Source organism: Rhinolophus sinicus, chromosome 18, assembly GCF_057876585.1.
Source record: "Rhinolophus sinicus isolate RSI-liver-muscle chromosome 18, RSI-T2T, whole genome shotgun sequence".
Classification (NCBI taxonomy): domain Eukaryota; kingdom Metazoa; phylum Chordata; class Mammalia; order Chiroptera; family Rhinolophidae; genus Rhinolophus; species Rhinolophus sinicus.
In genome coordinates this window covers 73,201,560-74,354,992 of record NC_142518.1, presented here as the reverse complement: position 1 = coordinate 74,354,992, position 1,153,433 = coordinate 73,201,560, and the positions used below count along the sequence as shown (strand labels likewise).

The 1,153,433-nt window shown below is 38.8% G+C and overlaps 8 protein-coding genes, 1 non-coding gene and 4 pseudogenes across 23 annotated transcripts; 7 read left to right on the top strand and 6 right to left on the bottom strand.

Moving 5' to 3' along the window:
- Window positions 1-16,266: 16,266 nt before the first annotated feature.
- On the bottom strand, window positions 16,267-16,373 carry LOC141569843 (U6 spliceosomal RNA). The gene has a single exon (XR_012493624.1). It is a non-coding gene; the product is annotated as a U6 spliceosomal RNA (small nuclear RNA).
- Window positions 16,374-132,727: 116,354 nt separating this feature from the next.
- IRS4 (insulin receptor substrate 4) lies at window positions 132,728-149,046 on the top strand. Of its 2 annotated transcripts, XM_019718125.3 has the most exons (2): window positions 132,728-136,446; window positions 146,533-149,046. In XM_019718125.3, the coding sequence occupies exons 1-2, from the start codon at window positions 132,747-132,749 to the stop codon at window positions 146,535-146,537; spliced, it is 3,705 nt and encodes a 1,234-aa protein (XP_019573684.3). In that variant the 5' UTR covers window positions 132,728-132,746; the 3' UTR covers window positions 146,538-149,046. The 2 variants fall into 2 exon arrangements, with proteins under 2 accessions (XP_019573684.3, XP_088650935.1); XM_088794809.1 differs by lacking the exon at window positions 146,533-149,046 and having other exon boundaries at window positions 132,728-136,454.
- Window positions 149,047-198,289: 49,243 nt separating this feature from the next.
- On the bottom strand, window positions 198,290-505,493 carry COL4A5 (collagen type IV alpha 5 chain). Of its 3 annotated transcripts, XM_074323260.2 has the most exons (52): window positions 505,311-505,490; window positions 505,017-505,192; window positions 412,234-412,293; window positions 388,579-388,668; window positions 363,474-363,518; window positions 353,444-353,488; window positions 353,296-353,358; window positions 351,000-351,053; window positions 350,609-350,635; window positions 348,542-348,622; window positions 335,530-335,592; window positions 333,633-333,668; window positions 333,503-333,544; window positions 333,251-333,343; window positions 331,998-332,051; window positions 331,847-331,903; window positions 331,536-331,580; window positions 329,862-329,915; window positions 328,237-328,278; window positions 325,734-325,866; window positions 320,963-321,136; window positions 320,533-320,616; window positions 302,394-302,486; window positions 300,841-300,911; window positions 300,147-300,338; window positions 299,192-299,360; window positions 296,259-296,351; window positions 296,063-296,167; window positions 294,377-294,474; window positions 292,997-293,147; window positions 285,093-285,206; window positions 279,978-280,145; window positions 278,982-279,071; window positions 278,359-278,508; window positions 276,330-276,428; window positions 274,831-274,920; window positions 274,289-274,428; window positions 250,260-250,386; window positions 246,662-246,742; window positions 245,870-245,968; window positions 244,533-244,583; window positions 243,133-243,318; window positions 233,023-233,156; window positions 230,249-230,321; window positions 230,042-230,113; window positions 229,106-229,234; window positions 228,173-228,271; window positions 224,000-224,212; window positions 212,084-212,261; window positions 207,582-207,696; window positions 207,045-207,217; window positions 198,290-199,558 (listed from the first exon to the last, which is right to left on the bottom strand). In XM_074323260.2, the coding sequence occupies exons 2-52, from the start codon at window positions 505,095-505,097 to the stop codon at window positions 199,477-199,479; spliced, it is 5,058 nt and encodes a 1,685-aa protein (XP_074179361.1). In that variant the 5' UTR covers window positions 505,098-505,192; window positions 505,311-505,490; the 3' UTR covers window positions 198,290-199,476. The 3 variants fall into 3 exon arrangements, with proteins under 3 accessions (XP_074179361.1, XP_074179360.1, XP_074179364.1); XM_074323259.2 differs by having other exon boundaries at window positions 505,017-505,490; XM_074323263.2 differs by lacking the exon at window positions 224,000-224,212 and having other exon boundaries at window positions 505,017-505,493.
- On the bottom strand, window positions 405,046-405,645 carry LOC109438320 (large ribosomal subunit protein eL15 pseudogene; annotated as a pseudogene).
- Window positions 405,659-412,127, top strand: LOC109438321 (large ribosomal subunit protein eL42-like; annotated as a pseudogene).
- Window positions 505,494-506,835: 1,342 nt separating the features above from the next.
- COL4A6 (collagen type IV alpha 6 chain) lies at window positions 506,836-845,408 on the top strand. Of its 2 annotated transcripts, XM_088795017.1 has the most exons (46): window positions 506,836-507,090; window positions 507,278-507,329; window positions 663,280-663,363; window positions 773,137-773,271; window positions 774,487-774,531; window positions 779,720-779,836; window positions 785,748-785,816; window positions 787,494-787,529; window positions 790,864-790,926; window positions 791,757-791,792; window positions 791,970-792,011; window positions 792,979-793,071; window positions 794,445-794,498; window positions 801,767-801,826; window positions 802,879-802,923; window positions 803,407-803,460; window positions 804,717-804,786; window positions 806,514-806,621; window positions 807,567-807,716; window positions 808,632-808,736; window positions 810,458-810,618; window positions 811,104-811,283; window positions 811,781-811,964; window positions 814,702-814,755; window positions 819,548-819,619; window positions 819,898-820,005; window positions 821,505-821,726; window positions 822,118-822,279; window positions 823,933-824,103; window positions 824,866-825,009; window positions 825,435-825,560; window positions 826,032-826,213; window positions 828,082-828,145; window positions 828,733-828,807; window positions 829,976-830,083; window positions 830,177-830,284; window positions 830,985-831,056; window positions 831,347-831,472; window positions 835,414-835,530; window positions 835,858-836,019; window positions 836,228-836,326; window positions 837,915-838,061; window positions 838,717-838,833; window positions 840,288-840,479; window positions 841,176-841,462; window positions 843,768-845,408. In XM_088795017.1, exons 1-46 carry the CDS (start codon window positions 507,080-507,082, stop codon window positions 844,026-844,028), a joined length of 5,130 nt encoding a protein of 1,709 aa, XP_088651143.1. In that variant the 5' UTR covers window positions 506,836-507,079; the 3' UTR covers window positions 844,029-845,408. The 2 variants fall into 2 exon arrangements, with proteins under 2 accessions (XP_088651143.1, XP_088651144.1); XM_088795018.1 differs by lacking the exon at window positions 814,702-814,755.
- Window positions 845,409-846,828: 1,420 nt separating this feature from the next.
- On the bottom strand, window positions 846,829-905,873 carry ATG4A (autophagy related 4A cysteine peptidase). 5 transcript variants are annotated; one of them, XM_074324272.2, is made up of 14 exons: window positions 905,734-905,871; window positions 903,339-903,512; window positions 868,749-868,859; window positions 866,397-866,468; window positions 864,176-864,274; window positions 861,685-861,786; window positions 861,436-861,508; window positions 858,671-858,750; window positions 857,807-857,994; window positions 857,607-857,685; window positions 850,783-850,928; window positions 849,423-849,479; window positions 847,884-847,992; window positions 846,829-847,367 (listed from the first exon to the last, which is right to left on the bottom strand). In XM_074324272.2, the coding sequence occupies exons 1-14, from the start codon at window positions 905,753-905,755 to the stop codon at window positions 847,297-847,299; spliced, it is 1,383 nt and encodes a 460-aa protein (XP_074180373.1). In that variant the 5' UTR covers window positions 905,756-905,871; the 3' UTR covers window positions 846,829-847,296. The 5 variants fall into 5 exon arrangements, with proteins under 5 accessions (XP_074180373.1, XP_019573690.2, XP_019573688.2 ...); XM_019718131.3 differs by lacking the exon at window positions 905,734-905,871 and adding an exon at window positions 903,746-903,850; XM_019718129.2 differs by lacking the exon at window positions 866,397-866,468 and having other exon boundaries at window positions 905,734-905,873.
- Window positions 882,883-883,413, top strand: LOC109438330 (calmodulin pseudogene; annotated as a pseudogene).
- LOC109438323 (large ribosomal subunit protein uL4-like) lies at window positions 894,568-896,596 on the top strand (annotated as a pseudogene).
- PSMD10 (proteasome 26S subunit, non-ATPase 10) lies at window positions 903,574-910,420 on the top strand. The gene is made up of 5 exons (XM_019718133.3): window positions 903,574-903,748; window positions 905,872-905,970; window positions 906,848-906,994; window positions 907,089-907,255; window positions 909,483-910,420. Exons 1-5 carry the CDS (start codon window positions 903,635-903,637, stop codon window positions 909,634-909,636), a joined length of 681 nt encoding a protein of 226 aa, XP_019573692.2. The 5' UTR covers window positions 903,574-903,634; the 3' UTR covers window positions 909,637-910,420.
- Window positions 910,421-914,932: 4,512 nt separating this feature from the next.
- Window positions 914,933-970,572, bottom strand: VSIG1 (V-set and immunoglobulin domain containing 1). Its single transcript, XM_074323585.2, has 7 exons — window positions 970,315-970,572; window positions 937,216-937,379; window positions 927,891-928,089; window positions 920,780-920,935; window positions 920,269-920,388; window positions 917,175-917,316; window positions 914,933-916,331 (listed from the first exon to the last, which is right to left on the bottom strand). Exons 1-7 carry the CDS (start codon window positions 970,361-970,363, stop codon window positions 916,010-916,012), a joined length of 1,152 nt encoding a protein of 383 aa, XP_074179686.1. The 5' UTR covers window positions 970,364-970,572; the 3' UTR covers window positions 914,933-916,009.
- A 54,160-nt stretch (window positions 970,573-1,024,732) lies between these two features.
- Window positions 1,024,733-1,025,974, top strand: TEX13B (testis expressed 13B). Its single transcript, XM_088795226.1, has 3 exons — window positions 1,024,733-1,025,193; window positions 1,025,292-1,025,376; window positions 1,025,688-1,025,974. Exons 1-3 carry the CDS (start codon window positions 1,024,735-1,024,737, stop codon window positions 1,025,972-1,025,974), a joined length of 831 nt encoding a protein of 276 aa, XP_088651352.1. The 5' UTR covers window positions 1,024,733-1,024,734.
- Window positions 1,025,975-1,064,005: 38,031 nt separating this feature from the next.
- On the bottom strand, window positions 1,064,006-1,151,912 carry MID2 (midline 2). Of its 7 annotated transcripts, none has more exons than XM_019715213.3 (10): window positions 1,151,567-1,151,912; window positions 1,138,122-1,138,837; window positions 1,124,511-1,124,606; window positions 1,084,658-1,084,765; window positions 1,083,135-1,083,283; window positions 1,075,014-1,075,141; window positions 1,073,748-1,073,891; window positions 1,067,090-1,067,251; window positions 1,064,891-1,065,098; window positions 1,064,006-1,064,523 (listed from the first exon to the last, which is right to left on the bottom strand). In XM_019715213.3, the coding sequence occupies exons 2-10, from the start codon at window positions 1,138,779-1,138,781 to the stop codon at window positions 1,064,121-1,064,123; spliced, it is 2,058 nt and encodes a 685-aa protein (XP_019570772.3). In that variant the 5' UTR covers window positions 1,138,782-1,138,837; window positions 1,151,567-1,151,912; the 3' UTR covers window positions 1,064,006-1,064,120. The 7 variants fall into 7 exon arrangements, with proteins under 7 accessions (XP_019570772.3, XP_019570771.3, XP_019570768.3 ...); XM_019715212.3 differs by having other exon boundaries at window positions 1,073,658-1,073,891; window positions 1,151,567-1,151,872; XM_019715209.3 differs by lacking the exon at window positions 1,151,567-1,151,912 and adding an exon at window positions 1,151,421-1,151,516 and having other exon boundaries at window positions 1,073,658-1,073,891.
- Between the last annotated feature and the right edge of the window lie 1,521 nt (window positions 1,151,913-1,153,433).

Below are 1,153,433 nucleotides of genomic sequence, written 5' to 3'. Positions count from 1 at the left end.
TGGAGGAAAGAATCAGTGACATCGAAGATAGAAACCTGGAAATGACACAGATGGAAGAAGAAAGAGACTTGAAACTAAAAAGAAATGAAAGAACTCTACAAGAACGTTCTGACTCCATCAGAAAGAGCAATGTAAGAATAATGGGAATACCAGAAGGAGAAGAAAGAGAGAAGGGAACAGAGAATATATTCAAACAGATTGTCGATGAGAACTTCACAAACTTGTGGACAGAACTGGACCCTCGAATCCAAGAAGCAAAGAGAACATCTAGTTACCTCAATCCCAACAGGCCTTCTCCAAGGCACATTGTATTGAACCTGTCTAAAATCAACGACAAAGAAAGAATCCTCAAGGCAGCCAGGGAAAAGAAGACGGTAACTTACAAAGGAAAGCCCATTAGATTATCATCAGATTTTTCAGCAGAAACACTACAAGCCAGGAGGGAGTGGAAACAAATATTCAAACGATTGAAAGAGAAATCATGAGCCAAGAATAATATATCCAGCAAAGATATCCTTTAGATATGAAGGAGGAATAAAGACCTTTCCAGACATACAGAAGCTGAGGGAATTTCTAATACACTACCTGCACTAGAAGAAATACTAAAGGAGGCTACTCGACCACCATCAACAGGGACAATTTGTGGCAACCAAAACTCAAATAGGGGGAGAGTAAAGGCCTGAACCGGAATACGGGAATGGAGAAAGTAAGTGTGCTGAAGAAAATGGAATACTCTAAATATCAAACATTCTTTTACATAAACTTAAGGGTAACCACTCAAAAAAAATCCAGAACTGAAATAAATACAGAAACAAAAGAAGAAACAGAGGTAAACATCATAGAATACCGCCAAACAGAAATAATAGACAACAACAAAAAGCAAAGAAACAATGGAGACACAGCCTTACCAGAAAACTAAAGAAAGAATGACAGGAAATCCTCACATGTCGATAATCACCCTAAATGTAAATGGACTGAACTCACCAATAAAAAGGCATAGAGTAGCAGATTGGATAAAAAAACGAAACCCAACCATATGTGTCCAAGAGACACATCTCAGCTACAACAACAAGCATAGACTCAAAGTGAAAGGGTGGAAATTGACACTCCAGGCAAATGGTGTCCAGAGAAAATCAGGTGTAGCCATAATGATATCAGATGCAACAGACTTCAGGGTGAAAAAGGTAACAAGAGACAAAGATGGACATTTCATAATGGGAAAGGGAACTATACAACAAGAAGACATGACAGTCATCAATATTTATGCCCCCAATCATGGAGCACCGAAATATACCAAGCAACTACAAACAGAACTAAAGGGAGAAATTGACCAAAACACAATTATAATAGGGGACTTAAATACATCATCGACAGCTATGGATAGATCATCCAAACAGAAAATAAATAACGAAATAACAGCACTAAATGACACATTAGATGAAATGGACATAATTGATATTTATAGAGCACTTCACCCTAAAACATCAGACTATATATTATTTTCTAGTGTACACGGAACATTCTCAAGGATAGACCATATATTGGGACATAAAATCAGTCTCAGCAAATTTAAAAAGATTAAAATCATACCAAGCATATTCTCTGATCACAAGGCTTTGAAATTGGATGTCAACTGCAAAGAAAAAGCATGGGAAAACACAAATACATGGAGATTAAACAACATGCTTTTAAACAACGACTGGGTCAAAGAAGAATTTAGAGGAGAGATCAAAAGATACATAGAAACAAATGACAATGAAAAGACATCCTACCAAAATTTTTGGGATGCAGCGAAAGCAGTTTTAAGAGGGAAACTTATCTCATTATAGGCCTATCTGAAGAAACAAGAAAACTCCCAAATAAATAACCTCATGTTACAACTTAAAGAACTAGAAAAAGAAGAACAAGTAAAACCCAAGGTCAGCAGAAGAAAGGAAATAACAAAAATTAGAGCAGAACTAAATGAAATAGAGAACAAAAAGACAATAAAAAAAAATTATTGTGACAAAGAGCTGGTTCTTTGAAAAGATTAACAAAATTGACAAATGCTTTTCTAGACTCACTAAGACAAAAAGAGAGAAGACACTAATTAACAAAATCAGAAACGAGAAAAAGGGGTAGTTATCACGGACACCACAGAAATACAAAGGATCATCCAAGAATACTATGAAGGACTATATGCCACCAAATTCAATAACCTAGAAGAAATGGACAAGTTCTTAGAAACATATAGCCTTCCAAGGCTGAACCATGAAGAATTGGAAAATCTAAACAGACCGATCACCAGTAACGAAAGTGAATCAGTCATCCAAAACCTTCCCAAAGGCAAAAGTCCGGGACCAGATGGCTTCACTAGTGAATTCTACCAAACCTTCAAAGAGGATCTAATACCAGTCCTGTTCAAACTCTTCCAAAAAATTGAAGAAGAGACAGTACTCCCTAACTCATTTTATGAGGCCAACATTACCCTGATACCAAAACCTGATAAGGACAGCACAAAAAAAGAAAACTACAGACCAATATCTTTGATGAATACCGATGCAAAAATCCTAAATAAAATTCTAGCAAATCGAATACAACAATGCATTAAAAAGATTATTCATCACGACCAAGTGGGGTTCAACCCTGGGGCACAAGGGTGGTTCAACATCCACAAATCCATCAATGTGATACATCACATAAACAAAATAAAGGACAAAAATCATATGATTATATCAATTGATGCAGAAAAAGCATTTGACAAGATACAACATCCATTTATGATTAAAACACATAAATAAAATAGGTATAGAAGGAAAGTACCTTAACATAATAAAGGCCATATGTGACAAGCCCTCTGCTAATCTCATAATTAATGGAGAAAAACTGAAGCCCTTTGCTCTACGTTCAGGAACACGACAGGGCTGTCCCCTATCACCTCTGCTTTTCAACATAGTGTTGGAAGTCCTTGCCAGAGCAATCAGGCAAGAGAAAGAAATAAAAGGCATCCAAATTGGGAATGAAGAAGTTAAATTATCACTCTTTGCAGATGACATGATGCTATATATGGAAAACCATAAAGACTCCACCAAAAAGCTATTAGAAACAATCAACGAATACAGTAAAGTTGCCGGCTACAAAATCAACGTACAAAAGTCCATTGCTTTCCTATATACTAACAATGATATCTCAGAAAAAGAAATACAAAAGACAATTCCTTTTGCAATTGCAGCAAAAAGAATAAAATACCTAGGAATAAACTTAACCAAGGATGTGAAAGACCTATATGTTGAAAACTGTAAGACATTTTTGAAAGAAATTGAAGAAGACACAAAGAAATGGAAAGACATTCCGTGCTCATGGATTGGAAGAATCAACGTAGTTAAAATGGCCATATTACCAAAGCAATATACAGATTTAATGCAATCCCCATCAAAATCCCAATGGCATATTTTAAAGAAATAGAACAAAAAATCATCAGATTTGTTTGGAACCACAAAAGACCCCGAATAGCCAAAGCAATCTTAAGAAAAAAGAACTCTAATGGAGGTATCACACTTCCTGACTTTGGCTTGTACTACAGGGCCACAATAATCAAAACAGCATGGTATTGGCAGAAAAACAGACACATAGACCAATGGAATAGAATTGAGAACCCAGAAATAAAACCCCATAAATATGGACAGATAATTTTTGACAAAGAACTAAAAACATACAATGGATCAAAGACAGCCTCTTCAATAAATGGTGCTGGGGGAATTGGATAGCCACGTGCAAAAGAATGAAACTGTATGCTATCTGTCACCATGTACCAAAGTTAATTCAAAATGGATCATAGACTTAAGCATAAGACCTGACACAATAAACTTCATAGAAGAAAACATAGGTACTAAACTTATGGACCTTGGGTTCAAAGAGCATTTTATGAATTTGACTCCAAAGGCAAGGGAAGTAAAAGCTAAAACAAACGAATGGGACTGTATGAAACTTAAAAGCTTCTGCACATCAAAAGAAACCATCAGTAAAATAAAGAGACCACCAAATGAATGGCAGAAGATTTTTGCAAATAGTGCCTCCGCTAAGGGGCTAATATCCAGAAAAGACAAGGAACTCATGCAACTCAACAACAAAAAAAACAAACAACCCAATTGAAAAATGGGCAGAGGACTTGAAGAGACATTTCTCCAAAGAGGACATACAAATGGCAAATAGACATATGAAAAAATGCTCAACATCACTAATCATCAGAGAAATGCAAATCGAAACCGCAATGAGATATCACCTCATCCCAGTCAGAATGGCTATCATCAACAAGACAAATAGTAACAAGTGTTGGAGAGGCTGTGGAGAAAAAGGAACCTTCATACACTGTTGGTGGGAATGCAGACTGGTGCAGCCGTTATGGAAGGCAGTATGGAGATTCCTCAAAAAATTACGAATAGAATTGCCATGTGACCCAGCATTCCCTCTCCTGGGTATCTACCCAAAAAATCTGAGGACATTTATGCATAAAGACACGTGTGCTCCAATGTTCATTGCAGCTTTGTGTACGGTGGCCAAGACATGGAATCAACCAAAATGTCCTTCGATAGATGAATGGATAAAGAAGTTGTGGTATATATACACAATGGCATACTATTCTGGTGTAAGAAAAGATGATATAGGAACATTTGTGACAACATGGATGGATCTTGAGAGTGTAATGCTGAGCAAAATTAGTCAGACAGAAAAAGCAGAGAACCATGTGATTTCACTGATATGTGGTATATAAACCAAAAACAACAAAAGAACAAGACAAACAAGTGAGAAACAGAAACTCATAGACACAGACAATAGTTTAGTGGTTACCAGAGGGTTAGGTGGGTGGAGGGTGGGAGATGAGGGTAAGGGGGATCAAGTATATGGTGATGGAAGGAGAACTGACTCTGGGTAGTGAACACACAATGGGATTTATAGATGACGTAATACAGAATTGTACACCTGAAATCTATGTAATTTTACTAACAATTATCACCCCAATAAAGTTAAAAAATAAATTAAAAGAAAAAGAAAGAATAAGTGCTACATACCTCATTGCTGAATATTACTATGGTCACCTTTGAAGTACTCCCCTTGGTAAGCTACCGTGTTTCCCCGAAAATGAGACTTAACCCGAAAATAAGCCCCAGCATGATTTTTCAGGATGACATCCCCTGAACATTAGCCTTAATGCGTCTTTTGGAACAGAAATTAATATAATACCCAGTCTTATTTTCGGGGAATCACAGTATGCACTGATGCCAGCCCCTAGTCCACCCTTCAAAGCAATTTTGGAACTCTTTTTCTGGAATGGCCATCAGAGCTGTCACCATATTACCATTGATGTCCTGAATGTCATCAAAATGTCTTCCTTGCAATATTTCCTTAATCTTCGGGTAAAGAAATAAGTCATTGGGGCCCAGATCAGGTGAGTAGGGAGGTGTTCCAATACAGTCATTTGTTTACTGGCTAAAAACTCCCTTACAGACAGTGCTATGTGAGCTGGTGCATTGTCATGATGCAAGAGCCATGAATTGTTCACACAGCCTTTTTGGCATCTTTTCACACAGCCTTTTTGGCACTTCCAAATAGTAAATTTGGTTAACTATTTGTCCAGTTGGTACAAATTCATAATGGATAATCTGTCTGATATCAAAAAAGGTTAGCAACATCGGTGCACCCGGTTCACAAACTTAATTGTCAGATCGTGTATGTTGAATAAAAGTGGTGAAAATGGACATCCTTGTCTTGTTCTTGATGTTAAGGGGAATGCTTTTAACTATTTCTCATTGAGTATGATGTTAGCTGTGGGTTTGTCATATATGGCTTTTGTAATGTTGAAGTCTGTTCCCTCTATTCTCACTTTGCTGAGAGCTTTTATCGTAAATGCATGCTGGATTTTGTCATATGCTATTTCTTCATCTATTGCTTTTTATCATATTATTTTTTATCCTTCATTTTGTTTATGTGATGTATCACATTAAGTGATTTGTGGATACTGAACCAACCTTGCAGGAATAAATCCCACTTATCATGGTGTATGATCTTTTCAATGTATTGTTGAATTCAGTTTACTAATATTTTGTTGAGGATTTTTGCGTCTATGTTCATCAGGGATACCGTCCTATAATTTTTTTTTTTTTTTGTAATATTTTTCTCTGGCTTCAGAATCAGGGTAATGGTACACTTGTAAAATGAGGTTAGGTGTTTTTTATCTTCTTGAACTTTTTTGGAATAGCTTCAGAAGTATAAGTGTTAATTCTTTTTTGAATGTTTGGTAATATATACCTGTGAAACCATCTGGTCCAAGACTTTGTTTGCGGTGAGTTTTTTGAGTATTGATTTGATTTTGTTAGTAGTAGTAGGTCATATCAGATTTTATATTTCTTTTTAATTCAGTCTTGGAAGATCATATATTTCTAGGAATTTATCCATTCTTTTAGATTGTCCAATTTTTTGGCATTTCATTGTTCTTAATATTTTCTTATAATCCATTGTATTTCTGTGGTGTCAGTTGTCACTTCTCTTTAATTTCTGATTTTATATATTTGGGTCCTTTGTCTTTTTTTCTTAATGAAAAAAGGTTTATCAATTTTGCTTATCTTTTTTTTTTATTTTTTAAATTTATTGGGATGACAATTGTTAGTAAAATTACATAGATTTTAGGTGTACAATTCTGTGTTACATCATCTGTAAATCCCATTGTGTGTTCACCACCTAGAGTCAGTTCTCCTTTCATCACCATATATTTGATCTCCCTTACCCTCAATTTTGCTTATCTTTTAAAAAAAAAAACAGATATTGGTTTCATTGATCTTTTTATTTTTTAAACTCTATTTTCATTTATTTATGCTCTGATCTTTATTATTTCCTTCCTTCTACTTACTTTGAGCTGTTTGCTGTTCTTTTCCTATTTCCTTTAGGTGTAGGGTTAGATTATTGATTTGTGATTTTTCTTGTTTCTTGAGATCAGCCTGTATTGCTATGAATTTCCCTCTTAGGACTGATTTCACTATTTCCCATACATAGATTTTTGGGTCATTATAGTTTCATTTTTATTTGTCTCAAGGTACCTTTTGATTCCTTCCTTGACCTTATTGTTACACTACTCATTATTTAATGGCATTTTATTTAGGTTCCATGTGTTTGTGTGCTTTTGTTTTTTTCTTATAATTGATTTCTAGTTTCATATCATTGTTGTTGGAGAAAATGCTTCACCTGATTTCAACCTTCTTATATTTCTTGAGACTTGTTTTGTGGACTAACATGTGGCTTATCTTGGAAAATATTCCATGAGTACTTGAAAAGAATGTATGTTCTTTTGCTTTGGGGTGAAATGCTCTAAAGATAACAATTAAATCCATCTGATCTAACGTTTCGGTTAAGGCCGCTCTTTCCTGGTTAATTTTCTGTCTGGAAGACCTAGCTCTTGATGTCAGTGGAATGTTAAAGTCCCCTCCTATGATTCAGTTATTGTCCCTTGCAACCTTTATGTCAGTTAATATTTGCTTTATGTATTTGTGTACTCCTGTGTTGATTGCATAAATGTTTACAAGGATTACATACTTTTGTGGGATTAATCCCTTTATCATTATGAAATGTCCTTCTTTGTCTCTTGTTATAGCTTTTATTTTAAAGTCTGATATAAGTATTTTGTCTGATGCAAGTATTGCTACCCCAGCTTTTTATTTTTTTCATTCCCACTTTCATGAAACACCTTTTACCTTTTTTATTTTTTATTTTTATTACTTTCAGTCTCTGTGTCTTTCAGTCTGAAGTGGGTCTCTTGCAGATACCTTATGTATGGGTCTTGTTTTCTCATCCATGAAGCTACCCTATATCTTTTCATTGGAGCATTTAGTCCATTTACATTTAAAGTGATTATTGATAGATACATAGTGACTGCCATTTTATTATTCATATTTATGTTCTTCCCTCCCTTGTTATTATTCTTAAAGAAGTCCCTTTAACATTTCTTGTAATACTGGCTTGGTGATAATGAACTCCTTTAGCTTTTTCTTCTTGGAACCTCTTTATTTCTCCTTCAATTCTGTATGACAGCCTTGCTGAGTAGAGGAGTCTTGATTGTAGGTTTTTGCTTTTTATCAAGACCACCCTTTGGGTGTGCTGCTTGTGGGGCTAATTGGGTGGTGTTCTGTTGTGGGCAGAAGCTGGCCACTGGGTGTGCTGGTTGTGGAGCCTCTTGGAAGCGGCTCCTGTGCAGGCCAAGTTCAGCCACCACCTGTGGCTTGTCCAGGGTTACCTTCTAAGAGCTACACAGGTATTCCCAGTTGGTTGCTGCCTGTACTGGACCTGCAGGTATGTGGGAGAGACCATGCTTCTAACCAAGGCTGGCTTTCACCAATTCCAGGCTTGTGACAGCTCAGCAAAAGGCCCAGGGCACTCCAAGGCCTGCTGCCACCAGCAATAAGGCTCAATGCTGGAAGAGCCTCAGTGCTGTAAGGTATTTGGGTAGGGCTTGGTCTCAGGGACTCATCAGCATGGGGTGAGTGGTATTCAACAAGTTAATGCAGATTCTGATTTGATGCCAGTTCTGACACTGAGGCCACTCCACAAAAGTCTCAGAGCATCCTGAGGCCAGCTGCCACCTGCCAGCAGACTACAGACACCTGAGAGTTGTCCAAGAAAGACTGCAGCATGGGCAAACATCAGCTGACTGCCAGCTGCAAAAATGCCTCTGGCATTGCACAAGTTGTGTGGGGTGGAGTCCCAGGGAATCACTTGTGTGGAATGGGTGGAACTTACCAGGCCAATGAAAATTCAGTTTTGGCCATTTGTTGGGGGAGGGCTCAACATGGGAAAGAAGGGAACTGCATGCAGTCTGCATGGGAGGAGGACTTAACACAGGGACAATAGTGGCTTTCCTTTCAGCCCTCAAACTGAAGCCACAAAATTCTGTCTCTCCCTGCATGTCTCTGGCACCTCCTGAGCCACAGTCCCCCCATTGGAGCCCAGGGTGAGTGCCTGAAAGTGAGAGAATCTGTGACTGGGCCCTTTAAGAGGATGCCTGGATTTCCAGCCACCTTCAGTCTCACCCGAATGAACAGAATCCCCCTCCCTTACTTTCCCAGACAGATGTTGTAGTGGCTCCTCTTCCCTGCACTGATGGTACAGTTGGGGTCCTAGTGTGGGGTTGGGACCCTTTGTTTTTTAGGGGGGGATCTCTGCAGCCAGGATGTCCTCCCAGTTCTCGACAATTTCACATCTCTGCCCCTCCTACCAGCTTCAAGATGACTTCTTATTTATATCCTTAGTTATAGAACTTCTGTTCAGCTAGTCTTTGGATAATTTTCCAGGTTGATTTTTCTATAATGTAGTTGTAATTTTACTGTGGTCATGGGAGGAGGCAAGCACAGCATTTACCTACTCCACCCTCTTGACTAGAACTTGGGGTAAGTGGTTTGTCAACAATTTTATATATTCTTTGTTATCAGGGTATAACAACTAACCTTAGCTAATGTGGTTATTTTCACATTACAAGTATAAACTCAACTCGAAATCATAAATTTACTAATTGTTCCTCCCTGTGGAGGACATGAACTTTTGTCCATGCCCATCATCTGGCTGTCTACAAATCAAAAACACCTTAGTCTAGGTTGACTTACCAAATTCACATAAACACACATTTTACAGCTAAAGTATCTTCTTTACTTTTCTACACACTACGTGGACTAGAAACCAAAGATAATAATAGCTATTAGTACTTTTGTTTTCAGATATCATTTTCTTCCACTAAATTGTCAATGTTAAGGCAGAACATGTTAACCACTTCAATTTTTTTCTTCTTTTCTTGAATGTGTAGTGGGAGAGAATGCACTCCCCCTTCCCCCTGAAAGAAAAACCAACAGGGATGTAGCAGATTTGGCATAGGGTGTGATCTATAAGCTTAATAAGATTCACTATGGGGTGGATAGTTGGCACACCTGCCCATTTGAGAGCAATGGGCCAATAATACATAAGTATTAAACAAATAATTCAACGATAAAAGCTAAGCAGAGGGTTGGTCAACAGGCAAAAATAGACACATAGGCAGAGACATTATCATGGCAAGCAAGGTGGAGAGAAGTCATGGATAGGAAGGATAGTTGAATAGGTAGGGAAATGGCAGTTAGTTAGATGTTGTTATAGAAGATCCTTGAGATAAGAGATAGTGAGTTAGATAAGAAATGGGGGTTACAAGAACTCTAGAACTATAAAAGATATAGGAGTGAGGGAGGACAGTCCGGCTGGGGAGGGAGCCCAGCAAAGCATGCAAAGAATCAGTGAGCTGAGCGAAGTGAGTGGAGTTAGATCAACTGAATGTCCCAGTGAAATCAGAGAGCTTGTAAGAAGATTGTGGTCTGAAATAGAGTTGAGCTGAATGAAGTTCTATTATTGTTGGTGAGTGATAAATGTAGCACGAAGGCAAACATTAACAAAGTTTAGAGGAGCAATGACTGTGCTATCTCTGGCATCTGACAGGTCACAAACAATAAATATTGATTAATAGATTGCTCAATATTAATGTTGCTGAGAAAATGGCAAAGGAAGAAGCAGAGAGTAAAAAGGTCACCTAGGCACTAGTTATCCCAAAAGAGAAGGTGATAAAGGTGTGGCAAGGAGAGAAGTGGGTTGGACTACCAAAATTATGATTAGTAGATTAATGAACCTTGAGATATATGCAGTTTAAAGAAAAACCCCTGGGCCTCACATTTTTCCGCTGAAGAATGTGGTGTAGGGAGGGTTGGACTACTGATCAGTAGGGTCTCCATTCAGCTTTGATACTTCATGGTACATGTTCTATAGCGAAGCTCTGAGTGTGCCACTGGCACACCTCTTCAATGCCACTGAGTTGAAAGCACCTCTACTGTGTTGAAAAAGACATCCTTGGTGAGTCAATAGAGAAATCTGTGTTTGCAGGAGAAAGCTGGAGTACCACTCTGCTGAGATGAACTGGAGACGTAAGTGGAAATGGGTTCTAAGGTTTGGAATGGATTTGAGGTTGTTTTACATAATGGATTGTAATAAGAGAGAGATGATGAAGAACAAGAGATGGCTTTAGGGATGTAGTGAAAGAATGCTATGGGATTATTAGATTTAAAGTGAAGACCGCAGTCATGAGAAGTTTGAAATAAGAACAATAACATACAGGAGAGGGATGAAAGAGGGATTTTATTGAAAAATACAGTAAAGATCAAGGGTCAGGTAGGCAGAGAGAGAGAGAGAGAGAGAGAGAGAGAGAGAGAGAGAGAGAGAGAGAGAGAGAGAGAGAGAGAGAATTCAGGGCTACAGGAGGTATATTAGTTTGAAATGAAACAACTGATCTTTCATTTTCAGACTTCTCTTTTGGTTCCTCTTCATTAAACTGTAAGTACAGATAGATAAGCACCTTACTTCTTCACTTCCCTGAGGCAATATGGCATAATGCAAATACAGGCGCTTTAAAGCCAAACAAACTTGAACACAGCTATGGACTACTTGTATGACCTTGAATTAAGTTACTTCCATGCTCTGTATCTCATTTTTCCTCAGCTGCAATGTGATAATAGTACCTACATCACAAGGCTTAAGTGAGTTAATAATAAGTATAAGACTTCTGCCCTCTCCTCCAACCTACAGCCAACCAACTCCCCACAACTGCTAACTCAACCTTGATGTTACACCTGTGCCCAAAGTAGGGACCTGAAGGATAAAAGGCTGGTGGGTCACGAAATTCTATTAAATGTCATGCATCCAGTCTCTTGTAGTGGAATGCATGCTACATTTGGAATAAGACAGAACTAGGTTCAAATACAAATTCTGTCACTTACAAGCTGTTTTAACCTTGCATTAATTACTTAACTTATGTGAGCCTTACTTTCCACACCTTCATTGTGAGGGAGAAATGAGATAAATATGAAGTAACAGGTACATGATAGGCATCGATAAACTTTAATCCTCTTTCTATTTTTTTATTACCAAATTTCTGGAGTTGTTAATACTGTGTATTAAAAATCGTTGGATTTTCCTACCCTCAGCTTCTCTTGTTAAGATCACTGAAAAATCTCAGTGTTACATCAAAGGACACTCTTTTTCTTTTTTAGTTTTTTTAAATTAGTTTCAGGTGTACAAAACAGTATAATAGTTAGACATTTATTCCCCTCACAAAGTGATAACCTCCCTCCCCAAAGGACACTCTTTCTTTATCACATCTACTTCTCTGCTGCTATTGATACCATGAAACACTACATAATCCTAAACACACTCCCCAGTTTGGGTCTCAGAAATATTAGTCTTCATCTTCTTTGCATCTCATATCTTTGGCTTCTTCTATAGTATCTGTTTCCATTTCCCACTGGCCTTAAGACTCCCATTTGGGCTTTTTTTTATTACTATACTAATGAGGCCTGTCTGTTCTTGGAGGTACTGTTAGAGATTCCCCTAAATCAAAGGGACTTACAGATCTTTTCACTATGGGAAAAGGAGAAAACATAGTTATTCTAAAAGATGTTGATGGGAGATATGGTGCTATCGAGAGATTAGTGCTGATTGCCCATAGCATTGGCTTCTGTTGAAGTTATGAAACCACTAAGTTGCACAATTTTGAACAAGGTGAGTTTAGTGTACCAGACTCAATGCCATCTGTTTCCTGAATTCAATTATCATTTCTGTGGATGACACACAAGCCAACTTGTCTACATTGAGCTTAATCCCTGGATTCAGTCCTGTATAACTAAGGCAGCCATATTTTCTGCACCAAAAATCAGGAGACACATGCATGGCTTGATAAAGGATTGCGTTTTTTTATTGTTGTTGTTTTATTTTTATCTTTGAATTATTTATAGGAAGACTTGCAAAGATACAAAAGTTCAATCACATTTAGTTGTACTTTTAATGAATTGACTTCACTGAAGAGATATCTAGCGGATGTCTATTGGTGGTACCTTCAGCATGAGCATACATTTATCCTTTGTCACTTCCTCTAGGCTAAATTTTCCTATCATAAATGGGAAATCTGATCATTTTTCTTACATCCCAAGTGAAATAACCTAGGGTAATATTCAACTCATCTAACCCCTTGCTGCACATATTTGATAAGTTTTTAAATTATCCCTTTTTTTGAGGAAAAAAGAGCTTATTACCCCTACTTCTGCTGCCACCATCATGATACAGGCTGGTGGTTTTCGTCAACTTATGTGTGCTCTGGAAACAACTGGGAAGCTTATTAAAATGACAGATTCCTGGGCCTCACCTTCACAGAGATTGATTTGATAGAGCTGGGGTAGGGCCCAGAGATTTGCAGCTTTTAATAAGTTTCTAGTCATTTCTGGTACAGATGGTTCAAGAACCACACTTTGTGTAACACTACTCTGTGAGAAATATTTTGTTATCAATACATAAATTTAACTGTTTTGGCAAACACTTATATTTTTGACCATAAAAAGATATTGAGGGGAAACTAATGTGATCCAACCTGAAGATAAAACATGTGCCTTGTGGATTTAATCATGATACTGTATGAATCAAGACATCTACTGGCCTCATTAAAATAACACTATAATCTAATTGTGGGCAAAGTACCTGATGAAGAAAAAATAGCTCTTTGAGGGCTGAAACTGCGTACCAAGAATCACAGTATAATAATGATAATAGCACAAGCAAAACTTATACAATGGACACATGAAAGCCAGATTGCAGCTCGTTTTCATTTTTATTTCAATCTTACTTGAAACATTTTTTTAAATATTATTAACAAATTGTGTATGTTTGACTAGTAGTAACTTTGGGTACCTGTGAATGCCTAGCTTAGTATGCAAACTAACAGAGAGGTCACAGTCTGAATTTACATTGCACGCAGCCTGTGCATTCACTTTCTCCTTGGGACAGTGGGGGCATCCAAGGCCAGATAAGAAGTGGATCAAATGCCACAGTATAATTGGATGTTTGTGAGCATGAGTTCTAGAGAGATATGAATTAATCTAATGTTCCACCTCAGGAAGATACACTTCCTACACACCAATTACACCTTTACAGAACCACATGGTCAGAAACACAGGTCGAGGTTCTCCTGTATTGTCTCCTCTAATATACAACCTATACTCTTGGAATTTCTCCCTACTCAGCCTCAGTGGCTCTTCCAGCTTCTCCCAGTGGTATGCAGGTCCTCTTCTACCACTACATTTTACCTTGTTTCCCTTGTAATCAATGCTTACTCAGACATGGTTTGTTTAGTCCTGCATAGGCATCCTTGCAAAACTTGCAAAATTATCATTATACTTGCAAATGTTCCAGGATAAAGTGAAACACTTTTTGATGTTTCTTGGCTGGGGTAGACTGTGTTTTCCAGTTCATAGGCATGCTGAAGTCTTTTGACACCTCCTTATCACGTACAAGATTAACAGTTTGTCCAGTGAGGTTATCATTCTGCTCCTGTGTTTGTTGATTTGGAGAGAAGATCTACAGATATATTCATTTTTATGTATTTCTATAAATGGTAATAATCTATACACAATATTCTCTGCATTGCTTATTTCACTTAATAATCTGTCTTAGCCATCTTTCCACATCAGTAGTAGTATAGAACCACTTCTTTCTTTTAAAATACTGCCAGACATTCTATTGTATGAATGCACAACAACTAATTTAACCAATCCCCTAATGAAGGCTGTAAGGTTTTGTCAATCTTTAGCTATTACAGACAGTGCTGCAATAAACATCCTTTTACGCACGTGTTCCTAGTACACACATCCACATGTTCCCCTAGAACACTGAATCACATGATATGTGCACTTTTATATGGATAGATAGGGCCACTTATTCTCCACTGAGTTTATATTCCATTGATGTTGTAAAACTAACAGTAAAAAGTTCTTTTCTTATGGACAATAAAAATCTTCCCTACTTCATATTATTTAACATTTTAAATATTTTTTATTTCAAATTAATATGGTCTTCCTTTAAAATTAAAACATTTTAGAGTAAGTTAAATCCCCTTTTTACCACAATTCCCAAATCTGGTCTAAACAATCCTGCCCTCTAAGTAGCCACCATTTTGAATAGGCATGTTATGCTATGTAATTTTCTTGACTATTTTCTGTACATTGGCAATACATAAGTGCAGCTATAGAAGATATATTACTTGGTGGTTTGAATATTTTTACATCAATTGTATGATATTATGTATGTCATTTTGCATCTTTTTTAAGTTAACAATAAATTTTTGACTTCTCTCTGCATTGATTGATGATTGATATAAAAAAGATATTTTTTTGCACAAATCGCATATCCATTGAGGGTTAGAGGGCTCTGTTCATTGGACTCAGGGACCCAGGTTGCTGAAGCAGTCACCATTTTGAATACTGACAGACTCCATGGCAGAAAGAAAGAGAGCTCTTCAGAGTTTCTCAATTGTCACAGAAGGAACAAATCATTGACCAGAACTGGATACATAGTCCTAACAAAGCACAAGAGAGCCACAGAGTGTAGCCCTACTGTGCACCCAGGAGAGAAGTGAATAACAGTGAATAACACTAATTACTGTAATAATCAATAAAATTAATGAATCACAGGGCTTTCCCATTTTAGTATACACTCTCAAATTATACTCCAAAGTGGCTATACCAATTTGCATTCCCACTATCAGACTATGAGTACATATATATACATATACATACATATATATATATATATATATATATATATATATATATATGTGTGTGTGTGTGTGTGTGTGTGTGTGTGTGTATAGATATAGATATATATCCATCTTCTTTTCAACACTTCTTATTATCATGTGTGTGTGTTTTTTTAAGTTTTCCAGTCTGATGGAGGAAAATGGTGCTGATATAATTTGTATTTTTCTGATTGCTAGTGGAGTTGGACACCTTTGCATTTGTATTGGTCATTTGTGTTTCCTCTTCTGTGACCTACATGTTCACATCCTTGGCCATTTTTCTGTTAAGTTGTTTTTAAGTATTATTAACAATTGTATATTATGGATACAACTAGTCTTCTGAAATATTTGAAAATAATCATGAAGTCACCCTCTAGTTTTCTCTTCTTTGGGATAAATACCCCCCCATTATTTTAACCTTTCCTCATAAGACTGACATTTCAATTTCTTTAATCGTGTTTCCACTTCGTCCACACCTTATTACTATAGTGATCTACTATAAACACCATACAGTTCTAAACTGTGAAACTGGCCTGGTTTTTTTTTTTTTTTTTTTTTTTTTTTTCTTCCTTCCTTCCTTCCTTCCTTTCTTTTACTTTTCTTTTTCTTTTTTTTTATTTATTCTGGAACTCTTTATGAATTTGCGTGTCATCCTTGCTCAGGGACTATGCTAATCTTCTCTGTATTGTTCCAAATTTAGTGTATGTGCTGCTGAAGAAAGCACTCTTGTCTTTTTAATTAGCAGGTAGTAAGCTTAAAGGCAAATTTGCTTTCCACCAACAGAAAGGACATGTTTTATTATTAGGTTGGTATAAAAGTAATTGCGGCTTTTGCAAATATTTTTAACCTTTTAAACCGCAATTACTTGTGCACCAACCTAATATTTGCATTGTTGAGCTCCATCCTTTGTCTTTCTATATCCCTCTACTTGTTTATCCTTCTTTGCCATCTATTTTTTATTTACATTATACTTTATTTTATGCTTAATTATAAGATGTCTAATTATTTTTTCTGGGAAAAGGCAAGGTTTAAATAAATGGGTAAGAGGACAGAGAAAAAGGAGAATGTGATAGTTATGACAAATTTATAATAAATTTAAAACCCATCTCCCAGAACTATTTTACCTTAATTTTACACCAGTATTTATTGGATACTTTCCCTAAAATAGCTTTATGCTATAGATTCTGGCAAATTCTTATCCTCTCCATCCTACTCATTCTTTTCCTCTTATATCGGCGCCTAACCATCAGTCCATCCTAAAACTAACAACTTGTATATTTCCCTTTTATGTTTTATCCTGTTTCTATAGGGGCAATTTCCCAAATTGGTCAGTCATTTTGGATTGAATTCTGTCTTTGAGAATGTTTTGCAATCCCTGTGTAATTTAATGTCATCTGCAAACTTGATGAGTTTTTTCTTGAACCTATATTTTAGGCATAATAAAACCACATACTTAAAGACAATTACCATCTTGATAGTTTGCTTAAAACTTCAATGTTTTCTGATTGATGAGGATTTTTAGTGTCACTGTTATTTATTTCAATCCTAGTTGGCACCATCAAGTGGTAGTTCTGTTAAACAGAATCACCAGAAATACAGTGTCCCTTACAAAATAATGAACCCAGGCCTGCTGAGAATAACCAAAAAAGATGAATTTCTGTGGATTTGTCATCTCCCACTCAAGGTAGTGCTAGGGTCAAATCCCTTAGAAGTTACTGTGTCTTCTTTTTAAAAACTCTTGCCATAGCCATTACTATTGCTCCTTCTTGCCCATGTCTATCACCCACACTTTGCGCCACAATTTGTTGCTTCAGTTCTTTTTATACTATGAGATTGCTATGTAGTAGAACGCCGTCTTGTTCAGTGTTGTTTCATTAAGAAGAAAATTGAGACAGGCAGTTTCCAGCTTGCTATAAGCAAAAGCATTCTTACAACTGGGGCCTTTCCAACAGTGGAACAGACTGTTTCTTGAAGTAGGTGGCTCTTGAACCCCAGAGGTATTCAGGCAGAGGTTGTAAAGCTCCCATTTCCCCCTTAAATTATACCATCTGTCATCATTAAAGTCAATTAACTACACTTTAAAGTGGAAATATCTATTTTTTCTGATATACATGAATATTGTAAAAAGTTAAAATAGTACAGAAAAAATGAAAGTCCTCATTATTTCAACCCCCAGGGATCCCCAGTGTTAGCAGTTTCATGTATATTCTTGCAGACATTTTATTTGTCTATATAAACATCTTACTTTTTATACAAATGAGATCATATATACATAATTTTGTAAACTGTTTTTTCCACTTAAAAGATTGGATATCTTTTCATGTCAATAATAGATATATTTGTATTGGAACTTTATATAAATTCTGTTAACTTATGGACTATATGCCAAACTCAAAACCATGGAGAATCAGAAAAATGTGTTACAATGAGAGTATACTATGTATACTTTTTTTTTCAGTATTTTAATTGGAACATTTTCAAACATTTAGAAAAGGTGAAAAGAGTGTACCACTACCTTGATTCTGCAATTGTTAACATTCTGTTTGCTTTATCGCATTTTTATCCGTTAGTCCATCAATCCATTTTGATGCATTTCAAACTAAATTGTAGATGTCAGTACAATTTAGCCCTAAATACTTTTGTATGAGTATCTTTAATTAGAGACCAATGTTTCTTTATAACTCATTTAAAACTATTTTCATCTATTTAAAGGTATAGTTAATAAATAAAATTGTAAGGTATTTAAGGTGTACAACATGATGATTTGATATATGTGTACATTGTGAAAGGATTCTTCCCGTTGAGATAATTAACACATTCATCACCTGACATATCAAACTTTTTTTCTTTTTGGGGAGAGCATTTAAGTCCTACTCTCACCAAATTTCAATTATACAATATAGTGTTATCAACTACAGTCACAATATTATACACTAGATCCGCAAACCATATTCATCTTACAACTGAAAGTTTGTACCCTTTCACCAACCTCCCAGTATTTTCCCCACTCTCTAGCCCCTCTCAACCACATGTAAGAGATGCCATGCAGTATTTGTCTTTGTCTGGATAATTTTACTTAGCATAATGCCCCCAGGTGCTCATGTTGTCACAAATGACAGCATTTCCTTTTTTTCTAAGGTTGAATAATATTCTAATATATATATATATATATATATATATATATATATATATATATACTCACATATACATATTTATATATACACACATATACATATTTATATATATATATATATATGTATATGTGTGTATATATATATATATATATATATATATATATATATCACATTTTCTTTATCCATTTATCCATTAATGAACACTTAGGTGTTTCCATACCTTCGCTATTGTGAATAATGCTGCTATGAACATCAGAGTACAGATATCTCTTTGAGATAATTTTGTTTCCTTTGGGTAAATACTCAGAAGCAGAATTACTGGGTCATAGGGTAGTTCTATTTTTAATTTTTGAGGAAACTCCATATTGTTTTCTACAGTGGCTTTACCAGTCTACATTCCCATCAACAGTGCACAAAGGTTCCCTTATCTCCAGATCCTAGCCAGAACTTATCATCTCTTGTATTTTTCATAATAGCCATTCTAACAGGTGTGAGGTGATGGTATCTCATTGTGGTTTTCATCTAAATTTCCTTAATGATTAGTGATGCTGAGAATCTTTTCATTACCTGTTGGAAAAATATCTATTCAGATCCTTTGTCCCTTCAACATTTTTTTTCTCAATTTTATTGAAAAATAATTTACATGTTATATCACAGCATAAGTTTAAGGTGTACAGCATGATGGTTTGATATATATATAGTGAAATGATTGCCACAATAGGTTAAGTTAACATCTATTATCTTATATAGAAACAATAAAAAGAAAAGGAAAAAAAAAAAAGATTTTCCTTCTGATTGGAACTCTTAGGATCTACTCTCTTAACAAATTTCCTATATATCATACAGCAGTACAGCAGTGTTAACTATAGTCATCAAGTTATACATTACATCCCTAGTACTTATTTATCTCATAACTGGAAGTCTGTATCTTTAATGACCTCCATCCAACCCAATTCCTCCTCTGCCCGCCCCCCACCTCTGGTAACCACAAATCTGATCTCTGTATCTATGAGTTTGATGTTTTGTTTTGTTTTGTTTTAGATTCCATATATTAATATAAGTGAGATCATACAGTATTTGTCTTTCTCTGTAGTGTAACGCCTTCAAGGTCCATCTATGTTGTCACAAACAGAAGGGGTCTCTCATTTTTTATAGCTGAATAATATTTTAGTGTGTGTGTAGATAGATAGTAGATGATAGATAGATAGATGATAGATAGATAGATAGATAGATAGATAGATAGATAGATAGATAGATAGATAAACAATTTCGTTATCTATTCATATATCAATGAGCACTTAGGTTGTTTCCATGTCTCTTTGCCCATTTTTAAATTAACTTATTTGTTTTTTTGATACTGAGTTGTATGAGTTTCTTGTATATTTGTTGATATTAAATCCTTGTCAGATACATGAATTGCAAATATTTTCTCTCATTCTTTAAGTTACCTTTTTACTTTGTTGATGGTTTTCTTTGCTGAGCAGGAAGTCTTTTAGTTTGGTGTGGTTACACTTTTTATTTTTGCTTTTGTTCCCTTCGCTTTTAGTATCAAATCTAAAAAATTATTCCCAAGACCAAGGTTGTGAATGTTAGCCCCTTGTTTTCTTCTAGGAGTTTATCATTTCAGGAGTGACATTCAAGTTTCTAATCAAGTTTAGTTGATTTTTATATATTGTGTAAGTTGAGGGGTCCACTTTTGTTCTTTTGTATGACTCTTTAGTTAGATAAAATTTACACACTGTGAATTGCACAAATTTTAGGGGTACGATTTAACGAGCTTTAACAAATGCATACAGGTATGCAAACCAAGACTCATTGAGATAGGCACACCACTTCCAAAAGTTATTGCTCTATGCTGGGGTGGGGGGTTAGTGTTCTTTTTTTTTTATTAGTCTCAGGTATACAAAACAACGTAGTGATAAGATGTTTACATTCCTCACAAATTGATTACCCCACCAAGTCTACCACCCATCTGACAATGTGCATAGCTATTACAATACCATTCACTATATTCCCTATGCTGACTTTACATCTCGTGAATATATATATATATATATATATATATACATATACATGATATACATATATCTACATATACATGACATATACATGTATATACATATATATCATGTATATGTGTGTATATACATATACATATACATATACATATACATATACATATACATATACATATACATATATATATATATATATATATATATATATATATATATAGTGTGTGTGTGTATAGATATACCCAAGGTGCCAAAAAAAATGTATACACAGGACTTGTATTCATCTTTTGTTATTGGTATATACTGAGTATTACAATTTTAATACAATTTATTTTCCTTTCTTAAAATGTGTATACATTTTTTGGCTCTCTCTCTCTCTCTCTTTCTCTCTCTGTATTTATAGTTGACATTCAATTATCTTGTATTAGTTTCAAGTGTGCAGCACATTTATATGATCTATGAAGTGATCCCCCCAATAAGTCCAGTGCCCATCTGACAACTTACATAGTCTTTACAACATTATTGATTATATTCCTCATACTGTATTTCATATCCCCGTGACTATTTTGCAACTACCAATTTGTACTTCCTAATCCCTTCACCTTTCTCATTCATCACCAAACCCCCCTCCCATCTAGCAATGATCAGTTTGTTCTCTGTATTTGTAAATCTATTTCTGTTTTGTTTGTTCATTTATTCCATTCTTTAAATTCCACATATAACTGAGATCATATGGGATTCGTTTTTCTCACTCTGACTATCCATGTTGCTTCAAATAGTAAGATTTCATCCTTTTTAAATGGCAGAGTAATACTCCATTGTATAAATGTACCACAATTTCTATATTCAATTGTCTATTGATGGGTATTGCTCTTGTTTCCATATGTTGGCTATTTTGAATAGTGCTGCAGTAGACATAGGGTGCATACATTTTTTTTTGAATTAGTGTTTTGTATTTCTTTGGACAAATACCAAGGAGAACAACTGGGTCATAGGTGGTTCTACTTTTAATTTGTTTAAGGAACCTCATACTGTTTTCCATAGTGGCTGCAGTAATTTGCAATCCCACCAACAGTTCATGAGGGTTCTCCTTTCTTCACATCCTCACCAGCACTTGTTCTTTGTTGATTTATTGATGATGGCCATTCTGACAGCAGAAAAGTAGTATCTCATTGTGGTTTTAATTTGCATTTCTCTGATGATTAGTAACATTGAGCATCTTTTCATATGTCTATTGGCCATCCCATCCGTATGTCCTCTTTGAGGAAAGGTGTATTTAGATCCTCTGTCCATTTTTTAATTGGATTGTTTGTTTTTTTATATTAAGTTGTATGAATTTTTTATGAATTTTGGATATTAATTCCTTATCAGATATATCACTGGCAAATATCTTCTCCCACTCAGTAGCATGTCTTTTTGTTTCGTTGATGGTTTACTTTACTTTTTAGTTTGGTGTAGTCCCATTTGTTTATTTTTTGTTTCTTTGTTTCCCTTGCCTAAAGAGATATATCAGAAAATATATTACTAAGGATAATTTCTGAGAGTTTACTTCCTATACATTCTACTAGGAGTTTTATGGTTTTGGTATCTTACATTTTACATTTATGGTTTTGGGATCTTAAATCTTATATTTAAGACTTCAATCAATTTTGAGTTTATTTTTGTATATGGCATAAAAAGGTGGTCCAGTTTCTTTTTTTTTCATTTATTGGGATGACAATTGTTAGTAAAATTACATAGATTTCAGGTGTACAATTCTATATTACATCATCTAGAAATCCCATTGTGTGTTCACCACCCAGAATCAGTTCTCCTTCCATCACCATATATTTGATCCCCCTTACCCTCTTCTCCCACCCCCCACCCCCCTACACTCTGGTAACCACTAAACTATTGTCTGTGTCTATGAGTTTCTGTTTCTCATTTGTTTGTCTTGTTCTTTTGTTGTTTTTGGTTTATGTACCATATATCAGTGAAATCACATGGTCCTCTGCCTTTTGTGTCTGACTTGTTTCACTCAGCATGACACTCTCAAGATCCATCCATGTTGTAACAAATGTTCCTATATCATCTTTTCTTACCGCCGAATAGTATTCCATTGTGTATATGTACCACAACTTCTTTATCCATTCATCTATCGAAGGACATTTTGGTTGTTTCCATGTCTTGGCCACCGTACACAAAGCTGCAATGAACATTGGAGCACACGAGTCTTTATGTATAAATGTTTCCAGATTCTTTGGGTAGATACCCAGGAGAGGTAATGCTGGGTCACATGGCAATTCTATTCGTAATTTTTTGAGGAACCTCCACACTGCCTTCCATAATGGCTGCACCAGTCTGCATTCCCACTAACAGTGTACGAGGGTTCCTTTTTCTCCACAGCCTCTCCAACACTTGTTACTATTTGTATTGTTGATGATAGCCATTCTGACTGGGGTGAGGTGATATCTAATTGTGGTTTCGATTTGCATTTCTCTGATGATTAGTGATGTTGAGCATTTTTTCATATGTCTATTTGCCATTTGTATGCCCTCTTTGGAGAAATGTCTCTCCAGGTCGACTGCCCATTTTTCAATTGGGTTGTTTGGTTTTTTGTTGTTCAGTTTCATGAGTTCGTTGTATATTTTGGATATTAGCCCCTTATCGTAGGCACTGTTTGCAAAAATCTTCTCCCATTCACTTGGTTGCCTCTTTATTTTGTCGATGGTTTCTTTTGCTGTGCAGAAGCTTTTAGGTTTCATATAGTCCCCTTCGTTTATTTTAGCTTTTACTTCCATTGCCTTTGGAGTCAAATTCATAAAATGCTCTTTGAACCCAATGTCCATAAGTTTAGTACCTATGTTTTCTTCTATGAAGTTTATTGTGTCAGGTCTTATGCTTAAGTCTTTGATCCATTTTGAATTAATTTTGGTACATGGTGACAAACAGCAGTCCAATTTCATTCTTTTGCACGTGGCTATCCAATTCTCCCAGCACCATTTATTGAAGAGGCTGTCTTTCCTCCATTGTATGTTTTTAGTTTCCTTGTGAAAAACTATATGTACATATTTATGTGGTTTTATTTCAGGGCTCTCAATTGTATTCCAATGGTCTATGAGTCTGTTTTTCTGCCAATACCATGCTGTTTTGATTATTGTAGCCTGCAGTACAAGCTAAAGTCAGGAAGTGTGATACCTCCATTATTGTTCTTTTTTCTTCAGATTTCTTTGGCTATTCGGGGTCTTTTGTAGTTCCAAACAAATCTCAAGATTTTTTGTTCTATTTCTTTAAAAAATGCCATTGGTATTTTGAAGGGGATTGAATTAAATCTGTCTATTGCTCTGGGTAATATGGCCATTTTAACTATGTTGATTCTTCCAATCCATGAGCACAGAATGTCTTTCCATGTCTTTGTGTCTTTTTCAATTTCTTTCAAAAATGTCTTATAGTTTTCAACATATAGGTCTTTCACATCCTTGGTTAAGTTTATTCCTAGGTATTTTATTCTTTTTGCTGCAATTGCAAAAGGAATTATTTTTTGTATTTCTTTTTCTGAGATTTCATTGTTAGTATATAGGAAAGCAATAGACTTGTATGTTGATTTTGTAGCCAGCAACTTTACTGTATTCGTTGATTGTTTCTAATAGCTTTTCAGTGGAGTCTTTAGGGTTTTCTATATATAGCATCATGTCATCTGCAAAGAGTGATAATTTAATTTCTTCATTCCCAATTTGGGTCCCTTTTATTTCTTTCTCTTGCCTGATTGCTCTGGCAAGGACTTCCAACACTATGTTGAAAAGCATAGGTAATAGGGGACATCCCTGTCGTGTTCCTGAACGTAGAGCAAAGGGCTTCAGTTTTTCACCATTAATTATGAGATTAGCAGAGGGCTTGTCATATATAGCCTTTATTATGTTAAAGTATTTTCCTTCTATACCTATTTTATTAAGTGTTTTAATCATAAATGGATGTTGTATCATGTCAAATGCTTTTTCTACATCAGTTGATATTATCATATGATTTTTGTCCTTTATTTTGTTTATGTGATGTATCACATTGATGGATTTGTGGATGTTGAACCATCCTTGTGCCCCGGGGATGAACCCCACTTGGTCGTGATGAATAATCTTTGTAATGCATTGTTGTATTCGATTTGCTAGAATTTTATTTAGGATTTTTGCATCGGTATTCATCAGAGATATTGGTCTGTAGTTTCCTTTTTTTGTGCTATCCTTACCAGGTTTTGGTATCAGGGTAATATTGGCCTCATAAAATGAGTTAGGGAGTACTGTCTCTTCTTCAATTTTTTGGAAGAGTTTGAGCAGGATTGGTATTAGATCCTCTTTGAATGTTTGGTAGAATTTACTAGTGAAGACATTTGGTCCCGGACTTCTGCTTTTGGGAAGGCTTTGGATGACTGGTTCAATTTCGTTACTGGTGATCGGTCTGTTTAGATTTTCCAGTTCTTCATGGTTCAGCCTTGGAAGGCTATATGTTTCTAAGAACTTGTCCATTTCTTCTAGGTTATTGAATTTGGTGGCATATAGTCCTTCATAGTATTCTTGGATGATCTTTTGTATTTATGTGGTGTCCGTGATAACTTCCCCTTTTTCCTTTCTGATTTTGTTAATTAGTGTCTTCTCTCTTTTTATCTTAGTGAGTCTAGCCAAGGGTTTGTCAATTTTGTTAATCTTTTCAAAGAACCAGCTCTTTGTCACATTCATTTTTTCTGCTGTCTTTATGTTCTCCATTTCATTTAGTTCTGCTCTGATTTTTGTTTCCTTTCTTCTGCTGACCTTGGGTTTCACTTGTCCTTCTTCTTTTAGTTCTTTAAGGTGTAACATGGGGTTTTTTATTTGGGATTTTTCTTGTTTCTTGAGATAGGCCTGTAATGATATAAATTTCCCTCTTAAAACTGCTTTCGCTGCATCCCAAAATTTCAGTAAGATGTGTTTTCATTGTCATTTGTTTCTATGTATCTTTTGATCTCTCCTCTAATTTCTTCTTTGACCCAGTCATTCTTTAAAAGTATATAATTTAATCTCCATGTATTTGTGTTTTTCCCTGCTTTCTTTTTGCACTTGACATCCAATTTCCAAGCCTTGTGATCAGAGAATATGCTTGGGATGATTTCAATCTTCTTAAATTTGCTGAGGCTGATTTTATGTCCTAATATATGTTCTATCCTTGAGAATGTTCCTTGTACACTAGAAAATAATGTATAGTCTCATATTTTAGGATGAAGTGCTCTATAAATGTCAATTATGTCCATTTCATCTAATGTGTCATTTAGGGCTGCTATTTCATTATTTATTTTCTGTTTGGATGATCTATCCATAGCTATCAATGACGTATTTAAGTCCCCTAGTATAATTGTGTTTTGGTCAATTTCTCCCTTTAGTTCTGTTAGTAGTTGCTGGATATATTTCGGTGCTCCCTGATTGGGGGCATAAATATTGATGACTGTTATGTGTTCTTGTTGTATAGTCCCCTTTACCATTATGAAACGTCCATCTTTGTCTCTTGTTATCTTTTTGACCCTGAAGTCTCTTTCATCTGATATCAGTATGCCTACACCTGATTTTCTCTGGGTACCATTTGCTTGGAGTGTCAATTCCCACCCTTTCACTTTGAGTCTATGCTTGTTCTTGTAGCTGGGATGAGTCTCTTGGGGACAGCATATGGTTGGGTTTAGTTTTTTGATCCAAACTGCTACTCCGTGCCTTTTTTATTGGTGAGTTCAGTCCATTCATATTTAAGGTGGTTATTGATATGTGTGGATTTCCTGTCATTCTATCTTTTGTTTTCTGGTAAGGCTGTGTCTCCATTGTTTCTTTGCCTTTTTGTTGTTGTCTGTTATTTCTGTATGGTGGCATTGTATGATGTTTCCCTCTGATTCTTCTTTTATTGCAGTATATATTTCAGTTCTGGATTTTTTTTGAGTGGTTACCATTAAGTGTATGTAAAAGAAAGTTTGATATTTAGAGTTTTCCATTTTCTTTAGCACACTTACATTCTCCATTCCCATATTCTGGTTCAGGCCTTTACTCTCCCCCTTTTTATGTTTTGTTTGCCACAAATTGTCCCTGTTGATGGTGGTTGAATAGCCTCCTTTAGTATTTATAGTAGTGCAGGTCGTGTATTAGAAAATTCCTTCAGCTTCTATATGTCTGGAAAGGTCTTTATTCCTGCTTCATATCTAAAGGATATCTTTGCTGGATATATTATTCTCAACTAATAATTTCTCTCTTTCAATAGTTTGAATATTTGTGTCCACTCCTTCCTGGCTTGTAGTGTTTCTGCTGAAAAATCTGATGATAGTCTAATGTGCTTTCGTTTGTAATTTACCATCTTCTTTTCCCTGGCTGCCTTGAGGATTGTTTCTTTGTCGTTGATTTTAGACAGCTTCAATACAATGTGCCTTGGAGAAGGCCTGTTGGGATTGAGGTAATTAGGTGTTCTATTTGCTTCTTGGATTCGAGGATCCAGTTCTGTCCACAAGTTTGGGAAGTTCTCATCGACAATATATTTGAATAGATTCTCTGTTCCCTTCTCTCTTTCTTCTCCTTCTGGTATGCCCATTAGTCTTATATTGCTCTTTCTTATGGAGTCAGAAAGTTCTTGTAGATTTCTTTCATTTCTTTGAATTCTCTAGTCTCTTTCTTCTTCCATCTATGTCACTTCCAGGTTTCTATGTTTGATGTCACAGATTCTTTCTTCCATCTGGTCAACTCTACTACCTAAGCTGGTTATTTCGTTCTTAATTTCTTCTATTGAGTTCTTAATCTACAGAAGTTCTGTTTGGTTCTTTTTTAAAATTTCAATCTCTTTCGTAAAATGCTCATGTTGTTCTTTGATTGTGTTTCTGAGTTCATTAAACTGCCTTTTTGTGTTTTCTTGCATCGAGTTGAGTTTTTTTCCGAACTGCAATCTTGAATTTTCTGTCATTTAAGTCACATATTTCTATATCTTTAAGTTCCTTTTCTGGAGACTTTTCACTTTCTTTCTGAGCTGTCTTGTTGCCTTGGTTATTTTTGGTAATTACTGATTTATTATGTCTCTTCCTACACATCTACAGGAGTGACTTCTACAACAGTTTGATAGGTAGGAAGAGGTCTTTCTTTTGTTTTCTAGTACTTGTTGGTGGAATGTTTTATTTTCTCTCTGACTGCAGCCTTTTTTTCTCTCTCACACCGTAGGTCTGTATTTTCTCTGCCCTATTCCAGCATCTGACACAATGGGGGGATTCCCTGGGAGATGGGCTTCTCCTCTGTTAATAGTTCACCTGTGTGACAGTTTGCAGGGTCCCGGTGGGTATGCGGAGAGCTTTCGAAGTTCAAAAGCTCTTCCTGCACCAGGTTCAGAGGCCATATGTTTCAGCACTTCTGTTAACTCCTTCAGGGATCTGCCCAGATAGGTGGGGCCAGAGGCGGGGTGAGTTGTGAGAGGTGGCCCAGAGCAATGGCGGTGAACACCACCACAGCCTGTCCTGCTTCCACTGCTCCCTCCCCTTTGCCGGAACTAGTTGTGCTGCGAATCTCTGTCTACCGTCCACAGTTCTCAGAACAGCAAATATTCTCTTCTTTTGATCTGACACTGCTTCTGTTCCGCTTCTAGCACCGGGCCGGTGGGGGCGGGGCGAGCTCTGGGAGGGTATGCAGGGGCGGCTATTCTCAGTGCCTAAGGCTTCCGGTCTCTGCTCAGCTGAGGGCTTAAACCACCGTTTTCAGCATTCTTCCCTCACTCCATTTTCTGAGGTCTCTGCCATGAGCGTTGGGTTCAGCCGTGTTATATGCTGCCCCCTCAGCCCTGTGGGCCATATGCAGAGCCCTAGCAGTCCGAGTTCTTCCCTCTCCCGCAGCTTTGGTAGTTCCGGGATGCGGCGAGCTTGGAGCACTGAGCTAGGTCTGCGTCCTGCGCCCGTGCAGCTCTGTCTACGCACTTCTCCCATCCCTCCTCCCCTCTCGTGCTATTCGTCCACCTTTGGGTGAATTCAGTAGTGGGCCTCTTCGTCTTGCCTGTCTTCTGTGTAGGGAGTCCTTTGTGGAGTTATTGTTGTTCTATTAGTTGTATATTCCAGGGGAGGTTAACAGAGGCTCACCTCATGCCGCCATTTTGGTGAGCTTAGCTTTTAGTTTTATGTCCCACATATGAGTGAAGTCATACGGTTCTTGGATTTTTCTGTCTGACTTATTTTGCATAGCATAATAATCTCAAGATCCATCCATGTTTTCTCAAATAGCACTATTTCATCTTTTCTATGGCTTCCTTAATCTCATTGTTGGCCCATTCATTGTATAATAGCATATTATTTAGTCTCCATGTGTTTGTGTGTTTTTCAGTTTTTGTTTTTTTTTCTTGTAATTGATTTCTAGTTTCATACCAATGTGGTAAGAGAAGATGCTTGGTATGATTTCAGTTTCCTTAAATTTATTGATACTTGTTTGTGGCCTAACTCTATGCTTTTTTTAGTGTACCAATTTTTTGCAGTTAAAACCGTATTGTGATCATCATTTGTTGCCAATGGATTTTATGTTTTTACATTGTAAATGAAAACTATGTTAACAATGAAAATTCAAATGGTATTTTTTCCCAAGTGGTTTACTTTTATCATATTATATATATATCTTGGGGGTTTTTTTGCATACAAGCTGAGCTACTAAATTGTTTTAACAGATACATAATATTCAATAATATGAATTTAATATAATTTATATAATCATCCCTTTTTGATGAACATTTTGAGTTGCCCAGTTTTTCACTATGGTGTGTTGATCTCCACACTTTTTAAATTATATCATTAAGACAGTTTCCCAGAAATGGGATAATGAAACTTTGAAGCAGACTTCACTCCTACACACATTCTGCACACCCAGAAAGCAGTGTGTGATTTCCGTTACTTAAATGTGTTTTTTTTTTCTTTTTTCCTGGTTTCCAGTGCTGATAAGATGACACTTATCCTGTATTCTGAAAATGGGGAATCAAGGTAGGGATCAAATGATGGAAAATCAACCTGGGGCTTCTGGGCTAAGAATTCAAACATTACAAAGCACAGGGACATAAGGAGCTGGTACTATCTTAATAATAATAATAATTATAATCATCACCATCATCATCATCATCACCTGAAAACAATACATCACCAAACCCATAAAGGAGAAAATGAGGAAGTAATACATGTAATTATCCAGGGAATTCATAAAGTTCAGAAATCTACAGAAAGAGTTCTCAAACGTGAATCAATATCAGAATCACCTGAAGGGTTTGTTAAAACAGATTGCTAAGTCCCACTCCAAGAGTTTATGATTCAGCAGGTCTTTGGTGGGACCTGAGAATTTCAATTTCTAACAAGTTGTGAGGTGATGCTGATGCTACTGGTGAAAGGACCACACTGAACAATACTAGATAATATAGACTAGAAGTATAATTCTCACATTTCAGCCTATATTGACCAAAATATTGTTACAATTTTTCCCTTTGCCCACATGGACAAAATCATGTAGATAGAGATCCAGTGATAACTTTTTTATTTTTATTTTGCTTGGATTTCCTTTTTTCCCCCCTGTGTTTATGAAAACATGCTGATTTCCCTTTAATGTCTGCTCTCTTAATGTTCCATATCTCTCAATATCCATTACAGGACTGACATTAGAAATGTAAAATTTAATGAAAGACATCTTCAGTAAATGAATTTATCAAGTGACCACATATAAAATGTAGGTACAGAACTTTGTCACATATGCCTGCGTAGAGCCTATCTAATACACAGATTTAATATGTGTACTGGAAAGTTTAATTAACTACTTTTCTCTAGATGCAATGTGTATTAATGCTGTTAATTTACAAGGCTGCATACCAAAATCAAAATCATACTGAATTGAAAAAAGAGAATTACAAATATGAGTGCTTATGTATGCATACACACAGTATTCCTCTGGGCTATTTAACTTTTGAGACATCAAATTTACAAGCCTTTCAGGAACACACCACCTCCATATGTCACAAAATTTCCTGTAAACCATCAATATATATGTGATAAATGAAAGATTACAGCCTCGTTTTGCTATCTTATTTTTACGTGATTGGTGTCTTAAATAAAACTAAACTTCGCTTCTAAATAAAAAGAGTAGCCAAAATAACATCAGGTTGTGCAGCTCAAAAGCACATGTTTCCAACAAGCATTTACTGAACACCCACATGTACTATTCAGTAGTGCAAGGAGTACAAAGAGATAAAGATGACTGCCCTTGAGTATTTCATAGTCTAGTGGGAAAAAACAGGTATAAATAAATAACTGCAAGATTATGGGAGAAGGGTTATTATGGTGGTATGAATAAAATGTTATGCGATCACAAAGAAATGAACAACTACTTTTTCCTTCTTCAGGAATCGAAAAGTCTTCATAAAGATTAGGATATTTAACTTGGGTCTTGGAGTTGCCTAGTGAAAATATAAGGAAGTCCGTTTCATGCGAAAGAACTTGTGAATAGCGAAAATTTTGGAGGTATGAAGAGCTTAATGTATTCAGGGAAGAGCAAGAAATTTGGTGTGGCTGGGTTCTAGGTAATAGATATGGAAACAGTAGGAGATGAAGCAGGAAATGTAGGCAGGTGCTAGATTATGAAGGACTTTGGAATGCATGATAAGGAGTTGGGACATTTTAATGTGTAGTGAACCTTTAAAGGAAACAAATGGTGTTTGTCTGTTACAGATAAAACATCTCATTCCACCTGTGTAAGTGCTTCGTTCATGTATTTATTAATTCAACAAACATATTGAGAACCTACTATGTGAAAAGCACTGTACCTAATCACTTGAGAACTACAAAGATGAATCAGACACAGTCAAATAACAAGTTTCCTAATCTTGTATGCTAATGAATTGCCACACACACACACACACACACACACACACACACAAACATGCGCGTGCATGCGTGCAAAATAAAAAACAAATCAAAATAAAAACTTGAATAGGAACAGGAGAAACTGTTATGGACTGAATTGTGTCCTCCAAAATTTTTGTGTTGAAGTTCTCATTCCCAATGTGATTGTATTTGGAAATAGAGCTTTTAGGAGGTTAAAAGAGATCATGGGGGAGGGGGGGCTTAAGCCAATAGAAGTGGTGACCTTACAAGAACAAGGAGAAATTTATCTCTCTCTCTCTCTCTCTCTCTCTCTCTCTCTCTCTCTCTCTCTCCCTCTCTCTTTCTGTCTCTCTCCCTCTCTCTCCACGTACTGAGGAAAGGCTGTGTGAGGACACAATGAGAAGGTGGTCAAATACAAGCAAGCCAGGAAGAGAGCCCCAGAATCTGACCGTGTTGGCATCCTGATCTCAGACTTCCAGCCTCCAGAACTGTGAGAAAATACACTTCTGTTGTTTAAGCCATCAGTGGTATTTTGTTATGGCAGTCTGAGCAGACGAAGATGGAGAGAGAGGGTATTGACAAGTTAATTTTGCACAAGAAGTCATGGTAAAACTTTCGAGTAAGTCGGGATTTCTGAGCCCATCTGGGCCAAGTGTCCACTGAGTGCAAGAACCAATTTTACAGCATTCCCTTAGCTTAAAGCTACCCACTGATAAAGACGTACTACCCAACAAGGCAGTCCATACTATAATGGTTAGCTTTGCTAGTTTGAAAAGTCTTATACCAACATGTAATCTGTCTGCCTCTAGCTGCCATTGGTCCTTCATTTTGCTCTCCATAGCCATGCAGCACAGATTCGTAACTAAGATTGCCAGCTATAAGGAGCAGCAAGTGTTCATTAAAAAGCTGAGACCACTTTCAATTTGACTTTATAAATTGATGTGAGGTAGAAGATTTGGGGTTGTTTCAAGAACCACATTTGAAAAATGTATACTGATTAGGAATTCCTACCAAAAATTTTACCTTAAGTCATTTACCTGCAACATGGATCCCTGCAATATCTGCTGCTGCAGCTGAGCTATGTTCCCTCTGATCATAACCTGTGGTTTGAAGTTCCCTATGGGCCCAACAGGAAAAAAGTCCCCAGCAAAATCTTGCTTTGTCTAACCAAAGGACCAATAAAGAGGCAACCTAGCAAGACATAAAACATTTAGGCAATAAACACTCTATTCCAGCTGAAAACCCTAGGGAAAAGCTGTGAGCACATACACACAAGCAAAGGCCAAGTAGGAAGTCAAGTCTTTCATGCTAGACAGGCTGTAATGAGGTGCCCCAAACATCCTGCTAGGGAGCTGTCACAGAAGGCCAAGTAGGGAGCTGAGACTTCATCCCTCCTGGGCAATAATGAGGTTCTCCTCCTTCACACCCTACCTACCCCTGCGTGCAGGACCCTACCACCAAAATGTCAGTGGAGTCAATATGGGGAGCCTAGACTTTTATTCCCATGTGGCATTAATAAGTCATGACTCCACCCCCTCACTAGGATGGTGTCAGAAAAGGTCTAGAGAAGAGTCAAGCCTTTCAGCAACACCCAGTCGTATAAAGAGAACATCAGCTGGTGGTGTCAGTGGATGCCATTTGGGGATCAGTAATGAAAAACATCTAATCTTCCCATTCAGGGAGTTATGACTGTAGTCCTAGTGGGGACCTGGAACTTCCACCCCTTCAACAGTACTGAAGAACCTTCTCTTTGGTATCAACAGAAGCCAAGTAGGAAAACTGAACTTCTACTTCTACCTGGCAGTAATGTAATGGTACTCCCACTTTTTCTGATGGAGTGGTCTTGGGGAAGCCAGCTGAAGTAGAGGTTTAAATCAGAATCAGAGTCTCATAATATCCCAAATCCAGATTTCAATTAAAAAAAAATATCATTTGTAACAAGAATCAGGAAGATGTCCAACTGAATGAAAAAAAAACATAATAAATAGATGTCAACACCAAGATAAAAGAGATATCACATCTATCTGACAAGGATGTTAAAGCAGTTATCATAAAAAAGGTTTCAACAAGCAATTTATGAATACATTTGAAACAAATGGCAAATAGAAAGCCTCGGGGAAAAATGACTTCAGCAAATAAATAGAAGGTATAATAAAGAACCAAATGGAATTCAGCAAAGTTGTAGGGTACTAGATCAATACATAAACGTCATTTGTATATTTCACACTATATATAAAAATTAACTCAACATTAATAAAAAACCTACACATAAGAGCTAAAACCATAAAACTCTTAGAAGAAACCATAAGGGCAAATCTTCATGACCTTGGATTTGGCAATCATTTCTTAAATACGAAACCAAGAAGAGCACAAGCAACAACAACAAAAAAAGGTAAATTACATTTCATCAAAATTAAAAACACTTGTGTATCAAAAGACTCTATCAAGAAAGTAAAAAGACAACCCATAGACTGGGAGAAAATATTTAGAAATCATATATCTGACAAGGGCCTAGTATTCAGAATATATAAAGAAATATTGTAATTCAACAACAAAAACATAAACAATTTAAATAAAATTGGGCAAAGGAATTGAATAGACATTTCTCCAAAGAACATATGTGAAAACCAATAAGCACACAAACAGGCACTCACCATCATTAATCATTAGGAAAATGCAAATCAAGACCATAATGAGATACTACTTCACCCCTATGAGGGGCTATAATAATAATGACGACAGAAAAAAAATCCCAAAAGATTATAAGTGTTGGTAACAATGTGGAGATATTAGAATGCTCATACATTTGCTGGTGGGAATGTGAATCTGTTGTGGAAAATTGTTTGGTGATTGCTCGAAAAGTTAAACGTAGAATTACTATATGACCCAACAATTCCACTCCTGGATATACCCAGGAGTATACCCAAAATAAATGAAAGGAGATGCTCAAAAAAAATCCTTACACACAAATGTTCACAGCAGCATTATTCACAACAGCCCAGAGGCAGAAAGAACACACATGTTCACAAAGTGATGAATGGATAAACAAAATGTGATATACCCATACATTGGAATATTATTCAGCTATTAAAAGAAATGAAGTATTGATATGTGCTACAACATGGATGAACCTCAAAAACATGCTGGGTGAAAGAAGCCAGACACAAAAGGCCACATATTGTACTACTCCAATTGTATGATATGTTCAGAATAGGCAAATGAATAGAGACATAAAGTATATTAGTGGTTGTCTGGGACTTGGTAGAGAGAGGAATGGGAAGAGACTACTTAATGAGTATAGGTTTTCTCCTTTGGGTAATGAAAATGTTCTAGAACTAGATAAAGGCACAACATTGTGAATGTATTAAATTTTACTAATTTTAATTACTAGTAAATTTACTAGTAAATTTTCTGTTATGTGTATTTTATCACAATTAAAGAAAAATAACCAAATGGAAGATTTAGAACTTAAAAACAAAACAAAACAGTAAACAAAATTTAAAACACAATGGATAGGCTCATGAACAGAATGGAAGGGGTCAAATGAAAAATGTAGTGAAATTGAAGTTAGAACAACAGAAATTACATAATTAGAAAAACAAAGAGAAAATATATTTTAAAATTGTTCAGAGCCTTAGGGACAAGTGGGACAATAACAAAAGATCTGTTGTTCAATTAAGCAAGGTATCTATCTATCTATCTATCTATCTATCTATCTATCTATCTATCTAAAAGTCTATCAGTCATCTATCTATCTATAAATAGATATGTGACAAAGGAGTAAGAATAGGCAAAGAGTCCTTATAATAGTTCAGATGATAAATTGTTGTAATCTAAAGCAGTAAGGGAAGATTACATAGAAGTGAGAATGAACATGGCCTAATGCATGGGTAAGATTACAAGAGAAAAAAGACAGGTGAGTGCTTTAAATGGAAAAGCAAAGAGAATGGAGTTGAGCATAAGGTATAACATAAGAAAGGACTAGTAATTGGGAATATGCAGATCATATTTCAGGTAACAGTATATGGGCCAGTTTGGCTTGAGTATTCATTGAAAGCAAAATAGAGGAACTCCTGCTTCTGATAATTGTGGGCCAGGTAATTCCTTTTGATGGCTCCCAGTTAAGAAGGATGAAATATGATGGTTGCTAGAGGGGGGGAGGGGGTTTGGGGGATGGAGGAGAAGGTGAAGGGATTAAAAAGCACAAATCAGTAGTCACAATATAGACATGGGGATATGAAACACAGTATGGGGAATATAATCCATAATGTGGTAAAGATTATGTAGGGTGCCAAATGGGCACTGAACTTACAGGGGTCTCACAACATGGATTCGTTAGATGCCTGACCACTGCGTTATATACCTGAAGCTAAAGTAGAATAATATGGAATGTCATATATATATATATATATATATATATATATATATATATATATATGAGGTAAAGTACAGCATAGGGAATATAGTCAATAGTATTGTAACAGCTATGTACGATGTCAGAGGGGTAGTAGATTGGGGGGGTGTTATCACTTTGTGAGGGATGTAAATGTCTATTATGTTGCTTGTATATCTAAAACTAATAAAAAAAGAAGGATGAAATATTTTTAAATCATCTTAAAAGTATCAAAATACTAACTGGATAGGAATTACTTTTCCAAATCTTGGAGAAAGCAATATTCCAGAAAGGTAAGCCTAGTGCTAAAAGCTGCTTTTGCCCCGAGGTCTTTTGACAGTCTGGGATAAATTGCTGCGAAATTGAGTAGTGGTTTTGGCAGTGGCAAGCTGTAAAAGGGACAGAATTCAAAGCTCAATACCTTCTCAAGGTGGAGTCTCTGAAAAACTCCCTTTGTCAAAAAGGTCAGACCTCAATGGGCTAAATTCTCATACAGGGAAACTGGACTCATGCTTCCATAGACTTGCAACCCAGTTCATGAGTAGTCCAGGAACTCTCAAGCCATGATCTTAGATTAACATGGTCCCAAATTGCTAATGCATCCTGGTGCCTGGCAGAAGCAAATAAAAATATTCTTTAGTGAGGGCAACTTTATCCTCAATATTAAACTATTCTTATGGATAATTGTTAAGATCTAATTGTCAGCTACAATCAAAGACAACCAGGCACATGTAGAAACAATATATCACATGCATGAACCAGCAGAAAAACAGCAGAAACTGGTTCACAGGACTTCATATTCTGGATTTATCAGCCACAGATTATAAAATATCTGTGGTTACTAGGCTCAAGTAAATAAAAGACACGCATGAATGTGGTCTGCATGGAACATGAAACCATAAAAAGTTATATAGTAGATGCGAAAAAGAACCAAGTACACTTCTAGAACTGAACAATTAAATGTCAAAATTAGAAACCTGTTTTGGGGGTATAACAGCAGATTACACAGTGCTGAAGAGAAATTGACAAATTTAAAATAAGTTGAAACAGAGTATCCAGAATACAGCACATAGAGAAAAGTGATACTAATAGAATATACAGAAAGAACAGATGGTAAGAGACAGAAGGAGAAGATTTGAGACATGTTTAATTGGAACCTGGAAGGAGAAGAGAGAAAAAAAATGGGGCAGAGGTAATATTTCAGGAGATCATCATTGTCAATTTTTCTAAACTAATGAAAAATCCCTACCCATAAATTTTCAAAGCCCTAGAAAGAAAGCCACACCTGGAAATATAGTGAAATTGCAGTAAAACAAAGACAGAGAGGGAATCTTGTAAACATCCTGAATTTTAAAATGGCAGATTAACTACAAAGAAGCAAATTAGACAACAGTAGTAACAAAGGAAATGGGAAAACAATGGAATGTTAACTTCAGTTGGCTTAAAGAAAACTACTAACCTAGAAATCTTCAATAAGCAAAAATATCACCTAAAAATAAAGACTTTTTAAAAAAACCCAGAAACTGAAATGTCCATTAGGAGATATGAACTAGAACTAACGGTGATCTAAAGGATGTCCTCCAGGTAAAAGGAAGGAGTGAAGAGCAAAGAAAGTGGTAAACACGTGAGTAAATTTAAATAAACTTTGACTATCTAACACAATTACAATCCTTTAGAGGGTTTTAACAGTATAGAATTAAGACACAGCAACAACAGTATAGACATTTAGAGGTGGTCAAACAGAATTAAATTCTTCTAAGAAATAATGGAAGATAAGTTTGGACAAGACTACTGGGACTATACTATACGAAGATTAAATGCCCAAGTAATGAGTTAGGACTTCAATTAATAGAAAATAGATTTAGGCATTTAATGACACAATGAGAATGGTATAATCAGAAAATGAGCTTGGGACTTTTGTTTCAGTGGCTTAAAGAAAGAAATACAAGGACGGAGGAAAAATGGCGGCGTGAGGTGAGCCTCTGTAAAGCTCCCCTGGAATTTACAACGAATCGAACAACAAAAACTCCACAAAGGACTCCCTGCACAGAAGACAGGCAAGACGAAGAGGCCCACTACCGAAGTCACCTACAGGTGGGAGATTAGCGCGAGTGGGGGAGGAGGAAAGGGAGAAGTGCGGAGACTGAGCTGCGCGGACACACGACGCAGACCTAGCTCAGTGCTCCGAGCTCGCTGCTTCCCGAAACTAACGCAGCTGCGGGAGAGGGAAGACCTTGGACTGCTACGGCTCCGCTTATGGCCCACAGGGCTGAGGGGGCAGCATATAACACGGCTGAACCCAATGCTCACGACAGAGACCTCGGAGAATAGAGTGATGGAAGAATGCTGAAAACGGTGGTTTAAGCCCTCACTGCCGAGCAGAGACCGGAAGCCTTAGGCACTGAGACTAGCCGCCCCTGTATACCCTCCCAGAGATTGCCCCGCCCCCACCGGCCTGGTGCTAGAAGCGGAACAGCAGCAGTGTCAGATCAAAACAACAGAAAATTTGCTGTTTTGAGAACTGTGGACCGCAGACACAAATTCACAGCCCAACTGGTTCTGGCAAAGGGGAGGGAGCTTTGGAAGCAGGACCAGCTGTGGTGGTGGTCGCCATCATTGCTCTGGGCAACCTCTAACAACTCACCCCGCCCCTGACCCCACATATCTGGACGGAAACCTACAGGAGTAAACAGAACTGCTGAAACATATGGGCTCTCAATCTGGAGCTAGAAGAGCTTTGGAACTTCAAAAGCTCTCCGCATACCCACAGGGACACTGCACCCTGTGCCCTAGACGAACTATTAAAAGAGGAGAAGCCCATCTCCCAGAGAATCCCCCCATTCTGTGAGAAGCTGGAATAGTGCAGAGAAAACATAGCACTACCAAGTGAGAAAAGAAAAATAAGCTGCAGTTGGAGAAAAAATAAAACATTCTACCAACAAGTACTGGAAAACAAAAGAAAGACCGCTTCCTATCAACCTGTTACAGAACCCACACCTGTAGATGTCTAGGAAGAGAAATAGTAAACCAGTAACTGCCATGAATAACCAAGGCAAAAAGACTGCTCAGAAAGAAAGTGAAAAATCTCCTGAAAAGGCACTTAAAGATACAGAAACATGTGACTTAAATGACAGAGAATTCAACATTGCAGTTCTGAAAAATCTCAATGAGATGAAAGAAAACACAGATAGACAGTTAATTGAACTCCGAAACACAATCAAAGAACAGCATGAGCATTTTACGAAAGAGATTGAAAATTTAAAAAACAACCAAATAGAATTTCTGGAGATTAAGAACTCAATAGAGGAAATTAAGAATGAAATAACCAGTTTAGGTAGTAGAGTTGACCAGATGGAAGAAAGAATCACTGACATCGAAGATAGAAACCTGGACATTACACAGATGGAAGAAGAAAGAGACTTGAGACTTCAAAGAAATGAAAGAACTCTACAAGAACTTCCTGACTCCATCAGAAAGGGCAATATAAGAATAATAGGCATACAGAAGGAGAAGAAAGAGAGAAGGGAACAGAGAATATATTCAAACAGATTGTCGATGAAAATTTCTGAAACTTCTGGAAAGAACTGGACCCTCGAATCCAAGAAGCAAATAGAACACCTAATGACCTCAATCCCAACAGGCCTTCTCCAAGGCACATTGTATTGAAGCTGTCTAAAATCAATGACAAAGAAAGAATCCTCAAGGCAGCCACGGAAAAGAAGACGGTAAATTACAAAGGAAAGCCCATTAGATTATCATCAGATTTTTCAGCAGAAACTCTACAAGCCAGGAGGGAGTGGAACCAAATATTCAAACTATTGAAAGAGAGAAATCGTGAGCCAAGAATAATATATCCAGCAAATATATCCTTTAGATATGAAGGAGGAATAAAGACCTTTCCAGACATACAGAAGCTGACGGAATTTTCTAATACACGACCTGCACTACGAAAAACAATAAAGGAGGCTATTTGACCACTATCAACAGGGACAATTTGTGGCAACCAAAACTCAAAAAGGGGGAGAGCAAAGGCCTGAACCGGAATACGGAAATGGAGAAAGTGAGCGTGCCAAAGAAAATGGAATACTCCAAATATCAAACTTTCTTTGACATAAACTTAAGGGAAACCACTCAAACAAAATCCAGAACTGAAATATATACTGTAATAAAAGAGGAAACGGAGGGAAACATCATAGAATACTACCACACAGAAATAATAGACAGCAACAAAAAGCAAAGAAACAATGGAGACACAGCCTTACCAGAAAACTAAAGATAGAATGACAGGAAATCCTCACATATCAATAATCACCCTAAATGTAAATGGACTGAACTCACCAATAACAAGGCACAGAGTAGCAGATTGGATCAAAAAATTAAACCCAACCATATGCTGTCTCCAAGAGACACATCTCAGTTACAAGGACAAGCATAGACTCAAAGTGAAAGGGTGGAAATTGACACTCCAAGCAAATGGAATCCAGAGAAAATCAGGTGTAGCCACACTGATATCAGATGAAACAGACTTCAAAGTGAAAAAGATAACAACAGACAAAGATGACATTTCATAATGTTGAAGGGCACAGTACAACAAGACGACAAGCAGTCATCAATATTTATGCCCCCAATCAGGGAGCACCGAAATATATCAAGCAACTACTAACAGAACTAAAGGGAGAAATTGACCAAAACACAATTACACTAGGGGACTTAAATACATCATTGACAGCTATGCAAAAATCATCCAACCAGAAAATAAATAACGAAATAGAAGCCCTAAATAACACATTAGATGAAATGGACATAATTGACATTTATAGAGCACTTCATCCTAAAACATCAGACTATACATTCTTTTCTAGTGTACACGGAACATTCTCAAGGATAGACCATATATTGGGACATAAAATCAGTCTCAGCAAATTTAAGAAGATTGAAATCATACCAAGCATACTCTCTGATGACAAGGCTTGGATACTGGATATCAACTGCAAAAAGAAAGCGAGAAAAAACACAAATACATGGAGATTAAACAACACACTTTTAAAGAACGACTGTGTCAAAGAAGAAGTTAGAGGAGAGATCAAAAGATACATAGAAACAAATGACAATGAAAAGACATCCTACCAAAATTTTGGGGATGCAGTGAAAGCAGTTTTAAGAGGGAAATTTATCTCATTACAGGCCTATCTCAAGAAACAAGAAAACTCCCAAGTAAATAACCTCATGTTACACCTTAAAGAACTAGAAAAAGAAGAACAAGTGAAACCCAAGGTCAGCAGAAGAAAGGAAATAACAAAAATAGAGCAGAACTAAATGAAATAGAGAACAAAGAGACAATAGAAAAAATTAATGTGGCAAAGAGCTGGTTCTTTGAAAAGATTAACAAAATTGACAAACCCTTGGCTAGACTCACTAAGATAAAAAGAGATAAGACACTAATTAACAAAATCAGAAATGAAAAAGGGGAAGTTATCACGGACACCACAGAAATACAAAGGATCATCCAAGAATATTATGAAGGACTATATGCCGCCAAATTCAATAACCTAGAAGAAATGGACAAGTTCTTAGAAACATATAGCCTTCCAAGGCTGAACCATGAAGAACTGGAAAATCTAAACAGACCGATCACCAGTAACGAAATTGAATCAGTCATCCAAAACCTCCCAAAAAGCAAAAGTCCAGGACCAGATGGCTGCATTAGTGAATTCTACGAAACCTTCAAAGAGTATCTAATACCAATCCTGCTCAAACTCTTCCAAAAGATTGAAGAAGAGACAGTATTCCCTAACTCATTTTATGAGGCCAACATCACCCTGATACCAAAACCTGGTAAGGACAGCACAAAAAAGGAAAACTACAGACCATTATCTCTGATGAATACAGATGCAAAAATCCTAAACAAAATTCTAGAAAATCGAATACAACAATGCATTAAAAATATTATTCATCACGACCAAGTGGGGTTCATCCCCGGGGCACAAGAATGGTTCGACATCCATAAATCCATCAATGTGATACATCACATAAACAAAATATAGGACAAAAAAATATGGTTGTATGAATTGATGCAGAAAAAGAATTTGACAAGATACAACGTCCATTTATGATTAAAACACTTAATAAAATGGGTATAGAAGGAAAATACCTTAACATAATAAAGGTCATATATGACAAGCCCTCTGCTAATCTCATAATTAATGGTGAAAAACTGAAGCCCTTTGCTCTACGTTCAGGAACACGACAGGGCTGTCCCCTATCACCTCTGCTTTTCAACATAGTGTTGGAATTCCTTGCCAGAGCAATCAGGCAAGAGAAAGAAATAAAAAGCATGCAAATTGGGAATGAAGAAGTTAAATTATTGTTCTTTGCAGGTGACATGATGCTATATATAGAAAACCCTAAAGATTCCACCAAAAAGCTATTAGAAACAATCAACGAATACAGTAAAGTTGCTGGCTACAAAATCAACATACAAAAGTCCGTTGCATTCCTATATACTAATAATGAAATCTCAGAAAAAGGAATACAAAAAACACTTCCTTTTGCAATTGCAGCAAAAAGAATAAAATACGTAGGAATAAGCTTAACGAAGGATGTGAAAGACCTATATGCTGAAAACTATAAGACATTTTTGAAAGAAATTGAAAAAGACACAAAGACATGGAAAGACATTCCGTGCTCATGGATTGGAAGAATCAACCTAGTTAAAATGGCCATATTACCCAAAGCAATATACAGATTCAATGCAATCCCCATCAAAATCCCAATGGCATATTTTAAAGAAATAGAACAAAATATCATGAGATTTGTTTGGAACCACAAAAGACCCCGAATAGCCAAAGCAATCTTAAGAAAAAAGAACAATAATGGAGGTATGACACTTCCTGACTTTGGCTTGTACTACGGGACTACTATAATCAAAACAGCATGGTATTGGCAGAAAAACAGACACATAGACCAATGGAATAGAATTGAGAACCCAGAAAGAAAACCACATAAATATGGACAGATAATTTTTGACAAAGAAGCTGAAAACCTACAATGGAGGAAAGACAGCCTCTTCCATAAATGGTGCTGGGAGAGTTGGATAGCCACGTGCAAAAGAATTAAACTGGACTGCTCTTTGTCACCATGTACCAAAGTTAATTCAAAATGGATCAAAGACTTAAGCATAAGACCTGATACAATAAACTGCATAGAAGAAAACATAGGTACTAATCTTATGGACCTTGGGTTCAAAGAGCATTTTATGAATTTGACTCCAAAGGCAAGGGAAGTAAAAGCTAAAATAAACGAATGGGACTATATGAAACTTAAAAGCTTCTGCACATCAAAAGAAACCATCGACAAAATAAAGAGGCCACCAGCTGAATGGGAGAAGATTTTTGCAAACAGTGCCTCAGATAAGGGGCTAATATCCAGAAAAGACAAGGAACTCATGCAACTCAACAACAAAAAACAAACAAACCAATTGAAAAATGGGCAGAGGACTTGAGGAGACATTTCTCCAAAGAGGACATACAAATGGCTAATAGACATACGAAAAAGTGCTCAACATCACTAATCATCAGAAAAATACAAATCAAAACCACAATGAAATATCATCTCACCCCAGTCAGAATGGCTATCATCAACAAGACAAATAGTAACTAGGGTTGGAGAGGCTGTGGAGAAAAAGGAACCCTCATACACTGTTGGTGGAATGCAGACTGGTGCAGCCGTTATGGAAGGTAGTGTGGAGGTTCCTCAAAAAAATTACGAATAGAATTGCCATATGACCCAGCAATCCCTCTCCTGGGTATCTACCCAAAAAATCTGTAAACATTTATAGATAAAGACACGTGTGCTCCAATGTTCATTGCAGCTTTGTTTACGGAGGCCAAGACATGGAAACAACCAAAATGTGCTTCCACAGATGAATCGATAAAGAAGTTGTGGTATATATACACAATGGAATACTATTCGGCGGTAAGAAAAGATGATATAGGATCATTTGTGACAACATGGATGGATCTTTAGAGTGTAATGCTGAGCGAAATAAGTCAGACAGAAAAAGCAGAGAACCATATGATTTCACTGATATGTGGTATATAAACCAAAAACAACAAAAGAACAAGACAAACAAATGAGACACAGAAACTCATAGACATAGACAATAGTTTAGTGGTTACCAGAGGGTAAAGTGTTGGGGGTTGGGGGGTGGGAGATAAGGGTAAGGGGGATCAAGTATATGGTGATGGAAAGAGAACTGACTCTGGGTGGTGAACACACAATGGGATTTATAGATGATGTAATACAGAATTGTACACCTGAAATCTATGTAATTTTACTAACAATTGTCACCCCAGTTAATTTAAAAAATAAATTTTAAAAAAGAAACAATACAAGAGACAGAGGGACCCACATAATAAACTAGGTGTGAAATAGTAAGTACAAAATATGGTGGTGGCAGTGAAAACTAAAAGGCATGGATTATATGAGAGTAATTGGGAAGAAAGTACAGACAGAACTTGGTGACTGAGTGGGTGTAGAAGGCTGACAGAGAAAGAAGTCAATGATCATCCTGAGATTTCACAACTATATAACTACTAGGAAAGAAGCCTGCTAACGGAAACAATTTTTCAGAAGAAAAGTCGCTTTGCAGGAAGAGTAGCAAAGTTAGTAAACTTATTTCAAGATGGGGTGAGTTTAGGTGAAACTAGCAAGAGTTAATATCCAGCAGAGATATGAAATTGAAAAGAACTTATAAGAGTATTAGGGCCTGGAGAAAGTTTGGGGAGTCATGCACAATTTGATGGCATTTGAAACAGTGTGAGACTGTGTATATTCAGAGAAATGCAAAGAATGTAAACCTGAAACGAAGCACACACATTTAGAAAAACGATTATGAAGGAGATCAGCAAAGAAGAAAGAAAAAGAGAAAGTGATAATGAGAGAGGTAGGACAACAGCAGTGCAGTGTACAGTGTCATGGAAACCAAGAGAACTAAATTTCAAAAAGGAGAGGATAATCTTCATTAAGAGTTACAGGCAACTAGAGGTCGAGGATAATGGAGTCTAAGAGGTTCCTGAAACATCATGTGTTCTCTTCATACTTTCTTATCTGCCTCATCCTAATTGAAGGAAAAGACATTAAAAAAGGCGAAAGATTTATGCGATCTGAAGAGAAACCAGAGTAAAAAAGAAAGTGAATTAAAGATCATTTGCAGGTCATTTTCATTTGCAATCTCAATTCAAACTTTTCCAAGCTTTTTGTGGTTAGGCACTATTATGCTTCTCAACCAACTAACAGGGACGGCTTCTACTGAAATCAGAAGATGCAGAAACCCCTGAGAGTTCCACAGAATCTACCAGGAGAGGCAAAAGGAGAGAAACATGACATTAGCATGTGAGGTACTGAGCTGAGGGAGTATTGTAACCCAGTGTTAATCAAGTTGGATTTTGTGATAAACCGTAGAGGCTATCTGACCAATACACAATTTTTGGAAGAGATGACTATGTAATTTTGTTCTCTGTTGTAATTAAAACCTTACATTTGTACAACCCACTAAAATATCAATATTGTGTGCAATAAGGTATGTCTCAATTTTTAGACAATTTTCATTAGTCTTCCACGGTTTCATTTAATTTATTTTCACTCACCCAGGTAAGGCAATATTTTTTATTATGATTAAATGCTTCCATACTATATTACATCCAGACATCCATTTTCAACATTACTTTTACTCTAAATTTAGTTATAAAATAAATACATTGACTGCTAATATGTTATATTCTTTTTTTTTTATTAGTTTCAGGTGCACAAGACAAAGTAATATGTAAATGTTTATCATTTATATCCCTCACACTGTGAGAAATCCCCTCGCCCCATCCACTATCCCTCTGACATCGCACAGAGCCATTACATTTCCACTGTCTCTATTCCTAATGCTGTACTCCACTTCTTGTAAGTATATACATATATATATAATTAGAGTTGATATTCATTATTGTTCAGCTTCAGGTGTACAGTGCAGTGATCAGGCATCTACATCATCCCTAAGGTGGTCTCCCAAATGGGACACATGTCCATTGGATACCCTAGAAAATCTTTACAACATTATTGATTACATTCCCCAAATTAATTTTCATAACCCCATGGCCATCTTGTGTTTAACGACTGTTTTCTAATCCCCTCACCGTCCCACTCATCCCCACCCCACCCCACCCATCTAGCAACCCTCAGTTTTTCCTCTATGTCTACAAAACTGTTTCTGATTAGTTCATTCACTTATTCTTTTCTTTAGATTTCACATATGAGATCATATGGTATTTGTCTTTCTCTGTCTGACTTATTTCACTTAACATAATGTTCTCTAGGTCCATCCATGTTGTTGCAAATGGTAACATTTCTTTCTTCTTTACGGCTGCGTAATATTCCATTGTATAAATGTACCACAGTTTCTTAATCCAGTCATCTACCGATGGGCATTTCGGTTGTTTCCATGTCTTGGCTACTGTGTATAGTGCTGCAATAAACATAGGAGTGCATAAAGATTTTTGAATTGGAGTTTTGGATTTCTCCGGATAGATACCTAGGAGTGGAATGGCTGGATCATAAGGTAGTTCCATTTTCAGATTTTTGAGATACCTCCAAACTGTTTTCCATAGTGGCTGCACCAATCTGCATTCCCACCAACAGTGCACCAGCATTCCCTTTTCTCCACATCTGCGCCAGCACTTGTTGTTTGTTGATTTATTGATGATACCCATTTTGACTGGGGTGAGGTGGTATCTCATTGTGGTTTTTATTAGCATTTCTCTAATAGTTAGTGAGGTTGAGCATTTCTTCATATGTCTGTTTGCCATCTGTATGTCCTTTTTAGAAAAATGTGTCTTCATGTCTTCTACCCATTTCTTAATTGGGTTGTTTGTTGTTTTGGAGTTGAGTTGAGTGAGTTTTTTTTATAAATTTGTGATATTAACCCCTTATCAGATATATCATTGGTGAATATTTTTTCCCATTCAGTAGGGTCCCTTTTTCTTTTATTGATGGTTTCCTTTGCTGTGAAAAATCTTTTTAGTTTGATGTAATCCCACATGTTTATTTTTTCTCTTACTTCCCTCTTGCGAGGGGATGTATCAGTAAAAATCTTACTCCGGGTAATGTCTGTGAAGTTTCTTCCTATAGTTTCTTCTAGGAATTTTATGGTTTCAGATCTTACATTTAAGTCTTTAAGCCATTTTGAATTTATTTTTGTATATGGTGTAAGGAGGTGCTCCAGCTTCATTTTTTTGCATGTGTCTGTCCAGGTTTCACAGCACCATTTATTGAATAGACTGTCTTTACCCCACCATACATTCTTGATTCCATTGTCGTAGATTAAATGGCCATATAGGCATGGATTTATTTCTGGACTCTCTATTCTGTTCCATTGATCCATGTGTCTGTTTTTATGCCAGTACCATGCTGTTTTGATTACTGTAGCCTTGTAGTATAATTTGATGTCAGGTATTGTTATACCTCCCACTTTGTTCTTATTTCTCAAGATTGCTGAGGCTATCCAGGGTCTTTTATGGTCCCATGTAAATTTTAGGATTACATGTTCCATTTCTGTGAAAAACGTCATTGGTAGTTTGATAGGAATTGTGTTGAATATGTATATTGCCTTAGGCAGTATAGACATTTTAACGATATTGATTCTTCCTTTCCATGAACATGGTATGTGTTTCCATCTGTTTGTATCTTCTTTCATTTCTTTCTTCAGTGACTTATAATTTTCTGAGTACAGATCTTTTACTTCTTTGGTTAAATTTATTCCCAGGTGTTTTATAGTCTTTGGAGCAATTGTAAATGGGATTGTTTTCTTAATTTCTCCTTCTGATGTTTCATTATTGGTATATACAAATGCAACTGGCTTCTGAATATTAATTTTGTATCCTGCTACTACACAAAATTCATCTATCAGCTCTAATAGTTTCTTGGTGGAGTGTCTCGGGTTCTCTATATATAGCATCATGTCATCTGCATATAATGACAATTTTACTTCCTCCTTACCTATTTGGATGCCTTTTATTTCTTTTTCTTGTCTGATTGCTGTGGCTAGAACTTCCAGCACTATGTTGAATAGAAGTGGAGAAAGTGGACAACCTTGCCTTGTTCCTGATCTTAAGGGTAATGGTTTTAGCTTTTCCCCATTGAGGATGATGTTAGCTGTGGGTTTATCATATATGGCCTTTATTATGTTGAGATATGATCCCTCTGTTCCCACTTTCTTAAGGGTTTTTATCATAAATGGCTGCTGGATTTTATCAAATGCTTTTTCTGCATCTATTGATATGATCATGTGATTATTGTTTTTCATTTTGTGAATGTGGTGTATCACACTAATTGATTTGCGGATGTTGAACCACCCTTGCATAGCAAGGATGAATCCACTTGATCATGGTGTATGATCTTTTTAATGTATTGCTGAATTCTGTTCGCTAATATTTTGTTGAAGATTTTTACATCTATATTCATTAGAGATATCGGCCTGTAGTTTTCTTTTTTTGTGGTGTCTTTGTCTGATTTTGGGATCAGGGTGATAGTGGCTTCGTAAAAAGTGTTTGGGAGCCTTCCCTCCTGGATTTTTGGAAGAGCTTGAGGAAAATAGGTGATAATTCTTTTTTGCACGTTTTGTAAAATTCACCTGTAAAGCCATCTTGTCCAGGGCTTTTGATTGTTGGGAGATTGTTGATTACTGATTCAATTTCCTTGGTGGTAATCGGTCTATTCAGGTTTTCTGTTTCTTCTTGAGTTAGCCTTGGAAGATTGTACGCCTCTAGAAAATTGTCCATTTCTTCCAGATTGTCAAATCTGTTGGCATATATTTGCTCATAGTAGTTTCTTAATTTTTTTTGTGTTTCTGCAGTATCTGTTGTCGCTTCTCTTAAGCAGCGCCAGTCTTGGCTTAAGCCCACCAAGTAATCTCCAGTTTGTCCTCTGCTGTACCAAAGAGTCCTCTGCGTATTGTGCGGGCAGAACTGGTCACCTGGTTCCCAGAGTGATGTTGGAACTGCAGATTTAGATGCGTGGGGCTGAGTGCTCTGGATGGTAGTTTCTACAAAGTCAGTGCAGTTTCTGCTCTTGCCTGCACATACGCGCACTGACAGTAGCACCACCAGCCCTGTGTCCAGTTCCTCCTGAGTCTTAGGGCACTTCTTCCGTGTGTGTGTGTGTGTGTGTGTGTGTGTGTGTGTGTGGCGGGAGGGAGATTTCTGAGCTGCTGAAAGCCCAGAGCTTCGTCTGCCGCTTACTGCTGATTCCTGGGAGTGCCTCTGCAGTTGTAATTGCCCTGCCTTAGGCAGGCCAGAAAGGGTGGGGGCTGGGGATGGAGGGGTCTTCTCTTTCCCAGCCCAGCCATGTCACACTCTTCCCGCAGGCCAGAAAAGGTGGTGGCTTTGGTTGGAGGAGTCTCTTCTCTCCTAGCCTAGCAAAAATCACACTCTTCCCAGCCTCTTCCCTGGGTCAGAGCTGCACGCCAGTCTTCCTAGAGCCCGAGCACTAAGTCTCCTCTGTAATCTGACACTACTCCTCAGTTCAGGGGCCAGTTTAAGTCTCTGGAAGTGTGGGGTTAGGATTGGAAGAGTGGGGAAAGGGGCCCAGGTATGGAGTTTGTTGTCCTTTTTCCAGCCTACGGCCCAACTGGAGGTCTCACTGAGGTTATTGCCTCAAATGCTGGATATGCTGTCCCCTTGGCGGGAGAGATCAGCTGTGGGATGCAGGGAAAGGGCCCACTTCCTGGCTTTTGTGTTCTCTGTTCCATCCTGGGATCCCCTGCATCTCTGCAGCTGCGGATGCCGGCCGTGTTTCCACTGCTGCAGATGCGGGCTGCGTCTCCACTCTGCTCCCTTCCCTCTTCCCCTGCTTGCCCAATTTGCCCACCTTCATGTAATCCTAGCATGAGTCTCTTAGCTGTTCTGCGTGATGAGCAGAGAGTCCTTTGATGGGTTATAGATGTCCCGTTTTTGATAAGATCCAAAGGATAAGTCAAAAAGTGTGCTGCCGCCATTCCCATGACGTCACCCTCCTGTTTTATTCTTTATATTATACTTCCAATCAATGTACTCTACATGCTTTGAACATCTGTATACAATTTGGCTGAAGTAGAAATATGACTGTGATAAGAACCCATCTCTCCCAATCATTTGCCCTGCTGGAGAGAGATGGCCAATTATAACTATCTCTCACTTACCTCAATCACATGCCACCATTCCTGATATAAAAAACAAACAAACAAAAACTTCCTTCCATCTGCCATTACTCTGGTCTCAAGTTCTTTCAGCTGCTTGGCAACTGCTGTAGATTCTTGTTTATGGCATCATTAGCATCTATTTTTACTGTCATTCTGTCTGACGCTTGCAGCTACAGGAGCTGGAAAGTTATGACATTTGAAAGTTTCTCCTCACACTCAGATTCAAATATTAGGAAATCTTTCTTTTACCAAAATATTGCACTGTAGTTGTTAAATCCTGAGGGGGCTTCATGGTAGATTTGTAAGCATAGAAGAACAACAACTATACTTGCTCAGTGGTTAATATCAGCCAAAAGATCAAATCACACAATCTTCATGTAAAGTGAGCAAAAGGAAAATCAATGGTTGATATTTGGATAAAGTCAACTTTATACCTCTTTCTGAGTAGAAGCCACACAATGGAACCTTACCTGTGAATTTAATTTAACTATTTCATTTCTCAAGTATTTCAACTCATTTATTAAATTAGTAATGATAACAATAATGGTAGTAGCTAAATATATAATGTCAGGCATGCTAACATTTTACAAATGTCAAATAAGTACAACAAAAGATATGATGAAAGACATAAGATGATAAAGGATGATTCCTATTTTTCAACACAAAATTTAGCATCTATAATATAAATTGTAAATATAATATAAAATTAAAAAAAATCTAGATGGCAAAAGACAAGTTAAAAGACAACAACCAATAAGGAAAATATTTTAAACATGCATGGCAGACAAAAGGTTAATATCCTTAATATAAGAATAATTATTTTAAATAAATAACAAAAAATATCACCTTAATAGAGAAATGGACAAGGACATGAACAATTTGTAAAAGAAGAAACACAAATGCCAAATAAAATATTTAAAATATACATTTTCAAGAGATCCAAGATGGTGGAATACATAAATACTGTGCTTGCCTCATTCTGTGAAATCATCAAAATTATAACTAAATTATACAACAGTCAACTTGGAGAACCATCTGAAGCCTAGCTGAACAGAAGTTTTGTAACTAATGATATAAAGAAGAAGCCACATGAAGACTGGTAGGAGGGGCAGAGGTGCAAAACAGGCTGGCCCCAAACCTCTGTGTGGTGGTTGAAAATCTGGAGGGATATCTCAGCCACAGAGATTCCCCCTGGAGGAGCTAGGGACCACAGCTCCACAAAAGGCTCCTCAGCCCAGAGTACTGCTGCTGGGAAGAGGAGCCCCCACAACATCTGGCTGTGAAAAACAGTGGGGATTCCAACCCTTCAGGTGGGTTGGAAGGCTGTGGGAAACCCAGACGTCCTCTTACACAATGACTCACTTGCTCGCAGGCACTCACCTTGGGCTCTGGCAGATGGATGGTGACTCAGGGGCGTGTCAGAGGCATAGGGGAGCAGACTGAGGTGTGTGGCCTTGGGGTGAGGGCTGAAGGACAGTTGCCATTTGCCTTGTGCGGGGTCCCTCTCCCATGCAGCCCTGCAAGTGGGTGCCACCTTTACTGTGTTGAGCCTTGCCCCCATACCCATGACCAAATCTGAATCCGAATTTGTGTGGTGAGCTCTGCTGGCTCCACCCTGATGACTGAGACTCCACCATACCCAACTCCATGCCCCACAAGACTTTATCTGGAGCTGAACCTTATGGGAGCTGGCACCTGGCAACAAGTCTCAGAGTGTCCTGGCTTTTTGTCTTGTTCTTTTATTGTTTTTGGTTTATATACCACATATCAGTGAAATCACATGGTTCTCTGCTTTTTCTGTCTGACTTGTTTCGCTCAGCATTACTCTCTCAAGATCCATCCATGTTGTCACAAATGTTCCTATATCATCTTTTATTACTGCCGAATAGTATTCCATTGTGTATATATACCACAACTTCTTTATCCATTCATCTATCGAAGGACATTTTGGTTGTTTCCATGTCTTGGCCACCGTAAACAAAGCTGCAATGAACATTGGAGCACACGTGTCTTTATCTCTAAATGTTTTCAGATTTTTTGGGTAGATACCCAGGAGAGGGATTGCTGGGTCACATGGCAATTCTATTCGTAATTTTTTGAGGAACTTCCACACTGCCTTCCATAACGGCTGCACCAGTCTGCATTCCCACCAACAGTGTATGAGGGTTCCTTTTTCTCCACAGCCTCTCCAATATTTGTTACTATTTGTCTTGTTGATGATAGCCATTCTGACTGGGGTGAGGTGATATCTCATTGTGGTTTTGATTTGCATTTCTCTGATGATTAGTGATGTTGAGCATTTTTTCATATGTCTATTTGCCATTTGTATGTCCTCTTTGGAGAAATGTCTCTTTAAGTCCTCTGCCCATTTTTCAATTGGGTTGTTTGTTTTTTTGTTGTTGAGTTGCATGAGTTCCTTGTATATTCTGGATACTAGCCCCTTATCGGAGGCACTAAAACCACATAAATATGGACAGATAATTTTTAACAAAGAAGCTAAAAACATACAATGGAACAAAGACAGCCTCTTCAATAAATGGTGCTGGGAGAATTGGATAGCCACGTGCAAAAGAATGAAACTGGACTGCTATTTGTCACCATGTACCAAAGTTAATTCAAAATGGATCAAAGACTTAAGCATAAGACCTGACACAATAAACTGCATAGAAGAAAACATAGGTACTAAACTTATGGACCTTGGGTTCAAAGAACATTTTATGAACTTGACTCCAAAGGCAATGGAAGTAAAAGCTAAAATAAACGAATGGGACTATATGAAACTTAAAAGCTTCTGCACAGCAAAAGAAACCATTGACAAAATAAAGAGGCCACCAACTGAATGGGAGAAGATTTTTGCAAACAGTGTCCTGGATTTTTGCAGAGCTACTCCAGGCCCAGTACTGGTGGCAGCCATCCTCATTCATAGCATGGCCTCTCACACATGCCTGCAGGTTCATCACAGGCAGCAACTAACCATGAGACACTTTGTAGCTCCTACCAGTTAGTCTCTGGCTGGTCACAGGCAGTGGCTGATGTGGGCTAACACTGGAGCCCCTCCCAAGAAGCCCCAGAACCAACATACTTGGAGGTTGGCTTCAGACCACAGCAGAGCACCACCCACATGAGGCACACCTAAAATGTTGTCTCAACATGCACCAGAGCCCACTGGGGCAAAGTTTGCTCTGTGGGATAAGCCCCCTGCATAGCAGCCCACAAGCTGTGGATGTGGCCAAACCCCACAGCCAGTTAGCCTGAGAGTCAGTCCCACCCACTGACATGCCAATAGCAATCAAGGCTCAAATATAAGATGAGGGCACACACAACCCACACAAGGGATACTCCTGAAGCACAGGTGACTAGAGAGACTGTGAGACTGGGCCCCACAGGGCACCTACTACCTGGAAAGCTACCTGGAAGACTGAGATACATAGCAGATCCACCTAATACATAGAAACAAACATGGGGGGGGGCAGCCAAAATGAGGAAACAAGGAAACACATCCCAAATGAAAGAACAGGAGAAAACTCCAGAAAAAGAACAAAACAAAATGGAGGCAACCAACCTACCACAGACAGAGTTCAAAACACTGGTTATAAGAATGCTTGAGGAACTTAGTGACAACTTCAACAATGAGAGAGCAAGCATAACAAAGGACATAGAATCCATAAAAAAAAAAAAAAACAGTCAAAAATGAAGAATGCAGTAACTGAAATGAAGAATGCACTAGAAGGAATCACCAGCAGACTAGAAGAAGCAGAGGATCAAATCAGCAATTTGAAAGACAAGGTAGCATAAAACACCCACTCAGAACTGCAAAAGAAAAAAAGAATCAGAAAAATTGAAGATAGTTTAAGAGACCTCTGGGACAACATCATGCATAACAACATTTATATTATACGGGTACCAGAAGGTGAAGAGAGAAAGAAAGGGATTGAGAGCCTACTTGAAGAAATAACGAATAAAAATTTTCCTAACCTGGAGAGGAATAGACATACAAACCTAGGAAGTGCAGAGAGTTCCAAACAAGATGAACCCAGAGAGGCCCACATCAAGACACATCATAATTAAAATGCCAAAGTTTAAAGACAAAGACAGAACCTTAAAAGCAGCAGGAAACAAAAAGCAGTTAGTTACCTACAAGGGTGCTCCCATAAGAATGTCAGTTGGACACTGTCAGACTCTCAACAGAAACTTTGCAGGCCAGAAGGGATTGGCACAAAATATTCAAAGTACTGAATATCAAGGACCTACAACCAATACTACTCTACCCAAAATGGCTGTTATTTAAAATTGAAGGAGAGATAAAGAGCTTCTGAGACAAGAAAGAGCTAAAGAAATTCATTACCACCATGCCAGTGTTACAAGAAATGTTAAAAAGGACTTCTTAAAGATGGGGGAAAAGGATAAAAAATATGAATAAAATGTACACCTGAAATCTATGTAATTTTACTAACAATTGTCACCCCAATAAATTTAATAAAATAAAATTTAAAAAAAAAGAAAAAAAAATGAATAAAATGAAAATAACTACTTATCTATCAACAATTACTTTCAATGTAAATGTATTAAATGCTCCATACAAAAAAACACAGGGTGGCTGAATAGATTAGAAAACATAACCCTTACATGTGCTGCCTACAAGAGACTCACTTTGGATTGAAGGATACACACAGACTGAAAGTAAAGGGATGGATAAAGTTATTTCATGAAAATGGAAACAAACAAACAAACAAACAAACAATACTTGTACCAGACAAAATAGACTTGAAAACTAAGGCTATAACAAGAGACAAAGAGGGACCCAGTATTCCCACTTCTGGGTATTTATCTGAAGAAACCCAAAGTGCTACCTCAAAGGGATGCTAATTGCAGTGCTCATCCATATGCTCATTGCAGTGCTATCACAATAATCAAGATATGGAGTCAGCCTGGGTGTCCATAGATGGATGAATGGATAAAGAGGAGGTGGTACATATATACAGTGGAATATTGCTAGGCCAGAGAAGGGAATCCATTCTTGCCGTCTGTGGTGGCATGAAGGGACATGGAGGGTATTGTGCTGAGTGGAGTATGTCAGACAGAGAAAGACAGATGCAATGTGATTTCACTTCTATGTATGTGGAATCTAACGAACAAAACAAACAAATAAACAAACAAAACAGAAACAAACTCATAGATACAGAAAACATTTTGATGATTGCCAGATGGGAGGGGAGTTGAAGGGATGTGTGAAAAACGGGGAGGGATTAAGAAGTACAGATTGATTGTTACACAGTAGTCATGTGGTTATAGGGTATTACATAAGGAATATAGTCAATAATGTTGTAATGACTATATATGGTGTCAGATGGGTACTACATTCGGGGTGATAGATGAGAGGGGGTTTGGGGAACAGGGTGAAAAAAGGTGAAGGGATTGAGAAGTACAAATTGGTAGTCACAAAGTAATCATGGGGATGTAAAGCAAAGCATACGGAATATAGTCAATAATATGGTAATAACTATGTATACAGCCAGGTAAGTACTAGACTAGAAAGGGGAATCACTTCTTAAATAATACAAATGTCTAACCACTATGCTGTATACCTGAAATTAATATAAAGTAATATTGAATGTCAACTGTAATTGAAAAATTAATAAAGTTTGGGGGGGAAGATAAAGGAGAATAAAAGGTTCAAATCTCTAGGTATAAAACAAATAAGTTGTGGGGATGTAACATACAGCATAGGGAGCATAGTTAATAATATTGTGATAGCGTGGTATGGTGTCAGATGGTTGCTGGACTTATCATTGTGATCACTTCTTTAGGCATATAAATGTTGAACAACTATGGTGTACACCTGAAACTGATGTAATGTTCTATGTTAGCTATATTTTTAAATGAAAATCTTTAAAAAAATAAATAAAATAAAATACACATATTCAATATTATTCAAAGAAATGTATTTTAAAAGCTATGAGATAACCACTTCTCACACATAAGATTTTCCAAGGAAAAATAAACATACTCAGTGATGACTGAGTGTGGAAAAATAGGCACTCTCATATATTTCTGAGGGGTGAATGTTGCTATAACCCTTATGGATGACTAATTGACAATATGTACCAAAAACCCTACAACAAAACAAAATAAATGTTCTTTGACATAGAAATAAATTCAAGTAATTTATAATAAGAAAATAATATAAAAACTTGCAAGGATATATGCACAAGGAGGTTCATTCCAGTTTTGTGTATAATACTAAGATATAAGCATGTTAAAATAAGAGGTCTCTTGAATACAATATAGTACACACATACAATGAAATATTATATAGCCATTAAAAACATTATGTCAATGCATATTTATTGCAAAAGATAGATATTCCTGATGAATGAGATGAAACATATAATTTAAAATAGTATGTGTACAATATGTCTGTAAAATATCTGTTCATCTCTATTCATGTGCATAGAAAACAGACCAGAAGGTATACACCTAAATGTGAACAGCGGTTATTATTGATTTTTTCATTTTTAAAATTAAATCAACTTGATTGAAGCATAATTTTCTTAAGATAAAATGCACAGATTTTAAGTAAACAGTTCAAGGAGATATTTTAAATTCCTTTTTAAAACAACTTTATTGGAGTATGATGAATATGCAGTAAACCACATGTTTTAAATAGTACAATTTGATAAGTTTGGTCATATTCATACACCCATAAAACTACAAACACAGTCAAGATAATGAACACATCCATTATCCACCAAAGTTTCCATATGATCTTTGTAATCAAACCATCCTAACTTTTCTGCCATCCCAACTCCATCCTAGCAACTACTGCCTCGCTTTATGTCACTATGGATTAGATTTTCTAGATTATATAAATGAAATGCACCATATATATATATATATATATATATATATATATATATATATATATATATAAATGTAATGCACTTTCCTTCACTAAGAATAATTATTTGAAATTCACTTATACTATTCAGTTATAAGTAGATCAGTAGAACCACTGTTCAACAGTTCATTCTTTATTTTTTTACTAGTATTTCCTTGTATAGACAAACAACAATTTAGTTATCCATCCATTTCTCTGTTGATGGACATTAGGGCTTTTTCCAGTTTTTGCCTATTACAATTGATGCTGCTATAAATATTTATGTATAAGTATTTGTAGGGGCATATCATTTCCTTTCTCTTAGGTAAATGTCTAGGAGAGGAATAGCTCAGCCCATGTGATAGGACAAATACTTACTGTTCTAAGAAACTATAAAACTGCTTTTCAAGTGTTTGTGCCATGTTACAATCCCACTAGCAATGTCTGCGAGTTCCAATTGCTCTAAACTTTGCCAATATCTAATATGCAGATGCTCCTCAGCTTATGATGGGGTTAGGTCTCAATAAACCCATTGTAAGTTGAAAATATTGTTAATTGAAAATGAATCAAAACTGCATAGAATTTCTCTTTCTCATTTGTTTGTCTTGTTCTTTTGTTGCTTTTGGTTTATATACCACATATCAGTGAAATCACATGGTTCTCTGCTTGAGGGTAAGGGGGATCGAATGTATGGTGATGCAAGGAGAACTGACTCTGGGTGATGAACACACAATGGGATTTATAGATGATGTAATACAGAATTGCACACCTGAAATCTATGTAATTTTACTAACAATTGTCACCTCACTAAATTTAATAAAAAATAAAAAAAAAATTGATGGACTCCAGACTTCCGGAAAAATGGCGGCGTGAGGTGAGCCTCTGTAAAGCTCCCCCGGAATTTACAAAGAATCGAACAACAAAAACTCCACAAAGGACTCCATGCACAGCCGACAGGCAACATGAAGAGGCCCACTACCGACTGAAATCACCTACAGGTGGGAGATTCGCGCGAGTGGAGGGAGGAGAAGGAAAGGGAGAAGCGCGCGGAGACGGAGCCGCGCGGGCTCAGGACGCAGACCTAGCTCAGTGCTCTGAGCTCGCGGCTTCCCGGAACTACTGCAGCTGTGGGAGATCGAACTGCTAGGGCTCCGCCAGGGCTCCACAGGGCTGAGGGGACAGCATATAACACGGCTGAACCCAACGCTCACGGCAGAGACCTCGGAGAAAAGACTGAGGGAAAAAGGCTGAAAACGGTGGTTTAAGCCCGCACTGCCGAGCAGAGAACGGAGCCTTAGGCACTGAGACTAGCCGCCCCCTCCCTCCCCTCCCAGAGCTCGCCCCGCCCCCACCTGCCCGGTGCTAGAAGCGAAACAGTAGCAGTGTCAGATCAAAACAACAGAAAATTTGCTGTTTTGAGATCTGTGGACCGCAAACACAAATTCACAGCCCAACTAGTTCCAGCAAAGGGGAGAGACCTGTGGAAGCAGGACCGGCTGTGGCAGTGGTCGCCGCCATTGCTCTGGGCCACCTCTCACAACTCACCCCGCCCCTGACCCCACCTATCTGGGCGGATCCCTGCAGGAGTAAACAGAACTGCTGAAATATACGGGCTCTGAATCAGCAGTTGGAAGAGCTTTCGAACATCAAAAGCTCTCCGCATACCCACCGGGACACTGCGCCCTGTGACCTAGACGAACTATTAACAGAGGAGAAGCCCGTCTCCCAGGGAATCCCCCCTTTGTGTGAGAAGTTGGAATAGTGCAGAGAAAACATAGCATTACTGTGTGGGAGAAGAAAAATAAGTTGCAGTTGGAGAAATAATAAAACATTCTACCAACAAGTACTGGCAAACAAAAGAAAGACCGCTTTCTATCAACCTGTTGCAGAAGTCACTCCTGTAGATGTCTAGGAAGAGAAATAGTAAACCAGTAATCACCATGAATAACCAAGGCAACAAGATAGCTCAGAAAGAAAGTGAAAAATCTCCAGAGAAGGCACTTAAAGATACAGAAATATGTGACTTAAATGACAGAGAATTCAAGATTGCAGTTCTGAAAAAACTCAACGAGATACAATAAAACACAGATAGGCAGTTAAAGGAACACAGAAACTCAATCAAAGAACAGCATGAGCATTTTACGAAAGAGATTGAAATCTTAAAAAAGAACCAAATAGAATTTCTGGAGATTAAGAACTCAATAGAAGAAATTAAGAATGAAATAACCAGCTTAGGTAGTAGAGTTGACCAGATGGAACAAAGAATCAGTGACATCGAAGATAGAAACCTGGAAATGACACAAATTGAAGAAGAAAGAGACTTGAGACTTAAAAGAAATGAAAGAACTCTACAAGAACTTTCTGACTCCATCAGAAAGAGCAATATAAGAATAATGGGCATACCAGAAGGAGAAGAAAGAGAGAAGGGAACAGAGAATATATTCAAACAAATTGTCGATGAGAACTTCCCAAATTTGTGGACAGAACTGGACCCTCGAATCCAAGAAGCAAACAGAACACCTAGTTACCTCAATCCCAACAGACCTTCTCCAAGGCACATTGTATTGAAGCTGTCTAAAATCAACGACAAAGAAAGAATCCTCAAGGCAGCCAGGGAAAAGAAGACGGTAATTTACAAAGGAAAGCCCATTAGATGATCATCAGATTTTTCAGCAGAAACTCTACAAGCCAGGAGGGAGTGGAACCAAATATTCAAACTATTGGAAGAGAGAAACCATGAGCCAAGAATAATATATCCAGCAAAGATATCCTTTAGATATGAAGGAGGAATAAAGACCTTTCCAGACATACGGAAGCTGAGGGAATTTTCTAATACACGACCTGCACTAAAGAAATACTAAAGGAGGCTATTCGACCACCATCAACAGGGACAATTTGTGGCAACCAAAACTCAAAAAGGGGGAGAGTAAAGGCCTGAACCGGAATATGGGAATGGAGAAAGTAAGCGTGCTGAAGAAAATGGAATACTCTAAATATCAAACTTTCTTTTACATAAACTTAAGGGTAACCACTCAAAATAAATCCAGAATTGAAATATATACTGAAATAAAAAAAGAAACAGAGGGAAACATCATAGAATACCACCACACAGAAATAATAGACAACAACAAAAAGGCAAAGAAACAATGGAGACACAACCTTACCAGAAAACTAAGGATAGAATGACAGGAAATCCTCACATATCAATAATCACCCTAAATGTAAATGGACTGAACTCACCAATAAAAAGGCACAGAGTAGCAGATTGGATCAAAAAACTAAACCCAACCATATGCTGTCTCCAAGAGACACATCTCAGCTACAAGGACAAGCATAGACTCAAAGTGAAAGGGTGGAAATTGACACTCCAAGCAAATGGTACCCAGAGAAAATCAGGTGTAGCCATAATGATATCAGATGAAACAGACTTCAAGGTGAAAAAGATAACAAGAGACAAAGATGGACATTTCATAATGGTGAAGGGGACTGTACAACAAGAAGACATAACAGTCATCAATATTTATGCCCCCAATCAGGGAGCACCGAAATACACCAAGCAACTACTAACAGAACTAAAGGGAGAAATTGACCAAAACACAATTATACTAGGGGACTTAAATACATCATTGACAGCTATGGATAGATCATCCAAACAGAAAATAAATAACGAAATAGTAGCCCTAAATGACACATTAGATGAAATGGACATAATTGACATTTATAGAGCACTTCATCCTAAAACATCAGACTATACATTCTTTTCTAGTGTACATGGAACATTCTCAAGGATAGACCATATATTGGGACATAAAATCAGTCTCAACAAATTTAAGAAGATTGAAATCATACCATGCATATTCTCTGATCACAAGGCTTTGAAATTGGATATCAACTATAAAAAGAAAGTGGGGGAAAACACAAATACATGGAGACTAAACAACATACTTTTAAAGAAGGACTGGGTCAAAGAAGAAATTAGAGGAGAGATCAAAAGATACATAGAAACAAATGACAATGAAAATACATCCTACCAAAATTTTTGGGATGCAGCGAAAGCAGTTTTAAGAGGGAAATTTATCTCATTACAGGCCTATCTCAAGAAACAAGAAAACTCCCAAATAAATAACCTCATGTTACACCTTAAAGAACTAGAAAAAGAAGAACAAGTAAAACCGAAGGTCAGAAGAAGAAAGGAAATAACAAAAATTAGAGCAGAACTAAATGAAATAGAGAACAAAAAGACAATAGAAAAAATTAATATGACAAAGAGCTGGTTCTTTGAAAAGATTAACAAAATTGACAAACCCTTGGCTAGACTTACTAAGATAAAAAGAGAGAAGACACTGATTAACAAAATCAGAAACGTAAAAGGGGAAGTTATCACGGACACCACAGAAATACAAAGGATCATCCAAGAATACTATGAAGGACTATATGCCACCAAATTCAACAACCTAGAAGAAATGGACAAGTTCTTAGAAACATATAGCCTTCCAAGGCTGAACCATGAAGAACTGGAAAATCTAAACAGACCGATCACCAGTAACGAAATTGAATCAGTCATCCAAAACCTTCCCAAAAGCAAAAGTCCGGGACCAGATGGCTTCACTAGTGAATTCTACCAAACCTTCAAAGAGGATCTAATACCAATTCTGCACAAACTCTTCCAAAAAATTGAAGAAGAGACAGTACTCCCTAACTCATTCTATGAGGCCAACATTACCCTGATACCAAAACCTGGTAAGGATCACACAAAAAAAGAAAACTACAGACCAATATCTCTGATGAATACCGATGCAAAAATCCTAAATAAAATTCTAGCAAATCGAATACAACAATGCATTAAAAAGATTATTCATCACGACCAAGTGGGGTTCATCCCCGGGGCACAAGGATGGTTCAACATCCGCAAATCCATCAATGTGATACATCACATAAACAAAATAAAGGACAAAAATCATATGATTATATCAATTGATGCAGAAAAAGCATTTGACAAGATACAACATCCATTTATGATTAAAACACTTAATAAAATGGGTATAGAAGGAAAATACCTTAATATAATAAAGGCCATATATGACAAACCCTCTGCTAATCTCATAATTAATGGAGAAAAACTGAAGCCCTTTGCTCTACGTTCAGGAACACGACAGGGATGTCCCCTATCACCTCTGCTTTTCAACATAGTGTTGGAAGTCCTTCCCAGAGCAATCAGGCAAGAGAAAGAAATAAAAGGCATCCAAATTGGGAATGAAGAAGTTAAATTATCACTCTTTGCAGATGACATGATGCTATATATAGAAAACCCTAAAGACTCCACCAAAAAGCTATTAGAAACAATCAACGAATACAGTAAAGTTGCCTGCTACAAAATCAACGCACAAAAGTCCATTGCCTTCGTATATACTAACAATGAAATCTCAGAAAAAGAAATACAAAAAACAATTCCTTTTGCAATTGCAGCAAAAAGAATAAAATACCTAGGAATAAACTTAACCAAGGACGTGAAAGACCTATATGCTGAAAACTATAAGACATTTTTGAAAGAAATTGAAGAAGACACAAAGAAATGGAAAGATATTCCATGCTCATGGATTGGAAGAATCAACATAGTTAAAATGGCCATATTACCCAAAGCAATATACAGATTCAATGCAATACCCATCAAAATCCCAATGGCATATTTTAAAGAAATAGAACAAAAAATCATCAGATTTGTTTGGAACCACAAAAGACCCCGAATAGCCAAAGCAATCTTAAGGAAAAAGAACAATAATGGAGGTATCACACTTCCTGACTTTGGCTTGTACTACAGGGCTACAATAATCAAAACAGCATGGTATTGGCAGAAAAACAGACACATAGACCAATGGAATAGAATTGAGAACCCAGAAATAAAACCACATAAATATGGACAGATAATTTTTGACAAAGAAGCTAAAAACATACAATGGAGCAAAGACAGCCTCTTCAATAAATGGTGCTGGGAGAATTGGATAGCCACGTGCAAAAGAATGAAACTGGACTGCTATTTGTCACCATGTACCAAAGTTAATTCAAAATGGATCAAAGACTTAAGCATAAGACCTGACACAATAAACTGCATAGAAGAAAACATAGGTACTAAACTTATGGACCTTGGGTTCAAAGAGCATTTTATGAACTTGACTCCAAAGGCAATGGAAGTAAAAGCTAAAATAAACAAATGGGACTATATGAAACTTAAAAGCTTCTGCACAGCAAAAGAAACCATTGACAAAATAAAGAGGCCACCAACTGAATGGGAGAAGATTTTTGCAAACAGTGCCTCCGATAAGGGGCTAGTATCCAGAATATACAAGGAACTCATGCAACTCAACAACAAAAAAACAAACAACCCAATTGAAAAATGGGCAGAGGACTTGAAGAGACATTTCTCCAAAGAGGACATACAAATGGCAAATAGACATATGAAAAAATGCTCAACATCACTAATCATCAGAGAAATGCAAATCAAAACCACAATGAGATATCACCTCACCCCAGTCAGAATGGCTATCATCAACAAGACAAATAATAACAAATGTTGGAGAGGCTGTGGAGAAAAAGGAACCCTCATACACTGTTGGTGGGAATGCAGACTGGTGCAGCCGTTATGGAAGGCAGTGTGGAGGTTTCTCAAAGAATTACGAATAGAATTGCCATATGACCCAGCAATCCCTCTCCTGGGTATCTACCCAAAAAATCTGAAAACATTTAGAGATAAAGACACGTGTGCTCCAATGTTCATTGCAGCTTTGTGTACGGTGGCCAAGACATGGAAACAACCAAAATGTCCTTCGATAGATGAATGGATAAAGAAGTTGTGGTATATATACACAATGGAATACTATTCGGCGGTAAGAAAAGATGATATAGGAACATTTGTGACAACATGGATGGATCTTGAGAGAGTAATGCTGAGCGAAACAAGTCAGACAGAAAAAGCAGAGAACCATGTGATTTCACTGATATGTGGTATATAAACCAAAAGCAACAAAAGAACAAGACAAACAAATGAGAAACAGAAACTCATAGACACAGACAATAGTTTAGTGGTTGCCAGAGGGTAAGGGGGGTGGGGGGTGGGGGGTGGGAGATGAAGGTAAGGGGGATCGAATATATGGTGATGGAAGGAGAACTGACTCTGGGTGATGAACACACAATGGGATTTATAGATGATGTAATACAGAATTGTACACCTGAAATCTATGTAATTTTACTAACAATTGTCACCCCAATAAATTTAATTAAAAAACAAACAAACAAACAAAAAAAATAAAATAAAAAAAATAAAAAATAAATAAATAAAAAAAATAAAAACTGCATAGAAGAAAACATAGGTATTAAATTTATGGACCTTGGGTTCAAAGAGCATTTTATGAATTTGTCTACAAAGGCAAGGGAAGTAAAAGCTAAAATAAATGAATGGGACTATATGAAACTTAAAAGCTTCTGCACAGCAAAAGAAACCATCGACAAAATAAAGAGGCCACCAACTAAATGGGAGAAGACTTTTGCAAACAGTGCTTCCGATAAGGGGCTAATATCGAAAATATACAAATGAGAAACAGAAACTCATAGACACAGACAATGGTTTGGTGGTTGCCAGAGGGTAAGGGGGCTGGGGGGTGGGGGGTGTGAGATGAGGGTAAGGGGGATCGAATATATGGTGATGGAAGGAGAACTGACTCTGGGTGATGAACACACAATGGGGTTTATAGATGATGTAATACAGAATTGTACACCTGAAATCTATGTAATTTTACTAACAATTGTCACCCCAATAAATTTAATTTAAAAAAAAGGAAAATATAAGGAACTCATGCAACTCAACAACAAAAAAACAAACAACCCAATTGAAAAATGGGCAGAGGACCTAAAGAGACATTTCTCCAAAGAGGACATACAAATGGCCAACAGACATGAAAAAATGCTAAACATCACCAATCATTAGAGAAATGCAAATAAAAACCAAAGTGAGATGTCACCTCACCCCAGTTAGAATGGCTATCATCAACAATACAAATAGTAACAAATGTTGGACAGGCTGTGGAGAAAAAGGAACCCTCATACACTGTTGGTGGGAATGCAGACTGGTGCAGCCATTATGGACGGCAGTGTGGAGGTTCCTCAAAAAATTAGGAATAGAATTACCATATGACCCAGCAATCCCTCTCCTGTGTATCTACCCAAAAAATCTGAAAACATTTATGCATGAAGACACGTGTGCTCCAATGTTCATTGCAGCTTTGTTTATGGTGGCCAAGAAATGAAAACAACCAAAATATCCTTCGATAGATGAATGGATAAAGAAGTTGTGGTATATATACACAATGGTATACTATTCGGCGGTAAGAAAAGATGATATAGGATCATTTGTGACAACATGGAGAGATAGGCAGTTTAATGAACTCAGAAACTCAATCAAAGAAAAAAATGAGCTTTTATGAAAGAGATTGAAATTTTAAAAAGAACCAAATAGAATTACTGGAGAATAAGAACTCAATAGAAGAAATTAAAACTCAAATAGCCAGCTTAGGTAATAGAGTTGACCAGATGGAGGAAAGAATCACTGACATCGAAGATAGAAACCTGGAAATGACACAAATGAAAGAAGAAAGAGACTTGACACTTAAAAGAAACGAAAGAAATCTACAAGAACTTTCTGACTCCATCAGAGAGAGCAATATAAGAATAACGGGCATAACAAAAGGAGAAGAAAGAGAGAAGGTAACAGAGAATATATTCAAACAAATTGTTGATGAGAACTTCCCAAACTTGGGGACAGAAATGGATCCTATAATCCAACAAGCAAATAGAACATCTAATTACCTCAATCCCAACAGGCCTTCTCCAAGGCACATTGTATTGAAGCTGTCTAAAATCAACGACAAAGAAAGAATCCTCAAGGCAGCCAGGGAAAAGAAGATGGTAAATTACAAAGGAAAGCCCATTAGATTATCATCAGATTTTTCAGCAGCAACTCTACAAGCCAGGAGGGAGTGGAACCAAATATTCAAACTATTGAAAGAGAGAAATCATGAGCCAAGAATAATATATCCAGCAAACATATCCTTTAGATATGAAGGAGGAATAAAGACCTTTCCAGACATACAGAAGCTGATGGAATTTTCTAATACACGACCTGCACTAAAAGAAATACTAAAGGAGGCTGTTCGACCACCAACAACAGGGACAATTTGTGGCAACCAAAACTCAAAAAGGGGGAGAGTAAAGGCCTGAACCGGAATATGGGAATGGAGAAAGTAAGCGTGCTGAAGAAAATGGAATACTCCAAATATCAAACTTTCTTTTACATAAACTTAAGGGTAACCACTCAAAAAAAATCCAGACCTGAAATATATACTGTAATAAAAGAAGAAACAGAGGGAAACATCATAGAATACCACCACACAGAAATAATAGAGAACAGCAAAAAGGCAAGGAAACAATGGAGGCACAGCCTTACCAGAAAACTAAAGATAGAATGACAGGAAATCCTCACATATCAATAATCACCCTAAATGTAAATCGACTGAACTCACCATTAAGAAGGCACAGAGTAGCAGATTGGATCAACAAACTAAACCCAACCATATGCTGTCTCCAAGAGACAAATCTCAGCTACAAGGACAAGCATAGACTCAAAGTGAAAGGGTGGAAATTGACACTCCAAACAAATGGTATCCAGAGAAAATCATGGGTAGCCATACTGATATCAGGTGAAGCAGATTTCAGGGTGAAAAAGGTAACAAGAGACAAAGATGGGCATTTCATAATGGTAAAGGGGACTATACAACAAGAAGACATAACAGTCATCAATATTTATGCCCCCAATCAGAGAGACCTGAAATATACCAAGCAACTACTAACAGAACTAAAGGGAGAAATTGACCAAAACACAATTGTACAAGGGGACTAAACACGTCATTGACATCTATGGATAAATCATCCAAACAGAAAATAAATATAGAAATAGCAGCCCTAAATTGCACCTTAGATGAAATGGACATAATTAACATATATAGAGCACTTCATCCTAAAACATCAGATTATACATTTTTTTCTAGTTTACATGGAACATTCTCAAGGATAGACCACATATTGGGACATAAAATCAGCCTCAGCAAATTTAAGAAGATTGAAATCATACCAAGCATATTCCCTGATCACAAGGCTTGGAAATTGCATATCACGTGGAAAAAGAAAGCAGGAAAAAACAAATACACGGAGATTAAACAACATACGTTTAAGGAACGACCGGGTCAAAGAAGAAATTAGTGGAGAGATCAAAAGATACATAGAAACAAATGACAATGAAAATACATCCTACCAAAATTTTGGGGATGCAGCGAAAGCAGTTTTAAGAGGGAAATTTATATTATTACAGGCCTACCTCAAGAGACAAGAAAAATCCCAAATAAATAACCTCATATCACACCTTAAAGAACTAGGAAAATAAGAACCAATGAAACCCAAGGTAAGCAGAAGAAAGGAAATAACAAAAATCAGAGCAGAACTAAATGAAATAGAGAAAAAAATACAATAGAAAAAATTAATGTCACACAGAGCTGGTTCTTTGAAAAGATTAACAATATTGACAGACCCTTGGCTAGACTCACTAAGATAAAAAGAGAGAAGACACTAATTAACAAAATCTGAAATGAAACAGGGGAAGTTATCATGGACACCACAGAAATACAAAGGGTCGCACAAGAATACTATGAAAGGACTATATGCCACCAAATTCAATAACCTAGAAGAAAGGGACAAGCTCTTAGAAGCATATAGCCTTCCTAGGATGACACATGAAGAACTGGAAAATCTAAACAGACCAATCACCAGTAACGAAATGAATCAGTCATCCAAGACCTTCTCAAAAGCAAAACTCTGGAACCAGATGGCTTCACTAGTGAATTCTGCCAAACCTTCAAAGAGGATCTAATACCAATCCTGCTCAAACTCTTCCAAAAAATTGAAGAAGAGGCAGTACTTCCCAACTCATTTTATGAGGCCAACATTACCCTGATACCAAAACGTGGTAAGGACAACACAGAAAAAGAGAATTACAGACCAATATCTCTGATGAATACAGATGGAAAAATCCTAAATAAAATTCTAGCAAATCGAATACAACAATGCGTTAAAAAGATTATGCATCACTACCAAGTGGGATTCATCCCCGGCGCATGAGGATGGTTCAACATTTGCAAGTCCATCAATGTGATACATCACATAAACAAAATAAAGGACAAAAATCATATGATTATATCAATTGATGCAGAAAAAGCATTTGACAAGATACAACATACATTTATGATTAAAACACTTAATAAAATAGGTATAGAAGGAAAATAACTTAACATAATAAAGGCCATATACGACAAACCCTCAGCTAATCTCATAATTAATGGTGAAAAACTGAAGCCCTTTGCTCTACGTCAGGTACACGACAGGGCTTTCCCCTATCACCTCTGCTTTTCAACGTAGAGTTCGAAGTCCTTGCCAGAGCAATCAGGCAAGAGAAAGAAATAAAAGGTATCCAGATTTGGGAATGAAGAAGTTAGATTGTCACTCTTTGCAGATGACATGATGCTATATATAGAAAACCCTAAAGACTCCACCAAAAAGCTATTAGAAACAATCAACGAATACAATAAATTTGCCGGCTACAAAATCAACGTACAAAAGTGCATTGCATGAGCCGCCCGGTGGCTCAGGCGGTTGGAGCTCCATGCTGCTAACTCCAAGGGCTGCCTGATCGATTCCCACATGGGCCAGTGGGCTCTCAACCACAAGGTTGCCAGTTCAACTCCTTGAGTACCGCAAGGGATGGTGGGCTCTGCCCCCTGCAACTAAGGTTGAACACGGCACTTTGAGCTCAGCTGCCTCCCAGATGGCTCAGTTGGTTGGAGCGCATCCTCTCAACCACAAGGTTGCTGGTTCAACTCCCGCAAGGGATGGTGGGCTGCACCCTCTGCATCTAGCAACAGCAACTGGACCTGGAGCTGAGCTGCGCCCTCCACAACTAAGATTGAAAGGACAACAACTTGACTTGAGAAAAAAAAAAAGTGCATTGCATTCCTATATACTAACAATGAAATCTCAGAAAAAGAAATACAAAAAACAATTCCTTTTGCAACTGCAGCAAAAAGAATTAAATACCTAGGAATAAACTTAACCAAGGATGTGAAAGACCTATATGCTGAAAACTACAAGACATTTTTAAAAGAAATTGAAGAAGACACAAAGAAATGGAAAGACATTCCATGCTCATGGATTGGAAGAATCAGCATAGTTAAAATGGCCATATTAACTATGGCCAAAGCAATATACAGATTTAATGCAATCCCCATCAAAATTCCAATGGCATTTTTTAAAGAAATAGAGCAAAAAATCATCAGATTTGTATGGAGCCACAAAAGACACCGAATAGCCAAAGCAATCTTAAGAAAAAGGTCAATGCTGGAGATATCACACTCCCTGGCTTTAGCATGTACTACAGGGCTACAATAATCAAAACAGCATGGTATTGGCAGAAAAACAGACACATAGACCAATGGAATAGAATTTCGAACCCAGAAATAAAACCACATAAATATGGACAGATAATTTTTGACAAAGATGTAAAAAACATACAATGGGGAAAAGACAGCCTCTTCAATAAATGGTGCTGGGAGAATTGCATAGCCATGTGCAAAAGAATGAAACTGGACTGCTATCGGTCACCATGTACCAAAATTAATTCAAATATGTCAAAGATTTAAGCATAAGACCTGACACAATAAACTACATAGAAGAAAACATAGGTACTAATCTTATGGACCTTGGGTTCAAAGAGCATTATATGAATTTGACTCCAAAGTCAAGGGAAGTAAAAGTTAAAATAAATTAAAGGGAGTATATGAAACTTAAAAGCTTCTGCACAGCAAAAGAAACCATCGACAAAATGAAGAGGGAACCAAGTGAATGGGAGAAGATTTTTGCAAACAGTGCCTCCGATAAGGGGCTAATATCCAAAATATACAAGGAACTCGTGAAACTCAACAACAAATAAACAAACAATCCAATTGAAAAATGGGCAGACAACCTGAAGAGACATTTCTCCAAAGAGGACATACAAATGGCAAATAGACATATTGAAAAATGTTCAACATCAGTAGTCATCAGAGAAATGCAAATAAAAACCACAATGAGATATCACGTCACCCCAGTCAGAATGACTATCATCAACAAGACAAATAGTAACAAGTGCTGGAGAGGCTGTGGAGAAAAAGGAACCCTCATACACTGTTGGTGGGAATGCAGACTGGTGCAGCCACTATGCAAGGCATTGTGGAGGTTCCTCAAAAAATTGCGAATAGAATTACCATATGACCCAGCAATCCCTCTCCTGGGTGTCTACCCAAAATATCTGAAGACATTAATCCATAAAGACACATGTCCTCCAATGTTCATTGCAGCTGTGTTTATGGTGGCCAAGACATGGAAACAATCAAAATGTCATTCGATAGATGAATAGATGAAGAAGTTGTGGTATATGTACACAATGGAATACTATTCTGGGGTAAGAAAAGATGATATAGGAACATTTGTGACAACATGGATGGATCTTGAGAGTATAATGCTAAGCGAAATAAGTCAGACAGAAAAAGCAGAGAACCATATGATTTCACTGATATGTGTCATATAAAACAAAAACCACAAAAGAACAAGACAAACAAATGAGAAACAAAATCTCACAGACACAGACAATAGTTTAGTGGTTACCAGAGGGTAAGGGGTGTGCGGGGTGGGAGATGAGGGTAAGGGGGATCAAATATATGGTGATGGAAGGAGAACTGACTCTGTGTGGTGAACACACAATGGGATTTATAGATGATAAATACAGAATTGTACAACTGAAATCTATGTAATTTTACTAACAATTGTCACCCCAATAAATTTTTTTAAAAAGTTCATTGATTTGAGGCCCAATGCCCAAGTCACACAGCCAGGAAGTGGTGGAGCTGGGATTCAAGTTTCAAGTGCAAAGCCTGGTGTCCTTTTGTTATTCCCACATTCCTAGTTCCCTCCTCTGACCTTCACAAGGCATTAATTTAAGTCCCTTCATCCTGTGAACCTTCTCAAACACAGGTCTATAGTTTAAGAATGATTGGTGGAACTGACCAGAGAATTTCAGCATGATCCCCCTTATAACACCACAATTAATAAATTTTCATACAGGTGTACACAGTGTTGACATAAATGCCCTCTAAATCCTTTCACAGTAAGTCTGCCTGTCACCCATCCACTCCAATTTCCAGCCAGAAGTTCTATTGCATCAAGCCTCAGTGATTCTGATTAATTCACATTTAATGTCCTGAACTCTCATACAAATTTCATGTTACTATACATAACTGTCTCTGGGCATTAGCATACAACCATTTGCAGACACACGTATTGTGACTACCCATCTCTCCAACTGCTTTCTCATGTTAATCACTAGGAAACTCCTGAGCTTTGACTCCCCCCACCCTTTCTGCCATACCTACTCTTCTCCATTGTAACTGACTTAAAAGTTTATCTGGGTATTTTTCTCTGTTATTTGATACAAGCTGCATAATCAGGTAGTGGCCTTGCAGATCCTGTTTACTCTTCTTCCAAAGGCTCAACATTTGAAAGGGAAAAATAGATAAACCTAAACAGCAACAAAACACCCTGAACTCCCAAGTTCCCAGATCCTTTCATTTACTGCCCCAAATTTCACCATCTTTAAAGATATCCTCTTGATTTGCTGATGATATCATAAGAACCAGCAGGAATGGGTAGTAACTGACAGCTTTGGTAAGTCTTCACAGGCTCTATGGCTCATCCTGGATAAGTGCTCCTGGAAAATGGCACACTTTCAGGTTAGCCAAATTCGAGTTATTTCCTCAATACCTTCAACATGGAATTCTAGTGACCAAGACTTGGCTCTCCTTAAGTCAGTAGCACATTCCCCTTCTCTCATGCTGCTGAGGGATCCTTCATGTAATTTATGCTTTTCAAGATGGTCTGGTTCACTCCACTATGATCAGAATTACATATCTATTATTATCTATTTTTACATTTATGTCTATATCTATTTATTTACAGTGGTACGCTAATTCTACTTCTTTTCTTCCTTTTCTGTGAACATTTCTCCCACCGCTCTCACAACTCTGTCTTTGACATCTTTAGCCCTGGAACTTTAGCCCATGGGATCTTTGTTCCATGGATCCTGGGATGGTGCTGTTGTTTTAAAAAAAAAATCAAGCCTCATCCTCTAGGTAAAAGGCCTTACAGCTATTGGACATGTTATATACCTCACTGGTAAGGGTTTTTTATTTCTCCTTATTTTCCTCATCTATGACACACTCAACTCAATTTCAGCTATGAGGAGAGTACTGCTTTAGGGGCAATAGATACAAATCCATAGTTGATAAAATAGAGAAACTGGCAGTCTAGCCTTGGCTTTGAGTTCTTTCTGTTATTAGAATCTAAAACTTCTTTGTTTTATTTTAATAACATTCCCTCAGTTGTTGTGGATGCTTTTCATCTTCCTAGATAATAGGGTTCAGAGAGATGTTTTGTACAACTTTCGCCTACTCTGCAAGGATGGCAGTTAGATGGCTTTTGGTAGCCGCACAGTCAGTGCTTAACTCTAGCAAGAAGTACACTTGCTGAACGTTATCAGGGAAGCCCCCAAGATCAACTGTAATATGCCACATTGTCTACTGCCCTACTAATATGAACTTCTGCTCAGTATTTTGTAGGAAAAAAATCTTTTTTGAAATAAATGTATAAATTACATATATAAATACACATACAACATACAATTTTACACAAAAGTTTCATAAACACATAATGTGCTGCCTTGTTGAGGTAGTTAGCTTACCATCACTAGGGATGTTGAAGTTGAGATTGTATGACTACCTGTAAGGGGTATTGTAGTGGAGATTCCTACATTGAGTTGGAAGTTAGTCTAGATAATCTCTAATGTTTTGTTGACTCTAAGGTTTTATCTTCAAAAACTAACCCTCAGAGGGTATAACCCAAGCTATATGACCCAGAGCTGAAGTCCCAGGCCCTGGGGTCCCTCTGCATATGTTGCGAATTTCTGGCATTTGTGGCATCCCTGTTACTCACTCTGAACTCTAGAATATCTTTAAGATAATTTCAAGACTGTGTGATTGAATACACTGTTCCTAAGTAGGCAGCATCTTCATATTCCCCACTATATTTAGTGTAGTCATGCACATGCTGGGAACAGAATGAATGCTTGCTGCATTTGAATTTTCAGATCCAAAGCTGTCACAGAATACCTGCTTTCTGCCACCCCTGAAATTCATGGCAGCGTGGTGATGACACTTTGGCCAGGTTGTATCCACCACTATGGACAATTTGCACACATGTAGCCCTCTATCATGGCATTCTTTATGGTGACATGAACCCAGAGTCATCCAGATGAGGAAGTCATGAAGAAAATCACACCATATGATTCCACCCAGCCTCTTTTCATATTCTTAAGCCTGCTTGCAGTAAAATAAGATTCCAGTGTACATTGAAGGTAACATTCAAATGAGGAAAATAAACTTGAAAGGAAATATGTTGGAAGTGAGGAGGAATAGCCCAATAATTTTTTTAAATTTATTTTTTAAATTGAAGATAACGAGACATTTTTTGAGATTGCTTGTATAAAATCTCAAATAATTTTAGTGTTCACAAAGGGAATCACTTCGTCTTCCTCACTACCTATCCACTTGGGCATGGAGACCTGGACAATTTTGAGTTCACAGTGCCCTATGGAAACCCCTACCTCAATTTCATTATTGATTATTTTATTTAGTTGCTAGGATGCTGAGTTCTTCCTAGGTAAGATCCAAGATTATACCATTTACCAGTAAACATAGTGTTAACTGCAGTTCTTTCAGATGGTATGTGGCTTGATGGGCAGGTAAATAGAAAGAGAATGGAACAAATCAATGGACAGGTAAATAGGAGACTAGTTAGCACTGGAAAGAATGGTTCAGTAGGTAGATGATGGAGACTGATGTTGGCATCTTAGAAAAGTCACCTTTCCCCAGCCTGAATTCTGAATCTATTGTGAAATAAGACACAGTGAGCCTTTATTACTGATAAGTGATGAGCTGGAAGATGTAGTTTATAATACTGGTCAAGAAGGTTTCCTGATACTGAACTTCAGAATTAACAGAGATAGCCACCCAGACACAGGCAGTGGGGAATGGGCTCAGATCTCTCCCCAAGGGGTGTTTGGAGAGTCCTTCCCTTATAAGAGCAAAAGACAAACAAAAAAGGAGTGGGAGGCTATTCAAATCCAATTTTTGCTCCCAAACTGATTAACCATGTTACTCGATCTCTCATGTGGAGTAGTATTAAAGGGTGAAGAAAGGCCAAGTGCATTATAGTGATGGCCATCCCTCCACATGACAGGAAACAGCAGGAGTAGAGAAGAAGCATTTCACCCTCTTTTCACTCCAAAGTGGGCCTGTAGGGAGAAAATAAGTGTTAAGAAATGTAACCATAAAGTATTAGCCACATTTATTTGCCCTGTGAGAAACACTTTTAGCAAGATCCACAGTATGCTAATACTGTAACCTACAACTATCTGGATTCAATTAGCTCAGTAATTCAGAGTCACACACTACAGTGATGAGAAAAGAATGTCCTACTCGCATTTAAATATCTTTATGATATAGAAACCACTTTATCCAGGGTGATTTTAGCACATCCGTGATAACTCCTTTTGCCCACCTTGAAAAGTGATACAAGACCCAGAGTGGAAATGAGATATCAATATGCATAGAAAGTGATTTCCAGTGATAATGGATTCCAAATATATAAGAAACTTGTATAATTAATAGCTGAATTCCTCTGAAACTGATCTTTCACTGACACAAACATGGGTAGGGCAAATTGTTCCTTGTTTGTTTGTTTTTTGTTTGTGGGGTTTTTTCTTAATTTATTGGGGTGATAATTGTTAGTAAAATTACATAGATTTCAGGTGTACAATTCTGTATTATATAATCTATAAATCCCATTGTGTGTTTACCACCCAGAGTCAGTTCTCCTTCCATCACCACATATTTGATCCCCCTTATTCTGATCTCCCTGCCCACACCCCCTTACCCTCTGGTAACCATTAAACTGTTGTCTGTGTCTATGAGTTTTTGTTTCTCATTTGTCTGTCTTGTTCTTTTCATGTTTTTGGTTTATATACCATATATCAGTGAAATCATACGGTTCTCTGCTTTTTCTGACTGTCATATTTCGCTTAGCATTGTACTCTCAAGATCCATCCATGTTGTCACAAATGTTCCTATATCATCTTTTCTTACCCCAGAATAGTATTCCACTCTGTATATATACCATAACTTCTTTATCCATTCATCTATCGAAGGACACTTTGGATGTTTCCATGTCTTGGCCACCGTAAACAAAGCTGCAATGAACATTGGAGCACACGTGTCTTTATCTATAAATGTTTTCAGATGTTTTGGGTAGATACACAGGAGAGGGACTGCTGGGTCATATGGTAATACTATTCGTAAATTTTTGAGGAAACTCCACACTGTCTTCCATAACTGCTGCACCAGTCTGCATTCCCACCAACAGTGTATGAGGGTTTCTTTTTCTCCACAGCCTCTCCAACACTTGTTACTATTTGTCTTGTTGATAATAGCCATTCTGACTCGAGCGAGGTGATATCTGATTTTGGTTTTTATTTGCATTTCTCTGATGATTAGTGATGTTGAGCAGTTTTTTATTTGTCTATTTGCCATTTGTATGTCCTCTTTGGAGAAATGTCTCTTCAGGTTGTCTGCCCATTTTTCAAATGGGTTGTTTGTTTTTGTGTTGTTGAGTTTCACGAGTTCCTTGTAAATTTTGGATATTAGCCCCTTATCGGAGGCACTGTTTGCAAAAATCTTCTCACTTTCAGGTGGTGGCCTCTTTATTTTGTCAATGGTTTCTTTTGCTGTGCAGAAGCTTTTAAGTTTCATATAGACCCATTCACTTATTTTAGCTTTTACTTCCATTGCCTTTGGAGTCAAATTCATAAAATGTTCTTTGAACCCAAGGTCTATAAGTTTAGTCCCTACCTTTCTTCTATGCAGTTTCTTTTGTCAGGTCTTATGCTTAAGTCTTTGATCCATTTGAATTAATTTTGGTACATGGTGACAGATAGCAGTCCATTTCATTCCTTTGCATGTAGCTATCCAATTCTCCCAGCACCATTTATTGAGGACGTTGTCTTTCCTCCATTGCATATTTTTAGCTTCTTTGTCAAAAATTATATGTCCGTATTTATGTGCTTTTATTTCTGGGTTCTCAATTCTATTCCATTGGTCTATGTGTCTGTTTTTCTGCCAATACCATGCTGTTTTCATTATTGTAGCCCTGTACTACAAGATAAAGTCAGGAAGTGTGATACCTCCATTATTTTTCTTTTTTCTTAAGATTGCTTTGGCTATTCGGGGTCTTTTGTGGCTCCAAACAAATCTGATGATTTTTTTGTTCTATTTCTTTAAAATATTCCATGGGGATTTTGATGGGGATTGCATTAAATCTGTATATTGCTTTGGGTAATATGGCCATTTTAACTATGTTGATTCTTCCAATCCATGAGCACAGAATGTCTTCTTGTTGTATAGTCCCCTTTACCATTATGAAATGTCCATCTTTGTCCCTTGCTATCTTTTTTTTTTTTAAGATTTTTTTTATTGGGGAAGGGGAACAGGACTTTATTGGGGAACAGTGTGTACTTCCAGGACTTTTTTTTTTTTTTCCCCAAGTCAAGTTGTTGTCCTTTCAATCTTAGTTGTGGAGGGTGCCGTTCAGCTTCAAGTTGTTGTCCTTCAGTCTTAGTTTTGGAGGGCGCTGCTCAGCTCCAGGTCCAGTTGCCGTTGCTAGTTGCAGGGGGCACAGCCCACCATCCCTTGTGAGAGTCGAACCGGCAACCTTGTGGTTGAGAGGACTCACTCCAACCAACTGAGCCATCCGGGAGCTCAGCGGGAGCTCAGCTCAAGGTGCTGTGTTCAGTCTTAGTTGCAGGGGGCGGAGCCCACCATCCCTTGCGGGACTCAAGGAACTGAACTGGCAACCTTGTGGTTGAGAGCCCGCACTCCCACCAACTGAGCCATCCTGGAGGCAGCTCAACTCAAGGTGCCGTGTTCAATATTAGTTGCGGGGGCACTGCCCACCATCCCTTGCGGGACTCAAGGAATTGAACTGGCAACCTTGTGGTTGAGAGCCCACTGGCCCATGTGGGAATCGAACCGGCAGCCTTTGGAGTTAGGAGCATGGAGCTCTAACCGCCTGAGCCACCGGGCCGGCCCCCCCTTGTTATCTTTTTCACCCTGAAGTCTGTTTCATCTGTTGTCATTATGGCTACACCTGATTTTCTCTGGGTACCATTTGCTTGGAGTGTCAATTTCTACCCTTTCACTTTGAGTCTATGCTTGTCCTTGTAGCTGAGATGTGTCTCTTGGGGACAGCATATGGTTGGGTTTAGTTTGTTGATCTGATCTGCTACTCTGTGCCTTTTTATTGGTGAGTTCAGTCCATTTACATTTAGGGTGATTATTGATACGTGAGGATTGCCTGTCATTCTATATTTAGTTTTCTGGTAAGGCTGTGTCTCCATTGTTTCTTTGCCTTTTTGTTGTTGTCTATTATTACTGTATGGTGGTATTCTGTGATATTTCCCTCTGTTTCTTCTTTTATTACAATATATATTTCAGTTCTGGATTTTTTTTTTTTTGAGTGGTTACCCTTAAGTTTATGTAAAAGAAAGTTTGATATTTAGGGTATTCCATTTTCTTCAGCACGCTTACTTTCTCCATTCCTATATTCCAGTTCAGGCCTTTACTCTCCCCCTTTTTATGTTTTGGTTGCCACAAATTGTCCCTGTTGATGGTGGTCGAATAGCCTCCTTTATGATTTCTTGTAGTGCACGTCATGTATTAGAAAATTCCCTCAGCTTCTGTATGTCTGGAAAGGTCTTTATTCCTCCTTCATATCTAAAGTATATATTTTCTGGATATATTATTCTTGGCTCATGATTTCTCTCTTTCAATAGTTTGAATATTTGGTTCCACTCCCTCCTGGCTGGTAGAGTTCCTGCTGTAAAATCTGATGATAATCTAATGGGCTTTCCTTTGTAGGTTACCCTCTTCTTTTACCTGGCTGCCTTGAGGATTCTTTCTTTGTCATTGATTTTAGACAGCTTCAATACAATATGCGTTGGAGAAGGAAGGTTGGGATTGAGATAATTAGGTGTTCTATTTGCTTCTTGGATTCGAGGATTCAGATTTGTCCACAAGTTTGGGAAGTTCTCGTCAACAATTTGTTTGAATATATTCTCTGTTCCCTTCTCTCTTTCTTCTCCTTCTGGTATGCCCATTATTCTTATATTGCTCTCTCTGATTCAGTCAGAAAGTTCTTGCAGAGTTCTTTCATTTCTTTTAAGTCTCAAGTCTCTTTCTTCTTCCATCTGTGTAATTTCCAGGTTTCTATCTTCGATGTCACTGATTCTTTCCTCCATCTGGTCAACTCTACTACCTAAGCTGGCTATTTCATTCTTCATTTCTTATATTGAGTTCTTAATCTCCAGAAATCTATTTGGTTCTTTTTTAAAATTTCAATCTCTTTCGTAAAATGCTCATGCTGTTCTTTGATTGTGTTTCTGAGTTCATTAAACTGCCTATCTGTGTTTTCTTGCATCTCGTTGAGTTTATTCAGAACTGCAATCTTGAATTCTCTGTCATTTAAGTCACATATTTCCATATCTTTAAGTTCCCTTTTTGATATTTTTCACTTTCTTTCTGAGCTGTCTTGTTGCCTTGGTTATTCATGGCAATTATTGTTTTATTATTCCTCTTCGTAGACATCCACAGGAGTGGCTTCTCCAACAGGTTTATAGGAAGAGGTCTTTCTTTTGTTTTCCAGTACTTGTTGGTAGAAAGTTTTACTTTCTCTCCGACTGCAGCCTTTTTTTTCTCTCTCACATGGTAGTGCTATGTTTTCTCTGCAGTATTCCAGCTCCTCACCGAACGGGTGGATTCCCTGGGAGATGGGCTTGTCCTCTGTTAATAGTTTGCCTGGGTCACAGGGCGCAGTGTCCATGGGGGTGTGCAGAGAGCTTTTGAAGTTCCAAAGCTCTTCCTGCACCAGATTTAGCAGTTCTGTTTACTCCTTCAGGGATCCGTCCAGATAGTTGGGGCCGGGGGTGGGGTGAGTTGTCAGAGGTGACCCAGAGCAATGGCGGTGACGACCACCACAGCTTGTCCTGCTTGCACAGCTCCCTCCCCTTTACTGGAACTAGTTGGGCTGTGAATCTGTGTCTGCAGTCCAAAGTTCTCAGAACAGGAAATATTCTATTCTTTTGATCTGACACTGCTACTGTTCCGCTTCTAGCACAGGGCATGTGGGGCCGGGGCGAGCTCTGGGAGGGTCAGGATCGGGTGGCTAGTCTCCGTGCCTTATGCTTCTGTTCTCTGCTGGGTAGTGAGCGCTTAAACCACCGTTTTCATCCTTCTACCCTCAGTCTTTTCTCCGAGGTCTCTGCTGTGAGCGTTGGGTTTAATTGTGTTAATATGCTGCCCCCTCAGCCCTGTGGATATAAGGGGAGCCCTAGCAGTCCAAGTTCTTCCCTCTCCCGCAGCTGTGGTAGTTCCGGGATGCAGCGAGCTCGGAGCACTGAGCTAGGTCTGTGTCCTGCACCTGCGCGCCTCCGTCTCCGCAGTTCTCCCTTCCTTCCTCCCCTGCTCGTGCGATTCGCCCACCTTTAGGTGAATTCAGTAGTGGGCCTCTTCGTCTTGCCTGTCTGCTTTGCAGGGAGTCCTTTGTGGAGTTACTGTTGTTCGAGTAGTTGTAAATTCCAGGGGAGATTTTCAGAGGCTTGCCTCACGGTGACATTTTGATGACGTCTCTCGCCAACAATTTTTTTATAGTGTTCATTGGTTTTATAATAACAGTCATCTATCCCAGAAGTTGATAGGAAATTAATATTTTTCATTATTCTAGAAGGCTAACCCCAAAACATAAAACTTAATAACCTTGTCTATCAGTGATTATTTATGGATAGACAAACTCAGTATTTCAGTTAGAATTATGGAAAAGAAAGTTAGAAAGAATTGCAAGCAACTCATCAAAGATTTAATAATATTGACTGAATTATGAGCCAATCTCCATCAGCATTTTTAAGAGGAGTTCTGGCTGCAAGCCATTACTTTTAACATGGTTATTTTCAAATTTTAAATTAAAAACATATTTCCTTAATCACCACACACAATTGCCATTTTTGTTATTCCTCTGCAGCTTTAGAAGCTGCATGCAATGTAAATATAATTTGCCTAGAGACAAAATTGATATTGATATCAGGCAGAAACTAGTTTATAGCAAAACACACATATTTCATGCCATGTCCTGATTTTGATTCTCTCCACAATGACTAGACCGCTTTCCTCTTAGATTAAGTCAAACTTCCAAATAGAACAAGTTGGAAAAAATGACTAGAAGCTTTCTTTTGATTGCTACAGAAGCTACAATAAAGGAAACCATTGATGAGAGAATTAACGACATCGCTGTTAGTTGAAGGAGTTAAACACCTTTTCCATCCCTCCAACAGCATAAAAATAAATAACATAGTAAAATATATTCATTTTAATGGTGGTAATTAGCAGCTATTTTAACTTTTTTTTATTTTAACATTTTTAAAGATTGATTACCTTCTAAAGTTTTTAGAATAGTCACATCAAAACTGAATGTAAAGGGCATTTACATGAAAGCAAATGTTGCTGTCTTTCCACACAGTTAGATATGTAGTTTTCTGTGTGCTGTGATTTGTTATGTCCCATAAATGTATTTACTCCATTGATGACTGAAATTTCACTCTTTCTTTGGTTTAAAGAACTCCCTCTTTGGCTTTACACTTCCTATCAGTCTGTAAAGGCAACCAATATTTATTGAACACTGACTGTTCCAGACAGTGTACAAGTTTCTGGGGTTACAAAGATGAATAAGAGCCATTCTCCACCCTCAGATAGTAAAAATACTCCTCAGAGGAATATCATTAAATCCCTAACACCTAAGTGAGAATTAATTATATCGATCCTTTCCTACAAGAGATACTGAGGGATAAAAAGGTAGTTGGAGGGTACTTGTGCTCTGGATTTGAAAAGTCAGGGAAAGAAAGAATTTTCGAAGGAAACTTTGGCATGCACTTCTACAGCATTATTGCATGTCTTTCCTCAGAATAATTAATTCCTTTCAATTCCATCAGGAATAAATTCTAAAACATGAAATAAAATAGCAATTATGTAAAATCTCTAATTCCTCCAATAATATAAAATCCTGTTTCTTTAAACTATGGGATAGAAGTAGGTTCTATGGCCACACTTCAATTTTCACTAAAACTGGGGTTGGGAACAGTGAAGAAAGTCCCTGCTTTTTATGTTTTTAAAAGCAAAAACCCTAGGTTTTAATCCTAACTCTGCCTATTACGACTAATGTGATTTGAACCTTTTAAATGGCTCTGAACCTCTGTTTCCTCATCTATAGAATGGGGATAATAATAAATAATGTATGCAAAGCATTAAACACAATACCTGGGTCATAGTAGATATTACATAAATATTGTGTCATTATCCCTTCACTAATTGAATAGAACTGCTGTTCTCATAGTATGGTTTTGGACTCTTGGGGGTCTTTAATAACTTTTTCAGGGGTCAGTGAGATCAAATCTATTTTCATAATAACACTAAAATATTATTTGTTTTTTTCACTCTCATCCTCTTATAAGTTTACATTGGAGTAGCGTATCACAACAGATTGAATGAGAAGCAGATATGAGAATCTAGCTATCTTTTAGTAAAGAGATTTGCAAAACTGTAAAATCACATTTCACTTTGAACCATTCTTTTTTCATTTTTGAAGATGTAGGGCTTTTTTTTTTTTTGCAAATGTGTGTTATCATGTCAACATATAAGGGGTTTATTATTGTTCATTTTAAATTAATTAAGAACTATTTTAACTTTTCTCAGTTTTAATTTCTAATACAGTAAATATTGATGGGTGTAATTTGCATAAACAAAAGCTCTTTGGGCTCTGTCTCAGAATGACCAGGGACAGACCAGTGAGATCCATAGCATGACTCCACTTCTAATTTTAGACCTCGCTTTTCCTATATTTATCTCTATACTTTCCATAATTAATATATTTCAACTGACTTTACCCCATTCTCATTTTAGACTCAATCAGTCTGGTAGAAGTGTGAACATGCCAGGAACCAACCCAAATGGGGGCAAGAAAAAGCAAAGTGCCTGGAAATTTCACCAAATGGTTAATAATATTTGTTAGCTGTAATGGTTAATTTACTATACTACAGTGTGGTGTATTAAAGGGAGATTTATTGAGATACAGTGTGATTCACCATTTTGATATATTGTTCTATGAATTTTAACAATTATATAGTAAGTCCTAACTTAACATCATTGATAGGTTCTTGGAAACTACGATTTTAAGTGAAACAACATATAAGTAAACCAACTTTACCACTAGCTAATTGATATAAATAAGAGTTGAGTTTCCCCAGTGTATTTCTAGTCACAATAACATCACTAAAGATGATATAGGAACATTTGTGACAACATGGATGGATCTTGAGAGTGTAATGCTGAGCGAAATAAGTCAGACAGAAAAAGCAGAGAACCATGTGATTTCACTGATATGTGGTATATAAACCAAAAGCAACAAAATAACAAGACAAACAAATGAGAAACAGAAACTAATAGACACAGACAATGGTTTGGTGGTTGCCAGAGGGTAAGGGGGTTGGGGGGTGGGGGGTGGGAGATGAGGGTAAGGGGGATCGAATATATGGTGATGGAAGGAGAACTGACTCTGGGTGATGAACACACAATGGGATTCATAGATGATGTAATACAGAATTGTACACCTGAAATCTATGTAATTTTACTAACAATTGTCACCTCAATAAATTTAATAAAAAAATAAAAAATTAAAAATTAAAAATAAATAAATTTCTAAATAAAGACCCAAAACACTTCTAATATTAAACATTGAAATAAACATGAGACACACATTTAATAAAGATCAATAAAAACAAATAAGAGAATTAGTTTTCAACCCGCTTATTCCAGTTCAGGGTCACGGGTGGCTGAAGCCTAGCCTGGCAGCTTAGATTGCAAGGTGGGAACCCACCCTAGACAGGATGCCCTTCCATTGCAGGGCCCACTCACACCTGCACTCACACCCACACCCACACACTCACTCAGACTGGAGCATGTATACGCACCAATTCACCTCATATGTATGTCTTTGGGATGTGGGAGGAAACCGCAGGACCCAGTGACAACCCCCATAGATGTGAGGAGAACGTGCAATCTCCACAGTGACCCCGCCAGCAGTCGATTTTTTTCTCTCATCAACATTATAACTAAATGACATTGAACAAAACAACTTTATTCGAGGACCTGCTGTATACAACTGGGTAACCACAACCACAATCAAAAAGTTCCCTTTGTAGTCAACTCTTTCCCCTCCCCCAGCCACTGGCAATCACTAGTATGATTTATGTTCTTATAGTTTTACCTTTTCTAGAACGTCACATAAATAGAATCGTACAGTATATGGCCCTTTAACTATGTTTCTCTCTCTCTCTCTCTCTTTTTTTTTTTTTTTTTTTTTTTTTTACTTATCAATAAGGCTCGTATCCATGTTGTTGCATGTATCAATGATAGTTTGTTCATATTATTGTTGAATTGTATTATATTGTGTGGATGGATTAATCAAAGTTTATCTCTCCATTCACTAGTTGTTAGATACTTGACTTGTTTTCAGTTTTGGTGATTATGAATAGAGCTGCTATAAACAGACATATATTTCCTTTTCCTTTGGGTAAATACCTACTAAGAAATATCTAAACTGGTTTCTAAAGTGGCTGGGACAATGACTTTTCCATCAAGTATGTCATTGATAAAAATTTTAAGAATTTCAATAATCAGAAAGTCTATCTACTATTGGAGAGCTATTCTTGTAAACAGTAAAGGACAGACTTTGAGGAATATAAATGCATTCTGCTTCTCAACTGAAAATTAATTCTGAAAAATGGAGCTAAAATTCCCATACATTGTTCTGCTTTTCAGTTTTTGTTCATTATAGATATGTTGTTTACATTTGATTCTTCATTAGAAAATATAAGTTTATGCATTTCGAGTAGTGCTGTCATAACAAAAATCATAGAACATTTGATGTCTCTTTTTTGTCTAGCAGGCACCATAAAATAGAAAACAAAACACAGGGGAAACATTCCCTTTCACCTTCAAAAGGGGGAGTAACACAGAATCATTTTTATTTAAAATCATGAACCTAACAATGTGGCCTTATCCATGATTTTCAGTAAAACATTAATGAGTCAGTTAGAATCAATGTTTAGATAGCGGAATTGTAGTTTTCTTTGCTCTTACAACTACGTGAAGCCAAAAGAGATTATTCCCAGGATAGGAGACCCTGAAGAATGATATTTTTTTTTTTTTTAAGATTCAGGTTGTTTTTTGTTTGTTTTGTTTTTTATCAGTAACTAGAACTTGTGCCTTCTTATACGCTATTAGAGGAGAGATACTCAAAAACTCATAAGCTGGGCCAGCCCGGTGGCTCAGGTGGTTAGAGCTCCATACTCCTAACTCCAAAGGCTGCTGGTTAGATTCCCACATGGGCCAGTGAGCTCTCAAACACAAGGTTGCCAGTTCAATTCCTCGAGTCCCACAAGGGATGGTGGGCTCTGCCCCCTGCAAATAAAACTGAACACGGCACCTTGAGTTGAGCTGCTGCTGAGCTCCCGGATGGCTCAGTTGGTTGGAGCGCATCCTCTCAACCACAAGGTTGCCGGTTCGACTCCCACAAGGGATTGTGGGATGGTGGGCTGCGCCCCCTGCAACTAGCAATGGCAACTTGTCCTGGAGCTGAGCTGCGCCCTCGACAACTAAGACTGAAAGACAACAACTTGAGGCTGAACTGCACCCTCCACAACTAAGATTGAAAGGACAACAACTTGACTTGGAAAAAAGTCCTGGAAGTACACACTGTTCTGCAATAAAGTCCTGTACCCCTTCCCCAATAAAAAATCTTAAAAAAAAAGAAAAAAGAAAAAACTTTACCCTAATAAAGTATGGATATTTATCCATTTGTTATAAAAAACAAAACAAAACAAAACAAAAACCTCATAAGCTGCCTTGAATTGCATGTACCTCTGTCACACGCTTCTAGACCTCTAGTTTCTAAATTAAAATATTAGATTTCAAGGGGTACTACAGGATATACAGCAGTAAATCATGTGGCCGTTTGGTTAATGATGGCTATAAATGTGGCTTCAGAATCACATAAGGATGATCTGTATCCGTAAGAGAAATTGACTTTGAATAATGATAATAAGGTTCTAATCACTTGATTTTAAGACAACTATTGGTGTTCTAGTGAGTGCATTTAGGTATAGTAAATAAAACCTGAGCTCTGGTAATACATGTATAGAGGAAATTCCGGCTTTAAAACATTTGATTGTAAATCTATTCTCTTTAGTTGCTTTGGCAGATGTAAAACTATCTCTTTAAAATTCAAAAAGCTCTGGCATTAATCATTCTTAAGATACTGCTAAGCTTTGAAAGCTTTGAGCCAAAATTCAGATGGGTATCCTTACTCATTTTGTATGGCATATCAATTAAAGTGCTAGAGGGAGGTTTTGGTGACCACTAGGGTTAAAGGCAAAATTCAGAATATGCCAAGTTGGTTTTACCCCTTCTCACTTTCTTTTCTGATCCCCATTTCACTTCCAGTTAGCCTCTCTTCACCACTATCCAGGGCCATTGTATTACTCCATGGACTCGAAGTTCAAAGCAACACAGGATGCCCTCCTCAAAAGTGATTTGTACTAAAAATAATCTCCCTTCTCACTCTTTCCTCTCCTCAAGATCTCATTCTCTCAGCTGACTAGACAAAAGGAAATAATTCTGGTCACTGAATAAAATAATTCATATTAATCAGGGTATGAATTATTGATAGACTCAAACTTTCTGTGCTAGCAATTTTCCATTGTCCCCCCAGATCCATTTCCATCCTGTTCTGTGACCTGCCAAACTGGGCCTTATGGGCTCCATCCACAGGTTATCTTCTCCTCTGGTTTCTCAAAAGGTTTGGCCAGTGGGAGATACTGGCAGATGATTGAAGGGCAGCATACGCATAGTGAGATCAGGATATTTATTTTCCAAGTTCCTTCTCAGATGCATCATCATGGATTGTCTAAGTCAACTGAGCATAGGCCATACCTTCTGTTAGGCAGCCCTCTCATATAGCTTTTTTTTTTTAACTTTTAGTTATTTAAGTGTATTTTTCCAGGACCCCTCAGCTCCAAGTCAAGTAGTTGTTTCAATCTAGTTGTGGAGGGTGCAGCTCACAGTGGCCCATGTGAGGATCGAACTGGCAACCTTGTTGTTAAGAGCACCACGCTCTAACCAACTGAGCTAACCGGCCACCCCTCATGTAGCTTTATATGGATTCTGGCAACTGTGCAGTCTTCTTGCCCCTTTGGGCCTATAGGCTTCCCACTGTTTCTGGTTCTAGGATCTTGTCCCATCCTTTGTTAGATTTTCCTAACACTGCCCACGTTTGCTAATAGTACTTGAATAAACTTTATTCAATTACACCATTTAAGCATGCTCCATCTCTTTCCTACTAGGACACTGACTGGGTCCCCAGGTTATTTACCCTGTTTTCTTCCTGTCCTGCTCTTCTTCCCACAAACAGAAATTAAACACTCTAATTCTGAAAAGTTATGAAACCTATAAATGTGGAAAGAAGTCTCTGCTTCTGGGCATATTGATATGCACACTCTTAGAGATTCAAGGATCATCTCTGAATGTCTATAGAAATAATTTAAAAAGAGGCTGATGAGATAGTTCACATATTTTGAGCACTGGCTATGCCCTAGGCAATTTCCATGAATTACACCAATTAATCCTCATAATAACCCAATGTTTCTTATCCCCATTTTTGTTTTCCAATGTTTAATTATGATGTATCTGGGCATGGATTTCTTTGGGTTTACCCTGGTTGATTTATCCTGGTTTATTCAGTTTCTTGAACCTGCAGGTTTGTGTCTCTTGTCAAATCTGGAAAATTTTTAGCCATTATTTTTTCAAAAACTTTCAGCCCGACTCTCTTTCTCCTCTCCTTTTGGGACTCAAATGATACAAATGTTAGATATTTTCTTATTGACTCAGAAATCTCTGAGGCTCTGTTCCTTTTTTCCTCCTATTTTCTCTCTGTTGTTCAGATTAAGTAATTTCTATCAATCTGTCTTCCAATTCACAGATTCTATTCTCTGTCATCTCCACTCTACTCATGAGGTCAACCAGTGAGATTTTTTTTTCCCCCTGAGAGGAGAGTCTCAGTCTTAGGAGATCAAAGAGGTACAGATCTGGCCACTTTTTGTGGTGCCATCCAACTGCCTCTGGGCAGTAGAAGAAAGTCTCTGGCCTGCAGGGAAACAAAGGCTTCCCAAGCCAGGCCACTTGTACTGGTGAGGCCCCTCTTGCCATTGCCTGCCATCCCAGTATTTCTCAGAGGGGAAACAGAATCTCAATCCCAGTCTCAGGAAGGAGAGCACTTCACGTGACTGTTGTCAGCAGGGCTGCCAATTAATCAATCCTCATTGTCTTGGTTTCTCAGCTTACCTGGTCTTGTCACTGGGACTTCTGTTAAATGGGAGGAAGAATGAACCTACCTGGGCTGTCTTCTATTGCTAGGGTGGGGGTCAGGAAATCCTAGGCCTGGATCATCTTCTTATGTTGGGTAGTTGTATGCACTGCCACTATGTTATTCCTCTAGTCCTCAGGTCCCAAACCAGTTCATCTTCCTCTTACCACTAGTTAGAATTATCTTCTTGTATTATTTCCTGGATGTAAAGTTGTACTTAGTGTGGAGGAGCAGGGAGAGACAAGACTATGCTATCTTGTCCATACTATAAATCCTCATCCCTATTTTATATATGAGGGGACTGCATCACAGAAAGGTTAGGTATTTGTCAAAGGTCATGCGGCTAGTGAATGGCAGAGGTGGGGACTCCATTCCAGGCAGATTCTTTCCAAAGTCCATTTTCTCACCTTCAGGATTTGGGGAAACTCATCAAATCACCAAGGTATAGAGACTAAATACATCTTTTTATATTGTATGTGGAGGGAATGAGCCCTGCATGTAACTGCTTATCCTACAGCGTGATTTAGGGGGAGGTTTTAGTTCTTTCTAAGAGTGTGGTTCATAGAAGAGAACAATTTGAAGACAAGGAGTTGAAAGTATTGATTTTGATTTACTTAAACCAGTTCTTCCTTTCCAAAGTGCTCTTTGAAAAAGAGTAAAGACTGAAGCATTTCATAATTAAGACCCCAGTAGCTGAATAATTGATTCCGAATGAAGAAGTATGAGTTGTATTTGCCACCTGAGAATTTGGAAAAAGAAAATTGTGTTAGTTTTTCTCACTTCTGAACCAGGAGGACATTTTGCTTGAGGGCTTCTTGGTGTTGGGCAACACCACTTCTTATTTAAAGGAATATTTGTTGGTATTCACTAAAAGCCATCAGGAAGGATTTTCAGATACTCTACATAACAGTCTGGCTACCTACTATTCCCACGCGCTTTCACAATTCCTTACAAAATTACATACCAAGGAAGTAAGTTGTTTTATTTTAGCCCTATTAACAAAGTACAATTCTTTTTATTTATACAAAACTTTTACTTATACAAAAATTTTTTTTTTAATTAAATTTATTGGGGTGACAATTGTTAGTAAAATTACATAGATTTCAGGTGTACAATTCTGTATTACATCATCTATAAATCCCATTGTGTGTTCATCACCCAGAGTCAGTTCTCCTTCCATCACCATATATTCGATCCCCCTTACCCTCATCTCCCACCCCCCACCCCCCACCCCCCTTACCCTCTGGCAACCACTAAACTATTGTCTGTGTCTATGAGTTTCTGTTTCTCATTTGTTTGTCTTGTTCTTTTGTTGTTTTTGGTTTATATACCACATATCAGTGAAATCGCATGGTTCTCTGCTTTTTCTGTCTGACTTGTAGATAGATGAATGGATAAAGAAGTTGTGGTATATATACACAATGGAATACTATTCGGCTGTAAGAAAAGATGATATAGGAACATTTGTGACAACATGGATGGATCTTGAGAGAGTAATGCTGAGCAATACTTATACAAAATTTTATGTAAGTGTAAATTGAGAACAACTTTATAAACCATATGATCACGCTCATATTCACTGACTTTTATCGGTGTACTTATGTTGTCCTTTCCCATTGTTAACTGGTTTTAAGGTTATTAGCTCTTCCATCTCCTGCTCATAGTGCTAGTATTTACTGAAGAAGGGATGAAAAAAATAGGTCATTGAACTCAGTACAGGTTCCAAACCTCAAAGGATCAGGTGATTTCAAAACTAGACACACAACTTCACAAATAAACAGGTTTCATGACTTTCAGATTATGAGTCATTATCCCATAATTTAAACCTGATAATACTTGTGCATTGGAAACTACAAAAATAAGTGTCCTTATGATCCTTTCATCTTGCTGCTGCCACTATATGAAGTGGCCTACTCTAATGAAATATATAATCTATGTTTGACTTATAATTTCTTCTCTTTTTCCTCTTTGATGTTGCTAAAATGTAGGGCCACAAAATTTAAATTTGGCCCTGTAATGATTATGTACAGCATTTTCCAAATGCCTCCACATATCCATTATCTTTATTTTCTGCAACAATAAAAAACCTTCATCAGGCAACAACACAAGACTTCTATAACCCCCTATGTATATATCAACTCGTGCAAATAGCTCCCATCTAAGATATTCGGTTCTACAAACACTGGTTTTGTAGCACATATTGTTTCTACAAACTGCAAACCCATTTATGTACAAATAGAGTACCAAGCTGCATTTATAATAATGAGAAAATTGGAACTAACCTAAATTGTTCAACCATACAGGAAAATTTAAATAAATTATACTATAGTTATACAGTTGAATAATACACAGCCTTTGAAAAGAAAATGGTACTAAAAGGATCCAGGGAGAAAGGACTAATTAATATCAGAGACGAAGCAGGATAGGTACAAGAGGAGCCTGGTATATATTCTTATGCAGAAAGTAAAGAAGTGCTTTAAAGAAATACCGTGTTTACCTGAAAATAAGACCTAGCCGGAACATCAGCTCTAATCCATCTTTTGGAGCAAAAATTAACATAAGACCGGTCTTATTTTACTATAATATAAGACCGGGTCTATAATATAATAATATAATATAATAAATATAATATAATATAATACAATATAATATAATGCTGGGTCTTACATTAATTTTTGCTCCAAAAGACGCATTAGAGCTGATGGTCCAGGTAGGTCTTATTTTTGGGGAGACACGGTAATGGGAAGGTGTCAAAAATACATAGGAGTCAACCTGAGGGGTTACGGCTGGCCAAATCTGGAACAAAATGAAGACTGGGGTAAAAAAGGAAAGTGATTAATTATAAAACAAGAATTTATGAAAAATAAGAATTTATGAATCCGTACTGAAAACAAGTAGATAAATAAATAAACAAATTGGGGAAGAACCTGTTCTCTTGCTTGCCTAGAACAGAGTGCCAATTTAAATGTGAAAGGAGTGATGGAGTTGGAAAATTACCATTTGTGCACTCATTATGCTAAAGATTGGTCCAGGCAGGATTCATCAATGGATGCTAAATTTAAGGAAAATCTTTGATGAGGAGAAGGATATTTTCATGTTCTGAAAGCATCTCCCTATATATTACTTATTATTTTCAAGGGAAAAATGATAATTGCACAGCGAATAAATCAGATAACACCTTGACTGGATGATCACAAGTAACATCACCAAGGAGGAATAGATGGGCATTTTATGTCTACAAATATGGTACCCTGAGAGAGACACAGCATCACTTAAGTACTACTCTGTCCAGAAATGTATAAACTGAATCTAGTTATGGGAACACATCAGAAAAAAATGAGAAATTTCCATTAAAAAAGAAAGGAGGGTTTATACACCACATATCAGTGAAATCACATGGTTCTCTGCTTTTTTTGTCTGACTTATTTCGCTCAGCATTACACTCTCAAGATCCATCCATGTTGTCACAAATGTTCCTATATCATCTTTTCTTATCGCCGAATAGTATTCCATTGTGTATATATACCACAACTTCTTCATCCATTCATCTATCGAAGGACATTTTGGTTGTTTCCATGTCTTGGCCACTGTAAACAAAGCTGCAATGAACATTGGAGCACATGTGTCTTTATCTCTAAATGTTTTCAGATTTTTTGGGTAGATACCCAGGAGAGGGATTGCTGGGTCATATGATGGAAGGAGAACTGACTCTGGGTGATGAACACACAATGGATTTATAGATGATGTAATACAGAATTGTACACCTGAAATCTATGTAATTTTACTAACAATTGTCACCTCAATAAATTTAATTTAAAAATAAATAAATAAATAAATAAAATAAAAAATAAAAACAAAAAGAAAGAAAGGAGGGGACTGTATTCTTCAAAATTGTTAATGTCATCAAAGACAAAAATAGCTAACTGCAATAACTGACCCTAGAGTAGAATCTCAAATGGAAGAAAAATAAATGCTATGAAGGATATTTTTGAGTCAATTAACACAAATGTAATATGGATGGGAGATTAGGAAAATTATTGTTTCAATGTTATATTTACTGAAGTTAGCAAGTGTAATGTTATGTAAGAGAATATACCTGTTCTTAAGAAATACACACTGAATTATTTTAGGAGTAAAGTGCTGTAATGCAAATTATGCTAAAATAGTGCAGGAAAAAACAAACATAAATAAAAAAATAGAGAAAGTGTGCATAAATGATAGAGTAAGCAGGATACATCATTAACATTAAGTGAATCTCTGCTTGGTTAAAGAAAGAATGCAAACTGTAATGCCATGGAAAGATGTTCACCATATATTTTAAGGGGGAAAAAAAGCAGGTTGTAATATATAACTAGTATCCCATTTTGTAAGAAAAAAACATGCATATGCAAGTTCATGGTTGCATTAAAAAATATACAGAAGTATAAACACAAAACAATTAACAAAGTTTCTCTTCGAAAGGTGGGCATAGTGGAGACTTTCATTTTTTACCGAGTATATTTCTGCCCTGCTTGTACTTCTACAATAAACATGAATTATTTTCATGAATATTAAAAATAGTTTCCACTTAAAAGAATTCACATGGACAGAACTCTTCTGAATTCCAAGGGAAAGAACAAATCATTCACAATGAAGTTTGACTAGAAATATCAGAAGTTAAAATCAGTTTAAAAACACACACACAATATAGAAAAGTATAACATAAATATTCGAGTAATCAGTGATAAAAACGTAAATATCAAGTTACAGCTGGACCTTTTAGCAACATAAATCCAGACCAAATCTAAAGTGAGTCATTTTTCTACTCAGAGCAAAACTAAATATTTTGTGTATTAAGGACCTCTGTGAAGAAAACCACAAAAACTTCACTGAGAAACAGAAAAGTCATCAAAGAAGACTTAAATGAATGGAGAGACTATCATGTTTCTCAGTGGAAAGATTTAACAGTGTAAAGATGTGACCATTCTCTCCCTCTTGAAACACACTCTTCTCTTGGCATTTATGTTACAACTTTCCCTTGTATTTGTTTTTACCTTATGCCTGCTCTTTTTCGGTCTCGTTTTCTGGGTTCTCCTTCTCTCAGGAACCTCTGAAGGATTTATTCCTTAACTACCTTCTCTTCTGTACTTACATTTACCCTAAGTGAACTCGCCTTCTCCTGTGATTTCAAATACTATCTATATGTTGGTGATTTCATCCCTGACTTCTCCCTCTCCTGACTGCCGGAGTCATATGTCCAACTACCTACTTGACATTGTCAGACTGATCAATCGAACTTCAAAAGTAAAAAATAGAACTCTTGATTTCGAACTTCAGCTTGGGACATGCATCCTTCAAATCTTCACAGGCTTCTTGTCATCATTAACGTCTCAGTTCAAGTGCCAACTTCCCATGCCATGGGAATAACATGCTATCTCTAAAATACTCCTCTCCATTTGTTGAAACAGACACTCATATCATATCACCTTGTTTAAATGTCTTCGTGGCATTCATTACTATCTGAACTTATCATACCCGTGTATCTACTTACTTGTTTGTTACCTATCTCCCCACCAACAACACTGACTAAAACGTAAGCTCCTCAAGAGTAATGACCTAGATTGACTTATTCATTGACTTGTTCACTTTTCCAAGCATGTATAATAGAGCCTGGCACATAGTAGGTGGTCAATGAATACTTGTAGAGTTAATGAATAAAATAAAATAATATGTAAATTTTACTCATTTCAACCAAATCCCAGTAGTATTTGGGGAAAGGGATCCTTGACAGATATTATTTAGGAATTTTGAAAAACTAAACATGGTAGAATAGTGAAGAAATTTCTGAGGAAAAACAAAGAGTAAGGAGGGGAAATTGCCATGAAGGCATTTTTTAATGCTAAAAAAATCAAATAATCAATAATTAAAATAGTGTAGCACTGCTGAGGAATCGGAGTGGTAGACCCATGGAATAGAATAGGAAGTTCAGACCAGAGCAAAGTATATATATATGAACAGGATAGAGTATACAGATGTTGTATTATAAAGTTGTACACCTGAAATTTGCATGATGTTATTAACTGATAGTATCCCAATAAATTTAGTTAACAAAATAAAAATTTAGTAATTACAAAAAATAATCATTTAATATATGAAAAGGGCAGAATCTTGCATACATCACTTCCAGTAGTGAAAGATAGATTATTCAATAAATAATGTGGTGATAACTAAGGTAAGTCTCCCTTTCTCCTGTGTACTACAGCCTCCCTGGAATGTTATCTAGTTTCTCATGTATCTTGCCAGAGATAATCTCTTTACTTTCAAAGATTTTATAGTTATAGATTTATTTCTCTTTACAGAAGTGGTAGCATACCACAATGCTCTGCATCTTGCTTTTTTAAAATTTTTTTTATTAGTTTCATGCACCTTGCTTTTTTCATTTAAAAAATATCTTATCTTTCCATATGACTACATGTTGAGCTACCACATGGTTTTTAATAACTGCATAGTGTTCCATTATATAGATGTATCATAATTTGACCAGCTCTCTATGTGGTTGCCCAATATTTTGCAAGTAAAACAAGGCTGCAATAATTATTTCACTCAAATATGACTATATTTTTTAGGAAAAGTACTTGAATGGAATTTCTAAGTCAAATGGTTTTCCCTTCTTATTTTTGATAGATTTACAGAATGCACTCCATGGGTATGCCAATGTGTTTTTCCAGTTTTATTGAGATATTATTTACATATAACATTATATAAGTTTAAGGTGTACAACATAATTTTATATATAAATGATTATCACAATAAGTTTAGTTAACATCCATCACCTCACATAGTTACAATTTTTTTTCTTGCGATGAGAATTTTTAAGATCTACGATCTCGGTAACTTTCAAATACACAATACAATGTTGTCAACTATACTTACCCTGTTGTACATCACGTCCCCATGACTTACAACTGGAAGTTTTTACCTTTTGACCACCTTCATCCATTTCCCCCATGCTCCACTGCTGGTAACCACTAATCTGTTCTCTGTTTCTATGACTTCATTTTTTTTTTTTAGATTTAACATATAAGTGAGATCAAGCAGTATTTGTCTTTCTCCGTCTTAGTCCACTGAAGGTATACCAATTTAAACTCACACCAACAATGCATGAGATTGCCTGATTTCTTTGATTGCTCCCAGTAGAGTATCATGAGCTTCCTGATCTTTACCAATCTGATAGGTGAGAAATGTTATCTCAAAGTAGTTTAATTTGTATTTCTTTTATACTACGTGTGTTTGTATATTTTTATTGTTCACAAGACATTATTTTTATTTACTTTTATGCAAATTGTGTAGGCATATTTTTGCATATTTTTCTTAGCATATTATTGGTCTTTTCACTTATTGATTTGTAGGAATTATTTATATATTAAAAAACGCTAGCTCACCACTTGGAAAAAAATTCCTACCCAATGCGATAAGCCTAAATGAATTCTATATGGATTTAAACTGTGACTGTATAAGAAAGAATAGGATACTGGTGAATATATACATAATTTTGCAGTGAGGAGAGACTTTCCAACATGAAAGGCACAATTCATAAAGAAAAGAGTAAAACATGGAGTACATAAAAATTTCAAAACTTATGTAGGGAAAATCTACCAAAAACAAACATAAAAAGTGAACAACAGCTATATAACTGCATATATTAGAAAGAGAGAGAAAAAAACAAACAGTGAAAGTGGTAAAGAATATAGACAAGTGATCATTATAAGAGGTGTGATCAACAAATACAGTGAATGTTTAAATTTAAAAAAAAATACTGCAGTAGAAGACACATTGCCATTAATCCCTGTCAAAATACGCCCCCTCGCTTCAAACACACTGATCCCATCGTTCTTGCCACTCTCCGAAGCAGTTCTGGAAGTCCTCTTTCATTTAGTTGCCCTGTTGTGGCCTCGATGTCCCGAATCGATTCAAAATGTTTACCTTTCATGGTTATTTTGACTTTGGGGAAGAACCAGAAATCGCACAGTGCCAGATCTGATGAATAAGGTGGATGAGGACACACCGTAATGTTTTTATTTGACAGAAATTGCCATACCAGAAGTGATGTGTGACACAGAGCATTGTCATGATGGGGGACGATGTACACTTCAAAACACACTTTCTCTCAACCATAATTCACACCTGACTGACTGCAGCGAACAAGCTGAAACTTGTCACACATTGTTACTAAGGTTCGACATGCCTCTTCCCATATTGAAGATCCCTCCTTTCTGTTGGATGGCACTCAGCAGCAGCATTCACCATATTTTTTATCACACCTCCTACAACTCTTGCAACTTTTCTGTAGGTTTAAACTTTTTCTAAGTAAAATGTTGAGAAAAGTAACATTGAAAAGGAAATAATAGAGAAAGCCAAATTACCAAAGTTTAGAATTAAAAAATTAAATAATACCTATAGCAGGATAGAGGTTCTAAAACATATATTATAAAGTTATAAGTAAGAAACTAGAAAATCTTGATGAAATAAAAATGACAGATAAAATTTTAAAACAACAACAACAGTATTTCAAATAAATATGAGAGCCAAAAGGATAATAATCTTAATATAGAATATGTTCTTGTGAATTAATAAGGAAAAGATGCATACACCACAGGTGAATATAATGGACAAAGAACAATACCAGGCAATTTGCAAAATAAGAAATACAAGTGACCAATAAACAGTAAAAGAAAGTTCAAACAAATTCAACTTTGCTGGTAATCAATAAAATGCAAATTAAGTAATGGCATACCATTTTCTGTCCTTACATACCTTAGAAAAATTGAAAACACTCAATGTTGAGCAGATGAAGAAACATGGACACTATTTTAAATGCTGGATAGTGGATGGATAAATTGTCATAGCTTTTCTGGTGGGCAACTTGAAAACATATAAAAAGTCCTCAAGAGTTCATACTGTTTTACTTTGCTATCCTTTTTCTAGGAATTTATATAAAGACGTAATTAGATAAATGTTAAAAGAATTGTGTATAAAGATGTCATACATGTCATTATATTTCATTCAAAAAATTAGACAAAACTTAAATTATCAATAAGAAATTGGTTAAATACTTTAATTCAGTGAACTATTATGAAGCCATTGAAACAATTATATACATGCATGTTTATTGATATAAAAAGTTTTACAGTAAGTAATTTTTTAAAGTTTTACAGTGAAAAAAGTTATGCATATTATAATAATATTTGTATGAAAAAATTCAGGGAAGATATATACCAAAATGTCAACAGTAATTGCCTCTGGATGGTGAAATTGTACTTGCTGTTTTTTTGCCTTTTCCTCATCTACATTTCTCAATGTTTACAAAATGATAATATATAACTTGTGTAATGAAATATATACTGTATTGACATACAAAATGTTTTTACAAATCATTATGGAAGGGCAAAAATACCAGAGGAAAATGGACAAAAGACATAAACAGGCATTTTATCAAGTAAATAGTGCAGTAGTCAACAAAACAATAAAAGTACTAAACATCCCTAATAATTAAATTAATGCAAACAAAAAAATACCTTTTTCACCCACCAGATTGGCAAAACTAATCAAGTGCATATACCAAATAGCATTCCTCTACCAAAGGTAACTTTATCCAATTATACAAGCACTTTGAAAAGCTATTTGTCAGTAAGGATCAAACACTTTTAAAATGTTCATATCCTTTGATCCAAAAGTTCAACTTCTAGAAAATAATTAGACAAGGGTGAAAATATGTATGTTTAAGAATATCTAGCAAAGGATAGTTTATAATAGTAAGATATTGGAAATAATCTCAATGTTGGTTGGTTAAATTACGTGAATCCATATTATAATGGGATGCTATGTATTCTTATTTTAATGTTACTGACAGAGGGAGTCACAATATATTTTAAGTAGCAAAAACGTAGATTGTGTATATGCTACAACATGGATAAACCTTGAAAACATTAAGTGACATAAGCCAGATGCAAAATGGAAAATATTGTATGATTCCACTTATATAAGGTACCTAGAATAGGTGGGTTCATAGAGACCAAAAGTAGAATAGACGTTACCCAGAGTTGGTGAGAGAAGTGAATGGGAAGTTATTGTTTAATAGATACGGAGTTTCTGTTGGGGGAAATAAAAGGTACTAGAAATGCATAGTGGTCATGGTTGCACAGCATTTTGAATGTACCTAATGCCACTGAATTATACACTTACAAATGGCTAATATGGTAAATTTCATGTTATGTATATTTTATTACAATTTAAAAAAGCAGATCACAAATAACTATGTATAACACGATCCATTGTATACCTACCATATGGGTATACATTCACTGAAAAACATCCAGTTGATTAAGCACCACAATGTAAACAGTACGTTATGTCAGGTGGTGGTTTTATGGGTGACGGTTTTGTCTATATTTTTTTCTTTCATGAATATGCAATATTTGTGCAAAAATATTTTTAAAAACCAGACATATTTGATGGTTGAAAGTACAGAAATAGAAAGCAGAAATCTTTAAATTTGGGAGAAATAAAAACCAAATATAATTCATAGTTAACTTACATTTCCAAATAACAAAGATTACTCTGTACTCGCTTTTGGAAGTAGGTTCTCCACTCTATGTTTACAGGTTCTTTATTAACCTATATAAATCTTTCAAAGTTAAGTCTTAAGGTTTTATTTATTTTACTCTCAAATCTTCAGGACAGGAAGTTTTCACTGTAGATTTTATTGTTATTTGAGCTTACCTCCATGTAGTTGAAGATTTCCGTGTTTTACTTTAAAACAGATATCTTCAAAATCTTATAATTATTTAACAGATAAATATTTATGACCCACTTAGTTTCTAAATTAGATGTTACATTGACTTGAAAATGATATTTCTATCAATTCAATGCAAATTATAATAGAGATGAAAGTAAATAATGTATCATTCATTTATTCAATCTAGTAGTCAATAATATTTATTGAATACCCTAATATAGCAGTGGACAAAACAGATTTAATCTCTGCTTTCATGAAAAAGTGAAACTTCAGTTGAGACTGGAAAAATGTGCAAGAGTAATGATAGTTAGATGAGGAATAGAAAGAAATACTACACCAGGAAGAGTGACCATCTACTGGAAATTTCCAGAAGCAAGAAAAAGCTTAAAATGCTTCAAGAGCTACCAGTGAGTGAGGGAGAATATAGTTAGAGTGTAGGGAGGAGATGAGGAAGATGAAGATGCAGCGATTGCAGCCAGAACATTCAGGGCCTTGTAGGCATAATAACACTCTTAAGCTCAATAAGAAGCCATTGCAGAGGATGATATAATCAACTGTACCTTTTAAAAAGGTCATTTTCCAAAAAAAAAATTTGCTATAATTATAGCCATTAAGTTTTGTGAGAGTACTTGAAAGTTTCTAAGGCCTATCCACACACATTATCTGTGCATATCTTCTTAGGCAGATACCATTTTTTCTATTTTACTTAGGAGGAAACCTAAGTTCACAAAATGATAAATGAACTCAATAATATCATGTAGTTAAGGTGCATAATCAGGACTCTAGCTGAGTTCTTCTGACTGCAAATCTTACACTTTCTATTACCCTACTTTGGGCAGCAATCATATCACTGCCAGATATTCAGGTATCAACATCATCTTTTCATAAGCTTTGGAAACTTTAATCTTAAAAAGACAGGACAAGACAACTCTTTGGGATCCACAAAAGTCCCATGGATTTGGAGAAAAATTTGACCGTTCTACTTAGGGGAAGTCAGGCTAATAGTGGATTATTTGTGCAAGATGAAATGCACTCAACATGGCTAATGCTGTTTTCCAGAAGTTTGATTATGGGACACGAAAAATATAATAAAACAAAATAGAAAAAGGTTAAGGTAGATGCACACCAAATAGGGTACAATAGTTAATACAAGTAAACACTGCAAAATAGAAAGCACTTACCAGTGAGCTCAGATGAAACCAATAATCAGAGAATTCTTTCCATAGAAATGGTTTTAATAGTAGCTATAGCTAAACAAAAGAATACATCTTCAAAAACATACACAAAACTATGGAGCATGGCTTGGGTACATACAGATAAGTACTACTTATCAGCAAGGCTATATCTATCTATAAGTGTACAATGAATGAACTGAAACCTAGACAATACATTTATTTTGATTATACTCATGATTGATGTAGAAAGACAAATGATTGAGTGAACCAGAGCAATGAGCATCAAAATGAACAAACTGACCCCCAACAAAATTATAAGTTCATTTAAGGGACAGACTATGTCTTCTAACTATAGCTCCCACAGCACCTAGAACAATTCTGGGCATACAGCCAGTATATACAAGCACTAGTTCACTTGATTTACTGACTTGTTTAGTTAGGTACAGTCACTGATTGGGGGCATAATTATTGATGACTGTTATTTCTTCTTCTTGTATAGTCCCCTTTACCATTACAAAATGTCCATCTTTGTCTCGTTACCTTTTTCACCCTGAAGCCTGTTTCATCTGATATCACTATGGCTACACCTGATTTTCTCTGGATACCCTTTGGTTGGAGTGTCAATTTCCACCCTTTCACTTTGAGTCTATGCTTGTCCTTGTAGCTGAGATGTGTCTCTTGGAGGCAGCATATGGTTGGGTTTCATTTTTTGAACCACTCTGCTACTCTATGCCTTTTTATTGGTGAGTTCAGTCCATTTACATTTAGGGTGATTATTGATACGTGAGGATTTCCTGTCATTCTATATTTAGTTTTCTGGTAAGGCTGTGTCTCCATTGTTTCTTTGCCTTTTTGTTGTTGTCTATTATTTCAGTGTCATGGTATTCTATGATGTTTCCCTCTGTTTCTTCTTTTATTACAGTATATATTTCAGTTCTGGATTTTTTTGTGTGGTTACCCTTAAGTTTATGTAAAAGAAAGTTTGATATTTAGAGTATTCCATTTTCTTCAGCACGCTTACTTTCTACATTCCCATATTCCAGTTTGGGCATTTACTCTCCCCCTTTTTATGTTTTGTTTGGCACAAATTGTCCCTGTAGATGGTGGTCGAATATCCTCCTTTAAGATTTCTTTTTTTTTTTTTTTTTTTAATTAAATTTATTGGGGTGACAATTGTTAGTAAAATTACATAGATTTCAGGTGTACAATTCTGTATTACATCATCTATAAATCCCATTGTGTGTTGTAGTGCAGGTTGTGTATTAGAAAATTCCCTCAGCTTCTGTTTGTCTGGAAAGGTCTCTATTCATCCTTTATATCTAAAGGATATCTTTGTTCGATGTATTATTCTTGGCTCATAATTTCTCTCTTTTAATAGTTTGAATATTTGGTTCCACTCCCTCCTGGCTTGTAGAGTTTCTGCTGAAAAATCTGATGATAATCTAATGGGCTTTCCTTTGTCGATTACCGTCTTCTTTTCCCTGGTTGCCTTCAGGACTCTCTTTGTCGTTGATTTTAGACAGCTTCAATACAATGTGCCTTGGAGAAGGCCTGTTGGGATTGAGGTAATTAGGTGTTCTATTTGCTTCTTGGATTCGAGGGTCCAGTTCTGTCCACAAGTTTGGGAAGTTCTCATCGACAATTTGTTTGAATATATTCTCTGTTCCCTTCTGTCTTTCTTCTCCTTCTGGTATGCCCATTATTCTTATATTGCTCTTTCTGATGGAGTCAGTAAGTTCTTCTAGAGTTCTTTCATTTCTTTTAAGTCTCAAGTCTCTTTCTTCTTCCTTCCATGTAATTTCCATGTAATTTCTTCGATGACACTGATTCTTTCCCCCATCTGGTCAACTCTACTACCTAAGCTGGTTATTTCGTTCTTAATTTCTTCTAATGAGTTCTTAATCTCCAGAAATTCTATTCGATTCATTTTTAAAATTTCAGTCTCTTTCGTAAAATGCTCATGTTGTTCTTTGATTGCGTTTCTGAGTTCATTAAACTGCTTTCTGTGTTTTCTTGCATCTCGTCAAGTTTTTTCAGAATTGTAATCTTGAATTCTCTGTCATTTAAGTCACATATTTCCATACCTTTAATTTCCTTTTCTGGAGACTTTTCACTTTCTTTCTGAGCTGTCTTGTTGCCTTGTCATGGCAATTACTGATTTATTATTCCTCTTCCTAGACATCTACAGTAGGTGTTGCTTCTGCAACAGGTTGATAGGAAGAGGACTTTCTTTTGTTTTCTAGTACATGTCGGTAGAATGTTTTATTTTTTCTCCAACTGCAGCCTTTTTTCTCTCTCTCACACGGTAGTGCTATGTTTTCTCTGCACTATTCCAGCTTCTCACACAATGGCGGGATTCCCGGGGAGACGGGCTTCTCTGTTAATAGTTCGCCTGGGCCACAGAGCACAGTGTCTGTGTGGGTATGCGGAGAGCTTCTGAAGTTCCAAAGCTCTTCCTGCACCAGATTCAGCAGTTCTGTTTACTCCTGCAGGAATCCACAGAGATAGGAGGGCCAGCAGCGGGGTGGGTTGTGAGAGGTGGCCCGGAGCAATGGCGGCGACCACCACCACAGCAGGTCCTGCTTCCACAGCTCCCTCCCCTTTGCCAGAACTAGTTGGGCTGCGAATCTGTGTCTGCGGTCCACAGTTCTCAGAACAGCAAATATTCTCTTATTTTGATCTGACACTGCTACCGTTCCACTTCTAGCACCGGGCAGGTGGGGGCGAAGCAAGCTCTGGGTGGGTAGGGAGAGGGCGGCTAGTCTCAGTGTCTAAGACTTCTGTTCTCTGCTTGGCAGTGAGGTCTTAAACCACCGTTTTCAGCCTTCTTCTCTCAGTCTTTTCTCCGAGTTCTCTGCCGTGTGCCTTGGCTTCAGCCGTGTTATATGTTAGCCCCTCAGTCCTGTGGGCCATAAGCAGTGTCCAAGTTCTTCCCTCTTCCGCAGCTGCGGTAGTTCAGGGATGCAGCGAGCTCGTAGCACTGAGCTACGTCTGCGTCCTGTGCCCGCGGGGCTCCGTCTCCACACTTCTCTCTTCCCTCCTCCCCCGCACACGCGATTAGCCTCCTTTAGGTGAATTCAGTATTGGGCCTCTTCGTCTTGCCATTCTGCTGTGCAGGGAGTCCTTTGTGGAGTTATTGTTGTTCGATTAGTTGTACATTTCAGGGGAGATTTACAGAGGCTCACCTCATGCCGCCATTTTGATGACGTCCTGAATAGTCTTAATAGTAAGAGAAGATAGAAACTGAACTAGCAGATAGATAAATAGAATTTACTCTGTCTGAACAATGGAGAGAAAATAGACTGAGAAAAAAATAAACAGAGCCACAGGGATCTGTGGAACAATAATGAAAAATTTACAATTGAAGGATCCCAGAGGATACATGAATCCCAGAATGAGGAAAGAAAGACTGTGAGGCTGAAAAATTATTTAAAAAATGATGGTTGAAAACTTCCAAAATTTGTCAAAAGGCATATTACAGATTTAAGAGCTGAGCAAACCTCAAATAGGAAAAACCCAAAGGAATTTATGCTAAGATGCATCATAAATAAACTTATGAAAACTAAAGTCAAAAAATATTACTATGCATTTAAACAATTAACAACAATTGTATACAATAAATTTTAGACAACACCTTTCAACTTATTTTGAGGACAGTATTACCTTTCTATCAAGATTAGACAAACAAGTGGGAGGAGGAAAAATGGCAGCGTGAGGTGGGCCTCTGTAAAGCTCCCCTGGAATTTACAATGAATCAAACAACAAAAACTCCACAAAGGACTCCCTGCACAGCACACAGGCAACACGAAGAGGCCCACTACCAACTGAAATCACCTACAGGTGGGAGATTCGCGCGAGTGGAGGGAGGAGGAAAGGGAGAAGTGCGCAGAGACGGAGCCGCGAAGGCGCAGGACACAGACCCAGCTCAGTGCGCCGAGCTCGCTGCTTCCCGGAACTACTGCAGCTGCAGGAGATCGGACTGTTACGGCTCCGCCAGCGCTCCACAGGGCTGAGGGCACAGCATGTAACACGGCTGAACCCAACGCTCACGGTAGAGACCTCGGAGAAAAGACTCAGGGAAAAAGGCTGAAAACGGTGGTATAAGCCCGCACTGCCGAGCAGAGAACGGAGCCTTAGGCACTGAGACTAGCCGCCCCCTCCCTACCCTCCCAGAGCTCACCCCGCCCCCACCTGCCCGGTGATAGAAGCGGAACAGTAGCAGTATCAGATCAATAAAACAGAATGTTTGCTGTTCTGAGAGTATGGACCGCAGACACAGATTCGCAGCCCAACTAGTTACGGCAAAGGGGAGGGAGCTGTGGAAGCAGGACCTGCTGTGGTGGTGGTCGCTGACATTGCTCTGGGCCACCTCTCACAACTCACCCTGCACCTGAACCCACATACCTGGGCAGATACCTGCAGGAGTAAACAGAACTGCTGAAACATACGGGCTCTGAATCTGGAGCTGGAAGAGCTTTGGAACATCAAAAGCTCTCCACATACCCACCGGGACACTGCGCCCTGTGACCTATACGAACTATTAACAGAGGAGAAGCCTGTCTCCCAGGGAATCCCCCCATTGTGTGAGAAATTGGAACAGTGCAGAGAAAACATAGCACTACCGTGTAGGAGAAGAAAAATAAGCTGAAGTTGGAGAAAAAATAAAACATTCTACCAACAAGTACTGGAAAACAAAACAAAGACCGATTCATATCAACCTGTTGCAGAAACCACTCCTGTAGATGTCTAGGAAGAGAAATAGTAAATCAGTAATTGCCATGAATAACCAAGGCAACATGATAGCTCAGAAAGAAAGTGAAAAATCTGCAGAAAAGGCACTTAAAGATACAGAAATATGTGACGTAAATGACAGAGAATTTACGATTGCAGTTCTGAAAAACTCAACGAGATGCAAGAAACATAGATAGGCAGTTAAATGAACTCAGAAACACAATCAAAGAACAGCATGAGCATTTTACAAAAGAGATTGAAATTTTATAAAAAGAACCAAATAGAATTTCTGGAGATTAAGAACTCAATAGAAGAAATTAAGAATGAAATCACCAGCTTAGGAAGTAGAGTTGACCAGATGGAGGAAAGAATTAGTGACATCGAAGATAGAAACATGGAAATTACACAGGTGGAAGAAGAAAGAGACTTGAGACTTCAAAGACATGAAAGAACTCTACAAGAACTTTCTGACTCCATCAGAAAGAGCAATATAAGAATAATGGGCATACCAGAAGGAGAAGAAAGAGAGAAGGGAACAGAGAATATATTCAAACAAATTGTCGATGAGAACTTCCCAAACTTGTGGACAGAACTGGACCCTCGAATCCAGAAGCAAATAGAACACCTAATTACCTCAATCCCAACAGGCCTTTTCCAAGGCACATTGTATTGAAGCTGTCTAAAACCAACGACAAAGAAAGAATCCTCAAAGCAGCCAGGGAAAAGAAGACGGTAACTTACAAAGGAAAGCCCATAAGATTATCATCAGATTTTTCAGCAGAAACTCTACAAGCCAGGAGGGAGTGGAACCAAATATTCAAACTGTTGAAAGAGAGAAATTATGAGCCAAGAATAATATATCCAGCAAAGATATCTTTTAGATATGAAAGAGTAATAAAGACCTTTCCAGACATACAGAAGCTGAGGGAGTTTTCTAATACACGACCTGCACTACAAGAAATACTAAAGGAGGCTATTCGACCACCATCAACAGGGACAATTTGTGGCAACCAAAACATAAAAAAGAGGAGTTAAGACCTGAACAGGAATATGGGAATGGAGAAAGTAAGCGTGCTGAAGAAAATGGAATACTCTAAATATCAAACATTCTTTTACATAAACTTAAGTGTAGCCACTCAAAAAAAACCAGAACTGAAATATATACTGTAATAAAAGAAGAAGCAGAGGGAAACATCATAGACTACAACCACACAGAAATAATAGACAACAACAAAAAGGCAAAGAAACAATGGAGACACAGCTTTACCAGAAAACTAAAGATAGAATGACAGGATATTTTTACATATCAATAATCACCCTAATGTAAATGGACTGAATTCACCAATAAAAAGGCACAGAGTAGCAGATTGGATCAAAAAACTAAACCCAACCATATGCTGTCTCCAAGAGACACATCTCAGCTACAAGGACAAGCATAGACTCAAAGTGAAAGGGTGGAAATTGACACTCCAAGCAAATGGTACCCAGAGAAAATCAGGTGTAGCCATAATGATATCAGATGAAACAGACTTCAAGGTGAAGAAGATAACAAGAGACAAAGATGGACATTTCGTAATGGTGAAGGGTACTGTACAACAAGAAGACATAACAGTCATCAATATTTTTGCCCCTAATCAGGGAGCACCACAATATACCAACCAACTACTAACAGAACTAAAGGGAAAAATTGACCAAAACACAATTATACTAGGGGACTGAAATACATCATTGACAGTATGGCTAGATCATCCAAACAGAAAATAAACAACAAAATAGCAGCCCTAAATGACACATTACATGAAATAGACATAATTGACATTTATAGAGCACTTCATCCTAAAATATCAGACTATACATGCTTTTCTAGTGTACACGGAACATTCTCAACGATAGACCATATATTGGGACATAAAATCAGTCTCAACAAATTTAAGAAGATTGAAATCATACCAAGCATATTCTCGGACCACGAGGCTTTGAAATTGGATATCAACTGCAAAAAGAAAGCAGGAAATACCACAAATACATGGAGATTAAACAACATACTTTCAAAGAATGACACAAAGCAATACACAGTTTTCATGCAATCCCCCTCAAAATCTCAATGGCATTTTTTAAAGAAATAGAACAAAAAATCATCAGATTTGTTTGGAACCACAAAAGGCGCTGAATAGACAAAGCAATCTTAAGAAAAAAGAACACTACTGGAGGTATCACACTCCCTGACTTTAGCTTGTACTACAGGGCTACAATAATCAAAACAGCATGGTATTGGCAGAAAAACGACGCATAGACCAATGGAATAGAATTGAGAACCCAGAAATAAAACCACATAAATATGGACAGATAATTTTTGACAAAGAAGCTAAATACATACAATGGAGGAAAGACAGCCTCTTCAATAAATGGTGCTGGGAGAATTGGATAGCCACGTGCAAAAGAATGAAACTGGACTGCTATCTGTCTCCATGTACCAAAATTAATTCAAAATGGATCAAACACTTAAGCATTAGACCTGACACAATAAACTGCATAGAAGAAAACATAGGTACTAAACTTATGGACCTTGGGTTCAAAGAGCATTTTATGAATTTGACTCCAAAGGCAATGGAAGTAAAAGCTAAAATAAACAAATGGGACTATATGAAACTAAAAAGCTTCTGCACAGCAAAAGAGACCATCGACAAAATAAAGAGGCCACCAACTGAATGGGAGAAGATTTTTGCAAACAGTGCCTCCGATATGGGGCTAGTAACCAAATTATACAAGGAACTCATGAAACTCAACAACAAAAAAACCAAACAACCCAATCGAAAAATGGGCAGACGACCTGGAGAGACATTTCTCCCAAGAGGACATACAAATGGCAAATAGACATATGAAAAAATGCTCAACATCACTAATCATCAGAGAAATGCAAATCAAAACCACAATGAGATATCACCTCACCCCTGTCAGAATGGCTATCATCAGCAAGACTAATAGTAACAAGTGTGGGAGAGGCTTTGGAGAAAGAGGAACCCTGATACACTGTTGGTGGGAATGCCGACTGGTGTAGCCGTTATGGAAGGCAGTGTGGAGGTTCCTCAAAAAATTACGAATAGAATTGCCATATGACCCCGCAATCCCTCTCCTAGGTCTCTACCTAAAAACTCTGGAAATATTTATCCATAAGGCACGTATGCTCCAATGTTCATTGCATCTTTGTTTACGGTGGCCAAGACATGGACACAACCAAAATATCCTTCGATAGATGAATGGATACAGAAGTTGTGGTATATATACACAATGGAATACTATTTGGCAGTAAGAAAAGATGATATAGAAACATTTGTGACAACATGGATGGATCTTGAGAGTATAATGCTAGGCTAAATAAGTCAGACAGAGAAAACAGAGAACCATATGATTTCACTGATATGTGGTATATAAACCAAAAACAACAGAAGAACAAGACAAACAAATGAGAAACAAAAACTCATAGACACAGACAATAGTTTAGTTGTTTCCAGAGGGTAAGGGGGGTGGGGGGTGGGAGATGAGGGTAAGGGCGATCAAATATATGGTGATGGAAACGGAACTGACTCTGGGTGGTGAACACACAATGGGATTTATAGATGATGTAATACAGAATTGTACTCCTGAAATCTTTGTAATTTTACTAACAATTGTCACCCCAATAAATTTAAAAAAAAATAGCTCTACAAAACAAACAAACAAACAAAAAAACATGGCAAGTGAAGAGACAGTTTACAAAAGAGGATATATGAATTACCAATTAGCATATGAAAAGGTTCTCATCATCATCACTCCTCAGTGAAATACAAATTAATACCACAATAAGATATCACCCAGAAGACTGGCTCTAATTAAAATACTGATAATACTAAGAGTGAGAAAAGACGTGGAAGAACTGGAACTCTCACACTCCTCCTGGAAATGTTACACTGTATAGCCACTTTGGAAAACTGTTGTGCTTACCATACCTAATCACGTGCCTCCTCTATGACCTATGACCTAGCAATGTTCCTCCTGGGCATATATCCCAACATAACGAATAGATTCACAAAAAAACACATACAAGATTGCTCATACAGCTTTTTTTATAATAGCAAAAACCTGAAAGCAACCCAAGTAATCATCTTCAAAAATTCGTGGTATAATCATACAGTGCAATGCTACTCAATAATAATAATAATGCCCACTAACGGTATCACAACAAGATAAATGACTCTCAAGTACGTAACTTTAAGCAAAATAAGTCAGACTCCAAAAGATCACATACTATATGACTGCATTGAAATTAACTTCAAAATCAGTCAAAACTAACTATTAATGATAGAATTCCAAACAGTAGTTTTCTCTAAGGTTATATACAGGGAAGGCTTACATAAGAATCGTATACGGTACTGAAAATCTTTATTTTTATAAGGGTGATGGCTATATGGGTGTATGCATATTTTTTAAAAAAGCAATATGTACAATAAAGATTAGTGTACTTTATGCACTTTATTGTATGTATGCTATCGCTTTATATAAAACAATAACATTATCAATAACAAAACATAATTTAGGCAAAAGAAGCCAGACATAAAAAATTAAATACTTATGATTTCATGTATAAAAATTTCAAAAACAGGCAGAACTAAGCAATGTATTTTTTAAGGATATGTATATAAGTATTAAAAACTTTAAAGATAACACAAAATTCAAATGTTTATCTCTTGGGGAATGGGAAGGAAATATGATAACAGAGGGTCAAGAATAGGGCTTTTGGGGTATAGTACTATTCTAGTTCTTAGACTGACGGGTACATATATGGACGTTGATTTTTTACTTTTTTATCAACTGTACATAAACTCTTTTTCAGGTATGCTAATTTTTAAAATTAAGAAAAATATGAAAAAATAAAGCTACCACTCTACAAAGGAACAAATACATAAAGTATATCACATAAAGTTGGTTCTCTGAGAATTTCACTTATAGTCTAAAGATGGATAATTTTGTAAATTATCCATTCCTTACCATCAAAAGAGAGAGTGCTTTATATCTATTATGGAATAAAAATATTATATTCAGTCATGCTGGGGAACTAGTGTCAGAAAATGTACCTGCACACTAAGAATACTTTCCAAAAGGAACTACTCAGAATGTTAAAGTTATGAAACATTTATCTAGGTACAGCAAAATATTTCCATAATTGAATTATGAGAGTAATCAAATAAATTATGTGTAGCACTGGCAAAAGAGTATGAACTGCTAATGCATCAGAACTAGCCCAGTGTACTTTCAAGATATTTTTTTCTTTGCAGTATTCATTGAAGTGTTGTTTATAATAGCAAAAATTACAAGTACCTTATGTCTACCAGTTAGGTATTAGCTAAACAAGTTATACTGCATCCATACAATGATGTATTCTGCAAACTAGTAAAATTAATGTGTAGATATTCTATACCTGTACTACCCAATACAATAGCCACTAGCTATATGTGGCTATCTAAATTTAAATTAATTAAGATTAAATAAAATTTAAAATCCAGTTCCTCAGTAGAACTAGCCACATGTGGTTCGGGACTACTGTATTGGATAATGTGAAACAGAACATTTCTATATTCAGAAAAGTTCTACTGAACGGTGCTGTGCAGATGTCTTCAGCAGGTTGTTAAGCAAGAGGTGTAAGTTATGCAATTAGAAGATGAATAAGTTCTGAGGATCTAATGTACAGCAAGGTGAGTATAGTTAGCAATACTGTATTATACACTTCAAAGTTGCTAAGACACTAGATCTTAAATGTTCTCATCACAGGAAAAAATAACAATTATGTGACCTGATGGAGGTGTTATTAAACACTATGGTGTTAATCATATTACAATATATAAATGTATCAAATCAACACGTTGTACACCTTAAACTTACACAATGTTATATGTTGAGTAGATCTCAAATTTTTTTTAAATTGAAGTTTATTGGTGTGACAATGGTTAGTAAAATTACATAGGTTTCAGGTGTACAATTCTGTATTACATCATCTATAAATCCCATTGTGTGTTCACCACCCAGAGTCAGTTCTCCTTCCATCATCATATATTTGATCCCCTTACCCTCATCTCCCACCCCCCACCCCCCTTACCCTCTGGTAACCACTAAACTATTGTCTGTGTCTATGAGTTAGTTTTTCAATTATAAAGTATCCATTTTGTTATTTTTCAAGTTTCTTACGTCTTTTAAAAATAGTTTTTAGTCTTCTGTTAAAATTCTCATTCTTATGTTATAGTAGTCTCTTGAACATGGTAAACATAAGTTATTTTAAAATATGTGTATGATACTTCATATTTCTGGATCCTTTGTGAATATGTTGTTATTTGCTATTTTTTTCTCCTGGTGTAATTTATTGTATATTAAACATTTTAATTAAAATTTATAAACCAAAAACAACAAAAAAACAAGACAAACAAAAAAATTTATTTATAGAAATAATTTGGAATTCAGGATAATGTTATAGTCCTCCAGAGAAAATTTACATTAGCTTTTGCCAAGCACCTGTGGGAAATAACAAATGGAATCACAATACTATAATTTCAGAGACTGATATGATTTGAAGCTGGGCTTCTATCCCTGAAAAAGTTAATCTTGTTCAAGGTTACCCTTACTTCTATGTTGGAGCCTTCAGGGCCCCAACCCTAAACATATGGGATTACCCATGCCCCCATGCCTATTAACAGGTCTTGAACTCTTTTCCCCTCTAGATTTTGTTTGTTTGCCATCCATGTCTTGTAGAATTGGCAACATCCAAGGGGAACAGCAGCCCCAAAGGGTTGCTTATATTTCTGGATTTCCATTTTCTCCTTTGATCCGATTCCAGTTTTTCTTCACTACCTTGTTTATACTCTGATCCACTGAAGCTTTTAAGATATATTGTCTTTTGTGTGTGTATGTGTGCTTGGCCTAGGTGGGAGAGTTAGTCCACCTTACCAAATCTGTAATTACCAGAAACATAAGTCCCTAATCAACATTTTCATTCCACAGTCTTTAACATGAGCAGACAACCAATAATAAGCTATATAACTTTCTATTATGATAGACTGAAACCTAAGCAAATATCAATAGAAGAGGTCAACTGGAGCAAACAGACTATGCAGTGTATTAAACATGCTATAAATACAACTTCGTGTAAATGACATGTTACCTTCCTCTCCGTACTGCACCCCCAAAAACAGCCAATATAAAATGGTAGGATAAAGACAAGGTACAATGCAGTAAAAACTTCCATTCAAGCAAGGTGAGAATGAGAATATATGGTCATCACTTCTCTGTAGCAATCATCAAATCCTGCTAAGCACAATTATGATTTCTTACCTACCTTAGCAGAGAAGTATATTCCTCTGGAGGTCCCAAGTTCTGCTCTATAGTAACAATTCTCCTACCGTATCTATTTCCTACCGTACCAATTTTCTTTGGCGATTTTTCCTTGCCTATTCTCTTCCATGAGTATATAGAAAGTGGGTGTTAGGTGGATAATATGCCCTTCTTTAGGGGCTGGAGAGCTTTTACAGCCCACTTCCTGTGGGTAAAAATTTGTGACTGCAGGAGGGAGGCTAGAGGGTTAAACACTCACAGGCTATTTTTAGGTCCATTTTTCCGTATCTTTTCTTTGAGATAATAGTTCACATTCAGTAAAATTCAGTCCTTTCGTTGAACACATATATAATTTTTAAAACATATATAACTATATAAGCACCACCACATTCTATCTACCCTTATGGTGCCCCTTTGCAATCAACTCCTATTTCCAACTCCAGCCCCTGGCAACTACTGATGTGTTCTCTGTTCCTATAGTTTTGCCTTTTCCAGGATTCTTATAAGTGGAGTTATATAATATGAAGACTTTGAGTCTGGCTTCTTTCATTTAATGTATCCATGCTGTTACTTGTATCGATAGTTCATTCTCTTTTGTTGCTGAGATGTATTACATTGTATAGATGAAACGAACTTTTCTGTTTTTTACTCACCAATTGAAGGACATTTGGGTTGTTTCCAGTTTGGGAGGATCATGAAAAGTAAACTATGAACATTCACATACAAATTTTAGTTGAAACATAAGTTTTCATTCTTGTGCCCAAATACCTAGGAGTGGAATTGCTGGGTTGTATAGTAGGTGTATGTTTAAATTTATGAGAAACTGACAAGCCATTTAAATTTATGAGAAACTGACAAGCAGTTTCCAAAGTGACTTTTGCCATTTTGCATTTCACCAGCAGTGAATGTATGAGAGTTCCAGTTACTCCTCATCTTCACCAGCACGTTATATGCCAGGATTTTTATTTTTTTAATTTTAGGCTATCTGATAACTGTCTAGTAGTATCTCATTGTGGTTTAAAATTGCATTTCACTAATAACTACTATGCTCAGCATTTTTTCGTATGCTCATTTTCCAGTTGTGTATCTTCTTTGGTGAAGTGTTTGTTCAAATTTTTTATGTCTTTTATATATGAGTTGTTTGTTTCCTTCTTACTGAGTTTTGAAACTTCTTTTCATATTCTTGATACAGGTGTTTGATCAGGTATAAGCTCTGCAAATATTTTCTCCCAATCTTTGTCTGAAATTAAATTTTGATGAAGTCAGACTTATCAATGTGTTTAGTGTCATATTTAAAACATTTTTGCCTAACAAGGTTAACAGAAATTTTTTTCTTCTGTTTTCTTCTGGAAATCTTACAATTTTTTATTTTACATTTAGATCTATGGTCCACTTTGAATTAATTTGTTTCTAAAATACAAGGTATGGGTCAAGGGTCAAGTTTCTTTTTTCTTTTTTTTGCATATGGATGTCCAATTTTTCCAGCACCATTCGTTGAAAAGATTACTCTTTCTCCTTTACACTTTTGCTTCTGGATTTATTGCTGTTGTTGTTCCATTAATCCATATGTCCATCCTTTCAGAAATACCACACTGCCTTGACTTCTGTAACTTCACAGTAAATTCTGAATTCACACTGTGTGAGTACTACTACTTTGTTCTTTTTTCAAAATTTTTTGGCTATTCTAATTCTTTGCTTTCCGTATAAATTCTGAAATTGGCTTGTTGATATCTACGAAAGATCTTACTAGGATTTTGATTGGGATTGCATTGAATCTAAGGATGAGTTTAGGGAGTATTGACATACTGAGAATATTCAGTCTTCCAATTCATGATCATAGCATATTTGTCCATTTATTTAGGTCTTTATTTCATCAGTCTTTTGTAGTTTTTAACATACAGATCCTGCATGACTTTTGTGAGACTTATAACTAGTATTTCATGGTGTGTGTGTGGGGGGGGGGGTGTGGGTGTGGGTGTGTGTGTGTGTATTGTATGCCATCGCATGCCTTTGAAGCCTTGATCTGTGATCTCTTTAGCAATTCAAAACCCTCAAAAATATATAGACTTCTACAGAAATAAACACCCACATATACAGTCAACAAATATTTGACAAGAGAACCAGGAATACACAATGGGCAAAGGATAGTCTCTTCAATAAATGATGTTGGGAAAACTGGATAACCCCATGCAGAAAAATGAAATTTGACCCCTATCTTATACCACTCACAAAAGTTAACTAGAAATGGATTAAAGATTAAACACAAGACTTTAAACCATAAAACTCCTAGAAGAACACATATGAAAAACTCCATGATGTTGGTCTTGGATATGACACCAAAAGCATAGGCAACAAAAACAAAAATCAGTAAGTGGGACTACATCAAAATAGAAAGCTTCTGCACAGCAAAAGAAACAATCAACAAAATAAAAAGACAACCTACAGAATTGGAGAAAATATTTGTAAACCACATATCTGATAAGCGGTTAATATCGAAAATATATAAGGAACTGAAACAGCTCAATAACAAAAAATAAACATGATTTTAAAAATAGGCAGAAGACATGAATAGAGATTTTTCTACAACACAGAGATTTTTCTAAAGAAGACACACAAATGGACAACAGGAAAATGAAAAAATGCTCAACATCACTAATCACCAGGGAAATGCAAAGCAAACCTACAATGAATGAGCCATCACCTCACACCTGTTGGACAGGCTATCAAAAAGACAAGCGATAACAAGTGTTGCTGAGGATGTGGAGAAAAGGAAACCCTTGTGGACTGTTGGTGGGATTGTAAATTGGTGCAGCCACTATGAAAAACAGTATGGAGGTTTCTCATAAAATTAAGAATAGAACTACTTTATGATAGAGCACTCCCTTTCCTGGCTATTTATCCAAAGAAAATGAAAAAAGGATATCAAAGACATATCTGCACTTCCACGTTCACTGCAGCATTAGCCAAGATAAGGAAACAACCTAAGTATCCATCAATGGATGAATGGATGAACATGTGTTACACAGTTGAATCTTGAACAACACACGATTGATATGCATGAGTCAACTTATATGATGATTTTTTTCAAGATGTTTTTTCAAAACACTGTAAATTTATTTTCTCTTTCTTTTTTTTTATTACTAAATTTATTGGGGTGACAATTGTTAGTAAAATTACACAGATTTCAGGTGTACAATTCTGTATTACATCTATAAATCCCATTGTGTGTTCACCACACAGAGTCAGTTCTCCTTCCATCACCATATATTTAATCCCCCTTACCCTAATCTCCCACCCCCCAACCCCTTACCTCTGGTAACCACTAAACTATTGTCTGTGTCTATGAGTTTCTGTTTCTCATTTGTTTGTCTTGTTCTTCTGTTGTTTTTGGTTTATAGACCACATATCAGTGAAATCACATGGTTCTCTGCTTTTTCTGTCTGACTTATTTTGCTCAGCATTACACTCTCAAGATCCATCCATGTTGTCACAATGTTCCTATATCATCTTTTCTTACCGCCAAATAGTATTTCATTGTGTATATATACCACACTTTATCCATTCATCTATCGAAGGACATTTTGGTTGTTTTCATGTCTTGGTCACCGTAAACAGAGCTGCAATGAACATTGGAGCACACGTGTCTTTATCTATAAATAATTTCAGATTTTTTGGGTAGATACCCAGGAGAGGGATTGCTGGATCATATGGCAGTTCTATTTGTAATTTTTTGAGGAACCTCCACACTGCCTTCCATAACGGCTGCACCAGTCTGCAATCCCACCAACAGTGCATTGAGGGTTCCTTTTTCTCCACAGCCTCTCCAACACTTGTTACTATTTGTCTTGTTGATGATAGCCATTCTGACTGGGGTGAGGTGATATCTCATTGTGGTTTTGATTTGCATTTCTCTGATGATTAGTGATGTTGAGCATTTTTTCATATGTCTATTTGCCATTTGTATGTCCTCTTCGGGGAAATGTCTCTTCAAGTCCTCTGCCCATTTTTCAATTGGGTTGTTTGCTTTTTTGTTGTTGAGTTGCATGAGTTCCTTGTATATTCAGGATATTAGCCCCTCATCAGAGGCACTGGTTGCAAAAATCTTCTCCCATTCAGTTGGTGGCCTCTTTATTTTGTCGAAGGTTTCTTTTGCTGTGCAGAAGCTTTTAAGTTTCATATACTCCCATTCTTTTGTTTTAGCTTTTACTTCCCTTGCCTTTGGAGTCAAATTCATAAAATGCTCTTTGAACCCAAGGTCCATAAGATTAGTACCTATGTTTTCTTCTATGCAGTTTATTGTGTCAGGTCTTATGCTTAAGTCCTTGATCCATTTTGAATTAACTTTGGTACATGGTGACAAATAGCAGTCCTTTATTGAAGAGCCTGTCTTTGCTCCATTGTATGTTTTTAGATTCTTTGTCAAAAATTATCTGTACATATTTATGTGGTTTTATTTCTGGGTTCGAAATTCTATTCCATTGGTCTATGTGTCTGTTTTCCTGCCAATAGCATGCTGTTTTGATTATTGTAGCCCTGTAGTACAAGCCAAAGTCAGGAAGTGTGATACCTCCATTATTGTTCTTTTTTCTTAAGATTGCTTTGGCTATTCGGGGTCTTTTGTGGCTCCAAACAAATCTGATGATTTTTTGTTCTATTTCTTTAAAATATGCCATTGGGATTTTGATGGGGATTGCATTGAATCTGTATATTGCTTTGGGTAATATGGCCATTTTAACTATGTTGATTCTTCCAATCCATGAGCACGGAATGTCTTTCCATTTCTTTGTGTCTTCTTCAATTTCTTTAAAAAATGTCTTATAGTTTTCAGCATATAGGTCTTTCACGTCCTTGGTTAAGTTTATTCCTAGGTATTTTATTCTTTTTGCTGCAATTGCAAAAGGAATTGTTTTTCATATTTCTTTTTCTGAGATTTCATTGTTAGTATATAGGAAAGCAATGGATTTCTGTATGTTGATTTTGTAGCCAGCAACTTTACAGTATTCGTTGATTGATTCTAATAGCTTTTTGGTGGAGTCTTCAGGGTTTTCCATAGATAGCATCATGTCATCTGCAAAGAGTGATAATTTAACTTCTTCATTCCCAATTTGGATGCCTTTTATTTCTTTCTCTTGCCTGATTGCTCTGGCAAGGACTTCCAACACTATGTTGAAAAGCAGAGGTGATAGGGGACAGCCCTGTCGTGTTCCTGAATGTAGAGCAAAGGGCTTCAGTTTTTCACCATTAATTATGAGATTAGCAGAGGGCTTGTCATATATGGCCTTTATTATGTTAAGGTATTTTACTTCTACACCTATTTTATTAAGTGTTTTAATTATAAATGGATGTTGCATCTTGTCAAATGTTTTTTCTGCATCAACTGATATAACCATATGATTTTTGTCCTTTATTTTGTTTATGTGATGTATCACATTGATGGATTTGCGGATGTTGAACCATCCTTGTGCCCTGGGGATGAACCCCACTTGGTCGTGATGAATAATTTTTTAATGCATTGTTGTATTTGATTTGCTAGAATTTTATTTAGGATTTTTGCATCTGTATTCATTAGAGATATTGGTCTGTAGTTTTCCTTTTTTGTGCTGTCCTTACCAGGTTTTGGTATCAGGGTAATGTTGGCCTCATAAATGAGTTAGGGAATACTGTCTCTTCTTCAATTTTTTGGAAGAGTTTGAACAGGATTGGTATTAGATCCTCTTTGAAGGTTTGGTAGAATTCACTGGTGAAGCCATCTGGTCCTGGACTTTTGCTTTTCGGAAGGTTTTGGGTGACGGATTCAATTTCGTTACTGGTGATCGCTCCGTTTAGATTTTCCAGTTCTTCATGGTTCTGCTTGGAAGGCTATATGTTTCTAAGAACTTGTCCATTTCTTCTAGGTTGTTGAATTTGGTGGCATATAGTCCTTCATAGTATTCTTGGATGATCCTTTGTATTTCTGTGGCGTCCGTGATAACTTCCCCTTTTTCGTTTCTGATTTTGTTAATTAGTGTCTTTTCTCTTTTTATCTTAGTGAGTCTAGCCAAGGGTTTGTCAATTTTGTTAATCTTTTCAAAGAACCAGCTCTTTGTCACATTCATTTTTTCTGCTGTCTTTTTGTTCTCTATTTCATTTAGTTCTGCTCTGATTTTTGTTATTTCCTTTCGTCTGCTGACCTTGAGTTTTACTTGTTCTTCTTTTTCTAGTTCTTTAACGTGTAACATGAGGTTATTTATTTGGGGGTTTTCTTGTTTCTTGAGATAGGCCTGTAATGAGAAAAATTTCCCTCTTAAAACTGCTTTCGCTGCATCCCAAAAATTTTGGTAGGATGTATTTTCATTGTCATTTGTTTCTATGTATCTTTTGATCTCTCTAACTTCTTCTTTGACCCAGTCGGTCTTTATAAGTATGTTGTTTAATCTCCATGTATTTGTGTTTTTCCCCGCTTTCTTTTTGCAGTTGATATCCAATTTCAAAGCCTTCTGATCAGAGAATATGCTTGGTATGATTTCAATGTTCTCAATTTTGTTGAGACTGATTTTATGTCCCAATATATGGTCTATCCTTGAGAATGTTCCGTGTACACTAGAAAAGAATGTATAGTCTGATGTTTTAGGATGAAGTGATTTACAAATGTCGATTATGCCCATTTCATCTAATGTGTCACTTAGGGCTGCTATTTCGTTATTTATTTTCTGTTTGGATGATCTATCCATAGCTGTCAATGATGTATTTAAGTCCCCTAGTATAATTGTGTTTTGGTCAATTTCTCCCTTTAGTTCTGTTAGTAGTAGCTTGGTGTATTTCAGTGCTCTCTGATCGGGGGCATAAATATTGATGATTGTTATGTCTTCTTGTTGTACAGTCCCCTTCACCATTATGAAATGTCCATCTTTGTCTCTTGTTATCTTCTTCACCTTGAAGTCTGTTTCATCTGATATCATTATGGCTACTCCTGATTTTCTCTGGGTACCATTTGCTTGGAGTGTCAATTTCCACCCTTTCACTTTGAGTCTATGCTTGTTCTTGTAGCTGTCATGTGTCTCTTGGAGACAGCATATGGTTGGGTTTAGTTTTTTGATCCAATCTGCTACTCTGTGCCTTTTTATTGGTGAGTTCAGTCCATTTACATTTAGGGTGATTATTGATACGTGAGGATTTCCTGTCATTCTATCTTTAGTTTTCTGGTAAGGCTGTGTCTCCATTGTTTCTTTGCCTTTTTGTTGTTGTCTAATATTTCTGTGTGGTGGTATTCTATGATGTTTCCCTCTGTTTCTTCTTTTATTACAGTATACTTCAGTTCTGGATTTTTTTGTGTGGTTACCCTTATGTTTATGTAAAAGAAGGTTTGATATTTAGAGTATTCCATTTTCTTCAGCACGCTTACTTTCTCCATTCCCGTATTGCGGTTTAGGCCTTTACTCTTCCCCTTTTTGAGTTTTGGTTGCCACAAATTATCCCTGTTGATGGTGGTCGAATAGCCTCCTTTAGTATTTCTTCTAGTGCAGGTCGTGTATTAGAAAATTCCCTCAGCTTCTGTATGTCTGGAAAGGTCTTTATTCCTCCTTCATATCTAAAGGATATCTTTGCTGGATGTATTATTCTTGGCTCATGATTTCTCTCTTTTTAATAGTTTGAATATTTGGTTCCACTCCCTCCTGGCTTGTAGTTTCTGCTGAAAAATCTGATGATAGTCTTATGGGCTTTCCTTTGTAAGTTACCGTCTTCTTTTCCCTGTCTGCCTTGAGGATTCTTTCTTTGTCGTTGATTTTAGACAGCTTCAATACAATGTGCCTTGGAGAAGGTCTGTTGGGGTTGAGGTAATCAGGTGTTCTATTTACTTCTTGGATTCGAGGGTCCAGTTCTGTCCACAAGTTTGGGAAGTTCTCATCGACAATTTGTTTGAATATATTCTCTGTTCCCTTCTGTCTTTCTTCTCCTTCTGGTATGCCCATTATTCTTTTTTTTTTTTTTTTAATTAAATTTATTGGGGTGACAATTGTTAGTAAAATTACATAGATTTCAGGTGTACAATTCTGTATTACATCATCTATAAATCCCATTGTGTGTTCACCACCCAGAGTCAGTTCTCTTTCCATCACCATATATTCGATCCCCCTTACCCTCATCTCCCACCCCCCACCCCCCGCCCCCGTTACCCTCTGGCAACCACTAAACTATTGTCTGTGTCTATGAGTTTCTGTTTCTCATTTGTTTGTCTTGTTCTTTTGTTGTTCTTGGTTTATATACCACATATCAGTGAAATCACATGGTTCTCTGCTTTTTCCGTCTGACTTGTTTCGCTCAGCATTACTCTCTCAAGATCCATCCATGTTGTCACAAATGTTCCTATATCATCTTTTCTTACTGCCGAATAGTATTCCATTGTGTATATATACCACAACTTCTTTATCCATTCATCTATCGAAGGACATTTTGGTTGTTTCCATGTCTTGGCCACCGTAAACAAAGATGCAATGAACATTGGAGCACACGTGTCTTTATCTCTAAATGTTTTCAGATTTTTTGGGTAGATACCCAGGAGAGGGATTGCTGGGTCATATGGCAATTCTATTCGTATTCCGTGCTCATGGATTGGAAGAATCAACATAGTTAAAATGGCCATATTACCCAAAGCAATATACAGATTCAATGCAATCCCCATCAAAATTCCAATGGCATATTTTAAAGAAACAGAACGAAAAATCATCAGATTTGTTTGGAACCACAAAAGACCCTGAATAGCCAAAGCAATCTTAAGAAAAAAGAACAATAATGGAGGTATCACACTTCCTGACTTTGGCTTGTACTACAGGGCTACAATAATCAAAACAGCATGGTATTGGCAGAAAAACAGACACATAGACCAATGGAATAGAATTGAGAACGTAGAAATAAAACCACATAAATATGGACAGATAATTTTTGACAAAGAAGCTAGAAGTATAAATATTTAGTTCAGAAATAATGATATGCGCATCAAAATATAGAGGTTAAATATGGCTGCCTCTGGAGAGGAGGAAATGGGTGAAGAGCACTGCTGTTTTTATAACAAGCTTTGGAGAGATATCGGGGATGACAAAAAAATGTATACAAGTGGACACTTTGGTCAACATTGCTCAAGCAGTAATTCGCCATAATCAGAAGTGTCTGGACGCTGGTGGCAACCATTTTGAGCACCTCTTGTAATTGCAGAGGTCAAATGTGACTTGTATTCATCTTTTGTTATCAGTGTATAATGAGTATTACAATTTTAATAGTTTTTTCATTTCTTAAAATGTGTATACATTTTTGGTACCCTCTTTATTTAATTTTTAAGTTATGTGCCCAAATGCAATGATAACAAGAACATAAATGTAACCCTGCCAGAACTCTACAACTTAAGTATAGTTCCAGATTAAACAGAAGCATTAGAATTAGGCATCCCATCATTTTCATGACTATCAATTATAGACTATTATGGAAAGCCTAATAGCCTTTTGGAGTTTTTCATTAGTGTCTTCTATGAGTCCCACTTAACTTTAAATCACAAGACAGAATCTTGGCAAAGTAAATGAGAAGGATGGATGAAAGCAGACATAATGATCTTCAGAGAGTAAATAAGCAAGGAGAACAAGAGAAACATTTCAAGGACATTCTGAATTTAAAACAACAACAACAACAACAACAACAAACAATGTAGCATTCTATGTTCAGCTGAGAAATAACAGCCCCAGAAGGCACATCAGTTTGGTTTGTGTAGTTATTAAAGACTGAATGTTTCCAAACAAAGGTTCCAGGATAAGAAAACTATAATCTGAAAAAAAGTATTATTATAAAACTATGAACCATGTTCATATGTGTACTGGTTTTGTGCAACAGAGTCCTATAGTTCTAGCTAAACGTGAAGATAGCTACAAATCATTCATTAATTCATATCATGTATGACGTTATTAATCATAAGTTGCTTAATATTGTATTTGAAACTAAATAGGAAAAAACTCCCTTAGTGCTTTCAGGTACTCCATGCATCTAACCTCCTCTAACATTACCTCCAAAGTTGCACAATGTTAAAAAATTCAATAAAAGGATGTGGTCAGTAACTAGTATGTGAAGGTGTTTAATAAATATTTGATAAAGATGAAAACCACATCTGGGAACTTAGGGTGGAATTGACTGAAAAATTAAAGTGACAGTGTTTTTTAAAATACAAATCTTAAGATTGGGATGATAACAAGAATAATAACAGGGGAATGTATAAGAATGATACGGCCATGCAGACAATGACAAGGATTACAGATTGTGTTGATATGTACTTATTTGTGTGAAATAATGCTCAGTTAAAAATAACATCAAACTGTTCAAACATTCTGCTTCCCTTATTACAGTTATACAAAATGATGAGTCTCCATTAAATGATGGAAAAAGAAATGAAGTCCTATAGAGTTTAATGTTCCTCTGGCTGGAATTCTTCCTTTGATCTTTGCATGGCTAGTTCCTTCTTGGCATTTGCATTTCATCCTTTGAGAGAGACCTTCTCTAATCACCCAATTCTATTTATAAAAGAGTACTTTTCCCTAACATATTTTCTTATGTGTTTATTCGACTATTCCATACTAGAATGTAAACTCCACGAGAGTAAAGACGTTCTGATTTACTGCCATACCTGCAATACCTAAACACTATCTGAACATATCTAATTCATGATAAATATTTTTAATAAATGAATTTTTAAAAGGATGAAAACAAATTCATGTTTAATAATTTAAGGAGTTGGTCAATTGCTAAGATTTTTGCTCTGAGGGCACAGTAAAGCTTTTTTTCAGTGGATGGTTCAAAATAAGGAACAATCTGAATATACAGAAACTGGAATTATAAGTCTGTCCTCTTTCTCCCTGTCTCAGGAACATTAGAAATCACTTGTTCCTAGCTTGTTTCCAAAAGAGTAAACAAAGATAAATAAGATTAAATGATCACACAACAAATAAGTTTCAGAAATGAGACTAAAACGCACCTCTCCTGAGTTCCAGTATGATATTCTTTCCACACCTTTCCTATTACAAAAAATCAGTATTTTGGTCATCATCAAATACTGGTTCTATTATGGCATGACAAATCTTAAAAGGAAAGTTTACTAGTTAGTGAGGAGACCTAATGAATTAAAGAAAGAAGTTTTACTTATGAGTATGTGGTCTCCTATATGTGAGTACTTTAAATTGTAAAACAAAGATAAATCACACATGTACAATCTTCATGAAATACTAACATTTAGCCAAAACTTAATAATGACATGTAGAAGTTAGAGGTGAATTGCAATACAGTTGCTAAAAGTATTTTATAACGTTGTAAAATGTCACAGATAATTACATTTTAACATATTGGACTTTCAATTAACAGAAAGATTGTGCAGTTTTGCCTCAAGTAACAGAAGTTTAAAGAAATGTTTCTCAACTATTGGGTCATGCTTTTATTTTAGGCGTAAGCCTATAGTTCTAGTAAGATTAGTGAGTTTTTTGTTTGTTTGTTTGTTTGTTTGTTTGTTTGTTTGTTTAATTTAAGGTCAGAATACCAAGAGTCACCTTAACCTGGGTGTCTGGAACTTCCAAAATTGATTTGTAGAATTAGTAAGAGTTGAAAAGATTGCCAGATCACACCATGCGTTCACATTTATATTTCAATCATTTTAATTATACAAACACCCTAAAACTCACAATTAATGGTCATAACTGCCTCCAGATCATATACATTACAAGACAGAAGACTGTGATCCTTATATCCTCCAGCAGATTCTTTTGGGTATAAAATGGATGAGATAAAGGAGTCACAAGCTATCAATATGTGACATGTAAGCATTTGCAAATCAAGCCAAAGTATTAGGTGACTAACACAGAGTTAGGCCATGCAGGGAGCATGAAAGACAATAGATATCCCTGTACTCAAAAACATTTACTATCTCGTTGATGAGAAAAACTTTACATTACAAGCCACAATTATGTTTTACACACATATACAAAGAGGGTAAAATCATAGAAAATAAACAAACTTTAAGAGAAAAGTAAGTCTTCCCAGATAAATACCAGCTTGAATTATTAGGTACTGTGAATAGAGTTTCTCAACTTACACGTCTCACTTTTTGGAGTGCTCTCAGCTTTGGTTCTATAACACTTCAAAGATTCCAGAGGAGTGCTGAACCATGTGACAAAAGACTTCAGGTGGACATTGAAGCAATCTTTAAAGAAATCTTATTCAGCAGGCAAAACGTTTTGTTCGGTTTGGTTTTTGTTTTTTAATTCTGAAAGCACCAATTTAATTTTCCAAGGGACACCGCTTTTCAGATGCAAATGTAACTATTTCTTAAACACTCTATTCAAATGTTAACATTATTCCTTTCTGAATGCTAATTAACAAAGGAAGGAACGGTTCATTCTTGGTTCCTGATTTTGAATCAGTGTGGAAATATTGATGTTTCCTACTTTGTTTTTGGGGTTTTTGTTTTGTTTTGTTTTTTTGTTTTATGTTTCCCATTTTGGTCTAGATTTTTCTTTAAGGTATATTTTCTTTGATTGTAAAATATGTCATATACACAGAAGAGTGTGTAAAATGCAGTGCGCAGTTAAAATAATAACTACATACTGAATGCCATGTAATTTTAAATGCATTGTCACAAAAAGAAGGGAGCAGTTTACTATGAGACAGAGTCTGAATTTTCTTGTTTCTTGGTAAAAAATGAAAGTTTTCTCTCCTTATTTCTCTATTGACTCCCTAATCCCAAATTTGGGGAAAGTCTTGAAGTAAATAAGCACAAATATCTTACTTCCGAACTCCTGAACTAAAATTAAATTTTTTGGGACAAGGGAACATACAATTAATAAAGAATGAAATATTTTAAACCGATGCTGTTGATGTTTTTATTATTAGGACTTAGTGTCCTGTATTGTTGCTATTTTTTTTAAAAGCTCATGTGAAAAAGTTTGACAAGGGAGGAATAAGATTAACAAGCCCAAATAAAATGTAGTCTCTAACCTAACTCTCAAGCGCAGAGGCCCTAGATACTGAAGAGTACCCTAAATGACTGGTGTTTCATCATTTCCAAAAAAATAATACATTGTCTTCTGGGCTTATCACCTTATGTCGTATTTTGCATTTTGGTAAAATCCTTCATTCAACAAGGAGTTACTCAGTTCAATGCAGTACTAGCCACCATGAAGAAATGAACAAAAGTAGAAAAACATAATCCCCCCTTCAGATGGGGCTTAGAAAACAATGAGGAAGATAAAGTACCCACTAATGAGGCAACTGAAAAGTATTTACAATCCATAAACAATTGCCTGTTAGTAAAGTACAGATTGAATACAGAAACTCATGAAACGAAAAGTGGTTATATTTCAAAAGCAGTTTGTAAGGCAGTTGTTTTGAACCTACAACACATTTTACCAACAGAAAGGTTATAAATAAATGTTAATTGAATGTATAGGTTTGCCAAAAGAAACTCATTTGATTCACAATACATGGGAATTCTGTCTGTGTATTTGCTCTGAAAATATGGTAGAGAGCAAAAGTGATGTAATACTAACAATTAAACAAAAATTTAAAAATGAAAATGATTATGAAATAGGTTTGTAAATGTATCCGGACATATTTTGAATGTTGATGCTTGAGAAAGAGCATGTTTAATTAAAGCAGGCAAATAAAGATTTCTGTGGAGATTCTGAAAGGGATCCCTATGTGGTCCATGAAGTTACCTCTAATTTAACTTTGAAACATACATTTTTCTTTTTCATTCACTCATTCAACAAGTATTTATTGAGGATCTCTACTATGTGTCAGGCACTGTGCTAGGCACTGGGCGTTGTAAGAATACATGGAGAACACTTGGGAACACATGGAACTTACATTCTAGTGGGGAGAGGGAACAATGGTGTGAAGAAGTGATAAGTGCTCTTCCTTGATAAAGGTTTATCACCACCATTACTCTTTTTAAGACCAGCATTAATTTTATATTTAACCCCCTTCATGACCAGGGTTCAAATGTCTCTTTGTTCCCAAATGGAACTTTAAAAAGGAGGGGGAAATACAGAGTACAGACATTTCCTGAGGTTTCTCACAACTGCAAGATGGGAAAAGAATACAGAGTATGTATGTTTGGGGAAAAGATTAGCTCAGCTATGATGAATGAGAGAATAAAATTGGCATGATTCCTTTGAGGAGGTATGACATCAGACAAAAGTCATTAAGCCTTGCCATCACTCATGGAGAGTTTGGGCAGTGTTAAATGTAATCTGGAGGGGGAAGTACTCTGTATTGGGCATTTAAACTTGTCTTGTACGTTTCTTTTCACATCCTTCCCTTTCACCCTACTTTCTTCCTCCTCGTCCCCTCCACTCCCTTCCTTCTCTTCCTTCAAGCAAACATGTGTTGGTGATTTCCAGGCACTATACTAAGCATGAGGGATGCAAAGATGAATATGACACAGTCCTGGTCTTCAAGGCGTTTATAGTCTAGAACAGTGTCCCTAACTCAGGGATTAGTTATATCCAGAGGAAGTACTTTCCTACCAATCAGAGTGTATGCTAGTCGATATTCTGGAGTAGGGTCCTGGAAAGGCACTGCTGTGCCAGTAGTTATCCTTATAGTGGCTGGACAGTGGAGAGGTGGGAGGTCCTAAAGGAGGGGTTGGAGTAGTTAGGAGAATTAAATGGGTAAGAGAATTGGGGGTGGGGGGTGGAGGGTAGAGTGGAGTGGAAGGTTCATGACACTATTTACCAAGTGGTAGAAAAGTATTAGTCATTTTAATGACGGCATTTAACAATGATATAATTGTATCAATGAATAACAACTAAATCCTTATCTCTACTTACAAGCAATGATTAGGAAAATTAGGCACTGGTTGCAGTGAGATTATGTGAGGGAAGCTTTCCTGAGTGAGTCTTGAGGAAGATGATTGGCATTAATTGGTTACTGGAAAGGGGAGGACATCTAGACATTAGAAATAGCGTAAGTAACAGTGGAAACAGAATAATAATATACAGAATGCCCTAAAGAGAACAACCTAACTGGAAGTGTGGGCAGTGAGAATGTATTGTAATAGAATGAGGGGTGAATTTGGAAAAAAAATGGGTTGTATGCCGCAAGGGACTGAGAAAGAGGCTTGGTTGTGGTGTCAGTTGAGAAGAGGGAAACTTATATGCTAGGGTTAGAAGTTTAGTTCTGACAGAGCAGAAAAACGGAGGGGGGGATACTTTATGTAACCTTGAGCAGGGAATTGTATGATGAAAGTGACATATAAGGGAAAACATTCTACTGACTGACTATATGGAGACCCAAGAAGGGTAAGGCCAGTTTAAGAGACTACTTCAGCAATTCTGGTAGAGTTGATTAGGACATGGACCAGTATAGGGACTGTGGAAATGAAGAGTTCAATCAGAGAGATATCGAGGGACCATGTGAAGTGGAGAAAAAGGAATTGATGATAAGCATAATACACATTACATCTTAAATATGATAGCTGTTTTTCTAAACATCCAAAGGAAAATGCAAGTCTCTAATACTAATTCCTTTAAAATAACAAATTTAGTCATGCAATGATCCTATTAACTTACAAAACAAAGATTCTAATTTTTGAAGGCAAGGCAGTGTGAACCAATAATCTTTTTGACACTAAGAACAAGGTTGCTTTATGCCAACAAGGAACAGCTTTAAGTTGAATTTTTTATTGCTCATTTATATTAACATAGAAATCTTACATGGTGTGAAATCATTGAAATTTACGTGACATCTGCTAGATTTCATTGTTCTGATGTTTTGTTTACTTACTAAAAGTCATTTCCAAATGAAAGTTTTATCTTTTGAAGGTGGGAAGAAATGCTTGATTTTTAACTGAGTTAATTTTCAGTTGACTCCTAGGATAACAGGGAAGCTTTAGGAGCCTAATTAAACCATGCATTTGCTCTAATTACTTTAGCTGCAGGCTGCATAGAAACAAAAGCAGCAAGCAGATCTGTTCTGTGTGTCGCAGTCAGGCATTTGATGGTTGTTTTCTCCAGCAGAAGTTCTGAGTAGCATAGAAGTAAAGAAGCTGAGATGCAAAGCCATCATCTGCAAGTGGTAGCTGCAGCCACAAATCACAGGGCAGCCCTTATTCCCACATAGTGTAGAAAGCATTGTTCATCGTCCATGATTTTATTTATGTCCAAACGCGGAGAAAGCAATCAGCATCACTAGCCCCATTGTTGAATATAAAGGGTCACACCACATTTTCATCAACATAATTGGATGTTAGCTTACAAAGACTATAGAGTTAATACTTAAAGGACAATTCATATATTGGGCAAAAATAATAATGCTTTTATACTGGTTACTTTCTCCTCTTAGGCTTTATTCTCTTGAAAAATGTCCATATTTAATGCAACAGTTTAATTTTTAAAGTAAGTAAATCCATACTTCTATTATCTATTTTGATTTTAATACAAGTGGATTTTAGAATATTGATGATCCATGTATATGAGGAAAAAAGCAGATCAGTTTTTATTACCACTGACTACTCAACTCAATTAAACAACTGCTTTTTTAATAGGACTCACAAGAAACCCCATTAAAGGCATATTTCTTCATTAGATAAAAACTGTTTTTAAGGTACTGTGGCTGTATTTATCCATTTACCTTAGTTTCTTGGTGTAAAATACCACTTGAATTGCTTGTTTTCTCCCCTTAGCTAAAATGGCAAACAAGTTAAGAAATACTGCAGGTTTTATTACTTTTTATCTGTTGTTTTAAAAATCTGTGTTTGAGATTCGTGGTTCAGAGTCCAAACTTTACAGAAGTTAAAATTGGATATGGAAAAGAACTTTAGCTTTCTGGGGTAACTTGTCCTAAATATAAAAACAAAAAATTAAGAGACAGGAGCATTAAAGCAACCATGTGGTGAGTTCAGGCCAAATACAAAAATCTCTACTTTTTTCCTAAACCATCTACATGTCTGTACCACCCCTCCACTTTATTTTGCCTACAGAAACCTGACCTAAACTAAACAACTATTCTATATCATTAAGTTGTCCAGGAAGATGAAAGTTTAAATATATGTCAGACAAGTTCCAGCATCTGGTGCAATTCGATAATGATGGTCTCTTCTAGAGAGCTTCAACACTTAGAACTGAAATGTGGTTAAATTATGTAAAGAAAATAATATTCTTCTAGTCATACATTCTCCCTATTTACAATACTAATATTTGCCCAATCCTCTCCCATCGTAGGAAACATACAAAATAAAATCCCAGTATGAAACATCTCACTATATCCCTAATTCCATTTTCTTGCAGCCAACTATACAGCCAATTATGAGCACAGTTAATCTTTCACTACAATTGTTTTAAAATTATTTTCACACTTCTTTTTTTCAAACACATTGATTACCCCTAGAGGTTTCACCCTACAGTAGGGAATAATGTCTTACAAAGTATTGCTTAACAGTGCTACATAAAATTTAACAAGTTTAGATGCACTCTTACAGTTTGTTGATATGAGAACAAACTTAGTTTTTGTTTTTTTTTAAAACAGCATATAAGCTTAGATATATGAGATAGTTTAAAAGAAGGTTGGAAGTGATCATAGTGACATTTGTGTATATCAATAGCTCCCTTCTAAACAGCCCTACAAGCTTCATTGTGCCAGATTTACACACCTTTCAAAATAGAAGGGAATCAAACTTAAGTGTTTTGTTTTTTATCAATAGACTGGGAAAAAATTGCAACAAATATGACAAAGTTGTGATATCTTTATTATGTAAACAAGTCACACACAGTAAGAAAAAACACTAAGAATCCAAAAGATAAGGCAAAGGACATAAAAAGACACTTTAGAGAAGATAATCTATTGTTTATTTATCTCACTAATAAACAAAATGCAAATTGAAACAACAGTAGAATACCATTTGACCCATCTTACCAATGATTTTTTTTAAATGCGTTTTCTTTTAAATAAGAATGTCCAATTCTGGCAATCAGTGTGGTGACAGGGCAAGCTAATATATTTTTTTGAAAATAATGCATCAAATAGTCATACATTTTAACCCAGTAATTCTATGTCTGTTTCTACCCCAAAGGAATAATTCTAAGCATTAAAAAAGCTATAGGTACAAGATATTCATTGCAGCATTATTTATAATATTGTAAACAACCTAAATACTTCAAAGCAGAGTGATGATTAAGTGCATTAATACACAGCTACCTGGAGTACTTTACTGAATTTTAAATGATGTTTAGCCTTATCCATAGTAATATGGGGAAATGTTACCAGGTAATGTTAAGTGAAAAGAACAAGATATATTATATACATTGTAAGCCTACCACTCCATAGGAAAAAATTCTATAAAGACATGAGGATTTTAAAATCTATTATTTTCAGTATTTTCCAAATTTTACTTAACTTGCAGTTTAATGTTTTTCAATACATTTTAAAATGTCATGTTTTTCCTCAAAGCACTTGCAAATGCATTGCCTTGTTTTCAAAACATTTCTCCGGAAAGCAAACCCTATGCTTGGAAAGACTTGTGAAATATCATAATACCTATTACAAAAACTCAAATTATTTTATTCATTAACATTTTGGTTATAAGTGTAGGGAATCTTCTACATATGTGACTAGGCAGCTGAAACATGTAGGTAGCAGTTCCAGTCAGGGCTCTCTCAGCATCCACACTCACTCTGCCCTTACTCCCTTCAGAAACCACAGCTGCTCCTAGCACCTGTGAATATACTACCCTTATAAATCCCTGGCAGCAAAGGGAATGTTATGATTGTTTCTAAGATTTCAGAGACAACTAAAACCAATTTCCTTTTTCCCAAAATGGGAGCATCAAAAAGGAGACATTCATCCAAATATGTTTATTCTGTTTCCAAAAGAGAACAACTTCTTAAGAGAGCAGAGATGGGGTTTATTTTTATGATGCATACATTGCCTATTTTACCGTTAGATTTTATAAATAATATACTTTGCAGCATCTACCCTAGGGCAAAGGTGAACCAACATTCCATTCTTTTAGAAATACCACGTTTCCCCCTTCCCCCCACTCCAATTTGCTGTTTGCAATTGTGGTCACAACTTTGACATTTTAATGTAATACCGACCCATTTCCTAAAATCCCAGTGAAAGAGAGAGAGAGAGAGAGAGAGAGAGAGAGAGAGAGAGAGAGAGAGAGAGAGAGAGAGAAACACTTCAGAAGGTCGCACTTACACTCCAGCAGTTTTTCCAGAAACGAGGGAAGCAGTAGTTCTTATTTTTGTGGTATCAAGTTGTAGACTGAAATTCGGCAAAAATCTTTTCTTGATGCGAGGGATGTGAAATATGTTCTAGGATTTGTGTTCGATATGATCCTTTATTCTAGGTACGAGCATTTCTTTTTCTAAAGTTTTTCGGTCTCGCTCAAGGAAAGGGAAACAATATTAATTTGAAATTCTCTTAAAGGCGCCTTTCAGAGTATCTCCCATGGGAAAATATCACGACAGCTCAACACTGGTGTTTTTCAGTAAGAATCTAGTCCGATTTGTTTTTAAACATGGCTGTATACTTACTTTGCAGGCCCCCAAATTTGTGCTTTCAGCTATCATTAATCAAATAGCCAGAAACACCATCTTTAGGCAAGCTGCTTTTCGTGGGTTGGAAATGCACTCTGATTAAAAATTATGTTCATTTTGAGGGCATCGCTGTTATTCCTGTGCCTCAGCGCCGCTTTTGTCCGGGATGGAGCGGGCTCAGGAGTGCCTGCAGCGAGGTGTGCGGCAGGTCTGAGGGCCATGATCGTTAACGTTTCCAGAGGGATGCTCACACTTTCTCCCTAGACGCTCAGCTCACCGTGCGTGGCGGGAGCAAGTGGAACAGACTGTGAAAAGAATAGAGAATTTATATTAAGGACAGGGAGAGAAAGAGTGCGATAGCCTAGGTCTCCTGGTCACCGTGGCTCAGGGCTTTGCATGAGTTTATCACTACTATTAACAGCTACTTGGAGAAGGTTGTTTACCGCCTCAATGAGCGACAACCAGACAGCGGAGCCCACTCAGGGACCCAAGCTACGCCCCCTCGCCCCTCAGTTCCTCTCCTGTCCCCCAAACTAATTAATTCAGGGCCGCCTTCCTGCCGGACACTCCCATTGGTTCCCATCCCATCCAGTGAGAACCTTGCAACAGTTTCACCTGGCTCCCGCTTCCCAAATAAACAAACAAACCGTCCGGCTACTGTGCCAGCTCTCCACCCTGGCGCCGCGGGACAGGGTTGTGCTCCTCCCTCTCCCGCCACCTCTCGCCCCCTCCAGCCAATCGAGCCGTGGTTGTGGAGCCCGCATCCGGCTCCGATCGCTGGAAACGCTCTCCTCTGTCCCTCCCGGCCTTCTCCCGCCCTGCTGTGCCTTCTTGGACTCCTAGTTATAGGACCAGCGTGGACAGAAAGCCCCGCCTCCTCCCGTGGCCCTCAGTCTGGGATATTCACCCGAAGGGTCTAGGTTGGGTTGGAGTTGGCCCCGCCCCTTGGGCTCGCCGCCCCCTCCCTTGCACACCTCTGCCTGCAGCTCGCGCCCCTCCACTGCGCGGGTAGCAAGAGCCGCAGCTGCGGCCGCGTGAGGCTGCGGTCACGTGTTGTTTTCCCCGTCGCGCGCTCAGAGTGGAGTGGGCGGGGGCGCGGGCCCAGGAAGGAGGGGGCTGGGGCTGGCGGGCAGACGGGGGTTGACGGCCTCTTCCCCCAGCCCTCCCTTCCCGGAGCCCCCCTCCCCCTTGCTCACCTTAAAACCAACGTGCATCACCATGGCGAGTTGCTCCTTCGCTTGCGACCAAGCGACAAGGAGACTGAGAGATACAGCAGCGGCTACAGCGGCAGCTCTAGCTGTGGTGGCGACCACCCCACTTCTTTCCTCGAGAACCCCGACCGCACCCATTGGGACCGGGTCGTCTTGTCCGGGAGCCATGTGGCTCTCCACAGCCACTGGCTCCCGGTCAGACTCCGAGTCTGATGAGGAGGACCTCCCCGTCGGGGACGAAGTCTGCAAACGGGGCTACCTGCGGAAGCAGAAGCATGGGCACAGGCGCTACTTCGTGCTCAAACTCGAGACCGCCGACGCCCCAGCTCGGCTGGAATACTATGAAAATGCCAGGAAGTTCCGGCACAGTGTCCGCGCCGCGGCGGCTGTAGCCGCGGCTGCAGGCTCCGGCGCCGCGGTCCCGGCGCTCATCCCACCGCGGCGCGTGATCACCCTGTACCAGTGCTTCTCAGTGAGCCAGCGGGCCGACGCAAGGTACCGACACCTCATTGCCCTTTTCACCCAGGACGAGTACTTCGCTATGGTGGCCGAGAACGAGTCGGAGCAAGAGAGCTGGTACTTGCTGCTCAGCCGCCTCATCCTCGAGAGCAAACGCCGCCGCTGCGGCACGCCCGGCGCGCCACCTGATGGAGGACCGGCCGCGCTGGCGTCCGCAGCGGCGGCGGAGCCACCCTTCTACAAAGATGTGTGGCAGGTAATAGTCAAACCCAGGGGGCTGGGGCATAGAAAAGAGCTGAGTGGCGTGTTCCGGCTCTGTCTTACCGACGAGGAGGTTGTGTTTGTAAGGCTGAACACCGAAGTGGCCAGCGTGGTCGTCCAGCTCCTGAGCATCCGTCGCTGTGGGCACTCAGAGCAGTATTTCTTCTTGGAAGTCGGTAGGTCCACCGTCATCGGTCCGGGGGAACTGTGGATGCAGGTCGATGACTGTGTGGTGGCCCAGAACATGCACGAGCTCTTTTTGGAGAAGATGAGAGCCTTGTGTGCAGACGAATACAGAGCCCGCTGCCGCAGCTACAGCATCAGCATCGGCGCCCACCTGTTAACCCTGCTGTCCACTAGGAGGCACCTGGACATGCTGCCTCTCGAGCCCAGCGGCTGGCTCAGAAGGTCCCGCTTTGAGCAGTTTTGCCACCTCCGGGCCATTGGTGACGGGGAAGACGAGATGCTCCTCACCAGACGCTACACAACACCCAGCGAGCCTGTGCCCCACTCCAGGCGAGGAAGACTGCACCTGCCCAGAGCGCACAGGTCCAGCAGAGCGGTTTCAGTGCCAGCCAGCTTTCTTCGCAGCCAAGCACCCAGCTTGGTGCGTGTCCCACACCCAGCAGAAGCCCCCAGCAACAGAGCTTGCCTATCTCCTGAAGCATCTGGTTCTGACTCCGGCAACTCTGGGAAAGAAGACAATCCTCAAGGCCAAGAGGATCAGGAAGTAAACAGAGGAGGTGACTACATGCCCATGAACAACTGGGGCTCAGGACATGGTCAGGGCTCAGGAGGGGGCCACGGTTCAACTGGCCAAGGTTCCAGTAGCCAGAGCTCAGGAGGAAACCAGTGCTCAGGAGATGGCCAGGGCACTGCAGGTGGGCACGGCTCAGGCAGTAGCCAGGGATCCGGTGGTGGTCATGGCTCAGGTAGTGGCCAGGGACCAGGAGATAGCAATGGCTCAGGTGGTGGCAAGAACTCTGGAGGGGACAAAGGTTCAGGAAGTGGTAAAGGCTCCGATGGCAATGGTGAATGGGCAAAATCTCTGAAGAAAAGATCCTACTTTGGCAAATTAACTCAAAGCAAGCAACAGCAAATGCCACCACCTCCACCTCCACCCCCGCCAGGTGGAGCAACTGGTGGAAAAGGGAAGTCTGGGGGAAGGTTCCGACTTTATTTTTGTGCTGACAGAAGAGCTGCAAAAGAACGCAAAGAAGTCAAAGATGCAGAGACCTCAGAAGGTGCAGCTGGGGGTCCCCACAGAGCCAGGGCTTTTGATGAAGATGAGGACGACCCATACATGCCAATGAAGCCAGGGGTGGCTGCCCCTCTTACAAGCTCCAGTGATTATATGCCAATGGCTCCTCAAAATATTTCTGCTTCAAAAAAACTCGACTCTCGGTCCCCTTTGGAAGATTCAAGAGGGTACATGATGATGTTTCCCAGAGTGAGCTCACCAACAGCCCCAAGTCCTCCAAAGGCACCTGATCCTGATAAAGAGGATGACTCTAAGGACAATGACAGTGACAGTGATTACATGTTTATGGCTCCTGGAGCCGGTGCAGTTCCGAAAAACCCCAGAAATCCTCAGGGCGGCTCTTCCTCCAAAAGTTGGAGCTCCTACTTCTCTCTGCCAAATCCTGTTCGGAGCTCCCCATTGGGACAGAGTGACCACAGTGAGTATGTACCAATATTATCTGGAAAACTGGGGAAGGGCCTAGACAAACAAACGTCGTCTATCAGGGGCCCCAAAGATGTAGCTTCAAAGCCTTCAGTTGAGGGGTCGCTCTCAAAGCCTGGAGATGGGGGGTTACCTTCAAAGCCTTCAGATGATGGGTCCCCCAAGAACAAGGCTAAGCGACTTAACAAGCTTTCTTTTATTGCAAAGGGAAATAAAATCAAGCCAAAACCACAAAAGCCCACACACGAGCAGAAAGAGGCTGACAGCTCTAGTGACTATGTCAACACTGACTTCACTAAAAGAAATAGCAATATGCTAGCCCCCATTCCTCAAGGACTGCCACATTCATGGGGCATAATTGCTGATCCCAGACAGTCAGCCTTTTCTCGTTATGTGAATGTTGAGTTCAGAGTGCCATTTCGAAATCTAGCAAACGAACTCTCAAATCTTTTAAGAGCTATTCCAGGTGCCAACCTCTTCTCTCTGGACGGTGCTAGGTGGCCACTTCTGCCTCTTCTTTCCAGTGCTACAGGTAGCAATGCTAATGAGGAAGAGTGTGACTACATTGAAGTGATTTTCAACCCAACAATGACACCAGCCGTGCCTTTTGCTGACAGTGCCATTCGCTATGATGCTGAAACAGGTCGCATCTATGTGGTCGACCCATTTTCTGAGTGCTGTATGGACATCTCTCTCTCCCCCAGCCGCTGCTCTGAACCACCACCTGTAGCTAGGCTGCTGCAGGAAGAAGAGCTAGAGAGAAGACATCCACAAAGCCGTTCTCAAGGTTTCTTTGCCTCCGCAAGAGCCGCTGTCTCAGCTTTCCCAACCGACAGCCTGGACAGAGACATCTATGCCTCCTTAGCCTCCGCTGCCGCTGCGGTCCTTGTGTCACCCTTTGCAGTGGGCCGGGCTTTAGCCATCGCCTCCGCCCTGGTCGTGGCCCCGGGCATTGGCGCAGCAGTTGTTGGCTTTGAGGCCGCCGTTGGATTTAACTCCGCCTCTGTCCGCTGGTTCCAACCTGTTGCTAATGCTGCTGGTGCCGACGCAGCAAGGGGTGCCCAGGTCGTTGCCGGTGCCTGCAATCCTAGAGCCCCAAACTCATCTTCAGACCTTGCCGGAGGTGAGAACCGGGCCGGCGGGGCTGCAGCTGCAGCTGCAGCTGCAACTCCCCCACCATCACCTGGCCGCCGGGTGCCGAGACCCTCGGAGCAAAAAGATTCTGACGATGACGACGACGACACCTACGTGAGAATGGACTTTGCCAGACCTGACAACCAGAAGTTCGACTCTCCTCAAAGAGGTTGGTAATTTTAGTATTTATTTCCCTGAAGTTAATGGTCATTGCTTAATGAATTGATGCGCTAATATGTCTACAGTGTTAGGAAAAAGTAAGTTAGTATTTCATTAACTGGTACCTATTTAACATGGAAAATAGAATTCAGTTTTAGTTATACATGCAATACCTTGTGATCTTTGCAAGAATTTAAGTTTTAATCCAATAATAGTTTGTTTATCTGGAAAGAACCGATTATCGCTTAAACATTGGTTCTACTTTTTTAGGAGTAGTTAAAACTTAAAGATATGTAGCATGAGGATGCCTTCATATGTCTGTCCCTAACACTTAATGATTTATGCAAACAGGACACATTAAATTGAATCCCATCACCTCATTTTAAATCAACAAGTAAAAGGTGTTTTTCTATAAATGCCTATATTTAATTGCAGGAATTTTAATAAGAGCACAGAATATTAAGCAGTCACAATCATCGGTTAGCATTTGGGGGAGGATGACTTTCTTCTGAAAGTTACTTTTTAAAAAGCAGTCGTGGTTATGTTAGTTTGCTGTGATTTAAAAAGAAGGTTAAATCTAAATTTTTAGCATGAATGTCTGGAGGGAGCAAAACATAAATAATCCAAAACAACAAGTGATTAAAAGAAGAGAGTATTTGGCTCTGGAATGTGTTTTTGTATTGATTTGTTTTGTTTTTACACACAGGATAAGTTGCCAGAAACCTTGAGTGTTCCTTTCCTCTGTCACTAGTAGTGACAGCCAAATAACTTTCACTGTTACTCATTTTGTTTGTGTAACTCCCCCAAAAGAGGGTATGGTGACAACTTGATAATGGGTGTGAATATTGTTTCAAATGTTTAAAAAACATTGAAAGTATCTAGTTGGTGTGTCTTCTGGGAAATCTAGGGAAGCAAGATCATAAGTCTGGAGGAAGACTTGACTCCTGGGGCAGCCTACCCTGGAACAGTGGAAGTTTTTTCAAGGGTTACTTTTCCAAAGGAAGAAATAAGGAAAAGTGGGAGCTGTTAGCGTTGCAAATAAGACTTTGAGTAAATTTACTGCATACATTGTGCGATGTTGTTGTCTGAGTCTGGCGGCATTCTCAAGAAATGATTTCAGAAGATGATGTCTCAATAATCTCAAGTGCCTTCCCGCTTTAGTAGAATGTGCTTCTTTCTCAGTGAAGGGAAGGAATAGACACCAGCAGTTTTCATTCCAGTAGTCAGTTTAGTGAAGATTTTTGCTTTGCTTGCTTTGTGGAATGCCTTTGTGATTGGATCTCTGCCCACTGTGCTTGATCAGGCAGAACAAGTCCGGGACTGATCACAACAGTCACCTAACAAGCTTCCTATTTAGTGCAGGTGTAGCCTCCCTCCCCCATCTCACCCTGCTTTAGCAAACTTGCCACACAAAAGCTCACATTTGGAGCACGGACACATTAAAGGGTGATCATCAAAAGGACAAAAGGATGCTTTGTCTTGTCAAAGGATTCCATTCAGATCTCCTTTAAATTGTGAGCTGGGCTGCCCCCCTCCCAACACACACGCACGTACGCAATCACCACTACTACCCAAACCTTGCATTTAAAACATATAATTCTATTTCCAAGAATTTAATTCATAATCAGCTTTTCAGGAACAGATCATTTTATTATGTAAAGTACACCCGAAAATTGGTCTCCTGGTATTGTTTGAGCCTAAATGCTGAAGGCACCATTTATAACATTGTTGTAGGTTTGCCATAGCAGCCTGTGTACCTGTGGTATCTTGGAAAGGACAAGTTTTCAGAGAAGTTTGTCTATACTTTCCAATACTCTTTGTTTCAGCAAATTAGTGAAATCTTATTCCTTAAATTGACCCTGATTTCCCAAGGATTATCCAGATCCAACTTGCATTATTTGAACATAAGTTACAAATTTATAAATAACTTCTATTGACTTTGTAGCTATTTTAATGTTCTCTGAATGTATTGTTCATTGAGGAAATTCTTTAGTGAGTGACTATACAAGGAGGCTGTATCTCACAGGGAAGTGGGTGCTTAGGTTGAAATAAGAGATGTGGAAGCACTTTGGAACTTGAAAGCACTTTACAAAATATTTTTATTTTGTCGTTGGATTAACACCGAGGTGAACATTGAACAGTTGAAACTGATGATTTAGTTTCTTGCAAAAATGGTTGGTCTGGAGGATAATTCAGGCACATAATTTGCTGAGCTATATAAAAAGAAGGATGTATAGACAGAGCTCACTGCAGGAAATTACTTTTGCTACTGTTTTAATGTAAATTGATATGGTAGAATGTTGTCTGTGAAGTGTTAAGAACAGGCTGCATAATTCTGACATGTTTTGACTATAAAGCTATAGAATAATTTTCACCCATTTCTGATCTCTCTTCACTTTTCCTATCAAACATTTTCATGCTAGAAAACAGAAAATATGCTTTGACAAAGGAACAACGGCATTGTCTTTATTAGCAGTTGTGTATCTCAAAGGGTAATTTTAATTTATGGCAAGTGCTTAGAACAGTGCCTGGCACATAGTAAGTGTTGTACATGAATTATTATACAACTATTATCATTGTTGTTACTGTTATTATTCGCTTTAGAAACACAGCTAAGTTAAAGTTCTCTGTTCTCAAAACCCACTTTTCAGTTAGTCTTTAGTTTCATTTAAAGTGGTTTATATGGTTGTTCAGAGTTGGGATCTTTATAGTTGGGATCTGTTTAGAACTTACGTGAAATAAAGTGAGATTATAAGGCAGTGAGACAGCTTTGTTCATGTAACACAAAAATAATATGCAATCTCATTTACCCACAGTCACACTGCACAGAAGTGCTTTAAAGCCATTTGTTGAAGACAATTGGAAAGAAGCACCCAGAAATATAACTCAGACTTGATCTTTTAATAAATGAAATCGTTTAAAAGTGTGAAGTCTTCACATTTTATACACATGGGTTATAAGCATTAACATTCATGTAGTCTCTTATACAGGTTTAGTCGAACTCTCCACCCACATATGCATTTTTGCCTGTTTTATTGCTGTATCTGATATAGAATGCATAATTTTAAATGACTTAAGGTGAAAAATTCACCAGTTTTTTCCATTCCAGACATAGAAGGATAAAGGCAGCTCTAGGAGGGGTGTGAGAATTGGTCAGCCAAATTCGTAATGTTATGATAGCACTTGGTATTCAAAAGCAAGAAAAGAAACACTGTAGTAATTACCTTTTGAAAATTCAGACACTGTTATTAACATGAAGGAAATGTAAGCTTCTTTTCAGTGTACTACTGCCAAATCCTCTTGTTATAAATTACAGGTGCTAAGAGCAAATTATTTTTGTTGTATTGGACTTATTATAAATTACGAGAGTAATATCTCCATATAGCAGACATTCTCAATCACCATTGATGGGTCATTTGTTTTAGGAAACATTCACTCCCCCAAAACAAATTGGACAGTCAGTTTCTGTAGAGGTATTTGACCTGTAACAGTCAAAGAGGACTTCATTCAATTAAATTCAACTCATTTGCATTCATTCTAAGAGTGATGCTTCCAGGGTAAAAATTTCTCCTACTAGCAAAACATCTTCTTTAAACAAGACCTAGAGTGAGCCCAGATTTTTCCTGTTGCAATAGATGAGGGTAACCAACCAGTAGAGGGAGAAATAAGGAATATTGTGTGTGATTTAAAAGGGACTGTTGTTAAATTGTCAACTTGTTGATTGAGGGCATGTTTTACAGTTGCATACTGTCTTACAATTTGCACAGCACATTCACATTCACTATCTTACTGGGGGACAGAAGGAGCTGGAAATGAAGTCGGTGTTAAGAATTTTTCCATAGTCAAAAAGGTAAGTGGCAGAGCTGAAAATCAAACCCATACATCTGATTTCAAGTCCAGTGCCCCACCCAGCACACCAATATTCAATCTGTTCTTTCCTATTGATGAAAGATTATTATATAGGCAAAGATTGGGAAAATGTTCAAGTTTTCTTGAATTTGACAGTAGCACATTTTGTTGTAAGTAATTCCTTTAGAGTGTTATCACTGTGAACCACCTGCCAGAGCTTCGGTAAATTTCATTACATTGAACTGTTTGCCATGATTCTCAGAATAAAATTATTTGACCTGTTCTGGAACTGAAGATTTTAAATCTGGTCTGGGGAGGAGTTTGCATATCTTTACCTCCCAAACACAAGTAGTGTGTGTATCTGTTTGGATCCCGTGGAAACATTTAAAGGAAGAAAAGTGAAATGAGAGTGCATTCAGTAAACTTCCTTTAATGATCATTTCCTTAACTGAAGTTGGGTATCTTTGGATTTCCTAATAATCCATGACATTTGCCAGTTATAGCAAGTCTTTTAATTTCATTTTTTCTATGTGTATAAAATTTGACATTCTAATCTAAACCATCGCAGTGGGCAAAACAGGATAAAGTGAGAAAGGTGGAAGAAAAAGCGCCGTAGACATAGATGCTCTTTATTTAAAAAAAATAAACTTGCTTTTGGCAATTAGGCAAATAGATTTTAGAAGTCTTGAAAATCAAATCCTCTCCTTGGGACATAGAAACCCTTGTTTAAAATTAAATTCATTTTGTTTAGCACCTTTTTAATGCTTTAAGACTATTTAAAAGTAACCCAGACATTTTATTGGCAGTATTGGCAAGTAGCTTTTGTAAAATGCTTAATTAAAGCCTGCAGTATATTTTGGCTAAGAGGTGATACCAAGCTCTTGGTTGGTGAGGAGCACTTACTGAAAAACATTGCTTGGTCTTGAGTGAGAAATGGGAGATGAAAAAAGCCACCTTTTATAATAATGAAATGAATATATTACAATACACTCAGTTTTTACCACATTATCAAATTGCTAATTTTAAAGCTATTGATAAAGTTGCCAAGATAATTTGCTTGCCATATGATCTCCAATTATATTCTCTAACAATACTGCACTGATTATTGGTTATGCAGCCACAGGTCTTACATTTCCATCTTCTTTTGGAAATGTAGGCTGAACACTTGAGACATAGGAATGTTTAAAGATGTTTTAAAAATGTAGACATATATCCTATTTTAGATGTGCCTTTTTAAAAAGGGTACCTTATCATTTATGGCGAAGACTTAATTACTTTTAGAATTAATAAAAAAATATGTACTTAAATATTTTGTGAAGTGAGAAAGTTATTGCTCTTTTTTTCCCCTAGCTTCCTGACACCCCTTTCTTATTGGTTAGGGTTGCATTGGTTATATTACATCTTACCCTCATGTGCCCTTTGCCGAACTTGTGTCCCTAATTTCATAGTAACCTACCCTTTCCTGGTGTCTCTCTGGTAGAAAAATTGAGGGCCACTCTGGGAGTGGAGGACTTATTCTGCCAGAGGTTGCTCGCTCCTAGTTCACAGCCTGCTTGGACTTAGCTTACAGAAACAGCCTTCTCTGCAGGGCTCCTTGTTCTGCACGTCCAGGGCTGTGCTTCCTGCTCTACTCTCACTGGCTGTCACAGAGACAGCTGGGCCTCTTTAAAGCTACTTTCATGGCTACACTGACCACAATATATTTGATGCTAGTCAGACCTTCTGGACTTACTGAATATCCAATTCCCCGTGGCAGTCACTTCAGCTAGTTTTCACAAGTTATATAATTTGCCTCTGTATGATTATTAATTTTCTTCTTGTATACTTGAACTTGGAATAGCGATGAGGTCTCTATCTCTAAATTCATCTTGAAAATTCACATGCACACCCAAGGTGCCCTTGAAAGTCTGACCAATTAATGTGATTTTTTTTTTTATTAGTTTCAGGTGCACAAGACAAAGCAAAACTTAGACGTTTATCATTTATATCCATCACACTGTGTGAACCCCCCTCCCCCATCCACTATCCCTCTGTACGTTCCCAAAACCTCTCATTTTTAACTCCTGCTTTTTCATAAGTTGTGCCTCCAGCCTTGAAGGCATACCAATGCTGTCCTCACCCTCAAATCCCCACCTCCAACACTCTGAAGGACTCCTTATTGTGGCTGAAGCTCTTACCATGGTTTCCTTTCCACTGCCACTCTGACCCCAATTATCATTCACTATTCCTCTTGCCATGGCTACAAGATATAGCTTACTAGAGTCCCAAATTGAAACTTAAAATACATCTTCCCACAGAAATGGTGTTGTAAGGGACGGTTGGCCATAGTCAAAGTAGTTTATCTTGTTAATTTAGGAACTGAATAGGTTTAATATAGGCATGTGTAGATGAACCTATGAACCTATCCACCATTTGTTTATAACATTGTTTCTATGGGATAATTTATTCTGTTTCAACTAAAAAATGAGCATCGGAATATGTCTCTTTTGTAAATTGGAGACTGTCTATATTAGAATTCTAGTAACTTGAATTTTTTAAGTCTGCAGTAACTAGGCAGTAGAGTGAAGTGGCACAAGTGTGTGTTTGGAGGAAGTAGAGAAGCTGACCTGGGGTGAAAATCCTGTAGCTGATCCCCAAATAGTTTGTACCCAGATAATCAAGACTGGAATGAACGTGCATAAGTGGTCCCGGCTACCGAAATGCAGGTGGGAAAAAATTGAACTGACCTTTGAGGAGTTCGAAGTTTACAAGTGTCGTCCATTTCCCTTACAGATTCTTTTCACTATTCTGTCCCAAAACTGTTTCCACCATAGGGAGAGACATATGTGATCTTCTGATTTATAAAGGAGACAATAGTCTGGTATGAGTGACATTGGAAAGACTAGTGCAATTATTGCTAGTTTTCAGTCTTGAAAGACAGCACTTAAATTTTTATCAAGTCTTAGAGAATCATCTTCCTATACATTTATTTACAGGGCACAGAAAAGTGTGATGATCTGTTCTTGGGGGGAAACAAACTATATATAAGTCAGAGGTAATGCTACGCTAAATAATATAATTGTATTATTATACAGTCATCTTTGGGGTATATGTTTCAATTTCTCTTCATTTCCTTCAGCTTGGTTGCCTTCAAATGCTTTATTTGGTTGCCCCTATTTGTGTGATCACCAATTGTTTGTAAAGATAACACGAGACTAATAAACCGTGAGAAATTTTCAAAAGAACTTGAAATTTTTTTTTTTTTTGAGTTCTGTGATAATTGGAATGGAAAAGATAACTAAGGCAATGAGATCGGGGAGAGTGGAAAGAGAATGAGAGAATAACTGCATGTATTCTTATAGTTTTGGCTTCTGCTGGGCAGGGGAACCATTGCTGTTTTAGAATTCAAACTGTAATAGAGGCGTGTTTATGATTCACATAAAGAGGTCTGAAATGCCCTAGAGAAACTGACTTCTTGGCTCACTTTACAAATTTCCAGGGATATTGAAGTCATGTGTGCTTTATTAGTGTATTAAAGATTACTGTTCAGGTTTATATCATTATACAAATTGAAACAGAAAAGATTACTTCATTTGTTTTGAGAAGGAAAGGATAGCTGCAGGTTTTGGGGGCAGGAGTAGGAAGATGTTTTGACCCATCAGAGTCCATTGAGGTTTTTTCTTCCACAGAGGAGAATTACTTGAAGAGTATAACTCATTAAAGGGGATGGACTTAACTTGTCATTAAAATTTTTTTTTGATTAATTGGAAAGTAAGAATACCAATAAAGTAATTATTTATAACCTGTCAATGTCAAGTGGAAATAGTACATCAAAAACAGACCACATTATTAAAAGCATCACCATTTACCTTTCAAGTGATGAAATGATATCAAAATGAACAGAATACAGAACTAAAATATGATTGTCAGGCCTTTGATATTCATTTTCCAGGCTGTTTCTAAATAGTTTTCCTGTACCACATAGCAAGCTTCTGAGTTACTTCCTTAGTCTGTTCTTTGGAATGTGCTCAGTGAATGTAAACTTATTTTAGTATTAGCCTAAGTAAAACAGGATTATAAAAGTAAATCTGTTCCCATAATGCATTTCAAAAGCAAATTAAATTATTTTTGGATTATCTTGTTTTGGATAGCATTATTCCTTTCTACTAGCATGGTTAAACAAGAATTGACAAGTATATTTGCTAAAGTATACTTGAAATCAAACCATTATTTGCTAGGTTTTAGTATGTTACCAAGCGTTCACTTAATGCTCTTGTAGGTGTTATAGGAAAGCAATTGGCATGTGAATCAAATTTTTAGTAGAGCCTCTGTCATTTGAGAAAAGTAAAGAAGAGAAACAACCAAAGTATACTTCAATAGATGATTACATAAAGAAGATGTAGTGTATGCATACAATGGAATACTACTCTGCCATAAGAAAAGATGAAATAATGCCGTTTGTGACAACATGGATGAATCTTGAGATTAATATGCTAAGCAAAATAAGTCAGACAGAAAAAGAAGAGAACCATATGATTTCACTGATATGTGGGATATAAAACTGAAAGCAGCAAAGGAACAAGACAAACAAAGAAAGAAACAAAAACTCACAGACACTGACTAGTTTAGTGGTTACCAGAGGGTAAGGGGGGTGGTAGATGAGGGTGAATCTGATCAAATACATGGTGATGGAAGGAGAACTGACTCTGGGTCATGAACACACAATGTGATATATAGATGATGTATTAGAGAATTGTACACTCGAAACCTATGTAACTTTACTAACCATTATCACCCCAATAAACTTCAATTAAAAAAAAAAGAAAGAAAAGTAAAGAATAAACAACAAAACAACTCTGATAACAACAAATGCTTCAAATATCAGGCTTAGTATAATGTTGGTAGGGTAGTTATATGGAGCTTAATTTGTTTGTTTCTGGGGAAAATATCTATGAAATGTAGTGTATTATATAGGTTAGGAAGAAATCCCCTTTAAAGCACATGCAGTGTGGTTATGTAAGTATATTTTTATGTTAAAACAAAGTAGCAAACTAAATTAGGTGATATGCCTTTCAAACCTTAAATTTCTGTTAAAAACATATAGCTGATAGTATATGCAAAATTCTATAATGCTACTCTAGTGTAATTTTGCAGCCGATAATTGAATTGCTAATGTGCACTCTCATGGTTAACCTATGGCTATCACAGACGCCTTTTATCCTGTGTAAACTTGATCGATACTAGGAATCTACAATTTCCTAAGCCTACTGCTGACAGGAAAGCTTACTAACTTTACTAACCCAGGGTGTTTATTTTTGTAAACCTTTTAGTGTGGAGGAATGGCCCTATACAACAAATGATGACTAATAGCCACAAATAGGTGGGAGGAAAATGGAGGAGACCTTTGATGCTTCACTCAGCTTCAAGTTTGTTAACATGTTTAAAATCTCCGATGAAAAAATGAATAGTCAAACTATATACTGCTGGTTTAATATAAGATCTTGTAGTCAAAACCTACTGTGATGCTTTCCGTGGATTCTGTTAGGTTGGATGTAATAGAATACTTTGGCCTTAAAGTGACACTACCATCCCATAATCAAGTTGTTGACCATTTATTTATCCCCATCTCTCATCCAGTCCAGCGCCTTCTTAACTGTATCAGATCCCCTTCCTCTGCTGCACTCCCTATATTATACATCCTTGCAATTAGCAGAAGTCCAAAAGAGTAATACCAGAACTTCTTTTTATTAGACAGAAGGGGATTTCATTCAAATCTCCTTTGCAATTATGACTTTGCTCTTTTAGAAGAAATTCAGCGATTGACTCTGGAGACTATCACCGAGGCTGTGCCAGTAATGTGCCTTTGATATGTGCCAATAATCTGGTGAAGGCATAATCAAGCATGTAGGAGAAGAAACAAATTATCTTTATCTGCCCAATGCCTGGTTCACTTGCTGGCCCAACTGCTAGGAAGTAGAAGAGTGCATGCATGTACAAAGCTGCTACCCACAAGCTATCTCAGGGTGGCAGCCTTTGGGCCAAAGGAGTAACTGCCCTTGTGTCTTCACTGGGCTTGTGCTGGTATTTGTCATAGGCAGCTGGCAGAGTTAGGCACGTCCATGCCAAGGCAGTCTCCTCCACACGGCTTCCAAAAACTACTAGTTCAATTCTGGCTTTGTTTTGTTTTTCTTTGGAACAGGGTGGGGGTGAAAGTGCTTCATACTTTATTTCTGCAAGTAACTTTTGTTTTGTTGTCTCTTTTTTCTAGAGTGATTATATTGCCACAAAAACACCGTTTAGAAGAAAGGGGATGCTAGTGAAATTTCATCTTTGTCTACTCCAGATCTACCTAAAAGAAAGAAAATTCAGAGGTTTCTGAATGGAAAGCAACCTGAATTTCGAAACGCCTTCAAGTGGATGCTGGCAGTTGAATGATCGTAACACAGATTATTCATACCACTGCCTTACGGATCCAGTGATTTTTGAATTAAGAAATGTACACTGTACTTAGTTTTCGTTTTCTGGTTTCCCTCCCCAGTCTGTCTCTTTGAAAGGAAACGAGTACTATAAAAGTGAGCATCTCATAACTCTTTCCCTCTTTACAAAAATGTTATTTACATATGTGTAAATGTGGCCAATATCAATTTTACTGATGTGTAATACTTAGATTTAGCTTGAAGTTGAAAATGCTTTAAACAAGAGCAGAGAAAGGAAAGTTATGTTCATGAGAAGGTAGGTATGATCTAGAATCTTTTTCTCTGAGTAGTATATATCAAAACATTTCTTGATCAAGGAATTAAATGTCAAGTGAACTGATATCTTGATGGGACATTTCCAGTATTTTAAAGGCAGGGCCAAAGGACAGATTATCTCAGTTTTTGCTCATTAGCAAAACTGCAACATTCTGTCCACATTAAATATCAGCTGAATTGATACCTTGGTTGAGCATTTCCAACATATTAAAGGCAGAACTGAGGAACAGATTATCTAGGTGTCCGTGTACAACACTGTGATATTCTGCTTGTAAATCAATTGAGCATTTCCAAAATCGCTATTTTTTTTCATTTTGAAACCAACATTTTCCCCCTAAAAGAAGAAAAGTTCTTCAGAAGTCTCCCCACAAAGCCCCTCTCTGCTTCTCTGGGCCTCTACCCTTTCACCCTTCATGCTCCCCCTCTCTGGCTCTCTCCTTGACACACTCCCCACTATGCCCAAGGCTCCTATAAATATATCAGTTTCCCATATTCAAGAAATTAGTGTGTACGTATCAATGAATGTCCTAACTAAAACTTAAGCCAAATAGAACCTCTTATAAGGCCTTGTTTCCCTTTGGGTAATGAGCCTATGTAAGATGTACCAAATTAAAAAAAAAAAATCAGAGCAAGCCTCCACGCCCCCCTATCCCATTTTTGCTTGCCTCTGATGGAAACTGAATTAAGATTTTAGGAACCTGGACCTTTGAGACTATGACAATAACTGGTGGTGATCACAGAGGACAGGAACAAAGGTCTAGAAGCTTGCTCAGAGCTTTGTTATGTGGTGGCACACAATTCATTACTCGTACCATCACTGGCAAACCTCATCATCCCACAGATGGGTATGAATGACTGTCGAAGTGTATGAGTGCTAGTGTGTGTGTGCACCTATTTGTATGCACACCCTTGTGTACCTGTGTACAAGTGACTGTAGCTGTACCTGTTGTGTGTAACTGTTAAAAAAATTGCTTTGCATTTAATGTGCAACTTTAAAGTAGTGTAATATTTACCTAAACTTTTTTGCCACTTGGTTTTGATGTCTTTGAACATGTACTTCTATCTTCAAGTAGTACATGTTGCTAAGCTAACTTTTCTGAAGAACCGAGTTGATTTCTATTATTTTTCCAACCAAAGGGATGGGAGATTCTTTTTTCCCTTGTGAATGGCGCCGAGGAGAGGATGTGGTTGCAGTACCAATCACTACAGTTACTGGTCACTACTAAGGCATTGATTTCATCAATTCCTTCAGACTCTTCTCTATTTCCAGTCTAATCAAATAATGCAGTGTGGCTTTTGTTCATTATGATAACAATGCACTCTTTTAGGCAGCCGTTCTTCAAGCCTTCTGTCATCATTTTATTTTCAAGTAAGTTAAGTCATAATCGTTCAGAATTGTGGAAGAGAAAAGATTATTTGGGGGAAAATGCTATATTGCTTTATTTGCATATTAGGTTCAGGGGCTGCCAGCAGACAGGGTACTTCACAGATGTAACACTTGCTGAATAAATGAATGGGAAACCTCATATACAACAGTACATACAAATAGTAACAGGTACAAATAGTCACAGGTACAGCATAACAAATATGCAATCTTTTTGACACTACTTCTTAGTTTACAGACACAACTAATTTATTCAGTATTGTGCTGGAAGGATCTTTCTAGAATATGTGAACCAACATATCACCTTCCAGCTACCAGTTTATGCTGCTGTTAAGAAAAACCAATGACAGAACGATTTTTTGTGTGTGACCTACATTTAATTTGAAATCAGACATAGTCACTTGGTCAGTAAGAGGTAAAACTATAGTTCCAACAGTTCATTTCATTTGCTATTTCTGCTTCACAGATCTGCTTTGAGTTGCTCTGGCTTTGTCTTCCTTTGTAAATACTCTTATACTCTCTTTTCTTTGTAAACATCTTGTTTGCAGTTTGGGGGGACAACCTTGCAACTCTGTATAGTGTTTATATATATATCAGACTTGCCTTTCCATAGAGCTACTTGCAATAAATGTGTTCATGAAAGTTATTTGTGTGCAGACTCATTTTATTTCTGAATAGTGTTGTCTCTACTCCATTTTAAATATATTTGTCTGCTCTGTGGTAGAATTGACCGCATTTTTTCAGAATAAAGCAGTTTGGATAATTTAGGGTTTGGGTTAAAGTCACTACACCTAGAAGCATGAAGCTTTTTTAATAGAATTAACACAACAACTCTTGATTCTCCAAACATTGAGGTGATAATACTAGAATTTACCTGAGTTTTTGTGTCAATCATAATAATGTCTGAATCCTACACTGAAGTGACTACTCAGTGAGGTTAAGGTAATCATTTATAGTTTTCTTTTGTCTCCTTCCCTTTCCACTTACTCTTGCCCTTTAAGTGACTCCTTTTTCATTTACTTATTTTTAACTGCTGTGAAAGCAAATAAGAGTCCATGGAAAATACACCAGTGAACAGGCAGAAAACATTTTTGCATTGATGGAATATAGAAGGATGGGTGGATTGGATATCAAGAATATATTAGCAAATTATATTGTCAGCCTTATCAGAAACCAAAGGTTTAAAGAAAGGCTAGACAAGTAATTGCCTCCCTGATTATTTCCTTTACCAAATCACCTTTGCCATGCATAAGGGCAGTGAAAGTAAATATGCCTTTGAGACCAATGTTTGTCCAATGATCAATGGGTGGGAAAGGAGGGGTTTGTGGAGTCAGATGGGCCACAGGGTAGGGAGACAGTTCCTACATCATGTGCATAATCCACAAGCTACATGGATTGTGTATGTGCAGACAATTGAGTTTATTGTGCCGCTTGACCTTACTTGATGCACCTGAGAAGCTGTGTGTAGAATAATATCATAACAGGAAGGTGTAATTAGACTACCATTAGAAACTGTATACAACCACAGAGGTCATCTTAGAATCTGTATAATTAAAATGTGTGCACTGACCCCTACCCACAAAGTTGAAAATGGACGTATTACTTTTAACACCCCCAAAACTTAACTAGTAATAGACTACAGTTGGCCAGACGCCTTACCAATAACATAAACCGTCAATTAGCACACACCTGTTGTATGTTATATATATTATATACTGTATTCTTACAATAAAGCAAGTGAAAAGAAAATGTCATTAAAATCATAAAAGAAAATAACATTTACAGTATTTATTGAAAAAAAATCCATGTATAAGTGGACCTGCTCAGTTCAAACCCATGTTGTTCGATGGTCAACTGTATGTATACATATCCTCACTTCAAGGGAGGCAATTTACAGGGTACGGCCCAAATATATTTTACTCATCCCAAACAGCCCCCCAAAGACAGATAGGCACATCTGTGCTTATCAGTTTACATGATCTTTGTATACTCATTTGGTGATTCATACCATTTTTTTTTTTTAATTAAAATTTATTGGGGTGAGAATGGTTAGTAAAATTACATAGGTTTCAAGTGTACAATTCTATATTACATCATCTATATCTCACATTGTGTGTTCACCACCCAGAGTCAGTTCTCCTTCCATCACCATATATTTGACGCCCTTTACCCTCTACTACCACCCCCTCCCCCCTTACCCTCTGGTAACCACTGAGTTATTGTCTGTGTCTATGAGATTTTGTTTCTTTGTTCATCTTATTCCTTTGTTGCTTTCAGTTTTATATCTCACATATCAGTGAAGTCATATGGTTCTCAACTTTTTCTGTCTGACTTATTTCACTTAGCATTATAATCTCAAGATCCATCCGTGCTGTCACAAATGGTACTATTTCATCTTTTCTTATGGCAGAGTAGTATTCCATTGTGTATATATACCACATCTTGTTTATCCAATCATCTATCGAAGGACACTTTGGTTGTTTCTGTGTCTTGGCCACCATAAATAAAGCTGCAATGAACATAGGAGCACGTATATTTTCATGTGCAAAAGGGTGGTTCACATCTTAATGGGACTTGAATTCGTGGAACAGGACCCGTAGTCAGTGTGGTTGTTTCAACAATCAGCAGAACTCACAAGCTGGAAAGATCTATACTCAAGAGTACATAACAGAACTTCAGCATCTCCATTCCCCTAGTCTCATACATAGTACCCACATGCTCACTATAGAATGTGAAGGGGTACTGTTTCTTTAAAGAATAAAACCTATACAGAAGACTTGTCCCATAGAACATGCCTAAGCACACACTAGTTAAGCACCTCCAGTGACAGCTTAGAAAAATATTACTAGATGCTAGTTGACCCCAAAGGACTTCTTGGAAATGAACCAAAATGCTTTTCTAAAAAAAAAAAAAATGCGTTTTGAAAACAAAACTGCCCAAAGGCAGAACCTGGAAAATGAGTAGGAAAATCTGTGTAGGTATGCCAGATCAGGGCTCCTAATTTATAAAATGTATAAAAGAAAAGTTATACACAGTTAACGCACAGAATGAGGTTGAACTGTATTCTGTTTTAGGAAAAAAACAATTCATTTTCCTTCATGGATACTGGTTTTCAGGCAGCAACCTGAAGTCCCAGTTTGCTGCTTAAGTGTACTTCAGAGATAACAAATGCAACCGAGCTGTACAAAATGAGACAACTTCCCTCCTGTCTCTTGAACATGATAAATGCTAAAGCAATTAGGAACCACTGTTGCATGCAACATTGGAATTTGTCAGTAACATAAGTGCTTTGCTTTACAAATGGGGGGAAATTATTTAGAATAAAGTCCAGAACATTTGGGTTCATAGAACTAAACTAGAAGCAATCCCCTCCTTGACTTTTCAATCTCAAAATGGCTATTATAGGGTCTTCTATTTCACTGGCAGTAATTTGAATTAATATTTTTTTAAAGGAAATATTAAACAGAAAGCAGATTAAATGTCTACAGAAAAATGTGAAGCTTACAGTTCATTCTGTACTGTGTTTCCCTGAAAATAAGACCTAGGCAGACCATCAGCTCTAATGTGTCTTTTGGAGCAAAAATTAATATAAGACCCAGTATTATATTACTATATAATATTATATTAAATTATATTGTATCATATCATAGACCTGGTCTTATAGCAAAATATGATTACTATATTAATTATATTTTATAATATAATTACTTATATTAATTTTTGTTCCAAAAGATGTATTAGAGCTGATTGTCTGGGTAGGTCTTATTTTCGGGGAAACACAGTAAGTCCACATTTGTAACCCCCAAGAATGTTTTCAGCATTTTTGTAGTTTCTGCAGCATCCATGCTCAGATTTTTGTTATTGTTTCATTTTAACTTTCAGAAGCAGTTTAGGAACCACCTGCCTGACATTTGTTTTTTTGTTTTTGTTTTTATTCTGCTTTTTTTTTCCTCTTTAAATTATGTCCATTCCAGGATGACAGGCAGTATTGGTGATGGTGCTTAGACAGTGCTTAACATAGCTAAAAATATCACATTAATTACAAAGTAGACACTATTCATGTAAGATATAGAGGCTACAAAGATTACCGTTTCTTTTGGTGGGGGCATGGCAATGACACTTGTTCAACATTTTAGTTGTCAAGGGTTCTAGTTTGTTTTTTTAACACCTTAGAAAATTATAGCTGACTCTTGGTTTGTGTATAGTTGATATTCTGGAATTGGGTTTAGAACTACAAATGATGTTAGACATGGTGTAGACCAGAACTTATCACCCTTCTGACTACTTACATACTCATCTACTTCTCTTCCTTGGATAAGTTATTTTAATCACATTTCCTAGCTATTAATGTCGTGATAAGTGGTCTGGTAAAAGAATAGGATGGAATGATTGGAAAAGTTTCTTCTTAGTCTAGAGATTTATAACCTATGATACTCCGTGGAAAATGAGTTTGTCATATAAGATTTGAAAAGAAGATTTTCTCTTCTCCCTCTCTGTTTTGATACTCCTCACCCCCACCTAGAAATGTTTTCTTTATACCAGTGGTGCTCACAATCTTTCCCTTTGTGAATTCAGAGACTAAAACTATTTTTCTACTTTCTCCACTTATGATAAAGTAAAAACCATGTCTTACTAGAATTATGAAGAACATATTTTATTTGAAACTCTAATTGCTAAATGATAAGTGAGGTGAATGACTAGGGTATCCAAATACAAATATTCTTATTACAAGAGACACACCAGATGACCCTACGTTGAAAGCCCTGGATGTGCCACATAGTAAACAAAATCCTCTAGAATGATTTTGATCTACTATTGTAATGAATATATACCCTGTGTTGGCATCAAGTCATTGTAAGTGATGAGATATAAGACTTCTACTTCTGGCCAAGATAGACCAGAACTTACCTTCCCACCTGAGCAACCAAAACAATAACAACAACAACAACAACAAACCAAAACCCAAAAAACAAAACAAAAAAACAACCCTCAATATATGAAACAAGAATTCTCAAAACACTAGACATCATATAATAAAGGACAGTGATCCCTAACAGATGACAAAGAAACTTCTGAAACCCAAAATTGCCCTGTCTTATACCCGTGAGAACAATTTCAAGCCATGGTACAGGGTTGGGGAATCCAAGCCACCTCCTTGAATTAAAAGATCGACCTCTAATTCCAAGGAGACCAAGGTGGCTAGAATTCAAAGGAAATAATACTATAGTGGATGGAGCTTCACAGACATAGAACTACAGAGGTCTGTAGAGGGTCCCCCTCGAGTATACAGCAGAATACTGATCACCCTAGCATGTGAAGAAATTATCTGAGTGCATAGAAAGAACCATCTGAAAGGATTAGAGGTAACAGTACTTGGCACTCACACAGGCTCAGAAATGGGACATGTTTCAAATAGCCAGAATGGAAAAACCTCAAGATCTGTGGGAAGTTGGATAGAGTACACAGAGGGGTCTTGCCTCAGTATTGGGAAAAATTACTCCTAAGCTGAGAAGTGCCCCAGACTTACCTAACAAATCTTACAAGCAAGATCTGAAAAGAACAAACAACTTCCAAATAATTTTAACTGTGTTCCAGAACAAAACTAAAGAATGTTTATAGGATTACAAAATATCCAACATCCAACCAGATAAAATCACAATGTCTGGCATCAAAAAAAACACACACAGAAAAACACTTAGGCACGCAAAGAAACAAAAATATGACCCATAATGAAGAGAAAAATCAATGAAAATGTATACAGAAATTACACACGTGATAGAATTAGTAGACAAGTTCATTAAAACAGTTATTATAACTATATTATAACATATATGAAAAAGTTAAGTAGAGAAAGAGAAGACACAAATGGAACTGCTAGACATGAAAACAATAATTTCAAATATAAAAAATACTGGATGGGATTAATGGCAAATAAGACACTGCAGAAGAAAGGATTGTTCAACTGGAAGTCATGGCAATAAAGTCAATTGAATATGAAACACAAAGAAAAAAGAGAAGCAACAAGTGTTAACAGAGTATTAGTGAGTTGTGGGATAACTTCAAGTGTCATAGTATGTATAAGTGGAGTACATGTATAACAGGGGGATGGGACAAAAATATTTTAAGAAATAATCGACAAAAAAATTACAAATTTGATGCAAACTATAAATTCATAGGTCTGAGAGGCTAAAAAAAATACCACACACAAGAAACATGAAGAAACTACACAAAAACATATCATGCTCTCATTATGTTCAGAGGAACAAAGATAAAGATGACAGCAGCTTTCTCATTAGAAATTATGCAATGACATCATAGAAATGGGGGTGAGAGGTGAGCCTCTTGAAATCTCCCCTGGAATTTACAACAAATTGAACAACTATAATTCCACAAAGGACTTCCTGCAGAGCAGACAGGCAAGACTAAGAGATGTGCATTTGAAATGATCTAAAGGTGGGAAAATAGGTTGAACAAAGAAGGAGGGAAGCGGGAAGTGCAGAGACGCCAGCCACGTTGGTGAAGGAGCAGACCAGAGCTCCTACACTGCTGCATCCCGGAACTACCGCAGTTGCGGTAAAGGGAAAAACTCCGACTATTAGTGCTCTGCTTATAACCCACAGCCCTGCCTGAGGGATCGGCATATAACACGGCTGAACCCAAAGCTCACGGCAGAGATTGCAGAGCAAAGATTGAGGGAAGAAGGGCGAAAACGGTGGTTTAAGCCTTCATTGCTGAGTAGAGGATGGAAGGTGTGGGCATGGAGCCTAGTTGACCCTTCCCCACCCTCCCAGAGCTCGCTCCACCCACACCTGTCCAGTGCTAGAAGCAGAACTGTAGCAGTGTCAAATCAAAAGAACAGAATATTTGCAGTTCTGAGAACTGTGGCCTGCAGCAACGGACTTGCATCCCAACTTGTTTGGATGAAGGGGAAGAAGCACTGGGTGCAGGACCGGAGGTGGTGGTGGTTGCCGTCATTGCTCTGGGCCACATCTCACAACCCACCCTGAGTCTGTCCCCACCTATCTGGGCAGATCCCTGCAGGAGTAAACAGAGCCACTGAAACACACAGGGTCTGAAACTGGTGCAGGAAGAGCTTTGGAAATTCAGAAGCTCTTCACATCTGTCACGGAAGTGGTGTGCTCTGACCAAGGTGACCTGCTCACAGAGAAGAAAACCACCTCCCAAAAAACCCCCCATTGTATGAGAAGCTGAAACAGCGCAGAGAAAATATAACACCACAGCGTAAGATAAAATAAAAGGCAGCAGTCAAAGAGAAAATAAAACATTCTACCAACACCTACTGGAAAACAAAAGAAAGACCTCTTCCTATCAACCTATTGCACAACCCACTCCTATAGATGCCTAGGCAGAGAAATAATAATCTGTTAATTGCCATAAATAACCAAGGAAAAAGACAGCTCAGAAAGAAAATGAAAAGTGTCCAGAAAATGAACTTAAATACATGGAAATATGTGACTTAAATGACAGAGAATTCAAGATTGCAGTTCTTAAAAAACTCAAAGAAATGCAAGAAAGCACCAAAAAAAAGCAGTTTAATGAACTCAAAACACAACCAAAGAACAAAATGGATATTTTACCAAAAAGATTGAAATTTTAAAAGGAACCAAATAGAATTTCTGCAGACTAAGAGCTCAATAAAAGAAATGAAGAATGAAATTGCCAGCTTAGGTAGTAGAGTTGACCTAATGGAGGAAAGAATCAGTGACAACGAAGACAGAAATCTGGAAATGACACAGATTGAAGAAGAGAGAGACCTGAGAGTTAACAGAAGTGAAAGAACTCTACAAGAACTTTCTGACTCCATCGGAAAGAGCAACATAAGAATAATGGGCACACCAGAAGGAGAATAAAAGGAGAAGGGAACAGAGAGTATATTCAAACAAATAGTCGACAAGAACTTCCCAAACTTGTGCAAAGAAATGGATCCTCGAATGCAAGAAGCAAATAGACCACCTGATTTCCTCAATCCCTACAGGCCTTCTCCAAGGCACATTGTATGGAAGCTGTCAAAAATTAACGACAAAATAAGAATCCTCAAGGCAGCCAGGGAAAAGAAGATGGTCACCTACAAAGGGAAGCCCATTAGATTATCATCAGATTTTTCGGCAGAAACTCTACAAGCCAGGAGGAAGTGGAATCAAATATTCAAACTATTGAAAGAGAGAAGTTATGAGCCAAGAATAATATACCCAGCAAAGATATCCTTTAGATAAGAAGGAGGAATAAAGATCTTTCCAGACATACAGAAGCTGAGGGAATTTTCTAACACACGACCTGCACTACAAGAAATACTGAAGAAGGCTATTCGACCAGCATCAACAGGGATAATTTGTGACAACAAAAACATAAAAGGGGGGAAATTAAATGTCTGAACCGGCATAAGGGAACAGAGAAAGTGAGCATGCTGAAGAAAATGGAATACTCTAAACATGAAACTTTCTTTTACATAAACTTAATGGTAACCACTCAAAAAAAACAAAACAAAACAAAGCAAAAACAGAACTGAATTATGTAACATAGCAAAAGAAGAAACAGAGGGAAATATAAAATACCACCACACTGAAATAATAGACAGCAACAAAAATGAAAAGAAACAATGGTACACAGTCCTACAAGAAAACCAAAGATAGAATGACAGGAAATCCTCATATATCAATAATCACCCTAAATGTGAATGGACTGAACTCACCATTAAAAAGGCACAGAGTAGCAGATTGGATCAAAAAACTAAACCCAACCATATGCTGCCTCTAAGAGACACATGTCAGCTACAAGGACAAGCATAGACTCAAAGTGAAAGGGTGGAAATTGACACTCCAAGCAAATGGCACACAGAGAAAATCAGGTATAGCCATAATGATATCAGATGAAAGAGACTTCAGGATAAAAACGGTAACAAGAGACAGAGATGGACATTTCATAATGATAAAGGGGACTATACAACAAGAAGACATAACAGTCATCCATATTTATACCTCCAACCAGGGAGCACCAACATATATCCAGCAACTACTAACAGAAGTAAAGGGAGAAATTGACCAACACAATTATACTAGGGGACTTAAATACATCATTGACAGCTATGGATAGATCATCCAAACAGAAAATAAATAACTAAATAGCAGCCCTAAATGACACATTAGAAGAAATCGACATAGTTGACATTTATAGACCACTTCATCCTAGAACGGCAGACTATACATTCTTTTCTAATGTCATGGAACATCCTCAAGGATAGACAATGTATTGGGACATGAAAGTAACCTCAGCAAATTTAAGAAGATTGAATTCATACCAAGCATATTCTCTGATCACGCGTCTTTGGTGTTGCATATCAACAACAAAAATAAAGAAGGAAAAAACACAAATATGCGGAGATTAAATAACATAGTTTTAGAGAACAACTGGGTGAAAGGAGAAATAAAAGGAGAGCTCAATAGATACAATAGAAACAAATGAGAATGAAAATACATCCTACCAAAAGTTTGGGGATGCAGGGAAAGCAGTTTTAAGAGGGAAATTTATATCATTACAGGCTTATCTCAAGAAACAACAAAAATCCCAGAAAAATTACCTCACTCTACACCCTAAAGAACGAGAAAAAGAACAACAAATGAAACCCAAAGTCAGCCGGAGAAAGGAATTAGTAAAAATCAGAGCAGAACTAAATGAAATAGGGAACAAAAAGACAATAGAAAAAAATAATGTGACAAAGAGCTGGTTCTTTGAAAAGATTAATAAAATTGACAAACCCATGTCTAGACTAACTAAGATAAAGAGAGAAAACACACAAATAAACAAACTCAGAAACGAAATAGGGGATGTTATCATGGCTGTGACAGAAATACAAAGGATCATCTAAGAATACTATGAAGGACTATATGCCACCAAATTCAAAAACCTAGAAGAAATGCACAAGTTCTTAGAAACATATAGCCTTCCTACACTGAATCATGAATAATTGGAAAATCTAAATACACCGATCACCAGTAAGGAAATTTAATCAGTTATCAGAAACGTTTCCAAAAGCAAAAGTCCAGGACCATATGGCTTCACTAGTGAAATGTACCAAACATTAAAAGATGATCTAATACCTGTCCTGCTCAAACTCTTCCAAAAACTTGAAGAAGAGACAATACTCCCTAACTCATTTTATGAGGCTAATATTACCCTGATACCAAAATCTGGTAAGGATAACACAAAAAGAAAATTACAGACTTATATCTCTGATGAATACTGATGCAAAAATTCCTAAACAAAAGTCTAGCCAATTGAATGCAACAATGCATTAAAACGATTATACATGATGACCATGTGGGGTTCATCCCAGAGGCACAAGGGTGGTTTATCGTATGCAAATCCATCAATGTGATACATCACATAAACAAAACAAAGGACAACAATCATATGACTACATCAATTGATGCAGAAAAAGCATTTGACAAGATACAACATCCATTTATGATTAAAACACTTAATAAAATAGCTATAAAAGGAAAATACCTTAACATAATAAAGGCCATATATGACAAACCCTCAGCTAGTATCATAATTAACCATGAAAAACTGAAGCCTTTTGCTCTATGTTCAGGAACACGACAGGGCTGTCCCCTATCACCTCTGCTTTCCAACATATTGTTGGAAGTCCTAGCCAGAGCAATCGGGCAAGAGAAAGAAATAAACGGCATCCAAACTTGGAATGAAGAAGTTAAATTGTCAGTTTTTGCTGATGACATGATGCTATGTATAGAAAATTCTAAAGACTCCACCAAGATGCTATTAGAAACAATCAACGAATACAGTAAAGTTGCTGGCTACAAAATCAACATAAAAAGTCCATTGCATTCCAATATACTAACAATGAAATCTCAGAAAAAGAAATTAAACAAACAATTCTTCTTGCAATTGCAACAAAAAGAATAAAATACCTAGGAATAAACTTGACCAAGGATGTGAAAGACCCACATGCTGAAAACTATAAGACATTTTTCAAAGAAGTTGAAGAAGACACAAAAAAATGGAAAGACATTCCATGTTCATGGATTGGAAGAATCAGCATAGTTAAAATGACCATATTACCCAAAGCAATATACAAATTTAATGCAATTTTCCTCAAAATCCCAAAGAAATTTTTAAAAGAAATAGAACAAAAAATCATCAGATTTCTATGGAACCACAAAAGACCCGAATAGCCCAAGCAATCCTAAGAATAAAGAACAACATAGGAGGTATAACACTATCTGTCTTCAGCTTGTACTACAGGGCAACAATAATCCAAACAGCATGGTTTTGGCAGAGAAACAAATACACAGACTAATGGAATAGAATTGAGAAACCCAGAAATAAACCTACATAAATAGGGAAAGATAATTTTTGACAAAGGAACCAAAAACATACAATGGAGAAAAGATAGCCTCTTCAATAAATGGTGCTGGGAGAAAGTGAAAGCCACATGCAAAAGAATGAAACTGGACTGCTATCTGTCATCATGTACCAAAATTAATTCAAAATGGATCAAAGACTTAAGCATAAGACCTGACACAATAAGCTTCATAGAAGAAAACATAGGTACTAAACTTATGGACCTTGGGTTCAAAGTGCCTTTTGTGAATTTGACTCCAAAGGCAAGGGAAGTATAAACTAAAATAAACGAGTGGGTCTATATCAAACTTAAAAGCTTCTGCACAGCAAAAGAAACCATTGACAAAATGAAGAGGCAACTAACCGAATGGGACAAGATTTTTGTAAACAATGCCTCTGATAAGGGGCTAATATCCAAAATATATAAGGAACTCATACAACTCAACAACAATAAAAAATAAACAGTCCAATTAAAAAATGGGCAGAGGACCTGAAGAGACTTTTCTCCGAAGAGGACATACAAATGGCCAATGACATATGAAAAAGTGCTCAACATCACTAATCATCAGAGAAATGCAAATTAAAAGCACAATGAGATATCACCTCACCCCAGTCAGAATGGCTATCATCAACAAGACAAATAGTAACAAGTGTTGGAGAGGCTGTGGAGAAAAAGGAACCCTCATACACTGTTGGTGGGAATGCAGACTGGTGCAGCCATTACGGAAGGCAGTGTGGATGTTCCTCAAAAAATTGCGAATAGGATTACCATATGACCCAGCAATCCGTCTCCTGGGTATCTACCCAAAAAATCTGAAATTATTTATAGATAAAGACACGTGTGCTCCAATGTTCATTGCAGCTTTGTTTACAGTGGCCAAGACATGGAAACAACCAAAGTGTCGTTCAACAGATGAACAGATAAAGATGTTGTGGTGTACATACATAATGGAATACCATTTGGCCATAAGGAAAGATGAAATAATACCATTTGTGACAACATGGATGGATCTTGAGAGATAATGCTAAGCGAAATAAGTCATGCAGAAAAAGCAGAGAACCATATGATTTCACTGATATGTGGCATATAAACCAAAAACAACAAAAGAACAAGACAAACAAATGAGAAACAGAAACTCATAGACACAGACAATAGTTTAGTGGTTACCAGAGGGTAAGGGGGGTGGAGGGTGGGAGATGAGGGTAAGGGGGATCAAATATATGGTGATGGAAGGAGAACTGACTCTGGGTGGTCAACACACAATGTGAGATATAGATGATGTATTACAGAATTTTACACCTGCAATCTATGTAACTTTACTAATAATTATCACCCCAATAAACTTTAATTGAAAAAAAAGAAATTATGCAAGTGAGAAGACATTGGAGCAACATCATGAAAGTACTGATAGTATAAAAACAAAAGTCTACCTAGAATTCTATACCCAGTGCAAGGAGCGTTTAAAATTGAAGATGAAATACAAACTTTTTTCTGATGTATAATAGCTGAAGTAATTCATCGATAGCAGACTGCTCCTCAAGAAAAGAAGTTTCTAATGCATAGAAACTACATGGCTAAATTTAGAAACGAGTTTTCTTTTTTCTTATTTACTTTTTTATTTATTTATTTTATTAGTTTCAGGTGTACAAAACAATGTTATAGACATTTATCATTTATATCCCTCACACAGTGATAACACCTCTCCCCCATCTACTACCCCTCTGATATCATATACAGCCATTACATTTCCATTGTCTCTATTCCTAATGCTGTACAAGTTTTCTTTTTTAAATTATTATTAGTTTCTGGTATACAAAACAACATAATGATTAGACATTTACACACCTCCCAAAGTGATAACCCCAACAAATCTTTTACCCATCTGACATTGTACACAGCTGTTATAATACCATTGACTACATTCCCTATGCTGTACTTTATATCCTGTGAATATATGTACATATTGAATTATACTTGACATTTAATATTATTTTATATTAGTTTCAGGTGTACAGTGCAGCAGTTAGGAATTTATATAATTTAAGAAGTGACCCCCCAACAAGTCTAGTACCCATCTGTCACAATACATTATTTTTACAATATTATTGACTGTATTCCCCATACTGTATTTCACATCCCTGTGACTATTTTGTGACTACCAATTTGTACTTCCTAATTCCTTCACCATTCTCACTCATCCCCCAAAACCCCTCCCATGTAGCAATCATCAGTTTGTTCTCTGTATCTATGAATCTATTTCTGTTTTGTTTGTTCATTTATTCTGTTCTTTAGATTCCACATCTAAGTGAGATCATGGTATTTGTCTTTCTCAGTCTGACTTATTTCACTTAGCATAATATCCTCTAGGTTCATCCATGTTGTTGCAAATGGTAAGATTTCATTCTTCTTTGTGGTGGAGTAATACTCCGTTGTGTAAATGTACCACAATTTCTTTATCCAGTTGTTTATTCGTGGGCACTTCGGTTGTTTCCGTTTCTTGGCTATTGTTAATAGCACTGCAGTAAACATAGGGGTATATATATGTGTGTGTGTGTGTGTGTGTGTGTGTGTGTGTGTGTGTGTGTATAATTTGAATTACTGTTTTGGATTTCTTTGGCTAAATACCCAAGAGTGGAATTGCTGGGTCGTAAGATAGTTTTATTTTTAATTTTCTGAGGAACCTCCATACTGTTTTCTATAGTGACAACACCAATCTGCAATCCCACCAACAGTGCATGAGAGTTGCCTTTTAACCACATCCTTGCCAACACTTGATGTTTATTGATTTATTGATGATAGCAATTCTGACAAGAGTGAGGTGGTATCTCATTGTAGTTTTTATTTGCATTTCTTTGATGATAAGTGATGTTGAGCATCTTTTCATATGTCTATTGGCCATCTGTATGTCCTCTTTGGAGAAATTTCTAATAAGCTCCTCTATGGATTTTTAAGTTGGATTTTGTGTGTGAGTGTGCGTGTGTGTGTGTGTGTGTGTGTGTGTGTGTGTGTGTATTGAGTTGTGTGAGTTCTTTACAAGTTTTGGAGCCCTTATCAGACCTTATCAGATGTATCATTGGCAAATATCTTCTTCCATTCAGTAGGAAGTCTTTTCATTTATTTGATGGTTTCCTTTGCTGTGAAAAAACTTTTTAGTTTGTTAATACATTTTTTTTCTTTTTTCTTTTGTTTCCCTTGCCCAAGAAGATATATCAGTAAAAATATTACCAAGGTAATGTCTGAGAGTTTACATCCTATATTTTCTTGAAAGAATTTAATGGTTTTGTGCCTTACATGTAAGTCTTTAATTTATTTTGAGTTTATTTTTTTATATAACCTAAGGAGGTACTCCTGTTACATTTTTTTGCATGTATCTGCCCAGCTTTCCCAGCACCATTCATTGACTAGACTGTCTTTACCTCAGTGTAAATTCTTGCTTCCTTTGTCAAAGATTAAATGACCACCTAGGCATGGATTTCTTTCTGGGCTCTCTATTCTGTTCCATTGATCTGTCTGTTTTAATGCCCATACCATGCTGTTTTGATTACTATGGCCTTGAAGTATAATTTGATATCAGGTAGTGTGAGACCTCCAGCTTTGTTCTTATTTCTTAGGATTGCTGTGGTTATTGGGAGTCTTTTATGGTTCCATATAAATTTTAGGATTATTTGTTCTAGTTCTTTGAAAAATGCCATTGGTATTTTGATAGGGATTGCATTGAATCTATAAATTGCTTTGGGTAGTATGGACATTGTAACTATATTAATTTTTCCTATCCATGAACATGGTATATGTTTTGATTTATTTGTATCTTCTTTAATTTCTCTCTTCAATACCTTATAGTTTTCTGAGTACTGGTTTTTTACTTACTTGGTTAAATTTATTCCTAAGTATTGTATTTCTTTTGATGCAATTGTAAATGGAATTGTTTTCTTAATTTCTCTTTCTGATCATTTGTTATCGGTGTATAAAAATGCAACTGGTTTCTGAATATTAATTTTTAATTAAAGTTTATTGGGGTGACAATTGTTAGTAAAGTTACGTAGATTTCAGGTGTACAATTCTGTATTACACCATCTATAAATCACATTGTGTCTGACTATTAATTTTATATCCTGCTACTTTACTAAATTCATTTATCAGTTCTAATAATTTTTGGTGGGATATTTGGGGTTCTCTATATATAGTAGTATCATGTCATTGGCAAATAATGAGAGTTTTACCTATTTTCCCATTTGGATTACTTTTATTTCTTCTCCTTGTGAGATTGCTGTGACTTTTATTATGTTGAATAAAAGTGGTGAAAGTGGGCATCCTTGTATTGTTCCTGATCTTAAGGAGAAGGCTTTTAGTTTATCCTCACTGAGTATATTAGCTGTGCCTTTGTCATATGTGGCCTTTATTATATTGAGATATGTTCCATCTATTCCCACTCTGCTGAGACTTTTTTTGTCATATATTGATGCTGGATTTTGTCAAATGCTTTTTCTGCTATCAATATGACCATATGATTTTTATTTTTTATTTTGTTTATGTGGTGTATCACATTGATTGATTTGTGGATATTGAAACATCCCTGCATACCAGAAATGAATCTGACTTGATCACAGTATATGATCTTTTTAAAGTTTTGCTGAATTCAGTTTGCTAATATTTTATTGAGAATTTTTGGATCTATGTTCATAGGGTTATCAGTCTATATTTTGCTGTTTTTGTAATGTCTGTGGTTTTGGAATCAGGGTAATGGTGGCCTCATAGAATGATTTTGGGAGCCTTCCCTTCTCTTGAAATTTTTGGAATAGTTTGAGAAGAATAACTGTTAATTCTTTCTTTAATGTTTGGCAAAATTCACCTGTGAAACCATCCGGTCCAGGGCTTCTATTTGTTGGGAGCTTGTTGATTAGTGTTTCGATTTTGTTGATAGTAATCAGTCTGTTCAGATTTTCTGTTTCTTCTTGATTCAGCCTTTGAAGATTGTATGCTTCGAGGAATTTATTCATTTCTACCAAATTGTTCAATTTGTTGGCCTATAGTTGCTTGTAGTATTTTATTAATTTTTTTTTTTTTTTTTTTTTTTTGTATTTCTGTGGTGTTTGTTGTCACTTCTACTCTTTTATTTCTGATTTTATTTATTGGGGTCCTCTCTTTTTTTTTTTCTTGATGAGTGTGCTTAAAGGTTTGCCAGTTTTTTTATTATTTTTTATTTTTCAGAAAATTAGGTCTCGGTTTCATTGATCTTTTGTGTTGCTGTTTTAGCCTCTATTTTATTTATTTGCACTCTGATCTTTATTATTTCCTTCCGTGTACTCACTCTGGCCTTTGTTTGCTGTTTTTATCCCAGTTCCCTTAGGTGTAAATTTAGACTGTTTATTTCAGGTTTTCCTTGTTTCTTTAGGTAGGCCTGAATTGCTGTGAATTTCTCTCTTAGGACTACTTTCACTGTGTCTCATAGATTTTGGTCTTTGTGTTTTCATTTTCATTTGTCTCACAGTACTTTTGATTACTTCCTGAACTCATTGTTGACCCATTCATTATTTAGTAGCATGTTATTTAGCCTTTATGTGTTTTTCCATTTTTTTCTTGTAATGGATTTCTAGTTTCATACTATTGTGGTTGGAGAAGACGCTTGACATGATTTCAGTCTTCTTAAATGTATTAAGAGTTGTTTTGTGGCCTAACATAAGGTCTATCTTGGAAAATGGTCCTTCTGCACTTGAAAAGAATATATACTCTGCTGATTTGGAGTGAAATGTTCTAATTAAATCCATCTGTTCTAGTCTGTCATTCAAGGCCACAGTTGCCATATTGATTTTCTGTCTGGAAGATCTGTCCATTAGTGTCAGTGGCGTGTTGAAGTCCCCTACTATGATTGTGTTACTCTTGATCTCTGCCTTTATGTCAATCAATATTTTTTGTATATATTTAGGTGCTTCTATATTGGATGCATAAATGTTTACTATGGTCATTTCCTCTTGTTGGACTCATTGCTTTTTTATTATGTATTTTCTACTTTGTCTATTATTATAGTCTTCATTTTATAATCTACTTTGTACAATGTAAGTATTGGTACCCCAGATTTTTTCTTAATTCCATTTGCATGAAATATCTTTCCTAATACCTTTATTTTCAGTCCATATGTGTCTTTTGATCTGACGTGGGTCTCTTGTAGACAGCATATATATGGTTCTGTTTTCTTATCCATTCAGCTACCCTATGTCTTTTGATTGGAGCATTTAATTGATTTACTTTTAAAGTGATTATTCATAGGTACATAATTATTTCCATTTTATTGTTCATATTTTTATCTTAATTTCTTTGTTTGTTATTTCTTGTCTTCTGCTTTAAAAAGTCCTTGCAACATTTCTTGTAGTACTAGCTTGGTGGTAACGAATTCTTTTAAGGTTTTCATGTCTAAGAAGCTGTTTGTCTCTCCTTCAAATTTCAATGATAGACTTGCTGGGTAGAGTAGTCTTGGTTGTAGGCCCTTGTTTTTCATCACTTTGAATATTTCCTGCCACTCCCTCTGGACTTGCAATGTTTCTGTTGAGAAATCAGCTGTTAGTCTTATGGGAGCTCCATCATAAATAACTAGTTGTCTTTCTCCTGCTGCTTTTAGGATTCTCTGCTTGTAGTTGACCTTTGCCATTCTAATTATAATGTATGTTGGTGTGGACCTGTTTGCATTCATCTTGTTTTGGACTCTGTATTTCCTGGCCTTGTATGTCTACTTCCTTTGCCAGATTAGGGAAATTTTCAGTCATTATTTCTTCATATAGGTTCTTGATCCCTTGCTCCCTCTCTTCTCCTTCTGGTACTCCTATGATGTGAATGTTGATATGCTTGATGCTGTCCTAAATGTCCCTTCAATTGTCTTTTTTTAAACACTTATTTTTGTTGCTGTTGTTCTGATTGGGTGTTGTCTGCTATCTTGTCATCTAATTTGTTGTTTCATACTGTGCTTCATCTAATCTGCTGTTGATTGCTTCTCGTGTATTCTTCTTTTCAGTTATTGTATTATTTATTTGTGACTGGTTCTTTTTTATGGTTTCTATGTCCTTCTGTATGCTTACTATCTCTTTGTTGAAATTTTCACTAAATTCCTTAAGCATTCTTATATCCAGTGTTTTAAACTATTTCTCTGGTAGGTTGTTTGCCTCCATTTCATTTAGTTCTATTTCTGGGGTTTTTTCCTGTTCTTTTATTTGTTTACTCATTCTGGATGCCTCTCTGTGTTTGCTTCTATGTATTAGGTAGATCTCCTATGCGTCTCTGTCTTTTCTGGGTGGTCTTATGTTTTAGGTACCCTGTGTATTTCAGTGGCACAGTCTCGCTGATCACCTGTGTGTGTGTTCCATGAGTGTCCCTTTGGTGTGTTGTGTGTATTCTCCTGTTGTAGTTGAGCTTTGATTGCTGTTGGCACACAAGTGTGTGGGATTGACACCTAAGCTGACTGACTGAGAATTGGCTATGCTCACAGTGTATGAGGTGCTGGGTGTATGTGCATGGGGGGGGGGGGGAGGTGAGCCCTCAAGCCCTCAGAGGGGTATCTTACCCTGTGGGCTCTTGTGTCTGTCGAGACAACCCTTTGTGTGTGCCACATGTAGGGCTAGCCAGGTAGTGCTCTGGTGTGGTCTGAGGCCTGCCTCAGGGTGTGTTGTTTCTGGTGTCTCTTAGGAAGTGCTCTTGTGCAGGCCAATTTCAGCCTTGCCTGTGACTGGCCTGTGGTTACCTGGTAGAAGCTACCATGTCTTCCCCAAAATAAGACCTAGCCAGATCATCAGCTCTAATGCGTCTTTTGGAGCAAAAATATAAGGTATTATATTTATTATATTGTATTATATTATAGCATATTATATTATATATCCGGTCTTGTATTATATCAAAATAAGACTGGGTCTTATATTAGTTTTTTCTCCCAAAGACACATTAGAGTGGATGGTCTGGCTAGGTCTTATTTTTGGGGAAATATGGTACCAAGCTATATGTGGTTGGTTGCTGCCTGTGCTAGACCTGGAGGCATGTGGGGGTGTCCCTGCTGTGAACCGCAGCTGGTTGCCACCAGTATTGGGCTTGGGACAGGTAGAAAAAGGCCCAGAGACCCTGAGGCCTATTGTCACCTACTGGCTGCCCATAAGGCTCAGCCATTGAAAAACTCTCCTTAGGTATGTGGGCCAGGCTGGTTGACCTAGTGTTGAGAGTACCTTTGGAGATGCAGCACTAGCTGGTTTGGCAGGGTCCCAGGGAGTCATGAGGCATGGTCAGTGGTTTTTGCAAGATTAATGCAGATTCAGTTCTTGCACTAGTGTCTGGCCAATTACCCTTTGTAAAATGCCCTGAGAACATCACAGCCAGCCACTGCTCACCTCGGGCCCACAATTCCCTGAGAGCCACCAAAGAGAGGCTGTGGCTCAAGTTGTGGCTCATTGTCTACCATCAAAATTTCCCTGGGCAGGTACAGGCCATCTGTTGCTATAAAAGTTTTCTGCAGCTTGTGGGGTAGGGCCAGCCACCCAGGAACCAAGAGTGCCCTCGGCTATGCAGTACTAGGTGGGCAGCATGCAGTTTCAGCGACTTATGTGGTGTGGGCATTGGTTTTTACAAAGCTAATGCAGTTTGATTCTTACACTGGTTCTGGACCTGTAATCACTTGGGAAAAATGCTCTGAGAACAGTGGCCAGCCATCATTCATCTTAGGCCCGCAGATCCCTGACAGGTTCCCAAGAGCAGCTGCAATGTAGGTTGTGGCTCACTGCTCACCCCCAAAAGTTGTGCGGGCTGCTGTGGGCCATCCACTGCTGTAAAAGCGTTCCACAGTTTGTGGAATGGGGCTGGCTCCCAATAGCTGGGAGTGCTCATGGCAATGTAGTACTAGCAGTGCAGGATGGAGACTTAGGGTGTCACCAAGGTGGTGATTTTACCAGAGTAATGCAGTCTCAGATTTGGCCCTTTGGGGGTGTGTTCAACATAGAAAAGATGGCATCCTCCAGTAGGCTACATATGAGGCAGACTCCATACAGGGACTATGGGTGCTTCCCCTTCGTCCCATGCCCCCAAATCACACTACTTAGTCTTTCCTGGCATGTCTCTGGTGCCTCTTGGGTTGTCACCCCTCTACTGGAGACCAAGTGTTTGTAAATGAGTAAGTCTGTGGGAAGGCCTTTAAGAGGGAGTCTGCTTTCCAGCACCTTCTGTCTCACTGGTAAGAGCAGACAGTCCTCGCTGATTTTCACTGCCAAATATTATGGGAACTCCTCTTCCTGGCACAGGATCCCTAGGCTGGGGAGCCTGGTGTGGGGATATGACCCCTCCCTCATCCAGGGGGAACCTCCATCACTGAGATGTTCCTCCTGGTGTTCAACCACTCTCTGTGGGCTTGGGGTCAGCCCATTCCATGTCTTCGCCCCTCCTATGAGTCTCAATGTGGCCTCTTCTTTATATCCTTGGTTCTGTTCAGCTAGTCTTCAGATGATTCTTGGGGTTGATCTATAATTTATTTGTAATTTTAGTGTGATCCCTGAAGGAAGTAGGCCTAGTGTATACCTAATCTGCCATCTTTGACCTTTCCTCCAAACTATTTTTCATTTAAGGAAATCTCTATAAAGTGATTATCTGGAAATGAATCTTACTGAACAGAGACTTTAGTGGACACACATGACAACGAATACAGATTTTTACAGAGTTAACAGAGAAATATCATTAAACAAATGAGCAACAACCACAAATAGCTATAACAGCAAACCCTTTGGTGATGGGGCATCTGATATCCAAAGTCATCACATTATTATTTTAAATGTCCAATTAAAAAAATTAGATATGCAAAGAAGCACAAAAGTATGCTCCATACACAGGGGAAAAAGTAATGAAAAGAAACCATCCCTAAGGAAGCCTTGACTTTTGACTTACTAGACAAAGACTTTAAATCATTAACTTCAGTCTTTAAAGAACTCAAGGAAACCAAGTCTAAAGGAGTAAAAGAAAATATGAGAATCATGCCTCACTAAATAGTGAATGTCAATACAGGGTAGAAAGTATTAAAAAAAGAACCACATAGAAAATTTGGATTTCAGAAATACAAAAACTGAAATGAAAAATTCATTAGAGTGGCTCAACAATACACCTGATCTGGCAAAAGAAAGAATCAGCATACTTGAAGATTGCTCAAATGAGATTAAAGTCAGAAATAGAACAAAATAATGAAGAAAAGTAAATAGAGTATCTGAAAACTATGGGGCACTATCAAGTGAATCAACATACATAATAACTAAAGTTCCAGAAGGAAAAGGAAGAGACAAAAGGTATGAGAAAACATTTGAAGAAACAATGGCCAAAAACTACTAAAATTTTATAGAATACATTAATTTGCATATCCAAAGACCTCAATGAACTCCAAGTAGAAGTAAGTCAAAGAAAATCTCACGTAGGTACATTAGAATCAAAATGTCAAAAGTCAAAGATGAAAAGGGAATATTCAAAGCAGCAAAACAAGCAACTCATTATGTACAAAAGATCCTCCATAATATAACCTGCCAGTTTCTCATCAGAAACTGAGGAGGCTAGAAGGATTGGGATAATATATTCAAAGTGCTAAAAGAAAGAAACTCTATTAATCAAGTATTCTATAATATATTGGCAGAACTAGACTTTAAAAATGAATGAGAAATTAAGACATTGGCAGATCAACAATCACTGAAAGAACTCATCACTAGCAGATGGTCGTATCAGAAATACTAAAAGGAGTCTTTCAAGTTGAAATGGAAAGACACTAGATATTAACTTGAATCTACACAAATAAATAAATAACATTAGTATAGGTAAATATATAGGTAAATGTAAAAGACAGTATAAAAGTATTTTTGTTTGTGATTTTTTTCTCCTAAAGGACAGCTGCAAAAAAAAAGACTTATAAATCTGTGTTGATGGGCATACAATGTGTAAAGATGCAATTTGTATGACAATAATAGCACAAAGGAAGAAACAGATGATGGAGCTATGTAGGAGCAAACTTTTTTTATATAGCATTGATATTGAGTTGCTATTTATCTGAACTAGATTGTTATAACTTAAGATGTTTTTTTGTGTGTTTTTTTTAAATTTTATTTTATTAAATTTATTGGGGTTGAACTCGGAAGCTAAGCAGGGTCGGGCCTGGTTAGTACTTGGATGGGAGAACTTAAGATGTTAATTGTAATTCACAGGGCAAACAATAAGGAAATAACTCCCTAAAACAGAGTAAAAAATGACAAAGGAATGAAAAATGCTGTTTAATATACACACAAAAAATGAAGTGATGGAGGAACAGAGGAACAAAAATGAAATAGAATATATAGAAAACAAATTGTAGCATGGTAGTCACAAATCCTACATTATCAGTAATTACATCAAATGTTAATGGATTAAACAATACAACCAAAAGGAAGAGATTGGCAGAACGGATATAAAATCATAGTCCATCTATGTTGTCCATAAGAGACACACTTTAGATTCAAAGACACAAAAGATTGAAAGTAAAGGGATAGAAAAATATACCATGCAAATGTTTAGTAACAAAAAGAGAGGTAGAGTGGCTATATGAGTATCAAATAAAAAGGGCTTTTTAAGACAAACTTTGTTACTACAGAGAAAGATGGACATTTTATAAGGGTAAAAGGGTGAATATATAAAAACATATAACATAAAGAACTGTATTGAAATTACGCTGATGGTAACCACTTTGAGCACCTCTTGTAATTGCAGAAGTCAAATGTGACTTGTATTCATCTTTTGTTATAGGTATATAATAACAATTTTAACACAGTATTTTTTCCTTTCTTAAAATGTGTATACATTTTTTTGGCACCCTCTGTGTATTCTATCTATCTGTATCTAACATCAGAATCCCAAAATACGTGAAGAAAAATCAGACAGAATTAATGTGATGAATAGACAATTCAACAATAACAGTTGCAAACTTGAATATCCTATTTTCAATAATGGATAGAATAACTAGGCAGAAGATAAATGAGAAAATTGAAGACTTGAAACAACACAATAAATTAACTAGACCTTATAGATATTATGGACTGCTCTACCCAACACAGAATACACATTGTTCTAAAGAGCATATGGACTATTATCCAGGATAAATCATGTTAGTCCATTAAAAATAGTCTTGATAAAATTTAAAGGATTGAAAACATACAAAGTCTGTTCTCTGACCACATTGGAATGAAATTAGCAGCAGCACAAATGGGAAATTCACAAATGTGGAATTAAATAACACATCCCTAAATAACCAATGGGTAAGAGAAGAAATAATATGGTAAATTGGGAAATACTTCGGAATGAATGAAAACAAAACCACAACATATAAAATGTATGGGTCATAGCTAAAGCAGTGATTAGAGGTACATTATAGCTATACACATCCATATTGAAAAAAAAACCCAGAAAGACCTCAAAATCAGTACCTAACCTACTACTAAACAAACAAACAAACAAACAAAAACAAACAATAAAAACTACACAAAGAAGAACAAACTAAATCCGAAGCAATCAGAAGGAATGGAATAATAAAGATTAGAGTGGATATCAATAAAATGGAAAGTACTGAAAACAACAGAGAAAATCAACAAAATCAAAAGTTGGTTCTTAAAAAGGGAACCCTCGTGCACTGTTGGTGGGATTATAAATTGGTGCAGCCACTATGGGAAACAGTATGGAGATTCCTCAAAAAATCAAAAATAGAATTACTTTATGACCCAGCATTCCACTCCTAGGTACTTATCCAAAGAAATCCAGAACACTGATTCAAAAAAAATATAGGCACCTCTATGTCTACTGCAGCACTATTCAAAATAGCCAAGATATGGAAATAATGAAAATGTCCATCATAGGTGATTGGATAAAGAAATCGTGGTACAGTTATACAATGGAGTATTACTCTGCCATAAAAAGAATGAAATCTTACCATTTGCAACAAAACAGGTGGACCTAGAGGATATTACGCTAAGTGAAATACGTCAGACTGAGAAAGAAAAATATCACATGATCTCACTTATATGTGGAATCTAAAGAACAGAATAAATGAGCAAATAAAACAGAAATAGGCTCACAGATACAGAGAACAAACTGATGGTTGCTAGATGGGAGGGGCATTGGGGGATGAGTGTGAAAGGTGAAGGGATTAGGCAGTACAAATTGGTAGTCACAAAATAGTTGGGGGATGTGAAATACAGTATGGGGAACATGGTCAATAATGTAGTAAACACTATGTAGGGTCTTAAATGGGTACTGGACTTATCAGTAGATTATATGCCTAACCACTGCACTGTACAACTGAAACTAATAAAAATAATATGAATGCCAACTATAATTACACACACACACACACACACACACACACACACACACACACACACACAGAGGGTGCCAAAAAATGTATACACATTTTAAGAAAGGAAAAAAAACCTATTAAAATTGGAATACTCAATATATACCAATAACAAAAGATGAATACAAGTAACATTTGACTTCAGCAATTACAAAAGGTGCTCAATGTGGTTACCATCAGCATCCAGACACTTCTGATTATGGTAAATTACTACTTGAGCAACGTTGATCAAATGTATATGTCCACTTGTATATATTTTTTGGCACACCCAGTATATATAGCTAAAAGATGTATACACATTTTAAGAAAGGAAAAAAGTGTATTAAAATTATGTTGATGGTAACCACTTTGAGCACCTCTTGTAATTGCAGAAGTCAAACGTGACTTGTATTCATCTTTTGTTATTGGTATATATTATTACAATTTTAATAGTTTTTTCCTTTCTTAAAATGTGTATATATTTTTTTGCACCCTCTGTATATAATTGTGGGATGTTAAAATACAGCATAGGGAATATAGTCAATGGTAATGCAATAGCTATGTATGATACATCAGATGGGTGGTAGACTTGATGGGGTTATCATTTTGAGAAGGGTATAAATGTCTGATCATCATGTTGTTTTGTTCACCGAAAACTAATAAAAAATAAATTTAAAATGTTGGTTCTTAAAAGAAAAACAAAATTGACAACGCTTTAGCTCACGGGGACATTACTACTGATAGTTCAGAAATAAAATTGAATATAAAAGGATACTATGTATGCAGACAAATTAGACACACTAGATGGAATAGACAGATTTCTGGAACTCAAGCTACCAAAACTAACAAGAAGAAATGAAAAAAAACAACTGAATAGATATAACAAATAAAGTGATGGAATAATTAATGTTTATGAATTCTCACAGATAAAAACCTAGGACCAGACAACTTAACTGGAGAATTCTCCCAAATGTTTTAAAAAGAATTAGCATCAATCATTGACAAAATTTTACACACACACATACACACAATGGAAGAGGAGTCAAAACTTCCCAACTCATTCATCAAGGCCAAAACCTCATAGATACCAAAATCTTGATACCAGAATGAGAGAAAGACATCACAAGAAAAGAAAACTACAGACCAACATTCCCTATGAATATAGACATAAAACTCTTAAAAACAACAAAAACCACTAGCAAATCCAATTAAAAACTACAGGACAAGTTAGTTTCACTGGTGAACTCTACCAAACATTTAAAGAATTAGCACCACTCCTGCTCAAATACTTCCAAAAAATTAAAGAGGAGAGAGCACTTTCAAAGTCATACTATAATGCCAGTCATACTGATATTAAAGCCAAACAAAGAAACTACAAGAAAACTCCAGATCCATATCCCATATGAACATTGTTGAAAAGAAACAAAACAAACAAAACGAAAAACAACAACAAAAAAACCCTCAACAGAACACTAGCAAAACAAATTCAAAAGCATATTAAAAAGATTATACTCTATGAGTAAGTGGGATTTATACCAGAATGCAATGTTTGTTCAACATATTCAAATAAATGTAACATACTCAATTAATAAAATGATGGAATTAAGGAAAAAAACCTGGTGATTATCTCGATTGATGCAGAAAAAGCATTTTACAATATCCAAGAATTCTTCATCATAAAAACACTCAACAACCAGGAATAGAAGGGAAATTCATCAACCTGATAAAAGGCACCTATGAAAAACCACAGCTAACATCACACTTAGTGGTGAAAGACTGAAACTTTCCCCCTTGGATTACTGCCACGCAGGGTGGCATGTGGGGTCTCTGATCCTGCTCCCCACATTAGAACGCAGGATATGGTGAGGCCAAAAAGGAACACCCATGGAGCCATAGATAGGGGAGTCACACCACTATATTTTTTTCGGGTGGCTGGGTTGGAGACACAGGAAGCAGGAGCCACACTATCCACAACCTGCCATCCGCTTCTCTCTGCCAACCAACCTCACTTGCTAACTACAATCCCCCATGCTAACCGCAATCTCCTCTTGCTAGCTCAGCCAACGTCTTCTTGCTAGCCCCCATTTTTCTGCTAGCGTAGCCACAGCAGTTATGTTAGTGGCCAATGGCTCACTGGTTACAGCTGACAGCCAACTAGCCACAGCTGATGGCCATCCAATCACAGTTGATGGCCATTTACTACCTGAGCCAGCACCTTTCCACGTGAGGCTGAGAGCCTGGAAACTGCACTCCTGGCTCTGTCCCCACAATTTGAAACAAGGAAAAGTTCACTCTCATGATTTCTATTTAATATTGTACTAGAGTTTCTAACCTGATCAATTAGGCAAAGAAAAGAAATAAAAGCCCTAAAGTTTGGAAAGGAAGAAGTAAAACTATTTATATTTGCAGAGGACATGATCTTATATATAGAAAATCCTAAGAAATCCAGTAAAAACTATTAGAGCTAATAAATGCATTCAGCATAATTGCAGAACACAACATCAACATACACAAGAATTGCACTTCTATACACTAGAATAAATAATTCAAAAAGAGAATTAAGGCAATAATACCATTTATAGTAGCATAAAACAGAATACTTAGGAATAAATTAAGCAAGAAGTACAAGACTGGACTTCCGGAAAAATGGCGGCCTGAGGTGAGCCTCTGTAAAGCTCCCCTGGAATTTACAAATAATCGAACAACAAAAACTCCACAAAGGACTCCCTGCACAGCAGACAGGCAACACGAAGAGGCCCACTACCGACTGAAATCACCTACAGGTGGGAGATTCGCGCGAGTGGAGGGAGGAGGAAACGGAGAAGCGCGCGGAGACGGAGCCGCGCGGGCGCAGGACGCAGACCTAGCTCAGTGCGCCGAGCTCGCTGCTTCCCGGAACTACCGCAGCTGCGAGTGAGGGAAGAACTCGGACTGCTAGGGCTCCGCCAGGGCTCCACAGGGCTGAGGGGACAGCATATAACACGGCTGAACCCAACGCTCACAGCAGAGACCTCGGGAGAAAAGACTGAGGGAAGAAGGCTGAAAACGGTGGTTTAAGCCCGCACTGCCGAGCAGAGAACGGAGACTTAGACACTGAGACTAGCCGCCCCCTCCCTCCCCTCCCAGAGCTTGCCCCGCCCCCACCTGCCCGGTGCTAGAAGCGAAACAGTAGCAGTGTCAGATCAAAACAACAGAAAATTTGCTGTTTTGAGAACTGTGGACTGCAAACACAAATTCACAGCCCAACTAGTTCCAGCAAAGGGGAGAGAGCTGTGGAAGCAGGACCGGCTGTGGTGGTGGTCGCCGCCATTGCTCTGGGCCACCTCTCACAACTCACCCTGCCCCTGACCCCACCTATCTGGGCGGATCCCTGCAGGAGTAAACAGAACTGCTGAAATATACGGGCTCTGAATCAGGAGCTGGAAGAGCTTTGGAACATCAAAAGCTCTCCGCATACCCACCGGGACACTGCGCCCTGTGACCTAGACAAACTATTAACAGAGGAGAAGCCCGTCTCCCAGGGAATCCCCCCATTGTGTGAGAAGGTGGAATAGTGCAGAGAAAACATAGCACTACTGTGTGGGAGAAGGAAAATAAGTTTCAGTTGGAGAAATAATAAAATATTCTACCAACAAGTACTGGCAAACAAAAGAAAGACCGCTTTCTATCAACCTGTTGCAGAAGCAACTCCTGTAGATGTCTAGGAAGAGAAATAGTAACCCAGTAATCGCCATGAATAACCAAGGCAACAAGATAATTCAGAAAGAAAGTGAAAAATCTCCAGAGAAGGCACTTAAAGATACAGAAATATGTGACTTAAATGACAGAGAATTCAAGATTGCAGTTCTGAAAAAACTCAAGGAGACACAAGAAAACACAGATAGGCAGTTAAAGGAACTCAGAAACTCAATCAAAGAACAGCATGAGCATTTTACGAAAGAGATTGAAATCTTAAAAAAGAACCAAATAGAATTTCTGGAGATTAAGAACTCAATAGAAGAAATTAAGAATGAAATAACCAGCTTAGGTAGTAGAGTTGACCAGATGGAGCAAAGAATCAGTGACATCGAAGATAGAAACCTGGAAATGACACAAATAGAAGAAGAAAGAGACTTGAGACTTAAAAGAAATGAAAGAACCCTACAAGAACTTTCTGACTCCATCAGAAAGAGCAATATAAGAATAATGGGCATACCAGAAGGAGGAGAAAGAGAGAAGGGAACAGAGAATATATTCAAACAAATTGTCGATGAGAACTTCCCAAATTTGTGGACAGAACTGGACCCTCGAATCCAAGAAGCAAATAGAACACCTAGTTACCTCAATCCCAACAGACCTTCTCCAAGGCACATTGTATTGAAGCTGTCTAAAGTCAACGACAAACAAAGAATCCTCAAGGCAGCCAGGGAAAAGAAGACGGTAACTTACAAAGGAAAGCCCATTAGATTATCATCAGATTTTTCAGCAGAAACTCTACAAGCCAGGAGGGAGTGGAACCAAATATTCAAACTATTGAAAGAGAGGAATCATGAGCCAAGAATAATATATCCAGCAAAGATATCCTTTAGATATGAAGGAGGAATAAAGACCTTTCCAGACAAACAGAAGCTGAGGGAATTTTCTAATACACGACCTGCACTACAAGAAATACTAAAGGAGGCTAATCGACCACCATCAACAGGGACAATTTGTGGCAACCACAACTCAAAAAGGGGGAGAGTAAAGGCCTGAACTGGAATATGGGAATGGAGAAAGCAAGCGTGCTGAAGAAAATGGAATACTCTAAATATCAAACTTTTTTTACATAAACTTAAGGGTAACCACTCAAAATAAATCCAGAATTGAAATATATACTGAAATAAAAGAAGAAACAGAGGGAAACATCATAGAATACCACCACACAGAAATAATAGACAACAACAAAAAGGCAAAGAAACAATGGAGACACAACCTTACCAGAAAACTAAGGATAGAATGACAAGAAATCCTCACATATCAATAATCACCCTAAATGTAAATGGACTGAACTCACCAATAAAAAGGCAGAGTAGCAGATTGGATCAACAAACTAAACCCAACCATATGCTGTCTCCAAGAGACACATCTCAGCTACAAGGACAAGCATAGACTCAAAGTGAAAGGGTGGAAATTGACACTCCAAGCAAATGGTACCCAGAGAAAATCAGGTGTAGCCATAATGATATCAGATGAAACAGACTTCAAGGTGAAAAAGATAACAAGAGACAAAGATGGACATTTCATAATGGTAAAGGGGACTGTACAACAAGAAGACATAACAGTCATCAATATTTTTGTCCCCAATCAGGGAGCACCGAAATACACCAAGCAACTACTAACAGAAATAAAGGGAGAAATTGACCAAAACACAATTATACTAGGGGACTTAAATACATCATTGACAGCTATGGATAGATCATCCAAACAGAAAATAAATAACGAAATAGTAGCCCTAAATGACACATTAGATGAAATGGACATAATTGACATTTAGAGAGCACTTCATCCTAAAACATCAGACTATACATTCTTTTCTAGTGTACACAGAACATTCTCAAGGATAGACCATATATTGGGACATAAAATCAGTCTCAACAAATTTAAGAAGATTGAAATCATACCATGCATATTCTCTGATCACAAGGCTTTGAAATTGGATATCAACTGTAAAAAGAAAGCGGGAAAAAACACAAATACCTGGAGACTAAACAACATACTTTTAAAGAAGGACTGGGTCAAAGAAGAAATTAGAGGAGAGATCAAAAGATACATAGAAACAAATGACAATGAAAATACATCCTACCAAAATTTTGGGGATGCAGCGAAAGCAGTTTTAAGAGGGAAATTTATCTCATTACATGCCTATCTCAAGAAACAAGAAAACTCCCAAATAAATAACCTCATGTTACACCTTAAAGAACTAGAAAAAGAAGAACAAGTAAAACCCAAGGTCAGCAGAAGAAAGGAAATAACAAAAATTAGAGCAGAACTAAATGAAATAGAGAACAAAAAGACAATAGAAAAAATTAATATGACAAAGAGCTGGTTCTTTGAAAAGATTAACAAAATTGACAAACCCTTGGCTAGACTTACTAAGATAAAAAGAGAGAAGACACTGATTAACAAAATCAGAAACGTAAAAGGGGAAGTTATCACGGACACCACAGAAATACAAAGGATCATCCAAGAATACTATGAAGGACTATATGCCTCCAAATTCAACAACCTAGAAGAAATGGACAAGTTCTTAGAAACATATAGCCTTCCAAGGCTGAAACATGAAGAACTGGAAAATCTAAACAGACCCATCACCAGTAACGAAATTGAATCAGTCATCCAAAACCTTTCCAAAAGCAAAAGTCCCGGACCAGATGGCTTCCCTAGTGAATTCTACCAAACCTTCAAAGAGGATCTAATACCAATTCTGCACAAACTCTTCCAAAAAATTGAAGAAGAGACAGTACTCCCTAACTCATTTTATGAGGCCAACATTACCTTGATACCAAAACCTGGTAAGGACCGCACAAAAAAAGAAAACTACAGACCAATATCTCTAATGAATACCGATGCAAAAATCCTAAATAAAATTCTAGCAAATCGAATACAACAATGCATTAAAAAGATTATTCATCACGACCAAGTGGGGTTCATCCCCGGGGCACAAGGATGGTTCAACATACGCAAATCCATCAATGTGATACATCACATAAACAAAATAAAGGACAAAAATCATATGTTTCTATCAATTGATGCAGAAAAAGCATTTGACAAGATACAACATCCATTTATGATTAAAACACTTAATAAAATGGGTATAGAAGGAAAATACCTTAACATAATAAAGGCCATATATGACAAGCCCTCTGCTAATCTCATAATTAATGGAGAAAAACTGAAGCCCTTTGCTCTACGTTCAGGAACATGACAGGGATGTCCCCTATCACCTCTGCTTTTCAACATAGTGTTGGAAGTCCTTGCCAGAGCAATCAGGCAAGAGAAAGAAATAAAAGGCATCCAAATTGGGAATGAAGAAGTTAAATTATCACTCTTTGCAGATGACATGATGCTATATATAGAAAACCCTAAAGACTCCACCAAAAAGCTATTAGAAACAATCAACGAATACAGTAAAGTTGCTGGCTACAAAATCAACGCACAAAAGTCCATTGCCTTCCTATATACTAACAATGAAATCTCAGAAAAAGAAATACAAAAAACAATTCCTTTTGCAATTGCAGCAAAAAGAATAAAATACCTAGGAATAAACTTAACCAAGGATGTGAAAGACCTATATGCTGAAAACTATAAGACATTTTTGAAAGAAATTGAAGAAGACACAAAGAAATGGAAAGACATTCCATGTCATGGATTGGAAGAATCAACATAGTTAAAATGGCCATATTACCCAAAGCAATATACAGATTCAGTGCAATCCCCATCAAAATCCCAATGGCATATTTTAAAGAAATAGAACAAAAATCATCAGATTTGTTTGGAACCACAAAAGACCCCGAATAGCCAAAGCAATCTTAAGGAAAAAGAACAATAATGGAGGTATCACACTTCCTGACTTTGGCTTGTACTACAGGGCTACAATAATCAAAACAGCATGGTATTGGCAGAAAAAGAGACGCATAGACCAATGGAATAGAATTGAGAACCCAGAAATAAAACCACATAAATATGGACAGATAATTTTTGACAAAGAAGCTAAAAACATACAATGGAGCAAAGACAGCCTCTTCAATAAATGGTGCTGGGAGAATTGGATAGCCACGTGCAAAAGAATGAAACTGGACTGCTATTTGTCACCATGTACCAAAGTTAATTCAAAATGGATCAAAGACTTAAGCATAAGACCTGACACAATAAACTGCATAGAAGAAAACATAGGTACTAAACTTATGGACCTTGGGTTCAAAGAGCATTTTATGAACTTGACTCCAAAGGCAATGGAAGTAAAAGCTAAAATAAACGAATGGGACTATATGAAACTTAAAAGCTTCTGCACAGCAAAAGAAACCATCGACAAAATAAAGAGGCCACCAACTGAATGGGAGAAGATTTTTGCAAACAGTGCCTCCGATAAGGGGCTAGTATCCAGAATATACAAGGAACTCATGCAACTCAACAACAAAAAAACAAACAACCCAATTGAAAAATGGGCAGAGGACTTGAAGAGACATTTCTCCAAAGAGGACATACAAATGTCAAATAGACATATGAAAAAATGCTCAACATCACTAATCATCAGAGAAATGCAAATCAAAACCACAATGAGATATCACCTCACCCCAGTCAGAATGGCTATCATCAACAAGACAAATAATAACAAATGTTGGGGAGGCTGTGGAGAAAAAGGAACCCTCATACACTGTTGGTGGGAATGCAGACTGGTGCAGCCGTTATGGAAGGCAGTGTGGAGGTTCCTCAAAGAATTACGAATAGAATTGCCATATTACCCAGCAATCCCTCTCCTGGGTATCTACCCAAAAACCTGAAAACATTTAGAGATAAAGACACGTGTGCTCCAATGTTCATTGCAGCTTTGTTTACGGTGGCCAAGACATGGAAACAACCAAAATGTCCTTCGATAGATGAATGGATAAAGAAGTTGTGGTATTTATACACAATGGAATACTATTCGGCAGTAAGAAAAGATGATATAGGAACATTTGTGACAACATGGATGGATCTTGAGAGAGTAATGCTGAGCGAAACAAGTCAGACAGAAAAAGCAGAGAACCATGTGATTTCACTGATATGTGGTATATAAACCAAAAACAACAAAAGAACAAGACAAACAAATGAGAAACAGAAACTCATAGACACAGACAATAGTTTAGTGGTTGCCAGAGGGTAAGGGGGTTGGGGGGTGGGGGGTGGGAGATGAGGGTAAGGGGGATCGAATATATGGTGATGGAAGGAGAACTGACTCTGGGTGATGAACACACAATGGGATTTATAGATGATGTAATACAGAATTATACACCTGAAATCTATGTAATTTTACTAACAATTGTCACCCCAATAAATTTAATAAAAAAATAAAAAAAAAGAAATACAAGACTACAGCTAACACTACAAAACATCATTGAAATAAATTAAAGAGCTATATAAGTGGAAAGACATCCTGTGTTTCATGGGTTGAAAGACTTACTATTGTTACGATACAATATTCCCCAAAGTGAGGTACAGATTCAATGCAATCTATCAAAAATCGCAGCTGGTTTCTTCCCCCTGAAGTACAAGCTAACCCTAAAATTTATATGGAATCACAAGGGAGTCTGAATAGCTGATATCATTCATTTTGGAAAAAAAACACAAAATTGGAAGATTCACACTTGACGATTTCAAAACTTACTAAAAAGTTATAGCAATCAAGACTGTGCAGTACTGGCATATAGACAGACATATAGATCAATGGAATGGAATTGTGAGTCCAGAAATAAACCCATACATCTCTGGTCAATTGTTTTTTCAAAAGATGCCCAGACAATTCAATGGGGGAAAGAGTAGTTTTTTTCCAACAAATGGTACGGGAACAACTGGATAGCCAAATGCAAAAGAATGAAGGTGGACTCTTACCTCACATCATGTATAAAAATTAACTAAAAATTATTCAAATATTTAAATGTAAGAGCTAAAACTATAAAACTCTTAGAAGAATAGAACACAGAGGCCAATGTTCATGACCTTGGCTCATGGTCATGACACCAACAGCAAATGCAACAAAGGAGAAAGTAGATAAATGGGATTTCATCAAAATGAAATATTTTGTACTTTAAAGGACACCATCAAGAAAGTAACAAGACTACCTTCAGTATGGGAGAAAATATTTGGAAATCATATATCTGATAAGGGACTAGTATTCAGAATATATAAGGTATTCTTGCAGCTCAACAATACAAATGAAAATAACTCAAAAGTGGACAAAGTGGAGCAGTTTTATTGTTACACCTTAACAATTACTGTCATGCAGGGAGTTATGCGGGGTCTCTGGTCCCACTCCCCAGATAAGAACACAGGATATTGTGAGGCCAAAATGGAACACCCACGGAGCCATAAGTAGGGGAGTCATATCACTTTAGTCTCGCTTGCAGCTGGGTTGGAGACACAGGAAGCAGGATCCACATGATCTTCAACCTGCTGTCTGCTTCTCTGCCAACCAACCAACCCCATAATCTGCCATCCGTTGTGCTAACTGCAATCCGCTCTTGCTAGCTCAGCCACCATCTTCTTGCTAGCCCCCATTTGCTGCTAGCATAGCCACAGCAGTTATGTTAGTGGCCAATGGCTCACTGGTTACAGCTGACAGCCAACTAGCCACAGCCGATGGCCATCCAATCACAGTTGATGGACATTTACTACCTGAGTGAGCACCTTTCCACGTGAGGCTGAAAGCCTGGAAACTGCACTCCTGGCTCTGTCCCCACAATTACCCTTCCTCAGATCTCAAGACATTGATTGTTGAAGTTTCCTGTATAAAATATCAAAATCTCAAGGAACAACATTGAAGGAAGCAACATTATTTGAAGACTTGTTGTACTGATTTTGGAGTGGTCCTGTATCTGCCATTTATTAACATTCTGAGTCTGCCTTTAAACAGTCACAGTGTTCTTCTATGGATCTGTTTTCTCTCCAGTCGGGGTCTGCTACACATCTGTAACTCGGAGGTCATAGGAATGGCGGTAGTGAGGTGGGCTTCTTGAGCTCTCTTCCAGAACTTACCACAAATTGAACATCTACGTATAACCCCTCAAAGGACTCTCTGCTCATCACACAGAACAGCTAAGAGACTCCTAGGAGGATTACTTGAAGGTGGGCAAACCAGGCAAGCAGGGGAAGAGGGAAAGGAGCGGTGTGGAGACGCGGCATGCATCCGGCATGCATCCGCAGCTGCGGAGATGCAGGGGGCCCCAGGACTCAGACCAGAGATTGCAGCAGCTAGGCTCTGGGCTCTTTCCCTGCACCCCACAGCTGATCTGAGACAGCAGCATATTCAGTGTTTGAGGCAGTAACTTCAGCTGAGATCTCCAGCTAGGGCATACATCAGACAAAAAAGCAAACACCACACCTGGACCCTTCCCCCCCACTCTCCCACAGCAATTCTACTGCCACCTTTCCAGAGTCTCAAGTTGGTCCCTGAACAGAAGAGTAGTGTCAGATTACAGGATCTGGAAAAAGCGCTCAGGATCTGGAAAAAGCTGGTTTGCAGCTGTGACCTAGAGAAGAAGCCGGGCAGGGAGACAGAAGGCAACTCCCTTCCCAGCCACCACCTTTACTAGGCTGCTTGTGGCAGGGCAATTACAGCTGCGGAGACACATGCAGGGGTCAGCAATAGGTGGCAGAGGCAGCTCTGGGCTTTCAGCAGCTCAGAAATCTTGCGCCCTCCTCCACACCCCGAAACAGAAGAAGTGTCCTAAGACTCAGGACCTCAGCACAAGGAACAAGCCCACCTCCCAGTGGCTGGCTCTCTAAGCGCATGTATGTGCAGGCGAAAGCAGAAATTGCACTGACTTTGTGAAAACTACCAACCACACCCCATAGCCCCACTCATCTAGAACTGCAGTGCCAGGGTCACTCTGAGCGCCAGTTAGCTTGCTCTGCCTCCATAAGATGCAGAGGAGTCTTTGAACAGCAGAATACAACCTGGAGAGAGGGTGGTGGGCTTAAGCCAAGACGTGCTGCTTTCTTTTTTTGTATTACTGTCATTTTTAGCATACATATATATAATATATGTACATATATATATAATATATAATATATATTATACATGTGTATAATACATATATTATATATGTATATATACATTTTCCCCTTTCTCTCTTCTTTTTTCTTTTCCTTGCCATAATTTTCCTCCCTCTTTCCATTTTTCTGTATTCATTTTTTCTTTTGGTGTTGATATTTTTTGTTTTGTTTCTTTAGATTTTTTTTTTTTGGTGTTTTTGATATTTTTGCCTGTGTTGAGTGTTGGTTATCAGTTGTTTTTACATGTGAGTGTATTTGTTTTTTTCTTTGTTGTTGTTGTGCTTGTTGATTTGTGTTGTTCTGAAATTGCCCTATACCTGGGCCCAGCCCAAGAGGCACAAGATTTAACACACCCAGAGGCCAACTACAGACCAAACCAGAGTATTACCAGGTTTGACCTACAAGTGACACACCCAGAGGGAATTCTCTACAGGCACAAGAGCCCATAGGGGCCAAGCCGCATCTGAGGGGTCAACCCTCACATAGCAGCTCATCCACTGTGGGCAGAGCCAGTTCTCACAACTAGTCAGCCTAGGAGTCAATCCCACCTACTGACAAGGCAAAAGCAATTAAAGCTCAACTTTAACAGGAGAATACACAAAACGCAAGGGTCACCTCGGGAGCACATGCACAGGAGAATAGGGAAGTGGTGCAAGTCAAACATAAAGGACACATACTACATACGAACACCCAGCAAAGACTGAGAACCCTAGGGGATATACCTACTCCATCGAAGGAAACACAGAGAGTCAACCAGAATGGGGAGGAAACAAAGAAACATGTCCCAAATAAAAGAACAGAAGAAACCTCCAAAATTGGAACAAAATGATATAGAGGTAACCAACCTATCAGAAACATAGTTTAGAACACTGATGATGTGAATGTTTAAGGAGCTTAGTGACAACACAAAGAAGGATAGATAAATCATAAAGAACAACCAGTTTGTCATAGACACAGACAATAGTTTAGTGGTTACCAGAGGGTAAGGGGTGTGGGGGTTAGGAGATGAGGGTAAGGGGGATCAAATATATGGTGATGGAAGGAGAACTGACTCTGGGTGGTGAACACACAATGGGATTTATAGATGATGTAACACAGAATTGTACACCTGAAATCTATGTAATTTTACTAACAATTGTCACCCCAATAAATTAAAAAAAGAAGAACAACCAGTTTGAACTAAAGAATACACTAACTGAAATAAAGAACACACTTGAAGGAATTACTAGCAGGTTAGATGAGGCAGAGGATCAAATCAGCAATTTAGAAAACAAGTTAGCAGAGATCACCCAAGCAGAATAACAAAAAGAGAAAAGAATAGAAAACAATGAAAATGGTTTAAGAGACCTGTGGGATAACATCAAGAGCAACAACATGCACATCATTAGAATATCAGAAGGTAAAGAGAGGGAGCAAGGGACCAAGAACATATTTGAAGTAATAATGACCGAAAACTTCCCTAACCTGGTGAAAGAAACTGACATACAAGCCCAGGAAGTTCAGAGTTCCAACCAGGATAAACCCAAACAGGTCCACACCAAGACACATTATATTTAAAATGGCAAAGGTTAAAGACAAAGAGAGAATCCTAAAAGCAGCAAGAGAAAGACAGTGGGTTACATACAAGGGAACGCCTATAAGACTATCAAATGACTTTTCTACAGAAACATTGAAGGCCAGAAGGGAGTGGCAGGAGGTATTCAAAGTGATGAAAAACAAAGGCCTACAACCTAGATTGCTTTATCCAGCAAGGCTATCATTTAAAATTGAGGGAGAGATAAAGAACTTCCCAGAAAAGAATAAGCTAAAGGAATTCATTACCACCAAGCAATGCATGAAACGTAAAAAGGCTTCTGTAAACAGAAGAAAGATGAAAAAAATCTAACTAATGAAGACAAAAAATACAATGACAAAATGGCAGTAACTATGTATCTATCAATAATCACTTTAAAAGTAATGGACTAAATGCTCCAATCAAAAGACATAGGGCAGCTGAGTGGATAAGAAAACTAAACCCTTTGCTGTATACAAGAGACTCACCTCAGATCAAAAGACACACACAGGCTGAAAGTGAAGGGTCCGAGTAAGATATTTCATGAAAATGGAAATGAGAAAAAAGTTGGAGTTGCAATACTTATATCTGACAAAATAGACTTTAAAATGAAAAATATATTAAAAGACAAAGATGGGCTCTACATAATAACAAAGGGATCAATCCGACAAGAGGACATAACACTAGTAAACATCTATGCACCCAACATAGGAGCACCTAAATATATAAAATAGATATTGACTGACATAAAGACAGAGATCAACAGTAACACTATGATAGTAGAGGACTTCAACACACCACTGACAACAAGGGACAGGTCCTCCAGATGGAAAATAAATATGGAAACAGAGGCTTTAAATGACACATTGGACCAGTTGGATCTAATCAATATTTTTAGAGCATTTCACCCCAAAACTGCAGAATACACATTCTTCTCAAGTGCACATGGAACATTTTCCAAGATAGAACAGTTAGGCCGCAAAACAAGTCTCAATAAATTTAAGAAATTTGACATCATGTCAAGTGTCTTCTCTGACTAAATTGCTGTGAAATTAGAAATAAATTACGATTAAAAACCTGGCAGACACACAAATAAATGGAGGCTGAATAACACGTTACTGAATAATGAATAAGTCAACAATAAGGTCAAGGAAGAAATCAAAAGATATATCGAGACAAACAAAAATGAAAACACGACCACCCAAAAACATGGGGGATACAGAAAAAGCAGTCTTAAGAGGGAAATTCATAGCAATCCAGGCCTACCTAAAGAAACAAGAAAAATCACAAATCAACCGTTTATCCTTACACGTAAGGGATCTGGGAAAAGAACAGCAAAATAAGTCCAAAGGGAGTACGAGGAAGGAGATAATAAAGATGAGAGCAGAAACAAATGAAATAGAGATCCCCCAAAAAACGAAAAAAAAAATAATTCAAAAGATCAATAAATCCAAGAGCTGATTTTTTGAGAAGATAAACAAAATCAACAAACCTTTAGCCAGACTCATAAAAAAAAGAAAAGACAGAGAGAGAACCCAAATTAACAAAATTAGAAATGAAAGAGGAGAAATGACAACAGACACCACAGAAATGCAAAAAAAAAAAAAAAAAAAAAAAAAAAAAAAAACCATAAAAAACAAAAACAAAACAAACCAATTACAATGAGGAACTACACACCAACATATTAGACAATCTGGAAGAAATGGATAATTTTCTAGAAGCATTCAACCTTCCAAGGCTAACTCAAGGAGAAATGGAAAACCTAAATAGACTGATTACTACCAGGGAAATTGAATCGGTAATCCATAAGCTCCCAACAAACAAAAGCCCTGCACCAGATGGCTTTACAGGTGAATTTTACAAAACGTTCAAAAAAGAATTATCACCTATTCTCCTCAAGCTCTTTCAAAAAATCCAGAAGGAGGGAAGACTCCCAAACACTTTTTACGAAGCCACTATCACCCTGATCCCAAAATCAGACAAAGACACCACAAAAAAAGAAAACTACAGGCCGATATCGCTAATGAACATAGATGCAAAAATCCTCAACAAAATACTAGCAAACAGAATTCAGCAATATATTAGAAAGATTATACACCATGATCAAGTGGGATTCATCCCTGGTATGCAAGGGTGGTTCAACATCCGCAAATCAATTAATGTGATACACCACATTAACAAAATGAAAAATAAAAATCATATGATCATATCAATTGACGCAGAAAAAGCATTTGATAAAATTCAGCAGCCATTCATGATAAAAACCCTTAAGAAAGTGGGAATAGAGGGATCATATCTCAACATAATAAAGGCCATATATGATAGACCCACAGCTAACATCATACTCAATGGGGAAAAACTAAAACCATTCCCCTTAAAATCAGGAACAAGGCAAGGCTGCCCACTTTCTCCACTTCTATTCAACATAGTGCTGGAAGTTCTAGCCACAGCAACCAGACAAGGAAAAGAAATAAAAGGCATCCAAATCGGTAAGGAGGAAGTAAAATTGTCATTATATGCAGATGACATGATACTATACATAGAGAACCCTAAAGACTCCACCAAGAAACTATTAGAGCTGATAGATGAATTTAGTAAAATAGCAGTATCCAAAATTAATATTCAGAAGCCAGTTGCATTTGTATATACCAATAATAAAACATCAGAAAGAGAAATTTAAAAAAAAATCCCATTTATAATTGCTCCAAAAACTATAAAATATCTGGGAATAAATTTAACCAAAGAAGTAAAAGATATGTACTCAGAAAATTATAAGACACTGAAGAAAGAAATGAGAGAAGATACAAATAGATGGAAACACGTACCATGTTCATGGATAGGAAGAATTAATATAGTTAAAATGTCCATACTGCCTAAGGAAAATACATATTCAACGCAATTCCTATCAAACTACCAATGACGTTTTTCACAGAAATAGAACATGTAATCCTAAAATTTATATGGGACCATAAAAGACCCCAGATAGCCTCAGCAATCTTGAGAAATAAGAACAAAATGGGAGGTATCAAGATACCTGACATCAAATTATACTACAAGGCTACAGTAATCAAAATAGCATGGCACTGGCATGAAAACAGACTCATAGATCAGTGGAACAGAATAGAGAGCCCAGAAATAAATCCATGACTTTATGCTCATTTATTCTACAAGAATGGAAGCAAGAATTTATGGTGGGGTAAAGACAGTCTATTCAATAAATGGTGCTGGGAAACCTGGACAGACACATGCAAAAAAAATGAAGTTCGACCACCTCCTTACACCATGAAGAGGAATAAATTCAAAATGGAATAAGGACTTAAATGTAAGATCTGAAACCATAAAATTCCTAGAAGAAAATATACGAAGAAAGTTTGCAGACATTACCCTCAGTAATATTTTTACTGATATGTCCCCTTGGGCAAGGGAAGAGAAAGAATAAACATATGGGATTACGTAAAATGAAAAAGATTTTTCACAGCAAAGGAAACCATCAATAAAACAAACAGGCATCCTACTGAATGGGAAAAGATATTTGTCAATGATGTATCTGATAAGGGGTTAATACCCAAATTTATAAAAAACTCATTCAACTCAACACCAAGAAAACAAACAACCCAATTAAAAAATGGGCAGGGGACATGAAGAGACATTTTTCTAAAGAGGACATACAGATGGCAAACAGACATATGAAAAAATGCTCAACCTCACTAATCATTAGAGAAATGAAAGCAAAAAACACAGAGATACCACCTCACCCCAGTCAAAATGGCTATCATCAATTAATCAACATAGTGCTGGTGAGGATGTGGAGAAAAGGGTTCCCTCGTTCACTGCTGGTGGGATTGCAGATTGGTGCAGCCACTATGGAAATCAGTATGGAGGTATCTCAAAAAACTGGAAATAGAATTACCTTCTGACCCAGCAATTCCACTCCTAGCTATCTATCCAGAGAAATCCAAAACACTAATTCGAAAAAGTTTATGCACGTTTATGTTTATTGCAGCACTATTCACAATAGCCAAGACATGGAAACAACCGAAATGCCCATCAGTAGATGACTGAATTAAGAAACTGTGGTACATTTATACAATGGAGTATTACTCGGCCATAAAGAAGAATGAAATCTTACCATTTGCAACGATATGGCTGGACCAAGAGAACATTATGCTAAGTGAAATAAGTCAGACAGAGAAAGACAAATACCATATGATCTCAGTTATATGTGGAATCTAAAGAATAGAATAAATGAACAAACTAATCAGAAACAGTCTCAGAGACATAGAGGAAAAAGTGAGGGATGCAAGATGGGAGGGGGGGTGGGGATAAGGCGGGAGGTGAGGGGATTAGAAAGCACAATCGGTAACCACAAGACTGCCGCAGGGATACAAAAGTCAATTTAGGGAATATAATCAATAATGTTGTAAAGATTTTGTAAGGTATCCGATGGACACTTGTCTCATTAGGGAGACCACCTCAGGGATGATGTAGATGCCTGATCACTGCACTGTACACCTGAAGCTGAAGCTGAACAATAATGAATGTCAACTATAATTTTATATATATATATATATATATATATATATATATATATATATATATATATATTCACAAGGAGTGGAGTATAGAAAAAGGAATAGAGACAGTTGAAATATAATGGTTGTGTGCGATGTCAGAGGGGTAGTAGAGTAGGGTAGGGGGGTTATGACTTTGTGAGGGGTATAAATGTCTATTACATTGTTTTGTACACCTGAAACTAATAATAATAAGAAATGGACAAAGCATCTAAATAGACATTTCTCTAAAGAATTACAAATGATCAATAGGCACACAGAAAGATGTTAACATCTTTTGACTTTTTCCTAATGACTTTTCCTAAAGTCATTAAGAAAATGCAAATAAAAATCACAATAAAATACCACTTCACATCCACTGGGATGGTTGTAATTTAAAAATGGAAAAAGTAATTTTTGGTAAGTGTGTGAAGAAAAATGGAATATTTGTACATTGCTGTGGAAAAGTTTGGCAGTTTCTCAAGAAATTAAACGTAGAATTACTTACTATATGACCAAGCAAATCTATTTCTAGGTATATACCTGAAAGAATTGGAAACAGGTATTCAAACAAATACTTTTACATGAATGTTCATAACAGCATGATTTACAACCACCCAAAGGTGGAAACAACCCCAATGTCAGTAGATGAATGGATAAACAAAATTTGGTATATCATTACAATTGATTATTAAACTTAAAAAAGACTGAAGTACTCACGAATCTTATAATGTGTACGGACCTTGAAAACATTATGCTAAATGAAAGAAACCAGACAAAAACCGGCACATATTGTATGATTCTATTTATATAAAACATTCAGCGTAGGTAAATTCATAGAAACAGAAAGCAGATTAGTGGCTTCCAGAGGCTGCAGGAAGTGGGGAATGACTGCTTAAGAGGTATAAGATTTTCTTTTGGGATGATGAAAATGTTTTGGAACTAGATAGAGATGGTGGTTGGACACGTTGTGAATATACTAAACGCCACTTGAATTGTTCACTTGACAATTGTTAGTTTAGAGTTTTGTGAATGTTACCTTAATGAAAAAAATAATAAAGGAATGAAGTTCTGACTCATGCTACAACGTGGATGCGTCTTGAAAACATTGTTAAGTGAAAGAAACCAGGATCAAAAGGCCACATATTGTATGATTCCATTTATCTGAGATGTCTAGAGTATGCTAATATTTAGAGGAAAAAAGTGGCTGTCTAAGGCTGGGGGTAAGGAAAATCCGCAGAGAAAGGACAGGAAGTCATTGTTAATCGGTATGGGTTTTCTTTTTTGGGGTGATAACAATGTTCTGGAATTTGATAGTGATGATGGTTGTGTACCTTTATGAATATACTAATAATAGTTACATACATTTGACGGGCTGAATTTTATGGTATGTGAGTTATATAAAATAAGAGAATATGCTGTTTAAACAAAAATAATGATAATGTCTGTAACATATTAAAGCTACACTGTATGAAAATAATAGAACAAAGATCAGGAGGGGAGAATTGAAAATATACTATTGTAACATTTAAAAATTTTTATTGGGGAATATTGGGGCACAGTGTGTTTCTCCAGGGCCCGTCAACTCCAGGTTATTGTCCTTCAATCTAGTTGTGGAGGGCGCAGCTCACTGGCCAATGCAAGAATCGAACCGGCAACCCTGTTCAGAGCTCGTGCTCTAAACAACTGAGCCATCTGGCCGCCCCTATTGTAACATTTTTAAAGCATACATGAAGTGGTATTATATAACTTGAATGTGTATTGTGATAACTTAAATACATATCCTTAAACCTTAAGGCAGTCACCAAATTAATCAAACAAAATGTTATAGTTAATATGCCACACATAAGATAAAATGGAATCAGAAAAATACTCAATCTAAACCAGGGCATTAAAAAGTGAACAAATTACAAACAGCACAGATACAAAACAAATACAAGGTGATGATGTTAAACCTAACCACATTTAATATGGTCTACTAAAAAGCAAATATCGTTAGATTGTATAAGAAAACAAGATCCAACTGTATGCTGCCTACAATAAATGCACTTCAAATATAAAGACAGAAATAGATTAAAAGTAAAATGATGGAAAAAATATACCATATGAACATTAACACAAAGAAAGCTGGATGGCTATTTTGCTATATATGTAGATTTCAGAGCAAAGAATATTAACATTTTCTTTACTATGTTACCATTATCATGATAAAGAGATTGTTTTATGGAGATGACATAAAAGTCATAAATATTTATGCACCTAATAACAGATATTCAAAATAGATGAAGCAAAAACTGATAGAGCTGCAAGGAGAAAAGCTTTAGCACATTTTCATGTGCCCATGGCTGCTTCTGCTTGTTCAGAGAGGACAAAAGAAAATACTTGTTTCTCAGAGCAGGAGAAGGATTTATTTATGAAAATGGCTTGAGGCTGTTATGTTTTTCTACTCCATGGGGTGGGGGGAGTTTCTGCATTGCTGCTGTCCTTAGCGTGGGTACGAGCTCCACATCTGAAAGTACATAGTCAATTTAAGAACATATTTAAACCCAGTAATCTCAAAGCCTGGCTTCTTACTATACTGATTACTATAAGCAGGGCCCTATTTCCACTTAGATGCTTTCTAACTTGTCTTTAACCTTTCCTGCCTCTCTGATAACCACATACTTTTTGGCCCAATTGGCTTGATGCTTGTTCATCTGATTCCGAGCCTAAGTTTTTGCTGAAGGGAGCCAAATAAGGAAAGCTACTGCATGTGAAATATGACCAATGGAGGTTATACCAGTAGTTTGCAAACTCAAGTTGTTCCTCTGTGTGTTTTTGTATATTTTGTATATTAATGTAAATGAAATATAACGAACTCTCCTTTTGGAACTAAATAAATTTTAGTACTTTCTGCATTATCTACAATAGTTAATAGCATCTGCATGATTTCAGGTTGCATAGCAACCAAGATACACTGGTCCTTACTTGGACACCAGTAACACTGGCGGGTTTGCAGGACAGAGCATTCAAATTCCAGGAGTTCATCTGGATTTAAGATCTCTGAAGAAGCTCAGATAAGGTGGGCACCAGGCCAGACTCAAAAGGTTTTCTTTAGCTATAGACAGACAAGAGTATCCTGATGTACAGTGGATTCACTGTAAGTCCCCTGAGTGCAAGGGCTAATTCTAAAGTGTCTCTGGTACTTCGATGGTGCTGGGAAAAGTGCTCATCCTTGACTGGGAACGAAGGTTTCCAAAACGTGCAGCTTATTACTTCTCATGAGGCAGAGACACGTGGAGTGCCAAGTATCTCCAACACAGAGGATTCTGTGTTTTTTGATGTAGGCATCTTCATGACTAGAAAGTGATTAGATTTTGAGTGAAACAGAACTTAGTAACTTGTCTTCTGACCTTGAGAAAGTTACATTCTAAGGTTCAGCTTCTGCATCTGTAAAATGGAGATCTTGCTCTGTTTGACTATATCAGGGTTGTTTACACTCAGATGAAGTAATGTGTGAAGAATGGCATTTGAATGAGAACTTTATAAATGTAAGATGTTACTCCTGCTGTTACTGAGGCATCAGAGGTAATCTTCCTTAGAGTTCAAACAAAGTTCAAATTATTGTGTCAGACAAAAATCACAGAGATCTGACATCTGGTTTACCATTGTGGTTGTGCTAGACTGGCAATAGCAAGCACTTTACTGGCCTCAAAGAAATAGACCAGAAAATGATCTGACTTTAAATGAAGGGATATTCACTTCTTGGTAGACTCCATGTGGCCTCATTTGAAATTAGCAAGTAGTCACAGACTGCCTTTGGTGTGAAAGCCTGTTCCATCTTCCATAATCTCCAGTCTAAGCATTCACTCTGGTTACCTCGATGAACCGAAGGGAAGCAGCTCTGAAGTACTTCTGCAGGTTCACCTTTCACAGAAGCTCTTGAGGCTAGAAAACCACTTGTTTTACGTGCCTTAATTTCTTGGTCTAGTAACACTCTGGGTTTTTTACTGACCACAGAAATGTATACCTGACTTGGTAGATTTCTCTGGTGGAAGTAGCACTACTAGGAGTTCTCCTTCTTTAGTTTTCAGATATCAGTTATTGGTGCTTAAAATCTATTCTGCCAATGAGGCAACTGAGATTTGCGGTAGGATGGAGCAAGTCAAATGACCACCTGAGGTGAAGTTTTGCAAAATGCATTCTTTAGAGTTCCAGTAGGCCAATATTTAGAAAAAGCTAAATAATTTACTATCATAATGAACTTACTTTGCTTCATTTTGCCCTAAGAACATTGGAACACAGCTTCCAATAAAGTTTGGTATACTAGGTCTTGGAGTAAGTACTGTTAAGTCATATTTCTGCTGGCCTATCTCTCAGTTCTAAGTGGAAGATGCTAACATGTATTTCAGTTTTATCAATTCATCCTCATTTTGCCACAAATAGAATAAAGTACCTCTACTAAAATTTGGAAACTAGAAGCAATTGTGCATTTGTCAGGGTATCAACAGCCAATGGACAACACACTTAAATTAGGATAATCTGAGGAGAGTTTAATTAGAAACATATAGGTGGTATGGAAGGGAACCACCAAAAGGTAGTGCAGGAATCCAGGGCTAGCAGCACAGCAGCAGCAGACTTATCATCATAAACATAGACCTGAAGAGGTGAGAAGAAAGAGGTTACTGGAATCAGAGGGGGAGTTCATCAAAAAGAGTAGGTCATCTTCAGAAGAGCAAGAACATTCAACTGTGGAGCACAAGTTAACCTGAGGTGAACCCATAGGCCCCATGAATATAAATACCCTAACCTCAGTCTGTCCCTCACTCTGCTATACTGCTGGGGTATCCCATTGGTTGAACCAAACCAGAAGCCAGAGAGCACAGGAATTGTCTAGGGCAGAAAGCAGGGTGAAGAATGCCATGTGAATCTGAAGGAGAACAGAACATATCTTGCATAAATTGGTGGGATGTCAGCAATTTGTTACCCTTTAGGTTCAGGGGTTGGGCATGCTGTCCACTCAGAGAAATACAGAAATAATAAATGTGATGTTAGCCTGTCCATGTGTTAGGGAACAGGTTGGTAAACCAGCTTCCTCCAGACAGCTATTGATGGCAAAAGCCCAATGATCTATCCTGGCCTGGCCTAGAATTAGTAAGATTTGGTAGTCAAAGATCAAATAGCATATATCCTCTTGGAAATATAGGTATCTTTCTGGTTGTGTTGATTTTGGGTTGCTATCATGATACCCTACAGCTAATGAACATTTGTTACCATGGAACTTGGGAGACTGGCCTATCCAGATTTATTCCTTCTGTGTTCCAATTTATGAGTATTTCCACCACACAAACCTCCCAAACATCCTGAATAGACTCTAGAAACCAGTGCTCTAAAATGAAAATGACACGACTTTAAAATAGGATTCAATTTATTTTTAGAGCTACCTAGGGATGAAGGTGTTTATAGTCCTGCCTGAGAACAAAGAGTCTCCGCTAAAGGATCCAATTGAAGTCCTGACCAAACAAAAGTGACTGCTTTTTGCTTCTGTGTTGAGAGACATGGGAAGTACTACCAGAGCCAACTCCTAATCAGGCTCTTAAGAGAATCTTTGACAGTAAAGCTGTCCCTTATTTTGGATGCAGACATTGGGAAACTAGGCAACCTCTTAAAATACTTGCTATTGATCTTTGTGAGGATGAAAGAATGCATAAAGCTTAAAAGGAATCTGGAGGCAGGGCGTTAGACAGCTCCACAACCACCATCTATAATGACCTCAGCAAATCATTGCACATGCTGATTTATTTTTATAGGCAATAGTGCCCTCTTGTGATTAACATATGAATAAACTTCTGATGGCTTGGCAGTGAGTTATCAATTAAACATGCCAATTGAGGCAAAGAACCTCATTGGTACTACAAGAAATAGAAAGCGTTTTTCAAATTTGGCCAAGTAAGAAAAGACACAGTACTACCACAAGAGGTCCAATAAAACCTCTTTTAGAAGCTCGAAGTGATGAGTGAGACATCAACATGGCATGTGAGTGTGTGTGTGTGTGTGTGTGTGTGTGTGTGTGTGAGATATATATTTATGTATGTATATATATATATATTCGTTTATTTATATAATTATATATATTTGTTTATTTATATAATTATACATATTTATTTATATAATTACATATATGAAATTATATATATTTATTTATATAATTTTATATATATGTAAAATCAATTGGTTGGTACATGTAATAACTATTTGTATCTGATTAAGCAAAACAGCTCTTTCATTGCCTGCCTATGTGGGAAAATCATTAATTTTATGACTTCAAAACTCACTATAGATAACTACTAGAGCAGCTACATCAAGAATAATCTTTGAATATTTAGTGGCAAGGGAGGATAAACAACCATTAGGTCCCGGAACGTATTGGGTTTACTGGGTTCACGCACTTTAAACAACACAGCAGAGCGGGGGATAGTTAGGGGTTTTAGGAACCACATAGATTAGTTGCACATGCCACTATTAAAATGTTATGAGGTCCTTTTTGAGCCAAGGTTTTCAACCAAATAAAAATGAAAGGGAAAGCTACACATAGCAAAATCTCTGGAATTAGTGTTTGTGACTGTAACTCAAGGAAGAACCTTTAAGTGTACAGCATGTAGAAAATTCTCTGCGATGTAATATGGCATTTTCATTTACAATTACCCATTACTGTTTTCATGCATGTGGCTACATGGGAAAATAAAATTAGAATTTACAATTGGCTGGCTTTGAAATCAATAGTATTATTAGGTAATTACTGTTGTTTAGAACCTAACTTTTACTACTATAGACTCTAAGTTTTAGATTGAGTTCATATTAGGGCATAAAATTCTCAAGGGTTGTTTTACCTTTTAGCTATATCACAAATTTCATTATAGAGGCTTTTAATGCATCTTACTTTCAGCAAGTCCTCTATTTTAGAGATCTACATGTGTTCATTATAACTCACTACTCTGCTTTACACATTATTAATGAATTCTTCCCCAAATAGAAGGTACTTCTGCTTCCTTTATCAGCCATCAACACAATGTTATTCATAAATTTATTATCTCAAAAATACCTTACAGTGGGTTATTTTCTTCATTGAAAAAACTTTATATTACTGTATGTTTTGTAGCAGCAATTGGAGTGATTGAAGTCTGCAGAAACCTCTTTTGGTTTGGAATTGCTCTAAATGATTCTCTGAGATGGGACTACTTGTTGATGTAGCCCATCTATAAATGAGCAGATTTTGCCACAGAGGCTGAAGAGATACGCAACAAACCATCCTTACAACAGATGATATCTTTAATTAAATTGATATTGGTGAGTGAGTTAAAAAACATTGAGAAAATGACAGCTAGGGAAATAAGGTATTCTATGACTATTTATAATAAAACGTTTAGAATAAAAAAGAATAAGAAACAACAATTGGCTTTGTAATTGAAGAGAGAAGCCTAACCAAGTATTTGTCTTCCCAGTTCTTGTATAAGCAGAGACCACAGGAAAATAATTCTTATATAAGAAGCACAGGGAAAAGAACCATCAATTTTTTTGTACATTTTTTTGTTTCTCAAAATTATTTGGGAGAACTTTGCTTGGTCAGGGATGAACAAAAACAAGATGTAAGAAACACTGAAACTGGAGGCATCTGGTATTAAAAGTGCCTTGGAGAATATAGTAGAAGACAAATTACTCCATTAGATATAATTTGGCATGTAACATAAACATTTAAAATTGTGATTCAAGTGACTGAAAATGACCTATATTGAAAAAGTCAAATAAGAACTTATGGCATAAAAATCAAAATAAATTTATTCTCAGTAGTAACTTGATGCAATAATATAAATTCTTTCTCTCTCTTTGATAAACATGGATATAAAATCTTGTTGTCTGTATTCTAGATTTTCCTACATTTTCTGTAAAGAGTGGCTCACGTCAGGTCACACCTAAATGACTCAACATTTTGAGCTAAAAGACTGTTTACACAATATACACACATTCTTTACTTACACAGCAAAATAAGCTTAACACTTTTATATTAAAAACCTGGGATACAGTAGGATTAGTAGCACCATGAAAAATAATTCTTGCCCCAAACTGCAGTCTTTTATTTTACTCAGTGTGATTCTTCTCTTAATTGAATTTTTAACATGCCATTTTAGTTACTGGGTAAAATATATAATCTTCATGTTATAATCCTTGGAGAAAGTCATTCTGGACCCAAAAGCAAATTCATTTACTTATTTCTTTCTTAGAAAAATAATAGCGACCTTGCTCTGGCACATTGCTGAGGTACATATGAATCTCCATGGGAAGTAGTCAGCATATTCTCTTGGTCATATATAATAGCACCATTGGTGGCAGCAGTGGTAAAGTTGGGGAGAGTGAGACATTGCATCCTGGGAATCTTATATATATATATACATATATATATATCACATTTAAAAACACAAGGAATTCTTCAAAACAAAATGTTATGTCCTCTTCATGCACACTTGACATCGGCTAATACGTGTCCTCAAGTCTCCTGCCTTCAGTGTTTCTGACTGAGGTTTGCTGGGAAATAAGAAACAAGACAATCAGATTCGTCTTTTCTGGTATTTCAATTCTATTATTGGTTCAAATTCACACCCAAACCTTCTTTTTGTGTTTCTGATAACTGCATGGTCAACTTTTGAGCAACATGATTTAGTGCAGTGACTGGTATGACCCAAGTATTTTTGTGACTCTTCTCCACTCCACTTTTATCTTTGTCTATTTATCTCTCCCTTTCATTTTCTTATACATTTTTCTAATAGTCCTAAAACGAGGGGGATCTGGGCAACTGATGATGAATAAATGATAATATATAAGAAATGCATAAAGATAATACATAAGAAAAATAGTAAGAGATGACATCAGAAACATGGCAGCATGAGGGGTTCCTCTTGATCTCTCCCCTTGAAGTTACAACAAGTTTAAGAGCTATTATTCAAAAAAGGAATCCCTGTGCAACACACAAGCACGTGTAAAAGATCTGCACATTGAAAATCTGAAGGTGGCAAATTGGGGCAAATAAGGGAGGAGGGTAGTGAGAAGTACAGAGATGGGGGCAACAGACATAGCCCGGAGCTCACTGCAGTCCTGGGGGAGGAGATGATTCAAATTGCAGATGCACTCTCTGTGGAACCAAGTATTCCTGCTTGACTGATCAGCATACAATATGGCTAAACCCAGGCGACTTAGGCAGACACCTCCGGGGAAAGATGAATACAGGAGTGTGACAGCTGTCGTCTGACAATTCTCAGTGATAGTAAGAAAAGAAAGCTACAGAACCTGGCTGCCCCCATACAATCTCCCAGAGCTCGCCTTCCCGACATGCTCCCAGTGCTAGCAGTGGGCCCCAGAAGAAAATGGTAGCAGTTTTGGGTTAAAGAGCGGAATATCTACAACCCTGAGAACTGAAAAGACAGTTCCTGAGTGGAGGAGCACATTGTGGCTAATTTCAGTGACAAGGGAGAAGATATTGGGGTGAGGCAGCAATGGACTGGCAGTCACCATTACTTGGAGAACAACAAAGCCACAAACACACCAGCCTCCTCTCCCAGCCCATCCTGCCCCCATCTTTTGTGGCTGATAACATTGGGGGCACCCAGGGCTGCTGAGGCCCACAGCTCTGCATCTGGCTGCAGAGACAGCACTGGGATTTCAGGGCCTCAGAACTCCATTGAATACCACATCCTCCCATAGGGATGGTTCCCTGAGATCAAGGAGACCTGGTCACAGAGGAGATACCCACCTCCCCAGGAAATCTCCCTCCTTAAGAAACTGAACTAGGGCAAAAGTTAATAAAATACTCCAGTGTTACCTACTAGAAAACAAAAGAAAGAACTCTTCATGTCAACCTGCTGCAGAATTCAAACACATAGATGCCAAGGAAGAGAAATAATCCATCAATTACAATGAATAACCAAGGTAAAAAGGCAGATCAGAAAGAAAATGAAATCTCCAGAAAATAAACTTAAAGATATGGAAATATGTGACTTAAATGACAGAATTCAAGATTGCAGTTCTAAAAAAAAACTCATCGAGATGGAAGAAAACACAGATAGGCAGTTCAGTGACTCAGAAGTAAAACAACAAGCAAAATGAATACTTTACTAAAGAAATTGAAAATTAAGAACAAAATTCTGAAGCGGAAGAAATCAACAAAAGAGATGAAGAATGAAATAGCAAACTTAGGAAATAGAGCTGACCAGGTGGAGGAAAAAAACAGTGACATCAAAGAGGGAAACCTGGAAACGACATAGAAGGAAGAAGAGAGAGACATGAGAGTTAAAAGAAATGAAAGAACTCTATAAGAACTATCTGGCTCCATCAGAAAGAGCAATATAAGAATAATGGGCATACCAGAAGGCGAAGAAAGAGAGAAGAGCATAGAGAGCCTATTCAAACAAATAGCTGACGAGAACTTCCCAAACCTATGGAAAGAACTGGATCCTCAAATCCAAGAAGCAAACAGAACACCTAATTATCTCAAACCTAAAAGGCCTTCTCTAAGGCACATTATACTGAAACTGTCAAAAATTGATGACAAAGAAAAAATTGTCAAGGCAGCCAGGGAAAAGAAAATAGTAACCTACAAAGGAAAGCCCATTAGATTATCATCAGATTTTTCAGCGACAACTCTACAAGTTAGGAGGGGATGGAATCAAATATTCAAACTATTGAAACAGAGAAATTGCCAGCCAAAACAATATATCCAGCAACATTATACTTTAGATATAAAGGAGGAATAAAGACCTTTCCAGATATATAGAAGATGAGGGAATTTTGTACCACAAGGCCTACATTACAGGAGGTACTGAAGGAGGCTATTTGACCTGAAACAAAAAGACAAAAGGATATAAAACTATGAGTAAGATTACTAAAAGACAGACAGAAGAAGGAAATGTCAACCCCTATACAAAATAGGGCACTATACATTTAAATATAATATAAAGGGTAAAGAAGAAAAAACATTATAAAAAAATAAATAGAAAAGACTATTTACTACTGCAACTCAGGAATGAACTCACAGAATCAATAGGGATAATATGTGACAACAAAAACATAAAGGGGATGAGGCAAAGGTCTGAATTTGCAAAGGGGAATGAAGATAAAATGCATACTAAAGAAAAAGGACTATTGTATACATCAAACTTTCTTTTACATAAACAAAATGGTAACCACTCAAAAAAAAAAAAACCCAGAACTGAGACACATAACATAAAAAAGAAGAAACACGGGGAAAAAAATCACAGAATACCATGAAAATAAAATAACAGACAGAAACACAAAGGCAAAGAAACAATGGAGATGCTGAACTATCAGAAAACAAGAGATAAAATGGCTATAGGAAATCCTGAAATATCAACAATTAATCACCCTAAAAGTAAATGGACTGAACTCACCAATAAAAGGGCACAGAGTAGCAGATTAGACCAAAAAACAAAAACAAAAAACAAAACAAAAAAACACCAAACGTGATGTCTTCAAGAGACACATCTCAGCTGCAAGGACAAATATAGACTCAAAGTGAAAGGGTGGAAAATGATACTCCAAACAAATGGAATCCAGAGAATACCAGGTGTATTCATACTTACATCAGACAAAACAGACTTCAGGATAGAAAAAGTAACAAGAGACAAAGACAGATATTCCATAATGATAAAGGGGACAATACAACAAGAAGACATAACACTTATCAATATATATGTTCCCAATCAGGTGACATCAAAATATATAAAGCAACTACTAACAGAACTATAGGGAGAAACTGACAAAAACACAATTATAGTAGGTGACCTAAACACGCCATTGACAGCAATGGGTAGATCATTCAAACAGAAAATCAATAAGAAAATATCAGCCTTAAATGACACACTAGACCAAATGGACAACACTGACATTTACAGAGCATTTCATCCTACACCAGACTATACATTCTTTTCTAGTGTACATGGAACATTCTCAAGGATAGACCATATTTTGGGACATCAAATTAACCTCAGCAAATTTAAGACGACTGAAATCATACCAAGTATATTCTCTGACCACAAGGCTTTGAAATTGGAGATCAACTGGGAAAAGAAAGAGGGAAAAACCACAAATACGTGGAGATTAAATAAAATGCTACTAAAGAATGACTGGGTCAAAGAAGAAATAAAAGGAGCGATCAAAAGACACATGGAATCAAATGAGAATGGCAATACTTCATATCATAATTATTGGGATGAGGTGAAAGCAGTATTAAGAGGGAAATTTTTATCATTACAGGCCTATCTCAAGAAACAAGAAAACTCCCAAGTAAGCAACCTAACATTACATCTTACAGAACTAGAGAAAGAAGAACAAATGAAACCCAAAGTCAGCATAAGGAAGGAAATAAAAAAAAAAAAGAGCAGAACCAAATGAAATAGAGAACAAAAAGACCATAGAAAAAAATTAATGCAACAGAGAATTGGTTCTTCGAAAAGATTAATAAAATTGACAAATCCTTAGCTAGACTCACTAAGGAAAAAAGTGAAAATACACAAATAAAATCAGAAATGAAAGAGAAGTTACAATGGGCACCACTGAAATACAAAGGATCATGTGAGAATACTATGAAGAACTATATGCCACCAAATTCAATACCCTAGAAGAAATGGACAAGTTTTTAGAAACATATAGCCTTCCTAGACTGAATCACGAAGAAGTAGAAAATCTAAATCGATCAATAGCAAAGAAATTGAAACAATCATGGAAAACCTCCCCAAAAGCAAAAGTCCAGGACCAGATGGCTGCACTAGTGAATTCTACCAAACATTCAGATATGATTTAATATATGTCCTCAAACTCTTCCAAGAAATTGAAGAAGAGGCAATACTTTCTAACTTATTTTATGTGGTTAACATCACCCTGATACCAAAACCTGGTAAGGATAACACAAAAAAAGAAAACTACAGACCAATATCTCTGATGACTACAGAAGCAAAACTTCCTTAACAAAATACTAGCAAATCAAATACAACAATACATTAAAAAGATTACATATCACAATCAAGTGAGGTTCATTCCAGGGGCACCAGGATGGTCCAACACATGCAAATAGATCAATGTGATACACCACATAAACAAGATAAAGAATAAAAATCACATAATTATATCAATCAATGCAGAAAAAGCATTGACAAGATATAACATTGATTTATGATTAGAACAGTTAATAAAATGGGTATAGAAGGAAAGTACTTCAACATAATAAAGGCCATATATGACAGACCCTCAGCTAATATCACACTTAATGGTGAAAAACTGAAAGCTTTTCCTCTAAGATCAGGAACAAGATAGGGTTGTCCCCTATCACCAGTGCTTTTCAACATTATATTGGAAATCCTAGCCAGAGCAATCAGCAAGAGAAAGAAATAAAAGGCATCCAAATTGGGAATAAAGAAGTCAAATTGTCACTTTTTGCCGACAACATAATTTTTACATAGAAAACCCCAAAGACTCCATCAAAAAAACTATTAGAAAAATAAACAAATATAGTAAAGCTGCAGGATAGAAAAATCAATGTACAAAATTCCACTGCTTTCCTATATACTAATAATGAAATTTCAGAAAGAGAAATGAAAAAACAATTCCTTTTGCCATTGCTACAAAAAGAATGAAATACCTGGGAATAAACACAGGATGTGAAGGACCTATATGCTGAAAATTACAAGACATTATTAAAAGAAATACAAGAAGACACAAAGAAATGGAAAGATGTTCTGTACTCATAAGTGGGAGGAATCCACATAATTAAAATGGCCATATTACCCAAAGCAATATATAAACTTAACGCAATCCCCATGAAAATCCCCAGGGAATTTTTTAAGGAAAAAGAACAGAAAAATCATCAGATTTGTATGAAATCAAGTAAGACCCCCAAATAGCCAAAGCAATCCAAAGAAAAAAGAACAAGGCTGGATGTATCATACTCCCTGAATTCAGCTTGTACTACAAAGTTAGAATAATCACAACAGCATGGCACTGGCAGAAAAACAGACACACAGGCCAATGGAATAGAACTGAAAACCAAGAAATAAACCCACATATATTTGGGCAGACAATTTTTGACAAAGGAGCCAAAAACATACAATGGAGAAAAGACAGCCTCTTCAATAAATGGTACTGGGAAAATTGGAAAGCCACATGCAAAAGAATGGAACTAGACAGCTATCTGTCATCATGTACCAAAATTAACTCAAAATGGATCAAAGACCCAAATATAAGACCTGAAACAATAAACTGCTTAGAAGAAAACATAGGTACTAAACTTATGGACCTTGGGTTCAAAGAGCATTTTATGAATTTGACCTCAAAGCAAGGGAAGTAGAAGCTAAAATAAATGAATGGGTCTATATCAAACTAAAAAGATTCTGCACAGCAAAAGAAACCATCAACAAAACAAAGAGGCCACCAACAGAATGGGAGAAGATATTCATGAAAAACATCTCAGATGAAGGGTTAATATCCAAAACATATAAAGAACTCATACAGGTCAACAACAAAAAAACAAACAATCCATTTAAAAAAAAATGGTCAGAGGACCTGAATAGACAGTTCTCCAAAGAGGACAAACAAATGGCAAATAGACATAGGAAAAAATGCTTAACATCACTAATCATCAGAGAAATGCAAATCAAAACCACAATGAGATATCACGTCACACCTGGTAGAATGGCTATTATCAACAAGACATGTAATAACAAGTCTTGGAGAGGTTGCGGAGAAAAAAGAAGCCTCATACACTTTTGGGGGGAGTGTTAATTGGTACAGTTACTATGGAAACAGCATGGAGGTTCCTCAAAAAATGAAGAATAGAAGTACCATATGACCTAGCAATTCCTCTTCTGGGTATCTACCCAAAAAACCTGAAAACTTTTATCCATAAACATATATGTACCCCTATGTTCATTGCAGCGTTATTCATCATGGCCAAGACATAGTAACAACCAAGGTGTCCTTCAATTGATGATTGGATAAAGAAGATGTGGTACATACATACAATGGAGTATTACTCTGCCACAAGAAAAGATGAAATGCTGCCATTTGCAACAACATGGGTGGGTCTTGAGATTATCATGCCAAGTGAAATAAGTGAGACAGAAAAAATCCAGAACCATATGACTTCACTCCTATGTGGGATATAAAACTGAAAGCAACAAACGAACAAGACAAACAAATGAAGAAACAAAAACTTACAGACACCACTTATAGACAACAGTTTAGTGATTATCAGAGGGTAAGGAGGCAGGGGGGATGGTAGAAGAGGGAAAAGGGGGTCAAATATATGGTGTTGGAAGGAGAACTGATTCTGGATGGTGAACACAGTATGCAAATATATAGATAATGTATTATAGAACTGTACGATTGAAACATATAATTTTACTAACCAATGTTACCCCAATAAATTTAATGAAAAAGAAAACATCTCCTGAATGAAAAAATAAGTTACATAAAATCTTTAAACTGTGTTCATTTAAAAATATTAAGTAATGATGATTCAAAAGAAGCAAGACATAAAAATACATTTAAACTGAGAAAAAAATCCATTAGATCAAAGTATCCTGAGGTAAATGTGTTATATGTGGTTTCACTAATTTAAATGCTTAGATAAGAGGCTTGAAAACATCTTGGGAAAAGAGTTCATTGGACTGAGCACAGATTATAGCTTCAATTCCTGGGATGGCCTCAATCTTGCTGAATAGCTGCTCACTTGTAATTGTGCAGGTCACATGATCTTTGCTAGCTTTGTCTATTTTGCTATTGAAGAATTACCACCGAGTCATCTCAAACCACATGTACCTATCAGCTAAGTTTGTTTTTCTGATCTGAGTCAGGTATATGAGGAGAACAAGCAAGAATAGAGGACACAGTTCACTGAACTCCAAACATTTGTTGGTAATACCCGTCCATGAATTGCCTCTCTTTTCCCTAGCATTTCTGAAGGAAGCTAAGGACCTAAAGAAAACTAAAGCCATAAGCACCTTACCTGAACATGTCTGACACATCTACAGTGGCCAGCCAAAAGCTGTAGGAGTTGGCATAATAGTTGCAGGTACCCCGGCCATGGCATTCAATGAAGGGAGCTGAACGAAACTCTTCCAAACAGGAACCAGGGGAGGCCAGGGCTTGACCTGAGCCCTCTGCCCCTGCACTTGTATGCTAGAAAAGACAAGGAAAAATGTGCCACAATGCCCATGTGTTATAATACCTTAGTAGATACCCAAAGATATGTGCTGAAGTTGGCCAAAAATTCAAATCCAGTGAAGGATTTCCTTCAAATCCAGTGAAGGAACTAAGGTCAGAGGTAAGAGAATAGTGTCCACACCAAGGGTACTCAACAAAAGCAACAAGATAATAAAAACATGTTCTAGAAAATGTGTGAGGGGGAACACAGTGCTTGGACAGTAGCTATTTTAGGTCAAGCTTCTTACTATGCAAATGACTGGGATTTTTCACATTGGGAAGAAATGCAGATACGATGGATAGTCAGCTATGATGACAAAAACAAGGAAGTGTTGGTTACCATCATGAAGGAATAACCAATCCAGAGAGAATCCCATCCCTGAGGACAACGAGGAATCTGGATGGTCTGACTGTGAACTGCAATCACCACAGCTGGAGCTTCGCACACTGCACACCTAGTAAAGGAAAGGGAAAGGGAACACAATCTACAGAGTGAGTATGTGGGAAATAGCAGCCCCTCTTCTTTGGAAGCCTTCCTGGTATAGAAGCCCATTAAGGTGTCTTTAATGCTCAGAAAAGGAGGAGAAAATGCACTTTGAGAATTGCTTTTGCATAAACTTTGTCTCCCAATATACACAATAAAGTTATAAATGAAAACTAAGCTTTTTTCAAGAAACTACAGAATCACTGCTATAGCATTTCCATTTTCCAATCTGCCCTAAATTCATACTTGCTATAGTCAATGCCATAACCACTCTAAGAGTTTGGCTTAGTGTATTGTACATACTGTTTGCTGTCAAAGTGCCCAACTGGAAGGTAGACATTTAGCAATGCTGAAACTGTGGCAAGAACAATGTCTAGTAAACTAGAACAAGCACTTTCTCAAAACCATCCATTATTTTTGGTCCAAAGGATGTTTATTAACTATTTGGCCTATCTGGAGAAGTACTACATATACAGAATGCTGGGCAGGTACCCAGGCACTTGGAGATGTGGCTTAAATCTATAAAATCAAGTAAAGCAGTAGCAGAGTAAGTACAGCAGAGTCTACCAAATCTTTAATAAAAAACATGAGGAAACCCATGTAATTTTACTAACCATTGTCACGCCAATAAGTTAAAGAAAATGAGGGGACATTTTAAAAATGCTGAATCAATTTGGCAAAGTTTATCTACAAAACAGAAAATACCTTTAGGGGACCTTTCACTCCCAAGAGTTGGAACAGACAAAAATCACACAAAAAGGATTCGGGCAAATGCATTTAAAAGGGCACCCTGAATTTGTTACTAAGAGAGGCTGGACTAGGTTTAACCATTATATTCAATGTCAAATAAACTAGATTTTCCAATCGCTTATCGTTTATGGTTACTGGATTCCTAAATAAATTGGGTCATGATATGAATGAAAATGGCAATATCTACTATGCCTAGGAGATCAAGTTAAACAGGGTTCTCACTCTCAGGGATGTAAAGTACAGCATAATGAATATTGTCAATAAATAAAAACTTAAAAAAAAGTAATAACTGTGCATGATGTCAGATGGGTACCATACTAAATGGGAATATCACTTCGTAAAATACGTATGTCTAACCAGTATGCTGTACACTTGAAACTAATATAAAATAATACTGAATGTCAACTGTAATTGGAAAATAAAAATAATAAATATAATAAATTTTAAACTCAACACTAATCAAAAGAAAAAAAAACTAGGGTTCTAATGTGGTAAAACTCTAGGATATATGTTTTAATGGTACAACCTTCTTTAGTTACTCATGCTCCAAACTTTAGCTATCACTTCTTCCTACCCAACTGCCAAATTCTACCTTATTTTATCAACGTTACACATGTCCCCCACTGAGAGTTCCAATCTACTCCTACCAGGATTATAGCAATACCTTTAATCTAACTGATCTCTCTAATTCAGGACTATCCCCTCTGTAATTCATGTTACACATGAATGGCTCTGTAATCTTCTCTGACATGAAGCTCAAAAACTTTTCAGGGATCCCCATTATATACCAAATAAATTGCAAACTAAAATCTGACATTGAAAGTCTTCTACTATCAGGGTCTAAGCTAAATATCCAATCTCTCCTCCCTATGCAAACCTTTACAAACTACATTCTAAACACATCAATCTAATACCTATTCCTATGTTCTCTGCCTAGTATGTATTTTCCCCTATAACTGCCTGTGTCTCAAGTCCTTCCATTCTTCCAGGAATAACCAGTTCAAAACGCATTTCTTCCATATAGTCATCCCAGAGCTCTCCAGTTGGAATTAAACATCCCTTTCCCTATGCTTTCATAACATTTTATTAGATGTATTATGGCACTTGGCTCAAGCTTGATATATTTTAGATTATTTACATGTATTTGCCGAATGACTAGACTGTAAGCTCTTTGTATATTATTACTCTATGCCTATCATGGGGCTTGCTCAAAAGCAGGCCATCAATAAACATGGGTCAAACTAAAGCCCTCTGCTAATCTCATAATTAATGGAGAAAAACTGAAGCCCTTTGCTCTACGTTCAGGAACACGACAGGGATGTCCCCTATCACCTCTGCTTTTCAACATAGTGTTGGAAGTCCTTGCCAGAGCAATCAGGCAAGAGAAAGAAATAAAAGGCATCCAAATTGGGAATGAAGAAGTTAAATTATCACTCTTTGCAGATGACATGATGGTATATATAGAAAACCCTAAAGACTCCACCAAAAAGCTATTAGAAACAATCAACGAATACAGTAAAGTTGCCGGCTACAAAATCAACGCACAAAAGTCCATTGCCTTCCTATATACTAACAATGAAATCTCAGAAAAAGAAATACAAAAAACAATTCCTTTTGCAATTGCAGCAAAAAGAATAAAATACCTAGGAATAAACTTAACCAAGGATGTGAAGGACTTATATGCTGAAAACTATAAGACATTTTTGAAAGAAATTGAAGAAGACACAAAGAAATGGAAAGACATTCCGTGCTCATGGATTGGAAGAATCAACATAGTTAAAATGGCCATATTACCCAAAGCAATATACAGATTCAATGCAATCCCCATCAAAATCCCAATGGCATATTTTAAAGAAATAGAACAAAAAATCATCAGATTTGTTTGGAACCACAAAAGACCCCGAATAGCCAAAGCAATCTTAAGGAAAAAGAACAATAATGGAGGTATCACACTTCCTGACTTTGGCTTGTACTACAGGGCTACAATAATCAAAACAGCATGGTATTGGCAGAAAAACAGACACATAGACCAATGGAATAGAATTGAGAACCCAGAAATAAAACCACATAAATATGGACAGATAATTTTTGACAAAGAAGCTAAAAACATACAATGGAGCAAAGACAGCCTCTTCAATAAATGGTGCTGGGAGAATTGGATAGCCACATGCAAAAGAATGAAACTGGACTGCTATTTGTCACCATGTACCAAAGTTAATTCAAAATGGATCAAAGACTTAAGCATAAGACCTGACACAATAAACTGCATAGAAGAAAACATAGGTACTAAACTTATGGACCTTGGGTTCAAAGAGCATTTTATGAACTTGACTCCAAAGGCAATGGAAGTAAAAGCTAAAATAAACAAATGGGACTATATGAAACTTAAAAGCTTCTGCACAGCAAAAGAAACCATTGACAAAATAAAGAGGCCACCAACTGAATGGGAGAAGATTTTTGCAAACAGTGCCTCCGATAAGGGGCTAGTATCCAGAATATACAAGGAACTCATGCAACTCAACAACAAAAAAACAAACAACCCAATTGAAAAATGGGCAGAGGACTTGAAGAGACATTTCTCCAAAGAGGACATACAAATGGCAAATAGACATATGAAAAAATGTTCAACATCACTAATCATCAGAGAAATGCAAATCAAAACCACAATGAGATATCACCTCACCCCAGTCAGAATGGCTATCATCAACAAGACAAATAATAACAAATGTTGGAGAGGCTGTGGAGAAAAAGGAACCCTCATACACTGTTGGTGGGAATGCAGACTGGTGCAGCCGTTATGGAAGGCAGTGTGGAGGTTCCTCAAAGAATTACGAATAGAATTGCCATATGACCCAGCAATCCCTCTCCTGGGTATCTACCCAAAAAATCTGAAAACATTTAGAGATAAAGACACGTGTGCTCCAATGTTCATTGCAGCTTTGTTTACGGTGGCCAAGACATGGAAACAACCAAAATGGCCTTCGATAGATGAATGGATAAAGAAGTTGTGGTATATATACACAATGGAATACTATTCGGCAGTAAGAAAAGATGATATAGGAACATTTGTGACAACTTGGATGGATCTTGAGAGAGTAATGCTGAGCGAAACAAGTCAGACAGAAAAAGCAGAGAATCATGTGATTTCACTGATATGTGGTATATAAACCAAAAACAACAAAAGAACAAGATAAACAAATGAAAAACAGAAACTCATAGACACAGACAATAGTTTAGTGGTTGCCAGAGGGTAAGGGGGGCGGGGGGTGGGGAGTGGGAGATGAGGGTAAGGGGGATCGAATATATGGTGATGGAAGGAGAACTGACTCTGGGTGATGAACACACAATGGGATTTATAGATGATGTATTACAGAATTGTACACCTGAAATCTATGTAATTTTACTAACAATTGTCACCCCAATAAATTTAATAAAATAAAATTAAAGAAAAAAAAAATGGGTCAAACTAAATACTGAATTGACTATTACAAAGGCACTTCTGTTCTACCTAACCCAGGAGTATGACCAGAATATTAGCTTTGGACTCATTTCTGACTAGCTAAACTAACTGGGGATTGGTAAAAGTCAAAGCTCTACCAATGTCTCACCGACTAATGAATGGCTGGATGCTCTCGCCTTTCAGGGGCTCCATGTTCATTGGCATGGGCTCTGGGGTGGAGAGCCAGTAAGAATAGTCATTTCTTGAAGCAAAGTTGCAAACATTATTGATGTTGCAGAACATGAAAGGCATGGTACTGAAGCGACGAAGGCAGCTGCCGGCTGTTCCTAGGAAGAAAAAGAGGAAGGACTACATCATGATGATACTTCAGTTTCTTCTAAAACACTAACAAACAGCCTCTCAAAGAAAAACTTGCCCACATTTTTTAGATAACAAATATACTTTATAAGATGCACATTTACCTACATTTTAACATTTTAAAAATCAGGATATAGCTTACAATTTGTGTAGACATTTCTTGTGGTAGCTCATATGTTCCCCAAACACTGTTTTCAAACTGGTGATACATCTTAAAAACAATGGTGTCTTATGAAGAATATTGGACAATTTATTGTAGACAGTGAAGGGCACATATTGAGTCCTTAGATTATCATATCATCATTTCCTCTCCAGGGTTCCCTCTATTCTTCTAAGACATCCCCAGTATGTATCTTGTGTGGGTTTGCAATCTCTTTAAGTCTAGGGACAATTGTAGTGCTGACCAATATGTAGAGCAACCACGGACAGGTTAGTAAGTGACTAACAAAAAGGAAAAAAGTAAATAAGAGAGAAATGAAGGGAAAAAAAATGGAAAGAACAACTAGAGCTTTTGGATTTTGGGGCTGGTAGGGGCAACAGAGTTTATCTCTACCAGTGATCAGGTCTTCTTTTCCCATTTACTCACAAAAGAATGATGAAAATGATGTACCTCATCACACATTTTTAAGTTGATATTTAAAATGTTTCATAAGAAGTTCAAATTGATACTGTACCAGTTATTGAGTTATTGGTTATTATCTCTCAGCTCCAAACCCACCCATCCATACTCTATTTTGTAATACTGGAGGCTAGGACTTTGCAAATCAAATTTCAACGTTCCCAGCCGTCATTTCTAGTGTTTTGTGAATATTTATATTTAAAAACAAACTTTTATATCACTCTTTTAAATGTGTTCAATGTAATCATGTGACACCTAACAATGTGCATTAAATTCAGCTTCCTGGGGAAAGGTAGGCAAGGTCTTTCCTGGGGAGAGGTAGGCAGGAGGAAGGAATACTATTCAGTTTGCTCTTTTTTGAAACTTCAACGTATATAATTTAATAAAGTCTATCATTTTCTACTATTTTCTACAATTTATTAAATGGAATTGCATACAGACATAATTATTTTTCTTAAAAAAAGCAATAACCTCATAGCTGCATGCTGTGTTGGGAAAATAAAAATAATGCTGCTCTTGTACCAAAAAAAAACCAAAAAAGCAAAAAATGAAAACAAAAAAACAGAAAACAAAAACAATAAACATTTTTAAAAGTATATAAACTTTATCATCTTTAATAATCAGAAATTATTCTTTCAAAATTAATGCCTGATTTCTGTAAAAATATTCAAACACTAAAAGTATTTTGTGATGCTGAAAATTACAAGCTACTTCTCAAAGTTAACTGTTAAACATTTTCTTCAATTAAAGTAAATGGAAAGAGAACAATAACAACAGCAACTGGAAATGATTAAATGTTCCTTTTGCATTTGGAAAATATATTTCCATTCCACTTCTCTCACACAGTTTTGTCCTAATGTATTTTTTATTTTTGAAAGTCTTGTATTGACTACTGTATCATATTTCTTTGAAACGAAAATTTAAAAATAACTTTTAAAAACTTTCTGTGACCAAAAGGCTTTACATGTTAATATTTTATTTTGAATTGCCATCATTATAGTTATTATTAATTCACAAATGATCAAAAATATAGATACTATAAACTTTGATAATTACTAAACATTAAAAGTAAACTTGTATTAGAAATGCATTTCTTAATGAGATGAATTAGAATTGAATCATAGAGCCTCAGTTAATGTAGACTTTAACAAAACCATTATTTTGAATTGTCCCTTTGAATTTGTCCCCCCGAGGTTTTCACACTTCAAGGCAGTGTGCCATAGTATGATTCTTTCATAGGGTGGAAGATGGGTGATAGTGAAAGGATGAAAGGGGATTCTCCAAAGCATACACACTGGCAGTTCAACTTTAGGAGAAAGAACATATGAAAGTGGAAGATTTGAAAATTGATTTCTTTAAAATTATGTATGTGTATCTCTTGGAAATTCCTCATGTATCCAAAGGAGAATGCTTATCAGACTGAAGATGACTGGTAAAAGACCAAGAATTCTTAAACCTGGTGGATCTTCAGAATAACTGGGAATTTTTATACAATAAGTTTGGAATGGGCATAGGAATCTTTTCCAAAGTTCCCCAGGTTGGAAATCATTGATTTAGTCTAATTTATATTTTTTCAGAAAAAATGAACTGGCTTAGAGAGAGGTGACTGACTCAGGCAAGGTCATGTGAAAGTAAATGACAAATTGAAAAACGAATGGATTTAGAATTAGTAGGTGTTGGATTCAATTCTTATCTCCATCAGTTTCTGAGTGTGTGGCTTTGACTAAGTCACTTAACCTCTTAGCCAGTTTTTTCTTTTTTCTTTGTATGAAGTGGGAAAAAACCCCAATATTTGTCTTATTCTTTCTTGACCATGTTGTAAGAATCAAATTGAATAATAAATATGAAAGTGCTTTCTCATAAAGAACTTTAAAAACAAAACTAATATTATTGCCTAATTAGGGACAGAGCTGGAAGTATCCTTCATCTCAGAAAGAAAAGGAGGAGGTATATAAAAAGAAAGCCCATAAGGATAAGATCAGGAGTGTTTGGTTGCATCTGTGCTGTAGGCTGCCCATAATGATGCAGAATTCTGGGTTATAGTTTCAAAATTTTCGAAGAGAGGGTGATCTCCTGAACTCTCAATGCCTCCCATATTATAAAATTATAAGGCTTTAATAGACTAACAGTTCTTAGTATGTTTTTTCTTTCTCCCAGACAGAATAGTTTTAGTATTCAATCTGTTTCTTCAACCCTCCTTTTTACATACCATAATCCTTTCAATGATCCAACACAGACTGTGTATTTATTTGATCAGCTGATTGTTTAACATCAAAGTTATAGCTGCCTATATTCTCGCTCAGCCATCAATTTAATGCTTGTGTGAGCTCCAGCAGACTCTGCTATCCAGGATCACCCTTGGGATCTTGGGCCTATCCTGGCCTTCTCATGTCTGAGGCCTAAATGGTACCCAAGTCAGGGCCAGTTTGTAGCCACGAAGTATGAATGCATCTACAAGAGCCCTTGTTTGACCACATACCTGTATTTTGAAAAGTTACAGTGAGTAGATCCCATTTTTTCTCTGTATTACATTTTTTAAAGGAAATGTCACTTTTTTTTCTTTCCTATAAACTTTATTGGGCAATACTGGGGGACAGTGTGCCTCTGCATAACATTTTTTAATTTTATGGTGCTCAAACACTTCTAATGGTTCCTACTGACTTGACGGGTTAAAGATTTGAAGTTTAGAAGCTTGATTATGGGTATAAGTTAGACTCTGTTAAGAAAGAATGGACTAAAAGGAAAATAATTTTATGGGCAAAAGACTAGAGAGAATTATCTAAAAGAATAAGAGTATTTTCTTTTTTTAAAAGAGTATTTTCAGTGACGTCATAAGAATGGCAGAAGTGGGGCACACTTTTTGAGTTCTCCGTTGGGTCTTATCACAAACGGGACATATAACCCATCAAAGGACTCTCTGCTCATCACGCAGAACAGCGAAGAGACTCGCGCAGGGATTACTTGCAGGTGGGGAAAATTGGGCGAGCAGGGGAAGAAGGAAGGGAGTGTAGTGGTGGGGACGCGGCCCCCGCTCCTGTGGCTGTAGAAATTTGGCCCGCACCCTCAGGCTGTGGAAATCTGCCCCACACCTGTGCCTGTGAAAATCCAGCCCACATCCATGGCTGCAGACACGCAGGAGATCCCAGGACGGAGGAGAGCGCGGAAGCCAGGAAGTGGGCTCTTTGTCCTGTGTCCCATAGCGGACCTCTCCCACCGCGGGGGCAGCATATCTAGCATTTGAGGCAATAACCTCAGCTGATACGTCCAGTTAAGCCTTAGGCCGGACAAAGGACACAAACTCCATACCCAGGCCCCTACCCCCACTCTTCCAATCCTACCCCCACCCTTCCAGAGACTTGAACTGGCCCCTGAACTGAGGAGCAGTGTCAGATTACAGAGGAACCTTGGCACTCGGGCTCTGGAAAGACTGGCGGGTGCCCCTGGCCCAGGGAAGAGGCTGAGAGGAGTGTGGTTTTTGCTGGCCTAGGAGAGAGGGGACTCTTCCGTCCCCAGCCACCACCTTTTCTGGCCTGCGGGAAGAGTGTGACACAGCTGGGCTGGGAAAGAGAGGACCCCTCCTTCCGTCCCCAGCCCCCACCCTTTCTGGCCTGCCTAGGGCGGGGCAGTTACATCTGCAGAGGCACTCCCAGGGATCAGCAATAGGCAGCAGACGCAGCTCCCAGCTTTCAGCAGCTGAGAAATCTCCCGCTCGCCACACACACACACACACACACACACACACACACACATACACACACACACACACACATAGGAAAGAAGTGCCCTAAGACTCAGGAGAACTGGACACAGGGCTGGTGGTGCTACTCTCAGTGCGCATATGTGCAGGCAAGGGCAGAAACTGCACTGGCTTTGTAAAAACTACCATCCAGACCCCTCAGCCCCATGCATCTAAATCTGCAGTCCCAACGTCACTCTGGGCACCAGGTGACCGGATCTACCTGCACAACACAAAGGAGACTCTTTGGTACAGCAGAGGGCAACCTGGAGATTACTTGGTGGGCTTAAGCCAAGACTGGTGCTGCTTTTTGTACTGTTTTGATTTGTCTTTATATCTTTGATATCTTTGCCTGTGTTGAGTGGGGGTTGTCGATTGTTTTTTACATGTGAATGTGTTTGATTTTTTCTTTGTTGTTGTTGTTGTTGTGCTTGGTGATTTCCTTTGTTCTGAAATTGCCCTACCAGGGCCCAGCTTAAGAGGCACAAGATTCAACATACACAGAGGCGAACTCCAGACCAAACCAGAGTACTACTGGGTTTGACCTACAAGTGACACACCCAGAGGGGATTCTTTACAGGCACAAGAGCCCATAGAGGCCAAACCACATTTAAGCAGTCAACCCTCACGCAGCAGAACACCCTGCGGTGGGCAGAGCCAATTCTCACAACTAGTCAGCGTAGGAGTAAACCCTACGTACTCACAAGAGAAAAGCAATTAAAGATCTTCTTTAACAGGACAATATACACAAAACAAGAGTCACTTTTGGAGCACATGCAGAGGAGAAGAACGCAGTAGTGCAAGTCAAATATTAAGGACACATACTACATAAGATAACCCAGCAAGAACGAAGAACTCCAGGGGATCTACCTAATACATCGAAGCAAACACAGAGAGTCAACCATAATGGGGGAAAAAAGAAACATGTCCCAAATAAAAGAACAGAAGAAACCTCTAGAAATGGAACCAAATGAAGCAGAGGTAACAAACCTATCAGAGACAGAGTTCGGAACACTGATGATAAGAATGTTTAAGGAGCTTAAAGAGGACATCAAGAAGGATGTAGAAATCATAACGAACAACCAGTTAGACCTAAAGAACATAATTGCTGAAATAAAGAACTCACATGAAGGAATTAACAGCAGGTTAGATGAGGCAGAGGATCGAATCAGCGACTTAGAAGACAAGTTAGCAGAGATCACCCAAACAGAACAACAAAAAGAAAAAAGAATATAAAACAATGAAGATGGTTTAAGAGACCTCTGGGATAACATCAAGCGCAACAACATGTGCATCATAGGAATACCAGAAGGTGAAGAGAGGAAGCAAGGGATTGAGAACATATTTGAAGTAATAATGTCCGAAAACATCCCTAACCTGATGAAGGAAACCAACATACAAGCCCAGGAAGTGCAGACAGTTCCAACCAGGATAAACCCATACAGGTCCACACCAAGACACATTATAGTTAAAATGGCAAAGGTTAAAGACAAAGAGAGAATCCTAAAAGCAGCAAGAGAAAGACAGAGGGTTACATACAAGGGAACTCCCATAAGACTATCAAATGACTTTTCTGCAGAAACATTGAAGGCCAGGAGGGAGTGGCAGGAGATACTCAAAGTGATGGAAAACAAAGGCCAACAACCTAGGTTGCTTTATCCAGCAAGACTATCATTTAAAGTTGATGGAGAGATAAAGAGATTCCCAGAAAAGAATAAGCTAAAGGAATTCATTACCACCAAGCCAGCATTGCAAGAAATACTAAAAGGATTTCTGTAAATAGAAGATGAAAACAATCTAATTACAAATTTAAAAATGGCAATAACTATGTACCTATCAATAATCACTTTAAATGTAAATGGTTTGAATGCTCCAATCAAGAGACATAGGGTGGCTGAGTGGATAAGAAAGCAAGACCCTTGTATATGCTGTATACAAGAGACTCACCTCAGATCAAAAGACACACAGAGGCTGAAAGTGAAGGGTTGGAGTAAGACATTCCATGCAAATGGAAATGAGAAAAAAGCTGGAGTTGCAATACTTATGTCTGACAAAACAGACTTTAAAATGAAGAAAATATTAAAAGACAAAGATGGGCACTATATAATAATAAAGGGATCAATCCGACAAGACGACATAACCCTAGTAGACATTTATGCACCCAACATAGGAGCACCTAAATATATAAAACAGATATTGGCTGACATAAAGACAGAAATCGACAGTAACACTATCATAGTAGGGGACTTCAACATACCTCTGACTACAAGGGACAGGTCTTCCAGACAGAAAATCAATACGGAAACAACAGCCTTAAATGATACATTGGACCACTTGGATTTAATCGATATTTTCAGAGCATTTCACCCCAATGCTGCAGAATACACGTTCTTCTCAAGTGCACATGGAACATTTTCCAAGACAGACCATACGTTAGGCCACAAAGCAAGTCTTGATAAATTTAAGAAAATTGAAATCATACCAATTGTCTTCTCTGACCACAGTGCTATGAAATTAGAAATGAAATACAGGAAAACAACTGGAAGACACACAAATTCATGGAGGCTGAATAATATGTTACTAAATAATGAATGGGTCAAGCAGGAGATCAAGGAAGAAATCAAAAGTTATCTCGAGACAAACGAAAATGAAAACACAATGACCCAAAATCTATGGGATTCCGCGAAAGCAGTCCTAAGAGGGAAGTTCATAGCATTGCAGGCCTACCTAAAGAAACAAGAAACATCACTAATCAAGTTTATCTTCACACTTAAGGGATCTGGAAAAAGAACAACAAAATAAGCCCAAAGGGAGTACAAGGAAGGAGATAATAAAGATCAGAGCGGAAATAAATGAAATAGAAACCAGAAAAACAATACAAAAGATCAATGAATCCAAGAGTTGGTTCTTAGAGAAGATAAACAAAATTGACAAACGTTTAGCCAGACTCATTAAAAAGAGAGAGAGAGAGGACCCAAATTAATAAAATCAGTAATGAAAGAGGAGAAGTGACAACAGACACCGCAGACATACAAAAAAATTTAAGAAATTACTATGAGCAACTGTATGTCAAAGAATTTGACAACCTGGAAGAAATGGACAATTTTCTAGAGGCGTACAACCTTCCACGGCTAACTCAAGAAGAAACAGAACACCTGAATAGACTGATTACCACCAAGGAAATTGAATCAGTAATCAACAATCTCCCAACAAACAAAAGCCTTGGACCAGATGGCTTTACAGGTGAATTTTACAAAACATTCAAAAAAGAATTATCACCTATTCTCCTCAAACTCTTCCAAAAAATCCAGAGGGAGGGAAGACTCCCAAACACTTTTTATGAAGCCCCTATCACCCTGATCCCAAAATCAGACAAAGACACCACAAAAAAAGAAAACTACAGGACGATATCGCTAATGAACATAGATGCAAAAATCCTCAACAAAATATTAGCGAACAGAATTCAGCAATACATTAAAAAGATCATACACCATGATCAAGTGGCATTCATCCCTGGTATGCAAGGGTGGTTCAACATCCGCAAATCAATTAATGTGATGCACCACATTAACAAAATGAAAAATAAAAATCACATGATCATATCAATAGACGCAGAAAAAGCATTTGATAAAATCCAGCAGCCATTCATGATAAAAACCCTTAAGAAAGTGGGACTAGAGGGATCATATCTCAACATAATAAAGGCCATATATGATAAACCCACAGCTAACATCATACTCAATGGGGAAAAGCTAAAACCATTCCCCTTAAGATCAGGAACAAGGCAAGGTTGTCCACTTTCTCCACTTCTATTCAACATAGTGCTGGAAGTTCTAGCCACAGCAATCAGACAAGAAAAAGAAATAAAAGGCATCCAAATCGATAAGGAGGAAGTAAAACTGTCATTATATGCAGATGATATGATACTATATATAGAGAACCCTAAAGACTCCACCAAGAAACTATTAGAGCTGATAGATGAATTTAGTAAAGTAGCAGGATACAAAATTAATATTCAGAAATCAGTTGCATTTGTATATACCAATAATAAAACATCAGAAGGAAAAATTAAAAAAGCAGTCCCATTTACAATTGCTCCAAAGACTATAAAACACCTGGGAATAAATTTAACCAAAGAAGTACAAGATCTGTACTCAGAAAATTATAAGACGCTGAAGAAAGAAATGAAAGAAGATACAAATAGATGGAAATACATATCATGTTAATGGATAGGAAGAATTAATATAGTTAAAATGTCTATACTGCCTAAGGCAATATACATATTCAACGCAATTCCTATCAAACTACCAACGACATTTTTCACAGAAATAGAACATATAATCCTAAAATTTATATGGGACCATAAAAGACCCCAGATATCCTCAGCGATCTTGAGAAATAAGAACAAAGTGGGAGGTATAACGATACCTGACATCAAATTATACTACAAGGCTACAGTAATCAAAACAGCATGGTACTGGCATAAAAACAGACCCATAAATCAATGGAACAGAATAGAGAGTCCAGAAATAAATCCATGCCTATATGGCCATTTAATCTATGACAATGGGAGCAAGAATGTACAGTGGGGTAAAGACAGTCTATTCAATAAATGGTGCTGGGAAACCTGGACAGACACATGCAAAAAGATGAAGCTGGATCACCTCCTTACACCATATACAAAAATAAATTAAAAATGGCTTAAAGACTTAAATGTAAGATCTGAAACCATAAAATTCCTAGAAGAAACTATAGGAAGAAACTTCACAGACATTACCCGGAGTAAGATTTTTACTGATATATCCCCTCGCAAGAGGGAAGTAAGAGAAAAAATAAACATGTGGGATTACATCAAACTAAAAAGCTTTTTCACAGCAAAGGAAATCATCAATAAAACAAAAAGGAATCCTACTGAATGGGAAAAGATATTTGCCAATGATATATCTGATAAGCGGTTAATATCACAAATTTATAAAAAACTCACTGAACTAAACTCCAAAAAAACGAACAACCCAATTAAAAAATAGGCAGAGGACATGAAGAGACATTTTTCTAAAAAGGACATACAGATGTCAAACAGACATATGAAGAAATGCTGAACCTCACTAATCATCAGAGAAATGCAAATGAAAACCACAATGAAATACCACCTCACCGCAGTCAAATGGCTATCATCAATAAATCAATAAACAACAAGTGCTGGCGTGGATGTGGAGAAAAGGGAACGCTTGTGCACTGTTGGTGGGATTGCAGATTGGTGTAGCTACTATGGAAAACAGTATGGAGGTGTCTCAAAAATCTGAAAATGGAACTACTTTATGATCCAGCAATCCCACTCCTAGGTATCTATCCGGAGAAATCCAAAACTCCAATTCAAAAATCTTTATGCACTCCTATGTTTATTGCTGCACTATACACAATAGCTAAGACATGGAAACCACCAAAATGCCCATCGGTAGATGACTGGATTAAGAAACTGTGGTACATTTATACAATGGAGTATTATGCAGCCATAAAGAAGAAAGAAATCTTACCATTTGCAACAACATGGATGGACCTAGAGAACATTATGTTAAGTGAAATAAGTCAGACAGAGAAAGACAAATACCATATGATCTCACTTATATGCGGAATCTAAAGAAAAGAATAAGTGAATGAACTAATCAGAAACAGTTTTGTAGACATAGAGGAAACACTGAGGGTTGCTAGAGGGGCGGGGGGTGGGGATAAGGGGAAGGTGAGAAGTTTAGAAAATAGTCGGTAACCACAAGATGGCCACGGGGTTTTGAAAATTAATTTGGGGAATGTAATCAATAATGTAAAGATGTTGAAGGGCATCTGATGGACATGTGTCCCATTTGGGAGACCACCTCAGGGATGATGTAGATGCCTGATCTCTGCACAGTACACCTGAAGCTGAACAATACTGAATGCCAACTATAATTTTATGTAAATACATATATATATATATATATATATATATATATATATATATATATATATTTATTTATATATTTATATATTTATATATTTATATATTTATATATTTGTATGTATATTGTTACAGGAAGCGGAGTACAGCATTAGGAATAGAGACAGTGGAAATGTAATGGCTGTGTGCAATGTCAGAGGGATAGTGGATGGGGGGAGGGGGGTTCACACAGTGTGAGGGATATAAATGATAAACGTCTAATTTTGCTTTGTCTTGTGCACCTGAAACTAGTAAAATAAAAAGAGTATTTTCATAACAGAGATATGTTTATTGAAAAATTGGAAAAAGAAGATGTTACATAAAGAAAGCAAAAGAAGGAAAGAAAAGTAGCAGTGGAAAGATGAAAAGAAGAAGAAGAAGGGAGTAGTTGGGTAAACTCCCACTTTATTTGGCTTCACAAAATAACCCGTGACTATTGGCTTCCATGTAAATAGATTTGCCTACTCTGGTGGGACAGAAGTGATTGGCAGGTGTGAACATATTCCCTGGGAACAGAGTAAGCAGAGCAGACCTCTGGAGGTCTCCACTGCTGCAGAACTGTTTTCACAGAATGGTACGGCTAAAAAAACCTCAGGAGGCCTCTTACCACAGAGACCCCAGAAACTGGGAGCCCAGAATATCTTCTTAAATGTCTTTATGGAGGCAAAGGGGATAGTGATCCTTATAATAGGCAGCCCCAGGTCAAACAACTGTTACTACAAATCTAAAGTCAAAATTCCAGAAAAGAAATCTTGGGGATTTGCAAGAGGTCTTGACAGTCATCCAGTCCAGCTGCATCTCATCAACCAACTGTCCACTCCATTACAGAGAAGAGGCATGGGAACACATTAAATGATGTGGATTTTTTATGGAAATATGATCCTTTATGTAGCTTTAAACTACTCTGATAATACTTTATGAAGCCAAGACACTTAATTTAGGAATTATAAACAAGCATAATTAAGCAATGGCCTTACTTTATTTGATTAGAAATCAAGATTGTCTTCAGAACTTATCTGTCAACTCGATGAAGACCAGTGTCAGAGAAGATGAAACTATCTCCCATTAGTTATAAACATGCCCACTCAAGCAGCTGCTACACTGAAAAGTAAAGGTGGCCCTTTTCAAAATGCCTTGCTTTAGGCCAAAAATTGTACCTCATAGCAGGCTAATTAATGCTTTGAATTTAAAGTTAAATATTATTTATTTAAAACTCATAGTGAATATATTTAGCTACCCTGGACATGGTCTTCAATTTGGAAGCCCCAAAAGAATAGAGACATAGAGAGATGCACTTTGGCCAAGTCTACTCTGGAACCCAAAAGGATTTTCAAAACAAAACCAAAATACATAGTAAGAAATAAGATGCCAATTATCTCACCCAAGTCTTGACCGTGAGCTCTTTCATTTCCTTGTACATACAGGAGAGAAAAGCCTTCATAAATACGGACAGTTCGCTGTGGGCATTGTGGTGCATCTGTTGTCTGGCTGTGACGTGTGATGAGGAATCCATGGGCAACAAAGGAAGTTCCAGGGGGACCTGGGGGACCTTGCAATCCATCTGGCCCAGGGGGGCCATCCAAACCACGGGTACCTATTTCCATGGAATCATCAGTATACAAGATTAAGTAAGCTCTGTTCCACTATTATGGCTATTAAAAAAACATTATGACCTCATTTGATTAGGTTTTTTTTTTCCCCCCAGATTTTACTGGGGAAGGGGAACGGGACTTTATTGGGGAACAGTGTGTACTTCCAGGACTTTTCCAGGTCAAGTTGTTGTCCTTTCAATCTTAGTTGTGGAGGGCGCAGCTCAGCTCCAGGTCCAGTTGCCATTGCTAGTTGCAGAGGGCACAGCCCACCATCCCTTGCAGAGTCGAACAGGCAACCTTGTGATTGAGAGCCCATGCTCCAACCAACTGAGCCATCTGGCCACCTGGGAGCTGAGTGGCAGCTCGTTTACTTCATTCTAGTTGTGGAGGGCGCAGCTCGCTGGCCCATGTGGAAATTGAACCCGCAGCCCCCTAGAGCTCACGCTCTAACCAACTGAGCCACCCGTCTGCCCTGATTAGTTAATAGTCAATATTTATAGAGTGTCTATAAAAGCGATGTGAGATATCACTGATGTGGAGATAAATAAAATATGGTCCCTGCCCTCAAAGAGGTATATATACCGGGGGTGCAAAAAAAATGTGTACACATTTTAAGAGATTTTACCTTTATCTTAAGAGATTTTATCTTACTTTATTGGCACCCTCTGTGTGTGTGTGTGTGTGTGTGTGTGTGTGTATGTATATATCCCAATTCCTGGGATTGGTTGATGACATTAGGCACTAAACAAATATGGGGTGAATGGAATATTAGATGGGAAGAAGTGAGATTTATTTGGAGAGTTTCAATGTTATCTAGTCTCTTGCTGTACTAAAGGAGTCCAAACTCCATGACAAAATTTCAGCCTGCAGTTTTGTTCATCAAGAAAGGAATTGTGTGGTTATCATCAATCTGCCAATTTAAGTGGTGAAAAACATTTTCCTTCGAATCTGTCAGGGAATTATTCTCAGCATAATTTTTTGTTTAGAGAATAGGTAGGGCAGTCTACAGAAGTCTTTTAATATTTTTTAAATTAAAGTTTATTGGGGTGACAAAGGTTAGTAAAGTTACACAGGTTTCAAGTGTATAATTCTGTAATATATTATCTATATATCATGTTGTGTGTTCACCACCCAGAGTCAATTCTCCATCACCATATACTTGATCCCCTTTACCCTCATCTACCACCCCCCTCCCCTCTTACCCTCTGGTAACCACTAAACTATTATCTGTGTCTATGAGTTTCTCTTTCTTCATTTGTTTGTTTTGTTCTTTTGTTGTTTTCAGTTTTTTTAAAAAAATTTAAGTTTATTGGGGTGACCACTGTTAGTAAAGCTACATAGATTTCAGGTGTACAATTCTGTAATACATCATCTATATATCACATTGTGTGTTCACCACCCAGACTCAGTTCTCTTTCCATCACCATATATTGGATCCCCTTTACCCTAATCTACCACCCTCCTCCCGCCAAATTCTCTGGTAACCACTAAACTATTGTCTGTGTCTGTGAGTTTTTATTTGTTCATTTGTGTGTCATGTTCTTCTTCATTTTAATTAAAGTTTATTGGGGTGACAACTGTTAGTAAAGTTACATAGATTTCAGGTGTACAATTCTGTATTACATCATCTATAAATCCCATTGTGTGTTCACCACCCAGAGTCAGTTCTCCTTCCATCACCATATATCTGATCCCCCTTACCCTCATCTACCACCCGCCTCCCCCCTTACCCTCTGGCAACCACTAAACTATTGTCTGTGTCTACGAGTTTTTGTTTCTCATTTGTTTCTCTTGTTCTTTTGTTGTTTTTGGTTTATATACCACATATCAGTGAAATCATATGGTTCTCGACTTTTTCTGTCTGACTTATTTTGCTCAGCATAATAATGTCAAGATCCATTCATGTTGTTGTAAATGGCACTATTTCATCTTTTCTAATGGCAGAATAGTATTCCATTGTGTATATATACAACAACTGAATGGTAGAAGATTTTTGCAAACAATGCCTCTGATAAGGGGCTAATATCCAAAACATACGAGGAACTCATGCAACTCAACAAGAAAACAAACAAACCACCCAATTAAAAAATGGGCAGAGGACCTGAAGAGACATTTCTCCAAAGAGGACATACAAATGGGCAACAGACATGAAAAAATGCTCAACATCACTAATCATCAGAGAAATGCAAATAAAAACCACAATGAGATATCACCTCACCCCAGTCAGAATGGCTATCATCAACAAGACAAATAATAACAAGTGTTGGAGAGGCTGTGGAGAAAAAGTAACCCTCATACACTGTTGGTGGGAATGCAGATTGATGCAGCTGCTATGGAAGGCAGTGTGGAGGTTCCTCAAAAAATTACGAATAGAATTACCATATGACCCACCAATCCCTCTCCCGGGTATCTACCCCAAAAACCTGAAAACATTTATCCGTAAAGATATATGTACTCTGATGTTCACTGCAGCTTTATTTACGGTGGCCAACACATGGAAACAACCAACGTGCCCTTTTATAGATGATTGGATAAAGAAGCCTTTTGAAAGTATCTATTTTCAATCTACCACTGGTTCCCTTTCTGCATTTAGCCTCTTGATTTGAGGACATTTTAAAATTCTCTTTTTATACAGGCCTTTGGCCATTGTGTGTATAGATTTTCATTTTGGAAAAACTTCACAGCAATGCTCATATGTGATGAAGATGACATTAACTTACTTTTTCCCTAGAAATACAGTTAATGAAATGACATGGTGTTGGTTCTAGGAAGGACATAGGTTTCATCACTGTGCCTTGTTGCTACTGATATTTTTAGTCAGTACAAACTCTTTATGTTTATATTATTTAGAATTATATTTATATTATCTAGAGTTGCTAACATATTAAAAATCTATTGAGTTTATAATATTTTACTTCTATTATAGCTATCTTACTTTAGTGTATTTTTATTGCAAATTGTTTCAAATTCCTTTTGTAAGTAGGTTTTGTACAGTTTGGAAACTAGTAGATACCAATACAATATTATCAGAAGCACCTATTAATGAGTGACCTCAAAAACCTGCATATCGGGCCGGCCTGGTGGCTCAGGCGGTTGGAGCTCTGTGCTCCTAACTCCGAAGGTTGCTGGTTCGGTTCCCACATGGGCCAGTGGGCTCTCAACCACAAGGTTGCCAGTTCGACTCCCTGACTCTCGCAAGGGATGGTGGGCTCTGCCCCCTGCGACTAAGATTGAACATGGCACCTTGAGTTGAGCTGCCGCTGAGCTCTCGGATGGCTCAGTTGGTTGGAGAGCGTCCTCTCAACCACAAGGTTGCTGGTTCCACTCCTGCAAGGGTGGTGGGCTGCGCCCCCAGCAACTAGCAACGGCAACTGGACCTGGAGCTGAGCTGTGCCCTACACAACTACGATTGAAAGGACAACAACTTGACTTGGAATAAATCCTGGAAGTACACACTGTTCCCCAATAAAGTCCTGTTACCCTTCCCCAATAAAAAATCTTTTAAAACACCCTGTATATTAATTTGTCATCTCAATATACGAAGGTACTATGAGTTTCAAAGCTCTGTGGAGATCACTTCAACTTTGCAATTATATTTTTTATGGGGGAAATTGTACTCTACTGTGGTATTTTCAAATGTGGAAGGATTCACAATAGTTTCAAGATGGTCACAGGATACATATTGAAAATTATCAGAACACGTAAATACAATGAATACCTGGAAATTCCCCATTTTGAGGAAGAGTTGGGTTTTCCAGTGCTCTAAACACATATATAAAACCATCCTTTCTATGCTTCTCTTATACTGGCACAACTCCTTGTATCTGTTGCCCAGCAATAGATTCACCAGCTAGCTGTCCTCTCTCAAGAGGAGGCTCTCACAGCTCCAAATGGAGGTCATATGTCCAGATGTCTCCCAGACTTAAAGATTAGTATCACAAGCAGTGTTTTACTTGTCTCACCTGGCTGGCCTGGGAGACCTGGGTCTCCTTTGCGCCCTACTGCACCATCAAAGCCAGGGAGTCCATTGCGTCCAGGATCTCCTGGAGGGCCAATTGGACCTACAGGAAAAAATAAATAAGGTTTCTAAATGGATGTAGAATAATTCAACATCCAGACAGATTTATGAAATTTAAGGTCCTTGAGTGTCACATAATTCATAATCTGGTTTTTGTCTTTAATCCAGATAAATAAAGCAATAGCTAAAACCCAGGAAAAAAGAAGCAAACAAGGATTTAGTATCATTTTTAAACAATCCATTTGCCTCTGTGGAGTTTCCCATACTATGACAGTCAGTTGTGTTCTCTTTGCCTTTAGAACAAGATAGGAGTGCAAAGCCCAACTTTTGTTATATATGCTATCATAACTAAGGCTGTTACTGCCCGGTACATTTTATTTATGGAAAGATTGTCACTCAGTCACTTAAGAGAGAAAGACTGAAATTATTTTCCAGCTTTTTAAAATAAGCAAAGTTGGCTGTAAGCATAGAGTCAAATGGCCAACTAGAAAGGATTTAGTTTAAAAATCATGAGGCCTCACAGTGGAGAATTGATGGCTCAAGAAATCAGCCTTGTATCCTTCTGGTTAGTTGGGATAGAGGAGGTACCAGATCTTAAATGCAAATTAATTTCATTACAGTGTTTTTAACAATATTAACCTAATCACTCAAATTAGAATACCCAAAGGAGCTAGATGAAATTGGACTGGGCCTAAAAGAAATTAGGGCATGAGAAATTAAAATTAAATACAAAAAGAGGAAATCAGACCTGTGGTGGTCTGGTATTCAACAAGTTGCTGAGACTCCTATTGTCAGAGACAAATTCTGACAAGTTAAAGAAGAATTAAGGAAATGTTCTCAAATAAATAAGGCTTAAAAAGATGATCTGCAAAGGTACCTGGTAATCCTGGAGGTCCTGGTAGTCCTGGCTGACCTTTAAATCCTGGCTGGCCTGGGACCCCTGGAGGACCAGCATCTCCTTTGATTATAATACTCTGTCCTGAAGGACCAGGTAATCCAGGGGGACCTAAGAGGCAAAACACAAAAATTTGAAGGTAGGGAAGAGAAAGGTCAGAAGGAATGGATGCCAAAGAACCTAAAGTCAGAATAAGAACTGGTGTGAGAGAAACAAGTTACATGTACTAGAATGTTGCCATGTTTGGGGAAACTATCATTATCTCACCCAGAAGACTGAAAAATATTTTTTCTTCAGGTCAATGAAAATATTAGGCATATTGTCACTATTTTCAAGCCTTGAAGCATGGCTCAGTTACTAGAAAGTACAATTCATTTCAAATCTGTGAACACTGGTGTCAGGGGAAGACAATTCTATTTACTGAGAAGTCCATTCTGATTCTAGCATCATTTGTAGTTCTTGTTTGTTGTGTTTGTCGAGGGACCCACTAGAGCAATAAGGGAATTTAGCAGATGCTCTATTTCAGTTTATAGGAAAACTGTAGAAGTCTCTCAGCAAAAAAACCCAAAAAACAAAACTATTTTCATATTAAAAATATACAACCATACTTAATGTGACTTGCTCTTGTGATCTATTCAACTGAACATGGGAAAGTTAGTATAATAGCCAATAAAAATCTAAGTGAGCCATTTTTGTTGGTCCTGCATCTATCTTAAACATAAAAGGTCTGCTCTCAATATTTTTTAAATAAAATAGAGAGCTTGAGAGGTTAGTAAATAGAGAAAGAGTTTTGTTTATTTCTCCTCAGTTGTTGGGGACTAAGACTCTGAAAGTTTGGTTGAAGGGAGGACTGCAAACTTTCAAATTCTTCAGTGCATTTAAGTATCATGTATAACTAGCTACAGGAATAAGTCTTACCTGGGGGGCCAATAGGGCCTGGATGCCCCTCAGGGCCAGTTGAACCAGGTACTCCACTGGGTCCTTTCATGCCTGCAATGAAGGTACATACAAGTGCACAGCAAAGCAACAGGACAACAGCCTTTACCCAGCCAAATCAGAAAATGGGTATCTTGTCCCAAATGTATTTACTATAAAGGGGTAACCTCAAAATATCCCTTCAAATACCTGGAAATCCTGGGACACCAGGGAGACCAGGATCTCCTTTCATTCCATTGAGACCTGGCCGGCCAGGATTACCCTGAAAAAATAAAATCATTCATTTTAGAAAAAATGGGGGGTGGCAGGGGAGAGTGAGGGAATAGGTGGTATTGCATAGTGATTTACAGCACTAGCTCTAGAGTCAAACTTCCAGGATTCAAATTCAAATTTTACCTCTTAATAGCTTGTGTGACCTTGAGCTGATTATTTGATCTCTTTGATTTATAGCTTTCTCACATGTAAATAGAGAAAACAATAGTATCTACTTCATAGAACTGTTGTAAAGGTTAAATGAGATAGTTTATATTAAGTACTTAGAAAACTGACTGGCATGGGGTACGTACTTAATAAATGGTAGTTATTACTTTATTATCATTAGCAAAGACACTTCTTTTTTTAGTGTAGCCCTGAAGTGATAAGTGCTTGGGTTAGAATCACAAGTGCAAAAATGATAATGTCTGAAAGAATTAGCAAAAAAATATAGTAGGGCCTATTAATTAACTGGGTTTGAGGGCCAGGAAAACTATGGAAAGAAGAGTTGGAGATATCTCTAGAATGGACCTAAAGGAAGAATAACTGTGGGACAACAAAGCTCTAGTTAGTAGGAATGGAAAAGGGGCAAGCCTGGTACATCTTATTACTCAAAAATGTGAGAAAATGTTAAAAAAAAAAAAAAAGAGCGGCATGTCAGAAAGACATAGGATCCAGCTTGAAGGGGTTCCCAAATCTAGGACAATTTAAGCATCAAAATACATAATCAGAGTTTAAAAGATTATAAGTTATTAAAAAAAGATAATTTATGAGTCCATACTGATAATAAATGGACAATAAATTGAAGAGAATGGAGGCTCTTGTTTACTGGTATATGTAGAGGTAGTGCTAGAATTGGAAAATCATCATTTGCAACTATCCCAGTATTGACTGGTTTAGGCAAAAATCATAAATATATATTAAATCTAAGGGGGCATTTTCATGAGGAGCAGTATATCTGCATGATCTTAATGTCCCTTCCTGTAGTTTTGCTTATCAGTTACGAGGGGGAAAACTAACCATACAGTGGAGAAACCCCATAACAACTTGATGAGGTCATCAAAATGAAGATCACCAACGAGGGGCAGATAAACATCGTGGGCCTCCATATCAGAGAAGGACACATCACTCATATAGTATTCCAGCTAGGGATGCAAATCCTGAAGAAATAGTACACAAAAGAAGGAATATTCTGTTTTTTTTTTAAATGGGAGAGGGCTACATTTCTTCAAAAATGTCAAGATCAGGAAAGAAAAAAATAGGTTTAGAAACTGTCAGATTAAGCAATAGTAAAGACATATGATAGTTAAATGCAATTTATGATTTGATCTGGATCCTATATTGGAGGGGGAAAATGCTATAAAGGGCATTATGAGGTCAGGTGACACAATTTGAATATGTAAAGTAGAAATAAAAGTATTATATTGATGCTCAATTTCCTGAAGTTGATAACTATACTGTGGTTATATAAAAGAATAGCTTTAATCTTAGGAAAATTTATGCACTGTAGTATTTAGTGGTAAACGGGCATGATAGATACAACTTATTCTCAAATGTTTCATCAGAAAAAAATATATATAAATCTATAATTACACACACACACACACGCGCACACACACACACACACACACACACACACACAACATACAGAGAGCAAATGGGGCAAAACGTTAATAATTGGTTCATCTAAGTAAATGATACATGGGAGGTTTTTCACCATTCTTGAAATTTTTCTATAAACTTAATGTTATTTCCAAATAAAAAACTAAAAAATGTACAAATGTAAGAACTATTAATAAATTGCACAAAAGAAAATGAATAGAACTTGATAACAGATTGATAAAATATTGGCATCAGGCAGTCCTGAATCAGGCATAGTTACATGTCAACTGGAAATACGTGGAAAATGAATGAGATAGGGAGTGACAGTAGAGAATGGATAAAGAGAAGACTAAATTTTAAGTCTAGGTGTCTAGAAAAATAGTGATGACATGAGAAAAACCTGTTAGTTGTTGGAAAGCTTTAAGGGTTGTTTCTTTAGATTTTTTTTCTGCTATATAAAGCAGCCCCAGATTTCAAAGATTGAGCCCGAACTGTGTTGGCTGCCAAATCTAACAATCCTCCTGAATTAATGGAGGAAGCTTTGAGGATCCATAAAACTAATGACTTTCTGGGTCACTCAAACCAAGGTGGAACTCACATGAATATAGGTGCAGGAATGTGCTATTATTCTCTTTTTACTGGTGAAGACAGAAACCCAAAGTGTCTATTTGCCTTCCCCATAGACACAAAGCAGAAGTGTGCAGTGGTGCTGAAAGTTGACCCTAATTCAATCTAACTTCAAAGTCTGAAATATCCATACGCACCATAATTACTTCTCTATGAGTGCACTCCTCCACACGCAATGCTCTGATATATGTCTCCTTTTATAAATTTGTTTTCACTGAAATGAAGGTTTTGCAAATCTAAATACTATACATACCAAAAACTCCAGGTAAATTATCTTTTGAGGAACTCTTTAACAAAAGGTAGCAAAGTCCCTTCAGTTGGAAGAAGATAGGAAACTTGTCTTTTTCTTTGTAATTCACCAGTGAACCATGCACAGAGCCTTGACCAGTAAATGTTCATTAAAATAATGCACCATAGAATACTCATTTTGATTGTGAACACCCACATCCCTTTCCCATCAAATATCTACTCCCACATCCTACCTGGAGTCCTGGTGGTCCTTGATCTCCTTTTAAACCAGGCAAACCAGGTTGCCCAGGTTGACCTGGGTTTCCTCTCTCTCCTTTAATACCTCCATTCCCAGGGAGACCCCGGGGACCTTCTGGACCTGGTAGACCTTGATAATGCACAACAAATGACCACATGTTAGTATAGCATAAAAGTAGAATAAAAGTCAGGCTTTTAAAATATCAGTGACCTAAATTCTATTAGTTTGCAGAATAAAATCCAGAGTATATTGAAACACATAGACCTATGCTGACTCTCTAATGTAAACTGGGCTTTTTTGTTGTTGTTATTAACACTAGTTTCCAGATACTTCCAGTTTGTGTGTTATTATATATTAAATACAATAAGTATGTATCTAAAGAAAGGACTCAGAACATAATAAAGATTGCTTTTGTAATACTTAAGTGTTTGATTTAAGTCAAAGGAAAAAGACACCATAGAGCAATGTTCTCAAATTGGAAAATGTATTAGAATCCCCCGGCGGGCTTGCTAAAACACATTCTTGGGCTCATCCCCAGAGTTTCAGATTCATTAAGGCTGGGGATGGGCACAAGAATTTGCATTCTAGTAAATGCCTTGTAGATAAACAAGTGCCCTGTGGATAAAGCTGCTGGTTTTGGATCACACTTTAAGAATCACTGCTATAGGGCAATCAGGGATCCAAACCATTTGTCTTAATGTGATTAAAATCAAATTGATTACTTGGAAGTAGTTACTTTTATTGAGCTTTTATTACTATGCAATGAAGATAGTTACTTAAGCAAACTGTTTAATTTCATTTTAGTGACATGCTTAATACATGGGAATATTTTAAAATGTGAGAAATTCATTGATTCAATATAGCACTTTTGAATTTATTTTAACAATGTTTTCAGAGTCTTTACATTTTAAATATTTCTGAAGAAAAGTAAAGAATTCTGCATATATCTTGTGAATAAATAATTTAAAATGGAATTTTGCTAAGCTCTTTTCCTTATACTATGTTTTAACTTTTCTTTCTAAATATAGATATCACATCCATCAAGCAACCAAGATCTTATCAATGGTCACATCTTTTGTCACTAGGTGGGAAATAGCTGTCAACTTGCTTGCAGAGTGCTCAGCAGTGGCTGAGGCTGAGACTAAGTACTTCTGCCTTAAGAAAATAATTATAAAGCCCTAAATAATGAACAGTCAATAGTTAGCCCTTATACCTTTTCTCTCCTCTAATAATCTTAGTTTTTCATTGGTTTCAACAAAAAAAGGAAGATACGTAATTTAAAAAATCCATTTTAAATTATTTTTGAAGGAAATATCATAGGCATGTGAATTTAAAATACTGAATCCATGCTTACATATAGACGAAGGGTTATCTATTTTATTGAGGTAAAATTGGTATATACCGTGTTTCCCCGAAAATAAAACCTAGCCAGACAATGAGCTCTAATGTGTCTTTTGTAAAAAAATTAATATAAGACCATGTCTTATTTTACTATAATATAAGACTGGGTCTTATATTAATTTTTGCTCTAAGAATCACATTAGAGCTGATTGTCCGTCTATGTGAAACACACGAATATTATATAAGTTTCAGGTGTACACCACTGTAATTCGATACCTGTATATATTACAAAGTGATCATCACCAAAAGTCTAGTTGCCATCCTTCACAAAGAGTCATCTTTTTGGGTGGCTGGATGGCTCAGTTGGTTAGAGTGTGAGCTCTGAATAACAGGGTTGCTGGTTCAATTCCCACATGGGCCAGTAAGCTGAGCCCTCCACAACTAGACTGATGACAATGAGCTACTGCTGAGCTTCCAGAGGGGTGGGTGGATGGCTCAGTTGGTTAAAGTGTGAGTTCTCAACAACATGTTTGCCAGTTCAATTCCCGCATGGGATGGTGGGCTGTGTCCCCTACAACTAAAGATTGAAAACAACTACTGGACTTGGAGCTGAGCTGTGCCCTCCACAGCTAGATTGAAGGATGACTTAGAGCTGATGGGCCCTAGAGAAACACACTGTGCCCCAATATTCCCCAATAAAAAAAACAGAGTCATCTTTTTTATCTGAAATAAAATTCGGGTTTTAGTTCTCTTTCCAATTCTCTTAAGACCAGAATCAATGGCTACATGTTAACAAGGAAGCATGGCATACAGATTAACAATGCGATACTGGAGCTAGAACGCTGGGTGGTTGGAATCCCATCTCCATTAATCATTTGCTGCTTGACTTTAGCAAGTTTATTAAAGTCTTTGGCCTCAATTTTCTCTTTTTAAAATGGAAATTCTTACTTTAAACTAGGAACAACTTACTTTTTTAGGTTGTTCCCAGGATTAAAGAAGTAATATGTATAAATTACTTGACACAGTGCCTGGCACAGATTAAGAATTGTGTAAGAGGTTTTTAAAAATTATTGCTATTATGGCTCTAATTATATCTTTAAAATATGAACCTTTTTTAAATCTTTCAACTATTTCTATGTTATTTCATAATATAACACTATATGGCACATGAGAAAGAGGAAGCAGGTCTACAACAATAAAACAATCGTTTTATCTTTAAACAATTTAAGTCATATAGTCACCCTAGCCCAGCAACCAGACAGACACACTCAGAAATTCGCTTCCCAATCATAAAGAAAGGGATGGAGTAGTTTATATTTAAACAAACAAACAAAAAACAACCGCTGATTTAAAACCCCCTAGATGGTATTTTCTAAGCAAAATTGCTATTTTCATCTGTAATGTATAATTTGGACTAGAAATCAGGTAGCTAATCAGTTTATTAAAAGAAAAATAAACTATCTGTGAATCAGTCTAATAATGACAAGGAATATTTTATGTTCCTCTTCCCCAGTCTGAAAAGTAATCAGAACATTGTTATCATTTAAAAAAAAAAAAAATGCTAGCCATGTTACGGACATTGCTCTTTTTGCAATTAAAACGAAGTATTGGGAAGTTTATATGCTATTCATTCAGACCTGCTGTTCTAGAATCCCTCAAATTTAAATAATGATTTGATAATGACATAAGGAACATATAAGTTTTATTTTTAACAGTATTCAACAGTTATCTTCTATTATGGTAAATAGCCATGAAAACAGATCAGAGCAATTTCAGGCAGCAAAAATTCAAGAAAATAAAATCAATGTGCAGAGATTACAAATGGGCCGGATGCCTACCTAAATATCTTAATGCAGTCTTAAAGATAATATAAGTGTATTTCTATTTAAAATTCAACAGGTTTTTATATATGGTTTACCTATTGTAAATAATTCAAATTACAAAGACCGAATGTCATTTCAAACTTGATTATAAACAAGTCACATTACCTTCACCAAAATGATAAATTACCAGAGCAGGTAGTATCATGTTTCCCTGAAGATAAGACCTAGCCGGACCATCAGCTCTAAGGCGTCTTTTGGAGCAAAAATTAATATAAGACCCAGTCTTATTTTACTATAATATAAGACCGGGTCTTTATAATGTAATGTAATGTAATGTAATGTAATGTAATGTAATGTAATGTAATGTAAAATATCGGGTCTCATATGACATAAGACCCGGTATTCTATTAATTTTTGCTCCAAAAGACGCCTGTGAGCTATGGTCCAGCTAGGTCTTATTTTTGGGGAAACAGGGTATTTGAGAAAAACAGCACTCTTCAATGACTTCTGAATTACAGCAAAAAAGGTGCATTTTTCCTATCATACATACAAAGCATTAACAAAAAGAAAAAAGAAAAAAAGAAAACAGAGAACTGACCAGTGAAGAGTCTAACCTTGAAAACCTGGGAAGATCAGAGTTCACCAAAGCCAAAAGATCGATGTTAGCAGTATCAGACATCACACAGTACAAAATAAGATTACGAGTTAGAAGTGGTTCACATTGTAGCACAAGTTAAACAATAATCCTCTTTGCCAGCATATTTTATTCCTATAGTATATTCAGTATGCAAACAGAACCATATAGGAGTATAGAGAGCCAAACATTTTCAAATAGAGCTTATTCTAGGAAACAAGCTGCTAGTTTTCACTAATACAAAAAACTGGAAAATTCTACTCAAGACATCATGTTAACACCGCTACTGTGGCTTTACAAAAGTTAGCATCTCAAAACACTAAAATTGGCAAGCTAGTACTATTTCACTGATAGCCTTTCATTCCTTTCAGAACAAAGTGTAATTTTGGATAAATATTTATCTTGGCCTCTGCCATCCTTTAGTAAAAACACGAGGTGCAAATTTCTTGATATGTTCAGACTGCTCCAAGGATAATTAATTAAAAGGCCCCATTAGACAAAAATACAAAGATCATAGGTGACTAAATAGAGAAACTAAAGCACAAGTATACAATGGCCATTACCAACTATACTTCTGTTTGTCTTCTTTGAAAATCATTCTATATAGCCACATTCTGATTTTTCTCATTATTCACCAAGAGGCTTTCTTCTGTGCATTACTACTTGAAATAGTTACTCAAAAAGAAAAAGCCAATTTATATTTGTTTACCATTGAACTGGAAAGTAGTCGAATTTTCCAAAGATGTGAAGACCAGCAGTGAAGTGGTGCTTTTAAATATTTTGGCATGCAATATCCCACCCCAAACAACAGAAAATATCACATTTACTTTATTATTATTCAATGCACATATTAAATCAGGCTATCAACTATTAAAAGAAGGATCATTAAATAAAAAGATAAAAAACCTAAAATAGGACTCTTGGTTAATGTTAATTGACTATAAACACAATTTCCTTTTCTTACAAATCTTGCTATGGTTTATAAACACTGAGGTTAGCAGAGAGAATAAATTGTGCTAAAGCACTGAATCCTGGGAATTAGAAGACCTAGGATCCATTTTTGGCTCTACTACTTATATCTATGGGATTTGGGGGAATTCAGTCTCTCTGAGATTCTTTTCTCACTCACGAAATGGGAATAGTGGTGTCTGCCCTAACCTCCCTTGCAGAGTTGTTTTAAAGATCAAATTCAATTTTTAAAATATTGACCTGATATCTGCCATGTGCAAGCTGCTACAGGGAACACAAAAATTTGCCAGACCCAAACTCTGCCCTCTAGGGGCTTATGATAAATGTTTATTATATAATATAAATGTGGAATGTCATATAAACATAAAACATTACCATTATTGCCTAGTATAAAACTTTTAAAACATTTTATAATTTGAAATTTAGAAAGCTGAAAATTGGCTTCTGTTTATTTAAATGGTTTCTACACTACATACAGCAAACTGACTCAAGACAACACTGTAAGCAGAGCCTGGCCACACGAATTAAATAAATTAAAATTGCTACCTAAGATAATTCAGAGTTTGAGTAAAGACATTTTATACATGTGTTTGATGTAGAAGAACCAATAACAAGAACTCGTAGAAAAATATGTCACTGAAATATATTTTGGTCTGAGTATGTAACAAGGAAAACTTTGAATCATATCATAGCAAAACTTCTAAGACTTTAATAGCTAAAAGGTAACATTTTAATGAGTTATATGCCAAGTCAATTTTGTACATGAGGCTCTCAATCTATTACTTCTCAAAATGACCTAACAAAGTTTAACTGAAAAACAAAATAAAAAACCCAAAATCTTGTACATAAGTGGTAATAAGTAAAGATAAACTGATGAATTGATTGGTAAATTTTAAATCCAGCTTTCACTTAAGGTTGCAGTATTCAACTGTTGCAAAGAGAACACTGTAGATACCAGGTTACAACATGTAATTTAGAGTACATCTGGTAAATAAGAAGTTGTCAAATTGGTTTTAAAGTAATGAGGGTACTTTCTTTTTTCTTCTTTGAAAATAGTCTAGTGCCTCAGAAGAAAACAATCTTCTAGTTGATAGTGAAGTCTGGAAGTGATCAAGGCAGCAGACTTCTATGTTAAGTCAGATGGGAGGATTCAAAATTGCTTCAAAGTATAACCTAGTCTTCTCTTTATCTTAGCGACAGTTATATAGCATGCACTTGTCTTAATCTTTCTGATGACATCCATTTAGAAAAAACAAGAAGCAGTTAGTAGGGGTTGATGGGGATCTTGAGGTAACACAAAACAAGAAAGTGGAAGCAGAGCCCAGTCTGCAATGGCTAAGAGTCTCCTAAAATGGCAGCACAGCTTTGCTCCATCACTTATCATATTTACAAGTAGAATAAAAGGCCAGATCATAAACATCATGCCATACTACTGCCTTTGTGGAAGGATGATACATGTTACTAGTAGAACAGACACTTAACTGAGCACTGGGGAGCCCTCAGTCAGATTCCCAGCTATGCCAGTAACTAACAGTATGACCTTGAGTAAGTTCCTCTTTGGACCTCAGTTTTCTCATATGTAACAAAGACTCCCTCCCTGGGTAAACTCCTATGAGCCTTCTTCTCAACTAAGCCTCATCCTTGGGCCTTGTTCTCAGTCTGCTGAGTTCAGTTTTAGCAAGAATCCTGCTAAATCAGTTTATGGAGTGCCCCTGCCCCATTGATATCTGATCAAGTTCCTCAACCCCCGTCCATAATATCTAAGTCCTTGGCCTACCTTTAGCAAGAATTCTATTGGGTCAGTTTAGCAAGATTTCACCTATGTCTCTTCTTAATAATTTTTCATCCACTGACTCCCTCACTCTCCTAGTTGACGATAAATCCTCACATGTCCTTGTGGTATTCAGAGTTGAGCTCAGTCTCTCACCCCTATTGCAATAGCCTTGAATAAAATCTGGCTTGCCATCTTTAACAAGTGTCTTAGTGAGTAAACTCTTTGACAAATGTAAAATTTAGGTCCCCTCAAGATTGGATACTCCATAGTTCTATGAAATAATGGGATTTGGGGGGGAGTAAGAAACTAGGGAATCAATTCAGATAGAGGTAGATGGCTTCCTAAAAAGAATCTTGAAAAATTATTAATCTTAAATTCATAAGAACACAGAATTTCCTGTTATTCCCAATGACCAAAACTCAGGAGTATACTTTCCCCCTTTTAGTTCCTCCTTAAAAATGTGAAAAGAGCTATTTAACTTGAATAATAATAAACATATTCAGATATTTGTGGTGCTTTTTACTCCTGACTAGGTGAACATCTTTCCTATGAATCAGCAATTGTCCATTGGATAGCTCTTGGTAACTGTTCTTTGGTGTGTACTATGTATATGCATATGATGAAAATAAGATTAAGGGAATTCTAATATGTACAGGTTGCATTGATTTATTTTTACTCTGTGCCTATTAGTCCATTTTCATAGGAGTAGAATTTAGAAATTTGTGACAAGCCAAAATGTGACGATGGGATGGTTTGAAAAATTACAAGAAATATGGCAAGTCAAGATTTTCATATTTGTAGGATCTGTAATACACATTATTGTTTGAAAAAGAATGCCTTTTTGAAGGATAGTTCAGTTTCATTTACAGCAACAGATAAAAGCAAAAATTAGAAATATACTCTAAAGGTAAAAATATTATACAACATACTTTTGGGTATTATAAATTTTCAACTAAATATGATACAATACATGCATTTTAAAATGTTAAATAAGTTTTCCTAAATAAGTAATTTTGGTTCTTCCAATAGACAGAAGCGCTGGACACTACATGTTCCTGACAACTTTCAGAGCTAGATCAACATGTACGAACTGAATTGGCATATATGCTCTTAAAATATATTCAAACATTTGATAACATTAGATACAGTTATATACATATATCTGTGTATATAATTATATATACACATACATATAAATATATGTAAAAAATAAAAAAAAAAGTTTCAAACTTCATGCAGATACTATTTTAGAGTTAAGGAGCTAACCTGTAGGACCTGGATAGGGATGAAAGTTCACCAAGGCCCAATGTCATCATTAACAAAAAGGAAAAATAGCAAAATTGTTAGAAATATCAATAAACTAAAGCATTACACTAACTTATTTCAAGTTAAACTTTAATTCGATAAAAGAATACTCTGAAACCTCATTTTCATGCATCTGTATATAAACCAAATTATCACCACTAAAATAAAAACAGCACATGTGACATAGTTTGAAAGGCCAAAAATCATTTTTATAATAATCATTACTATGAACTCAGATAAAAACAATCAATTCTAAGGGAAATTGGGTTTAGAACTCAATTTTAGTTTGTTGTTTATGAACAAATTGAGAAGTCACAAACACTCATCAGAAGTCTGACTACTTCTGTTATTATTTCTTTAGAAACCGTACTTTTTAAAAGTGCCTTTGTGGGGCCGGCCCAGTGGCTCAAGCGGTTAGAGCTCCATGCTCCTAACTCTGAAGGCTGCCGGTTCGATTCCCACATGGGTCTTCAACCACAAGGTTGCTGGTTCAACTCCCGCAAGGGATGGTGGACTCCACCCCCTGCAACTAAGATTGAACACAGCACTTTGAGCTCAGCTGCCTCCCAAATGGCTCAGTTGGTTGGAGCGCGGGCTCTCAACCACAAAGTTGCCAGTTCGATTCCTGGAGTTCCGTATCCAAGGGATGGTGGGCAGCGCCCCCTGCAACTAAGATTGAACATGGCACCTTGAGCTGAGCTGCCACTGAGCTCCCAGATGGCTCAGTTGGTTGGAGTATGTCCTGTCAACCACAAGGTTGCCAGTTCGATTCCTGGAGTCCCGCAAGGGTTGGAGGGCTGTGCCCCCTGCAACTAGCAACTCCACAACTAAGACTGAAAGGACAACAACTTGAAGCTGAACAGCACCCTCCACAACTAAGATTGAAAGGACAACAACTTGACTTGGAAAAAAGTCCTGGAAGTACACACTGTTCCCCAATAAAGTCCTGTTCCCCTATAAAAAAAAGTGCCTTTGTGACTAATGTCTTTATGTTAACATATTTCAAAGTAACGTTCAACAGTGAGCTCCATTACTAGTAAGAACCAATACCACAGTGCTGATTAAAATATAAAATAGGATAATAGTTTGGTTTATTTGAATTATTGCATGCATAGCCAAGCAAGATATTCATGTCAATTCTTTACATTACATGCAGGAGAGTTAACATGGCTGAGGAGATTTTCACTAGTTTTCTTCAACAGTAAGCCATGGTAAAACTTTAAATAATACCCTCTATAAGCAGTCAAATCAGATCAGATTAAAATCTGGTTTTGAAATGACCCTCTGAACAGAGTATGTGATCCCATTCAATTCATGTTTTTAGAGCATATTTTACTAAACTTAACTCCAATCATTTCGGAGTTTATGGTAATTTAAGTGGAAATTTTCATTTTTAAATAAAGTTAAAAATGAGTCAGAGGCTTTCAAAGGATAAAGACAATTGTTTTGTTTCTTATATTTCTCTTATTTTTTAAATCAATGAAAGCCAAGTTTTCAGTTACCAGAAACATAGAAATTGAATATCAAGTCTCAAAATCTGTTAATCTATTACCAGTGATTGGGCTCAGCGACATTAATTCCGGGTGATATCAGCATTTCCAAACTTAGTAAAATGAAATGACACAGCACAGACACAAAATGGAAAGTGAACATCGGATGCAAAATTGAGAGCACTACAGCAGTTAACACAAGACAAATGAAATACAGACATGAAGGTGGTATGAAGTGATCACTATTCAATTTAATCATGCTGTGATGTTGAAGATAAATTTGATTGCCTACTTCCTAGAAACAATAATTTTTTTTTTTTTATTGTGCTTGGTGACATTTGCTTGCTGATCATATGACAGAAACATAACAACACTTTTGGTATGCACCACAAGCATCTATTGGGTGATCACTAAAATGATTTCTGTGATGACATGCTGAGAAGCTCACATTAATAATGAAGATGGCATTTTGCTGCCAGGTTATCAGTATAGCTTTACTTTGAATAAAAAAACTAATAAATCAACTATTTCCTTTTTCCCTCACATTTTGTTTTGCTTTAGTTCAACCTTAAGAATATAGTGAAAGATATTACTTAAAAGAATTATTAGATGCCATGGAAATGGATGGAGCTAGGTATAACACAAATTATTTACTTGTAATAAATTCTTCGATTACAGATTCTAAAGTCCTACAGACTGACTAACGTGCCAGCAAAATGAAATAAATGGACTAATAAAGAGACCATTCCCCTACTACCTGTGTACATACCTGGTCTTCCAGGAGGACCTTGGGGCCCAGGGTTGCCTTTAGGGCCTTCCAGAGCTGGACCCGGAGAACCAGGAGGGCCTGGGGGACCCTGCACACCAGGTAAACCCTGGAAGCCTGGTTCACCCTTTGGACCTGGAAGGCCAGGGTTTCCTGGAATGCCAGGTAATCCTCCATCACCCTTTTGACCTATGAAAGCAAAGTGACATTAGAGAACACATTAAATAATACTGAGTATTAGGCTTGCCTGCAAGGTTAAAGCTATCCTACCTTATTAGAACTAATGGAGTATACTAGGGTCATTTTTATCTCCTATCAAATAAATCCCCAGTACATTAAAAAAACCCATTCTTACGGTTAAATATATATTATCTGTTATCAGAAGTGTTTACTAGAGCACATATAGAAATGTAGAAATAATAATAGCTTGCATCCTGAAGGATACCCTTTGCATTAGGACACAGAGCAATGATTACATGACCAGTAGCTGTGAGGGAAAAAAAGAAAAAAACTAGAAAAGTATGAAGTATCTGCAAGAATAGGTTAGAGATAGCTGGAGGAAATTCCTAAAACAAATGTTCGAGACTTGTTTTGAGACTAATGGAAGATACAGATCTTCAATGGTTTCTGTGTGTTCCCAAAGACCATTGTACCCAAGGTTTAGAATCACAATCTAGATGAACTCTTCACATTTTTTTCTACACCACCAATATGCTTGAGAGCAATATATCAGTGGCACATTGAAGTAACAATTTTCATGGGATCATGGGAAGGATAACAAGACTTGTAGGAGATACGTATATGGTTTGAAAAGAGCCTCCAGAGAATAGGCAATGGTCATTTGAGAACATAAATATACATATATGTACACACATTAATTCAATTAACTATTTCGTCCTTACAAAGAGAACAAGAACATGTGAGTGAAGGTGGATGTGTGTACACCCACACACATACACATACAAAATGCAAGATGTATATTAAGATGGAATTTTCAAGGGACATTTTTATTAGTAGTACATATCTACAGAGTTTCCTTATATTACCTTGGTTTTTGTTTCCATGGGGGAGAAAAGGGTGCTTTGCTTCCTGGCTAAAAGTATTTTTAAAAATTTAGTGAAATCTACCTCTTCCTACAGTTTTGCCTTCTTTTTTAATAATTTCCTCAGCATTTATGAAGTTAATGAAGAAATACCTATACATAAATTTCCTTAAGAATTTTTATATAGTACAACTCATACTAAATTGCTAATTAAGAATTGCTTTAAGATGTAATTCTAGCTTTGAGTTTTCTGGGGTTGTAAAGTGCATTTTATAACAATAAATGGTAGAGATGGAAAAATAAGTGTACTGAAGAATATTTCTATTTATGGACTTATTTAGCATGCATTATTAAAGTTTACCAGGAAGTCCTGCGAGTCCAGGGGGTCCTGGGATTCCAAAACCTGGTTGTCCTGTCAGAGGATAAACCAAAAACTCTTAAATAGATAATAATAACTGAAACAGGGAAATACTATCTTCCAATTATTTAGGTTTTTATTAAGTGCTACAATGTATATTATAGGAAACATGCAGAAGGTTTATTTTTAAGATGGAATTACAATTCTAACATCAGAAAAAATATATACACATATATCCTATTTGTGATGAGTATTAAATATACCTTTACTTATATCATATGAATATATATACATATATGTGTATATATGTGTGTATGTGTATAAATGTGTCTACACATACACATACACACACACACACACACAAATGTATACATACAGAGGTGCCAAAAAATTTATACACACTTTAAGAAGGAAAAAACTGTATTAAAATTGTAATACTCAATATACACCGATAACAAAAGATGAATGCGTACAAGTCACGTTTGACTTCTGCAATTACAAGAGGTGCTCAAAGTTACCATCAGCGTCCAGACACTTCTGATTACAGTGAACTACTGCTTGAGCCACGTTGACTATAGTCCACTTGTATCGTTGTGCATGCCATTTCAATTTCTTCACACAGTACCATGCATCTCAAACCTATCACAAATGCGTGTAACTATTAGGTGGCTTGGAGGTTCTATTGCATACTCATGTCTCCATTCTCGTAGTACTTCCACACCGTTCTTGAATTTCAAATATCACTTCAAAATGGTCTTGCACTCCTGGAATGACAACTGTGCCTCCGTTTTTTTTTTGGCTGTCCTGCCTGTCGTATGGTGACACTAGCATTCATATGATTAATGCCATTTTTTGAATGAACGTCATACTACACATTGCTACCAAAATTCAATTGAACTTCGAAAAGTAATACATAGATAACATTGATTAAAATATGTACACATTTTTTGGCACCCGTGGTGAGTGTGTGTGTGTGTGTGTGTGTGTATATGTATATATATATATATATATATATATATATATATATATATATATATATATATGGCATAATCAAAGTCATCCAGAGAACTTGATAAAAGTTGGGTAGCTTCTTGACATGAAAAATTGGGCAAGAAAGGATACGGAGTTTTTCTTAAGAGGGAAGCAACTCGATTGATAAACGTGAGGTAATATTCTCCGGACAGAGTGGAAGATTTTAATTAGGAAGGGAAAAGTGTGTGGTAGCTTAGAGGGTAAGAAAGGAGACATAATTTCATTGTGGGTGAAAAAGAGCAAAAGTTAAAGCAGGCAAGGAGGAAACTAGAAAATAAAAAAAAACAATGAAAAAAAAAAAAAAGCACCTGGTTCACCCTTCTGTCCAGCAGGTCCAGGAATACCATCTTGACCTGGTTTGCCTTTTTCACCTGGAGGTCCCGGTGGCCCAGGACGACCTCCACCACCTAAAGAATGGAGTAAGCAGGTTACACCTATCTTCCCAATTTCTGTTTTCTTCCACATTCTCCATTCTTTCCATACTAGCTTCAAATAGTTCTATCCAAATGACAAAAAGTACCTCTAAGACACCCCTTTAAATTATGAAATATTATGAAAAAAGCATAAAAGAAATAAAGGGTAATGTTAATAAGGAACAGCCTCACCATTCACTCATTATCAAAAAAGTTTCAGTTTCTGATTTCAGTCTAGCTTTAGAATATCCAGCATTAGAAAGCTAGAATATTTAGCTTTAGAAAGTAAGGTGTGGAGGTGGGATGGAGTGCATTATAGGCCTCATATGGGGCCAAGAGAAGTGATTTACTTTAGAATCAGTAAACAAATAAAGTGCTATGCCTTGCCATTCTAATAAAACAAAAAGCACCACCAAAAAAACAGACTTTGTATCTACTATTGTAGGATACTTGAAATAACTCTCCTTTGAAAAAGTAAGCCTCGAAAATAAAGTCTCATAATAATAATAATTTTAATTAACTTTTAGTGAATTGTTCATTTTGTACCTATCAAGCAGTACTAAGTGAATGATCACCCTGTTTCCTTGTCTTGAAAATGTTCATAGCTCCCTGAAATGATTTGACTTTCCCAAAATGAACACTTGGCTTGGTTTTACAGAACAGCAAACTCTTATTTTTCATGCTTACCTATAGGACCTGGTTCTCCTGGAAGTCCAGGGTTCCCAGGAGGACCATTAATACCTTTTGGTCCAGGAAGGCCTGGAGTTCCTAGAGTAAAGAGCTCAATTTAATAAATAAAGAAAAACAGCATTGCTTTAGAAGCTAAAACTCAAATTTACAATTTATAGTGTTTGCATAGAAACAGTGAAGAATGGAAAGAAAACCCAAAAAGAAGCCGGTATTTGCTGGATATTTTAAGAATAATTTTAAGTTCTAAATGTACTTATCCACAGACTGTCATTACTATATATTCATAAAAATAATTACCACCATATTACATTAGCAGAATTGGTAGGATTCCATTGTATGGATACACCAAAAAATTTTAACCCATTCATCTATTGTTGGACATTTGGTAAAGTTTTGGCTATTATGAATATCTATTCTATTTATGGAAACTTGGTCTACTTCTAGTTTTGGGCTATTATGAATATTTATGCATCACTACTTTTGTGGACATATGTCTTAATTTATCTTAGATATATACCCAGATAGGACTGGAACAGCTGAGTCAGAAAGTAGGTCATGTGTGCTGCATTTTATAAAACCAAACCAAACAAAACCAAAAACAAAACAAAACCTGCCAAAGCATTTCATAGTCACAACGTTTGGGAATTCCAGTTGATCCAGATATTTGGATAACATATGGTGTTATCACTTGTTTTAATAATAGCCATTCTGATAGGTATGTAGTGCTAATTTATTGTGATTTTATTTTGCCTTAATCTGATGGCTAATGATATTGATCAACTTTCCATGTTCTTAGTAGCCATCCATATGTCTTCTTTTATGAGACGTCTATTTAAAGTTTTCCCCATTTAAAAATAGTGGACTGTATATTCTGTTATTTCTGAGTTGTAGAAATTCTTTGTATATCCCAGAAATCAGTCATTTGTCAGACATATGTTTTGCAAGTATTTTCTCTTAGTCTGTGGCTTCCCTATTCATTTTCTTAATTGTGTCTTTTGATGAACAGAAGAACGTGGGTTATTTCAAAGAAAAAACAACAACAGTGGATATCTGTAATAGAAAAAACAAACCTTGACCCCTACTTTATACCATAAAAATAACCTTGAGAAGGTAAATATTTCTTGAATAGAACACAAAGAACACTAACCATGAAAGAAGATTGATAAATTGGACTTTATTAAAATTAACAACTTTTGTTCATCACACAACAGCATTAAGAGTGTGAAAGGCAGATCTGAGACAGGAAGAACATATTTGAAATATATTTATCTGACAAAGAACTCATATCCAGAATATGCGAAGAACTGCTCTGAATCAATAAGAAAAAAGGAAAACAACTCAATAAAACATGAGCAAAAACACTTGGAGCAGGCACTTCACAAAGGTGCTATACAAATAGGCAATTAAGTATATGAAAAGGTTTTCAATATTGTCATTCATTAGGAAGATATAAATGAAAACTTCAATGAGATACCTCTATATACCCAACGGAATAGCTACAATTAAAAAGACCAATAATACCAAGTCAGGTGACTATATGGGCAACTGGATATTTCACAATGCAAAGTACTAACCACTATACGATCATGGCAAGCCACCAGGAGACATCGATGGGCATTTCATACATTGTAGGTGGGGCTGTAATTTATAAAACTACTTTGGAAAACTGACACTATCTACTAAAGCTAAATGAACCCTAACCCTATGATTCAGTAATTCTACTAAGTTTTTGTCTACGAAAAATGAATATATGTGTCCAACAAGACATGTCAAAGAATGTTAGTAGCATATTTTTTTCTTAATAGTATGTGGGGGAGGAAGAAATTATCCTCTACCCTTCTAGGTTCTTTCAACTGGTCTAATAATCTGTCTCAATGTGAGACAGATTAAAAAGAGAAAACAACCAAACTTAATTTCATACACACAGGAACTCCACATACATCAGAGTCAGAAACCCCATATACATGAAAAATTCAGAGACAGAGAGGTAAAACGAGGTATATATGACCTCCTGAGCTAAGGAGTGAAGTAAGGCACCTGAGGCTTTAGAGGGGAGGGCGGTAATTTGCAGCATGATAAGAACAACAGCTGTTCAGTAATTAGATGTTTGCCCTGCTATATAGATAGGTCATAAAAAGTTATTTCTGGTCATAATTCTTATTGCAGGCAAGGCTCCCAATTTAAATTATTTAAGAGAGAAGTAAAAGGGTCTCTTGAGCTTGCTGGGTCTCAATTGCCTTCAGCTCAAAATACTGCAAAAGTGGCACATAATGGGGAGGTCTGCTCTGAACCCCATCAAGTCCCAAACTGGAAACAATCCAAAAGTCCATCAATAGTAGAATTGGGTAATTGATTATGGTGTATTCCTTCAATGGAATATTACAGAGCATTGATTAAAAAACAAAATAAAGACACATGCAACAAGATACACGAATCTTACAGATGTAAATGATGAATGAAAGAAGCCAGATGCAGGGATTGATACTGTATGATTCCATTTATATGACTTTCAAAAACAGGTAGATTAAATGATAATGATAGAAGTCACAGGAGTGGTTACCTGGGGGTGGGGTTCACTGTGAAAAAGAATGGGTAAACTTTATGGTGTAAAGGAACTATTTCATATCTTGATATGTATGGTGGGTACATGGCTATGTACATGAGTAAAAACTCATCTATAGTCTTGTACACGTTACTGAGTTTATGTTATACTTCAATAAAAAGATTAGGGAAAAGATAAGTAAAGGCCCACTTCATCCATGCCACTGTGCAATGCAAATTAAACAAAAAATTAAATATAAGTATAAACAGAAGAGGTACTGTAACAATCTAATTGAAGCTCTCTACTTGACTATAATTCTAAGTTCCTTTGCTTACATGACTCAGTCCTTGTCATTTCAGTGAAGGGTATGATTGTTCATCCTATCAACAGCCACCCACCGTGTGTCTGAGTACAACTTTCTAAGAGAATCAGCAGCAGGCTAATGCTTGGCAGTGTACATTACCACAGTGTTCACTGCTCTGCTCATGAGGATCCTGACTTCTCCAACAAAAGACTAGTTTTCAACATCACCTACTAAATACTTCCTTCTTCATTAGTGCTTATGCTTATCTAGGCAAATAAGATCATCTGTTTGTGACTCAAGTGTTTCTGCATTATAGTAAAAGCTTTTGAAACTAATGCCTTTTACATCCCAGTTTTTTTTTTTAAAAGTCTTGGGCTAGGAATATATATATATATATATATATATATATATATATATATATATTTTTTTTTTTTTTTTTGTCAGAAACTTTATAAATCAAAATAGTAAGGCCTCTTAATTGACTTGTGGCTAGCAGTCAAAGATGGGAAAATGCTCCATCAAACAGTCTCACTGCCCACAGGATACTGTCTTGTTGAGTTCGTAATAGTCTCATTTTATACAGAATGAAATTTGGGCAAAGAAAAGTTAAAGAACTAGTTGAAAATTGTGTTGCTAGTCAGTACCTGATTGGGAAATAGAATAAAATGCCAAATAAGAAGTTGCTCTGTGATATGGGTTAGAGTACATAAGGAAGGAAAGAAGGAAGCATTTGAGAAAAGCAATATTACCAGGGAATCCAGGAAGGCCTGGTTGTCCTTTTGCTCCAGGGGTTCCTGGTAATCCGGGCAAACCAGTATCTCCAACAGAACCTTTCATACCAGGGTTCCCTGGGTATCCAGGCAGACCAGGTTCACCCTAAAATAATGAATAAAAAGATAAAACTGAAGTCGCTACATTACTTAGATTGTATAACAATATACCATTATTTACAGAGATTTTACTATATGTCAGGCACTCTGCTGAGCACTTTACATGAATTGCTTCATTTAATCATCACAACAGCCCTTGACTTAGGCTTTATCATTTCCATTTATAAATAAGAAAACTGAATCTTGGAGAACTCAAGTGCCTAAGGTCTTTAGTAAGTGGCAGAATTGGGATTTGTACCAAGGTCTGTCACACTCCAGGGCTCATGCTATTCCGATGATATGTAGATGCATTATTCTCATTAATCTTTAATAACACTATAAGAAAGATACTATTATTATCCCCATTTTACAGTGATTCAGCTAGTAAGTGGTGGAATCTGGATTTGGATCCAAACAGTCTGATTTCAGAACCTGTGATCATCATCCCAAGTATGCCACAATAAAATTCACTGCTTACAATAAGCATGTCAAACAATAACTTCAGTAGGTTCTACTGCAGAAAGCTAATTTCATCTTAACATAAAGAAATCTATCAATTCTTCAGTGGAAATCTCAAATCCCATTTCCTCCATGAAGCCTTCCAGGACAGACAGCTTACCCTAAGAATTTAGTTTAAGTTCTTATTCTGTCATGTCTACAATGGCTTCAAATATGCATGTCTTGACTCTTCAACTACATTGAAAGTTTCTTTGGGGTCAGAGACAATTCATATACAACCATTTTTGTACAATGAACATCTGCATTGTTTTCTTTTAATAGAGCCTTATAAAGATTCACACCCACTTTCACAATTAAAACAAGTTTTTCCCAATAACAAGAATATATGTCATAACTTTATATCTACCACAGTGTTCACTGCTCTGCTCATGAGGATCCTGACTTCTCCAACAAAGTACTAGTGTTCAACATCACCTACTGAATACCTTTCTTCATTTAGTGTTTAGGTTTGTCTAGGCAAGTAAGATCATTTGTTTGTGACTCAAGTGTTTCTGAATTATAGTAAAAGCTTTTGAAATGAATGCCTTTTACATTCCAGTTAAAAAAAAATTAAGGGTCTTAGGCTATATATATGTATATATATATATATATATATATGTATATATGTATATATATATATGTATATATATATGTATATATGTATATATACATATATATATATTTTTTTCTCTGAACCTTCATAAATAAAACATCTAGTACATTTTTATACACATAATAGATATACAATTAAATTTTGGATTGAATTGGTTCCATCTTAGGTATTAACACAGAAAAGCTTTGAATAAAATATGATTCTTCTTTCTATTCATGAACAAATGACATTTATTTGCCAAAATAAAAAACAAGAAGAAAATTCAGATATTTTGATAATGGTAAATCTGAAATACAGTAGAAAAACGCCTGATTATTTATGATAAAGTATGTTAAATTCTACAAATAACCTCAATCTATAATTTCAACCAGCATTTTTTCTCTAACGCAGTTCTTCTCACTTCCCAATAGCCCGAATCCTTCAAACCAAGTAAACTGTGAAAAGAAATTAAACATTTTGCTAGGGATTCTGAAAAGGATTAAAATTTGCTAGTACAACTTTTATCTAAGCTTTTATTTTTCATATCCACTTGCAGAGAAAACAGAGCTTCAAAAAAAGGTAAGCAAGAAGAGATAACAGAAGACAGTACTCAGAAAATCAACAAACTGGAGAGGAATCCTATAAATCACTCTGAGTAAGGAAAATTGTAGCATATTTACACTTCCGTAAAAGCTAGACATGGTTGAATATACTGAAACCACAAATATCTACATTAGTTCCAATGTCAGGATTGGACATATTTTTTTAAAAATTTAGATATAACTGACTTTTATTGTTATATTAGTTTCAGGGGTACAACATAATAATTTATTTGTATATATTTGTGAAATGATCACCACAATAAATCTAGTTAACATCCATTACCTTAAAAATTACAAAACTTTTTGTTCTTGTGACAAAAACTTTTGAGATTTACTCTCTGATCAAGTTTCAATACACAAAATAATATTATTAAATATAGTCACCATCCTGTATATTGCATCCCATGACTTATTCATTTTATAGATGGAAGTCTGTGCTTTTTAATCCCCTTCATACATTTTGCCCATACCCCCATTGTAATCCCTCTTTTGGCAACCACCAATCTGTTCTCTATATCAACGAGTTTTGTTTGTTTTTATCTTTTTTAATTTATTCTTTTTAAATTCCATGTTTAAGTGAGATCATATGGTATTTGCCTTTCTCTGTCTGACTTACTTCACTTAGCATAATGCCCTCAAGGCCCATCAATGTTGTTGCAAATGGCAAGATTTCATTCTTTTTATGGATGAATAATATTCCACTGTGTGGTGTGTACCACATTTTCAAAAATCCATTCATTTAATGATGGACATTTACTTTGCTTCCATATCTTGTGGACTGTAAATAATGCTGCAGTGAACCTGGGAGTGCGTATATCTTTTCAAGTTAGTATTTTCGTTTTCATTGAATAAATACACAGAAGTGGGATTGCTGAATCTTACGGTAATTCTATTTTTAATTTTGTGAGGAACCTCCATACTGTTTTCCATTGAATTAGCAGATATTTGGTCCTGTCCAAAATGTCCACAGAGGTGCTTGGTCCACGCTAAATGCTACTTGATAGTTGGTCCTATCCAAAATATCTGCACCTAGAAAATGTCCCTGGGATCAAACAGCCCACGTTTATTTCTACTTTTGGGTTTACAGGATTAATACAGAAAAATACTATCATGTTTTATTGGTCCAAAAATTGAGTTGTGGTGCATTTCCAATAATAACCCTTCTTGCCTTAGTAGCCTAGCTAATAATGGCACATGGGATTAGATAGATGGGTCTGGGTTCAAATCTTGCTGAAGAGAGAGATTTATATTAACTATGGACCAAATGTCTCCATGGATGTTTTTGGACAGAACCAAATTTCAGTGAGAAATTTCTTTATCTTGCCTAATTGCTTTGGCTAGGACTTTGAGCACTATGTTTAATAGGAATGACTACAATGTGCATCCTTGTTTTGTTCCTGATCTTGGGAGGAAAAGCTTTCAGTCTTTTGCCATTGAGTATGATATTAGCTGTACGTTTTTCATATATGGCTTTATTATGTTCAGGTAGTCTCCTTCTGTTACTAGTTTGTTGAGTTGTTTTTTCTTTCTTTTTAAAAAAAAATCATGAAAGGGTGTTGAATTTTGTCAAATGATTTTTCTGTTTCTATTGTGATGATCATATGGGTTTTTCCTTTCATTCTATTAATGTGATATATTACATTAATGATTTTTGTATGTTGAACCGTCCTTGCATTCTAGGAATAAATCTCACTTGATCATGGTGTTCAATCCTGTTAATATGCTGTTGGTATACTAGTATTTTGTTGAAAAAATTTAAATCAATATATACAAGGGATATTGGTCTGTCATTTTCTTATAGTATCTTTCTTGGCTTTGGTATCAGGGTAATGCTGGCATCATAGAATAAATTTGGAAGTGTTCCCTTCTCTTCAATTTTTTGGGAGAGCTTAGCCTAACAGATGGTCTCTTCTGGGGAATGTTCCATGTTCTCTAAAAAAATGTATACTCGGCTGTTGTAGGATGGAATGCTTTGTGTATGTCCGTTAGGTCCAATTAACATTGCCCATTTAAAAAATTGGTTTGTTTGCTTTTTTATTGAATTATAAGAATTCTTTATATATTCTGAATACCAATCTCTGATACACGATTTGAAAATATTTTCTCTCTTTCTGTTGGTAATCTTTTTACTGATGTTGCCACTTCCAACACAAAATTTAAAAAATGAATATAGTCCAATTTATATTTTCCTTTGGCTGTTTGTGCTTTTTGGTGTCATATCTGAGAAATAATTAACCTAACCTAAGGTCATGAAGCTTTAGTTATCCTTTCTTCTAAGATTTTAATAGTTTTAGCTCTCATATTTAGGTCAATTATCCAATTTGAGTTAATTTTTGTGTATGATATGAGGTAGGCAGTGGAAATTCATTCATTTGCATATAGATACCCTCTTGTTCCAGAATTGTTTGTGTAAAAGATTTTTCTTTCCCCTTCCAATTGTCATAGCACCTTTGTTGAAAATCAACTAACCAAAAATGTATGCACTTATTTCTGGACTCTGATCTGTACTATTGATCCCTATGTCTATCTTATACCAGTATTACACAGTCTGGATTATTGTAGTTTTATAGTAAGTTTTGAAACCTAGAAGGGCAAATCCTCTGAAATCATTCTTTTATTTTCAATATTGTTTTGACTATTCTGAGTCTCATGTATTTCCATATGAATTTTAGGATCTGCTTGTGAATTTCAGAGAAAAGGCAATCTGGGATTATGATAGGGATTGCTTTGAATCTATAGTATGCTTAGATTTTAAGAAAGATTAATGGAGGTTAAGAACATTATGTCAGGTTAAAAGAATGTTAGAGATTCATATAATTCCACAGTCACTAAATTTAAGAGTTGTAGAAATATGAGATACCATCTAGTCCAGCCCTCTTATTTCAGAGATAAATACAATGTATAGAGTGCTTTATAATTTACAAAGTGCTTTTTAATCTAATCAAAGCCTCACAATAACTCTGTGGAATAGGTAGAATAATTATTATTTTTTTCTATATTACTGACAAAGTAATGAAAATACAAAAGAACTAAGTGACTTAAACGGTCATGTAGACAGACTCAGAACTCCAACTTCTGCCTACCGATTCCCTGTCCAAAGTTTTCACTGTACTATAATAATTATGCTTTTCGACTAACAAAAACACTCTCATATAAACTGTGACATTTGTAAAATAAAGTATTCATCTGACCTTTTACCACTATCCTATTTCATAACAACTCACTAATTTATAAATTTTTTTCTTATGCTTGACATCCGGCAATCCTACTGTTATATATCCTGAAACTTTTATTCTACTCTTCCTTTATAATAACTTCTCTCATATAACTTCTTGCTTTGCACAGTAGTATGGGAATATAAAAATGAAAATGCAAGCTGAAGACATATAAAGATATTAATAAGCATGGAAAAATATGATTGTTCCATGACCTTTAAAAGGTTACCTAAGTACATTAAAATCCCTTTTCATGTAAGCTATAAATGTATAGAAAAAAAGTCATATGTTGTTGATAAGATCATCTTTACTAACTTCCTTGGTTGTGCTCCTAAAGTGTCTCAAATGATGGCAGTGTCCACATTCCTCTCGTTGGCTACTTCACCTATAACTGCACTTATATTAGATTTCAACTAACTTCCAGTGTTATCACATTTTGCTGTTTTGCTACACATTCATCTTTGTTGGTCAATTTCCCCTTTGATTATCCTTTTTTGTTAAACCACACTGGTTTATTAATGAGAGACAAAGCAGTAACAGAACTACATACTATGCTGTCTGTGCATGAAGGGAATAACAGATTCACAGTGACTATCACTGAAAGAATATGAAAGAAGTGAAATGACTGTTCGCTGATCATGATGCACAGCTATTATTTACATAGTGACTTATGGATTGAATAGCTAATACACCATGGTAACTTAAATTCGAACCACGTTGTTGAGGGCTGACGTTATTTAACTAAAGTGTGGTAACCAATTTGTGCATGTCAGAACTATGCAAAGCAATGACTGCCTGTGCCTAGTATAACTGAACTGTAAAATCTTACTTTCTCAATGTGTCACCACTGTAAGATAAAATACCATCTGAAAGAAACAACAATGTACTTAAAATACATGATTTCCTAGTGTTATCAGTTCTGCAAGTATCTAAATTTAATGTAGAATTTGCTTACTGAAATATACTTGTAGGCTGCATAGAAAATCTAAAAGGTAGCCTCTTGCCTGAAGAGTTGAATATACTGAGGATGTGTACCCATTGAAACATTTTCTGTCGTTTTCATTATAATTTCAGAGATGAGTTGTTATGGTAATTTTGGTTCCATTATATAAATGTTATCATTCACTCGGTCCAGAAAAAAATACGTATGAACAAACTTAGAAATGTTTTTAAATGAGATTTCAAATCAATGAGTAAAGAATGGAGTTTGTAACAAACAGAGTTGGGTGAATTGGACATCTATTTGGAAAAAAAACACCCCAAAACAAACATAAACATAAAGTTAGTTCCTCATCTCAAACAACATAGAGAAAAAGTCAAAGATGCAAATTAAAGCTGCAAATATAAAGAACAAAATCATGAAAATAGTGGAAGAAAATATATAGGTCTATTTTTATAATCTTAGGATATAGACACCCTTATTACAATCAGAAAACTATTCTCCTGATCTTACCCACCAAATCTGCTTCTCTCAAAATATTTCCTATCTCAGTACGTAGTAACTCCATTCTTCCAGTTCCTCAAGATAAAAATTTTAGAGTCATCTTTGATATCTCTCTTTCTCTCATATTGTATAAACAAATCTTGCTGGCTTGACCTGAAAATATATTCAGATTCTGACCATTCCTTATCACTTTCACTGCCACCACTCTGATCCAAGCCATCAACATTTCTGGTCTGTATTATTTAAATAGTGCCATAACTGGTCTCACTGTTTCCATCCATATTCCTTTATGATCTATTTCCAAAACAGGAGCTGTAATTTTTTTTTAAGTATAATTATGTTACTTTTTCAACTCCCTCCCCATTTCACTCAGTAGTAAAAGCCTTTACTATGATCTACAAGGCTCTAGATAATTTATCCCCCATTACCAACCTGATCTCATCTCCTACCTAGCTTCACCTCACTCACTCTGCTTAATCCATGCTAGCTTCATTTATTTTCGTCAAACATGTCAGGAGTACTTCCACCTCAGAGCCTTTGAATGAGGCACTCCCTCACTGTATGAAGTCACTTGATCAATTGCTATCAGAGGAGCTTTCCATTGCTACCATATTTCAAAATGTAACAATTCTCAGAAAGTCCTATCCCCAAGCCTCGCTTTACTTTTGCCATACCTTCTAACATACTATAAACTTATTTATTTTGTTTAGTTTGTTTATTGACTAGATGTAAGCTTCATGCAGGCATTGAGCTTGTTTCATTCATGCTCTATCTCCAGCACCTAAAACAGTACCTGGCACATTGTACATATTCAATAGACATTTTTTGAAGAAATGAGTACAAAATTCACCTATGTAAAAATTTTAAACTTCTACATGATAAAATGCACTGTGAACCATGTTGTAAGACAAACAACTGACTGGGAGAAAATATTTGCAATACATATGATAATGGATGCATCTTCACTACGTATAAAGTACTTCTACAAATCAGTAGTAAATACATAACCAAATCCCTTCTTAAGAAATGAGGCAGAGTATGAACAATTTTCGAAGATATAAACATAAGAAATCTCACTTGTAATCAGGAAAATTCAAATTTAAACAATGATACACTACTTCTCACCCATTAGTTTGACAAAATTAGAAAGACTGATTTAGACCCAGATTTTGTAAAATGAAGAGAAATTAGAAAATTACTTACACTGATCAAGAGAGTATAAAGCAGTAGAGCTATTTAACAGGAAAATTTGTTAGTAACTATCAATATTAAAAAGGCATATATGTGCTGGGTACCAGCAACTTGACTCAGAATTTATTCTATGGTGATATTTGCCAACCAGTCTTAAGATATTTATGTAAGATATGGATAAGAATCTTCAGTGTAACATATGTTGTAATCATGAAAAGACAGAAACAATTTCAATACTCATAAGTTACATAATTTATGGTTAGCCCACACAAAATGTACTATATAATATTGAAAGAGAATGAGGCACATATTTATAGGCTGATAAGAAAAAGTTAGCTAAGATTTACTAAGTTATAATAGTTAGGTCCAGCGCACACGCGCGCGCGTGTGTGTATATATATATATATATGGTATGATTTCATGTCTGTAAATAAAAATATAAAATGCATAAATTTGGAAAATAGCATTGTTTCATGTATTGATGATGGGAAATTTTTTTCTAATTATAATTTAAAATGCTTTGCATTGTAAGATGCACCTCAATATTAGAAATTTTAAATGTAAGAAATTGAGCCCTAAAATTGATGAGATATCTATCATATACACATGCATATATATGTATAAAAAAGCCTTTCCTAGACAAGTACATGAGGAACTACTAAAAGCGGTTACTTTGAGATAGAACTGTAAATTTGGGGTATGTAAATAAGTGAAAATAAGACTTCTCATTTACATTATTCCATACTGGTTGGTTATTTTGAAAATCAAGTTCATTTCTTGTTGCTAATATAAAAACTTAAAAAGACACAAATTTACATGCAGTTATCTTTTGTCCCAGCAATTTCACTTTTAGGAATCCATACAATTTTATAAATAATTGTACATGTGTGCACAGATATGTGTCTGTTCATTATGATATTATTTGCAACAGTGGAATATCATGCAGCCATTAAAAATAATGCAATTGAAAAATTAAAAAATATTGAAATAATAATGTACAATGACAAAGAAAATTGTTTATGATAAATTGATAAAATAAAGATAAAAAGATATGTGATAAAGCAAGACACAGAAGTGTGTATGCTATGATTCTACATAAATACAATGTGTAGAAAAACCAAAATTCTGTGTGTGTGTGTGTGTGTGTGTGTACGTCTGCATGGATTCAGATTTACACACCAACTATTAATAGTAGACCTCTATGGAAAAGGGAAGTGGAATAAAGAACACATTTTATCATGGAGATTTTCACTCTTACCTTTGATATATCTGTATCACTACTTCTAATAAAAATATATATTCAACGAGATGGGAAGATATATTGAAGGAAGTTAGACCAGAAGCTAGAGGACCAAATGTCAAGGTTAAAACTGTGAAGATAATGATCTTTGTTTTGGTGGAGGAAATCCAAGATGGTGGTAGGGTAAACACTATGCCTGCTGCATCCCAGGATCACACGAAACTTACAAATAAATTATAGAACAATCAACCTCAAGAATCAACTGAAGACTAGCTGAACAGAACCACTATAACTAAGGATATAAAGAAGAGGCCACATCATGACTGGTAGGAAGGGATGAGACGCAACAGGCTGACCACCAAACCCACAGGTAGTGATTCAACACTGGGAGGGACACTTTGGTGGCATGGGTAACCCCTGGAAGAGGGAGGGGTCCAAGCCCCACACTGGGCTCCCTAGCTCAGGGGTCCTCTGCCGAGAAAAGGAGTTCCCACAATATTTGGCAGTGAAAATCAGCGAGTATTCTTTCCATCCCAGTGAGATGGAAGGTGGCTGGAAACCCACCCACCATCTTAAAAGGTCCTCACACAGACTCAATCACTTCCAAACACTCACCTGGTCTCTAGTGGAGGGGTGGCAACTCGAGAGATGCCAGTAGCATACAGGAAAGACTGAGCTGTCTGGCTTGTAGGCAAGGGCTGGAAGGACACTAGCCATAATCCCCGTGTGGAGCCTGCCTCATGCGTAGCCTACTGGAGGGCACCATCTTTTTTATGTTGAACCATCCCCCAAAGAGCCATATGTGAGACCGCATTATCTGTGCATGTGCACCACCTTGGTGATGCCCTGGGTCCCAGCTCTGAACAGCTAGTGTTGCATCACTGGGGGCACCACTCCACAAGTTGCAGAAGACTTCTGCAGCAGTGGATGGTCTGTGGAGGCCTTGGGAAATTTTGGAGGTGTGCAGTGAGCCACAATCTGTGCCTCAGCCTCTCTTGGGCAGCTCTCGGGGACCTGAGGGCCTGAGGCGAGTGGTGGCTGGCCACAGTATTCTCAGGGCATTTGTGCAAAGTGGTCCTGGGCCTGGAACAACTGCAAGAACCAAAACTGCATTAACTTTATAAAAACCACTGCCACACTCCGTAACTCCCTGGAATGCTGCCCTGCCCACCTGGGGATGCATTGCTAAGGGCACTTTCAGCACCTGGGTGACTGGCCCTGCCCCACAAGAGGTGGAAGCATTTTGCAGCAGTAGATAGACAGTGGCAGCCAGGGAAACTTTTGATGGTGGGCATTGAGCCACAACTTGTTCCACAGCCTCTCTTGTGTGACTGTGAGAGATCTGTGGGTCCGAGGCGAGCACTGACTGGCTGCAGTGTTCTCAGGGCATTTTCTGAAGTGGTTGCAGGCCAGGCACTGCCCCAAAGTGAGTGGAGGCTGGCTGTGGTATTCTCAGAGAGTTTTATGAAGTGGTCAGAGGCCAGGCACTGGCAAAATAACTGAATTTGCCTTAATGTTGTAAAACATACTGGCCATGTCTCATGACACACGGGGACCCTGCTTCACCAAGCTAGTGCTGCATTGCCAGAGCAACTCTCCACACCAGGTCAACCAGCCTGGACTGCATACCTAAGGAGGCTCTTTCAATGGCTGAGCCTTACTGTCAGCCAGTAGGTGGGAACAGGCCTTGGGATTTCTGGGCCTTTTGATAAGCTGTCACAGGCCTAATACTCGTGGCAGTCAGCCTCGGTTCACAGCAAGTCCAATCCCACATGCCAAAAGGTCCAGCACAGGCAGCAACCAAACACATATAGCTGTGTAGCTCCTACCAGGTAACTGCTGGCCAGTCACAGCCAAGACAGAAATTGGCTGCATGGGAGCCCCTCCCAAGAGACACCAGAAACAACACAGTCAGAGGCCAGCATTAGACCACAGCAAAGTACTACCTGGTTAGCCCCACAAGTGGCACACCCAAAAGGTGGTCTCAATAGGCACAAGAGCCCATGGGGGCTGAGCCCTCTGAGGGGTCAGCCCACACACAGCAGCTCATACACTGTGGGCACAGCCAATCTTCACATTCCCTCAGCCTGGGAGTCAATGCCATTGAATAACATGCCGAAAGCAAACAAGGCTCAACTACAACAGTAGAACACACACAACACACTCAAGGGACACTCCTGAAACACCTCACAGGAAATCAGGGCAACTGTGCCATTGGAACACACAGGACACATACCACATACAGCCACCCAGCAAAGACTGAGACATATAGGAGATCTAGTTAATACATAGAAGCAAACATAGAGAGGCAGCCGCAATGAGGAAACAAACAAACATGTCCCAAATAAAAGGACAGGAGAAACCTCCAGGAATAGAACTGAATGAAATGGCAGCAACCAACTTACCAGAGGAAGATTTCAAAACACTAAGTATAAGAATGCTTAAGGAATTTAGTGAGAATTTCAACAAAGAAATAGTAAGCACACAGAAGGACATAGAAGCCATAAAGCACCAGTCAGAAATAAACAATATAATAACTGAAAAGAAGAATATACTAGAAGCAATAAACAGTAGATGAGATGAAGCAGAGGATCGAATCAGCAATTTGAAAGAGAATACGGTAGAAAACACCCAATCAGAACAGCAAAAAGAAAAAAAGAATTAAAAAATATGAGGATAGTCTGAGGGGCCTCTGGAACAACATCAAGTGTAACAACATTCGCATTTACCAAGACAGACCAAAAGTCAGGCCACAAAACAAGTCGCAATACAATTAGAAGACTGAAAACATATCAAGCATCTTCTCTGACCACAATGGTATGAAACTAGAAATCAATTACAGGAAAAAAAAAATGAAAAACAGAAACACATGGAGGCTAAATAACACGCTACTAAATAATGAATGGGTCAACAATGAGATCAAGGAAAAAAATCAAAAGATACCTTTACACAAATGAAAATGAAAACACAATGACCCCAAATCTGTGGGACACAATGAAAGTAGTCCTAAGAGGGAAATTCATAGCAATGCAGGCCTACCTAAAGAAACAAGAAAAAATTCAAATAAACAGTAACTTTACACCTAAGGGAACTGGGAGGAAAACAGCAAACAAAGCCTAAAGTGAGTATAAGGAAGGAAATAATAAAGATCAGAGCTGAAATAAAAAAAAAATAGAGGCAAAAAAAATCAATACAAAACATCAACGAACCCAAGACTTGGTTTCCTGAAGAGATTAACAAAATTGATAAACCTTTAGACTCATCAGGAAAAAAAAGAAGGACCCAAATAAACAAAATCAGAAATGAAAGAGGAGAAGTGACAACGGACACCACAGAAATACAAAAAAGTTTTCATGAAATACTATGAGCCAATAAACTGGACAATCAGGAAGAAACAGATAAATTTCTAGAACCATACAGTCCTCCAATGCTACATCAAGAAGAATGAGAAAATCTGAACAGACCGATGAATACTAACAAAATAGAATCAGTAATCAAGAAGCTTCCAACAAAAATAATGGAACAGATGGCTTCACAGGTAAATTTTTCTAAATATTCAAAAGTGAATTAACATCAATCCCCTTCAAACTATTCCAAAAAATCCAAGAGGAGGGAATGCTCCCAATATCCGTTTTACGAGGACATCATTAACCTGATTCCAAAAACAGACACAGACATTACCAAAAAAAGAAAACTATAGGCCAATTTACCAAATAAACATAGATGTAAAAATCCGAAACAAAATATTAGCAAACTGAATTCAGCAATATATTAAAAAGATCATACACCACGATCAAGTGAGATTCGTTCCTAGTATGCAAGTTTGGTACAATAGCCACAAATTAAACAAATTAAACACCACATAAACAAAATGCAAAATAAAAATCATATGGTCATATCAATAGATGCAGAAAAAGCATTTGACAAAATCTAGCATCAATTTATGATAAAAAAAAATCTCAGCAAAGTGGGAATAGAGGGAACATATGTCAACATAACAAAGGACATATACTCATATGACAAATCCACAGCTAATATCACATCCAACTGGGAAAAGCGAAAAGTATTCCACTTAAAATCAGGAACAAGAAAATGAAGCCCATTTTCACGACTTTTTGATCAACACAGTATTGAAAGATCGAGCCACAGCAACCCGATAAGAAATAAAAGGCATCCAAATGGAAAAGAAAGAAATAATACTGTCATTTTTTGCAGATGACATGATACTATATAGAGAGATGCCAAAGGTTCCACCAAGCATCAATTAGAACTAATAAATGAATTTAGGAAAACATCAGGACACAAAATTAATATTCAGAAATCAGTTGCATTTTTATATACCAGTAATGAACTATTAGGAAGAGAAATTAAGAAAACAATCCCGACTTGGATATCATAAAAATGGCAGTGTGAGATAAGCCCCTTGAAATCTCCCCTCGAATTTACAACAAATTGAATAACTCCATAAAGGACTCCCTGCACAGCAGACAGGCAAGAGGAAGAGGCCCACTACTGAATTCACCTAAAGGTGGGCGAATTGCGCAAGCTGGCAGGAGAGAAGGGAGAAGTACGGAGACCGAACCGCGAGGGAGCAGAAGAGCAGACCTATCTCAGTGCTCCGAGCTCGCTGCATCCTGGAACTACCTCAGCTGCGGGAGAAGGAAGAACTCGGACTGCTAGGGCTCCGTTTGTGGCCCACAGGGCTGAGGGGACAGCATATAACACGGCTGCACCCAACGCTCACGGCAGAGACCTCGGAGAAAAGGCGGCTGAAAACGGTGGTTTAAGCCCTCACTGCCGAGCAGACAATGGAAGCCTTAGGCACTGAGACTAGCCACCCCCTCCCTACCCTCCCAGAGCTTGCCCCGCCACAACTGCCCAGTGCTAGAAGTGGAACAACAGCAGAGTCAGATCAAAAGAACAGAATATTTGCTGTTCTGAGAAATGTGGTCCGCAGACACAGATTCCACAGCCCAACTAGTTCGGCAAAGAGGAGGACGCTGTGGAAGCAGGACTGGCTGTGGCGCTGGTCGCTGCCATTGTTCTGGGCCACCGCTCACAACTCACCCCGCACTTGTACCCACCTAACTGGGTGGATTCCTGCAGGAGTAAACAGAACTGTTGAAACTCAGGGGCTCTGAATCTGGTGCAGGAAGAGCTTTGGAACTTCAAAAGCTCTCCGCATCCCCACAAGGACATTGCGCCCTATGACCCAAGCAAACTGTTAACAGAGGAGAAGCCTGCCTAACAGGGAATCCACCCATTGTGCGAGAAGCCAGACTAGTGCAGAGAAAATATAACACTACAGTGTGAGAAAGAATAAAACTGCAGTCGGAGAGAAAATAAAACATTTTACCAACACCTACTGGAAAACAAAAGAAATACCTCTTTCTATCCAAGTGTTGCAAAACCCACTCCTGTAGATGTCTAGGAAGAGAAATAATAAATCATTAATTGCCATGAATAACCAAGGTAACAAGACAGCTCAGAAAGAAAATGAAAATTCTCCAGAAAATTAACTTAAAGACATGGAAACATGGGACTTAAATGACAGAGAATTCAAGGTTGCAGTTCTGAAAAAACTCAACCAGAAGCAAGAAAACACAGAAAGGCAGTTTAATGAACTCAGAAACACAATCAAAGGACAAAACGAATATTTCACCAAAGCGATTGAAATTTGCAAAAAGAACCAAACAGAATTTCTGGAGATTAAGAACTCAGTAAAAGAAATGAAAAATGAAATAGCCAGCTTAGGTAGTAGAGTTCACCAGATGGAGGAAAGAATCAGTGACATCAAAGATAGAAATCTGGAAATGACACAGATGGCAGGAGAAAGAGACCTGCGACTTAAAAGAAATCAGAGAATGCTACAAGAACTTTCTGACTCCATCAGAAAGAACAATATAAGAATAATGGGCATACCAGAAGGAGAAGAAAGAGTGAAGGAAACAGAGAGCATAGTCAAACAAATACTCGAAGAGAATTTCCCAAACTTGTAGAAAAAACTGAATCCTCGAATCCAAGAAGCATACAGAACACCTAATTACCTGAACCCCAACTGGCCTTCTCCAAGGCACATTGTATTGAAGCTGTCAAAAACTAACGGCAAAAAGGAATCCTCAAGGCAGCCAAGGAAAAGAAGACGGTAACCTACAAAGGAAAGCCCATTAGATTAGCATCAGATTTTTCAGCAGACACTCTACAACCAGGAGGGAGTGGAACCAAATATTCAAACTATTGAAAGAGAGAAAGTATGAGCCAAAAATAATATATCCAGCAAAGATTATCTTTAGAGAAGAAGGAGGAACAAAGACCTCTTCAGACATAGAGAAGCTGAGGGAATTTTCTAATACACAACCTGCACTACAAGAAATGCTGAAGGAGGCTATTCAACCAGCATAAATAGGGATGATTTGTGAGAACAAAAACATAAAAGGGGGGAGAGTAAAGTCTGAACTGGAATATGGGAATGGAAAAAGTAAGCATGCTGAAGAAAATGGAATACTCGAAATGTGAAACTTTCTTTTACATAAACTTAATGGTAAACACTCAAAAAATATACAGAACTCATCTGGATCAAAATGGCGGCATGAGGTGAGCCTCTGTAAAGCTCCCCTGGAATTTACAACTAATCGAGCAACAATAAATCCACAAAGGACTCCCTGCACAGCAGACAGGCAAGACGAAGAGGCCCACTACTGAATTCACCTAAAGGTGGCGGAATCCGATGAGCAGGGGAGGAGGGAAGGGAGAAGTGCGGAGACTCAGCCGCGTATGCGCAGGATTCAGACCTAGCTCAGTGCTCCCAGCTCCCTACATCCCGGAACTACTGCAGCTGCGGGAGACGGAAGAACTCGGACTGCTAGGGCTCCACTTATGGCCCACACGGCTGAGGGGGCAGCATATAACATGGCTGAACCAAACACTTACGGCAGAGACCTCAGAGAAAAGACTAAGGGAAGAAGGCTGAAAACGGTGGTTTAAGCCATCACTGCCGAGTAGAGACCGGAAGCCTTAGGCACTGAGACTAGCCGGCCCCTCCCTACCCTCCCAGAGCTCGAGGCGCCCCTACCTGCCCGCTGCTAGAAGCAAAACAGTAGCAGTGTCAGATCAAAAGAACAGAATATTTGCTGTTCTGAGAAGTGTGGACCGCAGACACAGATTCACAGCCCAACTAGTTCAGGCAAAGGGAAGGGAGCTGTGGAAGCAGGACCGGATGTGGTGGTGGTCGCCGCCATTGCTCTGGACCACATCTCACAACTCACCCCGCCCCTGGCCCCACCTATCTGGGATCCCTGCAGGAGTAAACAGAACTGCTGAAACATACAGATTATGAATCTGGTGCAGGAAAAGCTTCGGAACTTCAAAAGCTCTCCACATAGCCAAACGGACACTGTGCCCTGTGACCCAGGCGAACCATTAACAGAGGAGAAGACCGTCTCCCAGGGAATCCCCCCATTGTGTGAGAAGCTGGAATAGTGCAGAGAATACATAGCACTACCATGTGAGAGAGAAAAAAAAGGCTGCAGTCAGAGAGAAAATAAAACATTCTACCAAAAAGTACTGGAAAACAAAAGAAAGACCTCTTCCTATCAACCTGTTGCAGAAGCAACTCCTGTAGATGACGAGGAAGAGAAATAATAAATCAGTAATTGCCATGAATAACCAAAGCAACAAGATAGCTAAGAAAGAAAGTGAAAAGTCTCCAGAAAAGGAACATAAAGATATGGAAATACGTGACTTAAATGACAGAGAATTCAAGATGCAGTTCTGAAAAAACTCAACAAGATGCAAGAAAACACAGAAATGCAGTTTAATGAACACAGAAACACAATCAAAGAACAACATGAGCATTTTACGAAAGAGATTGAAATTTTAAAAAAGAACCAAATAGAATTTCTGGAGATTAAGAACTCAATAGAAGAAATCAACAATGAAATAAGCAGCTTAGGTAGTACAGTTGACCAGATGGAGGAAAGAATCAGTGACATCGAACATACAAACCTGGAAATGACACAGATGGAAGAAGAAAGTGACTTGAGACTTAAACGAAATGAAAGAACTCTACAAGAACTTTCTGATTCCATCAGAAAGAGCAATATAGGAATAATGGGCATACCAGAAGGAGAAGAAAGAGAGAAGGGAACAGAGAATATATTCAAACAAATTGTTGATGAGAACTTCCTAAACTTTTGGACAGAACTGGATCCTCGAATCCAAGAAGCAAATAGAACACCTAATTACCTCAATCCAAACAGGCCTTCTCCAAGGCACATCGCATTGAAGCTGTCTAAAATAAACGACAAAGAAAGAATCCTCAAGGCAGCCAGGGAAAAGAAGACGGTAACCTACAAAGGAAAGCCCATTAGATTATCATCAGATTTTTCAGCAGAAACTCTACCAGCCAGGAGGGAGTGGAACCAAATATTCAAACTCTTGTAAGAGAGAAATTATGAGCCAAGAATAATATATCCAGCAAAGATATCCTTTAGATATGAAGGAGGAATAAAGACCTTTCCAGACATACAGAAGCTGAGGGAATTTTCTAATACACGACCTGCGCTACAAGAAATACTAAAGGAGGCTATTCGACCACCATCAATAGGGACAATTAGTGGCAACCAAAATATAAAAAAGGGAACAGTAAAGGCCTGAACTGGAATATGGGAATGGAGAAAGTAAGCGTGCTGAAGAAAACGGAATACTCCAAATATCAAACTTTCTTTTACATAATCTTAAGGGTAACCACTCAAAAAAATTTCAGAACTGAAATATATACTGTAGTAAAAGAAGAAACAGAGGGAACCATAATAGAATACCACCACACAGAAATAACAGACAACAACAGAAAGGCAAAGAAACAATGGAGACACAGCCTTACCAGAAAACTAAAGATAGAATGACAGGAAATTCTCACATATCAATAATCACCCTAAATGTAAACGGACTGAACTCAACAATAAAAAGGCACAGAGTAGCAGATTGGATCAAAACACTAAACCCAACCATATGCTGTCTCCAAGAGATACATCTCAGCTACAAGGACAAGCATAGACTCAAAGTGAAAGGGTGGAAATTGACACTGCAAGCAAATGGTAACCAGAGAAAATCAGGTGTAGCCATAATGATATCAGATGAAACAGACTTCAGGATGAAAAAGAAAACAAGAGACAAAGATGGACATTTCATAATGGTAAAGGGGACTATACAACAAGAAGCCATAAAACTCATCAATATTTATGCCCCCAATCAGGGAGCACCGAAATATACCAAGCAACTACTAACAGAACTAAAGGGACAAATTGACCAAAAACACAATTATACTAGGGGACTTAAATACATCATTGACAGCTATGGATAGATCATCCAAACAGAAAATAAATAACGAAATAGCAGCCCTAAATGACACATTAGATGAAATGGACATAATTGACATTTATAGAGCACTTCATCCTAAAACATCAGACTATACATTCTTTTCTAGTATACGTGGAACATTCTCAAGGATAGACCATATATTAGGACACAAAATCAGCCTCAGCAAATTTAAGAAGACTGAAATCATACCAAGCATATTCTCTGATCACAAGGCTTTGAAATTGGATATCAACTGCAAAAAGAAAGCAGGGAAAAACACAAATACATGGAGATTAAAAAACATGCTTTAAAGAATGACTGGGTCAAAGAAGAAATGAGAGGGGAGATCAAAAGACACATAGAAAAAATTACAATGAAAGTACATCCTGCCAAAATTTTTGGGATGCAGCGAAAGCAGTTTCAAGAGGGAAATTTGTATCATTACAGACCTATCTCAAGAAACAAGAAAATACCAAATAAATAACCTCATGTTACACCTTAAAGAACTAGAAAAAGAAGAACAAGTAAAACCCAAGTCAGCAGAAGAAAGGAAATAACAAAAATCCGAGCAGAACTAAATGAAATAGAGAAGAAAATGACAATAGAAAAAATTAATGTGACAAAGAGTTGGTTCTTTGAAAAGATTGAAAAAATTGACAAACCCTTGGCTAGACTCACTAAGATAAAAAGAGAGAAGACACTAACTAACAAAATCAGAAATGAAAAAGGGGAAGTTATCACGGACACAACAGAAATACAAAGGATCATCCAAGAATACTATGAAGAACTGTAAGCCACCAAATTCAATAACCTAGAAGAAATGGACAAGTTCTTAGAAACATATAGCCTTCCAAGGCTAAACCATGAAGAACTGGAAAATCTAAACAGAGCGATCACCCGTAACGAAATTGAATCAGTCATCCAAAACCTTCCCAAAAGCAAAAGTCCGGGACCAGATGGCTTCACTAGTGAATTCTACCAAACCTTCAAAGAGGATCTAATACTAATCCTGCTCAAACTCTGCCAAAAAAGTGAAGAAAGGACATTTCCTAACTCATTTTATGAGGCCAACATTACCCTGATACCAAAACCTGGTAAGGACAACACAAAAAAAGAAAGCTACAGACCAATATCTCTGATGAATACAGATGCAAAATCTTAAACAAAATTCTAGCAAATCGAATACAACAATGCATTAAAAACATTATCCATCTCGACCAAGTGGGGTTCATCCCCGGGGCATAAGGATGTTTCAACATCTGCAAATCCATCAATGTGATACATCACATAAACAAATTAAAGGACACAAATCATATGATTATATCAATTGATGCAGAAAAAGCATTTGACAAGGTACAACATTCATTTATGATTAAAACACTTAATAAAATATGTATAGAAGGAAAACACCTTAACATAATAAAGGCCATATATGACAAGCCCTCAGCTAATCTCATCATTAATGGTGAAAAACTGAAGCCCTTTGCTCTATGTTCAGTAACACGACAGGGCTGTCCCCTTCACCTCTGCTTTTCAACATAGTATTGGAAGTCCTTGCCAGAGTAAACAGGGAAGAGAAAGAAATAAAAGCCATCCAAATTGGGAAAGAAGAAGTTAAATTATCACTCTTTGCAGAAGACATGATGCTATATATAGAAAACCCTAAAGACTCCACCAAAAACCTATTAGAATCTATCAATGAATACAGTAAATTTGCTGGCTACAAAATCAACATACAAAAGTCCATTGTTTTCCTATATACTAACAATGAAATCTCAGAAAAAGAAATACAAAAAACAATCCCTTTTGCAATTGCAGCAAAAAGAATAAAATACCTAGGAATAAACTTAACCAAGGATGTGAAGGACCTATATGCTGAAAACTATAAGACATTTTTGAAAGAAATTGAAGAAGACACAAAGAAATGGAAAGACATTCTGTGCTCATGGATTGGAAGAATCAACATAGTTAAAATGGCCATATTACCCAAAGCAATATACAGATTTAATGCGGTCCCCATCAAAATTCCAATGGCATTTTTTAAAGAAATAGAACAAAAAATCATCAGATTTGTTTGGAACCACAAAAGACCCCGAATAGCCACAGCAATCTTAAGAAAAAAGAACAATACTGGAGGTATCACACTCCCTGACTTTAGCTTGTACTACAGGGCTACAATAATCAAAACAGCATGGTATTAGCAGAAAAACAGACACATAGACCAATGGAATAGAATTGAGAACCCAGAAATAAAACCACATAAATATGCACAGGTAATTTTTGATAAAGAAGCTAAAAACATATAATGGAGGAAAGACAGCTTCTTCCATAAATTGGGCTGGGAGAATTGCATAGCCACACGCAAAAGAATGAAACTGGACTGCTATCGGTCACCATGTACCAAAATTAATTCAAAATGGATCAAAGACTTAAGCATAAGACCTGACACAATAAACTGCCTAGAAGAAAACATAGGTACTAAACTTATGGACCTTGGGTTCAAAGAGCATTTTATGAATTTGACTCCAAAGGCAATGGAAGTAAAAGCTAAAATAAACGAATGGGACTATAAGAAACTTAAAAGCTTCTGCACAGCAAAGGTAACCATCGACAAAATAAAGAGGCAATCCACTGAATGGGAGAAGATTTTTGCAAACAGCGCTTCCATTAAGGGGCTAATATCCAAAATGTACAAGGAACTCATGAAACTCAACAACGGAAAAAAAAAAAAAAAAAACAACCCAATTGAAAAATGGGTAGACGACCTGAAGAGACATTTCTCTAAAGAGAACATACAAATGGCAAATAGACATATGAAAAAATGCTCAACGTCACGAATCATCAGAGAAGTGCAAATCAAAACCACAATGAGATATCACCTCACCCCAGTTAGAATGGCTATCATCAACAAGACAAATAGTAACAAGTGTTGGAGAGGCTGTGGAGAAAAAGGAACCCTCATACACTGTTGGTGGAATGCAGACTGGTGCAGCCGTTATGGAAGACAGTGTGGAGGTTCCTCAAAAAATTACGAATAGAATTACCATATGACCCAGCAATCCCTCTCCTAGGTATCTACCCAAAAAATCTGAAAACATTTATACATAAAGACACGTGTGCTCCAAAGTTCATTGCAGCTTTGTTTACGGTGGCCAAGACATGGAAACATCCAAAGTGTCCTTCATTACATGACTAGATAAAGAAGATGTGGTATATATACACAATGGAATACTCTTCTGCCATAAGAAAAGGTGAAATAGTACCATTTGTAACAACATGGATGGATCTTGAGAGTACGATGCTAAGCGAAATAAGTCAGACAGAAAAAGCAGAGAACCACATGATTTCACTGATATGTGGTATATAAATCAAAAAAAGCAAAAGCACAGGACAAATAAATGAGAAACAAAAACTCATAGACACAGACAATAGTTTAGTGGTTACCAGAGGGTAAGGGGGATGGGGGGTGGGGGTGGTAGATGAGGGTAAGGGGGATCAAATATATGTTGATGGAAGGAGAACTGACTCTGGGTGGTGAACACACAATGGGATTTATAGATGATGTAATACAGAATTGTACACCTGAAATCCATGTAATTTCACTAACAATTGTCACCCCAATAAATTAAAAAAAAATATCCAGAACTGAAATATATAGCGTAATAAAAGAAGAAACTGAGGGAAAAATACCACCACACAGAATACCACCACAGAGATATAACAGACAACAACAAAAAGGCGAAGAAACAATGGAGGTACAATCTTACCAGAAAACCAAAGATAGAATGATAGGAAATCCTCACATATCAATAATCACCCTAAATGTGAATGGACTGAACTCACCAATAGAAAGTCAGAGAATAGCTGATTAGATCCACAAACTAAAGACTACCATATGCTGCCTCCAAGAGACATATCTCAGCTACAAGGACAAATGCAGACTCAAAGTGAAAGGGTGGAAACTTACACTCCAAGGAAATGGCATTCAGAGAAAAGCGGGTGTAGTCATACTGACTTCTGATGAAACAGACTTCAGGATAAAAAAAGGAACAAGAGACAAAGATGGACATTTTATAATAATGAAGGGGACTATACAATAAGAAGACATACCAGTCAGTCATCAATATTTATGCCCCCAATCAGGGAGCACCGAAATATACCAAGCAACTACTAACAGAACTAAAGGGAGAAATTGACCAAAATACAATTATACTAGGGGACTTAAATACATCATTGACAGCGATGGACAGATTATCCAAACAGAAAATCAATAGCAAAATGGCAGCCCTAAATGACACATTAGATGAAAAGCACATAATTGACATTTATAGAGCACTTCACCCTAGAACGTCAGACTATACATTTTTTTTCTAGTGTACATGGTGAAGGGATTAGGAAGTACAAATCAGTACTCACAAAACAGTCACAGGGATGTGAAATATAGTATGGAGAATATAGTCAATAATGTGAAAACTATGTATAGTGTCAGATGGGTACTAGATTTATCAGGCGTATCTCTTCATAAATTACATAAATGTCTAACCATTATGCTATACACCTGAAATTAGTATAAAATAATATTGAATGTCAACTATAATTAAAAAACATACATAGTCATGCATGTAAAGTACAGTGTAGGGCACACTGTTAATAGTATTATAATAGCTATATATGGGTTCAGATGGGTAGTAGACATGTTGGGCTTATCACTTTGTAAGGAGTGCAAATGTCTAGTTATTATGTTGGTTTCTGCACTTGAGACCATAAATAAATAAACAAATAGAAAAAAGAAACGTATGTATTTATATATTACTGGTAAAATTCAGATTTAACACAAAAAATTTAGATTAATTTCAACACATTTGACACAGTCAATCTACAATTAATATGCAGAAACTTCTCTTGATTTTCTGTTACAATAAGTTGATCAACTGGGCCATCAAATTACTGTCTTTGTATACTATTAAACAGAAATTGTCTTTAAAATCTTATTAAATAAGTTCTTATGTCAGTGGGAATTTTCACTAATTCTGTAGAAGTTGAGTAACACAATTCCTCTTCTAATACTCCCTAACTTTATGTTCTGATTGAATTATTAAACAACTTTATAAGACAAATAATTGACCGGGAGAAAATATTTCCAACATATGTAATAGACAATGGATGCATCTCCACTAGTTATAAAGTACTTGTACAGATCAGTAAGAATTGTTTTATGTGAAATTACTCAGTTATCAAATATTTGTTGAATTCATGATTCTAAAAGAAGTTCCAAATCTGACTGTTTGAGAAATACCACCAAAGCTTTCTCACTGAGTGGGGGCATAGAGGGATATGCAAAACTGTTTTTGGAGAAATACCTGAGATATGCAGTTCCGAAGAGTACTACACTTTCATTAATTGTGTAAGTTACTCTGTTTGTTTAAGTCTCTTGAAATTAGTAATAACAATTGGACAAAGACCAAGAACCCCATCACTAAGAGGGAAAGGAAAACCAAAACCAGGCAGAAACATGCCTTTGGTTTACTGAAACCCACACAGAGTAAGACAGAGGAAAATAAAAAATAATCAGAAAGTTTTTTTCCTCCTTTTTGGACTGGCTGCAAACCCTAAACATATCAACATATCTTCTTACCATATAAGAAAAAAGAGAAGGAATGAATTTCTTGCCAAGACTAGACCATGTCATTGTGTAGTTTGTTTAACGAAGTGTTCGGAATGAGCACAGAAACATTACATTTGTTCAGGCATATACCTAAAATTGGACTACCTTTGGGCCAGGAAGACCTGGAAGACCAATGCCTGAAGCACCAGGATCACCTTTTTCTCCTTTCTGTCCAGGTAATCCTGGGGAGCCAGGTTGTCCAGGAACTCCAGGGGTACCAGGAGACCCTTTCACACCATGAGGGCCTGTTAAAAACATGGAGCATGCAATAGTGTATAAAATATGTTTTATCCATGATGCACGTGACTAAGCAAAAAGATTTTTAAAAAGAACTCTGCAAATTCTGAGTTATATAATAATGAGCTTTACAACCAGGATTATGTAAAAGCCTATTTTTAAAGGAAGTTTAAGCAAAAAGGGTGCAGCTAGAGAAAAAATATAAGTTTGTGAATTCTTTTAAGGTTTCTAAAGGTCTGTTCTTTAATTCCCACTCCAAATATTTGTGTAATGATAGAGCTTCACTCACCAATTAATTTAGATATTGTCTCAGTTTGATTCTATCAACACCAGTCTCTTTTTTGGTAACAAAGAGAGTGAAACATCTTCCATTAATGGAACTAAATATTTGGGAGATTTTCATCACTCACCTGGAAAACCCATATCACCTATATTTCCTTTAAGTCCAGGGGGTCCTGTAAGTCCTGGGTTTCCAGGCGGACCAGGGATACCCTTGGGACCTAGAAAAGTCGAATTGATAAAATTAAGAGAAGTCAACAATATTGAGATTGTCTGCTTTCTTAGAATTTGTCATAATTAAAATGCAAGCATGGAATTCGATGGATCAAATCTTTATACATGATTAAGTTCCACTGCTCTAGCTCAGCATAAAATAGGCAAGACGTACCTAAGAAATCTCCATAGGAACGTATTACAATATAATGATAGTAACAAAGGTTTCCTAATACACATTTATTTAAAAAATGGAAAAATTTTACCAGGACACCTTGTTTCTTGCCCTAAGACAATTCCAAACACCTGAAATCCTATTTGTTGCATGTGTATAATTACCCTTACTGCATTTATCACAGATTGATCCAATGTAATGAATCTGTTTTTAAAAGATTAAGTGGCTTTCCCAATGTAGACCCTGAGTATGAGAGCATGAAGAGGAAAGTGGTAACCTGTCATGATGTGCCCCTAGTACATTAGGCCATGGATGAATGAGTTGATGGAGAGGTTCTGGACTATTACCCCAACAGTCATGTTGCTCTGTTTACACACTCTTCCTAGAGCTTAGGTGTTTGAGCTCTATGGGTCACGTAGGTATTTTCTAAGGACCACAGTGTTGTCTGAAACTTTTTTTCTTTTCTTTTTTTCTTTCACATTTACTTACAATTTGGGGAAGTGAATGCAGAAGATGGGAAGGACAGAAAGGGAGATAAATTATCTTTCCAACTATGTCAAGGCAATGTACTCATGTGCAGAGTGCAGAGCAGAATAACTGATCTAAAGAGTTGGTTTGAAAATGCGGACCAGCTCCTTTTTATTCCTTAGGGTCACAACTAAAAAAAAAAGGCTTAAGAAGCATCAAGAAAGAATTTTATTAGAGATAAGGAAAAAACAAACAAACATGTTGACTGTAATGGTGATTAATGCTGTAACAGACTACCAAAGTAGGCTGTGAAATTTTCATCCCTTGAAACTTAAAAAAAAAAAAAGCATCTATTTTTTTCAATCAGTATCTACTTTTAAAGCCATCTGTTTTATATGGTTTAATGATTTACTTGTCTGAAGAGAAAGAATCGGAAAAGGTGAATTTTTCTGGCTCCTAGCAGATAATTATCTTAATAACATGTGTTGCAATTCATGTAAATAAAACAGAGCACCTCACTTGGATATACTTGTAATTCTGATTCTGCTACCACAAAAAGAAAAAAGTGAGTAAATCAAAACATCCTACAAATCTTTTCTGTTGATACTCAGGCCAAATGGAAACATTTTTGCTAAAGGGAAACTTCATATCTCAGTAGCTTCGCAAGTATATTGTGATGACCGGATCCAAAACATTACCACACATGATAAATACATACTTTCCCAGGGTACAAGATTAGCCATTCAATTACTACAGGTGGTCTATCATCCTTACCTGGTGGTCCTGGTAATCCAGGTTGTCCACTCAGTCCAGGTTGCCCTGGATCTCCAGGCAAACCCTGGTAACCTTTTGGCCCCGAAAGTCCAGGAATACCTTCCAAGGAAGACAAGTTAGGATGATATCATTCATTCATTAAATGAATTTGGCAAAGTAAGCTACTCAAATTCTGAAATGTGAGGGAAATATAGGTACCAGTGATATTCTGACATAGTACTATGAACTGGACTAATACTAAAATCCTTCACTTTTTATTTAGTTACCATTAAGAAATTCAGAGCATTCAATAATTAAGACACTTTCTTCTGTGGACCTCAGTTTCTTATACTATTAAATGAAGGATTTGGGGCATATTATCTCTAGGCTATCTCTTATATTCTACAACTATCTTTAAGAACTCTATATTAGAGGTAAGTATAGTTTATTGCCTCTATTTTACAGAAGGTATAATTTAAAGAGAAATCTTGCAACAAGTAATTCAAGAAAGATCTCATTTTTGCAGTAATAAACAATTAGGCAGCCTTGCATCTTTCATGATATACAAAACTACACTAATGTCTTAAACACTTTTTTGAGGAAAAAAATCCCACCAAGTCCTGCTCATAGGGAAATTTTTAACATCTGTGTACACATGTACACCTCCCCACACACACACACTCACATGCACAAATGGACTGAAAATATTAATGGTTACAACACAAAAAGAGCCACAAACTTTACTACTAGCTACAAATAAACAAAGCTATTTTTTATTATTAGTTTCAGGTGTACAAAACAATGTAATAGTTAGACATTTATACCCCTCTTAAAGTGACAACCCCCTCCCCCAATCTACTACCCGTCTGACATCATATACAGCTGTTACAGTTCTATTGACTCTATTCCCTATGCTGTACTCCACGTTCCGTGACCATAACCACATAAACAAACGTATTTTTAAAGTTCCATGTTGTCTGAAAGGCTAGTCTATATAGATTGGATTGTGTGTTTTTTATTTGTGTTTATCCATATTTTCTGAGGCTTTGTTATGAATATGTTATACTTTCATAAAAATGAAAAGAGATTTTTTATTTAAAGAATAAAGCTATACTTCATACCTTATTCACTTCTAATAAAATAGCTATAAAAACACAGTTGTTCCCTAGACCTACTTTTAGTGACTTCCCCCCAAGGCTGATCTTGGCTGTTCATAGTCCAGTATTTGTTTATTCTGCCAAGGTAGTATAACAATGAACTCTATTTAAAAGCCAAGTATGATATGGATATCAAAACACTGCAGGGCAACAATGTACCACTCATCCCCATCTGGTTTCAAGGAAAAGAAAAAATTAAAGGACGAGCAAATTTCCCAAACACTGCAATCTGTTTCCCAAGTGATTCGGACTAGTTATCTTTTTCTCACAACTATATCCTATACTTTTTTTTTTGAAGGCCTGTAGATGACTGCCTAAGTCTATTTTAAAACATGGATGGATTTTGAGATTATCATTCCAAGTGAAATAAGTCAGACAGAAAAAGTCGAGAACCATATGATTTCATTCATATGTGGGATATAAAACTGAAAGCAACAAATGAACAAGAGAAGCAAAAACTCAGACCCAGACAGCAACAGTTCAGTGGTTTCTAGAGTGTAAAGGGGGAAGGGGGTGGTAGAAGAGGGAAAAGGGGATCAAATATATGGTGATGGAAGGAGAACTGACTCTGGGTGGTGAGCACATAGTGTGATATATAGATGATGTATTATAGAAATATACACTTGAAACATATAATTTTATTAACAACAAATTTAATAAAAAATATAAAACCTCACAGTTTGTGATAGATAAACTACAAAGAAAATACTCAAATATAAGTTGATCAGTGAAACAGTAAAAATCAAGTGACGACTAATTTTCATTACCAAAATTTGATACATCTAAGTGTTTTTTGTAAGTGAATCCAGGACTACAAGTGACTTTTCATGATGTTAAAAATTAAACTTCAGATATACCTGGAAATGTATTCATTAATAAATACATTCACTCACCTGGTAAACCAGGGTCCCCCTTCTCGCCTTTTGAGACCAGCTGATCTGGATCCATTCGTCCAGGAGGGCCTGGAAGGCCAGGCTCTCCTTTACTACCTTTTTCTCCTGTAGCACCAGGAGATCCTGGCTGACCATGCAAACCATCATCACCTAAAACCAACATGCGTGGGGAAGACACAACAGATCAGATTTATCCACCCAGGATTAATGAATATAAATATCATTCATATGTTCCATAGTTGGGTGGGCTGCAGACCACCCGAAAACACTTATGCACCTTGGTTATTGCCTATGAATAACTTGAGCTCACACACATTTTTATACTCAAATAACAATCCCTCTTTCTTCTGGGATTCTTTGACAATTACAGAGACTGTGAAACAAATCAAAGTTTAATCCCTATATTTTGTTCTTTTGAGCTAAGCATTTACCATATTTCATGGTATCCAAACTAAACATGCCACCAAATTGAGAACAGGACCTATTTGAATGTCCTATCACATAGAAATAAACTACCAGGAAACATTGCTCATTTTAAAACAGTCAAATAAAAATATTCTATACTGAAACAAAGCAATGTTTAATTTTCTCTTACATCCATCTGCCAGCAAACTGAATATTACCTTTGAGACCAGGAACACCACTCCTGCCAGGAATTCCCAAGGGTCCTGGTGGGCCTGGAGGTCCCATCATACCCATTTCACCTTTGGCACCTTTGAAGAATATCAATAAGTAACTTTTACCTTTCCTTTACCTTCCTTGGACAGACAAAAGATAAGTTTTAAGATATCAACTGGAAAACTATTTAGAGTTGGAGGGAAAGCATTAAGTTTTAACCCTTTGTTAATTTCTGTAATCTTAGTGACCACTATTGCCAATACTCATGAATAAAAAGACTCACTTTGGTAGCTAACCTCCAAAAATGGCCCCCAATGAACCATATGTCCCTGCATACAAACCCTTGTGCAGTCTTTCCCCCTTGAAATTGGGGTGACTCTGTGCCTTGCCCTTGATTAAGTGACACTGTATGACTCCCAAGGCTAGATCACAAGAAGTTTTGCAGCTTCTACCTGGGGCTCTCGGAAAACTCACTTTTGGTTTGGGGAATTTTCTCTTTGGGAAACCAACTGCCTTGAAAGGAGAGTAACTACCCTGACACTACCACAATGTGAGGAGCCCAAGCCATGTGAAGAGGCAGTATTGATAACGAGATACCACGTGAAGAGGCCAAGGAACACTCAGTTGTCAAAGAAGTGCCATCTTGGGAGTAGATCCTCCACCCCAACCACTGCAGTTGGTGCCATGTGGATCAGAGGTAAATAACCCCATTAAGACATCTCTTAATTCATGACCCACAAAATCTTGAGCAAATTCAAAAAGTTGATTTAAACCATTAAATTTGGGGGTCTTTTTCTTTATACAGAAATATATAACTAGAATTCTCACAAAGAAAGTGTAATGCAAATAGCAAAGTTAGTTTCCTGCAATCAAAGGCATTTAACACTTTTCCATAAGGGACAGTGTCAATCCAGAGAAGTACAACAAGAGAATAATATACCAGAGTCATATTAGTTTTAATTTCCTGAATCCAATCCCAGAGAAAAGTTTAAACAAATTACCTGGAAAGCCAGAGGCACCTGCTTTTCCTGGAAGCCCTGGTGATCCTGGTGGTCCCATAGGACCAGGTGTCCCAGGGATCCCTGGACTGCCTCTCTCACCAGGGGGTCCTGGAACATCAAACCCAGGAGGCCCTGGATCGCCCTTCTCTCCTGGTATTCCAGGCAAGCCTAGTTAATACAACACCAGTGTTAACAAGTGTTGAAGCAGTTTTAAGAGGCATATCTGGTTATTTTACTAGCAAACAGATGATAGAATTTGGTATAACAAACCTAACAGTGAGTTAGACATATTTTTAGCACCATGCACATAACTTTAGGATATTCAAGTATGTTTTTTTAAGAAAGTATTTCTCAAATTATTTCTGATGACAGATCAATCTTTTAATTCCTGGCCCATCATGGACTAGTATCTTTTTATAAAATACAATAAAAATTACTAAAAATAAAATAAAAACCAAAGACAAAGAAAATATAACCCTACCTTTTGGTTATATTGAACAAATAGAACTACACTGTCAAATTGCTATAAAAGTTTCTAAATGCTCACTATCAATAGTTCTATATGGATTACTGCCTATTGTTACACTAAAGTCCAAGTAGTTTGTTTGTTTAATGCAAGTTGTTTTTTAATAACTGAGTTTTCAAATTAACTTATTTGTCCTTTGAAATATGTCCCAGGAGAACAGTTCGACAAAATAATGATAAGAAACCAAAGACTTAAATCTGGAGAAATCTTTTTTTTTTTCATGTTTATTGCTGTACTTCAAAATAGGGCTTTTGAGAAAGAACTACAGCACCTGGTAGACCTGAAGTTCAAGAGGCAAGATGTTACAATTCAGCAGCAAGATGAACCACCAGAGCAGAAGCAAGTTGCAAAAGATTCATTGGGTTAGGAATCAAAACTAAGCATGTAAAGATTAGAACAGAAATGTCTACAAATAGAAGTTATTAGATATTGATTCACTACTATCACATATTAGTAGTGAGTAACAAAACTTATTTTAGGTATTAGCTCAGATATTCATATAGCATATTCTATAAATGAAATGTATTTGCCAATAGAGACACAATATTTCCATTCACAAAAAGTAGATCAGCTTTACACTTTTGCTTATCTCTGTTCTTGATATTGCTCTGAATAATCACTTTGGAATGTAAGTTCATAAGGTTAGTTAGAATTTAAAAATTAATTTGATTTTATACTGTAACAGGTTAGGTACAGAGAACTCAATAATTATTAGTAGGCAAGATTTCTTTCTTCATTGTTATTACTATTAGTAGTAACAGGTATTATACTGTACTTTTCACAGGATAGATCTTTTCTATGAACACTGCCAGAAATAGGCATCCTGGTAAGATCAGGATGAACAAAGTCAATTAAATTCAAAAGCTGAATCTACTTATCCAATGACAGGAATTGTATGGATATAGCTAAGTGAATTAGGGGTATATAGGGGCTCTAAATTTATAGGCAGCCAAATGGAACCAGCTAGTGGAAAAAAAGGAAAATCTCAAAAACATGTATTATCTGTGAGAAGTTCTCGTTCTCTCTCTCTCTCTCTCTCTCTCCCTCTCTCTCTCTCTCTCTCTCTCTCTCTCTCTCTCTCTCTCCAGGGGTTTTATAACTAAAAAATGTTGTAAAACTATAATGTACTCTCTATCTATGAAAATGACATGACTAATTCTTTATTTGTTTCCATGCACTTTTTCCTGTATCTGGGCAAGCATTATAACAAATTTGGCTCAGGTTAGGTTATGATCTGTGGACATGAAATTCAGTATATTTAACTGACCTTTAGAAAGATTCACTAAAGCAGCAATTTTCTAGCCAATGTCCAGATCAAATAACAAGAACCAACAATTTCCATTTCTGCCTGAGGGCATGGGATGAAAACAGCATTTTGCTTTTTGTCCTTTGGCATTTTTTCTTTTATTTCCCTGCTGTCAAATGAGGAACTGATATTCAACAAATCTTTAATTTATAAACATGCATTGAACTGTACAGCCTGCCTTGGAAATGAGAATGACAAATAGTAAAACTTAAGTAAATAATGGCAGAATATGAGTAAAAAAAAAAGACTGAAAAGCATAATATGAACATTTTACACTGGAGAGATGGCAATATAAAATACTTTGCATTAAGTTTTCTATTACAAAATGAAACACAGCCAGTATATTAAATAAACTTCCTATTTAAAAAATTGGTAGTTACAATTTCAGCCATGTAGTATAAGCAAGGTGCATCAAGATATTAGTAATAGCTTTGCTGATCACCCTGCTTTTGAGATGAATGAACAGAAACTATGATATTTTTGAAATGGGCTAAGATAATATTCTGCTTTGGTGACATAAATAAAATTTACTTTAAAAGTGAGTATATATGGCTAATATCAAATATAAAATGTGGCTCATCCTGTGGTGAAAAACAAATTGTGATTTGAGAACATTTCTATATTAATAAGAATGCATTTGATATGTGTTCATGCCAGTTGCTGTTAACTTCATTTGTTTGTTGAACCATTTTATTTAAGATCTTGAATTCTGTGGTAAAGTGTATATTCACAGAAGAGATGAGATTAAATTCAGCACCATTACTTTTCCCCGTGTATCCTATCTAAACTTTATAAATCAATATACCTACATATCTATCAGTTAAAAAGAGAGAGAATATTACATGATTGAAATATTGCAGAGTATTATCTAAATTTAAAGGAGTATAAAGCACAAATAAATGTAATTTTATTTTGCTCAGATTGGTATTAACAGTGGTCTCTCTTTATTCTTGTTCAGCTGTGATTTAAGAATTCAAAATGCTTCCAAAACATCATGCAATTCTGGGAAAGAAAAGAAATGACAAAACACAGCAGAAATGATAAATTCATTTTAGCCATCTTTGTGGAACAGCAGACCAAAGCTATAATAGACAAACCTAAAAATTAATTTTTTTTTCAAGATCCCTCTGCTATGCTAGTTAGAATTTTATTTTTTTTTATTTTTTTTTCCAACATTATTGGTTAATTTTATTTTGATTTCTTTTTTTTTTTAAATTTTTATTTATTTATTTATTTTTTTAATTAGTTTCAGGTGCACAAGACAAAGCAAAACTTAGACGTTTATCATTTATATCCCTCACACTGTGTGAACCCCCCTCCCCCCATCCACTATCCCTCTGTACGTTCCCAAAACCTCTCACCTTCCCCTTATCCCCACCCCCCCGCCCCTCTAGCAACCCTCTGTTTTTCCTCCATGTTTCCAAAACTGTTTCTGATTAGTTCATTCACTTATTCTTTTCTTTAGATTCCGCATATAAGTGAGATCATATGGTATTTGTCTTTCTCTTTCTGACTTATTTCACTTAACATAATGTTCTCTAGGTCCATCCATGTTGTTGCAAATGGTAAGATTTCTTTCTTCTTTATGGCTGCGTAATACTCCATTGAGTGTTGAAGCAGGTACTTTTCAACAACCTGCTTCAAAGCAACACTAACTTTTCTTATTTTTAAATCAGTAGTTACATGTTAGGGGCCATAAAAACGGTAAAATATGCCATAAAATACATTTTTAAAATAGGACATAAACAAAAGTAATGTTTACTTTCCAGGCATTTTACATTATTAACTGGTGTTTCTAGATTTTTAGCATAATCACTAACAATATACCTACTGCCATTTAAGGTCAGAAAATATATTTTCGTTGTTCAAAGTCAATGTATGTACATCTGAAGTGTGTTTAAGTCATCTGATGTATTAAAGCAAACTAAAGACTGATTAAATGTTCCATATGTGTTTTAATTTTATGAATTATTACAGTGCTTTGCAATGACATAATGTTGGCCCAAGAGTGGCCCTGATTGTTCCTGCCTAGATTAAGATACAAAGAATTTCATATCACCGGATGGCTCAGAATCCACAACCTAAATAAGCAAACTCTCACACAAACTCTCACACAGACATACTGTAGAGGAACCATATGATTCTCTATTAGGTTACAAGTTGACAAAAGTTTTCACATACCCACATAAAAATTTTTAGCATGCTTATGAGTTGTAAAGTGATTGCTGATTTAGGGACAAAAGAGGAGAAAATTCAAGTCAATTTATTACAAAGGAAATGAGAATGCCTAAAATACGAGGTCTGGCAATTAAGTTCACAAACGTGTTGCAACGATATTGCTAAACTTTTTTTATATCAGAGGGATTATTCATTATGAATTTGTACCAACTGGACTAACAGTTAACCAAGTTTACTATTTGGAAGTGCTGGAAAGGCTGCATGAAAAAGTTAGACGAAAACGACGTGAACTTTTCGCCAACAATTCATGGCTCTTGCATCATGACACTGCACCAGCTCACACAGCACTGTCTGTGAGGGAGTTTTTAGCCAGTAAACAAATAACGGTATTGGAACACCCTCCCGACTCACCTGATCTGGCCCCCAATGACTTCTTTCTTTACCCAAAGATAAAGGAAATATTGAAAGGAAGACATTTTGATGACATTCAGGACATCGAGGGTCTGGTGGCCATTCCAGAAAAAGAGTTCCAAAATTGCTTTGAAGTGTGGACTAGGTGCTGGCATCTGTGCATAGCTTCCCAAGGAGAGTACTTCGAAGGTGACCATAGTGATATTCAGCAATGACGTACGTAGCACTTTTTCTAGGATGAGTTCGCGAACTTAATTGTTCGACCTCGTATATTTTTAACAGAATATTAACTTTAGTTTTCATGTGCTAAGAAATGTTAAAGTGGTTCCAGAGGCAAAGGCGTATTAATGCTATACAGCTACTCAGGTCTCAAATAATCAGCACTAGAAGTTCTTAAGTCTATGATTCCAAGACGATGACTAACTAGCTCAACTTTTATATGCCGTGGCAATATACTGCAATTATTAAATTGTATTATTGTTAATAGATCAATTTTAAGTGAACAGGGAGAGGAATACCAGGAATTAAAGTAGCTCTTATGCTGTGATATGTACTTTTTCACTTTTACAACATTATACAAGTACACGTTACCTCTTAAATCTATTTTCTGGGAGACATAGGTGACATTTTATTGATAAGCTGAACAACCGCTACATAATGAGTGCTACAAAATGTACATTTACTCCAATCTTACCAGGTTGACCTATTGGTCCAGGAATCCCTGGTGGCCCTGGTGGTCCCTGAACACCTATTCCTGGAAGCCCAGGAGGTCCCATTGATCCAGGTTGTCCATCTGGCCCAACATCACCTTTCAGAAATAAATACAGTTTAAATATTAAAAACAATATCAGACTTACTAGTCATTAGGATCCACAATACCCATGTGAAAAGGTACATCATATTAAGCAGGGATCTTAAAAAGCTATCCATTCATTGAGCAAGAAAAGTACACACAAGTACCCTGAGCAAATGAGAGGGAATCCATTAAGTTACAGATTTATAATTTAACTTAGGCTGAGCACTCAACTTCAATACTTAAATCAACCCCCCAAAATAGTACAAAAGAATATAAACCACACATTTCTTTTACTTGTAAGTCATCTTGGGCAAATATCTATTTGTAAGTTTAAAATATATTTTCAAATTACCTTTGTTAAAGGTAATTTTTAACATCTTTCTATTTACTAACTTGGGCCTGTGGCCTATAAACACATTCAAGCTCCTCCCATCTTCAGTAAAACATATCTTTGACCTTGGAAACTTCATTGTCCCTCTATCTTCTGTCTGTCCCTCTTACGTTTTAAAATTGTACATATACTACAATTCAGCTTTTAAAATGTATACTTTGATGAGTTTTGACAAGTATTTACAGTCATATAATCACCACCAAAATCAAGATATAGAAGATAGATATAGTTCCATTAATCCAAAAGGCTACCTGTGCCCGGTTCTAGTGAACCCCTCCCCACACCCCAATTTCCTGGCAACTGATGATCTATTTTATGTCTTGTGATTTTTACTTTTCTAGAATGTCATATACATACAATCATACAGTATTTAGCCTTCGGGTATATCTTCTTTTGCTTAACATAATGCATTGAGAAGCATCCATGCTGTTGTATGTATTAGTAGTTTGCTACTTTTTATTGTTTGCTAGCATACCATTATGTGAATATGCCATGATTTGTTCAACTGTTCACCAGTTGAAGGACATTTGGGCAGTTTTCAATTCTTGCTGATTATGAATAAAGCTACTATGAACATTGATCTACATGTTTTTGTGTGAAGATTCACATTTTTCTTGGATAAATAGCTAGGAGTTTGATTACTAGGTTACATGGTAAGGCTATATTTAACTCTGAATGAAATTGCCAACATGTTTTTTAAAGTGGCTGCATCATTTTGCATTCTAACTAGCAGTGTATGAGAGTTATAGTTATTCTGCATCCTTGGCAGCACTTAGTATTATTGTCAATTTTCCTTCTTTTTTTGAAATCTATTCTAGTAGGTTAGGAAGTACTATCTCATTGTACTTTTAACTCACACTTACTAATGACTACTTATATTGAGACTCGTTATATATGCTTATTAGCCATTCAAATATCTTCTTTGGTGAAGTATCTGTTCAAATCTTTTGCCCATATTTCCTATTGTATTCTTTAAATTTGGTTGTTTCCTTATTATTGACTTTTGAGAGGTCTTTACATTTACCGGTTATAAGTTCTTTGTCAGATAAATGATACAAAAGTACATTTCATTTGTTTTAAAAGATTTTATTGGGGAATGGGAACAGGACTTTATTGGGGGACAGGGTGTACTTCCGGGATTTTTCAAGTCAAGTTGTTGTCCTTTCAATTTCAATCTTAGTTGTGGAGGGCACAGCTCAGCTCCAGGTCCAGTTTCCATTGTTAGTTGCAAGGGGTGCAGCCCACCATCCCTTGTGGGAGTCGAGGAATCGAACTGGCAACCTTGCGGTTGAGAGCCTGCGCTCCAACCAACTGAGCCATCTGGGAGCTCAGGGTCAGCTCAGCTCAATGTGTAGTGTTCAATCTTAGTTGCAGGGGGCATAGCCCACCATCTCCCGCGGAGTCCAACTGGCATATGGCCACCGGGGAGCTGAGCGGCAGCTCATTGACTTCATTCTAGTTGTGTAGAGTGCAGCTCACTGGCACATGTGGGAATCCAACAGGCAGCCCCATTGCCCAAAGCTCGCGCTCTAACCAACTGAGCCACCCGTCTGCCCCGAAAGTACATTTCATTTTAATGAAGTGCACTTTATCAGTTTTTTTTCCTTTTATGGATTGTTCTTTTGGTGTTGTATCTGACAACTCTTTGATTAACCTATGATCACAAAGATTTCCTTCTGTGCTTTCGTCTAAAGTGAGGGACAATAAAGTACTGCCCATGGGCTAAATTTGGCCTATAGGCCTATTTTTGAACTGCCTGTGAGCTAAGAATGGTTTCTACGTTTTCAAAGGATGTAAAAAATAAAGATCATGTGACAGAAACCATAAGTGGTCCACAAAGACTAAAATATTAACTATCTGGCCCTTTATAGAAATTGTTTGCCTACCCCTGTTCCAAAAGCTTTATCATTTGAGGTCTTATGTTCAGGTCTATGATCCATTTTGAATTAATTTTTGTACAAGGTATAAAGTATGGGTTGAGGTTTATCTTTTTTGTTTTGCTTTGCATATGGATATCCAATTGACTTAGCACCTTTCGTTGAAAATGCTTATTTTTCTGTTGAAATTGCCTTTGCAATTTTGTCAAAATCAAATTGTGTGGGTCTATTTTTGGACTCCCTTTGATGTTCCATTGATCTATTATTTCTGTAATTTCACATATACCACACTGTCTTAATTATTGTGGCTTTATATTAAGTTTTGAAATTAAGCACTATGAATTCTCCAACTCTGTACTTCCAGGTCCTTTGCTTTAACAAATAAATTTGAGAGTCAGAAACTACTGCTCAGTTTTGCTTGAGAATATGTTCAATCTATGGATCAATTTAGAAAAAAATTGATACCTTAACAATATTGAGTCTTCCAATTCATGAACACAAAATATCTTCCCATTTATTTGGATCTTTGATTTCTGTCATAAGTGTTTTATAGGTTTCCACATACAGATCCTGCTCATATTTTCTTACAACTATACCTAAGTACTTCACATTATCTGATACTATTTTAAATGTTGTTTTTGTTTAATTTTCATTTCTAGTTTTTGGTGCAGTATATAGAAATAAATTTTTTTTGTATATTTGCCTTGTATCCTGTGACTCGACTAAATTCACTTCTTATTTCTAGGAGCTTTTTTGTAGATTTCTTATGATTTTTGATGTAGAAAATCAAGTCACCTGTGAAATGAGACAGTTTTTATTTCTGCCTTTATAATCTGTATGCCTTTTATTTATTTTTCTTGCCTTATAGCATTTCATTGCTTTATTGGTTTACCAGTACAATACTGAAAAAAATTGGAAAGAAAAGACATGTTTGTGTCATTCCATATCTTTGGGGAAAAGTAATTAGTTTTTTTTTTAAGGGGAACAGGACTTTATTGGGGAACAGTGCGTATTTCCAGGCCTTTTTTCCAAATCAAGTTGTTGTCCTTTCAATCTTAGTTGTGGAGGGTGCAGCCCAACTCCAGGTCCAGTTGCCGTTGCTAGTTGCAGGGGGCGCAGCCCACCATCCCTTGCGGGAATCGAACTGGCAACCTTCTGGTTGAGAGGACGCGCTCCAACAAACTGAGCCATCTGGGAGGCAGCTCAGCTCAAGGTGCTGTGTTCAATCTTAGTTGCAGGGGGCGGAGCCCACCATCCCTTGCGGGACTCAAGGAGTTGAACCAGCAACCTTGTGGTTGAGAGCCCACTGGCCCATGTGGGAATCGAACCAGCAGCCTTCGGAGTTAGGAGCATGGAGCTTAACCGCCTGAGCCACCGGGCCGACCCAGTAATTAGTTTTTTACCACTAAATATATTGGATCAAGTTTTTTGTAAATGTCCTTTATCAAACTAACAGTTTCTTTTCATTCTTAATTTTCTGAGAGTACTTTTTCAGAATAGATGTTGAATTTTGTCAAATAATTTTCAGCATCAGTTGAGATGATAATATAACGTTTCTTCTTTAGATGGATAGAGCAAATCACATTATTTTCAAAATCAGCCTTGAATTCTAAGAATAAACTTCACTTGGTTGTATTGTGTAATCCTTTTTACATATTGTTGGGTTTGATTTGCTAATATTTTCTTGAGGATTTTTACATCCATTTTTATTAGAGATATTGGTTTATAGCTTTTTTCCCCCTTATAATGTCTTTACCTGGTTTTGATATTAGGGTAATGCTGGCCTCATAAAATGATTGGGAAGAAATCCATCCACTTCTATTTTGGGAAAGAAATAATGTGGAACAGGTGTTATTGTTTCTTTAAATGTTTGTTAGAATTTATGAGTGATGCCAGCTGGACCTGTAGTTTTCTTTGTTGGTAGGATTTTAACTACAAACTCAGTTTCTTTAATAAATATCTGGATTATCTATTTCTTCTTCAGTGAGCTTCAGTAGTTTGTACTTTCAAGAAATTCATACACTTCACCTAAATTATCAAATTTGCGGGCATACAGTTGTTTACTATACTCCCCTGTTATTCCTTTAATGTCTGTAGAGTATGTAACAATGCGTCATCTTTCATTGCTAATATTGGTAATGTGTCTTTTTTCTTTTTTGGTTATATGCCCCTTTCTCTTTTTTAAATAAATTTATTGGGGGGGGGAACTGGTTAATAAAATTATATAGGTTTTAAGCACACAATGCTATAATACACCATCTATATATTGCATTGTGTGTTCACCACCCAAAGTCAAATATTCTGTTACCATATAATTGACCCTCTTCTTCTTTCCCACCTTCCCCCTTACCTCTAGTAACCACTAAATTGTTATCTGTGTCTATGAATTTTTGCTGGCATGGAAGAAAACACAGGGGCTATATTTAGGGACCACGGTCTGAGAGAGAATTTTATGAATTTGATCTCAAAGGCAAGGGAAGTAAAAGCAAAAATAAACGGTTGGGCCTATATCAAAGTATAAAGCTTCTGCACAGCAAAAGAAACCATCAACAAAACAAAGAGGCAACCAACCGCATAGGAGAATATATTCACGAAAAACATCGGACGAAGGGCTACTACTATACAAAATATATAAAGAACTCATACAGCTCAACAACAACAAAACAAATGATCACATTAAAAAATGGCAAAGGACCCAAACGGACACTTCTCCCGCGAATATACAAATGGCCAAAAGATATATGAAAAAATGCTCAACTTCACTAGGTATTAGGGAAGTGCAAATCAAAACCATGAGATGCCACCTCACACCTGTTAGAATGGCTATTATCAACAAGATGAGTAATGCCAAGTGTTGGAGAGGCTATGGAGAAAGAGGAAACCTCATAGAATGCTGGTAGGAATATAAATTAGTACAGCCACTATGGAAAACAGTATGGAGATTCCTCAAAAAACTCAGAAAAAAATTACCATATGACCCAGTAATCCCTCTTCTGGTTATCAACCTCAAAAATCTGAAAACATTTACCTGTAAAGATGTATGTACCCCTATGTTCATTGCAGCTTTATTTACGGTGGCCAAGACATGGAAACTACTGAAGTGTCCTTCAATAGATGATTGGATAAAGAAGATGTGGTATATATATATACAATGGAATACTACTCTGCCATAAGAAAAGATGAAATACTGCGATTTGCAACAATATGGATGGATCTTGAGATTATCATGCTAAGCAAAATAAGTCAGACAGAAAAAGTCAAGAACCATATGATCTCACTCATATGTGGGATATAAAACTGAAAGCAACAAACAAGACAAAAACTCATAGACACAGACAACAGTTTGTGGTTACCAGAGGGAAAAGGGACAGGGGAAAGGGGAGATGGAAAACGGTAAAGGGGGTCAAATATATGGTGATGGAAGGAGATTTAACTTTGGGTGGTGAACACACAATACAATATATAGATGATGTATTATAGAATTGTACACTACTTCAAGACTATAGAATTTTATTAATCAATATCACCCCAATAAATTTAATACAAAGTAAAATATAATAAAACTAAAATATGTTACCAACACATCTACCAAAATTCAAAAATGAAAAGAATGATAACACCAAATATTGGAGAAAATGTGGAACAATTGAAATGTTCATACCGTATTGGTGCAAGTTTAAAATGGTACAACCATTTTGGGAAAAGGTTTAGTAGTTTCATTTACAACTAGCATATACCTATCTTATGACCTAACAATTCTACTCTTAGGAGTTTACCCAAGGAAAATGAAAGCACATATCCACAAAAAGACTTGTAAAAGAATATTCTTCACTGCTTTACTCACAATAGCCAAAAACTTGACACAGTCTGGTGTCCATCAACAGAAAATGAATAAAGAAACTTTGGTATATTTATAAATAAAATACTTAATAATAAAAAGGAAAGAACTACTGATAAACACAACATGAATGGATCTCAAAACCAATATTCTGAGTGAAAGAAGCCTTACAGAGAAAATACATACTGTATGATTCCATATGGAATTCTTGAACAGGCAGAATTAATTTACGATGAAAAAAATCATTACAGTATTGTTGCCACTGTGGTGGATGTTGGGGTAGGGACTGAGGAAAGGGGCAAAAGGGAAATTTCTGGGATTATATCTTGATAGGGGTTTGGTTGCACAGGTGTATGCATTTGTCAAAATCCAGCATATGTACTGTTAAGGTGTGTGCATCTCATTTAATATTTTATATTAAAAGAGAAAGAACAACAATTGAAGTGTAGTTATGATCTGCATGCTTAAGTATTTAGGAAGAAGTATACCACTGTCTCAATTTACTTTTAAATGCATCAAAAAATAAATCAGTGGATGGAGAAAGGGATGTATAGATATGTGACAAATCATGCATAGTAAAATGTTGACAGAATATCAATGATGGGTATATAGTAGTCACTGTAAAATTCTTTCTACATTCTGTATATATGAAATTTAAAAAAGTAAAATGTTGGCAAAGAGATAATGTTAATTGTTGAATCTAGGTGGTGGATTATATGGATTTTCACTGTACAATTCTTTTAATTTTTCTGTGTATTTGAATATGTTCACAATAATGTGTTTAAAAAAAACTATACTGAGATACCTACTTAGTTCCATCAAAAATCCAAGAGTTTGTTAACATACTTATCAACGTTGTGAAGAATTAAGCACACTCATACATTGCTGCTGGGAATGTAAAATGGTGGCTAGAGAGGTATACAACAATATCTAGAGATGCGTTTACCCTTCAATTAAAAAAATTCCTATTTATTATTCTATTAAACCTGTACCCATATGAAATAACATGTATACAAGGTTATTCACTGTGGTATTATTTCCAATGAGAAAAAAGTATCAAAAAACCCAATCTAGCAACTAACAACTGGTAAAACAAAACAAAACAAAACAATAAAACAAAACTATGGTATACCCAACCAATCCAATATTAGTCAGCTATTCTTAAAAAATCAAAGTCTCTATGTACTGCTTTGGATTGATCTCTAGAATATAATTTAAGTGAAATATGGTAAAATGCAACATGTCAAAAGGTAGTATACTACCTTTTGAGGAAAGTAAATGTGTGTGTGTATATATATATATATATATATATATATATATATATATATGTATATATATATATATACACACACACACACACACACATACACTAAATTGGCTTGCATTTGTATGAAGGAACACTAGAAGGATAAATAAGTAACTAAAAATGACCACATATGGGATGGGGAGGAACAGCGTGGATGGAGATGTGGTATAGGAAAGACGTCTCAGTGTTACTTTTACACATATATGATTGTATTATCTATTCAATGAAATAAAACAAAATATATCAATGAACAATGAAAAAAAAAAAGCAGTGACAGAGTGGTAGCACCGACTTTCCAGTTAATTGGACTTACCACCCATAAACTTTCCCAACAGTTTCATTATCTCTAAAAGTTAAAAGCAAACTGAGAAGTAGCAGCAGCCTCCATACCTTTTGGTCCAGGTAGCCCATCCAAGCCAGTGCGTCCTGGAAGACCTGGAGGTCCTGGGAAACCTCGATCTCCTTTTGGACCAAGGGGTCCTTTGAAACCTGGGAGTCCTGGAGGCCCAGGTGGCCCAGGTAGCCCAAATCCTGGTTCTCCCTTGAGCATACACATGACAAAACACAGCAAAACCCTTCTTAGTATTGATTGTTTACCATAGAGTATTTAAAGCAGAAAGTACAAGGTAATATTTTTCCTCCATGGGTTAGGGAGTAGGGTAATTAAAAGAAAAGTAATTGGTATGTTGGAAAGACCATCTGGAAGGATGGGAAACTGGACTTAGTAAAACAAATTAAATGATTTGGACTGGTTTCAGAACAAGAAAGATAACTGAGAGATCAAGCGATCAGAGAACACAGTGAGGAAACGTAATTATAGACTAAGTATTAGATGATTATTTTTAATTTGACTAAGTATGGTAATGACACTGTGGTTTTTGTACGTAATGTACACTTAGAGAAGAATACTTAAGTATTTATAGGTGAATTGACACAAATTTGAGATTTGGGTTAAAATACTTCAGCAAAGATAAATAGATGAAGCAAATATGATAAAATCTTCATAATTTGTAATCTGAGTGATGGATATATGAAAGTTCATTGTATTATTCCTTTTACGTTTGTCTTAACTTGAATAGGTTCATAATAAAATAAAAACAATTAATTAATAAACAAGTGGTTTCTCATGACAGCTGGAGTAATGGTCAATTGTTCTTCCCATTGAAAAAAAAGTAGTAATGATGAAAACGCAAGAAGTTTCAATTAATTAAACACAGAGAAAACAAAGGGACAGTCAGGATAATTATATACCACAGCAGTTTGCTGAAGGTTCACTGAAGAAATCTTAAATTAGCTAAGATATAATAAAAGGAATGGAAAGTAACTCAAACTTATTTATTATTATTATTATTATTATTATTATTATTATTATTTTAATAGCAGTGATTTGCAATGTATTTGGGATGGAATGGGGACAGAAGGACAGAATGGGAAGCTCTTGACATGATTTTCAACACCATTTCAACCAATCATCACACACAGGCATGGACAGAGATTAAATGGGATGGTGATATTACTGAGAAGCACAGGAGAAGCCCATGACTGCATTCTTTCATCTATAACCTCTCTCATCAAATAATCGGCCACTCTAAAATGGATTCAGAAACTACTAAAGATTGTTTTGTGTTAAATATTTTTAAATGAAAATATAATCAGTTAAGGTTTATTTATATAGCGAAGAATTTGGATGATGTCTAAGTGAAAATAGAGAGCTAGGGCTAAGGAAGGCAGGGGAAATAGGAAACAGGAAAAGAATAAAGTGTTTCAGACCTTCAGTCCTGGAATGCCTGGTGGCCCAGGAGGGCCTTCTAGGCCCATTCTCCCAGGTGTCCCAGGTGCTCCTGGAGGTCCTGGAATTCCAGGAAAACCTGTAAAATGAAAAGTTAGTTTTAAATCTCTAAATAGAAGACACTTTAAGAAAGATACCCAAACTCCCAAACCCACATTTTCACTCTATCCAATTATGCTTAGTGACTACAGTAAGATGTTAAAGCCACAATGATATTTTAGATAACTCGTTAGAATCGAGCCTTACAGATACTTGATATTCCCTCTCAATCATTTTATGGTCCTATCATTTTCATATAGGACTAATGTGTGTGGAAGATACGGTCTTCTAAAGGAAAATGAGAGCTATTACTGAGAGATAAAACTGAACATATGGAATGAATCTCACACAAGAACAGAAAATCTTTTCTTCTGCTTACATCTGGATATAATATAATAAAAGGCCTACCATATAATTCTGGAAATTAGCTAAAAACAATTGCAGATATTACACATATACTATATACGAGTACGAGGCGTGATCAAAAGCTACAGTGAATGCTGCTGCTGAGTGCCATCCAATGGAAAGGCAGGAATCTTCAATAAGGGAAGTGGCGCGATGTCCCTTAGTAACAGCGTGTGAGTGTGTGACGAGTTTTAACTCGTTCGGTGCAATCAGTCAGGTGTGAGCTACAGTGAGAGCAGGTGTGTTTTAAAGTGTGCCATAAATCATGGATCACAAACAACGCATTAACATGAAATGGGCAAATGGTTTCATCCTCAATCATGACAACGCTCCGTGTCACACATCAGTTCTGGTACAGCAATTTCTGTCAAATAAAAACATTACCATGTGTCGTCATCCACCTTATTCACCGGATCTGGCACCATGTGACTTCTGGCTCTTCCCCAAAGTCAAAATGATTTGGACATCGAGGCAGCCACAACAGCACAACTAAAGACACTCATGAAAGAGAACTTCCAGAACTGCTTCAGAAAATGGCAAGAACAATGGGATAAGTGTGTTTGAAGCAAGGGGGAGTATTTTCAGGGGGGATTAATGGCAATGTGCCTTTCACTGTAATATATATATTTTTAAATTTAAACATTCACTGTATTGTTTGATCACACTTTGTACACATAAAATCAAATTTGACTCTTTAGAAATCATTCAGTATAAATGAGTAAGGACATGTTTAGCACCATTCTCACACCAATGCACACTTTGCCATTCATGAGAATAAATTTTGTGAGAAATAAAGCAGAACTGAAGCAACAACATTTAAAAATTTCAGTAAATCAAGAGAATATGATTTAGGATAAAACTTTATTTGAATACATGTGTGCAATAAATCTGTTTAATACAATCCATTCATTTAATAGATATCTATCGAGTGTTTACTATGTTCCAGGAACTGTTCTAAGCCCTGAAAATACAACAGTGAACACAAAAGACAATAATTACTGTGATTTTTAAAGCTTATATATCATTTTTGCATTACCTATAATTTAGATACTTTCTTGTCTGGACTATTTTAGATAAGGACAATGGAATTATAGTGCATGCATGCTGTGACTTTTCATGTATATATTTTTTAAGTACATAGAAAATTTGTTGAGTGCACTATACCAAAGAATAATGTCATACTAACCAGGTAACATAGCTGCTTGCTGTCCAGCCCTACCTACCTTTGGGACCAGGTGGTCCAGGAAGCCCGATTCCAGGGATACCTGGTTCTCCTTTGCTACCTGGCATTCCTGGCAAGCCTGGGGGGCCTGGGAGACCAGGATCACCTAAGAAGAAGCAATAGTTTTTGAAAGTGAAACTTTCAAAGAAAGAAGTCAGTAAGTGTTGAAGACATGGTCAAATAAATTCCTCGCATACCTGGAGAACCTACTTCACCGTCTCTCCCAGGGATACCAGGTAGGCCAGGCTTGCCTGGCTGGGTTATAGTCTGACCTGGATCACCTTTAGGACCTAAGAACAAAAGGGAATCAATAGTGAATATGTGTTCACTTGATTAAAGATATCTTTTAATTAAAAACCAAAAAAAAAAAAAAAAGAATAATCTTTTAAAAACACAAACTAACACAAATTAACAAGAAAAACAATCCCATATTATATATTCAAGGAAGATACCAGAGGGCGAAATTTCAAAAAGAAAAAGTAGATGATAGCTTTAAGAGCTTCCTTGATTAAAGATGGATTTATAGAAAAATATTTTTTTTATTAAATTTATTGGGGTGACAATTGTTAGTAAAATTACATAGATTTCAGGTGTACAATTCTGTATTACATCATCTATAAATCCCATTGTGTGTTCATCACCCAGAGTCAGTTCTCCTTCCATCACCATATATTCGATACCCCTTACCCTCATCTCCCACCCCCCACCCCCCACCCCCCTTACCCTCTGGCAACCACTAAACTATTGTCTGTGTCTACGAGTTTTTGTTTCTCATTTGTTTGTCTTGTTCTTTTGTTGTTTTTGGTTTATATGAACATTTGTGACAACATGGATGGATCTTGAAAGTGTAATGCTGAGCGAAATAAGTCAGATAGAAAAAGCAGAGAACCATGTGATTTCACTGATATGTGGTATATAAACCAAAAACAACAAAAGAACAAGACAAACAAATGAGAAACAGAAACTCATAGAAAATATTTTTAAATGTAGGTCAAAAGAATCTAAAAACCACATATCAGTGAAATCACATGGTTCTCTGCTTTTTCTGTCTGACTTATTTCGCTCAGCATTACACTTTCAAGATCCATCCATGTTGTCACAAATGTTCATATAAACCAAAAACAACAAAAGAACAAGACAAACAAATGAGAAACAGAAACTCGTAGACACAGACAATAGTTTAGTGGTTGCCAGAGGGTAAGGGGGGTGGGGGGTGGGGGGTGGGAGATGAGGGTAAGGGGTATCGAATATATGGTGATGGAAGGAGAACTGACTCTGGGTGATGAACACACAATGGGATTTATAGATGATGTAATACAGAATTGTACACCTGCATCTATGTAATTTTACTAACAATTGTCACCCCAATAAATTTAATAAAAAAAATTTGGAAAAAAAAACCAAAGAATCTAAAAACCTCAAACTGTAGCAAATAAGGAAAATACTTATTTTTGGTAAACTAATGGTACATTAAGGCTTTATGTGTGCAAAGTGTAAGCACACCCACTTCTCATGAATTGAAACAGGGACGTGAAATAGGCTCAGGACAAAGAAGAATTTCTTAAATATGACCAAAAAAATGCGCAAACCATGACAGAAAAGAATGATAAATTTGACTACATTCAAACTGATTTCTGTTTATTAAAGACACCATACAGAGAGTGAAATGGCAAGCCATAGGGAGAGAACATTTTGCAAAATAAATAGCTAACAAAGAACTAGTGCACAGAATATATATAATGTATATATGTGTGTAACATACATAGCCTCCTTTAAATCAATAAGAAAAAGAAACGATACAATAGAAAAAAATGGTCAAAACACCTGACTAGGCATTTCATAAAAGGAAATTCAAATGGTCAATAAACATACAAAGATACTAAACTCTAATGTAATCAGAGAAATGCAAAATAAAACGCCATGAGATGTATCACACTCAACAGACTGGCAAAAATATAAAAATTTGATAATACAAAATGTTTATGAGGATGCAGAGCAATAAGAAGTCTCTAATACTGCTGGTAGGAGCATAAATTAGAACAATTGCTCTGGACATTGTTTGGAATTATCTAGTAAAACTTAAGATGCATTTATTCCATGCCTTGAAAATGCTAATTGTAAATCTATAACCTAGGCCAAAGACTGGCAAATTTTTTTCTGTAAAGGACCAGACAGTAAATACTGTAGGTCTTGTGTGCCATATGGTCTCTCTCACAACTACTCAACTCTGGTTATAGTGCAAAAGCAACCACAGACAATAGTGAATGAGAGTGGATGTGTTCAAATGAAACTTTCATTTATGACAACAAGTGGTGAGCCAGTTTTAATCCATGGACTGTAGTTTGCTGATCCTTGACCCAGAGATGTGTGTGCATATGTACACCAGGATATATATATATATATATATATATATATATATATATATATATATGAATGTACATAGAAGCATTATTCATAATAGGGCAGAACTATAAAATACCCAATTGTTCATTAGCGATAGAATGGATAAATCAACTGTGATACACACACACACACATACATTGGGATACTAAATAGCAATGAAAATGAATATACTATAGCTATAGGCAAAGTTAACATAAAGAATATTAACATTGAGATTGCATTAATATGAAGTTCAAAAAGAAGCTTAATTAAAGTACTTTGTTTATGAATGTTTATCTCAGTGATAATACTAGAGGGTGAAGTAAGGGAAAGGAAATTATGCAAAAGTCAGGACAGCGGTTGCTCTTGGAGAAATGGAATGGGATTATGATCAGGAAAGAGCAAGGAGGAAGATGGGGGTTTCTAGGATACTGGCAATGTTCTGTTTCTTGATGTGTGTGGCAGTTACTTGTGTGTTTCTGATATAGTTATTTGTTTAATGAAGCATTATGTATCAAATACTTCAAAACAACAATGGAGATATTCAGAAAAAAATTAAATTAAAGAGAAACCCCACCCCTTAAAAAAACACACATGTTGTGTTCCCTTGCTAAGGAGATCTGAAAAACCCAAATATAAGTGTCCAGGGAAACAACTCTCTCATGATGGGAAGCCAAGAATGGCCAAAGACAATTCCTTTCTGTTTTTAAGCACCAAATAAAAACCAAAACAACCATAGTAAACTCACCTGGTATTCCTGGCTGTCCTGGATTTCCTGCCATACCTTGTATGCCTTTTTCACCTACTGCGCCTGGAGGTCCAATACCAATAGGGCCCATAGGACCCCTATTCCCTGGGAGACCTGGCAAACCTGGGTTTCCAGGGGGACCTCTTTCCCCCTTAAAAGCAATTCCACCCTGTAAAGGGAAAAGTTTAATACAGAAACATACAGATATGACAGCTCTCTGTAGGTTGGCATTTCTGAATACAACTAGAGAAATGATACAGCCATAAATAGCTCTTCTTAAAAGCTGTGTGTTATTATGGGATGGGATGTGTGATCACTCCCCTTATTCAGTCGTTCAACAAGTATTTTTTGAGTTCCTACCATGTGCCAGGTGCTGGTGATACAGACAAAGAATAAAGATAGACAAAAAAACTTTGCCTTCATTAAGCTTATATTCTAGCATAAGTTAAGAAGTATATAGTCTAGCTTATATTTTATATATCACTTCTCACATAAAGATCCAGGGTTGTGTATTGTACACAAAAAGATACTGTTCACATATGTTCAATCTTTCGGTTCCGTGGCACATTTAACATGGCCATCTACTCACACTAATCTGTAAGTTTAAAAACCAAATTAGACTTCTGCCTTGTGTCTAAATAAACCCAGACAAGGATATGTGGGGTAAGAAAAGGGGAACTTCCCACTGACCCATAAGCATCTTAACCTCCTGCCCAGCTATTCATAGCCAGTATTACTCAATATAGTAATGGGTTAAAGAGAAGGAAATTATAAAACAACTGAGAAAAGAGTGCTAAAGAAACCTACATAGTCAATAATAATGTATAAATGCTATATATTAATCACATGCTTTTAAGCATCGATTGGGTGTTCATCTCAGCATTAGTCACATCCTAGGAAACATCCCAAAGTAACAATTTGACATCACCAAACCAAGAATATCAAACCAACTCACAGGTTCTCCTTTGCGTCCAGGAAGCCCTGCCAATCCATCTTGACCAGGGGTGCCAGGTAAACCAGGGAGTCCTGGGGCTCCAGGAAAACCCAACTCCCCTTTGTCACCCTTCATTCCTGGAAAAGTGAGGATGTCGCCAGGTTCACCTTTAGGTCCAGGAAAGCCTGGAGCACCTGGAGCTCCTGGTATGCCCTGAAGGGGGGAAAAAAGAAAGAAAGGAAAGGAAAAGGAAAGAAAAGGAAAAGGAAAGGAAAGGAAAGGAAAGGAAAGGAAAGGAAAGGAAAGGAAAGGAAAGGAAAGGAAAGGAAAGGAAAGGAAAGGAAAGGAAAGGAAAGGAAAGAAAAAGGAAAGGAAAGGAAAGGAAAGGAAAGGAAAGGAAAGGAAAGGAAAGGAAAGGAAAGGAAAGGAAAGGAAAGGAAAGAAATAAAAGAGAGAGGGCAAACAAAGAAAGAGAAATCAATTTTTTTTCTAACACTTTCCTCTTTCCAGTTCATCCTATCAACCCACCCAGTAATATTTAGTACACAAAGCTATAAATCAAGTGAACAATGTGAGTCAGGGGGAGTCAAGGAATGAAATAAATCACAATTTAATTTAAAAAACTAAATTTCTTTTATATATATCCAAAGGTGAAAATCAAAGTGCAAATGGCTTTCTTCTACATCATTTGTTCTATAATATACTCAAAACTTACTGTTAATCCTTTGGGACCAGTTGCACCAGTGTGTCCTTTTTCACCCTTCTGTCCAGGGAAACCAGGAGATCCTAACACACACACACACACACACACACACACACACACACACACACACACGATAGATAGATAGATAGATAGAGAGATAGAGAGATAGATAGAGAGATAGAGAGATAGATAGAGAGATAGAGAGATAGGCAGATAAAATAAAACAATGTGAGCTTTGAGCTTGAGCCCATGACAAAGCATGTAAAAATCATCAAGTCAGGAAGTAAAGTTTTAAAATAAGAACCCCATTAAATCCCATTTAACAATTCACATTTTTATTTTCCAATTTCATGCTCTCAAAATGAGGAAATCATCCTTCCTTTTAGGTAAATCTAACATTTCATGTTACACACAATATTGTGTCTTTAAGTATTTCCAAATCCAAAGCCTCTCAAGAGATCACAGCTACCAAGTATATGCACAGAGTTGCACAGGCTCCTTTATCACATCGTCAACACAACAAGGCGATAAGGACCAAGTCTGCATATCTTTCTTTGTTCAGACTTAAACAATTTTCCTAGAGCCTTACCAGTCCTTTCTTTGGTTTCTCACTCCCTAAAATTTGGTTTATAAGAAATCTTTGGTACTCAAACAATAGAGAAAATATTAAAAAAATCAGTCATTCCCAAAGTGGATCCCTGAACACGCTGCATCAGCATCATCTGAGTACTAATTAGAAATGCTAATACTTGGGCCCTCTCAGATTTATTGAATCAGAAACTTTGCAGGTGGGACAGAGCAATCTGGGTTTCAACACAAGCTTTCCCATATTTGAGAACTAGACTGCAGGGAAAAGGCTGGATTATTAATTTCCAGTGGCAGCTATAAGACTTACTAAACATCTATTTCCAAGCATCAAATGAATTGGTTTCCTTGGAAGACACACTACACAGAAAGGTAACACATCTGGGGTCTGTTCTCAGCCCTGACACAGACATAGAGTGTGATTTCAAGAAAATGTAATATTTTGATATCCCAAAGGTAGTTGAGTAAAAGACTTGTGGTGGGTCTGATGGATATCAAATATGGTTTTGATTGGAAACACGGAAGGAAAAGTTATATACAGAAAGGGAAATACTGGCAGTTGGTTAACAAACTCCAGTAGAAGCTCCATTCCTTAATGACAACATATAATATATCCCCAATGACTAGAAGCTCGCCACTGGAAACTACGCTAAGGGGGCAGGCATTATGAAATTTTCCCTCAATTTTCTGGAAGGAAGAAGTCTAACTCTAAGTTATTTTCCTCATCATATAATAAACAGGGAAGATATTTCTCCTGGAATAATATTGTCAAAATGCTTCAATAGAAAATGTTGGTAGCTTCAGGTATTAGAAAGAAAAGTATAATGTATTTCACAGCAGATAGAGGCATTTCAAATTTAATTATTTATTGATGAGTGACTAGGTATAGAATGAGAAACTAGCATCATTCTAAAACTAATAGCTCACTAAAGGCTGACCAAGAAATATTTAAAAGGTGGCCCTGAGGTAGGATGTTTTACCTGGAAGACCTGGAAGACCTGGCAAACCAGGTTGACCTGGAGGCCCTGAAATACCGGTTCCAATACAGTTGAAGCAGGTGTCACCCTTGTCACCTAAACAAAATAATAATACAAACAAATTTTAATTTTCTATCTTCTTTAGATAGATTCTAAAGAAGTTAGTCCTAAGGGACAACATTCCTAACTAACAGTGTAGTTAGAGAAGCCTATGTCTAGAATCAATTCATTTGATAACTCTTTATTGAATACCTACTCTGTGCCAAGCACTGTCCTAGGTGTTTGTGATACAATGGTAAACAAATCAGACAAAAATCCATGCCTTTGCAGTGCTCACATTCTATCAGTGGAAAGGCATAATAGACAATGGAGTTAACAAATTATTAAATTATATATGTATATATATATATATATATATATATATATACACACACACATATATATGTATATATACACATATCTATCTATCTATATACATATGTATATATATACATATATACATACATGTATATATATCTATATACACACACACACACATATATATACATTTTAAGAAAAGAAAACTGTATTAAAATTATAGTACTCAATACATACCGATAACAAAAGATGAATACAAGTCACGTTTGACTTCTGCAATTACAAGAGGTGCTCAAAGTGCTTACCGTCAGCGTCCTGACACTTCTGATTACAACCAACTACTGCTTGAGCAACGTTGACCAAAGGGTCCACTTGTATAATTTTTACACACACACACATCAATATCAAAAGGAGTTATGTTTGTATAAAACATTACAGAGCTGGGTAAGTTGGATTGGATATGCTAGGGATGGGTGGCAGGTTGCAATTTTATATAGAGTGGTCAGGACAGACGTCATTGAGAAGATGATACATAATAAAAACAAAAAAACTTGAAGGACAGGGCATGTACACAAAAGTGTAGAGTATTCCAGGCAAAAAGAATTGACATGTTTGGCATAAAAAAGTGACATCAAGGAGACCAAATTTCTGGAGTAGAGTGAGAAAGGGGAACTAGGGTCAGACAGTTAACAGGTTATATATAACATATATAATAAAACATCACATTGGCAACCGTAAATACTGTGGCTTTTAATCTAGTAGAAGAATTTAAACAGAAAAGCAAAATGACATAAATTAAGTTTTAAAAGGATGACTCTGGCTGCTATATTAAGAATAGAATCTAAGAGCAAGGATGGAAGCAAGAACCACTAAAGTGGCTACTGCTACAGTGATCTAGGAGAGATGGGAGCTCATCCCAGAGTGACAGCAATGAACATGATGAGAATTGGTTAGGTTCTGAACATATTTTAAAGTAAAACCAATGAGATTTTCTCATGGATCACATATGGAATATAAAAGAAGAGGAGAAGCAAGGATGATTCTAAGGATTTTAGATCAAGCAACCAGAAGGCTGGGGGCCTGCTTTTAAGTAAGAAGAGAAAGACGTTACTAGAAAAATTGTAAGGGAGGAGGTGGTAGAGATTGGTCTTCAAGTTGATCAGGCTGTGAAGTTCAAAATGTTAAGTAGACTGTTGAATATATTAATCTAGATAAAAAGACTTACATCTGGACAGGAGACATAAATTTGGAAGTCACTGGCAAGTAGATGTTATTTAAAACCAGAGGTCTAATGAATGAATTTAGAATACAAGAGAAGAGGAACAAGGACTGAACTCTGGGGCATTCTAAAGTTAAAAGTTGGATAGATAATTCTAAAATGCATATGTGAAATGAAAGGCAAGCCAAGACTTAATACAAAGCTACAATAATTTAGAGAGTTTAGCATTGATGAAAGGAGAAAAAACAGAACAATGGAACAAAATAGAGGTTATAAACAGACTCACACATATACAGTCGTAAGATTTACAACAAAAGTGTTAATGCAATTCAGTGGGAAAATGGTGGTCTTTTGTACTATGAATCAAATGCATATCCATATGGGAAAAAGTGACCTTTGATCCCTGCTCCAAACTATATTCAAAAATTAAGTGAATATAAATCAAAGATCAAAATGTAAAAGGCAGTGATGACAGAAATGTGGCAGTGTAGGGGTGCTCCTTGAAATCTCCCCTGGAAGTTACAACAAAATGAACAGCTAGGTTTCAGGTGTACAATTCTGATATATATCATCTATATATTATACTGTGTGTTCAACACCCAGAGTCAGTTCTCCTTCCATCACCATATATTTGATCCCATTTACCCACTGCCACCCCAATAACCTTTAATTTAAAGAAAATGAATAGCTATAATTCAACAAAGGATACCCTATGCAAAACACAAGTATGTCTGAAAGATCTGCACACCATAACATCTGAAGGTGGGCAAATCAGATGAACCAGGGAGGAAGGAACAAGTAAGATCAGAGATGTGGGCCACAGGATGCAGCCTGGAGCTCATTGCAGTTTCGGGAGAGGAAAGGATTCAGGCTGCAGGTGCACTTTCTGTGGCCCAGTCTTGCCTGAGGGATCAACAGATAATAGGGTTAAAACCCAGCAATCGGGGCAGAGACCTTCGGGCAAAGACTGAATATAGAAAGGTGAGAACTATGGTTTAAGCTCTCACTGCTAGGCAGAAAACAGCAAACAAAGACACGGAGCCTGGCTGACTCCCCGCACCCACCCTCCCAGAGCTTGCCTCGACCCCCAATGTGAGAAGCATGCTCTGCAAGAAACAGTAGCAATGTCACATTAAAGAACAGAATACCTACAGCCCTGAGAATGGGAGCAACGGGCAGACACACAGCGTGACTAATTCTGGCGATAGGGAAAGACATGTAGGGGTGAGAGAGCTGTGGGCTGGAAGTCGCCTTTACTGAGAGCCACAAACCCACTAGCCGACTCTTACAGCCCATCCCGCCCCGACTTTTCAGGGTGGATCCCTGTGGGGGTAACCAGAGCCACTAAGAGACACAGGATCTGCATCAGGCTGCAGGGGCAGCACTGCGATTTCAGAAACTCAGAACTCTATCATCCTCCACATCCTCCCACAGAGGTGCTGCCCTGACACTCAGGCTACCTGATCACAGAGGAGAAGCCCACCTACCATTTCATGAGAAGCCAAAACAGTGCAAGAGAAAATTAAACACTACAGTGTGAGAAAAAATAAAAGGTTGCAGCGGAAGAGAAAATAAAATGTTCCACCAACACTTGCTAGAAAGGAAAAGAAAGACATCTTCATACCAACCTGCTGCAGAACCCACTCCTGTAGATGCCCAGGAAGAGAAATAATCACTAATTGCCATGAATAACCAAGGTAACAAGGCAGCTCAGAAAGAAAGTGAAAAGTCTCTAGAAAATGAACTTAAAGACATGGAAATATGTGATTGAAATGACAGAGAATTCAAGATTGCAGTTCTGAAAAAACTCAACGAGATGCAAGAAAACACACACAGGCAGTTTAACTCAGAAACACAATAAAAGAACAAAATGAACATTTTACCAAAGAGATTAAAATTAAAAAAAAATAACCAAATAGAAATTCTGGAGATGAAGAACTCAATAAAAGAGGTGAAGAATGAAATAGCCAGCTCAGGAAATAGAGCTAAGCAGATGGAGGAAAGAATTAGTGATATCGAAGATAGAAATCTGGGAAAGATACAGATGGAAGGAGAGAGAGACTTGAGAGTTAAAAGAAATGAAAGAACTCTACAGGGACTATCTGACTCCATCAGAAAGAGCAACATAAGAATAATGGGTGTACCAGAAAAAGAAGAGAGGGAGAAGGGAAAAGAGAGGCTATGCAAATAAATAGTCTACAAGAACTTCCCAAACCAATGGAAAGAACAGGATCTTCAAGAAGTAAACAAAACACTTAATTACATCAATCCAAACAGGCCATCTCCAAGGCACATTATACTGAAGCTATCAAAAATTAACAACAAAGAAAGAATTTCCAGCACAGCCAGGGAAAAGAAGACAGGAACATGTAAAGGAAAGCCCATTAGATTACCATCAGATTTTTCAGGAGACACTTTAGAAGCCAGGAGGAAGTGGAATCAAATATTCAAACTATTGAAAGGGAGAAATTACTACCCCAAAATAATATATCCAGCAAAAATATCCTTTAGATATGAAGGAGGAATAAAGACCTTTCCAGACATATAGAGCAGAGAGAATATCCCACCACAAGGCCTGCATTACAGGAAATACTGCAGGAGACGACTTGACCTGAAACAAAAATTCTAAAGAATTTTTTGAATGGCAATCCCTATACAGAATAGGGCATTATACACTTAAACATAACATAAAGGGTAAAGAAGATAACAACATAAAAAAAAGAAAGAGAAGAAAAAGACAACTTGCTACTGCAACTCAGAAATCAACTCACAGCATAAATAGGGATAATTTGTGACAATAAAAACATAAAAGGGGAGAGTAAAGGTCTGAATTTGCAAAGGGGAATGGAGATAAGAAGTGTGCTGAAAAAAGAAATTACTGTACATATGAAACTTTCTTTTACATAAACATAATGGTAACCACTCAAAAATATCCAGATCTGAGACACGTAACATAAAAAATGGGAAACAGAACAAAAAAGATCATAGAATACCACCAAACAAAAATAACAGACATAAACACAAAGGCAAAGAAACAATGGAGACGCTGTACTAACAGAAAAGTAAAACTGCTATAGGAAATCCTCACATATCAATAATCACTCTAAACATAAATGGACTGAACTCACCAATAAAAGGGCACAGAGTAGCAGATTAGATTAAAAAAACCCAACCGTATGCTGCCTCCAAGAGACACATCTCAGCTACAAAGACAAATAGAGACTCAAAGTGAAAGAGTGGAAAACGATATGCCAAGCAAATGGCATCCAGAGAAAAACAGGTGTAGCCATTATTATATCAAATGAAACATACTTCAGGATAAAAAGGTAAGAAGAGACAAGAATGGATATTTCATAAGGATAAAGCGGACAATACAACAAAAAGCATAACACTTATCAATATATATGCCCCCAGTCAGGGATTACCAAAATACACAAAGCAATTATTAAGACAACCAAAGGGAGAGTCAGAAAAACACAATTATACTACAGGATATAAAAGCCCTATTGATAACTATTGATAGATCATCCAAACAGAAAACATGAAAGGAAATATCAGCCTAAATGACACATTAGACCAAATGCACATAATTGACATTTGCAGAGTATTTCATCCTAGAGTTATGCATTCTTTTCTAGTGCACATGGAACATTCTCAAAGATAGGCCATATGGTGGGACACAAAACAAGCCTCAGCAAATTTAAGAAGGTTGAAATTATACCAAGCATATTCTCCGACCACAACACTTTGAAATTGGAGATCAACTGCAAAAAGAAAGTAGAAAAAACCATCAATACTTGGAGATTAAACAACATGCTATTAGAGAACAACAGGGTCAAAGCAAAAATAAAAGAGGAGGTCAAAAGGGGCATAGAAACAATCAACAATGGATCCGGATAAAAATGGCAGCATGAGGTGAGCCTTTGTAAAGCTCCCGTGGAATTTACAACTAATCGAACAACAATAACTCCACAAAGGACTCCCTGCACAGCACAAAGGCAACACGAAGAGGCCCACTACTGAATTCACCTGAAGGTGGGCGAATCGTGCCAGCAGGGGAGGAGGGAAGGGAGAAGAGCGGAGACGGAGCAGTGCGGGCTCACAACGAAGACCTAGCTCAGTGCTCCAAGCTCCCTGCAACCCGGAACTACTGCAGCTGCAGGAGAGGGAAGAACTCGGACTGCTAGGGCTCCGCTGATAGCCCACAGAGCTAAGGGGGCAGCACATAACACAGCTGAACCCAATCCTCACGGCAGAGACCTAGGAGAAAAGATTGAGGGAAGAAGGCTGAAAACGGTGGTTTAAGCCATCACTGCCGAGCAGAGAACGGAAGCCTTAGGCACTGAGACTAGCTGCCCCCTCCCTACCCTCCCAGAGCTCGCCCCGCCCCGACCTGCCTGGTGATAGACGTGGAACAATAGCAGTGTCAGATCAAAATAAGAGAATATTTGCTGTTCTGAGAACTGTGGACCGCAGACACAGATTCGCAGCCCAACTAGTTCCCGCAAAGGTGAGGGAGCTGTGGAAGCAGAACCGGCTGTGGTGGTGGTCGCCGCCATTGCTCTGGGCCACCTCTCACAACTCACCCCACCCCTGGCCCCACCTATCTGGGCGGATCCCTGCGGAAGTAAACAGAACTCCTGAAACATATGGGCTCTGAATCTGGTGCAGGAAGAGCTTCGGAACTTCAACAGCTCTACGCATACCTACACGGACACTGCGCCCTGTGACCCAGGCGAACTATTAACAGAGGAGAAGCCTGTCTCCAAGGGAATATTGCCATTGTGTGAGAAGCTAGAATAGTGCAGAGATAACATAGCACTACCGTGTGAGAGAGAAGAAAAAGGCTGCAGTCGGAGAAAAAATGAAACATTCTACCAACAAGTACCGGAAAACAAAAGAAACACCTCTTCCTATCAATCTGTTGCAGAAGCAACTCCTGTAGATGTCTAGGAAGAGAAATAGTAAATCAGTAATCGCCAAGATTAACCAAGGCAACAAGACAGTTAAGAAAGAAAGTGAAAAGTCTCCAGAAAAGGAACTTAAAGATACAGAAATATGTGACTTAAATGACAGAGAATTCAAGATTGCAGTTCTGAAAAAACTCAACGAGATGCAAGAAAACACAGATAGGCAGTTAAGTGAACTCAGAAACACAATCAAAGAACAACATGAGCATTTTATGAAAGAGATTGAAACTTTTGAAAAGAACCAAATAGAATTTCTGGAGAATAAGAACTCAGTAGAAGAAATCAAGAAGGAAATAACCAGCTTAGGTAGTAGAGTTGACCAGATGGAGGAAAGAATCAGTGACATCGAAGATAGAAACCTGGAAATTACACGGATGGAAGAAGAAAGAGATTTGAGACTTAAAAGAAATGAAAGAACTCTACACGAACTTTCTGACTCCATCAGAAAAGGCAATATAAGAATCATGGGCAACGCAGAAGGAGAAGAAAGTGAGAAGGGAACAGAGACTACATTCAAACAAATTGTTGATGAGAACTTCCCAAACTTGTGGACAGAACTGGACCCTCGAATCCAAGAAGCAAATAGAATACCTAATTACCTCAATCCCAACAGGCCTTCTCCAAGGCACATTGTATTGAAGCTGTGTAAAATCAACGACAAAGAAAGAATCCTCAAGGCAGTCAGGGAAAAGAAGACAGTAACCTACGAAGAAAAGCCCATTAGATTATCATCAGATTTTTCAGCAGAAACTCTACCAGCCAGGAGGGAGTGGAACCAAATATTCAAACTATTGAAAGAGGGAAATCATGAGCCAAGAATAATAGATCCAGCAAAGATATCCTTTAGATATGAAGAAGGAATAAAGACCTTTCCAGACATACAGAAGCTGAGGGAATTTTCTAATACATGACCTGCAATACAAGAAATACTAAAGGAGGCTATTCAACCACCTTCAACACAGACAATTTGTGGCAACCAAAACATAAAAAGGGGAACAGCAAAGGCCTGAACCAGAATATGGGAATGGAGAAAGTAAGTGTGCTGAAGAAAATGGAATACTCTAAATATCAACATTTCTTTTACATAAACTTAAGGGTAACCACTAAAAAAAAATCCAGAACTAAAATATATACTGTAATAAAAGAAGAAACAGAGGGAAACATCATAGAATACCACCACACAGAAATAATAGACAACAACAAAAAGGCAAAGAAACAATGGAGACACAGCCTTACCAGAAAACTAAAGATAGAATGACAGGAAATCCTCACATATTAATAATCACCCTAAACGTAAATGGACTGAACTCACCAATAAAAAGGCACAGAGTAGCAGATTGGATCAAAAAACTAAACCCAACCATATGCTGTCTCCAAGAGACACATATCAGCTACAAGGACAAGCATAGACTCAAAGTGAAAGGGTGGAAATGGACACTCCAAGCAAATGGTACCCAGAGAAAATCAAGTGTAGCCATAAAGATATCAGATGAAACAGACTTCAAGGTGAAAAAGATAACAAGAGACAAAGATGGATATTTCATAATGGTGACGGGGACTGTACAACAAGAAGACATAACAGTCATCAATATTTATGCCCCCAATCAGGGAGCACCGAAATATACCAAGCAACTACTTACAGAACTAAAGGGAGAAATTGACCAAAACACAATTATACTACAGGACTTAAATACATCATTGGCAGCTATGGATAGATCATCCAAACAGAAAATAAATAATGGAATAGCAGCCGGAAATAACACATTAGATGAAATGGACATAATTGACATATATAGAGCACTTTATCCTAAAACATCAGACTATACATTCTTCTCTAGTGTACATGGAACATTCTCAAGGATAGACCATATATTGGGACATAAAATCAGCCTCAGCAAATTTAAGAACATTGAAATCATAGCAAGCCTATTCTCTGATCACAAGCCTTTAAAATTGGATATTGACTGCAAAAAGAAAGCAGGAAAAAACACAAATACATGGAGATTAAACAACATAATTTTAAAGAACGACTGGGTCAAAGAAGAAATTAGAGGAGAGATCAAAAGTTACATAGAAACAAATGACAATGAAAATACATCCTACAAAAATTTTGGAATGCAGCGAAAGCAGTTTTAAGAGGGAAATTTGTATCATTACAGGCCTAACTCAAGAAACAAGAAAAATCACAAGTAAATAACCTCATGTTACACCTTAAAGAACTAGAAAAAGAAGAACAAGCCAAACCAAAGGTCAGCAGAAGAAAGGAAATAACAAATTTCAGAGCAGAACTACAGAAATAGAGAACCAAAGTCAATAACCTAGAAGAAATGGACAAGTTCTTAGAAATATATAGCCTTCCTACGCTGAACCATGAAGAACTGGAAAATCTAAACAGACTGATCACCAGTAACGAAATTAAATCAGTCATCCAAAGCCTTCCCAAAAGCAAAAATCCGGGACCAGAAGGCTTCACTAGTGAATTCTACCAAACCTTCAAAGAGGATCTAATACCAATCCTGCTCAAACTCTTCCAAAAATTTGAAGAAGAGACAGTACTCCCTAACTCATTTTATGAGGCCAAAATTACCCTGACACCAAAACCTGGTAAGGACAACACAAAATAAGAAAACCACAGACCAATATCTCTGATGAATACCGATGCAAAAATCCTAAACAAAATTTTAGAAAATTGGATACATTAGAAAGATTATACATCACGATCAAGTGGGGTTCATTCCAGGGGCACAATGATGGTTCAACATACACAAATCCATCAATGTGATATATCACATAAACGAAATAAAAGAAAAAAGATCATATAATTTTATCAATAGATGCAGAAACAGTATTTGAGCAGATCAGATACAACATGGATTTATGATTAAAACACTTAATAAAATGTGTATAGAAGGAAAGTACCTCAATATAATAAAGATTGTATATGACGAGCCCTCAGCTAATATCACATTTAATGGTGAAAAACGAAAGCCCTTTGCTCTAAATTCAGGAACACAACAGGGCTGTCCCCTATCACCTCTGCTTTTCAACATAGTGTTGGAAGTCCTTGCCAGAGCATTCAGGCAAGAGAAAGAAATAAAAGGCATCCAAATTGGGAATGAAGAAGTTAAATTGTCACTTTTTGCAGACGACATGATCCTTTATATAGAAAACCCAAAAGAGTCCACCATAAAACTATTAGAAACAATGAAAAAATACAGTAAAGTTGATGGATACAAAATCAATGTACAAAAATCGATTGCAGCCCTATATACTAACAATGAATTTTCAGAAAAAGAAATGAAAAAAAAATTCCTTTTGCAACTGCAAGAAAAATGAAACACCTAGGAATAAACTTAACAAAGGATGTGAAGGACCAGTGAACTGAAAACTGTAAGGCATTTTTAAAAGAAACTGAAGAAGACACAAAGAAATGGAAAGACATTCTGTGCTCAAGGATTTGAAGACTCAACATAGTTAAAACAGCTGTATTATCCAAAGCAATATGCAGATTTAATGCAATACCCATCAAAATCCCAATGGCATTTTAAAAAGAAATCGAACAAAAAAATCTTTAGATTTGTATGGAATCACAAAAGACCTTGAATAACCAAACTAATCCTTAAGAATGAAGAACAGGGCTGGTGGTATCATCCTCCTTGACTTTAGCTTGTACTACAGGGCAATAATAATCAAAATAGCATGGTATTGGCAGAAAAACAGACACATAGACCAATGGAATAGAACTGAAATCCCAGAAATACACCCACATAAATTTGAACAGATAATTTTTGACAAAGGAGCCAAAAATATACAATGGAGAAAAGAAAGCCTCTTCAATAAATGCCGCTGGGAAAATTGGAAAGCCACATGCAAAAGATTGAAACTTAAACTGCTATCTGTCACCATGTACCAAAATTAACTCAAAATAGACTAAAGTCCTAAACATAAAACCTGAAACAATAAATTGTATATAAGAAAGCATAGGTGCTAAACTTGTAAACCTTGGGTTCAAAGAGGGTTTTATTTTTTTTTACCTCAAAGGTAAGGGAAGTAAAAGCAAAAATAAATGAATGGGACTACATCAAACTAAGAAAAGCTTGTGCACAGCAAAAGAAACTATCAACAGAACAAAGAGACAACCAACCGAATGGCAAAGATATTCATGAAGAACACCTCCAATGAAGGGCTAATATCTAAAATACATAAAGAATTCATATAGCTCAACAATTAAACAATAAAAAAATCCAATTAAGAAATGTGCAGAGGATCGGAACAGACAATTCTCCTAAGAAGATATACAAATGGTCAACAGATATATGAAAAAATGTTCAACATCACTAATCATCAGAGAAATGCAAATAAAAAACCACAATGAGTTATCACCTCACCCCATTCAGCATGGCTGTCATCAACAAGACAAATAATAACAAGTGTTGGAGAGGCTGTGGAGAAAAAGGATCCCTCATACACTGTTGGTGGGAATGCAGACTAGTGCAGCCGCTATGGAAGGCAGTGTGGAGGTTCCTCAAAAAATTACGAATAGAATTACCATATGACCCAGCAATCCCTCTCCTGGGTATCTACTCAAGAAATCTGAAAACATTTATCCGTAAAGATACATGTGCTCCAATGTTCATTGCAGCATTATTCATGGTGGCCAAGACATGGAAACAACCGAAGTGTCCTTTGATAGATGATTGGGTAGGAAGGTGTGGTAAATATATATAATGGAACACTAGTCTGCCATAAAAAAGATAAAATACTGCCATTTACAATACATGGATGGATCTTGTGATTATTACGCTAAGTGAAATAAATCAGACAGAAAAAGTATAGAACCATGTGACTTCACTCATACGTGGGATATAAAACTGAAAGCAACAAAAGAACAGGGCAAACAAAGAAATAAAACCTCAGACATAGACAATAGTTTAGTAGTTACCAGATGGTAAGTGGGAGGAGGGGTAGTAGACTAGGGAAAAGGGGGTCAAAAATGGTGATGTATTATAGAAATGTACACTTGAAACCTATATAATTTTACTAACCAATGTCACCCCAATAAATTTAATAACAAATGTGAAAGGGAAAATTGTAAAATTTCTAGAAGAAAACAGAAGAATACTGTCAGGTCCTTGGGGTAAACAAATATTCTACAACAGGACAGAAACAGCACTAACAATACAAGACAGCATTAATAATTGGATTTTTTTTACATTAATAATTTCTATTCAAGGAAAGAGGAGTAAAAAAGCAAGTCACAGAATGGGAGAAGATAGCTGTGATGCACTTATCCAACAACCCAATTTAAAAGAGGAAAAAACAACAACACTTAACAAGGAGAATATACATAATATAAGGAATGAGGCAAAGCATCAATAAATCATCAGGAAAATGAAAATTAAAAGCACTTTGAAAAATGGTTCAGTGATATCTATGGGAACAAAACCTACACCTATCCTATCACCCAGCAATTCCATTCCCAGGCATATACACAACAGAAAAGAATGCTCGTGTCCTATAAAAAGTATATGTATATAAGAATGTTCATAGCAGCTTTATTTATAATAGGCACAGACCAAATGTCTGTTATCATTGGAATATTTAGGTTTACAAGGTCTGCCAATTAATTTTGCGAACTTGTTGCAACGATGTTGCTAACCTTTTTTTTATATTAAAGTGATTATTCATTATGGATTTGTAACAATTGGACAAACAGTTAATCAAGTTTACCATTTAGAAGTGCTGAAAAGGCTGCCTGCAAAAGACGAAAACAACCTGAACTTTTTGCCAACAATTCATGGCTCTTGCATCATGACAATGCACCAGCTCACATGGCATTGTCTGTGAGGTTTTTAGCCAGTAAACAAATAACTGTGTTGGAACACCCTCCCTACTCACCTGATCTGGCCCCCAATGACTTCCTTCTTTACATGAAGATAAAGGAAATATTGAAAGGAAGACATTTTGATGACATTCAGGACATCAAGGGTAATATGATGACAGCTCTGATGGCCATTCCAGAAAGAGTTCCAAAATTGCTCTGAAGGGTGGACTAGGTGCTGGCATCTGTGCATAGCTTCCCAAGGGGAGTACTTCTAAGGTGACTGGAGTGATATTCAGCAATGAAGTATGTAGCCATTTATCTAGGATGAGTTCGCGCACTTAATTGTCACACCTTCGCATTTGTACAATGGACTACCAAAGAGCAGTGAAAAAAGAAACTACTACAAACAAAAACAAGTATATATTGCATAGATATAATATCGAACAAAAGAAACCAGACACAAAAGAACCTATACTGTATGGTTTCATTTATACAAAGTTCAAGATTAAGAAAACTAATGTATGATAGAGGATAAAATAGTGATTACCTTTTAGAGTGCTGACTAGAGGGCAGGAGAGTCTTCAAGAGTACTGGAAAAAGTTCTACATATTGATTTAGGTGGTAGTTAAACAGGACTGTGTGTATATAAATACGTGTGTGTGTGTGTGTGTGTGTGTGTGTGTGTAATGTTCCAAGGAGGGATGAAGAGAAACAGGATATGTAATGTACTGAAAACGAAGAGAGGAAAGTGATTAAAGAATGGAAAAATCAAGTAAAAGGACAGAGACTTGACATTTGGATTAGCAATGTATAGGCTGCTGGTGACTTTGACAAAAGTAGCATCTATTGAGTGGTGTGGCGGGGAGGAGTAAAATCCTTATTGGAGTATGTTTAAGAGAAAATGAGAGGAGAGTATCTAGAGACAGTGACTAGAAGATTCTTGAGGTGTTCTACTGTATGTGGGAGCAGAGGAATAGAGCAGTATCTGGCAAGAGAAGTGGAATTATTATAAAGTGTTTTTTAGACAGGTAAAAAAAAAGCATATCTGTATGTTGCTGGGAATGATGCTGTAAAGCAAAAAATTGATGACGTGGGAAATGCAAGAATTCATAGAACAAAATCCCTGGGGAGACAACAGGGAATGGAATCTATTGTACAAGTAGAGGACTTGGCTTTAGATAGGTGTATTAACAATGATAGGCAGGATGGCAGAATATATGAGCATAGATGCAAGTAGGTGCGTAAATGTCATGGTGGCAATCTATGAAAGTTCTCTTGTTACTGCTTCAATTGGTCAGTGAAGGAGGAAGCAAACTCAGAATTTTAAAATGAGAATGGAACATCTCTGGTCAAGATGGTGGAGTAGGTAAATACAGTGCTTGCCTAATTTCACGACCACATCAAAATTACAACTAAACTAAAGAACAACCATCATTGAGAATCACCTGAAATCTAGCTTAACAGAAGTCCTATAACTAAGAACAAGCAGTAGAAGCTACTTCCAGACTGGTGGGATATGCAGAATGGGGCTGGTCCCATACCCATGTATGGCAGTTAAAAACAGAGAGGGATATCATGGCTCCGGAAGTACCCCCTGTGGAAGAAGACGTATCAGCCCTATACCAGGCTCCTTAGCCCATGGTTCCAGTGTTTGGGAGAGAAGTCGCCATAACTTCTGGCTGTGAAAATCAGCAGAGATCATGGCTGAGTGAGACAGAGGGTGGCTAGAGTCCCATGCAATCCTCTTAAAGGGCACATGCATGGACTTGCTTGCTGACAGACTCACTCACTCTGAGCTCCAGAGCTGGGGCAGCAGCTCGAATACGAACAAGAAATAAATTGTCTAGCTCCAGGGCAAGGGCTGGAGGGGCATCTTTCTCCCAGAGAGAAGTGCTGGCAGAATCCATTGTTTCTTTGTCGAGCTCTCCCCGCTCTCAGCCTGCAGAGGCAGGCAGTTGCCATATCTGAGTTTCCATCAACTTAGCTAACATCATTCATCTGTCCTGCCCTGGGAATTCCCTGAGACCCCACCACACCCAACTTTTGGTCCACCCAAGCCATTTCCAGTGGCTTTTCCATATAAACTGCCTGTCTTGGCTCATGCTGTGGACTTTGCTAAAGTCTCTCATAGGCTCACAAAACCCAAACAAGCAGCATCTGGTTTTGGTGTGTCTTATATCTCTTGCTGAGTAGCACCAAGCCTGGCACTAGCGGAAGCTGAACTGGGTTACTGGCTTGGCCTCTCAAGGCAACTTCAAGCCCAGCAGGGGTGGCGGCCAGCTGTGCATTGCTTTGTGGCTCACGTCAGGTGCCCTGCGCAGCGTACAGGCTGTAGCTGAACTTGGCCTGCTGCGGGATCATTTGCGGAAGGCCCCTGGGCTGCCCTGCCTGGTGGCTAACTTCAGATTGATCCAGGGTATCACCCAACCACCTGATAGGACTAAAAACCCAAAAGGCAGACTGGGCAGGCACCAGAGCCTTACTAAAGCAAATCCTGCTCCATAGGGACAGTGCCTGCACAACAGGTCCTCCACTGTCGTCATGGTCAGTACTCACAACCAATCAGCCTGAGGGCCAACCCTCCCACTGATGTGCAAACAACCAAAGCTCAATTACAACAGGAGGGCACACAAAACCCACACAAGGCACACAGCTGGAGCCTCAGCTCAAGTGACCATAGACACGGTGCCACTTGGTCCCATAGGACACCTACTATATAAGGCCACTCTACTGAGACCAGGAGACATATCAGCCATACCTAATATATAGAAACAAACAGGGAGGCAGTGAAAATGGGGAGACAAATAAATACATCCCAAATAGAACAGAACAAAGCTCTAGAAAAAGAACTAAACAAAAATGGATACAAGCAATCTACCAGATGCAGACTGGTTTTAAGGATGCTCAGTGATTTCAGGGAGAACTTCAACAAAGAGATAGGAAACATAAAAACGGTAATAAAAGCATAAAAAAGAACCAGTCAGAAATAAAGTATATAATAAATGAAATGAATAATACATTAGAGGGAATCAACAGATTAGATGAAGCAAAGGATTGAATCAGATTTGAAAGAGAAGAGAGAAGAAAACACCCAATCAAAATGGCACAAAGGAAAAAGAATAAAAAAAAAATGAGGATAGTTTAAGGGGACTCTGGGACAACATCAAGTGTAACAACGTTTGCTTCATAGGGGTACCAGAAGGAGAAGAGAAAGGGCAAGGATTTGTAAACCTATTTAAAGAAATGACAGAAAACTCCCTAACCTGGCAAAGGAAACAGATATACAAGCCCAGGAAGTGCAGAGTCCCAAACAAGATGAACCCAAAGATGCCCATACCAAGACACATCATAATTACACCAAACATTAAAGACAAAAAGAGAATCTGTTTTCAGATTTTTTCAGATTTTTTGGGTAGATACCCAGGAGAGGGATTGTTGGGTCACATGGTAATTCTATTCGTAATTTTTTGAGGAACCTCCACACTGCCTTCCATAACGGCTGCACCAGTCTGCATTCCCACCAACAGTGTATGAGGGTTCCTTTTTCTCCACAGCCTCTCCAACACTTGTTACTGTTTCTCTTGTTGATGATAGCCATTCTGACTGGGGTAATTTTACTAACAATTGTCACACCAATAAATTAAAAAGAGAGAGAGAGAGAGAGAGAGAATCTGAGAAGCAGCAAGAGAAAAGCAGCTAGTTAACTACAAGGGAGCTCTCATAAAACTGTCAGCTGATTTCTCAACAGAAACTTTACAGGCCAGAAGGCATGGGGAGGAAATATTCAAAGTGATGAAAAGCAAGGACCTACAACAAAGATTACTCTACCTAGCAAAGCTGTGGTTTAGAATTGAAAGGAGTTCATCACCAGCAAACCAGTATTACAATTTTTACAGGAAGATCAAGACCAAACAAAAGATAAAAAATATAAATGATAAAAAAATGGCAATAACTATGTATCTATCAACAATTACATTAAATGTAAATGGATTAAATATTAAAAGATAGCATGGTTCAATGGATAAGAAAACAAAACCCTTACATATGCTGCTGACAAGAGACTCACTTCAGATTGAAAGACACACACGGACTGAAAGTAAAGAGATAGATAAAGGTATTTCATGAATATGGAAATGAAAAAACAAAACAGCTGAGTTAGCAATACTTATACCAGAAAAAACAGACTTTAAAACAAAGTCTATAACAAGAGATAAAGAAGGATCCAGTAATCCCACTTCTGGATATTTATCCCAAAACACTGCTTTGAAGGGACTTGTGTGTCCATATGTTCATTGCAGCATTGTTTACAATGGCCAAGAATTGGAGGCATCCTTGGTGTCTGTGGATGGATGAATGGATTAAAGAGGAGGTGGTAAATATATACAGTGGAATACTGCTCAGCCAGGGAAGGGAATGGTTCTTGCTACCTGAGGTGGCATGGATGGACCTGGAGGGTAGTGTGCTGAGTGGAGTATGTGAGACAGAGAAAGACTGATGCAATGTGATTTCACTTATATGTGGAATCTAAGCACAAAATTAACAAACAAAACAAAAACAAACTCATAGATACAAAGAACACATTGATGGTTGCCAGATGGGAGGGGCATTAGGGAGTGGGTAAAAATAGGGAAGGGATTAAGAAGTACAGATTGGTTATTACAAAATAGTCATGGGGATGTAGGCTCTAGCACAAGGAATATGGTCGATAATACTGTAATAACTATATATGGTGTCAGACGGGTACTAGATTTCTCGGGATGATAGATGTGAAGGGGATTGGGGGCAGGGTGAAAAAGATAAAGGCACCAAGAAGTACAAATTATAGTTACAAAATAGTCATGGGGATGTAAAGTAAAGCATAGAGAATATAGTTAATAATATGGTAATAACTATAGATAGTGCCAGGTGCATACTAGACTAGTCAGGGGGATCACTTCTTACATTATATAAATGTCTAACCACTATGCTGTACACCTGAAATTAATATAAAATAATATTGAATGTCAACTGTAATTGAAAAATTTTAAAAAGGGGGAAAGGTGAAGGGGAAAAAGAGGTCCAAATTTCCAGGTATAAAACATAAATAAGTCATGGGAATGTAATATACAACATGGGGGATATAGTCAAAAATATTGTGATAGCATGGCACGGTGTTAGATGGTTGCTGGACTTATCATGGTGAACACTTCTTTTGGTATATAAATGTTGAATAACTGTGGTGTTCACCTGAAAATAATATTTTGTATGATGACTATGTTGTAATAAAAAAATCTTAAAAATAAAATAAAATGAGAATGGAAGAAGAGGTATAAGAAGAATGAAGAGAGAAGAGTAGGTACAGGCTCAGAAGAGATGGTAATTTGGAATAACCAGGGCTATCTTTTTGTTCCAGGTTGAGTACAACGAGGGAGTGGAGAGTAAAAGAGTGAAGGGTTTATGCATGGGATTGATTACAATGATTAATCATTGAATTTAAGCTAGGTTAACAGGGAAGAAAAAACACCAAAAGGTTGAGGGATATTCAAAGTTAGTAGGTTTCATTGAGGTTAAAGAAATGTTAGAGTTAGGTTATTAGAGATAGTTAGCTAAAAAGATAGTAGACAGTGGTCAGAAAATGGGACTCATGAAATCAAGATTATGGAAGTGTGCCCTATTGATAATGAAATGGTCTTGGGGTATTACCATGGTAGTGAGTGGCTGAGGTAGGGTGGAGGATATAGGGAATTTTGCTAATGATTTGAAATAATGAAGGAATAAATATGGGGATCAAACCTTTTACTCCTTGTTCTCCTTGGAGTCCTCTATCACCTGGAGATCCTGGAGGGCCTGGAGGGCCTGCTTCACATATGTCACCACCTGAGATAACATTAAAAAAACGATAGCAAGCTAATTGCTGTGAAATAGCCAGAAGACTAAAAAAAAAAAAAAAGGAAGCCTGACAGGCTAGAAAAAAAAGAACTATTTCAGTTACATCTCTGCAGTAATACAACTACCTATAAGGAAAAGGAAGATATAATGCTGGTGAGAATTGGAAGAGCAAATTTAAATATCGAAGAACCACCAAATATCAAAAATAGTAGCCACAGTAGAAACTCTTTGATATCAGAAACACAAAGAATGATGTCAACCTTCAGTTAGATTCACTTATAAATGAAAACAAAATAAAAACAATGGAATTTAACAGGACAAAAGTATAGCTTACTAGGAGGGATGTAAGGGCCTGGAGGGCCAGGAGGCCCTGGAAGGCCAGGAGACCCCGGCTGTCCATCAAGTCCAGGAGATCCGGGAATGGAAATTCCAGGTGGACCTTCATCACCTTTTTGGCCCCTTTCTCCAGGAAAACCAGGGGGGCCAGGAGGACCCATAAATGCAGTCCCTAAGATAAAAAAAAATACCCATTAATCAAAAGTGATCTTATTTTAGAGATATTACTTCGGTTCTCAACAAGACATTAAGTATTGGTAAGATCTCCCTTTAATGTATAATGCCAATTATGTTCTTACTGTTTTCTGTGAAAATCAACATCTGGAAAAAGGATAAAAATTTTCAAATACTGTAAGTACCAGTCTGTGTAAGAAAGAATAATTAAAGGTAGCTTTACTACTTTTGAAAATATACTAATAACTCTCTACCCATCCTTTTTTGATACTATGATCTTTTAATCTCAGGAATACTAGAAAGCCTTTAGCAAGGGAAAAACAGGGATTTCAAAGTTTCCATGTCTCTGTTTCTGGACAGTCTTCTGTCCCACTATCTATTCCTGCACCATTAACACACTTTTTCATTACTACAGCTTTATAATCTTTTCAAAACTGGTAAGGAAAATATACCCACCTTTGGTCTTTTTAAAAATCATCTTCACTACACTTACAAATTTATTGGTCTAAATGAATTTTAGAATCAGCTTGTTAGTTTCATTAAAAAGAAAATCACTAGAATTTTCAATTAGATTAATTTGAATTTAAAGATTAAATTTTGGTAGAATTGCCTGTTTATAATATTGAGTTCTTACATTAAGTAATAATTAAGTGTATCTCTCCATTTATTTATTCATTTATATTTAATATTTTATAAAATTCTGCAAAGAGGTCTTATACATCTTGTGTTGGGTTTATTCATGGGTTAATGGGATTACTATTGTGAATTTTATTGCTATTACTATTGTTAACTGGATTTTTTCTCTTATATGTTTAATTCTTTATTGCTGGTGTAGAAGGCAAATTATTTAAGTATGCAACTCATATCTGGCCGCCTTGCAAACATTCTAAGTTCTAGTAATTTGCCACTTGATTATTTTAGGCTTTCTGAGTAGGTAAATGTATGGGTTGTGGATAACCAAAAATTTGTGGTGTTTTTTATATATTTTTTCCATCCTTACACCTCTTTTTTCTTCCAGATTTAGTGCATAGACTGTGATCACCAGTATAAGGACAAACAGTATTGGTGACTCTGAGTATCTTTATTGTATTTTTGACTTGAATGAGAATGCTCCTGGTGTTTCACCACAAAGTATGATATTTCCTCTACAGTCCTGTACTTCATGTATCAAATAGTTTCATCAAGTGAAGGTAGTTGCCTTTTAATCTTAAAGATTTTTTTCCTGTTAAAATGAATGGATACTGAATTGTATTGACTGTTGTCTCTCCACCTATTGGCTTTTCTCTTTTAATCTGTCAATGTAGTTCATTACAGTAATGTTGAACTATCCATACAACGTTAGGGTAAAAACTACTTGGTCATAATATACTACTTAAAATATGTCTAGATTGATTTGATAATATTTTATTTAGTATTGTTGCTTCTATGTTTATAAGCGAGATGGAATTATAGTTATTTCTAGTGTTATCTCCTTGGTGGTTTGGTATCAATGCTATTAAATTGAATTTCCTGGGTTTTTTTAAATGCTGTGAAATAGCATGTAAAATGTGAGGATTATATGCTTAACAACTTGGTAGGATTCATCCACAAAATTCTATAAAACCACCCATAAAACCAATGTTTTCATAGAGATCTGTATCATTTCAAAATCTTCTATGATAATTTATCTACTTCGGTTTCCTCCTTTCTCAGGACAGTTTTAGTAATTTATATTTTTCTGCTTTATGAGAAATGTGTATTTCATCTAGAATTTCAAATATAGTTTTACAGATGTCTTGTAATTTAAAATTTAAATTATATTTATGGCAATAAGCTTTTTTCTTTACTGATTTTATTTGTGCCTTCTCTTGCCTTTATCTTGAACGTATTTTTATTTTGACTTTTATCAAGTTTTTCCTTTTATTTTGTTTGCACTTGATTTCTTTCCTTTTTTTTTCCAACTTAGCTCATTTATTTTTAGTATCTCTAATTTTGTGATAAATTAAGGGTACCTCTTTGGCTATATTTAATAAAGTTTGATATGAAGTTGTTTAGCATTCAGTAGGTTCCCATTTCCATTTCTACTTCCTGTTTATCTCTAGAGTTATTTATAAATGTGCATTTTAATATACAAATGTAAAGATATTTGGTGCTTTCTGTTGTTAATTTCTAACTTTATTTCAGTGTGGTCACAGATTATGACTTACATGTAATTAAAAATTTTTTTTTGATCTAATTTAGTCAATTTCTATAAAAGTTTCATGTATGAAAAGAATGTATATTCTCTGCTGCAAATAGGTTGTTGCTCTCCCCCATTCTACAGTTTTATTATGTTGTTCAAATCATTTAAATCCTTATTTATTTTTCACCTACTTGACATGTTAGGGATCTGATTATTTATCTTTTGTAGTTTATCAGTTTTCACTTTATATATTTAAAGTCATATTGTCAGATGCATAAAATTTCAAGATTTTTATATTATTGTGGTACAGTTTGTCTATTCATATGAAGTGCCTCTGTCCCTTTAATGCATTTTTTGCACTGAATTCTATTTCATACTATACTTCACACTAATTTCTAAACCAGCTTTCTTTTTGATAGCAGTTGCCTAACATCTTTCCATTGCTTTATTTTCAAATTTGCTATGTCCTTTTACTTCAGATATGACTATTATTATGTACAGTATATAAATGTTTTTATTCCAATTTTATTTTAGTTTTTCTCTTTTAATCAGTCTTTTCAAATGTATTGGAGTTATTGATGTATTTTTAACTTCTTGTCATCACATATTTTATTTTCTATTTACCCAGGTTTATTAATGTCTATTTTATCCCAATCTTAACTTGTATTATGTAGATCAAAATTTGAGGTCATTTTTCCCCCTTAACTGATGTGTAAGTCATGCATTTTATTTCCATTCTTCTCTAGTGGTTACTGCTAAAATTTTAAGCTATGCATGTAGACATGTATTTTCTAAAAACTTACAGAGTTAATAATATTTATATTCTTGCCCTCTAACAAGACCAAAAAAACCTTATCATTGACTTCCCCCATTCTCTGCACCACCACATCCAATGTTAATAATGTGAACAATTATATTTCCATCTTGTTACTTAAAATACCTCTGCTATTTTTTTATGATTAATAGTTATTCTAGACTTAATAGACTTTACTAATATCTTTCCTAACCACTGGTTCTTGTGTCACATCCACCCCCACCCCAATATCATCCTGAATTCATTTCCTTCTTCCTGGATTAAAACCTCCAGTGACTATTTCACAGAAGTTCTGGAGGTGGTGAACTTTCTAAGTATCCTACATTTACACTAGGATGATAGTTTGAGGTAATATGGAATCCCCAATTCATAGTTATTTTTCCTTATCACTTTGAAAATGTGCTACATTATCTTCTTCTAACTCTCATTGCTTTGTACATGATCTTTGCTCTCAGACAAGTTTTAAGTTTCTTTTTATCCTTAAATTCTAAAATATCCCTACAACGTGTCTAGTTATGTATTGTTGTATTATTATTATTTTACTCTTGCTTAATAATCCACATGCCTTTTCACAGGGACTTGTGTCTTTTTTTAATATATACAAGTTCTCAGTCATTAATTTTTCAAATATTGCCTCTTGTTCCATTCTCCTCTCTTTGAATTCCTTCATGGTGTATTTTGGAACTTCAAGATTCATCCTTTATGTCTTTTAACTTTTCTTTCATACTATCTAACTCTTTAACTTTTTTGCTGCATCCTGAGAGAATTCCTTATCTCAATTTTCCAGGCACAGTATGTGTTTAGTCCACTATCCTGAAATTAGAAATCTGAAGTGCATACTTAGTTAGAACAAAAATGGAACCTCATTTATTATCTATCTTTCTTTTTCAGAGGATCATTGAGTGCCACTAATCTCATCATGTTAATTTTTCATTAGCCAAATATTTTAAAAAGGAAAGGAACCATAACTTATTAAACATGTATGTGCCAGGTACTGTCATCAGATGCTTTTTCAAATTTTACATAAATCCATACTATCACCTCATTTCAGAGAACACCCAAATAAATATGTTAGACCAGGGCAGTGCCAAATTAATGGCCAAAATTAGAAGTGCTCTACTATACTGTGTATCTTCAACAAGGGAATGATATAAAACTCAGTATTGAGCCCTAAGCATTTATTTCACAGCAAAACCACCATGGAGATTTCTAGGTAGATGTTTCTAGAATTCTAAGTGGATAGTGCTGTTTATTATTTTTATACAGGAAATCTTACAAAACTAAGTATTATTAGAACAGCACTCGCTTCCATAACAGTATGAAAAGTACAATGAATAATTTTTGAATCAAAGAAATGTTTGCTGTGATTAATAATAAAAAGTAGAAATAGGATTTTTAAAGTAAAAGGGTATTATTCAAATGATTTGACTTTTTTTTTTTTAAGTACAGTGAGGAATTTGTTGAGAAAGGCTATAGTAAGAGTTGAGAAGTTTCCATTGAAAAAAATACTCATGTCTTCTACTACCTGCCATGTTCACCCTGGAACTAATATGATAATATTGTATATGTGGATTAGTAAAGATGCTATAAACACAAGGACATTAGCACAATCCCTTTTACCTGGAGGTCCAGGAAGGCCAGGTAGACCCTGTAGTCCAGGAAATCCTCGCTCTCCTTTTTCTCCAGGCAAGCCAGGTAACCCAATGTTTCCTTTTTCTCCTACTGTTACACCAGTCCCAGGCCTAGGAATTACCTTTATTATAAAAGAATATAATAAAGGAACTCAAAGAGGAAGAATCTTGTTCTCCTGAAAATAACCTAGCAGTTATATATTATTGCAATGCCATCCTTTTCACAAAATGTTCAGAGGCAAAATCATTAAGACTACTGCATAGATTATGAATCACATTCTAGATCACGCCTATCCTTTAACTGATTAGAAAATTTCCAATACCAGTATTAATATTACCACTCTCCTGAGCTCCAGGATTACAGAGCTATAATTATTTTAGATATATCTTATCTTATAATTCACATTCAATTCACACCAATCACCTAGGCCTGATCATTCTTTGCTGAAAATGACTCTATTTGCTCTCTTCTTTTCTATTACTACAGCTACTATCCTCACCTCACACTTGGACTAACAGAAGCAGCTCTGAATTTGTCCCCTTGAATCTAATTTTACTACTAGGATATGCTTTCTCAAAAACCAATTTTTCTGTGTTTAAGGACTCAAAATTGTTCACTACTTTCTACTACCATATTTCCCCCAAAATAAGACCTAGCCAGACAATCAGCTCTAATGCATCTTTTGGAGCAAAAATGAATATAAGACACAGCATTATATTATACCCAGTATTATATTACATTACATTAATTATATTATACCCAGTCATATTGTATTATTATGTTATGTTATATTATATTATATTATATTATATTATATTATATTATATTATATTATATCATGACCTGGTCTTATATTATAGTAAAATAAGACTGGGTCTTATATCAATTGTTGCTCCAAAAGATGCATTAGAGCTGATTGTCCGGCTAGGTCTTATTTTTGGGGAAACATGGTATGTCTGATGCTACTTTTATCCCTGGACTCTGTCAGGTAACTTCTCACATCTAATACCTCTCTCACCCTTTTCATCTCCTGTTATTTCTAGCAATGAATTTTTAGGAGAGTGTGGTCTATCTGATTATAACAACTTCATGCATCTTGCACATTCTTGCTTGTTTTGAATATACCATTTCAAACATCAATAATGCCTCCTCCAAACTTTCCCTTTATCAACCCACATTAATTTCTTATTCTAGAGAGAGAGAGAGAGAGAGAGAGAGAGAGAGAGAGAGAGAGAGAGAGAGAGAACTGATGTCTTCTGGGAAAGCTTTATTGACTAAAATCAACAAACTAATCATTCCTTTTCTCTCTGTCTTCTTAGAATCTCAGAGCCTAAAGGATTTCATACTAAATAATCTAAATATAAAGCAATTAATCTCATAGAGCTATAAAGGTAAATAAGCTTTAGATTCAAGAAACTGTTAGTCTAAGGTACAAATCAACACCTACTGGCAAAGTGTGATTTTTTTCATCTATTGTATATATGATATATTCAAACAAAAGAAGGAGACTGAAAGTTTTGGGACCTAGAATCGGGATAGTAGTTAAAAAGGGAAAGTGAGCTGCTGGATAAGAAAGTACTTTCAAAATTTCCATTTCCATTTCTTGTGCTATTCATCAAAATCTTATCATCTCATTTTATAAAGAAATTAATTCTTAGAGAACTAAAATTCTGATTTTAAAATGAAAGTGGATAAAAATTATCTAAGATCTTTTTTAAGTAGATCCTCATTACATTTAGTAATGTACTAAGTATCAATATCTGGGATTCACTATGGACAAAAAGGAATTAATATTTGGACATATAGGTCATGGCACTTGTACCTTGCAGCTTTAATGCAATCTAAAGTCAAGAGTCGTACCAAATTTCAAAGGAAAACCAATCTGTCAAATTGCAGCAATAATATTTTATTCTTTAAGATTAGAAATATATTTGACTTAAATTTTATGGTGAATGCAAACTTGACAGAAAATCTGTAACCCCCCCCCCTCCCCATTATTCTTTCATAGAGCAGTTTCATACATTTGTTATACAGAGCCCCTAGAAGCACACACTCAGGGTCAAAAAGAGGTATGACTCAGACAATCACAAATTTAGAAAACCTATTAAGACCAAATCCATCCGTCTTTCCTCAGCCCTACAGGGGAATGAACCAACAATCCCTAATTCCCCAGCAGTTTCTTTTTTAGAAACTTTGTAAGCAACACTTGCACCACCTGCTGGTTACTTGAGAAATGATTTGGCAATCATGATGCAAAATAACCCAATGTAATTTTGGATCTTAGCTATGGAGAATACACAGGCAGAACGATAGAAAGACTTTGAGGTCAACATCACTGAAGTCTTCAGATGTAAAGACTTTTAAGCCAGTAGAAGGTGATAATGACTTGGAATTTTGTGTTCTACTAGGAAAATTGACAGCGTATATAATTAAGGCACAAAAATGAAAATGCATTAATAAATTTGATAAATGGAGACTAAAAAAAACTTACAAGTCCAGGAGGGCCATTTGGGCCAATGTCACCTTTTTGGCCCTGTTCAAAACAATTTTAAAATCGGTTGGTAAAAATCACATGAAAACATCAATTTCCTCAAAAACATAACACATAACTAAGTTTCATAAAGACCCAGAAATCCATAATAAAATACATTCAAGAAAAATACAACATGAGGTAAATGAAACAGTACTGATCTAAGCATGAGAACGCGTGATGTTTTCTCAGATTTACTAGCTATATGATCTTTACCAATTAAATTATCTTCTCTGTCTTATACATAGACCAGGATTCTAAGGTATTTCTAGCTGCAACATCCATTGATTTTTAAGATTCCTATTTTCTAGGAAACTATAAATATTTTATAAAGAAGATGCTGAATAAAAACAGAAGCAGTTAAAATCATTACATTTCTTTATATTTAGTCATGTTCCTTTTCATAAAACTTGTCAAGGGCATAAATTTAGTCCCATTTCCATTACTGACAGATATATTAGAGCTGATGGACTTAACTATCAACAGGAATAGCTAATAAGTCCTAATTGCTTTTGTGGGTTTGCTGTTAGAATCTAATAGAAAAAAATTCAGACAGCACTATTACCCTTAACCAGTAGCTACAACAGCATGAAGAACATAGTATTCAACTGTTACTCTACTGGCCAAGACCCAAGGATAGATGTCTCTCACACCTCTATTCTCATTCTAGACTTGTTCATAGAAACATTTCATCTATTTATAATCTCCTTTTAGTTCAAGGAGTTACTCTGTCCTATAACTTTACTAAATACTTGAAAAACAATCTTATTCTCTGGGTTTTTATATCTTCCTTTATTCACGCTGTGCCTCTTAAGCCAAGAGATAACTTAGATCTAGTTTACAGATAAACCACCATTAAAATATGTGCCTTCTGGGTCCATTCAAGTTTGTAACACCTTTCCCTCCTTGCCTGCAAAACAAAGCTTTTCAGTTTTGGTTTTCATACAAAGCAGTCAGAGACCAGAAAGAATGGAAAACTAGTTATTTTGTGATCTGCTATAAATAGGGGAATCGTGTGCTTCATACACTCTTTCAAAAGCACTTTTAAAACAGGCAACTGAATAAATGACTTCAGTCAGATTGCATAGCCAAATAAAACAAACAAACAAACAAACAAACAAACAAAAAACAACTAAAAAACCTACAATAAATTAGCCATAGACTTCTAGACAGTAATTGCATAGAGAATGGAAATGTTTAGTAAACACATTCTGAATTCACAGCTATAAGCCTTTTTAGTAGGAGGACCTCACTAAAACAGTGCTAACTCCTCTTTCTGAAGAACAGAAGCTTTGTCGATATATGTTCAAAGTAAAGGCACCAACTTTTCACAATGGAAATGCTGAAATTAAACAATTCTTCATGTACTTCTACTACATGGACTGTGACTTAGGACAATGAGTGAAAATTCAGAGGAAATGGTATAAAAGAAAAAGGGGCAACACCAAAAGATGGCTAAAGAAAGTATGATTTGAATATAAAAGCTAGTTATTTAGAAACTTTTCATTTATAACTCAACCTCAGGAGAGAAAAGGATTATGTTAACTAGAATAAAACCAGCCATTTCAAAGTATTAAAATTCTTACCTTTTCTCCAACCCTTCCTGGTTCACCAGGGTAACCAGGATCACCAGGCAAACCCTTTAAAACATAGAGGACAGAGTGACATCAGCAAATATGGTGGAGTAAAGACCTTCCCAAATTCTCTCCTCCATAAAAGCAATAAGAACACTGGTAAAAATGGCCAGAGTCAACCTTTCCAGAACTCTAGAAATTAAACAAAGATTTGCAGTAATCCAGGAAGCACTTATTGAAAAATAATGGCTGAATCTTGGTAAGAACACAAAGCTTTGAGAATTGAACACAAAGCTTTGTGAAATGAATTGTGGCATTTTAACTTGCTCTATGCCCATCACCCCTCTTCAGCTCCGCAGTAGCCTTGAAAACCAACAACACACAATCTAGGTTAAAAACAGGATCCTGGCAGCAACTGGAAGGGAAAGAACTGGTTTGGAGCTTCTTCAAAGCCCCATTCCCAGAGAAGTGTCATTATTTCACTTGTCTGGTGTTCCCCCAAAAGACCCCACTAGCAAGACTATCTTTGTTTAACCTGACTTGAGTTCTCCCAGTCCAGAGAACAACCTTTCCCTAGGGATATCTGTAAAAAACAATCAAAGGCAAATTGTTGAACATCATGGCTGCCTAAATCATGAAATAAAGACCAATTGTTCCAAAAAAGCCAGGAACTGATGCCCTGAATTTACTTCCTCTTATACCATTTCATATGTTTAAGCCATTTGTGAATCTAGTTTATAAGCTGAGGAACGCCTATTTGGCAAAATTACCTGTAAACCAACATATGTGATTTTTATTACTTCCAACTTCTAGTCTTGTTAAAAATACTCCTTTACCTTCGAAATGCTCTCCAAATGTCAAAGTTTCTATCTGTCTTTGAAAACCTCTTCTAATATCTACTGTGGATACTCTTCAACATTGAGGCTGCTTGAAATAATATTCCTGGACTCACGTTTATATTTTTCCTCTTTTTTGGTAGTAATTAGAATTATATGTCAAAACTTTTACTGAAAAAACCTTATGTTTGTACAAAATTGCAAGTGAATGTTTTTACCAATTTTATTCATAATGGCCCAAACCAGAAACAACCAAAATATCCTTCAATGGGTAAATGGATAAAACAAACCTTGGTACACCCATACGATAAAATACTACTCAGCAACAAAAATGAATGAACTACTGATATGCAGTACAATATATTATGCTATGTAAAATAATCCTGACTCAAAAAGCTATATACAATATGACTCCATTTATATGATAATCTGGAATAGGCAATATTGTAGGATAGAAAACAGATAAATTGTTGCCAGATGCTTTGGGTAGGTGGGGAGGGGATGACTACAAAAAAAGAGTATGAAGGAAATTTTGAAGGTGATGGAACTGTTTTTGATTATGGAGTTGGTTACACAACTGTATACATGTGTCAAAACACACAGAACTGTACACCTATAATGGTTGATTTTACTGTACACAAATTATACCACGATAAATCGGACTTAAAAATCTTACTTAAAAAACAGGAATTTCAAATTCATATTCAAAAGTGAAAGAAAGGGTAATTTCCATTCATTTCAACTAGTTCCAAATCCAAGCGTCTTTGCTATCCTGCTTCTCAATTTTGCCTTTTTCTTTTTCTTTTTTTTTTCTTTTTTTTTTTTTTGGTGGTGAATGGACTTTACTCACCGGAATTCCTGGTTGGCCATTCTCTCCATCTTTACCTGGTTTACCCTATAGGATTCAAATGCAAGAATATAAAATTGTTATTTAGGAAGTATGAGGTTAAAGAATATAATAACCTTTATCCCTGCCTTTGCCTATATTAAGTAGACTTTTTAGACTTCAATATTATAACAAATAAAAAAATACTTTATTCAATTGTGACATTTTGAGGCAATGAAAGTAGGATTAAAGGGGAAAGAATTACAGACACACACCCACACACCCAAACACACATAAAAATTTTTGCAAAGAGTATTAGTAGTCATAACACTTACTCTTTTGCCAGGCTCTCCTTGCTCCCCTTTCTCACCTTTCACACCACCTGGAAGACCCTGTACACACAAAAGTAATTTTAGTAGGTTCATGGAGTACTATGTATCAACATCAACTTACATTAAATGATGCTAAAGAATTTTAGGTACTCACTGGAGGACCACGCATTCCTGGAGGTCCAGGAGGCCCCGGGTCACCAGGAAGTCCCTAGTAGGGGAGAAGAAATACCAATACTTTTAATACTACAGCTAGCTAGGAATGCTTTTAATAAGAAGAACTATAGACTCAAGTAGTATAACCAAAGATAACCAAATGTTTTTTATTCAAAGTTGAAGTCTGCTAGGTAAAATCTTTGCTCACATCTGTTAATTTCTAGTGTAAGTATAAGCCAAGTTTCAATGTAAATAACAAGCTAACATTTAAAAAGAGTGTATTAATGATTTTATTATTATAAAATATTTTATGAAAAGCAAAAGTTTTTAAACTAGGAGATTTGGGGGCTGTATAAGACACATACATTTTGGCAGAGAATTAAATGGCACAATCCATATTAATGGTAACGTTTCAATACCAGTTGTCCTTTATTTTTAACTTTTTTATTAGCATTTAAGTAAAACAACAATGCATGCACTCTTTTAATGGGTGTGCCACTATACTATGAAAGATATTTTTGATCCCCTCATCTACTCTAGTAGAAACAATGTATCAGATAGCTATTTCTAAACACAGCAAGGGATTACAGAGTGACACCATCTTTCTCCTTGCATATCAGTGAAATGTGGAGTACATAGTCATCTAAGACAATGATAATTGACCTTACCTGACCTAATTTTATATGTGAATGCATTATTCATAATAGCCAAACATGGAAATGATCTAAATGTCCATCAACTGATAAATTGATAAACAAAATATGTCATATACACACAAAGGAACAGTATTCAGCCATAAAAAGGAATGAAGTACTGATACATGCTACAACACGGATGAATTTGAAAACATACTAAGTAAAAAAATCCAGGTGCAGAATACCACATATTGTGTGATTTCAAATGTCCAGAATAAGCAAATCTACAGAGACAAAAAGTAGATTAGTGGTTGCCTATGGCTGGAGAGTTTGGAGAGAAATGGAGTGTGACAACTAATAGGAATGGAATTTTGGAGGGGGGTGATGAGAAGGCACTGACATTAAATTGTACTGATGGTTTTACTACTTTGTAAATATACGAAAATGTAATTGTACATTTTAATGGTAAAATTTAAAGATCTTTAAACAATTGATTATCTGAAATCTTTGTTATTTTAAAAATACCTTCACATGTAACCATATTCCAGCTTATGATGCATTTCAATGGAATGCCACTTTCATAGCAAGATGTCCATTGATTTCCTCTCTACATTCTCACCTGATCTCCTTTCTGAAACTCTACATCAATTGGCCTTTTCTGTTCACTGATCTGCCCAGGTGGCCCAGGAGGGCCCTGAAGACCTTGATCACCCTGTTTGCAAGATAAAGTAAGAAAGTGATATTTCATAATTTACACAGAAAACAACATAACATGTAAGGAAAGTCAGTTACAAGAAGCAAAAAGACAAGTTCAAATGACTATAAATGGAGAAGACATGAGGTCGAGTAATCATCTTTTTTCTTTACTCACCTTTTCACCCTTGGGTCCCTGGAAATTTAAGCCCATATTCCCCTGAAGAGAGAGGGTTCAGTTTAAAATCTCATTGACAATAACAAAAAGAATCCACACCGAATAAAGAATATAAAGAAAAAGTAAATACCTTTGGTCCTGGATTCCCTGGTGGACCAGGAGGGCCCTAAGAACAGAAGACACAGAAAAGGAAACAAGTATTATATTAATAAGTTTATTAAAATTATACGGTTTCATAAAAAGTGAGTACTGAAAAGTCCTTCAAAATAATGTTTCCTGTTTTATTTTTCTCATTGATTTTTAGTCAGAGACACACATTTAAAATCATTTAAACAAACTAGATGAACATGGAGACTTCTCATAACAGGATAGAGTGGGTAGGGGAAGAAATGCAAGGATGGATAGAGGCACAGGAGTAGCACCAGTGCCAAAATTCAATACAAAAGTTAATCTCAACTAACATAAACTTTCTCATTCAGAATTATAGGTTAATTTAGGTAACATAAGGCAGTTAATTCTCTAATTCTAAAAAGCATGCGTTTAATTTTTTTATGTGATCTGACTATGTATATGTGAGGATGTTTCAATCTGTTAAAAGTAAAATAGGCATTTGTCTGCCCAAGTGGATCACCTCTTGATCTCACAGGACCTATTTATGGTGGCATTTCTAAGTCTTTGCTTTACCTGTCCAACAGGGTTAATTGAAAGGAAATTCAGAAGTGCAGAATGAATTAGTTATGTGGCCATAGAGTTAAGGAAATTCAAGGTGTAACAATACACCGAGGGTATACCAATACTGTAACAACAGAGTTAGAAAAAAGTGACATGGTCCAGAGTCTCATGTTTTGCAGAACGTCTACAAGTGAAACAAACTAAACAAAAGGGTTTTCTAATCCTTTCCTAAAGATTTCCAGGAAAGCAGAAATTGCAATCTTTTCTGATATATTATTCTAGTATTTACCAAATGTTTCCTTCATTCAATAGAGGACTGATTGTCACAAGCAGAAATGTACACTCTATAAAGTTATAATGAAAATTTTTCACTTAAACATACGGTAGATGAGAGATAGAGTGGCACATGAGAAATTACTTTGACTGAAGTACAATTTCTGTTTTCTTTTAAGAGGGCAACAACAAAGCTCTAAGTCCGAAACATGACTTGAATTAAATCTGAGTACTTCAGGGATAAACATACTTAGAACTTAACAGAGTAAAAAATATGGGTGACCATAAAAGTAGTGAAGTAAGAGAGTGGTTGCACATTCAGGGTCTTTATAAGTTTCCGCTTCTTTCCTGGGATACACAAATTTTTATTCCATTACAAAGTGACTCAGTATCCTCACCAATCCTACTATTTTGTCACAGGCCCCTAAGAAATGAGAGACCATACTTTTTGTGTGAATACCTGTTTTTGTTCCTCTTAAACTAAACAAAAAATTTCAGTTAGAAGAAACTGAAATCTTTCATCAAGTAACTAGAGAACTGCCTTACAAGACTTCATGAGATTGCCAGGAATTGACTTCAACACTGACACATCAAGAGGTAACAAACAGGGGCAGCTGGACAGCTCAGATGGTTAGAGTGCAAGCTCTCAACAAGGTTGCTGGTTCAATTTCCACATGGGATGGTGGGCTGCAACCCCTGCAACTAAAGATTGAAAACAGCAACTGGACTTGGAGGGGAGCTTTGCCCTCCACAGCTAGATTGAAGGACAATGACTTGGAGCTGATGGGCCCCAGAGGGGCACACTGTCTCTCAATATTCCCCCATTAAATAAATAGCTAACAAACAAAATATTTTATTTTAAATCTTTCCTTTTTTGAGCCTAATTTTTTCTATCTATACAACTGAGCTATTACTTAGCATATACTGTTCATGATAACATTGTAAAATTCCCTGTAAATAAGATTACACATTATGAACAATGAAAATGCATTATACTTTTACGCAATGTATATACTATTTATATTCGTGAAAAAAAAATCAAAAGAAAAGAGGGATAAATGAAATTACAGAAGCAAGCTTACCATCAAGCCTGGTGGTCCTGGAGGACCAGTTGGCCCTGGTATACCAGTGGGACCAGCTGGGCCCTGTTATAAAGGAAGTAAAGAAAAGGGTGAGGAAAAAACAACAACAAAAAACTTTCACTGTATTACGCAAAGAACTAAATGGATGAAATTTAAGCTTCAGTGTTGCCAGAATTCTGTTCTACAATTCTGCAGTATTATAACCAGAAATTTAAAATGTATAAGAATAAATGGACTAAATAACTATAAAGAAATTCAACTATGTAGAATACATGCATCTATTATAAAATTTATGTTTTATAGTGGTAAATAACAAAGGCAGGACAAACACCATAAGGAAGTTTTAAAAATAAAGTGTTAAAGATGGGCATTTAAGTGTGGCTTTTATACTAGAACTGGGAAGGGAAAGACTAGTTTCAAGGTGGTTTTTCTAATTTTAAATTAAAAACAAATAAGATTAAAGACAATAAAGGGAGTGAGAATAACTGGGACAAAAGATAACGGAATAATGCAACTGTTGTGGAACACAATTTGGCATCTTAAAAAGTTGAAAATTTGATTGCCCTGAAATCTAGCAATCTATATCTTGGTTAAATCCCAGGTTGTTTTGCAATAAAAAAAAAAAAATCCCCAAAACAACCCACATATTCAATAACCGGAGATTGGAGAAGCAAATTGTAGTATGTTCACATAATGAAATGTTATATGGAAGTAAAACTGAATCAACTACAGCCACATACAATACTATGGATGAATCTTAACATATCAAATAGAAAAATTTGCAGAAAACCACATGCAGATATTATTTTAAAAGCAAAACTAACTATTCTATTGTTTAAAGATATATGCATATGTAATAAAAGTACTTTTAGGAAACAATGACAGGATGGCAGAATAGGAAAATGGGCTCACCTCTTCCCAGGACCACCTTGAAATTACAGCTAAACTACAGAACTACCATCATTGAGAATCATCTGATTCTAACTGAACAGAAGTACTACAATTAAGGATGAAGCCACATTGAGACTGGTAGGAGGGGTGGAGCAGCAGAACAGACTGGACCCACACTCACTTCTGTTGGTTAAAAATCTGGAGGGATATCTTGGCTAGAGAGGTGCCCCGTGAGGAACGAGGGTCCCCAGCCCCACACCAGAATCCCAAGCCAAAATTTCCAGTGCCTGGAAGAGAAGTCCTCATAACTTCTGGCTGTGAAAACCAGCAGAGATTGTGCCTGAGTGAGACAAAGGGCTTCTGGAGTCCCAGGAGTTGCTTTTAAAGGGCTGGCACACAGACGTACTTACTGATGAACTCACTTGCACTGAGCTACAGCACTGGGGCAGCAGCTTGAAAGGTACCAGGGACATAGGGGAGGAACTGAATTGTCTGGCCTCAGGATGAGGGCTGGAGGGGCAGCTTTCTTACACACAGAACTGCTTGCAGAAGCCATTGTCCCTTTGTTGAGCCCTCCCACTACCCTGCATGCACATGCAGGCAAGCGCCATATCTGAGTCTCCACTACTTCGGCTGACACCATTTGCCCTGCCCTGGTGATTCCCTGAGACCTCACCACACCCAACATGTGAGCCCACCCTAGCCACTTCCAGTAGCTTTTCCATGCAAATGGCCTGTCTTAGGTCATACTACAGACTTTCCTAAAAAACCTTGAAAGGTTCACAATCCCAAACAAGCAGTACCTAGCCTGGGTATGCCCCGTACCTCTTGCTAAGTAGCCCCAAGCATGGCAGTAGTGTCAGCCAGCCTCAGTTCACAGCTTAGCCTCTCCCAGGCACCTCAAAGCACAGCACAAGTTGCAAACATCTGCAGACCACTTTTGTAGCTCATACTAAGTGGCTCTGGGCAGAACACAGGCAGCGGCTGACCTAGGCCGACAACAGAACCCCTCCAAAGAGGTTCCAGAACCAACACACCTACCTGAAAGCTTCAGATCACAGCAGAGTACCACCCAAACACCTCCACAAATGACACACCCAAAAGGCAGACCAGAGCCCCGCTAAAGTGAATCCTGCTCCGTAGGGTCAGCTCCTGCACAGTAACTCCTCCATTCTAGTCATGGTCCGTACAACCAACTAATGAACCCGAGGGCCAATCCCTCCCGCTGACATGCCAACACCAATCAAGGCTCAACTACAATAGGAGTGCACACACTATCCACATAAGGGACATACCTGGAGCACCTGGCTCAGGTGACCAGGGAGACTGCGCCACTGGGCCCCACAGGACACCTATCACATAAGGCCACTCTACCAAGACCAGGAGACATAGCAGCTCCACCTAATATGTAGAAACAAACACAGGGAGGCAGCCAAAATGAGGAGACAAAGAAACATCTACCAAATAAAAGAACAGAACAAAGCTCCAGAAAAGAACTAAACAAAGTGGAGACAAGCAATTTACCAGACACAGCATTAAAAAAACTGGTTATAAGGATGCTCAATGATCTCAGTGAGAACTTCAACAAAGAGATAGGAAACATAAAAATGGAGATAGAAAACATAAAGAACTAGTTAGAAATGAAGAGTACAATAACTGAAATAAAATATATATTGGAGAGCATCAACAGTAGATTAGATGAAGCAGAGGACCGAATAGATGATTTGGAAGACAAGGTAGCAGAAAATACCCAATCAAAACAGCAAAAAGAAAAAAAAATTAAATGAGGATAGTTTAAGGGGCCTCTGGGACAACATCAAGTGTAACAACATTCATATCACAGGGATACCAGAAAGAGAAGAGAAAAAGCAAGAAATTGAGAACCTATTTGAAGAAATAATGACAGAAAACTTTCCTAACCTGGCAAAGGAAACAGACATATAAGCCCTGAAAGCACAGAGAATCCCCAGAAAGATGAACCCAAACAGGCCCACACCAAGACACATCATAACTAAAATGCCAAAGGTTAAAGACAAAGAGAGAATCTGAGAAGCAGCAAGAGAAAAGCAGTTAGTTACCTACAAGGAAGCTCTCATAAGACTGTCAGCTGATTTCTCAACAGAAACTTTGCAGGCAAGAAGGGATAAACAGGTAATATGCAAAGTGATAAAAAAAAAAGGTCCTACAACTAACATTAACCAGAAAACCTATGATTTAGAATCCAAGGACAGATAATGAGCTTCCCAGATAAGACAAGGCTAAAGGAGTTCATCACCATCAAACCAGTATTACAAGAAATGTTAAAGGAACTTCTAGAAGAAGAAGAGGAAGAAGGGGAAGGAGGAGGAGGAGGAGGAGGAAGAGGAGAAGGAGAAGAGGAAGAAGAAGATCAAAAATACAAATAATAAAATGACAATAACTACATATCTGTCAACAATTACTTTAAATGTAAGTGGATTAAATGCTTCAATCAAATTACAGGGTGGATGAATGGAAAAGAAAACAATGCCCTTACATATGCTGCCTATAAGAGAATCACTTCAGATCAAAAGATACACACAGACTGAAAGTAAAGGGATGGAAAAAGACATTTCATGCAAATGGAAATGGAAAAAAACAAACAAACCTAGGATAGCAATACTTACACCAGACAAAATAGATTTACAAGAGACAAAGAAGTACCCAGTAATTCCACTTTGGAGAATTTATCTGAAGAAATCCAAAATAGTAATTCTAAAAGACATATGCTCATTGCAGCATTATTTACAACAGCCAAAATATGGAAGCACCCTGTGTTCATCAATAGATGAATGGATAAAGAAGAAGTGGTACATATATACAATGGAATATTACTCAGCTACAAGAAAGACTGAAACTGAAATCTTGCCATCTGCAACAACATGGATAGACCTAGAGGCCATTGTGCTGAGTAGAGTTAAGTCAGACATAGAAAGACAAATGCTATATGATCTCACTTATATGTGGAATATAAAGAAAAACAAACAAACAAACAAAAACAGGAACAAACTTACAGATACACAGAACATTTCGATGGCTGCCAGCTGGGAGGGGTGTTGGGAGGATGGGTGTTGGGGGGCTGGGTGAAAAAGGGGAAAGGACTGAGAAGTACAAACTGGTAGTTACAAAATAGTCATGGGGCTGTAAAGTTATAGCATAAGGAAATAGTTGATAATATTGTAATAACTATGTATGGTGTCAGATGGGTACTGGATTTATTTGGGTGATTACTTCATAAGTTATATAAGGGTCTAATCACTATGTTGTACAGCAGAAACTAATATAATATTGTACATCAACTGTAATTGAAAAATAAAACATTATTAAGAAAAAGAAGCAATAGAAAACTCAGGATGACAGTTACAACTATTTTGGGAGAAGGCAGAAACCACAGGTTGATTCAAAATTATTTGTAATGTTCTAGACCTTACATGCTGCATTGGATTCACAGGTTTTCAGTTAGTAGTTATACTTCACAAAATACATATGTTTTGCATGTATTCTGCTGTATTTTCAAATGTTACATAATAAAAAGTTATAAAAGATAAAGGGCAAGACTGAGAGTACTTAAAGAGCAAATGGATGGGTGATGTCAAGTATGAAATGAGAAGGTAGTTTCAAAAGGTCCCTGATGCTGTATGAGGTCTGACAATTAAGTTTTCAAACTCATCTGAGAAAAAGTGCTACATACCTCACTGCTGAATATCACTATGGTCACCTTCGAAATACTCCCCTTGGGAAGCTATGCATTGATGCCAGCACTTAGTCCACCCTTCAAAGCAATTTTGGAACTCTTTCTGGAATGGCCATCAGAGCTCTCATCATATTACCCTAGATGTCCTGAATGTCATCAAAATGTCTTCCTTTCAATATTTCCTTTATCTTTGGGTAAAGAAAGAAGTCATTGGGGGCCAGATCAGGTGAGTACGGAGGGTGTTCCAACACAGTTATTTGTTTACTGGCTAAAAACTCCCTCACAGACAGTGCCACGTGAGCTGGTGCGTTGTCGTGATGCAAGAGCCATGAATTGTTGGTGAAAAGTTCAGGTTGTTTTCGTCTAACTTTTTCATGCAGCCTTTCCAGCACTTCCAAATAGTAAACTTGGTTAACTGTTTGTCCAGTTGGTACAAATTCATAATGAATAATCGCTCTGATATCAAAAAATATTAGCAACATTGATGAAACAAGTTCATGACCTTAATTGTCACACCTCTTAGTGTTGAAATTTAGAAAGTAATGATTTTTATTTTTGGCAAAGGGATCAATCTTTACAAAATATAAACCTCAAGAAATTAATTTCCTAATCTACAAATACACGGTAGTTATTGCTGTTTCTATGCATGCATGTTATCTGAAATCTAACATAACTTTTTTTAAGATTATAGTTGATGTTCACCATGTAGAAATTTTATTCCTTCAGCCTTCAAAACATGTTCATATATTAGGCATAATTGATAGTGTTACAAATGACATCTTCTAAAATCTGAAATGAGAGATCTAGAGTTTTCTTTTTTTTAAATATAACTGTCTTTATTTCACGTTCACTTCTTTTTTTTTTAATTTCTTGGGGTGACGATTGTTAGTAAAATTACATAGATTTCAGGTGTACAATTCTGTATTACATCATCTATAAATCCCATTGTGTGTTCACCACTCAGACTCAGTTCAACTTCCATCACCATATATTAGATCCCCCTTACCCTCATCTCCCACCCCCCACACCCATTAACCTCTGGTAACCACTAAACTATTGTCTGTGTCTATGAGTTTCTGTTTCTCATTTGCTTGTCTTCTTCTTTTGTTGTTTTTGGTTTATATACCACATATCAGTGAAATCACATGGTTCTCTGCTTTTTCTCTGTGACTTATTCTCTCAGCATTACACTCTCAAGATCCATCCATGTTGTCACAAATATTCCGATACCATCTTTTCTTACTGCCGAATAGTATTCCATTGTGTATATATACCACAACTTCTTTATCCATTCATCTATCGAAGGACATTTTGGTTGTTTCCATGTCTTGGCCACCGTAAACAAAGCTGCAATGCACATTGGAGCACACGTGTCTTTATGTGTAAATGTTTTCAGATTTTTTGGGTAGATACCCAGGAGAGGAATTCCTGGGTCATATGGCAATTCTATTAGTAATTTTTTGAGGAATCTCCACACTGCCTTCCATAGCAGCTGCACCAGCCTGCATTCCCACCAACATACTATGAAAGTACCTTTTTCTCCACAGCCTCTCCAACACTTGTTACTATTTGTCTTGTTGATGATAGCCATTCTGACTGGGGTGAGGTGATATCTCATTGTGGTGTGTTTTTTTTAAAATTTAATTTTATTAAATTTATTGGGGTGACAATTGTTAGTAAAATTACGTAGATTTCAGGTGTACAATTCTGTATTACATCATCTATAAATGCCATTGTGTGTTCATCACCCAGAGTCAGTTCTCCTTCCATCACCATATATTCGATACCCCTTACCCTCATCTCCCACCCCAAACCCCCCAACCCCCTTACCCTCTGGCAACCACCAAACCATTGTCTGTGTCTATGAGTTTCTGTTTCTCATTTGTTTGTCTTGATCTTTTGTTGCTTTTGGTTTATATACCACATATCAGTGAAATCACATGGTTCTCTGCTTTTTCTGTCAGACTTATTTCACTCAGCATTACACTCTCAAGATCCATCCATGTTGTCACAAATGTTCCTATATCATCTTTTCTTACTGCCGAATAGTATTCCATTGTGTATATATACCACAACTTCTTCATCCATTCATCTATCGAAGGACATTTTGGTTGTTTCCATGTCTTGGCCACAGTAAACAAAGGTGCAATGAACATTGGAGCACACGTGTCTTTATCTCTAAATGTTTTCAGATTTTTTGGGTAGATACCCAGGAGCGGGATTGCTGGGTCATATGGCAATTCTATTAGTAATTTTTTGAGGAATCTCCACACTGCCTTCCATAAAGGCTGCACAAGTCTGCATTCCCACCAACAGTGTATGAGGGTTCCTTTTTCTCCACAGCCTCTCCAACATTTGTTACTATTTGTCTTGTTGATGATCGCCATTCTGACTGGGGTGAGGTGATATCTCATTGTGGTTTTGATTTGCATTTTTATGATGTTTAGTGATGTTGAGCATTTTTTCATATGTCTATTTGCCATTTGTATGTCCTCTTTGGAGAAATGTCTCTTCAAGTCCTCTGCCCATTTTTCAATTGGGTTGTTTGTTTTTTTGTTGTTGAGCTGCATGAGTTCCTTGTATATTCTGGATATTAGCCCCTTATCAGAGGCACTGTTTGCAAAAATCTTCTCCCATTCAGTTGGTGGCCTCTTTATTTTGTCGATGGTTTCTTTTGCTGTACAGAAGCTTTTAAGTTTCATATAGTCCCATTCGTTTATTTTAGCTTTTACTTCCATTGCCTTTGGAGTCAAATTCAAAAAATGCTCTTTGAACCCAAGGTCCATAAGTTTAGTACCTATGTTTTCTTCTATGCAGTTTATTGTGTCAGGTCTTATGTTTAAGTCTTTGATCTACTTTGAATTAACTTTGGAACATGGTGACAGATAGCAGTCCAGTTTCATTCTTTTGCACGTGGCTATCCAATTCTCCCAGCACCATTTATTGAAGAGGCTGTCTTTCCTCCATTGTATGTTTTTAGCTTCTTTGTCAAAAATTATCTGTCCATATTTATGTGGTTTTATTTCTGGGTTCTCAATTCTATTCCATTGTTCTATGTGTCTGTTTTTCTGCCAATACCATGCTGTTTTCATTATTGTAGCCCCGTGGTACAAGCCAAAGTCAGGAAGTGAGATACGTCCATTATTGTTCTCTTTTCTTAAGATTGCTTTGGCTATTCGTGGTCTTTTGTGGTTCCAAACAAATCTGATGGTTTTTTGTTCTATTTCTTTAAAATATGCCAGTGGCATTTTGATGGGGATTGCATTAAATCTCTATATTGCTTTGAGTAATATGGACATTTCAATTATGTTGATTCTTCCAATCCATGAGCACAGAATATCTTTCCATTTCTTTGTGTCTTCTTCATTTCTTTCAAAAATATCTTACAGTTTTCAGCATATAGGACTTTCACATCGTTGGTTAAGTTTATTCCTAGGTATTTTATTCTTTTTGCTGCAACTGCAAAAGGAATTGTTTTTTGTATTTCTTTTTCTGAGATTTCATTGTTAGAGTATAGGAAAGCAATGGACTTTTGTACGTTGATTTTGTAGCCAGCAACTTTACTGTATTCGTTGATTGTTTCTAATAGCTTTTTGTGGAGTCTTTAGGGTTTTCTATACATAGCATCATGTCATCTGCAAAGACTGATAATTTAACTTCTTCATTCCCAATTTGGATGCCTTTTATTTCTTTCTCTTGCCTGATTGCTCTGGCAAGGACTTCTAACACTATGTTGAAAAGCAGAGGTGACAGGGGACAACCCTGTCGTGTTCCTGAACGTAGAGCAAAGGGCTTCAGTTTTTCACCATTAGTTATGAGATTAGCAGAGGGTTTGTCATATATGGCATTTATTATGTTAAGGTATTTTCCTTCTATACCTATTTTATTAAGTGTTTTAATCATAAATGGATGTTGTATCTTGTCAAATGCTTTTTCTGCATCAATTGATATAATCGTATGACTTTTGTCCTTTATTTTGTTTATGTGATGTATCACATTGATGGATTTGCGGATGTTGAACCATCCTTGTGCCCCGGGGATGAACTCCACTTGGTCATGATGAATAATCTTTTTAATGCATTGTTGTATTCGATTTCCTAGAATTTTATTTAGGATTTTTGCATCAGTATTCATCAGAGACATTGGTCTGTAGTTTTCTTTTTTTGTGCTGTCCTTCCAGGTTTTGTTATCAGGGTAATGTTGGCCTCATAAAATGAGTTAGGGAGTACTGTCTCTTCTTCAATTTTTTGGAAGAGATTGAGCTGGACTGGTATTAGATCCTCTTTGAAGGTTAGGTAGAATTCACTAGTGAAGCCATCTGGTCCTGGACTTTTGCTTTTGGGAAGGTTTTGGATGACTGATTCAATTTCGTTCCTGGTGATCGGTCTGTTTAGATTTTCCAGTTCTTCATGGTTCAGCCTTGGAAGGCTATGATTCTAAGAACTTGTCCATTTTTTCTAGGTTATTGATTTTGGTGGTATATAGTCCTTCATAGTATTCTTGGATGATCCTTTGTATTTCTGTGGTGTCCGTGATAATTTCCCCTTTTTCGTTTCTGATTTTGTTAATTAGTGTCTTCTCTCTTTTTATCTTAGTGAGTCTAGCCAGGGGTTTGTCAATTTTGTTAATCTTTTCAAAGAACCAGCTCTTTGTCACATTAATTTTTTCTATTGTCTTCTTGTTCTCTATTTCATTTAGTTCTGCTCTAATTTTTGTTATTTCCTTTCTTCTGCTGACCTTGGGATTCACTTATTCGTCTTTTTCTAGTTCTTTAAGGTGTAACATGAGGTTATTTATTTGGGAGTTTTCTTGTTTCTTGAGATAGGCCTGTAATGATATAAATTTCCCTCTTAAAACTGCTTTCGCTGCATCCCAAAAACTTTGGTACGATGTATTTTCATTGTCATTTGTTTCTATGTATCTTTTGATCTCTCCTCTAACTTCTTCTTTGATCCAGTCGTTCTTTAAAAGTATGTTGTTTAATCTCCATGTATTTGTGTTTTTTCCTGCTTTCTTTTTGCAGTTGATATCCAATTTCAAAGCCTTGTGATCAAAGAATATGCTTGGTATGATTTCAATCTTCCTAAATTTGCTGAGACTGATTTTATGTCCCAATATATGGTCTATCCTTGAGAATGTTCCGTGTACACTAGAAAAGAATGTATAGTCTGATGTTTTAGGATGAAGTGCTCTATAAATGTCAGTTATCTCCATTTAATCTAATGTGTCATTTAGAGCTGCTGTTTCGCTATTTATTTTCTGTTTGGATGATCTACCCATAGCTGTCAATGATGTATTTAAGTCCCCTAGTATAATTGTGTTTTGGTCAATTTCTCCCTTTAGCTCTGTTAGTAGTTGCTTGGTATATTTTGGTGCTCCCTGATTGGGGGATAAATATTGATGACTGTTATGTCTTCTTGTTGTACAGAGCCCTTCAACATTATGAAATGCCTATCTTTGTCTCTTGTTATCTTTTCACCTTGAAGTCTGTTTCATCTGATATCATTATGGCTACACCTGATTTCTCTGGGTACCATTTGCTTGGAGTGTCAATTTCCACCCTTTCACTTTGAGTCTATGCTTGTCCTTGTAGCTGAGATGTGTCTCTTGGAGACAGCATATGGTTGGGTTTAGTTTTTTGATCCAATCTGATACTCTGTGCCTTTTTATTGGTGAGTTCAGTCCATTTACATTTAGCGTGATTATTGATATGTGAAGATTTCCTGTCATTCTATCTTTAGTTTTCTGGTAAGGCTGTCTCCATTGTTTCTTTGCCTTTTTGTTGTTCTCTTTTATTTCTGTGTGGTGGTATTCTGTGATGTTTCCCTCTGTTTCTTCTTTGATTACAGTATATATTTCAGTTCTGAATTTTTTTTTTTGAATGGTTACCCTTAAGTTTATGTGAAAGGGAGTTTGATATTTAGAGTATTCCGTTTTCTTCATCACGCTTACTTTCTCCATTCCCGTATCCAGTTCAGGCCTTTACTCTCCCCCTTTTTGAGTTTCGGTTGCCACAAATTGTCTGTTGATGGTGGTCGAATATCCTCCTTTAGTATTTCTTGTAGTGCAGGTCGTGTATTAGAAAATTCCCTCAGCTTCTGTATGTCTGGAAAGGTCTTTATTCCTCCTTCATATCTAAAGGATATCTTTGCTGGATATATTATTCTTGGCTCATGATTTATCTCTTTCAGTAGTTTGAATATTTGTTTCCACTCCCTCCTGGCTTGTAGAGTTTCTGCTGAAAAATCTGATGATAATCTAATGGGCTTTCCTTTGTAAGTTACCATCTTCTTTTCCCTGGCTGCCTTGAGGATTCTTTCTTTGTCGTTGATTTTAGACAGCTTCAATACAATGTGCCTTGGAGAAGGCCTGTTGGGGTTGAGGTAATTAGGTGTTCTATTTACTTCTTGGATTCGAGGGTCCAGTTCTGTCCACATGTTTGGGAAGTTCTCATCGACAATTTGTTTGAATATATTCACTGTTCCCTTCTCTCTTTCTTCTCCTTCTGGTATGCCCATTATTCTTATGTTGCTCTTTCTGATGGAGTCAGAAAGTTCTTGTAGTTCTTTCATTTCTTTTAAGTCTGAAGTCTCTTTCTTCTTCCATCTGTGTAATTTCCAGGTTTCTATCTTCGATGTCACTTATCCTTTCTTCCATCTGGTCAACTCTACTACCTAAGCTGGTTATTTCATTCTTAATTTCTTCTATTGAGTTCTTAATCTCCAGAAATTCTATTTGGTTCTTTTTTAAAATTTCAATCTCTTTCGTAAAATGCTCATGCTGTTCTTTGATTGTTTTTCTGAGTTCATTTAACTGCTTATCTGTGTTTTCTTGCATCTCGTTCAGTTTTTTCAGAACTGCAATCATGAATTCTCTGTCATTTAAGTCACATATTTCTGTATCTTCAAGTGCCTTTTTCTGAAGACTTTTCACTTTCTTTCTGAGCTATCTTGTTGCCTTGGTTATTCATGGCAATTACTGGTTTTCTATTTCTCTTCCTCGACATCTATAGGAGTGGCTTCTATAACAGGTTGATAGGAAGCGGTCTTTCTTTTGTTTTCCAGTACTTGTTGGTAGAATGTTGTATTTTTTCTCCGACTGCAGCTTATTTTTCTTCCCCCACATGGTAGTGCTATGTTTTCTCTGCACTATTCCAGCTTCTCACACAATGGGGGGATTCCCTGGGTGACGGGATTCTCCTCTGTTAATAGTTCGTCTAGGTCACAGTGCGCAGTGTCCCGGTGGGTATGCTGAGAGGTTTTGATGCTCCAAAGCTCTTCCAGCTCCAGATTCAGAGCCCGTATGTTTCAGCAGTTCTGTTTATTCCTGCAGGGATCCGCCCAGATAGGTGGGACCAGGAGCGGGGTGAGTTGTGAGAGGTGGCCCAGAGAAATGGCAGCGACCACCACCACAGCCGGTCCTGCTTCCACAGCTCCCTCCCCTATGACGGAACTAGTTGGGCTGAGAATTTGTGTCCTGGGTCCACAGTTCTCAGAACAGCCAATATTCTGTTTTTTTGATCAGACACTGCTACTGTTCCGCTTCTAGCACCGGGCAGGTGGGTGCAGGGTGAGCTCTGGGAGGGTAGGGAGGGGGCGGGTAGTCTCAGTGCCTAAGGCTTCCGTTCTCTGCTCGGTAGTGAGGGCTTAAACCACCGTTTTCAGCCTTCTTCCCTCAGTCTTTTCTCCGAGGTGTCTGCCATGAGCGTTGGGTTCAGCCGTGTTATATGCTGCCCCCTCAGCCCTGTGGGCCATAAGCGGAGCCCTAGCTGTCCGAGTTCTTCCCTGTCCCGCAGCTGCGGTAGTTCCAGGAAGCAGCGAGCTCGAGCTCGGAGCACTGAGCTAGGTCTGCGTCCTGCGCCCGCGCGGCTCCGTCTCCATGCTTCTCCCTTCCCTCCTCCCAGCTCGTGTGAATCTCCCACCTGTAGGTCATTTCGGTAGTGGGCCTCTTTGTCTTGGCTGTCTGCTGTGCAGGGAGTCCTTTGTGGAGTTATTGTTTGATTCGTTGTAAATTCCAGGGGAGCTTTACAGAGGCTCATCTCACGCTGCCATTTTTTGCCGAGTTTTCATTTTTAATCAGACCATTTACAATTATCAGGACTACTCCTACTATCCTACTGATCCACACAGCACAAGAATATGGAAGCCCATTTCTGCTGCCAAACCCCAAACTAATATTTCCATGGAAACTAGGTAGAAAAGCAGAAGAACACAGCAGTGCTCCTTAAAATTCTCGCTGGTGCAGACTGCTTTTACCTTTAGGTACAAGGTACATGCAATGTCTGTCAAACTTCAGTTAATTTCTATAAGTAAAACAGAGACTACAAGTACTAAAGGCTGAGGAGAAAAAAATTGATGTTGCGATCTGATTAACTCAACATAGCAAAGAGGAAAATCAGTGGATGCTTACTTGTATTCCAGGAGGACCTGGATATCCTGCATTACCCTTTGGTCCTGGCAGTGATGACATAATTATACTGCCTGGTTCTCCCTGAAAGAAACCATCAATGGAAGTTATAAGTAACAGTTATGACACAAGAAAACTGGAAAGAACACAAAAAATGATCTGAAAATTCAATTTGTCACATTAATGTCCTGGAAGATTAGGCGAACTCAATAATTAACATGAATAAATTTACCTTTTAAAGGGAAATGAGGAAGTGGCCAGAGTACACTGATGTATAGTCGATTTACTAAGAGCCTGTGGTACTTTCAGTTACTAATTCATTAAAAAAACATTTATTAAATATTAATATTGTGCAAGAATTGTGTTAGACTACAGGAACTCAGTGGTGAAGAAGACAAACAAGGCGACTGTTTTCATGGCCCTAACAATATACTGGGGAAATGTAGACCATAACATGTAAACAAATAAGATGACAAAATGCTCTGTTAAGTGCTGTAAAAAACCCAACATGGTACATGATAAAGAAATAGTGGAGGACTAAAAAGAAATGATAATTATGTGATGTGACAGAGGTGCTAATTATTGTTATAATAGGAATTTTATTATAATGTATAAAAGCAACGAATTAACATGTTGTATATCTTAAGTTCACACAATGTTATATGTCAAATATATTTCAATTAAAAATAAATAGTGGAGGAAATTAATATAGTGTGAGTAGTCACAGAAGGGCAATCTGCGAAGGTAACATTCAGGCTGAGATCTAAAGGATAAAAAGGAGTCAGCCAGGTGAAGATGGGGAAAGAGTGTTAAGTAATGTAAACAGCATGTACAAAGGACCCAAAGAGGGAAGTGTGTGGCACATTCAAATAACTGAATGCAGAGTGGTGTGATCAGTGAGCCAAGGGAAAAGTGGTTTAAAAGATAAAGCTGGAAATGTAGGTAGGGACCAGAACATGCAGGTCTTACAGGTCATGGAAAAGAATGTGGACTCTACCTTAGATGCAGTGGGAAGCCTTTGAAGGTTTATTAGAAGGAAGATAAAATTATTGATTTATATTTAAAAAAATTAAAGTTTACTGGGGTAACAATTGTTAGTAAAGTTACATAGATTTCAGGTGTATTTACATTTTTAAAAGATCACTGTTGGCTGTTTTGTGGAGACTCAATCAGGCTGGAGGTCAGGGGGTATAGCAAAAAAAAGGCGGGGAGACTCATTAAGGAGCTATTAAAATAGTCCAGATGAGATATGGTTAGGGAGGTGGCAGTGGAAATGGAGACAAGTGGATGAATTTATTATTGGCAAAATTAACAGTATTTAGTGATAGAATGAAATGAGGAGGTCTGTGAAGTTGTAGAAAATGTCAACACTAACTCTCAGGCTTTTGGCTCATGTAATAGTGTACATAATATACGGTGATACAAATTTTGAGACAGGGATTCCAGAGGGAGGAACAGGTTTATTTTGGGGTCTGGGTTAACTTTGAACATATTAATTTGAGTGTCTGGGAGATATTTGAGTGGAGATGTTAAAGAGGCATCTAGGTGAGAAGAAAAGTCTGTTTTAGAGATATAAATGTAGGTATTCAGTAACTAAATAGTTATCAATACTATGAGCATTCATAGTGTTGCTAGGCATAGAAGAGAAGAAAGAGTCAGGACTGAGTCTTAATACCTGGTGGATAGAATAGAATGAACTTGCATAGAAGACTGTAGTATGACCAGAGATGCAGAAGAAAAATCAGGGAAGGGTAGTGTCACAGAATACAGCGAAAAAGTATTTCTGGAGTGAGTATGTGGTCAACTGTATCAAAATGTAATGAGAACTGAAAGTATCAGATAATAAATTAAAATCTGATATACACATTTGCAAGTATATCAACATGTAGGAGGTACTTAAAGCCACAGGAACAAAGGAAACTACTTAAGGAGAGCTTCTTAAGTGTGCACCTGCACAACTTCTAGAAGCATCCATTTTAAGACAGAAGTCAGAGACATTATCTGATTAAAGTTTCAGGGTTTCCAAATATTTTATTCAAAATGTTTACCTTCGCAGAATGAGATGCTTACCTTCATACCTGGAATCCCAGGAGGTCCCTATTATTAAAAATAAAAGATATTTATATATATATATATATATACACACACACATATACATATACATACACACACAAGTAAAAGGATGCAATGCTTTCCAAATACAGTCTAAATTGAATAGACTACTATAGGGTTATTCTGAGTACAATGCATCCTAGGATACATAGAGATGACATATTATATAATATAGAATCCTTGTGTTTACACAGACAGCTATACTACCAACTTCGTTTTTTAAAAATCCTTTTCTAGTTTACTACTTTAAAATGTACTACTTTGTTCCACATGACATTAAGCTCACTTTCTACATTTCTGCTTCTGTCAATTTCCTGTGTTCATTATAATCCCAAATTTTATAACTTACTGGAGGACCTTGTAAACCAGGAAAACCGGGACTGCCTGGAAATCCACGTTCTCCCTAGAAGGAGTTAAAAATAAAGAGCATGGAGGAACAAGAAACAAAGCATAACTATACCAACAAACAATGACTTATTGAAAATATTTTTGTAAAAGCCATTTTAAAACATGCTAGCTTGCCAAAAATTCATCAGCCTTCACTTTCCAATTACTTCAATGTCAACTACCCATGTCAAGTCAACCTTTAAGATACTTTTATCCCTACTTATCAATCCCAATCAGAAATAAAGAAAAAAATCTTCTATAGTCATTTTCTTCTGACAAATCCATTTTGAGACAATCATACCACAGATTCCTGGCCATAATCACATTTAATAGTTAATGATTTGTCCCAATTTCCTGCCCATGTATTATATGGATTCTTATTTTAACTGCCCTATTGCATTTTTCTTTCACGGTAAACTATTTGAAATTATTTTTGTAAAGAGGAAAAAATGATAAGAAAGAATGGTATTAATATCCCCAAGAGGGCAATAATAGAAATAGTTCTAGCAATTGCAGGTCATTATGTTTTCGAGTCACCCAATTTTTCTCACTCACTATTGTAAAGTACTAATATGGACATTTGGTTTAGAAAAACAAAACTAAAATTGCTGTAGAATAACCCCAATGCAACTTCCTTTGAAATACCTATATGCCACAGTAATCTTAGAAACCTCCTTGTCAGAGGCTTAAAAGAGTACAATTATTACAGCTGAGTTATCTCTCCAACAATTTTTATACATGGAAAAGGTAGTCCCAGAGAGAAAGGAAGTAGCCTTTACATCAAGTTTAGAAGACAGAAAACAAAAGAACCCATATATTCTGGCTCCATCTCTGGGGTTCATTCTATTAGTTACATGTAAGAGATATAAGAAACCATTTACTCCGAAAGTATACATAATAAATCCATTTTTAAAAATTTGTTGTTCATATAGTTAGAGGCCTCAATCACAAGCTAATTATGAAACCTACTAAGGTGCTGCTTTACAAAAAGAAGGAAAAAATCCCTTCAATCATATAGCATAGTGTACTCATTATACATACATTTGGTTTACAAATTAAAAACTTTAGCTAGTGGTCAGTTGCCCAAGGCATGCTGGCAAAAAACAAATAACCGGAATAGGCACAAGAATGTAGCCCACTTTAACATGTAATTTGCCATGCAGATGAACTCCACATTGGTCCTATCCCTGTAAGGTTGCCCCAGCTGAAATAAAGAATACAAGTAAGCCTCACAAGTTCAAAATAAAAAGATGATAATGATGATTGACAAGGGTCACACTGAACTGGAGAAATATTGGAGATAAAAACAATTTTACTGCCTTCAAGTATGTACTACAATAATTGTCACAAAATATGGCCTCCACAATGAAAATATTTTATTCAAGTTATTTTAAATGACCTAATATAAATACATGCCCTAATATAAAATCCAACACATGCCATTAGTTAGAAAGATCTAGGGTATTTTGTGAATAGTTTCACAGAATATTATGTGCAACATGAAAAATACCACAGAATATACAGAAAATGAGAACATATTACATTAACCTATAGAAAAATGAGAAAAGTGAGGGAGTAAGAACAGAGGCTATAATATATAAGCTTTCAAAATAGCAAATTTTCCTCATTTTTTTCTTGTTATCACTTTATATTAAACGCAGACAGTTGACCCAAAACAAGAAAACTGGGTCAGGAAAAAATGTTTATCATGTTGAATGTTTTATTTTTCTTTTCAAATTGTTAAATTCATAATTTGCACTGATGGAGAAAATTCATGTTTCATACTAATAGTTTATAGTAAAAATTGATGTGTTGTGTCACACACAGATTTTTGGGATTTTTCTTAATGAAGTTATTAAGGCAAAAAATTAAAAATATTAAATATCTGAAAACTTAAATCATAGTTTTAAAAAAGTAAAGCTAATGAATGACATTTCCAAGTATTAATTTTAACAACTGATATAATATTTGAAACATATATATCCTAATTCCTTTTTAATTCTCATCCTACTCTACACTAAAGTCAGAAAAAAAATTGGTAATCTTCAACCCAACGCAATATCCCAGCTAATACACATACTTAAAGCAATACTGATGTTTCAATATATTGCAAAAGTTAACTCAGAACACACTGTATGTATGTCCTAGACATGCAGCTACTATATCTCTTCTTCAACATTCTTCATATTGATTTATTTAGATTTTTAAATATATTATTATCAAGTATATTGCCTAAGATTAAGTGGAAGAAATCTCACCTTGGTTCCATTGCATCCGGGGATACCTTGAGGTCCTGGGGCCCCATCATGGCCTGGCATTCCCTTTGAAAAGTGATATAGCATATATATAATATTTCTTAGATTACTTTTTAAGGTTTTTTAAAATAAGAAGTCAACTCCTACTTACAGGAAGTCCTGGTGTCCCTGGGAATCCAGGAAGTCCAGGAGGACCCTATAAAAAGAAATAAATTCCTTGAACCAAATAACAATTAGGAAAAATAAAATAATATCCTACCTAGGGGAATTATGAAAATTACATTAAGAATAGCAATGGACAAAATGTGCCTCATTGATTATTACCACTCGCTGTTCTTTTAAATATTATAGAAAATCTCGTATACATGTTAAAAGTCTCTTATAGAAGGAACTTCAATTTAAGAGCATTTTCTTCATTGTACTTACTAAGAGCAGGAAAATTAGTGGATGAAATGTCTTTCCTAAAAGATACAGTGGATCTCCCAGGTTTGTGATAATATTAAATTCAGCAGGGGATCGGTAAGCGGCAAACATATCTGCACCTGAGAACATCAATGTGATCATCCCCAAAATTCTTCAATCAAATTTCCTTCTCAGGATCAGCAAAAATACAAATTTGATAATATTTTCTGTAGGTGAGACTATGGGAAAAAGGTACTCTCATGCACTGACTGCTATTGGAATTCAAAAATCATGGAGAGAAATTTGGAAATATCTAGCAAAATTACACATGTATTTACCCTTTAAAGTAACTCATTTTTAAGAATCTATCCCAAAATTACATTAGAAATTATGAAATAAAATATGAAATTCAAAGTTATTGACTGAAACATTATTATAGCTAAAGTTTAGAAAACGACCATGTAAAAATAGTTATAGCTAAAGATTAGAAACAATAGCAACATGCCTAAATAAATTATGGTACAGCTACATAATGTAAAACCATAGAGCGGCTAAAAAGAATGAGGAAAATCTCTGGACTTTGAAATATGTAGTGGCCTCCAGGATATAATGTTAAGTAAAAGAAACAAAGTATAAGTAGTGTATATACCATGCTAACATTTTATAAGAGGAGTAGTAACACTAAACAATGAAGAGATAAACAAAAAAAATAAAAAATGATTACCTCTATGGGGAAGGAGGAGACAGAATGGGGAGATGGCAAGGATGGATAGGAAATATCTCGGACTATACCTGTTCTTACATAACAACGTAAACGTTTTCAATAATTAAAAAATTAAAAAGAGGTAAAAAGGAAATCATTCAAAATAGAAAACAAACTGGAACCGATGAACATAATGTATTTTAAGTTACTGACATATCCATACAGAGAAAATAATTATTTCGAGTGCCTTTAAAAATAGATATTTTGACTACAATTCTTTATTGAAATTAGTCAATTCGAAGGGGAAAAACAGCAAATAAATAATTAACGACATTTAAGAATTATATTATCATTATTAAATATCTAATTTTGTTAATTTACAAATTGCTATTTTGAATCTAATATAGGTATATTTTAGGACAAAGGGAATAATAAATCATATTAACGTCATTAGGAACCAAGATTTTCACCTTAGGGAGAGAGAGGTGGCAAGGGAAGAGAATAAATGTACAAAAACCTTTTTATTTTAAATTTCAGTTGGAAGTAATAACATGTGAACTCATAATATTTTTTATCCTAAATATACATATTTCTGAACTCTGTCCACTGAAAATGCATCACAACAATGACAAATCCCATAGCAATAAAAACACCTAAGATTCAGACTGCAATATCAAAATCACATTTTTCACGAAAAAGTATCTGCAATCAGAGACAAGGCCAATAACAGACCTCGAGAGGAAAACTACAAAATAAGCCTGAAGGGTCTTGTATCAGAAAGCAAGGAAGTTATCAAAGATCAATAGGGTTTTCTCAAAAAGACACAGGACATGGACCAACTTGAAGGGACTCCCACAGACCAAACACGGGAAAAGGTGGGCTTCAAAAAGAATAACCAGTACAACGATTGAAACACATAACTACCAAGTGTTTATAATGATAAGAACTTGAAAAAACCTTCTTGATCATCATTCAAAGTTGCTGGTATACCAACTCATTACCCTATTAGAATACTAAGTGATAAATTAGAATTCTAGCTAATAAATGAAGGATTTACAGAATTTTTTAAAACATTGTTTTTGCACATCCAAATTAAAAAAAAAAAAATGGAGCTAGGCAATGATCATTAATAGATGCTAAACCATCAGGTTAAAATTGCTGGAGAAATTTTTGATGGCAGAATCAGGTTCATATACCTGAGCTAGCACTGATCAAACCTAGCATTAAAAAGTGGGATAGACTTAAAGACATGGAAATATGTGACTTAAATGAGAGAATTCAAGATTGTAGTTCTGAAAAAACTCAACGAGATACAAGTAAACACAGACAGGAAGTTTAATGAACTCAAAAACAAAATCAAAGACAAAAATGAATATTTTATGAAAGGGATAGAAATTTAAAAAAAGAACCAAATAGAATTTCTGGAGATTAAGAACTCAATAAAGAAATGAAGAATGAAATAGCCAGCCTAGGTAATAGAGTTGACCAAATAGAGGAAAGAATCAGTGACATCGAAGATAGAACTCTGGAAATGACACCAATGCAAAAAGAGAGACTTGAAAGTTAAAAGAAATGAAAGAACTCTACAAGAAGTTTGTGACTCCAACAGAAAGAGCAATATAAGAATAAGAGGCATACCAGAAGGAGAAGAAGGGGAGAAGGGAACAGATTATATTCAAAAAAATAAGTCTATGAGCACTTCCCAAATTTGTGGAAAGAACTGGATCCTAGAATCCAAGAAGCAACTAGAACACCCAATTACCTCAATCCCAACTGCCTTCTCCAAGGGACATTCTATTGAAACTGTAAAAAATTAACTACAAAGATGGAATCCTCATGGCAGCCAGGGAAAAGAAGACAGTAACCTATAAAGGAAAGTCCAATAGATTATCATCAGATTTTTCAGCAGAAACTCTACAAGCCAGGAGGGAGTGGAACCAAATATTCAAACTATTGAAAGAGAGAAATTATCAGCTAAGAATAATATATGCAGCAAAGATATCCTTTAGATATGAAGGAGGAATAAAGATCTTTCCAGACATACAGAAGCTGAGGGAATTTTATAACACACATCTTGCACTATGAGAAATACTGAAAGAGGCTACTCGACCAGCATAAACAGGGATAATTTGTGACAACAAAAACCATAAAAGAGGGGAGAGTAAAGGTCTGAACCAGCATAAAGGAATGGAGAAAGTAAGCATGCTGAAGAAAATGGAATACTCGAAATATGAAACTTTCTTTTACATAAACTTAATGGTAACCACTAAGAACAAAACAAAACAAAAATCCAGAGCTGAAATGTGTAAAATAACACAAGAAGAAAATGAGCAAAAATTCATAAAATACCACCATAATGAAATAACAGACGGTAACAAAAAAGCAAATAAATAACTGAGACACAGTCCTACCAGAAAACCAAAGACAGAATGATAGAAAATCCTCATATATCAATAATCACCCTAATGTAAATAGACTGAACTCACCGATAAAAAGGCACAGAGTAGTAGATTGAATAAAAACCTAAGCCCAACCATATGCTGTCTCCAAGAGACACATCTCAGCTACAAGGACAAATGCAGCCTCAAAACGAAAGGGTGGAAATTGGCACTTAAAGCAAATGGCATACAGACAAAAGCATGTGTAGCCATACTGATATCATATGAAACAGACTTCAGGATAAAAACGGTAACAAAGAGATGGACATTTCTTGATGATAAAGGGGACTATACAACAAGAAGACATAACAGTCATCAATATTTCTGCCCCCAATCAGGGAGCACCAAAATATACCAAGCAACTACTAAAAGAAATAAAGGGAGAAATTGAGCAAAACACAATTACAGTAGGGGACTTAAATACATCATTGACAGCTACGCATAGATCATCCAAAGAGAAAATAAATAAAGAAATGCCAGCCTTAAATGACACATTAGATGAAATGGACATAACTGACATTTATAGAGCACTTCATCCTAGAACATCAGAGTATACATTTTTTTTCTAGTGTACATGGAACATTCTCAAGGATAGACCATATATTGGGACATAAAAGTAGCCTCAGCAAATTTAAGAAGATTGAAATCATACGAAGCGTATTCTCTGATCACAAGGCTTTGAAATTGGATATCAACTGCAAAAAGAAAGCAGGGAAAAACACAAATATGTGGAGATTATCAACATACTTTTAAAGAACAACTGGGTCAAAGAAGAAATAAGGGGAGAGATTAAAAGATACATGGAAGCAAATGACAAGGAAAATCCATCCTACCAAAATTTTTTGGATGCAGCGAAAGCAGTTTTAAGAAGGAAATTTATATTATTACAACCCTATCTCAAGAAAGATGAAAAATGCCACAGAAACAACCTCAAGTTACACCTTAAAGAACTAGTAAAAGAAGAACAAATGAAACCCAGAAGGAAGGAAATAATAAAAATCACAGCAAAACTCAATGAAACAGAGAACAAAGAGACAACAGAAAAACCTAATGCAACAAAGAGGTGCTTCTTTGAAAAGATTAATAAAATTGACAGACCCTTGGCTAGACTCACTAAGATAAAAAGAGAAAAGACACAAATAAGCAAAATTAGAAATGAAAGAGGGGAAGATATCACAGATGCCACAAAAAAACAAAGGATCATCCAAAAATACTATGAAGGACTAAATGCCACCAAATTCAATAACCTAGAAGAAATGGACAATTTCTTAGAAACATATAGCCTTCCTAAGTTGAATCATGAAGAACTGGGAAATCTAAACAGACCGATCACCAGTAACAAAATTGAGTCAGTCATCTGAAACCTTCCCAAAAGCAAAAGTCTGGGACCAGAAGGCTTCACTAGTGAATTCTACCAAACATTCCAATAGTAGGATCTAATACCCATCCTACTCAAACTCTTCCAAAAAATTGAAGAAGAGACAATACTCCCTAACTCATTTTATGAGTCCAACACTATCCTGATACCAAAACCTGATAAGGATAAGACACAAAGAAAATTACAGACCAATATCTCTGATGAATACAGATGCAAAAATGTTAAACAAAATTCTAGCCAATCGAATGTTACAATTCATTAAAAGAATATTAATCACGACCAAGTGGGGTTCATCCCAGGGACACAAGGATGGTTCAACACATGCAAATAGATCAATGTGATACACCACATAACAAAATAAAGGACAAAATCATATGATTACATCAATAGACGGAGAAGAAGCATTTGAAAAGATACAACATCCATTTATGATTAAAACACTTAATAAAATGGGATAGAAGGAAAACACCTGAACAAAATAAAGTCCATATATGGAAAACCATCAGCTAATATCAGAATTAATGGTGAAAAACTGAATTCCTTTGCTCTACGTTCAGGAACATGACAGGGCTGTCCCCTATCACCTCCGCTTTTCAACATAGTGTTGGAAGTCCTCACCAGAGCAATCAGGCAAGATAAATAAATAAAAGACAACCAAATTGGGAATGAAGAAGTTTAATTGTCACTCTTTGCAGATGACATGATGCTATTACATATAGAAAACCCTAACAACTCCACCAAAAAGCTATTAGAAAACAATAAATGAATACAGTAAATTTGCTGGCTACAAAATCAACGTGCAAATGTCCACTGCATTCCTACATACTAACAATGAAATCTCAGAAAAAGAAATTGAAAAAAAAAAAAATTCCTGGGTCAGCACGGTGGCTCAGATGGTTTGAGCTCCATGCTCCTAAAGCCGAAGTCTGCCAGTAAAATTCCCACATGGGCTAGTGGGGTCTCAACCACAAGGTTGCCGGTTCAATTCCTCGACTCCCGCACGAGATGGTGGAATCTGCTCCCTGCAACTAAGTTTGAACATAGCACCTTGAGCTGAGCTGCCGCTGAGCTCCCACATGGCTCCGTTGGTTGGAGCACGTCCTCTCAACCACAAGGTTGTGGGTTCAACTCCCACAAAGAATGGTGGGCTGTGTCCCCTGCAACTAACAACTGGCAACTGGACCTGGAGCTGAGCTGCGCCCTCCACAACTAAGATTGAAAGGACAACAACTTGACTTGGAAAAAGCCCTGGAATTACTCACTACTCCCCAATACAGTGCTGTTCCCTTTCCTCAATTAAAATAAATAAATAAATAAATAAATAAATAAATAAATAAATAAAAATTAAAAAACAGTTCCTTTTGCACTCACAACAAAAAGAATAAAACACCTAGGAATAAACTTAACCAAGGTTGTGAAAGAATTATACACTGAAAATTATAAGACATTTTTAAAAGAAATTGAAGAAAACACAAAGAAATGGAAAGACATTCTGTGTTCATGGATTGGAAGAATCAACATAGTTAAAATGGCCATATTACCCAAAGCAATATACAGATTTAATGCAATCCCCATCAAAATGCCAATGGCATTTTTTAAAGAAGCAGAACAAAAAACTGTCAGATTTGTATGGAACCACAAAAGACCCTGAATAGCCAAAGCAATCCTAAGAAAAAAGAACAATGCTGGAGGTATCACACTACCTTGTACTTCAGGTTGTACTACAGGCCAACAATAATCAAAACAGTACGGTATTGGTAGAAAAACAGACACACAACAGAATCGAACTGAGAACCTAGAAATAAACCCACATAAATATGGACAGATAATTTTTGACAAAGAAGCCAAAAACATACAATGGAGAAAAGACAGCCTCTTCAATAAATGGTGCTGGGAGAATTGGAAAGCCACACGCAAAAGAATGAAACTAGACTGCTATCTGTCACCGGGTACCAAAGTTAATTCAAAATGGATCAAAGACCTAAACGTAAGACCTGAAACAATAAACTGCATAGAAGAAAACATAGATGCTAAACTTATGGACCTTGGTTTCAAAGAGCATTTTATGAATTTGACTCCAAAGGCAAGGGAAGTAAAATCTAAAATAAATGAATGGGACTATATCAAACTAAATAGCTTCTGCACAGGAAAAGTAATCATTGACAAAATAAAGAGGCATCCAACTGAATGCAAGAATATGTTTGCAAACAACGTGTCTGATAAGGGGCTAGTATCCAAAATATATAAGGAATTCATACAACTCAGCAACAAAGAAACAAACAATCCAATTAAAAAATGGGCAGAGGACCTGAAGAGACATTTCTCCAAAGAGGACATACAAATGGCCAATAGACATATGAAACAATGCTCAACATCACTAATAATCAGAGAAACGCAACAAAAACAAAATGAAATATCACCTCACACCAGTTAGAATGGGTATCATCAACAAGACAAATAATAACAAGTGTTGGAGAGACTGTTGAGAAAAAGGAACCCTCATACACAGTTGGTGGGAATGCAGACTGGTGCAGCCGTTATGGAAGGCAGTGTGGATGTTCCTCAAAAAATTACGAATAGAATTACCATATGACCCAGCAATCCCTCTCCTGGGTATCTACGCAAAAAATCTGAAAACATTTATCCATACAGACATATGTGCTCCTATGTTCACTGCAGCTTTATTTATGGTGACCAAGACATGGAAATAACCAAAATGTCCTTTGATAGATGAATGGATAAAGAAGTTGTAGTATATATACACAATGGAATACTATTTGGCCAGAAGAAAAGATGAAATAGTACCATTTGCGACAACATGGATGGATTTTGAGATTATAATGCTAAACGAAGTAAAGTTTACACAGATTTGCTAAACGAAGTAAGTCAGACAAAACAAGTAGAGAACCATATGATTTCACTGATACATGGTATATAAAACTGAAAACAACAAACAAACAAGACAAACAAATGAAGAAACCAAAACTCACAGATACAGACAGTAGTTTAGTGGTTACCAGGAGGTAAGAGAGGAGGGGAGTGGTAGATGAGGGTAAAGGGATCAAATATATGGCGATGGAAAGAGAACTTACTCTGAGTGGTGAACATACAAAGTGAAATATAGATGCTGTTTTACAGAATCATACACCTGAAATCTGTGATACTAACAATTGTCACCCCAGTAAACTTTAAAGAAAAATGTGGAGCAGACAGATATTTGGGCCATAAGATGTAACTCAGTCATAAGTGCACAATTCTACCTATATTCTTTTCTGATTTTCTTTAATTTTTTTTTGCGGTATGTTTACATACAGTAAAACACACAAATTTTAAGCGTACAGCTCTTTCTTTATCCCCAGAGAGTTCTCTAGTGTCTCTTGTAAGGCAACCACTAATTTGCAGGAAATAAGAAGGAACACAGGAACAATTTAAATGACATCGTGAGTAAACAATCAGCCAGATGCAGAACGTGGAACACAGCACAATACAAATGACCCAGTTTCCCCAAGGGTACAATAAAAGACTGAAGAAAGACAGCAAGGAAATGCAACATGTGGAACTTGGTTGGATCTGCGTTTGAACAAACCTATTGTAAAAAGACATCTTTGAGACAATTGAGGAAATCTGTACATAGATTGAGTTTTAAAGTATATTGATAAATCATTACTAATTATTTTGAGGTGTCATAATGGCATAGTGGTTATCAGAGAGACATACTGAAACATTCATTGGTAGAATGAATGATGTGAGGGAGTTACTTTAAAATAGTCCAAAAAACAGTGCTGGGGTATAGATGAAACATAGTTGTGAAAATGATGATAATTTTTGTAGCTGAGTGATGGGTACTTGGGGGTTTATTGTACTGTAGTCTCTGTACATTTGTGTATGCTTACAAATTTCCATAATAATAAGTCTTTAAAGATCTGTATGTCAAGAGTTGCGTGTCATCTAAGATCTGTGGATGCAGGTACTATGAGGTCACCTATTCCTAAGCACTTCTGAAGTTCAAGGTGAGGGGCGTTTAAGGCACTCCCAGACACTTGGTAATGGGAATTGATAGAATGGACAGTTCTTTGTTAGTGCCAACAGTGCTTAGTGACATAGTTACCGGTAGCCAAAGCTATTATAAGATATGTTATGATTATTATGAAGAACTTTAATAATATATCCATTCAGTACAGAAAAAAACAACATAGAAATATGCCTGCTAAAATAAACTAAGTATTTTGAGTTTCTTCCCTACTTTTCCAGTACTTTACCCACACCATTCATAAATAGTACATAAGGCAAGCTACCTGTTAAGAAGTAGACAGTAAAAAGAATTATTATGTAAAATTTGTACAACTATTAAATTTCTAGAGCTCAAAGGATCATGTTTGTCTTTTACGCACATATAAACATGCTGTCATCACCCAAGTATCCAATCACTCCATCACCCATCACTCCAATTAAGGGGCATTGGCAATCTATGAACACAGAATTTCAGAGCTAAATGGGACGTTGGAGATAGTGTTCTCTCGGTCTCTAATTTAAAAAATGAAGAAACTGAGTCTCAGAAAAGTTAAATATGATTTTCCAAAGGCCAGTAATTTTTAAACTAGTTTCCTCCCAATTCAAACAAACAAAAAGCACTGAAATATATGTTAGCCTAAAAAATTTTCAGAAAAACTAAACTAAATGTTCACTTCAAATATGAGGCAAATTCTGATTTCCAGAACATCTGAACCTGAAAAATCATACATCTTAGAATTGAGGAAATGTTGTATTCATTCAAAAGTAGTTATTCTTTAACATCGTCGTTTAAACCATTATTTCCCAGATTTACTCTCTTTAAGATACACAAACAAAATTATGTGTGCATGGTACCTTGGGAGGGTATACAACCTGAGGGACCAGCCCTGTGAACCCAGAGGATTGAGATGATCATACTAGTTGGAAAGCTCTGGTTTAAATCATTTGTATGATATATATTTTTAATAAATTGGAAAGTTGTGAGAATTTATCACTTTTATAGTTCTTAACCATAAGCTACTTTAAAATATTCTTACAGTGGTTTATATACACATCTGGATATGTAAAGATAACTATCAAAATGCAAAACATTAATTGTAGACATACATCAACTGTTATACTTAACTTTTTATAGACTAAATTTTTTTCACTTCAATATGAGACTTTTCCAATTGTCTCATAACACTTCATTTGCTTTTTCCTCTGTTTCGGTCAACAAAACATTTAATATACAGCAAATATTACTTACTCTGATTCCTTTTGGTCCGGATGGCCCCGGAACTCCAGTATCACCCTGAAAAAGAAAACATATTCAGTTCTTTTTTCCTTCAAAATAGCCCTCAAATCACTAATTTTAGGTTATAAAATAAGAAAGTTAAATTTTTGTGAAACTTTCTGAAAGTGAGAAATTTACACACCCAAGCACAAAGCATTTATTAAAACTGAAAGCACTGAGGTAAGTTATTATATGATTAAAAAATAAGAAAGGCCTTTATTTACTGATAAGAAAACCGCTGACATGTAGAAGAAACTTTATACCTGTAAAGTTCATTATGAATCATGCAAGAAAACAAAAATGAAATAGTGGCATAGATATTCCCTAAGTCATTTATGTATAAAGAAAATATGAGCTGAAAATCTGAGCAATTTCTATATCATGCTTATCTGCTTGCCAGGGTGATAAGTAGGACGATCTAAGAGTCCAAATATGTGTTGTTCTTGAGTTTGCTGTTTTAAAACTTTGTATTTTTTAAAATTTTAAATTATTTTTTTATTTTTCATTACTGTCAGGTGTACAAAACCACATAATGATAAATATTTACACACCTCACAAAGTGATAACCCACCCCACAAGCTTATTATTCCTCTGACATGTACATAGGTAGCTATTACAATACCGTTGACTATATTCCCTATGCTGTAGTTTACATCCCATGACTCTATAAATACGTTTAATTATAGTTGACATTCAATATTATTTTATTTTAGTTTTAGTTGTACAATGCAGTGGTTAGACATTTATATAATCTACCGCATTTCCCCCAAAATAAGACTGGGTCTTATATTAATTTTTGCTCCAAAAGATGCATTAGGGCTTATTTTCAGGGGATATCTTATTTTTTCATGTACAACAATCTACATTTATTCATGTACAACAATCTACATTTATTCACTTATTCATGTACAAAAATCTACATTTTTTCAAATACAATCATGTCATCTTCTTCTGGAACATCGTCATAACTCTCCAAACCACGAATTCCGGCTTGAATTTCTTGCGACTCCATTTCCTGTAGAACCATTGGCCCCAATCTCTCATGTCCAGCAACAGAGCTCTCCTTAAATGAGCCCTTCTTCTCCATGTAGCCTGCTCGTAGTGCATTGGCAACACAGCCATCAGTGATTTTATCCCATTAATTCTTCACCCAACTCATGACCTCTTGCAGGCTAGGCTTCACAAAGTTTCTACGCTGATTTCTCTCCATTCTAGTTTCAATGTAGTCATTGATTTCCATGCACAAATCATTCTTGAATGGCTTGTTTATTGCAATATCAAGAGTCTGGAGATAGGCAGTCATTCCTGCGGGAATCATTATTTGATCTAGTCTTCTCTCTGCAAGGAAGTTCTTCATGTCTTTAGGGTGGTGAGGGCTGGCTGAATCCCAGACTAGCAGACCTCTTTGGCCACCTCACAAAACAAGTGGCAGCATTAAATCGACCCACTTCCTTATAACTGCTTGTGTGCACCAAGCTTTTTCGGTTTCAAGAACATAAATGCCTGAAACACGTTCAACCTTATCTTTCTTGCTCTTAGTGATGATTAGAAGTGGGGCTGTCTTTCCATCCAGACGAACTGCCAAAAATACAGGTAACAGGTGCACTTTCGTAACCTGTGGAGGGAATGCATATTGACGAGGCCCCCCTCTGATCAATTGTCATTTGAGATCCTTGGCCCATAAACACTGCAGTTTCATCCACAGCAATCATGTTGGAGAGTTGGTATTTAGAAAAGTCGATGCCATCAACAAAGGACTTGAATGCAAATGCACATTTAATAACTTCAGCATCTTCCAGCTTGAACAGTGCTGTTGATCTTAGAGTTCATATCGCTGAAGGAAGCCAGCCAGCCAGTGTTGTGATGCTTTGAATTCTTCTGGGGGTATTTCTAACTGTGATGCATTGCAAGGGCAAATGCTTGAATATCAGCCCTGCGCACAACCAAAGCCTTTGCTCTCCTGTCAACAATCCATTCACAGATGATGTCTTCCAGCTCAGGAAATAATGGTTGCTGACCTGATCCACACTTGTGCTTCTTAGCATTTCCCTCGTGCACCTGTTGACTGAGGTTATCGTACTCTGCTTGCCATTTTCGGACCATTTGGAGATCCAACTTCTCTTTGCAGAAAGCCATAAGATTCTTACCCTGGGAGTCCTCCAAGATTCTTTTCTTGTACTGGATGGAATAGCTCTTTCTGTTTGCACTCATCTTGTCTGGGGGCAAAAATATTACTCCCTTAAATCCACCATTAAATCAAGTGTTAACTGAACACGTACGAGACAGGAGTGGCAACAAAAATAATGACAGTTAAGAATGATGGTCCACACAAAAGCAACGAAAAATTGCAGGCACCAAAATTTAGAAAACGTGCATTAAGTATGTCCGTTGCAACACACGACGTATTGAATTATGAAGATTCATATTAGACACAACCATGTCCGTTCATTATCAAGTGCGCACGTTATTCCTTCATTGTGTCTGTACTCCGATTGGTCATTTGGCAATAAGTCTGGAGTTCATCTGTTTACATAAGCATTTACCTCTCTTCCAAAGGTGCCCGCTTGGGTATTTACAGAAACTTAATTATAATTAATATTATCATTTATTTTAAGTATTAATGTCAGTAATATTATTTATTTGTATTAAATATACATTATTATTTTATAATTCAATACATCTGCTGTATGTTGCAACGGACATACTAAATGTGTCCTTCTGGCTGACGATCTTAACTGGGGCTTATTTTTGTGGTAGGGCTTATATTACGAGCATCCTGAAACATCATGCTAGGGCTTGTTTTCCAGTTAGGTCTTATTTTCAGGGAAATACGGTATGAAGTGATCCCCCGATATACCTAGTACCCATCTGACAACCTACATAGCCTTTACATTATTGACTATATTCCCTATACTGTATTTCACATCTCTGTGACTATTTTATGACAACCAACTTGTACTTCCTAATCCCGTCACCTTCTTCCCTATACCCCAAGCACCTCTCATCTAACAACCATCAGTTTTGTTCTCTGTATCTATGGGTCTATTTCTGTTTTGTTTGATCCTTCATTCTCTTCTTTAGATTCCACATTTAACTAAGATCATACGGTATTTGTCTTTCTCAGTCTGACATATTTTACTTAGCATAATATCCTCTAAGTCCATCCATGTTGTTGCAAATGGTAAGATTTTATTCTTTTTTTGTGGCAGAGTAATACTCCACTGTGTAAATGTACCACAATTTCTTTATCCAATTGTCTATTGATGGGCATTTTGGTTGTTTCCATATCTTGGCTATTGTGAACAGCACTGCAGTAAACACAGGGGTGCATATATTTCTGCAAATCAGTGTTTCGAATTTCTTTGGATAAATACCCAGGAGTGGAAATGCTGGGTCATTTACTAAATTCATTTATCAGTTCTAATAGTTTTTTGGTGGAATCTTTGGAGTTCTCTATGTATAGTATCATGTCATCAGCAAATAATGAGAATTTTAGAATTTTACTTCCTCCTTTCCTATTGGGATGTATTTTATTTTATTTTTTCTTGTCTGACTGCTGTGGCTAGAACTTCTAGTACTGTGTTAAATAATAGTGGTGACAGTTCGCATCCTTGTCTTGTTCCTGATGTTAAGGGGAACACTTTTAGCTTTTCCCTATTAAGTATGATGCCAGCTGTGGGTTTGTCATATATGGCCTTTATTATGTTGACATATGTTCCCTCTATTCCCACTTTGCTCAGAGTTTTTATCATAAATGGATGCTGGATTTTGTCAAATGCTTTTTCTGCATCTATTGACATGAACATATGATTTTTATTTTTCATTTTATTTATGTGCTGTATCATGTTAATTGATTTGTGGATATTGAACCAACCTTGCATACCAGGAATGAATCCCACCTCAGCGTGATGCATGATCTTTTTAATGTATTGCTGAATTTGGTTTGCTAATATTTTGTTGAGGATTTTTGCATCTATGTTCATTAGGGATATCAGCCTATAGTTTTCTTTTTTTGAAATATCTTTGTATGGTTTTTGGAGCAGGGTAATGGCGATCTCATAAAATGAGCTTGGGATCCTTCCCTCCTCTTGGATTTTGTGGAATAGTTTGAGGAGAATAGATGTTAATTCTTGTTGACTAGTTGTTAAAATTCACCTGTGAAGCTATCTGGTCCAGTACTTTTGTTTGTTGTGAGCTTGTTGATTACTAATTTGATATCTTTGGTAGTAATCCATCTGTTCAGATTTTCTGTTTCTTCTTGATTTATCCATGGAATATTGCATGCTTCTAGGAATTTATTGATTTCTTCCACATTTGTTGGTGTATAGTTGTTTGCTATAGTTGTTTGTAGGATTTTCTTAATTTTTTTTGTATTTCTCCTCTGTCGCTTGTCACTCTTCCTCTTTCATTTCTGATTTCATTTATTTTGGTCCTTTTCTTAATAAGTCTTGATAAAGGTTTGTCAATTTTGTTTCTCTGTTCTACAAACCAGTTCTTGGTTTCATTGATTTTTTTTTGTCTGTTTCATTTATTTCCCCTCTTATTTTTCTTCCTTCCTTCTTTTTACTCACTTTGCTCTACTTTTTCCAGTTCCCTTAGGTATTAAAGATAGACTGTTGATTTGAGATATTTCTTGTTTCTCTATGGAGGCCTGCATTGCTATGAATTTCCCTCTTAGGACTGTTTTTGCTGTGTCCCATAGATTTTGGATCACTGTGCTTTCATTTTCATTTGTCTCAAGGTATCTTTTGATTTCTTCCTTGATCTCATTAATGACTCACTTATTATTTAGTAGGATGTTATTCAGTCTCCATGTGTTTGTGTGTTGTCAGGTTATTTTTTCCTCGTAATTCATTTCTAGTTTCATACCACTGTGGTCAAAGAAGACACTTGATATGATATCAGTCTTCTTAATTGTATTGAGACTTGTTTTGTGGCCTAATATGTTGTCTATCTTGGGAAACGTTCCACGTGCACTTGAAAAGAATGTATAGTCTGCTGCTTCTGGGTGAAATGCTCTAAAACTATCAATTAAATCCATCTGGTCCAGTGTGTCATTTGAGCCCGCTGTTTCTGTGTTGATTTGCTGTCTGGATGATCTGTCCATTGGTGTCAGTGAGGTGTTAAAGTCCCCTACTATGATTGTGTTACTGTTGATCTCTGTCATTATGTCTGTCAATATTTGTTTTATATATTTAGGTGCTCCTATGTTGGGTGCATGGATATTTACTTGGGTGCGTAGATATTATGTCCTCTTGTTGGACTGATCCCTTTGTTATGATGTAATGTCCTTCTTTGTCTTTTATTATAGTCTTGTTTCAAAGTCTGTTTTATCTGATATAAGTATTACTACCCCAGCTTTTTTCTCATTTCTTTCCCTTTGTGTGAAACATCTTTTTCCATCCCTTTACTTTCAGTCTGTTCTGGTAGATCTCCTATGCCTTTAGGTCTGAGGTGGGTCTCTTGTAAAAAGCATATGCATGCCTCTTGTTTTCTTATCCCCTCAGTTACCCTATGTCTTTTGAATGGAGCACTTAATCCATTTACATTTAAAGTGAGTACTGATAGGTACAGAGTTATTGCCATTTTATTATTCATATTTATGATCTTCCATTAGTTTTTGTTGTTGTTTTCTCCTTTCTTCTGCTTAAAGAAGTCCTTTTAACATTTCCTGTAATACTGGCTTGGTGGTAATGAATTCCTTTAGCCTTTTCTTATCTGGTAAACTCTTTATCTCTCCTTCAGTTTTGAATGCTAGCCTTGCTGGGCAGAGTAGTCTTGTTTGTAGGCCTTGGTTTTCCATCACTTTGAATATTTCCTGCCACTCCTTTCTCTCCTGCAAAGTTTCTGTAGAAAGAAATCAGCTGACAGGTCTTATGGGAGCTACCTTGGAAGTAACTAGCTGTGTTTCTCTTGCTGCTTTTAGATTTTGTCTTTGTCTTTAACTTCTGGCCTTTAATTATGATGTGTCTTGGTGTGGGCCTCTTGGGGTTCATCTTGTTTGGGACTCCCTGCACTCCCTGGACTTGTATGTTTACTTCCTTCACCAGGTTTAGGAAGTTTTCAGTCATTGTTTCTTCAAATAGTTTCTCAACCCCTTGCTCCCTCTCTTCTCCTTCTGGTAGTCCTATGCAGTGAATGTTGTTGTGCTTGATGTTTTCCCACAGGTACCTCATACTATCTTCATTGCTTTTTGTTGTTATTGTTGTTTTGATTAGGTGTATTCTACTACCTTGTCTTCTAAATCGATGATTCCATCCTCTGCTTCATCTAGTCCACTATTGATTCCTTCTAGTGTAGTCTTCATTTCAGTTACTGTACACTTTATTTCTGACTGGTTCTTTTTATGGTTTCTATGTCCTTCTTTATGCTTGCTATCTCTTTGTTGAAATTTTTACTAAGTTCCTTATGTGTTCTTATAATCAGAGTTTTAAACTCTGTCTCTGGTAGGTTCATTGCCTCCATTTCATTTAGTTCTATTTCTGGAGGTTTCTTCTGTTCTTTTATTTGGGACATGTTGTTTTGTTTCCTCATTCTGGCTGCCACTCTGTGTTTGTTTCTATGTATTTGGTAGACCTCCTATGTCTCTGAGTGTTTTCTGGGTGTCCTTATGTAGTATGTGTCCGTGTAGTCCAATTGTGCAGTCTCCCTTATCTCCTGTGCATGTGTTCCAGGAGTGTCCCTTGTCTGTTGTACGTGTTCTCCTGTTGTAGTCGAGCCTTGATTGTTGTGTCCGTTGGAGGGATTTACTCCCAGGAGAACTAAATGCAAGGTTTGGCTATGCCCACAGTGTATGAGCTACTATGTGGGGTCTGACCCTTTGGAAGAGGCTTCGCCCCTGTGGGCTCTAGCGCCTGTTGAGATCCCCCTTTGTGTATGCCACTTGTCGGGCTAACCAGACAGTGCTCTGGTGTGGTCTGAAGCTGGCCTCTGGGTGTGTTGTTTCTGCCCCTCTTGGGCAGGGGCTTTGTGCAGGAAAATTTCAACCTTGCCTGTTATTGGCCTGTGGCTCCCTCATAGAATCCTCAAAGGTATATGTGGTTGGCTGCTACTTGTGCTAGACCTGGAGGCATGTGTGGGTCCCTTGCTGTGAATTGAGGCTGGCTGCCACTAATAGTGAGCCTGAGGCAGCTTAGCAAAAGGCCCAGGGTCCACTGAGCCCTATTGCCCCCTGCCAGCTGTCTGTAAGGCCCAGCCATTGAAAGAGAATCATTGGGTGTGTGTCCCAGGGTGGCTGACTTGGTGTTGAGAGCACCCTTGGTGATGCAGCAATAGCTCGGTGGGTTGGAGTTCAAGAGAATCACAAGACATGAACTGTGGTTTTTACAAAGTTAACGAAGATTCAGTTCTTATGCCAGTGCTCAGCCTGTGACCACCTTGCACAGTGCCCCCAGAGCACTGTAGCCAGCCACTGCATTAGGCTCGCAAATCCCCGAGAGCTGCCCCCAAGTGGCTGCAGTGCAATTTTAGGATCATTGTCCATTACCAAAATCTCCCAGGGCTGTTGTGGGTTTTTTGCTTCTGTAAAAGACCTCTGCAGTTTGAGGGATAGGGATGGCCACTTGGGCGCCCAGAGCGGCCCTGGCAATGCAGCTCTAAGTGGATGGGGCGGAGTTCCAGGGAACTAAGGAGTGTGGTCAGTGGTTTCTACAAAGTCAATATAGTCTCAGCTTCCACACTGGTGCTGGGCCTGTGACCACCCCACAAAAATACCCTGAGAACACTATGGCCAGCCACCCATCTCAAGCCTGCCACCACTGGTCTCCGCTAAAGTGCAGGTCTTGGGTTACCACCCACCAGCAAACATTTCCCGGCCTTCTGCTTTGTTTTATAGAGCACTTTCTGCTGGCAAAGCTTAAGAATGAACAAGAAAGAACTATAGACATTCCTCTCTAGCTTCTGCTGTAGATTCCATGCAAAAGAGACTTCCCACAAGTGTTAATTTACCCATTTCTAGTTACAATCACTTTACTAGGAATAGAAAGTCTTGCCTAAATTTTCATTACTTAGTTTCTTTTAAAGATGAAATAAAACCATATTCTGTTTTAAAAGGCAGGAATTTCAGTGGAATATATAGCTAGCAAGCCACTGCCTGAGGCTTTAGATAGCTTTATTAAACTGGAACATACTACTTTATACAAGTGGTTTCCAAACTACTCAACTCACAGCCCTAGAGGTTCCATCAGAGGTTCCTCAATGCGTATGTCACAGCCCTCCTTCAATAAGATGGCCGTTTTATGGAGGGCATCTACAAAAAGTTTCATTTTGAGAAACGGTCACCTGTGTATTAGTTTCCTATGCTGTTGTCGCAAATTACCACAAAACTGTGGTTTAAAAGAACACAATCTTACAGTTCTGGAATTCAAAAGTATGACAGGGGTTTCAGTGGCAGAGCTGTTACTCTCTGAAGGTTTTAGGGAGAGAATCCATTTCCTCTTTGTCCAGCTTCTGGAATCACCAGAATTCCTCAGCTCACGACCCTCTTCAAATTTCAAAGCCAGCAATGGCTGACTGAGTCTAATATTGATCACTCTGAAACTGACTCTTCTGTCTATATCTTCACATTTGAAAGACCCTTGATTACATTGGGCCCCCACAGATGACATAGAATATTCTTAGTTTAAGACCAGCTGATTGGCAACTTTAATTCTACCTGCAATCTTAATTTCACTTGCCTATGTAACCTCACATTCACAGTTTCTGGGGATTAGGTGGTGGGTATATTTAGGGGTGAGCAATATTCTGCCTACCCTACCCTGCTTTTAAAAAGGGTTAATATTCTACTCTTTCCAAAACAGATGCATCTTTAAAAAGAGTAAAGTAAATCTAATTCTATTTTTAAATAACTAGAAGATCATCTGCTAAATGAATCTTTTTGTGTCTTCACATTAAAGGCAGAAATAAGACAAGGATGCTTTAAGGTTGTACTGGCTGTACTAACCAACATGGTTAGATAAGAAATAAATTAGAGGTATAAAAATTGGAAAGGATGAGGCAAAACTACCACTATTTACAAATAATATGATTATACACACAGAAAATCCAAGACAATTAAATGTAAAACTACTATAATCGGTAACTGTATAAAAATTAATACATGAGGGAATCAACAGCTTTCTTATATACCAATAACTACCAGTCAGAAAACATAATGGTAGAAAATATGCAATTTACAATAGCAAAAAATACAAAATATTTAGGAATGAGCTTAAGAAATGTACAAGACTCATAAGAAGAAACTTTTTAAAAAACTTGTGAGGTTGAAAAAGAAGACTTGAACAAATGGAAAGTCAACATGTTCTTGGATAATAGGATTCAACATAAAAAAGTGTCTGTCTTCAATTCTAAATGATAGCTTTGCTGGGTAGAGTGACCTTGGTTGTAAGTCATTGCTTTTCATCACTTTGAACATTTCAGGCCAATAACTTCTGGTCTGAAAAACTGTGTTCAGAAATCAGAAGATGACAGTCGTCTGGGAGCTCCCTTGGAAGTAACTAACTTCTTTTCTCTTGCTGCTTTTAAGATACATTCTTTGTCTTTAACCTTTGGCATTTTAATTATGATGTGTCTTGCTGTGGGCCTGTTTGATTCATTTTGTATGGGACTCTCTGCAATTCCTCGGTTTGCATTTGTCTATTTCCTTTGCCAGGTTAGGGGCATTTTCCACCGTTATTTCTTCAACTGGGTTTTCAATTCCTTGCTCTCTGATCCCCTTCTGATACCCCTATGGTGTGAATGTTGGTACACTTGATGTTGCACAAAGGCCCCTTAAACTATCCTGATTTTTTGGATTCTTTTTTCTTTTCGCTGTGCTAATTGGGTGTTTCCTACTACTGTAACTTCTACATCACAAATGAATCCTCTGCTTCATCTAATCTACTGTTGATTCCCTCGAAGGCATAATTCATTTCTGCTATTTTATTATTAATTTCCCTCTAATGGATTATTCCTTTCTGCTATTTTCCTCTTTTTCAAAATTTTTGTTTCTTTCCATCACCATATATTTAATCCCTTTTACCCTCATCTACTAAATCACTCCCCACTTACCCTTCCGTAGCCACTAAACTATTGTCTGTGTCTATGAGTATTTGTTTCTTCATTTCTTTGTCGTGTTCTTTTATTGTCTTCAGTTTTAAATACCACATATCAGTGAAATCATGGGGTTCTCGACATTTTCTGTCTGACTTATTTCGCTCAGCATAATAATCTCAAGATCCATCCATGTTGTCGCAAATGGTACTATTTCATCTTTGCTCATGGCAGAATACTACTCCATTGTGTATATATATCACAGCTTCTTTATCCATTCCTTTGCTGAAGAACACTTTGGTTGTTTCCGAGTCTTGGCCCACATAAATAAAGCTGAAATGAACATTGCAGCACATGCATCTTTACAGATAAATGTTTTCAGATTTTGTGGGTAAATACCCAGGAGAAGGATTGCTGGGTCATACGGTAATTCTATTGTTAACTTTTTGGGGAACCTCCATATTGCCATCCATAATGGCTGAACCAATCTGCATTCCCACTAACAGTGTATGAGGGTTCCTTTTTCTCCACAGCCTCTCCAACACTTGTTATTTGTCTTAATGATAACCATTCTAACTGATGTGAGGTGATATCTCATTTTGTTTTTGTTTACATTTCTCTGATGATTAATGATGTTGAACATTTTTTCGTATTTCTATTGGCCATTTGTATGTCCTCTTTGGAGAAAAGTCTCTTCAGGTCCTCTGCCCATTTTTTAATAGGACTGTTTGGTTTTTTTGTTGTTGAGTTGTATGAGTTCCTCATATATTTTGGATATTAGCCCCTTATAAGAGACGTTGTTTGCAAATATTTTCTCATATTCGGTTGAACGCCTCTTTATCTTGTCGATGGTTTATTTTGCTGTGCAGAAGCTTTTTAGTTTGATATAGTCCCATTCATTTACTTTATCTTGTACTTCCCTTGCCTTTGGAGTCAAATTCATAAAATGCTCTTTGAAACCAAGGTCCACAAGTTTAGTACCTATGTTTTCTTCTATGCAGTTTATTGTTTCAGGTATTATGTTTAGGTCTTTGATCCATTTTGAGTTAATTTTGGTACACGGTGACAAATAGTGGTCTAGTTTCATTCTTCTCCACGTGGCAATCCAATTCTCCCAGCACCATTTATCGAAGAGACTGTTTTTCTTCAATGCACATTTTTCACTCCTTTGTCAAAAATTATCTGTCCATATTTATGTGGGTTTATTTCTAGGTTTTCAATTCTATTCCATTGGTCTGAGTGTCTGTTTCTCCACCAATACCATACTAACTTAATTATTGTTGGCCTGTAGTACGAGCTGAAATCAGGGAGTGTGATACCTCAAGCATTGTTCTTTTCCCTCAGGATTGCTTAGGCTATTCGGGATTTTCTGTGATTCCATACAAATCTGATGATTTTTTGTTCTATTTCTTTTTTAAAAAATGCCATTGGAATTTTGATGGGCATTGCATTAAATTTGCATGTTGCTTTGGGTAATACGGCCATTTTAACTATGTTGATTCTTCCAGTGAATGAACATGGAATGTCTTTCCATTTGTTTGTGTCTTAATTTCTTTTAAAAATCTCTCATAGTTTTCAGTACATCGGTCCTTCACATCATTGTTAAGTTTATTTCTAGGTATTTTATTCTTTTTCTTGCCATTGCAAAAGGAATTGTTTTTTCTTTTTGTTTTTTAATTTCTTTTTCTGAGATTTCATTGTTAGTATGTAGGAATGCAATGGACTTTTACACGTTGACTTTTGTAGCTGGAAACATTACTGTATTTGTTTATTGTTTCTAGTAACTTTTTGATGGAGTCCTTTGGGTTTTCTATATATAGCATCATATCAACTGCAAAAAGTAACAACTGAACATCTTCACTCCGAATCTGGATGCCTTTTATTTCTTTCTCTTGCCCGATTGCTCTGGTTAGGAATTCCAATACTATGTTGAAAAGCAGAGGTGATAGGGGACAGCCCTGTCGTGTTCCTGAACGTAGAGCAAAGGGCTTCATTTTTTTCACTGTTAAATATATTTGATGAGGGTTTGTGATATATGGACTTTCTTTGTTACGGTATTTCCCTTTTATCCCCATTTTATCAAGTGCTTTACTTATACATGGATGTTGTATCTTGACAGACACATTTTCCTCATCTATTGATATAATCATATGATTATTCTCCTTTATTTTGTTTACGTGATGATGGATTTGCATATGTTGAACCATCCTTGTGCACCTGGGATGAACCCCACGTGGTCTTGATGTATAATCTTTTAATGAATTGTTGCATTCAATTTGCTAGAATTTTGTTTACAATTTTTGCATCTGTATTCATTAGAAATATTGGTCTATAATTTTCTTTTTGTGTGTTATACTTACCAGGTGATGGTACCTGGGTAATGTTGGCCCCTAAAATTAGAGAGTCTTGTTTCTTCTTCAATTTTTGGGAAGAGTTTGAGTAGAACAGGTATTAGATCCTAATCTTTGAATGTCCCCGACTTTTGCTTTTGGAAAGGATTCAGATGACTGATGATTAGTTATTTAGATTTTCCTTTTTTTTTTTTTTTTTTTTTTCTCATTCTTCGTGATTCAGCTTAGGAAGGCTTTATGCTTCTAACAACTTGTCCATTTCTTATTGAATTTGGTGGCATAGAGTCTTCATAGTGTTTGGATGATCCTTTGTATTTCTGTGGCAACCGTGATAACTTCCTCTCTTTCATTTATGATTTTGTGTCATTTCTCTTTTTATCTTAGTGAGTCTAGTCAAGGGTTTGTCAATGTTATTAATGTTTTCAAAGAACCCGCTCTTTGTCACATTAATTTTTGTAGTCTTTTTGTTATCTATTTCATTTAGTTCTGGTCTGATTTTTATCATTTCCTTCCTTCTGCTGACTTTGGGTTTCATTTGTTCTTTTTTCTATCTCTTTAGGTGTAATGTGAGGCTGTTTATCTGGTGTTATTCTTGTTTATTGAGATACGCCTGTGATTATATAAATTTCCCTCTTAAAACTGCTTTTGGTGAATCCCAAAATTTTTGGTAGGATGTATTTTCATTGTCATTTGTTTCTATGTCTCTTTTGATCTCTCATCTTATTTCATCTTTCACACCATCTGTCTTTAAAAGTATGTTGTTTAATCTCCACGTTTGTGGTTTTTCCTGCTTTTTTTTGTGGTTGATACTCAATTTCAAAGTCTTGTGATCAGAGAATATGCCGGGTATGATTTCAGTCTTCTTAAATTTGCAGAGGCTGCATTTATGTCCCAATATATAATTTATCCTTGTCAATGTTCCATGTACACTAGAAAAGAATGTATAGTCTGATTTCTAGGATGAAGTACACTATAAATATCAATTATGTCCATTTCATCTAATGTGTCATTTAGGGCTGCTATTTCTTTATTTATTTTGCATTTGAATGATCTATCCATAGCTGTCAATGTTGTATGTACGTCCCCTACTATAATTGTGTTTTGGGTAATTTCTCCCTTTACTTCTGCAACTAGTTGCTTGGTGTATTTCAGTGCTCCCTGATTGGGGGCATAAATATTGGTGACTGTTATGTCTTCTTGTTGTATAGTCCCCTTTACCATTATGAAATGTCCACATTTGACTTTTGTTACCTTTTTTATCCTGAAGTCTGTTTCATCTGATATCAGTATGGCTACAGCTGCATTTCTCTGAATACCATTTGCTTGGAACGTGAATTTCCACCGCTTCCCTTTGAGTCTACATTTGTCCTTGTAGCTGAGATGTGTATCTTGGATACAGTATATGCTTGGGTTTAGTTTTTTTATCCAATCTGCTACTCTGTGCCCTTTTATGGGTGACTTCAATCAATTTACATTTAGGGTGATTATTGATATATGAGGATTTCCTATTATTCTATCCTTGGTTTCCATTGTTTCTTTGCCTTTTTGTTGCTGTGTATTATTTCAGTGTGTTGGTATTCTATGATTTTTCCCTCTATTCCTTCTTTCTTTGTGTTATATTTTCAGTTCTGGATGTTTTTTTCGTTGTATTTTTTTTTTTTTTTGAGTGCTTACCATTAAGTTTATGTAAAAGAAAGTTTGATATTTAGAGTATTCCATTTTCTTCAGCATACTTATTATCCCCATTCCCTTGGGCCGGTTCAGACATTTGCGTTCTCGTCTTTCATGTGTTTGTTGTTGCAAATCATCCCTATTAATGCTGTGAGTTGCTTTCTGTGCTGCATTAAGTTCTCTTTATCATTTTTTTTTTCCTTTCCTTCTTTACCCTGTATGTTATGCATAAGTGTATAGTATCCTATTTGGAGTATAGGCTGCGATTTACTGTTTCTGTCTGTGTGAAACACTATTTATCATTTTGTATTATTTTGCTTTTTTGTTGTTTCAGGTAGTATTTCTTGCAGTGCAAGTCATGTGTTAGAAAATTTCCTCAGCTTCTCTATGTCTGGAAAGGTCTTTACTCCTCCTTCGTACCCAAAGGACATATTTGCTGGATATATTATTCTTGGCTCATGATTTCTCTCTTTCAATTGTTTGAATATTTGCGTCAACTCCCTCCTGACCTGTACAGTGTCTGCTGAAAAATCTGACGATAATCTAATGGGCTTTCCTTTGTAGGTTACAATCTTCTTTTACCTGGCTGCCTTGAGGATTCTTTCTTTACCATTATATTTTGACAGCTTCAATACAATGTACCTTGTAGACGGCCCGTTGGGGTTGAGGTAATTAGGGGTTCTATTTGCTTCTTGTATTCGAGGATCCAGTTCTTTCCACAAGTTTGGGAAGTTCTTGACGACTATTTGTTTGAATATGCTCTCTGTTTCCTTCTCCCTTTCTTCTTCTTCTGGTATGCCCATTATTCTTATATTGCTCTTTCTGATGGAGTCAGAAAGTTCTTGTAGAGTTCTTCATTTCTGTAAACTCTCAAGTCTCTGTCTTCTTCCATCTGTGTCAATTCCAGATTTCTATCTTTGATGTCACTGATTCTTTCCTCCATATGATCAACTCTATTGCCTAAGCTGGCTATTTCATTCCTCATTTCTTTTATTGAGTTCTTGCTCTCGAGAAATTTTATTTGGTTCTTTTTTAAAAAGTTACTCTCTTTGGTAAAATGTTCATTTTGTTCTTTGATTGTGCTTCTGAGTTCATTAACCTGCCTTTCTGTGTTTTCTTGCATCTCATTGAGTTATTTAAGAACTGCAATCTTGAATTCTCTGTCATTTCAGTCACATATTTCCATGTCTTCAAGTTCATTTTCTGGAGACTTTTCGTTTTCTTTCTGAGCTGCCTTGTTACCTTGGTTATTCATGGTAATTCATGAATTATTATTTCTCTTCTTGGGCATCTACAGGATTGGTTTTTGCAACAGGTTTGTAGGAAGAATTACTTCTTTTGTTTTCCAGTAAGTGTTGGTAGAGTGTTTTATTTTCTTTGCAACTGCAGCCTTTTGTTCTCTCCCACGCTGTAGTGCTATATTTCGTCTGCACTGTTCTGGCTTCTCACACAATGGGGAATTCCCCGGAAGGCAGGCATCTCCTCTGTGAACACGTCATCTGGATCACAGGGCACCTCCTCCGTGGGAGGATTTGGAGAGCTTCTTATATTCCAAAGCTCTTCGTGCAGCAGTTTCAGAGCCTGTGTGTTTTAGTGGCTCTGTTCACTCTGGCATGGATCTGCCCAGATAGGTGGGGACAGGGGCAGGTGGGTTGTGAGAGCTGGCCCAGAACAATGGTGGCAACCAGCAGCATAGCCAGTCCTACACCAAAGGCTCCCTCACCTTTGCCAGAACCAGTTGGGCGGCAAGTCCATGGCTGCGGGCCACAGTTCTCAGAATTGTAAATATTCTGTTCTCTCGATCGGATACTGCTACTCTTCCACCTCTAGCACTGGGTGGGTGGAGATGGGGTGAGCTCTGGGAGGGTGAGGAGGGGTCGGCTAGACTCTGTGCCTAAGACCTCCATCTTCTGCTTGGCTGTGAGGACTTAAACCTCCGTTTTCACCCTTCTTCCCTCAGTTTTTGTTCCGAGGTCTCTGCTGTTAACACTGAGTTCAGCTGTATAATATGCTGATCCCTCAGGCAGGACTGAGGGCCATAAGCAGAGCACTAGCAGTCCTAGTTCTTCCCTCTCCTGTGATAGCTCTGGGATGCAGGGAGCTCTGATCTCTGAGCTCCGTCTTCAATCTGCAGCTGGCACCACAGCCCGTTTCTCTGTACTTACCCCTCCTCTCCTCCCTGCTTGCCCAATTTGCTCATCTTTAGATGATTTCATTTGCGTGTCTCTTAGTCTTGCCTGTCTGCTGCGCAGGGAGTCCTTTGTGGAATTATAGCTGCTCAATTTGTTGTAAATTCCAGGGGAGATTTCAAGAGGCTCACCTCACATCGCCACTTTTATGATGTAATAATCTATTTTAGTCTTTATTTCTGACTGGTTCTTTTTTATGTTTTCTGTCGCCAAGTTTATGTTTCCTATTCCTTTGTTGAAGTCCTCACCAAGATCACTGAATATCCTTATAACCAATGTTTGGAACTGTGCGTCTGGTAGATTGCTTGTCTCCATTTTGTTTAGCTCTTTTTATGGAGCTTTGCTCTGGTCTTTCGTTTGGGACATGTTTCTTTTTCTCCCCATTTTGGCTGCCTCCCTGTGTTTGTTTCTGTGTATTAGGTAAGGCTGCTATGTCTCCCGGTGTTAGCAGAGTGGCCTCATGTAGCAGGTGTGCTTTGGGACCCAGTGGCACAGTCTCCCTTGACATCTAAGCCAGGTGATCCAAGTGTGTCCCCCGTGTGGGTTGTGTGTGCTCTCCTCTTGTAGTTGAGCCTTGGTTGCTGTCTGCATATCAACTGGAGGGACAGACCCTTTGGCTGATTGGTTGTGAGTACTGGCCATGACTACAGTGGAGGAGCGACATGCAACTGAAATAACCTAAAGGTGGCAAATTGGGTGATCGGAGGGGGGGAGGGTAGTAGGAAGTGCAGAGACGCCGGTGGCGTGGGTGCAGGAGCAAACTAGATCTCCGAGCTCCGAGTACCTGCATTCCACAGCTACCACAGTCGCAGGAGAGGGAACCTCACTGCCAAGCAGAAGATAGAAGACTTAGCCACTGAGCCTAGCCACCCCTTCCCCACCCTCCCAGAGTTCGCCCCACCTCTACCCTCCCAATGCTAGAAACGGAACTATAGCAGTGTCAGATGAAAAGAACAGAATATTTACAGCTGTGGAAACTGAAGCCCACAACAATGGATTCACAGCCCAACTAGTTCCAGCGAAGGTGAGGAAGCCTTGGGTGCAGGGCTGGCTATGCTGGTGGTTGCCACCATTGCTCTGGGCCACCTCTCACAACACCATCCACCCCTGTCCCCACCTACCTAGGCTATCCCTGCGAGGTAAACAGAACTGCTGAAACACACAGACCCTCAATCTGGTGCAAGGATAGTTTCGGAACTTCAAAAGCTTTCCACATCCCCTCACAAAGGTAGTGCCCTGAGTCCAAGGCAGACTGCTTAAATAAGAGAATCCCACCTTCCAGGGAATCCCCCCATTGTGTTAGAAGCCATAACAGTGCAGAGAAAACATAACACTATAGTGTGAGAGAGAATTAAAGGCTGCATTCGGAGAGAAAATAAAACATAGTACCAACACCTACTGGAAAGCAAAGGAAAGACCTCTTCCTACCAACCTGTTGCAGAACCCACTCCTGTAGATGCCTAGGAAGAGAAATAATAATTCATTAATTGCCATGAATAACCAAGGTAACAAGGCAGCTCAGAAAGAAAACGAAAAGTCTCCAGAAAATGCACTCGAAGACATGGAACTATGTGACTGAAATGACAGAGAATTCAAGATTGCAGTTCTTAAATAACTCAATGAGATGCATGAAAACACAGACAGTCAGGTTAATGAACTCAGAAGCACAATCAAAGAACAAAATGAACATTTTACCAAAGAGACTGAAATTTTAAGAAGTAACCAAAATGAATTTGTGGAGATTAAGAACTCAGTAAAAGAAATGAAGAAAGAAATACCCAGCTTAGGAAATAGAGCTGACAAGAGGGAGGAAAGAATAGTGACATCAAAGAATAGTGTCATCTGTAAATGACATAGATTAAAGAAGAGAGAGTCTTGTGACTTAAAAGAAATGAAAGAACTCTACAAGAATTTTCTGATTCCATCTGAAAGAACAATATAAGAATAATGGGCATACCAGAAGGAGAAGAAAAAGAGAAGGGAACAGATTATATGCAAATAAATACTCAACAAGAACTACCCAAACTTCTGCAAACAACTGGATTCTCGAATCCAAGAAGAAAATAGAACACCTAACACCTCAATTCCAACAAGCCTTCTCCAAGACACATTGTATTGAAGCTGTCAAAAATGAATGACAAAGAAAAATCCTCAAGGCAGCCAGGGAAAAGAAGATGGTAACCCACAAAGGAAAGCCCGTTAGATTATCATCAGATTTTTCAGCAGAAACTCTACAAGCCAGGAGAGATGGAGTCAACATTCTAACTATTGCAAGAGAGAATTATGATCTGAGAATAATCTTTGCATTAGAGATATTCTTTACATATGAAGGAGGAATAAAGACCTTTCCGGACACAGAGAAGCTGAGAGATTTTTCTAACACACGACCTGCACTACAAGAAATACTGAAGGAGGCTATTCAACAAGCATAAATAGGGATAATTTGTGACAACAAAAACTTAAAAGGGGAGAGAGTAAAGGTCTGAACCAGCATAAGGGAATGGAAAAAGGAAGTATACTCCAGAAAATGGAATACTCTAAATGTGAAACTTTCCTTTACACAAATTTAACAGGAACCACTCAAAAAAAATTCCAGATTTGAAATGTGTAACATAATAAAAGAAGAAACAGAGGGAAAAATCATAAAAATACCACCACACTGAACTAATAAACAGCAATAAAAAGGCAAAGAAACAATGGAGACACAGTCCTACCGGAAAAACAAGGATAAAATGAAAGGAAATCCTCATATAACAATAATCACCTTAAATGTAAGTAGACTGAATCCACAAATAAAAAGGCACAGAGTAGTGTTTGGATAAAAAAACAAAAACAAAAACAAACAAAAAAAAACCACACAAAACTAAACCCAGACATATGCTGCCTCCAAGAGACACATCTCAGCTACAAGGACAAATATAGATTCAAAGTGAAAGGGTGGAAACTGACACTCCAAGCAAATGGTACCCAGAGAAAATCAGGTGTAGCCATAATGATATCAGATGAAACAGACTTCAAGGTGAAAAAGATAACAAGAGACAAAGATGGACATTTCATAAAGGTGCAGGGGAATGTACAACAAGAAGACATAACAGTCATCAATATTTATGCCCCCAATCAGGGAGCACCGAAATATACCAAGCAACTATGTACTAACAGAACTAAAAGGAGAAATTAAGCAAAACACAATTATAGTTGGAGACCTAAATACATCATTGACAGCTATGGATAGATCGTCCAAATAAAAAAAAAAATATATAATCCATATACATCATTTTCTAGTGTACGTGGAACAGACTACATACTTTTTTCTGGTGTACGTGGAACATTCTCAAGGATAGACCATATATTGGGACATAAAAGGAGCCGCAGCAAACCTAAAAAGATTGAAATCATATCAAGCATATTCTCTGATCACAAGGCTTTAAAATTGGGTATCAACTACAAAAAGCAGGAAAAACCACAAATATGTGGAGATTAAACAACATACTTTCAAAGAAAGACTGGGTCAAAGAAGAAATAAGAGGAGAGATCAAAAGATACAGAGAAGCAAATGACAAAGAAAATACATCCTACCAAAATTTTTGGGAGGCAGCAAAAGCCGTTTTAAGAGAGAAATTTATATCATTACTGGCCTATCTCAATAAACAAGAAAAATCCCAAATAAATAACCTCACATTACACCTTAAAGAACTAGAAAAAGAAGAACAAATGAAACCTAAAGTCAGCAGAAGGAAGTAATAAAAATCAGACTAGAACTAAATGAAATTGAGAACAAAATAATAGAAAAAATTAGTGCTACCAAGAGTTCCTTTTTGAAAAGTTTAATAAAATTGACAAACCCTTGACTAGACTCACAAAGATAAAAAGAGAAAAGACACTAATAAACAAAATCAGAAATGAAAAAGGGGATGTTATCATGGATGCCACAGAAATACAAAGGATCATCCAAGAATACTATAAAGGACTATATGCCACCAAATTCAATAACATAGAACAAAGGTCCAAGTTCTTAGAAACATATAGCTTTCCTAGGCTGAATCACGAAAAACTGGAAAATCTACATGGGCCAATCACCATTGAGGAAACTGAATCAGTCATCCAAAACCTTCCCAAAAGCAGAAATCTGGGACCAGATGGCTTCACTAGTGAATTCTACCAAACATTCAAAGAAGATCTAATAACTGTCCTACTCAAACTCTTGCAAAAAATTGGAGAAGAGACAATATTCCCTAACTCATTTGAGGAGGCCAACATTACCCTAATACCATCACATGGTAAGGATAACCCAAAAAAGAAAACTACAGAGCAATATCTCTGATGAATACAGATGCAAAAATCCTAAACAAAATTCTAGCAAATCAAACGCAACTATACATTAGAAAGATTATTCATCATGAACAACTGGGGTTCATCCCAGGAGAACAAGGATGGTTCAACATGGGCAAATTCGTCAATGTGATACATCACATAAACAAAACAAAGGACAAAAATCATATGATTATATCAATAGATGCAGAAAAAGTGTTTGATAAAATACAACATCCATTTATGATTAAAACCCTTAATAGGTATAGAATGAAAATACCTTAACATTGGAGCACAAGTGTCTTTATCTCTAAATGTTTTCAGATTTTTTGGGTAGATACCCAGGAGAGGGATTGCTGGGTCATAAGGCAATTCTATTCATAATTTTTTAAGGAACCTCCACACTGCAATTGTACACCTGAAATCTATGTAATTTTACTAACAATTGTCACCTCAATAAATTTAATTAAAAAAAAAGAAAAAAAAAGAAAAAATTGAAAAAAAAAAAAAAAACCTTAACATAATAAAGGCCATATATGACAAACTCTCAGCTAATCTCATAACCAATGGTGAAAAACTGAAGCCCTTTGCTCTACGTTCAGGAACACGACAGGGCTGTCCCCTATGACCTCTGCTTTTCAACATAGTGTGGGAAGTCCTCGCCAGAGTAATCAGGCAAAAGAAAGAAATAAAAGGCATGCAAATTGGGAATGAAGAAGTTAAATTGTCACTTTTTGCAGATGACGTGATACGATATATAGAAAACCCTAAAGACTCCTCCAAAAAGCTATTAGAAATAATAAATGAATACAGCAAAGTTGCTGGCTACAAAATCAACATACAAAAGTCGATTGTATTCCTATACACTAACATGAAATCTTAGAAAAATAAATAAAAAGAAACAATTCCTTTTGCAATTGCAACAAAGAGAACAAAATGCCTAGGAATAAACTTAACCAAGGATGTGAAAGACCTGTATGCTGAAAACTGTAAGACATTTTAAAAAGAAACTGAAGAAGACATAAAGCAATGGAAAGACATTCTCTGCTCATGGATTGGAAAAATCAACGTAGTTAAAATGGCTGTATTATCCAAAGCAATATACAGATTTAATGCAATCCCCATCAAAATCCCAAAGGCATTTTTTAAAGAAATAGAACAAAATCATCAGATTTGTATAGAACCACAAAAGACCCCGAATAGCCAAAGCAGTCATAAGAAGAAAGAACAATACTGGAGGTATCACACTCCCTGACTTTAGTTTGTACTACAGGGCAACAATAACCAAAACAGTGTGGTATTGGCAGAAAAACAGACACGTAGACCAATGGAGTAGAACTGAGAACACAGAAATAAACCCACATAAACATGGACAGATAATTTTTGACAAAGAAGCCAAAAACATACAATGGAGAAAAGACAGCCTCTTCAGTGAATAGTGCTAGCAGGATTGGATAGCCACGTGCAAAAGAATGAAACTGGACTGCTATCTGTCACCATGTACCAAAATTAATTCAAAATGGATCAAAGACTTAAGCATAAGACCTGAAACAATAAATTGGATCTTGAGATCATAATGGTACGTGAAATATGTTAGACAGAAAAAGTCAAGAACCATATGATTTCACTGATGTGTGGTACATAAAACTAAACACCACAAAAGAACAAGACAAACAAATGAAGTAACAAAAATTCATAGACACAGACAACAGTTTAGTGGTTACCAGAGGGTAAGCAGGGGGAAGGGGGATGATAGAAGAGGGTAAAGGGGATCAAATATATGGTGATGGAAAGAGAACTGACTCTAGGTGGTAAACACACAATGTGATATATAGATGATGTAATACAGAATTGTACACCTGAAACCGATGTAACTTTACTAACAATTGCAACCCCATTAAACTTTAAATTAAAAAACAAAAACAAAAAGAAACATATAACTGTATTGGAACAACTTCCCTACTCACCTGATGTGGCCCCCAATGACTTGTTTCTTTACCAGAAGATAAAGGAAATAGTGAAAGGAAGACATTTTGATGACATTCAGGACATCAAGGGTAATGCAACAGCTCTGATGGCCATTCTAGAAAAAGAGTTCCAAAACTGCTTTGAAGGGTGGACTAGGTGCTGGCGTCGGTCCACAGCTTCCCAATGGGAGCACTTCCAATGTGACTGTAGTGATATTCAGCAATGAGGAATGTAGCCCTTTTTCTAAGATGAGTTCACAAACTTAATTGTCAGACCTTGTATGTCACTACCCCCCAGCCCTACAGATAAATGTCTGCTGCTCTGCTACTAAATACAAGAAAAGAACACTTCACTAAACATGGAACTTTTTAGTATCTCAGATATCCCACTCTTATTACACTGGATATGATCTATTGCCACAGTTGGACTCTGACACTACATAAACAAGTTATGTAGTTTCCTCAGATGTTAACTTGCTCCTGTCTGAGATGGGATTAAGTGAAGTATCTGGCGGAAGGGATATGGGATCTGCCATTGGGGCTATTTTGACCTCAATAGTGGTGGCCTTCTCTACTCTCCTATATTTGCCTCACCTCATTCAAATTTTTCCAATTGCACTCAAAGCTCTGCCCACCAGGAGCGATTGCTGGTTGATTAACTCCCATGGCAATGAATGACTTTTACACTCCCAGCACTGTGTGTGTCCCCCCTTGGGGTATTGTTTATTTTTTAAAATCCAGGCCTTCCACATTCCTACCAATATAACATATGCATATGGGGAATTGATGAAAGACTTCCAAATATTCAAACCAGACCCTCCCATTGAGCATAACACACTAAATAGAATAAAAGGAGAATTCCAGAACCAAGTAGACTCTGGTTACTCAGGATTTGTTCTTTGACATTATCATCTGCTCATGAATATGTTCTAAGCAACTTTTTCCACTGTCAGGGTCGTTCAATTAGAAAACATAGTTTGCAACCTGTCCTTGTCAGCATTGGAAGCCCAACAGACTAGCCTTAATTCCTTGGCCCGACTATAGCCTTCAACTTCCTACTGGCAAATCAAGGAGGGGTCTTGTTATTGCCAGCACTTTGTGTTGCACCTAGATAACTGAAAACTGGCAAAGTAGAAATGTCCATCACAAGACTTAAGTAAAAATCTTTCTAGAGTAGATCGATGGGTTCTAGGCCATCTATTCCTGGCTTTGCAATGGTTGGGGCTCATGGTTACACTCAATTCTCCAAGGAGACTTGGAATAATTTTGAACATGACCATGATCTACTGTGGCCTCAGAATAATTATCAAATTTTTGACATAAATCGTTGAAGTCCAACCCTTTCATGTTCATGATGGGGTAGTCTATGTTTCTCACTCAGGTCCTAAAAAAATCAAAGGATACAATTGAGGAGTCTATTTCCTGGCTAAAAATCTATCTGTGTTGCTTTCAGTTTTACATCCCATATATCAGTAAAAGCAACAAAGGAACAAGACGAAAAATGAAGAAACTAAAACTCATAGACACAGACAATAGTTTAGTGGTTACCAGAGGGTAAGGGTGGTAGATGAGGGTAAAAGGGATCAAATATATGATGATGGAAGAACTGACTCTGGTGATGAACACACAATAAGCTATATAGATGATGCACTACAGAATTGTACACCTGAAACCTCTGTAACTTTACTAACAATTGTCACCCCAATAAACTTTAATTAGAAAAACACACCTATCTGTGATGTTTCAGGTCAAGCCATAGGTGATTACAAAGGCCCATTCTATACGAAACTTAGTGCACAGCCAATGCATGGCAGTCTCTGTAGGGAGCTGCAGTCAAGAACTTGGGCCCCTGACTATTTACAAAAAACTATCTGCATTGAAAGGCCTCTGGAGCCTTGGTGGAAAAATGGGGAATCCTTGAGGACACTTGTTCTGCACTCTGACTCAGTAGTTTTCCATCCCAGCTCTTTCCCCTGTCCTTTCTCTCATCCCACCCTCAGGTCCATATACAAATAAATAAACAAACAAACAAAAAAGCAACAAAGAAACACAGCAGGAGCTTTTTGCTTCAAGCTCTCTCAGCAGTGGAATAATTTCCCATGTCTGTGCTGATCCATCTGACCCTCATTTGTGCTCTTCCATGGGGAAAAATGACCAGTGGGGAAGTTGGCACTTTCTCTGGTTTAACTTTTTGCTTATGCTGTCATAGTAAGTGACTAAAAGCTTGATGGTTACTTTCATTTTGGCAGTCTTAATCAGCTATTCTGACACCTGGCAGTATAGCTCTCTCCAGCTCAGCTAAGTTCCTGACAGAACTTAGTTTTTGTGAATAATCCCAATAACCACATACAATTAAGGGCATCTTTCAAAAACACTTGAATGTGGCAGTATTATTCTGTTTTGTTTTTAAACTAACAATAAAGTAGCCTCATGGCCATTTTATTGTTTTATTTAAATAGTTTCTGGCTATAATTCAGTAACTTTTTAGTTGATTTGACACCCATTTCCACATTTGAGATGGCTTAATTCCTCTGATATTACTGGTTGGCAACTTGGCACATACCTTTTGTCCCCAAGGCCCTGGAGGCCCTTCGGGACCCGGAAAACCAGGTAAACCTGGATGGCCTTCCAAACCTGGAAATCCTCTCTCCCCCTGCAATTGAACAAAAATGAAAGGAAAGGTCATTTGTGAATTTTCAAGCACAGGCGTCGTTGAGATTCAAAAAGATCAAAGAACAATCTAGAGAAAACTAAATAATACAAAATCCACAGTATCCACTAACATGGGGAAACGTGTAACATATGAATGAAAAAACACGAACTACTATGAATTAATATCATATATGGTAATGTAATCTTGTGCTTTCCTATAAAAGTAAAAACGGTATCAGAGATGAAATGTGGTTTAAACATGAAGGATTTAACAGGAAAGATGTTAATAAATCCAGGAAAGCAGGTCTGCAGAGGTATTAAATGAAATAAGTATGGTGCAGGGATGAAGAAGGGTAAAAGGAAACCATCAGAGAAGATTTCTGATTTTTCTTTTAAATTTTTATTGGGCAACAGTGTGTTTTTCCAGGACCGATCAGCACCAAGACAAGTCGTTTTTTGTTGTTGTTGTTTTGTTCTGTTGTGGTTTTTTTTTTTCAGTCTAGTTATAGAGGGCGCAGCGCAGCTCCAAGTCAAGTCGTTGTTTTCAATTTAGTTGTGGAGGGCACAGCTCACTGGTCCATGTGGGAATCAAACTGGCAACCTGGGTGTTACGAGCACTGCACTCTAACCAACTGAGCCAACCAGACACCCCCCTCAGATATGTTGTAGAATAGAAGAGTTGCAGGATTATAAAGAATGGAAATTCATTAGCTGATTGGAGATAAATTATCCAGAAAAAGACTTCATCTAGCACATGAAAAATTTTGTATACTTTTTTCTGATTTTAAAATTAATGCAAAAAGTATTTATTGTAGAGAATAAAAGAGAAAAAACACAAGTAACTCCTCTAATCAGAATTCCTCTTTGAATTGTGACTCACGTCCCAGTTCTGACTACAGCACTTATGAGCACCAACACAGGAGGGCTGCCTACCAACCAGTGAAGCTCCACCACATCTCATAAGCATCTATACTGTAAGGTTGCCTGACGTGCATACAGGCACAGCCAGAGAGGTGAGCGTAGCAGAGCTACCATGTGCACTAACATACCATAAGATCAAAACAGTAGGGTTAGTTATCCTGTATACAGCCAATCATAGTAAGAGTGTGAACCCCCAACACCAGTAGGAGATCCAATCACAGAAACTCACCAATATTAAGTTTAAGAACCCTGAGGGTTCATTACTTCATGACACATGCTCCCAACTATAGGGCTGCAAGCAGTTCCTCTACTTTCCTAAGGCTTAAAGGCTGAGTGTCTGGCCAGAGACTCGACCTCATCTGTGAACCCTCTCACTAGATCCTACCCACAGTGACAGCCTAGGCAGCAACTAAGAAAGAGAAAATTTCCGTATCTACAAGGCAATTAACCAATGGGCCACTGGAGGCACATTCACCTAGAGGTTACGGTGTAGTAGACTTTTATGCATATCCCCAGGATGTATGAGAGAGAGAGAGAGAGAGAGAGAGAGAGAGAGAGAGAGAGACAGAGACAGAGACAGAGACAGAGAGAGAGAACTAAACTTAGTCTAGCTAGCTAATTTTGTATTGAATAATTCCTTGTTATGTTGGATCATCCTATAATAAATATAAGTACTTGAAAAGCCTACTTCTGATCAGTTTCCACCTAGTACTTCAAAGACAAGGAAGCAAATGTTAGCCAATTAATGGTAGTTCTAACTTTGACAACCATTATTATTTACATATTACTATATTTTCTATTTTACATAAACATATCTCTTCATTATTTTAATTAGTCACATCATTATGATAATTTATTATTCATGAACCTCAACCCAATTATTTTGAAGGAAATAGAGCAAGAGAGGAGAAATAAAAGATTCAAAAATTTTAGAGCTGGATTGCCTCAAATGATTATGTAGCCCATTCCTGGCACAGCTGGTAGTAGAAATCTGGTAACTGCCAGTCAGAAAGGAAGCTAGAAGGAAAAAAAGAAATCTAGTTTGAGTACATTTCCATAAGTGGTAACATAGCTACAATTTGGGATATCTGCTGGTATTTAGAAGCTATCTCTGCCAAAACTTGAGGATAACGCTTGAAGAGAGCTATGTTTTGTCAGAAGTATAACTGCTCTCTGGGCTACAGATAAGAGAGGAATAAACTAGAAGTTGAAAGTGGAGGGTGCTAAAAGTTTAACTGTGCTGGTATAAAAAAAACATATACCTATAAGTTATATATCCTGAAATCTCCTCACACTATGTAGCTAATTGAGTAATATTATATGAAGATAGAAGGACAGTAGTGAAAACAATTGCAAGAGAAATCCCCAACCTTTGAAAGGTAGAAATCTTCCTGGAGTAGAAAGTATAGAAGCCTTCCATGAGCAGAGGGTGAGGGACAGTCCTCTACCTAATTCCTAACAGATGGCAGGAAAGCTGACATTTGTTGTGTGCCTACCCTTTGTTACTGGCTGTCAGGCAATCATTTAATCCTTACAACTAATCTAGATTTTACTGTAATTTGCTAACACTCACAAACATATAAAATAGCATAGTGTGTCTATTTCTGCAGGTCAAACTTTAAAAAGAACTCCTTTTATGCTGCTTGACCATTGTAATGACGAGGGGGAAAAGAAAGGGGAGGACACTCTAGAGAGGGGCTAATTGATTTATTTAGCAATATCTAATCAATTTATTTAGCAATATGCAATAGCAAAACACAAAGGCAATTCAAATGAGGTGCTAATGACAGAAAGTAAAGGTGGTTATGATTAAACTATATACATTGATAACAGTATCATGTCAAAGGAGTACACATACACATATGTTTAAAAGATCTCAACATATGTTTATTATTGATCAAAAAATACTTGGCTAAATATACAAATAACATCAGTAAGGAGTATCGAAAAGCAGTAATAAGCGCTATAGGATAGTAACTATTACAGTAGATGCCGAAAGCTCACCAAACCATAGGAAAAACAACAGTGAAAATGTCATAAATCAAAAGCTTGCCAGGTCTGTAGCTGAGAGAAACTCAGGCGTCTCTCACTGCTGCTTGTTAGTTCTCAAGAATGTTGCTGCTGTTGCAGTTGCTGTTGTGGTTGTTGTTGCTGGAAGTTAGGGAGTCTTCTGATGCTGCAAGCTGCATACAAGTTTCTAAAATGCTAACAAGTCCTTAAGGAGGCTAACCGAGGGGAACAACACTGGAGAGGTCGGGAACCAGCCAGACCTCACCAGGTCCCTGGCTGAAAGTTAGGGTGTCTCCTGGTGTTGTGAGCTGTATGTTGCTGGAAGTTTCCAAATGTTAGAATGATGAATAATCACCAATGACAAATGACAAAATTACACTGCCAGCTGAGGTCTGTCTTACATATTTTCTCAGATGTACCCTAGAGCCAAGTTCCTTGTTCCTGCCTCCCCCTCCAGGAATGGCCAGTTCCAGGAGGGTCCAGCAGTTACTGTGATAAGAATATTGTTTATCCAGCTGAAGGTCCAGTTCATTCTGACAAACAACCCCTGCTGTTCTTGCCTGGGACCATTGGCCCAAGGCTTTCCAAATACTGGCAACATGCCTGTCATGTCATTTTGATATAACTTAGTTACTTCTCCACCTCATCTGCTGATACGGGCAAAACAGAGAGAAAGCAACATCATCGTATCGCCCCTACTCGGGAGAATGAGACCAAAGGGGGAATTCTGTCAACCCCTAATCACAGAATTCTTTTAACCCTAAGCTAGCCATCACCTCACATGCAGTAACAGACAAAAGCTAACAGACAAAAGTTAACATCAGCCAATGAAGGCAATTTTCTTAACATCTTTCCTACACCCATATTTGGATAAAAAAATCATTCTTATTTTTCTTTGTGGAATAATTTTCTTCTTTCTCTGCATGTCCCTTAAATATTGGTATTACTCTGGATTCCTTTTTTGACTCTTTCTCTCCTTTTCCTTAGGAAATCTCAAATATCAACACTTTTTGTCCTAAAAGTTCAGATTACAGGGCCAACTGTCATAAATATCTCCACTTGAATATCACACAGGCACCTAAAACTGAACAACAACAATAATAACAGCAAACATGTACTGAGTGTTTTCTATGTGCCAGAATTTATTCTAAACTTGTTCCATGTTTTATTTTATTTAATCCTACCAATGACAATACAAGGTAAATACTATTATTTCCATTTTACAGATGAAGAGTTAGGGAAAAGAGAAGTTGTATAATTTTCCCAACAGCAAATTTAATATAAACAAACAATTGAATCATTACCATTCTACTATCATCTCTAGTCCAGGAAATAGCACAACCCAGATTCCTCAGCCAGAAATTTGTAATAATTTTGACTCCACTTTTCCCATTACCCCTTCATCTACTCAATCATGCTCTTTTCATCATTGTATTCTTAGTGCCCAACAGAACCAACACTCAGTAAATATTTATGCAATGAATAAACTTCCTTAATTAATTATATAAAATTCATGGCACATGTTTTTGTCCACAATTCAGAAAATAAGATTAGTAGAAATTAAACAAAGAGTGACTTTTTGTAATAAAGCTGGTTAATATACCACATGCAAGAATTAAAAAGAATAACAACAAACTGATTTACTTAGAAGGAGAGCATGGTTTCTGAGTCAAAGGCACTTATAAAATGTTACAATTTTATAGGAAGAACACTTTATAATCACAATAAGAAAGTTACACAATCACAGGAATGAAAAAAATATTTTAAGACTAGTTTCTCAAGGAAGATACAAACTTAACAGAAAAAATATTGGATTTCTGAGGATATGAAAAATTAAAATTAAGACAAACTGGTATAATGACATTTGAGATTAAAATTATTTTGGATTATAATATAATGTTGGATAATAAAATATAGATTATATAATATAATATGGATTATAACATAATATTGTAAACATTATATCAACATATTGGCAAGGCAATCCCTTAATGGACATATGACAACAATGATTTAATTGGGTAATGTAATTATGGTCTTCTTTTTGTGTAATTTCTATTTTTTTTTTGTAATTATATAGCACAAAGAAATATTTGATGTAATATAAATAGGAGAACAAGAATATGGATCTTCGGCAACTGTCAAAATGGAGATAATCTAGATCAGAAGATCTCAAAAAAGCGCCTGCATCAGAACCACTTGGACAAATTGTTAAACATAGTACCTGGCCCTACCCCCCGAGTTAGATCAGTAAGTTTTCTATGGAGCCTAAGAATCTGTGTTTTTAAACAAGACCCTGTAAATACAGACGTCATTGATAAAGGGGCACACTTTGTTTAGGTAATGTTTGTGACATGAATTTTAGGTTGTCAACTGGTTAATTTCTTGCTGTCATTATGAATCTAGCTAGTTTGGGTTATTTTTAGCTGTGTGCACATGGACACATTCCTTTAATGGAATCTACATTTCATTATTTTTCTGTTAAACTTACTTTTAAAAAGCTGTTTTATTGAGATAAAATTAATATACAATAAATTGCACATATTTAAAGTACACAATTTGAAAAATTTTGTCACATAGGTGACAATCAAAATAATGAACATATCCATCACTCACAAAAATGTCCTTATCTTTTCAACAAATGGTGCTAAACAACTGGACTTTTCATGCCCAAAAAGAAAAGAAAAAATTAATCTAGACACTGACATCACACCTTCACAAAAATTAACTCAAAATGGATCAGAGACCTAAATGTGAAACACAAAAGCTCCTAGAAGATAACATAGGAAATACCCTAGATGACCTTGGACATGGTGATGACTTTTTAGATACTCATACAACAAAAGCACTATACATGAAAGAAATAATTGATACACTGGACTTCATCAAAATGAAAAATTTCTGCTCTGCAAAAGACAATGTCAAGAGAATGAAAAGACAAGCCACAGATCGGGAGAAAATATTTGCAAAAGACTCATCTGATAAAGGGCTATTACCGAAAATATACAAAAGACTCTTAAAACTCAACAATAAGAAAAACAACCTGATTGAAAAATGGGCCAAAGACTTTAACAGACACCTCACCAAAGAAGATATAGAGATGGAAAATAAGCATATGAAAGGATGTTCCACATATGACATCAGGGAAATACAAATTAAAAGAACAATGAGATGCCACTACACACCCATTAGAGTGGCCAAAAATCCAGAACACAGACAATACCAAATGCTAACATGGATGTGGAGCAACAGGAACTCTCATTCACTATTTGTGGGATGGCAAAATGGTGCAGCTACTTTTTAAGACAGTTTGGTGGTTTCCTACAAAATGAAACATACTCTTACCATATGATCCAGCAATAGCATTCTTTAGTATTGACCCAAAGGAGTTGAAAACGTATGTCCACACAAAAATATGCGTTTATATAGCAGCTTTATTCATAATTGCCAAAACTTGGAAGCAACCAAGATGTCCTTCAGGTGAATGGATAAAGAAACTGTAGCACATCTAGACAATGGAATATTATTCATCAGTAAAAGGAAATTAGCTATTAAGCCATGAAAAAACAGAGGAACTTTAAATGCATATTACTAAGTGAAAGATGCCAATCTGGAAAGGCTGCATACTATATGGTTCTAACTATAGGACATTCTGGAAAAGAAAAAATTATAAAGAGAGTAAAAAGACCATTGCTTGCTAGAGGGTGGGGGTGGGAGAGATAAGCAGTCAGAGCACAAAAGATTTTTAGGGCAGTAAAAATACTCTGTATGATAATATAACAATGGATACATGCAATTATACACTTGTCCAAACCCACAGAATAAACAACTCCAAGATGAACTCTAAGGTGAACTACGGACTTTGGGTGATAATGATAAATCAATGTAGGTTCATCAGTTGTTACAAATGTACCCCTCTGCTGGTGGGTGCTGAATGTAGAGAACTTGTGCCTGAGTATATATATATATATATATATATGGGGGCAGCAGGTATATGGGAAATCTCTGTATCACTTTCAATTTTCCTGTGAACCTAAAACTGCTCTAAAATAAAAGCTCTTTAAAAAATTGTTAAAGTGAACATTATAAATATGAAAAACTTCCTTGTCTCCCTTTAAAATATCTTCCTCATGACTACCCATCCCCCCCCAAGGCATGGATTGATTTTCTTTGTTACTATAATTTGCATTTTCTAGAATTTTATATAAAAGGAATTATACAGAAGCCACTCTTTTTGTCTAACTTTTCACTCAGCATAATTATTTTGAGATTCAGGCATGGTGTGGTGTGTGTCAATAGTTCATTCACTTTTATTGCTGTGTAGTAGTCCATTATATAAATATACTAAAATTTGTTGATTCACCCACTAGGTAATGAGCAGTTGAGTTGTTTCCTGTTTCTGGCTATTAGAAATAAAGCTATCCTGAACACATGTACAAGCTTTATATAGACATATGCTTTCACTTCTCATGGGTAAATGCCTAGGAATGGACAGGGTCATATGATAAGTTTATGTTTCCATTTTTTTAGAAACTGCCAAACTGTTTTCCAAAGTGTGCATCATTTTAGATCCACACCAGCAATCTATGATAGCTCCAGTTGGTCCACATCCTTGTCTTTACTGGGTATAGTTCTGTTTTAGTATTTAAACATTCTAATAGGTTTATAGTGGTATCTCATTACGTTTTTTTATGCATTTCCCTAGTTAATAACATTGAGTAACTTTTCATGTTTACTTTGTGAAGTGTCTTAAAATCTTATGCTAATTTGCTTCTAAATAAACATTATTTGAGGATGTTTGTTTTACTATTGAGCTTTGAGGTTTCTTTACATATTCTGGATATAAGACTTTTATCAGATATGTGATTTGCAAATATTTTTTCCTAGACTGTGTTTTGTGTTTTCTTTTCCTTAGTAGTGTCTTCAGAAAACAACAAGTTCTTAATTTTGACGAAATACAAAATCTTACAGCCTTTTCTTTTATGGATCATGTTTTTGTTGTCTTATCTAGGAAATATCTGCCTAATCCAGGATTTTGTCCTATATTTTTTTCTAAAATATTTATAGATTTTGGTTTAAATTTAAGTCTATGATTCATTTTGAGCCAATTTCTGTATACAGTGCAAGCAATGAGTAAAAGTCCATTTCTGTGCATATGCATATTCAATTCTTTCAGTACTATTTGTTGAAAAGACAATCTTTTCTCCACGGTACTACCTTTGTACTTTTGTGGAAAAAAACACACACAAAAAAACAACAACCCATCAATTCCTCATACATCCATGGGTGCATTTATGGACTCTTTATTCTGTTTCACTCATCCATATGTCTATCCTTTTGCTATCATGTACACTATAGTTTTATACTGTTTTGGAATTGCATTGAATCTGTAGACAAATTTGGAAAGAATTGGTACATTAATGATATTGAGTCTTCTAATCCATGAACATGCTATATATCACCATTAATTCAGGTCTTCTTTTATTTCTCTCAGCAATAGTTTTGTGGTTTTCAGTGTACAGGACTTGCACATTTTTATCTGATTTACTCCTAAGTATTTCAAATTTTTGATGGCATTAATATTATAAAAGACGGTTTTTGTACTTCCTATTTCCTGTATTTCATTGTTAGAATACACAAATGTAACTGATTTTTGTTTATTGATCTTATTTTTAGTTTTCTTTATTCTGTCATCTTTCTAAACTCACAAGGTTTAGGAGCATTTTGGTATTGCCCATACTGTTTTCTACATTGGGAAATCATGCCATCTGTAAAAGAAAAAAAAAAGACAGCTTTACTTCTTCCTTTCCAATCTGTCTTGTCTTACTGCACTGGCAATTTTGAATAGGCAGTGGTGAGAGCAGGCATGTTGCTGATCTTAGGAGAAAGAAATGAAGTCTTTCTCCACTGAGTATAATTTCAGCTAAAAGGGTTTGGTAGAAGTCCCTTAAGGTCAAGGAAACCTCTTCTGATCCTAGTTTGCTGAGAGTTTTTAATCAGAGACAAAAATTAATTTTGTTAAATGCTTTCTCTGAATCTATATATTCAAATAATTATATGGAGGGCTTAAGTTTTTCATTTTTTTAGTCTTTTAATATGGTGAATTACAATTTTTGATTTTCAAATGTTAAACCACTATGCATTACTGGCATAAACTCTTTGGCTATAGTGTATTAGGCACTTTATATGCCATTGGATCTGATTTCAAAATTCTGTTAAGGATTTCTGCATCTATGGTATATAATGAGGGAGAATGAGCTATGGTTTTCTGGTTTTGTGATTTTTGTCTTTGTCTGGTAGGAGTAACAGGACATACCCATATTCGTTTCATAAAATTAGTTGGGCATCAGTCCTTATTCCTCTGTTTTCTGAGTTTATGACAGATTGATATTGAATCTTACATAAATATTTTACATAATTCACCAGTGAAAAATCCGGGGCAGGAAGTGTGTGTGTGTGTGTGTGTGTGTGTGTGTGTGTGTGTGTGTGAGTGTGTGTGTGTGTAGTGTGTGATAATTCAATTTTCTTAGGAAATATAGGGGTATTCATATTTTGCTTCATTTAGTTAGTCAGTTAGTTTTACTTAATGTATGCTTCTCAAACTATTTTTTCCATCTCATATAAGATATCAAATTTATTGTTATGTTTACAATATTCCCTTATTTAACCTTTTCATGTCTGTAGGATCATTCCTAATATGGGTAATTTGTGTTTTCTATTTTCTCATTAGTCATGGTAACAAGCAATTGCCAACTTTTAGCTGTGTATATTTTTTCTAGTTCACATATTTCCAGTTCTACTTTTATCTTTATTATTTCCTTATTTTTATTTCTTTTTAATTAAAGTTTCTTGGGGTGACAATTCTTACCAAATTTACACAGATTTCAGATGTACAATTCTGTATTTAGGGATCTATAAATCCCACTGTGTGTTCACTACCCAGCGTCAGTTCTCCTTCCATCACCATATATTTGATCCCCTTTATCCTCATCTTCCACCCCCCTCCCCGCTTACCCTCTGGTAACCACTAAACTATTGTCTGTCTATGAGTTTTTGTTTCTCATTTGTCTTGTTCTTATGTTGTTTTTTGGTTATATACCACATATCAATGAAATCATATGGTTCTCTGCTTTTTCTGTCTGACTTATTTCACTTAGTGTTAAAATCTACAGATCCATCCATGCTGTCACAAATGGTCCTATTTCATCTTTTCTTACCGCAGAATAGTATTCAATTGTGTGTATATACCACAGCTTCTTTATCCATTCATCTACTGAAGGACATTATGGTTTCTTCCATGTCTTGGACACTGTAAATAAAGCTGCAATAAACATTGGAGTATACTAGTCTTTATGTATACATGTTTTCAGATTTTTGGGGTAGATACCCAGGAGAGGGATTGCTGGGTCATATGGTAATTCTATTCGTAATTTTTTGAGGGACTTTCACACTGCCTTCCATAACGGCTGCACCAGTCTGCATTCCCACCAACAGTGTATGAGGGTTCCTTTTTCTCCACAGCCTCTCCAACACTTGTTATTATTTGTCTTGTTGATGATAGCCATTCTGACTGGGGTGAGGTGATATCTCATTGTGGTTTTTATTTGAATTTCTCTGATGATTAGTGATGTTGAGCATTTTTTCACATGTCTATTTGTCACTGGATGTTCTCTTTGGAGAAATATCTCTTCAGGTCCTCTGCCCATTTTTCAATAGGGATGTTTGTTTTTTGTTGCTGAGTGGCACGAGTTCCTTGTATATATGAGATCTCAGCCCCTTATCAGAGGCATTGTTTGCAAAAATCTTCTCCCATTGCATTGGTTCCCTCTTTATTTTGTCAATGGTTTCTTTTGCTGTGCAGAAGCTTTTAACTTTGATATAGTCCCATCATTTATTTTAGCTTTTACTTCACTTGCCTTTGGTGTCAAATTCATAAAATGCTCTTTGATCGCAAGGTCCATAAGTTTAGTACATATGTTTCATTCTATGCATTTTATTCTTTCAGGTCTTATGCTTAAGTCTTTGATCCATTTTGAATTAATTTTGGTACAGATGATAGATAGAAGTCTAGTTTCATTCTTTTGCACATGGCTTTCCAATTCTGCCAGCACCGTTTATTGAAGAGACTGTCTTTTCTCCACTGTACGTTGTTTGCTTCTTCGTCAAAAATTATCTGTCCATATTTATGAGGTTTTATTTCTGGGTTCTCAATTCTATTCCATTGATCTATGTGTCTGGTTTTCTGCCAACAACATGCTGGTTTGGTTACTGTTGCCCTGTAGTACAAGCCAAGGTCAGGAAGTGTGATACCTCCAGCATTGTTCTTTTTTCTTAAGATTGCTTTCGCTATTCGGGATCTTTTGTGGTTCCAAACAAATCCGATGATTTTTTGTTCTATTTCTTTAAAAAAATGCCATTGGGATTTTGATGGGAATTACATTAAATCTGTGTATTGCTTTGGGTAATATGGCCATTTTAACTATGTTGATTCTACCAATCAATGAGCATGGAATGTCTTTCCATTTCTTTGTGTCTCCTTCAATTTCTTTTTAAAATGTCTTGTAGTTTTCAGCACATAGGTCTTTCACATCCTTGGTTAAGTTTATTCCTAGGTATTTTATTCTTTTTGCTGCAATTGCAAATGGAATTGTTTTTTTTTAATTTCTTTTTCAGAGATTTCATTCTTAGTATATAGGAATGCAATGGATTTTTGTACGTAGCCAGAAACTTTACTGTATTCGTTGATTGTTTCTAATAGCTTTTTGGTGGAGTCTTTAGGGTTTTCTAAATATAGCATCATGTCATCTGCAAAGAGTGACAATTTAATTTCTTCCTTCCCAATTTGGATGCCTTTTATTTCTTTCTCTTGCCTGATTGTTCTGGCGAGGACTTCCAACACTATGTTGGAAAGCAGAGGTGATAGGGGACAGCCCTATCGTGTTCCTGAACGTAGAGCAAAGGGCTTCAGTTTTCCACCGTTAATTATGAAATTAGCTGAGGGTCTGTCATATATGGTCTTTATTATGTTAAGGTATTTTCCTTCTATACCTATTTTATTAAGTGTTTTAATCATAAATGGATGTTGTATCTTGTCAAATGCTTTTCTGCATCAATTGATATAATCACATGAATTTTGTCCTTTATTTTGTTTATGTGATGTGCCACATTGATGGATTAGTGTATGTTGATGGATTAGCGTATGTTGAACCATCCTTGTGCTCCTGGGATAAACCCCACTAGGTCGTGATGAATAATCCTTTTAATGCATTATTGCATTTGATTTGCTAGAATTTTGTTTAGGATTTTTGCATCTGTATACATCAGAGGTATTGGTCTGTAGTTTTCTTTTTTGTGTTGTCCTTATGAGGTTTTGGTATCAGGGTAATGCTGGCCTCATAAAATGAATTAGGGCGCAGTCTCTTCAATTTTTTGGAAGAGTTTGAGCTGGACTGGTATTAGGTCCTCTTTGAAGGTTTGGTAGAATTCACTAGTGAAGCCATCAGGTCCCAGACTTTTGCTTATGGGAAGGTTTTGGATGACTGATTCAATTTCGTTACTGGTGATGGGTCTGCTTAGATTTCCCAGTTCTTCGTGATTCAGCCTAGGAAGGCTATATATTTCTAAGAACTTGGACCTTTCTTCTGTGTTATTGAATTTGGTGGCATATAGTCCTTCATAGTATTCTTGGATGATCCTTTGTATTTCTGTGGCATCCGTTATAACTTCTCCATTTTCATTTCTGATTTTGTTTGTTAGTGTCTTCTCTCTTTTTATCTTAGTGAGTCTAGCGAAGGGTTTGTCAATTTTGTTAATCTTTTCAAAGAACCACCTCGCTGTCACATTAATTTTTTCTATTGTCTTCTTATTCTCTATTTCATTTAGTTCTTCTATGATTTTTGTTATTTCCTTTCTCTGGTGACCTTGGATTTCATTTGTTCTTCTTTTTCTAGTTCTTTGAGGTGTAACATGAGGTTATTTATTTGGGATTTTTCTTGTTTCTTGAGATAGGCCTGTAATGATATAAATTTCCCTCTTAAAACTGCTTTCACTGTATCTCAAAAATTTTGGTAGGATGTATTTTCATTCTCATTTGTTTCTATGCATCTTTTGATCTCTCCTCTAATTTCTTCTTTGATCCGGTCATTCTTTAAAAGTATGTTGTTTAATCTCCATGTATTTGTGGTTTTTCCTTCTTTCTTTTTGCAGTTGATATCCAATTTCAAAGCCTTGTGATCAGAGAACATGCTTGGTATGATTTCAATCTTCTTAAATTTGCTGAGGTTAGTTTTAAGCCCCAATATATGGTCTATCCTTGAGAATCTTCCATGTACACTAGAAAAAAATGTATAGTGTGATGTTTAAGGATGAAGTGCTCTATAAATGTCAATTGTGTCCATTTCATCTAATGTGTTATTTAGGTATTTTATTTCGTTATTTATTTTCTGTTTGGATGATCTTTCCACAGCTGTCAATGATGTATTTAGGTCCCCTAGTATCATTGTGTTTTGGTCAATTTCTCCCTTTAGTTCTCTTAGTAGTTGCTTTGTATATTTCGGAGTTCCCTGATTGGGTGCATAAATATTGATGACTGTTATGTCTTCTTGTTGTATAGTCCCCTTTACCATTATGAAATGTCCATCTTTGTCTCTTGGTACCTTTTTCACCCTGAAGTCTGTTTCATCTGATATCAGTATGGCTACACCAGGTTTTCTCTGGCTACCATTTGCTTGGAGTGTCAATTTCCACCCATTCACTTTGTCCTTATTTTTATTATTTTAAATTTTAAATTTTAAAATAATGTAAAAATCTATATTTTAAATAAATTTTAAATTATTTTAAAATTTAAAAGGGCTTATTTTAAAAAGCGCTTTTATAGCTTAAGTGGAAAACTTAAATCACCAATTTTAAATCTCCCTTCTTTTTAAAGATAGGTATTTACAGCTATTTCCCACTGAGCACTGCTTTAACTCCATCCCACAAAATTCTCAGTATAAGGCATTTCGATCATTATGCAACTTGAAATATTTTCTCATTTTCCTTGTGATTTCTTCCTTTGTCTATCAGTTACTTAGAATAGTGCTTCCTAATTTCCAAATAACTAGGGATTTTCTATTGATCTTATTGTTATTCATTGCTTATTCATTCCATTTGGTAGAGAATATATACTGATGTTTTCAATCTTTTGGTATTTATAAGGTCACATTTTATGTCCCATTATATAGTCTATCTTGGGGGAAATTCCATATGCTCTTGAAAATAAATATATTCTGTAGTTATTGGACTCTATAGGTGTCAGTCGTGTCTATGTTGTTAACATTGGAATTCAAATCATCTATGCCTTCAATGAATTTTTTTCTAGTTCTGTCAATGAGTTAGGTGTGATTACTAGGATCTACATCTGTGATTGGGGATTTATTTCTCCCTTTAATTCTGTCAGTTTTGGCTTCATGTATTTTGAAGCTCTGTTGTGATGTTTTAAACAGACTTTTAGCCTGAAGAAATTTCTTTATATTTCTGTTTTTTTATTATTAAAGTTTATTGGGGTGACAATTGTTAGTAAAGTTATATAGGTTTCAGGGGTACAGTTCTGTAACACATCATCTATTAGACTGCGTGTTCACCACCCAGAGTCAGTTCTCTTTCCATCACCATATATTTGATCCCTTTTACCCTTGTCTACCACCCCCTACCCTCTTACCCTCTAGTAACCACTAAACTATTGTCTGTGTCTATGAGTTTTTGTTTCTTCATTTGTTTGTCTTGTTCTTTTGCTGCTTTCAGTTTTACATATTTCTTTTATGCAGGTATGCTGTTAAAGAATTCTCTCATCATTATCAGAAAATATCTTAAATTTGCTTTTTACTTTTGATGTACATTTTCACTGTACAAAATTGTGTCTGCAAATATTTTCAACTAACGATGATTGTACATTGTTCTACATCATCCATTCTTTCTCGGAGAAGTCCAACCTCATTCATATCATTATGCCCCTGCACACAATGTGTTTTTTTTCTATAGGTTCTTTCAGATTTTCTTTTAATCTCAGGGTTTTGTTTTGTTTTCTTCTGATTTTTTTCTTGTTTTGCTTGTTGTTTTTCCAGTAGATTCATTGTGATGTGCTTAGGTGTAGTTTTCTTTAGTTTTCTACTGCTTGGGTTCTGCTCAACTTTTTGTATCAGCAAATTTAAATTTTCACCAAGTATGGAAAATTCTTGCTATTACTACTGTTTCATTAATTATTATTCTTTTTACTCTCCTGTTTTTTCATTCCTGTTCTTATGGAACTCCATTTACATTAAATCAGTGGATATTACCCCAGAGGTTACTGAGGCCCTTTTCATTTTCTTCTCTTTGTTCATCAGACTAGGTCTTTCTTCTGATTTATCTTCAAGTTCACTGACCCTTTCTTCAGTTGTCTGCATTCTGCTGTTAGCCTACCTAGTGAATTGTTCTTTCTTATACTTTGCTTTTGAAATCTAGACATTCCTCTTTATTTTTTTAAAGTTTCCAGAATCTGTTGTGATTCTCTATATGTTCATTCAGTATGAAGAGACTTCCCTTTAAATCAACAAATATAGTTGTCCTATCTGCTTTAAATCATTATAATGTTTAACATCTGTGTTATTTCAGAGTTAGTTTTCATTAATTGGTTTTTTTTCTCTATGGGTCAGTTTTACCTGTTACTTCTCATGTCTAGTAAGTTTTAATTGCATAACTGGACATTGTAGTTAATATGCAGACATCCTGGATTCTTTTACCTTCCTCTGAAAAGTATTGAACTTTTGTTTTAGGAAATAGTTAATACAGCTGAACTGAAACTTAAAACTCTGTTTTCCCTTCAATGGACAGCACTTAAATCTATGTTCATTTACTGCAGACTTCCAGCTATTCCTTTTTGCTGGGTTGTATGAATCCTCCCCTTAAATATAAAGCTCAGGATTCAACCAAGTGTTTGGGTGGAATTTACAAGCAGATTTTTAAGGTCTCCCCTCTGTGGCTCCCTTCATTCCACAATATCCCCCTCCCCCACATTACTTTCCAACCATTCTGGCATCCTCAACTCTTTCCTCCGACTTCTCAAGTCAGTAAGACTATGGCTTTTTGTCTGGATTCTAGCCATCCTATGCCATGCAAACTGAAGGGTACACTCAGAAGGAAAGCCACATGAATGCAAACTTGCCCAGTGTACTTCCTTACTTTCAAGAGTAGAATCCTCTCTACTGTTTTCCCGCTTTTGGTCACTCTCCTGTGCTATTAAATAGCTGCTATATTTTGTCCAGAGTGATTGCTTCTTATCTCATGAGCAGTTAATTTGATAAAAGTTATTCCTCTCAAACTAGTTTTACTCAAATAGGTGTTCTGTATAACACTATTCAATTATTTTTTTAAGCAGACATGACCCTCCTAAATTGTTTGTTAGGTATGAATTTTATAAACTTTACCTATATTAGTGGTAACAGTGGAGCTGCAGAGTATTGCGCCTTCTTCAAGCTGCACTGTGAGAACCACCAATAATATGGTGGAAGTTGTGACCCTTTCTAAGGCCACGGCTCTTGCGACCTGCAGATGTCAGCCCTTGCATCTCCCTGCACTTGTGGACTTGTTTGGTGATCCACTGGGTGACAAGATTCCGTCTGACAGCATTATGGAATGGATCAATGAGGATGACCTCAAAGAATTTGCACATGGAATCTTCACCAACCCAATAAGAATTCAGGACTCTCAGAGCCCCACAGTGGCATCCAGCTTGCTCCTCAGAAACAAACTGAAGGCTCAGAGCAAACTTCAGCTGGTTAATTCCGTGATAGACAGGCTTGCCATAGGTTGAAGCCTTAGGAACTAGATGTTCGCAGCAGCCAAGGCACGCACAAATCCATTATGCGACATATCCTTGCTTGGCTTTGTATCCCAGCCTGTGTGCTTTATCAGGCCAGGGTGGGGCAGGGGGCCCTGTGCAGTACTGCCAGCCATGCACGCTAAGCAGAAACTGCATTACATCAGACTGCTTCTTCCTACGTAGCTCTTGGATATACTTGTAAGCACCCATCTTGGCTTACCGGATGGCTGCAGCCAGGTAGAAAGGTTATTCAATTATTATTACAGTAGTGCCCCGTTATCCACATTCCAACACCCCTGGTCAATGTCTGAACCTGTGGATAGTACTGAACGCTATACATACTATGTTTTTTCTTATATATATGAGATCTGACAATTGAGTTCATGAACTCATCCTAGAAAAAGTGCAACATACCTCATTGCTGAATATAACTATGGTCACCTTCAAAGTACACTCCCCTTGGGAAGCTAGGCACTGACACCAGCACCTAGTCCACCCTTCAAAGCAATTTTGGAACTCTTTTTCTGGAATGGCCATCAGACCTGTTGTATTACCCTTGATGTTCTGAATGTCATCAAAATGTCTTCCTTTCAACATTTCCTTTATCTTCAGGTAAAGAAAGAAGTCATTGGGGGCCAGATCAGGTGAGTAGGGAGGATGTTCCAATACAGTTATTTGATTACTGGCTAAAAACTCCCTCACAGACAGTGCCTTGTGAGCTGGTGCATTGTCGTGATGCAAGAGTCATAAATTGTTGGCTAAGGTTCAGGTTGCCTAACTTTTTCAGGTAGCCTTTTCAGCACTTCCAAATAGTAAACTTGGTCAACTGTTTGTCCAGTTGGTACAAATTCATAATGAAGAATTCCTCTGATATCAAAAAAGGTTAGCAACATGATTAGAACAAGTTCACAAACTTAATTGCTCGAGCTCGTACATACTTATGATAAAGTTTAATTCATAAACTAAGCACAGTAGGAGATTAACAATAGTAACTAATAATAAGATAGAAAATTCTAACAATATACTATAATAAAAGTTATGTGAATATGGTCTCTCACTCAAAATTACTTAGTGTACTATACACAACCTTCTTGTGATGATATGACATGATACAATTCCTACATGATGAGATGAAGTGAGGTGAATGAGGTAGGCATTGCGACATAGTGTTAGGTTACTACTAACCTTATGAAGATATGGCTACTAAGTGACCAATGGATGGGTAGCATATACAGTGTGGAAACACTGGATAAATGGATGATTCACATCTTGGACAGGATGGAGCATAACTGTGTGAGATTTCACGATGATCAGAACAGCACACAACTTAAAACGTAGGAATTGTTTATTTCTGCAATTTTCCATTTAATATTTTTGAACCTCAACAGACCATAGGTAACTAAAACTATAGAAAGTGAAACAGGAGATAAGTATGGACTACTGTAATAGGTGTCTTGTTAGGAGGAAAGTGGTAACATGGTTAAATGGAGCTCAGAAATATAGCATTGCGAAACAAACAAATAGGTTTTTTTACTCCAAGACTTTTAAACATCTTTAATGAGCTAGTGAACCTGTTATATAAATGGAATGTGTTCTGGAGATACTGTCCCAAACTTTTCCGTATATAATTAGTAACATTCACTGATTTCTTCCAAAATATTTATTGAGCCCCAAGTAGTGGAGACTAGAGTACAATCCTCTTTCTCCTTACAACTCTCTTTAGGCCACAATCAACTATGCTTTTTAATCTTCCAATTTCATTGTGAGTCAGTGACTCACAGTGCCTAGGTTATGCTATTTCATCATCACCAATACTTACTTTCTAATCATCGTATTTATACAACAGAGGTGCTGTTGTGGGCAAAGTGAGATGAAAACAGAAATTCACCATTCATTAATTTACATAGACTAGATAAATGCACAAAGTTGTATCCACCAACGATTAGTAACCTGATAAATGTTTCATTTCTTCTTAAGTGGTTTTTCCCTTCTTTATTAAGTCAGTGATTTCAACAAACTGATCAAAGGTTGGCAGACTGAGGTCAAAAGCAGTCAGACCCCTGCTTTGTATAGACCAGGAGCTAAGAATGTGTTTTTTTTTTCTCCTATTCTTTTAATGGAATATTTTAAAAAGGAGAAGAAAATATGTGACAGGCACCTTATTGGGCCACAAGGCCTAAAAAACTTACTATATGGCCTTTTACACAAAATGTTTGCTGATCCCTGAGATATAGTATAATTCTTACAACTATCTAAAACAAGCACTATAGAATTCATTTTATTTAAACATGCTAAAGTAGAAACCATGTTTAAAAAACATATTATTAATGCAACAAAGAGCTGGTTTTTGAAAGGATTAATAAAATTGACAAACTCTTGGCTAGACTCAATAAAATAGAAAAAGACGCAAATAAACAAAATTAGAAATTAAAGAAAAGAAGATGCCATGCAAGCCACAGAAATACAAAGGATCATCCAAGAATACTATGAAGGACTATATGCCACCAAATTCAATAACCTAGAAGAAATGGACAAGTTATTAGAAACATATAGCCTTCCTAGGCTGAACCATGAAGAACTGGAAAATCTAAACAGACCGATCACCAGTAACGAAATTGAATCAGTCATCCAAATCCTTCACAAAAGCAAAAGTCCGGGACCAGATGGTTTCACTAGTGAATTCTACCAAGCCTTCAAAGAGGATCTAATACCAATCCTGCTCAAACTCTTCCAAAAAATTGAAGAAGAGACAGTACTCCTTAAGTCATTTTATGAGGCCAACATTACCCTGATACCAAAACCTGGTAAGGACAACACAAAAAAAAAGAAAACTACCGACCAATATCTCTGATGAATACAGACGCAAAAATCCTAAACAAAATTCTAGCAAATCGAATGCAACAATGCATTAAAAAGATTATTCATCACCACCAAGTGGGGTTCATCCCAGGGGCACAAGGACGGTTCAACATCCCCAAATCCATCAATGTGATACGTCACATAAACAAAATAAAGGACAAAAATCATATGATTATATCAATTGATGCAGAAAAAGCATTTGACAAGAGACAACATCCATTTATGATTAAAACACTTAATAAAATGTGTATAGAAGGAAAATAACTTAACCTAATAAAGGCCATATATGAGAAACCCGCAGCTAATATCATAATTACGGGTGAAAAACTGAAGCCCTTTGCTCTACGTTCAGGAACACGACAGGGCTGTCCCCTATCACCTCTGCTTTTCAACATAGTATTGGAAGTCCTAGCCAAAGCAATCTAGCAAGAGAAAGAAATAAAGGGCATCCGAATTGGGAACGAAGAAGTTTAATTGTCACTTTTTGCAGATGACATGATGCTGTATGTAGAAAACCCTAAAGACTCCACCAAAAAGCTATTAGAAACAATAAATGAATACAATAAAGTTGCCGGCTATTAAATCAATGTACATATGACAAGCCCTCTGCTAATCTTATAATTAATGGAGAAAAACTGAAGCCCTTTGCTCTACGTTCCGGAACACGACAGGGATGTCCCCTATCACCTCTGCTTTCCAACATAGTGTTGGAAGTCCTTGCCAGAACAATCAGGCAAGAGAAAGAAATAAAAGGCATCCAAATTGGGAATGAAGAAGTTAAATTATCACTCTTTGCAGATGACATGATGCTGTATATAGAAAACCCTAAAGACTCCACCAAAAAGCTATTAGAAACAATCAACGAATACAGTAAAGTTGCTGGCTACAAAATCAACGCACAAAAGTCCATTGCCTTCCTATATACTAACAATGAAATCTCAGAAAAAGAAATACAAAAAACAATTGCTTTTGCAATTGCAACAAAAAGAATAAAACACCTAGGAATAAACTTAACCAAGGATGTGAAAGACCTATATGCTGAAAATTATAAGACTTTTTTGAAAGAAATTGAAGAAGACAAAAAGAAATGGAAAGACATTCCGTGCTCATGGATTGGAAGAATCAACATAGTTAAAATGGCCATATTACCCAAAGCAATATACAGATTCAATGCAATCCCCATCAAAATCCCAATGGCATATTTTAAAGAAATAGAACAAAAAATCATCAGATTTGTTTGGAACCACAAAAGACCCCGAATAGCCAAAGCAATCTTAAGAAAAAAGAACTATAATGGAGGTATCACACTTCCTGACTTTAGCTTGTACTACAGGGCCACAATAATCAAAACAGCATGGTATTGGCAGAAAAACAGACACACAGACCAATGGAATAGAATTGAGAACCCAGAAATAAACCCACATAAATATGGAAGGATAATTTTTGACAAAGGTGCCAAAAACATACAGTGAAGACAGCCTCTTCAATAAGTGGTGCTGGGAGTGTTGGAAAGCCACGTGCAAAAGAATGAAACTTGACTGCTCTCTGTGACTGTATACCAAAATTGACTCAAAATGGATCAAAGACCTAAATATAAGACTTGACACAATAAACTGCATAGAAGTAAACAGAGGTACTAAATTTATGGACCTTGGCTTCAAAGTGGATTTTATTAATTTGACCTCAAAGACAAAGGAAGTAAAAGCTAAAATAAATGAATGGTACTATGTGAAACTAAAAAGCTTCTGCTCAGCAAAAGAAACCATCAGCAAAGAGGCAATCAACTGAATGGGAGAGAATTTTTGCAAACCATGCCTTCGATAAGGGGCTAATATTCAAAATGCATAAGGAACTCATACAACTCAAAACAAAAAAAAACACAATAAAAAATGGTCAGAGGGCCTGAATAGGTATTTCTCCCAAGAAGACATACAAGTTGCCAAGAGGCATTTGAAAAGATGCTCAACCTCACTAAACATCAGACAAATGCAAATCAAAACCACAATGAGATATCACCTCACTATGGTTAGAATGGCTATCATCAACAAGATTAATAATAACAGCTGTGGGAAAAAAAGAACCCTCATACACTGTTGGTGGGAAGGCAGTGTGGAGGTTCCTCAAAAAATTAAGAATAGAAATACCATATGACCCAGCAATCCCTCTCCTGGGTATCTATCCAAAAACCCTGAAAACATTTATCAGTGAAGATATACGAGTATGTGCTCCAATGTTCACTGAAGCTTTATTTACGGTGGCCAAGACATGGAAACAACCAAAGTGTCCTTTGATAGTTGATTGGATAAAGAAGATAAGGTATATACTAGGTCTAACAATTAAGTTCGTTAACTTTTTGCAACAATGTTGTTAACCTTTTTTGATATCAGAGGAATTCTTCATTATGAATTTGTACCAACTGGACAAACAGTTAACCAAGTTTACTATTTGGAAGTGCTGAAAAGGCTGCATGAAAAACTCAGATGACCTGAACTTTTTGCCAACAATTCATGGCTCTTGCATCATGACAATGCACCAGCTCACATGGCACTGTCTGTGAAGGAGATTTTAGCCAGCAAACAATAACTGTTTCGGAACACCCTCCCTACTCACCTGACCTGGCCCCCAATGACTTCTTTCTTTACTGAAGATAAAGAAAATATTGAAAGGAAGACATTTTGATGACATTCAGAAAATCAAGGGTAATACAACAGCTCTGATGGTCATTCCAGAAGGAGTTCCAAAATTGCTTGGAAGGGTGGACTAGGTGCTGGCGTCAGTGACCATATTGATATTCAGCAACGAGGTACATAGCACTTTTTGCAGCAAGAGTCCCTGAACATAATTCTCAGACCTCATAAACACATTGAAATACTACTCTGCCATAAGAGAAGATAAAATAGTGCCATTGCGATAATATAGATGGATCTTGAGGTTATTATGCTAAGTGAAATAAATCAGACAGAAAAATTCCAGAATCATATGACTTCACTGATATGTGGGATATAAAACTCAAAGCAACAAAGGAGCAAGACAAACAAATGAAGAAACAAAAACTCATAGACACAGACAATGGTTTAGTGGTTAACAGAGGGTAAGGAGTAAGGGGGTTGTAGAAGAGGGTAAAGGGGGTCAAATATATGGTGATGGAAGTAGAACAGACTCTGGATGGTAAACATACAATGTGCTATATAGATGATGTATTACAAAATTGTATACTTGAAACCTATGTAATTTTAGTAACCATTGTCACCACAATAAATTTTAATTTAAAAAAACATATTAAAAATACAATTGCTTTCTGTTCCATTAGTATTGTCACAAACAAGGTGTACATTCCTAAAATCCACCAAACTTTCTATAAGTAGTGTCTCAAGCACCATCCCCAAGAAGTGCGACAGTACAAGAAGAGCAAGAATTCTCTGTATGTGAAAGGAAAGCGGTGTTATGACAGGAAGTAGAGTTATTATGGTGGGCAGACTAAGCTAATTTTCTGCAAATGGCTACAAATACAGAGAAGATACTATAACATTTTACATGGTTATGTATGTCATTTTATATCATTAGATATACCCTTATGTATAGTCAATGTAGTTAAATATATTTAAATATTATGTTTCTTTTACAGCAAATTTTCTTTCCAGTAACCAAAGTGAAATAGGAAATAATACATTTTCTCATATTAATAAAATATTGATTTTAAAAAACAGATTTTCCTGAGGCTTAAGTGTGTTGAGCCCAACTCTAGATCTAAGAGAAAGCTAGCTATTAAGACACGCAAGTATTTTGAACTGGGAGGAGATAAGAAGAGAAAGTGCCAAGTGATCCATTATTAAGCTTCATGTTTTTATCATGAAGACAATAAAATCTTGGGGATATGTTTTTTAAAAAAAGGACTTTACTTGTTTTACTAAGGTTTCAATGGCCCATCTCAGATCTTACCTTTTCTCCTTTTACAGCACTACAGTCACACTTTGATCCTGGAGAACACCCATAGCAAGCCTATAAAGCAATGGACAGAGAGAAAAGTCATTAAATATGAAACTGAAAACCCGACTCACTTATAGCTCAACTAAATTAAACAATCCATACGTTTAAAGCAAATACCAGACAAAAATCTGAAACGATATATATCAAATTGCAAACAATGGTTACCTCTGGGAAAGCTTTCACATGTTATTGTATACAATTGTTTTTGAAGTTTACACAATGAGCAAAATAATTTTTATAACTTTTAATTATTTAAGTATAGTTAGCATACAATATTATAGTACTTATATATGAGTCAAGTGCACAATGCAGTGATTTGACATTTTTATACCTGACAATGTGATCACCCCACTAATTCTAGTGATCATCAGTGACCGTGCAAACATCTCACAATATTATTGCCTATATTTCCCATAACATTTTTCACCCACCACCCCAACCCTCCCTTCTGGTAACCATCCATTTGGTCTTGGTCTCTGTTTCTATGAGTTTGTTTTTGTTTTTTTAATATTCCACATATAAGTGAAACCATATGGTATTTGTCTTTACCTGCCTGACTTATTTCACTTAGCATAGGACCCTGTAGATCCATTCATGTTGACACAAATGCAAGATTTCATTATGTTTTATTGCTGCATAATATTACACACACACACACACACACACACACACACACACACACACACACACACACTTCTTTATCCATTCATCTATCGATGGACTCCTATGTTGCTACTTAGGCTACTGTAACTAATGCTGCAATGAACATAGGGGTGCATATGTCTTTTCAAATTAGTGTTTTTGTTCTCATTGTATAAATGTCTAAGAGTGGAATTGCTAGGTCATATGTTATATGTATTTTTAGTTTTTTGAGATACCGCCATACTGTTTCCCACAGTGGCTGCACCAATCTGCATTCCCACCAACAGTGCACAAGGGTTCCCTTTTCTCCACATCCTCGCCAGCACTTGTTGTTTGTTGCAACAAATTTTTATAATTTTAAAGTGAAAATATATTTTTAAAAATGAAAAAGAAATTCATAAAACTTCCCTGTAATATGATTTGCCACTGTCCAAGCTCTTAGGAACTCATTTTTCCCCTAACATCTCTTGTAAGATATTAGCTCTTAATCTATATTAGCAATGACCCTGGCAACTAGCCAAAAATGTCTGCCACTTGAAGTTTCTTGTTTCTCTGCATTCATGATCAGTAGTGGAGCACAAAATACATAATACTGTCTTTTACCACCTTTCTTTTCTTTGCCTCCACTCTCTCATCACTTGTAGCTCAGTCTTTAACAGCGGTAAGCTTTTAGCATAAATGCTGTTCCCACAGCCTAAATGTTCTAAATAGCCACTACTAACAGGTTCATTTGCTCATAGTGTGAAGTGAAGTCCTGGAGCCAGAAAAATATCTTCTTTTAAAATAAGGATCTATAGAACAAGAACACAGTAGATGACTTATTCCATCCAGAACTATACTTTGGCATGAAGCTTAAGTGCTTAGAAAAACAAATAGTAATTAGTTTAACATATGTATATAGCTCAGCATTTATGTACAATAAAGTAGTACGCTTCTCATCAAATAATAGAAAACTTTTATGTGATGTATATACCAAGTAATGTTTATCAATACTCAGCCTTCGGAGCCTATGACTTAAAAAGTACCTTAGCCTCTTCTATTTTTTTTTTTTTTTTTAATGGCAAATGTAATATTCACACCAACCACTAGATGCCACTTTCCATACAGTTATAATAGTGATGCCCACAAAGAAATGGCCCCAATTTGACATTTGGTAAATGGAACGACATGTTTTCTGTTTTTTTACCAATATCTATTAATATTGATTAGATGCATTATAAGCACAAAACACAATATTAGGGATATAAGTTGTACAGAAAAATATACAGACATGGGTGCTGCCTTTAAGGAACTTCCAATCTAGCTTATAAAAAACAAAACAAAAACAAAAACAAACTAGGCCCAAACAAATGCAAGTGAAATTTGAATACAATGGAATAACGATACAGCAGGCAATAGTAATAGAAAGAGCTCTAAAATACAATAAATACATTCTGAGTTAACCTCAGCAATTGCATTATTAGGATACTATGAACAAGTAATTCCCATAACCGAAGACTCAGTTTTCTCTTTGGTAAAATGGCAGAGATAGATAATATGATCTCTTTAGGTGGCTTACAGCTTTTACAGTCTGTGATTCAGTAGCAATTACCAAGTAAAAATGAGTGGTATAGACAATGATTGCTATCAAAGTTAAGAGTTCCCTTGAACTTGGGAACGTGCAAAAGGGCTCTTAAGAGAAGGTAAATAACTTGACTTCAATTCTGAAAGATGGGCAGAAAGATTATCTAAAGGAAAAACGGCCATGCTAAGCACTAAGATTAAAACACAAAATTTTTGTAGGCCAACAGTCGGGTAAAACAGACATTAAGTACCCCAGGCTAAAGGACTTCTTAAGTCGATATGAAAAAAACTAGTTAGAGAAAAGGACCCCACCCCCCATAAAATAAACACTGTTTCAAAAAATGTAGAAAAACTATTTAATTTTACCAAGCTACGAAGACTGTTAAAACAAGAAAACACAGTAATGATTTAATTTTCTTAGTGTGGTATAAAATAATAAAATAAAAACTAAGGAAGATTTGTTCTTATCACGTAGTAAAACACATAAAACAACACTAATTAAAGCACTATGCAAATAACTTCTCCCATTTGGTTGGTTGCCCCTTTGTTTTGTTGATGGTTTCTTTTGCTGTACAGAAGCTTTTTAGTATGATATAGTTCCATTCATTTATTTTAGCTTTTACTTACCTTGCTTTGAGGTCAAATTCATAAAATCCTCTTTATACCCAAGGTCCACAAGTTTAGGACCTATGCTTTCTTCTATTACAGTTTATTGTTTCAGGTCTTATGTTTAGGCCTTTGATCCATTTTGAGTTAATTTTGGTACATGGTGACAGATAGCAGTCTAGTTTCATTCTTTTGCATGTGGCTTTCCAATTTTCCCAGTAAAATTTATTACAACTCCTCCAATAAGGGGCTAATACCCCCAAATTAAAAGGAACTCATACAACTCGACAACAAAAAGATAAACAATTAAAAAATGGGCAGAGGACATGAACAGAAACTTCTCCCAAGAAGACATACAAACCGCCAACAGATATATTTAAAAATGCTCAACATCACTAATCATCAGAGAAATGCAAATAAAAACCACAATGAGATATCACCTCACCCCAGTCAGAATGGCTATCATCAACAAGACAAATAATAAGTGTTGGAGAGGCTGTGGAGAAAAAGGAACCCTCATACACTCTTGGTGGGAATGTAAATTGGTACAGTTGCTATGGAAAGCAGTGTGGAGGTTCCTCAAAAAATTAAGAATAGAATTACCATATGACCCAGCAATCTCTCTCCTGGGTATCTACCCCAAAAATCTGAAAACATTTCTGATGTTCATTGCAGCGTTATTTACAGTGGCCAAGACATTGGATAAAGATGTGGGATATATACACAATGGAATACTACTCTGCCATAAGAAAAGGTAAAATAGTGGCATTTGCAATCACATGGATGGATCTTGAGATTATTATGCTAAGGGAAATAAGTCAGACAGAAAAAGTCCAGAACCATATGACTTCATATGGGACGTAAAACAGAAAGCAACAAAGGAACAAGACAAAGAAACAAAAACTCATAGACACAGACAATAGTTTAGTGGCTACCAGATGGTAAAGGGGGAGGAGGGTGGTAGAAGAGGGTAAAAGGGGGTCAAATATATGGTGATGGAAGGAGAACTGACTCTGGGTGGTGAACACACAATGTGAGATATAGATGATGTATTACAGAATCGTACACTTGAAACCTATGTAATTTTACTAACAATTGTCACCCCAATAAATTTTAATTAAAAAATAAAAAAGATAAGGTAGCAGAAAATGCCCAATCACTACAGTGAAAAGAAAAAAATAATCCAAAAAATGAGGATAGTTCAGGGAGCCTATGGGACAACATTAAGCATAACAACATTGGAATCATTGGGATACCAGGCAGAGAAGAGAGAGAGGAAGAGGAATTGAAAACTTAAAGAAATAATGACAGAAAACTTCCCTAACCTAGCAAAGGAAATAGATATACAAGTCCAGGAAGCACAGAGAGTCCCAAACAAGATGAACCCAAAGAGGCCCACACCAAGACACATCATAATTAAAATACCAAAAGTTAAAGATGAAGAGAGAATCTTAAAAGCAGCAAGAGATACCTAAAAGGGAGTTCCCATAAGACTGTCACCTGATTTTGCAACAGAAACTTTGCAGCACCTAAGGGATTAGCAGGAAATAGTCGAAGTGATGAAAAGCAAAGACCTACAACTGAGATCACTATGCCCAGCAAAGCTATCATTTACAACTGAGGGACAGATAATGAGCTTCCCAGACCACACACACAAAAAAAGATAAAAAAAAGCTAAAGGAGTTCATCAGTATGAAACCACTATTACAAGGAATCTTAGAGGGATTTCTCTAATGTGAAAAAAAAAATCAAATATGAATAATAAAATATCAGTAAGTGCTCATCTATCAACAACTACTTTATATGTAAATGGCTTAAAGGCTCCAATCAAAATAGGATGGATAAATGGACAAGAAAACAAGACTCTTACATATGCTGACTACAAGAGACTTCAGATCAAAAGACACACAAACTGGAAGGGATGGAAAAAGATATTTCATGAAAATGGAAGTGGAAAAAAAAACTGGGGTAGTGATACATTACCAGAAAAAATAGACTTTAAAACAATTGCTATAACAAGAGTCAAAGAAGGACCAAGTAATCCCACTTCCAGGTATTTATCCGAAGAAACCAAAAATGCTACGTTGAGGGGACGAATGCATCCGTCTGTTCTTTGCAGCACTGTTTATAATGACCAAGATATGGAGGCAGCCTGGGTGTCCGTTGTTGGATGAATGGATAAAGAGTGGTACATATATACAACGGAGTATTGCTCAGCCATGGAAGGGAAAAGGTTCTTGCCATTGGAGGCGGCATTGATGGACCTGAAATGTATTGTGCTGAGTGGAGTAAGTCAGACAGAGAAAGATAAATAGCATATGATTTCACTTACATGTGTTATCTAAAAAAACAAAAACAAACAAACTCATAGATACAGAGAATATTTTGATGTTCGTCAGATAGGAGGGGGTTGGGAATGGGTGAAAAAGGAGACGGGATTAAGAAGTTCAAGTTGGTAGTTATAAAACAGTCATGGGGATATAAAGTATAGCATAAGGAATATTGTAAATAATATTGTAATAACTTTGTATAGTGTCAGACAGGTACTAGACTTATCAGGGTGATCACTTCGTAAATTATATAGATGTCTAATAACTATGTTGTACTCCTGCAACTAATATACTATTGAATGTCAACTGCAACTGAAAAATGTTTTTAATTATTTAAAAAAATAATTAATTTTTAAAATTAAAGAGACAACCCATGAAATGAGAAAACGTATTTGTAAATCATGTATATGGTAAGGGACTTGTATCCAGAATATATAAACAACTGTTATACCTTATTAACTTACTGTCCAGTAACCCAATTAAAAATGGGCAAACAACCTGAATAGACATTTCTCATAAAAATATCCATTAATCACATAAAAGGATGTCCAACATCATTAGCAATCAGGGAAATGCCAACCAAAACTACAGTAAGATACCACTTCACACACAGTAGAATAGCTACGAGGTGTGATAAAATACGGTGAATGCTGCTCCCATCCAATGGAAAGGTAATGTTAATTGTGTTTTTTGACCTTGATGGAATTGTGTGAGCTGAGTTTTTACCCAAAACACTACGGTGAAATCGGAATATTAGAAGAGTTTATTAGAGCATTTAAAAAATGGTGTGCATAGAAAACAGCCTGAGAAATGGGCAAACGGTTTCATCCTCCATCATGACAATGTTCCATGTCACCTAGTGCTTCCGGTACAGCAGTTTCTGTCAAATGAAAACATTACGGTGTGTCCTCATCCACCTTATTCACCATGTCTAGCACCGTGCAACTTCTGGCTCTTCCCCAAAGTCAAAATGATTCAGGACATCAAAGTAGCCACAACAGTGCAACTAAAGACATTCACGAAAGAGGACTTCCAAAATTGCTTCAGAAAGTGAATGAAGAGGTAACTGTCATTCAAAGCAAGGGGGAGTATTTTGAGGGGGATTAATAGCAATGTGTCTTTTACTGTAATAATTATTTTATTTAAACATTCACTGTATTGTTTGATCACACCTCATATAATACAAAAGACAGACAATAAGAAGTGTTAGCAAGGAAACCAGTTCCCAAAAAATTGTAACCCTTATATATTGCAAGTGGTGGTGCAAAACAGTGCATCTCCTTTGGAAAACAATCTGGCAGTTTCTCAAGCAAACATAGGACACAACAAATCCACACAAAAGTATATAGTTAAGCAAAATACAAACATATATCTATACAAAAACATATACATAAATGTTCATAGTAGTATCCAGAATAGACTAAAAAACGTAAAAAACAATATATGCATACAATGGAATACTATTCAGCAATAAAGAGAAATGAAGTAGCAATTCATACTTCAATATGAACGAATCTGGAAAATATTATGGTAAGTAAAAGAAGCCAGACAAAACACTACATGTTATTTTTTATATGAAATTACCAAAATAGAGAAACCTATAGAGACAGCAACTAAATTGGTGGTTTCTTAGGGCTGGGGACTTGGAGACACAGGGAGTCACAGCTATGGGGTGTGGGTTTCTCTTGGGGTTGATAAAAATATTCAAAACTGGATTTTGGTGGTGGCTGCACACCATTGTAAATATTCTAAAAATGACTGAATTGTGAACTTTAAGTGGGTGAATTGAATGTAAATTATATCTCAGTGAATCTATTAAAAATCAGAGTCATGAAATAATAAAATGTGGGAAGACTATTCTATCAGGAACTGTGAAGGGTCTGAGACTTTTCCCTACTTGGAAGCTAACAGGTTAGTCTACCACAGTTTCTTGGATGCTGGCAGAAAACACAAACATTTTTTATCAGAGAAACAGATAATTTGTTACAGCAATAGTCCAGGCTTCCCTGGACCCCAGTTCCCACAGGGTGACATGAAGAGGACAAGGTATGCCTTTGTTATAGGAGAGAATTTGAGTGTTTAGGGTACCCACATATTTTATAAGAGACAGTAAGCTTGCTTGACCTTTGCTCTGAGATGTTATCTTTATTATACTGGACAGTAAACAAACCTGGTTGTTTCTCCAAAAGGAGATACTATCTCTGTTTTCCAAGGTGTTTGTTATACAAGTATCCCTGAAAAGATAGTCCAAAACAAAGAGCCAGTTCCTCTTCTATCAAGATGTACAGAGACACAAGAGATCCAATTTTCTTCCAATGCAATCCAGATTTTTAAAATTTAAGAAAATAAACAAATGTAGTACATCAACAGCTATGAAAGCTTTTTAGGATCACAGGGGACATCTGAATATGACTTGAATACTAGATTATATTTTAAAATCATTGCTAATTTTTACAGTGTGATAATGATATGTTTATGTAGTACAATGCCCTTTTCCTTTGGTGAGACATGATGCATGCTGAGGTATTTAGAAATATGTGTTATGATGTCTACAAATTACTTTTTTTGTCTTTTTATTTTATTTTTTCATGTTTGGTATACAAAACAACACAATGATGAGACATTTATACCCCTCACAAAATGATAACCCCCCCTAGCAAAAAAAAGTATATACACACACATACATAATCATTAAACACACGTGCACACACAGACACTGAAGAGCAAGAGACATAAAAACATAAAACAAATATGGCAAAATGTTAACAAGTGTTGACTCTAGAAGGAAATGCACTGGTGTTAATTATATCTTCTTTCAATATTTTGAAAAGATTGTTACTAAAAAGTTAGGTAAATACACTAAAAAAATTACTTAAGAGACAAATATCCTCAGACTGCAAAAAAAATGGCAAATTTCAACATGTATGCTATTCATCAGAGACATCAAAAAAAAAAGGTACATGGAAAGGTTAAAATAAAAGATGAAAAAAAGTTCTATCATACCAATAACAAAGAAAATTTGTATAGCTGTTAATTTCAGACAAAACAGACTTTCAGGCAAAAAAGATTATGAAAGATAAAAGATGGTCACTTCAGAATGATCAAAAGGTTTGGTTCAGAAAAAACACACTTTAAAAAAACCCCAAATTTGTATGCACGAAAAACATCCTAAAACCTATATAATTTAAAGTACCAGATGTACAAGGAGAAATAGAAAAATCCACAATCATAATTGCAAATTTAAAACAGATCTCTGATTCCTAATAGAACATGTAAACAAAATAATCTGTAAAGCCGTAGAAAGACTTGAACATGATTATAATCTTATTCTAATGAACATACGCAAAACAGTGTACCCATCAAACGAAGAACTCGCATTTCTATCAGGCACACCCTGGATATTTATAAAAACTGACCATACACTGGGCTTTATGGTTAGTCTAAGCAAATCTCAAAGGATAGAATTCATACAGATTATGGTCTCTGATTACAATGCAATTAAGTTAGAACAAGTAATTTAAATCTAACCAAACTTTTCCAGAAAACAGAAGAGGAGGAATAAAGCTAGCATAACCTTGACACCAAACCTAAATAGGACTGAGTGTGAATGGAAAATTACAAGTCAGTCGTACCAATGAACATACATGCAAAATTCCTAATTAAAATATGACAAAGTTGGATTTAACCTAGGCCTTAGCCATTGTTGAAAGGAAAGGTTTGGAAAAGAACAAAAATGTCTTTCACAGATGATATGATTGGATAGATAGAAAATTCAAGAGACAATACAAAGAAATTAGAATTAATAAAGTTTATTAAAGCTGCTGGGTATAGTCCTATTAAAATCCATATTAAAATAAAATATATTTTATATATCATCAATAAATCAGGAAATAAAAAAGAAACCACTTATAATGGTGTCCCTAGTGTAGTCTCTCCCAGGAAAAAAGTGAAGGAACCAGATATGATGGAACTTTTGAAAAAAATCAGAGTATAAAAAAAGCATTATGTTAAGCAAAATAAGTCAGACAGAAAAAGTGGAGAACCATATGATTTTACTGATATGCGGTATGTAAAACTGAAAACAAAAGAACAAGAAAAACAAATAAAGAAACAAAACTCATAACACAGACAATAGTTTAGTGGTTACCAGAGGGTCAGGAGGGAGGGGGGTGGTAGATGAGGGTAAAAGGGATCCAATATATGGTGATGGAAAGAGATCTAACTCTGGGTGGTGAACACACAATGGGATTTATAGATGATGTAATACAGAATTGTACACCTGAAATCTATGTAATTTTACTAACAATTGTCACCCCAATAAACTTGAATTAAAAAAAAGAAATGCATTATGAAAATAGAAAAAATGTAATTAGAGACTGGGGGAAAAGATCCACACACAGAAAAGAAACATAATCACAGAGTTTTACCTGGCTCTATATAAGTAACATATATTATATTCATAATATTCACATATTCAAAATAATATAAACATTAATTATTGATTTAAATGAAAACAGCATTCCATATTGGGAGGAGATGGAAGAAGAGAGATAAGAGTGGTAACAGAAAGAGCATCTCATCTGTCATAAAAAAAAATAAGTAGAAAATGTGTTGATAAAGCAAAAATTATTCGTTTTTCTCCTTAAGGAACTGATGGAGGAAGTCAAAAGGGATGAGGAAAGAGACATGTTCTTTTACTATTATTTGTACTTTTAAAACCATATGCATACAATATAATACTATGCTATATTATCACACAATGAATACTCCCGTGATTCTCATGAACTCTTAGAAAATAATTTAAATTTAACAGTTCAAAACAGAAGTCATCTTTGACTGGGCTATTTATTAACACAAAACCTCCACTTGCGGGTGGAGGGGCATGGATTTACCATTGTTTAACAACAGTCCAAGGCTAAACATTCTATGTATCTTTTATTACATCCCTTTATTTGATATGCTCTCACAATCCATAAACAAATCTTGCTATTTCTTACTAATACATGCTATCAATAAAAGAGTGATAGCAGAGTTGAAAGAGGCCTTAGAAATTATCTACAGCCCTCATTTTAAACATGAAGAAATGGAGGGCTACTCAATGACAGAGCCAGAGCTAAAGTCGGTATTTGACTTTTTCCAATATTTCAAACTGATTCCCATTTACCTTCAAATTCTGAGCAAAAGCCAAGATAATCTCCTAGATTTTCTATGAAAAGGAAACATATTCTTCTCATTACCATTAAAGTATTTCTTTAAAAATCAAATTACATATGAACACATTGATCAGTTTGGAAGCCTGTTAATCAAGGCAGCGCCTGCTGCCTTCTACAAATACAGAACTAAACATATGAGGAGACTCACTAAAATATGACCACAACATGTACTTCACCAATACTAACATCGTTAACAATTTTAGCTGATTAAAAACATTACAATTTTTAAGAGAACTGAAGAATAAAGATACACTCGGTTTTCAAGATCCTATTTTTTTTCCCAATGGGCTAGAAGAAAGTTGGAGAAATGAGGTGAGAGGTGTAGGAAAGGTTACCATGCAGAAGTATGCCAAAATTTAAGGATGCGCATTAACTAACGTTGATCAAAGTGAGCCTACAGATTGAAAGACATCCGTTTTCAGACAATGGAGCTATTCTGGCAGCTAGTCTGGACAAATTATCAAATGCTTCATTATCAAAAGTACTTTAACTTTAAAAATCCATACATAAGTTACTCAGAATAGCCCTAGTGATTTTACATTTAGGGTGGGGAAGCTATGCCAACTGGGGTATTTGTTTTTAATTTCCAAATACTTTTGGATACCATTTGGAAGCATGTGAAATGGGGAGCTTTTTTAAATACTTAGGTTATTAGATGCTTTTAATGGCATTTGCGCAAAAGGGATTTTTTACATTAGAAAATTACTGGGGGGGTGGGGGGTGGGAGATGAGGGTAAGGGGGATCAAATATATGGTGACGGAAGGAGAAGTGACTCTGGGTGGTGAACACACAATGGGATTTATAGATGATGTAATACAGAATTGTATACCTGAAATCTATGTAATTTTGCTAACAATTGTCACCCCAATAAAATTAATTAAAAAAAAAAAAGAAAATTACCCTAAATCAAAATGTCATTCATTATGAGTAGATTGTATGATTGACAGATAGGAAAGAAACCCAGTGTTAGCTACTTTTAAGACCAACATTCCCCCCCATTTTTAGGTACCAGTATCCATAAATTAAATTTGAGAAATTTTTACTCAGTCTGTCTCTGTACAAATTAATAGGAGATGTATAGAAATTATTAAATATGTTACCTCCCAGGAATATTTTATAACCTAAAAGGGGGAATTAGAGAAATATATGAATTAGTATTCATTAGACAAAATGAGATAAATTAACTTAAGATGAATGTAAACCAAGTTTTATGGGCATTCAAAAGGGAAAAAAAAATGCTTGGAAAACTGGTAGTACACACAAAATTTTTTTTTCCACATGGTCCTCTAATAGAGTTTTCTCTAGAAAGACTTTCCAAAGCTTTTAAGTGGAACAAGCAATAGTTGAATGAAGTACATATAATCATTTCATAATTTAAATTGGAAAATAAACACAAGTAAAGGCTACAGAACAGCAAAACTAGAAGCTTTTCAGTACTCAGTTCTGCATGATCTGATATTCACTTAAACAACTTCTATCCATCCAGTCTCACCTAGTTAACACCCCCAATGATGACAAACTCACAAAGGCAGACCACAGTACTCAGGTTTAAGACACTTCTGCAGTAAAAGATTTAACCTGCTTAAGACCCTTATAAAGAAAACTCAGCAATGGGAACTCAAGCAAGTAATAGATTAAAATCATCTTCAAATGAGACCAACCCAATGAATCACTTAATATTGTTTCTCAAAAGCTGTAATACAAGCAGCAGAAGAAACAATTAATTTCCTTACTCCATCAAAAAGCTGTTATTTTATTTTGGGGGTATGGGAAGAGGAGCAGTGCTTTTAAACAAATTGCTTCTACTATAATGATTATTACTCATTTTTAATATGAAACCATGGTAAGAAAATCTGGTGATATATGCACATTCAGCAATAAAATGAAACATATATTCACAAGTGATACTATCATATTCAACATGCCACTAAGAGATAATATGCATGGGATAGATGCACTGACGATTTGGGGGTGAACGAATGGGTGCAAGACAAAAATGAAAACCAACATTTGTATAACTTTTTACAATTTACAAATGACATGACATATTTTGCGTTTGGTCTTCTCAGAAATAATGCTGTGATGTATGCAGGAAAATACTTATCTGTGTTTTCAGATGTAGAAATTGAGGTTTAGAGAGCTTAAATGACTTGATTTAGGATCACACAGTAAGCTAATATTTGAATTCAGATTTTTGTCTTTTGCCTCCAAATGTCATGTTCCTTCAACGACTAACTCTGAAAGAATCTTAAACTTCCAACTAAAAATTAGTGATCCAGAATGATAGGATGGTAAACATGTGTAACACAATAAAAACATTGGATTTTATGTTGTGATTTATTTCTTGATATTAAACTTTCAACATCATTTAAAATGATTTACTTTCAGATAAAAGAGTTAACCACAGCTATGGCTTCACTGAGAAAAAAAAAATTGAGAAGATAAACCTTGATTTTGTGGCAAGAAGATTTTTATGGGCTGACTATTGACAGCACTGCAGCCTTCCATTCTACCAGACCTGTACAGACATATCCTGAGTTTCAACATCTTTCTTAAGATTGCAGTAAAGCAGTTCCATAAATGTAAAGAGATTAGCATAAATTGAAATGATCTGTAGTTATTTGTTTTAACATGGCCTTGGAAAAGTACTAACATCACAGATAAAAGAAACAAACAAAAAGACCACACAGTACCATGATAATAAGAATAAAAACTTCAGACTTTGCTGAGCATAAATATGTCTGGAATGTCTCCTATGAAGCAGTCAAAACCTGTGTTCTAAGTGCATTTAAGACTCAGTGAGTCCAACTCCATGGCTCAATGCCAGTGTAAAAACGCAGTAACATGCCCTAGGTCTCCCTTTTGCCTGCTAGCAGGAAGGTAAAAAGAAGAAATTGTTTTTTGCCCTTACACTGATTAGACCAAAATTTCCTGTGTATTTCTAACAAAATTACTAGCTGATCATCGCAGCAGCTGGTATTTATGGTAGGAGGAGCTAATATGATCTTGATTTCACAGGCAGCAAAGCAGGAAACCTTGCTACCACTTTGAATAAGGCAAGTGTTCTGCATGAAAAACTCCATGGTATTTTCCATCATGGGCAGAAATCAGGAAAACCCTAGTTTAGTACAATCACAAAAAGCGGGAATACTTTAGTTCTGGCTGTTTCACTTATAAACAACAGGAAAAAACAATGCCTTCTTAAAGCTGTGCTTGATTATAGGACACGAATAACATAAAAGCATGTATCAAAGGTGGAAAATTGTATATCACCCACTACCACAGCCCCTCCTAAATCGTAAGAGGTCCAGCTCCACGCAACAAGCTGGTAATGGACAAGTCAATATTTAGAAAACTTACAACTCCCTCTAATATTAAAGCTGAGAGTACTTTTTCAGTATTTGTCACTCGAATAGAGCAATTATTTCCAAAGCAGCTTCAATTTATATACTACTCAAAATCTACTGTCATTTTGTGCCCTTGTCATGTCAAAAAAATCTGTCCCTTACTTAACCATACCCTAGAGTAATGGGTATAGATGAGAAAGAGATGATTTCACAAACAGATATGGGAGATGAAGATGGGAAATACTTTATAGGTAAAAGGAGTCTACGATATACCTTCCATACATAGAGTCAGTCAATGAGCTTTTATTTTAATAAAAATAGCAATAATCTAGCAATTTGCTATTTAATCAAGTTTGTTAACATGAGACTGTACCTGATTTGTATCACCAGTCATTTCTAATGAATGAATACTAGAGTGCTGGGTGAAAAGCTTTACGAACCATACATAAACTAGCAAAACAATTTTAGAGATCAAAGTCTATCTGGCTAGTCATTTACAAACATAATTCAAGGCAACACTGAATTTGAAACAAAAAGAATGAAATAAAACTGCATCCCAGAAAATCATAACAGTAAATTCAAATAGTACATCTGGTAGAACATGAGGTACACGTGTATGAGTAGACAAAATCAGAACACGATGTACGTTACCTTGACTTGTGGCTAGACTTTTATAAATGGAATGTGGCTTTATTCTTGAGGGAATACTGATCACATTCCTAGTTAGTAACTGTCATGCGGGGTGGCATGCGGGGTCTCAGCTCCCGCTCCCCACATAAGAACACAGGATATGGTGAGGCCAAAAAGGAACACCCACGGAGCCATAGATAGGGGAGTCATACCACTGTATTCTCGCTGGTGGCTGGGTTGGAGACACAGGAAGCAGGAGCCACACGGTCCGCAACCCTCCATCCACTTCCCTCTGCCAACCAACCTCATTTGCTAGCTGCAATCCCCCGTGCTAACTGCAATCTGCTCTTGCTAGCTCAGCCACCATCTTCTTGCTAGCTCCCATTTTCTGCTAGCGTAGCCACAGAAGTTATATTAGTGGCCAATGGCTCACTGATTACAGTTGACAGCCAACTAGCCACAGCTGATGGCCATCCAATCACAGTTGATGGCCATTTACTACCTGAGCCAGCACCTTTCTACGTGAGGCTGAGAGCCTGGAAACTACACTGCTGGCTCTGTCCCCACACTCCACCCCTACAGGGTCTCGCCTCACAATCTATGCAACTTCTGCAGGGGGGCCCTATGTGAGGAGCCTGGAGGTGAATGCAATATTCTGGACACAGCCAGGCTCTCTAGACACAGCCAGGGTTTCTCAGGGCACCACCAGTCCTCCTGGGCACAGCCAGACTTCCTGGGCTTCTTAGGGTACCACCTGTCTTCCCGGACACAGCCAGGGTTTCTCAGGGCACCACCAGTGCTTCTGGGCACGGCCAGACTTCCTGGACACAGCCAGGGCCTCTCAAGGCACTGCCACTCTCTCTGGGCCTCTCAGGGTACCCTGCTGGAACAACAGCGACTCACAGTCAAGGTGCTTACATATTCTCGATGGCGGCCAGTCAAGACACAAAAGCAAACATCCGCCAGTTCCACTACATGGTGGTATGTTCCCAAGCAAATAGTCAAGCTGTCCATTAAATCAGGGATGGAAGGCAATTCCCCATAGTCCATAGTCATTCACCAGGGCTGTCCTGAGGGTGAGGGATAACCTTGTGTCGTGCAGGGCGGCCTGCAGGGTCTCTGCTCCCACTCCCCATACAAGAACGCAGGATATGGTGAGGCCAAAAAGGAACGCCCACGGAGCCATAGGTAGGGGAGTCATACCACTATATTCTCTCTGGCGGCACTATACTCTCACTGGAGGCTGGATCCACACTGTCCGCAAACCGCCATCCACGCTTGCCAGCCCAGCCGCCATCTTCTTGCTAGCCCCCATTCTCTTTCTCCCTTCTTTCCCTCTAGCGTAGCCGCAGCAGTTATATTAGCGGCTAATTGGCTAACTGGCTACAGCTGACGGCCAATCAGCCACAGCTGACGGCCATCTACTACCCGAGCCAGCACTCCTCCACGTGAGGCCGAGAGCCTGTAAACTACTTTCTGGGGCTCTGTCCCCACACCTTGACTTCACCCTCAGCTCCCACGGAGGACTCAGCAAGCCTTTCCTCCTGGGACTACAAGTCCTGCATCCGGGCTGCCTCAGCAAGCACTTCCCAGCCCACAGGGCCGCAACGACCTTCGCTTTCTCTGGCCTATGCTGGTTGGGGAACCGTCCACGTCTTTCCACCCCTCCACAGGGGTTCAGCTCTCCGGCAGCTGCTCCCCCTGGTCTTCCTGAGACTGAGTGTTCATAAGCACAAACTGCTCCACAGCCCTTCGGAGAGTTTTGGCCGACACCACACCCCGCTCGCTGCGCCATGTGTCATGCGGGGCCTCTGCTCCCGCTCCCCACATAAGAATGCAGGATATGGTGAGGCCAAAAGGGAACACCCATGGAGCCATAGGTAGGGGAGTTATACCATTATATTCTCGTTGGCGGCTGGGTTGGAGACACAGGAAGCAGGAGCCACACGATCTGCAGCCCACCGTCTACTTGTCTCTGCCACCCAACCTCACTTGCTAACTGCAATCCGTGCTTGCTCGTGTAGGCACGACACTTATATCAGTGGCTAATGGCTAACCGGTAACAGCCGATGGCTAACTAGTCACAGCTAATGACCATCTATTACCTGAGCCAGCACCTTTCTATGTGAGGCCAAGAGCCTGGAAACTGCTCTCTGGGACTCTGTCCCCACACTAGCCCTCTGAAATATGTAGGCACAGCGAGAGATGGGTTGTATACGATTCAATTCCATAAACATTTATTGCATGCTTTACTTAAAAAAAAAAAAAGAGAGAGAATTGCTGAGGATGGGGAAACGTGGCACAAAGATGAATATAGTACATGGAACCTGCCTTCAGAGACCTGGCAATTTAGTTGGAGAAACACAGGCAAATTAATTACTATGTCATAAAAACCAATAAGAAATAAAAATGCTATAATGGAGGTGTAAACAAAGTGCTGTAAGAGCGAATATAAAGGATTCATTCTAATTAGGAAATTATGGCAAAGCAATAATCTCCACATTAGAACATAACCTTCAGGAGGACAGTGAGTTGTTTTGTTTACCAATGAATCCCAGTATCTGAAACAGTGGAACTACTCAATCATTCTCTTCCTCCTCTACTAGCCATTCCAAATTCCTCTCATCATTAGCTGTTCCCTCTACAATCCATAGTTCTGACTCAAATATTCATTCCTAAGGGGGAATGATCCTTTGGTAATGATACACCTGTCATGTCAGAGATGCTCCAGGTGTCCATTCAGTTTAAATGGGGCAAAGGAGTACCAGGAAATATCAAATAGATCCCCCGGGTTCCACATGAATTCTTCCCTGACCCTGCTGTGTAAAAGCAGCCCAACCTCCTTCTTCTTATTGGCATCAATTATCTCTGCCAAGATAGACACTCCAAGACTAAGCACAAAAATGTTAGACTATGGTTCATCCAACTAATTTCTCTCTTCTAAGTTTCCCCTCGGAAACACAGGACCACGGGTACCATACATTGACAAACTGCTCCCCAAGTCTGGATGTGAGCAGCATAGAAATATGGAGGCCATGGAAATGTGCCACTCAAACCTGTTGCGGAGGTCATATAGTTGATTGACAGCCCAAGCTGCTACCCCTCTAGATCTGCCATTATGCTCAGAACAAAGCCATGCTTTACCCAGGCTGTTCCCAGACAATGACTGAGCATAGCAGGAATACTAGTACAGATCCATTCCTGTAGGATGAGGGGCTCCACTAACAGGTGACATTGGCTCAAAGTCTCTCCATTGGCCTGGCCAAAACTTTGTTAGAACTGTACTGCAGTCTGTCTGACATGCTTTCTGCTTAGTACTTCCTTCCCCCTTCCTTTCACAGGTGTCAGACCTACAGTGCAACCTGAAAATGTTCTCTGCTAATTACTGCTTCTCTGAAGTTTATGATACCTCTTTGACTAGCCAAGTTATTAAAATTGAGTTGCCTACCAAAGGCACTAACATTCTCAGAAAACAAATGATGACAATTCTAATACCCACACACACACACACACACACACACACACTATATACAGGTAACCCCCATATAACACAGCACTTCTGTAACACGGTTTCACTCTAACATGGTTCGAGAATTGGGGAAAACCCTCGTACAACACAGCATCCTAGAACACGGTTTCACTCTAACACGGTTTGAGAATTAGAGAAATCCCCGAACAACACGCAGCATAATAAGAGCTTTTAAGAGCAAAATATATCTCATTTGAAATTTTTCATTCGCGCATGGATATCGTATCAGATTTGGCTGCAGAATTTTAAAATTTATTAGAATTTTAAATCCATTTTGTTTGTGGAGTATTAAGTTCAGAGGATGAAGATATCTTGTCAAAAAGAAAACACCCTCGGTTAACGGTGCTTAGTAGTGATGATGAAGAAAACGTTATGTAATACATATTAATATGTTATACTTTGGTGAAAATTGCTTTCATAAAGATATTTCTCTTAATTATAAAAATATAACAGTATTTTTTTTTAATTTTTGGTACCTAACCCCCTTTTTTGTACCAGTTCTTTGTTTCATATAACACAGATTTGCATAACATGGCATTTTTTAGGAACCTAACAACCGTGTTATATGGGGGTTACCGGTATACATATATATACAGGTATACGTATATATGTATGTATATATGTGTATATATATAGAGAGAGATAGATAGATATGACTGCCAGATAAAATCTGTAATGAAAATCATAAAAAATGTGAATCACCATTTCAAGGAGACTTTCATGATTTAGAGAAAATAGATAACCTAACTAAGTACATGTCAGTCAACTATTTTTTCACTAAAGTGCTGTTGATCCACTTAATTCAGTCTAGTTTATTGAACACACACTTAATGAGATGGCTAGTTCCTTTAAATAATGCTTACATTTACTTCAATACCAGATCTGTTATTTATAATATATCCTCGAGATAATTACTATTAAAGAGTGTGAAGTCTATATTTTTATTGGTATTCAATTTAAGCAGCCAAACTAATACTGTTGTACCTAAAACCAACATGATGCTACTTAATCTGCAATGCTATCACTGATTATTGTAGTCACACAACAGCCTAGCCGTTTGTCCTGCCCACACCTTTCCGTTAGGAAAGAAGAGCCTGTGAGACTGTGATTCTCTGGGACTGAGTTTGTTATATCTTGTCTCTCTGTCTGGTCTCCAAAAGAGGGTTTGCAGCCAATGACGAGTAAGATTCCCTAGGGGTGGGGAACAACTCAAGCCAGGCGGAACTGCACAGAGACCCCCATGAGCTGCCTTGGAAGATCTGGGAAAGAGCCTTGCCTCCCCTTCCCCCGTGCTTGAGAAAAGCCGCTGTTAACTCTGGCTAGTCCCTCTCACCTAATTGTGAGAGGTCTTTGGAGCGATAAGATCAAGCTCTCTCTGCTCAGCTCTACAGAATTGTTTCAACATGAGAGACTTTGCCCCCCAGGGAGGTGTATACCGCACCTTAGTCATCATGGGACTCTCTGCTTCGGCTGTTTTGGGACAAATAATTTCGGTTTGAGGTAGTTTTTTTGACGTATTTTGACGTAATGGATGAGTCTCACAGACCGTGTCTAAAACAATGCCACTTCCTTGTATGCTTATCAATAAAAGCCGTCAGTTGGTCCCATTCGGGGCTCCAGTCTTTCAAGGCTGCGAGACCCTGGCCCTCTGAGATTTAACTGTATTAAGTCTCTGTTTCTTTCTTTCTAAAAACTTAACCCAAAGCCACCTCTTCTCGCCTCCTCACAGCCTGTGTTGCGCTGGACGCAACAGATTATAACATTTGCAGTGTACCTCCATGGGTACAGCTCACCTGGAAAAACACCCATGAATAGAAAAATGAGTGACAACAGTCATAAAAATCAGCAAACTTCTCTATTTTCTTCCATTTACATAATAGAAACAAATTACAGTTTTGAATTTCTAACTTGTTAGGAGAAAGTCATAGTTCCTGATTGAAGTGATCATGCTGACATCAACTTTTTCAGCATCTTTTAGTTATCAGACCATGGAAAGAAATTGGTAAAAATGGAGAAATAAAAAAATATTTATAAGTGTATGTGAAAAATTGTACTTCATTCATTACATTAAGTTTAGATGGATGTCAGCAACCTCAAATATATAAAATGTTTTTAAATAAATCTATTTATATACAGGATTCCCAATGGTCAAAATCAACTGGAGATGCAATAGAAAACAATTGTTTAATTAAGACAATTGTTAATTGCTTTAATGGCAAAAAAGCTCAAAGAATTATAAACATATAGTTTGCACTTTGGCACATAGCACAATACTTTTCTTTTTTTTTTTTTTTTTTTTTACCAAATAACTTCTAAAAGTCCCAACTGAAATATGCAAGACAAATCCTGATATGCTGTATTTTAACTTTACGGACTGTGGGTGAGAGAAGCAGAGGCGTGAATGGAATGAGTTCTGGAGATCTTACACACATATCCTATAACCAGAGAAGCTCCACTTTTATCTGCTTTATTTTATTGATACATTTAAACTAATATTTGAAACCGACTCTCCTAGCCTATCTAAATGATACAAGATGTGAGGGGCTACCATTTACACCACATTTATTTCTCTTACCTCTTTCTTCATCTTTCTCTGTTCTTCTAATCTCTTTCTTGCTTTTATTTACTTTTCTAACTATGCCAATGTGAATGGCGCCCCCTGGAGTTGAACAGTACAAAACTAGTGCAGTCATGCTGGAGGACTGAGTTCTACTAGTGTTTCAGGAAAGGTTACCTAATGCTAAGTTCAAATACTCCTTAGAATTATTCCCCAACTGATACATATCATTAGAAGTTTCCCCAGTAAATGGTAGTGACTTCCTGAAAATTATAGTGGTTCATTTAACCAAGCTAAAATTACGAGTACTCAAAGTCTATAATTATACTTATTAGGAAGATGAAGGCATTTATTATTTATTATAACTTAGTTAAAAGCTTGCTTTTCTTTATTAGATCCCTTGTTTAATTTTGGGGAGTAAGTTTACTTCAAGACTTACTATAAATGTACAGTAATTAAGACAGTGTGGTACTATCATAAGAATTAGCCAATAAATCAATTAAACATAATATAGGATATTGGATTTTCCAATAAAGGTGCCAGAGCAATCAAATAGGGAAAAATACTAACAAATGGTTCTTAATAACTGGAAATGTTATCTCTATGGGAAAACAATGAACCTCAATCCCTACCTCATACCAAACACAAAAATTATTTGAAATGGATCACAGATAAAAACATCAAAGCTAAAATACACAAAGTTGTTAAAGAACCATATAAGACAACATTATTTTTATTTCAGGTCAGGCAAATATTTTTAGACAGGACAAGGAAAGGAACGACCACAAAAGAAAAAAACTGATAGATATGATTTCATCAAAATTCAAAATGTCTACTAATCATTATTTATATGAATAAGCAAGCCAGAGCATGGAAGAAGATATTCACAATACATGTATTTGACAAAGAACTGATGTCTAGGATGTAAAAGGAACTACTACGATTCAATAATAGAAATAAGAACAACCTAATGGAAATATAGGCACAAGATTTAAACGGCTGCTTCACAAAAGAAGATATTCAAATGGCCAAAAGGGACATGAAAAAGTGATGAACATCATTAGTTATCAGCAAAATGCAAATTAAAAGCACAATGTGATACCACTATAGACTCAGCAAAATGGCAAAAGTAAAAAAGACTGATAACGTCAAATACTGGATAGGGGGTGGAACAACTAGAATTCTCATACATATTTGATGATAATGTAAAATGGCACAACCATTTTGGGAAAACTGTGGCAGTTTTTAAATGAAGCTAAGCATACAACTTCCTTATGATTCAACAATGCCACTCCTAGGTATTTATCTAAGAGAAATTAAAACATAAGTTCACAAAAAGGCTTGTAATGAAATCCTTATGGCTGCTTTATTCATAATATCCAGACACTGGAAAGAGGTTAGGTGTGTATCATTATGATAATAAATAAAGGATCTTTGATAAATTCATACAATAGAATATGACTCAGCCATTAAAGGAATGCAACACGGGTTAATCTCAGAAATAGCATACTGAGTGAAAGTCTTACACAAAACAGTACCTATTATATGCCACTTACACAAAATACTAAAACAGGCAACATAATTCTGTGGTGGAAAAATTCAGAACAAAAAACAAAGGATGCCTCTAGTAGGGTATATGGGAAAGCTGACAGAGAAGGTGACAAGAGGGAACATTCTGGAGATGAGGTTAAGTTCTATGTTAGGGGAATGGGTCACATAAGTGTATGCATTTGTCAAAACTCAGTGAATGCACACTTTATATGCATTTAATTTTATATAATTTTTACATCAAAAGGAAAATCTGTAAACAAATATTAAACAAATATTTTACATACAGTAATAATATTGTATGTTGAAGTATTAGGGGGAAATGTGCTGATTTCTGCAATTTATTTGTTTTTCTCTAACAGCTTATTAGGCCATGATTTCTATACAGTTAAACAGTTTTTGGTATATTCATAGAGTTTTGCAACCATTATCACAATTGATATTATAACATTTTCATCATCCCAAAAAGAAATCTTGTACACATTAGTCACTCCCTATTTTCTTCCAATCCCCTCCCAGCCCTACATAAACGCTAATCTACTTTCTATCTTTATAGATTTGGCTATTCTGTACACTTCGTATAAAAGATCCATTTTTGAATAAATTTTGTATATGGTGGAACAAAGGGTCTAACTTTATTCTTTTGCATGCAGACCCAACTTCATTTGTTGAAAAGTCTATTCTTTCCTCCATCTAATTGTCTTGGCCTCCATGTCAAAAATCAGTTGACTATAAAAATGAGGGTTTACTTCTGGACTCTCAATTCCGTTCCATTGATCTATGTCTTTCCTTATGCCAGTACCACACAGTCTTGATTACTGTTAACTTAATAGTAAGTTTTGAAATTGGAAAGTGCGAGTCTTCCATCTTTGCTCTTCTTTTTCAAAATTGCTTTGGATATTTTGGGTCTTGTATTTCCATATAAATTTCAGTTCAGCTTCTCAATTTCTGCAAAGCCAGCAGTGATTTTTATGGAGACTGCAATGAATCCTTAGATCAATTTGGGGAGTATTGTCATCTTAATAATATTAATTCTTCCAATGCATGAGCATGGGATGTCTTTCCACAATTTACTTTTAAGTGAATCAAATAATTCATACGGATTAATGGATAAATAATGGAATGGATAAAATGACACATAGATAACACAACTATAGCAAAATTTAATGGTAAAATCTAGGCAGTGGTTCCATGAGTGGTCACCGTAAAACTTTCAACTGTACTCCAATCCCACCACCAGAACTATAATGTTGACTTGGATCTCTGCATATTGCCTACTGCCAGATACCCTGGCTCTTGTACTCAACTCACCTGTGAACAATACCTACCATACTTGCAACCATGCTGACTACACAGATATCTGGACTAACAGCCTGCTGCTGAAACCTGCCCCACATGCTGGTTCTAGTCTATACTCTCTAGGTCCTACACATATTCATGAATCATCTGGCTGCAAAAAAACAAATAAACAAACAAAGGTGATACTTCAATTTGCCCGACTGTAGGAACCCAGTTCCTTATCCCTTGGTTTCCTCTCTCTCAAATAATCAAAGGGAAATACGGAAACACAAATAACCCAACAAGATGGTGATGATTGCCTAATGGAAAAAAAAGAGAAGATAGGTAGACTGCTTTCCATAAATTTTTAAACTACCAAATCTCCAAATTACAAAAAAAAAAATAAATAAAAAATAAAAATCACTAAGATATGTAATGTCCCAAAGAAATTGTAGTAACATGTAACTGAAAGTTCATTTACACAACTGTATCATGGCTAAAGGTAGCTTTCTCACACTGCTTCACCTCCATTACAATCATAGCAGATAGCTTTCTGGTTAGGATCATTCTGACTAAAAGTAATAAATAAACACTATTTATAACTTCACAACAATTAGAGCGTGCTAATAATGAGCAGAGGAAATAAAGCCAAAAGTAGATACAGCTGTCTGGCAGGCGGGTGCCTAGTCTCATTGGCAAACTAAGTGAGTATCCCTGTACTGCTTTCTCATCTAAATTTACATTATTTAATTTTGTACCTTGGCAAAACAGGAAAACAGCTATAAGCGGCGCATCTTAGTTCAGTACTGACAAAGGGATTCATAAGGCAAAGCAATTTTGAAATAAGTGACATAATTCCAGATGGAAGAAATGAACCACATGTGTGCTTAAGGGGGGTGTGATGGGGTGAGAAAAGGAGGAGAGTTATGGATTAGGAAATAATGGGAACAAATCAGCCTTATCCACTATATAGCAATGGTTCTCAAACTTTCCAGTGCTATGAGTCATCTGTAAAACTTGTTAAAAATGCTGATCCAGTTAAAACCCTCAGAAATTAATTAAATTTGAAGAGGGGTTCAGGACTGTATATTTTATTTATAAGTATGCCAAGTGACACAATTGTGCGTACTCTTCTGACTACATATTATTAAATACTGAGCTAGAGAAATCAGGCAAATAAGATTTTACTCCTCTCCTTCATTCTTTCTTCATCTTCTTACAGCCTCCTCATTTGTACCTAGCATCATTTAAACATAAACTAATCTAAGAATAATATATTATAGGTACTGACATTTACAGGAGCATCCTGAAATCATCCAAATTTGGAAGTTAAAAGAAAAAACAAAACTTACTCATCCTATGCCCAATTCCCTTTGGATTTTTCTCTAATTGTTTTCTTTCCAGTATTTCCCATACCTCCCCACAACCTCTCACCCTTCCTTGGTCTTCTAGTCCCATTCCTCCTGCTATATTCATCCTCCACAGCTGATCTTAAACAGCCTAAGTAAATGATTATATATCATTCTTTCCACCATTTTCTTGGAAGGGAGGTTTCATACTAGATATCCACCTTTCATATACACGAAACTTTTACAAAAGTATTCTACTTTTCGTTCTCTCAATGTTTCTTCTAAAACTTACAATCCATCATATACCTGTGTTCAAGGCCAAATAAGAAGTTAAACAGTTTAGGTAACACCTCTAAATTGTGATCAACTTAACAATTTTACAGGCATCTGATGAAGTATCCGTGCATTTTTCCCAGTATTTCTTAAGACTTTAAGGAATAAAGATCATTTCTTAATTGTCCTAGAAAACTAGAGCAATCACAATGGATTACATGTTCTAAAACTTTTTATTTTACCCTATCACTGGCTACATTAACCAGATTTGGCTGCTTAATTCTTCTAAGTAGTTCTTCTCATCTCCCTAACCCCTTTCAAACAACTTTAAAAATTCACATCAAATTTTTCCAGTGTCTTGTGACATTGGGTAGCCTTCCATGCTCTAAATCAAAGGCAACAAAAATGCATTTGGCTGTGAAGATTTTCATTTCTTTAAGACTTTAAAGACAAAGGAAAAAAAATGGACTTATTCCCAAAGAGCATAAATGTCCCCTTAATCATTTGGCAATTTCTATGAGAACTTGAAATGCTGTACCTACTCAGAAATAAATTAATGTTCTGGTATTGGGAGAAAAAAACTCCTAAATATGAACATTGTTAGAATTATAATTCTCATATAGTATTATAGTAAGTTCTCAACTTGCCTGTGACAGCTTAAGAAATCCTGTTTTTTTTTCTAAAATTCCAAGAACAAAAACAGCTCAGGTTTCTTCTTTTCTTTCCAGTTATAAAGTAACATTCTAAGTCTGGAAGGGCATGGGGAAGAAAAAGCATTTGACAAGATACGACATTCATTTATGATTAAAACACTTAATAAAATGGGTATAGAAGGAAACTACCTTAACATAATAATGGCCATATATGACAAACCCTCAGCTAATATCATAATTAATGGTGAAAAACTAAAGCCCTTTGCTCTACATTCAGGAACAAGGCAGGGTTTCCCCTATCACCTCTGCTTTTCAACAGTGTTGGAAGTCCTTGCCAGAGCAATCAGGCAAGAGAAAGAAATAAAAGGCATCCAAATTGGGAATGAAGACGTTAAATTGTCACTTTTTGCAGATGACATGATTCTTTATACAAAAAACCTTACAGACCCCACCAAAAAGCTATTAGAAACAATAAACAAATACAGTAAAGTTGCCAGCTACAAAATCAACATACAAAAATCCACTGCATTCCTATATACTCACAATGAAACCTCAGAAAAAGAAATGAAACAAAAATTACTTTTGCAATTGCAGCAAGAAGAATAAAATACTCAGGAATAAACTTAACAAAGGATGAGAAGGACTTATACACTGAAAACTATAAGACATTTTTAAAAGAAATTGAAGACACAAAGAAATGAAAAGAAATTCCGTGTTCATGGATTGGAAGAATCAACATAGTTAAAATGGCCGTATTATCCAAAGCAATATACAAATTGAATGCAATCCCCATTAAAATCCCAAAGGCATTTTTTCAGGAAATAGAACAAAAAGTCATCAGATTTGTCTGGAACCACAAAAGACCCTAAACAGCCAAAGCAATCCTAAGAATGAAGAACAATGCTGGAGGTATTACACTCCCTGACTTCAGCTTGTACTACAGGCCAACAATAATCAAAACAGCATGGTATTGGCACAGAAACAGACACACAGACCAATGGAATACAACTGAAAACCCAGAAATAAACCCACATAAATATGGACAGATAGTTTTTGACAAAAGAGCCAAAAACATACAATGGAGAAAAGACAGCCTCTTCAATAAATGGTGCTGGGAGAATTGGAAAGCCATCTGCAAAAGAATGAAGCTGGACTGCTATCTGCCACAGTGTACCATAATTAACTCAAAATAGATCAAAGACCTAAAGATAAGACCTGAAACAATAAACCGCATAGAAGAGAACATAGGTACTAAACTTACAGACCTTGGGTTCAAAGAGGAATATATGAATTTGACTCCAAAGGCAAGGGAAGTAAAAGCTAAAATAAATGAATAGGACTATATCAAACTAAAAAGCTTCTACACAGCAAAAGAAACCAACAACAAAACAAAGAGGTTATCAACTGAATGGGTAAAGATATTTGCAAACAACGTCTCTGATAAAGGGCTAATATCCAAAATATATAAGCAACTCATACAATTCAACAACAAAAAGATAAACAACCCAATAGAAAAATGGGCAGAGGACATGAACAGAAACTTATCTCAAGAAGACATACAAACGGCCAACAGGTATATGAAAACATGTTCAATTTCACTAGCTACCAGGGAAATGCAAATAAAAACCACAATGAGATATCACCTCACCCCATTTAGAATGGCTAGCGTTAACAAGACAAATAGTAACAAGTGTTGGAGAGGCTGTGGAGAAAAAGGAGCCCTCATACTCTGTTGGTCGGAATATAAATTGGTGCAGCCGCTATGGAAGGCAGTGTGGAGGTTCCTGAAAAAACTAATAGAATTACAATATAACCCAGCAATCCCTCTTCTGGGTATCTGTCTACCCCAAAAGTCTGAAAACATTTATCTGTAAAGATATATGTGCTCCATTGTTCATTGTAGCATTATTTACAGTGGCCAAGACATGGAAACAACTAAAGTGTCCTTCGATAAAAGATTGGATAAAGAAGATGTGGTATATATACACAATGCAATGCTACTCTGCCATAAGATGAAATACTGACACTTGCAACAACATGGATGGATCCTGAGATTATTATGCTAAGTGAAATAAATCAGATAGAAAAAGTCAAGAACCATATGACTTCACTCATGTGGGATATGTAACTGAAAGCAACAAAGGAACTGGACAAAAACTCATAGACACGGACAATAGTTTAGTGGCTACCAGAGGGTAAGGGGGGGAACGGGGTGGTAGATGAGGGTAAAGGGGATCCGATATATGGTGACGGAAAGAGAACTGACTCTGGGTGATGACCATACAATGTGATATATAGATGATGTATTACAGAATTCTACACTTGAAACCTATGTAATTTTACTAACCATTGTCACCCTAATAAATTATAGATAGAAAGAAAGAAAGAAAGAAAGAAAGAAAGAAAGAAAGAAAGAAAGAAAGAAAGAAAGAAAAGAAAGAGAAAAAAAGAAAGAGAAAGAAAAAATATTCCCAACATCCAAAGTTGGACTGCATTAATGTATTGATGTATCTAATACCAGAGTCTGTCAATCTGTGGGTCCTTTTCAGTGTGTGTGCATTATATATATATATATATATATATATATATATATATATATATATATATATATATATTACATGCAAACACATATTATATATGTACCTAATGTACACAACATAGTTTTATGTAATATTGTATTTATAATAATATAATGTTATATTACATATACATGCCAGTATATAACATGTTTTTCATGCACATAGACATTATCTTAGAAAAACAGAGCCTCAGAATTTAATTGTTTTGTTGTTTGGTAATAAGAAATCAACGAGGGGAATATATTTAACAACCAAAATATCCAAATGTAGAAACTAGCTAATACATTACAGTACATTTTTCCAAATGAATATTATGCACCTGTGAAAAATCTTGTTTTTGAACAAATATTCAATGAAATAGGAGACTGCCCACAATAAAAAGTTAATCAAATAAGCACAATATAAAACTGCACTATAACAGAAAGAAAAATCCAGGAGCAGATAGATTCATTAATGAATCTGATAAACCATTTAAGAAAAAAATAATACCAATGCTATAAACACTTTTAGAAAATGCAAAGAAAAAGACACCCATTTAGGAGACCTCTATTACCTTGATACAAAAACTATACAAATGCATTACAAGAAAACATAATACAGTAGTCCCCCTTTATGTCCTTTTTTCTTTCTGCAGTTTGAGTTACCTACAGTCCAATTTAGTCAGAAAATATTAAATGGGAAATACCAGAAATAAACAACTCATAAATTTTAAATTGCATGGGTTTTGAGTAGCATGACGAAACCTCGGGTCATCTCCCTCTGTCCCACCAGGACTGTAAATCATCTCTTGTCCAGCATATCCATGCTGTATACACTACCTGCCCATTAGTCATTTAGTAGCTGTCATGGTTATCAGATCAACTGTCAAAGTTTGGCAGTGCTTGGGTTCAAGTAATCAAGCAACCCTTATTGCACTTAAAAATTGCCCCAAAGTACAAGAGTAGTGATGCTGGCAATTGGGATAGGCAAAAGAGAAGCCTTGATATACTGTAAGTGAAAAGGTATAAGTTCTCAATAAGTCATTTCATCATCTCATATCATCACAGAAGCGTGAGTATAGTAAGATATTGAGAGAGAGGGAGAGACCCCAGTTTCGTATAACTTTTATTACAGTATATTGCTAAAATTGTTCTATCTTATTATTGTTGTTAATCTCTTACTTTGCCTAATTAAAAAATTAAAGTTTATCATAGGTATGTATGTATAGGAAAAATATAGTAGATATAGAATTCAGTACCATCTGCTGTTTCAGGCATCCACTGGGGGCCTTGGAATATATGTCCTGTGGATAAGAGGAGACTACTGTACAGACAAATACCCCTCAAGAACCCAGTTGCAAAAATATTTAATAAAATATTACCAAATTGAATACAGCGTGTGTGTGTGTGTGTGTGTGTGTGTGTGTACAATATTACATCATGGTCAAACAGAGTTTAATTTCTAAAATGCAGCACTGGCTTAACAATCAAAAATCAATAAATACAATCCTATTCATTAACAGATTAAAGGAGTAAAATTACATTGCCATTGAACAAAATTCAACACCACTCATAATAAAAATTGTCTCTAAACTAAAAACAGAAGGGAACTTCCTCCACATCACAATTTGCATGTAAAAAAAACCACATATCTAACATTATATTTAATAATGAAACATTGAAGAATTTTCTCCCTATGATTGGGAACAGACGTAAATATCCTCTTATCACTTCTATTCAGCATCGTGCCATTGTGCCTAACCTTTGCGATAAGAAAAGAAATAAAAAGGTAAAATGATTGGAAAGGGAAAAATAAAATGTCTTTTATTTGAAGATGATGTGATTGTTAAATGTAGAAAATTCTAGGTCATCTTTAAAACAACTATGCAATCTAAATAAGTGAATTTAATGATATCATAGTATAAAAAGTAATTATATGAAAATCAAACTAATACTAAATCAATTATAAAATGAAAAAAGTTGTAAGTAATTCCATTTACAATGGCAACCAAAATCATAAATTACTTAGACATAAAGTTAACGAGAAACGTGCAAGACCTATATAATGAAAATAATAAGATACTGATGAGAAAAATTAACAAGTTCTTAAATAAATGGAAATATATGCTAGCTCAGGTATTAGCATCTAAATATTGTTATAAGTTTTCCCAAAATTAATCTATAGATTCAATTCAACCCCCTATCAAAATACTAGGAAACTTTGTTATAGAAATGGACAAACATTCTAATATTTGTATGGAAATGCAAAGGATATAAACTATCAAAAACAATAATGAAAAGAGGAAGAAAGTTGTTAGATTTACTCTACCTGATTTTAAGACTCACTCACTATAATGCTACAGCAACCAAGACAGTGTGGTATTAGTGAATGAATCGATCAGTGGAACAAAATGGAGAATCCAAAATTAGACACACACAAATAAAGTCAAATATTTCCAATATGGTACCAGAAAAGTTCACTGGGAAAAGAAATCTCTCCAATAAATTTTGATAAAACAACAAGATATTCATATTTTTATAAAGAAATGTCAGTTCCTCTCACATCATTCAAGAATTACTTCAAGATAAATAATGCCCTTAAATACAAAAGATGTTTTAAAGCTTCTAGAAAACCATTGGAAAGATCTTTGTGACCTTAGTATAGGAAATGATTTGTTAGACAAGATACAGAAAGACAAACAATAAAAGAAAAACAAATAAATTCGATTTCATCTAAATTAAAAACTTCTGTTCACTAAAAAATAACATTGAAACTCATAGACACAGACAATAGTTTAGTGGTTACCAGAGGGTAAGGAGGGTGGGGGTTGGGGGGTGGGAGATGAAGGTAAGGGGGATCAAATATATGGTGATGGAAGGAGAACTGACTCTGGGTGATGAACACACAATGGGATTTATAGATGATGTAATACAGAATTGTACACCTGAAATCTATGTCATTTTACTAACAATTGTCACCCCAATAAATTTAATAAATAAATAAATAAATAAATAAATAAATAAATAAATAAATAAATGAAAATAAATAGGCAAGTAACAGACTGGAAGAAAACTTTTGCAAAACACATATAGAATTAAAGACTGGTCTCCACAATTACAAAGAACAGTTAAAACTCAACATTAAATGGAGTTTTTAGCTTGTAGATGTAGCGAACTAGAAAGACATTAAAGACATTACTACTATCACTGGCTGTATTAACATTCGACAATATACTTGGACAGTTATGCCTCAAGGGTTCACTGAGGGTCCTTTTTATTTCTCCCAAGTACTTGGAGATTTAAGCAAGGTCTAGTTCCCCAGGAAATCCACCCTTTTACAGTATGTAGATGACTCTTGCTTTGCTCAGTTACCAAAGAGGCATCCATAAAAGATTCCTTTTATTTGCTGCAACAGATAGTTGAAAAAGAAACAAAGTCTCTAAGGAAAAATTACAATTATCTTTAGACACTGTTCATTACCTAGGTCATCATCTAAGCTCTGAAGGAATTCAGCTGTCTCCAAAAAGAATTAAACTAATCCAGGAATTTCCTAGACCCACAACTAAGTGACAGCTTTGTGGATTTCTAGGCTTGGCTAATTGTTGCAGGCTACAGGTTCCCAATTTTTTTCTATTAGCTCCCCCATTCTATGAAATTACCAAAATTTCAGTCCCTGAACCACTTTTGGGGGAAGATAAAACATGAGTGGGCTTTTATAAGACTAAAACAATCACTGCAAGAACCACCTGCCTTAGGGCTACCTAACTATTCATAACTTTTTCCTTTATTTGTGTATGAAGGGAATAATCAAGCCCTTGGGAATGTTCATGGAAGAACATGGTAATAATCATATGGTTGTTGCCTATTATAGCATACAACTTGATTCATTTGTTCGTGCCTATCCCAGCTGCTTTAAGGCTATCGCTGCAGTTGCAAGATTAGTGGAAACCTCGGCAGATTTAACCCTGGGAAATGATGTTTATTTGCAAACTCCATATGCTGTCCAAAGTCACCTTAACTCTGAATTGATGTCAACATTTCTTTGCAAGTAGACTAACTTCCTATGAGATCCTTCTGCTTTCACCACCTAACCTACATCTTAAAAGCTGCAGCATCCTTAATCCTGCCACATTAGTACCTCCATCTGACAAAGGCTTGCACCAAGTCTGTGAGGTAATAACATTCCATTTTGTGACACTGCATCCTGATTTACAAAATACCTTTAGCTAATCCTGATTTAATCTTGCTTGTTAATGGGTCATACTGCAAAAGTGGAAAAGGGAATGTTCAAACTGGTTATGCTAGTATCACTATGCAATATGACTTACTTACTTGAAAGGGGAAACCTTCCACAAGCTAAATCATCCCAACAAGCAGAGCTTCACACCCTTATAATAGCATGCCAGTTATCAGGACAAACTGTAAATATTCATACTACTAATAGCAGGTATGCCTTTTTGGGGTCATCCATAATTTGGGGATGTTAATGGAAACAAAGGAGTTTCTTAAGTCCTCTTGGAACCCAATAAAAAAAAATGGGCAACAAGTAAACGATCTTCTTACTGCTATTCTCTTACTTTCTGAAATTGCTGTAATTAAAATTGAGGCTCACACTAAAAGGACCAAACCTGAATATGAGGGAAATACCCTAGCTGATTTTCACGCAAAGGCAGCAACAACAGAATCTCTAAAGATTCTCTAACATCTCTGAAGAAGCTGAAACTCAGTTATATGAGATCATTGATCAAGCCACTTGGTTTAAAAGGGTGACTCCTTCAACAGAGTCTTTCTTTGATTAGTTTGGATCTTGAGGACTACGGCTCTGAAGTGCACTCTAAATATCGGAGATTATCCTGTTTACAGTTATAAATAATCTCCCTGGCACACTGTATTCTCGCAAAAGCTTTAAATGTGTGTTCACAGCCACTAACCACCAGGCAAATGATCTCCCTAAGATTAGAATGTCAGAAGGGGAAAGAAGAGAATGACAGACTTAAAGATTATGAAACAGAAGCTGTGACCTGTAAATAACACAGGGACTAAGCAAAAGCATCTTGCGCTGTGAATGTCATAAATAGGACCAAATGAAAGCTGTGAGAACTGTAAAGTGGTAGCTAACAGTGGTGGTAATGCCTTCAATTTTTATCATATCTCTCAGTCAAGCTGAGAGTTATGATCAAAAGGGAGGAATTATTAAAGAGAAAACCATAGGCCCAAAATGGAGCACTTGTGTTAAAAAGCCCATGACACCGAATTTAGACTTAATATCTTACCTAAATGCAGTTTTAACCCTCTCCAGGAATGTAATCTTAATCAAGTCAGTCTGGAATTTTCTGGGTACTACCAATGAGATAGTCTTTCCAGTGGGCCCTCTCCTTCCCCCCCAAAAAAAAGAAAGCCAAGGCAATCTGCTTGATAAAACCCCTTCCTTCCCCTAAGGGAAGGTAATCTTGCCTGAAACAATACATTCTTTTATTTTGCTAATAACTTTCTTGCCCTGCCCAGTTTCTGCCTAAAAAAGACTTCAGTATTATACAGCTTCTCAGAGCACCTCCCAATTTGCTAGATGGGATGTCCCCTGATTCATGAATCACTTAATAAAGCCAATTAGATCTTCAAATTTATTTGACTGAATTTTTGTTCCTTAAGAGTAGTTAGAGAAAATAAATAAATATAAACCATACATATTAGAAAAAAATTAAAATGTCTCAATTCACAAATTACATGTGGTTTTTTTTTAAGTAAAAAATCCCAGGGAATCTACAAAACATCTCCTAGAACTAATAAATGAGTTTACCAAGGTGGTAGTATAAAAGAACAACATGGAAAAATCTATTTAAAAATTAATTAATTAATGTAAATAAATGAAAAAAGATGGAAAATCAATTTTATTCCTATATAGTAGCAATGTACAATAGGAAACTGAAACTAAAAAAGAAACATCATTAACAAAACCCTCAACAAATAAAATACTTTGGTATAAATCTAACAAAATATGAACAGTTTTATATGTTTTTTAAAGCATTTTTACAACAAACTGATCATAAGAGAACTTAAAGACAATGTAAATAAATGGAGATACATACGGGGTTTGTAGATTGCAACATAGTAAAGATGTCAATTTTGCCCTAAATGAAGATATATATTTGTTGTAATTCCAACCAAAATCCTAGCAGGAATTTTAGTAGAAACAGAAAGATTAGTATTAAAATTCATATGGAAAGACAAAATAAGAATAATGACTAAAATATTTTTAAAATTATAATGAAGTAGAAAGAAACCCACTAAAGGATTTTAAGACTTAATGTCAAAGCTATAGTAATGCAGACAGTGTGGTATTAATGAAGGGGTATACATATATGTAAATCAGTGTAATAGAATAGACCATGCAAATATAGTCAAGTGATTTTTAACAAAGGTACAAAAGCAATTCAATGGAAAACTGATAGTCTCCTAAAAAAAATGGTATTCAAACAATTGGAAATCCATATATGAATACACGAACCTTAAATGAAAATCCACATTTTATACAAAAATTAACACAAAACAAAACATGCATTTAAATGTAAGTTTTAAAAACTATAAAGCTTTTACAAGAAAAGATAGGGAAAAATCTTCCTTAGACAAAAAAAAAAAAAATAGACAATAAAATTTGTCTAATGCAAAAAAAATATTCTTAGAGATATGACAAAGCACATTCCATAGAAAAGAAAAATGATTACGTGGACCTCATAAAATTAAAGTGTTTGAACTGTGGAAAACACTGTTAAGTGAATGAAAAGAAAAGCTATATACTAGGAGAAAAATATTGTAAATCACATAGTAAACAAAGGATTTCTATCCCCAAAATATAAAGAAATCTGGAAACTCAGCAAAAAGTAAATAAACAGCCCAATTTTAAAAGGGATAAAGGACTTGAACAGTCATTTCAAAAAAAAGTTATACAGCTAAGCATCTGAAAACATGTCCAACTTTATGAGCCATTAGGGAAATGAAAACTAAAACCATGATAAAATAGCACTACAAAGGAGAAATAATGTATGAATGATTCACTTTTTCTACACCCTCATAAGCATTCGGTGTTGTCAATATTTTTTTATTTTAACCATTCTTATCGGTATGTAGTGACATCCCATTGTGTGTTTAATTTGCACCTCTCTAATGGCTCATGATGTTGAACATAATTTCATATGCTTAATTGTTATCTGCATATTCTTTTATGTGAAACGTATGTTCATGTATTTTACCCGTTTTCTAATGGGATTCTTTGTTGTTGTTGTTTTCTATGATGAGTTTTGAAAGTTCTTTATGTATTTTAGATACTAATCCTTTCTTGGATTTGGGTTTTGCAAATATTTTTGCCCAGTCTATAGCTATATTCTCGTCATTTTTAACAAAGCCATTCACAGGACAAAAGTTTGTAATTTTGATGAAGTCCAATTTATCAGTATTTCCTTTCATGAATTCGGCTTTTGGTACCAAGTGTAAGAACACTTCACCTAGACCGGGATATTGAAGATTGTCTCCTATTTCGTTCAAGAAGTTTTATTTTTACATTTTATTCCATGATTCGTTTTGAATTAATGTTTTTAAAAGTGTAAAGTTTGGGTCAAGGTTCATCTTTTTGTCTATGGATGTATAATTGCCCCAACATTATTTATTGAAAAAGCTATCCTTCCCTCATCAAATTGCTCTTACTCTTCTGTCACAAATTAGCTGGGCCTATGTATGTTGGTCTATTCCATGATTCTCTCCTGTTTCATTGATCTATGTGCCCATCCCTCTAACATTACTACAGCTATGTTGACTAACTGTAGCTATACAGTAGGCCTTAATATCAGGTAGAGTTATTCCTCCCACTTTTATTCTTCTTTTCAATATTCATAACTGAGTTTTTAAGCATCTTCCTGTAACCCAGTACCTGAACACACCAAGTGTACATCTACCTAAGTACTCATTCCCAAAGACAAAAAATTCAATCATGTGGGTTGAAGAGAATTAGAGGATGAGAAGCTTCATTTTACATTAATTGTAACAAAAATCATCATTATTTCTGCAGTGTAGAATCTGGCATATAAGGCATTTTCAGAACATGTGAGTGAATGTTTGGACACATTGGATAAATGTTTATTTATAAAATCAGTCATTTCCACATAAGCCTCTCTCTACATTATCGAACCTATAAATGCACTAAATAACATGAAAAAAATCAGTACTTTAATTCATAGTAACAACTCAAAGTGCTACTGGAAGTAAACGCTTATAGAACACTGAAACACAAATTAAGAAAAGAGTATAAATGTATTAAAACGTGAAATATTTTCTGTCTATAAAAGATTTAAGCATCTCAAAATGAAAAGATAAAAAGAAGAAACAGACGTCCTTTTACTTTCTGCCCTCTGTACTAAATGCAGCTTATTTCATATTTACTTGTGGAATTGTTTCCTGCTCCTTTGCCCTTCCTATCATCCATTTGCCATAAGGATCCTTTACATAAAATGATGACCTATAAGAAAATCCATGTGTTGGAGTGAAATTTTTTCTACAATAATAATTTCAAGCAATTCAATTATGAGACCTGTTACACTATTAAGCAACACCTTTTCTGCAGTCTCCATAATGCTAGATCTGTTTGGACTTGTAAAGAAATTCTGCAAAACTATACACAGAGCTCAGTTATTACAATTGTTTAGGTCAAAGACAGCCTCAAATATAGCCCTGTGCTTAAATTTTAATTTACAAAAACAAGGAAGAAATACTGTAGACTTAAATAGTTGCAATTTTTTCTTATGGAGATTTTTTTTTAATTTATTTTTTAAATTTATTGGGGTGACAACTGTTAGTAAAATTACATAGATTTCAGGTGTACAATTCTGTATTACATCATCTATAAATCCCATTGTGTGTTCACCACCCAGAGTCAGTTCTCCTTCCATCACCATATATTTGATCCCCCTTACCCTCATCTCCCACACCCCACCCCCCTTAACCTCTGGTAACCACTAAACTATTGTCTGTCTTATGAGTTTCTAGATTTTAAAATTATTTTTGGAACATCAGGCAATATCAAAATAAACTGCAAAGTAAACAAAGCCTAGTCACAATTTAACGTTGTATTTCTGTATTTTAGGGTGGTTCGGTTATAGCTTTAGCTCATTCCTGGCAAAATACTAATTACAAAACAATTAAAAGTGAAAATTGACTAAAATGTCAAAGAACATTTAAATGATACCATTCTTTACATCATCTCTCTTATGTTGGAGATACAAGGTAAGCCCTATAAATTCTGGTTAATCACCCATGCAACTGGGAAGCTCCCTCTAGTGAAATATAGTACTTTATTTGATGGCTATGTAGCCCCAAGATTTACATTGCTATAATCCCTGGATAACAGAGAAGCTACATGTCGTGCAGGGCGGCCTGCGGGGTCTCTGCTCCCCTCCCACACAAGAACACAGGATATGGTGAGGCCAAAAAGGAACACCCACGGAGCCATAGGTAAGGGAGTCATACCACTATAGTCTCACTGGAGGCTGGGTTTACTGGACGTGCGACCTGCTGTCCATTTTTCTGCCAACTGACCGACGACTCTCCTCCACTCTCCTCGGCTCTGTTCCTCGACAATCCTCGGCTCTCCTCGGCAATCCTTGGCTCTCCTCGGCAATCCTCCGTAGCCGCAGCAGTTACATCAGCGGCCAATTGGCCAACTGGCCACAGCTGACGGCCAACCAGCCACAGCCGACGGCCATCCACCACCCGAGCCAGCACCTTTCCACGTGAGGCTGAGAGCCTGTAAACTACTTTCTGGGGCTCTGTCCCCACACTACATTATACACACTTTTTTAAAAAAAAGGAAAACAGAGTTGGAGTTAAACAATAGCACAGCCATATGATTTCTACTGACAACATGACACAGCAACGTGAAGTATGTAAATAAAAAACAATGTAGATAAACACTACATGGAAGCATCTTAGTCACTGAATTCAATTTTTCCAAAGAAAGCTTTATTAAGGAAAACAAATTAGGGGGCGGCTGGTTAACTCAGTTGGGTAGAGCACGGTGGTCTTAACAATAAGGTTGCTGGTTTGATCCCTACATGGGCCACTGTGAGCTGCACCCTCCACAACTAGATTGAAACAACTACTTGACTTAGAGCTGATTGGTCCTGGAAAAACACACTTAAATAAATAAAAGTCAAAAAAAATAACTCGTCCATAGGTGTACAAGTACATTTTCTAAATGCTCATTACTTGAGTTAGCAGTTTATGAAGTAAAATTATTACTTTTCTCTTTGACATTTCTCATTTTTCCTTTTGAATTCATTCTATTCAAATGAAGTTCAGTTGATAAAATTGAGTCTTTTACCCTGGTGTTCCCTATTTCTAATGAATAAGATCCGTAAAAATGAATTCACAATTCCAGATTCACTTACTGAACCCCTCTCTACCTTTGCTTATAAATATATCTTTTTAAAAATCATTCATCCCTTTGCTAAGTCTCAATAACTACTAGAGTTCTATAGTTTAAAATGGTATTAAACTAAATGATCCATTTTTAAATTGTTGTACAATGCTTTTTTAATAAAGATGAAAATGATAATCATCTGTACTTAACATAATAATAAACAAATAAAAATGCTCAGCAGAAGGTACAAGTGAGACAGCAGGCTTTAAGAATTGGGCTTTGTGCTTGGAAGAAAGAGAAACATAACAGAACCTGGTACTATTTGGGCAAGGGTTTACACATACTATTTTATCTAGAGTCAAAGAACTCAAAACCCTTAAAAGACTCAATGATTTTCCACAATTGAGCAAAACTCATCAATACATTTGCTCACAGAATGTGGGTTAGCTTCTAAATATCACAATAAGATGGAACAGTAATGAAAATTTAATTATAAGTTATAATGCAGTAAGAATGGCCAGACATTTTTGGAATAGCTTTCAATTTCTATAAAAGCATATTTTACTAATAAATGAGAATCCCTCCCATTGTGTTAAATATTTTACTCGTCCATTTTATTTGTCCCATTAGCTATATAGCTAGTATATAGCTAGTTAAAACTCACCCACTCTATAATTTCCATCCCTCCATTTCACTTTAATGATGGATGTTACATTGGAAAAAAATGAAAACATCCTCAAAATGGCTAAAGACTTAAATGTAAGAACTAAAACTATAAACTACATCAAAAGTATAAACTTCTGTGTATCAAAGGACACAATCAACAAAGTGAAAAGGCAATTTATGGGATGGGAGAAAATATGTGCAAATCATATTTGATAAAAGGTTAATACCAACAATATATATAGAAAACTTCTATAACTCAACAACAACCAAAAAAAGATTAAAAACGGAAAAAGGATTTGCACAGACATTTTTCCATAGAAGATATACAAATGCATGAAAAGATGCTCAACATTACTAATCATTAAGCAAATGCAAATCAAGACCACAATGGGATAACATGTCACACCAATTAGGATGACTACTATAAAATAATTAAAAATAGTAAGTATTGGAGAGACTGTGGAAAGAGTGGAGCACTCGTGCACTATTGCTGAAAACATAAAATGGTGCAGTTGCTATGAAAAACAGTACAACAGTTCCCCACAAAATTAAAAGTAGAACTACCATATGATCCAGCAATTTCACTACTGTGTACTCAAAAGAATTAAAAGCAGGATCTCAAAGAGATACTTGTACACCCAAATATTAATATTTTTGGTTGGTTCATATTTTGCCCAACTGTTATTCCTTGCCCTGGGAAGCAGTGGCTGATACATTTGCCCTTAAATACTTCCCACAAATGCCCCCCACCCACCACCCACCTAAGTAGCTGCCTCAGCTTTGGGAGAGTTCTGAGTTAGGCAAAATAAGGTCACACCTTTTGAGGTGGTCCTTCAGGAAGCCAACAGACTGGTCAAAATGAACAACCACAATTCTTTAAGAATAAGGTCACTTCTGCTCCTTCCAGTACTAGTAACTGGTACTAAGAATTTGTACTGTGGTCTTCAAAGCTTCTGCCATACTGGAGAACAGGAGATGGGGACACGGTAAGTCAAAATGCCACAAACCTGGGCCGGCCCAGTGGCTCAGACGGTTGGAGCTCCGTGCTCCTAACGCCGAAGGCTGCCGGTTTGATTCCCACATGGGCCAGTGCCAGACGGCTCAGTTGGTTAGAGCGCCAGCTCTCAACCACAAGGTTGCCGGATGGACTCCTGCAAGGGATGGTGGGCTCCACCCCGAGCAACTAAGATTGAACACGGCACCTTGAGCTGAGCTGCCGCTGAGCTCCCGGATGGCTCAGTCGGTTGGGGCGCATCCTCTCAACCACAAGGTTGCTAATTCAACTCCCGCAAGGCATGATGGGCTGCGACCCCTGCAACTAACAATGGCAACTGGACCTGGAGCTGAGCTGCACCCTCCACAACTAAGATTGAAAGGACAACAACTTGACTTTGGAAAACGTCCTGGAGGTACACACTGTTCCCCAATAAAGTCCTGTCCCCCTCCCCCCCCCAAAAAAAAAAATGCCACAAACCTCTCTTATTGAAATTCAACTGTTTTTTTCCCCTTGATTAAGTAGTTGCCGGGTTGCTGTAAACTTTTGATTATGAGTAGTTTCCCAAATGCCATTAAAGTTTATTCTGAGAGGATCTGCTAGTTTATTTGCTGCTTTTGTGGCTACTCTGCCATGTTTATTGGAATCAAATCTGATTACATCTAAACATATTTTCAAGCCAAAAAAAATGTTTACATAGCATTTAATAGTTAAAAAAAATAAATGGATGAAGTGTCACAGTTTGATGAGGGCAAGAGGGGCCCCATAATTTAGCAGACCTCACTCTAGTCACTCCTCAGCTGCTTCCAGTTCCAGAAGGGAAGAGTCTGTGGGCCCAAGGGAAAGAATCATCAGAAACCTGTGCCTTCCCCTTCAAGATCGTAATTTGAGTACCTAAGATCCCCAAATCCCCTGCCCAAATAGCCCCAAGCCACTTTCATGAGTCCACCTTGGCTTCTTCTTCAGGTCTCCTCTTCACTAGTTTTTCTCAGCCCACTAGTTTTTCTGAAGCCTTAAAGAAAATTATTCATGTAACCATTTTCTCAATTCTCCCTATTATGGTAAAAGGCTGGTAGCATTTTATAATATTTTTTTCATCCATTAAATGCCTTGGGGTTTTATTGCTTAATTATCTCTTGGAACTCATTTTGAAGTGCTGTTCTGGAGAGTGAATTTTGCTATCTATGTGCCCCCTGTTACACCAAAGGAGTTGTCACAGGAGGCTGGTGACAGAGACCATGGACAGAGCTTGTATACATGGACAGGCTGAAGTGAAACATACATTAGAGTGAGACCCTTCCTGGTACAAGACAGAACCAGGTATCAAAACAGAAGGAAGCTAAGTCATGGAGATGTAATATACAGCAAGGGGAACATAGTCAATAATATTGTGATAGCGTAATATGGTATCATATGGTTGCTGGATTTATCATGGTGATCACTTCTTTAGGTATATAAATGTGGAATAACTATGGTGTACACATGAAACTAATATTGTGTTAGCTATATTGCAACAAAAGTCTTTTTTAAAAAGAGAGAGAAGGAAGCCAGCCAAGGTCTAAGAGCCAGCTTTCCCAGTACGGTCATGTTCCAGTGTTGAATTCTGAGGAGTTTAAGAATTCTAAACTTGACCCTGACCTTCTAGTTCATTATAAAGACATGAAGAGCCATTTTACTGAGGAGGATACAAAGATGTCCAACAAGCACATCAAAAGTTGTTTAATATCATTAGCCATTAGGAAACTAGAAATTGAAACCATATTGAGATATCACTACACATCTATAAAAATAGCTAAAATAAAAACAGTGGCAACAAGATATGCTGGTGAGGGTGAAGAGAAACTGGATCACTCATTTACTTGGGATGAGAATACTACACTGTTACACAGTTTGGCAGTTTCTTATAAAAGTAAACATGCAACTACCATATGATCCAGCAAGTATATCCCTTGGTCATTCATCACAAAGAAATGAAAACATATGTTTACACAAAAACCTATACAGTAATATAAATAGCAGCTTTATTTGTGATATCCCAAAACTAAAATCAGCTCAAATTTCCTTCAGTGTGTAAATGATTTAACAAACTGTGGTACATACATAACATGGAACATTATTCAGCAATAAAAAAATAAACTATTCATAACCACAAGCACTTGGATGTATCGCCAGGGAATTAAGCTAATGAGAAAAGCTAACCACAAAAAGTTACATACGAATACTATATTATTCTACTTATAAAACATTTTAAAAGGGCAAGATTTTAGAAATGGACAACAGATTATTAGTTGCCATGGGTTATGACAGTAGAGGTGAAGGGTGGGAGGTATGTATGGTTATAAAAGGGCAATATAGATATCCTTGTGGTGTTGGAGCTGTTCAATATTTTCACTGTGGTGGTGAATACATGAATCTACATATGTGATACAACTGTATAGAACTTATGGCTGAGGAATATTCCATTCTGTACATGTACCACATTTTCTTTACCCAATCATCTACCAAAGGAAACTTTGGTTGCTTCCATGTGTTGGCCACCATAAATAATGATGTCAAAATACTGCCATTTGCAACAATCTAATATGGATGGATCTCGATATTATCATGCTAAGCGAAATTAGACAGAAAAACTCAAGAACCATATGACTTCACTCATATGTGAGATATAAAACTGAAAGCAACAAAGGAAGACAAAAAAACCTCATAGACACAACATCAAACTAAAAAGTTATTTCAAAGCAAAGGACACCATCAACAAAACAAAAAGACATCCTACTGAATGGAAAAGACATTTGCCAATGATACATCTGAAAAGAGGTTAATATCTAAAATTTATAAAATATTCATTCAACTCAACACCATAAAAACAAACAATCCAATTAAAAATGGGCAGAAGACCTGAATAGACAGTTCTCCATAGAGGACATACAGATAGTCAATAGACATATGAAAAGATGCTCAACAGCACTAAGCATCAGAGACACAAACAAAAACCACAATGAGATACCACCTCACACCTGTCAGAATGGCCATCATCAATAAATCAACAAACAACAAGTGCTGGCGAGGCTGTGGAGAAAAGGGAACCCTGGTGCACTGTTAGTGGAATTGCAAATTGGTGCAGCCATTATGGAAATCAGTATAGAGGTATCTGAAAAAACTGGAAATTGAACTGCCTTATGACCCAGCAATTCCACTCTTAGGTATCTATCCAGAGAAATCCAAGATGCTAATTCGAAAAAAAAAAATATATGTATCCCTATGTTTATTGCAGTGCTATTTACAATAGCCAAGACATGGAAACAACCGAAATGCTCAAAGGAAGACGACTGGATTAAGAAATTGTGGTACGTTTATACAATGGAGTATTACTCGGCCATAAAGAAGAATGGAATCTTATCATTTGCAACGATGTGGATGGACCTAGAGAACATTAAGTGAAACAAGTCAGTCGGAGAAAGACAAATACCATATGATCTTCCTTATATGTGGAATCTAAAGAACTGAATAAATGAGCAAAGTAAACAGAAATAGTCTCAGAGATATAGAGTTGCTAGATGGGAGGGGGTGGGGATGAGGAAGAAGGGGAAGGGAGTAGACAGCATAAATTGGTAACTACAATATTGCCACGGGGATATGAAAGACAGTTTGGAGAATATAATCAATAAAATGTTGTAAAGATTTTGTAGGGTGTCAGATGGGCACATGTCTCATTAGGGAGGCCACGTCATGGACGGTGTAGATGGCTGACCACTGCACTGCACACCTGAAGCTGAAGCTGAATAATACTGTATGTCAACTATAATTTAATATATATAGTCACGGGATATGGAGTACAGCAGAGGGAATAGAGTCAATGGAATTGTAATAGATATATATGATGTCGGGGCAATAGATTGGGGGAGTTATCACTTTGTGAGGGGTGAAATGTCTAACTATTACATTGTTTTGTACACCTGAAACTAATAATAAAAAATATGCAAATTTAAAAAAATTATGGATAATATATAATCAAATACTATGTAGCGATAGCTATTTATGTACTATGTAATATGGAATGGTGAAAGGTAAAGTCCAAAAACATGTAAAATTAAGGGGGAAAAAGAAACTGTGTTTGCCAGTGCCCATGTTTATATGTGCATGAAATAGCTCTAGAAGTGAAAACAAGAGATGTTAGCGTAGGTTGCCTATGGGGAAAAAAACTATGTGGCTGGGCACAAAGAATGAGAGACTTTTATTTGCATACTCTTTTATAAAACTATCAAAATTTGAACCACCTGAATGCAATACCTATAGCAAAGATAAATGTAACGAGTAGGGGGAGAAAAAGAAAAACAATCCAAAGCAGCACAGCTCATCATCCCGACGAAATTATTACAGCTAATTTCTCCTGTCTAAAAAAACACTTTCAGGCAGAGTAAGAACCAAAGGCACCAATTCATTTCAGTCACAAAATCAGTAATCAGGCTGATGTTTGCTTCATGGTAATACAGTAAGTTTTCCACTCTGAAGTTTCATGATTAGTTATATGAGAGCTTTACCTTTAGTGGATCCTCCAGATGCAAAAGAAAATACTTTATGAAAGAATCCACATTTTAAAATAAATATATCAACATTTTGGACATGTAATGGAACTATATTACAATATGAATGTCATCACTTTTGAATTAGTGCACTTGGAATAAACAATCTTCTTTGATTTACTTATTTTCTTAAAAAAACTAATTGGTTCTCTCTCTTTCTCTCTCTCTGTCACACACACACACACAGTTTTAGAAGTCAATACATATAATTATTTCCTTCTTTGACTTATGTACAATTCTACTACTGCACTCATCATGTTATGTTGTAATTTGTCTCTCAACAGAAGTGTGAACTCTTTGAGGTGAGGAGATTATGACTACTCAGCCGGGCACATGTATGGCAATGCAGAAGTTTGAGGACTGTCTCACAAACTTCCTTTCCCAAACACTTTCTAATGTAATCCTCATTTGCTTTATTCTGATAAATTTAAATAAGAAAAAACTAATAATAATATCCTGTACTCCTACATTTTTCTTGTTTTGAAAACTTTGAGAAACTCTATTTTAATCTTAGTCTACCTGAATATTTGGTCATAAAATTATTTAAATTTGGCATATAGTACAAAATATATTAAAATGAAAATATTTTTCGGGGTATCCGTTGGAAGCACCAATAAGAAATTTTCTTACACATGGCAAATACTGGTTTGAATAGTGTCCTCCCAAAATTCATGTTCACCCAGAAACTCAAAATGTAACCTAATTTGGAAGTAGGGTCTTTGAAGACGTAATCAAGGTAAAAGGTGGTCACACTGGATTAGGGAGAGCCCTAATCCAATGATGGGTGTCCTTGTGAGAAAAGGGAAATTTGAATACAGACACACACACAGAATGAGAACACCATGCGGTGAAGAAGTAGAGATTGGAGTGATGCATCTATAAACCAAGGAATGCAAAGTACCTCCAAAAGCTAAGAAAAGGAAAGAAAGGATCCTCTCCTGGAGGCTTCAGAAAGAGAATCGCCCTGCTGACTCCTTCTTACAGACTTCTATCTCCAGAATTGTTTGAAACAATAACTTTCTGTAGTTTTAAGCCACCTAGTTTGCAGTACTTTGTTAGGGAAGCCCTGGGAACCTAATACACATGGTATATTAATGTTCAATGCCAGGTAAAATGAAATAGTTAACTAATGTTAATTGCATTTTCTTGTTTATAAAAACATCCTACTGTTTTCTAGCCCAACAGCAATGAGATAATTAACAGAGGGGTAATAATTATTTTCCACATCTCCACATATGAAGAAGCAATGTTAGCCAGTTTAGTCTCACAAATTCCAAGTAAATCAAGTGCGTTCCTAGATACAGATTTTGTTCTGTCTGTGAACCAGGAAGGGGGCCTTCACCAGATATTGACACTGCCAGCACTCTGATCATGGACTTTCCAGCTTCCAGATCTGTGAGAAATAAACTTATCACCCAGTCTATGGTATTCTGTTATGGCAGCCTGAATGGACTAAGACAGTAATTAATATAGTGATATTAATAGTATAAAGGGGGAAATACTATATAATCATCTCTGTAGATGCAGAAAAAAATGACAAAAATTCAGCAGACATTTCTAGTTAAAACTCTCATCAAATTAAAAATACAAGATTGTTTCTTTAATCTGATAAAGTGCATCCCTTAAAACACAGAGCTAACACAGAGTTTCTCAGCAGCAGCACTACTGATATTTTGACTTGGATGATTCCTTGTAGCACAGACTAGATAGCTGGGGTTCCTCCGTGCTGTAGGATGTTTAGCAGCATCTCTGGCCTCTATCCACTAGATGCTAATATCAGCCTTAATCATGATAACCAACAGTGCCTCCAGACATTGTCAGCTGTCCACTGCAGGCAGTTTCCCCACCTATTGAGAACCACTGAACCAATATCGCATTTAATGGTAACAGACTAAATGCTTTCCCTCTTAACAGAAACAAGGCAAGGAAGACTGACCTCACCACTTTGCTCTCACTGCTTCTACTGAACATTGAATTGCAGGTCCTAGCCTGGACAGCAAAGCAAGGAAAACAACTAATAGGCATTTAAAATTGAAAGAGAAAAGTAAAATTGTCCCTTTTAAAAGATAACATAATTGTGCATATAGAAAATACTGAAGAATCTATAAAAAGCTACTATTAGAAATAAGAAAACTGGTACACTGAAATATACAACATATTGCTAAAAGAAATTAAAGACACAAAAAATAAATATATCACAGGCATGTATAATAAGATTGAATATCATTAAGGTCAACTGATCTATAGATTAAATGCAATCCCAATGAAGATCCTAGGAGACTTTTCAGAAATTTACTAGCTGTTTCCAAAATTTATATGGAAATACAACAAATCTCACAAAAAATGAAAGTCAACAATTAGATAGCTTCATGGGTGAATTATACCAAATATTTAAAGAAAAATTAACACCAACTTTTCTCAAACTCTTCTAAAACATAGAAAACAAGGTAACACAACCCACTTCATTCTATGAACCCAGTATAATCCTGATACCAAAGCCAGGCAAAGACAGCAAAAAAAAAAAAGATTACAGACCAATATCCATTATAGAAATAGATGCAAGAAAGCTCAACAAAATGTGAGCAAACCAAATCCAATAGCATACTAAAGGCATTACACACCATCACCAGGTAAAATTTATCCCCAAAATATAAGGATGGTTCAACATAAGAAAATAAATGGATGTAATATGTAGCATTAATAGAACAAGAGGTGAACAACCACATGATCAAAACAATTTATACTGCAAAAGCATTTGACAAAATCCAACACCCATTCCAGATAAATGCACTCAGAAACTGGGAATAGAAGGGAACTTTTTCAACATGATAAAAAGTATTCATGAAAAGCCCACATCTAATGCAGCACTCGATGGTGAGTGATTGAATATTTTTGCTCCAATATCAAGAACAAGACAAGTATGCCTTGACAACTAAGGACATACAGAAGAAGCCAACTTGAGACTAGAAGGAGGGGTGGAGATGGGAAACGGGCTGGTCCCACACCCATATGTGGCAATTAAGAATTGGGAGGGCTATCTCAGCTGCAGAGGTCCCCCTGGAGGAGTAGGGGTGTCCCAGGCCCACACCAGACTCCCCAGCCCAGGGTTCAAGTGCCAGGAAGAGAAGTCCCCAAAACTTCTGGCTGTGAAAACCAGCGGAGATGGTGGCTAAGTGAGATGAAGGGCTGCTGGAGTCCCAGGTCTTCCTCTTAAAGGACCCGTGCATGGACTAACTTGCTGATGGACTTACTCAGTCTGAGCTCCAGCGCTGGGGCAGCAGCTTGAAAGGCTCCAGGGACATACTGGGAGAAACTGAGTTGTCTGGTTTTAGAACAAGGACTGTAGGGGCAGCTTTCTCCCAGACAGAAGTACTGGAAGAATCCATTGCTTCTTTCTTGAACCATCCTCCCTCCCGGTATATAGATGCAGGAGGCCACCATATCTGAATCTCCATAAACGTGGATAACACTCTTTTCCATGCCCTGGTAATTCTGAGACCCTGCCCCACCCAACTTGCAGGCCCACCTAAGCCCTTTCAAGTGGCTTTTCCCTACAAACAGCTTGTCTTCGCTCATGCTACAGACTTTCCTAAAAATCTCTCAAGGGTTCACAAAACCTGAACAAGCAGCATGTGGAATTGGAGGGCCCCATACCTCGTGCTGAGCAGCCCCAAGCCTAGCCATAGCAGCAGCCAGACTCAGTTTGCCTCTTGGCCTTGCCCAGGCATCTCCAAGTCAAGCACAGTGGCTGCAAACTGCAGACTGCTTTTTGGCTTATTCCAGGTGGCCCATGGCAGGACATAGACTGCAGGAGAACTTCCCTGAGGCGAAGCTCCTCTCAGGTGGACCTGGGGTCTACACACCTGGTGGCCAGCTCAGGGAACACCATTTACCGGCCTCCGTGAATGACAAACCCAAAGGGAAGACTGGGAAGGTACCAGAACCATGCTAAAGCAAATCCTGCTGCATAGTGTCAGCCGCTACACAACAGCTCCTCAACTGCAGTAACAGCCAGTACTCACAACAAATCAGTTCAAGGGTAAGTCTCTCTAACTAATGTGCAAAGAGTAACCAAGGGTCAACTACAATAGAAGGGCACACACAACCCACACAAGAGACACACATGGAGCACCCAGCTCAGGCGACCAAGGAGACTGTGCCAATGGGCCCCACAGGATATCTGCTACATAAGGCCACTCTGCTAAGACCGGGAGACATAGCAGCTATACCTAATATATAGAAACAAACAGAGAAGCAGCCAAAATGGGGAGACAAAGAAACATGTCTCAAATGAAAGAATAGAACAAAGCTCCAGAAAAAGAACTAAACAAAATGGAGAAAAGTGATCTACCAGATGCAGAGTTCAAAACACTGGTTATAAGAATGCTCAGTGAACTTAGGGGAAGAGTAGATCAACTCAGTGAGAAGTTCAACAAAGAGGTAGGAAACATAAAAATGGAAATACAAAACATAAAAAAAAGAACCAGTCAGAAATTAAGAATACAATAACTGAAATAAAGACTACATTAGAGGAAATCAACAGTATATTACATGAAGCAGAGGATCGAATCGGTGATGTAGCAGTTAAGGTAATAGAAAGTATCCAATCAGAATAGCAATAAGAAAAAGGAATAAACAAAATGAGAACAGTTAAAGGGTCTCTGGTATAACATCAATCGTAACAACAATCACATCATTGGGGTACCAGATAGAGAAGAGACAGAACAAGGAATTGAAAACCTATTTGAAGAAATAATGACAGAAAACTTCCCAAACCTGACAAAGGAAATAGACATACAAGCCCAGAAAATACAGAGAATCCCCAAAAAGATGAACCCAAAGACACCCACACCAAGACATATCATAACTAAAATGTCAAAGGTTAAAGACAAAGAGAGAATCTTAAAAGCAGCAAGAGAAAAGCAGTTAGTTACCTACAAGGGAGCTCTCATAAGACTGCCACCTGATTTCTCAACAGAAACTTTGCAGGCCAAAAGAGGTTGGCATGAAATACCCAAAGTGATAAAATGTAAGGACCTACAACCAAGATTACTCTACCCAGCAAAGCTATCAATTAGAACTCAAGGACAAATAAAGAGCTTCCCAGACAAGAAAAAGCTGAAGGAGTTCATCACCACCAAACCAGTATTACAAGAAATGTTAGTGGGACTTCATTAAGAAGAAGAAAAAACTGATAAAATATATGAATAAAAAGTGGCAATAACTACATATCCATCAACAATTACTTTAAATGTAAATGGATTAAACGCTCCAATCAAAAGCCATTGGGTGGGTGAATATATAAGAAAACAAGACTCTTACATATGCTGCCTACACTTCAGATTAAAAGACACAAAGACTGAAAGTAAAGGAATGAGAAAATATATTTCATGAAAATGGAAATGAAAAAAAAAGCTCGAGTACCAATACTTATTACTTATCCAAAGAAACACAAAACACCACTTCAAAGGGACGTGTGCAACCCTTTGTTCATTGCAGCATTATTTACAATAGCCAAGATATGGTGGCAACACGGGTGTCCATCAATAGATAAATAAATAAAGACAAGGTGTTACAGATACACAATTATATACAATGGAATATTAGTCGGCCATTAAAAAGAATGAAAGCTTGCCAGTTGCCAAAACATGGATGGACCTAGAGGTTGTTGTGCTGAGTGGAGTACAAATGCCATATGATTTCACTTACATGTGGACTCCAAAGATTAAAACAAACAAAACAAAAACAAACTCATAGATACAGGTAACATTTGGATGGTTGCCACTTGGTAGGGGAGTTGGGGCATGGCTGAAAAAATGGAAAGGGATTAAGAATTACAAATTGGTTGTTACTTAATAGACATCAGGATGTAAAGTATAGTGCAAGGAATATAGACAATAATATTGTGATAACAATGTATGGTGTCAGAGAGGTACTGGATTTACCATTTCATAAGTCACAGAAATGTAGATCACTATGTTGTACACCTGAAACTAATATAATACTGTAGGTCAATTGTAATTAAAAAATAAAACAATGGGAGGAAAAATGGCGGCGTGAGGTGAGCCTCTGTAAAGCTCCCCTGGATTTACAACAAATCGAACAACAAAAACTCCACAAAGGACTCCCTCCACAGCAGACAGGAAAGACGAAGAGGCCCACTACCGAAGTCACCTACAGATGGGAGAATCGCATGAGCAGGGAGGAGGGAAGGGAGAAGTATGAAGACTGAACCGTGAGGGAGCAGAACCGCAGACCTAGCTCAGTGCTCCGAGCTCGCTGCTTCCTGGAACTACCACAGCTGTGGGAGAGGGAAGAACTCGGACTGCTAGGGCTCCGATGATAGCCCACAGGGCTGAGGGGGCAGCATATAACACGGCTGACCCCAATGCTCACGGCAGAGACCTCGGAGACAAGACTGAGGGAAGAAGGCTGAAAACGGTGGTTTAAGCCCTCACTGGCGAGCAGAGAATGGAAGCCTTAGGCACTGAGACTAGCCTCCCCCTCCCGACCCTCCCACAGCTCACCCCACCCCTACCTGCCCGGTGCTGGAAACAGAACAGTAGCAGTGTCAGATCAAAAGAACAGTATATTTGCTGTTCTGAGAACTGTGGACCGCAGACACAGATTCGCAGCCCAACTAGTCCGGGCAAAGGGGAGGGAGCTGTGGAAGCAGAATTGGCTGTGGAGGTGGTCACTGCCATTGCTCTGGGCCACCTCTCAAAACTCACCCAGCCCCTGGCGCCACCTATCTGGGTGGATCACTGCAAGAGTAAACAACTGCTGAAACATACGGGCTCTGAATCGGGAGCTGGAAGAGCTTGGGAACATCAAAAGCTCTCCGCATACCCACCAGGACACTGCGCCCTGTGACCTAGACGAACTATTAACAGAGGAGAAGCCCGTCTCCCAGGTAATCCCCCCATTATGTGAGAAGCTGGAATAGTGCAGAGAAAACATAGCACTACCATGTGGGAGAAGAAAAGTAAGCTGTAGTCAGAGAAAAAAATAAAACATTCTACCAACAAGTACTGGAAAACAAAAGAAAGACCGCTACCTATCAACCTGTTACAGAAACCAGTCCTGTAGATGTCTAGGAAGAAAATGGTAAATCAGTAATTGCCATGAATAATCAAGGCAACAAGATAGCTCAGAAATAAAGTGAAAAATCTCCAGAAAAGGCAGCTAAAGATACAGATATATGTGACTTAAATGACAGAGAATTCAAGACTGCAGTTCTGAAAAAACTCAGCGAGATGCAAGAAAACACAGAAGGGCAGATAAATGAATTCAGAAACACAATCAAAGAACAGCATGAGCATTTTACGAAAGAGATTGAAATTTTAAAAAATAACCAAATAGAATTTCTGGAGATTAAGAACTCAATAGAATAAATTAAAATTGAAATAACCAGCTTAGGTAGTAGAGATGACCAGATGGAGGAAAGAATCAGTGCCATCGAAGATAGAAACATGGAAATTACACAGATGGACGAAGAAACAGACTTGAGACTTCAAAGAAATGAAAGAACTCTACAAGAACTTTCTGACTCCATCAGAAAGAGCAATATAAGAATAATGGGCATACCAGAAGGAAAAGAAAGACAGAAGGGAACAGAGAATATATTCAAACAAATCGTCGATGAGAATTTCCCAAACTTGTGGACAGAACTGGATCCTCGAATCCAAGAAGCAAATAGAACACCTAGTTACCTCAACCCCAACAGGCCTTCTCCAAAGCATATTGTATTGAAGCTGTCTAAAATCAATGACAAAGAAAGAATCCTCAAAGCAGCCAGGGAAAAGAAGACGGTAACTTACAAAGAAAGCCCATTAGATTATCATCAGATTTTTCAGCAGACACTCTACAAGCCAGGAGGGAGTGGAACCAAATATTCAAACTATTGAAAGAGAGAAATTATAAGCCAAGAATAATATATCCAGCAAAGATATCCTTTAGGTATGAAGGAGGAATAAAGACTTTTCCAGACATACAGAAGCTGAGGGAATTTCTAACACACGACCTGCACTACAAGAAATACTAAAGGAGGCTATTCGACCACCATCAACAGGGACAACTTGTGGCAACCGAAAGATAAAAAAGGGGAGAGTAAAGGACTGAAGCGGAATACGGGAATGGAGAAAGTAAGCATGCTGAAGAAAACTGAATACTCTAAATATCAAACTTTCTTTTACATAAACTTAAGGGTAACCACTCAAAATAAATCCAGAATTGAAATATATACTGAAATAAAAGAAGAAACAGAGGGAAACATCATAGAATACCACCACACAGAAATAATAGACAACAACAAAAAGGCAAAGAAACAATGGAGACACAGCCTTACCAGAAAACTAAAGATAGAATGACAGGAAATCCTCACATATCAATAATCACCCTGAATGTAAATGGACTGAACTCACCAATAAAAAGGCACAGAGTAGCAGATTGGATCAAAAAACTAAACCCAACCATATGCTGTCTCCAAGACACATCTCAGCTACAAGGACAAGCAGCATAGACTCAAAGTGAAAGGGTGGAAATTGACATTCCAAGCAAATGGTACTCAGAGAAAATTAGGTGTAGCCATAATGATATCAGATGAAACAGACTTCAAGGTGAAAAAGATAACGAGAGAGAGATGGACATTTCATAATGGTGAAGGGGACTGTACAACAAGAAGACATAACAGTCATCAATATTTATGCCCCCAATCACGGAGCACCGAAATACACCAAGCAACTACTAACAGTACTAAAGGGAGAAATTGACCAAAACACAATTATTCTAGGGGACTTAAACACATCATTGACAGCTATGGATAGATCATTGAAACAGAAAATAAATAACGAAATAGCAGCCCTAAATGACACATTAGATGAAATGGACATAATTGACATTTATAGATCACTTCATCCTAAAACATCAGACTATACATTCTTTTCTAGTATACACGGAACACTCTCAAGGATAGACCATATATTGGGACATAACATCAGTCTCAGCAAATTTAAGAAGATTGAAATCATACCAAGCATATTCTCTGATCACAAGGCTTTGAAATTGGAAATCAACTGCAAAAAGAAAGTGGGGAAAAACACAAATACATGGAAATTAAACAATATACTTTTAAAGAACGAATGGGTCAAAGAAGAAGTTAGAGGAGAGATCAAAAGACACATAGAAACAAATGACAATGAAAGTACATCCTACCAAAATTTTTGGGATGCAGCGAAAGCAGTTTTAAGAGGGAAATTGATCTCATTACAGGCCTATCTCAAGAAACAAGAAAACTCCCAAATAACCTCATGTTACACCTTAAAGAACTAGAAAAAGAAGAAAGAGTGAAACCCAAGGTCAGCAGAAGAAAGGATAAACAAAAATTAGAGCAGAACTAAATGAAATAGAGAACAAAAAGACAATAGAAAAAATTAATGTGACAAAGAGCTGGTTCTTTGAAAATATTAACAAAATTGACAAACCCTTGGCTAGACTTACTAAGATAAAAAGAGAGAAGACACTGATTAACAAAATCAGAAACGAAAAAGGGGAAGTTATCACGGACACCACAGAAATACAAAGGATCATCCAAGAATACTATGAAGGACTATATGCCACCAAATTCAACAACCTAGAAGAAATGGACAAATTCTTAGAAACATATAGCCTTCCAGGGCTGAACCATAAAGAACTGGAAAATCTAAACAGACCGATCACCAGTAACGAAATTGAATCAATCATCCAAAACCTTCCCAAAAGCATAACTCCAGGACCAGATGGCTTCACTAGTGAATTCTACCAAACCTTCAAAGAGGATCGAATACCAATCCTGCTCATACTCTTCCAAAAAATTGAAGAAGAGACAGTACTCCCTAACTCATTTTATGAGGCCAACATTACCCTGATACCAAAACCTGGTAAGGACAGCACAAAAAAAGAAAACTACAGACCAATATCTCTGATGAATACCGATGCAAAAATCCTAAATAAAATTCTAGCAAATCGAATACACCAATGCATTAAAAAGATTATTCATCAAGATCAAGTGGGGTTCATCCTCGGGGCACAAGGATGATTCATCATCCACAAATCCATCAATGTGATACATCACGTAAACAAAATAAAGGACAAAAATAATATGATTATATCAATTGATGCAGAAAAAGCATTTGACAAGATATAACATCCATTTATGATTAAAACACTTAATAAAATAGGTATAGAAGGAAAATACCTTAACATAATAAAGGCCATATATGACAAGCCCTCTGCTACTCTCATAATTAATGGTGAAAAACTGAAGCCATTTGCTCTACGTTCAGGAACACGACAGGGATGTCCCCTATCACCTCTGCTTTTCAACATAGTATTGGAAGTCCTTGCCAGAACAATCAGGCAAGAGAGAGAAATAAAAGGCATCCAAATTGGGAATGAAGAAGTTAAATTATCACTCTTTGCAGATGACATGATGCTGTATATAGAAAACCCTAAAGACTCCACCAAAAAGCTATTAGAAACAATCAACGAATACAGTAAAGTTGCTGGCTACAAAATCAACGCACAAAAGTCCATTGCCTTCCTATATACTAACAATGAAATCTCAGAAAAAGAAATACAAAAAACAATTGCGTTTGCAATTGCAACAAAAAGAATAAAACACCTAGGAATAAACTTAACCAAGGATGTGAAAGACCTATATGCTGAAAATTATAAGACTTTTTTGAAAGAAATTGAAGAAGACAAAAAGAAATGGAAAGACATTCCGAGCTCATGGATTGGAAGAATCAACATAGTTAAAATGGCCATATTACCCAAAGCAATATACAGATTTAATGAAATCCCCATCAAAACCCCAATGGCATATTTTAAAGAAATAGAACAAAAAATCATCAGATTTGTTTAGAACCACAAAAGACCCCGAATAGCCAAAGCAATCTTAAGGAAAAAGAACAATAATGGAGGTATCACACTTCCTGACTTTGGCTTGTACTACAGGGCTACAATAATTAAAACAGCATGGCATTGGCAGAAAAACAGACACATAGACCAATGGAATAGAATTGAGAACCCAGAAATAAAACCACATAAATATGGACAGACAATTTTTGACAAAGAAGCTAAAAATATGCAATGCAGCAAAGACAGCCTCTTCAATAAATGGTGCTGGGAGAATTGGATAGCCACGTGCAAAAGAATTAAACTGCACTGGTATTTGTCACCATGTACCAAAGTTAATTCAAAATGGATAATAGACTTAAGCATAAGACCTGACACAATAAACTGCATAGAAGAAAACATAGGTACTAAACTTATGGACCTTGGGGTCAAAGAGCATTTTATGAATTTGACTCCACAGGCAATGGAAGTAAAAGCTAAAATAAACAAATGGCAATATATGAAACTTAAAGCTTCTGCACAGCATAAGAAACCATCGACAAAATAAAGAGGTCACCAACTGAATGGGAGAAGATTTTCGCAAACAGTGCCTCCGATAAGGGACTAATATCCGGAATATACAAGCAACTCATGCAACTCAACAACAAAAAAACAAAACACTATTGAAAAATGGGCAGAGGATCTGAAGAGACATTTCTCCAAAGAGGACATACAAATGGCCAATAGACATATGAAAAAATGCTCAACATCACTAATCATCAGAGAAATGCAAATCAAAACCACAATGAGATATCACCTCACCCCAGTCGGAATAGCTATCTTCAACAAGAAAAATAATAACAAGTGTTGGAGAGGCTGTGGAGAAAAAGGAACACTCATACACTGTTGGTGGGAATGCAGACTGGTGCAGCCGTTATGGAAGGCAGTGTGGAGGTTCCTAAAAAAACTACGAATAGAATTACCATATGACCCAGCAATCCCTCTCCTGGGTATCTACCCAAAAATCTGAAAACATTTATACATAAAGACACGTGTGCTCCAATGTTCACTGCATCTTTGTTTACGGTGGCCAAGACATGGAAACAACCAAACTGTCCTTCAATAGATGAATGGATAAAGAAGTTGTGGTATATATACACAATGGAATACTATTTGGTGGTAAGAAAAGATGATATAGGAACATTTGTGACAACATGGATGGATCTTGAGAATGTAATGCTGAGTGAAATAAGTCAGACTGAAAAAGCAGAGAACCATGTGATATCACTGATATGTGGTATATAAACCAAAAACAACAAAAGAACAAGACAAACAAATGAGAAACAGAAACTCATAAACACAGACAATAGTTTAGTGGTTACCAGAGGGTAAGGGGGGTGGGGGGTGGGAGATGAGGGTAAGGGGGATCAAATATAGAGTGATGGAAGGAGAACCGACTCTGGGTGGTGAACACACAATGGGATTTATAGAGGATGTAATACAGAATTGTACACCTGAAATCTATGTAATTTTACTAACAATTGTCACCCCAATAAATTTAAAAAATAAATTAGAAAAAAAAAAAGAGAAAAAAAAGAAAACAATGAAAAATCCTTCCTAAAACAAGAAATAAATGTCATCTAAATTGGAAAGGAAAATGTAAAACTATATCTGTTTCAGAAGACATGATCCTCTATGTATATAAAGTCTTAGAGAATCCACAAATAATATATTAATGCTAATAAACACGTTCAGCAGAGTCTTAGGGTATAAGATCAACATGCAGAAATCAATTCTTTTCTATACAGTCACAACGAAGAATCTGAAAAGGAAATTAAAAAATAATTCCGTTTACAATAACATCCAAAAGAACTGACTCTGGGTGATGAACATACAATGAGATTTATAGATGATGTAATACAGAATTGTACACCTGAAATCTATGTAATTTTACTAACAATTGTCACCGCAATAAATTTAATTTAAAAAAAAAAAAGAATAAAATAACTAGGAATAAATTTAGCCAAGTAAATGAAAGACACGGACATAAAAAAGTAAAAATAATGTTAAAGAAATTAAAGAACGAAATAAATGAAAAGACATTTTGTGTTCCTGCACTGGAAAACTCAATAATATTAAGATGGCAATGTCACCCAAAGAAATCTATAGATTCGATGAAATATCTATCAAAATTGGGATGGCTGTTAGAGGGGATGGTGGATAGGGGGATTGGTGGAAAAGGTGAAGAAGCATATAGCCAATAATACTGTGATAAGTTTGCAAAGTGACAGATGATTATGGTTACTAGAAATAGTGTGGTGATCACACTGAAAGGTATATAAATGTTGAATCATTATATTGCACAGCTGAAACTAATATAATATTGTATACCCACTATACTTAAAAATAAAAATTTTTAAATCATAAATAGTTAATAAATTCTAACAGCCTTTTGAGCCAAAATATAAAAGCTGATCCCCAAACTCATATGGAATTGCAAGGGGACTCAGATAACCAAAATATTCCAGAAAAAAAAAAAATGGAGTACTCACACTTTCCTATTTCAAAACTTACTACAAAGCCACAGATATCAAAACTGTGGTACTGACATTAGAATAAGCAAATAGCCATAATCAAATAGCCAGTGGAACAGAATTGAGAGTCCAGAAATAAATCTATGCATATATGGTGAACTGATTTTTGACAAGTGTGCCTACACCATTCAATAAGGAAAGAACAGTCTCTTCAACAAATACTGCTGGGATAACTGGATATCCATATATAAAAGAATAATGTTGGAACACTACCTCATGTCATTTACAAACACTAATTGAAAATAAATCATTGGCCTAATATGAAATCTAAAAAGATAAAATTCTTGTAAGAAAACAGAGGAATAAGTCTTCATGACCCTGCATTTGGCAATGGAGTCTTATATATGACATCAAAAGTATAAGAAATAAAAGAGAGAAAAAACAGATAAATTGGACTTCATGAAAATTGAAAATTTTTGTGCATAAAAGGATGTTATCCAAAAAATGAAAACACAGTCTACAGAATGGGAAAAAAATATTTGCAAATCATGTCTCTGTGTATTAACCAGAATATATACAGAACTCTTACAACTAAATAACAAAAAGACACACAGTCCAAGTAAAAAGTAGGCAAAGGCCTTGAATAGACATTTTTCCAAAGATAAATGAACAACTACATGAAAAGATGCACAAAATCTTTAGTAACTAAGAAAACGTAAATCAAGACCACAATGAAAAATTACTTTATTAACAAACCAGAAGGGTAAAAATAATAATAACAATAATTAAATAAAAGAACAAGTGCTGGAAGGATGTGGACAAAATGGAATGCTTGTGCACTGCTTGTTGGAATGTAAAATGGTTCAGCCACTATGGAGAACAGTCTGGCAGTTCCTCAAAAACTTAAAGTTATACTACCATGTGGCCAGTAACTCTACTCTTAGGAACATAACCCAAAGTATTGACAACAGGTATTCAAAGAAATATATGCACACACATGTTCATAGCAGCATTATTCACAATTGGCAAAACGTAACCAGCCCAAATTTCCATCAATGGATGAATGGATAAACAAATTTGATACATCCAAACAATGCAAGATTATTCCATCATAAAAAGAAATGAAGTACTGATACATCATACAATGGGGGTGAACCTTAAAAACATCATGCTAAGTGAAAGAAGCCAGACCAAAAAGGTCATATAATGTATGATTCCATTTATATGAAATATCCAAAATAGGTTCTCCACAGAGGCAGAATAAAGATTGGTCATTTCCAGTGGCCAGAGGGAGTGTGGAAATGGGAGAAACTGCATATTGGGTATGAGGTTTTATTTTGGACTAATAAAAATGATTGGAACTAGATGGAGGTGGTCATTGTACAACATGGCGAACGTACTAAATGTCACTGAATTGTTCACATTAAATTGTTAATTTTGTATTATGTGAATTTCACCTAATACATTTTTAAAGAATCAAACCAGAATCCTTACCTTATACTGGACACAAAAATAACTCTAAATCGTTCAAAAGCTAAAAGCATGAAACACAGGCAAAACTGAAAACTTTAGTGTAAATACTTATATATGACACAAAAACGAATAACAAAAAAATTGAAAAACTGGACTTTATTAAAATTACAAACTGATAATTCACAGATGGCTTCACTAGTGAACTGTACTACACATTCAAAGAAGATTTAATAACTATCCTTCTCAAACTCTTCCAAAAAAGTGAAGAGGCAATACTTTCTAGCACATTTTATGAGGTCAACATTAACCTGATACCAAAACCCAGAACAGATAAAGCACACACACATACACACACACTAGAGGCCAATATCTCTGATGAATATGGACGCAATAATCGTTAAGTAAAATATTAGCAAATTGAATACAACAATATATTAAAAAGATAATACATCACAATCAAGTGGAGTTCGTTCCAGGGCCACAATGATGGTTCCACATATGTAAATCGATCGATGTGATACACCACATTGACAAAATAAAGGATAAAAATCATATATCATATCAATAGATACAGAAAAAGCATTTGACAAGATACAACATCAATTTATGATTGAAACACTTAATAAAATGGGTACAGAAGGAAAGTATCTCAACATAATACAGGCTACATATGACAAACCTTGAGCTAATATTATACTTAATGATAAAAAACTGAAAGCTTTTCCTCTAAAATCAGAATTAAGGCAGTGATGACTCTGTCACCGCTGCTCTTCAACATAGTGTTGGAAGTCCTAGCCAAAGCAATCAGACAAGAGAAATAAATAAAAGGCATCCAATTTGGGAATGAAGAAGTTAAACTGTCACTTTTTGCAGATGACATGATTCTTTATATACAAAACCCTGATTCTCTTTCTAAAGAAAACCCTAAAGACTCCACCATGAAACTACTAGAAACAATACATGAATACAGTAAAGTTTCTGGATATAAAATCAATGCACAAAAATCCACTGCATTCCTATATACTAACAATGAAATTTCAGAACAGGAAATGAACAAAAAATTCCTTTTGCACTTGCAACCAAACGAATAAAATACTTAGAAATAAAGTTAACAAAGGATATGAAGGACCTATAAACTGAAAACTATAAGACATTATTAAAAGAAACTAAAGAAGACACAAAGAAATTGAAAGATACTCCATGTTCATGTATTGGAAGATTTAACATAGTTATATTACCCAAAGCAATATACAAGTTTAATGCAATCCCCATCAAAATCCCAATGGCATATTTTTTCCTTCCTTTTTTTTCAAATTTATTGGGATAACAAGTGTTAGTAAAATTACATAGCTTTCAGGTGTACAATTCTGTATTACATCATTTATAAATCCCATTGTGTGTTCACCACCCAGAGACAGTTCTCCTTCCATCACCATATATTTGATCCCCCTTACCCTCATCTCCCTCCACCCACCCACCCTTACCCTCTGGTAACCACTAAACTATTGTCTGTGTCTATGAGTTTTTGTTTCTCATTTGTTTGTCTTGTTCTTTTGTTGTTTTTCGTTTATATACCACATATCAGTGATATCACATGGTTCTCTGCTTTTTCAGTCTGACTTATTTCACTCAGCATTACATTCTCAAGATCCATCCATGTTGTCACAAATGTTCCTATATCATCTTTTCTTAGCGCCAAATAATATTCCATTGTGTGTATATACCACAACTTCTTTATCCATCCATCTATTGAAGGACATTTTGTTGTTTCCATGTCTTGGCCACTGTAAACAAAACTGCAATGAACACTGGAGCACACGTGTCTTTATATATAAATGTTTTCAGATTTTTTGGGTAGATACCCAGGAGAGGGATTGCTGGGTCATATGGTAATTCTGTCCGTAATTTTTTGAGGAACCTCCACACTGCCTTCCATAACGACTGCACCAGTCTGCATTCCCACCAACAGTGTATGAGGGTTCCGTTTTCTCCACAGCCTCTCCAACACTTGTTACTATTTGTCTTGTTGATGATAGCCATTCTGATTGGGGTGAGGTGTTATCTCATTGTGGTTTTTATTTGCATTTCTCTGATGATTAGTGACGTTGAGCATTTTTTCATGTCTATTTGCCATTTGTATGTCCTCTTTGGAGAAATGTTTCTTCAGGTCCTCTGCCCATTTTTCAATTGCGTTGTTCTTTTTCTTGTTGACTTGCATGAGTTCCTTGTATATTTTGGATATTAGCCCCTTATCGGAGGCACTGTTTGCAAAAATCTTCTCCCATTCATTTGGTGGCCTCTTTATTTTGTCGATGGTTTCTTTTGCTGTGCAGAAGCTTTTAAGTTTCATATAGTCCCATTCGTTTATTTTAGCTTTTACTTCCATTGCCTTTGGAGTCAAATTCATACAATGCTCTTTGAACCCAAGCCCATAAGTTTAGTACCTATGTTTTCTTCTATGCAGTTTATTGTGTCAGGTCTTATGCTTAAGTCTTTGATCCATTTTGAATTAATTTTGGTACGTGGTGACAGATAGTTGCCTTGGTTATTCATGGCAATCACTGATTTATTATTTCTCTCCCTAGACATCTACAGGAGTGGCTTCTGCAACAGGTTGATAGAAAGAGGTCTTTCTTTTGTTTTCCAGCACTTGTTGGTAGAATGTTTTACTTTCTGACTGCAGCCTTTTTTTTCTCTCTCACACAGTAGTGCTGTTTTCTCTGCCCTATTCCAGCTTCTCACACAATGGGAGGTTTTCCTGTGAGATGGGATTCTCCTGTGTTAATAGTTCACCTGTGGCACAGGGCGCAATGTCCATGTGGGTATGCAGAGAGCTTTTGAAGTTCCAAAGCTCTTCCTGCACCAGATTCAGAGCCCGTATATTTCAGCAGTTCTTTTTACTCCTGCAGGGATCCACCCAGATAGGTGAGGCCAGGGGCGGGGTGAGTTGTGAGAATTGGCCCTGACCAATGGCGGTGATGGCCACCACAGCGGGCTTCCTTCCACAGCTCCCACCCCTTTGCCGGAACTAGTCGGGCTGCAAATCTGTGTCTGTGGTCCACAGTTCTCAGAACAGCAAATATTCTGTTCTTCTGATCTGACACTGCTCTCTTCCGCTTCTAGCCCCGGGCAGGTGGGGGCGGGGCGAGCTCTGGGAGGGTAGGGAGGGGGCAGCTAGTCTCAGTGCCTAAGGCTTCTGTTCTCTGCAGCAGTGAGGGCTTAAACCACCGTTTTCAGCCTTCTTCCCTCAGTCTTTTCTCCAAGGTCTCTGCTGTGAGCGTTGGGTTCAGCCATGTTATATGCTGCCTCCTCAGCCCTGTGGGCCATATGCAGAGCCCTAGCAGTCCGAGTTCTTCCCTCTCCTGTAGCTGCAGTAGTTCCGGGATGCAGCGAGCTCAGAGCACTGAGCTAGGTCTGCGGTCTGCGTCCGGCGCCTTTGCGGTTCCGTCTCCACACTTCTCCCTTCCCTCCCCTCCAGCTCGTGCGATTCGCCCACCTTTAGGTGAATTCAGTAGTGGGCCTCTTCGTCTTGCCTGTCTGCTGCGCAGGGAATCCTTTGTGGAGTTATAGTTGTTCGATTAGTTGTAAATTCCAGGGAAGCTTTACAGAGGCTCACCTCACGCTGCTATTTTGATCTCCTCCATGTTTTCTTCCCAGAAGCAGGGAGGCGGGAGCTGGCAGGCCGCACCTTCTAACCAGCAGAGGCAACTGTGGGAGGCTGGGAGTCCGCAGCTCTAGCTGAAGGGGGCTGACCCTCTTGAACCCTGGCATCGGCCTCCCATCCCAATGGCATTTTTAAAAGAAATAGAACAACAACAGAAAAATCATCAGATTTGTATAGACCCACAAAAGACCCCAAATAGCCAAAGCAATCCTGATGAAGCAGAACATAGCAGGAGTTATCACATTCCCTCACTTCAAATTAGAAAGCAACAATAATCCAAACAACATAGCACTGGCAGAAAAACAGACATGCAGACCAGGGGAACAGAACTGAGATCCCAGAAATAAATCCACATATGTATGGCCAGATAATTTTCAACAAAGGAGCCAAAAACATACACTGGAGAAAAGAAAGCCTCTTCTATAAATGGTGCTGGAAAAATTGGAATGCCACATGCAAAAGAATGAAACTGAACTTCCATTTGTCACCATACACAAAAATTAACTCAAGCGGACCAAAGACCTAAACATAAGACCTGCAAAAATAAGATACAAAGAAGAAAACACAGGTACCACAATTATGGACCTTGGTCTTAGACAGGATTTTGTGAATTTGACCTCAAAGACAAGGACAATAAAAGCAAAAATGTATGAGTGGGACTATATCAGACCATAAAGCTTCTGCACAGCAAAAAAAAAAAACCATCAACAAAACAAAAAGGCAACCAACCAAATGGGAGAATATATTTGCAAACAACACTTCCGATAAGGGGTTAATATTCAAAATGTATAAAGAATTTCATAAACTCAACCACAAAAAACAAACAAACAAATAAAAATCCAATTTAGAAAATGGGCAGAGGACCTGAACAGAATATATGGTGATGGAAGGAGAACTGACTCTGGGTGATGAACACACAATGGGATTTATAGATGATGTAATACAGAATTGTACACCTGAAATCTATGTAATTTTGCTGACAATTGTCACTTCAATAAATTTAATAAAAAAAAGAAGAAGACGTACAAATGGCCAACAGATATGTGAAAAGATGCTCAACTTCACTAGCTTTTAGTGAAATGCAAATCAAAATCACGAGATACCACCTCATACCTGTTAGAATGGCCATTATCTACAATGCAAGAAATAACAAGTGTTGGAGAAATTATGGAGAAAAAGGAACCCTCATACACTGCTGCTGAGAATGTAATTGACACAGCCACTATGGAAAACGGTATGGAGGTTCCTCAACAAATTATGAACAGAGTTTCCATATGACCCAGCTATCCCTCTCCTGGGTATCTACCCAAAAAATCTGAAACCATTTATCCATAAAGATACATGTAACCCTATGTTCACTGCAGCATCATTCACCAAGGCCAAGACATGGAAACAACCAAAATGTCCTTCAATAGATAATTGCATAAAGAAGATGTGGTACATATATACAATGGGATACTACTCAGCCCTACAAAAAGATAAAATTCTGCCACTTGTGACAACATGGATGGTTTTCGAGGATAACAGGCTAAGTGAAATAAGCCACACAAAAAGGTAAAAAATCAAAAACAAAACAAAACAAAAACAAAAACAACATATGGTTTCACTCATATGTGGGATATAAAACTAAAAGCAACAAGTGAAAAAAAAGACAAACAAACAAAGAAAAACTCATAGATACAGACAACAGTTTGGTGGTTACCAGAGGGAAAGGGGCGTTAAGGGAGGTAGAAGATGGTAAAGGGCATCAAATACATGGTGACAGAAGGAGACTTGACTTTGGGTGGTGAACACACAATGAAATATACAGATGATACATTATAGAATGGTACACTTGAAACCTATATAATTTTATTAACTAACGTAACCCCAACAAATTTAATAAAATTTATTTTAAAAATAAAATAATTCTGCTAATTGAAATATACTGATAAGGAAAAGAAAATACAATCCACAGAATGGGAAAAACACTGTGTGCACGTGTGTGTGAGCATGCATCCTCAAATTTAACAAATGATTTGTATTCAGAACAAACTCTTTCAATTTAAGAATATAAGCAATCAAAGTTATAAAAAAAATAGGCAAAGATTAGAGAAGACACTTCACAAAATAAGATATTTGAATGGCCAATAACCACATGAGCATATTTTCAGCATCAGGAAAGTGCAAATAAAAGATACCACTTCATATCTACCAGAGTAGCTATAATTAAAAAGATGCTATAAACTGCCGGTAGAAAAGTGAAATATTTGACAAATATTTTGGTCATTTCTTATGAAGTTAAATACATTAATAACGCCATTCTTTTGCATTTACCCAAGAAAAGTGAAACTTATGTGTACAAAATGACTTGTAAACAAATGCTCACAGCTACAGATAGCAGATCAATGGCTTCGAGGGTCCAGGGACAGGGCAATATTTTACTGGGAAAGGACACAAGTGAAGTTTTGGGGGTGATAAAACTATTTTATATCTTGTGAGTGTAGACATTTGTCGAATCTCATTAAATTGTATACTAAAAATGGATTCAGTTTACTGCATCAATCTATACTTCAATAAAGTCGATTTAAAAAAAATAGAAGGGAGGGGAACCTGATTTGGGACCTGGGCCTGTTCAGTAAGATTTCCACAGGCAACTCCCATGAGGGATGCTTCACTGAGGTCCCTGTTTGCGTCAAGGAATGCGGAGGCAAAACATTGTTGGAATAGCTAAGTTATTCACTTGTTCCCTTAAATTTACTAAATGGTATGCTATATTTCCTGAAACATTCAAAATATTTATTTAAATTTTGGGGGGGTGATAAGGAACCCTAACATTAGTTTAGGAATAACAAAGTTGTATATATGTAACATATATGCTATACATACATATATATCTATACTGCAATTATCTAAATATTTAATTTCAACACAATAAATAATTTAATATTTAAAAACCTTAAGAAGCTTTCTATAAAACCAAAGTAGGCAGAGTAGTTTTAACAGTTTTTTCCTATGGCTGCAGATAAACCTGCTCTCTTGTTCACACATTAGTTTTTATTTTGTCTGCAACAACTTCCACTCCTCCATTTTCTTGTCTCTCTTTTGGACCATTTTATCTCTAGTCATACAACACTATTTAGGGAATCATATCTGCTTTTTAATATATCAAATATTAGTATATGCATATTTAACTGACATGTCTACCCAATCCCTGTGGAAATAAATGAAAAGTAGTGTTTTTATGTCATCTTTCCACATTGTGGTAAAGACCAGACATGAAGAAAGCTGAGCAAGAAGGAAAACAAAGTAGTATACCTAAGGAAAGGCAACTAGATTTCACTGAACTATACTGGAAGAGACTACAGATCCTGTGGAAAGTCACAGCTATCATTTATTGAACACTTACTATGTGTTAGGCATTAAGACACTATGGGTATTAATATTAGCCTAATCAGTAGGTGGAAAGGTCATAACTTAAACCAAGCCTGATGTCATTGCCCATACTCTAAACTAAACCATTACACTATACTACCATAGTTATTATGGGGGTTTTGTACTGCCATGAAAATGGACGAATCTGTCCTACCTCCTGTAAAACACCAAAATACTAAAGCAATCCATCATTCTAATTCCTAATCCTCTGGTGTCCAAGATAAACTGAGTATTTTCTCTCTATCCTCAGTTCTAAAGTCTAACCTAACTTCCAAATCCTGGTCTTTCCAATAATTTGCTTTGATAAACACTATAACAATGTGCAGAAGCTAAATGTACTTCCCACCCTACACTTTGACTACCTGACAAAGGAATGACTAAGAAATGTGCAGAATCCTAAAAGACGATGGGGACAACATGCTTAGAGGGTTGCCACTCCTCAGCTGCATTCACCTATACCATCTTCTAGACAGAACCAGAAAATCTACATTCTCTCAGTAATACAAACTCAAAAAGTATATTTCCCTTCCACAACACCCTCTCTTCCAGCTTGGCTATGGAGTCAACTCTCAAACACTCACAGAGGTTGACACAATTTTCTTCCTCAGGGAAACTGTAAGATGGAATGGGGACTAGGACAGCAGTAGGTAATATGATCCAATGTTTTCAATCATATTGGGAAACAGCATAAACTAGTTAAAATGATTTTATTAAGGCTTTGGAATAAATAATAGAACTTGTGTCTATTAGATACTACATACTGTATTTTACAATTCCTGAGTATTACTATTCAGTCAGAAAACACACAATTAAAACAGAAAGGATTAAAGTTCTTTTTTCATCAGGAAGGAATTTGTATTTTATAGCAACTTTTGTGTCAATTTATCTAAAGATTTTGGATACATTAAAAGGCTTTAAAATAAAAATCACAGGTTTCATACATACATTACACATTTTGCTCCACATATAAGTAAGACATTTGGATCTATCATTCAAAATCACTCTTTTTAGTGTTGATAAAGTAAAAAGTCAACAGGTGTCTGTCACTCAGCAGGGGGAAAGAAAAGGAGAATATGTGTTAGGCTTTATATGAAAGAGTGCATACAAATTAAAGATCACTCCTCTCTGATATCAAAATTACAACTAAATTACAAAACAACCATCATTGAAAATAGCCTGAAATCTAGCTGAACAGAAGTCCTACAACTAAAGACATACCAAAGAAGCCACCCCAAGAACAGAAGGAGGGGCAGAGATGGGGAAAAGACTGTAGAGCTACCCCCAGAGGTGTGCGGGGTTCCAGCCCCAGTGTTCCAAGTCCAGGGAGAGAAGTCCCAATAACTTCTGGCTGTGAAAACCAAGCACAGATTGTGATTCAGTAAGACTGAGGGCTGCTGGAGTCCCGGGGGTTCCCTTTAAAGGGCCCACGCATGGACTTCCTTCCTGATGGACGGACTTGCTGAGTTCCAGTGCTGCAGCAGCTCGAAAGGCACTAATGACATACAGGGAAGAACTGAGGTGTCTGGCTTCTGAACGAGGGCTGTAGAGGCAACTTTCTTCCCGAAAGAACTGCTGGCAGAATCCATTGTTTCTTTGTTGAGACCTACCCACCTTCCTGCAGACACAGGTGGCCACCATATATCTAAGTCTCCATCAATCTGGCTAACACTGTTTATCTGCCCCACCCAGGTGATTCTGACACCCACCCCACCGAACTTGTGGGCTCAACCAAGCCACTCCCAGTGGCTTTTCCATACAAATGACCTGTATTAGCTCAGGCTATGGACTTTCCTAAGCTCTCTCAAAGGTTCACAAAATCAAACACATAGCATTGCGTTGACAGTGTCCTGTCCCTCTTACTGAACTGTCCCAAGCCTGGCACTAGCAGCAGCCAGCCTCAGTTTGCATCTTGGCCTCTTGCAACACCTCCAAGCCCAGTGTGGGTGGCAGCCATCTGTGGATTGCTTTGTGGCTCATGCCAGGTGGTCCCAGTCAGGGCACAGGATGTGGCTGAAACTGGCCTGCTAATAGACCCCTCCTAGGAGGCCCCTGGGCTGGCACACCTGGTGGCCAATTTGGACTGATCCAGGACATCATCCAGCCACCTCTAAGGATGACAAACCCAAAGGGCAGACTGGGCAGGCACCAGAGCCCTGCTAAAGCTAATCCTGCTCTGTAAGGTTAGCCCCTCCAAAACAGTTCCTCAACTGTAGTCATGGGCAATCCTTACCAATCAGCCTGAGGGTGAATCCCTCTAACTGACGTGCAAACAGCAACCAAGGGTCAACTACAACAGGAGGACACACACAACCCACACAAGGGACACATGAAGCACCTGGCTCTGGTGACCAGGAAGATTCCGTCACTGGGCTCCACAGGATATCTGCTACATAAGGTCACTCTACTAAGGGGAGGTGATATAGCAGCCCTACATAGAAACAAACACAGGGAGATAGTCAAAACGAAGAGACAAATAAACATGTCCCAAATAAAAGAACAGAAAAAAGTTCCAGTAAAAGAACTAAACAAAATGGAGACAGCCAATCTACCAGATGCAAAGTTCCACACATTGGTTAGAATGCTCAATGAACTTATGGGAAGAGGAGACAAACTCAGTGAGAACTTTCAGAAAGAGGTAGAAACATAAAAATTAGGAGAGAAAACATAAAAAAGAACCAATCAGAAATAAAGAATAACTGAAATGAAGAATACATTAGAGGGAATTAACAGTAGATGAAGCAGAACACTGAATCTGTGATTTAGAAGATAAAGTATCAGAAAACACCCAAACAGAACAGCAAAAAGAAAAAAAAATCCAAAATTAAATGACGATAGTATAAGGCGCCTTTGGGACAACATCAAGCATACCAACATTCACATCATAGGGATACCAGAAGAAGAGAGACAGCAAGGAAGTGAAAAACTATTTGAAGAAATAATGACAGAAAACTTCCCAAGCCTGGCAAAGGAAATAGACATGCAAGCCCAGGAAGTGCAGAGAATCCCAAACAAAATGAACCCAAAGAGGCCCACACCAAGACACATCATAATTAAAATGCCAAAGGTTAAAGACAAAGAGGGAATCTTAAATGTAGCAAGAGAAAAGCAGCTAGTTACCTACAAGGGAGGCCCCATAAGACTGTCACCTGATTTCCCGACAGAAACTTTGCAGGCCAGAGGAACTGGCACAGAATATTGAAAGTATGAAACGCAAGACCTACAACAGAGATTACTCTACCCAGAAAAGTTATCATTTAGAATCGAATGACAGATAAAGAGTTTCCCGGGGGGAGGGGGAAGCTAAAGGACTCCATAAACACCAAATCAGTATTACAAGGAATGTTAAAGGGACTTTTAAGACAAAAAAAAAAAAAAAAAAAAGATGAAAAATATGAATAAAAAAATGGCAATAACTACTTTAGATGTAAATGGATTAAAAGCTCCAAGCAAAAGATAGGATGGCTGAATGGATAAAGAAGACCCTTACATATGCTGACAAGAGGCTCACTTCAGATCAAGAGACACACACAGACTGAAAGTAAAGAGATGGAAAAAAAATATGTCATGAAAATGGAAATCAGAAAAAAAAGTTGGGGTAGCAATACTTATACCAGACAAAACAGACTTTTTATACAGAGGCAAAGAAGGTCCTAATAATTACAATTCCTGGATATTTATCTGAAGAAACCCAAAACAATATTTTGAGGGAACGTGTGCATCCATATATTCATTGCAGCGTTATTTACAATGGTCAAGATATGGTGGTAGTCTGGGTGTTCGTTGATGGATGAATGGATAAAGAGGAGGTGGTACACATGTACAATGGAATACTGCTTGGCCATGGAAGGGAATGGGTTCTTGCCACCTGTGGCAACATGGATAGACTTGGAGGATATTGTGCTGAGTGGAGTATGTCAAAGAAAGACAGATGCAACATGATGTCACTTATATGTGAAATCTAAAGAACAAAATGAACAAACAAAACATTAATAAACTTATAGATACAGAGAACATTTGGATGGTTGCTAGATGGGAGGGGAGTTTAGGTGTAGGTAAAAAGAGGGAAGGGATTAAGAAGTACAAATTGGTCATTACAAAGCAGTCATGGGGATGTAGGGTATAGCATAAAGAATATAGTCAAAAATGTTGTAATAACTATGTATGGTGTAAGATGGGCACCAGATTTAGCAGGGTGATAGATGGGTGGGAGGTTGGGGGTAGGGTGAAAAGATGAAAACATTAATAAGTACTAATTGGTAGTTACAAAATTGTCATGGGGGTGTAAAGTAAAGCATAGTGAATGTAGTCAATAATTTGGTAATAACTATGTATAGTGCCAGACGCATACCAGACTGGTCAGGGGGATCACTTCTTAAATTATATAAATGTCTAACCACTATGCTGTACACCTAAAATTAATATAAAATAATACGAAACATCAACTGTAATTGAAAAATTAAAAAGGGGGAAGGTGAAGGGGAATATGAGGTGCAAATTTCCAGGTATAAGACCAGTAAGTCATGGGGATGTAATGTACAGCACAGGGAATACAGTCAATAATATTCTAATAGCGCGGTACGGTGTCAGATGGTTGTTAGGCTTATCATGGTGATCACTTCTTTAGGTATATAAATGCTGAATAACTGGTGGACACCTGAAACTAATATCATATTGTATGTTAGCTGTATTTTAATAAAGATGTTGAAAAAACAAAGATGACTCCTTTCCATTGAGTTCAATGACAAAATTATTACTGGCATTAGGTTACTGTGGTAGCCTCTGGAATTTTTTACTTAATAAGAAAATACCACTGAAGTTCTATTTTAAGAAAGGCAGGTAAAGGGAAACTCTAAAATTGACCTGAAATCTTTATTAAAATACTAAAATCATGTTTTAGTTTTCATGAATTCATGAAGCCTTCTTTTCCTTCAGTAAGAATGATGGCATAAAAAAGTAGTTAACAGTATAATATTTTGTTAAATTGTTCAAATCCAAAAATGTTGTAATATACTTCTGTAAACTAATACTTGGTATTTTTTAAACATTTAGATTGTAAAAGGAATAAACATTTACTACAGATAACTGAGAAAATACAAATAAAGAGAAGGACCCAGAATTTCACTATTATTCTCTGAGTCTTTTTTCTCCATTTAATTTTGAATGAACATTCATCATAGAGAAGTCCTATGATAATATTTTAAACATTCATGCTTATTCTGATGTGGCATTTTTAAGGACATTGATAGGGAAAGGAGATGAAACTTTAGGCCCTAGAGTATTCTACTCAAAATGAACCAAGTTAATATTCCTATGAATATACATTTCTATTAATCGTGATTTAATGAGAATCTATGTTTATACTCTTGTCTTCTATAATGATTGATAATTATATTAATGTTTAAACCCAATACAAGTCTTTACAGAATTTTTAAGTACCGTGAAGCAAGAATACAGATGAAAAAGTAGACATGTAAACAAGACTAAGAAAAAAGATTATAATCTAAAATATCTTAATCCCTTTTGCCTCTGAGTATTTTCAGTTTTTCTCAAATTAAATCAGGACCTGATTTTAAAACAAAGCCTGAGTAATATAATGTTTGCAATGCCTCATAAAAATCAGAAAGACCTGACGTGAATTCACCTTTGTTTTCTAGCTTATTGTCAATTTCAAATTATAACAATTTAACTATCTGGAGGAAAAGATGCTCCCCTTTCCCTATCCGGGTATCATAGAGTAGAGAAAAAAACAAGAATATGGATGTGAAAATCTATTAGGATACAGATAAGTTTATAAACCCATGTGTTTTTTTTGTTGTGTTTTTTTTTAAAGACTTTTTTTTTATTGGGGAAGGGGAACAGGAATATTTTTTTTTCTTTTATTGGGGAACAGTGTGCACCTTCAGGCCCCTTCTCCAAGTCAAGTTGTTGTCCCTTCAATCTTAGTTGTGGAGGGTGCCGTTCAGCTTCAAGTTGTTGTCCTTTCAGTCCTAGTCGTGGAGGGAGCAGCCCAGCCCCAGGTCCGGCCACCGTTTTTCTAGTTGCAGGGGGCACAGCCCACCATCCCCTGCAGGAGTCGAACCGGCAACCCTGTGGTTGAGAGGACGCACTCCAACCAACCGAGCCATCCAGGAGCTCAGCCGCAGCTCAGCTCAAGGCGCCATGTTCAATCTTAGTTGCAGGGGGCGCCGCCCACCATCCCCTGCGGGAGTTGAACTGGCAACCTTGTGGTTGAGAGCCCACTGGCCCATGTGGGAATCGAACCAGCAGCCTTCGGAATCAGGAGCATGGAGCTCCAACCGCCTGAGCCACCAGGCCGGCCCCTATAAACCCATGTTTTTAATACGAGGGTTATCAATCTGCAAAGTCAAACATACCAGTCAAATTAGTCAGGACAACAAATGCAAGCTCTTTTTCAGCATGTAAGAGAGGTGACTTTTCTCAGTTTAATCTCATTTGTTATTTTACAACATCAGTCTGTGGGGTTTTTTTCCATTACACAGTATGCACAAATGAAGGCATGAAGGCTGTGATAAAGTCTAATAAGTTGCAGTAAAGAAATCTTTACTGTAACTGTGGAGAAAAATGAAATGCTTAAGTAGGGTATAAAAGATAAGCAAGCAAACAGAATTCAGAGAGGTAAGCGCTAAGAATGAATCCATTCACTATTAAGCAAATTACTATAAATTGAGTATACTCACTCTGAAGAGAAAAACATTTTTAAAAAATTAAAAACCCAGTAACTAAATTGACTGTAAGAACTAAAAGAAACAAGCTATTATTTTTCTTCTTCCAAATGTATCTAGTATCTTTATGGAGTGAAGGGAATGAGGAATTGGAAATATACAACCTAGGGAGATAAATTTTGCCAGACAGTGGAAACTTTCAATATACCCAAATCTGAAAAAAGGTATAGCTTGTTTTAAAAATCACAACATAAAAGGAATTTACTCCTTCATTTTGAAACAAAACAATGAAAATTAACATGATCTTGAAGCTAGGACAAATTGGCTCATTTACAGCCATCTAGAAAAACTACTCAGAAGGGATATTAAAGTTTAAATATAGTGGACATATCCCCCACTTATCCAAGGGGGTTATGTTCCAAGACCCGCAGTGGATGCCTGAAACCTCCAATAGTACTAAACCCTGTGTACATAAACAGTATGATTTTTCGTACACATACATACCTATGGTAAATTTTAATTTATAAATTAGGCACAGTAAGAAATTAACAACAACAATTTATAATACAATGGAAAAATTATAATGATATACTGTAATAAAGGTTATGTGAATGGGGTCTCTCACTTTCAAAATATCTTATTTTGTACTCACCCTTCTTATGATGATATGAGATAACATAATGCCTATGTGATGAAATGAACTGAGGTGCATGATGTAGGCATTATGACATAGCATTAGGCTACTGCTGACCTTCTGATGATACATCCGCTTAGGGTGATCCTGGATCAGTGAGCCCTAACAATGTCAATGGTTGTATTTCAGGAGCTGAAAATATCAATGGTTTGGGAAATTTAATATTTTTGGACTATAGCTGACTGTGGGTGACTGTGGGTAACTGAAACAACGCAAAGCAAAACCGCAGATGTGAGGGGGGGCGACTACTGTATATGCTTCACATTTCAGAAGGCTTCCTGAAACTAAAATAAATTAACTCAAAATGGATAAAGCCTTTTCCTGCAGGGTCACTGTTCAAGCATTTCTCCTATAAAGTTAAGTAAAAATGAAGGAAACTTAGGAAAAGAACCTTCCTTTTATCAAAATAAAATGAACTGTATTTTTTCTAAAACATTTTTATCAGTGACCAAATCTGAGATCTACATATAGTTTAATTCTTTGTTTCTTACAACAATATAAAAGAGAATTAAGACAGGTAAGTAAGATAAAATAAGGTAACAGGAAATAAAAACTATAGTAATGATCCTAGTCTTTTCTTCCCTTAAACTTCATAGGCAAGATCAGAAATCTATCTATCTTATGATTTAAGGAATATTCTGTGTATGTGAAAATGAATTGATCGTAAAAACTTTACTTTCCATTAATTAAATGAAAGGCTTTATGCTAGATGATGTGATGTATTAGAGGAAGTAGAAAACGTGATCACTGCTCTTGAGGTAATTCTTACACTATAGGTTTAGATAGATGGATGAATCAGTAGGGAAGGAGAGAGGGAGGGTGAGAGAGGAAGGGAAAGTGGGAAGAAGGGAGAGAGAGGCATACAGATGACAGTATCTTGTTTCAGAAGTCTTCTCAAAGGAAATAATATGAAATGTAAATAATTTTGTTCAAAAATGTTCACAGTAGTGTTATCAAAAAATGAAAGCAGGCTGTGTTGGAACAATTGGTACTGAACTTGCCCTCTTGCCATAAACAACCAAAACACTCTACAAAACATGTCAAAAAATGTTTTCAGACACTGGGAAAAGTTAGCAAAGACTGTGGTCTCAAACTTACATTAAACATTCTCTGGAAGGTCTTAACAATAAGATATGGGGGTGGGGAAGAGTGTGTAGACTAGAAAGGAAGAAATAAATATATCTTAATTCAGAGAATACATAATCATGTATGTAGATAATTCTAAGTAATCCATAAAAGAGCTACCAAAAACAACAAATTGATTTAGCAAGATCACAGTATACAGATCAATAGAAAAAAATGCATTCCTATATACTAACAACACACAATTGAAAATAGAAAATAAAATACAACACCATTAATAGTACTATTAAAACACATTTTTAGGGATAAATTTAACAAAGTATGTATAAGACCTACACACTGAAAAGTATAAAACGTTATTGAGAGAAAATAAAGATCTTAAAAAACAGAAAGATATGTCATGTTCATTTATCATAATACTGAGTATTAAGACATCAATTTTCCCCCCAAAATGATCTGTAGATTAAACACAATCCCATCAAAATTTCAGGAGTTTTATTTGTATGAATTGATAAACTGATTGTAAAATTTATATAGAAAAGCAAACAAGGAGAAGAAGGAGGAGAAGGAGAAAAAGAAGGTTGGGAGGAGGAGAAAGAGGAATAGGAAGAGGAAAAGGAGGGGCAGGAAAGAAGACCAAAAATTTGAAAAAGAAGAACAAATTGGAGGAAGAATTCGCACTACTTGATTTCAACCCTTATTATAAAACCACAGTAATGAAAACAGTGTGGGATTAGCTTAAGGATAGACATATAGATTAATAGAACAATTTAGAGTCCAAAAATAGAGCAAACATACATGGTTAATTGATTTTCAACAAAGGTACCAAGGTAATTCAATGGGAAAGAAACTTTATATTCAATAAATAGTACTGGAACTAGTTAAACACATGAGAAAAAATTGAACCAGTACCCTTACCAAGCACCATATACAAAATAACCAAGTGGGTCGAAGGCTAAAACTATAAAAAAAAACTTTCAGAAGCAAACACGGAAAGAAATCTTGGTAACTGTGGGTAACTTTCCACAGCCTCTCCAACACTTGTTATTACCTGTCTTGTTGATGATAGCCATTCTAACCGGGGTGAGGTGATATCTCATTGTGGTTTTTATTTGCATTTCTCTGATGATCAGTGATGTTGAGCATCTTTTCATATGTGTATTGGCCAGCTGTATTTCCTCTTTGGAGAAATGTCTATTCAGGTCCTCTGCCCATTTTTTGATTGCGATGGTGGTTTTGTTGTTGTTGTTGAGTTGTATGAGTCCCTTATATATTTTGGATATTAGCCCCTTATTGGAGGCGTTGTTTGCAAATATCTCCTCCCATTCGGTTTGGGTGCTTCTTTACTTTGTCGATGATTTGTTTTGCTGTGCAGAAGCTTTTTAGTTAAGAATAGAATTACCATGTGACCCAGCAATCCCTTTCCTGGGTATATACCAAAAAATCTGAAAACATTTCTATCTGTAAAGATATATGTGTTCTGATGTTCTCTGCAGCTTTATTTATGGTGGCCAAGACATGGAAACAACCAAAGTGTTCTTTGATCGATGATTGGGGTAAAGAAGATTTGGTATATATACATAATGGAATACTATTCTGCCATAAGAAACGATGCGATACTGCCACTTTGGACAACATGGATGGATCTTGAGATTATCATGCTGAGCGAAATAAGTCAGACAGAAAAAGTTGCGAACCACATGATTTCACTGAGGTTGCCACGCAACCGTTTGTTTCCTTGTACCTGCCCCCAAAGAAAGGAGAGTCTGTAAGACAAATCCTTTCAGGGACTTTGGTAAACCTTTGTGTTTGCACCTCATGCCTCCCTGTTTGGTCCCAGAAAGATGACTGGACTGTCAATGATGAGTAAGATTCCTCACGGAAGGAACAACTCAAGCCAGGCGCAGTCGCGTGGCGACCAACAGGAGAACCCACGGGGTTCACAGAGGTGGGCACAGCCCCCCACCTTCCTCAGGCTAAGGATGCCTCATTCCTTCCCAAAACCTGCAAGGGAAGTGATTCAATGATGTGCTCTCCATCTATTCATATTCATATAGGTTTTGTCCCTTGGGGAAGTTGAGACTTAGGGACCAGCTGCCTGCAGGCAAGGGTGATTGACTTACATGGGTTTCCTATTATGATGTATTGGAATTCACAGATCTTGAGATTGACAAGCTTTATCTCCTTTACTTCCCCACCTAACTAATAAAAGCTGATGTGAGGCCCAATTCGGGGCTTCCAGTGCTTGAGATTGGGGGTCCCTTGGTCTGCTTAATCTCTATTCATGACTACTGTCTTTTCTTAACCCTGAGCCGCCCTCCTCGCTCCCCACAACACTCATCGCGTGGGACGAGACACACTGATAAGTGGAATATAAAACTAAAAGCAACAAAAGGACAAGACAAAACAAACAAATAAAAACTCATAGACACAGACAATAGTTCAGTGGTTACCAGAGGGTAAGGCAGAAGGGGGTGGTAAATGAGGGTAAAGGGGGTCAAATATATGGTGATGGAAGGAGAACTGACTCTGGGTGGTGAACACACAATGTGATATATAGATGATGTATTACAGAATTGTACACCTTAAATCTATGTAACTTTGCTAACAATTGTCACCCCAATAAACTTTAATTAAAAAAAAAGAAATGGCCTATTGATGCACACAAAACATGGATGAATTTCAAATGCATTACATTAAGAGGAAAAAAAGCTAAATTCAAAATGGTACATGGATGATTTGATCTATATGACATTATGAAAAGGGTAAAATTATAGGAATACAAAATAGATGAATGATTGTCAGGAACTGTGGGTAGGTGGAGGACCTAATTACAAAGGGCAGCATGAGGAAATATTTTGAGGTGATGGGACTGTTCTGAATCTTGATTGTGGGATTGTATGCTTTTATCAAAACTCACAGAGCAGTCCACCAAAGTTAGTAAATTTCTGGATATAATTATGAGATAACTGTAAGAAAACTATAAGAAAAACAGAAAACTATAAGAAGATAGCAATGTTTTGACAGCAAAATTTTTGGTTAAAATTAATAAGAGTAACTATTGCAAATGCAGGTAAGGATGAGGAACAACTAGAACTCATATACATTGGTGGAATGTACAGTGGTACAAACACTGTGGATAACAATTTAGCAGCATGTTAAAAAGTTAAAAATAGACTTTGATACAAACCAGCAATTCCATTTCTTGATATCTATCCAAGACAAATGAAAGCACATGTCCACACAAAGACTTGTTCACAAGGTTCATAACAAAGGAAGTAGGGAAAAAATCTGAAGACGCTTTTCTCCACTCTGACTCAGTACTCAGTACTTTTCCACTCCTAGCCTTTTCCTCTTCCTCCTCTAGGTCCTTAAAACTGGAGGAGTTTTAATTATTTTGTGTTTTTTTTTTAAGCACCTTCAGTGAGACAACCCGACCACTAAGTCTGTACTAATCCACGGATCTGGAGCCACTGCGTGGAGAAAAATGTAAATGGGAGGGAGGGGGAACAACTGGCTTTTACCCTGATTTAGCCTCTTGCTTATACAATCACAGTGAGCAAATAAAGACTTGATTCTTACTTTCATTTTGACTTGTTTTAATTGGCAGCTCAGACACCTAGCAGCTCAGTTGAGCTCCTGATAATGATTGTTTAAATAGGTGTAAATTATTTCTTGATAAAATTTTAACTTTTTTAAAAATCTCAGCAAACAGGAATGGAAAAGGACCTCTTGAATCTGTAATGATGGAAAACTCAAAGCTAACACAGGAGCGAAATATTGAATATTTCCCCTAAAAGACAGTGTACTAAATGGATGTCTTCTCTTATCACTTCTATAAAACTTGTACTGGAGGTCCTAGCCAGTGCAATAAGGCATACAGATTGGAAAGGAAGAATTATAAGAAGTATGACTCTTTATTTACAGCTGATATGATTATGTACATGGATAATACAAACTACTAAAGCTAATGAATAAATTCAACAATGCTGTTCTACATTTTGATGATAGACTATACTATTGTATGCAGTTCTCAAACTCACAGAACCGTGCATAAAATCGGTGATTTTTACAATATATACACCACATCTTAAAAAAGAAAATAATTAATATTTTAGGATAAAAATATCAATATAAAAATGAAGTATATGTCTGTATCTTAGCAACAAGAAACTGAAAATGAAATTTTTAAAATGATTCTATTTACTATAGAAATAAGCATCTGCATAGGAAGAAATTGAACAAATGTTACACGTGACCCCTATGATGAAGGTAATTAAATAACATCCAAATTAATGGAGAGATGTCCTGTGTTCATGTATTGGAGAAATCAATAATTTTAAGGTTTCAATTGTTCCATACAATTGTTGCTATGCCTATCAAACTCTCAAAAGTTTTTTTAGTAGAAATTGACAAAATGTATCTAAAACTTATATGGAATAAATAGCCAAGACAATCTTGAAGAACAAATTTAAAGAACTTACACTACAAGGTTATTATAATGACACAAATAATTTAGACAGTGTGACACTGTCATAAGGTAGACAAACATGTCGAAAGAATACACTAGTGAGTTCCAACCTATACCTATACATTCAATTGCTTTTCAATAAAGCCATCAAAGCAAATCAACAAATGGGGGGGGGGGCTTTTTAATATGGGGGAACAATTATTTATCTACATAGAAAAAAAATGGGCCTAAAGATAAAATCTGAAACTATAAAGATTCTAGAAGAAAACACATGATAGTATCTTTGCAATCTTGGAGTGTAAGACTTCTTAGAGAAGACACAAGTGACACTGAAAGGGAAGGGTTATGACGGAGCTTGGGGTATGGAAATGTTTTATATCTTGACCTGGTTTGGTGGTTAGTTACCAAAGTGTACACAAATGTTAAAAATATAACTGAGCTGTTCACCTAAGATAAGTGCATTATCACTTTATGTAAATCACACTTCAATAAAATAACTGTTAAAATGCAAAAATAAAATGTTCATAGTAGCTTTACCTGTAATGGCCACAAACTGCAAACAACCCAAATATCTATCAACAGGTGCACAGAAAAACAAAGTGTGTTATACCTATACAATGGAATGCTACTCAGCAAGAAGATAATGAACTGTGGATACACACCACAATGTGGATGAATCTCAAATGCTGAGAGAAAGATGCCAGAGCAAAGGAAGTATACATACCATATGACTCCATTTGAAACTCTAGAAAATGAAAGTAATGTACAGAAAGCAGATCGGTGGTTACCTGGGGATGGGAGATGGGAGTAGGAAGGGTGGTAGGTACTACAAAGAGGCATGAAAATCTTTTGGAATGATTTATATGTTCATTATTTTTAATGTACTGATGGTTTCACAGGCGTATACATAAGCTACAACTCCTCAAACTGTACACTTAAATATGTGCATTTTATTTTATGCCAATTACACCTCAAAGTTACTTAAAATCATAGAGAGGAAGATTTCAACTCAGTAAGAAAAAAAAACCTTCCATCTAACAACCAGAGCAATAGAATTTTAGAGTCGAAAGGGACTTCATGGGTATTGCTGCCAAAGTAGCATCCATCCTCTATTTGAGTACATTTAGTATTGGGGCATTCCCATTCCTAAATTACTTAATAGAAAATTACTGATATCGAGAGTTCCTGTAACTTATTGATTCTAGGTCTTGCCTCTTGGTACTATTCAAATAAATCTACCCTTCCCCTAAATTCAAAATTTATTCCACACCTAGCTACTAAGAATCAACTATACAAGGTCTGACAAATAAGTTTGCGAACTCATCCTAGAAAAAGTGCTACATACCTCATTGCTGAATATCACTATGGTCACCTTCGAAGTACTCCCTTTTGGAAGCTATGCACTGACACCAGGGCCTAGTACATCCTTGAAGCAATTTCGGAACTCTTTTTCTGGAGTGGCCATCAGAGCTGTCGTCATATTACTCTTGATGTTTTGAATGTCATCAAAATGTCTTCCTTTCAATATTTCCTTTATCTTCAGGTAAAGAAAGAAGTCATTGGGGGCCAGATCAGGTGAGTAGGGAGGGTGTTCCAATAGTTATTTGTTTACTGGCAAAAAACGCCCTCACAAACAGTGTCATGTGAGCTGGTGCATTGTCATGATGGAAGAGCCGTGAATTGGGGGCGGCCGGATGGCTCAGCTGGTTACAGCATGAGCTCTGAACAACAGGGTTCCCGGTTCAATTCCCACATGGGCCAGTAAGCTGCGCTCTCCACAACTAGATTGAAGACAATGAGCTTCCAGAGGGGCGGCCGAAGGGCTCAGTTGGTTAGAGGGAGAGCTCTCAACGACAAGGTTGCTGGTTCAATTCCCCCATGGGATGGTGGGCTGCGCCCCCTGCAACTAAAAATTGAGAACGGCGACTGGACTTGGAGCAGAGCTGCGCCCTCCACAGCTAGATTGAAGGACAACAACTTGGAGCTGATGGGACCTGGAAAAACACACTGTTCCCCAATATGCCCCAATGAAAAAAAAAAAAAAAAGAGCCATGAATTGTTGGGGAAAAGTTCAGGTCATTTTCATCTAACTTTTTCACGTAGCCTTTGCAGCACTTCCAAATAGTAAACTTGGTTAACTGTTGGTCCAATTGGTACAAATTCATAATGAATAATCCTACTGATATAAAAAAAATTGTTACCAGCATTGTTGCAACAAGTTCACGAACTTAATTGTCTGACCTCGTATTCAAGGAACCAGATTATACACTGTGGTGAATACAAAGATATGTAAAACAAGGACTGTGGTTTCATGGATTTTCCAATTTAGTATCTAAAAACAACTATAATTTTAGCTCACTGTCTCTCTTCTTCAGTATCTCCTCTGCTGTGGTTTGTATAGCGTGAATGTTTCTGACTTGGCAAGTGGACTAAAGATGGTAAGAAAGACATGAGTACAATCTAGTATCTCCATTTTCTACTGAGTATGTTCATAACTTCATATCATCTATCCAGATGAATAAAATTACAAAATCATATTATCAGCTCACCAATACCTAAACTCATGTGGTACACTGGCGAGAGGACTGGAATAAAATTCCATCTCTGCCTCTGCAAATAAATAATTGCATCTTTCATCAATTATGTCAATGCCCTGTAAAATGATGGAGTTAGTGTCTTAAATAGTGGTTTTCAAACTTTTTAGTCTGAAGGCCTTTTCACTCTCTTAAAAGTCATTGAGGACACCAAGAACTTTTGTTTATGTGGATTATATCTATCAGTATGTACCATCTAAAATAAAACTGAGTAATATTTAAAATACTTACTCATTTAAAAGTGACAATAATGAACTCATTACATGTTAACATATATCATATGTTCTTATGAAAACTAATTATAGTTTCCAAAACAAACAAAAATAGTGATAAGAAGAATTGTTTTACATTTTTTGCTAAATCTTTGTAATGTCTATCTTGAAATATTAATAACACAGCTAGATAGATCTTCATATCTCCTGCATTCACTCTGTTACAATATATTCTTTTGGTTGAAATATATGAAGAAAATCCGGCTTCATGCAGTTATGTATTTGGAAAACTGAGTATGTTGATAGCTTTTAAGCTAATCATGGCTATTCTTTGATACAACACCAATGTTCTACAAGTGGTAGACTCTTTAAGGTTAGTTGCAACAGAGAATCTGAAACCTTATCAATTAACTTTTTGTACCTGATTACATTAAAACTCATTGATCTATCTTGCCTTTGAATAGATCTCTTTACCCATGCATGTTTCTATAATGTCATGCATTAGGCATTTGGAAAATACTAGTTCATTGAGATTTGCAGAACTTTCAAATGTTAACACATTTTATTATACAATATAAAAAATCATGCACATTAATATAACTACCAATCTCATTAGAAAAGGCTAAGATTTGGGAAGCTATCGAGCTCACAGTGGCAGATTCAAGTTTTCCAAACTTTTAATTCAAGTTTTTCAAACTTCTAATTCAAGTTTTCCAAACTTCTAATTATTACTTGAAAAGCTCAAAGGTTTTCACTGGCAAATTTTTTCAATGCCAGTAGTTTTCCTTTAAGTGATAGACTCACTTTGTTCTTTTTCAAAATAACGCCTGCCATGTACCCAAGTTTGAATAACCATAGTTCATTTCAATTGTTCTTTCAAGTAAGAATGTGCTCCATGCAAAAATGAACTAGTCCAGCCCACAACTCAAACAACTGCACAAGTGCTTTTCCTAGAAACAACAATATTACTTTAGCATACAGAAATGTTTTGGGTATACTTCCCATTTTGTCATACAGAATGTTAAAAAGATGTGCACTCAAGGGTCAAGATTTAATAAAATTAATGCTACATTGAGAACATTCTTAAGTAAAAATGGCTTTTTATCCCCTGAAAGTATGTATACAACCACAAGCATACCTCAGAGATACTGTGGGTTTGGTTCCAGACCACCGCAATAAAGCAAGTCGTAACCGTTTTTTTTGGTGAAAGGTCTTGCTTTCCGGTTAAAAAGCAACACCTGTGAAGCGTGATAAAAACAACAACAACAACAACAACACACACACACACTCACACACACAAAGTGCAATAAAATGAGGTATGCCTTACTAGGACAATTAGGTAGACTGCACTAGCTGTTTTACCCACCACCAGTGCGAATGTCAACACAACAAAAAAGGCAAAACAGTCTTCATATTATTGTTAAAATAGTCTTCATGTTCCTCCTGACAGGACCACAGGAATCCCAGGGGTCCACACACTAAACTACACTTGAAGAACCACTCACCTAAAGGATCCCTAATGTCCCTCCAGCTCTAAAATGCCTATAATTATGTAAATTGTCAACATCTTTCATTTGTACAACTCGATAAAACATACCATTCCCTATTAAGTAATACAGCTTACATTTAAGAAATACTTTAATGTCTTACACATCTTTTATGCAACTGATTCTGAGGACAAATTCATGAGGTCACGAAGCAGGAACTATTTCTTCCTTCCTAAAAGAATCTTGATTTTATTTAGATTTCCCCACCCTCTAACTTTTCCAAGCATCAATGTGCTTTGTTGGTGGGGTGGAGGGGAGGGCTAAGTCACTGGTCTAATTCTACCTTTGTGGTTCAATTCCACTCGCCAATGTACTGGTGTAAACACACACACACACACACACACACACACACACACACACACACAAAACACAATTCTAACCAATGAGATATAAGGGGAGTTTTCAGGGTGGATGTGTGGGTCTCCTGAGAGAGTTTTCATTGCTGATAAAAAGAGACACACATAATAGTTCATACTGGTGTTCTACCTGACATTACGGTGTCTGCATGTGATCCCTGGAACTGCAGCAAGTATGAGGCACACAAATCTGAGAGAGTAAGGTAACAGGCAGAGTACAACAAAGCATAGAGTGGAAAGAACCAGAATCATTATCTGGCTGAATTAATCAGCCTCCGAGATACTACTCTACCTCCAAACTTCTTAGTATGTGAGCTAAAATTTTTCTTTATTGTTAACACAGTTGAATTAGTTTTTTCTACTGCCTGCAACAGAAAACAACTTATCTGCTATAAACATGCACTATTACGCCTATCTTCCATATACCGAAATGTTTTACTACATCAATTACATTATAAGATTATGGAAAGAGAAAAACCTCGCCTCCTTGAGAAAAGTCCTATAGAGCTCAAAATACAGAACACACTAAATAATTTTTCACTAGTGTACCACTCTTAACACAATTTCCCCCCTCCCAAAGTTCCATTTCCTTCAGTATTCCATTAGTACAACAGAAATTTTGGAAGCAAATCATCCAGTTCTCGTATCATGTAGAGTGTTATTTGACTTAATTATAAGATGAAACAAATGTCAACAACATTTCTTAGAGTCCTATTTTACTATTCACTGTCATAAAACCAATTCCATTAACCTGACTAGCACTTGCTCATAAATGTTGCTTAAGTCTCTCTACAAGTTAATAAGTAAATCTAATGTTTCTATCAGACTCAATAAAATAAAATAAGTTAAAAATTGAATTTAGGAAAAGCCTATTTCTTTTATAACATGTGCCTTGGGTTGTCTTTGTTTAGCAAAAAGCCAGGGGTTTGAGGTTTCCATTTCGATAGGGTAGCAGGTACCATCACAGACTATACTACTTTTGGTTAATGGCCAACAGACGCTGCTAAACGAACAAAGGGCAGTTGGACCTGCACAGATTATGAAGGTAAATAAACTGAAGCACTGAGGCATAAAATGAGAGTCTGGTTTCTTAAAATGAAAGGAACCTATGTATCAGAGATCACACTAAAGATGCCTCTCCAAAAATCCTCAAGAATTACTGCTATTAAAAACAAATCTTTGTAATGAAGATTTAGTTAAGTGGCTGGGTGGCTCATTTATAATGTTAATTAGAGAGAATATATTTTCAAAAATTACTTCTGTCCCATGGTTGCTATTGTCAGAAGGGAATGAGATGATGGAATGATTACATTTTAAAAAAGAAAATCGTTAGAGGATAGGACCAAATCAGCCAACCAACTGGCAATCAATTGAGCATCAATTCCATAGTCACTGCACTAGACAGAAAAAATTATTAAGACTGTCTCATAGGTACTCTTATACACTACTGATAGGAGTGTAATTGGTAAGCCCATTCTGGAAAGTAATTTGGCAAGAACAGATCATTCAGAAGCTTAAAGTTCAGCTATTCAAATGCCACCTGGAAAAGCTGTAATGCATAACAATTTGTGATTTTGCAGAGGAATACATTTGAATTGCACAAGCTACAAGACTGGAGTAAAGGTAATAAAGTCACTTAGTTAGTGAGGAAACAGGAGGAGAAGGTAAAGCGGGCGTGTTACACAATGAATGGAAAACTCTCATTCCATACGTAAAGTTTGTTTCTTAAAAAAGGAGATGTGAGCTATTCCTCCCACCCCCAAAGTGGGGAAAATAGATTAGCAATTAATGGGTAGAAGGGTCTGGGGTTTCACTAAGGGAGATACAGATGAAAGCAAGGGACAGCACTAGGCAAACACACACAGGAGCTGAGGAAGGGATTGGGGAGGGAGGGCAGAAGCGGATCCCATTTCAGATGCATTCTAAAACTTTCCTAGGGGAGGGGAAACGTCTATGGGTTTGGAGTATGTTATACCCTTGCTAAAACTAGGAAGAGGCAAGTGGGGGAGTTATTAATGGAGGGCAGGCTCCATCTTCTGTCCAGGGGAGAAATATAGGAGGACATATGGTTCACAAAATTAAAATGTAGGCCTTTGAGGATGAATGGCCTGGGCAATTATAATACAGTTATTAAAGGCTGGTCTGGTTGTGAGCCTATCTTTAGAAATGACCAGTCACAGGAAGGGATAATGGAAAGGGCAGTGGGAATTATTCAACTTTTCAACATGACTTTATTTTTCCGTATTATCTGTCATGTATGAAATAGAGAGTGAAGAAAATCACATGAGCAGGTTCTAGAGCAATCATTTGTTAACCTCGGGCAAATTATTTAACTAACCTCTGGGCCTCAAATTCCTTGTACATAAAAATGGGAATAGCATTATCTACCTAACAGGATATAACACAGTAACCACTAGAAAAGTTAGCTATCATAATTTATCTGCAGATATAGCCTTTCTAAATCTTAGGGTCTATTGCACATACCAAACACTTTAAAACTACTGATGTCCTAATCAGTAAAAAATACTAATTCCCCATGAAAGAGGCAGTACTGATAAAATAACACAAAATATGGAATAAAATTGCTCATGGCAGTATTTCTTACAATGGCTTAAAAACCTTGAAATTTAAAAATATATCATTCTACAAAAGTGAACAGGCAAATTAATTGTGCTGTGTATAAATATAAATTATATTGAATCATAAAAATATTCTAAAACTGATCATTTTAATAACATGGGAAAATGATTCATAAGTGAAAAAACATTAAGATATAAAGCTGTATATAGAATGATCCCGACTTTTTTTTAACCTATTTACTTTTTAAAGAAAAGATTAGATACACAAAAAGGAAAATTATCAAAACAGTAGTAGAGGTTATTTTTGTGCTGTTGACAGAATTGTGCACAGATTTTTATTTTCTTCTTTGTAATTTTCTATATTTTTCAAGTTTCCACCACTGAGCATGTATTACTTTTGTTATCAAAATCAACATGTAACTTGGTTAAATGAAAAAATAAACATACAGCCTTCACCTTCAAAGAGTCTATAATTAATAGGGAGAACAGATAAAAATCCCATGAAACAAAATGCTTATAAGACCGAATGCGATTAGATACTAGACTAATTGGGAGAGGCTAAATATTACAAATGTTCAAAGATGGGTGAAATCAGCAATGATATAACAGTAAAAAAACTTTCATGGGACTATTTATCTGTTTTCACTAGCATATAAACCCTATGAAGGAAGGGACCCTGTCTATCTTATGCAGTTTTATCCAGAATGATTTTGTGAACAGTACATATCCACGAAGGTGGAAACAGAACAACATAAATACAATTATTAAGTACTTATGAATTGCTGAATAAGTATCTGCTGAATGATTGTAAACATTATGCTGAAATTTAGCAAAGATTTGGATCCACAGGATTCTAATCAAGATGGACACCCAAAATCTGTATGCAGTGCTCAAGGGATTATAGGAAAGCTCACCTACGGTAGAATGGAGGGAGTATATTTTAAAATTTAATGAAAAATACAGTTAGATGAAGGGAAATATAATGATAGGCCTTGAAAATCAGGCAAAAAATGTGAGAGTTAGTGCATTCACAAATGGCGAGTCAATAAATAGTTTGTAGTGGAAATAATAAAATCTAAAATTTATTGAACATTTACTATGTGCCAAGTACTATCATAAATGCTTTACATAAGTTCTCTCATTTTATTCTCAAAACAATGTGTGACATATATACCACTCGCCCCATTTTGCCAATGAGGAAATTAAGGCTCAGCGGTTACTATTTGTCTGAAGGTCACACATCCAACAGTCAGACTGCAGGTCCAACTCGAGGCCAGATTCTTAAAAACTCTGTATGAGACCCCTACAAAGCCCACATGTGTGAGGAGAGATAGCAGAAAGCAGTGAGATCGCACAATGTCAATGATGTATGTTTATTCTGTGGTCCTGGACTAGAATCAGAGGTATCAGTACAAATTCATGTTTTTTAATATATATATATTTAATGTATTAATATATAATATTTAATATATAATATTTATATATTTGTATTTATTGATATATTTTATAATATTTAATATAATATTGTATAGTAAATATAATATTAAAGATGTAATATATAATATTAAATATGTACCTACATATTAATATTATATATTTTAAAATACTATATATAATATATAATATAATATATAAACATATAAACATATATATAAAATATGAACTATAAAATATAAAACAAGCAGGCAGATCTTGATCCTTAAATACCATTATCCAATAAAAAGCATCAGAACTTGAAGAAATGGCTAATAACCAAGATTGGGGCACGGAAAGTAGAGAATGAGCCTGGAACTTAAGGGAATACTCAAACAATGATGGAGACACATTGAAAGAACACAGGAGCCTGCTGCTAGGGACTCCTACTGGCCAAATCTGGGTTAACTTCAGCAAAAAAATAAAATAAAATTAGCATAATTCATTATAACTCATAGAATAAAACAAACATCCATAAATCCATACTGTTATAAACAACTAACTAAATAAATATTTAAACAAATAAATAGCAGAGAAGGTAAAGTTCTTTGTTACACTAAAATTTCTATTAAAATGCAGAATATGTTGAAAACTGAAAATCACCATTTGGTAAATGTCACTAATAATTTAGGCCAGAATCCTCAATTGATGTTAAAATTAGTGGGTAAAAGTATGATGAGACAGGTTATTTACATGTCTTACAATGTCACCCCACAGAGTCTCATAAGATCTTCTTACTTTGTAATTACAAAGGGAAAAAATAGCGACTTGATAGTGTATAAGCCTGGCAGACACAACCTTAACCAAGTTATGCTTAACTCAAGGTCAAGAGTCTCATGTGTTGTATACTCGTATACAGACATCAAAGCCAAATAAAAACACAAGAGAAAAATGTACACACTTTTACACAGTCGGCAGACGGATGGATAGATAGATAGATAGATAGATAGATAGATAGATAGATAGATAGATATAGATGTATTTGCACAAGATTATATACATAGATATTTGAGTGAATAAACAGAATTGAATATATTGGGTAGGTAAATTAGTAGAAACAACAAAAATGAATTGGGCATCTTAAACAAAGTGTGCCACCATATACACATACCCTGTTTTATCACAATAGACATATGCCTGAAAAGTTCAGTATATTTAAAATTATTATAGAAACTGACTAAAACAATAAGGCAAATCTTTCTTCAAAATAATCATCTACCACAAATTATAGTTGTTTTATAAGTCTAACATTTTATATATGTGATTGTATAGAACCATTCAACCTACAACAAGCAACTGCTTCTAGATTGCTTTTAAATTATCTCTCTATACATACATGTACATATAGAGATCAAACTCTGATCTTTCTATTCTAAGCCCAAAGCTGTTTCCACTAACCATGCTGCTTCTCCTAACATCAGCATGAAAAGATGTAATCCCCATCTTATCATCTTATCATTTCCATTTAACCTCCTCTGTCTCCCTCCCCCCCCCCAAAAAAAGTAGCAGAGATCCAAATACTCTGAACAGCAAATAAATCTCTAGAGCACATACAAAGAAGGCAGTATAGAACAATCAATAAGTGTAAAGAAATTGGAGTGAAACTGCCTGGATTCAAATTTCCAGCTCCACAACTACAAACTTTGTGGTTTCCAGCAAGTTACTTAACCTCCATAATCTATAGCTTCTTGATCTGTAAAGTGGGGATAAGAATGGTATATTCCTCATAGGTCTGTTGTGAAAATTAAATATGGTCATGTATATCATCATATTAGCACAGTGTCTGGCACATGGTAAATACTCAAAATGTAAGTTATGGTAACAGTACTGACAAAATCCTCCTATGGAGCAGTACACTTTATAGACGAAGAAAAACTGTTCATGACTAAGAACCACACTACTGCCCTGTATGAGTTGCTGCCTGTGGTCACAAGGGAGATAGTATATTTAAATTAGAGAGACCTATCTACTTTACTGCACACACACATACACTAAACACTTGCTAACATTTGTACAGTAGGAGTAGCATAATTTTACACACCATATCCATAAAGTAGGATTGCCTATTCTACTGACAGTGAGTCACTACAGGTATAACTACCTTTACATAAAAATACATTATTTCCATTACTAGAAATGACTTTTCCAACTTAAAGCTGCCTTCTTCTCTTACTGCTAACCTTTCGCCATGAGTTTAGTCCACCTAATACTCTCCCTAAAAAAAGTTTTCCACATGTTTGTGACATCCCAATTTGGCATGTCTTCAGAGATAAAGAAATCACTTAACTATGAAAAACTAAAGCAATTTAAGTAGCCATGCTCTTCCTGATATAAACGTCCGAATACCAGACTATTTCAACCAACAACCAGCCCCACTACCATCCAATTTACTCTGGAGAAGGTTACCAATATCCCCAGCACTAGTATGGAGAACGGATACCATTCATATCTTTGAGATGATTAAAACATTCATGTAACTAGGATATTGATGTGTGAAGTGGAATAAACAAACCCTTGGTTTTATTAAAGGCACAATATCCTAATGAGAGAGAAATGGGATATAAAATAAACATCCTTTAAAAATTAAATGGGGAAAAAATCTTCATGGTATCTTCTGTAATTTCTTCATGAACACTTTATCTTTAAAGGTTCCAAGAAAAGAAGCTTGCTTCCAAGTTTTGTCAATCATAAAAAGAATCACATTTTTACTATAAATTGATTTACTATAAATTGATATAAAGTATTGCTTTACATACCCGTATGATAGCTGGTGCACATTTATTAGTAGCAATGTGAAAAGAAAAAGTAGAAACATTTAATCCAATATCCACAAAATCTTTGTCCCTGGGCCAAATGCCATAAGAAGTAAGCATCTAGAAGATGTTTTTAAAAGTAACTATTTTCAACACACGATTGTAGTTTTATCCAAGGGTCTGTAGCACTATTGAGTGACTAAACCTTACCACACTAAGATTCTCTAAATCAAAAATGCAATTTTTAGTCATTTATCTACTTAGGTGGAGGAAGATTATGGCAAGTGCAATTAAAAATGTGATATGCATGGCTTTTCAGCAGATTTGGTATCATAATTATGTTGTGCTTAGAGTAATATGAAAGTTAGTTTTCATACCATGTGTACACACTTTCTGGATGATATAAGGAGGGCAATGTAATCTGCGGCATGCTGAGTGTATAGAGAAGCTAGACAGCTAACTTAAAAGTGGACCCAGATAAGCCATAATATAGCAGCTGCACACAAAGAATTGATAGTCATTCAACCATGTGAAGGCCTAAGCCATGATCTCATATTGAAGTACTTTTAAAACCATCCATTACTATCATTCAAATATAACTTTTAAATAATGTCACATACTTAATTCTTTAGAAGTTAAGTGAAATTAAGGATGATGGGCTTTACGCTGGAGAACATTTTTTCTGACAAAGCCATTCATTCCTTTATATCTGCCTCTCATCCCCAGAAGGATAGTGGGTGGGACTACCCAGATACCCTTCTGGGAGATATATTGGGGTTTTAATTCTACATTCCTAAAACTGAGTGGAACTTTTTGCCTGTCATTTCACATATGCATCCTTCTCCACTCTGCTTTAAGCCAGAATACTTATTCTCCATTGAAAAACGAGAAGTCTTTTCCTTTAAATAGGTGATGGGCAATTTCTCAATTCGTTCAGGTTAAAAAAAACAACAGACAAAAACCCAGAACTTAAAAAAGACGCAGAAAACTCGAAGCTTGAGGCTATTCGTCTTTACCTCATTCTTCTTGGTAGGTTACCTGAACATTTGCAACAAGGATGGCAAAAGGCGAACAGAGGTTTTACTGACCAGAGGTGAGGGTAGGTTCAAGTTTCCAGGAAAGGGCAAAAGAACTTCATGGGCGCCGCGTTAACAGTGATGAAAGCTCGATTTTAGAAAATACAAAATCTTAAACTACAGACAACGTTTAAAGAGTGCGTGGGTTGAATACAACTACTGAAAAGGTTAGCCGGCAGGCAGGGAAACACCCAAAGGCGGAGGGTGGGGAGAAAAAGTTTTACATTCCCACCAGATCGTAGTGATCTATTAGCCTGCATTCTCCATCCCAGGCTCTGCTCTGGCCCCCAGAGCAGCTAGGTGCAGGAAAGCAAGTAGCCCTATTTAACACTTAAACCGCTCCCTTGGACTTCAGAAGGCTTGAGTTAGGAGCGAGGGTTGTAAATGTTTCTTCCTAAACAAGTGAAGGCAAATTTAAATTCCCGAGCCAAGGCCAAGGAGAAAGGAAGGCAAGGGGGCAAAAAGTGATTTCAGAGGGAGAGTGAGGTGATGGGGTGGGGGTGGGGTGGGGGTTAGAAAGAAGGACTTACCGCAGCCTCCGCAGGCTGCCCCCAAAGACTCAGGGCCAGTAAGAACAAGCCGGCAGCCAGGCTGACTCCACGCAGTTTCATTCTTCTACGGCTCCCGCAGCTCCTTCAGCACCCACACGAAATCCCTGGCTGGCTCTGACCAATTGACATAATCTTGAGGGTTTATTGGGCGAGAGCTAGAGCCAGAGAGAGACAGCGAGGGTGTCCCAATTGTGCCGGTCAGCTGCGGTGAGGAGAAAGAAGCTTTTCCAGAGGGGGGGAAGAAGCAGGTATTCCTCCCTCCCCCCTTCCTACCCCAAAGCCAGTCTCTCAGGAGCACTTTTCCCTTCTGTCCAGACTTGCAAACTTTTTCTTCAGGCAGGTCCCTCAGATCTACTTTCTTCCCTCTCTTCCCCCGCACCGCCTCCAGTCTAATAGCACCCGGGAATTTGAGGATCACTCCGCCACAGCTTTGGACTGCACAAGCAACCTGCGAGGGAGTGACGCTCAGTTATTTGGGGGAGGGAAACTTCCAGACCAGTTGACTGAGCTTCCAACCTGGAAGCTTTTCTATTCGTTCACTTGCACTTCCCGTTGATACTACTCTTCCCAGTCCAGTTCTCACTCTTATTGGTGTAAGCACCAAAGCCAATTACAAATAGACCTGAGCTGGGACTACTTTTTAGCGGATGGATCTCAGGGTATCGGACTTTTTCATTGTCAATGATTAAGAACAAATTCTGGTCGCTGCTCCTTGGGTTGCTGATGTTCTTTGCCTTTCACCTGCTCGCAGGACAGAGTTTCTACATACAACAGAATATGTGAAAATATTATAAATATATAAAATATTTACATAATTAAATATATGCTTATAAGCAAAATAATTAAGAAAATGTGTGAAGAATTTATGCAGTGTGTGTGTGTGTGTGTGTGTGTGTGTGTGCATATATATGAGATTTGGGAGCATTCAGTAGATATTCATAATTATTATATGGTTGAATGTTATTATAATAGTCATATCTTTTTTAGCTACACTGAATTTCACAATTAATATTTATCTCATATTGAACTAACATAACAGTTGTTTACTGTCATTGTATTTGTGTTTCAGAGGGATTTAAGACAGAGAATTAAGTAACTTTCATGAAATTTTCCTTAACCGTAACACAAACACTTAACTGGAAATACTTACATGGAGTTAATGGCAGTTTAATAGATGTCTTCCAGATAAGTAGACTTGACCATTACTTGGATGATTTTGAGATGCAGATTTTTAAAATACCACCGGCCCAAAAAGACTCCTTGGAGAGTCTTTCAGGGATTTACTGAAGAATTCTTCAGAATATTTCTGTTATCTGAGACTCTAGAATTTACTACTTTAGAGTCTTTCAAGGCTTTGGACCTGTTTCATGGGGACCCACTCATCCTTAGGTTCTACTCAGTTTAGGGTGGATTTACAACTCCAGAAACCACCACAACCACCACCACCACCACCACCAACAACAACAACAACAACACTACCACCACCCCAGCTTAGTATACAATTGGAATGAGTATTGTATGCATTTGGACAAGCCTGTGAGGGCACTTTGGGGCCCATTTGTCTATCTAGGAGTCGTATGCCTTTATATATGTGTAACAGTTAACAGTGGTTTGTAGAAGTGTATGATGCTTACATCTATGTGTAGGTATCCATCGGCCTGTGTCTGAAGCTCTGGGGATGTGTGGGAATGTTGTGTGTAGAGGTGCCTGAAAGTGAGAAAGATAGCAGGCTGCCCAAGGTAGGTGGGATGATTGACAGCAGACAGCCCCGCCCCTTTCCCCTCCATTCCTTCCTCTCGTGGTGCATGGAACTATCTTTTGAGTGCGGCCGTTGTAGCCAGCACCGCTGAGTGTGTTTTCCCTTTGGGGCACTTCTTATCCAGGAGCTGAGTTTAGTTTCTTCCGAAGTGAGCCAATTCGCCCCGCTACCCTATCCTCCTGAATAAGAAAGCACCCGCCAAGCATCTGCGGAACCCAGATGAGCCCGGGCCGCGGAGCCGCTTAGCAGTCTCCCGGGACTCAGCTCCAGAGGAACCGCAAGCATGCATACTGGGTGAGCTGTTGCTGCCCCTACCTCCCCTCCTCTTTCCTTCTTTGGAGCTATTTTGCCAGAACAGAACTACACCTACTTGTACTTCTGTCAGTGCAGGGAAAGTGTGGGCAGGCAGCAAAAAGGGGTCGGGCTCTAGGGACCCCGCAGTCTAGAGAGCCCATGTTACTCACCTTCCCTCCCGTTTCAGGTTGTGGCTGCTCCTGGTTACGTTGTGCCTGACCGAGAAACTTGCAGAAGCGGTGAGTCTCTTTTTCCAACCCCTTTCCTACTCCTCCTTTGACACCCCCCACCCCATCCCACCTCTTGTGTTTGTGTTAGGGGGGTTCCAGAGGGTTGCCCCCAAAAACGGAGGGCACATCACTCTAATTTCTAGTGGGAGTTAATGGGGTTCTTAGAGAGTAATAGCTCTGTCTCAGGCTAATGCCTTTGGAACTCGGGCATATTTCTGTCCCAAAACTTTGTAATGGGTTGGGAAAATAGAAGTAGAAGACACAAGAGATAAACATTTCTGAGCCTTTCCTGGACGAATTAAGATGACTGACATCTGATGCCTTTCTCTGCATCCATCTCCAAGGCAAAAGAAATGTAGTTTTCCTGGGTGTACAAGAACATGAATTGGCACACAAGTTTGAGAGTGGGAGGAGAGCACAAGGAGTGGGACTTGAAAGTGCCGCGAATGTTGTGGGGGTTAAACTTAAGTATTTGCTTGTGAGTCCTTTGACAGTACCAGGTGACAACATCTGGATTCTTTAACTACCTGAACTGAACTAATACTACTAGATGTTGTTCAGTTTCTGCCTGATGTTTCCTTTTACTGATTTTCTGTGTCATCAGAAAATTAAAAGTTAAAGTGGTTAGAACAGGGGAAAAAAATTCTACAAGTTAACCTTTCATGGACTGTTTAGATATCACCCGTTAAAATCAGCTAGGGACTGCAGGAGAAGGAATTTCTGTAGAAATCTGGTCAAGAAAAGATTAATAGATCCCAGAAAGTAGAGAGACCTCTAATGGAATTACGGGGATAATTTACAAAAGGTGGAGTGATCCCAATAATCAGAGATGCTGCAGTTTTCCAGTGTCACTAGCTACTCATGCTGGCAGAAATACAGTGAACCGTTCAGTTCAGATATGAAGTTGTTCAACTATTGAGTACTATTTCACTGCTCTATTAAAACAAACAAACAAACAGCTCTTAATAATAGCCAAAGTCGTGTACTGTATAGATGACAAATGAATGTATATTCCAAATATTTACCTGGTGGGTTTTGGCAATTTTAACTGATTGATTCTATTTTTAATACTTTAAATATTTAAAAATCCTATTTCTAGAGCTATACTTAATTCAACCCAATAAAATTACCTAACACCTTTATGGAAAAAATGGGTTACTTTGTCCTGGCATATGTCTTTATAAAATATCAGAATGAAGTGAAATCATTTCTCTTATGAAAAGAGGATGATGTGAGAAAACTTGAATTTTAACATCTTGTGACCACCTAACTCAGAACATCAGCTCTTATGTAAGTAAATTCCAGACTTTGTAAGTAGAAGTATTGATCTAGGGTTCTGCAAACTTCTCCGTCTGATTCCTCCAATATACAAGTTGTTACCCTGAGGCTCAATACTACGTTTACTGAAAATGCCAGGTTTTGATTAGTTAACAATTTGTCTGAGAATCTTGCCACTTGTAAAAATGTCTTGCTTGGACAGAATACTTTGCAACAAATCCTTTATTTTCAGACTCTGGCTGATCATATTCAGTGTACTTTGGAGAAAAGCATTAGCAAATCATTCTATATAGCTGGAGACTTCCCAAACACTGCATCCTATCACTTAATATCCTTAAAAGTCACTAAAGGATGATGTCTTCAATTCTTAGAAGTATTGCAGTATGTCTCCAAAATTGAGCACTGCTTGGTGAGCTTTTTTATTCGTTGTTTTACAGTGTCACCTACTATGTCTGTGTGATTCAACTTGCTAAGACTAAAATAAACCTTGTGACTCACTGACAATACTTTTTTGCCTTATTTGTGCCCAGGGCTGCTTCCTTCACTTGTTGGTTACTTATGTATAATGTTTTTAACATTGTAAAGATAGTTTTTAATTTTTTGGGAAAATGGCAGACAGAAAGGAGAATCACAGGGTAAGTTCTCAGGAGACTTTTCTAAGGGGAAGTTTTGTTTGTTTTTTTCTTCTTTGTACTCCTTGGACTGGATACTCATCTATATTGTCTGGTTCTCATCTTGCCTCAATTCCAGTTTATCTTCTGGTTTTGCAATGTTTTTCACCTTTCAGATGGGTTTAGACATTTGAATTCTCTGTACCTCATTTGACTAATATTAATGAAAAATAACTATTATAAATAGATTGACAGGAACAATGTTGCACTTCACCATGAGAATGTCTCTTCACTGTAGAGAGTTAAGTTGCCAATAATGGAACATTGATGAGCATTTAAGATACAGTCATTTAGGTGCTTTTGAGTTCTTTCTTTGTCAGCATTTATGAAGCGGTGCTATTTATTAAAGGGATAGAAAATTAAATGTTAAAATCCAAGATTAACGAATGAGTTTCCATTAAATTACTTTAAAGGAATGATGATCTTCATTCAGGTGAAACATTTGCACAATTCATCTGAATGAGATAGAGTTAGGACTTCAGAATATACAAAATTGTTTTTGGCTATTAAGTGCCTAAGGCACAGCACACACAAAAAATATCTCAATATAATCTCTAACTCTCTAGGCGTTTACTTTCTCAGACAATGGTGGCCGTTGTGTTCCTATAAAGATAGGATACATAATGATAAATTCTTGTGTGCATGTGCCTTCACTGTATTAGAGGAAAAAACTAGAAAGATCCATATCTCACCATAGGCCAACATATCTAAGAGTTAAAATCTGTCCCAAAGTAGTCAGGGTCCTTATGTTTTTTTCCCCAATTTGCCCCAAATCCTGCTTTCATGAAAGGCTCTAATAGAACTAAGCATATTTAAAAGTCAAAGCCTACTGGGAGAGTTATTTGGGTGGGAAAGGGGCAAAGGGGAGAAAGCATATATCTATTGTTCCTTCTGCAAAGAGCATAGATAATATGCTTTTTAATGCATTCAAGTCAAGGTCAGATTAAAATAAAAACTTCTTTCCTTAAAGTTGTAAGCTGCCCAGGTTGATTCTTTCCAACTGTGATTTTTAGTCATAATCACGGTCATCAAAGTATGAATTGAGTGTTAGGTTTTCCAGAGATGGAGAAAATCCCTGCCCACTGTAAGGATCAAAAGGAGTATTTGCCTTGTTTGGGGCTGTGTCTCTACGACTTACTTTCTTTTTCAAAGCAATTTTATTGAGATAATTTACACACCAGGAATTCACCCATTTTATGTATGCAATTCAATGATTTTTAGTAAGTTTACCAAGCTGTGCAACTATAATGTTATCCAGTTTTAGCACTCTGTCATCACCCCAATAAAATCCTTCATATCCATTTACAGTTAATCCCCATTCTCACCTGCAATCCCAAGCAGACATGAATCTACTTTTCTATCTCTGCAGGTTTATCTTTTCTGGACATTTCGTATAAATAGAATAATAAAATATGTAATCTTTTGTGTTTGGCATCTTTCACTTACCACAATGTTTCTGAAGTGCATTCATTTTATAACATGTATCAGTATTTCACTATTTTTTTAGTATTGGTATTCCATTTCGGACATACCCCATTTTATTTATGCGCTCACCAGTTAATCTACATTTGGGCTCTTTCCACTTTTTGGCTATTATGAATAATGCTGCTGTGAACATTTACATACAAATCTTTGTGTAAACATATATTTTATTTCTCTTGAGTAGATATTTAGGAATGGAATTGCTGGGTCTTTTGAAAATTTTATATTTAACCTTTTAAGAAACTACAAAAATGTTTTCCAAAATGGCCCATACTACTTCACATTCCCAACAGCAATGTATGAGAATTCCTGTTTCTCCACATCCTTGCCAAAATGTGTTATTGTCTGTTTTTGATCATAGCCATCTTGGTAGATATGAAATGGTATCTCGTTGTGATTTTAATTTGCATTTCCCTAGTGACTAATGGTGTTAAGCATATTTTCAAGTGCTTATTAGCCACTTTTACATTTTCTTTGGAGAAATAGCTATTCAAATGTTTTGCCCATTTTAAAATTGGGTTGTCTTCTTATTGCGTTGCAAGAGTTCTTTGTATATTCTGAATTCAAGTTTTTGGCCATATATGTGATTTGCAAATATTTCCCCACAGTTTGTGTCTTATCTTCATTTTCTTAACATGAATTCTTAAAATAGTCTTCGCTTGGCCTGCTATCAAACATCCTGTATCAGCTAGCTATGAATAGTTACAATATAAGACATATATATGTACATAGAATATATATCTTGGGATGAATGGAGATACTGATACCGATGTATAAGTACATCATCAAGTGACTCATCAAATGACTATGTAAACTGATAATACATGAATAACAATGTAGTTACATTATTGATACAAACATTTTAACACAGTAGAAGAAGGGGAAATAGATCTTCTTATTTAATGTGTTAGTAAAGAAGCAGATATATGAGTTATTACCATATTACAAATTTGTTTTCTTACATATTTTGATGATTATATTTCAATATAATTGGTTTCTATTGCAATCACATGTATTTTATTGAGTGCATTTAAAAATATTATTCTGAAAGGGAGTCCATAGTCCTCACTAGACTGCCAAACTAATCCATGGCATTAAAAAATATCCTAAGTTATGCAATTGGTTTTTACAACAAGCAAATTGTCACTTTCTAAGGCTTGCTCAAGCCTATAAATGCCAACAATCTTTTAGATTTTAGGTATTTATTAAGTTCTCAGTAAATATGCCCCCCTATTCTATAAATGCATAGTCAAGCCAGGTCACAGGAGCAAAGTATACTGTTCCTGTAATTACTTCATAAATGTAAGAATGAAACAAATAAATTGATCTCAATTATCAATACATATTGGTTTTTGCTTGCCTATATTATATGGATAATCACATAATCTCACCGCCCATGCTTGGAGTATAGATTTGCCCTATACTGTATAGATGACAGGACATACACATATAGGAAGAAGATAATAAGAAAGCAACATCCTGTATTAAATTATCAAGCACCTTTAAGCTTGACTAAGTGTCCTAGTGAGGCAGATCAGAAGGCTTTATATTATTTTAAAGTCTAACTTAATGTAAATTGAAAACCTGATAAGCATGCCCAAGGGAAAACAGTGATGGGAACTTAGTTAAGAGCAATTATCTACTCTCTTACCATCTTTATCCTTCTCCCACGATTTCATTTTTTATTTCTATAAACAATATTGAAATCTCCTCTATTATAACAACAAATTTAAAAAAAAAATCATGGCTTCATTTTTCTCTGTGACTCTAACCACCTCAATCACATTATCACCAAACTTCTGGTCATTGTCTACTCCTCTTCAACAACCATACCCTTACTCCTATTACAATCTAGACTGATTCTACACTACCAAAAGTACTGTATTTTAAGTTACTAATGACTGCCTAAGGACCAAGTCCAATGGCTTCTTTGCAAACCCCATTCTATCTGACTTTTCTATAGTCTTTGGCATTTTCCAATCGTTCTGAAATCACATTTCCCCCTTTGACTTCCAGGATACTGTGCCTTATTGTTTCTCCTTATACTTCTCTGATATTTTTATTTTATACATTCAACATTTATTGATTGAGCAACCACTGTATCCTAAATAGTATTCCAGGCTCTGGTGACACAATGGTGAACAAGTCAGCCATGATCTTTGCCGATGTGGAGCTTACAATCTTCATCACCTAAAATGGTGGTTTTTCTCAACATTTTATCATTTGCCTTTTTCTTGCCTCAACAGTTTTAACTATGCCTCCTAGCCATTGATAATTGTCAAATTTATATTTCAAGCCTAGACATCTTTTTTTGAGCTCCAGACCTATATTTCCAAATACCTACTAAGCCCTGATACCTGTATTCCAATAAGTTGATATATACAAAGCACTTAAAACAGTACCTGGAGATTAGTATAAGCATTCAACCAATGCCAGCTATTTTTATTTTTATCGCATTGCAGTGTATACAAAATGAAACTATTTTCTAGTCCTTTCCATGACACTCCAACCTGCTGCTATTTTTTAAATCTTTGTTAAACATCATCACCATCCACCCAGTTTCAAGCAAGAAACTATAGAATCAGCCACCAACTTTCATTATTTTCACCCTTCTCACTAAGTCCCTATAGTTTTACCAAAAATCTGTAGAATCCAGCTTTTCCGTTAATATTATGTTGGTTCCAAACTTCATCATCATCATACATCAATAATCTCTTAACTAGTTTTTCTACCTCCTGACTTCATTCTAATCTCTAAACTGCCACCAAAGTTATTTCACTAACAACAAATCCAATTATGTTATCTCTTGATTTAAAACGTCTTTTGGTTTCTTGTTTCTTTCAATATTAAAATGCATACTCCTTGGCTTGGCATATTTAAGGGTCTTCCTTATCTGGCCCCAACTACTTTTCCAGCCTCATGTCTGTGTGTCTTTTCCTGCCACCCATCCTTCTCAAACTGATAGGGTACATTACACTTCATTCAGACTGAACTTTTCTCCATTCCCAAACCACTTTATGTTTTTTGACATCTCTTTCCTTGTGCATATGCTATGCCCTGTATCTGGAAGTCCTTCTCCATCTTTTACACTTTCTCCTCTATCTAGTGAACTCCTTCTCAGTCTTTACCCAGATGAAAATGGCGCTTCCTCTATGAAACAGACCTCTTCAGCAATAATTCATTCTTCCTTCCCCTGTGCTTCTAAAGTTCTTTGGACCCCTTTGGTAGCATCTATCACGTAGTTGTGAAATTTCTATGCTTATATGTCCATATTAACCACTTCAACCTTGTACTAACAATGTCCAGGATACTGCCAAGCATATAGTAGGTGATCAAAAGATGACTTTCCAATGAGTAAAGAGATCTACTCCTGATGGCCTGCAGCAACTGCTTTTTCCCTGTCTATTTTAGGAATTACTAATGTTAACTCTAACAACAATTGCTTTGATGGAAAAGTCACAATCTTGTTAAAAAGTATTTCCCAATGTTGACAACTGATATATGATAAGATGAGGAAAAGGGAGCTATCAGAGAAGACACTCATTTGTAGATAGTATATCTGTAAGAAGGGCCATGTTTCTCAATTATCCCCCTCACCTTTTCCCCCCTCTTCCACTACTTTAATAATGTCATATAATATCTAGTGCCTGAAGTGTACAAGCACTTTCTCAATATTATTTTATTAGTTGCATAAGAATACCCTTTGAAATATATAGAGAAAATATTCTCAGCCCAGAGAGATTAACTGATTTATTCAAAATCACAAATCCAGCAAATAGTAGATTTTGGGTTAAATGCCACTATATTGTGCTGTCTCTCTAATTCAGGCTTGATGATAAACATCTCTTATCTGGACTCCTATAACAGAACTGACTGTTGTTCTGGTTTCAGTCTTCCCCCGCCTCCCACCCCTTTCCTGATATCCATTGTCTCTGCAAGCAAAGGGCCTTTTCTAAAACACAAATATGATCATGCCACTCCAACATTAGTAAAAGCTCCCTAGACTGGTGATCATCTGGCCCTGTCTACCCATCCAACCCCACCTCCTGTTGTTGTCCTTGTAATGATGCTTAGATCCCAGTTATACTTTTGATGTTGGCTCAACATGCTGTGAAGAATCACGTCTGGTTTTCCTTCTGTTTGAAACACCCTTCTTTCCTCATCTTTTGCCTTCCTCCTGTTTCTTTAGATGGACATATTATTCTTCCCAGAAGGGCCATTTTAATGAGTATTTTTCTGAAGTCTCCCTTTCTTTCTTCCACTCTGTTTTCCCTTCTTTCCTTCCTTCAATGAATGCTTACTTAGTCCCTACCATGTGCCAAATACTGTGTTCATCCTGTTGTTTGAAGGACCATGGTAAGTGCTAAGCCAGTGTGGCTGGAACAGGGGGAGGGTGAAGTGGAGGGAGGTAGGCAGAGCACTTTGTGAGATGTGCTCACAGGAATAAGAAAGGGCCAGACCTGCCCTGCACTTTTATTTGTCCCCTGACTTCTCAGAGCATTTGCCTAATGCCTGTGATAAGGTGTATTTGTCTAGGTGGGGTATAGTGGGCATTCTGGTTATTACTGGCCACCTACTCTGTGTACAGCACTGACAAGCCCTTTATGCATGAAGGGCTCACTCCATGGCACACATCTGCACCATCCAGGTTTATAAAATTTAGGCAAGCCATGTGTCTTTTCTCAAGCTCTTTTTGGGTTCCATGTTTCAGTGTAGAGGTCTATTTCCTGGTTTATTTTTCCTCTTTATGGATTATAGTGTGGTTAAAAAAAAATTGGAGCCAAATGTTCCTAGGTTCAAATACAGACTCCACCACTAACTATAGCCTCAGGAGAAATCATTAAATATATTATCAGCTATAAAATTATTACTATTGTTACTATTTTTCCATCACTCACTATGATTGCCTCTGTACTAGAAATCATAAGCCAACATTGGGGATACTTTAGAGAAAATCGTTTAATTGTGTGTTGGATTTGTATTTCAAGCTTCCTAGGGGAGAAAAAGAGGGAATTGTTATATTTGTTCCAGTTTTTCCAAAGCCACTTCTACCTCTGCTGCCCTACCTTTGTGACCTCCTGTGGAGACCAGGGTCCCAACTAAAGATTAGATCTGCAGGCACCTCCCCAGGCATCTTTGAAGTCCCAGTTTCCCTTTGTCTAACAACAATAGGGCTAGTTGGTCATTATCTTTCAGACTGGTCTACTTGTACTGAGGGGGAGTTGGTGCTCTTCAGAGGAAATTTCCCTGACCATAAAAACTCTATAGCATTTACCTTGGAAAGACCAGGATTTCCCAGAAATGACTAGGACCTCTGGCCAAGAAGCTGAATTAATCCTTTGGGAGACAGATTTTCTCTTGGGGAAGGAATAAAACTTAAGTGGTATTTTTCTTTGACCTGTAAAGCTTTGAGTGACCATTTTTCTTTCTCCAGAGGGAAAAGAGTTGGCAGAGAAAATCTAAAATGCCTAGAATCTCTAAATTCTGTTTCCGAATATAGCAGATCACTTAAAGATGAAGGTCAACTCTAGATGTATAAGACTTATGTGACCTTGCTTTGGAGATATGATTAAGTTGCATAAATACTTACCAGCACCTAGCATGAAACTAAATAGCCAGAGCTCATAGATGACAATGTTGATGTTAATAATGATAATGAAGAAGAAAAATAATTATTAGAGCATTTTTTCAAATTTCACAGCTGTAGACCCTTGCCCTCCCAAAATTAGATATCATATGACCCCCGATAGAAAAACCAGACCAAAATAAGTGTTTTTCTAATAAGTCCAACATTTGTTTATTTGTAAAGTCAGTAAAAAACAAGAGACTGGAAAAAAAACACATTAAAATCTGAAATTGAGAGCTATATCAGTCTTAGTCTCTAGTTTATTTCTGTTTTATTTTGATTATACAGTGACAGTGTGGAGAAAATTCTGATATACCCAAATAAAGAATGGACACCATGGGGTGAGGGATTTTTTTCTTTAACACTTTGTCTTGCTATCCCAGAATATTCTTCAGTTAAACAGACATAACAAGAAAATGTGTATATCCTGGTCAACACCTCTCTCTCTCTCTTTCTCTCTCTCTCTGTCTCTCTCTGTCTCTGTCTCTCTCTGTCTCTCTCTGTCTCTCTGTCTCTCTCTCTGTCTCTCTCTCTCTCTCTCTCTCTCTCTCTCTCTCTCTCACACACACACACACACACACACACACACACACAGTGTTAAATTGTTAACTTGGCAGCACACCTTAACGCAACCAGTTGGTTTCCAATTTGTTTGGCATGTAATCCATTTGAATGGTACATGCTGTCTTTGATTACAGTTTAAATTAGGTTAAAATATATTTTTTAAATGAAATTAAAATTGGATGCTATAGAACTGTTGAAATTCCTCTGTGATTTTAAAACAGTGAATTATATGATAATCAGGCATTGAAATTAATGGGATGGAATGAAGTACTATAGAAGGTGCAAAAAGGAAGAGGTCAATGTGGATTGCAGTTAGAGAAACCTTCACAGAGGTAGGATTTGTGCATGGTCTCAAAGGACTAGTAGAAAATGAATGATAAATGTGGACACTGTGTATTCTAGATTTTCCAGGACATCCTGATTTGAAGTTTTTTTCTCTCTATATAAATATATTTGTATTTTTCAGGACAGATGATTCATCTTTAATTTAAAAATGTAGGACGGAAGCAGGGCCTCTGGGGCTCGGACAGCCAGAGTCCACCTGCAGGAGTGGCACTTTGGGCTGAGCCGTTGAAGAGCTGAGTCTGTATAACCAGAGAGAACAGAAAGGGCACTCCTCCTGGCAGAACAGCAACAATAGAATGGGGAGCCTGGGTAACACAGTGGAGAGACCTGTTCTCCTGGGATGAAAAGTGTGTCCAGGGCCATTATGGACACCCCAGTCCCAACTGAGACCACACCTAGGGAAGGTTCTGACAGGGTACAGCTCAAGTAGAGTTAGGTTCCTGGGGTGGCAAGAGACATGTTGAATTTTGGAGGGGTGGGGAAGGAATCAACAGCATGGAAGGGTAGGCAGATAGAAGCAGGGTGTCCAGGCAGAGGAAACCACCTCAGAAAATGAAAGGACAAGCAGCACATGCGTGGGTGGGGATGGAATGGAGTGGGGACCTGCCACATGACAGTTGGCACTTAAGTTGGGGAAGGTGAAATTGGGGAAACAGCAGGTGGGTGGCAAGTTTCTTGCTCCTTCCTTGTTTAAAGGGCTAACAAATTTCACTGCTAATAAAAATATAACTTAATCTAAAGCTCCATAAAGATTACAGACCTTTGGGGAATCAGACATTGTATCCACATATGTAAAAATAAATGCAGTTACATTAAATATTGGAGAGACAACCTGATCAGAGCATGAGCAAAAACATGGATGAGGTATCAGCATGCGGCGTGTTTGAGGAAATTAGAAAAAGGCACACTTTACTCTAGCAGTCATGGCTTTCTGCCAGGCCTTACTCTTTGGTGAGCAGCAAGCAGCCTAGACTTCAGCCCCCACTTGCCCCCTTAGTCAAGTTTCTTTTTGAACATCTTGTTGTTAAGAGCTTGCGCTCTAACCAACTGAGCCATCTGGCCGCCCCTCCGGAAGCTCAGCAGCAGCTCGTTGTCTTCAATCTAGTTGCGGAGGGCGCAACTCACTGGCCCATGTGGGAATCAAACCAGCAACCTCGGTGTTATGAGCACTGCCCTGTACCCAACTGAGCCAACCGGCTGCCCACTGAGATTCATTTTTAAAAGTCACTACGAATCACCAAATTCAATGACTTCTTCTCAGTCCTTATCTTCATTGAACTACCAATACCATCTTACTCTAGACTCACTTCTTCTAGACTCTCCCTCACTTCTGCTTTCTCTTGATAGTTTTCAGTCTCCTCATTTGAAAAATATAATACCTATTTCATACAGTTGTGAGGAAAAGCTATAAAGTTCTCATAAGGTGCCTGGTTGTTGTATATGTTCAATAAATGGTAGCTGATATCGACAGTTCATTCTTACATCACTGTGGTATGTCTATATCCCAGCCACCTATTTAAGATGTTGCTAATGAGCAGAGGTCATGCCAGGAAGACAGCCTGCAATTACTGCCTCAGTTTTCTGCAGTGCTGTTTGTTGCCTTAGTAGTAGCCCTATACTTATAAGTAGTTCAGGTTAGGGCAAGTTCAATGATACTTAGAGTCTTCAGGAGAAAACAGTTTAGGTGACGACTAGTTAGCCCAAAATTACATAGGGATATATATTTTAAATTTCATCCCCAAAGTTTATAACACTGTTCTCAGCCTGGTCACCTTTAAGGGCTTAGATGGTAAAAAGGTAGTTCTCCCTTCCTTGTTTGTTCAGCTTTTTGCCCACTCTGATACTAAATAGACTGACAAATGAAGGTGCCAACTCTATGACGAAGGACACCTGCTGGCTTCAAACTTGCCTAGGGCCAGTTATTCTGGATGGACCATTGAAGAGCCATATGACTTTCAATCACTATTTACTTGGAACAGAATGACAGGAAGGATTTATATCAAGTTACCAGTCCCCTGAGCCTGCCTTGTCCTGAGCTGTCCTCTTTATTTTCACATCCACTACTAGCTGCCAATAACAGTTGATATGTTTACTGTTGATATGCATAATAGAAACTTACAATATTTGAGGGAAAACCTCTTGAGAAGCACCAGAGCCCTTATTGAGGCTCATCTGCCAAGAGAAAAGCAGCCTTCTGTTAGGTAGAGTTCTTGACCTCATAACTGTCATCCTTCGATCAGTATAGACTAGGTTATGTTGCTGTAGCAAAAGACTCCCCAAATCTCAGTGTCTTAAAATAATAAAAGTTTGTTTCTTGTTTATGCTGCATGTCCAACATGAGTCACCTGGGGGACATTATGGTCCAGAGGGAGCAGCCACCATCTAGACATTGCTGATTGTAGTGGCAGAGGGAAGGAGAGCTCTGGAGATCTCACACTGCACTACAGGGGGTAGTAGAAGGTTAAACGAGGTCAAATATATGGTGATGAAGGAGAACTGATTCTGGGTAGTGAACACACAATCTGGTATGTAAATGATGTAATACAGAATTGTACACTTGAAACCCATGTAATTTTACTAACCATTGTCACCCCAATAAATATTAATTTTTAAAAACCTTATTTCTGTATGTCACACTTGTCACTTTTCTCATATACCATTGTTCAGACTTGATTAGGGAACACCTGGAGGCCAGGGAGTGCAGTCCTACCATGTGCTCTAAAGGTGAAGAGCTGGAAATACTCAGTCACACTGTTACTTAATGTGCCCTGTAGAAAGGTATCACTGGCTCTCTAGCCCTGTCTCTTTCCCTGGGAAATGTTGCTGAGTCACTTCCCTTCAATTTCACTCATTCTTGTTTCCTTGCTTTTGCAGAAATCGAACTACTTATCAATTTGGTAATTATTTTGCATACTGTAAGCTGTATAGTTTAATGAAGGTGTTTTCCCCCCTTAATTTGAATTCCTTCTGCCTCTTTGGTGTCCTTAAAGCAGTTATATGCTTCCGTGATATACAGAGGTATTCGCTTAGAATGGTTTTGTTTCATTAAAATGCCTTTTTTTGTTAGTTTCAGGTACAAAACAATGTTAATAGTTAGATATTTATACCCCTCACAAAGTGATGATCCCTCTCCCCCAATCTACTACCCCTCTGGCATCACACAGCCATTACATTTCCACTGTCTCTATTCCTCATGCTGTACTCCACTTCTTGTGACTATATGTATATATATTAAATTATAGTTGGCATTCATTATTATTCAGCTTCAGCTTCAGGTGTACAGCGTTATGATCAGGCATCTACACCTTCCTTGAAGTGGTCTCCCTAGTAAGACAAGTGACCATCGGATACCCTACAAAATCTTTACAACACTAAATAAATAAATAAATAAATAAATAAATAAATAAATAAAATGCTATGCTCTTTTGGACTCTTACTCAGCTCCTGCTATTTAGTAACAGAATAGCTATAATTCTGTGATCCTCTTACCATAAAGGTGTGATTAAATGACTTGCCCAAGGGTATGCAGTTAGTTGGTATTATAGGAACACAAATTAGAACTCAAGTTTTCTGACTCAGAGTCTGTTTTCTTTTTGTTCCACCAGGTCTTATTATAAAGAAAGTTGTATAACTAGTGGCTGTGCAGTTTACTCCCAGGGAGAACTCGTAACAGAATCTGGTCTTTAATCTTGAACAGAAGGAATTTTCTATTTAAATGTCTCCTTTTGAGTATTTTGATGAATTCTGTGCCATAAAATCAGATTTCTGGGATTCCTATGCTGATAAGTTTGCATTCTTTTTTGAAGTAAACAAACAACTGGCCCTGGATAAATCAATGACATGATCTTGAGTGTCTGTAAGACTCAAACAAAGAAGGACTGTCACCACTCCCACTGTATCTCAATCTAAAATAAGGCATTGCGTGCATTGTGTTATTACTTTGTTTGTTTCTTACTAGTATTTAGAATGTAAAACAATAGTTAAGAATTAAAATTTATAGATAACATCAAAAGCCTACCGAAAGCATTACTGAAAATGGTGTGTCAACCTGTGTCAACTTAGGGTTAGTTTTTGTGTGAACTGCTGTGGGATCTTCTCATGTATAGTTTACTATAAAACTCCTCAATGATGCTGCTTCTCTTAACCAAATTCACATCAATAATGGCCTAAGAAAAGCCCTTAGTCAATGAGACTACCATTAAAAATATAGATAATGAAAGAGGCATTTATAATATAAAGACAAGTCTTAACACACAGGCACAGAGTTCTTGTCAACATATCAGCAAATATAGCATGGGTTGTCCAGAGTATCTGAGTGCCTGAGTATCTGAGTCCAGGATACCTGAGTACCATGAACCTCTGCCCAGACTTAGTAAAGGAATATGCCATTGAGTTTTTATAGAAATTCAGTAATACAGTTGTCACCCCTTATCCATAGTTTCACTTTTTCTGGTTTCGCTTTCTGCTCTTTCACTTACCCGCGGTCAACCGCAACCTAAAAATATTAAATTTCCCCAGCCATCAACATTGTCTGCACCTAACATTCAACCACCAACATGATCAGGGCTCAATGATCCAGGATCACCTGAAGCAGATGACCTCCTTCTGACGTATCATCAGAAGGTCAACAGTAGCCTAATGCTACATTACAATGTTGAAGTCATTCACCTCACGTCATCTCATCATGTAGGCATTTTATCATCTCATATCATCACAAGAAAAAGAGTGAGTACAGTACAATAAGGTATACTGAGAGAGAGAGAGAGAGAGAGAGAGCGCAAATTTATATAACTTTTATCGCAGTATATTGTTATAATTGTTCTGTTTTATTGTTGTTAATGCCATACTGTGCCTCATTTACAAATTAAATTTTATCATAGTTGTGTATGTATAGGAAAAAGCATAGTATATATAGGGTTTGATACTATCCACGGTTTCAGGCATCCACTGAGCGTCTTGAAATGCATGCCCCGTGGATGAAGGGGGGCTACTGTATAAATTGTAGGTTAGGAAGAAGGAATCTTTTCAAAGAATGCCATACAGAACTCATTAGAACGGTGTTCCGAATTGTTCCAATAGTTTGTATTCCGGCATCAGGTGATCTTGTTTACTCCTTTGACACTAAAACCTGGATTATTATCATATATAGAAGCACAAGGCTAGATATCTGAGGAAACTGGTTATAAGTGCAAAGTCAAAGCCAATTTCACTTATGGTATATCTGTGATGTTATAATATCTTCTATAATATTTTCTCACCAAGTCCGTTGTTTAAGTCATTTAGCTACCAGGTCAATATTTTCCTCGTGGAAAATTTCATATAGGAACAAACAAGAGAGAACGGTATGACTTCATGTTCCTATCAACCAGCTTCAACAGTTATCAACTCATGGCCAATCTGCTATCAGACCTTTATAAGGATTATTATAATCATTGGTATTTCATAGCTGTGAACTGTTTTTTAAATGTTTTTTTTTCCCTTTTTATGGAAATTGTAGGTATAAATATTAAGCTTTTATATAAAGAAAGAGAATTTATTTACACCACTAGGAAATAAAATCCAAAATACTCATGTTACTCGGATAGCTCAACACAGAAGTTACCAACCAGTTTCCTAAGAAATTCTTATTGGTAAGGGTCCCAGCAACTTTCTATTAGGATCTATCCATTATACCAAATCACTTAAAAAATTAGAAAAGTACTATTGCTTCTCATATTGTGGTCTATCACCTGTTGGGTGCCAGCAAATGTATTCTTGGGGATCTACAAGTTCTTAAGTTTAAGAAATATTCTTCTAATATCAAACTGATAATATTCCTTCTGAGTGTTTACTCTTGTACTCATGTAGAATTCTTTTACCAGTACTTGTCTTTTAAAATGGCAATGCATTGGGGCCGGCCTGGTGGCTCAGGCGGTTAGAGTTCCGTGCTCCTAACTCCGAAGGCTGCCGGTTCGATTCCCACATGGGCCAGTGGGCTCTCAACCACAAGGTTGCCAGTTCAATTCCTCAACTCCCGCAAGTCGAGGGAGTCTTGCGAGGGATGGTGGACAGCGCCCCCTGCAACTAAAATTGAACATGGCACCTTGAGCTGAGCTGCCGCTGAGCTCCCGGATGGCTCAGTTGGTTGGAGCGTGTCCTCTCAACCACAAGGTTGCCGGTTCGACTCCCACAAGGGATGGTGGGCTGCGCCCCCTGCAACTAGCAACGGCAATGGCAACTGGACCTGGAACTGAGCTGCGCCCTCCACAACTAAGACTGAAAGAACAACAACTTGAAACTGAACAGAACCCTCCACAACTAAGATTGAAAGGACAACAACTTGACTTGGAGAAAAAGTCCTGGAAGTGCACACTGTTCCCCAATAAAGTCCTGTTCCCCTTCCCCAATAAAATCTTTAAAAAAATAAAAAATAAAATAAATAATATGGCAATGCATTATCAGAAGGCATCTTTATAAAATAAGATTCAACTTTCTTATGTCATTGTTTTTCAGTGAGATCCATGAATCCATTCTAGAGTTCCTTAGAGTTTTAAAGGATGAGAAGTACCAGTCTAAGGGAAGAACTTAGAAAAATTTGATTTTTATCTAACAGCTTGCCATTGAAACAAATACATAGGCCATAAGGGTTACACGCCCCCCATGCCCTCAGTGAATAGAATGTGGACATTCTGGTGGAGAAAAAAGCTTCCCGAAGAATATGACAATGAGAATAATACTGTATAAATAAAATAAAATTTTCTCTATATTTGTCTATATTAGTAAGTATTGAAATGCACAGCAATGAAGGTTTTAGTCCTTTTCGTCATGTAGAATTGAACATTATTTTAATTTTGTACCTATGTTGCATGGAACAATAATCTGCTTGGTTGAGGACTCCCGTCTGATGACACACAAGTTACCCAGTGGCAGTTGGAGAATTCTAAGCAGGCTTCGGGATGGAAACTCATTAGTGCTTTCATTTCTCACTCTAAAACTCTGAAGTACAATAACGCAACTTAAACTATTGTATGCAAATTAATGCCTGCTACTAATAATAATATAATAATAGCCTAAAGAAGATGATAATACTATGTGCCAGTCATTGTACTAAAAATCTTATTTACATTTTTATTTCATCCTCACAGCAACCCAAGGGCAGTAGGGTGGTAGGATGTTTCTTCCTGGGTTGCTTGAGGTACTGCTGATTTAAGGTAGTGCACTTTGGTTGAATTCTCTAGAGCTCATCTGTTTGTATTTCATATAGGGAGTGTCTCCTTTCCCATTTTGCAATGGGTTGCTACTGCTATAATACTCCCATATCGCAGTATGAGTACTTCATCAGCATCTAATATTTGCATGCAATTAACAAAAATCTCTTGCATGTGTGCTACCTTATTTGATTTTGGCAGAAACACTATGACATAGGAAAGGAAAATATTATACAGTATTATACTCATTTAGGATGATAAAATGGAGGCTCAGATATTTCTGACTTAACCAAGGTACAAGTCTTCATATCATCTTTTGCTACCGGTATATCAATCTGGACTCCTCTTGAAATGTTGAAAATTATATATATATATATATATATATATATATATATACATATACTGGGGGTGCCAAAAAATGTATACACATGATTTGTATTCATCTTTTGTTTTGTTACTGGCATATGTTGAGTATTATAATTTTAATACAGTTTTTTCCATTCTTAGAATGTGTATACATTTTTTGGAACCTTCTCTATATATACCATATATATATATATGGCTTAAGAGTGAGACAGAAGCTTATCCTCATTTACTATATCCTTCACCCAGCATGATGTTAGGCATACAACAGGTAATTAATAAATGCCTACTGATTTGACTTGTTAGATTTTATACTTAAGTGGAGGAAGAGTTAAAGGAATAAAATAAATTTTAGGTAAGGCTTGCCATTACTTAATATGTGGCTATTCATTAAGATGTGTAATCTCTAAATCGTCCTAAGAATTCCCTACTGCAGGAGGGCCTCAAATATTTTTCTTGCCACTTATCGCACACTGTCTAAAATTAAACTATTGTAAATCCTTTCGTCTGGCCACTGATACTTCTAGACATTATCCTAAATTAAGCATATTTTTGGAAAGTAAAGTCATTTACACGTTAGTACAAAATAGTTTTTTTTTTTTCATCTTTGCTGAGGATTTGGCCAGGGTAGTTTTAATAAAGGTAAAAGATCATTTTGGAGCATGGCTCACTACTGTGGAGAGTTGTAAAGGAATGCATTAACAAAGTTTTTATTTATTATCTACTATAAAAGTGATAACTCATACTTGGTGAGCATAAGCTGTAGGACAGAGTGTGTGCTTTTTTAAATTACTTATAATTACCCTATTTTACAAATGAGATACCTGAGACTTATAAGAGTTAACTTGCTGAAGGTCACAAGGCTAGCAATTGGTAGGACTCGGATTTAAACCAAAGTCTGACCAAACCCAATCTCCCAATTTTAACCACTACCCTGCATTACCTAATCAGTGGTAGTAAGGAGAAGTAGTGAAGAAGAATCGAAAAGGATGTATAAATGGTTGCTAGGAAGTTAACCCCAGTTAAAATTTACTTAAGTCACAATGGTGATTCAAATCTGTGGGCTAAAGTTCTACAGCAGGAATTTTGGCCCAGATTCCCCTTGGTAATCACCTCCCTTTCATTCTTTCATTCAGCATTTCTGGCTACTATGCATTTCCCTGTGCTTATTTGGTTACCCATTTTGGTCTTCATTGTTTTTGTTTCTCAAGCGGAACCTGAACAGTGTAGTCAGATCTCCTTTATATAAAAGACTTATCTCCAATATCCAGCTCAACAGTGTCACTTATAAATTATCATCATGCCAGGCTACTAGGAGCAATAAATAATACATAATGAGAGTTGCTTTTTGTAACTAGTAAATTTAAAAGTTGATAATTCTTCAAGAGTAAACATTAACCCATTTCACAAGCTGGAATGGTGAATAATAATGATGACATTGCTTTTACACTTGATGTTAGGACTTTCCTGTATTATCTGAGTTGAGCTATTCACCAGTTATAGGAGATAGATAAGGATTATTAAACCCATTTTATAGACGAAATGGGCTGACGTTTACTGATTTTATTATATTTTTATATACATTTTATTTTTCAATTATGGTTGAAATACAATATTATATTAGTTTCAGGTGTACAACATAGTGATTAGACATTTATATAAATTATGAAGTGATCACCCCAATACATCTGGTATCCATCTAACTTACAATTATTATTCACTATTATTATAATAATAATAATATTGACTATTATTATTATTATATTACAATATTACTGGCTGTATCCCTTATGCTATACTTTACATCCTGGTGACTATTTTGTAACCATCAATTTGTACTTCTTTTTTTTTTTTTTTTTAAAGATTTTATTGGGGAAGGGGAACAGAACTTTATTGGGGAACAGTGTGTACTTCAAGGACTTTTTTCCAAGTCAAGTTGTTGTCCTTTCTATCTTAGTTGTGGAGGGTGCCATTCAGCTTCAAGTTGTCCTTTCAGTCTTAGTTGTGGAGGGCACAGCTCAGCTCCAGGTCCAGTTGCCGTTGCTAGTTGCGGGGGGCGCAGCCCACCATCCCTTGCGGGAGTCGAACCAGCAACCTTGTGGTTGAGAGGATGCACTCCAACCAACTGAGCCATCTGAGAGCTCAGGGGCAGCTCAGCTCAAGGTGCCGTGTTCAATTTTAGTTGCAGGGGGTGCTGCCCACCATCCCTTGTGGGACTCGAGGAATTGAACTGGCAACTTTGTGGTTGAGAGCCCACTGGCCCATGTGGGAATCGAACCGGCATCCTTCAGAGTTAGGAGCATGGAGCTCTAACCGCCTGAGCCACCGGGCCTCAATTTGTACTTCTTAATCCTTTCCCCTTTTTTACCCACCTCCAACCCCTCTCTATCTGGAAGCCATCCAAAAATTCTCTGTATCTATGTGATTGTTTCTGGGTTTTTCGTTGTTGCCTACTTTGTTCTTTAGATTCCACATATAGGTGAAATCATATGGCATTTGTCTTTCTCTGTCTGACTTATTCTTCTCAGCACAATATCCTCTAGGTCTATTCATGTTGTTGCAGATGGCAAGATTTCATTCTTTTTTATGGCTCGGTAATATTCCATTGTATATATACCACCTCATCTTTAATCATTCTTCCATTGATAGACAACCAGGTTGTCTCCATATTTTGCCTTTTGTAAATAATGCTGCTATGAATGTATGGATGCACATGTCCCTTTGATACAGTGTGTTGGATTTCTTTGGATAAATACCCAGTAGTGGGATTCCTGGGTCCTTCTTTGTCTCCTGTTGTAGCCTTTGTTTTAAAGCCTGTTTTCTCTGGTATAAGCATTGCTACTCGAGACTTTTTCTTTCAGTTCTATTTTTATGAAATATCTCTTTCCATCCCTTTACTTTCAGTCTGTGTGTCTTTCAATCTGAAGTGAGTCTCTTGTTGGCAGCATATGTAACAGTCTTGTTTTCTTATGCATTCATCCACCCAAAGTCTTTTGGTGTGAGAATTTAATCCATTTACATTTAATGTAATTGTTGATAGATGTGTAGCTAGTGCCAGTTTATTATTCATATTTTTTCTTTATTTTTTTCTTCTTTTTCATAGAGAGGTCCTTCTAATATTCCTTGTAATACTGGTTTGGTGGCGATTAACTCTTTTAACCTTCTCTTGTCTGGAGAGCTCTTTATCTGTCCTTCAATTCTAAATAATAACTTTGTTGGGTAGAGAAATTTTGGTTGTAGGTCCTTGCATTTCATCCCTTTCAATATTTCCTGTCAATCACTTCTGTCCTGTAAAGTTTCTGTTGAGAAATCAACTGACAGTCTATGGGAGCTCCCCTGTAGGTAACTAACTGCTTTTCTCTTGCTGCATTTAAGATTATCTCTTTGTCTTTAACGTTTGCCATTTTAATTATGGTGTGTCTTGGTGTGGGCCTCTTTGGGTTCATTTTGTTTGGAATTCTCTGTACTTTTTTGGCTTATATGTCTATTTCCTTTGCCAGGTTAGAGAAGTTTTCCATCATTATTTCTTCACTGCTCTCTATCTTCTCCTTCTGGAATCCCTGTGATGTGAATATTGTTACACTTGATGTTGTCCCAGCGGCCCATTAAGCTCTCCTCATTTTTTGGATTATTTTTTCTTTTTGCTGTTCTGATTGAGTTTTTTTCTGCTATCTTATCTTCTAAACATTGATTCGATCCTATGCTTCATATAATCTACTGTTGATTCTCTCTAATGTATTCATTTCAGTTATTGTATTCTTCATTTCTGACTGGTTATTTTTTATGTTTTCTATCTTGATTTTTATGTTTCCTGTCTTTTTGTTGAAGTTCTCACTGAAATCATTGAACATTCTTATAACCAGTGTTTTGAACTCTGTGTTTGGAAGATTGCCTGTCTCTGGTTTGTTTAGTTCTTTTCCAGGAGTTTTGTTCTGTACTTCCATTTAGAAAATGTTTCTTTGTGTCTCCATTTTGACTGCCTCCTGTGTTTGTTTCTACGTATTAGGTAAACCTGCTATGTCTCCTGGTCTTAGAAGAGTGGCCTTATGTAGTAGGTGTCCCGTGGGACCCAATGGTACAATCTCTCTGATCCCCTGAGCCAGGTGCTGCAGGTGTGTCTCTCATGTGGGTTCTGTGTTCCCTCCTGTTGTAGTTGAGCCTTGGTGCTGTTTGCACATCAGTGGGAGGGACTCACCCTTAGGCTGTTTGTTTCTGTGGACTGACCATGACTACAGTGGAGAAGCTGTTGTGCAGGATCTGACCTTATGGAGCAGGATTTGCTTTAGCAGGGCTATGGTGTATGCCCTTTGGGTATGTTGTCCTCAGAGGTGACCAGGTGCTGCCCTGCCTAGGTCCAAAGCCAGCCACCAGGCGTGCTGGCCCGGGACTTCCTGGGAGGGGACCTGCCACAGGCCACAATCAACCACAGCTGGGACCCTGCCTGGGGCCTCCTGACCTGCACCAGAAAGAAATTTGCAGATGACTGCCACCTGAACTGGGCTTGGAGGTGACTCAAGAGGTTAAACTGTGAACTTAAGCCATCTGCCACTAGTGGCTGAGTTGGAGCTGCACAGCAAGTGGTAAGGGGCTCACTGAAGCCAGATGCTGATTGTTCAGGTTTCTTGAACCTTTGAGAGATTTTAGGACAGTCCACAGCATGAGCCAAGCATGAACCTTTCAGAGATTTTAGGACTCACAGCATGAGCCAAGACAGGCTGTTTGTGTGGGAAAGCCACTGGAAGTGGCTTGGGTGGGACAGCATCTCAGGGAATTACCCGGGTGGGCGAACTGTGTTAGCTAGATTCATAGAGATGCAAGTATGGCTTCCTGCCTGTGTCTGCTTGCTGGGACGGAGAGGGCTCAACAAAGAAATAATGGATTCTGTCTGGGAGAATGCTGCCCTCCAGCCCTTGCCCTGAAGCCAAACAACTCAGTTTCTCCCTGTATGTCCTTAGCACCTTTGGAGCTGCTGCCACAGCCCTGGAGCTCAGAGTGAGCTATTCCATCAATGAGTAAGTCCATGTACAGGCCGTTTAAGAGCAGTGTCTGGGACTCCAGTATCCCTCTGTTTCACTCAACCACAATCTCCACTGGTTTTCACAGAACGAGTTTGTGGGGACTTCTCTTCCCAGCACTGGAACCCTGGGCTGGGGATCCTGGTGTGAGGCTGGGACCCCTCGCTCTTCCTGGGGGACCTACACAACTGAAATATGCCTCCTGGTTTTTAATTGCCACGTGTGGGAGTGGGACGAGCGCGTTCCACATCTCTGCTCCTCCAAACAGTCCCAAAGCGGCTTCTTCTGTATGTCCTTAGTTGTAGCACTTCTGTTCAGCTAGACTTCAGGCAAGTCTCAATGATGGTTGTTTTGTAGTTCAGTTTTAATTTTAATATGGTCATGAGAAAAGCCAAGCACAGTGTTTACCTACTCCACCATCTTGACCAGAACTGGAGGCTTACTAATTTTAAATGGTTACCTGACTGAATCCAGTAGTTTTCCAACAATCTCACATTGTTTCTTTTTCTGCCCATCCTGTGGCTTCATATTACAAAGAAATCTGCTATTTTATTGCCAGCCTCTTCTGTGAACCAAATCAATGGTACAGGCATTAAATCTTAGAGCAGTCAGTTGGGGTAGTTGACGGGAGATCCCCTTTGGAAGGAGGGTAATCAGGAAAGCTTACTTGGAGGAAATGAAATTCGAGTTGCAGCTCCTTCTTTGATAAATCCTGCAGGTGGGATAGGGATATGTTTCCCTGATTCTTAATTGATCGGGGTATAGATATCTGCTCATAGAGAATGGTGAGTATGTGGGATGTGATGTTTGTAGACCTTTTAAAAATATATGTATATGAAATGAAATAGTTGGAGAGAAGAGAAATCCTACCCAATTGCCAAGGTCTATTCAATTCACGCTACCTCCACAAAACGTGCTATTACTGTTCTGGCCTCCATTTTTCTCCCTTTCCTCTGAAATCCTCTAATGATTGTAGTCTAGACTACAGGTTATAAACTGGTGACCCATGGTCCAAATCTGTTTCAAAGACATGTTTTGTTTTCACCAGTGCTGCTGTATGCTAGTAATAGGACTTTATTGTGTTTTTGGAGAGTAGGGCAGAACTTTGAGCCCACTGGCTTGCCACAACCCACCAACAAGTCCCTCCAGATGCTCTGGTGTGATGAAATACAGCTATACTGGGAAATTCAGCTTTCAACAGTTTATGGCTAAGGACAGATGTGGTTTATTGAGCAAGATGACCCTCTTCTTTGTTAGCATTGATGCAGAATACATTTAGGAATGGTCTCAGCACTATTGTCTTCCCAATTGGAGCAAAAATAGAAAATGGCACCAAACTTTCTAAGAGATTAGATCACTACGCTATTATATATTTTTTTTTCCCTCACAGCACTTTCCATTGAAATTTTTTTAGACTCTTATAGCTAATGTGGAGATTGAATATAATATTTTCCTCCTCGACCTTTCAGTCACTGGCTACTAAACATAACTCTGAGAGGGGCTGGCCCGGTGGCTCAGGCGGTTAGAGCTCCGTCCTCCTAACTCCGAAGGCTGCCGATTCGATTCCCACATGGGCCAGTGGGCTCCCAACCACAAGGTTGCCAGTTCAATTCCTCGAGTCCTGCAAGGGATGGTGGGCTCTGCCCCTTGCAACTAAGATTGAACACAGCACCTTGAGCTGAGCTGCCTCCCGGATGGCTCAGTTGTTGGTGGGAGCATGGGCTCTCAACCACAAGGTTGCCAGTTCAATTCCTCGACTCCCACAAGGGATGGTGGGCAGCGCCCCCTGCAACTAAAATTGAACACGGCACCTTGAGCTGAGCTGCCCCTGAGCTCCCAGATGGCTCAGTTGGTTGGAGTATGTCCTCTCAACCACAAGGTTGCTGATTCGACTCCCGCAAGGGATGGTGGGCTGTGCCCCCTGCAACTAACAACGGCAACTGGACCTGGAGCTGAGCTGCGCCCTCCACAACTACGACTGAAATAACAACAACTTGAAGCTGAACAGAACCCTCCACAACTAAGATTGAAAGGACAACAACTTGACTTGGAGAAAAAGTCCTGGAAGTGCACACTGCTCCCCAATAAAGTCCTGTTCCCCTTTCCCAATAAAATCTTTAAAAACAACAACAACAACAACAACAACAAAAAAACACATAACTCTGAGAGATTTGAGTATAGAGTTCCATTAAAAATCATCATACACTGCATTTTCCATGTCTTTATAAATTTCCTTTTGCTCTGTGTGGTGGTCATAGACTTAACCCTCAACTCATGCACTTTGTAAGAAATGAAATTGGACAAGAATGGAATCATTAATTAGTGTATCCTGAGGGTGTGAGATTCTGAACAGTTTTGTGTACATGAGAACCACTACATATTATCCACACTGTCCTACAAGACCAGTAGTAATAGATGTTTAACTCCTGCATTTCCTCCAGTCTTTGTGAATCTCAAGAGTGCCATAGACTTAAGCTGGGACACCAGTTCTGACTGTACTGTCTAGAAGCCAGGTAAGGCCAGTGCATCTTATTTTCAGAAAAGCAGTGGAAACTTCCTGAATGCTGCTAGAAGCATGGAAAGTCAGGTTATCTCTTCCTTTTTGGTATCTCGCAGAGCATACTGAATCAGCTCATATGGAGTGCACTGACCTTAGCCACCTGTATTATGATTAACTGTCAGCCAGGCAATCCATGGTCTCACTTTCAGCAAATATATTATTTCCTTTCTTTAAACATGTGTTAAGATTAAACCTATCATCTTCTTACACCTGAATTTTAACATTAGTACTTTCATTTGTAGAGTCACATTTTTGCATACTTATTTTGTGTGGCATTACAGCGCTGACTCTCTAACATGAAATCCCCAAGTAAAACCTTTTTACCTTGTATTACTTTTACTAATGTAGCAATTCTGTTGTGTGCCATCAAGACTACAAACATTCAGGATATGTAAACTACTTATCCAAATTACACAATAAATTATTACCAACCTTCAGCTCTCCCCAAACAAGAACAAAAGGGTCAAATGATATAGACTGCCCAGCAATGACTAACAAGAACTTTCAAAAGAAAGTCACTTTCTTAGCTTTGATTATTTGGCATGCATACACCAAATCAATTTCATGGGACACAAAGCTGTGCTGACTTTTTGATTGTGCCAGAATTTTGTCGAATTAGCTATAACATGAAATTTAGTGATTTGCTTCCTGGATCAGAGAAATGCCTTTGCTATGCAATGGTTGTTTAGCTAACAGGTGTGTATCCACTTGCATCGTTATACACTGGCTGTTAGAATCCTGGAAACTTTCCAATGTCAACTGGGCTCCCTTTTCATTCAGTGGAGGTCGTGCCTGAGGTGATTGTGTGCCAGAAGATCACAGGAGAGGCAAAGACATTTAGTGCTTTTGTTAAACTAGTGGGGGCAGAAGTGACCCCTGTGGAATGACCTTTCCACAGATCTCCTGCAAACCAACTCAAAATGGCTCCTCAAATGGCAAATCATGATGATGATGATGCACCCTTACACTTCCCCTCTGCTTCTTCATTCTTTCTGAGTTTATGGCAGTCCTGGATTTAGTAGAGTGTTCCTTCACACAATAGGCTTAAGACATGTTAAACAGTGAGGGACTATCTCTGTTTTCAAATTCCCAGTGAAAGGGATATAGAAACTCTAGTCAGTGTGCTACACTACATCTGATATTTCTGAGAGAATGTAAATCTCTGTTTGTCCTATGTTGTGCCAGATCTTCTAACTAATATAATTAGAATGAGTAGTAATAAACCAGTATTTACATACGGTATTTGTTTTGGGAACCTTAGATAAGCCCACAAATCTACTGACACCATCTCTCACTTCTTTTACTGGGCAGGCATTTTGGATGAGTCCCAAAACACATTTCCTGCTTTTCTATTAAAACAAACGCTAATGTTATTTCTGTGAGTCTTTTCTTTTGCCCTGATAAGGCTTATCTCTTGCTTCTCTTCATTAAAATCTAGGTATGCTTTTGTGAAAATGCCTATTTTAGCATGTGAAATGCAGCACCCCAGCACAACAGACACCCCTATGGCCTCCTTTGCATCAGCTCCATAAATCTCTCTTCTTCCTTCTGATCCCACTCCTATCCTTAACATTGAATGGCCCCTCCCTCCAAATAGTAGTAGAGGGGAAAAAATGAAACTAAAGAGAAGCACTTAAAGTGGCTACAGGTTTCAAAATTACCTCAATGTTCTAAGCATCAACTTTGGCATGCACAGGCCCCCCGGATTTACAGGTCTCAGATACTTATAGTTCTAAGTCAATTGAAGTTCATCTCACTTTCTCACTCTGTTTTTACTCCTATTAGATTAGAATACTCTGGATACGTTAAATTCATAGATGGCCTAGTACCCTTATCTAACACTTTCTTTCAAGCGGTTAGGGGTAATGAAAACTCCCTGGGAACCAATTAGAGAACTTCTGGCCTTACCACTGTAGCCTTAGACAATTCACTGCAGCTCTATCTGAGTTTCTTCATTTACAAAATGGTTATAACAGTATCTGTCCTGCACACATCACAAGTTTGTAGCTAACATCCCGTATAATAGTGAATGTGTACACAAGACTCCAGAGAACTTTAAAGTTATATTATTTCAGACACCTCCCGTTCCTATCACATAGAAGACAAAACTGCCTGCCACTTCCTATCAATGGACAGCTAGAAGAAATAAAAGAGTAAATTTATTATAATCATCGATCTTTCTGTAGTTGTGTTATATTTTTAAGGCACTGTCCACTTGCCAAGAGAAACGTATTTCCTCAAAACGACTTTATGACCCTGGTGTGTAATTATGATTTACTGGTAAATTATTATTTTTTTTTATTTTTTTTTAAATTTTATTTTATTAAATTTATTGGGGTGACAATTGTTAGTAAAATTGCATAGCTTTCAGGTGTACAATTCTGTATTACATTATCTATAAATCCCATTGTGTATTCACCACCCAGAGTCAGTTCTCCTTCCATCACCATATATTTGATCCCCCTTACCCTCATCTACCACCGCCCCTTCCCCCTTACACTTTGGTAACTGCTAATCTATTGTCTGTCTCCATGAGTTTTTGTTTCTCATTTGTTTTTCTTATTCTTTTGTTGTTTTCGGTTTATATACCACATATCAGTGAAATCATATGGTTCTCTGCTTTTTCTGTCTAACTTATTTCGCTTAGCATTATACTCTCAAGATCCATCCGCGTTGTCACAAATGGTCCTATTTCATCTTTTCTTACCACCGAATAGTATTCCATTGTGTACATATACCACAACTAATTTATCCATTCATCTATCGAAGGACATTTTGGTTGTTTCCATGTCTTGGCCACCGTAAATAAAGCTGCAATGAACATTGGAGCACACGTGTCTTTATGGATAAACGTTTTCAGATTTTTTGGGTAGATACCCAGGAGAGGGAATGCTGGATCATATGGTAATTCTATTCGTAATTTTTGGAGGAACCTCCACACTGCCTTCCATAGTGGCTGCACCAGTCTGCATTCCCACCAACAGTGTATGAGGGTTCCTTTTTCTCCACAGCCTCTCCAACACTTGTTACGATTTGTCTTGTTGATGGTAGCCATTCTAACTGGAGTGAGGTGATATCTCATTGTGGTTTTTATTTGCATTTCTCTGATGATTAGTGATATTGAGCATTTTTTCATTAGTCTATTTGTCATTTGTATGTCCTCTTTGGAGAAATGTCTCTTCAGGTCGTCTGCTCATTTTTCAATTGGGTTCTTTGTTGTTTTATTGTTGACTTTCATGAGTTCCTTGAATATTTTGGATATTAGCCCCTTATCGGAGGCACTGTTTGCAAAAATCTTCTCCTATTCAGTTGGTTGCCTCTTTATCTTGTCGATCGTTTCTGTTGCTGTGCAGAAGCTTTTAAGTTTCATATAGTCCATTCGTTTATTTTAGCTTTTACTTCCATTGCCTTTGGAGTAAAATTCATAAAAAGCTCTTTGAACCCAAGGTCCATAAGTTTACTACCTATGTTTTCTTCTATGCAGTTTATTGTGTCAGGTCTTATGCTTAAGTCTTTGACCCATTTTGAATTAATTTTGGTACATGGTGAGAGATAGCAGTCCAGTTTCATTCTTTTGCACGTGGCTATCCAATTCTCCCAGCACCATTTATTGAAGAGGCTGTCTTTTCTTCATTGTATGTTTTTTGCTTCTTTGTCAAAAACTATCTGTCCATATTTATGTGGTTTTATGTCTGGGTTCTCAGTTCTATTCCATTGGTCTATGTGTCTGTTTTTCTGCCAATACCATGCTATTTTGATTATTGTAGCTCTGTAGTACAAGCTAAAGTCAGGGAGTGTGATACCTCCAGTATTGTTCTTTTTCCTTAAGATTGCTTTGGCTATTCGGGGTCTTTTGTCGTTCCAAACAAATCTGATGATTTTTTGTTCTACTTCTTTAAAATATGTCATTGGGATTTTGATGGGGATTGCATTAAACCTGTATATTGCTTTGGGTAATATGGCCATTTTAACTATGTTGATTCTTCCAATCCATGAGCATGGAATATCTTTCCATTTCTTTGTGTCTTCTTCAATTTCTTTTTAAAATGTCTTGTAGTTTTCAACATATGGGTCATTCATATCCTTGGTTAAGTTTATTCCTAGGTATTTTACCATTTTTGCTGCAATTGCAAATAGAATTGTTTTTTATATAAACTTTTTCTGAGATTTCATTGTTAGTATATAGTTATGCAATGGACTTTTGTACGTTGATTTTGTAGCAGGCAATTTTAATGTATTCGTTGATTGTTTCTAATAGCTTTTGGGTGGAGTCTTTAGGGATTTCTACATGTAGCATCATGTCATCTGCAAAGAGTGACAATTTAACTTCTTCATTCCCAATTTGGATGTCATCTGCAAGAGGTCGATAGGAAGAGGTCTTTCTTTCATTTTCCAATACTTATTGGTAGACTATTTTCTTTCATTTTCCAATACTTATTGGTAGACTATTTTCTCTCTGACTGCTGCCTTTTTTTCTCTCTCACATGGTAGTGCTATGTTTTCTCTGCACTATTCCAGCTTCTCCCAAAATGGGGGTATTCCCTGGGAGACAGGCTTCTCCTCTGTTAATAGTTCGCCTGGGTCACAGAGCGCAGTGTCCGTGTGGGTATGCAGAGAGCTTTTGAAGTTCCAAAGCTCTTCCTGCACCAGATTCAGAGCCCATGTGTTTCAGTAGTTCTGTTTTCTCCTGCAGGGATCTGCCCAGATAGGCGGGGCCAGGGGCGGGGTGAGTTTTGAAAGGTGGCCCAGAGCAATGGCTGCGACTGCCACCACAGGCGGTCCGGCTTCCACAGCTCCCTCCCCTTTGCCAGAACTAGTTGAGCTGCGAATCTGTGTCTGCAGTCCACAGTTCTAAGAACAGCAAATATTTTGTTCTTTTGATCTGACACTGCTACTGTTTCGCTTCTAGCCTTGGGCAGGTGGGGGTGGGGCGAGCTCTTGGAGGGTAGGTTGTGGGCGGCTAGTCTCAGTGCCTAAGGCTTCCGTTCTCTGCTTGGCAGTGAGGGCTTAAACCACCGTTTTCAGCCTTCGTCCCTCAGTCTTTTCTCCGAGGTCTCTGCCGTGAGGGTTGTGTTCAGCTGTGTTATATGCTGTCCCCTCATCCCCTGGGCCATAAACGGAGCCCAAGCAGTCCGAGTTCTTCCCTCTCCCATGGCTGCGGTAGTTCTGGGATGCAGCGACCTTGGAGCACTGAGCTAGGTCTGCGTCCTGCGCCCGTGCGGCTCCGTCTCCGCACTTCTCCCTTCCCTCCTCCCCCGCTTACGCAATTCGCCCACCTTTAGGTGAATTCTTCAGTAGTGGGCCTCTTCGTCTTGCCTGTCTGTTGTGCAGGAAGTCCTTTGTGGAGTTATAGTTGTTCCATTTGTTGTAAATTCTGGGAGATTTAGAGAGGCTCACCTCATGCCGCCATTTTGATGACTGGAGTCAATTTTTTTTTTAAATTAAGGTTTGTTGGGGTTACAATTGTTAGTAATGTTACATAGATTTCAGGTATACAATTCTGTAATACATTATCTATATCTCACATTGCGTGTTTACCACCCAGAGTCTTCTCTTTCCATCACCATATATATTAGACCCTGTTTACCCTCTTCTAGAGCCCCTCTCCCCCCTTACCCTCTTGTAACCCTAAAGTATTGTCTGTGCCTACGAGTTTTTGTTTCTTCATTTGTTTGTCTTGTTCTTTTGTTCTTTTCAGTTTTATATACCACATTCCAGTGAAATCATGATTCTCTACTTTTTCTGTCTGACTTATTTTGCTTAGCATTATAATCTCTAGATCCATCCATGTTGTCACAAATGGTACTATTTCATCTTTTCTTACTGCTGAGTAGTATTCCATTGTGTATATATACCACAACTTCTTTTTCCATTTATATATCGAAGGATATTTTGGTTGTTTCCACGTCTTAGACACCGTAAATAAAGCTGCAATGAACATTAGAGCACACATGTTTTTATGGATAAATTTTTTAGATTTTGGTGTAGATACCCAGGAGAGGGATTCCTGGGTCATATGGTAATTGTGTTCTTAATTTTTATAGGAACCTCCACACTTCCTTCCTTAGTGGCTGCACCAATCTGCATTCCCACCAACAGTGTATGAGGTTTCCTTTTCCTCCACAGCCTCTCCAACACTTTTCCTATTTCTCTTGTTGATGATAGCCATTCTAAATGGTTGTGAGGTAATATCTCATTGTGGTTTTTTATTTGCATTTCTTTCATAATTAGTGATGTTGAACATTTTTTCATATCTATTGACCATCAGTATGTCCTCTTTGGAGAAATGTCTCTTTAGGTACTCTGCCCATTTTTAAATTGGATTGTTTGGGTTTTTTTGTTGTTGAGTTGTATGAATCCCTTATATATATTGGATATTAGCCCCTTATTAGAGGCATTGTTTGCAAAAACCTTCTCCCATTCGTTTGTTATATGTACACAATGGAATACTATTCTATCACAAGAAAAGATGAAATAGTGCCATTTACAACAACATGAATGGATCTTGAGATTATTATGCTAAGCGAAATAAGTCAGACAGAAGATGTCAAGAATCATATGATTTCACTAATCTCTGATATATGAAACTGAAAACAACAAAGGAACAAGAGAAACAAATGAAGAAACAAAAACTGATAGACACAGACAATAGTTTAGCGGTTATCAGAGAGTAAGGGGAAAGGGGAATGGTAGATGAGGGTAAACGGGGTCAAATATATGGTGATGGAAGGAGAACTGACTCTGGGTGGTGAACACAATGTGGTATATAGATGATGTATTACAGAATTGTTCACTTGAAACCTAGGTAATTTTACTAACTATTGTCATTCAATAAATTTCAGTTAAAAAAATAAATAAGAAGAATAAGAATGAGACTAACCGATCCAGAAGCTTAAAAATTAATGTGTCGAATTGAATGTGCTACTTAATTTCCCTGAGCCTTGGTTTCCATATTTGTATAATAGCACCTATCTCAAAGTGTTATGAGGGTTAAATAAGACATTGTAGGTAAAGTCTCTGCAGAATTTTGCAGGCTTTTCAGAATGCCTGGTGCATAATTAGATTCAGTAAATACTAACAGCACTACCCAATGATCACCACCAGCATCAGCAGCAGAATCTGTTTGGAGTCCTTAAATTCCAGTAACAGAATTGACCAACAGATTCCATAGTTCCTTGCATCTTCACTGTTTGGTGAGAAACACTTCTTCAAATGTATCTCACAGCATTGTAAAATGCTTAATTTTATATGTCCATCTCTGTCAGGTACTAACTCTAGGTTCTATAGAATGCGATTTGCAAATCACTGGTTGTGGGGACAGGGCCAGGAGTGCAGTTTCCAGGCTCTCGGCCTCACATAGAAAGGTGCTGGCTCAGGTAGTAAATGGCCATCAACTGTGATTGGATGGCCATATAGCTAGTTGGCCGTCAGCTATAACCAGTGAGCTATTGGCCACTAATATAATGGCCGTGGCTACGCTAGCAGCAAAAAATGGGGGCTAGCGAGAATATGGTGGCTGAGCTAGCAAGTGCAGATTGCAGTTAGCAAGGCGGGTTACAGCTGGCAAATGGGGTTGTTTCATTGGCAGAAGTAGACGGCAAGTTGTGGATCATGTGGCTCCTGCTTCCTGTGTCTCCAACACAGCCACTAGCGAGACTATAGTGGTATGACTCCCGTTATCTATGGCTCCGGGGGTTCCCTTTTGGCCTCACCATATCCTGTGTTCTTATGTGGGGAGCAGAACTAGAGACCCCGCCTGACACCCTGCGTGACACTGGTGTAGATGTCTGATTAGGTTTCTGCAAAGTCCTCACCTGGCAGATTCTGAGTTCTTTGAGAACAAGGGCTATATTTTATTTATTTATATATTCCTTATAATGCCTGGGACAGCAGATGTTCAAAAACACTTTCTTGGATTATATTCAGGTTCAATTCTCTGGATTAAAAACAAAACAAAACAAAAACAAAACTTCCTACCACGCCTAATCACCTTCTCATGTAAAACTAAATTTTCTTCTTGGTCTTCCTCTCCATTATCTCCAACATTGCTATATTTATTTTTATTGTCTCCTGATTCAAGGGTCCCAACCTTTTTGTAGATAAGTTCTTCAGTCTCCCAGCTGGACCTTCCAGATTTTGAAGGCCATAATGTCCTCTAAAGAAGGAAAGCAAGTTATTACTGCTCGACAGTCTCTAAGCGGTCATTGGCCCACCTTGTCAAACCACAGTTTGGAGCCCTTCTGTGAGTTTGAATTTAACATTAATCATTCGTGGGAGAGAGAAGAAACTTTTAATTTTAGACTTTACAGTTTCTGGTTATAAAAGTTGATTTTAGCAGCCATCTGAAAGTCACTAGGAGTCAAATAAAAGTCATTTGATTACACATAATTTGCTCCCAGATTTGTTTCTGACAGAAAAATCATAGGTGTCATAAAACCCTGATAATTGTATTTTAATACAGCCTGTCCTTGCAATCCAGCAGGAAATTTGTATTTTATATTGCCGTTGCTTAAAGATTTAGAGAACTCCTGCCTTTCTGCCTCCCTTTCTTCCTTCCTTCAATCCTTCCCTCCAAAAACATTGTGTAACCACCACCATTACCATGACGACCATTAGTACTTTTCCTCAAGGAGTTAAAAGGCTAGCAGAGGAGACAGGCACACAAGCAGATTTCTGTTGCATTTATTTCATAGCATTCTAATTGAAATATGCAAAGAATATTATGAAAGCACAGAGGAGGGAACCGCCAAAGAAGCCTCCATAGGACATTCTAAAGGATAGAAAGGAATTTTCCAGGAAAGGAGTGAAGATAGAAAGAAAGACTGTTTAAGGCAGAGGCTGCTGCACTGACCATAAAACCAGAGCAAGAACCAGCATAGTGTTTGGAAAACTCCAAACAGTTTATTGGTATTAAAACACCAGGTACCAGGTAGAAATCAAATTTTTAAAAGGCCAGAATAGGCAGGTACCAGATCAAGTAGGACTGTGAATATCATAAAAAGCCTGAAATGTATCATTTATGTGTTGATCTACTAGAAGATTCTAGTACAAGTATGAATACTAGACCGCTAGTAGAATGGTTGGGTGACAATTTTCCTAAGAAGTCCAGTGAGTAAGAGGTGATGAGGGCGGGGACTAGGGCAAGAATTATAGAAGTAGAGGGGGAAAAAAACAGATTCAAGAGATATTTAGGAGATCAAATTAGCAGGACTTCATGAGATAGCATAATGGAGTCAGCAAAAGGTCAATTAATAAGTAAAACTCCCACCCTAGGTGTCTAACTTAGTGATGGCAATGATTGATATAGACAACACGGGAAGAGGGAGAGATTTAGAAGGAATTAGACTTGACATCAGTTTTAGATGTTTTAAGTTTCAGATGCCTGGCCATCTTTTGTCCATGCAAGTGGACATAACCATAGAGTAGTTGGAAATTCTAGTTTTTGGTAGAGTATTGGACTAGATATAGATATAGGAATGATGGGTATATAGATGCTAGTTGGAACTATGAGAATGGATGCGCTTACTCGAAGAGATCATGTAGAGTAAAAAGAAAAGATCTGAGAATAGAATCCTGCTGCAACACCAATATTTAACAAATACTTGCTGAGTATGATGCTATATGTAGGAGGGCCCTGACCTTGAGCATTTTACAACCCAGTTAAAGATGATATGGAATTTCAAACTGTTCCTCAAAGTGCCAAGGTTCTGCGGAGCTACCACTGAGGCTGCTACGTGGGACAAGGGGCTGAGCAGCTACCTTACTCATGCTAAAACATGCTCACTTCTATGAGGTATGATCAAAAGATACAGTGAATGTTTAAATAAAAAAATATTACAGTAAAAGACACATTGCCATTAGTTCCCCTCACTTCGAACACACTTATCCCATAGTTCTTGACACTTTCTGAAGCAGTTCTTGAAGTCGTCTTTTGTGAATGTCTTTACTTCATCCTCCATCATGACAACGCTCCATGTCACACATCACTTCTGGTATGGCAATTTCTGTCAAATAAAAACATTATGGTATGTCCTCATCCACATTATTCACCGGATCTGGTGCCGTGCGACTTCTGACTCTTCCCCAAAGTCAAAATGACCACGAAACAAAAATGTTTTGAATTGATTCAGAACATCGAGTCATGACAAGCGCAACTAAAGATTGTTTGATCACACCTCATACTGTGCATGTGTTTATTTCTATTTTCATTGTGATTTTGGTTTGGGTGGGGGTGGGTTGGTATCCTACTGTTAAAAAGAGAAATTTGACAACCACTTCTCTAAAGGGCTTATTTAAATATAATCAAAAACCAAAATATGTAGGATGAACATGTATATGGCTTAAACTCTACTTTTGGTGAAAAGGAAAGGATGAGAGCAATGTTTAAAAAATTAGTAATGATATTTGGCCAGTGTTCAGTTTTACTTCATTACATCAGCATCACTAAATCAACACATACTGCTAAATATGAACTAATAGATGGGAAGTTAGAATACGTATTTGTTAGGAGATGCCTGCCAGATGAGGTATTGAATACTGAGACAAGGACAAATAATGTAGATTCTCAAATATTATGTTCCGGAGTTGGGATATAATCAATTGAACAATTAGAAGCCATTGTTCTCCACTGGGCTTCTGACATTCAGCCTTTTCACTCATCACATATGATACATGAGGGGAATTGACAATTACCATTCCAAATTATGAAATTTCTACAAACTAAAACTTTTGTTGGGAAGTTGGTCAATGTTTCTTTTGAAAAACCTGGGAAAAGGATGATTTATATATGGGGGTGATGTCTTTTGCCTCCCCTCTGTCCTACTTAGTAATTAAGAAACAAAAATTAAACCAGAGTTATGATTTTCCAGCAGAGGAAGTAAATCCCCTGGAAATCAAGCATATATAAATAAACAGTGTTACACCTCTCTGATAGGAATGGATTAATAAAGTTTGCATATTTAAAAGGTAAAAAATGAAGCAGTTATTGTCAAGTCATTATTTGTATTAAAATAAGGTATGATTAATCTATTGCAGAAGAAAATATTGTGTTTACTTATTGTATCATTAATCATAAAAGTTTCCAGGTTTCCTTCCATTTGTAGAAAACCTCTATTCTAGTCAATTTGGCTGTGAAATGAAACGCCACAGATTAAACTTTGCAGCAAGAGTGGAGCGAGAACTTGAATAGGACAATAGGGAGTAGGATGGGGAAAGATCCACTCCCAGAAGGTGGAAAAGGGAGAAAACTTTTACTTGTTTAAATTTGATAAGCTTAAAACAAACAATTCTTACATGACTAGCTCTCTGCTGAGTCAAATATCCAGGTAAAACAGACTGCATTTGCTGCTGAATTGTCAATTATTTATGCTTAATCATTCATACTATGTTAAGGAAATACAAGTTATGCATTTCAGAAAATTATTAATGGTGCAGAATATAGTAGTTTATAGTAGTCTGTCCGAGCCCAAGAGTCAAGGTATTTAATATAGTCGCTGGGCATAAAAATTTACATTACCTAGACATCCACTTCCTGTCATATCATGTAATACACATAATAGGAATACTCACTAACTAAAAAACAGTAAGATTCTTGATAAAATATGGTTTTTATGCATTTCTGGGATCACAGTAGAAGGGGGGATTCCAAGAACCACCACAATGCCTCAAATTAAGAGGAATAAACCATGAATTAAATAAAACTAGGAATAAGAGCAACCAGAAAGCTATATGTGTGGGAATTGCTCTGAGGGAAAATACCTGTAACATAGTAGTTCTGCTTTCAGTTCACTGAGACTTGAAATAGCAGAGAGGTTGGGAGCACAGGGAAGGGGACTCTGAACCTGAGACTTCCTCATTAAACCAGGACACATGAAGGGACTATGGGGGTCCCAGATTAGTAGTCCTTCCTCCCAAGGAGAAAGAAACAAGTATACTCTTTGACAAAATTTCCAATTTATGTCTGCAGTTTTTTAGCTGATTATGGACAAGCAGATATGAGTTCACAATAATCAAAGATCTCCAAGCAACAGAGAAAGCAAGACACCATAAGCGAGAGTCAGCAGAAACAATAATGAGCAGGTTTAAATTCATGAGGACTTCAGATATTCAGAATACCTACGTATGAAATGTTTTTTTTGTGTGTGTTTTTTTAAATCAAGGACATATTACAAAGATGAGCAAGCAGTAAAAGACTACTAGAGTTACCTGGAAAATTTGAAAAATAATTCAATTGAACTTAATTATTAGAAATGAGCAATATATTTATTGAAATAAGAAATGTACTGTATGGTTAAAACAACAGCTCAGACCACAGGTGATGAGAGAATTGGTTAACTAGAAGAAAAACCTAGAATAATTATCTACAATGGAGACAGAAATACAAGGAGCCGAAATGGGAGAGAGAGAGAGAGAGAGAGAGAGAGAGAGAGAGAGAGAGAGAGAGAGAGAGAGAACAGAATGAGAACACTTTACTTATATCTACGAGGATTGACAAGTTTGTGAATTTGTTGCAACAATGTTGCTAACCTTTTTTGATATCAGAGGGATTATTCATTATGAATTTGTACCAACTGGACAAACAGTTAACCAAGTTTACTATTTGGAAGTGCTGAAAAGGCTGCATGAAAGTTAGACGACTTGAAATTTTCACCAACAATTCATGGCTCTTGCATCATGACAATGCACCAGCTCACATGGCACTGTCTGTGAAGGAGTTTTTAGTCAGGTTTTAGCCAGTAATACAAAAAATTGTGTTGGAACACCCTCCCTACTCACCTGATCTGGCCCCCAATGACTTTTTTCTTTACCCAAAGATAAAGGAAATATTGAAAGGAAGACATTTTAATGACATTCAAGACACCAAGGGTAATACTATGACAGCTGTGATGGCCATTCCAGAAAAAGAGTTCCAAAATTGCTTTGAAGGGTGGGCTAGGTGCTGGTGTTGGTGCATAGCTTCCCAAGGGGAGTACTTTAAAGGTGACCGTGGTGATATTCAGCAATGAGGTATGTAGCACTTTTTCTAGGAAGAGCTTGCAAACAAAAGGAGAGAATAGAGGGAATTGAGGAGAGGCACAATTTGTAGAATTGTTCTCTGAGACAATTTTCCAGAACTGATGAAAAACATGAATCAGGAAGCACAACATATTCTAAACAGATGAGAGAAATAGATAGAGATATTAATAGATAGAGGGATAGGAATGGGGAGCAAGTGGATAAGAATCCTAACCTAAACACATGCAGTGAAACTTTAGGACACTACCAACAAAAAGATCTTAAAAATAGAAAGCAGATCCCTTACAAAGGAACCACAATTAGATTGATAGCAGATCACTTACCAATCACAATGGAATGCAAAATTTAATAGTGATGAAAAAAGACATTCACAAATCTACCATCTTAGAGGCAGAATTGAAAACACATCTCTAAATTTATAATTAAAACAGATAAAAATTAGTAAAGCTATAGAATATTTGAATAACCTAATTAACACGTTTGATATAATGAATGTTTATATAACACTGTACCCAGCAATTAAAGAATACACATTCTTCTCAAATACAGAAGGAACATACAAAAAAAACTAACCATGTGTTGTGCCCTAATGCAAATTACAAAAGAATTCAAGTAAATCTATATCTACAACATGTTCTCTAACCATACTGATATTAAGTTAGAAGTCAATAACTAAAAGACAGTTTTCTAAATCCTCATACATTTAGATATTAAAAACACGTCTACAAAATAAATCATAATTTAATTAAAAATTAGAACTAAATGATCCTGAAGTTCCTACAAATCAAAACTGTGAGATGCAGTGAAAGGTCTACATAGAAGAAAATATATAGTATTCATTGCCTATAATAAAAAATGAAAGATTGAAAATTAATCATAGAGCTATTTGGCTTAAAAAGTTAGAAAAAGAAAAATAGTATAAATCTAAACGATTGAAAAACTAAAAGTAGAAGCAGAAAGTAATGAAATGATAACAAATATGCAGTGCTGTTTCTTTGAAAAATCAAGTTGTTTCTTTGAAAAGAGTAATATAACTGACAAACCTCTGACAAGAAAAAAATATCACAGATAAATAATATGAGTAATTAAAAAGTGTATATAAGTGCAGATACACTAGATATTATAACGATGATGTTATGAACAACTTTATGCCAATAAAGTTTGATCCAAATAAAGTGGATAAATTCCTAGAAGAATAATTATTAAAGGAATGAGTTCTGTAATTTACCAAACTTTATAAAACAGGTTATACCAATCTTTATACAAATTCTTCCGTAGAATAGAAAAACTGGGACTATCCCCCCACACCAAACTCATTGTATGATATCAGGATAACTCTTAGAGGGGAAAAAGACATAGTGGCAACAAGAGTAAAGAAAATTACTGGATAGTTTCTTTCATGAACATAGATGTAAATTCCTAAACAAAATATTAAGGAATTAAATCCATCAGGATATGAAAAAGAAAAATCTATCATAACATATTGGGTTAATCCCAGAAATGAAACAGTTTTAACATTAGGACATATATAAATGTTATTTACCATTTACTTACCGTATTAATAGATTCAAGGAGAAGAACAAAACTATATGGTCCTCTCAATAGACAGATTTTCACACAGTAGTACATGGATCAACTCCCTGACAATTTGATCTCCATAGAGTTTAAACCATTTTTTAAAGCAATAAGCAATATTATGTCTCAGATTTCAGTTTGGTTCTCCATGTTAAAATGGAAACATTGCAAATTTTGTTTTATTTTAAATAAAATGTATAATTTCCTAATTACAAGATAATATGTCTTCATTGTAAAAAGCAAGGAAATACAGAAAAGCACAAAGAAGTATAAGATTATCCATAATTCCACAAGCCCTAACATTTGGGCACATATCCTTCCAATAGTTTTTCTGTATATGTGTGCTTTATAATTTACATGAATGTGATCATACTGTGCGAACTACTCTGTTGTAACCTCCTATTGTCATTTATCAATATCATAAATATTTTCATATCATATCCCTAACAGCTTTATACATACATCATCAAGTAATGGCTATATTGAATCATATCAAATGACTATATCATAATTTATTGTTACTCCCCTATTGTTAGACAATTTAGTTTGTCTTCAATATGAGTTATTATAAATAAGGCTGTGATTTATATTCTTATAGCTGAAGCTTTATACTTATCTATGATTTTCTTTAGGATGCATAACTACAAGTGAAATTGCTTGTAGTTGTGTTTCCTAAGGATGTACACAAGTCAAAGATGTGCAATTTCTAATACTCAAGGAATTATCCATTCCAAACACATATAAAAGTACATATTATTAACTTCAGTTAGAGTGAAGGTAGCATCTCAAATAACTTTTTGGAGATAGTTGACTAATAACTTTGAAAAGTCAGATCTGTATTTCATACAATACACCAGAATATATGCCAGGTAAAGTTTTAAATAGAAGAGATAAAACCTGCAAAAATCTTAGAAGAGAGTGTACAGAAATATTTTCATAAGTGTGGAGTAGGTAATGACTACTGTTATAAAAATCTGAACTCATAAAAAATATGTAGATACATTGGACCATTTTCTAAACTTTTTGTGTCAAAAATGTATCATGAAAAAATTAGTAGACAAATGACACGTTTGGGAAAACGTTTGCAACATGTGCAAAAGCAAAGCTTAATTCATTATTATATAAAGAGCTAAAGGCTATCTATGGGGTGTGTGTGTGTGTGTGTGTGTGTGTGTGTATAAATATAAACACACAATCACGTAATTACTTGAGTCTGTTTCAAGAAAAAGGAGTCAAAGCTTTCTCTTTTGTTCTTTTGAGAGCTTGAAACATTTTCTGAGGTCATATGGAAATTATGAAAGGTTTTTAACTCTGAGGTTCAGGGGGCAGGAGGCCTAGCAGTTTTACTCTGCTATACTTGGATCCCAAATAAAAGGCATACTCCTTTCATCATTGCTCTGAGATACAGCTCTAGTCTTCCTCTTCTTTTTTTTTCAATTATAGTTGACATTCAATATTATTTTATATTAGTTTCAGGTGTATACCATAGTGGTTAGACATTTATATAATTGATGCACTGATTCCTCCCCAGCCCATTAGTCTAGTACCCACCTGGCACTATATGTAGTTATTACAATATTATTGACTATATTCCCTATGCTGTACTTTACATACCTATGACTGTTTTGTAACTACCAATTTGTACTTATTACTCTCTTCACCTTTTTCACCTAGTCCCCTACCCCACCCCCCATCTGGGAGTGTTCTCTGTATCTATGTCTCTTCCTGTTTTCTTTGTTCATTTATTTTGTTAGTTAGATTCCACATATAAGTGAAATCATATAGTATTTTTCTTTCTCTGTCTGACTTATTTCACTTAGCATAATACCCTCTAGATTCATCCATGTTGTTGCAAATGGTAAGACTACATCCTTTTTTGTGGTTAGGTAGCATTCCATTGTATGTATGTACCACTTCGTCTTTACCCAGTCATCTATTGATGGGCACTTCAGTTGCTTCCATATGTTGGCTATTATAAATAATGCTACAATGAACATAGTGGTGCATATTTATTTTTGATTTAATATTTTGGATTTCTTCAGATAAATACCCAGAAGTGGAATTGTTGGGTCATATTTGTAATATATTTAGGAACCTTCATACTGTTTCCCATTGTGCCTACACCAATTTGCAATCCAACCAACAATTCAGGGGGTTCCATTTTTTCCACATCCTCACCAACATTTCTTATTTGTTGATTTATTGATGATAGCCATTCTAACAGGTGTGAGGTGATATCTCATTGTGGTTTTAATTTGCATTTCTCTGATGATTAGTGACATTGAGCATCTTTTCACATGTCTATCGACCATGTGTATGTCCTCTTTGGAGAAATGTCTATTCAGCTCCTCTGCTCATTTTTAAAAATTGGATTGTTTGTGTTTTGGATGTTGACTTGTATGAGTTCTTCATAAATTTTGGATGTTAACCCCTTCTCAGATGTATCATTGACGAATATCTTCCATTCAGTAGGATGTCTTTTTGTTTTGTTGATGGTTCCATTTGCTGTGCAAAAACTTTTTAGTTTGATGTAGTCCCATTTGTTTATTTTTTCTCTTGTTTCCCTTGCCCGAGGAGACATATCAGAAAAAAAAATCACTAAGGGCAATGTCAGAGAGTTTACTGTCTATGTTTTCTTCTAGGAGTTTTATGGTTTCAGTTCTTACATTTGAGTCTTTAATCATTTTGAGTTTATTCTTGTATATGGTGTAAGAAGGTGGTCCAGTGTCATTTTTTTTCATTAATCTGTCCATTTTTTCCAACACCTTTCATTCAATAGATTATCTTCACCCCATTGTATATTCTTGCCTCCTTTGTCATAGATTAATTGACCATATATGCATGGGTTTATTTCTGGGCTCTCTATTCTGTTCCGTTGATCTATTTGTCTGTTTTTATGCCAAGACCAGGCTGTTTTAATTACTATAGCCTTGTAGTGCAGTTTGATTTCTGGTGTGTGATACCTCCAACTTTGTTCTTCTTTCTCAAGATTGCTGTGGCTATTCAGGGTTCTTTGTGGTTTCATGTAAAATTTAGGATTATTTGTTCTAGTTCTGTGAAAAATGCCATTGGTATTTTGATAGGGATTGCACTTAATCTATATATTGCTTTGGGTAATATGGATACTTTAACGATGTTAATTCTTCTTCTCCATTAGCACATATATGCTTCCATTTGTTTATATCTTGTTCAATTTTTTCTTCAGTATCGTATTTTTCCCAGTACAGGGAAAAATTTAACCTCCTTGGTTAAATTTATTCCTAGGTATTTTTTTATGCAATTGTAAATGGGATTATTTTCATAATTTCTCTTTCTAACAGTTCATTATTGGTGTATAAAAATGCAACAAATTTCTGAATATTAATTTTGTATCCTGCTACTTTACTGAATTCATTTATCAGTTCTAATAGTTGTGTGTGTGTGTGTGTGTGTGTGTGTGTGTGTGTAATCTTTAGGGTTCTCTATATATAGTATCATGTCATCTGCAAGTAATGACAGTTTTACTTTTTCTTTTCAGATTTGGATGTCTTTTATTTCTTTTTCTTGTCTAATTGCTGTGGCTAAGACTTCCGCAGCTCTAATCTTGAGCTGAAGGCAAAAATAAGTGGGCTATGAATATATGGGAGTGACTATTAAAATGCTGACAATTAAATTAATCTATTCCAAGCTAAAATGAGTAATGAGACAGTACCACCAGTATGTAATATGTATGGACAGTCTTTCTACATTGTAATAAAGATGTCTTATACTTTAAAGCACTCTGAAGAGGAAAAAGGAAAGGAGGAGAAAAGAGAGAGGAAGCAGAATTAAACTACGAACCCAGGAACTTCTGTTTTCTAGAGGCAGTAACAGCAAAATATTAGCCCAGCAGTAAATGTGGCAGAGAAACCATTTCTTTAGAGTTGTCTTAGACCCATTTTCTTAGCAAAGACTATCTTTACTAACTTTCACCTCATAATAAAGGAGGCTCAGTGTTGGTGTTCAGAAAAGAAATGTTTTATTGGCAGCCGTGTAGTTTTATAGAAATCATAAAGCATGCCCTGACTGGTAGTCATGATGACAAAGACAGAATAGCTTTCAGGCACTGAAAGAAACACAGTAAACTCCCTGAAATCAGCCATCTATCTTCCTCAATGTGAAACAGACTATTCCTAACTTAAAACTCAATGTGACTTTCATGTTAGACAAGTAGGAAAACAGTGTGGGCTGAGAAGTTTGGAAGCTTCTCCATTATCTGGGTTTAAATACTTGGATGGACTTTTTCAAGGTCCTTTTACATTATCAAGCTTTCAAAATGTTTAATAATGAAAGATACTAGGGTGAATCATTGGGCTGTTCAATGGTTATTAAAATCTGCTGCCTTTCCTGGGTGTCTCATATTATACCCAACCCTAACATTTTTTGTGTTGAAAATAACATTCATTGCCTGAAGGGGAAACACTTGGACAAACAGTATGCTTAGAAGTAATCCAACCAAAAACTTTGAGGCATGTTCCTGACCCAAATAGGAGCATATCCTATTGTCTCTTTGCCCCAGTTTTGCTTGATTTGTAATATCTAAAGAGTCGCAGTTTTGAATAAATTGTAGTGTAATTTATATCAACCTAGAATGTAAATGTAATTTGGCAATTTACAAGTTAGCCAGGTCTAGTATTTATGAAAGTACTAGAATCTTAGAGACTATTTAACATCATCAACCAGGGCAGAATCTATCCTAGTACTGTACATTGAACCTAGTAGGCATTTAGTAAACATATATTAAATTGAACTGAATGACGTTATAAAACAGCATTCTCTATTACTATATTACTATCTGGATAGAAAATCATCAATGTTTTCCTATTAATAAGAACTCCAAGTTCAAAATTATCTTCCCATTCTGTACGCAGTAGTCACCAGTTTTATTTCATAGTACCTACTGACTTGCCTCCTTCACCGTGGCCAAATAGATAAAAAGTCTCCCAAGCCCTTGACTCGCCACACTGCAAGAAGAATGCTCTCCCTTCAATGTACCCAAATACTTCACACCCTTGCATTTACAGCAAAGATTCCACTTCCTCTACTTATTCTGCCCTGATACTCTAGCTCCAAAGTATTTATTCCCACTTTTCTCTATTGGATTTCCCTCTCGTTTGGCTCTTATCAAGTATACTTACTGGTTTCTTCAAATTTCAGGTTTGTCAGTCATTTTTCCTCAACCAAAGGATCAACTCCTAGAAATAAAGGGGTTCTATCTCATATGTCTTTGTTTCCCTACCTCTTTTTCTGGATTCTTAATGTAGGGAGGGGATCCTTTAAGAATCTGTGGATAAAACTGTATTTCAACATAATAGATTTCTTTGTAATCCTATATGTATTATTTATTTTTAAAAATTGGTCATTGAATTCAAGTATGCATCCAAAAGTGCATGAATCATAAGTGTACAGCTCAATGAATTTTTACAAGGTGAGCGTAACTGTGTAATTAGCACCAAGAACAAGAAACAAGAACGTTACCTGTACTCCAGTAGGGCCCTTCCTGCCCCCTTCCATTAAGAACCCCCAAGGGTAACGCTTGTCCTGACTTCTGACACCATAGATTAGTGTTGCTTGTTTTTGAACTTTAAATAATAGGAATCACTGTCATATGCTTTAGTTTATGCATTTAAAAAACATTATTCTGAGAAGGCATCCAAAGCCTTCACCAGGGTGCCAAAAGAGTCTATGGCAACCCCCCCACTACACACACACACACACACACACACACACACACACAAACACACACACACACATACACACACACACACAAAAATGTAGAACCTCTGGACCACCTCTTAGGCCTTTCCAACTCTAGAATTTCTATGAGTCTGATTCTTCACATAAAATGAAGGAAATTTTGTAGAACTATTTGCAGAACTAGCGTGACTCAGAATCTGATAATGCCTAAAATAGATGGGCAGTGCCAAAGGTTTGCAAAGATTGATTCATCGTTAGTCTGTTCTTGCTGCAAGGGCAGGGTGGGGAGAGTAGTTCTTGACTGAGCAAAATGAGCTTTATTTAAGTAATTTTATCATATGTGGCTCATGGCTTTGTGTTTTTCTCTTTCAAAATAATTTTAAGAATAGTCACCTGTTTTGTGGATTAAGCTCTCGCATCATCTAGCACAGGGTCTAGCTTGGGAAAGGAGCTGAATAAATAGCTGACAACTCATTTTGTGCTTCAGTTGGCCATCCTGAAACAAAATATCAGCTAATTAATTCTTTGAAAACTGTACAATTGGCAGTTTGTGTAATTGGCAGCTTTTAAACAAACTTCAATGGAATTTATTTTATTGGTGTCACTTGTACGGAGATACGTTTGCACTGAGGGTGAACTACATTACACATGCCTCCAAGTAGGCAGAGACTGATCTACCTAATTGTATTCTTTTTGCCTAGCATTTTTGTTGTCCTGAATATCTTCTATTCGTTTACTGTCGTTTTTGAGTGCTTACTATGCACATTGCACTGCTTTCAAGGGCTGTGGCAGATGAAACAGAAATAGAGTATGCTGATCCCAGTCTCCAGTAATTTAATAAGTAGTTTGAAAAACAAGATATAATAACTAAAAAGAGCTGAATAAAGGTGCAAGGCTTACTATATTTAAGCAACAACAATAAATGATAAAGACAATAAAAAATATTGAACGTGAATTGAATAACTTTCCTTTGGGAAGGTTGGAAAAGGCCTCAAAGAACAGAACATCACCATTGTGACTGATTGAGAATTTCTATACAAGAGAGGCTTAGGGGGTGGCAATCTGATTAGAGAGGAGGGCTGAAGGAGTTGTCTTAAAGCTGCATTTACATCCTCAAACACATTACTCTTCTGTGGATTATATGATTTTTGTGATGGATCTGGAAGGATAGATGGGGTCTGGATTAGGGAAGGAGAGGTCTTCTTGGTTGAGGATTCTACTGTGTGTATAACTGCCTTTGTTAGAGGATATGATGTGTAAAGACCAGGTTCCTATTCTCAAGAAAGTTGCAACCTATATGGAGAGACATGATATACGTGCAAAGAAAGTCATTACAAATAGAAAGAATTTGAAAATAAGTGTCAAGTTCAGGCAATAAGTGATAAAAAGAGAGAGAGAGCTCAGCATGTACCTTTGGTCAGGGTGGTCAGGTGGTCAGGGAAGGCTTCCTGAATCAGGTGGAACTTGAGATAGGCCTTGAATGAGACGTGGTAATTGGATAAGCAGAAAAAAGAGAGAGCCCAGGCAGAATTACATTGATTGCCTTCCACGACTTCCTGGTCAGCATTGAACTCTCTTCCTGTGACTCATTTTCTGAATGACATCATTTATGAATAAGTGAATGGTGCCTAAATTGTTTTTGAATTGTAAGCCTTATTTCCCCAACCAGCCTGTTGAATGATTCTTTTGCACTGGGACATAGTGCTGGATCATACCTTTCTGTTCTGAAAGAGTTAACAGAGCTTCTATAGGTATCTCACTGGCAGGAGTCCAGGCTCTGGGCCATGGACTTTAGATAACAGAAATGCCTTTGTGCTGGAGTGTACTTAATGAGAGCGAGCACCTCTGCCCCGACACATTTGATGAATTCACTCAATTTAGGAAAACCCAAGCCAGTGCACAAAAGTTAAGATGAGTAAAGAAAAAGCTCTGTTCACCTTCATTCCAAGGTTGTGAATTCATTCTTGGGAGGCCTTGAGAAGGGAGGGTGGAAAGGGTAGGAGGAGGAGTGGAGGTGGGGGATACAGAGTTTCTGACCTGAATTCCACAACAGAGGAATGTGTGAACAGCGAGAGGCACAGGTACAGGCTAGTGCTCTCACATACCTGGGGAAAGCAGCTTTTCTCCAGTTCCCATTACTCCATAGACAGTTGACAGTTTACTCTGAAGAATTAATTTATTTTTCTGCTTTTTTTCCAGAATTTGGGGAATGAGAGAGGGGTACCATGAAAAATGTACATTTTAAAACACTTGTAAGCATGTCCAGAAAGACAATGTGAATGGTTTAATGCTGGTTAAATCTTTCCTGGATCAGCCATGTTTATTAAATGAGGAATAAGAGGAACACGAATTGTGTTGGTTCTGGTTCGTCATAAAACTACAAGATGGTTAACTGGGAGAGAAAATGAGGTCTTCCCCTCTTATTATGGAATACTTTGGGAAAACCAATTAAATGTATTTTGGACTACGTTGGTAAGGGACTTTTGGGACAGAAGTTAAACTCAGAAAAAATGCAAAACATCTGCTGGTACAAGCATAGTACATTTGTTACAGTTGCCATGCAAACTATAAGGGCAAATATAAACTAACTCAGGGCATATAAAAAGGTGAAGGAAATGTGCAAAGTGCTTAATCAGATTGACAAGGTAAACTGAAGTCAAATCATTTTATCAGATGTAATGTGCTCTGGATATTGGGGTAAGAAAAATATAAGATACCTACAATTAGAGCATTCACTCATTGTGATATTTTTTCCCTCTATAGTACTTTTCTTCGAGATTGAGGAATACTGGGGGAGGGGGGCTTTTCCTCCTTACCTACATAATGATCCTTTTAGCTGAGGAGGCACATTTCATAGAGCACACAGGATCTGCTGGCATGGAGAATAGTCTCCCTCAGCTCCCAAACTATTAATAAGTTCTTCCCACTTTAAACTGTGAGTCGGAATCTGATGTTTGAGGTACCAAGTGAAAGGCCATGCAATAACACATTTGGCCTTTGCTAGGAAAGGGCACTCGTCCTATTTTTTTTTTCTGTAATGCATTAAATGAAAAAGGCAAGCAATGGTAAATTGGCTGAAGTTGGGGTGGTATGATGATGATATTAATACAAAAAAAGCTTTGCTTAATAATCTACATGAATACACCTTCCTAAAGAAAGTAGTATATGTCAACCTAGAACACCAGAACCTATATTTAAATATGGTCACTTTTAGTATCAATTTTTTCTGAGTAATAATACACATTCAATAAAGTATACAAACCTTAACTGTTCAGTAGAATATATAAAACAGCCACATAGATGAACATAGATGAACATTTCCAGAATAGCACCAGACTCATTTCTGTCTAACTTCTATCACCGTTAATTAGTTTTGACTGATCTTGGATTTCATAAAAATGGAATCATACAGTATATACTCTTTTATTTCTAGTGTCTCATCAGGTCTGTGAGATCCATTCATATTGTTGCAAGTAGCATTTACTATTAATTTTAATGCAAGTCAATCAGTGAACAATTCAGTGCTTCTACAGGTAGATAATAAATGCCTTTTACATGCCATGCGTTGTGCTACGTGTTAGGAATCCTCAGCCCAGTTATATGTGGTCCCTGCCTTCAAGGAACTCAGAGCTTTAGGGGATAAGATGAACAAGTTAAAAATAATAATATAGCCACACACACTTTCTATTGATTAGTGTTGGCAAAGGATACCTTTTCCATCCTTTAACTTTCAACCTGTCTATGTCTTTATAATTATTTGATAACAGCTTTATTGAGACATAATTCACATAGCATACCATTCAATTCGCTTATTTAAATAGTATTTACATAAAGTGGAACTGATGGGTCAAATCGTAACTCCATATAAACTTTGTAAGGAACTCCCAGTAGTTTTCCGAAGTGGTTACACCTTTTTACATAGTATCATTCAATTATATTTAGTATATTCACAGATATGTGCAACCATCACCACAGTCAATTTTAGATCATTTTCACCATGTCAAAGAGGAACCCTGTACCCATTAGCAAACACCCCCCTATAACCTCATCTGTCCAAATCCTAAGCAAACTCTAATCTGCATCATGTCTATTCTGGACAGTCCATATAAATGCTATCATATAGTATGTGTTGTTGTTTTTTTAACTGGCTTATTTCACTTAGCATAATATTTTCAAGGTTCATTAATTTGTAGCATGTATCAATACTTTTTTCTTTTTATGATGGAATAATATTCTAATGTATGGATATACTATATTTTGTTTATCCATTTATCATTTTAAAGGCATTTGGCTTTTTTCTACTTTTGACTGTTATGAATAATGTTGCTATGAACATTCACGTGCAAGTTTTTGTGTGGGTATATTTTCATTTCTCTTAAGTATTTACATAAAGTGGAACTGATGGGTCAAATCGTAACTCCATATAAATTTTGTAAGGAACTCCCAGTAGTTTTCCAAAGTGGTTACACCTTTTTACATTTCCACCAACTGTGTATGAAGGTTCTAATTTCTCACATCTTTGTCAGCACTTGTTATTATTTGACTTTTTGATTATAGTCATCCTAGTGGGTGTGAGGTAGTATTTTATTGGGCTTTTATTTGCACTTCCCTAACAGCTAATGATGTTGAGCATCTTTTCTAGTGCTATTGACTATTTATATATTTCTTTGGAGAAATGTCTATTTAGGTCATCTGTCCATTTTTAATTGGGTTATCTTTTCTTTAAATTGTTTATTAAAATATAAGTAACATACAATATTAGTTTCAAGTGTACACCATAGTTATTCAACATTTATATACCTAAAGAAGGGATCACCATGATAAGTCTAGTAACCATCTGACACCAAACAATGTTATTCTAATATAATTGACTATATTCTCTATTGTGTACATTATATCCCTGTGATTTATTTATTTTATAACTGAAAATTTGAAACTCTTATTCCCTTCACTTTTTTGTTACTGACTTATAAGTGTTCTTTATATTCTAGATACAAGTTCCTTATCAGATATATGATTTTGTCTCATTCTCTGTGTTGTATTTTCAATTTATTAATAATGTCTGTTGAAGCACCAACGTTTTTAATTATGATAAAGTCTACTATATACATTTTTGTCTTTGTTGCTCATTATTTTAGTTATGTATAAGAATGCACTGCCAAATCTGAAGATTTATCCCTATGGTTTCTTTTAAGAGTTTTGCAGTTTTAGCTATTACGTTTAGGACTTTGATCCATTTTGAGTTAATTTTTGTATATGGCGTGAGATAAGGATCCAATCTCATTCTTCTGCATGTGGATAACCAGTTGTCCCAGAATCATTTGTTGAATAGACTTCCTTCTGCCTTGAACAATCTTGAGATCCTTGTAAAAAATCAATTGATCAAGATGTAAAGGTTTATTTCTGGAGTCTCAGTTCTAGTCCATTGATCTGTGTGTCTATACTTACACCGATACTACACTTTTTTGGTTACCGTTGCTTTGTAGTAAGTTTTTTAATCAGGAAGTGTGAATACTCCAACTTCGATCTTATTTTTCAAAATTGTTTTGGCTGTTCTAAGATCTTTGCGATTCCATATGGATTTCAGAATCGGCTTGTCAATTTCTACAAAGAAATGAGCTGGGATTATGATGGAAATTGCATTGAAACTGTATATCAATTTGAGGAGTATTGCCACTTAAAATATTGTCTTCTGATCAATGAACATGGATATTTTCCCATTTATTTGAATTTTCTTTAATTTCTTTCAAAAATGTTTTTATAACTTTCAGAATATATATATATATATATATATATATATATATATATATAACTTCTGAGTTATAACAGCTATCTGGAGCCTTGGTTTTAGTTGTCGTTGAATTAGGTTGCTATGAATTTCCCTTTGACTTGATTTATTTTCAAGGATAGTAGAAGAAACAGCAACCTTCTGCTCATATTTGTCTCTACTATAATGGTGTTTCCTTGAGGACTTTGTACATCATACTAGAGTGTCCTCATCCTTGGGGACCCTGGGGGAATGATTTTTATATTCTTAATGTTGGAAAGCAGGAGAATGAGGAATGTGATTTCACGCTAAAAATTTACCTTATTTTAGGAAGGAGTCAAAGTTATTATATATAACTTAAATTTGATTCTGTTTGGAAATGTTGGTTAAAGCAACATTTTGAGAACTATAAAGGCAATTAAAAAATAAAGTAAAAACAGGATAGATTCCTTTCACTGGAGAAAACAAACGTAAATATAAAACGTGGCAGAGGAAAAAATAGGTAAAATATATAAAAGCAACAAAATTTTAAAATAAGATGACTGAGAAAAAAACATCTATAGCAATTATAACATAAATGGCTAAAATTCTTCTTAATAAAAATCAAGAGATTTCTTGAGGGGAATGTGTTTCTTGTGTGTTAAAAATGTTCCAGTTATTGTTTGGACTAGTAGTTTCATGGGTAAATTCACTGGAGCTGCATGGTTACGATTTGGGCTTTTTATCTATGAATACCTATATCTTCTTTAATAAATTCTTTAAAAAAAATAAAGAGTTGGGCTAGGCTCAGCAAAAGAAAGAAGAAAATAGGTTGGCTGTGTTAATATTAGAAATAAAATTTAAAAAAGACATTAAGTGAGATATAGAGGAAATTTTCATAAAATATACAATTTGCAAATAACATACTGAGGATGAATATGTGTAGCATTAAATACATATCAAATAAATTTATATAAGGAGAAACTGAAAGAAATATTTATTGTGGGGGGGGGGTTAAACACACAAAAAGAAATTTTGTACTTCTGTTAGTAAATTAATTCTTATGTATTTTATTATTTTTGATGGTATTATAAATAAAATTGCTTTTTTAATTTCATTTTCAAATTGTTCCTTGTCAGTGTATAGAAATACAGTTGACTTTTGTATATTGATTTTGTATCCTGCAACTTTGCTAAACTGTTTCACTTGTTCTAATAATCTCTCTTTTAATAGTTCTAATGGATTCCTTAGGATTTTCTATATACAAGTTTATGTCATCTGCAAATAGAGATAGTTTTTGGTTTTGCTTCTTCTTTTACAATTCAAATGACTTTTATTTCTTTTTCTTGCCTAACTGCTCTGACTAGATCTCTCAGTACAGTGTTGCATAAAAATAGTAAGAACAGACATCTCTGTCTTATTCTTAATCTTAGAGTTAAAACTTTCAGTCTTTCACCATTATGATGTTAGCTATGGATTTTTTTGTAGCTGTCGTTTATCAGGTTTAGGAAATTCCCTTTTATTACTAGTTTGTTGAATATTTGTATCATAAAAGGGTGTGGGATTTTGTCAAATGATTTTACTATGTGTATTGAAATGATCATGTGTTACAGTGTATTACATTAATTCATTTTGTATAGTTTGCTCTTCCTTTCCTAATTCTTTACAAAGTTAGATTATTGTTTTAAGATTGTTTTTCTTACTATAAGCATTTACAGCTATAAATTTATCTTTAAGTACTGCTTGAGTTGCATCCCATAAGTTCTGGCATGTTTTGTCTTCATTTTAATTTATCTCAGGGTATTTTCTGATTTCCCTCTTGATTTCTCCTTTGACACCTTGGTTATTTAGGAGTGTGTGGTTTAATTTCCACGTACTTGTTATTTCCCCAAATATCTAACCATTGATTTCTAATTTCCTTCCACATGGTTGGAAGACATTCTTTGATTAATTATATCCTTTTAAATTTATTGAAGTTTGTTTTATGGCCTAGAATATGGTCTGGAAAATGTTCCATGTGAAGTTGAGAAAAATATGTGTTCTGTCTGTACATCTCTGTTAAGTCTATTTGACTTACAGTGTTGTTCTAGTCCTTTATTTCCTTGTTGATCTTCTGCCCACTTATATCCATTATTGAAGTCTCCAAATATTATTGTTGAATTGTCTATTTCTTCCTTAATTTCTGTCAGGTTTTGTTTCATATATTTTGGTGCTGTGTTGTTAGATGCATATATGTTCATAATTGTTGTATATTCCCGATGGATTGAACTTTTTATCATTATAAAATATCCCTCTTTGTCTCTAATAACATTTTTTGTTTTAAAGTGAATTTTGTCAGATTTTGTTTTTATTTGAAGTGTGACTATGCTAAAATTATGACTATAGTTGAATAAGATGGGTCTTTCTTTTTATTCATTTTGACAACCTTGGCCTTTAAATTTCAGTGTTTAATCCATTTACTTTAAATGTAGTAATTGTTATGGTTGGGCTTAAGTCTACTTACCGTGTTTCCCTGAAAATAAGACCTAGCCAGACAATCAGCTCTAATGCGTCTTTTGGAGCAAAAATTAATATAAGAGCCGGTCTTATTTTACTATAATATAAGACTGGGTAATGTAATGTAATGTAATGTAATGTAATATAATATAATATAATATAATATAATATAATATAATATAATATAATATAATATAATATAATATAATATAATATAATAAATATAACACCGGGTCTTACATTAATTTTTGCTCCGAAAGACTCATTAGTGCTGGTTGTCCAGCTAAGTCTTATTTTCGGGGAAACACGGCACTTGCTATTTGTTTTCTATCTCCCCCCACCTTGTTCTTTGTTCTTTTGTTCTTCTTTTCTTGCTTTCTTTTAAATTATTCAAGGATTTCTTTTTTTAAAGATTTTATTGGGGAAGGGGAACAGGACTTAATTGGGGAACAGTGTGTACTTCCAGGCCTTTTTTCCAAGTCAAGTTGTTGTCCTTTCAATCTTAGTTGTGGAGGGTGCCATTCAGCTTCAAGTTGTTGTCCTTTCAGTCTTAGTTGTGGAGGGTGCAGCTCAGCTCCAGGTCCAGTTGCAGGGGGCACAGCCCACCATCCCTTGCGGGAGTCGAACCGGCAACCTTGTGGTTGAGAGGACACATTCCAACCAACTGAGCCATCCGGGACCTCAGCGGCAGCTCAGCGGCAGCTCAGCTCAAGGTGCCTGTTCAATCTTAGTTGCATGGGGTGGATCCCACCCCACCATCCCTTGTGGGACTCGAAGAATCGAACCGGCAGCCTAGGGAATCAGGAGCATGGATCTCTAACCACCTAAGCCACTGGGCCAGCCCTTCAAGGATATTTTTAAATTTTCTTTTGTTTTGCATTCCATTTCATCTCCTCACAATATTGGCTCTTTAGTTATGTCTCTTGGTTATTGTTTTTATTTTGTTTTGTTTCTTCACAGGAGGTTTTTTTGTGGCGCTTCCTCTAGGGATTATGATTAATCACCGTATATGTGCTATGGGTATGAAGGTGTAGAATAATGTGACATATTTGGAAACTGAAGTGTTCTTTGCACGTAGATGTCAGAGATTAATGTGGGGGTTAACATAACCATTAGTTAGACTAGGATGATGATAATATTTTTCTCTATTAAATACTTATTCAGTGCCATCACTGTGGCAACTGCTTTATATATATATATTAAGTTAAATCATTTAATTCTCACAATGACCTAATGGAGTCGATATGAGAAAAACTGAGACTCAGCAACTTTCCAAAGGTCACATAGCAAATTAAAGGCAGATCCAGCATTTAAACTCTGGCAGAAATAGTGGAGACAAAAAGAAAATTATATATTTTTGTTGGGGGTGCCCCTGAATATTTCTGAGCAGAGGCGAGATGTGAGCAGACTTGTATTTTAGTAAAATCACTCTGGCTGCTATATTGGAAGTGGACTGGAGGATACCAAAACTAAGGCTGAGAAACCAGTGAAGACACTATTGTTACAGCCTAGGTGAGAAATGATAAAGGCCTAAAATTAGACAGTGATAGTGGAGGTAGAAGGGACAAGTCAAATTCAAGAGAAAAAGATAAAAGAATGCACTAGAATCAATATGACCTGATATTGCATTAATCATAAGGAGAGAGAAAAAGGAGCAAACTTGAATGAAAAGTCCCTGCTTAGTGCCTAATGCTGTGCTAAGCTGAGGAAGAAAGAGTTAGTGATATCAATTATTATTAATAACAATATTATCATCGGCATATGATGACATATATGTTAGATTATATACTAACGCTGTTGTCATTGATAACATTATTGTTGCAATTGTTGTTAATTATACTCTTGTCACGAATAACTTCTTTTTTTTTTTTTTTTAGATTTTATTGGAGAAGGGGAACAGGACTTTTGTTTTTTAATTGGGGAACAGTGTGTACTTCCAGGCCTTTTTTCCAAGTCAAGTTGTTGTCCTTTCAATCTTAGTTGTGGAGGGTGCAGCTCAGCTCCAGGTCCAGTTGCCATTTCTAGTTGCAGGAGGCACAGCACACCATCCCTTGCGGGAGTGGAACGGGCAACCTTGTGGTTGAGAGGACACACTCCAACCAACTGAGCCATCCGGGAGCTCAGCGGCAGCTCAGCTCAAGGTGCCGTGTTCAATCTTACTTGCAGGGTGCGCTGCCCACCATTCCTTGCGGTAGCCGAGGAATCGAACTGGCAACCTTGTGGTTGAGAGCCCGCTGGCCCATGTGGGAATGGAACCGGCAGCCTTCGGAGTTAGGAGCATGGAGCTCTAACCGCCTGAGCCACCAGGCTGGCCCCACCAATAACTTTTTAGTTGAATATGATAATGGTTAAAATTTACTAAGTGCTACCTATTTTCTAGAGATGGTTGTAATTGTATTCTTTACATACATTATATCATTTAATCCCATAACAGCCTATGAATTAGGTACTATTATTCTAATTTTGTAATTATGGAAGCTGAAGTACAAGGAGGCTAAATAATTTCCAAAAGTAACACAAGGTAGTAAATACTGCAGCCATATCTAATCTAAAGGTGTAGCTATTTTTATTTGGTCTGTATAATGTTTTTCTTTTTTAATAATTTGTTTTCAACATGTAAACAGAAAGACAATTCACATTTTTTAAAGATACAGACTTTTAAGCTTCTTTTAAAGAATATGCTAAAATTAGCTACATTTGGACTTAAAGAGCTTTCCATACTAGATAATACATAGGCTCTCATAGGCCTCAGTGCCCACCCAGCCCGTTAAATCATGTTACTTCACTGTCCTTGGGGGGATGTGAGTCACAGTTTTCAAGGTGTAATACATACCTACAGTTCTCAGGGAATTTTTGAGGAAGACAAGCATAGATAAAAAATGAAAAAATAATATAATTTGTAATTTAATAATACATTTATGAGTGAAGGCACAACATTTTTATAGCGGATGGCTTATACTGAAGAGTGGGTGGAAATAGAATCACAGGTAAAGTTGATCTACTTTATGAAAAATAATACTCTAATAATAATAGTACTCACTATGTCCCAGGCATTGTAATAAGCACTTTACATGCATACATCTCTTTGAGTTTTTTCAACAACCCTGTGAAGGAGATGATTACCATCCTCTTTTTACAGATGTGGAAACTGATGCCCCTACCAATTTGGTGATTTATTCAAGGACACACAGCTACTTAGTGAGCTCCTAATTTTTGGTTTAGAACTGAAAATCTGAACAGTTTTCCCATTCTCTAAGGACAGTTTGTAAACAAAGGAGGTAACAGTGTGGGAGAGAATTTGCAAGGAGGCTTTGTCACAGGTGTTCCAGAGTTGCCTCTAAATAAGGATCTGTTGAATCAAAGATGAGATAGATCAGTAGTGGTGAAAGAGATCCCAAAAGTTAATAGACACTGCAGATTGTTCTGGATTGAAATTGATGTTATTGCCTTGTGGAAAAGTTCCTAGTTCCAATGTGTACCTGACCTTCTGTCCATTATAAAGCTCAGTAAATAACTTGTGGGCCAGTGGAGACCTCACTATTAACTCTGGCCAGTGCCTGATCTATGTCACTAGCCCTGAAGAAATCCAGTTTCTAAAAAGCAATTCAGTTAAATGTTTTTTTCTTCAGTGGCAGCTATTTATGAACTAGTTTACTGAGAAAATCCCCTTAAGCTGTAGGGAACAATTTATATAGGAAAGAATATCAACAACATTGTTGATTCACAAAAGTAAAAAATAGACTCCTTAAATTTTGTCTATATTAATTAAATATATTAAGATTTCCATTAGCTTATCTTCTTAAAATAGTGGGTTGACAGCATTACCTGGTTAACTGAGTGTAAAGCAGCAAGTGCCCTGTTGAAAAAAATCTCAATAATGAATAAACCTAGGAGGTCCCATGCTGAATCCTTACTGTAATGGGTTAGTTAGTATATTGTTGGGAATATTACTAAATATTGGTGGCAGAGGGAATTGTAAGACAGATCACCAGGTTCAGCCTTCTGAAGAGCTCTGAAAAGCTCTGGTAATTGGCAATAATGAAGCAAGAGGACACAAAGAAGTCAGAGGGCACAGCAAATAGAAGACTCTGCATCTCCAACTCCTTGGGGGATGTTTTTCTCTCTGTATCATCCAGTCTTGAGAGCTTTTCAAAACATTAATTTATTTTAGATATGCTATGGAGACAAATCTGGTATTTTTTCACTTGTATGTGCTGTAACACAACTAATGTGCCTTTCTCACCTGCGAGGGGTACTAAAAGTAACATATTAATAATAATAAACTGAAACTTGTGGAGTTTTGATATAAATAAAGCAGACTCAAGGTTATCCCTTGCATAAGTCAGGATCTCAGCAGAAAGCACATGGCACACTCAAATGACTAAAGAGAATTTAATGAAGTGACTATTCACAAAAGTGTAAGCATTGTCGTTGGGCACAAAACAGAGTAGAAATGGTGGAGTGTCAATCTGAAGAGGGAGCAGAGTGTCCAGCACATTCCTAACATGTTAGGCCAACTGCAGTCACAAACAAAATTTCTGGGGCTTAACATAATAAAGGTCCAGTGTGAGTCCATGGAGCAAGCAGGTACCTCTGTTATGCAGTCATTCATGGACCCAAGATCGTTCCATCAAGTTTGTGCCATGGCTGAAGGCAGAGGTTAGCAAACTTTTCTGTCAAGAGCTAGATGGTAAATACTTTAGGCTTTGTGAGCCGTACAGTCTCTGTCACAACTACCCATCTCTGCTCTTATAGCATGAAAGGAGCCATATATAATAATAAAATTAACGAGTATGGCTGTGTTCCAAAAAAATTGTATTTACAAAGTTAGGTGGCAGCTGGATTTCACCCATGGACCATAGATTGCCAACCCTGGCCTAAGACATCACAATCTTCTTTAGAATCCTCTGTATCTGAGGGCAAATAAGAAGAGAGAAAGTATGTGAAGGACTGGGTGAGTTGTTTTTATGCATCACAACTGAAAGTGACGTATAAGAATTGTACCCACATTCCATTGGCTAGAACTTAGATATGGCTGCATCTAACTTCAGGTGAGGCTGGGGAATGCAATCTAACTATGTGCTTGGAAAGAAGAGTAAATAGCTGGGTAAACATCTAGCCAATCTCTATCACTTATTACTTCAAACTTTGCTCTAAACCATTATTTCCCAAAGGGTGTTATATATATATAAAATACATGTACTGGAGACTCTCTTAGGAAAAAAAAATTGGGTCCGAGGCCATATTAGATTGGAAAATATGTTTAGTAGATTCTCTCTCTGCTTTGAGATTTACGATGCATATTAACATACCGAAGGCTCTGAAATGTCCTCCACTGTATTATTATTTTTTTAACTTTGGTAAATGCTGCTTTATGATAAATTCACTGGTGCTCATTTGAATTCTGAGAGAGAGATAAAGGAAGGAAGGTTACAAGTAATGTTGGTAGCATAATTCGCAATCTTGGATATGCTCATGGTCATTTCTTTTGTGTGAAAACTTTTTAAAACTTCATTCTAAAGCCAGTACGTGTATATAGTTAAAAATTAAAAGTACCATTCCTTTTAATCCTTCCCTACCACTTATAACTATTACCTGCTTGCTTCAATTTCTGTATATTCTGTTTGTATGCCTATTGTTATGCTGTGTTTCACACCTCTGGCATGCTGTCCTTCATGCCACCTTCACCTTCAGCTCTACCACTGGAATATAAGTTATATGATTTCAAAGACTTTTGTATGTGTCATCCATCAGTGTGGTATCTCCAATGCCTACAATACTACTTGACACATAGTAGGTGCTCAATAAATGCTGCATAAATGAAATCGTGTACTGCCTGGTAGACTATATTTTGTCTTAGACCCACAGCTAACACAGTTATCTCTCTCTCTCTCTCTCTCTCTCTCTCTCTCTCGCTCGCTCGCTCTCTCGCTCGCTCTCTCACTCGCTCTCTCTTTCTCTGTCTCTCTCTCTCCCCATGCAATAGTCAATTCTACTTCCAGGCACCCTCCAGTTAGGACAGGCCATTTAGGCCTGTTTAGAGCAGTGATTCACTAACCTAGATGATTATAAAAATCACTTGCAGAGCTTTTAGAAGAATATAAATTTCCAGATTTCTAGAATCAGAATTCCTAAGGACGGGATTGGGAAATCTGGTACTTAGAAAAACTCAATTTTTAAACCTTCAAATACACAAATATTTGAAGATTATTAGGTGCAATAAGGAACAAAATAGACTAAATCCCTTATTTCGTTGAGTTTGTATTCTGGTGGAGGAATCAGAAAGTAAAATAGTTAAATAAAAAATATATTAAGACAGGTAGCATTAAGTCCAATGAAGAAAAATAAAACAGAGTAATGGGGTATAGAATGGCAGGAATGCATATAATAGTTTAAGTTGGGTGGTCAATGAAGGGTGCTGGTTATTCTCTGATTTCCACCACCTCCCTACTCCAACCAATTCACTCTCTACCCTTCTTTGCTTTGCTCTGTGCTTGTGGTAGCCAGTCTCCAAGATGACACCCAGTGATTATCAGCTCCTGTTATCCACCCCCTTGTGTGATCACCTCCCACATTGACTCAGCATCCTGTCTGTATTACCAACATAATACTGTGTTTCCTCAAAAATAAGACCTAGCCGGACAATCAGCTCTGATGCATCTTTTGGAGCAAAAATTAATACAGTTAAATAAGACTGGGTATAATATGATATGATATGATGTGATGTGATATGATATGATATGATATATGATATATACTGGGTCTTATATTAATTTTTGCTCCAAAAGACGCATTAGAGCTGATTGTCCGGCTAGAACTTATTTTCGGGGAAATACAGTATCCCAAAAGTGACAGTGTGTAATGTTCAAGTCTAGGTCGTAAAAGACATTACAGCTTCTACTTTGGCCTCTTGGATCACTGACTCTGTGGGAAGCCTGGTGCCATGTCATGTGGGACATGTTAGTGGGACACTTAAAGGCCCACATGGGGAAGAACTGAGGTCTCCTGCCAACAACCCACATCAAATGGTCAGTCATGTGAGTGAGCCACCTTTAAAGTGGATCCTCCAGCCCTAGTCAAGCCTTCAAATAACTGCAGCCCCAACTGACATCTTGAGTGCAGTCTAATGTGAATCCCAGGGCCTGAACCACCAAGATAAGCTGCTCCCAAATTCCTGACTCAGAGAAACTATAAAATAAAATAAATATTTATAGTTTCAAAAGAAACTCAAGTGACTCTGATGCTTAGTTGGGTTTAGAAATGGTTCAACTGTTTTTCTTCATAAACTGTGACATCAGATGAAAATACACATGCATGACACAGAAATTCTTAACAGTGGCTTGTTCTGAGGAAGGAGACAGAGTGTGTCTGTGGGAGGGGTAGGAGATATGTATGTATATCTCCCGCAATGCATGACTCCAATCCTACAAATTCTAGGGTTCTAGGCTAAGGGTACTGGGAAACTCAGGCAACATAAACAATTAAGGGAAGGATGGAGGGATCCAGTTTCCATTATTAACAAGCATACAAGGTGGTGACTAGGTTTCTTCTGGACTCTCATCTCTTTCTGGGCATACCTCTAGCTCTGAACAAATGCTATGTTATTTTAAGACTACATATCTAAAACTTGACTAAGCTGAGCTATCTCCAAGGCCTAACTAGAGTACCTGGTACATAATAGATGCTCATTAAAGCTTACTGAAGTGAACTCAAGGGTCATTGAATTATGAGGACCAGGATACAGATTTTGGGCCAGACCAGCAATGACAGTGATGCTGTGTTGAGTACAGACTAGAGAGTTGAGGTAAGACTCTTTGAATGTTCCCCCTTCAACTATTATTTAGATTTATCCTAAGTGTTAGAGCACGGTTAAGGCTGGAAGTGGGAAGCAAGTGGCCCCAAAAGTGAGGAGTGCAAAGTCTGGAAACCAGATAGCGGTCTGACTAGTATGCTAAGGTATATGAAGAAAAGATGGTATTGGAATAAGGCACCTATCCTATACCAAAATATGAAGAAGGGCATTAAAAGCAAGATGTTGGTACCATTTTCTAAGAATCTCGGATATCATGTTAAGTTTCTAAATTCTTGCTGATTCTGATTATAAAATGTCTCTTCCCCAGGCACCACAGAAAAAATCTTTTCGGATGATACCATTTTCTTTCATCTTCCAGTCAGATTAGACCATATTCTTGAGATAAGCAATTTGTAACCCTTGAAATGCTGAGGAGAAGCATACAGGGCATCACAGATTAGTGGTGTTCACCAAAGAGGAAGATTGTTATGAGTACACATACCCATACAGACTGGAGTTTTTCACTAAATACCAAATCTGGAAAGAAAGAAAAAAGACACCTTAATTCCTGAGATAAGCACCATCAAAATGATGGAAAATTCTGCAGTCCAAATCATTCCCTTCTTAATCCCTACAGATGCTCTTCGCCTTCAACCTAGCTGAGTGAAGAAGGCACTTTCCCACTGATAGCAACTACATTAAAAAGCCTGGAGTTTCCCCTTTGATTACTTGAACTGATACTAAGTCCTCGAGCTGACTTGGATGGGAATGATTTGCAGGGGCAGACAACTCAGAAAAGACAACTTCCTTGCACTTTCTTTCCAGTTCACTTACTTAATACTCTGAAAATACTTTTGTAAATTGTATTAACAGAGGCTGAAATGCAAGCTTTTTCAAAATGGATCAGAGAACTCGCTCCTGATTTTGCACAGCTGAATGAAATTCTGCCAAATGCTGATAATAACAATCCTTCTATGCCACGGATGGTAAACCCTTACTCTCACCCTTATAGGAAGTGTGAAGTTCTAATTAGTATAATGAATGAAGTAGTTATTACATTTAAAAAAAAAAACACCCCAAATTGCTGCTCCTTTGTGAATTATGCTTGTAGATTCTAACTTTTTCTTTGGTCAGACTGCTTCTCCAGGGACTTTGTGATGAAAAAGGCAGGAGGTTATTTACCAAGTGGATAAATGAGGGGGTTGTTTACTGAAAAATTAACTCAGCACTGGGAACCTTCTCTCTCTACGTAAATAGAATTTGATTTATATGCCTTTTAAAATTACCTTTGAAAACTAAAATGTCAGGCACATCTGTATTTTAGGGACAATTTTATTAGTGTTTTGTCAACAGTAAATATGTAGAATTTCCATTCCAGGTATATGTACCTTGGACAAGTTTAGGCCCCCACAATCACTTAGTCTGGCTGTCTCAGTTTCTCCATTGTTTATGTGGAATAATAATAGTTTCCTACCTCAAAGAGGTGTTTTGAGAATTAAGCAGTTAGTGAGTTGCTTTGAAGACGAGCTGCCATGTTTTCATGATTCCTTTGTTTCTAGCCTGGCTGTTTCTACAGCAGTTAAACGGATAATGTTGTAAATATGCCATATGTGGTTTTCAAGTAATCATACTCTCTTAAAAACCCAATTTGCTTAAAATATTTTCCCACTTCTCCGTCTTTGGTCTGTGTGAGGCTTCGGATTGATTAGCGTCAACAAGCTCTTATCTAAACTTTTTCGAAGGGCTAATTCACTAGTTTATACGTTTTCAGATTCTTCTTTTTTAATTAAAGTTTATTGGGGTCACAATTGTTAGTAAAGTTACATACATTTCAGGTGTACAATTCTGTATTACATCATCTATAAATCTCATTGTATGTTCACCACCCAGAGTCAGTTCTCCTTCCATCACCATATATTAGATCCCCCTTACCCTCATCTCCCACCCCCTTCCCCCCTTACCTTCTGGTAACCACTAAACTATTGTCTGTGTCTATGAGTTTTTGTTTCTCATTTGTTTGTCTTGTTCATTTGTTGTTTTTGGTTTATATACCACATATCAGTGAAATCACGTGGTTCTCTGCTTTTTCTGTTTGACTCATTTCACTTAACATTATACCCTCAAGATCCATCCATGTTGTCATAAATGTTCCTATATCATCTTTTCTTATTGCCGAATACTATTCCATTGTGTATATATACCACAACTTCTTTATCCATTCCTCTATCAAAGGACATTTTGGTTGTTTCCATGTCTTGGCTAACGTAAATAATGCTACAATGAACATAGGAACACATGTGTCTTTATGGACAAATGTTTTCAGATTTTATTGGTAGATACCGAGGAGTGGGATTGCTTGGTCATACGGTAATACTATTCTTAATTTTTTGAGGAACCTCCACACTGCTTTCCATAGTGGCTGCACCAGTCTGCATTCCCACCAACAGTGTATGAGGGTTCCTTTTTCTCCACAGCCTCTCCAACACTTGTTACTATTTGTCTTGTTGATGATAGCCATTCTGACTGGGGTGAGGAGATATCTCATTGTGGTTTTTATTTGCATTTCTCTGATGATTAGTGATGTTGAGCATTTTTTCTTATGTCTATTTGCAATTTGTACGTCCTCTTTGGAGAAATGTCTCTTCAGGTCCTCTGCCCATTTTTCAATTGGGTTGTTTGTTTTTTTGTTGTTGAGTTTCATGAATTCCTTGTGTATTTTGGATATTAGCCCCTTATCGGAAGCATTATTCGCAAAAATCTTCTCCCACTCACTTTGTTGCCTCTTTATTTTGTCGATGGTTTCTTTTCCTGTACAGAAGCTTTTCAGTTTGATAAAGTCCAATTCATCTATTTTAGCTTTTACTTCCCTTGCTTTTGAAGTCAAATTCATAAAGTGTTCTTTGAACCCAAAGTCCATAAGGTTAGTACCTATGTTTTCTTCTATGCAGTCTATTGTTTCAGGTCTTATGCTTAAGTCTTTGATCCATTTTGAATTAATTTTGGTACATGGTGACAGATAGGAGTCCAGTTTCATTTCTTTGCATGTGGCTTTCCAATTCTCCAAGCACCATTTATTGACAAGGCTGTCTTTTCTCCATTGTATGTTTTTTGCTTCTTTGTCAAAAATTATCTGTCCATATTCATGTGGTTTTCTTTCTGGGTTCTCAATACTATTCCATTGGTCTCCGTGTCTGTTTTTATGCCAATACAATGCCGTTTTGATTCTTGTTGCCCTGTAGTACAAGCTAAAGTCAGGAAGTGTGATACCTCCATTATTGTTCTTTTTTCTAAAGATTGCTATGGCTACTCGGGGTCTTTCGTGGTTCCAAACAAATCTGATGATTTTTTTGTTCTATTTCTTTAAAAATGACATTGGGATTTTGATGGGGATTGCATTGAATCTATATATTGCTTTGGGTGATATGGCCATTTTAACTATGTTGATTCTTCCAATCCACAAGCACTGAATGTCTTTCCATTTCTTAGTGTCTTCCTCAATTTCTTTCAAAAATGTCTTATAGTTTTCAACATACACGTCCTACACATCCGTGCTTAAGTTTATTCCTAAGTATTTTATTCTTTTTGCTGCAATTGCAAACTGAATTGTTTTTTGCATTTCTTTTTCTGAGATGTCATTCTTAGTAAATAGGAATGCAATGGACTTTTGTACATTGATTTTGTAGCCAGCAACTTTACTGTATTCGTTGATTGTTTCTAATAGCTTTTTGGTGGAGTCTTTAGGGCTTTCTATATATAGCATCATGTCATCTGCAAACAGTGACAATTTAACTTCTTCATTCTCAATTTGGATGCCTTTAATTTCTTTCTCTTGCCTGATTGCTCTGGCAAGGACTTCCAATGCTATGTTGAAAAGCAGAGGTAATAGGGGACAGCCCTGTCGTGTTCCTGAACGTGGAGCAAAGGGCTTCAGTTTTTCACCATTAATTATGAGATTAGCGGAGGGTTTGTCATACATGGTCTTTATTATGTTAAGGTATTTTCCTTCTATACCTATTTTATTAAGTGTTTTAATCATAAATGGGTGTTTTATTCAGAATTATATCATTTGATTCAGACAAATGCTTTTTCTGAATCAAATGATATAATTCTATGGTTTCTGTCCTTTCTTTTGTTTATGTCATGTATCACATTGATGGATTGGTGTATGTTGAACCATCCTTGAGCCTCTGGGATGAACCCCAGTCAGTCGTGATGAATAATTTTTTAATACATTGTTGCATTCAATTTGCTAGAATTTAGTTGAGGATTTTTGCATCTGTATTCATCAGACATAGTGGTCTGTAGTTTTCTTCTTTTGTGTGTTGTCCTTACCAGGTTTTGGTATCAGGGTAATGTTGGCCTCATAAATTGATTTAGGGAGTAATGTCTCTTCTTCAATTTTTTGGAAGAGTTTGAGCAGGATTGGCATTTGATCCTCTTTGAAGGTTTGGTAGTATTCACTAATGAAGCCATATGGTCCAGGACTTTTGCATTTGGGAAGGTTTTGGATGACTGATTCAATTTTGTTACTGGTGATCGGTCTATTTAGATTTTCCAGTTCTTCATGGTTCAGCCTAGGAAGGCTATGTGTTCCGAAGAACTTGTCTATTTCCTCTAGGTTATTGAATTTTTGGCATATACTCCTTCATAGTATTCTTGGATGATCCTTAATATTTCTGTGTTGTCTGTTATAACTTCGCCTTTTTCATTTCTGATTTTGTTAATTAGTGTCTTCTCTCTTTCTACTTTAGTGAATCTAGCAAACGGTTTGTCAATTTTGTTAATCTTCTCAAAGAACCTGCTCTTTGTCACATTAATTTTTTCTATTGTCTTTTTGTTCTCTATTTCATTTACTTCCACTCTGATTTTTGTGATTTCCTTTCTTTTGCTGACCTTAGGTTTCATTTGTTCTTCTTTTTCTAGTTCTTTAAGTTGTAACGTGAGGTTATTTATTTGGGATTTTTCTTGTTTCTTGAGATAGGCCTGTAATGATATAAATTTCCCTCTTTAAAACTGCTTTGGCTGCATCCACAAATTTATGGTAGGATGGATTTTCCTTCTTATTTGCTTCCATGTATCTTTTAATCTCTCCTCTTATTTCTTCTTTGACCCAGTTGTTCTTTAAAAGTATGTTGATAGTCTCCACATATTTGTGTTTTTCCTGCTTTCTTTTTGTAGTTGATATCCAATTTCAAAGCCTTGTGATCAGAGACTATACTTCGTATGATTTCAATCTTCTTAAATTTGCTGAGGCTACTTTTACGTCCCAATCTATGATCTATCCTTGAGAATGCTCCATGTACACTAAGAAAAAAAACGTATAGTCTGATGTTTTAGGATGAAGTGCTCTATAAATGTCAATTATGTCTATTTCATCTAATGTGTCATTTAGGGCTGCTATTTCCTTATTTATTTTCTGATTGGATGATGTATCCATAGCTGTCAATGATGTATTTAAGTCTGCTAGTATAATTGTGTTTTGGTCAATTTCTCCCTTAACTTCTCTTAGTAGTTGCTTGGTATATTTTGGTGCTCCCTGATTGGGGGTATAAATATTGATGACTGTTATGTCTTCTTGTTGTACAGTCCTCTTTACCATTATGAAATGTCCATGTTTGTCTCTTGTTACCTTTGGTATCTGAAGTCTTTTTCATCTGATATCAGTACAGCTACACCTGATTTTCTCTGGATACCATTCGCTTCGAGTGTCAATTTCCACCCTTTCACTTTGAGTCTATGCTTGTCCTTGTAGCTGAGATGTGTCTCTTGGAGACAGCATATGGTTGGGTTTAGTTTTCTGATCCAATCTGCTGCTCTGTGCCTTTCTATTGGTGAGTTCATTCCATTTACATATAGGGTGATTATTGATATGTGAGGATTTCACATCATTCTATCTTTAGTTTTCTGGTAAGATTGTGTCTCCATGGTTTCTCTGCCTTTTGGTTCTTGTCTACCATTTCTGTGTGGTGGTATTCTGTCATGTTTTCATGTGTTTCTTCTTTTCTTACAGTGTACATTTAAATTCTGGATTTTCTTTGATTGGTTACCATTAACTTTATGTAAACGAAAGTCTGATATTTAGAGTATTCCATTTTCTTCAACACGCTTACTTTCTCCATTCCCATATTCTGGTTCAGGTCCTTACTCTCCCCCTTTTTACGTTTTGGTTGCCACAAATTGTCCCTGTTGATGGTGGTTGAGTAGCCTCCTTAATATTTCTTGTATTGCAGGTCGTGTATTAGAAAATTCCCTCAGCTTCTGTATGTCTAGAAAGGTCTTTATTCCTCCTTCACATCTGAAGGATATCTTTGCTGGGTATCTTATTCTTGGCTCATAATTTCTCTCTTTCAATAGTTCGAATATTTGATTCCACTCCCTCCTGGCTTATAGAGTTTCTGCTGAGAAATCTGATAATAACCTAATTGGCTTTCCTTTGCAGGTTACCTTTTCCCTGGCTGCCTTGAGGATTCTGTCTTTGTTGTTGATTTTTGACAACTTCAATACAATGTGCCTTGGAGAAGGCCTGTTGTGCTTGAGGTAATTAGGTGTTCTATTTGCTTCTTGGATTCAAGGATCCTGTTCTGTCCACAAGTTTGTTAAGTTCTCATTGACTATTTCTTTGAATATACTCTCGGTTCCCTTCTCTCTTTTTTCTCCTTCTGGTATGCCCATTATTCTTATATTGTTTGTTCTGATGGAGTCTGAAAGTTCTTGTAGAGTTCTTCCATTTCTTTTAAGTCTCAAGTCTCTTTCTTCTTCCATCCGTGTCCTTTCCAGGTAGGTGTCTTCGATGTCACTGATTCTTTCCTCCAGCTGGTTAACTCTACTTCCTAAGCTGGCTATTTCATTCTTAATTTCTTCTATTGAGTTCTTATTCTCCAGAAATTCTATTTGGTTCTTTTTTAAAGTTTCAATCTCTTTGGTAATCAGGTTTTCTTTGATTGTGTTTCTGAGTTCAATAAATTGCCTTTCTGTATATTCTTGCTTCTCATTGAGTTTTTTTCAGAACTGCAATCTTGAATTCTCTGTCATTTAAGTCACATATTTCCATATCTTTAACTTCATTTTCTGGAGACTTTTCACTTTCTTTGTGAGCTGTCTTGTTGCCTTGTTTATTCATGGCAATTAATGATTTATTATTTCTCTTCCTAGACATTTATTGCAGTGGGTTCTGCAACAGGTTGATAGGAGGTGGTTTCTTTTTTTCCCTAGTATGTGTTTGTAGAAAGTTTTATTTTTCTCTCCAACTGCAGCCTTTTTTTTCTCTCTCACATGGTAGTGTTATGTTTTCTCTGCATTATTCCAGCTTCTCACACAATGGGAGGGATTCCCTGGAAGGTGGGCTTCTCCTCTGTTAACAGTTCGCCTGGGTTACAGGGCACCATTTCCCTGTAGGGGTGCGGAGAGCTTTTGAAGTTCCAAATCTCTTCCTGCACCAGATTCAGAGCCCCTGTGTTTCAGCAGTTCTGTTTACTCCTGCAGGGATCTGCCCAGATGTGTGGGGACAGGGGCGGGGTGAGTTGTGAGAATTGGCCCAGAGCAATGGTTGCAACCACCACTACAGCCACTCCTGCTTCCATAACTCCCTCTCCTTTGCCAGAACTAGTTAGACTGTGAATCTGTGCTGTGGACCACAGTTATCAGAACTGCAAATATTCTGTTCTTTTGATCTAATACTGCTACTGTTCCGCTTCTAGCACCGGGCAAGTGGGGTAAGGGCGAGCTCTGGGAGGGTAAGGAGGGGGTGTTATATGCTGCCCCCTCAGCCCTATGGGCCATAATCAGACCCGTAGCAGACCGAGTTCTTCCCTCTCCCGCAGCTGTGGTAGTTCCGGGATGCAGCAAGCTCTGAGCACTGAGCTAGGTCTGCGTCCTGTGCCCGCGGGACTCCGTCTCCGCACTTCTCTGTTCCCTCATCCCATACTCACGCGATTTGCCCACCTTCAGGTGGATTCACTAGTGGGCCTCTTCGTCTTGCCTGTCTGTTGTGCAGAGAGTCCTTTGTGGAGTCATTGTTGTTCAATTTGTTCTGAATTCCAGGGGAGATATCTAGAGACTCACCTCATGCCACCATTTTGGTGATGCCTCTCACTTTTTCAGATTCTAATGAGAACTGATAAGGAATCTTTTTACCTGGTTTTATTTCCTCTTGAGGGAGGACATATTATTTTAGCAAACGTTTGTTTTTTTCAACCTGACTATATTTCTTAATTTCACCAATGCTAACGAAGCACCTTTAAGGCCTTTGGAGATACAAAATAATATAAAACAAACACTTTTAAAGGAGTTGATGGATATGAGGAGCTTAAGCTAGTTATGAAAAACTGTAAGCCACAAACATTATGAATATGAGTGAAGGGACTCTCCAGTAAATGAGTGTTAAAATGGGATTAGGGTGACAGCCATTAGTGAAGCAGAGGGCTTGCTTCGGATGGTAATGAACAAGATGAAGTGTGTAGCAAGGACTTGGGGGCAATATAATAGGCTTATCTGGGAAAGGAGAGCATAATCAAAGAAGATGGTGGGGAAACAGGGAAAGGGAGAGTATAGGGAAAAAAGTACTGGACTGCTGTTCAGGAGAGCTGGGCTTAAACCTGATGCAAACTTCACCATTTTCTAGCTCTTTGAATTTTGGCTTGTCCCTTCCTCTTAAGACTTTCCGTTACCCCCTCCACATTGCAGAGGTTGGGACTACATAAGGGACTTCCAAACAAGGCAGTCTAGGATTTGAAAGCTTCCTCAGAAAATTGAGTTTTCAATTTTATATGCATTCAGGTTCTCAAGTTCTCAATAGGTCTCATGGCTAAAGAGAGAAAGAAGATTACAGTGAAAAAAGAATGACCCCTAAGAAGACCCCTCCATTATAGTTCAGGACTAGAATAAGAACAATCAGGTCATGGAAGAAAAAATACATGAGAGAGAAGATTTTGTATCAAGTGTATTAGATAGATTCTTTGGCGATCCGGATCAAAATGGCGGCGTGAGGTGAGCCTCTGTTAAGCACCCCTGGAACTTACAACTAATCGAACAACAATAACTCCACAAAGGACTCCCTGCACAGCAGACAGGCAAGACAAAGAGGCCCACTACTGAATTCACCTAAAGGTGGGCGACTCATGCGAGTGGGGGAGGAGGGAAGCGAGAAATGCAGACACGGAGCTGCGTGGGCGCAGGATTCAGATCTAGCTCAGTGGTCCGAACTCACTGCATCCTGGAACTACCACAGCTGCGGGAGAGGGAAGAACTCAGACTGCTATGGCTCTGCTTATGGCCCATAGGGCTGAGGGGGCAGCATATATCACAGCTGAACACAACGCTAACAGCAGAGACCTCAGAGAAAAGACTGAGGGAAGAAGGCTGAAAACGATGGTTTAAGCCCTCACTGCCAGGCAGAGAATGGAATCCTTAGGCACTGAGACTAGATGCCCCCGCACCACCCTCCCAGAGCTACCCCAGCCCCCACCTGCCTGGTGCTAGAAGTGGAACAGTAGCAATGTCAGATCAAAAGAACAGAATATTTGCTGTTCTGAGAACAGTGGACCAAAGACACAGATTCGCAGCCCAACTAGTTCCGGCAAAGGGGAGGGAATTGTGAAAGCAGGACTGGCTGTGGTGTTGGTTGGTGCCATTGCTCTGGGCCACCTCTCACAACTCACCCCGCCCCTGACCCCACCTATCTGGGCGGATCCCTGCAGGAGTAAACAGAACTGCTGAAACATATGGGCTCTGAATCTGGTGCAGGAAGAGCTTTGGAACTTCAAAAGCTCTCTGCATACCAACACGGACAATGCGCCCTGTGACCCAGGCGAACTATAAACAGAGGACAAGCCTCTCTCCCAGGGAATCCCCCCATTTTGGGAGAAGCTGGAATAGTGCAGAGAAAACATAGTACTACCGAGTGAGAGACAAAAAAAAAGGCTGCAGTCGGAGAGAAAATAAAACATTCTACCAAAAAGTACTGAAAAACAAAAGAAAGACCTCTTCTTATTAACCTGTTGCAGAAGGAACTCCTGTAGATGTCTAGGAACAGAAATAATAAATCAGTAATTGCCATGAATAACCAAGGCAACAAGACAGCTCAGAAAGAAAGTGAAAAGTCCCCAGAAAATGAAGTTAAAGATATGGAAATATGTGACTTAAATGACAGAGAATTCAAGATTGCAGTTCTGAAAAAATTCAACGAGATGCAAGAAAACATAGAAAGGCAGTTCAATGAACTCAGAAACACAATCAAAGAACAGCATGAGCATTTTCCGAAAGAGATTGAAACTTTTAAAAAGAACCAAATAGAATTTGTGGAGAATAAGAACTCAATAGAAGAAATTAAAAATGAAATAACCAGCTTAGGTAGGAGAGTTAACCAGCTGGAGGAAAGAATCAGTGACATGGAAGATAGAAACCTGGAAACGACATGAATCGAAGTAGAAAGAGACTTCAGACTTAAAAGAAATGAAAGAACTCTACAAGAACTTTCTGACTCCATCAGAAAAAGCAACATAAAAATAATGGGCATACCAAAAGGAGAAGAAAGACAGAAGGGAACAGAGAATATATTCAAACAAACTGTTGATGAGAACTTCCCAAACTTGTGGACAGAACTGGATCCTCTAATCCAAGAAGCAAATAGAACACCTAATTTTCTGAATCCCCACAGGCCTTCTCCCACGCACATTGTATTGAAGGTGTCTAAAATCAACAACAAAGAAAGAATCCTCAAGACAGCCAGGGAAAAGGAGACGGTAACCTACAAATGAAAGCCCATTAGATTATTATCAGATTTTTCAGCCGAAACTCTACAAGCCAGGAGGGAGTGGAACCAAATATTCAAACTATTAAAAGAGAGAAATAATGAGCCAAGAATAATATATGCAGCATAGATATCCTTTACATATGAAGGAGGAATAAAGACCTTTCCAGACATACAGAAGCTGAGACAATTCTCTAATACATGACCTGCACTAGAAGAAATACTAAAGGAAGCTATTCAACCACCATCAACAGGGACAATTTGTGGCAACCAAAACATAAAAAGTGGGAGAGTAAAGGCCTGAACTGGAATATGGGAATGGAGAAAGTAAGCGTGCTGAAGAAAATGGAACAGTCTAAATATCAAACTTTCTTTTACATAAACTTAAGGGTAACCAATCAAAAAAAAATCCAGAACTGAAATGTGTACTGTAATAAAAGAAGAAACAGAGGGAAACATCATAGAATACCACCACACAGAAATAATAGACAACAACAAAAAGGCAAAGAAACAATGGAGACACAGTCTTACCAGATAACTAACGATAGAATGACAGGAAATCCTCACATATCAATAATCACCCTAAATGTAAATGGACTGAACTCACCAATAAGAAGTCACAGAGTAGCAGATTGGATCAAAAAACTAAACCCAACTATATGCTGTCTCCAAGAGACAAATCTCAGCTACAAGGACAAACATAGTCGCAAAGTGAAACGGTGCAAATTGACATTCCAAGCAAATGGTACCCAGAGAAAATAAGGTGTAGTCATACTGATATCAAATGAAACAGACTTCAATGTGAAAAATATAACAAGAGTCAAAGATGGACATTTCATAATGGTGAAAGGGATTATACAACAAGAAGACATAACAGTCATCAATATTTATGCTCCCAATCAGGGAGCACCGAAATATACCAAGTAACTACTAACAGAACTAAAGGGAGAAATTGACCAAAACACAATTATACTAGGGGACTTAAATACATCATTGACAGCTATAGATAGATCATCCAAACAGAAAATAAATAACGAAATAGCAGTCCTAAATGACACATTAGATGAAATAGACATAATTGACATTGATAGAGCACTTCATCCTAAAACATCAGATTATACATTCTTTTCTAGTGTACATGGAATATTCTCAAAAATAGACCATATATTGGGACATAAAATTAGCCTTAGCAAAGTTAGTAAGATTGAAATCATACCAAGGTTATACTCTTATCACAATGCTTTGAAATTGGATACCAAGTGCAAAAAGAAAGCAGAAAAAAACACAAATACATGGAGAATAAACAACATACTTTAAAAGAATGACTGGGTCAAAGAAGAAATTAGAGGAGAGATCAAAAGATACTTAGAAACAAATGACAATGAAAATACATGCTACGAAAATTTTTGGGATGCAGCGAAAGCAGATTTAAGAGGGAAATTTATATCATTACAGGCCTATCTCAACAAACAAGAAAAATCCCAAAAAATAACCTCATGTTTCACCTTAAGGAACTAGAAAAAGAAGAACAAGTGAAACCCAAGGGAAGCAGAAGAAAGGAAATAACGAAAATCAGAGCAGAACTAAATGAAATAGAGAACAAAAAGACAATAGAAAAAATTAATGTGACAAAGAGCTGGTTCTTTGAAAAGATTAACAGAATTGACAATCCCTTGGCTAGGCTCACTATGATAAAAAGAGAGAAGACACTAATTAACAAAATCAGAAAGGAAAAAGGCAAAGTTATCACAGACACCACAGAAATACAAAGGATCATCCAAGAACACTATGAAGGACTATATGCAACCAAATTCAATAACCTAGAAGAAATGGACAAGTTTTTAGAAACATGTAGCCTTCCCAGGCTGAACCATGAAGAACTGGAAAATCTAAACAGACCAATCACCAGTAACGAAATTGAATCAGTCATCCAAAACCTTCACAAAAGAAAAAGTCCGGGACCAGATGGCTTCACTAGTGAATTCTACCAAACCTTCAAAGAGGATCTAATACCAATCCTGCTCAAACTCTTCCAAAAAATTAAAGAAGAGACAGCACTCCCTAACTAATTTTATGAGGCCAACATTACCCTGGTACCAAAACCTGGTAAGGACAGCACAAAAAAAGAAAACTACAGACCAATATCTCTGATGAATACCGATGCAAAAATCCTAAATAAAATTCTAGCAAATCGAATACAACAATGCATTAAAAAGATTATTCATCACGACCAAGTGGGGTTCATCCCCGGGGCACAAGGATGGTTCAACATCCGCAAATCCATCAAAGTGATACATCACATAAACAAAATAAAGGACAAAAACCGTATGAGTATATCAATTGATGCAGAAAAAGCATTTGACAAGATACAACATCCATTTATGATTAAAACAATTAATAAAATATGCATAGAAGTAAAATACCTTAACATAATAAAGGCCATATATGACAAGCCCTCAGCTAATCTAATAATTAATGGTGAAAAACTGAAGCCCTTTGCTGTCCCCTATCACCTCTGCTTTTCAACATAGTGTTGGAAGTCCTTGCCAGAGCAATCAGGCAAGAGAAAGAAATAAAAGGCATCAAACTGGCAAGGAAGAAGTTAAAATATCACTCTTTGCAGATGACATGATTCTATATATAGAAAACCCTAAAGACTCCACCAAAAAAGCTTTTAGAAACAATCAACGATAGAAAACCCTAAAGACTCCACCAAAAAGCTTTTAGAAACAATCAACGAATACAGTAAAGTTGCTGGCTACAAAATCAACGTACAAAAGTCTATTGCTTTCCTATATACTAACAATGAAATCTCAGAAAAAGAAATAGAAAAAACAATTCCTTTTGCAATTGCAGCAAAAAGAATAAAATACCTAGGAATAAACTTAACCAAGGATGTGTAGGACGTGCATGGTGAAAACTATAAGGCATTCTTTAAATAAATTGAAGAAGACGCAAAGAAACGTAAAGACATTCCGTGCTCATGGATTGGAAGAATCAACATAGTTAAAATGGCCATATTACCCAAAGCAATATACAGATTTAATGCAATCCCCATCAAAATCCCATGGCATTTTTTAAAGAAATAGAACAAAAAATCATCAGATTTGTTTGGAACCACAAATGACCTTGAATAGCCAAAGCAACGTTAAGAAAATAGAACAATAATGGAGGTATCACTCACTCTTCCTGACTTTGACTTGTACTACAGGGCTACAATAGTCAAAACACCATGGTATTGGCAGAAAAACATACACATAGACCAATGGAATAGAATTGAGAACCCAGAAATAAAACCACATAAATATGGACAGATAATTTTTGACAAAGAAGCTAAAAACATTCAATGGAGAAAAGACAGCCTCTTCAATAAATGGTGCTGGGAGAATTGGATAACCACATGCAAAATAATGAAACTGGAGTGCTATCTGTCATCATGTACCAAAATTAACTCAACATGGATCAAAGACTTAAGCATAAGACCTGACACAATAAAGTGCATAGAAGAAAACATAGGTTCTAAACTTATGGACCTTGGGTTCAAAGAGCATTTTATGAATTTGACTCCAAGGGCAATGGAAGTAATAGCTAAAATAAAGGTATGGGACTATATGAAACTTAAAATCTTCTGCACAGCAAAATAAACCATCGACAAAATAAAGTCAACCAACTGAATGGGAGAAGATTTTTGCAAACATTGCCTCCAATAAGGGGCTAATATTCAAAATATACAAGGAACTCATGCAACTAAACAACAAAAAAACAAACAACCCAATTGAAAAATGGGCAGAGGACTTGGAGAGACATTTCTCCAAAGAGGACACACAAATGGCAAATAGACATATGAAAAAATGCTCAACATCACTAATCATCAGAGAAATGCAAATATCAACCACATTGAGATATCATGTCATCCCAGTCAGAATGGCGATCATCAACAAGACAAATAATAACAAGTGTTGGAGAGGCTGTGGAGAAAAAGTAACCCTCATACACTCTCGGTGGTAATGCAGACTGGTGCAGCCATTGTGGAAGGCAGTGAGGAGGTTCCTCAAAAAACTACAAATAGAATTACTATATGACCCAGCAATCCCTCTCCTGGGTATCTACACAAAAATTCTGAAAACGTTTATAAATAAAGACACAAGCGATCCAATGTTCATTGCAGCTTTGTTTACGGTGGCCAAGACATGGAAACAACCAAAATGTCCTTCGATAGATGAATGGATAAAGAAGTTGTGGTATATATACACAATGGAATACTATTTGGCCGTAGGAAAAGATGATATAGAATCATTTGTGACAACATGGATGGATCTTGAGAGTGTAATGCTGAGCGAAGTAAGTCAGACAGAAAAAGCAGAGACCCATGTGATTTCACTGATATATGGTATATAAACCAAAAACAACAAAAGAACAAGACAAACAAATGAGAAACAGAAACTTATAGACACAGACAATAGTTAGTGGTTACCAGAAGGTAAGGGGCGTGGGGGGTGGGAGATGAGGGTAAGGGGGATCAAATATATGGTGATGGAAGGAGAACTGACTCTGGGTGGTGCACACACAATGGGATTTATAGATGATATAATACGGAATTGTACACCTGAAATCTATGCAATTTTACTAACAATTCTCACCCCAATAAATTTAAAAAAAGAAAAAAAAGAAAGGATAGATTCCTTCGGAGGTGATATCATGCAGCAGAAAAACGCACAAGTTTTGGACTAGACCTGGTCAATGTTTGAATCCGAATCTATCCACTTACTTGGGATTTCAGGCAAGTTCCATAACCACTGTGAGCCAGAATTTTCTAACTATTAAATTGGAATAATAGTACTTAGTCTTGTTTTGAAAACTAAATTAGTTAATCTCAGGAAAGCACATCGCACGCACCTGGTTTGCCATAAACACTCAATAAATGGTAGCCATTTATAGCTCTCAATTACTGAAGCCCCGATTTGTCTTGACCTTTTAGCTAGACAAGTTAGGTTACACAAAGGGCCCTCTTTAGCTCCTCCTTAGAGACTGGGCTTTTATCATCTTTAAATTGTGAGCCTCTGTGTCAGCTTACACAACATCCCCCTCCCCCACACTGTTAGACTGCTTTGGTTCCTATTGCAGACTTCAGCTCCCCTCACAGAAAACATGTTCTGAGGCATCTCTATTTTCAATTTGTCCGTAGCTGGATCTACCTGGTCCCAATCAATCTAGATATAGAGAGTTGGACTGTATCCTTGTTCTCCAAATGCCTGTGGGTGTATCTGATTTAATTCCTGTGAGTGTAAAGAATTTTCACAGAATACTGAGGAAGCCATTTCCCATAGCCAGGCAGCCCCGACCACCCTTCCTCTCATTCACAGGGGCTCACTGGGGGCCTTTGCTAGGGTAAAGACTTAGGCTCTGTTACTCAGATATGTTAGGCAAAGATCTGTTTGGCGATTAGTTTTGATTAGATAGGAGTTCCACACAAAAGAGGGCTTGTGCATTTATTGTAGTTAATTAGATTAAGGGAGCCAGGTACTGCTGTGGGAAGCTGCCTCACTGAAAAGAGAGGCCATTCTTTGATGTTGAGAGGCCCATCCTTCTCCAATGAGAAAAATAACTATTAATTTCCTTAATTTTTGCAAAAACACTTGAAAAGTGCTTTAACCAACTCCTTAGCTTAGATAATGCTTGTTTGAGGGTGGGGGTTTAAGCAGGTACAGGGAAAGGAAAGTGCAGATTTTTTTTATTTGTTTCCCATGATCTTAGTAACAGCTCAACTGACTCCCCTTCCACTGTCCCTGCTTTTCTTCTTTCTCTTTTTTTCCACCTTTTCCACACACTCTTCTTCCTCACCTCCCATGCTCGTCTTTTTTTCAAGTAGTACCTCTATTATGGTCTACACTGATCTAACCCATACCTCCCTATAGCACTCACCCATTTTATTTTTTTGACGTGTGCAATCCCTATCACTGTATACACACTCTTTGCATTCGAGCTCTTTTTCTCCATACTCTTAGTTACTTGTGTGATTGGAAGAAGTGGAATTACATAGGTCATCCAATAAAGATTACCTTTGAATGCTGTATTTTGCTTAATATCAAAACAGGAGTGTGTCTGATCTTGAAACAGCTACCTAAATAAACTTGGAAGGTATGCTGTGAGAAAGAGCTAAAAGCATGAAAACCTGAGAAGTGGCTCCCTTTCCCTTCTCTCTTCTTGTCTGTCCACTACTCTGTAGTAAACCTGGACAGTGTCAGCCCTCCAACTGATTCCAAAGATAAGCTAAGTTAAGTGTAGCTGCTCTCTTCCTCCCCAGCCCTGTTCTTCTTCCTTTTCTTCTTCTTCTCCTTCTCCTTCTCCTCCTCCTCCTCCTCCCTCTCTTTCATTTCATCATCTATGAAACATACTTGGCACTGGGTCTGACATACAGTAGATGCTCAATAAATAATAGCTGAACCAACCCCTGGTATTCCATAACCCCTTTTCCTGCTGTCTTTTTCTTCATAATACTAGCCATCATCTCCATGCTATATATTTCAGTTAGTTAGTTTCTTTATTGTTTGTCTTTCCACTCCCCCCTCCTCCCATGCACATAATGTGGGCTCCACAGAGGCAGGAGTTTTGGATGTTCACTACTATACCACTGGCATTCAGGATAGTGCCTGCTACTTGGTAGCTGCTCAGTAAATACTTGTTAAATAAATTACGTAGCTTTTGTCTGTTTGCTCTTCTCTGGGGCATTTAAGTGGACACCATGCTGATGATCCCAGTGAACTCCCTTCTCCAAAGTGAGGAACCGCACCAGCCGTCTCACTCTTGGTAACAATTGGACCTATATGAAGGTGAGGAATTACCCATCTCAACTCAAAGTTATTAAGTCAGCTAAAAGTGCATTGCTCTCAAGCACAGGTTTTTGTTATCTAGATGTCAAGTTCGATAGATAAAATGGGACATTTTCCTAGAGAAGATGGATCTTTTCCCAGAAGATCCATGATTTGGAACAGATTTGGGGGCTGGCTGAAACAATGTTCTAGAAACTTAAGGCGATCTGCTAAGCGAGGGTAGGAGAGGGGGCAGAGACTGTTGAACTCTTGTTTCAAATCTGAGTGATTTTAGCTGCTCCTTTGGAAGAAGGGAATGTTTTTCTTGTATAAAATCTCCAGCCCTGCATCTGGCCTTATTGTCTGTCTTGCTGAGCTTTGGCTCAGAGATGCTGCTCTGAATGGAAAACTTTCTCTTTGAATGGATTTTTACTTGAAAACTTCTAATTTACTGGGGCCAATTAGTTGTTGAAATTTCACCGGAAACCAGAGTACCTTAAGGTTGAAAGTTTGAGAGGACATTTAGTGTAATGATTTTCAAACTGTACTTCATGAGTAAAAGGTACAATCTCATTCTTTGATAATTAAAACATTGGTTTGGGGAATGGTTGCTCTCATATCTTGCTGGTAGGAGTGGAAACTGATGTAGCCTTTTTGCTGGACAATTTGGCAGCACGTATCAAAAAATTTAAATTCACATACTTTTTGACTCATCAATTGTACTTCTTTGAAACTATCCCATAAATATACCATATTTCATCAATTCTAAGATGCGGGGGACATTGTAGGGACAGAGCCAGGAGTGCAGTTCCAGGCTCTCAGCCTCACATGGAAAGGTGCTGGCTCAGGTAGTAAATGGCCATCAACTGTGATTGGATGGCCATCAGCTGTGGCTAGTTGGCCGTCAGCTGTAACCAGTGAGCCACTGGCCACTAATATAACTGCCGTGGCTATGCTAGCAGAAAAACTGAGGGCTAGCAAGAAGATGGTGGCTGAGCTAGCAAGAGCGGATTGCAGTTAGCACGGCAGATTGCAGCTAGCAAGTGAGGTTGGTTGGCAGAGAAAAGCGGACGGCAGGTTGCAGATCATGTGGCTCCTGCTTCCTGTGTCTCCAACCCAGCCGCCAGCGAGAATATAGTGGTATGACTCCCCTATCTATGGCTCCGTGGGTGTTCCTTTTTGGCCTCACCATGTCCTGCGTTCTTACGTGGGGAGCGGGACCAGAGAGCCCGCATGCCACCCTGCATAAAACACATTAATTTTTACATGTACATTTTATGCACATTTTCGAAATTGGGCTGCATCTTTGATTCAATGAAATATGGTACTTTCCCACATTCACAAGAAGTTACTATAAGGATTTGTATTGCAGTATCACTTGTAACAACAGTAAGATCAAGAAAATCATAAATGTCCATAAATAGGATACTGGTTTACTAACATTCATTTATCCCAAATAATATCCTATGCAGCTACTTAAAATAATGATGTTGATCTATATGTAATGATTTGAGAAAAATATCTGAGATATATAATTGGTGAAAAAAATTAAGGTACATATAATTGTGTTCAGAAAAATCTCTTTTGTACTAAAAATGGTTTTAATAAGATATTATACACACACACACACACACACACACACACACACACACACACACACAGTTTTTCTGGTAGGATACGCTAGCAACTATTACCTAATATGTTTTTCTGGGGCAAGGGTTAGCTAGTGGAAGACTTTTACTTTTTATTGTGTACCTTTTTATACAGTTTGAATTTTCCTACCATATTCATATATTGCTTTGTTTTCTTGAAGACCGAAAAGGGTTTCTTAGAGATGAATTATGGTTCTTTCTTCCCCTCTTTTATACTTTTTTTGTATTAAAAACACACAATAGATGTTATTTTAAAAAGGAAATCAATAAGACAGCCCCTGTCTTAGTATAGTTCATTGTGTGATAAACCAGAGAACAGATGCTTTACTAGGTCTAATAATAGATAGTTAGTTGAACAAAGTGCTGGGTGGGGGGAAAATAAGGGGGCGAAACTGATTAAGTGTCTCCAGAGGTGTTAGGAAAGTGTCACAGAAGAGGTGACATTTGAGCTAAGGCTTAGTAGCAGAGGACATGTGGTAGGATGCATACCAGGCAGAATAGACAGTACATGTAAAGGCCCAGTGGTATGGAAGGGAATCACTTGTTCTCAGAGTGTTGAGAGGTTCCGTGTGGTCAGAGACATATTCATATGTGTCTGTGGGTGAGCATGTAAAGGAGAATGGTGAGTAATAAAAACAGATGAGTACATAGTATATGCTAGACATACTATGCACTAGACACTGGGCTAGGTGCTTTCATTGTTTCACCTCCAGTCCTTCAAAGAGCGTTCAGGAATCTATGGCCTTGAGAACAGCAATAATGGTAAAGACATGGACCAAATTGGGTTCCAATCTAAGCAATTTAGTTTATCTGATAGTTTCTTAAAGGGCTGTCATCACAGGCCTTTAGGAAAGGTGTATATAATGTGCTTGACATATAGTCAGCACCCATAAAAGTTAGTTGTTATTAATATTCTCATCCTCATCATTCCTTCTTTCCTAAACCCAGCTTTGTGCCTCATATACAGTAGGAACTCAGTGAATCCCCGCTACTGAATGATTTGTGAGAGACTTGGGTAAGGTGTACAGTAGGGCATGATATGATAGAGCTCTCATTTCCTCTTCTCCAACGCAGCACTAATACCACAGAAGTCAGAATATTTTGCTTAAGAGAACCTAGTACACAAGCATTCTGTATATGTGAGGAGGCAGAACTCTAGAAACATGAACAAAATGGACGGACTTGTATAATCTCTCTGCGAAGCTGATTTTTCCCAAGGCTTTTACACTACATAGATGATAGAATAAAAGATAAAAATGAAAAGCCACCAATGTAAATCACATTTAAGGTAAAGTCCCTTAGCTGCAATAAACAAGGCAGTGTAGTGCCAACACCAGGACTGAAACAGGCAGACCCTAAAACACAGCTGCTATGTGGTATCATGAAAATTGAAGTTAGAAGTTGAAAGTCCCCGTTTTGTCATTTATTAGCACTGTGACCTTTAACAGGCCATTTCCCCTCTGGGAAAATATTCTCTCTGTGTTCTCACCTATAAAATATGGGAGTTGAGTTACAGTTGGATTAGAATTAGATAGGGTCATAAAATTGCAGCCAAATCCAATCTGCCACCTGTTTTTGTAAATAATCTTTTGTGGGAGCACAGCTATGCTCATTGGTAGTGTATTGTCTATGGTCGGTTTTGCACTACAACACCAGAGCTGAGTAATTGTGACAGAGACGATACAGCATGCAAAGCTGAAAACATTTACCATTTGGCCCTTTGCAGAAAAAGTTCGCTGACCACTGATTAATGTGTGAGGTTTCTTCCACCTCTGACATTCTGTGATATCTGTACTGCTAAAGCCTTAATAAGTAAGGCCATTTGCAATCGTTGTATTCACCATGGAAACCTTTTGTGAAATTTGAAAATGTTCCAGAGGTCCTGTCTATATATTTATCATTAATGCAGCAAAATACTTTGAAGCATTTCTGTTTGATACATATTATACTGGTTCTGGGGTGCTGTGGGGAGCAAAATCAGACATGATCTTGGCACTTATGCAGCTTACAGTCTACTTACTGGAAGAGACAGTTTTTAACAGAACCTCACTACATCTTTCATTTTGGAAAGCAAAGCCAATTAATTTTTTCATAGTAGGTTGATGACTGACCAGGTTTACATATAGGTTTGTGAGTACCTTATTCATTTATTAGTTTGCTCATTCATTCATTCAGCATATATTTACAGATTTTTCATTATGTGCCAGGTGCTGGACTGGACTAGATGTTAAAATATACTAATGAAAAAAATGGACAGAGTTCTTGTCCTCGTGAACCTACATTCTATTGGGGGAGATATATGTTAATAAAAAGTCATAAATATATGATTATCGACTGTAATAAGTCCTCTGAATAAAAGAAACACAGTCTATATGGCAGCATATAAGAAAATAATATGGGGTGGCTGGTTAGCTCAGTTGGTTAGAGTATGGTGCTAATAGCACCAAGGTTACCTGTTTGATCCCCACATGGGCCACTGTGAGTGAGCTGCTCCCTCCCTAAAAAAAAAAAAAAAATGATCCTACACCATTGTCAAGTGGGATTCATTCCTGGTTGAATGAAACCTATTTTTATTTTTAAAAATTAACTGTATGGACCTTGAGCAGCATTTGTTTCCTAATACAATTGAATAGATAAGACAAGAATAGAATAGGATGAAAATTTCCAACTGTATTACTGGAAATAATTGTTTTGTGAAACTACGTAAAATGCATTTCTTACTGTCTCAGTCCAGAAATTGAGAATCACTGATCTGAATGATCTGCCTTTGCTGTCTATAATAAAATTTATCAGATAACAGCTCTGTTCTCCAGTTTCCTGTCTATAAAAATCACAAGGATGAGTTCTTCAGCTCTTTTTTAAGTTTCTTTCATGTTCTTTTCAGAGGAAGCATGAGAATAAGTGGGAGAGCAGCAGCCACCATTTACTGAACGCCTGCTCAGGTGCCAGACATTGTACAATGTGCCTTGTATAAATCAAACCATTTAATTCTCACAGCATTCCAAGATAGACATAATTCATCATCCCCTTTTCAGACAATGATTGTCGTGTGGGAGACCCTGCTCGCTGCGCCATTTGTCATGCAGAGTCTCTGTTCCCGCTCCCCACATAAGAATGCAGGACACGGTGAGGCCAAAAAGGAACATCCACGGAGCCATAGGTAGGGGAGTCGTATCACTATATTCTTTCTGGCAGCTGGGTTGGAGACATAGGAGGCAGGAGCCACACTGTCCGCCGTCCTAACTGCAATCCGCTCTTGCCAGCCCAGCCGCCATCTTCTTGCTAGCCCCCATCCTTTTTTCTCTTTCTGCTAGCATAGCCACAGCAGTTATATTAGTGGCCAATGGCTCACTGGTTACAGCTGACGGCCAACTAGCCACAGTGATAGCCATGCAATCACAGTTGATGGCCATTTACTACCTAAGCCAGCACCTGTCTATGTGAGGCCGAGAGCCTGGAAACTTTCTGGGGCTCTGCCCCCACACTCCATCCCTACAGGCTCTCGCCTCACAATCTACACGACAAGCATCTTCCGCGAGGGGCCCTGTGCGAGGAGCCTGGAGGTGAATGCAATATCCTGGACACAGCCAGGCTCTCTGGGCACAGCCAGGGTTTCTCAGGGCACCACCAGTCCTTTTGGGCACGGCCAGACTTCCTGGGCTTCTTAGGGTACCACCTGTCTTCCCGGACACAGCCAGGGTTTCTCAGGGCACCACCAGTCCTTTTGGGCACGGCCAGACTTCCTGGGCTTCTTAGGGTACCACCTGTCTTCCCGGACACAGCCAGGGTTTCTCAGGGCACCACCAGTCCTTCTGGGCACAGCCAGACTTCCTGGGCTTCTTAGGGTACCACTAGTTTTCCCGGACACAGCCAGGGTTTCTCAGGGCACCACCAGTGCTTCTGGGCACGGCCAGACTTCCTGGACTCAGCCAGGGCTCTCAGGGCACTGCCACTCTCTCTGGGCCTCTCAGGGTACCATGCTGGAACAACAGCGACTCACAATCAAGGTGCTTACATATTCTCAATGGTGGCCAGTCAAGACACAAAAGCAAATATCCCCCAGTTCCACTACATGGTGGTATGTTCCCAAACAAACAGTCAAGCTGTCCATTAAATTAGGGATGGACTGCAATTCCCCATAGTCCATAGTCATTCACCAGGGCTGTCCTGGGGGTGAGGGACGACCTTGACCTCACCCTCATCTCCCACGGAGGATTCAGCAAGCCTTTCCTCCTGGGAAAAGTCCTGCATCTAGGCTGCCTGAGCAAGAACTTCCTGGCCCACAGGGCCACAACAACCTTTGCTTTCTCCGGCCTGTGCTGGTGGGAGAACCATCCACGTCCTCCCACCCCTCCACGGGGGTCCAGCTCTCCGGCAGCTGCTCCTCCTGGTCTTCCAGAGACTGAGTGTTCATACACACAAACTGCTCCACCGTCCTTCGGAGAGCCTTGGCCGGCACCATACCCTGCTTACGAAACAGGGCTTTCATATGTGCAAACTGCTCCAGTACATTCTGGATAGCTTCAGCCGACACCACACCCTGCTCGCTGTGCCATTTGTCATGGGGGAGACCCTGCTCGCTGCGCCATGTGTCGTGCAGCAGACCCTGCTCGCTGCGGCATTTGTCATGCAGAGTCTCTGGTCCCGCTCCCCACATAAGAACACAGGACACGGTGAGACCAAAAAGGAACATCCACGGAGCCATAAGTAGGGGAGTCGTATCACTATATTCTTTCTGGCAGCTGGGTTGGAGACATAGGAGGCAGGAGCCACACTGTCCGCCGTCCTAACTGCAATCCGCTCTTGCCAGACCAGCCGCCATCTTCTTGGTAGCCCCCATTTTCTGCTAGCGTAGCCACAGCAGTTATATTAGTGGCCAATGACTCACTGGTTACAGCTGACGGCCAACTAGCCACAGCTGATGGCCATGCAATCACAGTTGATGGCCATTTACTACCTGAGCCAGCACCTGTCTATGTGAGGCCGAGAGCCTGGAAACTTTCTGGGGCTCTGCCCCCACAATGATATTTGAAGCTCAAAGAGGTTAAGGAACTAGCTCAAACTCATACATCCAGTAATTTTTTTCTTGCCTAAATAGTAACAAGATAAACACAAATAAACTCAATTTGGTACTCTCTGGTCATTCAACAGATATGTTAGAAATTAATCAAATCTGTGATGCTGGTTGAGAACCTGCTAGGTTTCTATCACCTGTGTGATGATGTAAGTTCTATAGGCCCTTCAGCTGAGTCCGTCTCTCTCTCTTTTCCTTTCTAGAAAACAGTGTTTCTTAATTCCTAAGCTGTTTAGATAGAATTGGACCCATTTAATTCCAAGGTGGCAAAACTCATTCTTTGCAACTGAAAAGAAAGCATAAAAAAATATGACACTGATGTTACACTATCAGTTCCCTAACCCTGCAAATCTCCAAAAAAGAATCTCTAAAGACAGGAAATTTGACTCCTGGAGGCTCACAATAGGCAATAACAGTGATCAATTCTCCAGGCTAAGAGATGCAAACAAAAGATGTATCCCAAGTGAAAGAACAACAGCAAAGCCTCTGGGAGGAGACTGATGCTATCATTAAGAGACTCAAACCGGTTCCATTTAGTTTTCTCAAACAAAATAGATTAGCATGTGCCTCCCATATTTATACTCGAATAATTTCATTATTCTTTAACATACAATGAGAATGGAGGGGACAGGGAGAAATCCTTCAATGACTAAATAAAAAAAAAAGTAGTGTTTTCGTTCAGAGAATTATAATTCTAAAGACCGACTTTCCTTAGCCAGATAATGAGATGCAGTTAAAGAGACTTGAGTAATGTGAAAATAATTTCACAAATGCCCCTTTATAGGACCCTGTGGTTTAAAGTGGCAATCTGCAGCATGATGTGATGAAAAATTCCTTTGGAGTGGGAATCATAAAATCTTGGTTTGGAAACTGTCTCTAATCCAAGTTTGGATGACCTTGGGAAATTAGCTTCATTTCTGTGAGCCTCAGTTTCCTCATCCTGTAAAAGGAATGAAAACAAAACACCTGACCTAACTCTCAGTGTTATTGTGAGGGCCAGATGACAATAATGCATAGGAAAATGTGTTTTATAAACTGAACAGTTCTATGACTCTGGATGGTGAGCACACAATGTTATATATAGATGACGTGTTATAGAATTGTACACTTGAAACCTCTGTAATTTTAGTAACCATTTTCACCCCAATAAATTTAATTTTAAAAAGAATTTTTTTTAAAGTGTGAAGATGATACATCAAGTTCTTGCTTAAGAATTTATAATGGAAAGTCCAAATTTCTCAGAAGAGTTTTTGGTGCAGCTAAAAATTTGGCCCTCCCAGACCTACTGAATCAGCTTCCGCATTTTAACAAATTCCCCACTGTACATTACAGTTTGATAAGTGCTGTCCTACACAGCTCCAGCCCTCACTCCCTTCTCCCTTCTCCAAACTTCTAGAGCACTTAGGGCTGTTTGTCTTACTACTAAATTGCTTTCCAGTTAAACTATTCTTTTCAACTTCGAGATTGTAAGCACTCTGGGGACAGCTATATACTTAATGATTTTTTTGTATTTAGGAATCTTTTCTTGCCTGCTTTCAATTCCACAGAGGTTTATTGTGGGGCCCTCTCTCCCTCCCTCTCTTCCTCCTTTCTTTCCTTCTTCCTATCTCTCAACATTTCCCAAACATTAAACTGTTCCAGACACTGCACTAGTTTTTGGGACTATAAGGATAGCTAAGACAAAGTCTCTGCCTTTGAGTTTAGTGGAAAGACATATTATCATAAGCAAGTAACTTTAATAAAGGTTTGTTAATGCTATAGCAATGTTGTCCCAGGAGTGCTATGGAGTGATTGACTAATTTGGTGAGGAGATAGGAAAGGCTACAGAAAGAAATTAGGGTTAAATTTGGAAGTTAAGTTTGAACCCCCAAGTAGACAGGGGTATCCCATACAGAGGAAACAGCATAAACACATGCGTGCACGTGCACACACTATGTTTAGGTAATGGTAAGTAGTCAGGTGTAGCTACATCATGTGGGATATATGTGCGTGCTGGGGTAAGGGGCAGAGGAGTCTGGATGGCTGGAGATAAGGCTCGAAATTAGGCTGGAAGTCACAATACAAAATGTCCTATATAATATGTATCACACTAAGGAACTTAAGTATTTGTTTTCTTTTATTAGAGAATGGGGAATTCTCGGTGATATTCAGATATTATTATCTCATAGCAAGTGCTCAATCAAACTCCCTTGAATTGATTCTGGAAATAGAGAAAAGAATCTCTTCAAGGATGTAGGCAAAGTGACCTTTAATTTGCTCTGGATTCTGTGATCTTAATTATGATTATCAAGGGGCTGCCGTGATGAGGGAGGGAAATGCTCATGACTGAAGAGACATCCATCTCAGAATGACAAAGTCAAACCACAACTTTGAAGTCTCAGAACAAATTATCTGAATTAAATGAGGGTTATTATTTCATCAAAACCCAGACAGAATGTCTGATATGAGTGAAGAGCCATTGAAGGCCCCCTTTACAGGTAGCAGGCATGCGGGTGTCTGGAAAGTGAAGGTGCAAGTGCATGTGCTTGGTATTGAGAAAAGCTTGCAGCTGTGAAGATGAGGACTTGTGGTTTGGGGTCTGGACACCCAGGTTCCAAGCCTTGTTCTTTTAGGTACTGGCTATGGGGTGGTCCATAACTAGTGGGACAAGTTATGCCTATGTTTGGGAGCTGAAAAGAGACCCCTCCAACTTTTTTATTTTTGTCATCTGCTTCCCTACTTGGAAAAGATCTTGCTGTATGAAACCACCAGGGCAGCTGTGGTGCTACACACCTAACTGCCTACTATATTCCTTACAGGAACTTGCTTTGTTGACTCAACTTTTTAGGAACATCTAAAGAGGTTCTGATCATCCCAGATGAAGAGATTTATGAGAGATTGTAGGATGTCAGTTGGTTTATGGTGGAGTCACAGACAGTCAATGCTCAGAGGGAATGGGGGAAAATATCACTTACCTAACCAAACCCCTTCTACAATATGCCTACCAAATAATAACCCCAGTTCCTGTTTACACTCTTCCAAGAGGCCCATGTTCCCTCCAGCTACACTTCACTCTCTCCTGTGCTAGTGCAATTCTCTTCAGCTGCTCTGAGTTTGAGGAGGTTCATCCTTGTTTTGAGATACTGTGAATATCACATTTCACCAAGAGAAGTAAACATAGCATAGTCTCTAGACTACAATACTTGATTTCCCTACATTCTTCTGCACTAGTTAGATCATACCTCAAAGTTTAAGGATAATTCAGGGCCATGAAATTTAACATATATGCAAGGCACCTGATTTGTCTTCATAAGAAAGTGGCTTGTGAAGTGAAGGCACAGATGAAGAAACGGGCTGTTGAAACTGGAGAAGAGGAGACTTCTGGAGCAGGTCAGCTGTCTTTAAATATTTGAAGGGTTGTCATGGGGAAAAGAGATTAACCTTGTTCAATATAGACACAAGGACTAATTGCTAAGATCAATAGGTTGAAGCTACAGGAAATAAATTTTCAGTTCAGTATGAAGAAAAGCTGTCTTGTAGACTGAATTCTCCAAAGCTACAATAGGCCACCTGGAGAGGGAAGGAGTTCCCAATAACTATAATTATTCCAATAAAGACTGAATGGTTTTTTTGTTGTTATTATTGTTGTTGTTTCAAAAATAGAGAGGATGTTGTAGAAGACATTTCAGCATTGAATTGAGAGGCCAGACCACTTGTCCCCCTTGGTGAACCCTGAAATGCTCTCAAAAAATCTTGAAGCTTCAGGGAATCACTTGAAAACCACTGGACTAGATAACTTGTATGTTCTAGTTTATCCCTATGATCATACATCAATATAGCTATAGATTTTACCCATTTGTCCAGGTTCTAAACATTTGTGATCTGCTTCTCTGCTACCTTTTTAAAGTTTTTCTCAAACTTGTTGTGAGTGGGGAGCTCCATGTTTTCTAGTAGATTGTATTTCTTGGGTTTCCAAACCAGATGGAGCCTTTAGCCAAATGACCTGTTCCACAAAAGCAGGCACAAGATTTCCCAGGGAGTTATCATAGTTATAGAATGCTTTATCCCCCGCCCTTTCTCTCTCTCTCTCTCTCTCTCTCTCTCTCTCTCTCTCTCTCTCTCTCTCTCTCTCTCTCTCTCACACACACACACACACACACACACACACACAGCTAGTTTGATGAAATTGAATCCAGAGATGCCAAACGATTGAATCCAGGAATGGATCCGGAAGAACATATGAGGTTGGACAATTAATTTCACGAACTCATCCTAGAAAAAGTGCTACATACCTCATTGCTGAATATCACTATGGTCACCTTCGAAGTATCCCCTTGGGAAGCTATGCACCAACTCCAGTGCCTTGTCCACCCTTCAAAGCAATTTTGGAACTCTTTTTCTGGAATGGCCATCAGAACTGTTTTGGTATCACCCTTGATGTCCTGAATGTCATCAAAATGTCTTCCTCTCAATATTGCCTTTATCTTTGGGAAAAGAAAGAAGTTATTGGGGCCAGATCATGTCAGTAGGGAGGGTGTTCCAATACAGTTATTTGTTTATTGGCTAAAAATTCCCTCATAGACAGTGCCGTGTGAGCTGGTGCATTGTTGTGATGCAAGAGCCATGAATTGTTGGTGAAAAGTTCAGGTCGTCTAACTTTTTCATGCAGCCTTTTCAGCACTTCCAAACAGTAAACTTGGTTAAGTGTTTGTCCAGTTGTTACAAATTCATAATGAATAATCCCTCTGATATTAAAAACATCGTTGCAACAAGTTTGCAAAGTTAATTGTCAGACCTCTTACACTTCATTATTAATGGTGTGGCTTGAATTTCTGAAGAGATTGTAAACCTTTCTTTTCCTGTCCTATACTCCCACTAAATATTTATTGAATTAATTTATTTAGAAGTATTGGTTAGTAAGATAAATCTATGGTTTCTAGGTATAAAAGAATATCTGATGGTATTTTTTATTTCTTTTATCTCAAATTAGTGAGGCTTCACTGGCCTCTGAAGCCGCCAGTGAAGTGATTTTAATGCAGGAGACTTAAGATAACTGGGCATGCCTGTTGCTCCCGGGCTCTCTCCGGTAAAAGATTCTGTGATGTTCTTTATGCATGCATCCAGGTCTTATGACTTGGAAGTTCCATCCAGCTTCCTTTAAAATCTCTTGGCTAAAATCAAGTGCTGTCCCAGGAATGACTTGGTGCACTGGATTTGGGAGACTCTTGGATGGCTGAGTTGCTCCTTTAATCTATTTACTGCAAATGTTCGTTGCTTTGGAGCTTTGGGATTCTTCAGCATAAAAGCCCTCAATAAATGTGTGTTATTGTTATGATAACCAGTATAGCTTCCAGAGTGAGATAAATTTGTCTCCTGGTTTCTGCTTCTCATTCCTTCCTTCCTTCCCTATCCTTTCCTTTCTCTCTCTAGATAATTTTTTGTCTCCGAGAAACCATCTATTTGTGCAGTTAATTAAGCTGAATACAGTGTGATTGGCATTAGCAACCTTTCAGTTTGTAACTGCTCAAGGATAAAGGCATTAGAGCTGGGGATTCATACCATAAATATATTATTTTAATCAACCAGAGGAAAAAAGGTCCTTGAAAACAAAATTAAAAGTGATAGCAGAAAAATAATTAAATATTGCATGGAGGGATCTTGGGGACTGGTTTCCATAAAATTAAAAATGGTAAATCAATGTTTGCAATATCCTGCAGACTATCATCATGATAGCTTTGGCTTTCAGGTTCCTATAGGATGGCAGTCAGATTACTTACTGGGAACACAAGACCTCCCTAATCTGGCCCCAGACTGGTTTTCCAGACTCATTCATTCCTTCTCTCGCCAATGAATCATTCTTATCCCTCCTTGCTTATGACGTCCCCCTGCTTCTTAAGTCATAACCCATGGATCCTTCAAGAGTTCAGGTGACAACACCTTCATTAAACTGTCCTCACTGTGCTTACCCCCAAACATCTATCTCTGTTCCCTCTTCTGAAATCCTATATGCCTGTTTACATTCTCATTTGGCATGTCACAGTTTAGGGCAGTAAATTCTAGTACAGTTGTGGGGACAGAGCCAGGAGTGCAGTTTCCAGGCTCTTGGCCTCACATGGAAAGTTGTGATTGGATGGCCATCAGCTGTGGCTAGTTGGCTGTCAGCTGTAACCACTGAGCCACTGGCCACTAATATAACTGCTGTGGCTATGCTAGCAGAAAATGGGGCTAGCAAGAAGATGGTTGAGCTAGCAAGAGCGGATTGCAGTTAGCAAGTGAGGTTGGTTGGCAGAGACAAGTGGACGGCAGGTTGTGGATCGTGTGGCTCCTGCCTCCTGTGTCTCCAACCCAGCCACCAGGGAGACTATAGTGGTATGACTCCCCTACCTATGGCTCCATGGGTGTTCCTTTTTGGCCTCACCATATCCTGTGTTTTCATGTGGGGAGCGGGACCAGAGAGCCCACATGACGCGCTGCATGACAACAGTAGTTCCCCCCTTATGCATGGAGGATACATTCCAAGACCCCCAGTGGATGCCAGAAACTATGGATCGTACCAAACCTTATATGTACTCTCTTTTATCTATGCATACGAGTACATACCTTTCTCCTTCATCAACTTCTTCAACTCTGCCTTCTGGAAATGTGGCAGCAGTTTCTTCATCAGCAGACATAGCCTCTGTAGTAATATATGTATTTTTCAGTCCAAACCTACTCCTGAATCTGTGTAACCATCCCTTCTTTGCAGTAAATGGCTTGGTGTCACTTGTTTCAGGATATCCTTTGCTGAAGTCTTCATTTAGGCGCAATGCTTTCTGGTGCAACACATTGCCATCAATTGGAATACATTTTCTGTTCCTATCTTCCACTCACAAATTTAATGTCTTTTCCATCTTAACTACCGTCTTTCCCCGAAAATAAGACCTAGCTGGACAATCAGCTCTAATGAGTCTTTTGGAGCAAAAATTAATATAAGACCCAGTCTTATTTTACTATAAGACCGGGTATATCATATCATATCATATCATATCATATCATATCATAATAATACCGGGTTCTATATTAATTTTTGCTCCAAAAGACGCACTAGAGCTGATTGTCTGGCTAGGTCTTATTTTTGGGGAAACACAGTAAGCACTTGTACACTGTGGTTGTAACTTTTGCAGTTTGAGGTGCAACAACAAAACTAGCACAGTTTTTTTTTTTTCCCCTTCTTCACAGTATGGATAGATTTCCTTCTATCCACAGAATGGATAGATTCGTTCTTAGCAACTTCAGCATCTAATTTTTAAAAATTTTCCTGATTAAGTCAAGAACTTTTACCTTTTCGATTAAAGTGCTTTATGGCTTCTCTTTGGCGTATCTGAATTGCCAATATCACTACTCTCACGCTTTGGGCCATCATTAAGTAAAATAAGGGTCACTTGAACACAAGCACTGCAATACTTCGACAGTCAATCTGATAACCAAGACGGCTACTAAGTGGTGAGTGGGTTGTTAGCATATACAGCGTGGATATGCTGGACAAAGGGATGATTCATGTCCTGGCTAGGAAGGTGGAGATCAGTGTGAGATTTCATCATGCTACTCAAAATGGTGCACAATTTAAAACGTATGTATTGTTTATTTCTGGAATTTTCCATTTAATATTTTCAGACTGTGGTTGACTGCAGGTAACTGAAACTGCAGAAAGCAAAACGACAGATAAGGGGGATTACTATAATCTTCTCATGTGAGTTATTCATATCTCCTCAATATTAGCAGTTTGTAAGCTCCTGAGAGATGAAGCCCAATGCTGCCTTATATGATATGCCCTTGTATTCCCAACAGCATCATGTGAATAGTAGATGCTAGATTAGTAGATTGATAACTTCATGTGGAGGATAGTCATAGTTGAACAGAATGGAAAAGTGAAACTCCCAGTTGGATATTGGCATGAATGAAAGGACGTGGAGACCCTAACAACTGAAATGAAAGAAAACTGGATAGATCTCTGGATCTTGGCATTATTTAGTAGTGGGGTAAGGGCATTTGATGGTAGCCACCACACAGACCAAAACATCTGGTTGCCTCCAAATATGATTGACATGGCTGTTGGTGTAGACAGAAATATTTCTCTCTTGAAGTTTTTTGTCCAGCTGTGTCCAATGTTCTAGCAGCTGCTTTGAATATAGCAGTTCTGGATCACATCTGTTGACTCTACACAAGTAAGATATGCACGTGGGGTTTCTTTTTTATTTCCTTAACAACAAATGTGTTCTGCAGGTGGTATGTCCCTGAAACCTGTACTTGCCCAAAGCAAATGATGATAGCCTCTGTCCTTTAACTTTCCTGAACATGTAAGCATTTAAAGTGAATACCTTACATTTGCTTACTCATACCTACTCCTTACTGTCTTGCATTCTATATTTCTACATTGCTCCCACTTCAAGCCAAGAACTTGTGTTGAGTTCTGAAACACAGAATGGGTACCTAGTAGGCACTTAGTAAATTTTTCCAGGTTTGGCTGATTTTACTAAAAATGTTCAAATTGAGTCTAAAGGCTAAACCATCTGTTTAATTTTAACAAGAAATTGTTATGGATAGACATGATCATGAATTTCCTGGTATACGGTACAGTATTACTTGAGCAGTATAGACAGTTGTCCTCCATTACATGAGAAGACAAGATAATAGGAAAAAAAATGCCTGCAGTTGCAGCTTGCCTGAGTAAGATAAGAAGGTAATATTAGCAGAGTGGCTAAAAACAAGGACTTTGGTGTCAGATATAGCTGGATTAGAGTCCTGGGCCTGGTCACTTTCTTGCTGTGTGGCCTGAAGTAATTTACTTCTTTCTCTGGCCCTCAATTTTCTCATTTCCAAAATGAGGTTAATAATACTGCCTACTTTGTGGGGTTGGTTCAAGAATCAAATGAAATGATGCAGGAGACTTGTGCATTTTTTAGGAGGTAAAGAAGGAGCCAGGAGAGATTAAAAGGTTGATAATACAGGAAAAGGAGGGATTCACTGATTGGCAAGGACTTGGAGATAATATCTTTTGAGTGCTGTGGATAGATCAGCTTTCAGAATGGCTCGGGGTTCTGCTCTGTCTTGAACCATGTTTCAACTATATCTCTCTAGTGTGTATCCAATCCCTAGGATTCTGAAGCTCTTTCCAACTTTATGCCTGCTCACCATGCCTGGTCTAGAAATATCTCTCTAGTGTGTATCCAACCCCTAGGATTCTGAAGCTCTTTCCAACTTTATGCCTGCTCACCATGCCTGGTCTAGAAATGTCTCACTCTGGAAAAAACCTGGACTTGCAACTTTCCATTTCAGCTAACATTTTTCTACCCATATCTGACATTATGCTGTGTTGTCAGCACATAGACAGAATTCAAAAGACAGAATTGCTGACAAAACCTTCTATTTTATTTTGTTTGCAGTCTCCCAAGTCAAAAAGAACATTGATTGAGTTCTATGATAACCAGTAGATACGAGAAGATGAGACAATTTCTTAACCGTAATTATCCATCAAACTTAGGTCTGCTTAGATGTTACAGGTTACACAAGATGGAGCGATACTAATCCTCAAAGGAATTCTTAATGTTTTCTTAGTTATTTTATTTATTTTTTATTTTTATTTTTCATTAGTTTCAGGTGTACAAAACAACATAATAATTAGACATTTATACCCCTCACAAAGTGAAAAACCAACAAGGCTACTACCCATCTGGCACAATGCAAAGTTATTACAATACCATTGACTATATTCCCTATGCTGTACTTTCAATCTATATATATATATATATATATATATATATATATATATATATATATATATATATATATATAGAGAGAGAGAGAGAGAGAGAGAGAGAGAGAGAGAGAGAGAGAAGCCAAAAAAATGTATACACATTTTAAGAAAGAAAAAAAAACTATTAAAATTGTAATACTTAGTGTATACCAATAACAAAAAATGAATACAAGTCATGTGTATAAATTTTTTTGGTACCCAAAGCATATTCACACACACACACACACACACACACACACACATAGGAGGTTGGACAATTAATTTCACGAACTCATCCTAGAAAAAGTGCTACATACCTCATTGCTGAATATCACTACAGTCACCTTTGAAGTACTCCCCTTGGGAAGCTATGCACCAACACCAGCACCTAGTCCACCCTTCAAAGCAATTTTGGAACTCTTTCTCTGGAATGGCCATCAGAGCTCTCATCATATTACCCTAGATGTCCTGAATGTCATCAAAATGTCTTCCTTTCAATATTTCCTTTATCTTTGGGTAAAGAAAGAAGTCACTGGGGGCCAGATCAGGTGAGAAGGGAGGGTGTTCCAATATAGTTATTTGTTTATTGGCTAAAAACTCCCTCACAGATAGTGTCCTGTGAGCTGGTGCATTGTCATGATGCAAGAGCCATGAAGTGTTGGAGAAACATTCAGGTCCTCTTAAGTTTTTCATGCAGCTTTTTCAGCACTTCTAAGTAGTAAACTTGGTTAACTATTTGTCCAGATGGTACAAATTCATAATGAATAATACCCCTGATATCAAAAAAGGTCAGCAATATCGTTGCAACAAGTTCACGAACTTAATTGTCTCATCCGTATATTACAGTCACGTTCAGTATTATTTTACATTGGTTTCATGTGTACTGCACAGTGGTTACTCATGTAATCTATGAAGTGATACCCCAATAAGTCTAGTACTCATCTGACAACCTACTTAGCCTTTACAACATTATTGACTATATTCCCCATACTGTATTTCACATCCCTGTGACTATTTTGTGACTACCAATTTGTACTGCCTAATCCCTTCACCTTTCACACCCATCCGCTACCCACCTTCCCATCCAGCAACCATCAGTTTATTCTCCATATCTATGAGTCTATGATTCTTTTGTTTGGTAGTTTATTCTGGTCTTTAGAGTCCACATATAAGTGAGATCATATGGTATTTGTCTTTCTTGGACTGACTTATTTCATTTAGCATAATATCCTCTAGGTCCATCGATGTTGTTCCAAATGGTAAGATTTCATTCTCTTTTTTTATGGCAGAGTAATACTCCATTGTATAAATGTACCACAATTTCTTTATCAAATTGTCTATTGATGGGCATTTTCATTGTTTCCATATTTTGGCTATTATGAATAGCACTGCAGTAAACATAGGGGTGCATATAATTGTTTCAAATTAGTGTTTTGAATTTTTTTGGATAAATACCCAAGAGTGGAATTGCTGGGTCATAAGGTAGTTCTATTTTTAATTTTTTGAGGAACCTCCGTACTGTTTTCCATAGTGGCTGCACCACTTTGCAATCCCACCAACAGCACAAGAGGGTTCTGCTTTCGCCACATCTTCTCCAACACTTGTTTGTTGATTTCCTGATGATGACCAGGTGTGAGGTGATATCTCATGGTGGTTTTTATTTGCATTTCTCTGATGATTAGTGACATTGAGCATCTTTTCATATGTCTATTGGCTATCTGTATGTCATCTTTGTAGAAATGTCTATTGAGGTCCTGTGCCCATTTCTCAATTGGATTGTTTGCTTTTTGGGTGTTGACTTGTATGAGTTCTTTATAAATTTTGGATATTAACACCTTATCAGATGTATCATTGGCAAATATCTTCTTCCATTCAGTAGGATGTCTTTTTCTTTTGTTGATGGTTCCCTGTGCTGTGCAAAAACTTTTTAGTTTGATATAGTCCCATTTGTTAATTTTTTCTTTTGTTTCCTTTGCCCAGGAGATTTGTCAGTAAGAATATTACTAAGGGTGATGTCTGAGAGTTTACTTCCTATATTTTCTTTTAGAAGATTTATGGGTTCATATCTTACATTTAAGTCTTTAATCCATTTTAAGTTTATTCTTGTATATGGTGTAAGAAAGTGGTCCTGTTTGCAAGTATCTGTCCAGTTATCACAGCACCATTTATTGAAGAGACTGTCTTTACCCCAGTGTAAATTCTCGCTTCCTTTCTCATAGATTAAATGACCATATAGGCATGGATTTCTTTCTGGGATCTCTATTCTGTTCCATTGATCTTTGTGTCTGTTTTTATGCTAATACCATGCTGCTTTGATTACTATGAACTTGTAGTATAATTTGATATCAGGTACCATGATACCTCCAGGTTTCTTCTCATTTCTCAGTATCGCCGTGTCTATTTGGGGCCTTTTATGGTTCCATATAAATTGTAGGATTATTCTCGTTTTGTGAAAAACGCCATTGGTATTTTGATAAGGATTGTGTTGATTCTATAGATTGCTTTGGGTAATATGGACATTTTGACTAGATCACTTCTTCCTATCCACAAGCATGGTATATGTTTCCATTATTTGTATCTTCTTTGATTTCTTTCTTCAATATCTTATAACTGCCTGAGTACAGGTCTTTTACTTCCTTGGTTAAATTTATTCCTAAGTATTTTTTTTTATGCAATTGTAAATGGGATTGTTTTCTTAAGTTCTCTTTGATAGTTTATTACAGGTGTATAAAATGCAACTGATTTCTGAATATTAATTTTGTGTCCTGCTGCTTTATTCATTTATCAGTTCTAATAGTTTTTGTGTGTGGAATCTTTGGGGTTATCTCTATATAGTATTAAGTCATTCATAAATAATGACATTTGTAGTTCTTCCTTTCCAATTTGGATGACTTTTATTTCTTTTACTTGTCTGATTTCTGTGGCTAGAACTTCCAGTTCTATATTGAATAAAAATGGTGAAAGTGGACATTCTTGTCTTGTTCCTGATTTTAAGAAGAATGTTTTTAGCTTTTCCCCATTAAGTGTGATATTACCTGTGGGTTTGTCACATATGGCGTTTATTATGTTGAGATATGTTTCCTCTATTCCCACTTTGCTGAGAGTTTTTATCATACATGGATGCTGGATTTTGTCAAATGCTTTTTCCGTATCTATTGAAATGACCATATGATTTTTATTTTTCATTTTGTTAATGTGGTATAGCACTTTGGATATTGAACCACCATTTTTACATACTAGGAATGAATCCCACTTGGTCATGGTGTATGAGCTTTTCAATGTATTGCTGAACTCGGTTTGCTAATATTTTGTTGAGAATGTTTGCCTCTGTGTTCCTTAGGGATAATGGACTATAGCTTTCCTTTTTTTTTGTAATGTCTTTGTCTGGTTTTGGATTCAGGGTAATGGTGGTCTCATAAAATAAGCTTGGGAGTCTTCCTTCCTCTTGGATTTTTTGGAATAGTTTGAGAAGAATAGGTATTTTGTTTTGAATGTTTTGTAAAATTCACCCGTGAAGCCATCTGTTCAAGGGCTTTTGTTTGTTGGGAGCTTGTTGATTACTGATTAAATTTCATCCGTAGTAATCAATCTGTTCATATTTTCTGTTTCTTCTTGATTCAGCCTTAGAAGAATACATGCTTCTAGGAATTTATCCATTTATTGCAGATGGTCCAGTTTGTTGGTGTATAGTTGCTCATAGAATTTTCTTTAAAATTTTTGTATTTCTATGGTGTCACTTGTCACTTCTCCTCTTTCATTTCTGATTTGATTTATTGGGGTCCTCTCTCTTTTTTTCTTGATAACTCTAATTACAGGTTTGTCAATTTTGTTTACTTTTCAAAAAACCAGCTCTTGGTTTCACTGACATTTTATAGTTTTTTTTAGTCTCTATTTTGTTTATTTCCACTCTGATCTTTATTATTTCCTTCCTTGTACTCACTTTGGGCTTTGTTTGCTGTTCTTTTCCAGTTTCCTTAGGTGTAAAGTTAGACTGTTTACTTGAGATTTTTCATGTTTCCTTCGATAGGCCTGTGTTGTTATGAATTTTGCTCTTAGGACTGCTTTTGCTTAAGGTGTCTTTTCGTTTCTTCCTTGATCTCCTTGTGTATCCATTCATTATTTAGTAGCATGTTATTTAGTCTCCATGTGTTTGTCTGATTTTCAGTTTTGTTTTTTTCTTGTAACTGATTTCTAGTTTCCTACCACTGTGATCAGAGAAGGCACTTGATATGATTTTAATGTTCTTAAATTTGTTTAGACTTGCTTTGTAGCCTAACATGTGGTCTGTCTTGGAAAATGTTCCATGTGCACTTGAAAAGAATATATATTCTGCTGCTTCGGAGTGAAATGCTCTAAAAATATCAATTAAATCCATCTGGTCTAGTGTATCATTTAAACGCACTGTTGATTTTCTGTCTGAAAGTTCTGTCCATTTGTGTCACTTGGGTGTTAAAATCACCTACCACGATTGGGTTACTGTGGATCTCTTTCTTTATGTCTGTCAATATTTGCTTCATATATTCAGGTGCTCTTATGTTGGGTGCATAAATGTTTACTAGATTAATGTTCTCTTGTTGGATTGATCCCTTTATTATTATATAATGTCCTTCTTTGTCTCTTATTATAGTCTTCATTTTAAAGTCTATTTTGTCCAATATAAGTATTGCTACTTCAGCTTTTTTCTCATTTCCATTTGTGAGAAATATATTTTTCCATCCCTTTACTTTTAGTCTGTGTATGTGTCTTTTGATCTGAGGTGGGTCTCTTGTAGGCAGTATATGCATGGATCTTGTTTTCTTATCCATAGAGTTACCCTATGTCTTTTGATTGGAGCATTTAATCCATTTATATTTAAAGTGATTTTTTAAACAGGTATATAGTTATTGCCATTTTATTGTTCATATTTTTTATCTTAGTTATTTTTTTTTCTCCTTTCTTCTGCTTATAGCAGTCCTTTTAACATTTCCTGTAAGACTGGCTTGGTGGTAATGAATTCCTTTAGCTTTTTCTTATCTGGGAAGCTCTATCTCACATTCAATTTCACATGATAGCCTTGCTAGATAGAGCAATCTTGGTTGTAGTCCCTTGTTTTTCATCACGTTGAATATTTCCTGCCATTCCAGTCTGGCCTGCAAAGTTTCTGTTGAGAAATCAGCTGACAGTCTTATGGGAGCTCCCTTGTAAATAACTAGTTGTCTTTCTCTTGCTGCTTTTAGGATTCTTTTTTTGTATTTAATCTTTGCCATTTTAATCATGATGTGTCTTAGTGTTGGCCTTTTGGGGTTTATCTTGTTGGGGACTCTGCACTTTCCGGACTTGTATGTCTATTTCCTTCACCAGGTTAGGAAAGTTTTCAGTCATTATTTCTTCAAATGGGTTATCAATCTCTTGCTCCCTCTCTTCTTCTGGTACACTTATGATGTGAATGTTGTTATACTTGATGTCATCCCACAGGTTCCTTAAACTATCTTGTTTTATTATTATTATTATTATTTTTTTTTTTTTTTTTTTTCCTTTTTCTCTTTTGATGAGGTGGTTTGCTACTTTGCCTTCTAAATTATGGATTCAATCCTCTGCTTCATCTAATCTGCTGTTAATTCCTTCTAGTATATTCTTCATGTCAGTTATTGTATTTTTCATTTGTGACTGGTTCTTTTTATGGTTTCTTTGTCCTTCTTTATGCTTGCTATCTCTTTGTTGAAATTCTCACTAAGTTCCTTATGCATTCTAATAATCAGTGTTTTAAACTCTTTCTCTGGTAGGCTGGTTGCCTTCATTTCATTTAGTTCTATTCCTGGAGGTTTCTCCTGTTCTTTTATTTGAGACATGTTTCTTTGTCTCCTCATTTTGACTGCCTTTCTGTATTTGCTTCTATGTATTAGCAGATCTCCTGTGTCTCTCAGTCTTTGCTGAGTAGCCTTAGGTAAGTGTCCTGTGTGGTCCAATGGTGTCTCCCTGATCTCCTGTACATGTGTTCTAGCAGTGTCCCTTGTGTGTGTTGTCTGTGTTCTCCTGTTGTATTTGATGCTTTTGGCACATCAGTGGGTGGGATTGACCCCCAGGCTGACTGACTGTGAAGACTGGCTATGCCCACAGTGTAAGAGCTGCTGTGTGGTGGCTGAGCCCTCAGAGGAGTATTCATCCTCATGGGCTCTTATGCCTGTTGAGACCCCCACTTTGGGTGTGCCGCTTGTGGGGCTAACTAGGTAGTGCTCTGGTGTGGGCTGAAGCTGGCCTCTGGGTATGTTGTTTCTGGTATCTTTGGGAGGGGTTCCCATGCAAGCCAAATTCAGTCTTGCCTGTTACCAGCCTGCAGCTATCTCATGGGATCCATAAAGCTATATATGGTGGGCTGTTACCTGTGCTGGACCTGGAGGCATGTGGGGGTGGCCTTGCCTTAAACCAAGGCTGGCTGCCACTAATATTGGTCCTGAGGCAGCTCAGCCAAAGGCCCAGGGCCCTACAGGCTATTGCCACCTGCCAGCTGCTCGTAAGGCCCAACTATTGAAAGAGACTACTTAGATATACATGACAGGCTGGTTGATCTGGTGTTGAGAATGCCCTCGACCATGTAACACTAGCTGGGTTGGGCACAGTCCCAGGGAGTCTTGAGACATGGCCTGTGGTTTTTATATAGTTAATGCAGATTCAGTTCTTGTGCCAGTGCCTGGCCTATGACTACTTTACACAGTACCCTGAGAATACTACAGCCAGCCACAACTTGCCTCAGGGCAGTGCCTGTCCACTGATCACTTCAAGAAATGCCCTTAGAACACCACAGTCAGCCACCACTTGCCTCAGGATCACTAATCCCCGAAAGTTGCCCAAGAGTGGCTGTGACACAGGTTTTGGGTCACTGTCTACCACCCAAATCTTCCCAGGTTGTTGTGGGCCTTCCACTGCTGTAAAAGGCTTCTGTGGCTTGTGGGGCAGGGCTGGTCACTCAGGTGCTGAAAGTGCCCCTGGCAATGCAGCTCTATGAGGGCATGGCAGGATTCCAGGGAGCTAAGGGTTGTAGGCGGTGGATTTTACAAAGTCAATGCAGTCTTGGCTCCTGCACCAGTTGCATCCTATGACCAGCCCACAACAATACCCTGACAACACTGTGGCCAGCCATTTCCCCCCTCAGGCTGTCAGGTCCCCAACAGCTGCCCAAGAGACACTGTGGCACAGGTCTTGGGTCACCACCCACCACCAAACATTTCCTGGGTCACTGCAGGCCGTCCGCCTCTGCAAAAAGTATTCTGCAGCCTGTAGGGTCAGGGCCAACAGCCTAGCAGTCAAGAGTGTCCCAGGTGAAGCAACACTAGCTGTGTGTGTGGTGGGAGGGGGGAGGCAAAACACAAAGCATCACCATGGCATTGCACACGTGCAGATTCCACCAAACCAGTGTAGTCCCAGATGTGACATTTGGGGGAGGTTTCAACACAGAAAAGATGGTGCCCTGCTATAGGCTACACGTGTGTCAGGCTCCACACAGGGACAATAATGGCTCCTTTCCCTTCAGCCCTTGCTTTGAGGTCACACAACTCAGTCTTTCCCTGCACATGTCTTGGCCTCTCAAGTTGCCGCCCCTCCACTAGAGACCAGATGAGTGTTTGCAAGCAAGTGAATTTGTGTGCTGGCTCTATGAGAGGGCATCTGGGTTTCCAGCTGCTGTCCATCTCACGGGGACAGGCAGGCAGAGTCCTCACTAATTTTCACTTCCAGCTGCTATGGGAACTCCTCTTTCCGGCACAGGACCTCTGGGCTGGGGAGCCTGGTACAGAGCTGGGACCCCTCCCTCTTCAGAGGGGACTTCCACTACCGAGGTGTCCCTCCCAGTGCTCAACCATTACCTGTGGGTTTGGGGTCAGCCTGTTTTGTGTCTCCACCCCTCCTACCAGCCTCAATGTGGCCTCTTCTTTATATCCTTAGTGATAGGGTTTCTGTTCTGCTTATCTTCAGATGCTTCTTGAGGTTGATTGTTCTATAATTTATTTGTAATTTTCATGTGATCCTGGGATGCAGTAGGCACAGCATTTACCTAATCCACCATTTTGGACCTCCAGCACTCTCTTCTTAGTTATTTTACCTGCCAGTGTTCATGCTCCCATTCAGCAAATGCTTACTCTGTACCATGTGCTGTACCTGACCCTGAAAGTATAGAAATAAATAATATATTCTCCCTGCTCTTGAGTAATTCATAGTCTACTAGACAAGAAGGTCATAGTTGCAATACAGAGTTCTAAGTGCTATGTGTAGGGGTACTGTGGTAGTCGAAGACACCCTAAATTATGTGGGAGGTGTCAAACAAGGCTTCTTGGGGAACCTGAATGCAAGAGCTATTACATAGGAATAACTTCGAATCTACTTTCAATCATTTGCAAATGTTGGTACTTTGACAATTATTTGTAACAACATTTTTGGATATAGCCTACAACTGATTTTAACCTATAAAATACCTTCCTAACCAGGGACCTTCCCAGTCCCTAACTTACCCTATTTTGGCCCATCATATATTTAACTGCCAAAGTTTCTCTCCTAAAAGTTCCCAAAGAAGAGTTGGTGAGTTGGAGTTACCCAGGAGAAGGGGGAGAGCGAGAAGTACGGAGAGGAAGAAAGGGTGACATCGCAGGTTGAAGTAACAATGTATGCCAAAGGAAGGAGATCAAAGAGGGGCATTTTCAGTGTAAAGGGCGGTTGGTGCAGGTGACAAAAGAAGATCAGAGAAGCAGACATAGAGCGCCTTGCATGCCATGGTAAAGAAGTTTGACTTCATCCTGTAAGGTAATGAGTAACCACAGAAGTGGCTTTATGAAAGAATGGCCATCTATATTTTGTCATTGTCCTATCTCAGTGGTTGTCACGTAGGGAAACTGAGGAAAGGGGTGCAAGTGGAATTTTACCAAATTCCAGGTGGGAATGACGTTTTAGGACCCAAACTAGGATGGAGTCAAAATATTTTATCAGGTCTTTACTGAGAAGCCACCTAGCTCTGTGCTGTAAAATAACAGGTAGAAGAGACCTGTCAGTTGTACGTTTTTGGATCTTGTATAGTCTTGTTCCCAGTGTGTATAATGATAAAACTACCAGGTGTCTTCCAGCTCTAACATTTCTTTTGCTCTTGTCCTAGTCCTTTGTGTTTTCAAGTTATTTGCCTGCCATTGTAAGCATTCCCTGAATGAGTTATCTACACTTGCCTGTTTGTGTGTGTGTGTGTGTGTGTGTGTGTGTGTGTGTGTGTGTGTGTATGTATTTTTAAAAGATAATACTAAAAACCACAAAACAGCTAAAAAGGAATAAAGGACAGTCTAGAATGCAGTGGTGTGGCCAAAAAGTATTTAAAGTTCAAAACTCTTCTTTTCTTCTCTTAAAAGGAACTGACAATTTTCTACACTTTGTTGTTATATTATAAGGACAGTAAGTTCATGCTTGTAGGCATTTGTAGTTTTTTTGTTTTTTGTTTCAGATGAAAGGTGCTACTTCTGCTCTTATTATTTTAATAGATAAGGATTGCAGATGAAAAATTCTAGGAAAATGAAGAATTATGATAACTCCCCTGAACTTACTGTCTATACTGATGACATGTTGCCAGCTTCTTCACACTTATCTCATTTAATCAGACTGTTTTAGTTGGAGAGCTCTTTAGGTAGGTGATGGAATTTTGGATTTTTGGTGGTTGTTTATGAGGAGAGTTAATATTCCTATACTGTGGTATTTCCTGCCCCTTTTCTGACACTTCCGAATGTTTTAGAAAGTTTTAATTCTAGGGGCCTGGGGGCAACTCCATAGATCAAAATTCTGTTTCAAATCTGATTCAATACGAAGTGAGTTCTTTCACTGCTCAAAACTACCTGTTTCCTAGGAGCCCAGCTACTGAGTTAGCCCCACAACTTCCTAGGTTATTTTCTAATACTTTTCAAGTGTGTTATGCAAATTCCAACACTTAAGTGTAGATTCCTGTATTGCTTGAATACCTCCCGCCTATATTGTTAAGATAGGGACTTTCTAGCAAGACTGCCTAGGTTTCAATCCTAGACCTGCTGTTTACTAGCTATTGACTTTAGACTAGTCTTGCAAACTTTCTTTCTCTCCATTTCTTCCTCTGAAAATTGGCATTATTAATATTATCTATCTGGTGGGGTTGTGGTGAGAATTAAACGAGTTCAATATGTAAAGCATTTGAACAGTGCTGATTACATAGTTAATATTATTATTTGCCTCTGAAATTCTGTATTTGCTGTTCCTTCTGTACATAACTTTCTTTCCTAAGAGATTTGCATGGCTGACTCTTTACCATCATGAAGATGTCCACTCAAATGTCACTCTCCCAAGGAAGCCTTCCCTTTATTACCCAATGTAACGTAGGTTCCTTCCTTCCATACTCTATCACATTGTCTGTGATTTCCTTCATTATTTGTATCCACTCTATGAAATTATCTGGTTTATTTATGTATTATCCGAATATACTCACCAGAACATAAACTCCATGGGACCAGGGAGTTTCTTTGCCCTGTTTACCACTGTACCCATGTAATAGTGCATAGCATGTGGCCATGTTCAATTAATATGTGTTGAATGGATAAACAAATACCTTGATTCTATTTTCTGAACCAAAAACCAGGGCACTTCTTCTGTCAGAGAACGTTTATGTGCTTCAAGTTGTGAGAAAACAATTGGGAGATATAATTTGGATCCTAAAATATTGAAATTTCTTGCACATTTTAACGGTTTAGGTAGAGATAGGACCAAGAATGTCATTAGCACTGGCTTGGAAAATCCAAGCAGTGGTCATTGCAAAATGGGTACCTGATAATATTGGTCATTCTCTCCTTTGTTCACATGAGTGTCTCTGGATAGATGTTGACATCCCATAGGTTTGACCATGCCATTTTTATTATGGTATTCCTAGAGCATTTTGCATAGTCATTTGCATACAGCAGGTGCTTGTCCACTATATGTCACAAAACTTTGTATGTCAATGAAATTTGGAAAGGAAAGAAACCACTTGCATAGGAATTTCAAGAGCTAAGGCTTATATGTGTGTGTTTCAGAAGCAGATACTGTCTTTCCCTGAAAATAAGACCTAACCGGAAAATAAGCCATACCGTGATGTTTCAGGATGACATCCCTGGAACATAAGCCCTAATGCATCTTTTGGAGCACAATTTAATATAAGACCTGGTCTTATTTTTGGGGAACAACGGTATATAAAAACAACCAACCCCTTAATAAGAGATTGTCTACATTAGGTTCTAGAGACTTCTCAAAGAGACCATTGTTTGGTGATTTCAAGGTGGGCTTCCGCTCAGGCCTTCGGGTTGCCATAGAGATGGCATGTTTTTCTTCCTAAATGCTATTTGCTTGTAATCTCAGAAGTCTGTTCAGCAAATTAGCACAGGTGATTTGCAAACAGGGAGGGGATGGCTATGGCAGCTTCGAGGCCTTGTTACCTTATAAAGACCTAGTTTGTTAACTGAAGTGAGGAAAGAGAATCTAAAAACCATCCTAAGAAAAAAGGCTATTGTTGAAAAGCCTTCTTTTTCCCTTCTGATGAGTGAGGGTGTATTAATGTGAGGAAAGAAGGAAGAGTTCCAGGTCACAGGGTTCAAAATTCAGGGCCTGTAATAGTTATTGCCACAAAAAATAACATTTGTGGGGAAAAAAAATGTGTGTTCAGAAGTTATTAGTCAGTGTCACATAATAAAGCACTTAGAACTGCACTGAGCATCACAGACTTGTTTCATGGTACTTGTTGGTTTTAGTTTACATGAGTATATGCTTCTTAAGGGAAGAGACCATATTTTAACGTTCCTTTTGCATCCTGTATAACGACTTAAGTTGTCTCATCTGCAAGGTTTCTCTGATTTTCTGGCTCCCTTGTACTAATCTTTCTAAATCATTTGTCTGATAGCATCATTTTCTGTCAAAACATTTAATGGTGCTTCCCTACCAGTTGAATAAAGTCAAACACTTGAGTCTGACACTAAAACCCTTTCAAGATGTATCTTTCTAGCTTACTTTCCCACCACTTCCATAATGTACTCTAATCTCTGACATCCTGGAGTATTTATCTTGTATTTCCTGGTTATTCCCTGTGCCTTTTTGGTTCAATCTTTCCCACCACCCCTTCCCCCACAAATGTTTGCTTATGATGTTACTTCCCTCTGGAATCCCTCTTCCTCACCCTATAATCTCTAGCTAATGAAATTCTTCCCATTTTTTAAAGCTCATTTAAATGCCACCTCAGTGGGAAGTGATCTTTTGGTGTTGTGAATTCCTTTAGCCTTTTCTCCTAATCTTCTTTTCAACTTCCTGAGGCTTAACACAAAGCCCCCATATAGGTATTCAAGATATTTGTAAAAGCATAAATGAACTGTAAGTTGATTCACATATATCCCAAGGCCATAGAGGCAGAAATGACGGGGTCTAGCAAGGCTGGCCGTATTCAGAAGCCTGTTTCCTAGTTGTCTTCCATGATAAAAGGAGAAGCTAATTTCAGGAGTTGTATGGGAAGTGATAATCAGGCAAAGAGAAAGAGGCCTACCTGACAGGAATTTCTGAGGATACTTGGCTTGTCACTGCACTGAGGAGTAGAAGACAGGCTTTAGGGGATAGGGCATTGGGACCTAGAAACACTAAAGACTGTGGCCTTGTCTGCCCTTTCTTATTTCTTACTGCCACTACCCTTTGTAGCTCAACCACATTGTCAGAAAACAAAATGCCTTCACCATCAGCTCTTCAACTAGTGTCCTATTACTCTGATGCCAAGGAAGCCATATAATGAATTTCCTTAGGTAAGGAATTGATAAGAGGAAAGAAAGCCAACACATACTCCCTTAATTAAGACATTCTCACAAGGAACCCTAAGTTCTAGTAAACCACATAAGATGATAGATAAGAATTGCCTGCTACCTTGTTTGGAGGCAGTATAACAGAGTAATGGCAGAGACATGGCAGTGAACACCTACTCCGTAAGGACCTTGGCATGGTGGCCCAAAGCACCTACTATAAATTTGATTCTCATGCTTTATCCTAAAAACTCACACCTGTTTTGTAGTCTCCTCTATAATGAGATTGTGTTTGTTTGAATATTTTGAATATTTCGAATAATGTTCTTAAGTTAAAGTTGTACACCAGATTGTATATCCAAAGATGTGTACCAGGTTTATGTTGTAGCTTTCAAGAACCACTAAATATTTCAGGAGTATTCTCAACCCTATTTGGATATAGTGAGGATTAAATGAGATAATGCATAAAAAACAAGTGCCAGACACATAGTGCGTGGTCCATACATGGGACTTGCCTGTGCTTAATTCCTCTCAGAGTATAGTTTTTTCTTTTTCTTTTGTCCAGTAAGAGATTAATATCTTCTTTAGAGGGTTGTCATGAGGATTCTGTGAAGCATGCATACAAAGCACATTGACTCCTTGCTTCCTGGCAAAGTAAAAGACCATTTTTGAGGAGAGCTTTTTGCTATTCACACCTTCCAGAGTAAAATGTTAGTTGTATTCACATTAAATGCATTTTTAGAATTGCCTCTAATGGGTCAGATGTACCCCTCCCTTTTCTATCTGCAAATAGAGGAAATAAAATGGAGGGAACACCCAGGTAAGAAACATGTCAGCAGTGCATGCATGCATACATACACACACACACACACACACAGAGTCATCTATACATTTTTTAGATGCTGCTTATTTTTATGTTTAAAATTCAAATTTGGGTGGCCGGTTAGCTCAGTTTGTTAGAGCACAGTGCTCTTAACAAATGGTTTGATCCCCACATGGGCCACTGTGAGCTGTGCCCTCCACAACTAGATCGAAACAACTACTTGACTTGAAACTAATGGGTCCTGGAAAAACACACTTAAATAAATAAAAGTTTAAAAAATAAATAAATAAAATAAACTTCAAATTTTAAAAATTAAATCATACTCATTGTAAAATAATTTATTTTTAAATCAAAAAATGCAGATATAAAGAAGAAAAAAATCCTACCCCCCAGCAATAACCACTGTTAACATTTGTAACAGTGGCTATTATATCTTTCAAGAACACAAATTTATTTAATTTTACCTTAGTAATAGAAAGTCAACTGTCAATAGGACACAATTCTTTTGGGAAGGACAGTAATGTGACTTGAAATGAAACAAAATCAAAGTGCTAGAATGGGCACATTAGAGTTGATTGGGACCCCAGAGGTTAACTTTGGCTACAGAAGAATTCATTGTGGAGAAAACAGAATTAAGTGCCAGAACTAAGCATTTTCTGAGGGGTTGACTGTCTTTGCTGAGGCTCTGTAGTGTAAGCAAAACTTTCCCTACTCATTGCTGGCTAAGATCTTGAGTCCTGAGTCTTGAGAAGGAAAGGGCTAGATTCTGGCAGTCAATTTCCCATACTTCCCTCACTGTCCCCAATCCAGAAACAACATTCAGGCTAAGTACCAAGGTCTTTGAACATCATTTATTTTTCAGAAACCACTTTTTCAAAAAATGTTTTGAAATTTTTATGAAGTAAATCATCCTCTAAGAAAAAAAAATCAATTACAGGTGTTTGGGGGGAGGGTGGGATGTATGTCAAAATGTCATGAAGCTCAGTGTTTTGCAAGATTTAGTTGGTACTTATAGAAAGATGAATGATTTAAATCTTTCTTGAAGCTGTGGCCTTTCAAATATTCACTTAAATTATCACCCCATAAGCATGTCATATAAGCGTGCTCCGATGTTTGTGTTTCTGAAAAAATATAGTCTCCTAGTACTTTCAGGGGGTATCTGGGCTGTCTCTTTGGAGAGAATTTCTGGCTTTGTAACAGTTGGTAGCTGTAGATCCTTAAGCAAGTTACTGAACATCTCTGAACTTCAGTTTCCATTTCTGTAAAAAGGACAAAAAGCAAAACAAACAGAAAAACACCTGGCTCAACTAGGAGTCTGATCATTAGACAAGATAAAGAGTGTATAAAAGACCTAGCATAGGGCCGGCCCGGTGGCTCAGGCGGTTAGAGCTCCGTGCTCCTAACTCCAAAGGCTGCTGGTTTGATTCCCACATGGGCCAGTGGGCTCTCAACCACAAGGTTGCTGGTTCAACTCCTCGAGTCCCTCAAGGGATGGTGGGCTCTGCCCCCTGCAACTAAGAACATTGAACACGGCACCTTGAGCTGAGCTGCCGCTGAGCTCCCGGATGGCTCAGTTGGTTGGAGCATGTCCTCTCAACCACAAGGTTGCCGGTTCGATTCCCGAAAGGGATGGTGGGCTGTGCCCTCTGCAAGTAGCAACGGCAACTGGACCTGGAGCTGAGCTGTGCCCTCTACAACTAAGATTGAAAGGATAACAACTTGACTTGGAAAAAAGTCCTGGAAGTACACACTGTTCCCAATAAAGTCCTGTTGAAAAAAAAAAAAAAGACCTAGCATAGGGGGCAATAAGTGTTAGGCTCCCGTGCTCCTTTTATTATCTATATTTATGTTGCAAGTGATACTCTACCACTATTTCCAGTGCTGATTAATCTGTACTAGCTTATAAATATGTAATGGAGCCTAGGCAACATCTCATAGATATCTTAGAAAATCAAGTTTCCCTTATAGTGCTAAGGCATTTTTGTGTCAGGGGCAAGTGGGAACAGGTTTAATATGCATAGTTAGCATTTATTGGTGCCTACCACTATGAGTGCTGAGAATGATCTCATCTAATCCTTACAACAGCCCTATAATTAAAGTATTATTATTATTATCATTATTTTACAGATGAGGAAATGGAGGCTTGGAAAGGTTAGGTAACTCTCCTGAGGTCACACAGATGCTAGTAAATGAAGTCAAGATTTAAACCAAGGGCTATCTTCTCTTCAAAGACTGAACCTCTAACCATCGTCTTTCCAGCTCTGACTCTTAAGCTGTCTCTGTCTGGAAGGGATCTAAGACATTATAGTCTAGTCCTCCCATTGTAGAGATGAAAGAACTGAGGCCCAGGAAGGGGAGTAAGATACCCCAGCTTGCTAATGACAAAGCCGCAAACTAAACTGGGGTTGAATCCAACCTCTGCAGTTTTTACAGCAATGTAATTTTGCTTTGGTACAAATAAAAGTTTTCACTCCCCAATTCAAGCATTGTACAAACAACGGCTCTGCTGAATCAGGAGGGGAAGTTAGATAGTTCCATGTTTAACAACTGGCTTTCCCTCCTCTGTGGGAGGAGGGAAAGCCCTGATTTGTAGCATTTGTCAATTTCCACAGTATAAATACTCCCACCAAGGCTGATTTCAATCTATCAATGTGATGTCACTAAACGCAGAGTTGGGAAGAGACGTGCACAATCCGAAGTCTCGATCTATTGTGAGCTGGCTCTAGCATACCACTGCCTCCATCTTTGTAAAGAATGAATATTGTTCCAAGGTAAGACTCTGATAGTCAAGAAAAAAAATGAGTGTTTCTTATATGCCAGCATTCTGAAATTCAGTAGAATTGTCATTCTGGCCAATTTTTCTTTTAGAGTTTAGAACTGGCTCTATTACTGATATCAAGACCCTGCCAAGGGCCTCTTGTGACTTATTTATAGAATTTTTCCCTCCAAAGCCTACGTGATTATGTTGTGTCATGCTCTATCTTTAGAAATGCAACTTCTTTTTCTCAAATGATATCTTGGAAAGTGAGGATAAATAAAGCACTCATTAAAAGCTGTTTGTTTTTATTTTTAAAAATTCTACAACAACAAAAACCCATTTAAAACTTAAAAAATAACCTAACGAATACATGTTTGCTTTAGGAAGCTTAGAAAATACAAGCAGATAAAAGAAAATAGATAAAAAGTCATCTGTTTTTCCAAGATCCAGAGATAAACATGGCTAACATTTTAGTGTACATACTTCTAATACTTTTTCTTTTCTTATGTGCAGACAGATTTTTTAAAATGTCTCTACTGTGAAGAAAATTCATTTATAAAATTAAAACATATCACAGATTAGTATCCTCCCCATACAGGTCCTGCCACTCTATTTGTATTCATGGAAATGGTATGTTAGCTATATTTATGCTGATGTTCTACACACATTTGAAGATAATACTACTAATGGGGATTGTTATCTGTGAGTACATATGGGGCTAAAAAGACTAGGGTGACTGTCTCAGCCCTTTCCAGTCCATAGACCACTGTACATGTAAAGACTGTTTTTCAGATACAATTGCAGCTGTGCGAGATGGTGGTTGATTGGGACTCTTCCCTGAGCCCTGAGGTCATCCTGGAGCTCTGAAAACAACCCCTGATTGCTGTCACCAGCCGAGTCTGCCTGCTGCTTGTTTCCTGCTGCCTGCTGCTTGACTCCATTGTTTGAAGTGGGACTCTAGAGCAGCCTTAATGGGTTTTCTTCTGCCCTCCCTGCTTGGAGTTGCCTCACTGCAGCTCACCATACAATAGTCTGGTCCAGTATCCTGGGGCCATCCATCCTTCACACAGGTCCAGCCCAGTGGGGCACTGTTAGAAATGGAATTTGTTCATTCCCTTTACTCAGTTTTGATTTTAGTGAAACAATAACCTAGAAAAATTTAACAGTCATAATAAAAACACTAGGGAATTTTTATTCCCCACTGACTCTGGGAAGTTAATAATTCTTTCTGAAATAGGTGCTCATTACTAAGTTTGGGAAGAGTAGCCAGTAGGAGTTGTCAAGAAGTGAAGTAAAGTAACTGAACTTTCTAGAATCTTTGCTTTCGGCTAGTGTCAACTGTGGATTTTCTTGACAGATCTTCTTCTGCCATGTTTCCTGAGTTTGATTCCCTAGTTGAAGGCCCATGTTGAAAGATGGATAACCACAAAATGTTTTGGGACATGTACCTCTTAATTAGGAGTTACTAAAAGTTATACTAAATTGCATATATATAAATGGGTGATATTTGGTGGATTCACGCTGACATTTTTGTTACAGACTATCATTATTGGTGAGGGTAGACTGGCAGGCTCCCTCCAGAGAGAAAATACCTTTTTAGTTGGGAAAATAATGTCAGAAAAGAGAATCCAGGCCTCTGGACAGTTAGTGAGAGACAAAGTGTGGGGGCAGAGCCCCAGAAAGCAGTTTCCAGGCTCTCGGCCTCACATAGAAAGGTGTTGGCTCAGGTAGTAAATGGCCAACTGTGATTGCATGGCCATCAGCTGTGGCTAGTTGGCCGTCAGCTGTAACCAGTGAGCCATTGGCCACTAATATAACTGCCGTGGCTACGCTAGCGGAGAGAGAGAGAAGAGGAGAGAAAGAATGGGGCTAGCAAGAAGATGGCGGCTGGGCTGGCAAGCGTGGATGGCAGTTTGCGGACAGTGTGGATCCAGCCTCCAGTGAGAGTATAGTGCCGCCAGAGAGAATATAGTGGTATGACTCCCCTACCTATGGCTCCGTGGGTGTTCCTTTTTGGCCTCACCATATCCTGCGTTATGAGGGGAGTGGGACCAGAGACCCCGCAGGCCTCCCCGCACGACAAATGGTGCAGCGAGCAGGGTCTCCCGCACGACACAAAGTATTTTGTTTAGTTTCAGAAAAGTTGAGAGTACTAGCTGTGTGACCTTAGGAAAATCACTTCACCTGTTCATGCCTCAGTTTCTTCCTCAGTAAATAGGCAATAACAATAATATATCCCTCATAGGGATGTCATGAGGATTAAATGAGACAGAGAACATAAAGTGCTTCACACACAGTGCCTGGCACAAAGTAAATGCCCATTAAATACTGGCTATTTTCACCAAGGGGAAGGCAATGTCCTCATGGTTCCTGTTGTAAGATAGTGATTCTAAGGCAGGGAGCCAACAGACCCTCCAGTTAAGTATCAGTCCAAGTGTGGGGATGTCCCTGGTTTCCCTTATTGTGTTGCTTTGAATCCTTGTGAATCACATATAGACTTGTGACTCTCAACCTTGACTGCACATTGGTATTACCTGAGGAGCTTTAGAAAATAAAGATGCCTGAGTCCCACCTCCAGAGGTTCTGTTTTAATTCATCTGAAGTGCAGCCTGGGCAATGGGATTTTTCAAAGCTCCCCAAGTGATTCTAATGTTCATTAACAGTTGAGAACCATTTGATTTTAGACAGATGCTGCATATCTGTGATAAAGACAATGAGAATTAACATCATGCCGTTGAAGACATCAGAGTGCCACTACTTCCAAGATCATGGATTCCTCCCAAATCTCTTGATTTGGGACGATAATCACCAATCCACAAAATTTGCATTGGCCCCACCTGTATTTACCAAATGTCACCCCCAGCCATACTGTACCCCTCTCCATTCAATGTGCACAATTTGCCTAAAGGGGAATAAAAAGTACACACCTGGCCTTGTAATCAAGTTGAGTAAATGTTATGACAGTAGTCTAAGAGTTAATCTCATTAATGCTGATTTCCTAAGCTTGGGCTGTTAGCTATTGCTCAGCTTTTATTAATTTAGGCTTCAACATGTATCTGCTTTGTCCCCAATTCCAGATGGTGCTATAACTCATGCTCTTCTGTCAACTCCAGAAGATGACTACATGTGTTTTATTTAGATAAACTGTAGTTATGCTGACTTTCAACTGTTTTGGTAATTTTGGCCCATTTGTGGATGATTAGTGGTAAAATCCACTCTTTATTAGTACATATTAAAAATCATCTGAAAACAGATTTGTTTGGTTCATGAAGTCTTATGGGATGGGGGACATGCGGGAAGGAACATAGTACTTAAGGTTTTAGTTAAATAAGTGTTAAAAACAAGTAAGACAACTTTTGTTTGCTTGGAGGGCTCAGAGCCAGGCTACAAAAACCTACCCTGAGAGGGCAGCAGTTAGGAACAGGTCTCCACCCTATATGTCTACAATGTATTCTAGCTTAGTGTAGACACTTAATCCAGGGTGGGGCCAATTAGTAACATAGGCACAATCATCCCCTACCACTTATCCCCCATAATTAGTATTCATCTGGGTAACAGGTTCAGTTTGCAGTTAATTTCTATGTAAAATGGAAATATAAATCATACCCGCTCAAATATTTGCATTTATACCTGATTTCTTTCCTGTAAAAGTTTCATTGCTCTTGATAGAAGAAAATGGATATGGTTTTTACACAGAGACATGATTTATGAAGCAGCGGTCTGAAACCCCCAAAAACCCTGTTGCAAATAAGCTTGTCAATTTGAAATCAAAGGATCTTGAATCAGAAACAAATCATGGTTGATCATGCAATGCTGTGTTAATTTAAAGCATTCTTACCTCATAAACATTCACTGGAAATGAATTATTGATAATATGTTTTTTAATGTGTGACTTAAATTGCTGAAGAAAAGTTAAAAGTATCTTTTTGAAATGTTGAAAAAAATGCCTTCTGGAAGGGTCTTAGTGCTGAACCTCAGCAAAATTTAAGTTTTATCTTAAGCACAAATCTTTTACATTCCAAAATCTTCCCCAAAAGTCTGAAATTCTGCCAAGTAGGATGAAGAAAACTGAGGGGAGGATAGTTGGTTTGGTTTTGCTTGTAAAGCTGTTCCCTCTTGTTTATTCTTGGTGGCAGGAGAGAGGTCCTGGGATGCTTTGTTCTTTGGCTGGGATCACTACTTTACCAAATGAAGGGTTCTGAGATCTTTAGTCTGCTCCCTTGAAGTGAAAGAGAAAGGCAACTTTTGCCTCTAAGTACATTCTAAGTGGAAACTAATGGTTTGGATGTTTTGAGGGGCTGACTTTAGACATGGAGTCCTGTCCTGGAACTTTTAATTCAGATCCGAGTCTTCAAGAAGTATTACTTTTTGAAATGGAGTTGATTTCATTCTTGGAGTTAGATAAAATGGATACAGTACTTGCTAGCTACAATCAGTGAAGTGGATCTTTAACAAAGAGAACATTCATGAAAAAGCAAACGACAAAAATCAGGCTATTGTATTTTATCTATATCATTTGATATTTGACAGTTAAGGTTGTCTAGTCAATTTTACTATCGTTGCTCTTCCATGCTGCTTGATTGGGCCACCTTTGGCTAGGGAGATATGTTTAAAAGGCAGGTAACTTAAATTTCCCCAGTCCTCCCTCCCCCACCTCCTTCTCTGCCTTTTTTTACTTTTTGCCTCTGCAGCCCAAAATAACTGGTAAATTATGTTCATTTTCATCCTAATTTGGAATGGAAGGATAAAACCAAAGTTTTACTGCAATCTTTCTGGTGCCTCTGTCACTTCTGGCATTCAGTTACTCTGAACATTTATTGAGTATCTGAATGCTCTGTTTTCTATTTCAACTATGAGTTAATTCATCCATGAAATCAAATCTCAAATTTAAGGTCCCTTCCAATCTCCAAATTCTGTTCATCTCTGATCCGAAACCTGTGTGCCACTAGGGCTAGGAATATTTATTCTAGTTAGGTAATGTTTGTTTGTTTGTTTTTCTTGCAAGGAAGAGGCTGTTTTAAAAGCAGTAAATTTCATTTTGCAATTACACATCCCATCCAACCGAAAATGAACTTTGAGAACTTCCAACAATTTTCCCTGCCCTAGATTTTTACCGTGCTTCCCCAAAAATAAGACCTAGCCAGATAATCAGCTCTCATGCATCTTTTGGAGCAAAAATTAATATAAGACCTGGTCTTATTTTACTATAATGTAAGACGGGGTCTTATATAATATAATATAGTATGATATGATATGATATAATATAGTGTAATATAATGTAATATAATATAATACAATATAGTATTCAGTCTTATTTTATTATACTATAAGACTGGGTATAATATAATATAATATAATATAATATAATATAATATATACTGGGTTTTATATTAATTTTTGCTCCAAAAGGCGCATTAGAGCTGATTGTCTGGGTAGGTCTTATTTTGGGGGAAACATAGTGTCTATACATCCCAGATCTTGCCACATTTCTGTCTCCCTGGTTTATGCGTCATGAAGGCAGGAGCCAAAATTTAGTTACTTGCACATAGCAGATGTTTGTTAAATTGCATTGAGTCTACTTTGTTTTTGTGTATATTGTCAACCCCCAGCCTTTGCACATATACAGTAGGTACTCAATAAATCTTGGTGAATTGAGTTAATAGTGTTTGTTTGAATTGTAATAGGGTAGGAATTAGAGAATCCCCCTTACCTCTCCCCACAAAAATATAAAACCTGGCCCTCCTCCGTTGTTCTTTATCTCAGTGAATGGTTTTACCATCCACCTATTTGCTCAAGGAGAAATCTGTCTATCATACTTGATTTCTTCCTTTTCCTCATCCCACATGTCAAATTCCTCACCAAATCCTGTTGATTTTTAGCTCATATTACATTTATCTAATCTGTCCTTGTCTCTCTGTCTAGTCATTATTTTAGGCCACCATCATCTCTAGCTTGAATTACTGCAGCAGCCTCTTAATGGTCTCCTTTATCGACTGTCTTCTTCTAGTACATTCTCTACAGAACAGTTAGAATGACCTTTTCAAAATGTAGTTTTGCTCAAGTCGATGCCACTGCTTAAAATTTTCTTGCTTCCCATAATTCTCAGATGACCGTTAAGATTCTGTATGGACTGGCTCTGCTTCTACTTCTAAGCTCAATCCAGCCCACCTTTTCCTTGCTTAGTACATTCTAACTACACTTTCATGTCCTCATCTGTACCAAACTATTTCCCAACTCAGGACCTACACATTGCTTGTTCCCTTTTTCTGGAATGCTCTTTCTCCCATTTTTTTTCTATGGCTAACTACTAATTCAGGCCTCAGCTTAAATGACATTACTCAGGGAGGCTAACCATCCCTGAATACTCATCTAATTCAGGTTTTCCCATTGATCCTTTTCAGAGAACTTTTTTTTTTCTTTCATAGTGTTTATCACAATTTTGAAATTTGTAGAATGATAGACACATAACTGCATATCTACATACATACAAAACTACTGCATAGTACTTTTCCATATGGTGGTCACTGGGAACAACTCTGAGTTATGTAAATTCCATGAGGACAAGAGCCATGTCCATCTTCTTTTCCACTGTATCCTCAGTTCATGATATAGCGTTTAACACATATCAGGCACTCTTAAATATTTGTTTGAATAAATGAACAAAGTCCCTTTTTTCCCCCTTAAACCAACCCCATACAACTTTCCAATTCCACCGTTTAAAGGAATGTAGAGTTAAAGTTTCATTCAATAAGTATCCATTGGGTACTTACCTAGCCAAGTACTGTGCTCTGCCCCATTACAGTCTCAAAGAGTTTAGCAAAAGATGCCTCCCCCCAAAATTAGGGATGCAAAATGTACCTATGCAGCAAGATTGCTGCTTAAAATTATCCACAGAATGTGCCATTGTTGTTCCCATTCAATGAATGCAATGCACTTTTTGTTCAAAAGGAATGACAGCTGAAGCGTGTTCTGGGGAAGGTTACATGGCCCTTTGAGTGGCACCTAATTTAGTTCCCTACATTTCTAAATCTAGCCCTAAGCTTGCCCTTTTGGGATCTTAATTTTGTCAGCCCCGTAGCGGGGGGGAGAAGTACATAATTTTCTTAGGACACACCAAGACTAGTCGGGTTCAAAAGAGGTGGACACCTAATACAGAATATTGTTTCATTGACTTAGCGTAAGAAAAAAAATAACTACTGGGAAGAATCAGATGGTCACATGAGTGAGTCTTCTGCCTATAGGAAAATCCATGTGGGAAACCAAAAGATATCAGGAAGGTTGCTTGGTGTGTATGCCACTGCAGCAAGGGGAGTTGGTTGTATAATCCTCATATTTGCTGACAACCAACACTAATGGCCTGATCTGCCCATCTTTACAATGGGAATGTGCTGACCTCAGTGAATGGAAAATAGATTTCTTGAGCCAGAGGTTCTTCCTAGCCTTGATAGTGCTGCACTGTTAAGGATTTCCTTTTTAAAACCCTGATTTTCAGTATTTCCAACTGACCTTCTTTTTCCCAGTGGACTGTCTTTCTTTGGATATGATAATAACATTGATTGGGTTACTGCCTGAACTGGCTCTCAGCCTGAAACTGCTGCTGTCTCTTTTAAGGCGACTTTGCAACTCACTGGTCTTCTCTAATGTGCTTTAAACTTATTTATCAAATTCTTAGAGTTTGGTGGGTGCATTGCTGGGTTCTCTGTAGATTCTTGAAATAGTGTAGTACAACTTTCAAATGGAAGAGCAAAACGTATTTCTGACCCAAATTCACTGCCATTTTCTCAGGTGGAAGAAAGACTATTCTGTGGTAGAGTGATTAACTTTGTCTTGGACAGTTAGAAAAGGCTTTCCAGAAGTAACATTAGAACTAAATTTCAAATTAGAAGCTTTATGGGAGGGGTGGAGAGTGTTTCAATTTGCAAGTAGAGAGAACAACTTGCGTAAATGTTATTGCTTACCTGTAAGACACTGTTGTGTATTAGGGTGAATAAAACACAGTCCACTGGGAGTTTAAGTAGGTCCAATGATAGGGAAATCTTGTATACTCCCTGTCCCATGGCTCTCAATCAACCTTACAAACCCTGTGACATAACAACTATTGACCTTTCTGTCTGAAACATTACAAATAAGCCAAGACTTGACCCTTGAAATGTCAAAATCTGTTCTCAGTATGCAAAGACAAATATCGGAGTCCTTGCCATATAAGCTTCTGAGCAGTTTTCTCCTTTTGTGACCTTTATAAATTATGGTTATTTATGCAAATATGCAAGTTTGACCTACTGTGCTGTCCTTCCCTCCTACTAGTAGACTATAAGTTCCTGGAAGAGAAAGAACATTACTTTTTAATGAACTATTTCACATACTTGTCATTCTGATGTATGAATATACTTTCACTGAATTCCTCAAAAACAGTATTGTTTTACAGGTTCATAAATTTTACACAAATGATATGAGACACAGCATTCTACATCTTACTCTTTTCATTCAACATTATGTCTTAAGATTCATCTATTTTATAGTTCTGTTTCTTTCATTTTAACTTTTATGTAGTATTCCATTGTATGTGTATAATCTTTTTGTCTCTGGTTGAATATTTAAGTTACTTTTTTTTCAATTTTTTGGGAGGGATAGAGACAACCATTTTTGAAAACATTTGGCAACATCTAGTAAAATCGAAAATGCACTTAATACTCAACCTAAGCAGTCCATTCCCAGATATATACACCAGATCTACACTATTCAGTATGGTAGCTATTAACCACATTTGGGTTATTTACATTTTAATGAATTAAAAATAAGTAAAATCTAAATATCAGTTTCTCAGTTGAACTAGCCACATTTTTGGTTGTTGAACAGCCACATGTAGCAAGTGGCTACTGAATAGAACAGCACATATATAGAGCATTTCCAGCACTGCAGAAAAGTCTATTGCATTTTGAGAATTCAATAGAATTCTATTGAATATTGAAAATTCTATTCAACACTGGAGGCAGTGTTCCCTTAGAGAATAACTTTATTTGCATATTGCCAGTATACCATGAAAGTACAACCACATGATATCTATGGAATGAATGAATATGAAAATATTGCATTACAAGGTTGTACAAGGTGTGATCAAACAATATGGTGAAAGTTTAAATAAAAAATTTATTACGGTAAAAGACACATTGCCATTAACCCCCCTTCAAAATACTACCCCTCTCTTTGAATACAATTATCCCATCATTCTTGCTACTTTCTGAAACAGTTCTGTAAGTCCTCTTTCATAAGTGTCTTTAGTTGCACTGTCGTGGCTGCCTTGATGTCATGAATCATTTTGACTTCGGGGAAGAGCCAAAAGTCACACAGTGCCAGATCCGGTGAATAAGGTGGATGAGGGCACACTATAATGTTTTTATTTGATAGAGATTGCTGTACCAGAAGCAATGTGTGACACAGAGCCTTCCGTTGTGATCAAATAATACGGTGAATACTACTGCCTAGTGCCATCCAAAGGAAAGGCAGGGATCTTCAATATGGGAAGTGGCGTATCTAACCTTAGTAACTGTGTGTGACATATTTCAACTTGTTTGGTGCAGTCAGTTGGGTGCGAGCTACGGTTGAGAGAAGGTGTGTTTTAAAGTGTGCTGTAAATCATCCTCCATCATGACAACACTCTGTGTCACACATTGCTTCTGGTATACAGTAATCTCTGTCAAATAAAAAATAGTACAGTGTTTCCTCATCCATCTAATTCACCGGATCTGGTACCATGTGACTTCTCACTCTCCCCCACAGTCAAAATGATTCAGGAATCGAGGCAACCACCACAGCACAACTAAAGACACTCAAAAAAGAGGACTTCCAGAACTGCTTCAGAAAGTGGCAAGCATGATGGAATAAGTGTATTCAAAGTAAGGAGGAGTATCTTGAGGGGGATTAATGGCAATGTGTCTTTTACTGTAATATGTATTTTTTAAAATTTAAACATTCACCATATTTTCTGATCACACCTCGTATATGGTAAGTGTTAAGTGAGGTCCAGCAATAATAGCAAACAAGTTTAGAAGGGGTGGGATTTGAGCAGTTTCAGGGTCCTGTGCATGAATTTGGAGGAGAATTGAGTAAGGTATTTATCCAGGGCAGTCAACTGCAACAAAGCAAGGGAAGGAGTTGGAATCATTATTATGGAGGAAATCAGATAGCTCAAAAACAGAGAAGCTGTAGCAAGAATCAGATCCAAGGAAAGACTGTGAGTGGGGAAAATGAGTCATGAGGTCAGAAGCCAAAAAGATTAAAAGGAGGCCAAGAGGTAGAGTGCAAGGCAGGTCGGAGAGAGCAAATCAGGACAGATGCTGTGAAAAATGTGAAGGTCTCTGAAACCTGTGCCCCTGGCTTTGAGATCAAAATCTACTCATTTCCTAAGCAGATTGCCATCACCCGCAAGAGGAGAGGCCTATCTACTTCTAGTGAAGCTACAGTTAGGAGAACGTTATCTGTAAGTATGTAGAGGAAGATTAGAATTTGGCTCCCATTACAAGTAGCTGTGAACATTTGGAAGGGTGGGGCCGGGAATAGGCTGTGAAGAACTGCATTTCTGAGAGAGTAATTACTCTGGGAAGAGTAAGAGACCATGGAGAAAGCAAATGTGGTAAAAGAAGAACAGATCAAAAAGGAAAGGGGGAAGAAAAGGGTAGGGGTCAGGGGATGGCCAGTTAGCTCATTTGGTTAGACCATAGTGCTAATAACACCAAGGTTGCCCGTTCAATTTCCACATGGGCCACTGTGAGTTGCGCCCGCCTTAAAAAAAATAAGAAAACAAACAAACAAACAAAAAAACCAGATAAGGGTCAGATGGAGACAGGATGCAATGAAAGGGGGCATTTTACGGATCTTAATGTTGGTTTTAAGTTACTTGTAGAGTTCTTTGTATAAAAAAAATAAAAATAAAACACTAAAAAAAACAACAACAACAACCCAGCAGGAATGTGGGATTCAAAAGCCATGGGTCTGATACAGACTGAAAGTACGGTTGTAGCCCTAGGCTTCTGCCAAGCTCTTTGAGCTGCTCCGTCATCCACTCCTGGTTTTCCTGAAAGCTTCTCCAACTCTTCCCCTCAACTCCACTACCTTCTACAAGTCAGAGGTAGTGATTTTAAAATTCTGGTTCCCAATATTTTTGGCAGGGAGGGGACAGGTGTGTAGCCAAAGGGTAAGTTGAGCATGAATGGAAAATCAGAGACATCTATTTTAAAGTACACAAGTCAAACAGGATATTCTGCGTCATTCTTGTGACACTTAGCTTGACAGTAAAATTCTATCTCTCCTGCCCACCTTTTGTCCTTTTACATACTATAGGTAGTCCAAACTCAGTTAAGATTTCAGTTATTATTTTAAAAACTCAATAATCAATTCAGTGCTTACCTTTAAAATAAATAAAGGTATAAATAATCCTAGGACCAGACCAAACAAAGCTCTGCTTATTTTCTTGCTTACAATACTGAAAACTCATTTCTAACCATGGCTTTTGAGAATCACAATATATGGCAGAAAGACTAGAGAGAGTTCACTCATAGGGGCAAACAAACCTATCTGACTTAAGAAAGTAATCTTTCAAGTAGAGATTGTGCATTATGAGAACAGCCAACTGCCTACCAACAATGAATTTACAATCCCAGAACTCTTTTCCAGTGGCTTTCTGTACCCTCTAGCAATACTGACAGAGGTTTGGATTCCTGAGCAAGACAAGTCTGAAAGAGCAGTATGTGTGCATGGCTAATTCTTTACAAAGATTATGGATCTTCAATTCCCAAGGTCATTTCTTGCTCTAACTCCCCTACTTCTTTCCACCTCATGTAACTTCACTCTTCAGCCTCAACTCCCTGTGCCCAAGCATGAGCCAGTCTACTGAAACATGGGCGGCATGCCTTGTCATGCATGGACAATCAGGTATTTGAAGAAAATTGGTGAATAACCAGGTGTCCTAGAGATCCATAGAGCTTAGGGAATTAAAAAGCTTATTCCTGTGGTTAAACACGGGGAATGCCATCTCATTCCTGTCCACTGATTTCCTATTGTCAATCAGTAAGCCACAAGCAGATCCCTTGTTCATGTGCCAGAATGCAAACTAGCCCTTCTTTTGAGTCCCATTTTTGTTTTCAGGCTAGAAACGCTGCAGTTATTCCAAAGGGAATCTGGCTGGCACCATTAATTGGATTTATTAAGTTATAATTATAGTATGACAGCATCAACCTGCATTTTCCTGGATTTGATCATTGAACTTTCATAATGTACATCTTTGGGTTGCGATGCCACCATTTAAGACCCAATGGGACATCACAGAAATGGTGGTGTGAGGAGCGCTTCTTGAAATCTCCCCTGGAAGTTACAATAAATTGAACAGCCATAATTCAACAAAGTATAACTTAAGCAACACACAAGCATGTCTGAGAGATCTGTACATCAAATCACCTGAAGGTGGGCAAATCGGGTGAGCAGGGGAAGAGGGAAGGGTGAAGTGCAGAGATGCTAGCCTTGGGAGAGCAGTCCAGAGCTCCCTGCAGTCTCAGGAGAAGGAAGAATTCAGGCTGCAGGCACGCTTCCTGTGGCTCACAGTCCTGCCTGAGGGATCGGCATATAACACAGCTGAACCTGGCCTTTGGGGGTGAGAACTGTGGTTTAAGACCTCACTGCCAGCCAGAAAACAGAAAACACAGACACGGTGCCTGACCAACTTGCCTCCAACACTCCCAGAGATCACTGCACCCTGATCTTCCCAGTGTTAGAAGTGGGCTCCCAAAGAAATGGTAGCAGTGTCAGATTAAAGAATACAATATCTATAGCCCCGATAACTGGAAGAGTGGTACCAGAGTTGCAAACGCACACTCCAGTGATAGGGAAAGAATTGTAGGGATGAGACGCTGTGGGCTAGTAGTTGCCATTACTTGGAGCCACAAATGCACCAGCCAGCTCTCACAGCCCACCCCCTACCGCACCTTTCTGGGTGAATCCTGTGGGGCAACCAGAGCCACTCAGACACACAGTCTCTGCTTCAGGCTGCAGGGGCAGCATTGGGATTTCAGAAGCTCAGAACTCTATCACCCTCTACATCCTCCCACAGAGGCAATGCCCTGAGACCCAGGTGACCTGCTCAAAGAGAAGTCCACCTTCCATGGCATGAGAAGCTGGAATAGCACAAGAGAAAATAAAATACTACAGCATCAAAGAAAATAAAAGGCTGCAGCGGGAGAGAAAATAAAACATTCCAGCAACACCTACTGGAAAGGAAAAGAAAGACCTCTTCATAACAACCTGATGCAGAATCTACTCCTGTAGATACCCAGGAAGAGAAATAATAATTCATCAATTGCCATGAATAACCAAGTTAACAAGACAGCTCGGAAAGAAAATGAAAACTCCCCAGAAAATAAAAGACATGGAAACCTGTGACTTAAATGACAGAGAATTCAAGATTGCAGTTCTGAAAATAACTCAATGAAATGCAAAAAAGTCACAGATAAGCAGTTTAATGAACTCAGAAACAGAATCAAAGACAAAATGGAATATTTTACCAAAGAGATTGAAACTTTAAAAAATAACCAAATAGAAATTCTGGAGATGAAATACTCAATAAAAGAAATTAAAAATGAAATAGCCAACTTAGGTAATAGAGCTGATCGGGTGGAGGAAAGAATTAGTGATATCGAAGATAAAAATCTGGAAATGACACAGGTGGAAAAAGAGAGAGACTTGAGACTTCAGAGAAATGAAAGAACTCTACAAGAACTTTCTGACTCCATCAGAAAGAGCAATATAAGAATAATGGGCACACCAGAAGGAGAAGAGAAGAAGAAGGGAACAGAGAGTATATTCAAACAAATAGTCGACTGGAAATTCCCAAACCTGTGGAAAGAACTGGATCCTCAAATCCAAGAAGTAAACAGAACACCTAATTACCTCAATCCTAACATGTCATCTACAAGGCACATTGTATTAAGCTGTCAAAAATTAATGACAAAGCAAGAGTTCTCAAGGCAGCCAAGGGGAAATAAAGCAGTAACCTATAAGGGAAAACCCATTAGACTATCATCATACTTTTCAGCAGAAGTGCTACAAACCAGGAGGGAGTGGAATAAAATATTCCAACTACTGAAATAGAGAAATTATGAGCCAAGAATAATATATCCAGCAAAGATATCCTTTAGATATGAAGGAGGAATAAAGACCTTTCCAGACATACAGAAGCTGAGGGAATTTTCTAACACATGACCCGCATTACGGGAAATACTGAAGGAGGTCATTTGACCTGGAAAAAAAAAGAATACAAAACCATGAGCAATGTTACGAACAGATAGACAGAAGCAGGAAATGGGAACCCCTACACAAAATAGGGCACTCTATACTTAAACATCACATAAAGAGTAAAGAAATAAAAACATTTCAAACATGAAAGGAAAAAAAGAAGAAAAGACAATTTGCTACTGCAAGTCAGAAATCAACTCATAGCACAAGTAGGGAAAACGTGTGACAACAAAAACATAAAAGGGGAGAGAGTAAAGGTCTAAATCTGCAAAGGGGAATAGAGATAAGAAGCATGCTGAAGAAAAAGGACTACTGTATTTATCAAACTTTATTTTACATAAACTTAATGGTAACCACTCAAAAAAAAAAAAAATTCCGGAACTGAGATATATAACATGATAACAGAAGAAACAGAGGGAAAAAACTCTTTCTTGTGTTATCATGTTATATACCACTGCACTAAAATAGCAGACAGCAGCAAAAAGGCAAAGAAACAATGAAGACACCGAGGTACCAGAAAAGAAAAGGCAAAATGGATATAGGAAATCATCATATATAAATAATGACCTCAAATGTAAATGGACTGAACTCACCAATGAAAAAGCACAGAGTAGCAGATTGGATCAAAAAACAAAACCCAACCATTTGCTGCCTCCAAGAGACGCATCTCAGCTACAAGGAAAAATATAGACTCAAAGTGAAAGGGTGGAAATCAATACTCCAAGCAAATGGTAGCCAAAGAAAATCAGGTGTAGTCATACTTACATTAAACTTCAGGATAAAAAAGGTAACAAGAGACAAAGATGGACATTTCATAATGATAAAGGTGGTTACAACAAGAAAACAACACTTATCAATATATATGCCTCCAATCAGGAAGCACCAAAGTATACAAAGCAACTACTAAGAGAACTTAAGGGAGAAATTGATCAAAAGACAATTAATTATAGTAGGGGACCGAAATACATCATTGACAGCTATGGATAGATGGTCTAAAAAGAGGATAAGTAAGGAAACATCAGCCCTAAATGACACGTTAGATGAAATGAACATAATTGACATTCATAGAACACTTCATACTGGAACATCAGACTATACATTCTTTTCTAGGGTACATGGAACATTCTTAAGGATAAGCCATATGTTAGGATATAAAACTAGCCTCAGCAAATTTAAGAAGATTGAAATCATACCAAGCATATTCTCTGATCACAAGGCTTTGAAATTGGATATCAACTGCAAAAAAAGCAGAAAAACCCACAAATATGTAGAGATCAAATGACATGCTTTTAAAGAATGACTGGGTAAAAGAAGAAATAAGAGGAGAGATCAAAAGATACATAGAAACAAACGAGAATGAAAATACATCCTACCAAAATTATTGGGATGCAGCAAAAGCAGCAATAGAGGGAAATTTACATTATTACAGGCCTACCTCAAGAAACAAGAAAAATCCCAGATAAACAACCTAACATTACACCTTAAAGAACTAGAAAAAAAAGAGTCAGCAGGAGGAAGGAAATAATAAAAATCAGAGCAGAACTAAATGAAACAGAGAACAAAAAGACAATAGAAAAAAATTAATACAACAAAGAACTGGTTCTTTGAAAAACAATAATGAAATTGACAAACCCTAGACTAGACTAAGAGGAAAAGAGAAAAGACACAAATAAAGAAAATCAGAAATGAAAGAAGAGAAGTTACCACGGGTACCACTGAAATACAAAGCATCATCCAAGAATACTATGAAGGACTATATGCTCCCAAATTCAGTAATATAGAAGAAATGGAGAAGCTCTTAGAAGCAATTAGCCTTCCTAGACAGAATAAAAAAGAACTGGAAAGTCGAAATAGACTGATCAACAGTAAGGAAATTGAATCAGTTATGCAAAACCTTCCCAAAAGCAAAAGTCCGGGACCAGATGGCTTCACTAGTGAATTCTACCAAACATTCAGAGAGGATCTAATACCAATCCTCCTCAAACTCTTCCAAAATATGAAGAAGAGGCAATACTTCCTAACTCATTTTATGAGGTCAACATTACCCTGATACCAAAACCTGGTAAGGATAACACAGACAAAAAAGAAAGTTATAGACCAATATCTCTGATGAACACAGATGCAAAAATCCTAAACAAAATTCTAGCAAATCACGCACAACAATGCATTAAAAAACTGTACATCATGATCAAGTAGAGTTCATCCCAGGGGCCCAAGGATTGATTGTTCAATGGTTAACCAATCAATGTGATATACCACATAAACAAAATAAAAGGTAAAAATCATATGACTATATCAGTAGATGCAGGAAATGCATTTGACAAGACACAACATCCATTTATGATTAAAACACTTAATAAAATGGGTATAGAAGGAAAATATCTTAACATAATAAAGGCCTCAGCTAATATCATAATTAATGGTGAAAAACTAAAACCTTTTGCTCTACATTCATGAACTAGACAGGGTTGCCCCATCATCATTGCTACTCAGCATAGTATTGGAAGTCTAGCCACAGCGATCAGGCAAGAGAAAGAAATAAAAGGCATCCACATAGGGAATGAAGAAGTTAAATTGTCACTTTTTGAAGACGACATGATTCTTTATATAGAAAACCCTAAAGACTCCACCATAAAGCTATTAGAAACAATAAACAAGTACAGTAAAGTTGCTCGCTACAAAATCAATGTAGAAAAATCCATTGCATTCCTATATACTAAGAATGAAATTTCAGGAAGAGAAATGAAAAAAGCAATTCCTTTTGCAATTGCAACAAGAAGAATAAAATACATAGGAGTAAACTCAACAAAGGCTGTGAAGGACCTATACACTGAAAACTATAAGACATTATTAAAAGAAATTGAAGAAGACATAAAGAAATGGAAAGACAGCACATGTTCATGGATTAGAAAAATAAACAGTTAAAATGACTACACTATACAAAGCAATATACAGATTTAAGCAATCCCCATCAAAATCCTAATGGCATTTTTTAAAGACATAAGACAAAAAAATCATCAGATTAGTATGGAACCACAAAAGACCCTGGAGAGCCAAAGCAATCCTAACAAAAGAACAAGCCTGGAGGTATCACACTCCTTAACTTCAATTTATACTACAAAGCAATACTAATAAAAACATGGTATTGGTAGAAAAGCATGCTATTGGTAGAAAAACAGATACACAGACCATGGAATAGAATTGAGAACCCAGAAATAAACCCACATAAATATGGACAGACAGTTTTCGACAAAGGAGCCAAAAACATACAGTGGAGAAAAGGAAGACTCTTCAATAAATAGTGCTGGGAAAATTGGAAAGCTACGTGCAAAAGAATGAAACTAGACTGCTATTTATCACCATATATCCAAATGAACTCAAAATGTCTTCAGGATCAAAGACCTAAACATAAGACCTGAAACAATAAACTGCATAAAAGAAAACATAGGTACTAAAGTTGTGGACCTTGGGTTCAAAGAGGATTTTATGAATTTTACCTCAAATGCAAGGGAAGTAAAAGCTAAAAGAAGTGAATTGACTATATCAAACTAAAAAGCTTCTGCACAGCAAAAGAAATCATCAACAAAACAAAGAGAAAACCAATCGGATGGAAGAAGATATTTGCAAACAATGCCTCCGATAAGGGGCTAATATCCAAAATAGATAAGGAACTCATACAACTCAACAACAAAAACATAAACAATCCAAAGAAAAAATGGGCAGAGGACATGAACAGAAATTTCTCCCAAGAAGATACACAAAAGGCCAACAGAGATATATATATATATGAAAAAAATGCTCAATGTCACTATGTATTACGGAAATGAACATCACAACCACAATGAGATATCACCTCACACCTGTTAGAATGGCTATCATCAACAAGACAAATAAAAGCAAGTATTGGAGAAACTGTGGAGAAAAAGGAACCCTCACACACTGTTGGTGGGAATGCAGAACAGTGCAGCCACTACGGAAGGCAGTGTGGAGGTTCCTCAAAAAGTTAAGAATAGAATTACCATATGACCCAGCAATTCCTCTCCTAGGTATATACCCCAAAAATCTGAAAACATTTATTCATAAAGATGTGTGTACTCTGATGTTCATTGCAGCTTTATTTACAGTGGCCAAGACATGGAAACAATCAAAATGTCCTTCGATAGATGAATTGATGGAGAAGTTGTAGTATATATACACAATGGACTACTACTCTGACATAAGATGAAATACTGCTATTTGTGGCAACATGGATGGATCTTGAAATTATTATGCTAAGTGAAATAAATCAGACAGAAAAAGTCTAGAACCATATGATTTCACTGATATGTGGCATATATAACTGAAAACAACTAAAGAACAGACAAACAAATGAAGAAACAAAAACTCATAGACGTAGAGAATAGTTTAGTGGTTACCAGAGGGTAAGGGGGTCGGTGGGATGTTAGAAGAGGGTAAAGGGGGTCAAATATATGGTGATGGAAGGAGAACTGACTCTGGGTGGTGAACACACAATGTGATATATAGATGATGTATTATAGAACTGTACACTTGACTACTATGTAATTTTACTCAGCAGTGTCACCCCAATAAATGTAATAAAGAAAAAAAGACCCAATGGTTGAACCTACCATGTTATAGACAAGTAGGCTGAAAGATTCCCTGAAAAGTAAGTCGAGGAATAAACTGTTTCCTTAGGAAGGAGGTTTGGGAAAGCAATTTATAATCATAAATACTACCAGATATAAACAAACAATACGGTGAATATTTAAATAATATATATATATATATATATATATATATATATATATATATATATATATATATATATTACAGTAAGGGACACATTGCCATTAATCCTAAAATACTACCCCTCATTTCTTTTTATTTTTTTATTTTTTTATTTTTATTATTATTTTTAAATTAAATTTATTGGGGTGACAATTGTTAGTAAAATTACATAGATTTCAGGTGTACAATTCTGTATTACATCATCTATATATCCCATTGTGTGTTCATCACCCAGAGTCAGTTCTCCTTCCATCACCGATATGTGGTATATAAACCAAAAACAACAAAAGAACAAGACAAACAAATGAGAAACAGAAACTCATAGACACAGACAATAGTTTAGTGGTTGCCAGAGGGTAACTACCCCTCATTTCTAACACACTTATCCCATTGTTCTTGCCACTTTCTAAAGCAATTCTAGAGGTCCTCTTTTGTGAATGTCTTTAGTTGCGCTGTCATGGCTGCCTCAATGTCCTGAAACATTTTGACTGTGGGGAAGAGCCAGAAGTCACACGGTGCCAGATCCAGTGAATAAAGTGGATGAGGACAAACCGTAATGTTTCTATGTGGCAGAAATTGCCATACAAGAAGTGATGTGTGACACAGAACGTTGTCATGATGCAGGATGATTTATGGCACACTTTGAAATACTCCTTGTGTCAACCATAGCTCACATCCGACTGACTGCACCGAAGAAGTTGAAACTTGTCACACACTGTTACTGAGGTTTGACACGCCAGTTCCCATATTGAAGATCCCTGCCTTTCTGTTGGATAGCACTCAGCAGCAGCATTCATGGTATTTTTTGATCACAATGGAATGGGTCCTTGTCATACTTCACTTCTGGTATGTCAATTTCTGTCAAATAAAAACATTACGGTGTGTTGGGGCGGCTGGATGGCTCAGTTGGTTAGAGCATGAGCGCTGAGCAACAGGGTTCGATTCCCACACAGGACAGTGAGCTGCGCCCTCCACAACTAGGTTGAAGACAACGAGCTGCCACTGAGCTGCTGGTGGGGTGGCCAGATGGCTCAGTTGGTTAGAGCACGAGCTCTTAACAACAAGGTTGCCGGTTCAATTCCCACATGGGATGTTGGGCTGTGCCCCCTGCAACTAAGATTGAAAACTGCGACTGGACTTGGAGCTGAGCTGCGCCCTCCACAAGTAGATTGAAGGACAACGACTGATGGATCCTGGAGAAACACACTGTCCCCCAATATTCCCCAATTAAAAAAAATTAAACAAAAAAAATTTACGGTGTATCTTCAACCACCTTATTCACTGGATCTGGCACTGTGTGACTTCTGGCTCTTCCCAAAGTCAAAATGACCATGAAAAGTAAAGATTTTGAATTGATTCAGGACATCAAGGCAGACACGACAGCACAACTAAACACTCATGAAAGAGGACTTCCAGAACTGCTTCAGTAGTGTGGCAAGAACGATGGGTTAAGTGTATTCAAAACGAGGGGGATTATTTTGAGGGGGATTAATGGCAATGTGTCTTTTACTGTAATATATTTTTTTTATTATTTAAACACTCACCATATGTTTTGATCACATCTCATAATATATGTTGAGTGCCTGCTATGTGTCTGGCCTTATGCTTGCATTAACACTCACAGCAAAAAGACAAGGGCAGGTATTATTAATATCCCATGTTTATAGATGAGGAAACTGAGCCTCAAAGGGGTAAGGTAACTTGTCCATGATTATTTAGATAGTAAACATGGAATTGGAATTTATTCCCATGTGTGTTCTGATTCACAACATATGCTCTTTACTACACTGAATTGCTTCTTCTTGGAAAGTATCTGTCTGCTCCTTGCTTTACTTGCAAGAGCTCATCTGATTTTCATTTGTTAGAAACTGAAATACAATACAATAAACAGATGTTGCCATTCTGATGATGTGATGGGTTATGCTGTCCTATTTTATGTATCAGAAATGGGTTTGTGGCAGGTTGTGAAAACTCATAGATCATTCAACATACGAATTTATTGGGCATCTATTATGTGTCAACACTTGTTGGGTGATTCAAAAATGTGTAAGAAACAGCTATTACCATCAAGAAATGAGTGTCTTACCAGAGAAATATGGCTAAGCCACAGGAATCCTTCCCAGAACACTATATAGATAGAGACAATAGAGAGAGGGATAGAGATAGATACAGATATATATAGAGATATGCATATGAAACAATATGCCAACTTATGTGATGACTCTAAGTGCTGTGGGAGACAGTGAGGTATTAATAGAAAGGGCATTGGCCTAAGAACCAAAAGGTATTGTTTTAGAAACAGTTGTGTAATGTTCACTTTTAATGTTAATTTAAAAATAAAGTGGGCCTGCCTTGGTCATTCTAGGTTTCTTGATTAGAAGCAGGAGAGAAGAAATAATCAGGGAAGTCTTCCTGGGTGAGCTGGACTGTGAAGGATGAGTAAAATTTGAATTGGGAGGGAAGAGGGAGGAGACTCCAGGTCCAAGAAAGAATAGGGAAGGGATAGTAGGCGCTATGGCAAAGTGGGGGAGATGAGCCCAGAGTGTGTATGGGTCAGCAGAGAGGAGACAGTCATAAGTGCTTTAAGGAGCAAAAGCCACAAAGTTAGATATACATAGGGGAAATCAGGGGCCATTAGATTGATTGATTGCGTGAGTGTTTTTTATTGTCGTAAAATGCATATAACATAAAATTTACCATTTTAAAGTGTACAATTCAGTGACATTAAGTACATTCATAATGTGCAACTATCACAACTATCTAGCTCCAAAACTTGTCTAGCACACCAAATGGGAACCTCAGACCCATTAAGTAGTCACTCCTCATTCCCCCTCTCCCCAACCGCTGGCAAGCACTAATCTCTCTTTGTCTCTACACACTTGCCTTATCTGAATATTTCATATAAATGGAACCATACAATATATGGCCTTGTGTGTCTGGCTTCTTTCACCCAGCATAACATTTTTAAGATTTTTCCATGTTTCAGTATGTGTCAAAATTTCATTCCTTTTTAGGCTGGATAATATTCTATTGAATGGATATATACTACATTTTGTTTACCCATTCATCTGTTGATAGATATTTGGGTCGTTTCCACCTTTTGGCTGTTGTGATTAAGCTTCTATGAACATTGGTGTGTAAGATTTTGTTTAACCACTTGTTTTCAATTCTTCTGGGTATATAGTATATAACTAGCAAGGAAATTTCTGTATCATATGATAATGATTATGTTTAATTTACTGAAGAAATGCAATATTTTTCATGAAAATCTAACATAATGGTTAAAAACAAGGGCTTTGCAATTTGAGTTGAATCCTGGCTGTGCTAGTTACAAGTTGTATGATCTTGAGCAAGTGATACATAACCTCTAAGCCTCAGTTTTCTCATCTGCTGAATAGAGTTGTTTTGGGAATTACATGACATAATGCATATAAAGCTCTTAGCACAGTGCCTGATGCATAGTCAGCACTAGATAAATGCCAGCTACGGAGAATACCCTGTGCAAGTCTCTTGCTAAAGCGTGATGTATAGTCAACAAGTCAACATCACAGATGGTAGAGACACAGCCCTTTTACTGACTTTGCTACTTACCCCTCCACCCTTGTAGAATTCAAGAAGTGGGTTCAGTTGAGAAGTCCCCAACCAAATTTCTAGAAATAAAATGAGCTGCTTTGGTTCCTTAACCCCTCAGTTTTTTTGAGTGGGTGTCTATGTGTGTATATGCACACATACACACATACATATACACTAATTGTTCTAGTGAAAAAGTTTCCTTAAAATGTTAAAAGCCTGTGTGTTTTCATTAAACAGACAATCTCCAAGAAGAAGTAATTCAGTGTAGTAGTTAAGAGTGTATGTTCTGATTCAAAACAGACCTGAGAGTAATTAAATTCCAATTCTGTGTTTATTAGGTGTGTAATCTTGAGCAACTTGCCTCAGCCCTCTGAGGCTGAGTTTCCCTATCTATAAATAGAGGAATATTAATAACAGCACCTACCTTTGTTTGTTTGTTGTGAATATTAAATATAATAATGCAAGCATAGTGCCAGACACATAGCAATCAATCAACCCTCTGTTTGTTACTACAGAGGTACCCATACCTTTGACCTCCCTTGCTTTCCCACACCCCACAAGCCATCCAAGCGGCCCATGGGAGTTAAAGTGCCAAGAAACTTGAACCATACCTGAAAGAATATCAAATGATCATAAATATTCTTTCCAAATGAAATGAAATTCCACTATAACAAAAGCAGCTCAAAACTATAATCTCAAGTGTATCTTTTGAGTTTCCTGCTTATGATTACCCTGTTTCCCCAAAAATAAGACCTAGTGGGACAATCAGCTCTAATGTGTCCTTTGGAGCAAAAATTCATATAAGACCCGGTATTATATTATATTATATTATATTATATTATATTATATTATATTATATTATATTATATTATATTATAGTAAAATAAGACCAGGTCTTATATAAATTTTTGCTCCAAAAGACGCATTTGCGCTGATTGTCCAGCTAGGTCTTATTTTTGGGGAAACACAGTAGTGTCTCTTGGAAGTTATGTTTTTCTAAGAGAGATTGATTTTCCACTTACACAGAACAGAATCATATAGTATTTGAGCTGAAAGGGGAAGGGGCAGTGAAAGTAATTAACATCTATTGTACACTGGGCACTCAATTTGTCTTATTTTATCTTCATAAAAACCCTGTTGTGAGGTAAGTATCCATATTCCTATCTTGCAGCTGCAGAAACTGGGGCTCAGAAGTAACTTGCTCAGGACGAGTAAGTTTCTGAACCAAGACTTGAACCCAGATCTTTTTGAAGGCTTCAATTTACCATATCACATTTGCTTTAAATAACTTCTGGGATCATGTTTTGCTGTTGGTGAGGCAAAATTGAAAATGGTAAAGTGAGTTGCCCAAGGTCGTATAGCCAGTTAATGATAAAGCAGGGGCTAGATTACAGTTCCAAGAATGCTACCTCATGTTACTTTATTGCCACTGTAGGGATGAATAATGTAGTAATTCATCAGTTTAAAAATGATTAAAAGATTGGAGAGAATCTGAAAATAAATTTCATCTGTACCTTCATTACATCCATCTCATGTTTCACAAGCTTTGTTGAAAAACTGTTTTTTCTAGTTCCAAATGAACCAGTGACCTGGTGTTCCCTAATGTTTGTGTGCCCTCTGTATTCACTACTTGATGTTCAGAAGTAAATATGCAATATGTCAACTTGGCTAGGCTATGGTGCCCAGATGTTTGGTCAAACACCAGTCTAGATGTTGTTGTAGATAGATAGATAGATAGATAGATAGATAGATAGATAGATAGATAGATAGATAGATAGATAGATATTCACAACAACATGTGTATATATATATATATATATCTCAAAAAATATATACACATTTTACGAAAGGGAAAAACTGTATTAAAATTACACTGATAGTAACCACTTTGAGCACCTCTTGTAATTGCAGAAGTCAAATGTGACTTGTATTCATCTTTTGTTATCAGTATATATTGTTACAATTTCAGTACAGTTTTCCTTTCTTGAAATGTGTGTGCATTTTTTTGGCACCCTCTGTGTGTGTGTGTGTGTGTGTGTGTGTGTGTGTGTGTGTGTGTGTTTAGATATGATTAACATTTAAATCAGTAGACTTTGAGTAATGCAGATTACCCTGAGGAAAAAGAAATCCTGCCTCCAGTCTGCCTTCGGACTTGAAACTGCAGCATCAACTTTTCCCTGGGTCTCCACTCTGCCAGCCTTCCCTGCAGAATTTAGACTTGCCTGCCCCCACATTGTGTGAGCCAATTTTTTTAGATAGGTAGATAGATAGATAGATAGATAGATAGATAGATAGATAGATAGATAGATAGATAGATAGATAGATAGATAGATAATGAATCACATCACCTGTGTGTGTGCATGCCCCCCCCACAAACACACCCTCCTGGTTCTGTTTCTCTGGAGAACCCTGACTAATACAACCACCTACCATGTTTCCCCAAAAATAAGACCTACCCAGAAAATAAGCCCTAGCATGATTTTTCAGGATGACATTCCCTGAACATAAGCCCTAATGCGTCTTTTGGAGCAAAACTTGATATAAGACCCGGTCTTATTTTTGGGGAAACACAGTACTAATGTAGCAGGCGTGGTGCTAAGCTCTGGGACGATAGAGAAGAGATCTCTTTACAAAGAGATTTGTACCGTATGGCAAAATATTACAAAGAACATGGACAAAGTCAGGACAAAATGGGAAAACAAAGCCACAGGAAAAGCACCCAGGTGTATTTCCTAACACACTTTACACCTGCTAATGATACTAATGACACTCAGTCTTTATCTTTAAGTGGACAATTTAGTTAATTCTGAAGGAGAACCCTTGCCACTAGGCAGAATCGATTCCCCTCCTCTTTTTAGACTACCCTGGTTGTTTAAGTCTATTGATTGAATTTATTAACCCAGTAAACGTTGAATATTGGTCTTGTGCTTGGTTTGTACTGACAAAGTGGTGATGGTCTGAGAAGCTTCAAGGCTGCCAGGGCCTTTCCCTAATCTTGGCCTAATCTCTGGAACCAGGCTAGGGATAAAGAAGTTGCTTGATGTAGCTATGGAGTGGAAGCCAGGCACAGGGATGTCCCTGGTCAGCCCACTTATGTCTCTGACAACTTGATTTGGGCCCAATTAGACAATGTACCTATGGACTGAGGCAGTACCTGTTCCTTGCCTTACACCTCCTGGTTTCCAGGATTCCCTCCTCCGTATTCGGGCTCTATCAGTGCTTAGTTTACATGTCCACCCATCAAAAAGGCTGACCCTGGGTATTTTAGGGAAGGCTTAACATGCGCATTTCAATTATTCCCAAATATGCAGGCTCTTCTCCGACTCCCTGCACTGGAGTCATTTACAGTCTTGTGAGAGAGAAGACTAATTAATGCCCATAGAATATTTGAAGAGCCATGCAAGACAGCATATTTTTATTTCACTTTTTATTTGTTTTATTTTAAATTAATTTATTTTCCAATTACAGTTTGCATACAAAATTATATTAGTTTCAGGTATACAACATAGTGATTAGAAATTTATATACCTTAGAAGTGATCACCCCAATAAGTCTAGTACCCATCTTACACCACACACAGTTATTACAATGTTATTGGCTATATTTCCTATGCTGTACTTTAAATACCATGACTATTTTTACAATTGGCAATTTGTACTTTTTAATTCCTTTCACCTTATATACAATGGAATATTACTCAACCATTAAAAATAAGAATGAAATCTTTCCATTTGCTACAACATGGATGGACCTAGATGGTATTATGCTAAGTGAAATTAATCAGACAAAGACAAATACCATGATTTCACTTATAGGTCAAATATAAAAAAAACAAAATAAATGAATTAATTAAACAGAACAAACTCATAGATACAGAGAACAAATTGATGGTCACCAGATGGGAGGGGGTTTGAAGGATGGGTTAAAAAGCATATGACGAGTTTTAAAATGTTATTTTCTACATGGTATCTGAGCTGATACCAGGCCTATAGAACTTACTTGAATGTATCTCCCTAGCTAAAGTGTGAGCTTCCCCAAAGGCAGAATCTTTGTCCCATTCTGCTTTGTATCCATACAATTTTGGGCCCTCGGTCCTCTGCTCAGCTCTTTAATGTGGGTTTTCCTCAGGCCTTTGTCCTAGGACCTCTTCTCTCTGTACACAGTGACAACAATGTGCAATTCTATGTTTCAGCCCAAATTTCTCTTCCAAGTTCCAACTTCATATATGTCTAATTGCTTAGACATGTCTCCTTGGCTATTCACAGATACCTCAGATAGCTCAAATTCAGTGTGTCCAGAATTGAACTTAGTCTCTGTCTCTCTCTCTCTGTGTCTCTCTGTCTCTGTCTCTGTCTCTGTCTCTCTCTCTCTCTCTCTCTCCACACACACACACACACACACACACACACACACACACACACACATTGGTCTTGTCCCTGCTTCCCCGTTTTAGCAAATAGCACTACCATCCTTCCTGTTACTCTCTATTGACTCCTCTTTCTCTTTCACCTCCCATTTCAATCATTCACCTTAATCCATCCATTCACCCACTCAGAAACTTAAATTCCGTTTCTAAAATGCTTTTTTATACAAAATTTCAAGCATATACAAAATAGAATAGTACAATGAAACTCCTCTCACATACCAACTGCTCAGCTCCAAATCTACCAATTTATCTATTCCAAGCTTCTCCCCAATCTCAATTCTTTTGCAACAAATCCAAAAGATCATTTCATTTCATCTGTATTTCATTATGTATCCCTTAAAAATTAAGTTATGAAAACTTCCAAAATTCCATTATTAAACCAAAGCAAATTAACAATCATTCTACAATGTAATCAAATATCCAGGCAGTGTTTATATTTCCTCATTGTTTTATAAATGGTTTTGCTTCCTTATATTTGAGTAGCCAAATAAATCCCTACATTGCGATTGGATGGTAAATCTCTTAAACTACTTTAATCTATAGTGTCCTCTTAATCTTTCGGTTTTCTTCCCTGCAACCTTTTGTTGTAAAAACTGCATCATTTGTGCTGTAAGGGTTTCCCACAGTTTTGATTGTTGATTGCTCTTCCTGTACATTTACTATGACATTATCGTAAAGTATTGGTAGTTAGAACTAGAGACTTCATCAGATCCCATTTCTCTCTCTCCCCAAGACCCTTTCATAGGATGATGTTTTATTTTTCATCAGGAAGCACAAAATGTCTGCAATATCTGCTTGTTTCTCTTTCTGTAATGTCAGCAGCTGTTAATAATATTCATTGCCTCAATCCATTACTTCATCGGGGCTTACGAATGTTGATTCTATAAATCTGTCTTTTCTTTTAGAACAAACATTTCTTCATTAAACTTTATGGTTACCCTGAGTTCATTTAGGAAAAACAGGGTAAATGCTTGTTTCCATCACAACCTTCGTTTTAACCCATTTTGAAAGTAAGTAGTTATTTCCCTAGCATCCTCCAAAGGTGACAGTGAGGAGTTTTTGTTTGGGGGGGGTGGGGGTGGAGAAAGAGTACCATTATGACCTCATAGAGTTCTAAAGATTTTAAGCATCTCATTCATTGCTGTTACCATCATTGATTTGAACTGGAGCTTGAACTTTGTTTATGACATATAATGCTTTAGTTTTGTTTTGGTTTTTGTTTGTTTGTTAGCATGATACTTTGTAAATCCTGTTCCCACCAACCAAGTAGACTACTTGACTAGATTCTATTTTCTGCATATAAAAAGGAATTAGAGCTATTTCTCCTAATTTTAGAAGTGCAGGCATACGTGACAAGTAGGTTTGTTTTGGTCACCCTTTTGAAAGAATTTATAGCTTAAATTTGCTGTTCTTGGCACATGAAGACAGAGATCCTGGTCTGCTATTTACTGGGTTTTATACTTGTATGGGGTTGGGGGAAGGTCCTGTCATTTTTCTTCTACTCATGAGGGAGGGATTTGCTGTGAGATATTCTGTTTTCCTGGTTCGGATCCTCCTTCCCATGTCGTCTTCCCGATCTCTGAGCAAAGGCAACACATCTTTAGCTTCATCTACATCAACAGGCCTTAGAGACAGTCTATATCATGAGCTAAATATCTAGCTAAATATTATCTTTTGGGGGAAAAAAAACACCTGTATTTATCTCCCTTTCTGTCGCCTTTTACTAGTTGCCACTACTGGTGAACTCCACATGGACTCACTGTCCTTCTTGATGGAGCATTTGTTAGACTCCCTCCTGCTAGTACAAAAGACAGAAAGGACATTGTCCTTGATCATTTGGACTCAGTAACAGATGAGACAGGATATTTCCAGCAATCTGTAGCCTCTCTCTATCCTGGAATCCTAATTCTTCCTATTCCTGTAGGTTCAACACTTAGAGAGCTTACTGAGTTTTCTATCCTAACTTAGGCTCCCAGCTAGAAACCCTAAAGGATTTTGCTTTTAACTTGGGATTATTTTCCTGAAGACATCACACTCTAAATGAGCGACAAAGCTCTGGGTCAAGCCACTAAAGCCCATGACACTATACACATAAAATCTAGGAATAAGGGTGGGCTCACAGAAAGTAGAAGAACATACAGCCCCACCATGCATTGCACAGCTGAGGAAATGGAGGCTCAGCCTAACCACTCAAAGTAATCTTGTATATTTTTATTAGGAAGCTATCATCACAATTTCTCTGAAGTAGTCAAAAGGGAGGCTGTTAGAGTGGACAATGAATATTGTAAAGAAACATAAATAGTGCTATTGTTGGAAGAGGGAAGGTGACATTTAAGAAAGGATGTGTGAATCTATCTTGTATGAATTATATCTCAATAAAATTGTTACAAATAAAGGAAAAGGAAGAATGTGAGTAGAGATTCCCAAGAAATGAATGGGCTATGAAAGACATTCCAGGAAAATGGAATAGCTGAAAAATAGACCTCTATAAGTAGAATATTGGGGGTGATAGATAGGTGGGCCTGCAATGGTAGGTTGAGCCTGATTTAGAGAGACTCTTAAATGTTGTGCTTGGATTTTGAACTTTGCAGTTAAGAGTCATCAAAAGTTTTTGAGAGAAGACACAACATATTCACATCTATGTTTTAGAAAGGTATCTCTTTACCTTTTCCAATGATACTTCTCACTTCTTTTGATTACAATTATCTCCTTCATTAGGCTTTAAGTTCCTTGAGAGCAATAAATATTTTCTAAATATTTGTCTTTTTTTTCCATAGTGCCCAACACAGTACCTTTATGCTCAGCAAATGTGTGTTAAAGGTTGTCTTCAAATTAGTGAAGTGAACTTGGTGCGAGAAAGCCTTGGTTCTAGTTTTCTTCCTTTCTGGTCACATCCCCTCTATTTAAATAATGTCTTCAATCCATTCTCTTCTCCCCATCCAACCACCATAATCCTTGTTCAGGCCACCATCTTCTCTTACTGCAACAATCTCCTAATTGGTCTCCCACCTCACTACCACCCCCGCTGTCCATTATCCATACTGCCACTAGAAAAAAAAATCTCTAAAATATCAGTCTGATCATGTTATTCCCTATTTAAAATTATTCAATAACTTCCTGTTGCCCTGAGCATAAACACCGACCTCCCTAACATGGCCTATAAGACTCTGCGTAGCAGATCTTTGCCTGCCTATAAAACATCATCTTATGTCACTTCTCCTTTACTTTATTTTTATTTTTATTATTTTTTATTTTTTAATAATTGTTTTATTTTTCAATTACAGTTGACATACAATATTACATTACTTTCAGGTGTACAAGACAGTGATTAGACATTTTTATAACTTACAAAGTGATCAATCACTCTGATAAATTGACTACCCATCTAACACCATACATAGTTATTACAATATTATTGACTATATTCCTTAGGCTATACTTTACAACCCCAAGAATATTTTGTAACTACCAATTTGTGCTTCTTAATCCCTTCCCCCTTTTCACCCACTACCCCAGCCCCCATCCCAGCTGGCAACCATCAAAATGTTCTCTGTATCTATGAGTTTGTTTCTGTTTTGTTTGTTTATTTTGTTCTTTAGATGCTACATATAAGTGAAATCATATGGCATTTGTCTTTCTCTATCTGACATACTCCACTCAGCACAATTCCCTGTAGGCCCATCCATGTTGTTGCAGATGGCAAGATTTCATTCTTTTTTATGGCTGAGTACTATCTCTACCAAGACCAGGAGACAAAGAATACATACACACAGAAAAGAACACAGGGAGGCAGCCAAATTGGGGAGACAAAGAATCATGTTCCAAATAAAAGAACAAAACAAAGCTCCAGAAAAAGAACTAAACAAAATAGAGACAAGCAATCTACCAGACACAGAGTTCAAAACACTGGTTATAAGGATGCTCAATGTTCTCAGGGAGAACTTCACCAAAGAGATAGGAAGCATTAAAAAATGGAAATAGAAAACATAAAAGAAGAACCAGCCAGAAATGAAGAATACAATGACTGAAATAAAGAATACATTAGAGGGAATCAACAGTAGATTAGTTAAAGCAGAGAACTGAATCAGTGAGTTAGGTGGTAAGGTGGCAGAAAACACCCAATCACACCAGCAGAAAGAAAAAAGAATCCAAAAAAAAACTTAGGACAGTTTAAGGGACCTCTGAAACAACATTGTCCCATTTGCTTTCTTGTTTCAGTCACTCTGGTTTTCTTCTAGTTTCTCCTATATGCCATGCTCTCTCTCACCACAAGGCATGTGCATAGATTGTTCCCTCTGCCTGGAAGATTCTCTGCCTCACTCCCATCCCTTAACCTAGTTAATGTTTCCTCATTCTTCAGACCTTAATTTAATCACACGTTTTAGATAAACCTCCTCTGATCCCACCAAGGAGGCCATGTGTCCCTGTTTTATGTTTTCATATCCTTCTCTTGGTCTCCTTTGAATCATACAACACAACTATAATTAAAATATTGTTATTTGTTTTTCCAATGCCTGTCTCCTTTACAAGAATATAGAGCAGGGCACCTAGTCTATTTTATTTCACAGTGTACTCTCAGGATGCAATCCAGTGCCTGGAACAGAGTAGGCACTCAATAAATATTTGTTGAATAAGGAATAATACTTACTTCTTAATGACTTAAACATTGTCATCTTTCATAGCATCCTGTTTTCTTCCATCACGCTTTTCACAATTATTGTTCTTTAAATATTTGTGTAAGTATTTACTTGCATCACCATATGAGAATGTGAGTTTCATTATTGTAGGGACTTATATTTATTTTTAATTGAATTATAGTTTACAAACAATAAAATGTACTGATTATAATTATATAGTTTGATGAGTTTTTTTTTAATTTTATTTTATTAAATTTATTGGGGTGACAATTGTTAGTAAAATTACATAGATTTCAGGTGTACAATTCTGTATTACATCATCTATAAATCCCATTGTGTGTTCATCACCCAGAGTCAGTTCTCCTTCCATCACCATATATTCGATCCCCCTTACCCTCATCTCCTACCCCCCACCCCCCGCCCCCCTTACCCTCTGGCAACCACTAAACTATTGTCTGTGTCTATGAGTTTGTGACAACATGGATGGATCTTGAGAGAGTAATGCTGAGCGAAACAAGTCAGACAGAAAAAGCAGAGAACCATGTGATTTCACTGATATGTGGTATATAAACCAAAAACAACAAAAGAACAAGACAAACAAATGAGAAACAGAAACTGATGAGTTTTTACAGATGTGTACACTCTAAACATCACTTCAAACAAGATACAAAACGTGTCCATCATTCCAGTAAGTACCCTTATACCCCCAATCAACCTCACCCCTGACCCCTGCAGAGGTAACAACTATTTTGATTTCTATCATCATGTGTTTGCTTTGCCTACTCTAGAGCTCGTGTAAGTGTATTCATATTGCATATGCTCTTATGTGTCTGGCTTCTTTCACTCAACATAACATCTGTGAGATTCACCCATGCCCTTACATGCATCAATAGTTTGTTCATTTTTTTCATTGCTTAATAGTATCCCATTGTGAAAATATACCACAATTTGTTTATCCATTCACCTACTGATGGCAATTTGGGTTCTTTCCACTTTGGAGTTATTATAAATAAAGTTGCTATGAACACTAATGTACAAGTCATATTCCATTTTTTATCCTCATATCCCCAGCATCTAGCACAGTGCCTGGTACACAGCAGGCACTCAATAAATACTCATTGAGAAAATGAATGAATGTAATCCTTACAATGTTAGTTATAACTCTACCTTCTCTTCCTGCTTTGGAAAGCATATTAAAATGCAAATGACTGAATTACCAAAAAAAAAAAAACAACTTGAACATCCTCTTAATTTTCTAAAAAGTTGCAGAACTTGTACTTTAAATATTATTATTAACAACTACTTTTGACACATCTCACAATTAAACTTGTCACATAAGTGTGTTATGATGCTACTTGTAAGATTTCCAGATAAAATATAGGATGCTGAGTTAAATTTGAATTTCAGATAAACAACTGAAATCAATTTTTAGTATAAGTATATCCCAAACATTGCGTGGAACATACTGATGTTCATTTGGGACGCACTTATACTGAAAAATTCTTTGTTGTTCTCTGATATTATAATTCAACATCCTGAAATTTTATTTGCTAAATCTATTCACCCTAACTACATGTGAACTGTGGGGCTGTTGGTCCTCAGGCCCCTTGTAGCCTTAAAGCATAAACTTGCTCCCAGTGACTGCCCTATGCTATTCTTTCGTAGCTGTTCATTAGGTGCTAACTGGCAAAGGAAAGGGAGGCATCTATTTTAAGCAGAGTATGGGCGACATTTAGTTTCTCTATTTGTGTGTTAAGCACTGGCTTGGTGAATTCACTTTAGGGTCTAACTGGACAGTGCATACCCTCAGGCCCTAGTTCATTCTGATTGGCTAGGGCTTTTCCAGTGAAATCCAGCATGCCTGTTCCTCTCCCCACCCCCTGACCCTGTCAGTTGTGTTTGTGTATGTGTATGAACACAAACGGAGGGAAATGCCTTCCTGCACTACCCAGTAATGTCTGGTGTCAGCTTCATCCTTAAAATAAAGTATGGGCGACAAGTGCTACCTGGTAGGGAGCCAGCTCCCTCAGATCACTTTCTTCTCTTCCTAGAGCCTTTCATTCATAAACTCACAGGGAGCTGTTTTTAAAAGGCAAATGCACATTAAACGTGGGATGAGACTTAGCTCGGCATAGTGTGTGTGTGTGTGTGTGTGTGTGTGTGTGTGTGTGTGTGTGTGTGTTTAAATTTCAATGAACAGGTTTTGTTTTAGAATTACACAAAGTAAAGCCAGACTCTGTAACATTAGCACAAAGTTCAGAACCTTAGGATGATGCTAAAGGGAGGCCTGGCTTAGTGGAAGAGCACTAAGGTTTTGAGTCAAACCTGTGCCGCTCCCTAGCTGTCTGACCTTGGGTAGACAAAATATTAACCGCTCTAAACCTCAGTTTCCTCATCTGTGAAATGATGGTGGTAATAGCGCCTACCTCACAGTGTAGTTGGGAGAATTCTGTGAGATAACAAAAGTGAAGTGCTTAGCCAGGCACATAGCAGAGGCTTAATAAGAAGTAGCCATTATTGCGAATGTGGCCTCAGGAATAAGTCTGATCCAGCCAAAGAGGCCTCTCTGGGTTTCCGTACCCTGAGGCCACCAGCAGGGAATCAAGGTTATTAAAGGGCACCTCAGCATCTTGTGTAATTTTTCCCTTCTGAAAATTTAGCTTTGAACTGAAAAGAGAAGTCTTTGAGTCTTCACTTTGTCACTTAACTAGCAAGTGACATCAATTCTCTGATCAGTTGTTTTTTGTTTAATCAGGAAAATGGACATAAAGATTCTTCTTTTGTCTGTTGCAAAAGTAGTTATGAGGATCATGTATGGAGAGTGTTCAGAAAGCATACAAACAGCATAAGAAATATTGTCAGGTCAGTAAAGCAATATTATTTTTTTTTAAAAGCAAAAGAAAAAACAAGGTACCTCTCTTGACACTCTTCTTTTCCTGACTTATTAATTTCAGGCTAATTCCTAGAACTAGTGGCAGTGGGACGAGAGGAAAAACACAAGAGACAGAGAGTGAGGATAGCTGGTTTCTTACCCCAACTCTGATACTTCCTATGTTGAGGAAATCACTAACATCTAAGCTTCCGTTTCCTCATCTATAAAATATGAATGAGTCATTGAGTGAGCACCTATTAGATACCTGCAGGCATAATACTAGATGTTGTGATTATAAATAATACCAGCTAATATACACTGAGCATAATAGATATACCAAGCACTTTGCTAGGGGCATTATTTCTAACCCCACAAAACCCTATGAAGGAAAAATATTATTATCCCTATTTCATAGTTGAGGAAATTGAGACTCAAAGAGTTTAAACTGATTTGCCTATGGTGAAAAAAACCAAGGTCTTTTCAGAGGAACTTGCTGTCTAGGAGGGTAGGTGAAGATAAAGCAAAACCATTGTAATATTGTATATGTGTCTATGTCTCTACACATCCCCATTTGCTTTTCTACTACAAATCTGAAAGAGGTACATCTAAAGTACTTCTTTCAGGTTATGATATTGCAATAAAAGATGTCTGTTTTATGTAAAAAATAAAATAAAATAAAACACTTCTTTCATTTGCTTTTCTTTTATAATAGAAAAGCAAATGAGATTTGGTATAAAGGTGTTTTAAAGAAACCTGATGTTATTAAAATAGAATAGTTTTGTTATATTGTGTGAAACCAGGAGTGAGTGGCCATTTCAACAATCATTTACTGAGCTAATTCACGAAGTACTTATATTCCAAGGGCTGTCTTGTTTTGCACTAGGCAGAGTTTTAACAGACCCTAGCCTTTTTACAGCACAACCTCTTCTTTTTTCTGAAAAGTGGTAACAATACTAAAACCCGCACATTTCTTCAACCTCAGCAGGATCAATCATCCATTGATTCTACTGCCTTTTTTACTGCCTGTTACCCACTGCCTGTGCTCACTTCCCTCTTTAAGAAGCCTAAATTCCATGGTCCATCATTATAATTACTTTTATCCATATACCTCTGAATCCCTTTCCCACCTTTTCCTTTATCATTCTCACCTAGCAGAACCAAACCCTGGTTAAATCCAACCCTTCTGCTGATTTGCATCTATACCCACACAGCTGCAAAAGGCTAAAGAAAAACACAATGTTGATAACCAGTGTCCCTTTAAGTCCATGACCACTAACCTCAAGTGGGCCCTTGGAGCTTTCTTGCAGTCCTACCACATTTCCCTAGTTCTCCTTCCTGAAATTGCTCAGGTCCAGATCACCACATTGCTAAGTCCATTGCTATGTTCTCATACCTCATTTTAGTTGACTCATCAACAATTTAGCACAGTTTATCACCCTTTCCTTCTTGAAATACTTTATTCACTTGCCTCCCAGGCCTCCTCTCTATGTTGGCTGCCTCCCTACAATGCTGGCTACTTCTTCTCTGATACCTGCTCCTGTTCTCTTAACATTGAAGTGCCTCATTGCCCAACTCTAGGATGTCTTCTCTTTCCTTTATCTACATCCACTCCCTTAGTGATCTCTAGTTCTGCAGGTTTATGTGCGTACCAGTGGTGGCAGAAATGGTGCTCGCCAAATAGTTCCTGTTCTCTCCTACCTTACATGCTGCTAGGTTGTCAAATGTGTGTAGTTCTTGCTAAGGGGAATACGAGCCTGGTCAGGGGCAATAAAGAGCAAGTACTAGCATCAGAGGTGGTAGAGTTGCTAGACAAAAATAGCCTGGAAGGCCAAGTCACTTTTGGAGGAAAGCCACTAAGAAGAGCTGCCTGGATTGTGACATGAACAAGAAATAAAGCTTAGTTGTGTTAGACCACTGAGATTTGGGTTGTTACCACAACACAGCTGAGTCTATACTGATTCAGGCACCACATGTATATCTCTAAGCTAGCCATCTCCCTCAAACTCCATACTGCCATAGCCAGCTATTATTCAATTTTTTCCACTTAGATTTCTAATTGACATTTCAAAACCAGAATTCCTGATGCCCCCCAAGCCGGCTCCTCCAACAGGTTTCTCCATCTGAATAAATGACAATGTCATCTTTCTAGTTGCTTAGCACAGAAACCTTGGAATCATCTTTGACTTCTTTCTTTCAGTCACATCTCATATCGAATCCAACAGCAAATCCTATCAGCTCTACCTTCAAAACATATCCAGAATCCTCCCACTTCTGCAGGCCTCTACAACAGCCCCTCTAGTCCAAGCCACCATCATCTTTCTGCTGAACTACCGTGACAGCCTCCTGGATAGCCTTCCTGCTTTAACCCTTGCCCCACTACAGTTGACATAGTAGCTAGAGTGATCCATCTTAAAAAGTAAATCAGTAGATGCCACTCCTATGTTCAAAACCAGTCAACGTATTTCCAAAGTCAAATTTCTTACAGTGGCCTATAGAATCTTACATGACCTGTCCCTGCTACACCTCTGACCTCATCATCAACCCTAATCCCCTTATTCACTCCATTCCAGCACTCTGGCCTCCTTGCTACTCAGCCAAAACATCAAGCATGTTCTCTTATTTACTGCCTTTGCTCTTCTCTTTGCCTGGAACACTCATTCCCCAGATTACTACGTAGCTTACTCCCTTACAGAGGTTCTCAAACTTTACTGTGCATAACAATCACCTGAAGGGCTTATTAAAACACACATTGCTGGGCTCCATTATAAAGTTTATGAATCATTAAATCCGGGAGGGTGCAATAATTTGCATTTCTAACAGGTTTCCAGGGTTGATGATGCAGGCCCAAGGACCATTGCTTTGAGAAACACTGATCAGAAGTCACCTTATGACCAAAGCTTTCCCTGACTTCCTATAAAATAACAACATGACCCCAACTCTTTCATATCCCTCTTACCCTGCTCTATTTTCCTCCATAACACAAATCATCTGATAAATATGGATGGAATATTTATTTATTTACTGTTTGTCTTTCCCTCTGGATTGTAAACACCATGAAAACAGGGATTTGGTTTCATTTGTGGCTGTATGATACCACCTGTATCCCCCATGTCTAGCACAGTGCCTACCACATAGTAGGTGCTTAGTAAATATTTGTTGAGTGAATAGTCAAAATAAAATGTTGTACATTCAGCTTTCTGTGACCCAGGATTCTGGAGGAATTGTTCACAAGGAATAGTTCACCTTTGCCAACCATTCAACCACTCTGACTAAACTGCTCTTACATTCCCTCTCTCACTTCCTGGATGACCTTTTGTGTCACTGTCATCCCTGCTACCATTCATGCCCCAAAGCACTAGTGATGCCTGGAAAAACATACTGGCTTGTAAAAAGGACACTGTGGTGTGACTCTATTTCAGGAAACCACAGGGAGAGGGAGAATCCAAGTGGAGCTGATCTAACACTTAAAATCAATTGTTCTGAGAGCAATTATTTCATAGCCTTTTACTGAATACCTGCTTGAGCAAGGGCTACAGAGAAGAATAAAACAGAGTCTTGTTCCCAGTCTGATGGCAGAACCAAATAGAATGAGTCACAAATGGCAAAGTACCATTAGCAAAAAGGAGGGAGTAAGAACGTCTGCCTGAAATTGCCAAGAGGGAAAAAATGAGGGTAAAAATGGGGGGGAAAATGGAAGTCTTCACCAAGAATATGGTGTTTAAGCTGGGTTTTAAAGAATGAGTAGAAGTTAGGTTTGTGGTCAATGGCAAAAGGGGTAGGGAAGGCATTTTATACAAAAGATCCAACGTCAGCAAAAGAAGAGCTGTGTGTAATACTGGTGACATTAAAAATATTTTATAATCAGTTATACAAAGACATTAACAAATCCAAATGGGTATCCTAATCAAGCAGAATAGACAGCATCCATAGTTAAACTGGCATGGCTATATCATAGTGTAACACTTGATTATCAGCCCCAGAAAGAGACCAGAGTGTTACAGAAATACTGAGGCACAACTAATATTAATGTAATAATAGCTAGCACTGAGTGCTTACTATGAGCCAGGCACTGTGCTTTGCATGCTTTATCTTACTGAATCCTCAACCCTTATACAGTAAACATTGTTGCCATCCCCATTTTACAGATAGAAAATTATCAGATTAAGTCATTTGCCTGTGATCACCCAACTCAGAAATATAATCACTGGGAGTTAGACCTATACAGACTGACTCCAGAGCTTATATGCTTAACTAAGGTATGCTACCGCAGGTAATGGCTAGAACACAGGTCGCCTCTCTAACACTGTGGGAATATACAAGAATATACTAAGAGGTATAATGTCCCTTATAGACAATATTGTTTGGTTGGGGAAAAAAATGAGACTGTCACCCATGCAACCTAAGGAACATTGCAAGGACTGTCCCACAGCAACATATGACACTTGCCCGATGAGTGGTACCTATAGCATGTGCTGTGTCTTTTCACTGAGCTGGAGTGGTCATGGAAGAAATGGAACTTGACCATGGCTTTGAGAGGTATGGAATAGTGGGAAGAATATGGAATTAGGGTTAGAAGTGCTAGCTAGCACTTCCACTAGCTAGCAGTTTGTCCTGAACCAAAGTAATTCCCTTCAGTGGTCACATCCACAAAACAGGTGATTTTGATTAGACTAGTGGTTCTCAACAGAAGTACCCTACGTCCACGAGATATTTTGGAAAATGTCATGGCTTTTTTGGTTGTCAAAATTATTAGGGGAGGCTCTTAGGTAGGGGCCAGGAATGATAGGTATTGTGTACACTACAAAGAATTGTCCTGCATCCTGCCCTACCCTTACTGTGTTTCCCCGGAAATAAGACCGGGTCTTATATTAATTTTTGCTCCCAAAGACGCATTAGGACTTATGTTCAGGGGATGTCATCCTGAAAAATCATGCTCGGGCTTATTTTCTGGTTAGGTCTTATTTTTGGGGAAACACGTAGAAGACCTCTGGACATCCATGGAGGTGAAAACTCTGTTTATGATTACCTGAGCTGAGAACATAACTGAATTTTACATAGTGAAATCAATTTTATATAGTTTTATTATTCATTAAAACTATCCAGTAAATAAATGAGAGATTGAACTGTTTTTTTCAGAACTTAACCATGAGTTATTCACCATTTCAGAGAATCACCACACTAATAGTAACTCCATTCATGGCATTTGAGTCACCAATACCATATTCCAGTGTCATTCTGCTTCAGCAAGCTGTCACATTCATGGTGATTCTGTGTCGAGCTGCTAACCTGTGACAATTTCATTACATCTTCTAATATAGCCATGTATGAGCACTTACATATTGTAATATATAGTGTTGCATTATAAATGACATTTTTTTCTGCAATGCAATTATAGCAGAATATGTGCATTTTAAATTATTGCTTACATCTTTATTATAACTTATTCCTATGAATTTCTTTACAGGATAGAAAGAAAAAAATAAATACTTATAATAAAAAATGGTGTGCTGGTCTGAAAGAGTTGCCGAACCACTGTATTCGGTAATCTCTCAGAGCCTTTCTAGTTCTAATTTTCTGTAGGTATAAGGAAGGGTTGGATTTTGAAATGAAGGGGGAGAGCATTCCAGGGTGGGAATGAGCAGGGATTGGAGTGACCCCAGACAAACCAGGATCGGGCAGAGACTTCCTCATGGCTTGGTCTTGTCATCATCTCTGGAAGCTACTCCTTTTCTCCCTCCCCCTCCCCCCTCACTGTAATTGAAGACTCCTGGGGGAACTGCCAGGGCTGGCATTACAGGAAATTGCTTGTGACCAGTGGGGCTTCTCTGGTTACTTTCCTCAGGGACAGAGGACAGTGATGGTTTCCTGTGTGTTAGCTGGGTGTCTTTGCCTCCCGTACTGCCAAGTTCCCAAGAAACCACAGCTTCGGCTTCTTACATTTTCGTTCAGCTCCTGTTATTGGGATTTTTCCTCTGCCTTATTCAGCTCCCTCAACTCAGGCCTCCTTGCTCCATGCTAGAGATCTGGAAACTTTTGGTCTATGATAGATAAATTGTATGGGACACCCAAAAGTCATTGGAAGTGGGCCATAGCTCCAAAGAGATACCACTTCAACCTTGGCCACACCTGTTGAGTCCTCTCCCTTTGAAGGGGATGACTTTTATCATTGAGTAACATATTGCTTTTTCTTCTAACCAATTACATGTGCTCATTGAAGACTGTTTGAAAAGTACAGAAATATATGGAGAAGCAAGTACAAATTATCCATTATCCCAAGAAATATAGTACTCAACATTAGACAAAATGGCAGCATAGGTGAAGGTTAAATTCAATGAGTGCTATTCTGTCTCTCTGTTCTCTCTTCTATGACAGCCCCCAGCTGTCTCCTACTACAGTACCTCTTGATCTCACCCTTATGAAAACTTGCCTGTCCTGTAGACGATAAAATGGAGGGCATACTGGAAAATGTACAATAGCACTTGCCATGTCAAAGGCATATAAGAGAGATAAAATATATCAGGAAGGTGTTTGGAATCTAAAATAGCAATATTTTGTCATAGCTCTGCTGTCACTACCTTATTACTGAGGTGTTGTGGTGATAAAGTGTTGTGGGACTATCTAAAAGATAAGAGACCATCCGAGAAATTCACAGTGCTTCCTGGGAATTAGGAAAAGTCTCACAGTACAAAGAGGCAAGAATGGTTAAATGTGAGGCTGGTTCATAAATATGCTTTTCTCTTTTGGAAAAAATAGCCAAGATTAAACAAAAAAGTTGGATGATACTAAATCCATCCCAGAGCTAAGGCTCTTGTTACAGATAATAGAATTTATGTTTTGCTTTTATTCCAAGGTAGACAGTGTCAGAATGGCAGTTTCCTCATTTTTGAGTTCTTACATTGAGGGTCTGGTAAACAGAAGACATAGAAAAACCTAAGGAATAAGGGTTAAGGTCAAGACTTTGGAGTTAAGTCAGACCTGGGTTCAAATCCCAGCTCCATTCATATGATCATCAAACATTCTATATGTGCCATCCAATGTATTAGACATTGGGAATACGGTGTTGGACAACATAGGCCAGGTCCTTATTAACATGGAGTTTGCATGGAGCTCCTCTAGTGGGAGGAGGCAGAATGTTTAATGAGGAAAAAATAACATAGAAACATGATTGGAAGTAACTGGGGGCTACCTTATGTTGAGTGGTCGGGAAAGGACTCTCTGAGAATAAACAAACTGAGACCTGGATGATGAAAAGAGGCCAGCAATAAATAATACCAAAGGGAAGGACATTCCATGCAGAAGTAACAGCTAAGACAAAGGTCCTGAGGCAGAAACAGGTTTAAGTTTTTTTTAAAAAAATGGAATGAATACCAGTGTGATTGAAGTAGAGTGAGCCAGAGAGTGAGGAGATGAGGTCGGAGAGGGTCAGCACATGTCAGGTCATGCATGGGCCTTGTAGAATTCAGCAAGTAGTAATAATCATTTTAATAAAGCATAGAAGAAAAGGAAGTTGGAGAGTTTGAGGGATAATACACAATACCAGCTGAGGAATTTCCATCTGACTGGGCACAAGGGTATCACTGTAAGGGTTGATTGGTGTTCTGAAAGTGGAGCTTGAGGAGAACAGTTCTCAGAGCAGAGTACAGGGTGGTCATTTTCATGTATCATTACATTTCTAGCACCCGAATTTCTCCCAAGTTCTCTGCAACAGCTACTGCTTTCTCAGTGAGTAAAAATACATAAGTCCAGTGGGACACAAGGATATATCAAGGGTATATGAGGTGTGATCAAACAATATGTCTAAACAAAACTTATTACAGTAAAAGACACATTGCTATTAATCCCCCTCAAAATACTCCCCCTCACTTCAAACACACTTATCACATTGTTCTTGCCACTTTCTGAAGCAGTTCTGGAAGTCCTCTTTCGTGAGTGTCCTTAGTTGCACTGTTGTGGCTGCCTCGATGTGCTGAATCATTTTGATTTGGGGGAAGAGCCAGAGTCACATGGTGCCAGATCTGGTGCATAAGGTGGATGAGGACACACCATAATGTTTTTACTTGACAGAAATTTCCGTATACCAGAAGCGATGTGTGACACGGAGCATTGTCATTATGGAGGATGATTTATGGCACACTTTAAAACACACCTTCTCTCAACCATAGCTCACACCCTACTGACTGCACCAAAAAAGTTGTAACTTGTCACATACTGTTATTAAGGTTTATCATGCTGCTTCCTATATTGAAGATCCCTGCCTTTCCACTGGATGGCACTTGCCACAGCATTCACCGCAGTTTTTGATCACAACGGAAAGGCTCCGTGACACACATCACTTCTAGTACAGCAATTTCTGTCAAATAAAAACATTACAGCGTGTCCTCATCCACGTTGTTCATCGGATCTGGCACCATGAAACTTCTGGCTTTTCCCCAAAGTCAAAGTAACCATGAAAGGTAAAGGTTTTGAATCGATTCAGGACATCGAAGCAGCCACGACAACGCAACTAAAGACACAAAAGAGGACTTCCAGAACTGCTTCAGAAAGTGGCAAGAACAATGGGATAAGTATGTTCAAAATGGGAGGGGGGGTATTTTGAGGGGGTTAATGGCAATGTGCCTTTTACTGGTAATAACTTTTTAAAAATTTAAACATTTACCATATATATTTCTTTATCACATTCATATTTCCAGCCCCATGTAAGAAAATTCTCTTGTACTTTGTGACTGGAATTTCTACCAATGAGGGGGTATCTGAGTCGCAAACCAACTACCAAACTGGCTAGTTAGTGAGGTATAAGGGATCAGACAATTAAGTTAACGAACTTGTTGCAACGATGTTGCTAACCTTTTTTTGATATCAGAGGGATTATCATTATGAATTTGTACCAACTGGACAGTTAACCAAATTTACTATTTGGAAGTGCTGAAAAGGCTGCGTGAAAAAGTTAGACGACCTGAACTTTTCACCAACAATTCATGGCTCTTGCATCACGACAATGCACCAGCTCACATGGCACTGTCTGTGAGGGAGTTTTTAACTAGTAAACAAATAACTGTATGGGAACACCCTCCCTACTCACCTGATCTGGCCCCCAATGACTTCTTTCTTTACCCAAAGATAAAGGAAATATTGAAAGAAGACATTTTGATGACATTCTGGACATCAAGTATAATACGACCACAGCTCTGATGGCCATTCCAGAAAAAGAGTTCCAAAATTGCTTTGAAGGGTGGACTAGGTGCTGGGATTGGTGCATAGCTTTCCAAGGAGAGTACTTCGAAGGTGACCATAGTGATGTTTACCAATGAGGTACATACCACTTTTTCTAGGATGAATTCGCGAACTTAATTTCACACCTGGTAGATGTGACCTAAGAGGGTACTAACTTAAGATGACTTTTTATTTCATGTGACTCTTGATACCATTAAATGAGACAATTAAAGCCTCTCTGAATTTACTTGGATAGGAGAAGTGTGGTAAAGGTTAGATTCCTTGAGGCAACATTGCTTCTTGGTTCACCTGATTTACTAACTTTTGCTTTCTTCTTCTCCTTTTTTTTTTTAATAGGGAGAGAAGAAGTCCTGTGAAATGCCATGTGGAGGCCAAGACTGCAGTGGGGGTTATAAATGCTTTCCTGAGAAAGGAGTGAGAGTAAGTTGCTTCTTTCATTATTGAAAGACAAATAGTCACAGGAGCTGTTATCTGAAGTTTGTGTGTGTTTTCTTTAGAATTAAACTGCTGAGGATTTCCTTTTATGACCTCATGGAACAAGGAAAGTGATGAGGACCAGCTGTGAGGATCTTTGCTAACTAATAACGGGCAGAACCAGATTGGTCAAAGTCTCTGTGGGACCAGGAAGAGGTTTCCTTAATTAACTTAATGCCAAGGTTTCCTCAAGGTTTCATCTGGAGTATTTCCAAAAGCCAATTAGGTTGTGCAGAAGCAGATTATGATATGTTTGTAGATATGTGTAAATTGTCATAGCTCATTTATAGCCACATGGTTCTTCCCTATTACTCTGGGGACCAACTGGTTCAATTGTTATCTACAGAGTAGGGATATGGCTCGTCCAATATCAAGGGTATTGGGTAGACATAAAGTCCAGAGATATAGGTGACTATGCATAAAGAGTGATTTATAGATATTATATTAAAACATAGGGTATGTTTAAATGTATTACGTGATATAGTCAATGTATTGTCCCTTATTAGCAATGCACAAATTGCAATGAACACAGAGGATTGACACAGAATTTTCATCAATCCTTGTATATGCATATGTGATGCATTACCCCAGATGATTTGTATCTCTAATTTTCACTGAATAAATCTGCATCTTTAGTATAACTCCAAAAAAGTATTCAAGGGGGTTCAATCCTTAAAAAATAAAAATAAAATACAGGCTACGTTTCCAGAATTGATGGCCACACTATAGAATTCAGGTATTCGACTTGCAGTATTGTATTTGCACTTTCACTACACTCAAACAAGCCTAAGAACTTATACTGTCAAAGGAAGGTAGTATAAACAGGTCAACCAAACCCTCAAAAACATAGCCAAACAGGGAACACCTCGCCACCTTCTGTTTCACTATCTTCTGTTTGCAGTAAAGTGAAATGTCAAAACTATGCCAGAATTTGGAGGAAGAGAATAAAAAGCCATCTCCTCATAAAAAGAGACCAAACTCATTTTACATTAAAGACATAAACTTAGACAATCATAAAATATCAGAAAGAGAAGGTACCTTAGTGAGCTTCTCAAATCTTATCCACTGATTGTACAGTGACTCTGAGAAGGAAAATGACTTCTTGTAATCACACAGCAAACTGATGACAGATTTGGGCTATTACCTGGGTCCTTTGATTTCTCACCTATTTATGTTACCCACTGCTGCCTCCCAGGTAAGTCACTGTAGCCACCGAGACCCATGCCCATGCCTCTGATCTACAACCAGGAAACACTTTAAAAAATAATTCCACAATAAATATATGAATAGATTCTTAAACAACAGCAAGCAATAAAGACAAAGCAAAAGTCTCCCTTGATGCTCACAGTTCCACTATTGTCTTTCTGTCTTTTTTGGTGCGTAATCAGAGATATGCACAAATATGTATAAAATAGTTTCATTTTCTGTTTTTTTTCCAAAATATAATCATATGTATATATTCTGTGCCTTGTTTTATTTTTGTCACTTAATGTATCCTTAAGATCTTTTCCTCTACCTAGATAGTTTAATCTAGCCATTCCCCTTTTGATGAACACTTAGGTTGTTTCCAAGTTGTTGCTGTTTAAAAAATGGTGGTGCTACGGTGGAAATCCTTGAACAGGCCTCCTTGCACTCATCTCCAGCATAGATACTAAGGATAAGAATTACTAGTGGTAAAAGTGAACTGGTGTCTTAACACGTTGTGTACAGTGGGGTTTAAATCCCTTGTGAAGATTCTCGTGATCGGTAGGCAACGTGTTAAGATGCTTAACCATAGAGCTGGGAGGACTATGGGGTGGAGCTGGGCCCCTTGTTAACTCTCTAGTCTTGACTTCCTGTTGAACTCTATGGCACCTTCTGGGGTAGGGATGCGAATAAAGAGGGAAGCCATGTTGAACTCTGCCCATTTTTACCACGTGGGCAGCCGGCGGGCAGACCGGCCTGTGAGTGTGCTTGCACTCCTTGGTGGTTCCGTTTCTTTTTCTTTTTCTGAGTAAACCGTTTTCTTTTGGTAGATTACCAGGAGAATTATTTGGCCAGTCAACACTAGATACAAGGGTAATAGACGTTTTTAATTTTCAAAGCTAATGCTCAATTACCCGACAAAGTATCTATTCCAATTTACACTCCAATCAGCATTGTACAAGAGCGCTCATGTTTCTACACTCTACACTCTTGCCAGCATTTGATTTTTGCTAATATGGGTGAAAATCATCCCAATTCCTGAACTATGTGTGTTTTTAAGTGTTTTCACATATTCATTGCACGTTTGTATTTCTTCTGTGAATTTCCTGGACATATTCCTCTACCCGTTTTCCTAATGGGTGATTCTTACAGACTTACTTTACCTCTACAAAGACATGGCAAATAAAAATGTCCCAAGTAGAAGCAGATAAGATTTAAAGTTTGACACAAAAGTGCATTTCCTGATGGGTTGTGAGGGACAGGAAGTGGTTGGTCAGATCCCACAACCAGGGAACTGAGAAATAGCTCTGGATTGTTTGTTGGGTTCAGGAGACTTTAAAAGTAGAATTATTCCCCCTTCATCCGCCTCCCCCCTTCCCCCCCCCCCCGCCTTACTCCAGTTCAAGCCGGTGTTTCTCAATCTAGTTGTGTAGGACACAGCTCCCTGGCCCGTGCTAGTATTATGAGCCCTACGCTCCCCCTGCCTGAGGCAGTCGGTCATCAGTAGGCAGTCAGCCGCTCACAGCAGCTCACAGGAGCTCTTGCTGGCTGCTTACGCTGGCCACCGGCCGCTCATGGAAGCACATGGTAGCCCACGGCAGCACACACCTGGTCACGGCTGCTCACGATGGCTGCCAGCCACTCATACTGGCCCCCGGCCACTCACCGCAGCACACAGCAGCCTGCGGCAACTCACACCAACCTCCGGCTGCTCACAGCAGCCCAGCTCCAGGGAGAGCCGTTGTTCACAGTCTTAGCTGTAGAGGGCGCAGCTCACTGGTCCATGTGGGAATTGAACCGGTGACCTCAGCGTTAGGAGCATGGCGTTCCAATCACCTGAGCCACTGGGCTGGCCCCAAAAGTAGAAATTTTTAATATATGACTGAATGGAGGTTAGTCCCACACCAGGCAAATATGCCTGCAAAGACCTCATTGTTTAACCCCTGGCTGAGATTTTGACCTTTAAGACGGAAGGCAATGGGTTTTCTGTGTGAGGAGCCCTCATTTGGGTTCCAAACATCTGGAGCCCAAACTGGCTTCTCCTTTGAAAACATGAGTGGTTGAGGGGGCTTGGAATGGAGGAAAACAGAGTATGACCACACAGATTTTTTTCTTCAATATTTAACACGTTGCGTACGGCGGGGTTTAAATCCCTCGTGAAGATTCTCGTGATCCGTACGCAACGTGTTAAAAGACTCGGAATCCATACACTTAAACATGTTCCCAAAAGTTTATTTGTGAAGTCTGAAGTTTGTGGGAACATTTATCAAGGATATTGAACCAGAACAAACTGTATTTCATGAGTCAAGAGCAAGGATGTCCTATTTCCCAAGTAGATCAGGAGGCCAGTGCTCATGGGGTAGATCCTGAATACTTGAAGCCATCCACAATGCCAGGACCATTTTTGTCATCCTCCCTACCCTCCTACATTCCCAGAGCCAAGCAGCATTGTTTAAACTGGCCCCAGCACTGTTGACCCTACAGGGCAGCCCCTCAGTACCTCTTTTGTGCAGATGTCAGAAAGATTTGAGACTGTTTTCCTTAGCTGAGAAGAGGGCCCCATTTGGACTTCAAGCTGTTCCTCTTGAGCTGTTCCTCTCAAGATCTGTGAGGTGGGAGGGGAAATGAACATTGGGTCCCCCCTGAGATATGCCGCAGCCCCTGGCAGGCCTGCCTCCTGCCTTGGGGAGACATCAAACACATAGCTTGCTGGGCAGTGTGTACTTTTTCTTCGCCAAAATCCTCTTGAACTGATGAGGGCATTTACACAACACCTAGCACTTCTACACAATTGCAATCCAACCCTTTTTGGCTTAAGCTATCTCAAACTGATTTCTCAAATGCATGCCCTGCCTGGTAAAAGCCCTTTGTCTAGCATTGGTATGCTGCTTTGTATTTTCCAAAGCATCTTCTCCCAGGGTCTGTATTATTATCTGTATGCTACAAATAAACTGGTCGATGACCTGCCCAATATCACTAGCCTATTAGTAGCTAAACCTTATTTAGCCTACCTTGAGAGAATGTCAAGATTGAAAAATGGCATGCCTAGTAATATTAAATAAAGGTTTTTTCCCCTGGATATTTAAATGTGGATTTAATGTTTGACTCAGTTGTCTTTCTTGGGGGTAGATGTTATTATCTGGAAGAACCATTCTTTTGAATTGTTCTCTTCCCTGGTATTTTTTTTCTGCCATTGAATGGAACAAAACATTTTAGGTTGACATTCCCATCCCCTCCCTTTTCTCCTACTGGATTTAAAAGCATTATGCTCCATTGGTCTGTGTTTGTCTGAGTTGGGATCGGGCATGACTGTTTGTTTTGTTCTGGGCCTACTATTCCTTAATACTATTTTAGGGTTTTTAACAATGTTAAAAAACATTGTTCTGGTGTTTATATACAGCATGGTGAGCTCCTAATAATACATGCCATATAAAGGAGCATTATTACAGATAATACCAAGCCACAGTGAACATTTGGATCCCCCCTTTGATAAGGACTGCTTGCCCCTGTTTTATAGCTTGGAAAGCTATGTCCTAGTGTTTATGAGGCAAGCCTGAGTTTCATGCGAAACAGCCCAGGTTTCTTAATTCCTTACCTCCTGCCTGCATTCTGCTGCTTCTCTGTCACCAAATAGGTTTCCCGTGAATTCCAGAGTCCATATGCATTAACCACTAGTCCTTTAATCTCTCTCCTCCTGCAAACCTCTGGTGTTCCCTGTGTCAGCTGACTGGTGCCATGGCTACCAAGAGGCCTTTCCATTTTCTTCTGAATTAGGTGATTCCTGTGTACGTCTTTCACTCCTCCCAGTGTATTCCAAACCCCTGCCCTGACCAACCACTGCCACACACACTCATGCCCTTACCTTCTACTGCTTCAAAGTGAAAGATCACATTACACGTGTCCTCTTTGAGTGGCTGGGTCTTGCTCTAGCTGCCTGCACACAAGCTTCTTGCCTTCATTGCCCATTCACTCTTCAGCCCTCTGTGAGCTAGCCTCACTGCTAACACTGGTTACCACTAACTTGCTTGTTGTCAAATCCAGGTGATATTTTTCATTCCTATCTTTCTTGAGTTCTCTGCTGCACGAGGTATCTCCTTCTTTCCTGACACTCTCTGTTCCCTATGGATTTCATAATGCTATTTTTTCCTAATTCTTTTCCGACTTTGATTGGGACTCCCCGGGGTTCTGTCCTCATCCTACTTCTCTTCTCACTGTAGGCCTCTCCCAGGGTAGTTTCAGATATTCCAAAAAATTCAGCCACAACCCATACAATGACAAATATTAAATCTCCATCTCTAGCTCAGACCTTCTCCTTAGCTTTAGGTCAGCATTGCCAATTTCTTGCTGGATATCTCTGCTTGGATTTTCACTGCCACCATAAACATGTCTCATACAGAATTCAACCATCAACCCTCACCAGACGTGTTCCTTCCTGAATCATATCTATGCCCCATCTCAACAAATGGCATCACCAAGCATTCCATTACTCAAGCCAGAAACCTGGGAGTCACTCTTGTCTTTTCTTTTCTTTCCCCACTAACACCTCCAATTCATTATCAAATCCTGTCCATTTATCTTCATAAATTAGAGCTAAAATCCATCCACTTTTTTCCATACCTGTTTCTCTAATCTTGGCCTATATGATTTTTGCCTAAACTATCATAATAGCCTCCAGACTGGTCTCCCAACTTCCAGTTTTATTCTTTCCCATCCACTTGCCACACTGCTGTCATAATCTTTCCAAAACATAAATATGGCCATGAAATTCTTGCCTAAAATCCTTCTATGGCTCCCCATAGATCTCACTCTTAACTCTAGTGCAATTACAGAGTTGTCCATGGCCTGCCTTTGACCACCTATCCAATATTATCTGTCATCACTAAGAGCATCTCCCTTTACAAAACAAGACAAAACAAAACAAAATCATACACATGAACTGAACCATTTACAGTTCACAGAATCTGCTATGTTATTTAATATGTTCCAGGTTTTACACCTCCTACTCCATTTACATGTATTCTTCATCACTAACTCAACCTTTTCTCTGCTGACTTGTTTCTATTTACCCATCCTTTAAAACCAAACGCAGACTTTACCTCTTCATGAAGCTTTCTACGATCTGCAAGCCTGGACTTATCTACTCTTCATCATTTTTCTCATGATGAACTATAACAGTCTATTGATTTGTCTGCTCTCCACTGTCTTAAGAACTCCTAAAAGGCATAAACTGTGTCTTCTTAGAGTCTGCAGAGACACTACAAATTGTTTCATGAAGGACTGACTGACCAACCAACCAATTTGGATAGGTATGGTTCCAGCCCTTCTCTCTACCTCCTGGGTTAGCTGCTAGGTTGCTGTGAAACAGATGAGAGTCTCTGTCTAGGGAGGATTCCTTTCTTCTAAAGGAAGGGAAAGAGCCATGGCAGTCATTTCCATATATTTCTTTAGATGCTGTTAGCTGTAAGGCTCCCAGCTCTTTCCCATACTCTGGTTCCTACAGCTTGCTTTGGGAATCTGCTCTACCAAACTCCCCGGAGTTTTTGACCCTGACGACTTCTATTGTCTGATTGCATCTTATGAGTACTCTGTGACTATGTACAAAGCTTATATATTGCTCCCAGCCATTACTTCTTCCTTTAAGGTGAGGACATTCATGAATAATTGTGAGTCAAAGATAATCACAAACTTTCTCTTTTGACACTGGCTTTCCCTTGTTCCTCTTCCTTGTGAGAAGGGAGATGAAAAGCATTTGAGCAGGTAAGCAGCCATCAGGTGGTAGTAGGGGAGGGAGGTAAAAAAAATCAAGGGAATCTGTGTATTTAAATATAGTTATTTAAGAGTGACGTCAAGCAGGGGGGTGGCTCAGCTGGTTAGAGCGCGAGCTCTGGGCAAAGGGGCTGCCGGTTCAATTCTCACATGGGCCAGCGAGCTGTGCCCTCCGCAACTAGAATGAAGCCAATGAGCTGCCGCTCAGCTCCGGGTGGCCAGATGGCTCAGTTGGTTGGAGTACGGGCTCTCAATCACAAGGTTGCTGGTTCGACTCCTTGACTCCCGCAAGGGACGGTGGGCTGCGCCCCCTGCAAGTAACAATGGCAACTGGACCTGGAGCTGAGCTGCGCCCTCCACAACTAAGATTGCAAGGACAACAACTTGACTTGACTTGGAAAAGTCCTAAAAGTACACACTGTTCCCCAATAAAGTCCTGTTCCCCTCCGCCAATAAAATCTTAAAAAAAAAAAAAAAAAGAGTGACATCAAAAACATAGCGGCATGAGGGGTCCCCGACCCTTGATCTCTCCCTTTGAAATTACAAATTGAACAGCTATAATTCAACAAAAGATTCCCTGTGCAATACACAAAACTTTGGAGAGATCCGTACAGCAAAACATCTGAAGGTGGGTGAATTGGGGTTAACAGAGGAGGAGAGAAGGGAGAAGTGCAGAGACAGGGGCTGCCGACACAGCCTGGAGTTCACTGCGGGTTCTGGGAGAGAGGAGAATTCAGGCTGTATGTGCACTCTCTGTGGCCCACAGTCCTGAGTGATCGGCATATAATATGGCTGAACCCAGTGATTGGGGCAGAGACCTTGAGGCAAACACCAAATACAGAAGTGCGACAACTGTGGTCTAACAGCCCTCACTGCCAGGCAGAAAACAAACCCACAGAGCTTGACCACCTCCCTCTACCCTCCCAAAGTTCGCCTCCCCCAAACCCTCCCAGTGTTAGCAGCAGGTCCCAGAAAAAAACTGAAGCAGTGTCAGATTAAAGAGCAGAATATCTACAGCCCTGAGAACTAGAGAGACTGTTCCTGAGTGGCAGACACATACTGTGGCAAATTCCAGTGACAAAAGAGGAACTGTAGGAGTGAGGCAGCAATGGTCTGGCAGTCACAATTCCTCAGAGGAGAATAAAGCCATGTCACATGAGCCTCCTCTCCCAACCCACCCCCACCTTTCACAGCTGATCTCAATGTGAGCACCCAGGGCTGCTGAGGTGCACAGCTCTGCATCTGGCTGCAGGGGCAGCACAGGGATTTCAGGGTCTCAGAACTCCATTGCCCACCCCATCCTCCCATGGGGATGGTGCCCTGAGACCGAGGCAACCTGGTCATGGAAGAGACACTCACCTCCCCAGGAAATCTTCCACCATGAAAAGCCAGAATAAGGCAAGAGAAAATAAACTGCTCCAGCACTACCTACTGGAAAACAAAAGAAAGACCTCTTCATATCAACCTGCTGCAGAATGTACACCTGAAGATGCCCAGGAAGAGAAATAATAAATGCTATAAATAACCAAGGTAACAAGACAGCTCAGAAAGAAAATGAAGAATTTTCCAAAATAAACTTAAAGACATGGAAATATGTGATTTAAATGGCAGAGAATTCAAGATTGCAGCTCTGAAAAAAACAAGATGCAAGAAACCTCAGATAGGCAGTTTAATGAACTCAGAAATAAAATCAATGATCAAAATGAATACCAAAGAGATTGAAATTTTTAGAAAAAACCAATAGACATTCTGGACCAGAAAAACTCAATAAAAGAGATGAAAAATCAAATAGCTAGCTTAAGAAATAGAGCTGACCAGATGGATGAAAGAATTAGTGATCTCGAAGATAGAAATCTGGAAATAATGCAGATGGAAGAAGAGAGAGACTTGAGAGTTAAAAGAAAGAACTCTACAACAACAATCTGACTCCATCAGAAAGAGCAATATAAGAATAATAGGTGTACCAGAAAGCAAACAGTGGAAGAAGAGCACAGAGAGCCTATTCAAACAAATAGTTGACAAGAACTTACCAAACCCATGGAAAGAAATGGACCCTCGAATCCAAGAAGCAAATAGAACACCTAAGTACCTCAATCCCAGTAGGCCTTCTCCAAGGCACATTGTATTGAAGCTGTCTAAAATCAACGACAAAGAAAAAATTCTCAAGGCAGCCAGGGAAAAGAAGACGGTAACTTACAAAGGAAAGCCCATTAGATTATCATCAGATTTTTCAGCAGAAACTCTACAAGCCAGGAGGGAGTGGAATCAAATATTCAAACTATTGAGAGAAGTTACTAATATATCCAGCAAAGTTATCCTTTAGATATGAAGGAGAAATAAAGACCTTTCCAGACATACAGAAGCTGAGGAAATTTTCCACCACAAGGCCTACATTACAGGAGGTACTGAAGGGGGTTATTCTACCTGAAACAAAAATGCAAAAGGATACAAAACTATGAGTAAGATTACTATCAGACAGACAGAAGCAGGAAATGACAACCCCTAAACAGAATAGGGCACTATACACTTAGAAATAACACAAAGTGTAAAGGAGATAAAAAGAAAAAGAAAAAGAAAAAGAAAAGAAGACAATTGCTACTGCAACTGAGAAATGAACTCACAGCATAACTAAGCATATTGGTGAAAACAAAAACATGAAAGGGGAGGGAGAAAAGGTCTGAATTTGCAAAAGGAAATGGAGAAATGAAGCATGTGGAAGAAAAAGGACTACTGTATATATGAAACTTTCTTTTACATAAACTTAATGGTAACCACTCAAAAAATACAGAGCTGACACACATAACATAAAAAAGAGGAAACAGGGTGACCGGATGGCTCAGTTGGTTAGAGTGTGAGCTCTGAACAACAGGGTTGCTGGTTCGATTCCCACATGGGCCAGTGAGCTGCACCCTCCACAACTAGATTGAAGACAACGAGCTGCCGCTGAGCTTCCCGAGGGATGGCCGGATGGCTCAGTTGGTTAGAGCATGAACTCTTAACAGCAAGGTTGCCAGTTCAATTCCCACATGGGATGGTGGGCTGCGCCCCCTGCAACTAAAGATTGAAAACAGTAACTGGATGTGGAGCTGAGCTCGCCCTCCACAACTAGATTAAAGGACAACGGCTTGGAGCTGAAGAGCCCTGGGGAAACACACTGTTCCCCAATATTCCTCAATAAAATTAAATAAAAAAGAAGAGAGGAAACAGAGGGAAAAAATCATATAATACCACCAAACTAAAATAACAGACAGAAACACAAAGGCAAAGAAACTATGGAGATACCGAGCTACCAGAAAACAAAAGATAAATTGGCTATAGGAAATCCTCATGTATCAATAATCACCCTAAATGTAAATAGACTGAACTCACAAATAAAAAGCCACAAAGTAGCACATTGGATCAAAAAACAAAACCCAACCATATGCTGCTTTTAAGAGAAACATCCCAGCTGCAGGTACAAATATAGACTCAAAGTAAAAGTCTGGAAAGTGATATTACAAGCAAATAGTACCCACAGAAACGTGTGTGTAGCCATACTTTTATCTGACGAAACAGACTTCAGGATAAAAAAGGTAACAAGAGGGCCGGGCCGGTGGCTCAGGCGGTTAGAGCTCTGTGCTCCTAACTCCGAAGACTGCCGGTTCAATTCCCACATGGGCCAGTGGGCTCTCAAACACAAGGTTGCCAGTTCAATTCCTCGAATCTCGCAAGGGATGGTGGGCTCTGCCCCCTGCAACTAAGATTGAACACGGCACCTTGAGCTGAGCTGCCTCCCGGATGGCTCAGTTGTTGGTCGGAGCACGGGCTCTCAACCACAACGTTGCCAGTTCAATTCCTCGAGTCCCGCAAGGGATGGTGGGCAGCGCCCCCTGCAACTAAAATTGAACACGGCACCTTGAGCTGAGCTGCCGCTGAGCTCCCGGATGGCTCAGTTAGTTGGAGCGCATCCTCTCAACCACAAGGTTGCCGGTTCGACTCCCACAAGGGATGGTGGGCTGCGGCTCCCTGCAACTAGCAACGGCAACTGGACCTGGAGCTGAGCTGCGCCCTCCACAACTAAGACTGAAAGGACAACAACTTGAAGCTGAACGGCACCCTCCACAACTAAGATTGAAAGGACAACTTGACTTGGAAAAAAGTCCTGGAAGTACACACTGTTCCCCAATAAAGTCCTGTTCCCCTTCCCCAATAAAATCTTTAAAAAAAAGGTAACAAGAGACAAAAATAGACATTTCATAATGATAAGGGGACTATACAACAAGGAGACAGCACTTATCAATACATACGTTCCCAATCAGGGAGCACCAACATATATAAAGCAACTACTAACAGAACTAAAGGGAGAAACTGACAAAAACACAACTATAGTAGGGGACCTCAACACGCCATTGACAGCTTGGGATGGATCATCTATACAGAAAATCAATAAGGAAATATCAACCTTAAATGACATATTAGACCAAACGGACATAATTGACATTTACAGAAACTTTGATCCTAGGACACACAGAACATTCTTAAGGATAGACCATATGTTGTGACACAAAACTGTCCTCAGCAGATTTAAGATTTAAATCCTACCAAGCAGATTCTCCGACCACAGTGCTTTGAAATTGGAGATCAATTGCAAAAAGAAAGGAGGAAAAATCACAAATATGTGGAGATTAAACAACGTGCTACTAAAGAATGACTGGGTAGAAATAGAAATAAAAGGAGAGGGCCAGCCTGGTGGCTCAGGCGGTTAGAGCTCCGTGCTCCTAACTCCGAAGGCTGCCGGTTCGATTCCCACATGGGCCAGTGGGGTCTCAACCACAAGGTTGCCAGTTCAATTCCTCGAGTCCCGCAAGGGATGGTGGGCAGCGCCCCCTGCAACTAAGATTGAACACGGCACCTTGAGCTGAGCTGCCTCCCGGATGGCTCAGTTGTTGGTCGGAGCACGGGCTCTCAACCACAACGTTGCCAGTTCAATTCCTCGAGTCCCGCAAGGGATGGTGGGCAGCGCCCCCTGCAACTAAAATTGAACACGGCACCTTGAGCTGAGCTGCCGCTGAGCTCCCGGATGGCTCAGTTGGTTGGAGCATGTCCTCTCAACCACAAGGTTGCCGGTTCGACTCCCGCAAGGGATGGTGGGCTGTGCCCCCTGCAACTAGCAACGGCAACTGGACTTGGAGCTGAGCTGCGCCCTCCACAACTAAGACTGAAAGGACAACAACTTGAAGCTGAACAGAACCCTCCACAACTAAGATTGAAAGGACAACAACTTGACCATTGTTCCGCAATAAAGTCCTGTTCCCCTTCCCCAATAAAATCTTAAAAAAAAGAAAAAAGAAATAAAAAGAGATATTGAAAGACACACAGAAACAAATGCGAATGAAAATACAGTGTATCAAAAGTATTGGGATGCGGATGGTTCAGTTGATTGGAGCGCATCCTCTCAACCACAAGGTTGCCAGTTCGACTCCCACAAGGGATGCTGGGCTGCGCCCCCTGCGACTAGCAACTGCAACTGGACCTGGAGCTGAGCTGCGCCCTCCACAACTAAGACTGAAAGGACAACAACTTAAAGCTGAACGGCACCCTCCACAACTAAGATTGAAAGGACAACAACTTGACTTGGAAAAAAGTCCTGGAAGTACACACTGTTCCCCAATAAAATCCTGTTCCCCTTCCCCAGTAAAATCTTAAAAAAAAACAGTATTAGGATGAAGTGAAAGCAGTATTAAAAGGGAAATTTATATCATTATAGGCCTATCTTAAGAAAAATCCCAAATAAACAATCTAACATTACATCTTAAAGAATTAGAAAAATAAGAACAAATGTAACCAAAGGCAGCAGAAGGAAGGAAATAATAAAAAATTAGAACAGAATCAAATGAAATAGGGAACAAAAAGACAGTAGACAAACAACGCAGCAAAGAGCTGATTCTTTGAAAAGATTAATGAAATTGACAAACTCCTGGCTAGATTCAGTAAGGAAAAAAGAGAAAAGACACAAATAAAATCAGACATGAAAGAAGTCACAATGGACACCACAGAAATACAAAGGATCGTACAAGAACACTATGAAGCTCTACGTGCTACCCAATTCAATAACCTAGAAGAAATGGACAAGTTCTTAGAAATACATAACCTTCCTAGGCTGAATCATGAAAAACTGGAAAATCTAAATTGACTGATCAACAGTGAGGAAATTGGAAGGAAAAAAAAGAAAAAACACGTAAAACCTCCCCAAAAACAAAAGTCCGGGACCAGATGGCTTCACTAGTGAATTCTACCAAACATTCAGAGAGGATCTAATACCAATCCTCCTCAAACTCTTCCAAAAAATTGAAGAAGAGGCAATACTTCCAAATCATTTTATGATATCAACATTACCCTGATACCAAAACCTGGTAAGGAAAACACAAGAAAAGGAAAATGCAGACCAATATGTCTGATGAATATAGATGCAAAAATCCTAAACAAATACTAACAAATCAGGCCAGCCCACTGGCTCAGGTGATTGGAGGGCTGTGCTCCTAATACTGAGGTCTCCAGTTCGATTCCCACATGGGCCAGTAAGCTGCGCCCTCTACATCTAAGATTGTGAACAACAGCTCTCCCTGGAGCTGGGCTGCCGTGAGCAGCCGGAGGTTGGTGTGGGCTGCCTCAGGCTGCCATGAGCTTCCGTGGGCTGCTGAGTGCTGTTGTGGGCTACCGTGTGCTGCCATCAGTGGCCAGCAGCCATCGTGAGCTGCCTTGGGCTGTTGTGTACTGCCGTGGGCTACCATGAGCGGCCGGCAGCCAGTGAGAGCTGCTGTGAGCTGCTATGAGCGGCTGACTGATGACTGGCGACCAACTGCCTCAGCCGGGGGTAGTGCAAGTCTCATAATACCAGCATGGGCCAGGGAGCTGTGTCCTACACAACTAGACTGAGAAACAACAGTTTGAACTGGAGTGTGGAGGGGGGAGGCAGAAGAAGGGGGGGAAAAACCCTAATTAAAAAAAAAAAACTAACAAATCGAATGCAACAGTACATTAAAAAGATTACATATTATGGTCAAGTGGGGTTGATTCCAGGAACACAAGGATGGTTCTACATATTGATCTAGTGGATGCACCACATAAGCAAAATCAAAGACTAAAATCATATGATTATATCAGTAGATGCAGAAGAATCATTTGACAAGATACAACATCCATTTATGATTAAAAACACTTCATAAAATGGGTATAGAAGGAAAGTACCTCAACATAATAAAGAGCATATGTGACAAACCCTCAACTAATTTCATGCTTACTGGTGAAAAACTGAAAGCTTTTCCTCTAACATCAGGAACAGGCATGGCCCCTGTCACCACTGTTATTCAACATATTATCGGAAGTCCTAACCAGAGCAAGCAAAAAGAATGAAATAAAAGGCATCCAAATTGGGAATGAAGAAGTTAAATTGTCACTTTTTGCAGATGACATTATTCTGTATATAGAAAACCATAAACACTCCACAAAGAAAAAGCTATTAGAAACAATAAACAAATACAATAAAGTTGCAGGATACAAAATCAATGTACAAATGTCCATTGCATTCCTATGCACTAACAATGAAATTTCAAAAAAAGAAATGAAAAAAAAAGAATTAATTTTGCAATTGCAGGTAAAAGAATAAAATACCTAGGAATAAACTTAACAAAGGATATAAAGGACCTATGCACTGAAAACTATAAGACGTTATTAAAAGAATTTGAATACACAAAGAAATGGAAAGATATTCCATGTTCATGGATTGGAAGAATCAACATGGTTAAAAAGGCCATATTACCCAAAATAATACACAGATTTAGTGCAATCCCCATCAAAATCCCAATGGCATTTTTTAAGGAAATAGAACAACAACAAAAAATCATCAGATTTGTATGGAATCACAAAAGACCAAACATAGCCAAAGCAATTCCAAGAAAAAAGAACAAGGCTGGAGGTATCACACTCCCTGACTTTAGCTTGTACTATAGGGCTACAATAATCAAAACAGCATGGTATTGGCAGGAAAAACAGACACAAAGACCAATGGAATAGAATTGAGAACCCAGAAATAAACCCACATATACAGAGGGTGCCAAAAAAATGTACACACATTTTAAGAAAGGAAAAACCTGTATTAAAATTACACTGATGGTAACCACTTTGAGTACCTCTTGCAATTGCAGAAGTCAAACGTGAGTTGTATTCATCTTTTGTTATCAGTATATATTGAGTATTACAACTTTAATACAGTTCTTTCCTTTCTTAAAATGTGTATACATTTTTTTGGCACCCTCTGTATATGGGCAGATAATTTTCAACAAAGGAGCCAAAACATACAATGGAAAAAGGAGAGCCACTTCAATAAATGGTGCTGGGAAAACTGGAAAGCCACATGCAAAAGAATGAAACTAGACTGCTATCTTATCACCATGTGACAAAATTAACTCAAAATGGATCAAAGACCTAAGCATAAGACCTGAAACAGCCAATTGCGTAGAAGAAAACATAGATACTAAACTTCAGCACTTTGGGTTCAGAGAGGATTTTATGAATTTGACCTCAAAGGCAAGGGAATTAAAAGCAAAAGTAAATGAATGGGACTATATCAAACTAAAAAGCTTCTGTACAGCAAAAGAAACCATCAACAAAACAAAGAGGCAATCAATTAAATGGGAGAAGACATTTGCAAACAACACCTCTGATAAAAGGGCTAATATCCAAAATATATAATGAACACGTACAACTCAAGAAAAAAAAAAGTCCAATTAAAAAATGAGCAGAGGACCTGAACAGTCACTTCTTCCAAGAAGACATACAGACCGCCAATGGATGTATGAAAAAATGCTCAACTTCACAAGCTACCAGGGAAATGCAAACCAAAACCACAATGAGATACCAGTTCACACTTGATAGAACGGCTATTATCAACAAGTCAAATAATAAGTGTGAGAGAGGTTGTGGAGAAAAAGGAACCCTCATATGTTGCTGGTGGAAATGTAAATTGGTACAGCTACTATGGAAAACAGTGTGGAGATTCCTCAACAAATTAAGAATAGAATTACCATACAACCCAGCAATACTTCTTCTGGGCATCCACCCCCAAAATCTGAAAACATTTGTCCATAAAGATATATGTACCCCCATGCTCATTTCAGCATTATTCACGGTGGCCAAGACATGGAAACAACTAAGGTGTCCTTTTATAGATTATTGGATAAAGAAGATGTGGTAAATATATACAATAGAATATTACTCAGCCATAAGAAAAGATGAAATACTGCCATTTACGACAACACGGATGGATCTTGAGATTATTAAGCTAAGCGAAGTAAGTCAGACAGAAAAAGTTGAGAACCATATGATTTCACTCCTATGTGAGATATAAAACTGAAAGCAACAAACAAACAAGACAGACAAGCAAAGAAACAAAAACTCATAGACAAAGAAAACAGTTTAGTGGTTACCAGAGGGTAAGGGGGGAAGGGAGTGGTACAGGAGGATAAAAGGGGTCAAATGCATAGCAATGGAAGGAGAACTGACTCTGGGTGGTGAACACATAATGTGATATACAGATGATGTGTTATACAGTTGCACACTAGAAACACTATATAATCTTACCAATGTCATCCCAATAAATTTAATAAATATTAAACAATAATAAATAAAAATATAGTTATTTAAGTCGGGATAATTGATGATAATGTTAAAACTTTGTGTCTCCACACTGAATCAACATGTTAGTGTAGCCCAGCAGATGTTCATAGTTATCTTAATCTCTTCTTTGATTATATTGGGACAGTATGGCATTTGGGGGATATGTTATCCATGCTAGTGAGGGAGGTTTCTGTTAGAGAAGAGCCAAACAGCTAGAGGAAGAGATAAGTACACAGCTGTGGAGTCAACGGCCCTGCTTTAGATATCCAGAGACCTAAGTGTCATTCCTCAGCTTTGACAAATGGATGACATTGGGCTGGTGCTTTCCCTTTGCAGGGTGTCAGTTTACCCTAAAGTTAAATGAGTGGTTTGGGCTGGGTGACTTTGAAGTACCCACCAGTTCTGATGATTTAAGTCAGACGCCACATTACTGTACTGTCACAGCTCTTTGCCCCTAGAGTGTCTTATCGGGCTTTCTAGTGTTGCAGTGAGATATAGAGGGCAATATCTGGCAGTGTTCTACACTCTGGAGTGGTGTCTTGGCAGCTGCCTCAGACGTAAATCACTTCCTGTGGCTTTTTTACGGTTGATGCTGGAAGGTCCTAATAGCTGAAGTCCTAACAGGTCCTATGCTCCTGCAGGAATGAATAGTGCTCCCCGTCCTTGGTCATGACTGGTGTGATTTGAAGAGAGTCAGAGTGATATGTTCTCACCACCCATATTCCCAAAATATCTTCCTTGCCTTGCCTAGGAATTATTCTTTCTATAGCTGTTGTTTTAAGAGACCCACTTTTTAGGTTAAGCATTGTTTTATACTTGCATTGATTGAATAAATTGCATATGCCTCTCTGATGAGAGGAGGCATGCTCATTCTGCATAACTGGGGAGGAACTATGTGCACAAGTATTTAGAGACTGCTCAGTTTTCCTCATAGTGGCCCTGCTAATCCACATGTTAGAGACATTGGATATAAAAATAAGGGTGATCATCTTGTGTGCCAATATGTGTGACATATCCTTTCATCCTAGAGTCTACCCTCATCTTCCCTTTCCAGCTATTTATCCCTTTTCTCTCCTTATTCTTCTCTTTGCTCCCTGGTCTCTAACTTCCTTCTTCCTCCTTCTAGGCTTCTCTCTCTCTTGCTCCAGCACTTCTAGTTCTTCACCCTCATTCCCATTTCCCCACCAGGACCTCCTCACCCACTTTCTCCCCTCTGCTTTCAGTTGACTGGGATTGCTTCCTGTATCATTAGTCCCTCATTTGTGTCATCCATCAGCAGACATGAAATTACGGTAGCAGGATATCGAAAAGAGTTGGTGTGATGTGCTTTATAGAAACATCCTACTTAGAGATTCTAAATCTCAGAGCATGGATCAGTGGTCTCCAAAATTGGAGGGAAGGTGGGGGTTGGCACGTCACCATATGCAAGTCAATACATTGGGGTGTAAAAGAAAATATTACAACTTCTATTTCCATTTAAATTGAGAAAATCTAGACATAAATTAAGATTTGGATTAAATGATTTAATTTATGTAAAGTGCTTAAAACAGTCTGTAGTACACTAAGTGCTATATAAAAGTAATAGCTATTATCATTACTATTATTAAACCTTTCAAATATGTAATACATATATTATCACTGACACCCTCACCAGGTGGGTCTGTCGTCTGCTTTCATGCTGTGTATGCTTTGTAAGGTATTCTGAGGGAAGAGTGGGAGTCCACAAGATGGAAGAAGTGACCCTGGGGCCCTCATTTTCTTTTCTGTGTATATACCAGCAATACTGTTATTTCCTTCAGCCAAGTTAAGTAAATTTATGAATTACATTATCTATCTGCATTAACTCTCACAAAATAGACAAATGACTTAAGAAGATTCTTGCAAATAACCATGGTATTAAAGATAATACTAAAAATGTAAACACATGAAAATGGCAGTACTCACACTTCTCCAACTCCTAGAATGAGTTGTCCAACTGCCTCATTATGAAGCAAACCCCACAAAAATCTAACTGTACCTGACAAGAAGTTGGCGTAAAGGGAATGCAAGAATAATCAAGACTATATGAAATATGTATTTATATCCATTTAAAAAATTTTTTTAACTTTTATTTATTTAAGTGTGCTTTTCCAGGACCCATCAGCTTCAAGTCAAGTAGCTGTTTCAATCTAGTTGTGGAGGGTGCAGCTCACAGTGGCCCACGTGGGGATAGAATGGGCAACCCTGGTGTTATGAGCATCGCGCTCTAACCGACTGAGCTAACTGGCCACCCAATTTATATCCATTCTTAATAATGAAAGATCTTGCCCTAAGTGTGTAGTACATTGTCCCTTGAAATATTAACTAATAATATAATAAAGTCATGATGACATGACATTGGACATGTTATTTGTTTCATCTATAGCTCATCTTTTTACACTTTCAGTTTATTGTGTGTGTTTTATAATATATGTTTGTACATATATATGTAGAATAGAACATGTATGTAATTCATATATATCAGGGGTGCCAAACAAGTGGACACTTTTGTCAGTGTTGCTCAAGCAGTAGTTCGCCATAATCAGAAGTGTCTGGACACTGATAGTAACCATTTTGAGCACCTCCTGTAATTACAGAAGTCAAATGTGAGTTGTATTCATCTTTTGTTATTGGTATATATTGAGTATTATAATTTTAATACTCTTTTTCCTTTCTTAAAATGTGTATATGGGTTTTTTTCGCTACACACACATGCACGCACACACTAGGTAGAACAATTACGTTCACAAACTCATCCTAGAAAAAGTGCTATATACCTCATTGCTGAATATCACTATGATCACCTTCAAAGTACTCCCCTTGGGAAGCTGTGCACCAATGCCAGCACCTAGTCCACCCTTCAAAGCAATTTTGAAACTCTTTTTCTGGAATGGCCATCAGAGCTGTTGTCGTATTACCCTTGATGTCCTGAATGTGATCAAAATGTTGTCCTTTCATTATTTCCTTTATCTTCGGGTAAAGAAAGTAGTCATTGGGGGCCAGATCAGGTGAGTAGGGAGAGTGTTCCAATATAGTTATTTGCTGACTGGCTAAAAACTCCCTCACAGACAGTGCCTTGTGAGCTGGTGCATTGTCGTAATGCAAGAGCTATGAATTGTTGGCGAAAAGTTTGGGTCGTCTAACTTTTTCATGCAGCCTTTTCAGCACTTCCAAATAGTAAACTTCGTTGACTGTTTGTCTAGTGGGTTCAAATTCATAATGAATAATCCCTCTGATATAAAAAAAGTTTAGCAACATCATTGCAACACATTCGTGAACTTAATGTCAGACCTTGTGTGTGTGTGTGTGTGTTTGTGTGTGTGTGTGTGTGTGTGTGTGTGTGTAAGCCAAATTCTTTTTAACTGAAAAGTGTGTCCAATCAGAAAGATTTGGAGACCATTCTCCCAGGCTATACTTCATATAGATGGGGACCCACAAGCAGAGGAAAATGAACTTCAAAGAAGGAAAAATAACTGTCCCTAAATCTCTTGCTCTTTTCCTAAAAAACAGTCATGCCTCAAACTTTAGAGCCTCACCTTAACAACTTTATACAAAATAAAGCAATGGGGATCTCAGAAGTTGGAAGAAGTGAGACAGCAAATAAATTTAAAAATTACAAAATCTCAAGCCTGGGAGGTTCAATCCAAGCCCCAAGTGTAATATTATAGTTTATAAAAGGCTTTCCCAGCATGCTTCTGAATGCCCTTTCCCTTGCTTTAAATATGAAAATGCTTAGAAAAATCAGTTTCAGAGACGTTAAGACACTTTCCCAAGGTCCCTTGTAAGGAGGTAGAGATGAGATTTGAACCAAATATTCCATCCCCCTATTCGGTGTTCTTTCCACCATGTCAAATGGCCTCTTAATCCCAGGGTCATAATCAGCTGAGCTCACTGTGATTGAATTTTTGCCAATGGAGAAACACTTATAGTGGAGAAAATCTTCTAAAAAGGTGTAGACCAGATATCAACAAATCAATCATACTTCCCCTGTCCCAGTGAGAAGTAACTCCCAACTGCATGTATGACATCTGTTTATATCCTTGTCTGGGTTCCAAAATGTTTTCCTAATATCCATCTCTTTTAAAAGTTTAAAAAAAGAAATGAAATCCAGCCATAAGGAAAGCCTGGTTTTCATTTGTGATTACACGTTTTGTGAGGAGTCACGTTAGTTTTTACAGCTATGATGCAGATCTGTCCCTTTATGTAGGCCACTCACTGTATGGAAGTGCACTGCAATGGAGTTAGAAATGTGTGTAGATGAAATTATCAAGTATATGTCAGGAAAGTAAGTTGGTGTCTATTCTGAGAAGACTTGCATTAGTGGAAGTATTCCAAGAATATTTAACGAAATTATTTGCATGACATCTCTCTTAAGCTACAGTACAAGTTGTTGGGGGGGGGAATGTGCATTGCTTTGCAGAAATTTTGCTCCATTGTCATCTTTTCTGAAAAGCTTTTGTTTTAACAAATGAGGCACGTGGCCAATTATTTAATGAACACCTTTACTTATAGCAGTAGAAGTCCTAGGCTGTGCTCTGTATTTTGTTTTTTTCGTTGTGCTGTGTGAGATTTAAGCCCACCAGACAAACATTTAAGAAAGCATTCGCAGGGGCTAAATATTGGTGCAGGCACTGTGGGGAATGCAAACATGTTATGAGACCTCTACTTAGGGAGACTACACACACACACACACACACACACACACACACACACACCAGCAGCAGCAGCAGAGCAGCACTTAACTACACAGCACTGCATCTGGACTGAAAATCTGAATGGCCAAGCACAAGTCTTCAAAAGGAGAAATTGGTATGGACTAGAGTGATTAAGCAACTCTTTCTTTTTTAATATTATGACCAAAAAGAAATGTTTCTTAGGAAGATTAACTTGATGAGGGTTTATACAGGGTGAACTGGAGTGAGAGATATGATAGGCAAATACAGCACTCCCTATTTTTAGGGGTTAAGTGTCAAGTCCAAAATCCCCTAGCACAACAGAATAGAAAGTTTGTATTTTCTCCTGCTCAGCTCCTACTTTCTTTAAATGATTCTCTCCAAAGTTGAACACACACACAGACACACATTCAGTTAGTAAAGTGATTTTATGATGAGGGCTTGTCTTCATTTTAGATGAATGTCTTACCTTTTAATTTTGTTTTAATTAGCTGGAAGACGGTGCAAATTCCTTTCCCTCACATTCTTGTAAGTCCTTGGAAACCATTATCTCCATTGGTTAATATCAACTTATCCCAACTGAGGAAAATTCATCCCCAAAGCAAGTGGAATCAGTAGCACTGAGGTGACACTATCTTGAGTACAGAGAGGACTAAGATGCTTCTCTCCATGGGATGCTAAAAGCTCCTGCAGTCACTACAGTGCCCAGTGAGAAAGTCAACTCAGTGGTTTGTGAAAGAGCATCTGTTTCCTACTTGACAAATTTTGTTGTGGGAGTTATGAGTGAAAGGTAGGGTTTGAGGAATCATGAAAGAAGGAAGTCATTGTTTCACGTAAGACAGATTTTAAACTTGCTCTGCAGAGAAATCTACGGAGTACCTCAGAATTGTGCCCTTATCCTGAATTACCAGCTGTGACCATAGCAGGCTCATTACCATGCACTTGGCTAAGCACTTGGCTTTGCTGTGACAACTTTTACACTTTTTATCCTTAGCTTTACAAGCTTAGTTTTACTCTTTAATATTTGAAAACAAAAGGGAAAAAAATGCTCATTGTTTTGGACTTTAGGGAAATGTATATATATGTGTGTGTATATATATGTGTATATATATGTTTGGTTATCGTCCATATCAAGGAAACCATGGTGCCTGTCCCTGTACATGTCTTTGCTAGTTCAAGTAAATGTAGTCACTTGGCATTCCACTGCTTTAGTTAGGTTTCCGCTTGGAGCCAGTCAGTGATTGCTGCCCCCTTCATATGTTGCTGGGGGGATGCCAATAAAGCTATGAGCAAAGGAGGGAGCTGTGGAGAAACATGCTGTGGGGCCCAGAATGGAATGAGGGGTAACCAGGGTTTTGGAGCCAGGTTTCCCCAGAGAGGGACAAAAAGAAAGCAAACAAAAGGAAGACACAGGTCTGAACAGGCTCCCCAGACAGGGCCCCTTTGCTGTGAGAACAGAGCCTTAAACTTCACAAAGCTCTGGAAAGGGAGGGAGCCAGGGGTTAAAACAGCCTTTGCAATTCAGTTGTAGAATTATTAACCGAGTATACACAGAAAAGCCACACAGGTCCATATAGATCAACGTTTATTGTTCTTAAAACCCATTCAGACACTCCACGAACTCAGAAATATACTGAAATCTGGATATCCACACAGATACTGATATTGATCCCCACAAACCGCGCAGATACTCACCCTTTCACAGAAACAGAGAAACACAGAGAGGCTCAGCAGCACAAAACACCTGGAGTAACCACAATGCCTAAGATGGGCTGGGTTTTGAGGTATGGTTTGGAGGAGTTTAGTGACCTGACAAAATCCATTATTGGAAGTGGGGGCCCATGGCTCCAGTGATTGGCACCAGAGTAAGAGTAACTTCTCTCTGAGTTTTACCTTGAAAATCTAGTTCAAACCTAGCTCCAGCTCTGAGAGCTGGATGAAAGCCCGTCTCCTCCCTCCCTCATAAAATGAGGAGCCTGGCGTGAAGTCCTCTAAGATCCCTTGGAGGAACCAGAGCATGACATGCCACAGAGCCCCCTGCCCCCTCCTTTCCCTCAGGCTCATTTATACCCTAATGACAAACCGCCCCCAGGCCCCCAATTTGAGCAGCCCCTGCAGGGCCTCCGTCAGTCCCAGTTTCCCAGATTCCTGAGGGGAAGTTGATCTGGCCCAGGGGTCAGCACGGGCTCTTCACATCGTCCCCAGAAGTCACTGCTCCAGAGCCCCAGCACAGCACCCACTCCTGCACCCAGGCGGCCCCAAGGCGCCGGGCAGCTGGTGTGTTGGAGGGGCCCTCTCAGGGTCAGTTCACCAGGCTGCGACGGAGAGGCGGAGCCCTGCCTGGTCTGGCAGGAGAGGCGGCTCCCGCAGGAGTGACAGAACTTCCTCCGCAGCCTGAGGGAGAGGTGGCTGTCCCTCGTGCAGTGGGTTCAGGATGGCCATGAACCACTGACCCGCTGCCCCATTGTGTTCACAGCCGAAACCAGAGTGGCTGTTGGCCCTTAGTGATGGAAAAATCCAGTATGAAAGAAGCAAACACAACACAAAAACATAGTATGGGAACATTAGACTAGCTTCCAAACTGAAAGTCCTCAAATGTCCCTTGCCCCCACCCCAAAAAGTGTTTATTCACAAAAAAAGGGAGGGTATTAGATTCCAAGGTGGCAGAGCCAGAAAGCATCTCAGGGATCATCTAGTCCAACCGTTTCATATTACATATGAGAGTCCAGAGTGGGGAAGAGAGTTAAACTGTAAGGAGTTTTCTTTCTTTTTAAAAAAAAAAATAAACTCCTTTTCTTGATTGTGAAGGCCCATGGGGGGGGGGGGGGGGAGAGAGCGATTGATTAAAAGACTATATGCAAGCCTGAACCATGGAACTTGTGAGCACGAATGCCTTTAACCCCAGTGGCCAGATATTCTTCTCACTTCCCAGGGATCCACAGGTACCCAGAACAGGGTAGGGGAAGTTTTCCATCTTGGTATTACAAACATATGCAGTAACTGAGAGCATAGGTTTTGGAGCCAGATAAGCCAATCTTTTAAGACCTGGCTCTATCATTTACTGGATGTGTGATCTTTACCCAATGGTTCTCAATCAGGGAGAGCCTTGTTCCCCAGGGAGTATTGGACCAGGTCTGGAAACATTTTGGCTGCTATAATTGGTAAGGTGCTACTGGCATCTAGTGAGTAGAGGACAAGGATACTGCTAAACAGCTTACAATAGGACAGCCCCCCACAACAAAGAATCGTCCAGCCCAACATGTCAATAGTGTCAAGGTTGAGAAACCCTGCATCAGGCAAACGGCTGCACCATTCTGAGCTTCAGTTTCTTCATCTATGACCTGGAGTAATGGTACCTATCCCACAGGGTTCTTATGATAATTAAATAGGCTAACATATATATAAAGCAATTAGCATAGTGCCTGGTACAAAATACATCCTCTAATAATTTTAGCTATTAGTGTTTTCAAGCCCTCCCTTAACTCTACCTTCTCCAATAATTATTGTCTCATTTCTCTGCTCCCCTTACAGCATAGCTCCTTGAAACAGTTGTTTATACTACAAATCTCCACTTTTCCCATTCTCTCTTAAACCTACTCTAATCAGGTTTCCTTGCCACCACTCCTTTCTTATAAAGGTCACCAATGACATCCACATTGTTAACTCCAATGATCATCTCTCAGCTTTCATCTTACTTGACCTGCCACCAGCATTTGAAATGGCTATTCAATCCCTCTTTCTTGAAAATCTTTCTTTGCTTGACTTCCAGAATACCACTCCTATGATTATCCTCCTTTCTCAATGGAGAAAGCTTCTCAGCCTCCTTTGCTCCAAGAGGAGAGGAACTTGGTCAGATTTGTTTTGTTGAATGAATGAATGAATGAATGAATGAATGAGTAATATTTATTATGAAGACTAAATGAGATAATGTATGTAAAGTGCTTAGCACACATAAAGCCCTTAATAAATAGTCATCATTACCACTACTACAACTGTTATTATTGGTGTTATTATTATTCTCCCCTACTGGGCTATGAGCCCCTTGAGCATGGGAATAATGTTTAGTTTATTTTGGTCTTCCGTTCTATAAAGCTTCATTCAATAGAAAAGTATATATATATATATATATATATATATATATATATATATATATCCAAGTCCGGATATATATCCAGAAAACAATTTGCCACGAATGAGAGTAGTTGATGAGGGCATGAGAGTGGAGCAGGACCTTAGAAGAGAAATAAGTTTGAAGAGTTTGATTGGGAAAGGCTCGTGGGAATAGGTATCAGGGATAGGGAATAGAGAGTTACATCCTAGTCCTTTTTCCTCGCCTCTTCATAAATGACGGGATGATAAAAGGTAGGGAGTAGCATTTCTCACCCATTAATCATCCCAATTCCTCCTCTCCCAGGTATGGGGGAGAAGTGGGACTGTAGCCAAATGTTAGCATGGACAGAGTTTATCTGTTGGGTTTGACAGAGTAAGCAACATAAATTCACTTTACTCACAGTTCTAGTTGAACTTCATTTTTAGTCATCTGAATTTTAAGCAACTTTGTACACAAATTAGCTCCTACCACCATCTTTACAAATTTGAAAGTGGCATTTATATTAGCCTGAGAATTTGATCCCTTTGGGATAACCATTAAAAAAAGCACACGATGCAATTTTATTAGAAAACTTGTGAACATTCAAAATATCCATTAGGTGTTGCTGATCATTCTAATAACATAATTTGACAGCATTTTGATTGAAAAATGAGGTAATAACCAAACAAGCTATTTGAACCAAGCTTCTTCTTTTCCATTAAAAATAGAATGTCTAGTTTTTATAATATTCATGCCATTAACTACTGCCAAATGTGGCATTAAATGATGGCTAGCCTTTCCTTCCTCTTTTTCACCACCTACTCCAAACAAAATGTCCAGAACTTGGACCCTGACTAAGAAATGTTATTAAATAAAACCCATAAGTTTCCAGTGCCTAATCTTCTAAAACCTCCATTCCTGCTCACTAGCATTACAGCCCATATGCAGTAACAAGCCTGCTTTGCAGATGGCTTAGCCTAGCTGTAAATTGCCAGATGGAACCTGCCCAAGTGCAGAGAAAAAATTTAATCTAGGTTACATAAACAACCCAATTTTTTTTAATTCACAAAACCCAAACCATTGACTTCAAAAGAAATTATGTTAATACAACTTTATTTTCAGATCAGCATTATTTTCTTTCAGTTTGAACTTGCCATCAACTTAAAGTTCTTCTAAAAATTAACTTAGTTTCTAAACTTTTGTTTAACAACGCTCTTGTTTTTTAAGCCTTCCAGTAGGTGCTTAATAAATACACAGGTGGCATAAAGGCCACCATGATTTTCTAACTGGCTGGGTTGTTGGTGGCTTTTGGCAGTTCTATTATTATTTGTCAAAGATCCTCCGATATCCATCTGGATCCACATATAGCCAAGGCTCCTGAAAGAAGGGTTGATAGAGCCCAAGGGGGAAGTTGTTATTCATTCTCGAAAGGTGACCCAGCTGCCTGAATCCCCTGAGCCTCCTGTAGATGCCAAATGAGCTCCTAGGCTAGTAGTCCCATCTGTGATCTAGATGTATCCAGAAACCACCCACTCATCTCCTCCTCTTGACTAATATGCTCACAGAGACGTATTTTTTTCTACTAACATATACGGATTGCTTTCAGAGCTATCAGAGATAATGATTATCATCTTTTTCATCATCATCATAATGATAAAAATGATAAAGATAACACATAACTATGAGATGATAATAGTTGTTACCATTCATAAAGTATTTACTCTGTGCCAGGCATTGTGCTAGGTCAATTATATGCTGTCTCATTTAATATATTCAATGAGCTATAAATTTCACCCTTTGAAAGTATACAATTCAGTGGTTTTTAGCATATTCACAAAATTGTCCAACCATCACAACTATCTAATTCTATTCTGTTTCATCACCCTGACTCATTTCATTTCCACAGTAGCCCTGGAGAGTAGGTATTTATTTTAAACCCCATTTTACAGATGAGAGAACAAAGATTTAGAGAGGATAAGTGATTTGCCAAGTTCCCACAGCATGTAAGTGGTGAAGCTGAGAGTCAAAGGCATATCTCTCTGGCCCCCACACCCATACATTTCTTTCTGCCTTCCCAATGGTCCTTTGTTTACACCATGGTCCATTATCATTTTTATTAATAGGGACACCCAAGGGAAAAATTGTTTCTTTCTTGTTTCTCTTTTCCACTCCCTGTCCTCCTCTTCTTTGACCCTCAAGGGATTGGGGACTTTGGTGTCCCTAGCAACCACTCTCCTCCTGCCTATTCCTCCTTCGTACATACACTAATATAGAGCACAGAGTTCCTGTCAAAATCTGCTCTCAGCTAGTGACATTAATTTGCATTTAAAGTCTAAAAGACTTATACAACCTTAATTTGTTGCACCCTTTTAGGCCAACCACTTGTGTTTAATAGTAAGCCATTTTTTTTAGCATAGTGATATGAACAAAACTTTAGCAGCAAGCTTGGATTTAAAGTTCTGGTCTGATTTCCCCATGCTAAATGTGTTACTCAAGGCAGTTAACCCCTGTAAGCCTCAGTTTTCTCAGCTATAAAATGGAAAAATAGTAGTACATACATCACACCACTGCTATGAGGGCTAAATTACATATACATGCTAAATGTATAATGTAATACCTTAAAAGAGAGTACATGCTCAGTAAATGGTGGTAGTTATTTTGGTGGCATCAGTGAATGTGTAGAAAGGGGAATTATAGAGCAGCCATCAAGTTATATGGCCTAGACTCTCCCTAGGATGCCTGCCCACAAGGCAAGCTTTGATAAAAAGCATTATTATGCAAGGAAGTGAATGATAATGTGCCAGGTAGTACACCAATCAAGTTAAAAGTTTCTGCAAATTCTTGCCAACTTAATCAACTAAAAGCATAAAGATCACTTTTGGCATTAAATCTCTGACTGTTGCCCTCACAGCAGCCACCATATTTTCCTCCTTAAGAAACTACAGTGATTCCCTGTTGTCATCTAAAAGCAAAACTTGGGCACCCGGATGGCTCAGGTGGTTAGAGTGCGAGCATTCAACAACAAGGCTGCCGTTCAATTCCCACATGGGATGGTGGGCTGTGCCCCCTGCAACTAAGATTGAAGACGGCGACTGGACTTGGAGCTGAGCTGCGCCCTCCACAACTAGATTGAGGGACAATGACTTGGAGCTGATGGGCCCTGGAGAAACACACTGTTCCCCAATATTCCCCAATTAAAAAAAAAAAAAGCGAAACTTCACTTGACCTGTAGGATATTGAGCATAGCCAGGAGTTGCCCCAGTGTCAGGTTGAATCTGATCTGTCTGGGAAAATCAAGTAATCCTCGCAGACCTGTGTGGTTGGCTAGAGGCTAAAGGCCCAAATATTTGAGAGTATAATGGGCTATTTTAGAATCTGGAATATGGATTTCAATCCAGGTTATCAGTTTAGGGTTTTTAGTTGATTCCAACATCCAATCCAAACACAGGCAGAGTGAACCAGTCAAGATCCAAATAGCAGGATGCCCCTACACAATCTAAGGGCAAATATCAGAGACTCAATCTTAACTAATAATAATAATTGATATTAAGTAAGTATTTACCATGTACCAGACATCTTGCCAAGGGCTTTACTATGTATTATTTATGTAATTTAATTCTTACAACAATCTTATAAGGGTAAGTTAGTATTAGCCTCCCCATTTTAAAAATTAAGGAAATCAAGGATCGCAGAGCTGGAAAGTGGTGAAGCTGGGATTAATCTCAGATCTGCCTGGTTCCAATGTACATGCCCTCAGTCACTATGCTATAATAATGCCTCCAAAACACTACAGTGCTGCTGGTAACCACAGGCTACACACTTGGAGACTTGTACACAAGGATGAAATGATCACAGCAATAAAGTCGACTTGCTGCTTAGCCAAAGTATTATTGAAGTGAGGCTCATGGTATTTTCTGCTGTGTGATGGATAGCAGTAGTACTCCAAAAGTCGGATGTGGGGCTGAGACTGTCGGGGAGGGGCTACAAGAGACTCTGCGTGGGACTGAAGTAGGTTACTGCAGTGATTTTTCAAGGTTTTATTTCTCTTGCTGCTGTACACAAGTTTACTTTGTCCTATAGATGTGTCCTTGAAATTTTGTCTTGATTACCCCACATATTCTAATGTTCCATGGTCACTAATATAATAATAGCTCCTATCACTCTATCTTTAAATTTCTTATCTGCTTCTCTTGATCTATAAAGAAATGCAACAACCAGGAAGAGATGGTTCTTTATCCCTTAAAGAGCTCTCTAACTTTCTGGTAAATTAAATGACAGCAATTCTTCTAATAGGTGACCCCATTTTGCAAGGATGGAGTCTGGGTGCTACTGAAATAATTTAAAAAGGAAATAGCTGAAGAGTGTAACAGTGTAAAGTGGGTAGCCTCTGCTGGAAACTACCTTGGTGCTTTTGGAGGATGGAGAGATGCCGTGAGCTACCTCTGAATGTTTTCTCCCCTCTAGTGGTCAGTGGGAGGAGGAAGGCATGGTGGTATAGGTGGTGCCCACTTTTTACTGTAAGTGCAATCCTGGAAATAACATCCACAGAAGATTGCTTCCTTAAAAACAATGTTATACCAACAACAAGTGATGGCAAGGATGTAGAAAAAAGCGAACCCTGGTGCACTGTTGGTGGGATTGCAGATTGGTGCAGCCACTGTGGAAATCAGTATGGAGGTTTATCAAAACACTGGAAATGGAACTACCTTATGACCCAGCAATTCCACTCTCAGGTAGCTCTTCAGAGAAATCCAAGACGCTAATTCAAAAAATATATATGTTTATTGCAGGACTATTTACAATAGCCAAAACTTGGAAACAACCGAAATACCCATGGGTAGATGACTGGATTAAGAAACTGTGGTACATTTATACAGTGGAGTATTACTCGGCTATAAAGAAGAATGAAATCTTACCATTTGCAACGACATGGGTGGACCTAAAGAACATTATGCTAAATGAAATAAGTCAGTCGGAGAAAGACAAATACCATATGATCTCCCTTATATGTGGAATCTAAAGAACTGAATAAATGAGCAAAGTAAACAGAAATAGTCTCAGAGATATACACGAAAAACTGATGGTTGCTAGAAGGGAGGAGGTAGGATGAGAGAGAAGCGGAAGAGATTAGACAGCATAAATTTGTTACTACAATATTTCCATGGGGATATGAAAGACAGTTTGGAGAATACAATCAATGATGTTCTAAAGATTTTGTAGGGTGTCAGATGGGCACATGTCTTATTAAGGAGAACACTTCATGGACAGTGTAGATGCCTGACCACTGCACTGTAAACCTGAAGCTGAAGCTGAATAATATTGTATGTCAACTATAATTTAATATAGATATAGTCACAGGATATGGAGTACAGCAGAGGGAATAGAGTTAATGGAATTGTAATAGAAATATACGACGTCAGAGGGGCAATACATTAGGGGAGGGGGGTTCTCACTTTGTGAGGGGTGAAACGTCTATTGCATTGTTTTGTACACCTGAAACTAAGAACAATGTTTTAATTGCAGCTATGTTTCAGACCAAGGACCCTGTGTCACATAAATTAAAAATATGACCAACAATTTGTCATATTAGCAGAAATACAATTGCACTAGGACTATAATAATTCTAAATAATAAAATTAAAGCATGTGCCTTATAATGGGCATAGACGCACTTTATATAATGATTATAAAACGGGCCCCTGTTGTATCGTCTTTTTCATCTAAAGATACAATGCCACATAAAATAAAAAATACAATACACATTGACTAAACATTTTATTGCATTTTCCCATCTTCTTAGATTTTTAACTTTGTTTTAAATTAAAGTTTATTGGGGTGACAATGGTTAGTAAGGTTACATAGGTTTCAAGTGTACAATTATGTAATACATCATCTAAGATTTTTAATTTTAAAGTGTTTTCCAAAGTAATCTAAGTTCTATTCACAGAGCTATTTATAAAATGAAAGGCCACAATTACCCAGATATTGTTCAAACCATTTCCAAATATGTCTCTAAAATTAATACTGGCTGTTTTCCTTCCCAATCAATCCTCTCCGAATTTTGGCCATATATATCAATATCCTTAAAAATGTTCACAGCCTTTGACTCAGTAATTCCACTCTTACAAATTTAACTGAAAGAAATAATCAAAGCAATACAGAAATATTTATAAATGAAAGTATTAATCAGAACCTTATATATAGCAGTAAAGAAAATACAGAAACAGGAAAAACCTCAATTCATACAATAGGAGGATGGTTAAGTAAAAAAAAATGTGGTATATCACTTGCAGTGGAATATCATATAGTTATTGAGATGATGTTTCATTAAAAATGTTTAATGACTTGGAAAAATGTTTATGATATAATGTTAGGTGAGAATTATGGAAAACAAGTATTTATACATTATGTTCACAACTTTGTAAGGATAGTAATCATAACATATGCACATATCCAACTTTTTAAAAAAGACTGAAAGAATACACACTAAAAAGTTGCCAGTGGTTATCACCAAGAGATAAAATTATGGGGGAAATGTTGGACAGGCAGAAGAAGAGGAGCCCACAAAAATGACAAAGTATCTGTAAGATGTAAATGAAAGCTGAAGGAATGAGTTGACAGCTGGGTAGCAGAGCCTGGCAGGTTTTCTGAGAAAGAAGCTGGGTCTATTCAATGAAGGAAAGGGCAGACTCAAGTAAGGTGATCAATCATCTTGGTTTGCTAAAGAGTTTCCCAAGACATGGGACTTTAAGTGAAAAACCTGGGAAATTCCGAGACGTCATCAAAATGGATGTGTGAGGTGAGCCTCTGTAAAGCTCCCCTGGAATTTACAAGTAATCGAACAACAATAACTCCACAAAGGACTCCCAGCACAGCAGACAGGCAAGACAAAGAGGCCCACTACTGAATTTCCCTAAAGGTTGGCGAATCGCGCGAGCAGGGGAGGAGGGAAGGGAGAAGTGCGGAGATGGAGCCGCGCGGGCGCAAGACACAAACTGAGCTCAGTGCTCCGAGCTCGCTGCATCCCGGAAATACCGCAGCTGCGGGAGAGGGAAGAACTCTGACTGCTAGGGCTCCGCTTATGGCCCACAGGGCTGAGGAGGCAGCATAAAACACGGCTGAACCCAACACTCACGGCAGAGACCTCGGAGAAAACACTGAGGGAAGAAGGCTGAAAACGGTGGTTTAAGCCCTCACTGCCAAGCAGAGAACGGAAGCCTTAGGCACTGAGACTAGCCGCCCCCTCCCTCCCCTCCCAGAGCTCACCCTGCACCCACCTGCCCAGTGCTAGAAGTGGAACAATAGCTGTGTCAGATCAAAAGAACAGAATATTTGCTGTTCTGAGAACTGTGGACCGCAGACACAGATTCACAGCCCAACTAGTTCCGGCAAAGGTGAGGGAGCTGTGGAAGCACGACCGGCTCTGGTGGTGGTCGCTGCCATTGCTCTGGGCCACCACTCACAACTCACCCCGCCCCTGGCCCCATCTATCTGGGCGGATCCCTGCAGGAGTAAACAGAACTGCTGAAACATATGGGCTCTGAATCTGGAGCAGGAAGAGCTTTGGAACTTCAAAAGCTCTCCACATACACACGCGGACACTGCACCCTGAGACCCAGGTGAACTGTTAACAGAGGAGAAGCCTGTCTCCCAGGGAATCCCCCCCATTGTGTGAGAAGCTGGAATAGGGCAGAAAAAAACATAGCACTACCGTGTGAGAGAGAAAAAAAAGGCTGCAGTCGGAGAGAAAATGAAACATTCTACCAACAAATACTGAAAAACAAAAGAAAGACCGCGTCCTATCAACCTGTTGCAGAAGCCACTCCTGCAGATGTCTAGGAAGAGAAATAATAAATAAGTAATTGCCATGAAAAACCAAGGTAACAAGACAGCTCAGAAAGAAAGTGAAAAGTCTCCAGAAAAGGAACTTAAAGATATGTAAGTATGTGACTTAAATGACAGAGAATTCAACATTGTAGTTCTGGAAAAAACGAAATGCAAGAAAACACAGATAGGCAGTTAAATGAACTCAGAAACACAATCAAAGAACATCATGAGCATTTTACGAAAGAGATTGAAATTTTAAAAAAAGAACCAAATAGAATTTCTGGAGATTAAGAACTCAATAGAAGAAATTAAGAATGAAATCACCAGCTAAGGTAGTAGAGTTGACCAGATGGAGGAAAGAATCAGTGACATAAAAGATAGAAACGTGGAAATTACATACACGGAAGAAGAAAAAGACTTGAGACTTAAAAGAAATGAAAGAACTCTACAAGAACTTTCTGACTCCATAAGAAAGAGCAATATAAGAATAATGGACATACCAGAAGGAGAAGAAAGAGAGACGGGAACACAGAATATATTCAAACAAATTGTTGATGAGAACTTCCCAAACCGGTGGACAGAACTGGATCCTCAAATCCAAGAAGCAAATACAACACCTAATTACCTCAATCCCAACAGGCCTTCTCCAAGGCACATTGTATTGAAACTGTCTAAAATCAACGACAAAGAAAGATCCTCAAGGCTACCAGGGAAAGAAGACGGTAACCTTCAAAGGAAAGCCCATTAGATTGTCATCAGGTTTTTCAGCAGAATCTCTACAAGCCAGGAGGGAGTGGAACCAAATATTCAAACTATTGAAAGAGAGAAATTATGAGCCAAGAATAATGTATCCAGCAAAGGTATCCTTTAGATATGAAGGAGGAAAAAAGACCTTTCCAGACATACAGAAGCTGAAGGAATTTTCTAATACATGACCTGCACTACAAGAAATACTAAAGGAGGCTATTCGACCACCATCAACAGGAACAATTGTGGCAATCAAAACATAAAAAGGGGGAGAGTAAAGGCCTGAACCGGAATACGGGAATGGAGAAAGTAAGTGTGCTGAAGAAAATGGAATACTGTAAATATCAATCTTTCTTTTACATAAACTTAAGGGTAACCATTCAAAAAAAAAAAAAAAAAAATCCAGAACTGAAATATATACTGTAATAAAAGAAGAAACAGAGGGAAACATCATAGAATACCACCACACAGATATAATAGACAAAAACAAGAAGGCAAAGAAACAACAGAGACACAGCCTTACCAAAAAACTGAAGATAGAATGACAGGAAATCCTCACGTATAAATAATCACCCTAAATGTAATTGGACTGAACTCACCAATAAAAAGGCACAGAGTAGCAGATTGGATCAAAAAACTAAACCCAACCATATGCTGTCTCCAAGAGACACATCTCAGCTACAAGGACAAGCATAGATTCAAAGTGAAAGGCTGGAAATTGACACTCTAAGCAAATGGTATCCAGAGAAAATCAGGTGTAGCCATAATGATATCAGATGAAAGAGACTTCAGGGTGAAAAAGGTAACAGGAGACAAAGATGGACATTTCATAACGGTAGAGGGGACTATACAACCAGAAGACATAAGAGCCATCAATATTTATACCCCCAATCTGGAAGCACCGAAATATACCAAGAAAGTACTAACAGAACTAAAGGGAGAAATTGAGCAAAACACAATTATACTAGGGGACTTAAATACATCATTGACAGCTATGGATAGATCATCCAAACAGAAAATAAATAACGAAATAGCAGCCCTAAATGACACATTAGATGAAATGGACATAGTTGACATATACAGAGCACTTCATCCTAAAACATCAGACTATATAATTTTTTCTAGTATACATGGAACATTCTCAAGGATAGACCACATATTAGGACATAAAATCAACCTCAGCCAATTTAAGAAGATTGAAATCATACCAGGCATATTCTCTGATCACAAGGCTTTGAAATTGGATATCAACTGCAAAAAGAAAGCAGGGAAAAGCACAAATACATGGAGATTAAAGAACATACTTTTAAAGAACGACTGGGTCACAGAAGAAATTAGAGGAGAGATCAAAAGATACATAGAAACAAATGACAATGAAAATACATCCTACCAACATTTTTGGGATGCAGCGAAAGCAGTTTTAAGAGGGAAATTTATAGCATTACAGGCCTATCTCAAGAAACAAGAAAACTCCCAAATAAATAACCTCATGTTACACCTTTAAAGAACTAGAAAAAGAACAACTGAAACCCAAGGTCAGCAGAAGAAAGGAAATAACAAAAATCAGAGCAGAACTAAATGAAATAGAGAACAAAAAGACAATAGAAAAAATTAACGTGACAAAGAGCTGGTTCTTTGAAAAGATTAACAAAATTGACAAACCCTTGGCTAGACTCACTAAGATAAAAAGAGAGAAGACACTAATTAACAAAATCAGAAATGGAAAAGGGGAAGTTATCACAGACACCACAGAAATACAAAGGGTCATCCAAGAATACTATGAAGGACTATATGCCACCAAATTCAACAACCTAGAAGAAATGGACAAGTTCTTAGAAACATATAGCCTTCCAAGGCTGAACCATGAAGAACTGGAAAATCTAAACAGACCGATCACCAGTAACGAAATTGAATCAGTCATCCTAAACCTTCCCAAAAGCAAAAGTCCGGGACCAGATGGCTTCACTAGTGAATTCTACCAAACCTTCAAAGAGGATCTAATACCAATCCTGCTCAAACTCTTCCAAAAAATTGAAGAAGAAACAGTACTCCGTAACTGATTTTTTGACGCCAACATTACTCTGATACCAAAACCTGTTAAGGACAACACAAAAAAAGAAAACTACAGACCAATATCTCTGATGAATACAGATGCAAAAACCCTAAACAAAATTCTAACAAATTGAATACAACTATGCATTAAAAAGATTATTCATCACGACCAAGTGGGGTTCATCCCCGGGGCACAAAAATGGTTCAACATCCGCAAATCCATCAAAGTGATACATCACATAAACGAAATAAAGGACAAAAATCATATGATTGTATCAATTGATGCAGAAAAAGCATTTGACAAGATACAACATCCATTTATGATTAAAACACTTAGTAAAATAGGTATAGAAGGAAAATACCTTAACATAATAAAGGCCATATATGACAAGCCCTCAGCTAATCTCATAATTAATGTTGAAAAACTGAAGCCCTTTGCTCTACGTTCAGGAACACGACAGGGGTTTCCCCTACCACCTCTGCTTTTCAACATAGCATTGGAAATCCTCGACAGAGCAATCAGGCAAGAGAAAGAAATAAAAGGCATCCAAATTGGGAATGAAGAAGTTCAATTATCACTCTTTGCAGACGACATGATGCTATATATAGAAAACTCTAAAGACTCCACCAAAAAGCTTTTAGAAACAATCAACGAATACAGTAAATTTGCTGGCTACAAAATCAATGTACAAAACTCCATTGCATTCCTATTTACTAAGAATGACATCTCAGAAAAAGAAATGCAAAAAACAATTCCTTTTGCAATTGCAGCAAAAAGAATAAAATACTTAGGAATAAACTTAAGCAAGGATGTGAGAGACCTATATGCTGAAAACTATACGACGTTTTTGAAAGAAATTGAAGAAGACACAAAGAAATTGAAAGACATTCTGTACCCATGGATTGGAAGAATCAACATAGTTAAAATGGCCATATTACCCAAAGCAATAGGCAGATTTAATGCAATCCCCATCAAAATCTCAACAGCATTTTTTAAAGAAATTGAACAAAAAATCATCAGATTTGTTTGGAACCACAAAAGACCCCGAATAGCCAAAGCAATCTTAAGAAAAAAGAACAATACTGGAGGTATCACACTCTCTGACTTTAGCTTGTACTACAGGGCTACAATAATCAAAACAGCATGGTATTGGCAGAAAAACAGACACATAGACCAATGAATAGAATTGAGAACCCAGAAATAAAACCACATAAATATGGACAGACAATTTTTGACAAAGAAGCCAAAAACATACAATGGAGGAATGGCAGCCTCTTCAATAAATGGTGCTGGGAGAATTGGATAGCCACGTGCAAAAGAATGAAACTGTATGCTATCTGTCACCATGTACCAAAATTAACTCAACATGGATCAAAGACTTAAGCATAAGACCTGACACAATAAACTGCATAGAAGAAAACATAGGTACTAAACTTATGGATCTTGGGTTCATAGAGCATTTTATGAATTTGACTCCAAAGGCAATGGAAGTAAAAGCTAAAATAAACGAATGGAACTATGTGAAACTTAAAAACTTCTGCACAGCAAAAGAAACCATTGACAAAATAAAGAAGCAACCAACTGAATGGGAGAAGATTTTTGCAAACAGTGCCTCTGATAAGGGGCTAATATCCAAAATATACAAGGAACTCATGCAACTCAACAACAAAAAAACAAACAACCCAATTGAAAAATGGGCAGAGGACCTGAAGAGACATTTCTCGAAAGAGGACATACAAATGGCAAATAGACATATGAAAAAATGCTCAACATCACTAATCATCAGAGAAATGCAAATAAAACCCACAATGAGATATCACCTCACCGCAGTCAGAATGCCTATCATCCACAAGACAAATAGTAACAAATGTTGGAGAGGCTGTGGAGAAAAAGGAACCCTCATACACTGTTGGTGGGAATGCAGACTGGTGCAGCCGTTATGGAAGGCAGTGTGGAGGTTCCTGAAAAAATTACGAATAAAATTACCATATGACCCAGCAATCCCTCTCCTGGGTATCTACCCCAAAAATCTGAAAACATTTATCCATAAAGACACATGTGCTCCAATGTTCATTGCAGCTTTGTTTACGGTGGCCAAGACATGGAAACAACCAAAATGTCCTTTGACAGATGGATGGATAAAGAAGTTGTGGTATATATACACAATGGAATACTATTCTGTGGTAAGAAAAGATGATATAGGAACATTTGTGACAACATGGATGCATCTTGAGAGTATAATGGTAAGCGAAATAAGTCAGACAGAAAAAGCAGAGAACCATATGATTTCACTGATATGTGGTATATAAACCAAAAACAACAAAAGACCAAGACAAACAAGTGAGAAACAAAAACTCATAGACAGAGACAATAGTTTAGTGGTTACCAGAGGGTAAAGGGGGTGCGGGGTGGGAGATGAGGGTAAGGGGGATCAAATATATGGTGATGGAAGGAGGACTGACTCTGGATGGTGAACACACAATGGGATTTATAGATGATGTAATACAGAATTGTACACCTGAAATCTATGTAATTTCACTAATAATTGTCACCCCACTAAATTTAAAAAAGTAAAAAGTAAAAAATGAAATAAAAAATAAAAAAAAATAAAAACCAGGAAATTCCTATGTAAACTGGGATGAGTTCGTTGTCCCAGGCTCAAGAGACCTGAGACTGGGAGATAGCTAGTGTCGGGACCAAAGTCACCCAGGAAACAGAGCACTGGACTGGAAGTTCAAAGGCCTAATTCTACTCCCTGCTCTGCTGCCTATTAGCAAGATACTTAATTTAAGGCTTAGTTAAGAATGTAAAAACTTACCTTGATTATTACCAGGTTGTTATACAGACAAAATTCAATTATTCACAAATACAAAGGATTACAGTAACAATAATGATGTACTAGAGGCATACTACATTGATTTGGATACAGTTCTAAGATCAGGGGAGTATTAATAATCCCAAATATATAGAATTTTGGTGAAACCTGAGTGAATTTATATGTCTAAATAAATTTCTACAATGCTTGTCTTCTAGTAAACACTCATAAAACATTAGGTCTGATGATTATATGTGATTGATTACACGTCTCAAGTGGAAAATACAGATATGGGAATCCCACACCACCTAATAGCAACTCTATGAGATAGGTACTGTAATAATGCCCCCATTTTACAGATGAGAAAATTGTGGTTCAGAGAGGTCAATTGCCTTGGTTGAGTTTATACAGTCACTAAGTGACAGGACTGTTTGTCTCCTGGTCCAGCACTCTTTTCCACTTCATTAAATTGCCACCCAGTGAAAAGCCTTTTTCATGAGGGTATAGCCAACATTTATTTTTCTTTTCACTGTAGACTACCTTCTTCCTACATACATCTTCAATTTAGTCAAAGCCTCCCGTTGGACTAAATAGAGGCCACCAGGGAACATTCTCTGGGATACTTGTTTAGCAATCCCTAGAGAACTTCAGGATCCTTTAGAAAGGCCATAAAAAAATTATAAGTTCTGCTGGACATCTCTCACAAGGGAAGAACTAAAGTCAGTAGTGTGCTGGTAAATGTTTAACCACTGGCTCTAGGAGAGGGGAGAGAGGGACCCTGATTTGTAGCACATGCAGCTATCCATGTTGAAAATATTTCCACCAGGGCTTATTTCAAACTACCAATGTGATGGGCTTCTGTAAACCCGTGCTAGCCAGTACAAGCCAGTGCATACCAGTTCTAGCACACCACTAGAAGCAGAATACTAATGTTGAGTTGGTTGCTTTCCTGAGTTTATATAAATTCCATGAGAATCAAAGTATGGGCATTATTCAAGAAGCTTGATTTTAATATGTGAAAAAGGGTGGGAGAAGGGAGTACAAGGTAATGTGTTAGGATATTTCAGACTGTGGGACAACTTCAAGGAAGGCCCAGAGGAACGGAGATGCTTCTGGTTACTACCTGTAAGTCCTGGTCTGGCCTCCCATGAAACCTCTCAGTAAAGCCAAAGCTAACACCTATAATAGAGATTAAAGAAACATTTTTTCTTCTCACAAGCTTTTCATTTTCTTACCAGCTTTCGATTTTGAACATTTTCAAACCTTCAGAAAAGTTACAATAGAACAATGAGCATCCATATACCCTTCACCTGGATTTACCAATTCTTAATATTTTTCCACATTTGTTTTATTACTTCATTTATTTTTATGAACTATTTGAGAGTTAGTTGCAGATATTTTGACTCTTCACCCCTAAATACTTGACTAAAAATCTCTTAAGAACAAGAGTACTGTCATATATAACTACAGTATAGTCATCACTCTCAGGAAATATAACACAGATACAATGTACAGATATAGTGTTTGTGTTCAGGTTTCCCCAGTTGTCTCAATAATGTCCTTAAAGCTTTTTTTTGATGCAGAATCTAATAAAATATTATGCATTGTATTTAGTTGTCAGTCTCTTTGGTCTCCTTTAGCCTAGAACCTCAGACCCAATCTTTTTTTTTTAATGACATCAACATTTTTTAAGAGTCCAGGCCAGTTGTTTTGCATTATGTGTCTCAATTTGATTAGTCTGATTATTTCTCATGAATATTTTAAGACTAAACCTTTTTGTTTTCTACAATGCTATGTCCTTCGTAGTGTCTCACAACAGTAGGAACATGCTGTCAGTTTTTCCACCATTGGTAATGTTAAGCTTAATCATTTGGGTAGGTTGGTGTGCAACTTATTTCTCCATTACAATGATAGTGGTAAAACTTCGAGTTGGTGTGAATATCCAGTTCCAGGAGAAGCTTCTTTATGCTGGAAGTATAAATTACACGGTTCACTGCAGAACCATGGATTGAAAAGTTATTTGCCCTAATTAAACGGGAAAAAAAAGAAGATGAGATTTATTAAAAAAAAAAAAAACAAAAAACTAGCACTAAGCCACTTAGCCAAATTCATGAGCTATTCACATGACAAGAGATCTTATATAAATAAAAGATTTTTATCTAAACTGCGAACTGCTGGTGGAGACTTATGTCCCCGCCTGTACATACGTACTTGTATACCTAGAACATAGCCTAGTGCCTAGACTACAATAGGTGTTCAAGAAAAGTTTGCTAAATAAGTTTCTCTCCAATTGTGCTGTCTCTTTGAAGGAGAAAATAATCTAAGGGAAAAAACAACAACAACAAAAAACAAACAAAACAAAACAAAACAAAAAACGTACTTTATTTTGTCAACTCGTACCAGCTGGAATTTATTTGGCTGCTTATGCGCCACTTTTCTCATGGAAAATGACAGAGCTTTCAGTTTCCATCCAGGCTTTTGACCTTCCTTGGGTAGTATTCATGTCTCTGGTTATTCTAAAAAATCTTAGCTTCGCTATATTAAAGTCAGAAACTGCTTTAAATAAATCAAGGATCAGCCCTGTATTTGTTAGGATTAGACTTGGCTGCAAATGACAGAAAACTCAAAATGATGGTGGGTTAACAATACAGTCATTTATTTCTCTCTGATGTAAAAGTCCCTAGTTCTGGCCAAGATGGAATAACAGGGACTGGATTTACCCTCCTGCCTGAAACAAGTGAAAAACCAGACAAAATTAAAACAATAGTCTTCAGACATTGGACACCATGCAACGAAGAACAGTGATCACTGAGAAACAGGAAATAAACAAGGAGAGCCCTATGATTGCCCAGTTTACTGCCTGGAGAGAGTTTTCAGGCAGTGATGTAGGGGACTGCAACCCAAGCGGGGCCAAGTGGATGGGGTGAAGGAGCCAAGAGTCGGGAAAACCAAGGCAGCGAGAATTTGCAGGACAGAGTACTGAAGAAGAGAGCTGCACAGAAAGAGAACTCTGGAAATCTGCAGAGTCCTCCATTGAATGTTCTGCTGGATACTGATCAACACATGTATATGAGGCCAGGGAAAAGACCACCCAAAAGGAGCAGGAGGAACAATTCTCAAAGATCACACAGGAGTAGGAATAGTGCCTGTTCCCACCAGCCAGAATTGAAAATCTCATAATTCACAAAGCATCAGAGTAGTCAAAAGGGTCTTGCCTCAGTAGTAGTCCCAAATTTGTCCTAGACTCAAGGTTGTTCTAGCCCTGCCTAATGAAGTTTAAAAACAAGCCTTGAAAGGATCAAACTGTTTCCAAGTAACTGAACTGTGTTCCAGAACAAAGTCCAAGACTATTTATAGAAATACAAAATATCCATCACCCAACAAGATAAAATGCACATCTGACATCCTGTTAAAAACTATCAGGCATTCACTAGAAGAAGGAAGATACAACCCATAATAAAGAGAAAAACCAATCAATCAAAACTGACCCAGAAATAACAGATGATAGGATCAGTAGACAAAGACTTTTAAACAGTTATTATTATAACTATTCTCCATATTTTCAAGAAGCTAGAAGAAAGATTGAACTTGTTAAGTAAAGACATGGAAGACATTAAAAAGACCCAAAATAGAATATGTAAAGATGAAAAACTCAGTGTCTGAGATGATATGAAAGTCCATGTAGGGAGTTGAAGGCTTGTATGACAGCTCCATGAAAACCAGGGACCCGAGCTCCTTTTGTTTTGTTGCTCTATCATTCTAAACATATAATTTCCAATTTATGATCCAAAATGGCTGCTCTGGCTGCAGCCATCATATCTTCATTCCAATCAGCAGGATTGGAGAGTAGGGGTAAAGACACTTAGAAATCACATGACATTACTTTCCCTTCCATTCCACTGGCCAGAACTTAGTCTCAGGGTCATACTCATCTGAAAGTGAGATCAAGAATTATAGTCTTTATTCTGGGTGGCTACGTGCCCAGTTAAAATGTCAGAGTTCTACCACTTAGTGAAGAATGGGAGAAACGAAATAGGGGGACAACTAGACATCACTTTTAAGTGCAAACCCATATCAGTGCAGGAGAGGTTCTGATCCAGTCTGAATAACATGACTCCTGGCTTAAAAATAATCAGACTGCACCTCAGTGTTTTTGATTCTGAAAAATTTTAAATCTGATTAATTTGGTTTGGGGTTTTTTGACTTCCCGACTCCATACCTCCGTGTACTTCTGAGTTTATCTCAAACAAACTGCCAGAGTTGCTCCATTTCCCCAATTAGTGACACCAAGCTAGAGTTGGAATTTAACGTTTTGTTTAACTTATGCCTATATTTATCCTGGCCAAGAAACCAGGGTCATTCGTTGTGTTTATGCCCTCGTCCTGAAACAACTCTCTTTATTTCCTTATAAAGTCACTGACACCTGTACCTGAAACAAACTTTCACGGAGGCATCCATATTGCATGCCCTGGAACCCCAGTGCCTTCTTTCTGGTGGAGAAAAGATTTGGCATATGATAGATACAATCTTTTCCATCAACCACGTAACTTCTACCCAGACTTTCTTTTGATTGGCCACATAACTATTTCTAAATCTCAAATACCTTGGTCATTACAACTCGTTGATCATTTCAAATGGCTTTTCAGTATTTCTGGGGGTATCATTACTCTCATTATGCCAAGGTGGGTGCCATGCTTTTCAAGAGATGGTAGGTGGACACACAATTGATCTGTTTTTGTCAGGCAAGAAAATATTGCTGAAAAGTAGCAATTCTTTCAAGGTGCCATGCAAACCAAGCATATGGCTGGCTCACTGAGTATCTCTGCAGAGCATTTTGCACTAGCTCTGTGTGCTGTCTTGAGCAATTCAGACCAAAAAATCTGTAGGAGGTCATGCCTGGGTGCTTTCCAGTTGCTAATGGCTTTGGTGGCTCTAGCAGTGTTCCGCTCAGACACTGATGTGTGACAGGTCCACTTTTTCCCCATATAAACTCTCTCCTCCTGTAACCACACTGCTTCTCTATTATTAGTATCACCATCATCATTATTCTTTATACCAAATAATAGTGACTTTTGAAGTATAACATTCATAGGTGTCTTGTACACCAAACTAACAACCCAGAGAAATTATTTGCTGAAAGAGGTTCGGATGGAACTTACAGTGCTGATTTGGACTCCAGATTGCAACCTCAGGGGAAGATTCTTTCCCCTTGGACTCTCTTACTGTGAACCTATCTGCAGAGGTCACAATGGAGTGGATTCAGTAAACATACTCACTGACCTGCTGTATCCTGCCTAATTTGATTTCTTGTTGGGCATCCAGTAGACCCAGAAAATATACCATCTGGGCCTTGGGAAAGAGCAGATGGTTTTTAATTTGACAAAATGCTATTTGTCGGTTACAATTTTGTTTTCATTAAGACCTTGCTGTTTGGATAAGATGGAGGGTAGGCGTAGAGAGTTGATATAAAGGGAAAATAACTCATGGATTGAGTGGGTGTTTTTACCCAATAAGAAATGGATATTGAGAGGTAAACTTGTTTTCCAGGTGAAGGTGAGAAGTAAACCTTTGTTAGGCATGGAGACATGTCTGAAGCTTGATGCTCTATGAGCTCTGAAAACTTTAACTTTGTTCCATTTATTTTAACTAACCCCTCATTGATCATGACTATCAAAAGACTGGGGTGAACACGAACTGTCAATGACTATTAACACTGTAAATTGCAAGCATTTGGTAGCTGAGTGCCTGTCTTTCTGACCCCACTTTTTTATTGATTTGGAAAACATGACATTATTCGAACTGGTTGGCTCCAGATCTGTGAAGTGTTTGGATCCAAATTGTGAATTGCCCCAAATGAGGCATATTATTATTTCTTTGGCCTTTAAGAAAAATCTTGTTGAGAGTTTTATCCAATAATATACAAAAGGGCAATTCAGCTTTAGGTCTTTGTATCTTTCTTTTCAGTGGAATAAACCTAAAGCACAAAAGCTATCTGTCCTCTCTCTACTAGGCAGGCAGGGCGATTAAGTAGTGAAAGCAAATCAATAAGTAGAACACTAACCCTATTGAACGTATTACAATTCTTTCTGCTTCTGTCTTTTGGGCTTCTTCATCTTGCTCACCTTTCTCAAGTGTAGCTCCTCTTCAGATGTTGTCTTGAATAACCAGAACATCTTTTCAAACAGCAAATTAGTATCTAACAATCTTCCTCCCCCAGCACCCTTCATCAGAGAGGCTCTACCCTCCTCCCAAGCCCTCTTTTTTTAGAAACCCACGTCTAATACATTCTTGTCATTTTGTATGCTATTGTCATGGTAGATTTTAAAGATTTCTTTAAAAGCTCCACCTTTTAAAGCACTGTGTCTGCCCATTCCCTGCAACTGGATGTTGAATCCCACAATGGTCAGCTGTAGGTACTGAAGAGCATAGAATGATAGTCTTTGAAACTTGCTTTCCTATCAAAATTTTAGAGAGCCTATGGCAAAAAGAGGATGCTAGTCTTGAGGTACAGATTCCCCAGGGCAAATATTCTCTTCAAAACAACAGTTACATAGCAAGTATTTACTGAACACCAGTTATAGGTATAGCACTGATCTAGGTACCAGAGCATAAGTCATTGGTATGTAACTGTCTATCTCCATCTGAGCCACACCTGTTGTCTTTAATTCAGCTCTCCCTGTCCCAGAGGTGTAAAGTCATCTCAGAAGTGAAGGACATTAATAAAATTTTCTACAAAATTAGAAATATAAGATGGGCATGGCATGGTCCCCATTTTGCATGATGTTCTATTTTTGGCTTAGGAAAGGGAAAAATACTACAAATTCTAAGAGTAAACTGTCCACCTTATGAACCATCAAATAATAGAGCTGGGAAGGACTTTTAGTTATCACCTAGTACAACTGTGTTTTCAAACCATGGACCATCAAGCCCTAAGATTCAGCACTGTGCTTCAAAGGCCTCTGTCCCTCTTGCCTCCATGCCTTTCAACCAGTGGCATAGATTTTGTTTGTGTAAGAAAGGTTTCATAGCGTTCAAAAATTTGCAAGCCATAAATTTAGTCCAACCCTCTCTTGTTACAGATGAGGAAGCAGAGCCCCAGAAAGGGAAGGTAATTTGGTTGTGGGTCCACAGCCAATTAGAAGCTGCAACCCTTAGTTTTCTGGTCCACTTCCCCATGCCACCTATCAGCTTAGCAGGAGACACTTCTAAAATATCAGAGTGACCAGCTGTCTTTAGAAGAGCCACTTGTCTCAGGAGCAGGAGGAAGTTGCTTTTGGGTTATCCTGAGCCAAGTGCATAGGTCCTGAGTTACTCCAGTCCAGAGAAAGTTCAGTGGGCGATATTGTGCAGCCTCCCATTATGCTGCCCCAAAGGGATCCTCATTCTTCTTGTGGGGATAAGACTACCTAGCTGATAGAATTGTGAAGATTAATTGAGATCATACATGCAAAGAGCCTGGCACATAGTAAGTGTTAAATAAATGGTAAATCTTAATAATATAGCGATTTCTTTGGAACATAAAGTGTCATATTTTATTGATGTGGCTCCCAGTTATTATATAGGCAAAGAAAATGAGGATTTGTAAATCAGAATCCAGGTTCAGGATGAGTAACCTGGTTTACCACATGAATGCCAATTTGACGTATTATTTGGTGGAGTCAAGGAATAACCTTCACTTCTCAGGGAGCCTGGCAAAGTTTGGCAATTCTAATGTGCCCCACTGTGCCAGGATAGATAGCTAAACAGAGAGTGTGGTACTAGGTGTTTTTCTTTTTTTTTTTAAGCAAAGGTCTGGAAAATACTGTTCTTTGCTTTGCCTCTCATAATCTGACTGGTATATATAGAGGAGAAAAATTGTGAAAAAGGGTGGTTGTTTTTCTTAGATAAAGTCAATTCTCAAAAAAAAAAAACCAAAAAATGCAAATAGAATACACTCACTTGGAATTAACATACTCATACATCACTACAAAGAGACCTAAATAGGAAGAACCCTCTGTTTAGGAGAAATGGCCTGAGAGACATCACTGATGGCATTGCCTGGTTTCTCGGAGCATGTGTTTCATATTTAGTTTCTGTGACTTTAGCTGGGGAATTTTCCAAGGCAAAGGTTACATTTTGGGCATGCACTTCAAAGATCCACTTGTTTGCACTCCCATCCCAATCTCAGTCACACACGATTTATTTCCTTCTAAAGGCATATGTGGTTTCCTTTGGGTTTCTGACTCAGATTATTTCAATTCCAGTGTTCCCACTCTGCTACTTCCCCTTGGATTAAAGCCCCTCTTCTCCCAATGGCTTTCATCTGAACAGTGGTCCTGACTTATTAAAGGTTAAGTAATTTACCCCAGATTTCCCAGCTAGAAAGTAGTTAAGAGCCAGGAATAGAACCTAGACAATATGGTCTTAGAATTTGGGAGCTTAACTCCAAATTGCTCAGGAATTTTAAATGCAAGAGGAATCATCTCATGGCTTGTGGGATCAAGAATTAGTTTGCAGAGGAGGTAGCAATTGGCCTTGAGGGATGGATACGACTTTTGAGAGAAATGAAGCAGTGGAGTAATATGAGTGTGTCATACAGGGAGAACAGCACGGGTAAAATATAGGCCAGGGTACGTAGTTTGGCTTGAATATGGGATTATTTGAAGGGGGTATTAGAAGATGACTCCTTGAATAGCATTGGGATTATGTTATGGAAAACCTGTTTTGACAGGATGAATTTATACTTATTAGTTCAATAAGCAACAGAAGGTTCTTGCTTTCTTCTTCCCCCTTTCTTTCCTTCTTTCCATCTTTCCTTCCTTCCTTCCTTCTTTCCTTCCTTCCTTCCTTCCTTCCTTCCTTCCTTCCTTCCTTCCTTCCTTCCTTCCCATTTTCTTCACTTGCCTCCTAAATAATATGTGCTTTGTAGAATAAAAATGAGTATCTAAAAAAGAATACCACCTGAAGGCCGGCCCGGTGGCTCAGGAGGTTAGAGCTCTGTGCTCCTAACTCCGAAGGCTGCCGGTTCGATTCCCACATGGGCCAGTGGGCTCTCAACCACAAGGTTGCCAGTTCAATTCCTCGAGTCCCGCAAGGGATGGTGGGCAGCGCCCCCTGCAACTAAAATTGAACATGGCACCTTGAGCTGAGCTGCCGCTGAGCTCCCGGATGGCTCAGTTGGTTGGAGCATGTCCTCTCAACCACAAGGTTGCCGGTTCGACTCCTGCAAGGGATGGTGGGCTGAGCTCCCTGCAACTAGCAACGGCAACTGGACCTGGAGCTGAGCTGTGCCCTCCACAACTAAAACTGAAAGAACAACAATTTGAAGCTGAACAGAACCCTCCACAACTAAGATTGAAAGGACAACAACTTGACTTGGAGAAAAAGTCCTGAAAGTGCACACTGTTCCCCAATAAAGTCCTATTCCCCTTCCCCAATAAAATCTTAAAAAAAAAAAAAAGAATGCCACCTGAAAGCCCCTCAAAAGATAATTCATATTAATATCTTCCAGACATTTCTCCCATGTAAATATATACATATATGGAAGGCAGAATTCTAAGATTCCTGCTCACTGTGTATATGTCATATATAATCCCATCTCCTTGAGTGTAAGCTGACCTGTGAATATGATGTTCTGTCACTCCCTTGATTAAATTATGTTACATGGCAAAGATGATGAGATAGTTATCATTATATAAGAATGTCCAGCTGGTTTGAAGGAGAATCTTTGTGTTGTGAGGGGGTCATGTGGCTACGATCTAAAATCAGCCTCTAGGAGCTGAGAGTGACCCCTCACAGTCAGCCAGCAAGATATCAGAGACCTCAGTCCTAAAATCACAAGGAACTGAATTCTGCCAATCAGCAGTGAGCTTGGGTCACACACCTATCTTATATTGTGATTTCAACCTGGTGAATATATTAACTATATTTTCTGTATATTTTTTCGCTGATGGTAACCACTTTGAGCACCTCTTGTAATTGCGGAAGTCAAACATGACTTGTATTCATTTTTGTTATCGATATATATATATAGATATATATATATATATATATATATATATATATATATATATATATATTAATTAAAGTTTATTGGGGTGACAATTGTCAGTAAAGTTACATAGGTTTCAGGTTTACATTTCTGTAATACATCATCCATATATCACATTGTGTGTTCACCACCCAGAGTCAGTTCTCTTTCCATCACCATATATTTGATCCCTTTTACCCTCATCTACCGCCCCCTCCCCCCTTACCCTCTGGTAACCACTAAACTATTATCTGTGTCTATGAGTTTTTGTTTATTCATTTGTTTGTCTTGTTCCTTTGTTGTTTTCAGTTTTACATACCACATATCAGTGAAACCATATGGTTCTCCACTTTTTCTGTGTGAATTATTTCACTTAGCATAAGATCCATCCATGTTGTCACAAATGGCACTATTGCATCTTTTCTTATGGCAGAATAGTATTCCATTATGTATATATACCACAACTTCTTTATCCATTCATCTATCGAAGCACACTTTGGTTGTTTCCATGTCTTGGCCACCGTAAACAAAGCTGCAATGAACATGGGAGCACATATATCTTTATGGATAAATGTTTTCCAATTTTGTTGGGTAGATACCCAGGAGAGGGATTGCTGGGTCATATGGTAATTCTATTCTTATTTTTTTGAGGAACCTCCACACTGCCTTCCATAGTGGCTGCACCAGTCTGCATTCCCACCACCAGTGTATGAGGGTTCCTTTTTCTCCACAACCTCTCCAACACTTGATATTATTTGTCTTGTTGATGATAACCATTCTAACAGGTATGAGGTGATATCTCATTGTGGTTTTTATTTGCATTTCTCTGATGATTAGTGATGTTGAGCATTTTTTCATATGTCTACTGGCCATTTGTATGTATTCGTTATTTTTTTAACTACACTACTATTTTTATTTTATTTTTTATTTTATTTTTTTAAAGATTTTATTGGGGAAGGGGAACAGAACTTTATTGGGGGAACAGTGTGTACTTCCAGGACTTTTTTCCAAGTCAGGTTGTTGTCCTTTCAGTCTTAGTTGTGGAGGGCGCAGCTCAGCTCCAGGTCCAGTTGCCGTTGCTAGTTGCAGAGGGCACAGCCCACCATCCCTTGCGGGAGTCGAACTGGCAACCTTGTGGTTGAGAGGATGCGCTCCAACCAACTGAGCCATCCAGGAGCTCAGCTGCAGCTCAGCTCAAGGTGCCGTGTTCAATGTTCGTTGCAGGGGGCACTGCCCACCATCACTTGCGGGACTCGAGGAGTTGAACCGGCAAACTTGTGGTTTAGAGCCCACTGGCCCATGTGGGAATCGAACCGGCAGCCTTTGGAGTTAGGCGCATGGAGCTCTAACCGCCTGAGCCACTGGGCCAGCCCCATTTGTATGTATTCTTGATGCTTTGGCACCTGGGGCTTGCTGTCTGGGTAAAGACTACCCCTCTGAAGGCTAGCCAGTTCTTAGACAGAGAAAATAACTTTCCTGTGAGGGTGCCTTTCATATGCAAACCAACCAATCCAGACCCCATATTTGAGCCACCCCATCTATCTGGCTCTTTCCTCTAGGAGGCAATATTCCTCTGCCCTAATCATCTTAGGTCCAGACAACTAGTGACAGCTCCTATACCCTGGACCCTTCTGAAATTATTCAAATGAGCCAATCCTAAACCTGCTTACTCTGCTTTGCCTTGCCATTCCCATGGAAACTGCAATAAAGGCTCTTGCCCATGTTTCTCCCACATTTCTGCCTCCTCACCAATCCTGGTACTTCTCCATGTTGCGTACTGTGTCTTTCCTTTTGGGACCTGTAATAACAAATTGTCTTTTCAGTGGCTGTCATCCCCTGTCCTGTTGGCTTCACCATGACTGATTGATACTAAAACCTACGTCGTAAAACAGTGAGAGGCCCTTAACAGCAGTTAAATCATGCTTGGGCTCTTGGATGATGGAAGCTGTGACTTAATAAGTTTATATTGTTTTAAGCTGCTGAATTTGTGGAAATTTGTTATGTAGCAATGGAAAACTAATGCACATGTAAAATTTATATTTAAACATATCGTATTCTTTTCTAACCTATATATTTTTATTTAATATAGCATATGTATATGTTCATGTATATACAGATATATAGATATAAGGATATAAATAGGTAGAGATATAGATATAGGTATAGATAGATAGAGATAGAGACAGAGATGATAGATAGAGATAGAGATACCATTGAAAGATCTTCAGTAAAAGAATGAAACACTTGGAGCTGAGAATTTAAACAGAAGTAAAATATGATATAGTTGAGAGAAGCAAGAGGTGGGGAGAACCTGGCAGGAGATTAAAGTGGTTATCTGGATTGGTGGTTCTCAACCTTGGAATCATCTAGAACAATTTTTTAAAATACTGATACCTGAGATTTGCCACCCTCAGAGATTTTGATTTAATGATCTAGGGTACAACCTGGGTATATAGCATTTTAAGATCTCCCCAGAATGATTCTAATACACAGACAGTCAAGGTTGAAAACCCTTAGCAGATCCACGTAGAGAGTGCCATCTTAAATTAAAGTGGTCGTTGAAATAGAAAAGGAGGTATGTGTGAAAAGGGTATTGTTGAAGAAACCCAGCAGTAAGAAGACTGGTAATCCTGCTCATCTTGTTTTTGTTGTTGTTTGGTTAGCTTGTTTGTTTTTAATTAGATTTCCCCTCATCTCATTAGTATTATTAGAAGAGTTTTCATGGGGAGATAGAAACTTGAGGCTGGCTCTGCATACATGGAGTTGTGGGAGTGTTAAGGAGATCTCCAGGAGCATTCCAGGCACAAGAATTGGTTTGAGCCATTTCAAAGGTGAGAATTAGTGTTCCAGGCACCAGCCTGAAATTGGTGGTTGACTCAGTGAGTGAAGTTAGAGTAACAAGGCTGCCACACAGAGTTTTTCTTATTCCTTGAAAAGAAGGTGGATGAATTGATGTTTCAAAATGGTATGTGGGGAAGGTGACCTGAGTGCAACATGAAAAAAAGTTATATAAAATCTAGAAGCCAGGAAGCTTAAAGGCTGTGGCAGTTAGCAAAGCATGAGAGAATGGAGACTATTATTGGGCAGAGCAATGGAAGGGAAGAGGAGCAGGACAAATCAAAAGATGTTCCTGAAGAAAAAGCAAATTTGAAGGACATACTGGATGTGGGAGCAAAGGACGGGAAGGGTTGCAAGCTTTGGGCTTGGTAGGATGGTGATAGGAAGGAATTTGATCAAAAGCTTTCTATTTTGGCATTGTAGTTAGAGGAAGGGTAAACTGGTTTATTAGATTTCAGGTGTTCTTGGGTATCACTGAAGGCAGTTGTATAATAAGGGAACTCATCCACTGTAGACTCTCCCTTGCCCAGGGTAAATGGATGAGGGATCATTTGCACAAGGGAAACACGGTAGAAATAAAGTAGTTTAAAACATTTTGATCACTTCTCACTCTATAAAGAAGACAACTCCTTTTGGATAGTTGCATGAAGTGAGAATTAGCAATCCCAGCAGCCAATGAAGAGACCACACACTTTCCCCCCTTTATAGATCCCCAAGGTGGAACGTTCGGGGGCTATATCTGGTTGTGATTCATATTTTTGGCTGTGGTTCAAGCCTTAGCACATGACATGTGAGCTGGTCACTTGTAGCTAAAGCAGCAGATGGTCATTCCTCCCTCTCTTAAATGGCCAAGTCTGTTCAAAATCCTTAGGAGTATAAATAATTTACTCTCTGTTCTACTGAACCCAGTTAATATTACTTCTCAAAATACCCCTGCCTGTGTTCTTATATTTACTTATACTTTTCTTGCCAAGGTCTTCTAAATATCCCTTCTGATATTTATTTTATTGGTGGAAATACTGGCCTGACCCAAACTCTGAAGTAAATTGTAAAGGATAGGAGCATCTTTAGTGAGCCCAGTGGGATTTTTTAAGTACAACTGTCCCCCTCACTTGGGGGAGTTTCGTACCAGAAACAACCGTGTGAGATCCTGCTTTCCATCAAGGGTTTATTGGTTAATGAGGCCTGTGGCTGGTGTGGTTTTCCTGTGTTTAGCATTTGGAACTCTCAGCGACAGTTGCTTGGAATAGAGAGCTGACAGAATTATTGCCCAGCAAGCCTGCTGGCCACAGCCCACAAGACTCCACCAATACTGATGAATTTTAGGGTTGATTCAGTGAACAGAACAAGTATTTGAAGAGGCAGAGTGAAGAGCTGTTGGCATCCTGTTCTGCTATCTGAAGATATCTGCAAGGCTTCTCATTAAGTCTTCCTTGTTCTATCTCCTTTCAGGCTAACTTTTCTTGTCCTTCTTCAAGTGTCTGAACAAGAACTGCTGGGCAACCATGGCCTCAGGGAGAGGTCACTGGAGTGAAACTTTGGGACTTAGTCCCCCAAGTTTTCTTGTGGCAAAGGGGACGCTTTCGATTAAAACCTGCAGTAACAGAACATGACCAAATTCCATTTTACCCTAACAGTCCAGCCCTTCAAGCTACTTAGCCACTTTTTGAACAGTCCATTGCATTTGTATAAACTTTAGAAATTTTGAAAAAGTACTCTCATGTATTATCCCATTTGAGACTCATATCACCTCTACAAGTTATCATATCAATTAGCTGTCACTGTGTAACAAACCACCCTAAAACTCAGTGGCTTAAAAACAACACTTATCATTTCTTGCTAGTCTGTAGGTCTGATGGGCATTGGCCAGGCTAAGTTGGACTCAGTCATGACTCTGTGGTAAGCTGGGGTTGCCTGGTCTAGGCTGAGAATGGCTGTACTTCACATGTTCCTCCTCCTCCTCCTAGAACCAGGGCTAGCCTGGGCATGTTATATTCATGGTTAAGGCAGAGATGCAAGAGTAAGCTGAAACAATAATGCCTTTTAAGTCCTGGGCTTGTAACGAGCTCACTGTTACTTCCATATCATCCAATTTGCCAAAGCAAGTTACATGTTTGAACCCAGAGTCAATGAATGAGAGATACACTCTACCTCTTTGGTGGAAAAAAACAACAGTCAAATGGCACAGATAGAGGAAGGGGCAAATAATTGGATCAATAATGCAATATTCCACAGGTAGGTAGGCAGATATGACCATTCTCATTTTACAGATGAGAAATCTGAGACCCAGAAAATGGAAAAGATTTGCTCAAGCTCATACAGAAAATTTGGGCAGTGCTGGAATGCAAACCCAGCTCTCATGACTTCTAATTCTCTCCGCTTTTTGCCACACTGAAGTCCATGATTCCATAACATATTCCCTATCTGCTAGTAAAAGATCCATGTTTCTTTTCTCTTCAAGGAAGACTCTTCATGGCCTGGTCCTTGTTTTGTTCTCTCTTATGCCATTTGGATTTGGCCCATGTCATCACAGTCATCACCATCTACCCTTCCATTTGGAACTGGTTCGGGGTGGAAGATGGATGAAGTTCTCCCTACTGAAACACACACAGACACAAATTCTCCTATCCCTGAAAGAGATATAGCAATCTCTCCATTTTTAACAAATAGATCTTTAAAAAATATCCAAAGGTCATATAGTAGTTGGACCAGAGTGACCTCAAAACCCAACATACTATGATTTTTTTGAAGAATGGGAGTATTATAATCACCTAAAATCTATCAACATTCTTATTGCTGACTCTGATGTTAATATTTATTTAGTGCTTACCATGTGCCCAGCATTGTGCCAAGCACTTTACTGAACATTATTTAATCTTCACATATTAGGTAGGATGTATTATGCCCATTTTATGGATGAGATAACTAAAACTTAGAGTTAAGAAACTTGCCAAATGTCATGCATTGAAAACCATTCAAGCCCAGGCAGTCTAGCTCTAGAGCCCATATTTATTACTATTATACTATGTTGCCAACTATCAGATGAGCAATTCAGGAATTACAGCATGTGGTGCCACACTGCCAGCTGCCTGTATTCAGATGCTTCTTTTTGATGTCAATAGGTCCAAGCTAGTTTTCTCTTAGCCCTTCTCTGTCTGCCTTTGTTCTTTTCACGGCCCTCAAATCATGAATCTGCCCCATCCTTCCTAGTCTGGTCTGGGTAAAATTTTAGTCCAAACTGCTCAAATATAGCCTGCAGAGATTTGAGCTGGTATCTTTGATATAGCCTACAAGATGTTTTCAGGTATGAGTCTCCATGGCAACCCTAGGCTTCTGACTTTCAATAAACTTACACTCCTAAATCTGGAATCCTAAAGGTATAAGATGCTATCTAACCTTAAATTCTCCTCCTCTGGCTTTCTGGCCAACATGAACTAACAGTGTGTGCCTCACATGAACCTTCTAGGCAGAGGTCTAATGACCCCAGTATCTGAAAACCCGATCCCTTTTCCTTAGCACAGTTCTTTTTCCTGGTATTTTTGGTTTATTTTGTTTGTTTGGTTGGGTTTTGTTTTTGTTTTCTTCCCTGCAGCATAACTTCCAGCAGCTGGTTGATATGGGTGTCTTGCTCTACCATTCAGTGAGGATCTACCTTACCTCTTTTGATTTCTAAGGGTTAATGTGACTTAGCCATAGCAAGGAGACTGAGTTCTGATCTCTTTCTCTATACTTCCATGGAAGACTGGAAGACAAATTACTTGCAGTGATTTCTGGAGGCACAAGGTAAATGAGTGGCCTCTATAGTGGTAGAACCAAAAGAGAATGATGGTTTGTCCTTAAGCCTTCAGAGATGATAGCTAAATCCAGAGACAGAGTAAATAAGGAAAGTTTTGAAGAACAAAAAACGGCATTGCTGAAAAAAAACACAGCTGCTGCTGATAAAGAACCTCAATTAGTTCAAACACTGTCTGCTTCTGTTTTTCATCTTCCTGGATCTTCACTAGGGAGAGAGAGGTGTGCAACTACCATGTCAGAGGGGATAAGGGAACAAAGAAATCCAGCTTGGGCCACTGCCAGAGGTGTTTTGCCGCCTGCTTTGGAACAACCCACCACTGAACTATGAAGAGGAAGCAAGGAGGCAGCTGGCAGTGTGGCACCACATGCTGTAATTCCTGACTTGCTTATCTGATAGTTGGCAACATAGTATAATAGTAATAAATATGGGCTCTAAAGCTAGACAGCCTGGGCTTAAAAGTTTCTCAATGTGTGACTTCTGGCGAGTTTCTTAACTCTAAGTTTTAGTTATCTCTTCTATAAAATGGACATGATTCATCCTACCTCATATGGTTGTTGTGAGGATTAAATAAAATAATGTTCAATAAAGTGCTTGGGTCTAGTCAATATGATGCAGTAAGGTAAACACTGTGCTTAACTTCTCTCATGACCACATCAAAATTACAACTAAACTACAAAACAACCATCATTGAGAATTGCCTACAATCTTGCTGAACCAAAATCCTACAACTAAGGACATGCAGAAAAATCCACCTTGAGACTGGCAGGAGGGTCAGAGACGTGGAGCGGACTGGTCCCACACCCACTTGTGACCATTAAAAATCAGGAGGGATATCTTGGTTGTGGAGGTACCCCCCCCCCAGAGGAGTGAGGGGTCTCAGCCCCTCCCCAGCCCAGGGTTCCAGTGCCAGGCAGAGTTGTCCTCATAATTTCTGGTTGTGAAAACCAGTGGAGAGTGTGACTAAGTGATACGATGCGTGGCAAGACTCTCAGGCACTCCTCTTAAAGGAACATGTGTGGACTTACTCATGCATGGCTCTGAGCTCCAGCACTGGGGCAGCAACTGGAGAGACAGCAGGGACATATGGTGAGGAACTCAGTTGTCTGGCTTCAGGACGGGGGTTGGAGGGACAGCTTTCTCCTGGATGGAGGAGCTGGCAGAGGCCATTGTTTCTTTGTTGAGCCCTCCTCCTTCCCAGTATGCAGATGAAGGTGGCCACCATACCTGAGTCTCCATCAAGCTGGCTAATGCCCTTTGTTCTCCATGCCCTGGTGATTTGAGACACCACCCCACCCAACATTCAGGCACACTCAAGCTGCTTCCAGTGGCTCTTTCATAAAAAACAACCAAAAAACAAACAAAAAAGAAAAAAAAAAACACCTTCCTTAGCTCATGCTATAGACTTGCCTAGGGTCTTTCAAAAGTTCATGGAACCCAGACACGCAGCACGTCATTTGAGCAGGTCCCATAACTCTGGCTGAGCAGTTCTAAGCCCAACACTAGTGACAGCCAGACTTGGTTTGTGGCATGGGCTCTCAAGGCACTTCCAAGCATGGCACAGGTGGAGGCCATCTGTGGAATGCTTTGTGGCTCCTACCTGGTGGCCCCAGGTGGGGCACGGTCTGTGACTGAACTTGACCTGCAGCATGTCTTCTTCTAGATGGCCCTGCAGCTGGTGTGCACAGTGGCCAGCTTCAAAACAAGCTGGAGCATCACCAAGTTGCCTCCAAGGATGACACACCCAAGGGTCAGATTGGGCAGGCACCAGAATCATGTTGAGGTAGATCCTGCTCTGTAGGGTCAACCCCTGCACCACAACTCCTCCACTGTAGTCATGGTCAGTCCTTACAACAAATCAGCTTGAGGGTCAATCCCTCTCATTCATGTGCAGATAGCAACCAAAGCTCAACTACAAGAGGAGGGTACACACAACTCACACAAGGGACACACCTGGAGTGCACAGCTCAAGTGACTAGGAAGACTGTGCCACTGAACCCCACAGCAAACCTACTACATAAGGCCACTCTACTAAGACCAGGAGACATAGCAGGCTTACCTAATAATAGAAAAAAACATAGAGAGGCAGACAAAATGGGGAGACAAAGAAACACGTCCCAAATAAAAGAGCAGAGCAAATCTCCAGAAAAGGAACTGAACAAAATGGAGACAGGCATTCTACCAGATTCAGAGTTCTAAACACTGGTTATGAAGATGCTCAATAATCTCGGAGAACTTCAATAAAGAAATGGGAAACATAAAAATGGAGATAGAAAACATTAAAAAGAAACAGTCAGAAATAAATAATAAAATAACAAAAATGAAGAATACATTACAGGAAATCAACAGTTGATTAGATGAAGCAGAGGATCAAATCAGCTATTGAGAGCAAAAAAAACACCCAATCAGAACAGAAAAAAAAAAAAAGAATCTAAATATATGAGTATAGTTTAAGGGGCCTCTGGGACAACATCGAGTGTAACAACATTGACCTCATAGGGGTACCAGAAATAGACAAGAGAGAGCAAGAAATTGAAAACTTATTTGAAGAAATAATGATGGAAAACTTTCCTAACCTGGTGAAGAAAATAGATATGTAAACCCAGAAAGCACAGAGAGTCCCAAATGAAATGAACTCAAAGAGGCCCAGACAAAGACACATTATAATTAAAATGCCAAAGGTTAAAGACAAAGAGAGAATCTTAAAAGCAGCAAGAGTAAAGCAGTTAGTTACGTAGAAGGGAGCTCCCGTGAGACTGTCAGATGATTTCTCAACAGAAACTTCGCAGACCAGAAAGGATCGGCAGGAAATATTCAAAGTGATGAAAAGCAAGGACGTTACCACTAAGATGATTCTACCTAGCAAAGCTATCATTTAGAATTAAAGGACAGATAAAAGCTTCCCAGACAAGAAAAAGGTAAAGGGGTTCCTCAACACCAAACCAGTATTACAAGGCAAAATAATAATAATAATAATAATAATAATAATAATAATAATAATCTTTGAGACATAGAAAAAAATAAAAAATGTGAATAATAAAATGGCAATAACTACATACCTATCAACAATTATTTTCAAAGTAAATGGATTAAATGCTACAATCCAAAGATGCGGGGGCGGAATGGATAAGAAAACAAGACCCTTACATATACTGCCTACAAAAGACTCATTGCAGCATTATTTACAATAGCCAAGATATGAAGGCAACCTTGATGTCCCTGAATGGATGAATGCATAAAGAAGATTTGGTACATATGTACAATGGAATATTACTCAGCCTAAAAAAGAATGAAATCTTGCCATCTGCAAAACATGGATGGACCTAGAGGGTATTGTGCTGAGTGTAGTAAGTTAGACAGGGAAAGACAAATGTCATATGGTTTCATTTATAAGTGGAATCTAAAGAACAAAATAAACCAACAAATGAAACAGAAACAAACTCACAGATACAGAGAACATTTTGATGGTTGCCAGATGTGCGGGGCCTTGGGGGTGGCTGATAAAGGGGAAAGGATTAAGAAGTACAAATTTGTTGTTACAGAGTAGTCATGGGGATGTAGGGTGTAGCATAAGGGATATAGTCAATAATATTGTAATTACTATGTATGGTGTCAGATGGGTACTAGATCTATCAGGGTGATAGATGAGAGGGGGCTTAGTTAGGGGCAGGGTGAAAAAGGTGAAGGGGTTGAGAAATACAAATTGGTAGTTATAAAATAGTCATGGGGATGCAAAGTAAATTATAAGGAATAAAATCAATAATATGGTAATAACTATGTACAGTACCAGGTGGGTACTAGTCAGGGGGATCACTTCTTAAATTATATAAATGTCTAACCACTATGCTGTACACCTAAAACTAACATAAAATAATATTGAATGTCAGTGTTAATTGAAAATTTTAAGAGGGGGGCATAAAGAAAAATAAGCAGTTCAAACTTCCAGGTATAAAACAAATAAGTTTTGGGGATGTAATGTACAGCACAGGGAATATAGTCAATAATATTGTGATAGTGTGGTACTATGTCAGATGGTTGCTGGACTTATCATGGTGATCACTTCTTTAGCATAAGGAATATAATCAATAATATGGTAATAACTATGTATAGTGCCAGATGGGTACTGTTGAATAACTATGATGTACACCAGAAACTAATATAATATTGCATGTTAGCTATATTTTAATAAAAATCTTTTAAAAAATAAAATAAAGTGCTTGGCACAATGCTGGGCACATGATAAGCACTAAATAACAAACATGGTTAATATTAGCTGATGCACATTTTGGGGGCACTTTCAAGAAGGAATTGAGTACAAGAGTAGATTGAGATACGTGGTATCTATTCATTGTTCCTTTTCTAGTAAACTCTTTTAAATATAGTAAAAGCTCCCCTCACTGACCTCTACTTAACTGACTTGGTTGATTAAGTTGATGCTTTTCCTACGTACTGAAATACTGGGAGTGCCAAAACAATGTTTACACATGACTTGTATTCATCTTTTGTTATCGGTATATACTGATAAAATTTTAATAAAACTTTAACTTTCTTAAAATGTGTATACATTTTTTGGCACCGTCTGTATATATTGACAATGCTCAGGGCACAGGGAAAACTCATGTGCAGTAACTTACCCTCTGGTCACCTCGTACACTTCTGCTCCCATGTGTTGAGTTGACACTTGCCAAGAATTAGTTGTTTTGTTGCCAGATCCATTTATGCCAGTTGTACTTGCTAATGTAATTAAGTAACAATATAAATGTATTAAATATGAGTATAAAATTGAAGCTGCTGTTTCCATGTAAACTAAATTCAATGCTTTGGAAAAAACTGATAAAGAAAAATTGCTTTCAAAAACTGCCTTATAGCAGATAAAAAAAGACAGAGAAAACCTGAAACTGGAAGTCAAATAGGATGCATTAGAGATGTAACTTATGGAAGAAAGAGTCTGAAATTCCAGTTAGAGGCCCCACACTCAGAAAAAGGGGCATTGGCCTTACATCACATCACCACATTGGTAAACGAATGTACATTGGTGTGTTTTAGGTTGGAATAAAATGCTTGAGGACCATATATATTATTTTATATGATTCTTCACTTTAACCAATTACTTGTTCTGATAGTGTTATATAAGAGAACTTCTACTATGTGGTGAATATACTGTGTTAAGTACTTTATATGATGTGGGCTTGCAAGAAGGGAGCACTCTCTTGTAAAAAGTGTTTACCAGTTTTATGGATGGAAGCTTATATGCAAAACAATGTTTCCCCAAACCCCCAAGGATGTCCATGTCCTAATCCCCGGAACATGTGAACACACCATGCTATACGGCAGGGAGGAATTAAGGTTGCAGATGAAAGTAATGTTGCTAATCTGTTGACCTTGAGATGGGAAGATTATCCTAAATTATCTGAGTTGGCCCACTGTACTCACAAAGGCCCTTACAGGTGGAAGAGGGAGGCCGAAGACAGAGTGCTACAGCGATGTGAGGGGAGAAAGACTTGGCCAATGTTGCTGGTTTTGAAGATGGAGGAAAGGGCAATGAACCAAGAATGTGGGCAGCCTCTAGAAGCTAGAAAGGCGCAGGAATGGATTATCCCCTAGAGCCTCCAGAAAGGAATGCTATTCTGCCAACATTTTTATTTTAGCCCACTGAGACTCATTTCAGACTTGTGACCTACAGAAGAGTAAGATAATAAATTTGTGTTGTTAAGCTACTAAGTGTGTGGTAATTTATTACAGCAGAAATAGGAAACTAATGCAGAGGTTGAGCCAAGATGATGACAAACAACAAATCCTACTTGCTAACCACCACCCCCCTGCAACTGGGCTGATAGGAAACCTAGGCCCTTCATAATTTCAGGTACCCTAGACACAAGATTTACACTTAATATCTGGGTCTGGTCTTAGAAGCACCATATTTACTAAGCTCCTACCATTTGCCAGGCACTACACAAAATGCTAAAGCCACACTGATAAACAGCATAGATATAGGGTCTGTCTTCATGGAGCTCTCAGGCTATTTTCATTATCTCTTCCCATTTCAAAACCTGTACTGTGTGCAAAGGGGATTCTCAACATCTTCCTGTTCCTGGACTGAGGAACACCTAGCTTTTTGCTCATTTGTAAAACAGAATATTTAAACCATTAAATATTGGCTTAAAGAATTCTCTTCTTCAATTAAAGAAGAATTAACTTCATTCTTCCTCTAACCCTTTTCCTCAGATTGCCTTTGATTTTTGACTCTGGTATTTCCTCTTTCAGCCACTCACACATCCCACAAAGTGATTTCCAAGAATTCTATCATTACTGTCTTTCCACATCAAAATACCAGCAATAAAACAGATATTTCCACCTAAGAAAGAGAAGGGTGGGTCCCTCATGCTCCATCTTCTTGCATGGCCATGTTCATTTTAAGCTTTCCACTCCACTCAGGTATTTTCCTCCATCCAAAATGAACCACCTCATCAATTCCAAGTCTCTCCTATTCATCAGGTCCAGCTCATGTCTGCCTTCAGCAATGCCCTCTCTAGCCATAGCGACTCACCCTTACCTCTACAGTACATACAGTTTCTTATTATTTATGCCATTTTGTTCTCTATTATGTGTGACATGTGTGTTTTATTACTTCCCTGATTAGAAACCCTTTAAATGGTTTCCCACAGCCCTCACAATAAAGTCCAAACTCTTCATCATAGCACTATGGGTGTTATCACGATGGGTGATCTGGTGGCTCTGTCTTCCTCTCTACATTCTATTGCCATTCTCTTTCCCCCACATCGGTCTTAGTCTGTTCAGGCTGATATAACAAAAATACCATAGAGTGGGAGGCTTACGAGCAACAGAAATTCATTGCTCACAGTTCTAGAAGCTGGGAAATCCAAGATCAAGGCACCATCAGATTTGGTAGCTGGTGAGAGCCCACTTCCTGGCCATCTTCTTGCTGTATCCTCACGTGGTTGAAGGGGTGAGGTTGCTCTCTTACATCTCTTTCATAAGGGAACTAATCCCATTCATGAGGGCTTCACCATGATGAGTTGATTACCTCCAAAAGGCCCCACCCACAAATACCATCACATTGGAAGAGTAGGTTTTAGCGTATTAATTTGGAAGGGACACAAACATTCAGTCTATAGCACTATCCTCAGCAGCCATTCCGATATCCTCAAATGTACCATGTTCTCTTAAACTTCTGGGCCTTCAACATGCTGTGTCTTCCTGAAATACTTATCATCAACTGTTTCTTCTCCCACTACTACCCTTACCCTCTTCACCGGGTTTACACTGCCTCCGGTTGACAACTCAAATGTCATATTCTATAAAATCACCCCTATATTAGACCTCCCTTGGTAGCATCTTCCCTTAGACACATAATCCTTTAGCACTGTGTTTTTCTTTGCAGTCTCATACATTTCTTTGTAGCACTTACTAACTTGTAATTACTTGGGTTTTTGTCTTCCTGTAGGTATAATCTGAATGTTTATTGAAAAAGTGAGAGGGTGAGTGAATTAACTAACTAATGAATGAATGATCTTCTAGTCTCAACTTCTTAAATTGTTTACTATCTGTCTCCTCAAAGTAGAATGTAAGTTTAGTGAAGGCAGGAACTTTGTCTATCTTATTGACTACTGTTATGTCACCAGTGCCTAGGTTGTAGTACACAAACACACACACACACAATACTAGTTAAAAACAATGTTGGCATCTTTGTGGAATCCAATGAAAACATTCTTATGCCACATATAGATAAAAAGGAAATCAATGAAGGCAGAGAAAATTTCATATGTCTCATGATTCCCCTGAACCTAGAATCTTGAAATTCACTCCATTTCTTTCCCTGTCATCTAAATGATATTAGCTAATATCACACAGAAAGCTTATAAAGTTATTTGCCTAAAGCAGTTGCACACTATTTTCCTCATATGACTTAGCTGTAATTTTTGTGAGACAAACAAGCCAGTCATATTGTGTAGACCAGTGGTTCTTAAACTTAAATGTGAAACAGAATCCTCAGGGTGATTTTGCTAAAATGGCTTATAGCAAAACCCAAGACCAATTCTGATTCTTTAGACCCAGAATGTCGCCCAGGAATCTGAATTTTAACAAGCTTCCTCAGGTCATTCTGATGCTGATTGTCCAAGAATCATCCCTTGAGAAAAGCTAACATGGATTTTGAATTGAGTGTCTAAGCAGTGTAGTGACCTGATCAAATAATAATACTAGCTATCATTATTGAGTGTTACTGTTTGCCAGGCACTGATCTGTTTTAAGAAGCTTTCTAGAAAACTATCCTTATCTAATTTAATCTTTTCCATTAGCCTATGAGGAAGGTATTATTATAATCCCCCATTTTGTAGGTGAGAGAACTGAGGCTAGGAGAGAAATTAAGTAATTTTCCCAGTCTCACAGCTGGTAAGTGGTAGAGCCACTCAACAAATTCTGACTCCAGAGCCCCTCCTCTTTCCCTGTAATTCCAGGCTGCTTACCTCTCACAGAACTTTCCTCATTTATACATTCTGGATACTTGGCATGCTCAATGTGTGCTTACCTCTCCAGTCCTAATCAGAATTATGATCTGTTGCTTTTAAAGGTGCTTTATTGCAGATTACCAAGGGGAAAAGCCTTGTCTTCCTGCCGTTCTTTGTCCTGAATTTGTAGAAGTAACAGGCCCCAGGGAAATAGGCCTCTGCTTAGGAAAAAAAAAAGTATGTTCTTTCTGCCCTCCTCACATACCACATTAATTATCAACTACACAAGAAACTGCTGAAACTTCTGGCCCACTTGGCCCTTCTTTTCCAAAACAGGAAGCAGCACAGCAAGAAAAGAGTTTCATTCTGAAGTTCAAGTGCTCTCCTGCACACCATAGCCTGGGACAAAGGTTCAGCATGCTGAGTATGAGTTCTGTGATAAGACAACCATCAATAGATGGAATGTTTATGGAAAATAGATTGGGATGTACAAACAAGAATTCTCATCTTGACTTGAGGTAAATATTGAGTGAACTCCCTTTATGCTTGGCCTTTCCTATACACTTGATATTAGAAAGTCAGACAGAGGCCCTCGATTAACCCAATATGAATAGATAAATTATTCTGCATATGGTTTTCTACTTGCAGCAGAAGATGGGATTGAAAATGCTTCACTGGGTAGTAGAGGTAGCTAAATGATGTCTCTCTATTGCACCTGCCTCTGGCTTCCACCTTCTCCTGCTTCAAAACAGTGTCCTGGCAGACAGTAATCTGGACATTTAAGTACCATACCTAAAAACAAAAGCCGGAAGGGCTTTCCAGAGATTATTAGATTTCTGCCAATCAGGAAATAAGATAAAAATGGCAAACAGTAGTTTCGTGCCCACTCCATGCTTGGAAGTCGCTGCCCTAGAGCAATATAGTGAGAAGAATTATGAAGCCACATGTGAGCACTGCAGGGAAGAGTGCCAGAATTGATTAGTGATGTCTGCCATGGACATAAAAACAGAGGGCCAGCTAATTAACTACTTTTTTACCACTCTTGCTCAAAGCTAGTAGTTCCTTAATCTGATTGAAGACAAATTACTGAAAAAATACTGGTACCAGGGGTTTTCCGCAGACCAATTAAATTAGATTCTTTGGAAGTGAGATTCAGGCATCTGAGCATCCAGGGTTGAGAGCCACTGCTGTGCACCATCACAGATATACAGATGACTTAACTCAGTAGTTCTCAAATGCACTTCTCCAACAAGGACCTGCCAGGCTGGCCGCATAAGAATGATCCTGAGGAGCTTGTGAAATTGGAGATTCCTGGGACAAACTCTTAAAATTTCTAATTTGGAAGTATGGGGATAGGTCCTAAGACTTTGTTTCTTTTGTTTTGTTTTGTTTAAAAAAAAAAAAGTCACAGGAACCACTGCCCTATGCTATTCTTAATGCCTCCGATGAATGAGAACTTTGAACAGAACTCAGTGTTCTAGAACAGTGGTTTTCAACCCTGACTGCACATCAGAATTTCCTTGGAAACTTTTTAAAAACACCAGTGCCTGGGTCCAACTCCACACCAATTAAGTCAGACTCTCTGGAGTGGAACCTGGATGATTCTAATGTGCAGTTAAAACTGAGAATCACTGCTCTAAGAAGTGTGATGCAGGAATCTCATTTGAGAACCTCATCCATTGGATTTCATTCCTTTTTTCCTGTGGATTTAGTCCCTGACTTTGTCTAGCACGTTGGCTTGATATTAGGTGGTGGAACTGCTTCTGTTTCCCAAACCTTGTTTATCCACTAGAATCTATCACTTACGATAGTTGTGCTGCCCATGTGGGTCTTCCTGGACTTAGTAAACACTGGCTGCAGTCACTCACTCATTTTTTTAAAACAAATAGCTACTGACTATATCAGAGTGTTTACAAAATGTAGATTCCAATATCTTCTACCTCTATAAAGAGAGGTTCTTGATGATTTATTGAAATTTGTTTTAGATAATCAAATGAAAAATAGGGCAATTGATGCTTTAAAGAGACAGAGTCTTTGTAAAGACAAAGTTGTATTTAAAGCTAGAGGTCTGTTAGGCCCTCACTGAATTAGTAGGAGCAAATAGACAGTTTAAATACCTATCCGTGATTGTCTCTTATGGAGGAGGAGAAAGTTTTCCTTGACCCTCTTAAGGTCCCCTGGCTGGGTCTGAAAACTCAACTGGCAGAAACAGATTAACATGGGAAAAGCATACAAACGTATTTAACATAAGTTTTACATGACGAGGGAGTCTTTATAAGAAAATGAAGACCTGAAGAAATGGTAAGACTTGTGTATTTTTATGGTAGGTTTGATGAAGACTGAGCAGTCGTGGAGGAAGGAATAAGATATGTTAAGGAGTATGAGGTAGGTGTTGGAAACTGGGGAAAACATAGCAAGTCCTTGTTGTTCAGATTCTTCTCAGCATCGCTTGTCTTTGGAGACAAGGATGCTCCTTTCCTCTAGTACAAGGAAGACGCCTCTCGCAGGAGGGTTTTATGACCTGTTTCAGGGAAGAAGAGTGGGGGAGAGGTCAGAATGACCTTCCTGTTTCTGCTGTTTTCTCAAACTCCTTCAACATAAAATACTCAATATGCCAAGATGCCATATTTTGGGGTGGCATGTCCTGAATCCCGTCACCCTGCTAGTCCCTTTTGAAGCAAACAGAAGACATGTGATACCTTTGTTTAAGAAGTCTTGCCTTTATGTTTCTCTGTCTCACATTAGTTGTGTGAGACAGCCAGGCAACCACAGAGTCAGCCTTGCAGGGATGGTCACACTAGAGATGGTGAGATTTGCAGAATACAGCACGACTCCCCTTCATCCTCAAAATGATTTTTTTAAATTACATTTATTTCCTCACTTAGGCTTGAATTCCATCATTAGTGATTAATGTATTTAATTTAAACATTCTCTCTTGGAATCCTTGTTTTCAAACGTAAACAGAACTTACACACTAAGTCCCTGATACTGCCAATACTCTCAGGAAGGAAGAGCCATGGCTGTCTTGGTGAAGTAATGACACCAAAGGAGAAAAGTAAATAGGACCTCACAAAGAGAGCCTGAGGCTTAGAGGACTAATTCCTCTTTAATGCAAGTTGGCTTTACCTTGTACTTCCCATTTCTGAACTTCTTTGCAGAGGTAACCTGTTTTGAAAAGCAGTGTAAGTCCTTTGAAAAATAATAAACTGGGGCCTAGCCATCTCTGTAGCCCCAGGATCTGGTCCAGAGTAGTCAAGGGAATGGCAGCCAATGAAAATGTGCCATCCTAGAACCGCTTTGGGAGGTTTGGGATCCAGGCTCGGACCTATCCAAATGAGTCCCAACAGCAAACCTCTGGAGTACAGTCTAATTGTCCTTGTAAACAAGACTGTTTCCTTCCCTCCCCCATGGAAAACAGGATCCAACAAACCCCTTGCTGATGCAATGTCCCCATCCATGTGCTCTGAGAACAGACCATTGTGTTTTCTCCAAGAGCTGGCTATCCAGTGAATAATCTGTTCCTATACATTTACACTCAACGCGGAGTATCCTAGGATATGTTTACACTCAAGAAAGGTTAGTATTAACATGTGTCAGGGGATTTATCCATTTTAATTGTAAATGCCAAGAACAAACCCCCTTCTTTTGGGCCCAGATGTGACTTTGGTTAAATATTTAGACATCAGTTGGAATGTTTACTCTTAATTCTGGAGCTAGGTATTTACTTGCATAATTGCATACTCCTCCCCCCACCCCCTGCCCCATTAGGTGTTCGTTCTCCTGGTGTTTTCTCTTCTAAAATACAAGTGACAGGAGGGAGATGATGGGAACATCTGGCTACTGGACTAGAACTACTGATATTGGTGGGAGCTGACTCTGAGCTAGTAGAGTAACTAAGAAAATACTCCCTGTGCATTACCAGGATCATGGAATGAGCAGGGACCTCAGAATCAGGAAACCTGGATTGCAGTCCTAACTGTGTTGCAAATTAGCTTTTGGACCTTCTTTGGGCCTCAGTTTTCTCATATATAAAATAAAGCATATGAATTTGAATTTTTAAAACTTCTTCCAGCTCTAAATCTTCACAGAAGCTTTCTTTAAGCCATTTTGAAACCCCTGCCCATCCTCGGTGTACTAGTTAACCTCAGTGAAATAATACCATCCAAAAGAAATCTCTACAATGATGAAAATGTTTCATATCTGTGGTGTCTAATAAGGTGGCCTCTAGCCACATGTATCTATGAGCACTTGAAACGTGGCTAATGTGGCTGAGGAACTGAATTTTAAATTTTATTAATTTAAATGTAATAGACACATGTGTTTAGTAGCTACCACATAAGGCAGCTCAGTGCTGGGTGATTAGAAATGGTATTGCCAGCTCCCTACAGAAGGCCATTGTCTATGCTAATGATGGTTTCTAATTTGGGGAAGATTGAAGAAGTGATTGGTAAACACTGCTCTGTAGGAATGCTCTTTCTCTGATGTAGAAGGTGAGACACAATCAAATATTTCTAAGATGTGTTGAGGTTTTCAAAATGCACATCTCCCGAGTTCTTATTAGTCCCAATAAAAAGTAAAAGGGGTGGCAAGCCATTGAGCTAATTTTCTCTTTTTTTCTGTCTGAAATGTTAATATGCTTTTAGCCACACCACAGGAAGCTAGGAAAACAGTATCACTGCAGGGCATTCTAAGACAGCAGATTGCACAGGATCAACTTCCATCATTGCACATTAATTAAACATTTTTCATACAAAAAAAGTTTGTTTACTTAATTTTCGAAATGTTTCTTTGCCATTTGATAGTTTATTGATCTGTATCCCATAGCATTGAATGCAGAGGGTTATTAATCTTTCTGAATTAAAAACAGTGGCAGGTCTTTATTATACAACTCATTGAGTTGAAAATTAGCTATGGCTATTCCTGGATTTGCCTTTCCCGCTTCCAAATTTACAATATCTGTCTTGACATGGTAAATAATATTAAGTATTGTTATTAGTTATTACTACTAGTAATAGTATAACGAAATAATAACAGCCATTAGCCAAGACTTTCTATCATAGTTCTTAGTGTATAGCACTCATGATAAATTTTGGAAGTATTTGAAAAAACAGTGTGTTCAGTGGGTTACAATGGAGGCTTCTAACTAGTATGATTCTGTTGCCCAAGTGGTGTTATCTATGTCTGGAATAGTAAATCCATGGCATGAAAGCCATCATTTCCCACCTGTTCCTTTGTCTGTGGCATTCTTTCCTGCTGAGCTTGGACCTGACCTCAGAATTCTCCTCAACATAGTGTTTTAGACAGCCAGTATCAAACAATTAAGGCGATTAACTGACAACATTTAAGATAAAGCTTATTTTTCCTCTCCAGTTTTTGCCATATGGACACTACCAATTTGTAAGAAAAACACAGTAAAATACATACAGCTCTAGAACTAAGAGGAACTATAAAGAGCACTCAATCTAATCCCCTTAATTTTATGGGGAAGCTGTTAAAGACTGAGGCTGAAAGAAAGGAGGGGCATTACACAAGGTTACAAAGTCAGTTGGTGGCAAAAATGGGAGTAGATTCCAGCCTCCTGACTCAGAGTCAGCAAGACACCACCTCCAGCCCACCTTGTGGTAATCGTACCTTAGATGTTTGGTGCAGGATTATCATCACTCTTGAATTTACTGGAGACGATGTGTACTTGCCTGGACAATTGAGGTTGTATAGGCCTGGCTATCAACCAGGGTCAATCTAATGGTTTGTGCAATGGCCACTTCCAAACAGATTATTTGGTATATATTCCCATGAGTTGGACTTGCATGTTTTCTAGACATCTGTGTCCAGTGTCACCTGATTGGAAAGAAGAAATAATAGCCCATTAATTGAAATGACCGATCCTACCTTAGCAGACCTGCTGGAATGTGTCATACTGATTAACAAATATGATCTTTATTGTTATCACTAGTAAGTTGCCTTTGTTAATGTTGCTCTCCACCCAATAATCAGCTTCTTTTACTTATGGTCTGTGCCCTCAGTAGGGGTTGTTACTATGCCAAAATTGTGTTTATTAAATCTAATAACATTGATATCCTTGCCCGGCAGTATCTAAGACTTGAGCCCTCACAGTTTCAATAGAGAGAAGCCTGCTATTCTAATCAGAGGCAACAGCAGGGACCTAGGAGTCTTGGCAACCAGTTCTTCAGATTATCTTTATGATCTAAATGATTCTTTAGGTTGGCAAGTAAATGATTTGCAAAGTAAGAATTATGATTATTATTTATTAAATAGTATAATTACTATAAATGAACAGTCAGGAAAAAGAGATGATTCTGGTTAATGGCATTATCATTTAACTGCCAGGTACATCTGTTTCTGAACAAACATTAGTGCTTCTGTTTAGAAAATGTGTTTACATCCTAAAGTTTCCCCCTGCTGTTGAATATTCCCATTAAGCAGCAAGTTATATTAGAGTAGTTTAACCTCCTTCCTTTTTAAAAACTCTTTGTTGTGTCTTAAAGATCCCATTTTTGTTTTTACAATTGGTTCCTTATAATCTTTTAAGTAACTAAATTGCAATGGGTCTGAACATGCTCAGCTCTTCCGAAGGCATAAGAAGGGACTGATTCCCTTGTTTCCATAGGAAGACTCACCCTTCAGCTAACAACTTATACCTGTAATTTTGTTTACAAGACTGGCTTGGTTCCTGCCATGCCCTGGAGTCTTGGAAGAAGAAGGCCAGACACCCAGGGGTCTTTGACAGAGAAGAGAGCCTGACTGTCCTCTCACCAGGGCAAAGGCAGAATAAAGTTATAAAAGGTTGGATTTTGTTTCCATGTTATCTCAGCTCCTCTTTTAGTGAGGTGCACAGCTCATCCCTAATGAGCTCTATTCCACTGTTTCACAGATCATCTCCTTTAAGATGTTGGTCCCTAACATGTTACTTCTCCCAGGGATATTTAGCCTGAAGAGGTCCTTTCCAAAGAGTGTATGTAGTATAAGTGCACACTCTTAAAAAAGGAAAGTCTGACTGCCAAAAATGACCCCTTCAACTTCTGACAAATCATTTTTCTTTATCAATCTTGCTGTCATGGCCATCCTCATTTTCCCGTGAAATCAGACACCTTCCAACCATTCAAGAGTGAAAACATCTCATCCCATACTAGGATCCACCATTTCATTCAGATCATTGACTCTTTCCACACTACTAGGCTCAAGGCCTCATATCAGAGTTCTTCCTGTGGAATCCGCATAAGAGAACAGAACCGGTATAAAGGTGGGAATCTGAATGAAGCAAGTCCTCCTTGTAAAGGACCAGGGTTACCACTATTAAATCTCCACTTCTATTCCTGTATATCTCCTTGCATGTATGTTACTCTTAATCTCAAATCATCCAAACCTGAGATACTTCCAGAATCCACATCTTCACTCATTCAGAAAATCACAATTGAGGAAGAAACCTTTATTAGTTTTGGACCTCTGTGAAGCTGACTCCAAGATGGTATTATATATGTAAGAGATTTATTAGGCAAGGGAAAAAAGGGAAAGAAGCCAAAGGAAGTAGGGGCTGTCAGATCACAGTTCAGGTTAAATCCTGTGAAAAAGAGAGAGAAGGAGACAGGATTAGACAAATAGAGTCTCAGATTGCAGCACAATTCTAAGAACATTTTGACCAAGCCAATAGGAAGTCCATAAGCCAAAGTCATCTGTCAGAAGAGTGCCTTGTCTCACAGGAATTGGTCCTACTTTAATATTCTTGCCATGCTCAGTCATTGGCTAGGAACTGCCCATTGGAAGCATGGCCTCAGCTCAAATGTGATGATGGATTCAGACTGTCAGCTGCTAGGGCCATCTTTCAATTATGCTCCCCAAATCAAGAGATCTGAGTAGCATATTTTTATGTCTGCCACAAAATCCTAATAATCACTGGGCTTGTTTCATTGGAAAATCTTCATCTCCAGCTGCTTCTCTGACCTAAGTATTATTAAGTAAATGTTATTTCACCCATGTCAATGCTGTAGCTCACAGCAGTTTGTTTGACTTAATCATCTCTTTCTTCAAAACCTGGTTAGTTACTCCACCATCACTAAAAGCTATCAATCAAATTTTTGTCATATGGGGGAAAATCCAAAGCATCCACTTCTTCTTCCTTGGGTCCATCTCTGTCTTTTCCAGGCCTCCGAAAGGTAGCCATCCTCATTGTTCTTTGTGACCCCAAGCTACCCTGCTTTCTTCCTCTTCCCCTCTGTTTCCATATCTTTCCTTAACCTGGCTCCTTTCCTTCTGCTGCCAGACATATCCAAGTTTCTCCAATCTTGCATAAACCTTAACTCTGCCTCAATTTGTCATCCAAATCACTTTCCCGTCATTCCACACTTGCTGCCAATGCCTCAGTACAGTACATGCAAGTTTAATACACACTCAAATGTGAGTGTGTGTCAGAATCACCATAGGGATTCTTAAAACAGATTATTGGACTCCACTCCCCCAAGTTCCTGATTCAGTAGGTATGGGATGGGACTTGATAATTTGGTTTTTTAATAAGCTTCCAAGTGATGTTGATGCTGCTGGTTCAGGAACCATACTTTGAGAAGTAGTGGTATAGCAGTTACAGAGTACAGCTTCTGAATCCAATCTGCTTGAGTTCAAATTCTGGCTTTGACTCTTGTGTGATATTAGACAAATTCTCAATTTCTCTATATCTCAGTGTCCTCACATGTAAAATAGAATAATAATGCCTCTCTCATAAGGTTGTTATGAAGATTATATGATTATATATATATACACATATACACATATATGTGTATATATGTATACATGTATACACACATGTACATATATACACATATATACATATATACACATATATGCATAAATGTGTATATATGTGTATACAATGCTTTACGACATATATATATAGTTCTTAGAACACTGGCACATGCCTCGCACATAATAAATGTCATAAAGTGTTAGTTGGACCCAGAATGCTAGAGTCAGTAGGAATAATTTGGCTCATTCTTCATTGAATCCAAGTCAAAATTTGCATAACACCATCACTCTTGCTATATGTAGTACTTATTATTTTGCTAAATGCCTTTCTTTAGGTTGTTTCATGGTTTCACCATGCTAAATTTATTTTTAAATGAAACTGGAAATGGCAAACCAGTGTTTTCGAAGTGTAAGATATAATATATACAAATCTATTAGACTAAAAAATATTTATCCATCTACCACCTCAAACCACCAGTGGTTTGGGTGTTCCTTCTTGAAAGAGGACTAACTTCACTCATACGCTTTCTTTTTCAATTAAGGAAACTGAGATCCAAGGAAAAGGAGGTACTCACTTATGATCACAGAAAGTTGATGGTAGAGCTGAGACAGTCTCCTAACTCCCTGACTAGGATACTTTCATTACTACCTCTTGGAAGAAATACTCCACTACTCCTTCCTTCTGCTTTTTGATGACTTTATAGCAACTCTATGTCTAATACTGAAGATACTTAATTTACTATGAAAGCTTTGTCATTTAACCTGCTTTTATAGGTTTTGTGATGACATCTGTCACTATGCCATAGGGGTTTTGGCTGTGGTTGATTGTTGTCCTAACAGCTTAGAGTTGGATAAGAGGCTGAATGTGCTGGCTGCCAGATAATTAGGAGATGTGTGAAAAATGAATGTGGGCAAGTAAAAGAGTCAGGGTTTGTTAAAAGGGTGAGGTTAACAGACCAGTGGCAAGGGAGAACTGAAAAACAGATTCAGGGTACATACAGAACTTGGACTTTTACAAAGTTAGGGGAAAGAGAGTAGGAGAGCAGGGAAGAGAGAAGAGCCTCTGAATGATCTAGTGCTTGTGGTAGGCTGCAGGCAGGCAAGGAAGAAGTGTATTTTGCTACTGAGTCTCTTTATTGAACCATCGGTCCTTTCTCAAGTTCCTTTTACCCCCAAAGGCATCCTGGCCCTCACTTTGAGAAATGCTGTTCTGCATTTTAGTTACTCAGATGTGAAGCACTAACACAGACTCTTCTAGATAATGTAGAAAGTCTCCTTGGTCCAATTTAAAGAGCAGGCCATCAAAGCAGAACTTTGTGGATGGTTCTCTGCAGGAATTAGCCACCCCCCCTCCATTCTGGGGTTCCCTTCCTTTTTTCTTTTTCCCTGAAACTCAAAGTGACTTGAGCAATCAGCAAAACCAACACTAGGGGTTCTTTGTAAGTATGCTCTCAAGAGGGACAGAGCCTCCTTAAGGCTTTCCTTTTGGAAAACTTCCCCGGCAGATCTAGGAAAGAGTTTATACAAAACTTGGTTAGGGTTTGTTTTTTCCCTGAGGCACCCATTTTCCATTGTTGCTTTTTAATCGCTACAGTTAAGAAGTTCAGAATTTTCCCAGATAAGATAAATAAAATGCTTTACCCCATTGGTGATTTCTCCAAGCTTAACTTCCCCTCTTCCCTCCCCCTTCAATCTTTCCACCCCAGCCCTCAGGATCCTGACACAGAACACCCTGTGACAACCCCCTTCCATTCTGCACAATCCACCAAGATAAGCAAAACTAATAAGTATATTCCGAGTGCCCACTGGTGTTACCACATCTATTGATACAAGATTTAGAGAAGTGTGTGAGCTGTATAAAATGGACATTCCAGACTCAAATCAATGTGCATTTATCATATACAGTTGGTTGATTTCACCATTTGTCTTCCCTAGACAGGAACTAATTATTCCCCTTGCATGTTAGCAAATTAACATGTCATGTTCTTTGGGACTGGGAGTGTTTTAATTTAAATCAAAACTATATGAGTCCAGGCCGGCCCGGTGGCTCAGGCGGTTAGAGCTCCATGCTCCTAACTCCGAAGGCTACTGGTTCGATTCCCACATGGGCCAGTGGGCTCTCAACTACAAGGTTGCCGGTTCAACTCCTCAAGTCCCGCAAGGGATGGTGGGCAGCGCCCCCTGCAACTAAAATTGAACACGGCACCTTGACCTGAGCTGCCGCTGAGCTCCCAGATGGCTCAGTTGGTTGGAGCGCATCCTCTCAACCACAAGGTTGCCGGTTCGACTCCCGCAAGGGATGGTGGGCTGTGCCCCCTGCAACTAGCAACGGCAACTGGACCTGGAGCTGAGCTGTGCCCTCCACAACTAAGACTGAAAGAACAACAACTTGAAGCTGAACAGCACCCTCCACAACTGAGATTGAAAGGACAACAACCTGACTTGGAAAAAAGGCCTGGAAGTACACACTGTTCCCCAATAAAGTCTTGTTCCCCTAAAAAAAAAAAAAAACTATATGAGTCCGCTGATATCAACTACAACTGTCCAGAAGTGCTTTTGTTGAAACCCCATGGCAGCCACCTTAGGGAAGACGAGTATAGAGTGAAAATAATTTCCTTTAAGTTGAGTGTGCCCATAGGATTATAGATATTCCACTGAAATGCTCAGTAAAATCTTGATAGGCCCAAATGTTTGCTATCTGGAATGTTTGTGGCATTCCTCTTTTAGGAAGAATCATCTACAATAGGAAAAGGATCTGAGAAGTCAAGGATATAGCCCAGGGGGAGGGGGCGGAGGGAAAGAGCCTCCAGGTAGCATCCTGGGATCTCTAATGCTTTAGTCCATGTCCTTTACCTCTAAGAACTAGTCTCAGACAATGGAAAATGATCTACTGGAAAGTAATTCAGAGGCCCACCTAGTCCTCAAACAGCAAAGAAAGGTTTTCCATCATTTCCATGTGACTATCTTGTGAGGCATGAAGCTTGCCTCTGACAATTTAAAAAGATTTGCATTAATACAAGGTTTTTTCCCCACTTAGGCCTCAATGAACCATACACTTCTGTAAACTTGCACAGTCCGTATTCCAAGAGTTCCCATTACATAAAAGATTTGCTGCAATCTCTAATAAATGCCTTAATAAATTAATGAGTTCTCTGAAAGACCAGGCACACAGGAACTCACAAATCCTAGAACAAAATTCCCAAGAACTGAGGAAAGGCTTGTGAATCAGACAATGCCTTCCCCAGCCTGGGAAAGAAGTTCTGGTTCTCATTATGCTCCAGCCTGGCCTGGACTCCCCAGGGCTAGATGCATCCTCTCTTCTTGTTTCCTGGGCTTTTCTGTGCAAAGCATTCAGTGGTCTCAGTACCTGTGATAGGGGGCAGATTATCATTTAAACATATATTTCTTGACCACCTGATGGGGTTCTTGGGATACAAAGATAAGTAAGACATAGCCTCTGCCCTCAAGCACCTCATTCCCTGGTGATAGAAGGAGACCAAAATGTTAACAGTCACAATTCAGAGAGGTAAATGTTATTATAGAGATATAAACATAATGCAATGTGAACACTTTGGTTAGTTAACAGAGTAAAAATAACTATAAGGATGATTATTTCCTTTGCTGATGACCACTTTGTTATTATGGGTTAAGAGCAGATTTATCTGAATAAGAAAAAAAAGGAGAAACATAATTAGTTCATTACTGTACATTATAGGGCTATACATTGACCAGCATAAAACTTCTTGCAAAAATTTTTTGGTGTGAAAATTCACATTTGGGCATTTATTTACTGTATAACATCACATTATACAGTTTTGTGTATCTATCTCCTACTATAATGTAAGCTACATGAGGGCAGGGACTTTTGTCTGTTCGTTCACTGATACATTTGCAGAGCCTAGAAATGAGCCAGTAAATGTGAAATAAATATTGGTTGAACAGATGAGTAAATATAGATAATTAATAATTATGAGAAGTGCCATGAAAGAAAATTAACCTGTGTGGTTAGAGACTGTAACAAGGGTACCGGATGTAGGTCGGGGCATCAGGGTAGGTCTCCCTGAGGAAAAGACGTTTGAGCAGAAACATGAGGAATCAGCCAAGACAAGAGTGTCACCCGTCAGACAACAGACAGCTCATATGTGGTATATAAAAGTCCCGGGAAATCTGAAGATGTCTGTTTTTTAAGTGACTCACATCTGCAGGCTACTTATGTTAAGGAATGGTTTTGAAGTGTCCATTTTGGGTTTTGTTCTTGTTTAAAATATTGTCTTAGTCTCCCAGCTAAATCTTTGGGTTTAAAGCCAAGGAAGCACAGTTCAGACCCAGGTTTCCCTCCTACCTCACCCCTGTGTGGGATTCTGGATAGACTTAGCTTTGTGAATTCAACCTCTTGAAACTCCTCCGTGACCCCCTTGTAGCTGGCACCACAGCTCAGGATGCTCTTCTTCCTTGGCTTGCCTGGCAAGAGAGGGGTCTGCCGTCTGGAGTCAGAAAAACACCCTGCCAGCCACTGAATAGTTCATCCTATGCCCCGGACAATGAGAATCAGGCAATAGCCAATTCCTTGTCTGCAATTTGCTGATTATCACACCCCAGGGTGTGGGATTGTACAGCTAGGACCACTTTGCTCTGCCTCTCATCAAGGCCGAATGAACACAGATCCTGACTGGTCAAATCTTCCCCCAGATCTTAGAGGTTGTTGTACAAAGGACCAGGCTTAATCTCTGGCCAAGTGTATAATTCATTTATCTGCACGGTCATGAATTCTGGGCTCTCAGGGCAGGAAGCATGGGGCATTGTGACTGGTTCTACAGGCCTAGGGAGTCACTTAAGCCTTGATTGTATTGTGAAGGGAGGGATTTGGGATACAAAGGCCTCTGTCCTCCAGAGATTGAGCAGACTGGAAGGGAGCCTATGCACACAAAAGAATAGTGCTTTAGGGAGAGGTTGACAGCCTTGTCAGCAGTGCCCGTGAACTTCTCCAGATCATGTAAGTGATGACAAGGGGGCTGGAATTAATTACTTCATAGACGTTAGCCAAGAGGAATTGAGATAGGTAAAGAGTTCATCTCAGGATGTTTGCCCAATGCACATCCGCCACTTTGTAGTGGGGGAAAGTTTTAAACACCAAGAGTCGTTTTTTGTGTTTTTTTTTTTTCATTTGATCCCTTCTCAGAGAGTTGTTGGGGTCTTAATTTTTGCCTCCAGCTGTCAGAGCTCCTTTACCTCCACCCAAAAGACTTGAAGTAAAAGGCAGTGCTCTATAGAGAGCAGATACTTTAAAGCTAATTGGAAATTGTTTGGAAATTTACTGTTTCCTGGCTTGGCCAGCTGGCTTTTTCTCTGATCCTCCGGACTTCCTGCTGAACAGAGATGGGAATTCAGTGTCATTCTGTGTTCCTGGAGTTTCATTTGCACAGTTCCACAGCCTGAGGGAGGTTGACCCATTGCAATAAATAAATGTAGCCTCAAATTTAGAGTTATTTGATTTTGAAGTATGTCAAGCTCCATGTCTTTCATCTCACTGCAATCTACATGGAACTGTGTGCTATGGAAGGCATTTCAATAACCGGCTGTATGTTCCTTATACACTGCAGGCTCCAGAAAGGGAGGAGGCCGAGTGTCAAGGAAGGCAAGCAGCGCTGCAGGGGAATGCAGAGAACAGGGCTCTAGTGCCTACTCTGACCTCAGACAGGCACTTGACCTCCTTGTGTGGTGACAAATCCTGATGCCTCATTTTTCCTTTTCTCCCTGTTCTTTTTTGGGATGTGATGTGAAAGACCTGAGAAAACCTCAAGTCCGGGTCTCCACAGCCAATCCTGTTAGTGCCTATACTGGCAATCATTCATCACTCCATTGAAGGTCTGTGAGTCCAGCCACTCATTTTCTGGGATGGTGTCAGGAATTAAACACATTATCAGTCATTAATACTTTACCCCTCAAATACGTTTATCAAATTAGTCTCAACAGAAAATTGGGTCCCCTGGGGAAACGGACTGGAAGTAGAAAGCTTTCTGAGGTGACTAGACAGGATTTTGTTTGCTTAGGCTTTTTACCCTTTGACACCTGGTTTCTAGAGCATCAGCAAGTACTAAAGATTCCCTGCTTCCTGTGCCTTATCGTTGGTAAAACCATCAGAGGATTCCACATCCCAATGCAACCCAAGCAGTTTGTTGCTTTGTCTTCATTCAACAAGTCTCTATTAAGTACTAGTTCTAGCTCCGTGCTAAGTCCTATGGAGGACATAGAAAACATAGTCTTCCTTTAATGTGCTTGCTTTCTGGTTATTAGAGATAAATCAATAAAATCTGTAACATATGCACTTAAGAACCATCTGCTGACGTGACATAATGAGTGCTCCAGACAGAAAGTTTTGCAGTGATGTAGCAGATGGATTAGTCAGGTTAGGCTTCTTGATGGAAATGGGATTTTACCTGGAGCCTTGAAATATGGATTTAAAAAAAAATACGGAGAGAAGAAGGAAGAGAGCAGTCTGCAAAGAAAAGAGCATGAACCAAGGTCCAGAGGTGGGAATGAGCCAATAATGTATGTAGAGGGGTCACATCAAAGAGATCAGAGTAGAAAAAAATAGCTTCGGGCCAGAGAGTAAAGAGCAGAGTAATTTTGATTTGATCTTTTACAGCAGTATCTTCAAAACCTTTTTGATCACGCCTATCAGAAAATACATTAGCACACTCCCAATACATGTGTATTTATTTACAAACTGTATACTTATACTAATGCACTAATACATTATAAAGCATGCATAAAAATTATAAAATTTTGAAAGTTCTAATATTTCCTGCTCACACCCCAAATAATCAGCTTGTGCTCCTCCTCCTGGGGTACCCGTGTCCCCCCTCTGGATATCACTACTTTACAGCATCAGTTAAACATTTTGGGACCAGAGAGCCCTTTAAGAATCTAATGGAAGCTACATATCCTCTCCTCTTCCCAGAAATCCATGTATCACAGATGCTTTACTTTATCGTACAGTTATTTTAAGGAGGGTGGGGCAGACGATGAATTCTGTGAAAGCCATTCTTAGGCCCCTATTTAAGAAACCCTTCTCTGGGTGGAGAAAGGCAGTGAATGTCTTTGAGTATCTCAGTGGCATGTAGACTATAATCTTTTAGTAAGTTGAATCTGGTCATTTGTTGTGAAAAAAATGGCTGCATCCAGGGTTGGGTGGGAGAGGGCAGATGGTAGAAGCAGGGAGATGAGTTAATAGGCTATTTCAAAACCTCAGGCCTAAAATGCAAATATAATGACAATAGAAGAAAGAGAATAGATGCAAATGACATTTGAAAGGAAGCAAGGTCATATGACAACTCTGAAGCCTCAAGTTTGGGGTAGTGGAGGAAGGGCAATGATGATGGGAAATTATAAACTGGTTCAGATGACAGCCCAGGATCCCAACAGAAATGGTCTAAGGGCAGTGAGAAATGTAGGGATGAAGCTTGGGGGAATGGCTGGATATGAGACACAGAATGGGGAGTTGAAACAATGGGAGTAGAGCAGCTATGAGAAGAGAGAGAATAACAATAGTAAACATTTATGTACTAAGCACTGTTCTAAGCACTTAACATAAGTTGATTCAGTTATTCTTATGGCAACCTCTGTGAGACAAGTGCTATTATTATCATCATTCCCTTTTACGAATGGGAAGCTGAAGTAAAGCAGGTTACCTCAAGGTCACACAGCTAGAAAGTATCAGAATAAGGATTGAAACACAAGTAGTCTCCAGAATCTATGCCCCTGAGCACTGTCATGCTGCCTCTTAAGAGTCAAGGGTGGGAGTGACCTATGGGAAAGTCCACAAGGGAAAAGAGAAGAGGAGGAGCAGAGGAAAGGACTATCACCTAGTGAGCACCTACCATGGATCAGGTATTGTGCCAGCACTCTAATAATAATTATTATTATCAGCAGCACCATAGTTAAAACCACCAAGAGCTTTCGACGTTCAAGGTGCCGTGCCAAGCACTTTATGGGGCATGGTGAATATGTCATTTTTAAATCACTCAGTACCCAAATGCCTTTTCTAGTTGGACAGAATCCCCATTATATGAGTCTTGTTGTAGGCAGGGCCCCACCTCTCACTGTGGAAGCCAAAGAAGCCAGGTACTCTCTTTACCTGTTTCTGGGTAGCTGGGTTGTGGGCATAAGACCTATTCTGGGCCAATAGACACTATCTCTGCAACTTTCAATCTGGAGCAACTGAAGCTTAGTTGGCAAAACAAAATTCAACCACAGTGATAGTCAGTGGCTGTGGCTATAGTACCCTGACCAAGTGGCTCCAGCTATCTAGGCTCCAAAGTCTCCTCTACCCTTTTATCTATTCTGGAAGTTTCTATATCACAGATTGGCAAACTAAAAGTATTGCCCACTGCCTTTTTTTCCAAATAAAGTTTTATTGGCACACAGCCATGGATATGTGTTTACTTTGCATCTGGCTGCTTTTGAGCTGCAATGGCAAATTTGAGTAGTTTCAACATAATATGGCCCACAAAGTCTAAAGTATTTACTATCTTGCCTTTTACACAAAACGTTTGCCCACTCTCGCTTTACATCCTACCAGTAAATCCCTTTTTTTGGCTTAAATATATGTAGAGTGAATTTCTGTTGCTTGTAGCCAGGAACTTTAACAGATATAAATGAATAACCTCATCCAACACTTACAAGAATTCAGACAAGTAGGTGCTATTGTTAACTTCAAATTGAAGATAAGCAAACAGATGAAGAGAGGTTAAGTTATCTGCCCAGGATCACACAGATAGTAGGTGCTAGTGACACAGATGAAATTCCAACCCAGATCTGTCTGACGTTGTCATATGTAAAAGAAATGAAGAAATGAAGATGGAACAGTTAGTGGTCCCAGAGCTCTTTTGAGATAACAAAGGAAATAAAAATTTCCCCCAGTTGTTTAGAGGCAGCAAAGTGATCAGTAGCATGGAAACAGAGAGGAAAAAGAAATAGAGATAGCAACAGGGTTTGATACGTTGTGTTTGATATGTTGTTCTCCCTCTTGGATGCTTCTATGCAATCTTTTAAAATGTTGGTTTGAGCCTCTGTTGAAAGGTTAGACTGACCTCTCAATTCTTGGATCTCCTGCCAGCCTTTTGTGAGCTGAGATATCTAGGATACATTTGCATTGCAACCCAGGACTATACTAGGCTGTAGAATTCCAATTCCCTCTTCAGATCACTGGGACCTACTCTGGATCCAGCTGACAGTAACCAAAGTACCACATTGTTTCCTCTGTTAAAATGTGTACTTTCTGAGGAGAGGGTGCAAGATTTGCTCACTAATTCCACCTACATATGGAAATACATAGTCTGTGCCCTCTTTGGAGGTGGCTCACATGCAAATGACCACAAAAGCTTATTTCATAGGCAACCCTCTGTCTTCTCGGTGTGGCTAGGGCAGATGGTCACTTTCACGTAGAGTTCAGCAGTCTGGAACTTTGGCTAAATGTAGAAGACAATGGCCAATAAACCGTAGATCTTTAGGGGTGGGTGGGAGAAGGTTTGGGCATACCAGCTTTCCAGGCTTACCAACTGGGTTTGGAGTTCCTTCAGTGGATGTTTATAATAAGATGGTCTTCCCTCTGCTCAGTGCACCATTTAATTGAGTTAATTAATGACAAAAAACACCTCACAGCAGTGAACCCTCTGTTGGAAGAATCTGAAGATAGGGAGGATCAAAATGCAGACTGTTGCAGGAGGCTTCTGGACAAAGGCATTTGGAGTGTAATTGCACTGACCTGTTTGTGTGTGTGTGCGCATGCATGTACCCTTCTATTAAAATAGTATACTTCTTTTAAGCTAGTTGGGAAGTTTATGAGAGAGTTATTGTTTTTTATTATCTGGCACATGTACTGATAGAGTGTTTTCCTATGTGATTTTACCCCCAGCAAACTTCTCTGACAGTCAAAGAAGAAAACCCTACTCTGCCAAGTTGTTGGTTAGGAGAGAATTAGTGAGGGCCTTGCATTTTTGCAGAACATTACTGGTCCCCCAGGAAAGTCTTTTTCCCTCTCTGCTACTGTGGCCAGGGAACACTTGAAGGGTGTCTGAAAACGGACATCTCTTTGCTGTGGGTCAAACCCAGCTCTCTGGCTATCCAAGGGGCTCATTTTTAGATGAGTACCTAGAGCTAACTGTCAAAAGAGTGAACCTAGGGAAGCCATTAGGAACTTTCATTAATATATCTTGATTATCTGTATGTAGGAAAGGACTGGTGGTTAGGACAGTTGAAAAAGCCTGCAGTTTACTGATACCAACTGTCATGCGGAGACCCTGCTCGCTGCGCCATTTGTCGTGCAGGGAGGCCTGCGGGGTCTCTGCTCCCGCTCCCCACACAAGAACGCAGGATATGGTGAGGCCAAAAAGGAACACCCACGGAGCCGTAGGTAGGGGAGTCATACCACTATATTCTTTCTGGCGGCACTATACTCTCACTGGAGGCTGGATCCACACTGTCCGCAAACCGCCATCCACGCTTGCCAGCCCAGCCGCCATCTTCTTGCTAGCCCCCATTCTTTTCTCCTCTCCTTCTCTCTTCTAGCATAGCCACAGCAGTTATATTAGTGGCCAATGGCTCACTGGTTACAGCTGACGGCCAACTAGCCACAGCTGATGGCCATGCAATCACAGTTGACCATTTACTACCTGAGCCAGCACCTGTCTATGTGAGGCTGAGAGCCTGCAAACTACTTTCTGGGGCTCTGCCCCCACACCAACCATTTCAGAATGATCAAACATTCTCATGACCTAATCTCCATGCTGTGATCATATTCACCTAGTACTGAATACTTATTCAAAGCATTTTCCTAATTGAAGATTCTTGTTTTACCCTCCCAACAATCCAGTGGAAGTTCCATGATTAGGGGCAGTTGTGCAAGGCGGCCTGCGGGGTCTCTGGTCCCGCTCCCCACATACGAACGCAGGATATGGTGAGGCCAAAAAGGAACACCCATGGAGCCATAGGTAGGGGAGTCATACCACTATAGTCTCGCTGGCGGCTGGATTCACACGACGTGTGACCTGCTGTCCGCTTTTCTGCCAACCTACCGACTCTCCTCTCCTCAACTCTCCTTGACTCCACTCCCCAGCGCAGCCGCGGCAGTTGTATTAGTGGCCAATGACTCAAGGGTTACAGCTGACGGCCAACTAGCCACAGCTGATGGCCATCCAATCACAGTTGATGACCATCTACCACCTGAGTCAGCACCTTTCCACGTGAGGCCGAGAGCCTGGAAACTGCTCTCTGGGGCTGTGTCCCCACAGGGGCTGTCCTATTGATCAGTTTGGTCAACAGCCATGCCTGTCGGTAGGTGAAATGCTTAGATGTGTTTGCAGGTGTCCTGAGACTTGGAGAATTGTGGTATTACTGGTCAGCCGTAAGAGAAGCAGAGCCTAAGCAAACTGAGCTTACAGTTGCATGCTTTTTTGTGATCGTTGGCCACAAGTGCATGGTAGATAAACAGCAAAAGACTTTGATTCACCTTCCTTTGATTTTGCCTTAAAAGTCTTTCAAATCTATTCTTTTCTGACGAAACTCAATCTTGATTCCAAGCACTTTAACTGAGAATATTGCTTAAATGTGAACACTAAGGAACACATTACAGCAGTGCAGCTGTGCTCGGTGTAATCAGAGAACAGTGTTTGAGAGCTCTTCTTTCATTCTCCTGTGAAGAAAGCAAAAAATGTTGAATGTATCTGAAGAGCTCATTCTTCACAGGGCTTCCCATATGCCCAGTCAGATAAGAGGATCAATTTTATTTAAGTCCACATCAGAAAACACAAATCATAAAATTGTCCACAGCCTTTCTCCTGAAGAGAACTAAAAGAGAAAATATAACAGCTATCATTGTATTAAATGTCACGTAAGCTGCCCCAACTTTTGGGTAGGGCACTCATGCCTTTGATAGATACGACTAAGTTGTTTAAGCGGGCGAGGGGCTTTCGTCTATTCTGTAATAAACTGGTGGTGTGGGTTGATGCTTCTCCAAGCATGTGGAGTAGCTGTAATGCAGGGAGGCCTGCGGGGTCTCTGCTCCCGCTCCCCATACAAGAACGCAGGATATGGTGAGGCCAAAAAGGAACACCCACGGAGCCATAGGTAGGGGAGTCATACCACTATATTCTCTCTGGCGGCACTATACTCTCACTGGAGGCTGGATCCACACTGTCCGCAAACCGCCATCCACGCTTGCCAGCCCAGCCACCATCTTCTTGCTAGCCCCCATTCTTCTCTCTTCCTCTCTCTCTCCTAGCGTAGCCACAGCAGTTATATTAGTGGCCAATGGCTCACTGGTTACAGCTGACGGCCAACTAGCCACAGCTGATGGCCATGCAATCACAGTTGATGGCCATTTACTACCTGAGCCAGCACCTGTCTATGTGAGGCCAAGAGCCTGGAAACTACTCTCTGGGGCTCTGCCCCCACAGTAGCTTTTGTGTTTACATGGTTCAGAGGTGATACAACTTTGATGTCGCATTCACTTTGACGACTATTTAGAGAAGTGGTTCTCAGCCTTGGCAGCACATTAGAATCACCTGGGGGAGCTTTATTAACTCGCAAAGCCCTGGCCACACCTTGTCTTAGCTTGAGCTATCATAATAAAGTATCATGGACTGGGAGGCTTAACCAACAAAAATTATTGGCTGGAAGTCCAAAATCAGGGGCCCAACATGGTCGGGTTCTGGAGAGTACTCTCTTCTGGTTTGCAAATAGCCACCTTCTCGCTGTGTCCTCACAGCAAAGTAGAGAGAGAACTCTTCTTATAAGGGCACCAGTCAGTTCTTTCCGATCAGAGCTCTATCCTTATAACCTCATTTAACCTTAGTCACCTCCTCAAAGACCCTTTATCCAATACAGTCATGTGATGGGGGTGAGGGTTTTAACATATGAATTTTAGGGGAACACAATTCAGTCCATTCAGTACCCAAAATCAATTAATTAAATCAGACTCTTTAAGAATGGGACCCAGACATCATTAGGTTTTAAAGCCCCTCAGGTGATTCCAATGTGCAGCCAAGTTGAGAACTACTAATTTAGAGCATTGTTACTTGAAGTGCAGCCCACAGATCAGCAGCATCATCACTTCCAAGCTCGTGAGAAATGCAGTATCTTGGGTCCCACCCCTGACCTACTGAATCAGAACCTGCGTTTTAATATGATCCCCACATGACTCACATGCACATTACAGTTTGAGAAGCGCTGATTGAGAGCATCTAACATGTTTCTACTCTAGAGAATCTTCCTCCTTCCTTTTACAGTCAAATACTTGCAACAATAGCTATGTGAGCTTTTTCCATACTATAGGATTACCTCCAATATCAGGTGCTTGACTATGCTGTTTTCTGATAATTGCCTAACGACACAAAGAGTACATGAGGTGGTGTGCTGGGGTCTGATCACCTACTCAGATGCCATGCACATTGTTGGATTACTGCCAGGCAGTGAATGAAGTGACTGGTTTTAGTTTCTTTTCTGAAAATGGGTACAAGTTCCCTTTTTCTTCCTGGTGATTGATTTGCTTTTCGACTTGTTTCATGGAATTATCTTCTCTCAAAACCATTTTCAGCTTCTTGGTGAGGTTATGGATTTCACTTACATGGATTGCTTAGCTTTTTATTGCCAAAGATTTTTGTTTATTAAGAGGGTTTACCACTAACCCAATGTAGATGTTTCCTATAAGTACTGCTCATGCTGCTCATAATTAGCTATTCCATGCTTTTCATATAAATCAACCGCTTTGTCCCTTCTTGTTACAGTGTGGTTAATTGCATAATGGTTAGTGTTTCTCTTCGGTTCCGGCTACTCTGGGCTACAGGTTTTCTCTGCTGCTTTAAAAATTCATTTTACTAGTTTTAGTTGAGGAAGATGAAAATGATTTGGAGATGGATGGTCATGATGGTTACATAATAATGTAAATGTACTTAATACCACAGAACTGTACACTTAAAATTGATTAAAATGGTAACTTTTATGTTCTGTGTTTTACCACAATTCTAAAATTTTAATGCATTTGACTAAATGTGATGATGTACGAGATCTGACCATTAAGTGCACAAACTTGCCACCATGTGCTTACATTGGCAGCACTGTACAAACAGCTCGGTAAGGTTTCATAATCTTGGCATATCTGTCTCACAGCTGTGTTCGTGTCAACATGTGGCGGTGTCTTGCTGAGTGGTGTTCATTATTGTCGTTGCGTGTTTTTGTGTGCTGTCACGAGAATGTCTGAGCTTGAATTCGAACAACGAACAAACATTAAATTTCTTGTTAAATTTGGCAAGAGTGGAAGTGAAATCAGGGACGTGTTAGTCCAAGTTTATGGGGATGATGCCATAAAGAAAACGGCAGTGGAGTAAATATTTTTTCTGAGGGAGAGAACGCGTCACTGATGGAGAGAGGTCAGGGCGGCCACTAACAAGCAGCGCTGATGAAAACATTGCAAAAATTCATCAAATTGTGCGTCAAAATCATTGGCTGACTGTGAGAAGCATAGCAGATCAACTAAACATCGATAGAGAAACAGTAAGGAAATAATTAACTGAAAATCTTGCACTTCGGGACCATTTTTGCACACACCTTTCTCATGCCAAGATTTTCAGTTAATTATTTCCTTACTGTTTCTCTATCGATGTTTACTTGATCTGCTATGCTTCTCACAGTCAGCCAATGATTTTGAGACTGTAATGCTGAGCAAAATAAGTCAGACAGAAAAAGCAGAGAACCATGTGATTTCACTGATATGTGGTATATAAACCAAAAACAACAAAAGAACAAGACCAACAAATGAGAAACAGAAACTCATAGACACAGACAATAGTTTAGTGGTTACCAGAGGGTAAGGGGGGTGAGGGGTGGGAGATGAGGGTAAGGGGGATCAAATATATGGTGATGGAAGGAGAACTGACTCAGGGTGGTGAACACACAATGGGATTTATAGATGATGTAATACAGAATTGTACACCTGAAATCTATGTAATTTTACTAACAATTGTCACCCCAATAAATTTAAAAAATAAATTTAAAAAATATATAAATAAAAAACAAAAAAAAGATGGTCCCAAAGGAGCTCACCAATGAACAAAAGCAAAGGAGAGTCGAAGATTGCCAACACCTTTTGGAGAGGCAAGACGATTTTTCGGGCCATGGTATCACCGGTGATGAAACATGGGTGTACCAATACAACACTGAAACAAACCGTTAAAGTGCACAACGGAAGTCAGCCAATTCTCCACGACCAAAAAAGTTCCATCAGTCCAAATCAAGAGTCAAAACGATGTTGCTAAACTTTTTTGATATCAGAGGGATTATTCGTTATGAATTTGTACCAACTGAACAAACAGTTTACTATTTGGAAGTGCTGAAAAGGCAGCGTGAAAAACTTAGACGACCTGAACTTTTCACCAACAATACATGACTCTGGCATCATGACAATGCACCAGCTCACACGGCACTTTCTATGAGAGAGTTTTTGTTTCTTTCCTTGTTTGTTTTTTAATTAAAGTTTATTAGGGTGAAAATTGTTATCAAAGTTACATAGATTTCAGGTGTACAATTCTGTATTACATCATCTATAAATCCCATTCTGTGTTCACCACCCAGACTCAGTTTTCCTTCCATCACCATATATTTGGTCCCCCTTACCCTCATCTCCCACCCCCCACCCCCCTTACCCTCTGGTAACCACTAAACTGTTGTCTGTGTCTATGAGTTTTTGTTTCTCATTTGTTTGTCTTGTTCTTTTGTTGTTTTTGGTTTATATACCCCATAGCAGTGAAATCATATGGTTCTCTGCTTTTTCTGTCTGACTTATTTCGCTTAGCATTATATTCTCAAGATCCATCCATATCGTCACAAAAGGTCCTATTTCATCTTTTCTTACCGCTGAATAGTATTCCATTGTGTATATATACCACAACTTTTTTATCCCTTCATCTATCAAAGGGCATTTTGGTTGTTTCCATGTCTTGGCCACTGTAAATAAAGCTGCAATGAATATTGGAGCACACATGTCTTTATGGATAAATGTTTTGGGGTAGATACCCAGGAGAGGGATTGCTGGGTCATACGGTAATTCTATTCGTAATTTTTTGAGGAACCTCCACACTGCCTTCCATAGCGGCTGCACCAGTCTGCATTCCCACCAACTGTGGATGAGGGTTCCTTTTTCTCCACAGCCTCTCCAACACTTGTTACTATTTGTCTTGTTGATGATAGCTATTCTAACAGGGGTGAGGTGATATCTCATTGTGGTTTTTATATGCATTTCTCTGATTATTAGTGATGTTGAGCATTTTTTCATATGTCTATTTGCCATTTGTATGTCCGCTAAGGAGAAATGTCTCTTCAGGTCCTCTGCCCATTTTTCAATTGGGTTGTTTGTTTTTGGTGTTGAGTTGCATGAGTTCCTTGTACATTTTGGATATTAGCACCTTATCGGTGGCACTGTTTGCAAAAATCTTCTCCCATTCAGTTGGTTGCCTCTTTATTTTGTCAATGGTTTCTTTAGCTGTGCAGAAGCTTTTAAATTTGATATAATCCCATTCATTTATTTTAACTTTTACTTGCCTTGTTTTTGGAGTCAAATTCATAAAATGTTCTTTGAACCCAAGGTCCATAAGTTTAGTACCTATGTTTTCTTCTATGCAGTTTATTGTTTCAGGTCTCATGCTTAGGTCTTTGATCCAGTTTGAATTAATTTTGGTACATGGTGACAGATAGCAGTCTAGTTTCATTCTTTTGCACGTGGCTTTCCAATTGTCCCAGCATCATTTATTGAAGAGGCTGTCTTTTCTCCATTGTATGTTTTTTGCTTCTTTGTCAAAAATTATCTGTCCATATTTATGGGGGTTTATTTCTGGGTTCTCAATTCTACTCCATTGGTCTACGTGTCTGTTTTTCTGCCAATACCATGCTGTTTTGATTATTGTTGCCCTGTAGTACAAGCTAAAGTCAGGGAGTGTGATACCTTAAGCATTGTTCTTTTTTTAAAGATTGCTTTGGCTATTTAGGGTCGTTTGTGGTTCCAAACAAATCTGATGATTTTTTCGTCTGTTTCTTTACAAAATTCCATTGGGATTTTGATGGGGATTGCATTAAATCTGTATATTGTGTTGGGTAATATGGCCATTTTAACTTTGTTGATTCTTCCAATCCATGAGCACCGAATGTCTTTCCATTTCTTGGTGTCTTCTTCAATTTCTTTTAAAAATTTCTTGTAGTTTTCAGCATATAGGTCTTTCACATCCTTGGTTAAGTTTATTCCTAGGTATTTTATTCGTTTTGCTGCAATTGCAAAAGGAATTTTTTTTAAAAATTGTATTTCTGAGATTCCATTGTTAGTATATAGGAATGCAATGGACTTTTATACGTTGATTTTGTAGCCGGCCACATTTCTGTATTCGTTGATTGTTTCTAACAGCTTTTTGGTGGAATCTTTAGGGTTTTCCATATACAGCATCATGTCATCTACAAAGACTGACAATTTAACTTCTTCATTCCCAATTTGGGTGCCTTTTATTTATTTCTCGTGCCTGATTGCTCTAGCGAGGACTTCTAACACTATGTTGAAAAGCAGAGGTGATAGGGGAGAGCCCTCTCGTGTTCCTGAACGTAGATCAAAGCAAAGGGCTTCAGTTTTTCACCGTTAATTATGAGATTAGCTGAGGGATTGTCATATATGGCCATTATTATGTTAAGGTATTTTCCTTCTATACCTTTTTATTAAGTGTTTTATTCATAAATGGATGCTGTATCTTGTCGAATGCTTTTTCTGCATCAATTGATATAATCATATGATTTTTGTTCTTTATTTTGTTTATGTGATGTATCACATTGATGGATTTGCGGATGTAGAACCATCCTTGTGCCCCAGGGATGAACCCCACTTGGTCATGATGAATAATCTTTCTAATGCATTGTTGTATTCGATTTGCTAGAATTTTGTTTAGGATTTTCTGCATCTGTATTCATCAGAGATATTGGTCTGTAGTTTCCTTTTTTTGTGCTGTCCTTACCAGGTTTTGGTATCAGGGTAATGTTGGCCTCATAAAATGAGTTAGGGAGTACTGTCTCTTCTTCAATTTTTTGGAGGAGTTTGAGCAGGATTCGTATTAGATCCTCTTTGAAGGTTTGGTAGATTTCACTAGTGAAGCCATCTGGTCCAGGACTTTTGCTTTTGGGAAGGTTTAGGATGACTGATTCAATTTCGTTACTGGTGATCCGTCTGTTTAGATTTTCCAGTTCTTCATGGTTCAGCCTTGGACGGGTATATGTTTCTAAGAACTTTTCCATTTCTTCTAGGTTGTTGAATTTGGTGGCATATAGTCCTTCATAGTATTCTTGGATGATCCTTTGTATTTCTGTGGCATCCGTAACAACTTCCCCTTTTTCATTTCTGATTTTGTTAATTAGTGTCTTCTCTCTTTTTATCTTAGTGAGTCTAGCCAAGGGTTTGTCAGTTTTGTTAATCTTTTCAAAGAAGCAGCTCTTTGTCACATTAATTTTTTCTATTGTCTTTTTGTTCTTTATTTCATTCAGTTCTGCTCTGATTTTTATTATTTCCTTTCTTCTGCTGACCTTAGATTTCATTTGTTCTTCTTTTGCTAGTTCTTTAAAGTGTAATGTGAGATTATTTATTTGGGATTTTTCTTGTTTCTTGAGATAGGCCTGTAATGATATAAATTTCCCTCTTAAAACTGCTTTTGCTGCATCCCCAAAATGTTGGTAGGATGTATTTTCATTGTCATTTGTTTCTATGTATCTTTTTATCTCTCCTCTAATTTCTTCTTTGACCCAGTTGTTCTTTAAAATATGTTGTTTAATCTCCATGTATTTGTGTTTTTCCCTGCTTTCTTTTTGCAGTTGATATCCAATTTCAAAGCCTTGTGGTCAGAGAATATGCTTAGTGTGATTTCAATCTTCTTCAATTTGCTGAGGTTAGTTTTATGTCCCAATATATGGTCTATCCTTGAGAATGTTCCGTGTACACTAGAAAAGAATGTATAGTCTGATGTTTTAGGATGAAGTGCTCTATAAATGTCAATTGTTTCCATTTCATCTAATGTGTCATTTAGGGCTACTATTTCGTTATTTATTTTCTGTTTGGGTGATCTATCCATAGCTGTCAATGATGTATTTAGGTCCCTTAGTATAATTGTGTTTTGGTCAATTTCTCCCTTTAATTCTGTTAGTAGTTGCTTGGTGTATTTCGGTTCTCCCTGATTGGGGGCGTAAATATTGATGACTGTGATGTCTTCTTGTTGTATAGTCCCCTTTACCATTATGAAATGTCCATCTTTGTCTCTTGTTATCTTTTTCACCCTGAATTCTGTTTCATCTGATATCATTATGGCTACACCTGATTTTCTCTGGATACCATTTGCTTGGAGTGTCAATTTCCACCCTTTCACTTTGAGTCTATGCTTTTCCTTGTAGCTGAGATGTGTCTCTTGGAGACAGCATATGGTTGGGTTTAGTTTCCTGATCTAATCTGCTATTCTGTGCCTTTTTATTGGTGAGTTCAGTCCATTTAAATTTAGGCTAATTATTGATATGTGAGGATTTCCCATCCTTCTTTCTTTAGTTTTCTGGTAAGATTGTGTCCCCATGGTTTCTTTGCCTTTTTGTTGTTGTCTATTATTTCTGTGTGGTGGTATTCTATGATGTTTCCCTCTGTTTCTTCTTTTATTACCGTATATATTTCAGTTCTGGATTTTTTTTCAGTGGTTACCCTTAAGTTTATGTAAAAGAAAGATTGATATTTAGAGTGTTCCATTTTCTTCAGCACGCTTACTTTCTCCATTCCCATATTCTGGTTCAGGCCTTTATTCTTCCCGTTTTTATGTTTTGGTTGCCACAAATTGTCCCTGTTGATGGTGGTCGAATAGCCTCCTTTAGTATTTTTTGTAGTGGAGGTCATGTATTAGAAAATTCTGTGAGGGAGTTTTTAACCAGTAAAGAAATAACTGTATTGAAACACCCTCCCTACTCACGTGATCTGTCCCCCAATGACTTATTTCTTTGCCTGAAGATAAAGGAAATATGGAAAGGAAGACATTTTGATGACATTCAGGTGATCAAGGGTAATACAACGACAGCTCTGATGACTGTTTCAGAAAAAGATTTCCAAAATTACTTTGAAGGGTGGACTAGGCTCTGGCATCTGTGCGTAGCTTCCCAAGGGGAGTACTTCAAAGGTGACCATAGTGATATTCAGCAGTGAGGTATGTAGCACTTTTTCTAGGATGAGTTCACAAACTTTATTGTCAGACCTTGTACCCTTGTTTGGAACAGAAAAAGGGCATTAGTATAAAAATTGATAAAATCTGAATAAAGTGTGTAGTTTTGTTAAGAGTATCATAGCCATTTTAATTTCTTAGTTTTGATAAATGCACAATAGTTATGTAAAATGTTAACAGTAGGGGAAACCAGGTGATGGGGATATGGAATATATGGTAAATCTAAGATTATTCCAAAATGAAAAGTTTATTAATAAAGAAGAAAATGACTCTATTATGACCTCTCATTTTAGAAAGGATGTAGGAAGGAGAAGTGGAACAATGAGACAGAAGACAACAGGGACTAGATTCCTTTTCTTCTCCGAGCTTCTAGGTTAAGCACCTTAGAGATGTTGGCTGCTGAAGTGCAACACAGTATCCCTCATCATGATATGATACTTTGAAAATGACTTGGTCAGAGGGTGCTTTTCTTTCAGGGCTCTAAGCTATTTTCAATCTAGATCTAGATCTGGATATATCTCACAGTGAATAGTAATAGTACGTAGTTGGACATAGTGGTTCAGAGTATGGAAGCCTGGATTTTAACAGTGCTTTTCCCACTTTCCACCTATATGTCTATGAGTAGTGATTTAACCTCTCTTTGCCTCATTTTCCTTATACATAAAGTGTGGATGATAATAGTACCTTCTGAGCATTAAATGAAACCATCCTTATGAGGTGCTTAGCACGGTAAACTCTAGATTTTATCATTATTTGCAGGCACTGTAAGTGTTTTATACATTTATGTTACTTGTGAACTTCATATAATGCCTCATTTTTTATTTTTACAACTTTTAAATTACATGTTGTACATACAACATGCCAAAATCATAAATGTACAGCACAGAAATGTTTACAAAGTCAACATACTCATGTAATCAACAACCGAATCAAAATATAGAACATTATTATCACCCAGAAGTTTCCCATATGTCCCCTCCTAGTTATTACCCACTGCAATTAACTCCTTTTATTTCTGTTTCTATTCAGTTTCAGAGATTCTTCCTCCTCCATCTTTCATAATTTAATATGATTTGGGGGTATATAAAACATTAACATGGTTCAAAAGTGAAAAGTGTACCTTAGTTAGTAATCTGTTTTTCCTCCTTCCCACTTTTTCTCCAATATCTAATTTGAAGTAACATGGCCATTTATTTTTAAATAAGAATCACATGGTACTTTTGTCAGAAAATTACATGGTTGTTAATTTTCAAAGCATTCGCAATCCTCTTAATTCAGTTCAAATGATATTAAGTAAGCTCATACTATGACAAAAGCATAGTAGTGGAACAGAAGGTAAACCAAAGGTCTGTCCTTAGATGCTACAAGCCCAATTAGGAAAACACGCCTTCTGACAAGGAATTCTAGTTCAATGTGCACTCTGAATATAATAATGGAAGTACAAAGTTCTGTATGTAAACATACCACTCAAAATAACAACAAAAAAGAAATTCTTAACATATATTTTTTGTTAGTAATTCACCTAACAAAAAATATATTGGGCATTTTCCAGATAAAATTTTTGAATTCTACGAATAGACGTAAAATATCTAAATAAATGGTGAGATATACCATGTTAGTGGATGGGATGACTTGTTGTAAAGATGTCAATTTTCCCCAAGTCTATCGACTCAATGTCATTCCAATAAACATATCAGCAGGATATCTTTAAGGAGCTTAAAAAACCCTTTCTAAAATGTATAAGAAGAATAAATGTCTATGAATATCTAAGTTAATTTTGAAAAAGAACAGATGAGAGACTTGCCCTTCTGCAGTTGGAGACATACTGCAAGGAAGTCATTCATGGTCGTCTCATCATCATCATCATCATTATCATCATCGTCATCATCATCATCATCATCATCATCATCATCATCATCTGTAGGCCCGGTGTAGTAAAAGGCATATAAACCAAAGGAATGCAATATAGAGCTCAGAAATAGATGATAATAAGATCAATGCACTCTCACAGCAAAGTAAGGATGGATTGTTTAGTATTGGAAAGAGTGGATCACCATGTGACAGAGCTTCCCAATGGGTCTGTGACACTGCAAGCCACAAATGGATTATCGGGGTGTGGAGCTCTTGATCCCCTTGACCCTTAGGATGGTCAAGAGGGACCTAAATTGGCCAGAGCTCCCAAGCTGATAGACTTGACCTCTGACCATGAGCAGCCCGTCAGTTTACTACATTATGCTGAGAACACACTGTCATATTTTGTCTCTTCCATGAGATGGAAAAGATTGAGAAGCACTGCTATACGGATAAAAATAAAGTTGGGTGGCTATCACATATCACATACAAAGGTGACCTCCAGGTAGATTAAAAGCCTAAATTCAAAAGGTAAAACTACAAATGTAGAAGAATTTCTTCATAATTTGAAATGGTGTAAGACTTCATAAATAAGACCTGAAAGTATAAAACATAAGGTTAAAAAGTCATGAATTTTACCACGTCAAGCTTAAGACTTCCAATTCAGTGAAGGACACCATAGACAAAATTAACAGACAGATGATAGACTAGACGATATTTGCAATGTCTAAAACAGACAAGGCACTGATATATAGAATGTCCAAGGAACTCTGGTAAACTAATAAGAAAGGGGCAAAGCATACAATAGAAAAAAATGGGCAAAGTATATTCACAGAATAGACACCTCACAGAAGGGGAAACTGGATTGGCTGGTAAGCATGTGAAGAGATGATCAATCTCCCTAGTGTTCAGAGAAATGCAAGTTAAATTACAGTGAGATGCTAAGTTATACTCATCAAATTGACAAAAATTGAAAAGTCAGGTAGGAGAATATAGTCAATAATATCGTAATAACTATGGATGGTGCCAGATGGGTACTAGACTTATGGTAAGCACTTCGTAAGTTGTATAAATGTCTAATCACTATGTTGTGCACCTGAAACTCATATAATATTGTGTGTAAAGTGTAATTGAATTTTTTTTTTTAATTTAGGATTTTTAAAAAGTTAGATAACACTAGTGTTTGTGAGCATGTGGGGAAAAAGAACTCCCATGTATTGCTGGTGGGAGTATAAACTAGGGTAGTTTTTTGAAGAGCAATATGATAGTACTTATTAATAATAACTATGTATATATTTCTACAACCCAGCAACCTGAATCTTGAGTATGTATCCTGGAAAACTTCTCCATGATTCTAAAATGGGACGTTTATGAGGATATTTATCACAGAACCATTTGTGTAAGGGATTAGAGGCAAGCTAGGTTATCCATCAGTGATGTAATATACATATAAAGTGTGGTGATTGCATACCATGCATACTAACAAGGATTAGAAGCAATAAAGTAGTTGTGCAAATATCAATATAGTGAAATTATTAGAAATAGAATAAGATCAATAGCCCAATAACTTTTACATCAATTTAAATAGACACATACGCCATGTGACAATTAAGTTCACGAACTTCTTGCAGTGATGCTGCTAACCTTTTTTGATATCAGAGGGATTGTTCATTATGAGTTTGCACCAACTGGACAAACGGTTAACTAAGTTTACTATTTGGAAGTGCTGAAAAGGCTGCGTGAAAAAGTTAGACAACCTGAACTTTTCGCCAACAATTCATGGCTCTTGCGTCACAACAATGCACCAGTTCCCACAGCTCTGTGTGAGGGAGTTTTTAGCCAGTAAACAAATAACTCACCTGATCTGGCCCCCAATGATTTCTTTCTTTACCCGAAGATAAAGGAAATATTGAAAGGAAGACATTTTGATGACATTCAGGACATCAAGAGTAATACGACGAAAGCTCTGATGGCCATTCCAGAAAAAGAATTCAAAATTGCTTTGAAGGGTGGACTAGGCACTGGCATGGGTGCATAGATTCCCAAAGGGCAATACTTCGAAGGTGATCATAGTGATATTCAGAAATGAGGTATGTAGCACTTTTTCTAGGATGAGTTTGCAAACTTAATTGTCTGACCTCACAAACAACCAGATATAGATATCTATATAGGTATCTATATATGTATAGATATCAATATCTATACATATAGGTATCGATATCTATCTATCTATCATCTATCTACCTATCTGTCTATCTATCTATCATCTATATCTACCTGTCTATCTATCTATCCTGAACTTATATCAAATACATTAGAGAAGGTTCCTGTGAGCAGATAAGAATGACAGTGGAGATTTGGATGAAGGAAAATAATAAAATAAAAGGAGGGGCCTTAGAAGGACTAAAGATATTTTGCAGTGAACTGAGGGGTGTAATTAACTCAGCTCTCTACAGGTGTGTTCCTAAATCATTAAATGTTATGAGAAGGGATACATGAACTCCAGCCAGGGAAATCTGAGAAGACTTTTTGGGAGAGGTCAGACTTGAGCTGAGCTTTGAAGGATGGATAGAGCATTCTGGAAAATAAAGGTGTTTTGGTCAAGGAAACCACTTTGTTGGAAGCCAGCTGGTGAAAGCATACGGGATGAATTTAAGTGTCAGCAAGGAGACCGTTATGCCTGAAGTCTAGGGCAGGTAGGGGTGTTTAATGAAAAACAACCCTGCAAAGACAGATAGGGCTGAGTGGTGAAGGGCTTTCAATGCCTGTTGAAGAAGTATGGGTTTTATTTCAAAAGTAATGGGGCGTGATTTGCAGCTTTGAGCAGAGGAGCAATAGGATCAGATCTAGGAAGATTACTGTCCAGAGTGTTGGATAGATTCCAGCAATGTTTTACTGGACACAGAGGTAAGTCCCAGAGGCTGTTGTCGTTATCTAGATGACAGCTAATGAGCGACTGAGTTAAGCTTTGAAAGAGACCAACAAGAGTGGTGTGGTCATGGACATGGAAATTTGACAGGACCTGAGAAATAAATTAAGTGGTGTCTCTTCTTTGTAGAGGAAGTGGTAGATGTGATAGGAGGTAGATGAAATCACCAAGAGAGGGGCAAGACCCTTTGGGCAGAATAGAAGGGGCCAGTGAAGAGGACTGTAAGAAGATAAAAGACTGAAGAACCCATAGTGTAGAACGCCAAGGACAGGGTTTCAGAAGTGAAAAGAGTATTCAGCAATGATAAATGCTGCAAAGAAGGTCTATGGGATTAGAATTTAGCAGAGGTCACTGGTTACTTTCCAGGGAGTACTTTCAAGAGAGAGGAGTAGTTAGGCCCAGATTGCCAGGGGTTGGGGAGAGTGGAAGAAGAGGAAGTGGAGGCAGTGAGTGTTGGCTAGTTTATCAAGAAGTTTGTTCTGGAAAGGTGGCAGAAGACGTGGTGGTCAGTTGTGGGGAATGGTAGTCAGGGAGTCAGAGAAAAGATGTTTGTTTCATTTGTAAGCATCAGGCAGACCAGAATATGTTTTAAAGACCAAAGGAAAGCAACCAATCCAGATGATACAAGGGAGAAGGAGAGTTACTTGAGTAAGATCCCGAGTTAGAAGGGTTACTCTGAGCCCTGGAACAGCCTAGCTGGCAATGCTCAGTAACGCAACATATAGATGATGTATTATAGGATCCTACACTTGAAACCTATGTAATTTTGTTGACCATTGTCACCTCAATAAATTTTAATTAAAAAAAGTTAATCCCCCCCAAAAGAAAGCCAGCCTTGCTGTACCTCAATTTACACATTTCCCCTAATCATGCTCCTTCACTTTGCCTTTGAGAGATGTTCCCTCTCCCAGGTGACTTAACTAGAGCTTCCCTCCCCTCCCCACTATTACACCCTGTCACATTTTTTTTCTTCTCTTGTGTTCAGGAGACTGGTTGAAACTGGACTAACAAAGAAACCTCTCTTTGTCAGTCAGAAAGTCAAGAGAAGCAATTAGCTGCTAGGTTCTCAGGCCAAAGGACCTGGGGCACTCAAAGCCTTGAAGGGGAAAGTACTTGAAGGTTTGTTTACCACTCAGCTTTAGGGGACAATTGTTGCTACTCTTGGCTAAGACAGGCTTCATTGGTGACTTTATCTCTACAGAATTCTCTGTTAACTTTTTCTGAAAGATTGCCGGCACAAGTGTTTCAAATCCTCATAATACCAGAGAATGAAAAAATGTGGTGATAGATGGAGAGATAAGGGGAACACGGAACCTCCTGCCCAGTTAACTTCCCAAACCAGACCCTGGGACTGGCCAGCTCCATTTTCATCTCGTTTTCTCTCCCAGCTCCTAGGGTTTGGCTCCTTTTGTTTCCTTTTCCAGTTGCCACTCCCTCCCTCTCCAACTTCCCACCTGGATTCCTCTCAGAATATTTCCCTGATTTATCCCTAGCTCTGCTTTCTTTGGGAGCCGGATAATTATTTTAAGTTATTTACAGTGCTTTCACTGCTATTAAATACTATCTCTAAGGGAAAAGATGGGCTGAGTGAGATATAAAAAGAATGTAAATGAGACTGTGGAAGTGGGGAAGGTGCAGAGGACCAAGAACTGACAAAACATGAGTTTTCAGTGAGCTATGAACATGTGAACCACCTGCTTCCCTCCCTACACATGCCATTGACTCTGCCCTGGGAGTTGGCACCATCAGCTCTGCATCAGCTTAAACCACCTCCGTTTGAGTTGGATACTAGGCCCAGCTAAAAAGTCTTTAGTCTGGCAGAGATGTGGCTTGACATTGCTAACAATCTGGTGGATTTTCTCCATGTGTGGATTCCCAGGTTGCTCTCTTTGGCTCCAGATTTGTTTTGATAGAATTGACTCAAATACTAAATGCTGCACATGAATTGTATCTATAACGCATTCAGAATTCTCACTTTGAGCAAGGCCAAATTTTTAGTAAATCATTTGTTTATCAGGAATTGCTAGCTCCCCTCTGGCTCACTCTCCATCCCGGACCCTGAGATCAGCTATGTCAACAATGCTCTCATGTCCTACTGTTGGACCTATCCCTCTCCCTCACACCCATCCTCATCCCTAATACTTCTGATGTATGTGCCAGTGCCCAACTCTGGAAAACCCCACCACCTGCTTTGCCTGCTCCTGTTTCTGTGCTGCCAAGTATTGTTTGAGAAAGCTTCCCCCACAAAGATATGTTCTCTAGTTTCAGCGGAGCACTTTGGACTACTTGGCAGCCCTTCACACTTTTCTAACAATTGACTTCCTGCCATATTTTCCACAGCATCTCCTCCCAGCCCTTTCCAGGTATCCTTAACCTCAACTGTCTTCACTCTCTACCTGTGACCTTACTTCCTACATTTATTGGGAAAATTACGGTCAACTTGAATTGGATCTTCTGCACTTCCCTCTTACTTAACCAAAACATGTCCTGGGTCTTTTTCATTACTCATCCTCCTCCACACTCTAGTTTGGAGGAATCAAAGGCCCTCTTCTGTCTCCAGACAAACCTATCGACAATCCTTGGGTTCAGAATCATATCCCTCCTGTCTTCCTCTGCCTTGTAATAGTCATATATGTACATAACTCATCTTTCTAACTGAGAGCTCCTCAAGGTCAAGGCACATGTTACATTCATCTCTGTGTTCCCAAAAAGTAGTATCATGGCTGGCACATACTAGGCATTCAATAAATGTTTACTAAATTGATGAGTTATGAAGGGACCAAGTAAATTGCCTAGAGCTCTTTGTCCTTTGTGCATCTACTTAATATATTAATAAGGGTGCCACTGGGCAGCACAAAGGATGATGGGAACATCAATCTTACTTTACTGGAAGGCTTTCTTAAGAGGCCTGTGCCATCAAATTGTATACAAGTTGCCCTTCTAAATTCTAAGAAGGAAAACAAAATTATGGCACATTAAATATTTCAAGTTTTTTTCAACTCGTATATTAGTTTTAGGTTAAATTCATCCCAAGTAGAGCTATATTTATTTTCTTAGTCTGAGAACTCACTTTGTAGCACACCGGTACTCTCTGTATACCTGCATGACCATTTGAATGGTCATGGGGCCTCATTCAACCACATCTAATGGTTACAGAGGTGTTCGGTTGTTCTCTTTGATTTTTATGGCCAACTACTGGTCATATTTACAGTTTCATTTGCTTTTTGGTTCTTGCACTTCCCAATTATAATATTATCCCAAAAGGAAAGTTTGTTCTGGTTTCTGAGGTGGTTTTATGAACATGTTATACAACAAAGGAAGACCTGAAAATTTTTCATCAACTTCTTTGCCTCTTCCCAGCAGACAACAACTCTGCTTCATCCTATTTTAGCAACTATTGGAATTCCCCAGGGACATGGAAAATTATAACATGTTTAAAGACAAAATTCTCCAATTTCTGCTCAGCACAATGATCATCGAATTAATATACTGTACCTGTATTCCATTTTCTGCCCCTAATAATATGCTAGCATTAGGGACTCATTGCACATCAGAATTTGTCTACAAGTGCCTAGTAAACTGTCCATTACCCACACTTTGGTTGTGGAACAAGAAGAAATCTGCCATTTTTTAAAGTTCTAGGGTGTGCCATTCCTTGAAGTGCCTTTTATGACTTAACTTACCAATTTATCAGTTCCATTCAGTGAATTTATATTTATCGTGCATGTTCCAGTTAAAAGATTGGGCAAATTGAGATAAATTGTTCTGTTATCAATGAAGATAACAATATTGTCTGCCCAGAGTAGCTCTTACTGCCTCTTGTCAACTGGGCTTGTGTTTCTACATTCAGAGCATTATTCAACACAGAGAGGCAATGTAGCTTGCTTGGTGAAAGAAGCAGAGGCTTTGGTATGACCCAAATTAGCTTCACCAATTGCTTACGTGTGTGCCCTCAGGCAAGTTCCTTGCCCTCTCTGTATTTCAGTTTTCTCATCTGTAAGATGAGACTAATACCCACCTGTTGGGCTGTTAGAGGATTAAAGGAGATGGATTAAAAGAAACAGTACATGGTAAGTTCTGGTACAAGGGTCGTTATTATATTTTAGAAGATAAATGTGAATAAACAGGTAGAAGGGAGGGATGCAGAGTGTTGCCTAGCAAGAGTCAACTATCACTCTGGGAGGCGTCTTTCCAAAAATTTCCACATGCTGACAGTAGCCAATGGAATGGGTGTGTGTGTGTGTCTTCGCAAACAAAACATGTAGATGCATGCCTTCATGCTTGAGCTGGCTGCTTCAAACACTGATTATAGCTTAAGAATCCGAAAATAAATGTGTTTTCATTTGGGTGTTGAGGGCAAGCTTTTGATACTGCTTCTTAGCTGTGGCAGACACTGAAAATTTAGGGATTCACTCTTTGCTAGACACCAATCACTTTTTATTGTTGTTGTTGTTAGATGGGAAGGGTCATTGCCCTTACTGGCAATATTATTAAGCTTCCCGGGCCACGAAATGGGCCTGTACATCTATCTGTATGATATGAGTCTTTATCTGCCGTACTCTAGACATATTCTTCACTTACTGGTGTTCTTTCTATCTTATTTATTTCTGCAGAAAATTATAGCCCATTAGTGCTGTTACTAGGAGAGTGGATTGTAGGGCTCTATGAATGGCTGCTCCATTTGTTCCAACAGAAGGAGCACAGAGTTGATTGGGGGGGCCCTGATACCAACTCTGCCACTGACCAGCTGTGTGACATTATCAAGCCCCACTGACTAACTGCTTTACAGCTTGGTGCCCACAGGTGTATTGTGATGCTAAAATAAGGGTGAAAGGAAAAGTGTTTTGAAGTTTCTTAAGTGTTCTGCCCTGTGGGGTGTCATCATTAGTTTCTTTCTTACCATATATCTCATGGCTAGGAGAGAGAGACCCCAGCTACTTAGCCCAGTCTATTAAGCTCTTGCATCCTCTCCACCTTGGCCCCATAGCTTAGATGGGGATTCCAGTTGGAAAGTAAGGACCAATTGTAGAATTTAAGCCACGTAGTCCCTGGGCTGGAGGTCAGGGATCCCTGCTCCCCTTTCCCCAAAGACCACACGGGGTGTGTCAGAATAGCAAAAAAAGTTTTCAATCTCATTTTGCCCCTTAGCTAACGAGACTTGGAAGTATCCTTCTCAAAGATGCCCAAGTGTACATTTAATCCTGTATTTTCATTCATTCCAGTTATGCTCTCTCCCCACAATTTTGTCTTGACTGTCTACCACACACCAGATACTGTATCTCCATAGATATTGTGGTGAACAAAGTCAACTGAGCTCCCTGCCATCTCAGACCTTCCAGTCCAGTGGAAGAAACAGGTGCTGAACATCTCTTTAAAGCAGGGGTGTCCAAACTTTTTTCAACGTTTTTTACCAAGGGCCATATGCAGTAAAATACACAAACAACCGGGCCACTCACTCGAGGTGAAGTACGTATTGCCTCACCTGGTTTATTTAAGTAAACTAAATATATTTTTGGAATTTGCTGCGGGCCAATTAACAATGGATTGCGGACCACAGTTGGCCCGTGGGCCGCAGTTTGGACACCCCTGCTTTAAATGGTACCCAGTCATCTTAATCCCCATCTCTCCAAAGGTGAACCCCTCATCTTCCACCCAAGACCCTTCTTCCCCTGGGCTTCCTCATGTCAGTCAAGAGATCCACTCATTTGCCCAATCAAGAAACCTAGGAGTCATCCTTTATACCTCCCTCCACTTTACCCATAAATTCCAATATAGCACCAAGTCTTGTCATTTTCAGCTTGTGAGATATCTCTCAAATCTATCTTCTCCCTGTCTCCACTGCCATGAACCTAGTCTAGGTCATCATTATTTCTCTCTCAGAGATCACAGCCTCTCCACTTTGTTCCCTGTCTCTGGTCTTGCTGCCCCATCCACTCCCTTACTCTTGTGATATGTCTAGAGTTAATACTGTATGAACTTGGGTAAGTCCCTTCCTTTTCTGGGCTTCAGCTTCTCCCTCTTGAACTGAATGATTTCCTGTCTTGTGCAGCTCTCTTTTCCATGGTTCTGTGATCAGAATGTTCTTGATTACATTCTCGTGCAGCTATCTAGACTTCCAAAGAAGATATTGCTATACCTGGGCCACTGGCTTCTCAGTGAATACAGAGGGTGCCAAAAAAATGTATACACATTTTAAGAAAGGAAAACTGTATTAAAATTGTAATACTCAATATATACCAATAACAAAAGATGAATACAAGTCACGTTTGACTTCTGCAGTTATAAGAGGTGCTCAAATTGGTTACGATCAACATCCAGACACTTCTGATTACAGCGAACTACTGCTTGAGCAAAGTTGACCAAAATGTCCACTTGTGTACATTTTTTTGGCGCCCCTGGTATATGTGTTAATTTCTCCATTCAGCAAACATTTACTGAGTGCCCACTGTATACTAGGCATTGTATGTAGCACGGGTGATTCAGTGGGGAGTAAGACACGGGACTTGTCCTCAAGGAACTCAGTCTATTGGGGGCTATGGATATAAACAGGCAACAAAACCCATACTGTGGGGTATAGGTAATTATGGAAGGCTCCCTGGAAGAACTGGTATTTTGATTGGAGTCTGAACGATAAATAGGAGCTATGTAGGAGAGCAGAGGCACGTACAAAGGCCCTGGGTCAGGTTGCTAAGAGAGAGTACAGCAAGACTGGAGGATGGCAGACCAATTGGGAGGCTGATGCAACACTCTAGAAGACAGATGAGGAAGACCATGAACTGAAAACAGGAATAAAGAGAAATGGACAGGTTTGAGTTATATTTTAGAGGTGGAATTGATCGTTCTTACTGGTAAATTGGATGTGAACGATGAGAGAAAGACAGAGGTCATGGAGGACGCTTGGGTTTATGGCTTGATCAGCTTTATGGATGGACTGCCATTTACTGAGTTAGTTCCATTAACTCTTTGGGGGAATGGGGATGGAGAGAAGATGATGAATTCAGCTTTCATCATGTTGAGTTTCAGTTGGATTAGGCAGGTAGAGAGGTCTAATAAGCCACTGGCTGTAAGTTCTGGCATGCTGCGAAGAGAAATCTGGGCTAGAGGTTCAGATTTGGGAGTCATTGGCATGTAGATGAGGTCCCTTTAGGAGAATGAGCAGACACTGAAGAGCCAAGTGTCCTAGAGAGCCAGAACACCAGCACTAATAAGGGGGAAAATGCTCTCACAAATAACTCATTCCTAGGCACACATCTCTGCCCCAAAGAGGATTTCTCATTAATGTCTGTGCATCTCCCACTTAAGAGAAGAAGCATTAAATACCCAATCATAACTTCTCCATTTTATCATAAATGATATACCTAAGAGGAAAGGGAACTGATACTTTTATGCTACCTGCCAGGTGCTTTACATTCATTAACTCACTTAAATGCTCACAATAACCCTACACCAAAGCTATTATTGCTCTGAGCCCTAGAGACTCAGAGTGGTTAAATCACTTGCCCAAGGTCACATAGCTATTAAATGGCAGTAGGTAGATTTGACTCCAGGTCTGTCTGACTCTAGAGCCTGCGCCATGATACCACCTAATAGCACTGCACCGCCTCCTGCCCTGTTGGATCCTTAGGAAAGCCTGTGCACACTGCTTGTCCCTTTTATGCTTCATAAATATCATTTGCATCCCCTAGCTTAACTCTTTGCTCTCCATTAAAATACAAATCCCTCTGGGGAGAAGTAAAGCTCTAAGTTGTTGTCAGTCATTTATGCCTCCGTGGGAACGAGTTTCAAATTCTTCCTTAGGAACACATTTTAATTTTATAGGAGAAGGACACTGGAAAATGGAGGGAGGGATGAAAGGAAGGAAGGGGCCTCATAATGAAAAGTCAACCCCCTCTCAGATGCACAGTCCTGCCTAGTTTGAGGCATGTGCTTTTCAGATTCTTAGATGCTATTTTTGCATATGTGTACTACTTTATATGCAGACCCATTCCTCGGTCTGTTAGCCCAGTTATCTGGGGCTGTGGGTATGGTTTGATATGATACTTTAAACTAAATACGGACCCCCACCCACTGTGGTCAGCAGAAGACAGCCAGCCTGGGCTACAGTTGTTGAACCTGCAGTTCCTGGCCTTAGGCACAAATCCCAGCTCATTCTCTTGAGAATTGCACTCTGATGTGCCTATTTAAAATCCCAGGCAGATGGAGACAGGAGAGCTTGTTGGGAAGATTTGGAGGAGTCCCTTCTGCCCGGTTTGGGTCTATTTGCCAAAATAAATGACATGTATCAGAGTAGGGCATTGGTCCAAGGCCATTGAAATTCTGATAGCAGTCCAAACAGTGATGGTGTTCCAGATTGGTTCTGTGAAATCATCAGAGCTAGGAAGAGGGAAATTATGTGTGAGCATCTGGCTGCTGCAGGCTACTGATGGGGACAGTCCCAGGGGCAGGCCTGGGGTGAAGGGGCAGCCTCAATGACCCCCTAGGACATCTGCCACTGGCAAACAGGAAAAGAGCCACATACTGGCAGCAGGAGGTCTGGTTTGAGCCCCACGCCATCCTCAGTAGCTACCGTGTTTCCCCGAAAATAAGACCTAGCCGGGCCATCAGCTCTAATGCGTCATTTGGAGCAAAAATTAATATAAGACCTGGTCTTATATTAAGACGCATTAGAGCTGATGGTCTGGCTAGGTCTTATTTTCAGGGAAACGCAGTATGTGACCTAAACAAGTCCTTCCCCTTCTCTTGGCTTCTTTTTTTTCCCCCATGTATAAAACGGAATGGTCTCTAAGGGCCCTTCTTGCTCGAACTTTCTGTGACTTCTCTGACACTGACTGGCCTGACTTCTTTTTCTGTGTAGCAGGAGAGGCCCACCCAACCTCCTGCTTATCTGTAGCCGCTGTGTTCTCACACTGACCTCTGCTGGCCATGATGAAAAGTGCCTCCGATAGCTTTCTTTGGAGGAAAACCCAAAAAATGCAGTTCATCTTTGATTAAGTAGTAAGCTTCAGTAGTACACTGAGCACTGTGACAGAAATCCTGTGCATTGGAGAAGAGGGAAAAGGATCATACAGCTATAAGCACAGAGTATGCATATCTACAGATGGCTGACAAAACAAAACAACCCACAAAAGAAATGTCTCTGGTTTTTTTGTTTTGTTTTGTTTTTTGTTTGTTTTTGTTATCTTCATTAGTTCACAGTGCTCTGTACCACTGTAGGAAAGGACCTCAGTGGGTGGGAAGGCGCCTTGTCTCATATCCTATGACTGCAGGCTCCAGAAGGGCCTAACCCCACGCTGAGGAGGCAGTTCTGAGCTGGCCTCAGAGGCCTTGAACACCCCACAGGCCTGGCTTCTGGCCCTTAGGCCAGTCTGAGAGGTTTCTAGCTGGAACCCAGAAGTCCACGTTCCTTCCTTCAAGGGTGTCATTTCAAATGGCATTTTGGAAAAAGAATTAGAATTCAATGAATCCGTGAGTTTTTTAAGAGACTTACTTTAGACTCTCTGGCTGGAACAGAGGAGTCGGCTGTGCGACTGTGGTAGATTCAGCATGCCCACCCAGCCAAGAGAAAGGGAGCAGGCCATGGAACCCTGCCTTTTCTGGATGGAATTAGATTTCTTGTTAAGTCCAGCCGCAGAATTGCCTCACTCCTAAGTCTCCTTGCTTATTCTCGCTGAGCATGCGCTCACAAAGGCAACAGACCAGAGCTAGAGTGTGCCAACCCATATGCCCATGCCAGGCTATGGTCAGGCTCTAGTGATGTGAGCAAGGTGGGAACTGGGCCACACCACAATCTGCTCTCTCAGTAGCTCTTCAATGGTTTATCGTGTTCTCCACCTCCCTTCCCTTGACGCAGGAAAGCTTTGCGCAGGGCTCAGCTTTTGGGTCAAGCGTTTAGTGCCCTGACTGCATCCTCTCTGCTAGTAGTAACACAGCCTCGGTGAGCCAGTCCTGCCCCCATTCCTCCCACCAAGGAGTCCCCTCCTCCACCAACAGCTGGTTCTTATCTGTCTCCCTTGTTCCAGCCTCAGGCAGGCTGCCCTGGCCTCATGCTGACACACACATGTTCTCCTGAATGCTGGCTGATGAGTTTCAGCCCTGAAACACTGTCTTCTTCCCATCCCTCTCTTGTCCCCAAACCTCTAAGAGTTCCCCATTTCCTACGACACCACGTCTTCAACTTTCCTGTCTTGCTCTGCAGGCCCACTTCATTTGGGGCCCACTCAGCGTTTCCAGTGTGGCCCATGACTCCCCCGAGTCATGGGTAGAATGTAAGCATTCCACAAATTCTCCAAGGCCAACCCTTCCTTTGTGTCCCTGCACCACTTATGCTCTGTTCCGGACTTGTACTGTTTGCTATGGTTTTGTGTACATTAGCCTTGAAAGCTAGGCCCACATTTCAGACTTCTTTGTTCATTCTCAACAGCACCCCAACGTTTTTAAAGTATTGTTCTTTTTTCATTTTAGTTTCACATACATATAGATGTAAAAATTTACAAGAGTAATAAAGAACAGAATCATTGTAAACAGAATTCCAACAACAGGAAGTAAGAGCATAAAAAGTGAAAACTCAACTTCTATCCCATCATTCTCAGAAACAAGCTCATTAAACAGTCTGCAGCCTAGCACCCTTTGTATGCTGCATGCATGTTGGGTGTTGGGAAAGGTTGAGTGGTGGGTGGCACCTCTCAGAGAATTGCGCCTCCTTGGGAAGAGCATCTTTTACTTTTCTGCAAGAGTCCTAGGTCTTCATGGGCCTGATTGACAGTGGGAATTGTACTCCAACAGCCCTGTTCAGCTGGTGGCCACTTGCATCTCCAGTACATGACTCTAGCCACTGCATAAAGCATCTGTCCTGTTTTCTACCTTTTTAAAAGTAAAACTTGAAGGTTGATATTAAAGGGCATGTTTAATGGGCTTTTCTCAGAGTTTTTCACAGATCTGTAGGAAATTGCAGACAGTCGGTAAAGGGGCTGAGGGTTAGAGATTGGAAGCGTTTATGAAAATGGCTTTCTACCTGATAGGGTGTTGCATTCTCTGAAAGGTAATGAACATTAATAATGGTTTTCATTTTTCTGCCAAGAAAATTCAGTCCCTGCTGGCATTTGTTCTAAATGATAGACTAGCCCACCTGTGTTGCACCCGCTGGGGTTAATTCTCTGTCTCAGTCAGCTTTAAAATGTCAGTCTGAACTCTCAGACTTAATTGTTACAGAAGCTTTATAACCAGGGCATTCAAAATCCTCAGGCTACTCTCTCTTGCCATCATAATTGATACATAATGTATATTCCTAAGCCCCTTGGATTTTACACCTTCAACACCTGTACTGTTGGCAGGGGTAAAGGGAAAAAGAAAGAGGAGGAGGGAGCAAATAAACAGTGAGTGAGTGTGTGTGTGTGTGTGTGTGTGTGTGTGTGTGTGTGTGTGTGTTTTCCCTGTGAACATCTGTTTCCAGTGATGGGGTCCTAAGATCTGCTAAGAAAGGTAAGGTCTGACAGGTTGGTCAACCCGTGGGTTTCTAGGTTCTCCCCTTTCTGGACCTTGAAGGCTGTGTTCTTTAGGCACAGCCATTTCTGGACTTGACTGCAAACATGTGGTTGGCCATTTGGACGTGAGTTATAAAATGTCATGATGCTCTCCAGCATTCCGTTCTTTCACTATTTTGACAATCTGATGGATGGACTAGAATTAATTAGGAAGAGGACAATATTATCCAGCCTGAATAACTGATCTCCTAAGAAGTACAAAGCTGAAGGATCTTGGTACATATGAATCTTATTAAATGTGCTTATAAAATATGTTTTATCCAAATAAATTTAGTAGTCCCTAAAATAGCCTTTTCGGATCTGTGTCTGGAACTTTGGCATGCTTCACAGATCTCTAAGCCAAAATTATTTAGTGAAGTGATGACAATGTGGTTTGTGCACAGGAAAATGGGAAATGTTGATGTTAAGTCCTCTGTTAACTAATTGCACTCCTCTGTCCATCTTAGGGGACACCAGGACCAATTGGAATTCAAGGTCCAACAGGTCCTCAAGGATTTGCTGGCCCTAGTGGTTTATCAGGGTTGAAAGGAGTAAGGGGCTCCCCGGGTCCTCTGGGATCATACGGACCAAAAGGAGATAAGGTAAGAACACCAAAGCTCGATTTTGCTTTGACTCATAGGTCACAAGTGTGAAGGTAAAGTTTCTAAATCTCAGTTCTCTTATGGGAGTAATACTAATCCTGAATACTGTGGTGCCAGGCTACATAATTTAATAAGAGACAGGCTGGGTGGTGTGCTACTAATGGATTAGCCCATTTCTGGGGAGAATTCCATGGCAAGCAAGCCATAAAGTACATGTATTAGCTACTAGTTAGACAAGTGGGATCACTGTGATGGGAAGTCATGTGGGTTTGAACTGGGCATGGGTCCGAAATCCAATCAGCTGGGCAAGAGAATTCAGGATTTCAAGCAAGGCGACTGGGTATCAAGGGCTCAGAATGCTTAAAGGCAATCGGGCCACAAATATAGGGGGAAAGATGCAAGAAAGGAAATTGATCGTGTCATGGTGGCTGACTGACTGAATTTAGCTACTCGTTTATGTTCCCTGCCGATTTTCATCACCTCCTATTCACCCCACTGGTGAGGGAGGGATTCCCACCCTGGGGTTCTGGAGATGGCCGAAGATATGACACCTGACACTGGACAGAAGAGACTGACAACAGGTTTATTAGTCACATGTACTCACAGCACAGGGGAGGAGGACCCCACACACTATGCCGGGCCACGTGGGTGTTGCACTTGGGAACAGAATAAATCAGAAGGGGCTGTGGGAAGCAGACTTTGTAGTATCAAGAAGGTGAGGTGTCCCTTGCTCCCTGAGGGAGGATGTGATTGGCTTGTTTGAATAATTCAGTGGGCCAGCATGGAAGTAAAACCCACTACTCAGGGATAAGCATGAACTGCATTTGGCCTGTTTGATTAGAAAGGTTGCTTGCCTCGGAGACCTTATCTACAGGAACACAGTGGGGACGGGGACTTGTGGTTAGGCCATTTGAGGCTCTCCTGGTTTTCCCAGATGTCAAGATAGTATGTATTATTGAGCCTTAATTTTAGGTCTAACGTCACATTGCCTAAGACAAGAACTGGTTTCAGAACACACATAGGTCTGAGACCTGAAGTAGAGGCAAGTGATCACTTGGAACTGGAGTAGGGAGCGAGGTGGTACAATGTGGAAAGAGGGGTGCAAAACACTTCTTAACAACTTAGGTCATGAATCACATGAACAAACCCACTGAATCAAATGGAGACCAACTGGATTTTCTCTTACATTTCTCTCTCTACTCCTTTTTTTTTTAGGGTCCCATGGGAGTTCCTGGCTTTCCTGGCATCGATGGGATTCTGGTGAGTGTTTTTCACAGAAGCATTTTAAAATATCATCTCTAAGTTCTGCCTCATAGCTCAAGCATTTTGGCCTTTGCAACACATGCTGGCTCGTGCAAGCATGTTCAGGGTCAAGTGTTGAGCTGTGCATGATAAAGTCTGAAGGGCAGTGGTCACACAGTTTCCCTGGGATTCAGTTACAGGCAGCACTAAATCAGATGGTTCGAGGGTGCAAGGACATATGTGAGCATAAGAAACCATCAATGAGTCGTGTCTTGTGGCTTGAGGGACTGGTTTTGAAGTGTGGAGACAGTGCCACATTAGAACACATACATATGCATTATAAGAAAATTAAGAAGGTATATGAAATTAGATAGAAACATACTTAATGATATCTTGACACGTTTCATTCCAGTTAATTCGTTCTCTTCAGCCTCATCTCATTTCAGAGTGAATTTTCCTTCAGTTTTTACAAAATGACCACTCCAAAGATCACTTGGAGGTAGCCTCATCCATCCATCCTGAGGACCTGGCTTTGCTGGTGATAAGTGGGAAGTTTAGAGCTTACAGACATCTCCTTCTCACTCCGTACAACCCAATTCCTTAGATTCTCCATTTTCACCTTGTATCCCCACTTATCCCACCATTGGAGAGTCCATGGTAACATTTTGCCACCCTTAAAATACAGTATTTGGAACTTCTACTATCAGATTTTAGTTATTTCCTTTGTCATTTCTCTATATATTTAGTCTTTAGCCTGGGCTATTTGTCTATAGCAATGGTTTTCAACCTTGTTTAAGAGAAGAACCAAATATTGTGTGGAAACCCTATACTTACTTAGCAGCTTCTTGTGTGACAGTACATAATCATCTAGTGCCAGGGAAGGGGGTTCAAATCTCTGCGCCAATCGATAGGTATTTCTTGAGCACCTGCTGTGTGCTAGCACTCTTCTATGGGGGTACAGAAAAAGCATATGGATCTGCCTTCAAAGATATAATCATCTGATCCATTTTCTCTCCAGATCTAGTATCCATTTATGGATTTGGAGAACAGAAGCCTCGCTTACCTTGTATTTGTTACATGTATCAGCAAATTGACCATCAGATTTCTGCATTTATTCAAGTGCAGAATCTGCAAATTACCCAGAAATGAGCCCGTGGGGAAATAAGTAGATAGAATTGGCCGTCCTTTTTTGACATCCCTTGGCATTGTCTCCTGGCTGTGTCCCTATGGGAGCCAGTGGGTAAGGGAAACTAGCAAATGGGAGGCTGCCTCTTCCATTCATCCTGTGGAGCTGGCTTCACTGGAGATGAGAGGGGAGGGGGATTTAGAGCTGGCAGGGGTACTATGCCCTTCTTCCTGTAGTGTCTTTTTAATGGGGGTTGGAAGGAAGTGAATCCTCTAATGCAGAGGCTGATTCCAATTCTGAGCTAGAACCTGCCCCAGAATCCAGCTGGACTCTTCCGCTTCCAACTTGTAGCTTAGAGAGCACTAGTGCTTGTAGGAATTGATCACTTGTCTTTGGGGCTTCATTACTTGGGAGAATGAGTTGCGGGTATCCAGATTCCTCCAAATAAGTGTGCTGCTCCCAGAAGTCCCCATGCCCTTGGCCCTTTACCTGGCCCTTCTTTTGACCAAAGGTTGTATATGTTTTTTTTTTTTACTTTCGATTGCTTTAACTTCAGACTCCAAGCCTCATTTACTCCACGAATTTTTTTCTTCCTTGTTCCTCCTCTCTCTTCCAGCTATTTATGATGTAGGAGTCCTTGATGTCTGTCCTACACGTTCTAGCTCCTTACCACATATGGTCCATGGTATTTATTGATTGTCTTGTATGGTAGTCTTATCTAGCTCCTTGAAAGCACAATGTATGTCTTCTGCTCCTCTTAGAGGCCTCAGAGAACCCAGGGCTGAATTTGGCATAGAGTAAGAACTCTAAAAATATTTGGGCGACTGACTTCAATCTCTGGTGCCTATAAAATCAACAGTTCTCAGACTGGCAGGACTCCCTCAGACAGAGGGAAACACAGACACCCTTGGCCCAGTCACACTAATTATGTTGCTCAACTTTCAGCGGCATTTATTTAGCAGTTTGGCTGACACCAACAGCTTCCCCAGCACATGTTAATAAACTGGATCACTGCACAGATCTGGTTTCCCTCTTAATATTGGCTCATCGCTAACATATGTGTCACTGGTTTGGGTCCCAAAGCTCCATTTTTGCTGTCCTGTAGACAATTTCAACACGAATGAGCAAGTAGTCATTTTGTGGTCATTGAAGTCTGTGCACTAAGGGGCACAACGACCAGTGGAGAGAGTGAACAAACAAACATTCATCAAGATATTCAGCATTAAAACAATGTATGCTAGGGGTGATAGGGCTGTGGCTTTTAATGATATCACAGCTGTGATTTGGGGCTGTAGGCATCCACAAGAAATGTATGTTTATCAAATGTTTTCAGTTCAAATAAGTTGAGAGCAGAAGTTTTCGAGTTGTCCTTTACAATTTATGTTTAGCTTTTCCTGTGGAGTCGATCGCAAACACTTTCCTGCTTAGAGACACATAAATGAACACACCAGATTTATATCTTCAAAGTGAAGCTATACCACTCACCAATGGAAACTTTTTCTTTAAAATATGGGTTCTGAGGAATATTGCTTTTCTGGAGCAGAGCAGATCCTCACATTCTATGTGTTCAGTCCCTTGTGGTTATATAGAACCATGGTTTCCTCCCTCAAAAAGCTTTCTCTTGGAAAGATGGCTCTCATATATGTAAAATTATTAGCTATAAACAGAAATGACAATGTGCCAGAAATTCCATGGTACTGAGAGCTCAGCCCGGTGGCTTATTCTTGCTGACTTGCTTGAGAGAAAAAGACTTGCCATTTATTGAATTCCTATGCAGTAAAACTAGTCTCATTTAATTTTAACCACAAAATTTTGTTTTCACTTTAATGGTAACAACAACTTTATGAGGTAGTATTATTCATCTGCATTTTACATGTAAGGAAAACTGAGGCTACATCTGGGGGGTGGCAAAGCTGGGATGGGAACACAAGTCTGACTAGCTCAAGACATGCTTTATCCATCATCCTGTGGTATCAGCTGGACAGGAAAGGGCTGACAGATCTTAGTCACAGGTTATAGGTTAATTCAGCTAAGGTAGGAAAGAGTGAACAAGTTCCCCTGGAATCCTGCAGATAGGAGATATCGAGTTCAGGCAAGAAAACTACAGAAGGATCAGAGCCCAAGGAAAAAAATGTGGGTACCAATGGGTAGTCCATGTGGGGAACGAACCAACAACCTTGGTGTTATCAGCAGCATGCTCTAACCAACTGAGCTAACTGGCCACCCCAGGCAAAGGTCTTGATGTCAAACAGAACCAAGGCCCCAGGAGTAAAGAAGATCCTTAGTACTGAGCCAGCCTGTTGTTTTTCCTTAACTCATCTCTGTTACCCAACTGAGAGATAAACTCTAGCAAGCTTAGCGGGGACATTTTAAAGTGATGATGAGAGTCCCAGGAAGAAACAGAGTATACTTAAAGGGGTTAACTAAAGAATGGATTGAAGAGTATATTTAAAGGATGTGGGCAGGATTGAGGGAAACAACAATGGATGGTAAAGCAACTAACACAAATCTATTACCACCCCTAGACCCAAAGGGAAAATAAGGAATGGTAATACTGGAATCTGTAAGACCTAGAGCCACGGAATAACAGTTGCCCGACAGGAGCTAAGACTGTAGAGAAATGTGGCCATTGCCAGAGATACAGCCAGGGAGGGAGGGCATGAGGGAAATAAATAACTTCTGCTCTTTCTCCTCCTGCTCTTCAATCTCTTGCCTGTGTCTACCAGTGGCCAAATACAACTAGGAGACAGAGGGAAAGGGAGCCTAGGCAGTACTGTCCACAAAAGTTTGCCTCCCAAGGCATAGATCTGGGGAATGTAAAATGTAGGTCTTCAGGGCAAACAAGAATAGCCATCTCATTTGGTAATAAAATGGTTGATGACTCTAATAAACTGTCTCGGTTTCCCCAGTGCAACTAAAAACCATCACCCGAGTCTGGGGAGGCACAGATTACAGCATGTTTATTGCAAAGATAAGTTTATTGACCACTCATCTGGACTTAGTATTCCATGAGTCCAGCAGTGTAGATTCACACTTTTGCATTAACAGACTATCTCTTACAACTATAATAACAATGAAAATGGAAACAGAATTCTATGGAGCACTTTCTCAATAAGAATTTGATAAAAATTTGTTTCCTCTAATAGTTTGAAAAGTTGATTTTTGAACACATGACATATTTCCCTCAAATCATTAAATATATATACCTGGCTTTTAAAAGTATGTGTGAGAGGGTGGGAGTCTACCTTTTATTGACCCATCTAAGTATCTGGTCTTTCAGGTCATCTCTTTATACTCAACTCACAACCTCCTTTTGACAGACTGAAAAAGAGTTATTCACTACAAAAAGGTAGGCTCTATGCACAAAGGAAGCCCAAACTCTGGAACATTGAATTCAGACCAACTGTATGTGACTAGTTACTAATAACACAGCAAAACAACCACCTCCGTAGTGAGTATGGAGAAGAGAAGATACAGTTCCCTAACTAAAGCAATAGCCTGACATGTGATAATGACAAAAGAAGATTGAAAGTGTAGCTCTTCTAGGACTTGCATATTTTTGACCAAGCCACTTTTGGGAGAGACGGGGCTATAGAAACTGCTTCTGTTCTGTTGACCAAAATCCAGCATCATTTCCCATGCAAACAAATCTTCCAATACAGAAAGCCATGCCAGGATGCCCAGGTTCCAGTCTGTTCTGAGGAATCCCAAGGCCTGGCATGATTCCATTTTAGTAGAAGCTCAGCCACCAGACAGCTAAGTCCCATCTTAGTCAGTCTCTGTACCCAGGGAAGGTGAAGTCAGAACACCTTGTGTATCCCATCTCTTTATGCTTGATCCTTTTGGTTTCAGCTTGGATCCTGTTAAAGCATTGATCCTCTTGGGAGGAGTAACACTGACTTGCAATCAGCCACATATGCCTGAGTATAAAGGAAAGCTATGCGAGCATCGGTGATGGGGCTAAGGGAATGGACAAGGAGCCAGAGTTTGGCAGCATGCTTGGCTTCTCTCACTGTGGAGTGTATCGGAGTAGCTTAGCGTCCAATGCCTGACTTGATCCCTTCTTTTCTCTTTGAACAGGGCCACCCTGGACAGCCAGGACCCAGAGGCCCGCCTGGCCTGGATGGCTGTAATGGAACTCAAGGAGCAGTTGGATTTCCAGGCCCCGATGGCTATCCTGGGCTTCTTGGACCACCTGTACGCTGCCAGATCTTTGTACATTATTTCAAATGGCTTTGCTTGCCTCCAAGTGTACCCTTTTTTTGCTCTCTGGAGAGCTCATCAAGTGTCTTTGGGGCAATCATTGTAGTCCCTTGTTTAATTGAGGATTCTATGCTGGCAGCACCACATTAAAAGTCGAAAGAAGAATACCAGTTGCAGGAGGGTATATACACGTTACACTACCTAGGGTCATTATTTTTTTTAATCATACTTTTAGAGATTGTTAAAAGAGTATAGAAAATTCCAGAGCAAAGTACATGTTTGGGCTACTTCACGTGTTCTCACATTACACGATATTGGGAAATGCAGTACTTGGAAAGCTACACAGGATCATGGAAGCACTGACAATGGCCCAAATGGCTTGGCAAGCTTGGTATATACCAGCGATTTTTAACCAGTGGTGATGTTGTCCCCCCATATGACATTTTATAGTTATTATTGATATTTTTGGTTGTCACAACTGGGGGTATGCTACTGGCACAGTGCAGCCCCACCCCAACATCAGGGAATAATCTGTCCCAAAGTGTCAATAGTGAGAAATAATTGAGAAATCCTACTCTACACTGAAATAGTCTGTCCTCTTCCCCAACCCACCCCCTACATCATAACCCTTGTTTGAAGGATTGATAAAGCATTTATTGGATCCTGGTATCACCACTTTTATTTAATTCTGTTCATCCGTATGGGGCTCAAATAGTTCTAATAGATACCATGCTCTTGCAAGGTTGTTTTTACAAATTCCTGGAAAGAGAAAAATAAAAATTTCAAGCCCATTCTTAACATCACTTGAAATAATCTAAGCAAATAAGCGTACTGATGTGATGTATTTAGCTCAAAATCACACTATTAGACAGATCCTGAGCTGCATGAATTAATTGGCATTTTACTGAATGAGCAGCACTGTTGTCTTGAGTGACTAAGTTGTGGGTGTGAGTAGATGTATCAGAAAGTGAGACATACATACATGTCATAAAGGACTTTGACATCTAAGGACCAAACCAATATTTAGTGGGGGTGGAGGGGGAGGATATATTACCAACATAGGATGAGCTATTTGAGTCACAAAGGCCTTCAAACACTGCCATGGCAACAGGACAGGAGAGCAAATCAAATCTCTGTTAATAGATATCCAGACTTGTCTGGTCAAGATGGCAAAGTAGATAAACACTGTACTTATCTCCTCTCACGATCATATCAAAGATAGATATAAACTACAGAACAACTATAATTGAGAATCACCTGAAGTCTAGAAGGTAAGAAATCCTACTAAGGACATACAGAAAAAGCTACCTCGAGACTGGTGGCAGGAGCAGAGATGCAGAATGGGCTGGTCCCACACCCGCATGTAGCAGTTAAAAATTGGGAGGGATGTCTCAGCTGTTGTGGTCCCCCCCGACGAATGAAGGATCCCAGCCCTGTACCAAGCTTCCCAACTCACGGTTTCAGTGCCAGGAAGAGAAATCCCAACAACTTCTGGCTGTGAAAACCAGTAGAGATGGTGGCTGAGTGAGGCAGAGGATGGCTGTAATCCCAGGCGTCCCTTTTAAAGGGCCCACGCACAGACTTATTCTCTAACAGACTCACTCACTCTGAGTTCCACTGCTGGGTAAGCAGCTTGAAAGGAACCAGGGACATATGGGGAGGAACTGAATTATATGGCTTCAGGGCAAGGGCTGGAGGGGCAACTTTCTCCTAGACAGAAGTGCTAGCAGAAGCCATTATTTGGTTGTAGAGCTGTCCCCTGTCCCAGGATGCAGTTGCAGGTGGCTGCCATGTCTGAGTCTCCATCGACAGGGTTAACACTGTTTGCCCCACTCTGGTGATTCCCTGAGACCCTGTCCCATCCAACTTGCATACCCACCCATACAAACAGGCTGTCTTGTCTCATGCTGCAGCCATTCCTAAAGTCTCTCAAAGGTTCACAAAACCCAAACAAGCAACATCTGACCTCGGTGTGCCATACACCTCTTGCTGAGTAGCCCCAAGTCTGGCACTAGTAGCAGCCACCTACAGTTCTCAACTTGGCCTCTCAAGGCACCTCCAAGCCCAGCATGGGTGGTTGCCATCTGCGAATTGCTTTGCGGCTCATGCCTGAGCAGGGCATAGGCTGTGGATGAACTTGACCTGCCATGGGGTCTTTACCAGGAGGCCTTGGGGATGGTATGCCCAGTGGCCAGCTTCAGGCTGAGTTGGAGCACCACCCAGCTGCCTCTGTGGGTGACACACACAAAGGATAGACTGGGCAGGCAGCAGAGTCCTGCTAAAGTGAATCCTGCTCTGTAGGGTCAGCCTCTGCACAGCAGCTCCTCCACTGTAGTCCTAGCCAGTCCTCAGAACCAATTAGCCTGAGGGTTAATCCCTCCTATTGATGTGCAAAGAGCAACCAAGGCTCAATAACAAGAGGAGGGCGCACACAACACACACAAAGAACACACCTGGAACACCTGGCTCAGGTGACCAGAAAGACTGAGCCACTGGACCTCACAGGATACCTGGTACATAAGACCAGGCTACTAAGACTGAGAAGCACAGCAGCCCTACGTAATAGACAGAAACAATCACAGGGAGGCAGCCAAAATAGAGAGACAAAGAAATATGTCCCAAATGAAAGAACAAAACAAAGCTCCAGAAAAAAAACAAAAAAGAAAGAAAAAATGAAAGGAAGGAAGGAAGGAAGGAAGAAATGAAACAGAGTGGAGACGAGCAAGCTACTAGATGCAGAGTTCAAAACACTGTTTATAAGGATGCTCAACGATCTCAGGAAGAACTTCAACAAATAGATATAAAACACAAAAATGAGATAGAAAGCATAAAAAAGAACCAGTCACAAATGAAGAATGCAATAACAAATAAATAATACATTAGAGGGAAATAAACAGTAGATTAGATGAAGCAGAGGTTCAAATCAGTAATTTAGAAGTTAAGGTAGCAGAAAACATCCAATCAACAGCAAAAAGAAAAAGAATCCCCCCAAAAAAACAAAGATAGTTTAAGGGGCCTCTGGGACAACATCAAGCGCCCAATATTCCATCATAGGGGTACCAGAAGGAGAAGAGATAAACCAAGGAATTGAAAACTTATTTGAAGAAATAATGATGGAAAATTTCCCTAACCTGGTGAAGGAAATAGACATACAAGCCTAGAAAGTGCAGAATCCCAAACAAGATGAACGCAAAAAGGCCCACACCACGACACATCTTAATTAAAATGGCAAAGGTTAAAGACAAAGAAGGAATCTTAAATGCAGCAAGAGAAAGCAAGTACCTACAAGGGAGCTCTTATAAGACGATCAGCTAATTTCTCAACAGAAACTTTGCAGGCCAGAAGGGATTGGCACGAAATCTTCAAAGTAATGAAAAGTTAGGACCTACAACCAATATTACTCCACTCAGCAAAGCTATCATTTAGAATCAAAAGACAGATAAAGAGCTTCCCAGACAAGAAAAAACTAAAGGAGTTCATCAACACCAAACCAGTATTACAAGGAATGTTAAATGGACAAGAAGAAGAAGGAGGAGGAGAAGAGATAAAAAATATGAATAATAAAATGGCAATAACTACATATCTGTCAACAATACTTTACTTTAAATGTATATGGATTAAATGCTCCATCAAAAGACATAAGGTGGCTGAATGGATAAGAAAACAAGACCCTTACATATGCTGCCTACAAGAGACTCACTTCAGATCAAAAGACACACAGAGACTGAAAGCAGAGGGATGGAAAAAGATATTTCATGAAAATGGAAACAAACAATGACAAAAAGTCTGGTGTAGCAATACTTATTCCAGACAAAACAGACTGTAAAATAAAGGCTGGGTAGACGGGTGGCTCAGTTGGTTAGAGCTCGAGTTCTGAGCAGCAGGGCTGCCAGTTCGATTCCCACATGGGCCAGCAAGCTGAGCCCTCTGCAACTAGAATGAAGTCAATGAGCTGCCGCTGAGCTCCTGGGTGGCCAGATGGCTCAGTTGGTTGGAGCACGGGCTCTCAACCACAGGTTTGCTGGTTGGACTCCCACAAGGGATGGTGGGCTGTGACCCCTGCAACTAATAATGGGGACTGGACCTCGAGCTGAGCTGCGCCCTCCACAACTAAGACTGAAAGGACAACAACTTGACTTGGAGGGAGCTAATGAGTCCTGGGAAAAACACACTACTGTTCCCCAATTAAAATAAAAAAAAAAAGGTCCTGGAAATACACACTATTCCCCAATAAAGTCCTGTTAAAACAAAACAAAACAAAACAAAGGCTATAACAAGAGACAAAGAAGGACTCAGTAATCCCACTTCTGGGTAGTTATCTGAAAAAACCCAAAACACCACTTCAAAGGGACATATGCATCCATATGTTCATTGTAGTATTATGTACAGTAGCGAAGATATGGAGGTAACCTGGGTGTCCATCAATGGATGAAATGATAAAAAAGACATGGTACATATATACAATGTCATATTACTTAGCCATAAAAAAGAATGTGATTTTACCATCTGCAACAACATGGACAGACCTAGAGGGTATTGTGCTGAGTGGAGTATGTGAGACAGAAAAAGACAAATGCCATACGATTTCACTTACACATGAAATCTAAAGAACAAAATAAAACAGAAACAAACTCATAGATACAGAGAACACTTTGATGGTTTCCAGCTGGGAGGGGGGTTGGGTGGGGTGGGTAAAAATGAGGAAGGGATTAAGAAGTACAAATTGGTAGTGACAATATAGTCATGGGGTTGTAAAGTACAGCATGAGGAATACAGTCAATAATAGTGTAATAACTATGTACGATGTCAGATGGGTATGAGATTTATTGGAATGATCACTTTGTAAGTTATATAAATGTCTAATCACTAGGTGGTACACCTGAAACTAATAAAATATTCTATGTCAACTATAATTGGGGGAAAAATAAATAAATATATATATATATATAAAAGAAAAAAAAGTAAATATCTAGGAGACTAAGGAAATGCTGCCCCTGACAGGGAGAGAAGAATTCTTGAGGTAATAAACATCTTTACTAATCCTGCTGAATCCTGAATAGATATTCTTTGACCTTTCTTTGATGAAAGTAGTGACCACAAGAATATGGGGAAATAGGAAATGTTAGAAAAGAAACCGGTTTGTGCTTCTGGGACTGCATTGTTCTTTTATTGTTATGTATCTATGATTTTTGAGGTCAAAGAAGTCATCATTCAATCAATGCTTTAGTCTCCAAAGCTTAACCCTATCCCCAATACTAATCCTGACTTCCCTTCAGTATAGGGACATTGATTTCCCCCAGGAGGACAAAATCTAGCAGACAGTAGCCAGCATCTGCCACTGAGACAGTAAAAGTCTGATCAATAGATGGGTTGGGTGTACTTTGAGCTGTTTTCTATGTTAGTGAGACACACCAGGCTCTTAGATAGGTGTCGAAGCTAAAGTTGTGTGGTTAGCAGCACAGGATGGAGGTGGTTTGGTAGATATCTCTTAGATCAGGGGTCAGTAAACTGACTTGGGGCTTGTTTTTACATTTTTAAAAGATTGTGAGGAAGAAGAGAAGATTATGGGACAGAGCCCAGATATGGCCCACAAAGTGTAAATCATTTACTATCTGGCTCTTTACAGAAAATTTCACTGCCTCTAAATAGATTCAAAGTCTCCTACTTTCTAATCCCTTTACAGACTTCTGACTTGGGGCTTGAGGGAGTAGGCATACAGTTTTGAGACACAGCACCCATTCAGGGGAAGTACTTTGCCCCTTATCACAGCCAATTCTGCCATAGAATAAGCCACATAATTTCAGCCTCTTGCTGTTCCTGCCTCTATCTGATCAGATCATACTATTAACAAAATTCTGTGTGTGTGTGTGCATTTCTTCACAAGTTTTTTTCTTATTTTACTCAGGGGCTTCCTGGTCAGAAAGGATCTAAAGGTGAACCTGTCCTTGCCCAACATAGTTTCAAAGGAATGAAGGTAAGAGCCTCTAAGGCAGACAGCTGAGTAGGCTATAAGCTGAGCTCCCATGTACTGGGCCCCACCGCCAATAAAAACATTTCCAGAACTAGCATCTGCATCTCTATCTAAGGAGCAGACCAAGTTGGATTTAAAAAAGGATCCTGAGCTCTTTGTGGTGGAAACATTGACAGAAATGTTTGCAACCATACTGTCAAAGAGATTTGCTTTGTAGGACCTAGACCAAAAATAGGAGACAGATCAGCAAACAAATAGTTTTCATGAGTATCATTTTCTTTGACAAGCCAAGACATTTCCTGGAGGCAGACACCTTTTGTCTGCTCAAGAATCCTTGATGTCTGCATACCTTGGTTTGAAGCCATGTGTATCTCTGCCCATCTCAGCATGGCCACCAGCCCAGGATCCTGGCCTTGCTTTTCTCTGTCCCTGCACACCAGCCCATCACCCTTCACTGGGCCCCTGGCTGTCGGCAAAAACTGGCCATCAACTCTGCAGCTGGTGGGAAACTTTCATCTCTTCCTCGAATTGACAAGAACTTTATTCTTGTGACTATACTCTTGGTGTATGGTGCCTGGTATCCTGTGGACCCTTAGTAAACTCTAGTGCCAAATGATTGACCCTATTGCCCTTACACAGTGGGAAGGGAGCCCGTCATTTCCCTGGTAACAAATGGGAATCTATGTGCCCAACATGAGGGGAAGATGCACCCAAACTTGCTCAGCTGAGAATGGCATCTTTCTGCCTTCCACTCATTCACAGAGCCTGGAACATTGGAAATAACTTTGGAAGGGAGTGATGGGGGTGGATGGGTGAAAACTGGAGAAGGTATGGGATTTGAGCTCTTGGCTATAGATGCCGTAGCAGAAGATAGAATGTTAGACTTGGAAAGGACCTCATGATTGTTGGATTCATGTTGCTCATTTTATAGAAAACAAAACTGAGGTATACTGAGACTATGTGACTTGCTCAGTCACACAGCCAGTTTACCGAAGAGCTAAAACCCAGGCAGTGCTCTTCCCATTCTGCAGATAGCTGATTTTTGACCATACGCCAAGTAGGGTAACACTAGCAGGTGTCAAAATATGGCCATTGTCATAGCAAACTTTTATTAAATAGCTTGGCCAAAGAACAAAGAGACCCTGGACTCAGTGGAACACAGTAATTTCCACAAGATGGCTATATTACAGATTCATACAGTGACTTAAGATGCTGAAAAGTAATTAAAACGTAATCAGAGACTGTATGCTCTGTTGATTCTCCCTTGAAATATCTGATTTGCATTGTATACATATGGGCGCAGATTCTCTGGGGATGAGGGTACATGGGAAGGTGGTTTTGCTTTCCTCCTAAAAGAGCAGAAAAATCACCAGCTCACAGAAGCACTTTCTAATTGGTAAGTTCCTAGCAAAGGTGAAAATCAATTAATCCAAGTAAAATATGAAATCCTGTTCAACCAAGGCTATAATACTTGTCTCCTAGAGTGCAGATTTATCTTAGGGGAAAAAGTAAATGGTTGAGTATGTCCAATTCATACATTATTTAAAACACAAGACCTTAAGAGAAGAGGCCTAAGCTTCAGCAATGCATTTTTATGCCCATGCATCTTAGGTCAGTTATCTATGAAATACCACAGGCTTGATTTATTAATCTCTTCAGTGTCCTGCCTTTGTTTCTCAGGGGGATCCTGGGCTGCCTGGACTGCACGGAATCACTGTAAGTTTTTATTTACGTATTGAGTTCTCAATGTTCAGTCAACAGTTACTGATGGTCCCTTTTCATTCTTGTCTTTGGTGTTTGAAGGTCTTTGTTGACCTTCTCAAGGAAAATCCAGAGAGTTGAGGTAGAATGGGTCACACTGTTGACATTTTCCGGATGAGAAAGTACTGAGAGGATGGACTGTCTCTCTGAAGTTACACAGCAGGCGGGCTTTCAGACCTTTAGGCCCGGGACCTACATACTCCCTGGGATATGTCAGGAAATAATTTTGCCTTTCATTCAACAAGCACTTACTACGTGTTTTCTCTGTGTTCAGAGGGCTGTGGGTAAAACAAAAGTAAAATACTCTTCTTTAAAAAGTAATCCACATAGAAATTCCTTTCAGAAACTCCAAAGAATACTAAGTCCATGAAAAGCCAGGAGTTGTATTAATAAGAACTTTCTGTTTTCCTTGAATTTCCACACTGTTATTACTTTCCTTTGAAGTGGCTTAAGAAAAGCCCCTTCTTTCTTCCTTCTTTCCCGTATTGGGGTTTCTTCCTTTCTTCTTTCATTCCAGAACAGATATGAGCACCTACTATTAGCAAACTGCTACAAGTGATCCCTGAGACAATGCAAACATGGTCTCTGCCCCCAATCCTTCCCACCAGCTATGAAAACCTAATACGAATGTGGCATAAGAATTCCACAAAAGCTTCTAGGAAGAGATGCTGTCCACCTGAGGATACATCATGAAAGATTGTTATATCTACGATAGAGAAGGTAGCCTCTGAGAAGTGTGGATGATGTTTAGGCTGGCTGACAATGGGAGGAACCTTTCCAAACAGAGAGCATAGTGTGAGAAAAGGTGGGCCATAAACAGGATGTATGTAAGCACACATGCAAACAGACATGAGTAAGGACCAAGGGCATCCAGGTCGCCTAGGCTTAGATGGTGTATTAACTAAATTTGTATAATAACATCCACTATACAAGGTCTGACAATTAAGTTCGAGAACTTGTTGCAATGATGCTGCTAAACTTTTTTGATATCAGAGGGATTATTCATTATGGATTTGTACCAACTGGACAAACAGTTAACCAAGTTTGCTATTTGGAAGTGCTAAAAAGGCTGCATGAGAAAGTTAGACGACCTGAACTTTTCGCCAACAATTCATGGCTCTTGCATCATGACAACGCACAAGCTCCCACGACACTGTCTGTGAGGGAGTTTTTAGCCAGGAAACAAATAACTGTATTGGAACACCATCCCTACTCACCTGCTCTGCCCCCCAATGACTTCTTTCTTTACCCGAAGATAAAGGAAATATTGAAAGGAAGACATTTTGATGAAATTCAGGACATCAAGGGGAACAGGACAATAGCTCTGATGGCCATTCCAGAAAGAGTTCCAAAATTGCTTTGAAGGGTGGACTAGGCGTTGGCATCATGGTGCATAGCTTCCCACGGGGAGTACTTCAAAGGTGACCGTAGTGATATTCAGCAATGAGGCATATAGCACTTTTTGTAGGATGAGTTCATGAACTTAATTGTCAGACTTAATACAGACTGCAGCAACTGTATTTGCTGCATAGCTTTTCTTACAGATCATTTCCCTACCTGAAAAGTTACAGTGTTCATCTACATACATAGGCATGAAAAATAAACCATGTAGATTTGGGGAGGAGGGCTTGGTGGCCAAAGAAGAGATTTGTGATCAGTAAGGAGACCACAGGTTATTAGTTATCGTCAAAGCAATGTTCTAATACACATTCCTGAGGAAACTTTCAACCCCTACTTTCTCTTCCTTCTGTCTGTCATGATTCCACTTAGTCTCTCCATCCCTAAGCACATACCACCTTATTACTTCTCCCAATTTTAATTGGGCCATGCATTTCCCCCATGCAATCTTCCTCTTTAGATTTCATTGTCTTGTTTTTAATATTGTCATTGTTATCATTCAATTCAAATATCTTCTAGTCTCCCTTCTGATTTTTCCTTTCAGATGTATGTTGTTTAAAACTTTCCACATATCTTCCTGCTATTGATTTCTAGTTTGATTTCATTGTAGTTGGAGTGCATACTCTGTATGACTTCAATCTTGTTAAATTTGTTGAGGTTTGTTTTATGGCCCAGCATATATGGAACTATCTTGGTGAATGTGCCACATGACTTGAAGAGAATATGTATTCAGTTGGTTTGGGGTAGAGTGATCTAAAATACATCCATTAAGTCAAGGTTGTTTGGATCTACTGTGCCCTTACTGATACACTTTTTTGTCTAGTTGTTCTATTAATTACTGAGGGAGAGATGTTAAAATCTTCAACTATAATTGTGGATTTGTTTCTTTCTCCTTGTAGTTCTATCAGTTTTTGTTTTATGTATTTTGAAGCTCTGCTATTAGGTGCAAACACAATTAAGATTGTTATGTCTTCTTGATGAATTGACCTATTTATCATTACGAAATGCCCCCGTCTTTCTCTCTGGTAATATTATTTGTCTTAAAGTCTACTTTATCTGATATTAACATAACTGTTTTGCTTTCTCTTTTAAGTTTTTGTCTTTTACATCACTTTAATATGAAAAATTTTCAAATATAAAGCAAAGTTGAACAAATTTTGCACTGAACACCAATACCATTAATACATTACTGTATTTGTTTAAACCCACTTCTATCAATCTGTATCCACCCAATCCATTTAATTGTATGCATTTTAAATTAAATTGCAGAAAACAGTACTCTTACCCCTAAATACTATAGCATGCCTATTATTAGCTAGACTGCAAAATTCGTTTATTATTTTTCTTTTTATGTAAAATTTACACAAAATACACAAATCTTAAGTGTGCATTTGCTGTGTTTTGACAAATGCACACTCTTGTGTAACCCAAACCCCTCTTAAGGTATAGAACATTTCCATCACCTCAGAAAGTTCCTTCCTTCCCTTTTCTATTCATTTCCTGCCCCCACATCACCCCAAAGGCAACCACTAGTCTGATGATTTTTTCCACCCTAGATCAGGTTTTCCTATTCTAAAACGTCATATAAAGGGAATAATACAATATGTAGCCTTCAGGGTCTGGCTTCTTTCACTTAGCAATGTTTTTGAGATTCATCCGCATTGTTTCACATATCAGTAGTTTGTTAATTTTTATTGTTAAGCATTTATTGCACTGTGTGGAGGTATCATGGTTCTTTAATCAATCCTTGTATCAATGGACACCTGGGACATTTCCAGTTTTTTGCTATTATGAATAAAGTTGCTATGAACATTCTTGTGGACATATATTTTCCTTTTCCTTGAGAAACTGCCTTGATTTTTTTGACCTTGCTAAAAACTTGCCTCTCTAGGGCCCACAAGGACCACCTGGGTCTCCTGGAGCTATAGGACCCATAGGATCACCAGGATTGCAAGTAAGTAACTTAAGTCTACCATCTGATCATAGAATTCACATAAATGCTTTCCGCACCAGGCCATGGGTTTAGTGTAATGTCTATGTAAATGCAGGCCCGCCTAGTGGAGAAAGACAACTTCCATTCTTGGAGGATTAAAATGAAGCATGCTCTTGTAAAGAGCTATGTGGTGTCTTTATTTATTAGAGTCTTTCTGACAATTCACTCTGTGCCTCCAAAACCTCCTAGTCTAGCTCAACCTAAACTATAACCCAGAGATGGCAGATACCTGGCACCTCTATTGCTACCGTCCACTCCCCTCATCCATGACAGACATTGCTAATTAGTCATACCACCACCACCATCACCTGCCCTGAGCACAGAAGCTTCAAAATCCTTCTTAACACTGCACCTTGGAGAGCTCTACCTACCTATCTTTCTGATATCAAACCTACTTGCCATCACTGGTTATAGGAAGAGCATAGCCAGTCATCTGTGTAGTTCTGGGAAAGCCCTGCCCCAGATTCTTCTCTCTCCGGTGCATGAAATCCCACCACTGGTTACTTTGGTTTAGCTTCAGCAAAGGTCATCATTTTTTTATTTCCTGGCCTTTTGGAAGGAATCACAAGTGAAATCTTCACTACCTTAGCATGAATGTAGCTGTCAGATCAATTTGGGAGATTTCAAAGGAGATGAAATAGGAACCGGGGAGATGGAGCTAGAATTTGATGCACGAAAGCCAGGCTTACAACTAAGGCAGTGGGGTCTTACCCCGGTGATTCTCGACAAGCCCAGGTTCTTTTTGGCTGAAACTAACAAGTGCTAACTTTTTCCTTTCATTTTTAATATAGGGTTCTCCAGGCCCCCCTGGTCTACCTGGTCTTGATGTAAGTATATGTTGTCTTTGAGCATTTGGCCTCCTACTACTAAGTACTCTAGTTTCCCCAGAGATAGTCTGGTCTGGTTAAATGTACTTTCTGGTAAAAAGACTGAATTCCAATTGAAGTTCCTAAAGCTTGTTAGTAATCAATTTTGTTTTTTTCTCCCTATACCCCATGCCCCAGGGGAATATGGGGTTAGGCTTCCAAGGAGAGAAAGGAGACAAGGTAAATAGGTTTTGCACAATACAATCTGCATTCCATATGCTCCAAGAAACATCTCTGTCTGCACCCATGTGCCTGCTTGTGTAAGGGTATCTGGATCTTTGCCTTGGGAAATGAGCATTTCCCACCTCACGTGGATCCTCTGGTGGGGGTACCTTGAGGGCTGAATGTGCACATGCCACGCATAGACTATCGTGGTCTTTCTCCTTCAAAATATTGTAGTCTTCCTCCTTCCTACTGTGAAGTGTATATGTCTTACAAAGACCCTCTCAAAATATATTTCCTCTTCCTTCTACATGGGTATTTCCCTGGTCTTTTGTATACTGTGTCATCTTCCTTTTCCTTTTCTCTGCTTTTCCTCTTACCTCCATCCTTCCTCTTCCTCCTCCTCCTCCTTCTCTCTCTATCTCTTCTCTCTCTCTCCTCCTAAACTGCTCTTTTACCATTGTCTTTTATTTCCCTTCCCTCATTCTCCTATTTCCCTGTGTACAAACTGTGTAGTGATTTGGGAGCCTCAAGGTAGACTGGGAGCTTGTTCTCCCCACTCTTCATGCTGTCTCTTGTAGATTGCACTGCCTTCAAGGAGCAAATCCAGCTTCCAATGTTCCAGCATGGACTTCACTGTCTCTGCTTATGCTCTTGGCAATGATTGAGCCAATTAGAGTCTTTTTTTTTGTTCTTTTGTAAATACCCTTCATGCATGATCATGGCAGCCATGAACCAGTGGTTTTTTTCCATCTATCTTCCTTCCTGCCTCGGCAGTGCTGGTACAAAATGTATTTGGACAGGTTTATAATTCTTCTCACCCTTTGGCACTGATAATTTTTTTCCTTAATGATGCAAGGTGAGGGTGAATAGGCCAAAGTAATGGACAGTTTATTTGTAAATTACATGCAGAGGATAAACCTACCCGTTGGAGAAATGGTCTGTGTGTCTTCTGTTTTGCTTAATGCTCCATTTGATCTTACAGGGGGATGTTGGCCTCCCCGGCCCTGCAGGACCCCCACCATCTACCGGAGAACTGGAGTTTATGGGAATCCCCAAAGGAAAGAAAGGCTCTAAGGTAGTGAACATTTGAGAACAGGAAAAGTTAATGAGCCTTTTCCTATTAATACCAAAAGTTCAACTCTAATAACCAGACTATACTGGAAGGATGGAGGGTTCTGAACAATGGATTTTTGTTCGAAAGTAAAGGTTAAAACATTCTTTGTTTTGTCCCTTGTGAAAGGCTTTCTAAAACATCTGTTTTTGTTGGTTTGTATGTTTGTTTTGTTTTGTTTTGTTTTTGATGTGTGGATATGAGTGTGCCTGGGTTTCTGAGTATTCATTTGAGTGATACTTTCTGTGTTTCAATTTTGTAGATTCAATTATCAAGATGCTAAATAGCTTAAAACAAATATTAAATACTTGGGGTTTTTTCCCTCCTAACTCCCAACTTTCTCAATATTTATGTTGTCCCCAAAGCACTGTGACAGAACACATAGGATATAAATGGTTACTTTTTGAGTTATCTTTTTAAAACAGTTATTTGACATCAAAACTTGACACTGCCAAAAGGATATACTGTCACCAAGTGGCAATAGATGCCCGACCTAATTCACCTGATCTGAACTATCAAGGCTAAAGTTGTAGACATGTTTAACCAAGATATTTTACAATCTGTATTTTGATGTGAGTGTGTGCATGTGGTTGTATTTGAATGGCTGTATGCTGTTAAGGTGTGCAGATATCTTTCAGTAACTTGCATTTCCTTCCTTCCTGGGATTCCTTAAGTTTTGTGATTCTGTGCCTGTGGTCAAGGGACAGGTAGGGCAAGGTGTTTAGTTCCATTTCTTTAACTTTGTCTTTGAGGAGGCAATAGCTCCAAGCCCCTTCCAGGTTTACAGGAAGTAATCATTGATTGGAAACAGTTTGGGAGCACATGAAAGATTGTCTGCATCCTTGATCATTCCCAAACCTTAGGGAGCCTTCCATGGCACATTGGGGAAAATTAGCATATCAGGGAGAGACAGATTAAAGTGTTCTGTCCCTATCCAAATTGTAGTGTCACCCTTTTTCCAAAACCATTGATTTCTTTGCAGCCTATAATTTGCGATAGGAAATCACACTGAAAAGCTTCTTCCACTAGAAAGAAAGGAGATGATCAAACTTTCTATCTCCCAATTATCCTTGGAATTTGAAACTATTTTAGACAGTTTTATTTCCCTGCCATGGGCCTTGGTTTTTTGCACAATACAGAGGGCTCCCGCAACTAAGACATCCTGGTGCAGTTAATTGTTTTTCTCTGGGGAAATCTGGGGAGCCTGGGGAATCTACACCACCTTTCGGTGTCCCAATCCTGATATTCCATTGGTTCCCCACAGCCCAGCCATCTTCTTTATATTCACTGCTTCCTGCTGCTACTCACTAAGCTTTGCTTGTTGTTTTTTTTTCCAGGGAGAACCAGGGTTTCATGGTTTGCCAGGAACAAGTGGCCCTCCAGGTCTCCCGGTAAGTCTCCACATTTGGTCAACATGTATTCAAGGATCTGATTGGACAAAAGCTATAGCAATAGAAGGCTAACAGGAAGACCTCTTCCTATGGTTATTGTAGAGGATTCCAGCATCTTTGTTACTTGAAGCATTTGAAATGTTCTTGGTTCTTGAACACATTGGGACATTAGCATGGTTTTTCATGAGTTAATATGTTTTAGAGGTTATCAGCTGAAGCTCTAGAATTAAAACAGATCTAGGCTTGACTTTCAGTTTCAGCAGTTTCTAGCAATGTGACCTTGGACAAGTTTCTTAACTGAATGAAACTTGGACAAGTTTCTTAAGCTAATGAAGGACGTAGCACATGCTGGCACTTATCAGTTGTTCAGTAAAAGGTAGTTAATCTTAGTAATCCTATCTTTACTTTTCCTATCTGCCCTTCTATCTTAGTTTTTTTCACTCAACAAATACCTTTTGAGGGCCCCTATGTGCTAGGCATTCTGCTGGACTCTGAGACTACAAGAGTAAATAACAGTCCAATAAGTAGAAGTCCCTGTCCTTGAGGAGAGTACATTCTAATGGGGGAGTGAGGGAAAAGACAGACAATAAATGAGTAAACAAAAGGAATCAAGAACAAGTTCATAGTGGTGAGAGATACATAGAAGATTTTTTTAAAAAGTTAAAGTGATGGAGTGTGGATGGGGAATGGAGTGGGCTACTTGGGACAGTGGTCAAGAAGGGCCTCACTGAAGAAGTGCATATTATGAGGGAGCAAGTCATGTGAGGAGCAGGATGATTCTTTCTGGCTGAGAGAACCATAAGTGCCAAGACTCTGAGTTTGAAAGAAAGCTCAGAGCTTTTGAGGAACAACAGGAAGGTGAATGAGTGGGAACAGAGTGAGCAAGGCCAAGAACCAGACAGAGAGGAGTCAGATCATAGAGACTTTTGTAGGTCAAATGTAGCTTTTATGTTAAACATAGTAGGGAGTCATTAGAAGGCTCTGACGTGTATTGTTAAGATCACTCTGGTGGTGGGGGGTGGGGAGGCAGGGGGAGTAGAGAATGTAGGAGGGGGTGCAAACAGAGGCTACTGCAAAAGTCCAGGTGAAAGATGGTGGTGGCTTGAACTAAGGAGATAACAAGGGAAATGGAGAGAAGCACATGGATTCAAAATATAAAAAGTTTAAACTTTTTATTATGGAACGTTTCAAACATATACAGAGTAGAGAGAATGGCATAATGATACCCCTGTGTATCTATCACTCAGCATCAATAATTAGTAACTCATGACCAATCTGAAGCAAATAACAGACATATCATTTCATTATAAATACTTCAGTATTTCTGTGAGATAAGGGCTTTTAAAAAACATAGTGACAATGTCATCATCACTAACTAATTATTAGTAATTACTTAATATCTGTTAAGTCAAAATTCAGATTTATGATTGTCTCATAAACATAATTTTTATAATTGCCTTATTGGAATCAGAATCCAAACAAGACCCACATATTACATCTGGTTGATACGTTTCTTAAATCACAAGATGTGTTTTGAAAGAGGAGCTGACAGATTTTCACAGATTGGGTATAGGAGTAGGGAGGGAAATGAATGAATCAAAGATGACTGGACCGGCCCCTGCTTGCTGGCAAAGTGGGGATAGATGACTCTAGTGCTTCTCTACAGTTCTTTGAAACACTTTGCTTCTCTCCAAGTGGCCAGAAAACAGAATCAGCAGAGCCAGTGGCACAGGTTGCTTCTATGGTGATCCCTTTTACTCTGTAGAAACACAGGGGAACAGAGAATCATCTGTTCAATGCCCTTGGTTTTAATAAGCTCAGAATCTAATGAATCAGAAAGGAAGAGGACCCTGATGTTGGAGCTAGGACACCTGGATTTCAGAACGAGCTCCAGCTCTGGGAATTTTTGAAGTTTCTGAACCTCTCTGTATATCTGGAATATAGCAGTGGTCATATCTACTGTTTTGAGGCCCAGCTCTCAATGTACATGTTTCTTTACAAAGTGTAAAGCTGTACTGTCAAATATAATAACCACCAGCCACATATGGCTACCAATCCCTTGAAGTATGGCTAGTCTGAAAGAAGATGTGCTGTAAGTGTGAAATACACACCAGATTGTAAAAAGTATGAGGGGGAAAAAAATCTAAAATATCTCATTAACAATTTTATGTCAATGTTGAAATGACAATAGTTATGATATAGTGGGTTAAATAAAATGTTATTAAAATAATCTCAAATGTTTATTTTCCTTTTTAATGTGGCTATAACATAGTAGCTCACGTAATGTTTCTATTGGGCAGCACAGATATAAAGTACTTTGCAAGTGGGTTGAGGAAGATGGTTTGTACCTTCCTTTGTGAGCATTTCACATTGCTTCTAATTACCTCACATCATGCCAGTGAGGAAAGCAAGGTGGGTTGGGCTTATCTCCTTGTACTTGTGAGGAAACCATGGCCTGAATGGATGAAGAAGATTGTCCAAAATTACACAGCAAGTTATTATCAGAACTGAGACTGAAATTCAGCTTCCTTGAATGCTAGCTAATTCAGGGCTTTCCCCCATACCATACTGCCCCCTACAGTCCAGGTTCATTCTTGTCAATACGGTGGTAGATTTTATGATCTCTGGCATTAGTGGGTTCACCGGCTCACGCACCCTTCTTCTCTCCCTCCCTCACTCCCTCCCATTCTCTTCCCAGTTTTACCTCAAAGGATTCCCCTTGCTGCAATTTCACCCCGCTTCCTTTTGTCCTGTAAAAGAAAGAAAGATCGGCTGACAACAATGCCAGATGATAAATTGCAATACCGTTTGAAGCTCAGCATTTCCAGTGTTTCACAGTGAGGGCTGAAAAACAGAAGCCCCAGTAAAGACATCCAAGCTGGAAAAAAAATTTCCCTTTATATAGAACAGCACGTTTTCAGAGGGTGGGTGTGGGGACAGAGCCCCAGAGAGCAGTTTCCAGGCTCTCAGCCTCATATGGAGGGGTCCTGGCTCGGGTGGTAGATGGCCATCAGCTGTGGCTAGTTGGCCGTCAGCTGTAACCATTGAGACATTGGCCGCTAATATAACTGCTGTGGCTACGGAGGGAAGAAGAGCAGAGTCGAGAAGAGTGGAGGAGAGTTGTTGGTCGGTTGGCAGAAAAGCGGACAGCAGGTTGCACGTTGTGTGAACCCAGCCTCCAGTGAGACCACAGTGGTATGACTCCCCTACCTATGGCTCCGTGGGTGTTCCTTTTGGGCCTCACCATATCCTGTGTTCTTATGTGGGGAGCGGGAGTAGAGACCCCACAGGCCGTCCCGCACGACACCTGTGTTCTTGTGCAGGGAGTGGGAGCAGAGACACAGCATGACACCCAGCACGACAAATGGCGCAGCGAGCAGGGTCTCCCGCATGACAGTGGGAATCAAGAAACCAGAGTTCTCAGCCCACTTCGGCATAAATTTGATGTGCGACCCTGGCCAAGTCACGTAACTCCTTCACTACTAACATCTCTATCTGCTTAATGGGAACATTCCAAGATACCTTATGTGCCTTCTGACAGAAAAGTTGAGAGAAGAAAGGTGATAATGTGTTTCAGATACTCTGGGCTTTTCAGAGGAAACACATTTCTCAAAACCAAAGCCTTCACATCAGCTTTCAATTATCCACACTCACTGAGAAACAAGGCAATGCTGAGGATGAAAATCTCCAGGGAATTCAAAATGTTCCTTTTAACCATTTGTTGCCTTTTCATCTGAGCCTAAACCTTTGCAGGAGCTGCTGACAAGTGGCTAACCTGACAGATTTAGGCCTCACCTTCTTTCTCTTGCCCCCTCTGCAGTGATCAAACATCCCCGATTTTCTGGCTCAGTCCCAACTTCACACATTCACCCCATTATCCCTAGGAGCACACTCACACTTGTGGGCAACAGGTACTCTCATAGAGACTGTCAGAGAGAATCAATACCTGTGTGCCTTCTGTCTAAGGGACCAACAAACACAGGGTAAGGCAAAATGGAAGAGATGAGGGGAGAGAGAAGAGAAGAAACTGGCAAATCCTGAGGTACCTATTGAGTGGATCTGAGGCAGCTACTGGGCAGGTGGGGTTCTCCTTTGGTCGAGCACCAGGCTTTGCAGGCACTTCAGGTAGGTCCTTTGGAGGAGCAGCCCGCTTGCCAGACTTAGGCTGGGCCCTGAACCCTGGCGGCTGCGGGGCAATAGCAGCAGTGTGACATGGCCAGAGTTGAGAAAGACTTCCTAACCTCTAAAGTTTCAAATCTCAAGTCACCCTTGCAGTGCCAAGTAGAACAGATTTCTGCGGTGTAGCTTCCAAAATATCACCACAAATCCCTCCCCACCTCCTCCCCCATGGCCTCACTCCCCTTTTCATGCTTCAGCCTCCCTCCTGACTGCCTCAGTTAGAGAAGCTGCCCTTGCTGTGGAGAGGGGTCTAGCCATGTCCATTGTCTTCACTGGGCCGGGCTGTGGGGAGCCGTTTGGGTTGGGGGACAAGCGTGAGCAGTGTGTGACAGTGTAGTGGCCTGCCTCTCAGAAGAGCGTGCCTCTGAGGACCCGTGGCCACAATGTCTCTTGCTCGAGAGTGGGGCCTGACACCCTCTGGTTGCAGCCTAGTGTTTGCAGCTTGCCTCTTTATTTTTCTCTTTTTCTTTTTCTTTCTTTCTTTCTTCCTTTCTTTCTTTCTTTCTTTCTTTCTTTCTTTCTTTCTTTCTTTCTTTCTTTCTTTCTTTCTTTCTTTCTTTCTTCCTTCCTTCCTTCCTTCCTTCCTTCCTTCCTTCCTTCCTTTCTTTCTTTCTTTCTTTCTTAATGATGTTTAATTTTTATTTATTTTTTATATTTAGTTTTTAATTATAGTTACCATACAATGTTATATTAGTTTCAGGTGCACAACATATGCTTAGATGTGTGTATACCTTACGAAGTGATCACAGCGATATCTAGTACCCATTGTCACCATACAGAGTTATTACTACATTATTGACTATATTCCCTATGCCGTACTTTACATCCCCATGACTATTTTTATAACTCCGCTTATCTTTTTCTAGCACCACCCTCCTCACCCTGCCTCAGTGACTGTGTCATTCCCCCTTACTCCTGGCCAAGTGACTGAAGTTGAGTTATTTGCCAAGTCATTAATATCTTTGAACCAAAAATACCAGAAGACCAGGGCCCTGGGAAATGGGCTTGTAAACAGCCAAGCTAGTGCTCTGATGAGGCTTTCCTGGCCATGGGTAAGAAGGGAGCAGAGAGCACAGGACAGCTCATGACAAGGTCTATTTGTGACAGGGCCGGGTCCCAGGACATCTTGCGAGAACATCAGGGCCCTGTATGGTGCCTCCCTGTGCTAGGAGACAAGCCGAGCCCACAGCCCAATATCTTGCCAAGTTGTATTTCTTATTGGCTTTAACCCATACTCACAAATTACTGTCTTTAATGTTGTTTTTTTCCTTTTTAACCTTTTTGTGCACTTATTTTTGTTCACATTGTAGCGCAAGTTCTCAGACCCTCTCTCTGAGAAAGCAAGAGTCCAGCGGCTCTTTCTGTTTTCTGAAGGGAGACAAGGCCCCTTTGTCTTTACAACTGTGGGAAGATAGGTGGGTGGCACGAGACAGTTCGTGGACATTCTTTCCTTGACCCTTTGTAACAGTTTTGGTCTCTGGGTCATTATTCCATTTCATTCATCAACGATGTATTGGACCACCTTGTACGTGTTCAGCCTGCAGTGATGTGTCTTGATGGAGACAGGAGTGTGATATAGGCCTTCTGCTTACAAACTTTCACATATAACTCATCTTAGCGCTTTAAGAGTTTGGGGCAACATGGGCTGCCAGAGCTTCCATGGGCAGGCCAGGAAGGTTGCATGAAGTGTGTGACTTCAGAGGCCAATAGACACATTCCACCAGGTGGCAGCATGCCTTGGTTTCCGATTTGAGATACACAATGAAGATTTCAAATAACTTTGCATTCAGTTTCATCCACAGGCCTTTCAAACAGAAATCCTATTTGGCATGAGTTCTCAGCTACTTGACACACAGCTATAGATGTAAAGAAAAGCAAATAGAAACCAAAGCTTGCTTTGAATCAGACCCTTCACAGACAAATATTCTCCCCCAACAAAAAGACAATAAAACCACCAACATTAAAAACAAAAAACAAACAAAAAAAAACCTCTTTGGCCCTAGAAAGCCAAGGGCTATTCAAGCCAGTTTTCAGTGCCCATGGGAATGCTCTGGGTATATAAGAGGAAATAAAAACTGCAAATGGGATTGGAGCAGTGCTTTCACAGCAAGCTGAGCCAAGTCATACCAAGAGGACAACAGGTAATGTGCCACAGTGGCATGTAGCATCTATCACAAACTTACATGTAAGAAAGCTTCACTTCCTCCTTTACTCTCACAATAGACCTAAATGTTGTTTGCCAAAATCTATGTTCCAGAAAGTCAAAATTTAAACAATAACTACAAAATGGCCTCGATTCCGTTTGCTGTGAAAGACTTTATCCACTTAGGTAATGAACTCTTCTGTACCTCAGGGGCCCAGAATATGCTTGCCTTGGACCCAGAGGAGAGAAAACTCTTTCTCACTCACTCTGCTTTTTGGATTTTGGCTTCTTCATAGAGAATCCCAAAGTCATGTCCATGAGGGTTGTAAGTCATGAGGTCTGTAGGCTCTCACCTACTGTAAGCAGGGCAAGAGGGGTTGGAGACCATGTCACAGTCCCCTTTGGAATGCTCCTAGGGCCTGAAGGATTCTAGACCAAGATAGAAAAACTCCTTCCCACTGAGGATGATATTGCAGCCATCATATCTCCAAAGGGCAAATGCTCCCTCCTCTAATAATGACCCTCAAGGATTAACACAATTCTCCATTTGTGGGTCAAAGAACCAAGCTCCTAGATGGTGGAAGGCAGCCCGTTCTTATGAAAAGGATGCTTGGCCCTTCTGAGTGTTAGTCTCCCCATATGCAAAGTCAATGAGGTCAGATATTTCATTATTTCTATGCTGTTAGTCCATGTTGCTATAACTACATGTAATAGTATTTGGGGGAGAAGATATTATTTCTGGAACCAAAAGGGAACCTTAAATGAATAGTCCAAATTATATTCAGGCCCTATGTACATCTCAAGAAGTGACAACAGACTCAGCATGGTAAGCCTCCCCAGTGGGACACTGGGGCTGGTTTGAAATTACCTACTTGCTTTGGATTGAGTTAGGAGACCTATGAGGAAATGAATGTTATATCTTATGGTTTCTTTTTCTTTCCTATAGGGATTTGGAACTGCTGGAGAAAAAGGAGAAAAGGGAATCCCTGGTCTGCCAGGACCTAGGGTAAGATCCTGAAATGTTGCTTGCCTGGGTCTGTTAAGTCACCTGGTTTATTTTATTCCCTGTTGGCATCTTTATGTTATGTAACATGATGGCCACTTAAGCCTCTCTTGTTTCTCTTCCTCCAACTTCTAGCTTGTCCCTAAGACTTCCTTCTCTCCACTTTGCCCCATTCCCTTGACTTAGTGGCTCTCTTGAATAAGAAGTGATGTACCCCTTACACTAGATGAGTCCTCAGCCTATTTCTTTCCTTGTCTTCATGTATAATTATCTTTTGAGCTAAATAATTATGTGAGTGTTGTCTCACTTTCATTCCATTCTATCCTGAGGGAAGGTGGGCATTTCATGAATGGAAGAAAGAGGTCCAAGTGCAATCTTTGTGGAACAGAAACAAGCCTGGAAAGTTCTAGACCATAGTGATATTTGGAGTGAAAGTTTCCAATAATAATCTTACTTCAAGTGGAAAAAATTAACTGTTAGCCTCTCTGATCCCTAGCTTCAGACACCTGGCTGCTAGGCTGTAAGCAATTGGCTGACCTTAGCCTTAAAGAAGTAACATTTTAGAGAATTGTGTTTTTAGTTTGGTCATGAAGCTTGTTAAAGAGTCTTTTGAGTACTCAGAAATGTTCATCCATTTCCCTGCCATTTCTTTCTCTGCTTTTACCTACTCTCTTGTCTTGAAAAACCCATAATCACCAACAAACAATTCATTTGGGGTGAGAGACTAGTGGCCCTTCCACGATCTATTTAAAAATCTCATGACTTGGAACTAATGCAGTCTAAGTGTAATACCACCCAGCCTGTCTACCAAATTCCACCTAGTACTTAAAATGTTTCCATTTATTTAGCTCTTTAAAAATGCTCTGTGTGGCTATTCAGCCTGATGGATTAGTGTTTAGAAAGAAGTCATTAAGCTAGGTCTAGGAACATTCTCTTACCTGATTTTAGGAGCCGCTAAATCCTGAATTTAGTTGGATAGCTTTGTTATGTAAGTCTAGTGGCTTTTTCTAGTGTGGGCTATTAATCTTTCTAAGATGCCTCTATTCTCTTTACAGGGTCCCATGGGTTCAGAAGGAGTCCCAGGCCCTCCAGGGAGTCAGGTATTTTGGTGAATATCATTAAAGCTTTGGTGTATAAAATCTGAATCAAAAGGTCCCATTGCTTTACTGATTATGGCCATCAGTCCAAAGGGAGACACTGTTTGTAATGCAATTTGTCTACCTCCCTTTGATTGGCATGATCTCAGCCACTCTCTTCTTCTGTTTGCAGCCAAGAAGATGAGTATCCAGTGTTAAGTCTGGCGCTATGCCATGCCATGCTATGACACAGCCACTTTTTAACATGTTATCAGGGCCTAGCAAGGCCAGCCCGCTTGTATTCATCTCTAGCCTTGTGGCCCTTGTACCTCCTAACATGCAAGTTGGTGACCTAGTGTGCCATATTGCCTTCTGAAACATTTTACAAATTCCAGAGTTGGGTTGAATCCACACATGCCCCCCAAGATCCCTGTGTCATTTCCCCGGGCCTAACCCAAAAACCAGCCCCTCTTAATGCTCTTAGTTGTAAATATGTTTCTTTCACAGGGCAAGAAGGGGTCCTCAGGTTTCCCTGGGCTTAATGGATTGCCAGGAATTAAGGTAATATTGTAGGGAGGTGAAAATCCAGGATCAAGAAGATGGAAGGGTGAAGAATCACCATAGGTGTTGTTTAGTCCGTTTGAGCTACTATAACAAAACATTGCAGACTGATGGCTTATAAACAACAGAAATTTATTGCTCACAGTTTTGGAGATTGAACGTCTGAGATGAGGGCGCCAGTATGGTTGGGTTCTGGTGAAGGCCCTCTTCCAGCTTGCCAACTGCTTGCTTCTTGCTGTGTCCTTACTTGGTGGAAAGGGCGAACTAGCTCTCTCAGTCTTCTTTTATTAGGGCACTGATCCCAATCGTGGGGGCTCTGCCCTCATGACCCAGTCAACTCCCAAAGACCCTACCTCCTAATACCATCACCTTGGGCATTAGGTTTTCAACATGAATTGGGGGGGGGGGGCACAAACATTCAGACCATAACAAATGCCTGTCTATGAGATGAAGATTTTTTGTTTTTTGTTTTTTTAATATTTTGACATTTTAAATGTCACTCTTTTCACATGAAATGTATGCATCCTACTTTGAACACACAAAGCTGATGAACATTCTTTAGATATCACTTGATCAGTGGTAGACTAAAGGGGTGGGCTGTGGGAACAAATCTATCCCTACAAGGAGGAATATTTTGTTATTGACATTACTTAGAATTGCCAACTTTTCAGTTTCATTACTGTTCTTAAATTCTCTACAAACAATGCATCCCCTTATTGCCTGCACCTGGGGCAGACAACTCCCACTACCCCACCCTGGATATGCCACCGAATCTGATTTTGGTAACCGAGTCCCTCTTTTTGGTGAATTAGGACTCTTTTGACTTCTCTGCCTGGCATCATCCACTAACAAAGGCAGTGACAGTAGCAGAGTCCCAGGCCTGCTGAGAGTAGGAAGAAAGTTAAAACTCTGCTCCCTCCTTAGCACCTCCTGGGTACAACCATGTTGTCTATTCCTGTGATATGTTTCTCAAGCCCAAAAGCACATTGTCCTGGAGTCAGGTTGCAAAATAAAATTGGGATCCCTTGTCCTTGACAGGTTTGCAATTGAGTGTCAGGCCTCTGGTCTGCCTTGCGTTGCTTTCATCTTAAATTAATAGGACTTTGAAATTAACCTATGGACTAGTTGGCCCTGGAAATCAGGGGTTATAAAAAGGAGGAATCTTTCATTTTTCTGGGGAATGGCTTTGAGGACACATAGATCTTGGGTAATGGGGTCACGGAAATGTTTATGTTTAATGTATTTAATCTTTGCAGGGCGAAAAAGGTGGCATTGGTCTGCCAGGCACAGATGTTTTCCTTGATACAGATGGTGCTGTGATCTCAGGTGCAACTTTTCTTTGATTTGAGTGGAGAAGAAAAGATAGGGAGTTAAATTCTATATCCTCTGTAATTGTTAAAAGAATGCTTTGTCAGCCACTGGATTACTGCTGAACCCAACACTCCAAGGGCCCCTCATTGGTCCTGAACTTGGGGAATGAAGCTAACCTCTTGGGGAAAGAAACCACAGCCTGCACTCCATTTTTGTATTGGGTCCACCAAGACTACGATTTGGCTTGGCCTGGGCCTGAATTTGCTAAAAATGTTTTCTCTAGTGATGCTTAGGGAAGGATTGATATCCTCCCCAGATAGGCTGACTTCAGCCCGATATTATGGGACACGAGGGTCTCATCTACACAATCCCATGCATGCTGGAGCTTAACAATTTCACTGGAATTGGAAAAGTAACTTTTGCTAGGGGAGCAAGTGGTTGACAGCCCTCAGCAGTATGACATTTTGAATTTGTCTTCATCTCTCCTTGTTTTGGTTACTGTGTGTGCCCAACTCTTCCCATTGCCTTCTCCAAAGATCCAGATGCCCACTGTTCCCAGCTACTTCTTGCTTGACAAAAGGCTTCTACTATAGTGCCTCCTCCACCTGGGTCTTACAAATTACAGTGGTACCTCGGTTTTCGAACGTCTCCATTGACGAATATTTTGGTTAATGAATGCCGTAAACCCGGAAGTAAATGCTTCGGTTTTCTAACACGACTCAGATCCTGAGGCCTAGCTGTCGGCTGTTTTCGAACATTTCAGAACTCGTGGATTACATTAGAAAAGCAAGTTACCACTGTATCTCTCTCCTCTCATCCTCTCAGGCCCATGCCCTGTCTGGCAAACTCATTAAAGCAGAGATGTTAATGGTTGACAGTGGCTTTCTGTGTTCCACTCCCAGGTTTCAGAAACCTATGTGTGTATAACATGAACAGTAGACTTTAACACCTTAACCAAAATGAGGCATTACAACAGATTTACTAGTAGGAGTAGAAGACACTACCTAGTACTTACCAGAACTTATCATGGAAGGCAAGCCCTGGTGAACACTAGTGGAGTTTGGAGCCTTAGTTCAAGTAAGCCCACCATCACGTGAGGCCATTAGCATCTGAGAGACCTATGAAGGGCAACAAAGGCACTTTTTAAATATATATATATATATATATATATATATATATATATATATATATATATATATATATATATATATATATATATATATATATATATATATATATTAGCTTTTACATTTTAAATCTATATGACATTTTGAGTTAATGTTCTTTTTCCCCTTTCTTCCGCCTACCCACCCCCAACTCTGGTTCAAGCCGTTGTTTCTCAGTCTAGTTGTGTACAACACAGCTCCCTGGCCCATGTTGGTATTATGAGCCTTGCTCTCCCGCCAGCTGAGGCAGTGGGTCCCGGGTCGGCAGTCAGCTTCTCACAGCAGCCCACGGCAGCTCTCTTTGGCCCTCCGCTGCTCACAGCAGCCCAGCTCCAGGGAGAGCTGTTGTTCACAATCTTAGCTGTAGAGGGCGCAGCTCACTGGCCCATGTGGGAATCGAACTGACGACTTCGGCGTTAGGAGCACAGCGCTCCAACCACCTGAACCACCGGGCCAGCCCAACAAAGGCACTTTTAACTGAAGACATCTTCTTGTAACTCTTCTTAAGCATTTTGTGGCATTTGTGGACCTCCTCTGGGTTTGCTTACTACTTTTTTTTTTTCATTGCAATGTCAGGTTATCCTGGAGACCCTGGTATGCCAGGCCTTCCAGGACTTAAAGGTGATGAAGGCATCCAGGGCCTGCCTGGCTCTTCTGGCACACCTGGCTTACCAGCTTTACCAGGTAAAACAAACTAACTCACCTCCTGCACAAATCAGTCCCCTCTACACTCTGGTGCCCAGCATCTCCTTCTATACCTCTGTGTCTGGTACATACCTAGCCAAAGTCAAAGGAAAGGTTGACTGTAGTCAGGGAGCTCACCACTGCCAGCCCAAGGCTAATGTATATGAGGAGAGGGTCTGAGTGGCAAGCTTTCCTTTGGCCTCAATAATGTACCATAGCTAAACAGGCAATCCCAGACTCATTGAGGTTTGCAGCAGTGAGAGGGGCCTGGGTTGGACTTCCAGAGCCCTGTCACTCTTCTGAGGATGTGCCATCCCAGTTGATGTTTTCCAATAGGGGACAACAAAAGCCCAGAGGAAAGTTTGTACCCAAACCCGTACTCTGTGTATAACTCAGGCATTAAATGGCCCCATCATCCTATTGATGGTACCCTTATAACAGCCATTGTAGAGGAATACCCATATGTCATTCTATAGTAGTAAAAATAGAAAAGACATATTAGAGTCTGGGAGGCAGTGATGTCCCAAATAGAAAACCTCAGACATTACTTTTAAAGGTATCAACTTCTAAATTCCTTAGAGATTCCTCTGTAAAGATACTTGTGCTTTTAAACCAGCCACTTAGAAGAGGTACAGCTGATCCCAGCAGCAAATTGGACAAAATCGAGAAGTGGGAGGCTAGAGACCCAGGTTTCTCTGTCAGGTTTGCCATGAAGAAGCTCTGTGCCCTTGACTAAGTTTTCTCATGTCTTTGGGCCTTAATTTCCTAAGAGTTTAGGTTAGGTGATTCCTAAAGACCCTCCTAACTCTGATGTAAGAGAAGGGTAAATGCTTTCCCAAATTCTTCCCTTGGAGGTAGTTTCCAACCTATGCCACTGAGTGGAATACCCCTGAAGAGTAAGTAGGGTGACATGATTAGCATTTTTGTGTGGGCTTATCTTTCCAGGTGTGCCAGGTACCTTAGGTCCCCAGGGAGTTCCAGGACTGAAAGGAGACAAAGGAAACCCAGGTCATACCACAATTGGGGCAGCTGGCCTTCCTGGTAAAGACGGTTTGCCAGGCCTACCTGGCCTACCAGGCCTACCTGGCCCACCTGGTAAGTTGTTCATTTCTCTCTTTGGTCTTGAGACTCAGGTGTGATCCAGACTGCAGAACAGTCATGATTTTTGAGGGAAAGCGAATTTCACAGATGAAACAGCTAAGACAGGACACGTGATAACTACAGAGGGGCAGTGATGAAGGCCCCATCCTCTCTGAGTCAGAGTCCTGCCTCTACAGTTTAGCAACCATAGCAGTCACAATGCTCATCAAGAAACAAGCAAGCTAGGGCCATTTCAATGACCAAACACTACATGATGCCTTCTGACCTTTGTACTCATTTCACTCCATGCTTCACTGTTCTCAGCCCCTAAGCCTCTGATCTTGCAGCTCCTAAAGAAGAAGCATTGGCTCTTTCAAGTCTTCCCTGGTCCTCAGGGGTGGGCTGAGAGCCTGAGAACTGGGCAGCCAGGCATGGATCCTCAAGGTGGCTGCTAAAAGCCTCCACAGGGCTTATTCTCTGTAGATCTTCTTGAGTATGGGATTCTAGATTCTAAGTGGAAGACTGGAAATATGCTCAGCATGTTTCTTTGTAACCTAAATCCCATGACCACTGCACTTTGCCTCCATTTCCTTTTTTGTCCAAAGAGGACTCTCTGGGACAGACATTGGGATTGCTGAGTTACTGAAGCTGCCTTGGTCATTCCTATGTCCCCAGTGTCTGGTCCAATGCCTAGAACATGGTAGACATTCTGTAAGTAGTAATAGAGTGAATCGAGCCAACAGAGGATGAACTTGTTCAAGACTTCAAGACCCTGTCTTGGATTTTTTTTTTTTTTTGGTGGGGGGTGTGGTCTCTGCTCTGGTTGTTGAGCCTTGAGAACCGAGGCTTTGGTGACTTAGCTGCTGTGCTGGGTCAAATGAGCCCAGGCTCACATAAGGAGCCAATGTTTTATGTTTCTTTTTTCTGAAGATCCAGCATTTGAGACAGGAACCCTACAGAACACACAGCCAGGGTTCCCTGGTCTCCAAGGAGAACGAGGTCAAAAAGGAAACCAAGGCATCAAAGGAATAAAAGGTGATTTTGTCCCTTTGGGTTTTTTGTTCCCCAAACTCCCTGGGGAAGGCTTTCTGGGGAATGAGCAAACCAACAACTTTAGGAACTTGAAAAGAAGCAATCTTGGATCTTGACTGGGGATTTGATTACAGGATTATTGGAAGTGTTATATTTAGGGCTCTAAGACTAAGGTTGGCAATTGAGGTCACAAAGGACAAAGTAGCTTACAGGCTACTCTTCCCACCCTCTCCACCAGCAGAAGCTATGCCAGCAGCCCACAGTGTTAACTAACACATGATTCAACCCCTCTGTTTGCAAATCAAAGGGCGGAAGTTACTTATTATTACCTTCAGCTTGAATGAAAGGGCTCTGAGCCAGTCCAGATCTGGCGCTCTGAAAAAGCCAACTGGCTCCAGGAAAACAACTTCAGGCCCCACTGAAGGACTGATTGATGACTCTGGCCTTCAGCTGTACTGTTCTCTCCGTCTTCTTGCTGCTTTTGGATCATTCCTCCATTTCATACTCTGAGAGGAAGATGCTAAAGCTCAAATAAATCAATTCAATATAGTTGCAGGCCAGGCAGGGTGGAGGAAGAGGTGAAACTACTGGCTGAAGAAAGGTTTGGGGATGCCCTAGTGATTTCAGGTACCTGAAGTCGCTCCTCTTCTCTCAAGTAATTCACAGCTCTCCTCAAACTCCTCTCTTTTCTCAGTGTCCTGTTATAAAATGTCACTACCTAAGTATAGGAGCCAGTTCAGAAGGTTTTGAAAGCTTTATCTCTACTATTCACATCCAAGAAAGACTATTTGGGGCAAAGGACATTAAGTTGCAAGTCTTGACTTAGGATAGTAACCTTATCCCTTCCCTGACTCGCTACAGAGCTAGTGTACTTCTTGATACCATTCTCACTCCTTAAAGAGGGACAACTCTAATGCTTCCCCTTCTATGTTCCCATGGGGCCAGAAGATTTTCTCTAACAGTGATAGTCTCAAGCTTCACTATACATGAGAATGACCTAAGGAAGATTACTAAAAATTAAATTATCGTGTCTGGCCTCCTGAGAGTCTGATTCACTTGACCTGAGGTGAGGCCCAGCAAACTTCCTTATAAAGAAGCATCACAGGTGACTCGTGCAGAAGGTCTATGGATCACACTTGAGAAATGCTAATTTAGAGAACAGACTGTTCTCTCAGAGTTTTAGGCATTATCACTTTTCTTAAAGTAAGAAGAGGCCCTTCAGGATCTAATGGGAACTCAGTCACCTATGTTGGTCCAAATTCTCATTTTCCAGACTGTAAGCAAGGGAAGTATAGGTGGCTGGGGTCCCGTGCTAGTGTAGTGACTCCTTGATACCTCTTCAGGTGCTTTGCTGAAGATCCTATCATCAGTTTATTTGGCATTTGTCTCTGTGTACAAAAGACAGGGGGAAAGACATTTTGGTGAAGAAAACCTTTGAGTGTCTTGGATTCCAGAGTGTCATTTAGTTAGCATAGGTCAGTGGTTCTCAATGCTGGCTGTACATTAGACTCACTGATGGCTGGTCCCCATCCCAACTAATGAAATCCAAATCACTAGCACAGACGTGCTTTGATGGAGAGTGAACCTAGTTCATTTGAGTCTGTTCACAAGACTTTTGATTGCCTGCATGGAGTTGTTTAAGTCACAAATTACCACTGTCAGGTCTTCCTTCTTTTTGGAAAGATGGCCCACTTTGTTTAACGTTGTCTTTTATTTTCCCCCAGGGGACTTGGGTTTCTGTGCTTGTGATGGTGGTGTCTCCAACACTGGATCACCTGGGGTGCCAGGCCTGCCTGGGCCACTAGGTCGCATAGGCCTTCCAGGCCTTAAAGGGACCAGAGGAGATCCAGGCTCTGGGGGCGCACAGGGACCATCAGGGGCTCCAGTAAGTCTGGCCAATCTTTGGCCCTGAAGGTACAATGGGAGTTTTCAAGTGCCCCTCACTCCTTGCCACTTTCCCAAGACGCATAAAAGAAAAATGGGATAAAACAAAGCTTCAGGTTTCTGATCTGTAATATGAAGAAGTGGGACTAGATGATCTCTAAAGTCCCTTTCTGCCTTAACCTACCTATGTTCCCTCCCTCCCTCTCTTAATCCCTCCCTTCTTTCCAGAAAATAATTTGCCTGGCACCGTGCTGGGCCCTGAAGATAAAACTGGAATTAAGACAAGGTTACCATCCTCAAAGATTTCAAAATTTAGAAAGGGTAGCAAAATAAATGGACAATTATAATCCAAGATAATGACATAATCAAGTGTGTAGAACAGTGCCAAAATGTACCCAAGGACCTGCTTTAGGTCAGACTTATGCTAGGTGCCAGAATTCTATGCAATCTGCATCTCCTGATCATTCCCGTTTGTCTTTTTGTCAGGGTTTATTTGGGCCTCAAGGTCCTACAGGTCCCAAAGGAGAGAAAGGGGAATCAACCCTCGGTACAAGATCAGGGATGCCAGGAGAGCAGGGTGATCCTGGTCCCCAGGGGCTCCCGGGTGAGACAGGAGCACCAGGCAAGGATGGAATACCAGGTTTACCAGGTCTGCCAGGACTTCTGGTAAGTTGATCGTTCCTGGGTGATTAGCTCTATAAATCCTCACATCTGACCACTAGACCATTAGACGGGGCAAAACAGAGAGTCCAGAACCTCTTTTCCTGCCTCAGCCACTGACACTTTTTTCTCTGTGTTTTTCCTTTCTGTAAAATGGGAATCTTTTTCTCAGAATGGGTCACTGTCTCATTTAATAAATGCCAGTAACAATTGACCATATCACTTAAAATGCTTCAGCTTCTCAGTAGCTTTCCCTTGCAAATAATCCAGCTGCTTTCTGTGACCTCCACTGATCTAGAACCTTTTGCATTATCAGAACACCCAGGGCTGACAAGCTTCATTCTCATTAACTAAACTCAGAGGAATTAATTGATAAACTAGAGTGACAGAATTTCAACAAAAAACAAAGCAGTGTTCACACTGGTTGCCTCTTTCCTATGGTCAGAGGACTCTCCAGCTAAGTCTCTAAATTCGGCTTTCATTCTTTCTTATGTGTTGTCTAGGGAGATGGTGGACAGGGCTTCCCAGGTGAAAAGGGGTTACCAGGACTCCCTGGTGAAAAAGGCCACAGTGGTCCACCTGGCTTCCCAGGAATTGGGCTACCAGGATCTCCTGGACCTCGTGGGCTTCCCGGAGACCAAGGAATAGATGGATTACCAGGGCAACAAGGCCTCCCTGGTCCTCCAGGTGAGTCAGGGAATCAGATGGCTTTGGGCTTGAAAAACAGACCCCTTGTAGACTGTAGATATGACCCAGATGCATGAAATGTGTCATAAAAAGAGACTTGACTGATTATAATCACTACTTTTAACCCTCTTTAGGTTTTTCATGTGGAAAAAGGCTCGCAATTGTCTTGTGGTATACTTACACAGAACAATATCGATTTCAGCTCTACTTAGTGAAAAACTTCCTAACAGAGCAGTCTGAAAATGTAACAGAGCTGCCTTGGGAAGTTCTGAGCTTATTTCAATTTCAAGCATAAGCTCAATGACCATTTATTATGAGTGCCATCAAAGTAATGGATGGGAGATTGGACAAGGTGTCCTCCAAGTTGCTATTGCTTGATGGTAATATCATCAGCAAAGAACCTTTCCTAATTCATGAGATCTAAGATTGAGCAGAGAGCATAGTTGTATCTGGTCTAATCTCCATTTCATTCCTTAAATCCCTCCCATTTATATAAGTGTCATTTCAACTAAAATTTCAGGAATTATAGTGAGTGACAGACATGCTTCTAGATTGTGAAGCTGTGCTATGCTAATAACTTGCCTTCTTCTATACAACCAGAATAGCTCTGTATCCCAATGTCTATGTTTCCACAACTTTTGTGTTTCTATTAGTGGTATCACACTTCTTACAGTCATCTGAAGTTTGAAAACTTGAAATTTATCTCTTATTCTTCATTTGGAACGTTCCTTATATTCTTCCCTTCCTCTTCTTGCTACTAAGCTCTCATTATCTCCTTCCTAATTTATCAAATACCTATATGCTTACCGGAATAAATGGATGGTTGAGTGGAGAGATAGGTGGATGGATGGACAGATAGATAGACGGATGGACAGATGGACTGACGGACGGACGGACGGACGGATGGATGGATGGATAGATAGATGGACGGATGGATGAACAAATGGGTGGCTGGTTAGATGAGTCAATGACAACAACTTCCTAAGTAGTTTCTCATTTCCTACCTCCAGACTTTCCTCCACTCAATTCTACTATGAACATTGCTGCCAATTTAATATCTGTAAAGTACTGATATCATCATGTTACTTCCCTAGTCCAAAGCTGCAAATGGTCTCTACTGAATAGAGGATACTGCCTAAACTCCTTTCTAACCTAACCTGACCTCATACTCTTTATGATTTAAAAGAAAAAGAAAAACTTAAGACAACAGTATGTTTCACTGTCCTCAAACACAATATGTTCATTTCTAATTCCAAGATTTTGCCCATGTTGCCTTTTTCTGGAATATCCTTCCTCTTTTCTGTATGTAGTCATATCCTATCAATCCTTCAGTGTTCAATATAAGCTGTAGTTCTTCCACTAAGCCTTCCCATGACTTCTACAGTATGTCACTGCCACTTAAATTATATATTTACTGCTTTCACTTTTCCAAACTGCATTGTAAACCTCTGGATACTAGGCATGGTGAGCAATACTTTTTAGCATTTCTCAACCTCTCCAGTATAGTGGAATGTTTCGTAGGAGACTAATATATACTCACAGAAGAAAGGTCCTTCCCAATAACTAAAGGGCTATTTCATAGACCTATTCCTCCTCTTTCCACTTTGTCACCTTGAAGAATTAAAAAAGAAGAAGAAAGATACCAGGTCTTGTAAAATTTTATTTATTTTAAACTCTAATTTTGTAAGTTGGTATAACAAGGAAAGTGGTACAGGTTAAAAATTGATAATTCAAGATTCTTAAAACCAAGTCATTATTTCAGTTCACAAATTCCTTTAAAAGCTGTGAGGAATTTTATCAAACAAAATCATTCTGCCTTTTGGAAGTCCCAGTATCAGCTATAGCTTTGCTTCCAGCTCTGTTCCCAAAGACATTATTCGTGGTCATTCTACTGCTCCTCCACCAACTGGGTCTCCATTCTAGGTCAACTCATTTTGCATGCAACTAGGTTTTAAACTGAGTTATTTTAACATAGTTCCTATATACTTACAAACACTCAGATCTGGATATTCTCAAAATTCCAATTGCTTGAAAACAGGCTCAGTCAACAGAAGGAAGCTCATAGATGATTTTTATCCCAAACTTCATTAGTTCCTAATGAAGGGACTTCATAGAAAGTTCTTAGGAATATAGAGATATAGTAACCAATAGCCTGGGAAATGCCTTATGCATAAAATGTTCTTGTTGTAATACCAAGATTTTCCAAGAAATCACTTCAGTTGAGAGTGTTAGCTATCTTTTTTTCTCTATGGCAACCAAATGTAACCCTTCAAACCTACCTTTCATTCTACACAATTTTAAAAACACGTAATCTGTGGGCCCCAGACATTTGCATTGTGGCCATTACTGTTGCAGTGATAAATGAAGATGCTGTTCCTAAACTCACTCACTCCAACCAGTGGTGGCCCAGGCTGGCCTGGTTACCTTGCCAGGAAAAGGAAATGTAGTCATTAGAAACCTTTCAACCTAGTAGTGTGAATGATTACAGACCCTGGGCAAGCAGACAATGGGCTGTTTCCAAAGAGACTCTGATCCAAATGCTCATAGTCATCCATCACCCTGGTTGTTACTGAAAGTTGCTACTGTGTCCTTGATCCTGTGTGGGTGCCAGGTCTCTTCACTCACTCCAGACAGGGAATTTGATTGGTGGGCGTACCTGGGCTGCAGACAAGTCTTCCCTTGGACCACAAGGAACTTCTCTCCTGGTTTAATTTTTTTCTTTACTTGATTGGTCTAGGTGACTGCTGCTGCAGCAAGAAAGTTGATAAAGGAGACTTAGACACAGAGGGAGGTGAGAGCTACCTAGGTCGGGATATTCTCAAACACCAATGTTGGCAAAAACCTGCTTCCTTTTTATCCACCTTTATCTCAGGCACTCACTGTGGTGCCACACTGAAGCCCCTGGTTGGGGAGGGGTGATTCTAAGGCTGGGGTACAAAGGCTAACACTGACACTGCTTCACAGGCTCCTTAGCACAGAACTCCTGGGAGGGAGTTCAGGAGCAAGTGGACATGCAGTCTCGGAGAGGGGCTGATTTCCTTCACATGCATGTTGATGGCTTGGCTGATCACTACCTTGAGCACCTTCATTTTACCAACTTAACTGGGGCTATAACTTGCCTTGGGAGACACCTGGAAGGTTCCACACATGTCTGATATTTATTCATCAGACCCAGAGTAAACTGAGATGCTAGAATCTTGATAACCAGAGGAGCTTTTTATTCTGAAGATGAATTTTGCCATTAATGGGGAAAATTCTGAGTAATTAGGTTATTATACTTATAAAACAGAACATAGGTAGAGCTGACTTCTGCTTTGTTGGGGAGAAGGCTCTGAATTCAGGGATGTGAAATAGAAGACAGGGATATAAAGTAAAGGAGTCAGATACCAGTATGACCTTCTCACCATGTTGACCCTCTGCTTCAATACACAAGTGTGGTGTGCTATACAGGACTGGTCTGAGGCAAAAGGGAAGTATGTCCTTAATTTTCTCTGGTTTCTACTCATCTTCCATTTTATTTTTCCTGTCCTGGAACCTTTCCAGATGCCTGTCTTTGGGCTCGTCCTCTAAAGGATTTCTTTTTTTTTTTTAATCCAGCTGTCACAGGTGAAAAGAATCTATGAAAATGATCTGATCAATTGAGGATGGATGGTTTTGTGTTTGGAGCCAGCCCAGGGATATTTGTATTTTAGTCTGGTTTTTAAGACATAAAGCAATGAAACTGCAGTATTTGATACATTGGAGCCAATGGGCTATTGAAATAGTTGGGGTGGGAAAGTCTTCTGCAGGGTCGCTCTCATGATACCATCTAAGGAAGCAGTTCGTCAGGACCCAGACCCGAGCAGATCACAGGATTGGCAGCCCTCTTCCAGTGAAGCAGCTCATCCTGAGGTGCTTGACCATAGAACATATTTCCATAACAGGGAACTTACCTTCAGAAATAGCTCCATCATCTCAATGACTGGCAGGATGGAGATGGGTGTGGCCACCTATGGAGGAAGATTGGGGCTATAGCCATCTCTCCACCCTTGGAAATGTGACTACAGGAGCCTGAGGTCTGGAAGGCAGTTGCTGCCCAGGCTAGAAAGTGGTGTCACTAACCTGACTGAGGTAGAAATCAGGGCATGGTCTTTCAGGAGTACTTCTGAATACTTCTCCTTAGGTAAGATAATAAAACAAACAAACAAACAAACAAAACAACTATTATTCATTGAGGACATACCAGGGTGCCAGGCACTGTGCTAAGTAGTGTTAGCATTGTTTCATATAATCCTCACAAACACCATATGAGATAAGTAGCTCCCATTTACCTGAAGCTCAGAAAGTGTAAGTATCTTGACCATACAACTGGTTAGTAGTACAACTAAGATACAAACTCAGGTCTGTCTGGCTTCAGCACTCAACCTCTTTGCCAATACATTACACTGTTTAATTCCCAATTTTGATTTAGGAATAGGACAAGTAGGCTAAAATACCATCAAGACTTCATATCAGAAAGTAGAAGTGGGATTGGAGGTGGAATGCCAGCCCACTGAGTAAGCGGTCTGAATCACTGATACACATATCTGTTAAGAAACACAATTTGAGTTTGGTTTTAAGTACAGGCAAAAGCTATAGCAGTTTATTAGAACTGTTGGCTCTGTGGCTTAAAGCAGACCTTGGGGGGTTGTTTTAATGAATAGCCAAGAGTAACTTTAATTAGCATAGCAATTGTTTGTAAATGGCACTTGAGGGAGCCAACATACAATTTGTTCACCAATATTTTATTAAACCTCCCCTCTGTGATCTTATAGACTCTTTTTATTTGCATTATGAATGGGCAAGGAAGAATTTGCTAAGGGAAGGGCTATGCATGCCAACATCGGTGTCTTAACTATTAAAATTGACTACCCCTTCTCCCCGAGTAGCAGAGTTGACACTTTCAAATGAGGAGCTGAGGGGAGGGTCACTGTCTGTCATAGGCAAGAGAGTGGCCTTCAGTGTTTGCCTGGTACATCTGACCAAGGACTCTGGTGATTAAGGAAAAAGTCAATAGGTTCAGTAGATCCCAAACGAGGTGGGTCAAAAGAACCTGATGGTTTGGGGAAAGACTCATTCGAAGAAAAGGTCAGATGTGAACTTGAGGGGTTGTCATGCAGGAGACCCTGCTCGCTGCACCATTTGTCGTGCGGGGAGGCCTGCGGGGTCTCTGCTCCCGCTCCCCATACAAGAACGCAGGATATGGTGAGGCCAAAAAGGAACACCCACGGAGCCATAGGTAGGGGAGTCATACTACTATATTCTCTCTGGCGGCACTATACTCTCACTGGAGGCTGGATCCACACTGTCCGCAAACCGCCATCCACGCTTGCCAGCCCAGCCACCATCTTCTTGCTAGCCCCCATTTTCTCTCCTCTTCTCCCTCTAGCGTAGCCACAGCAGTTCTATTAGTGGCCAATGGCTCACTGGTTACAGCTGACGGCCAACTAGCCACAGCTGATGGCCATGCAATCACAGTTGGCCATTTACTACCTGAGCCAGCACCTGTCTATGTGAGGCCGAGAGCCTGGAAACTACTCTCTGGGGCTCCGCCCCCACACTCCACCCCTACAGGCTCTCGCCTCACAATCTACGCGACAAGCGTCTTCCGCGAGGGGACCTGTGCGAGGAGCCTGGGGGTGAATGCAATATCCTGGACACAGCCAGGCTCTCTGGGCACAGCCAGGGTTTCTCAGGGCACCACCAGTGCTTCTGGGCACGGCCAGACTTCCTGGACTTCTTAGGGTACCACCTGTCTTCCCGGACACAGCCAGGGTTTCTCAGGGCACCACCAGTACTCCTGGGCACAGCCAGACTTCCTGGACTTCTTAGGGTACCACTAGTTTCCCCGGGCACAGCTAGGATTTCTCAGGGCACTGCCACTTTCTCTGGGAACAGCCACACTTCCTGGACACAGCCAGGGCTTTCAGGGCACTGCCACTCTCTGTGGGCACAGCCACACTTCCTGGACTCAGCCAGGGCTCTCAGGGCACTGCCACTCTCTCTGGGAACAGCCCGACTTCCTGGGCACAGCCAGGGTATCTTCAGGGCTCAGCCACACTTCCTGGACTCAGCCAGGGCTCTCAGGGCACTGCCACTCTCTCTGGGCCTCTCAGGGTACCATGCTGGAACAACAACGATTCACAATCAAGGTGCTTACATATTCTCAATGGCGGCCAGTCAAGAGACAAAAGCAAATATCCCCCAGTTCCACTAACAACAGTTCCCAAACAAACAGTCAAGCGGTCCATTAAATTAGGGATGGAAGGCAATTCCCCATAGTCCATAGTCATTCACCAGGGCTGTCCTGGGGGTGAGGGACGACCTTGACCTCACCCTCATCTCCCATGGAGGACTCAGCAAGCGTTACCTCCTGGGACTACAAGTCCTGCATCCGGGCTGCCTGAGCAGGAACTTCCCCGGCCCACAGGGCCGCAACGACCTTTGCTTTCTCCGGCCTGTGCTGGTTGGGGAACCGTCCACATCTTTCCACCTCTCCACGGTGCTCCATCTCTCCAGCAGCTGCATGGCTTTTCCTGTGCTGGTGGGAGAACCGTCCACGTCCTCCCACCCCTCCACGGGGGTCCAGCTCTCCAGCAGCTGCTCCTCCTGGTCTTCCTGAGACTGAGTGTTCATACACACAAACTGCTCCACCGTCCTTTGGAGAACTTTGGCCGGCACCATACCCTGCTCGCTGCGCCATTTGTCGTGCGGGGAGGCCTGCGGGGTCTCTGCTCCCGCTCCCCATACAAGAACGCAGGATATGGTGAGGCCAAAAAGGAACACCCACGGAGCCATAGGTAGGGGAGTCATACTACTATATTCTCTCTGGCGGCACTATACTCTCACTGGAGGCTGGATCCACACTGTCCGCAAACCGCCATCCACGCTTGCCAGCCCAGCCACCATCTTCTTGCTAGCCCCCATTTTCTCTCCTCTTCTCCCTCTAGCGTAGCCACAGCAGTTCTATTAGTGGCCAATGGCTCACTGGTTACAGCTGACGGCCAACTAGCCACAGCTGATGGCCATGCAATCACAGTTGGCCATTTACTACCTGAGCCAGCACCTGTCTATGTGAGGCCGAGAGCCTGGAAACTACTCTCTGGGGCTCCGCCCCCACAGGGGTCTTGGCTTCAAACCCTCCAATCTTGTCATGTGGGCATAGTGGACCCTTAGGACTACCCCCAAGTTCCCATCCTAAGGACATTCTCCATATGAGGGCAGGGTAAGCAGGCCATTGCCATTTGCTGCTGTTCCTGCACCGGCCACCGCTGAGAAACCTTTATAGGTAATATCTGCTTCAGAGATGACTGCCTGGCACTGGGCACTGATGGTTTGGGAAGTGACATCCTGGCATTTGGACACCAGGGTCATTGTTATTTGCACTAGGGGTAACTCCCAAGAGCTTCTGATGCCAGGATTTTTCTGCATGGGCTCCCAACTGCTGGGTGGGATAAACAACTTGGTTGTCTCATTTGATGGAATGGGAGTAAGTAAAGGAGCATACTAGGGGAAATTGTTCTTGACTCTGGGTTTACCAGATACTTACCTGTTACCATTTACAGGTATCATCTTGCCCTGTATTATTCCTGGGTCGTATGGTCCATCAGGATTCCCAGGATCTCCTGGATTCCCAGGTATGGAATGAGGCCAAAGAAAGTCACTGAGCACAATTATGAGGGCCATGAGGCAAAGTAAGGACAGGACAGCCCAGTAGCATTTGGGTGTCTACATTCCTCCTGAGAGGGCAGCCTTGAGGACTGAGGAAATAGAATGACTGTTGGAGAGGGCTGTGTGGGGAGGTGAGAATAACTAGACACCCTCTAAGAGACGAGAATTCTTGATTGAACATCACAAATCCTACCTTGCCACACTGATTTTCCTTTCCCCTCACCACTCACATTTGGGTTTTCAGGCCCTAAAGGCGCCCGTGGCATCCCTGGGACTCCAGGCGAGCCTGGATTGTGTGGCTATAAAGGAGAGCCCGGAAGTCCAGGATCAGTTTACCTCCCTGAATTGCCAGGTAAGGAAAGGAGCCTCTCACCTGATTCTCTTTTTGTGTGAGCATGTGTTTGGACGGTGGTAGCCATCCACCAATTGTAGGGAATTGGGTTTGTGCTCCGGTGTGGGTGGGATGGTTTTGATTTCAAACTCAGGCAAGACAGAGCTAAGACCTATAGAATGACAGCATACCACGACCATTCAAGGTCAGCTGGTACAATCTCTTCACTTTCAGATGAGGAAACTGAGGCACAAATGGAAAGTGACTTGCCTGAGATCACAAAGCCAATAATGATAGAGCTGGGACTCTGTCAGGTTGTCTGGCTGCTGGTCCTATGGCAGTTTCCTGGATCAGCTCCTTAAAGGTCAGAGAAAGAGATTCAGATGAAGTCAGAGGGACATGGCCCATTTCTATCCCTTTGTTCACACCCTGTCATTTCAACCTGAGCTTCATTGCTCTACACTGCATCAGTGGTTCTCAAACTATGTTCCCTGGGCCAGCAGCATTAGCATCACCTGGGAACTTGTTAGTAATGTAGATTCTTGGCCACTTGGCAGAGCTACTGACCAGAAGCTCCCGGGTGGGCCCAGCAATCTGGGTTTTACCAAGCACCCCTGCCCCAGATGACTCAGTTTCAGAGCCACCTCTGTTCTACAGCATGGGCCGTGCACCCCAGGGTTTATTGGTGCCTCAGTTCCCTCCAACACCCAGGAAGAGGGAGGAACATTGGCAGAGGTTAGAGGACTCTAGTAGAGACTGGGCCTTTGACAGGAGGTCCCAGGTATAACCCACCTCTTTGGCCGCTGTAGGAGCCCCAGGAGTGGGTTGCTGGGCTCTGTCCAAGGCCTGGCCTCGCTGACCTAGAACCTCCTCCAGGTCACAGGTATAGTCCCTGCCTCTGGACAAGTCCTCCCAGGACTAGGGACTACTGACCTTCAAGAGAAGTGACACACATTATTATTATTTTTAAAGATGTTTCTTTTTTATTATTAAGGCATAATTGGCATGTAACATATTAGTTTCAGGTGTACAGCATAATGGTTCATTATATGTATATATTGCTAAATGATCACCATAATAAGTCTAGTTACCATCCATCACCATACAGTTACAGAATTATTTTTCTTGTGATGAGAACCTTTAATATTTGCTCTCTTCAACTTACAAATATGCAATACAGTATATTAACTATAGTCCCCATGCTGTTCATTACATCCCCATGACTTATTTATTTTATAACTGGAAATTTGGACCTTTTGACCCCCTTCACCTATTTCTCCCATCCCCAGCCCCCACCCCTGGCAACCATCAATCTGTGCTCTGTATCTATGAGTTTAATTTTTTGTTTTGTACTATTTTGCTTTAATTTGATTTGTTTGCTTTCTTTGTTTTAGTTTTAGATTCATGACATACATTATCATTTGCTTTCATAGTAGAAAAAAAAATCTGTCTCAGAGACCTCTGCCCACCTATGTTTTCTAAACCTCTGTGGCCTTTTATTTTTGCCTCTTTACATTTAGGATTTCCTGGACCTCGTGGGGAGAAGGGTTTGCCTGGGTTTCCTGGGCTCCCTGGAAAAGATGGCTTGCCTGGAAAAGTTGGGAGTCGAGGTTTACCAGGTCCCAAAGGTGCTCCTGGTGACATCGTTAGTGCTAAAAATGGTGCTCCAGGGGAGCAAGGCCTACAGGGATTGCCAGGAGACAGAGGATTTCTTGGAGACCCTGGCTATCCAGGACCCAAGGGTAACTCTTCTTGCCCCGCTTACTTAACAATCTACAGAGAACCTTTCCATAACCAGTATACTTACATAAACACTTGCATGAATCTGGGGTGACGGATTAATTAGGGGGTTAACATGAAAAGTTATTTGTTCAGCCACGCTCTTTGGGGAACTTTTTCTTAAATCAACTGAGTCTATTCTCCTGTCTTAGCAATTCCAGAAGTAACCACAAGCAATAGTCAGATCTCTTGCAAAGCCTCTGATGAATCACTGGGGATAGCAGCAAGCCTGGAACTGAGAAGACAGTGGCACTTGTGATGCATCTGGGCCAAGCTTTTCCGCTGCCAGTTGGTTTGGTGACCAGTCCCTGCTGTTGATCCAGGCTGTGATGATCTGTCCCTTCTTTTCATTAGGTTTTCCTGGAAAGTTCGGCTTGTTAGGCCCCAAAGGTGAGCAGGGCAGCCCTGGAACACCAGGCCACACGGGACAGCCAGGCACCCCAGGGCCTAGTGGTCTACTGGGCATCCAAGGCAAACCAGGGCTGCCAGGAGCACCAGGCTTTGCAGGCACTTCAGGTAGGTCCTTTGGAGGAGCAGCCCGCTTGCCAGACTTAGGCTGGGCCCTGAACCCTGGCGCCCTGCGGGGCAATAGCAGCAGTGTGACATGGCCAGAGTTGAGAAAGACTTCCTAACCTCTAAAGTTTCAAATCTCAAGTCACCCTTGCAGTGCCAAGTAGAACAGATTTCTGCGGTGTAGCTTCCAAAATATCACCACAAATCCCTCCCCACCTCCTCCCCCACGGCCTCACTCCCCTTTTCATGCTTCAGCCTCCCTCCTGACTGCCTCAGTTAGAGAAGCCGCCCTTGCTGTGGAGAGGGGTCTAGCCATGTCCATTGTCTTCACTGGGCCGGGCTGTGGGGAGCCGTTTGGGTTGGGGGACAAGCGTGAGCAGTGTGTGACAGTGTAGTGGCCTGCCTCTCAGAAGAGCGTGCCTCTGAGGACCCGTGGCCACAATGTCTCTTGCTCGAGAGTGGGGCCTGACACCCTCTGGTTGCAGCCTAGTGTTTGCAGCTTGCTTTTTTCTTGCACCAGCCTCCTCACCCTGCCTCAGTGACTGTATCATTCCCCCTTACTACTGGCCATGTGACTGAAGTTGAATTATTTACAGAACCACTAATATCCTTTTTATCCCCTTTGTCCTTCTGTGTTTCTGGAGTCTTCACATATGCTGTCCAGGTGAGAAAACTGCACACAAGCTCACGGACTAACACCCCCACTGGCTTTCCTGCTCAGGGAATTATCTGACTATACACTATAAGCTGGCAAGGCCAGGGGTCCTGGAACTCATGCTGCGGAGTTGGCCCCCATTGAATTTCCTTCTCTTGTTGTGGAATCCCCTTCACAGCCTCCCATTAGAATCCTGGGGCTTTCAGCTACTTGATGCTTTTCAATCCATAGAAAGCCCAATCAGCCATTCATTTAGGTTCATAAGGGCCCAAATACCTCTGTCTTCACTGATTTAATCCTTTGGGGTTTTTTTGTTTTTTTTTTCATTGCTTTGTACCTGGACATTCCACTTTGGCAGCAACTCAGGAGGTTAATCCCATTGTCCAACTTAAAGCATGGTGAAAGAAGTCTCTGAATACCTAGGCGACCAAATGGGCCTTGGGGATTTCTATGGTAGTTGGCACTAGGGGGTCTTTCAACCTTAATGCCAAGGAACTGGCTGACTTAACTGCTTGCATGAGGGATTAAAAGGGCAACCCTTTATCCATGGCTCCCTGGGAAACTGAAACAATGGCTCAGCTTTAACCTCTACTTCACCGACTGGCTCAGGAAACTGCCATTGTGGTGTGCTTCAGACTGGAAGTACTAGGCAACTAGAGTCCAGTTGCCTCCCTGGCTTCTCAGAGCTTCATTCAGAGGCTAAAGTGTGAACCACATTCATAAAGAGGGAAGAAGTTATAATCAGAAGGGGTTTGCTCACCCTGCCAGCTACTGTGCTGTGCTGGAAGTAATAGTCATTGGTGTGGCTCTCTGGTCGATAGGTGTTATGCTTTAGCCAATTAAAATCTCTGCCTGTGAGCAGCCTGCATAGGCCATTGTTAAAGGGCCATTTATAAAACCCAACAAGTCAACCAACCAGAAGCCATGGGAATGGGCAGTGGCCCAGATCTGGACAGAGACTCACTTCAGAGCTGTCCTGTGTTCTCTCCTGTGTGATTCAGGACATCCTGGCAAGAAAGGTCCAAAAGGCGAGACAGGTCCCCCTGCATCAACTGGAAAGAAGGGTCTGCCTGGGCTAAAAGGCCTTCCTGGATCTTCAGGGTTAATTGGCTTCCTGGGGAACTCAGGCTTGCCAGGGGGCACTGGGTTGCCAGGCCTGCCAGGTCCGAAGGGTAAGTGAAGTGATTAGGAAAGCACCAGTGGGTGCCACAAAGGAGCATCCATGCTGACCAGCTTGCCTCTTCCCCTCTGCCTAAGAAAGCGGAATAGGGAGGGAGGTGGGCAGGGCTTCCATGGCAAGATTGTCAGACAAGGCTAGTGCTAAAGGAGGACCCCCACCCAAGGTGAGTCACCTTCACCACCTGTTGGGTGTAAGGAAGCACTGTGCTGAATAGCAGGGTCAATAAAGCCCAAGACAGTAACAGCCACACTGGAGTTACTCATTTGCAGCACCCCTACCACAGAGCCTGAGCGCTCTCATTCCCTGTGATTGTCCTGCTGTACACCGGAGGTTAGGTGAGAGGCAGCTCCGTTTTACACAGGGAAAAGTGAGTGGTCCAAGATCACACAACTGGTTAGAAACAGTGCCAGTCTAGAGCTCAGAGCTCATCTCCCTGCCTCCTGGCCCTAGGCTTGGTTTTTTTTTTTTTTTTAATTCCACACATGAGCTCTGCCTTAACAAATCAAATCATAAGAGAGGTGCCCACATCTTCTTTCCTTTTCGTTGCTTAATGTTATGTCCCTGTTCAGGGAAATAGTGTAACGTGTAATGACTAAGAGCTTGGGCTTTGGAGTTAGAGGAAAGCAGGCTTTGAATCCCTTCTCTGCAACTTCCTAGCTGTGTGACTTTGGGTAAGTTACTTAACCTCTCTGAGCTTCCATTTCCTTGTATGTAAAAGAGTGATAAAAATAGAAATTATTTTTTTTCTCAACAGGTGAGAAGGGGTCTGTTGGACTGGTAGGTTTTCCAGGGGTGCCAGGTCTCCCTGGTATTCCTGGTGCAAGCGGATTAAAGGGAATTCCTGGGTTAGCTGGAAAAGCGGGACCATCTGGACAAGCTGGTAGCCCTGGTGAAAAAGGTGAGCTGGGAAATGGAATTCTGGAGTTGCCATTCATGCTTCCCAAGGTACATTTTGTTTGTCAGCTTTGTGATTCATGAGGCTTGTACCAACCCTGTGTTAGATAATAAGATTTGGCGCTTCTAAATGAAGTCCTTTTAAACCAAAAGACTTAATCTCTTCTGAGTTAACCACTGCATGTTAGAGGCCTTGTCAGACATTTTCAGATGCTCAACAGAGGAGAGTCTAAAGTTGTTGGTGGAGTTTGGGCTTGTCAAAGGAGAGGGCATGCACATAAATGAAAAGTTGTGGAAACGGGGCAGGGAAAAAGCTGGAAGGGCTCGTAAGGGGGGCCTGGGGCTGGTGCTTATATGAAAGGTCAGCCTATTCCTGACCCCGTGTCTAAGCTCCCTCTTAGGCAGATCTCATGATCTCCATCCCTGCAGGAGACAGAGGCGACCAGGGGCCAGTGGGAATTCCCAGTCCAAGACCCCCAATGCTGAACCTCCAATTCAAAGGAGACAAAGGCTCATGGGGCTCCCCAGGACCCAATGGATTTCCTGGACCCAGAGGTACTGAGGCAAGGAATGGGCAGGAGAAATGCTCAAGAAAGTTTTTACAACCAAACTCAACTTCCTTCCTAAGAAAAGGCCCCGTAGTACAAGGCATCGCAGAGCAGCAGTGTGGGTGGCGGCAGAGGGTCCAGAAAGCCTGCCTTCCCTGAGCCTAAGGGGTGCCTGGACCTTGAGACTGCCAATTTGCTTTGCCACTGTGGAACTGAGTTTTTGAACCAAAGGCTGTTGTACCCTTGGATAAGCCTGGCAGATGGTGGGGCATGGGCACTGAGAAGCTTTCCCAGTGCTGGAGCTGGGATGGCCCTGACTAGTGCCCTATAAGGCTGAAGACAGCACCCCACCCCCACCTCAACCTTCAAGCTAACTGTCCCCAAGCCTGCACTTTGCCTGCCTGTGACCCAGGGCACCAGCAGTAGCAGATTTTCTCTTGCCCGGAGTCTTTTTCAAAGCTGTTTGCTTCTTTCCCAGGTGACAAAGGAGAGGCTGGCCTCCCTGGGCCACCAGGCTTTCCTGGAGCTCCTGGATTCCCCAGCACCATCAGGGGACTTATTGGGAGACCAGGACTCCCTGGCTCTTCAGGACTAAGGGGCTTACCTGGCCTAAAGGGGTCCCCTGGAATCTCGGGCTTCCCAGGAATGCCAGGAGAAAGTGTAAGTGTGCCCAGATCTTTGTCTCCCTACTAGAGAAACACCTCCATCACAGGAGGACATGTCCCTACTGCCCACCTTTCTGATCCCAGCCCCTTCCCCAGCTCACCCCAGACAAAGCCCTCTCCTTGAGTCTGACAGTTCTTCCCGTCCTTTCCTGAACATCCCTCCTCTGGGCCTTTGTTCATGCGATCTCCCCCATGACAGACTTCCTCCTCTGCACTTGTCTAATACCTGCACATCCTTCAGGCCCCAACCCAGACACCTGCTCCTCCAGGAGTCCCTGAGTCCCCGCCGTTCTGGCACACTCTCCTTCTCACTGCTTATATCGGTTCTCATTGGTTCTGTGTGGGTCTGGTTTCCTCAATGAGATTGTTAGGGCTTGAGAACAAGAGCTGCGCCTTACACACTTTTTTGGTCTGCTTCCCACGGCCAGCATCCCACGTTGTTTGGCACATCATAAGAATTCAGTACAGACTTCCTGATGTTTTGATTTCAGAAGGTCTTTATTGCCTCCACAAGAGACAACAACTGGCAAAGAATGAAACGCAGCTTTTCTGGGTTCTTCAAATGCAGGGTGGTAGGCTTAGCAATGAGACAGACTTGGATTTGAATCTCAGCTCCATCACTCATTAGCTCTGTGATTTCATGCATATTGCTTCACTTGCCCGAGCCTCACTGTTCTCATCTGTAAAAGATGGGAATAATATTCAAAACTCCTTCAGACAGTAGTGAGGATTAAGTGAAATGATAGATGTAAAGCACTTAGCATTGTGTCTGGTGTATGGCAGGCTCTGAATACATAGTAGCAATAATAGGAGCAGTAGTGAGGGTTCTAAATGAACCAGATCACAGAACACCCGTGCTCCCTGAAGGCAAAGTCCATGTCCTCCAGAAGTGTCAGTCCATCTGGCGGAGAGAAAACACACACACACACACACACACACACACACACACACACACATCCCCAAAGTAACTACAAAAGAAATAATTCTCAATTGGATGGTCCTGGCTACTCACACACTAGGAGGGATGGAATCGAACTGGGAAGGCATTCTAGGAGGGTGAGCATGAGCAAAGGTTCAGAATTAGTAGATATGGCAATTTGAAGAAAAAGCCAGGTGAATGCAAGGGGTGTTCTGGGTGGTGGCCTAGTGAGCACAGTGACCCAGTCCAGAATTCAGACTCTGTCCCAGACACTGGGCCGCAAGTGTCTTTACTGGATACATGTCAAAATGAATCAAAACCATACCAGATACCAGGGAAGAACTGTACTGGTGACAGCTGACATGCCCACTTCCCAGATTCCGGTAGTGTGTTGGACATTAGCCAGTAGAGCAGTTTTTTCCCGTGAAAATGGTAACACTGGCCCCAATTCAGACTCCAGTACCTGTACACATACAGCCTGGTATGTTCCTTGCTGAACCTCCACTTGCGGGCTAGCGAAGCAGCTGTTTTCCTTGTGCGTAACCGTTCCAGAGCTTTGCCAGGGGCAGTGGTAGCCAGCCATCTACAGAGCACGCCAAGTGCCTGACTTGACTGTCATGTACCATATTTTCTAAGAGACTTGCTAGAACAGCCACACATTGATTTCCCAAGATTCCAACTTTAATAGGCATTAGGAAGTTATGAATGACAAAACCAAGGTTAATCTGCATATCGGATCCCTCCCCTAAAAACCCTAAGTACGAGTTTCTGTCCTGTGCTCATCCCCTTCCCCTCTGCAAGCTGTCAGTTCCCCCGTGCCCCGGTCCACTCCTGCCAGAGTACCTGATAGACATCTCTAAGGCAGTGGCTCAGGGAGAGGAGGGTGTGAGGGTGGGAGGCCCTGAGCGCTGGGCAGAAATAATGATTCTCACATTGCTCTGAAGGGTTCCCAGGGTCTCAGTGGGTCTCCTGGGCTCCCTGGAGCATCTGGCCTCCCAGGTTTAAAAGGTAAGGAGCATTTTCTTTTGATGTGTTTTTCCAGAGCAAGGTGAATTTCTAGCAGCCCTAGGACTTTCCTGAGGGGGGGGAATCTCTGTGTTTAGGGGAAAGTGAGTCGATTTATGTTTCCCCTTTGGCCAAACCCCCTTGGCAGTCTTTGTTCCTCAAAGACCTGTGACAAACTGTGGTGTGACCCCACCTGCCTTCTAGACTCGGCAGCAGAGGAGGACCTCAGCTCTAGACAGTCTCTTCCCCTGCTGAACCCAGCCCACTGGGCAGGGAAAAGTCCCATCCTTGCTGTCATCACTGTTTCATTCTGGTGATGTTTTAGGGCCCTTTCTTTTATCTTCTCTGCCCATACTAAGCCTAGTGATGTGTTTCCCAATGCTGCATGTAGCAGCAGCATTTCATGACAGTAGCCTTGTAGCATCTCAGCCCTTCGTTGGTGATTGGTCACCTTTTACCCAATGGGTAATTTTGTCAAGGAGCTCCTCTGGCTTACTGAATCTGAAAATGTTTTGCCTTCAAAAGATCTCCTTGCTACAAAATGAGCTAAAGCTTTTCCTGACTATTTGAACAATACTTGATATCCCCAGGAGATCAAGGCCAGACACTTGGACTTGCTGGTAGCCTAGGACCCAAGGGACAACCTGGGGAACCCGGTGTGGAAGGTAAGGCTGCAGTACTCTTGTCTCATGTGTCACACAGATGCCTCAAAACTGAGGACTGAAAAGAATTTTAGAGGCCAACCCCAAGTTCTGCAACTTCTTCTATCTAGTGCAGAAAAAATTCCTGCCTCACATGTGTCCACTCACAGGCATCCCACAGTTTTCCCCAAGCAAACCAGCCTACTCTTTTTTCAAGACTCACAAACGTATGGCATAAGTCTAAGACCTTTGGGATAATGGTGTTCACCCCCTTAGTTTATAGGTATCTAAACCACTTCTCAAATATTTCCACCCATTGCTCCTACTTCTGGGGACACTCAGAACAAGTTTACTTACTTTTCTTTTTTAATCAAAGCTTACTGGGGTGACAATTGTTAGCAAAGTTAAATAGATTTCAGGTGTACAATTCTGTATTACATTACCTATAAATCACATTGTGTGTTCACCACCCAGAGTCAGTTCTCCTTCCATCACCACATATTTGATCCCCTTTACCCTCACCTACCCCCTTCCCGCCCCCCCCCTTACCCTCTGGTAACCACTCAACTATTGTCTATGTCTGCGAGTTTTTGTTTCTTCATTTGTTTGTCTTGTTCTTTCGTTGTTTTCAGTTTTATATACCACATATCAGTGAAACCATATGGTTCTCTGCTTTTTCTGTCTGACTTATTTTGCTCAGCATTACACTCTCAAGATCCATCCATGTTGTCACAAATGTTCCTATATCATCTTTTCTTACCGCCGAATAGAATTCCATTGTGCATATGTACCACAACTTCTTTATCCATTCATCTATCGAAGGACATTTTGGTTGTTTCCATGTCTTGGCCACCGTAAATAAAGCTGCAATGAACATTGGAGCACACATGTCTTTATCTCTAAATGTTTTCAGATTTTTTGGGTAGATACCCAGGACAGGGATTGCTGGGTCATATGGTAATTCTATTCATAATTTTTCGAGGAACCTCCACACTAAAGTTTACTTACTTTTCAATTGGGCATCGCATTTCAAATGTGAAGACCGTTGCCACGATCTTTTACAGAGTTTCTTCACTGGACCTAGCTCCCTTAGCAGTTCAAGTAACTTCACCTTCCTACTCACCCTCTCTAATGGAGGAACACACTGCCTAAAATGTGACCTGATCATTCATCATTTTTCTTGACTTTGTAGGTACGAAAGGAAAATCTGGACTGGTTGGTGACATAGGTTTCCCTGGAATTAAAGGTGACGATGGGAAAGTTGGTATTTCTGGAGATGTTGGGCGTCCTGGCTCCCCAGGTACCACATCACATGACAACTTTGTTCTGAAAAAGTTAGAACTACTTTCAAGCCTTGACCCGTTCTGAACTTCTGCGTTGGTTTCACTTTTAGGACTTCCCGGGATTGGAGGCGTGAGAGGAAATCCAGGGCTTCCAGGTTCTCCAGGCCACCCAGGGATACCTGGGCCTCTGGGCCCTCCTGGCCTAATAGGAACTAAAGGTATGTGTATTTGGGAGAAGGCAGTGAGGGAAAGGGTCCTTCTTTCAAAAAGAGACAGCAACTACTTTATATTAAGAGACAGTAGCTGGGATTAAGCCATATCAGAAGAGTCCTTGACTGGGCCACATGAGGGATAACGGAAAGGAGGATGGGGAGAAAAAAAGGAAGGCAAGCATGAATGAGGAGAGGAGAACATGGACTCTATGGAGAGAAAAGCTATGAAGGAAGGTCATTGCCCTGGCATACATAAACTTTCCCTGATTTACGAGATTGGGCAGCGCATCCCTGGGAGCTGGCAACTCGGGGGATCGAATATATGGTGATGGAAGGAGAACTGACTCTGGGTGATGAACATACAATGGGATTTATAGATGATGTAATACAGAATTGTACACCTGACATCTATGTAATTTTACTAACAATTGTCACCTCAGTAAATTTAATTAAAAAAAAAAAGAAACCTAATTATCTGCCACCCCACTCTTAAACTATATTGTTTTCTAATATGAGTCAGGAAAACCTAGTGTCAGAGGGTTTAGATTAGTGGTGGTCTAGTCTCCCTTAGGGCATTAAGTAATGCTTCAAGAAAGACTGTGACCTTTAAAATGAGAACTTTGCAGTGCCCTTGGGGACAGGAACTTTTGCTGACCCTTCATGATTCAGAGTTGCCGGAGCCATTTCTGATATTCTCTCCCCTCAGGTTATCCTGGAGTTCTTGGTTTGCACGGGTTAAATGGGCTTCCAGGAACCAAAGGAACCCAAGGAGCTCCAGGTAAGGAAGACCCTCAAGGGCAAGGAGGAGAGCAACAACTCTTCCAGAAGCCTGGTGGGGACTGTCTATGAGTTCTCTGCTGTGGTGTATCCCGTATCTTTGGAGTCATAGATCTCCTTGCTAGCCCCCAATTTGGGGCACCTTGATGTAGGGAGGAAGGAAAATGGGGTTTCTCCTACGTGAATGAGCTCTCTTTCCTGTTTTTTTCAGGCAGGCCCCCAGCAGTTCTCACCCCCATTCAGTTCTGTCCCTTTCTCTCTCTCTCTCTCTCTTTTTGCATCTCCTCCTAGGACCTAGTATAACTGGTGTGCCAGGGCCAGCTGGCCTGCCTGGTCCCAAAGGCGAAAAAGGTTCTCCAGGAATTAGCAATGGAGCCCCAGGGAAGCCAGGCATGAAAGGACAAAGTGGTGGCCGAGGTAAGTGAGCCCAAGTCAGGTCTTGTAGAAGCTGTGTAAGGCCTGGCTGGGGAGCCAGGGGTGGGGTTCATCAGGGCCATGCAGCTCACAGGGTTGTGCTGTGTGTGTCTCCACATCTCTGGGAATCTCAGAACCCAGTGCAACTGATGACTGCTGAGAAAGAGAGGGTAGGCCATGCCTAGTGCTTTCCTGGGAAGGGGAGTCAGGGAGCAGTTCAGAGAGTCCCCTCTAGCCTCCAGAGTCTCTCGCACTCTCCCTTATTTAACCTCAGGACCTCTCTTGCACACATGGCCAGAGCCTAGGTTTAATGGTCCTGAGGGACAGGGCTTGTCCACTTAGCAAGAGGTTTACCAGAAGTCCCTCAGTGTTCAGTGTAGATGGCACTCCCAGGGCCCAGGGAAGGCAGTGTAGCTACTGGAAGGAGCCCAAGACTAAGAGGATAAATTTCTCCCTAGGACAGGCACACAGCAGGCACTCAATTAGGATTTGTTGGGTTTACTAGAAAGCAAGATTTATCCTAGTCTCAGCCCCTGACTCATCACATGGTCTGAAGTTTCTTTCTGAGCCTCTCTTTCCCTACCTCTCAAATAGTGAGAATGAATTCTGTTTCTTTAACTCTCCTTAGGAATGTTCTGAAGACCCCCATGTATCCCACTCACTGTAAAACAGGAAATGAATTGGGTGTAGCATCATGGCTAAGAGTATGGGCTCTGAAGTCAGACCACTGGATTCAAATTCCAGCTCTACTTCTTACTAGCTGTATAACCTTGAACAAGGAAGTTACTTGTCCCTCGATCCCAAATGAACCCTTAGTAGTCCTTTTCTGTAAAATGGGCCTAATAATAGAATCTACCTCAGAGGTTTGGTGAGGAATCAGTGAGGGGTGAGGTAATGTATGTGAAAGCACTTAGCACAGTTTCTGGCACATAGTAGGTACTCAAGAAATGTTGGCCATTTTATCATTACAAGAGGGAAAATCCTATTTGCAAAATGTTCTGTTCCTCATAGTTCTGGGGCTTGAGGTTCCACCACATTTTATTTGCATGTTTGTATTAATGTATGTATGTTTTCCAGGAACTATATTCACACATTAATTCATTTCCTGCTGCATCTTATACTGATGCATCTTCTGTCTCAGTGTTTATTATTCCCTTTGGTCTGGACCAACCTGTTCTTTCCTGAAAGCTAACAGCTTCTCCAGAATGAGGGCTCGAACAGGGTCTGAGCCTGTAGGGAAATTGTATGGCGACTTTCACGGGAGATAGAGAAGAGGGGGGCCAGATAGAAGCACAGGGGCATTGCCTTTTCTGTTTTCAGATCTTTCCTGTGAATGCCTGGTCATTAAATTATTCATTTCCTTTAGCTATCTGAGGTAATAAAATCACAATTACAAACATAGTAAACAACACATGTCAAGATGGATACATTTCAGGAACATAATGCTGAGGGGGGAAAAAAAGCAAGTCACAGAGGAATATGTTTGGTATGATTCCATTGCTAAACGTTTATAAATAAGCAAAAACAACCAATATATTGCTTAGGGATACAAATATGCATGGTCAAACTGCTGAAGAGGGAATGATGAACACAAAATTCAGGAGTGGTTGCCTCTGAAAGGGAGGGAAATTGGTGGGATCTGTGAAAGGCAGGCAAACGTAATGCTATCTTCTTTTTCTTAAATAATTGGATGGTTGAAACAGATGTTCATTGTATCTGGATTATTTTTTATATATGATTTGTAGATATTCTTCTGCTCTTCTCAATATCTAATTAAAACAATTTGTTTTAACAGAATATAGCAAATATCATAACCCCCACATGGGAACTGTCTCTGATTTGATCATAGAAATCAGAGTAAAATGAAGATTTACCCCTAAGGAAACTTCCTAAAGCAATCCCGGACCCTGCACTACCTTTACCTAAATCATTTGAAAGTACACCATTTTCATATTTGCACTAAATATTTAGAGGCTGCATTTGTATGTTTAGGATGTTTTAGGGCTCTGACACTGGCACAAGTTGGAAAAATATGCCATCTTGCATTTTCATGTGCTCATTTAAAGTGTCTTATTCTCAAGCAAAGAAATGCATGAGCCTTTTTTTTTTTTTTTTTAACCTGAGGTTAGTAGTACCTTTCTTTCAGGTTTAATGGTAAATTGGTATAATTATAAAATCAAGAAACAGGTCAAAAGAGGAGGTGGCTCCAAAAACTGAGATGGGAATAATTATCTGTGCTGCTCACATTTACTCTACTATATGTGGTATCTCACGTAGGGCTTTTACATAATTTCAGCATGCGGTTTGTTTGTTTTTGTGGATTTTTTTCAGAAAAAAAATTGTCTTTCTTTTCAGATTTTTACTTTTGTGAAAAAGAAAAAGACCTCAAAGATTCATCAAGAGATAATTGATAATATTAAAAGTAGCACCATGTGGCTTTGCAACTGGTTTTTCTTTGTATTTTTATTTTCCCGAATTGGAGACTTTACTTGAAATTTATTTTTTTTTACTTCACTATATTTCCTCATCATTCAATTACTTAATGAGCTGTTTAAAACACCTGAATTAACCAATCTACCATCTTTCTTTACAAGTTTGCATGGGTTTGCTATTCCTTACCTAAATATGAGAAGTTCAGCATGAATATAGTTGGCTTTTCTTGTCAGAAAAATAAAATGCAAGATGAATATTTTTGGATTTTCTTGTCGCAAACAAAAAATAAGAATCTCAACCATCAGAACACTTTATCAAGCAGTTTGAATCTGTTTTTCTTCATTTGAATATCTTCTAGAATATACCAAAGTAATGCATTTCTTCCATGCTAAAAGTATAATATGAACTTCTACATTTGTTTGTGTGGCTTTGATACCCTGTTTCCCCGAACCCGAAAATAAGACCTACCCAGACCATCAGCTCTAATGCGTCTTTTGGAGCAAAAATTAATATAAGACCTGGTCTTACAGTATATTATATTATATAAGACCCGGTCTTATATTATAGTAAACTAAGATCGGGTCTTATATTAATTTTTGCTCCAAAAGACTCATTAGAGCTGATGGTCCAGCTAGGTCTTATTTTCGGGAAAACACGGCATGTTTTTCCATCAAGATTATCATCTACATATTCAATCTGTGCATATTAAATAAATCTTCTGTCATCTGTTGAAATTTTTGGTTTTGAACATATTATAATAGAAATCATTCCATAAACCGAAAACATGGAAAGCAGTATTAAAATTTGAGCAAATATTCTGTATCCACTCTAATTAATGGCTATTCTCTGTGGCCCAGAAAAGGGAAGGGATTTAGTACAGAGAGACTTGTTGTAGACAATTAAGCAAGCATTCAGCTAATATCAGGAATTACCTATAAAAATGTTTTCCAGTTTGTCTAGAAGACCCAGAAGTTAGTCCTAGAAGACAGAGGGAGGCACAGAACCCTTGTTGCCTCCGTTCTGGTCCAGCAGGTGTCTGTTCTGACTAGTTGGGGCCTGTACCCACCTCGACCTGTAACCTTTCTGAGTAGCATAAGATATAACTGGCTAAATTAATGACATGTCGTGTAACAGGAACAATTACACATTTGAAAACCCTTTAGGAAACTTCAATTCCAGGTGCTGCAGTCATGCCATTTCTTCTTGATTTGGGGGAAATCTAAAGCATTTCCATTACCAACGAGGTTGGAGAGCTAGAGTTTTCCAAAGCTCTATCCCAATTAAATGCAGCACCTGCTGGGAGGGGGAGTCTCTGAACCCTGTCAGCTGCATTTGTCCGCTGGCTGCCAAGGTAGAATGAAGGGAGAAGAGCCCTCTGCTGGTGTCCGCTGGTCTGGCAGCTACCTAACCCATTCCATTTCCTCTGTGTGAACTTCCATTTTCTCTGAGAAAGCCCGGCCCTTTCCTGGGCACACAAAGTCCATGCAGCCCCTTTTATTTGTTCTTTGCAGGTTTCCCAGGTCTCCAGGGCCCTGCTGGTCCCCCCGGTGCCCCAGGCCTCTCCTTGCCCTCAGTCACAGCAGGACAGCCTGGTGACCCTGGGCAACCAGGCTTAGATGGAGAAAGAGGTAAAAACAGAAAGCCCAAAAGAGGGCTGGCCATCGCCTTTAGTCTGGAGTTTGGGGAGGTCCCATATGCAGCTCAGCCCTATCCCTATTGCTAGAGATGCATGGGCCTGCTCACCCTCACATCCCTGCCCCAGCAGGGATATGGGGTCTGGGACAGGCTGCATTTTGCTAGAAGGGTTTGGGAAGAGCTGGGCACTGGGACCCCAAAGGCAGTGAGGTAACATTGTCTGCCCTGGGGATGGGCTTTGGCTTCCTATCAGTGCCAAGCCTTTCAGCAGCTCATTTCCTGCTCCCCGGCCCTCACCCCTCTTCCCATTTCATCCCTAGGCCGCCCAGGCCCCCCAGGGCCCCCAGGTCCCCCTGGACCATCCTCGGATCAAGGTGACCCTGGAGACACTGGCTTCCCTGGAATTCCTGGCCCTAAAGGGCCCAAGGGAGACCAAGGAATTCCAGGTTTCTCTGGACTCCCTGGAGAGCTAGGACTGAAAGGTATGACTACTTGCTTGGCTGGCTATTGGGCCCTTTTCCACTTCAGAGTCAGACGTGGATCCTTCCTGCAGCCCTGTGAAGAGAGGTCAGCTGAAAATGCTCTCCCCGCCTTCACCTCTGCCTCCACCCCTACCACCAGCACCCCCTCCCCTTTCCCACCAGCACTACCATACCAGGCCCTGACTTGCTTTCCTTTGGACTTTGCCAGGCATGAGAGGTGAACCTGGTTTCATGGGGACTCCAGGCAAGGTTGGGCCACCTGGAGATCCAGGATTTCCCGGGATGAAAGGGAAGGCAGGGCCAAGAGGTGAGTTCAGAGCATGTGCCTGGCTGATCCTGAGCTCAAGGGAGGGGTACAGGGGTAACATTCCTTTAGGAGTCACTACGTGCCACGCCAGGAAAGCCTGGATGCCTGAAACAGCTGGATCAAGCTCCAGGGAGGCAGTTTCTCCACCTTGAGGATACCTCTGCCTCCATCAGCTCCCCAGACTGCTGAGGAGGCCACTGCTGCCTTGCCACCATGGATCCTTCCCCTGGTCTCCCCTCTCTGCATTAGTGGGCATTAGGCTTGCACTCAGATCACCACTCACTCATTTGCTCGAAGCAGCAATGAAAGAGCATGCTTTACCAGCAGCCCCCTCACTCACGCACACCTAATCCATTAGCAAGCCCTGAGGGTTGTGTCTCCTGTCTCCTAAATGTGCCTTGCATCCATTCACCTCTCATTACCTCCACCGCTACCACCCAGGCCCAAGCCACCAACATTCCCCACATGAATCACTGCAGTGACCTGCTAACTTGTCTCCCCATTAACCTTGTGCACCTGCCTCAACAATTATTTCTCCACACAGTGGTCAGAGAGATCTTATACAAACTTAAGTCATCCACTGGGTTCCCATGGCGTAGGAATAAACTATGACCACAAAGCCCTATGTGATGCCTCCCTCTTCGTCCTCATCACCAGCTCTTCCGTTTTGCAGCTCACTGTGCTCTTGCCACAGTAGCCTCTCAGTTATCCAAAATCATCTAGCCCAAGGGCCTTGGTACATGCTACTTCTGTTTCTCGGACTAATCTTGCCCTCCACCCTCCACCCTCAGCTCCTTCTAATGCTTTAATGGTCTCAGCTTAAATGTTACTGCTTATAAGAAACCACTTAATCACTCTCTCTAAAGCAGGTTCTCCACCACATAGGCCCCTCTGCTCCATCCCACGATCACTGCATTTTTCCTTTCCTTCTAGCACTTCTCACAATTTGCAGTAAGATTAGTGGTATTTGTCAGGTTATGCACTTTTCATCTTTATCACCAGACTGTAATGTCCAAAAAGGTCTGTCTTATTAGTGCTCTGTCCCCTGATCTATCAGGGCCTAGCACATACTAGACACTCAAGAAATGCTTGTTCAATAAATTAGTAAGCAAATTGGCTTGTTTGTCTACTAATACTAAGCCAGTCGTAGGCTATGATGATGCCAAATGAACAACTGGGGTTGGGGGCATCCCCTCAGCCTCCTTGGCACTGTACTCTGACCAGTGAGTGAGTAAACCAACCACCCTAGCCCTGGGCAAAGGCTCAGCCAACCATATTTACAGCAAACGTTTCCGGACTTGCCTACTACGCACCAGGCTCTGTGCTGGGCCCTGAGAAGACAAGATGAGTACAACCCAGCTCCTGCCCTCAAGGAGATGCCAATCCAGTGGGGAGATAGATGGGTAAAAAGGACATTGTGTAAAGCGTGGAGAGAGCCATCCTGTCAGGATCCATTGGGGACTGTGGGGACAAACAGGAAGGGCAGAAAGCTGGCAATTGTGAGGCAGAAAGGAAGACTTCCAGGGACCCGCCCTGGCTGCCTCCTTGGCCTCCACCTGGCATCTCCATTTCCCCCACCTGCCCACAGGCTTTTCCGGCCCCCGGGGTGCTGCTGGCCAAACACCAATTGCAGAAGCCATCCAGGCTCCTCCTGGACCCATGGGTCTACCGGGCATCGATGGCATCCCTGGTTTCACAGGGGAACCTGGAGGTCAAGGCCCTGTAGGCCTACAAGGTGAGGATGGCTGCAGAGAATGGGATCTTCTCAGGGAGCTGAGATGGCTTTGGCTGAGAGGCTGAAGCAACTGGCTGGGAAGCCCAGCTCCAAGGGCACCTTCCCCAAGTGTTTCCTCTGCTCCCCTCAACGCTGCTAAGCTTCTTGTCTGGAGGAAGGGCCAGCAGCTGTACTCAACTTTAGAGAATGGGCAGAGCATAGCAGCTACTGCGGACAGCTTGTCCCTCACTAACGTGCTGCTGAGAGGAGGAGGGAATATGGTGGGGGGTGAAGAACAATGGAGAAAGCCAAGGGCTGGGGGACAGGAAAACTGGCTTCTGATTCCACTGTTGCCTCAACTGGAGTAAGCTAGTGGTCTCTTTGGACCTCCATATCCTCATTTCTGACATGGGATGCCAGCAGTGGCCCCGCAGGAAGGGAGGAGGAAATGAGTGTGAACAGACTCAGAAGGGTTAAGTTCAGAGCGCAGTCCCAGCACCCAGATGCCCAGACATCTGGAGGCTCAGCCTTGAGATCAGTATGTGCTCCAACACGATGGCCAGTGCGCCCTCTCCTGGTGAGTCCTGAACATGACATACGATTCGTCTGTCTCCAGGGAGGGCTCATCCAGACCCTGCACATTGAGTACCCCGCTGTGGGGCTTCTATTTTTGCAGGCTCCAAAGGTTTACCTGGCATCCCTGGCAAAGATGGCCTCAGCGGGCTTCCTGGATCACCTGGGGCTCTTGGTGATCCTGGTGTCCCTGGAATGCAAGGCCCTCCAGGATTTGAAGGTTTGGTCACGTGGGCACTAGGGGGCAGAGGGCTTCTGTGAGGTTTGGAGGCTTGGGGGTGAGTCAAAATTTCAAATCTGAGAATTGGGAATTGTGGCAAAGCTTGACACTACCAGGAAGCTGTAAAACTGAGCTCTAATCCATTCACTTCCTTAACCCCCTCTGAGCCTGTAAAGGATTAGAGCTCTACATTCCTGAAGATAAATAACTCTTCCAAATCCTTTTCCGGGTTCTCTTCCAGATCCAAAGAGCTGTGACTCTATTCTGTAGCATGGTCCCCCTGCCCTGCACTTCCCCTTTTCTACCCAGGAATTCTGCCATGGGTGGGAGGTGGGTGGTTCAAGGGATAAGAAAACTTGAGATCAGGTATGGCTGTTCTGCTACTTAGCTCCCATTTTAAATATCAGAGACGACAAATCAGTTGTCCCGAGTAGAGAACAGCTCTGAGGCTTGGTGGGAAAGTGGTGTGATCACCTGCCATGGGCGGGAGAGGGGGTTGTGATTGCTAATCCCAACTCTGCTTTTGCTGCCTCTGATTTAGCAGCTTATCTCCCATGAGATCATGCCAGGTCAGCCCGGGAAGTGGCCCCCTCTGCTCCTTCGCCCCTCATAGACCCAAGGCTAGATGACTGTGGGAGAGAAGCCGGATAATGAGCTTTTTAAAATGGGGACTCTGTAACCAGAGACAGTAGTCTCCCGTTATTCACGGGGGATACATTCTGATACCCCCAGTGGATGCTGAAACTACGGATAGTACTTAATTCCCTATATACCGTTTTTTTCCTGTACATACATACCTATGATAAAGTTGAATTTATAAATTAGGCACAGTAAGAGATTAACAGTAACTGAAAATGAAATAGAACAATTATAATAAAATACTATAATAAAAGGTATGTGAATGGCTTTGGGGCCATTATTTAGTAAAGTAAGGGTCACTTGAACACAAGCACTGTGACACTGCGGCAGTTCATCTGATAACTGAGATGGTTACTAAGTGACTAACGGACGGGGAGCGCGCACAGTGTGGAGACACTAGACAAAGAGATGATTCCCATCCCAGGCAGGATGGGATGGGACGGCACAAGATTTCATCACGCTACTAAGAGCGGCACACAATTGGAAACTTATATATTGTTTATTTATGAAACTTTCCTTTTAATATTTTCGGACTGTGGTTGACCGTGGTTAACTGAAACCTCAGAAAGTGAAACCCCAGATAAGGGGGGACTGCTGTGCATCTGAGTTGATGTTCTAATTCTACCACTTACTAGCATGGGAACTCTGAGCCTCAGTTTCCTCATTTACTAATTGGGATGATGTGGTTGTTGTGAGGATTGAGTAAGCTAACACGTGCACCTAATGCGTCCTGCTCAATGCTTGGCCCAAAGTGAGTAACTACTGTTACTACTGCCTGCACCTGGCTCACCGCTTTTCCGCTCTTTCCCTCTTAGGACCTCCAGGGAAACAGGGCCCCTTCGGGAGGGCTGGATTGCCTGGACAGAGTGTGAGAGTGGGCTACACCTTGGTGAAGCACAGCCAGTCAGAACAGGTGCCCCTGTGCCCCGCCGGGATGAGCCAGCTGTGGGTGGGTTACAGCTTGCTGTTCGTGGAGGGGCAGGAGAAAGCCCACAACCAGGACTTGGGTAGGTACCGACTCTGCCAGCCAGCCCTGGCCATCTGTCCCCAAAAGGACCAAGAGCCACGCCCCTCGCTCCTCCCAGACCTTGGTGGGCCCACTGTTGGGGAGTGGGTTATGAGTACCCACTCTGGCATCAAGCAGATCTGGGTTCCAGCACGAGCTGTGTGCCCAGGGACAAGTTGTTCAACCTGAGCTTCTGCTTCCTCCTTAATGAGATAAAGCTAACTCTATTACCTATCTCCTGAGGAGGTATGAGGATCACCTGAATAACCTAATGTAACACGCTTAGAACAACATTCGGCATCCATTGAGCATCCATTAAGTGCTGGCGATTAGTAGTAGTAATAATATGACCTGTGGGGCAAGGATGATTACCCAGGAATTAATTGTATTGTCTACAGGTGTTGTAACTCTGAAAAGCAGACTCACTATCAAATGTTGGTTTCACAAAGCAGGTTAATTAGGGAGTCGTTATTCAGTTTATAAAAAGATTATTTTCACTATCAAACTTCCCCTGGTGCACTGAAAACAGGATTTGATCAACAGACTTCAGTGTGTGTGCAGTGTTCCAGGACTGTAAGGAAAGGCGTCCGTGTTCTGGTGCAAGTGGTTGGACGTAAACCCAAACCACCATGCAGTCCAGTCCAGTGGCCCTGGGCACAGTCCCAGCCCTGCCCCTGCCCACCTTCTTTTCTTCCAGGCTTTGCTGGCTCCTGCCTGCCCCGCTTCAGCACCATGCCCTTCATCTACTGCAACATCAACGAAGTATGCCACTATGCCAGGCGCAATGATAAATCCTACTGGCTCTCCACCACTGCCCCCATCCCCATGATGCCTGTCGGCCAGACCCAGATCCCCCAATACATCAGCCGCTGCTCTGTGTGTGAGGCGCCCTCGCAAGCCATTGCTGTGCACAGCCAGGACATCACCATCCCGCAGTGCCCACTGGGCTGGCACAGCCTCTGGATCGGGTACTCCTTCCTCATGGTAAGGCGCTGCACTGCCCCCGGCCCCAGGTATAGAGGCAGAGGGCAGGGAGCTCCGGGAGTGTCCCTCAGACTGGTTCTCAGGCTCAAGGGACACGGGGAAGAAACCACAGAGTTTGAAAGGGAGAAAAATGCTTGGCTTAGGCTTGGCTAAAGACCAGAGAGCCCAATTCTTCATGAAGGACAGGTAATTATGGGTGTGAATAAAAAGGAACAATGTGCACCCAGTGGCTGAGGGATGAGAATATGTATGAATCACCGGCAAACGCCCTGATATCTCTCTGCATGCTTCAGTTATGCCACAAGCAAGGGAAGGAGGAAATCTCTGATCTGGATGGACAGTGAGGAACAGGCTGCGCCCACTCAGGGCTGGGACATACTCTCACTGGTCTGGTTGGGCAGGGCACACCCTCCTCTTCTGCCTACCCTCCCAGGTCTCTCTAGCTGCTGCCACCTCCTCCCGAAAGGCTCAGATGAGGGCATGCTGTGTTTCCATGTCCTTGCTGGGATTTCTACTGTCTCACCCTTTTGGTGGGAAGGCAATGGCCGGCCAGGCCATGTGTCTTGCTATGGAAACGCTGAGAACATCTGTAAGCCCAGGGCAGCGTCAAGTCCCTCACATGACATTTCATGAATACCTGGGGACATTAAATGAGTGAAAGGTCAGGTTTAGGGCCAGGATAACTCCCAGGGAAAAACAGTGTGACACCTACTGTGCCGCCAGAGCTTCTTTGCTGAATCACCAGGGGTGAGATGGTGAGAGAGCATCTTTGAAGAATTTCCAAAGCTGCAGTCTTCCTCACGTTAGTGTACCTACCTGGGGAGAGGTACTTCCCTTTTTGCTCTTTGTGAATAGGAAGCTTGTCCCAGTGTAATAGAAAATCAGCTCACCTATCATTCTGTCCTGTCCACCACCCAAAGAAAGAAGGAGAAAAGGCCCCTGAGCTCCCACAAGGAATGGTCCAAAATCTATACATGAAATGTCGTGTGCTTTGCTCATGGGCGATCTCTGAAGCCCTTATTCAGAATCTCTTTACTCTTACTTCACACATAATTCTAACATACTAGAATATCTGTATTTTCCTGAAAACATGTAAGGGTGGGATTTGGACTGCCTAGTATCTTGAAGCAATGAAACATGCCTACTGAAAGGGAGGAAATTATTCCAAGGTGGCCCAAAAACCCTATAAGCTGCATCCCTTGGTACGGAGCCCCTGCATAATCCTCCAATGCAAAAACTGACGTTCGTTCACGATGAGAAGCCTGGGTCATCTGCAAAGTGTAAAATACAGTGTCTGCCATTTAGTAAGACAGGGTAATGTGCCGTTTGTGTTAGAAAGGTTTCTACCTGAGGATAAAAATGAGGAAAACGTTGATGCTTCACTTATCAGGAAAGGTCACTTATATGGAGACACATTCTCCCTACATTCTGCAAAGTAAGGCTAACCTGGGAGTCCAAACTGAGCATTTGTCCCATTGGTCATTTGCCGACCCGGGTGTGTATGAGGCCTCTTCCCCACCTCCTGTAGTCCAGATAATAACCCAGCTGAGGTGAAGAGAGAGGGCATTGGAATGTAGAGAGGGGGCTGCTGTCTATGGGCACAGTGACTGGAGATTATCAGGTCATGAGTGGCACTGATGAGGAAATCCTGCAACTGAGGGCCAGGACGTTAGGCCAAATCTGAGGCCTACCTGTTCTCGGCAGGTAACAAATGGCAGGTAAATGTCACCCTAAATAAAGGGTGTGGTACAGGTTGAAAATATAAATTCTAATGAAGGTAACTGTAGAGTAAGAGGTATTAATAGATAGGCTGGGGGAGAGGCCCATGGTTTAACCACTTTGTGAGTACTGCATGCTCTATCCCTTCTTGGCATACACTACCAGGGGCTTTGAGTAGACAAACGGCTCTGAGAACTGTATCCTGAAACCTACTGAGTTTTCCTTAATTCAGCTTTTCTCACACTTATTCTCCTGTGGAATCTGGGGGGTGGGGCACCTAGCACACCTCGGAACTCAGCAGGGCAGCAGCAGTTTGGGAAACGCTGGCTGAGATGTGGCTGCCGTCCATGCACAGTGGCTTGGGAGGGCACCAGGGAGCTTGGAGGGGACGCTCCTGGCCCTGAGGCTACTACAAGGGAGGGTGAGCTGTCTGGTTCCTCAAATATGGCCTTTGGTCTGCTGGCTAGATGCTGGGGCCAAGCCAAGGGGCCTGAGATTAGGAAGGAAGCACACGTTCGTCCTGGAGCAGCAGGGCACCCATCTTCTCCTGTGGGTGCAGCTCTCACCCCACCCCTGTCTGTTTCAGCACACTGCCGCGGGTGCCGAGGGTGGAGGTCAGTCCCTGGTCTCACCTGGCTCCTGCCTAGAGGATTTTCGTGCTACTCCTTTCATCGAGTGCAGTGGTGCCCGGGGTACCTGCCACTACTTTGCGAACAAGTACAGTTTCTGGCTGATGACAGTGGAGGAGAGGCAGCAGTTTCAGGAGGAACCTGTACCTGAAACACTGAAAGCTGGGCAGCTCCACACCCGGGTCAGCCGCTGCCAGGTGTGTATGAAAAGCCTGTAGGGTGGCACCTGCCACCCTGCCTCTTGCCTTTCCCTCCCCCACACAATGGTCACCTCACAAACCCAAACCATCTGAAGAAAGAAGGCATAAGCCCGTTTGCCCCCATCTGTCAAGTTATACATTGGAGTCTCATTTGGGCTGGACTACTGGACACTGGTCACCCCAACTCTCAGTCAGGCCCCATGGGTGAGCCTACCTGCTGAGATCTGCTGTCCCATTCAGTCAACCCGGTGCTACCGTTTGATTCGGATATTCATGGCTACCTCAGAGGACCTGCCAGGCCACCACTTTCTTAGACTGCTAGCTTTTCTCACTGTCTCAATCAGAAAGCTCTTCATAATGGCTGATAAATCATTTCTTTGTGTCCACAGGTCACCACACATTATTTGGCTTAAACCAAAACCCAATGCTTCCACATTAAAAAAAAAAAAATTATGGCTAAGGATTCACGGATGACTCAAGTCTGCATAGAGCAAGTCCTCACTCTTCAAGGGGGCCCCCTGTATCTAGGCAGGCAGCAGAGCTGGAATGAGGTGCCAGCCAGTAGCAGGGGTGAGCTTTGACTCCTTTGAGAGTGAGGGTGACTGGGCCCACATAACCTAGGGAGGCTTCAAGGCCAAAGGCCAGGAGGGGCTCATTAACTTCACAGGGTCCTAGACAAATCACTTCCGCCTTGCCGGCTCCCTCCCCGCAGAGACCTGTGACTTGGCCTGGTCCAGAGTAGAGTAGAGGATGCACCAAATGTAGCCACAGGCCCATACAGGGAAATGAGAACCTCAGCACTTTCTCCCAGGCCAGGGGTGAAAGTGTGCATGGGTAAGGAGGTGTGGATTTTGCTTTTGACTCCAGGAACAAAAGGTAAATCCCTTGTCCCAATTTCTCAAAAGTCCCTGTTTACTCTAAATGCCATCCAGATGTATGCACTGTGGCAAATCAAAGTTTCAGTGTGTTGGTTCTTTTGCATTTTGAGGCTGTTGGAGACCTTCCATTAAAATGTCCATCCAATTGCTCCTTTACAGGTAGCCTGTTATGCGATTTTAATACATTTTTAAAACCTCATGAAAATCTCACACACTTGTCTCTTTAGCAATTAGCAGACCTAAAGCAAGCCTGAGTTGACTATAAAGTGTATTGTATTCTGTTTGGGGGGATTTGTTTTAACAATTTTCTTTAATTATCAGTTTCCCAGAACACTTAGCTGTGTTGACATGAGGCAACTTCCTTCCAGACGATTCTTTTTCCTTAAATATTATGTAAACTGTGTCAACACAGACAAAACATAATCAGTATAACCTGAGTTACTGTTACTGTCACCTCCTCTCTGAGTTATAAGCATGGTGTCCGCTTTGTACATCACAAATAAAAGGAATTAAATATGAACATTTGACTCTTTTGACATTTTTTTGCTGAAAACTTTTCTAAAGTCCATCTCACTACAATTCATGAGTCCCCTCTCAGAGCCGTGGGGGCTCCTGTTACTGTAAGTTGAGCTTCATAACAAAAGATCGAGGCAAGAAAAAATACAATTATAGTCAAAGAGCAGAAATGGTCCTCTAACTGGCAACAAATCCACAACCTGTTTCAAGATAAGCCTACGACTACTTTTAGTGCCATCACACGTTCCATACTGCTGGGCCTCAGGATCATTTACAGATAAATTAAAAGTAGAGAAGTATTAAAGTCATTAAAATCAAATCTAAGATATATACACATCTGTGTGTGTGTGTGTGTGTGTGTGTGTGTGTGTGCGCGTGTGTGTATCTTCTGGAAGGATAAACAAGAAATTAATAACATTGGGAGCATTCAGGGAAGGGAACTGACATGTATGAGGGAAAGACATTTCACTGAATACCGTTTTGAACTTTTTTGAAATTTGAACCATTGGAATATATTACCCACTGGAAAAATTGGAATCTAAGGAAACAAGTGTTCTAATATTCCTAAATAGTGCTCAGTTCGGCAGTACATATAATATTCCTAAATATACTTTAAAAAAACAAAAACAAAAAACAAAACAAAACAAAACAAAAAAAAACCCTTTGGTTTCGTGCTAGCTTCCACACCCCAGTTGCTGATCTTCCTCGGGACTTGGTTGAGGATGGAAGTGAAATGCATCCAGGTTAAAAGGGCGAGGAGAGGAAACTTGGAAGACACCACTGGGACTAGATGTGCATCCACACAGGAGAGTGGGTGGCAAAGGCAATTTGATGAATATGTGCTTTAAAATTTAGTGTGTTGCAAATCCTGAAATGGTTTGGAATCGTGTTTGATGCACAGATTAAATGTCACCACATGAATAATTCTTTCTAATTATGGCTGTCAACCAAAAATGGAGTTAATTTTCCAAACAAAAATCAACAATTTAAGTCAGTAATTGGTAAACGACACACTGTGGGCTAAATCCGGCCTTCCACCTGTTTTTGTAAATAAAGTTTTTAAAGTTTTATTGGCTTACAGCCAGGCTCAGATTGTCTATGGCTGCTCTTTCACTTCCAATAGCAGAGTTGAATACCTGTGACAGAGGCCACGTGGCCTGCAGAGCCTGAAACATTTACAATCTGGCCTTCTACAGAAAAACTTTGCTTAATCCCCAATTTCAGCGATCATGATTTGATTTAAAGGCAGGGTGACATTGGACAAAAGCATTAGTAAAGAAGGGGACAGTGATCCCCAAAGGGGAAGGTTCTCCCCCAAAGAGTCAGGAGATCAACAAGTACACATTTGACATAATTCCTTTGACAAACGTTTTGATATAAATTACAATTAATTCAAATACATATTCAAATAATTTAACAAGACCTTTTTCTCCCTGATGTAATCACTTTATTATTAGAGCAAGAGAACAGACTGCTTCTTAGTATTTAGCCCCAAAGAGGTCACGCCTGAAAGGGTGAGGAAGCACAGGTAACCATCTGTCATCTGCCGGTGCTTGGAGAAAGGTGGGAGTTGCCGTCTGTCTTCCAGATGTCCACCTCCTCGTTTCAGTAGTGGCACAACTCACCGTGGCCGTGTAAGACAAGCTGGGAAGCAAGGGATAGCTCCTAAGCTTTCTGCTCCTAGATTCCATGATTGTTCTAGTTCCTTCTGGGGAAGAATTGTTATTGTTTTTTCTGAGAAACGGTGATTGGCTCAGTCATGATTGATTGCTATCAAGTTTGTATGCTGTTGGCATATCAGGCACTTGCTGACTAGAAAAGTTTTATGTAATGAATTCATGTTCTTCTGGTGTCAGATGGAAGACAGACCCCCAACTTGAGTTCCAATTATTCTATATGCTCAGAATCTCAAAATCTTCCTCCAGGTCAAACTCCTCTAGTTGTTCAGTAGAGTCAATGAATTCTATTAGAATACAGAAATGAGAAAGGAGAAAAGCTTGATGCTCAGGTTGAAGCAGTCAATACATTACTCAGTAGGGAAGACTATGCATTTTTAAATTGTTTTGTTAAACAAAAGCTTGTGTGGAGGAGACTTACGGATTGGACCACTGCCAAGTGTTAGAAAGTCTCTATAAATAATCAAAATAACCAGACTTGTTACATAGGCCTATTCACAGTGATGAGGATGGGACTCTGGAAAACCTTTGAGGCACCTTTTTACTCACCCATGGCCTCTGATTTGTTACTCTGAACCAGACCATGAAAAAATTTTTTCTAGTCATTTAGATTTTACATGGAACTTTCGCACTGAGCTTATTTTCAGCTTTTATCAGTCTTTGAAATCTGTAAGTGTCAATTCATCAGAGGATTAAAATACAGAAGCACCAATCCTTGATTAGTCCAGACAATTGCTTCTGTTTCATAAAACAATTGCTACATGAGGGTCTGCTGGCTACAGAGTCCCTGAAAAACTGCTTACCTGCCCCAGTGGTTGTCACCTCGGGCTTGGCTGGAGGTACAAAGGGAGGCCAGTGAGATGGATGTTTCTGAACTAATTCAAACATCCTTAAGTTTTCCTTTAGAATCTCCTGAGGACACACAGAAACAGTTACAAACACTGCAGAGTCACTACATTTCTGTCCAATTGGCAATCTATGACCCCAAGCAAGCCCTAAGAGAGTGGCCTGGTTGCTGAAAGGTGAAAGCAGAGGCCTAGCAAATACACCCGGCCTCTCCCTGACGCATCTGAAGACCCAGCCCTCTTCACTTCTGGTACTGCTGGCCAGGAGGGAGGGACACTGGACAGAGCATCTGAGGGAAGGCCAGTGCTCACTGTCTATCCTCTCATGACATTCAGGTCACATGCCAGTTGCATGGGCTCAACTCAATGTAGGGGCGAGATGCTCCTGAAGTGTTGGCGCCAAAGAAATGTTGGTTAATCAAATTAAATCTGCCCCAAGACAAATATTGGTACATATTGCTATGGTTTCCGTTTAGTCCAACATTTATGGTGTATGTCCTAATTTCAATGGCATCGTCTTATCAGAAAATTTTCCTTCTAACTTTAAACATAAATATAAACAGTTTTGCTGCATTCTGAAATGTAAGTATTGCTTTTAGAAAATAAGTCTCCATTACGTCTCAGCAAATTATTAATTGGGGTTTCAGATTCAGCTGGAAATACTAGTATTAATTATTTGTTCACTTATGAAGAAGAATCTTCCCTCCTTACACTCACAAAAGGCTCTGGGCTCGCATCTCCCCACCCCAGTCTCTTTGTTTGGCAGAGAGGAGAACAACGGGTCTCCTGCCACCCCTCCTGCCACCCCATCGAGGGCTCTTTAAACTACTCCCTATGATCTCCTTTCATTCTTTCAATAAGCATTTATCAACGTCCTCCACATATTTGGCATGTGTTAGAGGCTGAGAATTAGGGAGGCTGATATGAAGATTGGTGAGCCATCAAAACAATAAATACCCTTTTACACAAAATACCAAAAAGAAAGAATAACTTGCTTTACTATTTACATAGATTTCTGCAAACTGTTTCCTTGAAGTGGCAGCATACCTTATTTTATATAAATAAGACAATTAATAGAAAGGCAAGCTCCTGAAACTGTAAATGGACCACTAAACACATAGAGAAGTAGTTTGGCTTCTTCAATCATCTCAGTGTTATGAACAGGCTAAGGAAAAATTTAGGCTGAGCTATATGAAATTGGCATTTTTAGGTTAAAATGGTAGAATATTAGTTGAATATTTCATAAGACTCGTAGGCTTAATGAGATGAAACATTAAGTAGCTAAAAACATCACTCACTTGACATACTAAACATATTTTTAACAAAAGTTTTTCTTTGGTTTCCCCAAAGTTATGCACAATCCCCCACATCTTAATTTCTTTCTCTTGCAATAAAGTCCTATTAGGCTAGGTTTCTGTTACTATGAAAAACAGTCTTGAAAAGGAATCATATTGAGTAACTTTGTTTTTTAAGACTAAGAAAAACATACACCTTTACCTTTTGAACAAGGCTACACCAGCTATCAAAGTCTTTTTCTTCTTTGCAGAAAAATCCCTTGGGGGGAAGCAAAAGAACACAACTTAGAACTGGTCAGGGCACCAGGACAGGACCCCTGCACTACAAATGGAGCCACTGGCCCAGAGTTACGACATGGGATGTGGGCCATTCTCCTTGGATGTGACTTCCCAAAAATTACAAGAAAGATTGTCTGGGCTTCTCTCTCTCCCAGATCATTGCCTCACTTGGACACACGTATTTGCTCATTCATTCTCCCCCACCCTTCCCCCTCCATCTCCCTCTCCATTCTCTCTCTTCCTCTCCCTCGTCTTCTGTCTCCCCATCTGTCTCTCTGCTTCTCTCTCCTCTTTTATCCCTTTCGCTTTTCCCCTGTCGCTTTCCTCCCTGTCCCTCTCCCCTCATACTGTAAGACACAGTAACTGGATGACCAATCTCCAAAGCGTGTGGTTAACTCCGTTACATTCAGTGCACAAATATACTGTAAAGAATAGTCAATTAAACCAGCAAACAAAAGCCAAATAGTACTTTCAGCTAGAGACAATACTTAATAAGGTGGCTTTAACCTTAAGGAAATGATCTATTAGAATAAAGAGAACCATCCTCCTTCCCCATCCTCAGAGCCTTCCCACAGTAGTGAAAGAATAGTCTAAGACAAGAGGAGGACTCTGGTGCTTCTTTCGACACAGGTGCTCTGACAATCGAATTAAACTGGAAGGATGCAGACGGGCCTCATAACCATTGGCTACTTCATATGCAGCTGCCCCTTCAATGTATGCAGACAGCAGTCATACTTTGGGGGGGAACCCTACAACTTCCTGGATTGTGTGCCCAGAGAAATGGGCACTGTCCACTCAGGGGATCTTGCTCCCTTCTTCCTCTCTAGTTCTGTCCCACCTTATTCCTTTTGACTGTGTGGCAATAATTAGAGGGCATGAAGGAAAAAGGGGAAAGACGGTAACTCTAATAATAACTAACATTTACAGAATGTTTACAATGTGCCAGGCACTGTGCTAAGTGCTTTACGCACAGCATGCCTCATGCAACCCTACAAGGAAGAAACTTCTCTTTTGTTCTTTCAGGGATGAGAAGAGCGAGGCTCAGAAAGGTTGAGGGACTCCTCTTAAGTCCATGGCTAGTAAGTGGCAGGGCCTGGATTCTAACTGGAGCAGTTTGGCTCAAGGTACACTCCTTCCCCACTACACTACTCTACCTCTCCTGGGGTTGACAAGCGAATATACTCTTGTCATGCTACCTAGCAACCTGGATAATCCCCAGGGAACCAATCTGTAATAGGGCTGCAGGGTATCTCTTGCCCCTCCCCCAATCTTCAGATACCCACCAATGCTACAGAAGGATCCAAGTTCAGAATGTTCATTCGCTGTGGGGCCTGCAGACAATGGAAAGTCTGGTCATCAACTGTTCCATTCTCTTCAGTGTCAACGAAGGTCTGGGTTGTGTGAGGGTCCAGGAAAATGAGCTCATCACCTGTTAGAATGAGGCATGCTTAACCTTCGAGGAACTACTGGCCATGGCCCCATTGCTGTCCTTGGGTGGAGGAGCTCTGGTTTTTCTAACCCCTCCCTTGGTGACAAGGAGAATGAAATGACAGAAAGCCTGAAGTAGAGTGAGCATGCCTGAAGGAAGCCACCCACACCCAAATTCAACCATCTAATGAGAAGACTTGCCCTAGCATTCACATCTCCTCAAAGCCCAAGTCCAAGAAATGGAGAGCGACAGGTTTGAGAAAAGGTGGGAATGAGAGACCACAGATGATATGTCAGGCTCTGTGAGCAGCAGTAGCAAAGAGGTGACAGGTAGAATCAGCAGGCCAGGAGTTCAGATGCCATTAGGGAGCTTCCTGCCTCTTTCAGTGTTGGAAAGCATCTCATTCTAGACCACTGGTTCTCAGACCCATGGTCAGAGAGCACATCTGGTGAGGAGAAGGCCTTGGCCTACAAAAGAAATGGGAATGCTGACTCTGCTGTGGGTGACATACCAGGGAGCTGACTTCCGCTCTTGATGAGCTAGCAAGTTAGTCATTGTTAGCAAGTTAGTAATCCCCGTCAGAAAGCACTGCGTTGGTCACACTAACATCAGTATAGATACACCTCACTGGGAAAACTCAGTTTGAGATGACCGATCTTTATAAATGAGAGAAAAGCCGTACTTCATTAAATTGAAAAAACCTAGACCAATAAAGGACCTGGGAGGGGTTCAGGGTAATAAAATCTCTACTTTTATCTGCTATTCAAAGGGATGAGAGTCCATTGAGTGCTCATCGGTGACATGCTAAGTAGGCAAAAATGCCTAAGGAGGCACCCTAACCTCACTGTCGGGGCCTGAGAATCATCTGGGCCCCTGTGTTCTAGACTGGGTTAGGCAACCAAAGAAAGAACTACCCGCAGCAGCAGGATGGGGAAGGGAGGGATGCCCTGGACACCTTCCCTGGAATGACATCTGGGATCGTGCTGGGGACATCTATTTGCTTCTATTGGCAAAGAATGTTTCTGATGAAAGCTTAACTTGTCTCTGTCAGACCTGGGATCAACCACTTAAATCACTCTGTCTTCATTTTCTTGTTTTTAAACTGGGGTCATTGGCCTGTTCCAGTTACCCCACAGGGTAGTATAAGAATGGGAAGATTTCATCTCTGTGCAATGCTTCAAACACAATACAAATTCAATGAAGTCATAGAAGAAGTATCTTTTTTATTTTTTTATTTTATTAAATGTATTGGGGTGACAATTGTTAGTAAAATTACATAGATTTCAGGTGTACAATTCTGTATTACATCATCTATAAATCCCATTGTGTGCTCATCACCCAGAGTCAGTTCTCCTTCCATCACCATATATTGGATCCCCCTTACCCTCATCTCCCATCCCCCACCCCCCTTACCCTCTGGCAACCACTAAACTATTATCTGTGTCTATGAGTTTCTGTTTCTCATTTGTTTGTCTTGTTCTTTTGTTGTTTTTGGTTTATGCATTCAGAAGAAGTATCTTGCTTGGACTCAAAAGTATCCCCCTACACATATTAATAGATATTGAAGAGTATATGGAAATCGGTGCTGCCATCTGACTTGATTTAGGAAAGGGAAGGTACATATTCCCCCAGACCACAGGTGGGTGAGATCAGTTATAACAAAAAGCCTCAGGTCACATTGAAGAGTACCAACCAGGATGTTTAGATGGAAGCCTACCTGAGACGAGAAAGGTAAGAGGAGAAGGGAGTTGTGCACAAGAAAATACAAATCCAAAGCAGGGTTAGAACTGAGCATTCTGCCAGTGTTTTGAGTTAAGGTGCTGGAAATAATAACACTGTCCTCTCTGCCTCTGGCCCTTTTGTGTGTGTGTGTGTGTGTGTGTGTGTGTGTACATGTGCGTGTGTGTATGTGTGTGTACATACATGTGTACATGTGTGTGTGTGTGTACATGCGCACGTGCGTGTGTGTGTCATGGAGCTTTGTGGGTTGGCCTATTTCTCAGAGTGCTTAAAAGAGATATAGTCAAAGATATAAAAAGTCCTAAAAATGATGTGGGGACTAAACCAAGGTCTTTAATGAGGCCCAAGGAGAAGAGGCAGGCTGGTCAACCATCTGCAGACACAGGGCTCACACTGCTGATCTCCAGGGGGCAACTTCTACTAAAGCACAGGGGACAAACGTCTCCTCTAGATGCAGGAAAAATCTACCAGCCAGAGTCTCACCTTGCCCATAGTCTCCTACACCAAGCGCTTCTCCCAGCTTCCCAACAGGGCAAGAGGGCACTCAGGAAGCAATGTGATATGGTAGGCAGGGATGGCCAAACTGGGATCCAATCCTGGCTTTGCTACTTCCTAGCTAGGTGGTCTGGAGGAAACAACCCCTCTGCATCGCAATTTCACTAGGCATAAATAAATGTAAATAACAATCTCTACCTCACAGGGGTGTTATGCTAACTATATCCATCTGTCTATATCTATACATCTCTGTGTAACTATAGGTATACATTTTTATATAACTATCTCTGTCTGTATATATCTCTACATAACTATATCTATATGTACATCTCTACATAACTATTTCTATCTATACATCTCTACATAACTACCTCTATACAGCTCTATGTAAGTATCTCTATACATCTCTCTATAATGATATCTATACATCTTTATATAACTATCTATACAGCTCTATATTATATCTATACATCTCTATATAACTATATCTATATATCTCTACATAACTATCACTATACATCTCTATGTAAGAATATCTATACATCTCTCTATATCTATACATCTCTATATAACTATATATATACAGCTCTATATAACTATATACAGCTCTATATAACTGTATTTATACATCTCTATATAACTATCTCTATCTATACATCTCTATATAGCAATCTATATCTATCTACCTAGAGAGAACATTGCAGAGTACCTGGCACAAAACAGCTGTTCAGAAAACGGCAGTTCCCATCCATTCCCTCCCTTCAGACATTCTACCAATCTGGACCCCCTAACCTAATACAGTATGGGGATGAGTCAGAAAAGGGGAGCTGAAAGGACTTTGGAGCCTCAAGTGAAGGTTAAACAAAGTTTAAAAGTTAATGGGCACTATCAAAGCAATCTTAAGAAAAAAGAACAATACTGGAGGTATCACACTCCCTGACTTTAGCTTGTACTACAGGGCTACGATAATCAAAACAGCATGGTATTGGCAGAAAAACAGACACATAGACCAATGGAATAGAATTGAGAACCCAGAAATATAACCACATAAATATGGACAGACAATTTTTGACAAAGAAGCTAAAAACATACAATGGAGCAAAGACAGCCTCTTCAATAAATGGTGCTGGGAGAATTGGATAGCCACGTGCAAAAGAATGAAACTGGACTGCTATCTGTCACCATGTACCGAAGTTAATTCAAAATGGATCAAAGACTTAAGCATAAGACCTGACACAACAAACTGCATAGAAGAAAACATAGGTACTAAACTTATGGACCTTGGGTTCAAAGAGCATTTTATGAATTTGACTCCAAAGGCAATGGAAGTAAAAGCTAAAATAAACGAATGGGACTATATGAAATTTAAAAGCTTCTGCACAGCAAAAGAAACCATCAACAAAATAAATAGGCAACTAACTGAATGGGAGAAGATTTTTGCAAACAGTACCTCCGATAAGGGGCTAGTATCCAGAATATACCAGGAACTCATGCAACTCAACAACAAAAAAACAAACAACCCAATTGAAAAATGGGCAGACGACCTGAAGAGACATTTCTCCAAAGAGGACACACAAATGGCAAATAGACATATGAAAAAATGCTCAACATCACTAATCATCAGAGAAATGCAAATCAAAACCACAATGAGATATCACCTCACCCCAGTCAGAATGGCTATCATCAACAAGACAAATAGTAACAAATGTTGGAGAGGCTGTGGAGAAAAAGGAACCCTCATACACTGTTGGTGGGAATGCAGACTGGTGCAGCCGTTATGGAAGGCAGTGTGGAGGTTCCTCAAAAAATTACAAATAGAATTTCCATAAGACTCAGCAATCCCTCTCCTGGGTATCTACCCAAAAAATCTGAAAACATTTATACATAAAGACACGTGTGCTCCAATGTTCATGGCAGCTTTATTTATGGTGGCCAAGACATGGAAACAACCAAAATGTCTTTCGATAGATGAATGGATAAAGAAGTTGTGGTATATATACACAATGGAATACTATTCAGCAGTAAGAAAAGATGATATAGGAACATTTGTGACAACATGGATGGATCTTGAGAGTATAATGCTAAGCGAAATAAGTCAGACAGATAAAGCAGAGAATCATATGATTTCACTGATATGTGGTATACAAACCAAAAACAACAAAAGAACAAGAGAAACAAATGAGAAACAGAAACTTATAGACACAGACAATAATGTAGTGGTTACCAGAGGGTAAGGGGGGTGGGGGGTGGGAGATGAGGGTAAGGGGGATCGAATATATGGTGATGGAAGGAGAACTGACTCTGGGTGGTGAACACACAATGGGATTTATAGATGATGTATTGCAGAATTGTACACCTGAAATCTATGTAATTTTACTAACAATTGTCACCCCAATAAATTTAAAAAAAAAAGGTTAATGGGCACTATGTAAACCTCTGTTTCAGGAACTGCGGCTGTCCCACACCTCTTTTATGAGTAGTTAAACTTCACAAAGTTACCTTGACCCAGGAGCCTCAGGAAACAGAAGGGCTACGCCAACTTGGCAAATTCTCTCTGGATAACTTGGGATAAGGGAGGCCAGTGAGTCTGGGAATCACATACACTATTCACTGAAATCCCTCCAAAGTTATTTTCCAATCTGTTTCAACCTTGTCCTCAAGCACAAACAATAGGAAATATATGATTACAACATTTTCTTTGACAGGAACCCAAAAGCTTAGAAACAAAGGAGGACATCAAAATTTATATAACTCAAACTGCTGGGTTAAGTACTTAGAAAAATAAAAGCTTCCAAATTTTCCATCTAGCTGTAGTTCATAGGTTCTACCAATAGATGGCAGCACTAGAGAGAGCTGACGCAACTGTGTAGAAACCCTGGCCTCGATCAAGGAGGGGAAGAAAGACAGAGGGCGGCAGGTTGGCTTGGTGGGTAGAGCGCAGTGCTCATACCATCAAGGTCGCCGATTCGATTCCCACAAGGGCCAGTGAGCTGCGCCCCCCACAACTAGATTGAAAACAACGACTTGACTTGGAGCTGAGCTGCACACTCCACAACTAGATTGAAAACAACAATGTGACATGGAGTTGATGGGTCCTGGAAAAACACACTGTTCCCCAATATTCCCCAATTGAAAAAAAAAAAAAGACAGGGAAATGGAAAGAGGTTTTGGGGTCAGGCAGGATGGAGGCACCTTTTACTGAGTGTGAACTACATGCCTGGCTCTTTGCTGAGGGCTATACTGTGAGATGGCAACATGTTAAGTGAGGTGTTAATCCTTTTTTCCATAAGAGGAATCTGAGATTGAAAGAGTTGACACTCTTTTCCAGCGGTCACACAGCTAGCAAGTGGGAGGCTGCCACACAAGGCCAGGTATGTGCGTTTCCACCCCACCTCACCTCTCTGAATGTACAAGGAGGAGATGCCGGGTTAGTGACCGAGCCCCCTCACCCTGTCCTCTGCACATCCCTCATGCAATTCCCCACACTTGCTCGGACTCGCCCTTGCCTAGCTAAGGCTGTCCCTTGCAGTTTTCTTTGAGGCCTGCTTTAGGACCACTACACTCCTGTGAGAGGAGCTCTGTATCAAATTCCCCTAGTCGTGTCACTCCCTTCCCTGTGCTCTTCAATACGAATCAGGTGTCTAGGTCCTTGGTACCCAAGTGTGTGTGTCCACAGCATGGGCACTGCCCAGTGAGAAATGCAGACTCTCAGGGCCCACCCCCAGACCTGCCATACCTGCACTGTAATACGCTCTCAAGGTGATTCATGTGCATATTAAAGTTTGAGGAGCACTGGACTGGCTCACCTTGTGTGCCAAAGGCCTTAAATGTCTTTGGTCATAGCTAGTGAATAAGGTGGCTGGGCTTCCAGGGGCATCAACCCAGGCAGCGGATGTCAGGCTGCTCGTTAGGATCTGTATTAGGAGGTTAGTGGTTTTAAGGCTTAGCCCCCATTATGAGACAAGTGATACCTCTGTCTCTGCCTCCTCTAATTCCCACCCAGTCAGGGCCCTGAACAATGAGCCAGCAGACCCAGCTGCGTGGACCTGGGAAGCCAGAGGATGTTTCCTAGCCTGAATACCTGGGCCCCAGTAAGACGGGGTTCAAACAGACCAGGGGAGTGACATCCCGGGCCCACAGGAAGGAGAGAGATGTGCTGAAGCAATGCTGTGACTTTGGGGCAGTCCAGTGAAAAAGCAGCATGGAACCATCTTATCAAGAGGCAAGGAAGTGGAGGCACTGAAGGGGGATGCGCTCTCCGTCGGGCACCCAGAAGTGCTACTTGCACAGATCAGGCCGGGGACAGAAGGAGCTGGTCAGAGGACACAGCATCTCCAGGCTGGACAAGGCCCCCATTACTGGAATTGCCTGGTCTCCCGTGCAAACCTTCTGCCCACCCTCCCCTAGCCCATGATGACTTACTTGTGATTCCTCTTTTCTTACCTAAGAATCCTATGAAATAATAGGCGTTATTTGGTTTTCCTCCTAATGCCCCTAAAGACTGTGGCATCTTAAAACACTCCTAGAGGGAAAGAGAATGCAAGATTCTCAACTCACTTATGGACTGCTGCTCACGGATCTCCGTGCTCACATGACGGTGTGATGGGCAGGCAGCAATGGGCTCGGAAAAAGGAGCGACTTACTTTGAATGCATCAACATAGACAGGATTGATTTGGTTTATGCCCAGGCGAAGGGGCACAATGAGCAGCAGGGGTTTCCAGGCTGGGCAGCAGGCAGAGGTGCCCTTACTCTGGTTCGAAGCATTCAGAGAGTCGGGAGGGCTCTCATCACCTATGTCAGCACCCACGGGAAGGACGCAGCACATTTTCTCTAGAAACAGAAGATGAGAGCTGGGTAAATTAGGGGTCTCCAGCCCTAGGAGGTATGCCAAGGGTAAAACTAAGGGAGACCTCACAGGACACCCCTGTCTTACCCTCTACTGCCAGGGCCCAGCTTGTCCCACCTCCCACAGGAAGCCCAGGCCACTCCTGCAGCCCTTACTTCTCTTCCTCCTGGCAACTGAGTACTCCCTTACCTCCCGTCAGATATCACGGCTCACTGAGAGAATCTCGTTTCTTAACTAGTCTGCAAAGACCTTTGGGACAGGGGCTTATCTTTTGCTTTCTCTAACCTCATGATGGGGAGCACAGAGCTGAACAAGGGGGTGGCCTCCATAGGGGACCTGTTGGAGTTTAACTGACTGTCCACACTTTGGGTGTCCTGCAGCGAAAGGTCTGGTACCCCACTGAGGAGCAGCAAAGATCCTCTCGTTATTTTCACCCATTCAGAGCGCTGAAAGGGAGGAGGAAAAAGGGTGCAGGGGATGATTAACCAGAGTCCTGTGCTCCCCTAAGCTCCCCGCCCTCGTGGATAGTCAATATGTGTGGGGGTCTGAATGTCTGTCACTCTCTCTGGCTCTATCTGTCTGTCTCTCACCCCAATTTCTGAATGGTGAGGAAGGACCCATCACCCACCACCCAGGAAGGGAAATAGGCTGGGGACTCACTGATATCTTCAATGACCACTGTGTTATCCATTGAAACATAAACAGCCAAGGAATTCCATTCATCAAATAAAGCAAGTTTTCTGGAAAGCAACATACAATGAAGTCACAACTGGGGAAAATGGAAATACCAGCAGGAAGCAGTGCAATCCATGCCCAGCATTCCTGAAGTCACCAAACACTGAGCCTCAGAGAAGCTGGGGGTCAGGTCAGTGCTTTGACCAAGCTCTGGAACATTCTGTGTCCAGGGACTTTGAGAATGCCACAGAGTCACAGTTTCCGAACCTTGAAAAGGAGACCCTGCTTTACAAAATGGAAAAGTCTACCTAACAATATGATGTTAGTCCTCTTGGGTGAGAGACAGAAGTTTACCAATGTCTCTGCTCCCAAGAGACTATTTTCTTGCTTTAAATAGAAGACATTCTGACTTACTGTGCTTTTCAATAAAAGGAAACTGTCATTAAAATATATCTGTTTGGGAACATAGAAAATAAGCCCCAGAAAAATCTAGAGAGAGGTGACCTCTCACCTCCCTCTCCATGTGCTGTGGCAATGCTGGTTAAGAATACTTGGGCTACAGATGGCCTTGGGTGTGGGGACTTACTGGTCAACAGCTGAAGAGAGAGCATGCTGAGTTGCATGACTCCAGAGGAGATTAGAAAGAAAACCCCTGTAAGAGCTTATCTGAGATCTGAGCAAAGTACCATGATTATTTCTCCTTTATCTTCTCCTCTTGCCAGTTTGAAAGAAAACACATTTAACCTGGCCACTCTGGGATTCTTGGGTAAAGTCCAGTCTCATTGGACAAAAGAAAAAACATTGTCCCCTAAACCAAAGTAGCTCGTAAGAAGACGATAATTACTATTACACTTTTATTTTACTCATTCCAATGTACTATCTTTCCCAAAATAATAACAATGACATAATAATGCTAATATACTGCTGTTAATGAGAATAACAAGCATGAATCGAAACCCACTTAAATTCTTTAAAAAATGTATATTTCCCTTTATTTGTTGTTGGGAACCTCAAAATTTAGAAGAAGCAAATTCTAAGGGATATCACTTAAAAACACAACCATTTCAAGCTGGGTTTGGGGCTCAGCACAGCCATTCTAATCTTCCATACTTTCTGCCTTGGGTTCCAGCAGTAGTTACCGAAATACTGCCGAGTCCTCACTCACCAGAGCCAACAGTGCCCCGAAAGGCATCACAGACTAAGTTGAGAAAGTGGTATCAGACAGCCTACACTGTGAGCCAGGAGTAAAGCCAAGATACAGTTTTCATCCGATGGACACTTGTCTCATTAGGGAGACCACCTCAGGGAAGATGTAGATGCCTGATCACTGCACTGTACACCTGAAGCTAAAGCTGAACAATAAAGAATGTCAAGTACAAGTTTATATATATATATATATATATATATATATATATATATATATATATACACACACACACACACATATATATGTATATACTTACAAGAAGCGGAGTACAGCATTAGGAATAGAGACAGTGGAAATGTAATGGGTGTGTGCGATGTCAGAGGGATAGTGGATGGGGGGTAGGGGGGTTGACACAGTGTGAGGAATATAAATGATAAACATCTAACTATTACTTTGTTTTGTGCACCTAAAACTAAAAAATAAAAATAAAATAAAAAAGATACAGGTTTCCCGAGTCCCCAGGAAATCCAGACTACTCCCCTCACATGAGCATTTTCCAAGTGTTCTGGTTCATTGAAGACTGGTTAATCATTGAAGCAGATGTGTACGGAGCAGGACCCACTACCGTGCTCCAGACAGCCCATAACTGAAGCATGCCACATCAAAGGAGGCCCGGTGATTTCAGTCTTCTGATGCCTAAACCCAGCCCCAGATCTGGCTGCCATTTTCATTCATTCTTCAAATATTTATTGAGCACTTCAGTGTGCCAGGCAGTTTTATGTGCTAGAGTTACAGCAGTGAACAACACAAATGCAAGCGCTTCCCTCACGGAGTCTTTATGGGGTGACATGTTGTCAGGAAGGGCAGTTACAACAGGTGAGGTGGCCCGCAGGTGTAAGTGCCGGTACCACTCACCTCATTCCCTTGCCGAACAATGGGCCTCCTGGACTCTCCACCTTGCCTCTTGATGTGGGAGGTGAATTCTGGGATTTAACAGAACAAGTACGAAAGTACCATGCTGGGGTGCCTGGAGTCTGCTAAGAGATGACAGACTGATTCCAAGACTCCCTTGGAATTTGCCTCCTCCAATAAATCATGAGTTCCTTGAGGCAAGGACTGTGTGTCTAGTTCATTTCTGTACACCCAGCACTTAGCACGGTAATGGCACCCAGTAAATATTAAATGAATAACTAAATGAATTCACGGTCTTTTTCTTGTACTATACAGGGTGGGAGTCCATGTCTTGCCTACGCTGGCTCAGCCTCCCCTGGTTAGTATGAATACTTTGGCTGCAAAGTGGCCCTCGTGCTAATGGCTCCCCAGCACATGAGCACCAGTCTGTGTGGGTGGGGGATACTGAATGAGTCCCGAGGTGCCTCCACATATACTGGTACCAAGGAATGGAACTTTGCTATACCAATACTGATGTCCCCACTTACACGTCTCAAAGAACTGTCTGAGCAAAATGGTACAGGTGTTTGGTGGCTTAGTGGGAGGGGTGGCTTAGTGGGATGGCAAAAAGTTAGGTTGATGGGACATTGAGTTGGTAGAAGAGGGAGGCATGAGAGACAGAATAAGGCGGGTGCCACACTCTTTTACTTACTTTAACACCTGTGCAACTGTATTTGGTCCAAACCATTCACCAATTGATTTCCCTTCTCCTACACCCATTTGTGCTGTTTTTATGTGGAAAAAAAATAAACATGTTAGCAAAAGGTCTTCCAGCACGCCACAAAGTCTTACTTTTTGCATAAATAATTAAGCAGTGGACAACTTCGCAGAGCCATATACAAGGCAGGGGACAAGAGGAGCAGGTACAGGTGTTGTCTTTAACGCACAAATGTGACCTTACCCATTTGATGGATAGAGTAGCAACAGTCTTTTCTATCTAAGAAGCACTGCAGGATCCGCTGGTATTCTTTGGGTTGTTCTTTTTGTTTCTCCCAGTTCCAGTCTTTTTGGGAAAAAAATGAGTTAGGTCATTTTTATAGTTGCTTATCACTTCTCTGAACTCTTATTATAACCACAAGGTTAGAAGGAAACAAGGAAGCTGTCTATGGAAGGTGGGAATGATCAGCTTAGAACCTCCCTAAGTATCTTTAATTTTGATGACAAACACATCTGGAAACTGATTACTTTCAAAGATTCAGTGGGTGGAAAGTAAAAGTAAAACAAGAAGTGGACCAAAGAATTGAATTAGCCCCAGGGCTGAAGCTGGATAAATATTACACGAAAACAGTCTCACAAGGGCCTTTCTGGTCAGCTACTCAGTGACCGGGAGGTCACCACCCAACCCAGCAATATCCAAATACTACCCAGACGCCAGTGTCTCATCTCCACACAGACAGCAACAGCTTTGTCCTTATAATTTAGCAGCATAGCCAAAAGGGTCTCATGGCGGGAAGTGCTATTCTGACACACAACAGTTCACAGGGAAACAGACACAATTCACAACTGAGGAAGCTTTAAAAAAAAGGCATGCCACCATTTTTACACAACTTTTAAAAAGTCCACACTGAGCTTTGGAAAAACAAATACCTTTGCTATCAGGTGTTCAAGGTTTCCTTATGGCAAAACCAAACTAACTACATCTTTAGGAATCCCATCTGTGCCTCTCAAATCCTGTACAGGCTACTTACTGCTTATGAAGGACAACTGCAAAAACTCACCACAATCACTGCTATGGATAGGATGCACTGCTCCCATTCCCTCAGCTCTAGTAACTATGTCTAATGGGGCAGAATTATGAGGCTTACTTTGCTTCTAAGACAAACTTCTCTCCTGAGGTTTTAGAGAGAGTATGAACTCACAACCGAAATACACTTGAAGTCAAAGGCCATTATCTCCAGCATCTTCCACTCTCTTCACTTCTACTGTTGTTGAAACCAAAGTTCTAAACTTTGCATTCAGCACAGTCTTCAGAAGGTGAACTGCATGCAACTGTTTTTCGTCATCTACCCACCTGTCTAAGTCTGGGACAATCCTGACCAGCTGGCTGCCAAGTACCACTGCATATTTTCTGATGACAGTGATAAGTAAACGACCCACCTCAATTGTAAAAGAACCGAATAGGAAACACTGCAAAGCACTTCTTCACAATATTACAGCTTCTAGTTCATCTTCGCTACAAGATCTATTTCCAGATTCTTCCTGCTACTTGCTTTTATATTAAAACAATTGAGACTGCTGACTGTGGGGTTTTTTTTTAGTTTGCTTTCCACAAAATTCACTTGCAGAAGAATCATCTTGAAGTGTTTTATAAATAAGAAAAAGTTAAATAAGAATGGATGTGCTCCAAGAAGTATGGGTACCGTACAGAAATCACTGAACAAGGCGTCAAAAGACCTGCATTCCAGTCCCAAGTCTATGCTTTCGTGCTGTTTGACCCTAGGCAAGTCACCTTCCTTCCTAAGCCTCAGTTTCCTCACCTGTTAAACAGAAATTATGATATTACCCGGGGAAGCAGAAACAAGATATCTTGAACCCTGAAAGAAGGCATGAAGCCCTCAAACCTCCCCAGGCCCTTCCCCAATCGTCTCTGATCATGGCAACGTCTCTGATCAAGAGAGAGCGTGAGGCTGTGCAGTGAGAAAAGGGAGTGACATTTCCATCTCTCCGAATCTGAAGGAGCAACAGTCAGTGAGTTCAGCAGACCAATCTCATCCAAGGTGTCCTTTCACTCCCTCAACCCCAAGTGGAACCGGACTTTCACCTGATTCCCTAAGCTGGCACCCAGCCAAGGTCAGCGTGCAGACACCCATAGGGAAGCACGCACGTGCCTTAAGAAACAAGACTCAAGAGTTCCAACAATGATTACTGGAGCATTCTTAACAAAGCGGCCTCTTGAAGAAGCTAATTTAAGGATTTCATCATCATCAAATGGACATCCTCAGTGAACCCAGACCAAAGTAGCACCAGCTCCCTCATTAGGCACTTCCTTTAGGTCATTTACATCCTTCATCGGGCAGATACTTTCAATGAGGTCAAGAAACAGACCTACCACCATACCCTTCTTCCTGCTCTCTTTGTTATCTGGCCTGTTTTAGGACTCATTCAAACAATAGCGAAGATGGAAACTAAATGACACACCTGCCTCCATGTTCAGTTCTGTCCCAGGAAAACAACTCTCTGGCTTGGTGAATCACAAGGAAATGTTGGCTGTTTCTTTCTCATGGGAGGCTATGTCGACTTGTCAGCCACACCACTTGAGCTTGCAGGGAGCATTTTAGGACCTGCAGCTCTGTTACTGAGGATTCCTCAAGGTCAGTACCAATAGGAAACTACCAGCAGTAAGTGCGACTGCAGAGGTCTCTGAGGCAGTTTAGAGAACAAATTTAACTTACCCCTTCCCAAGTGTCTGCAGATAAGGGCTTGAGCCAGCATCATCTGTCCACAGCGCAGCATACATCCCCAGCCGGTATCTGATGAAGGGCCCGTTCCCCCTGGTGGCAAAATGGAAGGGAGGGAATGTGAGTTCCTCAAATTCCCCTTTTCCGAAACATCAGCATATCTGGGAATAATACAAGACAGACAGACACACGTACTCTGAAAAGAAAGGCAAGAGATATAGCCAGATATCAAACAGGGTTTGTTATAGGGTGGACCTTGCAAAGATAATGCTGAGTTAACCAAAATGGGTTCTGTGGCCAAAAACAAAACAAGCAAATGAACAAAGCCTGCCCCTTATGTTTTCTGCTTGGAGACTTCTAGGTCTGCATGCAGTTTTGGTAGATGACTGCCATGTATGCCTACCAACACTTAGTCCATGCCATAGTGTCATCTGCCTGATCAAATCTGGCTTTGCACAGCTCAGTTCTCAAGGAAGCCAGTCTTACCTTAGTTAAGGAATAAATGGTACCAAAGAGAATCATCAAAATGGTCAAAGAAATCTGGAAGGATCTTGACCGTTCTACATGTACATTATGAACATCTAAACAGCAGAAGGGCAATGTAAAATAGAGGAAAGAGTCTTAGATCAGGCATCAGAAGACCAGTGTCTGTTACCTAATCTAAGTCTCACCTGCAGACTGGGGACAATAGCACATATCCTGCCTGCTATTACTGGGTAGTGTAAGAATTCAACAAGAGAGTATCTGTGAAAGTGCTGTACAACCCACTCAGGATGATGTAAATATTTGGTGTTATGAGTTAGGTGACAATTGCAAATACTATTAATAAATTAGAAATGGACTACATCTTTAAAAGGCACAAAACCAATTAATAAATGAAATAAGACAGCGGGTTCCATTTTAAGAACACTTGAGGTAATGAAAATCCCACATATGGGGCCAGGGTGAGCTCAATATCCTTTTTCAAGGCACCAGTGAAATCAGATAACTTGGATGGCAGAGGAGACATTCTGCATTCATTGCTTTCCTTTCCCAACATGGAAGTGGCAAAGTATGCTATAAGCATGACCTCACAACACTAACTTTAAAGGGGGTCATCATCCTCGTAGGACAAGTGGGCCAAGGTGGCTGCCCCTTTCCTTTTGTTGTGGGGACTGAAGGAGAGTTGCTACAGCAACACGGGGAGGGTTGAGCCAACTTGTCAGCTGGAAGGGGAGCCCTTTGGCTCTTGCTCATGGTGGGATTATAGGTTAAATTAGTATGGAAAAGACGCAGTGAAGTCCACATAAAGAAGAGATTGCCTATTGCCAAAACATTGTCAGAGTTGAACTGCCAATGTTTTCAAGCTTTGCAAAGACCTCTTCACCCAGAGAAAGTTAACAGTTTAGAATCACTGGGTACTAAAGATTGTGTTTTTTTGTTTGTTTGTTTTGTTGTTTTACTGCTCAGGTACTTCCTGTGCAGAGCAAAAAAAATGTCTGTGTGCACTTCATGTTTGGCACTTATCAGAAAGATTGATCTGACTCTAATTACTAAGTCCAGTCCTGCACCAAAATTGGTCAGACAGGTTTCCTGTTAGGAGAATAGCTTCTACCATTTCAGTTTGGTAATCTTTTCCGAAAGGGCCATGATACTAGGAATACGTCACCCTACTTGCAAATGTTATACAAATTTTCTCTAGAGGGAGCCTGTTCACTTAGCTTATTGAACTGGCCTTTTTTTCTAGACAGCAGCTGGTACTCCATCAGCCGAGAATTGGTTCCAAGGAAATCTATCATAATTCATCTCCCAGTGGCAAGGCGTTTTCATTTCATAGTGGAAAAACAATCAGAAGAATTATTTTCCTTCCCTCTTTCAAGGTACAACTGTCTTCAATAATCAAGTAGCTCCACAAAACAGTGGACAGTGATTTAACAAATATTGCCCAACTTAAAAGTTTATTTGACTTTTCCCTTGCTCTCAGAAGTAAAACAAGCAATACCACCCAGTGCCCGAACACTTGGAGGTGGCATTACACATTAACACCACGGAACCATACAGGATGGTGTACCTTGGCAATGAAAGTTTTGCATAAAGTGTAAGACTTAACTACTCCCCTAAATCAAATTCTTTGCCATAGTGATCTGTTAACTCTGAGGTTTCTGTGAAGTAACTGATAACTTCAGGCAAGCTATCTACAAGCAAGAAAGCACAGTACAACAAATGATATACCTACCAATTGGTGAAAATTTCCTTCTGTATGTAAACCACAGACGAGCACTTATATCAGACAACAGCTTAGATTTTTCTGTAATTAAATGTGAAATTCAAATTAAATCACCATATCCCATCTAAAGATATCTGTCTTTGATTTCTGAGCCAGCAGCAAATTCATCGTCAAATAACCGTCAATGCCATTGTTATGGGGCTAGGAAAATTCATAGGAAACCCATCTCATTTGAGACAAATAATTTCAGCATTTCCCCCACCTATGTTTTGACCAGAGCTACTGGCTGGTCCAATGACGCTGGGTGCTTCTGGTCTCCTATTCACTGAGCTCCATGGCCCTCGCAGGCACTAACACTGGGGTCATGGCCAGAAGACATGGAATAGGAAAAGCAAGGATCCTGGATAACCCACTAACAAGGCAATCGGCCCCCTCCTAAATGATGACAGCTGATTGGATCTGTCATCAGTACCCACTGTCTGTTATCAAAAACTGTGTGTGTGTGTGTGTGCGTATGTGTGTGTGTGCACACCCAGATGTTTAACTAAAAAGGAAATGTCCCCGTTAAGCAAATTAAGTGTGTAAGACATGTATGAATACCATCTAGTGCAACTGACATTTGTACTCTAAATGCATGTATCACATCACAGAGGTTTTCGTGTCTTTTTTTGAAAGCATGTTTTCTTATATTTTATGGCAAATTTACTTCAATGGCCACAAACATGGCTTCCATGTTCCCATCTGGACTTAGATGTGGTTCTGTCTTTCTTAGTCTTCTCTCACCCACCTTTCAACAACACATCCATGTTTGTATTCTGTATAGAACTTATAGCCATTGCACTTTAAAAGGAAAAAAGGAAATTCAATTTTTGCCAATAGTTTCTATTTTCTCTCCTGCGTTTCCTTTGAACAAATCAGAAAGTTGAACTATCTGGATTTTCCATCCCCTTCATGTCCACAGTGTCTAGCACATTTGGGGAAGCAGAGGTGTAATGGGTAAGAGTACGATTTCTGGAGTCATACTCTGCCCGGGTTTGAACTCTGACTCTGCTACTTACCAACCGTGTAGCTGTGTCACTTAAACCCTCTGAGCCTCAGTTTCCTCATCCAGAAAATGGGGAGAATAATAGTATCTACTTCATAGAGCTGTGAGTATTCAATAAGATAATACATGGGAAGTGCATGGATGGTACAGTATGCAGTAAGCCTGCGATAGATAATTGTTACCTGCTCTTGTATATGCCTCCTCTCAAATGTTCAGACTACTCACTCCTTCTTCTGATATTCTCTGCACCTCCTAGCTTGTCTATATGCTAGAAAGGCTGAGGAAGTTGGAAATTTTAACAGTTTCACTTTGAAAGGCATTTCCCAACTTAACATTTGAAGATGGGCATGTTTGGCAACCTGGAGATTCCTGTTGTCCTGGAATACAGAACTAGAAGAGATCATTTCCAGTCCCCTTATTTCATGTGCTGGTGAAGGGAGTGAAGATCCAGAAGGACAAAGTGACTGATCTAAGGTAGTAGAGTCTGAATACAAACATTCTCCTAATTGCTAGCCATGGGCGCTCTCCTATCAGAACGATGAGGCCAGACTCGGGACGAGGTACAAAATGCCCAACTCCATCTCCCGCCTTTTGATCAGCTTCTTTCTGTCCCTCCTTCATGCTAGGGCCTCTCCTCAGGAAGATATCAAATCAGAGCTGCCTCTCTCCAAGCTCAAGCTTTACCTAGCAGTCTTAGGTTTAAAGGTCTTTCCATGCAAGGGCAAGGAAGAAAAATTCAAGCCTCCTTTCCACCTAGCTGCAGTGGCCAAAAGTTCTACACAAAATCAGAATAAACTGAGACAGTAGTACAGTCAGCGAAACATGTAAAACTACAAGATTTCTCAGTGTCTGATATTGTTTCTGACAGCCATGGGCTGTTGACAAGTAGTCTGGGTAGCAGCATTTTTAATCTGGACAGAAAAGGACTTGAGGGGAATGAAAAGTATGTAGCACAGTCATCAAAGACTAGATTCTGGTTAAAGATACTGAAAGTGGGACCTTGGTTTTTGGAATCCAAGGCTTAAAAAATTCGGGTTTTCCTCTAGGGAAAAGAATACAAATATATGACTTTTTTTCAAGTCGTACAAACACTTGTGACCATGTGAATGGGCTACAAGGGCCTCTCAGGCCCTTGGAGGGGGCCTGCGCAAGGGAAGGGCCTGATGCTTAAACTCTTTTGGCTACAAGGTAAATCCGCCTAGGAGTAGAATCAACAGTAACCAAGGTAATGGTCTACCAACCCAAGGAGGAAAAAAAAAAAAAGGTAGGCACCCACCTCGTTTGGGTCCTCACAGACAAATGCTACCAAACCTTACCTGTTTTAAGGAGATGCTGTTTCCCCAAGATCCATACCACCTCATTGGTATCTGGAAATTCTTCTAGGTAGTCAGCGAAAATAGTAATCTGGTTTTCATACTTGGATAAAACTGAAAGAACAGAAAAGAAACTTAAGCAAAATTTAACAGAGGGGGCTTTCTTCTGTGGTTTACTGATTATTTACCTTTGTCCTAAAGGTAAAAGCCATGGGCTCCAATCTAATGGAAGCAAATCTTCTTCTCTGAGGAACAAAGACATTTACAAGGCTGCAAAATCCTTCAGTAGAGGGATGTTCTCTTGACCACCTCATTTATGTATATATATACATATATATATGTGTATATATATATTATATATAAATTATATATAAATATAAATTATACATATATATACATTATATATAAATTATATATGTAAATATTATATATAATATATATTTATAAATATAAATTATACATATATACATTATATATAAATTATATATATATATATTTTATATAAATATAAAATTTATATATATATATATACATATATATATATATGTATATATATATAAATTTTATTGGGGGACAGTGTGTTTCTCTAGGGCCCATCAGCTCCAAGTCATTGTCCTTCAATCTAGTTGTGGAGGGCGCAGCTCAGCTCCAAGTCCAGTCGCCGTTTTTCAACCTTTAGTTGCAGGGGCGCAGCCCATTCCATGGAGGGAACTGAACCGGCAACCTTGTTGCTGAGCGCTCGCACTCTAACCAGCTGAGCCATCCAGCCGCCCCTCTGGAAGCTCAGCGGCAGCTCGTTGTCTTCAATCTAATTGTGGAGGGCACAGCTCACTTTGACCACCTCTTTTAACCTTCCCTTTATCATGGTCCCATTTGGCACCACCTCTGAATAATTATTTGGCTACACTTATCTCAAAACCTTTTCTTTCATGGGGCATTCTTTGTAAATAGCCACTTATCTAGCTTCTCCCAGGATGAGTGTATCAAGGTGATATAATCATACCTGAATACCTACTAACTCCTGCCCATGTCACAGGGAATACTGTGAGGTTTCTAGGGCTTGGAGGGGGCTTTGATAAGCCTAAAAAATTATACAACTATGAAAATGTAATATTTTAGCTGGAATACCAGATGTTTTCATGGTACTTTTATTTGCCATTTTATTCACATGTGACTTCTGCAAAGCAGGTTCTTGTGGCTGATGATAAATACGATTTGTTCTTGGGATTCACAAATAACTATGGTTATCCCTTAAGATTAAGTAGCCAAATAAAAAATAATTAAACCCCATAAGTCTACAGGCCGCACTCTCACAACTATGACCATGTAACGTAGGACAAGTTAAGATTCACTTTTGTAACAACTGTGGGGAAAGGGTCTGCTAAAAGAGTCAAGACTGACTTGTGAAGGGGTTTGATCTCAAAAGTTCTCTTTAAGTAATTTTCTGAGGGAAATCATATTGTGGGTAGTAAATAAGTTTCCAAGCCAGCCCACAAAAAAAAACCTATTTTAACCTGTAACCAGAAAAATCAAATTGATAGAATATTTCCTAGTTTATGGTGTTATTTCTATGAGAACCATAATTCAAGTTCAAAACTAAGCTACCCAACACATACCTTCTCCTCTCAGTTCCTGGAGTCCCCCATCCCTTAGAGGGAGGGCAGCCCAGAGAGAGTAGGGGCCCTTCTATGCAGCTGCAAGTAGGTGCAGGGACTCCCCCAAAGCAGCCCCTAAAAGTCCCATGGGAATGGTTTCCTGCAAAAGTGGCACTGTGGGATATGTTTAACTCACTTGAAAACAAATTGTTTTCTTTTGACTTTGTTTTCTAAGACAGGAGCATGCTGTTATCATATAAATAAATGTTCTTAAATATAAATGAGTCATATCTGGTCATGAAAGCAGTCTCACTTGCTCAAAATACTTAGTTGGAGGTTAAAGTTATACTTTGCATAATCTGTACAAGTCGAAGTTATAATTTGTTTGAAGGTATAATTTTGAAATACAGCTACCCAGGACAGAGATACTGCCTTTCTTGAAATATATTACAGAAGACCAGTCTTTCAGGGATTTAGGTAGCCTTTCTCCTCAAGATGTTTTCATCATTAAGATAATAGTCTCAGCAGTATTTCAAACCTGAAAAAAAGAGATGAGACAGCCATTTCGTTCCCCAGTGAAAACTCATCACTGCCGAATCTGCCAGGGAGCCTGTGCTGTCTTAGCCTTTCTGCCACTGGCCTCAGCCCCTGGCCCATGTTCAGGAAATACCAGGCTAAAAATGATCACCCAGGTCAGGCCATCCCCAGGAGGTGGTGGACTGGGGTGGCCTAAATCACACTGTGTATCTTTGCACCCTACTCTCTACCCCTCACAGGCAGGAGAAATCAGGTTAAAAGGAATATGTAGTGTAGCCTAGAGAGACAAAGAAAGTCAGGAGATCAGTAGTTTAAGAGGAGTGTGGGAAAGAGGCGGTCTCTCTGGCATTCCCCTGGTCAGGGTGAGGAAGGGTGGCACTGGATGAAATGTACAGCATGTATGCATATAAGCCTTGGGTCTTTTTTTAGAACTGGCTGAAAAAAACCGTTTCTCTAGCGCCAAGCCTTTCTTAGTGAGTCACTGCCCAGCTATCTGGTCAAATTAGTACCGCCCCTTAATGACTGAGAACTGCACTGCTTCCTGTGGGACAGCTCTGACCAAAATGGTAGCCAACGAATGTTCCTTTTGCTCTTCAGCCCCGCTCAGGCGAGCAAGGTCATTACAGTCTTTATTCTTCCTGAGTCTCCTCTTGGAAGATAGACTCCAGAGCCAGCCCGAGTGGAAGCTACATGGTGAAACAAATGAAAGCCAGACGAGAAGATGAGATTAACAGAAGCAAAGGGCAGTAACATGGGGAGAGTATATACAAGGAGATCTAGGGAGAAAAGAGAAATAGGTCTTCCACAAGGAGAACTCAGAGAGATGAAGAAGCAAACTGGGACGTGCTTGCAGGGCAGAAGTGAAATCGCACTTCCAACAGAATCACTTCTGACTACAGGAGTGCCCCCTTATCTGGGGTCTCGCTTTCCACTGTGTCAGTTACCTGTAGTCAACTGTGGCTGGAAAATATTAAGTGGAAAATTCCAAAAATAAACAATTCATAAGTTTTAAATTACACGCTGTTCTGCATAGCATGATGAAATCTCGTGCCGTCCTGTCCCGTCACTCCTGGGACGTGCATCATCCCTTCGTCCACTGTCTCCACACAGTATATGCTACCTGTCTGGCCATTAGTCACCTAGTAGATATCTAGGTTATCAGACTATCAGGGTATCGCAGTGCTTGTGGTTCAGTAACCCTTATATTATTTCATAATGTCTCATTCACCTCATTTCATCTCATCACATAGGCACTGGATCGCTTTGTACCACCACAAGAAGAAAGGTGAGGACAGTACAATTAGATATTAGGTTGGCACAAAAGTAATTGCAGTTTTTACAATTATTTTTAACCTTCTAAACCACAATTACTTTTGCACCAACCTAATAGTTTGAGAGAGACCATGTTCCAATATCTTTTATTATAGTATATTGCTATAATTGTCCTGTTTTATTACTAGTTATTGTTGTTAATCTCTACTGTGCCTAATTTATAAATTAAACTTTATCATCAGTATGTATGTACAGGAAAAACCATGTACGTATAGGATTCGGTACTATCTGTGGTTTCAGGCATCCTCTGGGGGTGGGGGTGGGGTCTCAGAACATATCCCCCACAGATAAGGGGGGACTACTGTAACAGCAATCCTTTTTAAATTATTTTTCATAAACTACTTCGTCTTGCCTTAAAATTAACAAACAAGACAGCAGTCCCATGTAAGTTCCCTGCCCTTTCATCCTGTTTAAAGAGATAGGGCCTATACAGGCAGAGCTATAAGTACTGCAGCTTGGCAGAACAAGAATTAGACTCTACAAGGTCTGATAGATAACATGCTTCATCCTGTTCCATTTTACTTCAGTAATAATTACTGCACCAAAGTCGCTGGGTTAGTTCAACGATTAGTTAATAACTGAACAAAGGTTTACTGAAACTGAAACCAAAAGTCCTCCCAGTCTCGGCCAAGGGGCTCTGCATACATGTTGAGGCATGCCTTCCACACTCAGCCAGGCAGTTGCTAACTCTGCCTTAGTCTTCCCTTTCGGGATCGGCCAGAGAACTTAGGGCCTTCTCAGGTCTTTCCTAAGCTTGCCCGAAGCAGCATGTGCTTTTCTGGATTCCTAGGAAAATTCGAACTTTTTTCAAGGCACCAATGGACATGTTATTCCCCAGCTTTTCCTTTTAAGCTTTTTAGTTATCTATTGCCTCAGGCAGCTGTGAAGTTAATTGATTGCCTCTAACGGTTTCCAAAAGGACCCCCTGGAGAAAGGCTTTCTGCAGTTCCAAGTCAGGGCAAATAAATACAGTCTTGTAAGTGGGATCTTCTGGGGAAACACTCCACAGATCAAATAATGACAATTCTCTAGAAATGAGGCTTTATAGGAGCTCCAACCCCATTCTGTGTCCTCCAGGGGCTGCCAGACTGCTGGCTTTCCCTGTGACTGCAGGCTGTGGATTACTGCAGGGCTGGAGAGCAAGGGAAGGGTGGAGGGCAAGTGAAAACACCACAAAGTTCACTATTCTTACCAAAATGCAGCTGTTTTTCTTGAATAAATACTCCCCAGATTTTTGCAAGCCTTTGGTTAATTTCCAGAGTTGTGAAAACGTTGATTCTGACCATTTTGCCAGTTTTTTCATTGCTTATTTTAATATAAGAACGGGTCTTATATAATATAATATGATATAATACCAGGTATAATATAATATAATTAATATAATATAATATAATATAATATAATATAATAATATAATATATAATACCAGGCATAATATAATATAATATAATATAATATAATATAATATAATATAATATAATACCTGGTATAATATAATACCAGGTCTTATATTAATTTTTGCTCTAAAAGACGCATTAGAGCTGACGGTCTGGCTAGGTCTTATTTTCACGGAAACACGGTATGCATTCCAATGGCTAACTATATTTCTAAGGGTTATTCTGTAAAATTGCAAGTAAATTTTAAAAAATCGCTTTGGAAAACAAATTTTCTGATAGGGCTTATCAAAGACACTTGTACATCAAGGCTCTGAGCTTCTGTAGGGTTTGTGCCCAGAAACAACACAAACTGAAGTGAAAGCAAAAGGTCATAGACTCTCAGGGCCAGGGGAGGCCTGAGATCCCATAGCGTATCTTCCTTGTAGATCACCTGATCCTAAAAGGGTCCCAGGATACCACTGGTTCCAAAACAGCCTTCTCAGCAATACATACATATTTAACACATTGTCAGGTCACAGCTTCAAAAAACATAAGAAAACGTCCATGGAAGACAGGTATGGTAAGGGCTGAAGATTCATTAATATATTCATTCCATAAACTTTTACAGAGTACCTGCCATGTGCTAAGCACAGAGGATAAAACGTCACTGAGAGGTAAGCCTCCATCCTCCAAAAGCATTTAATCCAATGGAGAGGATAGGTCTGGAAACAACTAACAACAATAAATATAAGCAGAAAAGGGTTAAAGCAGCTGCTGAGTTGTGAAACCAACAATCTCTGCTGAGCTGTCTTACAGATCAAGGATTTCCCCTGAAAGGCTCACCACAAGGTAATAATGCCCTGTTCCTATTGGAACCAGAGAAGCATGCCTAAAAAAACACTGACTCTGCTTAATTATAATACTGAATTCTCCTGCCCAGGCGGAGCTTATTCACTATTTTCTATTCATGCGATACATGATAAAGCATGATACCTTATTGAGCCTATGCTAGAACGACCCCTTTTTGATGAATATGCATAACTAGTTCTAATAAGAGTGATTCTCCTTGTGTATTCAGGGAGTCACTGCTTTGAGGACTCTCCCCAGTGTTCTCCTTACTTGCTGGAAGTAATAAACTTTCCTTGCTCATATTCTGTCTTGATCAAGATTCACTGAGTTATGCTCACCAAGAGATGAACCCCTTGCTTTCGGTAACATAAGTACTATTTTTAAAAAGTGAGGTAGAAGGCAACAAATGATTAAGTCCAACTGGGGGTGAATGGGCCTTCCACAACCTCAAAAAGGTGGCATTAGAGCTGACCCGTAATGGAAATAAGATATAAGTGGGAAGGAGGAAGGGAGGAAATTCCTGGTTGAGGGAACACTAAAAGGATTTGGCAAGCAACTGAGTGTGAGGTGGGGCTGCGGAGAGTGAGAGGGTCAAAAATAACTTACAGTTTTCAAGTGTGGGTGTTGAGATAGTAACCAAAAAACATGGTGGGGGGTAAGGAGATGATAAGCTTGGTCTAGCAGGAACATGTTGGACTCCTGGGCTTGGCTGACAATGGAGAACAGGTTTTAAAAAAAAGTGAAGAGGAAGTCAACCAGCCCAGGGATTATGAAAAGAAGCATGGTCGGTGGTAGGTTGGTTAGCAGAACCTAGGAAGGCAGGAGGAATCCAGAACAAAGCTCAGCCTAAAATGTGGCTTCACCCCCGTCCTCCTGGGTCCACTTAGTGTCCTGGTCTTCCCAGCCTCTGCTCACCTGCGCACAGGCCCCGCCCCGTCTTCATTTCTCTTCCTCCCAGTGCCCTGCTTTTCTGACAACCAAGAACTTAGAAAATAGAGAACTGGACAACAATTCTTAGCATTTCAAGAGGGATTTTCATGTTCAAAACTGCACATTTTCTTGAATTTATTCAGCAAGTCACAACCTGGCAATACTTGGGTTGTCATAGAATGCAAAATCCATGAATGATTTGAGTTCTCTATAGAACAATATAAACTCTGACACCCTAAGAGAACATTGTCATTTTTAGAGCTATACCAGAGAATATTAACCAAAGGACTATCATTCAGCTAGACTCGATGAGATTCTATTTCACTGGCTAGTACCACTTGTGGTGACAGGAGGCTGCACCTGAAAAATTGCAGGACAAGTCAGCAAAGGGATAACCAGTCCACTTGGCAAGGGACCACTGTTAAGTGATAAGACCCTTTGGTTTTCAACTTGAAAAATCAATCGGGCCATAGACAACTTGACCCCACAAAATACATTTATTACAGATTGCAGTCAATTCATACTGATCATGTTGGTAAGATTCAAATGGTCGTAAGAATCAAATGTAATACAAAATTGGACTCTTTCTGGTTTTCCTTTAAAGTGATGCTTTTGAAAAGTTTATTGACTTTTTAAGTGTACTTTTCTTGTTGTTTTCACTTAGGACAAATTATTGCCTGCTTTCTGCTGACTGGAATGCATTTGGATACATCCAGGAAGAAATGGGATTCCATGCACAAACTGGTCAAGAATACACCTAACACACCTCTAAATTACTGTCTCTTTTTGCCTTTGATAAGGTAACTCTGCTCTTTTCAGAGAGATGCATTTTTCAAAAGAATAGAAAGATGCCACTTTTGTAAAGGTTATCTTTGTTGATAAGGCATACAAAGAGGGTGACATATTGGATGGAGGAAAATATTTGGTTGGCTTTATAATGCAAGGCTCAAGGCAACTATTCCACTAACTGAGGTGAGAATCACCTTGATTCTTCATCAACAGGTGTTGTTGTTCTTAAGAATCAACCCGCTAGTGGAAAGCCTGGTTGTATTCCCAAAGAGGACAGTGTCACATTAGTGCCACTGCCAAGTCATGCAGTGGGTCCAAAATAAGCCTCCATGGTATTGCAGCTTTGACTTCGGGCATCATCCAAGCCAAAAAGAACCAATACTCAAATACAGAGCTCATGGTTCATGTAGAAAGCAAGACACCAAGACAATATTCAGTCAAAGTGAAGAGTGTGTCAAATTATTGCTCTCCAACATAAAATTTTTTGTTTTGTTTTTGTTTTTGTCATGGTGAACAGAAGGAGGAATCCCTCCTCACCCCTATTGGAAACAGCTCTAGCCTAGGAACCCTAATATTGAGTCCCACCTTGCCACTAACTAGCTATGTGAACTTGCAGAACCTACTGCACTTCTTTGGGCCTCAGATTCTCCATCTGTAAAATGTGCAGTGTATTTTTCAAACGGCACATTATAACTCATCAGTAGGCTAGGAAATCTATATAGTGGGTTGCAAATAGCATTTTTTAAAAATGAAACTGAACAGAAACTACTAGAATATATTACACGTAATAAGGATGAGTAGTGTTTCATGAAACATATTTGTATACATACAAACTGGGCTGCAATAGAAAATGTACTTCTTGTTGTATTGTTACATCAAAAAAGTTGAAAAGCCATTAATCTAGACCTATGTTGTCCAATACAGTAGCCATCAGCCACGAGCAGCTGTTTACATTTAAATTAAATAAAATTAAATACACCTAAAATCAGGTCCTCAGTTGTACTCGCCACATTTCAAGCACACAATAGCCACATGTGGCTAGTCGCTACCATACTGTACAGCACAGCTATAAAATAGTTCCATCGTCACAGAAAGTTCTATTGGACAGTCCTATCTTAATGGCCTTTCTATGGTTCTGTAGGAGGTGGAAATAGGTAAGTTGTTAGGAAGGGTACTTCAAGTTCTAGGACAAGAAGATGGGTTCACTTGTGTCTCTCTTAAGAAAGTGTGTATGTGAATTTCTAAATAAATGAGCCAACAATCATTTATTAAGTTCTGTACCTGGTCCTGTGAGGAATACAGAGGAAACACTCTCATAAACATTCACTACATGTTAAGTGGACAAACTAAGGCATCATAAAATCATAATCTCGTTAAAGACATGAGCCTTGGGTAAATAAAAGAGCTAATAATAAAAGGTAATGTATAAAGAATTATTGATAGTAACTAAGTCCTGGCAGAATTCAGAAAAAGGGGAAGTCAATGAGCATTCGAGTCCTCAGGGAAGATTTCCAGGGGAGTGTAGGATTTGACAGTCCTTAAATTATTGATTTGGATGAGCAGAGATAAGAGGGAGAGTATTTCAGATGAGAGGAACACCATAAGTATGTGTGTGTCAGAGAGGAAGGGTAAGTTCTGGACAATATTGAGAAATTAGCTTACAGAGGTGGCTTGGCACTGGATTGTGGCGGGTGGAGAGCCTGCCAGTAGAGTCCAAGTCTTAGAAAAGCCATTGAGAGTTTTCAGAGTGATTTCACAAGATCCTTGAGACAGCTCCTTGAGATAGGCAGGGCAAGGATCATGACTTCCATTTTAGAGTTGAGGAAACAGAGTCTGGGAGAGGTTATACGACTTGCCCAGGTTCATTTAGCTAGTAAGTAGTATAACCAGGATTCAAACTGAGTTAATCTTATTCTCCATCCGTATTCTTCCCACTATACCTTGCTGTTATGATAAAGGCTGGATTCGAGGCACTGGAGACAGGGAGACCAATGAGAAAGGTGTAATAATCCAGGCATGAAGTGTTGAAGGCCTGGCCTAAGGTGGCAAGAAACCAGATGCTCTGGTTATATAACCTACTATAAAATAAACTGACGATGCAGTACTCACTGTTCAAAAGGGAGAGAAAGAGTAGACAGTCTGAGGTTAGAACAGTATAGTTATTTTTAACTAGAAGTGATCTAAACTACCCAAAGGAATAAATATTAACAATATAATTCATATACCATGTCTGGATCTTTCTGCACAGCTGAAGGCAATGTTTTGGACACGGTTCCTAAGAAAACAACACTTTACATGTCTATGCATTTTCATGAGCCATTTCTGTCTTGCCAGTGTTTCTTTCCTCTGTCAATTTCAATTTTCATTTCTCCGAAGTAATTGGTTATATGATTTCTTACCTCATCTAGATTTCCAGTGAGAAAGGACTAGTGCAAAAAGGTCAAGGAGCTATAGACCTAGGAGTTTTTCAACACTATTTGGTAAAACTAATTATCAGCTTAGCAATTAATTAATAATGATTCACTAAGAAAATATTAAAATTCACCATTGCCAGACTCTTAAAAGAACTCTCTGCCCATGTCACTAAGCTGCTCAAAAACTTCCATGGGCGGGCCGGCCCGGTGGCTCAGGCGGTTGGAGCTCCATGCTCCTAACTCCGAGGGCTGCCGGTTCGATTCCCAGATGGGCCAGTGGGCTCTCAACCACAAGGTTGCCAGTTCGATTCCTCGACTCCCGCAAGGGATGGTGGGCAGCGCCCCCTGCAACTATGATTGAACATGGCACCTTGAGCTGAGCTGCCTCCTGGATGGTTCAGTTGGTTGGAGCGCGGGCTCTCAACCACAAGGTTCCCAGTTCGATACCTCGACTCCCGCAAGGGATGGTGGGCAGTGCCCCCTGCAACTAAAATTGAACATGGCACCTTGAGCTGAGCTGCTGCTGAGCTCCCCGATGGCTCAGTTGGTTGGAATGCGTCCTCTCAACCACAAGGTTGCCGGTTTGACTCCTGCAGGGGATGGTGGGCTGTGCCCCCTGCTACTAACAATGGCTACTGGACCTGGAGCTGAGCCTGTGCCCTCCACGGCTAAGATTGAAAGGACAACAACTTGAAGCTGAATGGCACCCTCCACGGCTGAGATTGAAAGGTCAACAACTTGACTTGGAGGGAAGGACTGGAAGTGCACATTGTTCCCCAGTGGAGTCCTGTTCCCCTTCCTTCCCCAATAAAAAAAAAAAAAAGCAAACTTCCATGGGCTTCCAAGGTTGCTCTAACTGATAAGGATCAAATATAAACTCATCAGGCTGGCATTTAAGGCCCTCTCCAATATAGGTAATTCCTATATTTCTAGTTGTTCCCCCACTGCTCATTACTCCTTCGCAAGATCCACGCTTTTCAGCCAAAATAAACCACATGATACATTGGAGACTCTTTGCTCATTTATGTCCTAGTGCATTTAAGCCCTACCTCAAATGCAACTTTCTCTGTAAACATTTCTTCCTCAATTTTCCCATCAAGAAGTATTTGGTCCTTCACCTGAGACTCTATAGTTCTTTATTTGTATTTCCTTTATAACACTGGGCACCTTGCACTTTAGATTATTGTTATTTGCAGGCATGTCATCTCTCTGCTATTGGAGCGAACTCCTGCCTCAGTCCATTTAGTGTTCATCTCTGTGTCCCTTACAGCTCCAATCATAGTGCCTTGCAATAAATCGCCCCTCAAAGTCCATCAGGTGTTTATGGAATGAATGAGCACACTGACAAAAGTCTAAAAAGATGGTTTATATGATCATCCAAATGTCAACTGAGCAATCCCTTACTGAGTGCCTACCATATAACCAGCACTGCGCTAGGCCCTGTAGATAGCAGCGTATCTTAAGCAATTTCAAGTTTAATGGGAAGAGAAAAAGAAGGAAATTCATTTTGATACAGTATGGTCAGTGTCTGCACAGGGGCCTAAGAGAACACAGCAGAGGGTCATGTAAGCCAGTCTGGGGGAAAGAGAAGGCTTTGGGAATAAAGGTGATGGCAGGACTCAGCCTTAAAGGATGACAGTTAGGCAAATTGGACCGGGGAAGGATGTTTCAGGCAGAGGAGAAGCTTGTACCAAAACACTGAGGGTGAGAGACTGCAGCATAGTGATGCCACATGGAGACTGTCAAGGGTTGAGGCTGGAGAGGCAGAAAGGGCTAGAAGGTGCCAGCCTTGGAAGCCTTGGTAAGGATTCTGGGCTTAAATCAGGCTTCATGGAACCCCTGAAGGGTTTCAAATGTACCCAGGAAGAAGACTAGGTATTTTACTATTTGCAGAACAGAAGGGATGCAACAAGTAATTGCCTGTACTGTAAATCCTAGGGTTTTTTTGTTTTTTTTTTTTTTTTTTACATTCATCATCAAATTGAATTCTGTTTAAAAACAAATCAACCAACAAACAAAAACCTGAAGTGACCATCTTTGTCAAAGAAGGGGTTAAGTTGGCTCTGTCTTGTAGCACACTCAGCGTACAGCACAATGGGAGAACTTCTGAGTCCTTTCCAGGAACAGTACTCTTCACTTGGAGGACTTTCCCAGTTTTCTCCTCTGTTTACAACAACCCCCCCCACCCCACCCCCGTCTCCCAGACCACAGGAATTTTCCCCGTACCCTTTCAACATCACACTTCATTAGTAAACAGTGCCAGCAGACATATGTTTAAAAATTCTTTACCTTCGATGTAATGTAAAATTCTACTGCCAGAGTTAAGTTTTGAGATTACATAAAATTATACATGTCCCTTCACTTTCAAAACAAAAGATGCATTCCAAGTAAATCCTGAGGCAAATTTTTGTAAAGTGAACTTGATTTTCCGATGATCATTTGAGCCACATTGCCCAAGAAAAGACAATTTGATCCCATTCAAAGAACATACAGTGAGCAATTAAATGGCTCTGAATCCCTGATACTCTACGTCCCAGCACCAGGAAAATAAATATCTATCTACCCATGAATATGAAAGAACCAACCCAACAACACAGTAAAAATGCTCTCTAGCATCTGGCGGGCACACAATCCTGACCTGCTAAACAAAACACAGATCCATTTTTATCTCCAAGAGCAGCTCTTCAGAAAGTGGGTTTTCTTATAAGAAACTCAGCCATCACTTCTTTCATTAATACTAAGTTAAATTATCCTAAGTTAAATAAATTCTGAGTTAAAAATGTATTTTTATCGTACCTATCCTACAGATTCCACTCCTAGATTTATATACAAGAACAATAAGTGCGTATGTCCATCAAAAGATATCGTCAAAATGTTTATAGCAGCTTTATTCATAATATCCAAAACCCATAAACAACCTAAATGTCTATTAACAGGGGTGCTATGGACTGAAAGTTTCTATCCTCCCAAAATTCTTATGTTGAAGCCCTAATCTCCAATGTAATGATATTTGGAGTTGGGGCCTCTGGGAGGTAATTAGGTCACGAAGGTGGAGCCCTCAGGAATGGGATTAGTGGCCTAATGAGAAGAGGCAACAGATTGATGATCCCTCTCCATCATGTAAGGACACACAGCAAGAGGGTGGTCGTCTGAAAGCCAGGAAGAGGGACCGCACCAGACACCAAATCTCCCAGTGCCATGATCTTGAGTTTCCCAGCCTCCAGAACCATAAATAAATGTCCTGGTTTAAGCCACTTGGTTTATGGAATTTTGTCACAGCAGCTTGAACTGACTAAGAGGGAAATAGATAAAATAAATTGTGGGGAATCATACACAGGAATGGTACACTGCAACAACAACAACAAACTAACACTATACACAAAACATGCATGAATCTTACAGATATTATGTTAAACAAAAGACAGACACAAAATAGTACATACAGTATGATTCCATTTATATAAAATTTGAAATAAGGCAAAACTAATCTACAATGATAGCAGTCAGAATAGTTGCTACCCTTTTGAGGGAGTGTTGACTGGGAGGAGGCAAGAGGGAACCTTCTGAGGGGCCAGAAGTGTTTCTATACTTGATTTAGGTGGAGGTTATACATATACAAAATTCAATGGAGCTTTACACCCATCACAATGGCCATCATCAAAAAATCAGCAAACAAGTTTTGGTGAGGACGTGGAGCACAGGGAACCCTCATACACTGTTAGTGGGATTGCATATTTGTGCAGTCACTATGGAAGGCAGTGTGGAGGTTCCTCAAAATATTAAAAATGGAACTAACTTATGACCCAGCAATTCTACTCCTGGGTATTTAACCAAAGAAATCCAAAACACTAATTCGAAAAGATATATGCACCCCTATGTTCACTGCGGCATTATTTACAACAGCCAAGATATGGAAACAACTGAAATGCCCACCAGTAGACAACTGGATAAAGAAACTGTGGTACATTTATACAATGGAATATTACTCTGCCATTTAAAAGAATGAAATCTTACCATTTGCAACAACATGGATGGACCTAGAGAACATTATGTTAAGTGAAATAAGTCAGACTGAGAAAGACAAATACCATATGATCTCACTTATATGTGGAATAAAAAATAACAAAATAAATGAACAAACAAAACAGAAACAGACCCAAAGATACAAAGAACAAACTGATGGCTACTAGATGGGAGGGGGCTTGGAGGGCTGGGTGAGACAGGTAAAGGGATTAAGAAGTACAAATTGGAATTAGTCCAAGTAGAGTGGGTGGGCTGAGTGTTTGTGTGGTCTCAGAGACCGGTAGTGCTTGCAGCATAGCTGACCAACTGATTTAAGAGCAGATTGCAGAATTCAAAGAAGCATCTTCACTATTTGACAAGGATGGTGATAGAACTATAACAACAAAGGAATTGGGAATTGTAATGAGGTCTCTAGGGCAGAATCCCACAGAAGCAGAGTTATAGGACATGAAAAATAAAGTAGATGCTGATGGTAACGGCATAATTGACTTCTCAGAATTTCTGACCATGATGGCAAGAAAAATGAAAGACACAGACAGTGAAGGAAAAATTAGTGAAGCATTCCATATGTTTGATAAGGATGGCAAGGGCTCTATTAGTGCAGCAGAGCTTCGCCATGTGATGACAAAGCTTGGAGAAAAGTTAACAAATGAAGAGGTTGATGAAATGATCAGGGAAGCAGATATTGATGGTGATGGGCAAGTAAATTATGAAGAGTTTGTACAACTGATGACAGCAAAGTGAAGACATTGTACAGAATGTGTTAAATTTCTTGTACAAAATTGTTTATTTGCCTTTTATTTGTGACTTATCTGTAAAAGGTTTCCCCAACTGTCAAACAGATATGCATGTACAGTAATTAGCACTTCATTCCTCAAAGTTTTCTTCCCTTATCTTATTGTCATTGTCCTGAAACCTTATTTTAGAAAATTGATCAGGTAACATGCTGCATGTGGCTCACGCTGGATATAGCTAAGCCCTTCTGCACATCTAAACTTCGATGGAGTTGGCCAAAGGATCGGGAACATCTGGGTTATGTCATTGTGTTTTGTTTTGTTTTCACATGTCTTTTCGAATTAGTGTTCTGGGTTTCTTTGAATAACTACCCATGAGTGCAATTACAGGGTCCTTCTTTGTCTCATTATAGCATTTTTAAAAATTAGTTCCAGGCGTACAAAGCAACATAATAGTTAGGCCTTTACACCCCTCACAAAGAGAAAACCCTCCTCCCCCAAGCCAACTACCCCTCTGACATCTTATATAGCTATTACAATACTATTGACTATCTTCTTTATGTTATACTCCACCTCCGGTGATTGAATACACACATACACATACACACATACACACACACACACACACATCTGAAGTAGAATACTACTGTATGGGTTATGCCTTTTTTAAAGTAGTTTTCCTTAGGAACTGTCAGCATGTTGCTGTTGAAGTGTGGAGTTGTTACTCTGTGGACTATGGACAGTCAACAATATGTACTTAAAAGTTGCACTATTGCAAAAACAGGTGTATTATCCACCTGTGTACACTATTTTTTGTACTACTGGTCCTGTACCAGAAAAATTTTCTTTTATTGTGACTTGGTCTTTAAACTTTTTTTAGCCACTTAAAATCTGCCTATGGCATAATCTGGCTCAAATCCATTCCAAGGTGTATATTTGTTTTCCAATAAAACAATTTTAGGGGTGGCCAGATGGCTCAATTGGTTAGAATGTGAGCTCTTAACAACAAGGTTGCCGGTTCAATTCCCACACTGGGCAATGAACTGCACCCTCCACAACTAGATTGAAAACAATGGCTTGAGCTTGGAGCTGAGTTGCCAGTGGGCGGCCGGTTTGCTCAGTGGTTAGAGTGGGTGCTCATAACACCAAGGTCACTGGTTCGAATCCCACATGGGCCAGTGAGCTGCACCCTCCACAACTGGATTGAAAACAATGACTTGACTTGTAACTGAGCTGCCCCTCCCCCCACCAACTAAATTGAAAAACAATGACTTGACATAGAGCTGATGGGTCCTGGAAAAACACACTGTTCCCCAATATAAAAAAACATTACTAAATTGTACCCCCCAAAAAAGTAGTCACAGGGATGTAAAGTACAATATGGGGAATATAGTCAATAATGTTGTAAAAACTATGTATAATGTCAAGTGGCTACTAGACTTATCAGAGGGGTCACTGCATAAATTATATAAATGTCTAACCACTATGCTGTACACCTGAAACTAATATACAATAATATTGAACGTCAACTATCATTGGAAAAAATAGTCACAGGGATGTAAAGTACAGTGTAGGGAATATAGTCAATAACACTGTAATAACTACATACATTGTCAGATGGGTAATAGACTTATTGGGGTTATCACTTTTGTCTAATCACTATGTTGTTTGTATACTTGAAACTAATATAATATTGTATTTCAACAGTAATTGAAAAATATTTTTTAAATTAAAAAAAAAGAAAAAGGTAAGTCTCCATATTGGATTTATTTCTGATACAGATTGGTAATACATATCAAAATTACGCTAACGAGGAAATATTCTCTTCTTATCGGGAGTAGAGATATAGTTCTGAATTTATTCCACTTCCATGTACACACACACTTCAAACCCAAGTGCAAGTAGCAAGTAATTTGGGGTTTCAGATATGATTTAGATATACTGCTAATTTATTAGATTTTTCAACTTACAGCATTCCAAAATGCTATCTATTTTTATAGGCTCACTTTGATCACAAGTTTACAAATTTATTAATTCTTCTTTTCTACTATAGTATTAGCTGGTCTTCCTCAGAGAAGTATATTAAATTTGTTCCCCAAATCTTAATGAAAGAAAACATAGTAGACTGAAGAGAACACTGGCCTATGAACTGGAAGATCTGTGTCCTGTTTCAGCTCTGCCTTTTACTAACCAAGTCACCTTAAGCTAGTCTTTTAACCTAAGATTCCCTTTCCTTATCCATAAAATGGAGATAATAGCATGCCCATAGGTCTATAGTGAGAATCACATGAGAAAATGGATGTGAAGGTGCTTTGTAAACTTGAAAGAAGTGTTAATACCCCAAAGCTAAGTGTTTAATTAGAACTTGTGCCTGGCTGTGACCAACAGAAAATGTACTTAAATTTTAAAGCGCGTACTTCAGTTTTGCATATCTTACATTTCACCAGAGTCAGGATCAGCGCATATGCTCAAATTCTAACATCTCTGAAAAGTTGAAGTAATTCCATTATGATAAGTACCAAACATATGAGACGTGTACAGGGAAGTATTATCAACAACTGCCTTGCTTGCTTTTCCCCGTTATGACTTTCAGATGTATTTCTAGCTATGTAATATCCATTATATTCAGTTCATATTTCTAGAACTTTGAACTGCTTCTGTAACAATAGTTTTCCCTCTCCATTATGAATTTCATAACTGCCCCTGAAGGCTGCTCCCATTTCTACCCTCTGCCATCCATCATGACAACTGCAGCAAAATTTTAAAATACTCCTCATTCTTAACTCCTTGTCAGAGCCCCAAATACTCCTTGTCAGAGAGCCCCAAATGGAAGATGTCTTTTCTTGTGTCAACTTTTGAAGTTCGTTTCTGTGATGAGAGGAATGATATAGGCCAGAGTTGCCTCAAAATGTTTCCTGTCACCAACTACGCTATCCAGCAAATGAAGCAGGAAACCCCTAATTGCAGAGCCATACAGTGTGAGAGGAGCTTGACAGACAGAAAAATTAGGGTCATTTGGATTCAAGGGCTCCAGTAGTTCCCGTTCCTGGAGATTTTGTTCCTAGTCCCACAGCAAAGCTCTCCAAACAAGAACAACAAGCCTGCAGATAAACAAAACAGACTAGAGAAGGTAAATCCTTAACTTCTCAAGATCCTTGAGAAACATTCCCTTCAGGCATTAAGTCCCAGAAAAAGTCTTTGTTGAGCCTACTGAGATAGGGAATGGGGGTCGATTTTACAAACGTAGATTGACAGCAGCAAGAAGAACTGACTGACAAGGAAAGAGACAGAAAAATCATAAAAAAAACTACTATGGATTCACACACACACACACACACACACACACACACACACACACAGGCTTACTAGTCTTACTATTTAGTGCAGGGATAAATATCAAATCACATTTCAATAGGCCTTTGAATACCACTGTATTATACCATAATACAACAACAGATAGTTACAATCATGATCCTTAATTTTTTTAAAAAAAGATGTAATGATGTCCATAAATGCTTTATAAGATGTCATAGGAGTAGATTGTTTCTTTGTCTGTTTGTTTGTTTTTAGAATTCCATTCAGGATGGTTAAAATGGTAAAAGCTCGTGGTACTTAAGTGGAGTAAATGAGCCATTTGGGAAACCGGGTTATTAAAAAATGCTTTATTCCAAGAAAGATTCAGGTAACTGAGGTTTTACTCTACTTGGTAAGATGATGAACGTTGGGTTGTACAGTAGACACAAGTGTTATAGGAAATCAGAAAAAGCAGATGAGTATGGGATAGCATAGTCAGAGAAGGCATCATGGAGGAGGCAGGCCACAGGGTTGGTTTACTCTGAAGTCTCTCTCCATCCAAAGCCTGGTTCTACCTTTCTTCATTGCGACCTTTAAGCAGTCCTGCCAGGGTCTCAGGTTCAGACTCACTGAAGGAGACTAGTCTTAAGGGAAATGTAATTAATACTGAATGAAGAGAAAGACAGGATGCAGACCCTGGCCCCATTCCATTGTGCCATAAACGAGCTAGCTACAGCTTCAATGCCTGAATAAACAGAGCCTTTCATATGGGCAGCAATTGTGCCAAGCAGCAAATAATTTGTGGGAGCAATGCATGGTACCCCACTCATAGTTGTGTATTCTTAAATTACTGGAAAAGCCAGGTTTAACAAAGAATTTTTACTTGATAGTCAACTTTTAAGTTATTATATAGAAGTATACCAATGGGAAGATGCAAAACATTACAGAAAGAAATTAAAAATGACACAGTAAATGAAAAGACATCTGTGCTTGTGGATTGAAAGATTTAATATTGTTAAGATATCCAAACTACTCAAAGTGATCTACAAATTCAGTGCAATGCCTCAAAATCTCAATAGTATTTTTTGCAGAAATAGATAAATTCATAAGGAATCTCAAGGGACCCCAGATAGCCAAAACTATTTTGAAAGAGAAGAACACATTTGAAAGACTTACACTTCCTGGTTTCAAAATATATTTCAAAACTACAGTTATCAAACCAGTGTGGTACCGGCATAAAAACAGACAAATAGAACAAATGAATATAATAGAGAGCTCAGAAATAAACCCTTGCATATATGGTCAAATGGTCTTTGACAAGGGTGCCAAGACCACTCAATGGGAAAAGGACAGTCTCTTCAACAAATGGTACTAGAAAACTGGATATCTACATGCAAAATAATGAAGTTGGAGTCTTACCATACCCCATATATAAAAATTAACTCAAAACGGATTAAAGACCTAAACATAAGACCTAAAACTATAAAAATGTCTAGAAGAAAACATAGGAGGGAAAACTTCATGACATTGGATGTGGTAATAATTTTTTGGATATGACACCAAAAGGACAAGCAACAAAAGAAAAAATAGGCGAATGGGATGTCATCAAACATAAAAACATTTGTACATTAAAGGATACAATCAACACAGTGAAAAGGCAACCTATGGAGTGGGAGAAAATATTTGCAAATAACTTATCTTATAAGGTGTTAATATCTAGAACATATAACAGACTACAACTCAAAAAGAAAAATAAAATCAATCTGATTTTTAAAAATAAACAAAGGACTTAAATAGACAATTCTCCCAAGACGGTATACAAATGGCCAACAAGCATACGATAGGGAGCTCGACATCACTAATCATCAGGGAAGTGTAAATCAAAACTTCAATGAGCTACCAACTCACACCCAATAGGATGGCTATAGAAAATAACAAGTGTTATTGAGGCTGTGGAGAAACTGGAAACCTTATGCACTATTGGTAGGATTGTAAAATGGTACAACTACTATGGAAAACAACTACTCAAAAAAGTAAAAGAATTACCATATGATCCATCAATTCCATTCCTGGGTGTATATCCAAAAGAGCTGAAATCAGCATCCCAAAGAGATACTTGAACACCCATGTTCAGAGCAGCATGCGTCCCAGTAGCCAAGGGGTAGAAACAATCTGAATGCCCATCAATGGATAAACGAATAAACAAAACGTGTTACATACATACAATGGAATATTATTCAGCCTTAAAAAGGAAGGAAATCCTGTCACAACATGGATGAGCCTTGAGGATATTATGCTAAGTGAAATAAGCCAGTCAAAGTATAACAAATACTCTATCTATTCCATTTATATGAGATATCTAAACTTGTCCAATTCATAGAAACAGAAAGTAGAATGGTGATTACCAGGGACTAGGGAAAAGATGAGTTGTTGCTAAATGAGTAGAGGTTGACATTTGCAAGATGAAAATCTTCTGGAGCTCTATTTCACAATAATGTGAATATACTTAACACTACTGAACTGTACACTTAAAATTAGTTAAAATGGTAATTTTTTTGTTATGTGTTTTTTTACCACAGTAAAACAATAGCTCAGAAAAGAAGTATGTCAATGTGGGTAGGGGTCAGAGCGATTTTAATCATTCTTAACTAGACTTTTAGTGGGAGAAATGCAATAACTACTACATCATCCAGGTTTTCTTTAAGAAACCACTTATATAACTTCTAGGTCTAAGAAAAGATAGAATAGATGCAGCTTTTTATTTTTCCAAATAAGTACAGCTACGCACGCATACACACACACACACACACACACACACAAATCTTTGAAAGAGAGAATAATACAGTCTGACCAGAAACCTCAAGACCCAAGTAATGACCTGGCAATGAGCTCCTTGGGTTTTGTTTACATCCAAGACCTAGTGATGGAGAAGCCAGTAACCCAGACATACCAATGGATACAAACAAAAAGGCACCCAAAATCTCTAACCAAAGGAATTGAAAAGGGGGCCTAGCATGACAGCAAACTTTTAGGCAGTAAGTGACACACTCTAGCCAAGAAGCAAATAAAAAAACGTGGCCCGACCCTACACGATAGAAATAAATTAAAAACAAAACAAAACACAAAGTCTCAGCAAATAAATAGAAGTTATAAAGGAGAAGTAAATAAATGCTTTTTAGAACTAAAAAATATAATGACCTAAAGGAAAACCTCACTGGATGGTCTCAACAGTGAAATGAAGACAGTACAGGGGAGAATCTGTGAAACTGATGACAGAACAACAGAAATTATGTAATCTGAACAACAGAGAGAAGAAAATTTTTACAAAAGTGAATAGCAGTTCAGGGACATATAGGACTATAACAATATATTAAACATTAATGTCATCAGCATCCCAAGAGAGGAAAAAAATGTGTGGGGCTGAAGAAATATTTTTTAAATATGTCTAATGAACCTAACACAGCTCTAAAATTAAAACTCTTTGACAAATAATGGCGAATATTTCTTAAATCTGGCAAAACACATGAAGCTACATCTTCAAGAAACTAAGCAAATCCCAAACGGAATCAATACAAATAAATTCACATGAAGACACATCATAATCAAATTCCAAAAACCAAAGAAAAAAAATCTTGAAAGCAATGAGAGAGAACAGATAACTTACAGGGGGAAAACAATTAGAATGAGAGCAGATTTCTCATCAGGAACTATGGAATCCAAAAGGAAATGACACATTGTTCAAGTGCTGAGAAGAAAGAACTATCAACCCAGAATTCTACATCCAGAAAAAAATACACACACACACACACACACACACACACACACACACACACACACACACCAGGGGTGCCAAAAAATGTATCCAAGTGGACACTTTGGTCAATGTTGCTCAAGCAGTAGTTCGTCGAAATCAGAAATGTCTGGACGCTGATGGTAACCACTTTGAGCACCTCTTGTAATTGCAGAAGTCAAACCTGACTTGTACTCATCTTTTGTTATCGGTATATGTTATTATAATTTTAATACAGTTTTCCTTTCTTAAAATGTGTATACATTTTTTTGGCACCCTCTGTATATATATCCTGAAAATCAAGACATTCTCAGATAATGAAAGACTAACAGGTTTTGTTGCCATTGGCAAACACCAGCAGAGTAGATAAAAATATGACCCAACTATATGCTGTCAACAATTCAGGTCTCACTTATATGTATAATAATAATAATAATAATAATAATAATAATAAACTCATAGAAACAGAGATCAGACTGGTGGTTGCCAGAGGTAGGGGGTGGTGGTGGGGGAATTGGATGAAGGTGGTCAAAAGGCAGAAACTTCCAATTATAAGATAAATAGATTCTGGGGGTGTAAAGTATAGCACGATGACTATAGTTAACAATATTGTATTATATTTGAAAGTTGCTAAGAAAGTCGATCTTAAAAGTTCTCATCAGAAGGGAAAAATGTGTAACTATGTGAGTTGATGAATGTTCACTAAACTTATTGTGGTAATCATTTTTCAATATACACATATATCAAATAATCACGTTGTATACCTTAAACTTATAAAATAGTATATGTCAATTATATCTCAATAAAACTTGAAAAAATTAATTATATTTAAAAAACAAGTAATTCAATTCAAATATAAAGATATAGGTAGATTGAAAATATAAGGGTAGAAAGAGATGTACCAGGCAAACATTAACTTTAAAAAAGCAACAGTGGATATATTTATATCAGATAAAGTAAACTTCAGAGTAAAGAAAATTGCCAGGGATAGAGGGAAATTATTTAATAATAAAAGTTTCAATCCACCAAGAAGACATAGCAATCCTAAATGTGTAAGCACCAAAACAATAAGTTGCCTTAGAATACATGAAGCAAAAAGTCATAGAACTACAAAGAGAAATGACAAATCAACATCTGCAGTTGGAAATTTCAAAAAACCTTTCAGAAACTGATAAATCTACTAGACAGAAAATAACTAAGGATATTAAAGATCTGAACACCACAATCAACCAACAGGTTCTAACTGACACAAATAGAACACTCTTCCCGGTAACGGCAAAATATACATTTTTCAATCTCCCATTAAACATTCACCAAGATAGACCACATCTTGAGTCATAAAACAAATCTGAACAATTTAAGTGAACTGAAATCAAACATAGTAATTCCTTGACTGGAGTCAAACTAGAAACCAATAAGAGAAACAAATCAAGAAAGTTTGCAAACATTTGAACATTAAACAGCACACCTCTAAATAATCCATTGGTCAAAGAGGAAGTCTCAAAGGCAATAACAAAAAATACATTGCACCGAATGAAAACAAAATACAACATATCAAAATATGTAACATGCAAGCAAGATGACAGAATAGGAAGTCCTAGCTCTCATTCTCCACCACAGAAGTACCAATTTAACAACAACATATGGATCAAACACTTTTATAAGAGTTCTAGGGTGGCTGGTTAGCTCAGTAGTTAGAGCACAGTGCTCATAACACCAAGGTCACAGGTTCGAGTCCCACATGGGCCAGTGAGCTGCGCCCTCCACAACTGGATTGAAAACAACAACTTGACATTGAGCTGATGGGTCCTGGAAAGACACACTGTCCCCCAATATTCCCCAATTAAAAAAAAAAAAAAAAGCATTTCCAGAATCCAGTTAGGAAGTTACAGAACCCCATGTGAGCAAAAAGCTGAGAACAGCCATATTAGGACAGGTAAGAAGAGCAATTTAACTTTACTCACATCAGCCCTCCCCCAAGCTGGTGCAGCCCAATGCCGGAAGAGAACACCCCAGACCACAACTTCAGGGAAAAAGTAAAGAGTGGAGCATGCCTCCAACATTCCTGCTTTTCAGAGGGCTGCCCAAGAGACTGTTATTTGTCTCACCTGAATTGGAGCACTGACAGGGAACTGGCATACATTGGCTGTCTAGTGGTCACTGAGAACAAAAGATAGTAGGGTGGCTTGCTGCTGTAGAGCCAGAGAACATGAATTGGCACAGATACCAGTGGGAGCAAGAGATTACAAGCTCCTGAAAGAGAAACTGAGAAGCCTCTCTACCTGAGAAATTGCATGCATAGGCCCAGAGAACTTGCATTCCACCCCAAAGCTTTCAGAAACCCCAGACTCTCTGCCAGGATGATTGGTGAAGGACTTTCGGTGTACCAAACCAGTTCATAAAGACTGGAAGAAGTGGTTGTTTTCTCAAATACATGAATCTCAATAAAAAGTTCTATGATTACATGAAAAGAAACCAGGAAATATGGCCCCCAAAAAGAACAAAATACATTTCCAGAAACTGATCCAAAAGAAATAGAGGTATATGAATTACCTGACAAAGAATTCAAAATAACCATCATAAAAATGATCCATGAGCTCAATAAAATGATTAACAAAATGAGAGTATCAACAAATAGAAAACATTTTTAAAAGCACAAACCAGAATATTTTGAGCTGAAGAATACAGTAACTTAACTTAAAAAAAACTCAGGAAAGGGGTTCAACAGCTGACTTGAATAAGCAGAAGAAAGAACCAGGGAACTCAAGGCAGGTCTTTTGAAATGATCCACTCAAAGGAACAAAAAGAAAAAAGAGTAAAGAAAGTCTAAGAGACTTATGGGATGTAATCAAGTGGACCAATAAATGCATTTGGGGAGTCCCAAAAGGAGGAGAGAGAGAGAAAGAAAGGACAGAACTTTTATTTATAGAAATCATAGCTGAAAATATCCCAAATCTGGGGAAGAAAACAGATATGCAGATTCAGAAGCCCAATGGATTCCAACAGGATGAATCTAAAGAAACCAACACTAAAACACATCATAATCAAATTGTCAAAAGTAAAAGACAAAGAGAGAATTTTGAAAGCAGCAAGAGAAAAACAACTCGTCATGGCAAGAAAACCCCTATAAGTCTATAAGCAGATTTCTTAGCAGAAATCTTACAGGCCAGAAGGGAGTGGAATGGCACTTTCAAAGAATTCGGGGGGGGGGGGGGGAAGCAGCAACAACAACAAAAACCCTGCCAACCAAGAATACTATATCGAGCAAAATTATACTTCAAAAATTAAAGAGAAATAGACTTTCCAAGATAAACAGAAGCTGTGACAATTCATTGCCAATAGATCCATCCTACAAGAAATGTTACAGAGAGTCCTTCAAGTTGAAAGGAACAGACACTAAACAGAAACACAAAAGCATATGAAAGTATAATTCTCAATGGTAACGGTAAATATAGAGACAAATGCAGAACACTGAATCCTGTAATAATGGTGTGTAAATCATTTTAATTCCGATGTCGAGTTAAAAGACAAAAGTATAAAAATGACTGTAACTATAAGAATATGTTAATGGATGCACAACAGAAAAAGCTGCTATATGTGACGTCAATAACATAAGTTGTTTCGAGGGTAGAAGTAAAAGTGTAGAGTATTTGTATGTAATTGAAATTAAGTTATCAGTTTAAATACATGATTTTGAGTACAATATGTTTGATATAAGTCCCATGGTAACCACAAAGAAAATACCTATAGAAGATAGCAAAAGAAAATGAGACAGGAATCAAAGCGTACCAAAAAAAAAAGAAAAAAAAATCCAGTGGAAAAAGAAGGCAGCCTAGAAGGAAAAGAGAGACAAAAATATAAATAAAATAAAAGGAATAAGGCAGAAAATAATCAACAGAATGGCAATAGTATTTCCCTATCAATAAGTACTTCAAATGAAAGTGGATTAAATTCCCCAATCTAAAGACATAGAGTGGCTGATGAATAAAAACATGTTTCCCAACTATATGCTATCTACAAGAGATTCTCTTTAGATTTAAGGAAAAACATAAGCTGAATGTGAAAGGATGGAAAAAGATATTCCATGTAAAATGTAACCAAAAGAGAGTAGGGGTGGCTATAACTCTATTAGACAAAATAAACTTTAAGTCACCTTTTCCTGTGGGAGCCACCAGGTCGAGAGGAGCATGGCCGTCTCCTCTCCCCACCATGGCGTGTGCTCGTCCATTGATATCAGCATACTCCGAAAAGGGGAAATCTTTTGGCAAAAATGTCACTTTGCCTGCTGTGTTCCAGGCTCTCATTTAACCAGATATTGTGAACTTTGTTGACACCAACTTGTGAAAAAACTATGCTGTCCGTAAATTAGCAGGTCATCAAACCAGTGCTGAGTCATGGGGTCATGGCAGAGCTGTGGCTTGAATTCCCAGAGTTCAGGCTGTGGGACTCATCGTTCTGGCCAGGGTGCTTTTGGCAATATGTGTGGTGGGGGCTGCATGTTTGCACCAACCCCAAACCTGGCGCCATTGGCACCGCAGAGTGAACACAACACAGAAGCAATACGCCATCTGCTCTGCCTTGGCTGCCTCGGCCTTCCGGCATTGCTCACGTCTAAAGGTCATCGTACTGAGGAAGTTCCTGAACTTCCTTTGGTGGTTGACGATAAAGTGGAAGGCTACAAAAAGACCAAGGAGGCTGTTTTGCTTCTTAAGAAGCTTAAGGCCTGGAATGATATCAAAAAGGTCTATGCCTCTCACCAAATGAGAGCTGGCAAGGGCAAAAAAAGAAACCATCATCAGATCCAGCGCAGGGGACCTTGCATCATCTATAATGAGGGCAACGGCATCATCAAAGCCTTCAGAAACATCCCTGGAATGACTTTGCTTAACGTAAGCAAACTGAACACTTTGAAACTTGCTCCTGGTGGGCATGTGGGCCATTTCTGCATTTGGACTAAAAGCACTTTCCACAAGGTAGATGAGCTATGTGGCACGTGGCATAAAGCTGCCTCCCTCAAGAGTTAACTACAACCTTCCCATGCACAAGATGCTCAATACAGACCTTAACAGAATCCTGAAAAGCGCCGATATCCCAAGAGCCCTCCGAGCATCACACAAGAAAATTCATTGCTGAGTCCTGAAAAAGAATCCACTGAAAAGTCTGAGAATAATGTTGAAGCTAAACCCACCTGCAAAGACCATGCTCCGGAACACCATTTTTCACCAGGCCAAGAACCACCAGCTCCAGGTAGATAAAGCAGCAGCAGAGCTAGAAGCCAAAGCAGATGAGAAGAGGGTTCCAGGCAAGAAGCCAGTGGTAGGGGCAGCCAGATGGCTCAGTTGGTTAGAGTGCAAGCAAACAACAGGGTTGCAGGTTCGATTCCCACATGGGCCAGTGAGCTGTGCCCTACACAACTAGATTGAAGACAACGAGCTGCCACTGAGCTTCCAGAGGGGCGGCTGGATGGCTCAGTTGGTTAGAGCGCAAGCTCTCAAGAGCAAGGTTGCCAGTTCAAATTCCACATGGGATGGTGGGCTGCATCCCCTGCAACTAAAGATTGAAAATGGCAACTGGACTTGGAGCTGAGCTGCACCCTCCATAACTACTTGGAGCTGATGGTCCCTGGAGAAACACACTGTCCCCCAATATTCTCCAATAAAATTTATAATAATAATAATAATAAGAAGAAGAAGAAGAAGAAGAAGAAGGGAGGAGGAGGAGGAGGAGGAGGAGGAGGAGGAGGAGGAGGAGGAGCAGCAGCAGCAGCAGCAGCAGCAGCAGAAGCCGCCGCCAGTGGTAGGGAAGAAAGGAAAGAAGGCTGTTGGTGCTACGGAGCAGAAGAAGCCTTTAGTAGGAAAAAAGGCTGCAGCTACCAAGAAACCAGCAGCTGAGAAGCCTGCAGAAAAGAAACACCACAAAAGAAAAGAAGCCTACAGCATAATCTTAACTTTGTTTATTCCATAAAGGTCAAATCACTTTGGACAGCTAATTTTGAATAATAACCTGATCAAAGAGGCATTGAGAAGAAAAAAAGAAAATAAAAATAAAATAGGCTGTAAGTCAAAACTGTAAACAAACAAACAAAAAAAGACAAAGACATTATATGATGACAAAAGGGTCAATTCACCAGGGGGTTATATCAATTATAAATATAAAGCACTCAACATCAGAGCATTCAAATATATGAAGCAAACACTGACAAAACTGAAGGGAGATATAGTAATAGTAGGGGATTTCAACACCTCACTTTCAGAAGAGATAGAACATTCAGACAGTAGATCAATAAGCAAACAAGACTTGAGCAACACTATAGACCAAATGAGCCTAACAGACAGATAAAACATTCCACACAATAGCAACAGAATACACATTCTTCTCAGGCGTACACAGAACATTCTCCAGGAGAGATCCCATGTTAGGTCACAAAACAATTCTCGAGAGATTTTGGTTGAGATCATATCAACTACATTTTCCAACCACAATGGAATGAAACTAGAAATTAATGGCAGAAGAAAAACTGGAAAATTCACAAATATGTGGAAATTTAAAAACACACTCTTGACCAAACAATTAGTCAGAAAAAATCCAAAGGGAAACTAATAAATATCTTGAGACAAATGAAAATGAAAGCACGACATACCCAAACTTATGGAATGCAGCAATAGCCATACTAAGAGGGAGATTTACAGTAATAAATGCCTATATTAAAAAAGAAGAAAGTTCTCAAATAAAAATCTAATATTACACCTCAAGGAACTAGAAAAAGAACAACAGACTAAGTCCAAAGTTAGCAGAAGGAAGGAAATAATTAAGATTAGAGCAGAAATAAACAAAATAGAGAACGGAAAAACAATAGAAAAAATAATACTAGAAGTTGTAAGTTTTTTTAAAAAATCAACAAAATTGACAAAGCTTTAGCTACATTAGCTAAAAAATAGAGAATACTCAGATAAATAAAATCAGAAATGAAAGAGGAGTTATTATAACCCACACCACAGAAATTAAAAGAATTATAAAAGACTACTATGAAGAACTGTACACCAACAAATTGCATAACCTACAAGAAATAGATAAATTCCTAGAAATACACAACTTACCAAGACTGAATCACGAAGGATCAGAAAATCTGAACAGAACTATAACTACTAAAGAGATTGAATCAGTAATCAAAAACCTCCTAACAAAGAAAAACCGAGAACCAGATGGATTACCTGGTGAATTCTATCAAACATTTAAAGAATTTACTTCTTCTAAAGAATTCATTTGAAATTCATTTTTAAGTTAACTCTTAAAGAATTAACTTTCTTCTTTTTGAAAAAGTTTGGAAGTCAATACTTCCCAAACTCTTCCAAAATATTGAAAAGTAGGGAACAATTCCAAACTCATTTTGTGAGGCCATCACTACCCTGATACCAAAGCCAGAAAAAGACACTACAAGAAAACTAGAGGCCAATATCCCTGATAAACACAGATGTAACAATCTTCAACAAAATTCAAGCAAACCAAATTCAACAGCACGTTAGAAGGATCATAAACCACCACCAAGTGGGATTTATCGCTGGGATGCAATGAAGACTCAACTTATGCAAATCAATCAATGTCATACATGACATTAATAGAATGAAGGGGGGGAAACCACACGATCATCTCAATAGGTGCAGGAAAAGCATTTGACAAACTTCAACATCTTTTCATGTTGAACAGTTGAGTGTTCTAAGCTCAACAAACTAAGAATAAAAGTAAATTACCTCAACATGATAAAGGCTATATACAAAAAGTCCACAGATAACATCATATGCAATGATGAAAAACTGAAAGATTTCCTCTAAGATCAGGAACAAAACAAGGATACTCACTCTTGCCACTTCAATTTCTTGTGAGTCTTTTATTATTCATCAAAAAAGGTTAAAAAAGAAACCACTTATAAAGCAAATAGCTCTGAAACAAGAGCGTGGAAGCTAAAACCCAGGGAGTAAGTAAATAAAATGTCTTATTATAATAGCTTATAACAATATGCCAGTTTTATGAAGGGATAGCTTTTGAACGGGAAAGGTTTGTATAGGCCAGTGATATACAATACCAAGGACATTTATCTGTAGGATCAAAACATGTGCTTTAAAAATTATTAGAGCCACAGATTAAAACATCTCATCTTAAACCAGGCAACTGGCAACTGCCAAGTGCTTGCAAAAGCCACATAAACAAATTATATCTGCAAACAATGAAAAATCAATTGCAAAGGGTCATTGGGCCAGTTGTTCCAATTTTATCTAGTAATTGGTGGGAATGGAGAAGTTCCATTCTGGATAACCCAGAACCTATTCCTGTGACTGTCATACAGTTAAGTGATTTGCATATACCCTGTAGGGGATGTCCTTAAGTTTGTTTCACCATAGAATATATTCATTTCCAGTTGCGCTATGGAAAGAATATTTGCATTGGATAAAATATTTAGTGATAATTAGAAAGAAGCAAATGGGGGGAAATTGTCTCTCTTTGCACTGTCCAAAATGATAACCACTAGCCATATGAAGCTATTTAAATGGAAAATAATTAAAATTACATACAATTAAAAATTTAGCTCCTAGACACATTTCAAGTGCTCGTTGTGGCTAGTGGATGACATACTGGAGTAACATAGATAAAGAACTTTTCCATCATCACACAAAATTCTATTGGACAGTGTTGCTGTAGACCATGTAAAACATGGCATTTCCCCACAATCTTAGGTAGAATTACAGTCCAAAGAGCTCTGACAGGAATTAGTATTGCACTATCTGAGGTTTGCATTCACACATAATTTCTTCAGCAATATTGAGCAGTGTGTTATAGTATTTAAATGGTAGGGTTTTGCAGAGTAGTCCTGTATTTCCCTTTTAGCTCCAACTATTACTAAATCGTGTGACCTTAGGCATGTTACTTCACTTCTCTGTACCCTTATTCTCATTTTTTTTAAATGGTGGGGACTGGGGAATAACAGTGCCTACCTCACAGGGTTGTTGTGAAAGATTAAATGAGATAAGCCCAAAATGTTAGCTATTCTTAGAATTACTCTTTAAATCTAGAAGATGAACTCGGCTTGTTCTATGACCTAGAACCTAGGTGACCAGCAGAAAAGGCAAGACAGAACATTCAACCTTATGAGTCAGTCTCCAACAAGGCCCCCCTTTGGCTCTTGCTAGATAAACAGCAACCATGCTGTTCCTCCATAACTTGGGCCAGAGACAAAAGAGAAGTGGCCTTCTCCCTTAGAGATCTATTTGTCTTGCAGCTTTCAGAAAGTCCAGGGGTACCTCACCCTTGACCTTAAGGGCTTCAGAATTGAAAGTTAACTGCCACATCATATCAAATAAAATAAAAGCACAATACACTGTCTATAAAAGAAGATTACCCAAACAAGTCACTCAGTAAGAGAGGCACTTGGAGTTGTTTTGCCAGCTGTTTGTAGCAATCAAGTCTAATTCCTTGATATAATATTATGGTGAAACGTTACTATACCCAATCCTTTGTGAATGCCACACAACAGGCCTGCTGTACCTCTGCAATCTACTGGATAAATATTTACTGAATACCTATTACACACAGGACACTTTTGTTCTACACCAACCATGAGCAAACTACATTTCGTGGGCCAAATTAAGTCCACTTTATGTTTTTTTTGTATGGTAAGCAAGGTGGGAACTACTTTTACATTTTTAAACTGTTGGAAGAACTGCCCTCAAACATTCTTATCAAATACTGAATGGCTCTGGAAATTAGCTTTTGCTGCAGACTTGATGTTTCTTAATTAATTCAACCTAAAATTACAAGGTAAAACAGCACTTATATGTGAAACTAATACTAGAGGAAAATCATTTCAACAACTAACATTGTTTGACTCACAAGGGATAAGAACACGTTTTATATATTTCCCATGTTGTCACAAGTCAAAGCAACAAAATCAGAATGAGATATCACTTCACATCCACTAGAATAGCTATAATAAAAAAGATAGATATTAGCAAGTGTTGGTAGAGAGGTGGAGAAATTCAAACCCTCATACATTGCTGCTGGAAGGGGAAAATAGTCTAGTCACTTTGGTAGGAAATCTGGCAGTTCTTCACAAAGTTAAACACAGTTACAATATGGCCCAGTAATTCCAATCCTAGATAGGTACCAAGAGAAATGAAAACATATGTCTGCACAGAAACTTGTACACGAATGTTTACAGCAGCATTATTCATAATAAATAAAAGGTAGAAACCACCCAAATGCCCATCAACTGATGAATGGATAAGTAAAATGTGACTAAGCCATACAGTGGAATAGTATTCAGCCATAAAAAGGAATGAAGTACTGAGACATACTAAAATGTGGATAAACTTAAAAAATAATACGTTAAGTGAAAGAAGCCAGATACAAAAGACCATATGTTATATCATTCTATTCATATGAAAGTGCAGAAAATGAAAATCCAGAGACAGAAAATAGGTTAGTGGTTGCCTAACGCTGTGAGTAGAAATAGGGAGTGACTGATAATGGACATGAGGTTTCCTTCTAGGGTGATGCAAATGTTTTAAATAAGATTGTGGTGATGGTAACAAAATTATAAATTATACTAGTAATCATTAAATCGCACACTTGTAAAACGTGTACAATACCAAAAAAAAAGCATAGCCCATGGGAAAAAAAAACTGATAAATTGGACCCCATCAAAATTTGAAACTTTTGCACTTCAAAATACACCATTAAGAAAATGAAAAGACAAGCAACAGACTGGGAGAAAATGTCCATATATCATATATCTGACAGGGATTGTATCCAGAATACATAAATAAGTCTTACAACTTACTCAATAAAAAGACAATAAAGACAATAACTCAATTTAAAAATGGAAAACATATATGTATAGACACCGCACCGAAGAAGATACAGGAATGGCTAACAAGCACACGAAAAGATACTCATCATCATTAGTCATTAAGGAAACTCAAATGATCACCCACAGTGATATATCATTTCACACACATTTAGAATGGCTATAATAAAAAGACAGACGATAACAAATGTTAGTGAGGATGTGGAGAAAGAGACACCCTCATACAGTGCTGGTGAAAATGCAAAATAGTGCTGCTGCTTTGGAAAACAGTTTTGCAGTTTTTTAAAAAGTTACACATAAATTTGCCATATGATCCAGTGATCCCAGCCTTAGGAATATAGCAAAGAGAAATGAAAACGTCCACACGAAGACTTGCACACGAATGTTCTTAGCAACATTAATCACAATAGCCAAAAATTGAAAACAACCTACATGTCTATCAACTAGTAAGTCGACAGACAAAATGTGTTATATCCATAAAATAGAATACTATTTGGCAATAAAAAGTAATGAAGTACTGATACATGTTACAACATGGATGAACCTCAAAAATATTATACTGTGAAAAGAAGCCAGGCAAAAATGACCACATATTGTATAATTTTATTTAGAAATGTCTAGAATGGGCAAATTTATACAGCTAGAAAGTAGATTTGTGGTCACCTGGGGCTGGGTGTAGAAACCAAGATTAACCAAAAATGAGCATGCGAGATCTTACTGGGAGAGTGAAAATGTTCTAAAAGTGATTATGGTGATGGCTGAACCACTCAGTAAAGTTACTAAAAATCATTTAATTATACACTTATGGGTGAATGTTATATGTAACATACGTCTCAAGAAAGGTGTTAAAATAGAAAAGGAACAGTAGGGGAAACTGGGTGAGGGATACACAGGAACTCTGCACTATCTTTGTAACTTTTCTACAAATCTAAAACTATCCTGAAATAAAAAATGTATTTAGATAAAAATTGACAAGAAAATGTTTGTGGATTTGTATCAGTATTTGGCAGTCCCAATATATGTGAAAAGACATTTACAAAGATGAAATAGGTAAAATATCATTACAGATTAGCATTAACAGGTGAACATTTGGAACAATTTTGATGAGAGGGAACACTGACTGTGAGCCCCAATTAAACAAAATGTTAGACCCCCACCCCCAAAAGAATTCCATTATTCCACTAGTAGTCCTGTATTAGGAAAAAAAATATCTACTGTTATTATAATTTGAATTTCATCAATAAACATTTGTTGAAATTTGTTTTCTCTCTTGTTATATAAAAAGCTACAAAGTATCCTGGATTTTGCCTTTTGGCCCACAAAGCGTATAATATTTACTATCTGGCTGTTTACAGAATGTTTGCCAAGCTCTGTTCTACACCACAACAAGATAAATATAATCAGTCTCTTTCTTGAGAGTATTCTTATCATTAGCTAGTTTTGGCATACTGCGCTTATGGATATGCCCTATAAAACATAAGGAAGACTTGCATCTCTTCTGCTACGGCACTATTTGGGATTTCCATAAATAAATGCTATTAGCTTAATAGTTCTAGCCAAGCTTCGATGTCATTGTTATTACCGCGATATTAAAGGGCCAACAGCATACCACAGTATCAAGATTACCCTCATCAAGTTGTGATGCCACCAGGCCATGGCCTCACCTAAGTCTCTGAGATATCAAGTGGCTCCTATGGCATCACACCCTGCCTTTGGCATCACCCTGGCACATCACCTTACTATGGTGTCATATGCTATCACTGCCATGACAGAATTTTGCCCGGATGCCTCTCCGCCGAGATGTCAGAATAATTAACCCCTACTTCTTTCCACTCCTGTGGTGGCGGCAGGGAGGGGGAGGGTAGCCACAGCCACCAGTACGAACTCGGGAGGTAATACTCAGCTCCTACTGTTGTCCCTTCCGCCTCCCACTGCAGGTCAGGGCCCCTGTGGGACAGGACCTTTAGGTTCTCATAAGTCTCTTGCCATGACTCCGTACCCATTTCGCGTGGCCGACTCAATGCCCCACAATGACCACCCTCCCCGGTTCCACACGAAGCCGCTCCCAGTACCTGACTCCATTCTCCAGCTGTCATCCTGGGCCAATTCCACCGGCCACTTGACTACGGTGGCCGCGAGGGACCCTGGAACTTGTAGTTCCGCGCTGCTAGGGGCAGAGTCGGTGAGAGAGGCAAAGGCACCTCCCGGGCCGGAACTGAGCTCAAACTGCAACTCCCAGAGGCGCCCTGCAAAGGAATGAGGAAAGTTGGTGATTGGTGCAGCTCTATCAGCGTTTTTGATTGGCAGTTGGAGCCGTCGACGTGAGGCGGTCCGCGGTCTCGCTGCCCCGAGATCCTGGGAAAGCGAAATGGAGGGTTCTGTATCTAACCTAATGATCTGTAATCTGGCCTACAGCGGGAAGCTGGAAGAGTTGAAGGAAAGGATCCTGGCGGATAAATCCCTGGCTACTAGAACTGACCAGGTAAAGCAGCGCTGAAGCCTCTCCGCAGGCGGCGGCCGCTACGTAGCCCAACGTGGCTGCCTGGCGCGGCCCAAGAAGAGACCGTTTCCCAGAGGGCCAGATCCCCGCCCCCGCCGCCCCCTCCGCCCCCGCCGCCCCCTCCGCACCCGGGATCGCGTCAGGCCTCGGAAATGGGCGGCAGGAGCTACCCCGCACACCTCAAAAAAAAAAAAAGAAATGTTTTTGGCCTACTACTTAGCTTACTGAATTTTGGCTATGTGTAGAATGTGCACTGCGTTTCTCACAAATGTCCAATCTTTGAGATACCCTGAAGAGGAGAGTATTTTTGTTTGTATGTTTGTTTGTTTTAATGGGTGTCTTTACTTTTACAAGTGATTTTATTCAGTGAAACACGTGTAAGAACGCCCCTCCTGTGCCAGGCAGTTTGCTAGGAGTTGAGGAGACAGCCGAGTGGAAAAAGCAGACATTAATAAAGTAACGCCAAGTCATATGTCCGATTACAAATTGTGGTTAACAGAAACTCGGGAGAGAAGTTTAAATGGTGCTTTTAGAACGAGGACCTGCTTTAATCTCCCTTAGAAAAGCCAGATGTTGCCATTGAAAAGGGTTTGCGGAGGAGCTTAGACCGTGCGGGATGAGCGGGATTTCCTTGGAGGATGAATGGGCATTATAGGCAGAGGCGGAACAAAAGTGAATGGACTTTGGGAAGTGTGTCTTTCTGCCGCCCTGCTCAAAGTACCCTCATGGCTTTCATCCCGAGTTTCTAGAAAGATTCACGGTGCCCTTACTAAGCCAACAAATATTTATAGATTGCCTCCTGTTTGACAGGCACCGCGTACTAAGCGCTGGTGAGACGTTGTCACATACTTAGAAATCTCCTGTTTTGTGTCTTTGGGAAGAGAATTGGAAGTCAGGGACTTTTTTCTGGAACTTTCCTTTATTGCTCAATCTGAAAATGGCGTTATCTTTGCCACGTTTTTCTTCGTTATGGTCTGGCAATATTTAGTACTTTAAATTAATTTAATAATATTAAAGTAAAATTACGTAATCTAACTATTCTTCATTAAGTCAATGGCATAAAAAAGGGGGAAGCTATTCAAGTTCAAAAGACTTAAAAAACATAACCAAATGCAACTTACGGACCTTGTATAGATCCTAACTGAAATAAACCAACTGCCAAAAGACATTTGGGGGACACTTGGCGAAATCTGAATATAGACTGGGAATTAGATGTTATGAAGGAGTTTACCGTGTTTACTGTGTTTCCCCAAAAATAAGACCAGGTCTTATATTAAGTTTGCTCCAAAAGACACATTAGGGCTTATGTTCAGGGGATGTCTTCCTGAAAAATCCTCCTGGGGCTTATTTTCCGGTTAGGTCTTCTTTTCCGAAAAACACGGTATTAGTATTTTTTTTTAGAGTTAGTGTTAATTTTAATAGTTGTAATAATGGTCCCTCTATTTTTATGTGTTTGAAATTTTTTGTAATACAATTTAAAATAATTTAAAACAATTTTCTTTTAAAGGTATATATAGATGATGTCAACTAGTTTTATTAACATTTCTTCCTCATAAGATGTATGTGTTCTTTCCAGAGCATCTAGAAATTTTGGAGTCAGACAGATGGGTTTGTGTCCCAGCTTCACCATTTACTAGCTGTATGACCTTGGACAAATTGCTTACCCTGAGGAGTCTTAGTTTCCTCCTCTGTAAAATGAGGATAATATCCATTGTACAGGATTGTGGGGATTAAGTGAGATGCATGTAAAACTCCTAGCACAGTGCCTGACATAAAAGCATGTATTAATGCAGTGCTAAGCAGCCAAAGCTCTATTTCTGCCAAAGCACTGAAATCAAGTTTCTTACTCTGCTGCTTTCATGGCTGTATTCTGCCCAGAATTATCGCATTCGTCCATGTATTTTCCCCATGTTACTAAAACCTTGGTCTCTCTTGTATTAGTAATAATATGGTTTAAGGTTACCTACCTGAAGATCCAGTGCTTTCCATTTCTTGTTTCCAAACTACAGGTTTGCTGGCCCTAATATTATTTTGTTCCGCTTTCTTGTCTTAGTTCTTCTGTTTCTCTTCAAAAATGTTGATCTTTTGGCCTCTCTCCCGTGTAGGACAGCAGGACTGCATTGCATTGGGCGTGCTCAGCCGGACATACAGAAATTGTTGAATTCTTGCTGCAACTTGGAGTGCCAGTGAATGATAAAGATGATGTGAGTACTAGGCAGAGTTAATAAATTCCCAGTTATCTTTAGACTCCAGACTGGTGTTTACTGAAACCTAAGTATTAAGCACAAAAACAGAATTGTAACCTTTATGTCTAGGAAGTTACAGTATGGCCCTGGTGACCAAGCATAGGACTAGTGGTTTCATTATTTTAAAATACTAGTTTTGCCACTCATACCCTGTAATTTAGGTAAACATGCAGATCAAAGCTTATTACAATGACCTCTAAGAGACTACAGACCCTTTTTATTATGTTGGAAATTTTTTGGTGAATATTGCCGGAATAATGAAGGCCTACATATCTTTTTTGTTATATAGCAATTATAATAGTATTGGTTTTATTAGGATAAGACTTGTGAAGAATAAGGATGAAAAATTTTTGGTAGGCAAAGATTCCTTTTCAAGGATGCTCACTGAAGTAATATTTATAATAGCAAAGAAATAAAAATGATTTAATGTAGGAACAGTTGGACGTAGTAGGTATATCCATATGATAAGATATTATGCAGCCAATAAAGTCATGATTCCAAAGAATGACAGAAAAATTGACAACAAAATGATAAGTGGAAGTTGTAGAAAATGCAACTCACAGAGCTTTATATCCTCTGATCCTAGTTTGAAAACTCATTAGAATTAGACTTATGTATCATTATCTCTGTGCTATAGGATTATGAGTGGTTTTTCTTTTCTTTTATATACATCTGCTTTCTAAATTTTCTGCAGTGCTTAATGAGGGGAAAAGAAAGGATGTTTTTTTTTTTTTTAAATCATTCACACACTGTTCTTTGTAAACCCTGCCTAAATGTTAGCATTAATCCCTGTGCCTTTTCCCCCTGTTTTTTGTACTGCCCACTTCTTTTACAGGCAGGTTGGTCTCCTCTTCATATCGCTGCTTCTGCTGGCCGGGATGAGATTGTAAAAGCCCTTCTAGGAAGAGGTGCTCAAGTGAATGCTGTCAATCAAAATGGCTGTACTCCCCTACATTATGCAGCTTCCAAAAACAGGCATGAGGTAGGGTTTTATTCCTAGCAGACTTCTTTTGAGTTCTACACCTGGACACAAACACAAATAGAGCTCTCCATTGTTTTGTTCTCTGATATTCCAGATCACTGTCATGTTACTGGAAGGCGGGGCTAATCCAGACGCTAAGGACCATTATGAGGCTACAGCAATGCACCGGGCGGCGGCCAAGGGTAACTTGAAGATGATTCATATCCTTCTGTACTACAAAGCATCCACAAACATCCAAGACAGTGAGGGTAACACTCCTCTGTAAGTGACAAGTAGTAGTCATTTGTATTCTACCTGACATTAGCCCTCTTGCACTAATTCTTACACATCATTTCTTTTATTCTGTTTATAAATGTAATACATGTTTGTGGCACACACATTTGAAAGTACACAAAAGTATAAAGATAAAAATTAAAAATGCCTATCTTGCCACCCAGAAATAACCACTGACAACATTTTTAGGTATTTCCTCCCAGTCTTTTGTATGCAACTATGCGTATTTTACTTTTTTTTTGTAAAAATTGGATCATACTGTGCATATAGTTTTATATCTTGTTCTTTTCACTTCATAGCATATTGTGAGCATTTTCCAATATTCTTAAATATTTTTAAAACATTTTTGAATAGCTATGTACAATTCCATTTTATAGATGTTCCATAATTCAATCATTTCTGTATAACTATATTTTTAAAACACTGCTATAAATAATGCTACACTCACCAACTTTGTACAAAAATTTTTGGCCACATTGCTGATTATTACCTTAGTTTATACTCCGAGAAGTAGAATTGCTGAGTCAATAAATACACACATTTTACGACTATTGCCATATATTGCCAGATGCTTCCAGAGGAGTTATATCATTGTACCCTCCCAACAGCAGTTTGACAATGCCTGTTACCCTCTCACCAACACTGAAAATATCCTTTCGTTGTATGAAAAATGATATTTTATAGTTTTAATTTACATTTTTTATTATCAGTGAAGTTAAACATCTTTTAATGCCTAAGACTAATTGCATTTCTTTTCTAAATTGTAGCTTTTTGTTTCCCTTTCTATTTCCTTTTGGGGAGTTAATTTATTTTCACTGATTTTTTTTTTTTTTAGGTACCCTTGACCTGACATAGTAAAAATATTAACCTTCTGCCATGTTAGTTGAAAATGTTTCCCCCGTTTCTCTTTTCGTGTTGTTCATGATTTTTTTAAATAACAAGTTTTCAACTTCTGCATAGTCAAACCTATTAATCTTCCCTCATGACTAGAAAGTCTTTCCTCGCCCTGAAATTAAATATTCACCTGTATTTTATTGTATCATGGGTTTTAGTTGAGAATTATTGTTACTGCTTTTCATTTAACTCAAATTCATTTAGAATTCTTTTATGTGTATGGCCTGAAGCCATCCTCTCCCTTGATATATTTTTCTACAGTACTTGGCCATTTTTCTTCCTTATTGAATGGTAGCTTTTTTGAACCAGAAATTCTATGAGTCTTCTTTTTAGTCCAAAGTGAGATCCAACCTTTTCTAATTTGACTTTAAACCGACTTTTTGAAAACATTGTTTTCTTAACACTTAGTTTTAAAAATCTTTTCTGTAGTGTGAGTGACTCCGGTTCGAAAGACTTACATATTGCCTGCTTCTCCATAGCCAGAAACTCGGCGTGGCCTGGCGAGATGTAGAAGTCAGGCAGTATAGGGCTCTGGGAAGAGCCTAGGATTTACAACCTCAGCCACTTACTACCTAGATTAAATACTTACATTAAGTAACTTGGAAAAATTACTTAACCTTCCTGAGTTAATTTCCTCATCTGTAATATAAGGATAATAATTCCTTCCTTGGTAGATTGTTGGGAGGTTGAAATAAAATAACATGTAAAGTGTCTAATAGCCTGGCTGACAAACTGTGTGCCTAACAAGGTTCCCTCCCTGAGTTACTGCTCAGCCATGTCGTCATAGGCACCTCTGTCACAAGATCAACTGTAAAATGATGATAATAGTACCTTGCTAACTTTTTTAGGTGGATATGGGGATCAGATGAGTTAAACTCCTTTAAACTGCTTTTCCAAAATATAAATCATAAAAATTCCTATTAGCAGATTATGAACTGGTTGGGTTTTTTTTTGTTTTTTTTTTGTTGTTGTTGTTTTTTTTTTTTTTTCTGAATTCTAACCCTGAATGATTCCATGTGTTTGGTGCAAATTACTTCTAATCTCAACAAAGTAAAGAATTTATTTCTTAGGCTGGCATTTAGATCCCTCCTTCTATTGCAGTAGGGCCAGAATTACGATTTATGATCTGATACTATAAGGTTATTTCACTGACTTTTAACTTATAAACACTCTTGCCCATGAAAATTGATTTTCCTTTCCTAATTAAAGAGCTTCCCAATATTACACTGCCTGATAATATGCACTTTAGAGTACCTATCAGGAAATCCTAGCCTTTACAGAGAATTAGTGATTTATGGGTCTTTGTGGTCCTCAATTGCAGACACTTAGCCTGTGACGAGGAGAGAGTGGAAGAAGCAAAACTGCTGGTGTCTCATGGAGCAAGTATTTACATTGAGAATAAAGAAGAAAAGACACCCCTGCAAGTAGCCAAAGGTGGTCTGGGTTTAACACTCAAGAAATTGGTGGAAGGTTAAGCAGCTTGGCATTATTCTTACTTTGTATGTTTTGTGGTTGTCCCCAGTGTCCTGGAAACTAATGTACGTATGCACAAGACATCATCTATGAGTAATGAAGTTTTTTTCACTTTCAAAGTCTTACACATGTTCTAAATATTGTTTCTGCTGAGGTATTTGTTCTAAGCTTACGATGTGCTTTCCAGACACTGAATAACTGTTGAGATTGTTCTGTTATTGTATATTATTCTCTATTGAATTTTGGTTAATTTTGAGTGTTTCTGTGGCTGTTGTGAGTCTGCAGTACCCTCCCACGCACCCTCTGTCCATCCACTCTGCGGCAGAATAACTCCAGTAGCATCAGGCCAGTTGTTCTGCCAAATGTTTTTAGGTAGATTCCAGAATGTTCCTTCTGTACAGTTGAAACACATCCTAACTTGTTTTTCAAGCTCACTCAGAGGCCTATACCAAATACATTTCTGATTTTTCAATAGTACATTTAATTTATTTTTGTTACAGGAGGAATACTTGTATATTTTAGAGGACCAAATTTTCAGTCGGAGGGCTATCCAAGTTTGTCATTCATAAACACTAAAATAATAAAAAATGATAGCCCATGTGTCTTATTAATGAGCTATTAATATTTCCCTCCATAAAATGTGCTGTTTTTAAAAGTGAAGTTTTTAAGTACGTATAGGAAGTTGTCCTGTATTGAAAAGAATGTCAAGCTTGTTAATATGCTTTGTAACAAAAATGTGTTTTGTATTTCAAAAACAAAAAATAAAATGTTGAGAGAATCTCCGAATTTTTCTTTAAAATCAGTTAAACACCCACTTAAGCCTTAAAGTCCTTCCTTCATAAAGACATTTCTCGGTTTTTGGTAGCTTCAGAGTCAATAAAATTAGTGAAGCTTGAACTGTAGCTAAAATCTTTAAAAATGTAATCTTCTGAATTGCTAATTAAATATGGAGCAAAAGGAAATTAATAAGTGTAAACTTGAGCTCAATTTAGGGAGCTGTCTTAAACGATAACTAGTCATAAAATCTAATGATCTCCAAGTGACTCTTCACACTATTTTTTTTAATTTGAGTTTTGTGCTGCAAATATTGTTTAAAGTAAGTGAGTCCACAAACTTACATTAATTTGGGGTCAGAGACTTAATGACCAGTTTTGTAGACACGAATTGTGTTGTTGATATGCAAACCCATTTTACATAAATATTTTGAGTGCTGATCTTCACAAATATGAAGCAGGGAAGCATCTTCTTAATGGAACTTAACTTTGTTTATTGAATACTAGGGATAGAATTGATGATAGGGGAAATAATTTCTTTGCAATATTTTTTAGTGTAATTAAAGTTGTATCTAATAGGGCCTGTTAGGACTGAAGGCATTTACTCTTCATAAATATTGAGTTCATTGTCTGAAGTAATAAGCTTTGTGGTAGAAAAGAAATCTCATCCTAGTTCTTTATTAAGCAATACAGATGGAAGCAAGCCTCAGGTAATTTGTAGGCTCTTGGCATTTTAAATAAAGTGGCTTCTTAACAATATTTAAATCACTGATTGGTATAAACTAAGGCTATTAATGGCCTCAGATATTGATCAGCTTGTTACCTGTTCCCTAGAGGAAAGCTGACAGAGATGAAGCTGATTCAAGGCCAGCAGGTTTGAAAAGTTACTTCCAAAATGCACTTAAGAAAGACGACAATTTTAGTTGTAAAGCTTAACTGAATATAAGATGGAAGAAATAGGTAAATGAAAACAGTGGAAAAATTTACATTCTTAAATATCTATTGGAGGGAATCCACAATTTCAGTGAGGTTCTGTGAGATTCAAGGAGAAGCTGCCTTTTACTTTATAATCTTTGACTTAATTTAACTGTATGTCCCCAGTGTATTGATTTACTTCTATATCAACTGTGGTGAATTCATTACCTGGCTGTTTCTGCTGCTTTCCTTTTACATATCCTGTTACCCTCCCAACCCCGAAATCAGTCTGTCAGCAAGTCTGATACAGTGTGGGAGCTGTTCACTTCGAGGTTTATGGCTCCAGCCTCACAGTTCTACTGACTACCTAAAATTGGATGTAGAAATTGGTATGTGTATTTTTCTGGGAAGAGGGTTCTGTAACTTTCGTCAGAATCTCAACAAGATTAAGAATCCCTGGTCAAGAGAAAAAATACTGAATCAATTGTCAGGAGATGTGAGTTCCACAACAGTATAGTTCTGTAACACTGTAGGCTTTAAGAAGGCAGAGATCATCTCCATTTTACAGATGAGAAAACACCCAGAGCTAGAAAAACAACCAACACTAAAACTTAGCCTTCCTGGAATCTGATCCATTTTCTTTCGGCCTCTACTCAAAAACTGGACCAAATGGAAGGCACTGTGGCATTTTGATAATAACCTGTTAGTTGTGACACTCTCCCACCCCCAACCCCTGTGCTTGTCTTTAGATTTATGGGAAGTTTTTTGTTCCCTGGAAACTTCATTAGCATCTCTGAATTCTTTTTGTTTTGTTTTGTTTTTAAAACAGCTGCAAAAACAAGTGGTATTATTCTTTATTGATAGGTTTGAACCTTTTTTGAGACCTGTTTCCCAGCACACAGACATTATAAAACAACCTTTTATTACTAAAATTTGGGTTTGTTTCATTGAAATTAGTAGCGTGGTGCAGTTGAAGGAGCATTACACTAGGAATCAAAGAACTTGGGGTCTAGACTTTGTACAAACTCAGGCAGATAATTTGACCTCTCTTCACTCAGGGATTCTCCTCTGGGGATTGGCTGTAGATGTATAGCAATGACCCAGCTTTTTAAAATGACATTTACCCCTTCTGTCATCCCCACCAAGAATGTAATTTTGCATCATCTCTCACCTCCACCCCAGCATTATCGAGTGAGCCGTTGTGTGTGTTATCACCCTCAGCTGCACTGGAATTGGAAAAGGTTGAATACCATTGATCTCAAAACTCCCTTCCAGCTCTGCTAGTTCTTACTGGAAGTTCATCAAACTTCAGTTACACACAGACCAGCATAAGAGCTGCAAATAGTAACTTCTCAGCATACAGCATTGGGGGAAAATGTCACCTAGTACTCTCAAGGACATAGGAGATATCAATATATGTGGTTTCTTATCTATTGGTCAAGAATTGCTATGGTTTAGTCCCTTTTCCTCATAGATCACTGTAATTTGGAGGCCCTCCCCAGTGCAGTACAAATTCCAGCCTTCCTTCCCTACAGGCAACACACTACTATTGATAATGTTATCAAGAACTTGTCATAGTTAGCAAAGCTGATTCTGCTCACCATTGTATCGTCAGCCACAGTACCTGGTTCATAGTAGCCATTCAATAAATGTGCAATGGGTGACTGAATAAACATGAATTCTGGGAGAATAAGGACCTGCAGCCAAAAAGCTGTTCTGTTGACTTTCGCATATCCTAGGTGCTAAATGCAAAACCAGAGAGAGAAGTTCCTGGAAATATTTTTGGGTGGTGAGAAGTGAATGATTAAGAACCCAAGGCTGGTTTGGGATTTGGTTGGGACTAGCCACCTAAATTTTAACTACCCATGGCAAAAGAAATCAGATAGTACCCTTTCTGAATGAGAATTGTGCTAAAATAATTTGGTTGAAGTTTAATGAAACCAGAAAAAACTCCCCTCTGGATTGTTCTGGTCCTTGAAATTCTACCGTTTAGACTCTTTGGATTAAGGAATTACCTGTGTTCCAGAGTCCTCTGTTTGAAGGTAAATACTCCTAAAACAGCTAACTCCTTATCAATCTGAATGGCATCATTGGATGATGAAAGATCATATTCACTGGACCAGAACAGGTCACAGAATGGCTACCTTTAGAAAGGGTGGCAAGGGTCCTAAGCAATAAGCCCTGCCTGAGAGATGCAGACCTGAGTGGGTCACTGAGCTACTAGGTACATGAAAATCCTGTGTGTTTGGAAAGTAAGATGCCAGAAAGCCAGGAAGGGCACTGAAAGGAGAGATCTAAAGATACCACTTAAGATTAACCTCACCTACTTCCCAACTTTGCCCAGCGAGGGTATCTGAGTGGGCAACATGTACTCACTATTTTTAAATGAAGACCTCTCCTTGTCAAATTCATTCTGTTGATTGCAGCTCAGCTTCCAGGCTATCGAGATAATTTTGAGTCATGATTCTCTTACAGCATAGTAGCCATTCCCCCCAGGAGCAGTACAGCCACAGATTTATTGTGTGCCTTCCATGTTTTTATCCAAGTCACTAGTTCTTAATCTTGAATTCAGGGTATCTATAAGTGTTCTAAGACTGTACATGACACTTTTTGTATAGAAGAATTTCCCTGTGGGGAGAGGAGTCCAGAGTTTTCAGCATTTTCTCAAGGTGATCCATGACCTCAAAAAACGTTAAAAACCACTGATCCAGCTATTCAGTATTTTGAACAGAACAATGCTCATCAAGACAGAGTTCTGTAACACTGCCAAGAGTGCCTTACATCGTGTTCAGAATTTGGGGTGTAGTAGTCTCTTTTCTTGTGATTTGCCTCTGTCACAGAAGTGGAAGGGAAAAGTGAATTCCAGCTACTTTGGTGTTCTGATAATTGAGATTTTTATACTGCTGAGGTCTAGTTTTTAATCTCTAAATATTAGGTCATTCCTAAGACCGTCATTTTGCTTCCTTTACCCAGCAGACACCATATATCATCATATATTTAGTCTGAATGGAATTGTAGATGCTTCAAGAATCCATGTGATTAGCTAAAATTAACACAGCAGAGAAAATACGTAAGTAAAAGCTTGCTATCTCTTCTCCCTATGGCTCTGGATGAGTGTAATGTGAATTTCAATGTCAATCTACCCTACAACCTTCAAAGACTACCTCCATTAGTGTATAGGTAGGATCTATATAGAAAGGGCTTCACAGTTTAAGAAAAGCCTCTACATGAAAATCTGGATGTGATAAGTCTGAGATTCATTACTTCATTTAAAAAGAATTCACCTTAGAAGGAAGTCAGACACAAAAAGTACATACTGTATGATCCCATTTGAAGGTCAAAAAAAGACAAAGCTAATCTCTAAATGATAGAAAACAAATCAGTGGTTGACTAGGTCCAGGGTGTTGTTGGGATTGCACAAAGGGGCATAGGAAACACTTTGGGATGCTGGAAATGCTCTAGATTGTCGTGGTGGTTTCATGGGCGTATACATCTGTCAAAGCTCATCAACTTGTATGCTTGAAATAGGTGCAGTTTATTGTACATAAATGTCAACAAAATTGTTTATAAAAGACTTGCCTTAGGATCATTAAAATACAATTTTATTGAATATTATTTAATGAACTTTGAAACAAGATTTAAAATCTGATTGATTATACAAATGAAAACATCTACCTGTAAATTTCTTCAAGGTGGGATGTAGGTGAAATATGATCAATGGAAGAGCTTTTTGCCAGGTGAAGAAGAGGTGATATCAATGCATTTTAGTTAATATTTGACATTTACACAAGAATATCTCCTTACTAATGTGGGATACCCTAAAGGTAAAACGGATTAAATAACTAGCTCAGATTATCTAAAACTGATCTGAAGTGTTCATTTAGAACCGTTTCCTCGTCTGGCCCTTCCAAAGTAGATAGCATGAGACACAGTGATAGCACAATTGCTCATTCAAAGCTAAATTGTACATCATCTATGACATCAATATTTTGTATTCACTGAAGAAAAATTGTATTTGGAATTGTTTGCCTGTATATTATTTTTTCATTTAAAAGGGTTAGTTTAAAATTTTGCTACGCTCAGATACCGAATAACAGGGTGGTCCCTTGGGAAATCTAATATGATAAATGAAGCATTAATGTTAAGACGTAGATTTAAGTGCTATGTACCAATCAACATGTACCCTTTATATAGTCTCCTCTGGAATTTTTTAGGATGTTTTTCCCAATCTATGAGATGATGCTGGTGAATTCTTAGTGGTCAATGTGAAAATGGGAAGCCCTGAACTAATCCTAGAAATAATATTGAATCCAATTAATGTCAACTTGTCATGTGTGCATGTGGAATGTAACAAAGAGTAGCTAAAAATAGAGAAATAAGGTTTTCTGAAATACGACAGAGGTGTGGTTGCAAAAACACTTTCAACTGAGTTAGAAATCACTTGCCTTATCATTAGTTATGTTTACGCATTAGTAAAATTGTAAGTACTCAATACTGGTAATGCAGCAAACTTTGCATTTATTTAGTAGTTATTTTGACCTGTTTATTTTGGATTGATGGTAGGAGCACCTTGTTAGAAGAGGATTGGTCGGAATGGAGCGAGGTGGTGGGAGATCGGTAGGTCAGCTGAATTCTAAACGCCAATAATGGGTTTCTAAGTGATGAACACGGTGCTTAGGCTACCAGCCTATGGCTTATTCACTTGTTTTTCCTCATCACACAAGGGCTCAACTACAATCCCGGGCTCCAGTTCCGGCTCCAGCTCCATCTCTGGCTCCTGTTCGGGTTCTGGCTCCAGGTCAATCTCAAGCTCAGGCACTGGGACAGGATCAGATCCCGGGGCAGGCTCCTGGGCAGGCTCAGGCTTGGGGGTAGGCTCATGATCTGGCCCCAGGATGGTGTCAGGGTCAGTCTCATGGAAGGAAGATGGCAGAGCTGCTTCTAGTTGGGTAACATCTTCAGATGGCATTGTCTCAAACTCTGTACCTTGGTTTACCTTTGTCATTGGTCTGCAGGAAGAAGGCCCAGGGAAGAACAAGTTAGGGTTTGACATTTCATGTGGAGCTATAGGCTCTGTAGCTTCAGTGACCGGGCCCCAGTCTGTTCAGGACCTCTGTGATTTCTGATATTCTGTCTCACTGTCAGACCATGTGTCTCCATTTTGGGTGCAGCAAGATTAGGTCTCAACTATATTATGAGAGTTCAAGAGAGAATAACCAGTGTTTATAATGTGGGAAAACTGGTATCAGGATGAAAGGACCTGAAGATCTCATAAGGTCTTTAAGGGCCATATCCATGGCTCAGGTGCATCTCCAGCTCCCACTTCATCTAGCACAGTACTGGGCACCTGGCTGGTACCCAATACATAGTTGTGGAAGCATAGAAATGGAGGGATGAACAAATGAATGAGTGTGATATACATACATTCTAGAAGAAATAGCAGAGTGGTCAAGAGCATGGGCTGTGGGCAGGGTCTCATTCTGACTTCTGTGGGCCCTACGCACTTTTGCCTTCATGGGCCCCTTGTTCCATACAAAAAGCATTAAAAACCGTATTTTACGACTGTGTTGGTAGAAATACAAGTATATTGATATGATAAAACATGTTCTTAGACCCTAAAGGGTTGCTGTGGTGGTTAAATGAGTTGATGTCAAGTGCTTGGAACAGTCTGGCATACAGCGCTCAGTAAACAGTAGCCATCACCTTTCTTTTATAAAAGCAGTGAGGGTGAGGAGAAAGGTATCTCTGATACCTTAGCATTAAAAAAAAGTGCTTAGGAAGAGCTGACTGGAAAGAGCTGTGTGCCTGAGAAATGTTCGTATTCAAGTAAAGACAACAAAATAATGTCTTACTCGAGTTCTGTGGTGGTTTTAGAATTTCTCTTCCTTTCCTTCCCCTTTGCCTTGGTCCTTGCGAAGCACACCACAGAGGTGACAATGGCAGCTCCCACTAGGGTTCCCACCAAGGCCCCAACGATGATTCCAATTTCTGGATCTGGAGGATACAAGCAGCTGGTTAGTAAAGTGGAACATACTGTCTATCTCATACATGTGCATCCATGAGTCATGGGGACTACTGGGGGCATTCATATGGGGGCAAGAGACTTGCATAGGCTGGCAACATGGAAAATCCTTGACTTCTGCCAGCTGGACTCATAGTGGGGGAAGAAAGATGCCTGGCTCGACTATGTAGCTTACCCATTCACATTCACACACGTAAGGTAAAAAATATGCCAACTTGCAGGAGGTGGGGTCTCTTTAAAATAGGGTTTAGAAAAGAGAATCTTCAGTGCGCATTTGCTTGGTCAGTGAGAGAGACACCAAGGAGCTGCAATCTGCTGACCAGAGAAATGACCTGTTACAGGCAAGGACATTTCACCAGGCTTTCCCTGAGCACAGGTGAAGTAGATCCCTAAAAACCGTCTCTTCCACAAATTCCATGCTTACCACGGAGCCTCATGCCTGCTGGCCACTGGAAAGAGATATGCCCTTTTCCACACACAGGCATGTTATGGAAAGGCACGCTTGTTAGATCAGTCTGTGGAGAAACTTAATGAATGTGAGATGATCCAGCTGAGCACCAGACCTGAAAGTACTGAGATATTGACCCCAAGAGGCTACGTCTGGGTTCTAGGCAGGCCCACTCCCATCCGCCTCCTCTCAAATAAGGATGGACATCCTGTATTTTGAGACAAAAGGCTACTTGAATTGGCTGATTATTATTTTAACATTTTTGTGATTAAAGGCATGCATGTGCATAATTTAGAAAGTCAAACAGTTCTGCTAGGGCTTCTAACAGAAACATGGCAGTCCCCCGTCTCTGAGTCCCATTCACTACAGGTAATCATTCTTCAGTATTTTTGTTTTGTTTTTTTCATCTTCTGGAATTTGCCCCCTTATTTCTTTATGCTTGTTCTAATATGTCCTGCCTTTTCCAGTTTTTGTCATTTTCTATTGACTTCCTACTCTGGAAGATGAAGATTTAACTTGCTTACACCGTTCCCCTCACAGCCTGCTACACTCTCCTAATATAGTTATAGCACCAGTTGTAGTTAAATCCAAGTATTGTGACTATGTACATATTGTTCACAGGTGCAGAACCTGGTATATATTATGATCTTTTCTTGTACAACATTTTAAAATGTTCCCTGAGGATAATGATTACCTCATTTGGGGATTGTTGGTTTTTTTTAATGTATAATCACTAATCCCTCAAATTTCCAGCAAAACTCTGAAACTCCTTTTAATAGATTCAAACACATCACATAATCTATTGGTTTCTTATACCCCTCCCCCACCCCAGAGACATCCTTTCTGGAATTCTCCGTCCCTTTCCCCCAACATGGACTAGTTGCCCTTCTAAGTCTGCTGCTCTACTGTCATCCTTCAACCTCCTTTCACCTCCATCCCTATTTTATACATAAAGAAAAAAGCTTTGCAAGTTGCTTCAAGATTCAGCTCAAACAGCACTCCGTTGGTAAAGCTGACCCTGGTTCTATAAGCATAATTAATTGTTTCTTCTTCGGTGTCCCACAGACCACCCTGTACAGACCTCTATTACAGCATTTAACACATTTTAGTGTTTGTTTGTCCCTCTAGCTAAACTGTGAGCTCCTTAACTGTAAGACATGTATCTTATTAATATCTGTGTATCCATCACCTAGGACAGTACCTGGCATATAGTAGATATTCAGTGAATATTTGAGGAAGGCAGGGAGGAAGGGAAGGAGGAAGGGAGGGAGCCAAAAGCCAACACCATTGGAAAGAGGATTCAAAAGGAAGTAAGGCTCAAGTACAAATCCTAGGAGTGTCTACATCTGCAGTATGACCCTATGTCTGGAAAGGCAAAAAGGGTTTGGGGGAAGATCTACAGAAAACAACACAAACAATGAAGGGATTGGGGGTACAATGGGACCATAGAAAAGGAAATAAAAAAGATGAGGTGCCTTCTCTTTGAATGGAAAAGAGCTGAAAATGGTATGAGAATGAAGGAGCAACCTGGAGTTGGAAATGGTTGATTCAGGACAAAGACAAAGAAGAAAGCTTCCTAGGAAAGCAATGATCCAATGGAACTAGCCACCGTGGAGCCGGTATATAGTAAAACCACAGATTCAAAGTAAGTTAGAAAAAATGAATACAGGACATGATCCTAAGTGTCGTTAAGCAATTTGTGAGAGGTGTGGCAAGGAATACCATATGAAATCTCACCCCTGACTAGCCAGGCCCTCAAGTCTATGCTTAGTAACTAAGCACCTCTGAACTGGAAGGTTGAGGTTTAGAGGCATCCCGGCATTGCCAGTTACCAACTGGATGATCTTGGGCAAGTCACTTACCTCCCTGAACTTGAGTTTCCTTTTCAGTAAAATGAGGCTAACAATATATTCTGCCTCCTAAGCTAGGTGGTCGGAGGATTGAGTGAGGTAATGCTCGCAGCACCCGGCTGAGTTGTCTGGCACATGATTTGTGCTCCACAAATGTTAGCCTCTGTGACCATAGGTGTGAGTGTTCTTATTACTATTATTATTTGAGGCAGATGTTAACAAATAGTTAAGAACTGGAAAGTTTGTGAGCTCTATGTGTGACATAGACTGCTACAGTTTCACCTGGATTGACCAACAGCATAACAAAGAGAATTCAGCCTGGTACTATCAATGATGCTGTCGTATTATTGATTAAATAATAAAACCTACTCTCTAGAGATGCTGTGAAGTTAAACAAATTAACTTTTGTAAACAATTTATGGCAGTGTGTGGCACATATAAGTATTATGTAACCATTAGATATTAGGATGGTAATTCATCACATCAACCAATATATGTATACATAAAGCACCAAAATATTCAGAGAGGCAGGAAGGACTAACCAGGGATCTTAACTAATTTACTTGGTCGGCAGACCTAGGATACTTGACTTAAGGAGAACTGTTAAGGTTGTATGATCAACTCACGTGAAGCAGTCAGATCGATTTCACAGGTATTATTGCCGAGGATGTTGACCGCAGTGCACTGGTAATAACCTTGTTCAAAATCAGTCAGATTTCCAATAACCAAAATCCCGGTGGCTGGGTCTGTCAAAACCAGGAAATAGACTTCTGAAATCTCTTATGTGGGTACAGATCATATCAGTGTAGCAGATCATTCAATGCCCACCCACTTCCTCACGTCGGCCTCCCCTTCTCGAAATGTCCAGGGTCCAACTAGAACGCTTGTAACTATTCCAAAGGTAGACCATCTGGGACCATGCCATTCTCTCCATACCCACCACCTCTGAGCCAAAAGCAGGTTTGACTTCTAAAAGGTGGGGATAAGACCAGACCATAATCATCTGATTAGGAGATAGACATTCTCTTTACATCCCCCTCCCAGAAAACTAAAAGACTGAGCTCTAAAGATGAGCAGCCGGCCACACACACATGGTGTCAGCCAGCACACCGCCGGGCTGCTGAGGGCTATCCTTACCGAAGCTTTCTTTCACTGGGACGATGTCTCTTCCTTCAAGTTTATACCAGTGGTACACAGGCGAAGGTGTACCGAGCACTGAGTGGCAAGAAAGAGATATAGGATGGCCAGTTTCTGGTATTCCTTGAACGCTGCAAAAGGGCTTAGAAGGTTTGACTGTAAAGCAATGACAAAGAGTAAAAGCCCTGTAGGATGAATGAGAGTCTGTAACAATTGCAGTCACTTCCTCACTTTCATTTTGTGCAACATGGGGGCTTGTTTAAAAAAAAAAAAAAAAAAAAAAGGAAAACTTTAAAAAGTAATTTTGACAGTTTTCTGTTTGTACCACTAGATGGGAGGAGAGCACTTCAGGCGCAAGGCACTTCCAGGCCATTAACATTCTAACAGTGTTTCTTCAGTGGGCCTCCTCCTCAGATTCATAATCATGAACTTCCATGTTGTCTCTTAAAATATATCTTTATTAAAATAACCAAACATAAGCAAACACGAAACAACTAGGAGCATAGCTTATACTCTTGAAGCACAGTTTTAAAGGAAAATTGAACCCTTAAATACTTTGAGATAATCTGTTAGTTTTTTTAATTGTTATATTAATACCACATTTTTTATATTAATGCCATATTTTTCTTCTCCTTTACGAGTCATTTTGGCATTTGTTCTTCTGGGGGTGCCACAAAATGCTTGGAGGGTTTGAATTTGCCTGTGGCACTCATTGCTAGGGGAAGCCCATTTGGGGCAGGGTGTGCTATAGAGCACCGAAACCTTTATTCCGTTTTCACTCCACAAGAAAATACTTGAGTGTCTTCTGTGCACCTGGCACTGGGCTAGGCACCAGAAATTCAAAAGTAATTCTGACACAGTTCTGAAGTGCAGTGGGGGGAGTGGGGAGAGAGGAGGCCATGGCTTCCAGGGCTTTGTCTTTCATGTATTTTTTTTTTCACAATGTAACTAGTTTTATTGAATCCTTGAAGTGTAGAACCAAATAAATCTCATTTATTGAGAAAGAAAACAATCCAAACAATTATAAACCCCAGAAATTAACAGAAGCATATTTGTACTAATTAAACCTTTAGTACAAACATATTTATTTCTCAAACTCACAAATGTCTTTCATGTATTTTATACTGAGAGTAGGAGGGCCATGGAAGGAATTTAAGTAGGGGAGAGAGAATGGTCATTTTCACGTTTTGCCTGGATCTCTCTGACTCTAGGGGTGTCTGAACCAAGGGAGAGGAGGAAACAGATTCAAGAGGTACTAACAGGTCAACAGAACTCGGGAACCTACTAGATATGGGGCATGAGGAAGAAGGTGGAGTCAGTGATGACTCCCAGGTTTCTGATTTGAACATCTGGGTACATGAGCTTGCCATCAGCCCCTGAGATAAAGAAAACAGGAGGAGGAGCAGGTTTTCGGGGGCAAGAGTGAGGAGGAGGAAGGGGCGAGGATAAGGTCAGTTTGGGACGCACTGAATTTTAACTGCTTATGAAACACCTCAGTGGAGAAGTTCTGTGGGAAACAATCTGAATCTCCTCTCTCATCTTATTGCTCACAGCTTTTTCTAACCTTAGTCTGACAGAAAGTACTTTCCAACTTACCTTCCTTATCTTAATTTAGATTTAAAATCCTCCAAAGGCATAGATTTTCTACCTTAGACTGCTTTGACCTTAAATACTCCGGGACTGCCCAGCTCTTGGGAGGTGGCAGTTCAGAACAGAACTCTGGACCCACACAGAATACTGACTCTGCAACTTTCCCCTAGATGTGTTTAGGCAAGTAACCTAACGGAGTCAAACCTCAGTTGATCCATCTGCAAAATGTGAACTAGAGATTATCTGGTCTCTGGGTAATCCAAACATTAATATAGCGTATTAATATGTATAGAACTAAAACCATGTTTATAGAGCCTTGCGTGTGGAATTGCAGACGGCTATGAGCAGGACTAATTCCTGCCGCCACATTTTATAGCTCGCTACTGAAGTCAATCTTCCAGTCTTGGATTCTAACCCACTGGACACATGAGCAAGAAAACAGATGGCTATAGCTGTATGTACTTCTTTGAAACAACTCTATCTTTTAAACAGGTGTCTTTTAATTAAAATAAGTATTTTTCTATTTCTCTCTTTATTCTCTCTTCCTTACCACTGATTTTCTCAGCTGGGGACAATTCATTAGATTTGCCTACCCTAAACAAGGCTATTTAACCAGAAGGCCATTGCAACTATCACTAGATTTAGATACTGAACTTTTTTTTAACTTTTTTTTTATTAGTTTCAGGTGCACAAGACAAAGCAATACTTAGACGTTTATCATTTATATCCCTCACACTATGTGAACCCTCCCCATCCACTATCCCTCTGACAACGCACAGAGCCATTACACTACCACTGTCTCTATTCCTAATGCTGTACTCTGCTTCCTGTAACCATATACATACATATATATATATACATATATATACATATATATATACATATATATATATATATAAAATTATAGTTGGCATTCATTATTGTTCAGCTTAGATACTGAACTTTTTTAAACATGATGATTTTATAGCCTTTACAGCAGAATAGAGAAATTTGAACATAAAATTAAACAGGGTGTTTCATCACAAAGTCAAACACCAGGAGTTGAACTGATGGACAAAAACCTAGAATCACTTGCATTCATTTCTTGAGCCCAGAATCAAACCTAAACAGTCATTTTATGTATTTGTTTGTTTGTTTATTGCTGAACACATTTTTCTCCTTTTATTTTTATTAACAGAACACTTAGTGAATCATTTTGAATCACGTCCCAAACCTACATATTTTCCAAAACTACTGAGTCAGGATTGAACTGACACTTTATCCAGTTAAAGTCCCCAGTAGAACTTCGCTGTTTACTGCCAAAGACATTGATTTACCATTTAGCTTTACTGCTTTCAATAGAATTGGTGTGGGAGGAGCAGGTTCACCTCAGAAAATAAATGAAAATGCTTCAGTGTGTTCTCAAACCTTCACTAAATTAATTATTTTCTTTTTATGTGCGAAATTGCAGAAGGAAAATGATGCTCATGTTAAACATATACAAAATAATTATACAAACCTCTGCAGGGTATTTTTCAGAGATTCATTTTCCGCAGCTGTCACACTTCATGGAAGGCTCTCAAATAAATGGCTGGCCAAACCACCTGGGCCTTTTGCTCATTGCGATTTCCTTCCCCTAAATCGTGTCCTGCCGTTTCAGCCCCTTTTCTACTTTACACACTCTTGCACATCCTTCAACATTCGGTGAAAAAGTCACATTCTCCAGGAAGCCTTCTCTAGTTCCCCCACACGGCTTTTAGTCCTTCCTCCGTGTTTCCGAACTCTCCTCCCCTACCTCCACTGTAAGCTTTTATGTCACATACCTGCCTCTCTCACTAGACTCTGAACTTTTGGAGGGTCAGGACCCTATCTTTTATATCTTTCCATCTCCATTGCCTAGCACAGTAACTGGACATGTGTTCAGTCAGGGTTTGTTGAATGAATTTATGCACGAACGAGTGAATGCTTGGGATCAATGTCCACCACTGGGTGATAAAATGTCCCTGAAAAATGCATTGCTTGGGAGAGCTATCTTTAAGGACATATCGACATCCCTCGCCTCCATTGGCCTCCTAACCTACCTGCCCCCACCATGCCCTACCCCTCACTCAGAGTATGCAGAATAGGCACTCACATGCAATGGATTTTGAGAACAGTAAACAGCCTCTGCAATTTTTAGAGAAAATTGTTGGTCTCAAAATTTCCAGAAAGCATTAATTTGTGGAATGCTTTTGTTCTTAGCCCAATTAATAAAAATAGAATTTTTGAGAGATCCCAAAACAAACAAGGAAATTGCAGATCCTTCTGCCACTTACCTTGCCTGGATCCTGGATGCTTAAGGAAAAGTCATGACACAGTCATTGCAGGAACAACTGACCCAAAGACTCATGGGAAAGAACAATTTGAAGAGGAAATGACTCTCAGCTTGTTATGGAAGTTGATTTGAGATTTTTTGCACTTTAAATTTAAGAATATTAACCTTCCTGTGTGACTTTATCTCAGGGCTATTTCCAAGCTTGGAGATAAAGAGGTCGGGTTTCTTTAGGTTGTTTCTGGTCAGAAGGACAACCCAGTGCCAGGGAGCAACAGAAAACCATTAGAGGAGTAATCCCTCAAATTCTCTGAACACTGAGTCTGCAGTATGTCATTTGATCCTCATAATAAACTTTTAAAGACAGGGCAGGAGTTACAACCCCATCTCAAAATGCCCAGAGCAAGGTGGACTGACTTGCCTGAGGTCATTGAGTAGCCAAGTAAGAGCTAGAACCCAGGTCTTCTGGCTCCCAGCCTGATGTACTAGGATCTATATCAGACCATTTACTTCCCATGTAAATGACTAGTCTTCCAAACTAGGACATCAACTCTCCCAGGAAAGGGCGTGTGTATACTTCTCTTGTCTTCCCCTGTACCTCAATGCTTAGCACAGGGCTCAGCAAAAGAAAAACACGATTGAGCTACCCTGCTCTTAAAAATCAGCTCTTAATTACCTTCCCCTCTTTTCCAGGTGGGTAGATGCAGTAGCAAACTTCACAGTAAATAGCTAGCTGGTGCATTTTTGGCATCACCTGAGTGGCAAGCTCAGACAACTCTGGACAATTCTCTTCGGTGTGCACCTTGTTACCAATTGCTGCTTTCCAAACGACTCAGTTATCAAGTCACTGGTTTGATCTAGTTCCTCCTTTCCTGTGATGGAGGTACACAGCTTGAGAGGAGCAATGACTGGATCAGCTCCATTTGGGGATACGTAGAAGTGGGAGATCCCTTAGCTCAATTGGTAAGTCGGTGAGGGTTGACAGCCTTTTCATCCCTCCCTTCGGTCCTCCCGAAGGCCTGCAGACAGGCCCTGCTAGGCTGACAGACAGGAGCAAAACAGCTATTGTCCTCTTAAACAGGGGTTGAAAGGAGCCCTAGAAATTTCCAAAACTCTGAACTCTCCAAGAGCAGAAACCATGCTTCCATCACTGAAAATCTCATGGCTCCTGGCACACAGTAGGCACTCAATAAATACAGAATAAATGAACCATTCCAAATTCATTTGAAGAATGAATATGACTTGCTCAATGTCACATAATGAATATTTGTATATACATAAATTAATTCTCAACTCTGGCTTAACATGTGGTGTGGGGACAGAGCCCCAGAAAGTAGTTTACAGGCTCTCGGCCTCACATGGAGGAGTGCTGGCTCGGGTAGTAGATGGCCGTCAGCTGTGGCTGATTGGCCGTCAGCTGTAGCCAGTTAGCCAATTAGCCGCTAATATAACTGCTGCGGCTACAGAGCAGAGAGAAGGAGAGGAGAGAGAAAGAATGGGGGCTAGCAAGAAGATGGTGGCTGGGCTGGCAAGTGTGGATGGCGGTTTGCGGACACTGTGGATCCAGCCTCCAGTGAGAGTATAGTGCCGCCAGAGAGAATATAGTGGTATGACTCCCCTACCTATGGCTCCGTGGGTGTTCCTTTTTGGCCTCACCGTATCCTGCGTTCTCATGTGGGGAGTGGGAGCAGAGACCCCGCAGGCCTCCCAGCACGACAAATGGCTCAGCGAGCAGGGTCTCCAGCACGACAGTGGTGTCATGCAGGAGACCCTGCTCGCTGCGCCATTTGTCATGCAGGGTGCCTGTGGGGTCTCTGCTCCCGCTCCCCACAAGAGAACGCAGAATATGGTGAGGCCAAAAAGGAACACCCACGGAGCCATAGGTAGGGGAGTCATATCACTATATTCTCGCTGGTGGCTGGGTTGGAGAAACAAGAAATAGGAGCCACACAATCTGCAACCCGCCATCCTAACTGCAATCCGCGCTTGCCAGCCCAGCCACCATCTTCTTGCTAGCCCCCCATTTTCTTCTTGCTAGCCTAGCCACAGCAGTTATATTAGCTGCCAATGGCTCACTGGTTACAGCTGACGGCCAACTAGCCACAGCTGATGGCCATGCAATCACAGTTGATGGCCATTTACTACCTGAGCCAGCACCTTTCCACGTGAGGCTGAGAGCCTGGAAACTACTTTCTGGGGCTCTGCCCCCACATGTGGTCTTTTTTTCCAAATAATTTTAAATTAAAATACAGTTGTCAAACAATACTATATTAGTTTCAGGTGTACAAATAGTGATTCAACATTTATATACCTTGTGATGTGATCACCACACTAAGTCTAGTAACCATTGATTTGTCAAAATGCCAAGTTAATACAATATTATTGACTATATTCCCTGTGCTATACAATACATCCCATTGGCCTGTTAATTTTATAACTGAAATTTTGTGCCTCTTATTCCTCTTCACCTTTTTCACCTATCCCTCACCTCCCTCCTCTCTGGATGCAGCCTGTCCACCTTCTATGAGTTGTTTTTGTTTTGGTCCGTCAATAGATGAATAGATAAAGAAAATATGGTGTATACATGCACAATGGAATATTACTCCGCAATAAAAAAGAACGAAATTTTGCCGTTTGCAACAACATGGATGGACCTAGAGGGCATTATGCTAAGTGGAATGTCAGACAGAGAAAGACAAAAACCATGTAATTTCACTTGTATGTGGAATCTAAAAAGAAAATCCAAATAGTGTTAACATTTTAAAAAGGGACCTTCCTGCCTTTATTCAAAAGAATAATTTAATGGTGAGAATTGTGGCTGGCTTAAGAGAGGTAATAAGGTAGCAGTTATCTCCCCCAGGTAGAACTGGCTTTAACTGGAAGACTCCTCTGAAAGAGTTATTGGCGATCATTTAGTGGGACTGTGCATTGTCCCATCTGTTCTCATTTTATCCTTCAGAGACAGGGATCCCTGAAGGTTGGGTCATCTACTGCTGTCTGTCATTTTGGCAGTTCTTTCCTTTTGGCAAGTGTGTCAACATATTTTAAGAGTGATTTCTTAGTGTTGCTATGTGGATTTCTCAGCATTGGGGATGCGTTTCTAGATCCCTGAAAATCAAAGGAGAAGGGAGGACCTTTACCCGTGGCACTTTATCAGCACCATAACCCGCTGCCCTGGCTCATTCAATGTCCTAAATTGCTCCAAGAAAAAGTATAAAAAATTGTCCATACCTAGCACATTGACTATGAAGTTTCCTTGATTGTAGCCACTAAAATCAGGGGGGTTGTTAACATCACAGTTGTAGTTGCCACTATCTGCTGGTTGCATATGCAGAATAGTGATGGATGCGTTATCTGGCTCGTTGGACACTATAATTCGATCTTTGAATCGCCCGATGGATGCAGCTTGTCCACCTTCAGAATAGTAAATCTAGGACAGAAAAATTACAGAAATGAGTACTGGAGAGGGTCCAGGGCTAGGATAAGCTACCGGGGAGAATCCTCTACCAAGGTTACCTTCTTTGATAAGCAGCAGCATTTTTTCCCCCAGCAGGCAACAGGTCCCTATGGCAAAGGTTTCTCAACTCAGGGGGCACTTTAGCTTTCTCACAGCTGTGCACAGCTATTACCTCACTTGTGTTCAAAGCAGCTTTGTGATGTCATCAGGACAAGGAGGTATGCCTGTGTACAAGACAGTAGATAGCTGGAGCTGATGGGATTCAACTCCTAAGCCTAGGTTAGGAGATCAAGATACTCACCTGATGAGTCTACCTGGACGAAACTCATTATATAGGACACAAATGCCTGATGGGAAATCCCAAACCACCAAATTTTCTACTTTATAAGATTTTTTTTTAAATTTACTTTACTCAGTGAGACTAGCTGGAATATCTGGTTTCCATGAAAGTTAAAATATTCATGCTCCTTTTGTACACACATACTGCTTTGGATAAGCAAACTTGGGTTCCCCCTGTTAGAAGGATAACATTTCAGAGCAAAGAGGCCCCTGACAAATCATCTGGTCCCATTTCTTTATAATGGTGTGAGGGTGAAACAAAATAATCCAGAAAAGGGCCTAGGAAGTGCTTAGGCAATGGTAGCTACTTTCTCCCCATGTAGCAGGAGGCAGAACTGGGATTATCATTTCAATAAGGGCACTCAAATCCAGAGATATTAAATGACTCATGCAAAGTTACAAAGATGTTTTATTATTATAATTTAGTAGATTTAAGAAATATATGGAGTCTAGTTCCATCTCAAAGAACATGGATATTTAGATCATGATGGCAACTGTGAGAGCAGCATGATGAGGTGGAAAGAGAACCTGGGATTTAGCCACAGCTCTGCCTAATTGTGACAATATCAGGGGAGGTAGCCTCTGGTCATGCCTCCATGGCAACCTGCTTTGTGATAAGAAACAAAATTATTTAATCTTTCCAACCTTTAGTTTCTACACTTGAATGAGGAACCATAGTGATGTTCTTCAAAGTATGATACGTATTCCCCGACTACAGGCACATTAGTTGATTTTAGGTAGTACATAAATGAAAACTTATTAGAAAGAGATATATCTAGTACATCAAATCTGTGACTTCATGGATCTTATGGTTTAGGGTGAGACTAAGGTATTTCTAAGATTTTAAGAAACAAGTCAGTATAGGAAATAACATTAAATAATACTGCTGGTGATACACAAATATGACAAATATCATAAAGATGAGACATGAATGACTGAAGCTTGAGAGTCATTGCACTAGGTGATCCCTGAGGTGTCTTCATAATACACATAATCCATGTAAACATTTTGCTAGTTTCATATAAATGTGTGTAATTAAAATGATTGTTGTTTATTATTTAGTAAGCTGGCATTGCCCTAGTCCAGTGAAACTAATTAATATTTTCATAAAATCTACTCAAAGAGCCTTATGGTTCATTTAATTCACTCTCCTCACTTTATAGAAGAAATTGAAGCCCAGATAAGTTAAAAACAAAAGTTAATATGGGACAGTTCTAGAACAGTTCTTCTAATTCCTTGTCTAGCGCTCCTTACCTTAATAGGCTAAGGAAAAAGGGAAAGTAATCAGCAAACCAAAAGATATTATCTAGATTAATTCAAAATAATTCTCCTTCAAGCAGAAAACCAATATATATTTTAAACTAAGGCAGAAAGTTAGGTTCTGAGGGAAAATTCAAAGGAAAGAGCATATTGAAGGAGAAAACAACTTGTCTCCCTCCTCCAGTTCTCTAAAATCAACTAGCTTTCTTTCCTACCCTAACTGAGCCATTTATAATTCAGTTCATCCATTCACACCTACGGAAATCACAAACTTTTGCCCCAGAGAGGTCTTGCTCGACTTAAAATGAGAAAGCCAGTGTTAAGGTATTCAAGTGCGCAAGGGGGAAGTTCAACTCATCAAAGGTCTATTACCTTCATTTGAGTTAACACCAAAAATGTCAAGCTTTCCATTTCACTAGCCAGCATTGGGTTTCTTTACTTTCTAATCAATGATTTGAAGTCCTGTGGACTTTTACCTGGAACACAGCCTGCAGTCCATCAAGGAAGCCCTTTACAACTTCAACATCTGGCAGATTCCCCTGGTCCCAGGAAGACTGGGGGTAGGGTTGCCTGTTTTATACTGAGGTTTGAAGACATCACAATGAGCTATGACATCAGTCCTGCCTACAACCCTCAGTAAGTCCCAGAGGACCTAGGTGAAAGGACCTTGTTTCTGCAGAGATCAGGGGGCCAAGAGAGTGTGTTTTATGTCAAGACTAGAACATGAAAAGAAGTCACCTGTAAAACTCTCGCAGTTGGACGTGACTCAAGGTGAAATAATCAAATAGGTCATGAGGTCCTGAACTTGAAACTTCACCAACCCTTCACCTTAGCTCTTCACACTGTAGCTTATATTTTGCCCTCTCACAAATAACACTAAAGGGTGTCAGGGATGGTAATGGGATAAGGAGGGAGAACAATGGAGACCTCAAGGGGGAAGGCCTTGGTCTCAGGGTGCTGTGTGAGAAGGAAAATCCCCAGGGCTAGCCAGTGGCCAGACACATAGATAAAAGGGCTTTCTATTAGGGGAAGTCCACGCTGTCACACTGCCCTTATAAAGACCAAAAAAAATGAAATGTTTTCCTGAGACTGTTTATCTAATCACACAGGAAGGACTGCAACTTGGTTCCATTTTTCCACAAAAGAATAACTCTTTTAAAAGTCAAAGCTGAACAATGGTCAAGGCCCCTCCACGATCCTGTGAGAGTTGTGCATTCAAAGAAAGTATGTTGTCAATTTAGAGATCAAAGGAATTGAGGTCCAGGAAAAGCCACAGATGTTCAACAAGCTACATCCTTGGCGAGGGGACACGGGGAGTCTGCTTTAAGAAAATCCATCCAACTGTTTCCTTAAGTGGTGTTTGTTAATTTTATGCCCACTTGCCCTTTGTGGTTGTGTTCATGGCAAACTTCCCTACTTTTCCCCCAAGGTCATCTCTGCCTGCCTACTGGTGATGTTAGAGGCTGAATGTGGAGTTATAACAGCACACTAGTTATAAGACCCCTTAGTGTTTGGGAGGAAGATGGATATGAGAAATACAGGAAATGGCTGGGAGGGGCTGGTGGATAGTGGTAAGATCAGAAAGAATAGTGGGGACTGTGGTGAACTGGAGAGACAATACAAACAAGGCTTTCAAACTAGAAACAAGCAAACAAAATATTGGGCTGGACAACCAACATGTATCCACAGACCAAATCAGACCCAGAGGCCTCCAGTTTGCAACCTCTGATTCATCCTCTTCTATTACAGAAAAGGACACTGAGGCCCCAATACAAGAAGTGACTTTCCCAAGATCACACAATTTATAGTCAGACCTTGAACCCAGACCTCCCGATTCCCACTGAACATATTAAAATGGCACTTAATAGTTCCGACTTAAGCAAGGAAGATGATTGCTAGGCAACCTTCCCCTTTTGGGGCCATTCCATCCCCTACTCCAGGCTGACCTTACTTCTGCCAATTGCTGCTATTCACTGGCATGATGCTTCTTCCCGTGCCGAGTAGGTTCACCACATGATGCCTTCAACATTTGCCAGCTGCAATAACAGCCTATCCCTTCCTACTGTGCCAAGTTCCTGTTCACATGAGGCCAGGCAGCTGGGAGCCAGATTTGTCCCAAAAGATTTTTTTCCCCTCAGCTTTGTGACACTGCTCTATAACTAGAGGCTGGAGTACAAACAAGAATTGTTGAAAGAATTCAATCTGCTTTCTGTTCGAGTCTGAGTTGCAGTTAATAAATGCCTTTAGCCTCTAGAGCTGATCTTGTGGCTTCTTTTGGGAAATGTGGAAGGCATGGAAAGCCACAGCAAACCACCCATTCTTCCCCATTCCAGCTACTTGCTTTCCTTCACTGTTCATAAAGGGCAAGACATAGAAGAGGATGAGTGTAGGGTAGCAATGGTCTCAAGCCCAGCATTTTCTCTGGACTGTACAAGGACGCTGGAATTGCACATGGAAGAAATAATAGAAGACCAAAAGGAATACTTTCTTGCCCACAAACCACTCCCTTCCCAGCCTGCCATTTGCCTGAAATACCTACCATTTGAATTGCTTCTTTGGGATGAAGACATGGACGATCTCTGCTTAAGTGATTTTCTTCGTAAGAGAACAAAATGAACTACCACCAGTCCCTAACACCTTAGCATTTGATTAATTTATCAAAATTTAGCAAGACTAGATACCTGAGGGAGTGGGACACAGAATAGATAAATAGATGGGAGTGGGGTGATAGGAAGGGAAAAACTTGGAGTATTTCTCAATGAGTGAGACATTGGCACTTTGGGCAGACAATTCCTTCTTTTGTGGGTCTGTCCCATGTACTGCAACACATTTAGCATCTCTAGCCACTGCCCGCTAAATGCTAGTGTTGGCCTCCATTTATAACAATTAAACCAACACCTCCCTCATTTCAAATGTCCCTGAGAAGGTAGAACACCTCTGCCCTGCCAACATTTGTAAAGAATTTAATATAATGTTATCTGTAGAGAACACACCAGGTTGGGAGAATCTGAGCAGCCAGAGACTATGAAGACACTAGGTTCTGGAAAGAAGTTGTCCACATTATACATGTGTTGGGGAGATGAGGATGGCAAAGGGTGTCTTCCACTATGGATACTCCAGAAGTGTAGGTATTGTCTGAAAGACCCATGCTAAGTAGGGTCAATGCCTGTTTTGTTCATAGACAGCTGAGGTCTCTGCAATCACTGGCAGGGTGGAAGAGGAGATCATTGGTGTGATCAGAGGAGCACCAGACTACCCAAAACTTCCATGCCAACCTGCCTGCCCTTGGGCCTAAAGTCTTCAGCTAAGAGGCCCTGCTGAGAGACTGATCATCTGAAGCTGTCCATGTCTTCTGAGAGGAAAGCTTTTCTAAGAGGAGGGCCAGGCTAATGACTATCCTGGTCCTCCTGGTGAGAAGACTTGTGGGATACTTCTGCAGTCCCCACTCACCGAGGAACTCCTTGGAGGGGAGAGTCAGAAAGAGATAACATCCTTCTCTGGGTATTGAGAAACACTAGGCCTTGGAGTCAACTTCTTCTTTATGACCCAGTGATTTGGGGGGAGGAGAAAAAGATGATCCTATGGCAAGAGTTGGCCACTGCCCCGCTCAAAGCAGCAATAGGATCTTGAGCCTCTTGGAGGAAGCTGAAAAGGATTTCAGACATGGGCACGAGAAGGCAAACTTAAGGCTGTCCCACTTTTGTCAGGGGGTTGTGCTGATTTAGATTGTTACCAAACTCAGGCCCTCCCTTCCCACTCCTCAAAGCTGTTGCCATTGCCCTAGAGACTCCAAAACCAGAAGGGGTCCAGTAGTACACCAATAGGTGTTCTTACCTGTGAGGTCCAGCTACATCTTCCCCGAGCGTCTCTTGCATGCGCCATTTTTAGACACTGACTGACTGCCTTTTCCTCCATACTCTCAGTATTGAGGCATGCGCTGCGCTGTGTTTGAGCAGAAATGGGTGAATCTGAGAGCCAAATGCTACGTGGTATCCTGCCACATCCACCCAGGAGTTGAACTGAATCACTCAGTGGTCAGTCTGGCAATGTCTTACTCCCATAAATCATAGAATTGTCTAACAGCACAGCAGTCTCCTTGTATCATCCCCCAAATGTCCCACTAGCCATCCTTAGATTAACATATGACATGCTCTACAGAATTCTGAATGCATGGAAGTGCTCAACAAGAAAGCAAATTTGAAATAGCAGCCAAATCTCATTTTGAAAAATACCATCACAACTGAAGATATCTGCAACCTCTTTGTTGAGCAGGCTCTCTGTTCAGGGATAAGGAGCCAACAGAGAAGGGGCCTGATTCCCTCCCTTTAGCCACAAGGACCTGACAGGTAGTAGAACTGGAAGCCAATTCTGGGCCAAGATTCCTCCAAGACCTCTGTCCCAGCTGTTCAGCTATACTAAGTGTATTTTGTTGGCCTGGATGCCCTGGTGCCCATGACCCTGGGCTATGGATGGCATAAGAATTTTGCAAAATCACATTTTGTGAGTAGTGTTGCTGATAATAATAACTCACATTCATTGAATGGTTACAATGTGGAAGGCTTCCTAGTGCTTCACAAGCATTATCTCATTTAATCCTCAAAGTAAGCCTGTGAGATAGGTAAGTAGCTCCATTTTACAGGTGGGAAAACTGAACCTCTGAAAGGTCAAGTGACTTGTCCGAGGTCATCCAGCCAGCAAGTAAGTAAAAGGGCAAGGAGTAGAACAGACATCCATTAGGAGTTTTCCACTGGTGCTCCAAAACTACTTATCTGGAAAAGCAGCGAGGAGACATGCCTGCAGGGTATGGGGGAAGGAGGGGGGACTCCAGTTTTCTCGAAGTAAGAACCTCAACATAGTTACAATGGGGATCCTCTGGGGCAAGCCAAAGCAAGAAGGGAAAAGAGGAAGAAAGGAAAGGCTGCCTGTTTGGAGGTGGTTTTCTCTGTCTCCAAGCCAGGACCTTGCCCTACTCTACCCTGTCTTCCAGGCAGCTAAGCCACAGGCATAACATCAGTCTCATGCACTTGGAGAAGCATCTAGGACGTTTTATGATCAAGGAGCATGTTCTTACTGATCCAGTGAATCAGTGCAGAAGAACTCCTTTGATTTGGACATCCCAAAAGAGTAGATACCTTAAATTACTTGCCCTGCCTGTATCAGACATTTTGAAGAATGAGACAAATAGCAAGTAAATAAGCTACTCAATAAATACTTATTTGTTAATAGATTTTTCCCCCTAAAGTGCCTCTAAGAGATGTCCTGAGCGCAAGCCACACACAGGTCAGTCACCTACACCTTCTTCTTCCATATCTCCAGGTCTAGTGAAAAACTCGCTGCCGTTCCAAAGATCCTTTGGTCGTGCATGCTCTTTACCAGCCACACAGCTCAACCAAGAGGTGGCCTTGTAAGTTCCAGTTTCAGAGGAGGCATAAAGAAGAATTTGTGTTTTTTAATTCAGACTGGTTTGGCCAAGTCTGGCCTCCAGGCAGTTGAGGATATCTTGATTTGAGCACCAAGCATTAAAAAATGTCAAACTATATTGACAAGGCCTCTCTAAATTCAGCCCTTATTAGCAAAATGAGAAGGAATTTCAGCCTACAGATAAAGAACATATTGAAAAGATTAGTCAGGAATATAAATTTTAAAATGGAAGAAACATCATGTAATTATTGTCACCCACAATCCAAGAGAGCAGCAGCCTGCAAAGGAAAGGGATGATTTCTTAGTTGACTGCATCATGGTAGGTCTTGGGTCAGGACATTTTGGGTGACAGAAACTGATAGACTTATTACTATTGTCACCGCTGCTGTTGTTGCTGCTGCTGATGATAGTAGTGTTTGTAAGGGGGAAAACTTACATGGCTTTGTATTATTTTTCAAGTATTATAATATGCATTATATCAGTTGATACCCCATGAGACTTATAGAAGAGTATTACTGGTCTACCATATTTTGAAGAGAGGCAGAGAGTGATTTAGATACTTGTCTAAAGTAACCAGTACTGAGCAAAATTGTTGAACTTTCACTAGAGGGTGGCTTTGATGAAATCTCCTCTTGAACAGTGTTGCCTACTAAACAAGTGTTCAGGACCTCTGGTGAAGAAAGGACTCAGCACCTCCAAAAGACCAGTGATGGTTGAAGCGACACTGGCCAAGGTGTGGCTTCTCCAAGCTAATGTCCTTCTTCTCCATCTCTGCCTTTGGGCCTCCTCCAGCCCACTCAACTTCCTCTCCTTCTAACTTTATAATCAAAACGCTTCCTTTCCTCCAAGGCCCAACTCAACTACATCCAACTATTCCAAATTACATTGATTTTTCTCTACTCTGAATTCCTTGTTTTGGATCATACATCCTTTTGAAAATCTAATGAAAGCTATAGACTTTCTTGCTCAAGGAATATATGTTGGCATATGTGCTTGCACACTCATACACTCACTCACACACACTTTTGAATGTACAATTTTAATCCTTGGGCTAATTTAAAGATTCAACTACCCTTAAGGCCAGATGGAGAAAACTTGGGAATAGGCCGCTTGCAGGTAGAATCATTCTCCTCATTTGACTTTTACCCACCCTCCTCTGGCAACCTCTTCCCCCAGACCCTAGCCCACCCTTCCTATCCCCTAGCCTCTGGCTTCCTGCTGCCTTTGACTCATCACTACCTTGTCCTTTATCCACTAATCTTGGGACTCTCATGCCACCAGGACTCAGTCTGGCACAATGAGCTATCTCACATGACAAGCAGATCCCAGATATTAAGTTTGACAGAGATCTGAAGATCAATTAGGACATGCATTTGAACTGGGGTCTTCTAGAAATAATAGCCAGGGAAATATGTATATTTTTATATATATATATATATATATATATATATATATATATATACATATATATATATATATATATATATATATATATATATATATATATATAATTATTTGGTGGGGGAAGCCCTTTCAGAAATACAAATTGGCAGTTACAAAATAGTCACAAGGATGCAAAGTACAGCATAGAGAATATAGTCAATAATGTTACAACAATGATGTATAGAGCCAGGGGTGCACTAGACTAACTGGAGACTCATCACTGCATAAATTATATAATTGTCTAACCACTATGCTATACATCTGAAACTAATATGAAATAATATTGAATATCAACTATAACTGAAAAAATAAATAATTAAAAAAGACTTATCTTGCAAAAAAAAAAAAAAAAAAAAAGAACTACTGCTAACTTACTTATGAGAAGGACCATTTATGCCTAGTCTAAAATACTGATGTTGACTGACACAGAATTGAGATAACAGGCTGTAACTAAATATGAAGAGAGGACAAAGGTCAAGTCACTTAGATGACAGTCTTCCCTAAACAGCTATCTTCAAATTCTTTGTATCTGAGGTTCTGCCACTGTTGTCACTGCCTTACATTCCTTCACACACTGACTCCAACAGTTTATATCACAACTACTAAAGGGGAATAGTTTAGGAAGAAAGTTCTTACGGTAATTGCCTGTGACTCTTTCTCATGGGAGAATGACCACTGGATGGAAAGCTTGTCCCGGGAGGCCACAGTGCTGGTGTAGGTGCAGACGAGAGTGACATTGGATCCAACAGTGACATTCACGACACTCTTTGAAATGGTCACTTGCACCACACTAACTTGACCTGAAAAGATAATCATCAAAAAGACAATGGTACACACTCACATTGTGATGATACTTTTTCATTACAAAGTACTTTCAATGACATCTTGTTTGAGGAATCCAAGGTGAAGAGGAGAAGGTTGAATGAACCACATAGGAAAGCGGAGCAAAGCAACTGGCATGGGGTAGGGAAGTTTTTAACAAATTACAATGTGAATTTACTAAAATCCTGTGTTATGGTGAGGTAATAGCACTGAACTGGGAATTTCTTCTGTGTAAAGATGGCCTTACACAGAGGTTCTTAGAGTGTTGTCCGGGACCCACAAAAGTCCATGAATATGGAGAGCAACCAATCCAGATTGCCCACAACTGAGGGGGTCCCTTGGATATGGGACTTTCAGTTTAAAAACTGGGTAAGTCTCAGGCAAACCATACTGGTTTTGCTAGGACTTTCAGTGCTTAAACCAGAAAAGTCCCAGGAAAACCAGGATGAGTTTGTCACCCTACCCCTACAATCATTACATTAGACTACAAGATCAAAGTTATATTAATAATAATAATAAAATCCTATTTTTCTTTTTTACTCTCATCCTCTTATGAGTATACAACAAAGTATTCTAGAAGCTATATGACAGGTAATGATGTCGTCGCTCTGGTGATTAACGGAATGAGTGCTTGTGTGTTTTTGTTTTTTATTTCTTTCTCTTTTTTTAAGTTTTACTTACTAATGTAGTAAATGTAGGTAGACATAATCCACATGGCAAAAATTCTTTGGGGTCCTCAGTAATTTTTTATTGAAAATGGTAGAGAATTAAATACATACACATACACACGAGTACAAGTAAAACTGGAGAAATCTGAATAAGATTGGTGGGTTGTATCAATGTCAGTGTCCTTGTTGTGATATTACACTATAGTTTCACAGAATGTTACCATGCGGGGTAAGGCAGTGTTAGGGATTGCAGGCGGGAATTCCCGCCCGTTCTCAGGAATTTCTTTCACTTTCCTGTTCCCTAATCCCGAGATATAAACTTTGTTCTGTTCTCCATGATGAATCGTTTCCACAAAGTGAAGGCCGATACTAACAACCACCTGGGTTTAAGGAGCTGATTTTCCCAATTTCCCCGACCAACTTTTCTCGGGATTCGGGAATGGAAACGCGAAAAAATTTCCCGAGAACGCACAGGAATTCCCACCTGGAAACCCTAGCTATAAATAGGAAAAATGTCTAAGAGATACATTCTGAGTAGTACTTTTATTTTCCATTGTGGGTATTACTGGGCTCAAGGAGCTGATTTTTGCGATTTCCCAACCAACTTTTCTTGGGATTCAGGCATGGGAAAGTGAAAAAGATTCCTGAGAACGAGCAGGAATTCCCGCCTGGAAACCCTCGGCAGTGTAAAGTAAAGTGTACATGGGATTTCTGTCATTTCTTAAAGCTGCATGTGAATCTACTATTCCATTATTATATTTTTTTCTCATACTATTATTCATTTTATTTATTAGTTTCAGGTGCACAAAACAAAGTAATACTTAAATATTTATCTTTTATATCCCTCACACTGTGTGAACCCCCCACCATCCACTATCCCTCTGACATCGTCGCACAGAGCCATTACATTTCCACTGTCTCTAATCCTAATGCTGTACTCTGCTTCTTGTAAGTATATACATGCATATAAAATTATAGTTGGCATTCGTTATTGTTCAGCTTCAGGTGTACAGGGCAGTGATCAGGCATCTACATCATCCCTGAGGTGGTCTCCTAAAGGGGACACATGTCCATCGGATACCCTACAAAATCTTTACAACATTACTGATTACGTTCCCCAAATTAATTTTCAAAAACCTGTGGCCATCTTGTGGTTACCAACTGTTTTCTAATCCCCTCACCTTCCCCCTTATCCCCACACCCCCGCCCATCTAGCAACCCTCAGTTTTTCTTCTATGTCTCCAAAACTGTTTCTGATTACTTCATTCACTTATTCTTTTCTTTAGATTCTGCATATAAGTGAGATCATATGGTATTTGTCTTTCTCTGTCTGACTTACTTCACTTAACATAATGTTCTCTAGGTCCATTCATGTTGTTGCAAATGGTAAGATTTCTTTCTTCTTTATGGCTGCATAATACTCCATTGTACAAATGTACCACAGTTTCTTAATCCAGTCATCTACCGATGGGCATTTCGGTTGTTTCCATGTCTTGGCTATTGTGTATTGTGCTGCAATAAACATAGGAGTGCATAAAGATTTTAGAATTGGAGTTTTGGATTTCTCCGGATAGACACCTAGGAGTGGAATTGCTGGATCATAAGGTAGTTCCATTTTCAGATTGTTGAGATACCTCCATACTGTTTTCCATAGTGGCTGCACCAATCTGCAATCCCACCATCAGTGCACAAGCGTTCCCTTTTCTCCACATCCTCGCCAGCACTTGTTGTTTGTTGATTTATTGATGATAGCCATTTTGACTGCAGTGAGGTGGTATTTCATTGTGGTTTTTATTTGCATTTCTCTGCTGGTTAGTGAGGTTGAGCATTTCTTCATATGTCTGTTTGCCATCTGTATGTCCTTTTCAGAAAAATGTCTCTTGATGTCCTCTGCCCATTTTCTAATTGGGTTGTTTGGTTTTTTTGGAGTTGAGTTGAGTGAGTTTTTCATAAATTTGTGATATTAACCCTTATCAGATATATCATTGGCAAATATATTTTCCCATTCAGTAGGATCCCTTTTTGTTTTATTGATGGTTTCCTTTGCTGTGAAAAAACTTTTTAATTTGATGTAATCCCACATGTTTATTTTTTCTCTTATTTCCCTCATGCGAGGGGATATGTCTTTCTCCGGGTAATGTCTGTGAAATTTCTTCCTATATTTTCTTCTAGGAATTTTATGGTTTCAGATCTTACATTTAAGTCTTTAAGCCATTTTGAATTTATTTTTGTATATGGTGTAAGGAGGTGGTCCAGCTTCATTTTTTTGCATGTGTCTGTCCAGGTTTCCCAGCACCATTTATTGAATAGACTGTCTTTACCCCACTGTACATTCTTGCTTCCACTGTCGTCGATTAAATGACCATATAGGCATGGATTTATTTCTGGACTCTCTATTCTGTTCCATTGACCTGTGTGTCTGTTTTTATGCCAGTACCACGCTGTTTTGACTACTGTAGCCTTGTAGTATAATTTGATGTCAGGTATTGTTATACCTCCCACTTTGTTCTTATTTCTCAAGATCGCTGAGGCTATCTGGGGTCTTTTATGATCCCATATAAATTTTAGGATTATATGTTCTATTTCTGTGAAAAATGTCGTTGGTAGTTTGATAGGAATTGCATTGAATATGTATATTGCCTTAGGCAGTATAGACATTTTAACTATATTAATTCTTCCTATCCATGAACATGGTGTGTGTTTCCATCTATTTGTATCTTCTTTCATTTCTTTCTTCAGTGTCTTATAATTTTCTGAGTACAGATCTCTTACTTCTTTGCTTAAATTTATTCCCAGGTATTTTATAGTCTTTGGAGCAATTGTAAATGGGATTGCTTTTTAAATTTCTCCTTCTGATGTTTTATTATTGGTATATACAAATGCAACTGATTTCTGAATATTAATTTTGTATACTGCTACTTTACTAAATTCATCTACCAGCTCTAATAGTTTCTTGGTGGAGTCTTTAGGGTTCTCTATATATAGTATCATATCATCTGCATATAATGACAATTTTACTTCCTCCTTACCGATTTGGATGCCTTTTATTTCTTTTTCTTGTCTGATTGCTGTGGCTAGAACTTCCAGAACTATGTTGAATAGAAGTGGAGAAAGTGGGCAAACTTGTCTTGTTCCTGATCTTAACGGGAATGGTTTTAGCTTGTCCCCATTGAGTATGATGTTAGCTGTAGGTTTATCATATATGGCCTTTATTATGTTGAGATATGATTCCTCTATTCCCACTTTTTTTTTTCTTTTTTTTTTTTTTCATTAAATTTATTTTAAGGGTTTTTATCATAGGTGGCTGCTGGATTTTATCAAATGCTTTTTCTGCATCTATTGATATGATCATGTGATTTTTATTTTTCATTTTATTAATGTGGTGTATCACATTAATTGATTTGTGGATGTTGAACCACCCTTGCATACCAGGGATGAATCCCACTTGATCAAGGTGTATGACCTTTTTAATGTATTGCTGAATTCTGTTCACTAATATTCTGTTGAGGATTTTTGCATCTATGTTCATTAGAGATATCGGCCTGTAGTTTTCTTTTCTTTGTGATCTATGTCTGATTTTAGGATCAGGGTGATCGTGGCTTTGTAAAAAGTGTTTGGGAGTCTTCCCTCCTTCTGGATTTTTCGGAATAGCTTGAGGAGAATAGGTAATAATTCTTTTTTGAACGTTTTGTAAAATTCACCTGTAAAGCCATCTGGTCCAGGGCTTTGGTTTGTTGGGAGATTGTTGATTACTGATTCAATTTCCCTGGTGGTAATCAGTCTATTCAGGTTTTCTGTTTCTTCTTGAGTTAGCCTTGGAAGGTTGTATGCCTCTAGAAAATTGTCCACTTCTTCCAGATTTTCAAATTTGTTGGCACATAGTTGGTCATAGTAATTTCTTAAAATGTTTTGTATTTCTGTGGTGTCTGTTGTCACTTTTCCTCTTTCATTTCTGATTTTATTCATTTGGGTCCTCTCCCTCTTTTTTTGAATGAGTCTGGCTAAACGTTTGTCAATTTTGTTTATCTTCTCTAAGAACCAACTCTTGGATTCATTGATCTTTTGTGTTGTTTTTCTGGTTTCTATTTCATTGATTTTCGCTCTAATCTTTATTATCTCCTTCCTTGTACTCCCTTTGGGCTTATTTTGCTGTTCTTTTTCCAGATCCCTTAAGTGTGAAGATAAACTGTTGATTAGTGATCTTTCTTGTTTCTTTAGGTAGGCCTGCAATGCTATGAATTTCCCTCTTAGGACTGCTTTCGCGGCATCCCATAGATTTTGGGTCGTCGTGTTTTCATTTTTGTTTGTCTCAAGATATCTTTTGATTTCCTGCTTGATCTCCTAGTTGACCCATTCATTATTTAGTAACATGTTATTCAGCCTCCATGAATTTGTGTGTCTTCCAGTTTTTTTCCTGTAGTTCATTTCTAATTTCATAGCACTGTGGTCAGAGAAGACAATTGGTATGATTTCAATTTTCTTAAATTTATCAAGACTTGTTTTGTGGCCTAACATATGGTCTATCTTGGAAAATGTTCCATGTGCGCTTGAGAAGAACGTGTATTTTGCAGCATTGGGGTGAAATGATCTGAAAATATCGATTAAATCCAAGTGGTCCAATGTATCATTTAAGGCTGTTGTTTCCATATTGATTTTCTGTCTGGAAGACCTGTCCCTTGTTGTCAGAGGTGTGTTGAAGTCCCCTACTATGATAGTGTTACTGTTGATCTCTGTCTTTATGTCAGTCAATATCTGTTTTATATATTTAGGTGCTCCTATGTTGGGTGCATAGATGTTTACTAGGGTTATATCCTCTTGTCGGATCAATGCCTTTATTATTATATAGTGCCCATCTATGTCTTTTAATATTGTCTTCATTTTAAAATCTATTTTGTCAGATATAAGTATTGCAACTCCAGCTTTTTTCTCATTTTCTCATTTCCATTTGCATGAAATATCTTACTCCATCCCTTCACTTTCAGCCTGTGTGTGTCTTTTGATCTGAGGTGAGTCTCTTGTATACAGCATATACAAGGGTCTTGCTTTCTTATCCACTCAGCCACCCTATGTCTCTTGAATGGAGCATTTAATCCGTTTACATTTAAAGTGATTATTGATAGGTACATAGTTATTGCCATTTTAAAATTTGTAGTCAGATTGTTTTCATTTTTCTTTTATTTACAGAAGTCCTTTTAGTGTTTCTTGCAATGACGGCTTGGTGGTAATAAATTCCTTTAGTTTTATTCTTTTCTGGGAAGCTCTTTATCTCTCCATCAACTTTAAATGATAGCCTTGCTGGATAAAGCAATCTAGGTTGTACACCTTTGTTTTCCATCACTTTTAGTATCTCCTGCCACTCCCTCCTGGCCTTCAATGTTGCTGTAGAAAAGTCGTTTGATAGTCTTATGGGAGTTCCCTTGTATGTAACCCATTGTCTTTCTCTTGCTGCTTTTAGGATTCTCTCTTTGTCTTTAACATTTGCCATTTTAACTATAATGTGTATTGATGTGGACCTGCTTGGGTTTATCCTGGTTGGAACTCTCTGCACCTCCTGGACTTGTATGTTGGTTTCCTACATCAGGTTAGGGAAGTTTTTGGACATTATTACTTCACATATGTTCTCAATCCCTTGCTTCCTCTCTTCACCTTCTGGCATTCCTATGATGTGCATGTTGTTGCGCTTGATGTTATCCCAGAGGTCTCTTAAACCATCTTCATTGTTTTTTATTCTTTTTTCTTACTGTTGTTCTGTTTGGGTGATCTCTGCTAACGTGTCTTCTAAGTCGCTGATTGGATCCTCTGCTTCATCTAACCTGCTGTTAATTCCTTCAAGTGAGTTCCTTATTTTGGTAATTGTGTTCTTTAGTTCTAACTGGTTGTTCGTTATGATTTCTACATCCTTCTTTATGTTGTCTCTAAGCTCCTTAAACATTCTTATCATCAGTGTTCTGAACTCTGTCTCTGATAGGTTGGTTACCTGTGTTTCATTTGGTTCCACTTCTGGAGATTTCTTCTGTTCTTTTATTTGGGACATGTTTCTTTGTTTCCCCATTCTGGCTGACTCTGTGTTTGCTTTGATGTATTAGGTAGATCCCCTAGAGTTCTTAGTTCTTGCTGAGTTATCTTATGTAGTATGTGCCCTTTATATTTGACTTGCACTACTTCGTTCTTCTCCTCTGCGTGTGCTCCAAAGGTGACTCTTGTGTTGTGTATATTGTCCTGTTAAAGAAGATCTTTAATTGCTTTTCGCTTGTGAGTAGGTGGGGTTAACTCCTAGGTTGACTAGTTGTGAGACCTGGCTCTGCCCACCGCAGGGTGTGTTCTGCTGCGTGAGGGTTGACTGCTTAAATGTGGTTTGGCCTCTATGGGCTCTTCTGCCTGTAGAGAATTCCCTCTGGGCGTGTCACTTGCAGGTTAAACACGGTAGTACTCTGGTTTGGTCTGGAGTTGGCCTCTGGATATGTTGAATCTTGTGCCTCTTAAGCTGGGCCATGGTAGGGCAATTTCAGAACAAATCACCAAGCACAACAACAACAACAACAAAGAAAAAATCAAATACATTCACATGTAAAAACAACCGACAACCCCCACTCAGCACAGGCAAAGATATCAAAGATATAAAGACAAAACAAAACAGAACAAAATAAAAAGCAGCACCAGTCTTGGTTTAAGCCCACCAAGTAATCTCCTGGTTGTCCTCTGCTATACCAAAGATTCCCCTGCGTGTTGTGCAGGTAGAGCCGGTCACCTGGTGCCCAGAGTGACGTTGGGACTGCAGATTTAGATGTGTGAAGCTGAGGGGTCTAGATAGTAGTTTTTACAAAGTCATTGCAGTTTCTGCCCTTGCCTACACATATGCGCACTGAGAGTAGCACCATCAGCCCTGTGTCCAGTTCTCCTTAGTCTTAGGGCACTTCTTCCGTGTGTGTGTGTGTGTGTGTGTGTGTGTGTGTGTGTGTGTGTGGCGGGTGGGAGATTTCTGAGCTGCTGAAAGCCCAGAGCTGTGTCTGCCACTTACTGCTGATCCCTGGGAGTGCCTCCGCAGTTGTAATTGCCCTGCCCTAGGCAGGCCTGAAAGGGTGGGGCTGGGGATGGAGGGGTCTTCTCTCTCCCAGCCCAGCTGTGTCACATTCTTCCCGCAGGCTAGAAAAGGTGGTGGCTGGGGGTGGAGGGGTCTCTTCTCTCCTAGCCCAGCAAAAATCACACTCTTCCCAGCCTCTTCCCTGGGTCAGAGCTGCACTCCGGTCTTCCCAGAGCCTGAGCACTAAGGCTCCTCTGTAATCTGACACTACTCCTCAGTTCAGGGGCCAGTTTAAGTCTCTGGAAGGGCACGGATAGGATTGGAAGGGGGGGGGTCCATGTATGGAGTTTTTGTCCTTTGTCCGGCCTAGGGCCCAACTGGAGGGATCAGCTGAGGTTATTGCCTCAAATGCTGGATATGCTGCCCCCTCGGCAGAAGAGATCAGCTGTGGGACTCAGGGAAAGAGCCCACCTCCTGGCTTTTGTGTTCTCTGTTCCGTCCTGGGATCCTCTGCATCTCTGCAGCTGCGGATGCCGGCCGCTTCTCCACTCTGCTCCCTTCCCTCTTCCCCTGCTCGCCCAATTTGCCCACCTGCAAGTCCATTATTGTATTTTGAATGACAGCAGGATCTATATTGATATCTCATACTTTACTTCTGATACTGATGATTTGTATATAATCTCTTTTCATTTTTACCAGTCTTGCAAGAAGTTTGTCAATTTCATTTGTTGATTTTCCCCAAAGAACCAGATTTTTACTTCATTTAATTTTCTCTATAATCTCGCTATTTCAATTCCATTGAATTTAGCTCTTTATTACTTCCTTCTTTGTGCTTGCTTTGGATTATATTGTTTTTCTTTTTCTGGATCCTTGATGTAGGAATTTCATTATTGACTTGAGACCTTTCTTCATTTCAAATGTAAGCATTTAGTGTTATAAATTTCTCTCTCAGCACTGCTTTAGCTGCATGTTACATATCTCTACATACTACATTTTCATTTTCCTTCAGTTCTAAGCATATTTTTAAAATTTCCTTTGAGACTTTATCTTTGATCCATAGATTATTTAGAATTATGCTGTATAATTTTCAAGTGCTTAGAGACTTTCTTCTTGTTTTTCTGTTCTTGATTTCTAGTTTGATTCCATTGTGCTCAGAAAATAGATTGTGTCATTTGAATTCTTTTAAATTTGTTGACATTACATTTATGGACAAGCACATAGTCTGTCTTAGTAAATGTTCTGTGGGTGCTCGGGGCGGGGGGGAAGTGCATTCTGCTGTTAAAAAGTGGAGTGTTGTATACTTTAAAACACTATGAATGCTCACCAAGATAGACCAGGCTCTGAGCCATAAAACAATCCTCAACAAATTTAAAAGAATAGAAGTTATACAATGTCTGCTGTCAGACCACAATGGAGTTAAAGTAGAAATCAATAACAAAAAGACTATTGGAAAGTCCAAAACTACATGGAAATTAGATAGCACACTTCTAAATAACACATGGGTCAAGAAGAAATCTCAGGAGAAATTTGAAAAAAATTTGAATTAAATGAAAATGAAAACACATCTTAACAAAATTTGTAGTATGCAGCAAAAGCAGTGCTAAAAGGGAAAATTGCATCGTTGAATGCATATATTAGAAAATAAAAAGATCTAAAATCAATCATCTAGGGGTGGACAGGTGGCTCAGTTGATTAGAGCGCGGGCTCTGGGCAATGGGGCTGCCGGTTCAATTCCCACATGGGCCAGCGGAGCTGTACCCTCTGCAAATAGAATGAAGTCAATGAGCTGCCGCTCAGCTCACAGGTGACCAGATGGCTCAGTTGGTTGGAGCGTGGGCTCTTAACCACAAGGTTGTCGGTTCAACTCCTTGGCTCCCCCAAGGTAAGGTGGGCTGCGCCCCCTCCAACTAACAGCAGCAACTGGACCTGGAGCTGAACTGCGCCCTCCACAACTAAGACTGAAAGGACAACAACTTGACTTGGAAAGTCACGGAAGTACACACTGTTCCCCAATAAAATCCTGTTCCCTTTCCCCAATAAAATTTTTAAAAATAAATAAAATAAAATAAAAATCAATCATCTAAGCCAGGGGTGTCCAAACTGTGGCCTGCAGGCCAACTGCAGCCTGCAATTCATTTTTAATTGGCCCGCAGCAAATTCCAAAAATATATTTAGTTTACTTAAATAAACCAGGTGAGGCAACACATATTTTACCTTGAGTGAGTGACCCGGCTGATTGTGTATTTTATGGCATATAGCCCTTGGTGAAAAACGTTGAAAACAGTTTGGACACCCCTGAGCTAAGCTTACACCTTAGGGAACTAGAAAAAAAAAAAACCAGGACATTAAATACAAAGTAAGCAGAAAAAAGGAAATAATAAAAATTAGGCAAGAATCAATGAGCTTGAAAACAAGAAATCAATAGAGAAAACTAATGAAATCAAAACTGGTTATTTGAAAAGATCAATGAAATTAATAATAATCTAGTCAGGCTAACTTAGGAAAAAAATACAGAAGACACAAATTACTACTATCAGAAATCAAAGAGAGCCATTACTACAGATTCCATGGACATCAAAAAAGATAATAAAGAAACACAAAGAACAACTGTACGCCCACAAATTAAATAACTTAGGTGAAATGAACCAATTCCTTGAAAGGCATATCTGACAAAGGACTTATCCAATACATACAAAGAATTCTTAAAGTTCAATAATAAGAGAAACAACCGCACAAACACACACACACACACACACACACACACACACACACAAAGGACGAGATCCGGATCTCGTCCTTTGGCAAATGGTGGCATAAGGTGAGCTTCTGTAAAGCTCCCCTGGAATTTACAACTAATCGAACAACAATAACTCCACAAAGGACTCCCTGCACAGCAGACAGGCAAGACAAAGAGGCCCACTACTGAATTCACCTAAAGGTGGGCGAATCGCGCCAGTGGGGGAGGAGGGAAGGGAGAAGTGTGGAGACGGAGCTGGGCGGGCACAGGACACAGACCTAGCTCAGTGCTCCGAGCTCGCTGCATCCTGGAACTAACGCAGCTGCGGGACAGGGAAGAATTCGGACTGCTAGGGTTCCGTTTATAGCCCATAGGGCTGAGGGGGCAGCATATAACATGGCTGAACCCAACGCTCATGGCAGAGACCTCAGAGGAAAGACTGAGGGAAGAAAGCTGAAAATGGTGGTTTAAGCCCTCACTGCCGAGCAGAGAACGGAAGCCTTAGGCACTGAGACTAGCCGCCCCCTCCCTACCCTCCCAGAGCTCACCCTGCCCCCACCTGCCCGGTGCTACAAGTGGAACAGTAGGAGTGTCAGATAAAAAGAACAGAATATTTGCTATTCCTAGAACTGTGGACCGCAGACACAGATTCGCACCCCAACTAGTTCAGGCAAAGGGGAGGGAGCTGTGGAAGCAGGACCAGCTGTGGTGGTGGTCGCCGCCATTGCTCTGGGCCACCTCTCACATCTCACCCCGCCCCTGGCCCCACCTATCTGGGCAGATCCCTGCAGGAGTAAAGAGAACTGCTGAAACAAACGGGCTTTGAATCTGGTGCAGGAAGAGCTTTGGAACTTCAAAAGCTGTCCGCATACCCACACGGACACTGCGCCCTGTGACCCAGGCAAACTACTAACAGAGGAGAACCCTGTCTCCCAGGGAATCCCCCCATTGTGTGAGAAGCTGGAATAGCGCAGAGAAAACATAGCACTACCTTGTATGAGAGAAAAAAAAGGCTGCAGTCGGAGAGAAAATAAAACATTCTACCGACAACTACTGGAAAACAAAAGAAAGACCTCTTCCTATCAACCTGTTGTAGAAGCCACTCCTGTAGATGTCTAGGAAGAGAAATAATAAATCAGTAATTGCCATGACTAACCAAGGCAACAAGACAGCTCAGAAAGAAAGTGAAAAGTCTCCAGAAAGGGAACTTAAAGATATGGAAATATGTGACTTAAATGACAGAGAATTCAAGATTGCAGTTCTGAAAAAACTCAATGAGATGCAAGAAAACACAGAAAGGCAGTTTAATGAACTCAGAAACATCATCAAAGAATAACATGAACATTTTACGAAAGAGATTGATATTTTAAAGAAGAACCAAATAGAATTTCTGGAGATTAGGAACTCAATAGAAGAAATTAAGAATGAAATAACCAGCTTAGGTTGTAGAGTTGACCAGATGGAGCAAAGAATCAGTGACATCGAAGATAGAAACCTGGAAATTACACAGATGGAAGAAGAAAGAGACTCGAGACTTAAAAGAGATGAAAGAAGTCTACAAGAATTTTCTGACTCCATCAGAAAAAGCAATATAAGAATAATGGGCATACCAGAAGGAGAAGAAAGAGAGAAGGGAACAGAGAATATATTCAAACAAATTGTTGATGAGAACTTCCCAAACTTGTGGACAGAACTGGATCCTCGTATCCAAGAAGCAAATAGAACACCTAATTACCTCAATCCCAACAGGCCTTTTCCAAGGCACACTGTATTGAAACTGTCTAAAATCAACGACAAAGAAAGAATCCTCAAGGCAGCCAGGGAAAAGAAGACGGTAACTTACAAAGGAAAGCCCATTAGATTATCATCAGATTTTTCAGCAGAAACTCTACAAGCCAGGAGGGAGTGGAACCAAATATTCAAACTATTGAAAGAGAGAAATTATGAGCCAAGAATCATATATCCAGCAAAGATATCCTTTAGATATGAAAGAGGAATAAAGACCTTTCCAGACATACAGAAGCTGAGGGAATTTTCTAATACACGACCTGCACTACAAGAAATACTAAAGGAGGCTATTCCACCACCATCAACAGGGACAATTTGTGGCAAGCAAAACATAAAAAGGGGGAGAGTAAAGGTCTGAACCGTAATAGGGGAATGGAGAAAGTAAGCGTGCTGAAGAAAATGTAATACTCTAAATATCAAACTTTCTTTTACATAAACTTAAGTGTAACCACTCAAAAAAAAATCGAGAACTGAAATATATACTGTAATAAAAGAAGAAAAAGTGAAACCCAAGGTCAGCAGAAGAAAGGAAATAACAAAAATCAGAACAGAACTCAATGAAATAGAGAACAAAAAGACAATAGAAAAAATTAATGTGACAAAGAGCTGGTTCTTTGAAAAGATTAACAAAATTGACAAACCCTTGGCTAGACTTACTAAGATAAAAAGAGAGAAGACACTGATTAACAAAATCAGAAATGAAAAAGGGGAAGTTATCACGGACACCACAGAAATAGAAAGGATCAAATGACAATCCAAGAATACTATGAAGGACTATATGCCACCAAATTCAATAACCTAGAAGAAATGGACAAGTTCTTAGAAACATATAGCCTTCCAAGTCTGTACCATGAAGAACTGGAAAATCTAAACGGACCAATCACCAGTAACAAAATTGTATCAGTCATCCAAACCCTTCCCAAAGCAATATTCCTGGACCAGATGGCTTCACTAGTGAATTCTACCAAACCTTCAAAGAGGATCTAATACCAATCCTGTTCAAACTCTTCCAAAAAATTGAAGAAGAGACAGTACTCCCTAACTCATTTTATGAGGCCAACATTACCCTGACACCAAAACTTAGTAAGGACAACACAAAAAAAGAAAACTGCAGACCAATATCTCTGATGAATACAGATGCAAAAATCCTAAACAAAATTCTAGCAAATCGAGTGCAACAATGCATTAAAAGATTATTCATCACGACCAAGTAGGGTTCATCCCTGGGGCACAAGGATGGTTCAACATCCGTAAATCCATCAATGTGATACATCACATAAACAAAATAAAGGACAAAAATCATATGATTATATCAATTGATGCAGAAAAAGCATTTGACAAGATACAACATCCATTTATGATTAAAACACTTAATAAAATAGGTATAGAAGGAAAATACCTTAACATATAAAGGCCATATATGACAAATGCTCAGCTAATCTCATAATTAATGGTGAAAAACTGAAGCCCTTTTCTCTACATTCAGGAACACGACAGGGCTGTCCCCTATCCCCTCTGCTTTTCAACATAGTGTTGGAAGTCCTTGCCAGAGCAATCAGACAAGAGAAAGAAATAAAAGGCATCCAAATTGGGAATGAAGTAGTTAAATTACCACTCTTTGCACATGACATGATGCTATATACAGAAAACCCTAAAGACTCAACCAAAAAACTATTAGAAACAATCAACGAATACAGTAACGTTTCTGGCTATAAAATCAATGTACATTGCATTCCTATATACTAACAATGAAATCTCAGAAAAAGAAATTAAAAAAACAATTCCTTTTGCAATTGCATCAAAAATAATAAAATACCTAGGAATAAACTTAACCGAGGATGTGAAGGACCTATATGCTGAAAACTATAAGACATTTTTGAAAGAAATTGAAGAAGACACAAAGAAATGGAAATACATTCAGATCTCAGGGATTGGAAGAATCATCATAGTTAAAATGGCCATATTACCCAAAGAGATATACAGATTTAATGCAATCCCCATCAAAATCCCAATGGCATTTTTAAAAGAAATAGAACAAAAAATCATCAGATTTGTTTGGAACCACAAAAGACCCCGAATAGCCAAAGCAATCTTAAGAAAAAAGAACAATAATGGAGGTATCACACTTCCTGACTTTGGCTTGTACTACAGGGCTACAATAATCAAAACAGCATGGTACTGGCAGAAAAACAGACACATTGACCAATGGAATAGAATTGAGAACCCAGAAATAAAACCACATAAATATGGACAGATAATTTCTTTCTCCTTTTTTTTAAATTAAATTTATTGGGGTGAAGTTGTGGTATATATACACAATGGAAAGATAATTTTTGACAAAGGAGCTAAAAACATACAATAGAGGAAAGACAGCCTCTTCAATATATGGTGCTAGGAGAATTGGATAGCCACGGGCAAAAGAATGAAACTGGACTGCTATTTGTCACCATATACCAAAATTAATTCAAAATGGATCAAAGACTTAAGCATAAGACCTGACACAATAAACTGCATAGAAGAAAACATAGGTACTAAACTTACGGACCTTGGGTTCAAAGAGCATTTCATGAATTTGACTCCAAAGGCAATGGAAATAAAAGCTAAAGTAAACGAATGGGAATATATGAAACTTAAAAGCTTCTGCACAGCAAAATAAACCATCGACAAAATAAAGAGCCAACCAACTGAATGCGAGAAGATTTTTGCAAACAGTGCCTCCGATAAGGGGCTAATATCCAATATATACAAGGAACTCATGCAACTCAACAACAAAAAAACAAACAACCCAATTTGGGCAGAGGACCTGAAGAGATATTTCTCCAAAGAGGACATACAAATGCCAAATAGACATATGAAAAAATGCTCAACATCAGTAATCATCAGAGAAATGCACATAAAAACCACAATGAGATAACACCTCACCCCAGTCAGAATGGCTATCATCAACAAGACAAATAGTAACAAGTGTTGGAGAGGCTGTGGAGAAAAAGGAACCCTCATACACTGTTGGTGGGAATGCAGACTGGTGCAGCTGTTATGGAAGGCAGTGTGGAGGTTCCTCAAAAAATTACGAATAGAATTACCATATGACCCAGCAATCCCTCTCCTGGGTATCTACCCAAAATTCTGAAAACATTTATCCATAAAGACACGTGTGCTCCAATGTTCATTGCAGCTTTGTTTACGGTGGCCAAGACATGGAAACAACCAAAATGTCCTTCGATAGATGAATGGATAAAGAAGTTGTGGTATGTATACACAATGGAATCCTATTCGGCAGTAAGAAAAGATGATATAGGAACATTTGTGACAACATGGATGGATCTTGAGAGTGTAATGCTGAGCGAAATAAGTCAGACAGATAAAGCAGAGAATCATGTGATTTCAGTGATCACCAGAGGGTAAGGGTTGTGGGGGGTGGGAGATTAGGGTAAGGGGGATCAAATATATGTTGATGGAAGAAGAACTGACACTGGGTGATGAACACACAATGGGATTTATAGATGATGTAATACAGAATTGTACACCTGAAATCTATGTAATTTCACTAACAATTGTCAGCCCAATAAATTAAAAAAAAAAAAAAAAGCAGGACCAAAGACCTTAGCAGACTTTTCACCAAAGATGATATACAGATCGCCAATAAGCATATGAAAAGATGTTCCACATCACATGTCATCAGGGAAATGCAAATTAAAACAACAATGTGATACCACTACACATCCATTAGAATGGCCAAAATCCAGAACACTGACAATTCCAGATGCTGGCAAGGATTTTGAGCAACAGGAATTCTCATTCATTGCTGGTGGAAATGCAAAACGGTACAGCCACTTTGGAAGACTGCTTGCTTGTTTCTCACAAAATTAAACACAGTCTTACCATGCTATCCAGTAATTGTGCTCCCCAGTATTTACCCAAATTTGAAAACTTATGTCCACACTAAAATATGCACATGGATGTATATTGCAGCTTTATTTATAATTTCTTTTTTTTCTCTTTTATTTTTTTTTTCAGTTTCAGGTGTACCAAACAACATAATAGTTAGACATTTCAACCCCTCATAAAGTGATAATGCACCCCCAAACTAGTACCCCTCTAACATCTTATATAACTGTTACAATACCATTGACTATCTTCCCTATGTTGTACTCCACATCCTGTGACTATATCTGTATATTTAGTTATAGTTGACATTCAGTATTACTCTACTTCAGCTCTTCAGGTGTATAGCACATTGGTCAGGCATCTACACAGCCTATGACGTGATCCCCCTGATAAGTCCAGTGCCCATCTGGTACCTTACATGATCTTTACAACATTGTTGATTATATTTACCATACTGTATTAACTATTAAGTTGTATTTCGTAATGCCTTCACCTTTTTCACCCTGCCCCCAACTCCATTCCCATCTATCACCCAGATAGGTCTAGTACCTATCTGGCTCCATACCTAGTTATTACAATATTGTTGACTATATTCCTTATGCTATACCCTACATCCCCATGACTACTGCATAAAACCCAATTTGTACTTCTTAATCCCTTCCCCTTTCACCCGTCCTTACCCCCCTCCCATCTTAACACGTTGCGTACGGCGGGGTTTAAATCCCTCATACCCCTCTGTTCCGGCAGGTTTTTAAAAGAAACTGCTTTAAAATGCCCTCTTCTCTTTAAAGCGTAAATGCTTCTATGTCATTTATTATTTTTCTATGGAATTTTTTAGGATTTACTCACCTATGATGTTAGTAATTCCTCCTGGTGTGATACTGCAGAAAGCAGCTTCCTTTGTTATTAACGAAACACAAATAATTCAATAAAATGTGCAAAGTAAAAAGAGTCAACAGTAAAAATGAGAATTCTCATTATCCGTCCTTAACACATGGCTCAGAAAAAATGAAGATTCTCGTGATCCGTACGCATCGTGTTAAAGAAGTCCCTCTAAGATTCCTTGTAATACTGGTTTGGTAGTGATGAACTCCTTCAGTGTTTTCTTTTCTGGAAAGCTTCTTATCTGTTCTTCAATTCTAAATGACAGCCTTGCTGGGTAGAGCAATCTTGGTTGTATGTCGCTGCTTGTCATCATTTGGAATATTTCCTGCCACTCCCTTCTTGCCTGAAAAGATTCTGTTGAGAAATCATCTGACAGTCTTATGGGGGCTCCTTGTAGGTAACTAACTGCTTTTCTCTTGCTGCTTTTAAGATTCTTTCTTTGTCTTTAACCTTTGCCATTTTAATTATGATGTGTCTCGGTGTTGGCCTCTTTGTGTTTGTCTTGTTTGGAACTCTCTGTGCTTCCTGGGCTTGTATGTCCATTTTCTTCACCAGGTTAGGGAAGTTTTCTGTCATTATTTCTCCAAATAGGTTTTCAATTCCTTGCTATCCCTCTTCTCCTTCTGGTATCCCTATAATGTGAATGTTGGTATGCTTGATATTGTACTGGAGGTCCCTTAAACTCTTCTCAATTTTTTGGATTCTTTTTTCTTTTTGCTGTTCTGGTTGGGTGTTTTCTGCTACCTTATCTTCTGCATCACTTGTTGGATCCTCTGCTTCATCTAATCTACTGTTGATTCTCTGTGATATATTCTTCATTTCCATTATTGTATCCTTTATTTCTGACTGAGGTTATTTTTTTATGGCTTCCATCTCCATTTTTATGCTTCCTATCTCTCTGTTGAAGTTCTCCCTGGTATCACTGATCATTCTTATAACCAGTGTTTGGAACTCTGCGTCTGATAGATTGCTTATCTCCGTTTCACTTAGTTCTTTTTCTGGAGCTTTGTTCTGTTCTTTTTCGGGGGGGCATGTTTCTTTGTCTCCCCATTTTGGCTGCCTCCCTGCATTTGTTTCTATGTATTAGGTAGGGCTGTTATGTCTTCCAGTCTTAGTAGCATGGCCTTATGTAGTAGGTGTGCTGTGGGGCTCAGTGGCACAGTCTGTCTGGTCACCTGAGCCATGCACTCCAGGTGTGTCCCTTGTGTGGGTTGTGTGTGCCCTCCTGTTGTAGTTGAGCCTTGGTTGATAATTGCACATCAGTGTGAGGGACTGACCCTTGGGCTCACTGGTTGTGAGGACTGGCCTTGACTACAGTGGAAGAGTTGTTGTGCAGGGGCTGAACCTATGGAGCAGGATCTGCCTCAGCAGGAATTGTGCCTGCCCAATCCGCCCCTTGGGTGTGTCATACTTGGTGGCGGCTGGGTGATGCTCCAGCTCATTTTGAAGCTGGCCACTGGGGGCGCCAGCCCCAGGACCACCTTGGAGCGGCTTAGCTGTAAGTCTTCTTCAGCCACAGCCTGTGCCCACCCACGGCCACCCAGCAGAAGCCAGAAAGAAATCCACAGATGGCTGACACCCATGTTGTGCTTGGAAGTGCTTTGAGAGGCCAAGCCGTGAACCAAGACCAGCTGCCGCTAGTGCCGGCTTAGGGCTGCTCAGCCAGAGGTACAGGACATGCTCAAGCCAGATGCTGCTTTTCTGGGTTCCGTGAACCTTTGAGAGACCCTAGGAAAGTCTGCAGTTTAAGCCAAGGCAGGTGGTCTGCACAAAAAAAACACCACTGAAAGCAGCCTGGATGTGCCCCAAAGTTGGGCGGGGTCAGATCTCAAATCACCAGGATGGGCCCAACAAAAGGCGGAGACTCAGAAATGGAGGCTGTCTGTGTTCGCACGCCAGGAGGGGGGAGGGCTCAACAAAGAAACAATGCCCCCCCCAGCTCCCCTGTCCAGGAGAAAGCCAGGTCTCCAGTCCCTGTCCTAAGCCAGAAAATTCAGTTTCTCCCCATACATCCCTGCCACCTTTCCAGCCACTGTCCCAGCGCTGGAGCTCAGAGCGAGTAATTCCACTGGTGCGTAAGTCTGTGCTCAGACCCTTTAAGAGGAGCACCTGTGAGTGCAGCTCCACTGTCTCACTCAGTCACAATTTCCCCTGGTTTTCACAACCAAAAATTATAGGGACTTCTCTCCCCGGCACTGGAACTCTGGCCTGGGGTGGGGCTGGCTCCTGTAGGGGTTGGGAGAGGGGCCCCCACAACCGAAATAGCCTTCCCGATCTTCAATGGTCACACGCGGGTGTGGGAACAGCCTGTCCTGCATCTCTGCCCTTCCTACCAGTCTGGAGGTGGCTTCTTCTGCATGTCCTTAGTTGAAAGGCTTCTGTTCAGCTTGATTTTAGGCGGTTCTCAATAATGGTTGTTTTGTAGATTAGTTGTAATTTTGATGTGGTCGTGAGAGAAGGTAAACACAGTGTTTACATACTGTGCCATCTTGGTTGTCCTTATTTATAATTTCTTAAACTTGGGCAACCAATATGTCCTTCCGTAGTTGAATGAATTAATTAAATATGGTACATTCAGACGATGGAATGCTATTCAGTGCTAAAAAGAAAAAAGCTATTGAGCCATGAAGAGACATGGAGGAAACTTAAATGCATATTACAAAGTGAAAGAACCCAATCTGGAAATCTACATACATGTGATTCCAACTCCTTGACATGCTGGAAAAGGAAAAACTATGGAAACAGTAAAAATATCAATGGTTGCAAGGGTTTAGCAGAGAGGAAAACAACTAGGTAGGTGGAGCACAGATAACTTTTAAGGCAGTAAAAATAATCTGTATGATAATACTGAGTTTCCCCGAAAATAAGACCTAGCCAGACAATCAGTTCTAACGCATATTTTGGAGCAAAAATTAAATAAGATCCAGTCTTATTTTACTATAAGACTGGGTATAATATAATATAATGTAATAAAATATAATACCGGGTCTAATATTATATAATATAATACAACACAACACAACATAACATAATATAATACCGGGTCTTATATTAATTTTTGCTCCAAAAGAAGCATTAGACCTGATTGTCCAGCTAAGTCTTATTTTCAGGGAAACGGTACAATGGTGGATACATGTCATTATACACTTTTCAAAATCCACAGACATTTTGTCTATTATATTAGGAAAGTCCTATCAAATTAAAAAGCTTCATACAACAAAAGAAACCATCGACAAAATAAAGAGGCAACCAACAGAATGTGAGAAGATATTTGCAAACAGTGCCTCTGATAAGGGGCTAATATCCAAAATAAATAAGGAACTCATACAACTCAACAGCAAAAAACAAACAACCCAATTAAAAAATGGGCAGAGGACCTGAATAGACATTTCTCCAAAGAGAACAAACAGATGGCCAATAGCCATATTAAATCTTTTATTTTAGCAGTCTTTTTTTATTAGTTTTTTTAAAAATTAGTTTCAGGTATACAAAACAATGTAATAGTTAGACATTTGTCATTTATATCCCTCACAAAGTGATAACCCCCCCCAATCTACTACCCCTCTGACATCGCATACAGCCATTTCATTTCCACTCTCTCTATTCCTAATGCTGTACTCCACTTCTTGTATTATATATATACACACATATATATAATTTAAATATATAATTACATATATAATTATATATATATATATGAAATTATATATATATATATATATATATTTATATATATATATATTTATATATATATAAAATTATACTTGACATTCATTATTGTTCAGCTTCAGGTGTACAGTGCAGTGATCAGGCATCTACATCATCCCTGAGGTGGTCTCCCTAATAAGACAAATGTCCATCTGACACCCTACAAAATCTTTACAACATTATTGATTATATTCCCCAAACTGACTTTCGTATCTCCATGGCAATCTTGTGGTTACCGATTGTGCTTTCTAATCCCCTCACCTTCTCCTTCATTCCCACCCATTTAGCAACCCTCAATTTTTCTTCTGTATCTATGAGACTGTTTCTGATTAGTTCTTTCGTTTATTCTTTTCTTTAGATTCCACATATAAGAGAGATCATATGGCATTTGTCTTTCTCTGTCTGACTTATTTCACTTAGCATAATATTCTCTAGGTCCATGCATATCATTGCAAATGGTAAGATTTTGTTCTTCTTTATGGCCAAGTAATACTCCATTGTATAAATGTACCACCGTTTCTTAATCCAGTCGTCTACTGATGGGTATTTCGGTTGTTACCATGTCTTAGGTATTGCGTATAGTGCTGCAATAAACATAGGGGTGCATAAATTTTTGTCAAATTCGAGTTTTGGATTTCTCTGAATAGATACCTAGGAGTGGAATTGCTGGGTCATAAGGTAGTTCCATTTTCAGTTTTTTGAGATACCTCCATACTGATTTCCATAGTGGCTGCACCAATCTGCAATCCCACCAACAGTGCACAAGGGTTCCCTTTCCTCCACATCCCCGCCAGCACTTCTTTTTTGTTGATTTATTGATGATACCCATTTTGACTGGTGTGGTGCGGTATCTCATTGTGTTTTTTATTTGCATTTCTCTAATGATTAGTGAGGTTGAGCATTTTTCATGTCTGTTTGCCATCTGTATGTCCTCTTTAGAAAAATGTCTCTTCATGTCCTCTGCCCATTTTTTAATTGGGTTGTTTGCTTTTTTGGAGTTGGGTGAGTTTTTTTAAAGTAAATTTTGGATAGTAACCCCTTATTAGACATATCATTGGCAAATATCTTTTCCCATTCAGTAGGATTCCTTTTTGTTTTATTGATGGTTTCCTTTGCTGTGAAAAAACTTTGAAGTTTGACGTAATCCCACATGTTTATTTTTTCTCTTACTTCCCTTGCCCAAGGGGATGTAGCAGTAAAAATATTACTACAGGGAATGTCTGTAAACTTTCTTCCTATATTGTCTTCTAGGAGTTTTATGGTTTCAGATTTTATATTTAAGTCTTTAATTCATTTTGAATTTATTCTTGTATATGGTGTAAGGAGGTGGTCCAGCCCTCATTTTTTTGCATGTATCTGTCCAGGCTTCCCAGCACCATTTATTGAATAAACTGGCTTTACCCCACCATAAATTCTTGCTTCCATTATCGTAGATTAAATGACCACATAGGCATAGATTTATTTCTGGTCTCTCTACTCTCTCCCATTGATCTATGTGTCAGTTTTTATGCCAGTACCATGCTGTTTTGATTACTGTAGCCTTGTAGTATATTTGATGTCAGGTATCGTTATACCTCCCACTTTGTTCTTATTTCTCAAGATTGCTGAGGCTATCTGGTGTCTCTTATCGTTCCATATACATTTTAGGACTATATGTTCTATGCCTGTGAAAAATGTCCTTGGTAGTTTGATAGGAATTGCATTGAATCTGTATATTCCCTCAGACAGTATGGACATTTTAATGATATTAATTCTTGTATTAATTCTTCCTACTCATGAACATGGTATGTGTTTCCATCTATTTATATTTTCTTTAATTTCTCTCTTCAGTGACGTATCATTTTCTGAGAACAGGTCTTTTACTTCTTTGGTTAAATTTATTCCTAGGTATTTTATACTATTTGAAGCAATTATAAATGGGACTGTTTTCTTAATTTTCTCCTTCTGACAGTTCATTATTGGTGTATACAAATGCAACTGATTTCTGAATATTAATTTTGTATCCTGCTGCTTTACTAAATTCATGTGTGAGTTCTAATAGTTTTTTGGTGGAGTCTTTAGGGTTCCCTATATGTAGTATCATACCATCTGCATATAATGACAATTTGACTTCCTCTTTACCAATTTGGATGTCTTTTATTTCTTTTTCTTGTCTGATTGCTGTGGCTAGAACCTCCAGAACTATGTTGAATAGAAGTGGAGAAAGTGGGCAACCTTGCCTTGTTCCTGATCTTAACGGGAATGGTTTTAGCTTGTCCCCATTGAGTATGATGTTAGCTGTGGGTTTGTCATATATGGCCTTTATTATGTTGCGATATGGTCCTTCTACTCCCACTTTCTAAGAGTTTTTTATCATAAATGGATGCTGGATTTTGTCAAATGCTTTTTCGGCATCTATTTATATGATCATATGATTTTTATTTTTCATTTTGTTAATGTGGTGTATCACATTAATTGATTTGCAGATGTTGAACCAACCTTGCATACCAGGGATGAATCCCACTTGATCATGGTGTATGATCTTTTTAATGTATTGCTGAATTCTGTTCGCTAATATTTTGTTGAGGATTTTTGCATCTACATTCATTAGAGATATCGGCCTGTAGTTTTCTTTTTTTGTAATCTATGTCTGATTTTAGGGTCAGGGTAATAGTGGCCTCATAAAAAGTGTTTGGGAGCCTTCCCTCCTTCCGGGTTTTTTTGGGATAGTTTGAGGAGAATTGGTGATAATTCTTTATTGAATGTTTTGTAAAATTCACCTGTAAAACCATCTGGTCCAGGGCTTTTGTTTGTTGGGAGATTGTTGATTACTGATTCAATTTCCCTGGTAGTAATCAGTCTATTCAGGTTTTCCGTTTCATCTTGAGTTAGCCTTGGAAGGTTGTATGCTTCTAGAAAATTGTCCATTTCTTCCAGATTGTCTAGTTTGTTGGCATATAGTCACTCATAGGAATTTCTTAAAATGTTTGTATTTCTGTGGTGTCTGTTGTCCCTTCTCCTCTTTCATTTCTTATTTTATTAATTTGGGTCGTCTCGTTCTCTCTCTCTCTCTCTCTTTTTTTTTTTTTTTTTTTGATGAGTCTATCTAAAGGTTTTCTGATATTGTTTATCTTCTCTAAAAACCAGCTCTTGGATTCATTGATCTTTTTTATTGTGTTTTTTTTTTTCCTTTTTGGTCTTTATTTCATTTATTTCCACTCTGATCTTTATTATCTTCTTCCTTGTACTCCTTTTGGCTTATTTTGCTATTCTTTTTCCAGATCCCTTAAGTGTGAAGATAAACTGTTGGTTAATGATTTGTCTTGTTTCTTTAGGTAGACCTGCATTGCTATGAATTTCCCTCTTAGGACTGCTTTTGCTGCATCCCACAGATTTTGGGTCATCGTGATTTCATTTTCGTTTGTCTCGAGACATCGTTTTATTTCTTCCTTGAATTCATTGTTGACCCATTCACTATTTAGTAACATATTTTTCAGCCTCCATGAATTTGTGTGTCTTCCATTTTTTTTCCTGTAGTTGATTTCTAATTTTCATAGCACGGTGGTCAGAAAATACAACTGGTATGATTTCAATTTTCTTAAATTTATTGAGACTTGTTTTGTGGCCTAACATGTGGTCTATCTTGGAAAATGTTCCATGTGTGCTTGAGAAGAACATGTATTCTGCAGCTTTGGTGTGAAATGCTCTGAAAATATCGATTAAATCCAACTGGTTCAATGTTTCATTTAAGGCCATTGTTTGCATATTGATTTTCTGTCTGGAAGAACGGTCCCTTGTTGCCAGAGGTGTGTTGAAGTCTCCTACTATGATAGTGTTACTGTTGATCTCTGTCTTTATGTCAGTTAATATATGTTTTATATATTTAGGAGCTCCTATGTTGGGTGCATAGATGTTTACTAGGGTTATGTCCTCTAGTTGGATCGATCCCCTTATTATTATGTAGTGCCCATCTTTGTCTTTTAATATATTCTTCATTTTAAAGTCTACTTTGTCACATATAAGTATTGCAATTTCAGCTTTTTTTTTTTTCATTTCCATTTGCATGAAATATCTTACTCCAACCCTTCACTTTAAGCCTGTGTGTGTCTTTCGATCTGAGGTGAGTCTCTTGTATACAGCATATGCAAGGGTCTTGTTTTCGTATCCTCTCAGCCCCCCTATGTTTTTGATTGGAGCACTTAATCCATTTACATTTAAAGTGATTATTGATAGGTACATAGTTATTGCCATTTTTTCATTTGTAGTTAGATTGTTTTCCCCTTTCTTCTGTTTAGAAAAGCCCTTTTAATATTTCCTGCCATGCTGGCTTGGCGGTAATACATTCCTTTCACTTATTTTTTTCTGGGAAGCTCTTTATCGCTCCCTCAATTTTAAATGACAGCCTTGCTGTATAAAGCAATCTAGGTTGTAGGCCTTTGTTTTTCATCACTTTGAATACCTCCTGCCACTCCCTTCTTGCCTGCAAAGTTTCTGTAGAAAAGTCATTTGATAGTCTTATGGGAGTTCCCTTGTATGTAACCCTCTGTCTTTCTCTTGCTTCTTTTAGGATTCTCTCTTTGTCTTTAACCTTTGCCATTTTAACTATGATGTGTCATGGTGTGGACCTGTTTGGGCTTATCCTGGTTGGAACTCTCTGCACTTCATGGGCTTGTGTGTCAATTTCCTAGACCAGGTTAGGGAAGTTTTCAGACATCATTACTTCAAATGTTCTTGATCCCTTGCTCCCTCTCTTCACCTTCTGGTATTCCTGTGATGCGCATGTTATTGCACTTGATGTTATCCCAAAGGTCTCTTAAACCATTTTCGTTGTTTTTCATTATTTTTTCTTTTTGTTTTTCCGCTTGGGTGACCTCTGCTAACTTGTCTTCTAAGTCGCTGATTCAATCCTCTGCCTCATCCAACCTGCTGGTAATTCTTTCAAGTGTGTTCTTTATTTCATTCTAACTGGTTGTTCATTATGATTTCTCTATCCTTCTTTATATCATCACTAAGCTCCTTAAACATTCTTATCATCAGTGTTCTGAACTCTGTCTCTGATATGTTGGTTACCTCTATTTCATTTGGTTCCAATTCTGGAGGTTTCTTCTGTTCTTTTACTTGGGACATGTTTCTTTGTTTCCCCATTCTGGCTGACTCTCTGTGTTTGCTTTGATGGATTATGTAGCTCTCCTAGGGTTCTTGATCTTTGCTGGTTGATCTTATGTAGTATGTTTCCTTTATATTTGTCTTGTACAACTACCCTATTGTCCTGTATGTGTGCTCCAAAAGTGACCCTTGTGTTGTGTATATTGGCCTGTTAAAGTTGAGCTTTAATTGCTTTTGGCTTGTCAGTAGGTGGTATTAACTCCTAGGCTGACCAGTTGTGAGACTTGGCTCTGCCCACAGTGGATGATTTGCTGCATGAGGGTTGACTGCTCAAATGAGTGTAGGCCCCTTTGGCCCCTTATTCCTATAGAGCATTCCCTCCGGGTGTTTGACTTGTAGGTCAAACCTGATAATACTCTGGTTTGGTCTGGAATTGGCCTCTGGGTGTGTTGAATCATGTGCCTCTTGGGTTGGGCCCTCGTGTAGAGCAATTTCAGAACAATGTAAATCACCGAGCACAACAACAAAGAAAAAACCATATACACTCACATGTGAAAACAACTAATAACACACACTCAACACAGGCAAAAATATCAAAAATACAAAAGGAAAAAAAAGGCAGTGCCAGTCTTGGCTTAAGACCACCAAGCAATCTCCAGGTTGCCCTCTGCTGTACCAAAGAGTCCTGTGCGTCTTGTGCAGGCAGAGCCAGCCACCTAATGCCCAGAGTGACCCTGGCACTGCAGTTCTAGATGAGTGGGGTTATAGTGTATGGATGGTAGTTTTTACAAAGTCAGTGCAGTGTCTGCTGTCGTCTGCACATACGCTCACTGAGAGTAACACAGCCAGCCCTGTGCCCAGGTCTCTTGAGTCTTAGGGCACTTCTTCTGTGGCGGGGGCGGGGGTGGAGGGCGAAAAATTTCTGAGCTGCTGAAAGCCCGGAGCTGCCACTGCCACCTGCTTCTGACCCCTGGGTGTGTCTCTGCAGTTGTAATTGCCCTGCCCTAGGCAGGCCAGAAAAGGTGGGGGCTGGGTGTGGAGGGGTCTTCTGTCTCCCAGCCCAGCAGTGTCACAATATTCCCAGCCTCTTTCCTGGGTCACGACTGTAAACTGGGTCTTCCCAGAGCCTGAGCACTACAACTCCTCTGCAATCTGACACTACTCCTCAGTTCAGGGACCAGCTTGAGACTCTGGAAGGGTGGGGGTAGGATTGGGAGAGGTGGGGTGGGGCCCAGGTATTGCATTTACTTCTTTGTCTGACCGAGGGCCCAGCTGGAGATCTCAGCTGAGTTTCCTGTCTCAAATACTGGATATGCTGCTCTCTCGGCAGGAGAGATCAGCTGTGGGATGCAGGGAAAGAGCCCATCTCCTGGCTCTTGTGATCTCTGGTCTGTCCTGGGGCCCCCTGCGTCCCTGCAGCCACAGATGCGGGTGGTGTCTCCACACTGCTCCCTTCCCTCTTCCCCTGCTTGCCCAGTTTGCCCACTGTCATGCAGGGTGTCATGCGGCGTCTCTGGTCCCACTCCCCACACTGCTTTCTGGGCTCTGTCCCCACACCCACCTTCAAGTAATCCTCATGCGAGTTTCTTAGCTATCTTGTGTGATGAGCAGAGAGTCCTTTGATGAGTTATAGATGTCCAATTTGTGGTAAGTTCCGGAGGAGAACTCAAGAAGTCTGCCTCGCTGCCGCCATTCCTATGATGGCACCTCAGCAGTCTTTTTTATTTTATGTTTTCTTTATGTTTCACACACAGGCCTAAACCTTTTGTGTGCTGTGGTTCTAATGCTAATTTAATTTTCAGAGTCTTTGCAGTGCTGTTTTGGTCTGTTTGGTTTATCTTGTGTCACTATAGCTTCCATTTGTCCCTGATCTTGTTGGCTGACGGGGTGGAAGAGTTTCCTCTGGTCAGGCAGCTAGGTGTTTCTCAGTGGGGATCGGTATGGTAGGATACTCTTAGTGGCGTTGTCTTGAGAGAAGTGCTATAGGGCCCATACCAATGCAGCACCTTCTAACTCTATGCCATTTTCCTCTTACCAATATTCTACTCCCCATGCTTTCCTGGTTCCCATAATGCCTCCCCCCAAAATAAAACTGGCCTACAGAAAGTGACTACTTTTCTGATGGAAACTTCATTGGAGAAAGTTAAGTGGCTCTCTCCTGCTCTCAAAGAACCCATCTCATTTCTCCTGGAAGTTAGTGATAGTCATCTCTGGCTATGCCTAAGTGACGACTTCCAAATGTTTTTAAAGTGTCCAAAATAAAAAAAGAATAAAATGGGGATTTGGTCACCATTAAAATTTCCAGAAACTTGCCACTAAAAATAGAGTATTGGAAGATAATATTTCGCCATCATTTTATCCTCTGGTTTGGGTCCCAATATTTTTTATGGGATTGGCTAATCATGGGAACTTATGACCAGGTAAGGCAGAAAACTAAAATAATAATAAAAATAAAACCCCTTTAAAGGCTGTTCTCAACAAAAGTGTTTGCAGGCAGAGTAAGCACAGTTCTCACACAAGGCAAGCCATGGAAGAGGCCATGGTGCCTATAAAAAAATATCTGTTGAGCACCTGTTTTGTGTCACAAATAGTGCTCCCACTGGGGAAACAATAATGAACAAGACAGATGCCATCTCTCCCTGCCATGTCAACACAGTAGGTAGCCATTTATAGCACAGATCAGAGTGAAGGCAAATGAAAATCAAGAATTTGGGAACTATGAATGTGATTCAAACATTTTAAACTTTTTAAATAGAAGACAACATTTTATAAATAATTTGAAATCTTTAAAAGCTCAACAATATCACCTTTGAATAAGGATGGTAACAACCTCCAAATCTACTGTGAGACAATATATTTTTAAGAATACTCCACATTGTCCTATAAATAGGTAACAACTGGCAAGGCAATATTTCCAGACCATCTTATTGCCCAGATTCCCAATGCACAGGTCCATAATTAATTCTTAAATTCTGAAGAAAAGATGGTTTTCAGAAATTGTCCATCCCTAATATAGTGACAATACACTTCAGAGCTAAGAGCTATATATTTCCAGATGAACTTTTAAAAAATGTTACCTCATTCAATTAGTGCTCATTACTTAAACCTCTGAGATCATCCTCTAGCCCAGTGCTGTGCAACAGGACTCTCTGTGATGACAGAAATGTTCTGTCTCTGTACTGTCCGATTCACTAGCCATTACTTACGTGCAGTTATACAGCACCTGAAATATGGTTTAGTGTGACTGAGGAACTGAATTTCTAATTTTACTTAATTTAAATTTCTTTAAATTTAGATAGCCACATGTGAATAGTGAACAGTGCAAATTTAGTCTTACATTGAAGGTGATTCTGTGTCAGGGGGAAAAAAGTCCCCTTCCTTTGGATTAATTTTGTCTAAATTGAGAAGCTGTTTAGAAATACAAAAAGGCAGAAAAATCTCTACATTAACCAGATTGTGAATACATAGGAAAATAAAGATTGGTACCTGATGTAAACAAAAGTCAAGATTGCAATTTCACTCATCACCTGACTGAATGAACAAAATGCATATGTGGTTGAACTATGTGAGACTGTTTTTAAAAATCAGTGCATATTATTAAAGGAAAATAATCCAAGGTGCATGCACATAAATTAATCAATTCTCTAAAAAGATTTTAAATGCCTCGAGTTTTGGTAATGATTATTCATTCAATTATTTAACATCTGCAACGTGGCAGGCACTGTGCTTACAGGGGGAATATACTACAACAAAAGTATCCCCCAGATAGCCGTATTTAACCTGATGCATTTGAAATGATTTAATTTCCAGCAATTTCATCGGTAATTGCATCATTTTTGAATTAGAAAAATAATATCACCAAAAGATCACTCACTTTTTGGATTTAACTGCAAAACCAAAGTTCAAATATATTACTGCTTTAAAATGCATAGCACGCTTCTCCAGGAAATGGAAATGACATCAACATATATTTCCAACAGATGACTAACATATATTACAAGCACCTAATACGATATGTGTGAAATTTTTGTAGAAGACATCTTTGATTAAAATTTTTTTTCTGAAGTGGAATTTAACCTAAGAGTTCCTAAGTAATCATCAGAAAGATTTTGCTTAAAATAAAATTTGTCTTGCTTAGTTGTACAGAAAATTGATTTTAAATGTGTATATGAAATCATATCTGGATAATTGAAGTCTGTGAAAGTAATTCATTCGTTTTTCCCCCCATCTTTATTTACATATGATTGACATATAACATTGTGTAAGTTTAAAGCGTACAAAGTGTTGATTTGATACATCTATATATGATAAAATAATTACCACTATAGCATTAATTAACACTTTCATCACATCATGTAATTACCATTTCTTTTTTGTGGTGACAACACTTAAGATCCATTCTCTTAGCAACTTTCAAATATACAATACAGTATGGTTAACTATACCATATTTCCCCAAAAATAAGACCTAACTGGAAAATAAGCCCTAGCATGATTTTTCAGGAGGACATCCCCTGAACATAAACCCTAATGCATCTTTTGGAGCAAAAATTAATATAAGACCGGGTCTTATTTTCGGGGAAACACGGTAGTCACTGTGCTGTACATTAGATCCCCAGAACTTATCTATTTTTTAACTGAGAGTTTGTACCCTTTGACCAAAATCTCCCCATTTTCCTCACCCACCCACCCATCCTGGTAACCACCACTCTACTCTTTGTGTCCATGAATAAGTGCGATCATACAGTATTGTCTTTACCTGACTTATTTCACTTAGCATAATGCCCTCAAACTCCATCCACGTGACAGTTGGTGGGATTTTGGAAGGGAATTCATTCTTTCAATAAACATTTCCTTTGTGCCCACTATGTGCCTGGCACCATGATTGACACCAAAAACATGACATTTTTTCTTGACCAGGAAACAAATTCAGATAACATTACACATTGATGGAAAAATTACCAGTTGCCTCACAGCCATATCTGGATCAACTGATGGACATTAGTAAGGCCAAGTACATGTTACTGAAATCTTTCTCAGACTTCCATATGTATGTAAGCATGGCAAATAACAATACACAAAGGGTGCCAAAAAAAGTACACACATTTTAAGAAAGGAAAAACCTGTATTAAAATTACACTGATGGTAACCACTTTGAGCACCTCTTGTAATTGCAGAAGTCAAATGTGACTTGTATTCATCTTTTGTTATCAGCATATATTGAGTAATACAATTTTAATATAGTTTTCCTTACTTAAAATGTGTATGCATTTTGGGGAACCCTCTGTATTATACCACATATCCATTTTATCTGTTAGACTGACACTGCCATATTTTGCTTCGGGCCAGTTAGATTGTATATGTATAGATACATACATACGCTATCCGCCAACAAAACCAGTTACACAGTAATTTAAGAACAAAGGCTCTGAAATATTTATTGATCATTCTGATTGGACCTTATTCTAAAAGTCACAATCAAGTAAAACCCTGACATCATCTAGGTAATTTTTTAATCAATAAAAATTGCATGCAAGGAATAAATCCAATTTTGTCATGTAATATATATTACTTAAAAACGGGAAAAAAAGAAATTTACCCAAATCTGTGGTAAGATTGTCGGTGATTTTTATTTTCTTATTTATATGTTTCCATATTTTCCAACCTTTCTACAATGACCACTCATTACATTTATACTCAGTAAAACTTATATATACATTCATTACAGTAAAAACCACTCTTGCAACTGTTCCAAAACTGGTGTCTAGTATAGGCCAGACGAAGGCCTCACATAGGGAAATAGGTGTTGACTATAGGTGTGATTTTAGAGGGCTGGTGCAGGAGGCCCAGGAACGACCCAATTAGCTAATGACTGGAAGTTCTTTAAAGGAAACAAAGACTTTCATTGTGCAAAGCTAAGGTTTAAAATGAATATTCCTGCGGGAAAGGGAAAATAGTAACACCTGTGCCCACCAGGATGGAAATTGGAAAAGGTGGCTTTTTCTAGCTCTAAGTCCTGGTTAGATCACTGGACAAATGCAGTATTGCTTTCTCATGACTCCATAGAACACGTTTGTTTAAGCATTTAGTAATGAACATTTAGAGAACTATTACTAAAAACCATATAGTTTTGAAAAGTAACACTTTTTTTCTGGTTGTAAAAATACTATAATACTTTTTGTAGAAACCCTGGAAAATATGGAAAAGCTGGGGAATAAAATAAAAATCGTCCATGATTTCATTACCCAGAGGTAATCATTATGAAGATTTTGGTATATAAGCTTCTACTAATTTATTCTAGATGTGTGTGTATCATGCTTTTTCACTTCCTATTTTACCCTGAGCATTTTCTATGTCATTAAGTATACTTAGTAAACCTCATTCTATTGACTGTCTAATATTACTGATGGTTTAAATATATCATTTTTTGGAGAAACAATATTATTGTACCTACCATGGAGCTAATTTATCATAAGAACAAATTCAAAAATATCTGGTATTTGGAACAAAAAAAACTATCCAAGGGATTTTTCTGAATTAGTGATCGCTTATGGTCTAACAACATCAGGAATTTGACTCTAAAAATGATGTGTTGTGCTCAAATCCCTAAAAACACCCATATTGTGCACAGCAATAAATCACTCACGTAGTTTCCAAAATACAGCCTTAAGCTTTGAAAAGTACAAGTCTCTAAGAAAATGTTAGATAGTAAAGCATGGAGGCCCTCCCAGCCAGGCTTTGCCTGCTGCAGCAAAGCAGGTCCATCACAGATAATTTAAAGGAAATAAGTAAAACAGAGAAAAAAACCTTGAGCTTCTGAGTAAGTTCATCTTTTCAACTTCCAAACTAAAGTAAAAAGAAAGCTACTGTGATTTTTCTAAAAAAAAAAAATTAAATTCAGGAGCCACATAAAACAATTCTATTTATAGGCTGCCCTCCCCCCACACCTCTACAAGTATCGGCATGGCACATATTTGCTAAGCAAGACTTCTGAAAATTATTTTACTCAGCATACTAATCACAATTCCTTTCCAGTACAGGAGAGGAGCATTCTATGAAAAACCTTTACAATTTCAGTTTAAAAGGAAACTCCATTCCCAATTATGTTTGGTGGTTTGGAGAGCCTTTCCTTACCTGCAAGGCAGTTTAGGATCAGCAAGACCTTCCAAAATGCGAACATCATCGTGTCCGAGTTCGTGAAGCTCGTTGAGAGCAGCCAGGGACCAGTCGCTTGCCTGGGCTAGGCTGAGTCTCCAACTGGCTTCTTCAATCACACCGAGGTTTGCCAGGCTTATCTGCAGGCATCACCAAACAAACAATCTTTTTCAGGCTTACTTACTGGGTACAGACCTTTCTCAGAGCAGATTTATGTTTCTTTGAAACACTTTTCATGGGGCGTGTTTCCTTGATATATTTGCTACTGTGTTAATAATAAACCCATGTATTTAAATTCTTCAAGCTCTTTGTACACAGATTCTTTAAGTTTTATTGTTTAAAATCAATCTTATTAAAAGTTACACTAGGGGGAGATATAGTTGGAAGAGAGCTTATGCAAATAAAAGCTGACAAGGCTAATTAATTTCAAATATTTCCATAAAAATCGTACAGCATTGATTCACTAACCTCCTTTTACAAATTAGGTTAGTAAATTGGTGCTCTAAGATTTTCTCAGGAGACAGCATTCACAGGAAAGGCACAGAGGTTATGAAGCAAGAAAAGCATTCATTTCTATGTGAACGAATTCTGGACCTGTCACACTGTTCTGAAGCCCTGGCAAGTCTCACTACCCTCCACCAAAACTGGTACTAAAATAAATTGCATGCTTATGTCTTCTGGGTTAGAAACCGTACAGCATTTATTCACTCACCTGATTTTGCAAAATCTGGTGAGTGAATAAATGCTTTAAAACTTTGGAATTTTTACAGAATTAGGTAACTGAATGGGTGCTATAAGGCTTCCTTGAAAAGGGGGCTCACTAGAAGGAACGGCAGTCTTTAAAATAGCTTAGAAAATCCTACCACCCTAGTTTACATGAACTTCTACCCTAGTTATGTGAACCCTACCACCCTAGTTATGTGAACATGAACTTCTAACCGAGTTCCTCTCAGGCTTAAGTTACCCTGAGATACATAAGGGCTCTGGCTCTTCCCATGTGGTCTCTAAGTCCTGCTGTTTCCATGACTACAGTGGCTCTCAGATTTATCCTTTTACCAATCTGCTGCTTCCATTCTGGTCCACGCACTCAGTTCTTGCCCCTAGTCTACTGTAGCAGCTTCCTAAGTGGTCTCCCTGACTTCTTTCTCCTTCATCCTGTGTACCAGTCACACATCCGTGTTCCAACCCTGGTCAAGTATCTTCAATAACACCATTATAGACGCTTTCATTAAACCCAAAGTCCTTAGTCTGGATTCGCAGACTTCCCAGATCTGGTCCTCACCTCATCTGAGCTTTAAACGTGTTAAATTACCCACCTGAAAAATGCTGTCAAGATTTATTGCCTCAAAGTATTCAGTCACATGAAATATATGCAAGTTTTAGAGATATGTTTTATGAACTGCAAATTATGTGAAATGTTTGACCCCCATGTGACATTAGCCAACCAATTTCCTAGTGCTTCTCAGAAAGCCATTTTGCTTCCATCAGGCCTGATTCCTTCTCATAGCCTTCCCTTTCCATGCTCAGATCTGATGCCAAATCTTGGCTCCAGGTGATTTCCATCTCTACTTTCAATGTTTTCCTCCCTCCTCTTGTTATTGAAACATATTCTTAGATCAGTCATTTTGTCCTATGTGAAAATTTCAGTGAACCCACATACCACCCCTCTCAGGACTTCCCCTTGGATAAATTCACATTGCGCTTAGAGCCAGTATCCTACAGTTGGCACTTGATTGCTCTCCAGTAGTTTCCTATTTATTAACCAGGCCTCCCCTAAATCCATTGACTGTGAGCTTTTCCAGGGCAGGGGCCACATCTTATACAGGCAGTTCCCAACTTAAGAAAGAGTGTGTCCCAAAATGTATTGGTAGCCCAATGATTGGACCCAAGAATACACATTCCTGCCAAAGCAACGCTATAAACACGTCTCATTCCCAGACCTATGCGGTGCACAGTGTAGTACTGGCTCGATATCTGGGCCATACAGGAAAGAGGGAGGAGGAGAGGGAACAGCAGGTGGCAGAGAAAGAACATGCCTTTCCCTTCTGAAGACATGCGTTGAGCACAAAGCATCATTTTTCCCAAAAAATAACGATTGCATTTTTTTTTCCATTAAAGTTTATTGGGGTGACAGTTGTTAGTAAAGCTACATAGATTTCGGGTGTACAATTCTATAGTACATCATCTATAAATCCCATTGTGTGTTCACCACCCAGAGTCAGTTCTCCTTCCATCACCATATATTTGCTCCCCCTTACCCTCATCTCCCACCCCCCTCCCCCTTACTCTCTGGTAACCACTAAACTATTGTCTGTGTCTATGAGTTTATGTTTCTCATTTGTTTGTCTTGTTCCTTTGCTGTTTTCAGTTTTATATACCACATATCAGTGAAATCATATGGGTCTCTGCTTTTTCTGTCTGACTTATTTCACTTAGCATTTGTCATGCGGGAGACCCTGCTCGGTCTCTGCTCCCGCTCCCCATACAAGAACGCAGGATATGGTGAGGCCAAAAAGGAACACCCACGGAGCCATAGGTAGGGGAATCATACCACTACGGTCTCTCTGGCGGCACTATACTCTCACTGGAGGCTGGATCCACACTGTCCGCAAACCGCCATCCACGCTGGCCAGCCCAGCAGCCATCTTCTTGCTAGCCCCCATTCTTTCTCTCTTTCCTCTTCTCTCCTTCTCTAGCGTAGCCACAGCAGTTATATTAGTGGCCAATGGCTCACTGGTTACAGCTGACGGCCAACTAGCCACAGCTGATGGCCATGCAATCACAGTTGGCCATTTACTACCTGAGCCAGCACCTGTCTATGTGAGGCCGAGAGCCTGGAAACTACTTTCTGGGGCTCTGCCCCCACAGCATTATAATCTCAAGATCCATCCATGTTGTCACAAATGGTCCTATTTCATCTTTTCTTACTGCCAAATAGTATTCCATTGTGTATATATACCACAACTTCTTTATCCATTCATGTATCGAAGGACATTTTGGTTGTTTCCATGTCTTGGCCACCATAAATAAAGCTGCAATGAACATTGGAGCACACGTGTCTTTATGTATAAATGTTTTCAGATTTTTTGGATAGATACCCAGGAAAGGGATTGTTGGGTCATACAATAATTCTATTCGTAATTTTTTGAGGAACCTCCACACTGCCTTCCATAGTGGTCTATTGCATGTTTTTATCACCCACCTTCCTTTCTTTCCTCTACCCTCATGGCCCCTGTGTACCTAGGTTGCCCTAAGGGAGGGTCTTACTCCCCAGAATGACCTGTGCTCCAAAGTTACTTCTTTCTTTCCAATTATATCCCTCCCCAAAATACACTCCCTCCTCTGTATAAGCGGGTATCAGCTCCAAGTTAGAAGGGAAAGAATCAATTGCTGTGAACATCCCCCAACCTATTTACACTATTCAAATTAGAACGCTTGTCACCCCTAACCCCCACCCCCACCCCCGCCAGATAAATCTCTGACCAGGAATATTAGACAATGCAAGAAAGAGAAGTGGTCTGAAGGATGAGGTTTTGCAGAGTACAACTTGGAGGGCAGCCCTCTGGTGGTCCACACCAGCTCTTCTTAGCCTTGATTCTGCCTTTACCTCTGAGTCCAGCAAGTCTCCCAAAGACCCATAGTCTTCATAATGGCTTCCCCTGAAGTAATACTGACTTATCCAGTGGTGGGGAGCTGGGATGGTGAAGGAAATTTCTAAGCCTGGTGTTTATAAGGCGGAGGCTTCTTATCCTTAGGTGACCGTAGTAAGGTGTCCATATAATCGATCATTAAAACAAGGACACTTTTGAGAGTCAAAGGGGTGCTATTAGCAATTATATGGGACAGTGTAAACAATAACAGTCCCAGGCAAACCTGGACGTCTGGCCACCTGCCGATAGGGGAGTGTTAAGTACAGAGCAGGCACTAAGGAAGAATTTGTTAATTAATTCATTATGTCCAAACTGGTTGGCCCTGAGAGGGTTCAGGTAGAAGGTATGATTTAAGGCTTCTGCCAAAATCTATCTGCACCAGAATCTCTCTAGAACTTTTAAGTAAAATGCCAACACTGCTACTGTTTAGGACCAACTTAGACAGGTAGAATTCTGTTAAAATAAACTCTCAGAGATAATCTAGATTCTCTGCTTCAGACTGAGTTTTGATATTATTGACGATTGTTCAAAAGAAGTAGGTCATCAAACTGGCACATTAAATATTAAATATCTTCCACATTTTTATAAGGCTTTATAATTTTTAAACTGTTTTTCCGTTTCTTTCTTCACAACTGATAATAAAATAACCAAGGCATGTATTAGCTACATTCTTTATATGAGAAAATGGAGGCTCAGAAACGTTGTGTCTTTCTCAAGGCCACATTGCACACATTAGATGTGCAGTGCCCGTGTAATGTAACAAGCATGCTACTGCCTTCACCATTCTTCCTTGGGAACTTTCAGAAATTTGCCGTATCTGACTTATCCCTCCTTTTTTAAAATTTAAGAATTACAAAAATGATACATTTTGATTATAAAGGGATTTTTAAAAGAGAATAAAGAGAAAAGGCTCCATTCTCTCACCCACATGTGTAATCTTATGCCATGCTCACAAGCAATAGGAATTTTGCATTTTTCTCAGAACTTCTATGAATTCACACACACACGCGTGCCCGTCCAAGATGTTTTTTTAACATAAAGATAATCATAATATACATATTTTCTGTAATTTGCTTTTTTTACCTTGAAAAATCATTTTTATTATCTCTTTATGTCACCATATACAACTACACCTATAGATCTACCTTTTCCATTTTAATACTGCGTGGTATTTCATAGTATGAATGTACCACAACTTTTTAAAGCATTCTCCTATTGGTAAATTCTTAGGTCATTTCTGGGTTTTCACTATTATAAGCAATGGTGAAATGAACATCCTTTTTCACATATCTCTGCCCACTGTGTGTGCTTATTTCTGTATATTAGGGACCTAGAAATGGAATTGCTGGATCAAAGGGTATGAACATTTTAATTTTTGGTAGTTCATGAAAAATTGTCCACCATAAATCCTTTACAAATCTACACTTCATTAAGAGTGTATAAGAGTGCCTGTTTCTCCACAGACTTGTCCACAGTGAAAAATCAGCCTTTTATTTTTACTAGTTTCATGGGTGAAAATTATTTTAATTTGTATTTCTCTAGCGAGGTCGAGCCTTTTTTTTTCATAAGTTTGCTGAGCTAATTGCATTGTCTAATATTCCTGGTCAGAGATTTATCTGGCGGGGGTGGGGGGGTAGGGGTGACAAGCGTTCTAATTTGAATAGTGTAAATAGGTTGGGGGATGTTCACAGCAATTGATTCTTTCCCTTCTAACTTGGAGCTGATACCCGCTTATACAGAGGAGGGAGTGTGTTTTGGGGAGGGATACAATTGGAAAGAAAGAAGTAACTTTGGAGCACAGGTCATTCTGGGGAGTAAGACCCTCCCTTAGGGCAACCTAGGTACACAGGGGCCATGAGGGTATTCTTTGACTCCTACTTTTATTTACCCTGCCATTCCACCGGTACCCAATCCTCCTGAGAACTTCTCTTTAGTCCCTCTTCTCCCTTCCATCTCCTGCCATAATCTATAATAGCTAAGTGCCTGTCATCTCTCATTGAGATGTTCCTCTTCCTGTGAATTGCCTATTTATGGCCTTAAACCATTTTTCCATTGAGTTGTCTTTTAATATTGTAGAAGTACTCTTTGTAGTTTATGAATCTCGATCTGAGTTTAGTATATACAATACAAATATTTTCTTCTGGTCCATCACTTAAAAAAAAATCTTATGTCTTTTACCATAAAAAAGTTTGCATTTTGTTGCAGTTAAATCTAGCAACTTTTTTCTTTGTAGCTTCTGAGTTTCATATCTTCTCTAAGAAAGTCTTTCCCAATACAAGACTATAGAAATACTATTGAATACTGTATTAATATATAATATTATACATTTTCTAATGCTTCTATAATTTTACCCTGTCAGATATGACAATTTTGTCCTTCCAGTTGCTCAGGCCAAAAGCCTTTGCATTATCCTTGACTCCTCTCCTTCTTTTATGGACTGCGTTTAATTCATCAGCAAATTCTCTTTTGGGTCCATATTCAAAATATACCGAGCCTCTGACCATTTCCCCCAACTTTACTGCTACCACCCTGGTTTGAGCCACCAGCATTAATTGCACAGCTCACCTCAATATCCTCCTAAACGGTCTCCCTGCTTCCCCCTGTTCCCTTACAGTGTGTTGTCACAGCAACCAGAGTGATCCTTTTATATGTAAGTCAGATCACATCTCACTTTTGCTCAAGTTCCTCCAATAGTTCCCAATTTTTCTCAGAGTAAAGAACAGTCTTTAAAATAGCTTAAAGGGTCCTAAAATGATCTACCTCACCCTCCCCAGACCTCCCTAACCTCACCTCCTACCACTCTCCCCCTCTCACTCTGCTCCAGCCACACTGCTCTTCTTGTTGATCCTCGAACTAGCCACACTCCCACTTTTTAGGGCATTTGCACTCCCACTCTGTCTGTGACACTTTAACTGCAGATATCAGCAGGGCCAACTCCCTCATCTTCTTCAAGTCTTTGCTCAAATGTCAGTTTCAGCAAAGCTTCCCTTATTCACACAATTTAAACCTGTAGCTTTCCTTACTCCAGCCCTCGCAATCCCCCCTACCTTTTCCTTTTTCTGTAGCACTCACTACCTTCTAACATACTATACAGCTTAGTTATTATTTATTTTTTTGCACAGCTAGAATGTAAGTTTCAAGAGGGCAGGGATTTCTGTCTGTTTTATTCACTGTTCCAAAGGCCTAGAACAGTGCCTTACACATAGCAGGTACTCAGTAAATATTTGTTAGGTGAATAAGTTTGTAAACCTGGATTTAATCCATTTGCAATTTATTTTTGTGTACTGTGTGAGATAGGGTGAAATGTGTTTTAAAAGTCCTAATGTCCTAAATAGGAACAAATCATGACCCTTTGAGGGTATTTGCTCTTTGGAAATGGCTAGGTCATTCAAGGCTCATTCTAATGAACAAAGTAGGTGATCAAGTTCAGTAATGCTGCTTTGTTGTCATAGAAATGAGGCATAATTGTAAAGTAATGAGCGTGCTGTCTTTGTGTGGCTTGGTTTCTGGCTCAGAAGGTAGTCTTGGGTTTCCAAAAGACAGACCAAGGCCATTCTATGGCATCAGCATGAAAGAGAGAGATTCAGAGAGACAGAATTGCAAAGAGAGAGACAAACAGGCAGATACCGACAGAGAGATCTGGGATAAAGGTTTTCATATATGTTTTTCGATTGTTGAAATGGTCATCATGGGAAAATCAGAATTTATTGGACTTCTTAAAAACATATTTTATGGGTCCGTATGATCTTTAAAATGTTGAATTACATATAGGACACAATCTAGTCAGTACTTAGAGTCTCAAGATTTTAATTCATTCCTGTTAGAATGATTCCAAAGAAGATATTTTAAACTCACAGCACCATTGAAGCTTCATTGCTTTTTTTCCAACTGCCGACCAGCCATCTCCACTTATATGTGCCACTGGTGCTTCAAACGTAACCTCACATATGTCATTTTCTGTCTCCAAACCTGTGCCATTTCCCACCACTATTGCTGGTGCCCCCATTATAACTCTTCATTGGGGTATTCTTTGACTCCTATTTTTATTTACCCTGCCATTCCACCAGTACCCAATCCTCCTGAGAACTTCTCTTTAGTCCCTCTTCTCCCTTCCATCTCCTGCCATAATCTATAATAGCTGAGTGCCTGTCATCTCTCATTGAGATGACTGCTGTAGCTTCCTAGCCATCCCCTGCCTTCCAATCTTCCTCCTTCTCAATCCATTTTTAATCCTGCCAGATAAGTTTTCCTAAAGTTCAATGTAATTATGCCATGCCCATACTCAAAACTCGTTCATGACACCCCATCAGTTTTGGTCTAGACATAAGCACTTTTTATCTAGCATTCAATAGGCACCCAACCTACTTTTCCTATCATTTCCTGCTATTTGTAACACGAAAGAATATCAGAGCTAGCTGAAGTCTTATAAGCAGTGGCCAAACAAAACTGGGTACTCTGTTCCCTGAGCATACTCATATGCCTCGCTTTTCCACTGCTGTGCCTCTGCAAGGCTATCCTCGCCTCGTAGATTGCCTGCCTCACCAAGTCTAATTGTTCAGAATCTACTCATCCTGGGAGCCTCATCACAAATGCTAACTCCTCCACAGATTGCCTCCTGATTCCCACATGATGTGATCTCACCTTTACAGCACTAGGTAAAAAAAAAAAAATAATACCTTTTGCACAGCACTTAAAGGATAACATGGCTATTCACGTACTAGTCCTTTTAATGCTTCTAAGGATGTAAGCTCCGAAGGTGGATAAGGAAGGAAGGGACTGTGTTTAGGTGGATACACACACACACACACACACACACACACACACATACACACTCACACACACACACAGAGGGAGGGAGGGAAGACCATGTGGTGGGCTAGGCATTGTGCCAAGTGCTCTATATGCATTATCTCACTTAATCCTCTTCATAGTCTTATGAGGTGAGTAGTATTATTATCGCAATTTTATAGGTGAAGCACAGGGAAATTAAGCAATTTGCATAAATCTCATAAATAACAATGGGTAGATTCAAGACTTATTCTCACTCGTCTCAACTGACCTCCGATATTCCTGTTATATGCTGCATTCTATTTCACATACACAGTCAGGTAGTTTTCTGTTCTCTTCAGTGGGCAGTACCTATTGGCTCCTGCTCCCACTTCCCGTCCTTTATTGCACACATCTAGTCAGCAGCCATTTTTATCTTGCTTTACCAGTTCCCTTTTGTGAAATGGCTGCCAGTCATTCTTTTCCTAAGTAAGACTGTTGTTGATCAAAGCCTCAGTCCCTGGTAATGACCTTATGGCTAAAAATGAGGCTCAGAGAGACTTTTTCAGAAGATCACATAAACACCAGAGTCAGGTCCTCAGCCCAAGTCAGCTGGCTGCAGGACACGTGCTCTTGGTTTATGGTTTACTGTGACTTTAAGGGCCTGACCTAGTGATATTTGGTGAATTTACTTTTTCAAGTTCATGGTACGGTAAAGTGACTATTTGAAAGGGTATCACTCATTTGGATGTATGTGATCTGTTATATTTGTTGTAAAACAAACCTAGAATAACATCACCAACAATCAAGTTCCTTATACCAGGTTAACAATGAGTTGCCTTGAAAACAATACAAAGAAGTGGTACATAATTCTACAATTCTCCAAACCAAGAGGCTGGGATTCCAGACTCGGGACTCTAGAATGGGAAACTCTCGAGTGAATTCTGCAATTTTGTTATGCAGTGAAAGAATCCCCTTTCTCCTTCCCATCCACATGTGAAAGGACTGGAATTTTTCTCAGCCATCAACCTGGCATAAACACTTTGTCCCTAATGTGATCTCTGGACATCTTCCTTCCTGGGAGTCCTCCAGAACTTTCCAGAGAATTGTGGGAAATGACCCTCAGTAAGGCTGTGAAACAAAGGCACTTCAGTTATGTTTAGATAGGGCCATGGATGTTCTTGCTCTTTTGAATTTGGGAAATCTGTTTCCTGTCCTGGAGGAGGGAAGAATCATGCAGAACGTTCTCCTTTGGCAAGTCACATTTTAACTATAAATATGAGTCAGCTTGTGTAGGTAGCCTGGGATTGCTTACCTAGCGATAGTAGGGAGGCTGAAAAGGGTTAGTACCAGGAACTCTATGTTAACTGATAGCGTGACTCAACTTGCTGTGTACATTAAAGTGTTTGGGGAAGCCTACTCCTAGGTGATTTGTGTTGACACACTGTACAAACACATGTCATAGACTCTGCTTTGAAAAAAACACATGTATGTGCAGGAGCAAGCATGCGCACATGTGCATATGTATGTCCATATGCATGCGTGTACATGCATACACACACACACACACACACACACACACACACCTATTCAACCCAAAGAAGTCGTAGACCCTCCAATTTCTTCTAATTGGGAGAGATCAAGCTTGATTTGAACCAAGAAAAATCACATTCTAGTTGTACAATTGCAGGGCCCTGTTTTGTTTTGTTTTAGCCAGTCCTATTCAACACTTCTAAAAATGCCATACGTGAGTGAAATTAACCCTAAAAACTAGAGATCCTTTTGGAGCTAAGAGATTGAAGAGTTTCACAGCTGCAGGAGCTGATTAATGGTACCTGTAAAACAGTAACAAGACTTGCCAAATGCTGAAAGTTTACTAAATGACAGTCAGGCTCTGGATGAAGCATTTTATATGCACTATGTCTCACAATAATCATATGAAGGAGGTATTATGTATACTCCTCCTTTTACAGATGATGAAAATTGTGTTCCAAGAAGTAAAATGAGCTTTCGTTGACCACACAGTTTGTAAGCGGCAGAGCCGGGACTTGGGCCCAAGTGTGACTGCTGCAAAGCCCATGCCCTTCGCGATTATGTGATGTGGCCTCCCAGCACTGAACAAGGGACAGTAGAACACATAGTCAACACGGCCCCTGCTTGCGTGGCTCACACCCTTGCTGGGAAGACAAGATAAATACACACAACACAGGGATTAATATTAAGAGATATGTGATTATAAAAGGCTATATTATGCAACACAGAAAACAAATAAATACATGTAAGAAAGGGGAATATGGGCCATTGCAGTGGATGCTGTGAGCCTCCAAATCCTCGTTGCACAATGAGTTCGATGGGATCCACCTGGCAGATGAGAGGGGTTCTGGGAAGATTTGGGCAGGATTTTTGAAGGTACAGTTCTAGAATGGACGATGAAACTAGAGCGGTAGCTTTTCAGAGGGTAAGAATGATGACAAGGCAGAGTCCAGTTTGCTTTACAGAAAGATTGGAAAGAAATCAGTGTTGGCAATATCTACAAAAGAGCATTGTTAAAATGGGGGGCCAGGTTTGAAAAAGCTCACAAGGAAGACAGACAACAAAAGCAGGAGAAAAATGACAAAGGTGGCAAATTTGGTTGGATTTTGATGTAAAGCAGAGGAAGCAAACAAAAGGCCTGTTTTGTGTTTGCTTGTCTGCTTGGTTTTTGTCCTGTACAGTGTTTTGTGTGTGCTTTGTTTTCGCTGTTGTTTGTTTGCTTGTTTGCTAGTATTAATGAGATAGCACAGCAGAGTGACAAAGAACATGGACTCCACAGTCCGGAAGCTTGGCTTTGACCCTGGCTCTGCCACTTACCAGCTGAGGGACCATGGGTAACTTTCTTAATTTCTTTGTGCCTCATTTTCTTCACCCATTAAATGAGGTAAAACAAGACCTACTTCATGAGAATGTTATTGTTATAAGAATTATATGTTAATATTTGCAAAGCGTTTAGACTAGTGCCTTTATATAGTAAGAACAATAGACATGTTTGTTGTTTAAATACAAATATAATTTATCATCAACATTGAAATATGTAGGGAATTTATAAAATTATTGTGTACAGATCTTTTTCTTAAAAATAACTGGTAGATGGGACCATCCAGGCAGATTGCAGCATGGCAGTGATTGAGAAGAGCTGAGAGGCCACTGCCTTCAGATGGGGCTTGTACCCTCCACCTCCCACGGTCCCCACCACCGCTGCTGCTTACTCCTGGCCCACTTCACGTGATCTTGGGACTCCTACTTTAAAGTGAAGGGAAAATCCTGGTTCATAATATGCCCCTATATTTACAAAGAGAACTCATAAAGAAAGCAATTTGGGCCTGGAAGCCAGGCCTGGCTGCGCTCACGAGATGTTCTAACCCTTAGAGTTTAAGAGAAGTAGCTGTCCTCCTCCCCCACCTGGGGTCCCTCCTTGGAACCATGTGCTGGGCCACTGGGCTGCACCAGTACCCATTACCCTCAAAGCCTCCTCCACTGCCTCAAGTCCACCTGCCCAGTTCAGCACTTCTGAAGGGAAGGAGGCCTTAGGGTTCCCACAATCCTTGCAGCAGTAACTCTCGGGAAAGCACAGAGCTGAGATCAGCAAAGCAGGCCTTGACAAACTGTATCCTCCTTCTCATGCTCATTTAGAAGATTAAACTGTGCCTCAAGGTCTGAAAACTCCACAGGTCAGAGAGAATTTACACAATAGCTAGCCCCAACCAAAGCTGTGAGTGAGACATACTAAGCTTTTCTTCAGAGCCACCATCCATTCTGCATTCCTAGGCCCTGAGCTTTCAAGTGGCCCCTGGCTCTGTGCTCTGGAGCTGCTCAGGACCACTCAGTTGTGAGCCTGCCTGAGCCACCCCCAGTAGTTTTCTGACAGTCTCGGAAACAGTTTGTCTCTCCCTCAGAAGAGTTGCTCTTTCTTTCTGTTCTCCAAGAGGATGATGGAGTACCGCTTAGGTGGGGTGGGGGTGTGGGACTGCCGGCTCCTAGCTATCATCCCTGATGACAGCCTCCCACCATTATTTGTGAGGAATGATTAATGGTGGGAATGTCAGGTATGCAGTAGAGGAGAAATTGTGGGGAGCAGACATTGGGAGAAGAGACAATGGGGCTTCAGTCAAAACCCGCCACTGCTGCTGTTTTGAAATAAGCATCATGGCTATGCTCACATCTAGATGCGGCTACTTGAAGAGGGCCACAGAAGACTCACTTCCAGGGTTAGAAATCAGGTGGCCCATCATGCAGAAAGAATCAAGAGAGACATGACATGACAGTGCTAGAACATCAAGTCCAAATCCTTTGTTTCACAGACCACCAGATTTAATCTGGGTCTCACAACTCATTGCAGAGATTGGACAGGGAGTAGAACGTAGGTCTCCTGACCCTTTTGGTATGACTTCCTGGGAGAGGAAAAAGTCTTGAGGTGGGAAACTCGAGACTTGTTCTAAATAGCGTATCTGATGGATAACAGCTCTGGAGCCCTTTCGAACTGGGTGGAGGTGTGCAGGCTAGTCCCAGCCCCAACCAGCAGGAAATAACTTTCATGACCCTCCCAAGGCAAACAGTGCCTGGTCTCAGGTGAGACCTACATCTGAGAGCCTTGTGGTAAAGACTCTGTGTCGAGAGAGCACTAAGAGAAGCATATATATATATATATATATATATATATATATATATATATATATATATATTCCAGCTATCTGTATGCTTTGCTCCACCACTCCCCACTTCCCACAAATCTTTGCCCACATGTCACATTCCCAGAGATCACTTCCCCAATTATCCTATCTGAAACTGCACCTGTCACCCTCTAGGCCCTTAAACTACTTTTATTTTCTCCTCATAGCATTTATTACCATCTTACATTATGCTATATATCTTGTTTAGTGTCTTCCTACACTAAAATATGAGATATGTGAAGACAGTGACTTTGTCTGGCATGTTTATTCATGTAGCTCCCTCCATCACCCCGAAGAAATAGCCCTTGGCACATATTATGTGCTGGACAAATATTTGCTGGATACATGGATGAGTGGATGGAAAAGGGGACTTCTATATTTTTCTTGATGTATGTTTCCATATTGCAAGTGACATTGTAAACAATATATTCATTCCATTCATTTATTTACCAAACAAACATTTTTTTTGCATGTCCTAAGTCCCAGGCATAGTATCCTCAGACTAGCGGAAAAGAAAGACAAGTAGATAGGGAACAACACTACTATACAATAAGTACTACCCAGGGATTTTGGAAGCACAGAGAAAGAATTGGTGAAGGCTTCTCAAAGAAGATGGCTCTTGAAGAATAGGAGATGCTAGTAAGGAGAAGAAAATTGAAGTGGGGATGTGGGGAGGGGCACTTCAACATGTTCACGAACACAGAGGCTCATCTGGGCAATAACTTTGCCGTGTTGAGCCACAGAGTGGCAGGAGAGGAGAGACACAGGGAGAAACAAAGCTGGAGACAAAGTAGAGGCTTTAGCTGGAGGGCCTTGCCTGCTGTACTAGTACAGAGTTGATTAAGCCTTTAAGTCAGAGGGGACAAATTTGTCAAACATGGAGCAAGCCAGCCCCCAGATGTGTACAGTTAGACTTATAAATTTATTATTTTAAATTTAGTGGCAAGTATTTTAAAAAATAAAATATTTCACATAAAAATCCAGAGTTTTAGCTTTCCTTGAGATATCAGAATATCACACCTGACTAACCCACATGGCTGCCGTGTTTCCCCGAAAATAAGACCCAGCCAGACCATCAGCTCTAATGCGTCTTTTGCAGCAAAAATTAATATAAGACCCGGTCTTATTTTAATATAGTGTAAGACCGGGTCTTATACAATAATATAATATAATATAATATAATATAATATAATATAATATAATATAATATAATATAATACCGGGTCTTATATTAATTTTTGTTCCAAAAGACGCATTAGATCTGATAGTCTGGCTAGGTCTTATTTTCAGGGAAACACGGTATGACTGCCAGCGTCTGAGCAGGAGTTGTTCCAGTTAACCAGGGCTTTTGCTCACCAATCTGTTAGTCTCCACTCTGCATGTTTCATTGATTATGTTATGGCTGATCCCCAACCTCTAGTATGACCAGGAAGTGGCAAGGCTTGGGATTTGAGTCTTTGTCCTCAAAAGCCACACTCTTACCCAGTGCACAATTAATGCCTGACACAAAGAAAGTCTTCCATAATACTCTATTTGAAAAATGAATAAACTCATACCATTGTCTCCTACTGGGAGGTCTTTCTTTCTGTCTCTGTCCATGCAAATCCTGCCCCATTTACCAAGGCCCAGCTCAGATACAGCCTCCTCCAGGAAGCCTTCATGATTTCAAGTTCACCACCTGCATAACAGATATGACCTTTCCGGTGGCTAGGAAGATAGGGAGGCAACAAAACTGTGGTGCAAGGGAGCATTGGGGGCGGGGGGTAGAACTGGAATGATTAGAGCTGGGCTGTAGGTAGAGGGAAAACTCTGAGGTTTGAATTTGAGAATTTGTGTACCTGAGCGCAGAGTACCTAAATGGTGGAAGCTGAGAGACAACTGTAAATGTATTAAATTAAAACTCCAGTTTTTCCTTGCTTGGAATGTTCTCTCCTTTTATTTCCTCTTCTTGTTTTCCTTCCTTTCTAGCTCTCTGTCTCCTGTACCTTAACTGGCATTAAACAGTTAATAGACAACCCACAGGTTTACAAAGATAGCTTTCAGAAGAACTATTCTGAGAGCAGCCAAAGTAGATTGCACAAGTAGATTGCACCAAAAATCCCAAGAGAGTTGTGATAAACAGGAACAATTCCGACTGCAGGTTGTTTGGCATTTACATATAAAGAAAAGGACAACCGGGACCACAGTCCTATGCTCCTCTCTTCTTGTTCTATAAAAGCCCCAGTCCTGCTTCAACTTAGGGAGTTACGTAATGTCGAGGTGCTCCCGATGCATCACTGAATAAAGCCTGTAGTCTCTATTTGACTCACATTAACTATTTTTGTCATTGACAGTCTGACACTATGACTTGGATTGGGTTTGGAGAAGGGCTCAAGCTTACTGAGGTTTCAGATAAGGACAGAGCAAGCCCGGAAACCCCTTCCTCTCTTCTTGGAGGCCCCTATTGGGTCAAGTAGTAACTCCTGTCCCCACTCACGTGTTCCGTTCTTTGTTGAAGCACGCAAGTTGCAGGCTTTGATTCTTTGAAAGGGTTAACGTTTTGTCTGACTGAGGTCACTGCCTCTATTTTCTTTTTGCCTTTTGGGGTTCTCTGTCGTTTCTGGTTCTCCAGGAGCAGAGAATGAGAGGATGATCCTTAGGTAGGACAAGGCTTGTCTCCCTTCTTCTAGGTTGGATTTCTTTTACTGTGGGCTAAGTGGAGTGACTTCGAGGAAGAAAATTTTGAACCATGGTGGTCCATTTGGGACTCTTGGGACAAAAAGGATATAAGATGGCTACCTAACGCTAGGTGGCTTTCTTTAACTGATAAGGAGAAGATGAGAAAAGAAACCATTCAAATAGATAACAATCTATTGAGTTTTCTCTTAAAACAACCTCAGCCTTCTCCCTCCCCATACACCTCCTCCTTTCTCTGTGTCTGCCCCTTACAAGATTCCCTCCTGGCCTTCCTTCTCTCCTGTTCTCTGTCCTTTGCTCTGCCCTCTTTCTCCTCCTCTTTCCCTTTCTCAGCTCCTTCACACCTTTAGATCCCTACCTTCAGATGTCTCCAGATATGCAAAAGCCATAAAGGTAAGAGAAAGTCTTTTCATGGCAATCCCTGAGAGTTTTTCCTCTTTCACTGACTGAAGAATAATCCAAACCTGTCAACAAGGGCGTGATGAATCTGTCTCTAAATTTAGGGACTGATTAGGAACCACTTTTAAGGAATACTCAGGGTTAACAATTAATGCTAACACCCCAACAGCAATCTACACATTCTTTGTTAATGGCCTTAAATCCGAAATATCAGATACTATTCAGAAGCATAATACAGGTTGACAGACCACAACCATTCATGAGTTACAAGACTTGGAATCCAACACTTTTTAGTCCAGCATTTTATGGAGAGCATAATAAATAAAGTGAAAACGACACACCGCCAATTTGTCATTATATTAATAACTCAAACGGCTTGAGAGAAATAAAAAGCCTTTCACAAATACAACACAGATAGACACGGATACTGGCAGATATTGCAGCAAAAAAAGAAAATGACACTAGGCCTGCAATTACCTTGCTCTGGCCAGGAAACAAGGCACTCAACTAGGGTTGCCAGATTTATTAAATAAATATGTCTCAAAATATCTGGGACACAGTTACAGTTACACTAAAAAAAAGTTTCATTACTTATGTAATATTGACATTTAATTGGGCTTCCTGTATTTTATCTAGCAACTCTACACAGGTTGCTCAATTGAAAACAAAGTAACTCCCCTCCTCCAAAGAAGGCATCCTACAGCATCTTCAATTGCCTTTGGATCAGAGAAATAACTCTATTCATAAATGCTCATTTAATCTCGTTTATAGTAGACACTAAAGCCACACTCATTGCCACTAATTCCTTTTAGATTTCTACCACCCTCCCTCAGGATACTAAAAAATCTCAGTGGTGGGACTTACAAATTGAACACATTCTCTTCCTCTCTTTAAACCTGTTGTCTCTCTCTTTGGGACCCTTAACTTCTCAGCATACCTTTCTCTTCAGTCCTTTCTCCCTCTCTAACATATTCAGACAGGACTTTTGGGCTCAGTGGGGAACTACTATTAGGTGTGTATCCAAAGGACTTTTTATTGATCTCTTGGATTCTGATAACCCAGTACCTCCATCTAATGGGGGGCTTCCCTCAAGTACATGAATAGTACCTAAGAACTACTCCTGAGACTTCCATTCACTTTCTCCTTAAAATTATCTGTTTTCTGATTTTATTTCTTCAGTACCAGATATCCTCTGGGCACCCTTATCTACAGACATGGGAAAAATAAAGGAAATAAAACTCTTACAAGTCAACATTAACACCATAATACCTCTGCCTAAATGGGCCAGCATCCCCTAGAACCCAAAGCACTAGAGGGAGTATGTCCTATTGTGGCAAATTTCATAGTTTAAAGGCTTAATCATCCCTTATTCTAGTAGTGCCTGCAACATTCCTATCCATCCAATAAAAACAGCCTGATAGACATAGGCACCATTTTGTAGAAGACATAAAGGGCTATAAATCATACAGTGTGCCCACATTTCCCTGCAGTCCCCAATGCAAACATTATCCTGGTTTCTACACCTCCAAATTCAACACACTGCACAGTAGTATATGTCTGTTCAGCCTTCTTCAGTGTACCCTTACATCCTGATGTCCAATACCTTTTCACTTTAACATGGGAGAAACAATATACCATGTTTCCCCGGAAATAAGACCGGGGTTTACATTAATCTTTGCTCCAAAATACGTATTAGGGCTTACATTCAGGGGATGAATCCTGAAAAATCATGCTAGGGCTTATTTTCTGGTTAGGTCTTATTTTCAGGGAAACAACAGTAGCTGGACTTTGGTGCCACAAGGCTTCAGTGAAGCCGGTTTACACTTATCTCAGGTTCTCAATCATAATCTCCAAAACTTACAGTTTCTTTGTTCCTCTATCTTGACCTAATATGCAGATGAGTGTTTCTTATATTCACCTGACTTAACCTCTTCTCAAGAAGGTTCTCTTTACCTATTGGAAACTTTGTCTATAAAGGGCCATACAATTTGTAAGGGTAAATTACAGTTCTGTTAGACTCATTTTCACTATCGAAGCCATAATATATCTGAGGGAGGCAAATCCCCCTGAGCAGATAGCCACTGAAAATTGCCCTCATCCTATTACTAAAAAACAACTTAGAGTTGGAGATGTCATCAAAATGGCATCGTGAGGTGAGCCTCTGTAAAGCTCCCCTGGAATTTACAACTAACCGAACAACAATAACTCCACAAAGGACTCCCTGCACAGCACACAGGCAAGACGAAGAGGCCCACTACTGAATTCACCAAAGGGTGTGAGAATCGCACGAGCGGGGAGGAGGAAAGGGAGAAGTGCGGAGACGGAGCTGCACGGGCACAGGACACAGACCTAGCTCAGTGCTCCTAGCTCGCTGCATCCCGGAACTACCTCAGCTACGGGAGATGGAAGAACTCGGACTGCTAGGGCTCCACTTATGGCCCACAGGGCTGAGGGGGCAGCATATAACACGGCTGAACCCAACGCTCACGGCAGAGACCTCAGAGAAAAGACTGAGGAAAGAAGGCTGAAAACGGTGGTTTAAGCCCTCACTGCCGAGCAGAGAACGGAAGCCTTAGGCTCTGAGACTAGCCGCCCCCTACCTACTCTCCTAGAGGTCGCCCCGCCCCTACCTGCTCGGTGCTAGAAGCAGAACAGTAGCAGTGTCAGATCAAAAGAACAGAATATTTGCTGTTCTGAGAACCGTGGACCGCAGACACATATTTGCAGCCCAACTAGGGTAAGAGGGGTGGGGGGTGGGAGACAAGGGTAAGGGGGATCAATTATGTGGTGATGGAAGGAGAACTGACTCTGGGTGGTGAACACACAATGGGATTTATAGATGATGTAATACATAATTGTACACCTGAAATCTAAGGAATTTTACGAACAATTGCCACCCCAATAAATTAAAAAAATAATTTAAACAAATGGTACATTAGAAAATATCAATTGTCCCCCTTTTTATGTTTTGGTTGCCACAAATTGTCCCTGTTGATGGTGGTCAAATAGCCTCCTTTAGTATTTCTTGTAGTGCAGGTTGTGTATTAGAAAATTCTCTCAGCTTCTGTATGTCTGGAAAGGTCTTTATTCCTCCTTCATATCTAAAGGATATCTTTGCTGGATATATGATTCTTGGCTCATAATTTCTCTTTTTCAATAGTTTGAATATTTGGTTCCACTCCCTCCTGGCTTGTAGAGTTTCTGCTGAAAAATCTGATGATGATCTAATGGGCTTTCCTTTGTAGGTTACCGTCTTCTTTTCCCTGGCTGCCTTGAGGATTCTTTCTTTGCCGTTGATTTTAGACAGCTTCAATTCAATGTGCCTTGGAGAAGGCCTGTTGGGATTGAGGTAATTAGGTGTTCTATTTGCTTCTTGGATTCAAGGATCCAGTTCTGTCCACAAGTTTGGGAAATTCTCATCTACAATTTGTTTGAATACATTCTCTGTTCCCTTCTCTCTTTGTTCTTCTTCTGGTATGCCCATTATTCTTATATTGCTCTTTCTGATGGAGTCAGAAAGTTCTTGTAGAGTTCTTTCATTTCTTTTAAGTCTCAAGTCTCTTTATTCTTCCAGCCATGTAATTTCCTGGTTTCTATCTTCGATGTCACTGATTCTTTCCTCCATCTGGTCAACTCTACTGCCTAAGCTGGTTATTTCATTCTTAATTTCTTCTATTGAGTTCTTAATCTCCAGGAATTCTATTTGGTTCTTTTTCAAAATTTCAATCTCTTTCGTAAAATGCTCATGTTGTTCTTTGATTGTGTTTCTGAGCTCATTAAACTGCCTTTCTGTGTTTTCTTGCATCTCGTTGAGTTTTTTCAGGACTGCAATCTTGAATTCTCTGTCATTTAAGTCACATGTTTCCATATCTTTAAGTTCCTTTTCTGGAGACTTTTCACTTTCTTTCTGAGCTATCTTGTTGCCTTGGTTATTCATGGCAATTACTGATTTATTATTTCTTTTCCTAGACATCTACAGGAGTGGCTTGTGCAACAGGTTGATAGGAAGAGGTCCTTCTTTTGTTTTCCAGTATTTGTGGGCAGAATGTTTTATTTCTTCTCCTACTGCAGCTTATTTTTCTTCTCGCACACGGTAGTGCTATGTTTTCTCTGCACTATTCCAGCTTCTCACACAATGGGGGGATTCCCTGGGAGACGGGCTTCTCCTCTGTTAATAGATCACCTGGGTCACAGGGCGCAGTGTCCGTGTGGGTATGCAGAGAGCTTTTGAAGTTCCAAAGCTCTTCCTGTACCAGATTCAGAGCCCGTATGTTTCAGCAGTTCTGTGTACTCTTGCAGGGATCCGCCCAGATAGGTGGGTTCAGGGGCGGGGTGAGTTGTGAGAGGTGGCCCAGAGTAATGGTGGCGACCACCACCACAGCCGGTCCTGCTTCCACAGCTCCCTCCCCTTTGCCGGAACTAGTTGGGCTGTGAATCTGTGTCTGCGGTCCACAGTTCTCAGAACAGCAAATATTCTGTTCTTTTGATCTGACACTGCTATTGTTCTGCTTCTAGCACCGGGCAGGTGGGGGCTGGGTGAGCTCTGGGAGGGGAGGGAGGGGGCGGCTAGTCTCAGTGCCTAAGGCTTCCAGTCTCTGCTCGGCAGTGAGGGCTTAAACCACCGTTTTCAGCCTTCTTCCCTCAGTCTTTTCTCCGAGGTCTCTGCCATGAGCGTTGGGTTCAACCATGTTTTATGCTGCCCCCTCAGCCCTGTGGGCCATAAGCGGAGCCCTAGCAGTCCGAGTTCTTCCCTCTCCTACAGCTGCGGTAGTTCCGGGATGCAGCGAGTTCGGAGCACTGAGCTAGGTCTGCGTCCTGCACCAGCGCGGCTCCATCTCTGCACTTTTCCCTTCCCTCCTCCCCTGCTCGCGCACGATTCGCCCACCTTTAGGTGAATTTAGTAGTGGGCCTCTTCGTCTTGGCTGTCTGCTGTGCAGGGAGTCCTTTGTGGAGTTATTGTTGTTCGATTAGTTGTAAATTCCAGGGGAGCTTTACAGAGGCTCACCTCACGCTGCCATTTTGATGACCAATTGATTTTTGACTAGGGTACCAAGATTATTCATTGGAGAAAGAATAGTTTTTTCAACAAATGGTGGTGGAACAAATGGATACACATTTGCATAAAAAGTATTAATAATTTGCACCCCCTACCTCACACGACATGCAAATATTAACTCAAAGTGAATCAAAGACCTAAAACTAAGAACTAGTACTATAAAACTTTTAGAAGAAGACATGGATAATAGATCTTCATACTTTGGGTTCAGTGGTGTTTTTTAAAATATGATACCAAAGGGACAAGCGACCAAAGAAAAAATAAATTATATTTCATTAGAATTAAAACGTTTTTATGTCCAAGTATACGATCGTGAAATGATAAATGTGAAAGGACAACCCACAGGGTTAGAAAATATTTGCAAATCATATAGCTGACAATGGTCTAGTATACAGAATATCTTTGAACTGTTACAATGTAACATAAAAAGATAAACAACCCAATTTAAAAATGGGCAAAGGATTTAAATAGATATTTCTCCAAAGAAGATACACAAATGGCTAATAAACACATAAAAAGATTGTTGGTTATTTGGAAAATTCAAATCAAAATCACAATGAGATATACTCAGCAGGGTGAATATAGTTAAAGAAATGGAAAATAACAATGTGTCAGTGAGGATGTGAAGAAATTAGAACCCTCATATATTGCTATTGAAAATGTAAAATGGTACAACCACTGTGGAAAAAAGTTTTTCAGTTCTTCACACAGTTAAACAGAGTTACCATATGACTCAGCAATTATATACCCACTCATAGGTATATACATAAGAGAATTGAAAACCTATGTTCAAACAAAAAAACCTTCGGACAAATGTTCATAGCAGCATTATTTATACTAATTAGTCATTATTGAAAAAGTAGATACTAGTCAATTGTCCATAAACTGATGAATGGATGACCCTTGAAAATATTGGGCTAAGTGAAAGAAGCCAGACACAACAGGTCAAATATTGTAAGATTCCATTTATATGAAATGTCCAGAATAGGCAAGTCCATAGAGACAGAAAGCAGAGTAGAGATTGCCAAGGGGAGAAAGGGGAGTGACTGATTAATGGGTATGAAATTTTTCTCTGAGGTAATGAAAATGTTCTGGAATTAGGTAGTGTTGATGGTTGCACAACATTGTGAATATACTAAAAACCATTGAATTTTACACTTTAAATGGTTAAAATAGTGAAATTTATCTCAAATAATTAATTTTATAAAGAGAAAAAGTGGGGCATTTTCAAAAGTCTTTACATCTAGAAGGCCTATGTAGGTGTAGCAGAAGAAGTTTTCTTTTAAAAAGGTGGGGGAAAGTTAAGAGCGGCGTTTTTAATTATATATATAGACTTCTCAAAAGTGACAAAAAGCCTTCCCAAAGCATATTGGACCCTTCTTATTGACAAATGTGGCATGTTATCTTACCCTTTCTTTCATTATCAAGGTCCAGTAGAATGAAGACCGCCCATTGGGTGCTGACTTCTCCACTTGTCTTTTTTGAAGATACCACGAATGCATCTGGTCTGGCAAGGCCTTTTTCCATTGTTGCTGTGGCCAGGTAGTATCTCATCCAACTGGGGAATAGTGGTCTCACCAGATCCCCAGGCCTGTGGGGGTCCATGATCTGAAGTTGAGGTGGCTCCGCTCAGACGCTTAAGGCTCCACAAGGCCCTCCTAGTATCTGGTTTGCCACCATTCTTCTTGCCCAACCAAACCTGCCACCCAAAAGCACTAAGTCCTTGGTGGCCTGGCCAGGGTGGGCCAGGAGTTGGTCTGCTATAGCCACGGTCAGGACCCAGGGAGGCTGCTGCAGCCATCAGGTCATAGGGATGGGAATGGGTGGGCTTGTCACTCCCTCAGGGCGAGGATCAGCCTGGCTGCAGTGGCAAAATTTCCCGGTCACTGAAGTACCAAAGCCACTGGACACCATGAACATGGATGAAATCACCCAGGGAAAGGGCGTACAGCATCCAAGGAGAGCAAGAGCCAGGCCAGAACCCTAGAGAGCACTGACATTTAAAGGGGAACCTGAAGAGAGAATTCAGAAAAGTCAGAATAATAATAATTCTACTAATGATACTACTATCATTTACACCTCTTGTCATGTGCAGATGATTGTGCTAAGTGCTTCACAAGCATCATCTCATTGAACCCTGAACAAAACTTTATGAAGTAGGCATTATCATCCACATTATCCTGAGAAGGAAACTGAGGCTCAGAGACATTGAGGTAACCTGCCCAAGCTTCAGCTGATGGTCAGTGGCAGAGCCAGGATTCAAACCCAGATTTGCCTGCCTTGTCAGTTCATACCCTTGCTGCCAGCAAATTTTGGGAGGAGTGATCATGGGACCCAAGGGATGAAAGAGTACAAAGAAGAACAGAACAATCCATAATATAGTATCAAATTCACTCCAACAACTTGGGCAGGTCAGATAAGTACAGAAAATGTCCAGTAGATTAGCAACAAGGATGTCATATGTGACCTTGGTGAGGATGGTTTCAGTAGGTGGTGAGAACTCAGGCCAGATTGCAATCAGTTGAGGAGGGATTGGGGAGGAAAGAATTGGAAACCATGAATGGAAACTATTGAAAAGCTTAGATCTGCAGAAAAGAACAATAAAGTGGTAGCTACAGGGAGGGAATAATCTAGTGTCAAGGGAGGTATTTTTTCTTGTAGCAAAAGATACATGTTTAATGCAGAAGATTTAGAAGATATTGGTGAATCAACGGTATCCCACAAACCAGAGATAATCATGGGCAACATTTTGACATTCATCTTTCCGACCCATCACTTTCTTACACACACACATGCACATTTTTACCAAAATGGTATCAAATCATTTATATTATTTTGTAACTTGTTTTTCAATTAAAATACACTGGGGACACTTTGCCATGTTAATAAATGTGCTGTGTAAGCATCATTTGAATAGCTGCTTGATATTCCACAGGCCATAATGCAACATAATTTCCTTCACTGTTGGCATCCTTTTCTTCCCTCTTCTCTTCTCTTCTCTTCTCTTCTCTTCTCTTCTCTTCTCTTCTCTTCTCTTCTCTTCTCTTCTCTTCTCTTCTCTTCTCTTCCCTTCCCTTCCCTTCCCTTCCCTTCCCTTCCCTTCCCTTCCCTTCCCTTCCCTTCCCTTCCCTTCCCTTCTCTTCTCTTCTCTTCCTTCTCTCCTCTCCTCTCCTCTCCCTTCCCCTCCTCTTCCCTCCCCTCCCTTCCCTTTCCCTCCCTTCCCCTCTCCTCTCCTCTCCTCTCTTCTCCTTTCCCCTCTCTTCCTCTTCCTTTCCATGCCATTCTTTTTCCTTTTCTTCTGTTCTCTTCCCTCCCAACCCCCTGCATACACAAGTTATTGTGCAGTGGAAGTGTAATGAATTCAGTCAAAATAGACTTAATATTGAAGAAAATATGAAGAAATTGAAGGCAGTATCAGAGAAATATTTGTTTGAAAAGAGAATTTGGTTTTTAAGCTGAATGGTGCTTGAACATATTTATACGTGTGTGTGTGTGTGTGTGTGTGTGTGTGTGTGTGTGTGTGTGTCACAGACAAAGAGAAGCTAGTAAAGAGGCAATGGTTGAAGATACAGCTGGGGAACAGGAAAGGAGGGTTGTCAAACAATGGACCAAAGTTCCTAAGATGGAAGGAGGATACGAAGCACAGATACCATGATTAACCTCAGACAGGTGCCTATACGTCTTTCAGGGGCTTATCAGGTTGAGTGACAGGAAGTTGAGGTTACTTCTGGCTTCTGTATTTATGATATAAAGTGGGGGTCCAAGTCATCTGCTGGGGATCTTAGAAAAACTGGTAAAGAGCTGAACTGGCTTCTTGGGTGAATGCGAGGGAATCCTAATGAGGGGCACACGAAGGAGTCACAGCAGTGCACAGAGCCCGGTTGAGACTGATGCCAATCGCCATGCATAGGAGGTAGACATTTGGGGTTGACCTGGGTTTGGGGTTCTGCTGCTATGCAAGTACAATGGATGGACCAGTGGCAAGGCAGGTAGTTGTCTGGGATAGAAATGAAGAAGGGAGGGATGCTAGATTGCATGGGAAATAATGGAGGGGTCAAAGGACTAGAGGGTTAAATGAGTTAGAAGAATAACTGCGGTGACAACAAAGACAAAGACTGGAGAGAAGGTTTTGGTTGGAGAAGTGGAACTCTAGCCACCAAGGATGCCACAACTCCAGGTCACAGGGATTGAGATGGAAGCCACCTCTTCTGGAACCAATGCCACTTCAGGCCATGGCAGTGCAGAAACTATAACCTCTGGGTTTACCACCATGTCAGTCCACCTAGGCAGAAACTATAAATGCTTGGTTGAGGGACCTCTGGCCATTAGACCCTGTTTCCACTCTCCTCCAAGATCTGCTGAGACTAAATCCAACAGCGTCTCATCATCCCTCCCCTCCCTTCCCCTTGCATCTATTTCTCCTCCCCGTGGCATCTATTCCATCCCCATCCCCACACTGCCATGTACTTTCTTGCACTTGATCCAGCACTCCACTCCTCTCTGACCACCAGCGGTTTTCCTCTGTACCCACTGGAACTGCTTTATTATATTCAGCAAACCCTGAGACCCTTCATCGAGAGTTCTATTCATCCCCTGACCTTAATTGAAACCTGGTGACCAGCACTGCAGCCCTCTGGAATAGCATTCATCTTTTCTGTTTTCAAAGCAAGATAAGGATGGAATTGATGCCCTCCTTAATTCCCATTTCTGCTTTCAGATCATTACTTCCCTATGTTCCTGGAAAAAAAAATGTATAAAAACCAAATTCAATCCTTTGACACCATTTGATTGTATGCCTTTCCCCTTCCTTGTCACTCATCAAATTACCTTCAGGCCACTCTTCTTTATTTACTAATGACTTTGGCCCCGGCCCACAACTTTCTTCCCATCTCAAGCCCCAGCACTATCTTGAGTGATTTCAACATACCCAAGGATAACTCTTTCTATATCTCAGTTCCTTGATCTCCTTACCTCAAAAGATCTTTTCTTTCCCCTTAATCTCTTTCTCTCTCTCTCTCTCTCTCTCTCTCTCTCTCTCTCTCTCTCTCTCTCTCTCTCTCTCTCTCTCACACACACACACACACACACACCTATAGCCACACCCCAATTATTATTATGTGTAACTGCTTCATTCCTAAAGTCATGAGTTCATGCATCCCAATCTCCCGCCACAACCTCCTATTCCCAGTTTTCCAACTAGCAATCCTACCAAATTTCTTTGGTTCACTTATTCTCCAGAATAAATATTTCAAGCCTTTTCTGTCCCCTGAAACCCCAGTTCTGCCTCACACACCTCCCTCCCCCCTCACACCCACTCCTGCTCTCAGCAGTACTTTCCACATCACAGAGAAAATTCTCTGCTTCCGTCTTCATCTTCTTCTCCTCTACTAAATTAGAAAAAAGCTCTTATACTTCTCCCCAATGGCAATTCCTCTGTGCATACTTTTGATCCCATGGTCTATTTTTCCAGAGCCTTACACTACTGATGTTCCATATCTTTCCTGTTTCTTCAATTATTCCCTCTCCTTTGGCTCCTTCCCGACAAGTTTAAACATGTTGAAGTGTCTCCATTACAAACAAAACAAAATAAAACAAACAAAAAAACTTGCTTGACCCTATACTTCACTCAAACTATCACCTTCCCCTTCACAGCCAAGCTTCTTGAGAGAGTTGTCTCTTTTTACTGTCACTGTTCCCTTGCCTCCCGTTTATACCTCAGCCCACTTTCATCTGTTTCCCAGGCCCTTTCCTACAGCCAAAGCAGCTCCTGCTCAAATCACAATAATCTCCACATTGTCAAAATGAATGGGCATTGTTCATTCACTTTGCTAGATTTTTTAGCAACATTTGACCAATTAATCACTTATTCCTTGAAATGTTCACCTCCCTTGGATTTTTTTAAATTGAACTTATTATTTTGAGATAACAGTAGATTCACATTCAGCTAGTTGTAGGAAATAATATGGAGAGATTTCCTGTACTATTCACCCAGTTTTTCCCAATGGTAACATCCTCCAAAACTCTAGTACAACATCTTAACCAGAATACTGACATCGATACAGTCAAAATGCAAAATAGTTCCATCACCACAAGGATCTGTCAGAGTGCCCTTTTACAGCCACACTCCCTTCCATCCCAGATTCTTGCTATCCCCCACTCCTGCTCTTAAGAACTAATCTGTCCTCTGTTTCTAAATTTTGTCATTTCAAGAATGATATATAAATGGGTTCATAAAGTATGTAGCCTTTTAAGATTGGCTTTTTTTCACTCAGCATAATTCTGTGAAGATTCATCCAGGTCATGGCGTGTATCAATATTTTGTTCCATTTTATTGCTGAGTAGTATTCCAGGGTGTGGATATACTATTATTTGTTTACCTGTTCGCTATTCACCTGTTGAAAGGCATTTGGGTTGTTTCCAGTCTGGAATTATTATAAATAAAACTCTAATGAACATTTGTATAGAAGGTTTTGTGTGAACACAAGTTTCCATTTCTCTGGGATAAATGTCCAGGAGTACAATTACTGGGTCATATAGCAGTTGTCTGTTTAGTTTTATAAGAAACTGCAAAACTGTTTTCCAGAGCAGCTGTACTGTTTTATATTCCCACCAGCAATGTATGAGTGATTGTTTCTTTGCATAATTGTCAGCATTTGGTGTTATCACTGTTTTTTTCCTCTTGCCATTCTGATAGATCTGTAGTGGAATTTTATTGTGGTTCTTTTTGCATTTTTCTTTTTTTATTTAATTATTTATTGGGGTGACAATTGTTAGTAAAGTTACATAGATTTCAGGTGTACACTTCTGTAATACATCATCTATAACTTTTTGCATTCTTCTAATGGCTAATGATGTTCAACATCATTCACGCTTACTTGACATCTGTATATCCTTTTCAGTGAAATGTATGTTCATGTTTTTTGCCCATTTTCTGATTGGATTGTCTATTTTTTTTTTACTGTTAAGTTTTGATAGTTCTTTATGTATTTTAGATACAAGTCCTTTGTTGGATACGTGCTCTGTAAACATTTTATCTTGGTTTGTAGCTTGTCTTGCATCCTCTTAACAAAGTCTTTCACAGAGCAAAAGTCTTTAAATAAGTTTTAAGTTTTGCCTAGCTCTAGATCCCTAAGATTTTTGCCTATGCTTTTTCTAAAGTTGCATAGTTTTACATTTTACATTTAAGTTTGCAATTCATTTCAATTTCTGTATAAGGTGTGAGGTTTAGGATAAGATTTACATTTTCGTTTCTTTTCACTTTTTTTCCACCTATGAATGTGCAATTGCTCCAACACTCTAACACCATTTGTTGAAATAGCTATCCTTCCTCCACTGATGTGCTTTGAAAAAAAAAATGTTGGGCATGTTAGTGCGTCTGTTTCTAGGTTCTCTATTCTGTTTCAGTGACCTACGTGTTTATCCCTCTTCCAATGCCACACTGTCTTGATGACTAGAGCTGTTTAGTAAACCTTAATAAATGATGTCTGTTTTATATCCTTAGCTCCTTGAACAGTGCCTAGCAACTTGTTGATACACAACCCACTTTAAAATATTCTTGAGGTGGAGCAGCGTCACAAGCTATGCTATCTAATAGAATTTTCTTCAACAATGGAAATTTTCTCTATCTGTGTTATCTAGTATGGTAGCCAGTAGACCCATGTGGTTATTCAACACTTGAAATATGGCTGGTGCAGCTGGGGAGCTGATTTAAAATTTTTATTTAATTTTAGTTAATGGAAGTTTAAATAGCCACCTGTAGATAGTGGCTGCTGTATTGGGCTGGGTTTAGTGGGTAGCCATGAAAGAGAGCGGCTGAAATGGAGGTAGGTCAAGGTCATTAGGTTGTGAGAAGTCAAAAACTGCTCAGCCATGTGCCGGCCCAGTGGCTCAGGTGGTTGGAACGTCATGCTCCTAACGCAGAGGTCACCGGTTGGATTCCCACATGGGCCAGTGAGCTGCGCCCTCTACAGCTAAGATTGTGAACAACAGCTCTCCCTGGAGCTGGGCTGTTGTGAGCAGCCGGCGGTTGGTGTGAGCTGCCCTGAGCCGCTGGGTCCACGGACTGGTGACAGACTGCCTCAGCCAGTCCTACACAACCAGACTGAGAAACAACAGGTTGAACCGGAGTTGGGGTGGGAGGCGAAAGAAGGGGGGAGAGAATTGCTCTGCCAAAGTTTTGCATGAATAAACCAGGTGAACAGCAAAACCCTCGGGGACAATGACCTGAATGATGGCAAGGAAAGCTGTGTGTTAGACGCTCAAAGGCCTGGGTTACTTTGGGGGCCTGACCAGAGTCTAGGCAACAGAGATGAGGTGTGGTAAGTGATTGATTCTGCTGCTGTGTGCCTTAACGTTGTCTTTCCAGCAGAGCAGAGAAACAATGGTCTGGAAGCTGCTTCAGAAAAGCAAGAGGATGCGGGTCCCTCCTCCAGTCCCTACAAATGAGTGGTGTCCTTGGCCAAATGCCAGAGTCAGCGAGGGCAAGAAGGAGCAAGTAACATTTTGTGACAAGGAAGGACATGTAGGAGAACTTTGTTATCCCACAACAAAGGAACTGGGGGACACAGTGGAAATATTTGTGATGGAAGGGAATCATGGGAAGAAGTCTGGGGAGAAGAGTCGTGAAATAATATGAGAACGTGAGAGATGACGGCAGCAATGCAGCTCCCCAAAACTGCTGCAGCTGGTCTTTTGGAAAAACGCGCTGACTACGAACACTGTAATAGAGTATTTAGCTTTTGAAATATTTTTTGCAGGAAAATGACTTTCTGTAACCATGAGATGTATAAATCACTTTGTATAAATGTGAACTTTGTATAAATGTTTTTTTATTGTGGTAAAATACACATAACATGAAATGTACCATTTTAACCATTTTAAAGTGTAAAGTTCGGTGGTACTTAGTACAGTCACAAAGAATGAATGTTTTTTTAAAAAGTGTGGCAGGAGCACATTTGTGGTGGAGGCCAACGATGGGACTCTGGTGGCCTTCACTGTTCTCAAGATTCCAAATACAGTGAAAGTAAGTGTCAAGCTGTTGCACAGCACGTGCTGCCTGAGGTGCATGTGATCTTCAAGCAGCTATTGCCTCTGGTTTATAGGCTCTGAGGTGGGTGCAGATACCTTTAGTGCACTCCCAAAGGAGCCCAGTAGCACATTATTCTGAGCTACAGAAGTTAATGGAGCCTCTACTAGCGTGGTTTCCTCATCTGTAAAATGCAGTAATAGTCTCAGAGTTGTCATAAGGATCAAATACAAGTAGGATATTATTAGCATAGCATCTGATACGTAGTATGCTCTCAGTAACTGTTAGCTATTATCATTATTATGCTCATGGTCATGATTTAACTCTGCCTTCTGTTAAAGCTGTTAGAACAGTGGACACATCTCCTCTGTTCAGTTGTAATCTCATTAAGGGCAAGGACAGTGCATACTTTTTATATCCCATAGGCCCAGCACAAAGTAGGACATGTATACACATTTGAATGAAATAATTATTCTTTTATGTGTGGCTCCTTCTTTCTTCAACCCTAGCCAGGGTCTACATGAAGAGGTACAGTTGTTAAGAGTATACGTTTTCTGGTCAGACAAGATTGAATTCTGGCTCTGCCACTTACTACCTGTGTGACCTTTGGCAAATTACCTGAAAAATCTGCATCTCATGTGTACCATGAAGAAAATAATTATCTACTTCATAGAATTAAATGAGAAATTATAGTAAAGCACAACGCCCGTCACAACTAAGTGACTGAACACTAATTACTACTACAACTACTACTTGTAGTCGTCGTCGTCGTCGTCGTCGTAGTACTACTACTACTACATTTCTTTTGGAAAAGGAGGTATACCTACCCCCCACCCCACCATTCTGATGGGGATTAATGAGTAGCTTGGTGAGAGGGAGTGTGATACATCCACACTAGGGAATGGAACTTTTTCTAGGAAGATTTCCTAGAGTTGGAAAAGCAAGAGACAAGTGAGCAAGAGAAACTGAATCAGCCATTAATAAAAGTGGGAAGCGGGTGACATTTGTTTGTGGTGACCCTTCCAAGTCAGGTCATTACCTCACTCTCCAGTTTAGGCTCTTACTAATGTGCCCAGACCAGGCCTGCCATGTTGTCTGCCTTTGCTACAGAACTTTCCCCTCTCCCCTTCTCACACCACAGCTCACTTGCTCTGTATGTTCTAGGCTCTTGGGAACCAAACAGGAACTAATTTTCTAATCTGAAGTCAGATATTAACGAGCTGCTAATAGTTTCTTGTTTCCTCACTGCACAATGTTTTGAGTACCTTAACTTATGAGACTGACTTGTGGTGAAAGCTGCAGGTCTGGATGGTGCTGGAGGCAAGGAGGGGGCAGGTCTTTGGAGGGAGAAAACCTTCCCATGTGGCAAGGCAACTGCCTACTCTGACTTTGGGTGGAGTGAGCCACGAACAGAAGAAAAGGATATTGAAGTGGACCAGGAAGGTCCTTCCCAGTAAACATCTTTGATGTTCTCAAAGTGCTAAAAAAAACAGACTAAACACCTAAAAGTTGCAACCACCCCCTTTAGCATTCACACTCATTATCACTCTCATTGAAAGTATCTCTTTGGATCCTTTCTCTTTTGAGGCTTCCCCAACCCCTACCTGCCTCAGATTGAGTCTGCTGCTACCTGCAGTTGCCACCAGATGGTAGACAAGACTCTAGCTTCCACCATCGTGGGGCCTCCATTCCTACTGCAGGCTTGCCTCTCTCCAGTCATCTACCACCAACAGGCATTTCTTGAGCACCTGCCGTTGTGTCAGATCCTGTCTTCCCTCCTGGCTACTGCTGAGATTGTGTAATGTGTGGGGCTTTATGAACAAATGTGCCACTAGTTATCTCAGAGAAGGAGATATATTTGGGCTACTTTCCAAGAAATAAGAGAGCTTCCAATTCATTTACCCACCTGTTCCTTTCTTTAAAAAAGAAATGTGCAAACACTAAGGGTAAGCAATCATCCTGGCTTGTTCAGGACTGAAGAGTTTCCTGGAATGTTCAGGAACCATGGGAATCCTGGACAAACCATGATGGTTGATTACCCTCTAACATATATTGACTGCCCACTATTTACCTAGCATGACTTTAGGCACTGATGGGTTGCCTTCCCGGCAACCTTTAAATGAATGCCAGAGCAAGTGATGCTTTAAGGTACAAATATACTGGTAAATGTATAATAACCAACTCTCTAGGGGAGCGGGAGGGGGTCATTGATTTGTAGCATTTGTCAATTTCTGTGATATAAAAGGCCCTACTGTGGCCAATTTCAAGCTACCAATTTGATGTCACTGGATATGGAATAGAGAAAAGATGCAGAGTAGAACACAATTATTTAACATCACCACACAGATACAATAGATGTGACTAACCTCAAGAGCTCAGATGATAGTAAAATGTAGTAAAATAATTAGGAACTGATGAGTTTAGAGTATTTACTACATTTATTTTAATAAAATTTATTTAATTGCAAGTTTATATCATTTAATTTTTAGTAATGGCGTTGTTTAATAATTGATTTGCAAAATCCCTCAAAATTTAACCATTATCTTTCATGAGTCAGTATAAGCCAGTTCCAGCACATCACTGAAAGAACCCTGGGAAAATCTCACCTTTTCATCATACACATGTCTCTTTCCCACTGGTATGCCACAAGACTGAAAACCCACCATTTTCAATCTATTCCTTTGATCTAAGCTCTGCCTTTGGTACACTAAGAAGAGCAAGACCCGGAATAAGGACACTCGTTCCAGTCCCAGTCTTATCATGAACTCTTTGCATCCTAGATTCCTTATCTGTAGAATATGGGGTTATGGAGGTTAGATAACTATTCTTAAATAACTGTTTCAGGTGTGTGTGTGTGTGTGTGTGTGTGTGTGTGTGTGTGTGTACAGCCTCGTTGAGGTATAATTCACACACAATAGGCTAGACATATTAAGAGTAGTTTGATGAGTTTTGACTGAAATCATGACCAAAAACAAGACAATGAGCATGTCTATCATTCCCAAATGTTTTCTTGTGCCCGTTCATAAATGTATCCCTTTCTCTCCCCAACACTGTCACTAGGTAACCATTAGTCTGCTCTGTCACTATAGAATGCTTTGAATTTTCTAGAATTTTATAAAAATGGAATAATACAGTATGTTTGTATTCTGCTTATCTTTATTATTTTCTTTCTTTTGATTACATTGAATTACACTTGATCTTTTTCTAGTTTCTAATTGAGAAAGCTGAGGTCATTGACTTAAGATCTTTCTGGTCTAAAATAGTTGTTTTAGTGCTATAAATTTCCCTCAAAGCACTGCATTATCTATATCCCACAAGTTTGTCTCATGTTTTCATTTTCACTCAGTTTAAAATATTTTCTAATTTATTTTGAGACTTACTCTTTAGCCGTGGATTATTTAGAAATGTGTTATTTATTTTCCAAATATTTGGAGGCTTTTCCATGTCTTTCTTTTACTGATTATTAATTTGACTTTATTGTGGTCAAAGAACAAACTTTGTATGACTTGAATCATTTAACTTTATTGAAGCTTGTTATATGAACCAGATATGGTCTATCTTGGTAAATGTTCAAAGTACACGTGTGAAAAATGTTTTCTGTTGTTGGGTTGAGAGTTGCATAGATGTCAAATAGATCAAATTTATTATTTGTGTTGTTTGAATCTTCTATATTCTTACTTATTTTCTGTCTCCTTGGTCTATCAGTTATTGAGAAAGGTTGGGGTCTCCAATTGAAATTTTGGATTTGTCTATTTCTCCTTGTTCAGTCAGTTTTTGCTTCATGCATTTTGAATTTGTTACTTAGGTGTATATATATTTAAGATTGTTACTTCCTCATGATGAATTAACTTTATTATTATGAAATGGCCCTCTTTATCTCTGGTGACATTCTTTGTATTGCAATCTGCTTTCTCTAATATAGTCACTCCTGCTTTTTAAAAATTAATGTTAACATGATGTATGTTTTCCCTATCTTTTATGTTTAACCTATTTGTGTTTTAATATTTAAAATGGGTTTCCTATAGGCAGCATATGGTTGGGTCTTTAAATTTTGTTTTTCCGTTCTATTACCAATCTGTCTTTTAATTGGATTGCTGTGAGACCACTAACTTCAATAAGACTATTGATATGGTTCTGTTTAAAACTACCATCTTGCTATTTGTTTTCTGTTTGTTTGTTTTGTTCCAACTCTGACTGTTATCCAATGTATGGAAACTATAATTTCATATATTTGGCCCATTTTTTGAATTGTTAATGTGGGAGGGTAAATCCACTTGCTGTTAATGCATCATTGCTGGAAGTAGAAGACCTCCATATTTTGTGTTTCATACTGATTTGTTATTTATATTACGAGCATTAGCTTTGTCATTATATGCGTGTCTTTTATGTTCTCCCAGTTCATCACTAGTCTTTTAATTTTACCTATGGTTTAATTTTTTCATAAAGAGACTTAAAATTTTGATGTTGTCAAATCTTTCATTCCTTTCCTTTGGGTTTTCATGTCATGTTTATAAATGCCTGCCCTATATTTTCCTCTAAATTATCGTGTTTTAAAGGGAAAAAAATAACTCTTCAGTATGAATGTTATTTTTAATGTCAAGTTTATTAATTATAAAAGTAATACATGCACATGGTAAAAACATTAAGTAAAACAGAGGGCTACAGATGAAAATGAAAGTTCCTCTCCTCTCCTCCCGCAGCTCCTGCTTGCACAATTGCTCTAGCCGAGTTGCTGCTGTTAGCAACTCTGTGTATATGTCCTTCCATACATATTCTGGACACATACATACACATGCATGTTTATCTTTTGTACACAAACAGGATACACACACGGCTCAGCAATTTTTCATTTAATATTATGTCTTTGAGTTCTTAATGTGATGGAGTTTTGTCAGATGTTTATCAGACTGACAGAGGGACTAGGACAGTCAAAGAACACAGTACGGGGAATACACAGGAAAAGGCATATTCATCTCTCTAAGGCCAACACTTAGCGCAAAACCTGGCATGGAATAAATGCTCAATAAATAAGTGTTAAATAACTAAAGGGAAGTAAGAACTTGAGAAAACTGCTGTCTTGACCATTCTTCTCGTGCCAGACCTGGTCTCCTGCCTAAATGTTACCATCACCCAGGGCTATAGGGAACAACACAGGATGATAAAGACATGGAGCAGCTGGACCTCTCACTTGCAGTAACTTCCCATGGTGTGTCACTTCCCCCACTAGATTCACTGCCTCCAGCACACACATTTAGTTCAAATGCGCAGTTCACACTGCTTACACAGCAACAAATCTGGGAGCTCAAAGACTACACAGCTGAGTTATATTACAGGCACACTCATACAAACAGCTACCATTAATTGTGGGGGAGGCACCATGTTGGAAACAACAGTCTTGCAAGATTAATGTCAATGTATCCCCATTTTATAGATGAGAAAATGGAGGCTCTAAGAATTCAAATGACTTATTCGGTGTCACACAGCTAATCAAGTAGCTTTCAGAGACAACTCTACACCTTAATCAGGTAAATCTACCTTTCTGTCAATCCCGCACCACATTACCTCCTACTTCATGTACTTTGTGCTGTTTTCCTTGCCTGGCATTCCCTTTCTCCACTTGTCTTATCCGGTGTTTTTGTGGAAAATAGGCAGAGACAGAAACATGGGGTTGTGCAGGATCCATGCTAGGCTATGCAATGTGCTGTCTGAGATGAGGAGTGAGTCACTCATAGGAGTCCATGAACAAGAACGACCAAAAGGGGGAATTATTAAAAGTTTGGAAATAGAGTTAAGCCTGAGAACTAGAGAGCACCCTCTTGGGATATGGATACTGTAGCAGTTCAAGAAACTCTAATGCAAACATTTCCTCCCCCAGGTGCTTTTGGTGAGCTGCTTACAAAACAGCCCTGTTGCCTACAATCTTATAGTCACTGGCCCATATTTCTCCCCCATCTCAATCCTATTTAAGGCCCTTATCACGTCTCACCTCCATGAAGCTTTTCACTATTAACGTGTTCCTCTCTTCTTTTGTGAATTCCTTTTACTGAAAATCAGCACTGTAAGCTATGACATGTGTTTGTATACCCCTTGGTCCTTTAATCACTTCAAGTGTCTTGTTTCTTTTAAGTGGACTCATTCACCTGTCTTTTTTCTATTGTTTCCCTGCCTGGTCTGGGTATTAGGAAACCTGGCTGGAAACCAGTCCCAACTCTCCCACTAATGAGCTGTGTGACCTGAATCTAGTCATAACCTCTTTGAGTCTCATCTTCTGACCTTCCAGGGTTTTTGCAAAAACATAGTAAACATTGCAACACAATATGTGAATGCAAGGTATTACTGCTGAGGACATTTGAACTAAGGTGCTTCTGCCTTTTACATCCTACTTAGTGGATAATTCTAGGTAAGAAATAGCAATCACTGTTGCTTATTTCACACTATTGTCCTCAGCAAAGGTTAACAGGTTTAAAACAAGAATATTGCACAACTGTTAAAGATGGTGGGAATCTATATGCATCTGATTTGGGGTTCTCCTTGGAAACTACCAGGTGATTCCAGGCTTGCTCACTTTTTTTTAAATTAAAGTTTATTGGGGTGACAATTGTTAGTAAAATTACATAGATTTCAGGTGTACAATTCTGTATTACATCATCTATAAATCCCCTTGTGTGTTCACCACCCACAGTCAGTTCTCCTTCCATCACCATATATTTGATCCCCCTTACCCTCATCTCCCACCCCCCTCCCCCCTTACCCTCTGGTAACCACTAAACTATTGTCTATGTCTATGAGTTTCTGTTTCTCATTTGTTTGTCTTGTTCTTTTGTTGTTTTTGGTTTATATACCACATATCAGTGAAATCACATGGTTCTCTGCTTTTCCTGTCTGACTTATTTCACTTAGCATTATACTCTCAAGATCCATCCATGTTGTCACAAATGGTCCTATTTCATCTTTTCTTACCGCCGAATAGTACTCCATTGTGTATATATACCACAACTTCTTTATCCATTCATCTATCGAAGGACATTTTGGTTGTTTCCATGTCTTGGCCACCGTAAGCAAACCTGCAATGAACATTGGAGCACACGTGTCTTTATGTATAAATATTTTCAGATTTTTTGGGTAGCAAAAAATCTACCCAATCTACCCAGGAGAGGGATTGCTGGGTCATATGGCAATTCTATTCGTAATTTTTTGAGGAACCTCCACACGGCCTTCCATAACGGCTGCACCAGTCTGCATTCCCACCAACAGTGGCTTGCTCACTTTTAAAGCTTCCATCTTTCTGAATGTTTCTTCATGTAAATGATCTGTGTCAATGGTATGAAAAATGAAAAGAATCTTGTGTCAAGTCAAGCCAACAGCTGCCTTCTGTAGGATAAGATTCCCATTCACACTCGCTCCCTGGCACCACTCAGTTACTTCACCCACTCAGCTATCTACCTCGTCCCTCAGCCTCAGCTCCTCTCTTGGATCTCAAAAGAGAAAATGCCTAACTTCCTTTTGGACTCTCATGCCTGTCCCTCCCTGCCTTTGTCCAAGACCCTGCTCCATGAGTCCATTAGTTCCTGCTCCTATATTTGTAACCGCTCCCGTTCTTTCCAAATTTTGAATTAGGACCACGTCTCAGGGTGAGCTAGGGGGCTTTATGCTTGGTGCCTGGGAATGTTTGAAGTGCCCGTAGGACGCTGAGAGAAGTTTTCTAGTATGTAGACAGTTGGGATAAATGAGTGTGCCCTGAGCTGCTACCTGTGGCTGATTCAAAGAGCTCCTCTAGACCCAGCCACCCTCACACATACGGTACTTTAGAGAACACTGACTGCATGTCTGGGTATGGACTAAGATCTCTGTAACCTCGGAATGGCCCAAGTAGAATGGCACTGCAGCGCTTGCAAGGATTCAGACCAACCAGGGCATCACCATCCAGTCACCAAGCGTCTGTGGAACTGGGTAGGATCATTTCTCAGTATCAGCCCCATGTAGCAGTGAGAAACAGCAGCAGCAGTGGAATCATTCTCCAACCAGCTTGGGAAGCAAAACTGAGTTCATCCTTGGGAGCAATTTTGAAAAGGTGAGGAGATGTCCTAAAGTGTACTAGTACTGGAGTATGTGAGAGAAGAGTAATGACTGAATTGGCACCCAGAATTCTGCTAACAAGTCTTACACGTGGCATACTAGGCCCTGCCTGCCCCTTCAGTCTCATGTCTTGATACATTCTGCTGTGCACTTTATGCTCCATCTGTAGCAAGCTTCCTGGAGATTTCCCACCTCTATCTCAATCAAGTACCATAAGCCATGTTGATGATTGTCTGGCTACCCTTGCTTGTGCTATCTCCTGAGCCTGAACTACCCTTCTGCGTCCTTTACCCCCATGTCCCCTGGTTATAGTCTTGAGACTCGACTCAGGTGTCTCTTCTTCCAAGAAGCTTTCCCTGACTGTCTCGGGCTGGGTGAATTGTCTCCTGCCATGACTCCCTGAAGACCTCATGCTTACCCTACTGCATTCATCAGTGCATGTGCCTGTCTCTAACACGAGGCCCACTAGTTAACCAGTGTTAATACTACGTTCTTCACTGGCCCTTGAAGAACACAGATCACGTGTCAGGTCTTATCCTTTCTTGTCTCTTAGTACCTAGCACATTGGTCTAGCACACAGCAGATGTCCAACAAGTGCTTGTGAAATGAATGAAGGTGAGTTGTGTCACTCTGAGGCCACAGCCTCTTTTTCCCCTTGACCTTCTGAATATCTAGATACCTAGTCTTTACTGAACATATCATTACCTGTCCCCCTGCCTTGCCCCTGGATGCTCTAAATTACTAACTGGTCTCCTATAGACATTTACTATACGCAAAGCACTGAGCCAGGAAGTTTACAGGGGGAAGTACAAAGAGGACTACGATTCAGACCCCACACTCAAGCAGCCCTTAGAAAATCGCCTTCCTCCAGCCTTTTCAACTTCCAGAGCAGACTTCCTCCTTTAGGAGGCTCTTCTAGATTTACCCCCCTCTAGCCCAACACCACATTAAATCATCCATAGTTTCCTCTCACCTTACTAGTTAAGTATATATTTCTATTGATTTCAGTGTTCTTTGTCTTATATATATATTCTAACATTCAAAATTTATTTGAGGTCAGTGAATGGTGTCATGTGTGTGTGTCTTTTATTTTGCATTCTGGTACTACTGCATACTGCTATCAATTTGTTGATTGACAAGTTATGTGTTTGAAGGATGCCCTGAAAACACAATGGAAACATATTGGTTAAAAGACAAAGAGTGGACTTCCGGAAAAATGGCGGCGTGAGGTGAGCCTCTGTAAAGCTCCCCTGGAATTTGCAATGAATCGAACAACAAAAACTCACAAAGGACTCCCTGCACAGCAGACAGGCAAGACGAAGAGGCCCACTACCGACTGAAATCACCTACAGGTGGGAGATTCGCGCGAGTGGAGGGAGGAGTAAAGGGAGAAGCCCGCGGAGACGGAACCGCGCGGGCGCAGGACGCAGACCTCGCTCAGTGCGCCGGGCTCGCTGCTTCCCGAACTACCGCAGCTGCGGGAGAGGGAAGAACTCGGACTGCTACGGCTCCGCCAGGGCTCCACAGGGCTGAGGGGACAGCATATAACACGGCTGAACCCAACACTCACGGCAGAGACCTCGGAGAAAAGACTGAGGGAAAAAGGCTGAAAACGGTGGTTTAAGCCTGCACTGCCGAGCAGAGAACGGAGACTTAGGCACTGAGACTAGCCGCCCCCTCCCTCCCCTCCCAGAGCTCGCCCCGCCCCCACCTGCCCGGTGCTAGAAGCGAAACAGTAGCAGTGTCAGATCAAAACAACAGAAAATTTGCTGTTTTGAGAACTGTGGGCACAAACACAAATTCACAGCCCAACTAGTTCCAGCAAAAGGGAGAGAGCTGTGGAAGCAGGACCGGCTGGGGTGGTGGTCGCCACCATTGCTCTGGGCCACCTCTCACAACTCACCCCGCCCCTGACCCCACCTATCTGGGCAGATCCCTGCAGGAGTAAACAGAACTGCTGAAATATACGGGCTCTGAATCAGGAGCTGGAAGAGCTTTGGAACATCAAAAGCTCTCCGCATACCCACCGGGACACTGCGCCCTGTGACCTAGATGAACTATTAACAGAGGAGAAGCCCGTCTCCCAGGGAATACCCCCATTGTGTGAGAAGATGGAATAGTGCAGAGAAAACATAGCACTACTGTGTGGGAGAAGAAAAATAAGTTGCAGTTGGAGAAATAATAAAATATTCTACCAACAAGTACTGGCAAACAAAAGAAAGACCGCTTTCTATCAACCTGTTGCAGAAGTCACTCCTGTAGATGTCTAGGAAGAGAAATAGTAAACCAGTAATCGCCATGAATAACCAAGGCAACAAGACAGTTCAGAAAGAAAGTGAAAAATCTCCAGAGAAGACACTTAAAGATACAGAAATATGTGACTTAAATGACAGAGATTTCAAGATTGCAGTTCTGAAAAAATTCAACGAGATACAAGAAAACATAGATAGGCAGTTAAAGGAACTCAGAAACTCAATCAAAGAACAGCATGAGCATTTTACGAAAGAGATTGAAATCTTAAAAAAGAACCAAATAGAATTTCTGGAGATTAAGAACACAGTAGAAGAAATTAAGAATGAAATAACCAGCTTAGGTAATAGAGATGACCAGATGGAGGAAAGAATCAGTGACATCGAAGATAGAAACCTGGAAATGACACAGATGGAAGAAGAAAGAGACTTGAGACTTAAAAGAAATGAAAGAACTCTACAAGAACTTTCTGACTCCACCAGAAAGAGCAATATAAGAATAATGGGCACACCAGAAGGAGAAGAAAGAGAGAAGGGAACAGAGAATATATTCAAACAAATTGTCGATGAGAACTTCCCAAATCTGTGGACAGAACTGGACCCTCGAATCCAAGAAGCAAATAGAACACCTAGTTACCTCAATCCCAACAGACCTTCTCCAAGGCACATTGAATTGAAGCTGTCTAAAATCAACGACAAAGAAAGAATCCTCAAGGCAGCCAGGGAAAAGAAGACGGTAACTTACAAAGGAAAGCCCATTAGATTATCATCAGATTTTTCATCAGAAACTCTACAAGCCAGGAGGGAGTGGAACCAAATATTCAAACTATTGAAAGAGAGAAACCATGAGCCAAGAATAATATATCCAGCAAAGATATCCTTTGGATATGAAGGAGGAATAAAGACCTTTCCAGACATACAGAAGCTGAGGGAATTTTCTAATACACGACCTGCACTACAAGAAATACTAAAGGAGGCTATTCGTCCACCATCAACAGGGACAATTTGTGGCAACCACAACTCAAAAAGGGGGAGAGTAAAGGCCTGAACCGGAATATGGGAATGGAGAAAGTAAGCGTGCTGAAGAAAATGGAATACTCTAAATATCAAACTTTCTTTTACATAAACTTAAGGGTAACCACTCAAAATAAATCCAGAATTGAAATATATACTGAAATAAAAGAAGAAACAAAAGGAAACATCACAGAATACCACCACACAGAAATAATAGACAACAACAAAAAGGCAAAGAAACAATGGAGACACAGCCTTACCAGAAAACTAAAGATAGAATGACAGGAAATCCTCACATATCAATAATCACCCTAAATGTAAATGGACTGAACTCACCAATGAAAAGGCAAAGAGTAGAAGATTGGATCAAAAAACTAAACCCAACCATATGCTGTCTCCAAGAGACAAATCTCAGCTACAAGGACAAGCATAGACTCAAAGTGAAAGGGTGGAAATTGACACTCCAAGCAAATGGTACCCAGAGAAAATCAGGTGTAGCCATAATGATATCAGATGAAACAGACTTCAAGGTGAAAAAGATAACAAGAGACAAAGATGGACATTTCATAATGGTGAAGGGGACTGTACAACAAGAAGACATAACAGTCATCAATATTTATGCCCCCAATCAGGGAGCACCGAAATACACCAAGCAACTACTAACAGAACTAAAGGGAGAAATTGACCAAAACACAATTATACTAGGGGACTTAAATACATCATTGACAGCTATGGATAGATCATCCAAACAGAAAATAAATAATGAAATAGTAGCCCTAAATGACACATTAGATGAAATGGATGTAATTGACATTTATAGAGCACTTCATCCTAAAACATCAGACTATACATTCTTTTCTAGTGTACATGGAACATTCTCAAGGATAGACCATATATTGGGACATAAAATCAGTCTCAACAAATTTAAGAAGATTGAAATCATACCATGCATATTCTCTGATCACAAGGCTTTGAAATTGGATATCAACTGTAAAAAGAAAGCAGGAAAAAACACAAATACATGGAGATTAAATAACATACTTTTAAAGAAGGACTGGGTCAAAGAAGAAATTAGAGGAGAGATCAAAAGATACATAGAAACAAATGACAATGAAAATACATCCTACCAAAATTTTTGGGATGCAGCGAAAGCAGTTTTAAGAGGGAAATTTATCTCATTACAGGCCTATCTCAAGAAACAAGAAAACTCCCAAATAAATAACCTCATGTTACACCTTAAAGAACTAGAAAAAGAAGAACAAGTAAAACCCAAGGTCAGCAGAAGAAAGGAAATAACAAAAATTAGAGCAGAACTAAATGAAATAGAGAACAAAAAGACAATAGAAAAAATAAATATGACAAAGAGCTGGTTCTTTGAAAAGATTAACAAAATTGACAAACCCTTGGCTAGACTTACTAAGATAAAAAGAGAGAAGACACTGATTAACAAAATCAGAAACGTAAAAGGGGAAGTTATCACGGACACCACAGAAATACAAAGGATCATCCAAGAATACTATGAAGGACTATATGCCACCAAATTCAACAACCTAGAAGAAATGGACAAGTTCTTAGAAACATATAGCCTTCCAAGGCTGAACCATGAAGAACTGGAAAATCTAAACAGACCGATCACCAGTAACGAAATTGAATCAGTCATCCAAACCCTTCCCAAAAGCAAAAGTCCGGGACCAGATGGCTTCACTAGTGAATTCTACCAAACCTTCAAAGAGGATCTAATACCAATTCTGCACACACTCTTCCAAAAAATTGAAGAAGAGACAGTACTCCCTAACACATTTTATGAGGCCAACATTACCCTGATACCAAAACCTGGTAAGGACAGCACAAAAAAAGAAAACTACAGACCAATATCTCTGATGAATACCGATGCAAAAATCCTAAATAAAATTCTAGCTAATCGAATACAACAATGCATTAAAAAGATTATTCATCACGACCAAGTGGGGTTCATCCCCGGGACACAAGGATGGTTCAACATACGCAAATCCATCAATGTGATACATCACATAAACAAAATAAAGGACAAAAATCATATGATTATATCAATTGATGCAGAAAAAGCATTTGACAAGATACAACATCCCTTTATGATTAAAACACTTAATAAAATGGGTATAGAAGGAAAATACCTTAACATAATAAAGGCCATATATGACAAGCCCTCTGCTAATCTCATAATTAATGGAGAAAAACTGAAGCCCATTGCTCTACGTTCAGGAACACGACAGGGATGTCCCCTATCACCTCTGCTTTTCAACATAGTGTTGGAAGTCCTTGCCAGAGCAATCAGGCAAGAGAAAGAAATAAAAGGCATCCAAATTGGGAATGAAGAAGTTAAATTATCACTCTTTGCAGATGACATGATGCTATATATAGAAAACCCTAAAGACTCCACCAAAAAGCTATTAGAAACAATCAACGAATACAGTAAAGTTGCCGGCTACAAAATCAACGCACAAAAGTCCATTGCCTTCCTATATACTAACAATGAAATCTCCGAAAAAGAAATACAAAAAACAATTCCTTTTGCAATTGCAGCAAAAAGAATAAAATACCTAGGAATAAACTTAACCAAGGATGTGAAAGACCTATATGCTGAAAACTATAAGACATTTTTGAAAGAAATTGAAGAAGACACAAAGAAATGGAAAGACATTCCGTGCTCATGGATTGGAAGAATCAACATAGTTAAAATGGCCATATTACCCAAAGCAATATACAGATTCAATGCAATCCCCATCAAAATCCCAATGGCATATTTTAAAGAAATAGAACAAAAAATCATCAGATTTGTTTGGAACCACAAAAGACCCCGAATAGCCAAAGCAATCTTAAGAAAAAAGAACAATAATGGAGGTATCACACTTCCTGACTTTGGCTTGTACTACAGGGCTACAATAATCAAAACAGCATGGTATTGGCAGAAAAACAGACACATAGACCAATGGAATAGAATTGAGAACCCAGAAATAAAACCACATAAATATGGACAGATAATTTTTGACAAAGAAGCTAAAAACATACAATGGAGCAAAGACAGCCTCTTCAATAAATGGTGCTGGGAGAATTGGATAGCCACGTGCAAAAGAATGAAACTGGACTGCTACTTGTCACCATGTACCAAAGTTAATTCAAAATGGATCAAAGACTTAAGCATAAGACCTGACACAATAAACTGCATAGAAGAAAACATAGGTACTAAACTTATGGACCTTGGGTTCAAAGAGCATTTTATGAACTTGACTCCAAAGGCAATGGAAGTAAAAGCTAAAATAAACGAATGAGACTATATGAAACTTAAAAGCTTCTGCACAGCAAAAGAAACCATTGACAAAATAAAGAGGCCACCAAATGAATGGGAGAAGATTTTTGCAAACAGTGCCTCTGATAAGGGGCTAGTATCCAGAATATACAAGGTACTCATGCAACTCAACAAGAAAAAAACAAACAACCCAATTGAAAAATGGGCAGAGGACTTGAAGAGACATTTCTCCAAAGAGGACATACAAATGGCAAATAGACATATGAAAAAATGCTCAACATCACTAATCATCAGAGAAATGCAAATCAAAACCACAATGAGATATCACCTCACCCCAGTCAGAATGGCTATCATCAACAAGACAAATAATAACAAATGTTGGAGAGGCTGTGGAGAAAAAGGAACCCTCATACACTGTTGGTGGGAATGCAGACTGGTGCAGCCGTTATGGAAGGCAGTGTGGAGGTTCCTCAAAGAATTACGAATAGAATTACCACATGACCCAGCAATCCCTCTTCTGGGTATCTACCCAAAAAATCTGAAAACATTTAGAGATAAAGACACGTGTGCTCCAATGTTCATTGCAGCTTTGTTTACGGTGGCCAAGACATGGAAACAACCGAAATGTCCTTCGATAGATGAATGGATAAAGAAGTTGTGGTATATATACACAATGGAATACTATTCGGCGGTAAGAAAAGATGATATAGGAACATTTGTGACAACATGGATCGATCTTGAGAGAGTAATGCTGAGCGAAACAAGTCAGACAGAAAAAGCAGAGAACCATGTGATTTCACTGATATGTGGTATATAAACCAAAAACAACAAAAGAACAAGACAAACAAATGAGAAACAGAAACTCATAGACACAGACAATAGTTTAGTGGTTGCCAGAGGGTAAGGGGGGTGGGGGGTGGGGGGGTGGGAGATGAGGGTAAGGGAGATCGAATATATGGTGATGGAAGGAGAACTGACTCTGGGTGATGAACACACAATGGGATTTATAGATGATGTTATACAGAATTGTACACCTGAAATCTATGTAATTTTACTAACAATTGTCACCCCAATAAATTTAATAAATAAAAAAAAAAAGACAAAGAGTGAGAAAAATCTGGAAATGGTATGACAATTTACAATAAAAAACAAATAATGGCATGCCACCACAAAATAATTTCTCTTTGCTGTCACTTAGGACCTTTGCTGAAGCATACACACCATAGAGTACTGCAATATTAAATTATATACGAAGAAACATGAGGATTGATTGTCAAGTTTATTTCAACCTATTGACAGTATAGACTCTAGTTACCTCTTTCTAAGAAAGGACACCCTGAGAAATCTCTGGGGCTCATCATGTTGTAAATAATTTCCTCCTCCTGGCATTAATCACCACACTCTCAAACCTTTGAAACTAACAGACTTCACTTTGCTAGGAGAAAACCAGCTTCTGTTTCAGCCAGACTTGTAATCAGGCTTTTAGGTTGTTTTCATTTACACTTCAATCCATCAATTTGGCTTTGGAGAGTGGAATTTTTGCAGTCAGCCTTTATTTTCCATTATGTGTTCCAGTTCTGCATGCCATAAATGAATAGCCATTTGGCCACTGGTTAGCTGCCAACAGAGCATAGCTGTATCCAAATTAAGAATTACTTTGTGTGTCATGCCAATTTGCAGAGCTAGCAGATGGACACTGACCAGAAAGGGTCAAGACCTCCAGTTATATAACGGCATCATTATAACTTCATCCACTTGAGTCTTGAAGACTCTCAAAATGAAAACATCAAGCCCTCTAACAGGTATTAGAAGAGGAAAGGGAGAGGGCTTAACATTTATGGAGCACCTCCTGTGTGCCAAGGCTTATACTAGGTACATTCATAACATCTCACTTCACTCAATCCCCTTGCTAACACCAGGGAGTCAGGTACTAGTACGAGCTCCACATTACAGACAAGGGTACAGAAGTTCAGGGAAGTTGTATAAGCACGGTCATGTAGCTAATAGATGCTAGACCAGGTATTTAAGCCAGACCTAGCAGAATCTAGATCCAGTGCTCTTTTTCCTACACCATACTGGTTCTCTTAGCAGTGAGACCAGGGCTACCTGGTCATTGCCTCTCTCCCTGTCCCTGTGTCCACGGAGGAAGCCTATTGGTAATTTCACTCACTTTGACATTTTGCCTAGGCATGGCCTGTGCTGTTTGTCTTCTCTTTGCTCACTGCAATGGGCTATGAGCAAACCCAACATGCCTGTCCTGACCCCCTTCCTCCCAATTCCCCCACCAATGTAACTTACTAGAAAGTCTGTAATTTACGTATTGGATGAATCAGTGTGTCACATAGCATTTGGACTCCAAAATCCTTGAGGTCATTTCCACTTAAGTCTAGCAATGGTAGGTTCTCATTTCTGTTGAGGACACAGGCGAGGACTCCACAGCACGCATCTGTGAGATGACATTCTGCTAATCTATGGGGGATCAGGGATTCAGGAAAGAAATCAGTTTTATCCCAAGTTCCATAATGACCTTTCATTTCATGTAGAGCCTGGCAACAAGAGCTCAGGGGAAAAAGTGTCCTTGTGTACATACCACAAGATCTGTAGTTTGCAGGAAGGGTGTTTCAACCCTGCACACAACACCTGCATGCCCTCATCCCCTCAGGCATTGTCACAGAGCTCAAGGTCTCTCAGGTGTTCAATGGTGTAGAGTGCATTGCACAAATCCTGACAACACTCTCCAGTCAGGTGACAGGTCCACAATCTGCCACGGAGTAAGGTAGACAGGCTGGTGTCATTTCATCTGTACTTGGGTCACTTAAAGAATTGTGTTTGCTCACTAAAATAACACATTAGAAAATCAGACTGTCGTGTAAAAAAAAAAATCCCTTGGGCCAGGGCCAAGCAGAGATTTCTTCCCCCTAAATTATTTAGGTCTTCGTTTATTGCTTCCTTAGAGATTCAATCACAAGGCCCAAAGGTACTCATTTAATGTGGGGAGTTGCTGAAACATCAGGAAAGTCTGCCTGTGGCTATAGCCCATAATACTTACGCCAGATCCTTCAACTGACAGTCAGGCTGTTTTAATCTTTCGCAAAGCAATTTCAGTCCCCAATCTTCAATTTTGTTATTCATTAGAAGCAGCCTTGTCAGGCTCTGGGTAGAGCTCAGGATTTGTGCGAGGGGCTCACAACAAGCTGCAGAGAGGGGAGTTTCCGGAAAAATGGCGGCGTGAGGTGAGCCTCTGTAAAGCTCCGCTGGAATTTACAACGAATCGAACAACAAAAACTCCACAAAGGACTCCCTGCACAGCAGACAGGCAAGACGAAGAGGCCCACTACCGAAATCACCTGCAGGTGGGAGATTCGCACAAGTGGGGGGAGGAGGGAAGGGAGAAGTGCGGAGATGGAGCCGCGCAGGCGAGGGACGCAGACCTGGTTCAGTGCGCCGAGCTCGCTGCTTCCCGGAGCTACCGCAGCTGCGGGAGAGGGAGGAACTCGGACTGCTAGGGCTCTGCTTGTGGCCCACAGGGCTGAGGGGCCAGCATATAACACGGTTGAACCCAACGCTCACGGCAGAGACCTCGGAGAAAAGACTGAGGGAAAAAGGCTGAAAACCGTGGTTTAAGCCCTCACTGCCGAGCAGAGAACAGAGCCTTGGGCACTGAGACTAGCCGCCCCCTCCCTCCCCTCCCAGAGCTCGCCCCGCCCCCACCTGCCCGGTGCTAGAAGCAGAACAGTAGCCGTGTCAGAGAAAAGGAACAGAATATTTCCTGTTTTGAGAACTGTGGACTGCAGACACGGGTTCGCAGCCTAACTAGTTCCAGCAAAGGGGAGGGAGCTGTGGAAGCAGGACCGGCTGTGGTGGTGGTCGCCACCATTACTCTGGGCCACCTCTCACAACTCACCCCGTCCCTGAACCCACCTATCTGGGCGGATCCCTGCAAGAGTACACAGAACTGCTGAAACATACGGGCTCTGAATCTGGTACAGGAAGAGCTTTGGAACTTCAAAAGCTCTCTGCATACCCACACTGACACTGTGCCCTGTGACCCAGGCAAGCTATTAACAGAGGAGAAGCCCGTCTCCCAGGGAATCCCCCTGATGTGTGAGAAGCTGGAATAGTGCAAAGAAAACATAGCACTACCGTGTATGAGAGAAAAAAAAAGGCTGCAGTCGGAGAGAAAAATAAAACATTCTACCGACAAGTACTTTAAAACAAAAGAAAGACCTCTTCCTATCAACCTGTTGCAGAAGCCACTCCTGTAGATGTCTAGGAAGAGAAATAATAAATCAGTAATTGCCATGAATAACCAAGGCAACAAGACAGCTCAGAAAGAAAGTAAAAGTCTCCAGAAAAGGAACTTAAAGATATGGAAATATGTGACTTAAATGACAGAGAATTCAAGATTGCAGTTCTGAAAAAACTCAATGAGATGCAAGAAAACACAGAAAGGCAGTTTAATGAACTCATAAACACAATCAAAGTATAACATGCGCATTTTATGAAAGAGATTGAAATTTTAAAAAAGAACCAAATAGAATCTCTGGAGATTAAGAACTCAATAGAAGAAATTAAGAATGAAATCACCAGCTTGGGTAGTAGAGTTGACCAGATGGAGGAAAGAATCAGTGATATCGAAGATAGAAACCAGGAAATGACACAGATGAAAGAAGAAAGAGACTTGAGACTTCAAAGAAATGAAACAACTCTACAAGAACTTTCTGACTCCATCAGAAAGAGCAATATAAGAATAATGGGCATACCAGAAGGAGAAGAAAGGAAGAAGGGAACAGAGAATATATTCAAACAAATTGTTGATGAGAACTTCCCAAACTTGTGGACAGAACTGGATCCTCGAATCCAAGAAGCAAATAGAACACCTAATTACCACAATCCCAACAGGCCTTCTCCAAGACACATTGTATTGAAGCTGTCTAAAATCAACGGCAAAGAAAGAATCCTCAAGGCAGCCAGGAAAAAGAAGACGGTAACCTACAAAGGAAAGCCCATTAGATTATCATCAGATTTTTCATCAGAAACTCTACAAGCCAGGAGGGAATGGAACCAAATATTCAAACTATTGAAAGAGAGAAATCATGAGCCAAGAATAATATATCCAGCAAAGATATCCTTTAGATATGAAGGAGTAATAAAGACCTTTCCAGACATACAGAAGCTGAGAGAATTTTCTAATACATGACCTGCACTACAAGAAATACTAAAGGAGGCTATTCGACCACCATCAACAGGGACAATTTGTGGCAACCAAAACATAAAAAGGGGGAGAGTAAAGGCCTGAATCAGAATATGGGAATGGAGAAAGTAAGTGTGCTGAAGAAAATGGAATACTTTAAATGTCAAACTTTCTTTTGCATAAATTTAAGGGTAACCACTCAAAAAAATCCAGAACTGAAATATATACTGTAATAAAAGAAGAAACAGAGGGAAACATCACAGAACACCACCACACAGAAATAATAGACAACTACAAAAAGACAAAGAAACAATGGAGACACAGCCTTACCAGAAAACTAAAGATAGAATGACAGGAAATCCTCACATATCAATAATCACCCTAAATGTAAATGGACTGAACTCACCAATAAAAAGGCACAGAATAGCAGATTGGATCAAAAAACTAAACCCAACCATATGCTGTCTCCAAGAGACAAATCTCAGCTACAAGGACAAGCATAGACTCAAAGTGAAAGGGTGGAAATTGACACTCCAAGCAAATGGTACCCAGAGAAAATCATGGGTAGCCATAATGATATCAGATGAAACAGACTTCAGGGTGAAAAAGATAACAAGAGACAAAGATGGACATTTCATAATGGTAAAGGGGACCCCCAATCAGGGAGCACCGAAATATACCAAGCAACTACTATATTATATTATATAGTAATATATACATATATAATTATATATATAGTAATATATATTATATATGTATATATATATTTATATATGTAATATATGTAATATATATGTATATATCCCCATTACACACACACACACACACACACACACACACACACGTTAATTTTATGTGTCAAGTTGGCTAGATCATGGTACCCAGATAGTTGGTCAAACATTACTCTGGATGTTTCTGTGGACATATGTTTTAGATGAGATTGACATTTAAATCAGTAGACTCTGAATAAATTTAATTATTCTCTGTAATGTGGGTGGGCCTCACTTAATCAGTTGAATGCTTTAATAGGAAAAGGACTGACCTCCCCAGAAGAAGAAGGAATTCTGCCAGCCGACTGCCTTTGGACTTGAACTACAACACTGGCTCTTCCCTGTGTCTCTAGCCTGCTGGCCTACCGTGCAGATATTGAGCTTGAGAGTCACCAAAATCTGTGTGAGCCAATTCCTTAAAATAAATCTTTCTATATATGTTTATACACATTGTATTAGTTCTGTTTTTCTGGAGAACCCTGAATAATACATATATGATAAACGTTTTATTAAGCTCATTACCATGGACTTTGAAGTCAGACACATCTGGGTTTTGAATTGTGCCTTTGCCATATTATTTAGTTTTCTGACCTTGAATCTCCATTTCCTCATCTGCTAAAATGAGGATAATAATCTGAATGACTCAGAACTGTTGTGTGGAAGAAAGGAAATCATGTGTACAAAACAGCACAACGCTTAACACAAAGCAATCGCTCAGTAAGTAGTGTTGGTTATTATTATTGTCACTGATATTATTACTACATACATTGAAAATTCTCTCCCTAAACTTGTTACATAGGAACAATTTTAGGGACTGCCACTTTTATGCTTCATTTCTATGACTCCTGAAATGCGTTTTGATCAACAACATCCATCTGGAGTTGCATACTTTTAAAATATTTCTTGCAGTATGGAAATTAAGAGTTACAACTTACTTGAGTTTCTGTAATTTGCAATTTGGATCTTTTAAGCCTTCACAGAGTGATTTCAAACCTGAAGCATCCAGTTTCGTTTCACTAAATTCCAGCTCTGTGAGCCACTGATTGGTGCTGAGAACAGTTGCTAGTAACCCACAAGAAGCAGGAGAGATAAGGCATCAGTACAACTTTCAGAGAACAGAAGAATGACCTCGTTATCTTATTCACACTCTCCCCTAACACAAGCAGAAACTGACAAAAATGGTATGAACATAGATTACAAATTCCCCTGTGACCACTTACCTCAATGTCTGTAAGATGCAATTTGGCTGTTTTAATCCTTCACACAGAAGCTTCTTCGTTCCTGAATTTTCCAGGGTATTTTTTACAAATTCCAAATCTGTCAGATGCTGGTTAGTTTCAAATACTAAGGCGCGGTCCCTACCACAGGAAACTGAGGTGGAAGAAAATCAGTCTGTGTGGACAAAAAGACATTTTAGAAAAGAAATAAAATAGGACTTCCTTTAAAGGTACCTGTTTATACCTTACTGATATAATGAATTATTTCAGTTCATTCAACAATTACTTTATTGGATGCTTACCACTGTATTAGATGCTGAAAACAAGGAAATACTTAAGACCCAGAACCTGCCCTCAAGGCATGCCCAGTTAATGGGGAAAAATTAGAAAATCATGGATTATAATACAGTGGGAAAAATACTGCAAGTGGTATGCACAAGTTATCATGGAGACACAGAAAGATAGCAGAGTTCAGCCTAGTTTGGGGTGGAGTTTGGAGAATCACAAAAACTTAAAAGAGGGAGAAATACTTGAGTGCTGTTGTGAAAGCGGAATCGAAATTGAAAAGGAGTTAGGTGGGTGAGGAGAATGGGAGCAAGGAGGGCAGGAGGGGCTGAGGGACACTGCGCTGGAGAAGCTGCCTGGTGCAAAGGCCAGGAAGCAAGAGGGAGGATGCTTCATTTGAGAAGCAGTTTTCTGCTATGGCCTATTTTTCAAAACTGGAAGGATATATACATATATAATTATTAACAGTGGTTATCTTCCAGGTTGGTGGAAGGGTGGGGTTATAGGGAGACATTTACTTTCTAGGTAATTAACAATTATTTATAATGATTAGAAGTCATCAGAAAAAATAGTTTTTTAAAATTTTGGAAAATACATGTTCATGATAATTTTTACAATAGAGAGAAATATAAAAAAATCAACTTTCTTTTAAAGTACTATATTCCTACCACCCAAATATAACCACTGTCAAAAATTTGGTATATAACTTTACAGACTTTTAATGCATGTACATATACAGAGTTATGTTATTTGTAACAAATGAAATCATGAAAAGACATTATTTTAAAAAGATAAAAACTTTTTCCCTATCTCCCCTCCAAATCCACCTCCTACAGTCAACCAATATTGTCTGATGTATATCCTTCCACTCCTTTTCCCAAGAATCATGTGCAAAGACACACACAGACACACACAATTTGTTTGTACATGTTACAAAAAAAAGGGTTATAGAAAACATTATATCAACTGTACATGCACTTTGTCATGCAGCCCTCGTTGTAAGCTCACAGATAGAAACTGAGATTCGGTTATAGCACAAGGTCCTATAGTAAGGGGCAAAGTAGGGCTCAGCCTGGCATCTGTCTGGTTTATCCTGTAGGCATCAGAAAGCCAATGGAGGTTTAAAGAGATATGGTCAGCTCCCTCTGATGACAGTACAGGGCAGGAGACATACCTGGTATCAGAAGGCTGCAGTGGTCCCCCAGGGAAGAAATGGCGGGGGCAGGACTAGGATGGTGGCTGGCCGGGAGGTAGACAGATTCAAGACACGTTTGGGGGTAGATAAGGCCAGGATTTACAACTATTTAGTGACTGCAGTGTTTGGTCCTAGACCAATGGGGGATGAGGTTCTGGCTTTACCCTTTTCCTCCAGGGGGTACCTGAGGCCACTGACAGGTTCCAGCTCTTTTCTGTTCTAGAACATTCCAGCCGTAGGAGGGGAGGGACCCCTGGCATGGGACAAACCATTATGGCGGTGAGGTGGGGAGGTTACCTTTTTTAAAACTTAATTACAAGTGCTTCACATTCTTCGATCTAAGTCTTTTCTGACCACTCCTGTTTCTTCTCTCCTTCAAGGACTTTCAACAGTGGAGCTTCCCTTTTATCCTGGGAGTGGGAACAAGGGATCTTCCTGGCACATTCCCTTCCACCCCTGTTGTCTCTGTCAATTGGAACAATCCCAGGGTAAAAGCCTCTGGGGTTGCCCCCAGGATTCCTTTCCCCCACCAGCGCTTGGAGGAAAGTGTGCCTTCTCTTTGGGCTCGGTACGTGGGCGTGGTCAGTGGGTGTGGCCTGCCAGCACCTCTTCTGGCCCCTAGCTGGAGAGGTTGAGGCCTGGTAGGAGGTGTCCTAAGGCGGGGTAAGGGTCTGGGGGGGGGGAGGCGGGGCAAGGGTCTGGGGGGGGGGAAGCGTGGGCGCGGGCGCCTGGATGGGAGGTGACTGAGGGGGGCAGGGCTAAGGGAGACGGAAAAGAGCAACTTGTTGATTCGTCTCTGCAGAGCCAGCCAAGCCCCTAAGGACTTCTACCATCATGGCTTTGAACCCAGAGGACCCCTCTGGTGGGTTTCAGCATGACACGGTGATGGCCTTCGTCAACGAGAAAATGGCCAGGCACGTAAAAGGCCCTGAATTCTATCTCGAGAATACATCTCTGTCCTGGGCCGAGGTGGAGGACAAGCTCAGGGGCATCCTGGAGGGCAGCGAGTTGCCCAGCGAGGCCAAAGAGGCCTGTGCCTGGGGCTGCCTGGCCCTGGGCCTGCGCTTTGCCCACAAGCAGCGCCAGTTACACACACGCAGGGTGCAGTGGCTACACAACTTCTGCAAACTGCACAAGTCGGCTGCACAGACCTTGGCCTCAAACCTGAGGGAGCTCACAGAGCAGAAGGAGATGGAGCGCAAGGAGGCGGCCTACCATCTGCAGCTGACCCAGGCTAAACTGGAGGAGGTGCAGAAAGAGAGGGACCTGCTGAGGTGGAAGCTTTTCCGGGCTGTAAGATTACCCCACTGCCCCGTCTACCGCCCCGTCTCCTCGCCCCGTCCCCCTCTCTGCCTCCAGAATAGGTCTCAACCCTGCTTGCTTCTCTGCAGGAGCTGGAGTCTGCCAGGGAGCAGGAGCGGGTCGATGAAGGACCAGGCCTGGCCACTGTCTGTGGGGCTGGGACAGAAAGAGCAGGTGAGGAGGAAGACATGGCAGAGGCTGCTACTACTACTGCTACCACTGGGGGCGCTGCAGGAGGAGGAGGAAGACAGAAGGATGCTAAGGGTAGAGGCCGCATATAGGAGCTGGGTGGAGGTCTCCTGCAGCTTCTGGGTGGGGGGCAGATACACCTCTGGTTGGCCAAAGGAGGGAGATCTCAGATCAGTGGAAACAGGCATGTTTTATTTCTCTGGGACCCTGAAGCCCGGGTCCACAATCTCACCAGCAACCCTTCTTATCCAGTTCCCTGCCTCATTCATGTACTCACCCATTACCTCCCTTCACAGATGCACCCACACCATCTGCACCAGCAGCGGCCTTCACTGCAGGAGCTCCGTCCCAGATGTCTCCCCTCTGGGGGCCCTCTGATGTTAGACCAAGGTCTGATGTGGGGCCCCAGGAAAAAGACCCTCAAGAACCACAAAGAGGCAGAGACGCTGATCCCAAACCGCAGAGACCTCCAGTATTTCGCAAGCCCGGGGATTGGGACTGCCCTTGGTGTAAAGCCGTGAATTTTTCACCGAGGGAAATTTGCTTCTGCTGTGGGGGGGGAATCTGGCTACAGAAGCCTTAAATTCAGAAATGTTTAATAGAACAGAAACGTATCCCAATGGGAGATCAATTTTCAGGGGGTGAGGCGGGGGGGCTGGGGAGCGGAGGGAGGGTATGAGTGGGAGAATGGGGCTAGGGGAGCAGGTGAGGCGCAGTAGGAGGTGGGGAGGGTATAGACGGATAGGGAGAAACATGTTTTGATGATCCCGTTGGTGTTCCAGAGCATTAGTATTCAACACCCCAAACCTGCTGCAGCTTCTGTTTGTGTGTCTCTCTCCTCCACCCTAGTATCTGGTGGACCTTGGCACCCACTCTCTCCCCCACCTAAGCTATAGATGATTGCAGCAGGAGTGGGTATTTGACCCTTCCTGAGCCAAACAGAGTTTCACACTAGAGAATCTGAACAGAGGCAGATTCCATAGTCAGGATGGTGATAGGCAATGAAGCAATGGGTCACTTGGAGGTGGGGCCAAGATCAAAGCCATGGTCACTGAGGCCATAGCAGAGGCCCAGCCCTGGCTGTGGGAAGCAGAGCCATGTGCTTTACAGAGGCTAAGTGTCTTTTAGAGGGTAGCAGTGTGACGTCCCAGGGAGCAGGCAGGCACAGAGAAGCGTTGACCCTGTGACCCCAGAGATAGAATGGGAACCCCTACCACGTTTCCACTTCCTGCAATTGTGCTGGGTGAAAATCCATTCTACATAGATCCTCTTTTCTTTAAGTTAAATTGAGTGGGTTCCTGTTCTGAGAAACCAGATTATTTCCAAGTCAGAAATTGGCACCAGAAGAGCAGTTGCAAACCACAGACCAAAGAAAATGTCTGAACTGGTTGGGGACGTGCCTCAGGGAGTGGTGGGTACTGAGGATTCCTGCACCCGAAGAGGCTCCAGGAATGACCTGGACAAGAAGCTTGTTCATGTTCTTAGTGAGTTATATCACGAAAAACAATCGAAACAGCCCTGGGGTTAAGCCCGGGCTTACAACACTGCAGACTTGCCACCCCTAGGGGAATGCCTGAGGGCTGCTTCCAGAGGACTGCTATGGCTTGTTCAGCCCCATGACAAGATAGTCCTCCCCAGTCCCCAATGTGAAGAACTGGGGACAATCCGATCTGAACAGGGAACTCATGCCACTGCCAAGGAGGTGAGTCAGCAACTAATAGTGCACAGAAAGTTTGCTGGTCTAGACCACTGACCAAAGTATGGTGCTATCCTGGGGAATTCTCTCCCCCAACCCAGCACTAGGATAAATGAGGGAGGGGAATCTGGGTACAAAGCCCTCAGTGAATTCAGACATCTCCCAATGGAAAGTCAATTTCCAAAGGGAGGGGGGTGAACCAGGAAAGGAGGATGGTCTGCATCTCCCCCTCTCATGACAATAAGCTGTGTTCAGGGGGACTAAATGCATGGTTTAGCCCACAGGTGACGGATGGTGAGGAGTCACACCAGACTGAAACTGCAGGAGCCCTGGACATTGCCCGGGGACTGTGGACCTAGAAACTGAAGCTGTTGTGGCCCTGGGATATCTGTGCAGCAGCTGGATGTGACTCTGGGCTCTCCTGTTCGGGCAGAGCCCTAGCCTGCACTTGTCAGAAATGTCCTTGGGCTTCTAGGGCATGTCCTTCTAGGGCAGGGTTTCCCAACCTCAGCACTCTTGACATTTGAGGTTGGATAATTCTATGTTGCAAGGGGCTGTCTGTTACTCTGTAAGATGTTTGGCACAATCCCTGGCCTCTACCCACTAGATGCCAGTAGCACACGTCCCCTAGTTGTGACGACCAAAAATATCTATAGATACTGCCACATGTCCACTGAGGGATAAAATCGACCCTTGTTGGGAATCACGGAGGTGACGAGGTACTTAGGAGGAATCAGAACAGGGAAAAGAGAACAGCCAGAGAGCATGCACAGCAGTGCCCAAGGCTGCAAGGGAGCCCCTAAGACAGGAGGTGAAAAGTACATTGAGTTCACTTGATCTTTGAGCAGATCTGGGGGAGAGGGGGCAGAAGCCAAACTGACAGTACTGAGGTGTGAGGGAGCAGGAGTGAGGAAGTGCAGGCAGTGAGGGAGGCTCTTCTTCAAGGGCTCCTGGCTGTGAATGGAAGGATTGAGGTGGGATATGCAGCTGAGACGGTTCTTTTGAATATGGGAGAAACTTGAGCCATGGGGAAGGAGATAGCTGAAGGAAGCTTGAAAACGCAAAAAGATGTAAAAGAATGAGGCAGATCCTGCCTACTGTATTGAAGAGACGTCCATTGCACTGTTCGATGTAAAGAAATACAAAGGGCCCATTTTGTTCTTTTATGACACAAATTCCCCCAAGTTCTCTGTATGTGTGTGTATATGTGTATACATACTATGTATATTTTAGATTTATGTGTGCCTTATAGAGTTATGTCTGAATAAGCAAAGAAAGAGGTCTGGAAAGACATTTAGCAAACAAAGTATTACCTAGGGAGGATGGGATCCGGGGATGGGAAGCAGCAGTGGGGGTATAAGGTGGTGTGGGTTACAGGGCAGTGAGGTGGAGGGCTTTTATACCTTTATATACTGTGTTGTATAAAGTTAAATAATTAAATGCTCCTAAAAACACAAAAGGATGTGAATTTACTGTCTTGGATGGGTTTAGAAAGGCCACTTCTTCCTTTGCGAAGGAGGAAAGGAAAGCAGACACTGATCTGTGTGGTGAGGGGGTGGGAAACCAAGGGGGCTCGTGCCTCTGTGCTAGTGATACGGACAGACAAGGCACCTGAGAGAGTGAGGACAGAAGGTCGGGGTGGGGGTGGGGACTGCTGAGCAGTGGCACTCTGGGGAATAACTGTGGGGGGGGGGGAATGCAGGGAGAGAAAAAGATAACCGAGTTGCATGGAGCGGGAAGGGACCCAAGTGAAAGAAAACCGAGGGGGAATACAGTGGGAGTCTGGAAGGTAAAGGAAGGAAGGTAAATCCAGGATGGGCACCAGACACGAATCTCTTAGAAGTGTCACAGCCTGCCACCCACTCAGTACAGCAAAAACGCACATAAGAAACGGATAGAGGCAGAGGCTGGCAGGCATCCATACTTCACTTACTACCCCTTCCAAGCTCATAGCATATCTGTTCATTGGCTGTTTCTCTATGGAGAAGCTGAGCACTATTTATACTTCATTTTCACGTCCAATCAGCTACAAGTGCAATTTCTAGTAACCCAGTTTTTACTTGTAAATACCTAAGAGTTTAAAGCAAAATTCAACTTTCTTCAGGTCTTTGATTTTACAATATGGATTACGCAGTGGTTGGCAGAGCAGGTGTAGCTGAGACACTGGCAAATTGCACAGCTGGAAGGCCCTAAAAGAGATGTGAAGGCAAAAATAATTTAAAAAGAAATAATTGAAAACAAAAATTCAAGAAGGCTTATTTTGGCTTCTGTTACCATACTACTACTAATTTACCTCTTCCAAAAACCTTAGGAGGCATTACCCTATTTTTCAGCTAGGGGAATTAAGACACACACAAAAAAGTAATTTTCCCAAGGTCACATAGTTAGGAACAGAACAGAGGTCAATACTCAGGTCTGTCTGACTCCAAAGCCAAAGCTATGTGCCAGGCACTGAAGGAAGCACTTTACATACACACATTATCTTATCTGGTCCTTACCCCAGTGACAGGTATTACAAACACCATTTTGCAGTTGCTCAGCGAGGTCAAGCTATCTTTACAATACAACTGATTCTTGGTTGTCAGTACTAATAGAAGAATTAATGGCAATAATTGGGAACTAGGAAAGTTCATTAGTAAAGTCACACTTAGTCAACATGCTGGAGAAAGGAGTATTTTAGGTTACATTTTGAAGAGAGTTTAAGCCCTCTGATAAAGGCAATAATAAAGTCGGGGGTGGGGACTCCATCTAAGACTGATTTTCTGGAAACCCAGAGTGAACCTGAAGCCCCTATTTGTTTCCATCGGTGTTTAAAATATCTCAATGCATTTCTCTATTATTTTACTTTATAATATACAGTTGAACTGAAGCTGTCATGCATTTGTCAAGACATTGTAGCCAAAGTCCTTCATAATTCTGAGTCTGTGTAACCTCTCCTATCCTTTTCCCTCCAGCCCCAAACACAAATTCCTGCCGTGCCTCCCCCTCTCCACTTCCCCAAACTCATCTCCACCACTATGCTACTGCCCACTGAAGAAATACAACTCTCAGGGGAAAGACAGATTAACTCACTCCCCAAGTAGAGCTTTTTGCCCATTCTTGTCTCCTTCTCATGGTCCCCTACCCCTCAGCTGGCCCAGCAACTAAAGGAGAGGCAATGCTTATCTTAACCTGAGTATTGAAAACAGATTTACGACCAGTGGCATTTTCTAGATAACACAGGTATATGTCTGCTTGGCTGCTTTAGCCAATCAGTCAGTAGAACTGTATTTTGTTTAATAGTGTACAGAGCCTGTTTTATATAAGTGGTTTACCTATGCCTGTGAACTTCAGCTCTCGACCCTCTAAAGGTGCAAGACTGGAAGAGCCCAGGCTTCACAGCAGCATACACTGGAGCACAGCTCTGCCCTTTACTAACCTGGAGCTCTTTGAGGCCTCAGTGATGAAGTATATGCAGAGGAAAGTGACAACAGTTCAATATTAAGTTTATAACCTTTTCCAGAATAGTCATCAACACCAAAACAGCAGAGTCCTCAATGGTAATCTTGATTTATATACTCATAATACACAATTATAGAGTACATTCACAGAGTGACAATGAAGACTAATACACACACATACACACACTCTTATAGTGGCTAACACTGCCTGGCACATAGTAAATGCTAAAAAATGCTAGCTTTACCTCAGTGTCTACCTAGGCCAGTGTTCAATATGTGATCGATATTCGATAAATCCTTATTCTGTTGACTGACATAAATATGGAATGTGGACGCGATTCGTTTTATTTATAGACAATGCTAGAAATGATCATGTGCCTGAATACTTGAAATAGACAAGAAGGCCCACCATTTCACCAGAACACTGGAGAAGACATTACTGTACTCACTGGTTAGAGGTCAAGGCTGGTGGTATGAATGCGTAAGCTCGCTTTTCCTCCTCAAATCCAAGTAGGTGCTGACACTTCAGAGACAATGAGAGGTGACTGTGACTGCTTTTTACACAGAATGACATAGCCAGAATGTCCCTTTTTGTAGAGGTAGGTTGAAGCACTGTAATTGAGTGTAAATTATCAATTATCCTTTTTGCGTATTCTTCCTCCTGAATCTCACGCAAACAGTGAAACAAGTCCATTGGCTCAATCTGTAACCTAGAAGCTCTATCCCTTATTTCTCTCTCAGTTCACATCAATAACTCTAGTCGAAGTCCTGGAGAGACTTTTCTTTCAAAAGTAGTTTCCACAGCCTTTCCGTTTCCTTCACGCAAGAGGCCAAATAAGAACTGTGTCATTAATGACGAAAACCCTTTTCCATATTGTTGGAATACACCTTGCCACGTTCTCTCCACTTGATCAACAAACATCCAGCTACTGTCATTCTTCAAGTCATAGAACACAGCGGTGAAGGAAAGTGTAGACGTTGACACCTCTTTCAGCCTTTTTTCCCCAAAAAGTGATTGAGAAAGGTATCATCCACTTCTACCCCATGTCTTCTAAGGTTGCTGACTTCAAATAGGACCTGCTGCTTCTGCAGCCAAAGAGCAAAGACCCCACAGGCAACTTTGTCCCTTCCACACCGAGATGCCTGTAAGGGTTTTGAGGCACTTGGAAAAGTAGAACAGATACATATCAGTCATGGTATGAAGTGACCCAGGAGAGTCCTGTCACCATCTCCCTGTGACTGCAGGACAGTGCAGATCATCCAGGAGATGATGGGAAGAGAAGACATACTGTCAAGGCCTTCATTTTCTCACAGACCATAGAAGACTCTCATTGCTGCGTTAGCACCTGAAAACTGACTCAAGAAATATGCTCTCTTTTCAGCATCTGTAAACCACAGGATCTCTGACTGGATAAGTTGTTTTAACAGAGAGTGGAGCTTCTTTATGGTCATAGGCTGGACACTTATCAGGAGGGAGGAGCTTTCAGGAAACAGTTTTTTTCCTCACAAAACTACGTAAGAGAGTCTCTACTGGCTTCCTCTCCTGGGGGTTAGAACTAAGATCCTCTTCCTGGTCACCTACAGGGTACTGAAGCTGTGTTACCTTCAAAAATAGATTTTAGTAATCATTGGAACAATCTATGTGTATTTGGTATTTACAATGATTGTTGGGTTTTAAGGGGTTTTGGCATATGAGAGAATATAATAGAGTTGATTCCATTTTACAACATGCAATTGAGTAATTAATGTTATAGTCATAAATTGAAAGGGATAAGAGACTTTAGCTAAGTTTTTAAATAGCACCAGAATATTTTTAAAGGCTTACCATATTTATCAGTTTGTTCAATCAGACTTAATAGAGTTTTTCAAGTACTTGGGAAGGCAATGGCTGTTAGAGGTAGTGAAGTGTTGAAAAGAAAATCAACTGTTAAACTTATAAATACAGCTTTAATGATTGAAGGAATTTAATTGAGCTGTAAATGGGAATAATTGTTTAAGCAGATATGTTCTATTCACCTTGCATTAAACTTTAATCAGAGGAAAATTAAAAAAAAAAAAAAAAGAATGAACAGAAGCTTCTCTGGATATAGAAGAATAACATCCAGGGTTGGTCCATCCATATCTTAGGAAGTGTTAATTGTCAGGTCGGCAACACTAAAGTTAGCAATATGGCTTATTTCTCTGCAGTTTGCGTAGATGAGATAATCAAACCTGCCTGGAGTAACCATTCCTGCTGCCCAGTCAAACATGAACTTGTGCCTCTCAGCTGTTTTCCCAATCCCATCACAGCCCTGAAGCACCACAGTTTGGGATGAGCAAGAGCCCTCTTCATCAAGATCAAATATGTGTTCCATTTCGATAAAATTATCTTCTTGAGGAATTCCACACGGTGTCTTTTCTGATACACCGTGTTCTTTTACACCAAGCAGACTGATTCTATATGCTTGCCATGGTGATAACATTCATTGACTCCTATTTGTAGGTATTTTTCTTTTAGATGTTTTCTAAATACTTCCTGGTAATCTAATGAGGTGACCAAGAGTTAGTAATCACTGAATACTAGACAACAATACAAACAAGTATAACTACCGTGTTTCCATGAAAATAAGACCTACCTCAGAAATAAGCCCTAGATAAGATTGTCAGCCAAACGGACGCATTTAGTACGTCATGACGATGTTCCAGAAGAAGATGACATGACTGTATTTGAATAAATGTAGGTTGTTGTACATAAAAAAGAAGACATCCCCTGAAAACATGCCCTAATGCATCTTTTGGAGCAAAAATTAATATACGTCCCAGTCTTATTTTCGGGAAATACTGTAATGCCACCACTACCACCATCTCCGCTGGAATATCTTAAAGGCTCCTCAAACTTTACATGTCTAAACCTGAGTTCTTGATTTCTATGCTGCTGCCTCCCTCCCCAAAAACAACCTTCCCTAGGCATCTCATTTCAGTTAAATGGTGTCACCCAGTTGCTCATAAAAATGTTAGAAATCTTTTTTTCCCTTGCATCCTCTACATCCAATCAGTTAGCAAGGACTGTCATTTATACTTCCAAAGTAAGCCTCCAGTCCGTATTTATCACTACATCCTCAAATACCACCTAAGTACGAGGCACAACCAACTCTTTCCTGGAGTGCTGAAATAGCCTCCTACGCATGTACTCTTGCCTATCTATGGCTCCCTCTCCACACAGCAGCCAACACGATCTTTTAAAAATATCAATTACCTCATGTTACTGGCCTGCCCCAAACCTTTCAAGAGCTTTTCATTGCACTTGGTATAAAATGCAAATCTTCTCCTCATCCTACAAGAGGTGCAATGATCTGGGTCCTACGTGTCTCCCCTCCCCAGCCTCATTTTATACCATTCTCCTTCTTAGTCCCTACACTAACACCACACTGGCCTACTTTTAGTTTTTCACAAACGTCATGCTCTGTCCCACTTCGGAATCTTTCCACTAGCTATTTTCTCTGGCTGCAACACTCTTTCTCCTGCTTTTGCCATGCAAAGCTCCTTCTCATCCTTCAGATCTCAATTTAAACATTACTTTCTAGAAGAGGACTTGCCTGACTACTTGATTTAAAGTAGGTCCTCTCTACTATTCCCTTTCCCAGCATCCTGTTTTCCCTTTATAGCACTTATCACAATTTGTAATTGTCTTCTTTGTTTATTTTTTTCCCATTATCGCTCTTTCGCACTAAACAACCATCTACATAAAGACAGGGACCGTATCTGTCTTCTTCACCATAGTGCCCTAGCATGGTGCCTGGCACTAGTAGACACTCAATAAATATTTATTGAATGTGGCTATAAATGGTTTTGAATTAATCACAAGTCATTTATTATTGTCTATTCTACTCCAGATACTGTACTGGGCCCTTCACATACATTTCTGATTTAATTCTCACAACAATTCCATGAAGTAGGTTTTATAGTTACAGAAATTGGAACTTATAGCCCGGGTTACAAGTTCATGGGTGTGCTATCTGTACACAGATCTCTTGAGCTCAGAAGGACCCATGTTTGGTGCAATGCTCTGCTGTTGGTATCTTGAAATTCTTAATAATTTTTGAACAAGGCACCCTGCCTTTCCATTTTGCACCATATCCCATAAATTATGTAGCCAGCCCTGATTATAATATCAGGTAACTTATCCAAGGTTTGACAGTAAGTGGCAGAGATTAAATTAAGATTCAGGTTTGTCTGAAACCAAGGTATATGTGCTTAAATACTACACTACATAGCTTTTCACCTTCTGCAACCAGAAAAAATAATCCAAGGAGTCAGTTATGATGTTTAAAGTTCTGTTAAGAGAATGTCTGTGCTAGCATTTCCCAAATAAGTGTTCCTTGGAACACCGCTTTGCAAAATATTAATTGGAGAGCTGAGAAAAAGGTGTTCTGTGGTCAAATAAGTTAAGGGGCATGCACCCTCTATTGCCTTTCAGAGCTTCTCAATAAATATTAGCATATGAAAGCTCTGAGATGACCTACAGTAAAAAAAAAAAAGCTATTTAACTTTGTTTAATCCAGCATTTTCTGGTCTTAAATGACCACAGAACCCGTTTGTAAAAGCAAAGTGCAAAGTTACTAACTCCTGGAGAATAGAGTTCTGTGTTCTAGAATACTAACAGAATAGTATTCTGAACTCAGTTTGGGGAATGCCACCTTAGATGTGTTGACAGACTTTTTCTGTAAAATCCCATAAACAGTTTAGGCTTTGGGGTCTCTTTTGCAGTTACTTGCCTCTGCCATCTTAGTATGAAAGTGACCATAGACAATATGTAAATGAATGGGCATGGCTATTTCCAGTGAAACTTTATTCACCAAAACAGGCCGCTGGCTGAATATGGCCCATTAGCCATATTCATACTTGTTGACCTTAACCTAGATCATTCCAGAAGTAAACTGGTCTATTCTAGACAGAAACTTCCATAAGCCTACTGTTTGACCACCACCATCAGTGGTCCTCTCAGGACCACTTGAATACCTATTTTATATGACATAAAAGTCCTATTTGTTATGACACCTTGGGGCTTCATTATACAAAAAAAAATAAATAAATAATCAATGATTGTTGCCCAAAGAATGTGGGGGACAAAATGGGAGAGGAGTGGGAATGAGCAGGAGCGTTCCTGAAAGGCCCTATTTCCAAGACAGAAAAAGAGAGTAAAACTGAAAAGATATCTACCTGTAAGCTTCTTCCATTAACATGAAGCCAGAGAACTTGAAGCAGCTGTGGGAGGAAAAGAGTTGGGGGTAAGAGTTGCACAAATACACCTTCATGTCAAAAGATGAAATATAAAGAAATTCAGCCACAGTGTAACAGCCATTCATGCTGTTCCCCAAACAGAAAGACAACAAAGAAAGTAAGTCACCTTACATCTATTCCAACTTAACCACAAAGGTATTTTATAGCTATCATCTAACATACCGTAAAACGTAAGAACTTCCCACACAGATATATTTAGGGTGTAAACATGTACATTTATATTTTTCAATAAGGGAAATTATAAGCACAAACCTAAAGGGGCATACATTATTTGAAGTGACTGTTTCTGGTATTTTGCTTTCCATTGAACATTACCCAATTGCTTCTGTTGGTTCAGTCTATCTTGTTAATGAGAAAGAATAAGGCATTGCTGATGTTATAGTTTGACAGATCCGTACAATGACCTACATTCAAATACATATACACACATACGTAATTCAAACACATATATAGGTATATAGATAAAAATGCACAAATGCGCACACACATACCCTTCCACATTCCTGTAAGTTTTTAGTACTTGCACACTTTTAGAAGCAAAAATGAGACGTATAGTTGGGAGAAGGTGGGACTAGGTGGATGTGGGGGGGCGAAGCAGAGTCTGGAGAGGCAGATATTAAAATATCATAGTAATGGGCAGTGAGCAGTCCGTTGAAGATAAGCAGTTTCTAATCCCCATAACTAAACATTTCTTGGAGTTCAGGAATCAGCCACAGGAGGAAGAACTCGAGTAATCTTCACTGTGCTCTGTCTCCTGTGAGAATCTGTGTTTATAGTAGAGGGTCTTTAATGATTATAAATGTTTACAGGATTATGGAAAACAGTGGAAACCACAGTTGCCTCTTCTCCTTTCTGTCCTTTTCCTCATTTTTGAAAGCACAAAAATTGTGGACATATTTTCAAGAGATTATTAATGGGTAAATACTGTACCCATGAAATATCTTAATATGCACACACCTACACACAAGCAACACAATTTTAAAGATTCGGAAGAATCCCAAAGTCTTTGAGGAATAGAAGTGGGGGAAAGAGAAACAACAGTGTTGTCTAGATTATACCCTTTCTTACCTCATTCAGTTACTCACCTTCATGTTCAGACAATAAACTCCAGGTACAAGCAGTTTCCTTATCTTTCCTTTTCTTTTGACAGTGCATCCTGGCAAATCAAGAACACTGTAACCCAAAACAGAAATGATGACTGTAAGGCCTAGTGGAAGCCCAGAGTACAAAAAGTAACTCAAGCAAGACTACTCATTTAAGGCATTACAGAGTTGCGGAAGATAGAAGGCCCAATAACCCAGTAGACAGCTGGGGTGCGACTAGGGGGATGACATAAAGATAGCCCAAAATCAGTAGTCTTCAACTTGAAGAGAAGAAAGCTAAAAGAGGATAGAATGTTTGCAAACTTTTGAAGAGTATAAATACAGGTAATGTCAGATTGGGCTCTCAATTGGGTTAGTAAAGGAAGTGTAGGACTTAGGGAGTATACCTCTAATGTCTGGGGTCAAGATAAGAGAGAATGACTGTGTCCTTCGACAACATACATTTTTTTTAAAGTTATCTTATTTTACTATGTCTCTCTCTCTCTCTCTCTCTCTCTCTCTCTCTCTCTCTCTCTCTCTCTCTCTTTAAATTGAGGAATACTGGGGAACAGTGTTTTTCCAGGATGTCAAGTCATTGTTTTTTCAATCTAGTTGTGGAGGGTGCAGCTCACTGGCCCATGTGGGACTTGAACCGGCGACCTTGGTGTTATGAGCACTGTGCTCTAACCACTGAGAAAACCGGCCACCCACTGGCGGCTCAGCTCCAAGCTCAAGCCACTGTTTTCAATCTAATTGTGGAGGGTGCAATTCACTGGCCCATGTGGGAATCGAACCGGTGACCTTGCTGTTAAGAGCTTGCGATCTAACCAACTGAGCCATCCGGCCGCCCTCACAACATTTTTTTTTTTTTAATTAAATTTATTGGGGTGACAATTGTTAGTAAAATTACATAGATTTCAGGTGTACAATTCTGTATTACATCATCTATAAATCCCATTGTGTGTTCATCACCCAGAGTCAGTTCTTCCATCACCATATTGGTAAAGGGAGAATTCTAAGACCATGAAGTGGAATAATATGCTATAGAAAGTCAGAAAAAGTCTATAGAAAGTCAGAAGCCATAGGCCCTAGCTCAATTTCTGTAACTATCTACCTATAGATCTTGAGTCTATATAGGTAGATTCTTCTACTTTCTGGGTCTGTTTTATTATTTTCAAAATGGTTGAGGAAATGTTAGCCTAGGTTTCTTTCCAGGTTGAACATCGTATGGTCAGTGGTTCTCAGTCCTAGCTACACATTAGAATCACCTTCCCATGAGCCTCCAGATCTTTTTCCTTTTCTTCTTCTTCTGTTTTTTTTTTTTTTTTGCAATATTACTTATCACTTTCTAATACACTTGATAATTTTCTTATGTATTTTGCTTATTATTAATTTTCAGTCTTCGCCACCTAAATTGAATTATTGACCCCAATTCTCAGTCTTGCCATGAACTTTGCAGGTCCACACAAAAGAAGTGGAGCTTATTTTCCCACCTCTTGTCTTCAAGCTTAGCCTTGAGACTTGCTTTAGCTAATAGGGTGTACACAGATGTGACTGAAGCCAGGCTTGAAATGTGCCTGCACAGCTGGACATGTCCCCTCTCGTGATTCTGCCACTGCTACGAGACAAGCCATGAGAGAAACAAGCCCCACTAGTTCACTGGTCTGAGGATGAGACATACAGGAAGCAGAGCCACCCCAGTTTACTCACAGCCCTGCAGCAAGAAAAGTCAGGTCACCCCAGTCTGAACCAGATTTGCCCAACAGAGCCCTACCTAATCAGCTGAATCCCAGCGGGTCTCCAGATTTGTGAGAATAAGTGTGTAATAAATTCTTAATTTTTCATGCCACTGAGATTTTGTGGTTGTTGTTTTATATTGCTGTGGCAATACCTAACTGATACATCTTGCTAGAAAGTAAATGCCTAGAGAGTGTTTGGCATAGAGAAGACATTCATTGAATGTGTCTTGAATAGATTGAATGAATAAATAAAAGCTTTTTTAAAAAATCCAATGCCTAGTCCGCATTCCTGATAAATTAAAACAGAATTTTGGATGATGAGCTTTGGCTCATACATAAAACCCTTAGCACAGGACCAAGTGCAATATAAATAATACATTTTATAGAAAGAATATGATGGCATTTACTATAACTGATAGAAAGAAGTTACATTCCATTAAAATTCATTCATTTAACAACTTCATTCTTAGGAGATGGAATGTTACCAGCACAGTGTTACTATATTCTCATACTCTGGACTCTTTTCCCAATCACTAGGAATATCATATCCTTCAAAAAGTAGAAACAATCCTCCAGTTATAAATTACTCCAGTAAGCACTCCCGCCTTCAGGTAATGGAGCTGGAGGGGTGGATGGCCATTCACTCTCTTCCTGGGCAATCTCAACCACGCCCATTTCAATCATCCTTACAATCCTTAATTGTTTATTCCAGTCTAGCCCTCTCCTCTGAGATCCAGATTAAAGGCTTACTCAACATCTCCACTTGGATGTCGACACCCCTCTTTTTCTTACCCCCTTTGGTAGCTATTGTTTAGGTTGCCCAGCATTCCTTCACTGATTTCTGTTTTAATAAGATTTCATCCTTCTGAGAGGAATAATCAGATTATCTGTGCCTGGATTTTTAAACCTGAATGGAGACTGTAGGGACTGAGGTTCTGCTACCCAAAGACCCTAAGCTTCCTCAGTTCCTGACCTCCTTGAGGCCTTGTTTTTCAGCACTTCATTTGGTTTAGAGCAACTCCAGTATCCTTCCAAAAATCCCTATTTTTTGCTTAGGTTACTCAGAAATCAATTTCTGTTGCCTGCAACTAAAGAACTCTGACATAGAAATTATACCAGAGAGTGAGTTAAAATTAATAGACCTTTGGGGAATTATGGGATTATTTTATAACTGCTTATTAGACCCAGTTTAAGTAAATGGCTGTGAAGATGATGCAAATTACAGGATGGGAAAATAGTATCCACCGTACTAGGATATCCCCCAGAACATATGAAATCTTTATGCAAAGTACTAAAAGGTGCCCTCTCCAAGAAAACAAATCAAAGTAAGATGTCTCCTCTGGGCAGCTGAAAATCAAAATGATAAAATGGTGCTTTTTCCTCTGGGCTGAGGCTGCATCGAACTAGGAAACACAAGTTAGAGAGCAGGGTATGGGCTAATTTCAGTCCCCGTTGACACCTGTAGCTGTGTGCCTTTTCAGTCAACAAACCGCACAACTTCTCATGGTGACTCTACATGGTATGCATGCTGTCAAAAATAGTGGAGAGAAATACTATAAATTTAAATATCAAGTCTCATCTCCAAGCTTACAATGAGACTGTGCTTTTTGAATTGAGATATAATTCACTTATTATAAAACTCACCTTTTAAAGTGTACTATTCAATGCTTTGAAGTATATTCACAAAGGTTTGCAACAATCACCACTATCTAACTCCAGAATGTTTTCATCACCCCCAAAGAAATGTGGTACCTATTAAGCAGACACTCCCCATTCTCTCCCTAGCACCAGCCCCTCACAACCATAATGCTACTTTCCATTCTTAAGGATTGGCCTATTCTGGACATTTCATATAAATGGAATAATACAATGTGTTGCCTTTTGTGTCTGGCTTCTGTCACTTCACATATTTTCAAGGTTTTCCCATGTTGTAGCATGTATCAGTACTTTATTCCTTTTTATGACTAAATAATAATCCACTTCATATCCACTAGGATGGCTGAAATTTAAAAAGTGGAAAATTATAAGGATGCAGAGAAATTGGAGCCCTCATACATTGCTCGTGGGAATATAAAATGATGCAGCCACTGTGGAAAAGTCTGGCAGTTCCTCAATAAGTTAAACAAAGAATCACCATATGACCCAGCACCTCCCATTCCTAGGTATATACCCCAAAGAATTGAAAGCATATATTTCAACAAAAATTTGTACAAAAACATTCACAGTAGCACTATACACAATAGCAAAAAGATGAAAACAACCCCAATGTCCATCAATTTATGACCTAATGAAATGTGATATATAATTATAATGGAATATAATTCGGCCATTAAAAGAAACAAAGTACTGAAACAAGCTACAACATGAAAGAACCTTGAAAACAATACGTTAAGTGAAAGAAGCCAGACACAAAAGGCCACACATTACATGATTCTATTTATATGAAATGTACAGAATAGTCAAATCCAGAGAAACAGAAAGTAGAGTAGTGTTTGCCAGGGTTTGGAGGAAGGAGGAAATCGGTAGTGACTGCTAATGGTTACCGGATTTCTGTTTGGGGTGTTGGAAATATTCAGGGAATTAGATAGTGGTGATGGTTGCACAACATTGTGAATATACTAGAAATCACTAAATTGTACACTTCAAAAGGGTGGATTTTATGGTATGTAAATAAAGTCAATATCAGCTAAATAAAATCAATAAACTAAACTTAACTATGGTAATAATTTTGCAAATTTATGCATGTATCAAGTTATTGTGCTGTACACCTAAAACTAATTCAATGTTATATGTCAACTATATCTCAACTAAAAAAAACAGGAAAGAATGAATCGTAAAAGTAAAAAACAATCTATAAAAAATGCAATTATGAAAGAAAATAGGAACGTGGGAACAACCTGAATGTTCATCAATGCATGAATGGATAAACAAAATGTTGTATGCACTATATACATATGATGGAATATTATTCCGCCTTTAAAAGGAAGAAAATTCTGAAACATGCTACATGGATAACATTGAAGACACAATGCTAAGTGAAATAAGCCAGACACAAAAGAACAGAAATTATCTGACACCACTTCTATGAAGTAACTAGAACCATCAAATCATACAGTTAGAAAGTAGAACAGTGGTTACCAGGGGCTGGGAAGAAAGGGTAATGGGTACAGAGTTTCAGTTTGAGAAGATAAAAGAATTCTGGAGATGGATAGTGGTGATGGTTGCATAACAATATGCATGTACTTAATGTCATTGAACTGTACACTTAAAAATGCCTAAAGTGATACATTTTGTTACGTATATTTTACCACAATGAAAAAAAAAAGAAAATGGGCAAAATATTTGAACAGACCTTTCACAAAGGAAGATGTACAAATAGCCAACAGCACATGAAAAGATGCTAAACATCATTAGTCATTTGCTACAATTATCTGCAGATCACTTTGTGGCTCATACCAAGTGGCCCTCGGGAGGGCACAGGCAGTGGCTGACCTTGGCCTGCAACAGAGACCCTCACAAGAGGCCCCAGAACCAACACACCCAGTGGTCAGCCTCAGACCAGACCAGAGCACCATGCAACCACCCCCATAAATGACACACCCAAAGGGCAGACTGGGCAGGCACCATAGCCCTGCTAAAGCAAATCCTGCTCCATAGGGTCAGCCACTGCATCACAATTCCCCCACTGTAGTCGCAGCCAGCCAGTCCTTACAACCAATCAGCCCAGCAGTCAGTCCTTCCCATTAATGTGCAAACAACAACCAAGGCTCAACTCCAAGAGGGCACGGACAACCCACACAAGGGACACAGCTAGAGTACCCAGCTCAGGTGACCAGGGAGACTGTGCCACTGGGCCCCAAAGGACACCTACTACATAAGGCCACTCTACTAAGACTGGGAGACATAACAGTTCTACCTAATACATAGAAACAAATGCAGGGAGGCAGCCAAAATGCAGAGGCAAAGTTACATAATTGTCTAAACACAATGTTGTACACCTGAAACTAATATATTGTATGTTAACTGTAACTGAAAAAAAAAACGTTAAAAAAATAAGGAAAGAGACTCGGGGAGGAAAAATGGCGGCGTGAGGTGAGCTTCTGTAAAGCTCCCCTGGAATTTACAACAAATCGAACAACAAAAACTCCACAAAGGACTCCCTGCACAGCAGACAGGCGAGACGAAGAGGCCCACTACCGAAATCACCTACAGGTGAAAGATTCGCGGGAGCAGGGGAGGAGGAAAGGGAGAAGTGCGGAAACAAAGCCGCGAGGGAGAAAGACGCAGACCGAGCTCAGTGCGCCGAGCTCGCTCCTTCCCGGAACTACCGCAGCTGCGGGAGAGGGAGGAACTCAGACTGCTAGGGCTCTGCTTATGGCCCACAGGGCTGAGGGGGCAGCATATAACATGGCTGAACCCAATGCTCACAGCAGAGACCTCGGAGAAAAGACTGAGGGAAGAAGGCTGAAAACGGTAGTTTAAGCCCTCACTGCCGAGCAGAGAACAGAAGCCTTAGGCACTGAGACTAGCCGCCCCCTACCTACTCTCCCAGAGGTCGCCCCGCCCTTACCTGCTCGGTACTAGAAGCAGAACAGTAGCAGTGTCGGATCAAAAGAACAGAATATTTGCTGTTCTGAGAACTGTGGACCGCAGACACAGATTCGCAGCCCAACTAGGGTAAGAGGGGTGGGGGGAGGGAGATGAGGGTAAGGGAGATCAATTATATGGTGATGGAAGGAGAACTGACTCTGGTTGGTGAACACACAATGGGATTTATAGATGATGTAATACATAATTGTACACCTGAAATCTAAGGAATTTTACGAACAATTGCCACCCCAATAAATTTAAAAAAAATTTTAAACAAATGGTACATTAGAAAATATCAATTGTCCCCCTTTTTATGTTTTGGTTGCCACAAATTGTCCCTGTTGATGGTGGTCAAATAGCCTCCTTTAGTATTTCTTGTAGTGCAGGTTGTGTATTAGAAAATCCTCTCAGCTTCTGTATGTCTGGACAGGTCTTTATTCCTCCTTCATACCTAAAGGATATCTTTGCTGGATATATGATTCTTGGCTCATGATTTCTCTCTTTCAATAGTTTGAATATTTGGTTCCACTCCCTCCTGGTTTGTAGAGTTTCTGCTGAAAAATCTGATGATAATCTAATGGGCTTTCCTTTGTAGGTTACCGTCTTCTTTTCCCTGGCTGCCTTGAGGATTCTTTCTTTGTCGTTGATTTTAGACAGCTTCAATACAATGTGCCTTGGAGAAGGCCTGTTGGGATTGAGGTAACTAGGTGTTCTATTTGCTTCTTGGATTCGAGGATCCAGTTCTGTCCAAAAGTTTGGGAAATTCTCATCTACAATTTGTTTGAATACATTCTCTGTTCCCTTCTCTCTTTCTTCTCCTTCTGTTATGCCCATTATTCTTATATTGCTCTTTCTGATGGAGTCAGAAAGTTCTTGTAGAGTTCTTTCATTTCTTTTAAGCCTCAAGTCTCTTTCTTCTTCCATCCATGTAATTTCCAGGTTTCTATCTTCGATGTCACTGATTCCGGTGAGAGTTGATGGTGGACTAATCATCACCTACCTGAACACTGCAAAGAATTCAAACTAAAGTCCCACCTACCTCATGCGTGTGATTTCATAAGATGGACTTGATGGGCTCTGTCTGAGGACAGCACAGCCAGGTGTGCATAGAATAGATCAGAGAGAAATCAGCAGTTTAATACAGTCTACATTTATAAGAATAAAATTTTTACATTATCTGGAAATAAATATACCAGTAGGTAGGTAGATTGGTAGGTATGCTGCTATTCGTTAAATGCTTCAGTGTGCTGGGAATTTATCATAGTCTTATTTACATTTCCAACTTCTGGCTCAGGAAGGATCCTTGTTGCAATACCCAGCACCTGGCTTTATAGGGAAGGCCATGAGGTCATACACTGAGTAGTGATCTCATTTTACATCCCCACTCTGTGGGCACCCATGTCCCAGAGGAGCAGCAAACCTAGACTGGAAGTCACACCAAGCTCAGGAATAGCCCACAGAAAGAGCAGGCAACAGCTCAGTCACCTGTTCTTTTTCTCCTCTCACAGAATCAAACAACACAATGGCAAGTAGCAAAGTAGCCTACTTGGGTTTTCTCGGTGCTTTAAGCTTCAATCTAGGGTCCATGGATGGCCAGCCCTGGGCCTCGGACCGCTCTGTGGTTATATGCTTTCCTTCTTTCTCTTTTCTTCTTCTTCTTCTTCTTCTTCTTCTTCTTCTTCTTCTTCTTCTTCTTCTTCTTCTTCTTCTTCTTTTTTTTTTTTGAGATGGTCGATAGTTTCCCTCAGATTTTCAAACGGATCATGTCTGACCTCCCTGCCACCTCAAAAATAAAAAAGTTAACATTCATGACTTCCAGCTCCATCAGCCAGAGCTTTAAAAACATCTTGACCTCAATCCTGCAGGCACGCAATGGCAGTGCCCACCCAGGGTTGTCTCTCAGCATTCCTTTCCGTTCTCCCCTCCCCTAACATTCAGGCCTATACATATGCACTCCACCCGCATGTCCCCCATGCACGCAGCCCCTCTCACACGCACCCCCATAGATCGCTGCACACTCATCTCACCCCCACCTCCACCTCCCCACCCCCGGGCACACACACGTGCCACCCCACATACACTTTTCTATACACCCCTCCACGTGCGTCCTGGGGGGCTGCTCCCCTCCCCCTCAACCCCTCCTTTCTCCAGGGCTGGCTCCTTGGCTAGGGCCTCCACTGCCGTCCCAGCATCATGGGCATTGAGGTCCCTCCCAGTTGGCGCTGGGCTCACCCTGCCCAAGCCCGGGCAGCCCCACAGTCCTGTCTTATTGGGCCGCCACTTCCCTTCTCACATCCCTGAACACCCGGGGCGGGGTGTGGCACCTCCCACACTCGACCACTAGGGCCTTCAGGCTACAGGGAAACCAGCCACTCAGCAAGAGGGAACTCCCTCGAGGGAGGGATTGTTCATCATCGTTGGGTAAAGTGCTCACCTGGCCCCCAAAGTCAATTTGCCCTTCCTCTGCTTCCTGCCAGAGGGAAGGAATTTGGAGAGAAAGCCAAGGTCTCTGGGGCGGGGAAGGGGAAATGACTCAGAGAACAGGCAGCTCAGAAGTAGGAACCAGCCTGGAAAGGGGAAGGGAATGGGGTGAGGGTTAGGGGGCGGGAGGGAAAGGGGAGATAAAAAGAGGCTGAGAAAACAGCGGCGGGGGTTGTTCTGAGAGTGTCTAACAGTTCTGGGAATCCTGCCTGGTCAACCTCGAATCCAGGAACCCCTGGGCTGGGTCATTTGCTTGGTGCTGGCCTTAAACTCATTTATCTCACGCCAAAGGCAGCCATGTCCAAGACCCTTGCTAGCAGCTCACCAGGCACCAAGGAATCTGCTGGTCTGGGCCAGGGCACAGGGATTAACTCTTCATGTCCTGTGGAACCAATAATAATCTTTACCTCATAGGGTTGTTGGAAGGATTAAAGTAGTTACTACATCTTAAGTGCTTAGAATAGTGTCAAGGACAGTGTAAACAATCAATCAGTGATAGCCCCTATTATTACAAAGGTGTTCATTTGTTGATAGTCTGTCTCCCTTCTAGATTACGAGTCTCATGAGGTCAGAGATGTGTTTCATTCATCACTGAACTATGGCACCTGACACAGAAAGTCTGTCAATAAATCACTTGTTGAATGAATGGATACATGAGTGAGTGAAAACTTGGACTAGTGGTTATGTTGAGACCCTCTCCTCTGCCCTGTAGCAGGTACATTTTTGGAGGTTTGAGGAAGAAAGGGTATGATTGGGAAAGGTGGCACATAGGACCCCTGCTGGCTGCTATTTCTAATGACCTGCTCTGCCCTTGGAAAATGGAATGTCTTTGGCAATTTCCTACATAGACACATGGAAGATTGTCAGACAGCTGACCTGACATTTGAAACTGAGACATGGCCAGCTAGAGCAGTATTTGCATCTTTTACAGTTAGTGAGTAAAGCAGGATAGGAGGGAAGGCTGAAGTGGAAAGCTCAAAAATAATGTTGGCAAATGTAAGTGGGGGAGACTGGCAGGGGAGCTGTGAGTGAATTGAAATGTGTTTGGAGGAGTATAGTCACCCCAAAAGAGAATCTGATGGAGGTCCTAAAGTAACAGTAATGTTATCCACCGCTCTGTTGTAGTCATTGGGTTTCTGATGATCTGCCCTAACGTCCCAACATTTTGGGGGTAGGTATGCAAATTAGGCTCTTACCACTACATTCAATACATTTGCATTGATAGAAATCCATGCTGTTAGAGCTAGAAAGAACATTACTCATACATTTCAATTCATAGTTGAAAAACTAAGAGCCAGAGATAGCAAAGGACTTGGGCTTTGGGATTCTCTGGCCTTGGTACTGAATCTTGCAGGGCCTGAATTAGTTGTGTGTCCCATTATTCCTTTAATCTCTGCCCTACCCCATCCCAACCCCAAGGAGACTGAGAATGAAAGGACATGAATAGAAAGTCAGCAGAAGAGAGGGAGAGAGGAAGTTCCTCAACTGACCTTGACTTCATTTCCTTTTTCTTACTCTGGGGGAAGGTACCTAGGCCTTCAACTAGCTGCTGTAGAACATCTTCACCATGGTACGCTGGCAGCCTTGCGCTATCCACATAAGCCCCACAAGGAAAAGGATTGAAGTGCAGCCAATCTGAGTTTTGGCAGAGCACCTGCAACCCTTCCAGAGCACAAGTTTGAGAGGTCTGCAAGGAGCTGTTTCAAGGCCACCTCTCACTACCCTACATATCCCCTCTCCTCTGGGAGGCTGCTAAAGAAACAGTTTTTTTATTGCCTCCCACCTGCTGGGATCTGATGAGATACGAGTCTTTCTGATTCATCTCCTCAGAATACAGCTACAGACTATAAAGCCACTTAGCTCAATCTATAATAGAACTGGCTTCTTAGTTATGGGATATCCCACAACTACTATTGCAGTCCTCTGGCCCCTTTTGTTTCAGTGTTCTTTTTTGCTGTTTGGGACAAGGACCACTAGGAACAGGAATCTGACTACTTTTTCTTTCACTGTGTAAATAATAAACTGAATCTGAAAGTGATACTTTTATCTTTACCTCCTGAATTAGTTAGGCTTTGAACTCTGCCTTGTCTTGTGTGCTTAACAGATGCTTGCTATGAATTTCACATTTCTGGTAATCAAAGCACCCTCCCTTATTACTGATGGAGTTGAGCTGGACAAAAAGATACGTAGGTTGTAATGGCCTTTTTCCTGCCACTGTACATCAAAGAGAAAATCAGCCCAAATTCTATTTTCTGGGACTTCCAATCTGGATGAAAGGGTAGCAGATCCTCTTTGCATTCGGTGTACAAGCCTCTCCTGATAGAAAGTAGAATCGACATTTATAGTCTCTTATTTGAAAGGCTCCTCTTGGCCTCGAATATGTCCCATACAAGCCTGCCAGAGCATTGCCAGCTGACCCCTCCAAATCTGAAAGTCTGAAGCTTATCCTCCCTACCTTGTCACCCCCACGTTAGACAGTACAAGCATTACATCGAGAAGGTCCCTATTGGAGACAACCATGATAGCGCAGTATGTAAATGCTGTGTTTACCTTCTCTCACAACCACATCAAAATTATAACTAATCTACAAGACAACCGCTATTGAGAACCGCCTAAAATCAAGCTGAACTGAAGCATTTCAACTAAAGACTTGCAGAAGAAGCCACCTCTAGACTGGTAGGAAGGTCAGAGATGGGGAATGGGCTGGTCCCACACCCGTGTGTGACCATTAAAGATCAGGAGGGCTATTTCAGCTGTGGGAGTCCCCCCATCCCCTAAAGGAGGGAGAGATCCGAGCCCCACCCCAGCCCAGTGTTCCAGTGCCGGGGAGAAAAGTCCCCATACGTTTTGGTTGTGAAAAACAGTGGAGATTGTGACTGAGTGTGACTGAGTGCGGCTGCACTCACAGGTGCTCCTCTTAAAGGGACTGTGCACAGACTTACCCACCAATGGAATCACTCGATCTGAGCTCCAGAGCTGGGGCAGCGGCTGGAAAGGCGGCAGGGACAAATGTTGGGGAACTGAGTTGTCTGGCTTGGAACGGGGGCTGGAGAGGCAGCTTTCTCCTGGACGGGGGAGCTGGCAGAGGCCATTGTTTCTTTGTTGAGCCCTCCCCCTTCGCAGCCTGCAAACACTTCTGAGTCTCCGCCATTTGTTTGCCCCATCCTGGCGATTTGAGACCTGGCCCCACCCAACTTTGGGGCACACTCAGGCTGCTTTCAGTGGCTTTCTCATGCAGTCTGCCTACCTTGACTCAAGCTGCACTTTCCTAGGGTCTCTCTAGGTTTGCAGAGCCCAGACAAGCAGCATCTGGCTTGAGTGTGTCCTGTACCTCTGGCTGAGCAGCCCTAAGCCAGCACTAGTGGCAGCTGGCCTTGGATCATGACTTGGCCTCTCAAAGGTGCTTCCAAGCACAGCACTGGTGGCAGACATCTGCCGATTTCTTTCTGGCTCCTGCTAGGTGGCCCCAGGTGCATGGGCTGTGGCTAAAGTAGACCTACAGTGGATCCCCTCCAAGGTGGTCCTGGAGCTGGCACCCCCAGTGGCCAGCTTCAAAATGAGCTGGACATCACCAAGCCGTCTCTTAGTACAACACACCCAATGGGCAGATTGGGCAGGCACAAGAGTCCTGCTGAAGCAGATCCTGCTCTGTAGGGTCAGCCCCTGCACAACAACTCTTCCACTGTAGTCAAGGCCAGTCCTTACAACCAGTGAGCCCAAGGGTTAGTCCCTCACACTGATGTGCAATTATCAACCAAGGCTCACCTACAAGAGGAGGGCACACACAAGCCACACAAGGGACACACCTGGAGCATGTAGCTCAAGTGATGAGAAAAACTGTGCCACTGAGCCCCACAACACACCTATGACATAAGGTCACGTTACAGAGACTGGAAGACAAAGCTCCTACATAATATATACAAACAAACACAGGGAGGCAGCCAAAATGGGGAGACAAAGAAACAGGTCCCAAATGAAAGAACAGAGCAAAGCTCCAGAAAAAGAACTAAGCGAAATGGAGATAAGCAATCTATCAGATGCAGATTTCCAAACACTGGTTATAAGAATGCTCAGTGAGCTCATAAAAATGGAGATGAAAACCATGAATAAGAGCCAGTCAGAAATAAAGGAGATAATAATGGAAATGAAGAATATATTACAGGGAATCAACAGCAGATTAGATGAATCAGAGGATCCAACCAGCGATGTAGAAGATAAGATGGCAGAAAACACCAAACCAGAACAGAAAAGAAACAAGAATCTAAAAAATTGAGGAGACTTTAAGTGGCTTCCAGGACAATACCAAGCATATCAACATTCGCATTATAGGGATACCAGAAGGGGAAGAGAGAGAGAGCAAGGAATTGAAAACCTATTTGAGGAAATAAGGACAGAAAACTTCCCTAACCTGGTGAAGGAAATGCACATACAAGCCCAGGAAGCACAGAGAGTCCCAAACAAGATAAACCCAAAGAGGCCAACACCAAGACACATCATAATTAAAATGCCAAAGGTTAAATACAAAGACAGAATCTTAAAAGCAGCAAGAGAAAAGCAGTTCATTACCTAAAAGGGAGCCCCCATAAGACTGTCAGCTGATTTCTCAACAGAAACTTTGCAGGCAAGAAGGGAGTGGCAGGAAATATTCCAAGTGATGAAAAGCAGTGACATAAAACAAAGACTTTAGAGCAACCAAGATTGCTCTACCCAGCAAGTCTGTCATTTAGAATCGAAGGACAGATGAGGAGCTTCCCAGACAAGAAAAAGCTGAAGGAGTTTATCACCATCAAACCAGCATTACAAGGACTCTTAGAGGGACTTCTTTAAGATGGCAGGGGGGTTGATCAAAATGGGGGCGTGAGGCAAGCCTCTGTAAATCTCCCTTGGAATTTACAACTAATCGAACAACTCCACAAAGGACTCCCTGCACAGCAGACCTGCAAGACAACGAGGCCCACTACTGAATTCACCTAAAGGTGGGCAAATCGCACGGGCGGGGGATGAGGGAAGGGAGAAAGGCAGAGAGGGAGCCACCCAAGCACAGGATGCAGACCTAGCTAAGTGCTCTGAACTCCCTGCATTCTGCAACTACTGCAGCTGCGGGAGAGGGAAGAACTCGGACTGCTATGGCTCTGTTTATGGCCCACAGGGCTGAGGAGACAGCACATAACACAGCTGAAACCAATGCTCATGGCAGAGACCTCGGAGAAAAGACTGAGGGAAGAAGGCTGAAAACAGTGGTTTAAGCCCTCACTGCCGAGCAGAGAATGGAAGCCTTAGGCACTGAGACTAGCCGCCCTCTCCTTACTCTCCCAGACCTGGCCCTGCCCCCACCTGACCAGTGCTAGAAACGAACAGTAGCAGTGTCAGATAAAAATAACAGAATATTTGCTGTTCCTAGAACTGTGGATCGCAGACACAGATTCGCAGCCCAAGTAGTTCTAGCAAAGGGGAGGGAGCTGTGGAAGCAGGACCGGATATGGTGGTGGTTGCCGCCATTGCTCTGGGGCACCTCTTAAAACTAACCCCACGCCTGGCCCCACCTATCTGGGCGGATCCCTGCAGGAGTAAACAGAACTGCTGAAACACACGGGCTCTGAATCTAGTGCAGGAAGAGCTTTGGAATTTCAAAAGCTCTCCACATACCCACACGGACACCGCCCTGTTACCCAGGCGAACTATTAACAGGGGAGAAACCCGTCTCCCAGGGAATCCCCCCATTGTGTGAGAAGCTGGAATAGTGCAGAGAAAACATAGCACGACCGTGTGGGAGAAGAAAAATAAGCTGCAGTTGGAGAAAAAATAAAACATTCTACCAACAAGTATTGGAAAACAAAAGAAAGACCTCTTCCTATCAACCTGTTGCAGAAGCCACTCCTGTAGATGTCTAGGAAGAAAAATAATAAATCAGTAATTGCCATGAATAACCAAGGCAACACGACAGCTCAGAAAGAAAGTGAAAAATCTCCAGAAAAGTAACTTAAAATATGGAAATATGTGACTTAAATGACAGAGAATTCAAGATTGCAATTCTGAAAAAACTCAACGAGATGCAAGAAAACACAGAAAGGCAGTTTAATGAACTCAGAAACACAACCAAAAAACAACATGAGCATTTTACGAAAGACATTGAAATTTTAAAAAAGAACCAAATAGAATTTCTGGAGATTAAGAACACAGTAGAAGAAACTAAGAATGAAATAGCCAGTTTAGGTAATAGAGATGACCAGATGGAGGAAAGAATCAGTGACATCGAAGATAGAAACCTGGAAATTACATGGATGGAAGAAGAAAGAGACTTGAGACTTCAAAGAAATGAAAGAACTCTACAAGAACTTTCTGACTCCATCAGAAAGAGCAATGTAACAATAAAGGGCAAACCAGAAGGAGACAAAAGAGATAAGGGAACAGAGAATATATTCAAACAAATTGTCGATGAGAACTTCCCAAACTTGTGGACAGAACTGGATCCTTGAATCCAAGAAGCAAATAGAAAACCTAATTATCTCAATCCCAACATGCCCTCTCCAAGGCACATTGTATTGAAGTTGTCTAAATCATCGACAAAGAAAGAATCCTCAAGGCAGCCAGGGAAAAGAAGACGGTGACCTACAAAAGAAAGCCCATTAGATTATCATCAGATATTTCAGCAGAAACTCTACAAGCCAGGAGGGAGTGGAACCAAATATTCAAACTATTGAAAGAGAGAAATTATGAGCCAAGAATAATATATCCAGCAAAGATATCCTTTAGATATGAAGGAGGAATAAAGACCTTTCCAGACATACAGAAGCTGAGGGAATTTCCTAATACACGACCTGCTCTACAAGAAATACTAAACAGAAACTCATAGACACAGACAATAGTTTAGTGGTTGCCAGAGGGTAACGGGGGCGGGGGGTGGGGGGTGGGAGATGAGGGTAAGGGGGATCGAATATATGGTGATGGAAGGAGAACTGACTCTGGGTGATGAACACACAATGGGATTTATAGATGATGTAATACAGAATTGTACACCTGAAATCTATGTAATTTTACTAACAATTGTCACCCCAATAAATTTAATAAAATAAATTAAAAAAAAAATACTAAAGGAGGCTATTCGACCACCAACAACAGGGACAATTTGTGGCAACCAAATCATAAAAAGGGGGAGAGTAAAGACCTGAACCAGAATATGGAAATGGAGAAAGTAACCGTGCTGAAGAAAATGGAACACTCTAAATGTCAAACTTACTTTTACATAAACTTAAGGGTAACCACTCAAAAAAAATCCAGAACTGAAATATATACTGTAATAAAAGAAGAAACAGAGGGAAACATCATAGAATACCACCACACAGAAATAATAGACAACAACAAAAAGGGAAAGAAACAATGTAGACACAGCCTTACCAGAAAACTAAAGATAGAATGACAGGAAATCCTCACATATCAATAATCACCCTAAATGTAAATGGATTGAACTCACCAATAAAAAGGCACAGAGTAGCAGATTGGATCAAAAAGCTAAACCCAACCATATGCTGTCTCCAAGAGACACATCTCAGCTACAAGGAGAAGCATACACTCATAGTGAAAGGGTGAAAATTGACATTCCAAGCAAATGGCATTCAGAGAAAATCAGGTGTAGCCATAATGATATCAGATGAAACAGACTTCAGCGTGAAAAAGGTAACAAGACACAAAGATGGACATTTCATAATGGTAAAGGGGAATATACAACAAGAAGACACAACAGTCATCAATATTTACGTCCCCAATCAGGGAGCACCGAAATATACCAAGCAACTACTAACAGAACTAATGGGAGAAATTGACGAAAACACAATTAAACTAGGGGACTTAAGTATATCATTGACAGCTATGGATAGATCATCCAAACAGAAAATAAAGAAAGAAATACCAGCCCTAAATGACACATTAGATGAAATGGACATAATTGACATATATAGAGCACTTCATCCTAAAACATCAGACTATACATTCTTTTCTAGTGTACACGGAACATTTTCAAGGATAGATCATATATTGGGACATAACATCAGCCTCAGCAACTTTAAGAAGATAGAAATCACACCAAGCATATTCTCTTATCACAAGACTTTGAAATTGGATATCAACTGCAGAAAGGAAGCAGGAAAAAACACAAACACATGGAGATGAAACAACATACTTTTAAAGAATGACTGGGTAAAAGAAGAAATTAGAGGAGAGATCAAAAAATACATAGAATCAAATGACAATGAAAATGCATGCTACCAAAATTTGGGGGATGTAGCGAAAGCAGTTTTAAGAGGGAAATTTATTTATATCATCACAGGCCTATCTCAAGAAACAAGAAAAATCCCAGATAAATAACCTCATGTTACACCTTAAAGAACTAGAAAAAGAAAAACAAGCGAAAATCAAGGTCAGCAGATTAAGGGAAATAACAAAAATCAGAGCAGAACTAAATGAAATAGAGAACAAAAAGACAATAGAAAAAAAATAATGTGACAAAGAGCTGGTTCTTTGAAAAGATTAACAGAATTGACAATCCCTTGGCTAGGCTCACTAAGATAAACAGACAGAAGACACTAATTAACAAATTCAGAAATGAAAAAGGGGAAGTTATCACGGACACCACAGAAATACAAAGGATCATCCAAGAATACTATGAAGGACTATATGCCACCAAATTCAACAACCTAGAAGAAATGGACAAGTTCTTAGAAACATATAGCCTTCCAAGGCTGAACTATGAAAAACTGGAAAATCTAAACAGACCGATCACCAGTAACGAAATTGAATCAGTCATCCAAAACCTTCCCAAAAGCAAAAGTCCGGGACCAGATGGCTTCACTAGTGAATTCTACCAAACCTTCAAAGAGGATCTAATACCAATCCTGCTCAAACTCTTCCAAAAATTTGAAGAAGACACAGTACTCCCTAACTCATTTTATGAGGCCAACATTACCCTGATTCCAAACCCTGGTAAAGACAGCACAAAAAAAGAAAACTACAGACCAATATCTCTGATGAATACAGATGCAAAAATTATAAACGAAATTCTAGCAAATTGAATACAACTATGCATTAAAAAGATTATTCATCACGACCAAGTCGGGTTCATCCCCGGGGCACAAGGATGGTTCAACATACACAAATCCATCAATGTGATACATCACATAAACAAAATAAAGGACAAAAATCATATGATTATACCAATTTATGCAAAAAAAACTTTTGACAAGGTACAACATCCATTTATGATTAAAACACTTAATAAAATAGGTATAGAAGGAAAATACCTTAACATAATAAAGGCCATATATGACAAGCCCTCAGCTGATCTCATAATTAATGGTGAAAAATTGAAGCCCTTTGCTCCACGTTCAGGAACACGACAGGGCTGTCCCCTATAACCTCTGCTTTTCAACATAGTGTTGGAAGTCCTTGCCAGAGCAATCAGGCAAGAGAAAGAAATAAAAGACATCCAAATTGGGAATGAAGAAGTTAAATTATCACTCTTTGCAGATGACATGATGCTATATATAGAAAACCCTAACACTCCACCAAAAAGCTATTAGAAACAATCAATGAATACAGTAAAGTTTCTGGCTACAAAATCAATGTACAAAGTCCATAGCATTCCTATATACCAATAATGAAATCTGAGAAAAAGAAATACAAAAAACAATTCCTTTTGCAGTTGCAGCAAAAAGAATAAAATACCTAGGAATAAACTTAACCGAGGATGTGAAGGACCTATATGCTGAAAACTGTAGGACATTTTTGAAAGAAATTGAAGAGACAAAGAAATGGAAAGACATTCCGTGCTCATGGATTGGAAGAATCAACATAGTTAAAATGGCCCTATTACCTATAGCAATATACAGATTCAATGCAATCCCCATCAAAATCCCAATGGCAATTTTTAAAGAACTAGAACAAAGAATCATCAGATTTGTTTGGAACCACAAAAGACCCCGAATAGCCAAAGCAACTTTAAGAAAAACAAAGAATACTGGAGGTATCACACTCCCTGAGTTTTGCTTGTACTACAGGGCTACAATAATCAAAACAGCATGGTATTGGCAGAAAAACCAGAGACATAGACCAATGGAATAGAATTGAGAACCCAGAAATAAAACCACATAAATATGGACAGATAAATTTTGACAAAGAAGCTAAAAACTTACAATGGAGGAAAGATAGCCCCTTCAATAAATGGTGCTGGGAGAATTGGATAGCCACATGTAAAAGAATGAAACTGGACTGCTATCTGTCACCATGTACCAAAATTAATTCAAAATGGATCAAAGACTTAAGCATAGGACCTGACACAATAAACTGCATAGAAGAAATCATAGGTACTAAACTTACGGACCTTTGGTTCAAAGAGCATTTTATGAATTTGACTCCAAAGGCAAGGGGAGTGAAAGCTGAAATAAACGAATGGCACTATAAGAAACTTAAAAGCTTCTGCACAGCAAAAGAAACCATCGACAACATAAAGAGGCAACCAACTGAACGGGAGAAGATTTTTGCAAACATTGCCTCCGATAAGGGGCTAATATTCAAAATATACAAGGAACTCATGAAACTCAGCAACAAAAAAACAAACAAACCAATTGAAAAATGGGCAGAGGACCTGAAGAGACATTTTTCCAAAGAGGACATACAAATGGCAAATACACATATGAAAAAATGCTCAACATCACTAATCATCAGAGAAATGCAAATCAAAACCACAATGAGATATCACCTCACCCCAGTCAGAATGGCTATCATCAACAAGACAAATAGTAACAAGTGTTGGAGAGGCTGTGGAGAAAAAGGAACCCTCATACACTGTTGGTGGGAATGCAGATTGGTGCAGCCGTTATGGAAGGCAGTGTGGAGGTTCCTCAAAAAATTACGAATAGAATTACCATATGACCCAGCAATCCCTCTCCTGGGTATCTACCCAAAAAATCTAAAAACATTCATACATAAAGACACGTGTTCTCCAATGTTCATTGCAGCCTTGTTTACTGTGTCCAAGACATGGAAACAACCAAAATGTCCTTCGATAGATAAATGGATAAAGAAGTTGTGGTATATATACACAATGGAATACTATTCGGCGGTATGAAAAGATGATATAGGAACATTTGTGACAACATGGATGGATCTTGAGAGTGTAATGCTGAGCGAAATAAGTCAGACAGAAAAAGCAGAGAACCATGTGATTTCACTGATATGTGGTATATAAACCAAAAACAACAAAAGAACAAGACAAACAAATGAGAAACAGAAACTCATAGACACAGACAATAGTTTAGTGGTTACCAGAGGGTAAGGGTGGTGGTGGTGGGAAAAGAGGGTAAGGGGGATCAAATATATGTTGATGGAAGGAGAACTGACTCTCGGTGATGAACACAGAATTGTACACCTGAAATCTATATGATTTTACTAACAATTGTCACCCCAATAAATTAAAAAATAGATGGGAGCGGATTAAGGATGGGTGAAAGGGAAAGGGATTAAGAAGAACAAATTGGATGTTATACAGTATTGCTGGGGATGTAGGTTATAGCATAAGGAATATAGTGAACAATGTTGTAATCACTAGCTTTGGTGCCAATAGGGTGATACATGGCAATGGGATTGGAGTCAATGTGAAAAAGGTGAAGGCATCAGGAAATACAAATTGATAGTTAATACAGTATGGGGAATATAATGAACAATGCTGTAAAGATCATGTAAGGTGCCTGATGGGCACTGGACTTATTGGGGGGATCATGACATAGACTGTGTATATGCCTGACCAATGTGCTACACACCTGAAGAGTTGAAGTAGAATTATACTGAATGTCAACTATAACTAAACATATAGGTATATATAGTCACGGGATGGGAAGTACAACATAGGGAAGGTAGTCAGTGTTATTGTAACACCTATATAAGATGTCAGAGGGATAATAGCTTAGGAGGGGGGATTATTACTTTATGAGGGGTTTAAATGTCAACTAGTCCATTGCTTTGTACACCTGAAACTAATAAAAATAAGAAGGTCCTTGTTAACATTTCCTTGTTATCTGAGAAGGAAGGAAGTGATAGATTGAGAAGTTGGTAGTGACTGAATTTTGCTCACACTCTTTCATTAGAACATTACTGATAGCTAATTTATTAATTCTTCTACTTGTTTCCTTTGAAGGAGTCTGGCCTTAAAGAACCAAGAGGCAGTTGTGGGAATGCTGGACCAGGGATACCTGCCTGAGGGGGATTATAGGAGTGGTGATATGGAATTTACCTAAGACGAAACCTCACAACGTACGAGGTGGCCCACTTATCCTGCTTATCAGATTTTAATTCTATTCAACACACATTTACTAAGCATCTCCTCTGTGCAAATTTGGTAAGAGCTTCCATTCTCATCCCTACGTCTCCAGTAAAGGCTTCCATTTTCAGCTACCACCAATAATTTGAGTTCATAGATCAAAAACCATTTGGGAAGAATTATTGATTTAGGTACCCCTTGAGATTATAAACATTAGGAATACTTTTTCATCTTAACATGCCCCCACAGAAATGAGAGGAGTACTGAAAATGTAATGAGTAAGGAATAAATGCCCCTTGAATGACCAGGCCAGACCAGGCACGACTAATTTGTTCATTGTGCCCAACAGTTATAGGAAGACCACCTTGATCCTCCACCCCTGGAAATTCAGTGCAGAAGAGCCATCCTCATTAGCTATTTTGCTATACATTTGCAATATCCATGTAACAACCTACCTGGCCTATGTTACTCCTAACCTTTGTGACAGACCACCTCAACCCCAGCTCCAGGCTTAGCTTCACTGAGAACTCTAGGATCAACTCTATTCCTAGGTAGGGGAACATAAAGAACCCCATGTCTGCTCTGGTATGGCACATTAAGTGGAGCCATCCTTTCCAAACATCACATCAAAAAAAAAAAAAAAAACACAAAAAAACACACACACATACAAAAATAACATCCTAGCTGTGGGCAACAGCCTCATATTCGGCTCTTGCCCAGGTTGCTCTCCAGTTAGACCACTAACCTGGTATTCCAAATTCTTGTCTCTTTTATATTTGGCCTATAGTTCCTGTAGGTTCTTGGTCTAACAATGTTTCAAGTCACTTCTCTAGCAGCCACCCTCAGCTGGTCAAGCTTCACTTAACTTTGCATGCCCCCTTTAGACTTAGTGCTACCACAACTCTATGCCCAAGCCCAGCTCTGAGTGATCTCCTAACCCTCCCAGGCGCCTCCTACAGGCCAGGAGTTGAACAGCAAGTGAGCTCACTTCTGGCCCTGTCCTTAATACTGTGTATTCCCGAAAATAAGACCTAGCTGGACAATCAACTGTGATGTGTCTTTTGGAGCAAAAATTACTATAAGACTCTTGTGTTGTGTTGTGTTGTGTTGTGTTGTGTTGTGTTGTGTTGTGTTGTGTTGTGTTGTGTTGTGTTGTGTTGTGTTGTGTTGTGTTGTGTTGTGTTGTATTGTATTGTATTGTATTGTATTGTATTGTATTGTATTGTATTGTATTGATTATACCCAGTCTTATAGTAAAATAAGACCAGGTCTTATATAAATGTTTGCTCCAAAAGATGCATTAGAGCTGATTGTCCAGCTAGGTCTTATTTTCGGGGAAACACGGTAGGTTCCAGCACTGGGATTTTCTTTGTTCTTAATTCCCATCTTCTGCCCCAACCCCTCAAACTGTGCCATGTTTCCTTGGGCCTTATACCTTCATTTCTTTAGTTTTCCTGACTGTATACTGTTCCTGAAACCAAAGTCTTCATGATTGGATCTCAATTTCCATTCGCCCTGGATCCTCTGCCCAAATCACTACCTATTATAATTGATCCCCACCCAAGTCATTGAGACAATCCCAGTAACTCATGGTGGTCTCCCTTTTAATCGCTGTAATTTAAACTCCAGTGAGAGACAGTCAATAACTCATTATTAATACATATATATTTATTTATTTCATAATATATCATTTTGGATGGGCTGGGATGTTTTAGAGGGATGAGGCTGTGTGATCTGCAGATGCTCAGAGTTCTGTTACTAGGAGAGACACTATTGGTCCAGAGCTCCCAGTAAAAACAAGCCTGGGATAAAATATTTGATAAAAAGAGTCCAACAATAGTCTAATAAGTATTCTAGCCAACAACAACAACATAGCATATGTCTGCAGCTGGCAAATCAGACTATAAAAGGCAGTTTTGCCTGACCTGACGGCGATCAACCTGGCCAACCTGTAATACACAGCCAAATACAGCCCAATGGCTCCAAGGCTGCAATTGGCTTCAGGAATTTAAATAAGTGTGGAAGTGGTTCTTACCTGTCAGCCACACATTCGCTGTTCTATAGAGGAAAGGGTTTCAAATATTTGAGCTTATTAAAAAGCACATCCATGGATTGCTCCATTCAGGTAGTCATATTTAAATATGTAAACCATGGAAGCTTAGAAAATTCACCTAGTGTATTTCAGCTGAAGAGAATATGTAAATGTTTTGTTGCAATCTGAATGTCACTGCATCCAGTTACACAGTGGAATTACATGATAAAAACACATACAGATGCCATTACTCTTACTTACAAGTAGCCTGAACTCCAATGTGGCATTAAAATTTCTTTCATATTCTCAAAACAGGTTTAACTTTATTTTTGATTATTTTTGTGCTTTCTTCAATAAGACAGTATAAAAAGTGGAAATAAGCATAAGTTGCAGACAAAGAACAATTTGCTAGCAGAAAGGATTGTAGGAGCATAAACTGAGCAGAGCAACAATGAAAACATATGGAGTTACCTTCCTTGAAGATGTTAAATACAGGCCCTAATCCCTTTGTCCAACTGGATTTAGCTAAAGGTAGTCAATGACTCCTCTTAAGGTCCCTGACATTGACAGTATCCTATGAGAGTCTTAAGTTTACTAAAGTAAGTACCTGGGACTCACCATATCCCCGAGTACTTTGCCACCATATTGTTTCTTGGAAAGCACTTTTCATTATTTGGCTCGGAAACTTCATTGCTTACCCTATACCCAGTTGTCTCAGGCTTAGCTCAGTGATTTTTGGTTATAACCAAAAGTTAAACCCACCTTCAAATAACAAAGTTAATTGAAAAGAATGGTGTCACATGCTCCAGACAATTCCCCAAGTCAACATCCAAAGAGCTTTTGAGGAGGACAATACTCATTTATGTATAAGAGTACTGGGACATCTGCAAAATAATATCAGTATAGCCCAAATGGAGAAGTAACCAAGCTTTTCGGCCCAGGAAACAACAAGCACCAGTGTGGATATCAGAGTTCAACAGGGAAACTTTGATTATTCATTTGTTCATTCATACATTTGTTCAATAAACAGTAGCCAGGCAACTATTCTGTTGCACTCATCATGTCAGGTGTTAAAACTACAACAAGAGAAACAAAAGACACAGTTCCTGCCCTCAAGGCAGTCACAGTCTAGTAGGGAAGATGATTATTAAACTTTTGTGTGCATAAGAATTACCTGGGGAGCTTGTTAAAAATACTAAATTTGTTAAAAATGTAAAATTCCGCCTACGTGTCCAGATATTGTAAATAAGTAGATCAGGAGTGGGGTCTAGGAATCAATTATTTTAACGAACACCAAAAGTGATTCTAACACATGGTCTAAGGACCACACTGAAAAATACTGCTATCCGATGTGATTATCATTGAGGGGATGGGGCGAGGATGCTCAGGGTATCTTGGGAGCTTGGAAGAGGAGAATATAACCCAGTCTAGGGGATCAGGAGTTAATCTGATTGAGGGGTGAGGGTGAGGAAAGGTAGTCCAGGCCAGAGTCAAAAGCAGAGTGGGGAAATTGAAACTTTGTCTCAGGATACTAAAATCTAAAGGGCACAAATCATGAATAGCATGGGAGACCTAAGGACAAGGTAAAGGAAATTAGACTGGTGGAGTTCGAGTGTTTTGTACTTTTAGCATTTTTGCATGATTCTCTTAAGAACAATTCCTACTGTTTTCTTACTGTGGGCATCAAAATTGTTAATAGTGCCTCTATTCCAGGCCCCGAGAACAACTTGTATAATATAGTTAAGCTTGGCTAGAGTAACCAGTGTAGGGATGGGGGGTGGGGGGAAAGTGACAAAAGACAAAGCTGGGAAAGCACACAGGAACCCGAAAAGCCAAACCCTAAGTAATTAGGACCTTCTACTGAATTTTATGGTGGGGGCGGGGGGTGTCAGTGAAAGGTTTTATGAAGGTGGAAAAATCGTTTCAAGAATTTTTCAAGAATTTGGGGATAGGCCATACAGGAGAGACCGGGGTAACTTAGAAATGAAAGGTAAACATTTTAAAGCACTGCTACATTCTATTAGGGCTGGGGCTGGGGCTTGGGGGAGGAGTTTAATATTTGTTGCACACTTTGCTAAATGCCAGGCACTGTGCAAAGAAGTTTACATGTGCTATCCTTTTTAATCTTTGCAACAGCCTTGTGAGGTAGGCATTTTACAAAAGAGGAAACAGAGGCTCAGAGAAATGAAGTACTTGCCCTACGTCATACTGCTAGTAAATGGCAGAGGAAGTAGGATTATTTTAGTCCAAAGGCTATGAGCTTTCCATCAGAGCAAGCTACTTCCCAGCCCTGCAGAATATTACTCAGGTTGCTCATTTCCGGATTAGCAATTAAGTACATATGGTTTTCTTTCAAACCAAAAAGCTGGCTCTGCCATTAAATATGTAAATTTGAGGCTGCCATCTGCATCTGCCTCAGTGTTGCTTTCCGTGCTGGGTAAACAAACAATGCAAAAGTGTTATTTAGGGGATTTATGTAGATACTTTGTCTCTCCTACAAAATAGTAAGCCATTCGACAGCAGGGACTGTTTTATCAGTATGTGAGCAGCAGTTGTGGTACCTGACATCTAGTAGTTTGTTGAATGAATTAATGAATGAACGTCCACCAGGTGGTGGAAAGGAAGAGGGGAGAAATGTTGGCATTGTTTCAAGGCTGCAATCTGGGGGCTGGTTCCAGCTATCGCTTTGTACAACAATGATATTTTCACAACTCCCCAAAGGTAGACTCCTTCAAGCAGACTCAGATCCTAGAAAGGAGACAGCTCTGGTTCTGACATCCCAGAAGCCTGAAGTGGAATTGACAAAAGCACAGACTATAAATCTTGGTTCCTTTCAACCATGGTGATGCGGACTGGGATGAAGTTAACATCTGCATTTGCCATAAAGGGCTGGCTAAGCAGATGAGGAGTGTAAACGAGATGGCACGAGAAATGATTATTTAACCTATTTAAGAAAACAGACTGTTCTCAGGCATTCTTAAGAAAATACTAGCACATTTATATGCAAATAGTTGTTGCATCATTCCACTCTTACCGATTAATAAAGCAGGTTCCTAAAGAACTTCCATTATGCAACTCTTTTTTTAGCCTAATTTTAGTAACTATGTACTTGAGAGAAAAACAAACAAACAAACAAAAACAGAACTGTACTTTTTAAAAATATTCTGTGACAGAATTTTTAACGATTCAGAACCTCCTCCATTAAGGTAACATCAGTGAAATTGTGCTACACGAAACACTTCTGTCGATCAATTTTCTATCCAGCAATAGTTATCTCTTGTGCAATCTTGTCCCTCAATCTCTTAACCCAAACTAGAACTCTTCCCACCATTTGTATCATTATTGCATATGCATGTGTGTGTGACAACAGGGAGGAAAAAAGGGATGAAGGGAGAAAGGAGAGAAATGTTGACTGATTTTGATGTCGACTTTAGGGGACAAAAATGAATGGTATGATTTATTTTCCCTTCCAGTATATTTCTTATTCAAATGATCAAATTAAACAGTTTATTATGTATATGTAATTATAAAATGAATAAATGACATATTATTTATTCATTTTATATAAATTATATATACATATACACATTTTCTTTATAATAAATCTGTGATTGTAGGTTTTTATTAAAAGCTCCATATAATATGCAATCATTTGACATGTCAAAATTCTACTGGGCTAAATTGGTCAGTCCTAGAAAAGCTGACACCCCCTTTCTGGCTGGCTAGCTCCTTGTTCAGAGCCTCTTTCTACATTATTTACCTAGAATTACCCTAATTCCTCCCAATATCATTTATACTCCAAATCATTGGAAATTTTTAATTATCCAATGATAAGAGAGGCATTCTCTGAATTTCTTCTCCAGTGGCTTGAATGCAGACTACTCAGATAATTCGTTCTGAGAAACTCAAAACATTAATTCAAATACAAGGTTTAATGCACAAAAATTAAATCTATAATATCTAGTTGTTTTGGATGCTTCAAATGAACTTTATTTTGTATTTTGTATATTGGACACTAACTGAGGTTTAGGAGGGGAAGAACTGCTGAACTAGACAGCCAGTGAATTATACTCTCTTGAAACTTAATGGCAAGCTTTCATCCCTGAAACATAAGGGGATTCTTGAGGCCTGCAGTTGCATTCCTGCCGCTCAGGGTAATCAATAAAATCTGGGGCAGGCAAGCCAGACAGGATCATTAGGGATTTGTTCCAGATTGTGAACGTTGGACAAACTGGAAGAATAAAGGTCACATCAAAAGTATGAAGATGGAGAGAGTTAGCTGGGTCATAGAAAGACAACATGTTGTTGTCATAATCCAGAAGGACACCCAGACGCTTCAACTGCGGGGGTACATCCACCAGCATTTCCTTGTTGTTATGTCTCACTACGAAGTTACTATTGCATCGAGAGAAGACCCACGAGGAGGCATTCTTGCCAATCCATTCATTCTTGGGAGCTGATTTGTAGGCAATGCCAATTGCATACCTGTGAGACAGTGGAAAGGAAAGAGAAATAAAAATGTAGTAATTTGAGTTGTACTTGACACTATACAGTACATATAAGAAATAGAATACGTTCCTCCCTTAAGTAGTGTATATTTAGATCTATAATGTTGATACCACTAGAACTTCAAAATGTTTGCAATTAGAGTGGTATAGTCATTTCCAACTCCTAGCTCAGTATATTTTCCATGATTTTTATTTTAAAAAACTGGCACATTTTTCTAGGAGTGGTTTTCATCACATGCCTTTTGACCTTGACTGACTGGTATTATGTCTGTGTTATAGAACTGGATCTCCCAGGAATCTAACAACAGAGGAGAAAAGAGAAAAGAAAAGTGGGATCTACCCACCATGTTGAGGAACTCATCACCACCTCCCAGTAGTGGCAGCCACTGTCAATGAATATATTTCCTGCTGCCCCATAGCACCCTGTGCCACTAAACCTCTCTGGGGTATGGCTCTTCTTCAGAGAGCTTTCATCCTTTTCCATCTGCAATCCGTCATTGGAGATCTTCAACTTCTTGTGAGTCATTTTGGGATCCAGTTTAAAGGGCTGGCCTGAAAAAAGTCGGGAAAATAAAATGCATGAGGACGTATTTGAGAATTCTTTGCCCTCCAGGCCCGTCACTACCAGAGGATCCTTGATATGATGATCATTCTTGGGTCAGTGAAAGTTGGCTACTATTTGGATTATATTAAGGAAGCAGAGGCCAAAAGCCAGCATTTTTAATAAAACAAGAATATGCTGCCTCTCTTCACATTAAACTAAAAGGGGATTCTTAGGGTCTCATGTTCTCAAATATGTTTTGTACTTTGCTTTATTTCAGTGGGTGGTTTGGGATTTGAGTGGATTTTAAGGGAAGGAGTGTTTGAGGTAAGACAAAGTGAGGGAACTGATGAGATAATTGCTGCTTGGTGGTAGAACAAAACTTAAAATAAGTCAGCAACAGAACAATTTTTTTGCCCTCTTACAACTGAGATGTAAATGCCATATCATCAGGTAACTTCATTAGAGTGAGTATTGCATCATCACTGATCAGAGAAAGTATCTGTTGTGTAGGAACATCCACAACAGAGAACTCCTTATAGTCATATGACAAAACCAATTACTACTGTAGGAGCCAATTGCTGGGTTACGGCAAGAGCTTGATTATACAAAATTAGTCTGTGGCAGACACTGTTGGAAAACACAACACTCATTCCCTACTTTTTCTCTCTTACCCACTTTCACTACTGAGGCCAGAAAAGCTAAATACTCTAGACCTAACCTCTCTTGCTGCTAGGGGTGGCTAAGAAGATGGAAGTAGTTGGAAGCAGAAGTGAGGCAGGATGGGAGAACCTTCTGGGAAAGTGCCTGTTTTCCCAATAAAAGGGATAGCCGACATGTAAACCAACCCTTCCACACTTCTTCCTACCTTGAAAGAAAATATGATATCAAGAGGTTGCAGTGGCCATATTGTAACCATGTGGCAAAAAAGCCAATACATAAAGGGAGAAGGAGCCTGGGTGTTTTACAGAATCACAGAGCACCTGCACCAGCCCTGAACTGCCTACCTTCAAACTTCTTGCTATGCGTGAGAGAAAAAAATACTTTCTTTAAGCTAGTAACAAATACCGTGTTTCCCCCAAAACAAGACCTAGCTGGACAATCAGCTCTAATGCGTCTTTTGGAGCAAAAATTAATATAAGACCCAGTATTATATTATATTATATTATATTATATTATATTATATTATATTATATTATATTATATTATAGTGGTATTATATATTATATTATATTATATTATATTATATTATATTATATTATATTATATTATATTATATAATTATAATAATATAATATAAGACCCGGTCTTATATTATAGTAAAATAGGACCAGGTCTTATATTAATTTTTGCTCTAAAAGACGCATTAGAGCTGATTGTCTGGCTAGGTCTTATTTTCGGGGAAACACGGTAGTATTTGTTAAGCCAAGTTAGTTGAATTTCCTGTCATTTGCAGTCAAAAGCATTCCTAACAGGTATGGCTACTCTGAAGTAGGATTTTACCCGATTATCACAAATACAGTCATGCTCCACATAATGACGTTTCAGTCAATGACTGACCACATATATGATGGTGGTATATACCATACAGCCTAGGTGTGCAGTAGGCTATACCATCTGGGTTTGTGTAAGTACATTCTACGATGTTCACACAAGGCTGAAGTCACCTAAGGACACATTTCTCAGAAGGTTTCCCCACTATTAAGCAGCACATGTCTGCAGTACTCTTTTACTCAACTGTCCCCCAAGCATGAGGGTGGGGTGTGGAGAAAAACTCTTCACTAACATCCTCCCAAGCCATCAGCTATTATATGTATATCTGTGTCCACATCTCCCAGGGGCATGAACAAAATCCTTGCCCAGAGCACCAACTAAAACAGTAACGCTCTTCTACCCAGAGCCTCTGCTCTCTTGCATGGCTGTGGGTGCCTGCTCAGGCTAAGTGTACTCCCTACCGTGGAGGGGAAAACTGATGTTGCCTTTCAGAATCACCATAACGTACTGTTTGTTTTTAGTCGGGTAGGTTCACTGTTCCGGCTGCCTGCTTGGTTTATGGCTTTAACAACGAAGATGTAGCGTGTCCCACTCTGGAGTCCATGCACTGTATAATGGTTCTGCTTAATATTGGGCACAATCATCCAACTATCCACTGAATTATACAGGCCTGTAACATGGGGAAAGACAAGGACATTAATTGGCAGGTAATAGAAATACGATGAGAAGCACAATGAAAAGCCATAGGCTCCCGAAAAGTAAATTTCATTTTGTTTTCTTGTGAGTTCTGGAAGACATAGTAAGATGTCTGCCACGTTTCTCCCATGGAGCTAGGCTTATGCCAGTCCTTTGCATCTGGTAATTGACTATAACCACTAGTGAAAGTTAGGTTATTTCGGTGTTCTGCCAAATAATACAGGAAAAGCTACTTTACAAAAAGTATAGAATCATCTCTTTCATAAAGTGTCTAGATCTTTACTCCAAAGGTCCAACCCTCTGAGAGCTGAGTTTGGCCTTGTATGGATGAAGCAGTCCTTGCAGAGCACAGGAACAGGGACTCTCAGAGCCAAGAGGACACCTAGACACCATATTTCCCTCATTTTACAAATGGGAAACGAAGATGGAGAGAAGTGACTTGCCCAAGGCCACAGACAACTGGTGATGGTGCTGAGAGTACAACCCTCGTCCCTTTCATCCTAGTCTAGTGTTCTCTCCACTAAATCACAATACATGGGGCGCATAACAATGTTCTTTTGTCTCCATAAGGTAGCAAAGCTCTCAGGACTTATGACACAACTTTCCCACCCATCCTCACCCTTACTTCCAAGACTAGTTGGGTTCCAAGTTATCATAGGGAGACTAAGGAGGTGACATGATGACCAAAATGAAACATCATCTCCTCACTTGACACTATCCAGTTTTACCCCTTCCTGGCTCTGATTCCAATACTCATTTGGGGTTGGGTGGTCCAGGAACACATTGTTGTCTGGAACTTTCTTCCCTCCCAAGTAGGGAAAGGGATCAGAAATCCAGTTCTATGCTTTTGAAACTCTTTAGACCATAAACAGAGGGAAAAAATTGAGAAGAAAAAACAGAGGCAAAAAATGTACATAATTAAAACACGTATTTGGCTAACTTTTAGTAAAAGAGAGATTGACATTCTACTCTGTGGATTATCTAGATTTTTCTTTCGTTATCTGCTTTTCAGCCAGTTTACTGCTTTATAAACACAATTCTAACAGAGAATGAAAAGGAAAGGGCCAGGAAAATGAGTGGTGAATTTAGTCACTTCTATGCAGCCATGGTAAAGGGTTTAAGTGAGGTTGAAAATTCAAAATAATAATGAGACTTTTGAAAGAGATCTGATCAAGAGGTTTTTATAATTAATTTGGAGAGAAGGAGAAAAGGTCTAAATTAAAGCTTGATAAAGAAGCATAATGGAGGGCAAACAGATATGCTCTAGAAAGAGTAATAATTGGTGGACATGTTCAGTGATTCTTATGAAAAGACAGTAAAGGATAAGAGCCAGGGACAGTGTTTGAGGGTTTGGCTGTCTATATTTGAATGCACAGTATGAACTGTAAACAGCACATGAAATTTTAATACAAAGAGGGAAATACATGATCTTCCAGACATACTTCCAACAATGCAAAACAAAAAACAAAACAAACTTCACAATGAAGTATTATGCAGCTGGAAAAAAGAATGAGGATGATCTCTATGGACTGATATGAAGTGATTTCCAGGCTATAGTGTTAATTGAAAAAGCAAATTACCGAAGAGCATATATAGTATGCTAAGTTTGCTTGCAAGAAAGAAAGGCAAATAAGAAAACATACATACATCTGTTTGGAGTTACAAAACAATAGTAACAACAGGAAAGAAAAGAAAAACAGGAAATAATGAACTTGGTTACCTACAAGGGATGGGGGTGGGGAAACAGAATTAAAAGTATATGGGAGAAAAATGACACTTCTCTGATTACAACTTTTTTGCACAGTTTTGCATTTTGGAAACATGTTGTTTTACAAATTCAAAAATTAAAGTGAAACCAATATCATTGGAAAGAGTGGGGACTAAAACTAAAGGCAAACCGAAACAAATGAACCCAATTGCATTTGCAATGAAAAACAACCACACCAAAAGGATGGGGATAGGAGGAAAACTGCAAACAAGTCTTGAACTACTGTTTGTTTTTGCAGTGGTATGGGCTAAACAATTCTGAAACTATTGTAGATATATCATGGGAGTGAGCAAATGAGTGTATGTGTTAAATTGTTGGGAGCCAGTGTTCTCACCATGGAAGTGGGAACACACAAATATGGAATGGCAGAAGGAAAGAAAGAACCTGTAGGGATGGACTGGAATTGGAGTTATTGGTATAAACTTATGATTTCTAAAATATACTATATATGTATGTGTACGTGCATAAATATGTACACATATGTTAAGCATGTGTGTATTTACAGTATTATCTGTATGTATATGTATATATACATGGGTGTTATGTGTCTATTTCTAGTCTCCAGGTCTTGGTCTCTAATACCATTGTCCCCCTAAAAGGAACTAGGGTTTCTTGGGAAAACAGCTGATTTAAAAGCTGGGGCAGGCTCAAAATGAGCCTAGAACCTCTTGTTATGCTGGAAAGTAAGAAAGTACTCAAGAAAATGATGGGAGAATATAGGACCCAGAAGTCGCTTCAAAGGCTTCCATTAGCTAAATCCAGGAAACTTTAGCATCAAATTAAAGACAGTAAAGAATTATAAACCACTGAAAAAAGAGAATTCAGGAGTCCATACTGATTAGCAGATAAATAAACAAATGGAGGGTGGGGCTTTTGGTCACAGTAGAAAGCAGAGTGCCAGCTTGCAAATGTGGGAGGGAATGATCAGTTGGAAAATCATTTTGCAATCATCAGTGTAAAGATCAGATCAGGCAAGAATTATTTATTGATGTTAAAACAGGAGGGGGGTGGGTGGGATGGGTGTGATGAGGAAGCAGGATATTTTCATGGTCTTAAAGCATCACCGTACAGATTGCTTATTGGTTGCAAAAGGAAAAACAGTAACTACACAGTGAAGAAATAAGGGAACACCTTTGACCAAGTGATCGAAATTAGCATCACCAATGAAGGACCAGTGGACATCATGTGCCTCCAGATGTTATGTCCTAAAGAGGACATGACATTTCTTCTGTAGTATTCCAGCCATGAATGCATAATCTGAATATAATCATGAGGAAACATCAGACAAATCCAAAATAAGGAATAGTATAATAAAGAAACAAAATGGCACTCTTCAAATGTCAACATCATTAAAGACAAAGAAAGGCTAACGAAATATTTCAGATTAAAGGAGGCGAGAGATATGACAATTAAATGAAATGCTGATGCTAGACTATAAAGGACAATATTGGGCCCTTTACATATTATAAAGAATATTATAGTGTCAGATATAAAGATTGGAATATGAATGGTGGGTTAAATAAAAATATGACATCAATGTTAAATCTCTTAAAGTTGATAATTGTATTGTGGATACGTAAGAGAATTTCCGTATCTTAGGAAAACATACACTAAAGAATTTAGGGGTGAAAGGCCATGTTATATGCAATTTACTCTCAAATGGTTAAAAAAAAAAAAAGAGAGAAATAGAGAATGCTAGCAAATGATAAAGCAAATGGGGCAAAATATTAATGGGGTGAATGTGGTTAAACAGAGGTTATAGCCAGGGCTTTCCTAAGGCAAAACACAAAATTGAAACAGAAGAAAGATACACAGTAGTGGGGAAGACAAACATCCAAACACCTGTTGGAATTCTCATTCAGCTAACAGCAGCATATGAAACATTATTGGCTTGTGACTATTTCATATCTTAGATGAGGTGGGGATAAAGTTAAAAATGAAGGAAGAAAGTTGACAAAAGTTGAAAAAAAAAAGGGAACTACTTTTCAAAATTTAACCAACAAGGATGAAATTTCTGGTTATTCTTAACCAGATATGGGGTTTGACTATTTTAAGATTCCCCATATAAGTTGTATCATATTATTTGTCCCTTTGTGTCTGGCTTATTTCACTTAGCATAATGCCTTCCAGGTTCATCCATGTTTTCACAAGTGGCAGAATTTCCTTCTTTTTTAAGGCTAAATAATATTCCATTGCGTGTATATACCACATTTTCTTTATCCATTCATTTGTCGATGGACAACTTTTTATGTCAAGTATACCTAAGTAAAGTAGTTTAAAAAAAGAGAAAATGTAGGAAAACCTCAAGGTAAAGTAGCTCTCAGAGCAGGTAGGACTGGGACCTTGAATCTTCATGAATATTGCCACCCAAAACGAAAATTTTGTTTCGTGGTCTGACCTTGCCCGTCCTATTCCTCTTTTCTATCAATGATCAGAGGAGGACATGGAAGGCAGCCTGGGAAGGGAAGTAAACGTACTGGAAGGCAGAAACTGGATACCAAAGGATTTAGGCAGGCTGGAATGAGGAATCAAAACTAACCAGATAAAATGTAATAGGGATGAATTCAAGGTGTTGTTTCCGTTTAAACAATGAATTGAACAGGAATAGGATTTGAAATTCCTAGGGATTTTAGCTGACCACGCGCTCAGCTAATGTACAAGAGAAATAACCCAGCTATCCGCTGCAGTGGTCTGACTACTTTTGGAGTACTATATTCACTTTTTGGATAGCACATTTTATAAAGCACTTTCATAAAAAGGATAGCAGAATGGTAACAGGTCTGAAACCACGTCACATGAGAGCAACTCAAAGAACTGTGGATGTTTAGCCTCGAAAACAGAAAATGTAGAAAGGACATGAGAGCTATCTGAAACTATCTAAAGAACTGCCATGTGAAAGATGGGCTGGGTATGTTAGGCATAAAAGGGCAGGGCTAAGACTAATTGGTAGCTGTGGTTTAACACAAGGAGCTCAAGCTTGAAGTCTGACAGGTTTGGGTTCAAATCTTGACTCCATCAGTTTGTAGCTCTGTGACCTTGGGCAATTCATTGAACTTCAGTTTCTTCATCTATAAAATAGAATTAAAATGATGTATTTCATAAGGCTAAGTAAGAACTCATGAGGACTAAATGAGACAATGTATGTGGGAGCATTTGTAAATGGCAAAACATAATAACATGTAAATTGTTATTGTCATTATTTACTAGGAGAGTTACGCCTTTTATAAGGAAGCACTGACAATAATTTATAGCTATACAACAATTCAATGGGCTCTTTTCTTAGAAGTAAGTTATCCATCACTGAAAATGTTCAAGCAGAGACAGGACGATCATCTACTGGGTGTCCGGTAGAAGGGAAGATTAGACTAGATGACCTCTAAGGTCCCCTCCAATTCTAAGATGCTATAATCCTATTGCTATTAAATATTATTCTTTAAGCTTTCTTTACGAAGGGCTATATACTCTTGAAACTAAAGGTGACAGCCTTTAGATTTTTGTTACTTCTTGGACTTATTCTCACCCCGCCCTGGAGACCACTGCTCTCCCCATATTCGAAGAAGAAGCACAGTTGCTGGCTCTAAGACTTTCCAGAACAGGAGACAAGTGCAGAAAAGCATGTCAGGGAGGCCCGAAGAGTTTGTGATTTCACAAACTGAAGAAACACACAAGAACACCCAAGAACACAGCCACCCAGGCCAAGTGGCTTAGGTTGGAGCTGCACGAGGCAAGTGTTTTTTAGAGTTTGACCCCAAATGTCCTCTCACCTCCCCACCCCACGATGTGGCTCATAATTGTCACAAAACAGGAAGAGGAAGACTATCAGGAGGGTTTCATTGGAAAAATTCCTCTCATGCAAGCCTGTGAAGTCAGACATAGAAGCACAAACACGCAGGTAAAAGAAAATACTACTTTGCAGCTATGCAAATGCAGCCTTAGGGTGGGAATCAGTTCAAGTCTTGAAACCAGGTTTAATACTGATTTCATGTCCATTTTTCCCCAGCACATTGAGGGGAATTTGCAGCTCAAATCCTCCTGTCTGACAATCAATAAGTTAAGTTCTTAATCTGCCTTGTCTTGCTCCAATTCATCAGAGGGTGAAACTAACATGTGAGCGAAATGACTGGTTTTTGAACATCTTTCACTGTGTGGCCCACTGACATGTTTTATATTTGGTGTAACTATTGGAGGAAAGGGAGAAGGGATAAAGGGACAGAGACAGGAGGCTTGTCACTATAGTCACTAATACAAATCGGTACAGCAAAGGAAGTAGTAGTCTTTGAACATAATTTATTTTACCATGATAATGAAGTGGAAGAAGAGTCAAGAAAAAAGATGGTGACACACATAGAATCAGCAATGATGGTGACTTAGCTACCCAGGAATGAATTCTGAGCTGTGTTCTGACTTGGGAGAGTGGAGTGACACGGATTAACTGAAGAAAGGCTAAGGATTACATCAACAAATGGGAGTGGCCTCAGTGACCGCCCAGCAAGGAAATACACAACTTGCTGATGGGTGACACATCAGTAAGATCTTTTTAATGCCCAGGGGGAGCTTAAACTGTTTACAAAACACTATTCTAAACAACCTAACATGTCTTACAAACACTTGCCTCGTGGCGCCCCGGCCAATCTTGAGCAGCTTACTGCTTCCTTACATTTCCTTATCTCTGGCCACAGGCCCCAACTACACCATGACTTACTGATGAAGTTAGCCTGGCCAGTGAAAATGGTGTACTGAAGCTCATAGGAGCTGATGCTGAACTCATCATCCGAGATCCAGTGGACTGTGATGGTGTCATGGGAGGCAGTACAGAGTTCCTCTCGGATAGATGGTGGATTGGGGGCTGTAAGGAAAGGTGGAAAAGAAGATAAGGAAAGCACACTTGCTGTTCTGGAAGTTTACAATCTTTACTCTTGCATTTTCATGCCCAACCCAGTATCTCATGGAGAGGAGATTTTCTTAATAAGAAGCTTTATATTGCACATACCATACAACCTGAAGCAAAGTGCTGAGCAAAGTGCTGAGACTTCAAGTTTCCCCAAACCACTTTTGCTTCAATGATAAAGATATTTTAGGCAAAAATATAAGCCTAAATTATTGAGATGACTGTCCAGTCATCTACTCTGCGTGTACAAACACATATGTAAGTATTAGAGCAAAGTGGTCACATGGTTTTCTTATGACATGAACTTCAACCTGTTTCTTTTTATTTCAAAATAAGTTTTACTATATATTTTTGGCAATGTAGCCAAGTGCAAACTAATATGCATTCCCTCATCTGTAAACTGGGGATGATAATTACCTCATAGATTTGTTGCAAGGGCTCATGACATAAAATTAATATACAGTATCTGGCCTAAAGTTGATGTTCAATAAATGCCAGCTATTTTAATATATTAACAAAAATAACTACAAACATGAAGGTATTGTGTGTATGTATTTTTCTCATGAAATCGATCACTCAAATAATCCTGAAGGTAGCCAGCATTTTTAAAAGGCTGGTTGAATCCCTCATTTTCTAAAACTGTCTGCAAGTCAGATATTTTTTGCATTTTTCTTCCTCATTGCTAATTCTTAATTTTCCTTAAAACCATCTGAGTACTACTTGTAGCCATGTGGAACATTCTCTAATGTTCCATAATTGCCACCTGAGTTCTACCACCATAAGAAGCAATGTATATGTTATTGATAGACTCAGAAGGAGAAATCAATCCATCAGCAACTGCTTGTTTTTTTTTTACATTTAAGTACAGATGTTATACACATTCTGCCCCCAGAAATATTTGACAAATCATCTTTCTTTTCTGTTATATGAACTAAAATGTGCTCTATATAAAAAGATACATGTATCATTTTATAGGCTATAAAAGCATTTTCATTATAAATATTGTCTTTTTCAGATTATTTTAGAGTAAATGCACACCAAAATGAAAGGATTAGAATGAGAAGGAAAGCACATTCACACCTGTTAAATAATCTAGCCCCTCCAGTAGTTTCTTTTCTCTGGAAAAATCTAAAGCAAAGTTTTCAAAGGCATCATTAAAATTGATGTCTGGAATCAGAACTTGAGAAGATGCAGTTGCCATAGCGACCCTGCAAAAAAGAAAAGTACATCAATATACATCAAAATAGGTTTGCAACCTCTATCCAGTGTTTGATTTCTGATTTAAAAAGGTGAAAATAAATGACTTGTAGGGCTTGGTTCATTAAGTGAAAAACATATCTATGCTTTTCCAATGGAAACCATTTAAATGTTAATCATCCGGAACCAATTAAAGGTTATATCATATTCATTCACACATATTCACCCCTCAAACACACTCCCCCATCCTGTCTTAATTTTGAGAAGTAAATACAGGATTTTTTCCCCTCTGCATCATTTTCCATCTGGCAGGCAGTATCAAAACTAGACCTCTCTCTGAAGGTTTGGTAAGAGCAGTTTGAGAGGTTTTCTTTCTCCCCCTCTATTTTTTTTTATGCTAAACAAGCTAGTACACTGGGGCTGATTTAAAGCCTTCCCCTAAATACTGAAATTTATTTGATCTTTTATAACATTTACATTTAACTTTACTGTTCTCTAATTGTATGTTATGCTAGTTTTACCTCCTCGACTAATTCTAAACGTCTCAAGAGCAAGGTTCGTGTTTTGTACCTCATATCTTCCTTGGTCCCTAACGCAGTGTTGGACACATAGTGAATAAATAATTTTTGAATGAGTAACTGTATGGCTAACAACAATAGCATAACTGCTAGTTAAGCATTTAGTATTTTTACATACATACATACATACATACAAGGTCTGTGCTACATTTGCTGAATATCAATAAATTTGCTGAATATTCAGCTACATTGCTGAATATCACTATGGTCACCTTCGAAGTACTCCCCTTGGGAAGCTATGTACCATCGCCAGCTCCTAGTCCACCCTTCAAAGCAATTTTAGAACTTTCTGGAATGGCCATCAGAGTGGTTGTTGTATTACCCTTGATGTCCTGAATGTCATCATCAAAATGTCTTCCTTTCAATATTTCCTTTATCTTTGGGTAAAGAATGAAGTCATTGGGGGCCAGATCAGGTGAGTATTTTCCAATATAGTTATTTATTTACTGGCTAAAAACTCCCTCATTGACAGTGCCATGTGAGCTGGTGCATTGTCATGATGCAAGAGTGATGAATTATTGACGAAAAGTTCAGTTTGTTTTCGTCTAACTTTCTTCTGCATCCTTTTCAGCACTTCCAAATAGTAAACTTCATTGACTGTTTGTCCAGGTGGCACAAATTCATAATGAATAATCCCTCTGATATCAAAAAAGGTTAGCAACATCGTTTTGACTCTTGATTTGGACTGATGGAACATTTTTGGTTGTGGAGAATTGGCTGACTTCCATTGTGCTCTTTGACACTTTGTTTCAGGGTCGTATTGGTACACCCGTGTTTCATCACCAGTGATAATACAGCCCAAAACATCATCTTGCCTCTCCAAAAGGTCTTGGCAAACTTCGACTCTCCTTTGCTTTTGTTCATCAGTGAGCTCCTTCGGGACCCTTTTTGCACACACCTTTCTCATGCCAAGATTTTCAGTTAAGATTTTCCTAACTGTTTCTGTATTGATGTATACTGGTCTGCTATGCTTCTCACAGTCAGCCGATGATTTTGCCACACAACTTGACAAAGCTTTGCAATATTTTCATCAGTTCTGCTCGTTAATGGCTGCCCTGACCTCTCTTCATCAGTGACGTGTTCTCTCCTCTCAGAAGAATGTTTAATCCATTGTACACTGCCATTTTCTTCATGGCATTATCCCATAAACTTGGAATAACATGTCCCTGATTTCACTTCCATTCTTGCCAAGTTTAACAAGAAAGTTAATGTTTGTTCAGTGCTCTAATTCAAGCTCATTCTTGCAACGGCACACAAAGACATGCATCAACAATAATGAACGCCATTCAGCAAGACATTGCCACACATCGACACGATCTCAGCTGTGAGACACTGAGATACCAAGGTTATGAAACCTTGCTGAGCTGTTTATGCAGTGCTGCTTATGTAAGTGCATGGTGGCAAGTTCACGAACTTAATGATTAGACCTTGTACATATACACTTTATATATTATACAATGTCTTACATACATTATCTAATTTATTCCTTACATATAACCCTGTGTAATAAATGTTATTTTCACTTTGTAAATGAGAAAGTTGACAAATAGAAAGGGTAAGTAACTTGCTCAAGGTCACATAACAAGTAATGGTCAGGGGGGAAAAAAATAAATATAACTGAATCCATGTTCGTTGGCTTCTAAACTTGATATCCTTAACCATTTAGACAGTTCCTATTTTTAAAAATTTAGGTATATTTTTACATGCCTGGGTAAATCTTAACCAGAATTATCTTGGGGAGCTTTGACCAAAACACACATGTTTAGGGCCTGCACCAGACCTTCTGAATCAAAACCAGTAAAAATCCTTGTGTGTGCAAAGGAAAGAATGGAAAGACCAATTAACTTGGCAACAATATGCAGGTTAGAATTGAGGGAAGAGACATTGAATGTAGGGAGACCGGAGAGGAAAGTTTCATGGTGAAGTAGCTTTAAGGGGATGAGGAGTTAAACAAATATACACCCTAACGTACGTATACCCTGCTACACATCTACTAACAGCAGCTTTTGGCGGTTTCTTAAAATAGAGACGTTTCAGAAATAAACAGCAGGCCAGGATAAACAAATGAAAGACTAACTCAGTACAACCTTAAGGTCTCGTCATGAATAGTCCACCTTCCAGTATTTGATGAGTAAGAAGACAACAACCTCTTTGGGGCAAGAGTTAAGGCAGAAAATTGACTCATGAAATGTTTTCCTGGCCTCCCCAATCTCTTTCCTTCATTCCTTCCAGCCATCCATCCATCCACCACTTGTGAGCCCAACCAATGTGCCAGGAACTATGCCAGACAGTGGAGATACACTGGGAGAACAAGTTAATTGTGGTCTTTGACCCCACAAAGCTCACAGGTCACGGAGGAGCAAGACATTAAATAGGCAATAGAAGTGCTGCTACAAAGGGAGAGGAGCATACACAAGAGCCACCTGACAGGGACTTGGGCACTAAGGGAAATGTCCCCAGAGAAAGTTCATTTTAAGCAATGACCTACATGATGAGTAGAAATGAGCTAAGCAAAGACTATGTGGATGTGTGTGTTTTCTCTTGCCTAAAGGCTGGACAATGGGCAAAGTCACACAGGGCTTTGTAGGCAATATTACAAAGTTTGCACTTTATCCGAAGAGCAATGGGAGCCGCTGAAGCATTTTAGCCAAAGGAGTGATATGCTCAAACTTATGTTTTAAAAAGAGTACTCCGGCTACAGTGGATGGACTGGAAGGGGTCAAAATTGGAGGCAGATCAGATTTTAAGGTGTTTAGGAATGAGCAGAAAATAAACTGGTGACAGGAGTATAGACACATCAAACAGAAAGTTAATTCACATGAAAACAAATAGCCAACAAATATAGTAAAAAGCCCAATGAAATGAAAAATCAAAGAAATGTACATTAAAATGAGAGCATTTGACTAGTGCAGCCGTTATGGAAGGCAGTGTGGAGGTTCCTCAAAAAATTACGAATAGAATTGCCATATGACCCAGCAATCCCTCTCCTGGGTATCTACCCAAAAAATCTGAAAACATTTATACATAAAGACACGTGTGCTCCAACGTTCATTGCAGCTTTGTTTACAGTGGCCAAGACATGGAAACAGCCAAAATGTCCTTCAATAGATGAATGGATAAAGAAGTTGTGGTATATATACACAATGGAATACTATTCAGCGGTAAGAAAAGATGATATAGGAACATTTGTGACAACATGGATGGCTCTTGAGAGAGTAATGCTGAGTGAAATAAGTCAGACAGAAAAAGCAGAGAACCATGTTATTTCACTGATATGTGGTATATAAACCAAAAACAACAAAAGAACAAGACAAACAAATGAGAAACAAAAACTCATGGACACAGACCATAGTTTAGTGGTTACCAGAGGGTAAGGGGGTGGGGGGTGGGGGGTGGGAGATGAGGGTAAGGGGGATCGAATATATGGTGATGGAAGGAGAACTGACTCTGGGTGATGAACACACAATGGGATTTATAGATGATGTAATACAGAATTGTACACCTGAAATCTATGTAATTTTACTAACAATTGTCACCCCAATAAATTTAATAAAATAAAATTTTTAAAAAATGTAAATGGATTAAATGCTCTAATCAAAAGACGTAGGGTAACTGAATGGATAAGAAAACAAGACCCTTACATATGCTGTCTACAAGAGAACCACTTCAGATGGAAAGACACACACAGACTGAAAGTAAAGAGATGGAACAAGATATTTCGTGAGAATGGCAATGGAAAAAAAAATCTGGGATTAACAATACTGATATCAGACAAAATAGACTTTAAAACAAAGGCTGTAATAAGAGACCAAGAGGGATATTACATAATGATAAAGGGATTGATCCATCAAAATGAAAAATAAAAATCATATGGTCATATCAATAGATGCCAAAGAAGTGTTTGACAAAATCCAGCATCCACTTATGATAAAAATTCTCAGCAAGATGGGAACAGCGACCATACCTCAACCTAATACAGGTCATATACCACAAACCCACAGCAAACATCATAGTCAAGGGGGAAAAACTCAAAGCCTTCTCCTTAAGATCAGGAACAAGACAAGGATACCCACTTTCACTACTTTTATTCAACATTGTATGGAAAGTCCTAGCCCCAGCAATCAGAGAAGAAACAGAAATAAAAGTCATCCATATGGGAAAGAAAGAAGTAAAATTGTCATTATTTGTGGATAACATGATACTATACAGAGAGAACTCCAAAGAGTCTACCAAAAAACTGTTAGAACTGATAAATAAATTCAGTAAAGTAGCTGGATACAAAATGAATATTCAGAAATGGGTTGTAGGATTTCCAGTCAAGATGGCAGAGTAAGTAAATGCTGTGCTCACCTCCTCTCAGGACCACATCAATTACAATTAAACCACAGAACAACCATTATTGAGAATCACCTGAAGTGTAGCTAAACCGAAGCTCTACAACTACAGATATACAGAAGCCACCTTAAGACTGGTAGGAGGGGCAAAGATGTGGAAAGGACTGGTCCCACACCTGCATATGACCATTAAAAATTGGGAGGGACAGTTCAGCTGAGGATGCCCTCCCCTGAAGAGCAAGAGGTCCCCAGCCTCTTCCCAGCCCAGGGTTTCCAAAGAAACCCAAAATGCTACTTCAATGGGATGTGTGCATCCATATATTCATTACAGTATTGTTTGCAATGGCCAAGATGTGGAGGCAGCCTGGATGTCCATTGATGGATGAATGGATAAAGAGTAGGTGGTACATATATGCAATGGAATATGGCTCAGCCGTGGAAAGCAATGGGTTCTTGCCATGGATGGACCTGGAGGGTATTGTGCTGAGTGGAGTATGTCGGACAGAGAAAGACAGATGCAATGCGATTTCACTTATATGTGGAATCTATAAAACTCCCAGAAGAAAACATAGGCAGTAAACTCTCAGACATTACCCTTTGTAATATTTTTACTGATATATCTCCTTGGGCAAGGAAACAAAAGAAAAAAAATAAACAAATGGGACTACATCAAACTAAAAAAGTTTTTGCACAGCAAAGCAAACCATCAATAAAACTGAAAGACAGCCTAGTGAATGGGAGAAGATATTCACCAATGATACATCTCATAAGGGGTTAATATCTAAAATTTATTAAATAAAAAACTCATACAACTCATCGTCAAACAAAACAAAACAACAAACAATCCAATTGAAAAATGAGCAGAAGACCTGAATAGACATTTCTCCAAAAAGGATATACACGTGGCCAACAGACATTATGAAAAGAAGATCAACATCACTGTTCACCAGAGAAATACAAATTAAAATGACCATGAGATATTACCTCATATCTATCAGGATGGCTGTCATCAATAAATCAACAAACAACAAGCGTTGGTGAGGATGTGGAGAAAAGGGAGCCCTGTGCACTGTTGGTAGGATTGCAAATTGGTGAAGCCACTATGGAAAATGGTTTGGAGGTTCCTCAAAAAGTTAAAAATATGACCTAGCAATTCCACTTCTGGGTATCTACCTGAAGAAATCCAAAACATTAATTCAAAAAGATATATGCACCCCTCTGTTTACCGCAACATTATTCACAATAGCTAAGATATGGAAGCAACCCAAGTGCCCATCAATAGGTGATTGGATAAAGAAATTGTGGTACATACATACAATGGAATGTTACTCGGCCATAAAAAAGAATGAAATACCATGTGCAACAACACGGATGGACCTAGAGAACATTATGTTAAGTGAAATAACCCAGACAGAGAAAGACAAATACCATGATCTCACTTATATGTGGAACCTAAAGAACAAAATAAACAACAACAACAAAACAGAAATGGACTCTTAGATACAGAGAACAAACTGTTGGTTATCAGAGGGGACGGGTTTTGGGAGCTGGGTGAAAAATGTAAGGGGATCAAGAAGTACAACCTGGTAGTTACAAAATAGTCATGGGGATGTAAAGTGCGGCATAGAGAATATAGTCGATAATGTTGCCACAACAATGTATGGGGCCAGGTGGGTAGTGGACTAATCGGGGATCACTGCATAAATTATATAAATGTCTAACCACTATGCTGTACACCTGAAACTAATATAAAATAATATTGAATGTCAACTATAACAAATTTTTGTTTTTTAAAAAGTAGATGTGACCCTTGAAGCCTTGGTGACTATACTGAACAACTAGTGAGGGAAAGAAATTGAAGTTATGGAAAAAAGAAGGCATGTGACCAAAGCACAAATGAATGGAAATCTCTTCCATTATAACCAGAAGGAAGGTGTAAGTGATGGATGTGGATGTAGGTATTCCCAGAAGTTTGGGATGAGAAGTTAAGAAATTTATCATTTCATGCCTACCACTCTCTCTATAAAAGAGTAGGTAAAGTCATTCGCTGAGCACGAGCAGTAAGGTGTCGGTTGGAATTTTGAGTCTTGTACAGAAAATTTGAAATAGCTGCTATTGAAACAAGGAAAAAAGAAAGCTGACCAAAGCAACACAAAAGGATTTCAGGTCATTACCAAAGGGCCAGGTGAGATTAGAAGCCATAAATTTGTGGTGTAGTAGTACTAACTTCTTTGGTTATGTGATTTTCTGTATCAGGATTCTGCAACTCAGATATAGGCATGGAAAAGGTGGAAATAGCTGAGCTGATTCAAGGTTGGGGTTTTACCAGGTTGGTGTAAGAGGGACTGTGGGACGAGGGACCTGGGGATATTGAAAAGAGAGTAGCTGAAGTGAGAAATCACAGACCCTACATAGACCAAAGTAAGAAATGAAGACAGTAGGTAGCTGGTGGGCAAGAGTCAGGACGTAGAGGTCCCAATGAGGTGGAAGAATAGATGTACTGGAAGAAAAACAGACAACTATAATTACAGAGGCTGTAGTTAGAAAGTGGGATGTTTTAATTTATGATTTAAGTGTAATTCTGAGTGATGGCGAGGTTCAACGTGTGGGCCATGGAAGTGGGTGGGTGAAGTGGAGAAGAAATGAGGGTCACTGGAGGAGGAGATGGCAAGGAGCCAGGAGACTAGATGGCAAGAGTATTATTAGATGGGTCGGCCACATGCTGCTAACGTCACCAAAAATGATGGCAGAAGCAATAGAAAGGAATGCTGTGAACCTGGAGCCAAAGTCTTCAGTGCACGAGAGGGGGATATAAAGAAGGTCAAATCTGGCCTCATGAGCCCCTGTAGCCCCTTGAAGCCTTGGTGACTATACTGATTAATGTTTCACTTTTAGACCTCAGATTCTTTGCAAATGAACTGGTAGGCTGTAGAGACAGAGAAGGATGCCAGGAATCCACGGGGCAATCTACCGCTGAAGCCTAGTAAAATCTTCAGGTGGCAGCTTCTACACATGCCTGAATAGAATAAAGTGACTTTAACCTGGACCCTTTTTATAAGAGCAGGTATGTCAAAAGACTGTAAGGAACTCACCTCTCAGCAATATTTTTTGCAGACTGGAGAAACCGTGCTTGGTCATTTTCCTTCAGGATATGCTCAGCTTGGTTGATGAGGACTGTTGACCTTTCAAGACACTGGCGGCAATTAGCAACCTGCTGTGCCAACTTTCTCAGTTTCATAACCTTAAAGGAATTAGCAACAGAAAAACAGTAGAAAACATCCAGTGATAATTAAAAACGATAAAGCAACATGAAGGGAATCTGCTGCAGAGATTCTAAAAATAAGGCCCATTAATATTAATATCCAATGGCCTCTGTACTAACCACTCACCTCCTCACCGTGTCCTTTATGTCTGTCTTGCCAACCCCTCCTCCCATCTACAGGCCGCTTACTTACCCTGCAACACACTCAGTCATATACTCTAGGTTATCTACCTCCTCTTTTTATTGATAACACAAATTTTCTGATCATAAAAGGAATGCATGCTCATATAGAAAATTTAGACAATAAAAAGTATAAAAATAACCTGTACCACCCAGAGATCATCATTGCTTACATTTTATCGTCAGTATATTTTCATATATATGTTTAATAAAAAGCACCTTTTCTTTATGAGTATCTACCTTTCTATGTATGTATTTCTCTAAGTATCTGTACACATACCTGTGTGTTCACAGATCTGTGTTCTCGAAAACTTCAATTCCTGTGTTAGTTGAAACCACCCAGCATGCAAAAAGTATTGGTGACCCCCTCAGGCTTTCATAACTGCTCACATTGTACACACAGCATGAGCTTATAATCACTACACGGCCAGCAGACCAATAAGCCTAAAACCATGTAGCTGCACACCTGACTTTAATCAGGATCCTTCAGTTCCCAGGCTAAAAGCCTGGAAGTCTTTGCTTTCTCCTTCTTATTTTCTGTCTAATTAGTCAGTGATTCCCACCATTTCCTTTCTAGTGATGCCTGTTATGTTTTCCCCTTCCATTTATGCTGTCACTTCCCCAGTTTAGTTTTTCATCAACTCATACCAAGAATCATTCCATAAGCCTCCTAACTTACTTCCCCGACTTCGGTATCATCCCATTCTGATCGACTCTGCACACCTCTGCCATATCAATCAGTTTTCTCCCTTCCTAAGAAACTAGGATGGTTTACCAGTGCCTTTCAGATTAAAGCCAAAATCCTTATCCTGGCATGCATGGTTTTTCCATAACTCTGGCCCCCATTTCTACCATTACGTTTTTTCTTTTTGTATTGACTTATACATACAGTAAAGCACCCAAATGTAAAGTGTATAACTCAATAATTTTTTTGCATGTACATACACCCATGTAACCTCCAACCAGGTCAAGAATGTTTCTAACACTGGAACTGCTATCATTTTCATTGGATTCATAGCACTAGTCCAAACATTGCTGCTTCTTTGCCTCCTTCCATACAAACTCATTTCTTCTTGCTTTCATGATGCAAGTTCAAACTGGAATCATCGGGATGAAACTTGGACATTTGTAAAGTCAACTCTGCCTTGACCTCACTGGAGTGCTGTGCTTTACCTTTGTTTCTTTGATTTTGACAGCAATCATTTGCTTCCTCTGCTGGATGATCTCTACCAACTCGTCACATTCTTCCATAAGTTTTGCCTCATGCATAGCAGTATTCACCTGCCGAGAAAGTCCAGAATATTACACAGTGATTGCTGTCTTTGTCCCCTGCTAGCTCTCAAAGGTTCGGACTGACAGCTAAGCATGCACAACTTCTTCCATACCTCCCTCATAAGATCCACTCCTAGAAGAAGGGTAGAGATGATGATATTAATGATGCAAAGGCATTGAAGCACCACAGATAGGAAGCTCTCCGGCCTCTGGTAGATCATGATGGTTAATGGAAGGCTGAGCAGAAGGACAGATGAGATGGGGGCATGTTATTGCCACTGTGCAATTCCCTTTACTCCAGCACCCTGTCCTCCTGCTGTTCTTTTGGAAAGAGGGTAAGGAGATTTAAGTATGTCAGGGAAAGAGGACCCCTGTTCACAGTCACAATAATATTAAGTTAACATTACAACAACATATTTCTACCATCCTAACAAAAATGTTTTTGGTTTTCCTCGTCCCCTTCTAATTTTAAAATATATGAATGTGCAGCTGTATCTTCACATTAAATATGTGCATGTATAGATATATTTTTACATAGTTGTCATCATGTCTTAGTAGATATTTCTCACCTTGGGTTGTCCAGTATTAGAATACCTTTCCTATTTTGGGATACTGGCGACATCAAAATATCTCTACTGCAAAGTCAGGGTGGGGTTCGAAGAAAAAAAAGTCACCATTTTTCATTGTTTTTCCATGTACTGATTTCTCTTTCTTCCCATCCCTACTACTACCAACTTTAGAGAGTATTCTTCAGTTCCCAGATTAAAAGCCTCCAGAAAGGCTGAAATGGGAGCAGGGGATCTTTGGGCTAGCCAAGTGGAAAGGGAAAGGAAGGGAAAATCAACTCATATATTTTAAGCACGTAATGTGCCAAGTACTGTAAAAATTATTTCATGTAATTACCATAACCACTTTGTAATATGGAGCCATTTTTAGTCCCATTTTACAGATGGTGAAACCGAGGCTCAGAGAATTTTAGTGACTCGCTCAAGGTCACACAGCTAGTAAGTGGTAAAACCAGAATTCAAACCAAGTTCTGTCAAGTAAAACCCCAGGGCTGGCAGGGTGGGCAAATGAGGTTCAGTTCTATTTCAGCAGTACACAGAGCTGTCACTCAGAGAATCACAATCATTCCAAGAATCTATTCACGGTCACTCAAGCAAAGCTCTAGAAGGCTGAGGAACAGACAATGGATTACTTGAGAGCATCAAAACTCAAGGGTCCAGATGTACTTCATTAGCAAGGTAGGGCTGCATTTCCAATTGCTAACTCTCTTCAGAGGGCTCCTTTACATATTCCAAGTCCAGCAAAATACCTGTCATTGGACCCTGCTGCCTCTTCTCTCATTCTCTAAGGTCCCTGCTGACCAATTTTTTGTTTCTTTCTTAACTGAAATAAAATATGCTTGTCAGATTTCAACCATATTTTGTTTTATTTCTACTTTCCAGGGGCCATGCTACAATGAGAGCTTCCATTCATTTTGAACAGTCCCACTCTGGCCATTCTGATTTTTTTTTTTTCTCAGACTCCTCACCCTCTCCCTAAATTGGATCTACTTTTCCAAGGCAGATAATCTCACCCTCTCAAGGAACTCCCACTCATGTGGGATTCATCTCGTGCTCCCTGGACCCGTGCTTAGAGTATCTAGAGACTTAGTTCCCATTTACAGCTTTGTTTTGAGGCTACTAATAGTATAGTACACAATGGTTTAGTGTCTCGTTTCTTGTAATTTGGCTCTTGGACTAATCTTTACATATCACTCACTATATGCCAGGTACTGCATATACACTCAGCCCTCCTTATCCACAGGTTCCTAACATGGGATTGAAACCAAACATGACTCAAAAATATTCAGGAAAAAAAGTTACATTGTTGCTGGCATGCACTATATAGTTAGCACTATGATCTATACTGAACATGTAGACTTTTTTCTTGTCATCATTTCCTAAACAATACAGCATAACAACTATTTACATAACATTTACATTGTATTAGGTATTTTAAGTAATCGAGAGATGATTTAAAGTACGAGGTACGATCGAACAATACGGTGAATGCTTAAATAAAAAATTATTACAGTAAAAGACACATTGCCATTAATCCCCCCTCAAAACTTTTCCCCTCACTTAGAACACACTTATCTCATCATTCTTGCCACTTTCTGAAGCAGTTCTGGAAGTCCTCTTTCGTGAGTATCTTTAGTTACGTTGTCATGGCTGCCTCAATGTCCTGAATCATTTTGACTTTGGGGAAGAGCCAGAAGTCGCAGGGTGCCAGAGCCAGTGAATAAGGTGGATGAGGACACACCGTAATGCTTTTATTTGACAGAAATTGCCATATACCAGAAGCAATGTGTGACACACAGCATTGTCATGATGGAGGATGATTTACGGCACACTTTATTATTTTTAAGTTATTTTTTTAATTAGTTTCAGGTGCACAAAACAATGTAATAGTTAGACATTTATCATTTAAATCCCTCACACTGTGTCAACCCCCCTCCCCTCATCCACTATCCCTCTGACATCACACACTGCCATTACATTTCCACTGTCTCTATTCCGAATGCTGTACTCCGCTTCTTGTAACGATATATATATATATATATATATATATATATATATATATATATATATATATATATATATATATATCGTTACAAGAAGTTTTATATATATAAACTTGTAGTTGACATTCATTATTGTCCAGCTTCAGCTTCAGGTGTACAATGCACTGATCAGGCATCTACATCTTCCCTGATGGCACACTTTAAAACACACTTTCTCTCAACCATAGCTCACACTTTACTAATTGTACCAAACAAGTTGAAACTTGTCACACACTGTTACTAAGGTTTGATGCACCGCTTCCTGTATTGAAGATCCCTGCCTTTCCGTTGGATGGCACTTGGCAGCAGCATTCACCGTATATTTTGATTGCAGTGGAATGGCTCTGTGTCACACACTGTTTCTGGTTCGACAATTTCTGTCAAATAACAATATTATGGCGTGTCTTCCTCCACCTTATTCACCGGATCTGGCACCAAGTGACTTCTGGCTCTTCCCCAAAGTCAAAATGACCATGAAAGGCAAACATTTCGAATCCATTCAGGACATCAAGGCAGCTACGACAGTGCAACTAAAGACACTCACGAAAGAGCACTTCCAGAACTGCTTCAGAGAGCGGCAAGAATGATGGGGTAAGTGTGTTCACAGTGAGGGGGTGTATTTTGAGGGGGATTAATGGCAATGTGTCTTTTACTGTAATTTTTTTTAATTTAAACATTCACTGTATTTTCAATCACACCTCATATACAGGAGAATGTGTGTAGGTTGTATGTAAATACTATGCCATTTTATATAAGAATCTTGGGCATCCACAGATTTTGGTATTTGCAAGGGGTCCTGGAACCAATCCCCTACATATACCAAGGGACGACTGTACTAGTTTTCTCAATCATCAAAACAACTCAATGAGGCAGGTACCACCAGCCCCATTTTAAAGATGAGGAAACCTGAGTACAGACAGACTAAGTGACTTAAGGCAACACACCTAGTAAGCGGCAAGGATGGGATTTGGACCCAGGGAGTCTGACTCTAGAGTCCACACCTTTAACCATTATGCTATACTTCCTCCCCAGTTCAGTGTAACAAAATCCCTGTCTTCAGTTTCTGAGCATCATTCCTTCTTTTGCACCATCCGTCTTTGTTCTGTCATCCCATTCTCTTTAGTTATTTCAGACTACCTGTTGTTCCCCTAGAATGCTTTGCACTTCTGTGCCCTGTGCCTTTGCTCGAGACTTTCCTTTCACTTGGAAAGTCGTTTTTCTATTTGTTTATTGAGCAAACATCTACTTACTTTTCCAGGCCCTACTCAAAGATCATCACTTCTGTAACTTTTTATCACCTGCTTGGACAAAATTTTCCCTTACTTGTATTCCTATAACACTTTATGTATAATTCAATTATACCATTTAGTACCTCATATCACAGGAATTTATTAGTCTGTCTTTCCGGCTGAAACATGAGTTCTGAAGGCCAGGGGTTGTGTCTTATTTGACTATATCTCCAGCATAGTGAGTGGCATATGATAGATGTTCAGTAAATATTTGTTGCATTGAATTGAATGGCAGGGGGGGGGGAGTATCTCACTGCTTACTAGGCATGTCCACGTGGTTACTCAAGTTACCCTAAACTCAGTATATCTAAAAACAAACTCATCATCTTCCCTCTAAATCTGGCTTCCACCCCTGATTTCCTCTTTCTTGTTAACGCTACTATCATTATTACAGTTACCTGTGGCTTCTACTTCTCCCTCATGCCACACATAAATCCACAGCAGTCCCAAAGTCCTGCCCTCCTTTCCTTTTCAATTTCACTAAAGTTCTTCTGATAATACAGTGAGGCTCTGAGCCAAGGGACCAATAAGTTGAAGCCCTTATCGTCCTTTTGGACTATTATTGTAAAAGCCTTATTAATTCATCCCCCTACCCTCAGAATCTTTCCTTTGCTGCCCACCCTCATAATCCATCCTATACCCTGAAACCAGGAAAAATCATCACCATCTTCATCATCAAACATGCATGAAACATCTCTTGTGTGCAATGCATTATGCTCAGGCTCTGTCCTCAATGAATTTGCAATCTGGATGGGGAAAAGCCACACGCATGTAAAACAAAAAAAGTCAAGGTAGCATAAACTAAATACCAGCGAGTGGTGTAGACTATAATCTACAGAAATTGAAAGGAAAGATCACTCTTGGTGGGGAAGTGGAGAAAAGATGCCTGAATGAAATGGAACTTGAACTGAGTCTTAAAGATGGATAGGACTTAGATTTAAAGGTCAGCAGGAGGGAAATTTTGAGGCAAGCTAATGAGATTGAACCTTGTTCTTTAGGCAATATGGTATCTTTGGGAAGTATTTTTGGGAGAAGGAGGGTAAGATGGTGGGACAATGAACACAGTTAACTGTTTTTTAAGAAGATGAACTGAGATTGACTTGACTGGGGGTAATGGTAAGCTTGGGGACAATTTACGAGGCTATTGTAATGTGAACAGGGGCTAGCCACGAATGGTAACAGGAATAGAAAGGCAAGGTCAAATATGAGAAGCACTTCTTTGCCTGAAAATCCTCAATCAGACAGCAAACTCCTTGAGGAAAGCTTATATGCCATTTTCTTCTGTCTACTGTAATAAGCACAACGCCTTACACACAACAAACACTTAAGAAGCTTCTACTGATTGATTTAGCAAAGTGAAAAATCAAAATAAGAATGATAAACATTAGAAAATATACTATAGTAAATGCATTTTGTGGAGAAAATGTACATTGAAGTGAGGGAGCTTGGGTGGGGTTTGGACAGTTGCATCATGAGAGATATAACAGCCAGCCACAACTAGTAGAGCAGAGAGTTGGCTAAAGAGGCAAAATCCCAAACTAAAGGTAAAGAAGTGACATTAAAATCTTTCCATGTCAAGAAGCAGCCCAAAAGAGTAAGGTCCTTATGTGTTTTCTGAACAGGAAATACTCCGGGGAAAAACTGTCTTCATGATGTGAATAAAACATCTCAAATTGCTTGGAAGGCACTTGAAAGCCCTGGTATTTTCCTTGTCTGCAGTTTTCTTTGAAAACACAGTTCAGTGTTTCACTGGCTTATTAACCCTTAGTTGAATACAACAGGGATTATCTTGATAAGTATTTTCCATTGGTTAGCTGATGGGCTGATTTGTGGAAGACGCTAGCTCTTTCTTTGCCCTTTGCTTGTTGGTGTGGGTTAGTGGGTTTGACTAAATGGCTTTATGTCTGTGGAAAAAAAATCTATCCTCCCTGAAAATATCATTAGGGTAATCTTGGCAACCTACCTGTGTAAATCTCCCCACCCCCAAAAGACTTTTGGGCACTTTCTGATGTGTAAGACCAAGTCTCAGCACCAGGGTCCCAAAGCCTAAGCACCATACAACACAGGCCTCCCTGTTAAATTTCCAGATCTTCTTCTCTGCTCTGTGCTCTTCTCTTTCTTCCAAAAGATGGCATGGATTTTACTTGCCCATTTCTTTCTAATTGCCTACCCTACTCTATTTTCCGAAGGTCTCTCCCACCTCCCAGCCCAAAGATTTAACCCAGAGTCAGACCTAGTCTTTCCCAGTTTCCACTCTTCCCTAATACAAATATACATGTACCCTATTTGAAGGATTGTACTGCTGGTTACTACAAGAAAATAAGTATGTGGGAGTTCACAACAGCCACAGGTTGCAAAAAGGTTTAAGAGACAGCAAAAAGTTATTTTGGTAGTTGTTTCTATTCTGTATGAAAATGTAAGTAGACTAGACCTTTTTACCATTGCTTCTTTCAAAGAGCTTATTTGGTAGTTTCTTGGGAGATCTCACACACTCGCTCTATAGGTCTTTTATTCCTGGGTTTAAAGTTCATCAGCCTTCCCTCTTACGCACCCCCATGAGACATTTCCCCACTCTTCCCCTCTCTGCAGCTCAGTCCTGCAGAGCACTGCACTGGAGGGCAGAAGGAACTAAGATTTCCTGTTCAGGTGGAACAATATTTATGAAGTAGTGGATAGGCCCTATACACAAACTCAAGTGAAATTCATTTACAGGGTAACACAAGTCCTTGTTGGCATCTCCACCCCAATGCCCTCCACTCTACAGTCAATGCCAGCCTAGTTGATTCCCTGAAATCTTGTGCTGAAATTGATCTTCCCCTTCCACCTAGAATATTTTGAAATGCCATTTTAAAAGATCATTTTTGGGGAGTTTTTAGCTCAGCAAACATTTATTGAGTTCCATACATCACATACTCGGCACTATGCAGGTTCCTAAGTAGGACAGAATAATGAAAAAGACTCAGCTTCTGACTTCAGGGCACTTACAGTCTAGTGGAGAAGATGAATCTGAATTCAGCTAATTACAATTTAAGGAACAGTAGAACAAGTAATGTAATAGAATACAAACAAAGCTCTATGAGAGCACAGAAAAGGGAAAACTAATTTTGTGTGCGCAGAAAAGACAACTGGGATTAGGAAAGGTTCCATGTAGCTAAGCTGGTCTTGAAGAATGAGCAAAGTCTTAGGCACACAGAAATGAGGTTTAAGGGGAGAGAATTCCTCTCATAATTAATGGTGAAAAACTGAAGCCCTTTGCTCTACATGCAGGAACACGACAGGGCTGTCCCCTATCACCTCTGCTTTTCAACATAGTGTTGGAAGTCCTTGCCAGAGCAATCAGGTAAGCGAAAGGAATAAAAGGCATCCAAATTGGGAATGAAGAAGTTAAATTATCACTCTTTGCAAATGACATGATGCTATATATAGAAAACCCTAAAGACTCCACCAAAAAGCTATTAGAAAAATTCAACGAATACAGTAAAGTTGCTGGCTACAAAATCAACGTACAAAAGTCCATTGCTTTCCTATATACTAACAATGAAATCTCAGAAAAAGAAATACAAAAAGCAATTCCATTTGCAATTGCAGCAAAAAGAATAAACTAGAATAAACCTAGGAATAAACTCAAAAAAAAGAAAACCTAGGAATAAACTTAACCAAGGATGCGAAGGACCTATATGTTGAAAACTATAAGACATTTTTGAAAGAAATTGAAGACGACACAAAGAGATGGAAAGACATTCTGTGCTCATGGATTGGAAGAATCAACATAGTTAAAATGGCCATATTACCCAAAGTGATATACAGATTTAATGCAATCCCCATCAAAATCCCAATGGCATTTTTAAAAGAAATAGAACAAAAAATTATCAGCTTTGTTTGGAACCACAAAAGACCCCGAATAGCCAAAGCAATCTTATGAAAAAAGAACAATACTGGAGGTATCACACTCCCTGACTTTAGCTTGTACTACAGGGCTACAATAATCTAAACAGCATGGTATTGGCAGAAAAACAGACACATAGAGCAATGGAATAGAGTTGAGAACCCAGAAATAAAACCACATAAATATGGACAGATAATTTTTGACAAAGAAGCTAAAAACTTACAATGGAGGAAAGACAGCCTCTTCAATAAATGGTGCTGGGCGAATTGGATAACCACGTGCAAAAGAATGAAACTGGACTGCTATCTGTCACCATGTACCAAAATTAATTCAAAATGGATCAAAGACTTAAGCATAAGACCTGACACAATAAACTGCATAGAAGAAAACATTGGTACTAAACTTATGGACCTTGGGTTCAAAGAGCATTTCATGAATTTGATTCCAAAGGCAAAGGAAGTAAAAGCTAAAATAAACAAATGGGACTATATGAAACTTAAAAGCTTCTGCACAGCAAAAGAAACCACTGACAAAATAAAGAGGCAACCAACTGAACGGGAGAAGATTTTTGCAAACAGTGCCTCCGATAAGGGGCTAATATCCAGAATATACAAGGAACTCATGCAACTCAACAACAAAAAAACAAACAATCCAATTGAAAAATGGGCAGAGGACCTGGAGAGACATTTCTCCAAAGAGGACATACAAATGGCAAATAGACATATGAAAAAATGCTCAACATCACTAATCATCAGAGAAATGCAAATAAAAACCACAATGAGATATCACCTCACCCCAGCCAGAATGGCTGTCATCAACAAGACAAATAGTAACAAGTGTTGAAGAGGCTGTGGAGAAAAAGGAACCCTCATCCACTGTTGGTGGGAATGCAGACTGGTGCAGCTGTTATGGAAGGCAGTGTGGAGGTTCCTCAAAAAATTACGAATAGAATTACTATATGACCCAGCAATCCCTCTCTTGGGTATTTACCCAAAAAATCTGAAAACATTTATCCATAAAGACACTTGTGCTCCAATGTGCATTGCAGCTTTGTTTACGGTGGCCAAGACATGGAAACAACCAAAATGTCCTTCAATAGATGAATGGATAAAGAAGTTGTGGTATATATACACAATGGCATACTATTCGGCAGTAAGAAAAGGTGATATAGGAACATTTGTGACAACATGGATGTATCTTGAGAGTATAATGCTGAGCGAAATAATTCAGACAGGAAAAGTAGAGAACCATGTGATTTCACTGATATGTGGTATATAAACCAAAAACAACAAAAGAACAAGAGAAACAAATGAGAAACAGAAACTCATAGACACAGACAACAGTTTAGTGGTTGCCAGAGGGTAAGGGGGGTGGGGGGTGGGGGGTGGGAGATGAGGGTAAGGGGGATCGAATATATGGTGATGGAAGGAGAACTGACTCTGGGTGGTGAACACACAACGGGATTTATAGATGATGTAATACAGAATTGTACACCTGAAATCTATGTAATTTTACTAACAATTGTCACCCCAATAAATTTAAAAAAAATAAAAGGGAGAGAATTCCAGGCAAAGAGAATGACATGAATAGCCTGAGCAAAAACACAGGCTGGAAAGTAGAGAAGGTGTTTGGGTAAAGCAAATCTGCCTGACAGATACAAGGGAGGGAAATAAGGCTAGAAATGGAGGTTGCAGACATATTATATAGAGCTGCACTGTCCTTTTGAATCTTTGAGTGTACCTGGATAAAATATCAAGATCTTAACACTATTATAACACCTTAATCATTGTTAATTAACACCTTAGTTGAGAACAACGTGGAGAGAAAAAGCAGGCACGGTACTGAAAGTAGGTGGGCACAACAAATTCTGACTTCCCATTATTGCCCAGGACCACTCAGGTGACTATTGTCCCCCCGTCTCAGACTCCACAACATCAGAGAAGAGGCTGAGGTGGGCTTCATTCAACATGTCAGTAGTCAGTTTCTGTGCAAAGGAGATGAGGTGGAGAACTGAGAAGTAAATTGAACATCTGAGGGATTATCAAGGAGATCTCATGAACAGCTTTGTCACCTTACTGAGCTGCAAGGAGTTCATTACTCTCTTATAACAACACATTCAAGAAAACGTACTGTTCTCTCTGTTTCTATAATTTCGGCTTTTGTAGATTCCTTGATTATAGTTAATTAATGATACTGTATTGTATACTTGAACGTTGCTACTAGGAGAGTAGATGTTAAATGTTCTCATCACAAAAAAGGTAACGATGTGAGGTGATGGATGCGGTAACTAATGTTATGGTCATCATGTCAGGGATCCTGAACATGCACACCCCATCACCACAGCACTTTGGATCAAGAAAGCTCAAATGTTTAAAAGGAAGAGGGACATGAGCCAATCTTCTTTTAGTTTTCTAATGCAAAACATTGCAACATTTCAAAGATGGTCCTGCTAGCTTTACTTAAAAATAACTAAATCAAGCACAGCTGTTTTTTTAATGGATTTTATCTGTGTCTTTAGATTTGGGATGGGAGGGTGGTCACTTAAAGCACTAGTGGATATGTAAAACGATTTAATAAGATTTTTTAGTCCCTTGTACTGGAATAACTGCAGCTTAGGAGGCAAAACAAATTACTGAGGCATGGTGAACAACTTAGTGTCTCAGAGCCTAAGTTTCTTTCTTTGGCAGGGGAGGGGGAGAGGGGTTAGGGCCACAGAGGTAGGTGGAGGATGGGGGTGTTGAAGTTATAAAGGAGTGTGCCTGGGGAGGTGGCCAGCAGGCCATCTCTAGATGTGTAAGAATCTTAGTATATTGGGCTCAGGGATCCTGTCAGCTTGTGGGTGCTTACGATGCGCTAGGCACTGGTCTAACTGCTTCACATGTTTTAACTCATTTACTTCTCCCATTAACCCTACGAAGTTGGCACTATTATTGTTGTCATTTTACAGAAGAAACTAAGAAACACAGAGGTTATGAAACTGCCCAAGGTCATATAACTATTAAATGGAAGAGCCAGGATTCGCACCCAGGTAGTTTGGCTTTTGCCCATGACTCATAATCAATCTCTCTCTCTCTCTCTCTCTCTCTCTCTCTCTCTCTCTCTCTCTCTGTGTGTGTGTGTGTGTGTGTGAGAGAGAGAGAGAGAGACAGAGAGACAGAGAGAGAGACAGAGAGAGACAGAGAGACAGAGAGAGAGAGAGACAGAGAGAGACAGAGAGACAGAGAGAGACAGAGAGACAGAGAGACAGAGACAGAGAGAGAGACAGAGAGAGAGACAGAGAGAGAGAGACAGAGAGACAGAGACAGAGAGAGACAGAGAGACAGAGAGACAGAGAGAGACTGTGCTCACAAACATACTTCTTTTTCTCTCAGAGTTGCCTCTTGAGATAATCACATTCCTTAGGGTTAACCATTGCAAACATTATGTGTAATTCCTTCCTGAATTTTCAAAAAATATACAGCATAAAGTCATATCATGTAACATTTAGAAAACATAGAAACACACACGTATGTGGATACACAAACATATTCCATGTTCATTTTACTCTGAGTCTAACTGATAAAAATATTGGCAACAGAGGGAGGGGACAATTTGCTCCATATACATGCTTTAGGAATGGCTCTGTGCCACGTGGCAATTCTCTATTGGTTTTAGTCCTTTGTCCTCAGAGATTAGACCTCCACGCCTTTGTAGCCTTACGGTTATTTTCTCCCCCATTTTCTCTTTCTACATAACTACTTAAAACATGCAAGAAAAAAATAAGGGAGTTATAATATAGGTTTTCAACCAGTATTCTATTTATATAGCTATAAATCTGACAGGAGATGAGGCAGAAACCTCCTTCCTATCTCTTCAGAACCACAAAATTGTTAGATCTAGAAAAGACTGAAGAAATCATTTATTGTAGCCCCTCACTTTACAGATAGAAATACGAGGCCTAGACGGAAGGGCTTACCCACCATATCACTGATCAATGACAGAGCATGGCTGGACCCAGATTTTTTTTTTTCCCGCAACAAACTTTCTTTAATAAGCTAAGCAAATCCAGGTAGTTTTAATATTACAACAATAAAGACTGGAAGGAATAAGGCAAACTAATAATTGAGCACAGTGAAATTTTTGTTTTTTAATTTCCTTCCTTCATTTCGGGATCCCAGGTATTTTATCGTTGGATTCTTTTACATCTCCATGAAAATCCTGTTTCACTGCCACGTTATCTTACGTAGATCATGAACAAAATATTGAATATTTTCAATTTGTTTTACAAATTTCAAAACTGTAACATTCAAACCTTTTCAACAGCAAAAACGTGAGAGCCATAGCATTCACATATTTATATTCTGAACATTCTAAAGCTTCTATTAAAAGAAATGACATTTGAAAACAATACTATATATATATATATATATATATATATATATATATATATATATATATATATATATATATCAGTCTATTTATCTATCTTGCTGTTTTACCTAGAGGTTACTCATGAGGAAAATGGAAAAGCAGATTAACATTGTGTTAAAATTAAACTGACCTCAACCACAATTTATCTTACAAATTCCAAAACTCAGATTTTTTTTTTGACTCCCCATCCAGTGTTCGTTCCAAGTGACTGCTTCTTTTTGGAAGCATAGCACTTGCTTATAAACTCTTCTGAAGATATGAAATTCTCTAGATCCTGCCCTTGTGTATTTATCCTAGAAATATGAACATTTATGTCGATGCAAAAAACTTACATGAATGTTCATAACAGCTTTACTTGTATTTGCTGAAAACTAGAAACAACTGAAATGCTCTCCAGTGGGGGCATGGAACATCAGCAATAAAAGAATAAAATCTAGGGATACAACTTGAATGAATCTCAGGGGCATTATGATGAGCGAGATAAGCAAATCATACTGTATGATTCCATTTACATAACATTTTACAAATTACAGAATTATAATGATGAAGAACAGACCAGTGGTTGCCAGGGGGGCAGATGTGACTATAAACAAGTAGCACAAATGAGTTTTTTTGGGTGATGAAGCTGTACTGTTCTAATTATGGTTGTGATTACACAAATCTATACATGTGGTAAAATGCATGGAACTATGCACGCTCCTCCATCACCCTAAACGTTGAGTGCATGTAAAAACTGATAAAATTCAAATGAGGTCTGTAGTTTGCTTAGTAGACTATTGTACCAATGGCAGTATCCTGGTTGTGATAGTTACGTGGTTATGTAAGATGTTAACACTGGGGAAGAGTAGGTGGCTGAGTGGCATGTGGGAACTCTCCGTATTATTTTAGTAACTTCTATGTGACATTAAACTTATTTCAAATTTTAAAATAAAAAAAGAAAGAAAACTCTAGAAATCGCATAAAATTTAAGCAGGTCTGGTGCGCCAACATTTATGTAGTTTTCTGAAGCTATAACTAGTAGATATTCAGGCCTTTGCTCAAATGGCATCTCATCTCATACCTCACTCTGTACCCTAGTTTATTTTTACCAGTAGCACTCATAACCCTTAATAAATATATTTGTTTATTATGTGTCTCCCCCAGCTAGAATGTAAGTTTCTTAAGGTTAAGAACTTTGTTTTGTTCACTACTGTATCCCCAACACCTAGAATAGTGCCTGGCCCACTGTAGGTATTCAACAAATATTCGTTGAATGAATGAATGAATGTGAATGTGTTGACCCTGAAATAAAGCATAATGAAAAACTGTATGCCAGGTTACGTTTCTTCATTACATGAGATCAATTTCCTTTCCATTTTCTTTTTACACAGTCATGACTCAAAATGGTAATTCTGTTCTGTCATTTACATATTGTTCACTGCATTATGAAAGATTTGGGAAGATGTTGGCATAATAACCTAGGTCCGACGAGACCACATTTTCTGAAATGGTTCCTTACCCAATGTTAAAAGAAAGAAGTTACCTCTCCTGGGTAATTGGCTATGCTTTATTCACCCTTATAATGCATAAAACAAGGTACTTACAACAGCTAGCCACCAGAGGGTACTGTTTATTCAATTATCCTTTCACAATACCTACTGTGTGCCAAGCCTGTGGTGGGTATAAAAAAGTGGGTAAGACACAGTACCTGCTCTCAGAATTTACAGTCTGGTGGGGAGACAAATTGGTACACAGAAGTGCTATGATGGAAGTATGCATAGGGTGCTCCAGGAACACAGGGGAGGAACATGTGAACCGGATTACAGAGAAGGGGACAGAAGTATGGAGCACAGACAATGGCTTCCTGGAGGAAGTGATGCCTGAGCTGAGTCTTAAGGGACAAGCAGTATAGTCAGCCATCAGAAAAGGGGAGGAGCATTAAGTTCTGTGAGAGCAGGCTCCATGTGCAGGTTGTGTTCCCAATGCCTGGCCCAAAGCAGAAATATGCTTAAATATTTGTGGGATGAATTAACAAAGTATAAAGTGCAGGTGGTAAAAGGGCATACTAGAGAGGTAGGTCAGGTCCCGATCATGAAGGGTCTTAAAAATCTTTATCTTAATGGCGATGGGGGAACAATTGAAAGGGAGTGACAGGTGGGCTTTGCACTTTAGCAAGCTCATTCCCACAGCAACGTGGAAAATGGACTGGAGGAGAGCAGCATGAGTCCGAGAGACCAGTTAGGAACTGCGGTTTCGGAAATGAATGAGGCATGGTCATAGCCACTGTCTTCAAGAAGTTACAGTCCAACGAAGGAAACCAAACATAATCAGTATGGGGACAGAGCCAGGAGAGCAGTTTCCAGGCTCTCGGCCTCACGTGGAAAGGTGCTCACTCGGGTAGTAAATGGCCATCAACTGTGATTGGATGGCCATCGGCTGTGGCTAGTTGGCCGTCAGCTGTAACCAGTGAGCCATTGGCCACTAATATAATTGCTGTGGCTATGCTAGCAGAAAATGGGAGCTAGCAAGAAGATGGTGGCTGAGCTAGCAAGAGCGGATTGCAGTTAGCACGGCGGATTGCAGCTAGCAAGTGAGGTTGGTTGGCAGAGAAGCGGATGGCAGGTTGCAGATCATGTGGCTCCTGCTTCCTGTGTCTCCAACCCAGCTGTCAGGGAGAGTATAGTGGTATGACTCCCCTAGCTATGGCTCCGTGGGTGTTCATTTTTGGCCTCACCCCATCCTGCATTCTAATATGGAGAGCGGGAGCTGAGACCCCACACAGCACCCTGCATGACAATCAGGTAATTCCATAGCAGAGCAGAAAGTGTAACGGAGGTATGCACAGGCTGCTCTGCCCAAGTTCATGCAGCTACTGGGTAGCAGATCCAGTAGTAGAACCCAGGTTTCCTAATTCCTAGTCCATGGCTTTTCCCCAAGCCCTCCTTTTCACTGTCCTTCACAACCACAGAATTATAGAAGGGAAGGAGAGTGGGGCAAGGTCATTGAAGATTATCCCTTCTTTTACCTCAGACTAGACTGTGGGGAGCATTTAGCCCCTCTTTGTATTCAAGTGTGACATAAGCATCCCTCCCCGAGACCTGTTTCTGGGAGGTGGCTTCAGCATCCTGATCCTCCCTAGATACATACAGAGCAAGGAATCTCTACGGGGGGACCAAGGCAATTCACACTCTGACAGCTAAGGTCAGGGAGGGCATCATTCTGAGAAATGTCATTCTTTCTGAGATAGGGGACTTTGGATGACAACAGGAAAATACAAAAGCTGGCTCCAAGTTCAGAAACAGCAGATGGTCACTAGAAGAAGAAAGGGCCCAAGTGGAAGAGTAGAAACAGCTGAAGAAGAGCCTATGTTGTTTTTTAGCGGCAGAGGGTGGAGGAGTACGAGGTAGGGAAAGCTGATGAAGCACCAGGAAAGGGCCCCAGGACAAGGACCTGACGAATTCTGTATGAGAGCATCAGTGGGAAAAGAAAAACTCCCAACTCCATGAGTAGGTAACAAAGACATCTTGAGAACATATTTCCATGGGTCTCAACTACATCATGAATCAGGACAGAAACTAGAGCTAAGGGATTTCTATGAGGGGAATCCCAAGGTGGGGAACGGGGCGCTGACGAGAGCCCTTGGTCAGGTTATCTTTGTGCGGATGGGGTTGGAGAGAGTGGGGGAGAAAGCACAGGGGCTCTCTGGGAAGGATCCCTGCAAGTCCTGGGGTGGGGGTTATCTTTACTGAACCAAAACCCAAAATGAAAATTGGAAATAGTTAAAAGAATGGGGTTGGAAGTCAGACAGCCCCAAGTTAGCCTCCTGATTCTGCTGCTTACCAACCACCTGTCTAGTCTTAGGCAAGTGGTCCACGTTTCCTGTTCTATAAATGAGGATAATATCAGTACTTAGCTTCATAGGGTTTTTCAATGTTTGTTAAACAACAGAAATAAAGCACCTGATACATTTTTTCTGACATATAATAGGTAGTCAAATATTTGCTTTTTGTTTTGTTTTGTTTTTACTAGTACTACTACCACTGCTACCACTACTACGATGATGATGACAACAGCTGTGACTACTATCGCTTAACAACCATATCTTTTGGCATTTTCTGCAGAACAAACAGCAAACACGGTTTTATCATCCAGTTTACTTTGATTCCATTTTTGTGTGTTTTGCTTTCTGGGACTTACTGGGTCATGATTTGTTTTTCTCTGAGACTGCCATGTCCCTTTTCTTATGCTTCTTCCCACGCCTAAGCACCTAGACCTCATTCACAAATGTAGCGACCTCCACAGTGCTGCACAGGGTTCTACCTGCCTCTGAAGGTAAGATGGCCTCTCTTCCTACCAGGAGCCACATCATCACCTACTCCCTCCATTCAGAGCAGAAGGCTGAGGTCAACTGCTGGTTTCTGACAAAACACCGATTCCATTTCATATGCTTAGCTAGGAAGGAATTCGGCTGGCCTAAGCATTCTATTCTGTTTTTCTGCTCTGAGCTCCCCCATAATTAACACAATCCCCCAGGCTCAGAGCCCAAAAGATATTGGGTTGAATCAAGAAGAAATAGGTGTGTAAGCAAGAAAGCTATGTAACACATTCCCTCACTTATAAAAATATAATACCATAATTGCATTATATTGTAGTCTCCATGGTGGTGCTCCCTGAGGGAGAGGACCCCATCGGTCCTGATCTCCAAGGAGGTTCACTAAAATACTTATTAATGCATTGATGAATGTGCACCTTCCCACATCCAATTCTTGTACTACAGAGCAGGGGATCCCCCAGTTAGCCTGTCTGTAGTATTGATGGGGAAGAATGAGAGGCAGTTGTCAAAACTATGAACAGCGTGTAGCAATAGGAAAGTATTACTGGAGTCGGAGATGGCTCTAGGTTATACCAGCTCATCCAGGGATTCTATCCCGATGGGTATTGCCTTGTGGTGAAAAACCTGGAAGCTCACATAGAGGTGAGAGTGTTTGTGTACATGTAATGCCTATAATTAATAATCTCACCACTGTCACTAGGGCAAAGTAAGTAGGTCTGTGTAACCCACCCCCACACTTGCTCAAACAAAAGATTACCTTTCTGGAGATTCTATTCCTTTATAGGTCTGTCCTTGATGTTTCTCTTAACCTGATCGACTTCTATATAAATGGTAAGAGTATGAGGGGACACAAGCGTGATTTACTTTGGGTCTTTACTTTCTGCCTAGGGATCAGGGTTTGGGGTTCAGGGCTGAGTTCCTCCCTTGAGGAAGTCCAGTAGGTTCTAGAGAAAATATAAAGCAAAGAAGAATCTCAACTTGCTGGGAAATTCCAATGAGCTGATCATCTTAACACGTTGTGCTACTGTTAACCAAAGAAATCATTCATTAGTTGTATAGCTATAGGGTTGTTATAGCTTAGACTAGAGTGTTTTCAGATATATTTGATCTCTATATTTGATCTTCACAACAACTCTATTAGCTAGAAATAACCTTTATAAAGAGGGGTTTAATACCGATTTTTCAAAGACCATGTATATTTCCAATGAATAATTAAATGCCGCTGTTTCATAGTGAAAAAAATAGAAGACCCCTTCAATACCATGTACCCCTTCTACTCTAAAAACTCTACCTTCAGAAATGTATGTCCTTTATAAAAATGCCGATCTCTGTACATCAGTTTTCATTCATTCATGAAGGATTGTGGATTTTGGTGTACCAGAAAACAAGTTTTGAAGGAGATATTGGAGAGAAGAAAAACTCATTGCTGGGCAGAACAGAGAGAGTGAGAAAGTCGAGGGATGCAGGGGAGGAGGTGGCAGGAATTGTGGAATGAACTACTTAAAGATCAACAGCGGGATATTTAATTGCTTCATCAAAACTGCTTCTGACTTCTCTGACCTCTTTCTGTACTGAAACAACCCAACCCAAAAAGACTCAACAGTCTCATTTGTAACAGGAGAACTAAGCCTACTGGATGACATCCGTCAGTCTTGTCGACACTAACCCTAATCCAGTGGGAGTGCCTGCTCTCAACAACTGCCTGGTATCCAAGAATTGTTTTTCTTAGAGAGAAGATAAAAAAAGTTAGGGGTAGGTGACTGAATTCAGTAGCATTCTGCAACAGCCTGGTAAAGGAAAACATAGGAAAGCCCTATCTGCTCCCCTGTACATTTCTAGTAAATTGCCTTGGTGAACAGAGATTGTTAACAATATGTATTTATGACTTTTAAAATGCACCTTTACTTTATATTGTTTATGATTTTTAAAATGTACCTTTACTTTAAACTGTCCATTGCACTTCTAGGGAACAAATACTCTTAAAAATAGAAGAAATGATAAGAAAAAAGACATAGTGTGAAACCAACAGATGTTAAGTAGGTTTCACACTAAAAAAGCAAGCAAGGACATAGGGGATTTGAAAGAAACTATCAATAAAACAATGTAATAGTTACATATAGAACATTTTATCCCATAGAAAATACAGTTGACCCTTGACCAACATGGGTTTGAACTGCACGGGTTCACATACACACAAATTTTTTCATAAATACTGTAAATGTATTTTGCCTTTCTCATGACTTTTAAATAACATTTTCTGTTCTCGAGCTTACTTTGTTGTAAGAATACAGTATATAACAATATATAACATACAAAATATGCATTAATCAACTGTTTACGTTATTGGTAAGGCTTCTGGTCAACAGTAGGCTATTAGTAGTTAAGTTTGGGGGAGTCAAGAGCTATACATGGATTTTCAACTACGAGGTCAGAGCCCGTATCCCCTGTGTTGCTCAAGAGTCGACTGTATATATTCTTCTGTTCTATTCATGGAACATTGACAACTGATCATGTATTCAGCTACAAAGAACAACATAATACTGATACACTCAAACAAGAAGGGATTTTTGTCTACCTTCTCTGATCATAATCCTATAAAATAAAAAGAAAATGACAAAAATATGAACCCCTAAATCCTTAATCACATGGAAATTAAGAAACATCCTCCTAAACAATTTTGGAATCAAAGAAAAAAAATCAAAACTGAAATTTTTAATTTTATAGAAAATAGTGAAAAGGCACAGACTTAATAACAAAATCTATAAGCCACACTTAAAATTCCACTCAGGAAAACATTCAAGGATTGAAAACAAATAAATTAATTTTTCAATTTAAAAAACTGGAAAAGGACAATAAAATAAACTAAAAGGAATCAGAAGGAAAGATTTCATTTTTTAAAAGCTGAAATTAATGAAATCAAAATGAAACAATCATACAAATGATAGTTAAAACCAAAAGCAGGTTCTTTGAAAATCCTGTTTAAGAAAAAAGAGAGAAAGCAAAACAAAACAAAAACACAATACTAACAATGGAAAAGGAGATACACTCACAGATATAGACAATAGTGTGCTGGTAAACATTTAACAACTGGTTCTCAAAACAAGTCACTCTTTGTAGTCCTTGTAGATTTCCATAGTGTAAAAACTCCCACCATGGTGGATTTTAAGCTACCAATGTGTATTCACTAAATCCAAAGACAGGAAGAAATGAACACAAGTGGTGAGCCAGCTCCAGCACACCGCACTGGGTAGATATAAAAGTAGTTATAAGGGAATACCACGTGCAACCTGTCACATAACTGAAAAATTATTAAATACTACCTAATTTTACCCCCAAAAGTAACAAAACCTCAAGATATTGATAACGTTAGGCCAGATTGGTAAAGTGATTAAATATGTGCTATATTCTTTTTTTTGGACTCCAGGTTTAGATGGTTTTAGAGATGAGTTCCATAACCTTTTTAGAGAACTGATCATTCCCATGCTGTTTAAAATATTGAAGACCAAAGAAAAAGATAAACAGATCCCAAATGCATTTAGTGAATCTAGTATAATAACTGCAATACCAGAAACATATGTATATACTATATATATATATATATATATATATATATATATATATATATATATATATATATATATCAGCAATGATAAGACTATAGATTGCTTTCACTTCTGAATATACACAGAAAAAATTGTAAAAATAAATCAATGGAACAGAGTAGAGTCTAGAATAGATCCAAGTGCATATGGAAGCCCAATATATGGCAAAGTTGCCATATCCATTCAATGGGAGAAGGACTGTTGTGTGAATAAATGGTCCTGGCATAGTAGCTATTTATCTGGAAGAAAACAAAATTATGTATTGTAAAATAAATTTCAAAATCTCACAAATAAATTCCTGGTATATTAAAGACTTAAAATACAAAGAAGAAAATCACTGAAAATATGAAAATATAAGAAGGGGAGACCTTCCTCCACAAGCCAGAAAAACCGAGAGCCACACAGAAAAATAAAGAGAAATGACAAACGGGGGAAAAAAATCACAGCCCATGTAACAGATAAAAGGTTAATATCACTAATAATACAATAATATAATATTGGAAATAATACATATAATATAATATTGGATATATATGTACATATATACATATATACATATATATGTACATATATATGTATGTATGTATATGTACATATATATGTATGTGTATATATATATATATATATATATATATATATATATATATATCTATCTATCACTGGCCCCTTCAGAAATTCTGGGCACTGTTCTTAACTTCTCTTTCTTACCTCCCACATAACCAATTAATCATCAAATCCCATATATTTTACCTCCTAAATATAATTCAAATCTATCCCTTTCTATCCTTTATTACTTCACTAGTTCTGTCCACTAGAATCTCTTCCTTAAATAAATCCATCCATCTATCCATCCAACCAACAGATATGCATTGAATGTCTACCATGTACCAGGCACTATGCTACAACAGTAACTTAAGTGATCCTTCTGTCCCTAGTCTTGTATCTTCCTGATATTTTCTTACTCCAGTAGTGAGACAGCATCGTCTTTTTAAAAACACACTTACTGCCATGCTTATAACAAATCCATACTAACTTTCAATTGGCTTCCCTCTGACCTTGGGAAAAATTCCAAACTTCTTAACTTAGCTCTTAAGGCCCTTTGTGATCAGATCCTTCCTTGCCTCTCTAAGTCTCTTGTTTCATCACTGTCATGCGGGGGGCCTGCGGGGTCTCTGCTCCCGCTCCCCATACAAGAACGCAGGATATGGTGAGGCCAAAAAGGAACACCCACGGAGCCATAGGTTGGGGAGTCATACCACTACGGTCTCACTGGAGGCTGGGTTCACTGGACGTGTGACCTGCTGTCCGTTTTCTCTGCCAACCGACCGACGACTCTCCTCCACTCTCCTCCACTCTCCTCCACTCTCCTCCACTCTCCTCCACTCTCCTCCACTCTCCTCCACTCTCCTCGGCTCTCCTCTGTAGCCGCAGCCGTTATATTAGTGGCCAATGGCTCAATGGCTACACCTGACGGCCAATCAGCCACAGCTGATGGCCATCTACTACCCGAGCCGGCACCCCTCCACGTGAGGCCGAGAGCCTGTAAACTACTTTCTGGGGCTCTGCCCCCACAATCACCCACCTTGGATAAATCACTAAGTTATCTGAGTTTCCCCAGCTGAAAAAAAAAAGGAGATAATAATAGTGCCTATCTCAGAAGTAGTTAAGAGGATTAAGTGAGATAATACATGTAAAACGCTTAGCACAATACCTAGCACATAGTATGTGTTAATAAATGTTAGCTATTGATGAGACCGATGATACTGTTCATCTGCTTTGATCCCCTTTTTCTGTGAACTCGTGACAGCACTTAGGGTTGGTATCACACAACTTAGCACTCAATTGTTTTATTTTGTATTGCTTATCCTTGCTTCATACTGTTAGTTCTGCTTCCCTAACTAGACTACAATGTTCTCGAAAACAAGGATAGTGACTTACATACTGACCCTAGTCCCCTGTAGCACTTAGCACAATGCTAAGCACACAGTGGAATTTAATACATACCTTTTGATAAAGGTTCACAAAGGAAAAAGTGACAGAGGTTTTTTATTTATTAAGTTTATTGGGGTGACACTGATTAGTAAAACTGCGTAGGTTTCAAGTGTACATTTCTATAACACATCATCTATATATCACACTGTGTGTTCACCACCCAGAGTCAGTTCTCCTTCCATCACCGCATATTTGACCCCCTTTTCCCTCTTCTACCTCCCCCCCAACAAAGGTTTTACTGATTCTCTATAAGAGTAGTTATTTTTTAAAGAACATAAATAATAAACACCAAAACCCTGGGAACACCATTTGCTTTCACCTCCTGGGTTAATGATGTGTTACTGGGTTAGCATTAAGCTTAGGGCTTGGTGGTACTCACTGGAGGTTAGTGATTTTATTTTTGGTTTTTGTTGTTGTTTCTTTCTTTTTTTTTTCCAGATGGTTTGCTGCCAATACCCTGGTTTTGACAGAAATGGAGTGTGAAAGCATGGCAATGTTTAATTCTACTCCCTAGCATGCCGACAATATGCAATTTGCCTACTCATCTGTGAGATCAGATTTTTTTACTTCTCAAATATAAATGTTTTCTCTGTGCTTACCAATATAATATAAATTCCATTTCATGCGAAAGCCAATCATATCCTCCCGAAATGGTTGGGATTTCTTGGCTGATGACGGGGTGGCGATCAGAATCCAAGAACAGCCCCAGGAGGCTAGGAGATTCAGAGCTCTTCAGATGCTAGAACATCCCACAGATTTGGCAAGAAGTCTGTTGTATGTGCTCTATATAGTAAACTGGCATCTTGTGATTGTTTCCCCTTTACCTTTCACATACTTTCTCACCGTCTACCATTATGATCCTTTCCTACCCTCTCACCTCTTCTCTAATCCTCCTCAGGCCCTGTGCCTGCCCCTCCACCTGATGTGTTTCCAAGAAGACATCTATGTGCACTCATACCCCTGCTGTTCTGTGCCAGTGTACAATTACCCGGATATAGATCGGGAGTGGAGGAGCTAAAGGTGGAACCATGTGGTTCCATGTGACACGGACCCCCATTAGGAAAATACGATCTTTCAGCTAAAGTTTTACTGGTTTAGAAATGATTCCAAAGCCAATGATTGTCTTGCACCTTTGATGTTACTAAGGAGAAGCTGGAACAGGGTGGGATAAGGAGAAGAGGGGAAAACCTGCTCTGAACACAGACAATGTTTCCAATCAGAGAAAACAAAAGGCAGTCTCCTCCAGCTATGTCCCAGTTACTCCCCCCTATATACAGAAAATACCAAGGGTTTGAAAAGAACCCTCTGAGAGAAAAACAAAACCCAAAAACCAAAAAAACAACCCCGAGGTCAAATCAGTTTAAACACGATCCAGTTTAAACACTAATTCTCTCATTGGACATATATTCTTTTTTTTTGCACATATATCCTCTTTACAATACATCCCGCCACACACAGAGGAGATGAACACCTAGGCAGCCATCTGTGGAACTGTCACATACATAGCATGCACAGAGGCATTGAGATGCATGCTCTGTAGAAAGCTGATCACCACAAAGAAAGGCATGCCAAATGCTGTTCTAGGTACACAGTGTGCTGTTCCCACGTGGACATACACTCACAGTACACACCAAGGATGTCTGCCTGTCCTGACCCAGAACATACGCACAATAATCGGCAACTTGCAAAGCACTTCACACAGGGCCATTGATTGATGCATCTGCTAGCTTTGCCCTTGTCTTTTAATGCAGCACAGTCGGTAAGGGCATGAACTCTAGAGTCTAATTGGATGCAAACCCTCACTCTGCTACTTACTCCCTGTGTGACTTTGTACAAACTAGTTGCCTGCTGCGTGCCTCAGTTTCCCCATCCGTAAAATAAGAATGATAGTACTAACCTCATAAGGTTATCGTGAGGATTAAACAAACTACTCTTAGTAGTACCAAGAATTCCTAGAACTGCCTGAGATGGCGTAAACTTGGATTCAGGATGGACTTAGGTGAGAGGAGAGATCATGGGAATGGGCTGAGGTGCGGGCTTTTCTTTGTGTCCTAAGGTAGTAAATAGCCAGGTCCCTGGGTCTACACGCATTCCTCAGTAATCATTCTTCAATAATCAAAGGACATGGGTCCACCATTAACAGTAACAATGTATCCATTCTTTTTCTGAGGAAATATACTTGTACTCATTGTGGTATCACACTTATTATTTATAGTCTGTTTAAATGCGATAACATTAAGTACACTTTTGAGAGTAAATCTTTACTGCCAAACTCTTTTGGGACTGTTAAGAAAACCTTGTGTTGCATCCAGACTACTTTGACCTTACCCAGTAAGGCAGTCTCAGGAAGGACGTGTAGGTCCCAAGGTAACTGTATGTCTGCGGTCAGTGTCCCTACCTGGAGATGCCCACTCTATTTTCACCCCTCACTTGACTCTCATGACACAAAAATGATCTAAGCAAGTAAGTGCCTTAATAGTGGGCATTACTGCTTCCTTCTGCCGACTCGAGCAGTAGTAGTCCTCCCTCTGCTCCCTAAAGATAGGTACTTAAGAGGCTTACCATGGAGTCAGGAATGCAAACTCCCCAAACAGACCACTTACTCTTCCAGAGCTATGTAATGAAGGAACAAAAACAGTGTGCATCCTAAGCTGCTTCCTTTCTATCTGAACACAAATGACTCAGTGGGGCAAGTAAATAAATAGCCATCTCCAGTAGGCTGCACAGTGCACTAGAAAGAATGTGGATTTTAAGAATTGGAGGGATGCTAGACTGAGCCCCAGCTTACTCTATGTATGACCTTGAGTAAGTCCTCTAATTTTTCTCACTCTCAGCCTCCTCATTTGGAAAACGAGAATATCGCCAGAGGTATCACAGGCATGTCATAAACACCAAGTGAGATGGGAAACAAAAAAGCCTCTAGAACAGTGCCTAGCACACAGAATTCAAAGATGATTCTCGTCCACTCCCACCCATTGCTTACGATGTCACTCACACAGCTGATTCTTCTAGACAGGCAGAGACAGAAAGGGCATTTCTTTTTTTTTTTTTTTTCCACATATTTACTTATTTACTTTTTTTTCTTCATTTTTTTTTAAATTTATTGGGCTGACAATTGTTAGTAAAATGACATCGATTTCAGGTGTACAATTCTGTACTACATCATCTATAAATCCCAATGTGTGTTCACCACCCAGAGTCAGTTCTCCTTCCATCACCATATATTTCATCCCCCTTACCCTCATCTCCCACCATCCACCACCCTTACCCTCTGGTAACCACGAAACTATTGTCTGTGTCTATGAGTTTTTCTCATTTGATTGTCTTATTCTTTTATTGTTTTTGGTTTATATACCACATATCAGTGAAATCATATGGTTCTCTGCTTTTTCTGTCTGACTTATTTCGCTTAGCATTATACTCTCAAGACCCATCCATGTTGTCACAAATGTTCCTATATCATCTTTTCTTACCGCCGAATAGTATTCCATTGTGTATATATACCACAACTTATTTATCCATTCATCTATCGAAGGACATTTTGGTTGTTTCCATGTCTTGGCCACAGTAAACAAAGCTGCAATGAACATTGGAGCACACATGTCTTTATGGAAAAACGTTTTCAGATATTTTGTAGATACCCAGGAGAGGGATTGCTGGGTCATATGGTAATTCTATTCGTAATTTTTTGAGGAACCTCCACACTGACTTCCATAACGGCTGCACCAGTCTGCATTCCCACCAACAGTGGATGAGGGTTCCTTTTTCTCCACAGCCTCTCCAACACTTGTTACTATTTGTCTTGTTGATGACCACCATTCTGACTGGGGTGAGGTGATATCTCATTGTAGTTTTTATGTGCATTTCTCTGATGATTAGTGATGTTGAGCATTTTTTCTTATGTCTATTTGCCATTTGTATGTCCTCTTTGGAGAAATGTCTCTTCAGGTCCTTTGCCCATTTTTCAATTTGGTTGTTTGCTTTTTTGTTCTTCAGTTGCATGAGTTCTTTGTATACTTTGGATATTAGCCCCTTATCGGAGGCACTGTTTGCAAAAATCTTCTCCCATTCAGTTGGCTGCCTATTTATTTTGTCGATGGTTTCTTTTGCTGTGCAGAAGCTTTAAGTTTCATATAGTCCCATTCGTTTATTTTAGCTTTTACTTCCATTGCCTTTGGAGGCAAATTCATAAAATGCTCTTTGAATCCAAGGTCCATAAGTTTAGTACCTATGTTTTCTTCTATGCAGTTTATTGTGTCAGGTCTTATGCTTAAGTCTTTGATCCATTTTGAATTAATTTTGGTACATGGTGACAGATAGCAGTCCAGTTTCACTCTTTTGCACGTGGCTATCAAATTCTCCCAGCACCATTTATTGAAGAGGCTGTCTTTCCTTCATTGTATGTTTTTAGCTTCTTTGTCAAAAATTATCTGTCCATATAGTGTGTTTTATTTCTTGGTTCTCAATTCTATTCCATTGGTCTATGTGTCTGTTTTTCTGCCAAATACCATGCTGTTTTGATTACTGTAGCCCTGTAGTACAAGCTAAAGTCAGGGAGTGTGACACCTCCAGTATTGTTCTTTTTTTCTTAAGATTGCTTTGGCTATTCGGGGTCTTTTGTGGTTCCAAACAAATCTGATGAATTTTTGTTCTATTTTTTTAAAAAATGCCATTGGGATTTTGATGGGGATTGCATTGAATCTGGATATTGCTTTGGGTAATATGGCCATTTTAACTATGTTGATTCTTCCAATCCATGAGCACGGAATGTCTTTCCATTTCTTTTTGTCCTCTTCAATTTTTTTAAAAAAAATTTCTTATAGTTTTCAGCATATAGGTCCTTCACATCCTTGGTTAAGTTTATTCCTAGGTATTTTATTCTTTTTGCTGCAATTGCAAAAGGAATTGTTTTTTGTATTTCTTTTTCTGAGATTTCATTGTTAGTATATAGGAATGCAATGGACTTTTGTATGTTGATTTTGTAGCCAGCAACTTTACTGTATTCGTTGACTGTTTCTAATAGCTTTTCGGTGGAGTCTTAGGGTTTTCTATACGTAGCATCATGTCATATGCAAAGAGTTATAACTTAACTTCTTCATTCCCAATTTGGATGACTTTTATTTCTTTATCTTGCCTGATTGTTCTGGCAAGGTCTTTCAACACTATGTTGAAAAGCAGAGGTGATAGGGGACAGCCCTGTCGTGTTCCTGAACGTAGAGCAAAGGGCTTCAGTTTTTCACCATTAACTATGAGATTAACAGAGGGCTTGTCATATATCGATTTTATTATGTTAAGGTATTTTCCTTTTATACCTATTTTATTAAGTGTTTTAATCATAAATGGATGTTGTATCTTGTCAAATGCTTTTTCTACATCAATTGATATAAGCATATGATTTTTGTCCTTTATTTTCTTTATGTTATGTATCACATTGATGGATTTGCAGATGTTGAACCATCCTTGTGCCCCAGGGATGAATCCCACTTGGTCGTGATGAATAATCTTTCTAATGCATTGTTGTATTCAATGTGCTAGAATTTTGTTTAGGATTTTTTCATCTGTATTCATCAGAGATATTGGTCTGTAGTTTTCTTTTTTTGTCCTGTCCTTACCAGGTTTTGGTATCAGGGTAATGTTGGCCTCATAAAATGAGTTAGGGAGTACTGTCTTTTCTTCAATTTTTTGGAAGAGTTTGAGCAGAATTGGTATTAGATCCTCTTTGAAGGTTTGGTAGAATTCACTAGTGAAGCCATCTGGTTCCGGACTTTTGCTTTTGGGAAGGTTTTGGACGACTGATTCAATTTTGTTACTGGTGGTCGGTCTGTTTAAATTTTCCAGTTCTTCATGGTTCAGCCTTGGAAGGCTATATGTTTCTAAGAACTTGTCCATTTCTTCTAGGTTATTGAATTTGGTGGCATATAGTCCTTCGTAGTCTTCTTGGATGATCTTTTATATTTCTGTGGTGTCCGTGATAATTTCCCCTTTTTCATTTCTGATTTTGTTAATTAGTGTCTTCTCTCTTTTTATCTTAGTGAGTCTAGCCAAGGGTTTGTCAATTTTGTTAATCTTTTCAAAGAACCAGCTCTTTGTCACATTTTTTTATTGTCTTTTTGTTCTCTATTTCATTCAATTCTGCTCTGATTTTTGTTATTTCCTTTTTTTCTGCTGACCTTGGGTTTCACTTGTTCTTCTTTTTCTAGTTCTTTAAGGTGTAACATGAGGTTATTTATTTGGGAGTTTTCTTGTTTCTTGAGATAGGCCTGTAATGATATAAATTTCCCTCTTAAAACTGCTTTTGCTGCATCCCAAAAATTTTGGTAGGATGTATTTTCATTGTCATTTGTTTCTATGTATCTTTTGATCTCCTCTAATTTCTTCTTTGACCCAGTCTTTCTTTAAAAGTATGTTGTTTAATCTCCTGCTTTGCGTTTTTTTCCTGCTTTCTTTTTGCAGTTGATATCCAATTTGAAAGCCTTGTGATCAGAGAATATGCTTGGTATGATTTCAATCTTCTTAAATTTGCTGAAGCTCATTTTATGTCCCAATATATGGTCTATCTTTGAGTATGTTCCATGTACACTAGAAAAGAATGTATAGTCTGATGTATTAGGATGAAGTGCTCTATAAATGTCAATTATGTCCATTTCATCTAATGTGTCATTTAGGACTGCTACTTCGTTATTTATTTTCTGTTTGGATGATCTATCCATAGCTGTCAATGATGTATTTAAGTCCCCTAGTATAATTGTGTTTTGGTCAATTTCTCCCTTTAGTTATGTTAGTAGTTGCTTGGTATATTTCGGTGCTCCCTGATTGGGGGCATAAATATTGATGACTGTTATGTCTTCTTGTTGTACATCCCCTTCACCATTATGAAATGTCCATCTTTGTCTCTTGTTATCTTTTTCACCTTGAAGTCTGTTTCATCTGATATCATTATGGCTACACCTGATTTTCTCTGGGTACCATTTGCTTGGAGTGTCAATTTCCACCCTTTCTCTTTGAGTGTATGCTTGTCCTTGTAGCTGAGATGTGTCTCTTGGAGACAGCATATGGTTGGGTTTAGTTTTTTGATCCAATCTGCTACTCTGTGCCTTTTTATTGGTGAGTTCAGTCCATTTACATTTAGGGTGATTATTGATATGTGAGGATTTCCTGTCATTCTATCTTTAGTTTTCTGGTAAGGCTGTGTCTCCATTGTTTCTTTGCCTTTTTGTTGTTGTCTATTATTTCTGTGTGGTGGTATTCTATGATGTTTCCCTCTGTTTCTTCTTTTATTACAGTATATATTTCAGTTCTGGATTTTTTTGAGTGGTTACCCTTAAATTTATGCAAAAGAAAGTTTGACATTTAAAGTATTCCATTTTCTTCAGCATGCTTACTTTCTCCATTCCCATATTCCGGTTCAGGCCTTACTCTCCCCCTTTTTACGTTTTGGTTGCCATAAACTGTCCCTGTTGAAGGTGGTTGAATAGCCTCCTTTAGTATTTCTTGTAGTGCAGGTCATGTATTAGAAAATTCCCTCAGCTTCTGTATGTCTGGAATGGTCTTTATTCCTCCTTCATATCTAAAGGATATCTTTGCTGGATATATTATTCTTGGCTCATGATTTCTCTCTTTCAATAGTTTGAATATTTGGTTCCACTCCCTCCTGGCTTGTAGAGTTTCTGCTGAACAATCTGATGATAATCTAATGGCTTTCCTCTGTAAGTCACCGTGTTCTTTTCCCTGGATGCCTTGAGGATTGTTTCTTTGTCTTTGATTTTAGACAGCTTCAATACAATGTGCCTTGGAGAAGGCATGTTGGGATTGAGGTAATTAGGTGTTCTATTTGCTTCTTGGATTCGAGGGTCCAGTTCTGTCCACAAGTTTGGGAAGTTCTCATTGATATTTTGTTTCAATATATTCTATGTTCCCTTCTCTCTTTCTTCTCCTTCTCGTATGCCCATTATTCTTATATTGTTCTTTCTGATGGAGTCAGAAAGGTCTTGTAGAGTTCTTTCATTTCTTTGAAGTCCCAAGTCTCTTTCTTCTTCCATCTGTGTGACTTCCAGGTTTCTATCTTCGATGTCACTGATTCTTTCCTCCATCTGGTCAACTCTACTACCTAGCTGTTTATTTCATTCTTAATTTCTTCTATTGAGTTCTTAATCTCCAGGAATTCTATTTGGTTCTTTTTTAAAATTTCAATCTCTTTCGTAAAATGCTCATGTTGTTCTTTGATTGTGTTTCTGAGTTCATTACATTGCCTTTCTGTGTTTTCTTGCATCTCGTTGAGTTTTCTCAGAACTGCAATCTTGAGTTCTCTGTCATTTAAGTCACATGTTTCCATATCTTTAAGTTCCTTTTCTGGGGACTTTTCACTTTCTTTCTGGGCTGTCTTGTTGCCTTGGTTATTCATGGCAATTACTCATTTATTATTTCTCTTCCTAGACATCTATAGGAGTGGGTCTGCAACAGGTTGATAGGAAGCGGTCTTTCTTTTATTTTCCAGTACTTGTTGGTAGAATGTTTTATTTTCTCTCCAACTGCAGCCTTTTCTTTCCTCTCTCTCTCACACGGTAGTGCTATGTTTTGTCTGCACTATTCCAGCTTCTCACACAATGGGGGGATTCCCTGGGAGACGGGCTTCTCCTCTGTTAGTAGTTCGTCTAGGTCACAGGGTGCAGTGTCCGTGTGGGTATGCGGAGAGCTTTTGAAGTTCCAAAGCTCTTCCTGCACCAGATTCAGACCCCGTATGTTTCAGCAGTTCTGTTTACTCCTGCAGGGATCCACCCAGTTAGGTGGGGACGGGGGCGGGATGAGATGTGAGAGATGGCCAGAGCAATGGTGGAGACCAGCACCACAGCCGGTCCTGCTTCCACAGCTCCCTCCCCTTTGCCGAAACTATTTGGGCTGCGAATCTGTGTCTGCGGTCCACAGTTCTCAGAACTGCAAATATTCTGTTCTTTCGATCTGACACTGCTACTGTTCCACTTCTAGCACTGGGCTGGTGAGGGCAGGGCGAGCTCTGGGAGGGTAGGGAGGGGGCGGCTAGTCTCAGTGCCTAAGGCTTCCGTTCCCTCAGCAGTGAGGACTTAAACCACCGTTTTCAGCTTTCTTCCGTCAGTCTTTTCTCCGAGGTCTCTGCCGTGAGCGTTGGGTTCAGCCATGTTATATGCTGCCCCTTCAGCCCTGTGGGCCATAAGCGGAGCCCTTGCAGTCTGAGTTCTTCCCTCTCCCGCAGCTGTGGTAGTTCCGGGTGCAGCGAGCTTAGAGCACCGAGCTAGATTTGCGTCCTGCGCCGCGGGGCTCCGTCTCCGTACTTCTCCCTTCTCTCCTCCCTGCTCGTGCGATTTCCCCACCTTTAGGTGAATTCAGTAGTGGGCCTCTTAGTCTTGCCATCTGCTGTGCAGGGAGTCCTTTGTGGAGTTATTGTTGTTCGATTAATTGTAAATTCCAGGGGAGCTTTACAGAGGCTCATCTCACGCCGCCATTTTGATGATAGCCCAGAAAGGGCATTTCAATGGCTGTGTGCATGTCTCTTACAGTGGTGTTGGTTGTTTTAGTTTAGTTTTAGTGTTGTTGGTTTTTTTCTCTGTTTCGTTGTGTTTGTTTGGCCGGTTGGTGTCAAGACAGACTGGAGGCAGGCGTGGAACCGGAAACATCTGAAGGTACAGAGTAGGCTTGACAGGGCTTTAGCTTGAATTATTAGAATTCCATCAACTTTCCAAGAGCACATTGCAAATGGGGAACTTGGTCTGATTGTGAAAAGAGTGGAGCGGGCAGGAGGGTCCAGAATTAGGCAAGTGTTCTGGTCACTGAGTGAGTAACCTGGGATTTGAACACTGACAAACAAGAACCGGAAGACGAAGGTAGCAGATAGGAAGTGTGCTATATAAAATGTGCTTCATCGCACCAAAGAAAGTTGAAAAACAGAGAAAGTACATGCCTATATGGACTGATTTCACTATGAAAACATGACCACACTGGAAAGCTGAAATGTCCTACAGATGTGGGGGAGATCAGGAGGGAAAACAATACTAATCCTAACTCATTTTAGTCTCACAACCTTGCCAGGTGTCCATACCCTCCAAATGTTTCAAATGCAACATTTAATGTCCTCAAAAAATTTATTTCACAAAGTATTTTTGAAAAAGAAGTGAATGCATTAGGTGTCTGAAAAGTTATAAAGCATTTTATTCTCTAGTTATAAAAACAGGCTATGCCCACACCTCAGATTGCAATAGATTTAGGTTTTTCATCTATTTTAAGTGTCATTTGCCATATATTTAATAGGATTGAATGTAATACTCTGAATTAGTCATTTCAGTAGTGTAAATGAATAGACTGACTAGGTCACTATGCATTTATTTTCTATTTTTCATGAAAACCATTTTCTCCACTATAATTTCACACTGGTTTCAAAATAGCTATTGCATTCTCAGGAGGCACTGGTAACCCATATCCTCCTCAGGAGCTAAAAAGTCTGCTCCTCTTGTTCTTCCTTCTCTCACAGAAATACTCACGGAACATTTTGGCTAATAAACATTTAAAAATTCCACAGAACTCTCTCTTTTTAAAACCACTAGAGATGAAAGTATGAGTCCCTCCCTAAAAACTTCTGCCTTTGCTTAGCGGCAGTAATCAAGAGGAATTTGGGCAAGAGAATAGGCAAGTTTTCTTAAGTATCAACTTAAAGAATCCCTTAATATCCTTGTAGAAGAGCAATGAACTTTTCCCTACTAAATAAATTTTGTTTGAATTAGTAACTGAAAACCAGCAGTTTATTGAACATAATAACCCTTTTTAGTGTACCAACTTTGCAGACTTATCAGTGAGTTATTAAATAGGGTCATATGGCTGAGATACCATTTCCAGGAGGAGAGAATTGTAGAAACTGAGGCTTTGGAGCTGGGGAAGAGGATCCTGGGCTGGAGAGCTGGCTGGAAGCCAAGTAAGGGAAATGAAGCTTGTGTGGTCGGGTTCAGCTACCCAGTAGCAGAATAAACAACTAGAGTATTATGTCTGTGAGTCTGATTGTTCTGTACTTCAAAAGGATAATAACGACCACTCTATTTCTTCACTTTCATGATCAAACTCTTTGCAGCCTGCATTTTCTTACAACTTACTTTCTCCTTGACCTCTCTGAATCTGTCTTCCATCCTCACCTTTCCACTGAACTTTCTCTCTCAAAGGTTACTAATGATACGTTCCTGTCTGACGGCACTATGCCAATGGACTCTGTCAAACCTGCCATACCTTTAAGGTTTCTCTTCCTTTGCCATCTCAATCCTCTTTCACTTGGTTTTCCTCCTCCCTTCTTCTCTGTGTTTCTCTTTTGGTCTCCACCGGAATTCACATCCCCATCTCATACCCCTTATTCATTACAAGTCATCCTCATGGGATGGGTCAGGAACCACTGGTAATGAACAATGGACATCCCAAGTAGTGTGTACCTTGGCTTACGAAAGGAAGTGTAATGGGGTGGTTAGGGGTACAGGCTCTGGAGCTAAAGTGCCTGGATTCAAACCCCCACTCTGTCATCTAGTGGCATGACCTTAGCAAGTCACTTCAATCTCTCTGTATCTCAATGTTTTTATCTGTAACACAGGAATAATAATGGTCTTTACTTCAAAAAGTCGCTGTGAGTATTAAATGAGTGAACACATACAAATTGCTTGCCTGGAACACAGGAAATCTTCATTAAGTGTTATTTAGTCTTTTGGAAAATAATATCTAAAATGTTGATCATTTCCACAAATGAATAATTTACTTCTGACCTTTCATTTTTTAAATGCGCACTGTCCTTTATTAATCTCATAGGAGGCTCCACAGTCTTCCCGTTTATTTTCGAAAGATCAGTTTGTTGTTGTATTCCAAGTGACACACAATTGGATTTCTCTGTCCTCGGCCTTCTTCTTATTCTACATATTCTCCACAGCTTTAAGTGGTCCTTAGATGCTGATAACTCCCAAGCCTTCGTCCGTTTCCCAGACCTCTCTCCTGATCTCCAGGTCCAGCCAGCCAGCTGCCTACTAGGCATCTCCTATCTGACTCTCTGACCGACAGCACAACAAACCTCACTTGTCTAAAAAGAACTGTCTGTATTTCCTAACCTAGTTAATTAAAGGTGACACATCCATTCAGTCACCCAAGCCAGAAACCCATGGATCATACTACTATTCTCTCACCCCTTCACCTATTGCATCTAACTGATCACCAAGTAATAATGATTCTACCTTCTAGAAGTGTTTTGAATTTATCCCCTCCTCCCTAACCCTAGTGTCACTGCCTTAGGCTGGGCCTTGGTCTCTCCCACCTAACTGGTCCCTTTGCCTTCACTTTTGACCCTTGACCCTTGCTCCATCCTGTATACTACAGCCAGAGCAATCCTGAAATGCAGATCTTATCCAGTTATTCACCTGCTTTCTATCCTTTCATAGCTACCCTGAGTCTTCAGGATAAAGTCTGAACACCTTTGCGTGGCATACAAGGCTCTTCATTATCTAGACCCTAACTACTTCCCCACACTTACTTACCTCTTGCAACAATTCTCACATCTCACATTCTTGCTGAACCAAACTTCTTGTGACTCCCTGAACACCTATATGCTGTTTTGCTGTTTACCCTCCCTTGTTCTTGTATGTGGCCCCCTTCACTCCCTTACCTCATTTTTGTTGGCAAAATTCTACTTTTATTTCAAAATAACTCAATTTGTATATCCATTCTGCAGACTTGGGTGTTGCTTTCTCCGTGCTAGCTTGTCATCTTGCACTTACTTTCATTACAATAATTATTACTTCACATTACATTTGACATTTTACCTTTCAGATAAGTTCCTTGAGGGCAGGAACCATTTTCTATTTATTTCCATATACCCAGTGTATGCCCCGAGTGTAGGGTATCATTTTGCTCACACACTTTGCTCATTTCCACCTCCACTAATACCTCTGTTCTCTTTCTCAGCAGAGGGAACATTTCTTTTCCCTCCTTCGAAATTTGGCTAAAATGCATTTTCTCCATTAAATTTTCCCTGATTACATTTACTTCACTCTAATCACTTCTTCATTTTGGCATGTCCTCAGTGCTTGGAGAAGGCTTCTCCAATAAACGCATTTGTGCTTTAATGATTTAGAACGCATTCTTTATTTTAGCTGGACCACTCTAGAACACTTAAGGATCATCTGCTGATATCATCTATTAGCAGTGATTTTTAAAATCAATTTCTGTTACAACACGTATTTTTATGCTTGGAGAAGCAGTCAGACATCAATTCTTGCTCTTCCCAAACCAAATCCCCTTTCAGTGAGCAATAGGAGCAGAAAGGGGAGAACACCGAGCCACCTACAGTTTGGACTCTAAGAGAAAAACTTCTAAAAGCTATCGAAGTGAAGACCTAGTGACGAGATAGAAAGCTGAAATTTCCCAATCTATGGAAAACCTTTCCCTCTCTTCTAACTTATCTCTCTTCTTTCTTCTTTCTCTTAAGGCTAAAGAACAGCGACACCCAACCCCTAAAAAAGCTTGAGAATAGCCAGAAAGAAACTGATCTGCCCACAGAGCTTCTGGGATGCACTAACTCGTTGTTCTATAGCAGTTCTGGAGGGGAGGAAAAGAGGTAGCACACAAAATATCCAGGAAAGTGCTTTAATATGCTCAGTTCCCTAAAAGTTAACAACAAGACTAAGTAAAAATGGAAGGGTTACACTACATTTATTTGTACTCCCTGTACTGCATGCTGCTTTATGAATACTCCTCTTTCTCACTAGTCACTGTGTTTTCCCTAGCTGGACTAAAAGTTCCTGGAGGCCATCAACAATACTTCTTTTGTAGCCCCGAAATCACTCACCACACTGAGGACATAGTGTTTGCTCCAGAAATGTTGACTAATTATGAAGTATTTACCTATTTTTCTTCCCCTCAATATTTTCAGGAATGCTAATTATTCACAAAACTGTGCAGTCTTGGAAGCCAAGAGGAAATAGTCATCTGTTGGTATACATTTTGCTTGGGCTATGCATTAAACAGAGATTTCCTTTGGAAATGTAAACAAAGGATGCCTGATGAGACAGGACAAAGAACTATATATAGAGATCAAGTGGACAGAGTGGCAAGGTCAAAGCATGCCTTTCCTTAACCAGATTAATGGAGTCCTGGGTCTGCCTCTACCTCCCTCCCATGCTCTCAAGCATACTACAGAAAAATTCCCAGCTGCCTATCCATTGAATTCTGAAAGCTGGGCAACATCTCCAACAGGCTGTATTACCAAAGGATTCAGTTAACAAATCTGTGGTGATCCTAATCTCTGTTTCTGTAATAATAGGAAGACTGCAGCTTTGTTTACTTTCTGAGGAGAATAGAGAACAAGGAGAAAGAACCAGGAGAGGGAGGCGGTATTTATGGCCCCTTTATGAAAAGTCAATCTGTGACAAAAACATCTGTAGACAATAAGGAAGGGGAACAGGTTTGACAGGAAAATAGCTTGTTCCAGTTTTCTCAGAAGAGCCTGAGCTGGTATCCTCCACCCCCGCCCAATGTGAAATTCCTGGTTTACACTGTGAATCTAGTCATTCCCCATAGGTAAATCTGGATTAGATAAACTGAAAAACTTTCAAATCACCCTTCATTGAGCGTCTGGCTCTCATGACAGACAGTATGCTATTATTTATTTCATTTTATAAAGTATGTACTAGCATTTATGAAGTCTCGAGTGCCTTCTTTAACTGCATTTCTAATGCCAGGGCTTGTCCTGAAGCCTTCTGGACACACAGACTCTGTGCTGATTGAGCATAATAAGCACCCTGGACTCACCCTATCATTATGAGGAAGTTGAGCGCACATCCCTAAACTTTCAGAGGGGATGATGTCACAGAGGACAGCCATGCTCTTCCATAGGCCATCCTGTAGGGCTACTGTAAAGGACAGAATCTTAAACTGAATAGACCGTGGAGTAAACTCCCAAAACACACTCTCACCCTTGACATGTAATGTACTATCTCACGATTCTTTTCCATTTGTTAACATTTTTGTTCCATTATCTGTATTTCCTGCACATGTGTTTTCACATCAGCGTGGATTTGGGTAACATGTAAGACTCCAAAGGGTAAATAATGTGTTCATGCTATTTTCTTTGTACCTACACTGTTTCCCCGAAAATAAGACCTAGCCGGACAATCAGCTCTAATGCATCTTTTGGAGCAAAAATTAGTATAAGACCCAGTGTTATGTTATGATGTCATGTCATGTCATGTCATGTCATGTCATGTCATATAAGACCCGGTCTTTTATGATAGTAAAGTAAGACCGGATCTCATATTGATTTTTGCTCCAAAAGACGCATTAGAGCTGATTGTCTGGCTACGTCTTGTTTTGGGGGAAACACGGTAGTACAATGCCATGCACAGCTATTAGCAAAAGGTGACCTTTTATGTGCCAGAGCAGACAGTGGCCTGCACAATGGATTTAATAAGTATCCCAAAGTGAGCCTCTTAAATACCTCCTTTCCTGGTTCATGGTGGGGCTGCTCTTCTCTCCTGCTTTGCTTCCATTTAGCAGCACCAGTGTCATCTCCTGAAGGCTAAGCAGGAATACTAAATTCAGAAATGCACTGTTAAAACATCCCTGTTACTGGAGGGCAAGAATGAGTCCTCCTCCATTAACACAATGATGCATTGTTTTATGAGACTAGCTCCTTGCCACCTGAAAAGAGTATGGCCCTGAGTATAAAGGTTTGACTGGTACAATGGGCTGGGAAAGGTTGGAATAGGGCTACGCTTGGGTGAGGCTGGCCAGAGTGATAAGCTTCCCATGGGTAGGATAAGAAGTTAGAGAGGTCCTGAAGTGAACAACTAATGAAACTAAACTGCTTACTTTGCTAATTTGACTACAACTTGCTCTATACTTAACAGTCTTTTGATGAGAATGAGGAAGGTGATGATTATAATTTCTAACCATGTTTTATTCACTATTAACTGTTACCACACCCTCAATCACACAAATTCTAACCCAAGGGATTCTGTATCTTGTCTCCTGTTTACAATACTTCCTTGTCTCTTCACCAGTGTGGGTTTCTTATACTATAATCTAACAGCATAATCAGAAGCTTTGATACAGTGGAACATAGAGGGATTCTGATTAGCTGAAAACCACTCTAAAATGCCTTCTGTTTTCTTTCTTCCCCCCTTTGGAAAGGATGAGACTGAAGAGATAAAGAAGAGAATAAAGAAGGTAACCATTCACGGAATCATGACCTGTGAAATCTGGGAGAGACATCAAAAGTCATGTAGTCAGTTCAACCACTCATTTTATAGGTAAGGACACTGAAGCTGAGAGGTTAAATGACTTACTCAAGTTTATACTAACAATTAACGGCAGAATTAAGTCTAGAACTCAGTTTTCCAACTTACATTCCAGTATTCTTTCTTTTTATTCCTTATGCTTCTTCCTAAATCCCCTACCCCAGGGCACAATCTCGCACCTGAGTTTAACCAGTACCCTACATATGTACCCTACATATAGCACCACTCTCTTCCACAAATGGAGTGTGCAGCAGTGATTAAATTGTTATGGTATGCTCATCAGACAAGTACAGCCTACTTTAAGAAATCCAACACTTTAAGAAAGCCAAAAAATCATGAGTGGTTAGTCATAAAAGAAGATTTTGTTTGGCCTTACAAACCCCCCCCCACTCTCTTATATAGGAATCCTCAGGTGGGACTGAGAGATGAGATCACAATAAAACTATTTTATTGTTTAAAGTAAAATAGACTCAAACCATTACATTGATCTGTCATACAAGTGAGATTAGAACTAGACTATCAGGTTGTACATAGAATTAGAAACATTTTTATCCAACCACGGCCCATGAGAAAGGAGTCCTATAATATTTCACCTGATTCTGTTTACACTATAAGCACTACCATTGCCTCTTCAAAAAAAATCAACAGAAAACCAAATGCTACAGCTGAATTTTCATGCTCTTGAGAAAGAGAGAGAAATAACATTTTTCTATTATTGCATCCACTTAAGAAGAGGTTGACTCCTCTCGTAAGCTATGCTCTGAGATTTGATGTATGTAACAATTTTCGAAAACCTTATACTTGTGTAACACTTTATAATTCACAGACAACTTTCACATAGGTATCATTTGTTGAGGACAAGAATAAGTGGGAAAGTGGTAAGTGAGGACCTGGTAAGGTGCATGGGGATGAAGGGAGGAGAGTCTAGGAAGAGGAGGAGCAGTCCTGATAATACTGTTACAGAAACAATACTGCACTGAACGAGCCTCACCCTATGCCAAGGACCCAAATTCCCAACTTCCCTGTGGAACCCCAGCAATCTCTTTAAGGAGCTATTGTGTCCAGTTTGATGAAGGAAGAAACATACACTTCATGTCGGATTCTCATGCTGCCTGCTGTTTGGAAAGGAGAAGGGGATTGGCCCTTGGATTGTTGTCTCCCAAACCCATCACCGCTGTCTACCACCCCCCTTTTTTTTAAACAACAACTATCTGCCGCTTTTCTTGGAATGAGTATCCTAAAGGAATAAGACTTCCTAGAACTACCATTCATTCCTTCATTCCAAATGGCTGAGCTACATTCTGACATAACTCAAGTGCCCCCAAAGAATTGATCCAGGTCCTCTGAAAGAATCACAAATGTTTCTTTTACATACCTCAACCTGCTGGCAGATCTGTATTAGCTTGGCCATTTGATTTTCTAGTTCACTGTTACGCTTAACCAGGTTGGTTAGGTTCATCTCCAGAGTTTGCTGCCATCGCAGAGTGTGAAGCCAGGGGGAAAAGGAAAGAGTGGGGAAAAAGAACAAACATTCAATGAGCTTGAAAACCAATAGCCTGTGGAGATCAGTCAGTCAGTTCACAAATATTTCAAAGATTCACTGAGCACTTGCTATGGGCTAAGCACTGTTCTAGGTGCCACTTAATAATGCTGTACACTTACTTGTTCCAGACTACTACTGTTAGGGAAAAGTTGACATTTATGACTTTGTAGATATAGAACTTTAATGACATTATGTTTTCAATAATACTTTCAACTTTTTAAAGTAGTTCACAGTAAATACCTCCTTTTGCCCTCACAATAACGCTGTGACATAGGGATAACTGGTACTATTCTCTCTTTTAGAGATGAGTAGTCTAAGAAAGCTATTAATTTATTGAATTATTACTACTTGCCAGACACTATGCTCTACAATTTCACATAAATCATTGAATAATCATAACAACCCATGAAGTAGGAGATGTCGGCATTGTACAGGTGAGGAAACTGAGCTTGAGAGTGGGGGGTAAGTATAATTAGTATGTGGCAAAGCTAGGACTGGAACCTTCAGTCACAGCTTTACCCTAGTATTTCATGATTTTTTTGTTGTTGTTGTTGTTGATAACCTTTCATATTTATCAGTAGGTTCCTTCAGGGAAAAAAGGTGATATTTTAAATGTGGGATTTATAAAAATCTAGCATCATATCTCACAGTTTCCCTTTCTTGGCACTAAGGAATAACCCATGGAGCTGCCCGACTTCAAAATGCAAAGCCTGGCTGTATCAGGATAGGACATCCATTGCTTACCACTGCTTACTGCGATTGAAATCCTTTTAAGTACATATTAGAAGCACTTTGCAAATATGTTTAATATAACATAGTTACAGCAGTACTCAGAACTCTTAGCATATTTTCAGTTGAGCAAGCTACTCTCTCCCATTCCTTATGTGAAGAAAATAGAATGTGATTCATTCTACAATGATAATGGGCTTCTTTTATTCCTCCCCATTCCCAAGTCTTCAGCTCTAGTGGCTGCTTCTACCTCAGGACCTGCCCCAATATCCACTCCTCTCTCACTCACCATCCCAATACCGCCCCCGCCCCCGCAAAGTCTGTTCCAAACGTAATACCCCAACTTCCTGGCCCTTATTCTGCTATCATTTCTTCCCTTGGTCGTGTTCGTTGCTTCATTGCTATCTTCATGGTTTCCATGGTTTGCAGTTGTTCAAAGTTCATGTTTTTGGCAGGGGGGATAGGGGGCCAGGAGAAGTGGGGAAAGGGAGAGGACTTATGTACTTCGCCCCTTGTCTACTAAGTAGCTGTGGCTCCTTAGTATCCTTGGCACTGTCCCATGACTCTATCCCAGAGGATGTATCCCTATGGATATATGTATTTCTAGGGTGGGCAGTCTGATCTCACTTGTTCTCAGACTGGATCATGAAAACCAGCTTAATCTTTGCTTCCCTGTTTGCCAGATCTCTCTTGGTTTCTTTGGCTTTGTTCCCATGGAAATGATTTTTCACCATTTATTCCAGTTTTCATGGCTTGGGTACAGTGTCTCCCCTGGCCTTCTTTAATTCCATGACCATCTCAACGGTGGCCTTCTCCTTAGCAAGGACAGAGAGGGAAGAAGGAAAAAAGAAAGGCGGCAATCATTGATTTGGACATGATCTCTAAGCTAAGTAGATGTTAGGGGGAAAAAATAAATGGCAGTTCAGAGAGTTAATACAACAAAATGTATTGAGCACCTACTCTGTTCAAGGTGCAGTGACTTCAGAGATAAAGAGGAAGTGAAATTAAGATGAGTCTTGACATTATCCTTTAGATTTCTTCTGGCAATAGAAGATCACCATCTTTTGTTGTTTATCCTGACATTCTTCTCTGAAATGTCCATTTCCTTATGCTTTGTTTTGTTTTTTGCAATGGTATTTTGCACCATTTCTATGTGCCAGTTTTCAGTGAACAATTCTAAAGCTTAGCATCTCACTGTACATTGTTCTGGGTTGATTCTGGCTGTTTGCAAATATGTTTGTATGGTCACATAGAATGACAGAATTCAAGTTACTGAAATTCTGTTTGCCTTTATAAAAAAAAAAAAAAAAGGTGGGTCTTGAAGAATAAGTAGGATTTAACAGACAGATGGAAGGGGCAGGGTGTTCCAGGCACAAGGAATAGTATGAGCAAAAGTAAAATGGAATGAACTATAGGCCATGTTCAGAGAAGAGAAGCTGAGTTTGGCTAGAGCAGAAGGTACAAGAGAGTAGTGGGGGACAAGGCTGGAAATGGGGATCAGAGCTCTGTTATGAAGGTCTTGAATGCCTATGTGAGGAGTTTGTGCCTATTTTTTAAGCAGTGGGAACTTACTAATAGCTTTTGAGCAAGATAATGATATAATAAGGACTGCATTTATGAGCTCAACCTACTGGTAATATGTGGGGCAGCCTGAAACAGGAGAGCCTGGGACAGGGACATTGGTTAGGAAGAGGCTGCAGTATTCAAAGCAGTTGGGAATGCAGGTCTGGGCCAAGCTAAGATGATAATTGAGAGAAACGTGTTTCAAGAAAGGATTTGTCACTGTCAAATATGCAGAGAGTGCAAGAAATATGAGGGCTGGTAAAAGGCAGCTGGATTTGGTAATTAAAGGTCACTGGTGGCCTTTGAAAAAGGAGCTTCTGTAGAGTTTTGGAAGCAGATGCCAAACTGTACAGATTAAGAAATACAGTGGTGGTGATGAAGTGGCGGCTACAAGTCTGAACTCCTCTTAAAACGTCTGACCATAAGATGAGTTTGATTGAGCTGGAGTTGGAATAAAGGGTCCAACTTAAGTTCGAGAGTGAGCACTGGTAACGGATCCAGTCGGTTTGTGATTTCCTCTAGCAGAGTGGTCAAGATTCCTAGATCACTGGAAACCCCATGCATCACAGATGGCTTTACTGACATATATTAGGTAATCACAATGTAGACTGATGAACGCAGAGCAGATGTAATATTAGAAATCTGTGTTTCAAACTGTAATGTGTTTCCATTTGAACATAAGATATCATGGGGAGAATGTTTTCTAACAAATACATGCAACCTGTTGCAACACTTATCATGAAACTGATATCTTATAAATAATTCATAGTGCAGAGCAGGACTAAGATCCTTGCTGTGTGTTCCTCATTTATGGCCCCAAACTGAGACTCACACCTCCTATAAAGCCACTGAAAACAAAAATTTGGGCTAAGCACATAATTTGGGGTCCGGTTATAGATTATGGACCTTGGGTTACCATCACAGAATTATGGCAAATTGTTATTTGCTCTGTCCCCCCCACCCCCTGGCAATCTGCAGAATGCCAGCACATTTTAACAACAGACAACTAGAACTGACAAGATGACTCTAATTTCGACCTGACTTCATTAATATGAAAAATGCTTTGGAAAATAAATCTTTGGCTAATAAAAACACCATCTGTTCATGGCTTTTTGCCACTGTTTTCTTGCATTACGAGACATAATTTGAGGAAAACACTGAGCATTTACTTACTAACTTCCTACTCATTTATAAGGAATTAAAGCCTTGATTCTGGAATTGATTCTCAATAATGAACATATGCACGGGGATGCAGAGAACTGAAGCAATTATGCAGTCTATTTCGTCATCCTCCCTTCTCATACCTAACACTGACGAATCACTTCGAACTAGAAATTCTGGGCCAGTCTAGGTTTCATGGATTTGGCCAAGTAATTATCTATACTCTGGCTGAGTAAATAAAGAGTATACGCATATGTGTACATATATCTATGTGCATGCGTGTGTGTGTTTGTGTATAAAATCTGTGTTAAACTAAACATGTCTCTTTATTGTTGTGTTTTGTTTGGTTTTGAAAAATTGGTTTGTTTTGTTCTCTTGTTGTGCATTCAAGTTAATGACTGGGCCAGGCTCCCTCTGTCCAAGCCCGGTTAGTGCAGCTTTCTCAGAACAGTTGAACTGTGACAGTGAGAGAGAGCCAAAGTGGCAGGGGAGATTGGAATGGAGATATCTGCTGGGAGGAAACAGGGACAGGAGGTTGGCAGGGGGAGCAGGATGAAGCTCCCATTTCCTGCTGCAGGAGGTTACCTCTGGGTCCTCTTGTGCTTCCCTTACGTGGGGGTTAGAGAAGCCGTTGGCGCTATGAAACTATGAGACCCTCTTCACCTCACATCACTAGAGCTCTCATAAAATTGTACATATGTCTAAACAGCACAAAGTGAGTGGGAGATTTGATTTATTTGCATAATTGAGATTTTTAAAAGCTCAAGTTAGCTAAATTTGCAGTCTACACTGATGCCATTTTTATCCAAGTTCCACTTCATTTGTGTCATATAGATTTAGTCCCTTTGTATTCTTTTATACCCTTGCCAAAGAGGAAAACGTTATGCCAGCTCTGAGAAAGCCAGGCACAGACCATTCTTCTTCTAGACAGCATCCCACACAAAGAAATGGCTTCTCCAAACCTCTCAAGTAATCTCTGTTTTCTGGTTGTTGTTGTTGTTGTTTTCTTTAGACACAGGTTATTTCAGGTAACTTTATAACTGGTTCCTTCAAGAAGCCTAGTTATACATGAAAACACCGGAAAGATTCCCATGGTGGCACTCACTCGACCATGATCTCCATTTGTCATGCTCTATGAAGGCATATGTAGTCACACAATATGAGCACGCTTACAGACACCAACCTGAAACAGCAAATCCTGAAGCCAAAAAAAGGGTGGAGTTTTCTGTCTATTCTATTCAAACATGTAGTATTGCCACCGAATCCCTGCATGCTCTCTTGCTTTCTAAAAGGTACCTACACAGGATCCCGACTGTTTTGATGTGGGAATTGAATCTTGGGGTGCAAATGGAGAAGGGAAATAAAGAAAGGCTAACCCATCCCAAACCTGGGTCTTCCCAACTGACAGAAGACAACTTCATCTTTAAAAATAACCTGAGCCAGTGACCCCATTATTATTCCTTGACATGCTCTTTTCTGACATCCTGTTGACTCACTGAAACATTCCCAGCTCTTCCAAAAGCCAGGAGCCACAATCTTAGCATACCTTTTTTTTTGGGGGGGTCACATTCTGCCTTCTTTTTTTAACTGCTTGTCTTAAAATACTTACTTTGCTTTTGCTTCAGTCTGTCACTTTGTGTCAATTACATATGGCCTTTCAACAGCAGAACACACCATCTGTTCCACAAACTGAAGCCTACACCCTTATGCCAGTTTATTCCTTCCCCAAACATTTATTTGCTGCTTTATAGATATAGGCTAATTCCCAGAATGAGACACAGGTGATATACTGGATGTCTGTATGAGGTCTACGCTACCTGGGGTTTGTTAGAGATAACCAGACCAGTGCTCCAGCCAGGTAAAACGGGTTGCCATTCCTTTTCTTTTCAGAAGGTTCTGAAATCATCCAGCAAAGACCCACATTCCCCCAGCCCCTTATCAGAAATGCTACACAAACCGTCCCACATTCTTTTCTTTCCCCTCTTCAGGTGCATAGCATGGTTAAATCTCTAGTTTATATGCATAAATTATTATTTGGACCTTCTAAATAAAAACCTGCACTAAAAATCTAAATCCAGTGTTTATTTTGATAATATTCAGAATAGTGAGCCAAAGCCAAGCCTACTTTCCTGGAGGCCTCAATATTGTATTCCACTTGCACTATTTCTCTTCAGTCCCTGCCTCTCATACACATCCTCCTCTTGCTCTTCCTTCATGTCTAACTTCTAGACCATTCATGTGCTGCAGGGCTCAATCCTGGGTCCTCATCCAGCTCACTACTGCATGGCTCCATCTCCATGCTAAAGATACCCACATCTATTTCTCTAGTCCTGATCTTTCAGCCACCATAAAGGCCTGAATTTCAACTCCTTCTGAACACTTGCCCTTTCATTTCTAAGAGTACCCCATGCTTTTTCTCTGCCAGATATTTGAACTCTTCTGTCTTGACTAGAGCACTCCCTGTTCCTTACTGCAGCCCTTTACCCCAACTGGGAGTCCAAAAACCCAGCCAAAGTCTCTTGATATCCCTTCTATGCTCTCTCTCAACGCTCCATGCTTCTGCTGGCATTGCCCTCAGTACACTGTCTTGTAACTGTGTCCTTAATTGTCTTTCTCCCCACATTAAGCTGAGAGCTCCACATGGGTTGGGACTGTGCTGTCTTTATCACTGTTACCTCAACACCTCTTCTGGTGCTTGGCACCTACTAGCTATACGGTAAATGTTTGATGAATGAATGAATGTTAAAAGACCCACCATCACATCAAACTCAAGTCTAAAAGTCAAATCATCCCACCAAAACCGCTAGCCCCTTCCTAATTTCCCCATTTGTGTCCCCAATACCACCATCATTCAAGAAATCTCCTGCTCAAAGATCATTTTTTAAATTCTTTCTCTCCATCATCTATAACCACTGTAGTCATTCGCCAAGTCCTATCAATTCTTTCTTGCCACTCTTTCTCCAGTTTTCCCTCTTCTCCAACAAATTCATTCATGATTCCGTGTCTAAACTTGATGATTTCCTTTCCCTGACCTCTTCTGTGCTTCAGAGCACCCTGTGCACACCTGTCACAGCACTTACCATGCTGAATTAGAATTTCCAATGGACAAATCTGTCTCCCTTACTTACTAAACTCAAAGCTCCTCAGGGCAAGGACTCTGCCTTATTTCCTATGTCCCCCACTCCTACCATAATGTCCTGAACATTTCAAGCGTTAAATAAACAAAATGAGCATTCATTATTTGTGAAATGAATGAATAAAGCCCCGGTCTAACTCCCTGGTGCTACAGTTGAAGTTATTGTCTGTTCTACCTTCGGGGGAGATAAAGAACACATTACTTCATTATATCAACCCTTCATGAACTCAAATGTCATTATCACATTTTCCGCTTTAAACTTCACTTCTTTGGGTTCAATAATTTTTGTTTCCTTAATCTTTCCTCACCTATATTATGTTTCTGTACTATGTTCTTTTGCCGAATAATAACAGACAGGATGTTCATCCACCCAGGAACAATCTCTGGGTCAACATTTTGTAAATTGTTCTCAGACTGATGATTTTTGGCTCCACTCAAATGTCGATGAGGAGCAAACTTGGGACAAAAGAAATAATAGAAAAACAAAAAGATAAGTGCACAGATAGTTAAAGTATTTACTTGTTAAACTTGCTCTCAAACCTAAGAAACAATAGAAAACATCTTCCAACACAGGGCCCTGTTAATACTATATGAGAACACAGCCAGAGAATCAGTATAACTACTGAAGGGAAAAGAACTGAAGTTCAAATGAGTCTTAATACATAGTTTGAGCAGACAAGGAATAAAATGCATTTTTTTTTTACCCACATACACATGCAAAACACACACACAGATTTACGAGGTGTGATAAAAAAATACGGTGAATGTTTAATTTTTTAAAAAAGAAAATTATAGTAGAAAACACATTGTCATTAATCCCCCTCAAAATACTCCCCCTCAAAAAAAAAAAATACTCCCCCTCGCTTTGAACACACTTATCCCAGCAGCCTTGCCACGTTCAGAAGCAGTTCTGGAAGTCCTCTTTTGTGAGTGTCTTTAGTTGCGCTGTCATGGCTGCTTCCACATCCTGAATTTACTCAAAACATTTACCTTTCAAGGTCATTTTGACTTTGGGGAAGAGCCAGAAGCTGCATGGTGCCAGAACCGGTGAATAAGGTGGATGAAGATACACCATAACGTTTTCATTCGACAGAAATTGCTGTACCAGAAGAGATGTGTGACACAGAGCATTGCCGTGATGATGAAGTAAAGACACTCACGAAAAAGAACTCTCAGAACTGCTTCAGAAAGTGACAAGAACGATGGGATAAATGTGTTCGAAGTGAGGGGAGTATTTTGAGGGGCATGAATGGCAAAGTGTCTTTCACTGTAATATTTTATTTAAACATTCAATGTATTTTATGATTGCACACCATATATATATATAGATAGATAGATAGATAGAAATACAGATATCTATATATCTATATATCTATAGCTATATCTATATAATCTATATATCTATATCTATAAATCTGTATAGATATATAGATATATAGATATATGCTGGGGGTGCCAAAAAATGTATACAAGTGGACACTTTGGTCAGCATTTCTCAAGCAGTAGTTCGCCATAATCAGAAGTGTCTGGACGCTGATGGTAACTACTTTGAGCACCTCCTATAATTGCAGAAGTCAAACGTGACTTGTATTCATCTTTTGTTATTGGTATGTATTGAGTATTAACAATCTTAATACAGTTTTCCTTTCTTAAAATGTGTATACATTTTTTTTGTCACCCTGTGTATATATAAAATCACTAATACAGAGTAAATCTTAGACAATTAACAGACCACGGAGAAGCCACATCTATAAGTAAGAATGATTTTACGATCATGAGTTGAAGGCTCGTTTAGCTGAGAAAGCCCATGACAGATATTACCCCTCCCCCATACACACATATGCACCACCATACCTTAGAGAGCACATATATGGACTCAAAGGCTTTGCTCTGATTATATTTAGTTACTGTGATTCAGTACCTAAGCGAGTAAAAGTGAGAAAAAACTTTTTCTGTTTCTTTACCTATGATAACCCACCCTGGTCTCCCCTGAAGATTTTGCTTAGCATAAGGATGCATGATCTGGCTCATTTATTAGGGAGATCCCTAGTATCAGGATAGGTTGTACTGAGGTCCTAATCCCCCTTAGGGTGTCCACAGAAAGCTTGCCTTACACTCATGGCCCTCTTATATCCAACTGAGCTACAGATATACCCACAGAAGAGTAACACAGATATTATCTCCTCCTCCACACAGTGACACACATTTATAGACAGACATAGACACACAGACACAGAGTCATTCTCAGCCACTCATCAATGCAGAAACAAACACTCTTTTATATAATGACACATACACATGTATGCAAATATACCCTCTCTCAACTCTGTCTCTCATAAAAGTATTTCTCTTTCTTTCTCTTATATTCATACTCATACTGGTTCAAAAACAGTCAAATAACCATTGGTAGGTAAGTCAAGACGGTATCTGTCTTGGCAGACAGAAGTGGGTGTCAAGTGGGTGAGTAGACTGAGAGCTGATGACGGGGAGAAGGTGGTGGCTGAGTGAGAATAGGTGGGTGGATGACAGAGTGACTGAGTAGGAAGAAGGACAAGCAATCAACTATGATAAGATTTTAGAATATCATATTTTCCAACCTTTTAATCCTCATTGTGGCTTTCCTTTGAACATTCTCCAAGTCTCATATCTTCTTCTCTTTGTCTGGCAATCTTTAGTTCTTTCTGTCACCGTCTCTTCGTGTGTGTGTGTGTGTGTGTTACTTTCCCATAACAAAAAGCTAACTCTAGTGCCAGGTAATATTTTATAACAACAAGATCCCTGATGTGTAAATGTAATTGCATTTAAGAATTATTTGTAGTAATGAATTTGTGGAAATGTAATGAGAAAAAGAAAATGTGCTTGTTTATTCTTTTCAGGAAATTCCTCTATTCCCCCAGGTTTTCATCAGCTATATTTTTGGCAGGCTGTGGGCATGGAAATGTGAAGACATCACTCTCAAAGAGAATTATAATAATCACATCTGATTTATACAGATGTCACCATACATTTAGGCAGTTAGAAAACCCAGCAATCAAAATGAACAGGCACTTAAAATTAAGAACATGCCATACTTTTGCTAACACTTTAGTTTTTAACATTATCAGTAGTTCACAGATTTTTTTCAGACTTCTAAAGTATTCATAATGGCAAGACAGATTTATATTTTATAAAATGAAAACCAAAGCAAGCTATAAATGCTGGTACACTTCCTGCAAATCCATTACAAAGATTTAATTCATTTGGATTTCTTGAGCATAGACTATGTGTGCTAGACACTAAGATGATACTGAAGAAACAAAAGACATTGTGCCTGGTCTCAAATAATTTATAGTATAGTTGGAATGTGTTGGAGTGGCCTTGTGGGGTTTCAACTGAGCACTAAAGAATAGGCCAGATTCTTAAACGGGCCAAGAGAAGAGCACAAGTGAGAGCCAAAGTTCAGAGTCAGAAAAGAGAATGGCACGTTGAGCAGACAGGTAGGAAGCTAGTCTCGGTAGATGAAGGTAGCATGTTTGAGAGTGGTAGAGAAAAGAGACAGATGGGCATCATGGGGACCACGCTGTACAGGACTTAGAATACTGAGTTCAGATCTGTCACCAATAGAAAGCCACTGAAATTGACCTTCTTATAAAGCCAGCATGTATTAATACAATAATACCAATATTTTCTAACAGGAGAAACTCACGTGACAATGAAAACTCCAAAAATGTGAAGCAGTTTTATAGAAAGGTGGCACATACCATGAACTAATTTATATACTGGGACTAGGAAGTACTGGGACTAGAGAGGTAAGGGAGAAAATAATTATTCTGAGAGGGCTTACTACTAATAACTGTCATGAACACAATTATTCTTTGAAACTGAAGAATTAATTAAACCATGGGAAGCTTTCTGAAGGACATGTAGGTAGACTAGACAACTAAATAAGGATAATAAACTATACTGAGTATCCCAAACCCTGTAATCCGTTTTGAGTACATGTTAAGAAGATAGGCTGGCTTCTGGTTATTCTGACCTTTCATCTATAACATAATGGTTTGTTCATTCCTTATTGAACAAATAAATATTAGACACCACTAATCCTAATCAGGAGTTTAGTCCAATAAGGGGAGTTATAAATGCCAACTATGAAGCTCCACAACCAAAAAGTACAAATAAATACCATATCGGTTACTGGCCAGAAAGTAAATATATATATATATATATATATATATATATATATATATATATATGTATATGTATATGTATATGTATATGTATATGTATATGTATATGTATATGTATATGTAATCATTTTTCCTCTTCTCCTGTAGGACCCCCATGTACCCCACAGGGCCAGGGGAGTATGCACAAGGCCATCTCCCCGACAGCTGGCTTTCTCCTTTATCCTTAGGGAAGAATCAAACAGACTAAAGGGATAATCCTAAATGCTTTTCTAAATTAAAATTAACTCAAAGTGCGTATATATGACTCTAAAAGTCAGATTTTCTCTCTGCTTACTGTGGAGAACTAATATCCTTTTCCACTTGGCACCAAACCAAAGTGACCCTCCCACACACACAAGCAGCACCTCCCTCTCCCTCCCTAAAGTCCAAGATGTTCCAGACAACATAACAAACCACACAGTTGGGAATGATTCATATGTTTCTACTCTCCATCCAAAAATGAGCAAAAAAAGTTTCCACTTAATTTATAATCAGAATTTTCTGCACATTTCCTAAAAAATTAAAGGGGAACAATTCAAAATCTGGCCTCTTTCTCCAAAAATTACCCATTAGTTACAGACTAAAGTATCTTTTGGTAAAATACTTTTGTGCTCCATCCACCCCTGGAGACGAGAGCTATAGCTGCATGATGCCAAATATCTAATCAATCACCCAATGTTTTCATGTTTTCGGATGTCTTCAAAAAGCTGGTGTTCTGTAGGTACCGGCTTATTCTAGCCAGTTTTTTGTTATCTCAGTAGTACATATGGATACAGATTTTTCTGTTTGGAATATTTCTCAAGGCCAATGTCTTATTATAGTTCCAACACCTGCAAATATTTGGCAGTGTTCTATCCTCTCCATCTCCCCCACTCTTCCTGGAACCCCGCCCCGCCCCATCACTTCCCATTATGAAGCTGTAAGTTTATACAATAATATATCCTTTCCTTGATGCTGTTAATCATTTATCTGTGACCTATGATGTGTGCAACTGCTGGAGCATAAAGTTTAGTTCCAAATCACATTGCATGGGGGAAACTTAGGTCCAAAATAAAGTGGCAGCAGGCTGCAGCAGAAAGAATACTTAACTCAGGACCTAGAAGCCGAGTTCCAGTTCAAATTCTGTGACTTTGACCAAATCGCTCAACCTATCAAACTCTCAGTTTATATACCACTTGAAAGTATAGGGCTTCAAAGAGGCCAAATTCAAGGCCTAACTTCTTACGATGCTAAGACTTAAAGTCAAGGAGATTATTCCTCTCTGCAGTCTTGATATGAATATCACTTTGAGTGAAATCAACAGATAGACATTGAACTTTGTGCACATTTATAAATATTAGATGTAAATAATAATCAAAAAAAGGCACAAACCATTGTCAGTGTGACTACTCTCAATATTGCTTGCCACAAATTACAGAAGGGAATACATATCCTATTCTGAGGATCACTACCCTCACCAGTGTCATAATTTTTACATAAGTTACAATGACTTTTCCAGAGCATGGCAAGAGGAAACTCTCCACTCCCTTCTTGCCCTCCTTCCACCCTATCTGGGTCTTCCTTTCAGCTTGGCTTATATATTCAGGCCTTATTTTGGGGTGGTAATCTTAATACTCATTTATACATTTTATTTTTCTGGAATTTCTGGTAAGTTGATCCCTTTTTAAAAGAACTTAAACCACATAGCAGGCAGGCAATGGGAATAAAACAATTTGCTGGAGCCGACATTTGTTAACATCAACATGAGGCAGTAGGGCTTTAAAAACAGGCACTTAGACTCGCACATAAATATTATATGGCCCAACAACTTTGGAAAACTCTGTCCACTGAACACAAATGAAATATTAAGAATTTCCAAGGCAGGGACTGCAAACAAGTACGTCAGTCCATAACCCACAAAAATGAATACTGGCACAAAATCTGATCTGGATTAAATATTTATGGCTTTTGGTTTAAAGTTTTAGTTCACGTATTTGATTAGCCCTCCTGACTTCATGGTACACTGAAGTTCCTTTTTTATCTGTTTGTTTTGTTTTCTAAGGCAGGCTTAGGATTTAGTCCTGCATTAAGGGCTTGACAGCAATTTGTAGTGGCCCATGCCAAGCCTTTGTTTCTTTAGTGTACTGAATGTGCAACCATACACTGCTGTCCTCCACAAAAATCTCTCACCTACAGAGATATACTCAGACACTTCCACCCACACCTATGCAGAGACACACCCAACCTTCCCATTGCTATGACATAAATATGCAAATCAACACATATGCTAATTGTAGTACACCTACACAGGCACTCATATACTTTAAAAAGAAGAGGTGGAAAGATCATGGCAAAGATATGCAGTGTGCAATGTGTCACTGACAGAGGAGACAGGGTGCTGTTTCCCTCGTGGACTCCTAGTATGGCGGGCCATGGGCTACCTCCCGTAGAATTGGTCAGGGGTGAATGAATGCAAGCAGGTTTGTGCCACAGAAGAAATAGGTTCCAGTGAGAGCTTGCAGGTGAGTAGGTTATTCCTCACGAGAACAACTTGGAGGTAACTCACTTGTCATATAAGAAAAGTGACCCATTTTATTAGGGAAATTGCTAACTGTATAATTGTGTATAAAGAGACAAAGCTGTGTCAGGGATGTTTCCCAGATCCCTTACCTTGAGTTTCTCGAACCGATCATTCAGGGATGCGACCTGATGGTCTCGGTGACGCCCCACCAGTTTGCATAAGGCACAGATCAATTGGTCATCAGATACACAATACATGTTCACTTTCTCATTCTCGTGGTCCAGGCAGGTGATCCCTCGAAGATGTGTGTCTGGCACTGGTTCCACCAGGCGGTGGCTGGTGAAAGGTTTCTTGTTGGGGTGTGTGGCCCGCAGGCAACGGTCACAGTAGGAGACCTCACAGGTGATGCATGTTTTCACTGCATCCCTTGGTGGATCCTGCTCACAGAATTGGCAAGCAATTCGCTCACTAGACATGGCGGTGCTGGGCCTGTAAGTCCTCTCACGGCGGCTCTCACTTGGGGAATTGGGCCCACTAACTGAAGCCTTCTGGAAACGGTCAATAATGTTCTGCAGAGTCACATTCCTCTTGAGGCCATCCAGGCCCCGGTGGTTCAGCGAGATAACATACCTGCACGTAGGACACTGAAAAGCGGTAATGGGTTCAATGGATTCACCAGAGCTGCAGCTAGAGACCAAGATGCGATGGGCACAGCTGAAGCAGAGGCTATGAGCACAAGGGAGCAGGAGGGGGTCTTCAAACAACTCTAGGCAGATTGGACAGGTCAATTCAGACTCCAGTGTTTCCATCTTTAATGAAAATAATCCTGCTGAGGCATTAAGAACCACAGAGGCTGGGCTTTCACCTGCAAGGAATACAAAGCAAGAGTCATTAAGCATTTCCAAAGGAAAAATGGATGTGGCGTAATTATCCACTAACCAATGGAGGCTTTTTTATTATTAGTTTCACATGTACAAACAGCATAGCGATTAGACACTTACACACCTCACAAAGTAATAACCCCAATAAATCTATCAATGGAGGTTTTACATGCTGCATTCCCCAAGGATGCTGGAGCAATAGGAAAGCAATCCAGGAATTAATCAGAAAGGCTTTCTCCCTTTTCAAACCTTGTTTGTGACAAATGCCTGAGTTTATTTTCCTGCACTAATAAACAAAACCTAGTGGCCACCTCCGAATCCTGGTTTACTGATTCACGTTACTAGGCCAGCTCACAACATCGGCATGGATCATTCCCTTACATATTTTCCACTGACATTTCTTGTCCTCGACTATGATGAGCCTGAGGCTCTGCAAAATTCTCAATCTCCATTCTCCAATATTGTTCCCTATCTTACTTCAAGATAAAATATAGGGGCTGCTCCTATTTCACATCAAGTGGAGGGAAAACAAGGCCATATTTCAAACTAACTCTCCAGTTCCTGAAATGATTCCATTCTGAGAGCCTGCATAAGAAGAAGAGAGAGCTTTAGAAAAATGTAGTTCTAGGTGCAGGATAATAAGTTCTTCAGAGAATGAACTTGAATTACTTCCTATTACCACATGGAAATTTCTGTTCCGTCCCATTTCTAGTAAAGTGAGTTACTAGAGACAAAAGATGATAGTTTTCATTTTCACTTTCTTCCTTCACCTTCAGAAAACTCTTCATCAGGCTGAATGAGAAATGATTTTAATTTTTCGACTTACTCAGCAGTAATAGCTGAGCAATAATGAAAACATATTACCTTGTGGCTTCAGTTGGTTTTATTATTTAACACCTGCTGAACTAGCACAAGCTCACCTCCCCATGTGTCTTTTCATACTTCCTAAAACATAAGATGCAAATCAAGATCTAGATATAAATTAGCAAGGTGAGGAGCCAGACATTTTCAGATCCGGTAACCTTCATTTTGGTGTGCATCAGAGTAAAAGAAGTCACCCAACTGACAAGAAACCAAACTTTTGGTCGATCTATCTCTTCTCTCACAGACATTTCTGAGCTGAACATATAGATACTTGGTGCCATGGGTCTTCCATTAATTAAAATCAACACACATAAATATTGTAAGCTAGACTTAACTAAGGAACAATATCAAATATATGGTATTGACTGAAAGTGCTAATCTTTTCATCCTTTTGCTTTTGAATAACTTTTGGTCATCACCTCACTATCATTGGAGATACTCATCAGGGCTTGACTTTGCCATTGATATTTGTTCATATTTGTCATCTATCGGATATCCACATAGCCCTCTCACTTAATGACTGAGTACAATTATACCTGCTGCAAAAGTATAATAGACGTATCCCTAAAAGCTATTTCTAAATCAAAACTTTTAAGTGAACTGAACTAACTAGCAATTTTGTGGAAAGCTATAGGAAACTGAGCTGCAAAAGTGAAGCAACTTTTTGTAAAACTGACACTCTCAGTTGGTTTGGTAAGTTCAGATGTTTGAATAACTATTTTTAAAAAATGAGATGTGTGGTATTTTTATTTTACAATTTACAAGCGCTTGAAAATTGTTGGCTAGTATTTTGTAGCTTACAACATCTATCCGTATTCACCTATAGAGATGAAAAAGTAAAACGATTAAAATGTACATATATTGAAGAATCTTAGAATTGGAAGGGACTTTAGAGATGACAGATTCCAACTTCCACTCAAGGCCAGAATATTCCCTTTCATAGCTCCACTGCTCAAGTCAACATATCCGTAAATAAACTTGTTATTTTCCCCTGCCCCCGAAAAAACAAAACACCTGCTCCTCTTCCAATTTTCCCTATCTGGTGAATATCACCTCCCAAGCCTAGAAAACTAGGAGTTCTCTCATTTACATGTTTGTCACCTCATCCACTGGTGGCTTCCAGAACATTCTGTTTTATTTCATTTACATATCTGTGTCTCCAGCTAACTCTCCCTGCTCCTTGAGGGCATCAATTATTTCATTGTTTAAATTCAAAGCATGATGCCTCAGACCCACCACAGATTAAATAATTGTTAAATAAAGGAACCCTTAAAGTAGAAGAAGCTGGAAGGGGCCTAGCCTTTATACAGCACCTCGTGTATTCTGAGTACTATGTTAAGCACTTTACACACATTATTTCTTTAAATCCTATCATGGAGCCTGTGAGGAAGATACTACTACTATATCCGTATTATAGTTAGGAAATTGGGGCTCGGCATTGTTAAGTAAATCAGCCATGAACATACATACCCAGAGCACTGGGTCCCAATGCCTGTGCTCTTTCCCCTACACCTCTGTTTCAATCATCTCACCTCTTTCACTGAAGTTTATCTTGATTATTTACAAGAGAGTTTCTAAACAGCATATTTCCGCTTCTATTTTTGTCTCTCTGTGTCCCTCTGGGTTTCTCTGAATCTGCCTCTCATTCTGAGTCCCTTCCAGAATTTTATCTCTTTGTTCTAGGCCCGTTTCCATCTCACACTGCATTTCTATTACTATCTCTTCCAGAACTGCATGTCTGCATTCCTCAATGTCTGTGTTGGAAGATACCTGGGAGGATTAAGTAAGGCCTCCCGCCAAAATGACAAATGGTCAGGAACACTGCTGAAAGACATATGTATGTGTTGAAACCTATACAAACATATGCGTGTGTTGAAACCTATACAAAAGTCAGAGTACCACAGCTCTTCTAAGTCTTTAGGAGGGTGTTGTATAAATTCTTCTGGGCAGAGGAAAAACTCTTTAAAATTTTCCTAGAACCCTAAAAATTGTTCCCAAGTAAGTGTGACACTTGAACCTCACTATGAAATCAAGCTTAAGAAAGTATGGTATGGATCAGGATTGCTTTAGATGAGGTCAAAATAGGATTTTAAACCAGGGATTCCTGAATCTTCTGGAATTGTTTGAAGAATGTTGTGTGTATGTCATACATGCATTTTCATGGGAAGAGGGTTGTCCGTAGCATTCAAAATGTCCCCAAAAGAGTCCTTGACAGAGTAAAAGTCTCAATTCTATAAATAATATATATGCTGGTTATAGTCTGTTGCTTACAATATGTAACTTTTCTATACTGTTCTATTATCATTGTATAGTAACTTCTTTAGCCAACTTTTGGGGAACTGAATATTTTTTTCAATTTCTTCAAACACCTGTTCATGTCATCTCTCATTTATGAGGCCACCTTGTCCTAGTAACTTGTAATATTTCAGCATCCTTTCAACCATCCCCCATTTTCCTTAATTCCCTGATTATCGAAGCATCTTTCCCCTGAAAATTTAGTGGGCATTTACTATGTGCCAGGCACTAAATAATACCTTTTACATATATTATCTCATTTAATTTTTACAACAACCCCCTATATTACCAAAACAAAATAAAATAAAAGGTAACTTGTCCAGGGTCACACTTGTTTATAAGTAACAAAGCTAAGATTCAAACCCAGAATATAACAGAGAGTCTGCAAATAAACTCATATACTCATATATTTATGTTCAATTGACTTTCAACAAGGGTTCCAAGACCATTCAATGGGGGAAAGACTAATCTTTTTAACAAATGGTGCTGGGACAACTGGATATCCACATGCAAAAGGGTGAAGTTCGATCCCTACCTCACACCATACATAAATGTTAACTCAAAATGGATCAACGATCTAAATGTAAGTGCAGAAACTGTAAAACTCTTGGAAGGAAACATAGGTGGAAATCTTCATGAACTTAAGTTAGGCTATGTTTTCTTAGACGGCACCAAATGTACAAGTAAAGAGAAAACTAGATAAATCGGACTTCATCAAAATTAAAACTTTAGTGCTGCAAATGACACCATCAAGAAAGTGAAAAGATAACTCCCAGAATGAGAAAAAAAGACTTGCAGATCATAAATGTGATATGGGTCTAGTATCTAGAAATATACAGAACTCTTACAACTCAACAATAAAAAGACAAAAAAATGAGCAAAGGATTGGAATAGACATTTCTCCAAAGAAGATATACAAATAATCAATAAACATATGAAAAGATAGTCAACATATTAGCCATTAGGGAAATACAAATAAAAACTACATTGAGATCCCACTTCATACTCATTAGGATGGCTATAACACTACTTCACACCCACTAGGATAGCCATAATTAAAAATATATACAGCAAATATCAACCAGGCTGTGGAGCAATTGGAACTCTCGTACATTGCTGGTGGGAATGTAAAGTGACACAGCTTCTTTGGGAAAGAGTTCAGCAGTTCCTCAACATATTAAATGCAATGTTATCATACGATCCAGAAAAACTGAAGACATGCTCACTCAAAAACTTGTACACAGTGTTCATAGTAGCAATATTCATAATAGCCAAATGATGGAAATGACCCAAATGTCCATCAACTGATGAATGGATAAACAAATATAGTACATCCATGTAATGGAATATTATTCAGTAAGAAAAAGGAATGGAGTACTGATATATGCTACAACATGGATGAGCTTTGAGAACATTATTCTAAGTGAAAGAATCCAGTCACAAAAGGCCTCAAATTATATGATTCCATTTATATGAGATGTCCAGAATAGGCAAACCCCTAAGAACAGAAAGTAGATTAGTGGTTGCCAAGGGCTAGGGGTGTGGGGGGATGGTGAATTACTGCTATGGGTATAGGGATTCTTTTGGGGATGATGAAAATGTTCAGAAATTAGATAATGGTGACGGTTGCATACCTTCATGAATATACTAAAAAACACTGAACTGTACACTTTAAAACGGTGAATATTTTGATATGCATATTATACCTCAGTTTAAAAAGTCTCAAACCCGAATTTGACTCCGGACGGTGAAGAATTAACCAGTATACTATACTGCCAACTATGTAATTATGTACTAATTCTAAACTCTATTGGATTGCTTACTCTTTTCAATTGTTTTCCAGGTAAGTGATTTTCTGTCTAGGTTTTACAATAACCTGGGATATCTCTAATGAACAATGGGTATTAAAAAATTCTCAGCTCCCAATTTTTATTCATTTAAAAATATAAACTCCTAAAAAACATTTGATTCTTATATCATAAAATACTTTTAGGAAACACAGTGGGGAGTGGTATGACAAAAATAAAACAATGGCAGTGTGTTGCAACTTCAAAAAGTTTGTGAATCACTAATCTATGCAGAATCAGAGTTTGCTAAGGATACAGACAGGATGTGAACCTGATAAGGTACAACCCAATGACAGGTAATCATGAAGCATTTGCCAGAAAACACAATGGTCTGTCATAAAAATGCACTGATGAAATGTCTGGGAGAGCAGACCAATTGCCATGTTAAAAAACAAATGCCCATGTCCACATACACTGATTTGATCCCTTCCATATCATTTAGTTACTCCCATGTAGTCAAATATGTATGTTTAGGTATTTGTCCTTGCTCTATTATTGAAATGTTTTTCATGGCGTATCTTCACCCCACCCTCCCTTCAGGCTGACACCACTGAAAAAAGAAATTGATGACAATAAACTGTATCATAAGGCTGTGTGAGTAGGTAGAAATAGAAAAGAGGAGTTTAAAAGCAGGCGACTAAGATAAAAATAATACATTTTGCATTACAAAATGAAAGACCCATTTCAGCATCACCCTTCAGATCCAGCATTCAGTTAATTCTGCTGAGAGAGAATCCATGATCTACACTTGGCAGAATTCTATCATTTGAAATGTTATTTGAACATAATTAAATGCCCACTTATTTCAAAAGTTTATATTCCATCTAGTTTTCATCTTTTAGGTCTGCAGAGCATGGCTCTGGGCTCTCACTACCTCCCTGAGGAGCCACCGTCTCCCTTTCTTCAGAGAAAAAGACACCTCTGGGCTGTAGAATGAGGATTGAGCTGAGTTGTAAGATTTGTTTAAAAAACAAACTAATGTAAAATAAACGTTCTTCAGGATATTAACATTAATGTCCCCTGAGCTCTTCCTTAAAACACTAGAAACGGTCTCCTTGCCTTGGGGGAGGAGCAAATGAGTCCTGGCTGAGTCTGATGCTTCCTTAACTGTAAAATGTTGCTCAAGTTGGACTAGAATCACCAGATGATCTCTTTAAGATGCTTTCCAGCTCTGACATCCTATTATTACAGAGCTCTTGCAAGCTGTTACCACATAGGAGAGACACCTTGGATTATTGAAAACTTGCTCCTCAAAACACAACTCTTATTTATTAGTGTGACTAGAAAGGCTGACAAGCAATAGGCATCATCATGAGAGGAGGTGGAAATAAACAAAATGCATTACTTTTCCTTAGCTAAGCCAAGGTGATGAAGAACAGTGGCTGGTTTTGCCTGTGGTAACTCAGGGAAGATAAAATGGGTGTTTGAGAGGGCCACTAAAGGGGAGGGGAGTCCCACGGGAGTATAAACTAATAAGAACACTGTTTGGAAGTGAAAAAGAAGACAACGAAATTGTAGCATACTATTAGTAGGAAAAAAATCCCTTGGAGCTCAAAAAAGATCATTTGGAAACATAAAAGGCAACCAATGCGTAGAATTCTCACCCTAAACGGATAAAGACTGAAAATAGAAACCCAGAACAAAGAGGCTAGGTAGTCATTAAGAATAATTAACAATAACAGTCATCTTACATTTGTGTATCAGTTTATACTTTTCAAATGGTTCCAAAGCCATTACCTCATTTGATCCTCATAATAAAGCCCAGTCGTAGTCCTGGCTCTAAAGTGATTTAGCCGAGTGATCCTAGGTAAGACTATTTGGGCCACAGCCCCCTCATCTGTCGAATGAAAAATACCTGCCCTGCCCATCTCACAGGCTCTTGTGAGGGTCAGATGAGAATAAAATAAAATCACTAACTTGCTTTACAAATATAGATACTAGTATCATATATTCAGATGACATATACAAAGCTAGTTATTAAGGAAAACAGCCAATGTTTAGAAATTCATCCCAAAGAAATGGTTGACATGGTAGAGGACAATCACATTCCCCTGCAAGTTTTCTGAAGGACCATGCATCTGATTGTGGTATCTGTTATGCTCATATGACTTCCCTGTTAGACTAGAGTCCCCCCAAGGGAGCAACTGTCTCTATTCTCATCTCTTAAGCTTTTATCATGCACAGGGAGAGCTCAGGACTGGAGATTGATTACCAACTGACCGAGAACGCCAGAGCCAGTTCCTGTCTAATAGGTTATTAAATCCTGCTTAATATTTTATAGTATGTGGATTGAATGATATTTTTGTTTACAATAATTAGCTCCTAAATCCAACCATTGGGTGTTTTATACAATATAGTCATCATAAACATGAAAATGAATATCACAATAGCAGAACTAAAAGTATTAAATCTGCTACAACTGTAAAGATATAATCTAAGTAACCAAGAAATGAATTTGCCAAGGTAGCACATGATAATTGTCAGGAATCCTAAGTACAATTCCTAACACCTTTATCTTAATGCAGATTACACTGGCAATTGCAAGGTTGGGGAACAAATGGAGAACAAACTTAATTTACCTACTGCTACCAGTACAGTTTTCCATCTATTCCAGGACTGTTTTTCCCAATCTCTGTTACCCAATAAAATATCTGTACATGTTTAAATGTTCAGTGGCACACCTGGATGGGCAGGCATCTCTACTTCAGAATAAAACTGGCAATATATGTATGTAGGGCATTCTGTTGAATGCTAGGCTGAGAGGACCCCAAGTTCAAGTCAGAAACAAGGGACAGAGAACAGAAGCCTATTTGAAATCAAGCTTCTACTCCCCTGGGAACCACATGGAGCCTAGCAACACTGAACAAAAGGCTATAGACAAAGCAATCGAGGATTCAGGACGGTAAACCATTTTTCTACCTCTGGGCTGTATACACGCAGACACTTCACTGTCCTACATCAGCGCTGTCTGCCACACCCATACATTATGCTCCTAACCTGACAAATTGTAAACACTGGGATTTTCTGTTTCAGGAGGATTTTAGAGTATACAATGAGTTTCTTATCAGATCATTTGGTCTCTGTAAGAGGAAGATCCAGAGGCTGGAGATGCTGTTCTGCTCATCAACCAGAGGAGTCTGACCTGCAGAAAAGAGACTGAAACAAAGCCCAAGGTCAGGCAGTCAGAGCTCTCTCTGCAGGGAGACAAGAACCCAAGTAGGACAAGCCTTCCTAAGGATACTTTGCTCACCCACTTAGGTTGAACCAACACCCTAATGTGCATTCAGGTGAACCCCATATGGAGAAAGGAGTGGTGGGATGTTGGCACATTACTCAAAATCCCACTATCACCCATACTTTAACTTCTAGTAGTCTTAGCAGCCTATGGCTTTTCTAAGGGAAATGCAGAAGCTGAGACATTGACTTTTGAAAAGTCAATGTCTGCCTTTGGTCGTGGAGAAGGGGAAGATGGAAAAAGAGAAACAGTACAAACAGCCACAGACCTCCAGGGCACACAGAAGACTCTTAACAGACTTTTACTTCATGAAAATGGAGAAACATATATTGATTCTTGGAAAAGACGGGGAATATAAGGGGGACTAGTAGCCTGCACAAGGGGGATTATTATATTTAAATTTCCTGTCTCAACACCACTTACGTGGTCTTTTCACTTGTGAGCATGATCCAACACACTGGTTGAGGAACACTTTTCTAGTCTTTGCTCTACCCTGCTCAATGATGAGGACGATGTTTTTTTGAGAGATCTGAAATGCAGGCGTTACTTTGTGTCTTCTTCAATTTGCTTTAAAAATATCTTATAGTTTTCAGTGTATAGGTCCTTCACCAACAGTTTAGTGGTTACCAGAGGGTAAGATAGAAGATGGAAAAGGGGGTCAAATATATGGTGCTGGAAGGAGAATTGACTCTGGGTGGTGAACACACAATGTAATATATACTCATAGATGATGTATTATAGACATGTACACTCGAAACCTATATAATTTTACTAACCATTGTCACCCCAATAAATTTCAATCAATCAATCAGAAACACAGACATTAGTGCAACACCACCTTGGTACCAAAATTTCATTCACCAAAAAGTGAACAACTGTGAACTCTCCTGACCTGTCATATATCCAGTATCAATATGTTACATGTCATATTTTGATGATGAAAGGCTCCAAGTTAAGATATCCAGCTGAAGTAAGGTGTTTCACAAACATACTGCCTCATGTTCATTCCTCTGTGCACAGAAGACAAAACCTTAATGCTGAATGGAAATGCAGCACCCCGTGGCCTCCACTAGCACCCAAACCCCATGGCCTAACAGCTATGGAGTGACCAAAATCCATAAAGATTGAGTGACAGACACACAACAGGCCAAGCAGGTATCTCTGAGAGCAGCCATTTGACACAGTCTGTGACTCAGCCCTGTCTTTACCTCCTTTTTAGGGCTCTGTGTCCCTGTTGGGAAAGAGAAAACCTGAGTGCTAAGGGATATGTGAAAAGAAGACATTCTCACCTCTTCACCAAGCCAGTGAGGTTTGCTGAGTGGTAAAGACATACTCCTTCTGTAGTTCCCTTCTCAACTGTCATGGTGTCAGCAGATTTTATGGGAGGAGAGATGAGGGAATGGACAGGCTCAGTACCCAAAGCAATTTTTGGATGCAATTATGAGACTCCACTGGCACTGCTTTAGGATCTGCAAGTTGGAGCAAGTTGCCCGGTACTTAAAGAGGAGGGATTAACTAAACCAACTTCATCTAAATCAATTTGCACTGTTCGGATGATACATTCATGAAGCAACCAAGTCACTCTGATTTGTGGCAGGGGTTCTGGGGGTGGCCATGCAAGGTACAACATGCTAGATGAGAAGTCTAGTAGTCATGAAAGTCAATAAGAGAAACAATCGCCCCTTCATATGCCTCGCCTCTACCCCTGCTCCACACAGCCCCTCCCTGTCCTAATCCTGGAACTGCAAGTAAGGAGGTAGGCCTCAAACAAGCAGGGTGCCAAACTGCTAGGCCAGGGCTGGGGCCTCAGCCCAGTCAGCAGAGGACTCCGAACATTATAGGCACTTAATAAATATTGTTGACTCACCACTGCTAGATACTAATCATGCTTACAGAGCCATGCCTAAAATTATTTATGGCACTTTTCAGTAGAAACTAGCTAACTGCCCCCCATAAAGGCTAAAAATGGGTGAGGCTACCTTTTCAAATGCGTCTGACTCAGATTGTTAGGTTGGAGTACATTAGGTATGATTTAAGCCTCGACTTAAAATAATCACCATTAGTCTGTATGCTTAGTTTTACGGATGTTTCATTGAGTTGTATGTGCATTAGATAAAATAAAACAGACTAAGGACCTAAGTACAATGATAGATTTGGCTACAGGGGGGCTAATAATGGCAAGTTAAGATTTCCAGTAAACTAGGGTTCCTACTTATACCTAGTCAATCTATTAGCCCAATAAAAAGGTAAATGAAGCACTTTCTTTGAAAAGTGTAGTGCTGAGGGTTTAGTGAACCCTTTTATCTTCAAAGGACCAAGTCAAGACTCACAAAACCCAGTACACTATATTATGCCTTTTACACAAGTGCATCAACTATGAAAGAAAGGTCATAGGAATGTCCTCAGGCCAATGTAACATCAGATTTGGGACAACTCTCTGATCTTCTTGGCTCCTAGACCTGTATTTCAACCACATAAATCAAGTTGTGAGGAACAATCAGGAAAAATCTAATTCACATTATATATTTGCATTAAGTTAATTGATTGGGCAGGAATATATAAAACAGCAAAGACTGTTTCCCCCTCAGGCAGTCATGAGTGGAGAGAGGTGAAAGGGGGGATGTAAGGGTTCGGGGTAGAGCAAGAAGTAGGGGAGGAACTCTCCTCTTTTCAGCCTTTCCCTTCTATTGGAACACGGCCAGAGAACTGATACTGAGAAGGAACAGAGTGGGGTTAAAGGTAGCCCTCATGGCCCAAGCTGAGAATCGGAGGAATCAACACCAACACAGTACTTGTCTATTTACATAGTCTCCAATATATTATTTTACAAGGGCTCCTCCTCGGAGACACACAACCATCACTACCCACCCACCCCACACGCAGAAATCCTGAAAAAGGCAAACTGGTTGAGAAGCAAGAAGCTGCATTGCTGGGCGGCTGGGAGTACACAGGTTGATGGGGGAAAGGGCCTGTGGGATGGCGGGGGCAGATTTGGGTGGGCAGGTAGGTGTATGATGTTGTAGGAAGGTGCGTGAGTGCGAAGGCGGTAGGAGAGTGTAGAAGAGAGAAAGTGAAGAACCCCGGACCCCAGGATCCCAATTTCCTGCTCTGAGAAATGTCTCCCAGAAATACTGTGCTGCGCATGAAGTGCTAAGTAACCTAAACCTTATCATCACCAAAAATGTTTCTGAAAATCTACTCCACCGTTATTTACTTAATTCTGACAAGCCAGGAATGGAAAAACCCCACCTCTCCTTGATTCAGTCGCAGTCTATCCAATGGACATATGTAAGTTTCCCCTCTCCCTCCTGAGCTGCTTTCTGAGGTAGGCCAGAAATAAGGAACCACGCAGACGGAGACTCAAGGGTCGCTCCCCTGGCAGAAAGGGGATTAAGTTTCGCCGGGCCTCCCCGCCGGCAGGGTGTCCGCAGCATATGGGGCTGCGACACCAGCTACCGCCGGGCAGACGGCCGGCCAAAGGGCGCCAACAGGGCCGAGGAGGCTCCCGGCCGCGGGAGCGTGGGAAGGCGCTCGTGGGAAGGAGCCGCTCGACTGGCCGCGCTGGGCCCGGCCCGGCTGTGAGGGAGGCCTCGGGCCGCCCCCGCCCGCAACCGGGAGTGCAAACTCCGTCCCAGGAGGGCAGCAACGACGGGAACCCGGGGCTCCACGGCGCAACGTGGAGCCAGGGCCAGGACGGGGCCCCCGCCGCCGCCTCGAGCCTCTCGGGGCCCGTCACCCTGCCCCGCAGAGCCCCGGAGTCCTCGGCCCGCGCTGGCCCCAGCCGCACCTGAGAGGCGGCTGGAGCCGGGGCCGAGCCCTGCGCCGGCGGGGTGCTCGGCCCCCGGGGGCCGCGGCGAGGGGGCGCGTTTTACCCAGAGCGTTCCCGGGTGCCGGCCATCTATCTCCTCAGCGCGCCCCAGGGCGCAGGGCGCTCGCCTCCCTCCGCCGCGAGCTGGCTCCGGCTCCGCCGCTGGCGCGAGCTCCCCGAGCTGCCGCCGCCGCCGCTCTAGGCCGCCGCCCGCCTTCGTCTTCGCTGCTGCCGCCGCGCAGCAGCCGGGATCCGCCCGTCCGCGCGCCCCGCAAGGGACAGCACGGCGGTCGCGACGCTCCAAACTTAAGAGTTTTAGATTCGCCCCCTCAGTCCAGGGGCAGCACCATGACACCACGGCAGCTCCACACTGTCATTTCCGCCGCCGCAGAGGGGAAAAAAAGCAATCCCTTCGAAAAGGGGGTGGGGTGGGGGCCAACAGGATTGGGGCTGACGCCCGGAGGGAGTACGGACAAGGGCCCGGCAGCGGGGGCTCTCGGCCACCTTCCCGGCCTCACCTTCAGCCTCCCCCGCCGCTCCCAGCTACCCCAGCCCCTCCTCTGGAAGCGCGTTTACATGTTTTCTCCCCAGGCAGGAGTGACGGGAGAAACCTGACCAAGCAAAGGCAGCGGGTGGGTGGGGTTCGGGTTACTACTGTACCTACCAGCTGATTCCAGCAGCCTTTTCTCCAGCGCCCTGTCATCTTGAAGGAATACACACCGAGAGGTGCTGAGCGGTCGTGTGTGCGTGCGTGTGTGTGTGTGTGTGTGTGTGTGTGTGAGAGAGAGAGAGAGAGAGAGAGAGAGAGAGAGAGAGAGAGAGATCGCGCGCAGAATGTGTGTGAAATACAGAAAGCAACTCTTCTCCCACCCGCCAAGCCCCTGGTCCCACAAACCCCCAGGTTGGAATACGGAAAAGACCCTTGCAACCGGCAATGAGAGAGTGCCCAGGCCCACCGCACAGGTCCCCGGATGAAGCTGCTCTATGCAAAGTTAACTACAGAGTAAAACAAAAATAGTGGAGGAGACAGAAAAAGGCAGACAATTGAAGGAAACCCAACCCCTCTTTCTTTTTACAAAAGGAGAATGGCTGTGTTTTATTGGCCTTGGGCAGAAGTTGTGGGGATGGAATAAAGCCACCAAAATTTAAAAAAAAAAAAAAAAAGGTTTCATTTGCAGGTTTCATTTGCACGTTCAAATCTTTGATGGACAAAACAAGAGGTTCCCTACTAAGAGAACAATGGGACAGATGCCAGCTATCCAGGTATTCAATGTCCCTAATAAGCTAATTGGTTGATCTGGAGCCTAGAAACTTCATTGGTCTGGAGTCAGCCTGTCAGCTGACCTGTCATTGGCTCAGAGACCACTGACCCACTCACAAGGAGGACACCAGAGGGAAGAAGGAGGAGGCCGGGAGGAGAGTCTGCTCCTAACATGGGGTAAAAAGGGAGATGAAGGGGAAAGAAGCTAGAAAATGGGAGGAAACAGCCCCATCTCACAGAAGCCTCCAATTACTGTGCATGGGAACAAGTCCAGAAAAATTATGGTAGCTCTGGGTGTATCCCATCAGGGAACCAATAGTAATTAGGCATCACCCCGTTCAACAATGTATTAGAGAGCACCGAGATGGAAATGAAGGTAAAAGTCACAACCAGGCTATCCTGATGAAAGTCTGGCTCTAGGAGAAGTAAAAGTTAATGAGTTCAGTCATACCAAAAGAACAGGCAAGGTAAGCAAAAATAGACAGGTGGCAACTACATCAAACTTAACATTTTCTGCACAGCAAAACAATCAACAGAATGAAAAGGCAAGAATGAAAATATTTGCAAACCATATATCTGATGAGGGGTTAATATTCAGAATATATCAATAACTCCTACAACCCAATAACAAAACAATAAATAGCCCGATTAAAACATGGGCAAAGGATTTGAATAGACATTTCTCCAAAGAAGACATACAAATGGCCAACAAGCATATTAAAGGATGCTCAACATCACTAATCATCAGGGAAATGCAAATCAAAACCACAATGAGATATCACCTCACACCTGTCAGAATGGCCATTACTTAAAAAAATAACAATAATAAGTGTTGGCAAGGATGTGGAAAAATTGGAACCCTTGTACACTGTTGGTGGGAACAGTGCAGCCAATATGGAAAAAAAACCTCAAGAGTACAGAGGTTCCTCAAAAAATTAAAAATAGAACTACCATATGATTCAGCAACCTCAATTCTGGAAATATATTCAAAGAATTGAAAGTAGACTCTCGAAAAGATATTTGCACCCCCATGTTCATTGCAACATTATTCACAATAGCCAAGAGGTGGAAGCAACCTAAATGTCCATTGGCAGATGAATGGATAAAGAAAATGTCATGTATGCATACAGTAGACTGTGGCATATACATTCGGCCTTAAAAAAGGAGATCCTCTCATATGCTATGGCATGGATGAATCTTGAGGATAATATGCTAAGCGAAATAAGCCAGTCACAGAAGGACAAATACTGCATGATCCCACTTATAGGAG

What these genes read in the sequence shown, in the direction of transcription:
- IRS4 (XM_088794809.1), top strand. Translation starts at nt 132,747, where the DNA reads ATGGCGAGTTGCTCCTTCGCTTGCGACCAAGCGACAAGGAGACTGAGA.
- COL4A5 (XM_074323259.2), bottom strand. Translation starts at nt 505,097, where the DNA reads ATGAAACTGCGTGGAGTCAGCCTGGCTGCCGGCTTGTTCTTACTGGCC. An exon ending in AGGGACCCAAGGGTGAAAAG is followed by an intron (nt 333,344 to 333,502) that starts GTGAGTAAAGAA and finishes TCTTGCAAACAG; the next exon opens with GGTGATCAAGGTCTTCAGGG. An exon ending in AGGCCCTTACATCCCTCCTA is followed by an intron (nt 320,617 to 320,962) that starts GTAAGCTATACT and finishes ATGTTATCTCAG; the next exon opens with GTGGTGACATATGTGAAGCA.
- COL4A6 (XM_088795017.1), top strand. An exon ending in CTGGTCTACCTGGTCTTGAT is followed by an intron (nt 791,793 to 791,969) that starts GTAAGTATATGT and finishes CCCATGCCCCAG; the next exon opens with GGGAATATGGGGTTAGGCTT. An exon ending in AAGGAGAGAAAGGAGACAAG is followed by an intron (nt 792,012 to 792,978) that starts GTAAATAGGTTT and finishes TTGATCTTACAG; the next exon opens with GGGGATGTTGGCCTCCCCGG.
- PSMD10 (XM_019718133.3), top strand. Translation starts at nt 903,635, where the DNA reads ATGGAGGGTTCTGTATCTAACCTAATGATCTGTAATCTGGCCTACAGC. An exon ending in TGGCTACTAGAACTGACCAG is followed by an intron (nt 903,749 to 905,871) that starts GTAAAGCAGCGC and finishes TCTCCCGTGTAG; the next exon opens with GACAGCAGGACTGCATTGCA. An exon ending in CAGTGAATGATAAAGATGAT is followed by an intron (nt 905,971 to 906,847) that starts GTGAGTACTAGG and finishes CTTCTTTTACAG; the next exon opens with GCAGGTTGGTCTCCTCTTCA.
- ATG4A (XM_074324272.2), bottom strand. Translation starts at nt 905,755, where the DNA reads ATGGAAAGCACTGGATCTTCAG. An exon ending in TCTATGTTGATGCATTCAAA is followed by an intron (nt 857,686 to 857,806) that starts GTAAGTCGCTCC and finishes CTTTCCCTCTAG; the next exon opens with GAGTGTTTTAAGATGCCACA. An exon ending in GGTGACAACCACTGGGGCAG is followed by an intron (nt 847,368 to 847,883) that starts GTAAGCAGTTTT and finishes GTATTCTAATAG; the next exon opens with AATTCATTGACTCTACTGAA.
- VSIG1 (XM_074323585.2), bottom strand. Translation starts at nt 970,363, where the DNA reads ATGATGTTCGCATTTTGGAAGGTCTTGCTGATCCTAAACTGCCTTGCA. An exon ending in AAGAGTCACAGGCAATTACC is followed by an intron (nt 928,090 to 937,215) that starts GTAAGAACTTTC and finishes TTTCTGTCCTAG; the next exon opens with ATTTACTATTCTGAAGGTGG. An exon ending in AATCGATCTGACTGCTTCAC is followed by an intron (nt 917,317 to 920,268) that starts GTGAGTTGATCA and finishes TGTATCCTCCAG; the next exon opens with ATCCAGAAATTGGAATCATC.
- TEX13B (XM_088795226.1), top strand. Translation starts at nt 1,024,735, where the DNA reads ATGGCTTTGAACCCAGAGGACCCCTCTGGTGGGTTTCAGCATGACACG. An exon ending in GGTGGAAGCTTTTCCGGGCT is followed by an intron (nt 1,025,194 to 1,025,291) that starts GTAAGATTACCC and finishes GCTTCTCTGCAG; the next exon opens with GAGCTGGAGTCTGCCAGGGA. An exon ending in GGCTGGGACAGAAAGAGCAG is followed by an intron (nt 1,025,377 to 1,025,687) that starts GTGAGGAGGAAG and finishes CTCCCTTCACAG; the next exon opens with ATGCACCCACACCATCTGCA.
- MID2 (XM_019715212.3), bottom strand. Translation starts at nt 1,138,781, where the DNA reads ATGGAAACACTGGAGTCTGAATTGACCTGTCCAATCTGCCTAGAGTTG. An exon ending in TACCCGACTAAAAACAAACA is followed by an intron (nt 1,065,099 to 1,067,089) that starts GTACGTTATGGT and finishes GACTTTTTTCAG; the next exon opens with GCCAGCCCTTTAAACTGGAT. An exon ending in GTGATGAGTTCCTCAACATG is followed by an intron (nt 1,064,524 to 1,064,890) that starts GTGGGTAGATCC and finishes ACTGTCTCACAG; the next exon opens with GTATGCAATTGGCATTGCCT.